Below are 1,153,433 nucleotides of genomic sequence, written 5' to 3' on the forward strand. Positions count from 1 at the left end.
AACCCGAGCCAATGGACACACACTGTACAGTGCACAGTGCCTAACCCAAAACGACAGGTCACTGCCATTGAAATTATTAGATAAAGTGCTGATTGGCTGAGAGCGTTATAAGCAGGTCCAGCCTGGTACCGGTTATAGGAAAGTAGGGAGAACCCCACATAGTTTTTTTCCCTATTTTTCTATACCCCAGGCTGAGAGGTCTGGGGCTGGTTATAGATTGGGTTACACTTTTTAAAAAAGTAACCCTTTATTAACATTTTACAGTAACAAAGCCTACCAGGGATCATGAGTACTAGCTGGCTTAAGATTTGTAGGGATATATTTCACAAAATGAACTTCACGCATATCACCATAGCTACAGTTTTGTTTGTATGTGTTGGAATGGGCTGGAATAGTGGAGAAAATAATCAGATAATCATATGCACATGACAGTGCCTTTCTTTATGTACAAGGGGCCTGATTCAGAGCCGGACGCTATTTGCGCTCACTCGTTCAGAAAAAGGGGCCCGGATATTTAAATAGAGTGCTCACTCTTTGCAGTCTGTTGACGCCTCTATGTCTGAACGAGCGAATGAAACATGCGCTCGCTATTTTTAAAAAAACGCCCCCTGGCCGCTCGCATCCTACGTCATCTCCACTATTTATTAGATTAATTGAGTGCATCGAAAGGCATATGAACTGCTCGCAGTGCTTGTGGTAGCATTTTCCTACCGCAATCATGCGAGCAGTTCAGGCTAAAAGACAACCAAGTGACGTGGTCGATGACGCTGCTTTGTTAATTATGCACACCCTTAAAACGCCCGTTTTGACCGTTTGGCACACCTGCGTTCGGATCTCCACTCCCCGTTTTCAAGCACCTTCCCCTGTTACCACCCACAAACGCCTCATTCTGTCACTCAAATTAGCAGGCATTCGCTATTTTGCGAGCACACAATTTCCAACCGCAATGACTGGTTCGCGCATGCGCATTACAACCCATACACATGCGCAGTTGTGCGAACATCGCTCGGTGCGAACGAGCGGCCGCTTACCAGCGGCTCTGAATCAGGCCCAAAGTCCATTCAGAAAACATAAGTGCAAAACTATCATCATTAAACATCAAAATATCTAACTATGCATTGTTGCAACTCGCAGATAGGTAGTGGATGCTAGCCTGTATTTTGGGATTGGCGAGAACTTGTACTGAGGCACAGAGTCTAATGTGCTGGCGGTATTTACCACAGAGCTCATGCTGAGTATTGCCCCTGTCTGGTGCGTCTGTACCATTAAATTTAAGAAAGTGGTGCGAGCGTCCCTGTGAGAGCCGCGGCCGCCTATACACTGCTGCTGCTGAAGGAGGGAGCTGGGAGTGAGGACACCAGCAGTGGGTGCCGGGGATTCCCCACTCACTGCCCGCTGCCGGCTGGGACCCCAGCGCTGCCGGACCTGATAAGTAACAGCCAGTGTCTGCGTACTGCAACATTACCTCCTCCTCTAGGTGTGGGCACTAAACACCATTCACAAAACCAGTCTGTAAAGTATGAAGTACTTTCGGGAGCAAACTCTGCAATCTTTGTGCCATAATAGGAGACAATAATTTTAAATCCTGATTTAACAGAGATATAGAGCGATAAGATTGTACCAATGTGCGGTCCTTACCCGGTTTAGGTAACATTATTATATGAGCTTCATTAAAGGCAAGGGGGCGGCTGTGCCCGAGAGATAGAATTGAACAAGTTTAATAAATGAGGGACCAGGGACGAGGACAAAAATATGTAATATTCCACACTGAGCCCATCTGGGCCTGGAGTTTTTCCGGTAGCAGAGTGTCCAATGGCAGCTAGGATTTTTTGCTTAGAAATCGATTCAATCAACAAATCGTGTTCTTAATCCGTCAACATTGGAGAACCAGCTGATCTGAGAAAATCCATACCCAAGGTCAGATTATTTGGTGGTGTGGTATATAAAATTGTGAAGTATTCCAAAAAAGAGGTTGCTATATCAGAGGTAGAGGTCAAAACACGAGTATCTGAGATAATTTATAAAATATTACCTGTATGGGGTTGATTCCTGATCACATTAGCCAATAGTTTCCTTGCTTTGTTACCCCACCTGAAGTAACAATGTTTTTGATAATCTAAAGAGCATTGGGCCTTTTCTGTGCATAGAGTATCATAAACTGTAGATTTTTGGTATTAGTATAAATCTGGCGAGCTTCTGGGGTATTAAGCCTCAATAGATCAGTGTAGGATTTAGAAAGTGCTAGGCTAGGATCCTGAAGTTTTTGCAACAGTTTCTTGCGTTTCCCAACTACATAAGCTATAATATAACCACGTAATACTGATTTTGATGCTGCCCAAAATAAATTAATATCTGTTGTATGCTGAGAGGTATCATTAACATAATTTACAAAATGTTGTTACAAATATTGTTTGAAATTAGGGTAATCATATAAATAGGAGGGGAATCTCCAATTAAAGGAGGAAGGCTTCGGAGTAGGGAGGGACAAGGAGAACCACGTTGGGGCATGATTGGAGATGGCGATATTTTCCACCTTAAACTTCTATATTCTAGAAAGGATTTTTATGGGGAGAAGCCAATAATCAATCCTTGAGGATGTGTGATGTGGATGCGAATAAAACATATAATCGCATTCTACCGGGTGTTGATACCTCCAAGGATCAGAGAGTTGAAGAGAGGATATAAGAAAATTAAGAGCCGATGGTGTGCTACCCCGCCCCCCATCTCCTGACCTATCAAACAGTTTGAGAGTAGCATTGAAGTCTCCCCCTAAAATAATTGTCCTTTCAACCCATTCTTGTAAACGAACATATATATAAGTAAAAAAAAACGTCACTAGGACCTGTTGGTGCATACACAGTAGCAATAGTATACAATGCCCCCTCCAATTGTATTTTGACGACCTTCAAGATCATACAATTTATCAATTATGGTGTAATTCAGAGACTTTCTGAGAAGTAGAACTACCCCCCTTATTCTAGACGTAAACAAAGCTGCTATATATTAATTCAAGCAAGTGCTGCGAAGCGTATTAGGATCTCCCTCCCTTTCAGTGTTTTTCTTGAAGTACAGCCACGTCTGGTTTAAGCCTCTGTAAATATTGTAAAACCTTCCGCCATTTAATCGGTGTATTTAGACCCTCTACATTCCAGGAGAGGAATTTAATAAGCTCCTTATACATTTTATATACAGTATACATATATATATATATATATACACATATATATATATATATACACACACATATATATATATATACACACATATACACACACACATTTATATATATATTTATATATATACAGTATATATATATATATATATACACATATACACACACACACATATATATATACATACACACACATATATATATATATATATATATACACATATACACACACACATATATATGTATTGTGATAAGGTCAGGGTAGCGGGTCCGTCTCCTGGGGTAGATGGACACCATCTTACACACAGCAGCCAAGAAACAGCACTCCAGTCGTGGATTTTCATGAAAGCTGGACAGTGGCAGTTTTTATTGTGCAATTTCAACAATCAAATAAACAAAACATAAAATAAACCCTAACCCGGCTGGGCACTAACTAGACAGCAAGTTCCCTATTTAACAGAACACTAAACAAAATCCCAGTCAACAGTACCTTCTGGTTTACAGCCAACAGTGTCTCAGAGCAAGCTAACCTGCGGCCTGCTCTCCCAGGTATGAGACACTCAGCTACAACTGAACACAGCTTATATCAGCCAGTTCCAGCTATAAGTCCTAATGAGCCTGCTACCAGGCTGAAAGGCCCAAAACCTGGAGTGACCTGTGGATGGAGCCCTCTCTCTCCTCACATCCACACCCCCAGGACCTAAACCGGCTTTTTCCAAAAGCCGATACTCTGGTCTGCTTACAAAACAGACTTCTCCTGGGGTTTTTTAGAACACATAGGCCAAAAACCTACGACAAATGTACCTGCCATTGACCACTTTACCAGTGCTTCTATCACATATCCCCCCCTTTGTTTCAACCTGTGGGGGGGAACAACTGCAGCCCCCAAACAATGGACACATGACAAAGCATCTGCATTGGCCAGCTGGCTTCATGGCCTGTGTTCTACCATAAATTTAAGGGTTTGTAATGCTAAGAACCATCTCGTTTTTCACGCATTGCTGTCCTTGTTTTCTGACATCCACTTCAGAGGGGCATGGTCAGTGATCAATCTGAACTTTCTTCCCACCAAGTAGTACCTGAGAGTCTCTAATGCCCACTTTATGGCCAATGCTTCTTTCTCGACCGTAGCATAGTTTCTTTCATGTACATTTCATTTCCGGCTTAAGAAGAAAATCGGGTGTTTTTCACCCTCTTTGCTTTGGTACAGGACTGCTCCGATGCCTACATCTGACGCATCGGTTTGTACAACAAACTCTCTGTCAAAATCAGGGGTCATCAGAACTGGTTGGGTACATAACGCTATTTTTAACTCCTGGAAAGCCTTCTCTGCTTCAGGACCGCATTCCACCATGACTTTCTGTTTGCTTTTGGTAAAGTCAGTCAGTGGGACTGCAATGGTGGTAAAATTGGGTATAAACCTCCTATAATACCCAGTGATCCCTAAGAAGGCTTATTCAGGGGTTGTGGCCAGTTTTGGATTGCCTCGATCTTATTGAGCTGTGGCTTTACCAAACCTCTGCCAATGTTGTACCCAAGATATTTTACTTATTCCATCTCCAGACACTTTTTTGGGTTGGCTGTCAAACCTGCCTTATAGACCTGCCAACACTGCTTGTACTCTGGGCAAGTGAGCCTGCCAATCAGGAGTATGAATGACCACATCATCCAGATAAACAGCAGCATACTGTCTATGGGGCCTTAGAATGCTATCCATCATTCTTTGAAAGGTAGCAGGTGCCCCATGTAGCCCAAAGGGCAACATCTTGTATTGAAACAACCCCTCTGGTGCAGAAAAAGCTGTCTTTTCTTTGGAGTTCTCAGTTAACGGCACTTGCCAATACCCTTTGGTTAAGTCAAGAGTAGTTAAATATCTGGCTGCCCCAGCCTTTCAATTAGTTCATCCACCCTAGGCATAGGGTAGGCATCGAACTTTGACACACTGTTCAATTTCCGGAAGTCATTGCAGAATCGCACACTCCCATCAGGTTTTGGAATGAGCACAATGGGACTTGACCACTCACTATGCGATTCTTCAATTACACCCAACTCTAACATTTTTTCAATTTCCTTCGACACTGACTCTCTTTGGGCTTCTGGTAACCTATAGGGCTTTAGGTTAACCTTAACCCCTGGGTCAGTGATTATGTTATGTTTAATGACCATGGTTTTCCCTGGTAGGTCAGGAAACAGCACCCAATATCTGATCAGAAAATCCTTAACTTCCTGCTGTTGACTGGCTGACAGGGTTTTTGCCACTGTCACTTCGGGTACCATGGGCCCAGGGTTTACTGTTGGGGCTTGGACGGCCGACAGTGCTGCTCTATCCTTCCAGGGTTTTATAATATTTACATGGTATATCTGTTCTGGCTTTCTTTTCCCCGGCTGGTAAACTTTGTAATTGACCTGCCCCACTTTTTCTAAGATTTCAAAGGGCCCTTGCCATTTAGCCAAAAGTTTACTTTCTACTGTGGGAACCAACACCAACACTCTGTCCCCAGGAGCAAAGTTGTGTAAGCGAATATTGCAGTTGTATACCCTCTGCTGTGCCTGTTGGGCCTGTTCCAAGTGCTCTATTACTATCGGCACCACAGCAGCAATTCTTTCTTGCATTTGAGAAACATGCTCAATAACTGTTTTATATGGACTGGACTGCCCCTCACATGTCTCTTTGGCAATGTCAAGTAACCCCCTTGGATGTCTCCTGTACAATATATCAAAAGGGGAAAACCCTGTGGAGGATTGGGGAACCTCTCTTATGTATAACAGCAAATAAGGTAACAAGTAATCGCAATCTCTACCATCTTTGTCCACTACTTTCCTTAGCATGTGTTTTAAAGTTTTATTAAACCTCTCCACTAACCCATCGGTCTGGGGATGGTACACAGAGGTTCTTAACTGGTCAATTTTAAACAGGCGGCATAACTCCTTCATGATTTTTGACATAAATGGGGTACCTTGGTCAGTCAGGATCTGCTTAGGTATACCCAACCTGCTAAAGACATGGACTAATTCTCTAGCAATGGTCTTGGTTGACGTATTGCGTAATAGTATCGCTTCCGGGTACCTGGTAGCGTAATCCATTATCACCAGAATATATTGATGGCCCTGGGCAGATTTCATTAATGGACCAACCAAATCCATAGCTATACCTCAATAATGGGTAACGGAACCAGGAGATTTTTGAAATGTGGCCTTGGAGCATGATACTGACATTCAGGGCAGGATGCACAATAGTCAGATACCTCTTTATGGACCCCGGGCCAAAAAAACCTCTGCACAATTCGCTCAGTAGTTTTCTCTACCCCCTAGGTGGCCTGCTGTTATATGACCATGGGCCAGATCTAACACTGTTCCTCATGTTCATGATGTTCACTTCTGCAGTAATGTAATAGCGAGTGTCCCCATGTATGCAGGTCACACCAACAGTTTTCCCCTTATGCTTCAAGGGGTTCAGCAGCTCAGTTTTCACAAGTGTCACCAGGCTACCAGAATCTAACACGGTTGCCTTCTACAGTAAGTACACACGTGCTTATCAGTATCAGCCTGCCGGTCGGTAATACAGGCTGGCTGTACAAAGAAAGACCCCCTGCGGTATACACGAGCAGTATCACATTGATTAGGTTCAGAGGTAAGTCGACAATTAGCTGCAATATGGCCAAAGCCACCACATCGGAAACACTGAATCACATTATAATCTAGTCTTTTACGGGAAAGGAACCTTCCTGGCCTGGCTGGCCTGTCTCCAGGTTCCTCACCCTCAGTCTTAGGTACATTCCATCGCCCAGCACCCTTCTCCCATGGAACAGTCTTACCAGTGCCAATGGGAGTTCGCCGTTGCGCCATCGGGGCTCGGTGGGGCAGACTCAACAGTTCCTCAGCCACCACGTACCTCTCCACCGGTTCGAAAAGCTGGTCTGCGAACTTAGGGTCTGCATGGCTCACCCACAGAGACGCAGGTAGCGATCGTAGATACTGGTCCATCATGACTCTTTTCACAATCTGTGGTCTTGTCAGCGTCTCGGGCTGCAGCCATTTTGTCGTTAGATGGATGAGGTCATGCATCTGTGAGTGTGGAGGTTTTCCATTTGGAGCTCCCAGCGGTGGACTCGTTGGGCCCGAACAAATGAGGTGACTCATATCCCATTAAACATATGTGCCTTTAATTTGACAGACAGCTAAAAATCTGCAATGCCACATTCAAATGTCAGAGACATTTTCTGCCTGTTTTTCCACAATCTGAGCCAAATCACCAGTGAGGTAAAAGGACATAAAAAAATTAGACTTAGATGAAGGTAAGAAAGTACAGAATCTAACCAACAGGGCTCTCAGTGAATTACAACAAGAAAAAGCTATAGTAATTAAACCTGCAGATAAGGGGGAGGCATAGCCATCCTAAATAGATCAGACTACATCCAGCAATCCTACAGAATATTAAATGATCAACACACATACTCTAGACTCAGAAAAGACCTCACGAAAGATTATCAAAAAGAACTTCAGAAATCATTAGCAAAAGGAAAAATACAAGGAATTTTAGACAAACATGAATTTGCCTTTTTAAACCCAACAAATTCAGTAATCCCAGTTTTTTACCAGATACCCAAGATTCACAAAAGTATTTCAAAACCACCAGGAAGACCCATAGCATCAGGGATTGACTCACTCACCTCACCATTGTCTCAATATATAGATTTTTTCCTTCAAGATCATGTGAAAAGGCAGAAGTCCTATGTGACAGATACCACACAAGTCCTCAACATAATCAACATAATCAAAGACATAACATGGAAGGATAATTGTTGGCTCGTCACTAGTGTTGTGATGTCGCTATATACCGTCATTAATCATCAGCAAGGCATTGCAAGTGCAAAACACTTCTTAGAGAAAGATCCGGAACTCACCAATACACAAACCACATTCATACTGCATGCTATCGAGTTCATCCTTACACACAATTACATGTGGTTCGAGGATGAATTCTTTCTGCAGTGTAGGGGTACCGCTATGGGAACTAAGTTCGCTACAAGTTACGTGAACCTCTTCATGAGTTTTTGGGAGGAGCATAACATTTGGAAAAATTGTGAACTTGGGGCGAACTTAGTTCTCTGGCGAAGATACATAGATGACATACTGTTCATCTGGCAGGGAGATGAAGGGTTGCTACAACAATTCCTAAGTTATCTCAATGACAATGACAGAAATTTTATATTTACATCAAATTATAGTAAGGAGAAAGTTGAGTTTCTAGATCTAGATATTTTCATCAAAGATTCAAAAATACAGACAAAAACACATCACAAGAATGTTGATGTGAACAGTTACATTTTAGCACAAAGTAACCACCATCCAAACTCGATAAGAGGAATTCCAAAGGGACAATTTACCAGGTTGAGACGTAACAGCACTCAGATACACACCAAAATAACAATTTTATCACAAAATACACAAGAGCCTCACATAAAATCAAAAACATAATAAAAAAACACTGGCACATTTGACATATGGACAACCTATTGAAAGAGATACTGCTGGAGGCACCAGATGTAATATTCCGGAAAGCGCCAGATCTAAAACAAAAACTCATCCATAATCATCTAAAAACAGACATCAAGAAAGAACAAACCACATTAGAGGGGCATAAGGTCTCACAAGGGTTCTACCATTGTGGCAGGTGTAAAAATTGTCAGAAACTAAAGTATAGAAGTACAAAACCCATTAGGGAGTTCCGATCGAAACATACAGGTAAAACATATAAAATTAAAGAAGCACTCACATGCGACAGTGAGCATGTAGTATACCTCCTTACATGCCCATGTGGACTTCAATACATTGGCCGAACAATAAGATCTCTCAAAATAAGGCTGGGAGAACACCTAAACAATATTAACAAAGGGTATGAAAAATAGTGTCTCTGAAAATGTTAGACAAAAAGATGGATGTGACCCAAAAGGCCTGGAATTCATAGCTCTAGAAAGAATGAAATACAATTGGAGGGGTAAGGATTGCTTGGCAAGAAAAGATAGGATGGAAAGTAGATGGATTTTCAAATTACAAATGTTACATCCAGACGGCCTGAACATAGACCCCTAGAAGGGATATTAGAACATAGAGTCCAATAATCAGCCTATGTATATCTCAAAAAACAGGGACATAATGCATCACGAGGAAGATGGTAAGGACAGTATTCAATAGACTTACATCAGTCGAGCTTCCAATATCACATCATCCAGAGGCTCTAATGCACCATGTATCTCTAGTCATTTATCTATATATAGATACATCCACCGATGCATACATGGAGAATCACAACCCTCCCACAGAGGAGGTAATACGTACTAGTATTAGTATTTGTTTTATACATTTAACAATTGTTCAGTGAACACAGGCACATATATGCTAATAATACCAGATACTATAATGACCCGTTTTAGGACTGTTACTCTCCCCATAATATATAGTGAACAAAATGATTGGCACTCTGAGGAGGGTATGTGCAACCAGACACCAGATCCAGTAGTATTGAAGTGTGAAGTATCAGATAAAGTTATGATGTTAGAAGCCAAAAAAATACATCAAGGTCATTGATATGCTGGTTTCACTTACATTTATTGAATCATAAAAACTCACAATAAGCTGAATATTTGGGAACACTAACATTAAAAACAATATTAAAGCAAGATGCGTATATGGAGTTCATAAGCTACAAAAATCCCCAACAATATGACTGCAGCCATAACAACAAACTGCAAATCGCTAGTATAACACTAGGCTTCAGTGACGTTAATACAATAAGAGCCACAACCAATTCGCCACCGCCATAACTGAAGACAGTAGCCCGCATCCAACATCAGATGCCCATTCCACTAACACCCAGGAGATCAGATGACATTGGATTAATCATCCAACACAAGTCCACGCAAGCGCACTGACACCAGCTGGGCACCCAGTACGTCATAACTGGAACCCTGAAGTGCGGCACCAGGAGAAGCAGCGCACGAACGGAGGACCCATAGAACCGTATAAAACAGCCAAAGGTAACAGACAGCACTACTCTTTGCCCTTGAAAAAGTCCCTATATGGGACGAAACGCGTTGGAGCTACAAAATGGACATTGAATATATTGTTTATCTACCTACTCTTTGTCAACAATATTTGGAATAGTACAGTTAATTTATATAGCAGTATATAGCCTATTCTTACACCCCAGCCCCCATACTTGCACTCTGCCTATTTTGAGCCAGCACATCTCCAGAGGAGGAAGAGGACCAGCCGTACATTCAAACACATACTTACCAGCTGCACTATTGTTGTCCATCCACCCTAATACTGCGCTCTCATTATTCTAATGTACTACAACTGAGGCAACATAAACATCCACAACACTGTGAGAAACTTGAAGGGGAACTGGAGATACTGGGGTGACTCAAGCAACAAATTGAGACATCCTCAAATTATAAGAATAACCTGCCTAAAGTTTTTGCCCACCAGAAACAAGAATACTTGCAACACACAGGGCTATAACAACATAGAGAACATCTATTCAATGAAGATCCAGCTTAAAGTTTTTGCCCACCAGACAAGTAGAACACACACTGTGATCATCAATTTAGAAGCTACCAATTTATAAGACAATACATTAGAAGCACCAGCCTACAGTTATTGCCCACCTGGACTGTTAAACAACAACCACACAAGAATCTCATAACATTTTACTCATATAACAATCAAAAGAAGCACAATTCCAACTAGTTAATTAATGTACACTGGTAACCACAGAGCGCTTATCCCTTAGCTCTTCCCTAATTCAACCTGCCCCTATACCCACAGTCTATCCCTTCAATTCCCCTATCCCCCATTCAAAACAACTAAACACCAGTGAGTTAAGCATTTTATATCACCGCACATCAATGGTAATTTGCATCTTAATCCCCCCAAAAGCCTTTGATAAAGCTCCCCCATAATTGTTATTTATGTTGGATGAGGTGCTCTCTGGTGCTGCCTCAATCCATAGGCAAACAGACAGGCTGATCCAGTGGTCTCTGGGGTGTGCTGGAGCACAGCCAGCAATCCCAACCACTGACATGTTGTTGCGTGTCATTCTCCCTGGCATCCATACTGAGTGTATGGAACCCTGAGACTCTAATGCAGTTACAGTACTGGCAGTATCAAAATACTATGCTGCTGCAAGTACACTATACTACCACTGCTGTATTAGGGGGCATTAATGCTACCACCCGCCAGCATCCATTACACCTAGACGTCCGGCGCATTACAATGCCCAGGTTGCTTCTACCAAGCTATCTGGGACAAATAATTGTCCACCATTGTCTATTGCACACTCTGCTAACACACTCTGCTAACACACTATGGGTCCCCAGCCCAGACCCCCAGCAATGTGTTAATTCTATACTCATCTAACTATGGACCCATCACGCAATGTGTTGATAGACATCATTTGTAGGGATCAGCATGAATTTTGAGAAGCTGGCAGGTGCAGAAAATTATGGAAGTTTGCCATGGAGATGAAGTTAAACATGAAAAGTTATGGAAAATTACTAGCAATCCAGGTGAATATCCTAACTCTAAAAATGTAGATAGAGCCATGTTTACTGTATTATTCATGGCAAAGCTAAAGCACATGATATGTGGGTAACTCTGCATATGGCTTATGAAAACTTAGAAAGCAGATCAAATGTATCAAATGGCACCTCATCACTTAAGTGTGAAAGTAGGAATTAGTCAGCCTTAAATGTAGCAAATAGCCACCATAAGGATTTAAGGGCCACAAGGCATTTCAGCTGCAATGAAAGTTGGTTCAAGTCATTACCATGTGAGTCAAAGTCAGAGATATAGGAGGCAAGGTCCTAAATGCCACTAAAGTCGGGACAGTTACACTGTGCCTAAAAGTGAATGGCAAGGAAAGTGTCACAGATGTGGAAAAGGTACTATTTGTGCCTAGCCTAGGAAATAATCTAATTGCCATAAGTGTCCTTGAGAGCAAAGGACACAGATTCCAAGTTGCAAGGGGTCGGTACATTTTGTTCAACCAAATAAGGGACTGTTATTACTGCAGCAACCTGGTACCATCAACTATATAGCCTAGACACTGTGGAGTACTGTGCAATGGTCCATGAGGAATAATCAATGGAACTGTGGCACAGGTCACATAGGCTATGACATGTGCAGAAACTTCAAGGTGGTACGGTGCCTGGGAAATCAATGAAAAATCCTGTAAGATCAGCATGTGAGAGCTGTGTGAAAGGCAAGCAAACTTGTTATACCTTTCCTAAGTTTGAGTTTTCTGGACTTGTTTGCTGTATACCTCTGATGCTTCGAGATCCTAAACCAAGTTATGACTGGCAAGAGTGATTGTGGATTCCCTATATTTGGTGTTTGATGGTTGAGAAGTGGATAAACATTTGAAACCACATAGAGACCCACGGAAGATACCTTATTATGTTTGCTGCTGTCTCTCCCATGTAAGCTTGGATATGAGCATCCCTCAGTTATTTCTTTTTCAGCACACAGTGTTTATATTCCATACCCAGATACTGTACACCTTGGTATAAAGGTGTAGGCCTATCCTAGAAAAGGGAAACAGTAGAGAAGCCGGTGGACACAATGCCGACCGTCGGCTTCCCGACTGCTAAATCCCGGCAAGGGTTAAATGACAGGCATCTAAATCCCGACGCCTGTCATTTTAACTACACCGGGAGACAGGCGCCCGGCATCCCAATCAAAGGGATGCCGAGCGACGGGTGCGGACAGCCACGGGAGGGGAGTGTTAGATTTAGGGCTCCCAGGGGGGACTTAGGGTTAGGCACCCCCCGGGAGGTTAGGGTTAGGCTAGGGGAAGGGTGGGTTAGGGATCCCCGGGGGGAGGTTAGGGTTAGGGACCCCCCCGGGAGACTTAGGTTTAGACGCCGGGGAAGGGGGGGTTAGGTTTAGGCACGGTGGTAAATCATACCGAATCCCCTAGAAACAACTTTATTACGTGATGTACAACCTATAGATATTATACACTGTACTCTTTTGTTTTCTCTGCATATGATGTACCACAGAGAATATTCTGAAAAGAAAAGACCACAATAAGGAGACTTACCAGAAAAAGACTGGACAGCTTTGAAAAAGTATTACTCACTATATTCAGTGATACTCCATTTCCAGATACCAACAGTGGAGCACAGAGGATCATTATTATTGCTGCTAATCTATTGCAACTGTATCGGCTATATCCCTCTGTTATTTGCTATCTGCTGTTTCTACCAGGTTCAATAAACCTAAAAACTGGATAAGTTATATCATGTGTGGACTAACCGCCACCAGCACCAAACAACTGTGCAACACATACCATCACATATAATCTAGCCAAGTGTATCACCACCCTGGTTTACCAAGCTATCTGGGACAAACAATAATCCAACATTGTCTGTTGCACACTCTGCTGCACATTACATCACAATGCTACTCTGTTAACACACTCTGTTCTAATAGGTGATGGATCTAGTGCCCAGACCCCAGCATTCTGTTAATTCAATACTATACTATAATTTACATTTTCCACAGCTCCTAAAACCCAGTCACATCGATGGTGGCGTCTATGAAGACTAGCAGGTAGCTGCCTTGCATCTTGAAGTGTACTGAGAGCACTTCTAAGTACTTTGGTACAAAACCAATAACGATTTTCGGTAATAATCCAGTGTGTTCTTAAATGAGGTCCTTTGTTGATTCACTGCTGTACACACATGAAAGGGTGCTCTTATATATTGTGGGACACTGCAGGGGCATACACAGGATTTCTAGAGAGGGGTTCCTGAATGCTTGTTATTAGAGTCAGTGTGGACAGTCCACGAAGAGGGCATAATTAGCACTTAACCAGCTATAATATGCATGAAACAAAGTGCTGTGTATGTCATAATTCCGAAATATACAGGGCCAGAGATGTCAGTAAGTCATTTAGGAGCGGGATGCATGACGCATCGCACTTCCGATGCGATGTATTACGCCGGTCATCGCATGCATGCCAGCGTTGGTAACACTGGTATACATGATGATCCCCGCACAGGACTGCTCTCAGTGGCAAACGCAGGATTTTGAAAGGGGGGGTTTCCTAATACAGAACCAATGGAAAAGCTTTTAACCACAATACTATATGGTCGTTGAACTTTTGCTGACTTCTAGTATCCCGCCGCCAGCACACATTAACCTCAATAGGAAAAAAATTAACACAATGGCCCCCACAAGCAAAACTCCACACACATTGATCTCCACAGAATAAAGAGAAAACATATTGGCCACAATAGGAAAAAAATTAAACAGGAAAACACAGGAAAATAATAAAATTCATTGGCCTCCACAGGAAAAAAAAATAAAACTTGGGAGGGGGTAGGGTGGGCAGTGTATGTCCCTGGGGCTGGGGAATGTGTGAAATGGTGGCTAGTGTATGTTCCTGGGTTGGGGGGTACTCTGTCTAGGTAGCCAAAGGATAGGGTGGGAGTGTATGTCCCTAGGGCCAGTTGGCAGTTTAGTCCTATATATATAGCAGAACGTGAAAGATATAGAAGAGTAGGATAGTGTGTAACAGAGGGTGATGTAGCAGAGAAGGAAAGTGTTTAACAGAGGGTGATGTAGCAGAGGAGGATATTGTTTAACGGTGATAGATGTAGCAAAGGATGGTGTATAACAGAGGGTGATAGATATGGTAGCGGATAATGTTTAACAGAGGGTGATAGATGTAGCAGAGGATAGTAGGATAATGTGTAGTAGAGGGTGATAGATGAAGTAGAGGATAGTGTGTAACAGAGGGTGATAGCAATAGTAGAGGAAGATAATGTGTAGGAGAGGGTGACAGATGTAGCAGAGCAGGACAGAGCTGAGTTGAATGTGTTGTAATCACATTTACTAAAGTGCTCCTGACCAGAAGACTTACATAAAAAGGGCTGTGCATATCAGATCGTCTCCTGCGTGTGTAGGGAGATCGGCAGCTCCATGACACTTCTTCCTGTTAAACAGCATGTGCCAGCTCTTGCATGCTGCCAGGCCCCGGAGCATGCTGGGAAAGAGAGTTTCCCAAGCTACACTCTAACACTCCATGGAGTGAAAAGTGCACTTCAACTCCCATGAGTCACCTTGCATATGGTGAGTTAAGCATGCTCTGCTCCTGGAGTTAGCCGATGACTGTTTACAGCTTCCTGATTGCGTTCCGCAGCGGAAGGCAAATCCTGGAAGCTTTGCAGCCTGCCCGACTGATTTACGAATCAGTCAGGGACAGGTGAGCCGGCTGTGATGGGGGGATAATGTGACCGGCCCAGCGGGAACTCTCCCGCTGTCCCGGCAGCACAATCAGCCCCTGCCTGTCTGAGCTCCAATCTTTGATGCGCGGTGATGGATTGATGGAGGGGGGGTTTCTGGGTACTCGGAAACCCACCCTGCATGCGCGTATGGCTCTGTCGGTAAGAGCGGCCCTTTGCAGTGGAGGGGCTTCCTGGTCTATGACTCAGAAACCTCTCCGGCGTCCTTCGGGGCTTGGTGCATATGAGAAATGCGGTCAAACCCACAATTTCTGGGTTTTACCGCATTTCTGGGCTTGCTGCATCCCGCCCTAGATGCGGCAGTAGGGCCATCCTGTCTCAGCTGAATGTTTTTAGTTCAGATGTGGCCACAATTCCAGATCATTGGAGCAAGTACTGGGGGTATATTTACTAAACTGGGTTTTTTTTTGAACTGGAGATGTTGCCCATAGCAACCAACCAGATTCTACTTAACATTTATCTAGCTGCTGGCACTTTCTAGAAGATAATAGCTAGAATCTGGTTGCTATGGGCAACATCTTCACTTTTAATAACGTACACTTTAGTATATATACCCCCTGAAGTCTGGGAAGCGGCAGAAGAACTTAGCGCTGCCCTGGACATATACTGTATGTACATATTGGACTTCTTATGCACTGGATAGTGTATGTTATACAGTATTAATAATTGACCCTACAGATGGTCTATAGCAGTGCACCACTAATAGTGCATGTTTTCCAGATCTCCTAGTTGGTGCACAGGTATATTCATTACTTGCTGACACATTTTAAAAGATCCACGGTAGTACTATTTATTTACTTTGTGATGTTGAGATCTTTAAACCATGCAGCTCTAATAAATTTTATTATATGCTATTGCTGTTGTGGTCATGGTCTTAGCTGGAGAGGGGAATTTCCAGGCAACCAGAGACCCCCCTCCCCATGCAATTGCCTATGCACTGCTTGAGAAGTACTGGTCTAATATTTTAGTATAATTTTAGACATGTGGTACATTTATTCATTATTTTCATTGTTATACAAACTATTTTTATGGGAGTTTTGTGCTTGTCATAACCCTTAAAAAGCATCTGCTCATTTAATGATTTCATGGGTACTGGAAAGAAGAAAATATTTAATTTTCTATTTTTATCATCATTTTCAGAATTTATTGTCCTCACTTTACCGTCTACGTCCCTTCTGCCGTCTTAAACACATAAATGTCATCATTTTGACAATTAAGTGGAATCAGCACTCTGAGTTTATTGCATACGTTACAGTGATTATACAAATGCCCAGGTTTTATTTAATAAAGCACAAAGTCCAAAGTTTTTACTTATACATATTATGTCTTTTATTTACACATTTACTTTCTAGAAACTGCATAGAATACTGAGCAAAGGCAAATTTTCATGGGTCTGAAATTAGCAATTAATTAGTTGTGAAGTACATGTTTATAAATTAGCTGTCAAAGGGATAAAATGTGATTGCTATACTCCATTGACATTTATCTAGGTTTCCATAGCAACCAAATCTCCATGAAATGAAGTATTCCAACTAACATGGGAACGATGAATCTGTTTTGACCTCTTCAGAGTTATAATGAAGCTGTTAACAAAATAAAAGCATTGCAGTTGTTTTTTTTTTAGTATTCAGCTTTCACTGTATGTGATTTTTATATAAGTCTGCTTAGAACCTGCCTTCTCATTATACAACTGTCTTTTATATCTATTGCCTTAACATGAACATGCTACATTATCCCTCTTATGCCAGACTAGTACATTGACGGTGATACTTAGGACAGATTAAGGTCTGTGGTGGCCCCTGAGCAACAAACTTGTGGGGGCCCTTATTAATTGCAAAATATATATATGTACTCCTGAGGAAGTCCCCAAATATTATAAGAGGGATGATTAGCATTGGGAAGCTTCTGTTGGCACCTCTCTTATCAGGCAGATAAGCATTTATTAATTTTTTTAAATTGTGACAATGCGTATTTTATATGAAATTATTTTTTTTTTTTCAGAGCCGTAACTAGACTTTTTGGTGCCCTGTGCCAGAAAGAGCATTGGTGCCCCCCTCATTTTTCAAAGGGACATAATGCACCCAAAAAGGGCCATGGCTTCATGGGGAAGAGCTAGGGAAGAGATAGGTGAGGCCAGGAGATGCTTGGCATGAAATAAGAGGAAGCTACAAGCAAGAATGATAATAAACAGAAATTTGACAGGCCCAAATAGTGCCCACTGACCTGTGGTGCCCTGTGCAATGGCACCGGCCGCACTACCCTAGCTATGGCCCTGATTTTTTTATTACACCAAGCAACTGCAATCCCTCAGAATTTGAACATCTATGTAGATGTGGATTAAACTTCCAAAGATGTTGGTACGGATGTATTAGTACCTTGGGACTTGCATGTAGAACTATATTTTGCAAGTTTGTAGGGGGGTTTTTTTGCACTATATGGTGACGTCACTGTCACATGGTTATTTTTTTCACTTATCTATTTTTTGCATGAGAGCACTTACTGATATTAATCAAATTTACACTATACAGTGTACATATATTTATCTTTTTTTATGTTTGATTCACATACGTCGTAATTTGAAACAAGGACACTAAGAGACCTTGGAATGCATGGATTGTGTATAATTTTAGACTACTGTACACTAAAGGTGCTGATTCTCATCCTTGATTGAATATATATATATTTAATCTAAAAATTAACAAAATAAAGGGTGCGCCCCATAGTGCATCACAAGAATATATTTTATTGAGTAGTTAAAAATACATAGATCAAGAATGCGTACCAACGGTTGGCAGTCACAAACCACCACAAGTCAAAGGAGCATGAAGTATAACCCATCCGTGCCAGAAACAGTTGGTCCATGATCGGTCGACCATACGCTAGGCCACACCCCTACATGTTTCGTCACTGAGACTTTGTCACGGAGCTCTACTTTACAGAGTTGGCGCCCCCGCCCCCTAGGCGTAACATCATGACATCACTGGTTTAGGGGTGGGGCTGGCTCAGGGCACATTGCCACCCTGTTATGGGGCTGCCCTGAAATAGGAAATAATGGTTAAACTTGGCCCAAGATTTTATGTTGGTCATTAGATAGGGCTCTATGCTGTATACATACCAACAAAATGGGTTCTGCATTGTACACGTCATAAGATAATGCTCTGCACTGTGTAGAAAGAATATGAAACTCTGCATTGTATATTAGACATCATATGGCTATTTTACATTATTTTCTCACATGAGATCGAGGTATTTACTATATAATAGTTAACATAGTTAACATATGTATTATATACTAAGCATCAGATTGTTTGTATATGTAGTGCGCTACTGCACCAACTCCATGATGCTCCATAACTGAAGCATCTACCCTTTACCAAGATGGCTGCCGTTAGGTAGACTGAATATGGACGGCGCAATCTTAAATCACTGTGTTTGAGCGCCACAGTACTACACAGATGATCGGACAGTCTGCTGTATGCTCTGCTCAATCTCCGCTGCATGTGCATGTAACTGTGAGTACGGCTGTAGTAAACTGGTTTACTGCAATAAACCCAAGCTCCTGATTATGTCTATCCGGCTGGTGTGTCTACTACAATATTTTCCGCTGGGGGCTACTATTTAATAGCTGCGTATATTACAATAGTACACACATATCAACTAGAGATGTAAGCGGGTCCCCGTGTTTTGGTTTTGATAAAACAACCCTTCAAGGTTTTTGTTTGGTTTTGGCAAAACCTCCCTCAGGTGTTTTGTTTCTTTTCAGTTTTGACTTTCTTTAAAAACAGTTTAAAAAAACAACTAAAATCATGTAACTTATTAACATCAATAACATTAATTTCCATTTCCAGGCATTTCCAGTAAATTTTTATCATTTCACAGCACCTGAAATCATGACTTAAAAGCAATCCAAAACATGCAAGATCCGGTTCTTAAATCCAAGTTTTGAATTGCGAGAAGACTCATGTCGGGACTTCATTCTACTTATCTCTACTATCAACACAGATAAGGTTGTGCATAGTAAGCTGTTATGGGGGCTTTGCATTAAACTTGGACAATTGGATTGATGTTAAAAACTGTACCTTGATCATTGTATGGGGCTTTTATTATATTATAGTGAACATGTTTGTCTCTGTACTGTACACTGCTCATCATAAGGGCTTGTTATTGTGTACTGGTTATATGGGAAACCAGGCTCAAAATCTGACAAGCAAGGCATATGACCTGACAAGCCACACTCTGATTAGCACAGCACCAAATGTTGAGTCAATGAATTTGATCCTGTAGACCACAGGTTCTCAAACTCGGTCCTCAGGACCCCAAACAGGTCATGTTTTCCAGGTCTCCTCACAGATTCACAAGAGAGATAATTAGCTCCACCTGTGGATCTTTTAAAATGTGTCAGTTAGTAATGAATACACCTGTGCACCTGCTGGGTGACCTGGAAAACGTGACCTATGTGGGGTCCTGAGGACCGAGTTTGAGAACCACTGCTGTAGTCAATATAGTGTAAAGTTTTATCACCTCTGTAATATTAGTAATTCTTTGACTTCTTACAAGGCAATTACAGGTTGAGTCTCCCGTATCCAAAATGCTTGGGACCAGGGGTATTTTGGATATCGGAATATTCCGTATTTTGGAATATTTGCATACCATAGTGAAGGATCTTGGGAATAGGACTCAAATATAAACACAGAATGCATTTATGTGTTATATACACCTTACATACACCTGCAGGTAATTTTATACAATAAATTCAATAAGTTTGTGGCTCAAACAAGGTTTGTCTACATACAGGAAATTAAGTTATGTTTCATATACACCTTATACACGGTATGCAGTTGGGAAGCCGGCGGACCTAATCCTGACAGCTGGCTTCCTGACTGCTTAATCCCGGCGAGGGTTAAATGACAGGCGTCTAAATGTAGATGCCTGTCAATTTACCGACGCCGGGAGACCGGCGCCCGGCATCCCGATCAAAGTGATGCCGAGCGCAGATTGCCGCGGGGGGGGGGGGGGGGGAGGTTAGGTTAGGGGCTCCCAGGGGGGACTTAGGGTTAGGCACTCACCCGGGAGGTTAGGGTTAGGCTAGGGGGAGGGGGGTTACGCACCCCCGGGGGGGGCTTAGGGTTAGGCACCCCCCTCGGGGGACTTAGGTTTAGGTGGCGGGGAAGGGGGGGTTAGGTTTAGGCACTTAGAGTGGGGATTAAGGTTAGACACTGGGGGAAGGTTAGGGTTAGGCACCCCTAAGGGAGGGTTAGGTTTAGGGGGTAGAATAGGTTAGTGAATACTTACCTTTAGGACGATCGGGGTTTTCATCCTTGTCGGGCTGCCGCTGTCGGGATTTGAACCGCCAGCCAGGGGTCCGGCGGCAAATCATAACATTTCCTTATATACAGAGCCTGAAGTTAATTTTATACAATATTTTTCATAGTTTTGTGCCTTAAAGAAAATTTGTGCACATTAAACCATCAGAAAGTAAAAGTCTCATTATCTCAGTCATGGTAAAAAAAAATTCTGTATTTCAGAATATTCCGTATTTCAGAATATTTGGATATGGGAGACTAAACCTGCACTAGAATACTCAGAAAGATCTCAACATATTTGACTCTGTATTGTTTACTGGTCATGAAATGGAGCTTTGCATTTCATATTGACCATCAGACTAGATTCTGTATTAACCACTATCCCCCAATACCTGGCGCTAATAATAGTTAAATTATTAAAGCAGCAATACACCCAGAGAGCTTGTGAGGGCTCACATCAACAACAATAAATTAAACCGAAAAATGGTGATGCGCTAATCAAAAGGGTAATGTTCCCAATATGGCAGAAACAGAATTTCATGACACCATTTGTTTAAATCAATACATTTTATATTATAAATACGTATACATCAATATCTAAAAACTAAACATATAAAGCTTGTCATTCAAAATATATATAACACTGCTGACAGAATTTTGCAGAGTAAGAATATGATATTGACATTCTGTATTATATACTGGTCTTAAGATATGGATCTGCAGTATAAACTGGTGAGCAAATAAAATGACATTGAATAATGGGCCTGATTCACTACCAATCGCAACTGCGATTGCAATAGCGATTACGCATGCAGTCTCACTGCAATAGTATGCTAATCCATTGCGATCACTATAAAGTCACAGCACAATATAAGGATGCCCACTTTCCTTACACACATCCGTAATCCTTAGCAAAACTGCGAAACCATCAGTAACATCGAGTACCATCGCAGCCTCATGCACACTTGCACAAGCTCTTAGAAATTGCTAACTTCATCGCACGCTAGTAGTCAGGCTGCGTAAGGCATCCCAGTGGATAATTTATGAACGCCCTTGCAATGGCGTTCAAATGCCCTGGCACGCCTGCTTTTCGCGGACCTCCCCGTCACCACCCACAAACGCCATTTCCTGTCAATCACTCTGCAATGGGTCTGCGTAATCACTGATATCCCATGCGCAGTGGTCAGTTCGCACATGCGCACTGCGATGCATACGCATGTGCAGAACACAATAGGCTGATTGCGTGCGTAGTAGCAGTTGCGATCGGTAATGAATCAGGCCTAATGATCATACGAGTCATCAGATAGGATTAGTCAACAAATATGGCTTTACGTTGAGTATTGGACGTTCTATGAGGCTTTGCATTCTACAATTGTTATTTGGCGCTTTGCATTGTATAGGTATTGTGGAATGGGGCTCAGTATTGCATACTGGTAAACCAATTTGGTTCTATATTGTACAATGATAACAAGATGGTGTTCTGTATTGTATATGCATTGTTTGGGACTCATATTTTATTATAACTCGTTGAATTTCTAATTTTATATTTTTCATACATTTCTTTGTTGTGTAAAACCTTACTTATAAACTGACAAATGGAAATTAATCTTGGTCCATTGAAGCCATGTTGCAGTTTTTAAGTTGTGGAATTTTATCAGTCTAGTAATAGTTTGTATTGTCACCGTCAATTATTAGAGTTGACAAAATAAATGTATTAGACTGTTAGAAATATTTAATGTAATATAGGATATTATGGAGAAAAAAGCAGATTAAGTTAAATTAATCAATGGGATCACAGTTACTTAGGTAATTTTATTTATTTTAATCTGCCCCTATCATAAGTGTACTGATCAATAAACACACAGTAGTGTGCCTAATTAGTGGCTAATTCTATATGCACACTTAAACCCATATCAATGTTTATTTCACAGCTGTCTGAACTGTAATGATTTTCTAGCATATGAAAAATGTAACTTCTGTAAAAAGAAACACAAATGCTAATAATGCAATTAATACATTAGAAAAGGCTGAAGGGTTAGGGAAAATAAATTAGAATTTGTATAAAGTATATTTTATACATTATACTATAATCCACAACTATGTGGCAGATGTGAGTTGCACGCAGGTCCATGTTGCAGACGGGTCTTGCCTTGTTTTCGTACGGCACATGCTCTGTAGCGGAGCGCACGCATTTACAGATGATTCCAAGCTCTGTGCAACTCATTCACATCTCCATTTGTGGCTAAAGGGGCGTGAATGGATAATAACGAGTGTCTGCCCACAAATTGCGTGTCAAGTGCGTGTATACAGAACTGTAGGCTATGTTGAGTTGTGCATAGGCAGAGACCCTTCTGACATCATAAGGATCTCTATCACCAAGGATAGGGCTGGTGTATCTGCACTCTGAAAAAATGATGACAGCTGTTTTACCAGGCATATGGACAGGGGCGGTGCAGTCGCATAGATGACTCAACTTCTGTCATTTTTAAAGCTCTGTTTCTGATATATGGCAGTTAGAAGCTGATTGGTTGGTACTGTATCTCTCTCCACTGTATCTCTCTCTGAGGTTTGATATATCTCCCCCATGCATACCGTTAGGTTTGTCACAGAAATCACCAGGTGTGTTTACCGTAAAAATTACAGTTTTATTGATGTGATAAAAATAGCACAAACAGATGAATCTGGAATGTCAATATTCAGAATGTATAAACAAGTCACAGTAAGTAACAGCAAAGAACAGAGGGCCTGATTCAGACCTGGTCACAAGCGCTGAGCGCTCGCAACCGGGTCGATGGTGGCCCAGAGCACATACGCACGACGGAGCCAGCTCCGTCATGTGCATGCGCGAGACCCGGATAGCGACGGGCAAGCCGTTGCTCCGGGTCTCGTACCAAATGGGGTGTGCTGTCGATGTTGATTGACAGCACGCCCCATTTGGTGGGCGGGCCGGGGGGTGGCTGCCCAAACGGAGGCGTTCCCATGTGAACACCTACCGTTTGGGGCCAGCCCCACTGACATCATGAGTGATGTCAGTGGGAGAGATTTCGGCTCTGTTAGAGCCGAAATCTCTCTGGGGCTTGCGGCAACGAGACCCTACCACAAGAGTCTCATCGCAAGCCCGATGGTCGCAATGGTCTTGACCATCGCGACCATCTTCCTGGCCACTCGCTATAGCTGTGGGTGGTCACCCACAGCTACGCGAGTGGCCAGGAGGCCGTTCTAAAAAAAAATAGGCTGACCCTGATTCAGAGCGAGCGCTCTGTCAGTGCGACCGGCTCTGAATCAGGGCCCAAAGTCCAATATAATCCGACAGCTGAATTGGCCCCAGACCCCCTCAGCAATGCCCCATGATACAAAGTATGAATACATGCCTTATTAGGTAAATGTGGAAATGGTAGATGTTTAGTCATGATATGTTCACAGCACTGAACAGAGCCCAGGATACACTATTATTTATTTATTATTTATTAACAGTTTCTTATATAGCGCAGCATATTCCGTTGCGCTTTACAATTGTAAACATTAATAGAACAAAACTGGGTAATAACAGACAGATATATACGTAGGAAGGCCCTGCTCACAAGCTTACAATCTACACTGGTAACTGACACAAGCCTAGAGTCTCCCAGCTGGAGTTTATAGGTGAGCACCCACCCTGTAATCACCTCAGGGACATTACTTTTGTACAATATTAAATGAGCATTAAAGTATATTTTGGAAAAAAAAACTAATCCACCCAAATTTTCTGCATAATTCCAAGCCTGGTCTCGGGTTTTCCCGCTAGACTTGGAATCCAAAATGAGGAAAACATAATCTTCCCAGCTTCAGATCGCATGTGTTTTGGATTCAATAAAAGTCAGTCTCTCTTGATCGTGAGTGCCATTTCACACATAACATAGAAGGGTTAGGGTGGGCTGTGGACTGCAGCACGAAGTCAGTGTCAGAGAAGGGCTGTAGTGGGCAACTAAGCAATGCTGTGGCAGTCTGGAGGGCTTTGGACTGCATGCAGCACTAAGAGAAGACTGTGTCAGTGAAGGGCTGTGGGGTGCAAGCACTACTGTGGCACTACTGCTGTGGCTGTGTCTGTGAAGGTCTGTGGGATGCAGCACTAAGAACTGTATCAGTGAAGAGCTGTGGGGTGAAAGCACTGCTATGGTGTTAATAACAGCACTGTGAGTTGATATAGATCACAATCAGTTGATAGAAGAGCAGGAGCAGCAACCAAGTACTAGTGCTGTACCTGCTGCCAGTCATGATGATACTAGTACTTAAATATCTACTAAAGCCGGTGCTCAAGACAGAGCACCTGAAATCAAAACTATTTTTCACAATGTTGATATTAACATTGTATTCTTTTATGGTCTTAAATTTAATTGTTTTAATAAATCAATTATAATTAATTAATCCTTTACCTGTCTTCCACTACATACATACTCCACCTCCATTTCCACCTCCATTTCCCTTTACTGTCCTGGGGCTTCTGATCTAGTTATTGATTAATTAAAGCATTCTTGATTTCTGTGGGGTCGTATAGTTTATTAAACTGCCTTCCTGTCTGCCACTGCTGTGTGGCAATGTTTCATAGATGTGCTATAGTATTTTAAACTTCTGTGTGTTTGTGCTGCTGCTCTGTTGCAGAGTTTGGTCAACCAGCCTTTGGACAATTTGTGAACAGTATTGTGAGCTGTTAGGTGGTCAACAATATCGTGAGCTGTGAGGTGGTCAAAATTTACTGGAAATTATGTTAATGGGGTTAATAATACTGTAGGAATAAAACAGCCCCAAGTCACATGATTTTATCTGTTTTTATTAAATTTTAAAAAATATATAGAACCAAAACCAAAATCAAACCACATGAGGGTGGTTTTGCAAAACCAAAACACAAAGATGAATCCAGATCCAAAACCAAAATATGAGGGTCTGCGCACATCTCTAGTATATTTACACTTTTGCACGATTGCCTTCTGTCATTTTATATTCAGATCAGTGTCATCAACATCGTGAGATGGCACAAGATGCCCTGACTCCTGCTGTAATAAACAAATGGTCTACATTGTTGTAAAATCAGATTAAGCAGTAGACAGCTTAATCTGTGTAAAGAGGAGCACAGAACCAGACTTACTAAGACACCAGAACCTGGTCTTCATGTGAAACAGCATAATAGCATCATGTCATAAAATATGTTTGTTTGAACATATCCAAAAGCCATTTCTCTACTCCCAAACTTAGAATATAGGGCTGACTGTCTGAGTATATAGGCATCATGAAATGACCTAGGATAACCAGGTACAACACTCACGATTCCCGTATTCGTAGCACAGACCACCTACACATTTAGAGAGTGCTAATAGTGGAGGTTTATGTCTCAATGCAATAGATGCCCAATTCAGAGCTATGCATAATGTTGATGTTCATGTAGTTGAGCAATTGTTTGCAACTGCTCATACACAAAAATTGTCTCACAAACCCCTGCCAAAGGATGTTTTTTCAGGGCATACCCTGTTTTGCTTCATGGACAGGATACCCTTTTGGACCTTGGCTCTCCAAGACCGGTAAGTCACAGAGTTCTAGGTACACAGTTATGTTTTTAAAGCAGTATTCTTCTTCTATCAGTATCTGTTCGATATGTGCAAGATTTCCTGCTTTACTGAGAGGACACCAGGATCCCAGGCTGCACTGGAGGTACAGCCATGCCCCCAAGATGGTGTGACCACCAGCAGGGCCGTAGCTAGGGTAGTGCAACCGGTGTCATCGCACAGGGCACCACAGGTCAGGGGGCGCTGTTTGGGCCTGTCACATTTCTGTTTATTATCATTCTTGCTTTTAGCTTCCTCTTATTTCATCCCCAGCATCTCCTGGTCTCTCCTATCGCTTCCCTGGTTCTTCCCCATGAAGCCATGGCCCTTTTTTGGGTACATTATGTCCCTTTGAAAAATGAGGGGGGCGCCAATGCTCCTTCTGGCACAGGGCACCAAAAAGTCTAGTTACGGCTCTGACCACCAGGGCTATAGAGTACAGCTGCAGGCCTAGGTAATTAGGGGGCATGGCCTAATTAAGGCATAGGCACGACCCTAAAAATATATGCATAAAATAGTTTGTGCTGCACTGCGAAGTGGTAATGGTCGCTGCACAGGGGAACACCATTTGCCCCTCAGCCAGGGGCAGATCCAGGAAGGAAATGATAAGTGCAATCACTCTCCCTCGCATCAGCATCTTACCTTACTCTTGCAAGTGGGATTCTCCTCCTCGATGGATCCATCTTCCCAGTGAGATTCAGCAAGATGGCACATGTGCACTAGAGTCTTTGTTTTCACTGTGCGGCTGTCATGGCTGCTGACACTTGAGACTCCTGGAAGGAGTCAGGCCTACTGGGCACTATAAACTGAGGTGGTTTTAGGAATGACCTTTTCATGAAATCTCAGTAACATGGAATAAAGTAAATAGAATTTATTCACAGGCAAAATATATAGCAACGTTTCACATAAAGTCTCAACAACACAGAAGTTCAGATATGCAGTAATCAATATAGGAGTAAACCCCTATATGTAAATAAAGTCTCTGATACTAATGTGGTAAGGAGCCCTGAGTCCAATATGAGGCTAAGACCTCAGGAATACATTGTCACGTCTGAAACTGGAGAAGAGGACGTGGTGGGCCTAAGTTGGGGAAAGAAACGGAGACGAGGGGCCTGGATGTACGTTCTCCTCATCCACAGGTCTTGAGTGTTGGCGAGACCTGGGCAAAGATGCGGAGTCTAACCCACAGGATGGTGTTCGCCAGTGACCCCCCCAATTGGGATATGGGCTTAGCTGCACCCCGTGAGCAGGTCGCGGTCCTTTGACCAGGTACCCAAGCCCAGCAGGGATAGAGACACTACACCCGTGGCCCAGCGAGGATATGCCTGTTAGGCACAACACAGTCCCTTAAAATACTGTATAGAAAACACCTTGACACGAGGATCAAAACGTCAATAAGGATTTCAAAGTGGGAAGCGACTCACGGTTACTTGGCACGTCACCAGAGATAGAAGGCACACGGGTAGAGGCGGTACATGTTGTAGCACGGATGTCCACTGGAGACGTGAGGCACACAGGTGGGGATGGTAACACTGCTGCACGGGTATTCACCGGAGACGTATAGGCACACAGGTAAAGGTGGGTACACTGCTGCACGGGTATTCATCAGAGACGTAAAGGCACACAGGTAAAGGTGGTAACACTGCTGCACGGGTATTCACCAGAGATGTTTAGGCACACAGGTAAAGGTAGTAACACTGCTGCACGGGTATTCACCAGAGATGTTTTAGGCACACAGGTAAAGGTGGTAACACTGCTGCTGTACGGATGAATAGGAACCTGGACCGGGAACTCACTAAGGCACGCTAGGAGACAACCGTTGTTCAGGCAATTTCCCATAACCTGTGGAACAGTTTTATACCCAGTGGAACCCTTAGACAGGTGCACAGCATCAGCTGGAAATGAGCCTATCAGGAGGAAGGATCCAGTCACATGGGCTGACTGTCATGGCGGCGCCCATGTCCGGATTAGTGATGCCGGACACCAGCCCTCCAGGAAGCCACAGCAAGCGGGCAGAATCCTCAGCTTCTCCTCCGCCGTCGCGCAGGCCGACCGACCACCCAGGATGAAAGGGGAAGCCGGCGGTGCGGTAAGCGGCGGCGCCGATCCCCGGCTGAGCCCTGACAGGCATAATGGACCTTACTACGGTTGAGCCCTGTAGCGTGATGAAAATTTGGAACAGGGTTGAGCCCTGCAATATAGTGAAGATCCGAAACAGGGTTGAGCCCTGAGACGTGGTGAAAATCCAGAACTGGGTTGAGCCCAGTGAGGTACTAAAAGTCAGAGCAGGGTTGAGTCCTGTGATGCAGTGAAGACGCGGAGGAGGGTTGAGCCCTGTGATGTAGTGAATATCCGGAGCAGGGTTGAGCCCTGTGATGTAATGAAGATCCGGAGCAGGGTTGCGCCTTGTGATGTAATGAGGATCCAGGACAGGGTTGAGCCCTGCGATGCGGTGAAGCTCCGGAGCAGGGTTGAGCCCTGCAGTGTGACGAGGATCCGGAGTGGGGTTGAGCTCCGCGATGTAGTGAGGGTCCGGAGCAGGGTTGAGCCCTGCGGATTGACGGGGATCCGGAGCGGGGTTGAGCCCCGCAATGCACTAAGGGTCTGGCGACAATAACTGTAACAGTGCAGTTGACAACTGTATTAAAGGTAAGTTCAATGTCCACGGAAGTAGAAGACAACAGGCAGAGTAAATAATCCAGCAGGGGATGTAACCACAGCAATTAATTTATTTATTAACAGTTTCTTATATAGCGCAGCATATTCCGTTGCGCTTTACAATTGTCAACATTGATAGAACAAAACTGGGTAATAACAGACAGATATATAGGTAAGAAGGCCCTGCTCGCAAGCTTACAATCTATAGGGAAATAGGCAGTAATACACAAGGATAGGTGCTATATATTGCATCTTGGTCCAGCCACAATGCACAGTTTCTTGGTTGGCTGCATGATCCAGTCACACAGGAATGTCGGCCAAATGTCATGAGGATGTGAGAGAAAGACAATGTGTGAGGTTATGTGTGGACTGTAAAAGGGGATGTAATTAGATATGGAAACTATGAAGGTTGTGTGGGCGGTTCTGGGATCTGATAAGCTTGCCTGAAGAGGTGAGTTTTCAGGGATCGCTTGAAGGATTGGAGACTAGAGGAAAGTCGTATTTTGCGTGGTAAGGCATTCCATATAGTGGGTGCAGCCCTAAGAAAGTCCTGTAACCGTGAGTGGGAGCAAGTAATGCATGGGGATGAGAGACGCAGATCTTGTGCTGAGCGGAGAGGTCGGGTAGGGCGATATTTTGAGATGAGTGAAGAGATGTATGTTGGTGTGGTTTGGTTAATAGCCTTATTTGTAAGTAAGAGTATGTTGTATTGAATACGGTATAAAACCGGCAACCAATGGAGGGACTGACAGAGCGGGGCAGCAGACGATGAACGTTTGGCAAGGAAGATAAGCCTTGCAGCTGCATTCATAATTGATTGTAATGGCGATAGCCTGTTTTTGGGAAGACCAGTAAGGAGACTATTGCAATAGTCAAGGCGGGAAATAATAAGTGCATGGATTAGAGTTTTTGCAGTGTCTTGTGTGAGATATGGTCTGATGGAGCAATGGAGCAGAATAACAATGCTGGCAATGCTGAGCTCTGTAGTGCAGCTGATAACCAGTATCAGAAGTTTAACCGGAACACGGGCAGAGATATAGCAAAGTCCACAGCAAACCACAGGCACAGCAGGGATCTGGCAGGAGTCCAAGAAAGACCTGAAAGTAACGTTGCACAGACACTGAGACACAGTTAGTAACAGGCTTTATACTAGAGGTCTGTGATCCATAGGAAGTTCAGAACATGTGACCCAAATGGAATCAGGTTTGAAATAATAAGCAATCAGAAATCCCACAACCTGACAACACCTTTGAAACAGATGATAATTTTAACTCTCTATCCCCTGTATGTGGAGAATGACAGCAACCAGGATAGCTCCTCCGACGACCACAATGGAACTTTGGCAAATGTAGTTTATCTTTACGTACTGAAATAGTCACAGTCCTGACAGCGGCTCTATCTTACGGAAGATGTCACTGGGAAGATGGCGCCACAGAGGAGGAGGAACCCACTTATCAGAGCATGGTAAGTATACTTGGGGAGGGGGGAAGGGGGCACCAACAAGCCAAGGCAAGGGGAATTGGTACCCGCCTCCCCCCTTTCGGCACTCCTGGTGACCACGTCCCCTTCAGCGTGCATTATAGCATATTAAAAAGGCCCTATACAATTTGTGTGTACATAGCTGCAACATTCAGATCCCTACTAAAATCATAGATTATATGGATAATAACAATGCTATTATTATTATTATTATTATTGTTATTATTATTACTACTAGTATTATTATTTATTTAAATATTAACTACTGTGTTTTTGCTAAACTTTACTTTTCATACGAATAATTAATTGTCCAATAACTGGTGTAATAAATATTCAGAATAGCAGAACTAATTGGTGGTGGCAAGCTGGTGAGCTACAAGATATAAAGCTGAGATTTATACTTTATGCTCTGTGTTAAATTCTACAACAATAACAGCTGTGCCGGTACCCAGTAACTGTGACTTTTGCTTCTTTAGGATAAATTGAAGTGTTCTAGCGCACTGGCACAATGCTACAAGTATGTCAACACCGACAAAAGGCAGAGGTTAATTGAAGCTCTGTACCATGTCAAAGTTTCAGCTAAAGACAAATGACTAATGATATCAATTGAGAAAGAGGTATAAGTGCGCTTAGAGATAAAGTTGTACAAAAGAATAATCAGAGGCTGCTTTAAGTTAATCTATTTTCCATTCTATCAATTGACCACAGCGATCTCAAGAGAAAATTGCTACTGCAACAAGAAATGTAGACAGTGCATAAATAAAGGTGTAATGCTGTAACACATATACTACATTAAATAATGCAGGGTGTTATTGGCTTTAAAAATTATCTTTAATATCAAATAGTTTTCTACACATTAAAAGATTTACTGATATTATTGAAAGAAAAATGCAGAAGCCTGATCGAGCACCTCCACCTCCCTGCGTTCTGCTTGGCTGGCATGCAGACAGATGGGGACATGCCATAAAGCCATGCCTCCGTGACTCGCGACACACTCCCTTGTAAAGCATGACCACACCCCTTTTTGTGTGCGAGCACCTACGGTGTGGCGGCACAAACGGATTCCAGGGCAAGATTACAGCCCCTGTCCGTGCTTCACTATGTGGTTTATGTAATAGCCTGCACGCTGCAGATAGGCACAAGATGCAGGCAAGTCTCTCCGTATTTTAAAAGCGGCAATCATTTATATAGAAAAACCCTATGTGTGTGTCCAGCCTATAATAAATCACACCTTAGTCAGCCTCTCTGATCTTCAATCTGAAAGGAGGACATAATGACTGTCGCTGATACTAGACACACACTGGGAAATCTTGCTGCTCTACCCAAGTGACAAAATCACTGTACAATTCAGAAATATTAGGAATATGAGGAAGGTTGTTCTTGGAACCAAAAGCAGTGTGTTTTCTAGAAAATGTATTTCAAAAGTGGTCAAGATATCAAAATGTAATGAATGTTTTGGTTGGTGAAATATACTATATCAATATATCAAATTAGAACACACACGTCATATAAGGTATCCAGGTTCCGGGTGCTAGGACATCATCAATTGTTATAGCAGAGTCCAGCAAGGACAAAATCCAGCACACAATTTAGAAAACTCTAATGCATTTAATGATAAGTACCATAGGGGTTTAAACAAGCCATGGCATAAAATAAAAAGCTTTCATTCTCAGCACATGATATCCAATGCATGTACTGTAGCCAGGGCTGCCATCAGAAATCGTGGGGCCCGGTACAAATGAAAAAGGCAGGGCCCCCCACCCCCTTTGTTCTTCCCCCCAAAGGTCTGGTGGATGCAAAGGGGTGGGGTTGAGCTCTGGTATCTGGAGTATATATATATATATATATATATATATTTTTTTTTTTTTATTATTATTTTTTTTTTTCCTTTAAATATTAAAAAAGAATACAGATTTTTTGTTTCTTAAATTGAGAAAAGCCTACCTAATGATTTACAACAGAACTGTACTAACCTGCCATCCGGAGGTTCAATTACTGTATGTGGTATGGAACACTGGACCTCATTCACACCCGCTCTCAAGATGCGCTCGCTCGCTGCAAAAAAAAGGGCCGGATATTTAAATTATGTGATCGCACTGCGTCACGTAAGGACGCCCTCTATGTCTTAGCGAGGTACGGCACTGAGCGCTCGCAAGTGTGTTAAGACGCCCCCTTTCCCCCCGCAACACATGTCAGCTCCTGGGATTGTTGGATGAATCAGTAACATCGAGAGGCATCGGAGCTGATCGCAGCCCTTGAGGTAGCCTTACCCCGCCGCAAGCACTTCGATCAGTGCTTGCTGAAATACATGGAGGTGACGTGTACAATGACGCTACTTTGCTAATTATGCACGCCCTTTAAACAGCGTTTTGTTGGCCTGACACGCCTGCGTTCGCAACAACACTCCCCTGTTACAAGCACCTTCCCCTGTTATCCACCCACAAACGGCACTATCTGTCACTCAAAGTAGCAGGCAGTCTGTGTGCTATGAGTGCACAATTTCCCATCGCTGAGACTGCGAATTGGATGCATGCGCATTGAGCAACAATCGCCCCGGCAGCGAGTGATCGCTCCTTAGCGACCGGGTCTGAATCAGGCCCAGCACGGACATGGCAAGGGGGCAGAGGTGCAAATAGAGAGAAACACACTTAAGTAAAGGACACAGATGGGATAGGAGCAGAGTCAAAAATGGGAAGCGGGCACAGGCAGAGATGGAGAGGGGGCAAAGGCACAGGTATGGGGGAACAGGGGAACAGATATGGACACATATGGGGAGAGTACAGAGATAGAAATTTGGGGAGGGGGGAGACAGAAGTAGGATTCATGAATATCACAGGGGACAGTGGGGCAGATTGTATAGGAGGGGGAGGGGGACAGAGCAGGATTCAGCAATAGTACAGGGGACAGATTGTACAGGAGGGGGAGGGGAGGGCAGAGGCAGGATTTAGGTATAGTACAGGGGACAATGGGGCAGATTGTATAGGAGGGAGGGATGGGGCAGAGGTACTTCTGTGTGTGCACCGCAGCTGCTCTCTCACATTTCCTTCCTCAGTGCAGTGCACACATTATCTGGCCAATGAGAGCAGGGGGAGAAGAGGAGGAGAGCTGAGGGTGGAGCAACTATGGAGGCAGAGGTGATTGAAGTAACTAATTTGATAGGGTCCTGAGAGGGGAACCTGTCTGTGAGGGGGCCCAGTACTCCTACCTTTATTATATAAGCTGGTCCTCCTGCAGCTGCTCCTGATCACAGTAATAGAAGGACACTGATCATGCAGTGCTGTCCGGAGAGTTCATTAATAAATGAGTCATCACACACTGCTGAGCAGTGAGTGATGACTCATTCATAGAACTCTCCGGCCAGCACTTAGCAGCCTCAGCTGTCCTGTATGAGGGCAATAAATTAGCAATTAACTCTGCTTGCCGGCGTCCGGGCCCCTCAGCTGTCCGGGCCCGGTACAGGAGTACTGGCTGTCCCCCCTTGATGGTGGCCCTGACTGTAGCCTCCAATAGAGAGAGGACTTGGGGAGCCATGCTCAAGACCCGATATATATTGTGACAGGGTCAGCATAATTCCACATGAAGTGAATATGGAATGTCCAGATATCTCATGTTTGGCAGAGCAAAGGCAGTAGGGCTGAAGGGTCCAGTTCAGGTGTTGCCTCAGTAAGAGTCTGGAAGGACAGCTGATTACAGACACCTGTGTGAGGCTGGTAAAAGAGCTGCAGAGACACTGGGAAACTGATCCTGATGGTGAAGTAGTCACCCAGGTTATAGACTCGGGGTTGACTAGTGTTAGGAATCCTGGACCTGTGAGTCCACTGAAAAAACTGTATTACTGTTTGGAAGGTTCTGTGTACCAGCCTGTAACATCTTGCCTGTGAAAACTTCACTGTCCTGTATTCCTGCCTGTGGTGAGAAAATAAACATCTGTTGGATCTTATCCGGTCTATGTGACTCTTGTCATATTTTATATATATATATATATATATATATATATATATATATATATATATATATATATAATGGGTGATAACGAAGTCTTGATAAACAAAACGTTGACTACATCACTGTAGTTGTGTCTTGTGATTATTGATAGAGTCTCTGTGAGTGTCGTCCATTTCCTGCTGCTCTATATATACTGTATATATATATATATATATATATATATATATATATATACACATACTCAGTGTCCAAATTATTATGACTTCCAGGCGATTTGATGCAAAGACGCTATTCTGCAGGTAATGCTTATGTAGGATGACTGAATCAGTAAATAATGAAAAGGAAGCAGTATACTGTACTGAGACTATTGACGTTTAACACTGATGAAATAATGGATAAGTGACGTGGTCTGATGGACTTTGAATGTGGAATGATTATTGGCGTGCGCAGAAGCGGTGAGAGCATTAGCAAAACAACTGTTCGAGAGGGCTAGTTGTTAAAGTGTGCACAGAGTGGACCAGCAGACTAAAAACTGGGTCTGCTAGATTGGAAAAGAGAGTGGACAAACTTGTTCAATCCCACAAACAGACAACAGTGCATCAAATTAGAGACCAATTTAGATGGCCTTTCAACAAACCGTACTGCCAGCGGCGGCAGTGTGTTTGTTATGGCAGCCAATGAAAGTCAGGCAGACTCTTATTGGCTGCTGCGTCCACGGAGGGAGCCGGCTGGAGCTCACTCATGAGCTCCGCCTTCCAGCTCCCCCCACAGCGGGTGATGGGAGACGTCATGACGTCTCTCCCATAGTGCAGAGCGGGCCGGGAGGAGCGGACAGCGGCAGTCGCGGCAGGAGTGGGGATTCAGGTAGGCTGTGTTTTTGTGTGTGTGTGTGTGTTAGGGGGCACTGAATTGACACTGGCACAGCAAATGGGGGTGCTACTGGGGGCACTGTATAGGGGGGTGGCTGTTACTGGGGGCACTGTATAGGGAGGACTACTACTGGGGGCAATGCATAGGGGGACTACTATGGGGGCAATGCATAGGGGGGATTACTACTGGGGGCAATGCATAGAGGGGACTGCTACTGGGGGCAACGCATAGAGGGGACTAATACTGGGGGCAATGCATAGAGGGGACTACTACTGGGGGCAATGCATAGGGGGGACTACTACTGGGGACACGACTGCTCATTCAGTGTAGGCACATCACAGACGGAGAAACGACAGCATAATTACAATGTGGTAATCGTGCTCTCGTTTCTCCGTCTGCTAGTGGATGGGCACCATTAATCACAAATCTTCTCCATTGGGTATATTACTAGAAGGAATGTTAAGAAAGAGGTATTATTGAATCATTAGACATACTGTATATAAAGGAGTAGTATTCGGCGAACCCAAGAACCCTCTAGCATTTATTATATTTAGGTCCATAGCAGGCAAAGAACCATCTTTGGAGACGTAGCCAGTTGGACAGAGTATTATTTGTATTATATATGATTTAACACTAATTTAGTGCATAAGTATTTTAGCGTGTTGAGGGCATCTGTATCATTTATATATATATATGTATATATCCAACAGCATGGCAGCACGCTGGACAACTTGTAATGAAGAGACTGGAGCCCAAGGTAAGTGATCAATGTTTAAACACTTTAATTGTGCATTTTCGTCAGGATACAAAACACAAATGAACCTAGACAACATTTAATTGCAAAGTCACACCCAGGAATACCTGCCCCATTCCCCACACAAGGCGGTCATGTCAGCTTAATTACTAACTAAGGTGCTTTCACCTCTGCATATGCAGTTTACAAAATACATATTAACATACATAGATATCAGTACCAAGGACGACAACATTCAATGTAGCAAATAAATGTTTCACAATGTTACAAACATTGATTCAATAAAGCACAAATAACATAGCTTCAATATGGCATTTGGTTATATAGCACAGCTTCAATACATAATGTGTTGACATCCAAAAGAAATCTGCCACTGAAATTACAGGCATTAGTCAGAAGAAGCATTAAAGACCAAATGCTTAATTTAACACTTTCGGGGCCAGTGACTGTAACCGAACAATCCATTGTGCTTAACTTTGAAGCAGTAACTGAGTCCAATTACCACCTCTTACAGAGATCGGTATATGATCGATTATTTTGTATTTAAGTGCCGACAAGTTGCGTCTAGCCTCAAGAAAATGCCTAGATACAGGCCGGTCACTTTTTCCTTTCTCTAGCGCTTGCCTGGTAGCACTCTATGGAGCGTCATTCACTCTTTAAACATACACTCCATTTTTCCTACATAAATCTTACTACACGGACATATAATCATATATATTACAAATTGAGATGTACAAGTAAGATAATGACAAATTTTAAACAGTTTGCCTGTTTGTGAGTGATTAAACCTTGCACCCGGGTACATATGCAATTAGGGCACCTGAAGCAGCCTGTTCTAGTTGGCCCCGCTGTCCAATTTTAATTTCCTGCCACATTGGTGTCACATCAGTTTTCATCAACAGATCCTTTACTTTTTACCATGTCTGCAGCTATGAAAAAATAGCACTTTGATTACGGGCTTTCAAGTCCCTATCACTCGATATTATTGGCCATAATTGTTTTGTCTGGCTTTTAATGATATCACTTCCCCGATTGAAGTGAGTCACCCAGGGGATAGTGTTGGATTTAACATCTCTTTCCACTGATTTTAATAGTATTTCACATGAGTTTTTTTAAAGCCTTATCCCTCTATTGTAGTAGGATTTGTCTAGCATAACCCTCGTGTTCAAATTTCATTATCATGGTGTCTAATTGGGATATTATTGTCTCTCTGTTGCTATTAATCCTGCACACCCGTAAAAATTGCATGTAAGGCAAACTGCACTTTAATTAAAATGGATGGCAACTAGTACTGTGGAGCAAGTTGTTACGTCCTGTGGGCTTAGAAAAATAGAGGTAGTGATTGTTACATCTAGGATAGTTAACTTGTTTCTCCTGGATGTCAAATGAAAAGCTAACAGGATGTTCTAAACTATTTTGGGCTTCAAATACCTCCTGTAACAAATCTTTAGGACCAGACCACAAAATAAGGATATTGATCTTAAACAAAGAAAAATATGTTTAGCAGTTTCTATATTGGCAAAAAATATGCCTCTTTCTACTCCAAACATGTAACTGTTAGCCAGAGATGGTGCCACAGCAGAACCCATGGCACAACCAGTGATTTGGAGAAAAATGTTCCCATTAAAAAAGAAATAATTCTTAGTCAATGTTAATTCCAGCAATTTAATGAAAAAGTTAATATCAGGACCTGTATAAGATGTCGCACAGCCTGCAAACCTGCCTGGTGGGTATGCAAGTATAAAGACTGTTTACATCAGCCGTACATAAAACTAAGGGCCTGATTCAGACCCACTCGCGAGCGGCTGTCCACTCGCAAGTGGGTCGATGTTATACACTGAGCATGCGCACGACGGAGGGAGCTCCGTCGTGCGCATGCGCCAGACGCGACGAGCGAAGGAAAGTCCTTCGCTCGTTGTGTCCGATCAAAGGGGGCGTGCTGTCAATGTTGATTGACAGCACGCCCCCTTTGGTGGGCGTGCCGGGGTCGTGCCTCCCTGACGGGGGCGTTCCCACGGGAACGCCTCCCGTCAGAAGCCGGCCCACTGACATCACTAGTGATGTCAGTGGGAGTGATTTTGGCTCTGATAGAGCCAAAATCACTCCGGAGCTTGCGGTTGAAAACCTCAACCGCAGGCTCCGGCTCGCAATTTCGATGGTCGCGATGGTCTCGACCATCGCGGCCATCAAAAAGCACGCTCGTATAGCCTGTGGGTGGTGACCCACAGCTATACGAGCGTCCAGGAGGACGCTCCATGAAAATGGAGCCCGGCCCTCATTCAGAGCGTGCGCTCTGCTCAGAGCGTACGGCTCTGAATGAGGGCCTAAGTTATCAGGGAAATCAGATAACATCTGTAACTTCTGCAGTAAGGAAGTAGTTTCATTTTGCACACAAGGCTGAAGAAACACATCAAAGAAATCTGGCTATTGGTTGGACCCGCCCATCGCTATCCAATACAGAGATTATCGGCATTGTGGAGCGGGGGCGGGGCTACAATGCCACTATTTAATGCAAATCGCGTCATCCACTGCTTGTGCATGTCTGGGTGGCCTCAAACCTGGGAGATTTGTCCACCTTTCTGGGTGGCTGGAAGCGCCACCCAATTTTCAGGAGCCTCCCAGCCATTCCGGGAGTGTGCGCAATTAAGTGTAACCACACCTATCTACTGCCCAGAAACAGTTGCACGATCTTCACGTGGAAATGAGTACCAGAGAACAAGACCAAACCCAAACCTGTTTCTGTGGCATGATGTTATCGCCGTGCACCTCGACAAATTGGTGATAGATTTCAGCTGCTGATGTGCCCTTTAGATGAAGAAATCTGATCACACTAAGGGGGTCATTCAGACCCGCTCGTGAGCGGCAGTACGCTCGCAAGCGGGTCGATGTTCCCCCACTGCGCATGCGCACGACGGAGGGAGCTCCGTCGTGCGCATACGCGAGACCCGGCGAGCGACGGGCTCTCCATCGCTCCGGGTCTCGCACCAAAGGGGGCGTGCTGTCGATGTTGATTGACAGCACGCCCCTTTGGTGGGCGTGCTGGGGGCGTGCCTTCCAGATGGAGGTGTTCCCATGGGAACGCCTACCGTCTGAAGCCGGCCCCACTGACATCACTAGTGTGATTTTGGCTCTGATAGAGCCAAAATCACTCCAGGGCTTGCGGCAGCGAGACCCTACCACAGGGTCTCTGTCGCATGCCCGATGGTCGCGATGGTCAAGACCATCGCGACCATCATCATGGACGCTCGCATATGCTGTGGGTGGTCACCCACAGCTATGCGAGCGTCCAAGATGCCGCTCCATTTTCAGGGAGGGCCCTGATTCAGAGCGAGCGCTCTGGTCAGAGCGTTCAGCTCTGAATCAGGCCCTAAGCACCTTGATGTTTGACCATGTTGCTGCCAACCCCGCCATCTTACAACTTACGTTGAGACAGTATGACTGATATGGGCCGCAGTCTAATAGCCATGAGGGGAAGCAGTGATCTACTGTAAAGGTTCTGGCCTGGCAGGAAATTAAAATGAAATTGTTGCAAATCGAGGTCTTAGCATCACTTAGAAACTCAGACATTCTTTTATTTATTACCTATACTGTATTAATCTGTGCTTTGTGGTTGTTCAGGTTATTGGGTTATACTATTGTGCTGAGCATGTATTGGTTTCCCTGTACTGTGTGCTATTGTCTTGGAATGGTCCAGAGTATGGTTCTGGTTCTAGGGCTAGGGTTCAGTGTACAGTACTATATACACATTTAGGTGTGAAGTATGTCATTCCGAGTCATTTAGCCATTGTCAGGAATCGGCCGCTACTCACGTCTGCGCCAGCGTCCTCGGGCTTAGGTGTTCAGTCGCTGGGAGTGGAGGTGAGTTGTGACTGAATATTCTCCCCGGAGTCTGCTAGGGCTTTCGTGCATGCGTCCTGGTTCCCGGGGTCCCGGGCATGGCGCAGCCATGTTGGTCTATATCACCTGACTAGTCTCTCCCATGGTAGTCCTGCAGTCACTCAGCTGATCCCCTGATCCAATGACCGGCTACCTAAGGGCAGGGGCGCCGAGAGGGGGGGCATACTAATTACCCTGCATTGGGTATATTACTAAAATTAATGTAAAGAAAGCAGATCGAGATTTCTCCCGAGTAGCAAGTTTAGATGAGATTACTCACCTGAGATTGCAGTGTTTTCTCTCTGCAAAACTCTCCAGAGCAAGCAGCCTGCACATATCAGTGAGATATGTGAAGTCTGCTTTTGAGGTCTACCTGTTAAACAAAGGTTAAATCTTAAAAAAATACGTAGGGTCCCCAACCCAAAAGCATAACCAGCCTCGGACTGCTCAGCTAGTCCTGGTTCCTAAAATTATGGGGGAAAAAGCAGGTATTGTTCCACTGTAATTTAGGAACCAGCACCTTGCTGCAGGGCCAGTGCTGGTTTCAAATATAGGGGGGGAAAATGCGCTGGGGTTCCCCTATATTCAAAACCAGCACCGGACCCAAACCGACCGGGGTGTAATGCCACAGCCAGGAAACCCTATCACTGGGTCTCCATGGCCAAAGCATTAACAGCCCAAGCCGGGGATCTCAGGGGAGGTGGGGATCCCCCAAGAAGGGTTCCCCCCTCTCCCGAAACCCCAGGCTTGGGCTGAAGCCCAGAGCTCTTCTCTGCGCCCCTGGAGCGGTGGGTACGGGGGTAATAATGTTATATATAGTTCAAAATTATTGTAATTTACAGTGGAACCACGGGTGCCAGCATGCCTGCCCTTTGGCACTTGTGGAACTACAAGTGCCAGCAGGCGGTCGGCACCCGTACCTCCACTGTAAATTAAAGTTTAAAAAAACACAGTACACACACACCGTCTAAAGTAAAACTTTATTACACACCTACCTACCTCACTCACACATACTGCGGCCAGATGGTCGGTCCCCTTCTCTAGTAGAATCAATTTGGAGTACCTGGAATAAAGATCCTATACTCACCTCCATCCTCGCGCTAGTCTCCATAGCATCCAGGGGTCTTTGCAAAATAAAAAAATGGAACCCGATACATATACTTACATTAGCAGTGTATGTCTGTGACCACATACACCGCTACCCGGCTCCTGACTGCTCAATGTGAACTGTCAGGAGCCTGCAGACAATCAGCGGCCGCTAACTGTAGAGCAGCTGCTGATTGGCTCAGGATCCTGACAGTTCACACGTGGGCTGGTCAGTGTGTCAGGAGCAGGAGCACTAGCTTGTGTCTCAAGTGTTTAGTAACAATTCTAAAATCTCTGTTAAGTTGTTTATAATGCCTGCTTGCATTTTCATTTTGGCGCATCAGAGTAGCATTAATAGCAGAAAGTCTGCTGTCACACTTACGCATTAGCCTTGTAAATTTGTGACAAGTATCCCATTTATCTGTCCATTAGGGTCACATGTCGGTCATGAAATGCTGCCATGGATGATAGAAATGCAGAGACAGCATCACCAGATATATTTGTTGCTGCCACGTGTACAGGGCCAGATTGATGGCCATATAGGCCTGGAGCTGAAAATGACCAAAGGGCCTATTATGAGAAGTAGAGGAGGCGTGACCAGTGCTGTGTGGGTGTGGCCAGTGCCATGTGGTCGTGTACCCCCTATACACTCTGCTCCAATGTCTCCCTAAATATGTAAAAGGAAAAAAATCCTTCATTTTGTGAGGTAAATAGAAATACAAATTTACTACTTATGATTTATGGCTGACCGTGTGGAGAGCAGATGGCCAGTCAACATCATGTTGTCATAACAATGGGCCTATTTTTATGTGGAGGCCTGGAGCTGTAGCTCCATCTGCCCCATTGTTAATCTGGCCCTGCTCGTGTAAGTTAGGGCTGGGTGGGCTTGGTGTTTGTTGTCTTTGTGGTGTTACAGAAAACAGGTTTAAAGTCACCATTTCCTCTTCTGTTTCCTAAGGATAACCACGTGGCTCAATTATTGGTGACTGTGGGCCTTCAGTTTGTGAATCTAAATGAAAAGAATACGTAAGTATTGAGTGCATACATACATACATAAAAAAAAAAAAAATAACACTCAGCAGATTAAGCTATGTTGGACTCTAGGCAGGGGCAACCTTAAAAAAGATGATCATATGGGGCCAAATGTAATAGGGTGAGAGTTTAGAAAATGTGAGAGTTTAGCAGTAAACTCTCACATTGGTCGAGATTTATCTTCAAAATGGGAAAACATCTGGATGAGATTTTAAATCGTGAGAGTTTTCTAAGTCTAAAAAAACATGCAAGTTCGCTCTGTTACTTTGTTTTTGGACTCTATTACATTGGCAAAGTTTAAAAAGTGTCAGAAACTCTCACTTTTCTAAACTCTCACCCTATTACATTTGGCCCTTGATCTTTTGTGGAGTACAGAATAGTAAACATGGAGCTGTACACAAGCATATCTCAAGAATTCTTTGTATTTTTGCAGTACATGCAGAATCTTCATAAAGTTAAATATCTCCACTGTTGTGGTTTGCCACTTTTTGCAAGAAATCCAGACATGTTACCCAAACTTTGCTTTTTCTAAAGTACTTAACATGACATTTGCCTGAAACGTAAAATGTTATTGCATGCCTTTGTTCATCACAGAAACTCACCAAATGGCTGTGCATAGGGAGGAGCCTGTGGCATGGACGGGCTTAGGCCTTGTTGAGTCTCCCTACTGCCAACACAAGACGGCGGTGGTGGTGGCTGCCTGGAACTTTGTCCTGCTGAAGATAGACCTTAAAGAAATGAAGCATGTATAAATTACAATAGAAAAATATGTTTATACATTTATCAAGGCACAATATGCAAAATATATTTACCTGGCCTCTCATAATCCTGCCTTATGGGTGGTCTCACATGATTCTTTTGGCACTAACAGTTTTGTCTATTGTGATATTTATCAAATTGCATTCATGGAAGAAACTTTTTTTTACAACAAAAAGGAAACCTGCAATGACATTTGTACCTAACAATAAAAGAAAACCATTGTACATTGTCCAAAACATTAATAGAGAAAACAAGCAACTGTACTTAGTATCGGCCTAATCATTTTCCTTTTCCACATATCAACACAGTTGTAATGCATGTATAAATGGCACTAACAAATAAACCTGCCTTTTTCTTGGTGACTACTAAAGGTAATAGAAAAATAACATACAACAGGTGCAAGCGAAATAAACTGGCCGTGTGGTGACATATATTACTACACATCAATAATTGACATATCCAGGTATGCATAAAACAATCTATACTGTTTGCTAAGTACTATGATGTTTGGGTTGAATTTAATTTCTAAGAATGAAAATTAGACCATTAACACATTACAATGACATGACAAAGGTAATGATTATGATTAGAGATGTGCGCCGACCCCCGTGTTTTGGTTTTGGATCTGTATGTCCTTTTGCTTTGGATTTGGATTGGTTTTGCCAAAACTGTCCTTGCATGTTTTATTTTTTGGTTTTGGATCTGTATTTTGTTTTTCTTTAAAAAATAAAAACAGCTAAAATCACAAAATTTGGGCCTGTTTTTGTTCCTACAGTATTATTAACCTAAATAACATTTCTTTCCACTCGTTTCCAGTTAATTTTGACCATCTCACAGCTCACATTATTGATTTTTTTCATCTAGTTAAGAGCCAAAAGGTTGCATCCAGCTAGTTGGCTGACTAAGCTAAGCGACAGCAGTGGGTGGCACTAACATGTGGCAGTTCAGTTTCAAAAATGGCACAGAGAGGCATTGCAGTGGTAGACAGGATGGCAGTTTAATAAACTATACGACCCATAGGAATTTTCAAAACCAAGAATGTTTTCCTTAACTAGTTCAGAGGCCCAACGGAGTTGGAATGTTTATGGACTGAAGACAGGGAAAGGACAGAAGGATTCATTAGTTTTTAATTAATTTAATTTAATATTTTGAGTCTTAAAAAAAATGATGAGGGAAGATCAATCTAGGATCAAGTTCTTCTGTTCCTAAAAGACATCTTTGATCTGGAGGAGGTTTTTAAATTTTTATACATCATGATCTAATGAGGTGGCCTTGCTTGTGGAGGTGCTGCTAGAAAATACTGTAAACAGACGTTTACTAGTTTGTACTCAGGGAGGTTGTTAGGGATAATGGGACCAAGACTTGCTGTTTACATCAGAGGAAAGCAGCCTGTAGTGCTCTGGCTGAATTAGAACTCCCAGCATCTGTGATACTGGAAATTATTTGTCAACAACAGATGGCGTGCTTCAGGTTACCTCAGCCTCCTTTACACACTATGTACCATGTAAATATATTTGTATGTGACCAATATACACAACTAATTTTTGTATTAAATGTATTTGCACTTTATTGCACACATCCTGGCAGGAAGATGCTCTGTGCTGCTGCTGCTGCTGCTGCTGCTCATATTTGCCCACCCCATCAATTTGGTGGTTCAGAATTTTCTTTAAAAAAATTAAAGGGGTATGCAGGAGATGCTGTCTGTGGCCATTACAATTTCTGGACATTCATTAACCATTAAATTAAAAATGTCAGGCAGCATTGCCCCAAACAGCTCATAATGCAAAGAAAAGATGTGCAAGATGGAATTGTCCTTGGGCCCTCCAACCCACCTTTATGTTGTATATATGAAACAGGACATTCACAGTTTAACAAACCAATCACTTCAGTGACAGGGACTGCCACTTGTGGCTGAAATGATTGGTTTGTTTGGACCCCCCACAAAACAAGCTGCCAATGTGCAGTGGACATTGGTGGCAATGATCCCATATACAAACTGGCTTTACAACATAGGTAAGATCAGATGTCATCTTCGTCATCCCCATCAGTGTGTACATCCTCTTCTTCACACAACATTAATTCATCCCCGCTGAAATCCACCATTACTGGCGCTTCTGTATTTTTTTACTTGATTGCTGGTAAAGGTCTTCCTCGTGGAATTTGTAATTCATTTAGATGAACATCATCTTTTCCACATTTTGGGCAGAGTACACTGAAGGGTGGGCAACTTAAGTAAAGCAAAGCCAGTTTGTGTAAGGGACTCCAAATTGCCTCTTTTTCCTGCCAGTAGTAAAAAGGACTGTCTGAAATGCCTATTTGGATGCTATCCCTAAAATAATCAACCACCATTCTCTGAATGGTGACCGTATCAGACAAAGTCACGGTAGACATGTCACTCATTGTAGGCAGTTCTTCCAGACACAACCAGATGTCATTAGGTTTTGCTGACTGATCTGCATCACCACCAGCAATGAGTCTCTTAGGAAATTTTTTTTTTTCTGGCAGCCGCAGAAACTGAAAGAGAAGATGCTGTCGTGTCACGTGCTGCTTGAACTGATAATTTTTTCACCGCCAGCTCTTTGCATCTTTTCAGATTTATGTCTGTCGGAAAGAAAGACACAAGGTATGACTTAAACCTAGGATCAAGTATGGTCGCCAAAATATAGTGATCTGATTTCAGGAGATTGACGACCCATAGATCCTGGCGAAGCGAATGAAGGGCTTGATCTATAAGTCCGACATACTTAGCAGAATCACTCCATTTCAGCTCCTCCTTCAGTTTCTCCAGCTACTTTAGCAAGTGACATAACAGGGAGGAGGTTCCTAGATGGTTAAAGTCCTTACCTCTACTCACTGTTACATGGCAATGGTTACAGATGGCTTGACAACTGTTGTCCAAATTTGAGTGGAATTAATTACAAACATGAGAAGTGGATTTTTTGGTCCTTTGCCCAGGCATGACAACAATAAAGGCCAAGGCCTTATCCTTTCCTTGCCACTTCGTGTAGTAAATGGCATATTGCCAATTTAGTTATTTCTCTGCAGCTCACTTAGCTTTTAATTTTTTATTCTTTAACACTGTAAAACATTGCTTGCTTGATTTTAGATGCCTTGACTTAAGCCCTGTATGCCCTTGGGCATCGGCTTTAGTAGATGATGTAGATGGACTAGTATCGTCATGACTGGCAGCAGCTCCACCACTAATATGTGGTTCCTGCAGTCTCAACTGATCATTCTCCATGGCAATCACGAATGAAGTGGGGTACAGCCTACACGTCAATTTGTACCAATTTTAAATATTACACTGCGGTATCAATGACCTACGTTGTGACAATATTTTTTCCGAATACCCTGCGTTTCCACTAACAGTGTCAATATTTTTATGAATACATTGCGTTTTCCACTTATAGTGTGACAATATTTTTTATACCCATATATATAATATTCTTTTTACATTGTTCCACTTTGTACTATATGTACAAATAATCACTGAAATGTATGAGATGTGCAATCTTTTCCTAATGATAAGGCAAGATTGCACTTTAGATGTCATGGAGCAAAAATTCAATATTAACAATAATTCAACTGAATTCTATAATTGTCTTAAGGGATTTAAACACGCAGATAGCTTATTGCACTGACATTTAAAGTCTCTAGTGCATAAAACTAACTCATGGTAACTCAGCATGTATCCAATTCTCTGAGAAATGTCAGAACAAGCTGTCTCATCCCCTTGTTATAAATGATATGGATGCCATGTACCGGCAGGAATTAGGATAATGAACCAGAACACTCACTGAACATATATTGTAGTTAAAATATGCATCAAAACCTTTCATGAGAAAAGATGCAGCAGGACTCTGTGAACCAAATAATTAAGAGATGCAGTACTAATGAAACTGGAGATTTAACTACAGTTCCTGAAGGGTGCTCATTTGTAACAACTGTTAACAATGGCAATGAAATGAGAGACAAAGAACTTTTAGACTCTTGTTGCCAAAGTGGTACCAAACACATCTGCTTGCCGTGCATTTCATTAGCATTTGAATTACTAGTATTTCATTAGTATTTGTGGGACACATTGAAGAAAATACATTCCTACCTATTATACATTTTGAGTGAAAACCAGAAAACTAGAAATAGGCAGCTTCTAATTTTACCATTAGGGTACTGATTGCTTGTGTAGGTAACAACAATTTATATGGTGACATACAGTACTATGGCCCTCATTCAGACCCGCTCGCAAGCGGGTCGATGGTGGGGCACTGCGCATGTGCCGTGCGCATGTGCAAGCCCCAGAGCGAGTGAGAAAATTACTCGTTCCGGGGCTCGTTACAAACAGGGCAGCTGTCGATGTTGATTGACAGCTCGCCCCGGTTTGTAGGCGGGGAGGGGGGGTGGCTGGACAAACGGAGGCGTTCCTAAAGGAACGCCTGTCGTTTGTGGGCGGCCCTACTGACATCACTCATGATGTCAGTAGTGAGTTTCCTGCTCTATTAGAGCAGGAAGCTCACTGGGGCTTGCGGCAGACAATACCCTACCACAAGGGTCTCATCGCAAGCCAGATGGTCACGACCATCGCGACCATCACCTGGCCGCTCGCAAAAGCTGTGGGTGGTCACCAGGGGCTGGCTGGCAACTTTTAACCTGGGGGGCAAATGCATGCAGGCGGCCCTGGCAGAGGAGTAGCGTGTAGCCAGGGTGTCCGAAGAATATGCGTGCTACGGTGCCCCCCCCTCAAGTGTTCCAGGGAGGAGGCGGGTCCATATGGGATTAATGTAAGGTAAAAATAAAGATTAGGGCAGCCCCCTGTCGTAGTGCCCATATGCAGTGCCCCCGTGTGCCACAGGAGAGAACACCCTTATGCAGGCCTCCAGTAGTGCCCCCAGTAGTAGTCCCCCCCTTGTAGTGCCCCCAGTAGTAGTAGTCCCCCCCCTTTGCAGTGCCCCCAGTAGTAGTAGTCCCCCCCTTTGTAGTGCCCCCATTAGTAGTAGTCCCCCCCTTGTATTGTCTCCAGTAGTAGTAGTCCCCCCCTTGTAGTGTCCCCAGTAGTAGTAGTCCCCCACCCCCCTTATAGTGCCCCCAGTAGTAGTAGTCCCCAGTAGTAGTAGTCCCCTCCCCCTTGTAGAGCCCCCAGTAGTAGTAGTCCCCCTCCCCCCTATTAATGCCCCCAGTAGTAGTAGTCCCCCCCTTTGTAGTGCCCCCAGTAGTGCCAGACCCCCCCCCCAGACACACATAATATAAAAAACAAAATAAAAAAAAACACTTACCTGAATCCCCGCTCCCGCCGCCGCCATCTGCTCCTCCGTCTGTCCTCCCGGGCCGGGCCGCTCTGCATTATGGGAGAGACGTCATATGACATCATGACGTCTCTCCCATTGCCCACTGCGGGAGCCGGAAGATGGAGCGGCTCCCGCAGTGGGCGCAGCAGCAGCAGCTAATGAGAGTCTGACAGACTCTGATTGGCGGCTGCTTACAACAAACGGAGCCGGCGGCTGTGTGTTTGTCAGTGTAGCGCTGACCAAACTCCGTCTGGTCAGCGCTACACACGCGGTTCAGTCTGTGTCACAGTGACACAGACTGCACCAGCCCGCGGCCCGCATGACGCTGCATCCCGGGGGGCACATGGCACCCTGCCCCCCGGCCCAGCCCGCCACTGGTGGTCACCCACAGCTTAGCGAGCGGCCAGGAGGCCGGCTAAAAAAAAAAAAGCGACCGCCCTCATTCAGAGCGAGCGCTCGCTTTTTGCGAGCGACTCTGAATGAGGTCCTATGTCCATTAACAAATATGAAGTATAAAAGAAAAAAATTTTTTATTTAACATGTCTGAATTTCAAAATTATATTTAAGTACTGACTGTTTTGAGTTTGGTCTCTTCATTTTTTTGTTGTGAAGGTTGTAATAATTGGATATTAGACTAGTCTAGTAAATGTATTAATGCACATATTAGCTGTAGGTTATATAGCCATGTGAATGAATTTCTCAGGTACAGGTTACTTCTAGTCCTGCCTACTACCAACATCCTTACACACAGGCATTGTTGAGAAAAGTGTGAATACACTGAGCATTCAAACCTCAGTGCTATGTGGCTAAAATGGTTCATTCAGTAGGTATAAACCGTTCCAACAACTCAATGATATACATATTGCCTTGTGCTGATATGCCCCTTCATTACATCTCAGCTGTCAGTCCTTTGTTTCTACTTCATTTGTACATTATAGTATTTTAAAATGTAGAAAAATCTTAATGTTATAAAAAAATGTGGGTTAAATATACGTATTTTATAATATATGTTGTTCTTGCTATACACCAATATTTTGAGCAGCACTAACATACAGCAGTTAGTATTACTGCTCCACTGTTACAGGTTGTAGTCCAGCTAGGGCACGGTGTGGAGTTTCAGAGTTTCTATACACTTAATAATAATAATAATAATAATAATAATAATCATTTTATTTATATAGCGCTTTTCTCCCATAGGACTCAAAGTCGCTCATGCATTTGCATACAATACAAAAAGCAGATACTTTGGACACTTTCTATATTATATAATATCTATATGTCACCATTCGTCTCCTTCTACATATTGCTGGTTTTTAAACTGCTATAAACTGTTATTCTCTATTACTATAAGTGTTCTGGGAAGTCCTGGGCAAATGCTCCTATTGCCCATTTACTAGAATGGCCCCCTGCATAGGTGACTAAGACATACCGTGAAAATGTAAGAGCATGAGTATTCTCTGTTAAGATCTATAACCAGTTTTTCCCTAAATAAGCCTAAACATCATTTCCCAGAATGTCAACAGTCTTAGTACCACTCAAAGCAGTTACTACAGGTTTACACTATGTAAATAGAGCTAAGGAAGACATTGCTTTATCCCTAGAGAAACAATCTACACATCCAGCCCTGAAAGCGCATGCCCAGAAAATGTTTTCATCATCAACCTTAAAGAACAAGGATGTCGCTGGTACACAATAGAATCCCCTTTACACAAATGCCCTCCATGTCCAATACAGAATGTAATCGGCATCCTGGCGTGCGGGATGCCAACAGTCTGAACACTTGCAGGTCGGGATCCCGGCACCAGTTTCTCAACCACTGGCATCCCGAAGGCAAGTATCGGGGAGTTAGCGGGAGGTTAGGGTTAGGTAGCGGGGTTAGGCATTAGGGGGAGGGTTAAGGTTAGGCACCGGGTAGGGAGTGTTAGAATTAGGGTGCAGGGAGAGGGAGGTTAGGTTTAAGCACTAGGGGGAGGTTAGGTTTAGGTACCGGGGAAGGAGGGTTAGGATTAGGGTGCGTGAATGGGTAGGTTAGGTTTAGGCACTCGGGGGGAGGTTAGGTTTAGGGTGCGGGGAGGGGGAGGTTAGGTTTAGGCACTGGGGGGGAGGTTAGGGTTAGGCACCTGGGAGGGTGGGTTAGGGTAGGGGTAAGGGTAGTGGTTAGAAAAATACTTACCTTGACTTCCTATGGGTGTCAGGATTCTGGCTGTTGGGATGCCGCTGTCTGTATTCTGAGCAGCGGCAACCCTACAGCCGGGATTTCATACTCAACCCGTCCAATACACATGGCAAACATACAATAGCTGCGGTTACCTTTCATTACTTTTGAACATTCTTGTTCCAGTTTATGGATTTTTTGCAGATTTTTTTCTCCGCCCTAGCTTTGGTAATCAACCAAAGATAAAGTAATCTTTTGAAGGCATCTATATGGTCTTCAACCTAAAGCTGGAAAAGTCCTTTCTCCAACATTTATATGATGCTTGCTGAGTTAAATAGGACTATGCAAAAGAGTTCACCCCCTTTTCATCTCCCACAATTCCTGTCCCTGAATGTTTCTGTCAGATATTAACTCAACTGTTTGTGGGTATAGCTGTGGGCCCATCAGCCCCATAACAAGTCTTGTGGCACTTAAATGATTCCTTTCTCTTATAGCAAAGCACAGATTGAGAAATAAGGCAAAGTCAAAATACTGAACAGATGAAACAGCTGATCTCTCATCCTTTGGACTGTTTTCAGTTGCAGTGACCTAAGAAACTGAATTGTTACTTTATTTTTTCTTTCCACTTAAAATGGTTACACTGTTGCTGCTGTAGTTTTCAAAGCTGTAATAAAACAAAATAAAAAATAAATAAATAAATATATATATATATATATATATATATATATATATATATATATAAAACGATTGATCTGTCCCACTCCCAACAGTTTAAAAGGTTCACAAGGCAACCATCAGGGTAGAGAACCTACTGTAGCTAGAATATCAGAGTGCAATCCTTTTGATCAGTTGAGTAATTTTCCAAAAATATCTCTACCAAAAATATCTGGTCCAGAACATACAGCTAAATTCTGCTGATGGACCAGGCGGTGACAGTTCTCTATATTTTAAGCAACAATTGTATCATCAGGAAGACAAAGTCCCTCCTTGCAAATAAGTATTGATAAACAGGCATATATTGGAATCATCTAATCTTATGATAACCTTTTCAAGTCCAGTAATGCTGTAGTGGCTAGCTTCTCACCATGGAACCCAGGAGGCTTTAATTTCTACACTTGACAATTATTAATCCAATATCAGTTACCTAATCAATCACATCAAGAGATATTATAAACTTCAACATTATGCTAGAGGTTACAAAATAAATTCAGATAAGACTGAGATTCTATTGTAGAACCGCGTATACCGCCAGCCACTAAAACATTTGTGGACTTGAACTATAAGTTCAGATGACAAAACACTTTGGTATGTATGTAGTAGCCTCAGCTAGATGTCACAAATTACAGCTCCCAAATGGAGACACTGTGTGGAAAGATCTCTTAAAGAGGCAACAAACACTTCATCTCCTGGATAGACTGCATAACTACCTTACAGATCAATGTTCTTATTTTTATTCCAAAGTGGCACGACCAAACAAATGAAAAGCATACAATAAAATATCTCCAGATTCATCTGGTCAGGGGAATGCCACTGTGTAAAGCTGGGTACACACTTTTACGATTGCAGGCTGATCGGGCAAAACTGTCCCGATCAGCCGTGCAGTCTGTCCCAAGTGTGACCTCCTGTCAGCCGCGTACACACTGTGCAGACATAGCACAGTGTGTACGGGCTTCTATGGGATCGGGAGGTCGACCCGATAAATATTAAACCGTACATAAGATGCGACCTCCCGATCCCGACCGTTGCAGGAGCGTTAAAAGCCATTTATCGGCTAAGTCTCCTGCATCGGGACAGCATACACACCTATACAATCCAACGCCCATTCTCTCGATATTGGATGAACGGCCCGATGATTGTATAGGTGTGTACCCAGCTTAAGGCTAAATATTCTACTTCAGCTTCCACATGAAGGTGACTGGTGGTCCCAATCATACTACATTGCCATGCATCTGACACAATGCATTGTACTCAATCCCCTCCACTAAACTCTGGGTGGAGATTGAATCTGCAAATACATGACTAGTCTCAGTTGCCAAAAATTCTGGCTTTAAAGCAAATAAAATACCCAATTTACAGCAAATTATACACTATATACTTTTTTTATTTTTGCTCTTAATCAATAACTCAGTGACTTGTCGAGCTGATAATGGTTCCTCTGTGGAACAGTGGGCTTGATTCAGACCAGGTCGCAAGCGCTGAGCGCTCACAACCGGGTCGATGGTAGCCCAGAGTGCATGCGCATGGGCAATCCGTTGCTCCGGGTCTCGCACCAAAGGGGGAGTGCTGTCGATGTTGAGTGACAGCAAGCCCCCTTTGGTGGGCGGGCCGGCCCAGACAGAGGCGTTCCCATGAGAGCACCTACCGTTTGGGGGTGGCCCCACTGACATCACAAGTGATGTCAGTGGGAGAGCTTTCGGCTCTGTTTGAGCCAAAAGCTCTCTGGGGCTTGCGGCCACGAGACCCTACTACAGGGGTCTCGTTGCAAGCCCGATAGTCAAGACCATCGCGACCATCATCCTGGCCGCTCGCATTAGCTGTGGGTGGTGACCCACAGCAATGCGAGCGGCCAGGAGGCCGCTCCATCAAAAAAAAAAAAGACGCCCTGATTCAGAGCGAGCTCTCTGTCAGAGCGAGCTCTCTGTCAGAGCGTCCAGCTCTGAATCAGGGCCTGTGTCTCCAAAGTTCAACAGAGATATGAAGCCTGGTACCTTTTTCCAATGGATAACAACCAAGGTTGTCTTCTTCAAATTACATTGTAATACCGGGACCCTTTCCTTAATTTGAAGACCTTAAAACGAGTTATTGCCTCCTCTAGGACATTCAGTTAAGATATATTTGTCAGTTGACCACTTTAGTGATCTCGACAATGAACCACTTTAGAATCCTTTTTCCATTCTCACTCCTAGGGAATTATTTAAACTAAACACAAAGTGCTTGCTTACCATTGCCTTGGTATTGTATTTTACGGTTGCATCCCACTTTTATGAGGCTCTGTTTGGGCACCGGTACTGATACCATGGCTCTTTATTCGGATGACCTTTTACTCTTTTTATTAGATTATAGGGTGACTATGCCTGATGTCCTGAAGGGCATTCTGAAGGGCGTCGGGATTCCGGCATCGGTATCCTGACATCCGGCATTCCGTCCGCCGGCATCTTAACTGGATCCCCATACAACTGCCCGCTGAAGCTGTTTCTCTCCTCCCTCGGTTCCCATAGATCTTTTTCCTATCTTTACTCCTCATCTTAAGTTAAATTGGGAATCTGATGTGGGTCCTGTCGAAGTTGAATAATTGAGTGAGACACGTTCAGTTTAAAATTTAATCGCAGCGACGCCATCTTGCGAATGGCCGCAAGACTCCATTTTGGAAATGAGATCGCAAGGCACCATTTTGTGTGGTCAGCATTAATTCAAGTTATAACCCAGGAGCTAAGAACAGATGGCAATGTTTTTGTTAACCTACCAAGGGCAACGGGAAAAACCAGCTTTCTAAGTAGAAGTAAATAAGAAGAGACAATGGGTATTTTTACATACAAATAGGGAATCCCTGGATGCAGATAAAGTATAGTTGTGGCAATTGTAATATAATATCTACACAATTGGATTTGCCTGAATCCTAGACAAGATGGCTCCAAATCCCACAATTTGAGATGATAATACATTTGCACTTCACACAAGAGTCTGTGAGAACAAAAGAGGTTTTGTTTTCCTTTGAACACAGCAGGTGGGGGCCTGCTGACAGAGGGCATGTAGAATTACAACCCTCAGCCATCCACACTGCTGGATGTTCACTTCGTGTATGAGAGATTATGCACTTAAACCTCACCCATTAATAACTAGCGTCCTTATATCAAACCCCGAATACCCACACACTACATATTCGCACATAAGGTTCCATAAGCATCAAAATGTATGATTCAAGTTGGTTAAGTTAGTTTAAATGCTAAGAAATAGAGGTTTTTGATATCTAAGGTATTATACATGATAAGCAAGGTATGTTTGGTCTCGTTCTGATGCGTACGCTTTTTACAGAATCCCGGTGTTGTCGGTGGAGACATCGCATCATGCAAACTCAAGTTACGGATCGCAGAACTTATAAGCAACAAAATGTTTTAGTTGATGGAATGTTACAGGAGGCGTTACCAGAAAGACCCCGGCTGTTAGAGGCAGGGAAAGTCTATTTTAAACAACCTGTTAAATGTGTCGTTACATATGCTCCTCCTCTGGGAACCAATGAGATCAGCAGGAAGTTTCCCCTTTGTCCTGTTTCAGTCTGGGGGGGGAATAAATACATGTGTCCAAACACTGGTTTGCCAGTTCATGCTGAATTATGGGTGAACTGAGGATATCTAGTCAGAAGTCTATCTCTGGGTCCGGAGGCGCAGCGTATGTATAACCGTACTTGGTCTGTATTATTTCCTTTTTACGCCTAAATTATGTATGTATAGATTGCGTGTAACTGACTGTACTTTTACCTGAATAATACTTGTGCGTTGGAAACACAGATTCCACTCCTGTCTTTATTTGCGGTTAAACTGCGTACGCAATTAGCATTCTGTTTAGAGGTTTTAGGCAGGGTTTTGTCTTAGAGGTTCTAGGCAGGTGAATCTTAGAGGTTTATAGGAAGGAATGTATTAAAAGGTTTACTGACAATTTAACAGTGGGGGCTCATCGGTTTATCACACTATCTGATACACGATAACACTCCGTCAGTCCTCTCTCAGCAAAAGGGTGGAGGCGCCTTTTGAAAGACGCATTAGTCTTTCATTACCACAGTGTTGCTGAGAGCGTACTGCCGGTTATTGTGTAGAGGAAGCGCTGATTAGAATCCAGGGACAAGAGAGGAAAAAGTTTGTTTTCCTCTGTTGATAGAACCTTGCGTTTAGAGGGGTGCCGCAGTATTGAGTATGCGGCTGAGATGCATTTTTGCGTACGCAGTTAAAAAGTCATTATACGCTTGTGTGGTAGTCGCATAATTGTGTATGCGGCCGGTCGCACAATAAGCGTATACGCACTTCCGGTTCTGCTGCCACGTGTTTGAACAAAGCCATTAAGGTTTACATTTTTTTCTATCTACCAATATCTGGGTTAAACGTTTATTTTCTGCGCAGAGAAAAAGTGTGTAACAGTGAGTATGTGTTGGACAGTTAAGGGTATCATATGATCCTTAAGGGCTAGGTGCAAGGGTTAGCCTAGCCGCTCGGTAAGCAGCTTACCGTTCAGTACACAGAGCAGGTGTATGGTTTGTTATTTTTGTTAGGGACCGGCTCTCAGTGTGACTGCAGTGTTCAATAAAATTTGAGCATTGTAGTTGAGCCGCACTAGGTGTGATTGTGAGCTGAGAGATAATAGGTGAGCGTGGCGCATCTAGAAATTTCGTCCATAGGTGAGCGTGGCGCATCTAGAAATTTCGTCCGTAGGTGAGCGTGGCGCATCTAGAAATTTCGTCTGTAGGTGAGCGTGGCGCATCTAGAAATTTCGTCCGTAGGTAAGTGAAAGTATCTTGATTGTCTTTCACCAGTTTAAATTTTTATTGAAAAGCGTAGGAGTTGTCTCAAAATGGGAGCCACGCAAATGGTAGAAATGTTAAGCAATGATGTGCTGCTAATGGATGCTCCAATTGGATCAGCCCGTCGTATTATGCATACTAAGTACGGTACTTATGCAATAAGGTATTGTGATATATGGTTTAATATGATGAGAAAGAGTGTTAGACCGTTTCCCAGACTTGGTAGTTTTGATAAAAATGTGTTAGACAATGTCCAGGATCACATCAGTATGGTGCGATCCCGAGAGAAAAAGATTAAGTACTTTGAATGTTTAAAAATATGGCAGCATGAAGGGGATGCTTGGCTTAAAAATGTGCAAACGACGCAAACTAGCGTTGCAAACGCATTGCCAGAAAATACATCCACGACGCTGAGATGCAATACGGGCGAGCCGCAAATTGGCGCGCACGTACGGCAAAGTAGCGTCGTGGAGAGTATTGCCAGCAGTTCACGCTCACCTCCCCCACCTTATGTGGATGGAGGTGCAAGTACGGTTACCAAACATACCAATAAAAATGTAACAAGCAACTTGTACCCTCTCTTAAGCAACCATAAAGAAAGTGTTTATGATATGGATGATGAGCCTATTGTAATGTCTGCCATTTCCCATGCTGTGCAAATGATAGATGCTGCATCACCACAATCACGGGTGGTGCCGCCATCTCCATCGGTAACAGCAAGGGAAGTGTTAACACCCTCTGCACCCATAGAGGAAGTTGTTAATACCATACGTAGCAGCAGCAGATTAAACCCCCAGCCAGGTAACCAGGTCAGAGGTAGCAACGCTGCCGGTCTGCATCCCATTCGGACAATAACTGTTCCGAATGGAAATGCAGATGCAAACGGTGTAGTGCCCACGAGGGAAGTAGTAATGCATTGTCCATGGACAAGAGCAGAACTGAATTCCATCATAAATGATTTCCCCAATCCCAAAAAGGAACTAGCCAAATGTCAAAGATTTTTGAGAAATTTGGGTAGTTCTCATGAGCCCACTAATAAAGATTGGCGTGTAGTGTTAAGGGCCTGCCTGCCACACAATACCGACGTGACAAAATTTATCACGGACTGTGTATTGGATGGAGACGTTCCCTTAACAGACCAAGTAAACCAAGGTAACATTTCCCGCATTGTGACTCAATTGGGTGTATATTTTCCAGTAGTAGTTAACTGGAACAAAATCTTCACAATTAAGCAAAAGGAGAGTGAAACTGCAGAAGACTATTGCGACCGGGCTCTGCAGGCTATCACCCAGTACACTGGGATAGAAGATATTAAAGATAGCACTCACATGGCATGGACGGTCTGAAAGACGATTTAAAGATTCGGGTTCAGACCTCACAACCTGGCTGGAGGGGACTTACAATAGATAACCTCATAGAGTCTGCCATAGAACATGATAAAAACATCTCCAAAAAGAGAGAGACCCACAGCGAAAAACTAATGGCTGTCAGTATACAAGCTCTGGAAGGAATGACAATAACATCACAGCCAACCGACACACCTGCACCCACACACACCTGCACCTGAACAATTACACGTCCTCACCAATCCCACACCACAGCAAACACATCCTTACCCCACATATCATACACAACCACAGGTCCCATACTCATATCCCCCGCAATATCCTTACCCTCCCTATCCTTACCCATACCCACCACCTTTCCCTCTTGCTCAAATCCCACAACAATCTTTTCATCCACCCCGTTCAAAATTATGTTTTAACTGTCACCAAGTGGGACACGTAAGTAAGTACTGCAAAGCGAAGAACACCACACAGGAACACGAGTTTCCCATGAGTTCATAGGTAACCCCAGTATCTTCTCCCAGGCCTTATATGATTGTTTATAATTTTTTTCAACCTATCAATGGATCTGTTCTAATGTAAAATGTGGATGATTTATTGTTGTATTTTGGGTCATGTTTAAATTATATTAAACTGTTGTGCTTTATCTCCCACTCATAGGACACAAGGTTGCTAAGGATAAACGGCAGCCATGCCAGGCTGAGGTCGACTACTCGGAAAACTATCCAACCCAGCGGCACAGGCATTATTTAGAGCAGTAGCTATTAATAACAAGATTTAATTGCAAGAACCTGTATGCAGATACTATATCCCTAGAATTATTAAAAGTGATAGGGGGACTTATTTTACAGGTGACGTTTTCAAGAACATGCGTAAGATGATGGGTAACAACACTAAGATTATCCCAGACTGTCTTTTCCTTTATTTGCCCCCCTTTGAGATACTGTCCAAACAGGCAGCCTCATGTGAAAAATTGATAATGAGGTTACTGTGCAGGGTCTCACGAAGATGAATGAGAATAACCGAAATTGGAAGTGTTATTAACTTACATGTCTAATGCAACCTGTCATTATGTCAAATCTGGAAGAATTTGTTATGATCCAAATTTTTTTTAGCTCAGGTTGTTTGACTGATCGGTGGAAAGGTCCGTATCTGACGATACAGCATCCTCAAAGGGTGGCCAGGGAAGATACGTGGATCCATTCCGCTCACTATAGGGAGGTTAACCAACCGGTGGAGATACAAGGCAGAGACAAGGCCGATAACGTGGACCTGTCGATTGCGAGCTTGTGCCGGAAGGATTAAAAAGGTGACGGTGAGATATCTGAGCTAAAGAAATGTGTAGATCAGTGCTTCAAACAATGGAGTGGTCTGCTGTGGTCATCCTAGTTCTTTTTTTTTCCAGAGTTTTATTTTTTTTTGTCATGATGATCTGTTTGGGGATGCTCGGTGTCTGTGATGGGGGACCAATAAAGGAGATGTGAGCTGATGGCGGAGCTGATGGAGTGGAGTCAGGAGGAGTGCTATACCAAATCAGGGGAGTGCCGGTCCAATTTGAGTACAGTAAATTGTTGTGAAAATGTGAATAATAATAATAAGGAAGAACTGTATTTCAATCCTGAGTTATGACGTAGTGTATAACAATGTAGCCTGAGTTTGAGTGGTCGTGCATGGATATAACGTTTATGTTGTTTTAAGTCATCTTAGGTAATGCAGTCCCAACCCCTTCCAAGGCTCTCCTTATAGGATAGGTGCATCCCCACATCTTTCCCATGATCCCTAAGGATCCGCGGTGTGCGTATAAGGGCAGTTTTATGTCCCTCCCGGAGACGCATTATCTGAATGGTTCAAATGACCATACTGTGTCATACCATAATAACATTGAACGGTATATTCTCATGCATGGCTAAACAGATTCAAATAACAGATTGTGATAGCATGTTGTTTGCTATCAAAGGGTGGACAGTCGAAGTTGAATAATTGAGTGAGACAAGTTCAGTTTAAAATTTAATCGCAGCGACGCCATCTTGCGAATGGCCGCAAGACTCCATTTTGGAAATGAGATCGCAAGGCACCATTTTGTGTGGTCAGCATTAATTCAAGTTATAAACCAGGAGCTAAGAACAGATGGCAATGTTTTTGTTAACCTACCAAGGGCAACGGGAAAAAACAGCTTTCTAAGTAGAAGTAAATAAGAAGAGACAATGGGTATTTTTACATACAAATTGGGAATCCCTGGATGCAGATAAAGTATAGTTGTGGCAATTGTAATATAATATCTACACAATTGGATTTGCCTGAATCCTAGACAAGATGGCTCCAAATCCCACAATTTGAGATGATAATACATTTGCACTTCACACAAGAGTCTGTGAGAACAAAAGAGGTTTTGTTTTCCTTTGAACACAGCAGGTGGGGGCCTGCTGACAGAGGGCATGTAGAATTACAACCCTCAGCCATCCACACTGCTGGATGTTCACTTCGTGTATGAGAGATTATGCACTTAAACCTCACCCATTAATAACTAGCGTCCTTATATCAAACCCCGAATACTCACACACTACATATTCGCACATAAGGTTCCATAAGCATCAAAATGTATGATTCAAGTTGGTTAAGTTAGTTTAAATGCTAAGAAATAGAGGTTTTTGATATCTAAGGTATTATACATGATAAGCAAGGTATGTTTGGTCTTGTTCTGATGCGTACGCTTTTTACAGAATCCCGGTGTTATCGGTGGAGACATCGCATCATGCAAACTCAAGTTACGGATCGCAGAACTTATAAGCAACAAAATGTTTTAGTTGATGGAATGTTACAGGAGGCGTTACCAGAAAGACCCCGGCTGTTAGAGGCAGGGAAAGTCTATTTGAAACAACCTGTTAAATGTGTCGTTACATATGCTCCTCCTCTGGGAACCAATGAGATCAGCAGGAAGTTTCCCCTTTGTCCTGTTTCAGTCTGGGGGGGGAATAAATACATGTGTCCAAACACTGGTTTGCCAGTTCATGCTGAATTTTGGGTGAACTGAGGATATCTAGTCAGAAGTCTATCTCTGGGTCCGGAGGCGCAGCGTATGTATAACCATACTTGGTCTGTATTATTTCCTTTTTACGCCTAAATTATGTATGTATAGATTGCGTGTAACTGACTGTACTTTTACCTGAATAATACTTGTGCATTGGAAACACAGATTCCACTCCTGTCTTTATTTGCAGTTAAACTGCGTATGCAATTAGCATTCTGTTTAGAGGTTTTAGGCAGGGTTTTGTCTTAGAGGTTCTAGGCAGGTGAATCTTAGAGGTTTATAGGAAGGAATGTATTAAAAGGTTTACTGACAATTTAACAGTCCCATGCGTGAAGTACAGTAGAATGGAATAAAGCACTTGACCCCGTGTATCTACTACCTCCATTAGATTCCAACAAACACAATTGTTTATATTAAAAAGAATGTATTTAACCTCTGTCAGATTAATGAAATTTAGGGGCAGGACTTTCAAGCTGGGGTCATAATGCTTTGGCCGGCGTGACCCGGTAAAAGGGTCCCCTGGCTGTGGCATTACACCCCCGCTGGAATTGAGTCTAGTGCTAGTTTTAAAAACTCATTTTTTCCCCTACTTTTAAAACCAGGACTGGCTCAGCAGCCCAGTGCTGGTTCTTAAAATAGAGGGGAACCCTACTAGTTTTTTTCCCCATACTTTAAGAACCAGGACTGGAGCCCGGGGCTGGTTATGCTTTTTTTTGGGGGGGAGACCGCATGTCATTTATTTTTTATAAAATAACCCTTTAGTCACAATAAAAACACACAATCAGCCTTCACATTTCTCACTGATATGTGCAGACTGTTTCTTCAGGAAGGAAACATGGGTAGTTAACATGGGGATTAAACACGAGCAGGAACAATCAAATACGGGAGCTAGCTAAATACCCAAATTTTATTTTAAAAAAACCCTCCCAATTTTGATCGCTCCTATCAGTGTTTAAAAATGGATCAAACATGGAACAACATGAATCTTAGTAAATTTACCCCATATGGTGTTTTTATACATGCTGTGATGCCCCCCACCCGTGAAGCCACCTGCTGCTCCTACAAGTCAGTGACTCATTGGGATTAAGGCATAGGGTTGGCCATTGACCATCCAAGATTAGCAACCATTGATGGTTTGCTGGAGATTGTCAATGATTTTACCATTGATGGGGGAGATCCAGTGGTGGAGATTTTCACTTGCGCAGTTGTGAATCCATTGATGGTCCACCCATCTATGGTTTTCTTACAACGGTAAGAAATCATTCACTATCGATGGCAGAACCTTCAATGGACAACCCTAATATGGCACTGGGCTAGAGTGGCATGAAAAGGTTTTTACCCCCTTCCGGACTTCTTCCATTTTTACATATTTGTCACATTTCTATAATACAAAAAAATATGCTTAAGAAAAATATTTTAATCAAGTATCTTAAATTGTGCGAACATCAAAGCTCTTTTAAGGCCTTGAAATGCTGCTCTTGCAGTGTGCAACCACTTGTGATTATAAAGCACATTCTCTTCTATAGGCCTGATTCAGAGTTGCACACATATCCATTTTGCAGATGGATCTTGCGATTTTTCACACTGCGCATGCATCTGAGCCAAGCATACGTAACTTTGAAATACAAGAGGATTCTCTGGCGCTGGGAGGGTACAAACATAAAACATGTGTCTATGACACAGAGCTGTAACTAGGCATTCCTCTACTCACCCATCTAGGGAGAGCACACATGCATCTATCTGGCAGAAGCCACAAGGATGTCACAGATTAACAAAGTAGAACTGGTAACCTCAGAATAAATAAACAGATATTTATAACATAGAGATAACCCAAACAGGTTTAAAAAATACTAATCTATTTATTTATTAATGGCTTTTTTTAGAATACATTACTGTTCTGTCCTGGATTAACATGTTAATATAATAAAAACAGTTTTTTACCATAGCAGATAGTCAGTATGCAGCTGAGTATAAAATTTATAAAAAATCATACAGCATCAAAAATAACATATAGGCATAAAATCATATAGACCAAAATATAAAATTAAAATAAAACATAAAAATAAGATAAAATGCTTTTCACTGATGGGCAAAACTGGACGAATTTCACAGCTCCTTGCCACTTCCTTAACCAGTAAAAGAGTAAACTTAACTTTGAAATATTTCAGTACAGGTGAGTTGTAAGCCTTTAAGTTGCATCTCCACTTGCAGCTGAATGGCTGTAACTGGGCATCAATGGAGTGATTGTACGTAGGCTAGGTTTTCCAAAGGCGCATCGAAGGCATGCAGGCGGAATTGCTGGCGAATCAGAGTTGAGTGTACGCAGAGATCCATCTGATTTAAGATGACTTTCTTGTAACAAGGATAGAGCTGCTGCAAATGGCCGCTGTTAGTGATGACAGCTACCTTCACAAGCATATGGATAGGGGTACTGCAGCCACACTGATGCCGCCAATTCTAAATACAGACAATAATCTGCATTTATTTCTGAGCATGAAATGCCATCACATCTGAGGCCAACTTGCATGTAACGCTGAATCAGACGCTATGGGCCAAATGTAATAGGGTGAGAGTTTAGAAAAGTGAGTGTTTCTGACACTTTTTAAACTTTGCCAATGTAATAAAGTCCATAAACAAAGTAACAGAGCGAGCTTGCATGTTTTTTCAGACTTAAAAAACTCTCACGATTTAAAATCTCATTCAGATGTTTTCCCATTTTGAAGATAAAACTCAACCAATGTGAGAGATTACTGCTAAACTCTCACATTTTCTAAACTCTCACCCTATTACATTTGGCCTTATGTGTTTATTTGCATTCATACTTGCATCTGCTTCTATTGCTTCATTTCAGTGCATTCGAAGCGTTAATGTACTTGAAAAAGTGTATCTATCTATGGCAGAGCATTGTGTACATACCCACTAGCGGTTAATAATAGTGGTTACACCAGCACTGTGCTTATTTGAAATAAACAATCCATCGACAAGAATTGATTTGCAACACATTGTTAATTGTTTTTTCCACATATTAAAAGATATTAAATTAGTGTCTATTAATGTGTGACCTAAACAGGGAGTTTGTAGACTCACCTCACACTGGGGTTAGCATGAGAAACCACTTGCATCTGGTTTAGTGGATAATAGAAGACCACGTCAGTTCACTTCAGTCATTCTACAGTGGGGCTTCTACTGGAGCAATTTTCATCATCCATTACATTATTTTATATTTATCACTATAGATTTTACAAGAAGAAAATTTTCCCATGGATTACACAAAGATTTTCCCATTCATTACAATTTAAGTAGATCCATATGGATTATAAATACATGCTTTTTTAAATTAAGAAATACAGTAGGTGACAGGAGTTAGAATGGAGTAATCAATTTGATTATTTATTTCTAAAATGCAGCAAAATTCCCCCAAGGCTATTTCTCTCTTTATATAGTTATACGTAGCCCAGATTTTACCCATGGGCATAAAACTGGTATTTGCAAATGGCAGGAGCAGTCATCTACAAACCTCTGTTATTCTGAATGCTCTTTTGCAATCAATTCAAATCCTGACACAAAGTATGTTATACAGAAATGCTGCATAAGAAAATGTGTAGGGCTTATTTAACTCCATTTCTATAGTACTAATGTGCTAATACAGTACATCTGCTTCTCTGTATCATTGTCTTTGGTACGGCTATTCAATGAAATACAATTATACTACACCTTGTCACCAGAATGGGTGGTGCGGGGCATTTCCATGACCAGTGCAAAATGAATCAAAGGTAGCAGACAGCTTTTCATGAGTCTACCAGCAGTAGCAAAGAAATGTATCCTACAATAGGTACACCCTTGTCGATGTTCAAGCATAAACTGACCTTCATCTTTGAAGCTTAAATGCATTAAGAATTGGATGTTAATTTTTCTTTTTTATGATCTGGTTACTGAATTGCTCCCTAATGCAATTAAGCTGCAGATTAAAATATGCTTTTAAATCACAGGTTTGGTGCAAAACATATATTTTTAGAGGACCCATCTATTCTACTTTTACAATTACACAAAATGTTTGCATTGAAAGGTATGTGCTGCTTTTACCTTAATTAGTAACTTTAAGCTCTGCTCCTCTCCTCTCAATTACTACACCGGCTGTTTTCTTGAGGGAAAAATGGTTTAAGGGTTTGTTTACAGACTTGACATGCGATGACAAAATCATATACGGCTTTACATTGTAATTACCTACAGTATGCTTTATACAATGCAGAAGGTCCCGGGTTTACAATGGTTGGAATCCTTAACCTTTAGGCCTGAAATCAATTAACCACAGGTTCAATAAACTGCTACTTTTTTCTATTCAATTAAAAATTCATGTTATGTTAATTCAGAGTTAAAAAGGATTTTAGCTGACAGCCCGTGTAGGTGAAAAGCAGGAAAAGATCTCTATTTTAGTATAAAAATGGTGGTTCTCCATGCAAAACCTCTGGTACTCCCCTCCCCATGGATAATAATGCACTTGGAGGAAGTGGTCGAAATGGATTTTGAAGTGGGGGTATAGAAATTTCAGACGGGCTTTACTTAGGCAAGCCCAAATTGTGAGCCCCCTAGATATTTTCATACCCTCTCTTCCTCCCCTTACAGCACTGCACCCCTCCCTTACCCTCAACCTCACCTCACAGCACACACCTCACTGTATGCAGCTCACCGCTCCCTTCCCCTCAGAGTCTTCACTTCTAATTGGTGGCATTTTCAATTTGAGCAAATGATGGTTCGTGGACCAGCAGCCAATTAGGCAGCCCCTGATTGTCTGCCGGGCCATGATGGCTGCTGGCCAGCGCCAAATTAAAAATGCAGCTGTTGCCCTGCTTGTTGACTGTAGCGCCGGCTGCCGAAGTGAAGTGTCGGTATGACATACCGTTTCATATTGCCCACGCCTGCTCCGCATGATGTGATATGGGCCACAATCACCAGGAATAATAGCAATGCCTGGAGCATTCTCAGGGTGCTCCGAGGGGCTGTAGGGGCAGCGGTGTGTGCATCTGAAGCCTTCTAAAGATGCTCGAGGCGGCACTGCTGCGGAGATTCCAGCTGCAGGGTGCCGTTCCAGGCACCCCGCTAGCCATATGCAGGAGCCGTGGGTGACCGGGATCCAGGGCTCTGCGCTTTGTGCGGTGGCACTGCTCGCACACCCCTATTTACGGCCCTGAGGATTATGTACCTATAGATACAATCCTGAAAAACGTCACAAAACTTCTCGTACTGGGCTTAATTATAGGGTGCACGCAAAAGTGCACACAGCGGTGTCTATTGGTGGTCACCTGTCAAATGCCGCTACATAGGATACAACATCAAAACTTGCACCAATCCTATGTTAGGTGCAGTTTCTCTGTCTGACTATGGCCTCCTATGTCTGCTGCTTTGTGTCTGGGAATGCAACTGCTTGCATTGTCACCCCCGCTTCACTCCCATAACACGCCAACTGAATGGACCATTATTGTGTGCACTCCTAGGCACCACCCAGGAACGCCCATCACTTTTCCGCCACAATTCTGATAATATCTAATGGATTGCGGGCCTGATTCAGATGTGTATATAACCCTGATGGTTTAAGTACATATCAAATGTTTTGGGGATCTGTGGATGTGGAGGACCTATTCTGCACATGTGCAGAAGGGGTCCTGCATGATCACTCGCAGTCCTCCCTTAGCCGCAACATGTTTGACATGCTACAGCGTTTGGGGGTGGAGTTGGGCGGCAACTCGGACCGTTCTACAAAATGGGGACATGCCAAGCCCAGGGTCTGCTTTGTTGGATGCAGACTTCCTGGACCTGGCAGATGGGTTCCAATGACCAGGCTGAGTAAGCTTTGGTTAACGCAGACTGGCCAAGAGCAGGGACCATCGCCAACAATGGTCGCAATGGTGATGTGAAGCAGCATCTATGGACGCTGCACTCGGATTGCAGATGTATCCAAGAGGTGTCTATTTGCTACAGACACCACCTACAATACATATTACCTCATATGACCTCATGTGCACACATTGGTTGATTCAGTGTTTGCCAGGATATATAAAAATGCTATATATATCCAGTATGTACAGATACTGGCAGTTTGGTCACTTTGACAGAAAGTAAACAAATCAAATCTGAATGATAAAGGTTATAATTTAGTTGACGCTGGTCCATCAAGTTGGGGAAACCTGCCAGTTGGTGACTGAACTGGAATATATGTGGTTGCCGGTTGATCGGTAACATGGAACTCAAGATCGGTTCATACAGTCCAAGAAGTCAAACTATTACAATTTGTCTGTAATAGGTGGGAAAATTAAGTACAGTGATCTGACCGTAAATACACAAATCACCTAACTTTAGGCACAAACCAAAAATATATACCACCTGTATATATTTTTTATACTTATATGTATTACTTCTCATAACTTGGAAAGGGGGAGATTTATGAAACCTAAAGAGGGCAAGTGGATGTGTTATCCATAGCGAACAAACAATTTCTAGTTATCATTTTATAGAATGTACTTCATACATGATAGTTAGAATTGTGTCTTCTTTAAGGGGCCATTCCATTAGCAGATGTATTTCTGAGCGATGAAAGACAAAAGATATCCCTTGAAAATTCCGGTGGCTGTGCTGAACGATATCTGTCGAAATCGCATGATATCATTGAGGGACTGGATTTTTTTCTCTGCAGCACTCTGTAGCTGCTGCTAATATCCTTTGTCGTTTACCGCATATAAACTGCACGATATTGCTAATATGCGATAACTGACCAACATGTTGGAGAGATGATAGATGCGATTTATCGGCCGCGGGAGTGTGCATCTGTCATCGTTCAGGGCCTATCCATTAGCAGATATAATGAACGATTGAACGATATATCGTTCAATTGTTCATTTTATCTGCTAATGGATAGGCCCCTTTAGAAGGGTTGATAAATCCCCCCCTTATTGCTAAAGTGCACACTGGAAATCCAGAATTACAGTAAGTGTCTTATAGTAAATCAGCCCTGAAAAGAAAACTGACATGGCATTCATTGGACCTCAGCAAGGCTAATTTAATTTTTATTTGTAAAAACACAGCATCAGCATGGGCTGAAAGGCACCCAAGCTTTTTGCACATAACCATATATACAGTGCTTGCTGCTTCTGTAGGGGAACATACTGCAGGGTCAAGTCACATTTGTGAATCATTTTACAACAGTTAACTCAGCAGGAAACAAGAAGCTACTTGATAACACAATCTGGGACCATGACTTGTTTTTCTCTGCAACAAAGGCTATTATTTGTGACACAGGTAATGAGTTGCATCAAATTAGCAGTAAATAGATTTTTTTATACAAATGAGAACACTAAAAGAGCACAGTGTTCCCAGAGCACTAATACATCTTAACTTATCTGATACAATAACCACCAAATAGCCCACAACAGAAGCTAAAGATGTGCCGTGATGTTAGCAGGTGCTATATATTCTTCTACATACACTCATTAAACTTTCACTTTAAAGTCTAAGGCTTAATGCTATATCATTAAAATGTTGGATCTTTACTTACATTCATACCACGACTTCCTGATACTAAATTATAATAGTTATCCCCTAATAGACAGCATATGTCAGAGGATAGAGTAGTAGACCATATTTAAATAAAATGGGATATAGGGTTCTTTCTATAACCATACAATTAACATACTGTACTTTAGTGATGTAAGATGTAAGAATATTTTTGTTAAGTTTTGTAAAATATAAATTTATAACATGTATGTGACATTTTTATCATAACTTAGCAACAACAGCTCCTGATGGTAATTAACAATTTCAGAAAGTATTTGTAATGTGATCCACTTAAGTACAGTATTCGATTTCTCTTATTTTCGGAGTTCTGTGCAATTTGTAGGCTAAGGGAGGAATTCAATAAGCCGTGGTAAATCACTGCGCTCTAACTGATCCCCTGGGGCTATCCAATTAGCCCCGAAGCTTAGCTGCATCAGGGAATTTTTACGGGACCTCAGCTGGCTCTGATATAAAATCTCCGATAATTGGCCTGTTTTAGGGATGCCACCCACGAAAACACATGGGTATGTGAACTTATCACGGATTCTATGTGTTTTCACCCGAAAAAAAAAAACAATTTTGGGGGAAAGAAACTGGCTCTAATTGAATTACCTGATCTTAATAAAGGGGAAAAGACCTGTTTTTCGCCCCCCAAAAATTATCGGGGCTAATTGAATACCCCCCTATAGCTTTAATACGTATGTGTCTGTATACAATAATTTTAAGTGACCTTATTTGGACTGTTGATATTTTGGGAACTAGTGGTACAGCTAAATTTATCACAGAGGTTGCGTCTGTGTTATGGGCTCTAGTACCCATTTACTCTTGTTACTGATCTCTTGGACTAGGGTTATCTTGTACGCCAATTATTTGTTATTTTTGGAATTCTCTGATTTTGAATTATCTGCTTGCTGCCCTTGTTACTGAAGGATTCTGTGATTTATTAATTCTGTTGTTTGCCATGTTAATTACACTTCTCTGCACGTTTCCTACTGAATGTAACTTGTGAGCATGTCTTCAAATAAAAGGCATTATCTAGAAATCAAAAGTCTGCTGTCAAAAATCCTTACACATGTTCTGGGTGAGTACTCTCTGGGTGATGGAGTTGGGGGCAGTGAGACCTATAAGAGGCTATGGCGCCTATTCGTGGTTGGTTGGTTTTGCCTTATAAATAATTGGTGCTATAAATTTAGTGGATATTTCACCATAATCACAATAGTGCCTGTAAATTGCAGGCTATTACATTTGGGCCTAGGTCCGGTGGTTTGGTGTTAGTTATGGCATGTCAGATCATGACAGATGTGTAGTCTCTATGCAGTAAGGGCCTGATTCAGAGCCGCTCATAAGCGGCCGCTCGTTCACTCCGAGTGATGTTCGCACATCTGCGCATGCGTATGGGTCGTAATGCGCATGCGCCAACCAGTCGTTGTGATCGGAAATCGTGTGTTCGCAAAATAGCGAGTGCCTGCTAAGAACGAGGCGTTTGTTGGTGGTAACGCAGGCGTGCCAAATGGTCAAAACGGGCGTTTTAAGGGTGTGCATAATTAACAAAGCAGCGTCATCGGCCACGTCACTTGGTTGTGTCTTAGCCTGAACTGTTCGCATGATTGCGGTAGGAAAATCCAACCACAAGCACTGCGAGCAGTTCAGACACCTTTCGATGTACTTGATTAATCTAATAAATAGCGGAGATGACGTAGGATGCGAGCGGCCAGGGGGCGTCTTTACAAAATAGCGAGCGCATGTTTCTTTCGCTCGCTCATAGAGGCGTCAACAGACCGCAAAGAGCGAGCGCTCAATTTAAATAGCCGGCCCCTTTTTCTGAACGAGCGAGCGCAAATAGCGTCCGGCTCTGAATCAGGCCCTAAGTCCCTAGCAATGCTGGTCGTAATGGTAGAAGTCAATAATGTATCCAGAAGGAGTGGACATGGAGAGCGGTGTTCCAATATTGCATTAGGTGTAGGAACTTACCCAGGTGTATTATGTGTAGGACCTTACCCGGGTGTTTTTGTCTGTAGTCACTGCTGTGCTATGTCGCAGCCTTTCCTTGGAGCGCTGCACCTGTCCCTCAATATTTGAGAATACAATATAGATATGGTTTTGAACAGACCCACCTTTTGTAAAACACCTTTTGCATCAAGTTATAGACTCAGTTCCACCCTGAATTGAGTATCAATTGAATAATGCAGTTGAGATAGCGGAAATAAAATGACAATTAAGGACGTGAAATGATGACCCTCATAGAATTGCCCAAAGGAGCACAAGGCCAAGTTACACTATATATTGTCCTTGTGAAGGGGACACAACTCTGCAAACTGGCTGTTATACCAAAGAGGAGTTTTGGGGTCATACACCTCCTCGCACACTATCTATGGATACACTGCCAAATACTAGTAGCTTGTTTACTAAAAGATGTCAACTTTGAACAGAAATGATGAGTGAGAATAACCTACAGAGGATTAAAGAAAGTGTCCGTTTGCTGACCAAGAAAGCATTGAAAGGCCTTGGGTGTGGAATCTCCTGCTCATGCCAGTATATGTGATAGTTGAGCAGCCAAATAATAGACACAAATTATTATGGGCCAGCTCATCTGCAGATTTTGGTTTATAAACACTACCTAATCTAACCTGACACTATTGATACTCTCCAGTTTTCAATTCTATTTCCTTTGGGTTAAGTTAAGACACTTACTAGCTCTTGTTAGGTGGCAGAGATTGGCCACCCAGTGTTGCCGCCATTCGTTTTTACAGTGCATACTTTAACAATTTTTTAATATCAAGAAAACACATAGCACCAATAATATTAACAACATAGACGCAGCAACAATGAATATATTTAAAATGCATTGCATGGTATGGTTCATAAAAGGTCATGGCAATATATGTCTCTGCTGTGTTTCCAATAAATGGCATGCACTTTAGACATATCATGGTCAAGTGATGAAATAGCCACTGCAAGTGTGACAATGTTGTAGCTGTTACTAGGCTGCATTAGAACCTGAGCTGTGTCTAAGGCCTGTGTTCATTATAATATAAATCAGACGTATGTTGATAAATAAACACGTTACCTAATCAAATATAGAGCAGTGCAACCGATGGCACTAGCACTTTAAGTGCATATGTATTTGAACAAACCTCTTTGTCAATGAAGGGTCCAAACCTTTGGAATTCAGCATGGCCATTGACTCCCTCAGTATAGATTATGAAATTCCAACTTTTACGCATGCAATCGGCTGATTGTTGCGTTCTGCACATGCATCACAGTGCGCGTGCGTGAACACTCCATTGCGATCATAGGGGACGATTAAATTATATGCAAATTGAATAGCGCCGGGAGCGAGCTCCCGGAGCTATTCAATTCAGTGCGCTGTGTGGTCGGAAAATGCCAGTTATCGCGCCTATTGCGCCTTAAGAAGGGTGTTAAGGCGCGTTAACCGGCATTCTCTGACCGGGTGCACGGCTGTTAGCGCCGCGCTAAGCAGATAAACAGTTGTGCAGCAGGCGTTTTGGTCATATTTCTCCTCGCATCCCCAGGGGGGTGCGAGCAGAAATCCTTAGTGCGTCCAAACAGCGCGGTTATTGAACAGCTGCGGGGGCTCCCTCCCTATTCAACATCGCGTTGAATTTAATTCCCCCCCAGTGACTATGCAGACCCATCACAGAGTGATTGACAGGAAGTACCGTTTGGGGGTGGTGATGGGGGGTGGCAGTTGAAATGCAGGCGTGCCAGTGCGTTTGAACGCTGTTACAGGAGCGTGCATTTATAGCCACTGCGATGCCATACGCAGCTTGGACTTTCACTGCATGCGATGAAGTTAGCAATTCCTGAGTAAGGTCAGAGCTTATGCAAGTGTGCATGAGGCTCCGATTGTACTTGATGTTATCAATGGTTTCGCAGTCTTGCTCATATTACGTGTGTAAGGAGAAGAGGGCATCCTAATGTTAAGCTGCATATGGCATTGTGATTGCAATCATTAGCATATCTTCGCAGTAAGACTGCGTGCCTAATCGCTATGGTGATTGCAATAGCGATCCTTACTAAATCAGACACTCAGACAGGTCCCATCCGTCCACTCCGTCTCCAAACCATTGGCACCGCATCCGCAACCCACTGTCTCTGACAGATTGAGTGATTAGTATCACTCTCTCACACTGGTCTGATGAGGGATAGTCCCATGTGCCTCCCACTGATTGGTCCCTGCAGCGGTGACCACAGTCTCGCGACAGCCTGGGGGACTTCTGAACTGCACCGAGTAATCCTAGACAATTGTTAATCCCAGATATAAAATAACAGAAAGAATGGCTCAACCTGCGCCTCCACATATAGCAGCTAGTGAACCTCAACACACTGTGCACACCCTTATTTAACCCAATACATTTCAGATACAAACAAACAAACGGTAGGATAAACCAGTGCTGAACAAACTGCTATATACAGTATTACAGCTTCAAATTTCGTGATCTCTCCTAGTTCTGAACTATGTTGCAGGATTCTTGGAGAATAATGGAGAACCGAGACTTACATAATCATTCTGTCACAAATGCACATCAAGGTTTCTTTTTTATCGAAATGGACTCAAAGTGACACTCTATGTATATATGGAAACACTTACATCTATGTTCTGCCCCGCATTCACATAAGGTATCTTTTAGTTTGGATCCCCCGATAGACACACAATAGCAGCTTATTTATATAAATGGCAACACTTACATCGATATTCTGCCCCGTATTCACATGAAGGTATCTTTGAACTGGATCCCTGACACAAAGGTCACACACACGGATCCCGGATAGAAGCAGAAGAAATATTTATTAACACACAAAGGGCCTAATTCAGACCCACTCGCAAGCGGGTTGATGGTGGCCCAGTGTGCACGCGCGGCATGCACACTGCGCGTGTGCGATCCCCGGAGCGAGCGCAAAAAGTGCTCGCTCCGGGACTCACTACAAAAGGGGCGGCTGTCAATGTTGATCGACAGCTCGCCCCATTTTGTAGGTGTGGCCGGGGGGGTGGCTACACAATGGAGGCGTTCCCAAGCGAACGCCTGCCGTTTGTGGGCGGCCCCACTGACATCACCAGTGATGTCAGTGAGAGAGCTTCCGGCTCTATTAGAGCCAGAAGCTCTCTGGGGCTTGCGGCCACGAGACCCTACCACAAGGGTCTCGTCACAAGCCCGATGGTCGTGATGGTCTTGACCATCGCGACCACCATCATGGCCGCTCGCTATGCGAGTGGCCAGGAGGCCGCTCCTAAAAAAAAAACAGTGCCCGCCCTGATTCAGAGCGAGCGCTCGCTTTTTGCAAGCGCCTCTGAATCAGGCTCACAGTCCTTACATGATCATTCAATAAAATCAAATTCCATAAAATTAAGTATTGCTAAAATAATCCAAGGGACATGTGCAGTGCTCTGGTTCACAGTGGTAAATGCTATGCTGCAGTCATCAGGAGCGGGGGAGAATGTCCGTGTGCTCCGTTCTCCTGTGTACCCGTAATCCACTTCTGAGCGCAAACACACAGTCCTTCTTGGTTCAATCAACTAAAAGATGGCTTCAACGCGTTTTGAGGAATCTTCTCTTTGTGAAGAAGTGCCATCATCTATAAAAGGCCTGCTTAAATCCCTGGTTTTCTCCGGTCACATGGTTATTTTCACCAATCCCGGTGATGCCTTACTAAAATGAATTAATTAATATACATCATAAAATAACTCTACTGGTATAAAAGAAATTCCAGATGTTTGGCCAGAGAGAAACAGGTGGATTATTTTATACCAGTAAAGCTATATTATGATGTATATTAATTAATTTTAATTAATTTAACTATATATTGTTATAGATACTAGATTCAAAAGTATTTTAATGTTATGACAAGTTTCACTAGATTTTTATATATCTTAAGTTATTTTATGGAATAGGATATACTATTTTAATAATTTATTAGTAACATATGTATTTTTTTCCACTTATGTGTAAATGTATACTGGTGATTATATTATAAACATAGTGGGAGTCGGCCAGCCAGGATTTCAGGCATCACCGGGATTGGTGAAAATAACCAAGACAAACAATAGCACATTCAAATCCGCCTTTGTTTCCAGCTACATGGTAAAAAATACATATGTTACTAATAAATTATTAAAATAGTATATCCTATTCCATAAAATAACTTAATATATATAAAAATCTAGTGAAACTTGTCATAACATTAAAATACTTTTGAATCTAGTATCTATAACAATATATTAAATTGATTAAAATTAATTAATATATATCATAAAAGAGCATTAGTGGTATAAAAGAATCCCCCTGTTTCTCTCAGGGATCCGTGTGTGTGTGACCTTCGTGTCGGGGATCCAGTTCAAGATACCTTTATGTGAATACGGGGCAGAATATCGATGTAGGTGTAGCCATTTATATAAATAAGCTGCTATTGTGTGTCTATTGGGGGATCCAAACTAAAAGATACCTTATGTGAATGCGGGGCAGAACATAGATGTAAGTGTTGCCATATATACATCACTTTGAGTCCATTTGGATAAAAAAAAACCTTGATGTGCATTCGAGACAGAATGATTATGTAAGTCTCGGTTCTCCATTTTTCTCCAAGAATCCTGCAACATATATGTTCAAAACTAGGAGAGATCCCGAAATTTGAAGCTGTAATTTATAGCTGTTTGTTCAGCCTGGGTTTATGCTATCTTTTGTAAGTGGTAATCCAAGACAATCGCTTGGGCACCCAAAACCAGTACTTATCGCACATTTCTGCCAGCCTCCTTAGGAGGGGGAAGTGGAAATGCCGCTGTTGGTGCCTATTGGCGCCATGCATGAGATGATTCTATTATTATGCAATTTTTTTTTTTACTAGTCCTGTGCGAGTTTAGAACTTGCAGCCTATTACATTTTTATTACAATTAAAAACATAGTATGTTTTTAATTGGAAACATCTGGATGGTGTGTTTGGGCGATGCGAGAAGTGGTAAGGAGAGTTTAATGTGAGTTTGCATGTACTTGAAGTCTATTACATACGACGAGTTAAAACTCTCATGTTTCTAATGCCTAGTGTTAAATCTGTCTCTGGAATTAGCCCAATGTGTTTTAATAGCAATTAAATTTGTGTACAAAAGTCATATTGTATCTTTGCTTAACAATGAATTATAGTGCCACAATACAAATTTAAAATAAAAAATGTGTATTCAATTGTGCTTATTCCTTTAATTAATTTTATATTGTTATACTATTATTTATAAAGCTAACCATTGCATTAGTATCCTAACCCACTAATTAAAAAATAATCTAAAGCAACATGCTCACTATGGGAGACTCACATTGAAGTAAAGGCTCGAACTCAGTTGCTAAGACATTTTTTATACTCTACTTACTTGGGAATTGAACAGAAGTTCCGTTAGGAATTCAGAAAAAAAAGACGTAATTAGGTTGGGAGATTAGGGATGTTAACATGTGTCTGGGGACTGTACTACAAACACTGACATACTATTCTTGCAATTTGCATTGCACGATCCTGTTTATGCTATAAATTTATAGTGTCTCATGCATGTTTGGCATTTAGCTGGAAACAAAGCCTGATTTCAATGTGCTATTGTTTGTCTTTGTGTAGTAAACTAATGGACAATAATTTCAATACAGGGAGGACACTGAATGAGCATTCATACTCACATGTACTGTATCAGTATTCTACTCAAGTATACTGATGTTCATACTTGCCTACTTTTGAAAAATACTTCAGGGAGATTGCAGCAGAATGTGCCGCGCCTGGCCCAAAAGGGCGTGTCTAGTTCCACCTATGGGCGTATATATTCCTATTAACTGAGACCCTAGCTCCCCCACTGACATTAATATATATATCTGCCCTGCCACATTCACATTACTAGATGCCCGACACACACACATTCACATTACTAGATGCCCGACACACACACACACACATTACTAGATGCCCTACCCACATTCACATTACTAGATGCCCGACACACACACATTCACATTACTAGATCCCCGACACACACACACATTACTAGATGCCCTACACACACACATTCACATTACTAGATGCCCTACACACACACATTCACATTACTAGATGCCCTACACACACACATTCACATTACTAGATGCCCTACACACACACATTACTAGATGCCCTACACACACACACATTACTAGATGCCCTACACACACACATTACTAGATGTCCTACACACACACACATTACTAGATGTCCTACACACACACACACATTACTAGATGCCCTACACACACACACACACACATTACTAGATGCCCTACACACACACACACACACACACACATTACTAGATGCCCTACACACACACACATTACTAGATGCCCTACACACACACACATTACTAGATGTCCTACACACACACACATTCACATTACTAGATGCCCTACACACGCACACACATTACTAGATGCCCTACACACACACAGACATTACTAGATGCCCTACACACACACACATTACTAGATGCCCTACACACACACACATTCACATTACTAGATGCTCTACACACACACACATTACTAGATGCTCTACACACACACACATTACTAGATGCCCTACACACACACACATTACTAGATGTCCTACACACACACACATTACTAGATGCCCTACACACACACACACATTACTAGATGCCCTACACACACACACACACACACACACACACACATTACTAGATGCCCTACACACACACACATTCACATTACTAGATGCTCTACACACACACACACACACACACACATTACTAGATGCCCTACACACACACACATTACTAGATGCCCTACACACAAACACACACACATTACTAGATGCCCTACACACATACACACATTCACATTACTAGATGCCCTACACACACACACATTACTAAATGCCCTACACACACACACACACACACACACACACACCTTGAGACCGGGCACTTCTCCTCCTCCAGCCTCTCCACTGAGCTCCCAGACAAAGCCACCACTGAACAGTGCTCTCTCCACCAGACCAGAGCTTCTCTCTTCATCGGGTCAGCTCCTCTTCCACCGCGGCTCCCATGTGCAGGTAGGAGAGGGATTCGCTGCTACGGCCACTGCCGCTGGAGACAGACACTGTGGTGTGTGGTCTGTCTCCATGCGGTTTCTCACAGGTGCCGAACACCTGCGCTGCTATCCCGATTAGTGCAGCGCTGCTACCAGGCTCCGTCCGCCGCTGCTGTCGTGCCCAAGCTCACCGTGTGCGCACATCTGACTAGCGCCAGCCACCGCTACCCACAACCCCGCGGTGGCCGGCCTTCAGGTAAGATGGCGTCACGCGTCGTGACGTCATGACTTCCCCCGCAGGCCCCTTGACATTTCTGGAATCGCGCATGCGCAGTTCAATGGCTCTCGAAAACCGGGAGTTGAGGTACACTTTGCGGGGGAGCGGGAGGCTTCATTAAAAACCGGGAGCCTCCCCCTAAAATCGGGAGGGTAGACAACTCTGCTGATGTTTGACATGGAACTGGAAGGCACCGCGAATACAAGGTCAAAGAAGTTCTCATTACGTTGAAACATGCAGCAGCCTATTCCATCTTTAGTTGATCAAGTATTATGTATGTGCAGAGGTGATGAACAGCCCAGAGTGTTCCTATGTGATTACTATTTGTTCTGATAAATGTTAGCACAAAACATACATCTGTATAATAATCGGCTAAATCTGTCCCATCTCGGACATGTGCAGTGGGAGTGCCACCCCTTTCCAAATGCACCAGCTGCAGCGACAGGATAGACTAGCCAGAGGATGGAGGACTACTCTGTGTGGGAACGAGGCAAGTATACAGGAGGGACGGGGTGGGACAGAGCATGGAGGGACTAATCAAGGTTACCCGGTATATGTCTGGTCTTTTACTAGTTTAATAGATACTCCTCTATGGAAAATTCACCTACTTTCATTTCCTCGCATAGCTCCCTCCACGTCATTGGATGTAATATGAACTTTCCAGTGATACAGACTGAAAAACAGTAGAGTCAGGGTCCTCATCATTAGTGGGACCATATTTCTGGTTATCTATAATTTGAAATATAAAGTTACAATTATTATTTCAGCATTGCTCTTTCATGGACGCTTTAGCACAGGGGTCTTCAACCTTGGCCCTCCAGCTGCTGTGGAAATACACATTCCAGCATGCACTGCAACCTTTTTGATATAACAGCATGCTAAAACTATGGCAGTGCATGCTGGGATGTGTAGTTCCACAGCAGCTGGAGGGCCAAGGTTGAAGACCCCTGCTTTAGCAGATGAAGTGTTACAAAAATTGATTGCATAAGGTTGGCCAGCCCTTTGGTTGCCCCTCCGCAGCCGCAGGAAGACAGTTTTCTTGCAGCCTGAGCTCAGGGGGATCATAGAAGATGCAGCCTCCATTATCTTCCTCCACTGCAGGCGCTGCCAGGGGGCGTCTGTGAAAGGTGTTGCCCGGTGCTAGATTAAGGGGGGGCGACAGGAGCGGTCGTCCCGGGGGCCCCCACACAGGGTCGCTGTGTCCCTGCCGAAAACAGTGCACTGCCGGCCGCCTCCTGCTGCATTATGTATCTGAGCTGCGTTGTCCACCGCAGCATCGGATACTCTGGGACCATCGGCCGGCTAAAGTGACCCATGAGGTCACGCAGTCGTCCATCGCCGCAGCGAGGAAGAGGTCAGTAAATCTCCGTCAGACCACGGAGATCCTGGCCTCTTCCCCCTCAACGGCGGTGACACGCCTCCGTTTCAGGAAACGGAGGCCATCGCCGCCCCTTCCCCACCCCAAACGGCAGCAGACTGTCAATCACTGACAGTCTACGTACGGGCTCACAGACCTGTTCTACACATGCGCAGAAGGGGTCTGGCGCCTGCGCAGATTCCCGAACATCGGGAATCTGCGTTCAGCAGTGCACTAATTAGGCCCACAGTATACAAAGGGCTAATTGAAATAGCCTCTGAACATCTGACGCTGCAGGAATTTAGCCTTTAAAAGGATTGTCACTTTAAAAATACGGGGAGACTCGCATAAATCATAAATCCCTGTAGCGTCGGACGTTCCGAGGCTATTACATTTAGCCCAAAGCCTTTTTATTAAATAAAAACTAAACAACCACCCTAGTTTTCTTATTTATTACTCAGTCAACTCTTAGGGAAGACTTCTCTACAATCTTGGTTAATATTGGTAAAAAAAACACATAGTATACAGTGGGAGAGACAGAAATAGTTTTTGTTGGGGCACAATTATATGGAATGGTTATAAAGTTAACAATGAACCTTTATTAAAATATTAAAAATAATGGTTTAAAGAAAAACGTACAACAATTTGTAATGACACTAGAAAAATTATACAACTTTGGGCCTGATTCAGTATGGATCGCAATAGTCATTACGCACGCAGTCTCACTGCGAAGATGTGCTAATGTCTGCGATCATTATGCCATACGCAGCCTAAGATAAGGACATCCACCTTACCTTACACACACCCGTAATACTTAGCAAGACTGTGAAACCATCGGTAACATTAAGTACAATCACAGCCTCATGCACACTTGCTCGCAGTGAGAACACAAGCTGCGTATGGCATCGCAATGTTCAAATGCACTGGCACGCCTGTGTTTTGACAACCCCCCCCCTTCCCCCAGTCACCTCCCTCAAAAGTGTCTTTCCTGTCAATCACTCTGAGATGGGTCTGTGTAGACACTGCGATCGCAGTCCCGATCACAGTGGAGTGTTCGCTCACTGAGATGCATATGCATGCACAGAACACAACAATCGGCTGATTGCATGCGTAATTGCAGTTGTGATTGCTGCTGAATCTTAAATTGCACACTATAAATAATGGAAAAATGCGATATATGTTTGTGATTCAAATACAAGTAAATTTCTCAATGTGCATACAAACTAGAATCACAATGAAATATATAAACACTGTCTGTACACATGTAATGTTTTCGTGAAACAAGATAATATCTCATATGATGTGTGCTAGAAGCATACTCAATATCAATAGTAGGTACCATCAAACAAATTCAGATAAATCTTGAAAACAGTACAACTATCTTTATGTTCCCCCTCAGTTCTAATGTTATAGTATAAAGCAGAACAGAGGGCCTGATTCAGACCCGGTCGCAAGCGCTGAGCGCTCGCAACCGGGTCGATGGTGGGCCAGTGCGCATGCGCACGACGGAGCCGGCTCCGTCGTGCGCATGCGCTAGACACGGATAGCGACGGGAACTCCGTCGCTCCGGGTCTCGCAACAAAGGGGGCGAGCTGTCGATGTTGTGTGACAGCTCGTCCCCTTTGGTGGGCGGGCCGGGGGAGTGGCTGCCCAAACGGAGGCGTTCCCATGTGAACGCCTCCGTTTGGGGCGGCCCCACTGACATCACGAGTGATGTCAAGGTGAGAGTGATATCAGTGGGAGTGATGTCAGTGGGAGAGATTTCGGCTCTGTTAGAGCCGAAATCTCTCTGGGGCTTGCGGCCACGAGACCCTACCACAAGGGTCTCAACGCAAGCCTGATGGTCTTGACCATCGCGACCATCTTCCTGGCTGCTCGCTATAGCTGTGGGTGGTCACCCACAGCTCTGCGAGCGGCCAGGAGGCTGTTCTAAAAAAAAAAAAAAGACCGGCCCTGATTCAGAGCGAGCGCTCTGTCAGAGCGTCCGGCTCTGAATCAGGGCCAGAGTTCTGAGTCCTGTATACAATAGCTCAATAGGTCACAGTGTATCCCATTTGAAGTACAGACTGCCTCCACAAAAGACTGATACCTGATATGAAGACAAAGTCAGCGTTTGCTGCTATCTGCTGAGCTGACTGATCTGAAATGGCAGCGGGAGTGAGCTTCTAATGCAAGTTGCAGGTGCAAATAACACTATGCAGCTGCTTAAAATGTACTTTCGAAGAGGGGATCGTAGTGGAGGAACAGAAGTTCCTTCAGGCAGCCATTAGCTGCCTGTACTAGTTGTACCTACTCTCCCTCACTTCAGTGTACTGGCGACTACTACTGGGGGCAATGCAGCTTAGGGAGGACTATTACTTAGAGCACTGTGTCACGACCAGGGTCTCTCGGCATGGTAGTCGACGGGTAATACCTGTGAGGACGCTATGGCGAGGGGCGTCTGGCAGTGGCGGGGGTGCCTGTCGAAGAGCATTGGCTGTGCGTGGTTCTGTGGGGGCATACTGTCACTCTGGTCTGGTTAGGCCTGGTGGTGCTTCCGTTCCGTTCTGGCATGGGCGCCGCCATCTTGCCTCCGGACATGTGACCTAGTTGCCCTATCCTGGTGTGTCACATGCTCCTCTCTGACCAGTCACGGCTGAGCACTGGGGATTTAAGGGAGTTCAGAGCTCCCTTGCATTGCCAGTGCAACGTGTTTCTCTGCGAGAGCTGAGAGGGAGTGTTCCTGTGCTTAAACCTGTCTATTGGATTCATTGCCTAAGCCTGCTTTTCCTAACCTGCTCCAAACCCTGCTGGATTCCCCTACCTCCTCCATATACCTTTCTACCTGCCTGAGTACCTGAACCTGCTGTTTCCCTGCACCTTGTTTCATTTCATTCCCAGCTGGACTTCACTACCTCTGTCTGCATCAGCTACAGCTCACCAAACCTGCATTCACTTACAGCTCATCAAGCCTGCATTCTGTTTTAGCTCACCATACCTATACTGGACTGTTCTGCCTGTCACTACCTGGACATTTGTTCATTAACCCTCACAACAGTTATCAAGTGCACTTTAGTGCTAAACCTGGACTTTTGTTTGCCACTCCCATGTCTTCTCAGTCCCTTATTAAAAAACCCACTTTTTAATTTAAGTCTGCTCCTGTGTCTGCTTCTATCACCACCCCGGGTCCACAACAAATTCAGAACCTAACACACTGTATAGGGAGGACTACTACTGGGGGCACTGTATAGGGGGGACTACTACTAAGGCAATGCGGCATAGGGGGGATTACTACTGGTGGCACTGCATAGGGGGGGAGCGCCAGTCCACAACATTGCCATGGGCGCTTGGATCCCTAGATACACCCCCAGCAAAAACTAGGAGTCTTTTGAATTTTCTAAAAGACTCCCACACAGTTACTGACACTGCTCATGTATACAGTGTCAGTTTATGAGACTCTTCACCAAAGAATAGAGGCTGCCTTCATAGGCTTTGCATGGCTACCGCCATTTGAGAACGGCGGTAGGCTTTGGGACCAAGCTCTGAAAAAATATGAGATATGGTAAGAACTTACCCTTGTTATCTCTATTTCTACGAAGTCCATAGGGTTCCACAGGATACCTTGGGGTATAGGTGTGACGTCAGTCGCAGGGCACCAAAGAGTTAAGCTTTCAGCCTCCCAGGATGCACTAGGTCCCCCTCCTATACCCCGCCCCCGGGCCAAGGCACCTCAGTTAGTTACCAAGCCATAGGCCGGAGGAGGAGAAGGAAGAGAGAGAACAAAGATCTGGACACATACAAGAATCACATTCTCACCAGAGGGAGACGGAAAACCGGTGACCAGAGCAAAGCCCATCTGCAGCACAGGTGCGACAGGGCGGGAGTCCTGTGGAACCCTATGGACTTCGTAGAAATAGAGATAACAAGGGTAAGTTCTTACCATATCTCATATTTTCTACTTCAGGGTCCATAGGGTATCCACAGGATACCTTGGGGATGTCCCAAAGCAGTATCCTTTAAGGGTTTAAGGGTGGGGACGCTCCTGTGCAGAAAGGAGAATCCGCTGCCCGAAGGAAGCATCCTGAGAGGCGAAGGTGTCAAACCTGTAATACCTCACGAAGGTATGGACAGAAGACCACGTAGCAGCCTTGCAGATCTGAACTGCCGAGGCACCACGTCGAGCTGCCCACGAAGGACCCACAGACCTAGTGGAATGAGCCTTCAGAGAAGGAGGGACCGGTAGGCCTTCATGAAGATAAGCTTCAGAAATAGCCATACGGATCCAGGCTGCCAAAGTTTGCTTTGAAGCAGGCCAACCCTTTTTACGGAAGCCATAGAGGACAAACAAAGCGTCCGACTTCCTAAACGAAGAAGTGCGGTCAACATAAGTCCTTAAGGCCCGCACAACATCCAAAGAGGCCTCACCCACGGAAAGACCCGGTGAGTTAAAGGCCGGAACAACTATTTCCTCGTTAACATGAAACTGGGAAACAACTTTGGGAAGAAACTCGGGCCGAGTGCGGAGCACTGCCCTGTTCCCATAAAAAACCAAGAAAGGGGGTCTACAAGAAAGAGCCCCTAACTCAGAAACACGTCTGGCCGAAGCAATGGCCAGAAGGAAAACAGTCTTAGCTGTTAGCCATTTAAGATCCACTGAGCCCAGTGGTTCAAACGGCGGTCCTTGGAGAGCCCTCAGGACCACAGCCAAATCCCAAGGCGCCACAGGTGGAACAAAGGGCGGCTGAATGCGGAGAACACCCTGCATAAAGGTGCGCACATCCGGGATTGTAGCAATCCTACGGTGAAACCAGACAGATAGGGCCGAAACCTGTACCTTCAAAGAAGCAAGGCGAAGCCCATGATCTAGTCCCGCTTGCAGGAAGGCGAGAATCCGAGACAGACGAAACTCCCGCGGTGCATAACCTCTCGGTCGACACCACTGGAAGAACGTATGCCACACGCGATGGTATATCCTCGCAGAAGACGGTTTCCGAGCTCGTAATATGGTACGCACCACAGAGCTGGAAAACCCCCGGGACCTCAGCATGGCCGTCTCAACAGCCATGCCGTCAAAGACAGCCGAGTCAGGTCCGGGTGAAGGCAAGGACCCTGAGACAGAAGGTCCGGTCGTAGCGGCAACCGCAGAGGACTGTCCACGGACAGACCCTGAAGGTCTGAGAACCAGTGCCGTCTGGGCCACGCGGGAGCTATCAACAGGAGCGTCCCTCCTTCCTGTTTGAATTTCCGGATTACCCGTGGAAGAAGGGAGACCGGAGGGAACAGGTATGCGAACCGGAACGTCCACCGGACGGACAGAGCATCCACCAGAGACGCCCCTTCGTCTCTTGTGCGAGACCCGTACACCGGCAACTTGTTGTTGTGCCGGGACGCCATGAGGTCGATTTCTGGAAGACCCCACCTGTCCACCAGTAGTTGAAAAACGTCCGGGTGCAGGGACCATTCCCCCGGATGAACGTCCTGGCGACTTAGAAAGTCCGCCTCCCAATTTAGCACTCCCGGGATGAAGACCGCTGATATGGCCGGAAGATTGCGCTCCGCCCAAACCAGGATCCGAGAGACCTCTACGAGAGCCGCCCGACTGCGAGTTCCTCCTTGCCTGTTTATGTAGGCCCCGGTGGTAGCGTTGTCCGACTGGACCTGCACCGGGCGACCCTGGAGAAACCGCTGTGCCTGCTGGAGAGCATTGAAGACCGCACGGAGTTCCAAGATATTTATTGGAAGCTCCGCTTCTGTCGGCGCCCACCTGCCCTGGAACAAGTGTGGACCCGAAACTGCTCCCCAGCCCCGAAGACTGGCGTCCGTTGTCAACAGGACCCAATTTGGAACCCAGAACGGACGTCCCTTGTTGAGGTGGGTCGTCTGTAACCACCACGCAAGGGACAGGCGAACCTCCTGGGTGAGCACAATCGTCTGGGACTTCAGAGACTGAGTCAGCCCGTTCCACTTGGACAGGATCAGGTGCTGCAGAGGTCTGGAGTGAAACTGGGCGTATTCCACCATGTCGAACACCGACACCATGGAGCCCAGTAACCTCATCGCCGAGTGTAAGGACACCCGGCGGCTGTGCAGGCAACTGCGCACCCTTGACTGTAAAGCAGAGATCTTGTCCTCCGTCACGAAGATCCTTTGCTGTCCCGAGTCCAATAAGGCTCCAAGATGCAGAATCCTCCGAGACGGGATTAGAGTGGACTTCTGCCAGTTGATTAGCCAGCCGTGCCGTTGCAGCAGTGCAATGGTCAGGTCCAAGTGGCGTAACAGGAGCTCTGGAGATCCTGCCACCAATAACAGGTCGTCCAAATACGGCAACATGCGGACTCCCTGCAGCCGCAGAGAAGCCGCCATGACCGCCATCACCTTGGTGAAAACACGTGGTGCTGTTGCCAGGCCAAAAGGTAACGCCCGAAACTGGAAGTGGTCGCTGCGGATTGCAAACCTGAGGAACTGTTGATGGCGCAAAAGAATAGGGACATGCAGGTAAGCGTCCTGTATGTCCAATGACACCAAGTAGTCCCCAGGTTCCAGCGCCAGAATGATGGACCGTAGGGTCTCCATCCGAAACTTCGGGACCCGCAAAGACTTGTTGAGTGCTTTGAGGTTGAGAATCGGACGATATGACCCATTGGGTTTCTGTACCAAAAATAGATTTGAATAGAAACCCTGGCCCCTCTGGGAGAATGGAACAGCCACTATAACTCCAGCCTGGAGCATAGTGTGCAATACCTTCCGCAGCTCCGTAGCCTTGTTCCGGTCTGATGGGAGACCCGTGGTGAAGAAGCGAGCCGGGGGTCTGTGCCGGAAGGAGAGGGCGTATCCGTGGGAAACCACCTCCAGAACCCAAGTGTCTGTCGTAGTGGTCGACCAACACTGGGCGAACTGTAGCAGGCGGCCTCCCACCCTGGGATCCCCCAAAGGGAGGCCCGGACCGTCAGGCCGCAGGCTTGTCATCTGGCTTGGGGGCCGGACGTCTGGTACTCCATGCCTGCTTCCGGGGCTTGACCGATTTCTTAGGGCCAGCCTGTCGAGGAAACGACTGTGGTTTGGGCCTGCCCTGGGCCCTAGATGACCGAAAGGACGATGGTCCCGAACCAGAAGGAGCAGCGGCCGACGGGAGACAAGCAGATTTGGCTGCCGCCAGCGTGGCCACAATCTTATCCAGATCCGGACCGAAGAGAACTTCTCCGGTAAACGGCAATGCTTCCAGACCTTTCTTGGAATCTGCGTCCGCCTTCCAGGATCGCAGCCACAAGGTGCGACGAGCAGCCACCGCTGCTGAAGAAATTCTAGACACCAGAGTACTAATGTCTAGAGCCGCCTCGTTGATGTAGGTGGCCGAATCACGGAGATTGCCAATCAACTCCGCCTGTTCGGCCGGACAGTCGGATTCAAAAGAAGCCTCTAATGAATCCGCCCAGCGCTCCATCGCTCTGGCAACCCAGCAAATGGCCATAGCCGGCCGTGCTGCCCCCCCTGCAAGGGAATAAGCGGACTTCAGGCAGATTTCTACCTTGCGGTCCGTAGCATCCTTAAGGGAGGACATGGATGGCATCGGCAATGTGGCACTACGGACAAGACGGGTCACGTGAGAATCCACCTGTGGAGGGGATTCCCACTTAGCAAAATAATTATCCGCGAACGGATAAGCCACCGCCAGGCGTCTCTGCGGCTGGTATCTTTTGCCAGGTTGTTTCCACGCCTCCTCTAAATGGTCCACCAACTGACCCGAAAGAGGAAAGACTGTGGCATCGCCCTTCACATCTTTGAAAAAGGCATACTTAGATTTAGCCGCTGGGGGAACTTCGTCCTCAATCACCAAGGCTGTGCGGACCGCCCGAATAAGTCCAGGAATATATACTTTGGACTTAGCATCAGCGTCCTTAGTATGGAGAGGTTCCTGATCGTAAGGATCCAGAATCTCCCCATCATCAGACGTCCCTTCGTCATCCTCATAAGGAGCGGACAGAGACGCCACCGGCCTTTTATGAGGCCGCATCACAGACTCCCCTTGCAACACATCCGACAAGTGCTGTACAGAACTCGTCAGGGAGTTAACCCACGCTGGCTCCTGAGAACCCGGGAGCGGGGAAATAGGGAGACTGTGGGGTACCACCAATTGTCGTGGGAACCCCTGCATGGGTGACGACACCACAGACTGCTGGGACAAACCCATCGGAGTAAACGCGGGCTGCGGAGCTAACTGGCCCACTAAAGCTGTTAACGCCTGAGCGAAACAAGCCCAGGGCGGCTCCTGTACCGGTGCTGTAACCGTAATAGGCCGCGCCATGGACAAACACTGCCGGCAAAGGCCCTCCGCGCTACCCTCCCCCTCTGCTAACGGTACTTTGCACGTGGTACACTGTAGCCGGAGGGGAAAATCACTTTCAGACATGATGGCACCACGTATGTGACCTCTCTCACCAATTAAGTATTAAATAGGCGAGAGACCACCCTGCAGCACCGCACCGCAAGGGCTTTAGCAGAAGAACAGGGACAGTAATAAAGCTGACAGTTTAGAGAAGAAAAGTTACAGGCAGCGCTAGCACAGTCACATACAATGCAGAGAAATAACAATTCCTGCACTAACAGCGCTGATTACTCAACTACACAGACACAGGGCCTGGTAGGACACAGCGCTGCATACACAGACCTGAGCCACAGCGGAGGAGAGGTATGCGGGGGGACCCAGACCACGATGCTTCCGTCCAGCGCTTCCAGCAGCGTTCACCATGCGTTCTGGAGAAGATGGCCGCCGAGGAGCAGAGAGGAGGCTGGCCTGGGGGAGGAGCGCTGCCACAGGACCAGTCGGCAGCATGCAGAGAGGGCTGTGTGCAGCGGGGGAGGCGCCGGCTGTGAGACAGGGAAGGCGCGCTCCCCTGGCATGCATTTAACCCCTGGGACGCCGCAGCGCTACCGCTCTGCTGCGGTCCGCTGTCCCAGGGGGTAGTGGAAGCGCAGGTTGGTCGCCTGGCTCCACGCTGCAGCCAGTCCCCAGGGAGCCCCCTGCCTGGGGACTTAGGACCATGTGATCAGCGGGGACCCACCGCGGGACCCCGCTGCTTACCTCTGTCCCCCTTGAATCCGGCCATGGTCCGGAGCATCTGGGGTCACCGCTAGCTGTGACCCCAGACGCCCACCAGCATCCCCGGATCAGTACCGGCGTTCTGGTACCGGCGGGGTGTAGGGAAGACAGCATGGACGTCAGGACTGACAGTCCATGCTGTTCATCCAGATGTGCAGCCACAGCTGCATGAAGAAAAAGCTTCAGGGGCTCTTCTAGCCCCCACTCCAACAGGTGCACCCGACTCCGGCCGGGCACCAAACTAAACTGAGGTGCCTTGGCCCGGGGGCGGGGTATAGGAGGGGGACCTAGTGCATCCTGGGAGGCTGAAAGCTTAACTCTTTGGTGCCCTGCGACTGACGTCACACCTATACCCCAAGGTATCCTGTGGATACCCTATGGACCCTGAAGTAGAAACAACACTTTTTGGAGATTTTTACATAGAAGTCAGACTGCAGTGCCCATTCAGAATAATGAGGCCTGTGGTCTGAAGCGCTAATTAGTCTCTTGCAGATTTATGTGAAATCTGTTTTATTTGGCTAGTGCAAAATAGCCCCGATGGAATCGGTATGTAATCCCGGCTGTCGGGATGCCTACTGTCAAAATACCAACAGCGGCATCAGTATGATTGGCATCCCGACAGGGGTTGGGCTAGTATACTTACCCTCCCCCCTTCACACCCTCCCCGTTAGTGCCTAAAACTAACCCTCCCTCCTTCGTACCTAAGCCTAACCCTCCCCCCTTACTGCCTAACCCTAACCCCCCCAGTGGTGCCTAACCGCCCCAAAACCTAATGCTAACCCCGCTATGCTGCCTAAACCTACCCCCAGATAAGGGCGCCCCGGACTTGCCTTGTTTGGGCAGCCGTCCTTCTGTGTTCCGGGGTCGGGATTAAGATAGGCGTCAGTATTTCAACGCCTATCTTAAGTTCCTTGTCGGGCGTCCCCCGTCGGGATTTAGACCGGTGGCATCGCGGCTGCCGGTCTCATAACTACATCCCGCCCTGATAATTAAAGTCCAAACCGCTCATCTTAAGTTAAAACCATGGGTTAAACATGGGTGTCTGGCCTAAATAAAGCACAATTGCTACTGGTGTGATTTACGCGTTTTGTGCCTTTGATGAAGCCATAAAATACACAACATTTAGAGTGTTTTGTGTGTTTAAGCGCTCAAAGACCTATTTCTCTTTCGATGGGAGCGGCTGCAGGTACGTGAGGTAACCACCCTCGGTATAAAGTAATATTGGAAGTGTTGTCGTACCTCTGCGCTCAAGCTTGTGATGTGTGTCTATATACAGAATAACTACTTGTAGTCAGTATTTTGTCATACAGTATTTTATTGAAATATGTTTTAACACGAATTTAAAAACTGATGCACCTTGCAGTAGTTACAGGCACGTTGTGCTCAAGTGCGTGTTCCTTACTGCCAGCCGGCTTTTGATTTTTAGATGAGATATCAAATAACAGGACAAGTGATATATGCACAGAATTTCAAACAGAGGGAGGGAGGGAGTGTGTGTTTGGATTAGGGATGTGCAGACTCAGATTAGTTCGTATTTGCATGCCGGGTTCGGATTTTTCCCTACAAAAATCTGGTCTCAGAAAGAGGCAAAGCGTCATCTTTCATGTACAAACATCATCATTCCTGGACTTTTGTATACTGACTACAAGTAGTTATTCCATAAAATACACAACGCCTTCATACTAAGGGGCATATTTCATAACGAGTGACAGCTAGGAGCTGATTGGTTGGAGCACCAATTAAGTTGAGCGATCATAACGACTGATAACAATAATATCACTGGCTATTAATTATGCCCCTAAGTTAAATGCAGAGATGGGGGGGGGGGTTTATTCAGTTCAGAGCAATGTGTGTGGAGTGCATCCGGAATCATCAGACACTCTGCAAACAATATATTCGCTCGTTATACTTTGCACCCCAATGGAAGTGCACAAGGAAATGAGAAGATTGCCTACTGTAATAATAAGTAGTAATGTGCGCAGTTGGACATCTGGCTACAGTTTACAACTGTCAGTAGAAACCTGTTTGACAAAGTAAATTGCATTACTACATACATACAGGATTTTTTTTATTCAATATGTGTTTCTAATGTAATTTGTTATTTTCACCCTTTCGAGCAATACAGCTAAATCTAGTATATATATATATAAACAAACAAACCTACAGTATAAAGGCACAGGAGCTCTGAGCAGCTATTACTGATGCAGCTTGGTTACAGGAGGCTGTCAGAGAGAGATGTGTATGTATGCAGTGATAATAAATAGCATTTGTATTAGTAGAGAGTAGACACTGACTTCCTGGTACTTGTGTTTTGGAATCTAATACAGTTTGTCCCTGCGGAGTTGCCGTCCTGGCTGTCTCACTGTCATGGTAGCCTCCAGCAGCGGCGTGACTGCCTCTGATTCCCTGCGTTACTCCGAGTACATGGCCGGGACATCGCGCACCTCAGGTGCGGACATCGACCGTAGGCTGGTGAGTAGCGGGCGGCGGCAGAGCTGTGTACGTAGTATATAATGAGATGTGTACAGGTGTATATACAAGTGACCTTCCCAGCCGCCGGGTCCTGTGCTCCAGTTTTACACTAGGTGTGATGGACAGGGGTCGGCTGCTCGGTGATCCGCACAATAATACGGGGTGACCGGTCACTACAGCACCTCCCAATGCCTGGTGGTGTCCTATGGAGAACATTTACTGTATTTTACTCCTTCCAGCCTTTCCCTAGGGCCGTAGCCATTGCACTGCTGTTGCATAAGATGCTGTAGATGTGTGACTATGGTTGACTGTATAGACATTACCGTGTGACTATGGGTGCAGCAGGACAGTCATTTCCAACAAACTAAAACTGGGAATTTTTAGTTAAAGAAAATTAAAAAGTTCAACTTCAGTTTGTTAGAGGAATACCTATTTTTGTTTTTGTTATCCTGTCCCCCTCTAGTGTCTTTCACCAATAACCTCTTGGAGTAACTGTTACTTCAGCAGCTCATGTGTAGATTTAGCAGTTGATATATCAGTATACGTTTAAAAGATGCATTATCTGTATCGACTTGTGTATTAGCGCCGTTTACTTGCGTTTCTTAGCTATGTAGGAAAGACCTGCCTCAGGGGCAGCGCCTGTCACAGAGAAGAGGAAAAAAAATCCAGGTTTCCGTGAAGTCTTCATGCACACAGTCAGATAAAAAGGACGATATAAATGATGATGATATAGTTTGATCATTTATATCGTCCTTTTTTATAACCCCTCCAATGACCAAACGATGGTCGATGTGCGGGCACGGATGGTCGATATTGACCATTACCCATGCATGCTGGCCAACCTGGTCGATATTGACCAGGTTAGCCTGTTTACTATACAGACCCGCGATCGTTGATACGATGGGTCGTTACATCGTTTGGGGGTTGGTGCATGTTGCTGGATGTTCGATATCGAACATGCAGGACGATCAGACAACGATATCTGATCAATGTCTGATTATCCCGTGTGTACGGGCCATTAGCTCGTCCTGCTCATTATACACATGCTTAACACGTTACCCTGCCAGCTTCCGTCCCGGTAGTGTTACTGTGCATGCATGACCATGGCTCTCTGGGCCTGATTCACTACAGAACGCAACTACAAATGCAATAGCAATTACGCACACAGGGTCTCATTCAGACCCGCTCGCACCAAAGGGGGCGTGCTGTCGATGTTGAGTGACAGCACGCCCCCTTTGGTGGGCGTGCCGGGGGCGTGGCTGCCAGACGGAGGCGTTCCCATTGGAATGCCTACCGTCTGGGTCCGGCCCCACTGACATCACTAGTGATGTCAGTGGGAGTGATTTTGGCTCTGATAGAGCCAAAATCATTCCAGGGCTTGCAGCAGCGAGACCCTACCGCAGGGTCTCGTCGCAAGCCCGATGGTCGCGATGGTCTTGACCATCGCGACCATCATCATGGACGCTCGCATAAGCTGTGGGTGGTAACCCACAGCTATGCGAGTGTCCAGGAGGACGCTCCAAAAAAAAACGCCCTGATTCAGAGCGGGCGCTCGCTCTGAATCAGGCCCACAGTTCAACTGCGATAGTATGCTAATCCATTGCGATCACAATGCAATCTCAGCACAACATAAGAACGCCCACTTTCAGGGCAATCCGGGTTAATATCCAGCAAACAAAATGTGAATTACCAGCCTTAAGATGCACTCTGTCTCAACATGGATATAGAAGTCCTGCTTTTGCTGTTGTAGATGACAGTGTATGTGGCCGAAATGTGGATGGAGGAGTGCTGGTCCGGAACTTCCTGTATAATCTCCAGTCAAAAGTAGTATTTTGAGGGGTGCTAAACGCGTTTAATTGTGGGACTACCTTATGAATAGTGAATATGTATCAACTGTTAATATATATTATTAATATATTCAATTGATCTTGTCTCTGATCTCACAAATGCATTGAATCGTTTAATATTATCATTTCCAAGGTGTATATATAATATACTGTATTGATAATAGCGCTGTTCAACCATTTATTATTTACTATGGTATATATTGTTTGTACAGCCGCCAAGTGATATATCTTTGGCTTGTGCGTACACACGATACCGTATATCTGTGAAAAATGTCTTTCACAGACTTATTGTGTCGGCCATGAAGCACTGCAGATAAGATGTATTAAGCGCAGACATCATAACTGGGCGGGTAAATTGAAATGTCTGCCCAGTTGTGAGGTCTTGCCAGACATATAAGGGGTGATTGAATTGCTTTGGGCGCTCCCCGCTGGGCGTCTATACGAATAGGCGCCTGAACGGGGAAACAATTGAATTGCTCTGTCGTATCCATTAGTATTTACTGTGGCTAAACCCGTCTAAAGAAGTGGTTAGGGCGCCCAGATTAAAGGAATTTGCACACATTTCTTCTCACACCTCAGGAGGATGTGAGAAGAAATTTGTCCCCTCGCGGCTTTAGGCGCCCAAACGTAGCAACAATTGAATTGCTATGTTGGGTGCTCAATCGTATAGACCCACGGTGGGGGTGGGGCTTTCAAAACTATTGAATTCCCCCCCATGGTGTATATCATTAGTTTGAATGACGGTCGGCCGGCCGCTTGTTTGCTCAGGTGTGTATCCAGCATTAGACATAAAAGGAAGTATCTTCAATTGGATACCTAACAACATTTTTTGTTATCTATGTAATTAACTAATAATCAATATACTAATGGAACTATCAAGAATTACTTTGTGAAATCCTATGCCTTTTTGATAGGAGTTGATTATTCTCCGCTTATATATGTGTATACTATTTTATTCATGTGTTATAAAATACTGGAATCGAGATCAGCACAGGGGATCCATGATGGGTGCAACAAATACACTCTAATCCCGGCTTTGCAGGATAAGAGCCGCTAGCTGTTGCACTTGAAATCATGCTGAAGGCTTTGAGTCACCGGGTGAAATCATGCTGAAGGCTTTGAGTCAGCGGGTGAAATCATGCTGAAGGCTTTGAGTCAGCGGGGATCCCTGAAATGGCACAGCGGAAAAAGGCAGTCCCATCTTTGCAGAGTAAAGCAGCTTGTCGCTGAAGTTGTGGTCAAGGTGAAGAGCTTTAAACCAGCAGCAGATTTCGTCCACCACTGTGGATTTTTTCAAGCTGAATTCATATCAAGCAGCCTAGACCACCCACTTCACTGGGGAAGTGGGCAGCCCCTGGGAGATTTGATTACTTTTACAGTCGTCAGGAAAAGCCACCCTAGATTTCGGAGTCTTCTGGATGTTCCAGGAGAGTAGGCAAATATGGGCTAAACACATTTTGACAGCTCCTAAATCATGCAAACATGCACAAGATACCAACTTATAAATTTAGGACAAAAATTTGACTGTTCTGAGTCGTATTTTAGGAAAAATATAAAGTAAGGACCAAGGGGTCAGTCCTAAAATGGCAGCAGACTTTACTTTGAAATAACATTTTACTGGTACCACCATGTGCATGTCCAGCCAGGCCCACAGACCTTGGTCTCTTAGAGCGGTTTTATGGGGCAGCTTCCAAATCTGGAATGTGGGCATGCTCATTGTTAGGTGCAAGCGGACAGTTATGTGCATTTGCACAACTACAAATGCAAACCCTCATATATTGTGGATTACCTTTATACCCCTTTTACACCGATTGAAAAATCCCAGGTTGATGCATGTGAACTCGCATTAACCCGGGATTTTAGTCTGTGTAAACGGATCAACATGGGTCCAGTGACCCGGGGATCTGACCCGACTAGCTTGCAGGGTTGAGCACGGGTAGTTCCCGTGTCGGCCTTCAATGTAAACGGCGCAGCACACGTCACAATAATCCGGGTCACACTGCATGCCTCCTGATTGGCCGGCTTCAGTGGCGCTTTGAGATGACATCTCCAAGCATCCACTGACAGGCCGACCAGAGGGCTCTAGCTGCTTCCCAGAGCGGAGCAGCGCACCCCACCCACCCTTCCTGCCTCCGGACCGCTGCGGAGTAAGGTAAGTAGGTCGCGGAGGGGAAGAAGCGTCGCTGACCTGCGCCAGAGAGCCGGGTCAGTGCTGTCCCGGGTCCGGTGTCAACAGTGCCGACCCGGGCTATGTAAAAAGGGGGCTGTCCCGGGTCTGATCCGGGTTCCAAATCCCGGTTCAGACCCGGGACTTTGGTGTAAAAGCAGTATTAATTTGTTTCTGTTCATGTACCAAAAGGGTTCATGTGGTTTGTTCACATCTGAGCGATTTAAATGTGTTTTCCATAATTTATACCAGGTGTAGGCAACCTGCGGCACTCCAGCTGCTGTGAACTACACATCCCAGCATACCCTGCCATAGTTTTGCTCTTATGGCATGCTAAAGCCGTGGCAAGGCATGCTGTAGTGTGTAGTTCCACAACAGCTGGAGTGCCGGATGTTGCTTAGCCCTGATTTATAGAATGCCTCTAATGCACAAAAAAAATCGAACAAATGACATTCAATGATGTAGTTCAAACAGAAAACAAATATGACAGTGCTTGGTTAATAATTCCATATAGTAATATAATTATTCTATATGGATATAAAGCAAAAAGAGCTACAGTTCTTATATTTACTATTGTAAATCTGTATATATCTAGCACAGCGGTTCTCAAACTCGGTCCTCAGGACCCTACACATGTCGTGTTTTGCAGGTCACTCAGCAGGTGCACAGGTGTACTCATTACTCATTGACACATTTTAAAAGATTACAGGTGAAGCTCATTATTTAAATTGTGATTCTGTTAGGAGATCTGGAAAATATGCACTATTTGGGGCCCTGAGGACTGAGTTTGAGAACCTGTGATCTAGCAAAGTAAAAGTATGAGGTAATGGGTAATATTTTGATCAAAACATTTAATCTTGCAGCCCATGCCACAGGTCCTCCACTGACATCATACTTTAATAACAATCAAATGCAGTTTAAATCAATTGCACTCACCTCAGTCATGGAGGCGGGTTGGGTACAGGATCCCGGCAGTCAGAATACAGATGGCGGCATCACGCCAGAATTAGGTAAGTATCCTAAACCCTATACCTCTCTCCCTAACCCACTTTTCCAGCAGCCTAACCCTAACCCTCCCCCTAGTGCCTAAGGCATCCTGACTACATCCCATGGAGGCTGACATGCAACAAAGCTAGTTTGTACACCACACCCAAAAAGAATGACGAAAACCTTGCAGAATTGGAAGACCTGCAACATGGGATGTAAGTTTAAATGTTTTGTTCAAAATATTAACAATTATGTTGTCATTTTATTTTGCTAGATCTATACACATTTGTGATAGTAAGGACATGTGTTGACAACAACTGTATTTTGTAATGGTGTAGTTCAAATAATTGCAGCCTGTAACATGAATCCACCCTTTGAAGGCTGTAGACTGCACCATTGTAAAATTAAGTTTTTGTTTGTGTGTATATATATATATATATATATATATATATATATTTTATACATACAGTCAGGTGCATAAATATTGGGACATTGACAGAATTTTCATATTTTGGCCTCTATTCACCACCACAATGGCTTTGAAATGAAACAAACAAGATGTGCTTTGACTGCAGACTTTCAGATTTAATTTGAGGGTAATTACATCCAAATCAGGTGAACGGTGTAGAAATTACAACGGTTTCTATATGTGCCGGTTTCTATATGGGCCAAAAGTAATGGGACAAACTAAACAATCCTAAATCTAACTTTCACTTTTAATACTTTGTTGCAAATCCTTTGCAGGCAATTACAGCCTGAAGTCTAGAACGCATAGACATCACCAGACGCTGGGTTTCATCCCTGGTGATGCTCTGCCAGGCCTCTACTGCAAATGTCTTCAGTTCCTGCTTGTTCTTGGGACATTTTCCCTTCAGTTTTGTCTTCATCAAGTGAAATGCATGCTCAATCGGATTCAGGTCAGGGGATTGACTTGGCCATTGCATAACATTCCACTTTTTAGCCTTTAAAAACTCTTTGGTTGCTTTTGCAGTATGCTTCGGGTCATTGTCCATCTGCACTGTGAAGCGCCGTCCAATGAGTTCTGAAGCATTTGACTGAATATGAGCATATAATATTGCCCGAAACACTTCAGAATTAATTCTGCTGCTTTTGTCAGCAGTCACATCATCAATAAATACAAGGGAACCAGTTCCATTGGCAGCCATACATGCCCACGCCATGACACTACCACCACCATGCTTCACTGATGAGGTGGTATGTTTTGGATCATGAGCAGTTCCTTTCCTTCTCCATACTCTTCTCTTCCCATCACTCTGGTACAAGTTGATCTTTGTCTCATCTGTCCATAGGATGTTGTTCCAGAACTGTAATGGCTTTTTTAGATGTTGTTTGGCAAACTCTAATCTGGTCTTCCTGTTTTTGTGGCTCACCAATGGTTTACATCTTATGGTGAACCCTCTATATTCACTCTTGTGAAGTCTTCTCTTGATTGTTGACTTTGACACATATACACCTACCTCCTGGAGAGTGTTCTTGATTTGGCCAACTGTTCTGAAGGGGTTTTTCTTCACCAGGGAAATAATTCTTCTGTCATCCACCACAGTTGTTTTCCGTGGTCTTCCGGGTCTTTTGGTGTTGCTGAGCTCTCCGGTGCATTCTTTCTTTTTAAGAATGTTCCAAGCAGTTGATTTGGCCACACCTAATGTTTTTGCTATCTCTCTGATGGGTTTGTTTTGATTTTTCAGCCTAATGATGGCTTGCTTCACTGATAGTGACAGCTCTATGGTTCTCATATTGAGAGTCGACAGCAACTGATTCCAAGTGCAAATTTCACACCTAGAATCAACTCCAGACCTTTTACCTGCTTAATTGATAATGAAATAACGAGGGAGTAGCCCACACCTGTCCATGAAATAGCTTTTGAGTTGATAGTCCCATTACTTTTGTCCCCTTAAAAAGTGGGAGGCACATATAGAAACCGTTGTAATTCCTACATCGTTCACCTGATTTGGAAGTAATTACCCTCAAATTAAATCTGAAAGTCTGCAGTTAAAGCACATCTTGTTTGTTTAATTTCAAAGCCATTGTGGTGGTGAATAGAGGCCAAAATATGAAAATACTGTCAATGTCCCAATATTTATGCACCTGACTCTATATAATATATATATGTGTGTGTGTTCATTCAAGGTCTGGTACTGGACCGAGAAAGGGGCACTTCTGCGCGGGTGGCCACGAGAAAAGGCGCGTGTCTTTAAGACACGCCCCCTTTTCAGCACTCTTGGGGGGTGAACATGCCGGGCTATCCCCAAGCGCTCTTGTCTCAGGGAATAGATGCCTTTTACCGACTGTGACCAGGGCACCACTCTCTTTCTCACCTGCGGGACATTGCAGCCCGCAGGTGGGGACGACACCCGCACGCTGTTTTAGAGGGGCGCCACCAAGAGTGCACTTTAGAAATCATGCAGGGCGTGGTGCCCTGCTAAAACAGCCGAGCGGGAACATATATATTTATTATATTAAAAAAAAGTAACGACAAGCTACAGTGGTAAAGTCAACGTTTCAGAGCTCAATGCTCAGTCTTGATAAAAGTGCATTGAGCTCTGAAACGTTGACTTTTACCACTGTAGCTTGCCGTTACTTTTTGATTACTGAGACCTGGAGTGCCGTCCACCACTGTTTGCTGTATATGAGTTCCACTTGGAGAGGCACCTGGGCACGCTGTTGTATCACTGAGTGCCGGTCCATTATATTTCTGTGTGTGTGTGTGTGTGTATATATATATATATATATATATATATATATATATATATATATATATCTATCTCACAAAACGTTTCAGATGTTTACTACATCATCTGCATGTAAAGCAGTCTGTTGAATTCAAACGTTTCAAACAGATTGTATGGTGGTCGCTCACATCAGCTTAATGATATTGCCCAGGTGCTTGTAAAGGGCGGGGTTTACACTGAACCACAGAAAAAAAGGGATATTCCCTCCAGCACACTGCAGCAATATTAGCAAAAATACTTGAATCCTACATAATAATAGAAATTCAGAGGTATTAGTTACTTACATTTGCAAATATATGATTAAGCGCCGGGCCAGCGTTAAGGCTCCTCTGTACCGGCGTCCCTAACATTAAGGGGCTCACATCCGAGGTGCAGGGTAGCCCAAAAGAATCCAGCCAGGGACCACTCCCAGGGCATCACACGAGAAATGGAAGGAAGGTGATATTGATTATCCCGACACATCTATACACTTCACTAAGTGTTAATATAATAAGAGATACATAAAATGACATAAATAATAAACAAACAAATAGATACTTTTTTTACAACCTTTCTATGTGAATTAAGTGGTGATGCCCTGAAAAAGGCCCAGCCAGAGCAACTCCAGGGGCCCCATGCCCAAACGCTTACCCCAAAATAATTATTGCTACCAAATTGTAGCACCCACTCTGGGTCATATAATTACAATTAATGTACTGCATAATAACAGCACATGTATAAGCTGAGCGCTGACTCGCCTAGGACGTACCCCAGAAACCTCCGAATGGCACTATAAGGACCAGCACATCCTCCCAATGCTGGCTCCCTGCATGCCTCACAGAACTGCAAACAGAAAGTATGGTGGCCGCTCACATCAGCTTAATGATATTGCGCAGGTGCTTGTAAAGGGCGGGGTTTACACTGAACCACAGAAAAAAAGGACTGCTTTACATGTTTCATTTAAAACTTTGGAGTGCTGCCTAATAAGTGACTTTTCTATTGAACATCTATGTGTTGTTCAGGATGTGCACCCTGGTATGTGTATACCAATATGGAGTGCCAGTCTTGTTAAACAATGGCGTGATGCAGGGTTCGTAAATAATCGCTGTAGAAGCTTTTATTCACAAGTGTACATGGTATATAAATGTACAGAGGTGGTAGTCACCGGGAGCCCATCGGTTCTTTTCAACTGTTGCCCCTGAAGAAAACTGACAACAGTTGAAATGAACCCAGTGTTCTCCCCAGAAAAATTTTCCAGCAAGGTGGCATCAAGAAGTAACCGGGTGGGGGCCTATGCAATAATAAAATGTTTTAAACCCCGATCTTATAATGATTTAAACTTGAAATAACATTTTATATATTATGTTCTCTTCTTATTAGATATACAGCTCCCAGATACTGTCCCCACTTGCAGGCTCCCAAAGTGCCGGGTGGTAGGCTATTTCTTGCCGGGTGGTGCACCCGCAAAAAAACAGCCTGGGGAGAACACTGAAACCGTTCGGCTTCGGGTGACTACCACCTCTGTATATTTCTATAACACGTACACTTGTGAATAAAAGCTTCTACAGCTATTTGAGTGAGTGCTTTTGGGATTAGTTGAATGTATTTATTCAGCTGTTTGAGTGCGTGCCCAGCAGATGAACAGTGAGCACACATGTTTATTCCTTACTGAGTGGATATAACTGCCCCGTAATGGTGTTTGCATGTAGGAAACGTGTTTGAGGTATGTCGTCAGCATGTAGGCTGGATTGTGGGCTGTTCGGTGTTGTGCATACTCTGAGATCTTTTTTGCACCACATATAGGGCTGGTGCTAATGTGTGATGAAAGCGATGATGACTACTTTCACAAGCGGAGGCATCGGGCGGTGCAAACTCATTAAAGCAGCCAACTCTGAACACAGGTGCAGATCCGCCTTGATCACCAAATACGTAATGCAGCCTCATCTTTGGCTGACTTGCGAGCAGGACCCATCGCCCCCAAAGTGTTTCTCAGACACTGGAGGTAGCCTTGTTCATGTTCAGTAGTAATTTCTTTTTTAATGTCAAAATTTATTACAAATGTTTGTTCTCATCTTATTTTTATTTAATGTTCACTTATAACCTTGTGAACAAAAACACTTTTTTATATTAGCTTTAATTCAAACGGATACATGTAAAATACATATTCTCAAGTTTTACTGCCATTATTGTAAAAATTAAAGACAAATTTTGATAGAAAGTAATATATTTACTATACATATTTACATAAATTGTATTTAAATATTGAGCACACTGTTCTATTTGGCATCTCTAGCTTTGTATTTACCAACACTTCACTGCAATATTGTTTCTTATGGCCCATGCATACGGGACGATTCGACAACAATCAGATATCATTGTCTGATCGTCCTGCATGTGCTGGATGTTTGATATTGAACATCCAGCACATACACCAACCACCAAACTACTATAACAACACGCGATCAACGATCGCGGGTCTCTTTAGTAAACTGGCTAACCTGGTCGATATCGACCAGGTTGGCCTGCATGCACGGGCGATAGTCGATATTGATATCGACCATCCATGCCCACGCATCGATGGTTGATTGGTCGTTGGAGGGGTAAAAAAAAAAAGCACGATCAAACGATATCATTATCGTTTATATTGTCCTTTTTATCTGACCGGGTGTATGCACCATAAGTGTTTCCGCTAGACCGCGGTCAGGGCAGGGTGCTGAGGTGTGGGCAGGAAGGCTCTGCGCACACCAAAGGTGGACACACTACCAAAAAGGGGTATGGGAGAACGGGGAGGGGGCGTGTCTTTTGACACACACCCAATTCGTGCCCAGCTGGTGCTGGGCTTCCTCCAAGCTCTCTCCTCACTGTGTATAGATGCCATGCGCATGGCATCTATTCACCTGGCAGCGTTTGGTATCTGCAACTTTTGCCACCCATGAGACACAGTGGCCCGCTGGTGGGGAAGGCACAGGGCAGGCTATTTTAGCGGGGCGCCGCTATAAGGGTAAGGCGCATTTTGCTACTTTAAAATAGGGCGCCCCGCTAAAACAGCCTGGAGGGAACATTAGTTTCCATTGGGTCAAGCTGTAGTATTCTGGGAAAATTGTTAATAATCACCGTTAGGACCCTTAACCACTGCCATTGTATTTTTATTAAAAGCCAAATGCGAACACCACGTGACCTAATGTATTCATGTGCTAAAAATGTCACTAGACTGAGGAATATTCTTTATCTTATCATTCAAAGTGACATAATTTACTGCCTTCTCCCATAATGCTGGCTTCTGGATAGCTGGCACTCCTGCATGGTACATGGATACTAAGCAGCTAGGTGTTTCAGCAAATAGGCCATTTGTGTCTGCTTCGTTGACTTGATTTTTTTCTTTTGTTTTACTATACAATTGATTAGTGGTGAAATACAGAAAAAGCTAATTATGTGCATAACCCTGTAAGGAATGACACTGACATTTTTTTAAATGGACTTCTAAAGCTCTGTTAAAAGAATATAACGCTATTTAGTTTTTCATGGATGGCCTAACCACAGCTGTGAAAATCCCTAGTTCCATAGAAAGGTGTTTTGGGGAATATCAGCCAAGGTTGACCTTTTCATATGATTGCTGTAAAGGTCGTCATTGTCAATAAAGCTTGGCAAGCTGAATAAACTAAAGAATGGCATGCATTTCAAGGCTACCATTTATTGCTGGCAGTCACCTAGGGTACTTTCCTCTCTGTTTATTCATTCATATTATCCAGAATGTTGGATTTTGCTAGACCTTTGTTCATGAGAGTGAATCTAGGCATTAAGCTGTCTACCAACAAATGTTCTCCCCAGATTTACAGCCCTTATGTAATGTTTTATTAGCTTCTTTTTGCTCTGCAGGTATTCCCACTCCTTGTTTTGGACGATAACTGTGATGAGTAAGCATATTTTGTTTTCGGTACATCAAAGTGCTTTACCTACAGAATTTGAAATAAACTAGACCTAAAAGTACAGGGGTGGTGCATAAAATATACAGATTAGACACCACAGCAGAATGGGAAATGTCAATGCATGGGAATGGGACGTGAAATATTTCTGCTCAGTAGAGAAATGATTCAGCCTTTGTTATACTTCCAGCTGGGGATGAAACAGATGGTTTCCCTCCTGCATTCAAGTTTCACTTACTGCCAATGCATAGTACATGTAACTAATACCCACCATGAGATATCTGTGGGCTAGGGGGAGGAAGTGCTGTGACAGTCTGTCTTGACACATAACTCCACTGTTTGTCTAGACTCTGATCTCTTCACCTCTGTTTCCCAATTTACTTATGCATAGTTGTCACCACTTACATCTCGGTCCTGCTGATCAGTTTAGTATTGCATCTCGTAGTCCATAGAAATCAAGTGAACATAAGAGCCACACTCTGCAAACTAGCCATTGGGTACAGCGATGGCACAAGGCTGCTGAGTATTACATTCTCAATCCCAGCAACTCTCACCTTCTGCACATTTTTTCCTATAGAGCAGGGGCCAAAGCCATAACTAGCATTGTGCGAACGGTGCCACCGCGCTGAGTGCAGGGCTCTGTGGGCTGCACTGTTGCTGCTCCACTGCCCTTGCTTCTGGCTAGCAGGGTGCACCCTGCAGCTGGTATCACTGCAGTGACGCCTACAGTGTCTTTTGGACGCCCCGAGCATGCCATGCACACTGCCGCCTGTAAGTACAGCAGCTCAGATGGTCCTGAGGACACTCCGTACTGTGCTGGCGGCCCCATCCCCTCTGCATGACGTCATGCGAGCAGGACTGGGAAGGGTAAAATAAACACTGAAACTTGTAAACATATATTTAGAAATAAATGTATTTTTAATAATTTTAGATTGCAATTCTACTCACTGTGATGAGATGCTGTATTAGTACAAACAGTGACATTATGACTTTAGGAGAGATGTATCAAGCCTTGGAGAGAGATAAAGCGGAGTAGTTTCCCAAAGCAACCAATCAGCTTCTCACAGCCAATTCAAAATCTGTGCTTAATAAACGTCAGTTAGAATCTGATTGCTTTGGGCATCTTCTCCGATTAATCCCTCTCAAAGGCTTGATGCATCTTCCATGCAGGTGAGAGTTCCTGGTCTATATTCTCCTCAGATACTGCCCCTCATATAATGACTGTGGTCTGTGTTATACTCCAGGTTATGGTATCTGTCCTCCTAGTCAGACTCTGTTCATGGTCCCTATTCCCCTCAGATAATGGTGATGGCCTCACTCTCTCCTCCTTAAATGATCTTTCCTGCCCCCATTCTCCAGGACTCATCTTAATACACAGTCCCCAATGCCTGTCTGGGTACTTCCGTATCTTTGCGGCCCCTTGGTTACGCTACTTACGTAGCATCACCAGGGGGCAGCAAAGATACGGAAGTACCCCTGTCTGTCTTCAGGTAATAGTCCTTATACCTACAATCACTACCCAGGTCCCTATCCTCCTCATAACATAGTCCCTATTTTCCTCCGAAGCAGTCTCCATTCCTTGTCTGCACATTCCGTGTCCGCTCCATTCCTCGTCTGTCCTGCCGCCCACCTCGAGTGACACTGCTCTTGGGAGCTGACTTATAACACAGGCAGGATGACGCACATTACCACAGCGGTCATCACTAACAGCAGAGGACAGCTGTCCCGTGGACACCACATACTACCACCACGGCATTTACTAATAGTAGGGGACTGCTGAGATGACAACCGCATTTAAAGTGTTCTGGGGAAACTAGAAGATATTTGCTTTATCCTCATTACACAGTTGACACATTCGTCTTTGCTCCTACAAATGGATATTTACAGATGTGTCCTCATACATCTAGCCTCCTTGCACCTTAAACAACCCTTCTAATCGTGCCATCTCGTAGCGTGACTCTGTAGCGCCAAGCATCTTTTTTGTGACTTTTTACCTTCAAATGCATCTTATTCACACAGTGATGCAAAGAGCTAACACAAGCCGCTTCTGCTGATTAAACTGATATGCAGCATGCCTATGTTCTCAGTGCATCTGCATGTGAAATGCTACGTTAGTGTTACAGCAGCTGACATAATGTAGCATATCACATGCAGATGCAGTCGCACACAGTACATAGGCATGCTGCATATCATTTTAATTAGCAGAAGCTATTTGCAGGTAAAAAGTCAAAGGAAAGATGCTAGGCGCTACCAAGGCACAAGGAGCTCCTGCGTTATGTGTGGTGTGACTTGTAGTGCATGGAGGATAGATGTATGTGGACACATCTGTAAATCACCAATATATAAGGTAATGGGGTGAGATTGTGTTTATTTTTCCTGCAGCTGGACGCGGCTTTTTGGAAGATCATTATTTATCTACACAACTTTGCAATTAGACTTTGGGACTTTGGCCCTGATTCAGAGCCGGACGCTCTGACAGAGGGCTCGCTCTGAATCAGGGCCGTCCCTCCTCCTTTTTGGAGCGGCCTCCTGGCCACCCACAGCTATAGCGAGCGGCCAAAATGGTGGTCACGATGGTCAAGACCATCGCGACCATCGGGCTTGCGACGAGACCCTTGCGGTAGGGTCTTGCTGCCGCAAGCCCTGGAGTGCTTTTGGCTCTATCAGCCAAAAGCACTCCCACTGACATCACTAGTGATGTCAGTGGAGCCGGCCCCAGACGGTAGGCATTCCCATGGGAACGCCTCCGTCTGGGCAGCCACGCCCCCGGCACGCCCACCAAAGGGGGCATGCTGTCAATCACCATCGACAGCACGCCCCCTTTGGTGCGAGGCCCATAACGACTGCTTGGCCGTCGTTATTCGGGTCTCGCTCATGCGCACGACGGAGCCGCCTCCGTCGTGTGCATGCGCACTTGGGCAACATCGACCCGCTTGCGAGCGGGTCTGAATCAGGCCCTTTGAGTGTATCCACAGCATTTTTTTGCAACATAGACTTGGTGCTACATATTATTAGATAGTTGCAATTATTTTGTTTTAGGAAAGTTTGTTACAAGGGCTGATACATTGATTCAATTTTAAACTATAGTGCTTTAACCATTTTATTCACTTGGATTGATGCATATTTTTTATACAAAAGGTTTCTTATTTTGATATAATTTTTATGAGTGAAATAAATAACTATATATTCTTATATTTTGGTTGTGTATGTGTAATATATTTTTATAGGTGGTTGGCACCTTTGCAATAGATCAGTTTGTTTGGATATACATATTGCACTTGTATATCTTTCTACATTACATTTCTTAGACAGTCAAAATTCAGACAAAGGCCCGTATTCAATTTGAGGCGAAAAGCCGGAATCCGCGGAAAAGTTTTGCCGATGACGTCATTTCGCCAGGCGGAAAAGTATCACCATATTCAATTTGAAAGACTTTCCGCCTAGGCGGAAAGTCAATGCAATGTAATAGGCGGAAAAGTTTTGCCTATGAATAGCAGGCGGAAAAAAGTGCAGAATTGGGGTTTTGGGGTGCAACGTTGCAGGAACCCCCGTGCAGCCTTCAGACAGCCCCCCAAAGGTAAACTGTAAAAAAAAATTTTTTCAAAAACACTTAACACCCAAAAAAATCACTTTGAATTTGGGGGCAAAAAAAAAACAAACGGTTGGGTGACTAAGATAAAAACCAGCGAACTTGACTCTGGGAGGATCCCAGGTGCCCCAGGTGTTTTTTTTTTCATTGCAGGGGCTTGCGGAAGGTGGATTTTTCAAGTTTTTTTAAACTTAACTTTAGCAACTTTTAAATATGCTGGCCCCCATTTTCAAGTACCCCAAATTTGCTGGGATAAGTTATTTTTTGCAAAAAAACCTCCTGAATACTATTCTGCACCACTTATACAAAAACGCTATTTAGCAGCTATTGAGCCTGTTTAAAAACACCAAATACCTTCAGCAAGCCAAATCGGTGGGTACCATAGGGAGCCCCTATGTCAGAGCATTTTTTGGGGGGTGTCAGGCTCATTTCCCCAAATCTGACAGTACTTTCTGCTTGTTTAAGTTTCAGCAGGTCCAGTTTTCGCGTACTTTAAAATTTTATACGCGGGCACGCGCACAATACTTTTCCGCCTACAAAACACGCGATGTAGGCGAAAAGTCTGGGAGGCGGAAAAGTATCGCGTCCGCTCAAATTGAATATGGCTCATGGTGGGAATTCAATTATTTTTTATTTGGCCGGCTATAATTAATCTGTGCCCAATGGAGCAATTTCAAAGGTTTTTGACGCCCATTAATTCTTGCCCGATGCACCCAAGAGATCGGGTCTAGCCACGTAAATTGGTTAAACCCATCTAAAATCCATGGATAGGGCACCCAAACGGTCCAAACAACTGAGTTTTCGCACATTTCTGCACTCCACCTCAGGAGGCTGCGAGTAGAAATCTTGGCACCGGCGTCCCTAGCCCCCGAACGGAGCAACAATTGAATTGCTCCGTCGGGCGCCCACTAGTAACAGCTGTCGGGGAAACAATTGAATTGCCCCTATAGACACCATAATGTTGACAGGGACAATATTAAGACAACCAAAATCTCAACATGGACTGTGTCTACATTCAATATGTATACAGTTAAAATGTCAACAGGTACATCATTTAGACATGTACATAATCAGACATTCAATATATAGAAAAGGTCAAAATGTAGAAGGTACAAATATAGACAAATCATAAAATCAACAACCAAGATGTCAAGTCATAATGTCGACAGTCAAAAAGTTGACATATCCACAATAGCTATTGGGGACCAGTGAGCCTGTCATGTCATACTGATTTACAATTACAACTCAATTGACCTTCCATTGTAATGCAAATAGAAATTAAGCTGTTGGAACAGGGCATGCTTGCATGTGTAGTTCCACAGCAGCATACACTGTTTGCCGCAACCGCTAAGCCCCGTCACGGTAAAGCAGCTGTTTTGACCATTTCAAATATGGTTATCAATATCATTATGACTGTCTGCATTTTGGCTGTTAACCTTTGATTTGTCTATATTTTAACTGTCTGGATTTTGACTGTCGACAGTTACTTTTTCAATGTTGACCTTATGACCCTTGACATTTTGGTGTCAACCTTTTGATTGTTAAAGTTTTGACTTTCTGAGTTTTGGCTACATACCTTTTGTGATCATTCTGATGTTGTAATTGGCTATGGGTCGATTTTAGCCCTGTAAAAAGCGGTTATCCACTTTGGTACATTGACACATTATTTTTGGCATTGTGATGTGAGGCTTTTGTGTGGCTGCTCGGCCATGGAACTCCAAACTATGAAGCTGCAGATGAACAGATCTTGTCCTGACGTTACTTCCAGAGGCATTTTGTAGCTCAGGGCCTGATTCCTCACGGATCGCAATTGCAACTGTGTACGCAGATTGGTCGATGGTGTGTACTGCACATGAGTATGCATCACAGTGCACGTGCATGAGATAGCATTGCGATCACGCAGAAAGAAAGCCATCGCAGAGAGTGACGGGACGTCAGTGTTTGGGGGTGGTGACGAGTGGTCGGAGAAACGCAGGCGTGCCAGTCCGTTTGAACACCGTAATTTTGCATAAATTAGCCACTGCGAGGTCATACACAGCTTGTGTACTCACTGCGCGCAACAGGGGCCAATGTTACAGATGTATACGCAGGTCTGCGAGGTCTTATGGATGGGAGACATCAGTAGTGGGCGTCTCTATGCTGGTTTTGTGATTGCAAACATTAGCATATTTTCATAGCAGGTCTGCATGCTTAATTGCAGCTACGATCGGAATAGCTATCCATAGTGAAACAGGCCCTCAGTTGTGAGTGTGTCACCCAAGGATAAAATAAAATATTCACACTTCAGCATTTTGGCAGTTATTTTGACTATTTTGTGCGGATAAGCTGCTGGTGCTCCTAGACACATCCACTTCACAATAACAGGGCAGTATGTAATGAACTGACTGTTGTACTGCTAATGTTTGTCATTAGGGGCTGGATCAGTGGCGTCCCTCCCCGTACTGACAGCTGGTACAGGGAGGGCTACATACATACATACATACATGCCAAAAGTCATGGGATAGCAGTATTTAAAAGTAATTGCAGGTGAGCAGCAGTACAGTGGGGACAAATGCATTGTTAATGAGACAAGTCAAAAGGAGAATGGCCTAACTAGTTCAAGCTCGTAGGAAAGAGTAACTCAAAAAAACCCTGTATTACAACAGTGGTATGCAGAATAGCTTCTCTGAACACATGGTATGACGAGGTGGATGGGACACACCAGCAGAAGACCACATCACGTTCCATTCCTGTCACCTATGAACAGGAAACTAAGGCTATAGTGGCACAGGCTCACCAAAAGGAGACAGTTGAAGTTCGACAGAACGTCGCTGGTCTGACAAGTCTTGATATTCTGTTACAACATGCTGGCAAGGTCGGAACTTGCTAAAACAACAAATTCATCCTGATTTGTATCAAAATTCAGGCTGGTTAGGGGAATGTTTTCTTGGCATTCATTAGGTCTCTTAATGGGCCTAATGAGGATTTCTACTTCAGGGTCCATAGGGTGCCTCCCAGGATGCACTAGGGTCCCCCTCCTATACCCTGCCCCAGAGCCAAGGCGCCTCAGTTTAGTTTGGTGCCCGGCCGGAGTCGGGTGCACCTGTTGGAGTGGGGGCTAAGAAGAGGCCCTGAAATTTTCCTGCATGCAGCTGTGGCTGCACATCTGGATGTACAGCATGGACAGTCAGTCCTGACGTCCATGCTGTCTTCCCTACACCCCCGCCGGTACCAGAACGCCGGTACCGATCCGGGGATGCTGGTGAGCATCTGGGGTCACAGCTAGCGGTGACCCCAGATGTTCCGGACCATGGCCGGAATCAAGGGGGACAGCAAGGTAAGCAGCGGGGTCCCGCGGTGGGTCCCCGCTGTTACATGGTCCAGAGTCCCCAGGCAGGGGGCTCCCTGGGGACTGGCTGCAGCGTGGAGCCAGGTATGTAACCTGCGCTTCCACTACCCCCCTGGGACAGCGGACCGCAGCAGAGCGGTAGCGCTGCGGCGTCCAGGGGGTTAAATGCATGCTAGGGGAGCGCGCCTTCCCTGTCTCACATCCGGCGCCTCCCCCGCTGCACACAGCCCTCTCTGCACACTGCCGACTGGCCCTGTGGCAGCGCTCCTCCCCCAGGCCAGCCTCCTCTCTTGAACGCATGGTGAACGCTGCTGGAAGCCTGGACGGAGGCATCGTGGTCTGGGTCCCCCCGCATACCTCTCCTCCGCTGTGGTCAGGTCTGTGTATGCAGCGCTGTGTCCTACCAGACTCTGTGTCTGCGTAGTTGAGTGATCAGCGCTGGTTAGTGCAGGAATTGATTTTCTTTGCATTGTATGTGACTGTGCTAGCGCTGCTGCCTGTATTTTCTATTCTGACTGTCAGCTTTATTACTGTCCCTGTTCTTTCTGCTAAGCCCTTGCGGTGCTGCAGGGTGGTCTCTCGCCTCTTTTTGGTGAGAGGGGTCACATACTTGGTACCATCATGTCTGAAAGTGATTTTCCTCTCCGGCTACAGTGTACTACGTGTAAAGTACCTTTAGCGGAGGGGGAGGGTAGCGCGGAGGGCCTCTGCCGGCAGTGTTTGTCAATGGCACGACCTATTACGGTTACAGCACCGGTACAGGAGCCGCCCTGGGCTCAGGCGCTTACAACCTTAGTGGGCCAGTTAGCTCCGCAGCCCGCGTTTACGCAGATGGGTTTGTCCCAGCAGTCAGTGGTGTCGTCACCCATGCAGGGTTTCCCAAGACAATTGGTGGTACCCCACAGTCTCCCTATTTCCCCTCTCCCGGTTTCTTAGGAGCCGGCGTGGGTTAACTCCCTGACGAGTTCTGTACAGCACTTGTCGGATGTGTTGCAAGGGGAGTCTGTGATGCGGCCACATAAACGGCCGGTGGCGTCTCTGTCGGCTCCTTATGAGGATGACAAAGGGACGTCTGATGATGGGGAGATTCTGGATCCTTACGATCAGGAACCTCTCCATACTAAGGACGCTGACGCTAGGTCCAAGGTGTATATTCCTGGACTTATTCGGGCAGTCCGCACAGCCTTGGTGATTGAGGACGAAGTTCCCCGAGCGGCTAAATCCAAGTATGCCTTTTTTAAGGATGTGAAGGGTGACGCCACAGTCTTTCCTCTTTCGGGTCAGTTAGTGGACCATTTAGAGGAGGCGTGGAAACAGCCTGGCAAGCGATACCAGCCGCAGAGGCGCCTGGCGGTGGCTTATCCGTTCGCGGATAATTATTTTTCTAAGTGGGAATCCCCTCCACAGGTGGATTCTCACGTGACCCGTCTTGTCCGTAGTGCCACATTGCCGATGCCATCCATGTCCTCCCTTAAGGATGCTACGGACCGCAAGGTGGAGATCTGCCTGAAGTCCGCTTATTCCCTTGCGGGGGGGGCAGCGCTGCCGGCTATGGCCATTTGCTGGGCTGCCAGAGCGATGGAGCGTTGGGCGGATTCATTAGAGGCGTCTTTTGATTCCGACTGTCCGGCCGGAGTTGATTGGTAATCTCCGTGATTCGGCCACTTATATCAACGAGGCGGCCTTAGACATTAGTACTCTGGTGTCTCGAATTTCTTCAGCAGCGGTGGCTGCTCGTCGCACCTTGTGGTTGCGATCCTGGAAGGCGGACGCTGATTCCAAAAAGGGTTTGGAGACGTTGCCCTTTAACGGAGAAGTTCTCTTCGGTCCGGATCTGGACAAGATTGTGGCCACGCTGGCGGCAGGCAAATCGGCATGTCTCCCGTCGGCCACTGCTTCTTCTGGTTCAGGACCATCGTCCTTTCGGTCTTATAGGGCCCAGGGCAGGCCCAAACCACAGTCTTTTCCTCGACAGGCTGGTCCCAAGAAATCGGCCAAGCCCTGGAAGCAGGCATGGAGTACCAGACGTCCGGCCCTTAAGCCAGATGACAAGCCTGCGGCCTGACTGTCCGGGCCTCCCTTTGGGGGATCCCAAAGTGGGAGGCCGCCTGCTGCAGTTCGCCCGGTGTTGGTCGGTCACCACGACAGACACTTGGGTTCTCGAGGTGGTCTCCCACGGGTACGCCCTCTCTTTCTGGCACAGACCCCCGGCTCGATTCTTCACCAAGGTGATGGTGTTCATGGCGGCTTCTCTGCGGCTGCAGGGAGTACGTATGTTGCCGTACTTGGACGACCTTTTATTAGTGGCAGGATCCCCAGAGCTCCTTCTACGCCACTTGGACCTGACCATTGCGCTACTGCAACGGCACGGCTGGTTAATAAACTGGCAGAAATCCACTCTAATCCCGTCTCGGCGGATTCTGCACCTCGGAGCCTTATTGGACTCGGGACAGCAAAGGATCTTCGTGACGGAGGACAAGATCTCTGCTTTACAGTCGAGGGTGCGCAGTTGTCTGCACAGCTGCCGGGTGTCTCTACACTCGGCGATGAGGTTACTGGGCTCCATGGTGTCGGTGTTCGACATGGTGGAATATACCCAGTTTCACTCCAGACCTCTGCAGCACCTGATCCTGTCCAAGTGGAACGGGCTGCCTCAGTCTCTAAAGTCCCAGACGATAGTGCTCACCCCGGAGGTTCGCCTGTCCCTTGCCTGGTGGTTGCAGATGACCCATCTCAGCAAGAGACGTCCGTTCTGGGTACCAGATTGGGTCCTGTTGACAACGGATGCCAGTCTTCGGGGCTGGGGAGCAGTTTCAGGTCCACACTTGTTCCAGGGCAGGTGGACGCCGACAGAAGCGGAGCTTCCAATAAATATCTTGGAACTCTGTGCGGTCTTCAATGCTCTCCAGCAGGCACATCGGGTTCTCCAGGGTCGCCCGGTGCAGGTCCAGTCGGACAACGCTACCACCGTGGCCTACATAAACAGGCAAGGAGGAACCCGAAGTCGGGCGGCTCTCGTAGAGGTGTCTCGGATCCTGGTATGGGCGGAGCGCAATCTTCCGGCCATATCAGCGGTCTTCATCCCGGGAGTGCTAAATTGGGAGGCGGACTTTCTAAGTCGCCAGGACGTTCATCCGGGGGAATGGTCCCTGCACCCGGACGTTTTTCAACTGCTGGTGGACAGGTGGGGTCTTCCAGAGATCGACCTCATGGCGTCCCGGCACAACAACAAGTTGCCGGTGTACGGGTCTCGCACAAGAGACGAAGAGGCATCTCTGGTGGATGCTCTGTCCGTCCGGTGGACGTTCCGGTTCGCATACCTGTTTCCTCCGGTTTCCCTTCTTCCACGGGTAATCCGGAAATTCAAACAGGAAGGAGGGACGCTCCTGTTGATAGCTCCCGCGTGGCCCAGACGGCACTGGTTCTCAGACCTTCAGGGTCTGTCCATGGACAGTCCTCTGCGGTTGCCGCTACGACCGGACCTTCTGTTGCAGGGTCCTTGTCTTCACCCGGACCTGACTCGGCTGTCTTTGATGGCGTGGCTGTTGAGACAGCCATGTTGAGGTCCAGGGGGTTTTCCAGCTCTGTAGTGCGTACCATGTTAAGAGCTCGGAAACCGTCTTCCGCGAGGATATACCATCGCGTGTGGCATACGTTCTTCCAGTGGTGTCGACCGAGAGGTTATGCACCGCGGGAGTTTCGTCTGTCTCGGATTCTCGCCTTCCTACAAGCGGGACTAGATCATGGGCTTCGCCTTGCTTCTTTGAAGGTACAGGTTTCGGCCCTGTCTGTCTGGTTTCACAGTAGGATTGCTACAATCCCGGATGTGCGCACCTTTATGCAAGGTGTTCTCCACATTCAGCCACCCTTTGTTCCACCTGTGGCGCCCTGGGATTTGGCTGTGGTCCTGAGGGCTCTCCAGGGACCGCCGTTTGAACCACTGGGCTCAGTGGATCTTAAATGGCTAACAGCTAAGACTGTTTTCCTTCTGGCCATAGCTTCGGCCAGACGTGTTTCTGATTTAGGGGCTCTTTCTTGTAGACCCCCTTTCTTGATTTTTCATGGGAACAGGGCAGTGCTCCGCACTCGGCCTGAGTTTCTTCCCAAAGTTGTTTCCCAGTTTCATGTTAACGAGGAAATAGTTGTTCCAGCCTTTAACTCACCTGGACTTTCAGTGAGTGAGGCCACTTTGGATGTTGTGCGGGCCTTTAAGGACTTATGTTGACCGCACTTCTTCGTTTAGGAAGTCAGAACGCCTTGTTTGTCCTTTATGGCTTCCGTAAAAAGGGTTGGCCTGCTTCAAAGCAAACTTTGGCAGCCTGGATCCGTATGGCTATTTCTGAAGCTTATCTTCATGAAGGTCTGCCGGTTCCTCCATCTTTGAAGGCTCATTCCACTAGGTCTGTGGGTCCTTCGTGGGCAGCTCGACGTGGTGCCTCTGCAGTCCAGATCTGCAAGGCTGCTACGTGGTCCTCTCTCCATACCTTAGTGAGGTATTACAGGTTTGACACCTTCGCCTCTCAGGATGCTTCCTTCGGGCGGCGAATTCTCCTTTCAGCACAGGAGCGTCCCCACCCTTAAAGGATACTGCTTTGGGACATCCCCAAGGTATCCTGTGGATACCCTATGGACCCTGAAGTAGAAAATATGAGATATGGTAAGAACTTACCTTTGTTATCTCTATTTCTACGAAGTCCATAGGGTTCCACAGGACTCCCGCCCTGTCGCACCTGTGCTGCAGATGGGCTTTGGTCTGGTCACCGGTTTTCCCATCTCCTTCTGGTGAGAGTGTGATTCTTGTGTGTATCCAGATCTTCTTTCTCTCTCTTCCTTCTCCTCCTCCGGCCTATGGCTTGGTAACTAACTGAGGTGCCTTGGCTCGGGGGTGGGGTATAGGAGGGGGACCCAAGTGCATCCTGGGAGGCTGAAAGCTTAACTCTATGGTGCCCGATGACTGACATCACACCTATACCCCCAAGGTATCCTGTGGAACCCTATGGACTTCGTAGAAATAGAGATAACAAAGGTAAGTTCTTACCATATCTCATATTATTTTAAGTACCATAGTAAACCTGAGTTATTAATCATTCTAGCACCCTGTACCTGTCACAACCCATGCAGTTCCTTTTTGATGCCTAGGGTGTGACTCTATGCTCTGGTGCTTCTAGCACACTCAGCTGGAATACAGACCAGAGTTGGCTAGAAGCCCCAGAGCAGAGAGCAATACCCCAGGCAGGAAATAGGAACTGCATGGGTTGTAAAAGGTGCAGGGTGCTAGACTGAACACTGTGAGGATCCCGGGTTTATGCGTGCATTATTTTCGCCCTCTCGACCGTTCACCGCTTTGAGAAAGGCAGAAAGGTTATAGCTCTCTCTCTCGCACAGTACCCCGGGTCCTTTATGAGTCTCTTTAGATCGCACAGAAAATGACACAATAGCAAAGGTATAACGATACCTTTATTTTAAAATACACACTACTACATGTAAAATCAGCAACTACAACTATATACAGTATATCCAGAAATGCCAGTAGTATTAGCTAAACTTTAGGGAACCCAGACACATGTCCCTACAGCAGAGGCCCCTTTAGTGTTAGAAAGGTGGACAGTTACTCCGTCTCGCTTACCCGCCTTGGCGGCATATCTTTCCCCAGGCCTTCTGCGGCTAGTGGTTCCTGGCCGATTGGCCTGATGATCCTCTGCTCGCCAAGAGCAGGGCGTGCTGACCAGTCACCCAGGTCCGGCTGGCACACCAGTTGCACGCCACGAGACTGCTCCGGGGGGAGCGTACTCGTAGGCTCCGTGGATGGCAGGAACTCCTGCCTGTGTCCTGCCCCTCCGGCTAGGTACTCCACTCCACTCAGAGCTCCGATCAGAACCGCCTCAAAACCCCTTGCCCTTGCCATTATGAAAACTCTAATTTTCCCATGATTTGGTGACACCCCTGAGCCCTGCTATTGGGTGATTTCAATTACTCTGTACAGTTAGTGATCATATCATTCCCTGCTCCCCCCCCCCCCCCACATAACTGCTCAAACCTCAGTTGCATAGACTGCATGTGTGTATTCCATTGAACACACAATTAGCAGCTCCACCATTTTGTGAGTGACAACAATCTCATTCTGTGCGAGTGCTGAATCTGAATTTACCACAGGGTGTGATTGCATACCATATCTGTATTGCGCAAGGAACACGTCCATTAAGGACATGAATTTGCAGATCATGTCTAAGCAGCTTTAATGGGACATGTTAAACCGTAAGGTTTTTTTTGTCTATGGAATTTCATAGCTTTTTTAAAATGTATTAACTATCAGGGTTTGGATGAGCAAACCGGGCCACCTGCAGGGGAGAAGGGCAAGAAAATGGTACACTAACGCAGGTGGAAGAGGGGACAGCACACAGGAGGTTGGTTTGGGAGATGCAGAGTGCGAGACGGCTGTAGGCGTGTGGGGTAGCGGCAGCAGCAGTGGTGCAGAGCGGTGGCAGTGGTGCAGTGCAAAGGGGGCATCAGCGGGCGACCGAGGGCTCACTGGTAGTGCGCATGCACCTGAGAAAATCAAATCAATAAGTCACAGATGGACGAACGCAGCAGTGAGATCAATCTACGCATCTATGTGTAAAAAAAAAAAAAAACAACCCGTAGCCCCACCCCCCAGAAAACAAATAGCGCCGGGCTTTGGAGCCCCAGTACTGGTTGTGCTAAATACAGGGGACAAACGACGTAGGGGCCCCCATATGAAGCACAACCAGCACCAGGCTTTTCAGAACTATCAGCTTGGGTCCCCAACTCCCCAGGGATCCCCGGCCCGGACTGGGCTGACTAGCGGTCAGGGGTGATGCTGCGGCTGGGGGGCCCGGTGAAAGGGCTCCCATGGCTGTGGCATCACCCCCCTGCCAGAAAGGGTCCGGTGCTGGTCCTGGGAAATACAGGGGAGACCCTATGCATTTTTTCCCCCTGTAGTTCCAGAACCAGGACAGGCTCAGAGCCCAGTGCTGGTTGCGTTAAATACAGGGGACCCCCTACGTCATTTGTCCCCCGTATTTTGGCAACCAGGCCTGGTTCTGAAAAGCCTGGTGCTGCTTGTGCTTCATACAGGGGACCCCTACGTCGTTTGTCCCCTGTATTTAGCACAACCAGTACTGGGGCTCCATAGCCCGGGGCTGGTTGCTTTTTTGGGAAGGGGGCCACAATATTTTATTTATTTATTTATTTTTTTTACACTGCTTTTATTTTTAAACACAGATGCACGGACGGGTCTCACCGACCCGTCCATGCTTCTGTGTTTGTTTGTTTTTTTATCACAGATGCAGGTATCACAGAATTTTCAGATCAGAGCCTGCATCTGTGTGCTGCTACCTCCCCCGAGGTCCTGACGTCTGCGCCGCCGCTAACGCCCGCTGCTGTCCCCGGTTCCTGGCCGCAGATAATGCCCGATACCCCCTCTCCCCCACATCCCGGCCGCAGCAAACGCCTGCTTCCTGCCCCCCGGTCCTGGGCCCCACTACCACCCGCAAACGACGGCCATCTTGCTTCACCCAAGTGAAGCCACTATGACTGCACAACAAGTTGAAAAGTCCTATCTCTACAATGGCTCATTCTTGAGGTAATAGTTTAAAAACTGTAACTTTTTAATTTACCTGAACCCCAAAAGCACGTACCCTGGCACAATTTGCTACCTAATAAAACAAACCCCAAGTCTAAATTCGCCACCTACCCTGAGTTTTGCCTTCCCAAAATACCCCTATAGACTACAGCAGAAAAGTGGTCCTAACTGAGAATGTCAGAAAAATGTGACAGTTGGAGCTTTAGACTACGCCCAAATCCTATTTTTTTATGTTTATGCCCTGAAATTTGGCATGCAGCACCGTGCGACAGTTCTACCCGTCCCTACCAAATTTCAACTCTGTACCTCCTATAGCTTTTGAGGTGTAGCCCCTTAAACACCCTGCCCCCCCCTTCGGAATTCTCTATGGAGAAATCTGTTTTTTTAGATGCAGCCTTAATATAAGAGCACGACCGTGCCCTTATAATATATATCAGTGTCAAGCGTCTACAGCCAGGATATGACGGCTTGCTGAACTTCACCGTCGGTTGCAAATCGCCTTTAACCCAGGTGCTTCTTCAATGGCCCAAGAGATGGAAATCACTCGTTGCCAGGTCAGGGCTGTAGGGAAGATGGTCCAGTACCTCTCAATAGTAGTGCCGTAACAACTCACGCGTGTGGTTGGCAAAGTTGCTTCAGTACCCAGCATGAAAATTTTTTTCTTTTTTTTTTTTTTTTTCTGTACCCCAGTTGCCCATGAACAATGTTGTGCACAATACCCACTGAGATGTTCAGTTCGTCAGCAATACCACTTACTTGAATGCATCTATCCTCCTAATCAGACCTTCAGTGCAGCACAAATTGTCATCTGTGGTGGACGTGCTTGGCCGCCCGGATCGCTGCTCATCTTGAAACTGTCCTGCCGTATTCAAACGCAGTGCACCAAACCTATTTCCATTACATTATGTCATCAACGTACACCTCAACAAGTTGGCGATGAATTTCAGCTGCTGATGTGCCCTTTAGTCGCAGAAATCTGATCACACTGCGCACCTCAATGTTTGACCATGTTTCCGCCAGCCCCACAACCTTACACCTGATGTTGGGACAGTATGACTGATATGAGGCACAGTTTAATGGCCGTGAGGGGAAGTTGTGGTCTATCTGCTATCTGCCTGATGGGAAATTATAATGAAATAGAGAACAATACACATGTGAGAGGTTTTGTTACCTTCCTTATTGAACCACCGTCGTGTGTGTGTGTGTGTGTGTGTGTGTATAAATATATATACATAATTATAGCATAAAATCTGTGTCTAGCCGTACATTAATAATTTATTTGGTGGGTTCTGAGAGTCCAGTGTGTGTGTGTGTGTGTGTTTAAAATGTGCACACATTTGGCTTAGTGTGAATACCACCACTTCTGCATCCTGTAACACTGAAATCCTTTGAATCTAAAGCTCAGTTTATCCAGGGTGTAGTTATGTGCCTGGCGGATGGCATTCCGCTGGTATGAATCCTGACGGTGGAAGGTAAGCATGGGGCATCTTAGCTGTTAGCCATGCGGGGGGGCGGGAGGGGGTTAGGTTTAGGTAGCGTAGCAGGGTTAGGTTTTGGGGGGGGGAGGTTATGCACCACTGGGCAGGGGGGTTAGGGTTAGGCACGAAGGAGGAGACTTAGGTTTAGGCACTAACTGAGAGGGTTAGGGTGCGGGGTGGGAAGGCTTAGGGTTAGGCTACAAGAAGGGAGGGTTAGGGGAAGAAGGGGGGAGAGTAAGTATACTAACCCAACCATCGGGATGCTGCTGTCTGTATATTGACAGGAGGCATCCCGACAGCCGGCATTATATACCGATTCCATTTATCCAATGGAAGATAAAGGATAAAAGTACCATTATTCCGGTATAATGAAGTTAATTCACTTTATGGTATTCATCAATAGAAAATCTTTAATAATCTGTCTATTTATACAGGGGTATTCAATATGGGTGCGATAACATCGTTTTTGCGTTAATATCGCAATTATGACATCATTATCGCAGGTTTTACTTTTACACCCTATTCAATTTCAAAGACTTATCGCAGTTTTAACAAGTCTTCGATAAAAAACAGTGATAAGTTTTCACCTTTGAATAAGTGTTGAAAAAAAGTGCAGAATTGGGGTTTAGGGGTGCAGGCTTAAAAAAAATAGCCTGCACCCCTGAGAATGACATTTAAAAAAGAACTGTGTCAAAAAAAGTAAAAAAAAAAAAAAAAATAGGGACACCCCAAAAAATTAACTTTAAACATTGGGGTGCAAAAAAAAATGGGGAAAAATTGTTAAACAATAGGGAAATAGGTTCAGGGCTATTCTGCATGTATGCGGCAGATGTTTTCTAGAATAGAATTATAGCGGCAGGTGCACAAATGCAGAATTTTTAAAAACTGACTTTAGGGACATCAAAATATGCTAGTACCCATTTTCATGTACCCCAAATTTGATGGGACCACTTAAAAAAATGAAAAAAATAACCTAAGTGCTCTTCTGCATCACTTCTTCAATGTCAGGAAAAAAACATCTGCTGCGGCTATTTAAATCTCCGACTTTCAATTAAAGGCTAAAACGGGGGTACCCATAATGTTCCCCCATGTTTTTAAAACTTTAGGGGGGTCTTCCAATTATTTTAAGGAAAAATTTGTAACTTTACGCAAATCCAACTTCGGAGTTTCCCGTTTTCGTTAATTTGATATTGAATACGGGGATAAGCGGGAGCGCGCACCAGACTTAACGCAGAAAAAAACTCCGATATGAAACGTTAACTTCGACAGTGAAGTTAACTTTCATATTGAATACCCATCTTATAGGTGAGCAGTTCAGTTTTGGCTTGGTTCTTCCCACCAAGTTCAGATCTCAGAACGAGGCAAAACGCCTTCTTTCACAAACATCTCGGCACCAATGTCCGTGAAAGATGAGGTTCTGAGGTCTGGACTTGGCAGGAAGATCTGAACTAAAAGTGAACGCTCATTTCTAATTTCTATATGTATGTAACCTGATTTATGTATGTACATGACCTATGTTAGTATGTACATGCTTGCCCTCAAATGCCTTCCTAATGACTGAAAGTTTGCAATGTATGTCTACTAAGTCAAAATATTAGCAGTTGTCTGAAAGTCCTTATTCTAACGTTGAATTGCTTCCTTATACAATTCCCTCATGAGCAGCTTGTGTCCCAGTTCCAGCAATATGTTCAAAAACAAATAGGTAGAATTAACACAGCACACTCATTAGGGTTACAAACACTACATAAATCATTCCCATGGATTATACTTCAAAAAGTGTTAGGGAGATTGCACATTCACCAAACCCCATGGTAATATCAGCCCAGAGAAAACAGCACACTGGCTTCCCACCAGTTTTCTTTTCTGGCTGTGGGATAGAGAGTAGTGGAGTATGGCAGGAGCATGCAAGTTGGGAAGTGAACCCTCACTTGTTATCCCATGGAGAGAACAATGTATGTGTACCTCTGCTAAGTTATCATTATGGTAAGTATTTTAAAGTTAGGTTGAATTTGAAATTAAATAAGCAGTGGTTCATTAGAGCGGATGTTGTTATTTGCGGCCGGCGGCCTCAATACCGACATCCGAATCCCAGCAAGTGACTTAAGATAGGCGTCGAAATACTGATATCTTAATCCCAACGCCGAAGGACGCCAGACCAAACGAGGTAAGTCCGGGGAGTCCTTAGTGATGAGCGGTGGGGGAGGGTTAGGTTTAGGGAGCATAGCGGGGTTAGGTTTTTAGGGGGTTAGTGTTAGGCACCCCTAGGGGGGAGGGTTAGGCACCCCCCCCCCGGGAGGGTTAGGTTTAGGGTGCGGTAAGGGAAGGGGTTAGGGTTAGGTGCCCCCTGGGGGGAGGTTAGGGTTAGGCACCACTAAGGGAAGGTTAGGGGGGGAAGAGTGGTAGGGATAGGGTACTTACCTGCCCTGTCGGGATCTTCTACCTTCAGGCTGCAGCCGCAGGGACTTCATTCCCGGGCTCTCAAGACCCACTATTTCATCAAAGCCTTCCAGCTCTCATCTTAACTTGCTGCTACATACTCCTTCCTCCCTGCCCACCCCATCTGTGTCACCCCTGTTTGTCTGTCCCTCCCCATTAGAATGTAAGCTCCTATGAGCAGGGCCCTCTACCCTGTTGTGCTTCTCCTTACTCTACCTTCATCTACTTCTTACTCTCTACCACGGCACCTAACACTTGGTTGCTTTGCATTGTTGCTTATTTGGGTGATATGGTCGCGAATGTAGCAATGTATATTATCCATGTGCTTTATTGCATTGTGCTATAAGTGAATGTAAATCAACCTATTTGTTTATGTACTTTGTAAGGCGCTACGGAACACTTGTGGCACCATTTAAATAAACGATAATAATACCCATTCCCATTAGAGAACTGAGTATGTTTGCATTGATGAATAAACTGTATTGTACATTTTTCATGGGAATCCAATAAATGAAAAGTTCATTCTAGAGTGCTTGGAATTTTTGACACATTTACTTTCTGTAAAACTTCAGTACTTACCTTTTACGCAGTCCCGCTGATCCAACTCCTCAAGCCACAATGGCAAACCTATATTTCCAACATTGGGGTCAATCCTGCAACGAGAAGATTGGTTACTGTTACTGGGGAATTGAAGGACTTTTAACTCTTTCATTTGGATTGTCTTCTGCATGTATAGAGACTCAAGCTACAGTAGATGAACAATGACTCCCTGCATGCAGCATAGCATTATTTCACTGCATAACCTGCTTCAATGAAAATCTCAGTGTATTATGAGTGATGATTGGACTGCTAGGGACAGTGGGCCTCATTCAGAGATGTATGCAATGATGATTGGACTGCTAGGGACAGTGGGCCTCATTCAGAGATGTATGCAATGATGATTGGACTGCTAGGGACAGTGGGCCTCATTCAGAGATGTATGCAATGATGATTGGACTGCTAGGGACAGTGGGCCTCATTCAGAGATGTATGCAATGATGATTGGACTGCTAGGGACAGTGGGCCTCATTCAGAGATGTATGCAATGATGATTGGACTGCTAGGGACAGTGGGCCTCATTCAGAGATGTATGCAATGATGATTGGACTGCTAGGGACAGTGGGCCTCATTCAGAGATGTATGCAATGATGATTGGACTGCTAGGGATAGTGGGCCTCATTCAGAGATGCATGCAATGATGATTGGACTGCTAGGGACAGTGGGCCTCATTCAGAGATGTATGCAATGATGAATTTTACGCAGAAAGAGTAACCATTTCTCTTGCTATTTCGTGTGTTATTCGCACTGCTCACGTGCAGCAATCATAATGCGATTCCACATGCACAGAGAACCCATTCACTAAGTGAGTGACAGGTAGTCAGTGTTTGGGGGATGTAATGGAGGTTAATTACCGTTTAAACGCTGTTTCATGGGCATGCATAAATTAGCCATTGCAATCACCTAGGCAGCATGAGAGCTCTCTGCATGTCAGGAGAGCTGATGTATTTGAGACAGGTCAGACCTGCCACAAGGGCTGCATGGCTGGGCTGGTCGATGTGCCGTCGGACGCAGATGAGAAGACAGCAGTGGGTGTCCCTATGCTCAGGTAAGCTTAGGAACTATTGGCATGTTCTCGCAGCTGCGATCGCATTAGGCTCCATCTCTGAATCAGGCCCAGTGTCCTATAAGCATCCATGGCTGAGATTTCTCGTTTGGTCTAGCCAGCAGGCACTAGCACTTCCCAATGCGGTTAATAAAAGCAAAAATGAACAAATAAAAAAATCTCATTATTTATGCACTTGGGCCACAGGTTCAATTCCAATCAGGGTTCTATCTTTGTGGACCTTGTTTTGTTTCCCCATGTTAGGTTTCCTCCAAGTTCTCGGGTTTAGTCCCGCAATGCAAAAACATACGGGTAGGTTAATTTTAGCTGGTGACAAATATGTACTTGTGTGTAAGCATTTGTGTAGTAAAGAATTAAGATTGTAAACTAATTGGCAGGGAATGATGTGAATGATTAAAAAAGTTTCTGTGCAGTACTGAGTACTAGTATGGTTCTGTGTCATTGATGCTTTTGTTGTATAAAGTTCTACAATGCCGGTAATGCAAACATTTTACATGTGTTTTTTCTTATCCTTTTTAGGGTGGGACTCTTATTGCTGTAGGTCTTGGAGTTGCAGCAGCTGCTTTTGCAGGTAAAGAGTTTTTCCCCAAAACCCCAGGTTTGCGGGCTTAGGCACATTGATACATATGCCGCCTTGGTCCCGAAGGGGTTAATTTACAGTTGAATGCTTTTTACACCCTGAATATACGGATAAAAAACTGCAACTAAAATTCTCAAATTATGTCCAACTCCAAACACAGCAGTGTTTCTACTCAGGCATATAAATGCATATACATTTATAAATGGAAATACAAGTTTTTTTGATATAAAGCTACTTTTAGCACTAGTTGCAGAATTAATAAGCAGTATGGAATAATTGGTATGAGAAAGATTAATTGCGTCATAAGTAATAGTCTGCAGTGTTGTTATTATTATCCTTTCTTTATATGGTGCCACAAGGAGTCCATAGCATCTTACAAAGCACAAAAACATAGACTGTATAGACAAAAACAGGAACGAAAGTGACATACAATAGAGAACCTTGTGGAACATGGACATTGTTTATAAACATTATTTCAGCAGCAATCATAATGCTCAAATAAGTAGTAGGACGGCAGAACCCAAAGTTTGGATGCCGTTGTAGGCAGTGGGGAGTATATGGTGGTAGAAGCGAGGGAGGGAAAAGCATATGAGGGAAGAGGGCCCTCTTCATGAGCACTTACAGTCTAAAGGGGGGGGGCAGACAGACAGGGGTGACTGGGGGAGAGGCAGTGAGCAAGGAGCAGTGGGTTAGGATGAGAGCTGGAAGGCTATGATGAAGAAGTGAATCTTGAGAGCCTCTTTGAAATTTTGTAGAGAGATGGAGAGTCTGATAGGGAGAGGGAAAGAGTTCCAGAAGTGGGGAGCAGCATGGGCTCTTGGAGACGAACGTAGGAGGGAGGAGAGACAGCATTCATGGGTGGAGCGAAGTGGACAGGCTGGAGTGTGAAGGGAGATGAGGTCAGCAATGTAAATGGGAGAGGATTAGGTGAGGACTTTGTATATTAGTGTGATCCTGATTCGTCAATGGCTCATTAATTTGGAGTTTGCAGTGTCATCAGTGGTGTTGTATATGGATGCATGGTCATCTTATAATACATGTTCATATGAGTAATTGAAGATTATATTTCTTTATGTGGACAGAAGAAAGCGCCTATACGGACTTTTAAACCTTTATATTTAGTATGTTATTGTTTTGTATTTGTATGGTAATACATCATCTAATTGTTTGGGCGAATTCTTTCCCAGCGCAAAGTCTTATTTGGTTTCTATTTTTAACTTGTATTTGAGAAGTTTGAATTGAGTTCTGAAGAGGAAGGTTGTAGCGGGGAGACAGGTGGGAGCCGAGGAGGCTGCAGTAGTCCAGTCTGGAGATGATCAGTCAGTGGATGAGGGTCTTCTTTTGGAATAGCATGATACATTAACTTGTAAGTGGTCTGAAGTCCTTAAAAGATACAAATGTGTATGTAATTGTGTTACCAAAGGAGTCCAGCCAGGGACAAGGAAAGCTTATCAATATCTTTGATGGTCACTCGCGCTGGAAGTCCTACAGCAATACAGTACGCGTCTCAGTAAGAAACCTCCCACAGATTGCTGTATGTTTTATACAGACTAATATACAGAGCACCAAAAGGATATATAATGAAATGGTATCGTATACATGGGAGAATATTGTCATAACCGTGTTATTAAAAAAGGTGAAAGTCACATTTTCCATATGTATGTAAATCACTCCAACTTTGGTTGTTTTACCACTTTAAAAATCCAATGGGAATCTTATTAAATGCAGTAGTCTGCACTGAAATTACAAATAAGTTATCGTAAATCATGGCTGCGACCTGACATCATATAGCTGTGATGCTTAGGGATGGACTACTGTCAGGCAGTATCCATTTCCAAGTCAGGAGCAGCTAGGCAGTGCTGCCGGTGTGCTCCTCATCCCGTGGCTATACACTAGGCCTCTGGTACCTGTACATGATAAGCCTCATAGGGGTGGGCAATGAGCGGCCCCGCAGCTATAGGTGTTAGGGCTCCCGGGGGATTTAGGGTTAGGCACCCCCCCTGGGAGGGTTAGGTTTAGGCTAGGGGAAGAGGGGGTTAGGGTTAGGCACCCCTGGGGGGAGGTTAGGGTTAGGCACCCCCCCAGGACACTTAGGTTTAGGCTGCGGGGAAGGGGGGGTTAGGTTTAGGCACAGAGGGGGGTTAGGCACTTGGGGGGGTTAGGTTAGGCACCCCTAAAGGAGGGTTAGGGTAGAGAATTAGGTTAGCGATACTTGTCTAATTAGCAGTCGAGATCTTCACCTCTGCCTGGCTTCCGCTGTCGGGATACCTAGTACACCCTTTTTGCTTTGATTTCCTGCCCATAGGGAGTTTCAAAGCTGAAAGTTGAGCCTGTGCCCTTTTGAGAACACTTTTTAGTATTGTTATTGTTTTAGTATTTTGAATTGGATGCAAGACTCCATTCCTATAAAAAAAGACCAGATGTCCTCTTACAACTATTTCATTTTCCTTTTATTTCTAAAGAAAAAACATTTGCATCAAAGTGTGGATGTTAAATCTTAGATGTAATTCTATTAGTTTACATTAAATTGTATTTGAATAAAAAAATATTATAGAATATATAATATAGAATTGTATTAATAGAAGAAAACTATTTTGATCGTGATAATGATACTGCATCATTTGTTTGCTGTCGCTGAGCCTAGCATAAAAATAACCATTTGTTATGGAGAGACAGTAAATTGTGTGAATTCCTATAGGTCGCTTCACATTTCAACTCTGGAAACCCTTGGGTCAAGTTATCATGGAGAATGCAAAAAAAATCCCAACTCCAGTAAGTGTGAATTAACATCTTTTTCAAGTAGAGCTACAGCTGTAAGATTCTATATCTTAATTCTAAGCTTCATCTCCTGGTCACGTCCAAGCGTGTGATGCTGTTACATTGCTGAGATTGTGCAGTCTTACTTGTTTTTCTCTTTCTGCAGAACCTTTCTTACTACTACAAAGGAGGATTTGAGCAGAAAATGAATAAACGGGAAGCTAGCCTAATTCTAGGTGTTAGGTAGGTGTACTGCTTTTTTCATATAAGGCTAAATTCTAAATGTAAATAAAACACTGGTGTTCTGAAATGATTGTCAATAAGCAATGAATGAGGGCCATTTGTCACTTTCTCTGTTGCTGAACTCTCATACCCCATAACATCAGACAGTGTTTAGCAACTATGGGAATGTAAACCACTGACCACAATGGATCCAACTAATCTGTTTCTTGTGAACTGCCTCCTTCATTTTCATAACTTAAATGAAAAAACAAGTTACTACTAAGGACCATGGGAAGGACTTTTCACTTGAAATATATAGATAGCTATAAGATACAAGTGACATTAGTAATATTCCAGTATAATTATTCATAGACTGCGATTATTGTCATTAGAAATAATGACATTATTAGTTGTCAGGTGCCACAGTGCTGTGGATAATAATTTTTATTTTTATAGCACTTATCTCCAATAGGACCCAAGATGCTTTACCGATTAGTATGAACATAATACAGAGATTTACATATTCATAAAATACAGAAACCATGCATAATACAAAGGTTCAGCAGCCATTTTGGGTAATCCGTTCCAAGTATTATTCATCCTAACCATGAAGGTTCCAAATGAGACAGCCATTTTAGGCGCCGTTGGATTAAACTGGGCAGAATAGACCATGCCTGGTACAGATGACACATAATGGGGAGATGAAAGTAATAGGTGAGATCCTTGTAAAGTAATCAGAACCACCACTGTTTATTCTTCTACACAATAGAGTACCAGACGAGGCAGCCATTTTGCAAACTTGCTAATTTTATTGCATTTATATATTATTAATAATTTGGAGTTGTGCACCTGAGATTTGTCTGTTTTTTAAACTTGCCAACTCTCCCTGATTGTCAGGGAGACTCACTGAAATAGCAGCAGACTCCCTGACTCCCTGAAGAGTCCAGCAATCTCCCTGATTGCACCTTACCCCATCATGAAACAGAGATATACATCTAAATAGGATCATCAGTGTAATTTCCCTGCATTGGTTATAAAAAGGCACAATGATCCCTATGGCTACATGCATTTTCAAAACCGGTTTAATCAACAAGTAGATCTTACTATCTGCTTTGGGGCTCATTTACATTTGGATGTAAATCAATTTTATGACACGCCTCTCATATGTAGCAGTACACGCCCAGTTTACTGCCACATTCATATTGCAACACAAGGTACGTTTTTTTCACTACCCTCCCCGGTGCCTAAACCTAACCCCCCTCCCTTCCTAGTGCCTAAACCTAACCTCCCCCTCCCCGATGCCTAAACCTTACCCCCCCTCCTAGTGCCTAAACCTAACCTCCCCACACCCTAAACATAGACCCCCTCCCCGATACCTAAACCTAACCCCCTCCTCGATGCCTAAACCTAACCCCCTCCCCGATGCCTAAATCTAACCTCACCGCATCCTAATCCTCCCCCTAATGTCTAAACCTAACCTTGCTACCTAATGCTCCCCTCCCCGTGCACCCCGATACTTGGCATCCCGAATGGTGACTGTCGGGATACTGGTGCCGGGATCTTGACCTGTCCGGATTTCGGCGCTGGTATTTAGAGCGTCTGCATCCTGCACGCTGGGATGCCGACTACATCCCCTCATAGATGTTGCTTTCACAGTCTCCCTGAAATGCTTTTTCAAAAGTAGGCAAGTATTCCATGTTGGGAGCACTACATCGGTTACAATGGGCCTGGTTCAACAGAGGATGGAATTGCAAAGCCGCACGCAAGCAGCATGCTAAAATGCAAATGCAGCAGGAGGTGTCTGATCTTTCCTGCTGCATCTGTGATCCCAGCACCCCCGTTTCTGGTAGTGCAGGCCATCCCCACATTGCCTCGTAAACTCCTCTGTCTATCAATCGGGCAGGGGCATACGGGGGCCTGCATGCGATTTATGCAGGATCCATTCTGAGCATGTGCGATAATCGGGAGTATGCGATCATCAGGCCCGATGTACGATAAGCAATACATGTACATAAGACGTAAAGGTACATACTGCATAACACTTGTTGTACATTCTGTTATTGAAAGTACAAAGTGAGGCAGCCATCTAGGGCGCCCTACATAGGTGACATTGGGCAGGATGAGCAGTTCATGGAAGTGTAAAATGCAGTGGGAAATTGGAGAGAAGTGGGCGGAGATACTGGGGAAGTGGGATTAGGAAGAAGGGGAAGGGGAGGCATGATAGAGTAGGGAGTTCATGATGCTGCAGTAAGGAGAGACATATGCTGCAAGAGATGCCATGCTTCAAAATGTGTGAAGACAGAATGCAGGAATAATAGATAATGTTAAACAATGTGTCAAATTACCAAGTGAAGTTGTAGGGCCGGCGTTAGGGTTCTCCGTGCCAAGTGCTGCACTGTCGCCCCTTCCCTCCCCCTGAGCATATACCAGTAATGCCAGCAGGTGGGTGGTGGGCGTTTTTTTCCGAAGCCAGGCAGTGATAAGCGTCTCTCTAAAATAATGTTCAGGTGGGCTGCGCTCTTCAGGCTATGGTGCTCTGGGGTAAGGGCCTGCTAGCCCGTGCCTTGAGCTACCACTGATTATAGAGTGGGGCAAAATTCAGTTTAAACTCTGGTTTTAACTCTGTATCCTTGGAATAACATCCTTAGAATGCAGCCTTCATAGTGGCAGGCCAAGACCTGATTGCAGGTCTTACAATTCATTCTCTTAAATAAAACACCCTGTATCAGCTGGCACAGGGGGAGGGTGTATAAAGGCACAGCTCCTCAGGGCATACATTTCAGAGCATATCCAAATGCGGGCAAAATTTAAAAAAAATGCAGCGACGTGGGGTTTCTTCATCAATCATTTGCCAGGTAGTCGCGGTAATTTCTATAAGAAATGCAGTGGTTATTTTCTTGCAGCTCCAGAGCAGGTCTAAAAAAAAATAAAAAAATCCCTATTTTAAGCTAAAAATGTTGGGGGCCCCTTGGACACACCCCCTAATAACTAATTAGGCAATTGGAAGTATTCAATTAGTCTAATTGGTCCAATAATTGTCATTATTAGTAGTTAAAATCAATAATGGTTTCAGATTACACCAAATTAATATTTTTTGTTCATTTTTGCACCGCAAATTTAATTAAAGCATTTATTTAAATGAAAAATAATTGCTTTATTATCTTTTCTTTTTGTTAATTGGTCTAAATTTACCCCAAAATCACTTTTTTTTTTTTTTTTTCTTTTCTACATCTGGATTTTTTTGTTATATTTGTTACTTAAAAAAAGATGCGCAAATCAGCCATTTAATACATTTAAAAAAAAAAACAATGTATTTTTCTTTGGGACAGTAAAAACCATTACCTGTTACCCAATATTTTGTTAGGTACAGGCATTCCCCCTTTTTAATAAAAAAAAATAAAAAAAAAAAAATCTGTGGGGTTTTGCATGAAATAATTGGTTAACAGATTTTTTCTTTTTTTTTTTTTTTCCTTTGGATACCATGGGTATTAGGAGCTCTCACATACACCCAGTAATAGAAAATTGGTTGTGATGCCCAAGTACATTTTTGCTGCAAAAACCTCATGACCAATTGAAAATGCCCCTAAAGGCCCCCATACACTGTGCGATTGCACCGTGCGAGACAATAGGGGATCCGTCGTCCGACATACCGGGCGGTCTGCGCACACTGTGCGATCGGGTGGCCAACCGCCCCGACCGCCCAATATGCTGGCACCCCCTTTCTCGCCGGCATAGCAATCAATGGGATCGCATCCCGTGATCTCATGGTCCTGCAGACAGATCAGGGGGTGCGATGTACAACCTCGCAGGAGCACGCTCGGCCCGATATCAGTGCCATACACAGTGCGATATAGCAGGTAAATTGCATCAATCGGTCCGATCGCCTGCTATATCGCCCTGTGTATGGGGGGGGGGGCCTTACGGCTTTGGAGTGCCAAGGAGTTAAGGTTATAGTCTGCATTATTGTCTTTGTGAAAATGTGCACTGCAATGCATAAGTTATAATGAGCCTGGGCATGTGGGACAAATTGCTGGCTTAGCCACTTAAAGTTACAAATATCCCTTTCTCTTCATCTGGACAGAACTACATTAAATTAATCTGTAGAAGAAACAATTACTGAGTCAGCTAATTAACAGTACAAAGCAGACAAGTTTCTTAATAGATTTGTATTTAAATTGCTTGCGCAGTACTACATCTTGCCCACAAGATGGCAAAAGTCCTGCTAGTTTTGCAACACTGCACTGTAAAATGTAATTTACACTCCTTAGTTGATCCATTTTATTGTCAAACTTTACTTTTACAGTCCATCTGCTAGCAAATCCAAGATTCGGGCAGCTCATCGGCAAATCATGATTTTAAATCATCCAGATAAAGGTAAAATAACATTTTTTTCCCCCTGTTTTATTTAGCAATAAAAACAAATGGAACGTCCATGAGTTTGACTATATTCATGTCTGTCTTTGCTACCGAGCATTAACATTTGTTATGCGAGTTCAGTCTGGTTGTAGTACTGGATATTGCTATGATGCACTAAAAGTTAGTAGCACTGAGCATTGTATTACTTAAGTATAACATGTATAGAGTTGTAGTATCAAAAGAAAATGAGAACCTTTCCACCTTTTGCTTTATCAAGAACTATCTATTGGCAGTTAAAAAGATGTAAATGTATTATTTTATTTAGTGTTATTATTACTATTTTATATTCTTATAACCTCAATATATTCACTGGCAATATGAAAATTATTTTTCAGCAAAATGCACATTCAACTATCTCTGATTCAAGAGAATCATGGCAGCAACAGTAGTGTATGGATACTAGTTAGGAAATGAGTAAACCAAAGAACTGCCGTGTCATCATCCTAACCCCTCTAGTGTCTCTGAATCCTTTCATTTCCATTTATTTATACGGCTTTGACAGCACCTGAAAAATGTATACACTGAATGTTTAGCATTTTCTAATATAGTTTGTAAATGACATTTATACAACATACTGTAATAAATACATTACTTTTAGTTATTGAAGAATGCTCCATTGCAATGCTAGATTTTCACCATAAGCTGTACACTACATCAATAGATACATTGAAATGAACTTATGTGATTGACTCTCCTAATTGGAAAATTACCTCACTTGCCACATTGCATGGTAATAAATCACGTTCCACATTCACATTCTGGTTATATATGCAGAAGTATTCGGATCTTGACTCTCGTTCTATAAAATACCAGGTGCCCAGGTTTGATCATGTCTACATTAGTGTAAAGCAGGCGATGCTTAATCATTTATAAGTGGTTGCTAAAAGTGGGAAAAAGTCTGCTCAATCACTTCCATTTTGGTAACACACAAGAAATAAAAGCCCTTCTGAGTGAGATTGCCTTCTGTAAACTTGCCATAAAATATTAATGCCATTCAGAGTTTAGAAATTACAGGCTGCAGAACCAGAGCACAAATGCTGTAACTAGCCAGATTTTGAATGTAAATGATTTATTTTACGGAAAGACTATTATTATAACTTCTAAGTAGACCGCATCTGCTGTAGGAAAGCACACCCATATGCTCATTCCTGCCTCAGTTTAAAAATAGCAGATGGTAAAACATTACGCTGTATTTCAAAAGTCAAACAGAGTATTTTTTGCTTTCCTTGTAGTCAGATTTATTACACTCTCCACATTTTATAACATGGTGCTGACGCTTTACTTGTACCAACTTCTGCCTTTATAAGTCTTTTTAACAGTGGTCATAATAGTAATCTGAAATGTGAAATGCTCGTGCGGGAATGGTAACTTGCACCATTGTCACAATTTCAGCTATAAAATGTATAGTGAAGTTGAGTTGTTCTTTGATTTTTATTTTTTTATTTATTTTGGACGTCCCATTATTATTCATGGTGTTATTTATAGTTTTTCCATGATCGTTTTTATGCTAATTTATTTATGTGAATATCAAAAATGTAGCTGAAATGATTTTTGTCCACCTGAAGTCAGTGTCTGTAGTTTGTAGGTACTTATTGTTATTAGTTTGCTTCCAAATAGCAAATGGTTTGAGATGATCTCAGTACATACTTCCCTCTAACCATCCTCATAGTCCTCCCCAAACCACATAAATATTTTGCCTCCTGCCTTTTGAGAAAACACAGCCTGAAGTGTTGCTGGCACATGCTGTATGGTGTATGCTGTATGCACATGCTGTATGCTGTATGCACATGCTGTATGGTGTATGCTGTATGCACATGCTGTATGGTGTATGCTGTATGCACACGCTGTATGCTCTATGCACACGCTGTATGGTGTATGCTGTATGCACACGCTGTATGCTGTATGCACACGCTGTATGGTGTATGCTGTATGCACACGCTGTATGGTGTATGCTGTATGCACACACTGTATGGTGTATGCTGTATGCACACGCTGTATGCTGTATGCACACACTGTATGGTGTATGCTGTATGCACATGCTGTATGCTGTATGCACACGCTGTATGGTGTATGCTGTATGCACATGCTGTATGGTGTATGCACTTGGTGTATGCTGTATGCACACGCTGTATGGTGTATGCTGTATGCACACACTGTATGGTGTATGCTGTATGCACACGCTGTATGCTGTATGCACACGCTGTATGCTGTATGCACACACTGTATGGTGTATGCTGTATGCTGTATGCACACACTGTATGGTGTATGCTGTATGCACACACTGTATGCTGTATGCACACGCTGTATGGTGTATGCTGTATGGTGTATGCACACGCTGTATGGTGTATGCTGTATGGTGTATGCACACGCTGTATGGTGTATGCTGTATGCACATGCTGTATGGTGTATGCACTTGGTGTATGCTGATGCGCTATTTATCCAAACGAGCTTGTTGGTGTTACACTACTGAAAGGTTGTGCTGAATTGCAGTTGGTTTATATTGGCAGATGATCACAGCACTTGCTGCAATGTTTTATAGGGATTTAGAACATCTTGTTACAAATAGATTGTCAGAGACATGAGTAGTGACCTACTACCTTCTACTATTAATGCATCAATAGAGCCAGTGATATGAAGGAGGAATCAAATAGCTGTAACTCCTCTAAGATTGTTTCCACCCATAGCGATATACTCTCACTGTATGCCTGCTTTGTATCTGCCTTACAGGAAGCAGGATTTTCATCCCTTGGTTATTGAGCGTTAGTAATCATGTGCTCCACTGCAAGTGAGATGAGCCTGTGAAGTGATGTGTTTATTCTAGATAGCAGACACCAGTTACTTGTTTTTATGGCCTCCATTTATTAAAGGGTAGTAAACATGTACTATAAAATTGCAAGCATTTCATCAGCTTGGTTTTTTAATCAATTTGTTTTAATGGTGAGTGGAAAAACAATAAGGGTCATGACCAGATGCAATTGATTATGACTTTTCAGCTTGTACCGTATTCCTGCAGACAAATATGTTCTGTTTCCCATATGAAGCTGCAACCTACTGTATGATTTTTTATTTTTTCTTTAATACAAAGCATTCGTACTGTAAGTCACTGCTTGGTGGTATTCGTTTTTCCTTACATTTTTCTTCAAGCTACTATTAATGACTTACAATATACTAAGCATCATGCAACTACCACAAAAACCAGCAAATGCGTTCCAGCGGAGACATAAGATTGCCGCGTTTTGTAAAAGAAAGAGTTATATGAACTACTGATTCCTATTACACGGATACAAGATTTGCTAGGTTTAAAACAAACAATAACAATTACTTAGACATGATATGGTCCAGTTCCAAATGTTATGGTATTGTGTTAATCAGGACTAAAGTGCACCTACAGCATCAATCATAAAATGTAATAATAGAGTAGCTATAAAAATACCTACCAGTGCTCTTAGACTGCTGCATGTGCCCAAATACCTTTCACAAGGTTCTCTGCCCTACCCCATTCCACTCTATAACTTCATTTGAGAGATGGCCCAGAGGTGGGCAGCTCCTGTCAATGACAGGCCAGGTTGGAGATGCTCTTTTGGAGAGCTGATGTACATAGCATTGCATGTTGTCCCTCACACCAACATAGGAAGCTTACTGAAGCGCGTCCTCAGCTCAGTAATGCAGAACATATCAATTGGAGCAGGACAGAAAGTGCTAAGCAGGTGGAAATGATGAATATTTATTACCACTTCCAGCGATTATATATTCTAGATGACAGCGAGTAATTGGCCCCTGAAACATTTGCATAAAAAGGTGACAAAAAAACAAAACTAGTAATTAGTAAACATCTAAACATTGATTTGAAATTAACTTCTATTTTTTCCCTTTTGGTTGGTAACAGCACCACTTTAAAGAATAGGGGAACAGTTATTGTGATTTTAGGCAGAAAAAATGGGAAACCTTTAATTATTACATTTTCAACTTTATTATTTTGAATCAACTATAAACTGGTTAAACATATATTAAGATGCAAAATCATAGGCCGATGTTATAGTCACAAGTTCTGACATTAGGGATGCTGTGTTACAAAATCTCTATTATGCAGGGAATACCACTGATCATGTCACTGTATTTTCCTGCCTGTTATCAGGTCCGTACTGTGATGCATAAGGGGTAGATATTTGTAGGACACTGCTTTCCCTATGTATCCTGTAGGACACCTGATCATTATAGAAGTGTAAGCTGAGTGCTGTTAGCCTGCCTAGTATAGGACAGGTGCTGATGTCTTTGATGGCCACGAAATGCTTATGGTTTTCAAATACATTACAGGATAAGAGCCTCTGAATTAGAGAGACTGATGCTCTGAAATGGGGAGGAAGAGGTTGTGACTGTCTGGGTTTACTATACTAGCGAGGCTGCTGGAGTAACTGAACTTCTGCCATCGAAGGCTGACGAGACATACTCCTCCAGCCATTACTGAATTTTTTCCGCGTACCCCTGATCTTCAGTGCAAGTAACCCAGGTTGAGAACTGAAGCTGTTTTAATTGATAGGAGATCGCCTGCGAGAATGTGTTGCTAATGAACCAACTGCTTCCCCATAGTCTGATACATTTTGGTCACTGGGCCTGATTCAGACACGCTCGCTAGCGCTGTGCGTTCGCAAGCGGCCCGATGATTTGAGAACGCGCATGCGCACGCTTCGTTCTGCGCATGCATTAACTACTCTGTGCGATCGCAGCCAGCTCGCTCGCCCAGCAAAGACAGCCCAGTGAAATGAGTGACAGGAGAGGCCGTTTGTGGGTGGTAACAGGGGCAGGACACTAATTACGGGCAGTGGCGTAACTAGGGTATTTGGAGCCCAGGGCAAATTTGAAAACGGAGGGCCCCCCCCCCACTAACATAACGTTATGTGCGCGCACGTGGGAAAAAAATGGCGTGATCACTTAAAAATGGGGCGTGTCAACATGACACACCCCTTTATTTTCATGCTGAACATTCCTATCCATATGCACCTTAACCCCAGTAGTACCCCTTATACAGTACCCCCAGTTTGCAGTTGTGGTCCCTCTTATGCAGGCCCATAGTAGTGCCCCTTATACAGTATCCCCAGTAGTGGTCCCGCTTATACAGCCCCCAATTAGTTCCCCTTACTCAGTACCCCCAGTAGTGGCCCCCCAAATGCAGTGCCCCACGTAGTGTTCCCCCTTATGCAGTGCCCCCAGTAGCAGTCCCCACAATGCAGTGCGCCCAGTAGCAGTATCCCCTTATGCAGTGCCCTTTATATGGTGCCCCCAGTAGTAGTCCTCCCCCCCCCCCCCCCACCCCTATGCAGTGCCCTTTATATAGTGACCCAGCAGTAGTCCACCCCCCCCCCCCCCACTCCATGCAGTTTTTCCAGTAGTGGTCCCCTTATGCAGGCACCCTGTAGTGATCCCCCCTATCCAGTGCCCCCTGTAGTGGCCCTTCCTATTATTTCCCCCAGTAGTGGTCCCCCGAGTGCAGTGCCTCTAGTAGGCCCCTTTTATAATGCCCCCAGTGGTAGTTCCCCCCCAAGTAGTAGTCCCCAGTAGAGTAGGTCCTCCCAATGGTGCCCCCCAGTAGTAGCCACCCCTCCCCCAGTAGAGGTCCCCCCAGTAGTAGCCACCCCCCTCCCCCGTTGTGCAGATATATATATATCTATAAAGATATACTTACCTGAATCTCTGCTCCTGGTCCTGCTCCTGCTCTCGATGCCGCTCCCGCCCGGACGGGCGCGCTCAGCATTATGGGACAGACGTCATGACGTCAGTCCCATTACCCACTGCAGGAGCCGGACGGAAGTCCGGCTCTTGCAGTGGGTGCTGCAGCAGTCAATGAGAGTCTATCTGACTCTCATTGGCTGCTGTTTAACACACGCATCGCCGCCAGCGCTGGCGGCGATGCGTGTGTTATGCAGAGCCTGAGCCCGCCTCCTGGCGCTATTGGGGGAGGGAATGGGCTCAGGCGTGCAGCACAGGACCGGCGCTGGAAGCCTAGCGCTGGTCCTGTGTAAATGTGTAGCACTGACCGCACTCACTGCGGTCAGCGCTACACTGGCTCACTAGGGCGGGCCGGTACCATGGCCGGCGGCGCCCCCCCTGCGCCGCCGGTCCAATGGCGCCCAGGGCACGAACCCCGCCCTGCCCTAGTTACGCCACTGATTACGGGGGTTGGAGATGCGAACGCAGGCATGCCTGAGTGTTTCAGCGCCGTTTTCAGAGGCGTGCATAATTAACACGCAGCGTCCATAGTACACGTCACTTGCCTGTTTTTTTACCCTGATTTCCTCGCAATGCTGCTGCAGGGTAAAGCTTCTGCAAGCACTGCGTTAGCATATGATGGTGCTCGATGTAGCAATGTTTTAATACACTTCCAGGAGATGACATGTGCTGGTGGGCGGCTCTGCTTTTGCGATTGGGCGTACGCTCCCACAAAGTGACCGCTCGCTAAGACATGGTGGGCGTGCTTATACCTTGGCGAGCGTTCGCTTCCCGTGGTGTCACTTTGAAAAATTTGCATACGCATCTAGCGAGCGTGCGCAGATAGCGACTGGGTCTGAGCCAGGCCCACAGTCCCTGTCCCTCCACAGTCTGACAGTGGCTCTGCTGACTGGAAGGCATCACGGCAGCTGATATAGGGCTGTTGTGTCCTGTGCGCTGGGCTGCATGGACAGTCTACAGCTCAGCAGAGTTTTTAGCTTTTCTAGCTAAAGTAGCCAGGAGAAAGGTGTGAACAACTGAAACTGCTGGCAAGGGCCGGATCAATTTACTCTAATTCTGCATTACATGTAGTGCAAGCTAAGATGAAAAAGATTGCACAACACACACATGTCCGTGCACTTATTAGTTTTCATGGAAACTGTTTTTCCTTTCCTGGTTAGAACAATCTGCCTTACAGTAAGTATTTGCAGATTGCTTTGTTTTGGTAACTTGTTTAGCTAAATCTGCAGTAACTATTGGGAAAAAAAACAGCAATTCTTTGTCTTTCGCTAATCTCACATTATATAAGTAATAGTGAGATATAGAAAGTGATGTCTGTACTGCTTAAATGACTGTGTACAATGCAGTTAAGTTTATTATGCAGTTCTGCAAAGTGCTTAAATGGCTGCAATTATGCACCAAAACTTTTTGTATAGTGTTATATTGTGACCTACATCTGTATGCACATGCTTGTGTTGCGGGTATTATGCTTAGAATAAATAATTTTCTCTGTGGACTGTTTATCAACAACATTCACTACATGATAACTAGTATGATAAGACCTCAGTCGCCTGCTGCAAGTGAGCTGATATTTCTTTCCCTAATTAGCTGGGACCAGACTGACACTTGATGTCTGAATTTTCCTTCTATATTGAGAATTTAGAGCAAATTACACTGAAAATGGAGCCAGGAGAGACTTTAACTGCCATTTCCCAGGATGGGATATTGCAGGCTTTAATGCTAGGATTCATCAAACTGCACATAATATCTGCAATTGACCTTGCCAGTAATTAGGGTACAGCTCACGATCTGTGAAGTTTGGTGATTTCGGGCCACAGTGCCTAATTAAAATGCATCTGAACATGTGCTGATTATAAGTTCCCCTCCAGCCTGAGACTTCACTGTCTATATGAGATAAACCAAACACTTATTTAAAAGTACCATATTAAATAGTGGCTATTGTAGGAATCTTTCCTTTTACTACAATGCCAAGTAGTAGTGTTATACTCGGTAGGGAACACGTCGTAACCTGTAAACTGCGCATCTTTCTTACATTTTCCTAACTCTCTTTTTATATCATTATGCTAACACAGATAAGAGTGCATTACAAAACAGTATCGCACTACATTATTTATGCCAATTTGTTTTTGCCCACAATATTAAAGGTAAAGCCGCATACACACTAAACGATTTTTATGGACGATATCAGTCAACGATATATCGTTCAGTGTGTATGCAGTGAACGACAGACAATGTGTGCTCCCGCTGGTCGTTAACAATGTCTTTTGTCGTCCGTACATGCAGGCCAATCTGACGATATCGTCAAGAATTGCCTATTCAGAGATGTGGCAGGATGACTTCACTGAAAGATATCTTTAAAGTTGTCTTTCAGTGTGTACACCCAAATTCATTTGTCCTGCAATACAGAAAGTTCAAGAGAAATCTTTCACCAATAATATTCATACAGCACATCGACCCGTGTGTATGCAACCTTACACTGATGCATAACATTTCTATAGTATATAGAAGTTATACTGAGTAATACAGATTGACAGATGACAGCGAGATATGCTATTATAATATGTTGTTACTATATAAGTGTTTTGGATACCTGCATAAACAACTGTGAAATAAATTCTATATTTGTTGCTTACTTTTGTTATTCTTTTGTTGTTCTTTTATTTTTTTAGCTTGAAAGCATGTCGTAACAATTTATTAATAGTCCCCGCATTACATTAATACCCACACGTGCACTCTTCTGCTTGGCATGTAAAGGTGCCTACACACTTAGCGATGTGATCACGATCCGACCTGAGGCACAATTTCCCCTGAACTCTCCCAGGCAGTCGTGGTCACGATTTGGAGTAAAAAATGTCCAATCTGACTTAAGATCTATCGTGCATCCAGTGCATTGTGTCCCAGATTGGCAGATCGGCCCTACAGCACGGCAGATCTGAAGATGCAATGTGCGACCAGTGGGGACACGCATTGGCTTTGTGATCGTGAGTGGACACTCACGATTTGGGCATATTTTACACGAGTTGTCGTCACAATTCATCGAAATCGGGCAAATCGTATAAAATATCGCTGTGTGTCTAGGCACCTTAAGTGTGTGTTGCAGGAGATAGACTTTTCTGCCTCCTGCAAAGTGTCTCCCCATGTTGAAAGATGGTACCAGCCCCAGTCACTCACTAACTCACAGTCACCCCACTTTTCTTATAACTGGGTCGGCTGTCTCCTCCTGCTTTGTCCACCACTCTGTACCACAAAGAGGAACAGAACATTGGAGTTTCCTTCCATTCTCAGCAGGTTCTGTGCAAGATGTGGCGCCTATAATAGGATTCTTGGCCCTGGGGAGAATTGGCAGAAAGCGAACTAATGTCAGGATCAGCCTGGCCTGGCCAGACTAGGGCCCCGGGTCCCTGTTTTCTCACCCCCTTCTCCTCTCTAGTATAAAATAATAAAAGTAAAATATTTGTTAAAATTAAATGCTCTTCATATGACATGTCATGGTGGCTGGTGTCTTATTGGTAAACGTACCAGAAAGACCTATCGCCAAATCCCTGCCTTGTACTGTATAACCACTTAACTGACAAATATTTTTTTACAAAAACATCATCAGAAACTGTTAGTTTTTAAAAAATATATATTTGTTAATAAAAGATCACCGATTTGACAACATATTAAAGTGTTTTAGTAAAAAAAAAAAAATATGCCTTGCATGTAGCACACCTCTGCAGCCTTATCTCATGACGCCTGTAGTCACCGTTGCAAATCCCCCTGTAGGGATTGCAGCCCCCATAGCATTTCCCCACTCCCCTAGTGCTTTTGTGCCTTATCGCATTATCCTCCCACCCCTGGTGCATATTTCACACCTGTAGCCTTTGATTTACATCTCTCAATGGTCAGAGATTGCCTTATTTAGCAGGAAGTAGCAGAGTTGAGCTGCAGGACTCAGTGGGACTGATAGTCAATAATCAGCCAGCTCTGAACTCAGATCCGCAATACAGTGCTCCGAGATGAGATTATGGGGCATACACACTGTACAACCTGCCCAACCAACGATATCGCTGATAGATTTCCCTTCAACTTTCCGTAGTGCAGGGCAAAGATTTTGGTTGTGCACACTGATAGATATCTATGATAGATATTTCAGTGGTCATCTCTTAACATGCAAATCATGTTGAAATCGCCCAAGTTGGCCTGCATGTACGGAAGACCATAAATAGCGTTACCATCCATGCGGGAACGTGCATCATTGGTCGATGTCAGGTTGGTGACTGAAAAAAAGTGAACGAAATCGTTATCGCTCACATCGTTCATTACAATCGGACCGTGTGTACGCACCATTATTCTTTCCAAGCACTTTTGTTTTTGTCTCTTGGGCCCCATCTCTAGAAAGACAGTCACAGGGCATTCTGGGGAGCAAAAAGGACAGGTGATGTCTGCAGTTACAGACTGCCAATGTCACAGCCTTTACCTTCAAAGAAGAAGAAATGATCTCCTCTAAACCAGGGGTCTTCAACCTTGGCCCTCCAGCTGCTGTGGAACTACACATCCCAGCATGCACTGCCATAGTTTTAGCATGCTGTTATATCAAAAAGGTGGCAGTGCATGCTGGAATGTGTAGTCCCACAGCAGCTGGAGGGCCAAGGTTGAAGACCCCTGCTCTAAACTCTCCAAAAATGCCGGGGGACGAGCAGAGCCTGTGGTTGCATGGGCTACGACTGCATCAGGGAAAGTCAGGTGCCTGTGGTCACATCCTATGTACCATTGGCAGGCACGTGTTTAATAGATAAATAGAAGCACTCTAGGGTCGATCCACTCGTCTCTTACGGTACCTCCAGATTTGATGTCTTGTTCACTGCCCCTTGGGGCAGCCAACAAAAATCCACAAGTACAGGGCAAGACCAGGCTGTGAGGGGGGGCGAGTTTTGTGTTGCTGGCGTTTCCACGCCATTACAACGCGGCTCGCAACTAATAGGACTGATCCCATAGAAAATTACTTTAATTTTCTTACTATTTTTTTATTTCATACAAAAGGGAGAAGTGTGTAGCTGGACTTTATTTGTTTCTTATTAGTGCTCAGCTTATTAAATCTCTTGTGTTTCTCATTACAGGTGGATCACCTTATATTGCAATGAAAATAAATGAAGCAAAAGACTTACTGGAATCTAGTACAAAACATTGACACGAGAGATGAATAATTAATTTGTATTAAGCTGCTTGCTGCCAGGAAACACGGCACACTGCCTTTGTATACCTACATAGCAGAAGGCTCAGACTTTTATCTACTTTTTAAAAAAAAAAAAATTCTACTCCTAATGTTTTAATATATTTATTTAGGTAACCTGTGAGTTATATTTTACTCCATTCGACAGGTCATTGGGGCTATTTCAGCCTGCAGTGCTGAACACAGATTCCCAATTATCGGGTATCTGCGTGTGCGCAGGACCCATTCTGCGAATGTGCAGAACGGATCCTGCGTGATCGCATGCAGCCCCATCTATACCTCTGCCTGATTGACAGGCAGAGGCATTTAAGGGGCGGTGCGGGGTCGGCTGGTATTCATGGAAACGGAGGCGTGTCAGTCCCATTTTCCGGAAGTGACCAGGCCAGGGGCAGGACGCAGTTTCCTTTACTCAGCTGGCTGGCGGCCTGGCGCCGTCCACCATTGATGGTTGCGATGGTTATCCCAGCCTGCAACCTCAGTCGCAATGCTGGGATTGCAAATTCAGCAGGTGGGGTCATACACCTCCTGCTGCATTTGCATATTTACAAGGACAGAATTGCAAAGTTGCTAGCACGCAGTTTTGTAATTCCATCCCAAGCTAAATCACCCCCATTGTCCCCTTTTTTCTTTCTTTCCTTAAAAAAAAAAAAAAAAAGCACCTGGTTTTCAAGACACTGGAAGAGAAAATTTTGTATTAATCAGTGTATGTACAGTACATTCAAATACTATAACTTTGCCATTAATGATGTTGTTACATAGATATATTACATATGTACATATGGTTTTATTTTGAAATGTATCCAGATTTAGATTTTTCTGCATTTCATGTGTCTTTTCCAAGGCAAATAGCTTTTACCTTGGCAGGATCACAAGAGCATGATCTGTAGAAGCTTCATCAAATCCTGTGGCTGGATCCCAGCTGTTCTTATAAGGGGCCATCAGCTGGCTTCGCAATCATCTCTCTCTTTGGACTGTCTTGTTCATCTTACATTGCATGCAGAACACGTCCATGTAGTGTGGAAAATAAATAAATACGTAATAAAATGTCGCACTCTCTGCCAGCTTCTCTCTGCAATCAACGGCTACTGGCTGAGTAAAATGGAAAAACTTGTAAGCATTTGCCACAAACAAATTCAAAAGGAGAGAAAAAAAAATCTTTTTGTTTTGCTTAAATCAAATCGTAGGAACTGCCAAATGTATATAATGTAAATTGTATGTGTAGCACATTATAAATTACATTTTATGGTGCTCATCAAGGCCCCCTGTCTTTAATTAGCTGTATGTTCAAAACATCGATCTAGAGAGTGGGCAAAAGACAATGCTTGGCTTCATTATGAATATACAGCTCTGGCTGTGAGCTGGAATATGCACAATATTCAAGAACAAATCAAAGAACTGGCCTACTGTGATAATGGAATGTGCATTGGTGAGCTACAATACCTTTATGTTACATGTGCGGTGAGGTCAATGAGCCATGTGATATATTGTGCATTTAATGACCTTGAAACATATGTATGTGTCTATGGGTGTTCTGTATAAAGAACTTTAATTGTTCTTGAATTTACCAATTTCTTTCTAAGCTAAATTAAATATTTTAAGGGCAAATTGTCTTTACCAGATTAACTTTTTAATAACATACAGTATGTGAGCAAGAAGGGCTTGTAATTCTAAGGTCAGCTAAACCTCAACAACAGACATTTACCACCAGAGAAAATAAACCAATCTCAAGCTGTTTCTTTTATATGCGCAAAAGTGGCATATGTCTGCCAAGGATATTTGAAGATGTGGCCATTTCCCAGGCTTGGAACGCCCCAGTAAAAGGAGGATCACATTCATACAGTAGACTTCGTTATGGTTCATTTAATTTATTTAGTTCTTGTTGTTTTTTTTTCTATCAACACTCACTATAAGCAGCTATATTTTATAAAACCTTTTCTTTATTTGGTGCCAGTATATTCAATTGTAGTTAAACTGGATAATAACAGACAGACAAAAAGGTAAGAGGGCCCTGCTCGTAGATATACAATCTATAAGGTAATAGGAAATTTATACAGATTGCAAAGGTTCTTGGCAATGTTGGCCTGGGATCTGTGGGCTGTGGGAGTGGTGAAAGTTAAGTTTTGTGTGAACTGTGTAGAAGGCAGGTAATTGGGTTATGTGGGTGACTCTGGAAGTTAATCTGCATGTTTGGAGAGGTGAGTTTTCAAGGAACACATGAAGGTTTGGATGCTAGATGAAAGTTTTGTTACATGTTGGAGGGTATTCAACAGAGTCCTGGACTGTGAAAAGGATCAGGTAATGAGAGATGCAATTTTTTAATAGATCAGATGGGATGAGCTGGGAGATATTTTGAGATGAGCAAAGAGTTGTATGTTGGTGTAGTTTGGTTGATAGCCTGATGTGTAAGCAGTAGTATATTTTATATTGTAGTCTGTAAAATAAAGCCAACTGATGTAGGGACTGACAAATCAGAGCAGTAGCAGAACATTTTTGGAGGAAGATCAGTTTAGCTGTTGCATTTAAAATAAATTGTAGTGGTGCAAGGCTGTTTAATGAAGATTTGTAAGGAGACTATTACAATAAATGTTTGAGAGAATGCATGAATTAAAGTTTTTGCTTCATCTTTGGTGAGCTATGTACGCATTCTGGATATGTTTCCTAGATGTATATAATATGATTTTAATGCAGATTTAATGTGGAGAGCAAATTATAATTCAGTCAAGGATGACACCTATGTAGTGAGATTGAGGGGATAAGGTTGAGTTTTGCGTTCTCGACAGAAACTTTGGTACAGGAAACTTCACTATGTAAGACAGGCCTCATTTGCAGATGGCATGTTAGGATAGTTAACTGTATATTTTGTTTTAGATGTAATTCCTCTAATGTTAGTTAGGCAGAAATGGCAATCAGGTGAATGGTCCTTTAGTTCCCTCCAAATCATAGGAATTGCAAATAGCATATTATGTAAACCATTTTTTTCTACCGGTTTCATAAGGGTCCACAGGGATACCATGGGGTATGTAGTTGGAGTAATCCATTGCACCAAACAGCTACAGCTTTCAAGCTCCCAGAATGTACAGGACCTCCTCCCTATATACCCCGCCCCCAGCATTCAGTTTTTTTTGTTTGGTGCTCTGCAAGTATCCAGACGCACCTGTTATAACAGCAGAACTACTTAGGTAGTCCCGGGCTTTTTATTTTTTTATTTACCTTATTTTTTTTTATACTACTGGGTTGAGTAAGTACTAGGCGTCCAAATAGGACGCATGTACTACGCCTTCGCTGATGCCGAAATGCCAGCTCCTGCAACGAGCCCTGGGGATTTCGGCAGGTCACAGCGACAGCTAGCAGCAAAGCTGGGCCCCAGACTGCAATCGGATCCAAGGAGATGACGAGGTAAGGCGATTCCTTGTTGTCAGGGAATCGTGCGCTGCAGTTCTAGCTTCCGGTGTAGGAGACACACTGGAAGCTGCTGGTAGTGAGGGCCCACGAGCCGCGTACTCACTAAGACCTCTGGGGCCTTATCGTCTTATGCCTTGGATGGGTAATAGACTCTCACTAGTAGCATCTACTACTGTGAGGCCAGAGAACCTGTGCCATTAACGCCGCTTAGGGGAGATAGGCACTCCCCCGGCCTCTCCTCTCCAACCCAGACGCAACTTCCTTTGTGGGTTCTCGCATCTGGCTTGTTATTTCTGACCACCTTGTGTATTGACACGCTCACAGTCCACCTAGGGTGCTCTGCTGAAAGCTGTTGGTTCTCAGAGGTATGGGTCAGTCTCCCTGTATGCCTCTCCCTTGGGTCAGGTATACAGTGCTCTATATCCTACCAAGCCCATGGGGGTTTGGTCAGTTGATTCAGAGCCCATTTGCATGTGCATTTGAATTTATATATGCATTGTATGCGACTGTAAGCTAGCTGCTGTACTGCCTTTTGTCACAGGCCTCCTGCCGATCTCTCCAGATACGCCAATCTGAGAATCGCCGCCCGTGACTTTTACAAGTTAACTCAGCACGCGTGGTTAAATAAACCTGAAAGCTGCCACCAGCAAAAATAACTTTAATGCTTCAGCATAAGGTGAACTTTTGCTCTTACCTGCATACACACTTAGAAAAATAGGTAACGTATGCTAAGTTTAGGCCTTGGGTCATAAAAACACAGTTCCAGAACTAGTATTAATGTTTTAATTCAAGAATACCTTCAAAGCTTAAGTGGGGTATCCACTAGACTATTAAGTTGAACGGTAACGATCGTTCAATCGTTTGCAAATAGTTTGCAAAAGTGTCTAAAATGACCAGCGATGCGCGTGCCTGCTGGTCTTTTAGACATCTATCATCGTTCATACATGCTGGTAAACCTGAGGTTCAGCATGTTTCCAGATGATTGAAGACCCTGCACTGAACATCTACTCGTTCAGTGCAGGCTCATTACACGACTGACAAACAACTGAACGATTACAATGTCGTAATCGTGCAGTTTTCAGATCTTGTAGTGGATACCCCCCTTTTGTTACAAAAAGTTACAAGATTATAATATTAAATAAAAGGTTGCACACAAGTTACTTACAATTTCAGAAATAAAATAAAAGAGAAGAAACAAACCACACCGTTTTGTCTTAAGTTATTTGGGGGACAGGGCAAATCACTTAGTGACCAACTCCGATTCAATCTGTACCACCCGATAGCCCCTCAGAAATGAACCCTGACCCAGAAGTCAGTTACAGTTTTATGCCTGTTTCTCCAGGCAGCTCTGGGTCACTCCCCCCCCCCCCCCCCCTGGAGTAGTTTAACCCTTCCATTGCTTAGGTGACTGAAACACAGGATTTCTTGGTCACTTGAGCAGGGGTTAGTTCATGAAATTAATCATTGCTCACTCCATCTTGTTTGGAGCACAGAGATTAGGCCTGTGTCCACAGAACTGGACAATTCTTACAGATGGCTAGGGGAAAGATTTGACACCTGGCTGGTCAGTCTGTCTCTCCTTGGCCTGACCCCAACCAAACTCCACTCATTGATCCCTGCTTCAAGTGAGAAAACCACAGACATTAACAACTTATTTTATCAGAGCCTGGTCAAATGGCTGGTAATTTCCAGGGTCATCTATCTTCTGTGAAATATACATGTTGACACAATTATAACTGAAGCAGGAACGCAGAACTTCCTAACCTCTCTTCACTCTAGGTTCAAAGGCTTGTCACCCTTCACACACGAGTAACATTACAACCAAGTCAACAAAAGGGCAAGCTACATACTTATTCCAATTACGTTAGGCGCAGTTATGCCCATGCGGATGCAAAATCTGTCTTTTCGCGACACCTTTTATTTCTAAACTGTCAGATATATCTATCACTGTGTTTCTCCTCATCCCTCTGTGCAGGTGTGTGGGGTTTTAATTTGTCTTTTCACATTTACTTGTGAAGACGGTCACATTGCATTTATACCTTATACCTGTGAGACATTGTTATGTCTAAAGGCATGGGGCAGAAGGAGGTTGAGCCTCCTAGGCTGGTATCAAGTAAATCCTGTTTGGCAGGCCTGTCAGAGCAGGATTTTGTTCAAGATGGTTTGTGTGTTGTCTCTTCATCCGGACATCTTTAAGTTCCTGGTGGACAAGTGGGGACTACCGGACGTAGACCTCATGACATCATGCCACAACCACAAGATCCCCAGGTACGGGTCCAGAACAAGGGACCACTCAGCTGCCTTCGTGGACGCTCTGGCGGTGAGGTGGGACTTTAGGTTGGCATACCTGTTTCCTCCAATCTCCCTCTTCCCAAGGGTCATCAGAAAATTCAAGCAAGAAGGCGGCAGAATGATACTAGTAGCTCCTGCCTGGCCCAGGAGACATTGGTTCACCGATCTGACATGTCTATCCATAAACAGCCCACTTCCACTTCTTCTACAGCCGGATTTGCTAGTGTAGGGTCCCTGCCTATATTTGGCTCTACCTCGGCTGGCTTTGACGGCATGGCTCTTGAGTCTTCCGTCTTAAAGGCCAAAGGGTTTTCTACTTCGGTAATGCAGACGATGCTTAGGGCAAGGAAGCCTGCTTCGGCCCGCCTCGAGTACAGGATTTGGCATTCATTTTTTCAGTGGTGTTCCCACAGTAAATATGACCCTAAGGTTTTCAGGGTCTCCCTTGCTTTTCTTCTGGCTGCACTAGACTTAGGTCTTCACCTGGCTACCTTGAGAGTTCAGGTTTCGGCATTGTCAGTTTGGTTCCAGCGCAAGATTGCCCCTCTGCTGGATGTTAGAACATTTTTTCTCCATCTGCAACCTTCGTTTGTCCCTCCAGTGGCACGGTGGGATTTATCCTTGGTTCTCAGGGAGCTGCAAGCTCCCTCCTTTGAACCCTTAGACACAGTGGACCTCAAATGGTTGACAGCAAAGTTGCTTTTTCTCCTCAGCTCGCAGAGTTTATGATTTGGCAGCGCTTTCATGTTGCTCTCCAATTTTGATTTTTCACCAGAATAGAGCTGTCCTCTGTACACGGGCAGGTTACCTTCCAAAAGTGGTGTCCCGTTTTCATATGAATTAAGAAATTGTAATCCCAGCCTTTGTCTCCTGGCCTTACTGTAGGTGAAGCTTCACTGGATGCGGTTTGAGCTACATGGATCGTACCAACTCCATCAGGAAGTGTTATATGACTTTCATAAGCGAGGCTGGCCAGCTAACAAGCAGACACTGGCTCAGTGGCTGCATATGACTATTTCTCATGGGTATACTCAGACTGATCTCCCTGTTCCAAACATAGTGACAGCACATTCTACTCAGTCTGTGGGACCATCATGGGCGTCTAGACATGGTGCCTCTGCAGAACAGTTGTACAAAGCGGCAACTTGGTTTTCGGGACACACTTTCATCAAATTCTATGCATTTGATACTTTTGCCTCCCAGGATGTTTCCTTTGGGCGGCGGATTCTCCTCTCTGCTCAGGAGCGTCCCCACCCTTAAGGGAACTGCTTTAGGACATCCCCATGGTATCCCTGTGGACCCTATGATAACCGAAGAAGAAAATAAGAGTTATGGTATAACATACTTTTGTTAACTTTTTTTTTCTTCGAGGTTCATAGGGCACCCACCCTGGCGCACCTGGCCTCTGTTGGTATCTGTTCTTTTCTTTTTTGTGTCACTGATTCTCTCTTCGTTTTTTGAGAGTGTTTCTTGTGTACATTGTACTTCCTTCTCCACTTTCCGGCTCTTGCAGTTAGGCTTGTTAACGAACTGAATGCCTATGGCTGGGGGCGGGGTATATAGGTAGGTCCTGTGCATGCTGGGGGCTTCAAAGCTGTAAGCGGTTTGGTGCAATGGTTTACTTCAACTACATATTCCATGGTATCACTGTGGACCCTGTGAACCTCGAAGAAAAAGCGTTAACAAAGGTAAGTCTACCTTAACTCTTAATTCTCCAGCCAGTGAGAAGCCTAACACATAATACACTGCTTATATGTGTGGACCACTCCTTAGCCCGATTACCAACTTTATACCCGAAGTAAAGTTCAGAACTTATTTACAAGTGGCTTGAAATTTAACCTGAGATTTGAAGGTTACTTCACCACACAAAGAGAAATTGTCTGGATGATTTAAACACTTTCTTGAAAATATTCTAACAACAAATATTTGTACTAATAGGCTTATCTATGGTAAGAGACACCCATCAAATTGCAAAGTTGAAAATAAAAAAAACAGCAACCTGTAACGAGCTGCTATGCCGTCTAGCAAATTAATAGTTGCTGTAAAAATGAAATAGAGAATGAAAAGTCAGTAATACTAAAATATAGAATTATTGGGGCTGAAGCAGGGCGAGACCTACATCAGTGTGTGCAGCATAACTTTTGAGCCTTGTGCAAATGAGCATGAATCTGTAGTGGTGACAAAGGTTAAGTTAGGGCTTATGTAGCCTGAGTACAGTAAAGGTGTGTTTGCACAACTGTAAGCCTAAGCACACTGGCACAGAGACTCAGGCAAGTGTACACCCCTTAGGTGGCCCCAATTGAAGTTTTTTTTGTTTTGTTTTTTGAAGGACCAGATTCGGCAGAAGGGGGTAGTGGGCAGAGCAGGTGCCAGTAGGGAGATTGCTTACTGGACTTTATTCTGCTTTCTGAATTTCGGCAAAACTTTGCCTTATGCTTGTTTCTCCAATACCATTATCTGCAAGTAATACTCCTGCTTTACATGGTACATCTTGGAAGAAAACTGCCAGTTTATTTTCATCTGTTTTCTGCAATCCGAGTCAATATCTGTATTTCTGGATTAGTATCAATATTTTATTCCTAGACTACATTGTACCCTGTTGTAGATCATTGCCAGTCTGTATTGTTTCTGCTGTTGTGTTTATCAATATAAACTGGCTTTAGTTATACTAGTCATTACTGTACTGAATCTGCTCATCTTATTAGATGTTCATCTAATAAGATCTGAAATGATATGGTATGCTCTTCCTCAGCTAGTGACCTGCTCAATTTCCTACCTGAACCCTCTGACACATTCTCTTCATTTGACCCCACAAATGAAGATGAAGTATCTACACTTTTCTCATCCTCCTACTCTATTACCTCTCCTCTTGATCCTATACCCTCACAAATCAGTGTAGCTCTGTCTCCTGTGCTCATCCCACCTCTAACTAAAATCTGCAATCTCTCTCTACTGGCATCTTTCCATCACTGTTCAAGCATGCAGTAATTACTCCCTTTCATAACAAACAAAATTCTGACCCATACACACACTCAAATTACCGTCCCAGCTCCCAAGCCCCTCCAAGCTATTTGAGAGATTTGTCTACACCCACCTCACATGCTTTCTTAACTCACACAACTTATTGGACCCACTTCAGTCTGGCTTTCGCTCCCAACACTCCACAGAGACTGCACTGACTAAGGTAGTAAATGATCTGGTCACTGCCAAGTCTAAAAGCCATTACTCACTTCTAATTCTTCTAGATCTCTCTGCTGCTCTTGACACTGTTGACCACTCTTCTCATACAAACACTACTATCCCTAGGTCTTAAGGACACAGCTCTTTCTTGATTCTCATCCTACCTATCTAATCGCTCTTTCATTGTTCGTTTTTCTGGTTCTGCCTTCTCTTCGCTACCTCTATCAGTTGGAGTACCACAAGGCTCTGTCTTAGGTCCTCCTCTATTTTCAGTCTATACCACCTCTCTTGGCAAACTAATCCGCTCTTTTGGATTTCAGTACCATCTGTATGTGGATGATACTCAAATCTACCTATCCTCTCCATATTTATCACCATCTGTATTGGTCCGTGTCACTGAATGTCTTTCTGCCACTTCATCTTAGATGTCATCTCGCCACCTCAAACATAATATTTCTAAAACAGAATTAATTATATTTCCACCAGCCAATGTTACCAACCTGATCTCTCTATCACTGTTGATAATCCACCCTGCTCCACAAGCTTGCTGCCTAGGTGTCGCCCTTGACTCTGAACTGTCCTTTGTTCCCCACTTTCAATCTGTCTCAAAATCATGTTACATACATCCAAAATTCAACCAGATCTCACACAAGACGCTGCAAAAACTCAAATCCATGCACTCATTGTATCCCGCATTGACTATTGCAATAGTCTCCTTACTGGTCTTCCCAAAAACAGGCTCTCGCCATTACAATCCATTATGAATGCATAAATAAAAGCAAAGAAAAAGGGTACGGGTCTGAATAGTGACCAACTAATTAGATGTACTTCTGCACTCTAAAAGGTATTGTCAACTTTAATAAAAAAGAAATAGCAAATTTGATGAAGATATAACCCTTAAAAAAATAAAGAGAGCGCTGTACATCTAACAGGAATGATAATTGATATTTTATTCAGAATAAAAATTCATATATATTCTTACATTAACCGATAAAAAATGACACATGATGACAAATGCACAACTGGACACAAATAATCACACAGATATAATATAGAACTCCAATCAATCAAACCAAGAAATTTCCAAGAATTTTTGTATATAAATATATTGCACTTCATATGAAAATCATTAGTCCTTAGATTTCTATTTTTATCAGTAGATAGTGTTAGTAAATAGCATTCATTTTTCTGTTAGTAATGCTCCTTGCATCTGATTTAAAGGTAATTCCTTAGAAGCTTTGTTAGTAAGATTAGTAGCTTCTAATCAGCCATACAATAGATACAATGTACAGCGCTCTCTTTATTTTTTTAAGGGTTATATCTTCATCAAATTTGCTATTTCTTCATTATAAATGCAGCTGCGAGGCTGATTTTCCTCGCCAAATGTTCAGCGTCTGCTGCCCCGCTTTGTCCCTCCATTGGTTGCTGATTTTCTAGAGTATTCAATACAAAATACTTTTACTTACACATACGACTATTAACCAAACCACACCAACATACTTCTCTTCACTCATCTCAAAATATCTCCCAACCTAACCTCTCCGGTCAGCACAAGATCTGCGTCTCTCATCCCCATGCATTACTTGCTCCCATCAAGGTTACAGGACTTTTTTTCGGGCTGCACCCACTCTATCGAATGCCTTACCACGCACAATAAGACTTTGCTCTAGTCTCCAATCCTTCAAGCGTTCCCTGAAAACTCACCTCTTCAAACAAGCTTATTAGATTCCAGAAGCGCCCACATAACCTTCATAGCTTCCATATCTAATTACATCCCTTTTCCCAATCGACACATAACCTTACACATTGTTTTTCTTTCACATCCTCCGGACATTTGGCCGACATTCCTGTGTGACTGGATCATACAGCCCACCAAGAAACTCTGCTTTGTGGCTGGACCAAAATGAAATATATAGCACCTATCCTTGTGGATCAATACCTATTTCCCTATAGATTGTAAGCTTGCGAGCAGGGCCTTCCTACCTATATATTTGTCTGTTATTACCCAGTTTTCTTCTATTAATGTTTCCAATTGTAAACCGCAACGGAATATACTGCGCTATATAAGAAACTGTAAATAAATAAAAATAAATGTAATCTCCTGTGTTTGCCCCAGCTAGAAAGCTAAATTGGGCTGATTCTGAGTCACATGCAAAGTTGCCTGCAGAAGCCAGATTTACTACCATATGCTAATGCCAGATTCCATTCAGCTGTTGCAGGGTCCATGCATCACGAGAGGGGGCAGGAGCCACAGTCTCTCCGGACAGTTCTACACACTGCAGGGTGCGTGCCCGGAGCCCTGTAGCAGAGCTACTGGCCATAGTGTGCCATTCCAGCCACCCTCCTAGCCAGGGGCAGTGGGTCAGTGACTGTGCCAGCCCAGGGCAATAGCACCACTCGCTCACCCATCCCTACGGCCTTGAAAAAAATTAAAACTGTTTTTGTCGTTTAACCAACACATAGCTAAAATGTTACAATGGGCCTGATTCTGAGGCCATCACACTGCCGACGCCGGACACTGTTTAGTGATGTATTTCTAATGTGTGCATCTAAGTCACACTGTGCATGCTTCCAGAGTCCGTGCACATAGTCACAGTTGCGAATGAGACTCACGGTCTCAGAAATATCTTGAAAATGTATTGGGTATCGTGAGTGGTGGCTGGGAGATGAGAAGGAGGTGGCTTTCCAGACGCATGGAGATGGTCCGTTTGATGAGTGTGTTACTAAAGTGGTTCCAAACTGATACTTCATTGATAACATTGGAGGCCATACGCTGAATATGCACCTAGCAGATATGGTGTAAATTTCAATACTGTGTCCGATGGTTGCGTCAAAAGACGCACCAAGTGGTATTTTAGTTAAAAATGCTCAACCTGGGCATCTCGGCCCTTGCACATTCCAATGCACGGCTGTACACCAGGAAAGGACCTCTAGCAGCAATTTGTATAAAGTTGCAGACACTGACTTTACTGCGCTCAACTAAAGGTTTCCATACATTTGCGACGGATCGTAGTGATGGGATCGAGAAATACGCTGATCCGCCAGTCGGAAATGCTGACCGGCGGCCATCGATGTTCCGCGATCCATTGCAGAATTGGTGAAACTCTATATGTTAAATTTCACCGATCTGCCAATCACGATCATTTTTTGATTTGGCCGACAAATGTCATGTTGGATTTCAGCGATACTGCAGCGCCGGGTTGCAGGATTGCTACATCGTGACGATCTGTCGCAGATGTATGGGGGCCTTTAGAATCAGGTCCAATGTGTCTGGTTATTAAATGCTTACAAATTATCCCCCTGGTTATTAAAGGGTTAATGAACGTATTGATGATACTGGATCAGAACCTCTATATACCCCTGCCTATACCTTCTAAAATCCTACTTATGAACCTCTAAGGATGACGCCAATTTGCGTACGCAGTCATACAGTAAATAAAAGACTCCAGACTTGGAACGTGTGGTTCCGAAGCACAAAGTATTATTCAAGTAAAAAAAGTACAGTCAGTTACACGCTATTGATCCATACACAATTAGACGCAAAGGAATTATACAGACCCCAAGTACAGTATACATACGCAGCGCATTCTGGTCCAGATGTTAGGTATCAGTAAGAAACCCCTCGTCCCCCCATCGTTCAGCAAGAAGACTAAGACCCAGTGTTTGAGCACACATGTTTATACCCCCCAGAATAGACAGGACAATAGAGAAGTTTGTTGCTGATATCATTGGTTCCCAGGGGAGAAGCATCTGTTACAGTGCATTTAACAGGCTGGTTCAAATAGACTCGCCCAGCCTCTAACAACTGGGGGTCTTTTCCCTCCCGCCCCCATGCTACATCCATGCAACAGTTCATAAAATATACATTTTGTTGCTTGTAGTCTCTGCGGTCCATAAGTTGGGAATGCATGATGCGATCTCCACACCGATAGTACCGGAATTCTGTTGAAAGAGTACGCATCAGTTCGAAACCAAACACGGCTTTCTTAGCATGTATAAAACCTTAGTTATCAAATATCTTTATTTCATAGCATTTATACTAACTGAACCAACTTAAATCTTATGCTTTAAAGCTCATTAAACCTGTTATGTGGATATGTAATGTGTGAGTATACAGGGTTTGATATAAAGACGTTAGTTAACTTGGGGCAGATGCGTGCGTATTAATGTGTGTATGAGAAATGGTGCACTTAAATCTCACTAAGTGAACATCTAGCAGTGTGGATTGCTGAGCATGATAGTTCTTACATTTACATATTATTTAGTGTTATTATGGGATGGCACAAGGTGGTTCTTAATCCATCAATAATGTGTCTCTGGTTGGGGACATAAAACTACTATTATACGCACACCGCGGATCTTGGAAGATCATGTGAAAGGTGTGGGGATGCACCAGTCTTATAAAAGCAGTCTTGAAATGGAATTTAGACTTTACATTATCTGAGGTGTTTTAAAAATAACATTTCAATAATACATTCTATGCATGTCACAATATAATACATTAAATGATGGTATTTCCTAGCTCAGGGTTGTAATACGGTTCTGTATTTACCTCGGTATTCATACTGGCCACCATCATAATTTTGTTCTTTCGTTTTACTCTATTTTTACATTTTCCACACTTCAACACAATAGGAACACACAGAACGCATATGCCAATTATGATGATGACAATTAGTATAAGGATCAAAAATTTGCCTATGCTGGAGATCACTTCCTGGACCCATTCCCCTAGACCTGAGAACCATTTCACTGGGTTCAGCCATGAAACCCATCCTTCTATCTTTTCCCCTACTTCAGCCACTGAAGCATTATGGTTCTTACGAAACTCCCATTTTAGCTGCAGAATTTCATCCATCCTCCTGTCTATCACCTCCTTAGGGTTGCTGGTATCATTGGTGACATAGGTGCAACATTTTACTCCAAATTGGGTGGCTAACGTTACGCAATACCCTCCAGTAACAGCAGTTAAATAATTTAACACTAGCCTGTGTTGCACCAGTTCTTTCTTGTACGCTTGCAATTCTCTCCCTGTATACCTGAATGTGTCATCGTACATCTCGGTGATATTATCTATCAATTTAGCAAGTTCCTGAATATATCTAAAATTTAGTGTTCCCCGAGCGATCCTGGTGGGATCCAGTGCCACTAAAACTTGAAAGCCAGTTGTCTCACTGATTAACTGAGTGGCTTTATGCACATCACCAGGTATCATGTTTCTTTTGCCTCTGTGTTCATATTGCGTGTGAAGATATGGTGATGGTATGTTTTTATGTATACTAAGCATTTCAACATGTGTGAGGGTCATAACTTCTGGAAGTATTCTTCCCAAATAACAACAATTACAATACTAAAATTGGTCAGACACTCCCCTGATTGGCATTGCACTCCTCCTGACTCCACTCCATCAGCACTGCCATCAGCTCCCATTTCCTCAATCGGTCCTCCATCACAGACACTGAGTATCCCCAAACAGATCATCACGACACAAACTCTGGAAAAAAAAAGAACTAGGATGACCACAGCAGACCACTCCATTGCTGGAAACACTGATCTACACATTTCTTTAGCTCAGATATCTCACCATCACCTTTTTAATCCTTCCGGCACAAGCTCGCAATTGACAGGTCCACGTTATGGGCCTTATCCGCCTTGTATCTCCACCGGTTGGTTAATCTCCCTATAGTGAGTGGAATGGACCCACGTATCTTCCTCGGCCACCCTTTGAGGATGTTGTATCGTCAGATACGGACCTTTCCACCGATCAGTCAAACAACCTGAGCTAAAAAAAATTTGGATCATAACAAATTCTCCAGATTTGACATCATGACAGTTTGCATTAGACATGTTAGTTAATAACACTTTCAATATCGGTTATTTTCATTCATCTTCGTGAGACCCTGCACAGTAACCTCATTATCATATTTTCACATGATGCTGCCTGTTTGAACAGTATCTCAAGGGGGGGGCAAATAAAGGAAAAGACAGTCTGGGATAATCTTAGTGTTGTTACACATCACCTTACACATGTTCTTGGAAACGTCACCTGTAAAATAAGTCCCCCTATCATTTTTAATAATTCTAGGGATATAGTATCTGCATACAGGTTCCTGCAATTAAATCTTGTTATTAATAGCTACTGCTCTAAATAATGTCTGGGCCACTGGGTTGGATAGTATTCCGAGTAGTCGACCTCAGCCTGGCATGGCTGCCATTTATCCTTAGCAACCTTGTGTCCTATGAGTGGGAGATAAAGCACAACAGTTTAATATCATTTAAACATGACCTAAAATACAACAATAAATCGTCCACATTTTACATTAGAACAGATCCATTGATAGGTTGAAAAGATTGTAAACAGTCATATAAGGCCTGGGAGAAGATACTGGGGTTACCTATGAACCCATGGGAAACTCGTGTTCCTGTGTGGTGTTCTTTACTTTGAAGTACTTATGTGTCCCGCTTGGTTGCAGTTAAAACATGTTTTGAGCGGGGTGGATGAAAAGATTGTTGTGGGATTTGAGCAAGAGGGAAAGGTGGTGGGTATGGGTAAGGATATGGAGGATAAGGGTATGGTGGGAGGTATGAAGTTTGTGGGTAGTATGAGGCCTGTGGTTGTGTATGATATGTGGGGTAAGGATGTGTTTGCTGTGGTGTGGGATTGGTGAGGACGTGTAATTGTTCAGGTGCAGGTGTGTCGGTTGGCTGTGATGTTATTGTCATTCCTTCCAGAGCTTGGATACTGACAGCCATTAGTTTTTCGCTCTAGGTCTCTCTCTTCTTTGTGATATTTTTATTATGTTCTATGGCAGACTCTATGAGGTTATCTATTGTGAGTCCCCTCCAGCCAGGCTGTGAGGTCTGAACCCGAGTCTTTAAATTCTCTTTCAGACCATCCATGAGTACCGTGACTATCATTCCCCTGTGGTGAGTGCTATCTTTAATATCTTCTATCCCAGTGTATTGGGTGATAGCCTGCAGAGTTTGGTTGCAATAGTCTTCTGCAGTTTCACTCTCCTTTTGCTTGAATGTGAAAATTTTGTTCCAATTAACTACTACTGGAAAATATATACCCAATTGAGTTACAATGCGGGAAATGTTACCTTGGTTTACTTGGTCTGCTAAGGGAACGTCGCCATCCAATACACAATCCGTGATAAATTTTGTCACGTCGGTATTGCGTGGCAGACAGGCCCTTAACACCACACGCCAATCCTTATTAGTTGGCTCATAAGAACTACCCAAATTTCTCAAAAATCTTTGACATTTGGCTAGTTCCTTTTTTGGATCGGGGAAATCATTTATGATGGAATTTAGGCCCTCATTCAGAGGCGGTCGGAGGATGCAAGCGGCCGCTCAGAAACTGGGCGGCCGCTTGCATCCTGACCGGCCGCCTCTGTTTCGGTCGTTAGGTTGTGGGTTAACACCCACAGCTCTAATGACCGCTAGGGTGATGGTCGCGATGGTCATTGACCATCGGGGCTTACGACGAGACCCTAGGGTAGGGTCTCACTTGTCGTAAGCCCTGGAGAGCTTCTGGCTCTGTCAGAGCCGGAAGTTCTCCACTGACATCACTAGTGATGTCAGTGGGGCCTCCCCCAAACAGCATGGGAACGCCTCCGTTGGGCCGGCCACCCCCCTGGCCCGCCTTCCAAACGGGGCGAGCTGTCAATCAACATCGACAGCTCTCCCCCTTTGGAAAGAGACCCATTACGACCGGCGCTGTCGGTCGTAGCAGGTCTCACGCATGCGCACGAAGGAGCCGGCTCCCTCGTGTGCATGCGGACTAGACAAACATCGAGGCAGCCGTGCGGTCGTAGACCATACAGCCGCCTCTGAATAAAGCCCTTAGTTCTGCTCTTTTCCAGGGACAATGCATTACTACTTCCCTTGGGGCACTACACCGTTCGCGTCTGCTTTTCCATTCGGAACAGTTATCGTCTGAATGGGATGCAGACCGGCAGCGCTGCTACCTTTGACCTGGTTACCTGGCTGGGGGTTTAATCTGCTGCTGCTACGTATGGTATGAACAACTTCCTCTATGGGTGCAGAGGGTGTTAACACTTCCCTTGCTGTTACCGATGGAGATGGCGGCACCACCCGTGATTGTGGTGATGCAGCATCTATCATTTGCACAGCATGGGAAATGGCAGACATTACAATAGACTCATCATCCACATCATAAACATTTTCTTTATGGTTGCTTAAGAGAGGGTACAAATTGCTTGTTACATTTTTATGGGTATTTTTGGTAACTGTACTTGCACCTCCATCCACATAAGGTGGGGGAGGTGAGCGTGAACTGCTGGCAATACTTTCCACGATGCTACCTTGCCGCACGTGCGCACCAATTTGCGGCTCGCCCGTATTGTAATTTAGCGTCGCGGATGTAGTTTCTGGCAATGTGCTCGTGACGCTAGTTTGCGTCGCTTGCACATTTTTAAGCCACGCATCCCCTTCATGCTGCCACAATTTCAAACATTCACAATATTTGACCTTTTTCTCTCGGGAGCGCATCAAACTGATGTGATCCCGGACATTATCTAATACATCCTTATCAAAACTACCAATTCTGGGAAACGGTCTAACACTCTTCATCGTCATTTTAAACCATACATCACAATACCTTATTGCATAAGTACCGTACTTAGTATGCATAATACGACGGGCCGATCCAATCAGAGCTTCCATTAGCAGCACATCATTGTCTAACATCTCTACTGTTTGCATGGCCCCCATTCTGAGACAAAATCCTACGCTTTTCACTAAAGATTTAAACTGGTGAAAGACAATCTAGATACTCTCACTTACCTAGGGAAGAAATTTCTAGATGCCCCCGCTCACCTACGAAAGAATTTCTACATGCCCCGCTCACCTACGGAATAAATTTCTAGATGCCCCCGCTCACCTACGGAAGAAATTCTAGATGCCCCCGCTCACCTGTTATCTCTCAGCTTACAATCACACCTAGTGCGGCTCAACTACAATGTTCAAATATTATTGAACACTGCAGTCACACTGAGAGCCGGTCCCTAACAAAAATAACAAACCATACACCTGCTCTGTGTACTGAACGGTAAGCTGCTTACCGAGCGGCTAGACTAACCCTTGCACCTAGCCCTTAAGGATCATACGATACCCTTAACTGTCCAACACATACTCACTGTTACACACTTTTTCCTGCGCAGAAAAATAAACGTTAACCCAGATATTGCTAACAATTGAAAAATGTAAACCTCAACGGATTTGTTTAAACACTGTGGCAGCACAACCGGAAGTACGTATACGCTATTGTGTGACCAGCCACATACAAAATAATGCGACTACCACACAACCGTATAATGACTTTTTAGCTGCGTACGCAAAAGTGCGTCTTTTACTGTGCGCAAAACTGCGACTCAGCCGCGTGCTCAATACTGCGGCACCCCTTTTAAACATTAGGTTCTATCAACAAAGGAAAACAAACTTTTTCCTTTCTTGTCCCTGGATTCTAGTCAGCTTTCTTAGCTCACACGAAAACGGATAGCGATTTTTCAGCACAAAGAGATTGCAGGAAAACCCTGCATGTGGCCACTCCACCCTTTGCTGAGATATCGATAGCCGTATGTTCCGTGTGAGTAGGTAAGTGACTTCACTCGATGAGCCCCCATCTGATGATACTGGATCAGAACCTCTATATACCCCTGCCTGTACCTTCTAAAATCCTACTTATGAACCTCTAAGGATGACGCTAATTTGCGTACGCAGTCATACAGTAAATAAAAGACCCCAGACTTGGAACGTGTGGTTCCGAAGCACAAAGTATTATTCAAGTAAAAAAAGTACAGTCAGTTACACGCTATTGATCCATACACAATTAGACGCAAAGGAATTATACAGATCCCAAGTACAGTATACATACGCAGCGCATTCTGGTCCAGATGTTAGGTATCGGTAAGAAACCCCTCGTCCCTCAGCGTTCAGCAAGAAGACTAAGACCCAGTGTTTGAGCACACATGTTTATACCCCCCCAGAATAGACAGGAGAATAGAGAAGTTTGTTGCTGATATCATTGGTTCCCAGGGGAGAAGCTTCTGTTACAGTGCATTTAACAGGCTGGTTCAAATAGACTCGCCCAGCCTCTAACAACTGGGGGTCTTTTCCCTCCCGCCCCCATGCTACATCCATGCAACAGTTCATAAAATATACATTTTGTTGCTTGTAGTCTCTGCGGTCCATAAGTTAGGAATGCATGATGCGATCTCCACACCGATAGTACCGGAATTCTGTTGAAAGAGTACGCATCAGTTCGAAACCAAACACGGCATTCTTAGCATGTATAAAACCTTAGTTATCAAATATCTTGATTTCACAGCATTTATACTAACTGAACCAACTTAAATCTTATGCTTTAAAGCTCATTAAACCTATTATGTGGATATGTAATGTGTGAGTACACGGGGTTTGATATAAAGACGCTAGTTAACTTGGGGCAGATGCGTGCGTATTAATGTGTGTATGAGAAATGGTGCACTTAAATCTCACTAAGTGAACATCTAGCAGTGTGGATTGCTGAGCATGATAGTTCCACATGTCCCCTGTTTCAGCAGCCCCCACCTTTCCCGTGTTCAAAAGAAAAGCTCTTTACTCTCTCAGACTCTTGTGTGAATACAAATGTGTTACCCCAAGCTGTGAAGCTAGGGCCATCCTGTCTGGGTGTAGGGCTAAAACCTGTTTAGGATTCAGACAAATCCAATTGTGTAGATCAATGCCTGGATTATATTACAATTGCCACAACTATACTTGTCTGCATACAGGGATTCCCAATTTGTATGTAAAACACTCAGTTTCTGGTGCATTGTCTATTCTATTTACTTTTCGCATGAGGCTGTTCTTCTAGTTGCCCATGGTAGATTATCAAAAACATTTCCATCTGTTCTTAGCTCGTGAGTTGTAACTTAAAGTGACGCTGGTCGCAAAATGGCGTCTTGCAGATTCTTGTTTCTAAAATGGAGTCTAGCTGCCATTCGCAAGATGGCGTCGCGCACGCTTCAATTTTAAGCTGATCTTGTCTCAGCCAATTATCCAGCTTTGACAGTATCGTCTCCTTTTCTCATTAATTCATACAGGAAAAGTTTGCTTGGGGTGAGGGCTTATATGTCTGCGAGCTGGAGAAGAAAGTATTCTGTCTTTTCTGGTTCCTCTACCCTCAAGCTTCTTCTAGGCTGATCAATGTGAAAGCTAGCTACTGGCTTTGTGTTTGATAAGGAACTGATACATTTCAAAGCTATACAAGCTTTTCCAATGTAATGGTCTGCAAGGTTCATTCTGCATAGAACATGATCTTTTTTTCTTCTTTATGATGTTTTTCTTTTAATAGGACTGCAAGCTGTTCAATCTTGCAGAAACACAGCTGGTTTATTATGAAGATGCTTTTAAGGTCCCTATATCCTAAAAACAAGAAAAAGATAAATTTTTTGCAAAGGGGGTAATGAGATCCCAGCTTCCAAAACATGTGCGATGAGATGTCAACTTTGCTAAATTTTGTCACATTATACACTTAATGGTGCTAAGTTTAAAATCCAACAGAATTACTTCCAAAATTCATTTAATCACTAAAAGGCTAACAAGATTGCCTCGTTAGATGTGAAATTGCCTGCATAGCGGCGAAATAGAATGATTAAAAGGAAAAATCATTTATTACATTCCAGATTGTTTGTTTCATTAGCTTCCTGTTTAAACCTTTCAGTCCCCATACCCTATGTGAATTGTGGGGAGATCATATTGTAAGCTCAGAGGTAAGTTTTTTATTTTGTTTGCAGTCTTGCTTTATGTAAAATATGAATGTACGAAGTATAATTTTTGGTTCGCTTTTTAAAGACCGCATGTAAATGCAAAACTGTTATCCTGTTATTAGTATGATTGTAAACAGTTGTTCCTCAAAGTGATCACGTATGTCCCTACAGCAGTGGTTCCCCAACTCAGTCCTCAAGGTATCCTAACAGTCCAGGTTGTAAGGATATCCAGGCTTAAGCACAGGTGAAATAATTAGTACCTCAATCAATTTGATTATACCAACTGTCCACAAGCATGGCTAGCCCAACATAGATTGTAAGCTCCACTGGGGCAGGGACTGATGTGAATGACCAACTATTCTATGTAAAGCGCTGCAGAATTTGTGTGCGCTAAATAAAAAAATAGTAATAAATACATAAATAACCCTTAAAACCTGACTTGTTAGGGCGCCTTGAGGACCAGTTTGGGAAATGCTGCCCTACAGTGTAATAAACCCTATGACTCCTAAATGGTGAAGTCTTCTCACCAACCAAACTAGTCAGCTATAAGTCACCCTACCCTTTGGCTTAATTCTGATGTTTCTATCGCATAATGTGATGTGATGATTCTCTGCAAAGTTATCTTGTGGTCCTCAGGAACCTTGTCTCAGACTCTTGAAAATATGATTGATGGATTGTCCTGTTCATGAGAACCTTAAATATGTTGAATGGTACTGTACTTAACTATGCCTACATTTGATGACAATGAGCAGAAGCTTTCATTGAGTTGCAAAGTATGTTTACACACAGCAAAATAACATTTCTTTTAAAAGTTTGTTTGTGAATATCGTATTCTTTCTAAAGTATTTTAGATTTCATCATCCTTTCAGGCAATAGACTCATTTTCCATAGTCCAATTTGCACAATGTAATGATAGTATTGCATCAGACTTAAGGTGCGTACACACTCAGCGATTTTTTTGGATGACTTAACGATAGCGTTACCATTCAGTCGTCCAAAAAATCATTCAGTTTCAGCCCTAAAATGATGAACGATGACTACCAATGCGCGATCTCTTTTGTAGTTGGTAGTTATCGTTCGCCTGAACCTCTCGTCCAACCTGACGATATTGTCAGGTTGAACATGTTCGGGGATGTGGGAGGGAGCCCGACACTGAACATAATTGTTCTTGATTTCATTCAGTGTTTGTGCTCAGTGTCATTAACGACACAGAGCACAGCCCTGCCGGGGACACACAGGACGATGTCACTCATGGGGCGAATCGTTCCGTGTGTATGCACCTTTAGATGTTCACACTACATTTTTACATTTTCAAGTTGCTGGAAGTCCCATTTTAAACTGCTTTTTTAATCGATTATCCCAAATTTATGAGACTAAGGAGCTGATGCTGGGTTTGATCGCTTTTGTGTCCAAAATTGCATATGTAAAATGCTTCCACTAAAAAAAAACCACGATTGCGTGCATATGCAAAATTGCAAAAATCACATGCAAGATGATCCTGAGTTAGGAGCAAAGCAAATAAAAAGCACAACTTTCACCATGGCGAAACCTTGTTGCACTGCAGGTTGGGCAGCTTTAAAATGTGCAGAGAGACTTATGCTGGCCATACACGCTACAATTATCGGGACGATCCGCCCGATATCGGCGGATCGCCGCGATAATTGTAGCGTGAGGGGGGCGACCGAGGGTTAAATATTGCTCGATTGGGCATGCTGGATTGTCCAGCATGCCCGTTCGATGCGATATTACCCGGTAAACTGTCGGCCGCATCGGGCAGTGTATGCCCAGCGCAGCCGACAGATAGACATTTCCTGTGTTCCTTCCTACGGAAGGAACAGGGAAATGTCTCCTCCTCCGGGGGCGGAGCGCGGATGTCGGGCTAATATACTGTGAGATTTCTCTCACAGTGTATGCCGCGGACATCTGCAGCTGGCAGCCGGCCAGATAAAATGTCTGTCGGTCTGACAGACATTTTATCTGGCAGTGTATGCCCAGCATTAGATTTGCAGTGTACAAATAATGCTGGCCATACACCTACACGACCAGCATAAGATCAGATACATCATACGATTCCCCGGAGCTCCCTGGCAGTCCCGGCAGTATGTTTGTTGTTTTTCTTAGCACAGGATCTGTTGTAAGATCGATCCTGTGTCTCACAGGCTCCTAAGGGAAACAGTCATTGAAATGACTTGAATTGCTGCACGATGGATTGCATGAACAAAATAAACGGCATGATCTGAACACGATACGATGGACAAGATGTGCTGCAGATCTGATCATAAGATTTGATTATAGGAGCTGCGGGAGCGCGCATCGGATCTTATCTTACTAAAATAATACACGATTTTCACAAGATCCATCTTATGTCTCATCGAAAATCGTGCAATCGGCCCGAAATCGTGCAGGTGTATGGGCAGCATAAAGCTGCACAGCGGCTACATGCAAAAGCAGCTTGTATTTAATCTGAATGAAAAAAATAATAATATTCAGAGGCATTACACTAGGTGGTAATACCCGGTACGGCATCTACTGATATCCCACGCGTGAGACCACGCCTCCTGAGTTGTCCTATTTCAAGGATGTGTCGTCACGTCGGGGGCTTGCCCACTGCTCCAAGAGTTGCTAGGAAGCCCCCAGCCTCTCTGGCCAAAGAGGCGTGTGTATTGGATGACATGGGCGAGGGAGTGACAGAAAAATAGCAGAGAATAGCAGAGTTATAGAATGGAAAGGTAATTGTTTTGGGTGATGTGGGCTGCGCAACCTGTAAGTCCAAATTATCAGGGGAGATGCAAATAAATATTTCTCTGTTGACAAGGAAGCTGAAGTGCAGCACCTACCTTTTGCTGCTGGTGCGCTCTCGCCGGCGTGCAGTCTGGCTGATATTATTGTGCAGGTGTGCTGTGGTATCTGGCATACTGGTGGGCTTTTGTGGCTGTTGTTAGAAGCAGCCTGTGCCCCTGGGTGCTGCTTACACACGCCGCTAGCTGAGCTCTAACTAGTGGTGTCGTGTGTCCTGGAGGTCATGTTGCCTGAGCTGCTTGTGTGGGTTGTTGTGACCAACTCGTCAGGGAGCACGACGCTACAGGCTGCGTGAAATGCATTGGACCCACATATCGGCTGGGTTGTGGATAGATCCCCTTCAGGAGATGTAACCTGTTGTCTTTGGTTACTATCCATGTGGATATAGAGTGGGAATAGTAATCTGTGGCAAGCAAAGTGAGCCACCGTGCCCGAAGCGTGGTGAGTGAAGTGAGCGCGCGAGGGTAGAAGTTACTACTATTGGTGGCCAAATACTACAGTGGAGACAAAATAACGGTGCTGTCACTTATCATATTGATGAAAAAGGTTTTATATTTTTATGTATGTACACACTGTATTATATACTGTATTTTGTTTATGACCTATGTCAGGGGTGGGGAACCTCCGGCCCGTGGGCCGTATATATGGCCCGTAAGGTGAAATCATCCGGCCCGGCCGGCTGTCAGCGGCAGCAGCAGAATCAGCGGCGGCAGGTAGCACAGCGGGAGAGCAGGGATGTCAGGATTGTCATCTGCGGCAGGTAGCGCAGCGGGGGAGAGGGGATGTCAGGATTGTCATCTGCGGCAGGTAGCGCAGCGGGGGAGAGGGGATGTCAGGATTGTCATCTGCGGCAGGTAGCGCAATGGGGGAGAGGAGATGTCAGGATTGTCATCGGCGGCTGGTAGCCAATGACAGCCTTGACACACCCCTTCCCCCGCTGTGCTATCAGCAGCGGTAGGTAGCACAGCGGGGGGAGGGTGTGTGTGTCAGGGCTGTCATCGGCTATCAGCAGTGGGAGGTAGCGCAGCGGTGGAGGGTGTCAGGGCTGTCATCGGGCGGATTAGTGCAGGGGCTCTCTCCCTATCAGCGGCAGCAGGTATCACGGGGGGGGGGGGATCAGTCTGTCAGGGCTGTCATTGAGTGGCATGCAGGGCTCTCTCCCCATCAGCGGCGACAGGCAGGTAGCGCACAAGGGGGGTGGAAATTAGGGCTGTCATATGGCTGCCATTGAGCTGGTTAGTGCAGGGGAGTGCAGGGTCTCACCCTAACAGCGCGGGCAAGCAGGCAGTGGTGGCACAGCAGGGGGTGTGTACAGTCAGTGCTGTCATCAGGCTGGTTAGGACTGAGAGGACCCCAGGGCTGCCTTATCAATCTGACTGTCACACATCCATAGGGACTGCCCCTCCAGACTCTGCCTGGCAACATACCAAAGAGAAGCAGTTACTTACAGCCATCGCATTAAGGGTGAGTTAATAACGTTTTTAACAAAATATAGGAGGCAAATTTTAAGTTAATAATTTTGTATGGCCTCCGAATGATTTTCTAAAAATCAAAATGGCCTTTGGCAGAAAAAAGGTTCCCCACCCCTGATCTATGTCAATTAGACATGACAGTCTACTTTTGATAAAAATACCCAATATCTTTTTAACCCTTCAATAAACTAAAACCCAAATTTTAAACATAACATTTATTTATCACAATTTCTTTACATTATCAAGTAGGTTTGCAAAATTGAGGATATCCTCTGTATATTTGTATTATATGAAAGGCAGACCTAAAGACCTCTCACTTATCCTGGCCAGCACCTTGTAATTAGATGTACTGTATATTTCATACATCCTAGAATATCTGGAGTGCAGCATACCTTAAACATACACAAATAGCAGACCAGCTCTGCTATTTGGGTGTCATCCCCTCGGATGGTGTCACCCCGTGTGGCCCGCTCCCCCCTAGTGACGCCACTGCAGTATTTGCACCTCTTGCAATACAACGTGGTTTGTCCAGGTGCTAAGTTACTTGCTTGTTTTTGCTTTGCTCCCAACTCATAATCGGCCCTAGAATGTGTGTAGAGCTGCACCAGGTTTACTTCACTTATAAGATACATATGCTGACGTCCATGGTTTAAAATGTTTTGATAGCTAAATACACAAATGTTATTAGGATTGAATAGCATTGAAAAAAAAATCCTATCTTAAGGTGGGTACACACCTGACAGATATATCTGCAGATGATGGTCGTTCATACACACTGAACGGCCATCATCTGCTTGTGCCCTCGGGTCCTGGCGGCCGGGGGGCGTGTCCCACCGCCCTCCTCGCGGCTACCGCTGTAAGGGTAAGGCCGGTCTGCAGACATATATGTCCATCGGCTGTGCGGCAAAGTCAATGCAATATGTCGTGAACGGCGACGTTCACCGACATATCGCGGGTACACACTGCTCGACAGGCAGCAGTTACATTGGCCGATCATTTGATCAGCCAATGTATCTGTCAGTGTGCACTCAGCTTAATACAAAAGGTAGAACTTTTTTATCATCATCTTCATCAGCAGCAGGTATTTGCATATACCCTCAGATATCAGCAGGTGATACCGCTCTGACAGGTGTATATGCGTCTATGTGTGACTGCATCTGTTTGTAATCTGTAATTAGACTAAAATGCCTTTACTGTACTCGGCTAGAACACCCTTTCCTCCCCTCATTCCACTACAAACAAGCGCAAATGTCAGATTCAAGCAAATCTACATACATGTAGTATATGCATGTAGTCAGAATAGATTTGTGTATTTTATACTATGCAGACTGGTATATGCCCAACTCATTACCAACCATTTAATGTTTTCTGTGTTTTTTTTTTTTATGTATTATGGTGTACTATGCCTAAATTTCTAATTAATTATACAGTATATTCAAGTTACAAAACCGTGTTGAGAACTTAATTATTTGATTATATATGTTCTGGACATATACAGTTATAACCTGTATAAATGATCCTCTATTACTGTATGTTTATTATGACTTGTTCAAAATTATTGTTTATTAACGTGTGTTAATATGTTAATACATTTGTTTGCCTGTCTTTTAGTTGAGATGTACTGTGGCCTGATTCAGCAAGTATTGCAGTTGGTAATACGCTCACAATTGGCCGATTGTTGCGTTCTGCGTATGAATCGCAGTGTGCGTGCGCGAACTAGTTATTGCAATCGGGACTGCAATCGCAGAGGCTATTCAGACCCATCGCAGAGTGATTGACAAGAATTGTCAGTGGTGAAGGGGGGGTGACCGGTCGAACCAGGCATGTCAGTGCGTTCGCACACCGTTTCAGGGGCGTGCATAAATTATCCACTGCAAAGCCATATGCAGTGCGAGGTCTAATAACGTGTGTGGCTCTTAGCAATTTCTGAGTAAGGTCAGTGCTTGTGCAACTGTGCGTATGGGTCTGATGTTACCGATGGTTTCTCTATTCTGCATGTATTATGGATGTGCATATTGTAAAGTGGGTGACCTTATGTAGTGCTGAGTTTGCAATGCGATCGCAGTGGGGTGGCTTGCTATCGCAGTTGTGCATACGCAATATTGCTATCCGTAGTGAATCAGGCCCTGTGATTGTATGGTCATGCTCCTGACCTTGACTGCTGCACCATATATTTTAATAATCTTAATGAAACTAAGACCAGCATCTTCCTGAAGGGTGGGTGAAGTCAGCATAAATCTCCTATCATTTACTTTTGTCTACCATATCTGATGGTCCTACTGTATCTATTGTGTATATGTTGAAGGCTTTCTGTTAGAGCTCATTAAACACAAGCATATTTAAGTTGCTAGTAGAAACCTAAATTTGTGTAGTTCATACCCTGAAATGTACGTGTTCTGGACCATGTAAGTTACAGTGGGAACAGATTTTCCAGCCAGCAACATATTATTCTCTACATCAAAAGCACTGTATGCTGAGAGACCATCGGTTTTCATCACAATTCACCACTTCAATATTTTTATCTAAATTTAAGTAAACTGTCCCAGTCTCTTCTCATTATTACGTTAACAATTAGAACTTTTTTTTTTTTTTCAGAGTTGGGTAGTTATTATTGGGCCAGTACTCTCTAGGTCAGTGGTTCCCAAAGTTTTTAAAATCACGGCGCCTAGAGTATCAGCATTGTTTTTACCGCACCCCTAAGCCAAAAGTTTGTTATTGAGAAATTCTAAAAAAAAATGTAGTGAAGTAGTAAAGTGAAGTAAATTGTGCTTACCTGTCATCCTTAGGTTCAGTATATAGTGGGTGACAGGTTTGCGCTTCTGTTTGTCCACATATTTACATTACATTGACCATAAATAATTTGATTTGGTGCTGGACCATCAACCTGAGGCACCCCTGCAAGTGTCCCGAGGCACCCCAGGGTGCCACAGCGCACAGTTTGGGAACCACTGCTCTAGGTGCTTGGATTCCATTTATTTTTGTGGAACCCCCAGAAATATTGTGTGCCAAACTCCATGTAGTTTGGCAAAATCTCCCTTTTGCCAATTTCTTCCTTAGTCTATCTTGGCTTTATTCTATGCTCCTTTTCAGAGTTACTGCAGATTTATTATCTCCTCTCTACTTGTTCTGTCACTGTGATCTATTCCTATTCCTTGTTCCTCTTCCTCCCAATCTACTCCTTTCCCTGGCATTCCTCTCTCTGACTCTCTCCTTGCTATCTGGGTGCTTTGAGCTGGGCAGGATGGAGGTACGAGCTTGCAAGGTTCTGTTGACCACAAAAAGGTGACTGTGTAAGACAGGCATTTAAAAGGACAGCGACTACTGTATTCTATCTATAAACATAAACAACTCCTATTACCCAACAATGTTTACACATTTTTGCTATGGTAGCATATACTATAAACAACACTTAAGGTCCCCATACACTGTTCGATGGCACCATGCGAGGCGACAGGGGATCAGTCATCCCACATATCGGGCGGTCTGCACACACATTGCGATCGGGTGGCTGACCGCCCGAAATGCCGGCTCCACCCTCCCTCATCCGCATAGCAATCCATGGGATCGCACATCGCTTCCCCTGATCGATTGGTCCTGCAGAAAGATCAGGGGGTGCAATGTACAACCCCACGGGAGCGCACTTGGCCATATAAGGTACGCTATAGCAGGCGAATCGCACCAATCAGTTGGATCGCCTGATTTATCGCCCCGTTTATGGGGCCTTTACAGTGAATACACTCTGCCTGTTTGTTGTGTCTCTTACAGGTCACTGGAATTGTATGTTACAATTTCTTACTGGTACTTTTTGCCATTATAGTTAAACAGAGCAGTTATACACATGCAAAACAAACATTCAAGTATTCCTTATATTAATTTATATTCATTGTTTTGATATTATCTATGTTAATGTTTTATTGACAGTAGTCCATATTGCTTAACTTGTCTGTAGTAATTAACAGCCTTTAATTATTCTAAATAAAGCACACAGAAGTTGCTAGTGTTATCAGAAACAGACACATGTACTGTACAGTATAATAATAACCACTGTCTTGGCAGTAAACTACTGTAGCAGTGTAAACAGAATCATTATCCAAAAGTTTATGTGGAAGACGTGAGAATGCTGGAGATAATATGTATCTGATACAGATATGCCTTACAGAGTTGGGTTATACTGCTTCCACATCCCTATCAGAGATCTAATTTTACAATCGCTTCAGTGCTGTTGCTTGGCAACCTCTACATAGAATCTGATCTGATCTGATCGTGTTACAATGTTTCCATAGGACCATAGAATGAGTCCCATCAGGGTTCTTCTATCCATGCATGAGCATACCATCAATAGGAAAACTCCCATTATAATACAATGTGCTAAAATTAATATTGGCATACTGTACCATCCGGATCTCAGAGATGTACATCCCATTCCAGATATTAATTCATATCACATCTCTTTCCTTGTTTTCTTGCCATATTAACTTTAAAAGCAGAGGTGACCCATTTTTTTGTTATTTATTCAGCATACTGTACCTTCATAAAATATATTTGTCAGCAGAACTAATGGAAATAAGTATTGCATTAAAATAAGTATACTGTATGTTTAATATATTTATAGTATATATGAATTTTAATAACATATGTTTTATGCCACAAGTATTAAAGTCTAAAAGTGCAAAGATACATCATGTTACTGTCAACCCACAATTTTTATATTTACAAAATACATTGAGGGAACTATATACATTGGACACCTGTTATTGAGTTCTCTGCATTAGACAAAATGCAATTTCGCATGTCACTGTTCTGTAATAGATGCCTCAAGTGACAGGAGGCATTGGATGTTAATTTATGTATTCTGCAAACCACAGGGTTCATTAACTCCATGTGTGTCTTTACGTGGGTATTACAGATCCTTGTAGTTAGGACTTACATCTATTAAAATATAGCGTGCCCCTTTCATATGTAAAGTGAGTTCATGTTGATCTAGCATTGCTGCAAGTAAAGTTTAAGAATAGAAGTGTTTGTATCGCAGTTTATGGTATGAGTGAATTCATATTAGTCATTATATTTTGTTAGTTATATAAAATAGGCTAGACTTATTCCATATTAATGTTGAATGGATACTTTTGACAAAAGGGTGTACCATTGGTTTTATTATTTTATAATGGGTTGGTCAGCATTGTTCTCTGTCAGAATGTCATAAAATGATATGTTACAAGGATAGAGCACATGATAAGCCTATGAAGGATAGACAGGTGCCAGTTTTAATTATGTTAAACATATTTCTTGAACTTACTTATATACATTAAAGGAGAAAACAGTCAGATCTGGATTAGTGAGGGGCTGGGACACTAGTTTTTTTTAGATGGAATGGTTGGTTATACAAGGGTATTACAGATGAAGCTTGCTTTGGTTTGACAAATGGTGCAGTTGAGCTCCAGTTGCATGGCAATTTGATTCTGTTGTTTATCCCTAGCTCTGTCTCTCTGCCTTGAAGTACAATGTAGGGGGTTATTTGGAACAGTTGAGAAATAGTGCCATTGGTTAGGGGGCGCCTGGATTGCATCATTTGAGTGATTAAGCAGAATCTATATATGAGGGTAATCCAGAAAATAAAGACTGTTTGCGCAGGTCTATCCCCAATTCATGGTTGGGTGGTCTCCCTAACCTGGATTCTACTGTTATGCTTGCTTTTGTGCATTATTAGAATGAACCATAGGATACAAAATCCCTCTAACTGTGAAGTGAGGAGCGTTATTCATTTCTTAAATGTGCAGAAAGTGAGACCTACCGAAATGTATTGTCAATTAAAGCAGGTGTATGGTGATGTGAGAAAGTGGTGTGAAATGTTCAATAATGGACGACAAACATTCCTGACGAAGATCGACCAGGACATCCGATCATCCACTCTATAATCCAGACTTGCACCAAGCTCACTGAGCTCAAAAAGTTCCTGTTGGAAGTGATGATGAGTTGAAGCTTGCAGTCATCAACTGGTTCAGTGTACTGGAGGCAGCCTAGTAGAACAAGGGGATTCTAAAGCTCGTGGACAGATATGATAAATGCTGAAATGAAAGGAGAAATAGACAAAGGTACTCTGTTTTTAAAAAAATAACAAAAAAAATGTTTGATTATTTTTTTTTCCAGGCAAACGGTCTTCACTTTCTTGATTACTCTCGTACATCACCGAATCCCTTAGCTACGGAGTTGTGGTAGACAGCAGCCAAAGTTACACACAATTGCTAAATAAGCCGCCTTACCAGTACTCAGCCTGCACCTCTTCAGCTCACATGGGGGAGTTGTATCAAACCTGGAAAAGAGTGGAGAACTTACTCATAGCAACTAATAAACTTCTACTTATCATTTTATATAATGTACTTGATAAATGCCAGCTAGAAGCTGATTAGTTGCTATGGTCAACTCGACCACTCTTTAGAAGGTTTGGTACATCTCCCCATAGTTTAGTCTGCAACTCAATAATCCAACAAACAAGTTCAGGTAAGCTCCAGCTAAATTTCACTCTCAACCCAGTCCAATAGGTGAAAGCTGTAAAGAGGATATTTTTAATTGGATCATCAACATTTTAGACTGTTCACCTAATATTAAACTCTTCTATTACCTACTAACCAGACACTCCCATTAGTAACTTCTGTACATTTACTCTTCTAGTCTCTATTTACCAGACACTCCCGTGAATAACAGCTATACATTTACTTTTCTAGACTACATGGCAGACACTCACTGTACTTCTGTACATTTACTCCTTTGTTACCTATTTACCCAACTCTAACGTGTTTAACTTCGGTAACTTTTTTCTATTCCCTACTTACCTGACTTTCCTGTGACTACCTTCTGTGAATTTACTCTATTATTCCTCACTTACCAGACGCTTCCATTACTAACTTCTGTACATTTACTTTTCTATTCCCTGCTTCCCAGACACAGGAGCGTATCTACCCATTGGCTACCCGTCCGGCAGGGCCACCAGCAGCCAATGGGTGGACTACCCCAGGGGCTTGAACTAGCCCCGCTAGTCCCCCGGGCCCCAAGTGTAGGGCAGCCCTACACAGTTACAAACACACAGTCGCCAGCGGCGGCTGTCTGTTTGTTATAGCAGCCAGCCAATGAGAGTCAGACAGACTCTCATTGGCTGCAGCGTCGTCCACGGAGGGAGCCGGCTGGAGCTCACTCATGAGCTCTGTCTTCCGGCTCCCTCCGCAGTGGATGATGGGAGAGACGTCACGACGTCTCTTCCATCCCATAGTGCAGAGCGAGAGCAGGCCCGGAGGAGTGGACAGCGCTGGTCGTCGACAGGAGCTGGGATCAGGTTAGTTGCTTTTTTTTTTTCTGTGTGTTTTTTTTTCTGGCACAGCATGGGGTGGGGGAGGTGTGGCTACTAGGGGGCACTGTATAGGGAGTAGCCGCTACTGGGGGCACGTTATGGGGGGGATGGACGCTACTGAGGGCACTGTATTGTGGGGGCCACTACTGGGGGCATGTTGGGGGATGGCCGCTACTGGGGGTACTGTATTCTGGGGGCCACTACTGAGGGCACGTTATGGGGGGTATGGCCACTACTAGGGGTACTGTATAGGGGGACTACTACTGGGGGCACTGTATAGGGGGGACTACTACTGGGGGCACTCTATAGGGGGACTACTACTGGAGGCACTCTATAGGGGGACTACTACTGGAGGCAATGCATAAGGGGGGACTACTATTGGGGGCACTAAATAGGGTGGACTATTACTGGGGGCACTGCATAGAGAGGACTACTACTGGGGGCACTGCATAGGGTGGACTACTACTGGGGGCACTGCATAGGGTGGACTACTACTGGGGGCACTGCATAGGGTGGACTACTACTGGGGGCACTGCATAGACGGGACTACTACTGGGGGCACTGCATAGAGGGGACTACTACTGGGGGCACTGCATAGGGGGGACTACTACTGGGGGCACTTCCTGAAATTATGGGGGGAGGGGGGCGCCAGTCCATTACCTTGCCAGGGGCGCTTGGATCCCTAGATACACCCCTTCCCAGACACTCCCATTACTAACTTCTGTACATTTACTCTTCTATTCCCTACTAACCAGACACTCCCATTACTAACTTCTGTACATTTACTCTTCTATTCCCTACTTACCAGTCACTCTCATTACTAACTTCTGTACATTTACTCTTTTAGTCCCTACTTACCAGGCACTCTCATTACTAACGTCTGTACATTTACTCTTCTAGTCCCTACTTACCAGGCACTCTCATTACTAACTTCTGTACATTTACTCTTCTATTCCCTACTTACCAGTCACTCCCATTACTAACTTCTGTACATTTACTCTTCTAGTCCCTACTTACCAGACACTACTATTACTACTGTAACTTCTGTACATTTACTCTTCTATTCCTTACTTACCAGACACTTCCATTACTAACTTCTGTACATTTACTCTTCTATTCCCTACTTACCAGTCACTCCCATTACTAACTTCTGTACATTTACTCTTCTAGTCCCTACTTACCAGACACTCCCATTACTGTACTAACTTCTGTACATTTACTCTTCTAGTCCCTACTTACCAGACACTACCATTACTACTGTAACTTCTGTACATTTACTCTTCTATTCCCTACTTACCAGGCACTCTCATTACTAACTTCTGTACATTTACTCTTCTATTCCCTACTTACCAGACACTCCCATTATTAACTACTGTACATTTACTCTTCTATTCCCTACTTACCAGTCACTCCCATTACTAACTTCTGTAAATTTACTCTTCCAGTCCCTACTTACCAGACACTTCCATTACTAACTTCTGTACATTTACTCTTCTATTACCTACTTACCAGTCACTCCCATTACTAACTTCTGTACATTTACTCTTCTATTCCCTACTTACCAGAAACTCCCATTATTAACTTCTGTACATTTACTCTTCTATTACCTACTTACCAGTCACTCCCATTAATAACTTCTGTACATTTACTCTTCTATTCCCTACTAACCAGTCACTCCCATTACTAACTTCTGTATATTTACTCTTCTATTCCCTACTTACCAGACACTCTCATTACTAACTTCTGTACATTTACTCTTCTAGTCCCTACTTACCAGACACTCCCATTACTACTGTAACTTCTGTACATTTACTCTTCTAGTCCCTACTTACCAGACACTCTCATTACTAACTTCTGTACATTTACTCTTCTAGTCCCTACTTACCAGACACTCTCATTACTAACTTCTGTACATTTACTCTTCTATTCCCTACTTGCCAGTCACTCTCATTACTAACTTCTGTACATTTACTCATCTAGTCCCTACTTACCAGACACTCCCATTACTAACTTCTGTACATTTACTCTTCTATTCCCTACTTACCAGACACTCCCATTACTACTGTAACTTCTGTACATTTACTCTTCTAGTCCCTACTTACCAGACACTCTCATTACTAACTTCTGTACATTTACTCTTCTAGTCCCTACTTACCAGACACTCTCATTACTAACTTCTGTACATTTACTCTTCTATTCCCTACTTGCCAGTCACTCTCATTACTAACTTCTGTACATTTACTCATCTAGTCCCTACTTACCAGACACTCCCATTACTAACTTCTGTACATTTACTCTTCTATTCCCTACTTACCAGTCACCCATTACTAACTTCTGTACATTTACTCTTCTAGTCCCTACTTACCAGACACTCTCATTACTAACTTCTGTACATTTACTCTTCTAGTCCCTACTTACCAGTCACTCCCATTACTAACTTCTGAACATTTACTCTTCTAGTCCCTACTTACCAGTCACTCCCATTACTAACTTCTGTACATTTACTCTTCTATTCCCTACTTACCAGACACTTTCATTACTAACTTCTGTACATTTACTCTTGTATTTCCTACTTGCCAGTCACTTCCATTACTAACTTCTGTACATTTGCTCTTCTATTCCCTATTTACCAGACACTCTCATTACTAGCTTCTGTACATTTACTCTTCTATTCCCTACTTGCCAGACACTCTCATTACTAACTTCTGTACATTTACTCTTCTATTCCCTACTTGCCAGTCACTCTCATTACTAACTTCTGTACATTTACTCATCTAGTCCCTACTTACCAGACACTCCCATTACTAACTTCTGTACATTTACTCTTCTATTCCCTACTAACCAGTCACTCTCATTACTAACTTCTGTACATTTACTCTTCTATTCCCTACTTGCCAGTCACTCTCATTACTAACTTCTGTACATTTACTCTTCTATTCCCTACTTACCAGTCACTCTCATTACTAACTTCTGTACATTTACTCATCTATTCCCTACTTACCAGACACTCCTGTGAGTAACTTCTGTAAATGTAGCGACAATGCACTGTGGTGTTTTTTGGCAAAATTTAACTTGGCAAAAATGGTATCAGCTTCGCTATGTTCCTATAAATCTACCAGTTATCCTGCTACCAGTAACACTTACACCAAGAGTCTCTGTCTGTAACTTATATAAATTTAGTAGCACTTGACTTTAGGCATTTTTCTGTAGAATTGTAAAGTTAATAATGATGGGCATAACATTCTTACTGCTTTCTGCACTTCTGTAGAAGGGAATTTTCCCATTCCCCATATGTCCCGACACTGCTAACTTAAATTCATAGACTTGGATACGCACCCTGGGGAGTAGCTTTTGCAAAATTCATGTTGTTTCATTGTGTAATTATTCTGCAAAACTGTCCCAAAATGTGCAGTGAGAAGGCATTGTACATACAGTATGGTGAGTCCTGCTCTGTTTATGCCCCAAAAAGGCAATTGTATCTAAAATCATTTTCCAGAAAGAAAAGCAGAACTGGATTACAGAACAGTACCCATGGAGTCCAGATCTTATAAAATAAATACTAAGCTCTCATTATACTGGTTATACATTCAAATGTATAAATCTTCCATATGCACGTAATGCCCATGGAGATGGTGGGAGGCTGTGGGTCCTTCCACGAGGCCACAATCTGGCAGAACGCTGTGCTGTCAATATAAGTTGATTTTGCTCTTTAGGAAACTCCAGAATGGGAAAAGTAAATAAGCCAAATTTTGGATTAAGTAGGGCACTTATGTTAGTAACATTAAAACTCTGGAAAGCCTAGGTTCACTAGTCATGGACTGTGTAGGCAACTTTATATGTGCAGCTTTTTGGCAGCGTTCTTGTACCTCTGAAAGTGGAAGAAAGCAAATATGTATTCTGCTAGGATGGGAATTTGCAGGTTCATGTGGATTTAACTCTGTGTTTTTCTGCAGAAGTCAATATGGGTTTGGTTCTGCTTTTGAATATAGATTGTACTATTGAACTGGATGCATGCTTTGTTGTGGTAGTTTTGTGTCTTGCCATGAAGGTTAGACGGGAATGTATTTGACATTGTTCAATGTTACTGTATGTGTGTCGGATAGAAGAGGAGCAACCATTGGCACCATCAACCAGACAGCTAACACCCCATTTTGTAGTGAAATTATGTAAAATTAAAAAAAACAAATCAATTAAACAGGTAACTGTACTTCTTTTTTTATTTTTTTATTGAAACACCGTATAAGATATACAATAGAAAGAATAATAACTATTTTATATTACAGGTCAATAGTCGAAAACATAATCATTGACAAAATATTTTGAAATTATCGGTAACTGTACTTCTTATAACACTTAATATTTTTGAGTCTTACTTTGACAGCAATAATATACTTAATTTGTAACAAATTTGTATACAAATTTGTATACATTTTTGTTATTTAACATAAACAACCATGGGTCATGAAATGAACTCCGCAAAGTCTGTTAATGAAATGACCAAATTTCCGTTGTACAGACTGCGCACTGCCTATTAATGAGGAGAATTAAGGAAAAGCTAAATAAAACTGAAGGAAAAACACGTGGTAAATCTCCAAAGCATTCAAGTGAGTGTCTGACTCAAGTTAGCTTGGGGGAAACAAGTTATTGGAAACATTCGGTGGGCCTGTCATAATGAAGTATGTGTGTGTGTGTGTGTATATATATATATATATATATATATATATATTTATATTATATTTCCTATAAAAAATAAAGTTGTAAAGGAGCTTTGCACACTATAATATGTATCTTCTCTGCTCTAATAAAGAATAGGTGCCAAGGAAATCATTGTTTAGATACAGTATATTTGGGAAAAGTCAGCTCTGGGTCCCAGCTGAGATCTGTTAATAAACTCAAATACAAAACAGCCTAGAGGGTTAGAATAGCTTTTAAGAAGCTTTTTTCTTTTATATTTGTATTCTATGTAATTGTTCATATACCATTGATTTCCACAGAGACATTGATGAACCCAAACGTATTCAGTTGCCAGTTTATCACATTTATATTTATCACAAACATAAGCAAGTCAATAAAACAAACTATCAACACTCTAGTTTAGATGTAATAAAGTCAATAAAGATTTATTGCACTGCATTGACTTAATGACTTGAAGTCTTATGCAAGTTTATTGGAAAATGTAATTAGGAGCATCACCTAACTGGCAAAATTTTGCGATAAAACGTTTTTCATCAGTTCTTTGTCATACTGAATATAGTATTGTTATAGCTTATTAGGCAATAGGAAAGCAATGTAAGAATCTATTTTCCTGCACAGGGGACTATAATATAACAAGGTCTATTTATTTTTTGTAACGTATTGAAAAGAAGCCCCTCAGTGTACAGTGTAATTCCTACAGTGTAATTCCTACAGTGTACGGAATTAGTATTACAGTGCATAGGACTAAATTTATATCCCTCAATATTTTACAGGAATATATCAAAAGCACCAACTTATTTGTAGAATGTACAAACAGAAATATGACTGGTCCAAAAGCGCTGTCCCCAAGCTGAAATTTTAAATATGTCCTCTTATTCTGGCGTTGCATTGCGATACTCTCAAATGAGGAGAAAGATATAACATATGGTTATGCTTCCACATAAAGTATTCTGGAGTAGCTGACTGTAGCCCTTCTGATTCACTCACCTATACACTATATGCATTCCTGTAAAGGTATCTTTAAGTCGTCTCACACTGGTAAACATTGGTTGGCCAAAATTCAATGCTTGTTCCCTTCTGGGAATAGACTCACCTGGGACTAGGTATAGACGTTCACCAAAAGGTTTCTTTGTATCCACAGATACTCAGTATGCTGACCTCATGCAGGAAGAGTAGCATGCTTTCCATAAAAATGTATTTCCAAACAGTTTAAAAAATTCCAAGAAAAACACAGAACATAGGACGTGATTCAGACCCGTTCACTAGATGCATATGCAAATTAGGCAAGGCAGGCGATCGCATGGCAAGACATTAGCACGCCCACAATGTCTTGGCGTGCGATCGTACTGTGTATGCAGACGCCCACCAGCCTGTCTTAAGACGCCCACATGCGCACGTCCTCTCCAGGAAGTGTATGCAACCATCGGTAACATCGAGTACCATCGGGTGCATACGCGTCGCTTGTGGTTGACCATACCCTACCGCAAGCACTGCGAGCGGTTCAGTGTAAAATACAGCCAAGTGACATGTACTATGATGCCGCCTTTTAATTATGCACTCCTCTGAAACGGCGTTGAGACGCACAGGCACGCCTGCGTTTGTAACCCCACTCCCCCGTTTCTAGCGGCCAGCCCCTGTCATCACCCACAAACGGCTTCTGCTGTCACTCATTTGCCAGGCAGTCTATGCGCAGCAAGTGAACGCTTCTCGATTGCTCGCACTGGTTTGCGTACGCATGCACAGAATGCAAACAATCAGCTGGCTGCGTGCGAACGCATCCTAGCGAGGGGGTCTGAATCAGGTCCATAGAATGTAAGCTCTCACGAGCAGGGACCTCTTCCCTCATGTGCTTCTCTTTACATTTTCTTCTACTCCATACTGCCAACTCCCGGCTGCTTATTGTGAGTGCTTTAATCGCTATTGCAGCAATGTATATAAATCGTGTCCTTGTCCTGCACTGTAATGTACTGTAAGTTACTTGATTCTTGTTCACTTATTAGTTCTATGTACAGCGCTGCGGAACACTTGTGGCGCCATATAAATAAAGGATAATAATAATAATAGTCCCTTGGTCAGGCCCTCAGTAGCACACGGATTCTCACAATACAAAAAACCACCTCACCAAAAATGGGATGAAATTGGTCTACACATCAGATGAGTAGGTGAGTCCACAGCAGCTGATGATAGCAGCAAAACATGTCGGTGGCTGCACCTTGGCACAGGGCACTTTGGTAAGAAGCTTCTCCATGCAAATTGTGACATTGTCCGAAGTTGGGATTACCAGCATATGATTTCCAGGTCTGTGGTTAAGGAGTCCGTTCTTCTGTGTTGGATTTCAATGCTACTCCCAACCCACGCTAATTAGGATCCCTTTCAACCAACATCACAAGCCAGTAAAGCACTCTAATAGCTGGACTATTATCACACATAAGATATTGTTCCACATGCACGAACGGCCCATTGAACTAGTGCCAAGGTTATATTGACTTTTATTGATTGATGTAAAACAAACAATTAGATACCGCACCGGAGTAAAGTAAACAATTTTAGAACCAACTGTAATCACATTATATCAATAATTGAATAATCCACTGTGTTGGTGGTGCTCCCTGGGAAAAGTATTCAACATACTCATAATAAACAAAAACCTATAGGCTAGAGCTAGAAAGGAAACTCCCTTGAAATGATAGTTGTAATTAAAACTTAACCTTTATTGTTATATTATTCTAAAATAAGAGGGATATATTATAGACTCAAAATAATATTACATAATAGCGAATCTACCCTATTGTTTAAAATAACAGATGTTGCTCAGTAATCTATAATCATGCAATAATCTGGTGACAATGTAATGGCGAGAATAATTAACAGCACTCAATACGGAATATAAATAACCGAGAAAGTTTCTAGGGACTAAATTGCCCCCCTGTGAGTGCTATGGCAGTGTTTACCTTAGGAGTTTGCATTCCCCTGTAAATATATATAAATAAATGTAATAAATCGCTTGGTCAAATATACCAGTATTTCCACAAAAAATTTGAATGGACTGTCAAAACTGTAAATCAAACTGTTGTTGCACTTAGCCCGTTAATTAGTAGTTAATCAATAAATTATAATAGTAATACATACAGTACATCCAATTCATAAGCACTGTAGTGTGAGGTCTAGAGGATTCGTGTGTATTAATAATATAAAACATAGAGCATAAATAAGTACATAAAAAGTATTTTATACAGATGAATTATTGCACTTATTAGACATTGAAAAGTCTCAAGAGTGCCTCTTTACTGGATTTTCTACATTGGGCTGTGCTCTACAACCTCGAGTACACCAGAGCAATTGCTTTATTTTATCAGGAGTGCCAGGTTTACTGGATTCATATATCTATATATTACTAAGAAGACTGACTATCTCCTTTTTTAACAGCAGCTTGGAGAAGCAACACACAGCAGCCCGTACCTACTATTTTTATAGTTGCCACCCCTCTTAAAAAAAAAAAAGCTAAATATAAAAATATTACAGCAAATGAGTAATACCTACAAATGAGTGCACATTCAAAAGAAAAAGTTAAAAAAAACAATAATTTCTAATTTCTCAATGTTATATAAATGTGGCAGGTAGGGCCCAGAGCTCATGTAAGCTACAGCCATCTCCAGCTGCCGGCATGTATAGTGATGTCACAATGCAGGTCACAGCCCTATGTAAAGGATGCCCAGCTACTGGCAGCCATTTTATCCAACATTGGTAATCTCTGTGTAGTTCCTGCTTTTATTAAGCGACTTTGGATAACAAATCAAATTTGCATTACATCTTCCAATAAGGTCCTTACTAACAACATCATCTTCAGAAATCATATCTGAATGACATCTTAAGGTAAGGACTGTTGGCCTTTCATCATTACCTTTCTAGACTTTATAATTTTTGTTGGAATATTCTAGTGTTTAAGTAGTGTATCTGTCAGGAAAAGTATAATGCCATAGTTTTATTCCTTTCCTTAAAATAGATGTATCTAATAGCTTTCTTAGTAGAGTACAATGTACTGTAATAGCTTGTCTATGTATTAACTCTTGATTAAGTACTGTACCTTTTCCAAATTATTATTGATATAATTTTGTGATAATTCCTGTAACACTTGCTGGGTGTAATGAAGAGCCTGACATAGTGCAAGCGTGTCTTTCTCAGTGAGTTTGTGTTTCCTCATAATTTCATCAATTTACCAGTTATGGTGTTTATTAAATTTCCTACATTTATAATTCAATTTCCTTTCCATTTCTGAAAGGGCTCAGCCGCCTTTCAACTTGGAATGATGGATTACTAACAAATGGCAAGAATAGTGTATACTTTTATTTAAACCTTGTTGTTTTCTAGCATTTTTCCATGTTCCCCATGCCCTCATTAGCAGAGTATTGTTTTGGACATTTATCGTAAGGTCGGATCTTAATATATGTAAAAAAGATGTGTGACTGATCTAATAGGAATGTTTGTTCTAATGGTCTGTTTGCATAGTTATCCCTATTGTGTAACTAATCCCTAATGTATCTGATCATACTAGCTAGTTTATATATTTTGATGTTTGGAAGATTCAAAACTCCTTCAGATACATTTTGTTGAAGCGTAATCAAAGCTATACGAGGTTGTTCATTATTCAAAATGAATTTCCTGAATTCCTTCTTCAGCGGTCTCACTTCTCTTTAGTATTGGTAGAACCTGAATTGGATATATTATTTTAGGAAATAGAATCATCTTGATCAAGTTTACTCTTCCTGTATAGTTAAGAGGTAGTTTGCCATTTCTGTAAATCGCTTAAACTTGATTTAATTAATGTCCACATATTGAGATTATACAGTTTATCGATATCTTTTGGTATTTCTACCCCTAAATATTTAAAAAAAAAAAAATATATATATATATATATATATATATATATCCATCCATCCATCCAATTCAATGGTGAACCTCCTGACAACCTTCTCTGTGTATTTGTAGCATGTTGGAATTGTCCCAGTTGACCTAGAAACCTGAAAATTCACCAAACTGTGATATAATCTCAAATATATGTGGTATAGATCGTGATGCGTTGAAATAGAAAAGAAAAGGTCGTCTGTGAATGCCGTAACTTTAACTTCACGTGCACATAGTTATATCCCTTCCAATCTAGTGCTGAGGTGAAAAGTATGCATGAGTGGATCTAGTGCTAAATAATAAAGGTGATATAGGGCACCCTTGCATTGTGACTCTACTCGTTGTCAGTGGTACACTAATTGTGTCATTAATAATTAAAGTCGTTGTTGATGCCGTGTAGATAAATTTAATAAATTGTGAGATGTGAAAAAAGTCTTTATATTCAACAATCGTTTGCAGATGTAGCCATGGTACTTTATCAAAGGCTTTTTCTGTGCCTAAACTTAATAATACATTCGGTGATCTGGGGTGATTAATCCCTGAGGTGATCTGCAGTTCTAGCTCCTTTTACTGAGTGTCTGTTTTGTGAAAAACCTAATTGGCGCATAGTTATAAGAGAAGGTAGTATATTTTGCAATCTATTTGCTATCACCTTAGCTAAAATTTTTAAAATCTTGATTTAGTAATGTAGTTGGATGGTATGATGTTACTACTTCCACTGCTTTTCCTGGTTTTAGAATACATATTGTGTTTGATACATTAAATTGTGGATAATACAGGCTCTATGTATTTTTTAAAATAGTTTAGTAAGCTGTGGTACCAGTTGTGGTTCTAGTAGCTTATAAAATTCTGCGCTATACCCATTCGGGCCTGGTGATTTATTGTTATTGAGTAACTTTATAACCTTCCTTAACTCTTTCTCTGTAATAATATCTGAGTTAAGCATTTCTTTCTGCATTTGAATGTGTATCTTTATATAAAGTTTCATAGTATTTATATAAAGCCAGTGTTATTTTGTGATGTATCTGTAAATACTATTCCTGATGTGATCCAATTAATTTTGTGTTTTTGTAAGAAAATAGGTTTCCAAAATTTGTCTTGAAGCTGTGTATAATTCTAAATTGGGCTCAGTGGGTAAAGATGTATTATTATGAGAGGTTTGACCAAGTTTTATACGTAACTGTTTGTTTAAGATTATGAGCGGTATCCAGTTAGCCCCGAACAGTGTTCGTGCACTAATTGACCCCTGTGGTCGGTGAAAATGAGTATTTTTCGCAGATTATCCCCGATTTTCACTGATTTTTTTTTCTCCCTATCTTATTATTTTGGTTGAAATAATAGGATAGTTCTCCTGTAAAACACATAGGTGCCGCGATAAGCTCGCGAACCTATGTGTTTTCACTTTTTGTTTAGGTGAAAAAACGGCAATTATCGTGGATTCTTTTTCGGGACACATCAAGTCCCAAAAAAAATAAACCCAATAAGTGGCGGCATCAGGCCGACTTCGGGGCTAATTGGATAGCCCCGAGCGAGGTAATTAGCCTTGGTAATTTATTGCGGTTAATTGGATACCCCCCTATGTTGTTTTTTGTTGTTTTGCTATATAGGATATAATATGTCCATGTATGACGGTCTTTGCTTCTTCCAAAAATACTACATGGTTATCTATGTATTCAATGTTGTCCTTCACATAGTCTTATCACTTCACAATCAGATATTTTTTTAAATCTTCTGATTGTGCTAAATATGCTGGAAAGCGCCACCTTGGTGTCTTTCTAGGAATCCATATTTTCATAGTAATTACCACCGAAGCATGATCCAAGATTAATATCTCAAAGACCTCCGCCTCGTCAACCCTGCACATCAAAGGATCGGCCACCATTATATAATCTAGCCTAGAAATAGATCTATTTGGATGAGAGTATAATGTATTTTTTCTATCATTAGGGTTATACAATCAACATAGGTCCATTTTTGTGGGGATTCTGTTTTTCCATTGATTTATCCATTATGTGATTATCCACACAAAGGACCTTATTCCGAGGCGGCCGTACGGTCTACGACCGCATGGCCGCCTCGATGTTTTGCCAGTGCGCATGCGCACGAGGGAGCCGGCTCCCTCATGCGCATGCGTGAGACCCACTACGGCCGACAGCGCCGGTCGTAGCGGGTCTCTTACCAAAGGGGGCGAGCTGTCGATGTTGATTGACAGCTCGCCCCGTTTGGAAGGCGGGCCGGGGGGGGTGGCAGCCCAAACGGAGGCGTTCCCATGGGAACGCCTGCCGTTTGGGGGAGGCCCCACTGACATCACTAGTGATTTCAGTGGAGAGCTTTTGGCTCTGACAGAGCCAGAAGCTCTACGGGGCTTACGACAAGTGAGACCCTACCCTAGGGTCTCGTCGTAAGCCCCGATGGCCGCGATGGTCAGAGACCATCACCCTAGTGGTTGTTAGAGCTGTGGGTGTTAACCCACAGCCTAACGACCGCAACAGAGGCGGGCGGTCAGGATGCAAGTGACCGCCCAGTTTCTGAGCGACCGCTTGCATCCTCCGACCGCCTCTGAATGAGGCCCAAAGTCCCCTGATATGATTTAAGTTTGGTGTCTCCTGCTGTATCAATAGTTGAGAAAAGGATAGGTTCGGTTCATTAGGTGAATATATATTGAGGACAGTAAATATCTCCTCACCCATTCTAATATCCAATAACAAGTATCTACCCCCTGAGTGTGCCAGTTTGTGGTCAATAACATAATCTAATTTTTTGTTAACAAGTGTTGCCACACCTCACAATTTCTTGTTGTATGAAGCTGTTACACATTCCCCTAACCATTTAGCATATAGGCCCTTCATATCTTCCTATTTTCATACTTTGAGATGTTGTCATTTTTACCCGTATACCTTCCAACCACACCTTAAACTAATTCCTACCATTTGCGTTATTTAATAAAATACCTTTTATAATGAATAATTTTTTTATGTTTACAAATTCACCATTTTCCAATGTTTCAGGTCTCTAAACATCATCATATCTTTTTATCTTAAATAACAAAACTATCTCTTAATAACAAGGATAGAATACATATCTCCTGTATATTCAAACTATATATTTGGTTTCATCTTCTCTAACAATCCACTCTATTAATTTGATGAATAAACATTTTTGCTTTGGCTACGTCCTCAAATACGTGTTGTTGACCACCAATCGTAATCTTCAATTTAGCTTGGTATGCCAGCAAAAAGCTTACATGCGGAAAAAGAACATCTTGATGAGAATTCCTTTCTTTTCTTAGATACTTGGGCCGAAAAGTCTTGAAAGTCCAAGATTTTATTATGCCGTACTGTCACAGTAGGAACTTTTCTGTATGCTCTCCGAATAGTTTTTTTGTATTTAAAGTGTAGCATTTCTACCTGTACTTCTGCTCCATTGCTAGCCGACACTTGTAGCCCGTTGCTAGCCGACACTTGTATCCCATTGCTAGCTGATACTTGTATCCCGTTGCTAGCCGGCACTTGTATCCCATTGCTAGCCGATACTTGTATCCAGTTGCTAGCCGAGACTTGTATCCCGTTGCTAGCCGAGACTTGTATCCCGTTGCTAGCCGAGACTTGTATCCCGTTGCTAGCCGATACTTGTATCCCATTGCTAGCCGATACTTGTATCCCATTGCTAGCTGATACTTGTATCCTATTGCTAACATACACTTGTGTACAGGGGCTGGCTGGGAACTTTAAGCCTTGGGGGGAAACACAAGCATGTGGCCCTCTATTTTCTACCAAATAGCTGCGACGGAAAAAATAGCATAATAAATTTATCATAGGCATGGTGTATCTAATGTGGGTGTGGTTACTTGTTATGTTAAAGAGCTATTAACAAATAAATAACCTACCAGCCCCATCTGACAAAACAGAAACTATACTATTGTCCTCTCTTCAATACAGAGACCATAACAGTGACCTCTATAGAGTAATTAGACATAAAACCAGATCCATAATCTGGCTGCCTCTCCTTGCTCATTAAAAGTCTGCTCCCCCTTTTTAAATTTGACTCCAGATTTCACCGACCCAAACCTCCATTATTAAAATTCCTACCCCAGATATGACCACCTCAAATATGATCATCCCCTTCTCTCTCATAAAATATCAAACCACAGATTTGCTCCCACACAGTCTCACACACACATACACCACACACACACACACACACACACACACACACACACACACACACACAATTCCCTCATTAAAAATAATGCACTAGATTAAAACACCTCCGTAATTAAAAATAATGCCACAGATACCCTCTCATTAAGCATCTTACTAAAAAAAAATGCCTCCCCTTTTTAGTAAAACTTATGTACCAAATCTATTCTCCCTCCATCCCTCATTGTAAATAGTGCCCAGAGACCTCAGATCTGTGAGGCGACCCAACCATAGAACATACTTACTTTGCCTGCTGCAATCAGTCCCTCTGTCTCATCTCTTCCTGCAGTTTTCTGAATTCTGATTGGTAGATGGCTGGAGCTATCCACCAATCAGTGTGGTAAGACATCCCACCACTTTGATTGGTGGATGAGACTAGAGCCATCCACCAATCAGCATTCTGCCAAGCCAAACACAGACGGACACTGCGGCTGCATCACATGAATGTGACAGGTGGCCACAGGGGTGGATTGGGATGGAAAACCAGCTTGGGAAATTTATGGAAGCAGCCCTTATGGGGGCGGGGTCTGTTGAGGGGAGCGGGATACCTCCTTATAGGGGCTGATTCTAAGTTTGACGCAGTTGTGTTTTTGACTTCAAGCTGCTGCCGCTCAATGCCCTTCCCTGGTGTTCATCTGAATGTTCAAGTACTGAGACGACCACTGTTAGTGTCTAAAGACACTGAAATCATGCTTTGTGCATCTTTAGACGTCACCATCGGTAGCACCATTGTAACTTTAACCAGACCTATGCTAGGTGCAGATAATCCATCTTAGTAGGGCCTCCAACATCTCTATATTCGAAACCACTTTCAGGAAAAACAGGCCCATAATATGTTGCATGTGCATCTGATTAGCCAACTGTAACTGCCTAGGAATTCGCAATACATTTCTTGGTGTGTGCTTCTGAAACTATATTACAATTCTGTATGAACTCCATTGGGACGCATCCGTGGTGCAACTAATACTCATTTGCAGACGAAAAACATTGCACAAAAATAAAAACACATTGGAAAAATCACACACATTGGCCCCCAAAGGAAAAAAAAACACATTGGCCTTCACAGGCAAAAATAATTGGTCTCCACAAGAAAAAAATAAACCACATTGGCCCCCACAGCAAAAAACACACACATTTGCCACCACAGGAAACAATAAAACACATTGTCCCTCATAAGATAAAACAAACAAACAAACAAACAAACACATTAGCCTCAATAGGAAAATAAATAAAACACAATGGTCCCTGACAGGGAAAAAAATATTGGCCCCCAGTGGGAAAAATAAAACACTGACCCTAGACAGGAAAAAGAAAACACATAGGCCCTCATCAGGAAAAAAAAAAACAGACTGGCCTCCGACAGAAAAAATAAAAACAGACTGGCACCTGACAAGAAAATAAACCCATTAGCCCTCACATGAAAGAATAAAGCACGTTATCCATCACAGGAAAAAAAGAACACATTGGGTGGGGTGTGTAGTTTATGTCTATGGGGCTTGGGTAGAGTGAGTAGTGTATGTCTCTGGCCATGGGGGTAGGGTGGGAAGGGTGTGTCCCTGGGGCTGGGGGGGAGGCAGGTAGGGTGGGTAGTGTCTATCCTTGGGACTGGGGGAGTATACCCCTGGGGACAGGAGGTAGGGTGGGTAGTTTATATCAATGGAGCCAGGGGGTAGAGTGGGTAGTGTATGTCCCTGGGTATGATCTATGTGCCGGGGTGGTGGTTAGGGTGGGTACTGTACTGTAAGGCCAGGGTGTAGGGCTAGTTAGTGTTACTTTCCCCACTGGAGCCAGTGCCTGCATGTGTCCTGCAGTACTCACCTTGGGGTATTAAAAAATAAAACAAAAAAGAATGCCCCTCCTCAGCGGCTGTGTGAAGCTGCTCGCCTTCTCACCTTTCCAACTTCCAGGTCCCACTACTCCTGAGTTGCTCCAGGTAGCGCCAACCTCCAGCTCCCCTCCTACTGCCAGAGCACCTTTTCCAGCTGCTAGGATCAATCTCCCGATTGAGGCCACTCGTATCTGTGGCTCCTTCCTTCCTACATTACTGTGCCCTTGTGACCATGTCTGCCAGTTTGTGCACGCCTGCTGGCATTCGCTCCCTGCCAGTGGTGCCGGCCACAGACCTCTGTTAATCTCCTACGATATGGCTGCATTGGCTACCGGATTAGCCTGCTAGTGGGGCAGATAAAAGCTTCCAACTTATGTTCCACTTTGAAACGCAATCCCAGAAGCACTGCATATTATTCAAACTGGGCCCGGTAGGCAGTGTGAGCTGGCCCGGCAGAGAGGGGATGGGACCAGCCCTGCCGCTCTGACTGATAAATGGAGCGGTTGGGGACCATCTTCTCTCTGTCTCCCGGCCACCAGGCATGTGATGCAGCATGCAGCCCCTAGCTTAAAAATTGTAGCGGCCTGGGGGGCAGATGTCACCCGGCCCAGCCCGCCCCTGCTTGTATCCCATTGCTAGCTGACACTTGTATCCCATTGCTAGCTGGCACTTATATCCCATTGCTAGCTGGCACTTGTACTGTAATGGGTACAGTGTATGGGATGAGTTTCCTCTCTTCACATTCAGCCCCTAAACTAACCAGTCACTGGTAGAACCTAGATACAGTACTTGTTTTTGCTGGGTATGTACTATGCGTGTTAATGTATTATTTGTGATGAAAAGCTGGTTTCCTGTATTTGTGAACTAAACACTTTGTCTCTGGACAGTGGAAGGCACTGCCCTATTCATCTTTAGTATCCTCTGTGTATTCCATTGACTTATATATAAATATTGAATATAAATATTGAATAGTTTGTTTAGTTTGTGGCATTTAGCAACATCATTCTGATGTTTTCTATCTGTGTTTATAAACCATAATGTTTATTCTGTGTTGTACGCTTCCTACTTGTGTCCTCTGCCTGGAGTAAATCACACAACTGGGAACACATGTTTCAGAAGTAAAAATAGCATGTAAAAGTACTGCCTGCGGTAACTTTTTGACAACTCCCTTACTTGCTTCACAATTTTTATCTACATGTCTGAAATAAGTAAGGGGAAGAAGAGGACCTCAAGATGATTTCATTTGCCACATTTGTTTATTTTAATGTTTTTATTACATTGGTATTTATGCACCTATAAATTTACTTTCTCATCTAAGTGGTGACACGTATTCCACTGACATATTGGTCAACTGCAGATCTCCATCACCCCACGGGAAATAAGACTCCCACTGCATTGTCTACACCAGGGGTTCCCAACCACGGTCCTCAAGGCACACTAACAGTCCAGGTTTTAGCGATAGCCATACTTGAGCACAAGTGACTTAATTAGTACCTCATTTATTTTGATTTAACCATCTGTGCACAATCCTGGATATCACTAAAACCAGGACTGTTAGTGTGCCTTGAGGACCGAGGTTGGGAATCACTGGTCTACACCCTTACATAAGCACTCTGTACCCACCCCTTAATGCTTATTTGCAAATATGTTCCCATATCACAAAGTAATGTTTTGAATTATGGCATAGTATCTGGCACTTTTCTGCTGCTGGACAACATTCAGCTAGGAACACCTACATTTGCCCAGGTACATCAGATGGAGCTCAATCAAGCACTGAAATATGGGCTTACCTGTATAAATGAGCACTAGAAAGTACGTGATGTCACGAGTACAGTAGAATACGTGGAATTTGTGTGTTAGGCAGCAGTCTTACAGCTTACTAAATAACCTTTATTGGCTTGCTGACTAGCTCTAACGGGTAATGTGCAATCATGTTCCTCATTTATTTCAGTATGTGATGTAACGGGATGTAGTTGGCATCCCGGCGTGTGGGATTCTGATGGTCTAAATACCGGCACCAATATCCCGACAGGTCGAGATCCTGGCACCAGTATTCCGACCATCGGCATCCTGAAGGGGAGGGAGTGTTAGGAATTGGATAAAGGGAGGGGGAGATTAGATTTAGGCACTAGGGGGAGAGGGTTAGGGTAGGGGTTAGGAAAACACTTACTGTTCATTCCTATGAGTGTCAGGATTCTGGCTGTCGGGATTCCGCTGTCGGTATTCTGACCAGTGGCATCCCGACAGCCGGGATTTCATACCCAAGCCGATGTAACATTACCTCCACTGTACACTAGTTAGCTGCACGCAGAGGCACATTAAATGTCACAATGCATCTGGTTTGGGCTTGTCCCAAAATATAAATTTTTAGCACATCCTGTGTAAGTGGCCATTGATCTGTTACCTCTAGTAGTGGTGTTGGTGTAAGAAAATGTGCCAATAACCATCTTAGGTTTTTGACTATTTTTGTCTGGCCACCACCTGCTAATACCTCTATATACTACATACCCAAGGAGGGAGTTTCATATCTACTAAGTTTCTTTCATGTTTTTATTTTTATTTAATAATTAACTATACATCCTGAAACAGTATGTTCCTCATACGTAAAAAACACATATGGGGCCTAATTTTGATTTGGGAGTAAAGTAAAGCAAAAAAAGAAGTAACTATGCACCTTGGTAACACCATGCTGCAATGCAGGTGGGGCAGATGTAAAATGTGCAGAGAGATTTAGAATTAGAAGGGGCGCGTCAAAGCTCACTTTTAAATTGCAGTGTAAAATAAAGCTATCCAGCATTTGTGGCTACGTACATGCAAAAGCAGCCAGTATTTACCCTGCATGCAGAAATAATACATTTATTTGTAGCCCTTGTATTGCAACATGGTTTGTCCCTGGTTGCTTTGCCCCTAACTCAGAATTAGGCCCATATTGTGTGAATGGTAATTTAGTAATATATCGTTGGACACTCTAAGGTTATTTTGGCAAATACATATATTTTTCTCAACTCTTTGTAGCCAGAGGTGCACATTTTACATGTTGTTGAAGATTATGTGCATAACTCAATATGTGTCACTATTTTTATGCCACACATAAATTACATGTAACAGTATTATGCTATTTTCTGTTCTCTTATTTCTTACTCCCCTATGATGGAACAGAAATTGGATAACTGCTGTACACAGAAGCACATGGTAACATACTTAGGGCCGGATTATAGGGGGGGCCAAAGGGATGGTCGTCCCGGGGCCCACACACAGTCACAACACATATATTAATGGAGTACAGAACAGCATTTCGCTGCCTGCACTCCAGTTCACCTCTGCGCTGTCCCCGCCCCCTCCACAGCACCAGCTGCGGCCATTGGTCACATTCATCCCCGGACTGTCTGTCTCGCTCAGGCTGAAGACAGAAGTCGGGTGCACATGTGCGACTGTTCCACAATGCTAGGCTCCGACGACCATCCTCCTGCTTCCCTCGTTGTTCCCGCTATCCTTTGATTGTCTGGTCCCGGCCCCAGCGCAGGAAGCAAAGTCGCTGGACAGAGCATATGGAGATCCTAGTCAGCACTCCCGCAGTGAGTATACTTCGCTCCTTCCTGGGTGTTTAAACTCCCTGTTGTGTCTGCCCCTGCAGCAGGCGTTCTTCCCTCCCCTCTCCCCCTGGGGTATACAGGTTTTTGTAAACTCATTTGTGTTCTAAACTAATAAAGGTCCAGGTAATTTCCTGTAGTGCAAGCAGTGGAGTGTGTGTGTATGTGTGTGTGTGTGTGTATGTGTGTGTGTATATATATATATATATATATATATATATATACTGCTTTATCCCGCCGTGGGATTAATGACCGGCGTCTATATCTGGACGCCGCTCATTTCCCAGACGCCGGGAGACAGGCATCCGGCATCCCGATCGAGCGGATGCCGGGCACCGTGAGCGGACAGCCGCGGGGGGGGAGGGATTGGTTTAGGGCACCCGGGGGGACTTTGGGTTAAGCACCCCCCCGGGAGGGTTAGGGTTAGGCTAGGGGGAGGGAGGGTTAGGGTTAGGCAGCCCCGGGGGGCACTTAGGTTTAGGCAGCGGGGAAGGGGGGGTTAGAGTTAGGCACTTAGCGGGGGGATTAGGGTTAGGCACAGAGGGGTGCCTAACCCTACCCTCCCACAAGGAGGGTTAGGGTTAGGGGGGTTAGGTTAGATTAGACATTACTTACCTTACCACAATCGGGATTTCCAGCGCTGTCGAGCTTCCGCTGCTGGGCTCTGCTGTTTTGTCGGGCTGCCACTGCTGGCATTCGAACTCCCAGCCATGCGGCAGCCGGGATATCATACCGATTCCATATATATATAATATATATATATATATACATACGTGTGTGTGTGTGTATATATATCTATACATTCTTGTACTACAGTTACATTGATAAGGGCCCCCACAAGTTTGTTGCCCAGGGGCCCCCACAAACCTTTAATCCGGCCCTGAACATACTGTATACAAGGCATAAAAGATATCCATTTATTGCTTACTTGCCTACCCTCAGTCCCGGAATGGCCGGGAGGCCCCAGAAAATCGTGTGGTGTTTCCGGCCACCCGGAAAGGTGGACAGGTCTCCCAGGGGCTAGGGTTATTTGGTTGCAGCCGCCCACTTCCCCAGTGAAGTGGACGGCACAGGCAGCCAATTATGCAATTCATGTTGAATTGCGTCATCGTGGTTCTGTCCCCCTTCACAATGCCAGTAATCTCGACATTGCATAGCAGGGGGCGTGATTACAATGACGTTGTCATGTCTTCATGCCTCCAGACCCACCTACCTCTACCGAGCCCCTCCCATAGCTACCCCCAGACCCACCCACCTCCACTGAGTTCCGCCCAAGCACAGTGCCAACCTAGCTGCCTACTCCACCTGTGAAGCTGTCCGGTGCATCCTAAGGACGCTTGGGCTATTGCTCCCCTGGTATCTGATTTCTACACTCATGGTTTTACTGAAAGAGTCTTATTGAAGAGGTCTATATGAGTGCAAAGCATTTTATACCCATAAGAAACTTGTTATCAAAATTTGTTGCCTCTATTTTCATTTTTGTGCGTTTCAATCTTGACTTCACAACAGAATCTTATTCCCATCGATTTCAGGGATCCACGCAGCATTAATGATCATTTATATAGATCTGTGCTGATTATGTTCTACATTATCTTATTATCCCTGTATCATTTGGAGGCAGGTGACCATTTGTCTGAAGATCTAACTAATCACATTGGTGCGCTTAGAATTGATATTGCTTTTGCTTGCACAGAAAATAAATTGTAAATTAAAATGCATTTAATTTTCTTTAAAAAAAATAGCAGGTGCGGCCAGGCACAGAAATATACTATATGATTGGCGTTTACTATTGTAAGTTGTGTGCCAATTACATTATAACGTTTGTTTCTTTGTTGGGTGCATTGTTGCAAAGCTTACACAGAGGGTTATTGGAGGACCTTGTGCTCTCAATGTAAATGCAGTCTGCAAAGTTAGCCATTGTGTAAAGGAAGTCAGCAATTGAATAGGTAAGTTACACATAATACTGGTGTAGAACAAGTAATTGTGACAAAGCAAAACACAGAGGACAGTCCTGTATCATCTTGGTCAAACATCTTTGATTAGAAATATTTGAGCATGTTGTTGATGGATGCACATTATTTAATTATGTTGTGAAAACTGTAGAAAGTATCTGGTACTAGAATCGTGACGTGTGCTGTGGTATTGTGGCTACAGTATTTAAAATAGAAACAGAATAATTAAAGGGCAGGATCAGAGTGTTAAACTAATGTGAAATATATGCTAATTACAGGCAGAAGTGATCTGTGAATATTTCCAGAGCCTGAGGCATTGTTACTCTGAGTAAGAATGTGTCCTTCTCATTACTTATTATAGAGCATTTTTTTTTTTTTTTCTTTTAGAGAAAACATGTTCAGATATTGTATACAGGAGACATGTCATATATAATTATGGAATCAGTATGATTTGCCGCCGGCCGACAGCGGAAGCCCGGCAGGGTTGAAGATCCCGAACGTAAAAAGGTAAGTATTAACTAACCCTATTCAACCCCCTATCCCTAACCCTCCTTTAGGGTGCCTAACCCTAACCCCCCCCCCCAAGTGCCTAAACCTAACCCCCCTTCCCCTAGCCTAACCCTAACCTCCCGGAGGGGTGCCTAACCCTAAGTCCCTTCTGGGAGCCCCTAGCCTATCCCCCCCTACCCCCCCCCCCCCCGGCTGTCCGCGCGTGCCTCACCTTCGACCGGTAAGCCGGGAGTTGGGCTCCCGGTGTAGGTCTAATGACAGGCATTGGGTTTTCGACGCCTGTCTTTAGTACCTTGCCGGGATTAGACAGTCGGGAAGCTGGCGGTAGGGATTACGTCCGTCGGCTTCCCGACTGCTTCCCATAATTATATCTCTAGCATTTAAACTGTCATTGACCCTGATCATTTTTCTTGCATACAATACATGTACATACATAATGAATGAATAAAGAAATATTTTTGTTTTGATCCATATTGTTTCACATAAGGATTATACACTGCACTTGATGTGACTCAATATGGTCTTTTTTTTAGTCAAAAGAATAACTAAGGGCTGATTCAGATCTGTGCGCTATTCTGATAATTACGCAGTTGAGCAATTATCTGTCAACTGCGCATGCACCACGGTTACACTGCGCATGCGCCATAATTGCACTGCGCATGCTCCAAGGTACCTTAGCAATGCCGCTAGCCGTGAGGATAACTTCGCCAAGTGACTGACAGGGGCAGTTGCGGGGAAGTGTGGCACAAAACGCTGGCATAGAGCGTGTTGTAGCCTGTGTCTGCAATCCCGTACGCCGATAAAGTGGTTTGGACAGCTCAGTTCAGGCAGCCATTCTGTGTGACCATAAGGACTCCTCAGATGGCCAATTATAGAATGACCTGCAATGGTGGCTGCATATTTGTACGCACTTGCTTGGACTGCGAAGCCGCCAGTGGGCGTCTCAATGCATTTCCAGCTGACTACAGCATTAGCATATGTTAGCAGAGCAGCTGCGAATGCATTAGCGTACATCTCTGAATCGGGCCCCGATCATCTTGAATCTGCATAAAGAGTGAGTGAGCCTCGTCCTCAGCTGAATCAGGCCCTGAATTTGTAGATTTGCATTTTGCAAAACTTGGTGCCTGATTCACTACGGATCGCAATATAGCTTACACACGCAGTGCAACTGCGATAGTATGCTAATTCTTAGCGATCGCAATGCCGCAGCAGCACTATATATCGTTGCCCACTTCGCCTACATGCACATCTGTAATGGTTAGAAAGACTGCGAAAACATCGGTAAAATCGAGTAACATCAGACCCATACGCAGAGTTAAGGCATGTCAGACCTCACTCAGGAATTGCTGACTTCAGCGCACGCTATGAGGCCTCCGGCTACCTACTGCATCGCAGTGGATAATTTATACACGCCCCTGCAACGCCGTTAAAACGCACTGTGTTCGCCCGACCACCCCGTCACCACCCACAAACGGCACTTCCTGTCAATCACTCTGCGATGGGTCTGCATTTCCACTGCAGTCCTGATCGCAGTGACTGCATGCGCAGTATGCAACAATGGGCCGATTGCATGCGGTATAAGCAACTGCGTACGGTAGTGAATCAGGCCCTTCGTCTATTTTTAACTCTGCTGTACGGGATGATTGGGGTCAGACTGGGGACACTTACAGCCAAATTCCACAATGAAACATGCACAATATCACAGCCAAGTACAAACCAATTCTAAAAGTTTAACATGGAACCTCATAATCGAGATTTAATCTTAAACAATTGGTTTATTTTTCCTTTCCATAAACATTTTGTTTGAATATATTTTATTTTCATTGTTTGTATGATTTAGATTACAGTACTTTGCTTTTTCCATTCATGTCCAATACGAGGCATGTTTGATGGCCAATTTTGTTTCAATGTAACTGTTTCAGTGGTACCCCCAGGATAGCATGCTTGGGATGTTAGGTTGAAGTATTACATCTCCCCATGTTATGACATAAACGTTTGGAAATGTTATACAAAGCAAAGCTGTGTTTGCTCTATAAGCCTCAATAATACTGAGTCTTGGCAGTATTCTGTAGAAAGCTGCAGAGTATTACTTGTTGGTAATTTTCTTTTCTTTTTTTTTTAATCTCTTTATTCATAATAATAGTTGGTGCAAGATGCAGCATAATGATTACCCAACCCATATTGTATACAGATACAGAGTAAAGTAGCATACACACGGTCAGATTTGTCAGATGAACGATTGGACGATTTGATGAATGATTTGACCAACGATTTGAACGATTTTTGACTGCATTAAAATGAAAGTCATCCAAATCTGACTGCAAACACATCAGATGTCAGATATCGTTATCTGACCATCGGGAACGTGCATCGTTCATCATTCAGACATGTCAGATTTTCCTTCAGATATGAACGATTGAACAATTTTTTAAATCGCTATCATTCAGATCTGAAGAAAATTCTGACCTGGAGAAGGCCAGCTTCATTCCGTTCCGAGTAGCGGTCTATGGAATGTGGAAAACCATGGGTCCCAAGTAACATGAAACTTTATCAACGTATCGTGAATGAGCGCAGTGATATATTCCATAGAGGCTAGATACCATATTTTATTCAATAGTACTGTCTTGCCGGAGCCTCGATTTGCTTCCAATTTGTAGCAATCAACAGTTTAGCCGCATTATAAATGTGGCCACATAGTTTGTTTTGATGTTTAGAGAGGGATCTAATAGGTTCACAAAGAAGCATGTTTAGAGGGTCCTTAGAAGGGGAGATACCAAGCACCTTATACCCCAAAGATGTGACTTCATCCCAATATTTTGATAACAGGGGGCAGTCCCACCACACATGTAAATAGGAACCAATTTGGCCGCATTGCCTCCAGCAAAGATCTGAAGACCCTGTGAAAATCTGATGCAGTTTCACAGGGACCAAGTACCATCGAGAGTACACTTTGAAAGAGTTTTCTTTTATTTTGGTATTAATGGAGAATTTAACTACCCATTGTCTGATATCTGCCCAATCATCTTCCTCCAAACTAATCCCCAAATCTTGCTCCCAGGTCAGCTCAAAAGGCTCATTGAATTCAGAGGGTGAGGGAGATAACAGAGAGTATAAGATCGATATGGATCCCTTGCAGCCAAGGTTGTAAATACATCTACACTCAAATGCAGTAGGTTGTTGCATTTTATGGGGTTTACTGAGTGAGTGAATAAAACTACAAATCTGTAAGTAAGCAAAATGAAGCCTAGAAGACAGACAATTTTTATCATATATATCTGCAAAATTTTGTGGGGCAAAATCACCCTGAATATGCAGGATTCTAGTTAGCCCAGCTGATATCAAAGGATGCGCGTAAGAGTTCATACACCCCAGTGGGAAATAAGGATGACACCATATAGGGGTCAGGGGTGATGGGTAGGGTGCCACTTCTAAACATTTATTAAGTTGCCCCACACTTGCAGGACTGCCGTTACGCAGGGAACTTCTCGAACCGAGGCTGGTCTCATGTTAGGGGTAACCACGGGAGAAAACTAGCTAAGTGGGTGCCCACCAGAGCATTTTCAAGTAATACCCATTTCCTACTCCACTCTTCTGAATGACAAGATATGATATGACTTAATTGTGATGCAAAACAATATCTATCAAAACTGGGAAGCCCCAGACCACCATCAATCACTGACTTGGCCAAGCAGGCTTTACGCTGTCTCGGTTTTTTACCAGACCACACAAAGGAGCCACACAATGACTGAACTTCGCAGAGATAAGAGACCGGGACCACAATTGGAATTGTTTGGAAAAGGTATAATAACCTGGGGAGAATATTCATCTTTACTGAATTAACACAACCTGTCCACAATATACATAGGGGGGGCCCATCTAGATATGTCCTGTTTAATTGAGTGAAGTAGAGGGGTATAATTAGCCTGAAATAGCTGTTCGTATGTCTTTGTAATAGTAATCCCTAAATATTTAAAGGATTTCGGCCACCAGGTGTATTCAAAATTGGTCTCTAGAAGCTTCTGTGTGGGAGGAGGGAGGTTAAACGCCAGAGCCTCTGATTTAATGCCATTTACCTTATGCCCCGAGCAGTCACCATAAGCGCGTAGTTCAGCTTGTAGATTAGGCAGCGATGTCATGGGTGAAGTCATGGTTAGTAATAGATCATCTGCAAACAGAGGGCCTGATTCAGAGCCGGACGCTCTGAAAGAGCGCTCGCTCTGAATCAGGGCGTTTTTTTGGGGTTTTTTGGAGCGGCCTCCTGGCCGCTCGCATAGCTGTGGGTGACCACCCACAGCTATAGCGAGCGGGCAGGTTGATGGTCGCGATGGTCAAGACCATCGCGACCATCGGGCTTGCGACGAAACCCTTGTGGTAGGGTCTCGTGGCCACAAGCCCCAGAGAGCTTCTGGCTCTAACAGAGCCGGAAACTCTCCCACTGACATCACTGGTGATGTCAGTGGGTCCGTCACCAAACGGCAATCGTTCCGCCCGACCACCAAACGGGACGAGCTGTCACTCACCATCGACAGTGGGCAAACATCAACCCGGTTGCGAGCGCTCAGCGCTTGCGACCGGGTCTGAATCAGGCCCAGAGATATTTTGTATTGCGACCCTTGTACCAACACCTTGATATCAGGATTGTCCCGAATTTTGGCAGCGAGGGGTTCTATGCTTAAGGCATAAAGCAAAGGCGAGAGAGTCCTTGTCCCGTACCATTACCTAAGGTAAACAATGGCGAAGAAAGGCCGATGGACTACGATATAGAGCCATAATTGCTGACATAAAACTGCCACAAAAGCCGTAATTCTGTAAGGCCTGAAACATGAAAGAACAAGATAACCTGTCAATGGCCTTTTCAGCGTCAAGTGACAACAACACAGCTGGTATCCTACATTTATTAATATATGAGTTTATGTTAATCATCCGCCTGGTATTGTCCAAGGCCTGTCTCAGAAGAACGAACCCAACTTGGTCGGCATCAATCAAGTTCAATAAATATAAGTCCAGCCTGTTAGCCAGAACCTTTGCAAATAGCTTAATGTCAGCATTTAACAGAGAAATTGGCCTGTAATTAGTTCGAAAAGTGGGGTCTTTTTGTGGTTTGGGGAGCACTATAACAGATTTAAGAGAATCGGGGTGGAAATATTCCCCTCTAAAATCCTATTATATACGGAAATCAGGTGAGGGGACAGCAAAGCTGAGAATGTTTTGTAGTAAGGTATGAGACTGAGATGCTCCAAGAGGAGTAACGCACCATCTTTTCATTTACATTTTGCATCCTAGTCACATCGCAGATGCAGCAAAAAGCCACTCACCGTGTACTAGACACGCTAGGCTGTGGCTTTAACCACATATTTCACACAAAGTTGCAGATGAAGCACAACAAACTTGGCGTCAGGAAAAGCTGCGGCTACTCGCTTGGAGCCCTTTTTATACAGATTCGGTTTCAGCTGCACACAGATGTACAATGTCTCAATGGTTTGTGTATACTAGAAATGCATTTTGGCTCCAGTTGTTTTAGTGCGCAAATAAGATGCACATTTTCAGCCCAAAAGACACACAGCGCGGCCAAGTCGCCCAGGACCTGGTGCACTGAGAGGGGCTATGTGGAGCCACAGTGTAAAAGGACACAACTGTATGGACAACTTCTCCACTGGTCCTCCTCTCCACTGTTTTCACTGCTTGATACATTGACCCCATAGGGTACAGGCAGGAACGCCCTCAGCGAGGCTAACCGGAATATTCCTGCCAAGGGGACCAGATGGGTGCCAATTTAACTGAGTATTAGAGATAATACATGATATATATACTCCAAACTTACTCTAAAATAGCAGGTAAAGATGAGGGGTAGATTTATTTCCAAAATGGGCTTATTTGGTATCAGAAAGTGTTTAGGATGCGTCATATTAGCCTCTGTGTGTGCTTTGGTGTGTCACGAATAGGTTGTAGGAGCAAGAACTATGAAAGATACTGTGTCATGCCTGAGGGTTGGGATTGGCTTGGGCAGGCGTGGGAGGCTGAAGAATGTATGAAGCTTGGGAGGCTTGATCCAACTCTTCCTCATGAGTTGAGAGAAAAGAGGAGGCAGTGCAACTGCTCGTAGTGGTTAAACCCGAAGGCGTGGACAGGAACAAGGATAACTTTATTGAACTATAGAAGATATCAGACCGTAAACTAGATATTGAATTGGAACCGATGTTGTAGATATCAGATTAGTACCGATGTTGTAGATATCGGATTGGGAACGATGATGTAGTACCGATGATGTCGAATCAGATTGGAACCGATGATGACAGGTGCTGGCTGGAACCGATCATAACAGGTATTGGCTGGAATCGATGGTAACAGGTATCGGTTGGAACTGATGGTATAACTAGAAGCTAGTCTTTAGATAGACCAGACTGGAACACTGAGGTAGATGGAGACTTGCATTCACCAGACTGTAACTGGATTTGGACTGTTCAAGTCTGGTAACTGGGAGCTCAGCACAAATCTGTAACTTCAGCAGAAGCGACGTTGTACTGGCAGTTTGGGCAAGCCAGAAAGTTGAACTTATAGGGCTGCGCATTCAGTGATTGGATGCTGCAATAAGCTGGTCTGGGAGCAGTGCTCTTAATGGTGGAGGAGATTCAGGTGACTGAGGGCCTTACTCAGCAGGTGCATGCCCCATTCTGCGCATGTGCAGAACGGGTCTGCGTTCCCGCACGTTGACTGGCAGCAGACTGTCAGTGAATTACAGTCTGCTACCATATGCGGCCGGGGAGGGGTCGGTAATGCTGTCCGTTTCCCGAAACTGAGGCGTGTCGCCACCATTGGGGGTGGGGGAGGGAGGGAAGAAGCCAGGATCTCCGTCACGTAAACAGATTTCCTGGCTTCTTCCTCTAATCTGCGGCGGCCGGCTGCATGACCTTAGCCAGTCGATGTTCGGCAGAGTGTCCATTGCTGCGTTGATCAACGCAGCTTGGATACGTAATGCAGCAGGAGGCATGATGCCTACTGCTGTATTACCATATCTGCACAGACAGAATTGCAAAGCTGCGTGCGAGCGGCTTTGCAATTCCATCTGAAGCTGAATCAGGCCCTGAATCCAACATGGCTGCTCCCATACTGAGTTTTGGAGGGAACTCTGGTGTGCAGTCTGAGTACTAGCATGCTGTGGAAGTGTAGAGCAAATATCAAGCACTGAGAGCAAATGCATCTTCAATCAAAGCAGTTCAAGACCAGCACTACTAGTTGGACTGCAACCATTGATCTAATCAGGAATCTGCAGACTTTACAGACGAATTCTCAGGCGAATAATCAGCCTGGAAGGAATAACACAGTCTAATGCTCACACTGGAGGTGTTGCAGCCTGCATGCTGAGCAGACTTCCCAGGCAAATCAGATAATATCCTGAACCACAAGACAAATTATAACAAATGAGAGAAATAGGATTGTGACATACTGCAGCTTGAGCATAGTCAGCAGTTGAGATACTGTATTGGAATTATTCTTAGATCTGACCACAAGATGTGAAGCAGGGTACATTCTTGCTCATAATGAGTCCATTAAACAATTGTGTATCTGGGAGTGAACCAGATTCCATTGTGTATATATACTTTAATAGCATTTTCACAAACAATGTAAGTACTGATTCTCAACATATTTCTGGATCTTCCTCATGTCATGCTCTTACATAAGCTGATAAGAGTTATGAATTGGCCTCTCCACAGACCATAGGCAGGGCCGGATTCAGGCTTGTGGGGGCCCTGGGACAACTAAGTTGTGGGGGCCCCACCAAGCCACACGGAGCCTACCCCCCCTCCCCCTCCACACAAAGCCTACCCCTACCCCTCCTGATTACTTACCTTCTGGCTCTGTGTTGTGAATGCAGCAGCACAGTCAGCGCTGTTGCATAGAGCGCAGAGCGGCTCCTGAAGCCCGACATCAGTGATCAGCGTCACGGACATGATATGTCACGTGATGCTGATGAGGGGACTCGGGACCCGGTCTGCGCTCTATGCAGCAGCGCTGTGTGTGTGTATATATTATATATATATATATATATGTCTGTTAAACACGCACCCACACATATATAATATATGTAGCAAACGTATATATATTTTATATATCATACACACTAACACACACATATACAGTATACACACATACATTCACACTAACACATATATACACACTGACACATACAGTATACACATACTGTATATACAATAACACATACATACACATATACACACACAAACACACACATATACACATATATATATATATATATACACACAAACATACACATATAATCAATAAAACAGTACACATACACTTACATTTTATGCAGCTGCTGTTCCTTTCATTAGGCTATGCCCCCTCATGACGTAATGCCGCGATTCGCGGGTAATATGGGGCGGGACTTGCCATTTTGGCTACGCCCCCACTTCGGCCACGATAGCAGTAGCACTCGGGAAATTTCTCTGTCAGTGACGCATGCTCTAGTGGTGGGTGGGGGCCCCTCTGTAACTGACCATAACTAGTCATATGGTGTTCAATCTAGCACCCTGCAATGTCACAACCTGTGCAGTTACTTTTTCCTGCCTGGGGTGTCAATCTCTGCTCTAATGCTTCTAGCACACTCAAACTGCTAAGATACAGACCAGAATGTGCAAGAAGCATCAGAGCAGAGAGCAACACCCCAGGCAGGAAAGAGGGAATTGCACAGGTTGTGACATGGTGCAGGGTGCTCGAATGAACACTATTCATACATCTGGTTAGAAAAATCCAAAGATTTTCCAATGAAAGTTGAAATTAGCTGTTAGCTGAGTCTTACTTTGTGGTTGTAAATTATAGTGATTTACTTTTTTCCAAACTCCAAGTTTTATTTTTCACAAAAAAATGTATTTTAGCACTTGAGTTCGGTAGAGGTATAATACAGTTTGATACTGTCAGTAAGAGGTCATCAGCCTATAACATGATTTTATGGTTTGGGGGCCATCCTAGATACCAGAAATGCCTGGGTTATTTCTGAGTTTTAAGGCAAAAGGCTGATAACGCTGATCTTAATAGACCCTTTATCCTCCACAGCTCACATACAGCGGTCAGCCACCAGTTACCACAATGCATTTTACGGCCGGAGAATGATGGGAAACAACAAGACGTGTGTTTCCAAAACCACTCTGCCTTTATTTTGGACAGACAGTTTATTTTATAGCACTCAAATTAACATAGAGACAAAGAATTCTAGTCTGCACATGTGCAACAAATTTTCTTATCTACCTAATTAAAATATATATGAATATATTTAGCATATTCCAAGCATTACATACATCGTCAGTAGATGGCAGTATTGCCTAACTTATCAATAAATGAATATTAGTACTGCTATCTTTAGCTATAAATCTATATGACATCTCTCAAGGGATTTACTAGCTATGTCTAGTCTTAGAGACAATAAATCAGTGGTATAATGCAGTCCCTGACAACTTACACCACTGTTCTCAATAGAACCATATAATCTCTTATCTTTCCTGTCATATAAATGAGAATTGAATACAAAGGATGAATACAGTCTACTATAGCCTTAATTGGCTAACATAAGTTATTCTACATGAATACATTTCTAAGAGCTAAAATAGATAGATGAGGAACGAGGCCCTTCTCATTCACAATGTCTCACACAGAATATAATTTCTACTTAACATTTGAACACAAAATGGAGTCATGCTTTAACATGATTCTTCACTTTAACAATTCCTTTCTCTTTGTTCAAATCTACACCCTCTTTTGTCCAATTCTTTATCCTGTATAAATTGCCTGTCTTTCACATTGATTGGCCCCCCATAGTGACCCATATTTCACAGCCTAGGAACCCTAATGGGCCCAGGCAATGGGATCAAGACTCCATTAGTGTCACCACCACAGTAGCCAATCCTATCTACATCATGTCTACTGATATATATCAAAAAGAGAAACTATATATATCTATATAATGACACACACATTGTTAATCTCTAATAGAACCACACATGAGTATAAAATAACGTACTAATCATAACAAGCAAAATATATCTTAGAGTCCATGTTAAAAGTGGAACACTGGTTGGTCACAATCAAGACATGTAGTAGTTCCTCTGGTTGTCTTGTATGGCACTTTTCATAATAATAAGTCTTTGTTTGGTACTGTCCAGAGCCAATCCAACTGTTGCAGGTTCTTTCTAAAACTTATTTTTTCTTAAAAAGAACAACATTTCAGTGTAAGTATTTTCTTAATCAGTGAAATTAAAACTTCATTAAATGGCTAGTAGCAATACCAGTCCTTTCCCAATTAACTGTAATATTCCCATAAACCAGCCACCTATGCCCTTAAACCAGTTTCCTGGTTTCAACCTTGAGAACCATTCATCTTCATGATGATCTTTGGCAAACTGATTCTTTAACTCTTTAACTTTGAATAGGTGGTCCTTAATGGACTTATATATGTCATATGTATCATTAATATGATTACAACAGGCGGCTTTTACAATCATACAATTCAGCAATGTTTTCTAACAATTTGACTAAATCTATAACAAGTGAAAATACTTTTTTTTTTATGCAGCACCTATTGATCCATGATATGTCTATTAGGTTCCTTGGGATTACTCTCTTACTCCTTGGCTGTAGCTTCTGTATATCATTTGGTGAGATAGAATCTGATTTCACATTTGTGAGTTACATTTAGTCAATTCCACCATTCCTGGGCTGTCTCTGCTATCTGTATTCGCATCCCAGTTAGTGGTGAAATTTTCCTACTACCATCATTATCATAATCACTACTAAAAACTTTATAGCCTTGGGTCTGAGTAAAGTTTACCTTATTATGGGCACAATTTACTTGTCCCAGTCATAAGGGGGTTGCTTTTAAACTTAGTCTCTTCATCTACATTACCATTACCCTACCCTGTGATTATGCAACTCTTTTTAGTTATGGGTGTTTCAAAACAAAAGTCTGGATCTTGTGCCATAGCAATCATCATAAGAGGCACAGACCTCTGAGCAAATTCCTTACTAAACTCTTCTTCTTTTCCAAAATCAAGGGCTAATAATTCAGTCATATATAGAAGGACTCCTACCCAATTCATGGATGTTGCTGCTATTGGTGAATGTGTGCAAATCCAACAGTTCTTTAGTCCTAGACTTTGGGCTGCTTTGTAATGTGACTGTATAAAATAATTTGCCCTACTGTCAGTATTTATCTCGTGTGTACAATTTTGTCAGCCTTCATATCTCATAGGATCAATTATCAGTGACCAAATAAAAGTCACAATAACAACCATTAGCGTAGCAAAACACATTATGCATCCACAAAGGCCTTTGTCAGGCGTTGTGCCTATGAGCTTATATCTGTACATAGTATTAAATTATTCTAGGATAATACTTCCTTTGTAACTTTCTTGCAATGGGAAGAGTGAATCCACGTATCCTTTCCCAGCCAATTTTACCGGGGTCACTGTAGTCAACATGACTTGGTAAGTACCTTTTAATCATGGGTCCAATCTTTTCCTCAGTGTTTCCTTACGACCACCCAGGCTCCAGATTACAGGTTTTTCCTAAGAAATTGGGATCTGGAATAGAGGTAGACACCTGGTGGTATATTTTGGTTAGGTCTTGTTGCAAGAGAATGACATACTGTGTCAAATCTGCAAGTTCATGCTGCAATTTACTGAGGAAAATAACATTCTGTTCTAATTAGAATAGAACTATGTCTGCCTGAAAATCCCTAGGTCTGACAGTATACATCCTAGTATCTCCCCTATGAAATGGATACCTCTGTCATTTTAAATTTACTTCTGGTATCCCAAATCTGCATACAACTTCTTGTAACAGTTTTTTTTTTTTATACAATTGTCTTAGGATTTGCTGCCCTACAAGGCCATGGTCAATTTGAAAACAGGTTCGTACACGCCAGAACATACGTATACACAGAACACTTAAGTAACTGGATTAAATCAATCTATAATCTCTGGAAGGGATAACATGTCTGTGGGGTACCTTCTTACTGGTACCTTGACCACCTTTCCTGGTTTGTGCAAATCACTGTTTACACACCCTACAACATAGGCCTGTGTGGCCTGACTGAAGCCTGGGGCTATCCAGCGCTTCTTGGCTTTTCTCACCATAGCATCTCTAGACTGGTGAGTGTTTCCCTGAAGTATTTGGGCTAAGACTGGGAACAGTGCACGTGGCAGACAGAGATGGTGCTCAACCATCCATCCATCACCCTGAAGTCGTGCACCTAGTCTTTTCGAAGTTTCTACTTCTGTCCGTGGAGCCTGAGCCTGCAACATTTTAAGAAGGTCCAGGTCCAATGCCTATGGTCTTATGTCCACCAGTATTAAATTATCACGTAGGGGTTTTACTGCGGCCTACTTGGCGGCTTAGTACTAAGACGTTCCCTTTTACCTCTGGAGTAATTTCTCTGATGTGTGCTTCGACCTTATTTAAAACTACATTTTTAGGTAATTGAAAAGCAGCAAACAAAAATCCAATGCAATCTACATAATCTGTATGCAACTCACCCTTTACATAATAACATGACCTATCAACAAAAGGTTGCATTAATAATAAACAATCATGGTCATGAGAGAGAAAAAATAAAAAGTAAAAGTGTTTTATTTTCCTATCCCATAGCTATCTCCTGCACGATCATCTGCATCATTATTTTTCCCCTCTTTTTGGACACAGCTGTAATAGAATAGCTGTGTTCAAACCTATACATCCTTTGCTAGTGATATTAAATTAATGTTACTCCATACTTGGTGAATATGACAGCTAAGTGGTGTCTATATTGCTTTTGTTGTCCGTGTTTATAACATAGACACACTAAGGAGTAAATTTAGAACATTAAATACTGTTAAAAATTCTCATCTCTTTGGGCTCTACTAACTCAAACCCTTAATCTTTATGTCTGCAGAATATTAAGTCATAGTAGACCTGTACTGATTAACCCTTCTCCTGCCTATGTTCTATATGTGCAGGAACATTTTTATTCTGCTGATATCGCTGCAGCAAGTAACATCTCAGTGTACATCTTTCAGCTGCTTCACAAAAATAAAACACCTACTGATAAAGTATTGTCAGGGGGTACATTGGAATCTGAATTTCATTCCTATTTCACAAAACTAATTACTAGTCAGTTTGTAAAACTGTACAGCACTATATGTGATGACCCATTGTTGTTCATCAGTGTCAGTGTGCTTTTCACTGACCCCTCTTTTGGATAACTGAAAATCACCACTTCTACCTCCTTTTTTTTTTCTTTTCTTCTTATATTACATTAAATCTACAATTACAGCTTGTGTCCCACACCATGTAAATGTATTTTTCTCACAGGCATTGTCGCCTGTCTCAGGGGTATGGTCTATGACTGCAATCCTGCTGACCTACCACCCCTGGCTTTGGCAACTCCCATGTCTCATTGAGCAATGAGACAGGCATCAATTCCACCCCTTCTCTTGACTCCACACCTTCTAATGGGTACCAAATACTTCCTGATTTTCATTCAGTCAACCACATATTGCAAGCTGGACAATCCTTTTTAATTCTAATTCAGGCATAGTGTACCATCATTTAACTCAGGAGTAACAAAAACCAATGGCATTTGTCAGAAACCCAACTTGCATTCAATTTCTACTGTATATTCTCTGCATTAATGGGTCTCAACATTTTCCTCCTTTTCTTTTTTTTTTTTTTAAATCATCAGACATTTTCATCACACAATCACACATATTCTGTAGTGTGAGTACATTGCTCAGTCTCTATCTGAAATTCTATCTGTGTAACGTCACACACTTCCCTGTGTATCTCAAGCTCACTCATTTCTGAACTATCTGCTGTGTATAAATCACCTCTTGACATTTCAACTTTTTACCTGTGAAAGCTCAGTACCCCTCCCTTCAGAATTTCTTAAAGTGAGACTCAGAATTCTCAGAAACACACAATAGCAAAACTTCATCATCTGATTCAAAATCAATTGCCTTTAAAAACATCATATTACAACTTTGTATAGACGTTCCCAAACATGTCGGATTAAGCTGAGATTTCATAACATACTCTTCACAATTATAAGCATTCTCACATACGTACAAAAATTCCATTACACAGTACATCATTTTTATTTTTTTTTTCTTCAGTATAAATGCATATTCTTACAGCTAGTTGCCTTTGTAACACTAGGTATTTCAGACATTCCATTATTATCAGCAAAGACAAATTTGTTAAGTAGAAATTCTACATTTCTACTAGAATAAAAAAAAAATTATTGTAGCCATCCATAATGCATTTATCCACTCTAAAAAATAAACAACAAAAGTACAAGATGCCTTACAAAAACCAACACAAATTAATGCAATACTACTATAAAAAAAGTACACGATGCCTTCCAAAACAAATGAATGCAATACTACTATAAAAAAAAATATGAAACTGTAAATAGATGTATGCAAATGGTTTAGTAGTGGCAATACTTAAGAAAATACATTTTGAAAAGAAAACACTAGTTTATATGAAACCAAACATTCCCCTATTATAAGAAACATGGCAATACATTTTCATAAAAACACAAGTATACCAGTGCACTGATTTGCTGTTATACCTGCATCTCCAGGTATATTTTATCTGGTTGGAATCCCCTAAGTCTGTCTAATATTTTGTTATAATTCTCTTAGAATAGTCACTGCTTTTACAAAAGGGACAAACCTCAGATCAGGGTAAACCACAACTCTGCCAATTGATATCTCCTGACACATTACAAAATATACAATTTAGACATCTCCAATCATTAGTCTTTCTAAGTCTCTGTGATCTACAGGCATTCTACTGACCAAGGGGCTTTGCCCACTGTACAGAGAGTATCATCTGGTAATTTACAGAGACTGCAATTTTTTTCAAGCCCAGTGTTGGTATTAGGAGTTCCTACTTTTCCTTTTGAAGGTAGTCTCAGTATTGTTAGTGACATTAAAATCCTATACTTGATCTTTGTTCTGCCATTTTCTAACTTTCTCATACTCTAGCAATTCCTTGTATCAATCTACAAATCAAGCCTCTGGGTCAGTCCTTTGCACATCACATACCCGTGATGCTTTCATTTTAAATTATTCAGTTTAACAGAGTCAAGGGTGCCCTCTTTAGAGATCCCCGCTCACTGAAATAATTTATATCATTCAGCTTACCGAGTCAAGGGTGCTCTCATTAAAGATACCTGCTCACTGAAATTATATCCACAATCCCTTCAAAGATTCCTCACTGTGGACACATTTAATTATGTCCATGGCTGTCCTAAGAATCTCCACACCCAAGGGATGACTTTTTGTGTTCCCCATACTTAAGTACCTCTAAGTATATATTTTTTAATACAGCTGAACACACACACTGATGAAAATAGATACATTTAGGTTATACTTCATACTTATATCTGACTGCAGCACTGTGAGTTGGGTTGGTATAATCACAAATTGTCACATTACAGTACTGAGGTCGTGGGTTCAATTCCCACCACAACCCTAACTGTGTGGAGTTTGTATATTTTCCCTGTGCTTGCGTGGGTTTCCTCCGGGTACTCCGGTTTCCTCCCACACTCCAAAATTATATTGATAGGTTAATTGGGTCCCCCCCCCCCCCCAAAAAAAAAAAAAAAAATTAACCCTAGTGTATATATGTGTGAGCATGTGATAGGGAACATAGATTTTAAGCTCCACTGGGGCAGGGACTGATGTGAATGGCCAACTATTCTCTGTAAAGCGCTGCGGAATATATGTGCGCTATATAAATAACTGGTAATAATAACTCTAACATGACTGAATACTAGCAGCTAAACAAGTACAATATATATAGACAGGCTTCCTAATCTTGCTGCCCAGCATTAGTCACAACAGCAGCATTGGATTTGTCTCTATACCATCCATTGAATTACTGACACACTTTTAAAACAACTTAGTTCAGTCACTATTTCATTCGCACAATCATTCGCCTTAAATACACAAAAGCACATACAAAGCAATAGAGATAAACTGATGACTGAGGCTTATAACAAGTACCCACAGATGCATACCTGATGACAAAGCAGACAGGAAGACATGGAAGAGCAGAGTCACTGCGAGGTTTTAGAGTCTGTGTCCCGTGTCCTCGTATCTAGATGTCCGTCAACAGTTAAAATCTGGGGATCTCGATGAAATGACCTCCATCTTGATAACGCTGATCTTAATAAACCATTTATCCTCCACAGCTCACAAACAGCGGTCAGCCACCAGTTAACACAATGCATTTTACAGCCGGAGAATGATGGGAAACAACAAAACCACGCTGCCTTTATTTTGGACAGTTTATTTTATAGCACTCAAATTAACATAGAGACAAAGAAATTTAGTCTGCACATGTGCAACAAATTTTCTTATCTACCTAATTAAAATATATATGAATATATTTAGCATATTCCAAGCATTACATACATCATCAGTAGATGGTAGTATTGCCTAACTTATCAATAAATGAATATTAGTACTGCTATCTATAGCTATAAATCTATATGACATCTATCAAGGGATTTATTAGCTATGTCTAGTCTTAGAGACAATAAATCACTGGTGTAATGCAGTCCCTGACAACTTACACCACTGTTCTCAATAGAACCATATAATATCTTATCTTTCCTGTCATATAAATCAGAATTGAATACAAAGGATGAATACAGTCTACTATAGCCATAATTGGCTAACATAAGTTTCTCTATATGAATACATTCCTAAGAGCTAGAATAAATAGATAAGGAACGAGGCCCTTCTCAGGCACAATGTCTCACACAGAATATCATTTCTTTTTAGCATTTGAACACAATATGAAGTCATGCTTTGACATGATTCTTCACTTTAACAAGGCTTAAAACTGAGAAATCAGTGCTAAGGTCAATGGGGAAAGCGAACACCCTTGCCCTGTTCAATTTTGTATTTTAAAAGCAGATGATACACATCCATTGATACAGATGATACACATTTCCTGAGGAAGTCGCAAAGAAGCCACAAAATAATGCCTTTACATCATTTAGAGCCATCATTGGGGCATGGAGTTCTACACCTGAATCAAATTTATTGCTCTCCTGATAGTATCTTGTTGGCCTGTGATGAAACCGACTTAATCCAGGTAGACCAATGACGTTATGACTCCTCTCAGTCTGTTGTCAGACATTTGGAGAAAAGTTGGAGATCAATGTTAACCAATGAAATAAAGCATCAGCTGTTTACATCCCTTCTAACTTTGGGAAATGCTGTAACCTTTGCTCTTGTGGTGGCGCTATCAAAATAGTGTGAGGTGTCTAAAATATCATGTAATAAATTGCTGCAAATGGGATCCATCATTACCAGGGGCAGATGGGTGTTTAACAGCTTTTATAGTTTGGGGGACCTACTCTGCGGAGACCTCTTTATTTAGTTTGATATGATTTGTTCATTTTTTGAAGCCTTAAGGAGACATAAAACTGCTGTATTTTAGCATCTATTGTAGACTTCAATTTTGGATCGAAAGTTTTAGAGATTTGCATAATTTCTGGAAATATTTAGCACATTTTTAGTATTATTAATTGGCCATCAGGTTCCTTGATGGAAAACAATATGTTACAGGTGCGCTTAGCTGTGCACTTGGCTGCTAGCAGTGCTATCTTACCAACATAATGAGTCTACTGCTTTAGCTGTCAGTACCTGGTTAATTTGGCCCCTGGAGCCAGCAATATCCTATGAATGGAGAATTTGATATGCCAGTGATGTCTGATAGTAAGATAGCTTTTGACTCAAAAAAGGGTGACCAGAAAAGCCTGGTGTGTGATTAAGTGTTTTTGTAAACAAGATCATTATGAAATGGCAATAGAGGGGTACAGATTCAGGGATTTATGGTGCCTTCTCAGATGCAACTCAAGATCAGCTTTGAAGGCAGAAGAGAATGAGAGATTTATGAGGACAAAGGGCTCTATTTATTAACATTATTTTTACTAAAACAAAGTGAAAAAGGGTGTTTTCACACCCATTTCCCATTATTTTAGTATCACCTAAAGTTACTAAAGGGCAATTGGAGTAGAATTCATAAAATTCTACTCCAAGCCCTAATTAGCACTTATTTTTAGTAAGCAGATCGCATTTCCCATAATTGTAATGGGAAATGTGATCTGGCCAAAGTTACTAAAAATAAATTGTGAAAAAATACTGGGGAAAGCACTATGATAATAACGCCACTTGGAGGTGACGTTATCCAGGGTTTTCCCCGGTTTCCAGACTCCTGCTCTGCTCTAACATGCAGAGCAGAGCCCGGAGCCAGCCCCAGTGATCAGCTGTGTGGTCCAAACAGACCACACGCTGATACACTGTAAAAAAAAAAACTTACCAGTCCAGTGACCGGTGACCGGGGCTCCGGTGATGTCTCCCCTCCGGTCAGCTGGTCTCCCAGCCTGCACGGGGGGCGGTCGTCACCTGACTGGGTCCCAGTGCAGGATGGGATGTCAGCTGACCGGAGCACCGATCACTGCAGATAAGTGTAATTAAGGGGGGGGGGTCCGTTACCATGAGGGGCGGGGCTTAGCGACGGATGGTTGGCGCATGCATCGGCACTTGTCATGGTATTTTTTGCGAAAATACCATGATAAGTGTGCGGAGGGGATTCGCAGGGACAAAGCTTTCTTGCAAGCTCTGTCCCTGCAAGGAATTTTTAGTAAATCCCTGTGATATTGCCTGAATTCACAATGCGAATTCAGTCGGTAATATCACACTATCACACTACAATCTGCATTCAAAATGCGGATTGTAGTAAATAGACCCCATAGTGTTGAGTGACTGTGTGCGAAGGTGTACAAGAAATGCAAAAGCTTTGTGTCAACAGCCTAACAATTGATTAATACATTGTAACGGAAACCTTGTGACAATTCAAACGCCATCTAAACTAAAGAGAAAATTCGAACTAACCTACATGGCATTAACCTTAGCATACATTGGTACATTGAAACTAATTGGTGCAAAGACCTACAACAATTTACAATGGTCTATTGCAGGCTGGTCGACCTGTAGCTCTCCAGCTGTTGTGAAACTACAAGTCCCAACATACCCTACCACAGTTCAGCAGGTAAAGCATGCTGGGACTTGTAGTTTCACAACAGCTGGAGAGCCACAGGTTTGCCAGGCCTGGCCTATTGTGACACAAACCTTAATTACATATTGAGTTTAGCATTGTCATACTGGCATCCCTCAGAATTTAAAAAAAAAAAGTTTAATAGGCCAGCAAGCATATATACATACCTTACACCACATTAGAAATATGATGGACAGCTCAACATTTAGTAAATTACCTGCTGTATGACTTGTAAATGAGTTTTAATCCGATGCATCTCACAAAAAAATGTAAGAGGTTTAATTGTAGCATAATTAATTTTTCATGATCAAATTTATCCATTCACTTCAAACCACCAAGATAATACAAATTAAGCAAATAAAGTGTATTTCTTAGTCCTCACCAGTTGCTGTTAAAATGTCCCTATTTTCAAATTTTTATGGTCCCATCTGAAGAAAGGACCAGTGTGTTCTCAAAAGCTCATATACAATAACATATTTATAGGATTTTTTTATAGTCCACCTATAAAAAGTGTAACAACATGAAAATCCAGTTTTCTTGAGCATAAAAATGCTATATTAGTACTTTGAGCAGTTACCTTTCATTCTTCCCTTTATACCAATGAATCTGTCAGTTGAACAGTCAAACACTCTCACAACCTTCCTGCCTGATCTTGTCATTTTACAAATTAACCGTGTGTTGTGCCCAAAATGGATTTCTCAAGTACATGGCTCATAATACTGTATAGTTGAGGGTAATTTCTCCTATTTTGCACATTCCCATTGATGGCTTCCACAAACTTCTCTGTCAATCATTTACTTAAAATAAGATTCCGCCTTGAAAAAAATTATGCGTATTTAAAAACCTTAGCTCTAAAATTCCATTTAATGGCCAAAAAACCTGTTCTAACATTATGGGTTAACCTCTTTGCTGTGGAGGATGAGCGGGGCATGTCCTCCAGGTACACTGTAAGACTGTGTAGGACAAGCCCCACTTGTCTTCTGCAGCGAGGGGTAAAACTATCTTACCTGTGCCCCATTGGCCCAGTAGGGACCCCCGGGTGCTGCTGGGTTCATTTGGGAAATGATGTTGGTACCCACATGTGTACTAATGTAATAAAAAAAAGAAAAATAAAAAAAAGAATGTAAGTGGTGCTGTGAGGGAATTTAAGTTCATCTAACTCCTTAACACCTAGAAAGATCAGAGTCCCCCCTTTATAATGGTGTGCAGACATAAAAGTTGATGTCTGGTGATCACACTGATCACCAGACATTAACTCTCTGCACTACAGTAAAATAATGTATTCCAGACATTGGGGAAGAGCTCCCCCCAATCTGGTTATAAAAAATTAAGGGGCATCCATTTAAGAAAGGTGGTGGTCCCCTCTTTCATCTGTTGAGGCTCCTTAGTACATATTGCCTGGTGATCACCAGGCAATGTTACCCCAAGCTATCGAAAACGTACGTTTTCCATATATGAGGGGGAGGGCACTACATGCCCTATCACCCCCCATTATGACAGCTGCAATCAAGTGGGCACCCATATTTGAAAGCGGGGAGTTTCCATTTTAAGATTATGTGACCCAGTAGTAGCTACTGTCTGGTGATCACCAGATAATATTTCCCTACGCTATCACACCCAAAAAATACATCTCTAAATGTGGGTTCACCCATGTGGAGAGGGTGTCCCCTCTTTCAAATTATGTGGCCTCTTAGCAGCTATTGTCTGGTGATCACCCAACAATATTGCCCACTAAGCACTATAGAAAGAAATAGTTTTCCATAGATGGGGAAGGGCACATTGGGGTAGATATATGAAGCAGTGAAAAGAATGGAGAAGTGTGCCAGTGGAGAAGTTGTCAATGGCACCCAATCAACTTTGAGGTTGCATTTGTCAAGTACAGTCTATAAAATGATAGGTAGAAGCTGATTGGTTGCCATGGGAAACCTCCACTGACACACTTCTCCACTCTTTTCACTGCTTCATACATCTACATGAGGGTACCCTGTCTTGAAAAAGGGAGTCTTCTCTTTAAAACAATAAGCCCACTTAGTAGTCATTGTCTGATGATCCCCAGACAAAACCTGAAACGGTACACAAAATATAAAATATTTTACAGAAGAGGGGAGCTAAAGCCCAAATCTCCACCAATGTGTCAAATAAAAAAAGTGGTCACTCATTTAATGTGGTAGGTTGTCTAGTATTTAATATGTAGGCCTTATTTGAGCTAATAGATTCTTTCTACTCATAGTAAGCATTGAAATGGAGACCGTAAAATCTTTTTTAAAAAATGCAGCTACACCACATGGGTCTGATTGCTGTGTGTGTGTGTGTGTAAAGCATAAAGGATTGAGGGATTCAGGGGAAAGGTGCTCCTGATGCTGAATTAGTCAGCCAGTTGACAGAGTGCTGGTAATGTTAACTTAGTGTTAGAGAGCCATATGTTGTTTGGCATTCCTGATAGAGCAACAGGCAGTGTTAGCCTTTATGTATCTGGGCAGTGAAGTCACCCTGCTGCCAGCAAAGGTCCTGTGTGTCCACAGGGACACTGGGGAATATGATCATCTCTGTCTTGGCAGGTGACAGGAAAATCTAAACTGGAGCTTCCCAAAATTATGTTTATGCCCACTCACAGGCGTTTGCGCTGCACAGGGCAGCTGAGTTGCCAAAGGTGGCAAAGCTAAGTGAGGGGTAGGTGGGAAAAGGAAAATCCTTTTCAGTTAACTGGTCCGCTTCACCAAGCTGGGCGAAAACTAAGGGGAAGGGTATGTGGCAAAGAGGGTCCATTGCCATGTATTGCTATAAAGAACATGACTCATTCCCTGGAACAAAGAATAGACAAGGGTAAAGATGTTGCTGTTCCCTGCTGGATACCTTTAAAACACAGCAGTACCACATGGATCTGGAGAGTGTGAGTGTGTGTGTAGCATAAAGGATTTTGGAAATTAGGGGGAAGGTGCTCCTGATACTGAATTGCTATCATGCGTAAGAATCTTACTATATATATGTTATGATGTAGGAAAAAAGAGGGGCACTCACCAGGCTTGTAAGAATATTAATCCAGTTTTAATTCAAGTAATATACCTCACTCAACGTTTCGGTCACAACGTGTGACCTTCTTCAAGAGAAGCAACAGAAGGCATCAGTTAACAGCATCTACAGCAATGGATACAGGAGTATAGCTTACCTTGACACAACTTCCTCTTATATCGTGGTGTTGATTGCAAACTGCCTTAGGAGCGTGTATAGTCACCTCCCATCAATCAGACTGCGTCATGACGTCACTTCCGGTGACGGACGCGTCTACTATACTTAACTCAAAATACACAACAACCAGCATAACTACTATCAATAAATGCTAAGTACAAAAATAAAAAATCTACCGTCAGGACAACAAAGGCTAGGTGCAGTCGCGCCTGCATCAGCAGAAGCGCGGCACGGTACCTCATCAACATACGGTCCACAAAGCGGTACATCCGCTTCCTATTGAGCATTGTCATAGCAACCTGTAAACACAGGCTACAGACACGCTGGACCAATCACAGGATGGGAGGCAGTACTGTTGGCATAACAACAGTGTAAACAGTAGATCTAGTAACGGCCAGTGACGAACACTGGCTAGTATACAGACCTCAAAGTACACAGCACCCAGCATAACTAGTGTTGCTAGGCATTAGGCAAGTCATTTACCATCAAAGCAACCTTTAAACTAAACTTAGATGCAGTCCTGTCCATGTTAGCAGAAGCGCGGCACTGCACTTTATCAGCAGCCGGTCCACACAGCGGTGCAACCAATCCCTAGTCGGCGTTGTCATAACAACCTGTAAACACAGGTTGTAAGCACGCTGAGCCAGTCATAAGACAGAAAGCAAGGTTGATGATGTAATAGTGTAAACAACCACGCTGGATAAAGTACTGGCTTAACGGTACTTAAAATCCAGAGATAGAGCACACAAGGATATATACTTACAAGGTAATCATAGTGATGAAAAAAGGGCAGAGTAGATGGATGCTTGCTGAAGATGGAATAAACAAATCAACAGCACAAATTTAAGTAGGCTTGTTGTGTCACTGTATCACATATCAGTATTAATTAACATAAACAAAAATCATTAAGGACGTGTATATAGATCATACATAAAAACCACCATATTAGAGAAGATTACTAATTAATAAAGCACATATAACTTGAGAGGTGGTCAACCAGAAAAAGGCCTGAAGACGGTGCCGCCATTATATAGGCGTGGAAAAGTTGCTGATTGTCTAACTTTTGTAATAAATACTTCTCACAAGTCATATGAGTGCTGCATCTTACCTATTTATATATATATATATATATCAGTATATATAGACGTGAAGTCATATTTATTGCTTACATTACAGCATTGTGATGTCATAGGTCGATGTATCGGTTACCGAAATGTTACGTTCATCAGGACAGATCCCAAAAGCCACAGAGACAGAACCATGCTGCTTAGTGTATTTAGCCTCCCTTTATACCCTCCCTGCTTATTGTTAATCCCTACCCCATAGAATGCTTGGAGGACCAGAATGTATTAACAACCGATGTATATCATGTTCATGTGTAAAACAAATATACCCCTTAATTCTCTCAAACGAACCACAGAGACTAACTGCTAAGTATAGCTATTCAAAAAGGTCACAATCCAACTACAAGCAGTAAAAATCTCTAATTGCTGCAAATGACGCTGGACTTACGGCTTGCTTTCCACTGCAATCGGAAGTCGCCAGCTGATGCGTTCCACTTGCTGGAAGTGACATAATATGGCTGTCCGAATCCCCGGAGCAAGCTCAGCAGGACCAAATAAACTAGATCACATGATACTGTAATGGAACCCAAACAGGAAATGCTGTGTGCGTTCCACCCAAAAAAATTGATTATGTCATAGCCAAAAACCATTAACCAAAAAGACTATAAAGCACTGTAGGTTACAGGGAAACTCAAAAACACTAGCTTACTATATTAAAAATATACATAACAGTATATATAACACACCATGAAAAATGCTTCCATAGTGATATCCTAGGGTCAACAAAATACCAGTGTCAAAATTCAGATACTACTATACGTAAAAAAAATAATAATGATATCCTAATGGGAAAAAATATTAAAAAAAATCCAAAGAAGTAATCCAAAAAAAAAATCAAACACAAAAAATGCAACTGCCAGGAGATAGAAAACACAAAGACCTAAAGATGCAAAATCCATATACAAAGAGGTTCAAGTAATTATACTCCTTCAATCCTCTTGGGAACACCGTAACTAGCCTGTGGATCCACTTGGCTTCCCTCTTCAAAAGAATCAGATCTCGGTCACCCCTCTTTTTAATGGTGGTACCCAATCAATCATCATGTATTTCAAAGTTGTGACCTATTAGCCCATATGCAAAAAATTTGATGTCACTGGTTTATCCATATTTCCTTTCTCATATGCCAATCTTATATCAGATCTATGTTGTGTCATCCTTTCACGAAAAGTTCTTGTGGTCTTGCCCACATACATCAGGCCACAGGGGCATTGTAGAAAATCATATGATCCATTTGGCATGTCAAGCAGTACTGTAGAGAAATTCTCTTCCCGCGGTGTGGGAAAGAGCGACCCACCATGAGTTCCCTACAAGTAGTACATCTGAAACAGCGTAAGCACCCCTTGTTGGTGGTTAACCAGTTCACCTTATTTACCTTTTCATGTTTCATGCTGGTTCTATAGAGCAAGTCTTTCAAATTAGATCCATGATGGACACGCAATAAGGGTGGTGTTGTCCCTATGTTGCCCATATTAGGGTCAGACCCCACGAGTGGCCAATGTCTCCTAATGGAGTGGGATGGGAGGGGCCATTTGGCAGCAAAGGGAGGAAAGGAGACGGAGCAATAGCTGCCTGGCTGCTGTCACTCAAAGTAACGTGGGGCTCTGTCTCCCCAGATTACACAAGGAGCTGATGCTGGAAGTAGGCCAGTAATTTATCTCTGTAATGGCTTCCTGATGAGGAGAAAGGGTGTGTGTGTGTGTGTGTGTGTAGCTTATGTTAACGGAGGATCTCATGGAACATTTCAGGGAAAACCCGATTAAAATCGGTTCAGTAGTTCTCAAGTTTATTGCAAATATACATACAAATTAATGATTATAGATCAATAGATAAATAAATACATACAACCATAAAGAAAAAGTCCTGCACTTGGCTCCGCTCGGGTGGAAGACGGTATTCATGGAAGTCGGGGAGCATGGTCACGATCAAATGAAGATTTTCTCCTAGGCATTGTGAAATCTCCACCAAAACGAACCGGAAGCTGCATATGTGTGGTGTGGTGTGTATGTATATATCTGGTGTGTGTGTGTATAGCTTATGTTAACGGAGGATCTCATGAAACATTTCAGTGAAAACCCGATTAAAATCGGTTCAGTAGTTCTCGGGTTTATTGGGAACATACATACAAATGAACAATTTTATATATTAATACAACTCTGAAAAGCTAAGTTATAGGACAAGCTCTAAAAAGCTGAGCTACAGGCCACGCTCTGAAAGCTGAGCTACAGGCCACGCTCTGAAAGCTGAGCTACAGGCCACGCTCTGAAAGCTGAGCTACAGGCCACGCTCTGAAAGCTGAGCTACAGGCCACGCTCTGAAAGCTGAGCTACAGGCCACGCTCTGAAAGCTGAGCTACAGGCCACGCTCTGAAAGCTGAGCTACAGGTCATGCTCTGAAAGCTGAGCTACAGGTCACGCTCTGAAAAGCTGAAGCTACAGGATATGATCTGGTGTAAAGCTGCACGGCAGTCCATTTGTAGAAAACAGCAATATGTATTTTAGGCTGAAACAGGGCTCCCGACAGCCACGCCGAGTCCAGGTGACTGGGCGCGGCCTAATCGCGGGAGGCATGGCCACGCCCCTTTAGAAAAAAAAAAAAAATTTCAACCATAGCTCTGCCCTCTATCAAGCTTTGGCTATTGCTACATCTGCACATGCAGACAGTATAAAGGTCGCCATTCAGAAGGTCAACACCACAAAGTATTTTACATAGACAAGTATACAAACCACAGGCGAGTTTAAATAAATAATAATAATAAAATATATATGTTTGTATGTATGTACAGAGTCAAACTCCGAGTGCTGCCTGTTCTACATTAGGGAGGTATTGGAGGGCAAAAATATTGGTCGACCCATTCCCAGGCATTTTTAGGAAGCTGGCCATACTGTGATGTTCATTCCTTAAATACAAGATCAAAAAACATGGGGGTCTTTGTGATTATTCCTGTTTTCTAAAGTTCACCGTACAATCAATGGTCTATTGCTACAACTAGTGACTGGCTCTAGTTTATTCATTATTCTCTCTTTATTGGAGTTTTATTTGTTCACACTCTATGGCGTGTGTTCTCTTTACTGGCCTGCCTAATGCATTTACATGTAGTGTATTTTAATGTATACAGTATGTGTTTCTCTGTTTCACTATGGGTGTTTTTAATTCCAATACTTTACAATGCAGAGCCCTGGAAAAGCATCATGTTGTTTTGGCAACTGGAGCTCTGGGTTCCGGGCATCACCAAGATTAACCACCGGTTTTTAGGTGTTCGATTTCCTGGTTGGGATGTGAGCTTACACTGGGTATATGGGAAAGATTCCTGGACTGCAGTCCAGGAATCTTTCCCATAATACTCCATTTAATGTGCTTTATTGCACACCTGAGGGAAATGAGATGCCCTGCTCTGGATTAGCACACCTTCCTTATTGGTTTAAAAGCATGGAGTCTGGAAATGTATATGCACACTGGTATTAGACACAATTCTAGGGAAGTCCTACAAGTTATATACTGTAGTGCAACTTTGGTTCATTTTTGGGGCGTGGGTCCCCCTGGATTGCTTTGGTTGATCTGTTTTAGGGCACCGCATTATAACATATTTTTCTTTTATAACACATTTTAACCGTTCACTGTTTGTTTATTTATACATGTACTTCACTTTTTTATTTTCATTCTTTATATGCAGCTGTGGCTGCTCTTAACTATCTTTTACACTGAACTTTTCTTACTATGGCGGTGCCCTGGGGCGGCTTAGCTGGGCCAATTTGGAGGTGTCCTGTGCTCTGGATTTGAGCCCTAGAATGTTAGGGACCAACCATAAAGAGGTTACCTGGATATTGTGGGTAGGCCCATAACCTTGGCCATGATTATGCTATAAAAACCTCTAGTGATAGCAAAATTTTATTTCTTTTATATATTATCAATAATTCGGAGTTGTGCCCCTGAGATTTGTCTGTTTCTGAGCTTACACTGGGTAAAAGATAAGTTTGTTTCTGTTTGTAATGTTGTGTACCTTGAGGAAATTGCCAGACAATCTCTGAAACATCAGTTTTTGTAAGACATTTTTTGGCAATGTAAAGTCCCGGGATGCTAACAATACAAAACAAAAAGGAGTGCTATCTCTAGAGGCCTAGGTATTTCTAATAATTAGATAATAAATCCAGTAAAGGAAGAAATATCACAGAACATCAAGAATGGAGAGTCTCACAAATCATAGACTAAAATAAAAAAATCTTTATAGACATGAAAATAAAAATACCCAGAAAACAAAAATAATTAATAAAAATACACATATATAGCAATGACATTAATCAGTGACATGAACATAAAAGATAAAAAAGATATAGCCAAATGATGACAAAACAATGGATACAGTGATCCTAAGGATGATTTGTAAACCCTAGTCTGGAAGCTGCCGTAATTGATGACTGAGGTATCAATTCTCCAATAATGTGCAACTATGTTGCCAATATGTAATAATAATGTCCTGTGAAGGTGGGATGAATAAAATAGAAATCCTCCAGTCTTGTGTATAATCTGATAAGTATCAGAGCTGAGTTAGTTCATGGTACATCCATGTGAGCAGCCAGAAATAAAGGGATTAAAATCAAATCTCAATCCTTATGCACAGTGATGTTATTGATAATAAATTCCCAAATGAGCACCGCTCCTTCTCAAATGAGCACCACTGGTACAGTGTCCTTCTATGAAAACAAGGTTTGCTTGAACAGTATAATAGTCCCAATGCTGGGATCTACTGTGGGGTACAGGAACAATAATGTGGTGCACACACCAGGAGACGGGACACAGTTGGAGCCTGCTTCTTGAGGAAACCGCAGGAACTGAGAAACGCGTCAAGCTGGTCATTCCACTTGCTACAATTGCACCCTCTGTGGGTTCCCTCCCTCTGCACTGACATCCGCCCGGTGTCACCTGAGGCCTCTATTTGTCTCTCTGCAATGTCCCCCTCTATATATTTACTGTGTTCCCAGTATACTAGTATAACCATTCCTTTAGTTGTATAGCGCCCCATTTTTGTTTTTTCTTTGTGATATCAGTCCCGGGATGCTGCCTGTATTTGATGAGCTCACTGTTTGTATGTTAATGTAGTCACCAGGATGATGTATGGTGGTCACTGGGATGCTGTCAGTACTCTATGATGGCCACTATAATGCTGTCTGCACTGTATTGTTGTCTTTGTGATGTTGTCTGTTTTTTATAGTGGTCACTTGGATACTTTTGGTGCAGTATGGTGGTCACTGGGAAGCATTCTATATTTTATGGCAGTCACTTGGATGCCTTATGTCCTGTATGATGGACATATGGATGCAGTCTGTATTTTATGGCGGATACTAGGATGCTGTCTGTATTTGATGTGGTAAATGGGATGCTGTCTACATTTTAGTGCGGTCACTTGGATGATGTGTGGCGGTCACTAGAATGCTGTTTGTCCTGCTTTGTGGTCAAGTGGATGCTGTCTGTCTTTAATTGCAGTCACGTGGATGCTCTCTATATGACATGGTGGTCACATTGATGCTCTCTGTACTGTATTGTGACGGTCCTATGCAGTAAATTTACGGGTTTGCCATTGATTTGAAACTGATGGGTATCGACTTTGGATTGTGGTCTTAAAAACCATAATTTACTAAGGATCAGTTTGACTGTCATTTAAAATCCAATATCAACACCTGACGGATTTCAAACCTCTGTGCTGCAAATCCAATATCAAACTCACCATCAATCTGTTGTGGAGTAGCAATCCTGCACATATCACTATGATCTGTGCAGGCTTCATTACTTAAACTGTTTATACAGTTAAAATCAGGGGAAAAATGCATCCCCATCCCCCCCAAATCCATAACCAGCTCTGGGCCTCTGAGCCTAGACTGGTATTGGAGAATAGTGTGAAGAAATGCCGTAGGGTAACCCCTATTTTCCAATAACCAGTGCTAGGCTGAACCCGTCGGGGGGGGGGGGGGGCTGATGCTATAGCAGGGGACATACAGTGTGGGGGCCCCCTGCCATAACAGCAACCAGCTTCAAAGTTGTCAGCCCAGGGATAGAATCCCTAGGGAAGTGGGACTGCTGAAAAAATATGGGGTCTACCCTTCCCAAGGACTTTAAAAAAAAAAATTAAACAAAAGACATTGCACGGACACCAAATGGAGAAGAGTTTTATTAAATAAACACCTCAACATCTCCCTATTTCACCAATTTATTACTTACAATAACATGGCCAAAAAAAAAAACCTTGACCTTTAGTAAATTTACCCCCTATGTTTCTGTTTGGATCCTCCTACAATTTATTTGGCCACCTACATAAGACCAGTTTCCAATTTTTCTAGGGCCACTTTAAAGGCCTGATCTAGAGGTGGATGCAGTGCCGATGCCTGCGCAGTTAAGTGATTTTCTTATACTGCACATGCGTATGAGTCAAAGTGTGCACTTGGACACAGTGTGATTGATAGGGAGCAATTGTCGGGAGGTAATCGGAGTGAGGACTTAAATTCAGATGTGTTGCAGCCATTTCAGGGACGTGTCTGTGTCTGCAACTGCAATATTTTACACAATGGTTAAATTCCAGCAGTTTACTTCCAAATAACATTCCCATAGGGTTGCTTAGAACATGGATGTTGTGACCTATGTGCAACCAATTGTGTATCTGTGTACGCTAGCAGCGAACTTGAGATGCTGCTAATGGGTGTCGAAATACAAATCCCGGTGGTTGCAACATTAACATATTTTCACTCAACACCTCCATACAGGATTGCAGCTACAGTATGCATGCATTAGCGTACACTGCTGAATCCACCCCTTGCTAAACCTGTGCATCTGCTTCACTGTTACTAAACCTTTAGTTTCTACCTTATACTACACTATGTAGACAGAAGTGATTGGACACTGACAGCAAATAGATCAACAAGATTTTATTGACGTCAGTACTTTGTAGGACCACCACATGCAGTGATTACTGCAGACACCCTTCTTGGCAAACTGTCCACAAGTTCCTGGACAACAGTTGGTGGCATTTTTTGCCATTCCACTTTAAGTACAGTGACCAAGTGTGACACTGAGGAAGGTTGAGTCATCCTAGAATGCAACCATCGCTCCAATTCGTACCAGAGGTTCTCAATGGGGTTGAGATCTGGACTCTGAGCTGGGCAGTCCATCCGGGTTACTGAATTTTCTGCATACCAGTCCAGCATCACCCTGGAAACATGACAGGTGGCATTGTCGTCCTGATAAAAACATTTGTTGTTTCTGTAGAACTGCAAGTGCATGGGCCTCTCTACGAAGTGTTGTTGTCGAAACCGCAACATTAGTGCCCATTTGGAACTCGTGTGCAATGGTATTTTGTCTAAATAGTGTAGCATGTAATAGGACACCTGTTTACTAACATGCTATACTGGTAATTTATACACCACCTACGCATATTCTTCAGTTACTAGACCATCATGTGCAGGGATTGCAGTTTATCAACATTTAATCCATAGGAGCCAAAAGTGAGAGTCCCAGGCAAACAGTTTACATTGAAGTCTCTGAAAAGTGTGTTATTTTTAAATCGTAAACAGTACATTTGCTTTAAATACTGGGGGACAAGTATTAAGCTCTGAAAAGTGATAAACTGGAGAGTGATAAACGACCAGCCACTCAGCTCCTAACTGTCATGTTACAGGCTGCGTTTCAAAAAATGACAGTTGGGAGCTGATTGGCTGGTGGTTTATCACTCTCCAGTTTACCACTTTTCAGAGCTTAGTACATCTGGCCCTTTGACTGTTATTTTTGGACTTAGCTGCTGATTTATTTTTATAATTGATGTCAAAATAATATGGGAGATTGTTATGTCATATCATGTGATTTAGCTGCTCCACATACACATGCATATCAGGTAGTGGTGAAATTATATATGTCTGATTGTTGTAGTGATAAGTTATAGCAGTGCTATGCACTACCCATACAGTTCATTTTTTCTGTGCTTTAAATATGTTCCTTGTTCGTGCCTCAGTCCACAGATTCACAGTAAAGCAGCTTTGATTAAGTTGTAAATTGGTTTAATGACTGAAATCCCGAGTCACTCATGAACGAACTAATGGCACACACTGCTGAAACTAGATTTAAGTACATCCTCTTTTTGTTCATTTGACTTTTGTACTCTAAAAACATATCCAGGCTTCATTCCTTTCATATGGTAACTTCCTTTCTCCTCACATATCCCTCCATTTCCCATGTGGAGCTATATATTTTATTATGATCTCTTTTCTGCAGTAATAAGATTACGTTTCAATCCTGTACATATAGGCCATAATCTACTACATGAGCCATTACACAGCAAGACTTGTACAGTATGTGCCTCTGTATTTTCAAATTGTATTTACCTGTAGAATTAAATAACTGATGCAATATGTGTTGTTATTAACATTAGTTATTTTTTTCAGCTAGGGATACCTAATAATAAAATGAAAGGGACCACTTTGCCTTATGTTTAAGGACACACGCCTTGTAGTGCTAGCCTCCCCGTTGACCATACAAACATCTAATATAATGGTGGCAGTACTTTTGATATAAGATTTGAGGTAAACCACGCTGTTGTTGTGTGAAGGGGTTTGTAGACAAGGCTGAGTAATTACAATTGGATTTGTGAGAACACAGAGAGCCAGTGTGGGGATTCACAAAGTGGCGGAACATTTGGAGCGGTGAGCAGACTCTTCCTGCTGTGGCATTTCAGAATGATTGTAGTAGAAATAGATAGGTGAGGGGAATGCCAGGTAGCAGGAGGTTGCAGTAGCCTTAGTGGCAGAAAATGAGAGAGTGGATAAGAGGTGTTTTAGCATCTTCAGTGTATATTCTAGCAATATTTTTAAAATGGAGGTGATAGTTAAGTGTGACACTAAGGGCTTTTTGGTCGTTTTGGCCTATAGGTGTTAAGATGGAACATTACTGTAAAGGAGATTGTCCATTCCTTGTTATATCATATGAGCATTCTCTGCATTTTTATAATGAGCATCAGTGAGGGATTGTCACTATCTCGCAGAGCTGGATCCCAGGTGCAGTGGCATAACCAGGGAGCAAAGGAGGGGTCAAGAGGACGGCCACTTCCCCTTCTGAAAAGATGGTAAAAATGGTACCTATGCAGTATGGCTGGATTTGCCATACTGCAGAGCAGATGGGCATCTAGGCTGTAGAGTGTCCTAGGGGGCCCATCTGCCACTTGCAGACATTTATATATTTTTATAAATTAAATAATAATAAGGATCCGTTGGGGGAAGGGGTGTTACAAATGCTATGCTGCCACTACACCTACACGGGCAGAGCAGAAGTCTGTCCTGCTGCTCTGTCACTACAGTAAGTAGAGGTAGTCCCACTTAGGTGTGCTGCATCAGGTGGCAAAGGAGCAGAGCCCTGATTGGACCGGTTCATCATGTGCTCCTCTGAAGTGCTGGATTAACAACTGGGTAGCCCTCACACATACAGTAGCTACATTACATTACCAGCATCGGACTGGCCCATGGGGAGTCAAGGTACAGATTGCACCAAATGACCATAGCAGTTGGGATGGATAATGTGTACTGGTGGCACAGTGTGGAATAATGTGAACATTATTATACACCACACATCTGCGGTGCTTGGAGTATATACACATTATACTTTTTAATAACATTGTCATTATATCATTTTGCCAATTTTGTTGGTAAGGTCCTACACAGTTAGTTGCCCTGGGGCCCCCACAAGACTTAAATTTCCACTGCTGCTCTGACACCCCCCTCCCTGATTTTGAGTGTAACTGTATGGCTAAGGATAGGGTATTTGTTGTCATTAGGGCTCCTTATTGTACAATGAAATGCTAGATGAACCTTTCAAGTAACAGAGGTGTTGTTATATGCAGTATCCTCTGCTCCGGAAGTGCAGTTTGACTGCAAAGTCACAATTGATCACCACCTATGTGTCCTGTTGTCTTACTCATACCCCTTTCAAATCAAAATCTCAGGTCAGTCTCAGATGAGACCCCGGTCAGACCCCGTTTACACTGCACCTTCGACACAAGTCTGCCTTGCTAAACTTGTGAGGTCATAAAAACTGGGGGAGGGGGGGCATTAGTGCAGCAGCCCCCATCCACCTTCCCTTTCTCTTTTTAAAGGGAAACTGTGTAATGTGTCCCAGATGCAGGGCCAGTGCAAGGTTTCAGGGCAGCCTAGGCAAAGAGTCATCCTACCAGCCATCTACATAAAACCTCACTCACAAGCTTTTAACAAAATCTTATGAAAAACATTTGTGTGTACACTCTGGACAGTGTTATGTCACATACCAGTGCCACAATACAAATTGATGGCGCACATTAGTACCCGCATTACATAATTAGGCCACACATCATTATTTATTGCTAGCTGGTAAATGTGAGTCTGGGTCCCACCAAAGAACATTTTCTCTCCTCCCCCTCCCCTGTCATTAGTGACAGTAAAGCTGTCAGTTACAGTACCTTCCTTCCTTCCCTCCTTCCTTCCTTCTCTCCTTCCTTCCTTCCTTCCTTCCCTCCTTCCCTCCTTCCCTCCTTCCTTCCTTCCCTCCTTCCCTCCTTCCTTCCCTCCTTCCCTCCTTCCTACCCTCCGTCCGTCCCTCCTTCCTTCCCCTCTGCTGGTATTTAATGGTCTTGTGTGATAGTATTAATATAATTACACAGTCCACCCAAAGCTTGCTGAGCTGACTTACCAGCGAGCTCGATAACGTTTCTCATCCAGCTCAGTCCCAGCAGCCCTGCTCCTCACCTTCTGCAAAGGAAGAGGAGTTAAGGGAGAGAGTGAGAGCAGAGCAGGCAGGGGGGCAGGCCCCCACACTTGTACACAACACACATCAGTGCTGACAGCTGGGGTGGACGCGGCGGGGAGATCTCTCACCAGCAGTGCCAGTGATTTCTGGTCATGTGTCGGGTGAGGTGACAGCCGCCGCCACTAGCGCAAAATAGAGGAAGGATGTCTCTTTGAGGGATCCTTCATTTTTTAGTTCAATGATCGCAGTGGCGCCCGTTGGTGGGCGGTTCCCTTAGACACTCATATTTGGATGTTTGGTTTTTTTTGTTTTTTTTTATAGTTTTTCCATATCTTCAATGTACTTTTCTTTATAGTTACAACTAATAATTTACTCATAACCAATCAATGCTTTACCTTTGACCAGGGCCGGATTAAGATCCTTGGGGCCCCCTGTGCAACAAACATGTGGGGGCCCCTATAAATAAAACTTGTATATGTGTGTGTATATGTATGTATGTGTGTGTGTGTGTGTGTATATGTATATATATATATATATATATATATATAATATGACACACACATACACAGGGCTACCTGCCTGGTGTGTGTGTGTATGTGTGTATATATATATATATATGTCCAAAACTGCCGGCACTCAAAAATAGTACATATAATCCAACTTATCCAGGTGCCATATCCAGATATAACAAAATAGCGTCCAAAGGGAAAGATCGGCACTCACAGGATCAAATCTTCCAAAAGACAAGGTTTATTGCATATACATGATGCGGTCTACGTCACGTTTCAGGGCCTTAGCCCCTTCGTCAGGACCCACTCGCAATAAGACAGACAAACACAGACTAAACTTACCCACCATAAGTACCCACTTCCAGCCTGACTGCTCACGCTGCTCACTTCCGGCCGCGGGTGCGCCAGCGTCTTCAGTCGCCTTACTTCCGGGATCTGTAAGCCTCTGTTGCCTAGCCATGTAGTTGCTAGACAACAGAGGCTTGTAGATCCCGCTATTTTGTTATATCTGGATATGGCACCTGGATAAGTTGGATTATATGTACTATTTTTGAGTGCCAGCAGTTTTGGACATATAAGTATTGTACTACCGTTCAGGTAGTACCTGTTGCAAGGCACCTGAATTCAGAACTATTTACTATTGTTGTGTTTATTATATGGACTTTTCTACTTGCTCTCTGATTTTATACCTACATTTTTTTGATATATATGCTCCTATGGTTATATCTGAATACTAATTTCTGTGGTGTCAATACATTATGGATTCAGGAGCTGGACCATCGATTATACCTGAAATGGCAGGCTGTAGTAATTTTAATGTACCGGCAGGTGAATTATTCAGCTGTTCAACTGCTGAGATTGATGGAATTTTATTTAAAGAGACAGTCACATTGCCATATCCTAAGTTAAAACTGGATGATTTATACCAGGGGTCTTCAAACTTGGCCCTCCAGCTGCTGTGGAACTACACATCCCAGCATGCACTGCCACCTTTTTGATATAACAGCATGCTAAAACTATGTGCAGTGCATGCTGGGATGTGTAGTTCCACAGCATCTGGAGGGCCAAGTTTGAAGACCCCTGATTTATACCATCAACTGTTTAAATTGAGAAGAAGAGAAACTGATTATCTGCTGCATGGGGTGTCGCTCTCGGAGTATGTACGAGAGAGGAAAATACCTCGCGGATTCAGAGTGAAAAACGTTCCGACTATTGGACGTTATAATCCGGATTTCATTAGAAAATGGATTGGCATCCTTAATAAGTGTGCCCTAGATCTAATGGTACTGGTTGTGGACGAGGCAGGTCATGAATTGCATGCCACTAGAAATAAAATCAGTAGCCTTGAGAAAGAACACAAATCCACTCTGGAAGATGAGTCCAATCAGTACGTGATCACTAAACTACAACAACAATATGATAAGTATAAAAACGATCTTATTAGATTTAAAAAGAATAAGAAGTACACAGTGGACCAAGATTATGAAGAGAATCGTGTATATAGGTGGTTGGCGTGAGGTAATGCGACTCATTTTTTTCGCACTTCTGTACGCAAAAGGCGTCCTTGGCAGTCCAGAAATCCTGATTGTCGTGAACAACATTACAATGCCACCAGTAATAGTGACAGTGAGTTTCTGTTATCTGAACCTGATGATGCTTCAGCACAAACAAATGTCCCTTTAGGACAAGCTCCAGCTGTAACCGATATATGTACGGAAGAGCTGCCACCCGCAGGGGGCGGCAGAACAAGAGGGGGCAAAAAAAATCCACCCAGCAATCCTCCCAGAAGGAGACGTTAATATTTAATCTTTCAAAACGAGTCCTGAATGATATGGAGTTACAGGTCCTGAATAAGGGACTTTCATTTGTACCGACCAATTTTCATGATACCTTTAATTGGAAGAGGGATCAGCACCGTTTTTCTCATAATTTAAGACTTAAAGAGCACTTCCAACATAAGGTTCCGACTTTGGAAACTTCAGTGTTTGATGATTTCTTGAAAAAAGCATCTAGATCTGTGTATGATCCGATTTCTACCAACTCTTCACTTAGAACGTTCAACAGACTATTAGATGATGCAGTTACTAGATTTATTGCTGCTCCTGGAAAAGTGAAGAAGAATCTGTCTCAGGCAGAAGCTACTGCATTAAAGAATCTTGGATCATATCAAGATATTATTATCAGGCCCGCCGATAAAGGCGGGGCAATTGTGGTGCAGGATATCCAAGACTATAGGGATGAGATTGTGAAACAACTCAATGATGTTGAGGTTTATAAAAAACTTTAGTTGTGACCCCACTAGGCAATACCAACTAGAACTCAAGACGATTTTGGATCAAGCGGTCTCTCAACATAAATTGTCATCAAAATTGATGAAAGCAATCTTCAACGTACATCCCAAGGTTCCAGTGCTGTACACGCTGCCTAATTTACATAAGGATAGTATTAAACCGCCTGGTAGACCGATCATATCGGCTAGAGACTCACTGTTACAACCTGTGGCGAAATTCTTGGATTTTTTACTTCAACCTTTATTACCTCTACAAGCCTCTTTTCTTAAAGATACCACTAGCTTTCTGAAGCTCTTGTTGGAGATTAAAGAAGTTCCTGATGGTACTTTATTATGTTGTCTGGACATCTGTAGTCTCTATACTTCTATCCCACACTCAGAGGGCCTGGATGCCATGAAGAAATTTTTGACGCAGTGGCTGGATCCTAATTTATTGGACGTAGATTTATTTATGTCCTTGCTTGAACTTATTCTGTTTAAGAATTACTTTCTCTACGATGGCGATTACTACTTGCAGTTGCGCGCTATGGGGTCATCGTTGGCACCTTCATATGCAAACATTTTTATGTTTGATCAGGAGAATAAAATGTTTTTGAATAGACCGGATGTGAAATGTTACATCCCTGTTTACACTAGATATATAGATGATGTGTTTTTATTGTGGACGGGTGGTGTTGAACGATTTGTTTCACTGCTTAATGAGATCAATGGCCTAGATTCATCCATAAAGTTTACATATGTCTATAGTACTGATGTAGCATCTTTTTTAGATGTACAACTTAAGATTGTTAACGGTACGATCATTACAGATGTCTTTTGTAAGGATGTTGACTGTAATACCTTTCTTATGGCTGGTAGTCACCATCCACCTGCTCTTAAAAAAGGCCTTCCACTCTCTCAGATGATGAGACTGTCTAGGATTGTAAGTGATAGATCTAAGATTTCATCTAAACTAGATGAGTTGATTGTTAAATTTTTAGCGAGGGGTTATGATTATGACACATTGCAAGAACAGAAAAAGAAGGTGCTATCTATCCCTAGAGATGAATTATTGCAGCCTAAAATTAGGGAGAGTGATAGGATTATTCCATGGTCAAGTGACTATTCTGTAGCTAGTCCGATTATTAGACATGCCACTAAAGCACTTTGTCCTATAGTGTCTTCTGACCCTGAGCTACCTGTGTTTAAGAATGTGAGACTGGTGGCTGCCTTTTGTAGGGGCTGTAATCTTAAGGATCGACTTATGTCGATTCCCTCCCCCCCTAATGTTTACGTGAAACCACCTGGATGTTATTCTTGTTATAACTGCACTACTTGCAGGTATCTGGTGGCAGCTCGAAGATTTAAGCATCCTCATCTTGATAAGAACTTTGACATTCGTTATGTGTTAACGTGTATGTCAGCTTTTGTTATGTATATTACTTGGTGTCCATGTGGCTTATACTACGTGGGCCAGACGTCACAGAAATTCCATGACAGGATGGCGTTACATAGATCAGCTATTAATTTGGCCACGACAGGAAGGGATATTGACCAGCCTGTAGCAAAACATTTTAAGAACAGCCACCATCCGTTGTCTGATCTCAAATATCAAATTATTGATCACATTCCTGAGTCATATAGAGGGGGTGACAGAATAAAAAAACTTCTTACTTTAGACGCTCGTTGGATTTTTCGGCTTGATACTGTGTGGCCCAGGGGGCTTAATGAAAAAATTAATTGGTACAGTTTGATGTAATCTGTTGATGATATATAGCCGTATATTCCCTGTTAGGTCTTGTTGGTAACAGGTAATTTTACCGGTTACCTGTTATTTTGGTTGTTTTTTCTTGTTTCTTTTTTATTTAATGTATTGATGTATTATTTTATATGTAATAGGTATGGGGATTGTTTTGTCCCATGTATATGCTCTGACTGGGCTCTCTGTCCACCCGTGCTGATGTGGTGTGGGGGCGTCTGTTTGCTGCCCGATCTATCTGGGACGCAAGCCGTGCAGTTGCTAGGCAACAGAGGCTTGTAGATCCCGGAAGTAAGGCGTCTGAAGACGCTGGCGCACCCGCGGCCGGAAGTGAGCAACGTGAGCAGTTCAGGCTGGAAGTGGGTTCTTATGGTGGGTAAGTTTAGTCTGTGTTTGTCTGTCTTATTGCGAGTGGGTCCTGACGAAGGGGCTCAGGCCCTGAAACGTGACGTAGACTGCATCATGTATATGCAATAAACCTTGGCTTTTGGAAGATTTGATCCTGTGAGTGCCGATCTTTCCCTCTGGACGCTATATACATATATATATATATACCAGCATACAGCTGCATTCCATGCAAGAAATAATGAACCAGGCTCGTCCTTTCTTCTTTCTTGCAAGGAATGCCGTCATATGCTGGTTTTGTATACATATGTATGCACACATAATATATATACATGCATACACACATACATTACTGCTTACCTGGTTTCAGAGGCAGCAGCAGCAAGATTCGTGGGTCATTTAAAAGGGGCGGAGGAGCCAAATGCCTAGAGGGCAGGGCTTAATCGCAGGCCGCCGCAGGCGACTCCGTTAAAAGAAGATAAAAAAGGATCATCTAGGGTATGTGGCCGGGGACAATGTGTGGGGGCTCCCTATGTGTGGGGGCCCCAGGACCACTGCCCCTGTCGCCCTGCTTGTAATTCGGCCCTGCCTTTGACAAAATTGTACTCCACTCCAATCATCTTTAGTGGTCTCAGGCCTGCGATTTACTGTTTGGACTAAGGGGGTCATTCAGACCCACTCGCGAGCGGCAGTACGCTCGCAAGTGGGTCGATGTTCCCCACTGCGCATGCGCGAGACCCGGCGAGCGAAGGACTTTCCATCGCTCCGGGTCTCGCACCAAAGGGGGCGTGCTGTCGATGTTGATTGACAGCATGCCCCCTTTGGTGGGCGTTCCGGGGGCGTGCCTGCCAGACGGAGGCATTCCTCTGGGAACGCCTACCGTCTGAAGCCGGCCCCACTGACATCACTAGTGATGTCAGTGGGAGTGATTTTGGCTCTGATAGAGCCAAAATCACTCCTGGCCTTGCGGTTGAGAAACCCGACCACAGGGTTTCACTCGCAAGTCCGATGGTCGCGATGGTCAAGACCATCGCGTCCATCTTGTTGGACGCTCGTATATGCTGTGGGTTGTGACCCACAGCTATACGAGCGTCCAGGAGGACGCTCCATTTTAATGGAGGTGGGCCCTGATTCAGAGCGAGCGCTCTGGTCAGAGCGTCCGGCTCTGAATCAGGGCCTAAGTTTGATGATGGTGATTTAGTTTTCTACTAGGCATTACTCCTGCAGCAATCACCAGTACTGACCTGAGGCCTGTGCTTTGCTGTTTGGAGATACGTGTTAGTAATAAATTTTATTTTCTACTAGGGTTTTACTTTTAGGCTACTAGTTCTTCATTAATGAAAACATTCTATGAGGTCTTATAGTTTTTTTTAACTGCAATCCTGTCTGCCACTGCAGTGCCTCTGTTTCATAGATATGCTATATTCTTTTAAATTGTCATGTGTCGCTTGGTTTAGCCAGTCAGCTCACTGCAGCCTTTGGTCAATAGTGATGAAAACAATATTGTGAGCTGTGAATTGATTTTAATAATACTGTGGGAACAAAAATATGCCAAAATGACATGATTTTAGCTGATTTTTATCAAGTTTTACAGACATCCAAAACACAATGAAGATTTAGAACCAAAGCCAAAACTTGGGGTCTGTGCACATTTCTAATTATCATTTGCATACAGCAATGGGTCTTCTTTGTATATTGGGCATCAGTAAAAGCTGAACTGTTTATATAGGAAAAATAGGAATGGTTCTATATTTTTTTGAAGAACATAACAGTAGTCTCTGCAATAAAATGTTTTAGGAGCCTCTCCTTACTTTTATAATTATGTATTTTCCGGGTCTTCAAGAAGTCTATACATCCAGAACATAAACACCAGTTTTGAATGGTACTTGGTAGATATAGCGTCTTTCTTATACTGTAGCTCATAACTAAAGCTGGGTACACACTGACAGATATATTTGCCGATCAATTGATAGGCCAATGTATCTGCTGCCCGTCGGACAGTGTGTACCCGCGATATGTCGGTGAACATCGGCGTTCACCGACATATTACATTGATTGTGCTGCACAGCCAATGGCCAGATATGTCTGCAGACATATCTGTCCATCGGCAGGTGTGTACGGGCAGTCGGCAGACCCCCGTACACACAACGGCAGCCATGAGGAGGGGGGAGGGACACGCCCCCGACACTCTCCCAGGCCGCCGGGACCTGCGGGCAGACACAGATGATGGTTGTTCAGTATGTACAAACAACCATCATCTGCAGATATATCTGTATAGTGTGTACCCACCATTACACATCAATTTATTTGCCACCACTAAACTGATAGAGTAAATGTTTTGTGAGCTATGACAACTGCCAATTATCTCCACTCATTGAGTAGATTAAGTAGTCAGCATTGCACAAGGAGGGAATGAAATAGATATAGCAGCAAGCATCCCAGCCCCTCCAACAATCCTTATCCCCTGCCAGAGTTTCATTTGCTCAGTTGGCAAAGTAAACAGAAGACATTACACTGTTATCCTACTTTTTCTAAGATACAGAAATAGCCCACAATTATAGCTTTATAGTAGATCATTAGCAGCTGTTAGCAGGCAAAAAGCCGCATTTGAGAAAAAAACATGGTTAATAATATTGCTTTGATCAGTAAAAATGCAACAATTAGCACAAACAGAGGGGTATTCAATATAAAACGTTAACTTCACTGTCGAAGTTAACGTTTCATATCGGAGTTTTTACCTGCGTTAAAGTATCGGGCGCGCTCCTGCTTACACCCGAATTCAATATAAAATTAACGAAAATGGGAAACTCCGAAGTTGGATTTGCGTAAAGTTACGAATTTTTCCTTAAAAAAATTGTAAGACCCCACTAAAGTTCTAAAAACATGGGGGAACACTATGAGTACCCCCATTTTAGCCTTTAATTGAAAGTCGGGGATTTAAATAGCCACAGCAGGTGTTTTTTTCCCGACATTGAAGAAGTGATGCAGAAGAGCACTTAGGTTTTTTTTTCGTTTTTTAAGTGGTCCCATCAAATTTGGGGTACATGAAAATGGGTACTAGCATATTTTGATGTCCCTAAAGTCAGTTTTTAAAAATTCTGCATTTGTGCACCTGCCGCTATAATTCTATTCTAGAAAACATCTGCCGCATACTTGCAGAATAGCCCTGAACCTATTTCCCTATTGTTAAACAATTTTTTCCCATTTTTTTTTTTTTCACCCCAATTTTTAAATTCATTTTTTTGGGGTGTCCCTATTTTTTTTTAAAAAACTTTTTTTGAAACAGTTCATTTTTAAATGTCATTCCCAGGGGTGCAGGCTATTTTTTTTTAAGCCTGCACCCCTAAACCCCAATTCTGCACTTTTTTTCGACACCTATTCAATGGTGAAAACTTATTCCCGTTTTTTATCAAAGACTTTTCAAAACTGCGATAAGTCTTTGAATTTGAATACGGTGTAAAAGTAAAACCTGCGATAGTGACGTCAAAAGTGCGATATTAAAGCAAAAACGATGTTATCGCACCCATATTGAATACCCCTGTAAGTATACAGCCATGGGCAAAAGTTTTGAGAATGACAAGTATTGTTTTTCACAAAGTTTGCTGCTTCAGTATTTTTAGACCTTTTTGTCAGATGTTACTATGGTATACTGAAGTAAAATTACAAGCATTTCATAAGTGTCAAAGGCTTTTATTGAAGCTTACATTAAGTTTATGCAAAGAGTCAATATTTGCAGTGTTGACCTTTCTTTTTCAAGACCTCTGCAATTCGCCCTGGCATGCTGTCAATCAACTTCTGGGCCACATACTGACTGATGGCTGCTCATTCTTGCCTAATTAATGCTTGGAGTTTGTCAGAATTTGTGGGTTTTTGTTTGTCCACCCGCCTCTTGAGGATTGACCACAAGTTCTCAATGGGATAAGGTCTGGGGAGTTTCTCGGCCATGGACCCAAAATTTAAAAAAAAACTTTTGGCCATGGCTATACAGTATATTAACTTGATTAGATTGTTGCTAATATAATGGTCAGGGGCCTTCATGATTACAACTGTTGCAGAACTTTATATCCGATAATGCCTGAATCCCAGGCATTCTAAATTTCATGGAAAGGTATTTAGACTACTGCTGTAGTTGTCATTCCTTATAATAACCAATATGGTCAATATTACTAAACATAATTCAGGTCATTTAGACACTTAAGGTGCCTACACACATGGCGATATTTTACCCGATCTGGCCGATTCCGAGGCATAAGAACGACAGATCGTGTAAAATATGTCCTAATCGTGAGTCCCCACTCACGATCACGATGCGTTGCACGTCCCCGCTGGTCGCACATTGCATCTTCAGATCTGCCACGCTGTAGGGCAGGTCTGACAATCTAGGATATGATGCACTGAACAAGAAGAAAGGATATACGATGTATCGTGAGCAGGACTGCCGGGGAGCTGCCGGGAGAGTTTCAAGGGAAATCGTACACATCGTCGGATCGGCAGCACATCACCATGTGTGTAGGCACCTTAAAGGCCTAATTCTGATGCTTGTTTTGCAGGTATTACTATTGCCTTTTAAAATCAAGTGCTCAAGTTTGCAGATAATCAGTGGCTTTGAAAAACCAAGTAGATATACTTTACCCTATTTCTATTGTGGGGCATAAATACACACACATTACACCTGACATACATCTAGTGCAAATGCTACTGGTTTTGAAACAATGTGACATATCCAATTAGCTGTGGGTTTTATCCCTAAGCTAATTGTTAGCCTAGACCTATTCAATTGGTCCTGCATCCTCACACGTAACAAGGATTTTTCCCTGTAGCCTCAGGAGCTGTGAGGAAATAGCCACGGTAAATGTACCCTCTGGGGATTAATGCATGGAAAAACCCATAGATTCCAGCACTTACCGCGGAATCTAAGATCACTGCACGTTGCCCTGCGTTTTACCGCACAGGGAAAATGCAGAATAATTGAATTGGTCCAGGCATTAAACACTGAGCTTTCCCCGTGTAGTTAATACGCAGGTAATTTTATATGCTCCATTGCGTCCAATTTAAAAGGCAATTGTAAGTACGCATTTTTCCATGCTTCTTTTTCCTGCTTAAGTACATCCAACTGTAAATGATGTTTGATATGCTTTGCAAGTAAAATGCACAAACATACACAGTCAGGTGCATAAATATTGGGACATTGACAGAATTCTCATATTTTGGCCTGTATTCGCCACTACAATGGCTTTGAAATGAAACAAACAAGATGTGCTTTAATTGCAGACTTTCAGATTTAATTTGAGGGTAATTACATCCAAATCAGGTGAACGGTGTGGGATTTACAACAGTTTCTATATGTGCCTCCCACTTTTTAAGGGGCCAAAAGTAATGGGACTATCAACTCAAAAGCTATTTCATGGACAGGTGTGGGCTATTCCCTCATTATTTCATTATCAATTAAGCAGGTAAAAGGTCTGGAGTTGATTCTAGGTGTGACATTTGCATTTGGAATCAGGTGCTGTCGACTCTCAATATGAGATCCAAAGAGCTGTCACTATCAGTGAAGCAAGCCATCATTAGGCTGAAAAATCAAAACAAACCCATCAGAGAGATAGCAAAAGCATTAGGTGTGGCCAAATCAACCGTTTGGAACATTCTTAAAAAGAAAGAATGCATCGGAGAGCTCAGCAGCACCAAAAGACCCGGAAGACCGTGGAAAACAACTGTGGTGGATGACAGAAGAATTATTTCCCTGGTGAAGAAAAACCCCTTCACTACAGTTGCCCAAATCAAGAACACTCTGCAGGTGGTAGGTGTATATGTGTCAAAGTCAACAATCAAGAGAAGACTTCAAAAGAGTGAATATAGAGGGTCCACCACAAAATGTAAACCATTGGTGAGCCACAAAAACAGGAAGACCAGATTAGAGTTTGCCAAACAACATCTAAAAAAGCCATTACAGTTCTGGAACAACATCCTATGGACCGATGAGACAAAGATCAATTTGTACCAGAGTGATCGGAAGAGAAGAGTATGGAGAAGGAAAGGAACTGCTCATGATCCAAAACATACCACCTCATCAGTGAAGCATGGTGGTGGTAGTGTCATGGTGTGGGCATGTATGGCTGCCAATGGAACTGGTTCCCTTGTATTTATTGATGATGTGACTGCTGACAAAAGCAGCAGAATGAATTCTGAAGTGTTTCGGGCAATGTTATATGCTCATATTCAGTCAAATGCTTCAGAACTCATTGGACGGCGCTTCACAGTGCAGATGGACAATGACCCGAAGCATACTGCAAAAGCAACCAAAGAGTTTTTTAAGGCTAAAAAGTGGAATGTTATGCAATGGCCAATTCAATCCCCTGACCTGAATCCGATTGAGCATGCATTTCACTTGATGAAGACAAAACTGAAGGGAAAATGCCCCAAGAACAAGCAGGAGGGTTCTTGGGGCCTGGCAGAGCATCACCAGGGATAAAACCCAGCGTCTGGTGATGTCTATGCGTTCCAGACTTCAGGCTGTAATTGCCTGCAAAGGATTTGCAACAAAGTATTAAAAAGTGAAAGTTAGATTTAGGATTGTTTAGTTTGTCCCATTACTTTTGGCCCCTTAAAAAGTGGGAGGCACATATAGAAACCGTTGTAATTCCTACACCGTTCACCTGATTTGGATGTAATTACCCTCAAATTAAATCTGAAAGTCTGCAGTTAAAGCACATCTTGTTTGTTTCATTTCAAAGCCATTGTGGTGATGAATAGAGGCCAAACTATGAAAGTTCTGTCAATGTCCCAATATTTATGCACCTGACTGTACTAGCGAATAGTCTGAATTTTACATGCACTCTTAAGTTTTCCCTTCGCTTACACCATTTAAAAATGAATTTTGTTACTTCACTCACAGATGAGCCAAAGAAAAAAAATGATATGATAGACATGTACATATAAAACAAATTACCACTTGCAGTAGTTCTTAGAAAAATCCATAAGATTGCTCCATCTGGTCTGCATGCTGAGAGCTAGATAAGATTTTTCGGGGAATATGAGAAAGATACCTTGAGGAACAAATGTTGAAAACCCATTTTTAAGGAAAAGCAACACATAGTTTTGCACCTAAAACGTGTTATCACCTGCTGCTAACGATTATTGTGTTTATCAAATAGTAATTTGATAGCAGATTAAAATAGGGGGAAAGTCAATTCTTGATGATCCGCAATCACAATGTTTGGTTGCGTACATCCTGAGAGTTACAGTAGCCTAACATTGCTAATTTTTCTTTGCACTTCTATAGGATGTGAGGGTAAATTAACAATGCTACTCGTCGCAAAGTACCAGGCATACAGGGATTGCAAGAACCGAATTTCCCTCTTAGCGTGATATTAACAAAATAAACCACAAGTGAACCAGATGCTGTGAGTGTATGCAATTGATGCTTTTGGGGCTGATTCAAATTGCTGCAAAGTTCCATTTAAGCGGAAGAGGGTAAAAGCCAGAAACATAGTAAATGCATTGAAAAAGCTGGAAAGCCATAGTTTATGTGTTAGAAAAGTCGGAAATCATATTACATGTATTGAAAAAGCCGGAAATCATAGTAAATGTATTAGAAAAGCCGGAAATCATATTACATGTATTGAAAAAGCCGGAAATCATAGCACATGTATTAAAAAATCTAAAAAATTTGCATATACAAAAAGCCGCAGCTAATAGAATAGCATGATACACATTTTTGGTGAAAAGTTTGCACAAGTGTAAACTTTTCGACAAGCTGCAGCTTTTTACAGCTAATTGGATATGGCCCTTAATATGATTTCCAGATTTTTTTCAATGCACTTTACATGGTTTCCGGCTTTTTCAATGCATTTACTATGGTTTCCAGCTTTTTCAGTGCATTTAATGAGATTTCCGGCTTTTTCAATACACTTTTCTGGTTTCCGGCTCTTTCAATGCATTTACTGTTTCCAGCTTTTGCCCACACCCCATTTAAGCCGTGTGGGGTTGCTGGTACTTCCAGGTATTACATTGTTTATTTTTACTTGAACCTCTATGGGGCGCAAGCAGAAGTTAGCAATATTTTACTTCCCCAACAGGCGACGGAACCTCATGGTTAATTGAATCAGCCAGACTGAGTCTAATTGTGTACAGTTGGCTAAATAAAATGGGTTATATATTGCCCTCAAAATGGTGATAGCTGCACTAAGTGTCTAAGAGGCATTACCAGGCAAGACATTTTAGGGTGTTCAAGGTAAAGTGAACTCCAATTGGTTGGCATTCAGGATAGGAATTGAAATTATGGATATATCAATTCATAGTGTTAAAGTTGCCCACCAGTTATAAAGAGAGAATAATTTGGATGGATTTAGGGTCCAGGCAGATTTTTTTTTTAGTCACATAGCTTTTGGACTGGAGCAGGGGCCTATTAAGAGAGGAGGGGGTCCGCTCCTTTCTCCCCAGCTGCCGTCAGCAAACTGACAGCAGCGGTAGACTCCAGGCACTGGAGTGTGCCCGGAGTCTACTGCACATGCTCAGATCACTGGGAAAATGTTGCGGCGGGCCATTTTCCCTGTGATTTCCTACTGCGCTGCGCAAAACGCCAGGAAAATGGCCACGGTGTACATTTCCTGTAGGACTACTCTGTGGAACATCGGAGAGATAAGTATAAAAAAAAAGTATGGGTGCAGGGTGTGTGGTGCGGGTCTCCCGTGGACCCTGGGGCCCGTTTTCACACCGAAGGCGCGCATGGAAAAAAATGGGCGTGGTCACTTAAAAATGGGGGGTGTCAACATGACACACTCCTTTATTTTCACGCTGAGCATTCCTATCCATATGCACCTTAACCACAGTAGTACCCCTTATACAGTACCCCCAGTATGCAGTTGTGGTCCCTCTTATGCAGGCCCATAGTAGTGCCCCTTATACAGTATCCCCAGTAGTGGTCCCCCTTATACAGCCCCCAATTAGTTCCCCTTACTCAGTACCCCCAGTAGTGGCCCCCCAAATGCAGTGCCCCACGTAGTGTTCCCCCTTATGCAGTGCCCCCAGTAGCAGTCCCCACAATGCAGTGCGCCCAGTAGCAGTATCCCCTTATGCAGTGCCCTTTATATGGTGCCTCCAGTAGTAGTCCCCCCCCCTATGCGGTGCCCTTTATATAGTGCCCCCAGCAGTAGTCCCCCCCCCATGCAGTTTTCCCAGTAGTGGTCCCCTTATGCAGGCACCCTGTAGTGATCCCCCCTATCCAGTGCCCCCTGTAGTGGCCCTTCCTATTATTACCCCCAGTAGTGGTCCCCCGAGTGCAGTGCCTCTAGTAGTAGGCCCCCAAGTAGTAGTCCCCAGTAGAGTAGGTCCTCCCAATGGCGCCCCCAGTAGTAGCCATCCCTCCCCCAGTAGAGGTCCCCCCAGTAGTAGCCACCCCTCCCCCAGTAGAGGTCCCCCCAGTAGTAGCCACCCCCCTCCCCCGTTGTGCAGATAGGTTTAAAAAATATATATATATATATATATCTATAAAAATATACTTACCTGAATCTCTGCTCCTGGTCCTGCTCACGACGCTGCTCCCGCCCGGGCTGGCGCGCTCAGCATTATGGGACAGACGTCATGACGTCAGTCCCATTACCCACTGCAGGAGCTACACTGGCTAACTAGGGCGGGCGGGCCGGTACCGTGGCGCCCAGGGCACGCACCCCGCTCACCCTGCCCTAGTTACACCACTGCCGCACACATATTATAACTACGCCCCTGGACTGGTGCGATAGTTGATTATGGAGAAATAAGTGCTAATGGGTTAAACAAAAAGTGTAAATATTATTGCATTTCAACATATGTGCTTTCCATTACTATCAGATCTGTCAAAAGTGTAGAAACCATTCATTTAAACTATGGCAGAAAGAAGGCGAACATATTTTTTACATCATATACTATACTAATATGCTTACTGTTGTTAATATACACCATACTTGCCTACCCTCCCGATTTGGCCGGGAGTCTCCTGAAAATTGGGTGCCGCTCCCGGCCCCCCAGGAAGGCAGGCAAACCTTTTTTATTTTGAATTTATGCATTATATTTTATTAAACATTATATATCTCATAGCGCGGACTTGTAAGATCTTTTTTTGTGTATATGATTATATATGTATTTATCATTGGCTGTTTTAGATTGTAATTCTTAATTTATATTGTGTCTACAGAAGAGTTGAGGCAAAATTATTGAAATCTAATTGTTTCATAGCTTGTGTGTGCTCCCCCTGTTTTTCTTGGTTTCTCTATACTTGTTAATCTGGAGGGGCTGACTACCCCATGTGAGGGAGCAGCATCAAGTTTTTGATACATAAGCAGAGTGTTTGGCACCTAAATTTACTTCTTTTTTTTCTCCTAGTATACACTAAGCCTCCTGAAAAATGGTGCACAATTCCCTAATATTCTCTGGTGGTGGAACCCTACCATTGATGGTGCATTAAACCGCATCCCACATGTATTCTAGTAAGTTCAAATCTGGCAAACAAGGGTGCCAGCTTGTGATGTCTAACTCAGAGGAATGCTCCCCTACCCATAATGTGGTGGCGCATTGTCATGCTAAAAAAGCCTGCTCCCATCTGAGTCACTGTATGAAAAAAACGGGTGCAAATTATCTTCAAGGATAGTTACGTAGCATTCGCCAGTCAGTCATGTCTGCAGATGGGGCCCCAATGTGTGCCAGCTGAAAACATGCCACAACAGAATAAAGGCAGAGCCATCCTGGACTGTCCCTTGTTGGTATGTGGGTCCATTGTCTTGTGGGTTTTTCTCCACATGAGTAAACATCCATCTGCCCGAAACAGCAGGAACCTCAACTTGTCTGACCAGGCTACATGTTTCAAGTCATCTTGCTTCCAGTGGCGGTATTCACAAACCCATTTGATGCTTCTACCGTGGGGTCAGCAATCGAACCTGAGTGAGCTATCAGTTACTGTACCTCTTAAAAAAACAAAAGGGAACTTTTCACTGTTTACTGTGTTACTTGTGGCCCCAGCATTAAATGTAATTTAATTAAATTCAATTTAAGCTGTTATCCTTGGCAACGTCGCGTGCTGCTCGAATGTTAGAAAACGTGACAGACAATGCTGTCCCAGAGCGTCTAGAGATTGCATCGGCCACAGCGGTGTCTCACATGCTGGATGTTGTGTAGATGTGGTACACCCTTGAAAATGTTGCATGTGAAAATCCAAATTTTGTGTTGATTTCGGAGATGGAGTGACCCATATCTCTGGCACTTACTGTCAAGTCTTGTTCATAGAACACTTAAATTAAGATACACTGCAATCTTTACTGCAAATTATATGACAAAGGATTGGAGAGATATCTGCCTATATTAATAATATTGCATAAGATACAATGTGGGGGAGTTTGGCATGTTCTGGGAATGGAAGCGGCTGTCTCAGTTTTTCTGGCGCTTAAGTGTACAAACTACTAAACACCCCCTTCTCCTCCCCATACTAATTGTGCGGCCCATGATTGCACTCAATATAAACTTCTAGTCTTCTTTATGTGATGAAATGATAAACGTTTTCTATTCTCTAATTACGCATAAAGAGACTGAGGCATATTGTAAAGCCACATACACACTACGCGATAAGTTGGACGATCTGAACGATAACGATATCATTATCGTTCATTATCATCCAGTGCAGTGTTCTCCTCAGAAAATTTTGGCAGCCGGGTGGCATCAAGTAGCAGCCTTTGTGCAAAAAGGGGCGTGGCTTTACATGGAGGGGGCATGGCTACACAATAGTACCAATTCACATTAAGCCCACACAATATGGCCCCTTTATTGCCCATTATGTACACAGTATGCCCCCTTATTGCCCAATATGTACACAGTATGCCCCTTTATTGCCATTATGCCCACACAGTATGGCCCCTTATTGCACACTATGCCTGGCCTGGGTGTTGGGAGGGGGCAAGGGTAGATGGCTAGGGCAGTATTGAGGGCAAGGAGGAGGTTAGGGACAGGCAGTGCTAGGGGTAAGAAGGAGGGTGCACACAGCAGTCAGGGTAAATGGGAATTAATACCAGGTGAAGGGGACACACAGCCGGGGAGTGACAGGGGCCACAAAGCCAGCCTGTAACACCAAGGACAGGGGTCCTCACCTTTCAGGGTGCTCCTCTACCAGCACCATTTACACCTAAGCAGCTGCAGCACCTGCTTCTGGAAGTGTTTCTGTAGCACCAACAGGTCTGCACTCCTCCCCAGCCCGGGTCCAACATCTCTACTGAGGCACAGTGAATGGAGAGTGGCTGTGGCGGGAGCAGTGTGTGATGGAGAGGGACCGGAGTGTGGCTGAGCGAGCCAGGAACACTGGGCACAGGAAGAGTAACGGAGTCTGTGTCTGAGGGACGAGCAGGCAGCAGCTGCAGAAGGTGAACACAGAGGGAGGAGGAGCCACAAGCGCCAGGCTGATTCTGGGAGCTGTAGTGAAGACAATCTGCCGGCGGCGATTGGTTGAGAAGACGCCATCGGCTGTGATTGGTTTCTGCGGCGCTGCACACAGGACAAACAATGCGTCCTGCAGGTCCCGGGCGGCAAGATAATTTTACCGGGCGGACCGCCCTTTAAATAATGTCTGGGGAGTGTGTATGCAAGACATTGTTAACGATGTTAATGTCTTTCATCACCCGTACATACAGGGCAACCTGACAATATCGTCAGGTTCTGCAAGTACAGGGATGAGGGAGGGTGCCATCACTGAACGATATCGTTAACGTAACATTCAGTTTGTATGCTCAATGTCGTTAACGATATTGAGCCCGGCAGCGCAGGGGAAACACTTAACGATATTGCTCATGGAGCATATTGTTAAGTGTGTATGCGACTTAAGAGTTACCTTGGTTTTCTGCTTCTTTGATATCTTATTCAATAGCATATTAAAAAATCTATTGGTATTGAATCTATTTATGTTAGAAGCACACATCCCTTTTGTGCATCCAATCATGGTATTTATTTAGTGTTTGTTCTCCGCAGCTATGAGGCTTGATGTTACTACCGTATGTATGACTATGAACTTGTCTCTCTTTCTGTAATATTGATTTATTCCTGCTTATACATACTGCCTTTTCAAATTATTACTCCCCAAGTAAAAGTATTGAGACTATGGTAGGAAATTTAGCAACCCCAAGATAATTACAATGGCCACTGCCACCAATAAATATCTTGACATCGCTCACATTCCTCCTGCATATAGATGTAGAGATGAAATAATCATGCTCTTTGAATCCCTCTCCATTGCTGAGAGAGGAAATAGAATAACATTAATGTGTCTTGAGGTGGGCGTATAAATTTAAAGCCATGCAGACATGATAGCGGGTCAGCTACAATGCACAATTTATGAACACATATAAAAAGCTGTCACAGTGTGTACAGCAAACAGAATGTGGATAATATTTTTGCTCTGGAGATAATATTTTGAACACAGGCAAAGGGAATTCAAGAAGAGTTCATTATGGTATTTAAAAATCCTGGGTAGCACGATGTTGATGCTTATGTTCCATCCTGGCGTCTAAGAGGTAAGTAAACAGTCCAAAGTCACATAGCGTATTCTGAGCTTGTTATGCAAGAGACATGTTTTTCATGGTGATAACCATATGATCTAGCTGTTTGACATCCTTTCATGTTTGACGGCCAGGAAAAGGAGACCACAGAAGGGGGTCTAGGGCACCACATACTCTGGTATGAGATCAAGAAAACTTTGTTATTCTAGGTGATTGACTGTTACAATTATTAATAGAGATGTGCGCTGACCCCCATGTTTTGGTTTTGGATCTGGATTGGTTTTGCCAAAACCTCACCTCTGTGTTTAGGTTTCGTGTTTTGGTTTTGGATCTGGATTTTTTCTTAAAAAATTAAAAAAACTGCTAAAATCACATAAAATTGACTTTTTTTGTTCCTACGGTATTAATAACCTCAATAACATTTATTTCCACTTGTTTCCAGTCAATTATAACCACATCACAGCTCACAATATTGATTCTTTCATCTAGTTAAAGGGCCAAAAGGTTTCATCTAGCTTGCTGGTTCAAAACTGATTGATATAATTATTAATAGAGTTGAGGACTGTGCAAAGATAATGGTTGGGATACCCTTGAGGATTGAAGAATTGATAGCTGGTGCAGCCCCTGGCTGTAAAATTGATATTAAATTAATTAAAAAACAATTCATTGGGCACAGCCCCTGGCTGAATAATTAATAAAAAGAAATTAATTGGTGCAGCCCCTGGATGTTAAATTGATAATAAATTAATTAAAAACAATTCATTGGGTGCAGCCATGTAAAATTGATAATGACTTAATTAAAAAAACAATTAATTGGGTACAGCCCCTGGCTGAATAATTAATAAAAAGCAATTCATTGGTGCAGCCCCTGGCTGTAAAATTGATAATAAATTAATTTCAAAATAAATAATTGGTTCCTAAACCAACCATAACATTAATTTAAAATGTCAGGCAGCAATGCCCCAACCAGCATATAATGGGAAGGAAAAAGGTCCAAGATGGAATAGTCCTTGGGCCCTCCCATCCACCCTTTTGTTGTATACGAAACAGGACATTCACAGTTTAACAAAGCAATCATTTCAGCGACAAGGACTGCCAATTGTGGCTGAAATTATTGGTTTGTTGGACTCCCATAAAACAAGCTGCCAATGTGCATTGTTGAGTTGTCCTCTTCCTCGTCATCCCCATCAGTGTGTATATTCTCTTCTTCACACAATATTAATTCGTCCCCGATGAAATCCACCATAGGCGCCTCTGTAATTTTTTTTTATGTAATTGTTGGTAGAGGTCTTCCTCATGGAATTTGTAGTTCATTTTAATGAACATAATCTTTTCCACATTTTGAGGAAGTAATCTCCTATGCTGATCACTGACAAGGTTGCCAGCTGCACTGAAAACTTTTGCAGTACACACTGGAGGGTGGGAAACTTAGGTAATGCAAAGCCAGTTTGTGTATTGGACTCCAAATTGCCTCTTTTTCCTGCCAGTACTGAAAGGGACTGTCTGACATGCCTATTAGGATGTTATCTCTGAAATAGTCCTCCACCATTCTGTGAATAGAGACCGCATCGCACATAGTCACGGTAGTAGACATGTCACTAGTAGGCAGTTCTCTCAGGCCCGGTGAACAATCTGCATGACCAGCAGGCATTCTGTAAGGAAGATTGAGATTTTGCCTGGCAGCTGCTGAAACTGAAGGAGGAAATGATGGCGTTTCACGTGTGGCTGCAGCTGACAATTTTTTTTACCATCAGCTCTTTGCATAGTTTTAAATTTCGGTCTGTTGGAAAAAGGATCCAGAATGGTGGCCAAAATATATTTTTCAGATTTCAATAGATTGACGACTCTTAGATCCTGGTGAAGTGAATCAAGGGCTTGATCCACCAGACCGACATACTTTGCGCAATCGCTCCGTTTCAGCTCCTCTTTCAGTTTTTCCAGCTGTTTTTGCAAAGGTCTGATGAGAGGAATGACCTGACTCAAGCTGTGTCTGAACTAACTTCATGTGTGGCAAGTTCAAAGGGTTTGAGAACCTTGCACAACACAGAAATTATTCTCCACTGCGCTTGAGTAAGGTGCATTCCCCTTCCACGGCCTATGTCATAGGCCGTTGTATAGCCCTGCATGGCCTTTTGCTGTTCCTCCATCCGCTGAAGCATATAGAGGTTAGAATTCTACCGAGTTACTACCTCTTGCTTCAGCTGATGGCAGGGCAAATTTAACAGTACCTGCTGGTCATGCAATCTTTGACAAGCGTTTGCCGAATGTCTAAAATGTCTGGATATTTTGCGGGCCACCGAGAGCATCTCCTGCATGCCCCTGTCATTTTTTAAAAAATGTTGCACCACCAAATTAATTGTGTGAGTAAAACAAGGGACGTGTTTGAATTCGCCCACATGTAATGCTCTCACAATATTGGTGGCATTGTCCGAAATCACAAATCCCGAGGAGAGTCCAAGTGGGGTTAGCCATTTAGCAGTGATTTTCCTGAGTTTTTCTAAGAGGTTCTCAATGGTATGCCTCTTAGTGAAACCAGTTATACAAAGAGTAGCCTGCCTCTGCATCAGCTGTCTTTTGGGACATGCTGCTGTTGTAGGCAATTCACCTACCCAGTGGGCTGTCACAGTCATGTAATCCTTAGTTTGCCCTGTCCCACTTGTCCACATATCAGTGGTCAAGTGGACAGTGGGTACAAAGGCATTTCTGAGGACATTAATAATTTTTTTTTTAATGTCCTTGTACAGACTTGGAATTGCTGTTCTAGCAAAGTGGAATCTAGAAGGGAGCTGGTAGCGAGGACACAGGACCTCAATTAACTGTTGAAAACCCACTGCAGTAATGGGGGATACTGGACGCACATCTAAAACCAGCATAGCTGTTATGGCGTCAGTAATCCGCTGTGCAACTGGGTGATTGCTGTCATACTTGTTTACCCTTGCAAACGATTGTTTGACATTGTTTTTTGGAGGATACGCTACAAGTAGTCTTCCTCCTAGTCCCCTTCTGGGATGAAGATCCACTCACAGCAGCAGCAACAGGCGTAGTCATCAAGGAGCCTTCTGAGGAATCACGGATAGAAGAGGAGTCAATCATGCTTCGACTAACAACATTGGATGCAGCAGGACTACTCCCGATGACGAATGAGGATGTTGATGATGCAGGTGTTGGTGTTGGAGATCGAAGGCGCTTGGATCCCACAGAGAGGGACACTTGACTTGTTACGTTTTGAGTTTTGGAACTTGGCAACATACACTTTGATATTTGATGAATGCGCTGCAAGTGACGTAACAAGGAGGAGGTTCATAGGTGGTTTAGGTCCCTCCCTCTACTCACATTTGCTTTGCAACGGTCACATATGGCTTGACAACTGTTGTCCGGATTGGTGTGGAAATAATTCCACACGTGAGAAGTGGATTTTTTTGTCTTTTGCCCCGGCATGACAACAATGGGCTTTGGGTTTTCAAACCATGGGCAAAAGCTACAGATCCACAAATTGTGTGCTAAAGCCACATCAGATCTATGGTACTTAGGGCACATCCCAGTTTCCTGGTCAACAATATCCTGTTTAGGATCCTGAGATGTGTCTCTCATATTGCTGCGGATGGTAAAACTGTGAGTATCTTATCAGTATGCATAGGGATTGAGGTAAAATCTCATAGGTCAGGTAGGTCCATACTGCAGTTGTGTTCCACACTTTAGTATAGTCTGTTAAAAGCAACGTTAGATATAGGCAACGTACTTTTAAATTCACCAGTTCTAGCCAGAGTGAGCATATTGCATACAGTATTACATTCCTCAAATATGAAGCAGGTGGCGCTTGGTGCATTGATGTGACGTAGGGCTTGATTTAGAGGTGCACATAATGATGACATATGCATTTGGCCAATGGTTTCAGTCTGCACATACGCTACCGCTCTATTATGCAGAACTAAATTTAATGCTGAGTTGCAATTTCGGTGGGCATGTTAGGGAGGTTAGAGGGGCTGGCTAGCCTAACGCAGATGGGGCACTGGTCTGTAGCGGTCAGCAACTGCGTCCAAAGACGCATTTACATTGACACCAGTGGTCATGTTCAGACTGTGAAATGGCACCTGCCATAGGGTGCTGTAGGTGCAATCTTTGACGTTGCCACCTTCAATGTGTTTTAGTACACCGCTGCCAGTGGGGATCTCAGTAGGCTGAGAATGTGTCGCAGCATTTGCATAAAGACGCAGATGCAGTTTAATAAAAAGACGCAGTCATGGCTGTAACTGCGCCTACCTCTGAGTAAGGCCCATAGGAGCCTATTCATCATCACTTAATTTCTACAAAAGTAGGTGAAAATTAAGATTTTCCCCTATTTTTGTGTAAATTAAGTGTAAGCCCCATGCATTATTAATGTAACGCAGGAGATATCACTGATATCTCCTGGTTACAATTATCCCCCGATAATTTCCACAATCCCCATACTATAGTATGGGGATGTAGAAATTATGAAATTCATCAAGTTCCGAAAAAGCATTCGGAACTTGACAGTGATGCTATTCGCCACTCTGAGGTGGCGTACAGCATGCGATACAGCAGAGGGATCTGAAAAGATCACTCCCTTCTGTGTCCTCTTACCTTCTAGCAGCCCCCCGAGCTCTCCTCCTGTGACCCGGGGCTTAGGGAGAGAGCACAGAAGCGGCATACTGGCGCTGCGGGGCTGCATGATCTCAGCGGGGGTCACAGACTCCCGCTGCAGCTCTGCAGCGGCGGTGGAGCGAGGGGGTGGAGGGGCTCAGACATCGGGTATATCTAGGGCTCAGCGGGGTGGGGGGGAAGGTTGTGGATTCGAGAGAGCGGAAGGCCAGATCTCAAGCAGTGGGGATATCCGGGGCTGAACGGGAGGGATCGAGGATGTGAAGGGGGCCGGGGGTGGGGGCTTGACTCTCCCGGCTGCTCTCCTGCCTCTTCGCAGCCTGTCTTAAAGCTGCGCATGCGCAGCTTCAAGACAGGCTGCGAAGGGTGGTGGCAACAGGAGAAAAATGTCCTTTTTCCGAAAAACCTGTCTCCGCAAAAGGAGCAGCTTTTCGGAAGTGACAATTAAGTATAGTCGGCATGATGAATGCCTCCAATACTAGGATTGACCTCGCAGCGAGTTAAATACTTAATTATCACTAGGGAAATGTTTCTCTTCATGAATAGGGCCCATAGTGTTTAAACTGAAGGTACAGTACATAAAAAGATTTTTATGGGGGAGGCCATATCTCTCACAGAGGTGTTGGAAGGGGAGCATGCGGCCCTCTGGATCAAAAACATATTTAATAGACTGGATTCCTTTGCACAACCAATTTTTTATTTAAACCAGGATGATCTAGGGAAGTAGGAAAAGTATGGCTGCGTTCTCCTTCTGGCCATCCATGGTCTCCCACAGTGCCAAATAAATGTAGTATTGGGCCTGATTCAGATTTGGGAATAGAGCAAGAAAGAGCAAGTAATTTTGCATTCTGGCAGAGAGCGCCGAGTGTTTAAACTGAAAAGTAAATTGCAGTGTAGATATACTGTAAAGGCCCAGTTCAGGCACCCTGGGTCAAAGTTCTGCCTGGCGCACACTGCTGTGTGGTTCGAACGGGATCCCAACCACTCCATTAGGCATCTCATTTGCCACCCCTCTGTGACATTTTCATCCAAATCCATCCAGTAGAAGGCCCAGAACAGGCTCCTTGGGTCAGAGTTCTGCTCAGCGTACACCAACGGGAGGTCCGACTGGGACCTCCACCCCCTAGTATGTCTTCTGGGATCCAATGTTACCACTCTGAAGTTTTCATCCAAATCCATCTGGTGGAAGGCTCAGGACAGGCTCCCTGGGTCAAAGTTCTGCTCATCGTACTCTGCTGTGAGGTCCGACTGGGACCTCAACCACTCCATTAGGCATCCCAGACCAATTGCAACCCCTGGCCGGGATGTACTAAGGTTGCAGTGACCATTCCACCAGTCACCGCAACCTTACTAATCACATATGTACTAACATATGCGATTAATATCGCTAAGGACAGCTCTTATGATAAGAGCTGCCCTTTGCGATGCAGCCGACGCCGGGTGAGGGGGTCCCCGTGGGCCCCTGCCCCCTCTGAGCCCCGGGAACTTCTTGCTGGTGACCTGTGCAGGAAGTCCCCGACTCCTCCTTCTCCCTGCACACAGAAGATTAGGAGGAAGCGGAGGATCCAGGAGGAGCACGGCCGGTGACCATGGAGAGTCGGGTGAGTGGGGCCATTGCTGGGTGACAGCGAAGCGGCGGCGCACCGGGTAGGGGGCGCTGTAAGCCCCCCAGCCCTGCGCTAGACAGGGGGGGCGCGATCAGTGTGATCGCTCCCCCCCACAGCCATAGGAGACTGCTCCGGCTACTGCAGCAGCCGCGAGCAGTCTCACACTGCAACCCAGCACAAGCTGTGTGCTAAGCTGCTGTGAGGGAGGGGGGGGGGGTCAACGCCAGTCCCCCACTCCCCCCTCCCCCCCTCTCGGCGCCCATGGTGGCCGGGGCTTAGTACATATGGAAATGCAGTAAAAAAAACAAAAACGGGGTGTTTACCTTTAGTACATCCCAGCCCCTATGTGAAGTTTTCATCCAAATCCATCCAGTGGAAGGCTCGGAATAGGCTCCTCGGGTCAAAGTTCTGCCCAGCGTACACCACCGGGAGGTCCGACCGGGAGCCTAACCCCACAAAAACCTGGCCAGAATCCAACTGGACCACCTCGCGTTGGTTTCATCCCAAACTGTGCAGGGGTATCCGAATGCATAGCTGTACAGACAAACAGACCAATTAATTTTATATATAAGATTTGTCGATTTGTCACGTTGTCGCTATGTGGTCTAATAACTTTTTCAATACTAAATAACTATGTAAGATTTGGCAGCTTTACCTTAAGAGCTGTGGAGGATATTTGCTAACAAAGAAACAAACAAACATCGATAGATAGATAGATGATATATAGATACCGTAGATTTGCAGATCTGTTCAGCTAACCTCCATTAAGCAAATTTACATGTAACAATAAATCTGCTGTCACTAAACAAATTTACATTTTGTTTCTTTTTGGCTTATTCTTTAAAATCATCTTAACCAGGTTGTATGGTCTGAGGAACCAGCTGTGGATTCTGGAAGTAATTCAATAAAAAAGATGACATTACCTATAAGGGACTGATTCATATATGTACGGTACTTACAGCCACAGGAAAGATAGCTACATGAGGTGCCTGATAGAAATACGCCTTCAGCCGGCATCGCAGATCCAAATGCTGCGTCCGTAGTCACAGCATTGGATCAATATTGCGACTATTGGTCGCAATGTTTGTAGCATTGACTATCTGAGTAAGCTGAAGTTTATTCAGACTGGCCGCCTCCTGCCACTTGCGAGGCCAGGAAATCTGCATCCCCTGATGCAGACCCTGGCCTCGGCACTCCTGCAAAACGGGTTGCTACCCACTCCCTGTCCCCAAATGTCCACAGCATGTCAGTCATGCTGTGCCTTGGAGGCACACAGCATGTGATCACGCTGGACTCGTTCTGCACATACTCAGAATGGGTCCTGCGCATGCCCAGACGCTCTACTATGTATTTACACTATCAGGTTTACCTACATTTCTGAATCAGGCCCTACTTTCTCAAACACATGTCTGTTTCTAAAGCATTTGTTGCACTTTCTCATTGACAATGAAAATGCTCTGACGCCGTATGACAAAAAGAAGTGAATAGACCTGATCATGCATATTTTCTGATATACGATCAACTATTTGCCTCAATTTCGACATTGCCAGCCGTATTCAAAACTATTAACGCTCAGTAAATTTACATATTCTCTTAGCTCTTTTTTCAATGCCCATTATGTATTACTCATAAATGTTAGAACATGATTTTTTAATTCTTCATATAAATGTAACTTTTTTTTATATATTAGTCTTTTTACAAAAATTTATATAAAAGTTACCTACTTTATAAGGTTATATATAGAAATATCCCACAGAAAGTGACACAAATGGTCAAAATGTTATGCAGTAGTTGTTTTAAAAAAATTTTTTGTGAATTACCTACAAAAATGTATTTTGGTAACGCTAAAGACAACTTTCCTTTTTTATTTTGATATGTTTCCTTCACAGTGACATTCATCCAGCATAATAAAATCATAAAATGTCATATCTTTAGGGTGATTTTTAATTCATGAACTATGATTTCCATGCCCTTGAATGTCACTATAGATGCAAAATGCACAGACTTGATGAGCAGCTAATGAGCACTCGCTGTCTAATAATTTCAGCTGCAGATTGATAAAAGGGGAATACTGAATTTTTGATATTCATGTCCCCCTTACCCTGTGCACACAATATTATTAACTTATCTGCCCTTCATAATTAATATTCCATTGTGTTTTCTCGATGATTGTGTACCATTTTCTTAGTACTTGCATGTATCTTATTATGGAGAAGGAAATAATATTTGATGTAAAATAATTGGAGATCTTTGATCTGTTAATCAGTTTTATAATAAGATGAGGTTCCTTCCCAAGTGTTTATTTACATAGCAGGTACAGTTAGGAAATACATGATAAATGTGAGGGGATGGAGAATGAGTCAGATAACTGGTGCCTGGTTTTATAATTTTGTCCAGCATAAGGTAGAAGCAAAGCTGGGTAAAGACCCATGGGGCCCTAGCAACATACTGATTTGGGCCCTTTGCCACCTCCACTAGTCAAAAAAAAATAACATGAAAATGTGTCTCATCGATCAGGGCCCTACACTGCCCACTGAGCCCTAAGCGGGAGCGTTGACTGCCTAATGGATGATCCGGATGTGTAGAAGTGAAAGTGGCAGCTGCATTGTAAGTTTGGGGAAAAGGGACCTGGGGAAGTTATGTGTTCAGGAGTGTTATAAGAAGACTAAATCCAGAATTGGGTCACCATAGTAGGCTGGATAAATGACCTACTGTAATAGGTAGCGATGGAGAGACATCTAGAAACAGTACAACACTTTGGATTATCAATGTGGAAAATTGAAGTTTCCAAGAATATGAATGGTAGAGGGCAAGAAACAAGAGGTAGTCAGTAGAATAAGATGTAAGTGCCAGGGATAAGAGGAACTGTAAATGGCAGCAAGAGGCAGGTGTAGAACCAAATGGTTTGAAAAAAATGAAGAAAAAGTGAATAAAGAGACAGAGTTCATGATATGGAAACTATAGTTACCAGCAATGCCCACACTATAAAATATACAAAAAGTACCAAGCGCAATATCCTCTAGAGTACTTATATATAAATAAGTGTCCACTATAATAACATCACACCATCCATATATATCCAACTTCTTCAATCCAATGAAAACGTATATCTTCCACTTTTTCCTCCAAAAAGAAAAGGAGAGAATCAACCAATCAGTGGGTCTGGTTCATTAAAGTGGACATATAATATTCTTACTCACATCTAGACTTGAAATATACGTTTCTCCTCGGCATTTCCAATCAAATAAATTCTCCTAGATCGAGATTCTGCGTAGATGAGCGTTGCCCCTCAAAAAAATGTAAGAACAGGGATATCCCATAGTGTAAATTCTTAACAGACTTTATTTGACACAAATACACATAAAACATGCTCATGTACCAGAGGGGGCCTTCAGACCAAGGCAGGTGATATCAATATGTAACCAGTGGACTTCTAATCCGGATAAAAGTCCACATCCATATGATACCTCTTGGATCAGGTTCAGTCCCCAAACAGGCCACGGTCCTTGAAGTCACACAATCACACTGATTTTATTATAGTGGACACTTATTCATATATAAGTACCCTAGAGGATATTGCACTTGGTACTTTTTGTATATTTTATGTTTGTATTATTGTGGTGGGGACCACATTTTGTGACTTAGCAGCATTTTTCATAATTTGGAGCGCAGATTTTTAATATTCATTTTCAAATGCCCACACTATGTTGCCACCACTACAGTATGTTGATGCAAGGTGTTGTCTTGTGTGATACATGGGAAATATTTCCTGTTTTAAGGCAAATTTAACTAAATTTTTTATATAATTTCTGTTGTCCTCTGGATAAATAATTTTGGGGGTTTTTTTAGTATGAAGGGCAGTTAATCACATGTATCAGAAATCATGCTTTTATTAGCATTTGTCAGCCCTCTATGCAAGCGCAAGTGGTCAGTAATTATCATATGTCATAAAGTGTTTTCTAACTCATTCCCATGGTAACCAGCCTTACATGTTGAACCCAATGGTTATATGCATTTTATTAATCTAAATATTGTATAGCTATTTATAGTATACTTTGTTGAAATGATAATCACAAAATAACATAATTTACAACAAACATTGTAAGTATATAAAAAACAAAGTACACACTTACGGGTAGTAAATAACCTTATAGTAAAGAGACGTGCGTTCCACGATATATGTGAATGGAACGCATGACAGGAAGTCCTGTGACATCAGCTGAAAGCCATGCATTCCTCTAGTGCGGGTGGAACGCATGACTGTTCTGAGGAGACGCCCGGCGACTGACAAAATCATTGGTTGGATTCTGAGTGGATATCATGAAGTTCAAAACGTTTAACCCATGCATTAAGGTACTCAGAAAGAGTAGCACTTCCAGATGGAACAGTATAGTTATGGATGAAGACACTATATATTCTATCAATATATGACCCCAATTAGAGTCTGCGCTTAACCTACATTTTGTTTTTTATATTCTCTATAGGTGATTACAGGTTGGCACCCAGGTTTATAGCAGCATCTTAATTGGTAGCGCAGTAGTTGCTGTATTTGTTTTTATTATAAACATTGTAAGTAATTTGCTGTACATAGACTGCAACACTTCCATGTTTGCTATCTACATGTTCAGTGTTTTCCTGATGGACTTGTGAACACTTAATTAGCCAGTGCAAGACAAGCTTGCAGATCCTTTGACGCTACCCTAGGGTTCTTTGTGATCTCTCAGAATAGTTTATGCCTTGCTTATAGTTATACAGTGATTGTTGTAGGGTGAACACTCCTGGGAAAAGTAGCAATAATGTTGGATTTTGCCTGTCTTGAATGGTGGCCACACTTTAGAAATTATTTTGCAACCTTTTTTAGCTGACAAGCATCAACAACTCCTTTTCTGAGATCCTCCGATATCTCCTTTGATCAAGACATGGCATGCATCACAAACCTGTATGGTGAAAACCAGACTTTGGTAGAGAAGACTCCGGTTTATGCATTTATAAATTGAGCAGGATCACCCAAGTTCATCCCATTGATTAAAACTCCTGAGTCTAATTATTATCTTCACTGACCTGATAATCCTGGTGGTTGACATACTCTTTTCCAACAAACACATTTTGAAAAAGTATATCCTTTGTTTCAAGCCTCATAAACGCAGATTTGCTAGTCCCGATATAGTCTAATGATATAGTCGTGAAGATTCAAAATGGCAATTAGTTTAAAAGCAAACCCAAGTTTTTTTGCCTTAAAATGAATTGTCTATTTACCTCTAGCGACTGTATTGCCAGAATCGCACCAGGCCAGCAAATTTGGGACAGTTACATTTGGGGCTTTGTTTGTTATTTGATTTATTGGGTTCTCTTTATATTTACCACTTGGATAAATATCTGAACACATTTAAGGTCTCATTTATGCAGAAATTCAAAAAAGTGTGAAGGGTTCACAAATTCTATACATATCCATATCCAAAATGCTTGGGACCAGGGGTATTTTGGATATCGGAATATTCCGTATTTTGGAATATTTGCATACCTTAATGAGATATCTGGGGAATGGGACCCAAATATACACACAGAATGCATTTATGTGTTATATACACCTTATACACACAGCCTGCAGATAATTTTATACAATATTTTCAATAATTTTGTGGCTCAAATAAAGTTTGTGTACATACATGAAATTCATTTGTTTCATATACACCTTATACACAAAGTGTGAAGGTAATTTTATACTATAGTTTTTTTTATAATTTTGTGCAGAAAACAAAGGTTTCACTAATCTCAGTCATGCTTAAAAAAATTCTGTATTTTGTAATATTCCGTATTTCAATATGGGAGAATCAACCTGTAGCAACACTGTATAGCTATATGTAGATATATATGGTATATGAATATATATATATATAAACAGAGAACATCTATTTGAGTTTTAAAAAAAGTTGCCATCTGCTAGATAATTTTTGTGCCTACATAAATGGCTAAATAATGGCAGTTTAGCTGGGGCTAAGTGCTATATCTGCACATGACACAGCCTGGCCTTGTTCTTTGGGAATGACGAATGAGGGAGATATGTACAGTGATTATGACTGATGAGGATCTGTATATTTGCCAAGACGTGTCTAGTTGACATTCTGCATGTCCTTGAGAATATAATGCAGGTTCTAATTCTTGTGTATGTACTGAGATGGTTGATGTAAACTTACAGTTGTCTTATGGTGCTGCAACAAATTTGGAAAACATATGTGACCTGTAAATTTAGAAAAATTTGATTTATAAAATATATAGTTCACATAAAGCGATATAAAACTACTGGATGATGCCCAATCAAATATAGTACAATGCTTCTTAGTAGACTATCACGACCAGGGTTTCGCGTCATAGATGTTGCAGTCCTTGCCAGTGGGGGTGCTGTGGCGCGGTCGTTCCATTGAGAGAACTGGCGCGTGGAGACTGGCATTGGGTGTGTGCAGCGGTCTGCCAGCGTTGGGCCATCCTGGCAAGGGTAAGTCTAGCACCGTCCCAGCATCACAGGTACATGGGAGCGGCCATCTTGTCTCAGGTCATGCGACATAGTGGGCCTATCCTGATGCGTCAGGTGATCTCTCCAGCCACTCATGCTCTGCTGCTGAGTACTTAAGGGGGTTTAGAGCTCCCTGTAGTTGCCAGTGCAATGTGTTTCAGAACGTCTGCTATGAGAGAGTTCCTGCGCTCCTGAACCTTAGTCTTGTGCTCTGGCGCCTGCCCTAACTCCTTGTTGGCCACTGGCTGCCTGCATAGCTGCACCACTCTGCCTTGCCTTGCTCTCTGCTGCAGAACAGCCCTGCACCTTCCACTAGACCCACTCCTGCCTGTACCTGTCTCCTTAGTTAACCCATTCCTGTACAGCCATTATCACAGCATTTCTGGATTTCCCTTCAGCCATTATCACAGCATTTCTGGATTTCCCTTCAGCCATTATCCGCCTCAGTCTCATTCAGTCATACATTACTCTGTCATTACTGGACTTTAGTTATATTATTGTTCATGTCTACCAACATTCACATTAAACAAACTGCCTTTCAGTTTAAACCTGTTCTGATGTCTACTCCTTGTTACCACCCCGGGTCCACAACAAACACAGGTCCTAACATAGACCATATATGAATCTAGTAACTAAAATCAGAAAGGGAAATATGACATTAACCCAAGGAAATTTTTGTCCAGAGTAATGTCATCATTGTAATGTTGACATTGATTATGTGGACATTAATCAGGTCAACACTGATGAAATGTCAACAAGAATAGCATTGAAAAAAAGACTTCTAGACTAGAGCTAGACAAGATATTCCCTTTCTGGGGCACTCTTAAAATATGTATAATATGAAATGGTAAATTTGTTTAAAACAAAACTTTTATTGCTATATTGTTCTAAAAGAAGAGGGATATAGAATAGACTCTGAAATGATTCACAATAGTGAGTCTACCCTATTATAAAATATATAAGTAATATAACTCTGTGATCGATAAACAATTTTCTATCTGGTAAGAGAATGGCAAAAATATTAATTAGCACTCAATATGGGATATAAATGTCAGAAAATACCTTAAGGGCTAAATTGCCCCCCAAAAAGTACTTCAACCTTTAGGTGTATGTACTCCCCTCTTGATAAAGCCACACGTTAATGCATGGTCATCACATCTGTTATATTGCAAAACATAAGTGCAATTTATAAATTAGTATGGGGTCAGTCATAAATATGGAAGATATTAAATCTCATATAGACTACACAAATTATTCCATATATATAAATTGTTGCACTATGCCCGGTAATGCATGTTTACAAGAAATACTGTACATATATAAGTTATTGCACTATTGTCCAGTATTGCATCCTTGATTACATGTGAGTGGTAATCGTTGCACTTTACTCAGTATTGCATGTCACAAAAAGTACACAGATATATTATTACATTTTGCCCAACATAGTATACTTGTTTACATGTGAGTGATGTGCTGAATCAAATAATTTCTAAACACCTAACTTGGTTATATAGACCTTGTCCTTAGGCAACAAGAAGGTCATTAATTGCCCTTAATCTAGTATTGCATATTTCCATACATTAATGTTGTATTTCAAACACATGAAATGTGCTAAACCTGATAGATCCCATGGGCCTGGATTGCAAAAAAATCCTTTTGCATAAGGAAAAAAACTGATGAACAGTTCGTCTATTGGGAGTGTGGGTCATCATATATTGTTCTCATTCGCAGCATATATATTCTCTGATCCCATATTTGCACATATAAAAGGACAGTAATAATAGATGCAGTACAGCAACCTTATTCCTGGTCACCTTCTGCTGTCTAGGGTCGTCACTGAGCGGACCCTAGATGAGACAGGGACCGGGCATTGCTGATGGAAAGCATAGTGGGTGGGAGGACACTTACTAGTGATGGGTAGTTCACGAATGATCAGTTCAAAATGAACTAGTTCACTCAGTTCACAGCTCTGGCAAAGATCAGTTCATCAGGATCTAAAACAAGTGGGAGGAGTTAGACACAGTGACAGAGAGCACAGCAGCTCCATTAGGCATGAGTCAGTACTGCTAAACGACCACAGGTGGCACTGCTAGGCTCAGACTATGGGCCGTATTCAATTTGAAGCATTAAGTCCGGATCTGCGTTAAGTTACCGCTGATGACGTTATTATTGCCTGTTTTGGTTTACCTCCATATTCAATTTGAAAGACTTACCGCGTATGCGGAAAGTCAATGCAATGTAATAGGCGGTGAAGTATCGCTTAAGAATGGCAGGCGGTAAAAAGTGCAGAATTGGGGTTTTGTGGTGCAGCATTGCGGGAACCCCCCTGCAGCCTTCAGACAGCCCTCCAAAGGTAACCTGTGTCAAAAAAAATACTTAAGGACACCCCAAAAATTTACTTTGAAAAAGGGTGCGAAAAAAAAAATGTTGGGGTACAAAGTTAAAAACTAGCGAACTTGACTCTGGGGGGGTCCCCAAGTATGCCCAAAGTGTTTTTTTTGATTGTAGGTGTTTGTGCCAGGTGGATTTTTCATGATTTTTCAACTTCACTTTAGCAACTTTTAAATATGCTGACCCCCATTTTCAAGTACCCCAAATTTGCTAGGATAAGTTATTTTCTGGAAAAAATACTCCTAAATACTATTCTGCATCAGGTAAAGAAAAACGCTATTTAGCAGCTATTGAGTTCAATAGCTGCTAAATAGCGTTTTTCTATACCTGATGCAGAATAGTATTTAGGAGTATTTTTTCCAGAAAATAACTTATCCTAGCAAATTTGGCATTGCTGTGATCAGACATATGCATTGTATGGATCTGGTGTATATTGTCAGGATTCATTCTCCTAGTATATTAATTCACAAGATACACTCCTAATCAGATTAAGACACAGTGCGAAGTGCTGCATGCTATATACTGTACTTCTGTTTACTATACAAGACATAGGGGGAGATTTATCAAACCTTCAAGAGAGATAAAATGGAACCTATCAGCTTCTGTCATTTTATAGACTATGCTTTGCATAACTTCTTTACTTTATCTCTCTCTCTAAGGTTTGATACATCTTCCTCCTATCTTTACTGTACTGATCTGAATTTTAAAGGTGTGATGTATAAAACATTCTAAAGAGGACAAGTAGAGAACTTGCCCATATTGAGACCATCCCCCTATTTTTATGTGGAGGCTGTAATCCCACCCGCCCTATTGTTAATCTACAGTAGCACTGGTGTGCATTAAGTGACATTAATGGGTGCAATTAAAAAATTAGGCAAAGTTTTTTCCTTGTAATTACTGTAATTTAAAAGAAAAAAAAGTGACACGTTACAATACTCTGAATTTGGGTCTCTCTCACTTGTATATTATGGAAATAAAAATTATAACAACAATTAAATTAATATTGCAGAGCTAAACATGTCACTGCTACAAGTAGTTTGTTATATACTGCTTTTTTAAAATATTAAAAGATCAGACATATTAAACATAACTGACCATTTGAACAAGACTATAACTCACCTAATGAGCTAGTAGTTGAAATCCTTACTGTTTGTGTAATAGACTAGTTCTAGTTTTCCAATCACTTCTCTCAGCAGTGTTTCAGAGCCAGTGATGTAATGACCTAAATGAACTACATGAACTGATCATTTGAACTATTCTTTTCAGTGAACTAGATCATAATGAACTGATCACCAAAATTAACTACATTTCCCATCACTAACACTTACGCGTCTGCGGTGTTAGGCTGTCCTTGTTACCAAGGTAGAGCAAGGACAGGATGTGCCGCCGGGAAAAGTCGCCGCCCACTGGAAAAGAATACCTGTGTCCTAAAGAGATCAGTGCGCTGCTGCCGGTGAAGCTGTCATGTAGTCCTCCCCACTGTACCAGTGAGTGAGAAATGAACAGACGCACGTTTCGCCCTGCGGGCTTGATGACCTCGGGCCTGACGTAGTATCCCCGTGCCGTCGTCTTAACATTCAGGACGGCCAATCGCTGCGGGATGTCAGTGACTGGCAGTTGAATCAGCCAATCATTTAGCCAGTTTTTTCTCAGCACTTAATTCAGACCACCTGTCCGAACCTGCCCATTATAAGCAGTTCCCTGTAGTGTGTAGTATGTAATTTAACCCTCACCTTGCCTATGGTAGATAGCTTGGTGTTATTATCATATATTCATTATAGATAATTACATGGGTTTATAAGTTCATTCATTCAATTAAAAAGTTATATAGAACGTTAGTGTCCACATGCATATACATTACATACACCTACTTACACACAAGCGTATAACTGTACATATACACACCACCTTATACATGTGCACACGTATACACATATTCATACTTAGTGCCGCATATGTTGGGCATACATAATATAAAACCTATTACTTGATATTTACAATAAGACAAGTGTGCTCCTAAAATGATTCATGTGTGTTATTGTTACATATGAAGTTATTAGTGTCTATAACCTAAATATCATAAATGTGTTAAAATGTGGATGTATGTGTCTGCTAAAATAATAGTAATAAATGGTGAAAATCTTAAGTGTTTAAACAGTGAACCTGTGACTGCCCCCTAGTGTGTTGATGAAAAGGAGATCATAAATATATACCATGCAGAAAACTATAAAAATATTCAAATAAAAATGTTTCAAATACGGGAACTAAATTAGAAAAGTCCCTCTCTACTACGAGTGATAGAGGTAATTTTTCGATGCTAGAATATACCTGTCTGTGTAATATGCATCATAAAATGTGTGGATAAATCCTGGGTGATTCAGAAATACCACAAAATCGTGAAGAATGGTGTCGGCTTGGTGTAAAGCGCCTCTAGTCGAGCGCGGCCAAAAATGGGAGCATGGCCTAATTACCATAGGTCATGCCCCATAAGTGCTGTTAATCGGGATGTTGGAAGGGGGTGCGCCCTCTATGGGGTGGTGCCCCTGTTCAACCGCACTGGTTGAACACCCCAAGAGCCAGCCCTGCTAGTGGTGACTTACCATGTACGGCAGCTCCAGCAATGTCATCTGGGTTTGGCAGTGGCATCAGGATGACATCTGGCAGATCCTGCTGTGCTTCCAGTAGTGAGTATCGCTAATCCTAACCCTGAATCTAGTTCCTAATCCTAACGCCCTCCCCCTTCTGCAGCCTAACCCATACCCTCAGAGCCGAAACTAGGATATCCGACACCCGGGGCAAGGCAGCAATTTTGCGCCCCCTCCCTTCCTGTACCTGGATTTTGTCCTTGCTCCTCCATAAGGCAGTGCACTACTCAGACGTCCCTGGTATAGTGACTTGCATTATTCCACACACCATAATGCCCATTACACATTATGCCGCACACTGCCTATTGCCAAAGTGCCATTTACATATTTCCCTGACACCATTTTATATCCCACAGTAAGGCTTCTAATTACTTTAAAATTACCTGCTTGCTGCCAGGGGGTTTATGCTCATTGCCAGGGGTTACATGCTCGTTGCCATGGGGGTTTCATGCTCGTTGTCAGGGGATTTATGCTCGTTGCCAGGGGGTTACATGTTCGTTGCCAGGAGGTTACATGCTCGTTGCCAGGGGGTTACATGCTCGTTGTCAGGGGGTTACATGCTCGTTGTCAGGGGTTTTCATGCTCTTAGCCAGGGGATTTATGCTAGTCACCAGGGGTTTCATGCTCGTTGCCAGGGGTTACATGCTCATTTCGAGTGGGGTTTATGCTCATTGCCAGGGGATTTCACGGGAGAAAATGCAGCTTTCAGCATCTTCTCCCGGCAGCGCCAGCGATCCCGGCACTTCCGGGAACGCTGTGTGCATTGCGCTCTGCTAACAGACACTAGAGGTCCAGTAGGACCTCTAGCATCTGTCTCTTCCTTGGCAGCGGCCATTTTTGGATGTCCGTTTTCAGCAGAGTCCATGCGGACGGCTAGTCCGCATGGAATCTGCTGAAAACGGTCCATCCATAAATGGCCGCCGCCAAGGAGGAGACAGACACTAGAGGTCCAGTAAGGACCTCTAGCATTTGTCTCCTCTTTGGCGTTGGCCATTTTTGGATGGCCGTTTTGAGCAGATTCCATGCGGACTAGCGTCAGCTTTTTTCACCCCCCCGCAATCCCCACCCAGTGCACGTGCACCTCTAGCCCCCCCTAGTTGCGGCCCTGCCCTCCCCTAGTGCCTAACCCTCCCCTCCCATGGCCTTACCCTAACCCTCTGCTGCAGTTCTGTGCAGCATGTTAACATTTCATATGCCTTTTTGGTAATGCTGTGGCTGTGCTGTCAGCTGAGCTCCGATCTCGGCAGCCGGCCCGGCGGAAAGGTGATAGATGCCCACTCAGGGGACAATGGGGCCGGCCCAGCGGGATCCGGCCCGGCCTCCCGGTGGCCCAATCCGCCCCTATCGACATAACTGTAAAATCATAATGACAAAATCTGGGCTTTGATACGCATTTATAGAAGGGGGTATCAAGTAAAATGAATACATAGAAAATACAGTAAGTAAAATAATATTAAAGTCAGAGCAATCTGGGTTAAAGTTTGCTGAAAAGACCTATATCGTAATAAAATACATTTAAAGCGCCTACTTCAACCATTATATCTTGCCATGCGCCATTAAGTTGAGGTCCTTCTACTGGACGCTATACATAGCCATTGTAGTTTTCCAAGCACTCACCCCATCAATAACAAACCAACTGGCCAAGTTAGGACGAGAAAGTGAGTACAGATTCGTTGACCATGGCTTTTGACTAATCAGATTCTGAGTGCACATTCATCATTCTGTTGTGGCCAATAATCATGGGAGGTTGTAGCCTCCTGCTCTATAAACTGAGATGGATGTGTTGTCAGGAAATTGTCACACAAAGCATGACCTATTTTATATGATTTATCTTCATGTATACAATATTCCACAAACACATTTTACAAATGAAAGTAATTCTAAGAATTGTGCTAACATTTGTTTTAATTGGTTTAAAGTAAACTTTTGTTTAAAATGAACAAAGCAAATGTCAGATTAGTGGAAAGACATCTAGGAAGCACACCCGAATCTCACAGTTAAATATCATTTTTCCATTACACAGATATTATAGTTCTTATAGTATACAATATACTTTATGAATATATCCTCTATCCTCTATCGAGCTCTCCAGCCATACCTTTGTGGTTTTATTCCAAATTACTGTTTTTTTTTTCTGAAGGCGAAGCAGCTGTTGCATGTTACCAAGATTACCTTGTCTCATCTCCATAGAAACAACCTTGCTCACACATCGCTCCTTGACCCAATGTCACAAAGAAACACACATTTATGTGGCCTTAAGGCAGGTCCTGGAGTTTTGATTAAAAAAAAAACACACATGCACAATGCAACACATACTCCTTTTTAGTATCAATTGGTTTTCTATAAATGCTCCACTTGTCTAGAGTGTTTTCTTTCTTACATAATTATTTCTTATAAAAACTAATAAAGAATCCATTAAGTTGTAAATATATATTTTTACTTTCCCATTTTCTACTCTTCTGATATTAAATAAAATATATATATATATTAATATCAATAGTTTCTAAATAGACAATTTGAACATTAAGTGTACAATATTTGAGTCAGTACATAACATAGGGCGCAGGACTGCCATCAGAAATTGTGGGTCCCGACACTGTCAAAATAGGCAGGGCCCCCACCGGGGGGAGCAGGGGGCGACAGTGGTGGGTGGAGCTACACTAGGGGGTGGGACACCAATTTGTGCATAAGCCAATTTAAAAAGCTGTAGTTGCTAGTACGTCGAGTTTAAATATATACTTTATATATACATAATTTATATATAAATAAATAAAAGCCAGATCCACATAAAATACACTGAAATAGCCGGATCCACATACAGTACATTTAAAAAGCCAGACCCACATACAATGTCAGGCAGGGGCGGATCTAGACTGTTGTACTAGGGGGGGGGGCGAGTTAATGATTAATTCCACCCACCCTCGCGGCAAATCCCCTCTCCCCCGTCGCGGCAACCCCCCCCCCCCCCCTTTACTTTCACTTACCTCCGCTGCTCCGGTGATGTTCTTCATCCGGGCTTCGGTCAGCTGCTCTCCTATCCTGCACTGTGACACAGTCAGCTGTTTAATGCAGCAGCTGACCAGGGTCACAGTGCAGGAGACGGGAGGCCAGCTGACTGGAGGGAGGACATCATCGGAGCCCCGATCTTCGGTCCCTGAACAGAGGTAAGTTGTTGTTTTTTTTTCTTTTTTTTTTAGCAGTGATCAGCGTGTGGTCTATTTAGACCACACAGCTGATCACAGGGTGTGAGGAGCCGGCTGTGATCGCTTCCTCCCCGGCTCCCGGGTCAGGTGACAGCCTGTCGCTGACGCAACCCCCTAACTGGGAGACAGGAGCTCCGATCACAGCACAGCCCAGCCATTATCATCTCTCTCCTCTGAACTTAATGATGCAGAGGAGAGAGATGATAATGGTCCAACAAACTGTGCTAGGGGGTCGATCGCTCCAATCGCCCCCATCTGGATCCGCCACTGATGTCAGGCAAGTCTGGCTGGACATGGGGGTGGGGGGGTGTACATGGCAGAGAAGGCTGGTTGGATTGGGGTGGGGCAGGACAGGGAAGGCTGGCAGGACTAGGAGGGAGACGAGGAAGGCTGGCTGGACTAAGGGGAGAACAACAGGGCAGGGAAGAATGGCTGGAATGGGCGAGGGGAAGAGCAGGGACGGCTGGCTGGACTGGGGGAGGGGAGCACAGGGCTAGGTTAGGGATTATGTAGTTAGTAGTGTACCTGTTTTAGAATTTCTTCAGCGCCAACCAGAATCTTCAAATATTGAGAATATGGTGTTGGCCGTGAGCCATTCACAGCTTGCGGACCAGCAGCCAATCAGGAGCGGCCACCATAAATGACATGCCGCCGACGTTGTATATCAATTCTACCCGGCTGCTAGTGCAGTACCACTGCACCCTCTCTTACCTCTCTCTCCGGGCCTAGACTAACCTGTTCACTTCACTTTCACCTTTTTTCCCTTTTTCGTGTGATGCACTGGGGATGGTCCTTGGCTGGATTCTTTTGGGGTTCCCTGCGTCTCGGACGTGAACCCCATAATGTTAGGGACACTGGTATAGAGGAACCTTGACGTTGGCCCAGCGTTTATTCATATATTTGCAAATGTATGTAACCAATACCTCTGAATTTCTATTATTATGTAGGATTCAAGTATTTTTGTTGATTTTGCTGCAGTGTGCTGGAGGGAAAATCCCCTTTTTTTCTGTAGTTCAGTGTAAACCCCACCCTTTACAAACACCTGTGCAATGTCATTAAGTTGATGTGAGCGACCACCATACTCTTTGTTAATCTGTTCACTAAGTCACACCAGGATGCATTGGGGCAGTAGAGAGCCAGGCACAAGCCCATCAGTGGTTGACCAGACTCATGAAAGGAGGAGAACTCCATAGAGAGCCAGCTGAAGGGTGCAAACAACTGACAGTTGAACTGAAACAATTTATTAACTGCAGTCACCTTCATATCCATTCCTATAAAGGTAGTTGCTAGTACAAATCTCTTGCTCTTTGTGATCGCAGTTGCGAATTAATACAGAACCCAGCTGCGAAAATATGCTAATAGTTGCAAAGATCACCCGAGCAAAGGGGCGCCCACTGCTGCCTTCTCATCTCTGTATGACATCGCATAGCTGCGTACATATTGGTAATATCGACTCACCGAGCAGCCATCTTGCCCATGCTTCAAATGCAATCGCAATGGCTAATATATGCATGCCCATGAGACGGCTTCCAAACGGTCAGACACGCCCGTGTTTTTCTCACCGCCCCCAAATGCTGACTACCAGTCACTCACTTTGCGACAATTCCTCTGTGCGAGCGTATTTGCAAAGCAATCACAGCGCATGAGCATTACCTCTTATACGTATGCGCACTGTCAAGCAATCGCTCGATCTGTGTAAATATCGCCATTGCGTCCGTCTCTGAATCATACACTTTGTACACTGTCTTAGGACACACACTGAGCCGCAGAATTTGGAGCACAGCCTTACACTACCTGACTTCTTATTCTCTCCTATTTGGGATATTTTGAAAATATAGCCTCTGACATGAATTAAATTAGATTAAATGCCTTGTTAAATACTCAAACAATTTGAAGAATTAAACCTCCTAATTGAGGAATTGGTGCATTTTAATTCATTTTTGTTTTTTTGATGATATCTGTGTGTATTTTTTCTTCTGTTATTTTCTCCACTTTGAAGGGGCACTACCAGACTGTTCATTCAGCCTTTAGTACTTGATCCCTCATTACACTTTCAGCATGTACTTTCACATATTTGTTGGTTTACTGTGTTATTGTTTTGTGAGTGATATTTTATACCTACTGTTGTAATATTAATAAAAGGAAAAAAGATATAACCAGTTGGTGCTAAATATATTATATATATATATATATATATATATATACATACACACACACACACACACACACACACACACACACACACACACACACACACACACTGCAGCTGGTTTACAAATTATTTTATATAAAATTAAAAAACATCAATACATAATATTAGTCATTCATTACAAACAGTGTATACAGGTGGACATAAAAGAGCATTTAACTGTAGCTAGAAATAGATAGTAGTTTAGTGCATAAATCCAACTGCAAAAATGTTGGTAAATTCAGCAGAATCACAGCTGCAGATAAATATACAGCCGGCAAAATAGCAGATGGTAAGTAAGTTAGTGGCCAAGCAGAATGTTAGTAATCTTAATACAAAGTTTTGCTATAGTTCAGTCACAAAGTTTTTTTGCACAGAAAAGCTTAAATATTACTGAGTAGTGATGTAATTCCCAGGCTTTCAAACTGCAGTGGTAACAGTGGATATAACTGGTCACTGTTTGAGCTTGATGTGCTCAATTGGACTGAAGCCTTGACCCCTGACTGGGGAGCATGGAGCTCTGGAGCTCAATCAGACCTGCTCGCTAAGATGCATACTCACGCTGCTGTCGATGGTATGCAGTGTGTATGTATTGTGCACATGCATCGCAGTGTGCGTGCGCATACCTTAGCGAAAGTTCACAATGCATTCGCTCGCTGCACATAGACAGCCCAGCAGAGTGAGTGATAGGGGAAGCCGTTTGTAGGTGGTAACTGGGGCTGACAATTAAAAAAGGGGGAGTGGAGTAGCAAGCGTAGGCGTGCCTGACCATCTCAACGGTGTTTTAGAGGTGTGCATAATTAAAAGACAGCATCATAGTACACGTCACCTGGCTTGTTTTTACACTGAAGTGCTCGCAGTGCTTGTGGTAGGGTATGGTCAACCTCAAGCGCTGTGATAGCATCCGATGTTACCCGATGTACCGATGGTTGCTTACACTTCCTGGACATGACGTGCACAAGTGGGCATCTTAAAACAGCTAGTGGGTGTCTGCATACACTATGTGATCGTTCTCTAAGAAATACTGGGCGTGCTAATGCATTGCTGTGCGATAGCACTGCCTACGCATTTTGCATACACATCGTGCGAGTGGCTCTGAATCAGGCCTTCTGCTCCTATTTGCCGCTGGCTGTACTCCTACACTTAGCTGGTGTGGCTGCACAGCACTTGAATATGTGCTGAATCTGCTGCGGACGGGCGGTTAGGGTTAGGCAATAACCGGGAGAATTAGGGTGCGGGATAGGGAGGGTTAGGATGCAGGGAGGGTGTGGGGGTGATGACGGAAGGGTTAGGATACTAACCTAGCCCCTGTCAGGATTCTGAGCATTGGTGTGCCGCTGTCGGTCTTTTGACAGCCGGCATCCTGACTGCCGGTTTCCCACACCCGTCCCCATGCTCCACTAATCACCTTTACCCATTGCTATCTGGGCACATAATGTCACATAACCTCAAACTCCTATTTCCCTCTTAGAGTTTTCTCACTCTGTTTATATGAATTCTTATTTTATGACTGTATTTTTTCCCCAACTGCAAAGCGCTATAGATTATACTGGCTCTATATAAATAAGTGGTAATAATATTAAATTATTAGAAATGGCTAGACTGTTTCCATATTCTGCATCTACTACTAAATTTTACTATTTGCATGTAGTATAATGTACTTATTTATGTGTTAGTTTAAATTGTTAAGATATAAAACCAATCAGGAGATACTCTGAGTGGTTCTTCCAGGCTGCTGAATAATTGAAAGAGTCGGTTTCCACAATAGGAATACAATAATACAAACTAAGATAAACAGCGCACCAATGGCCTCAAAGCCTATAAACATTAATCAATTACTGAGCGGATGAAATACAAGATAACATTTATTTAAAAACAATAGGTAAGATAAAATAGCTATAAAACAGTTAGATATCAGCATACATTTATAGGTCTTAAAGTTAAATAACTCAGCAGATAAAGTCAGAAATACTGTGGAAATAAGTTCTGTATCCTCCAATTGTCCTGTTAGCTGATAATATAAAGGGGCCTAAAATTAGGTGTATGGTCCTTTAAAGATTCAAAAAGTTATCAAGCATAAGTTAATTTGTTACCAGTGCCGTGAGGATAGTATTTGGGTCCTGGTTTAGCAATGAAGATCAACGCATAGTGCAAGTGCTGCTGGCAGGGTTGGTGACCTAGCAATCAATGGCGTAACTAGGGTGGGTTGAGCAGGGCACGTGCCCTGGGTGCTGGCGAACCCGGCAGCAGGTTTTTTTCCACCGGCCGTCATTCAGGTTAGTGCGGTCCACCAGTGCCGGGTAGTACTTTCACTGACAGTGAGTGTACTTCCGGGCAGCAGTGTGTTTGTTTTAGCAGCCAATAAGTCAGACAGTTTCTTATTGGCTGCTGCACCCAGGGCCGGCCGCCGGGCTCACTCATGAGCTCCGGCTCCCGCAGCGGGTGAAGGGAGATACCTCATGACGTCTCTCCCAAAGTGCAGAGTGGGAGGAGCGGATGGCAGCAGGCGTGGGTTTTCAGGTAAGTATAGTTTTGTGTTCTGTGTGTTTAATGTGTAAGTTGCACTACTGGGGGGCACTGTATAAGGAGCACTACTGGGGCCACTGCATAAAGGGCAGTACTGGGGCACTGCATAAGGAGAACTTCTACTGGGGGCATTGCATGAGGGGCACTACTACTGAGGGCATTGCATAAGGGGCACTACTACTGAGGGCATTGCATGAGGGGCACTACTACTGGGTGTACTGCATAAAGGGCCACTACTACTAGGGACATTGCATAAGGGGCACTTCTACTTGGGGCATTGCAAAAGGGTGCACTAGTACTGGGGGCATTAAGGTGTATATGGAATGGAAAGGAATGTTCCCAGAGTGACAAGAAATGGTGGGATGTCATGATGACATGCCCCCATTTTGCAGTGGCTACACGCCTTGTGGCATGTGGCCAAGCCCACTTTTTTGGCACGCACACAGTTTGGGGGGGGTGCCATTTTTCATCTTGCCCTGGGTGCCAAAGACCCTAGTTACGCCACTGCCAGCAATACAAAATAGTGGTTGCTCATGATCAACCTATTTTTTCACAGGTGCTTGTAAAGAGGGGTTTATTCTAGGCTAGAAAAAAAGAAAAAAAATTTCCCTCTAGCACACTGCAAAAAAAAACAGCAAAAAGACTTGAATACTGCATGATAATAGAAATCAGAGATCTTTGTTGCATATATTTGCAAATACTGTACATGGTTAAGCGCCGGGCCATGTCAAGGCTTCTCTCTACTGGCGTACCTAACGCTACATGATAATAGCACCCATCTGGGTCATATAATTGCATACTGTAGTGCCACATGATAGCACATACATAGATATACTTAAGATGAGGGCCAACTCACCTGAAGGTACCCCAAAGACCTCCAAATAGCACTATAGCAACCAGCACATCCTCCCAATGCTTGTCCCATCCATGCCTCTCAGAACAGCAATACAAAATAGTGGTTGCTCATGATCTGTCAGACTAGTATTTGTTTGTGAACCTGGTGTCTGATATTAGTCTGTATTGGTGTCTGGAGGCATGTACAAAAAGCTGGCAGGCCTAAGGAGACCTCCTGGTATGTAATGAAGAACACTTCCCTGACCGGGAGAAATGTCGGATCATACCCACTAGACCACCAGGGACGTTGGTGTTGAAGACAAGTTGTTATGTGCAATCAGGGGAGAGTGTGGCAGTAGATTTACCAGGCTGATACTGGATTAGTACTGTAGATATACAATAAAAACACACTTCTTACTGTAACCGGAATGCTGGAGTGGTAGATCTTGGCAATATACTGACCTGGCTGAAACTGGTTTGTCACTGTAGTCCAGGATCACTCCGATTGTAGCAGGACCGGATGCAGACACCGGAATGGGTAGTAGGTGATGATACCAGGAACGGCTTCAAATGGAGCAGGACCCTGGAACACTCACCATGTAGTGAGAATGGTATACACAGGCGAGTTGTAGGTTCGGATTACAGAATCAGGTAGGTATTCACTGTGCAACTAGTGGCAGTGGCAAATGCAGGATTTCTAGAGGGGGGTTTCCAAATGCTTGATTTTAGAGTGAGTGTGGCCAGTACATGAAGAGGGCATAATTAGCACTTATCCAGCTTTAATATGTGTCATACAAAGTGTATTGTGCGTCATAATTCCAGCATATACAGGACCTGCGATCACAGTAACCCATTATGTGTCATACATAGTGTATTGTGTGTCATAATTCCAGCATATACAGGACCAGTGATCACAGTAAGCCATTAGATGCGGCAGTATGGCCATCCTGCCTGAGATCAATGTTTTTATTTTAGATGTGGGCACCATACCAGAGTATTAGAGCAATTCCTGGGAGTCTGGGGAAGAATAACCTAGCACTGCCCTGGACATATATGTACATATTGGGCTCTATAGCAACACATCCCTAACAGTGCATGTTAAAATTTGCAGATGGTGCTAATTATTTCATTTATGATATTGAGAAGAACATGTAGCCCTAGTAACATTCTATTATATTACTATATCTATTGTGGTCATGGTGTGGGCTGGGGAGGGGGGTTTCCAGGCAGACGGAAACCCCCCCTGCGTTTGCCTATGAGTGGGATAGCTGCCTCAGGCATAGACAGAACTGAGGGTCTCATTCAGACCCGCTCGCGAGCGCAGGACGCTCACAAGCGGGTCGATGGTACCCGCATGCGCACGACAGAGGCTGCTCCGTCGTGCACATGCGCGAGACCCAACGACCGACGGGGAAGCCATCGCACGGGGTCTCACACCAAAGGGGGCGTGCTGTCGATGGAGAGTGACAGCACGCCCCCTTTGGTGGGCGTGCCGGGGCGTGGCTGCCCAGACGGAGGCGTTCCCATGGGAACGCCTACCGTCTGGGTCCGGCCCCACTGACATCACTATTGATGTCAGTGGGAGTGATTTTGGCTCTGATAAAGCCAAAATCACTCCAGGGCTTGCGGCAGCAAGACCCTACAGCAGGGTCTCGTCGCAAGCCCTATGGTCGCGATGGTTTTGACCATCGCGACCATCATCATGGACTCTCGCATAAGCTATGGGTGGTAACCCACAGCTATGCGAGCGTCCAGGATGACGCACCAAAAAAAAAAAAGCCCTGATTTTGAGCAGGCGCTCGTTCAGAGCGTCCGGCTCTGAATCAGGCCCTGAATTCAGACCGGACACCGGAATGAATAGTGGATGATGATACCAGGGACGGCAGCAATGGTGCAGGAACCAGGAATGCTCACCATTCAATGAGAATGAAATACACAGGCGAGTGGCAGGTTCAGATATCAGGAACAGGCTGAGATTCTCCGTGCAGCCAGTGGAATAGCTGCACCAGGTGTAGATCACTTGCAGGAGTCCGTATAGCAGAAGGAAGCAAAACTGCACAAGGAGGATACAAGTAAGCAACAGGAGCTCAGTATAGCTCACTCAGTAGGAACTGAGATTAGACATTGTACTGGCAATTAGGTAGAGTCAGCAGCTGGGATATATACCGCTGGGTTACCTGAGATAGGTTGAGCAGAGACAGGTGGTACGATGAGGCTCAGGCTTTCACTTGATTGGCTGTTGCAGACAGGTAATCGGGACTTGTCACTGCAATACAAGTACAGAAGCAGGCTTAGATCTTGCTTGAGGCCTAGCAGGCAGAGAAAACACTGAAGACTGTGCATCTTGGATGTGATAGAGAATGCTGGCAGAATCGGTGAGTGATCCGGCAGCAGGGGAAACAGACCCAGGTTGTGACATGATCAACCTAATAGTTTTTCACAGGTGCTTGTAAAGAGGGGTTTACTCGACTAGACTAGAGCAAAAAAAATCCCTCCAGCACAATAAGAAAAAACAGCAAAAAGACTTGAGCACGTCATGATAGTAGGAATTCAGAGATCTTTGTTGCATATATTTGCAAATACATGGTTAGCAGACCGACCCTGTCGGCAGCCCTTGCACTATAAGGACTTCTGTGGTATCTTCAACCGGACCTACTTCCTTTCCTGGAAATACCCAGTGAATTTGCTGTGTCCAAAAGGCAGCCATCCACAGTACATTGGTCTTCATCACTAAACCAGGATCCCAATATTATCCTCACTGAACTGCTACCAAATCACCTTATGCTGGCCCTTACTGTATTCAGCCTACATTAGACTGCCCATTCCCCCACCATCCCGCCTCTTCAGTCAGAAGCAGGCACAAAGGTCAAATTAGAGAAAATCTGCATATGTGTATGGCCTGTTTGTGGACAAACAGTATACAGAACCCATCTGTGTATGTGTAATATACAAAAGCACAACTTGGCATCAGCCCCATAATGTATACAGTATGTGATTCAGGATTTTTATGATGCTGATGTGCTTCTGATTTTAGCATAGAAGCATTGTAATATAGAACACAGCTGAACTTAGGTTGTCTGTGTTCTATACACAAATCATGATCTGGTCCTTGAACTTATTGGTGTCTTCTCCTCATGTGTCGACATCCCTGAATCCAACAATCCTTTTTGGTTACATTGGCAGATTTTCTCTAATGAATATGATAGTGTAATTTTTACCAATACTTGAAAAATAAATTAACATTTTTGTTAAAACTTACTGACAGATGCATAAGTAACTCATTATTGTAGTATTTAAAAAAAATTATTTTGGACTCATTTGGCCAGTTGCGAACCTCTCGCCCCTTCTATCACCCATATTTTTCTTTCTCTGCCTATCTTATCTCAATCTCCACACCCACCCCCTCATACTCCTTCTCTCTCTTCAGCCCCTATCTATCTCTTCCCCTGTTTCCCTGTCTGTCTCTTCCCCATCTCTAATATTGTATGTGATATGGAGCGTGTTTCTCCTGTCCGTCATTGGTGGCCGTGGAAGCTGTGAGGGGCAATCGTGCACCACTGCCCAGCTCTCCTTGCACAAGTCAGGGATGGACAGCTTAGGTGAATTATATGTACAATGTGTCTAGGCGTGAAAGTATTGGCTGCATCTACATTGATGTATTTCCTACTGATGGGTAAAAATGTTGCTACTTTTCCGGACTGTCAGATTACATATTGATGGTTGACATTCCTGCTTCCATGTGTCCTCTAACAAAAGACTTAACCAAGCTTTGGTGGTACCGTCACTAGTGTCTGCTGAAACTAATAAGGGAACATTTCATTTTGCATCTAAAGGTAGAACCTTGGTTTTTGTTCTTTACATCCCTGAGCCTATTCTTATTTAGCAGAAGCCACACAGTTACTTGAATGCGGTTGATAACTTTGCAGACTTCTGGATTTATTTATGAAAGAATGGTAAACCCAATTTTAGAATATATGCTTGTTAGTATCACCTTGTTATATGTATAGTTTTTATTAGTATTAATGTGAGTGCAATTTATTCATGATTTTAAGCACTGACATTTTGCAGTAGATTATTCTTTATCTTTCTGCATGTAAACCAATCATTTTGGATGGGAGAAAATGAAAAAAAATCCAAGGATAAATATTGAAAGGTGAATATTGCTTTCAGATAAAGTAATGGTATATAAAGCTGTTGGTGTGCAGTGGATTTATTTAATCTTTTTCCTGCTTAGAAATGATACTGAAAGGCTATCTTCCCTCTGATATGAAGTAATGTTGGTGCGCAGTTGATATGCTCTTCTTACTATTCTAGAGATGGATAAGAATTCAAAACTCTGATTTATTTTACACAAGGATGAACTTTTTCCAGAATATAGAAAACAATATAAGTACAGGGCTCATCCTCTCGTATTGTTATATATTATAGTGATTGACCCTATAGTGAGGTTGAAATGATGAATGGGCAATGTACATATGAAATAGAATTAAAGCTTTACTAAGCATAAGTTAAAATACATAAATTACATGCAGCATATCAGTTTTAAGCCTTAGAGAATGGCACCAGAATAGATAATGCATTAATTAGTGCAAGCATAAAGAGGAGCAGGCTGCAGAATCCACTGTATGCAGAATAGTTTCCTGGTAATGTAATGGTGGCACAGTATAAAGTCAGGTATGGTAAGAGAGCAGCGTCCTGCTTCTGTTGTATAATGCTCACTGGTTTGTGAAGTCAGTCATTGCCAAGCGGGAGTGTGCTGTCCAATAGAGGTATAACTAGGGAGGCCAATCCCGGGGCTTTTTTTTTAATCTCGGGATTCGGGACTGAAAAAAGCTCAATCCTGGGATTCCCGGGATACTTAAGATTGGCCTGGTTTTAAAAAAAAAAAAAGCCCCCTACCCATCCCCCACAGTTACTTACTGGCAGGGTGTTTGCGGCGGGTCTGGTCCAGCCAGCGTCGGGCTGCACAGCGTGACCTCACGCACAGTGCCAGCCAGGGGAAGGGGGAGCCGGGAAGCGTCTGAGTACTCCACTGGAGCTGCTCAGCACTGTGTGGCATTTAAAAAAAAAAATAAAAAAAAATGGCCAATGCCGGGATCGGGAATGGATTCTTCCAATCCCAGGATTCAGTCCCGGCCATTTTTAGGCCCAAATCCCGGGATCCCGCAATCCTGATCCCGGGATTAGCCTCCCTAGGTATAACTACCTCACTAGCGGTGAAAGAGTGGGTGGTATCCCCTAACGTCTGGTTGTCCGATGGAGGTGGCTAATTTATTATATTAGTCTATTTTGTTCTTTTTATGTATTTTATGTGTTGTATAAGTTATATAATTAGACCATTCTTTGAGGATGCGGGCCCTGACTCAGCTTTGGGAATAGAGTAAGATATAGCAAGTAACTGTGAACCAGGACAAACCATGCTGCAATGCAAGGGGTGAAAATACATACATTTTATTTTGCATGCAGGGTAAATACTGGCTGCTTTTGCATGTAGCCCACAAATACTGCACAGCTTTATTTGTACACAGTAATTTAGATGTCAGTTTATCCATCCCCAAAATCCGGGTGGAGCAGGTATTACCGCCGGATGCATGTCCGGCGGTTCAAATCCCGACAGCGGCAGCCCAGCAAGGGTGAAAATCCCGACCATCAAAAGGTAAGTATGTTCTAACCTAATTCTACCCCCTAACCCTCCTTAGGGGTGCCTAACCCTAATCCCCCCTCTATATGCCTAAACCTAACCCCCCCCTTCCCCGCCGCCTAAATCTAAGTCCCCTGGGGGGGCCTAACCCCATCCTCCCCCCGGGGGTGCCTAACCCTAACCCTCCCTTCCCCTAGCCTAAACCTAACCCTCCCCCCCCCGCGGCTGTCTGCGCCCGGCATCACCTTGATCGGGATGCCGGGCAACGGTCTTCCGGCGTTGGTAAAATGACAGGCGTCTAGATTTAGACGTCTGTCATTAGTACCATGCTGGGAATAGAACGTCTGGAAGCCGGCGGTCGGGATTTAGACCGTCGGCTTCCAAACTACATCCCCCCAAATCCTACTCTCTCTACACATTTTAAATCTGCCTCACCTGCAGTGTAGCATGCTTTTACCAAGATGATCAGCTACGTGCTACATCTTACTCTATTCCCAAAGCTGAATCAGGCCCACAGACCACAGCGCTAAGTGGAAATCATCTTATATAATCATCAATTCAAGGGTGTGGAGTGTCCCCCTTTTCATTTTCAATTGAAGCTGCAGTGATCAGATGAGCTGTTTTTTCTTTCTTTTCTTTTCAATTCACATCTTAACTTTCAGTATATGCTCTGACTATGGGATCAATTCAATTGCTAGTTTGCAAAAGTGAACTTGCATCACAAAACTCCAATACATTGCGGCAATGTGTGCACCGGAGAAATGTGGGTTTCAATTAGAAATGGCAATGAGCAAAACGTATGGCGAAGTAACACGTTTGTTCTACAAAAAGCAACCTGGCAGAAGTGCATGAAAAACTGGGGATTCCATCCTGGACACCCAAAATATGACAACTAAGATAGCAGGACAGTATAGAAGGCTGTTAGTGGCATTGAGGAAAGTACTGGAGGTTCTTAATAGGTGTCAAATGGTTGAGATACATTTTTAGTACTGTAGGAAGAGTGATAGCCAGCAAGTGTCTATCAGCAAATTATTGTATTTATAATATTTGGAGTACAGACAAATGTCTGTAAAGTGATTTTTTTTTGTGTTTTTATACAAGTTTGTAAAATACTAGAGGGATGTTTAACACTTGCGGTGCTGCTACTCTTTAAAAAGAGTCCTTCCTGATAGAGCAAAGTTAATTGCCTGACTTGCAGGTATATGCAAACCGGAAAGTATTTTAGTCATCCACATAGTGGTGCCAAAATTTTTATTAGTCATAGACTGTCCTGTCTAACGAAGTTCGTAGTCTACCTCATAACCTGTCCTTGCGGACTGAGTTATGTGGGTAATACTGAACGTACTATTCGCGAGAGAATGGCCTTACACCGGTCTGCGAATAAGGCGGCTCTAGCTAATAAAAGTAGCGACCAACCGGTTGCTAGGCATTTTCTGGCTGCCGGTCATGGTTTGGCTACTTTGAAACTTATTTTGATTGACCATGTCCCTGAAACTCTGCGTAGTGGTGATCGTGCAGTGAGATTATTACGGTGCGAAACCCGCTGGATCCATAGACTAAGAACCTTGTCCCTTCGTGACCTTAATGAAAGTATAGGCCTCCACTGTTTTACTTAGGCAGTCCCCGTGTGCCTTTATGTGTAGTCTTTATCTGTTACAATTAGATTGTGTTATATTTATATTGGGGAGTCAGTCAGCAGTATAGGTCAGTTGTAGGAAGAGTTCTGGCTGCTACGATTTTGTGGCATGTCAGTTAGTGTTTGTGTGCAATTCTGTCCAGGGTGTTTGTTACTGACTATTTGCTGTCAGATTGTGATGACCGTTTACTCTGATCGTTTCTACATTGTGCTGCTATTCATGTTTTGTACACATTTTTTTTGTTATGTCATACCTCCCAACATGACCCTCTCCAGGAGGGACACAATGCTCTGGTCCTGGACTTCCGTAGTAAGAGGTGGGGCTGCAGCGCAGTTCAAAATTCAAATAGGGGAGACACACCAACTGTCATTTCACACGCTGCCAAACATCACTGGCTGGGACTCACTGGCAGTTGGTGTGACTCCCCTATTTGAATTTTGGACTGTGCTGCAGCCCCACCGCTGGAGCCACCACCAATCATAAATCACCAGGGAAGTCCAGGACCAGAGCATTGTGTCCCTCCTGGAGAGGGTCATGTTGGGAGGTATGTTTTGGATACACAGAGTGGTTGCCAGGGCGACGGGTGATGACGGATGACGTCACTGAGATGCGACTTCCTATTTCCCCGTGAGCCGGCGCTGCACCTGGTGAAGGTGACGGGTATTTAAGGTGAGCTGTTTGTATATATCTGTTTATCCTGATGACGAGGGAATAAAGCACCCTCGAAACGTTGAAAACTACTGCCGCGTGTGGAACCATTTATTGACCGGAGTGCCGCCTATTCTACTGTGTGTGTGTGTGTGTGTGTGTGTGTGTATATATATATATATATATATATATATAATTTATATAATATTGTGACACAGTTGGGATAGGGGTCCCTCTCCGGGGGGTAGATGGACTCCCTCAAAGGCCAACAGTTGCACCTGGGTGGATTCTTGCTGAGCTCTGGTAGCTTCCATCCGAGCCACCGTAGCTTGGAGCAAGGCTTTTACAACGTCCTCCATGCTGCTCTTAGGTGTGGGCTCGAAGCAAAATCTGGCTTCTCTAAGCATCTGCGGGTGCCACCTCCATGGACTTCAACGTTATATCCACCATAAAAAGGGGTGTCTGTCACTTTAAAATTTAAACGTAGAAATGTTTTCCTGGCTGCAACTTCAGTGTGTATGCCCACATTCTCCACCAAATGTGACACAGTTGGGATAGGGGTCCCTCTCCTGGGGTAGATGGAGTCCCTCTTTACACACAGCAGCCGTAGGAACAGGAGACAAATCTGGGAATCTCATACAAACTGGTCGGCGCCAGTCTTTATTGTGCCACACACAAGTATAAACAAAAACATAAAAACATAAATCCTAGCCCGGCTGGGCACTAACTACACAGCAGATTCCCTTGCTATAACAATGGTAGGGCCTATTGCCCTCACCATCAACAAAACACGTGCACAGTACTTACAGGGTTTTAACCAAGTGTCTCAGAACAGGCTAGACTGCCAGCTCCCCCAGGTATGAGACACTCAGCCACAAACAAACCCAGCTTAAATCAGCCAGTTCCAGGTGGAAGCCCTAATGAGGCTGCTACCAAGCTGAAAGGCCCAAGACCTGGAGTGGCCTGTGGAGCCCTCCCTCTCCACACATCCACACCCCCAGGACCCATTTTGGCTTTTCACAGAAGCCGACATTTCTAGTCTGCTTTCTTAACAGGCTTCTCCTGGGGGTTTTAAAAGACATAAGACAAGAATCTTGGACAAATAAAGAAGCCATTCCACACTTATCCAGTTCTTCTATCACTATATATATATATATATATATATATATATTTATATATATATATTTTATAAATAATATTTATAGCCTGTCTTCATCATTAATGTTTATGAAAGGATGTTTGAAATAAATATTATATATACTGACTGTATTATGTGACTGTCCTCCCTTCACTGATTGCACCATATCCCCAATCATCTATAACTCATTATTAAACCCCTCACTCACTGACCACATTATATATCAGACCCCCCCTCATTGATTGTAGCAGGTCGCCCATACAGTATGAGAGTGAGGGGTGTAATAACCCCGTCCTCTCTAAAGCCCCTCAGTCACTGCCAGTATTAAATATAAGTGCCCCCCTTCCTCCCTCACTAATTATAGCAGGCAAAGCCCCATTCCCTATAAAACAACTCAGCCACTGACTGCATTAAATATATAAGTGCTCGCCTCCCCCCGCCCCCCCATTGAGTATGGCAGGCTAGCTCCATCCAGGGACTGGCTGGCAACTTTTAACCTGGGGGGCAAATGCATGCAGGCGGCCTTGGCAGAGGAGTAGCGTTTAGCCAGGGCACCCGAAGAACATGCGTGCTACGGCACCCCCCGCCCCACCCCCTCTCAAGTGTTCCAGAGAGGAGGCAGGTCCATATGGGATTAATGTAAAGTAAAAATAAAGATTTGGGGCAGCCCCATCGTGGTGCCCATATGCAGTGCCCCAGGAGAGGACCCCCTTATGCAGGCCTCCAGTAGTGCCCCCAGTAGTGATCTCCCCTATGCAGTGCCCCCAGTAGTGGTCCCCCCTGTGCAGTGCCCCCAGTAGTAAGCCCCTTATATAGTTCCCCCAGTAGCAGTCCACCTCCCCATGCAGTGCCCCCAATAGTGGTAACCCTTATGCAATGCCCCTTAAATAGTGGCCCCAGTTGTAGTCTCCCCCCTATGCAGTACCCCCAGTATTGCCCTTTTTAAAGAGCCCCCAGCAGTGGTCCCTCGATGCAGTGCCCCCAGTGGTAGTCCCCTCCCCCCTATGTAGTGCCTCTAGTAGTTGTCCCCTCCCCTTGTAGTGCCCCTAGTAGTAGTAGTATTCCCCCCCCTTGTAGTGCCCCCAGTAGTAGTCCCCACCCTTGTATTGTCCCCAGTAGTAGTCCCCCCCCTTGCAGTGCCTCAAGTAGTTCCCCCCCCTTGTAGTGCCCCCAGTAGTAGAAGTCCCCCCCTTGTAGTGCCCCCAGTAGTAGTAGTGTCCCCCTTGTATTGCCTCCAGTAGTAGTAGTCCCCCCCCTTACAGTGCCTCCAGTAGTGGTTCCCCCCTTGTAGTGCCCCCAGTAGTAGTGGTCCCCCCCCTTGTATTGCCCCCAGGAGTAGGAGTCCCACCCTTGCAGTGCCTCCAGTAGTGGTGCCCCCAGTAGTAGCAGTCCCCCCCCCCCTTGCAGTGCCCTCAGTTGTGGTCTCCCCCTTGTAGTGCCCGCCCCTCCCCCAGTAGACACACGTAATAAAAAAAAAACAAAAAAACACTTACCTCAATCACCACTCCCGCCGTCGCCATGCGCTTCTCCGTCTGTCCTTCCCGGGCCGGGCCGCTCTGCATTATGGGAGAGACGTCATGACATCATGACGCCTCTCCCATTGCCCACTGCGGGAGCCGGAAGATGGAGCGGCTCCTGCAGTGGGCGCAGCAGCAGCTAATGAGAGCATGACAGACTCTCATTGGCTGCTGATCAAAGCAAACACACAGCTGCCGGAGCCAGTGGCTGTGTGTTTGTCACTAGTGTAGCGCTGACCGAACTCCGTCCAGTCAGTTCTACACACGCGGTGCAGCCTGTGTCACAGAGACACAGACTGCCCGCGGCCCGCATGACGCTGCGGCCCCGGGGGGCACATGGCATCCTGCCCCTCGGCCCAGCCCGCCACTGGCTCCATCCCCTATAAAACCCCTCAGCCACTTCCTGTTTTGAATTTATCAGTGCTCCCCTTCACTCCCCCCTTACTGATTATAGCAGGCCAGGTCCCATCACTTATAAAACCCTTCAGCCAGTGCCAGTATTAAATATATAAGTAGCCCCCCCACCACACCTCACCTCATTCATGCAGGCAGGTACCTAAAAACTATAGTTGTATTTAAAGTGCAGCACTATCTGCACAAACGGGCACCACGCTGCCAGCGCCATGCACCTTGCTCTCGTCTCTTCTTTTTTATGTGCATTACCCGTCTCCTCTGTCCGTGTGTGTGACGTCATGAGGTGGAAGCGTCTCTGGAGCTGGCACCCGGCAGACTGTCAGCTCAGACAGCAGCAGGTTAAATCTTAGCCAGGAAGCCGGGTGGAGCAAAGTGCAGCATCGGGCACCCCCTGACTGCTTCGGCGTCTGGAGCTCACGCTCCACCAGAACCACCCTACCTACACCCCTGTTAGTGTGTACCTGATCTTGTTAGCAGGGTGCCGGCATCGGCAAGTGCGTACAATCTTGCCAATGCCAGGAGCGACAGAGTGGCAGCAGGGGCCATGCTGCATTCAACAGCATGGCTCCCGCTGTCTATATGTGATGTCACTGGCGACGTGCTGGAGCGTGGATTGTCAGCGACATAGCCGGTGACCGATGTGGACAATATGTCGTCTGATCCACCAGATCGGATGACATATCGTCTCGTGTGTACCCGGCTTAAAGATTAAGCTGCTTGGCTGGACATGGTGTGACTCTGATAACTTCAAGAGCCAAGTAGTTCACACCTGGGAACAACTAGTACCATGACACATATCTGGTGCCCAGTCTAATATACAGACCAATATATACATATCTGGTGCCAATACTGAAATATTTACCTATATCTGGAGCCTACTCTGACATATAAACTCATGTCAGGTGTTCTTCCAAGCTCAGATTGCTTCATACTAGATGCACCCCAGGGCATTAGATACAAGATTTGGCATTTTATTTAGAGAATTGTTCCAGATGCAGTGCTTACAACTAAGATCAATTTTACAAAGCTTCTAAAAATTAAATGTGCAGCACATCAAGACACGTTAACGGAAATGTTCTGCTATTGTGTTCTTGCAATCATATGGGACACATAAGTTACAAAAATGTGTCATTACATTGAACTACAAGCACTTTCCCTCTTTCTCAGCTAAATTTAATTTTTGTGAAGATTTTCTGGGTCAAAACTCTGCAATTCACAGTCTCGGAGCCATAATATTATGTTATTGGTTAGGTCTCCTTGAGGAATACAGGGACAGATTAAAATGACAGAGTGGAAATGCAGCTGAAACCACATATGCTAAAGAAAAACAAAAAACAGAAATGTTAAAAAGCAGCATAATCTGTAAAGGTGCATATATTCTGTACTATCCTTTTCCCTATATTTACTCTCACGTCAATACTGTAGCTGTTATTTTTGGCTGCATAAATAAATACATATGTACAGTATAATTATGTGTGCTCCACAGAGCGACGATTAGCAAGACCTCAATTTGTGTGCTATATATCTTTTTTCTTTTTTATAGTTAATACAAGAAGATACTCTCTGTAATGTTTATTAGTTGTTTATTTGTTTGGTTGGTTTTTAGATTTTAGTTAAATTATCATGATAACTTCTATTGAGAATACCCCATGCATGTGCATAATAAAATAATGTATATCAAATCAATTCCATAAAATTGTACAGCCTGTAGCAAAATATAATATTCACCTCTTTCCGTACAGTTTGTCCAATAGAAGTAGAGAATTCTCAGTATGCTCCACAATATAGCACTTACATGTAATTTACCTCTCACCTAAGTTACTGCAACCAATAAGCCGCTTAGGTATGAGGGATTCCCTTGTGCCTACTTCCTGGTAGCATCGTTTATGTACAGTACTCTTATGTGGCCATCTCTGACTCCATTCCCAATGAATAAAGACACAACACACTATAGCTGGCAGAAGAAGATCCAATTTATTTAACACTTCCATAAAGTTGATGGCCCAGGAAAAGCAATTGCAAACATACTATTCAATTTGGTAATTGGGGTGGGTACTCCTACCCACCCCCTCACAGGTGGGCCCGTCTGAGCCCACCCTGTTCCAACGGACTGGGTTCTCCGATCCTATTCAACAGACTGGGTTCTCCCATCCTATTGACCCATGAAGCCAAGACTTCCTCAGTCACTCCTCCCTCACTAGTGGGGTGACGGTCTGAGTTTGGGCCTAGTGCCCACGCTATGGTCAGCTTGGGAGGAACCTTCACGTTCACCATCCAACAAAAGGGGGCCGTGACACCACCAGCAGCACTGCTATCCCCATCGGCACGTTGTCATAACCTGACACAGGTGTCTTCTGCCCGTCATGAGGCAATCCATTCCAGGAAACGTGCCTAATCACTATACGGTCCCGGAGAACATATCCTCCTCCCATCACGTCATTAACAAAGTACCTTGATTATCTTAAGTTTGCAATTGCATTTCCCTGGACGCCCAACTGCCAAAAAAGAAACATTGTAGGTGTTAGTGGGAAGGGAGGGTGGGAAAATTTCTTATAAAGAGAGAGCATCTTCCTCTGTTATTTGATTTTGTTGATCTTGATTCCTCCCACTTCTCCTCTTCCCATACTGGACCTCCTCTCTCTTGTGAGTTATTCCAACCCTAGTATCTGGCACATTTGCCTGCAACAAAGGCTATCCATCTAACTAGCCTCAATTTATATCCCCAATACCACATCGCTTATCTACATCGCATCCAGAATGCGGACGCTGCTTACGTATTCCTCACCACCCTACCGAACTCTTCAGACTATCTTTAACAGTGCAGCCTGCATCATTTTCCATTCTCATCTCTCCACCTTGGCTGCCTCCTTTGACAGTTGCTCCACTGACTTTTTGTCTTTAGGAATCAAATTGAAACTCTCCTTACTCATCTACAAAGTCCTCCCTACTTCTCCGGCCTCCTTCCACCTAATTTGCTCTGCCAATAACTGCAGCCACACCTCTTCCCACACCAACCTCCAAGAGATCTCCCATGCAGTAGGGTGTGCTGGAATATCTGTTAGGTAGTTTCTCCAAATGTTCTAATTCTTATGATAATTAGCCTTCTGGTGTAGTCATGATTTTCTATTTGTAATTGTTATTTCATTATAAATAAAAATATGTATACATGACAATATATATAGATCACATGTACTTTTTGAAAATATATCCACAGTTTACATATATGTGAAAAGGTTGACTTGCTTATTGAGCATATTTTTCATAACATTAACTGTAGTCAGGGCTGCAACAAAGAGTGTACAACACTGCCATTACCACGGGCACAAGGCTAGTAGGGTAGCATGGCTGCTGCTCTGACACCACCTGTTTTCATCTGGCACACTGTCTGTAGCAACTACATAGAAAGGCATCCAGCACGTCCCTTGGATGCACCCAGTACTAGTCTTCCTGCTCCTGGTGCATGTCTTGTGTTGTCATGGCAATTAGTGTGCCAGGAGCAGGGGGTGCCAACCCTGAGTGTCGTCCTAGGCACTGGCTATAGTCCTGCAGCTTGCAGTTAGTACTCCAGGTGTATTGAAACTACAAGTCTGGGCTAGCAATTCCATTAGAATATAAGTATATGTTCATCTCTATTATCATATATCACTAGTGTTTACAAAACAATTAAATGCAAAGTTAAAACAAGAAATGTAGAATTTTTTGTAATTTTAAATAAAATGTAACACAGTATGTATATATTTTTGATTTGGATGAACATTTCTTATTAAACGGAAAAAAGAGGTATTTCGCCATCAAGACTTTTTGTTTTTTTATATTCCACATCCATGGTGTTAGTGCTGGGTGATGATGCAGACAACTGAGCTCTGTTTATAACAGTAATAATCCTTTTAGGACAGGCAGTTGCAGGGAAGAATGACCTCTTTGTTAACCGTTAAATAACAAGTAATAAAAGGCTGAGAACAACTAATTTACTGTGCATTAATGCTTGAATACTTTTCAATAGGAGGTTCCAATCATTAAATCTTGTGCATCTGATAAAGACTAATGAAAATAAAAATGCCAAAGCTTCAGTTTTTAGCTGCAGCGAAAGACAGAGTAAATTGTCTCCCTTTATCACACATGGAAATAGAAATACAGTGTAACCATGGAGGAAGTTATAGGTGTATTTATAATGGGTGCACGGTGTGTGGTGCACATGGGCCCCTCTGTACTGGGGGCCCCGCACCACATACCCTGCGCCCAAAGTATACTTACCTTGCTCAGGAAAGTGGGTCCCTCCTCCTCCATGGCGCCATCTTCCCAGTGACATGTTTGGGAAGACGGTGCTGCACATTGAAAGCAAAGACTCTCTTGAGCGCATGTGCCATTTTCCTGAATATCACTGGGAAGATGGTGCCGCAGAGGAGGAAGGACCCGCTTTCCGGAGCAAGGTGAGATGCAGGGCTTAATACGCCCCTAGAGGAAATTTTAGTTATTTTCAGAAAATGAAAACTAGTTTATTTAATTAAACTAGCTGACAGAGTTTTTTATATGTAAGAAAACACTGGTACTTATTTGTAAGTATATAATTACCATATGCCTAGATTTCCTCCAAAGTGCATGGGTGACTTGACTTCTCTGTAGCAGCAGACTTTTGTGCTGGCCATTAGGAGGAGTTGGATGTAGAATGGACCATCATGGCGAAGTGTGGAGTAGGCACACTGCTACACTTAGGGGTTTATTTACCATTGTTCGATTTTGAGTTTTGTGTGATTTCACATTCGATTTGCATTCGGTTTCCATTCAATTATACCTTTTGAGGTTTACTAAAGGCAAAACCGAATGTCAAATCGAACATAAAACCGAATTCCACTCAAATCCCACTAAAAATCGAACATCGGCAAAACATTGGTACTTTTACATAGACCAACATACAAATCCCTGATTTACTAATATTCGATTTGAAAAGGAACACCATAGTGAACTTCAAATTCCCAAAACAATAGACCTGCTTCATTATGCTCGCAGCTCACTTTCACTTACACTCTCTGGAGCCCGTCTGCAATCTAATGTCGGGTACACACTAGGCGATGTGTGTACCCATTCGAAGCACGATGCAATGAACAACATTTGGTGCAGTCGTTTGACACCTGGTGAACAACCACATGATGTGTCATTCACCAGCCGGCTCCACAAGCATGGGGTCGTTCATCAAATTGACAAACTGAGCAGCAAGTAGACTCAATCTGTCGAAGGGAGGGAGGGCAGATGGTCAGTCATAGTGCATACACACTTGCCGACATGGACGATATCGGGCTACACCGGATCAGACGATATATCCTCTAGTGTGTACCAAGCTTAAAATCACTTCTACAGTTGTTTGGTGGAGACTGGAAGAATATGGATGTGGCACTGTGCAAAACTTCCCATTGAAAGTATAGGTGGATAAATGGCTTTCATTATCTCTGGGGACACGTAAATGCAATTCCTTTTGCAGGAAGAAAAGTCTCTGCTTCCCCTCCCCTGCTAAATTGGAAGCCCCTACTAATACACCTTCTACACTCCTTAAATCTCCCATAAACATTCTCATGGCTAAGACCAATATTTGTTTTTTACATGTACATGTAGGTCCATAATTAGGTGCCATAAACAGAAGTATAAATAATGAGTTTCAGTAGTTGTAGTGCTAGGATGAGCTGCTCATTGACTAGTGATGTATTGCTGGCGCAGTCTGAGCCTTGTCCTGTGTCCTTGTCCTGCGTCAGTCAATAAACAAACTGATCTTGTAAGGAATTTCCTATTTTCTGATCTCATACTTTTCATATCTCACATGTACTTGATATAGACAATTTTAGGCCTCCGTTAAGTAATTACAGTCTAATTAGCTGTTATCACAGTCTGTTGATATTGAAGTTGTATTTTTACATTTACCATACGTGTAAAGATAATTAGAATATTGCTGGTGCATCTTCCTTTACAGCCAGGTGACATTAACATTACAGTGATAAAAGAACACTGGCTTACAGCTTATGGATCATGCTTTAATTAGCAATTCTAATTATCTACTTTACTATCCACTGTGCTACATTGTGTGTTATCTTTACTAGAAGATATGTCCTGTTTCCTGCATATACTATGTAGCCCAGCAGTTTTCTGTAAAAAAGACAATATAATGTACATAACATGTATATTACATGAATATTACATTAGTAACAGCTAAGCTATAGTCAGCGCTGTAGCAGGGCTCAGTGGCACTGTGCCAACACACCCAAACCTCCACCCCAGGCACATGTCATGTCATGATGTCACACAAGCGCCAGCTGGAGTGAGCAGGAAGATGAGTGCGGAGCACATCCTAAGACACCCTGCAAGCTGTAATTGTCTGACATCAGGGCAGTGACCATGCCACCCCCTTGTCCTTGTGACCTAGGTAGCAGCATCAGTTGCACACTACTTGCTACAGCCCTGGCTGTAGTGTCTAAGCCACTGATGGGCAATAGGCGGCTCTAGGGTTAGATGTAGCCGTCCAAGCCTCCACTTGCAGCACCAGCTTCTTCTCGCTTTGTTGTCAGATTTGAGTGTTATATGTTTCATTAAAGTGCCGACTGGTATGTTTTTACAGATAGGTGTCTATTTCATTGATTACATGTATTAATATTTATCACCATTGCTGCCACAGTCCCTCCATTTCCAAAAGCAGCCACAGGCCCCATAGGTTTCTATAGGGGCTGCAAAGCTGTCAGATTAACCTATCATTGTGGAGTTTGGCCTCGGCAGCTAACTCCATCTGAGCTACAGATCGCAGAAATCACAGGGAGAGGGTCCTCTGGGACCTCCCCCGGCAATGGCCGATGCACATGCATGGTCAGCAGAACCCCAATCAGAGGCAAAATGATTGTTTTTGTGATCTTCTCTTCTTGTGAAGAATAGTACATTCGGGTGATGTATAATTTCTTATTGCCACAAATAGCAGTGATAAGAAATTATTATTGTCGGGTCTGAAACCCGATAATCAGTAAATGTGCCCCTAAGAGTTAGGTACAGCCAGGGCCGTAACTAGGGATGTGCGACTGTTGCCACTGCACCGAGCACAGGGCTCTATGGGTGGCCATGCTGTGTGACACATTTGTGGCATTCCACAAAATTGTTTCCTTACAGAGATAAGACGTTTTATAATGTAGTGCAGCAACCTCATGGATGTCAGACGTGCTCTGCAGAGACACATACACATGCTGGAAGAGCTGTCTTTGTGCACCGCTGTGAACAGTCGATATCATGCACTAAGCCTGGAGCAATGTGATTGCAGTGCTTGGGGGAGTATTCTGCTGTAACATGATGCTACCTGTCCTCTATGTACACTAATGATCATGCTGTTAAAAAAATAAAATATATATATATATATGTATATATTTGTTAACACATTAACTCTTTCACCTCTGATATCATTCCAAAAATATATACTGTATCATCGCAACAACTCATATTGTATTTGCACAGCCCTAACCTCAGGTTTCACTTAATAAAAGATTAATTTATAAGAGAATAAGAATAGTTGGTAAACTTGTATCTAACATGCTGGAAAAGAGAAATGGTATTGTGTTATTGGTCACCATTGCAAAATAGGGACTTTTTCAAGGACCAAGTTTAAAATCTGTGACCTTAGAAATCAGGCATTATGGTGTGTATGTAGAATTATTATGTATCATGAGTAGTATGGGTGTAAATGAAGTTAGCAGGAAAGAAGGAAAGCCCTGGAAGCATTTAGGTACAGTAACTTAAATTAAATGGATTTATTTACAAGCTATCAATGTCACATTCCTCATAGTTCTCTATTCCTTCCTTAGGTAAGACACTCTCACCACAGGTCAGACTACCAGTGGCCAGGTCACCATTAGACTGTACACAACATGTAGAACAGGGGCTAACTCAGAACTGGAGAGGAGTAGCCAATGGATGCTTAGCAAGCTCAGACCACTACTCTGCGGTTGGGTATGATATGCTGGTGCATGACGCCGGAATCCCGATCGTGCAGAATCCCGACAGGGTCTGGTAAGTACCCTAACCCTCCCCCTTTCCCCCCCCCCTAACCCTAATCCTCCTTTGGTGGTACCTAACCCTAATCTCCCCCCAGTGGTGCTAACCCTAACATCCCCCCGATAGTGCCTAACCCTAAACCCCCTCTTCCTGCACCTTAAACTTCAGCTCACCCCAGTGGGTTGCCTATCCCTAAACCCCCCCCCCCCCGGTGATACCTAACCCCCCCTCCCCACAGCCTAACCATAACCCTTTCCGTGAGGTGCCTAACTCTAACCCACCCTGGTATTATCCTAAACTTACCCCCCCCCCATATCTCCGGGCTAAGTGTAATACTACTTACCTGCATTCTTAAGTGCTGGACGTTGGTATCCTTATGTGTTCAGCATTGCGGCGTCAGCATCATGCCAGGCATCGGAATTCTGGCGTCGGTATATCGACTTCCAGGATCTCATCCACTGGCATCTTAAACGTATCCCTTACTCCGATGGTTGGGGCTACTACAGGGCTATACCACCCTCTCCTTAGATAGCAAATAATGAAGGATCTTATAAATAATGTGTTAAAAATGTACAACCTATTTAATCAAAATTAAATCATAAATGTCTTTCCTAAACATTGTGGATGCCTGCCAACATTCCTGCTAGAGCTAGAACTGAGCTAATGATAGATATAGAAGAATAGTACATAAATCATGAAGTGAGTGGGACATTATAAAACAAATACATCTGCCTTAATAAATACGTTTTATGATCCCCCAGTGAGATATCCTAATAAGGAGATTTAGACTAGGCTTATTTTTTTTATGAAAGCAAATTAAAAATGAAGAATGTATGATCCCATAGGGACAAAACTCTGGGTCAAAGTTGCATTTATACAGGTCCTACATGGGACAGGATTGGTAGTTATAATGTTTACCATCTGCCTGGTTCCTCACCAAAAGTTCAGTAGAGTACTGAATACAACTATTTCTTGTCTATCGTCTTACATGTTATTACATTTATTCTATTTGCATCTGAAATACTAGTTTTAGCTATGTACTGTACTATATGTTTTATCCTGCTAATCTATAAGCCGACTATAGTTTTACAGGCTAGAGTGTAACGTTCCCTCAAAGATACTATAACACTTAACTCTATAAAATAACAACGTTGACACCAGAAGTGGAAGTATAAGGTCACAGCTTTTATTAAATGTTGTAAAATAAAAAGAAATGAATACTCAAGAAAGCATTGCACTCCCAGCTCTAGTCAAGATAGCATTACTAAATTGGGGGTGGATGTATGTCTCTGACGCTACTGAGCCCAACCTAGAAGAAGAAGCCCAGTTTCCACTTTAGGGCAGAGACAACTAGCCCTGTGAGGGAGATGCCGTGTAGGTCACTGAGAAGTAATGCTTAACTGCCTAGCTACACCTCGAGGAAAAGATACAGTAGGTCGACACAAAACAAAATAACACATACAAGTAAACAGCATATGATAACTTGAACAAAAGTGATTGGCTGGGGATTTCCTGGAGAAGAGCAAGGGGAAACTCTGGTCTAGGAAATATATAAACACCTAAATCCCACCTTACCTAATTCTGGATCCCCAAACCAATACTGTAAATCAAAAACTTGAAATAAATATAACCCTTATCCTGCCATTAAATATATCTAAACCCCCAAAACTATCCATTTATGTGGCATCAGGCTTATGCAGCCTTCAGCTACCTTAAACTGTAACTCTCTTTTTCCTACCTCTTGGACCATTTAGATGTGTATCAATGACAAAAGAGCATAGAATGCAAAGGTAGAGTATGCTAATTTCTAATAAACTGCATATGATATGTGGGACATCTACCTATAATCAAGTGAGCTTAGGGCCTGATTCAGAGCTGAACGTTCTGACCAGAGCGCTCGCTCTGAATCAGGGCCCTCCTACCTTTCTTTGGAGTGTCCTCATGGACGCTCGCATAGCTGTGGGTTACCACCCACAGCTATAGCGAGCGTCCATGATGATGGTCGCGATGGTCTTGACCATCGCGACCATCGGGCTTGCGACGGAGACCCTGCGGTAGGGTCTCGCTGCCGGAAGCCCTGGAGTGATTTTGGCTCTATCAGAGCCAAAACCACTCCCACTGACATCACTAGTGATGTCAGTGGGGCCGGCTTGAGACGGTAGGCGTTCCCATGGGAACGCCTCCGTCTGGCAGGCACGCCCACCAAAGGGGGCGTGCTGTCAATCAACATCGACAGCACGCCTCCTTTGGTGCGAGACCCGGAGCGATGGTGAGCCCGTCGCTCGCCGGGTCTCGCGCATGCACACGACGGAGCTCCCTCCATCGTACGCATGCGCAGTGGGGAACATCAACCCGCTTGCGAGCGTCCTGCCGCTCGCGAGCGGGTCTGAATGACCCCCATAGAGCAAGCATGTTTTCACCACATCCACATGTATGTTTTCAAGTTTCAAAAAGGATATACAAAATAAATTGGCTATACTTTGCCATGAGTGCACCAATTTAATTAAAATGTAATACATTTTATATACAGTGATTGTGTGTGTATGTATGTATGTGTATATATATATATATATATATATATATATATATATATATATATGGGATGTGCAGGCTCGGATAGGTTCAAATTTGCACGCTGAGTTCAGATCTTTCCCTCTAAAAATCGGGTCTCAGAAAGAGGCAAAACGTCATCTTTCATGGAGAAACATCATCATTCCTTGACAAAAGTCCATGGAAGATGATGTTTGTCCATGAAAGATGACGTTTTGCCTCTTTCTGAGACCCGATTTTTGGAGGGAAAAAAAGGAACTCTGTGTGCAAATTCGAACCTTATGTATGTATGTATATATATATATATATATATATATATATATATATATATATACATAAAAAGAATATATGATTTATCCCTTTTGTGAGTTGATAGTTAAAAACAGCTAAATAAAAGTTATAGTGAAGGAAGTGTAAAAGATGAAAGAAAATGTGTGCTGCCTTATTTACAAATTAATATAGGAGATTCCTTTCCATTGAGAATATTACTGTATATAAGTCCCCAATCGAGTACTTAGATGGAAATGTTGTTCTGCCATTTATAATTCTTTTAGTAACTATTCAGAGCTGAGGTGTGTGGTTTTCTGTTATTATTTGATCATTATGCCATTGAGAGGTGTTATCACATGATAAGAATATGTAACAGCGTTGATTCTTGCTCAGTAAGCGCTATACCTACATCCTCCTCTAATTTTCTGTTACACTATAATTACTTCTTTCCAGTTGTCATCTAAGGTTTACTATTTTATAAATTTTTTCTCTGGATGTAATTTGTAGAGTCTGTTTGTAGCAGTAAATGTAAAAGATAATTTAACTATTTATCCATATGTTCAATAGGAGCGAATGGATAATTTTGAGTATAGTTTAGAATACACACTGGGCCTGATTCTGAGTTGAACAAAATTCATAATATTGACGGGTCAAGCAATTTTTTGTTACACCAGGTCTACTAGCACACTGTGCCCTCAGCAGGGCCAGCCCGAGCCTAATATTTTTGGTAAGAGAAGATACATTTTGGCGCTACTTGGCAGATTTTGCACACGCCCAAGGTGCACCCGACAAAGGAAAGGGGTGTCGTCTCATGGGAAAAGCCATAATCACGAGCGCTGCCCCGTAATGCCAATCGTGCTGGGTACATGCCCAGTGCTCTTGGTGCTGCTGGGTATGCTCCCAGTCCCTTTCTCCAGTCAATAGATGCTGCATGCCCCCATATCAGGATGACCATATCAGAATTGAAGAATTATCACCTCTGTTCAGTGCAAATAATATATACCTTGCACAGTGCAATTACTTTTACACATGCTCTCCCCTCTCTTTTCTTCTGGAAGTTGTCAAACTCCTAAAGAAGGCTTTGGAGATGCCTATTACATTGTGGACTAATACCTACAGTATACCAGTGGATTCACCTCAATAAGCAAGCATTTCTTCATCGATTGTTTTTTTAAACTACTGTACCTGGGTGCAAGGGTGCTGGTGCCCAGAAATGGGACTCCTAAGCTGCTAGGCCCCATATCAACATCACTCACTATACAGATGTGTTCTCATGCACCTAGTATACTTGTGCCATATGGTGTGAGACGCATGATGTAACTTAGGCGCTTTGCCACAAGTAGCGATTCCCATAATTTTGTACTTTTACCTAAATTTTGCATCTTATTTGTATTATAGCTGCACACATAGGGCCTGATTCAGAGCCGAACACTCTGACCAGAGCGCTCGCTCTGAATCAGGGCCCTCCTCCATGAAAATGGAGCGTCCTCCTGGACGCTCGCATAGCTGTGGGTGACCACCCACAGCATATGCGAGCGTCCATGATGATGGTCGCGATGGTCTTGACCATCGCGACCATCGGGCTTGCGACGGAGACCCTGCGGTAGGTGATGACTAGTGATGTCAGTGGGGCCGGCTTCAGACGGTAGGCGTTTTCGCAGTTTGCCTGCAAGAACAAGCTCCATCTTCAGGTGACGCTTGTTATCGGAGCCACGCTTCTTCCTATGGGAAGGAGTTCCCGGGATGCGAAGAGGGATTTAAAGGCATTGCAATGAATGCAATAACAATTTGTTATTGACTCTGTTTACTGAATGCAAGGGCCTATGGAGCAAAAGCACAAAGGGATCACTACAATGTGTCCTCATAAACCAAGCCTCAATATGCCATGTGGTGTGAGTCACACTGAGCAGTGTAGCGTATTGATTTCTCTTTAAATTTGCATCTTATTCACACCGGAGTTGCAGTGAAACACTAGTCAATCTGTGCCAGAGACACCTGGCTGCCATTTTATCAGATGATCCCAATAGGAATAGAGGATGCTTTCAAATAGGAGGTAGCAGTATGGGTATGTTGCAGAAAAAATTGTTCGCTGTGTCCCAAGTGGAAGGAGAAAACTAAATTGAGGGATGGGCATAGAGGGAAGTTGACCTGTGGATCATGGGCAGCCAAGAAATAGCTAAACTCAATGTCGGGGGCCAGAGCATTTTCAATATCTACCACTTTGTGATACCTACTTTAAAATGCCAGGATATAATGTGAGCCCCAAACCACCAAATTTAATAGTCAGGTAAGAGCATTAATTTTGATAGCGTTGAATTAATAATAATACTGTTTATCCTTCCTCTCAAGGATATAATGTACAATAAATGTTTCAGGTCAATATGGCTTTATGGAGCATTTATATCAAAGGAGCATAGTTTTCATGTTTTAAGTGAGCGTATTGCTTGATGATATATATCCCTAAATAGAAAAATAGGGCAGCACTGAAAATTAATATTGGCTTCTAGACAGACTACGAGGTTGCTAGGGACATGCAAGGCATGCACTCCCAATTTAGCCTAGTTGATTTTGCATACAGACAGGGTTCCACATATTTTAAATTTTCTCTAACAGAATAGGAATAAAGATATTCAGGTATGACAGGGTGAGAAGCACATAGCCTGCAAACAGAGAGGTTTTATATTGCTGATCACCAGGAGATATGCCTAAAATGTCTCTATTTGTCATAATTTTGGTGGGCAGAGGCTCAAAAACAAAAGTGAAAATCAATGGGATTGGGTAAAATCCCTGTCTGGTACTGGACTTCAGAGCATAATCCATTCAGTGTAACCAGTGACGACAGATATAAATAATAAAGAGCTTGGATGGCATATAGAACGCTATCCTTAATCTAAACATCTCCATCTTAGAAAACATAAACCGCCAGGGAATTTGGTTAACTGCTTTCTCAGGGCTAGAATCACAGAGGGTGCCTTAATCTTGTTTATAGTTTTTCACTGGTGTGCTTCCCTGGGGTGGTTGGCCTTTGCTGGCTTTTTGGGGTTCTGCACCCCAGGCTCTGACAGATAGGGACCTCCAGTATCAGGGAAGCCGTGACGTGGCTTGGAGACTTAGCCATACTTTTGCAAATATATGCAACTGAGATCTCTGAATTATCTACCACCATGTAGTTTTTAAAATCTTATTGCTGATATCATTCTGAGTGCTGGGGGATTACTTTTTGTTGTTTCTTGAATTGTAAGCGTTAACCAGATATGAAACAGATTATGGTATAGAATAAACTGGAGCAGTTTATATAATATTTGCCCACTTGCAAATGTTATATCTGATAAATTCCACATACATATTCCAGCTTGTGCACACAGACCATAAATACCAGAAATACTTATGATCATCACATTTTACTTAATTTTTGCCTCAACACTAAAAACCATTTTCTTTAGCTTGTAATCAGAGGCGTAAATACACTATGTAGACCAAAGTGATTGGCAGGGGTGCCAAAGTGAAATGCATACCATTGCACACAGACTTCCAAACAAGAGCACTTGGTAGAGAGGCCCGGGCACTTGCAGTTCTATGGAAACAACAAATGTTTTATCAGGACGACAATGCCTCCTGTCATGTTTCCAGGGTGACGCTGGACTGGTATACAGAAAATTCTGTAACCTGGATGTACTGCCCAGCTCACAGTCCAGATCTTAACCCCACTGAGAACCTCTGGTATAAATTGGAGCAACTGGTGCGTTCTAGGCTGACTCAACCTTCTTCAGTGTCACTGTACTTAAGGCGGAATGGCAAAACAATACCGCCTGCTGTTGTCCAGGAATTTGTGGACAGTTTGTCAAGAAGGGTGTCTGCAGTAATTGCTGCACGTGGTGGACCTACATAGTACTGCTGACATCAATAAAATCTTGTTGATTTATTTGCTGTCAGTGTCCAATAACTTTTGTCTACATAGTGTAGGTATTGAAGACCACATAGCAAAAATTTGTAAGGGCCCCTATGTACCACCCAATGGTGGAAAATTATTATAACACATGTAACTATGACAAGGCAGTTGGTCCCCACTGAGCTTTGGGCCCCATAGCAGCTGCACCCTTTGCAACTATGGTAGTTATGCCCATGACATCACAATGCATGCAGGCAGTAGCTGTAGCTTAGATCAGCTCTGGGCCCTACCTGCCACTTTTATATAACATGATTAGAATTGAGAAATTATTTCTGAAGATAATGTTGCTGGTTAGGATCTTATTGGAAGATGTAATCTAAAGTTCTTTTTGGTAGTTGTTATCCAAAGTTGCATAATAAAAGCAGGAGCTACTAAGAGAGTATCAATGTAGGATAAAATGTGACCACAAAATGGCTGCCAGTAGCTGGGCATCCTTTACATAGGTCTGTGTCCTGCATTGTGACATCACAATGCATGAAGGCAGCAGCTGGAGATTGCTGCCATGAACAACAGCAGCCTGTATGTTTTGTCATTCCGCCTTACGTACAGTGACCAACTGTGACAATGAAGAAGGTTGAGGTGGCCTAGAATGCACTCATCTCTAGAATTCTTCCTAGTGGTTCTCAGCTGGCCAGTCCATCCATGTTACCGAATTTTCTGTATACCAGTCCAGTGTTGCCCAGGAGACATGACAGGTGGCACTGTCGTCCTGATAAAAAAATTTGTTGTTTCCATTGAAGTGCATAGGCCTCCCAACATTGTGTTCTTGTTGAAACAATGTGTAAGGGGCATTACTGTGTGGCCTAATGTTATACGGGGCATTACTGTGTGGAATTATGTGTAAGGGGTATTACTGTGTGGCATAATGTGTTATAAGAGGTATGCATTCGGCATCCCGGCGGTCTGGATGCCGATGCTCCTATTACCAGCACTGAAATCCCAACACCAGTCAGAAGTCTGGTGCCAGCATCCCTATTGCCAGGATACCGAAGGGAAGTATCGGGGTGTTAGGGGGGGTTAGGCACTAAGGGGGGAGGGTTAGTGTTGGGCACAAAGGGGAAAGGGTTAGGGTTAGGCACTAAGGGGGGAGGGTTAGGCACTAGGGAGGAGGGTTAGGCACCAAAGAGGGTGTGCTGGGGTTAGGGTAGGGAGAGGGAGAGAGTTAGCATACCGACCAACAAGTGTCGGTATGTTAGAATCCCGATGCCGGCATCCTGAAAGGGCTAACATACCGACTTCTTGTAGCACAAGGAGATGACACTTGTATTAGCACACAGGCAAGATGTTCAGACGCCCTGTAGCACAAGGAGATGACACTTGTATTAGCACACAGGAAACATGTTCAGACGCACTGTAGCACAAGGAGATGACACTTGTGACTCGAGGGTATCACGATAAGGGAACCTGGAATGAGGTGACTGCAAGTATACTCAGGGTAGCGACAACGTTGCACGGAGACTGGCTTTATACCCTGAGGTAGCAGATCATTGGTGGATAGCATCAGCTGACCGCCACCATGCTACCATTGGGTAAAGGGTAGTCAGGTGATGAAGACTGTCATGGCTGCATCCATGACGGCAACCGCAGTAACCAAGGCACGGCACATCCCATGGATTTCCACACGGCTCTTAGGCATAATGCTCAGCGCGTCACTCGCCGCTGCACCTGACGTCTGACCACCCGAGGGATCAGGGGAAGCCGGCGCTGGGATGAGTAACGGCCGATCCTAGGCTGCAACCTGACAGCACGATTGTGAAATAACTGCACGATTACAATGTCATAGTTTGTGCTGTGCCTACACTGAACGATCAGTCATTCAGTGTAGACACTCTCCCTCATCCCTGAACTTGGGCAATCTGTCATTATCGGCAGATTGACCAACATGTTCAGGCGATGATAGATGTAAGAAAAACGACCAGCGGGAGCGCGCATCGCTGATAGTTTTCTACATTTTCATAGCCAATTTGTGAACGATTAATGAACAATTGAACGATAACTATATCGTTATCGTTCAATTGCTCATTTTAATCTGCTAGTGGATACCCGCCTTTACTTGAACACAAATGATAAATGTAATATCTATATATACTGGGCTTTCCCAAGTAGGCCCATATGGACTACCAATACATGTAGTGAGGCACGGATAAAAGGGTAGACCACTTAACAGGCAGTTAAGGGTGGGTACATCTTAGATATTCAGGGAGTTAGTAAACTAGGATCCCACTATAGAGTAAAGGGGGGTTTTATATATATATATATATATATATATATATATATATATACATACACAGTCAGGTCCATAAATATTGGGACAATGACAGAATTTTCATATTTTGGCCTCTATTCACCACCACAATGGTTTTGAAATGAAACAAACAGGATGTGCATTAATGGCAGACTTTTAGATTTAATTTGAGGGTAATTACATCCAAATCGGGTGAACGGTGTAGGAATTACAACGGTTTCAATATGTGCCTACCACTTTTTAAGGGACCAAAAGTAATGGGACTATCAACTCAAAAGCTATTTCATGGACAGGTGTGGGCTATTCCCTCGTTATTTAATTATCAATTAAGAAGGTAAAAGGTCTGGAGTTGATTCTAGGTGTGACATTTGAATTTGGAATCAGTTGATGTCGACTCTCAATATGAGATCAAAAGAGCTGTCACTATCAGTGAAGCAAGCCATCATTAGGCTGAAAAATCAAAACAAACCCATCAGAGAGAGAGCAAAAACATTAGGTGTGGCCAAATCAACTGTTTGGAACATTCTTAAAAAGAAAGAACGCACCGGAGAGCTCAGCAACACCAAAAGACCCGGAAGACCACAGAAAACAACTGTGGTGGATGACAGAAGAATTATTTCCCTGGTGAAGAAAAACCCCTTCACAACAGTTGACCAAATCAAGAACACTCTCCAGGAGGTAGATGTATGTGTCAAAGTCAACAATCAAGAGAAGACTTCACAACAGTGAATATAGAGGGTTCACCACAAGATGCAAACCATTGGTGAGCCACAAAAACAGGAAGACCAGATTAGAGTTTGCCAAACAAAATCTAAAAAAGCCATTACAGTTCTGGAACAACATCCTGTGGACAAATGAGACAAAGATCAACTTGTACCAGAGTGATGGGAAGAGAAGAGTACGGAGAAGGAAAGGAACTGCTCATGATCCAAAACATACCACCTCATCAGTGAAGCATGGTGGTGGTAGTGTCATGGCGTGGGCATGTATGGCTGCCAATGGAACTGGTTCCCTTGTATTTATTGATGATGTGACTGCTGACAAAAGCAGCAGAATGTATTCTGAAGTGTTTCGGGCAATATTATATGCTCATATTCAGTCAAATGCTACAGAACTCATTGGACGGCGCTTCACAGTGCAGATGGACAATGACCCGAAGCATACTGCAATAGCAACCAAAGAGTTTTTTAAGGCTAAAAAGTGGAATGTTAGGCAATGGCCAATTCAATCCCCTGACCTGAATCCGATTGAGCATGCATTTCACTTGATGAAGACAAAACTGAAGGGAAAATGCCCCAAGAACAAGCAGGAACTGAAGACATTTGCAGTAGAGGCCTGGCAGAGCATCACCAGGGATGAAACCCAGCGTCTGGTGATGTCTAAGCGTTCCAGACTTCAGGCTGTAATTGCCTGCAAAGGATTTGCAACATAGTATTAAAAAGTGAAAGTTAGATTTAGGATTGTTTAGTTTGTCCCATTACTTTTGGCCCCTTAAAAAGTGGGAGGCACATATAGAAACCGTTGTAATTCCTACACCGTTCACCTGATTTGGATGTAATTACCCTCAAATTAAATATGAAAGTCTGAAGTTAAATCACATCTTGTTTGTTTAATTTCAAAGCCATTGTGGTGGTGAATAGAGGCCAAAATATGAAAATTCTGGCAATGTCCCAAAATTTATGGACCTGACTGTATATTCATTTAATTTTCCACTCTGTTCTTTTTGTCACCTTACTCTATTATGGCGTATATTTTTGTTTTGTTTTGGCTTGGTCCTATCTCCCTACCATCCTTATATAGTTATTTAATTTGGGCCTAGTACTCTCCCTATCTCCCTCATTCTCCTAATATATTTATGTATTTGTGTCTGTACCACTCTACCCTTTACTCCTATGTATTTTTTCATTTGGGCTTTTCTTTCTTTCTTTCTTTCACTTTTTATATATATTTTCATTAGTTTTATTAAGTGTTATCAACAGAGAGCAGAGGAGTTCAATTTCATGACTGACTAACTTTGTGGTATAAATTTTTCTCCCAAATCATCCCTCCAATTCATCCCTGTGAGTGGCACCTGGGGATATATTTACTAAAGGTGATTTGTATTTTAGGGTCTGAATCAAACATTTGCTAACAGATGATTTTATACATAAAAGTTTAAACAATGTCAAAAATCATCTGTTAGTATATGTGTGATTCAGGGGTATATTTACTGAAAGTCGATTTGGATTGATTTTTGATCGATTGTGTGTTTATGGGTCTAAATCACACATCTACTTAGAGATGATTTTTTACATTGTTTAAAAAAAAGATGTAAAAATTGTCTGTTAGTAAGTGTGTGATTTAGACCCTAAAATGCAAAATCGATCAAAAATCTACTTTTAGTAAATATATCTCCAGTTCTGCCAAAGAATGGAAGAGTGTGTATGGTGACACAATCCTTTCAGCAGCTTGTTTTAGCAGACATTAAATCTGAGATCTGCTGCAAAATTGGACGGATGTAGATGCATATATTGGGTACTGAATCTGTGACCAGGTCTCTAATAGAATTGTCTCTCTAGAACCGTCTGTTCTAGAGTTGGATCCCCAGAGGATTGGACAAGTGTATACCCATCTTAGTTATACAGCATCACATTAGATTAACAATTTGCTTCATCCATTGTTTCTAAACTGAAAAGTGCAGATAAAATGGAGGGGGTATCTAAAAAGGTAAGGATGACAGGCCAAAAGTTGTTATATAGTCCTTACCTTAAGATGTTTTTCAGATTTGATTTCTGAAGATGATGTTGTTAATTAGGACCTTATTGGAAGATGTCATCCAAAGTCCTTTTTGGTATTTGTTATCCAAAGTCGCTTAACAAAAGCAGGAGCTACTCAGAGATTATCAATGTTGGATAAAATGGCTGCCAGTAGCTGGGCATCCTTTATATAGGGCTGTGACCTGCATTGTGACATCACTATACATGTAGGCAGCAGCTGGAGATGGCTGTAGCTTAGATGAGTTCTGGGCCCTACCTGCCACATTTACTGTATATAACATGATTAGAATTAAGAAATTGAGAAATTCTTGGTTTTGATTATTTTTTTCTTTTCAATTTGCACTTATTTGTAGGTATTACTCATTCAGTTATATTTTTTAATTTAGTTACTATTTTATAACATAATATATATTTATATACTGTAAAGAGCCCCCTGTCCCCTTTCTTTCTTACCTTCTCATCCCAGCTTTTTGAAATACATAACACTGTGTATGGTGGAGGTATTTGTGTGTCTATGTTTGTATCTTTTATATTTGCTTTTCACAATTATTAGAATATTGGGAAAATCATTTGCAGTTTCATAACAACTAGTCATCAAATCCATCTTTTGTACTGCAGGTCGCAAGTGTGCAGTTGAGGTGCTTTTGCTCTGTAATAATCATCTACATGTTATCAGTTCCCTCTATAGATCCTCCTCCTCAAAATGTTTATTTTTATATATATATATATATATATATATATATATTAGGGATGTGCAGGCTCGGATAGGTTCGAGTTTGCACGTGGAGTTCGGATTTTTCCCTCCAAAAAAACGGAACTCAGAACGAGGCAAAACGTCATCTTACATGGACGAACATCATCATTCCTGGACAAAAGACCAGGAATGATGATGTTCGTCCATGTAAGATGACGTTTTGCCTCGTTCTGAGTTCCGTTTTTTTGGAGGGAAAAATCCGAACTCCACGTGCAAACTCGAACCTATCCGAGCCTGCACATCCCTAATATATATATATATATAAACAGAAAACCCAGCACTCACCATGTTTAAACACCCACAATAATGTATAAATAAGTAAATAAATAATGGGGATTTGGTTCATGGATTGATCAATGCATGTGGGCTGCGGGCTTAAATGCATTGATCAATCCATGAACCAAATCCCCATTATTTATTTACTTATTTATACATTATTGTGGGTGTTTAAAGACGGTGAGTGCTGGGTTTTCTGTTTTTATTTATTTAAGCAATGTGGTCACAGGCCACTTGCACCCCAGTCCTGGAAAAGGCGAGTGCAGGTCTGCACCCCAAATCTAGGAGTGGTGAGTGCAGTGGATTTCTGACTTTATATATATATATATATATATATATATATATATATATATAATTTTTTTTTTTATTTTTTTTTTTTTTTATTTAATTTTGCCACCTTTCCTTTTTGCCTCCCTTTACTCCATTATGCCTTATATTTTTTTATTTTGGCTTGGTCCTTTCTGCCTACCATCCCAATATAGTTTTTTCATTTGGGCCTGGTGCTCTCCTTATCTCCCTCATTCCCTAATATATGTATGTATTTGAGTCGGTACCTCTCTACCTTTTTCTCTTATGTATTTTTTTTATTTGGGCCTGGTTTTCTTTTACCCTCACCTTTTATATATATTTTCATTGCTGTGATTCAATGATATTATCAACAGAGTTCAATTTCATGGAGGACTAACTTGGTGTTATCAATTTTTCTCCCAATTCATCCCTGTAAGTGGCACCTGATCTGCCAAAGATTGGAAGAGTGTGTAGATTCCTTTTAGAAGATTGTTTTAGTAAACGTATATCTAAGATCTGCTGCAAAATTAAACAGGTGTATAGTAATATATTGGGTGTTGAATCTGTGAGCAGGGGCTCTATTTATTAACATTATTTTTACAAAAATAATGTGAAAAAGGGTGTTTTCACACCCTTTTCACATTATTTTAGTATCACCTATAGTTATTACAGGGTAATTGGAGTAGAATTCATAAATTCTACTCCAACCCCTAAGTATCACTTATTTTTAGTAAGCAGATCGCATTTCCCATAACTGTTATGGGAAATGTGATCTGACCATAGTTACTAAAAATAAATGTGAAAAAAATACCGGGGAAAGCCCTGTGATAATAATGGAGGTGGCGTTATCCAGGGTCTCCCCCGGTTCAATTTCATGGAGGACTAACTTGGTGTTATAAATTTTTCTCCCAATTCATCCCTGTGAGTGGCACCTGGTCTACCAAAGAAGTGTGTAGATTCCTTTTAGAAGATTGTTTTAGCAAATGTATATCTAAGATCTGCTGCAAAATTAAACAGGTGTATAGTAATATATTGGGTGTTGAATCTGTGACCAGGTCTTTAGTAGAATTATGTCAACCGTCTGTTCTAGAGTGTATACCCATCTTAGTTATGCAGCGTCACATTAGATGAATAATTTGCTTTATCCATTGTTTCTAAATCAAAAGGATGAAAGGCCAAAAGTTGTTACATAGTCCTTACCTTAAGATGTTATTCAGATTTGATTTCTGAAGATGATGTTGTTAATTAGGACCTTATTGGAAGATGTCATCCAAAGTCCTTTTTGGTATTTGTTATCCAAAGTCACTTAATAAATGCAGGAGCTACTTAGAGATTATCAATGTAGGATAAAATGGCTGCCAGTAGCTGGGCATCCTTTACATTGGTCTGTGACCTGCATTGTGACATCACTATACATGCAGGCAGCAGCTGGAGATGGCTGCAGCTTAGATGAGTTCTGGGACCTACCTGCTACATTTATATAACATTATTGGTTTTGATCTTTTTTTTTTTCCTTTCAATTTGCACTTATTTGTAGGTATTACTCATTCTTGGTAATATTTTTAGTTTTAATGATTGTTTTATAGCATAATATATGTTTATATACTGTAAAGAGCGCCCCGCCGCCTTTCTTTTTAACCTTCTCATCCCAGCTAATCTAAATACATAACATTGTGTATGGGGTAGGTATTTGTCTTTATTATGGGGGAGGTATTTGTGTTTCAGTGTTTGTATCGTTTATATTTGCCTTTTAAATTCATTATAAAACTGGAAAAATAATTTGCAGTTTCTTAAGAACTAGTTATCAACTCCATCTATTGTACTGCACGTTGCAAGTGTGCAATTAAGCTGCTTTTGCTCTTTAATAATCCTCTACATCACAGTTTCTGAAACTCGGTCCTTAGGACCCCAAATAGTGCATGTTTTCCAGGTCTCCTCACAGAATCACAAGTGAAATAATTATCACCACCTGTGAATCTTTTAAAATGTGTTAGTGAGTAATGAATACACTTGTGCACCTGCTGGATGACATGGAAATCGTGACCTGTGTGGGGTCCTGAGGAACGAGTTTGAGAACCACTGCTCTACTTGTTATCAGTTTCCTCTACAGACCCCTCTTCACTATATATTTAATTTAAAACCTTTCCTTTTCTGTCTCCCTTACTCCATTATACCTTATATTTTTTGGGTTTTTTTTGGCTTGGACTTATCTGCCTACCATCCCAATATAGTTATTTAATTTGGGCATGGTACTCTCCTTATCTCCCTCCTTCCCTTAATATGTTTATTATGTATTTGTGTCTGTACCTCTCTACTCTCTTCTCTTATGTATTTTTCATTTGGGCCTAGTTTTATTTTAACTCCACGTTTTATATACTGTATATTTTTGTTACTTTGATTCAATGTTGTCAACAGAGATCAAAGGAGTTAGATTTCATGGAGGACTAACTTGGTGTTTTCAGCTAATCTCCCAATTCATCCCTGTGTTATCAACTATTCTCCCAATTCATCCCTCCAATTCATCCCTGCGAGTGGCACCTTGTCTGCCAAAGATTGACAAACTGGGTGCCATATGCCCTTTTTATCGCCCTTACTCTACTATTCCTTATATTTTTGTTTTATTTTGGTTTGGTCCCATCTGTCTAACATCCAATATAGTTATATCAACTATTCTCCCAATTCATCCCTGTGAGTGGCTCCTGGTCTGCCAAAGATTGGAAAAGAGTGTAGAGTGACACAACCCTTTTAGCAGATTGTTTTAGCAAATGTATATCTAAGATCAGCTGCAAAATTAAACAGATGTATAGGCAAATATTGGGTGTTGAATCTGTGACCAGGTCTCAAGTAGAATTGTGTCAACCATCTGTTCTAGAGTTGGATCCCCAGAGGGATGTAGTTTGGAAGCCGATGGTCTAAATCCCGACCGCCGGCTTCCAGACGTTCTAATCCCGGCATGGTAATTATGACAGGCGCCTGTCATTAACCAGACGCCGGAAGACCGATGCCCGGCATCCCAATCGAGGAGATGCCGGGCGCAGACAGCCATGGGGGGAGGGTTAGGCACCCCCGGGAGGTTAGGGTTAGGCTAGGGGAAGGGAGGGTGAGGGTTACGCACCATCGGGGGGAGGTTAGGGTTAGGCACCCCCCTTTAGGCAGCGGGGAAGAGGGGGTTAGGTTTAGGCACTTAGAGGGGAGATTAGGGTTAGTCACTTGGGGAGCAGGTTAGGGTTAGGCACCCCGAAGGGAGGGTTAGAGGAGAGAATTAGGTTAGCGTTATTTACCTTAGGGACGATCGGGATTTTCACCCTTGCCGGGCTGCCGCTGTCGGGATTTGAACCGCGGGCCATGCTTCCGGCGGTAATACCTACTACATCTTCCCCAGAGGATTGGACAAGTGTATACCCATCTTAGTTATACAGCATCACATTAGATGAACAATTTGCTTTATCCATTGTTTCTAAACTGAAAAGTGCAGATAAAATGGAGGGGGTATCTAAAAAGGTAAGGATGAAAGGCCAAAAGTTGTTATATAGTCCTTACCTTAAGATGTTATTCAGATATGATTTCTGAAGATGATGTTGTTAATTAGGACCTTATTGGAAGATGTCATCCAAAGTCCTTTTTGGTATTTGTTATCCAGAGTCGCTTAACAAAAGTAGAAGCTACTCAGAGATTATCAATGTTGGATAAAAATATGAGATATGGTAAGAACTTACCTTTGTTATCTCTATTTCTACGAAGTCCATAGGTTTCCACAGGATACCTTGGGGTATAGGTGATGACGTCAGGCATCGGGCACCATAGAGTTAAGTTTTCAGCCTCCCAGGATGCACTAGGGTCCCCCTCCTATACCCCGCCCCCGAGCCAAGGCATCTCAGTTATGTACCAAGCCAGAGGCCGGAGGAGGAGAAGGAAAAGAGAGAAAAAAGATCTGGACACACACAGGAATCACATTCTCACCAGAGGGAGATGGAAAAAACGGTGACCAGAGCAAAGCCCATCTGTAGCACAGGTGCGACAGGGCGGGAGTCCTGTGGAACCCTATGGGCTTCGTAGAAATAGAGATAACAAAGGTAAGTTCTTACCATATCTCATATTTTCTACTTCAGGGTCCATAGGGTATCCACAGGATACCTTGGGGATGTCCCAAAGCAGTATCCTTTAAGGGTGGGGACGCTCCTGTGCTAAAAGGAGAATCCGCCGCCCGAAGGAAGCATCCTGAGAGGCAAAGGTGTCAAACATGTAATACCTCACAAAGGTATGGACAGAGGACCACGTGGCCGCCTTGCAGATCTGGACTGCAGAGGCACCACGTTGAGCTGCCCACGAAGGACCCACAGACCTAGTGGAATGAGCCTTCACAGAAGGAGGAACCGGCAGGCCTTCATGAAGATAAGCTTCTGAAATCGCCATATGGATCCAGGCTGCCAAAGTTTGCTTTGAAGCAGACCAACCCTTTTTACGGAAGCCATAGAGGACAAACAAGGCATCCGCCTTCCTAAATGAAGAAGTGCGGTCAACATAAGTCCTTAAGGCCCGCACAACATCCAAAGTGGCCTCACCCACTGAAAGGCCAGGTGAGTTAAAAGCCGGTACAACTATTTCCTCATTAACATGAAACTGGGAAACAACTTTGGGAAGCCCTCAGGACCACAGCCAAGTCCCAAGGCGCCACAGGTGGAACAAATGGCGGCTGAATTCGCAGAACACCTTGCATAAAGGTGCGCACATCAGGGATTGTAGCAATCCAACGATGAAACCAGACAGACAGGGCAGAAACCTGCACCTTCAAAGAAGCAAGGCGAAGCCCATGGTCTAGTCCCGCTTGTAGGAAGGCTAGCACTCTAGACAGATGAAACTCCCGAGGTGCATAACCTCTTGGTCGACACCACTGGAAGAACGTATGCCACACTCGATGGTATATTCTCGCGGAAGACGGTTTCCGAGCTCTTAGCATGGTTCGCACTACAGAGCTGGAAAAACCCCTGGACCTTAACATGGCCGTCTCAACGGCCACGCCGTCAAAGACAGCCGAGTCAGGTCCGGGTGAAGACAAGGACCCTGTGACAGAAGGTCCGGTCATAGCGGCAACCGCAGAGGACTGTCCACGGACAGACCCTGAAGGTCTGAGAACCAGTGCCGTCTGGGCCATGCGGGAGCTATCAACAGGAGCGTCCCTCCTTCCTGTTTGAATTTCGGGATTACCCGCGGAAGAAGGGAAAACGGAGGAAACAGATAAGCGAACCGGAACGTCCACCGGACGGACAGAGCATCCACCAGAGACGCCTCTTCGTCTCTTGTGCGAGATCCGTACACCGGCAACTTGTTGTTGTGCCGGGATGCCATGAGGTCGATCTGTGGAAGACCCCACCTGTCCACCAGCAGTTGAAAAGTGTCCTGGTGCAGGGACCATTCCCCCGGATGAACGTCTTGGCGTCTGAGAAAGTCCGCCTCCCAGTTTAGCACTCCCGGGATGAAGACTGCTGATATGGCCGGGAGATTGCGCTCCGCCCATACAAGGATTCGGGACACCTCTACGAGAGCCGCCCGACTTCGGGTTCCTCCTTGCCAATTTATGTAGGCCACAGTGGTAGCGTTGTCCGACTGGACCTGCACTGGGTGACCTTGGAGAACCCGATGTGCCTGCCGGAGGGCATTGAACACCGCGCGGAGCTCCACCTGCCCTGGAACAAGTGTGGACCCGAGACTGCTCCCCAGCCCCAAAGACTGTCGTCCGTTGTTAACAGGACCCAATTCGCCACCCAGAACGGACGACCCTTGTTAAGATGGGTCGTCTGCAACCACCAGGCTAGGGACAGGCGAACCTCCGGAGTGAGCACCATCGTCTGGGACTTTAGACTCTGAGGCAGTCCATTCCATTTGGACAGGATCAGGTGCTGCAGAGGTCTGGAGTGAAACTGGGCATATTCCACCATGTCGAATACCGACACCATGGAGCCCAGTAACCTCATCGCTGAGTGCAGAGACACCCGGCGGCTCTGTAGACAACTGCGCACCCTCAACTGCAAGGCAGAGATCTTTTCCCCCATCACAAAGATCCTTTGCTGTCCGGAATCCAATAAGGCTCCGAAGTGCAGAATCCGCTGAGACGGGATCAGGGTGGGCTTCTGCCAGTTTATTAACCAGCCGTGCCATTGCAGTACCGCAATGGTCAGGTCCAAGTGGCGTAGAAGGAGCTCCGGAGATCCTGCCGCTAAGAGAAGGTCGTCCAAGTACGGCAACATGCGGACTCCCTGCAGCCGCAGGGAAGCCGCCATGACCGCCATCACCTTGGTGAAAACACGTGGTGCTGTTGCCAGGCCAAAAGGTAACGCCCGGAACTGAAAGTGGTCGCTGCGGATTGCAAACCTGAGGAACTGCTGATGGCATAAAAGAATAGGGACATGCAGGTAAGCGTCCTGTATGTCCAATGACACCATGTAGTCCCCAGGTTCCAGCGCCAGAATGATGGACCGTAGGGTCTCCATCCGAAACTTCGGTACCCGCAAAGACTTGTTGAGAGGTTTGAGGTTGAATATCGGACGAAATGACCCATTGGGTTTCTGCACCAAAAAGAGATTGGAATAGAAACTCTGGCCCTTCTGAGAGAATGGAACAGGCACTATAACTCCAGCCTGGAGCATAGTGTGCAAGACCTTCCGCACTTCCGTGGCTTTGTTCCGGTCTGATGGCAGACCCATGGAGAAGAATCGAGCCGGGGGTCTGTGCCGGAAGGAGAGGGCATACTCGTGGGAGACCACCTCGAGAACCCAAGTGTCTGTCATGGTGACCGACCAACACCGGGCGAACTGCAGCAGGCGGCCTCCCACTTTGGGATCCCCCAAAGGGAGGCCCGGACCGTCAGGCCGCAGGTTTGTCATCTGGCTTAGGGGCCGGACGTCTGGTACTCCAGGCCTGCTTCCGGGGCATGGCCGATTTTTTGGGGCCAGCCTGTCGGGGAAAGGACTGTGCTTTAGGCCTACCCTGGGCCCTATAAGGCCGAAAGGACGACGTACCTGAACTGGAAGGAACTGCAGCAGACGGGAGACATGCCGATTTGGCTGCTGCCAGTGTGGCTACAATTTTGTCCAGGTCGGACCAAATAGAACTTCTCCATTAAAAGGCAATGCTTCCAAGCCCTTTTTGGAATCACCGTCCGCCTTCCAAGATCGCAACCATAAGGTGCGATACAGAAATCCGAGACGCCAGGGTACTAATATCCAAGGCCGCTTTGTTGATATAAGTGGCCGAATCCCGGAGATTGCCGATCAACTCCGTCTGTTCAGCCGAACAGTCGGAATCGAAGGACGCCGCCAACGTATCAGCCCAGCGCTCCATAGCTCTGGCAACCCAACAAATGGCCATAGCTGGCCTATCTGTCCCCCCCGCAAGGGAATAAACGGACTTTAGGCAGATCTCCACCTTGCGGTCTGTAGCATCCTTTAGGGAAGACATGGATGGCATGGGCAATGTGGCACTATGGACTAGGCGTGTCACATGAGAATCCACCTGTGGAGGGGATTCCCACTTAGAAAAATAATTATCCGCAAATGGATAAGCCACCGCCAAACGCCTCTGCGGCTGGTACCGTTTGCCAGGCTGTTTCCACGCCTCCTCTAAATGGTCCACCAATTGACCCGAAAGAGGAAACACTGTGGCGTCACTCTTAATATCCTTAAAAAAGGCATATTTAGATTTGGACACCGGAGGATCTTCGTCCTCAATCACCAAAGCTGTGCGGACTGCCCGAATAAGTCCAGGAATATACACCTTGGACCTAGCATCCGTCTCTTTAGTACCGAAAGATCCAGAATCTCCCCATCATCAGACGTCACATCTTCATCCTCATAAGGAGCAGATAGAGATGCCACCGGCCGCTTATGTGGCCGTAACACAGGCTCCCCTTGTAACACATCCGACAAGTGCTGTACAGAACTAGTCAGGGAATTAACCCACGCAGGCTCCTGAGAGACCTGGGGAGGGGAAATAGGGAGACTGTGGGGTACAGGGCCGAAACTAGGATATCTGTCACCCGGTGCAAGGCAGCAATTTTGCGCCCCCCCTCCCTTCCCGTACCTGGATTTTGTCCTTGCTCCTCCATAAGGCAGTGCATTACTCAGACGTCCCTGGTATAGTGACTTGCATTATTCCATACACCATAATGCCCATTACACATTATGCCACACACTGTAATGCCTATTACCAAAGTGCCACTTACATATTTGCCCGACACCATTTTATGCCCCACAGTAATGCTTCTAATTACTTTAAAATTACCTGCTCGTTGCCAGGGGGTTTCATGCTTGTTGTCAGGGGTTCCATGCTCGTTGCCATGGGGTTCCATGCTCGTTGCCATGGGGGTTTATGCTGAGCCAGGGGGGTTTATGCTCGTTGCCAAGGGGGTTTGAAGGGTGAAGATGCAGCTCTCAGCATCCTCTCCCTGCAGCGCCAGCATTTCCGGCACTTCCGGGAACGCTGTGTGCATTGCGCTCTGCTAACAGACACTAGAGGTCCAGTAGGACCTCTAGCATCTGTCTCTTCCTTGGCGGCGGCCATTTTTGGATGGCCGTTTTCAGCAGAGTCCATGCAGACGGCTAGTCCGCATGGAATCTGCTGAAAACGGCCATCCAAAAATGGCCGCCGCCAAGAAAGAGACAGACACTAGAGGTCCTACTGGACCTCTTGTGTCTGTTAGCAGAGCGCAATGCACACAGCAGGCACCGGCGTTCTGGTACCGGCAGGGGTGCAGGGAAGACAGCATGGACGTCAGTACTGACTGTCCATGCTGTACACAGCCCTTCTGCTCCACGGGAGGTTTCTGTCCTCCCTGAGCTCGGGATTAGTCTCCTCTTTGGCGGCGCCCATTTTCAGATGGCAGAGTCTGCTTTTTCACCCCCACCCCCCGCAATCCCCTCCCGGTGCACGTGCACCTCTAGCCCCCCCTAGTTGCGGCCCTGGTGGGGTACCATCAATTGTCTCGGGAAACCCTGCATGGGTGACGACACCACTGATTGCTGGGACAGTCCCATCTGTGAGAACGCAGGCTGCGGAGCTAACTGGCCAACCAGGGTTGTAAGCGCCTTAGTGAAACAAGCCCAGGGCGGCTCCTGCACCGGTGCTGTGACAGTAATTGGCCGCGCCAATAAATAACACAGCCGGCATAGCCCCTCCGCGCTACCCTCCCCCTCCGCTATAGGTACTTTACACGTAGTACACTGAAGCTGGAGAGGAAAGTCACTCTCAGACAAGATGGTATGTGACCCCTCTCACCAATACTTGCTAGTATAGCGAGAGACCACCCTGCAAGCACCGCAACGCGAGGGCTTTAGCAGAAAGAACAGGGACAGTGATAAGGCTGACAGTAAGAAATTAAAAGTACAGGCAGCAGCGCTAGCACAGTCACATACAATGCACAGAAAAACGAATTCCTGTACTATCAGCGCTGATACTCAACTACACAGACACAGAGTCTGGTAGGACACAGCGCTGCATACACAGACCTGACCACAGCAGAGGAGAGGTATGCAGGGGGACCCAGACCACGATGCCTCCGATTATAGGCTTCCAGCAGCGTTCACCATGCGTCCTGAAGATGGCCACCGAGGAGCATAGAGGAGGCTGGCCTGGGGGAGGAGCGCTGCCACAGGGCCAGTCGGCGTGTGCAGAGAGGGCTGTGTGCAGCGGGGGAGGCGCCGGCTGTGAGACAGGGAAGGCGCGCTCCCCTGGCATGCATTTAACCCCTGGGACACCGCAGCGCTACCGCTCTGCCGCGGTCCGCTGTCCCAGGGGGGTAGTGGTAGCGCAGGTTAATACCTGACTCTACGCTGCAGCCAGTCCCCAGGGAGCCCCCTGCCTGGGGACTTTTGGACCATGTTCAGCAGGGTCCCACCGCAGGACCTCTGCTGCTTACCTTTGTCCCCCTTAGATCCAGCCATGGTCCCAAACATCTGGGGTCACCGCTAGCTGTGACCCCAGATGCTTACCAGCATCCCCGGATCGGTACCGGCGTTCTGGTACCGGCAGGGGTGCAGGGAAGACAGCATGGACGTCAGTACTGACTGTCCATGCTGTACATCCAGATGTGCAGCCACAGCTGCAATGAAGAAAACTTCAGGGGCTCTTCTAAGCCCCCCTCTAGCAGGTGCATCCGACTCCGGCCGGGCACCACACGAAACTGAGATGCCTTGGCTCGGGGGCGGGGTATAGGAGGGGGACCCTAGTGCATCCTGGGAGGCTGAAAACTTAACTCTATGGTGCCCTGACGTCATCACCTATACCCCAAGGTATCCTGTGGATACCCTATGGACCCTGAAGTAGAAATGGCTGCCAGTAGCTGGGCATCCTTTACATAGGACTGTGACCTGCATTGTGACATCACTATACATGCAGGCAGCAGCTGGAGATGGCTGTAGCTTAGATCAGTTCTGGGCCCTACCTGTCACATTTATATAACATGATTAGAATTAAGAAATTGAGAAATTATTGGTTTTGATTATTTTTTCCTTTCAATTTGCACTTATTTGTAGGTATTACTCATTCACTGTTATAGTTTTAGATTTAGTTATTGTTTTAGAACATAATATATATTTATATACTGTAAAGAGCCCCCCGTCCCAGAGCCGGCCCTAGGCATAGGCATGATAAGCATATGCCTAGGGGCGACTCTGCATGCTAGGGGCATTTTCCATCAAGCAGGGCTGAGGCTGAGCTCTCTTCTTCCTAATCTGTCACACTGTAAATCCTTCCAATCCCTCCTAAACCCTCCCCCACCCCCCAACCCCCCCCCCCCCCCCCGCCGCCGGCAACTGCCGCTAGCCGCTGCTGCCTCCCAGTCCCACCGGCACCTACCCAGAGCCTGAGAGCCCGTCGGCACAGCTAACCCCCCCAGCGCGCTGCCGCGATTGGAGCTCTCCGATCGGGCAACGCAGTGGATGGCCTGGCGGCGGCCGGTGATGTGACCATCATCCGCATCCGCCCGGCCCCTTAGTCAGAATGAGCTTCTGCATAGAAGCTCATTCTGACAGTACAGGTCGGAGGAGCTAAGATGGCAGCGGGAGTATATATATATATATGAGTATATGTGTACATATATATATATGAGTATATGTATATATATGAGTATATGTATATATATATCTATGAGTATATATATATGTGGGTGTGTGTGTATATATATATATATATATGTATATGTATATATATATATATATATATATGTATATATGTGTATGGATCCCATGGGGGCGGGCACCCCCAAAATCTTGCCTAGGGCACTAATTTGGCTAGGGCCTGCTTTGCCCCGTCCCCTTTCTTTCTTACCTTCTCATCCCAGCTCTCTTAAATCAGTGTGAATGACACTTTACCTTACAGCCTGATAACTTTCCCACTGCTAGAACTAAAGTGGCATACAATGTGTCCTATGTTTGTATGTTTTAGATTTGCCTTTTAAATTTTTTAGAATATTGGGAAAATCATTTGCAGTTTCTTAACAACTTGTCATCAAATCCATCTTTTGTACTGCAGGTCGCAAGTGTGCAATTGAGGTGCTTTTGCTCTGCAATAATCATCTACATGTTACCAGTTTCCTCTATAGATCCCCCTCCTCAAAATGTTATATATTTATTTTTGCCACCTTGCCCTTTTTGCCTCCCTTTACTCCATTATGCCTTATATTTTTTTATTTTGGCTTGGTCCTTTCTGCCTGCACCCCAATATAGTTTTCTAATTTGGGCCTGGTCCTCTCCTTATCTCCCTCATTCCCTAAAATATGTATGTATTTAAGTCGGTACCTCTCTACCCTTTTCTCTTATTAATTTTTTTTATTTGGGCCTGGTTTTCTTTTACCCTCACCTTTTATATATATTTTCATTGCTGTGATTCAATGATATTATCAACAGAGTTCAATTTCATGGAGGACTAACTTGGTGTTATCAATTTTTCTCCCAATTCATCCCTGTAAGTGGCACCTGATCTGCCAAAGATTGGAAGAGTGTGTAGATTCCTTTTAGAAGATTGTTTTAGTAATCGTATATCTAAGATCTGCTGCAAAATTAAACAGGTGTATAGTAATATATTGGGTGTTGAATCTGTGACCAGGGGCTCTATTTATTAACATTATTTTTACTAAAATAATGTGAAAAAGGGTGTTGTATTATTTTAGTATCACCTATAGTTATTACAGGGCAATTGGAGTAGAATTCATAAATTCTGCTCCAACCCCTAAGTATCACTTATTTTTAGTAAGCAGATCGCATTTCCCATAACTGTAATGGGAAATGTGATCTGACCATAGTTACTAAAAATAAATGTGAAAAAAATACCGGGGAAAGTCCTGTGATAATAACGCCACCTGGAGGTGGCGTTATCCAGGGTTTCCCCAGGTTACTGGACTCCTGCTCTGCTCTAACGGGGAGAGCAGAGCCGGGAGTCGGTCCCTGTAATCAGCTGTGTGGTCTAAACAGACCGCAAACTGATTACTGTAAAAAAAAAAAAAAGAAAAAAAAAATAGTAAACGAAAAAAAAATTACTTACCTGACTCCAGGGACCGGTGATCGGGCCTCCGGTGATGTCTCCCCTCCGGTCAGCTGGTCTCCCACAGTGCACTGCTGCCCGGTCATCAGGTGATCGGGCCCCAGTGCAGTATGGGAGATCACCTGACCGGAGGAATGGAGAACATCACCGGAGGCCTGGAGCATGCAGGTAAGTGTAAGTAAGGGAGGGGGGGAGGGGGGGTTGCGGGGGGTCTGTGATCGCAGAGGCGGGGCTTAGCGCCGGAGGGGGCGCATGCGCGGGCACTTAATCACGGTATTTTTTGCGAAAATACCGTGATAAGGCTCCGAAGGGGATTAGCAGGGACAGAGCTTTATCGCAAGCTCTGTCCCTGCAAGGGATTTGTAGTAAATCCCTGTGATATTGCCTGAATTCGCAATGCGAATTCACTCGGTAATATCACACTACAATCTGCATTACCAATGCGGATTGTAGTAAATAGAGCCCCAGGTCTCTAGCAGAATTGTGTCAACCGTTTGTTCTAGAGTTGGATACCCAGAGGATTAGTGTATACCCATCTTAGTTATACAGTGTCACATTAGATGAATAATTTGCTTTATCCATTGTTTCTAAATCAAAAGGTGCAGATAAAAGGGAGGGAGGTGTCTAAAAAGGTAAGGATGAAAGGCCAAAAGTTGTTATATAGTCCTTACATTAAGATGTTATTCAGATTTGATTTCTGAAGATGTTGTTGAAAAATGTATATAACACACATAGCTCTGACAAGATTTCCGGGCCCCATAGCAGCTGCACCCCTTGCACCTATGTTAGTTACGCCCATACTTGTAATAGAGAAAATAATCACAGCAACTTAGGAGAGACCTGTGACTAACTCCTCTTCTGCTCTTGCATTTCTATAGAGCCAGAATTGAGGCACAAAAGAACATTACATGCACACAGTGCAGCAGCAACTGTGAAGGGAATAGTTTGTGGGTCTCTTTCATAAAGAATAGCCAAAAATTCTTGGCATCCTGAATCGCCCATAGCAGTCAATGAGAAATGCTCTGTCAAAACGCTGATGCACTCTCAGGCATTTTCCCATTACCTGATGAGAGTCACTGCAGGAGCTTCGGAACACAGAGCTTTTCTGGCTGAAATAGGAAGAATATCCATGTGACCCCAGCCTAATCTAATTTTAAATGTATTTTGCCAGCCTTATAATGTACTCAGTTTATATATTTACTAGTACAAAAACTAGAGACAATTCTGGTGGCTAGTGTACAATAAAGACTAGTGGTCAGAATATAAAGCAGACAATTGTGTGGCTAGTATTCAATGTATACTGACAGTCTACTTTATAAAGCAACTTCTGCATCCTGACATTACTAACAAATCAGAACAGCTGGACTTGTCATCTAGATGTTATTGACAGTGAGTTATGCTACAGCACTATCCCCCCAAAGCATTCTCTTATACCTGCTGCCAAATAGTCTTGTACAATATATAGGTAACAGCAGCCATTGGAAAGCCAGCAAAGAATAGAACAGTTGTATAATTAAACAACAGAATAGGCTTGTTTTAGGGTTGAAATTCATGAAGAAATAGTATCAAAGTAGGTTTAATTAACATTTTGTTATGAAATTATTAATAAATATATTACTGTTGTAAACATTCACTTTTACTTATATTTCTTTATTTCATTCCAGGATGTTTCTGGCAGCAAAGAAATGTTTATTATCAGTTTCAAGAGAATACCACGTTTCCAGTTATATGTGCTAGAGAAGCAGAAACACAATTTCATAGCTGAACCACTGAATAGCACTTTGCTTTATTTGCTAAATAAAAAGATTTGTGAGGCCTATTGAATTCTCCTCATTTTGTTTGGTGTTAAGATCGACAAGGACGAATTCACAAGAAAGCTCAGACTGTTTAATTCTCAGATCATTTTAATAGTAAATAGGTGGTATTTTTCAGCAGGAACATGCAGGAAATCAGTTCCAAAACCTCTCATTAACTATGACGTAATGTCCTGGGCCAAAATGTATTTTCCATAAGATAAGTTTTATTTTAAAGTTCCTTTTGAGTGCCTTTTTTCTAAAAACTATATTAATATGTATTTCTAATATATACAATCATACAGGATGGTACTCCCATTAAACAAAGAATCGGTTCCCAGGTGCCCTCCGTGGAAAGCCAGGAACTTCCCCGATACATACACCAAAGATGGAGGCACTCTGTTATAAACCCCACACTAGGCAAGATTAATAGATCAACGTCTCAATGCTTTATTGCATCGTTTTCAAGATACAAACTCAATAATACAAAATCTACTGGTCACTAGAGCATTATTTAATCACCGCTCTAATGGCTGAATGATAGTAGAGAGGGCCATACGTTCACGTAATGTCCGGTCGGTTTTGCCCACATAGCTCAAGCCTCTGACTCAGAGAATGACAAGATCTGACCCTGAATCTGTAAAGCCATATTAATGGCATCATACATGTCCTCCATAGTATCCATGCCTCCTTCAGCCTTAATCACGAAAACGACAAGTGCAGCACGAAAACGATTAAGTCTACAGAACAGCTCTATCGCGATTTACTGAAATTAAGACAATAGGAGCTGGACTATTATTACCATGGGATCACCCTTAAGCTGGCCACACAGTAGACCAACTTACATCCAACCAGCCAACTAGTTGATTGGTTGGAATGAAAATCTGGTAACGTATGGGAGTAAATGATGATCAGCAATTTGCTCCTAAATGCCAGAAAACAGATGAAAATGGTCGTCAGACAAGTTTGTTAAATGTTTGAACAAATCTAAACAATTTGTTCAAACAACAGTTTTTGTTCATTTTCCGGCGTTTGGGAGCAAATTGCTGATTGTCATTTGCTTTCATACCTTACCAGATTTTCATTCCAACCAATCAACAAGTTGGCTGGTTGGATGTAAGTTGGTCTAGTGTGTGGCCAGCTTTAGTGACTATTATAAGGAGAAGCGCATTGCATGTGGTTTCCGCATCCAAAACTGCCCCATTATTGGTCGCTACAATGTATCTTTTTGATAGCGATGGATAGTGCAGTTATGATCTCATGCTGCTTGTAATCGAAGAAGCTACCATTGAATTAAATTCTACAAAAGGAGAAGATAACGGCCTTTGAATCTACATTAACATTGGATCCACAAGTATACAATTTATAATCGGAGTGTTTGTGTTCATAAGTGCTTCTAGAATCGATTATTCTAGCTTCGGGAGCTGCTATTGGGTATTGGAGGTAACCACCCTCGAAATGATAGCTTGTTTGTAAATGTTTGCTATACCTTTGCGCTCAAACCTAAGATGAATATATAAAATAAATGAGCTATTGAAACACAAATGTTTATGGTGTAAAAAAAAGTATTTTAATGGTAATCTGAAGTTAACATATATTACATAAATAATAAAAGGTAAGAATTGGTAGTGTACAGTACTGTATCTGTAAATGCAGTTGCATTTACCAATTGATCTAGCTAGGTGGCAGCCTGCTGTGTGTGTGGATACTTTTTTTTGGGCAATTGTACAAAAGGACAGTGATTTGAACCTGTCGAATACATCACTTATGCCATGCTACACCCGGGTTAGAAACATCTGTGACTGGGTGGTTAAAACAGATGTTAGCCAGTTAGGGAGAAAGGATGAGGAGCATTTCTTAAGATTGAAAAAGGGATGCTTCCAGTGTTTAAATTGTCTCACTTGTAGATAGATATTTGTCCACTGGGGACAGCTTACATCATCCACATAGTGGCAAGCGTTATACTATTCATCATACAGTGAGCTGTACAACTAGATTTGTGATTAATCTAATCATGTGCCCATGTGGCTTCAGCTATGTGGGCAAAACCGACCAGACATTACGTGAACGTTTGGTCCTCCATAGGTCAGTCATTAGAGCGGCAATTTAATCTGGCTCTAGTGACCAACCCGTGGCAAGGCACTTTGTGGAGGCGCAATAGATCTCAAAAGCTACTGCAATGTGAATCCCGTTGGATTTACAAACTAGAAACATTATATCCAAATGGTCTTAATGAGAATTTGGGGCTACATTGCTCTTTATAAACAACTTTGTCTTTCTCTACTGTGGTTCTTTATAAACATTTTTGCCTTTTATTGTTATGGCCTGTATGGGCCATCTGATAACACCTTTCTAAGTAGTGTCAATCCTTTTTTGTGCATTTTAATCTGTGATTTACTCATTTGATGTTGCTACTATGTTTACCACTGAAGTCGGTCCAGGAAAACATGGATAGTATCTACTAGGATATTAACAGGATTCTTGTATATAGAGTATAATCAAGATACAGCTAGATCAAGGATTTATGAATCTGCTCACAGTGCTTCATCTGTACATTATTTGGCTAGGCTTGATATTTATGATAGCAGCATCAGCAGGTATGTGGATTTGATATCCTTATTGTTATTATTATTGTTGCCAATTTATTTGCTCTTTAAACTATTCTACATTATATCGATGCCTATCTTTAGCCCCACGCCGAAATCCCGACAGCCGGCATCCCGAATGAAGGTAAGTGGGGAATGGGTACCGTTAACCGCGAGGGGGGAGGGTTAGGTTTAGCCACTCCATGGGGGGACGTTGGGTTAGGCACCCCCCTGGGACTGTTGGGGTTAGGCTACGTGGAGGGTGAGTTAGGCACTCTCCGGTCGGGTTCTTTGGGCTACCAGCATCGGTATGAGAACAGATGTAGCCGTTGATATTTCATACCGATTCCATATATATAGAATTGTTTTTATAATTGTTTTTCTATAGATCCACCCCCAGTAGCCCTACCCACAGTTCCTGAACATATTTTTCCAGAAAAATAGTACTGGGTATAACGAGTTCAGAATTACGATGACCAATCAAGTTGGCAAGAGACAAAACACTGGTAGACTATGGGGTATCAGATTTTGCATGTAAAAAATATTTTACATACTGTACATTCTTCTAATCAGCTTCCTAAAATAAGAAGCTGTAACAGTGAAGGTTCACATCATGTTTATTGTTATTTATTGTTAGACTGAACTGTACTGTGTGCCATTCCTTCCACAGAGCACCTCAGGAGAAGTTTAGTTAGAAGTCTGTTTGCTGAGAGTTATTTGGTATATGTCCTGTATTGCCATAGGCAACTGTAGCTCATGTTGTTAATATTGTGTATATAACAGATTTTTTTTGTCTGCTATGGGAGAATAGGAGAACACAAATATCACAAAAGTATTCACATTTAGGAACATTAATGTTAAAACAAAACTTGAATCATTCTAAAAGCCTATGTATAAAACTTTGCATAAGCTGCCCCCATATGTAGAATATACAGTGAACTTCCTGTGAAGCTCTGTTATCTGAAGATGGATTGTGCTGCAGCTCAAGGTGTTGGAGCTCTGTTAACGCTTTCCATACTTGCTTTGAGCTGCAGCTTCACAGTAAAAATTATGGTGCCGCTTCATGTAACAGTTCTTTAGTTGTACTTCTACCATAGTGCCGAGCAGGAGGAGCGGACCACGGTGGGTGCAGGAGCAGGATTCGGGTTTAGTATTGTGTTTTGTGTGTCTGTATGTTATATATATAAGGGGCAGTACTGGGTCACTGTATAAGGGGCACTACTGGGTCAGTGCATAAAGGGCACTGTATAAGGGGCACTACTGGGGGATGTATAAGGAGCACTGTAAAAGGGGCACTACTGGGGCACTGTATAAGGGGTACTACTGTGGGCACTGTATAATGGGCACTACTGGGGGACTTGTATAAGGGGCACTGCATAAGGGGTACTACTGGGTGCACTTTTTAAGGGGCACTACTGCGGGCACTGTATAAGGGGCAATGTATAAGGGGCACTACTGGGGTCAATGTATAAGGGGCGCTATATAAGGGGCACTACTGGGGTCAATGTATATGGGGCACTACTGGGGGCACTGTATAAGGGGCACTACTGGCCCCAATAATTAACATTCTGACTCGCCGCGGCTACCGGAACAATTCATCATTGCTCCGGCGCGGTGACAGCTGATGCGATATCAGCTATCCACACGAGCCGCTTCACTGCTCCTGTCGGAGCAGGATGAGACTGCGCATGCGTGACCTACAGGTCAGATATGAGAACAAGAGCCCTGATGTCCGGCAGAAGGAGCCAGACAGGGGCTGAAGGATCCGAAAGCATCCCTCATCGCAACCTGGACCTCTTTCCCATAGGGAAGCTGCGGGTTGCTATGCCGGAGCAGGAGCATTCACCATCTGAAGATGGCTAATGCTCCCGCAGTCAAGCTCCAAAAATATTATATTTTCGGATTTTGATGCATTCTGTCCCCATACTAGTGTATGGGGACAGCGAGCCCTTCTGCAAGAGGAAGGTAAGTAGGAGATATCTGTGATATCTCCTGCTTTACCCTCTTGATGAATGGCCCGATAACTTAATTTTACAAATGCAGGTAAAAATGTGCATTTTCACCTGCTTTTGTGAAAATTAAGTGATAATGAATAGACCCCAGAGTTGCTCTCTGTCTGTGGGACTTCTGTACAGGAACATGGTGGAGGTGGAACTAGTTCTGCATACCATTAGAGGTGATGGAACCACCCTGTTCCTGCCCACTTTAACCCCTGATTAGGCCACAGAAAGAGTCTTTAACCAGGATGCCAGTTTATTGATAACTACATCCCATTACCCTGCTGTTATGTGCCGCAAGTCACAATCCCGACGCCGGAATGCAGTATGACATGGGCCCAAACGAGGTAAGTACGGGCAACCGTCCTCTTAGCCGCAGGGAGGCGAGGGTTAGTTTTAGGGCACCCTGGGGGGATTTAGGGGCAGGCACCCCCCTGGGAGGGTTAGGTTTAGGGTACGGGGAGGGGGGTTAGGGCTAGGCATCCCCTGGTAGGGTTAGGTTTAGGGTACGGGGAGGGGGGTTAGGGCTAGGCATCCCCTGGTAGGGTTAGGTTTAGGGTACGGGGAGGGGAGGTTAGGGTTAGGCACTAGGGGGGAGGTTAGGGTTAGGCACGACTAAAGAAGGGTTAGAATTAGGGGGGGAAAGGGGAGGGTTAGCTGTAATTAGCTCTGCTGTTGGGATTTCTACCCTTCGGCCAGCCGCTGTCGGGATTTGCCGCCAGCAATACAATCCCGTTCCCAGGGTGACAAGTAATAGCAGTAACACAGCGGTAAGCAGAATAGTGGAATTGCATGGGGTTAACAGTGCTATTTAGGTGTCTCACCTCAGGAGCTCAGAGTACTGTGACACTCTACAATGTAAAGATGGCGCTGACCGCACATGAGCAGTGTGCTTTAAATGCCAGGGCCTATTTTTAGTCCCAGTCCGGCACTGCCACACCCTGACCTGAAGCACAGTGAAATATATCATTACACTATAAACCATTAACATCACCATAATACTTGCCTACTTTTAAAAAAGTATTTCAGGGAGATTGTTAAAGAAACACCTATGCATGCGGCTTTAAAAGTGACATGTACAGTACTGTTCCGCCTAAAAGGCGTGTGATAAAGTTGACTTACATCCAAATGGAAACGAGCCCAAGCAGCATTTGTTGCTCAGTAAGAACTACTTGTTGATAAAAAGACACTGGGGCCTATTCATCAACACTAAATGGCCCGGTAACCATGCGGAAACGCTAGTTTCCGCATATTTTAGTTACTGGGCCATTCATCATCAGGGGTCCAAAAAGTTTGCTTCCGAGAACAAGTGCTGTCTTCAGACGCCGCTTGTTCTCGGATCCCCACTCCTTCCTATGGGAAGGAGTTCCGGGGATGCGAAGAAGGATTCCCTTACTCAGTGCCAGATTAAGGTCCACATGGGCCTGGAGCTGAAATTTATAAAGGGCCTATTGTGTGTTGCCACAGGGAGTTTGACCACCATGGTGGGGGTGTGATCGGCCAAAAGGCAATTGATTAAGTAAAGAACATCACCTCCTGAGCACAGCTGGATGTGCTGAGCCCTCATTGGAAGCTCATAAACAACATTATGGGCAATAAACCCTCTTGGTAACCATGACAAGCACCCCGATATGATAAACATTCATGGAAACACCAAACACCACCGGAGCCCACTGGAAATACAGCGTGGAGGTCGGCATCTCATAACATGATACATTAGGGGGAATTCAATTGTTTTTTTGGGCATCTTAAGTAATGGGTGTCTATCAGAGCAATTCAATTAATCTGTAAATACAGCAGATCAAATAGCTCGGCGTTGCGGCCTGTGCAGTACATGTCAATGCAGCATACCATATGTTGATTGACTCGGTGCAGCAGCCTGTAACATATCTAAGTGTAGCAAGGAACACCAACATGGCACAGCAGCTGGCAAAAACAGTGTTAAAACAGCATACAACTATCACGGCCCATTAGCCAACAGACCCGTCAACTTTCCAAAAGTAGTGCTCAGTAAGGAAATGATGAACTAAATAAGCATAGTGTACGCTGTACCAAAGCCAATCTTATTACAGATAGCAAATCTCGCAACAGGGTTACGCCAACGTTTCAAAACATTTTAGTTTTTTCCTCAAGGACACTGGGCCTGATTTAGAGTTGTACACTATTGCCGTCGCTTCTGCAAATGTGCGCGCAGATCTGTGAAAATATGCTGCTTCCATGATATGTATTGAAACGCCCACCTGCGGCTTTGCATATCCAAGCGTCTGCATCCACAGATCCTTCGATTATCGGCTATCGAGTAAAGGGGCCTATCCATTACACAACTTTTTGCACGATCCGACCAAAACCAGGAGGTTTTGGTCGCATCGTACAGAAAGTCGTGTAATGGATAGCTGGCAAGGACCAGCGATGCGTGTGCACGCTGGGTCCTTGTCGACCCTGACTATCTACTGAACCTGCCCGTCAATATGATGATGATCATCAGGTTCGGCATGTTCAGATAAAGGAGGACAGGCTCCTGCACTGAATGACGTTCAGTGAACGATGTTCAATGCGGGCAGTGCACCTCGGTGACCTGAAGGTCTGAACGCTAGTCGTTCAGTCTTTCAGGTCACCTAGTGGATAGGCCCCTTAACCCTATGGCTGGGCATAATGGCCGCCTGAACTGAGATGCCATTGTTAATTTGTACGGGATCGCAGTCGCAGACTGGACCCACCCCGAAATTGGCTGTGACATGCCTGCGTTTTCGGTGCCACTCCGTTACCGCCACCAAAAGGTCGTTGCCTGTCAATCACACTGTGAGTAAAAAGTTGCTGCAAGCGACTAAAGTAATGAACTTTGACGCGTGCGCAGATGGCCGATAATCGATCAACTGCATAAATATCGGCATAGCGTACAGCTCTGAATCAGGTCCACAGTACAGCAAACACACTCACCTTAAATAATCTTCATCCATGTGCTGAAATGCTGTACTGGCCAGAAACAAACGCGGCTAGACAGCATCACTACAGTATGTATCCGTTCTGGCTGGTATATATATATATATATATATATATATATATATACAGACACACATATTTATACAGATATATGCATACATAATATATGCATTTACGTGAATACATATACTGTATATATACATATTGTATATATATACACACACATATATGTGCACATATATACAGTATACATACTTTGTGTATGTGTGTATGTGTGTGTGTGTATGTATATATATATATATATATATATATATATAGTCACTCAATGCCCCGGCACTCACACGAAAATGACGGATACTTGCGCTGGTGCCTTCCTAGGAACAAGGCTGTTCAAATGCATAGACGAAAATACTGGCTGCACTCGGCGTCTTAGTAAAGTTATTGATTCTTTATTCCAACGGTGTTTCGGGCCAGTGCCCGTTATCAAGGATATACAGAAAGTGAATACTGAACTTACAGATATACCCAACAATCAAATAACAAGATGCTACTCACCTGAGCCGCGCGGCGGATCGACACCCACCAGGCCAGCGTCCCACGTGTGTTGAGGCGCCTCCCAGTGACGTCATCACCACGCCGCTCAGGCGACCAGCATCATGAACTCCCCCTTTCGTTGCCTTAGCAACGTGACATCTACAAAACATAACAAACATTTTAATAAACAATCAAAAAATTAAAAACATTACTCTACTAATATTTAATTAAGCTGCACTATATCGGCTCTCTCCTTCTCCTAATTATGGTCACCTAACGGGGTTATTAGACAAGTTCGCTTCCTAAATCCACCCCTACATTAATCAATCAATACTTCATACTACTTCATGTATAGTGTACTCTCAAATCCTCAAATAAGAAATGCTGGAACAGTAAGATTCATAAGAAGCAAAGGAGGCCCAAGTTCTCATTTAGGCCTTTTGGGGCCTAAATGAGACCTTTTTTTTAAAGATAAACAAATACCACGCGGATTTCGCATTTGCAATACCCCTACCATCTGGACTTTTTTTTAAAGATAAACAAATACCACGCGGATTTCGCATTTGCAATACCCCTACCATCGGGACTTTTTTTTAAAGATAAACAAATACCACGCGGATTTCGCATTTGCAATACCCCTACCATCGGGACTTTTTTTTAAAGATAAACAAATACCACGCGGATTTCGCATTCGCAATACCCCTACCATCGGGAGATACAATGTGAATTTTTGCCATCGATGGATTTCAATCCTTAATAAGTGCTCTATGGACTTAATGTTATTGGTAATAGAGGAATCGGCTAAGGAGCTGAAAGACACCAAAGAGAAAATAGTGGTGTTTGAAGAAGCACACAAAACTACCCTAGAGGGGGATCAACAAATTAACTGGCTTGAAAAAATTCAACAACAAATCGAGAGCTATAAAGCCGATCTTATCCGTTTCAAAAAAGAAAAGCTGACTAAAGTTCAGAATGACTACCAACACAGACAAGTTTACCCCTGGTTGTGCGAAACCTCTAGGACCAATATACCCCGATGGGATAGGAGACCTCGTAGACCTAACTGGAGAACGATGCCACCTAGCGGGTCAAGTATGTAGTTGAGTGATATGGATAATCCTGGGTTGTCCACAGCTCCTAGTCCACGACTCCATTTAGGGACCAGATCACATATGCCCGTTGGGGCAACCGTACAAGAAGAACGAGGAGAGGCAAACAGAACCAGAGGCAAGGCCACAGCAAAGAGACCACCGAAGAGGAAATGAGCACTGTGTTCAACCTTTCTAGTAAACCCTTAACTGATATGGAGACAAGAGTTCTATCAAAAAGGTTGTCTTTCATTCCAACAGTGAAACCAGACAAATTCCAATGGACAGTTGATGCTTTTAAACTAAATCGCACCCTCCGATTAAAGGACTATTATGGCAAAAAGTCACAACTTGGATCAACAGAGACAGGACAGACCAAGGTATTAATACCGGAACCACTCCATAAGTTTAAACAAAGATCAAGGTTTGATCCAGTGACGATTAATCCATCGATTAAGACCATTTCCAGGCTCCTAGATCAACAAGTTAGTGATTTAACTCATACCACCAAATATCCCAATAATTTATCTAAGGACGAGTATCAAGCATTACAGGCATTGGAAAGAAGAACAGATGTCATAATAAGAAAGGCAGATAAGGGAGGCTCGGTGGTGGTCCAAAACATCAATGACTATGATAAAGAATGCATAAGACAGCTTTCTGATACCAAGGTCTACAAGAGACTACTAAGGGATCCAACTAAAGAATTTAAAAATGAGTTGGACCAAGTATTGAAAACAGCAATTTCAGAGGGGGATATCACGGCAGAAATAGCTAGTAGTTTAACAGTTGATTACCCAGTAACGCCTATCTTTTACACAGTACCTAAGGTACATAAGGGGTTAATAGACCCCCCTGGGAGGCCGATAATATCGGCTAGGGGATCCCTTTACCAACCGATTTCAGTCTATCTAGATATATGCTTAAACCCTTGTGTACAAAAAATTCCAACTTATTTAAAAAATACTTCACATTTATTAACTAGACTTAATGAGTTAAACCAGGTTCCCCCACATACTAAGCCGTGCAGTGCAGATGTTGTAGGTCTCTACACCTGCATTCCGCACAGCCAAGGAGTGGAGGCAGTTGAGCAGTTAATAAGTGACAATCCATTCTATGAAGGACCGCCTATACCTTTATTTCTTAAATTATTACAGTTGATCCTGGAAAGGAACTATTTCATTTATGATAATAAGTTCTATTTACAAGTAGCGGGGTGTGCGATGGGGTCCAATGTGGCCCCATGGTACACCAACGCTTTCATGTATAGGGTTGAACAAGAGAAGTTCCTTCAGGTGTCGGGCTTCTCTAATCACGTAATTTTGTACCATAGGTTTATAGACGACCTTATATTATGGAATGGCACTAAAGAAGATTTGGAAAGTTTCCTTATTAGGCATAATCAGACCGGGCATGAAGTCCAATTTACTTTCACGATTTCGGAGAAGGAAGTACACTTCCTAGATGTGATGATTAAACATGTGGAAGGCAAATTACACACATCAATCTACACTAAGAAAACTGATAGGAATTCCATCCTTCATAACACTAGTTTTCATCCTCAGCCACTACGTAGTGGGCTCCCGTACTCACAACTATTCAGGGTGCGACGAATCACTAGTGAGGTAGGGACATTAAATCAGGAGATGGATAATATGGTAGGAAAATTTGTTAAGAGGGGATACCAAAAAGAGCATCTGTTAAAAGTTAAGGATCAAGTAATGAAATTGCCCAGAGAACCTTTGTTGAAACCTAAAATTAAGGATGATGAACAAACTAAAATAATCTCTTGGGTTAACAGATTTGACACTAACAGTGTTACTACAACCAGAATCGCTAAGAGATTATGGCCAATAGTGAATGCCGATTATGAACTTCCAGCATTATTGAACACACGATTGTTACCTAGTTACACGAGGGGTCGTAATTTAAAAGATAGATTGGTGAAATTGGATGTGACTAAATTAAAAATGCTAACAAACCCCAGCACTTTTTAAGTCAAAGGAAAGGATACTCCCGATGTTTAGGATGTATTACATGTAGGGGAGCAATGATAGGAGAATCCTTTCATCACCCCTACACAGGTGTAAAATTTTCCATCAAATACGCAGTTACATGTAGCACTACACATGTGGTGTACCTTCTGTCTTGCCCATGTGGCCTACACTACATGGGCAAGATGAGAGAGGCAGTTCAAGGAATGCATGGCGCTCCATAGGTCTGCCATTCGGGCGGCTTTAAACCATGGCACTAGTGAACAGCCAGTTGCCAAACATTTCTTGATAGCTAGGCACGGAGTGTCAGATCTTAGATCAAGAATTATTGACCACATACCGGTTAATATCAGAGGCGGTAATAGGGGTAGGGCATTGCTGCAGGCTGAATCCAGGTGGATTTTTAGGTTGGATACGTTGGCCCCAAAAGGCCTAAATGAGACCTTGGACCTCCATTGCTTCTTATGAATCTTACTGTTCCAGCATTTCTTATTTGAGGATTTGAGAGTACACTATACATGAAGTAGTATGAAGTATTGATTGATTAATGTAGGGGTGGATTTAGGAAGCGAACTTGTCTAATAACCCCGTTAGGTGACCATAATTAGGAGAAGGAGAGAGCCGATATAGTGCAGCTTAATTAAATATTAGTAGAGTAATGTTTAAAATTTTTTGCATTGTTTATTAAAATGTTTGTTATGTTTTGTAGATGTCACGTTGCTAAGGCAACGAAAGGGGGAGTTCATGATGCTGGTTGCCTGAGCGGCGTGGTGATGACGTCACTGGGAGGCGCCTCAACACACGTGGGACGCTGGCCTGGTGGGTGTCGATCCGCCGCGCGGCTCAGGTGAGTAGCATCTTGTTATTTGATTGTTGGGTATATCTGTAAGTTCAATATTCACTTTCTATATATCCTTGATAACGGGCACTGGCCCGAAACGCCGTTGGAATAAAGATCAATAACTTTACTAAGACGCCGAATGCCGCCAGTATTTTTGTCTATATATATATATATATATATATATATATATATATATATGCACACACACACAACACATAGCCCACAAATACATGAAACTGGTTAAAAAAAAAAACTATATTAAAATATTTTGTCAGCACCTGCATACCTCTTACGAAGGCACTGAGGGGAAGGACACCCTGTTCATCAGCAAGCAGCCTGCAGGACACCCGATCAGCAGCCAACACAGGACGACTGACACTTCGGTGTCCGAACAGCCAGTCACACGGCCGAGCCGCCTTCACGGAGCAGAGGTCGGGCTCAGCTACTAGTACTTTTGGTGGGGGCATGGGGCAGCACCTACTGTATGTGACGTTGCGCGCTGCAACGTCACACGGCGCGGAGGAAGCGCCGAGATACACTGGCGCAGGGAGGCCTAGGCTAGTGAAGCCGGCTACCACTGCACTGCAATATTTAGTGTTTGAACTGGGGAGGGGGGTGTGGACGGCTCGCCGGGATTTCAGTGGGCGGAGGTCAGACGGCCTCAGGCTGTAACAAGAAAATTTTTCCTGTCTACAGCAGATACTGCTGTGGGCGGTGGGCCTATTTTGATGATGGGCCTGGAGCTGCAGCTCCATCCGCCCCATGTTTAATCCGGTCCTGCCCTTACTTACACTAATATTTACTCCCACTCCCCATAACAACCGTTTGTTGCTGACGCCATGCAGCTTATTTCAGTGTATAAACCATGTCCTTGTCCTGCATTGTTTGGTGCCGTTAATAACTGTTTAATTGTGTGTTCATTTGTTTATGTAGTTTGTAAGGTGCTGTAGAACCCTTGTGGCGTCATATAAATAAAGGATAATTATAATAGTAATAGTAATCAGTGCTTAAAGTGGTCCTAGAGATGTAGTGGAACTCCTCCTCCCCTCCCCATCCTTCGGCACTTTTTCCATAAAGGGACAGCGCGTGCCGCAAAATGAGCATGGTCTCAAAAGAAAGGGGTGTGGTCACACTATAGTATCCCCAATTCAAATTACGCCACACAGTAGCACAATCTTATTCACATTACACAGCACATAGGGCCTAATGCATTACGGATCGCAACTGAGATTGCAATAGCAATTACGCACGCAGTCTCACTGCGATGATATGCTAATCCACTGCCATCGTTATGCCGCCGCAGCACTACATAAGGACACCCACTTTACCTTACACACATCCATAATGTTTAGCAAGACTGCGATACAATCTGTACCATCAAGAACCATCGCAGCCTCACACACACTTGCACAAGCTCTGACCTTAATCAGGAATTGCTAACTTCATCGCACGCTATGAATACTCAAGCTGCGTATAGCATCGCAGTGGATAATTTATGCATGGCCCTGCAACGGCATTCAAACGCCCTGCCTTTCGCGACCACCCTCCTGTCACCTCCCACAAACAGCACTTCCTGTCAATCACTCTGCACTGCGATTGCAGTGGCCGGTTCACGCACTGCGATGCATGTGCAGTACGCAACAAACAGCCAATTGCACACGTAATCGCATTGTGATTGGTAAGGAATCAGGCCCATAGTGCCCCTGATTCACATTACACAACATAGTAGTGTCCCTTATTCATGTTATGACACACAGTAGTGCCCCTTATACACAATGCCCACATTAGTGCACTTTATACACATTGTCCACAGTAGTAGTGCCCCTTATACAATGCCCACAGCAGTAGTGCCCCTTACACATAATGCACACTGCAGTAGTGCCCCCAGTAGTGATTGCCCTTATGCAGTGCCTCCTATGCAATGCCCCCTGTAGTTGTGTCCCTTATGCAGTGCCCCAGTAGGTGTGCCCCTTATGCAGTGCCCACAGTAGTAGTGCCCCCTATGCAATGCCCCCTGTAGAAATGCCTCAATTAGTAGTACCCCCATTGGTAGTATTCATCCTGCCTACTGCATATATACTCTGCATAGACCTTCATGCAATCATGTGCAGTTTTAAATGTATGTGATATTTCTTCTCTTGCATAGATTTGATTTTACATGTATAGTCTATATTGTTCAGTGAAGCATAGTTTATGGTATATATCTGGCCTGGTTTTTGCTCCAACTCAGAGCAAGATCTCCTTTGATCAGCAGACCAATTGAGTCAGATGTAGCCTGTCTTAATCAAGGATACCACTCCTTTATATTCAGTATAGGGGCAGCTGGAGCTGTTTGGCAGCTGGGTTTAAAAGCACCAAGTGTTAAAGGCACAAATTGTCTTAACATAGCATTTAATCAAACAGTTGAACAAACATTGGCCAACATCTAAGGTAATTTCAGATTAAAATACTGATTTCCTTAAAATTTGTCTAAAAGTAACAAACCTAATACTCACCATGTACTACACATTTCTTTTCATCAAAACTATTCTTTATATTTTCTCTAAGGATATAACATCCTTAGCTCTCCCTACATCTCACCTCTCTGTGCTCATTGCAGCCGTATTGATTCACTCCCCTCCTCTTAAAACTCATGAGCTTTTTTTCATCATACATTGACTATTACAGCCTCATTGTGTCACTATAAAAAAACTTTTACACACCTCCTACAACTATATCTACTTCTCTATCCTTCTGCTTTTATTATCTGGTGACATATCACCAAATCCAGGCCCCACACAAACACACAGTGGTTTTAATATGGAATAAAGGAATACATATGTTACACCGCCGGCCGCATGGCCGCGCCAGCCCGACGTGGAAGGAAATGTGCTTAAGGTAAGTATTATGTAACCTAATCTACCCCGTAACCCTAACCCTCCTTTAGGGTGCCTAACCCTAATACCCCCTCTAAGTGCCTAAACATAACCCCCCCTTTCCCCGCCATAAACCTAAGTCCCCCGGGGGGGTGCCTAACCCTAAGTTCCCCCCGGGGGTGCCTAACCCTAACCCTCCCTCCGCCTAGCCTAAACCTAACCTCCGGCGGGGTGCCTAACCCTAAGTCCCCCCCCGGAACCCTAAACTGCGGCTGTCCGTGGCGCCGGTCTCCCGGCGTAGGTTAATTAACCCTCGCCGGGATTCTGTAGTGAAGATGCCAGCGGTCGGCATAGCAACCGCCGGCATCATAAACGCATACCGGAATAAATACTCTGCAAACCCCGTGTGTCCCCCATCACCCTCCAAATCAATAAATGTGCCTTATGGAATTCACACTCCATCACAACTTATCATTATTTTACATCTGAACATCTCTTTACAGCAACTACTTTCACCAATTTCTACATTTACCTGAGACTGCTAGGTCAGACCTTAACCATACAGTAACAACCATGGCTTTCCACAGACACCTACAGTAACAACCATGGCTTTCCACAGACACTTACAGTAACAACCATGGCTTTCCACAGACACCTACAGTAACAACCATGGCTTTCCACAGACGCCTACAGTAACAACCATGGCTTTCCACAGACACCTACAGTAACAACCATGGCTTTCCACAGACGCCTACAGTAACAACCATGGCTTTCCACAGACGCCTACAGTAACAACCATGGCTTTCCACAGACGCCTACAGTAACAACCATGGCTTTCCACAGACGCTTACAGTAACAACCAGGGCTTTCCACAGACACCTACAGTAACAACCAGGGCTTTCCACAGACACCTACAGTAACAACCATGGCTTTACACAGAGACCTACAGTAAGAACCATGGCTTTCCACAGAGACCTACAAAAACTGTCACGAGGTGTAAATCTTACTCCATCTTACTTGCTCACATAATATAAAACAGGAATCCACTCATCTGTCATTCTAACCCTCTGTTCCATGCTCACTGTCTACCCCATCTGTGTCACCCGTCTGTATGCCCTTCTTTCTCCTTTAGAATGTAAACTCTCACGAGCAGGGCCCTCTTCCCTCATGTGCTTTTCCTTCCTTTACTTATTTTACTTATATTGTTATCTACTCTATACTCCTTATAACAACACCTAACCCTTGACTTTTGCCATCCTACTACTGTTGCAGCAATGTTTATATACCATGTACTTGTCCTGCAATGTCTTATACTGTATGTCAGTGTTTTCTTGTTCTGTTCAGCTGTTTTTATGTACTGTTTCTGTACTTTGTTTTTGTACTTGTTAGGTGCTGCGGAACCCTTGTGGCGCCATATAAATAAAGGATAATAATAGTAATGCCCCCAGTAGTAGTGCCCCCAGTATTAATGCCCCCATTAGTAGTGCCACTTACACAAAAAAAATACAATTAAAAATACAAACAATACTTACCTTAAGCCCCACTTCTGCGTCCGCTGCCGTCTTGTCCGACCGCTCCTCGGACTTATGGGAGCGACGTCATGACGTCTCTTCCACAGCGCCCATGGGGGGAGCCGGAAGCCGGAGCTCAGGGGTGAGCTCCAGCCTCCAGGTCCCGTCAGGCGCCCGCTGATGATAAAATCTCAGCAGGCTTCCGGTAACTGGAGCCTTCCTTGTGGCGTGGGGCGACAGGCCTGGGTAAGGTGGGCCAAATGGAACTGACTGAATGCAGTTCCGCCCCGTTACGGCTCATTTTAACCCCTGATAGTAATGTATATATATCTTATTTCTTTTTTCCAAGTATATAACAGCTACATAATGGGGTGAGGTGCAATCAGGGAAAATGCTAGACTCCTCAGGGAGTCAGGGAGATTGCTACTATTTTAAGGAGTCTCCCTGACATTCAGGGAGAGTTGGCAAGCATTCCATACTGGACCTACTGCTGATTTTACTGACATTTACTAGCATAGTAGCAGCAATCTGATTGTGTTCCATATTTCTGATTGTTGTACTTTCCATTAGTAAGCACATTGTGTTAGCCTTCAGTGAGCTTGGTATACCAAGGTAAAATTCTAGTGAAAAACACATCACTGCTGGCATCTGACATGCCATTTTACTAGCCTTATTGAAAGCTGAAAAACACCAGTGGGTATTCAGCCATAGCCTGTGAAATTTTACATTGTTTACAGTGATTTAGCATCAGTTGATTATTATTCATTTGAAACATTCAAATAACTAAATATACAGATTAAAAAAAGCAATTAACTTCTTAATTAAAATCAATTTATGAGGCATTTTGATTGACATCTGAACGTAAAGGGGTCAGGCACCAGATAGGCAGAACGGCAGCTTTGTGATTGACTATCAGTCTGCTGAGATGCATTGTAAGCAGACCTGTAATCTGTCTTTTAAAATACTGTTACTGTTAAGAGGGATTGCCTTAACAGGCTCATGCAGATTTCATTTTAATAGGGATTGTCTTAATAGGGTCATTGCGATTTGCTGTAAATTAGTATTGGCTTTATCCTGTTTGGCTTACTTCCATTTTCCTCATTACATGTATAACTGTGTGAATAATTGCACTTATCAGAACTGAGGTATTATAAGTTTTATGGTCTTCAAAATAGTTATTCTATCCAATCACAAGATTGTAGCCTTGTATTAGTGAACACTAAACTGCAGTAATTGATTACAGACACAAAGATCCAGGGGCCTATCCACTACTAAAGAAAACACACAGTAAGGCTATGGTTCAAATGCAGAAACTTGTGGAAGCACGGGACATTGCCATCTTCTCTACTTTCGTGCTGTTGTGTTGTGTAAGTTTGTCCAGTTGTGCTTGTTTTTATAGACACAAGCATGGGCATGCAACTCGATATTGTGTTTTATGTATGGGCAGGGGCAAAGTTAGGGGCTTGTGCCCTGCATAGGCAAACGCAGGGGGGGTTCCATCTGCCTGGAAACCCCCCTCCCCAGCCCACACCATGACCACAATAGAAATAGTAATATAATAGATTGTTACTAGTGCTGAATGTTCTTCTCAGTGTCACAAATGAAATAATTAGCACTACCTGTGGATCTTTTAACATGTATCAGTCAGTACTAAATAACCTGTGCACCAACTAGAAGATCTGTAATACATGCACTTTTAGAGATGCACTGTTATAGAGCCCAATATGTACATATACAGTATATGTCCAGGGCAGTGCTAGGTTCTTCTGCAGGCTCCCAGACTTGCTCCAATAGTCTGAAATGATGCCCACATCTAAAATAAATACATTCAGCTCAGGCAGGATGGCCTACTGCTGCATCTAATGGCATACTGTGATCACTGATCCTGTATATGCTGGAATTAATACACACATTACACTTTGTATGACGCTTATTAAAGCTGGTTAATTACTAATTCTGCCCTCTTCATTGACAGGCCACACTCACTCTAAAATTAAGCATTTGGAAACCCCCCTCTGGAAATCCTGCGTTTGCCACTGCCCTGGGTGACATATATAAAGGGTAGCTGAAAGGGGGGGGGACAGAAATAATGGCATAGCTAGGTGGTGTGTTATACCCCTAAACGACTTCCTATCCTATGGATAGGCACTGTGGGGTGAAGGAGAGAGAGTGTTGGTGCTGTTCACATGCGCAGTGCAGAGGAAAGAACGGTGGTTGAGCGCAGGTGTGTGTGACGGAGCGGAAGATCGCCCTAGAGGCTTGCATCTGGCATGAAGAGACTGGGAATGCTGAGGTGGAGCCGCAAGTGAAGGGAAACTGAGTAACCACCACTTTAAGAGTGCCAAGTCTAGCTGTATGGGAGAGAGAGAGAGACATTGTCCAGTCATCCATGGCAGTGCTGTGACCACCAAGCAGGGGGAAGTTGGCTATAGGCCTCAACAGGAAGATTCCTGATGGGCCGACATGCCTGTGGGGCTGCCTGTTGGCCGAGTGACCTTTTAAAAAAAAAAGTTTTTATTTTTTTTAACATACCAGCCTGCCGGTGCATCCACTATCTCTTGTCCCCGCTGCAGTGCTGAGTACCCGGCCAACCTATCCCCAGGCTCTAGCTCTGCAGCATCTGCCAAGTCCCTATTGCAGACAGTGCGGGGATGGAAGCAGCTAGATCTCCTTCCGTAGTTTGACCATGATGTCATCAGCCAGTGTCCAACGTCATTCCCTACCATCCAAGTGGGCATAGAGGGGGAATATAATCATGTGGCAAGCGTAGCGAGCCGCCAACCCGAAGCGCAGCGAACGAAGGTAGCCGGCGAGGGGCAAATTTCTTTTTTTGGTGGACTGTGTGGGCAGGAAACTGCACTTCCACCCTCAGTTCATGTCACTTCCAGGTACAGTATCTGAAGGGGAAATATACCTTTCTGTACGGGGATCAGTGACGGGGCGGGGGATCTGCCCTTGCTGATCCAGGCACTGAAATCAACTAATGATGGAGCATGCACACTGCTGCCCCGGGCAGACTGCTTCTGCACTGGTGACCAGGAGACTGCCAGTTTATGGGACCACTGAGGAGCAGCAGGTAGGAAAAGCTGGGGGTTCCAGGCGGGGGGCAGGTTTAGGAACGGGACAGAAATAATCCACATGCTTAAGAAGAGAGTGTGTGTGCAATGTGCAGTTATATGGGGGCTGGGGATCTAGGGCTGCAGTAAGATGGGTGCAGGGTGACTTGGGGTCGCAGGGCGACATAGGGTGTCATAAGATGGGCACTGGTGATGTTTGGGTACAGGATGGCTTGGTGTGACATGGGGTGCAGTAAGACTGGATGTGGGGTGACATTGGGCTGCAGTATGGCTGGGTTCAGGGTGACATGGATGTGCAGTAAGGCAGGGTGACATGGAGGTACAGTAGGCTGGGTGCAGGATGACATGGGGTGCCTGGGTCACCATCAGGGGGGGACTGCCGGGCCTGGAGAGAGCGGGGGCCTGGGTGGCAGCGGTGCAGAACTGCAGATATGCACCGGCAGCCAGGGAGAAACAGCGCGACTGCCGTCACTTAAAATATGGCACCGGACATGAGCCAATCACACCTCGCAGACTGGCAGCCAATCAGGAGCGGCCGCTCCTGATTGGCTGCCTGTTCGCGAGCTGTCATTGGCTCGTGGCCGGTGCCATATTTGAAGTACCGCCAGCACTGTTTCTAGCTGACTACCAGTGCATATCTGCAATTCTGCACCGCTGCCACCCGGGTCCCCGCTCTCTCTCCGGGCCAGCTGAAGAAACCAGGTAAGTGTATAGTCCCTGCCCTGTGCCCCTCCACCTAGTCCAGCCTTCCATGCCCTGTAACTCCCCCCTACTCCAGCCAGCCTTCCCTAACCTATGCCTTCCCCCTACTCCAGCCTTCCCTACCCTGTGCACCCCCCCACACCCATTGAGGTACAGCCTTCCCTGCCCTGTGCCCTCCCCCCCAGGGCGCCCTGCCTATTTTATCAATATGACATGGGGCGCAGTATGGCTGGGTGCAGGGTGACATGGGGCGCAGTATAGCTGGGTGCAGGGTGACATGGGGCGCAGTATGGCAGGGTGACATGGGGCGCAGTATGGCCGGGTGCAGGGTGACATGGGGCGCAGTATGGCCGGGTGCAGGGTGACATGGGGCGCAGTAAAGCTGTGGGTACAGTACAATGGGGCTGGTCATGTTTGTACAGTAAGACTGAGTGCGTGGTAAAATGGGGTTGTAGTAAAAGGGGGCTGGTGATGGTGGTACAGTAAGACTGGTTGCTTGTGACATGGGGATGCAATAAGATGGCGCTGGTGATATGGGGTACAGTAACATAAGATTAGGTGCATGGCAACATGGGGGTGCAGTAAGATGGGGGCTGGTAATGTGGGCAGGGTGCCAGATGCCCCCCGTGCCAGTCCCACTGGCACCTGCAGACAATGTTATAGAAGACAGGTATGGTAGGTATTGCTGGAGGTACAGGGGAATGGGTCCGAATAGACACAGAGGACATGGAGCAGGAGACACAGAAGATGGGAGGAGAAGAGATAATGCTGGGGAAACCAAAGATGATGCTGGGGGCACAGAACAGATGGCACTGGCTGTGGGCACATAGAACACTACTACAGCTATGTAGTGTAATGTAAATAAGGGGCACTACTGTGTGGAGTGATGTGACTTGGTGGTACTATAGTGTGGCCACGCCCTTTCCCAATGAGACATGCCCTTTTTTTGCCCCGCACGCCTACAGCGCGTACTGTCCCTGTTTACGATGTAGGTGCACCAAAGCTCTTTCTGGCACTGGGCACCAAAATATCTAGTTACGGCTCTGACATTAAGTGCTGAGAGATTTGTGCACTCAGAACTGAGATATAATTAATAACGTGCTGAAGATTACATTTTTTCGTGTGTGCAGGACATTTGCATTAGATGCTAATCATTACCAGTGGTGTCTCCAGAGGTGGGGCTGCAGTGCAGTCCAAAATTCAAATAGGAGAGCTACACCAACTGCCACCCCAAATGCTGTCAAACATCGCCAGCCGGGACTCACTGGCAGTTGGTGTGACTCCCTAATTTGAATTTTGGACTGTACTGTAGCCTCACCTCTGGAGCTGCCACTGATCATTACCTTTTTGTGGAATACAAATACATGCATGTAATAGGACAGTGACCAAGAGAGTTCTCAACTAAAGGACTCTGCAACCATTTATATTAAGTAAGTGACTAATCAGTCAGGGGTATATATAGTTTAGAAAACTATTGTAATAGAATTCTATCTTGCTATTATATATGTGAGAGATATTGTGCGCATTTAAAAAACAATAGGTGTACTGCCCGACACTAAGTGTCTGACAAATTTGGAGCAGCCAGCTTAACCAATACTCTATCTTCCAATAATCCAGTCAGATGTGATCTGAAGAACTGAGTTTATTATTCGATAGAGGAACTTGCGTGGATGTACACAGATCGATGCATATAAACAAGTGTGCGCATGTGATGTGATGAGTGATGATAAGTAATGGTAAAACTGTAAACAAACAATGAAAAGCAATTACTATATGTACATGGGAATGCAAGGCAAACATATGCATAACATGGGATATGCAAACAACATGAAACATACTATATGCAAATTATAGACTGTAGTGTCACATAGTACAGCTAACATGCATAACTTAACTGGCTAAGCAGATCTATGGCACAGTTGAAGCTTAGAACTCACCATCAGATGCTGTACCAGGTTGAGCATATGTAATGATGACTGTCTGGGACCATGTGAAAAGGAAAATGGCTGCTTACAGCTCCTTTAGCCCAGAATGCATTCTAGACTGCTATGGAATGTTAAGAAGGTCAAAATGGATCAGATTTAAACTGCTGCTGTCCTGACCACTAGGTGGGGCTGCTAATATGAAATAGTGCAACATAACAAACCCTATGCTCAGGGCATGAAAATAGGAGGTGTTACAGAAGCTTGGAAACTGCATTTTTTACAAGGTAATAATTAGATGCTGCAGCAGCCGAGTTTAAGGATTGTGCTTGATTAACAAGTATGATACAGTTTGCTTGTTATTAACCATAGAAAGTTATTAATAAGAATATAGTACATCTTGATATTATCCTATTTGTGCGGAATTACATGTTACATGGCAATTATTATATACTTGCCTGTTTCGATAATGTTCATTGTGAGAAGCTACTGCACATTATATGTTGATACTTATTTCTTGTCTATTACACTATTACTTCATGTTATTGCTTGGACATAATGCCCTTAGCCGCTACTTTCCTAGTAACATATTTGCCAAATTATTCTGTTTAGGTTGTCATGTTAAGTTATTTTACTGTGTATGTGCCTAGCCTCTCTGCTACATCTGGTAAAGGAGAGTCATTGCAGTCATTGCCAGGAAGAAGAAAGGTCCATTGGAGCTGTCGTCTCTATTGTTAGGCTCCATCAACACCCAACATATCTGTGCCTACACTTACACACATTTGGGGTACCACATGGGTGCAGGTAGAGTGCTCCTGTATAAAATGGCACCTATCATAGGCATGCTCCATAGCTGAGGTACCTCATCCCTCCCCTCTCACTGCACAGTGTCACCAGGAAGCAGACCACTCAGCAGACAACATTCAGCAATACTGAAAAGTGATGGTAAGCCAGGAACTCCTCAGCAGTCTCTGCTGTGCTCTGATTGACTGAGTCACACATCATACAGTCACCCAGCCAATTGGAGCACAGGCCTGCCCCCACCTACACTGCAAAGCCACAGAGGAAGCTGGACTCAGCAACTGAAGAGATAGGTGTAAAGGTGTCTACACACTAGACGATGTGCTCACAATGCGATATTGTGAACGATTTCCCTTGAACTCTCCTTGGCAGCTCACTGGCACTCCAGGGCATGATATGCAGCAAAAATTGCACAATGTGACACAAGTTCTATTGTGCACGAGCTAACAATTTACAGATCAATAGATCATGCGCAATAGCAGACAGATGCAAGCATGGATTAGGGAGATCCGTGCTGCAAGCATCTGTGTAAAGAAAATTACGCAAACGGTTCAGTGCATCCGTGCTGCAAGCAGCTGTGATTAAAAAAAAAAAAAAAAAATCAATAAGACACAGATGCATGGATGAATCAGTGAGATCGGTCCATGCGTCATCTGTGTTAATAAAATGAATACAAGGGAATTTTTTTTAATAAATGGTGTAGCGCCGCCCCCAAGGCATGACCAGCCCTGGACTTTTCACAGCCGGTCCTGGTTGTGAAAATACAGGAGACAAAAGCATGTAGGAGTCTCCTGTATTTAGCACAACCAGCACAGGGCGTTTCAGAGACAGTCCTGGTTGTCAAAATACAGGGGACAAAAGACGTAGGGGTCCCCTGTATTTAGCACAACCAGCACTGGGCTCAGCCGAGCCGGTCCTGGTTTTGGAAATACAGAGGACAAAATCTGTATTATCCATAAGCAGCATGAAGCACTTTCTAGTGGGAGAGTAATGCCACAGCCGTGGGAACCCTTTCATCGAGTCCCCCGGCCAAAGCATTAACCCTGACCGATATTCAACCCAGACTGAGTCACCGATGGTGTCACTCCTGATGACGCACACCCTTAGGCGCCGACGGAGCACACACCGAAGGTTGGATTGGCATGGTCCTGTGCAACGCTGGGGGATAATTAAGGTAACACTATTTAAAGTTTGCTCACATTACACGGTTTGTTATGTCCTGATGATGATGACACTATTAAATCACTTATAGATTTTTGCTAAAGAAGTCTCCTAGTGCCTCCTTACTCTCGCGCTATATATAAGGAACCTTGGGTTTCTTGAGGAGGGCACAGGGGCATTTATACCCCGGAGAGTATGGATTTATATATATATATATATATATATCTGCTTGGAGAATCATCCCCCAAGGTTTAAATTTTTTCATCTGATCTGGGGGTACTAGTTTAAGGTAATTATAAAAAAAACAGAGCAACTTTTGGTTTTACTGAGGTGGATAAAATGGCCTCCACTGTATTGTAAATAGAATGTAGCAAATGTTTTCTGAAAGCACATGTCACAGCTATAAAAGGAATGGGATTGAAATAACTGTGTTCAAATCCGAACAGCGGCTGCCCGACAGGATGAACATCCTGACAGAGGCAGGTAAGTACCCTAACCTCCCCTCTCTCCCCCCCTAACCCTCACTTAGTGGTGCCTAACCATAACCTCCTTCCTAGTGCCTAACCCTAACCTACCCCTGGAGGACCCTAACCTCTTCCTTACCGCTCCCTAAACCTAATCCTCCCGGGGGGGTGTCTGACCCTAACCTGTCCCTGGGGGTGCCTAACCCTCCCCCCTAGTGGTGCCTAACCCCAATCTCCCCCTCCAAAACCCAACCGTAACCCCGCTAGACTCCCTAATGCTAACACTCCCCCCCTCCCCCCGTGGCTAATGCTTTCACCTTCATTCGGGATATTGTCCTTGGTGTTCCGCCATCGGGATTATGATAGGCATCAGTATTTTGATGTCTATCATAACTCCCTAGCCGCCATTCCGCTGTCGGGATGGTGACCGGCGGCCTTGCGGGCGTCTTTTGCTGCAGTTGTTTCTGACTTTATGCTAATGGAAAGACAAAAAACTGGCATATCAGGGGCAAACAAGCCTGCTAGTAGAATGCACCATGGCTCAGTTTTCAAACCAGGAACCAGCTTTCAATATCCTCTGGATGCGCTTTCTAATAACAAGAATGTTTTCCCCAAAATAGCAGTTTTTAACTTTTGTGATGTATGTGATTTATCCTAAGTAACCCATTGTGCTTTTAACATACTACACTATCTATACTAGATCATAGGCACATGCAGGGGGGGGTTCTGTCTGCCTGGAAACCCCCCTCCCCAGCCCACACCATGAATAGTAATAGAATGGAATTTTACTAGCGCTGCATGTTCTTCTCAGTATCATAAATGAAATAAATAGCTCCACCTATGGATCTCTGAACATGTATCAGCCAGGAATAAATACACCTGTGCACCAATTAGGGGATTTGGAAAACATGCACCGTTAGGGATGCACTGCTATAAAGTCTAATATTTACATTTATGTCCAGGACAGTGCTAGGTTCTTCTGCTGCTCCCCCAGACTCCCGGACTTGCTCCCATGCCCTGGAATGGTGCCCACATCTAAAATAAAAACATTCAGCTCAAGCAGGATGGCCCTACTGCCGCATTTAATGGCTTACTGTGATCTCTGGTCCTGTATATGCTGGAATTATGACACACAATACTCTTTGTATGATGCATATTAAAGCTGGATAAGTGGTAATTATGCCCTCTTCATGGAGTGGCCACACTCACTCTAAAATCAAGTATTTGGAAACCCTCATCTAGAAATCCTGCGTTTACCACTGTAGATTATGTAATTTTTACTGACTGTGTCACTACTAACTGTGACACACAGTTAGAAGGTAAGGAGAGGCTGGCACTGCTGTTCTATGTTCCTGCTGGTAGCATGAGGAGTGATGCACGCAGCAGCTCCCCCTTGGCCATTTCATTCATACTGTACAATGACCTTCCCGTCCCCCGTGTCCTTGGCAGGTTGTAGGGTTGCCAAATCATCCCTTTAATAAGGGACACACATAAATTATACAGGTTCTTCGACTGATTAAAACCAGGTGAAATGGAGACTTGAAGTCAGCCAACCACGGAATCTGTATAATTCATATATTTCCCTTATTAAAATGATATGGTGGCAGCCCAAGGTACTGGCCATTCGACTTGAGAGTCTTCTTTACATATATGGTGGTTTCTCTGCAACGGGAGCCTCCGAAGAAATTCATCCTCCCTGGACAGGCAGTATCTTGAGTTGATGATCACTATTCATGTAATAGATCACATGGTCCGAAAACTGCCTGTTTGTATAGGAATAATGCCAATGGGACTTATGTAATAGGGTGAGAGCTTGTGCCGCTGCGGGAATACATGCGAGTTATCCTGTATTTTTCCATTTTAAAGGCAAAAACAGCTTGGTTTTGTCTTTAAAATTATTGGTGCTTTAAAAAATACAGAAACACTTGTATGTATTCCCATAGCAGCACAAGCTAGCACCCTATTACATAAGCCCCAATGTCATCATCATGCAACAGAGGTTCAACCAGATAATACTTAAAAATAGAAGTTTATGTAGCAGGGCAAAGTGTAAGTTCCCCTGATCAAACTATATTATATTAATAAAATATATTTGCTAGTTTGGTACCATTTGTCGATAATATAGTTTCTTTACAATTGGTGTTTTACTGAAGATTACTGTCCCCCAGTCTTTTCTTCTAATCCTACCTGTTTCCCCAGTTTTTCTCCAGCACATCCCCCATGCGTCTCTCCAGCACCATCCCCGTGTCTCTCTAGCGCCATCCCGTGCCACCAGCACCATATCCCCTGCATCCACAGCTCCATATCCTCTGCATCCCCAGCAGAATATCCTCTGCGTCCCCAGCAGAATATCCTCTGCGTCCCCAGCACCATATGCTCTGTGTCCCCAGCACCATATCCTCTGTGTCCCCAGCACCATATCCTGTGTCCCCAGCACCATATCCTCTGTGTTCCCAGCACCATATCCTCTATGCCCCCAATGCCCTATTATATTACACTGTGACCCATAGTCTACTGTCCCTGTCTCACCCTATTATACAGTAACCTATCCTCAGTATCAATACATTATATTATGGTCCAACCCACTGTAATCTGTCCCTGTATCTCCCCATTATATTACATTGTAACCTATAGTAACCTGCCCCTGTATCACCCACAGTAAGTGCCCTCTGCCCATGCCACTCACAGTAAGTGTCCCCTTCCTCTATATCACCAGCAGGAAGTGCCCCCTTGGGTCTCAGGATGCTTTAATTTTGGCATGACACAGGACCAAGACTTTTGGAGGATGGCCTGGTGTCAAGAAGGGCAGCAAAGAAGCCACTTCTCTCCAAGAAAAACAACAGGGACAGACTGATTTTCTTCAAAAGACAGGGATTGGACTGCTGAGGACTGGTGTAAAGTTATTTTCTCTGATGAATCCACTTTCACATTGTTTGGGGCATCTGGAAAAACGCTTGTCCGGAGAAGGAAAGGTGAGCGCTACCATCAGTCCTCTGTCATGCCAACAGTAAAGCACCCTGAGATCATTCATGTGTGGGGATGCTTCTCAGCCAAGGGAGTGGACTAACTCACAATTTTGCCTAAGAACACAGCCATGAATAAAGAATGGTACCAAAACATCCTACAAGAGCAACTTCTCCCAACCATCCAAGAACAGTTTGGTGATGAACAATGCCCTTTCCAGCATAATGGAGCACCTTTCCATAAAGCAAAAGTGATAACTAAGTGGCTCGGGGGAACAAAACATCCAAATTTTGGGTCCATGGCCAGGAAACTCCCCAGACCGTAATTCCATTGAGAACTTGTGGTCAATCCTCAAGAGGCGGGTGGACAAACAAAAACCCACAAATTCTGACAAACTCCAAGCATTAATTAGGCAAGAATGGGCGGCCATCAGTCAGTATGTGGCCCAGAAGTTGAGTGACAGCATGCCAGGGCGAATTGCAGAGGTCTTGAAAAAGAAGGGTCAACCCTGCAAATATTGACTCTTTGCATTAATGTAATTGTCAATAAAAGCATTTAACACTTATGAAATGCTTGTAATTAATTTTTCTTCAGTATACCATAGTAACTAACATCTGACAAAAAAATCTAAAAACACTGAAGCAGCAAACTTTGTGAAAACCAATACTTGTGTCATTCTCAAAAATTTTGTCTGTACAATGATCTCCCTGCCGCTGCTATTTGCTGCATATACACTACAAGCAGCACTCTTTCTACACCCTCAGTCAGTGACCTACACTGCCGGCTCCAGGCTTGTACACAGCTTTTCTGATGGACAAATCCTGCTACAGGTGCAGCTTCCCCAGCGCTCTCCTACATCTAGAGCTGGTGAGTTATACTGTATAATTATTGTGTATTATCACTACAGCCATTGGATTCACACTGTATTTGGCAGTCACACCTGGATAACAGTGGTACAATGGGATCGGTACCCTTTAATTATCGTACAGGACAAATCAGATTTGTCATGCCCCTTCCCCATGAGACTATACCTCTTTTTCGGGTGCGCATCTTATGTCCCTATTTGGAAAATAGGGGGGTGGGAGAGGGCGCCAATGCTCTTTCTGGCCCAGGGTACTAAAATGTCTAGTTATGCCTCTACCATAACTGCTATCAAATCTGTATTTGTGATTAGCAAAATAGTAGCACATATCTTCGCAGAATATTCCAATTTAAATCATCACTTATTAGTTTATTTGCAGTAATTTATGTTTTTTATTCCCAAAAAAAGATATTTGGATTCAATATTTAAATAAATGGATTTGTGCAATCAGTAAGAGCGTGGAACAATGACTTAAAACTAAACTCCGCCATACATTTAATTAACTGCTAGGTTCTGAACTAACTTTATCAGACATGCACCGAGGCTGTCATTCAAAACATTTGCATAATCCATTGGAGAAATTATATAAGCATGAACAAGCAGTTTTGTGCCAGAAGTTGATAGAAAAAGATAAAATTATGAAATAACAAACCTTAACATATTTAAGAATTGCTGCATTCTGGTAAGCACAATGTACTCCACATGTGTATGTCTGCATTGCTTGTCAAAGACCTATTCTACACATCTTTATAATTTACATGGATACATGTATGTACCTCATCCATTCTAACCAGAACCAACCCCAGTGAGGACCATAACCCCAAAACAACCACATTATGGGGAGAAAACCTTTATTGTGCTACATTGTAACAGAAGGAGCATGACAGGGATGTTGTCCCAAATCACATACCACAGGGCCACAGATGCTCTGCCGTCACATAGATCTACCCCCAATACCCATTTATACTGTCCCTATTGTGAGTTGCTGAGATCATGTATACAGGACACAACCACAATACCCCATCCCCTAAACTGCCATTAAGGAGGCCATTTCAAACTTCAAATTAACCTCTTGTCCTCAACAACAACCTGGCCTTGTACACTAGACCCTGTAGGTAAAAATAACAAAATCCCTATTGAATAAATGCTCCTCATCCTGTCAATACTGTATATAAAACTGGTGTAATGCATGTTCCTGCCATGGGCTGCCTTCCTGATGCCATGAGAGCAGGCCTGGTGTATAATTGTGGGCAGACTGTTTACCTGACATGGAAAACATTCAAGAATCATTGCAAACCTTTTGGCATGTACAGCCTGCCGTTGCCAAATGGCCTGTACATACTGTAGTACTTTCATGCTAAGCCCTTTTATAAATGATGCTAGGAAGCATAGTAACGACTTACAATTGACAAAAGTTATGGTAACTCCTCACCCGTTGCATCAATTATCTGACCTAATTACATTGTTTTAAATGCAATCAGCAAAATAATAATGTTCACATAATACCTCTTCTAGATTTTTTATTTTATTTTTAATGTCAGAGATAAACCTAATGGTAGTGCTATATATATACACATATTATTATTATTCTCTAATTATATATATGTTAGGTTTACAGCAAGAGATGCCTATACATATTTCCTCTAAAAGACCACAGCATTGCCTATAACAGCTCGTGGCCTGATATCTGCAGAAGGTGGTTCCGTTCAGGGCTGGCCCTACTATTATACTGAGTAAGGTGCCAGCACTCTGTAACAGGCTGGGAGTGGACTCTGAGAGTAGGAAGAGAGGACTTGAGAGGGAAGGAGTGGCCACCACACTACCTGCATGTTACATGTCACTGACTGCAAAGGGTGCAGTGCTGTGTCAGGAGGAGGTTTGGAGGCTTATCAAAAGAAACTTCCTGGCTGTCAGGCATCTGCGATAAGTGACGTGGAACACGCTAGCAGTGTGATCACCACCAGAGCCGTAACTAGACTTTTTGGTGCCCTGTGCCAGAGAAAGCATTGGCGCCCTCCCTCATTTTTCGAAGGGACATAATGCACCCAAAAAAGCGCCATGGCCTCATGGGGAAGGGCCAGGGAAGAGATAGGAGAGGCCAGGAGATGCTGGGGATGAAATAAGAGGAAGCTACAAGCAAGAATGATAATAAACAGAAATTTGACAGGCCCAAACAGCACCCCCTGACCTGTGGTGCACTGTGCGATGGCACCGGCCACACTACCCTAGCTACGGCCCTCATCACCACTTCCCTATCAAGTCCTCTTCTCCTACCCTCGGAATCCCAGCATGGTAATCACCAAAGGAGCTCTGCTCCTACAGACTGCATGAAATGTGTGTGTGTGCAAGGGTTGCGGGGGCGTAATGAGTGTTGATGGGTGATTGAATATGTTAATGGATGCTGGGAGGGTGAAATGATTAATGAATGGGTTAATCAGTGCTAGTTGGGGGTGTTAATGTGTGAATAGGTTGATGGGTGCGGTGTGAGAGGATCTTTATGGGTGCTGGCAGGGTGGATGAAAGTGTTAATGGGTGCTGAGATTATGAATTTATGGTGAGGAATAGGTTAATGGATTCTCAGGGGGATTGATGGTTTCTTGCTGGGAATGTGGGATGGGTAGGGGGATGGCAATGGTTAATGTGTGCTGACAGGATAGGTAAATGGGTTTGCTGGGGGTAAGTGGGGGTGGAGGTGAATAGGCATATTGGGTGCTCTTAGTATATATTGTTGTTGTTCAGCGCCTTCTAGCAAATGTTTCCATTCAATAAATTCAGCAGTAATTACTCAGTTCCTAATTTCCCACACAGGGCCGATGTGCTCACCCGTTCTTGACAGCAGGGATGCGCCGGGCTGGAGAGGAGCTGCTGCCTTCTTCATTTGCCGGGTGTCTGCTGAGATTTTGTTACCAGCATACGCCCGGCTACTCCCTCCCTGCAGCCGGAGGCTGGAGCTCACTCCTGATCTCCGCCTTCTGGCTCCCACAGTGGCTGTAGGCAGAGACGCCACAGTGCCGAGCGTGAGGAGCTGTCAGACGGTGGCGGGTGCAGAAGCGGGGATTCAGGTAAGTACAGTGTAATGTGTGTCTTTATGTGTAAGGGGCACTACTACTGTAGGCTTTACATAAGGGGCACTACTACTGTGGGCATTGTATAGGGGACACTACTACTGTGAGCATTATATAGGGGGCACTACTACTGTGGGCATTGTATAAGGACACTACTGTGGGCATTGCATAAGGGGCACTACTACTATGGGAATTTCATAAGGGGCACTACTCCTATGGGAATTTCATAAGGGGCACTACTACTGTGGTCATATGTAAGGGGCACTACTACTGTGGGGATTATGTGTAAGGGGCACTACTACTGTGGGGATTATGTGTAAGGGGCACTACTACTGTGGGTGGCATTGCATAAGGGGCACTATTACTGTGGCTATTGTATAAGGGGCACTACTACTGTAAGCATTGCATTTAAGGGGCACTACTACTGTAGGCATTGCATTTAAGGGGCACTACTACTGTGGACTTTGTGTATAAGGGGCACTACTGTGGGCATTGTAAGGGGCACTACTGTGTGTCGTCATAACGTGAATAAGGAACACCACTATGTGGTGTAATGTGAATCAGGGGCACTACATGCTGTGTAATGTGAAAAGATTGTGCTACTGTGTGGCGTAATCTGAATTCGGGATACTATTGTGTGGCCACGCCCTCTTCTTGTGAGACCACGCCCCCTTTCCAGGCTGTCCCTTTATAGAAAAAATGGGAGGGAGGGAGGGCGCAAATGTTATAGTTTGCAGGAGGGTGCCGAACACCCTAGCACCGGTCCTGTTATCACATGATAACTCTTTCAGTTTTGATGTGAGAATAAATGACACAAGTGGAACAACATCCTTTCTCCTATTCTCTGCAACAATACTGCCCCAACTCTGTGCCCTATGCACCAAGAATAAAAGGAAGCTCTCGGTTGGGATATATCAATATGGGGTGTATTGTCAATTTTGTTTTAAGCAAAGAAAAAGTTTTTAATGGGGATTTTGATTGAAATTAGTTTTTAAATTGATATGCATTTCTGCAACCACTTACTTAAAGTTTCACATATTACAAGTGTTTTCTATCATCAGTTTTTTATTAGTATAATTCATGTACGTGTCCTTGCTTAGATCTAATTTATATATCCAGTTGTTATTCAAGTTTTATGATATATTTGTGTTTTTTTGCGATATCATATCCATGAGACTATGAAGTGTCTACATCACATTTGATTCTTCTTCTAGAGTGACGGATAATCTCCGGCTGAGAAGTCATTTCCGAATAGAGGGAAGGATACACACAGGAAGCGTTACTAAAACCGGTGGGTCAGAATTGAAGATGGACTTTTTCCAATAGACCAGTGGTTCTCAAACTCAGTCCTCAGGACCACACACAGTTCATGTTTTCCAGGTCACCTAGCTGGGCACAGGTGTAGTCATTACTCACTGACATATTTTAAAAGATGGAGCTAATTATTTCACCTGTGATTCTGTGAGGAGACCTGCAAATCATGCACATTTTGGGTTCCTGAGGACTAATGCTGCATACACACGGAACAACTTGAACAACCATAGATATCGTTGATAGATTTCCCTCCAACTTTCTGTAGTGCAGGTCAAACGATTTTGGTTGTACACCCTGATAGATATCTATGATAGATACAGTATCTATGATAGATATTTCAGTGAAGCTATCTTTTTACAGGCAAATCTTTACAAAATCATCCAAGTTGGTCTGCATGCATGAAAGACAATGGATATCGATATCGTTTATGCGAAAAAGTGCATCGTTGGTCATTGTCAGGTTGGTGACTACAAAAAAGTGAACGATAACGATATGAACGATATCGTTCAAATCGCTCATAAGTCGTACCATGTGTACGCACCATTAGTTTGAGAACCTGTGCAATAGACCATATAAACTTTTAACCAAGACAGAGATCGAAACATGTTAATTGGCCATCAGAACTTAACGTTTTCACACCAGACTGTGGAGCTGATTCAGACTTGCTCTCTAGCATGCAATCGCTTGTAGCTGGCCGATATTTGCAATCTGCGCATGCAAATGCATCGCAATGCGCATGCGCGAACTACTGCAAAAGATCGGGAATCGCTCGCTCTCCTAGCCAGCCCAGTTGCATGAGTGACAGGAGAGGCCGTTTGTGGGTGGTAACAGTGGCAGGCTACTAGAAACGGGAGTGGAGGTACAAACGCAGGTGGGCCTGAGTGTTTCAACGCCATTTCACAGGTGTGCATAATTAACAGGCAGCATCATTGTACACGTCACCTGGTTGTATTTCACACTGAAGTGATCGCAGTGCTTGCGGCAAGGTATAGTCAACCTCAAGCGCTGTAAGCACATCCGATGGTGCTCGATGTACCAATGTTATCATGCACTTCCAGGAGACGACGTGCGCAAGTGGGCGTCTTAAGTATGGCTGGTGGGCGTCTGCATACACAAAGTGATCGCACGCCAAGACATAGTGAGTGTGCTAATGCCTTGCCGTGCAGTGGCATCCTTCCCTGCGGTGTCACCTGGGGCAGGGAGGGACGCTGTGCGTGCGTCGTAGCCGCACGGTGCCGAAAAGGGGGTGTGGCCCCGCGGCCCGAACCCCGTGGTCCCGTTCTTCTTACCGGTGGGGGAAGTCGGGTGTGCAGGAGGAGAGGTGCGGACTGCCTTGTGGTTGCAGTGCCGGCTAACTCACAATGTCAGGAGCAGAGTGCTGCACTTAATACTACAGTGCAGCACCTTGTTCCTGTCACTCAGGGGGAGTGTGCACCTTGGTTTCACCCCTCGGCTGGTGACACCCGGGTGCGGCCCGCGCCCCCCTTGTGACTCCACTGTTGCCATACGATCATCTGCTTTGCTGGGCATGCGCTGGATTTGCATACGCTGGGAGCGAACGAATGCATTTAGTGAGCGGGTCTGAATGAGCTCCCGTGTCTTCTCACCCTTCTCCAACTGGAGGAGGAAACATTAGAGCTACAGTAGTATGGGCTTCCAGGACTTATATTACCTGATGTAATAAGACTTCTTTCAAATCGGGTAGGTGATCTGTTATTAGATTTCTATGGTGGATTCAATGTTTTAATTATATGTTTTTATGTGAATGTACATTCTGTATGTAAAAATATTATTATTTTTAGTCAAATGTTGCACTAGATTCTACTTTATTTTTTTACATGTACCCTTATTGTGGAGAAATAAAGAAAAAGAAAACCATGGAGATACAAATTTGATGCCCACGAGAATAAGGGAAATTAGACCTGCCTCCATAAAATGATAAGCCTGATAATGACGCCCATAAGAATAAGAGAAATTAGACCTGCCTCCATAAAATGATAAGCCTGATAATGATGCCCATAAGAATAAGAGAAATTAGACCTGCCTCCATAACATGATAAGCCTGATAATGACGCCCATAAGAATAAGAGAAATTAGACCTGCCTCCATAAGGTGCTAAGCCTGATAATGACGCCCATAAGAATAAGGGAAATTAGACCTGCCTCCATAAGATGATAAGCCTGATAATGACGCCCATAAGAATAAGAGAAATTAGACCTGCCTCCATAACATGATAAGCCTGATAATGACGCTCATAAGAATAAGAGAAATTAGACCTGCCTCCATAACATGATAAGCCTGATAATGACGCTCATAAGAATAAGAGAAATTAGACCTGCCTCCATAAGATGATAAGCCTGATATTGACGCCCATAAGAATAAGAGAAATTAGACCTGCCTCCATAAGGTGATAAGCCTGATAATGACGCCCATAAGAATAAGGGAAATTAGACCTGCCTCCATAACATGATAAGCCTGATAATGACGCTCATAAGAATAAGAGAAATTAGACCTGCCTCCATAACATGATAAGCCTGATAATGACGCTCATAAGAATAAGAGAAATTAGACCTGCCTCCATAAGATGATAAGCCTGATATTGACGCCCATAAGAATAAGAGAAATTAGACCTGCCTCCATAAGGTGATAAGCCTGATAATGACGCCCATAAGAATAAGAGAAATTAGACCTGCCTCCATAACATGATAAGCCTGATAATGACGCTCATAAGAATAAGAGAAATTAGACCTGCCTCCATAACATGATAAGCCTGATAATGACGCTCATAAGAATAAGAGAAATTAGACCTGCCTCCATAAGATGATAAGCCTGATATTGACGCCCATAAGAATAAGAGAAATTAGACCTGCCTCCATAAGGTGATAAGCCTGATAATGACGCCCATAAGAATAAGGGAAATTAGACCTGCCTCCATAAGATGATAAGCCTGATAATGACGCTCATAAGAATAAGAGAAATTAGACCTGCCTCCATAACATGATAAGCCTGATATTGACGCCAATAAGAATAAGAGAAGTTAGATTGGTTTACAACACAGGTGGTGTAGACTTACAGTAAAGACTTCGGAATTAGTACACTAGACGCCCATTACTTCACACCAAAAAAAAACTATTGAATTCCCCCCTATATTTCTTATTTGTTTAATTGTATCTTATGGCAGGGTACATCTTGCTTGAAAGAAGATCATCATATCAAGGAGTAGCACCACAAAAGAAATTATACATTCATCATCCCTTAATTTCTACAAAAACAGGAGACAATTAACATTTTCACCTACTTTTGTAGAAATTTTGTCCCCCATTTGTAAACGAGTTTTTGTCATTAAAACTTGTTTTCTGTAATAAATAACAGATTTCTGTATTTATTATTGCTGATAGTGCTGTTTTTAAGCAGTGCTATCAGTACTTCACCCCCTCATGGCAGATGGCTGGTGATTGTAATTTATCAATGAGCGCTAGGTGTCAAATAGCACTTGTTTACCTTAATGCCATTTGTCATCTTTTACCTGCTGATAAACAGCGGGTCGGCGGTGTCTGTCCAGCACTCTCCTCCCTGGCACCTGGAAGTAAGCCCTGCATGCAGATCGGCTACCTGGTTTCTATGGAAACATCCCGATGAGGATGTGTACAGTGGTCAGCCTGCTTGACAGGCTTACTGTGAGGGTACAGCTCATTTCCCCTTCATGTTAGGGACCTAGAAGTGACATAAGTGAGGGCGGAAGTGCAGTTCCATGCCCATTAAGGCCACCTAAAGACGAAAGCTGTCCCCTCACGGACTTGCTGCGCTCGTCACAAGGTTATATTTCCCCTCTATGCCCACTTGGATGCTAGGGAATGACGCTGGACACTGGCTGATGACGTCAGGGTCCTCTCAGTGAAGGGGATTTAGACTTACTGTGAGGCAGTTTATGACAGGAATATTTCCTGTATCGCCTGCGCACGTGCAGGCTAAGCTACAGACGGGCGCATGCGCAGTCTGTTATCACACGGGACCTCCCTCCTTTCTTCAGCGCTGCTTGAGTGATAAAAGCACAGGACAGGAGAAATAATGCCACCGCTCGCTGGGGACTTGAAACATGTAAAATACAAGCAATGCAAAATCAAACAGCATGGCGAGAGAAAAGGATAATTACCACTGCACAGCAGATACTTTGATAATGGGGGCACAAGGATCGGGGCCATTCATTATAAAGGCAGGAGTTATCACTGATATCTCCTGCTTACATTTCAGCCCCGATGTGCCCATACACATAAATTCATGGGGACATAAAGTCATCAACTTTACCATACCTCCCAACATGACCCTCTCCAGGAGGGACACAATGCTCTGGTCCTGGACTTCCCTGGTAAGAGGTTTGGCTGCAGCACAGTTCAAAATTCAAATAGGGGAGACACACCAACTGTCATTCCACACGCTGCCATACATCACTGGCTGGGACTCACTGGCAGTTGGTGTGACTCCCCTATTTGAATTTTGGACTATCCTGCAGCCTCACCTCTGGAGACGCCACCAATCATAATTTACCAGGGAAGTCCAGGACCAGAGCATTGTGTCCCTCCTGGAGACTTTACCATCTTCAGATTGCATTTGTTCCCACACCCTGCTCCTTCCCTAATGGAAGGAGTACCCAGTTACGAAGAGGTATCCTCTCGCCCCTGTTTGGCTCCATACACTGGCCGCCGGGGTTTTGGCGCGCATGCGTGAACCCCAATTTATGCACTAGCACTGCAGAGTCAGACCCGGCAGTGCAAAGTTTCACTGCATCGGAAATGAAGGGGATTGCTGAGACAGCTGATTTTAGGATCAGCTATCTCCGCTCATTGGAGCAATGTTGAATTGCTGGGGGGAGGGGGGGGGGTTTGTATTCACCGTTGCTACTTGCAGTGTGTTGGATACTAAGGGGTCTATTTACTAAGCAGTGTTAGGAGACAGAGTGAAAAGTGATAAAGGTACTAGCCAATCAGCTCCGAACTGTCATCTCACAGGCTGTGTTTGAAAAATGACAGTTGGGAGCTGATTGGCTGGCACCTTATCACTTATCACTTTCCACTCTGTCTCCTAACACTGCTTAGTAAATAGACCCCTTAATTATCGGGTAAACAAGTGTGTCACTGGGCCTGATTCAGAATGGGACACGAGGCTGTTAACAGGAGTGTGGGGGTGACTCAAACAGGCAAGTTGCAGCTGTTTTGGCAGCGTGATTTGTGCCTGTGGCTGCTTACGGAGTGGTTTCAGCTCTGGCAGCTGACTTACAACAGATATTTTGAGCAACCATATGGTTTCTCAGAAAATTGATGGTGCGTCTGGGTACACAAGTGTCCAGACCCAAGACACCGCTAGTGGGTATCCCAATACAAATCCCGGTGGCTGCAACATATGAATATATTCACACAACGAGTACGTACAGTATCGCAGTCGTGCATGCATTAGCGTACACCTCGGAATAAGGCCCACTGTACTGTTTTCTACCAGAATATTTGAATTACTGACTTATACACACAGTTCCACCATCAGTCACAGTTACAGATTGCCAGGTCACTATTGTGTAGTGATGACCTGCGCTATGTCATTAATATCAGGGTAACATTGATTTTATTTTGCAACATTTTCACTTATCCTTCAAATACCTACAGTGGATATGTCAGGTTGTCGTGTTGTACAGGGAAGATGTGAAACAGTGACCCAAAGGTTTTAGACTTTTATACAAGACGTTGCTAGGTAACAAGTTATTAGTGTCAGTGAAAGCATTCTCTAGCATTTGCTGTAAAGTCACTGTGACATTAAAACTGTGTTTTATTGAATTTTGTTGAGCACGTGTTAATACATTACCTATGATTTGTCAGACACATTTGCAAATAAATATGTAAGTAGAAGATATTTATGATAAAGTTGTAATAATGAGAGGACAGTTTTTTCCTATGAACTGCAGACTTAAGGTGCCTACACACTTGGCGATATTTTAAACAATTTGCTCGATTCCGATGCATCGTGACGACAAATCGTGTAAAATATGCCAAATCGTGAGTGTCCACTCACGATCACGATGTAGATGCACGTACTCGCTGGTCGTACATCACATCTTCAGATCTGCTGTAGGGCAGATTTGCCGATCTGATACACGATGTGGTGCAGATCATGAGTACTTTTTACTCACGATCTATCGCACGATCTATCGTACGTCCCGTAACTTGACTGACAGATCCCTGTACACACCTAATCGGAGAAGGACGCGATTCAGCCTGCACACCCAATTCTGGACTTCTGTGTTTTGGTGAGTATAGCTGCTGCATTGATGCACCTGCAACCACTGTCCACCAATGTGAGCCACCCACTGTCCACCTATAAATGCATGACCCAGCTACTGCCTGCCTATATGAGGCTGGCGGTGGCTGGTTCATGCATTATACACCCTGTCCACCAATGTGAGCTACCCACCTACCCACTGCCCACCAATGTCACCCACCCTCTGTCCCCCTAAAAGTATAAAGCATCACCCAGTCACTGCCCGCGAGCGGTGGCTGGGTCATGCATTATACACCACCTACCCACTGTCCACCAATGTCACGGGCCACCTATTAATTACCTAGAAAATATTAAAACACCATATCAAACATATTAAAACACCATGCCAAATATATCAAAACACCGTAAAACATATTAAAACACCATAACAAACATATTACAACACCATAAGAAACATATTAAAACCCTGTAAAAAAAACATTGAAACACCATAACAAACATATTAAAACCCTGTAAAAAATATGAAAACACCATAACAAACATATTACAACACCATAACATGAACAAACACACTAAAATGTACCTAAAAATTAAAATATATACATTACAACACAACCATACATATCAACATAAAAAATAAATCAGAAAACTATTTAGAATTATTGCTAAAACTACAGTATATATGTCCATATTTTTCTTCTTCCTAGAAATGTCTATGGATAAGGAGAAAGAATACGTCACTGGATTCCTGGAGATCCTGGAGTCCAAAGAATGTCTATGGCAGATAAGCTGTAGAGACTACTCCAATAAGTCAAGAAAAATGGCAGCGTTGGAGGAATTGCTCAAGTACAGCAAGAAGTTTTACTCTGATGCTACCTTAAAAACGGTCCGTGCAAAAATCTCGAATTTGCGTACGGTGTACGTGAATGAAAAGAAGAAAGTGGAGTAATCCAAGCGTTCCGGAGTGACCACCGACGATATCCATCAGCCCAAGCTGTGGTACTACCACCTGATGTTCTACACCAGCAAGCAGGAGCTACACCAGCAGTCACTGGTGTTGATGGTCGAGCAAGAGGGACAAGAGAAGGCGGCAGAAGTGAGTGGACAGTCTGAGTCTGTTTTGGTAATTAGAGACACAGGCCCTCATTCAGAGCCGTACGCTCTGAGCAGAGCGCGCGCTCTGCATGAGGGCCGGGCTCCATTTTCATGGAGCGTCCTCCTGGACGCTCGTATAGCTGTGGGTCACCACCCACAGGCTATACGAGCGTGCATTTTGATGGCCGCGATGCTCGTGACCATCGCGACCATCGAAATTGCGAGCCGGAGCCTGCGGTTGAGGTTTTCAACCGCAAGCTCCGGAGTGATTTTGGCTCTATCAGAGCCAAAATCACTCCCACTGACATCACTAGTGATGTCAGTGGGCCGGCTTCTGACGGGAGGCGTTCCCGTGGGAACGCCCCCATCAGGGAGGCACGCCCCCGGCACGCCCACCAAAGGGGGCGTGCTGTCAATCAACATTGACAGCACGCCCCCTTTGATCGGACACAACGAGCGAAGGAAAGTCCTTCGCTCGTCGTGTCTGGCGCATGCGCACGACGGAGCTCCCATCCGTCGTGCGCATGCTCAGTGCAGACCATCGACCCACTTGCGAGCGGACAGCCGCTCGCGAGTGGGTCTGAATCAGGCCCACAGTTCATACACCAAAACCTTTTTTTTTTTAAACAAAACATTTTAGAAAAATCCGAAATGTCCACTTTAGTCAGTTATCTCAGACAGGCCTCCTGCCGTGGCACCACACCTGGTCCATTGAAATAGGCCATATACTCATCCCTCACTTCTTTGGCACATGCTGTTTATGTTGTTTGAATCGGTGGTGCAGACACTGATGTAAATTGGGCAATCTCCTCCGGATGTCCTGCATCCTCTGGCCTAGCTGTGACTGGTCCCCATTGTGTCGTTTTTCTTCGCAAAAAGTTATACAGCACGCCATCACGACCCAGTCTATCTTGTCCACAAGTAGGTTTATGGTAGTGTGGAAAATGCTGAATGGGTTACTCAGTATTCTAAGCGCTTTTTCCACAATGCGCCGTGCCCGGGATAGACGATAGTTGTAGATCCTCTTCTCTCTGGTCAGGCCCCTCTGTGCAAATGGCTTCATCACATGTTCATGTAAAGCAAAATCCTCATCTGAGATGAAAACGTAATTTAGGCCGTGCTTTGTATCGTCTAGTGACGGCAAGTTGAGGGTATTGTTGGTGAGTCTCTGGTAAAATGCCGTCTGTTTGAAGGACCCACCATCCGAAGTAAATTTACCCCGATGAGTTGAAACCAATTCATGGCTACAGCACATTAGTTGTAGAACACTAGGAATATGGTTTCAGCAAGGTTTAGTATAAGGCTTTACTTCCCCTGCTCAGTGCTTAGACATGTCATTAAATGGCATACATGACATTTTGGTTGTTAGATTCTCCCACCAGCTTTTTTTTCTCTCTCTCATTTATGATAGTCAAGTCACGTCCCCCATTCCCCTCCCCTCATTGCTGCAAGGGCCATTTACATTTAGGGAGTAAGAACCTATTACCCCTCTCATGGTTGGTTCTCTCTCCCAGGCACTGTATGAGATCTACCCTATATGCAGCAGTAGGCTTAAAGAGACTTCACCCCTAATACAGTAAGTATGAGCCAAGAACCAAAATCTTTGTACCTCCCCCCACAAGACCACATACAGTGCATCAGGTCAGCTTCAGTTTATAGTCCTGGGAGGTTCCTGTAAGGAATCTCTGTTTAGGAGTGATGTAGGAATGGTGCAATAATTTGTAATTTATTTCATCATATGATGCAGAAATTAGTTGCTAATTTAATTTCAAAAATGATTTAAGAATGTCAGCTATGGACACATCAGGGAATACTGATGTACAGCCCTCATGTGGGTATGGCATCTTGGATAAGATAGCATTAACGTAGCTACGTATTTGAAAATATATGAACAGAGAAATAGCAATTTCTGGATACAATTCCTGTAATTTCTCATAAGTGTAAAAGGGCACTGTAGGGTGGTCTAGGAGATAATAAATAGATCCTATGCCCTGATGACCCCATTTGGTAAATATGGTAAAAAAACAAACTGTATTAAAGCCTGGATTATGCCCTATGGGGAGAAATAAGGTAATGGCAGGGGATACCTTCATTTGAGATCTGGCAAGATATCAGGCCCTGGTAGTGGTGTATATCAACAAATTATGTATTATATGTGACGGATAAGAAGAAGAGCGTATATAAAAAAAAAAAGGCCCGATTGTGGGGCTAAAGGCTTGTTCCAAAGCAGTGTTAGCAAATCCATCAGTGCCCCTGATCCAATCAGCTGCATAGCGATAATTGGCTGCAATGGCTTATGTTCGCAGACAAAGCAAGTTAACTTTGCCTAAAGTAGGTGGTTGACTCAATTTATACAAATAAATTCTATGGGGGTATATTTACTAAAGTGAGACATTTTAGAAATGGAGATGTTGCCCATAGCAACCAATCAGATTCTAGATATTATCTTCTACAAGGTGCTAGTTACATGTTAAGTAGAATCTGGTTTCTTATCTGCCCAGATGAATTTGCTGATCGCTCTATTAAGATCCTCCAACTCTAGAGCAGATAAAAGTAGTGGGAGCATTTGTAGTGGATATAAAATCCTGGGAAAGGAAATCATTTTGATCATCTGGCACCTACCATGATACAACAAAGGTAAATGTCGCCATCTAAAATCAAGAGTGTGTTGTATTAGAGCAGGGAAATTAGTTGTATGTAATCCAGAGGGATGTGAACTAATATTACATCCTAGATATTTCTAAGTGGAACGGCCCATTGCAATGGAAAATGCCTCTGTCTTAGCCTGATTTACAAGAAATCCCGAGACCATGTGAAAGTCCTGTAGAATCCAGAGAAACCCAAGGAAAGCGGCATTCGGGTTCCTAAAGTTTAACAGCAGATCACTAGCATAAGATGAGACTATATATATATATATATATATATATATATATAGATCTTATAAGTAGAGCAGCTGTCCAATGAAGGACATTTGACAACTCCCTACAAAAACAAAAAGGAAAAAAAACACAGAAGACAGCACAGATTTATTTTATAACCTCAGTTAGATGTTCGTTTATGACATCATTTGTATACTTATAGAATTGGCTATACATTATATTATATAAACAACTACAATAACAACAATAATTAATATTCAATAATGATGTTTTTAAATTTCCCAAGAAAAGTGTTTCAGTATATAGCGATAAGTAATATACATTGAAGGTTATTTTAAATGGAGTAAGCAGAAGGTATCAAACCTCTGCTACAAGGCTATTAAAATATGTTCTAGTCCAAATTTTAGATCTACAAGTCTCATAAATCTGATTGACTCACATAAGAATCACCAGGGAAATGGGTTCCACTTAGCAGCGGTCTGCATGCATGTCACTTTGTGCTAGCTTCTCCAAATGCAGGTGAAGTAATGTAATATATTGCAGCGAGTGTGACACAAGTAACAGGTAACAGAATGTATCATTTTTATTGTTCCCTTTTGTATCAGAAGTATAAAACTAAATTATTTTAATGTTTATGGATGTAGATTCAAGTACTGTATACATATCACATACGTTTTTCCTTGTCTTGATATATAATTTATTAGCAATTATAGCTCCATTTGTTCCATAGTGCTATTGTGTTCAGAGCCCAGTGATTTGTGTGTATTGAGTGAATGCATGAACAATAGAGGATATATGTGAGTATAATATTTTCAGGTTCTCTGTGATTCCTACACAAGGAGTGAGGTTTATGTCTATTAGTGTAAACTCAAATTCTACCAATGAGCCAGATTCAGGGGTGTATCTATAATGGGTGCATGGTTTGCGGTGCACACGGGCCCCTGGGTCCAGGGGGGCCCATAATGCACACCCTGCGCCCATTTAGTCTTTAAACTTACCCGTCCGTTGTTGTTAGGCTGCTGCTCTGCAGCTCCGGGCCGGCACTGCAGAGCAGCAAAAATCACTGGGAAAATGGAAGCGTCCTTGAGGCGAAGGCGCCATTTTCCCGGAGACCAGCGCATGCCCAGTTGATTTTGGCACTAAGCCAGAATCTACTCCCCTTCATCGGCTACTGCGGCAACGCTAGAGAGAGGAGAGGAGAGGGCCCTCTCTGAGATGGCCCCCTCCTCTCTTAAAACGCTCCTGGCCAGATTAGATGTAATGAGGGGAATTCAATTGCCAGCAAAGGGTATGAATTTCCATTGCCACAGCATTTAAACGCTGGTAACAGAAGTCCGTCACGCACCATTTGCCCAGCCGAATGTCCATTACATACAAAAGAATACTATTGTGTGAGATCCCGATGCCGTAAAGCGCAGCAGCTGCCATGCAGATTTGGCCGGGTGAAAGGATTTGCCTTTAATTTAATTATTTCCTATATATCTACATACATACATACGTACATACTGCACAAAAGTTTTGAGAATGACACAAGTATTGGTTTTCACAAAGATTGCCACTTCAGTGTTTTTAGACCTTTTTGTCAAATGTTATTATGGTATACTGAAGTAAAATTTCAAGGCTTTTATCTAGAATTACATAAAGTTTATGCAAAGAGTCAGTGTTGACCTCTCTTTTTGAAGACCTCTGCAATTCTCCCTAGCATGCTGTCAATCAACTTCTGGGCCACATACTGACTGATGGCCACCCATTCTTGCCTAATCAATGCTTGGAGTTTGTCAGAATTTGTGGGTTTTTGTTTGTCCACCCGCTTCTTGAGGATTGGTCTTGAGGTTCTCAATGGGATTAAAGTCTGGGGAGTTTCCTGGCCATGGACCCAAAATTTTCGATGTTTTGTTCAACAAGCCACTTAGTTATCACTTTTGCCTTATGGCAAGGTGCTCCATCATGCTGGAAAAGGCATTGTTCATCACCAAACTGTTCTTGGATGGTTGGGAGAAGTTGCTCTTGGAGGATGTTCTGGTACCATTCTTTATTCATGGCTGTGTTCTTAGGCAAAATTGTGAGTGAGCCAACTTCCTTGGCTGAGAAGCAAACCCACATATGAATGGTCTCAGGGTGCTTTAGTGTTGGCATGACACAGGACTGATGGTAGCGCTCACCTTTCCTTCTCCAGACAAGCATTCTTCCAGATGCACCAAACAATTTGAAAGGGTATTCATCAGAGAAAATAACTTTTTCCCAGTCCTCAGCAGTCCAATCCCTGTACCTCTTGCAGAATATCAATCTGTCCCTGATGTTTTTCATGGAGAGAGGTGGCTTCTTTGCTGCCCCTTCTTGACACCAGGCCATCCTCCAAAAGTCTTTGCCTCACTGTGTGTGAAGATGCACTCACAACTGCCTGCTGCCATTCCTAAGCAAGCTCTGCACTGGTAGTGCCTCGATCCCGCAGCTGAATCAAGTTTAGGAGACAGTCCTGGCACTTGCTGGACGTTGTTGGGCGTCCTGAAGCCTTCTTCACAACTATTGAACATCTCTCCTTGAAGTTCTTGATGATCCGATAAATGGTTGATTTAGATGCAATCTTACTAGCAGCAATATCTTTGCTTGTGAAGCCCTTTTTGTGCAAAGCAATGATGACTGCACGTGTTTCCTTGCAGGTAACCATGTTTAACAGAGGATTGAACAATGATTTCAAGCTCCATCCTCCTTTTAAAGCTTCCAGTCTGTTATTCTAACTCAGTCAGCATGACAGATCTCCAGCCTTGTCCTAGTCAACATTCTCACCTGTGTTAACGAGAGAATCACTGATGTCAGCTGGTCCTTTTGTGGCAGTGCGGAAATGCAGTGGAAATGGTGCTTTGGGGATTAAGGCTCTGATTCAGAGCCGGATGCTCTGACCAGAGCGCTTGCTCTGAATCAGGGCCCACCTCCATAATTATGGAGCGTCCTCCTGTAAGCAAGTAATTATATGAACTATGGTTAAGTAGATAAGGGGCAGACAGACAGGCAGATAACAGGATAATCAAAGTATCTGAAATCAAGACCATAAGCTTGTAAATTCTCCAAATCCAGGAACTTAAATGTATTATAGTGCTGCAACACAAGCATAACCTACTACTTGTGCTGGTGTGACAGCACTGCGATACGTTTATGTAGGGGAAGGCGGGGCTAGTTGTTACAAAAATACAGAAATTCAAATATCTCAAAAATCTTTAATCACAACCAAAAATGTACAAACAAAACAGTATTCTTTCTTCTATTTATATTGGGTGTAAGTTACATCCAATAATTATTATTAACAATGAAAAACATGTTTTTCGGAACAAAAATAATCCTAGCAATCTGCCCCCGATGGGGGTAAGTGGTTACGGGCTTGGTGCAAATTGTTACCAATTAAAAAAATCATACAAAAATTTGTACGTTTAACACAAAATCACATTCGGCATATATTTGGTATTTAGTCTAATGGCAATGACAGACATCACTCATCGTCTTCACTGCCGATTTCTGATTCACAATTAGTGCAAGTAAATGTTACTGCATCACCTCTTACACAAGCAATATGAGCCCACCCTTTACATGCCATACACTGGAGACACTGCTGGCCAGGTTTCCACACATTGTACCTCTTAGCACACATTATACAGAATACTCATCTTCAGAACTCGACAATGTTTTGGCTACTTTCTTTTTTTTAGATTTTGATGTCATCTTCTTAGTCTTTTTATTTTGCATTCATTCCAAACTAAGGATTTCTTAACTTTCTGTAGTTTTGCCTCTTTTTTTTTTATTAATTTCTTATATTTGCCTCTAGTTCTAGCTGGTCTTTAATGGGAGTGTCAGTGAGTAACAACTTGCCTCCAATATTGTGTAACAACTTGCCCCAAGTGACGTTAGATAGCCCAGATGGCCATAGTCTGTTTTCTGTGCTTCAATTCATGATTATAACAATGATAATAAATACACTATTGGTCTGTGATTCTAACAAAATGAATGATAAACCCTTACCTTTAGCAGTGCAGCCAAGATACTACTTCAAATCTAGGTGAAAAATATTACTTTGGAACAAGAAAAACGTGTTTGTTTAGGTACCTATTACATAAACATGTCTGCGTTAGTGTTGTGTCGCTAAGCACTGTCGGCTACATATTCAAACTTGTTCCCAGACGTATGAGCCGGGGCGCGATGTGGGCGTGGTTTTTGATTCATTGTAACAACTTGCCTCTGTAACAACTAGCCCCACCTTCCCCTACCTAGATTTTGAGAACCACAAATGTACAAGTATGCAGATTGCTGCATAGTGGGTTGTTTCTCTGCCTATGGGACACAGGGCCTGATTCAGAGCCGGACGCTCTGACCAGAGCGCTCGCTCTGAATCAGGGCCCTCCTACCTGAAAATGGAGCGGCCTCTTGGACGCTCGCATAGCTGTGGGTGACCACCCACAGCTTATGCGAGCGTCCATGATGATGGTTGCGATGGTCAAGACCATTGGGCTTGCGACGAGACCCTGCGGTAGGGTCTTGCTGCCGCAAGCCCAGGAGTGATTTTGGCTCTATCAGAGCCAAAATCACTCCCACTGACATCACTAAAGGGGGCGTGCTGTCACTCACCATCACCAGTAGGGCTTTTTGGTGCACTATGGAGTTTGTAAATAAGCTGCACCATGCGTCTCATTGTCGCAGCGCTAATGCAACAAAATGACAAACCTTGGATACTGCTGCCGGCATTGCATGCAGCTGCTGTCCGCAACTCAGATGCTAACCTGGGCAAAGAAGCAAAAGAAGTCAGTCTGAGATGAGTGAGACTTTGTACCAATTCCTATGCATCAAAAACACTAATGCTAGTTCCTAATACACTATAAGAAACTGTTAACAAATAAATATAAGTGACTTTGTGTGCGGCTACCATACAAATAAGATGCTAAGTTTAGGAACAGTAGGAATGTCTGGGAATCGCTACCCATGGTAGAGTATCTATGTTGCACTATGCTTTTTGCACCATATGCATATGAGGGCACATCTGTATTAATGATTTTTTTTTTTAAGCCAAGAATCTACCAGTGACAGATTAAGGTCCACATGGGTCGGGAGCTGAAATTTATGAAAGGCCTATTGTGTGCCGCCAGAGGGTGTGTTAGTGATGTGGGGGTTTGTCTAGTGATGTGGGCACGTAGTCTACACAAGGTGTGTGGCCTGTGCCATGGTATGTAGATAGCACCATGGAGGACATATCTACCACCTAACGTTAACACTCTCAATCTCCCTTCCCTCTTCACTCATATGAAGCATGCACCACCTGTTATTTTATGTAATACAACAAAAAGTAGGATTGGGTATCCTTCAAATCTTTATGCTGGGGGCCACAGCAGATAGTCTCCCTTTGTGATCACAAAGGAAGCCACTATAGAATACTATGGGGGTTGCTTTATTGCCAGTTACCAATCTCTGGAACATAGTGAAATCTGAAGGTGGCTCTAGACATTGTAGCCTATAGGCTGCAGTCTGCATAAAGTACTAGGAGAAGGATCTGTAGGATCCCTCTCAGGCACTCACCACTCATGCATGCACTGTAAGCAGACTGCACATGCACAGTAGCACATCCAGCCCCAGAAACTGAAAGTAAAGAGATTGCTTAGAAAATGCAATCACTTTACTTTTACATATTGCAGGGATGGGCTCTTACCAGAACCCCTGTCCATGCATGTGATTCTTGATGCATACTGGTAGTACAATTTCTTATTGCCGTGGTAAGCGGCAATCAGAAATGATAATTATCGGGTCTAAAATCCAATAATTAATAAATGGTCCCCATAGTGCATTATACCCATATGTATGTATATATAAATTACATACAGCATGTGAAACACGGGAAAAACAGTGCTATCCTAAACCGCTCTCTGTAATGATGAATGTAGCAGCACAGTGCTGTCGTTGCTTTAGCAACTCCAGATGCCTCCAACTACCTGTCTCGTGAAAAGAAAATGAATGACGTACCAAACTGCCAAGAGAGAGAGTTAAATAATAATATACATACACACACACTTAATATATCTATATAATAATATTCTAAGGTCTGTCCCATCTCCAACATGCATGTGCAATGGGAGTTGCTCCCACTGCTAGGGAGTCTGAACAGACCCTAGCAGGCAGGGTCGACAACAGAAATCTCGGGGCCCGGTACACTGATGTATCTGGGGGCCCCACATCTCACCACCACCCCCGATCCTGCACATCCCTCCCCTGCATGTGTGACATGTGAAGCATGATATTGGTAACTGGAAGATATGCCAGCCTTTAAATAAAATAAAAATATACTACGACTAACCACACCGTCTCTCTGTCGCTAACGATGCAGGCTGTAGTTCTTGTCTTCCGTCTCTTGCAAGGTCTTCTTGATGACGGTGCTGTGGATGCCTCAGTGGTAGGAGGGATGGTGTCTGCAGCCAGCCATCCTCAGCCTCTCATCACCTTCCTCAAATTCAGCCTCTCATCACCATCCTCAGCCCAGAAGCCACCCGTCACCTTTCACCATCCCTAGCCCCCATCCTCTATTACCTTCTGCCCCTAGCCCCCTATCACCTTCCTCTGTCCCCAGGCATCACATCCAGCCCGTCACCTCCTGCCCCCATCCCGCTGACTGACTGATGGCCGCCCATTCTTGCCTAATCAATGCTTGGAGTTTGTCAGAATTTGTGGGTTTTTGTTTGTCCACCCACCTCTTGAGGACTGGCCACAAGTTCTCAATGGGATTAAGGTCTGGGGAGTTTCCTGGCCATGGACCCAAAATTTCGATGTTTTGTCCCCCGCGCCACTTAGTTATCACTTTTGCCTTATGGCAAGATGCTTCATCATGCTGGAAAAGGCATTGTTCATCACCAATATGTTCTTGGATGGTTGGGAGAAGTTGTTCTTGGAGGATGTTTTGGTACCATTCTTTATTCATGGCTGTGTTCTTAGGCAAAATTGTGAGTGATCACACTCCCTTGACTGAGAAGCACCCCCACACACACATGAATGGTCTCAGGATGCTTCGCTGTAATATATATATATGAAGCACTAATCCACAGTACTCACCATTCACAGATTTGGGGTGCAACATGGCATGTGACCACATTGTTTAAATAGATATCAAAGGGGCTCTACACTCACCATAATAACTAATAATAATAAACAGTAGGGTTTTGATAAATTCATGAACCAAAACCCCACTGTTTATTATTAGTGTTAGTTATTATGGTGAGTGCAGAGCCCCTGTGAAATATATATATATCTGTTGCTGGTGATAAAATGTTGAGAATGACAATACCTAAATCAAGACCTATGAAATCACGAAAGTGCATGGCTATCTTTGTGCAGATTATATTAATATGAAGTCTTTAAGAAGAATGTTTTGTAAGAGTAGATTCTTGTGGATTCAACTTCATAAAAGGATAAAAGGTCATATAATAATCACATTTCACTTTGACCAAATGTTTTCACAGCTGAGAATGTACATCCATTTATGTCCCCATTTAGCTTTTGGGAGCTACAGTAGGCTTTCTAGCAAAGACTCTGCACGGCACAACCCCCAAGTAGATAGCAGTCTGCATGACTGCCAAATAATACAGAGAACATCGGCAGTGACCATCATACACTTTATAGAGCATTGCAGTGACTACCATATAATGCAGTGAACATCACACTGTCCACCACATAACACAGAGAAAATCACAGTGAACACTATATAATACAGAGGGCTAGTGACCACCATATAATAAAGAGGACAGCATAATGACCACCATATAATACAGAGGACATCACAGTGACCACCATAAAATACAGGGAGCCTTGAGCTGCCCCCAGTCCTTCTACTTATTGTTTGAATGCCATGTACATGCATAATGCATATAGCATCCATTATCCACTGCAGAGAAGCAGGTGAATCCTCTCAACCTTGGCCCCATCCTCTTCCCCTCGTGAGACACTGCGGAACATGGGTTGGATGGCAGGACAATGGCCTCGATTCAGACCCGAACGCTCTTTCAGAGCGCTCGCTTTCTTTGTTGCGGCCTCCTGGCCGCTCGCTAAGCTGTGGGTGACCACCCACAGCTTTTGCGAGCGGCCAGGTGATGGTCGCGACCATTGGGGCTTGCAACGAGACCCTTGTGATAAGGTCTCGTTCGTCGCAAACCCCAGAGAGCTTCCTGCTCTAACAGAGCAGGAAGCTCTCCACTGACATCACTGGTGATGGAGGAACACCTCCGTTTGTGTAGTCACCCCCCCTCTTCGCCTAGAAAACGGGGCGAGCTGTCGATCAACATCGATAGCCGTCCCTTTTGTAGTGAGTCCCGGAGCGAGAGAATTTCTCTCTCGCTCCGGGGCTTGCACATGTGCCTGGCATGCTCAGTACCCCACCATCGACCCACTTGTGAGCGCTATGCGCTCGCATGCAGGTCTGAATCAGGCCCAGTGTCCGAAAAACGGGACTGTCCCACCAAAACCGGGCCTGTTGCAATGTGAGGGGGGCATGAGTGCACTTATACCATCTTCAGCTATAAATTCCCTAAACCTCCCACAATAAAGACTTACATTTATACCACACACTGAATTATATTTTACTTGTTAGTAGTCCAGTAGCTTCCCGTATAAATAGGCACATTATGTCAGAAAATAGTTTTTGTGCTTCAGGGCTACACATTTTTTTAGCTTTGTAAGTGCAGATTCAGCTACCCTTTTGTATCAAGATGTGTCACTAATTTCTGCAAATGACCTCTGTAAACAAGAATCTAAAGCTTTAGTTTTGGGTGTAGAAAGGAAGAAAGCAATTTAAAATATTACTTCCCAGAGGTTATTTATCCAACAGGTCCCTGTCATTAATGAAAATGAAAAGTTCCTCTAGAAGGGATTCTGGAAAACGACAGGTCTTATAAAGGAGGAAAATCCTTCTGCTGAGAAACATCAGTCACATTTCATAGTTTAGTCTTTACATATATATTAGGTCCATGGCTAGCAGCTCCATACATCTCATGGGCCCCATGTGTGGCCCTCTAAACTTCAAAAGAGCTTCAGTACATATAAGTGGTAGGAGTAATGCTAATGCTGGGTACATAGGGGATGATCTGTTCAGTGAATATCGCTGAACGATCTCCCTTGAAATTCCTGGTGCACTGGATGAACGATATTGTTCATCCACATACCAACGATATTACCAACAATCAATGATCATGGATCCCTATAGGAAATATAATATCATCACCCAGATTGGCCTGTTTGCATGGAAGATGGACGATATCGTTATCGTCTAATGGGAGCGCGCATCGTTGGTTGCATACACACGGAATGATATGAACGATATATCGTTGAATGTTATCGTTCATATCGTAATGATATATCGCTCTGGGTGTATGCACCTGAACTCTGGATTTAATATGAACTTGCATGAGTCAAAGTTTGACACTTGCTCAGACTGAGATTAAAAGCATACTTTTGTAGCTTTCAGACAGGTTTTTGGCAGACTGCCAATTTCCACTTGTGCCAGCCCCGGAACTTGTGTAATTTAAGAGTGTCCCCATTTTTAGGGATTGTGTGACAGTGTGTGGTGCTGAGGAAGTACAAACCTCGGCGAAAACTTAATCATGGTCAAACTACACCACCCTGCCAAATTTGGTGGAGCTAGGTCGAAAACTCTGGGCGTGCATAAAGTACAAACAGAGAGACAGGCAGGCTTTCTTGCTTATTATATGAATAAATGTGTAACAAACTAATCAGTGCCGTTGTGCGGACCCCCCTGGACCCAGTGACCTGTTTGCCACGCACACCCTGCACCCATTATAAATACGCCCCTGACTACAGCTCTGCTGACAGGCAGCCCGAGTGAGAGTGCAGCAGGGACAGCTGCTGGGAGTGGTGACTGTAATGGGAGAAGGGCTGAGCTTCCAGGGACTTCCTCTAACCACTCAGCACACCCTGCTGCTGTCACTGACACTTACAGACACACACATCACTGCCCACAGCCAGAAGGTAGACAGAGGATGCTCCCCGGGCACAATCAGAGTGGCCGGCCAGCTTTCTGCCTGCCTCCTGGGCGTTACCTATGTCTGGTCCACACTCCTCCAGTCCACTCCTGTTTTTGTTAGTTTATTTTCTCCTTAATATAGAGGTGCAGAAAAAAATAGATTTCATTTTTAAATCAGCCAAGTTTGCTTTTATGTTTTGGTGCAGATATCCTGCAGAGGACCTACAACCCTATTAGAACAAATGTGTTTTGCTTTTGTATAAAGGAGCATAGGCTGCGTCTGTTCTATTACAGGCGACATATGATGTGAAGTAATGTTTTTCTTCTGCACATGTGACTGAGTTGCACTGTACTTACATCCTGATGGTGTTCATACAGAGTCACAGTACAGACATAGGCATGGAGAAGTGTATTATAAATGTGTTGGACATTCCTGGTTAGTTACAGGTGGTTGGCTAATCACACGCAGATGTGGTGTAGTATGGGCGTGCTATTCAAGTGACACAGGTGTGTTGCTGTAAGTGGTTGTGTACAGAGAAGCTGAACTGCTCACTTTGGAGGCTATAATCAGACAGATGATCTGCACCTTGCATAGGGCTGGTGCAAGTTTCTATGTTGCGACCAATGGTGGCGTCGAAAGATGCACTCAGCAGTATTGCAGCGTCTGTAGATGCTGAAAGTAGATGTCTCAGTCACTGCACATGGCTGTACACCCTGCATGGGCCGTGACTGCATCCAACTCAGAATGAGGCTCTATAAGGAGGGAGAATCCTGCCCTCTCAGCAGACCTTGCCCCAATTAGGGCTGCTTCCAGAAATTTCCTGGGTTGGTTTTCCCATCCCTATCCGCCCCTGACTCCAAAACCCCTGTAGATTTCCCCATTACACAGACTGTCCAGCCTGCAGGCCCCATGCCATCACTCAGTACTAATTAACTACTGTGACGGCCACTTCTTAACAAAAAAATGGCATTTACCTCATCAGTTAGGATTAGGTCTTTCCCACTGAGGTAGAAGGGAGATCACATGGTGCTGAAAGCAGTGCCATGCATCTTCTTCCTTCTGCATTGTCCAGTCACGTGATGTAGAAGGCTCAAAACATGTGATACTGAGCTTCACCCACCACCCAAGATTTAATTAGAGTTATGGTAGACTTACATTTCTTCGAGGTCCATAGGGTCCACAGGGATAACATGGGGATAATGTGGTTGGAGAGATCAAGGCACCAAACAGTTAAAGTTTCAGCTCCCAGGATGCCTCGGGTCCTCCTCCATATATCCCTTGCCCCTAGCTACAGGCATTCAGTTTTGTTAACAAGCCTCAAGGCAGGAGAAGGAAGAGCAATCGTACACCAGAAACACTCTTACACAAGATGAGGGAATCCATGACCGAAAGAAAAAATTACCCAAAAATCAGGGTTGGTGCCCTGTGGACCCTATGGACCTCGATGAAAAGGAGTTGTCAAGTTAAGTCTACTATAACTCTAATTTTTGCCAGCTGTCACTGCTATTGGGTAAGTGAGATCTTGGGTGGTCCTGAGCAGAAAGAAGAACTCATCGCCCCCAAAGGAAGTATCCTGAGAGGCAAACGTATCAAAGGCATAGAACCTAAGAAAGTGTGGACAGAAGACCACGTGGCTGCCTTACACAACTGTTCAGCAGAGGCACCACGACTAAATGCCCACGATGGCCCTACAGACCGAGTAGAATGTGCTGTCATCGTTCCAATGACAGGGAGATCAGCCTTTGTGTATGCCTGAGAGATAGTCACGCGTAATGATCTCGCCAGAGTCTGCTTGTTAGCTGGGCATCCTCGTTTGTGAAAACCATATAATACAAAAAGAGCATCTTATTTTCTAACAGAGTTTGTATGCTCCGCATAAATACGGAGAGCACGAACTACATCTAGGGAGGCTTCACCTACAGAAAGATCTGGAGCCTGAAAAGCTGGAACTACAGTTTCTTCATTCACCTGAAAACGAGACACTACCTTAGGAAGGTAACCCTCCCTTGTACGAAGAACAGCTTTATCCTGGTGAAAAATAAAAAATGGAGAGCGACAAGAGAGCGTTACCAAATCAGAGACTCTGCATGCAGAAGGGGTAAAAAGTGTCTTAGTTGTCAACCATTCCAAATCCACAGAGTTCCCAGGGTTTCAAATGGGGGAGCTTGTAGCCCCTTAAGAACCAAAGATAACCAAAGCCTGTGGTGAGAAGCACCCAATTTGGAATCCAGAATGGGCACCCTTTGTTCAGATTCAGATGATCCTTTTTCAGCCACCACAGGAGGGAGTGACGAACCTCTGCAGTAAGAAGGATCCTCTGAGACTTTATTAGATGATACTGTCGGTTCCACCTGGAGAGAATCAATTTTTGCAGAGGCCTGTAATGGAACGGAGCATACCCTACCATTTCGAAGGTAGATACCATTGTTCCCAAGACCTGCATTGCTAACAGAATGGATACCCTTCACTTGTGTAGCAGCTTGCGTATTTGCAATGATAGGGCCGTAATCTTGTTCTCTAGCAGAAACACCCTTTGTGCCTGAGAATCCAGAAGAGCTCCAAGATGTACTACTGCTGTGTTGGAGAAAGCGATGATGTTTTCCAATTGATTATCCAGCTGTGCTTGGTCAGTTGAAGATGGTTTTTTAAAACAACAGGAATCTGCGCCAATATCAGAAGTTCGTCCAGATATGGTAGTATTCTGACTCCCTGACGCCTGATATAGGCCGTCATAATCGCCATTATTTTGGTAAATACCCGAGGCAGTGCCTGAAATTGGTAATGTTGCTGAAGGACCAATTCTTAGCCCCTGGCTTCTGTTGATGTCTGACGCCAGTAATCCGCAAACTAAAGAAGTTGGCCTCCCACCCTGGGATCATCAGGCCGAGGGTTTGTCATCCGGTTTAGAAGCTGGACGTCTTGCCGGCCCAGACCTCTTAGTTTGTCGCCTTGTAGTCCTGCTAAAACTAGACGGCTTAGAGGAAGACTGTTCCCTTGCTCGTCCCTGAGGACGGAAGGATCGAAAAGAAACCTGCCTAGACTTTATTGTAGCCGTAGATGGCAGACCTGCTGACTTTGAAGCCACCAGAGTAGCTATTATTTTATCTAACTGTGCTCCAAAAAGTACTTTTCCATAGAAAGGTAAGACTTTCAGAGCCTTCTTTGATCCTGTATCAGCTTTCCAGGATATTAACCAAAGGGCCCTACGGCCACTATTGAAACTGCTGATGCCTTAGCAGCTAAAATTCCAGCCTCTACTGCAGCTCCTCCCAGATAGGAAGCCGCTTCCCGTATGTGGGAGATATACATCATCTGTTCTCTGGTAGCATGTGGTAGAGTCTTCCAATGCCCCCGTCTATTCTTCAACAGCTTTGGCTACCCAGGCTCCAGCCATAGCTGGATAAGTAACAGCTCCAGATGATGAAAATATTGCCAAAAGACATGGTTAAATTTTCCGATCTGTGGAATCCTTCAGGATCCCCGTTTCCATTTATCTTTAGACATGGCAATAAAACGCTATGTTATGTGACAGCCTTCACAAAAACTTAATGAATGTGAAGTACTCAAAAGAAAAACCTCCACCCCAAAGGGATAGTTCTAATTGACAGACAGAAATAAAAACACAGTGTCAATACAGCAGCCAGCAAACAGTCACATACAATGCATATGTAATATAATTACAATCAACTCGAAATTAACTACACAAACACCAGGAATGGTAGGATACAGAGCACTATATACCTTAACCAAGGTAGAGGTATACAGGGAGACAACCAAGGTAGAGGTATACAGGGAAACTGACCCAAACAGCTACAGGACTGCACTGATAGTGGACCGTGAGTGGGCCCTGACTGCAGCGGCTTCCGGTGCCGGAAGGACTGCCACGCGTGATTCCCCGTAAGCTATGAATCGCCTTACCTGACATCTCCGTTCGTCCGGTTGCAGTCCGAGTTCCAGCATCGCTGCTAGCAAGCTCAACTGAGACCCACCAGAATCACCAGAAGTTACTGGTGTTGCGGCCCGGTGGAGGTAGATGGAGTTGCAGTACATGCGTCTTAATTCAGACGCTCAGCACTGCCAACCCAAAAACATAGAAATAAAGTAAAACATAAAATTAAAGCTTAGGACTGCCTGAGCAGTCCCGTTATAAAGGCCGTTCTGAATCCTGACGCACCAAACTAACTGAATGCCTGTGGCTAGGGGCGGGGATATATGGAGGGGGACCTGTGGCATCCTGGGAGCTGAAAGCTTTAACGATATCTCCAACCACATTATCCCTGTGGATCCCTATGGACCCTAAAGAAAAAAACCTGGAAGGAGTTTGGGGGCTGCAGGTGAAAGGTAGCCGTGCTGCCCCTCAGTGTTTTAGGGTGTTCTTAAAATAAAGGTTATAAAACTTTTAAAATGGTAATTAAAGTTTTTTCCGTTAAACTATTTTCAATGCAATTTGACTATGCAAAACTCAGTTTACAAGCTCCACAAATTAACATACAGTAAGATATTGTCTAAATCTCCATCCTTAAGGATCATTAAAAAGTACTTTTAAACTGCTAACACGGCTTTCCTTGCTGCTGTGGCCGTTATCATTTAAGGAAATTAGAACATGACAAAATTGTGATTTTTTTTTTCTTCTTTTTAAAAAGAAAACTAACTAAAGACATGTGCTTGTTATCTCTAAAACATTTGTCTCATAGGTACGGAGGCCTCTTACTAAGTTTCAGACCAGAATTAATGTCCTTTGTTGTTCTGTTATAAATCCTGGAAAATTAAGCTATATAGAGAAACACTGACCGAACATTAATTCTGGCACTGAAAATGTGACATTGTAATAGAGATTCGGTCATTACCATATAAATGTCTATGATTAAAATTCTTATCATGTCTCTACCAGATTTAATTATACTCTACACTTGTATTCGGAAAAACAAGTATCTTTGTGTGTAGTGTAAACACATCTAAATTCTGTTTACTGGGGCTTTCTATCAGATTTTTGACCTCTGGAAGATAATTTTTACTACCACAACAAGTCTATAATTAGTTGAATTACCCAACTCATTTGCATCTGTGACAATTAACTGGAGCATTCAGTAGCGGGAATTACCTTGTTTGTGTTCACTAAAGGTGTCCTTTTGTCTAACAGTCACCTCTCTGCTCTGTCAGATGGCGCATCTCACAAAATGGATGTACTATTTGTACACATTCTGCCTCCTGTTGTGGCTGCTGCTTGTCCTGTAATGGAAGTTCAAGCACCACACAAGGACCAGTCACTTGTAGAACAAAGCTATGAAATCTCCAACAGCGATTGAGGAAAAACAAAACAAACACTACACGGACGTTGTTTCTGTGCAGCCAGTTTAACTTTCCTGGTTATTTTTAAATTGTTAAAATGACACAAATTGTCTGTTTAAAACACATAAAATTACTGCGGTGAAAGCAAATGTTACAGTGATAAAAGATACATCACACATGTATCTACAGTATATATACAATGCTCCTCCCACACATGCAGAGAGACTCTGTCTGACTGGTCTGAAGCCGGCAGATGAAGTGAAACTGGGACTGAGGTGAGTACTTGTCACATTTGGGAGGTTAGCCATCTTATAAAAATATCACAAATTTACCAACTGGTCGCGGCTGCAGGGGGACGGGTTGGCAGGTCCCTACAAGCTTTGGGCCCTTGGGCGACTGCCCAACAAGCCCATTGGAAGAGATGGCCCTGGAGCGACCACCATGCTGATCTCATTTAAGCTACTTACAATCGTTATCTATGAAGATCGTGACTTTGATATGCTGGTTTTCAATGTTCCAACATAACTAGCAGGTCCTTGTTTGCATTCATTTTTTTGGTACATTGGGTCTCATCCAGATAAGGATGCAATACCGATACTTACGCAGCTGAGCGATCCGCTGAGCATGCGTCACAGTTGCCCTGCGCCAAGGTACCTTAGCAATGACGCTCATAGTGAAGATTTCTTTCCAAAGTGATTGACATTCAGGGAACATTTGGGGGGAGATTATGGGGAGTGGCGGCAAAAACGCAGACGTGTCTCAGCCTACACCTGCAATCCTGTATGCAGATAAAGTGGTTCCGACGTGTCAGTTCAGGCGGTTATTCTGCGCGACCAAAGCGCTCCGATGGGCGATTGTCATGTGATCTGCAATGGCGGCTGTGTATGTGTACGCAGTTACTTGAATTTGTGATGGCCCGGGGGGGGGATCTCAATACATATCCTGGTGTCTGTAACATTAGCGTATTTTCAGATAGCAGCTACATGCGGGATCGCAGCTGCCATTGCATTAGAGTACATATCGGAATCAGGACCATTGTCTACATTTAAGTTGGATCTTGAACTTTTGCATATTATGCTCTTTGTCTTTTGCTGACTTCCTTTCCATTGTTTTATCTTGTTTTTATTTGCCTAGTCCTCTCTTTCATACTTCGGCCTTGTATCCACCTTTGGTTGCTCTTGTGGTGCACACCCACATTGTGTGAGCAAGCCGTGTATATGGAAGAGACATTGGAAAATGCCTCCACTGTAATGTGTGGACCAGCATTAAACAGCCCCAGAGCTGGTAATGATAAATGCACGTGTCAGTCTGGGGCACTGTCCCTCTGGGCATGCAGCAAGTCTTGTCAGATGGAGAGGAAGGGGCAACATAGGCTACCCAGCATGGCATTGTTGTATGTTCGAAAATAGTTAAAGCAACTGCAACTAGGGGCGTGCAATCCTTGAAGTCATTCATACACACTACGCAAAGCCAAGCAATGTTTCTGAATCTCTAACATTTTAACACAAACAGTAGCTATTCTGCATTGCATTATATATAAGAATCTTAATTTGGTAGTGTATAAACACTCTATTAACATGGCACATGAGAATATTAATCTGTACCAATTCGCAAACATTTTTTGACAATTGTTTATTGTCAAAAATTTATTTACTAAAGTTACATTATAGGGTTGTTACTGTATCTTAAATTATTAACCCTAAACCTGATATTGGAACAGTGTTGCAATTAAATTTATGCTATATATGAATCTGACACTAAACCTGGGCAGCACAGACGGTGTAATGGTTAGCATTACTGCCTCACAGCACTGAGGTCGAGGGTTCAATTCCGACCACGGCCCTGTGTGGAGTTTGTATATTCTCCCTGTGCTTGCGTGGGTTTCCTTTGGGTACTCTGGTTTCCTCCCCCACTCCAAAAAATATACTTGTAGGTTAATTGGCTCCCAACAAAATTAACCCGTATGTGTATGCATGTGGTAGGGAATATAGATTGTAAGCTCCACTGGGGCAGGGACTGATGTGAATGGCTAAATATTCTCTGTACAGAGCTGCAGAATATGTGTGCGCTATATAAATAACTGGTAATAAATAAATAAACTTGGATACTAGTAACAATTTATCCCAAGGATACAAAATACATTAGCTACTTGTTTTGATACTATAACCATTTGGTACTTATGTAATATACAGTCAGGTGCATAAATATTGGGACATTGACAGAATTTTCATATTTTGGCCTCTATTCACCACCACAATGGCTTTGAAATGAAACAAACAAGATGTGCTTTAACTGCAGACTTTCAGATTTAATTTGAGGGTACTTACATCCAAATCAGGTGAACGGTGTAGGAATTACAACGGTTTCTATATGTGCCTCCCACTTTTTAAGGGGCCAAAAGTAATGGGACTATCAACTCAAAAGCTATTTCATGGACAGGTGTGGGCTATTCCCTCGTTATTTCATTATCAATTAAGCAGGTAAAAGGTCTGGAGTTGATTCTAGGTGTGACATTTGCATTTGGAATCAGTTGCTGTCGATTCTCAATATGAGATCCAAAGAGCTGTTACTATCAGTGAAGCAAGCCATCATTAGGCTGAAAAATCAAAACAAACCCATCAGAGAGATAGCAAAAACATTAGGTGTGGCCAAATCAAGTGTTTGGAACATTCTTAAAAAGAAAGAACGCACCGGAGAGCTCAGCAACACCAAAAGACCCGGAAGACCACGGAAAACAACTATGTTGGATGACAGAAGAATTATTTCCCTGGTGAAGAAAAACCCCTTCACAACAGTTGGCCAAATCAAGAACAGTCTCCAGGATGTAGATGTATATGTGTCAAAGTCAACAATCAAGAGAAGACTTCACAAGAGTGAATATAGAGGGTTCACCACAAGATGTAAACCATTGGTGAGCCACAAAAACAGGAAGACCAGATTAGAGTTTGCCAAACAACATCTAAAAAAGCCATTACAGTTCTGGAACAACATCCTATGGACAGATGAGACAAAGATCAACTTGTACCAGAGTGATGGGAAGAGAAGAGTTTGGAGAAGGAAAGGAACTGCTCATGATCCAAAACATCATCAGTGAAGCATGGTGGTGGTAGTGCAATGGCATGGGCATGTATGGCTGCCAATGGAACTGGTTCCCTTGTATTTATTGATGATGTGACTGCTGACAATAGCAGCAGAATGAATTCTGAAGTGTTTCGGGCAATATTATATGCTCATATTCAGTCAAATGCTTCAGAACTCATTGGACGGCACTTCACAGTGCAGATGGACAATGACCCGAAGCATACTGCAAAAGCAACCAAATAGTTTTTTAAGGCTAAAAAGTGGAATGTTATGCAATGGCCAAGTCAATCCCCTGACCTGAATCCAATTGAGCATGCATTTCACTTGATGAAGACAAAACTGAAGGGAAAATGCCCTAAGAACAAGCAGACATTTGCAGTAGAGGCCTGGCAGAGCATCACCAGGGATTAAACCCAGCGTCTGGTGATGTCTATGCGTTCCAGACTTCAGGCTGTAATTGCCTGCAAAGGATTTGCAACAAAGTATTAAAAAGTGAAAGTTAGATTTAGGATTGTTTAGTTTGTCCCATTACTTTTGGCCCCTTAAAAAGTGAGAGGCACATATAGAAACCGTTGTAATTCCCACACCGTTCACCTGATTTGGATGTAATTACCCTCAAATTAAATCTGAAAGTCTGCAGTTAAAGCACATCTTGTTTGTTTCATTTCAAAGCCATTGTGGTGGTGAATAGAGGCCAAAATATGAAAATTCTGTCAATGTCCCAATATTTATGCACCTGACTGTAAATGGTGATTGTTTTTATTTTAGTTGTGGTCACAGTGGCCGCTGAGATATATGTTACACGATTACTAAATGCTTTATTTATGTTAAATATTTTATACTGTGACTAAGAAATGTATTTATTCTATATATCGGTGCAGTCTCTTACATTTTGGAGAGTAATTTTATATAACTAAGTGCTGGGCATCATTTAATTTGTTTAGTTTATCGGGTCATTGCAAATGTAAGAAATTATTTTTTTCTGTAAATACATTGTATTCTACTTCAAAGTTTGTGTCGCCAAACATAAAACCAAAGTGACAACTGCGATCATATTTAGACACATTCTCTTTCTCAATTTCCACGTACTATATATAGAATATTTTATAGAACACTTGAATGGGCTATAGCTGGGTTCAAACGGCAGCATTATTTTATAAGATTGTCTAAAGCAGTGGTTTTCAACTCCAGTACTCCCCAACAGGTAATGTTTTCAGGATTTCTATTTGTTGAAGGAGGTGGTATAATTAATGACCCGGCAAAATAGTTTAACTCACCTTGCATGATTAAAAAAATATCTCAAATGTAAATATGAAGTACAATAAAAAATATTGGAAAAGGTTTTTATTTTATTTTATTTCAAGTATTTAATATAAAATTTGTTAACAATGAATTTGAATATTTATTCTGATGCATATATCTGAATATATTACATACCAATACAGAAAAACAACAATATTTTATCCAATATTTACATCAGGAAGATACGTTTACAGTATATGATGTGATACTCTGGACTATGGTTTATATTAGAAAAATAATAATTTAGATTCCCTTTTACGCCGCACGTCTACATCGTATAATCTCTGCTGGCAAGACAAAAAAAATCTTCTGTTTTAAATCATTAGAAAAATGAAGAATTCATATTGTTTAGCAATATATTTAACTATGCCATATATCTGCCACTAAAAATGTTTTCTATTTTTGACAGATTTCCAAGTCTCAGCGATCAAAAAGATGTTCCGTTATTAGGACACATAAAAGGGTAACAATGTTAAATACGACTGGCTATAGCTCAGTACTGTAGACTTCAAGTATCTTCTCTGTAGGTCAGAGGTAGACAACCTGTATTTCAACTGTTGTTGGATCCTGTATTCAAGCAAGAGCTGAAAAGTTCCAGGTTGCTTAAACCTGCGCTAAGTTCTTAGAACATTAAAACGGAAAAACTCATTGTGATATTGTCCGACCCACATCCCAAACTGCACCAGCATCAAATCACAGAGCTTCAGGCAGCGCGAGGACTTATTGTCTAATTGGTCTGTTAGCCATAGGGTCATTTTCAGTAGTTGTTTGTCCTTCTAATTCTTATTTCCTATGGAACCATCAATAGATAACTCCGTATTTTCTGAGCTACCTAGATTCAAATTAAATTTGCATTTCTGAAATAAAAGCAGAGGGACTGGCACACAATAACATCTTCACTCACAAGAGCACATCACGGATGTAACTAAAGATCAAATTCATCGGTCTTGCAAAATGTCCATTGTCTATGGAATACTTCATTCATCTGCCATGATACAGCCTTTCAGCAAAATGCCTCTAGCACCAGGTGAGTCAAGCCGTCTTTATTCCTTCAAACGCACAGAATTTCCACCTCTTTTCCAGTGTTGCTCCTACACCAGTGAATTCTTGTTTGAACATTCGAGGTAACCTCATCAGTAATGATTCAATTTCATTTGCGGATATCTACAGGAGAGGAGAGAGTAATCAAAATGGCATTGTAAAGCCAATAAGGGACAAATAATAATGCAACAAGTAACATGTCAAAGATGAGAAGATGAGGAGTATACTGCATTTTTAGCCTTTACTACGAGGATCACTTCACACAAACAACTAGTATTTGTTTTCTATGGCTTTACATACAAGAAACTTGGCTTAAAGCTATCATGGACTTTAGTGGTAGAGCAGGGTGTTCCTCCACCAACATCTTTCCTGTTACCTTAAGCTACGCTTTGAACTTGCATCAATGAATGACTTAATCGATTCGGATCTCATCAATAAATCACGCGTACTCTGCTTCAGTGGAGCAGACAGATGCATGGAGACCTCTTACACTGTGAGCTCATAGTGCAATATGATATGACTCTCAGCTTCCCCATAAGAGGAAAAGTCCTAGTGGAGGATCTGAGGCATGGGGATGTAAGAACCAGGACTGGTGTCCTAACTAATCAATCCCTTTATGGCAAAAAACCCCCCCTATTTATAAATAGGACACATTTGCTTTCACACTATGGGATGGTTCTGTTTCTGCATGGTGGAAAGAAAAGCATTCTTGCGTTCTCCATATGGAAAGTAAAGCAAATTGTTGAATACACAAATGTGGCTTTTTATGTTTAAATTTAACAAGCAGGATGGATAAACTGGGCAGCATTTAATATGGGATCATTTGGTGGTACTTTGTTGAAATAGCTAATTAAGTAGAATTAAGGAGACTAAGGCGTACATACACAGTAAAAGACAGGACAGAGAAAATGTACTCTAGAATTACACTGGGAGCAGGAATGTTGAACACCTCACCAAATATACACGTTTGGTGGAAAGCATTGCAGGAGCGCACAAACTGTAGGTTCAATTCTGTGTGCTCCATGGATGGGATCAGATAAGGTGCAGTGTTGGAGATATAGAGGGGTATTCAATATGAAACGTAAACTTCGCCGTCTATGCGTGTCGAAGTTTTCGCCGCACATCGGAGCTTTTGCCGGCGAAAAAGTATCGGGCGCGCCCCCGATTATACCCGTACTCAATCTGAAATCGTCGAAAACGGCACCCGGCGAATATGAAATCAACGAAAACTTCGCAGATTTTTGGGGAAATGACCCTAACACCCCCAAAAAGATGCTCTGACATGGGGGATCACTCTGGATACCCCCAAATAGCCCTGCTGAAGGTTTTTGGGGTCTTGAAACGGGCTCAATAGCTGCTATTTTGGGGATTTGGGAAGGTGGTGAACAATAGTATTTAGAAGTTTTTTTTGCAGAAAATAAGTCCCAGCAAATTTTGGGTACTTGAAAATGGAGGTGAGCATATTTAAAAGTTGCTAAAGTGAAGTTTTAAAAAAACGTGAAAAATCCACCTGCCGCAAACACCTGCAATGAAAAAAACACCTGGGGCATACATGGGGACCCCCCTAGATTGTAGTACGCTAGTTTTTAACTTTGTACCCCCCGATTTTTTTTTTCGCTCCCAAAATGAAAGTGCTTTTTTTGGGGTCTTCTGAGGTATTTTTTCAAAATTCTTTAACACAGTTTACCTTTGGGGGACTGTCTGAAGGTTGCAGGGTAGTTTCTGAAATGTTGCACCCCAAAACCCCAATTCTGCACTTTTTTTCGCCACCCATTCCTTGGTGATACTTTTTCGCAGGGTCGAATGCAATATACTTTTCGCACCGGCGAAAAGTTTTCAAATTGAATACGGTGTAAAAGTAAAAGCGGCGAAAATGAGGTCATCCGAGCGAAAACATCTCAGAAACGGCGTTTTCGCTCCATATTGAATACCCCTAATAGAAGAGCTCTGAGCACTCTATAAACACACATGTGCCTGTAATTGTAACTTATTGATAGGAGTATTGTTTCTAGCTCTACCAAAGTACAAATAACCTTCATGCATTTTGTTTAGTTATTTTTACAATCTTTTCCCACAATCACAAACGCTTTATTATTAACCTGCTGAGCTAGATATGCTGTTTATGCCATCAGATGTGTTATGATGGAGTTTTCATGTTACTTGAAAACTATTAACATTGTAATTACATTCTATGAAGCCTCCCACAGTGTTAAATTAGTAACACCTCATTCTAACTGTCTGTTAACAACTGCTAAATAACTGAGCTGTGGAACATCCATGGGAATGCAAATGAATACATAATAGTTGATAACATAAATGGCATAAACAGAATTTTATAATAGCACGACATCTACTAATACAGTCCAAAAAAAGATAATGTAATTTCTAATGCTTCGTCATTTACATACTGTATATCTGAATACTATTATTTCTAAGCTATTATTGTAGGCAGAAGAGTCTGTAAGATGCACCCTATTAATACTCAAAAATCAGGGGCATAACCCCCCCTCCAGCCCCGCATCTTGAGCCTGGTGAACCGCTCCATCTCTCCTCACTGAAGCTGGGAGGTGTGGCCGTGGTCCAGCGATGTCATCACAGCCACGCCTCCTCTCAGCACCTGTGAGAGATGTATCCTTCAGTGTGCAGTGCAGTGCAGTGTGCCTGTGACTATAAAGCAGTTTGCTGCACAGATCATCAGTGGCTTCTCTTCTTGTAATGCCGCTGAGGTGAGCTTGGGTGCAGGGGGAGGTGGGACCTGGAGGTGCTGCGGGTCCCATAGCAACCGCACCCACGGTAGTTATGCGCCTGCTCTATAACGCCACAGAATTATAGACAAATAGGTGGTTACAGAAAGTCAAATGGCATATTGGGAGCTTACATGTTCTAACCAGAAATGTAATCTGTTTACAGCAGATCTCCAGACATATCACACAAATCATAGCCTGATGAGCACACACGTGTGAAAATAACTTCTGCATAGTCACTGGTAGTAATGTTAGCACCTTATTCAAAATGTGCATTGCATAGTTTGCTTTCCTCATCATCTACAGATGTGTCCTCAACCTCATACACTTTTCCTCAATACGCATATAGCGCGAGATGCCCATCGCGACTGAGCCGCTCCAGTGGGTGCAGCATACAGTCTTTTTCTTTCCATTTTCCAAGTCGCCCAGGACCTGGCACGCTGAGAGGGGCTGTTTGGTGCGATACCACAGTGTATAAGGACACATATGTAATTGTGTCACAAACAGCCGATGACGGTGATAGGCTTTTGGATTTTTGTGCTCACGTGGATGACACTAGGGCTGGCTAAGTGGTGCTTGTGTGCAGGAAACTGGAAGGGTGTATGTAGCGCTTACGCATGAGGGGAGGTTGAATACTGGAATGATTGGATCAGCTAGTAGTCTGGAATATGGATTAGAGAACTGGACTGGAACACCGAGGCTGAAGCTAGCTATGCTCAGGATTGCCGGGCTGGAACCGGCTATACTCAGGTGACCGTGCTGGAACTGGTATCGATGGCGCCGCTGTGTACTGAGAAGACCCACTGGAAGTGCAGGCAGCGCAGGTGGAATAGCGAGTGCCACAGGAGCAGAGTGGGAGATGACAGGGTCACTGTAACAAGAAGCAGGAGCGGAATCAAATATTTTAGAATAGAACCCAAGGATAGAATCTTGAGACCCGGAGCCACTGGACGCAGGGGTATCTCCAACGTTGCACTGCCAACTTGTGAGTGCACCAGGAAGGCCTTTTATATCACTTGCTGCACTGGGATTGGTAACCTGATTCACATGGCTGAATCCTGTTCCGTCATTGTTGGTTGAGGAGTCAGCTGACCTATCCCAAGATGGCTGTGCCCAGTACACAGAACTGGAGGGAAAAGTGCTGGGGACATAACAGGCCTGAACTCTGAAAAATATGCAGCTGCCAGAGAGCTGCAGGAACCTCGAGAGTCACCCATCTTACAGGCAAGTGACGGGGAGCCAGAGTCTGCGGAATATGCTCAAGGCAAGAACAGAATGCGAGCTTCATTTGGCATACCACAACTAGTCCCGATATACCTATTTTTTTCCACCTGCCACCCTAAGGGGTAGTTTCAGTGCTTTCATGCACTGTAGATATCTACCATAAAAATATTTATATTGTGTATAACTCCCATTCACCGCTCAGTGGCTGCATAAAAATAGGATGCAAGAAAAACCTGAAAAGTGCAAGACATTATCATGAACTAAAGTACACAGATTGCACAATTAAATAGAAGTGTTACCCTTGAGTCCAGCTGTTGAAGATAAGACCACAAGTATTCTATATTAGCGCCAAATGGATGGACATTTAGAAATGTTGATATAATACCTGAAAGGCAAAAGAACATATACATTTGCATTAATAATACATAATATTTGTCATAATGCCTTGTACATTATGCATACATCCCAACATTTGGAAGTTTGGAATCGAGACGGGGACAAGGTGGAGGCATACTGGGGGTGTGACTGTCCCAACAAATTTACGCGGGTTGGGAGATCTATATTACCTACTGCACAGTAGGATCTGTTGGACTGTTGCTAATAATTAATAGTAATCATAATAAAACATTAAATTGAATAAGCAATATGTTGCTTCTCAGCTGTTGTAACACAGAACATGTCACTGGCATACTGGTACTTATAGTTCAGCAACTATGACAGCTATAAAGTCATAAGTTGCCTATTTGGCTTTACAATACAATTGAAATCCATGAAAGCCTGAGAACATTTAGAGCTCTCGCATCACTGAACATTCCAGTCACAGAGTAGGGGTTAGATGGGTAGAAGGCTATTTTACAGAAATAACATAAATAGTTTCTACTAAATCACATAACTGGCAGAAGTGTAATAGTCTGCAGCTAGGTGACCGAGATAAAACAATGTAGAATGGTGTTTTTCTAATTCAGTCTGCTAGGAGCTTAGTAACCATCCATTTTATGCTTGATTTGCCAATATAAAATTGCAGCTACTGGAATAAGGCAATTATCATCTTTCTTTAGTGTGGATGTTCCCTAGAGAAAATATTTTATATAGATGTGTCACGAAACACATTGACTTGAATTTTCCCAATAATTACACCACTCATAGTCACAAAAACTATTTAATTCCCATTACCGCTAAATGGTGCTGTAAAAAAGGTACAGTCCCCCAATGTAGTTATTTTGTAGCTGGTTTTCACTGAAATAAACCAGCCGTAAGATATAAATGAATGTTAGCAGCAGCCAGGCTGAGCATGAAAACATTCATCGGTATCAGACGGATATATTTATTGGGGTGTGAGTGCGGTGATTACACATCTTAGAACACACACAGTTAACACTTTGCGAGAAAAGTCCTAAATGTGTATTCATGAGCAGCGAGAGAAAAGTGGTAAAACAAACCTATGGTGGTGTGTCCGGCTGTCTGACACAAATGGGGATTACATGTTAGGCAGTGTGCATGCATCCTTACAGTCTATTAAACAGGCTTTGACACTGACCGTTATAATTTTTTTAATGGACCTGTTGTGTGTACCCAAGTGCTACGGCTTTGTATGATACAATCACGTCCCATGGGATGCTCATTGTGTACACTGTGTCGTAGGAAGGCTTTAAGAACATGCTTTGAGCATTCTGTTAATAGTGAGTACAAAGTGCAAGGTTTTGTCTACACTAAACTTGTGTTGTTACAGTATGAGCCCTTAGTAGCCATGTGTATATGAAATACATTAGAAAGCTGTGATATTGGATCATCAGTGTGAAATTATTTTTCGTTTCTACAATATTTCCCAGGTGACAATTTTTAACTAAAATGCTTTCTACCCCGTGTATAATGGTACTACTCTTATAATCTATTATTATTGTCTTTGTACTATTGTACATAGGATTTTTATCTTTAGTATGCACCTCATACACATTGCTTTCCTTTGAATGCCGTGACTTGGCGACTGTGTTCTAGTTCAATTATAGCAAAGCAGGGTTAAGCACAAATGGTACAATACAGCCCACATGGCTATTGCAATCTGTATACAACCTGATTGCCACAACTACCAATCTCGGCACATAGAGTTACAACGACAATTAGAGGGGAACAGTTATCCAGAATGTTAGTGACGAGGGGGTTCTCAGCAATGTAGAGCACGGAACCTGAAATATGCCAAATGACATTGAGAAATGACCCTGCCTTTTCGAACACTGGCATTTCCCTCTCCTTAGTAATATGTCCATCAGTCTTCCTCGCAGAGGGAATCATGTATGTGTGCACATCATTATTACTTAGAAGCAGCAATTATTTACTTTTCTCAGTCTGGTATCCCAATAAGCGGGATCCACATTACATTGTATAATATACATCTCTCGCCCTGTGATCAGGTCTGTGTGTATTACATTATTACACACCAGCAGTGACTATTTCCTGGGGGGATTTCTCACACAGATACACACGCACATATAGGCACAAAACACTGCCCCGTTCTGGCTCTAATTTCCATGTTATATGCAATTTGTGTCTCCTATTCATTCAAATTGCAAGAACTTACTTTGCACTAAGACCGGTTATTGTGGTGCCCAGGATAACAGTAACTGGACTGACACTAACCAATACATTGAGGTAAAATAAACATGTTATTCAATTGCAAGTAACCTTCTCTAATAACCCTCAGAAATAGTACATTATTTCTCTTTCTTCTAGTACAGAATTCCATACAACCACATAATTCATATTACATTTTCTCCAGACATCTAGTTGATAATAGGGCAATATATTTATGAATCATTGTGCACAAGTTCCCTCCATATATTTAGCAACAGGACAGCACTGTGATAAAGCTGGCACTGACTCTTATTACGTTGTCCATGCCAGCAGGTACTTACCTATAAGCAAAGCTTCTTTCTCTGACTTCAGAGCCTGCCTTTGTTTTTCAGCATCCTTCTCTTTATCATGGTTAAACACAGCAACACTGACTGTACTGGTTTCCTACGAGTGTACAAGAGAAGGGCATTATTCCGTTATTGATGGATTTTGCGATGTTCAGAATCAGTTTCTAAAACATTTTTTGAAGACAAAAGCATTTGTTTGATTACGTTCATTTGTTCCTCTACCGGTCACAAAATAGGAGCCAAAACAACAGACTTCTGTAGCCGAGACACCATTTCCATCTCATTGAGATGATGTAAATAATGTCTGCTCTCCGCAGCCACCCATCATGGCGCTGCCAATTGAAAGTGAATGTTTTGCTATTTTAATTAAACTGAAATAGCTGCCTCATAAACATAAGGAAGATTTACGATTGAAGAAAATGAAAGGAAATATAATTGAAATATAAAAAATGGATTTGTGTATTGTAAAGGAGTTTGCTCATTAAATTAATAATTGAACATTGCATTCAAATGTTTAAATGCAAATTGTATGCAAATGAGACATGTATTAGTATACACACATAACAGTATATTACGAATAAAGTATAATACTACTGTGATAATATGAACCTGTAGGGATAACGCTTGCTTGTTATACAGAGTACAGAAGTAGATGGATCAATGACACATGTTGGCGTTGTACTCCCTACAGATATATTTCTTGTATGCACCAAATGGGAGTACTACTAGTGTAAAAATAAGGACGTACTGCTACTGCATTCATTATTATATTGTTAATATACTGTTAAAAGTAAAAAAGGATTTGATGTAATTAGTAGCGAAATGATGAAAATAATGTAGAAGCATCCCAGTCAAGCGCCTACTCTCTCGGGACGTTTGGGAGATTCCTGAATTTCGGGGGACTCCTCCCAGACTCCCAGGAGTGTAGGTAACTCTCCTGGATTTTGGTTCTCACTGTGGTGAAGTGGACAGGGCCTTAATGACATGACTGACATCATCGGGTGCTGCCTCATTTGCATCTTTGTGTAGCGAGAGGCAAGGTGCAGAGCCTGATTATGAGCTCCAGATGCACTAGACTAATACACTTGTAGCGCCCCATGTAATGCTACCAAATACAGAACACAGTGTATATGCATGCTCACCATTCATACTGCACCTGTGCAGGTAACAAAGGTTGTAAGACTGACTTTTTCATTTTGGCATCTAATGATATAATGAGGGTTGTAGAGTGTAAAGAACCATTGGCTTCTGGGTAATACAAGGAAGATAATGGCATGCAGCTCTTTAGGCTACCCAGATGGTGCAGTAGCACATTGTACATAAAGTAAAGGCTTTTGCAGTAAGTTACATGGTCACACCGCCTCAGCCTGGTAGTCACTTTATAAAACTTCCCTCAGCACCACCTCAGGATGGATAACGAACATATTTCTTTGATTAAGCTGTGTGTTCACCACCAACATGGAATCAATTAGGTCTTCACTTTAATCCCTAGCTTCATGGCACACCCTCCCCCAAGTCCTGGCACCCGAGGCTACAGCCTGCTTGATCAGGCACTGCAAGACTGTGTTGGCCTCCGGACTTGGCCCTCCAAAAATAAGGCAAAGTAATGATTATGAATAGGTATGGAATGCTATAAAACCCCAGATAGAACACTGGACTCCCCACCGAGGCAAAACAGGTAAGACAAAAAATGCCTACAGATATATGTTGTAAGAGTGTTGTATAAGTAACATTTATATTTTATATAAATATCTGCACTGTGATTGGGAGTATTCTATAGTATGTACTGTCTTGATACAGTAACTTTTGCTTTCACAAAAAGGTAGATTTAAAAAAAAAAAAAAAAGTTGAAAGGACAGCAACAGGTGCGTTTACATGGTTAGCAAATTGGACAGATTGCAATTAGAGTGGACTGTCCAGCCATAGGAGGTTGAGTGATTTGTCCTCACTCACTATTGTTGGTGGATGTCTATGGTGCCCGCTGCAAGTCACGAATGATGGCCTAATATTTCATGTGATCTTTTGTCACCACCCTGACTGGGTAACAGGTACGGACTTGCCTTTTTTGCAGTGTCCTGTAGTTAGTGTATGTGTTTGGTGTAAGTATTATAAATTAATATGCTTCTATTTCTAGAGGTTTGGCATTGAATTCCAGTCACATATTGTTTATGTTTGGGAGTTGGGTAATTATAATTAATTATTGGGAGAGGTCATATCTTTTACAGACCACCACTCATTGCTGCCAATCAGGAAGAAGGTAATTAAGGTCATAGTTACAATACTATTACAAAGGGTAACAAATACTATTGGGGGCAAATAAGAAAACTGGTGCACATAATAACAGTACGAAAACTGCATTAAACCACAGCAACAAAACATTTTTTAAACTGTTCTTAAAAAATGACGGTTAGAATCTGATTTGGTCACCATCAATCACAGCACCTTTATTTGTTCCATGGCAGCAAATATCAAGAAGAAAATATTTTATAGCTGGGATTTGGAAATACCCTTTTGCTGTAGACTCTAACCAGTCTGCAGACTTTACTGTATTGGTTTATGTATTCCATAAAGTGTCTTTATTGCTCAGCAGTACAGGACTGGATGTGTGCCTATACATTACTATACACCCTCCCTGTCTTAATCTGTTTGAACAGGCAAAAGAGAAATGATCAGAAGAGGGGTGCTGGGATGTGAAGCTCAGAAATGTAATTTAAATTTTTTTTAGTCCAGAAGCAGCTAAAATTATGATACAATGAAATGCCGAGGTTCAGTTCTGCAGTGTTGCCTATAAAAAAAGGAGTCACAGCTGAAATGTAATAAAATAGGATTAATAGCAGCCATGTAAACGAAAAATATATGAATTCATGTATTGTGTATACATGAGATTCCGCAGTCACTAAAACCAAGTGTTCATGTGTTCTAAGATATAAAACTGTAGTGTAACATTATCTTGTTAAACATAAAATATAATTTCAATTGGAATCATGGACAGAGACATACAAATAACTCCGTACCCCTTTGGCTCAGCATTCATTTAGAATGAATGCCAATGTAAAGTATGTATTTCGCTTGGTACATAGCCTCTATTATAGAGAATGTTCTTTAGAATACTTGTAAGGCAGCACAATTACTTCAAATATCTACAACCTCAATCTTTCACTTTTATCAACAAGAAAATATTTTCTGATGTCTGTGGGTCATGCACCCTCAGTGGTTAAAAAACAGGTCTAATGCTAGAGATGTGCACAGACTACCGTGTTTTGGTACTAAACCATCGTCGCGTTTTGGCAAAACCACCCTCAAGTGCTTGGGTTCAGTTTCAGTTTTCTTTAAAAATTTATAAAAACTTAACATAATGTGACTTGGACCTGTTTTTGTTCCTATAATATTATTAACATCAATAACATATTAATTTCCAGTGAATTTTGACCACCTCACAGGCTCACAGCACCTGAAATCACGATGGAGGGACTTGAATGCTATCCAAAGAACGCAAGATCTGTTTTTTTAGATCAGAGTTCTGGAATTGGCAAGAAGATCTGAATCGGTACTCGGTAACCCCAAAGTGATCCAAGCCGGGATTCGAAACCCCAAAGTACGTGTGTGTTTGGTTTTCAGCAAAACCAAACTACTCATATCTACTTAATACATGAAAATCTGTCCAGCACCAATTTAGGTATCCTTTTGCTGGTGGTATAGATAGAGAATTTTAAGACGATAGGGGGAATAGATGTAAATACGAGGGTGGTTCAATAAGTAAGGCAACGTGTGTAATGTTCTCTACTTCTAATTTTCCGCCAGGCCAGAACTGGTAGACCACTGCTTATCACGGCCATTAGACTGCGACTCATATCAGTCATACTTCCCAACACCAGTTGTAAGATAGTGGGGCTGGTGAAAACATGGTCAAACATTGATATGAGTAGTGTCATTATATTTCTGCATCTAAAGGGCACAGCAGCAGCTGAAATTCATTACCAACATGTCAAGGTGTACGGTGATAATGTCATGTCACGGAAACAGGTTTGGTGCACTGCCTTTGATAATGGCAGGAGACGTTCAAGATGAGCAGCGACATGGCCGGCCAAGCACGTCCACCACAGATGACAATAGGTGTTATAGGTCTGTCCTCAGGAGGACAGAAGTATTCGAGTTAGTGACTTTGCTGACAAACTGAACATTTCAGTGGGTACTGTGCACAACATTGTTCATGAGCAACTGGGGTACTGGAAAAATTGTTCAAGCTAGTTACCGGAGCAACTCACAGAAGTTCACAAAACCAATAGGACGGGATTGCCTTTTGTGCACTTGTAGCAGAACCATTAGGATAGAGTGCAGTTCCTGCAGCGTATTGTTACAGGCGATGAAACGTGGGTGCATTATGTGACACCTGAGACTAAGCAAGCAACCATAACATGGAAACACGTATCATCTCCACCTTCAAAGAAATGCAAAAACAACTGCATCAGCAAAGAAGGTCATGGTGACCTTGTTTTGGGACCACAAGGGCGTGCTTCTTGTTGATTTCCTCACCAAGGGAGGTACTGTGAATGCTGTCCACAATTGTGAAATGTTGAGCTGGTTGTGGAGGGCAATTCTTCAAAAACTACCTGGTCTGCTGTGAACAGGTATTGTGTTGCTGCATGATAATGCCAGGCCACACTCAGCCAACCGCATACATGAATTGTTACAGTGCTACCACAGCGAGGTACTGGACCATCCTCACTACAGCCCTGAGCTGGCACCCTGTGATTTCCATCTCTTTGGACCATTGAAGCAGCAGCTGGCTGGAAGGCAATTTGCACACAACGGTGACGTTCAGCAAGCTGTCATGTCTTGGCTTCAGGTGCTATACATTTCTTGGTGAACAAATGCTCAGACAAGTATGGGGACTATGTGGAAAAATAGTAATCTGTACCAAGGAGATACTATTAAAAATACGTATATGTACTGTATGAGTTGAATACATTTACGCAATGAGAGGTCTTGTTACCTTACTGTATTTATTGAACCACCCACGTGTGTGTATACTATATTTATACACATACACTTTAACAGGTGGGACCTTGAGGTACATCTCTCAGGGACCGAAGTCTAACACAGACCCCTCACCTCTGCACACACGACAGGGCAAATGGTCCAGCCTGCCCTGACCTACTGAATACAAGAAGGCATTCCGGTGTTATAATGGTCTCTCTCATTCCAATCCAAGAAGATGGCAATAAAGGAGGACTGGGATAAGGATACATTGACTGGCTATCCTGGCATCCTTCCAAGTGACTGCAGAGAAAGCCAGCCTCTGAGACCCCCCCCCCCCCCCCCCCACACACACACTTCTACAGAAAAGGTGAAGATGTTACAGTGAGTTGCAGATAGAAATATCATCAGGATGGGCTGACTGTATGATAAGGGAAGGCTGGGCAGGGGAAGGTCTCAAACAAACCAGCAAAAGACTCTAATCTGAAGGTGGAAATTAAAACTTTTTTCACGGACTGGCGGAATTGAGCTCACTTTGAACGGTTTGAAGCGACACTTTCTCAAAGTACACTTGATATAAAGGGCAAACTGGAATTGTGTTAAGAAAAGTCACCTTTATCATTTGTAGCACAGCAGTAGACTACAATGTCTATTGAACAGGTTTATTGTAATCTGAAGGATATACATTGCTTAAATCTCTTTCAATCCCCTCAGGTTCCCCATACACACTACATAAATAACATTTCATGTCTTTTATCCTATAAAATGCAAGGTCAACTTCAATTACTTGCCGGTGTTGATTGTACTATTTCACATAAAGCATGCTGTCATCAATTCAATTAGTATACTGCTGAATTTTCCTCATTGTGGAATAATAAATTGCATGCGACATAATAAACATTCAGCAGATTGCAGTCAAAAGCATGTTGCCCACTATTCACCAGTTAGGTTGCAGTCTGACTGCAGGGTCTTGCATTTTTCACATAAATGTGCTGTGAAGATGTCATATAATGAGAGACTAGTTATACATGCAGACCGTGTATGCAGTAATATGTAACTCTTTCCTGTCTCCTCCTGTTACTCAGTGCTTTCCACTTCCCCCAAATTACAGCTCTGCGCCCTGAGGCTCTGCAGTCTGACTTGAAAACCCAATGCTGTCAGGCCTTTCTTGAATCTTAAACCTACAGATCAATGCAGTGGATTAGGCACTGAATTATCCGACAGCTGGTTAGTTCCTTTGAGCCCTGATTACTGCTTTGCAGTCTTCCGTTGCCTGTCTATACTGCACAGTCAGTCCCTGTACAGCAATTTTATTCTGCTGGCAAATGCAATAATACTGTATGCTTCTTCTGCATAGTCATCTGCTGCTGTCCCAGGTCTGCAACTTTATGCAAATTGCCATAAAGGCACTATGTGTAATTCTTCCATTTGTTACACAGCACGATTTTTGGATGCATGTGACTATATCATTTTATAATTTCCTCTTTATATTACAGTACCGCCAGTACACAAAACTCTTTCTTTAGAAGCATCACATTGCAGCCTTTGCACTAAGTCAGGCTATGCATACATGTAATAACAAGTGTGCTAACATTTCCTTACAGTTAAATCATTCAACCATTAACAATTGTGTAAACGTAATCTTGGTCTTACAGCATACAATATAACACTTTTTGGTGATGAAATGGGTAACTGCATATGTAGGCAAAAGCAACCTCACCGACATCTCATGGTGAGCTACAATATAGGGAAATGTATCAAACCTTTAAACATACTTATCTACTTTTAGATTTTCCTCTCGAGGAGATGCAGATGGGCAACGATGGGAGGGCGGGGCCAGACTATCTGCATCTGCCAGACGCTGCATATTTAAAAATAGGGGGTGAGGCCAAATTACATGATTCTCAGAATTGTGTCATTAGGCCCTGCCCCCTATTTGGGGACCGCTGATCCCCATGCTACCAACTTCAATAGGAAGTGGGCAGGATGCGGGAGAAGTGCCTACTCTTCCAGGGGTGCAGGGGGTTACCCCAAAAATCAGGAGCCTCCCGCAGGTTCCAGGAGAGTAGGCAAGTGTGTATGTAGAATGTAGAGGTAGACAAGTGGAAAAGTTGCCTGTAGCAACCAATCAGCTTCTGCCTATCATTTTAAAAGAATGCACTTGATAAATGCTAGTTAGAAGCTGATTGGATGCTATGGGTAACTTTACAAGGTTTGATACATTTCCCCCCTAACCCCCATCAGGACTAACAAACACAACACAGGCGGATGAGCACTATCAGTGTAGTGTTATCTGCTGACTGACCAGAACTGAATGTGTATGGGCAGCTTAAGCCGTATACTGACAATAATCCACAAATTAAATGCATGTGTCTAATAAAATCTTGTTAAAGACATACAAAAGTAACCAAGTAATTTAAGCTCCCACACAAAATCTCTCTCTCTATGTTGTTTTCTCAAATCCTCTTCTGATTAATGTTTCTTACAGTATATCCATGTAATTAATAAAAATTAAACTAGGAAATGAATAGAACCCTAATAATTGCTTTGCAGAATAAAGGAGATATTTGAGCAAAGTTTATCCTGGCTTTCATGCAGACACAGTTCATCTTTGTTTCCTCCTGCAACAATGGAATGTGATTTATTTCCTTGTGTTTCCTAAGCAGTGCCAGTTCTATGAGTAAGATGAGCAAGGCTTGTAAGTGACACACAATGCAAACAATTACAGCATCATTGGCACTGCATGGAAAATCAGTGTCCAGGTGTAAAACATTTTACAGGCGTGGAGAAAAATGTTAACAAGGTGTTGATTTCTCAGGATGTGCGTGACTTCATGCCATGGTACTTACTTTGGTGAGGTAGTCATGGGTGTTAGATTCGGCACCCTCTTTGGCGCTTTTAAGCTGCACAAGAATAAAAAAAACAAACACAATATTACTTTGTCTGCATAGATGCAAGACCAGGGCAAAAGTACAATCAGGATTCAGTATTAAGCCATTCATGACACTATATTATAAAGAGATAAAATAACTTAATAACCCATATTATACAGTATAGGGATTTCCATAGATACAAGCACAGATAGCAACTCTGAAGAACTCATGGGTATCTGAAGAGGACATAGTGTGAGTTTGCAAGGATCAAACACATCAATCAAAGCCAGGGCTCTTAGTGTAGCAGGGAACTTTAATGGCTTAACTCTTCATATAGAAGCTACTATAGTAAGCACCAGCTAAGGGCCGTTCAATAGCCAACATCCTGGTGAACCAGTCCGATACTGATACCATAACACCAGAAGCTGCACAGAAATGCAAGTCGCCAATGGCTGCTTTATTATTGATGGCTGATAATGGTTATAGTGAGCGTTGCTAAAATATTGTACAATGGATTTTGATTAGAGACCATTATTATTGAGAGCTTTGGAAGCTGCTGTCAGAATGTGGAAAACTGTTTAAGTGAGGGACCTATGTATCAAGCTGTTTTTTACATAAAATTATGCAGAAGCTGCAGTTTCTGCATAATTTTATGTATTGTTCCTATGTACTAATGGCACAACTCAGGACATTTCACAGAAATCTCCGGCAAAGTGCTATTTGACACTTCAGATCTTTCAATCTCTCTCTCGCAGCTCCCGGCCGGCTCCGGAAACTGACACCCTGCGCACGCACAGTGTCAGCTTACCCCGAAGAAGCCTTTCACTTCTGTGAAAGACTTCTACAATTTCCCAGGGATATAACTTGCAGGGACAGCGGTTACCACAACTGCTGTCCCTGCGACTTCTCCTTTGTACATAACGGGGATATTTTCATTAAAATTTAAAATATCCCAGGCAATATGGATAGATAATAATGGCGGATGGTCCGCAATTATTTGTACATCGACCCCTTAAGCTGCATATTCACTGCTTCACTAATGGAAAGGAATGATCTCAATTGGTAATGATTACATACCGTGATTCCATCGCAAAAAGGATAAATGCTCCTGTGTGACACTTCCTAAAATGCAGCTTTATGAGGGAATCATTGCTCTTGCTCATTCACAGCTTAGGGAATGTTTAACAGTAACACATATAGAATACACAACAGAGTATTTCAGAAGTGGGGTTAAACACATGCTAACATGTGAATGATCAAGAACCCTTTTCATTTTATAACAGGTACTCATGACATGTACTGTGTTCTGCAAGGATCCCTATAGCAGAATTAGGGTTGTTTCTTAAAACTGGTGCTAGAACCTAATTCAGGGTGTCATTTGTCTCATAATGATTAAAATAATTAAAGCAAGTGTGTTACAGTAATCCTAAAATAGTATTAATAAGACACCTTTCATGATTTCCATTAAAAATAAAATACAGCTTCCAGTGAACGTCTTATGTGTTCCAATAGTAGCTGGCCTGCCTGTGCATAAAGCATTTCACTTAAGCAGAGATCTATTTCTATGAGCCATAAGCTTCATTAATTCCTGTTATATTTACTGATATTAGGGTTACTTATTTAACATTTATTGTAGTCAGGGCTTTATAAAGCAATGTAGGGAGTGATGTTATTACTGCATACATTCAGTTGTATACTAAAGTGTGACAGACGTTGAATTATAGTCAACCTGGAGTCCCTGTGTGATATTTACGTTGTGTTTGTACTATGATTCATGGTAAGTTTGATGTTGTATAGTACAGACAATACAGTTCACAGTGGGTTTTCAAAATTGCACAATTGTATGAAACAAACTGAGGTTTGCGGCTATACATTCTAATGAGGAGGAGCAAGCTCAGTGCAGCATGGGGAAAGACAGGGGTAGCTTGTCATTTTCAATATTTTAAAAAGCGTGCTCCCAAAATGTGTAAACAAAAAACAAATCCTAAATCCCCAGTTCTAAGTGGGGTATTTATCAAAGCTTGGAGAGAGATAAAATTGTGGGAGATAAAGTATTAGCCAATCAGCTCCTAACTATAATTTTTCAATCACGACAGTTAGGAGGTGATTGGATAGAGCACCATTTAAGATTAGTCAGTGTTTGCAAATATGCGCCATAGCGCGTATTTTACCCGGGATTGAGCAGTGGGGACTCACTTTTGAAAAGTAGCCGGGTCCCCGGGGACGCGCCGTGCTGTGGCCAATCCCTGACAGCTGGCTGTAGCACAGCGTGTGTCCCCTGCAGAGAAAAACACAACGCTGTCTGTTATAGCAGCCAATGAGTCTCAGATAGACTCTCATTGGCTGCTGCTGTGGAAAGCCGTGCTAGGATCAAGTATCTGATCCCAGCATCAGCACAGCTGCAGGGGCAGGCAGAGGAGATGTGTCCCCTGCGGGACACATTCGTGCCTGGCTCTGGGACAGTGAGTTTGTTCCCAGCGCAGGGTAAGCCACCACGGCGGGTACCTGGTGAAGGGACCACCTGCGTCGGTGGTAAAGTGGCGGCGGGAGAACCTTGGCTCTGGGCGCAAGCTAAGCGGAGCTCGCTGCCCGGAAGCCAAGAAGCGGCGGCGGTTGTTTGGCACTGGCCGCGGACCAGACACGGCTCGCGGTCCAGCAGCCAATAGGAGGCAGACGCGACGAGCCATAGCCCCACCCACTCACAGTCTCTTTTAATTGACGCCGCTGAGCGAGAAACTTCAGTGCGGCGGTGGGGAGGAGTGAAGACCTCCCGAGGTGAAGAGCAACGCGGCAACAGTTCCGGCGGCCGCGCAAGAGGCCAGAAGACGGCGCGATCAAGGAGGAAGAAAGGAAGAGGCGGTGCCGCTGGCCAAGACGGGCCAACAGCAGAAGAATGAAGCTGACAACCGGAGAGGACTGCGGGGGTGGAAAGAAAAAGAGCTAACAAAGCTCCCCCCGCAGCCTCTTCCACCGTACCAGTAGGCGGCCTTGGGCCACCGGTATTTAACCCCTCCCTAGACCACCAAGGCTGTCGGGCAGTAGGCCCGTGGGATAAATTCAAGCAATTGGCCTGTGGGTATATAGGCGGGCACAAGGCCTGGGCTACATAGGGGGCATTAGGCCCAATTGAAGGTATCTGCCCCACAAATATGTGTGAGTGACCTGGGAATTAGGCCCAGGTCACTAAGACACAAATAGGTGGGCCACTACTGGGGGCAATGCATAGGGGGTCAAATACTGGGGGCAATGCAAAGGGGGGGATTAATACTGGGGCACTGCATAGGGGGGGATTAATACTGGGGGCACTGCATAGGGGGGGATTAATACTGGGGGCAATGCACAGGGGGATTAATGCTGGGGGCACTGTATAGGGGGGGGATTAATACTGGGAGCACTGCATAGGGGGGGACTGTTACTAAGGGCAATGCAAAGGGGGGGACTGTTATTGGGGGCAATGCATAAGGGGACTACTACTGGGGGCAATGCATAGGGGGGACTACTACTGGGGGCAATGCATAGGGGGGACTACTACTGGGGGCAATGCATAGGGGGACTACTACTGGGGGCAATGCATAGGGGGGGACTGTTATTGGGGGCAATGCATAAGGGGACTACTACTGGGGGCAATGCATAGGGGGACTACTATTGGAGGCAATGCATAGGGGGACTACTACTGGGGGCAATGCATAGGGGGACTAAAGGGCATTAATGTGCAGCATCATTTGTAAGGAGTATTACTGCATGGCATAATGTGTAAAGGCCGGGTACTAATATGTGGCATAATGTGTACAGGGCATTAATGTGCGACATAATGTGTAAAGGGCATTAATGTGCGGCATAATGTGTAAAGGGCATTAATGTGCGGCATAATGTGTAAAGGCCGGGCATTGCTGTGTGGCAAAATGTGTAAAGGCCGGGCATTTATCCTTTGATAAATATGCATATTACCTAAAGCGTTATTCATAGGCTGGATTTCACCTGATTTTAATGAGCCACAGAACCTGTGTAATCCATGAGTGTCCCAGTTTAAAGGGATGATATGGTAAGCCTACTTATTCACTATGGGTTTTCTGAACAGACAAGTCATATTACCTGAAAGATCATGGAGGCATTAAAACATGCATTTAAGGGGCATGCGGGGATTTCTGATGCTGTTGGGGGTATCGGATGGGCATTTTAGGGGCATGTGGGGATATGTGGTGGCATGTGGGGAGCTCTAGAGCATAAATTATGATGGGACCCAGAAATGGTCAGGTAGGACCCCATTTTTTTTTAAAGTGGTGGGTCCCTGGGACCCACATATTTTGTCACTCAGCGCGATCACTGTTAGTAACGAGTGATAACAAGAATACCACTCGTTGGTACATAAGGCCCACAGTCTGTAAAATGTTAAGTTAGAAGCTGATTGGTTGGTACTTTATCTCTCATGATTTTTTCTCTCTCCAAGCTTTGATAAATACCCCCTAATCCAATTCTTGCTTCCAGAAAGGGTTAGGGGGTGGATGTGACTTGATGACACAACTTACTTTATTAAGTGGGATGGGCAATGCGATTGTATGCCTATTTAGATGGACCTTTTGCACCCACCATGGATAGCTGGGTGCGAATGATGTCCACTGTGGATGGAAAATCAGTGGCCGGACTGGCTCTCTCCATGCAGACACACAAATCATCAGCATACACTCTCGGATACTAGCATTGGCATAAGGTAGTAGTAAGGCTGCAGCAGAAGTACAAGAAGCGACCACATTGCATGGCCACTGTACGACCTGCCCACCTTTCACACAGATCACTCCCCTTGTGGGATAATTGCCTCCCTCACCCTAATTCTTGAGCAGCCCAGACATTCCAAGAGTGTGGGCAAATACTATTAATGCACACCGTCAAGAAAAATAGGGCCTTATTCAGCTTCGGGAATAGATGAAGATATAGCAAGTAACTGTCAACCTGGACAAACCATTTTGCAATGCAAGGGGTGCAACTACAAACTTTTTTTTTTCATGTAGGGTAAATACTGGCTGATTTTGCATGTAGCCCACAAATATTGCACAGCTTTATTTTTACACTGCAATTTAGAATTCAGTTTGGACACTCCCCTCCTAAATCTATATCTCTCTGCACATTGTACATCTGCCCCACCTGCAGTACAGCATGGTGTTACCAAGATGCACAGTTACTTGCTATATCTTACTCTATTCTCACAGCTGAATCAGGCCCATAGTACACTAGTACTTTTAACTCTGTATATCCCTTATCACCTCAGCCCGTTACCCTGTGGCAGGCCTGGCACACCTCTGCTTCCACTGTGCATGTCCATCTCAGGACATGCTTTGTACAGTTAATAGATTTATGGGTGATGAGTGTTCTGCACATTGGTGTCATTCAAACCTCAAATAGAGACATATTTATATAATAATCGAGGATGAGCTGTCCAGTCTCATTCATGTGCAGTGGGAGAGGGGGCGCTTACTGCACTCTCCCAATGTATCGATGGAGACAGGACAGACCAGGAGACGAGAGCCTTGCAGAACCGGCACGGGGTAAGCATTCTGGGAGGACCCAACGTACGACAGATCCAAAACTACTAGTATAAATAATATTCAAATGGATGTCTGTTTCTGCTTTTGCAATATAAAGACTTAATGAGAAATGCAGATAACTGTCGACCTCTTGAAGCAAAATCCTTTCTGGCGCAGGTTCCACCAAATGAATCTATGAGTCTGTACAAGTTAATGCAAGTTCACTGTATGATGTATCTGATGGTGGATGGATGACATTGAATCATTAGCCCGTGACAACTATTAAATAAACAACTGGTTTTGAAGAACAGCTACTGATTCTTCATTTGGCGAAACCTGCACCAGAAAGGATTTTGCTTTTATTAGTATAGAGAATTAAATCTTAACATTTGCAAACACAAGACAAAAATGGTTCATGTGAAACAAACGACAAAGCATTGTCCGTCTTTGTCCATACTTGGCTACTACATGTATGCCATTTTGGCTATTTTGTTAACACTCTGGGGAAGAGTCAATCGGATGTGAGATTCCGCTGTGCACATTTCCAACTATTGTGGTAGGAAAAAACCTTGCTTGCTTTGCTCACATCTCAAAGGTCTGCCTTATTATCCCCTGGCCGTGTGGCATTAGTGCATGAGGTACCAAAATGAATCTGCCACTCCGTGGATAATGTGTAGGATACGGTATCTGGTTCAATCATACAAATTTAAAAAGAGATCTCTGCACTCATACTTACTGCAGGGCTTAGAGACTGTGTTACAATGCATTTTGTGTTTGACATTGCCCATTTCCATTCATACATTTAATAAATAACTACTTTCATACAATCATCTACATGGTTACTTGTAGGGGAGCAGGTACTAATTACCTGGGCTTGATGGAGGAGGTGCCCGAGTCCGGCGCCCACCACCCCTTATCTGTCATTGGCAGCAGTCTGTCTCTCCTGAGCCCTGCTGTGTGGTGGGCTGCGGTGGGACATAGAAGGCTGCTGCCACTGATCAACAGCAACAGTCCCCTTTGGCTGTGCTGGGGTGGGGATATTCCCTGGATTTTCCCCTGGTTGAGGAGCATACAGCACCCCACCGTGGAAGTTAGCGGAGCAGCAAATATATATATTTTTAAGGAGATATGACAACACCTACTTACATTAGGCCACGCCTCCCTATATAACTGGGGCCCGGTAAGGCTCTCTACAGTCCTGGTTTCTTGCAATGTAGGCACACATCCCAGATGTGGTTTGACTAAAAGTACAGCCATGTAAAGCATACTGAACAGTCATTGAAATGTACAATTGATTTAATCTCATAGAAACTACAACCAATCTTACATTGTCAACATTTATTTACCTAAAATATAAGCCACCATAAAGATGTGATGTGTACGACAATAAGTTACCCTACAATTCAACGGTTTGTATAATGAACTTTAGCAACAATAACAGTAATAATTTACTGTATAAATGTATCAGTCCCTTAGGTCGCACTCTTCAGATCTCCCCACAGTATTTCAAATGGGTGGAGGTCTGGACTTTCGTTTGGCTATTGCAAAACTTTTGATTATTTTCGTTTTAAAGACATTTAGGGGCAAATGTATCAAGCAGATTTTTCCATAAAATTATGCAGAAACTGCAATTTCTGCATAATTTTATGTATCAATCCTATGTACTAATAGCACAATGCGGGAGATTTCACAGAAATCTCCAGCAAAGTGCTAATTAGCGCTGCAGATCGCAGTTCCCAATGTAGTTTGTTCCCCAGCAAAGGTGCTCAGGTTACCATACACTGCACAGTAAGGATACTGTGGGGTATATCGGGCTCTGGCCACCTGAGAGGTGAGATATTTTATATCCTTGGGACTATTCCGTATCCTAGACATATTCCCTGAGAGACTTTGGGTCCCTTAAACTGTGTGAGAACGCTAGAATAAGTTACATTCAGTTAGGCTGGCAATCATTTTGATCTAATGCACTATTTTGCAACACTGCTATTCTTTTGTTTTTAGTATTTGTGTTTAATAAATTGTTACATTTTAGCAATTGTCTAGTAGCGCTATCTATCCTCTTTCTGATCATATTTTGTTAGTGGGTTGCAGTTCCCACTTAAAGCTGCTCAAATAGACAATTAACCCGTAACTTTGACCTGTGCACCTGTTTGTTCTTATTTGTAACTCAAATCACTTTTTTTTCAGAATACTATGGTACAAAATAGTTCACGGTGGACTCAGCAACTGCGATATGTGCAAAACGACCTCAATTAATTCCCCTCCACCACCATGGCTTATAGCAGGAGTAGCCAACCCTGGTCCTCGTGAGCTACCAACAGTGCATATTTTCCAGGTCTCACAGAATCACAAGTGAAATAATTAGCTTCACCTGTGGATCTTTTCAAATTTGTCAGTGAGTAATGACTACACCTGTGCACCTGCTGGGTGACCTGGAAAACGTGAACTGTTGGTAGCTCTCGAGGACCGAGGTTGGCTATCCCTGGTTTATAGATTGTATGAAGTCCTTGCAATCATACATAGGGGCAGATTCAATTAGCTACCCTATTGCAATTTTTGTTTAGAGAAGGGGCATTCTCCGGGCTACCCTTCTGTTTGAGTTTGAATATTACTATGCTTGCAGAGGCTTATAGATTCTCAGATGTACTGTAGCTTTTGTTTTTTTGTTTGTAATTTTGCAGAACATGATCCTGTCTGATCTTTGGGTAAATTGGCCAGGACACTCGCTTGTGGAAATCTTGGCAACTGTCTTCATTGTTCACCTCTTTGGAAATAATCAATGCAGATTTATTGCTTCTCGGAGATTGTTGCAGATGTCTTCTTCATGGCATGGAGTTATCCAGACCAGACTGCTCCTGTGTACAGGTGCTAGCACTTCCTGATGATCCATTATTAAAGTACACTTAATTAGGAGCACCTGGCCCAAATTAACGTTATCATATTGCAGAAGTAATGACTACTTACAGCTTGCATACACATTGCTTCTTTGTGTTGACTTATTTTTTTGTTAAACAACTAATGACAAAGTTAAATAGGATATGGGTTGTCACATAAAATTATATTTATCGCATTTCAGGACTCAGTGAGCATTAGATGATTTTTTATTCTGGCCCAATATATAAAAGCACAGATTTAAAAGAGAGATCTTTCTTTTTCACATAACTATATTAACGATCTACGAATAAAGTAACCAAATACTGTAAAACAGCAGAAGTTTAGTTTAGGTCAGTTAAAAAAAACAACAAAAAAAAAACATCTGGATATTGTGTGTGATGAACATTTGAAAAACTGTAAATCTCATTCTGCTGCCAAGTGGAAATTCCAAAATAATGACTCAATTTAAATCTATAAATCTTATATATTTATAAGGCTGACCTGAGGTGACCTGGTCTTGAAAAAAATAACTACATAGTATTGTCAGAGACACCCAACACCCTTTATAAATACAAAATCAAAACCAGTAATAGAATAAACACTAAACTCAGGATAAAAAGTGGGTGTGACCAGCAGAGACATGGAGTAGCACACACTTCTTCTTGCTCTCCACTTACACTATTCGAATATACCATCCTGACTTTAGGTCCCACTAGGCGACTATACTGTACAGTACCGCTTCTGCATCCACTTGGAGGGTCTTCGGTACTGGCGGTGTCATTGGACTGCCTTGCAAGACCCGGGGAATGTTGCAATGTCTCCACGGATCTCACCTTCTGACTACATCTAGTTGCCTGACTCCAGGACTTTTCCAGCTAAGTAGAACTACTGAATATTTGGATCTGTCCACTCCGGGCTGGTTCTTCCACCACGGTGACCACAAGCCATTCTGGTTAATGGATTTCTGCTCTTTATGATCCTATTGGCTGGGACCCCCTTTCTTTGTTCAGCTCTAGTGCTTTTGTACGGGGCTTGACTGGAGTATTGCTGGCACTATCCGGAGTGTCGCTCCATTTACCTATACCGGGGCCGTTGCATTACTGTGACTATCAAGGCTGCATGTGTGAGCTGCTTTCTGATTGCTCCTTCTCTAGGCAAGAAACACCTATTCTTTAGTTACCTTGTCTTCCTAATCTGCAAATCACTGTGATTCTTTAACATAGGAATAAAAGACAGATTGGGCTGTGTGTCTGGCTACTCTAAAGCTGGCCACACATCTAAAGATTATCTGTCCAACCAGCCAACTAGTTGATTGGTTGGAATGAAAATCTGGTAAGGTATACAATCAGCAATTTGCTCCCAAACGCTGGAAAATGGACCAAAACTGTTGTTTGAACAAATAGTTTAGATCAAACATTTAACAAACTCGTCTGAACGACCATTTTCATCTGTTTTCTGGCATTTAGGAGCAAATTGCTGATCATCATTTACTCCCATACGTTACCAGATTTTCATTCCAACCAATCAACGAGTTGGCTGGTTGGATGTTAGTTGGTCTAGTGTCTGGCCAGCTTTAGTGCCTCTACCTGGTGCCTAGTGTCTTATTGCTGCTTCCTCAGTGTGCCCATAGTGTACTGGTCTTGAGTCTATCTCCTGCTATATGATGGGTAGGCATTCTTCCATTTCAGCAGCTGTGAAACTGGACATTCCCCTGCGATCCTCCACCCATGAAGCAAGGTCCTTGCTGTCAACCCTACCGAGCAGATGCAGTCCCTAGAAGCCAGTATTTGAGCACATGAACAGTCACACCACTATCTGTGTGCATGCACCGGTCCTGGAACCTGCCAGACCCATTACGCGGGTGCCAGGACTGTCTCCGAATCTGGGTAGCGTTCTTAAAAGTACCAGTAGGCATGAGTTCTTACACAAGAACTTATTCCTGCGATTTCTATCACAGGAATATAGGACTATATTTCCAGGAATATAGGACTACCTTCAATGAGGATTTTTAAACACACAAAGCATTGATGGAAAATGAGTACAAATGCAAAATAAAGGAAACTAAAAAGAGAAAAAAAAATAATAAAATGGATTCAAAAACTATAATAAAATGATATTTTAAATGTTATATGAGGCTTTAAAAGACTACCACAAAACAATAAGTTTCTATACATGGGCCATAACTGATATTTTCAAGTATATTTTACTGGAGTCTTAAAAAACAACAACAATTGCAATATTTATTATTTGTTTATTGTTCATGTTCTTTCATATTTGATGAGTCTGTATTTAGAGGTTACATATTTTCAATTTATATAACTGAACGGTTCTGCTCAAAGCATAAAGAAAAAAACCCCCAGAAAAATAAAACACCTGCATTTTGCACTTATGTATGTAACTAGGGGCCTGATTCACTACCGATCGCAACTGCGATTGCAATAGTGATTATGCACGCAGTCTTACCGTGATAGTATGCTAATCCATTGTGATCACTATGCCGTCACAGCATAACATAAGGACGCCCACTTTACCTTACACTCATCCGTAATGTTTAGCAAGACTGCGTAACCAAGCTCTGACCTTACTCAGGAATTGCTAACTTCATTGCATGCTATGAGTGCTCAGGCTGCATAAGACCTCGCGGTGGATAATTTATGTACGCCCTTGCCACGACGTTCAAACTACCTGGCACGCCGACCATCCCTGTCACCTCCCACAAACAATACTTCCTGTCAATCCCTCTGCGATGGGTCTGTGTAGTCACTGCAATCGCAGACCGATTGCAGTGGCCGGTTTGCGCACTTCGATGTATGCGCAGAACGAGACGATTGGACGATTGTGTGCGTAATCGCAGTTTCGATCAGTAATGAATCAGGCCCTAGGTTAATACACTAAGCTGGTTACTTTGTTGTTGTAGCTTTCTGTGTTCCAATTTATGTAAATCAAAACTAATTTAGTCTAAATTCAAAGGCTACCCACGTTATGAATAGTGAATCACAGATTGCGTTTACCGAAGTTTACAAAGTGTCTGAGTGAATTTAACATAGTAAACAAATGTAGACAATTTTGCTTTTTGACAACATATAGTTTACAGTATGGGCCAAAAATGCCTCCGATTTGCCAAAATCTACTGTCTGGATTATTTTAAAGCAAAACCAAACTAGTTTTGCCTAAAAATAAAATAAAATAAACAAATGTCACATTAAATCTTGCGGCAAAATCGTTGAGAAAAATCAGCACTTTTGGTAAAATAGAGGCTATTACATTTGGCCCAATTAGTTAAATTGATATCAACAAACTCTTTTTCTTTGGTTTTCTTAACTTCATGATTGAGGACATAATTTTAGTACAGTATATGATTCAAAAGGAGTGGACTCTCCACCTTCACAGTACATCTCAGATATGTGCTGGTTCAGTAAGAAAAAGGCATGAACACCAACATATACATTAGACACTGTATATTCATGCATTTCTAACATCTTCCAGGCATTATATTTGCATCAATCTATTATAGTGGTAGTGTGTGCTAACGCACGAGTAATAAATCATGCCATGTTCTAAAATTTTCAACACTGCATTAAAATTTTAGCATTCAATGGTGAGAAAGAACCATTGTGAAAACATTTATCAATTCTGATGTTAGAGCCTGAAAAGAGCATTAACATTGTGTATGTGTACAGTATATTACACCTAAAATATGTGCATATGTATGAGATGACTTTGCCAAGCATAATGAATCCTGTGGAAGGTTCCTTGTTAAAAAAAACCCCCATTGTGTTAATTAGATTTTAACATTATTCAATGAATAATTTAAACAAACATAACGGTAGCTAAAGCTTGTAGTGATTCTGCCCCTTAATCTGAGAGACCTGTGCATAGGTGCCGCCATGTGAAAGATGCCCAGAAGATAATGGAAGGCAGGTGCAGGTGGGAGATGCAAGAGGCATGCACTGTATCCTCGTGGCCTCATCTTAAGCTGGCCACACACATAGCGATATTTTACACGATCTGGCCGATTCCGACACATTGGAATGAGAGATGGTGTAAAATATGGCCAAATCCTGAGTAAATCGTGAGTCCCCACTCACAATCACGATGCGCGCCCCCGCTGGTCGCACATCGCATCGTCAGATCTGCCATGCAGTAGGGCAGATCTGACAATCTAGGACACGATGCAGTGTGAAAGTCTGGATGCAGGAGAGATCGTATGAAGATTGGACACCAAATTGTGTGCAGAGCTGCCGGAGAGAGTTTCAAGGGAAATCATACACAAATCGTACACATCGGCTAATCGTGTGCAGATCGCCATGTGTGTGGCCAGCTTTACACTGCTATGTGCTGTAATTGGCAAATTGCATTACCAAGCCCCCATACCGCCCACTTCACTGGGGAAGAGCAGGCAAACAGGACTAAGCGGTTCGTCTAACTGGAGGAGATCTTGGGGAGTGGTAAGATAACTGGGGTCGCCTGATGCAGTACAGATGACATAATACACACATACCAACCACATATACCAATATAGACAATAATTTAATTACACATTTGGAAAATTATCAGGCATCACAATAGTGTTGGGGAAAGATGTGTGGCAAGATCAGGCCATCTGGCCAATATCATATGCAGTAATGTAACGTGTTTGGCAGCATACAGAGGTGTCCTTACACACGTTTGTTGCAGCTGCGCTAAAAAGCGTTATGGGCTAGTTTCCATACAACTTTGGATTATATTAATTTAAAATAGCTTTCACACCCAATAAACCATTTACGCCCCCAGTCAAAGATACTTGCCCATCTTAACAAATATGCATTGACACGTACTGTCTGCAGTAACCTAGTAACTGGGTAAGCTAGGTGTGTTGACCTACTGTAGGAAGAACATTTTCTACCATATTACAATATATTCTATAGAGGTTTGTATGCAATTGTCTAAGCAATTACAGATTTCACTGAATTACTGAACAAAACACAAGGCAGCAGCTGGGTTCATTCATTAATAGAGGCTGCACCAGCACTGAGTTTTGCCTGCCACAACATGTATCTGCTGTGCAGCCAGAATAATGCAATTGGAATATAAGAAAAATCTCATTTCAAGTTTTACAATTGATTGTTTGTCGTTATCGAAGAATGACTCGTGTGTGTAATTCATTGGAAAGATACAATGCATATATCATCATTATGAACCTGCCTGTAAACACACGGCTACATTTGACAAACTAATTTAACAGCACCAAGTGAAAAATCTTGATTTTAATAATTAGGTTTCATTTAATTGTATTTTTGTTACGATGTTCATATGAAAATATGCAAGCTTGAACTAAACCTACATCCACCCAAAACCTAATTTTTTATTTTAAATAATGATTATTCTTCCTGACATGTTTCCAGTTTTTTGTTATTGTTCCATTAGTGTATTTGTGTTATTCTGACCATTTCGATCATACCTGCTGCTGTCTAGAGCCCGCAAGTCACTGAGGCCTGGCATTATATTCGACTGGCACGTCAGGGTGAGAAATCCCATTGGGTAGTATACATAAATTTTAAATGTTCATTACGAAGATATAGATCAACCAGCTTATGATTAGCATTTAAATGCATGTTAAAAGGACATATTCCCCAGAAGAGAGGTATACTTTGCTGTTCTGAATGCAAGATGTTGTTACATGTTTTTACAATAAGATATTATTTGGCAAAAATGTCATGCCAAATTATTTTTATTAAATTGTTGTAAAAACTAGACCCCAGGAACATGGCCAGGACGGGCATGGTGTAGGAGTCTGACTTCTTAGCTCTACAATCCATATACTCGATTTCTAATATGACTCCCACTTAGACCCTGTTGCCGGCAACTGCTAGAAAACTTACTTCTCAACACCCTGAGACTCCTTTGGTACGTCTGTGGTTAGCGGATGCTGTGCTGTGGTTACTGTTTAATCTCCTCTGCTGCATCTCCAGGTTGTGACCGCCAACTTGTATTTTGGCCCCGGCAAATGCTGGCTCCAGTGCTGTGTCTGCAGTATCCTTTGGCCTTAGTCTTGCTATTGAGAGGTGATGAGGGTTGCAGCTACAGTCTTGCTGGGTTGCAGGCTCTCCAAGGATCTGCGCTGTCCTATCCAGCCACCATTTTGGATTTCCGGTTCTGCATATGGGAAGATTTCTGAGTGTGTGAGGACTCTCCTGCCTGCTGTGTCATCTTCCCTGAGGTGGAGGTACATGTGTTACTGCTGAAACCTTCCTGTGAGTGCTAGCCTCCTCTGCCCTGCTGATCATCATTGCTGCTGAGTTATGTGAAACTTTCTCTGTAGGGGCCTGTATTTCCCAGATGTATACTGCTCTCCCTCTCCATATCCTATCCTGTGACCATCTCCTGAAGTCCTGTATTACCATAATGTTCTGGATTGACACTTAGCTATTATTCTGGTCCCCTCCTGTGGCTACATCATCTCTGGATAACATGGATCACCTCCGTAACGCTATTACTCAGGAGAGAGATGGTACCTCAAGTGGTGAGACTGTACGCTAAGCTGTCTCTTCTACATTATGACTTGTCCCAAAATATGGCTCGGCTTCCTGAAATGGAGACTTGTGTTCTCACTTTGGAGAGAGGTGACACACCCGTTACTGGTTGGCTGACCTCCATTAAGTCCTGGAGAGTGGCAATTTGCAGCCATTGAAGGATGCTTTGATAATATCTCACTTCCACCTACAATTTCTGATTTCTCCTGTCAAAAATGGATTTTTGGATTTATCCATATCAGTGGTTGCGAATATGTTCAAGTATGAGGATTACTCAGTCGTCGAGTACTTCAGTTCTGCACTGGTTCTTCAAAAAATCTGCTTTCCTTTCCTATCGTCTGTGACGAAGATTCAGGATTTGTTGTTCCAGTACTCTAAGTACTTTGTCCTCGGGTGGTCAGTGCAGGGACGTTTCCACTATATATTTTCTTGCAAGAGGCTGAGGCCTGATTCATGTTATGGAATCCATTGATTTGTATCACTGTTGATGCCTTTTATGCATGTTTTTTTTTCATTGATGTATACTCAATGTTTTGAAAATATTTTTTTTTCCTACTCTTATATATCCTTATTTTCTGAGTATTTATATTTTTGTGTAAAGTATGTATCTTATTATGCTTTACAATGTGGTAGTAAATTCATTTCCTGTTTGAGGTCGGAAAGCTTGGCCATGCTTATGGTCATTTAGTTTATTGCCCCCATCATCACTGTAGTTTTATTATCCTTTAATTTGGTTGGGGAAGTAGGGGTACTTTTAGGTAGCTTAGTGTAGTTAGGAGGGGGGGTGCCTTATGGAATTCAAGTATACCTAGTCTCGGGTTAGGTTACACAGGGTGGGGGACTTACGGGGAGGGTTTTTGTTGGGTGTATTTGTTTAGTCTTGTTATTTTGTCAGATGTGCTCAATATTTTATATTTTAGTATTTCTTCTGTTCTGCTATTTGAATACTATACTTCGTATTTACACTGGCGAGGTAATTGTGTAAACTGTCTTGTGTTGTATTCTGTGATTTTACTATTCCTTTTTTGGCAGCAGTGACCGAATGGCGCCTTCGGGTACTTGATATGTTCTCCTTATATGATTTAGAGCCATATGTATATCCTGATTTTTATTTTGTTCTCAAATTTAAATCTGCCGTATGTTACTATGGACTCTATTCATTATGTTAATTATCGGGGTCCTAACGGACCCTGATAATTAGCATACTAACTAGACGCGAGCGCCGGAGCAATTCATCATTGCTCCAGAGCGGAGACAGCTGATCTGAAAATCAGCTGTTACCCCGAAGCGTTTCAATGCTCCTTTCAGAGCAGTGAATCTTTTCACTGCTATTTTGGAGTAGTGAAACAAGTGCGCCTGCGTGATCTACAGGTCACACATGAGCACAAAAGCCCCTGCGTTTGGCGGAAGAAGCCCTCTTTGCCACCCGGGACTCCGCCCCATATCTGAAGATGGCAAATGCTCCCACAGTCAAGCTCTGAGTGCTTGATGAATTCTGTCCCCATACCAGTGTATGGGGACAGTGGGCCATACCGGGAGAGAAAGGCAAAAATATAAAAATTCATTCTCATTTTCTCTCTCTCTCTATATATATATAGTCAGGTGCATAAATATTGGGACATTGACAGAATTTTCATATTTTTGCCTCTATTCACCACCACAATGGCTTTGAAATGAAACAAACAAGATGTGCTTTAACTGCAGTCTTTCAGATTTAATTTGAGGGTAATTACATCCAAATCAGGTGAACGGTGTAGGAATTACAACGGTTTCTATATGTGCCTCCCACTTTTTAAGGGGCCAAAAGTAATGGGACAAACTAAACAATCCTAAATCTAACTTTCACTTTTTACTACTTTGCTGCAAATCCTTTGCAGACAATTACAGCCTGAAGTCTGGAACGCATAGACATCACCAGACGCTGGGTTTCATCCCTGGTGATGCTCTGCCAGGCCTCTACTGCAAATGTCTTCAGTTCCTGCTTGTTCTTGGGGCATTTTCCCTTCAGTTTTGTCTTCATCAAGCGAAATGCATGCTCAATCGGATTCAGGTCAGGAGATTGACTTGGCCATTGCATAACAATCCACTTTTTAGCCTTAAAAAACTCTTTGGTTGCTTTTGCAGTATGCTACGTGTCATTGTCCATCTGCACTGTGAAGCGCCGTCCAATGAGTTCTGAAGCATTTGACTGAATAGGAGCATATAATATTGCCCAAAACACTTCAGAATTAATTCTGCTGCTTTTGTCAGCAGTCACATCATCAATAAATACAAGGGAACCGGTTCCATTGGCAGCCATACATGCCCACGCCATGACACTACCACCACCATGCTTCACTGATGAGGTGGTATGTTTTGGATCATGAGCAGTTCCTTTTCTTCTCTTCCCATCACTCTGGTACAAGTTGATCTTTGTCTCATCTGTCCATAGGATGTTGTTCCTGAACTGTAATGGCTTTTTTAGATGTTGTTTGGCAAACTCTAATCTGGTCTTCCTGTTTTTGTGGCTCACCAATGGTTTACATCTTGTGGTGAACCCTCTATATTCACTCTTGTGAAGTCTTCTCTTGATTGTTAACTTTGACACATATACACCTACCTGCTGGAGAGTGTTCTTGATTTGGCCAACTTTTGTGAAGGGGTTTTTCTTCACCAGGGAAATAATTCTTCTGTCATCCACCACAGTTGTTTTCCGTGGTGTTCCAGGTCTTTTGGTGTTGCTGAGCTCTCCGATGCGTTCTTTCTTTTTAAGAATGTTCCAAACAGTTTATTTGGCCACACCTAATCTTTTTGCTATCTCTCTGATGGGTTTGTTTTGATTTTTTCAGCCTAATGATGGCTTGCTTCACTTATAGTGACAGCTCTTTGGATCTCATATTGAGAGTCGACAGCAACTAATTCCAAATGCAAATGTCACACCTAGAATCAACTCCAGATCTTTTACCTGCTTAATTGATAATGAAATAATGAGGGAATAGCCCACACCTGTCCATGAAATAGCTTTTGAGTTGATAGTCCCATTACTTTTGGCCCCTTAAAAAGTGGGAGGCACATATAGAAACCGTTGTAATTCCTACACCGTTCACCTGATTTGGATGTAATTACCCTCAAATTAAATCTGAAAGTCTGCAGTTAAAGCACATCTAGTTTGTTTCATTTCAAAGCCATTGTGGTGGTGAATAGAGGCCAAAATATGAAAATTCTGTCAATGTCCCAATATTTATGCACCTGACTGTGTGTGTGTGTATGTGTATGTGTGTATATATATATATATATATATATATATATATATATATATATATATCTATCATCATGGGTGGAGGCCCCAGGGGTATAAATGTACCGGGCCCCAAGATTTCTGTCGACGGTCCTGATGCTACATACATTGACTCTTTATGGAAACATATGGCATTGCATCAGGTATAATTCCCAAAACACAATGCTGACATGTTCTGCAATATATTTTTCTGCCAACAAATGTAAAATGTATTTTGCCTGTTGTGTCAGATGAAAAACATCCAGTGCACATGACAAATACATGTTACAGCTTAGTTAGCAAGATGAGTAACCATACTGTAATAGATGGGGTCACTAATGTAAATATTGGGGTATAATGGTTAGTTTACATCTAAGTTCTAATGAATCTAAATGCTCTCCTGTGACCACAAATGATAGACCAGAAAGCACTGAAATAGCAGCTATATGGCACTCATTTAGAAAATAGGTCATTATACTTAGAGAAATAGAATAATTGTATTTAGCATATAGGTTGAAGTTTTCTATGTCCAGACTCTCCCTGTTTGAAGCACACAGTTTACGGTAGAATAAAATAATTTAAAAATGTTTATAATACATACAAAAGTAGGAGGTTGTTCTAATGATTGAGGTTTATTTACAGCATTTTACCCGTGTTTTTGCAGGTCTAGATTTGGAAAGCAGCGTCTAAATATGGACTTTATAATGAGGAGAAATAGAATACGGAATTTGTAGAAGAGGAGAAAGGAGGCTGCCAGCTGTGCCCAATCTACAGTGACAGTCACAGGTTTTAAAGAATTGTCCCTAAAAATGTCCCTATTTCAATTTTGTCCAACTGCACAAAAGGTATGAGCTCACCTGAGTCCCATTATCTCTGGGGTGGTGACCCCTGGCAGGAATGTGTGGCAAATTGTCATGTGTTTATGGCTACACACTGTCACACATAAAATAGGGAAAAATAATAACTTGATCAATTGCAATATGAGCTATGGGATATGTATAGTATATAAATTACAGTGTAGCTGTAATTAATTATATACTGGTATGACTACTAGATCACTAAATGTTAAATTTACTCATAGGTACAATATTCTAAAAACAAAATATAAATATGTAGACACTGTCCCAAGGCACTTTGCATACTTCCACAACAGCAATCTGATGAATCTGAAAAGTATTGGCATAGAACAGCTGACAGATCGGAGGGGGAGGTTTATAAGCTTTATTTGTGGCAGCAGGCCTATTCGATAAATCAGGTTTGTTTGTTATATCCAGAAGGTTTGAATGAAGATCATAATGGAAGTATTTAAATGAAGAGTTAGGTCACAATAGTAATTTTTAACTGACATTATCTATATATAAACATAGTCACAACCACTATTATATCACCTAAATCTTTACCCAAGTATGAGTAATATCACTGGCAGTCACTGAAAGTAGAATTAATAATGTGATTTTATTTTGTGTGTATTTATTGCTTTAAGCTGCTGATGACAATCACTTTCTTAGTATGCAATATGATAGTTGCTTATTTTATGTGCCAATTGTTATCCTGTTAGGATATATTAGTTTAATGCATCATCTGACAGACTCATAGATTTGCCTGAATGAAGAAGCTTAATGAAAACATATTGAAGTAAGAGCGAATAATCACATCACTGGGGCTCTGTAAGTAAATATAACTGAACAACAAAAAATGTTCGTGCAGGACATTTATGTTCTAATAATGAAGTTCTACATACAGCAGATATAATAGTAATAGCTTCTTGATCAGAGTTCTGATTTCACGATTAACACTTAACTGTCTATCTAGCCAGAAACCTGTGTTATTCAAAGGTAGTAGTGAGATAACGTTGAAAGCAAATCGTCCTGGACATGACTTTAGTATATAAATCTAAGATAATATTATATATGTTTAGATTAATTTTGGATTCTGGGAAAAATCATGAGATTATATTACTAAACCCATCTGTACTATTAGACAAAGATTAAACAAATTTATTTTATATATATATTTCTGCCAGTGTAAAAATGGGACAGTCTTCTTGTGTGTATTTTATTGTATTTATAGTATTGCTTATGGCTAAACCTATTTCTGTGAATAAATTAAAGTGAGTGGCACAGCTGCCATAGGTTTGATCTAATGAGTTTGCATATATAAGCATGTCTCACTGTAATTCTGAAAAGCTTTCACCTTCTGAAGAAGCTGTTGCCATAGCAATAAAACACAGTGACCGTTTCCCTATACTCTGGTGATTATATAGGAAAGAACTGTGAATCTTACTGACAGCTGACTCCGGTACTAGGATACACTGATGGAGTGCAAGTATTTGACTATTAAGTACTTTCACGTTTTTGGACTGCATATATTGATCAAAAAGAAATGTAAAAAATTCATTTGGGAAGGCTATTCCCCATTTGCTAATTGATATTTCATACAAAAAAACAGCCAACATACAGTATAGCATAATAATGATTGTGTACACTTTACCGACAGTCTGTCTGGTTCTGACTCACCTCTTCTTTGAGAACATTCACCAGAGCAAGGGCATGTGTTTGTTCTTCCTTGGCTTTCTCTAGTTCACTCTTCTTGTTGTTTAGTTCCTCCTGCATTGCTACTAATTGCTGCAAAACAAAATACAGAAAAGTCATTGCTGGAATGCAAATTTATGCACCACACTGATAACTTTCTAAATTGTCATTTGTTTGGTTCACTTGATCTTAATTCAAAATATTTCATGTGTATTGTTCTAAGAGTGAGAGGAACAACACTGTGAATTTAATCTTCTTCCAAACTTTAAACAAATGTATCCTTCGGGATCTAAAGTAGCATTGTGTTTTCATAGTCGCATCTTGGAAAATAAAAACCTTCATCGTATTTTTGAATATGAAATTGACACAAAACTGTGGACAATTGTAATGTGTGTCTACAGTAGGGGTGGGCAAAATATGGCCCGCAGGGCAAATCTGCTTGGCCCGCTACCTCCCACCACTGCACAATGACAAGTGGCCCAACCAGCCGCATGTCATTGTGCTACATACGAGCCACGACTGCCACCAAGAACAGTCACATGCAGCCAAGTGAAACTGTATGCCCCCGGCTCCCCCACATTAAACAGGCAGTTCCGTGCTGCAGTATGACCATCACTGATGAACTGAAGACAGCCACACACAGCTGGCTCCCCTATCAGAGGCACGATATGACTGCCCTGGAAGTTCCAATCCCTAGCGGAGCAACACTGTCCGAGATGGAGGCAGCAGTAAGATTTTTGTGTGGTTAATCAGGTGGCTTGTTTGCAGACTTATAGCAATACATAACTAAAAAGCAATAAGAGCATTATAAAGCTGGATTTCAAAATATGACAGCTACCTAATGTTTTACACATAGAGAACACAGATTAGTTGGTCAGGCAACTGTCACTTATATTTATGTATATCAAAAGTGGACCAAATTAAAAATGATGTCCTGCCTTGTGGTAGGAGCTCTCAGTTACAGGTGTGGACCACAAAACAACATTGGAAGGATACTCTGCACTACACAGGTGATGTTATAGAGAAAGTTAAACCCACGTATCATGTGCGGTTTATTAATATGACACAGAAACTTAACATTTTGGCGATGTTATGCTCTACCAGCACAGTACTGCCAAATAAACCTTTATAATCCTCCAATTAGTTTCTCCACTGTCACTTCTGTTATCTAATATTGTGACAGATAGCACAGCCTCTTACAAGATTCATGTATTGAAGGTCAACATGCTACACTTAGAAAAACCACAGGAATATAATACATTCTTGCTGATATTCAAGAGAAGTTTTTTCCTGGACAGGTAATGAATCCAAAATTAACCGGACATCCAGGAAAGTGAGCACAGGGTGACGCATAGTCAGATCTAAAATACATGTCCTGCTCTCCAAAACGTGAAGACTAAATTAATTATCCATGGGAATACCGGCTTCAGCAGAGAGTTACCTGTCAACGGCTAACACTGGTTCTGTTATTGCACAATGTGATCAGTGGCATAAAGAAAAACAAGCCGTGACCGGTAGCCTGGAGGGGAAGCAAGGAGAGGCCACTAGAGATCTTACAGTGTTTCATCACAATGCTAGCATGCTGACAAAGAATACATATAGCAAGCACTGAAAGCAGATTCCAAATGTCAAATGTCATTATTTCAGTCCAAATACAAATTATCCAATACCAACTGTCTACAACTGAATCCAAACAGCTGACTTAAGTGCTTAGCTATTAATTTCTTCTCCAAACCCCTGTATCCCTAAATATACTCTCATTACACACTCATTTTAATACAATTATGTTCCCTTAAGCTTGTCAGAAGACAGTGAAAAGGTGCTGATACATTCCATTTTACAGCAAGTTATTTAGCATAAACACACATTACAATGAATATATGTATTTAAAATATCAGCTTGTTCAAAACACATTTCCTTTCACCTAACTGAATTTGTTTTACTGCAATTGCCATATGAACCTCACCTATAAAAGGACATTATTGTAAACATCTAAAATTATATTATGTTTATCCTTTAAATACATTAAGCCTACATATAATGCAGCACTTTACAGATCATGTTTAATGATTCCCATCAGACCCCGCCCCATTGTTGCTTACAGTCGAAATTTTCTACCACAGAAACAAACCAATCAGGATTAGTTTGTTCAGAAGCCAATTAATCTACCGTTATGTTTTTGGACTTTAGGAAGAAACCTGCGCACACGTTGAAAAATGAATTGAGCTTGGGGAGAACATGCAAACTACCCACATAGTGACCTGGTCAGAATCAAACAAGTGGCTCTGCGCTGTAGGCAGCAATACAAAGATTGTCTTCAATTCTAAGTATATTCAAATAATATAAATAATAGTATAATACAGTTGTTCTCAACCTCGAACCTCTTTTCCCAACTGGTCATGTTTTGAGGATTTCTGTCTAAGGAAGCAGCTGGGATACAGTAATTACTGACCCAGCATAATGGAGTAAAGGCCCCCATACATCTGCAATGGATTGGGACAATTCCCCATTTTGCAGATGTATAAGGTACACCAATCGCCAAATTTGACCAAAAAGTGATCGGAAGCTGTAAATCAGGTTGTGCAATATGCTGGATTTTACAGACCATTCGGGGCTGTAGATTGCAAGTGTATGGTAAAGATCAGCCTATTTGCCGACCGTTACTAGTAAAAATTATGAGCCTTTCAAGAAAGGCAGATCTGTCTTTCCTGAAAAAGATCTACAGATCACTGAGAAATCTCTGTAATGTATGGGCACAGATTGGAAGATTGGGGGGAAAAACAAAAATCACAGGATCCGTAAATTATTCTTCTGTGATTGCTAATGTATGGGCCCCTTTACTCACCTTTGCATGACCTGTTCGTGGTACTTGAGGACTGGAGCGGAGAACTCCCCAGCTTAGACAGATACCTGTAACTAAGTATGCAGAAATGACAAATACCATTCCCTTCGTTCTGTGTCCATAAAAATTTCTGGACATTTTTTACATTCAGTAAGCGCATGTCAAAGACTTCAGCGGCTGTGGCAGTTCAGTTACCAACATGGCACATCTAGGAAAGAGAATAGCACTGCAGTGGCAGACAGGATGGCCGTTTAATAAACTAGAACAATAATGTTTGTTATCTACACAAAAAGACAAAAAAGTGCAAGATGGAATTGTCTTTGGGCCCTCCCACCGATAGGAGTACTGCCGGTGTCGCACCTGCCCATTTCAATTCTTGGATGGGTGGATGAACTATATGTGGCAGCACACAAAACGGAAGCTCTGAACAGGAAGGGAGCAGATTTAAAGTCTGGTACTAAACATCTCTTACCATTGAGCTTTTGGGATTATGTATGGGAAGGCTGGGAGGGGAGGAGGGAGAACATCTCCAGATACCATCACAAAATAGCCTCTCCATTTGGTGCTTGAATTGCATCTGACCAAACATGGCTGTTATGATCAAGGAAAGCCAACCCCAACAGGTTGGTATCTACAAATCAAGGTTGAAAAATGGCATAAAAGTATTTTGCAAGTATACCTACAGTATTTGTGATTTTAGTTCAAACAATTTGGTATTAAACAAAAGAAAAAAGTAAGCGTCTGAGCAGCGACACAAACGCACAGTGCTTATATGGATACAATGGGTTACAGCACAAAAATTTTTAAAACTTTTTTTTTTTTCACTTTTCAAATTTTTTTTTATGAACTTTTCTTGACTTTTTTTTTTACAGCCCCTGGACGGACATCCCACCCCTGGATGGACAGCACAACCCTCCTTGGCCAGGACTCATCAAGGAAATGGCGCTGATCACTGCGGGTAGAGACCTATACAATCCAAAACCCGCGAGAATCCGATGCAGGATTGATGATGTTTTGCCTTGTTTTCAAATCCGTCAGATAGGAAGACTCGAGCTGTACTCAGATCCGACTCAGAATTGCCATGTTCGGGCATGTCTGGTTCTCAGAGAACCACACTCGCTCAACTCTACATATTATATGTAATTTTAACAAACAAAAACAGTTTTTTTTTTAATATCAGGTGCTTCTTCAAAATGAAATGTTGCAATGTATAATATGTAATGATTAAGAATTGAATTTTTGCAACAAATGTATTATATGTTATACATATTCTAGACTGTTTTCTCCAATTTTTGGCTATGTTATTTGCTATTAAAAGATCAAATGTAATGTTCTGACCTTAATCTACAATGCTGTGTGTACAGTGCAACTACTGTGTGCACATAAGGAATTAGCCAGTGGTGCATAAGGCACTCCTGCTGACAAATTGCACTTTGTCCTCTAGGTGCCTGCATGATCTGTTTCCTGTCACCTCTGTCAGACAAGTCAAAGAAGAGATGACAGCCGAGTTTTTCTCAGTCAGTTGCTGTACATGTTTTGGTAAAATACGCAAGCAGAGCTCCTACTATCACACAGTGCCTTCTTCTGTCCTAGTGAGTTCAGAGATGAGAGACTGAAAGAGCTTTTCTTTTATCTATTTTCTCTCCGTATCTCACAGAAGACAGGTATGAAAAGTAGGCAGTATACAGATGTGTCCACATACATCTTACCTCTGGGCGCTACAAGTAGCGTTAAACATAACACGTGAGTGCCGTGCAACTTGGTAGCGCCGAGCGTCTTTTCGTGCGACTTTTTATCTTCAAATGCCTCTTTTTTTGCCAAATAGTCTATCTGCATGCGAAATGCTGCGTTACAGTGTCAGCGCTTTGCATGCAGACACACCCGCAGTCGCACACACAACATAGGCATGCTGCATATCATTTTAATCAGCAGAAGCTGCGTCTGCTACCTATTCACATCACTTTGCAAATAAGACATATATGAAGGTGAAAAGTTGCACAAAAATGTGCTCAGCTCTACGTCATGGCGACAACTCGAAGGGCTGCTTAACACGCAAGGAAATAGGATGTACGTGGACACATCTGTATACATATGTATTGACAAAGGTAGCTTTTTTTTATATTATTTATTTTATTTTCATACTGACTAGGGGATATTTAAAAAAATTGGTGGACAGGGAAATTTGAATCAACTCCCATCAATCAGATTTCTACTGCGATTCCTCTAGTACAGTGGTCGGGGAACAGGGGTAAAATTACCCCACATGGGGTAAAAATGAAATTCCTGGGGGTAATGGACGGACAGCCGGACATGCAATGATTCATATGCATGCCCGGCTGTGTGCAGGGAGGCTCTAAGCCGGACGCCCGCTGACATGTTATTACCAGCGGGCGCCCGGCTCCTTCCCTGCAGCGCCGCGTTAGCTGGAGGCTGGAGTTCTCTTCTGAACTGCAGCTTCCGCCTCTCTCCATGCGCACTATGGGAGAGATGTCATGACGTCTCTCTCTTAGTTCCGAGGAGCAGCCGGCCGGACAGGACGGCGGCGGATGCAGGAGCGGGGATTAAGGCACTACAGGGGCATTATATGGGGGCACTACTACAGGGGCATTATATGGGGTCACTACTACAGGGGCACTATATGGGGGCACTACTATAGGGGCATTATATGGGGGTACTACTACAGGGGCATTATATGGGGGTACTACTACAGGGGCATAACTATGGGGGCACTACTACAGGGGCTTTATATGGGGGCACTACTACAGGGGCATTATATGGGGGCACTACTACAAGGGCATAACTATGGGGGCATTATATGGGGCACTACTCTACTACAAGGGCAAAACTATGGGGGCACTACTACAGGGGCATTATATGGGGGCACTACTACAGGGGCATAACTATGGGGACACTTCTACAGGGGCATTATATGGGGGCACTACTACAGGGGCATTATATGGGGGCACTACTATATGATTTCCTTCCTTTCAAATCAAGGGGGCAATGTCGGCGTATCTGAATATATTTTGGGGCAAAAGGTAAAAAAGTTCCCTGACCCCTGCTCTAGTACAAGCACCTGGTTGGTTACTAAGAGTCACTTCATCTCTTCCTATGAAGTAGTCTTCAGAAAGGTTACAAAATGTAAGAAATGATGCAGAAAATGACAAAGCCTAAGGAGAATGGCTGTCGGGACATTGCATAAAAATAAAAGATATTTATCAATTCCCAGTAAATAAAAAGGAGATTTAAAATGAAAAAGCAGCATTTTGCTAAAGTAATATATAAAAAGTGTGGAAAAGGGAGGTGGGCTTTAAGTAAAGTGAAAGTGACAATTGCTCGTATTGATTCCGCTGGATCACATACAAATATGTGACAGTGAAAAATGAATTCAGAAGATGTATTTTGCATAACTAGTTTTAGTGAGAAAAATTAGATGCAGAAAATGCATTATGTTTTCGAAACATTCCTTAAAAAATGAATTATAGCAACATTATGAAAAAGGCACATTTTCTGACTGCTGTGATTAATGAGTATGCAGCCTTGCGTGCAATAACATGAACAAACATTACCATGGCCACTGCTGCTGTTTCTTTACAGTACTCAGAAGCCTTATCCTAAAGTGCGAGCATAAAGGCTGTGGGTTATACATGGACCGATACAGACACTTGATAGGCTAAAGCTACTGAGCTTTGCGCAAGCACTGAATTCAGATATGTATCATTTAATATTTACTTTTAGTTGTCAATTCAGCAAAACCATTACAATAAAGCTGAATATAATTATCCATGAAGGTATTTCAGTGAATCCCATTTGTGCTTTTAGTGGAACTGAAATCCCAAATGGGACATCACTGAGCATTTGCTGATCCAGAGGCATGCACAGAAGAGTTGAGCAGGGGATGCCATAGCGGATAGATCTGTACCGTTGGGCTCCATAGGAGTCTCATGGACTGCTCTGATGGTAGTTTCTCTAAAGCCTCATGGACTGCTCTGATGGTAGTTTCTCTAAAGCCTCATGGACTGCTTTGGCGGTAGTTTCTCTAAAACCTCATGGACAGCTCTGGCGGGAGCTTCTCTAAAGCCTCATGGACTGCTCTGGTGGTAGTTTCTCTAAAGCCTCATGGACAGCTCTGGCGGTAGTTTCTCTAAAGCCTCATGGACTGCTCTGGTGGTAGTTTCTCTAAAGCCTCATGGACTGCTCTGGTGGTAGTTTCTCTAAAGCCTCATGGACAGCTCTGACGGTAGTTTCTCTAAAGCCTCATGGACTGCTCTGGCGGTAGTTTCTCTAAAGCCTGTTGACATTTCAGTAATTATTCATATTTTGGAATATTAGGATTAAAAGGAAATTGTTTAAATCAAAATGTGATTAATGGTTATTGTAGATATATATATTTTAAAGTGAGAAAAAGATTAAATAGGTTTGAATATACTGTATAAGTTAAATGTTTAGTAACAGGTAGTTAGATATATGCTTTAATTGTAAGGTTTAGTAATTGTATAAGAAACAGGTTTTTACTGCTTACAGACACTGGTATGCATACAATTAAGATCAGAATCATAATGTATGGGCCCTATAACAGACCTGGGATAATCATAAAACCAGTTAATCCATTGTCCAAGCCAGGGGCAATGATAATAGGGCAATGTAGCTGTTATATTTACAGATATTTTAACAGATCTGTTCGCACATCAAATAATCAAAGGTAAATTGTTTGATGAACAAACGAATACCAAATTTTATAATCCCAAAACACATTCCCTGCTGGCCACCTAAGAAGTGAAATTGAGCTGACACTTTTACAACAATTCAGAATCTGGTTTTAGGGAAACCCGTAATTATCTACCACATTGGATAGAGTGGAAGATGGCAAAATTCAACCTGCAGATTTGGGATAAATAAGACAGCACTGGGAGCTAGTTAGTTGGAGGAGAGGACAGAGAACCGAGAAGGACAGAGGAGATGGAAAGTCAGTGAGGTATGGGGAGTATAGGAGTCGGTCTGGAGAGAGGTCAGCACAATGTAACACAGAAGTCCAGAAGAACATAAAGTTTGTGCAGGAGGAAGTACGGTAACTATAAATACTTGCAAGTATAGAATTTATGTTGTTATTAATTGTCTAAGTTTGTTAATTGTTTATTAAGTTTTATGTCTTAGGAAGCATAAATATACTAGTATATATGTCACTACTGTGTATATCTCATTCTGTATAATTTGATTTGCCTGTAAATAAATATCAGAAATCAGAGCTTGAACTTCACGTCTGAACTCACTGGAATCATAAATAATAATTCATAGGTATGCATGTATTTGCAAATATATATATAACGTATGTTAATTGAACTTTATCTATATTTATAATATCTTTATAAATATAGTAAAGAAATAATATTATTGGAGACTCCATCTTCAATAATCGACAACCCATGGTATAAATATAAAATACAGAAACGATTCCTCTACAAGCCTCATGGACTGCTCTGGCGGTAGTTTCTCTAAAGCCTCATGGACAGCTCTGGCGGTAGTTTCTCTAAAGCCTCATGAGTAGTTTCTCTAAAGCCTCATGGACTGCTGTGGCTGTAGTTTCTCTAATGCTTCTTGAAGTGTTGCTGTGGTAGTTTCTCTAGTGCCTCATGGACTGCTCTGGCGGTAGTTTCTCTAAAACTGCATGGACTGCTCTGGCGGTAGTTTCTCTAAAACTGCATGGACTGCTCTGGCGGTAGTTTCTCTAAAACTGCATGGACTGCTCTGGCGGTAGTTTCTCTAATGCTTCATGAAGTGCTGCTGTGGTAGTTTCTCTAGTGCAGGGGTTCCCAACCACGGTCCTCAAGGCACACTAACAGTCCAGGTTTTAGGGATTGCCATACTTGAGCACAAGTGACTTAATTAGTACCTCAGTTATATTGATTTAACCATCTGTGCACAATCATGGATATCACTAAAACCAGGACTGTTAGTGTGCCTTGAGGACCGAGGTTGGGATTCACTGCTCTAGTGCCTCATGGACTGCTGTGGCTGTAGTTTCTCTAATGCTTCATGAAGTGTTGCTGTGGTAGTTTCTCTAGTGCCTCATGGACTGCTGTGGCTGTAGTTTCTCTAATGCTTCATGAAGTGCTGCTGTGGTAGTTTCTCTAATGCCTCATGGACTGCTCTGGCGGTAGTTTCTCTAATGCTTCATGAAGTGCTGTGGTGGTAGTTTCTCTAGTGCCTCATGGACTGCTCTGGCGGTAGTTTCTCTAAAACTGCATGGACTGCTCTGGCGGTAGTTTCTCTAATGCTTCATGAAGTGCTGCTGTGATAGTTTCTCTAGTGCCTCATGGACTGCTGTGGCTGTAGTTTCTCTAATGCTTCATGAAGTGTTGCTGTGGTAGTTTCTCTAGTGTCTCATGGACTGCTGTGGCTGTAGTTTCTCTAATGCTTCTTGAAGTGTTGCTGTGGTAGTTTCTCTAATGCCTCATGGACTGCTCTGGCGGTAGTTTCTCTAATGCTTCATGAAGTGTTGCTGTGGTAGTTTCTCTAGTGCCTCATGGACTGCTCTGGCGGTAGTTTCTCTAAAACTGCATGGACTGCTCTGGCGGTAGTTTCTCTAATGCTTCATGAAGTGCTGCTGTGGTAGTTTCTCTAGTGCAGGGGTTCCCAACCACGGTCCTCAAGGCACACTAACAGTCCAGGTTTTAGGGATTGCCATACTTGAGCACAAGTGACTTAATTAGTACCTCAGTTATATTGATTTAACCATCTGTGCACAATCATGGATATCACTAAAACCAGGACTGTTAGTGTGCCTTGAGGACCGAGGTTGGGAATCACTGCTCTAGTGCCTCATGGACTGCTGTGGCGGTAGTTTCTCTAATGCTTCATGAAGTGTTGCTGTGGTAGTTTCTCTAGTGCCTCATGGACTGCTGTGGCGGTAGTTTCTCTAATACTTCATGAAGTGCTGTGGTGGTAGTTTCTCTAATACTTCATGAAGTGCTGTGGTGGTAGTTTCTCTAATGCCTCACGAAGTGCTCTGGCAGTAGTTTCTCTAAAGTATCATGGACTGCTCTACATGTAGTAATCTGACAGGTTTTTGAGATGTCAGCCTCAGAGGAAGTGGTTTTACAAGATTTTGGCATGGTTTGAAATAGCCAATTTAAAGAATACTGCAATTTGAAAGATGAATGGTTTAAAACAGTATAATGTAATGCAAGCTTGTTTGGCCAGTATACAATGCAACGCCCCATATGACAATAAGTATTTAGTACATATACTACATTATATAGAGAATAGTGCATTACATTAATTAGTATAAAAGGAGTAGCAACATTTTAGTTGAAAGTATAGAAAACAGATGACTTTCTGGCCTCACAGTAGAACCCCATGGCCTGGCCAATGTACAAAGTAAAAGCTCTTTGTGGAGCCACTGCTGTAAGCAGAGTTCCATAATGCAGTACTGGAATAAGGGGAATTCTCCATAACAACCAACCTAAGTCATCACACCCAGGAAAGAGCCACCTCCGTCACATCCATCAAGTCTCACCATCTGTACATATTAATTAGAGAGTGCACCAATATATTCCTAGCCTAGGTATATACTCAAGGGCATAACACTGCACAACCATGATTAATCACCATGAAATAACTGCACACTTAACTAAATCACTCTGTCGTACACTGCGCTAGGTATATTTTATTAAGTTGTGTATTAATAACAATGCTTAAAATAATAATTGAAACCTAGCTGTTAGAGGGGAGGTAATTAAAAGTACATTTCATTAGTATTTTATATTATATAATATAAACAGGAAATTAAATCTGCAAGTCACATATGCTAGCTACATATAAATTAGACACATGCAGCATACTAAATGGCTCAGCAGCTTGTACTTAGAACATATCCAGAGGAAAAGGCTTTAAATTTGATGTATACTTAAGGCAATGCTACTTATCGTTCTCAGTAGTTAGGCACTATGAGTAAATCTCCTCCATACTATGCATTAAGATATCATACTAACACCTGTCAATCCTGAAGACTTGGCAGAGCTACTGGACCGTGCATGGCAAGTTTAAACTGTTGATGAGATCAAGTTTTACTCAGTACTTAGTCATTGCCAGCTGGATAATCTCACTGGGCTGCCCTCCTGTGATCAGATTGGCTCAGAACAGTAATTTGCTTGTATTATCCGGTTACTCAATTATATGTTACATTCTTATAAGATAAGTTAATACATGCTAGTCACCATACTTGAACCATGTACCTCCTGCTTCTATTTAAATTCTCCTTGTTAAAATTTTAGTGGGTCTGCCTAAAGGGACCTCTAAACCTAAATAGACAGATTGTATTTGAAAGAGAAAAGATAATTTTCAATAATATTTGTTTATCTTTCAATGGTTTGTTGAACAGCATATATTAAAAATAGGGAATTGATCACAGGCCAAGATATTATTTCTTATACTAGCAACCTGCTCCAGATTTGCACAGGAGCAATTTCATCTCGCCACAGCCCCAAGCATCTCATATCAACGTATAGCACCCCATCACACCACAGCCCCCTGCATCACACCACAACACCTGCTTCTCACTCCTGCTCCCTGCATCTCACCACAACCCCACTACTGCTGCCCTGTAGCTGCCTGCCTGTACACATATAATAAAATTCACAAACATACATAAACAGGAATCCCTTATTGTGGAAGAAAAAACCCAATTACCAGATGTGCTTTCAGAACTTTGGGAATTAGTTCTGGAATAGCATAGTGGGAGAAACACAGGATGCTCCTTAATGTCCCCACTGGTACCGGTCACAATAGAGTCCAAACTGCCACTCAAGCGGATTCCTCAGAAAAAATCCAACGTGTTTCCACCCCTTCTTGGGGTCTTTATCAAGGCTAGGTTGCAGTTTGGACTCTATTGTGACCGGTACCAGTGGGGACATTAGGGAGCATCCTGTGTTTCTCCCACCATGCTATTCCTGAACTAATTCCCAAAGTTCTGAAAGAGCACATCCGGTAATTGTGTATTTTTCTTCCACAATAAGGGATTCCAGTTTATGTATGTTTGTGAATTATGTTATATGTGTACACTTTTGATTAAAAGGATATTATGCTATGTCCTGCCTTTCTCCTGTTCCCTTTGAGATACACATCCGTATTGCCGTCCTTTGATGTGGGGGTCATCAGTGATACTACTGAGGAGATACAAAGTGTCTGAAAGCACAGCTTTCCATCGACAGAGGACGTCAGTTTATTGAACTATAAGACACTACGGCAAGATAAGAATTTCTGGTCATAGACATTTTGATGAATTGTTGACTATACCCTTTCACTTATATCTTTGTTTCATCATTAGAGCGTCGCTAGATAACAAACTTTTTTCGTGTGGACAACCTTCTAGGTTATTGATCTGGCGGCTGCTAAAGCGCACTGGGAAACATCACTATTTTTTGTGTTACAAAGTCTTTACAATGTATTAGTAGTACAGAGGTGATGGTGGAACATTGTGTTACTATAAAGGCGATTGGGGGACAGCATTAATACAGAGACGATTGTGAGAATGGCTTACTACAGAGACCATTGGGGGAATGGCTCACTACAGAGACCATTGGGGGAATGGCTCACTACAGAGACCATTGGGGGAATGGCTCACTACAGAGACCATTGGGGGAATGGCTCACTACAGAGACCATTGGGGGAATGGCTCACTACAGAGACGATTGGTGGAATGGCTCACTACAGAGACGATTGGGGGAATGGCTCACTACAGAGACGATTGGTGGAATGGCTCACTACAGAGACGATTGGTGGAATGGCTCACTACAGAGACGATTGGGACACACATTTGCTTCTCCATAGGAATGAATGGTAGACACACTCCGCAATCGGAGACGCGCATTCTCGTCTCCATAGGACTGAATGGAGACGCACTCCTGTGAATGGGAACACGCCATATCGTATTGTGAAGCATACCGCAATGGGCACGCACGTTTGTGGCACATCTGTAAATAGATGTTGGGGGAAATGCATTAGTACATAGATGTTGGGGGGCAATGCGCTACTACATAGAGGTTGGGGGAATACAGGTCACTACAGAGCTGATGGAGGGAATGTCTTACTACAGAAGTGATAAGGGTAATGGCCTAGTGGAGGAATGTATTACAACAGAGCTGATTGGGAAATTTGCATTACTACAGAGGATATTGGGGGAGATCTATTACTACAGAGTCACGTGAGGGTGGTAATTTGTTACCACAGATGTGATTGGGGGGAATGTGCTGATACAGAACTGATGGGGAAATAGATCACTACAAAGGTTAGTGGGGGGAGGGGGGGGAATGTATCACTTCCTAGGTTATTGTAGTAATACTGCCCCCTACCCCACAGAGATGCACTTATTACTACAGAGGTGATTGGGGAGATATCTTACTACAGAAGCGATTGGAGAAAATGCGTTACTACAGGAGCTGACTGGGGATGGGAATAGGTTACTACAGAGGTAACTGGGAACATGTGTTATACAGAGGTAATTGGGAATGGGAATATGTTACTATGAAGGTGATTGGGGGAATGTTACAGATTGGTGGTGTTACAGTGCTACAGAGGTAAATGGGGGTTAGGAGTTTTATTAAAAAAGGTTATTGTAGGGCAATGTATTATGACAGCGGTGTATCGGGAGAATGTGTTACTGCAGGGTTTGGGGAGAGGTATGCTTTACTGCACAGGTTCGCTGGTATTTACTACTCCTAAGTTGAGGAAGGCAAATATGTTACTACAGATTTGAGAACAGCATAATGAGTTAGAGAATATGGGGCATGATAATTCCAGTACAGCAGGCTATATGCGAACATGCACCTCAAATATATAGTAACAGTTTACACTTTGGATCTGTCATATAATAATATTCAATAAAATGGAAAAAACAAATAACATAAAAAAGGAGAGGGAATGAACATAAAAACACCAAACAAATTACAGTACTTATATAAATAATAAGAATAGTATCCAAAGGGACAATATAAAAGGTTGGGCACTATTATATAAATAATATGGTTTAGCTAAGATAAGATAATACATCCATATATCTACGAATAGCAGTAGATTTTACTGCACCTTCATCAAACCAAGAGTTACATACCAGCATACATGATGTTGTGGGTTAAGTGAATCCCATCCTCAAAGCACTGTCATATATCCAGATTTAACTATTAAATGCATCATGTAAATGTAACTAATTAGGCATAAAATATACAAAAACAAAGGTAAAGGTTTTCATACTGTGGCTGAAGTTAGAGAGAATTGTATGTAATATAATTTTAATGAAGCCTTTCTGCAAAAATCCACATAGATATTTTAAGTAATGTATAAGGACCATTAAATCCCCAAATTCATTTTATTCAAATATGACCAATAAAGCTAAAATGCTCTTTCAAAGACTAAAGTAAACCTTCCAATTACATGAAAGACAGCTGAAACATCTCCCACCTTTTTGGCATCAAGTCTTAATGGGATCTGAAACAGGTCAACAAACTGGGAATGCAGTAGTTTTAGGTACTGTCACATAACTGGCTTTGTGCCTCTGCATGAGTCAAAATATTCAGAGCGCAAAGCAAGTCTGTCAAGCTGCCAGTCACTCTGTGTCTGACCTGTTAAAAGAAATATTAGCTTCCTAAAGGTGCATATCCACTACACGATAAAAATGAACGATTACGACATCGTTCAATTGTTCATTAATTGTGCAGTGAATGTGCCGGCAACGACCAGCTATGCGCGCTCCCGCTGGCTGTTATTGGCACCGGTTATCACCTGAACATGCAGGCCAATCTGCCGAGGTCAACAGGGGATGTTCGGGGATGACATATCCACTGCACAGTATGATGAACGAGTACGATGTTGTATTCATACAGTCGTTCTACACTCGTGTAGTGGATATGCACCTTTACATGCAGTATAAAGCTGTTACAGATTAATTCACAAGGTGAATTTATGCAGTGAACTATAAATGCTAGAGTTATGTAATGTATATATTGCAGCATAGTAATATACAGCCTTTGATATATAGCAATGTGAAACATTGGCATTGCTTGCTCTTTATAGATTGCTGCTTAACCCACTTAAACTCAACTGGATCAATTTAGGACCATGCTTTTACATTCATAAATCTCCTTTAATCTGCACATGTATCCTTTATAACTGTGCAATTCCTGCTATCTTTACTTTTGTATAGCCAAATCTAATTGTGACTGACTTACTTGTTGCATGTTTTGCATTGTTTGCTGTAAAAACTGTAACTGCTGATCCTTGGTTAGGCTTTCCTCTGTTCTTGCATGATGTCCCTGGTCTTGTTTCAGAAGTTCTACTTCATTCCTGTAAGCATCCAACTGCCACCGCAGGCTGTCATTCTCTTCCTTCAGTGCATAAGCTTGGGCAGCTAGAGCTGGAGTCATGGGAAAAGGAATACAAGTTTGTTTTGTTGCTTTTAATGGGGACATGATACTCAAAATATACAGTATTCTGAGGGAAACCAAGCGCATTAATAGCCAGTTCCCACAGAAGCAATTGCTGTGGCAACTGTCTATGCTTAGAAATAATCAATCGCGGACTAAAAGCTTTAAGTACTAAAAGTAACTGGCACATAAAGATGATAATAAGTAGTAAATAAAATGTACCTTTAGAATACATGGAAAAATGCAATCACAAAAGTACCTTAACCTTTGTTAACAAATAGTCAACCAGGCATAAGGTTAGAAGCAACCTTCCTTAGTATTATTATTATAACACATTTTCTGCATGCATGCATCACACATGTACTGTGGGTGCTGATTCAGCATTACACGCAATACGCCACATTGTATGCTCAGAAATAAATGTGAACATAGAAGAATGATCGGGAGGAACTTGTGGGTCTATAAGACTAGATACAGTACCGCAACATTCAATGAGACCTCCAGGGTTATTTTTAGTACACGTGTTCCTCCCCAGTTGGCACAAAGGGTACAGGGCAATCATATACCCCTGCATCATGTAACTGCAGTACTCCTCATGCAACAAACTTAAGGCGGGTATCCACTACCCTATTAAACAGAATGATTGAACAATATTGTTATCGTTCAATCGTTTGTTAATCGTGCCCAAATCGGGCGGTTTAATGTCGAACACGACCAGCAATGCGCGCTCCTGCTGGTCGTTTTTGACATCTATCATCGCCCGAACATGCTAGTCAACCTGCTGATAATGACAGATTGACCAGGTTCGGGGATGAGGGAGGGTGCCTACACTGAACGACTGATCATTCAGTGTAGGCACAACAAAGACTGTGAAACGACTGCACAATTACAATGTTGTAATCGTTCAATCGTTTCACAGTCTGCTAGTGGATACGCACCTTTAGTGGCGGTGCAAAATAACCCAGACCCAAGCTGGGGGTTATAGATTTTATTCATCTTCCCCGCCCAACATTGCAATTACCCCTTTAAATGTAAATTACCTATATATGTGTAGATGTGCCAAGCTGCTAACACGAAGGTAATAAATGTGCACAATATTGTTAAATATAAACAATATATTAAATAACAGATAATATAACCTCTTTAAATATAAATACATGATTATTTGTGTGCATTAGCCCTTTAACCAAACTTCTAATAAGTTTTTATGTACATAGTTACAGACCGTGAAAAACAGACTCTTAAAAGTATTTGAAAAAAAAAAAAGTATTTTTCAATCTTTTCTTATTCTGCTTTTTATATGATTGTTTTTCAGAACTATATTGTTTTTATAGCAGTCTGGATTTAAGAGAACCATTAAAAAATGCCTACTTGTACTGACACTTTATCTTCTCTTAGTGCCAGCAGCCAGTTGAAGGAGAAATATAATGACTAAACTGTATAAAAATGTAAATGCTGATATGAAAAAGTGTGTTGGTAACATTAGAACATTACCGCATTAGTAGCATTGAATGACACTTAAGTCATTTCCCCGGGATGCTCCATTTGGACTGTTTTCAATTTAAAATGACATTTTTATTAACATAACTGATAGCAGGTGTTTGTGAGGAAATCGATTAGTATGCAGGGATGGAAATTACTTCTCCCAAATGAATTGCGCAATCTGTAATATAGGATGAAAATTGAGTGGCAAAGTGCAAAAGGCCGTAAAACATGTGTGAGATATTACATGTATAAATTATCTCGGTTAAGATAAACATATAGGAAATTGTGGCGCCGTATCTAGAGATTGTGCTTGTTGCACTGCTATTTAGCTACTGATTATTTTCATGCATTCCATCATTGCAAAATCTTGTGTTCCTTGGAAGGCGAGAGAATGCCATTATGAGAAACAGATGTTCACAAAAGAAATACACTCAGTTCTTCTCACATTCTTTCATTGAACAATGCCTCTGATTTCAATTTTGGATGAAGTTATCTTTTTTCTAATGAAGCACTGCAGCAAAGAACATTACTTAATAATTGGTTTTAGGGAATAGGATAAATGCAACCTGGTCACAGAATGAAAATGTCCTTTTGCCAAAATAACTGAAATGATTCACACTCTGCTACTTAGGGCCTGATTCATAGGTGGAAGCTGCTGCATCCGCTCTTGTGTCTGTTGCCGGAGTTGCGGCTGTGATAATATACAAATGCTGGTATCAGCCTCCCCCTGGTGTAGAAGCGTGGTGTCTCTGACTGTGCAAATACTGAGCCACCCACTTTCATCTTCTCTGCACATGGTAATAACGCCAGTGATTCTTTAGACTACACCATCGGCGCACCATGCCATTGACACTTGTCCCAGCCCTATGGTAGGTGCAGGTTTTCTGTCTGACTATGGTCTCTGTGGCTATGCATTTGGGAACGCAGTCGCTTTCATGGTGCGCCCGTGACACTCCCATAACATAAACTTTTTTTGCGTTCACTTCTAGCCACCTTCCAGTCACTGTCTGTCCCTGTTGCAACAGCACCTTTGTGTGTACACCAGAAGTTCCCAAATGCGGTCCTCAAGGCACCTCAACAGTCCATTGCGATTGCTATGCCATCCCAACACAACATAAGGACGCCTACTTTACCTTACACACATCCGTAATGTTTAGCAAAACTGCGAAACCATTGGTACAATCGAGTACTATCGCAGCCTCACGCACACTTGCACAAGCTCTGACCTTACTCAGAAATTGCTAATTTCCATGCACACTATGAGTACTCAAGCTGCGTACAACATGTGGATAATTTATGCACGCCCCTGCAATGGCGGTCAAATGCACTGGCACGCCTGCGTTTTGCTGACCACCCCCTGTCACCACCCCCAAACGGCACTTTCTGTCAGTCACTCTGCAATGGGTCTTTGTAGTCACTGCGATCGCTGTGGTCAGATTGCGCAGTGCACTGCAATGCATATGCAAAACGCAACAATCGGCAGTTGCGTGCGCAATCACAGTTACGATTGGTAATGAATCAAGCCCTAAGTCATCTGTGCTCAACCATGGACATCTCTAAAACCAGAACTGTTGGGGTGCCTTAAGGACCGCTTTTGGGAACCTTTGGAGTACACTCTATTAAAAAACTAAAATTACATAAATAAGCTACCTAGAACAGTAGATCATGGATCATATGCTGGCAAAAGTGATTTACTCTATGGGGTAGATTTGCGAGTAAAGTTCAGCTATATACGCAGATTCTTGTTCGCAGTCCCATAGGGCAAGATCGGGCCATGAGGGGAGCAAGCTGCAAGGACGATAGTGGCGTTTCCACATTGTTACAACAGCAATTAGGGCAGACTAGATGGGCCAAGTGATTCATATCTGCTGTCAAATTCTATGCTTCAAATCGACCCCTCACTTTTAATTGAATTGACTCCTGTGATACATTAAATCTCACAAATGTAACTGTATCCTGCCTGGGCCACCAAGAGCAGATGGAACTTATATCAGTGACATAATAGGAGAACGGCGATGACCGTTCAATTGTATATACAGATGTGTCCTCATTTACCTAGCATTTTTGCACCATGTGGTGCGTCTTAGACGCTCTGCCATGGGTAGTAATTTGTACAATTTCCTAGCATCGTCTACATAATAAGTAGCGTTCCCGCTAGGCTGTTTTAGCGCGGCGCCCTGCCCTCGTTCTGGAGGGCAAAAAGCACCCTGCCCTCCAGAAGGAGGGCAAAAAGCGCCCTGCCTGCGGGTGCCGTCTTCACCCATGGGTCGCAGTGTCCCGCGGGTGGAGAATTGTGCGGTGACCCGGTCACTGGCGGAGAATAGACACCGGGCACATGCGCCAGGCATCTATTCTCGCGCTTGGGGGCTGCCCGGCGTGTCCGTGTCGGGCACGCCCCCAAGTATGACGAAAAAGGGGAAGCGTCTTATAGACACGCCCTTTTCATGGCCACGCCCCTTTTCCGGGCGCGCTCGCGCCTTCGGCACTCGCACAAAGTTGCCCTGCCTGCCGCCGGAGCTAGAGTGCACACTACAGTCACAATGTATCAGACACTAGATTGGTACTGTTGTCACAGAGGAATTGGTATAAAGTCGCAGATTAAGCAGAACAATACATGACGCATGGCATGGCGCAGTCGCTCCTATCGGAACTGTCTTGTCTCTTTAACCCAGTTTAGCGACTGTACATGAAATGCCAGCATCAGTAGTCTGTGTACCCCTGCAATATTGTTTTGTTTCTAATGCTATAGTGATAAAATGCATATTTTGAGAAAGATTATCTGGCGGTATGCTTGGAGCGGCTAAAAGACCACCTGTGGTGCGCCAAACTGTGCTATCTTTCGACATTTGAGCAAAGATATACAGATATGTCCACATACTCCTATCCCTAAATCTTGCAAATTTGCCCTGTTTATAGTGTGCCATAGACTTTGCAATTTAGGCCCTGATTCAGAGCCGGACGCTCTGACCAGAGCGCTCGCTCTGAATCAGGGCCCACCTCCATAAATATGGAGCATCCTCCTGGACGCTCGTATAGCTGTGGGTCACCACCCACAGCCTATACGAGCATGCAGGATGATGGTCGCGATGGTCTTGTACCTCCCTCCGTCGTGCGCATGCGCAGTGCACACCATCGACCCACTCGCGAGTGGGTCTGAATCAGGCCCTTAGTTGCACCATGTGTCTTTTTCTTTAAATATTTGCCTTAATCTGCTACTTTATACCAATTCCTTAGTGACAAAAAATACTAACCCTTATGCTGGCCATACACGCTACAATTATCGGGGCGATCCGCCTGACATCGGCGGATCTCCCCGATAATTGTAGCGTGTGGGGGGGCGACCGAGGGTTAAATATTATTCGATCCGGCATGCCGGATTGTCCAGCATGCCCGTCCGATGCGATATTTCCCGGGAAACTGTCGGCCGCATCGGGCAATGCCCAGCTGCGGCCGTCAGACAGACATTTCCTGTGTTCCTTCCTACGGAAGGAACACAGGAAATGTCTCCTCCCCTGGGGGCGGAGCGCACGTCTGCCGAATACACTGTGAGAGAAATCTCACAGTGTATGCCGGCGACATATGCGGCTGGCAGCCATCCAGATAAAATGTCTGTCGGTCTGACAGGCATTTTATCTGGCCGTGTATGCCCAGCATAAGTACAGTACTTTGTACACTATTAGTGAATTAAGATGTTGGCTATTATTATTATTATGGTATATATAGATGTGTCCACATACATCTATCTTCCGTGCACTACACGTCGCGTTACATAACCCGTGAGTGCCGGGCGAATCAGTAGAGCCAAGCGTATTTTCGTGCTACCTTTTCCCTTAAAATGTGAATAGGATGTGCATGTACATATTCGCATCACTTTGAGAACAAGACGTATTTTAAGGAAAACTCAGAATGAAAAGCTGCTCGACACTAACGAGTTGCATCACGGTATTGCGCGACTAGAAGGCCCGTATAACGCGCAAGGAGTCTAAATGTATGTGGACACAGCAGTATGATTGGTTGGTTAGAGTGAATGGCTAAAAAGATTATACTTTGTGTCTGCTGGTGATAGGACTGCACCAAAATATTTACCACTTTTTTATTATTGCAGTTACTTATTTCTTTAATGTATGTACTGATAGCCAGCATTGATCGAGATGTGGCATAACTTAGTGATTGTGGTGCTGGTGAAGAGGAAACTACAAAGTTTCTTATCTGATAGCGTTTGAATCTAAATTAAAGCAAACAACATCCCCAGAATACATTCAATTTACTACAAACAAAAGACCCCAAGCATCTCACACAGTCTTCACTAAAAGAATGCCTTATTCAAGAGCATGCACAAATGGTGCATGAAACATGGAGTATGATCTGCAGCTGACAGACTGTTGTCCCTATTTCTAAAATGTTGAGCATGTGCATGAACACTGAATGCTCATCCATATTCATCATCATTCTGAGGCTACAGTCTCTTTGCCTTTCAAAAGCCATCAGAACTGCACCCACAGTTAATACAGGCCCATTATGTCTCAGGGGTCGGGGGAAGGCTTGGCTCAGTGGCACTGAGATAGCATTTAAAGAATAGGCACTGGCCATTCACAATAACCATAGTACACATCTCCTCTCTGCCCCCGATCATCCACGGACTCATTGAAATCAAAAAGTTATGCATTAAGCTGGGTACACACTTGACGATATATTGGATGATTTGTCGCTTTGAGGCGAATCGAAACGACAAATCATCCATATCGTCCAATGTGTACGCACTATTGCACGCTCCCATGCAGGCCAATCTGAAGATCCGGCGGCCGACACCATGCTTCTGGATGCAGTGGGGGAATGATATATCGGACAGTCGTACACCAGATCGTGCAGTGTGTATGGACCGCTCAATATATACTGTGCCTTTGCTGGGTACACACATTGTCTAGTGTGCACCAGGCGTTAGAAGCAGGGCCGTAACTAGGGGAGCGTGAATGGTAATGCCTCATAGAATGCAGGGCCCCATACTTTGTCTTGCCTCCTCCTCCCCATACTGGTTTCAAGTAGGGATGTGCAGGCTCGGATAGGCTCGAGTTTGCACGTGGAGTTCGGATTTTTCCCTCCAAAAAAACGGAACTCAGAACGAGGCAAAACGTCATCTTACATGGACGAACATCATCATTCCTGGTCTTTTGTCCAGGAATGATGATGTTCGTCCATGTAAGATGACGTTTTGCCTCGTTCTGAGTTCCGTTTTTTTGGAGGGAAAAATCCGAACTCCACGTGCAAACTCGAACCTATCCGAGCCTGCACATCCCTAGTTTCAAGGTCCTACCTAACAGCCACTGCCGCCTCCACCATGTGTTCTCTCCCATGCGCAGGGCTAGCCCTACCATTTTGCCTAAGGAGCCACATTGAGGAGGGCTATGGTCCTGTTTTCAGGACTGGAGCAGAATGAACTTTATTGTCAGAGAGAACAGAGATATCATATCAGATATGCTGGGGGCAGGAGAGGTGACTTGAAAGTGAGTGATGTGTCTAGTGGTTGTGTTATTTGGGTGTCAGTTGTGGTACGTGGACAGGCTGTGTGTGTCTGTGATGAGAGTGTCGGTGGTGGTATGTGGACATGTTGTGTGTGTCTATGATGGGAGTGTCAGTGGTGGTACGTGGAAATGCTGTGTGCGCCTGTGATGAGTGTGTCAGTGGTGGTACGTGGACAGGCTGTGTGTGTCTGTGATGAGTGTGTCAGTGGTGGTATGTGGACAGGCTGTGTGTGTCTGTGATGGGAGTGTCAGTGGTGGTATGTGGACATGTTGTGTGTGTCTGTGATGGGAGTGTCAGTGGTGGTATGTGGACAGGCTGTGTGTCTGTGATGGGAGTGTCAGTGGTGGTATGTGGACAGGCTGTGTGTGTCTGTGATGGGAATGTCAGTGTTGGTATGTGGACAGGCTGTGTGTGTCTGTGATGGGAGTGTCAGTGGTGGTATGTGGACAGGCTGTGTGTCTGTGATGGGAGTGTCAGTGGTGGTATGTGGACAGGCTGTGTGTGTCTGTGATGGGAGTGTCAGTGGTGGTATGTGGACATGTTGTGTGTGTCTGTGATGGGAGTGTCAGTGGTGGTATGTGGACAGGCTGTGTGTCTGTGATGGGAGTGTCAGTGGTGGTATGTGGACAGGCTGTGTGTGTGTCTGGGATGGGAGTGTCAGTGGTGGTACTCTATGTGGAGTGAAGAGTGACAGGTGCTCTCAACCTATGCGCGATGCTAGGAGCACACAGGCAAAGTGAAAAGCACATAATGCAAAATAGCCTTTCCCTACCCCCATGGGACAGACCTTGAGGCTGATAATATCCCATTTCAAAAAAATGGGGAGTGGTGGGGTGCAGACACTCATTCTTGCACAAGATCTGAGTTTCCCAAACTCGTTCCTCAGGGAGCACTAATGCTGGCCATACACTAAAGCTGGCCATTGCTGCGATGACTCGCACCGGCGAGATCATCGCAGCTAATAGGATTCACCCCAAAGAGTTTAGGAAGCAGAATATACAAAGTAAAATTCTGCTCTATATAACACACAGCACTCTATAACTCTCTGCAGACTGATAAAAAAAATGCTGAAAATAGTTGGAAATAATTTAGGATACAATGTCACTTAGTGGAGTGGATTAATGGCATATTTCCAACTTTTCATTAATAGTGGAGGACGGATGTGAGGACAGTGCTGAAAATGTGCTAGGAATCATTGATTCTCATGCAGACACACAGATCATATTCACATGGGTGGACAAAGGAAAGAAAATTGTATATCCCCTGCCTCTAGTCACTAATGTCCATCTTGTCTGCAGCAGCAATAATCCTCTCTAAAGACAGATGCCTCAATCTGGGATTTAAAAAAAAAAATATTAGCATAATCATATTCTATAATGATTAAGAACAAAACAATACAATTTCATTCTTTACATTTACATAACACTCCAAAACATAATATCAAGAAGGGCGCCAAATGCAGCAGTTCAAGGTCAGAGCCATTTTTCATGAAGTACCGACAAGCTGACATTTTTGAACAAATCTGATATGTACACAAGCAGCTGATGTGAATATTGCCATGTTTCAGCGATATGGTAGGCTGCCAATGTAAGCCGTATGCTGCCATCAGCCATCAAACTTTCTCTGCAGAAGCCAAAGCTCATAGGGCACCGCAAAGCTTCACTGTGTATAATGAGTTGTGACAATTCTTATGCTTCTGCCCATATTCTCATTGTGGGTTTCATTCCCTAGACTAATCCTTTCCTTGTATCTCTACGCAACTCCAGTCCTGCTCTCTCCTGTTAGGTGTGTCTCACTGACGTATAATGTCTTATATTATTTACTTGCCTATGTGTAAGCAACAGGAACCAACAAATATAAGTAAACTATAATTAGCTAAATATTAGTTTGCATACAGAAATCCACCATCCACAATTGAGCAACCTCTGTTACAATACATGAAGTCTGCTGGCTGGAGCAAGTCCTTTTAAAATATACTGTAGCTGAATTACGCAGTGTTTTACATTACAATACACATTATGGGGCATGCTGTTTATCTTGGTTGCTACGATTTGGTTGAGGAGTGATATACAGAACAACTGGTTACTGAAGGGGGTTTGTGTGGATACACTTCCATAAACATGTGGCATAAAAGGAATAGAGCTCCGGGTTGGAATTTAGAACTTGCAGGCTTTTAATGAACCAGGTACTGTATACTACTGTTCTTGCTACACTTATGGGGATGTTCTTTTGTGTATTTTAAAGTTTGGTTATTTTATACTTTTGAAAGTCTAACGTTTGCGGTTTTATGCATTAGTAATACAAAGTAGTGTACATGGGGATCTCTTCTGTTTTTTTCCATGAATGGTGACATGGGGCTGAGGTAATGTACTGGGAACTTTGGCCAGGTGGAAGAGTGTCATGGACAGTTAAGCCTATGAAGGAGGATAATCACTCTGGATCTTATATACTGATAAGTGCTTGGTACTGTATATATGTGAATCCAATTTTTAGGAGCACCATTATTGGTGTTTATAAGGGTGCCACACTGTCAGCCGTGAAGAGCATTTGTATGAAAAATGGTGGAAAAACTGATATTAGAAACATAGGTGCAGTCATAAGTGTATGTGGAAAATACCCAACTCTATTCTCCAGATCTCTAACCATTCATTAAAAGTTCCCCTGGACCACACCAAAAATTTCTTAAACTTTTTTCTGCCTGTCTCTCTCATTTCTTATCTTCTAACATGCCCAATGCCCATCATCATCATAGGTGACTTCAATTTCCCTTTTTATAGTCCTTACTTTCAGACTACTGTACTATCCTCTCCAGATCTCTATCTATCCATTAAAATGTTAGTGAAAAACACATGCGTCGCTGCTGACGTCACAAAATGTTGCCGGAAGTGAAGTTGCAGCTGGAAACGTGGGTGCTTGACAAAGTGGTGAGGCATAAAACGTGTTATTCAAATGCTGGGTACAGGCTTAACGATGTGTACCCAGCATGATGACGTCCGCAGTTGGTTCCGGCATCGGCAAGTGTGTACGCACTTGCTGATGCCGGCAGCGACGGAATGACAGCATTCAGCAGCATGGCCCCCACTGACAATATCGCCCATCGGACCTGCATGCCACTGACGACGCGGGAGTGAGCAGCGATGTAGCGTGTATCATCAGCGAAGTAGCGGGTACACAATGCCCGATGTGGACGGTAATATTATCTGATCAGATGACATATCGTCTAGTGTGTACCCGGCTTAACGGCTGAAGACAGCCTTACCCAGCCACACACAACCCACTGACTCCAGGCCTACATTCCTGTGTGATTAGATCATATAGCCCACCAAGAACCTGGCTGAACCAATTTGCAATATGTCAATCCCTATAGCTTGTAAGGTTGCAAGCAGAGTCCTCTTACCACATTGGGGGGGGGGAATTCAATTAGGTGAGAGTTTGCAAAAGGCGAAAAACTTCCACACTTCACCTTATAATTCGCACACTTCACCTTATAATTCGCACACTTCATTTGCGCACCAGAGATACGCACAGTTCAATTAGTAATGCGATTTTGCACTACTTGCAGGGAGTGTGTGCAAATCTTGTCCAAAAAGTGAACAGGGAAATAGCATGAAAAAGAGGGGAAACCATCCTAGATCCCAAATAAAGTGAAAACTTTGTTAGCAGAATCATGTAGAAGACTGTTAGTGGCCATAAGGAAAGTATTGTATGCTTTTAAATGGTATCAAATGGCTGATTTGTGCATTTTATTTAAAAAGTTAAATAAATGTAAAAAGCTTTAGAATTGTGTTTAATTACAAAGGAATAAAACAGAAAATGCAAAAAAAAGTAGAAAAAAAAGATGCTTTTGGGGTAATTTGAGGCATCTTTTAAAAGTGTAAAAAAAATTATAGAAATCAATTATTTTTAGTTTAAATAAATACTTTCATTAAATTTTGGCTGCATTATTTAGCTAAAACAGCTTATTTTTGGATAATTTGAGGCCATTTATTTTTTTTCACCCCAAAAATGACAAGTAATTATTGTCCCAATTAAGCTAATTGAAAAATTCCAAACGCCTAATTAGTCATTAGGGGGTGTCCAAGGGGTTCTGAAGCAAGTCCCGGCATTTTTACCTTAAAATACAGATTTTCCGTCCCTTCAATCTGCAAAGGGGGTGCGAACAAAACAGGCGAATTTACTCTGAAAAAGAAATGCGAGTTTGGAATTGATTTGCAAATGTAATTCGCAAGGTGAATTTGCAGTGATTTTACCATGCGGGACCAAACTCGCACCAAATTAAATTCCCCTCATTGTATTAATTACCCAGTCTTGATTTATTGCGGTTTTGTGCAATGTTTTCACTTTTAATTGTACTTATATTCTGTTTGTGCATGCGATTTTCCTGCATATGATTATATACTAATTGTTAGAGTGGCAGCCATTTATTAGTGAATCAATATTGATTTTTAATTACTATAGATTAATAAATTGCTAGTGTTTTATAATTTATTCATTTATTGTCAACCACATGCAGAACTACATATTATGTCTTGTTAATAGCACTATGAAGGAATAAATAGAGATCCCCTATTGGGGCTAGTTTCTGTCTGTGTGCGCTATGTTTTCAGACCACTCTTATACCCCTTTATACCAAAGTCCCGGGTCTGACCAGGGATTTGGAACACGTTTCCAACCCAGGACAAACCCCTTTTACACCATGGCGCCGGCCCGGGCTATGCCCGTTGGCACCGTTCACACCAGAGCCAGGTTAGCACTGACCTGGCTCTTCCGGCGAAGGTGAGAAGCCCTTCTCCCCCCCCCTCCTCCCTCCCCTCTTACCTCACTCCGCAGCGGTCAGGAGGCAGGGAGGGTGGGTGGAGTGCGCTGCTCCGTGCTGCTCGGCCGGCACTGGTTGCACTGGATTCTTGGAGATGATTTAATCTCCAAGCGCCACTGAAATCGGCCAATCAGGCGGCATACGGCACGATCTGAGTCATCGTGACCCGGATCGCGCCGTTTACACTGCAGGGTGACATGGGAACGACACTGGACGACCCGTGGTCAACCCTGCAAACTACCCGAGTTGGGTCCCTGGACCCGGGTGGATACATTTACAAAAATCCTGGGTTGATGCGCGTTCTCATGCATCAACCCAGGATTTTCAGGTCGGTGTAAAAGGGGTATTATAGTTCCCATTTTCCTTCTTTCTTAATACTTGGTTTAGTGATGCATTAAGGAATAAAATGAAGCTGTCCAACTATTTAGATTAGATTGCATGGCTATGTGATCTGAGGCAATAAAGGTAAAGTAAAAATCAGTGTAACAAATAATGCAATCTGGAAATAATAGAAATACTGTACACGGAAGTACTAGCAGAATGGATAACTTAAAATAATTTAAGGCAATATTCTATGTAAGAAGATGCCAGAATAAAATTGGCTGCGACAACACTTCTAAAACTCTGGCAGATAGCAATTACTTATTAGCCAGTGCCTCTGGTTTGCTCCTCATGTGAGCATAGATTCTTAAACTGTTATTATTGGTATTGATAGAATTATATTATATGTATTATCCACTAAGACTATAAGAATAACACTGTATGATTTAATGCATTAAGATAATTGAACAATTCTAAAACAATATTAAAATAGTCACTGAGCTATAAGGAATGAATTATATTACTAGACAAAAGAAGGTTGTGTAAAACAAAGAGCGTCCACTTACAGGTAAAGTACAATTGAAATGTCCCTAGTTAAGTCTCTAAGCAGTCTATAAAATATGAGATATGGTAAGAACTTACCCTTGTTATCTCTATTTCTACGAAGTCCATAGGGTTCCACAGGATACCTTGGGGTATAGGTGTGACGTCAGTCATCGGGCACCAAAGAGTTAAGCTTTCAGCCTCCCAGGATGCACTAGGTCCCCCTCCTAAACCCCGCCCCCGAGCCAAGGCACCTCAGTTAGTTACCAAGCCATAGGCCGGAGGAGGAGAAGGAAGAGAGAGAAAAAAAGATCTGGATACACACAAGAATCACATTCTCACCAGAGGGAGACGGAAAAACCGGTGACCAGAGCAAAGCCCATCTGCAGCACAGGTGCGACAGGGCGGGAGTCCTGTGGAACCCTATGGACTTCATAGAAATAGAGATAACAAGGGTAAGTTCTTACCATATCTCATATTTTCTACTTCAGGGTCCATAGGGTATCCACAGGATACCTTGGGGATGTCCCAAAGCAGTATCCTTTAAGGGTGGGGACGCTCCTGTGCAGAAAGGAGAATCCGCCGCCCGAAGGAAGCAAACCTGTAATACCTCACGAAGGTATGGACAGAAGACCACGTAGCAGCCTTGCAGATCTGGACTGCAGAGGCACCACGTCGAGCTGCCCACGAAGGACCCACAGACCTAGTGGAATGAGCCTTCAGAGAAGGAGGAACCGGTAGGCCTTCATGAAGATAAGCTTCAGAAATAGCCATACGGATCCAGGCTGCCAAAGTTTGCTTTGAGGCAGGCCAACCCTTTTTATGGAAGCCATAGAGGACAAACATAGCGCCCGACTTCCTAAACGAAGAAGTGCGGTCAACATAAGTCCTTAATGCCCGCACAACATCCAAAGAGGCCTCACCCACGGAAAGACCCGGTGAGTTAAAGGCCGGAACAACGATTTCCTCGTTAACATGAAACTGGGAAACAACTTTGGGAAGAAACTCGGGCAGAGTGCGGAGCACTGCCCTGTTCCCATGAAAAACCAAGAAAGGGGGTCTACAAGAAAGAGCCCCTAAATCAGAAACACGTCTGGCCGAAGCAATAGCCAGAAGGAAAAACAGTCTTAGCTGTCAACCATTTAAGATCCACTGAGCCCAGTGGTTTAAACGGCGGTCCCTGGAGAGCCCTCAGGACCACAGCCAAATCCCAAGGCGCCACAGGTGGAACAAAGGGCGGCTGAATGTGGAGAACACCTTGCAGAAAGGTGCGCACATCCGGGATTGTAGCAATCCTACGGTGAAACCAGACAGACAGGGCCGAAACCTGTACCTTCAAAGAAGCAAGGCGAAGCCCATGATCTAGTCCCGCTTGTAGGAAGGCGAGACAGACGAAACTCCCGCGGTGCATAACCTCTCGGTCGACACCGCTGGAAGAACGTATGCCACACGCGATGGTATATCCTCGCGGAAGACGGTTTCCGAGCTCGCAACATGGTACGCACTACAGAGCTGGAAAACCCCCGGGACCTCAGCATGGCCGTCTCAACAGCCACGCCGTCAAAGACAGCCGAGTCAGGTCCGGGTGAAGGCAAGGACCCTGAGACAGAAGGTCCGGTCGTAGCGGCAACCGCAGAGGACTGTCCACGGACAGATCCTGAAGGTCTGAGAACCAGTGCCGTCTGGGCCACGCGGGAGCTATCAACAGGAGCGTCCCTCCTTCCTGTTTGAATTTCCGGATTACCTGTGGAAGAAGGGAGACCGGAGGGAACAGGTATGCAAACCGGAACGTCCACCGGACGGACAGAGCATCCACCAGAGACGCCCCTTCGTCTCTTGTGCGAGACCCGTACACCGGCAACTTGTTGTTGTGCCGGGACGCCATGAGGTCGATCTCTGGAAGACCCCATCTGTCCACCAGCAGTTGAAAAACGTCCGGGTGCAGGGACCATTCCCCCGGATGAACGTCCTGGCGACTTAGAAAGTCCGCCTCCCAATTTAGCACTCCCGGGATGAAGACCGCTGATATGGCCGGAAGATTGCGCTCCGCCCATAGCAGGATCCGAGACCTCCACGAGAGCCGCCCGACTTCGGGTTCCTCCTTGCCTGTTTATGTAGGCCACGGTGGTAGCGTTGTCCGACTGGACCTGTACCGGGTGACCCTGGAGAACCCGATGTGCCTGCTGGAGAGCATTGAAGACCGCACGGAGTTCCAAGATATTGATTGGAAGCTCCGCTTCTGTCGGCGTCCACCTGCCCTGGAACAAGTGTGGACCCGAAACTGCTCCCCAGCCCCGAAGACTGGCGTCCGTTGTCAACAGGACCCAATTTGGAACCCAGAACGGACGTTCCCCGCTGAGATGGGTCGTCTGTAACCACCAGGCAAGGGACAGGCGAACCTCCGGGGTGAGCACAATTGTCTGGGGCTTCAGAGACTGCGGCAGCCCGTTCCACTTGGACAGGATCAGGTGCTGCAGAGGTCTGGAGTGAAACTGGGCATATTCCACCATGTTGAACACCGACACCATGGAGCCCAGTAACCTCATCGCCGAGTGTAGAGACACCCGGCGACTGAGCAGACAACTGCGCACCCTTGACTGTAAAGCAGAGATCTTTTCCTCCCTCACGAAGATCCTCTGCTGTTTCGAGTCCAATAAGGCTCCGAGGTGCAGAATCCTCAGAGACGGGATTAGAGTGGACTTCTGCCAGTTGATTATCCTGCCGTGCCGTTGCAGTAGCGCAATGGTCAGGCCCAAGTGGCGTAGGAGCAGCTCTGGAGATCCTGCCACCAATAAAAGGTCGTCAAAGTACGGTAACATGCGGACTCCCTGCAGCCGCAGAGAAGCCGCCATGACCGCCATCACCTTGGTGAACACACGTGGTGCTGTCGCCAGGCCAAAAGGTAACGCCCGAAACTGGAAGTGGTCGCTGCGGATTGCAAACCTGAGGAACTGTTGATGGCGCAAAAGAATAGGGACATGCAGGTAAGCGTCCTGTATGTCCAATGACACCATGTAGTCCCCAGGTTCCAGCGCCAGAATGATGGACTGTAGGGTCTCCATCCGAAACTTCGGTACCCGCAAAGACCTGTTGAGAGCTTTGAGGTTGAGAATCGGACGATACGACCCATTGGGTTTCTATACCAAAAAAAGATTTGAATAGAAACCCTGGCCCCTGTGGGAGAATGGAACAGGCACTATAACTCCAGCCTGGAGCATAGTGTGCAATACCTTCCGCAGCTCCGTAGCCTTGTTCCGGCCTGATGGTAGACCCGTGGTGAAGAATCGAGCCGGGGGTCTGTGCCGGAAGGAGAGGGCGTACTGGTGGGAGACCACCTCGAGAACCCAAGTGTCTGTCGTAGTGACCGACCAACACTGGGCGAACTGCAGCAGTCGGCCTCCCACTTTGGGATCCCCAAAGGGAGGCCCGGACCATCAGGCCGCAGGCTTGTCATCTGGCTTGGGGGCCGGGCGTCTGGTACTCCATGCCTGCTTCCGGGGCTTGGCCGATTTCTTAGGGCCAGCCTGTCGAGGAAAAGACTGTGGTTTGGGCCTGCCCTGGGCCCTAGATGACCGAAAGGATGATGGTCCAGAACCAGAAGGAGCAGCGGCCGACGGGAGACAAGCCGATTTGGCTGCCGCCAGCGTGGCCACAATCTTATCCAGATCCGGACCGAAGAGAACTTCTCTGGTAAATGGCAACGCCTCCAGACCCCTTTTGGAATCTGCGTCCGCCTTCCAGGATCGCAGCCACAAGGTGCGACGAGCAGCCACCGCTGCTGAAGAAATTCTAGACACCAGAGTACTAATATCTAAGGCCGCCTCGTTGATATAAGTGGCCGAATCACGGAGATCACCAATCAACTCCGCCTGTTCGGCCGGACAGTCGGAATCAAAAGATGCCTCTAATGAATTCGCCCAGCGCTCCATCGCTCTGGCAACCCAGCAAATGGCCATAGCCGGTCATGCTGCCCCCCCCCGCAAGGGAATAAGCGGACTTCAGGCAGATCTCCACCTTGCGGTCCGTAGCATCCTTAAGGGAGGACATGGATGGCATCGGCAATGTGGCACTACGGACAAGACGGGTCACGTGAGAATCCACCTGTGGAGGGGATTCCCACTTTGCTAAATAATTATCCGCGAACGGATAAGCCACCGCCAGGCGCCTCTGCGGCTGGTATCTTTTGCCAGGCTGTTTCCACGCCTCCTCTAAATGGTCCACTAACTGACCTGAAAGAGGAAAGACTGTGGCATTGCCCTTCACATCTTTAAAAAAGGCGTACTTAGATTTAGCCGCTGGTGGAACTTCGTCCTCAATCACCAAGGCTGTGCGGACTGCCCGAATAAGTCCAGGAATATATACCTTGGACTTAGCGTCAGCGTCCTTAGTATGGAGAGGTTCCTGATCGTAAGGATCCAGAATCTCCCCATCATCAGACGTCTCCTCGTCATCCTCATAAGGAGCAGACAGAGACGCCACCGGCCGTTTATGTGGCCCGATCACAGACTCCCCTTGCAACACATCCGACAAGTGCTGTACAGAACTCGTCAGGGAGTTAACCCACGCCGGCTCCTGAGAAACCGGGAGCGGGGAAATAGGGAGACTGTGGGGTACCACCAATTGTCGTGGGAAACCCTGCATGGGTGACGACACCACTGACTGCTGGGACAAACCCATCAGTGTAAACGCGGGTTGCGGAGCTAACTGGCCCACTAAGGTTGTAAGCGCCTGAGCGAAACAAGCCCAGGGCGGCTCCTGTACCGGTGCTGTAACCGTAAGAGGCCGCGCCATGGACAAACACTGCCGGCAGAGGCCCTCCGCGCTACCCTCTCCCTCCGCTAACGGTACTTTACACGTAGTACACTGTAGCCGGAGAGGAAAATCACTTTCAGACATGATGGCACCAAGTATGTGACCCCTCTCACCAATTATATATCAAATAGGCGAGAGACCACCCTGCAGCACCGCACCACAAGGGCTTAACAGAAAGAACAGGGATAGTAATAAAGCTGACAGTTTAGAAGAAAAGTTACAGGCAGCAGCGCTAGCACAGTCACATACAATGCAAAGATATATCAATTCCTGCACTAACAGCGCTGATCAATCAACTACGCAGACACAGGGCCTGGTAGGACACAGCGCAGCATACACAGACCTGACCCAAATCGGAGGAGAGGTATGCGGGGGACCCAGACCACGATGCTTCCGTCCAGGCTTCCAGCAGCGTTCACCATGCGTTCAGAGGAAGATGGCCGCCGAGGAGCAGAGAGGAGGCTGGCCTGGGGGAGGAGCGCTGCCACAGGACCAGTCGGCAGCGTGCAGAGAGGGCTGTGTGCAGCGGGGGAGGCGCCGGCTGTGAGACAGGGAAGGCGCGCTCCCCTGGCATGCATTTAACCCCTGGGACGCCGCAGCGCTACCGCTCTGCTGCGGTCCGCTGTCCCAGGGGGTAGTGGAAGCGCAGGTTGGTCGCCTGGCTCCACGCTGCAGCCAGTCCCCAGGGAGCCCCCTGCCTGGGGACTCAGGACCATGTCATCAGCGGGGACCCACCGCGGGACCCCGCTGCTTACCTTTGTCCCTCTTGAATCCGGCCATGGTCCGGAACATCTGGGGTCACCGCTAGCTGTGACCCCAGATGCTCGCCAGCATCCCCGGATCGGTACCGGCGTTCTGGTACTGGCGGGGGTGTAGGGAAGACAGCATGGACGTCAGGACTGACTGTCCATGCTGTACATCCAGATGTGCAGCCACAGCTGCATAGAAGAAAGCTTCAGGGGATCTTCTAGCCCCCACTTCGACAGGTGCACCCGACTCCAGCCGGGAACCAAACTAAACTGAGGTGCCTTGGCTCGGGGGCGGGGTATAGGAGGGGGACCTAGTGCATCCTGGGAGGCTGAAAGCTTAACTCTTTGGTGCCGATGACTGACGTCACACCTATACCCCAAGGTATCCTGTGGATACCCTATGGACCCTGAAGTAGAAAGAAGCCCACATTCAAGGAATATTCAAAGATAATGTGAAGAACTTGTCAAATATTCAAATAATCACTATATAAACACACAGACATCTGTCAGTCTGCTTATTTCACCTTTACAACCACATAGCTCCTGATAAGTAGTTATTTCTGAATATTGCTTACCTGTGGATTTCAATAGAATGATGTTAAATCTTATTTAGGGATATTTAACAGCAGCTTCATCCTAGAAGTGAACGCTAACTGTTTGATTTGGCAGTTTTGTCTTTTAAAATCCAGAGATACTGTAAGATTTAGGGCCTGATTCAGAGTTGGGAATAGAGTGAGATATCTCTCTCAACTGATCATCTTGGTGAAACCATGCTGCACTGCAGGTGGGGCAGATTTAAAATGTGCAGAGAGATTTAGATTTGGGAGGGAGGTGCCCAAACTGACAACTAAATTGTAAAGTAATAATAAAGCTGTGCAGTATTGTGAGCTACATGTAAAAGCAGCCAGTATTTACCCTACATGCAAAAAAAAAATAATAATTATGTATTTACACCCCTTGCATTGCAACATGGTTTGTCCAGGTACACAGTCAAGTGCTATCTCTCTCTCTATTTCCAACTCTGAATCAGGCCCATAGTTCTTAGAATATGGGGCCTGATTCAGAGCCGTTCGCTATTTGCGGTCGTTCGTTCAAAAACAAGGGGTGGCTATTCAAATGATCCGTTCGCAAATTGCAGTCTGTTCACACCTCTAAGTCTGAACGAGCGAGCAAAACATACGCTCGTTTATTTGATAAAAACGCCCCCTGGCCGCTCGCACCATACGTCATGTCCACTATTTATTAGATTAATCGAGTACATCGTACAGCGTATGAACTGCTCGCTATTCTTGTGGTTGGTTTTTTCAACCGCTATTTTGCGAGCAGTTCTGAGTTAAAAAAAACCAAGTGACGTGGTCAATGACGCTGCTGTATTAATTATGCACTCCCTTAAAACGCCCGTTTTGACCTTTAAGCACGCCTGCGTTCGAATTCCACTCCCCCGTTTTCAAACACCTTCCCCTGTTACCACCCACATACGCCTCATTCTGTCACTCAAAATAGCAGGCACTCGCTATATAGCGTACAAACTATTTTCGGCCACACTGACTGGTTCGCGCATGCGTACTAAAAACCGTACGCATGCGCAGATGTGCGAACATCGCTCGGAACGAGCGTACGGCCGCTAGCGAGCGGCTCTGAATGAGGGCCATGGTCTTTATTCACATTACTATCTTAAATGTACTGTTTCCAATCCAATACTATATCTTTATTGTGTTCATTCTAGGGGTGAGCGGGTTCCGAACCCGCTCACCCCTAGTTCATTCTAGCATCCAGCATTTAATCTGTGTGAGGGCATATTTTAATTTTAATTATGGGCAAAATTTTATACGTGATACTGTAGTGATACATCACGTCTAAAATTTTGTCCCTCAAAATTAAAATATGCCCTCCTCACTGATTAAGTGCAGGGTGCTAGAATGAACACTATCTTTCCTGGATAACACTAATAGTACTATGGGACCACTCACATAATACATATTAGGAAAATGTACTATGCTGGCAGCCATATGAGGAAGGCTTTCACAAATAGAGGAATACTGTATAATGATTAAATGCTTCTCGAAATAGATAAATATATTTATTAACATCCCTAATAAATGGCAGTTAATTAAAAGATGTGAATATCAGCAGTAGCTGTTTTATAAAAATAAAAAAACTTGCATTGCATGGTTAATGTATATTTGCCTATTGACTATTTTATTTCTAGTACATACCCCAATCCTTTTCATCCTTAAATAACAATCATTTTTTTTTACATTCATTTCTTTATTTTCATTTGGCATTTAGTTGAAAATGAAATGTTTCCGCTTTGAAAAGACCTTGTATAAAGATGCACTATAGTGTATGAGAACATATTCAAAATCATTTTTTAAAAGGGTCCTTGTCTCCCTAACAGATTGTCCCTGTGACCTTGTCATGTTATGTGTTTTCACAGTGGAACAGAACCAATGCTTTCTCAATGTTCCGACTGTTTGAGAGTGAAAACCTATCCACTTTCAACAAGACTAGCAAAATTTTAAAGTTCTCTCAGACAATGAATGGAAGTACAAAAAAATGAATAAATATCCAGCTAAACTGTAGTCACTAATACAGTCATTCTAGCTTGCTGTAGTACTTTAAAGAGCTACAGATGTGCAGTGCTTCAGATGTTCTGCCTTAAACTGAGTATGCTGTACAAGGGCTAATCCTGCTACCTGCCCTGACTACCAGATAAATGAATCATGGTCCACAGTGCAGTAGCGCGTGACAAGCATTAATATTTCCTCCCTTCTAAAGGCCCATTCCTCTGAAACAGTGTAATCATTATATATATATATTAGGGATGTGCAGGCTCGGATAGGTTCGAGTTTGCATGCCGAGTTCGGATTTTTCCCTCCAAAAAAACGGAACTCAGAAAGAGGCTAAACGTCATCTTGAATGGACAAAAGTCCAGGAATGATGATGTTTGTCCATGCAAGATGACGTTTAGCCTCTTTCTGAGTTCCGTTTTTTTGGAGGGAAAAATCCGAACTCGGCGTGCAAACTCGAACCTATCCGAGCCTGCACATCCCTAATATTATATATATATATATATATATATATATATATACATATACACACACAGTATATATAAATAAGGATCAGTATGAAATACCGCCGGACCTACTGTATGTCCGGCAGTTGAAGTCCCGACACCACAAGCCCAGCACCAGTGGTGAAGCTCCCGACTACTCTGAAGGTAAGTACTAACTAATCTAACCCCCCTTAACCCTCTCTTAGGGGTGCCTAACCCTAACCTCCCTCGTGCCTAACCCTAGCCCCCCCTTCCCTTAGCCTAACCCTCCCGGGGGATGCCTAACCCTAACCCTCCCACCCTGCGGCTGTCCGTGCCCGGCTTACCTTCGATCAGTATGCTGGGCGTCGGGCTCCCGTAATAGGTGAAATGACAGGCGTCGGGATCTCGATGGCCGTCATTAGACCCCTGCCGAGATTAGACAGTTGGGAAGCCAAAGGGGGGGGTTCCTGACTGCATCCATACATATATATATATATACTGTATGTATGTATATATGTATGTATATATTTCAAATCAGTCTATGTGTATTATGCTGAGCAGAGTTAGGTCATCTGTATGCTGGATTACTAGTACAACACTTAGCTAAATTTGTCAATTTAAGCCATTAGAAATGTCCATTTTCCTTTATGGATTACTATTTTTTAGGTTACCAAATCTAAAAAGACATTACCATACACACAATATATATTTAATTTGGCCATAAAACGTGATTGCGTTAATTAAGAACCAATTGTCAAGTTATAGTAGAAAATTAACTAGACCCCCACCCTTTACAGTTTATTCCTACACCCTTATGGTTGTAAATAATTGCAAGGTTGAGCCAAGAACCCTGCAGTCACCGAGTCAGCTCTCTGAGAGGCAGGAGCAGTAATTACAGTAAAAGGCTTTTTGTTTCTAAATGATACTCATCACTCTAATGCACCAATTGTCATTTAGATAATTAAAATAAAATGAGCAGAGATCAATCATTGACAATATACAACTGTGCGTGAGAAGAGGGTCACTCAGAACTACTGTAAGTGGTTTTGTAGAAGTCTGTTCCAGCAATGTTAATCTGTATGTTTCCCCTCTTAAAACCAGGCATTGCAGGTAAGTACTGTATTTCTTTCCTAGAATTACTAAATGAGTTTATGAACCAATAAATAAAGTGGGTTTTATTTGTAACACACTGTACAATGTTCCAGTTAATGCACAATAAAGAATAGTTAGTTAAAACACTAAATATTTATATTACATTGGTACAGATGGGACTGATGAGCAGTTATTTGTAGTCGAATTAAAAAGTGTTATACAGACTGCATTATGTATTCTTAGGTGATGCCAAAGTTTACACAATTTTGTAATCAACACTTGTACAAATGGTGAATTGTGATGTCACTTCTTATATGCAGTAATGTCATCACCGTGGCTCATATAGAACAGGGTGAGAATAATGATCCTCCTATTATAAATTATTTTGGATATTACAAGTCACTTTGGTTTTACACTCAGTCTGATGGTCACATGAAATAGCAGTGACTGCTAATGTCCTTGTAATACCCCTTTTACACCGAAGCTAAAACCCTGGTTATTGCAGGGTTAATCTGGGCAGCTCCCTGGTGTAAAAGGGGAGAGGGTTGGATCGCCGGGTCAAGTGAGCTGGCAATCCAACCCAGGTAAATAGCAGGGTTTAACACGGGTGTAGCCCGTGAAACCCTGCTGTGAGAACAGCGCACTCCGGGTCACGTTGACCTGGAGTGCGCTGCAAGCTGGCCAATTGGTCCAGCTTCAGTGGCGCTTGGAGATGACGTCATCTACAAGCGTCCACTTTCACTCCGGTAAAACCGGGTCTATGCAGACCCGACTCCGGTGTGAGTGGTGCCAACTTGGGAATATCCCGAGTCTGTTCCAACTCCGGGTCAGACCTGGAATTTTGGTGGAAAAGGGATATAAGTTTGCTGGAGGTATAAATCATCCTGAAAATAACAGATTTTTGGTAAAAGTATCTAATGTACTTTTATAATTAACAAGGGCAGTTTCAATCCCAGTGGTAAATACACAGTTAATGTATATCAGAAGTTTTTTTGGTTTAAATTAAGCAATATTAACTCCTAACGTCATAAAACTAAAGCACAGGTTGGCATTAAGGAGACATGTCTAGGGAAACCGGGTTATCACTAATGCTCTACAAATCTATGAATTTTGGTGCAGCCCAGAAAAGAGCTGCATGCCCTGTGTTAGCAATTGGTGTTCTTTTGGGTTAATTCAGACTGCTGTACACCTAAATAAGCATGACTACACAATAAGGATCTGTGTACGCAATAGTTATTTAAATCACGCTGAAGTTCCTTTTTTTTTTTTTTTTTTTTTACTGGAGTTCGGTGTAGAGAAGGTTATTGATCTCTATGGAGGGGCACTGATACATTGCTGTTTTATCAAGGTAAATGACAATGGTACATGAAAAGGGCAAACTGAAGCATGTTTCCACCTTGCTTAGGCCACACTGTATTTGGCACAGGCTCTCTCAGTACAGGTCTGTGAGATTACCTTTCTCCGGCCGTTATCAAACATATTTGAAAAAAAAGTGATTGAAGTAATACTTCTGTGTACAAACATTGGCTAATTATAAAGGGAATGGATGGGGTGACCTCTCAGGGCGAGAGCTGTAAGGGATTTTATTGCTTTGGCCCCATCCACCGTAGGCATGCCGATTGCAAAACCGGGATGGAATACTATGCAGACCTATAGCAGAAAGCTCTCTAGATTTTGTTGTATGCTGTAGTCCCCCTTTCTTCAGTCCAGTGCAACCTTCTTCAGCCCTATAGACTTCCTTAGACGCAGGGAGGTCACTGCACCAAAACTTCGAATTTGTACAGAATGTGACCGCACCTTTGCTTGCTCTCCGTATCAGCACATTTCCCTCCTACAGAAATAAAAACGATCTTACAGTTCAGCGCTATGAGTTATTCCAACACTATTGAGATCTCCAGATGTTTTCAGTATTGAAGTCCATATATGAAAAAATGAAACCTTAAAAAGTGGAAAAGGTGGTGTACCCCCATCACTCCATCCTAGCAAGGAGAATTTCTTGAAATTCAGAGCAATGTGCATAAACCAAAACACTGATCAGAACCAGTTTCAGGTGCACAAAAAGGTCCACGAGAGGAGAGTTTTAAGCGACGGCCTTGCTGGTAGCAGGATCTGTGGCGAGCTGGAGACAAAGGCAAGGTCTAAACAGGCACAGAATATCAGAAGAACAAGTCCATCCTTGCTAGGATGGAGTGATGGGGGTATAACTGCACTCATGAATAAGGGATGTGTAAGACCCAGCTGCTATAAGCTTGTTGTATGGAGAGCCAATGCTTATGTGACTGAAGAGGATCTAGAGCTTTATAATGGGTAATATGTCTATTGTTTCTGAGGATCCACATTGGATGTATCAGATGAGGACCTAAAGAAACCGCTATATGTCCATACTACACCTATACCAAGTAAGCACATACTGAATGAAGCACCACTCACGTTTCGGATGCTTTTGATGGGAGCTTGGACAACTTAAATAATTTCTTGGAGGTGGACCTCTTCACCTTATTCTATGATATTCACGCAAGGGGTGTGAACTATTTGCTCTGAACATTATTACACCACCTTTTCCCCTTTTTGATGTTTCTTTTTTCATATATGGACTTCAATTCTGAAAACATCTGGAGATCTCAATAGTGTTGGAACAACTCAAAGCGCTGAACTGTAAGATCGTTTTTATTTCAGTATTCTTGCATATAAGTTGGTGACTTACTCTACGTTCTTTTCTGCTGCCTTGGGGTGCATTGCCAAGGGTTAGAAAGTTTTTTGTGTATTACATTTCCCTCCTAGCTCAGATCACCCGGTCACCTTTGGGACAGGAGGCCCAATGAGCAACATTTAAGCAACTTATTAGGTGAACAGAGAATGAAGCAGAAGGCACTGCTCTGCTGGATTGGACATAATATTAGCACCTCCTGTGGTGGGCTTTCTATTACATAATCTGGGCAACTATGATGGACTAATTGACATATAACTATAGTGGCACCTGTGATATACAGCAAAATAATACACATCTGTAATGGATGGTATATAAACTTCTCTGCACCACTACTTGCTGTATATAATGATAGGTCACTAATTCTTGCTGTACATGTATAATCAGATGATGACATATGCTGCCTGTATATAACTACTCATCTCACACAAGGCCACCATAGATGGATTACAGGGGAGGAAGGTAAACTGTTAACAGGCTTAAACAAACTAAGCAAGCCTGGTTGCTGCAACTGCAGTCCCACCCCCACTTGCTGTAATACTAGGGATCCCAGTCAGAAGGGAGGTAAAGCCTCAGGCCATGTGTTCGGTGCAACTTTCCATGGATCATGGGGTAAGTGATGGATTATAATAAGAGCTTTAGCCCCATCGGCCCTAGAGGTGGGCGGCAGTATACTTTTAAAACAGTGATACTGCAGCAGTAAGAAAAATTACAGTACGCGATCATTTTAATTTCAACATGTAGATTTGGAAGCGGTATGAAATCCCGGCGGCCGCATGGCCGGGATTTCGAATCTCGGCAGCGTCAGGCAGACAAAAGCAGAGATCCCAGCAGCGGCAGACCAACAGCGCTGGAAATTCCGATCGTCCTCAGGTAAGTAGTTACTAACCTAACCTCCCTAACCCTCCTTAGGGGTGCCTAACCCTAACCTCCCCCCTGTGCCTAACCCTAACCCCCCCCTTCCCCGCTGCCTAAACCTAAGTCCCCCGGGGGGGTGCCTAACCCTAACCCTCCCCCTAGCCTAACCCTAACCCTCCCGGGGGGGTGCCTAATCCTAAATCCCCCCCGGGAGCCCTAAACCTAACCCTCCCACCCCGCGGCTGTCCACTCGCGGCGCCCGACATCCCTTCGATTGGGCTGCCGGGCGTCGGTCTCCCGGCGTCGGAAAAATTACAGATGTCTAGATATAGACGCCTGTCATTTAACCCTCGCCGGGATAAAGCAGTCGGAAAGCCGGCTGTCGGGATCACGTCAGCCGGCTTCCCGATTGCATCCCGTAGATTTGTCTGTTTGGGCAAAAAAAATCAGGCTCAACGTTATTATTAAATAAATACATTATGCTGGAAGGAGAACATGTGTAAAAAATTGTGCAGTCTGGGTGAATTACGTAAATGTCTTAAATCCTAATAGTACTTTTTTAATTTACATAAACACTAACAAACTTTGCCTTTTCTGCTTTGTTACCCTGTGGCATCTTTGCGACCAATACAGCCAACATGACTGCAGTTATTCATTATTTTATGTACAGCAGAAGAATGTGACAGATGAACACAGAACCATCACATAGAATATTCAAGATTACTACAATGCAGCCAGATAATTAGGATTTGCTGGCAGCCTCCTGTAAGATAACAAGGTTTTCACACAATCTACTCAGAGCAGCATTGTATGATTACAATTAGATATGAAAGTTACTATATAATATTTCTTTACAATGTTATGAGATGCTCTCACAGAACAAGAAAGTCGTTATCGGCTTTGATTATTTTCTTTTTATTAAGTAACCTCTGCATATATGTTGCCAAATACATTACAAATGGGATTGTCTATTCACAGCAGAATGGCACCAATAATGAAGAGGCTTCAATACAGATGGTTTATAATGCTTGTTACATTAAATATTTTGATATTAAGGCAATTGCTTAATAATTATATAAAGATGTGAAAAAAGTATTTACATTTTATTAATTCTTGTGGCTTCCATGCTGAATGCTAAGCCTTAGCCTCCTGTCACTTTGTATAATATAAAAAGAAACTGAAAATGGGCCCTCTCTGCTAGGAAGTCACTATAATGTTGGCCACATGGGTGGCGATATTACAAACAATAGTACACAATTTGCATCAAATTGTACTGCGTGTCCCAGGGGCATAACTAGGTATTTAAAGGCCCCATAGCCAAAGTTTGTAAGGGACCTTATGTACCACCCGATGGTGAAAAATGTATATAACACATGCAACTTTGACAAAGAAGATGCCCCCCCCCCCCCCCCCTCAGCTCTGGGTCCAATAGCAGCTCCGCCCTTTGCACCTATGGTAGTTACCCCCATGGTGTGGTTCACAGTATCTGATAGTAAGCCAAACAGTCTGCTGTGTCTTAGCTACCAACTGTAGCAAAAATGAAAGTGAATACATTGGTCTAAATTCTTAGCTATTTTTCCATAGTTTAAGTAAAAAAGGAATGTAGTCCGCATCCCGGCGAGCAGGATGCCGATGGTCACATTACCGGCTTCGCCATCCCGACTAAAGGCATCACAAAGCTTTAGAGGTTAGGCAGTAAGGGGGGAGGTTAGGTTTAGCGTGCAGGGAGGGGGAGGTTAAGTTTAGGCTTTGGGGGTGGGGGGTTGGGTTAGGCATCGTGGAGGGAGGGTTAGGGTTACCTAGTGCTGTCGGTATTCTGACCAGCGGCATCCCGACCGCCGGGATCCCATACCCAACCCGTACAAGAAGGCTACAGTAAATGCATAAGGTATCAGCTAAAAGGAAATGTTAGGAGAGGCAGATCATTAGTAGTTATTAACAGTACAACAAACAGAAAATACAGATTAATTGCACAAAGCATAGACAGAGATACAGGTACTATTATTATTGTACTATTTAACACAATTGGGCTGGAGGCTAAAGGACTACTTCGCAAAAACTGCTCTGCATATAAGTTTTTGACTTTCTGCCACTTATATCTGGTTAGATGGTTCTAATGTAGCCATAGTACAGTAAGTATGTATTTGTGTAAATGAGAACAGATTCAGATTGGCAACAATGAATGATGGATGATGATGGACTCCAGCACTAGGGAACTGCTTGGGATTGGCTGTATTGAATGTCCCATTGCTAATTGGTCATTTATTTGTTGAGCAGGATACAGGAGTTGATTCTGCAGTATTAGCAGTTTTATTGATGTCTATTACTGAATGTGTTTGTTGCATATAAAATAAATGGGCGAAAAATATGAGATATGGTAAGAACTTACCCTTGTTATCTCTATTTCTACGAAGTCCATAGGGTTCCACAGGATACCTTGGGGTATAGGTGTGACGTCAGTCGCAGGGCACCAAAGAGTTAAGCTTTCAGCCTCCCAGGATGCACTGGGTCCCCCCCCCACACCCCGCCCCCGAGCCAAGGCACCTCAGTTAGTTACCAAGCCATAGGCCGGAGGAGGAGAAGGAAGAGAGAGAACAAAGATCTGGACACATACAAGAATCACATTCTCACCAGAGGGAGACGGAAAACCGGTGACCAGAGCAAAGCCCATCTGCAGCACAGGTGCGACAGGGCGGGAGTCCTGTGGAACCCTATGGACTTCGTAGAAATAGAGATAACAAGGGTAAGTTCTTACCATATCTCATATTTTCTACTTCAGGGTCCATAGGGTATCCACAGGATACCTTGGGGATGTCCCAAAGCAGTATCCTTTAAGGGTGGGGACGCTCCTGTGCAGAAAGGAGAATCCGCCGCCCGAAGGAAGCATCCTGAGAGGCGAAGGTGTCAAACCTGTAATACCTCACGAAGGTATGGACAGAGGACCACATAGCAGCCTTGCAGATCTGGACTGCAGAGGCACCACGTCGAGCTGCCCACGAAGGACCCACAGACCTAGTGGAATGAGCCTTCACAGAAGGAGGAACAGGCAGGCCTTCATGAAGATAAGCTTCAGAAATAGCCATACGGATCCAGGCTGCCAAAGTTTGCTTTGAAGCAGGCCAACCATTTTTACGGAAGCCATAGAGGACAAACAAAGCGTCCGACTTCCTAAACGAAGAAGTGCGGTCAACATAAGTCCTTAAGGCCCGCACAACATCCAAAGAGGCCTCAACCACGGAAAGACCCGGTGAGTTAAAAGCCGGAACAACGATTTCCTCGTTAACATGAAACTGGGAAACAACTTTGGGAAGAAACTCGGGCCGAGTGCGGAGCACTGCCCTGTTCCCATGAAAAACCAAGAAAGGGGGTCTACAAGAAAGAGCCCCTAACTCAGAAACACGTCTGGCCGAAGCAATAGCCAGAAGGAAAACAGTCTTAGCTGTTAGCCATTTTAAATCCACTGAGCCCAGTGGTTCAAACGGCGGTCCTTGGAGAGCCCTCAGGACCACAGCCAAATCCCAAGGCGCCACAGGTGGAACAAAGGGCGGCTGAATGCGGACAACACCTTGCAGAAAGGTGCGCACATCCGGGATTGTAGCAATCCTACAGTGAAACCAGACAGACAGGGCCGAAACCTGTACCTTCAAAGAAGCAAGGCGAAGCCCATGATCTAGTCCCGCTTGCAGGAAGGCGAGAATCCGAGACAGACGAAACTCCCGCGGTGCATAACCTCTCGGTCGACACCACTGAAAGAACGTATGCCACACGCGATGGTATATCCTCGCGGAAGACGGTTTCCGAGCTCGCAACATGGTACGCACCACAGAGCTGGAAAACCCCCGGGACCTCAGCATGGCCGTCCCAACAGCCACGCCGTCAAAGACAGCCGAGTCAGGTCCGGGTGACGACAAGGACCCTGAGACAAGAGGTCCGGTCGTAGCGGCAACCGCAGAGGACTGTCCACGGACAGACCCTGAAGGTCTGAGAACCAGTGCCGTCTGGGCCACGCGGGAGCTATCAACAGGAGCGTCCCTCCTTCCTGTTTGAATTTCCGGATTACCCGTGGAAGAAGGGAGACCAGAGGGAACAGGTATACGAACCGGAACGTCCACCGGACGGACAGAGCATCCACCAGAGACGCCCCTTCGTCTCTTGTGCGAGACCCGCACACCGGCAAATTGTTGTTGTGCCGGGACGCCATGAGGTCGATCTCTGGAAGACCCCATCTGTCCACCAGTAGTTGAAAAACGTCCGGGTGCAGGGACCATTCCCCCGGTTGAACGTCCTGGCAACTTAGAAAGTCCGCCTCCCAATTGAGCACTCCCGGGATGAAGACCGCTGATATGGCCGGAAGATTGCGCTCCGCCCAAACCAGGATCCGAGACACCTCTACGAGAGCCGCCCGGCTTCGGGTTCCTCCTTGCCTGTTTACGTAGGCCACGGTGGTAGCGTTGTCCGACTGGACCTGTACCGGGTGACCCTGAAGAAACCGATGTGCCTGCTGGAGAGCATTGAAGACCGCACGGAGTTCCAAGATATTGATTGGAAGCTCCGCTACTGTCGGAGTCCACCTGCCCTGGAACAGATGTGGACCCGAAACTGCTCCCCAGCCCCGAAGACTGGTGTCCGTAGTCAACAGGACCCAATTTGGAATCCAGAACGGACGTCCCTCGCTGAGGTGGGTCGTCTGTAACCACCAAGCAAGGGACAGGCGAACCTCCGGGGTGAACACAATCGTCTGGGACTTCAGAGACTGAGGCAGCCCGTTCCACTTTGACAGGATCAGGTGCTGCAGAGGTCTGGAGTGAAACTGGGCATATTCCACCATGTTGAACACCGACACCATGGAGCCCAGTAACCTCATCGCCGAGTGTAGAGACACCTGGCGGCTGTGCAGACAACTGCGCACCCTTGAACGCAAAGCAGAGATCTTTTCCTCTGTCACGAAGATCTTTTGCTGTCCCGAGTCCAATAAGGCTCCAAGATGCAGAATCCTCCGAGATGGGATTAGAGTGGACTTCTGCCAGTTGATTAGCCAGCCGTGCCGTTGCAGCAGGGCAATGGTCAGGTCTAAGTGGCGTAACAGGAGCTCTGGAGATCCCGCCACTAATAACAGGTCGTCCAAGTACGGCAACATGCGGACTCCCTGCAGCCGCAGAGAAGCCGCCATGACCACCATCACCTTGGTGAACACACGTGGTGCTGTCGCCAGGCCAAAAGGTAACGCCCGAAACTGGAAGTGGTCGCTGCGGATTGCAAACCTGAGGAACTGTTGATGGCGCAAAAGAATAGGGACATGCAGGTAAGCGTCCTGTATGTCCAATGACACCATGTAGTCCCCCGGTTCCAGCGCCAGAATGATGGACTGTAGGGTCTCCATCCGAAACTTCGGTACCCGCAAAGACTTGTTGAGTGCTTTGAGGTTGAGAATCGGACGATACGACCCATTGGGTTTCTGTACCAAAAAAAGATTTGAATAGAAACCCTGGCCCCTCTGGGAGAATGGAACAGGCACTATAACTCCAGCCTGGAGCATAGTATGCAATACCTTCCGCATTTCCGTAGCCTTGTTCCGGTCTGATGGTAGACCCGTGGTGAAGAATCGAGCCGGGGGTCTGTGCCGGAAGGAGAGGGCGTACCCGTAGGAGACCACCTCCAGAACCCAAGTGTCTGTCGTAGTGACCGACCAACACTGGGCGAACTGCAGCAGGCGGCCTCCCACCCTGGGATCCCCCAAAGGGAGGCCCGGACCGTCAGGCCGCAGGCTTGTCATCTGGCTTGGGGGCCGGACGTCTGGTACTCCATGCCTGCTTCCGGGGCTTGACCGATTTCCTAGGGCCAGCCTGACGAGGAAAAGACTGTGGTTTGGGCCTGCCCTGGGCCCTAGATGACCGAAAGGACGATGGTCCAGAACCAGAAGGAGCAGCGGCCGACGGGAGACAAGCCGATTTGGCTGCCGCCAGCGTGGCCACAATCTTATCCAGATCCGGACCGAAGAGAACTTCTCTGGTAAACGGCAAGGCTTCCAGACCCTTCTTGGAATCTGCGTCCGCCTTCCAGGATCGCAGCCACAAGGTGCGACGAGCAGCTACTGCTGCTGAAGAAATTCTAGACACCAGAGTACTAATGTCTAGAGCCGCCTCGTTGATGTAAGTGGCCGAATCACGGAGATTGCCAATCAACTCCGCCTGTTCGGCCGGACAGTCAGAATCAAAAGAAGCCTCTAATGAATCCGCCCAGCGCTCCATCGCTCTGGCAACCCAGCAAATGGCCATAGCCGGCCGTGCTGCCCCCCCGCAAGGGAATAAGCGGACTTAAGGCAGATTTCCACCTTGCGTTTCGTAGCATCCTTAAGGGAGGACATGGATGGCATCGGCAATGTGGCACTACGGACAAGACGGGTCACGTGAGAATCCACCTGTGGAGGGGATTCCCACTTAGCAAAATAATTATCCGCGAACGGATAAGCCACCGCCAGGCGTCTCTGCGGCTGGTATCTTTTGCCAGGCTGTTTCCACGCCTCCTCTAAATGGTCCACCAACTGACCCGAAAGAGGAAAGACTGTGGCATCGCCCTTCACATCTTTGAAAAAGGCATATTTAGACTTAGCCACTGGGGGAACTTCGTCCTCAATCACCAAGGCTGTGCGGACCGCCCGAATAAGTCCAGGAATATATACTTTGGGCTTAGCATCAGCGTCCTTAGTATGGAGAGGTTCCTGATCGTAAGGATCCAGAATCTCCCCATCATCAGACGTCCCTTCGTCATCCTCATAAGGAGCGGACAGAGACGCCACCGGCCGTTTATGAGGCCGCATCATAGACTCCCCTTGCAATACATCCGACAAGTGCTGTACAGAACTCGTCATGGAGTTAACCCACGCTGGCTCCTGAGAAACCGGGAGCGGCGAAATAGGGAGACTGTGGGGTACCACCAATTGTCGTGGGAAACCCTGCATGGGTGACGACACCACAGACTGCTGGGACAAACCCATCGGAGTAAACGCGGGCTGCGGAGCTAACTGGCCCACTAAAGCTGTTAGCGCCTGAGCGAAACAAGCCCAGGGCGGCTCCTGTACCGGTGCTGTAACCGTAAAAGGCCGCGCCATGGACAAATACTGCCGGCAAAGGCCCTCCGCGCTACCCTCCCCCTCCGCTAACGGTACTTTACACGTGGTACACTGTAGCCGGAGGGGAAAATCACTTTCAGACATGATGGCACCACGTATGTGACCCCTCTCACCAATTATATATTAAATAGGCGAGAGACCACCCTGCAGCACCGCACCGCAAGGGCTTAGCAGAAAGAACAGGGACAGTAATAAAGCTGACAGTTTAGAGAAGAAAAGTTACAGGCAGCGCTAGCACAGTCACATACAATGCAAAGAAAATCAATTCCTGCACTAACAGCGCTGTTCACTCAACTACACAGACACAGGGCCTGGTAGGACACAGCGCTGCATACACAGACCTGACCACAGCGGAGGAGAGGTATGCGGGGGGGACCCAGACCACGATGCTTCCGTCCAGTGCTTCCAGCAGCGTTCACCATGTGTTGGAGAAGATGGCCGCCGAGGAGCAGAGAGGAGGCTGGCCTGGGGGAGAAGTGCTGACACAGGGCCAGTCAGCACAGTGCAGAGAGGGCTGTGTGCAGCGGGGGAGGCGCCGGCTGTGAGACAGGGAAGGCGCGCTCCCCTGGCATGCATTTAACCCCTGGGACGCCGCAGCGCTACCGCTCTGCTGCGGTCCGCTGTCCCAGGGGTAGTGGAAGCGCAGGTTGGTCGCCTGGCTCCACGCTGCAGCCAGTCCCCAGGGAGCCCCCTGCCTGGGGACTTAGGACCATGTGATCAGCGGGGACCCACCGCGGGACCCCGCTGCTTACCTCTGTCCCCCTTGAATCCGGCCATGGTCCGGAACATCTGGGGTCACCGCTAGCTGTGACCCCAGATGCCCACCAGCATCCCCGGATCAGTACCGGCGTTCTGGTACCTCCAACGGGTGCACCCGACTCTGGCCGGGCACCAAACTAAACTGGGGTGCCTTGGCTCGGGGGCGGGGTGTGGGGGGGGGACCCAGTGCATCCTGGGAGGCTGAAAGCTTAACTCTTTGGTGCCCTGTGACTGACGTCACACCTATACCCCAAGGTATCCTGTGGATACCCTATGGACCCTGAAGTAGAAAGATGGACGCAAGAGGGATGACTGTCTGGCACCTTTGTTACAGATGTATACACCTTAAGATAGCTGTGCTTTGCATATGGTCGCAATTGCATATTTTATCATGAGCTCAAATTATACTTGCAATTTGGGGTGCAGTTACGGCCATGTCAGCTTCACCCCAAATATATGTCCACAAGTTTAAATACATTTTATCTTAACATGAACATTCTCTGAAGATATTCCAATATTCTTTTTTACTTTTGCAGTTTTGTTTTCTCCAGTAGCCGAACAGTCCTAGTGCTCTCACACTCCGTCACTGCATTTTACTGCAACAGCCGAGCCTAGGGCTGGTCTGTGTGGCAGCCCTTAAAAGCTCACCTGTTACCTTCACCTAACTACAGTATACTGAATTAAACAGATCTTAGCAGAAGCATATAACTTTACATATGTTAATTGTTTTGAATTACTAAAATATATGTTACAATTACAGTGTGTTACAGATAGTCATCTGTACAGCTATAAATAACTATGCCCATTATAGATAGTATGAACATGCGATGTACCTACAAGAACATGAAAAACATTCTACAACATCACACTGCCACCTTTTCGTTAATTGGTTTGGAATGATCACTTAAGATTAGGGGGGGAAATGTATCAAACCGTCTAAAGAATGGAGAAGTGGATGAGTTTCCCAAAGCAGCCAATCAGCTTCTATCAGTTTACAGAAGGTACTTGATAAATGCTAGCTAGAAGTTGATTGGTTACTACGGACAATTTCTCCACTTTTCCACTCTTTTTTGAATGCTTGGTCCATTGCCCCCTAGAGCTAAAGGAACTTCTTACAAGTAGCTAGTTTGGATAATGCCTAAGGCGTATCACACAAGAATGGCAAGTGTTAGTAACTGTACACTGCAGTTAGGCCAATACTGTAGGTACACATTTCATAACTGCATGACTGGTAACTTGTGTGTCATGCTGAAATAGTAAGTCTATACAGACAAGTGGTTGATATAGACAATTAGCGATGGCTGGGAATTTTCAAAACATGTCCATGTTGTAATCATCCCTGGCAGAAAATGCAGCCAGCCAGTGATTACTGTAGTTTGTGTGCACGTCTAGTCTTTGGCCAACTACACTAATTGGACTCTAAGGAGACTACTGGACCTTCAATTTGACAATGGTAAGTTTGCTTATTATCATGTGGCCACCTGAAAGGTTTCAGATATACACAATTTTATATAAATCTATGAAATATAGATCTATGAAATCTATAGTGCATTTTTAGCAATGTAAATCTGCCTATAAAATAGTTTATCATGTTTACATCCCCCTTTTGATAACAAGAATGGATTACTCTCTGGCATGATGTATGAAAATTAAGTCGTCTATGCGGCTTTGGCTTTTATAAGAAACAAAACACACTAGCCAATACTGTAGTATTAGCCCTTATGCTATAACGTACTACCAGAGAGATGCAGATGCCTGGCGTTAATTGTGTTCTCAAGGATAACATTTCCCGCTATGAGATGACAAAGTTTATCCTATCTCTGGCCAGAGGTCTACACATAATTTAGCATCAGAGAGACCCTCAGGATGAAAAGGGTATAGATGGGGCAATACAAATCACAAGATGCTCAGCAAACAGCAAATTACATTGTATTTCTGTGCCCTAAGGCTAAACATTACCATAATATTTGTAGGTGAGCACATATTCTGTTTAAAGCTGAATTTTTTAAGCCTTAATGTGTTCATACAAAATGTAATATGAAAGAAAAACAAAACCATCTATATGTTGTATGGACTGTTTTTATGAAACTCATGTTTATTGAAGACAGACACTTTTTTTTATCTCCCAACGGAATATACTTTTGCACTACAAATGATCTACAGTATGGTGCACAGTGAAACATTATTTCAACAAAAGTCATTAAAAATTAGAGAACAAAAGATAACTTTATATTGTGTTAATTTTTCACTCCAGAAACATTAACAGTAGCTTGAAATATATTTTATTATTTATTAGAGGATATTTATTAGCACTTGTGGTTTCAGGGAATTTTGGGCCTGATTCAGACCCACTCGCGAGCGGCTGTCCGCTCGCAAGTGGGTCGATGGTCTGCACTGCACATGCGCACGACGGAGGGCACTCCGTCGTGCGCATGCACGAGACGCGACGAGCGAAGGACTTTCCTTCGCTCGTTGTGTCTGATTAAAGGGGGCGTGCTGTCGATGTTGATTGACAGCACGCCCCCTTTGGTGGGCGTACCGGGGGCGTGCCTCCCAGACGGGGGCGTTCCCAAGGGAACGCCTACCGTCAGAAGCCGGCCCCACTGACATCACTAGTGATGTCAGTGGGAGTGATTTTGGCTCTGATAGAGCCAAAATCACTCCGGGCCTTGCGGTTGAGAAACTCAACCGCAGGCTTCGGCTCGCAGTGGCGATGGTCAAGACCATCGCGACCATCAACCTTCACGCTCGTATATGCTGTGGGTGGTGACCCACAGCTATACGAGCGTCCAGGAGGACGCTCCATAATTATGGAGGTGGGCCCCGATTCAGAGCGAGCGCTCTAGTCAGAGCGTCCGGCTCTGAATCAGGGCCTTTATTCATTATTTCTGAATGTTGCTTTTCAATCTTAGCTAATCTAGGTCCTTACACTTGTAGTGAGTACCCCCTGACTGTGTACAATAGGAGTTTCCATGCTTGTGGGAGAGGCTACAGAAATGACATGCAGTCAGAGCATTAATGTGTCTCAGCCCTACAAGTAGGAGTTGTGCACTGACCCCACTTCAATGGAGCTTCAGACACTAAAGGGCAGAATCAATTAACCGCGGGATTTACATTGGAGTTTTAGCTCCTGGAAGTGCCCGAAGCTATTCAATTACTGCCCACAGTAAGCTCAAGACTAGCCCCAATGGGGCACTTAAGGCAGAATTCTGCTCGCACCCTCCTGAGGTGGGAACAGATAGCCACATTAACTAGTGGTTCTGGGGCTAGACAAGGGCTTACCGCAGGCAGTAATTACATAGCTCTGGGCACTTACCCTGGGAACTATAAGTCACCATGCGTTAGCCATGGCTTGAGAGCGGGAAATAACTGAATAACCCGGGAGCTAAAACCCTGCAGTGAGTCCCACAGATTATTGCATCTACCCCAGCCCAGTACTGCATGTATTATATTTCTGCATATGTTGGGACTGGCCCCTGGATATGTATTAGATCTACTACATTCTGATGCCTAAATTGTAAATTAGAAAATTTGTGATATCTGTAACTGTGAATAATAAGGGGTATAGTGGGTATTACCGCCGGCCGCATGGCTGGTGGTTCAAATCCCGTCAGCGGCAGCCCTGCAAGGGTAAAGATCCCGATCGTCCCTAAGGTAAGTATCGCTAACCTAATTCTATCCCCTAACCCTCCCTTAGGGGTGCCTAAGCTCCCCCCCAAGTGCCTAAACCTAAGTCCACCGGGGGGGTGCCTAACCCTAACCTCAACCCGAGGGTGCCTAGCCCTAACCCCCCCTTCCCTTAGCTTAAACCTAATCCCTCCCAGGGGGGTGCCTAGCCCCAAGGCCCCCCGGGAGCCATAACCCCCCCCCCCCCGAGGCTGTCCGCACCCGGCTTACCTTCGTTCGGTATGCCGGGCGACGGTCTTCCTTGCATATGGTTAATGACAGGCGTCAAGTTTTTGACGCCTGTCATTAGTACCACGCCGGGATTAGAGAGTCTGGAAGCCGGCGGTCGGCATTTAGACCGGCGGCTTCCAGACTACATCCCAATAATAAGCTATGTCTGTCAATTTGCATGTAAAAGTCTGTCAAAGTGTATGTATGAGTGTGTGTGTGTATGTGTCTTTCTGTCCCTGTTCAATTAGCATGAGGTATGCCATTGCAATATGATTTAGATTTTGCTATAAATGTCACAGAACAAGTGCTCTAACCAAATATATCATCAATGTTGCTCTCATGTCCTCCAAACCACAAGAACTTTCAGTTAACCATGGCGCCCACTGGCAAAGCAATATATGGTTACAGTTTACCATTCAGCATTAGATTCTGGACAGCACAGTTATGATGATGAATAAAAAAGGTATTTAATAAGTAGAACATATAGGCATGTGTAGGTATGACCAAAACCAGACTAAGGGGTACGTTTACTAGGAGTCGATTTTGGATCCATTTTAAATAGACCAAAAAAGAACCAACATCCCCACAAAATTGACCACAATGTTTCTATTTACTTTCTAACAGTTGACTTTGGGTTTCATTTGGATTTCGATGGTGAATTGGTTTCTATTTAAAGTTATATTTGAAGTTCTAAATGTGTTCTATTCACCCTTAATAGAACCCAAAATAATACAAAAGCATTCCTATTGGTCAAAAGATGTCACATGCACTGTATTACCCACAAACACCTTCATCCCTGTGCTAATTAATGCCTATAGTCTTAAGTGTTTTTGAAATGTTCTAAACCTGAACATCTAAAACCAATGTGAACACCCAATCAAATTATGGCCCCAGGCCACCATACATCGATCAATATAAAAGGTTAAATCTTAACATTTATTGAAAAATACAATTTCAGAAAATAAAGTTTTTCACAATAAGATTTTTCACCCTTATTACAGGGATACAAATTTTCAATTGGGTGTCCTTGTAGTGGATCTCGCAGCTTCTTTACCTTACACGTTTCATCTCCTTATGACAATTCATCGGGTTAAACTCAAAATCAATACATAATTGGTAAATACAGATGTGGTACAAGATGTTTTAAAACGGGTTTTCCGCCAGGTGGAAAATATTTCAGTAAAATGCCAGGGAAAAAAAGTATATAGTTTTAATTAATATAAATATGCACTATATATATATATATATATATATACACATATACACACGCGCACGCAGGGGGGGTTTCTGAGTACCTAGAAACCCCCCCTGCTAGCTGCTCCATCGCCGCGCAGCTGAATTTTTTTTTTTTTTTTTTCAGTAAAGAGAGTCTCCTCACTCTCCTGCCGAAGCTCAGGCAACTGTGCCTGCTGTTATACTGTGCTGGCTGTAGGGGGAGCTGCATCGGCAGTACGCAGCCCTCCCAGGCAGTTCACATGAGAGCACCAGCGTTGTGAGAGGCTGAGAGTTGCTGCCGGCATTCTCTCCTGGAGCAGCACCGCAGGTCTGTGCATCGGCAGGGTGGGAGGTGTTCTTTAATAAATGATGCCAGAGCTGTATTTATTTGTGTTTTGAAGTGAGAGGTTTTGTGTGTGTGTGTCAATGTTTGTGTCAGTGTGTGTGTCTGTGTAGTCTGTGTGTGTATGTCAATGTTTGTGTCTGTGTAGTCTGTGTGTATGTCAGTGTGTGTGTCTGTGTAGTCTGTGTGTATGTCAATGTTTGTGTCAGTGTGTATGTCTGTGTAGTCTGTGTGTGTATGTCAATGTTTGTGTCAGTGTGTGTGTCTGTGTGTGTATGTCAATGTTTGTGTCAGTGTGTGTGTCTGTGTAGTCTGTGTGTGTATGTCAGTGTGTGTGTCTGTGTGTATGTCAATGTTTGTGTCAGTGTGTGTGTGTGTGTCAATGTTTGTGTCAGTGTGTGTGTTTGTGTAGTCTATCTGTGTGTCTGTGTAAGTGTGTGTCTGTGTAGTCTTTGTCGGTTTGTGTGTGTCTGTGCCAGTGAGCGGAGGACTCTGTGTCGCTTTTTTATTTCTTGGAGGGGCTGAAAAGCTCCACACGGGATTTTCTCTATAATTGAACTAAACCAAACTTTATTCAATTCATCCTGAGTGCTGGACTATGGGACTATGCAACAGTGTGTGTGTATATATATATATATATATATATATATATATTTTTTTTTTTCCAGTCAGATACAGCACTCCTCGGGTACTCAATAATCCAAGCTCGTTAATCCATTACTGTGAAAGATTTCAGATGCATTTTCCTTCATTAAGGCATTGACGAAATATGTAATAAATGGATCTGAAATTTTGCACAGTAATGTATTAGCAATCTTGGATAGGAGTGGTACCTGTATGTGTTTCAATTTTTTTTTTGGTCATTGGTTTGGAAACCCCCCTTTCAAAATCCTGCGTTTGCCACCGATATATATATATATACACACACACACACACACACACTATAATATATATATGAGTATAGCACAGTCCCGGCACTCACTGAGGTAACAGGTAAATGGCGTCGGTGCCTTCCATGGACCACCAGGTCCCACAATAGTACTGGAAAAGATGGCGGCACTCGACGACTGACAGAGATCTTCACAAAGTTTTTAATGCATAGTCCAACGTTTCGGGCACAAGCCCTTCGTCTGGGATATAAACACCACAAATACCAACACACAAATATATACACATGTGATTAACAGGTGATCCGGTGCACCGATATTCGCATCCATCCGTCACGCATGGCGCGCACTCATCGGGAGCAGTCACAGCCTGTGGACGTCACTTCCGCCCCACCCGGCCAGCATGCATCCCAGAGAGTTGCAGTCTGCGTGACATCATAGGGCTGAGACAGCAGCGCCACCTCGTCACCGAAGCGCTCTCCGTTGCCAGAGTAACATAACACAATACCCTTTATAAACACACAAAAACCATACCTAATGCAAACATTATTGAACAAGAGTAACATAATTAACATGTTCCTAAATCTTAAAGCCAATGCATAAGGGACATCATGATACAATAGTGCAAGATGTAAATTAATTTATGCATTCTACAAAAAACATTTTAAACCAAGGGATTCATTTAACCCCTTGGGAGCCAGAGTATCTAATTTATAAATCCACCGGCATTCTGCCTGCAAAAATCTCTTAGCCCTATTTTCTCCTCGTATACTCTGAGGAATATGTTTGATGATTTTAAACCTCAGGACAGCTACCCCATGCTTAAAAGCTATCCAATGTTTAGCGACTGGTTGTTCACTGTAACCCACATTCAGGCCAATTCGTATGGCCGAACGATGCAGGGCCATCGTTCTTTAATCTGGCGTTCCGTTTTACCCACATAGCAAAGGCCACTTGGGCACGATAATAAATAACCTACAAATACAGTACTACGCGTAACAGGTGAATTAATAAAAAACTTTTTCCCTGTATAGGGAAGGTTAAAGGTGTCCCCCAAAATAACCGATCGGCAGGTAATACACCCAAGACATCGGTGATACCCATTTTTTGGGACAAAAAATGTGAAGGCTTTTTTCTTTCCCTTTTCCTTTATTTGGGCAACATCTAATTTAACCAACCGGTCCTTAAGATTTCTTGCCCTGGTAAAACAAGGCATCACCTTGGTATTCATTAAGGTTGGTAATTCACTATCTGTATTAACTACAGACCAAAGGTCTTTCACGATCTTAGTAGTTATAGTACTGAGAGTATTAAAGCGATTAACCCATGGTATGACATTAATGCCCACTCCCTGTTCACGGTTAGATTTGAAGGTAGCCTCTCTAGGTAAACTCATGACTTTACTTTTTAATTTAGATAGGGTACCCCTATCATAACCACGAGATACAAATTTGTTAACCATGTTCTCCATTTGTTTTTCTACTTAGACAGGATCACTAGATATGCGCCTAACTCTCAATAATTGGGAATAAGGTAATCCTCGGCGCATTGGTAAAGAATGGAAACTATCATGCCGCAGAATCGAATTTCTGTCAGTCTCTTTTACAAACAGATCAGTACTAAGTAGACCATGTTTCAATGAGATGTTTACATCAAGAAAATGTATATTACAATCGTCAATGACATTGGATCATGAGGTACAACTCACCTAACGATTGTGATCATCCAAAAGTCCTCGAAGTTCGTCTTCTGGACCTGACCATAATATAAGCAGATCATCAATAAATCTGCAGTACAAAATCAATTTGTTAGAAATATCAGGAATATGCCTAAAAAGGCTTTGTTCAACCATATACATATATGCATTGTCGTACGATGGGGCCACATTGAACCCCATCGCACATCCGAGCTTCTGTAAGAAAAATTTGTTATCATATATGAAGTAATTCCTGGTTAAAACCAATTCTAACAATTTCAAGAATAGACTTACTGGAGGCCCAGTGAACAAAGGATTGTCACTAATCAATAATTCAACTGCTTTGAGGCACTCCGAGTGCGGTATACAGGTATATAAACCTACAACATCTGCGCTACATAGGAGGGTCTCAGGAGGTATAACATTTAGATTTTTTAACTTAATGAGTAAGGAAGTAGTATCCCTCAGATACGAAGGTATATTTTGTAGGCATCTATTGAGGTAACTATCCAACATAACCGAAATTGGTTGATAAAGGGACCCCCTGGCTGAGATGACAGGTCGGCCAGGGGGATCCATCAATGCTTTATGCACCTTTGGAAGGGTATAAAATAAAGGTACTATTGGATAGTCAACCGTCAGAGCAGATCTCATCTCCTCTGTGATCATACCTTCCTCAACTGCTGTAGACAAAACCATATCTAACTCTTTTTTATAGGGTATAGTGGGATCACGTGGTAATATTTCATAGGTGTCCCTGTCAGATAAGACATTCTTTATCATAGGACCCCAAATCCTGTATTACAATCGCACCCCCCTTATCTGCCCAACGAATCACCACATCTGACCTTTTTTCAAATGTTATCAGAGCATGAAATTCATCCCTGGAAAGATTATTAGCATACTGTGGTTTATCAGGTAATTGAGCAACCTGAAAATCAACAAGTCTAGAAAAAGTTTTAATCGAAGGATTAATAGAAATTGGGTCAAATCTAGACCTTGGTTTGAATTTATTCAGCTCTTCAGGGAGGGTATTTGAATTGGAGTCCTGAGTCTTCAGTTGTTTACCAAAATAATCTTGTAACCATAGTTTCCGATTTAATCTGAAAGTGTCCACCTTCCACTGAAATTCATCAAACTTGTTAGTAGGTATAAAAGAAAGTCCTTTAGAGAGCACCTTCAATTCTAATGGTGTAAATGTGGCTGAGGAGATTATAACAACAGAATTTATCTCTTGCGAGGTGGTCTCCGCATGACCTTTTTGCCATGCATTTAGTCCGCCCCGACGAGTCGGTTTTCGTCTGGGTTGTTGATAGCGGCACGGGTAGCCACCCCTAAAGGGTGTTGAAAACTTTGAACAGAAGTAGATGGTAAACTTTCAGCTTCACTCGCTGATGTCGATGAGCCACCTTGATACATAGGAGCCCAACGATTTCTATATGGTTTACGCATTGATTGATTGCCCCTTGTGGTGTTACTCAGCCAAGAATAGACCCGCTGTTGTTGATAGTCCCATTGCACTTTATGAAGTTTATCCCTCTTATATTTTATTAATTCGGTCTTGTACTGTTCCACCTGGGCTTGAAGTTTGTCCAACCACTTATTGCCCGTGTCCTGCACTAGTGTTAGTTTATGTTCACTCTCAAATTTAATGATTTTTTCTTTTGTCTCTCCAAGTTCCTTAGTGGATTCTTCTATAACTAAAAGGATGAGGTCCATGGAACATTTGGTTAGAATTCCTACCCACTTACGGCAGAATGGGAGACTGTATCTACCTATCGTGGGCATGTTCCTGATCCTGAAACCTCTTGGGAACTGTTTGGCTTTATAGTAATCTGATAATGTCATTCCATGAAAAAGGTAATCTAGTTCCCTTTTCTTTAAACTGAATCATTCATTATATAGATCTTCACATGGGGTCTGATAGTCAGCATCAGCAAATTTATCTTTATATAGTATAGCATCCGCTTCCGCCTCAGAGAAGCTAAATATTTCCGTGGGGTCAATCTGGGCAAAGAGATTATCTGACTCTGTATTTAATTCAGCTGTCGACATCTTGCAGCACAAGTAAACAAACAAACACTAATAGTCCACAAGCGGCCCACTGATCTTCACTCAAAAATGACAACGGTGAGCAGCAATGAATAATCCATGTATGAATCTCAAAGTAACAGAGTAGGTGCCTTGGATAGATAAACCGCACATTCAACGAGCAGTATACCTGATACAGAGTATAGCACAGTCCCGGCACTCACTGAGGTAAAAGGTAAATGGCGTCGGTGCCTTCCATGGACCACCAGGTCCCACAATAGTACTGGAAAAGATGGCGGCACTCGACGACTGACAGATATGTTCACAAAGTTTTTAATGCATAGTCCAACGTTTCGGGCATAAGCCCTTCGTCTGGGATATAAACACCACAAATACCAACACACAAATATATACACATGGAGGCGGATATCGGTGCACCGGATCACCTGAATTAGGTAATGTTAATCACGTGTATATATTATATACTCTATAAAGATAAATTTGCTGATGCTGACTATCAGACCCCATGTGAAGATCTATATAATGAATGGTTCCGTTTAAAGAAAAGGGAACTAGATTACCTTTTTCATGGAATTACATTATCAGATTACTATAAAGTCAAACAGATCCCAAGAGGTTTCAGGATCAGGAACATGCCCACGATAGGTAGATACAGTCTCCCATTCTGCCGTAAGTGGGTAGGAATTCTAACCAAATGTTCCATGGACCTCATCCTTTTAGTTATAGAAGAATCCACTAAGGAACTTGGAGAGACAAAAGAAAAAATCATTACATTTGAGAGTGAACATAAACCAACGCTAGTGCAGGACACGGGCAATAAGTGGTTGGACAAACTTCAAGCACAGGTGGAACAGTACAAGACCGAATTAATAAAATATAAGAGGGATAAACTTCATAAAGTGCAATGGGACTATCAACAACAGCGGGTCTATTCTTGGCTGAATAACACCACAAGGGGCAATCAATCAATGCGTAAACCTTATAGAAATCGTTGGGCTCCTATGTATCAAGGTGGCTCATCGACATCAGCGAGTGAAGCTGAAAGTTTACCATCTACTTCTGTTAAAAACTTTGAACACCCTTTAGGGGTGGCTACCCGTGCCGCTATCAACAACCCAGACGAAAACCGACTCGTCGGGGCGGACAAAATGCAAGGCAAAAAGGTCATGCGGAGACCTCCTCGCAAGAGATAAATTCTGTTATTAACATCTCCTCAGCCACATTTACACCATTAGAATTGAAGGTGCTCTCTAAAGGACTTTCTTTTATACCTACTAGCAAGTTTGATGAATTTCAATGGAAGGTGGACACTTTCAGATTAGATCGGAAACTACGGTTGCAAGATTATTTTGGTAAACAACTGAAGACTCAGGACTCCAATTCAAATACCCTCCCTGAAGCCCTGAATAAATTCAAACCAAGGTCTAGATTTGACCCAATTTCTATTAATCCTTCGATTAAAACTTTTTCTAGACTTGTTGATTTTCAGGTTGCTCAATTACCTGATAAACCACAGTATGCTAATAATCTTTCCAGGGATGAATTTCATGCTCTGATAGCTTTAGAAAAAAGGTCAGATGTGGTGATTCGTGGGGCAGATAAGGGGGGTGCGGTTGTAATACAGGATTTGGGGTCCTATGATAAAGAAGGTCTTCGGCAATTATCTGACAGGAACACCTATGAAATATTACCACGTGATCCCACTATACCCTATAAAAAAGAGTTAGATATGGTTTTGTCTACAGCAGTTGAGGAAGGTATGATCACGGAGGAGATGAGATCTGCTCTGACGGTTGACTATCCAATAGTACCTTTATTTTATACCCTTCCAAAAGGTGCATAAAGCATTGGTGGATCCCCCTGGCCGACCTGTCATCTCAGCCAGGGGGTCCCTTTATCAACCAATTTCGGTTATGTTGGATAGTTACCTCAATAGATGCCTACAAAATATACCTTCGTATCTGAGGGATACTACTTCCTTACTCATTAAGTTAAAAAATCTAAATGTTATACCTCCTGAGACCCTCCTATGTAGCGCAGATGTTGTAGGTTTATATACCTGTATACCGCACTCGGAGGGCCTCAAAGCAGTTGAATTATTGATTAGTGACAATCCTTTGTTCACTGGGCCTCCAGTAAGTCTATTCTTGAAATTGTTAGAATTGGTTTTAACCAGGAATTACTTCATATATGATAACAAATTTTTCTTACAGAAGCTCGGATATGCGATATGTCCAATGTGGCCACATCGTACGACAATGCATATATGTATATGCTTGAACAAAGCCTTTTTAGGCATATTCCTGATATTTCTAACAAATTGATTTTGTACTGCAGATTTATTGATGATCTGCTTATATTATGGTCAGGTCCAGAAGACGAACTTCGAGGACTTTTGTATGATCATAATCGTTCGCATCATGAGGTACAACTCACCCTATGTCATTGACGGTTGTAATATACATTTTCTTGATGTAAACATCTCATTGAAAATTGGTCTACTTAGTACTGATCTGTTTGTAAAAGAGACCGACAGAAATTCGATTCTGCGGCATGATAGTTTCCATCCTTTACCAATGCGCCGAAGATTACCTTATTCCCAATTATTGAGAGTTAGGCACATATCTAGTGATCCTGTCCAAGTAGAAAAACAAATGGAGAACATGGTTAACAAATTTGTATCTCGTGGTTATGATAGGGGATTCCCTGTCTAAATTAAAAAGTAAAGTCATGAGTTTACCTAGAGAGGCTACCTTCAAATCTAACCGTGAACAGGGAGTGGGCATTAATGTCATACCATGGGTTAATCGCTTTAATACTCTCAGTACTATAACTACTAAGATCGTGAAAGACCTTTGGTCTGTAGTTAATACAGATAGTGAATTACCAACCTTAATGAATACCAAGGTGATGCCCTGTTTTACCAGGGCAAGAAATCTTAAGGACCGGTTGGTTAAATTAGATGTTGCCCAAATAAAGGAAACGAAAAAAACCTTCACATTTTTTGTCCCAGAAAAATGGGCATCACCGAAGTCTTGGGTGTATTACCTGCCGATCGGTTATTTTGGGGGACACCTTTAACCTTCCCTATACAGGGAAAAAGTTTGTTATTAATTCACCTGTTACGCGTAGTAATGTATTTGTAGTTTATTTATTATCGTGCCCATGTGGCCTTTGCTATGTGGGTAAAACGGAACGCCAGATTAAAGAATGATGGCCCTGCATCGTTCGGCCATACGAATTGGCCTGAATGTGGGTTACAGTGAACAACCAGTCGCTAAACATTGGATAGCTTTTAAGCATGGGGTAGCTGACCTGAGGTTTAAGATCATCAAACATATTCCTCAGAGTATACGAGGAGGAAATAGGGCTAAGAGACTTTTACAGGCAGAATGCCGGTGGATTTATAAATTAGATACTCTGGCTCCCAAGGGGTTAAAGGAATTCCCTTGGTTTACAATGTTTTTTGTAGAATGCATAAATTCATTTACATCTTGCACTATTGTATCATGATGTCCCTTATGCATTGGCTTCAAGATTTAGGAACATGTTAATTATGTTACTCTTGTTCAATAATGTATGCATTAGGTATGGTTTTTGTGTGTTTATAAAGGGTATTATGTTAAGTTGCTCTGTTGCTATGGCAATGGAGAGCGCTTCGGTGACGAGGTGGCGCTGCTGTCTCAGCCCTATGATGTCACGCAGACTGCGACTCTCTGGGATGCATGCTGGCCGGGTGGGGCGGAAGTGACGTCCACAGGCTGTGACTGCTTCAGATGAGTGCGCGCCATCCGTGACGGATGCAGGCGGATATCGGTGCACCGGATCACCTGTTAATCACATGTGTATATATTTGTGTGTTGGTATTTGTGGTGTTTATATCCCAGACGAAGGGCTTGTGCCCGAAACGTTGGACTATGCATTAAAAACTTTGTGAACATCTGTCAGTCGTCGAGTGCCGCCATCTTTTCCAGTACTATAACTATATATATATATATATATATATCTATCTATCTATCTATCTATATCTCCCTGTTAGAAGTGATAGTTTTGTTGTCTTTTTTTTTTAATTTTGTATTTATTAGAGATTTTATTGTCAGGTAAATGTACAACTGGGGCTTTTAATATAGAATCGTTTACAGTCCAGTGTTTTTACTGGACCAGAACTAACATAAAAAATGATAACACTGAGGTGGAGCAAATGCTCTTGAAAGCCTATATGAAAATATTCCTAAATCATCATTTAGATTTAAATACTGTTCCATTGTGGAGGAGAAAGTGGTTTGGTAAAGCAATATTAGGGGGAGGGGAGTGAAGAAGAGGTAAAGGGTGCAGACTGCATTGCTCACCCATTGCACATTATTTGACTCATGTGAGAAGACTTTCTTAATTTAAAGAAACGAAAGATGTCGTGGCCTTAAAATTTAATTATTTTAATTATTTAGCTTATATTAACATAACTACTGTAGGAAAACAATGCAATAGTACCCTAGTGCATATTCTCATGCTGCAATCGTGACGCTTGTTTTAATTGCCTTAGCTGTAAATATAATGCTTATCTTGTTTATGCGTGTATGTATATATTGAAAAGCATATTTTGTCACAAGTGTAGTGGTATTTTCTCCATAACACTGCATTGCTAATTTTACTTTGGGACACCTAGAAAAGTATATTTTAACAGCATGTCAAAATGAAATACTAGAAGCGTCGATAAAATGACAGTAAAATAAATGTAAATTTAGATTGCTGTCACAAGTGGCTGCTTGGCTCTGGGAAGATGTTAGGTTGCTATAGCATTTTCCATAGCAATTTTGTCTCTTATTGCATAAAAAAATGCCTGTGTGTTCTAAAAGCCAGTTAAGAAAATGGGATTACATCAATCCTCCTATGTAATGATTCTACATAAAACCTTATCAGTCTGAAAACATAACAAAATGTAATCTATATAATGGCATTGGCGCTGTCGGATTATAGCACTGGTTTCTGCTGCCTCCCACCCTCAACAGGAATGATCAGACGTTCATATCTATTCTACACAAACGATTCAATGCAGTTTTTGCAATATATGAGATCATTCCAGCATATTATATATACTGCATTACCCCACAAATCTGCGATGACTTTGAATAGTAATTAATTGACTACATACAGTTCTTTTAGCCTACTTAAATGGAAGCTATTGTGAAACTATAATGCCCTTAGTAAGATATCGCAAAATTATATTAATGGCATACAAAGTATCATAAAATATGCAAGGATGTGCAATGTAATAAAACTTGATAATACATTAATCTAGCATAATAAAATCATGTTGCTATTTAACTAGTGGTTATTGATCTGATTTTAAAGCCACTCACTCACAAGACAGAATTTGTAACTATATAAATAACATTTTAAAAAAGAAAACACTAAATACATAAGATCAGTTGAATGCTTCAAAGCATTTTACAATTTGGTAGAGGGTACAAATGATTTTGACACTTATAAAGTTTACTCCTATTCCCCAAATTTAGCATCTGTGCTCTGTCCAGTGTCACAAAGCTGGTCCTTGCAAACACCCATTATATAGGAAAAGCTAACAGATGTGTGAGGTTTGAAAGGTTCTGTCTCCGTAGTCCCCTCTGACTATGGTCAATAAATATCATTGTTGCCCACCATTGGCATGGAAACCACAGCAAGACTTTTACAAGTAGTCTAAAATGGAAGTATGATACACACATTAATAACACACTTTTGTACAGTATAGGACTATTTTGTTTAGTTTATTTGTACTTACATTTGCGGCAGTGGGTATAGCCATGTATATTTGCATTAGCACGCATTTTCTATAAGATGTGTATAACACTACGTAATTGTTCTCACCGGATTCATCCATTCTGGCTTTTTTGTTGGGGACATCACTGCTGTCATCGTCATCATCAGACATCTCCATCTCCTCCTCTCTTCGGATACCCATTAGCTGTTCACTATGTGCATTCCGGAGCTCCTGCAACAAATTAAAAATATAGGCACCCATAATAAAGACATACTTACACATATAATTTTTTTTGTATCAATTCGCAGTTTTCATTGGACTTGTACAACAAGTGTTATTTTTAACATTATTTAATATCCACAAACTTCATCCCGTGTTGACATGGTCAACTTCTACAACTGACAGGTTAACATGAAAAAAGAACAAAAACACAATAAAAATGTACAAAGTAATGCAGGCAGCCACAAATCATCATATTTCAATTGTCCTAGTCCCTGTAAAGTTACCTGTTCCTGCAGTTTCAGCCTGCTGCCTACCTTATCAATTCACTAGAAACTAGTGCTGACATCACTGAAATAACCTGCATTCTCATTTATAGGAGTTCAGTCCACAAGATGGCTGCCTCACTGAAAGTGGACCTGCTGCCTGAATCCATCATATTTGGTTCTTAAACAGATTTAGGTAAAATTACACAGTAAAAATTGCATATAAACCAACATTTGATTTCATTAAGGAAACATGTAGTGATAAGATAGGTGTGTTCTTTCCAATTAACCCATTCCTACTACATGCTCAAATCATACCGATGTAAATGGAGTCATGTGACATCAGTTTCAATTTTAAAACCCAACAAAGTCCTGGTGCCTAGTGATAGCAACAGGAACGGCTTGCAGAACATACTGGACAGTCAGGTACAATGTAAATATTACGTCTAACTACCAAAATGGCACATCTCTTGATAAACGGTGCACTTCATGATCAGGATGAAATCATATGCTTTACACAAGATAGTTCTGGCACACACATTAATGAATGGCCTCTCAGCTTTCCCAGAAAATCACTGGTTTATAAGGATGCAATAAGACACATGAAGTGCAGTGTGAGGAAAGCTGTCCGCATTGTAATGAAACAGGGCAGAGATAATGTAGTGTCTCGTAACAGAGAAACAGAGAAAGTTGATACCATCTCATTTGCTCCTAATAATGCTGCCAGGTTTAATGTAGGAATGCAGCGTGCAGCTTTTCACCTTGTTGACATCTAATTTTTCTGCTGACAAAGGCCTCGCTCTCCAGGGAGGACTGTAGTTTGGCATCTTTTAAGTCACGTGAGGAAAATACACAATACACTCCACATATAGCTTTCATTATGTGACAAATGTCACAGCAATTCCCATGAAAAATGCAGAAGGTGCTCCCACAGGAATCCCCACTGTTCTTCAGCAAACACTGCAAGAAGAGGCTCTAATGAACTTTCAAAGGCCTATTAAATGACATCTCCAGGCCTAGCCGGTCTGCTGTGAAGATAGCAAACATCATTCCACCGGTATATGATAACTGCCATTCTATTGCTGTACTCATTTGTAAAAGAACTAATGATTACCTAACTAATGATTATATAATGGAAGTCATAATGCAGAACTGACACCACAAGGATATGAACCAATCCACACCACCAATGTGAGGTTTTCTGTACATTTACAGTCCTTGTCAATGTCATTTCTGTCAACTGAAACACACTTTCTTCAAAACAAACCAATTATTGGTATGCATACATTTTCCTAAGTATATAATATTCAATATATTGTGCAAATATGAAACCAAATATTACTTTGCAATGTGCTGCAGAAGCAAACAGTATTGATAATGTTATATATACATTTTGTGTGTGACTAGCATAAGTCCAAAATGACGGTAAATCAACTATAACATATAATTATGTATAACAGGGAAAACAATGTAATTTCTCAATTCATTTGAACTATCCCACAAGACTCATCTTCAATGCATTTATTGTAATTCAGATCATTAAACAATACTTGTATAAATCTGCCAAATATAAGTGGCAAACATAGGGCTTGATTCAGAGCTGTACACATTTGCAATATGCTAATGCCACATGAGGCGTCTTGTCTAAATAGAAGCCTCTTGCCGCTTATGTGATCCACTGCTGCGTCTGGAGACGTAGCATTAGATCACATTGCGTGACCATCACCCATCTGAGTAGCGGGTTACTCAGGATGCCCGGTGTTTTCACGAAGCTAAAGCCAGTGAAGCTGCGTACATGGACATAGCCACTGGTTACAGCGCGGCCAGAAAACAGGGCCAACACGCATCCGTTTTCTGGGACGCTGCTCCTCCAAATGGCTGTAGCCTTTCAATCAGGTTGCAGCGCCCGGGCACTGCGAGCGATCTCCCAGAAGGAGGTCTGCACATGCACAGTACAGATCCTGCACATACGCCGATCTCCAAACATAGGAGTTGTACGTAAAGTTTGCATAGAACTCTGAATCATCCCCATAGCTGAAAGCTTTCAAAGTTATGTAAAATTGCCTATTCAGTGCTATTCGGACCCCGATAATTAACATAATGAATAGACCCCTTAGAGAGTAAACATGCGCAGTACAGTGTTCCCTGAAACATACATGATTTACAGTAGTGTTTTAAAACTGGAGTATATACTGTGTATATATATATATATATATATATATATATATAAAGCACTACTTTACCACAGTGGAATAATACAGCACAGAGATGTGTACAGATATGTCCGCATACACCTATATTTTTGCACCACATGGCACTATATTCGTAATGTGCACTCTTTCCTCAGTTTTGCTTCTTAGTTCTAGGTACATAGGATTACCTTTTTGTGTCGCAAAGAAATTGATATGAAGTCGTAGATAAAGCATAATGATGCAGGTTACTCGTAAAGGACCGGTCTTTTGCCTTTTTACCCCGAATGTGTACTTTTTCCTTAATTTTGCTACTATTTCTCCAAAACTATACTTTTTGCGCTTATTGGGCTTAAACCAATTCTAACGTCCCGCACACGGGATGCGGTTAGGATCCTGACAAGCGGGATGCCGTCTGCCAGAACCTCAGTATTGGAATCCCGACTGCCGAGACAACACCGGCGCCAAAATCCCGACATCACTCGGGATGCCAACGTCGGGATCACGGCAGACGGCATCCCGATCGTAAGGACACCGGGGAAAGGTAAGTATCAGCCGCAGGGGGAAAACTGGAGTTAGCGTTAGGCTGCGGGAGGTTAGGGTTAGGCTCCAGGCAGGGGGGGGGGGGTTAGGTTCAGGCACCACCAGGAAGGGGGCTAGGGTTAGGCACTAAGGGGGAGGGTTAGGTTTAGGTACTTACCGGGAGGGTTAGGGTGCGGGGTAGGGAGGGTTAGTATAAGGGTGCAGGAAAAGAGGGTTAGGGGGTAAATAGGACATGAGAACATTACTTACCATTCCCATCGGGATTTTAACCATCGGGATGCCGCTTTCAGTGCACTGACAGCCGGCATCCCGTCCATCTGTATTTCATACAGATTCCCTGCACACAATTAGGGCAAGTTGCTGCTGCAACGTTTGTGCAAATGGTGGCAATGGCATCGGAATTCACCCCACTCGTGGCCTTATCTAGTCCCAGATTCAAGGATTTATGTTTGCAGCCGTATGGGGCTGCATACAAAAACTCACAAATCTGGTGGTACCGTAAGTGTATATAGCCGCACTTACTCGTACCCGCGAGTAAATAATGGGTAATTGGATTGAGCCAATTGTATATTAGATACTTAGGATTAGTGCTTTGTTGATGCTAAGTCGCAAAGTCTGTGGCCTGATATTTGTCACGAGTTTTGTGTAAGTAATTGTACTTTGCTCCCCTATGTGGGCATCAAGAGTATAAAATTCATGGTTTCCCCAATGACCATGAGCAGACATCAGTTGATTTACAGGTTTAACTAGAATTAACCTTCCTCTCAGCAGTAAGAGCTCTATGCCAGCATCACTCTGTGGAAATGATCATTTTTAGATGAGAACTTGTTAAACAGAGCCTAGTACGAAAGAGCAGAGAAGAAGTAAAACTAGCCAGGCATTTCATCTACTGGTTTTGGTGAAATGAACATTCAAGAAAAGCATTTACTACTTTATTCTCCCAGAAGCCTATTGCTGTTGTGTAACTGAAAGAATACAGTATGTTGCCACATTTGGACTAAGGTATATATTTGTAACCAATTTATTAAAAAAAAAAAAAAAAAGCTGTGGAGAATTAACGTAAAAGTTTTCAATAAAATAAAAAACACTGTACTTACTTGTTTAAATACGGGTTCATAGAAAAAGCATTTTCTGAACAAGAAATGGAAACTATGTGACCATAATAAAAAGTAAAGAGTATAACGGAATACACTCCAAATTATTAATATGAAGGGTAAAGACAAGCATTCACAGACATATGCAGATGAAACACAATACAGAAATAGTGATATCATGAACATAAGAAAAAACATGCATAGAAAAGGTGCAAGCTTACCGAAGGGACAAAAAACAATAGTATGGCTACAACTGCAACTAGCTCTTAACTTTTACAGCTTGAAAAAGACTACGGAGATAGCCGAAACGCGTTGCTGCTGCTCTCTATCATAAAGACGCTGTGGGACTCTTTACTGATCCAGCCGTATGCCTTTCATCCTATTCTAATCCACCGCAAGCACGAGCTGAGCACCGAGACTGGCGCTGCCTCACGGTACTCGCAAGCTGCCGCTGCTGCTGGAGCCGTGTTGCTGGATGCACGCTGTTTGTGCGGTGCTGCCGGCAGAAGAGCACCATCGGAGTCTTGGCTACGATAACACAGACCTGGGACCCTCGAGGCGGATAAGGTGACATAACTCAGTGCTTAGATAGGGAAAGGTCTAGTGTGGTTGCCCGCTTGTATAGTGAACAATCAGTGGATGTTTACAGAATTGGACATAACAATGATTAATTACTCCTAGGATGAAAGGACAAACTCAAATTATATAATATCTGCTACCAGTTCTTTACTGATTACCCAGTGAATGAAAGGAACTGTCTTGATTAAGTATTGACTACACATGTGCTAGCTTTGTGCACAATAAATGCTAACTAACAATACCAGATACTATCTCCAAATTAAAGGAAACAGCTGGACTTCTGTGACCTTTTATTGAGATATATTTTATCTTATTATTTTATTTTTGTTTTAAATAAGAGCCTGATCAGCTCTGTTTTAACAATATACAAATAAAAATATTTATCATATAATCTTATATATATATATATATATATATATATATATATATATATATATATATATGTCGACTTTAATCGCTGTTTAACAATTAATTAACATCTGAAATAATGCCAATGTTGTTCTGCATGGAGATTTTATATATTTTTTTTGTGCATTTAGCATATTATACTAATTGAATAAATAATTGTTTATTATATGTGTATGTTTTCTATATCCCGACAAAGGTATTCTCATCGCAGTAATTTATTATTCTTAACTAGGAGGCGGAGAGAAAGTTATAAACAATACAAATGGTCATTGCAAGGAGAGAACTCTCAGAAACCAAGATAGTTGCTTTCTTAGAGTCTCTACCTTGCAATGTCCAGACATAGCGCAAAGCCAATAACAAACACCTGGTTTGACCCTGTTTGCTGCCCCATGCAACCGTAGGGTAGTGCGTGTAACAGTAGACCAAATCTGAGCTCATCTGTGTAATATTACATGGCTGAATTGGACATGGGCTTCATACAAATATGGATATAGACTATGGCAAATCATGTAGAAAAATACTGTTAATTTTAGATTTTATGAAAATAAATCCTGACCAACTTGAGCTGTAAAAGTGGGAACTCAAGAGCCTCCATATATGTTGACATTTTTCTAACAATTTAAACCTGTAATTTGGCAGAAAACAAGGATAAGATTGCACCTTTAATAATCTGCATATGTTTGTGCCGGTACAGGACAGTGCCTTCATAATTATATGGAGTAATAACTAATCATTCAAACGCATGCAGTCAGTGAAAGGCTTTATGATGGTCTCACAAACCTGCTTTGCTCCCTGATGGTAGTGTGTCTTCAACCTCCAACAGAGAATAAACATCTCATGTCATGGTAATGTGCAGAGCATCTTAAATGCCTTAAACCCACCTTTATTTCTTACTGAGTAAAACACACCGACATTCACCCTGAAACAGTCACTTTGTCAACGATGAAAGCGATGGATAGAATAGGAAACACCCACCTCACAATGTTTCCGCCAAATGTCAATATTCTTGCGCTGAGCTTTCGAGAAATGGTCCCATGCTTTTTGTCTGGTGGAAGCGTTGAAAACGGCCACAATCTGCTCAACTTTAGTGAACAAAGAAGTCAAACAAGACAAGCAATTTATGTTGTGGTCATTCCAGAGAAACAAAACAACGGCACATGAGAGTCCTATGGATCAAGCCCAAGACATCATCCATAGATACCCAGTCATGTGCCTTTTGTACTTACATGGTCTTATTGTTGGAACTGTTTCCCTCAAGCGTCCAATACTTTACATACACTTAAACACGTCACATTAGAACCTTCTAAGCCAGTGGTTCCCAAACTATTTTGAATCATGGCGCCCTAGAGTATCAGATTTTTTTCCACGGCTCCCCTGGGCCAAAAGTTTCTTATTAAGGAATTCAGTAAAAATTAAATTAAGTATATTGTGCTTATATGTCACCCTTAGGTTCAGTTATGTGGTGGTTGACAGAGCTGTGCTTCTTTTTGTCCACATAGTTTTTAATTGACCGTCATTAGCACTAGTTTTGCCTATCACAACGACTCTAAAAATCATTGTATTTGCTACTGGACCACCAACCCGAGGCACCCCTAAGGTGCCATGGCACTCATGTTTGGGAACCACTGTTTTAAGCAGTGTTTAGCCATAGAAGAAAGTCTAATTCATTAATCAGTGTAGGGACATTCATATAATCATTATTGTTCAGGCTATAAATCAATATATTTGCCCTTTGTAAACAGAACTCAGCTGTTATAGTGTACACATGGGCACTACCAATCTGTGCTTTGCATGAACCACTTCATGATGGTCTATTTTAGATCATAAACATCCATATTTATGCCTGTGATGTCCAACAACTCCATATATTTATTTTTCAAACAGCATTATACATACTTTTCATATGTCTCAATCCTAAAGATGTGCTCGGTACAAGATAGAAAAGAAAAGGGCAATTGGTGCCTATTATAAAGTCTATAATAATTAACAGTTGCCTTTACCTGCAACATTCATAAGGACATAAAACAATTAATTTAGACCTGACTTAAGCAACAAATGATTCGCCAGCTCTTATGAAACTAGTCCTTTAGAATGTAAGCTCTTGCGAGCAGGGCCCTCTACCCTCTTGTGCTTCTCCTTACTTTATTTTCCTCTACTTCTTACTCCCCACTAGGGCACCGAACACTTGGCTGCTTATGCTCTGTTGCTTATTTGGATGTTATGGTCACCAAAGTAGCAATGTATATTATCCATGTCCTTGTCCTGCATTGTATTGTAATGTAAGTCACTTTTTTGGTAATGTACTTTGTAAGGCTCTGTGGAACACTTGTGGCACCATATAAATAAACGATAATAATAATAATATTAATTATGTCAGTCTATGGCTGTTTTGGTACTACAACTTCAAGAATATCTGGCATGTTGTGATGTAGGGCCTGATTCAGATTTGGGAATAGAGTAGGATAGAGCAAGTAACTGTGTACCTTAGCAAACCATGTTGCAATGCAAGGAATGCAAACAGATATTTTTTTGCATGCAGGGTAAATTCTGGCTGCTTCTGCATGTAGCCCACAAATGCTGGACAGTTTTATTTTTACACTGCAATTTAGATGTCAGTTTGGACACTCCCCTCCCAAATCTATATCTCTCTGCACATTTTACATCTGCCCCACCAGCAGCACAAAATAGGTTTTACCAAAATGCACAGTTGCATGATCTTTCTTAAGCTTGGTGCACACGGTACGATATGCCCAACCAACGAGATCGCTGAACGATTTCCCTTGAACCGTTCTGCAGTGCAGGAGAAACGATATTGGGTGTACACAATGAAAGATATATATGATAGATATCCTTCAGTGAAGTCATCCTGCCACATCTCTGTAAATCGTGATGAAATCGTCCAAGTTGGCCTGCATGTACGGACGACCATAGATATCATGCGGGAACACGCATCGCTGGTCAAGCGCTGCATAAAAATGAACGATATATCGTTGGACGATATTGTAATCGTTCATAAATATCGTACCGTGTGTACGCACCATTACTCTATTCTCAAATCTGAATCAGGCCCTTAAGGCTACAGAGAAAGCTCTGTTGCCATGATGTGACTACCTCTGATTTTGTAAAAAAACTCTATTGTTTTAAGGAAATTTTACAGATCTATCTGGCTGTAAACGTTGGAAACATACGTCTTTCCTGGGCTAGCACAGCTGAATAATGACCTACATGATAGCAGTCACGTATGCTAATTCTCTCTAGGGCTGTAGGACAAGAACAGCTGCGTAAGGCAGACGGTAAAAGCCTTGGTACACATAACAGATTTCTCGTTAACACAGGCACATGTACAGCCATTCATCTGAATGTTAATGGTATTTAAACTTTCCAATATGTTTTTAACGTTTAAGTGCTTAACTGAATAGATCATTAGCAATTTCCTTACTGGAAGAAACCTAATGAATTTTGATTTAGCATTTCTGAAGGACTCTGAATGAACTATGCAGATTTTGTACCTGCCTCATTTCACTTTACTGCACACATCAGAGTTTTAGGTATACACAATGGAACTGGTGCAGAGTTGGTCGTAATTGCACCTTAAAACACAGGCGCAGTTTGCATTCACTAAACACTGTACAGTTGTAAGTGTACTGTATGATATGTTGGCACCTGCAGCATACGCACCTGCTTCCTTACTACAGGAACTCATCCCATACATTTTCACCTATGCTTATAAAAATTAGTTTTCTTTGCAAAATATTCATTTGATATTAGGCATGAATAAAACTTCAGATACTCCTCTAATATATATATAAAAAAAAACAACTCCCCGTTTCATGTACAGTATAAGAAAAAAATATATGCCTGAGCAATGCAAAAGCACCAATACTTGCCTACTCTCCTGGATCATCCGGGAGGCTACCAAAAATTGTGTGCCGCTCCTGGCCAACTGGAAAAGTGTACGAGTCTCCCTGAGCTACCTGCCACCCGACCGCCAACTTCCTACATAAAGGACCATTAAACCTAAATACAATTAGTGTTATATACAGTGCTTAAAGTGATCCTAGAGTGCTTAAAGTGATCCTAGAGAAGTGGTAGAACTCATCCTCCCCCTCGGCGGTTTTTATAAAAAAGGGACAGCGCGCCGTAAAAAGGGTGTGGTATCAAAAGAAAGTGGTGTGGTCACACAATAGTATTCCCAATTCAAATTAACCACACAGTAGCACAATCTTGATTCACCTGATTCACATTACACCACATAGTAGTGTCCCTTATTCGTGTATGACACACAGCAGTGCCCCTTTTACACAATGCCCACAGTAGTAGTGCCCATTATACAATGCCCACAGCAGTAGTGTCCCTTACGCAAATGCAATGCCCATTGCAGTGGTGCCCCTGATGCAGTGCCCCCAGTAGTGGTGCCCCTTATACAGTGGCCCCAGTAGTGGTGGTGCCCCTTATGCAGTGCCCCCAGTAGTGGAAGTGCCCCTTATGCAGTGCCCACAGTGATAGTGCCCCTTATTCAGTACCACCAATAGTGGTGCACCTAATGCAGTGCTCCCAGTAGTAGTAGTGCCCCTTATGCAGTGCCCTCAGTAGTGGTGCCCCTAATGCAGTGCCCCCAGTAGTGGAAGTGCCCCTTATGCAGTGCCCACATTGATAGTGCCCCTTATGCAGTGCTCCCAGTAGTAGTAGTAGTGACGCTTATGCAGTGCTCCCAGTAGTAGTAGTGACGCTTATGCAGTGCTCCCAGTAGTGGTAGTGACGCTTATGCAATGCCCACAGTAGTGACGCTTATGCAGTGCCCACAGTAGTGGTGCCCTTTATGCAGAGCCCACAGAAGTGGGAGTGCCCCTTATGCAGTGCCCCCAGAAGTGGGAGTGCCCCTTATGCAGTGCCCCCAGGAGTGGTGCCCCTTATGCAGTGCCCCCAGGAGTGGTGCCCCTTATGCAGTGCCCCCAGGAGTGGTGCCCCTTATGCAGTGCCCCCAGGAGTGGTGCCCCTTATGCAGAGACCCCAGGAGTGGTGCCCCTTATGCAGTGCCCCTAGGAGTGGTGCCCCTTATTCAGTGCCCCCAGGAGTGGTGCCCCCTATAGTAGTAGCCCTGATAGTAATGCCCTGGTAGTAATGCCCCCAGTAGTAGTAGTGCCCCCTGTGTAATGCCCACAGTAGTCATGCCCCCTATAGTGACGCTTACACAAAAAAAACAATACTTACCTTAAGCCCCGCTCCTGCGTTCCTCCGGTCCGTCTGGCTGCTCAGAGTCCTCTGAACGATGGGAGAGACGTCATGACGTCTCTCCCATAGTGCCCGTGGGGGGAGCGGAGCCAGACCTCCAGAGTGAGCTCCAGCCTCCGGCTGCAGCTGCAGGGAGCGGACCGGGCGCCCGCTGGTAACAAAATCTCAGCAGGTGTCCGGCAAATGGAGCCTCCCTGTGGCGCCGGGCTAAGGTGGGTCAGAGGAGGCGGAACTGGCTCCATCTCCAAATAGAAGTGACTTTAACCCCTGTTTATATATATATATATAAATAAAATTAGATTAATAAGTAAAAGTGAACTATGCAGCTGAACTATAGCTATTGTTCTCGATAATTAATCATTTCAATGGACAAAACACGGGGGCAGGTGTGCTGCTGTTATGAGCATTTTTCCCTGGCTTGGAGGCTGAAAACTAAAATCGTTACTGATGTTTTACGGTTTGCAAGCCTATAAACTCAATGGCATATTTAACCCAAAGCACACAGTAAAACCAAATGGGCCCAGTGATCTGGAGGGTGAGCACAAATAAAATGATGGGGACCCTGCATCTAGAGAGTACCAACCCAATGTAGAGTAGCATTGTGCATCCTCCTAGTAATGCTAGCCATTGGGTACAAGGGTAATATTGTGAATTTAAAATGAATGCTCTTGTGGCAATACAAATGCCAATGTGGCCTGGTGGCAATGTATACTAACACTTGTAGTGCCACAAATGTGTGCATTACAAATTAATATTGCCTCAGTAGATAAATAATTAATAGTTCCCTAGTAGTATACTAATTACTGTAGTGGTCCGGTAAATAACTGTATTGCCCCTAGAAGTATAATAATGGTAGTGCCCCATTGTATAAGGCACTGAACATTACAATACATATCAAACCACAATCCAACAGTGTGCAGGAAGAGGAAGCAGAGGAGTAGCATGGAACCATAAGACCCGGAGAAAGTGCATCTCATAGCGCCAGCCCCCTCTGCCAGTGGGGTATGGCCGGCCCGCGGGGGGAATACTTAAGTGAAAAGAAAACAGCAAACAGTGGCAGTATCGCGCTGGGCATTGAGGTCCCATTTGGGGAATAGAATCTGACATTAAGGGGTAGCTGCTTTGGCCCCGTTTTATTTATGTATAGCACCTAGGATCTGACGTTTGCTCTTTTGAATGTAAATTGACAGAATACGTGTGCAAAAGTGAAATTCCACAGGGTGCACAGCTTATTACAGCAATTATGACCCCAAGCAGCTTTCACTGGAGTGGGAACACCTATAGGAAGCTCCATTCTCCTACTTAGCAAATATACATTGCACCTATATAGATTAGAACTACTAATCATGTTCTGTCTACCACCATTATTATTATTTCAGGTCTCCTAATATTCTTTTAAAAGAGCTTTCAAATAACACTTTGTGGTCATGCCTGGGAATATCTCATTACTTTAAATCTCATAATTTATAATTGAAGTTTAGGACTGTACCTCAGATGTGTTACTTTTAAGTCCATTGAAGCACAATGAACGAATGAGGAGAGAAGGAGGGAGGGGATCAAACAGGGGAAGGGGAGAGAAAAGTGATTATCAGAGAGGGGAGGTGACAGAAGCCAATAAGAAAGGAGAGGTGAGGGGCAAAGTCAATCACAGAGGGCCAGTGACAAGCCAATAAGAAAAGGAGAGGAGAGGGGTGGTTACAGAAGACAATAAGAAAGGAGAGGGGAAGGGCAAAGGGGGGCAGTAACAGAAGCCAATTAGAAAAGAAGAATGGAGGGGTAGTGACAGAAGCCAATAAGAAAGAAGAGGACAGGGACAAAGAGCCGATCACAGGGTAGAGAGTTAAAGAGGTGAGAAGTGAATGTAATCAATCTGACAGGTAAGGGGAGTTGACAGAAGATGATCACAGAGGATGGAGGGCCGGAGGGGAGGCAATCTGGGCAGCTTGAGGGAGCATGAAATGTAGAAACGGATCTCAGATCCATAACAGGCGGCCGTAATACTGTGCAGCGCCCCATGAATTCCTGACTCCTGGATGGCGGCCTCTGTCCATTTTGGCGCCTGGAGCTCATGCTCCACGGGAATTACCCTCGCTACTCCCCTGGAGCAACCTACTGTCTTAGCATCACCATCACATTAGCACCCGATAAAATTACACACATACCTTCTAGCACTTGCAGGACCCTGACTTCTCCAATGATGGAAGGGAGGAGTTGTTGGGAATTTTCTAAAATGTTAGGGAAGGGTCCATTGGTTGGTGACATCCATTTGATGATTAATGGTTCTACATCTCATAAACATACAATACATTCCTACCTCTTCCTACAACCAGACCAAAAGACAGATGATATCTGTCTGAGAGGGCTGTGCATGTAGTTACATATGAAATTACCAGAATATATAGCTGTGTAATATAGAGGCATGACAGAATAAGGTGCCAAAAATATGCATTTTTGCGCATAGGTTATAAATTGGGGTAATTAAAACCTTGTGAATAATGTACAGCCTGGACAATCCCAAGAACTGCATGTAATGAAGGATGTGCGCTACCTAGTTAGCTTGTATTGGTGCAGATTTATTTTTGTGTCGGTTATTGTGCATGTAATCAACAGATCAAAGCTTTTAAAGGTTAGTAAAATGTACAGTCAGGTCCATAAATATTGGGACATTGACAGAATTTTCATATTTTGGCCTCTATTCACCACCACAATGGCTTTGAAATGAAACAAACAAGATGTGATTTAACTGCAGACTTTCAGATTTAATTTGAGGGTAATTATATCCAAATCAGGTGAACGGTGTAGGAATTACAACGGTTTCTATATGTGTCTCGCACTTTTTAAGGTGCCAAAAGTAATGGGACAAACTAAACAATCCTAAATCTAAACTTTCACTTTTTAATACTTTATTGCAAATCCTTTGTAGGCAATTTCAGCCTGAAGTCTGGAACGCATAGACATCACCAGACGCTGGGTTTCATCCCTGGTGATGCTCTGCCAGGCCTCTACTGCAAATGTCTTCAGTTCCTGCTTGTTCTTGGGGCATTTTCCCTTCAGTTTTGTCTTCATCAAGTGAAATGCATGCTCAATCGGATTCAGGTCAGGGGATTGACTTGGCCATTGCATAACATTCCACTTTTTAGCCTTAAAAAACTCTTTGGTTGCTTTTGCAGTATGCTTCGGGTCATTGTCCATCTGCACTGTGAAGCGCCGTCCAATGAGTTCTGAAGCATTTGACTGAATATGAGCATATAATATTGGCCGAAACACTTCAGAATTCATTCTGCTGCTTTTGTCAGCAGTCACATCATCAATAAATACAAGGGAACAAGTTCCACTGGCAGCCATACATGCCCACGCCATGAAACTACCATCACCATGCTTCAATGATGAGGTGGTATGTTTTGGATCATGAGCAGTTCCTTTCCTTCTCCATACTCTTCTCTTCCCATCACTCTGGTACAAGTTGATCTTTGTCTCATCTGTCCATAGGATGTTGTTCCAGAACTGTAATGGCTTTTTTAGATGTTGTTTGGCAAACTCTAATCTGGTCTTCCTGTTTTTGTGGCTCACCAAAGGTTTGCATCTTGTGGTGAACCCTCTATATTCACTCTTGTGAAGTCTTCTCTTGATTGTTGACTTTGACACATATACATCTACCTCCTGGAGAGTGTTCTTGATTTGGCCAACTGTTGTGAAGGGGTTTTTCTTCACCAGGGAAATAATTCTTTTGGTCATCCACCACAGTTGTTTTCCGTGGTCTTCCGGGTCTTTTGGTGTTGTTGAGCTCTCGGGTGCAGTCTTTCTTTTTAAGAATGTTCCAAACAGTTGATTTGGCCACACCTAATGTTTTTGCTATCTCTCTGATGGGTTTGTTTTGATTTTTCAGCCTAATGATGGCTTGCTTCACTGATAGTGACAGCTCTTTGGATCTCATATTGAGAGTTGACAGCAACTGATTCCAAATGCCAATGTCACACCTAGAATCAACTCCAGACCTTTTACCTGCTTAATTGAAAATGAAATAACGAGGGAATAGCCCACACCTGTCCATGAAATAGCTTTTGAGTTGATAGTCCCATTACTTTTGGAGCCTTAAAAAGTGGGAGGCACATATTGAAACCGTTGTAATTCCTACACCGTTCACCCGATTTGGATGTAAGTACCCTCAAATGAAATCTGAAAGTCTGCAGTTAAAGCACATCTTGTTTGTTTCATTTCAAAACCATTGTGGTGGTGAATAGAGGCCAAAATCTGAAAATTCTGTCAATGTCCCAATATTTATGGACCTGACTGTAGATGGGGTTTGGTAAACTAAAGCCAAGGCCACTTAATGTAAAACCTGAATCCACCACAACTTTTCGGAGCTCTAATGGGGCTAGGCATTTGTTATTTTTGTTTCTAGCTTTATGCTGACAGCAAAGCACTTTTCTTTTATATATAACCTGTAACGCTATGTATTAGTATTTTGATAAATTGTTTATATCAGCACATTGGTATTGTTTTTCTATTTGTCAAGTGTGATAAAAGCACTGATAAAGTGGTCAATGGCAGGTACGTTTGTCCTATGTTTTTGGCCTGTGTGTTCTAAAAACCCCCAGGAGAAGTCTGTTTTGTAAACAGACCAGTGTATCGGCTTTTGGAAAAGCCGGTTTGGGTCCTGGGGTTGTGGATGTGAGAGGAGGAGGGCTCCACTCACTGGCCACTCCAGGTTTTGGGCCTTTCAGCCTGGTAGCAGGCTCATTAGGGCTTACACCTGGAACTGGGTGATTTAAGCTGTGTTCAGTTGTAGCTGAGTGTCACATACCTGGGAGAGCAGGCCACAGGTTACCTTGCTCTGAGACACTCTTGGCTGTAAATCAGAAGGTGCTGTGGACGGGGATTTTGTGTAGTGTTCTCATAGTGAGGGAACTTACTGTCTAGTTAGAACCCAGACGGGTTAGGATTTGGTTTATGTTTTGTTTTATATATGTACCTGGCACAATAAAGACTGGCTCCGACCAGCTTGTACGAGAATCCCAGAATTGTGTCCTGTTTCTCCAGCTGCGGTGTGTGTAAAGAGGGAGTCCGTCTACCCCAGGAGGGGGACCCCTATCCCGACTTAGTCACACAAGGTATATGTTCTAATGCCAGCGCAGTCTCTTTAAACATTTTTTCTTTTTCTGTGTATTACATTTTTGGGGAATGTAGGCAGACTTCTCCGTTTTTTGAGTCAGCAGCTGTGGATATATGAGTTCTTTCACCCCACTAATCTAGCGCATCTGTTCTTTTAGAATTAGTATTTACACTATGTGTGGACCCTGATTCACGCACTTAACACTGCACCACTGACTCTACCAAACTAATTATCCCAAGTCATCACAACACCTATACATTATTACAACATATCACCAAGCTATCTACTTGCCTGTGACCCTATATTTTAACACGGTAAATACTTTGCATCCAGAATAAAACTCAGAAAGAACACTTTGCCTTCAGGGTGAGAATCAAAATAACTACTTTTTTTTTGTTTTCAGCACAGGCAAGACTTATTGAGATACAAACAATTCTGACATGCAAATCCTAAACTATGAGATTGATGGTTTTAGCTCATTTCTGCATGCCATCATTTTCCTGCTTTTTAATCAGGTTACCTTGTACAACAAACACAAGATTTTGCTTAGCCAGCACATAGCATAGTTTTGGAACTATTTCTTCAGTCAAAAGTCTGATCACTACGCTAGGTAATATAATAAGGGCAGGTGTGGTACTATACACTGTACAGTAAGTGTCATTTCATTGGGGCCACAGGCTGAAAGTAGCAGTAGTTTATAAGCACATACATCCACTTACCCTATTTCATACTAAACAATTATGGCTATATGGGCAAAGGGGCAACATCAAAGCTGCATTAGAGACAATTCATGCTTTGTTCTGGCACTGTATAAATATATGTACTGTGTAATACTGCTTGTGTAGGTGCTACTGTACTTTACATATTCAGATTTAAAATTAAATTAATTGTAATCTGAGAGAGAGTTGACAAAGTACTGAATACTTTTAGGAATAGATGCATAATATTCTAAATACAGGCTTCCTAGTCAGCTCAGACTGGTCTCCAAAGTTCAATATGGCCATAAAAGAAATACAGTTATCAGTGGTGATGGTGAGGACTCCTCCTGTGATAAGTGTGGTATGGAAGTAGGATCAGTCCTTATATGAAATGCGTAGTCACATGTTCTTACAAAATTATATAGGTTGGTGTTGGTGTCATGGTACACCCGCCACATGCAGTCTGTAAAACACTGTACCCTGTAATGCAGAGTAAAATTTAAAACACACACAAAAAACAGCTAAAAAGAAAACCTAGGCCCCCAGTTTTCCTAAGACCTCCTGTCTTTTTATAGTGCTTTATCGTTCAAGAGGAAAAACAGAATCCTGTTGGAAATTCCAAGTAACATTTACAGAAAAAAGATGGTAATAAAATTATGTTAGAAGATGTTTATTAACAAAATGTCAAAACCAGATGTGAAGAGGAACAAAATAGTATATGGACATTTGAAAATATCCAAAGTAATGTTTTTATTGCAACTACTGTTACGAGTCATACAAATGTTTTATTTGTTCCCTAGAGTACTGGATGATGGAATGACGTACTGCAGCTCAATGGCTGTATTCTGTATTTTGGTTATTCTAGATACAAGTCACCTTTACCATCTACTCAGAGTCTACAGTTGGGGGGCAGAGAAAATATATCATAAGTGCTATATCATTAAGCTGATGTGAGCGACCACCATACTTTTTATTTGCAGTTCTGAGATGCATGAAGGGAGCCAGCATTGGGAGGATGTGCTGGCCCATATAGTGCCATTTGGAGGTTTCTGGGGTAACCCTAGGTGAGTCACCTCTCGGCTTATACATGTGTTGTTATTATGCAGTACATTCATTTGTAATTATATGACCCAGAGTGGGTGCTACTATTAGGTAGCAATAATTATTTTGGGGTGAGCGTTTGGGTGTGGGGCCCCCGGAGTTACTCGGGCTGGGCCTTTTTCAGGGCATCACCACTTAATTCACATAGACACTTTTTCATCACTTTTCTATTTGTTTGTCCATTATTTATGTAATTTTAATTCTCTCTCATTATATTAACACTTATTGATTATCTTTACATATCTATACTTTACACTTCACTATCACCTTTTTTCCCTTTTTCGTGTGATGCCCTGGGGATGGTCCTTGGCTGGATTATTTTGGGGTGCCTCGAACGTGAATCCCTTAATGTTAGGGACATATAGAGGAGCCTTGACGTTGGCCCGGCGCTTAATTATATATTTGCAAATGCATGCTACTAATACCTCTGAATTTCTATTATCATGTAGGATTCAAGTATTTTTGTTGATATTGCTGCAGTGTGCTGGAGCATCTGGTCCTTGCCGGCATCCAGATTTACCTTGTCTGCCGTCAAAGCCAGACAAGGTAAATCTGGATGCCGACAGGGACCTTGCATTAACAGATCCTGCCATAGAGAAAGAGGATATGGACCGTCTATGGATAGATTCTATATATCGGTGAACCAATAACGTCTGGGCCAAGCCGGAGCCACTAGTGTTATTGTTCCGCCTTCCTGCTTGAATTTCCGGAGGACTCTTAGGAGGAGGGAAATTGCAGGAAATAGATACATCAGCTTGAAGTCCCATCTTACTGCCAGTGCGTCCACAAATGCTGCTTATGGGTCTCTGGACCTGGACACGTACCTGGGGACCTTGTGGTTGTGACATGATGCCATGAGATCTATGTCTGATAGACCCCATTTGTTCACCAAGAGCTGAAACCACTCTCCAGCGTGTATGTTCCGACGACTTAGGAAGTCTGCTTCCCAATTGAGGACTCCCGGTATGTATATTGCCGAGATTGCCGGAAGATGACGTTCTGCCCAAATCAGAACCTTTGTCACTTCCTTTATTGCTGCATGACTTTGTGTGCCTCCTTGATGATTGAGATAGGCCACTGTAGTCGTGTTGTCGGACTAGATCTGGACCGGCCTGCCCTGGAGCAGGTCCTGTGTCATGATCAGTGCTTTGTATACTGCTCGCAGTTCCAGAATATTTATTGGCAGATGACTTTCCCGATTTATCCATCTACCCTGAAAGGTGTGATGACTCGTCACTGCTTCCCATCCACAATATGGAATCCAGAATGGGCGCCCTTTGTCAAGATGATCCTTTTAGCCACCACAGGAGGGAGAGACGAACCTATGGAGTGATAAGGCTCTGCTGAGACTTTATTAGATGATACTGTCTGTTCCACCAGGAGAGGATCAATTTTTACAGAGGCCTGGAATGAAACTGAACATATCCCACCATGTCTAAGGTGGATACCATTGTTTCCAGGACCTGCTTTGCTGACAGGATGGATACCCTTTGATTGCGTAGCAGTTTGCATACATTCAATGATAGGGCCGCAATCTTGAAAGACCCTTTGTGCCTGAGAGTCCAGAAGTGCTACCAGATGTACCATCTTCTGTGTTGGAGAAATAGAGGATTTCTTCCAAATGATGATCCAGCCATGCTACTGTAGGCAGGCTACGGTCAGCTGAAGATGGTGTTGTAAAACAACTGGAGTTTGTGCCAATATCAGAAGGTCGTCCAGATATGGTAGTATTCTGACTCCCTGATGCCTAAGATAGGCTGTCATGACTGCCATTATCTTGGTAAATACCCGAGGGGCTGTTGATAGGCCAAAGGGCAGTGCCTGGAATTGGTAATGTTGCTGTAGGACAGCAAACCATATAAATTGTTGGTGGGATGGTGTAATAGGAACATGCAGATACGCATCCTGAATTTCCAGGGAAACCATAAAATCCCCAGCGTCCAATGACAAAATAATTGACCGGAGAGTTTCCATACGGAACTTGGGTACATGGATAAACCTGTTGAGGGTTTTTAGATTTAGGATAGGACGAGGAGACCCATTCAGTTTCTCAACCAAAAATATATTGGAATAACCCCTTCCTTGTTGTAACACAGAAACCGGTATAATTACCCCTGCCTACAGCAGGGAATGAATGGCCTCCTGAAGGGCCACACTGACCACCCCTGATGGAGGAATTGTGCATAAGCGTCTTGATAAAGAACAGTAAAAAATTCTGTAGAACGGTTTTGAAATATTTGCTTATTAGGAGATCATGGATTTGTAAAAGTCACTTGTGGACTGTGTATTTGAATACCCCATCCAGCTGCATTGTGCTTATGAGTGTTCCTCGGGAATATATGTAGACTGACACTTTGATATTGTCAACAAATATATTTATTATTACAGTATGCTGTGACTTGTTGTTTGCCGTAACTATGTGCACTTATTACTTATTTGCATCCATTTACATTCGCTCTTTGTTTTTGATGGACTATAAGCAGGTTTGTTCAGACGTGTCATACAACGCATGTCTCCGGTAGAAAGATTATACAATAAATAAAGCTTGTCATGTGAGAAATTAACCTCTGATCAAGTACAACATACAAAAACCAGTCACAAAACCCTAGCGGTAACTGAAACTAAATTTTAACAAAAAGACTGATCATATATATTGATATAGGCTTAGGTAGAATGGAGGAGGAATAATATGGCACTGTTAGCCAGTATATTTAATACCTTAAGAAGGGACTAATTTGAAAATGATCTAGTTAGAGAACTCCTCCAATAAATAAGATGAAGATGCCATATACCCCATTCTCTTCTCTTATAAAAGCGAAAATTTGTCCTTCTATCTTTCAATACAAATCCACATTTTACAAGCCACGATCGTGAAATATTACATAGGAGCATATTAAAACACGACAGAGGCAACTAAAAATTTTTTTAATTGAAATTAATTAGTTAATTTTTAATTAATGAAAAACCACAATTTTTGCATAGCATTCGCCCCCTACAGGTCAGGTACGGAATTACAAAAGGATTTAGCGTATCTACTATTTTTTCTTTTCTATCTTCTCTACTATATCAAAGCGAAAATTTGTCCTTCTGTACTTCTGTCTTTCTATACAAATCCACAGTTTACAAGCGAAGATCGTGAGATTTTACATAAGAGCGTATTAAAACACGGTGGAGGCAACTAAAACATTTTTAAATCAAAATGAATTACTGTTAATTTTTAATTAATTTAAAACCACAATTTTTGCTGGACGCTCATTGTGGGGCCTCACGACATATAGGTAGGGCCTTGGAGCAAGGGTTTTGTGTTGTCATGTTTTGTCATGATCTTAAGGTTTATTACCGAAGAACGCTTTAGCAGGCTTTGCCAGCATTCTCAGCTCTCTGACTATACCAAATTACGCAACAACATTTACTTCTTTCTTCCAACTGTATCAAAATGATGACTTTGCAAGGACCCTGCTGTACTGTGAGCTGCCAAAATATTACGCATGGAATGCTTTTCCCAAAGTTTTTCTGCGCAGAAAACAGGGAGTCGCTGTAGATTGTCATCCTGGTATTGGAACAAGTTTGTCACACTTTTTGTGAGGCCTGCCTATGGAGAGGTTGATTGGAGGATGATGTGTAAACAAACATTCTTAAAATCCCGGGCAACGCCGGGTACTCCAGCTAGTATATATATATTGTACAGGTTTATAACTAACCATTTGTATCTTATGGTTTTTATGTAGGTTTAATTTTTTTTCTTCCCCTTTTTTATGTGCTTATATTGTAATACATTGAAGTAAATGTCCAAGATCCTTACTCTACTAATTATTATCTCTCTGTTTAATTTGGCGGTCATATTTCCTCCTCCTCCTTTTCCATTCACTACTTGAATAGGTGCATCCTATTCCCTGTGATCAGCCATCACAGCAGGTATAATCACGGGTGGCTTCTCAGCTTACTAATTTTTAACCTACTATTTATAACAAATATTTACCAACCTTATATCACAAGTGTGAGCTGTAAGCCTCCATGTTTACCTTGTGACCATATTTTATAAAAAATGCTGTTCTACATTACATAATGTATAACTTCAGGTGAGCTCTGAATTGTGTAATACACATCAAAGGCTCAGAATTGTAAAATGATAATGGATAGAACACTGGCAGAATGGGCTTACTTGTAAAACAGGTCAGAGCCTCCCCGCATTTACTATACTAGAATGGACTTATCTACATAAAAGGGGGGATCTCATGCTTTATATCTACCACATCATGTCTGAAGTCAGGAGAAGTGACGAGTGTAAAAGCAAATCATCAATGGTGAGAGTCCCAAACACCAGAACTTTGCCACAGTGCTAGCTGTGTGTGATAAATGTGTTCCTATCTAATTGTATTGGTGGATGAAGAGGTGCTACAAACAGGCTCTCTTTTCTGGATGCACCGATTTTCATTATAATATATTATGGGATAAATACAATTGGAAGCAATGTGACATAACATTTTTCTGTCCATCCTTGTGGGGATGCGAGGTAAAATGCACAATGTACGGGTGATGCAGGAGTGATGTATGTTGCCAGCGATATTACTGTGTCAAAAAGCACATTAACAGGATTGCACATACCTCACTTTTAATTGAATCAACCCCTATTTATTTCAGCATCAGTGTATGAAGACCAGCAGAACAACAAACATAAATGCTGTGTACAACACAAATGCCAAGCATTAATGATTAGCACAGCAGCTAAAAATACAAATATACTTACATTGGCTGCATAACTTCATATTTTATCCTTAAAAATATTTTCTCTCTCCTGACTATAAATTGTAATGCCCTGTTTGCTAATGTAATAGTACTAAATGTAAGAATCAGCTTTAAAACAAATACATGAATAATCGAGTCCACAAGAAACTGCATTGAAAAACCAAAGCAAAAAGTTCAAACCAACTTGCTAAAGAGCGAGACCTAACATTATGCACAGCTACAAGCTGACACATAGATATCTAATTTGCCATTATGTTCAAGCGCTTTTTTACAGATATATTGCAATGTGATATTTATCTTATACTTCAAACAGGGACTTAAAAATCAATAGAGCCCTCAAACTACTTTACACCACCAGTCAGAGGCTTTTTAGTCTTATTAATGTAAAATCAGAACATCTAAAAGCTTGCTCCAGAAATTGCATTCACAGCATTATTATATTGATCTAACGTCAGCTGGGAAATTAAAACACTGCTATTAGGACGTTCAAGGCCATGTGAATTTAGTTTGTAAGATCTTTACCTTTTTGTTAGACAGCCCATAAAAAAATAAAATACACATACTAATAAAAATAAGCCACATGAAGATGAGTTCATACACGGCTAGTGTTGTTTTACCCTTCAGATTAAAGTTAACTTGATTCATATAAATGGATATGGATAAATGTAACTGGTATTTGTTTAATTATATTTGGTCAGTTTGGGCAGATATTGCACAGTCGAATGATTGCTCTAAATCAGAGGTTCCCAAATGCAGACCTCAAGGCTCCCCAGCAGATCAGGTTTTAGAGATATCCATGGTTGAGCACAGGTGGTTAAATCAAATTGAGTAATGTACTGTACTAATTAAGCCACCTGTATGGATAGCTCAACCTGAACTGTTGGAGAGCCTTGAGAACCGTGTTTGGGAACCTCTGCTCCACGCAATGAAAATGTAGGTTGGTTTGCCCTAGCAGAACAAAACATCTGACTCCCTTTATGTAAGAGAAGCAGAAAAGGCAGAACAGTATGGACATTTCACTTATATATCTTTTATATAAGTAGCAAATAATATTATGTGACTTAAAATGGCTTCCATATACCTACCCTCCAACATGACCCGTTCCATTAGGTACAAAATGCGCTGTCCCTGGACTTCCCACCTAATGTATGATTGCAGTCACCTGTGTTGAGCTAGGTAATTGATGAGAAATGTGTTTCACCACAGGTGTCTGCAATCATACATTAGGCAGGAAGTCCAGGAGCAGAGCACTTTGTACCTAATGGAACGGGTCATGTTGGAGGGTCTGCATATATTCTTCTATATGAAGAGACTTATCTATGACGGATGGATTAAGGGCCTGATTCAGAGGCGATCGCTATTTGTGAGTGCTCGCTCTGAATCAGTGCAGATTTTTAGTTTTAAAAATTCGCCTCCAGGCCGCTCGCATAGCTGTGGGTGACCACCCCTACAGCTTTTGCGAGTGGCCTGGCGATGGTCGTGATTATCGCGACCATCGGGCTTGCGACGAGACCCTTGTGGTAGGGTCTCGGTTCCTGCAAGCCCGAGTGAGCTTCCTGCTCTAATAGAGCAGGAGGTTCACTACTGACATCACGAATGATGTCAGTAGGGCTGCCCACAAACGGCAGGCGTTCCTTTGGGAATGTCTCCGTTTGTCCAGCCACCCCCTCGCCCTGTCTACAAAACGGGGCGAGCTGTCAATCAACATCGACAGCTGCCCCGTTTTGTAGCGAGCCCCGGAGCAAGTGGTTCTCACTCGCTACGGGGCTTGCGCACGCCGCGTGTGTGCGCTGGCCGAACTTCGACCCGCTTGCGAGCCCTATGCGCTCGCGAGTGGGTCTGAATCAGGCCCTGAGTGGATATTTCAATGTGCGTCAGTTCTGAACAGACAAAGACATTCCAGTTATGGGCAGGAGCCACCAATAGGACATTGTGTATTTAGAAGACAAGCTCCATAACCAATAAAACAATTTGTGATGTAATGCTATGCCTCTCTATTTCCACCTACTGAGAGAATGTAAAATGTACATGCTTTGTTCTTTGCAGTTAGAGCTGTTTAAATTTGAATTTGCCTACCCTCCCGATTCGGCCGGGAGCCTCACGAAAATCGGGTGGCACCCCCGGAATGGCAGGCAAGCCTCTGGCGACCACCGACCCCTCTGCCCCCACCCCCCTCGCAGTTATGAGACAATCCCCAACAGCAGGGGTGACCCATGACGGGATTCACGCTGAATCGCATCATTCTGACCCCGCCCCCTGCTTCACAATGCCGGTAGTCTTGGCATTGTGTAGCAAGGATGTGGCCAAAATTAAGCAATCATGTGGCCACACCCCCTGCTCCGCTTCCAATGCCAGCCACGTTCTCTTGCTTTGCCTAACTGGCTGCCCCCTCCCGGAGGGGGCAGCCAGAATGTCGGCAACCCTGCTTATAGTTGGCTGGAACTTATTATGATACAGTACTTTGTCTGTTATATTTATACTTCTGAAATATAATTAAAACAATTCTTGCACTTAGGGTTTATTTCTAATGACACAGACAATCAGTTATTAATCAGTTTTAATAGGAGCAAGAAGAAGAAGAAAAGCTATTTTATATTTTAAAAAAGTGATGAAATAGGATGTTGATGATTTATCTGATCAATTTATTCTGCACCACTGCCTATTACACAGAGAGCGCTGGGAAGAGGTATGCTGCTGCATGCAGAATGGGAAAGTAAAAGAGGAATTTGAAGCATGGATCACTGGATGATCGCACCTCTGTGAAACTGCCGGTCCCACTTTTGGAATTTAATGTATGCAGAATACCACTGTTATGTTCTCATCTCTACTGCTGATCATATAGGGGACCAGTTCTGACTGTCTTTGCAATGAATAAGGCATTCATTTACACAGTTGTCCATATTGCTCTCTGGGCAGTTATAAAAAGGCACAAAATAGGTACTTACATTGACTGAGAATCCCCAGGGATTCTATTTTGTAAACCTCCTTGGCCTGTTCCAACGTCTCTTCATGTGTCGCCTTCTCATTCATCAGGCGCCGAATATGACTGTTTGCGGACTGTACCATGGAGTAGAACTGATTTGCAGATCTTCGATTCACCTCTCCTCTCTCTATCCAAGTTACAAGAACACTGATAGCCTCTGAGAATTTGTTGTCATCTGGAAGAGAATAAAAACAGATCGATTCTTCACCTGAAAATCAACTAAACCTGCGGTCCTGTATTCTACATTCTGAAGACCACAAAGTAATCAATTATGAGACTGTACAACATTTTACATAAATATCTGGTAGGTATAAAGAGTGTCAGGGAACCATGCCACTCTGATTGCTCATTATTATTATTATTATTATTATTATTAATTACCCAACTAAATTCATATTTTGTTAATTTCACTGATTGTAATACACCACTGGGTATTACTTTGTAACTGCCACTACAGGTTTGTCCATTAATTACAGAATGGCACAACTCTGTATCAACTAGCTAATCACTTAATATTTCCCCCTCTCAGTATTTAGAAGGATATGATATACAAGCAAGCAGGCCAAGAATTAGTTTAGAGCAACTTAGAACAGTGGAATTTAATATACAGAACTGGCACAAATTCCTTCAAAATACAATAGGATTTATTACAAATTGCAAGGTAAGGGAATTTAAAGAACAAACACATGAATAATCACCTTACATACGGCTGATTTGGAAGGTTGGGATAGACTTCACTGTTGGACTGGGACTAGCAAAATGATCCTCAGAGAAGTCAACTCCTATCCCCCAACTTCATTCTACCCCCTGCGACTGCAGAAAGGAAATAATTGTGTGTGTATATTTATACCTCACCATCACTGTGCGCTAGAGATGTGCGGACACACCCAAACTTAGAGGCTTTGTGTTTAACCAAGCCAGGGATTTGGATCTTCCTGCCCTGTTTGGATCTCAAAATTAGGCAAAATGTAATCTTCCTGGTATCAGATCTTGCATATTTAGGATTGCATATTAAAGTCGCTCCCTCGTGATCGGGTGCCATTTCACACTGGAGACTGGAAGGAGAGTGTGTGGGTATAGGGGCACTATGTATACGAATTTAAAAAAAGTTTAGGAGCACTGTTTGGCAGGGGCACTGTGTACTGTGGGCTGGCTGCAGCACTCTGCGAGGCACAAAAACGCCACAGGAGTGGACTGCAGCACTGTGCTGTTTGTTTGTTACTATAAAAGTCTACTAGGGCACTTTTTTTTCTAAAAAAGATTAGGAGCACTGTGTTAAAGGGGCACTGTACTAGAGCACTGTGTGCTGCTGCAGGACTGTGAGGCACAAAAATGCCATAGGTGTGGGCTGCAGGACTGTGTTACTTAAAAAGCCTACTGGGGCTTTATAAAACAAAAAAATAGACATCATTACTATTAGGGTGCCACCCTTATAATAGGAGTGCTGTGAGGCAGTTTGTGTGTACAGGGCCTTCAGGCTCTGTTAAAAAATGTTTACTGAAAACTTGTGTGTTAAAAATGATAACAGCATTGGAATGCCACCCAGTTTATACTAGGAGCATTGTGAGACGATATGGATCAGTTCATAGAACAGCAGGAGCAGCAACACAGTGCTATTGCTGGAGGATGCTGCCAGCAGTCATGATAGTATTTCAACATCTACTATAGGTGGTCCAGGGGAAATAAAGTTTAAAAATAAACAATATTCACAATGTTAAAGAAAACATCACGTATAATAAGAAAGGGCAAATTTACAGCTGTAAAATGTAAAATTGCCAACATTCCATACACCACATGCAGTGGCAAGGAAAGGCTGGTGGTCCTGCTACTGATGTTTCATGCACTAGAATGCCTATTGTGGAAGCTGGGGCCAAACACAGGCAGGCATCTTCTGAGATGTTGCCCATAGCAACCAATCAGATTCTACTTATCATTTATCTAGCACCTTCTATAATATAATAGCTAGAATTTGATCAGTTGCTATGGGCAACATCTCCACTTCTAAAAACCCGCACTTTAGTAAATATGTCTCTTAGAGTGAGAAGGTTTCAGAAAAAAGAGCCTATATTCTGTGTGCAACTGCTGGTGTATATGCCTGCCAAATGCTACGTTTTAAATCAGCAGAAGCTGCTTGTGCGTTCTATTCGCACCGCTGTGCAAATAAGACTCATTTGAATGTAAAAAGTCGCACAAAAAGATGCTCAATGCTACAGAGTCACGCCACGGTGCAATTGGAAGGCCTGTTTAACGCGCAAGGAGGCTAGATGTACAGTATGTGGACACATCTGTAGTTCTTCATTAATGAAAACATTCTTTCTATGGGGTTGTAGTTTATTAAGCTGCCATAATAAATGCCACTGCTGTGTTGCAATGTTTCATACAGGTAGATGTGCTGCTGCTCTGTTGCTTAGTTTAGCTAGCCAGCCTTTGGCCAATATTGGTTAACAATTGTGAGCTGTGAGGTGGTCCAAATTGACTGGAAATTAATGTTATTTAAAGTTAATACTAATATAGGGACAAAAATAGGCCCAAATTATATAATTTTAGCAGTTTTTATAAAAAAACACATGAGGGTGGTTTTGGCAAAACCAAAACACGACGATGAATAATGGTGCATACACACGATCAGATTTTTTCTTCAGATATGGACGATAACGATTTAAAAATCGTTCAGTCGTTCATATCTGATGGAAAATCGTTCATATCTGACATGCCTGAACGATGGACGATCAACGATGCGCGTTCCCGTTTGTCAGATAACGATATCTGACATCTGATGGGTTTGCAGTCAGACTTGGACGATTCCATTCTTTTTAATGCAGTCAAAAATCGTTCAATCGTTCAAATCGTTCAAAACTTTGGTCAAATCGTCCAAATCGTTCAAATCGTTTAATCGTTCAGTCGTTCATCTGACAAATCTGACAAGTCTGACAAATCTGACCGTGTGTACGCTGCTTTAGAGCCAAAACACGCTGGTCCATGCACATCTCTACTGTGCACATTCCAGACAATCTTCTCATTATAAAATATGTCCTTGTGCTGACAATCTACCCATCTAATTCCAAGTTCTTTAAAACAGTAATAAAAATTAGAAATGGGCAAATATAAATGTGGATATTAAATATTAGAGATATGTGCTAGCTAGTGGGGTTCCTTAAATATCGTAATCACTCACAACTTCTACCATTGCTGTACCTCGAAGAACATACAGATGTGTCCTCATACACCAATCCCTTTTGCCCTAAACAGTATGGCACATATCCCATACTTCTTACTTTTTCTTCAGTTTTGCGACTTTTTCCTCAATTTTATGTTGTTGTTTGCTCATAGTGTACTAGGTGCTTAGGATCACTGTTTTGGTGCGGAAAAGTAGCAAAGTCCGTAGCGTGATAAGCCGGGCTTTATGGCCTGATTTGGGAATAAGTGTATGTGGACACATTTGAAGCTTTTATCTCGTCACAGAATTAGAGCAAATATCAGTAACAAAGTATTGATTTAAACAGAAGTTTACTAGTAGTGAATTCATTAATCCAGTTCCCAATCTCAGTCCTCAAGGCACCCCAACGGTCCAGGTTTTAAAGATATCCATGGTTTAGCACATATTGTTAAATCAAAAGACTGAGATATTAATTGAGTCACCTGTGCCCAAGCATGGTTATCCTTAAAACCTGGACTATAAGGATGCCTTGAGGACTGAGTTTGGGAACCTCTGGATTAAAGAATTCATTGCTACCAAATGGGAACTTCCCTACCAGATAGCTGGGTAAAATGTGCACCTGGGAAATTAGTTATATCTACAATATTGCACCAGGCTAGGCCTCTAGTGTCACACAAAGTATTAAATAAGCTAAAAATAAATACAAAAGGCCATATCTTACTTTATAAACATATACATTAGCTTCAATGACACAATGTAGAAGAGATAGAGATATACAGAGGTATGCGTCCAGCATCCCAGCGGTCTGGATGCCGACGCTTACGTTACCGGCGCCAGAATATGGACGCCGGTCACAGTCTCGGGGGGCATCCTGACTGCCGGGATGCCGAAGGTGAGTAGCGGGGTGGGAGGGTTAGGTTTAGGCACTAGGTGGAGGGTTAGGCACTAAGGGGGGAAGTCTAGGTTAGGGTGCGGGAAGGGGGAGGTTAGGTTTAGGCACTGGGGGGGGGTTAGGGTAGGGAGAGGGTTAGCATACCGACCACCAAGTGTTGGTATGTTAACTCTGTCGGGATCCAGGCGTCGGGATTCTGACCACCTGGATCCCATCTGTCGGTATTACATATCGATTCCTATACAGAGGAGGTAGTATTATTAAACGCATAAAATTAATTACAGCTAGTCCCAATTAAGGTGGAATAGTCTAAACTTTGGCTTTCAGAAAGTGTTGTCTTCATGACTTAAAGGTAGAGCCTCACAATTGAAGGGTCAGGTTTTATACAATCTAAGGGGAGAATTCTCAAACCTTCTAATGAAGACAAATGGAGGTGTTGTTCATAGTAACCAAGATTCTAGCTATCATTTTATAGAATGTACTAAATGATAGCTAAAATCTTATAGGTTGCTATAGGTAGCACCTCCTCTTTAGAAGGTTTGATAAAATTCCCCCATTATCTCACCAAATTTTGGTAGTCTTAAAACTGTTGTGTGAAAAAATGCAGCATAAAACTGTAGAAACAAAACCTCCTACCGTTACAGGTTTCGTAAAACAACAAACAAGCATGCCAGCAAGTAAGCCAGCAAGCAAGTATACCAACAAGCAAGTATACCAGCAACTAAGCCAGCAAGCAAGTATACCAGCAAGTATGACGGCAAGCAAGCCAGCCAAGAAAGTATGCCAGCAGAAACCTAACAGGAGTGTCAGACTGAATGGGATTGAAATACCGGTGGCTCAACAGCCGCCGGTTCAAAGCCCGACACTGAGAGATCCCGACGGGCGTTGGTAAGTACCCTAACCCTCCCCTCTCCCCCCCCCCCTAGCCATCCTTTAGGGTGTGCCTAACCCTAACCTCCCCTCCTAGTGCCTAACCCTAACCTCCCCCCAGGGGTGCCTAAACCTAACCCCCCCTCCCCGCACCCTAACCCTCCTGGGGGGCTGCCTAGCCTTAACCTCCCGCCCTAGTGCCTACCCCTAACCCCCCCCTTCCCCTAGCCTAACCGTAACTTTCCCCAAGGGGGTGCCTAACCCTAAGTCCCCCCGGGAGTCACTAAACCTAACCCCCCCATCGCCGGGCTAAGTGTTATACTTACCCGTCAGCAGACAATCGAGATGGCGGGGTCGGTCCTCCGGCGTCGGGATTAAGATAGGTGTCGGCATTTCGAGGCCTATCTTAAGTCCCTTGTTGGGCAGGTCCAGTCGAGATTTAGACTGGCGTCCGCCGGTCAATTCACTACATCCCATGTCGAACACCTTTCATTGTAAGTAGGCATGCATAAAGAAAAAGCAAAAAAGTGTAATGAAACTGTAATTGGCTGAAACATCATTTCATTCTTAAAAACTCTGATACTTAAGTTATTCTTCAAATTTTCAAATTCGCCAATTTCACATTCTGTTTTTTTACGCTGGTTTAATGTTGCCACAAATCCCAAAAACAAATTACGAACCCAATCGGGGCATGGGGCGTGTTTGGCATTTCTGCATACAGAACCCAATCGGGGCATGGGGCGTGTTTGGCATTTCTGCACACAAAACACATGCAGCAGTGGTAAGCCTCTGAACGCAACGGTAATTGGGACTGTGCTATTAAAACCATGATGGTTGGGAGGTATGACAAAGGCATTACTTAAATGGAAAATATTATATTCAATAAGAACGCTGTTTAGAAAAGCAAAGTTATACAATTATTGTATTTAGGAAAATCCTCCATTGACGTGCATATAATATACAGCAGACAACCTGTACATTGCAGCAAACCTCCCTCACAGACAATTTTCATTACTTTCTCACCTATTTACTGCACCAGAAAGAGAACTGCATTACCCCAAAGAACAGCAAATGCCCAGGAAAATTTGCAGGTCTGCAAACTGGTCGCTCGTTTATCCATCTGCTCATGTTCACTCCCTCCATTTATAATATCAGACAAGTCTGGTGCCAGGAGAACATTATATTTTCCAAAATAATATGCAGTAACTTAAATAGGGGGCATTACTGAAAACTGGTGCATGTGAGTGTGCAGAAAAGGTGCTGTAATTCCTAGCAGCCAATCATGCTTTTCTTTTACAAACTGTACTACAACAATGACAGAATCTGATTGATCATTATGGGTTAGAGTACATTCTGCACGCTTAAATGTAGTACAGTTAGGAACTTTCAAACATTAATAGACTTACTAGCAGATGATATGAAGAACAAAAAAATACAACTATAACAACCTACTTTAATATGTGTACTACACACCACACTTATCAGGTATTTGTGGAATTAATATACAAATGAATCCTTACCTTTGAGCTTCTCGGCGAGTACCGTGGCTTCATGTTCAGAATAATGCATGATTGCTGGTGGGGACAGAGGACGTAGCTTGTCAACTTCTAGCATGCGGCGATGGCGTTCTTCCCTTGCAAACATTCTTTGCTTGCATTCCCATTCATAAAAATCATCTCTTGCTTGGGCGAAATCTACATGCAGACGACCAGAGTCCTTTTTATCTGTACTGGATCCTAACCTCATTCGATAACCTTCAAATAGTAGATTCCACAATTAAAATTACAAATTCAATTTACATGTTAATAAACAGCTATACATGTGAATAAATGTGCATTTGTAGTTTATATTTAGCCACAGTTAACATTAACATCACTTTGTAACTATGGGACTCCTAGACTACAGAAGAGTTGGATGATTAGTAAAGGGGTAAAGTGTTTCTACCAGAAAAGATACAGGAATGGATTGATAATGTGCACATCATTTTATTTAACCTTTTATTTGTGAAACAATGTACAAATGCCATTTACTGGCCCCTCCAACACACCATTATACACACCACCTTAAAGCCAGGAGAGTGCTCTAATGGTGCATAAACACGGTCAGATTTCTTATCAGATATGAACGACAACGATTGTAAAAATCGTTCAACCGTTCATATCTTTGACATGTAGGGAATGCATCGACCAACAATGCGCGTTCCTGCATGTCAGATAACGATATCGGACATCGACTGTGTTTGCAGACTGATTTGGATGAAGTTATTCATTTTAATACTGTCAGAAATCGTTCATTGTTCATGAAATCGTTGGTCAAATCGTTCATCTAGCAAGTCTGACCGTGTGTATGCACCATAAGTCTAAAAATGCCAAGTTTGGGACATTAATACCAGATGGATCCTGGGACCATTGCTTGGTGTGGAGCAGAGCAGCCCCTTAGATTCCCTAATGTCAGATAACTCCTGAAAATATGCCAGTTGTACTTCTATTCGTTCACAATAAATCTGCAAACACTTATCTATTGGAAACTTTTATTAATCAAATGCCCTTCATGTAGGTCTTCAGTTTAAATGTGTTTTTATTTATGGACAGCAGCTGCAAGTTACAACTTATGTGTCACATCAACCTTACTTAATATATCACTTTTCAAAGAAAAACATAATGGTTAAAACACAGATAAACATCTCAAGAAAGAATCTTTGTCTGGGTTTGTTGTCAATGTGCTTAACTTAAGAGAGTATATATATGTGGAGACTTGTGCAAATCCCAATCTGAATACAATATACAACAGTCCATCTGTGGGATCTATTATATAGGTGCAGATGGATATAGCTTTTCCCTGGCTCCCCAAAGTCCCTGGCCTTTATAATTGCTTCCAGAGTTTTTAAAATGAGAACTGCTGCTACATTTTTATTATGTTGTGCAGACCCATAGTACATAAGGCTGACACAGTGTCTGTACAATTCTCAGTTCTGCTCTTAGTTATTGTGGCAAATGACCTTTCTGCAATACTTAGATTTTATTGGAGTGAAATAATAAATGGTGTGCTGACAAAATGCTACTGCAAGGCAATCAAAGCCTATTTTACACTGTTAGTAATACAGCATAAATAAATATTCAAATTTACTTTCAAATCTATCCTTTTCATTTTGCATCTAAACAAACAGATGTAAGGTCCCACTGGGTTTAAAGGCATTCTGCGAGAACATGACCGAAGGAGGAAAGGACAAAACAAATTTGTATCTGCACTGTGCAATCTTATAAATGAAATAGATATACATGTAATACACACATATATTTGACACAAACTTTTTAAAAAATTGTGTGCTCATTCAGTTGGCAAGCCTCTGGGCATTCTAATGACAGTGTGATGGCAGCTGGCAGGACTAATGCTGGTTACACATTTAACGATGTGTACCCAGCACAATCTCGTTAGTGACGAGAAAAGTGGGGGTCCAGGTATCGGCAAGTGTGCGCATACACTTGCCGATGTCATACACTTGCCGATGTCGGGAGCGACAATCATGACGATGCGTGGGAGCACGCATCGCCAGTGACATTGCTTGTACACACCGGACGATGTTGCCGATATGCGTCCGATCTGGCCGGATCGGACGTCATGCTGACTAGTGTGTACCGGCCATAAGAGGGTAGTACAGTATGCTTAGACTTGATAAGTGGATCAGATGAGACTGGACATGACTTGATAACACAAACAAGCCCACTAACACTTACAAAAACAGTCAATCTTGATGATAGGTCTATTAATTGCTTCTCTGCCTTCTCCGGGGCAAATATACAATTCTGGTTCAGAATCAAATGAGGATTTCTATGTAATAATTTGATAATGTGTTTATTAATGATAATTTTCCATATTCCATATATAGACATCAAGAGAAACCAATGAAAACTATGTAATCATTTTTCGGATGCAGTTTTTTCAAACAATTGTTTATCGTTCTCACTGAGCAATACCTCGTATGGTGTAAGACTGCAAACACACAGGGCCTGATTCACAGGAGGCGCAAAGGGTGTCAGTGCTGCGTCTTCTTACACAGTGAATCTGAGAAGTTATGAAAATGTCGCAGCCACCGTCATTTTTAGAGAGACTTCCACTGCCGGGTTCTCAGATCCGCCACTTGCGTACAAAGACGCAGCATCTGACAAACATTGGTTGTGCCATTGGACCTCTGAGCAACTAAGCTCCCAGGGCCAGTAACACTACATACGAAGACACAGTCACTGGCTGTGAAACACCTCAGAAATGGTCACAACAGGCCTGTGTTTTTGTCGCCGTATCCCCAAACGGTCATTGCTAATCGTACTACATCGTAACCATCATGGCACGTGCGCAATGCGGCTCAGTCGCATGCACAGTAGATAAAACATTGGCCATTTGCGAACAAAAAGAAACTGTGTTCACCTCTGAATCAGGACCATAATTATTATTACACTTTCCAAAGAGAGAAAAGCAGGACACACTGGCGACACACAATATAACATCCCACCAATTGGGATTATTGGGTTGTGTGCTAGTTACAGTAGTTCAGGGAGTAGGAGGTAAAATCTCAGCAAGTAAGCATTACCTTCCATACTAATGCTTCATAGCGGAACTGTCCTAGTAAAGATTAGAATTAGCCAGGCTAAATAGATCATCTGGCCATTTTAAGATTTGTAATTCAGGCCTTCAATTATGCTAAATTGGCTGCCGTCAAGTTGCCTTATGTAATAGAGCTAACAGATCACCAGAAATCCGCCATTTTAAAGCATTTGTGTTTCCGCAATGTTTCAATAGAAATCGCCAGATATAATAAGTCTAGAGTTTACAGTTTCAAATTCACCAAAACACACCAGAGAAACTGGAAAATAGAGATCACTCTGTCAGGCAAGATAACCTCAATCACAGCTATTTGAAGACATCAGAAGACATCTCAGACTCTGATAGCTGTGTGGATTGAGAGGACAACACAGGACGCTTAGCTGGTCAAACGGGCTTCTCACTCTGCAACATGGTCTGAAGAGCAGTAGAGGTTGCTGCCAGACTCTGTACTGAGTTAGAGAAAACACCCACCCATGGTGGAGGTCCACTCTGTGGTAATCCCATAATAGAGGCCAGCATATGCAAAAAAAGTCACCCAAGGTGGCTTCTGTACTGATATCGGGGCACCTGGCGGGTTACAAGACCTCACACATAACCCATCCCAAACCACATCCTCCTCACTGAAAACTGCAGTACATAAACTGCAAGATTGCGACATGGGTACAGGAATGTGGTCATTGCCCTCGTCAGACAGGTCTGCCGGGTAAATGACGCACAATATGGTACTGAATACAAAGCAACCACGAGCATGTATAATTACTAACAGGGAGCAATATACTGGTCCTGTCTTATGCTTAGGTAAGCTGCAGGAAACTGTTGCCTAAATACGGCACAGTGCAGTACACAACAGTATGACATAGGCCTCACAAATATGGTATATATATATATATATATATATATATATATAAATATATATATATATATATAGATAGTCTTCTCGATTTATGGAAGGTGGAGCTGGGGCAGGAGTAGGAGGTGGGGAACAGAGAACAGGACTAGGTGGTGGGGAGCCAGGAATAAAGGTAGGAGGTGGGGAGCCAGTAACAGGAGTAGGAAATGGGGAGCCGCTGATAGGAGGATTTGGAGAGTCTGAGATTATAGGTGGAGGGGAGCTAGGGACAGGAGGGGTAAGCAGAGACAGGAGAAGAGGCTGGGTGCCAGCTGGTATTAGATGGGGAGGGGAGCCACATATAGGAGGAGGTGGAGGGGTAGGCAGGGACAGGAGAAGGGGCTGGGGGCCACTGGGAATTAGAGGGGGAAGGGAGTCACAGGAGGAGTTAGAGGAGAGCTAGGCACAGGAGGGGTAGGAGGGGTAGGCAGGGACAGGGGAAGGGGCTAGATGCCGGGTAATAGATGTGGAGGGGAGCCACATACAGGAGGCTGTGGAGGGTAACTAGGGATAAGAGAAGGGGCTGGGTGCCACCATTTATTAGAGTGGTTGGGGAGCCACATACAAGAGGTGGTGGAGGAGAGCTGGAGACAAGAGGAGTAGGAAGAGACAGGAGAAGGGGCTGGGTGCCGGGTATTAGATGTCGAGGGAAGCCGCATACAGGAGGAGATAGAGGGGAGCTGAGGACAAGAGGAGTAGGCAGGGACAGTAGAAGGGGCCGGGTATTAGATGTGGACGGGAGTTAGGGACAGGAGCAGGAGCTGAGTGCCACTGGGTATTAGGGGGGAGCTAGGGACAGGAGAAAGGACTGGGTGCCACTGGGTATTAGAGGGGGAGGGGAGCTAGGGACAGGAAGGGTAGGCAGGGACAGAAGAAAGGACTGGGTGCAGGAGTCCGGCTGGCTATTCCGATACTAAGGCTGACAGACTGACACTGGCGATGGCCGACCCAGGGGAAAAGAGAGAGGTACAAAGAGGGGACAGGGCTTCGCGCCTGCACTGTACTTCTGGCTGTACATTGCCTCTGGCCATAGACAGCACAGCGCAGCCCCTGAATATAACAGCGGCTGGCCCAAGGTGCTAAAAATAAGACACTCTCACTGCATAAAGTAGATCTTTTTTTACAAAACCATGAATGTCATGTATACATTTTTTTTGCTTTGCCATGTGTGCGAACATAACATTTTGCCTCAAGCTTTGCTTTCACAGCATGCAATACAAATATCATCTTTGCTCTAACGGCATGTTAATTAACAATTTTGGCTCTAACTTAACACATTTATTTTGAAGTGTAAGGTGCTAATTTAGAATTCACTAGATTACTTTCATGTATTAAATTTGTGGAGCACAACAATCAGAGTGGAACATTTCTTTGTCAGACATACTGTATGAATACCTGTGTTCAGTTTTAATTTTCCTCAATATATTTTTTTAATAAATATTTTTGACTTATAATATAACAATATAGCACTGACCGTTATCCAGGTTTAAAAGTTACTTTTACATAATAAAATAACTAAAAACAACCATGCAAGCATAGAGGAAGTTTTTGTGACCCATATATTTGGTGACTCATACATCTGCCTAATCTTTTTCTTTAATTATTGAAGTGTGTGCCTGCCAGGCACTTTATTATTTTGTTAAACATGGTCAGAAGTTGTAACTAAATTACACCAAAAAAATATGAAGACAAGGTCATGATTCAAACAAAAGTGTTAAACAAGGTAGAAATATATCAATCACACTATATATTATAGGAATTCTGCATTTCGGTGCCACTTGCTGGACCATGACCAGCTATTCATTAAAAAAGAAGAAATGGGAAACAAAACAAAACCAAGCTGTGTATGAAAACCGGAAGTTAAAATTGTATAATAATGCTGTTTCTTACAGGTCATCACGATTATACAAAATTCAAAAACCCATATGGTACAACGCAGCAGCTGACCACACACTCTAGCATAGCAGGTGTGCCCAGAATAATGAGTCCTACAAGATTTATCAATAAATACACAATAAAAACAAAGGCAAGCTCGGGTAGCACTCTTGGGGGTTTAAATACTAAGAGCCAGCTTGCAATAAGCTGCCTCTTCCTGGTGTGTTAAAAAGTCCCTAGTTTAAAACGGCAATGCTTTTAATTGCAAAACACAGGGCTAAAAAACTTAGTAAATAAGCCCCTTAGTGGGAAACACTTCTCAGTTTTTTGTTCCACCAAGAGTATATTGTGAATATGAAAACATAATAAGAAGATTTTATTATTTTTTGTGATCATTATACTCTACTATATAGAAGATATTATTTAATAAGGTTGCTTATATACATGGATAGTATCTGTACCTATAACAGCATAGTGCTAAATACTGTAAGTAACAGAAATGCCTGGATTTGTGGAAATACTGGACTGTACATACATCAGTGTCCCCTACTTCACACACTCATTTTGTCACATATGTACTCCTATCCCTTATCACATATGCCCCAACTCTGCCCACCAGCATCCTCTCTCACTGCCACATATGCACTCGCCACTCTCCCCTTATCACATACATCACTGTTCCACCCTCAATCACTACACTCCCATAATCTTCACATCAGCTCCATTGCTACCTGCTGTACGGTAGTTGAGAAGTCTTTATCACCGCAACTGTGGGAGGGGTCCATGTAGAGCTGCTCTCACTTCCACTGCTCTGGTTTACTGGTGCTTTGCACTGACAGCTCACATCACACATACAGTAAATGGCATGAGTTGTGCAGTGTAGGCCCTGACCTCTCCTCCATCAGACACTGCGGTAGGGTAAGAGCTGATGAAGTGTACAGTGGAGGAGTGAAGACTGTGGTGCCCCAAAAGCCTTCCAAGCATTTCAATCCCCTGTCCGCTATTGCTTTGGGCAGTCCTCTCATTTTCATTTTTTATGTCAGATGGGAATAAGCGTTGCTGTTATCATGATCAACATAGATGATTATTGCTGAACAATATGTCACCTAACCTGCCCAAACCACAATCATCTAACACCATACATGTCCCATCTTATTGCCACTTGCTGCTTTCCTCACATAAAAAGGAATAAGTTAGAAATGGACTTTCTGTTTCAGGTTCTAAAGCCCTAAAGAAAAGTCCTGCTCTGATTTTCATAACCTGAACTAAAAAGGACTTCTCTTGTGATGGATGTACTCTACAGATTACAGTTAATATTCCAGAGACAATGTATAACATTTTACACCATGGATTATTTAGACTATTAGATTGTGAATGCAGTGTGATAGGGCCTATTTGGTCAGATGAGTAAATCTGTTTACCATAACATATGCTTGTGTAGGACAAAGTACTGGCATACAGTATGTGCATGACTATATCAGACAAGTGTTAAAGTATAGAAACGTGGGACTGACCAGTAAATTCAGGGCTCTGTAAAGTATAATGGGTATTACTACAGAGAAATATACATAATGCACTAAGAACAGAGTTAACTGGAACTTTAAATTAAAAGTTGACTAAACCAAAGTTTAAATATGAACTTAAGTAAAAGATAACAGTGTTTGAGGCATAAGTAAAATAAGCCAAGGTCATTAAAAGGACAAATGGAATGTATGAGGGAAATATAAATGACAGTAAATGGAGCATTGCTGGAATTAGAATGTACTGTACCAGATAGGTAAATGGCTTTATCAACCATGAACTCTTCTGAAAATCGAATGTGACAGAAATTCTTCTTGCTTTTGCGAATTGCTGTAATATCTCCGCATTGCTCGAAGACCTCTTGAATAATCTCCTCTGTGGCATTTTCGGGTAATCCTCCAACAAATACAGTTTTACAGCCTGGAGGCCGCTCTCTTGTAGAAGGTGGAGGCAAGTCTATAGTAAATGGGGGAAAAAAAATCAGAATATTAAATATTAAGAATTTTTCATATTACAAATGACGACAGGACCAGTATACTTCAAATGCAAGTTCCCTTATGTAAAAGAACATCTGCAAATATAGCTATAAAACTATCCAAACCTTGATGGAGACACTGCATGTGTTCTGCAGTTGAATTCAAGTAATTGTTCTGTTATCAAACATTTTTCAAGAAAACATGTAATTAACACACTTTAATGGTCAATTATACTGTATTTATATACACAAGAAGTATTTGTCTTACTTAAATTTATAAATTTTTTAACAACAAATCTTATGTAATAAAATACAAAAAACAAATATATTTGTACTTTACGATATAGAACAGAGTCCTGCATAACATATATACATATATAGGACAGACAGAAGCTGCCAGGGCGCTGGCAGCTTCTGTCTGTTTTTGTGCCTACAATTAGTCTCATCAGGTAGCACCTCCCATTATATATATTCAGGGTGTTCAGTCCAGAAACCTTCCCATATACGCACTGGAACATATCATTCCACATTAAGAGGAGAAAAATAAAGGGAATGGAACAGAGTAAAGATGGCGATGGCTCTAATCCCTCAGCCTAACAATTGGCAATGTGAAAGTTAAGTCAGAGATATATTTTTTTTAATTTTAACCTTTTTCAACATGGCATGTAGGCAAGTTAGAGACGGCTGCAGTTTAGATGCCCTACTACCCGCATTATCACAAATATAAAAATTGTTAACATTTTGTATAGGCATTGAGAAATCACCAGGTGGTACCAAGACGTGTCAATACAACAAGGACAGGTTTGTTCTTAAAAACTACTGTAAAACTTAATGTAATACCATTAAGTTACTGGACCCAGAGAGTTCAACGGTCATTACTGAAACCATCCCTGTTGCTCCTCCAGTGACCTCCGCAGTCCTCTTGATGACAGGAGCTTCTGACACAATTTATGCACAAATGGGGAACAAGTGCCCTGTCCAGCCGTGAGCAGGATGCCAAAGAAGAATACCGGGCATAGAGCTACACAGAAGTAGCGCAAGAGTGACAACCTTTTCAAGTTAGCAGAAGAGAAAGGAGGGCCAGTTGAAACAAAGAAGTTGATGGTTGACAAATTCATCTTTCATGTCTTCATCTTCCACCATCTCTCCTATTTACAACTGTACCACATCACTGGTAGCCCCACAGATGTAACTAATGGCTGCTTTAATATTAGTGGCTGACAATGGTGCTGTTCAGTGGATGATAATATCCATAAACTCTATCCACAGCTCCAGCTACAATTGTTATATCAGTACATTATGTATCAATTGTTCCCCATTCTTTTAGATTGCAAGCTCATTGGGGCAGAGGCAACGTTACCTTCATGTTATCGTATGTGTCATACAGTGCTACTTCATATGATAACAGCAACAACCTGGGGCTCAAATTACTGGAGTCAGTCTTTTTTAATTAAACTATAAGATGAATACTGATTTCTATAAAAATACAATGAGAATAAACAATAGTACTGGTCATGTGGTAACAACAACAAAAGGTCAAGGACACTCATTTCAGGCAGACAAATCATAGAATACAAACTCCTCCTTTAATTCATTCATTCATTATATTGCTTGGTGAATATAATGTAGTGAAGGAATTCAACTTTGCCTAAGCAGAATGGCTTCCGTCATTTCCTTCCATGATACGGAGAACTTTTTACAATGCAGCAATTGCTACACAGACTTTTGTTGGGGAGGAACATTTATCATGTCATCTGTAAATATTCGCTACATAGACGCACAGAAACTGGTGTAATTTTATTCCAGTTCAACTACACTGAAAGACATCAAAAGGAAAAAAAAAAGGAGAACAGCAGAAAACACAAAGCTCTGACATTATGATGAAAAACTCTGCTGGTTATCGCTGCTGTCTTGTTCTAGATAAAACAACAGAATGGCAGAGGAGAGGAAAGTACTACCTAACAGCAGGCGTGTGCTTACTTGGCTGTGATGCTAAAAGCATACACCATTCTTTATATTACATTTAGTGCATTACAATATATTTGTAGTTTACTTATATAACTGAATTTTGCTGTCAAGTCCAGGGATCATTTGAAACATCTTAAGTATTTATTAGTGTCAGAATAAAAACTTTTTACACCCATGTGGGGTCTTCAGGGTACTAATATCGGTTTGTTTTTCATTCATTTTGCAGTTAAAAAAATTGATAAAATAAACGACAGTATCCATAAGCCTTTCTAGTCTCAGATTATGAAAGCCATACAGACACTAAATATCTGGATTCTTTTACAGAAGAAACATAAAAATGATGCACGGATGCTGTTAAACATGAACTTGTGAAACCAAATATTTTTCTACCGCAGATACAAACCAGTAACAGCAGTTTTGTGGGTGACAAGGCTGTATAGAAAGAGGAATGCTTTTGCTAAGTATTCTACAGTAGATACTACTGGATGCTGAACAATATCACACAATGTTTACTGAACCATTCTAATTTCTACATCATGTACAAAAATAATATACATACAGTATGATATGAGAACAAAAAATAAATGTCAGATATTGCCCAGTCTCAAGACTCATCTGATGAGAAAGGACTTGAAACCTCTCTGAGAAGGTCCAATTCAAACAATCCAGCTTAGAAAAAATCTGTACGGCCAGACTGCAGTATACAAGATTCTGGGGGAAAGTTACTAAACTTGTTCACACCGCAGGTTTTCAGGCACTTTGCTGTGTGGTTTGTATTATCGAGTGTTACCAGACTACAAACTACATATCATGACACCAGCATCCAGATTTTTATAGATAAGAGGTATCCAAAACGATTATGTGTTAAGCGGTAGTTGGCAAACTAACTTTTTATGAAAATAAAACAGCTGTGGCTTATATGGGCGTAATAGTTCAAGTTCAAACCATGCAACAATAATTAAATAAATCAGTAGAAAAAAAGGAAGTCCCCCACATTTTACACAACCCCAATACTACTCAACACCAGGACTAGAAGTCCTTATGAATACAGAGTAGCCCAAGGCTCCATGTGCCCTGGCTGTTGGGTAGCAGGGACAAAAATGGGAATATAGCACAAACACTTGTGGCACTGCAAGTGCCAGCCTGCACAGACAGCTTCTGACACTTCTTGTAAGCTGGCACTTGTAGAGCTAGAAGCTATTCAGAAATGGTCTCTTCCACCACTTACCAGGGCTGCTAAGTAGGCAGGTACTTTACAAATAAAGTAGATAAGCTAGTGCCATCAGCTCTGTTAAAAGCTATTTTTTCCTTGGGAATACTACTATTACTAGACATAGTAGTAGTGGTATTACTGTGTTTCTCTCATTTTCATCATTGTTTATTAATAAAGAGTCACCATTTTACGCAGCGCTATGCAGAGAATATTGAATATTAAACTAAGTTTTAGCATCAAGTCAGGCCACGTACAAGACAGGAACTGAGGGACACAGTTTACTAGCCGATGCTTCCAGAGTGGCACATGTGCAAATACTTTCATATTACAACCAGACTTTTAGCTTTAGGCTGTGTTAAGGTCAAGATATTAGATATCTGAAAACTGCAAGTACAGGTGTATATTCCCATGCAATAGACAAATTAAAATGGTAAATAAAGTAATATTCCCATGCAATAGACAAATTAAAATGGTAAAGAAAGTATTAATATAAAAAATAGAATGAATTACATTAGTCCGACTGTCTATACACAACTCCAGTCTTTAGTGTTCCTCCACACACGGTTTGTAATGTAATGCTAGAAAACTGCACGGAAAAAAAGATCATAGAGGCTACAGCAGATGAAAGCTGCATAAACCAGTGCCTGACCATCAACCAGATAAACAGTCTAACCAGTTTTACTGTTACCCAATGTTAGGCCACATAGTGGTTTCACCTGACTCACCTTAAATTGATCCTATTCAATAGACTATGCTGCACCTTGCAAGTAATGTTTTGCCTTTATATACAATATACAGTTCCCTTTATACATTTCTAGGAAGGCATTTCTTATCATTTGCAATAGGGAATAAAAGGGTTACACTATTTCATGAATACTTAAACTTGATGCATTTGAGTGGGGCCTAAATCACCCTGAGAAAAGCAAAGACTGCATCAATGAATATTAAACTGGAGCCATGGAGCTCAGTCTGAAGAAAGACCATCTTGGATCAGTCAGACTGTGACGGATGGAGTCAGCTGGCAGGACTGCATATCATGTAGCCGGTGCGAGAAGAGTACAGAGACAATGAAGGAGTGAAATAATTTTATCTCACTCTGCCCAAGGGAAAAAATAGATTCTAGGCTCTTAGGGCAGGATTCATTGCACTCACATTTTATAAATAATGCATTTATATATAAAAGCTGTCAAAGTGTATATAACAAATAATAAAATAACATAAGAGGCATTAAGGAATGCTTTTCTGTTTATCTATAGGACATTCATACTCTCAATTTAGATATTAAATGTAATTGTGTAACTACTGTGCTAGAATTAAGAAAAATAACAGACATCAAGGTTGATTAAAACAAACGAAAACAAAACACAACAGCTAAAGCAGGAGCTGGAAAGGTTTCAAAAGAAAATGTGTGTTGAAGTACTGTAGGCGAGGACTCAACACAGTAGAGACATACACAATATACGCATCATAGCTGTATAAATGTGGGCATTTAGCGTTGTACAAACAGAAGTGGCACTGGCATGCAGGATCCATTTCTGTAAGACCAGGCCTTTCTAGCATCTGATCTCTATATGAGTTCGCTTGGGCGGAATTAGAAAGTGTGAAAATGATCTTTGCCCGAGGCCATAACATCAAAGGAGCCTACAAAGAAAATGTTATCTTGATCAGGCCTGGATTTCTAGAAAAGCTATATAGGGTGGCAGGTTTTCACAGTTCAAAATGCATTTCATGCACAAATAATTTTATGGCCTTTGTCTCCAAGCCTGCATTTCAACACTGGTCCTTTCTGGTTTCCAAAAGCATGTGGATAAGAGGCAACACCATTGGAGCCCATTATGCCAGGGTGTCAGGGGGTCCTGCTGTGTTATGTTATTGTAAACAGATATTATTTTTACTGTGCACAGTATTATTGTTTGCCAGCAGAAAAAAATGGAAAGCATTCACAAAATCACAATGTGATCCACTGGAAGTTAAGACTATGTCCTGCTGTTTTATGACTTTCCCAACACTTGTAGACACAATTTACATTATATCGTATATGGCTATCACGTTTACGCTGGAGGTTTGGGTTGGTACTTACTGGGATTAGGAGGAAAGAGGGTGCAGCTTTTACAGTGGATGATTTCTTTCACAATAGGCAGTGGTGGAGGTGGTAATAGGCCCATTCCAGCCATCATTGGATTGATTGGAGTTATGCCAGTCATCATACTTAGGCTTGGATCAAACCCTGGTACACAGATTGAATCTGTAGACACATAAAATAGCAATTTACCTTACTGAAACAAATTAAAAAAAATGGGATGTCTCGGCACAGAACATTACATACTCTGTGGGAATAGCACAGACCTCCCTGTGCGTGATAAGCCATTTATTCAATGGGGGAAGAACAGCTTGTAAACACTGCATGCAGGGAAATCAAAGGGGATGCTATGTAATTAAAAACCATAACAAAATGAAATCACTGCCACAGAGGTTTGGAACCAAACACTAAGAATACCATCAGCTTCTCAACACCAGTTGTTTAAATTGGCACAGGTCTCTCTGACTGAGATTGATTTCCTACTGATAGCTGACTTCTCAGATTGTCTTATTATTTACACAGAAGCAGCTTCATTACCTTGAATGCCCTTTATTGGGAAGACAAGCACTCGCGTTTCTATTTAACCCATTGTATCCCATTTTTTAGGTCTCAAGCTCCCTGGATATATAAGGGCTTGAGACATGTTCCTGCTGGCTACAGACTAAGCTATCCTTGACTAATGGTAAAATGAGGAGTTGTCAGTCATTGGTGGCCTGGTGTCAAATCTAAACAGCAAATCAAATGTAAATAATTTTCTCTCACTCTGCCCAAGGGAAAATAATAAAAAGATCCCAGGGGAAATAATTATTAAAGAGCCCCAGGGGAGGCCCACAATAACAGTATTTGCAGAGAGAAACCCAAAGAAAAATGCTATATGAGAGCTGTACAGGCTTGGATAATACTGATACCTGAAACATTCTGTAAATATTCATTGCATTATAGGAAAAATAAATTATACATATATATATATATATATATATATATATATATCCCCAAACGTGCGACACTCCGCACTGGTGAAAAAATCACTGTAGTCAAGGCTGAATGTGGTCAACGTTCAATGATTTTCATCACAGCATTTTCATCAGGACACTCATGTAGCATGCAGTATCGTGTGCAGGCAACCAGCTACGTAACTTTATTTTTGAGAGTGCCGAACCATGTGCCTTGGATATATAGATATAGATATATATACATATACACACACAGTATATATACAGTATATATACACAGCGGGTAAAATAAGTATTGAACACCAACATTTTTCTCAGTAAATATATTTGTAATGGTTCTATTGTAATGAAATTTTCACAAAATGTCATTAACAACCCATGCAATCCACACATGCAAAAGAACAACAACCCATAGATATCCATAAATTAAGTTATGTGTAATAATGTGAATGACACAGGGAAAAAGTATTGAACACGCTTACTGAAATGTATTTAATACTTCGTACAAAAGCCTTTGTTGGTAATGACAGTTTCAAGACCCCTCCTGTATGGAGACACTAGTCACATGCATGCTAAGGTGTGATTTTGGCCCATTTTTCCACACAGTCTTCAAATCTTGAAGGTTCCATGGGCCTCTTCTATGAACTCCGATCTTTAGTTCTTTCCATAGATTTTCAATTGGATTCAAGTCAGGTGAATGGCTGGGCCATTCTAGTAGCTTTATTTTCTTTCTCTGAAACCAATTGAGAGTGTCTTTGGCTATGTGTTTGGGATCATTGTCTTGCTGAAATGTCCACCCTTGTGTGATCTTCAGCATCCTGGTAGATGGCAGCAGATTTTTTATCAAAAATGTCTCGGTACATTTTTCCATTCATCCTTCCTTCAATTAAATAAAGTATGCCAGTACCGTATGCTGAAAAACAGCTCCACACCATGATATTCCCAACTCCAAACTTCATTGTTGGTATAGTGTTTTTGGGGTGATGTGCAGTGCCATTTCTCCTCCAAACATGGGGTGTGTTATGACATCCAAAGAGTTCAATTTTGGTTTCATCTGACCAGACTATATTCTCCCAGTATTTCACAGGCTTGTCCAATGTTGTGCAGCAAACTTTAAACAAGCTTCAACATGCTTTTTCTGCAGCAATGGAGTCTTGCATGGTGAGAGTGCATACATGCCATGCCGGTTGAGTGCATTACTTATTGCTTTCTTTGAGACAATTATACCTGCTAGCTCCAGGTCTTTCTGAAGCTCTGGACAAGTGGTCCTTGGCTCCTGGACAACTCTTCTGATAATTCTTTTCACTCCTCTGTCAGAAATCTTGCAAGGAGCACCTTTGTCGTGGCCGGTTTATGGTGAAATGATGTTCTTTCCACTTCCGGATTATGGCCCCAACAGTGCTCACTGGAACATTCAAAAGTTAAGAAATCCTTCTGTAACCAATACCATCAGTATGTTTTGCAACAATAAGGTTGTGAAGGTCTTGAGAGAGCCCTTTGCTTTTACCCATCATGAGATGTTTCTTGTGTGACACCTTGGTAATGAGACACCTATTTATTAGCCATCAGTTGGGACTGAACCAGCTTATATTAATTTGCACTGACAAGGGGCAGAATTGCTTTGTAATAACTGATAGATTTCAGCTGGTATCTTGGCTTTCCATGTCTTTTTCCACCTCCCTTTCTTCATGTGTTCAATACTTTTTCCCTGTGTCATTTCACATTATTACACATAACTTAATTTATGGATATCTATGGGTTGATTTCTTTGTATGTGTGGATTGCATGGGTTGTTGCTGACATTCGGTGAAAATGTCATTACAACAGCCCCATTACAAATATATTTTCTAAGAAAAATGTTGATGTGTTCAATACTTATTTTACCCGCTATATATATATAATATATATATATGTGTAAGTAGATTTCCTGGAAGGAAGGATGCACTCACTGCTTAAAACAACATTTAAAGTTTATTCATCTTTAGACATCTCAGTGAAACGAATAAAATTCTGTGTTCATGGTCGACGTTTCGGTACAATTATGTACCTTTCTCAAGAACTCAGTTCAACAAAGTCATATATGATGAATACTGGAAAACGAATGCAACGATATCTGTACTTCACTGAAATCATGGCATGGAAAACCAGGGATAATCTCAACGTGAGATCGCAGGAGTGTTGCCAAACTAAAGAGATTCATTAAAAGGGCATCACAACCTGCAGTTGCAAGCCTGGAGGGAAACAGAAGACCTGCGTATCGATGGCATTCCGTGGCTCCCGTTGGCCCCTGATGGGTTCTGCCAGCTTAAATACATTGATCATTCATGAACCAAAACCTCGTTGTTTATTATTATTGTTAGTTATTATGGTGAGTGCAGAGCCCCTGTGAGAGAGTGTGAGACAGTAAAGCATACTGAGACCATTCATGTGTGGGGTTGATTCTCAGCAAAGGGAGTGGGATCACTCACAATTTTGCCTAAGAACACAGCCATGAATAAAGAAAGGTACCAAAACATCCTCCAAGAGCAACTTCTCCCAACCATCCAAGAACAGTTTGGTGAGGAACAATGCCTTTTCCAGCATGATGGAGCATCTTGCCATAAGGCAAAGGTGATAACTAAGTGGCGCGGGGAACAAAACATCAAAATTTTGAGTCCATGGCCAGGAAACTCCCCAGACCTTAATCCCATTGAGAACTTGTGGTCAATCCTCAAGAGGCGGGTGGACAAACAAAAACCCACAAATTCTGACAAACTCCAAGCATTGATTAGGCAAGAATGGGCGGCCATCAGTCAGTAAGTGGCCCAGGATTTGATTGACAGCATGCCAGGGTGAATTGCAGAGGTCTTGAAAATGAAGGGTCAACACTGCAAATATTGACTCTTTGCATAAACTTAATGTAATTGTCAATAAACGCCTTTGACACTTCTGAAATGCTTGCAATTTTACTTCAGTATACCATAGTGACATCTGACAAAAAGGTCTAAACACTGAAGCAGCAAACTTTGTGTAAACCAATACTTGTGTCATTCTCCAAACTTTTGGCCATGGCTGTATTCTCTTTTATCTTGAACATATTGAGCTAGAGGCCCCATCACACAATTTCTTATTGAGTTAGAAGCTAGTATTATCACTCCTCATTGAGGCTACATGTCCTGAGTAGGAAGTAATAGGTTTACTCTTGTATTGGCCAGCAGAAGAGTATTGGTGTGATTATTTTGTGCCACAAGCTTACAGAGAATAGTCCTGTACATACACACTTTGTTTTATAATACTTGCTACAGCTGCATGCATTTTTATTTAAGGTTCCTCTTGACCACTTATATGGGACCCCTTGTAAAACACAATACATGAGCAAGCCCTGAAAAGTATCAGTGTTTTCATCAACAAATAGATCTTACTAACTACATTGGGGTTCGTTTACATTTGGATGTAAGTACATTTTATAACACGCCTCTCAGATGTTGCAGTACACGCCCACTTTACCACCGCACTCATAGGTGGTGCATTCCCAATCTCCCTGAAATGCTTTTTCAAAACTATTCAACTGTGCTGCTACTATTTTATATATATTATTAATGTGCATAACTGCTATTGCTATCACGTCTGGAGCTGATGATGTTGTCTGATGGTCACAAGTGAAGATCCTTAGTTCTGCTGACTGACATAATTACTATGAGCTTTGTACGATATGTCGACAGTCATAATGGCAACGTTAAATGCTGACATGGTCATAATGTCAACGTTCGCCGTGCTAACATTGTTGTGCCGACATTATGAAAGTCGACCTCTTGACTACATTACTATGGACCATTGTACCACAGTGGAAATGCCAATAAACTGCAGGAGCAAATTACAATATAGTAAGTGGTGGGAGGAAGGGAATAAACATTGTCACCAATTGAATATTATGTATGTAACCTTTCTCTTCTTATGCTGCATACAGGTATATTTACGGACACGTGATTTCATTGCTCTCAGAGTGACATTCATAATCAGGGCTTGCTTCTTTTAAGTGAATTTTTTTTTAATATAATACAAGAGATGATTAAACAATTTTAATGATTTATATGATGGGGACCCTGCTCTTCACATATGTACAGTAAGGCTGGGTACACATTAGACGATATGTCGCCCAATCCGGCGGATCGGGCCAACATATCGTGAACATCTGCAAATGTGTACCCACTATGTTGGCCCTTACACATTCCCAGGGATCGTTCATCGCATCAACAGATCTGCAGTACATGCTGCGCAATCTGTCAATGTGATGAATGACCTCATGCATTTGGATGCAGCTGGTGAACGACACATCGTGCGGTCGTTCACCAGATCGTGCAGTATATACAAACCGCACAATGTCATCTGTCGCATCGTGGGTCGGCTGGATCGTCTGTCGCATCGCAAGTCATGTAATGTGTTCCTACCTTAAGAGTAAGACCCAAGATAAAAGAAGCAGGAGAATACGATTTGTGCTCATATTTGGATTAATTGATCTTAAGGCCTGATTCAGAGCCGCTCGCGCTGTGCGTTCGCAAGTGGCCCGATGTTCTGCGAATGCACACGCTTAATTCTGGGCGTGCGCAAACTACACACTGCGATCGACAACCCTCTCGCTCACCCAACAAAGGCAGCCCAGGGTAATGAGTGACAGGAGAGGCCGTTTGTGGGTGGTAACAGGGGCAGGACACTAATAATGGGGGTTGGAGATGCGAACGCAGGCGTGCCTGGGTGTTTCAATGGCGTTTTAGAGGCGTGCATAATTAACAGGCGTCATTGTACACGTCACTTGCCATTTTTTTTACACTGATTTCCTCGCAATGCTTGCGGTAGGGTAAATCTACCGCAAGCACTGTGTTCACATCCGATGGTGCTCGATGTACCAATTTTTTAATACACTTCCTGGAGATGACGTGTTGCTGGTGGGCGGCTCTGCCTGTGCGATTGGGCGTGCGCATACACAAAGTGGCCGCTCGCTAAGACATGGTGGGCTTGCTAATGCCTTGGCGAGCGATCGCTCCCCGTGGCGTCACTTTGAAAAATTTGCATATGCATCTAGTGAGCGTACGCAGATAGCGAACGGGTCTGAAGCAGACCCTTAGTGTGATAACCCACTGGTACTTTTTTGTCCTGTCTTCTCTATGTTTGTCTGTTATAAGTGTACTGTAGGTCAAAACAAATATTTAATAAAATTGAATGCAGCGCACGAGCCCAAACAGAGGTGGGGCTTCTCAGAAAGGGAGCGGGGTATCACATAACCAGGGCGGAGCCTCGTGGCACCCCTGTTCGCGTTTCTGTGAGGGCAAACGGAGGTGCTTGGCTGCTCCCAGACTCCCCTTATACTGCGAATAGGTGCTCCCTTCAACCCACCCCAGGCAGTGTCCCGCCGGTGGTGCAGCGGGACAGTCTTAGAAAATGGGACTGTCCACCTGAATGCGGGACAGTTGGGAGGTATGTAACTAGGACAGCTTACAGGGGTGGTTTGTGCATGTCCTACCCATCCACATTCCAGTACCACCCAAAGGTGAATAATGTATATAACACATGTAACTTGACATGGAAGATGGGTCCCCCTCAGCTCTGGGCCCAATAGCAGCTGCACCCCTTGCACTTATGGTAGTTATGCCCATGCCTGCGGTGATGCATACCAGGCCCTGTCACCCTGCATGCTGTGCTTTTTATGTCATGACAGCATGAGAGTAACATTTAGTAGCATTGAACATTGCAATAATATTTGAATGTCATTCAGCATATAGTAAATTAAACTAAAGCTGGGTACACAGGGGAGCGATGTCAGGCCGATTTGCCATTTCGTAATGACAAATCGCCTACATCGTTCAGTGTGCACAGGAGATTGCTTGCTCCTGTGGTTGCTAGTGACGGTCGCCAGGTTTCATGTGCTGCACATCAAACCTAGTGATATCGTTAGTGACCTGTAGTAAGTTAATGAAGGTCGGAACAGTGATTGTCAGTGAATGCCCGTCGCTCAAGTGTGAACCCAGCTTTACAAGTCAAACACAAAACATTCTCCTTTGGAATACATTGTTAACAAAATGATTTCCCGGATGACTTCATTTAGCCACAGCCTGACTGGGTGAGGGGAGGACTACTGTGCTACAGTTATAGCTATACAACCCTTTTGGATCCGCCCACATCCCCAGAGGCTTAAGGGAGAGATTTGCAGTAAACGACATCACGGTCCTGGCCCCCTGCTGCTCAATGCCGCAAATTGCAGGATTATAAAATGCAGTGTGAATCAGCGATGACCCTATTCATGGTGCGACGACCTGCACCGGCATCTCCTTGGTAAAGATCAGCAAATACAGTTTCAGCACAAAACTTATAGGAGCATAATCATGCAGATATGGCTGTTATATTATAATTTATAACTCATGAACATTTTTCTTTCAGTAAAACAAAAGTCAAACAAATTGTCAAGTTGTGCCAGTCATTTAGTAGTGCTGTTTAACCAGTAAATTAAACTGAGAAATTGAGGGGCAATGCTCCTTTAACATATGCTGATAGATGAGGAGATGGTTGAAACAGAGGGGATTTAAAAAGAGAAATGGTGGTAATAAGAATTCAGGGCATGGGATGAGTTGTAGCTGTTGTGGTTTTGCTTCCAGTTCAGTATGTTGGCAAGAGAAGGCTCACAGTCCTCCTCTTTGTTGCTGATTTAGGAGATGTAGAAGGATAAGTATGTGTGTGACTGATCGCAGCTGAAGGGCTCCAGTTCTGGCAGACAGGAAAATACAAAGTGCAGAAGTGAAAACTGGAGCAATGAACTCTGCTGGGGAATTATTAGCCCACGGAAAGCTGGGCTTCTACAGACTCTCTGTGGAGCACACTTTCTGCAATCACAGCTGGTAACACAGATCTGCTGGCGAAGTCCAAGGTTAATGATAAAACACAACCCATTCCCAGCTGCATAACATCTCAATAAATGCAAAAATAGTATAGACATACTGGACCAGTTCTCTATGGCCATAGATAAAGAAACAAAATGTCCAATGTAATATGCTGAAATATACAAATGTTTTCAGAAGATAACATAACAGTAAAAGTCTAAAATGTATATGCAAAGCAACAATTTATTTCAGAAAAAAAGCCAATTTTTATATCATTTGGGGAACAATGATTTTTTTAATTTTTTTGTCAGTTATTAATAAATCTCTCAACATATCTACATGTTGATCAAACGGGATCGGTATGAAATACTGCCGGACGCGGTTCAAATCCCGATGCTGGAAGACCGGCAGTGAGGTTCCCGACTGGTAAGTATTTAAACTATTACTAGCCTAACCCCCCCCTAACTCTAACCCTCCCTAGGGGTGCCTAACCCCAGGGGCGGATTGGGATGGAAAACCAGCCCGGGAAATTTTTAGAAGCAGCCCTAATGGGACGGGGTATGTTGAGAGGGCGGAGTCTGCTGAGGGGGTGGGCTTCTCTCCTCTTTAGGGCCTGATACTGAGTTGGACGCACTTACTTCTTCTACTAACCTCTTGCATGGTGTACAACCGTGTGTCTGAATGTGCAAGGCCTGAGAAGCCTAGTTTTAGCATCTATAGACGCTGCTATACCACTTGGTGTGTCTTTAGAAGCCACCATCAGACAGCATCATCAAAACTTGCACCAGCCCTATGCAACTTGCATTTCATCCGAGTATGGCCTCCAATGTGAGCGATTCAGCGTCTCTGTACACAACCACTTTCAGCAACACTCCTGTGTCACTCCAATAACATACCCTAACCCATTACTTCATGTGTGTCTGATTAGCCAGCTCCCCTATAACCACTCAGAAATGCCCAGCACATTTCTGATGCACCTCTGTGTGCATGTGTCTGACTCTGCACTGCCCTCTGTACAAACACCACTGGGATGTATACACGGTGCCACCGCTCCACTGCGTCCAACATCGCCGATGAGTCTAACTCACAATCAGGCCCACAATGCTTTATACTATGCCATTCTGGTGCTTACTATATAACATAACATAACTGCATGCTTATTTACATATTGTCACTCCCCTTCTATCTGCTGATCTAATTTATTATAAAAACGTTTAGAGGTGCAATAAATATAAAATAGCAATTACACCCCCCCACAAAAAAAATACATATATTAAACATTCTGCCTTGCAATGATATGTAAGTAGCCAGCACTGGGCGAGACATTATGGTGACATGTATTTGCAGAATACTGTACAGAAAAAACATGTCACATATCTATCTATATCCATTATGGAGGTGCGACACTAGGGACAAAAACATGAACAGCTGTATATGTATTATCAACGTTTCAATGATGCTTTATTCAGCACTGTCTTCAGGATAAAAAACATTTATATTAAAAAGCGCTTACCTTATATCCCATAGTGAACCCCACATGTGCAGAGAGAACACCAGAAACGGAAATGTGTTTTTGTATACAATATATATATATATATATATATATATATATATATACATATATATATATATATATATATATACACATATATATATATACACATATATATACATATACATATGTAGTTAGTATCCCGGCTGACGGGATGGCTATTTTCTATATACTGCCACCAGAAACCCCACACCAGTCGGGATCCCAGCTCCAGGATGCCGACCACCGGCATCCCGAAGGTAAGTATCGGGAGTTAGGGGGAGGGTTAGGCACTAGGGGGAGGGTTAAGGTTAGGCACTAAGGGGGGAGGGTTAGGTTTAAGGTGCGGGGAGGGGGAGGCTAGGTTTAGGCACTATGGGGGAGGTTAGGTTCAGCCACCGGGGAGGGAGGGTTAGGGGAGGAGTAGAGGTTAGCGTCAGGAGTACTTACCTACGAGTGTCTGTATTTTGACAATCATACCCAACCCTATACATATATAATATGTGTGTATTTATCTATCTATATACTGTATATAGAAATAGATAGATAGATATATTCCCAAACCGCACTGCCACAATACAACTAGCCCTGGTGCTTGGTATCCAGAAAACGGGATGACCTATGTGGTTTAACAATACACTTGGTGTTTGATATCATGATTGGAACCCTTGGAGTGCTGTGAAATTTTTTTGGATGGTATAATATATATATATCTATATATATATCTATATATATATATATATATATACACACAGATATATATAGATATATCTCTATCTATCTCTATCTATCTACTATATAGATAGATATATCGCTCTCCATGTATATATGTATGTATATATATATATATATATATATTTCTATCTATATCTCTATCTATATCTGTCTATCTTTTATCCCCACTGCAAGGCAGGCAGATATTTATAAGCACAGCACGATATACAAAAAACACTATCTACAAAACATGGATGGTTTACCCAATCCATTTTACTTACTACTGTAGGTCTGTGTCCTATACACTGCAGTGCTGTGAAACGTGGCTGGCCGGCTCCTGATTCTCCTGGGCTGGCTGCAGCTTTTAAGATAGACTGATGTAGCGATTAGGGCTGGGGGGCCGCTTAATGCCCACACCTTCATTAGTCGGACCGGAGGCGGACCACTGACAGGCTCCGCAAAGCAGCTCCCCGTCGGCCATTTTTTTCCTCCCCTGTAATCCTCTGGGCATGCGCACTTTGCGCAGACGCTGTCAGCTAAACTACACTGCCCGATCGCAGCAGCAGGCCCAGCGAAGGGGGTCACAGGCAGTCAGTGATGGGACATTGGGTCCGGCCCAGCGGGAACCAGCCCGGTGTCCCGGCGGCCCAATCCGCCCCTGCCTATCCCTAACCTCCCCCCCCAAGTGCCTAACCCTAACCCCCCTGTAAGTGCCTAAACCTAACCCCGCTTCCCCGCAGCCTAAACCTAAGTCACCCAGGTGGGGGGGTGCCTAACCCTAAGCCCACCCTGGGAGCCCCTACCCACAAAACAACCCCCCCCCCCCCGCAGCTGTCCGCACCCGGTTTACCTTCGATCGGTATGCCGGGCGTCGGGCTCCCGGCGTAGGTAAAGTGAGACCCCTGCCAGGATTAGACAGTCGGAAAGCCGACGGTCGCTGACTGCATCCCGGTCAAACAGTGGGTGTATAACTTTTTTTCCTGACTGTTCCTGTGTGTCTCCATGTAAGAACAATGGGAAACATTTATAAAAATGAGAGTAGATCAAAACAGAGTCACTGCCCATAGTAAGAATTTTGGGCATCCTGACATTTTTGATCCTGGGCCCACCGCTCGACAGAGGTTTGCAAAAATTGTATATATTACAATAAATTTTGCATAAATATAACATGTTAAACCTTACTTTCTGCTGCTCACTGATGTAGGCATAAGAGAAATAGTGTGTGGACAGAGCATTATCTCTACCCTCTGAACAGGCAGTGATGAAGGTCCCATCATGGTATTTGGACCAACTATTGCCTGATGTTTATTTTGTTATAATACAACCTCTTTAGCTTTATACAGTATATGCCCCATACTCATCCTGCCCTTTCCAGCAGGTTTTCATGTTAAGAGGGTAGAGCTGCTTTATCTAGAGTAGCAATGTGATACCCCTCTCACACATAGCCTAAATACCCGGGTTTTTGCCAGTGCATGCGCACTAACCCGGGTTGAAGTCCCGGGTCCGCGATCCTGCCCAGTAGCAAGGTTATTCCACGGTCCAATATGGGATGCCTGTAGTGTGAATGGCATAACACAGGTCGTGATGACCCAGGCCATGCTTAAAAGGCTCTGATTGGCCGGCTCAGTGGCGCTAGGAGACTACATCATCTCCATGTGTCCACTGCCTAACAAAGACCCGGGTCCGGTGTGAAGGGTGACGACCCGGGAATAACTTGGGTCGTCACCTAGGTGTGAATGGGGGAAAGTACAAAAAACCCCGGCTTCAACCCGGGCTTAGTGTCCTGGGTCTCAGCCGGGTTAAAACAGGGGTTTATGTGTGTAAAGGGTATGAGTGAAAGTTTTACTGGCAAGCTCAGCAGAAATGTACAGGAGAAGGGTGTTTGATACCCCTTTCACACTAAGCCTTACTACCTGGATTTTTGCCCGTGTATGCGTACCGACCCGGGTCTAGACTTTGTGTTACCCCTTTCACACATAGCCTAAATACCCGGGTTTTTTCCTGGTGCACGCGCACCGACCCGGGACTATACTATGTGTGAAAGGGGCCGACCCGGGTCGCAGTACTGAGTCTGCAACCCTGCTTGGTAGCAGGGTTATTCCCTAGTCCGACCCGGGTCGTCTGTAGTGTGAATGGCAGGAATGGGTATGAAATACTGCCGTCCGCATGGTTCGATTCCCGTCAGCGGCAGCCCGACAAAAGCAGAGTTAGAAGCAGTGGAAGCCCGACAGCGCTGGAAACCTGATCGTGGATAGGTGAGTATATACTAACCTAACCCCTTAACCCTCCTTAGGGGTGCCTAACCCTAACTTCCCCCCCAAGTGCCTAACCCTAATCCCCCCTCTAAGTGCCTAACCCTAACCACCTCCTTCCCCGCTGCCTAAACCTAAGTCCCCCGGGGGGGTGCCTAACCCTAAGTCCTCCCCGGGGGTGCCTAACCCTAACCCTCCCGGGGGGGTGTCTAACCCTAAGTCCCCCCCGGGAGCCCTAAACCTAACCCTCCTCCTCCACGGCGCCCGGCATCACTACGATCAGGATGCCGGACGCCGGTCTCCCGGCGTCGGGGAAATGCGGCCGTCTACATCTAGACGCCCGGCATTTCACCCTTGCCGGGAAATGACAGTCGGGAAGCCGGCTGCCGGTATTTAGGCAGTCGGCTTCCCGATTGCTTCCCGAATGGCATAACCCTGGCCGCTATTACCCGGGTCATGCCTAAAAGACTCTGATTGGCTGGTTCAGAGGCGCTTGGAGATGCATCATGTCCAAGCCTCCACCGCCTGACGGAAGACCCGGGTCACTGGATAACCAGGGTATGGAGTGTATGGTGACGACCTGGGAATAACTCGGGTCATCACCCATGTGTGAATGGGGGCAACTAAAGAAAACTCCGGTTTTAATCGGGGCTCAGTGTCGGGGTTTGTGTGTGAAAGGGGTATAACAGAGCAAATTAAGGGCCTATTTATTAATAGAGTAGAGTAACCTTTAGACAGCATGACTGTCTCGTGCGAATGTGTCACCAACTACCGTATAGAATGCATTGCTATTTATTATTAATTAAACAAAGAACTGTACTGAAGAGTGGATTGGAAATTTAATAAAGTTGTCATGTTTATTTCAAGTGGTGGCCTAGCAACCATTACTTTAATATTCAAAAAATGTACTGTGCTACAATGCCTGTATTTACTTTATATTTATTATTATGGTGTCAAACCTGGATGAGCAATGGCACCTGTTCATTTATTGATAGACCATGAACTGAGATAGAGATCTTTGCTAGTATTTGGGTGTCTGGACCAAAGGAAGATGCTCAGGTAAATGTACCTACACGCCTCAACCAGTGAACACAGTTTTTCATATTAACATGAAATAGTGGCTTTACTTTTCTTTAAGTGACCATTAAAAAGTACTTCTCAACTATCCCAATTAATGCAGACCAGTTCCAATTTCAGGGCTCTGTCCCTCCATCTTGGATGCTTAGGAGGTATATCCTGTTCACTAATGCTCTGCTACGTACGCTTGCCATGATGTGCCTGATTCAACGGGAGAGGGATGTGACAGGAGTTGGTTCAGTGCAGTGGAGGTTTTGAACTCCCAACTATTTTCGCCACATATGTAAGCTTTATAATAGGAGAAAATTAAGATATATATTCCTCTATTATAGAGAACATGTGTTAAATGCAAGGCAGCACTGTACATTAAATAATCTAATCTTTATATGTTCTATCTGTACTTTTATTGGCCAATATTTAAAATTCTGTCTCAAATTTGGCTGACAGTAGATACATATTAACTCTCATTAACAATTAAATATGGGGGACCCCTATGCATTCCCCCCCCTATATTTAAAACCAGCACTGGCCCTGCAGCCAAGTGCTGATTCCTAAATTACTGGGGAACCCTACTCATTTTGTTCCCCGTAATTTTAGGAACCAAGACTAGCTGAGCAGTCCGGGGCTGGTTATGCGTTTGGGGGGGGACCCTACTTAATTTTTTTAAAGATTTAACCCTTGTTTTACAGGTAGACCACACCAAGCAGCCTTCACATATCTCACTGATATGTGCAGGCTTCTTGCTCGGGAGAGTTTTGCAGAGAGAAAACACTGCAATCTCGGGTGAGTAATCTCATCTAAACTTGCTACACGGGGGAGAAATCTCGATCTGCTTCGCCATCGGCCAACTCACTCTCAGCTAAACTCACTTCTTAGTAAATTCGAGAGTTTAAAAATGGGAAAATCACCTGAGTTTCGGCGAGGCAAATAGAGTTTAAAAAAACAAAAACTCGATCTGACTCGAATCTTAGTAAATTTACCCCTAAAAGCTGGTTTAGTTTTGCTTGAAAATCCCAACAATCTTGCTTTCTAACAACATAAATCAACTCTACATTCCCAACTCAAAAATCAGATTGCTTTCGCGCATTGCCAGAAAGACCATAATACATTTTTTGGAATCGCTCAGCCGCCTATCTGTGAAAAATGACTGCTGAGAACATTGAACCTTTATAGCACTCGACTGACAGAAGAAGACATATACCAAAGCCAAAAATGCAAAGAAGAAGTTGAGAAATAGCCTGTATAACGTAATTCCTATATAAATAGTAGGGCAGACAGATCTCCTTTCTAAAGCCAAGTTATTTCTCTTACTTATTTTTAATTATTTTTGTATTTTTATGGGTTTTTGTTTTCCCAATACATCAAGAGAAATGGTTCATCTGGGGTCATACCGGTCCTGCCTCACTAAGTGCACGCCTTGGTCATGTCCTTTCTTTCAACTCGTTCACTGCTAATAAATGTTCCAATATTTCTGCTGCATCTATTTCTAATATTACAGCATTTTAATGTAGAACACAGAGAATCATCTGGTAACAAAGTTAGTGATTTTTGTTCTTGCTAGCTCATGTTCTATCATCCATAGGAACTGACATATACTAATAAACACATGTCCATCTATGGGAACGTGCAAACAAGTTAATTCTCGAGAAGCCTGTTATGAAAACAGACAAGGTACAGTACTTGCACGTTTTGATGCTGTTCAAATAGATACTGCCCATTTCTGATCTGCATGGCAGTTCTTTCATCTCCTCCCCACTTTCTTCTGTTTGAAGGGGGCCGGTGAGTTACTAAGATTGCTCTTTTCACACAAAATCTGCTATGACATTTAAATTCTATTTTACAGATTATTTCAAACACACGATTACGTGTCTTTTTAGAATCAAAACTGGTTTCTAAAACAGCGTATCTTTCCATTACGAATGAATGTGATATTCTGAAATGACAGCATCAAATGAGAGGGCAAACAGTGGGATGAAGGAAGGTATTACAAGTTCTTTTCATGAATTGCAAATTAATAATCTCCATATATATTCTGTTCTCAGTTTTCCCCCAGTCTCCTTTCTATGCACACTTTGAGGGAGAGGGACACAAGTAAAATGCTCCATAATAACGTTCTTTTTACACACTGGCTTGATGATAGAATTGGTGTCTCTTTGGATAATTCTCTCAGAGAAAGAAGCTCATTATAAGATTCATTGCAGTTTTAAAACCTTCTAGGATGAGAGAGGGCGAAACTGTGGAACTTTTTTAAGTGCTAAATTTACAAAGCTGAAGATGTAAGAGTGACATGACTTCATCCCAACACAATGTGATAAATAATGATTGCGATAATCCCTTTCATAAACTGCCTAACTTCACTTTCTTCTTTTACTATAGTGTTTGCCATAACCTAATTAGTAATTATTATAAGGATTCAGCTAATTAATTTGCTTTTCAAGTTATAAGCGCTAATGCGTAGCTGTAACAGTTTTGCATATCAAATTCATTGATGCTTGTCAGTCATCCTGTAAATTGGGGAAGGCATTATTATTTTCCCTGGCATCAAGTAAACCAGTAACCTTCTGACCCGCTCCATACTGCAATTTACATCAGTATGAACCCCTGACATCAGTGAGAAGGTTCCAGGTAGCCCTGAGGTTTAATCCAAGACAGCCATCAATTACTTATTAATCAATTTAGACAGGACAACCCTACTAAATAGGGTGAGCATATCCTTGCAGAAGTAGCACGTCTAAATTTAGAGACATGGCTATATTTACTCAACATCAATGTTGTGTTTCTAGGGCTAAATCACACATTTGCTAACAGAAAATTTTTGATTTGTATTTTAAGTATTAGTAAATGTATGATTCAGCCCCCGAAACACAACATCGATATTGATCGATTTTCATTATTTTTAAATCAAGCAAAATCGACCTTTAGTAAATATACCTCATGTTGTAAGGAGCAGGGCATTGGCTACAAAGTCAATGTAAAAAATAGCACAATAACACAGTAAGAAAATTAAACAACAATAATGATACAATAAAGAATATATGAATATATAAATCTGGTGCACTGGTAGATGTAAAAATGGATTTAATCGTATAGCATGTAATAAAACATAGGTCTCACATAGAAGAAAACCATGAATTTGTAGACATCTGCATAAAAAATATTTTAAAAACATTAAAAAACAAAAGAAAGACAGTCCCGAGGTATTAGAATATGTCCAAATGGAATCTGAAGTGTACATGTGACCCGGAATTTATCTTTATAAGGAAAGATCATAGGAATGACTGTTATTGTGACCTAACCTGCAGGTAGGTAAATGGCTGTTCACTGTGTCCCGTAGAATCTTTCAAAGCCCTTCCACAGGCGGTGTCCCTTGGAGTCCAAAAATCTCATGCAGCTTAGTGCAATTCACTCAGGGGCACCTAGTAATCCTGTGATTTGTTGAGGGGTAGGAAATAAGGACAGAACGGCTCACTCCAAAAGAATCCTGATGATCCAAAACTTCTTTGTATAGGGAATCTGAGTACATGTACTTTAGTCCGCCTAAAGCGTTTCTCTGTATCAAACAGCTTCGTCAGAGACTTAATGAAATTTTCTCTGTTTGCTCCATATTAAGTACCCTCCTGGGTTTACAATTCACTGCAGATGTTCATATTGCAAATTGACTGGTCAGTGATTGATAAATATAGAGGAGTATATAAACATCTACCAAGTGCACAAAACAAACAATCCAGACAAATGACAATACACAAAACACATACATATATATCTCTTAATCTCCGAAGAGAAATATACTCACAGCCCCTTCGATTTTCACGGGGAAAGTATTGTGTATATAGAGAGCAGTAAGAAGCGGAGTCGCTTCCGGGTTTCTATAGAAATGAGTGACGCACGAGTCACATGGGGAGATCCCGCCAATAGAGAAACGTCAGGGGACCTGACTTCTTATGTCATGTGAGCGTATCTGGAGTTTACTGAGCTGATGGCACAAATCTTTTGTTGACAGCACATGATCTGTATTGCCCTATTATCTTTTAGTGGTGTACATGAACTTCCGTTAGAACACTGTGTGTGCATTTAGTATCATATTGTTTGTTACTTTAAGCTTGATGATTTATTTTTTAATCAGAGGGGCTGTGAGGCACACATTTCTCGATCTACACATGACTTGATCTTTGTAAAGACGCAATGGAATCCTGACATCATATCTCTAATTTCCGTTGTTTTTAGCAAATTCTTATTAATATCCAATCTCAAGATATTGTTACCATATAGTAGTTTCTAAATACGTGCGTATATAGAATAGACCAAGGATGGTAGACATGATGCTACTGAATCTATCTTTATAAATAAATAAACCCAAACAAAAAAAAACAATGAGAGATATGGTAAGAACTTACCCTTGTTATCTCTCTTTCTTCGAAGTCCATAGAGTCCACAGGGTTGACCTTGGGGTATAGGTTGGGAACCAAATCCAGGCACCACGCAGTTAAAGCTTTTAGCTCCCAGGATGCACTGGGTCCACTCTCCCTATAACCCCGCCCCCAAGCCAGAGGCACCTTAGTTTGTAAGTAGCCAAAGGCCAGAGGAGGAAAGAAAGAGAGAGAAGTCTGAAACACTCCAGAACCATACTCACAGAGAAGGAGATGGGAAACCGGTGACCAGTAACACAGCCCAAATGGAGCCAGGTGCGTCAGGGCGGGTGCCCTGTGGACCCTATGGACTTCGAAGAAAGAGAGATAACAAGGGTATCTCTCAATTTCTTCTTCACAGTCCATAGGGGGTCCACAGGGTTGACCTTGGGGATGTCCCAAAGCAGTCCTTATAAGGGTGGGGACACTCCTGTGATGAGAGGAGAATACATTGCCCAAAGAAGGCATCCTGAGAGGCAAAGGAATCCAATGCATAGAACCTTAGAAAGGTGTGAACAGAAGACCACGTGACCACCTTGCAAGACAGAACAGCCGATGCGCCACAGCGAGCCACCCACGAGGGGCCCACATCCCGAGTAGAAGAAGCATCAGCAGAAAGGCCTTTCTATGTGTAGGCCCCTGAGATAGACATATGAAGCCATCTAGCCAATGTCTGTTTAGTGGCCAGCCCTTCTTTCCTGTGAAATTCAGACTACAAAGAAGGAGTCTGATTTCCTGAAGAAACTTGAACAGACCAGAAAAATTCAGAGAAGCCGGACCACAGTCAATGAGGCCACCCCCGCCGAGTGGACTGGAGACTGAAATGTAGGAACAATAAGTTTCTGAATAATATGGAACTTAAAAAAACACTTTAGGAAGAAACACAGGGCAAGTGCGACTCACAAACCTGTCTTGGTGAAATATCCATAAGAGGGAACCAGATGAGAACGCTCGCAATTCTGCCACTCTCCTGGCAGATGTAAACACCATAAGACAGAGAAGCTAAGCCATAAACCACGTTGGGGCTATTAAAACTAGTGGTTCAAATGGAAGCCAGAGGACGACACGAAGAACCACCACCAAATCCCAAGGAGCCCCTAGGGGGGATAAAGGGAGGTAGAATTTAGAAAACACCTGGAAGGGGGTATGGATACCCAAGAGTGGAGCAATTCCACATGCAAACCAGACTGACAGTGCAGAGACCTGCACTTACAGGAAGGCCAGACAGAGGGCGAGACCCAAGCCAGCTGGAAGGAATGTTAGAACTTCTGGAAATCCTAAACAGCTGAGGATCGTAACTGCAAGTATGATACCATAAGAATTAGGTATGCCACAACCTGTGGTAGAGCCCACCAAAAGCTGGCCTACACGCTCTAAACATCCCAATGCAGGCAGAGCTAGCGAAGCCTTAGGACCACAGTAGGGACGCAGTCAAAGACAAACGATCCAGGTCCAGGGAAAGGCAAAGATATTGAAGCAGCAGGAACAGAGTGTCGATGGGGAGACCCCGAATATCTAAGTATCAGTGACATCTGGGGCAATGTGGAGCCACCAACAGGAAAGTACCTCCGTCTCATTTGAAACTTCCGAAGACCTCGTGAAAGAAGGTAGACCAGAGGAAACAGGTACACAAAGTGGAAAGCCCCCTTTATGGACAACGCGTCACTGAAGGTTGCTTCAGTACCTCTAGTTCTGGACCCTAACACCGGCAGTGTGCGATAGTCAGAAGGCCATGAGGACCACCTGTGGGAGGCCCCCCCTGGTCACTAGGAGTTGAAAGCTCTCTTGGAGAGGAGACCAGTCCCCCGGGATGCACGTCGTGACAGTTGAAGAAGTCCGCTTACCAATGAGAACTCCCGGAATGAACACTGCAGAGAAGGCCGCGAGGAGACCCTTGGACAATGTCAGAATGTGTGACATTCCTGTCATTGCTGCCCAACTACGAGTGTCTACTAGATGCAACCCACTGTTGTGACATTATCGGACTTAACCTTCACAGGTTTACCGTGAAGTATGTGTTCGGCCAGAACAAGGGCCTAAAACAGCTTAACATTCCAATAAATTCATTGGCAGGGCGGAATCGCCAGACGTCCAACTGCCCCGAAAGGAGTGCGGACCGGTCACTGCGCCCCAGAGACTGGCATCCCTTGTAAGGATTACCCTAGATGAGATGGCCATAGCCACCCAGACAGAGACAGACACACCTCCCGAGAGAGCATCATAGTCTGAACCGTGATCCGTTCCAACTGGAGAGGATTCGTTTGTGCAAAGGCCTGGAATGGAACTGAGCATATTCCACCCTTCCAAAGATAGACACCCTGGAATCCAGAATCCGCATTACAGAGTGTAATGACACTTGTCGATTGCGGAGACATCGGCGCAACTAGTAGATGAAAAGTGGATATCTCGTCTGACGTCAGAAGGATTCTCCGATTCTGAGAAACCAGCAGGGCTCCCAGATGAATCATACCCTGTGAGGGACTCAGGGAGGACTTTTTCCCAGCTGATTAACCATTTGTGCTTGTGAAAGAAAGTAATGGTCAACTTGAAATGGCTTCAAAGTACTTTGGTGATCCTGCTAAGAGCAGGAGACCGTTCAGATACTGGAGCAGTCAGATACACTGAACAGGTGGGCTGACATAAAATCCATAAATATGGTAAACCCAGTGGGGCGGTGGACAGTCCAAAGGGCAGAGCCCGAAAATTGTAGGTGTTGCTGTGGCACAGCAAACCTGAGCTAACGCTGATGAGAGGACTCTATAGGTAGCCGTAGGTACGTGTCCTGAATATTCAGCGATACCATAAAGACCCCAGGTTCCAAATCTCGGATGATGGAGCGTAGGGGTTTCCTCCTGAGCCCAGGCACCTTTAGGAACTGGTCAGGAATTTGAGACAGAGGATAGACCAATGAGGACCATTCGGCCACTGCACCAGAAAAAGAATAACCAGTCCCTCGCTGAGATAGTGAGGCTGGCATAAAGCGGTCTGCTTACCGCAAGGACAGTATAGCTGTCTGGATTTGTAAGGCCCTGTTCGGGTCCAAAGAAGGGCCTGTGTAACAAAACATGTGAGGAGACCGTCCGAGCAATGAGAGGGCGCACCCAAGCATCCGTGGTGACTTGACACCAGCCCTGGGCGAACTGAAAAAGTCGGTATCTCACGCTGGAATCCCCCAGATGAAGGCCTGTTCCATCAGGCTGAAGATTAATCTTAAGGTTAAGAAGCAGGGCATCTGGATGTATAGGTCTGCTCGGTACCAGGTATGGCGGCCCTTGAGGAGGCCTACAGCCTAGGGAAAAAACATGCCTTTAGGTTGACCGTGAGGACAAAAATACTGAACAGATTTAGTCCGAGGCCTTGTATAGCTGAAGATGGAAATTTTGCCATTAGTGATACTGCCAATGTTACTACAATCTTGTCAAGGCCAGGACCAAACAAGATATTCCCAATATATGTTATCAACAGCTCTGCTTTCCAAAAGCGCAGCCATAGGGTATGACAGCGGATACAGTCGCAGCCGAAACCTTGAAGGTTAGGAGACTGGCATCCTACTTGGTTACTCCCACATATAAAAACTGCATATTTTATGTGAACGACAAAAGACATTTGATCCTTAGAAGTGTTGGAGGGAAAAGCGTTACAAATGCATCAGCCCAGTATTGTAATAGCATTAGTCAACCAGGGCATAGCCATGGTAGGACGAGCAACAGCCCCTGAAAGCAAGTACATTGATTTCAAGCAAAGGTACCACATACGGATCCATAGAAACTGTCCGGCCAGGAATGGGAGACGTAGGAACGCTCGTAATCCAACGTGTAGCATGAAAATCCCCCCTCCAGGAGGTGATTTCCATTACTTGTGATGACCCTCAGGGAATGGGAAACATGAGGCCAAACGCTTTCATGACACCTGTTATCTGGCGATAGCCAGACTCCCGCCATGAGATCCACCCGCTGGTCAGAGACGGGGAACACAGCCGAAAAAATGTTAATGCTTAAACTGAGGGTGTTTGATTTAGGTGCAGGTTCGACATTCTTTCTTACTAGGATGGACCTGACTGGCAGCACCAAAGCAGGGAGAACAACAATACATGATTTAGGCTCCCCCTCGTGTGAGAGGGAAAGAACCTGAAAGATCATCCAGTTAACCCTATGTTAGACGGCAGAGGAAACTGGGAAGTAACCACAGGGCGTTTCTTACGCCATTTCATAGAAACAACATCCACCCAGAGCTGTAATCCCTGTAAGGGGAATGACAGACTGTTGTGGTACCAGAAGGAATTTCATATACTGTGAAAAACCCCGGTAGGGAGTGATAGTCTGTGTCACAGGAGTAAACCGTAATACACGGCGAGATACCCTGAAACGAAAGGAAAGTATGCTGAAGTAACCCCAAGGGCGTTACAACTATCGGGGCCGCCTGGCAATCCGCAATGGAGGCCAGGATCCTGAGAAACAAACCGCCCAAAGGGGTCGTGAAAGGGGCCCGGCACCAGATGGCGCAGCATACATAACCCTTTCTGAGTTAAATCCTCCGCACTACTACCTGCAGTCTAGGACTTGCAGGATAGCAAAAACGGGTGCAGTATCGTGCTCTATCTCCTGGTCAGACCTATCTGACTAACCATCTTCACGGAAATTAAGCAGCGCTATACTGGTCCTGACTGATGCTAAGATTAGCTGCAGGGACCCATTGTCAGCGTATGCAACACACAGTTCCACCTGAAATATGGCAACGTGCAGCACGTAACAGTATGTGACAAACCTCACAAATACTGACAAGTATATATATGTAATAAACCTGTATTAGGGCAGATTGTAAAGAAAAGGGATAGATATACATTGACAGGTGAGAGAAAAAGCACAGACAGTCAGCACTAGCATAATTCACATACAATGCAGTTTTATATATATATATATATATATATATATATATTTACAGAAATATAATACTGGCGCACAATTTTTTTGATTCCTTCTGTGAATAGTCTTATGACAAATTGTCACCAATTGTTTCTTTGTGACACTCGTGAATAGGGGGAAAAAACACACTCCTGATGATGACAGGTGGCTGCAATCTTCTAATAATCCGTGTGGCAACGGGAAAAATGGGTGCTGAAAAATAAGAAAATGTGCGCCTAATAGTGCAGTAATTAAAATAAAGGAATTTGTGCTCAATTCAAGTAATGTGCGTACCAAAAAGTAACTTTCAAAAAAGCTTATCTGATGTCGAGGTCACACTCCTATGGCCAGGAAACAAAGTAATGCCAATAGGTTCCGGATATCAATCCAAGGACAGGTACCCTCTTAAATGGACCTTAAAAGAGAGGGCTCCAACCAAGCCCATAAACATAATATGGTGTAGTATTTGCTTATACCATTTAGAGTGGATAAAAGAACGTAAATAATTCTGCGTACCGGACAAAGCAAAATGTAGTGCATATAAAGATAATGCTCCTTCCTGTTCTGTGTGTTACCAGGGATCACTCTCTATTTCATACACCAGGGGTATCCGGCCTGGTATGGGTGTAGAAGACAGGAAGCAAGCCCTCTCTCCTCCATGGGCGCGCTGAGCTGAGGAGCCACTACAACTGGGAAGGCTGCCTGCCCTGGCCTGCTATTAAGCCCCGGGACCACGGCTCCCTGCGCCAATCTTGAAGTCCCTGGTGGTCTAGTGGATACGCGGGGTATGGGGGGGGGGGGGCCCGCCGCACCAGCCAGCGCCTCCGGTCTGTCCCCAGAGATGGGAGGCATCGAACTGCATTGTAAATGCGCGGATCACCGCAAGCGGTGACCCACGACCTTACCTTCTCCCCGTCGATCCGGCAGCAGTCCTGAGCGCCCGCAGAGTCCGGCTAGTACAGACTCTGGGGTCACGCTGAGATCCCCAGATCTGTACTGGCATCTCAGCGCCGGCGGGGTGGCGGAGCGGACAGTCCGACGCAGCTGCTCTGAAGAATCAAAAAGTAAATAAAAAAACTTAGGGCCTGATTCAGACCCGCTCGCGAGCGCAGCACGCTCGCAAGCGGGTCGATGGTGCCCTACAGCGCATGACGGAGGGAGCTCCGTCGTGTGCATGCGCGAGACCCGGCTAGCGACGGGGTAGCCGTCGCTCCGGGTCTCGCACCAAAAGGGGCGTGCTGTCGATGTTGATTGACAGCACGCCCCCTTTGGTGGGCATGCCGGGGGCGTGGCTGCTAGACGGAGGCGTTCCCATGGGAACGCCTACCGTCTGAAGCCGGCCCCACTGACATCAGTAGTGATGTCAGTGGGTGTGATTTTGGCTCTGATAGGGTCTCCCATCGCAAGCCCGATGGTCGCGATGGTCTTGACCATCATCATGGACGCTCGCTATAGCTGTGGGTGGTCACCCACAGCTATGCGAGCGTCCAAGAGGCTGCTCCATTTTCATGTAGGAGGGCCCTGATTCAGAGCGAGCACTCTGGTCAGAGCGTCCGGCTCTGAATCAGGCCCTTAACTCATAAAATAAAGCTATGGGGCTGTTAATCAGCTCCCCCTGCGATAAAGGTGATCCGACTCCGGCCAGGCACCAACTTAAAACTGAGGTGCCTCTGGCTTAGGGGCGGGGTTATAGGGAGAGCGGACCCAGTGCATCCTGGGAGCTAAAAGCTTTAACTGTGTGGTGCCCGGATTTGGTTCCCAACCTATACCCCAAGGTCAACCCTGTGGACCCCCTATGGACTCTGAAGAAGAAAAATAGTTGGTGATGATAATTAATCTATTGAGGCATTAATGATAAAAAAAAATATATAATAAACATTAATTAGTAATAATGCTACACATGTTAAAACAGCAAACTAGGTAAGTAAATAAGAACAAATTATACATATATAAATGCCTGAATAAGAATTTGAGGTAAAATTATAGGAATAATCGGAATAAATTAGATTGTAGAAGGACATACAGAAAAGAAAAATTGTAGAGGAGGAAACCTGAGTTAAATAAGGGGATTATCATAAATGTAGATGGTGGGGCAGGACAGCCCCTAAAATCAACTGTCGAGAACCCTCAGATTTAACTAATAGAATTTAATTCAACAGCTTAATTTAGACCTTCAGGAAAGATTGCATTGGCTACAAGGTGCCAAGTTCCAAAAAAGGATGTTGGGTAGAATTCTATAATCATAACTTGAGAAGCAAATGAGGAAAAAGTATAAATAGTGGTTAGGTTATGGGGGACACAATGGGAAAAATAAGACAAACAGAGAGTTGGCAATGTTGCTTTAAGAAGTGCTGGTGTTTAAATCTGAGATGAACACATGGTGTCGCCTATGGATTTTAGACGCTTTTTATAGTATAACAAATCTTTTATATGATGCAAGGCCACCTCTGCTGTGTCATATTACCTAGGTCTCTATTTCATCTTTCCTTAATGCTTAAATTATATTGCCATATTTCACCATTTTCTTAACCAAAACTCTTATCTATTCTCTCATCATCACCTATCTTGACTACCTCACTCTGGAGTCTATTCATGTAGCAGTGAAAAGTCCTTTATCAGTGATAACAGGGATTTTAACAGTTTTGTCCCATTTAGAGAAGGGGTTACCATGGAGAAATCTCCGATTTCTCCAGCAGTGCCTCTGATTACTGTACATATCAATTTCCCATACACTAGTAAGGGGAGAGCGATTCAGGGAAGTACAGAGAGCTCAGCTTTCCATTTCACTTCTCCAAAATAGTTTGCCATCTAAGGATGGCGTATAGAGCCTCCTGAGGGGAGAAAAGTAAAGACTGCTATCTTCCTGCCTCCTCCATTCTCCCCACATCCCATTCACTGGGCCAATTAGAGGAGCCTGGATTTCTCAGCTTGTTCATGGACTTGGAGTCATTAAAGCCCATCTGTGGAGAGATTAGTTATCTCCCCATGGGGTCTATTCACGGAAATTTGTGATATTGAATTGTCACTTATCACTATATATATCACATCATTTTGATGCGATATATAGCTTGGCAATTCATGTATACTTACCTATCCTGCAATGCGATCCAGTATCCAGCGATGCTGTCTTCTCCTGCAATCCTCTTATTTAAAGGTCTCCTCCTCTGTGCATGCGCTGGCCACAGGGTCTTCTAACTTCAGTGCTGCGTGTGGGACTGTGTGAGGGAGGCGGGGGGGTGGAAGGGAGGTCAGGACAGAGACCGGAGGCAGGGAATAGGAGCAGAACGGGGGACGGGGGTCACCTTAGCGGCAGCACGGGATAGGAACAGAGCGGTGGGGAGGGGGGGCGGCACTTGGGCAGCGGACTGCAGGGGTAGTGCAGAGCGAGGGGGCAGTCAGGAGGAGATGTTCCGGCATATGCCCGCGGCTCCTCTGATTGGTTGCTGCCAGTAAAGGGGGCGGGGAGTAGGCAGAAAGACAGCTGTCTTCCCTGCTCTTCTCCCCTCAGGACTCGAGACGGAAAACATTTTTAGAAGTGAAACGGAAAGCTAAGCTTCCATGCTTCTATGAATTGCTCCTCCCATACTACTGCATGGGGAAGCGATGTGTAAACTTAGCAGGGGCACCAGTGGAGAAATCCCAGATTTCTCCACGGTGACCCCTTCTATGAATAGGAGGAAGCAGTGAAAAGCCCTTTTATCACTGAAAAGGGGCTGTTCACTACTACATGAATAGACCCCCATATCATCTCTGCAAGGGCTGGGGGCACCGCAGACTGGTTACCAGAAAGAACATAAACTTGGTGAAGTCGCTATTTTCCAGAACTTATTTATGTCACTTCCTGTCCCACTAGAAGTGATTCTTGTTTTAAATATGGTCCATTTGAACAGTAAATATTTTTTTTTTTTAAATCCTAAAGGGCAGAATCAATTCTATAACAAATATGTACCTACCCAGTAGAAAGCTTACTTGACAAATGTAGTTAAATAGCAGCACACAATAATTACACAGCACAATCACTGCACACTTCCTCCTGCAGGTGTGTAGCAGATGACTTGTAGTGTGAAGGAAGGGAACATATGCAGTGTCACAGAGCTAGCAGCTGAAAAGTTTAGTTTTTTTCCTTTAATAAAAGTAAAACAGGCCCTAACGGCCCAAAAGTTCTGCCCTTGAAGAGGAACCCGAGAAGTTATGTCTCTTCATGGCACAAATGGATATGCTAGAGTTTTCTTTAGAGGCGGCATACTTTGGTCTGTCATAAAAAATAAGACTACAATTAACACATGACAACATTTTTTAGGATTATTTATTTTGTGAATTGTTTATTTGGCCAATGATATTATTATTATTTAATTTTTTTATTTATTACCAGTTATTTATACGTATAGCGCGCACATATTCCGCAAGGCTTTGCAGAGAATATTAGGCCACTCACATCAGTCCCTGCCCCAGTGAAGCTTACAATCCTCTCCCACATGCCCACACACATACACTAGAGGAATTTTTGTTGGGAGCCAATTAACTAACCAGTATATTTTTGGAGTGTGGGAAGAAACTGGAGCACCTTGGAGGAAACCCACACAAGCACAAGGAGAAAATACAAACTGCACACGGTCAGGGGCGTAGTGAGAATCGTACCCATGACCTCAGTGCTGTGAGGCAGTAATGCTAACCATTACACAGTCTGTGCTGCACAACCAGAATAAACATACAATCTATATTCCTTATCATCAGGGCACACGCGTAGGTTAATGGGTTTTTGACCAGATTAAGCCATCAGCATGTTTTTGGAGGGTGAGAGGAAAATGAAGTACCTAGAGGAAGCCTGTGATGTATATACAAATGCCAAAAGGTTAAGGTCTTCTTCAGAATCGAATCAATGACTTCAGGTGGAGTGTGAGATAGCAATACCAACCATTGTGTCACTGTGCTGCAAAGTTCAGTTCAATTCAGTTTGTTAATTATTTATTTTAGCCAATGATATGCATTTATAATTTGGTTAAAGTCAACTCTACAGACATACAGATTTGACACCAATAATTACTTGCAAAATAAGGCATACTATACATGCATAAATAACTACATTTGAAATCAAGCCTCTGAACTTATTTAAGTCCTGAAAAACCCCTACTTCCTTATTTATTTTCCTTTATCTATTTTACAAAACACAATTACTGAACCCATATAAAACACAAGGAGCAATGTTATTTGGAATTCGTAGATTAGCATTGCCTTAATACAATTCTCAATAGACAGGCTGAAGTAATATAAAGCCTCCTTGCTTTTAGCCATTATGCATCTGAATTTACTTCTCTGAAATTCTTTCCCCAGGGCCTGTTGAATTTCAGCAGAGTTCTCCTTCATGTTGTGAACAGAATGCATAAAAAGCCCAGCAACTGCTTATGTTCAGTACAGCTAAGCCTTACAGTAATGCTGATACAAAGACATTCAAACCAGTATTGATGCTTTTTGATAAATTGTAGAATGTCTGCATTCAAAGGACCGGGCAACTACTGAACAACTGCACAAGTCAAACATAATAGTTGTGGGATTATCAATAGACTATCTTTGTTGATACTATTTTACAATCCAAATGCTCCACTTAAAATATGCATTATACATGAGTTCTATCACTAATGCATATAACAGACCAGGGCCTGATTAAGAATGGGACGGGTGGAGCTGCAGCTCCAGGCCCCCCCCATGAAAATAGGCCCACACCCTGGAGCAGACAGGGCCGGGTGTTTATTATATAATTTGGGCCGGTGTTCAGCAATTTAAGTGGTTTTGGATGCAGCCACATATGCTGCTTCATTCATTTGCAGCATTTGGCCAATGCATCAGCTGTGCATTGTTTGTCCCAGACTGTGCTGTAGGGAAGCTCTGTAGCTGGCAGTGCAGTGCTCCTGGCAATCACCAGGGGGAGCTGTAGAGATTTTTTTGTATCTTTTTTGTTGTTTAAAATGAAAGTAAGCTAGGCTTGAAAACACAGACACATACATAAAATAAATAAACACAAAAAGGTCCCAGCACTCCTCATGCTTAGTAGTCAGACAATCGTCCATGCTCTCCCATCATAGTTCTAGGTCCCTGGCACTACAACACACTCTCCTACTAACTGGCTGCTAGTCAGCATCAGTGCAAGGAGCAACAGGCAGATGAGAGTTTTAAACGCTTCCTTTGCTGCTCAGTGATGAGTTGCAGCTGGGCCTGTGCAACTGTGAAAACCCGGAGTTCCATATCTCCATTTTGAGCTGTGCAGCCCAGAAAATCCAGAGTTCCAAACTTCTATTGCAGGTGCAGAATTGACGGTCTTGTTTTCCTCTCCCTTGGAAGGAGCTGATCCCACCAGAATGTGGGCAATTCAGGTGAGAGACCACCCCTCTCACCACAATATATATAAAACTTGTAGTCGCTCACAGAACATAGGCATGCTGCATATCATTTTAATCAGCTGAAGCTGCTTGTGCTAAATATTCACACCACTGTGCGAATAAGATAAGGTACATTTTAAGGTAAAAAGTCGCACGAAAAGACGCTACAGAGACACACTGAGCTCCCGCATTGTGTAGCGCAACTTGTAGCGCACGGAGGATAGATGTGGACACATCTGTACTTAAAAATGAGAGGTGACTCAAATCTTTATCTTCCCGATAATATAGAGATTTGTCCTCATACACAAAGCCTCAGTACGCTATATAGTGCAACACGATATGCACCATGAGTGTAGTGTAACGACTTTTTATTTAAATTTGTGTCTTATTAGATGCAGCAAAACAATCAATCAGTACCAAAGACACCGGGCTGCAACTATAGTCACAAAATAATTAGTTATAAATATGTATGATGAAGCACAACGGAACTTGGCAATAAAAAAAAGCTGCAGCGCGGCATTGTCGCACTTCGTATACAGATTCACACTCATTCGCACACAGATGCATAAGTGTTGCATATCAAATTAGTCAGTGCAGTCTCATTAATCAGTTTTGTCGCATTGCATTGCAACTAGGATGTATTTTTGGGCAAAAAAGATGGGACATGCTGCGCCGAGGCAATAGAGTATGAGGACACATCTGTATGTGCTTACTAAAAATCTCATTCCAAAGTCAATGGCATTATTATGTAGATTTTGGAACAATTCTGGGGATTTGCATTCAGCTACAAGAGCAGTAGTGAGTTTGGACACTAATGTTGGGCGATAAAGCCTGGCTCTCAGTTAGCATTTCAATTTATATCAAAGGTGTTCCATGGGGTTGAGGTCAGGGCTCTGTGCAGACCAGTAAAATACTTCAACAAACTCCTCTACAAAACATACTTGTATGGACTTTGGGGCATTATCATGCTGAAACAGAAAAACTGCTGCCACAAACTTCTGCCACAAAGCTGGAAGCATACAAATTCACAAGAATATCATTGTATGGTTAAGTATTAAGATTTCCCTTTACTGAAAAAAAGTGGCCCAGGTCAAACCATAAATGGCCAGGCCAACAGCCCAAGACCATTATTATTCTTCCACTAAACTTAACAGTTGGCAGTACACAATTTGACACGTAGCATCCTCCAGCACACGTTTTCACTTCTCCAGACTCCAATGGCTGTGTACTTTACACCACTCCAATGCATCTGGCATTGCACATGGTGCTTTGGAGCTTACAATGTGCATGGCTGCTCAGCCATGGAAATATAATGCACAATGCTCCCGACAAACAGTGCTTGTGCTGAGGTTGCTTCCAGCTGCAGTTTGGAACTCAGCAGTGAGTGTTGCAACTAAAGATAGATGATTTTTTTCTATGCTACATGCTTCGGATTTCTGCGGCCCAATCCAAGAACTTTGGTGGCCTACAGATTTTTGGCTGAGCTGTTGCTGCCCCTAGATGTTTCCATGTCACAATAGGAAAGGTGGCATCCATTGACTGTTGCAACCTAATCTACTGGTAATGTTTGACTGGGGAGATCACTATGGCTATATGCTTGGTTTTATGCAGCTGTTAATGTGTGCAGGTGTGTCCAAACACACTAATTAGAAGGCATGTCCACATAATTTTGACCATGTTTAGTGTGATTGTATATTAAAATCATCACCTATTATGTGGACTGTCCAGATGTTCGAATGGATTAATCTGTGTTGAGCGCAATTGGCATGTATTTCCAGAGTAAACAACTTGCAGAAAGTATAAACCTTTTAAAGTAATGTTGGGTACTCACATGTCGATAGTTGGACTAACAAACAATATATTGCAAGTGCATCGGCTGATGTGTGCACCCAATATGTCTATGAACGGCGTCGTTCACAGACATATCAGGTCTGCCCTGCAGCACAGCAGATGAATGTGTAAGGGAGACCCACCGATCCCACCCGTACACTTGCTGCAGGGACCACCGATACTGACATCTCAACTGTGCGGCAAATTTAAATGCCTGCCCAGTTGTGATATTAGCCCAGACACATCAAACAGCCGATTGGTACTTTAAGTGTGTATAGCTTACCAATCGGCTACTCGGATCGATCCACTGACCAATCCGCCGTCCTAGTGTGTACCCAGCAGTCTATACAGAGGTTAAAAAAAAATAATCCTTTTTTTTTAATTTTCTTAAATAATTTGTATCATACAGTTCTACATACTCCAACTGCACTCACATTCTATGTAATGAACATTACCTTAATACTATACACTTTTTATTTCTAATATTTAAGGCCGTTAAGGTCAGCACAGGCAAACCATCCAAACTTAATATTTATAGTTATAGGGGCTACACAGAGTTGTAGGAGCTACAAATAAAATAAATACAGGGGTAATGCCCAGCAATAAGAAAAGTTCAGTTTAAATTCCCAGGGTTGATGAAGTTCTCGGCAGTGAGACTCATTGCATAGCTGCAGAATTTAATCAATATCCAACACGCGGTTTCACTTCACTTAACCTGGAAGGAACAATTACTATTCAGAGTCAAATGCTTTGTCAGAAACATGTCCTCTGTCATTCAAACTTTCTTTTCTACTTGCTTTCAACTTCAATGAAGGTTTCTTCCGCACTGGCTACTTTGAAGCCTTCAAGAATAACATTCACATTCCTGTCACAAGGCACCAGCTCCCAAGGAAAGGGTGCATTACATGTTAATGTTTTTATAATTCCAATGCACTTGATGGCTGGCAGAATATTCTGAAGGCTTAAACTTGAAATCATTCCTGGTGTAGAGATGACGTCTCATGTGGTTCTCTACAGGATCTGCATTACAGAATCACTTTACAGGAGACAGATGTCTAGCAAGTCAACTGGCACTACAACCAATCCATATATATTACAGCTAGACCTGCTGTTACAAGTCTTTCAATTCTATTAAGACAAACCAGTATAAATTAATTAACATGGAGGATAGATAAAAATAAGCAAACACTATAGTATGTTTAGTAGATGACCTGACAACCTGTAATGTTAGAATAAAAGGGGCAAATACATTTTTTTAATGGACAGATAGTTATAAATCTAGACTTTAGCTCAAAAACAAATAGTTTTTAACAGATAGCTCCATATCCTTAACAGAGATATCTATCTATAAAACACGCTTCATTAGCAATGTCACCCTACACTCAACATGTCAGATTGACATCGGTTTGGAGTGTATCTGGACCAATGCCGTTCTGACATCTAGGGTGTGGGTATACTAGTAAAATACCTCTGCGGTAGAATTAATTATAATGTTTATTACTTTGGCAACATTTGCTTCATGCTTGCCCTGGCTGCTTTTTGCTTATTTTTAGATGGTGTTCTAGAACCTTGCAGCCTACTGAATTGGCATCTTGCTACCCAGTGCTGAGCAACTCAAACTTCTAGTACTCATTACCTGTACAATCAGGTTCCCTAACTTCCTAATGCTGGGCATACACGGATAGATAAAATGTCTGTCAGACCGACAGACATTTTATCTGGCAGCATGCCAGCCGCAGATGTCGCCGGCATACACTGTGAGATTTCTTTCATAGTATCAGCCCGACATCCGCGCTCCGCCCCCGGGGGAGGAGACATTTCCCTGTTCCTTCCGTAGGAGGGAACACAGGAAATGTCTCTGTCGGCTGCGGCTGGGCATACACTGCCCGAAGCAGCTGACAGATTATTGGTAAATATCGCATCTGACGGGCATGCTGGACAATCCGGCATGCCCGACCGAGCAATATTCACCCCTCGGTCGCCCCCCCACACGCTACAATTATCGTGGCGATCTGCCGATGTCAGGCGGATTGCCCCGATAATTGTAGCGTGTATGGCCAGCATTAGCAATTAACTGTTGCACTGTGATCTGGGGACAACCGAATACAGGGGGGAAAAAAAGATTAAAGGGAAAAAAAGCTGCTAGAGGTACAGAGAATTCCAGAATGGTAACTTGTGTTTATTTACAGGCAGTAGGCCCATACATGTAATTATCTCAAGCAGTATGGGCCACTATCTAATATATAGTATACTTACCCGAAAGGTCCTGGAACGCTCATTCACTGAGGCTACCCAAAATCAGCTCAGGAATATTGTTCTGAATTCCATTCATGGCCAACCAGCAAAGTATGAAATTTCCCATGCTCAGTTTGTCATCATCTGGAGATGTTAAATGAGCTATGCAATTGAGTTATTGGAAATAATTCATGGGTACACTCTACAGTATCATTTTGTTTTTTCAGGAATTTTACTAATATTTTGGACTGCAGATATTTTCCCACAATCATCTACAAAACGGGGAATTTCCCCAACTGATTGATAATGTACAGTATGGGCCCCATTACATTTACATTCTATTTTTGTGCCTTGTCACCTAGTGTTCAGCTGCTCCAAAGCTTACTAAACATCTCTGGTACGTGCACAAGACCTGGGGTCTACTGAATACAAGGAAACATAATAAAGTTTAAGAGAAAGAGGGTCGCTAAAAAAAGAACAACAATCTAACCTGATGAATTGTGTATATTGAAACCATGTCCAAGAAATGTTAAGGGAATAGGAAAATCTCCATGAATTCTAAAAGGAAAAAACAACAATGCAATGATTTAAGTTACAAAAACATGTTCTCCAGATCCTTCATGTTCTATTAATGTTATAGCTTTTAAAAACAAAGGATATTAACCTCAAAAGGTTTTTCCTTGTTTGTATTGTCTACAGGAAAGGAAAGCAAATTATGGTCTGTTCTTAGGTTCTGTATTAAAATATACAATATACAGTACTGTGTAAAAGTTTTAGGCAAGTGTGGAAAAATACTGCAAAGTAAGAATGCTTTCAAAAATAGAAGTGTTAGTAGTTTATTTTTAATCAATTAACAAGATGCAAAGTAAATGAACACAAGATAAAGCAAATCAATATTTGGTGTGACCACCCTTTGCCTTCAAAACAGCAAAAAATTTTCTATTTACACTTGCACACGGTTTTTAAGGAACTAACCATAGAAATTCTGTGGATGTAGGCTTGGTCAAATCCTTCTGCCTCTTCATGTAATCCCAGACAGACTCGATGTCGATGGGCTCTGTTCCAGGACTCATTGTTCTTCTTTACGCTGAAGATAGTTCTTGACGACATTGGCTGTATGTTTGTGGTCATTGCCCTGCTGCAGAATAAATTTGGAGCCAATCAGACAAGTCATTGATGGTATTGCATGATGGTTAAGTACCTGCCTGTATTTCTCAGCATTGAGGACACAAATCCCCAACTCCATTTGCTGAAATGCAGCCCAGACTTGCAAGGAACTTCCACCATGTTTCATTGTTGCCTGCAGACACTCATTATTGTACCGCTTTCCAACCCTTGGGCGAACAAACTGCCTTCTGTTACAGCCAAATATTTAAAATATTTAAAGCACCTGCTGCCATTTTTCTGCACCCTATTTCCTATGTCTTCGTGCATAGTTGAGTCACTTTGCCTTGTTTCCACGTCGAAGTTATGGCTTTTTGAACGCAATTCATCCATGAAGATCACTTCTGGCTAGACTTCTTGGAACAATAGGTGGGTGTCCCTGGGTTCCACTGGTTTCTGCCAGTTCTGAGCTGATGGCACTGCTGGACATCTTCCAATTTCAAAGGGAAGTAAGCATGATGTGTCTTTCATCTGATGCACTAAGGTCCTGATTCAGAACCGCTCGCTAGCAAGCGGCTGCTCGTTGCAGGCGTTTGCTAATGTGTGCATACGTGTAGTTCGCAGTGCACGTGCGCAAACTAGTACGAGCGATCGGAATGTGGTCGCTCACCCTGCCATGACAGCCCAGTGGAATGAGTGACAGAAGAGGCCATTTGTGGGTGGTAACGGGCTGGGCAGTAGTAACTTGGGAGTGGAGTTGCGGACGCAGGCGTGTCAGTGTTTCAACGCCATTTCAGAGGCATGCATAATTAAAAGGCAGCGTCATAGTACACGTCACTTGGTTGATTTTTACACTGAACTGCTCGCAGTGCTTGCGGTAGGGTACAGTCAACTGCAAGCGCTGTGGTCAGATCCGATGGTTCCCGATGTTCTGATGGTTGTATATACTTCCTGGAGATGACTTACGCTAGTGGGCGGCTAAAGACAGGCTGGTGGGCGTCTGTAAACACAAAGTGATCGCTCGCCAAGACATAGTGGGCGTGCTTATGCCTTGCCGTGCGAGCGGCTGGCTTGACATCACTTAGCTGAATTTCCATACGCTGAGAGCGAGCGGCCGCATCTAGCGAGCGGGTCTGAACCAGGCCCAAAGTTTCCTTGGCCGACCACTGCGTCTACGGTCCTCAATGTTGCCCGTTTCTTTGTGCTTCTTCAAAATAGCTTGAACAGCACATCTTGAACCACAGTCTGCTTTGAAATCTTTTCCTGGGAGAGACCTCGCTGATGCTGTATCTTGTGTCTTGTTGCTGTGCGCAGTCTTGCCCTGGTGTATGACCTGTGATATGAAACGGTCTTCCACAACCTCACCTTTGTAGAAGAGTTTTGCTGTTCCTCATCCAATTTTAAGCCTCCTACTCAGCTGTTTCTGTTTCAGTTAATGACTGTTTCAACCTACATATGAAAATTATGATCATTATCACTTGTTAGGTATGATTGGTTAATCATACACCCGACTATAATCCTACAAAATTCCTGACTTTGTGCAAGTGTACCTAGAAGAATTAATACTTTTTGGAGGCAAAGGACGGTCACACCAAATATTGATTTTATTTAAATTTCTCTTCTGTTCATTCACTTTGCATTTTGTTAATTGATAAAAATAAACTGACACTTCTATTTTTGAAAGCATTCTTAATTTGCTGCATTTTCTCCACACCTGCATAAAACTTTTGCACAGTACTGTATAATTTTACTAATTATTATTAATTTCAAGACTACTTAATGGGTTTTGTATTCAATTCATAATAATTTATATATAACTTTTTCCAGATAAATAATTTTATTATTACTATTGTTGATTTGTAAGTTGCTACAGTTCTCCACAGTGCCAGACATAAAACAAAGTACAAAGCAGACAAAATAAATGCAGACAACAAAGTGTGGGGAGGGCAATCTAACAAAGAAAAGAGCACAGCTAAAAAAAACTGTGGAGTGAGTGTGGCACAGATTGGAGATTGCTACAGTTGTGAATGTGTACCGGTGACAGTAGGATGTAGTCAATGTTGACAGTTTATGATGTCAGCAATGTTAAAATGTTGACATTGAACATGTCGACATTTTGCACAAACTGGAAGTAGTGGTTTAGGGTTAGGGGGCCTGAAAGGGGGGTGGGGGGTTAGGCTGCAGGAGGGGAGGGTTAGGGTAAGGCACTAGGACGTAGGTTTAGGATTAGCGATATATTCAACGCCCAAAGCGCAGCTGGTTCAGTTGATAGTCATCATCACCTACCGCTGGACAGGTGAAGACACCCGCTGGAGCCGCCGTACCAGTTAAGTCATCACTAGACCACCAAGAAAATTTTGTCGACAGTTCATCAGTGTCAACATGAGGAATGTCGACATGCCAAGCATGTTGACATTATGAACATGCCGACATTCTTATGAATGTCGATAAAATATACTACACCCGTGTGAGCTATATTGATGGTAGGAGTACAGTAGCACTATGAAAGAGATGGATGGATATGAAGGCGGTGGGAGATTCTGTTTGAGTATAGTAAGGATGTCCATAAGTGGGCAGTGGTGCAGGAGAATTCCAGTAGGTTGGTGCGAGAGGTGGCTCAGACAAAATATTAGTGGTTGACTTGACTCCACGCAGGATGTGTGCCACGTCCTGCGTGCAACTAGACCTCAGGCTACAGCCGTCGCCGCAAGGGCATAATTTTGCACGCTCCTAAAATGCCATCCAAACGCACAGGCACGCCTACGTTTGCCCGTCCACCCCCACAAAACGGCACTTCCTGTCAATCACTTCTCTCTGGGTCTGCGTTGCCTCTGCACACACAGTACACATCACAATAGCTAGTTTGCGCACTGCGATGCATACGTATAGCTAAAACATATGTCAAGTGCGTGAGTTCTCTCCTGTGCGTTCCCTGCTGTATCAGGCCCTCAATGCCCTTATAGTAATAGGCAGACTCAATAGCACACCATTTTCAGTCAGCCTGGTTGTAGGGCATGGGTCAGCAACCTTTTACTATCCATGTGTCGGCTAAAATCTAGTGAAGCTTAGTGTGCCAGTATATCTAAACTGTATACATACAAGGGCCAAATTGTGATGGTTAGACGACTGAGGACCTGATTCAGCATGGATCGCTATACTGCTTATACGCACGCAACGCAGTTACTAATATCAGCAGTGATATTTAAATGCTCGCATTCACATTGCGATCGCAGCCTGACATAAGGACATTCGTATACTTGGCCAACATAGAGAAACAATCGGTAACATCGGACAGTTAATGAAGCCCAGACCTTACTCAGGAATTGCTTACTTCAGCACACGCTATGAGGCCTCAGGCTACGTATGGTATTGCAGTGGCTAATTTATGCACGCCCCTGCAACGCCTATGAAATGCATTGGCACACCTGCGTTCGCCCGACCACCCCCCCCGTCACCACCCACAAACGGCACTTCCTGTCACTCTACCATGGGTCTGCGTATCCTCTGCAATCACTTTCCCGATCGCAGTGGCTAGTTCGCGCATGCGCACTGTGATGCATATACATGCGCAGTACGCAACAATCAGCCGATTGCGTGCGTATAAGCAACTGTGTTCCTTGCTGAATCAGGCCCTGTGACAGAGCATCTCTAAAATGGCAGGTCTTGTGGGGTGATCCTGGTAAACAGTGGTTGGGTGATCCCGGTAAACAGTGGTTAGGTGAAGTGAATAATAATGATTATCTCATTACAATGGCACCTGGCAAGGCGTGCGTTATAGTAGGCAGCAAGTGAACACTCAGTTCTTGAAGTTGCTGGAAGCAGGAAAAATGTACAAGTATAAGGATCTGGGCAACTTTACAACATTGTGATGGAGCATCTCCAAAATGGCAGGTCTTGCGGGGTGTTCCCAGCATGCAGCGTTTCCTACCTACCAACAGTGGTCCAAGGAAGGACAATTGGTGAACTGCCGAAAGGGGCACCCAAGGCTCACTGATGTGTGTGGGGTGCGAAGGCTAGCATGCCTGGTCCTAGCCCACAGAAAAAGTTAATGCTGGCTGTGATTGAAGGGTATCAGAGCACACAGTGCATTGCAGCTTGCAGCGTGATGGGCTGCTTAGCTGCAGACTGGTCAGAGTTACCATAACAGAGTTACTGTTCTCTGTTCATTGTTAAAATGGGCACGTGAATGTCAGAACTGGACCATAGAGCAATGGAAGAAGGTGGCCTAGTCTGATGAATCACATTTTCTTTTACATTATGTGGATGGTCAGGTGCGTTTGCGTCATTTACCTGGGGAAGAGATGATACAGGATAGAATATGGGCAAGCTAGCAGAGTCAGTGTGATGCTCTGGGCAATGTTCTGCAGGGAAACCTTGGGTCCTGGCATTCATGTGGATGTTAATCATGGGTATGGGATGATGGCGCTCGGGATCCCAGCGGCCAGATACCAAACACCAGCATCAAGAGAGGGTTAGGATACCGTCGGTATCCTAGCCATCCCCTTCTCCCTACCCTAGCCCTCCCCGATGCCTGAACCTAACCTCCCACTCCCCGCACCCTAAACTTAACTCTCCCCCATAAGTGCCTAACCATAACCCTCCCTATAGTGCCTACCCTAACCCTCCACCCAAACCCACTATTTACATTTGGGATTCCGGCGCAGAGATTCTGACAGGATTCAATATCAGGTGGTCTGGATATTGACCGCACCCCCTGACATGTACTACCTATTTAAACATTGTTGCAGACTAAGAACACCCCTTCATGGCAACAATATTCCATGATACAGGTTGAGTCTCCCATATCCAAAATGCTTGGGACCAGGGGTATTTTGGATATCGGAATATTCCGTATTTTGGAATACGTGCATAAAATAATGAAATATCTTGGGAATGGGACCCAAATCTAAACACAGAATGCATTTATGTGTTATATGCACCTTATACACACAGCCTGCATGTCATTTTATACTATATTTTTAAATAATTTTGTGCATCAAAAAAAGTTTGTGTACATACATGAAATTCATTTATGTTTCATATACACCCTATACACACAGCCTGAATGTTATTTTATACAATATTTTTAATAATTTGTGCTTTAAACAAAGTTTGTTTACATTGAACCATCAGAAAGCAAAGGTTTTACTTTCTCAGTCATGCTAAAAATATTCCGTATTTCGGAATATTCCGTATTTCGGAATATTTGGATATGAGAGACTCAACCTGTGGCCTCTTTCAGGAGGATAATGTGCTCTGGCACACTGCAAAAAGAGTTCAGGAATGGTTTGAGGAATGGAGTATCTGTGGGATGTACTAGAAAAAACAAGTCCAAGCCATGGAGGCCCCACCTAGCAACTTCTACTAACATTTTGGTGCCAGATCCAACAGAGCACCTTCTGAGGACATGTGGAGAACAAACAATAATAACTCTTTTACTTCTAAAATATGAAGTCCTCAATTTAAGATTGGCAGTTACATATTGGTCCAGGCTGATAAATCTTATGCCTGCCATTTAAAGCTGTTTAGTGTGCCACGTCTGGCACTCACGGCGGGGATTGCTGACCCCTGTTTCTAGTGTATCAGTCCAGAAAATTTGACATCTGGCCCCAAACATTTATATTTAAGATAATGTTTTATTATTTTACATTTACTGTTTACATGTGAAAAATATTTAAATATTTATGTCTGTACATTGTTCCTATACTGTAAATAGAGTTTCAATAATTATTATAATGTTACTTTATATGTCCATATTGGATTCAATGTATGTGATATCACAATGACTAGATATTCAGTTGGTGATCTATAAAGAGATTAGAATAATATTTCCAACTGAAACGCAGTGCAAGAAATAACCTACATTTATAGTGGCTGCTTGATCTATTTTGTCTTATATATTTTTGTGAACTGGTTTTTTTCTGCACTAGTGTCAAATGGTTTTACAATACTTTAACATGTCATTGCCATTATTTTTGGTAAAATGACATTGTAAATTTTAATTGATCGAGGTAATATGTTGAGACTTTTATCTGAAATTGCCCTTCACCACTAGCCCGGGCCCCACATTTCCAACTTCAAAACTATTCTTTATAGATTACATGTTTGTCTTCGTTTCATAGTTTATAATATACTTTTACATATCCTGTATTTGTGTAGGTCCGATATGTTCCTCTAGTTTCATGAACAAACTTATTTCAATCCCCTCTCCCTCATTTTTTAAAAATGTTTTTATTGACATGTTCATTATTTGATTGTATAATCTTGATTGTAAAACTCTGATATATATTCTATACATATATATATATATATTCATAACATTTAGAGAATGTGGTGTCTATCCAGATTAATAATAATATGAAACGTCTTGATTTGGGAACATTGTGATTCTGACTGTATAATGGCTAAATATTTTATGCCACCGAGAAGAGCATAATTGATATTTGTGTGGGCGCCAGGGATGCACAAGCTTAAAACAGCAATAAACCCTCTCTGTAATCTTATCACTGCCCCCACCTGCAAGGGAATGTTCCAGAAGTCATGTACTAAAGAATGAAACTGTATATGAAACCTCCCCATCTAAAAGCTGGCCAGTAACCCAGTTACACAATCACTAGAATTGCAAATGCCTCTGAAAAGAAACATGTGGATATGGCCGAGGCTGAGAATTCTATTCTGAGGGTTAATTTTAAAGTAAGAATGAACACAATATTTTAGCAAAAAGGGATTGTTAAGTCAACATCCCTGTGTGAATATCACAGTTCAAATACTGTACAATATCCCTAGGCTCTTAAGCTTGGTAAGCTGCTGTGAGAGAAAATTTCAAACAGGATATATATCCTTTTACAGGGATATACTAAGAACTAAAACACAAAGTTAGAACAGTGCAATTGATGTACTGCAGGTATCATAGGTATTTACAATAGAATAGCAGATGAAGAGAGTGCATTTCAGCTTACAGCTGCAGTGTAAGTAGATAAAAAGGCACCAGTGTGTTGTAGTGTATGAATACTAAGGGATGGAGGTGTGTTAGGGATTGTATGTCACAGTAGGTGTATAAATGTTCCGCTGTTCATGGATGTATACAAACAACTGACAAGAACTGTGAAATAAGGAAAATATACAAAAATATATATGTCTATGGAGCATATACTTATTTTAGGACAATTTTCATTTAAGGACTTAACAGTAATGATTAATCCTTTATCATACTTGCCTACATTTTTTGCCTCCCAAGAAAGGTGTGCCATACTTGAGATTGTGAAAGGAACACCTACAAGCATGGTGGTAATATGAAAAATAACTCTAGATAGGCTTGTTAAAAGAGATATCTGCCTTTACGACCAAGGGCCGCATTGAATTAGTTTCGTGACCGCGAAAAAAGTTTCGCCTGCCCAACTTTCCGCCTACATCGTGTATTTTGGACGCGGAAACTTAACGTGCGCACCCCCGCTATTTGCCGTATTCAATTCCAAACCATGCGAAAACGGCAAGCCGCGAAGTCAGAAGAGGCGGAAAGTGCTGTCTGCAATGGGGAAATCAGGTAGAACCCCCCAAAAAGATGCACTAACATTGGGGATCAATGTAGATGTGCCCGAATAGCCCTAATTAAGCTATTTGGGGTACTTAAGTAGTTTAAATAGCTTCTTATTAGCGTCTTTGCACAAGTGGTGAAGAATATTATGAAGCAGTATTTTTTGGTAAAAATAAGTAGTCCTGTCACATTTGGGGTACCTGAAAATGGGTGCTAGCATATTTTTATGTCTGTAAAGTGAAGTTTTAATAAAAGTGAAATTCATCCCTCATACAAGCACCTGCAATCCCAATAACACTTGGCCCCTTCTTAGAGCTCCCCGAGAACCTTATTTTGATAGTTTTTGAAGTTGCCCCCCCACAAAATGAAAGTACTTTTTTGGGGTGGTTTCCCCACATTTACACCCCAAAATAAAAATGTTGCACTTCTTTTCTCCTGCTATTCAGAGGCGGATCTTTTTCGCCTATTACATTGCATTGACTTTCCGCGTACGCGATACCTGGCTGGAATTAAACACGGAGATAAGTTTCCGCCATGCGAAAAGCCCCGATCCGCGATAATTTTCCGCGAATATCGCGTCTAATTGAATACGGCCCCAAGGTTCTGCTGTTCTCATATTTATATATACTGGTTTCCTCCAACACTCTTAAAACATACTGGTAGATTATTTGGTTTGTGAAAAAAGAAAAGATTTACCCTGGTGGATAAGTGTGCCCATGTGGCAGAAGATATAGATTGTAAGCTCCACCGGCACAGGGACTGATGTGAATGACTGAAATATTATCTGCATAGTATGAGTACGCTATATAAATAACTGGTAATAGTTAAAAATATATATATTATTTTATGGCTGTTGGTATTTCTAGTTATTGTTGGTTTTGAAGAGAAAAGGTTTCTTAATTTGCAATCCTACTTTTATTTAATGTATATTCTGGAACAGTAGTGACTTCAGGCAATCTAACATTTTTAAATAAACCTTTCCCACTAGCACCACCAAAAACAGCAGAGATACAAAAAAAGTGACACTTTAATGTTTCCTAGGAAATACAGTTTTATTGTTTCCCCCAATCAGGAAGGTGTGCGAGATTGTATCAGCCATGAAAAATACAATTTGACAGTATTTTTGGTAATAGGAAAACTTTCTGTGAACGGTGTGTCTCAGGTTCAGATACAATGTTTATCAACATCATTCATCTGCGCTGTCTTGTGTTATAAAAACATTGTACAGTCTTATGAATATGATTAAATCCTGCATCTGCAGTACGACTTTTGCCCAAAAGAACATTAATCACAATGCTGATGTTCAAGCTGTGATTTCTGACATTCAATTTCTGAGCTACTTCGGTTTATGCCTACATCTCCCCCATCCATTCCATTTATTAACTAAACTGATGCTGCTTTTCCCTTACTCAGATCACAATGCTAAACCAGGCACTCTGCAGTGATAACTGGATTGCGGACATAGCATTACTTCTGCATTCATACCTAGTTATTTGACTTTCTTTCAGGGTGGCATATTAAAGACCTATAGAAATCTGGAAATGTAATGAATATATAATCTGTTATTCTAAAGGACCAACTCATTCCCCGGGTTATATATTATATAAGTTTATATAGAACACCTGTTCCCAGCTCCTGTTTGAAGAACTATTTTCCATAAGATATTTGTGAAAATAATATATTGTAGTGGATTAGAGCGAATATTTGTGGCATGTGCAATACTGTTCCATAGATCCTTTAGTGGTATAAATTCAATATATAAGATGCAGAATATTATTTATACATTATGCTTGCTACAGATTAAAGGAACTGTGATCTACAAAATGTTCCTTGCTTAGAGCTGCATTACCATCTGGGAAAATACCTTTCTACTGTACATGGTCCCTCGTTCAAGCTGGAGCCCTGGAGAATGCTCTGCCCAGCCATTCTTCCAATGGCTCAGCAACAATAATGTGCCAGTATTATATTACAGAACTGACAGAGGCTGGGGAAGGGTCTATAATAGGGGTGGGCAATAAGCGCTCCCCAGATGTTGTGAAAACTACACATCCCAGCATGCCCTGCCACAGTTTTGCTATTTGGCCATGCTAAAAATGTTGCAATGCATGCTGGAATCTGTAGTTTAACAACAGCTGGAGGGACGCTAAATGCCCACCCCTAGTCTACAGTAACACTTTTTAATAGATGGCAGCGGAGCTTTGAAGGTTCAATCTTAGATATCGCAGCTGTCTGCTTGCTGAGTATGCCCAATAGCCAATTCAGGCAGAAAGCCTATGGAAGATGGAAGTTGTAGCTTCTACCAAGTTGCAGGATCAGTGCAACACCTTAACATACCATAGGACAAAATGCCCCATCTGAAAAATCCCCCCACATACAAAAGATGCAAACAGGCCAGGACTGCTACTTAAAGAAATAAAAAAATCAGCAAGCAGACTTAAAGCTTCTGTAGAAACTATGCAGAGTCCTGCAACAGAAATATTATAAGTGTGTGCTGAAATGCACAGACATTTTCTTTTATGCATTTCTCTCACAGTTTCCTACTTTTCCTGCCTTCTCTCCGGGAGAGCTTGATTTGTGCCAGCATGCAGCTTGGGGTGGATCACAATGACACAAGTCACCAGATCCAGGATACTGGTCATTATGACGGTAAGGCTGCACTCAAATCCAATGTTGCAGGGTACACCAACATCTCCATTCTCCATGTAGATAGACATACACAATTTGATCAAGATTGTACAGAAAATTAATATTACAATTTATAACACAAATATGTGTTGGGGTGTTAAATATGTATTTAGTGTCTACAGTGTGCTCTTGCACATACTACTTGGAACAGGAACACTCCTTCAGGATCTTATGGAGGATAGGTCCTAAAAATCAGCAAGAATAATATGAATAGTATTTTAAAAATCACATATAAATTGTACACCATGGCTACCAATAGCGCAGGAGCAGTCTCACCAAAATACTTTTTTTTTATAAGTGCTTAAAATAAAGTTCTTCCTTTCATCTCCCACTGGTCCGTAGCAACAGATGGCTCAAGCAGGCTCAGCACGAAACTGTAAAACTGTTAATTAATACGTCTGCTTTACTGCATGATCTCCAGATTACTACTGTAAACGGTCACTTATATGCTCATGTTAATATAAATATATATATATATATATATATATATATATATATAAATACACACACTCTCCTTAACCATCATCTGAAGGAGTCACTCTTTGTAACACCACTTATAACAGACAATGACCAAACATACAGTAACTACCCATATTTGCACTCATTTTAGTCTGTACAGTCTACTAAGAAGAATTAGGCGTTTTACACATTATGCAATTCATTAGTTCATGTCCTGTTCTTGTATCACACTTGTTTTGTTCATAAATTATTTTTCATTTTCCAAAGTGACTTATCTACAGCTTCAAGTCTTTTCAATGGGAACCAATTTAGCTCTACAAACAATTTATTTGCACTAGAAAGCATAGTAAGTAGGGCTATTTTTCTGTAAAAATAGGTTCAGGAACTGTGTGTGATGCATGTTAACCTACCCTCCCGCTATAAGCTGAGAGCTCCTGTTACCCCAAAAAGTATACAGGATCCCCCGGTTTCCCCCACTGCCCCATCAAAACTCAGCACTGCGCATGTGCGATTTAGTTGGGGCGGGGCCTGGACCAAAGGACTTCACGACGCGTGATGTAATTTCGGTTGTGGGTAGCGGTGGCCGGTAGCTACAGTACTCCTCTCAGTCATTGCCTTACAGGGGCGGGTTAAGCCGAGGGGAGTATGCTGACTGGGCCGCTGCCGGTCCTCTTTCGATGCATTTGGCCTGGCAGCCTGGAAGCACCTCTGCAGCCATGGGCTATCTATCTATGTTGCTTGTACCTGTGCGGACACATCACAACTTGCCATCCCAGAGACCGGTCACCACAGCAGCGCGGCTCCACTTCTTGCTCCTCCCCCGTGCCGTGACATTGTGTGAGCTGCTGTATCCAGCCAGCCCCCCCAGCATTGTGCACATCTATAGCCAGGCAGTCTACCCCTTCCCCCTCATGTGAGCTGATGTAGTCAGACCCCTCCCCCACAGTGAGAGCTGATATAGACAACCTCCACCCCTTCCCCTGCAGTGAGCACCCCCTATAACCAGCCAGTCCAACACTACCCCCCATATAGTGTGCATCCCTGTAGCCAGCCTCCTAACCCCTTCCCCAGTGTGCACTCCAGTAGCCAGCATCTGTACACCCCAGTAGGCAGCCCCCTTTCTCCCTCCACCCCTGTAGCCAGCCTTCAACACTGATCTTCTGCCTATGAGATGAGGTGCAACCAGCAGCATGCCCTATTAAGGAAAGGGAGACTGCACTCTGGTGAGTAAGCAAAACATGTATTACTGAAATAATTTCTTACAAACTGTTGGATAAAGCATCTCCCTCTAATTGTATACATATATCTCTATCTATCTATATAATAATTCCAACACAGGGCGGCACTCCACGGATTTGAAAAAAGTTCAGAAAGACACCAACTGTATCATCAACGTTTCAGATGTATTATCACATCTATCGTCAGGATATCCTGAAACGTTGATGATACAGCTGGCGTCTGTCTGAACTTTTTTCAAATCCAGGGAGTGCCGTCCTATGTTGGAAGTATTGGAGTCTGAATGATTCCAGGGAGGGCATCCAGGTTTAAGGTATAGTTTATATGGAGTGCGAGTCGTCTGTCTGTCTATATATCACACACACGACTGCTCTGTGGCACTCGCAGATTGTGAATTTTACACACATATATTTTACTTTCATCTACTTCTTACTCACCACTAGGGCACCTAACACTTTGTTGCTTATGCTCGGCTGTTTATCTGGGTGTTATGGTTGCTAATGTAGCAATGTATATTATCCATGTCCTTGTCCTGTATTGTCTTGTTCTGTTAGTCATTGGTCACCTATTTGTTTATGTACTTTGTAAGGCGCTGCGGAACACTTGTGGCGCCATATAAATGAATGATAATAATCATAATGTGTGTGTGTTTGTATGTATACACACGCTGTTTGTATATTATTTTTTACTTTTTTTAAAAAAGTTCCTTAACATGTAGTAGATATTTTCTATATTTCCTTAAGCTGGGTACACACTATACAATATATTGTACGATATAGGACCCTGACATGGATCAGAAAGATATATCGTATGTATTATGCAGAGTGTACTACCAATTGCGCGTGCACAATGGTCGTTTGTCGCATCGTTCCGTAAGTTGTGTTGCATAGGAGATGGACAATTACCTGGAGCTGTTACATATAGAATGTAATGATGTACGCTGGGGCAGAATGTTGACCCAAGGAGCCTGTTCTGGGCCTACCACTGGATGTATTTGGAAGACAACACATAATAAAACTTAACTTGAAGATATACCCCTGCACCGATTGGGATGAAACCAACGCGAGGTGATCCAGTTGGATCCTGGCCAGGTTTTAGGGGGTTTAGGGTCCCGGACGGACCTCCTGTTGGTGTACCCTGGACAGAAGTTTGACCCGGGGAGCCTGTTTTGGGCCTCCCACTGGATGGATATGGACGGCACCACAAACTTAGTAACGCCGGGTACTTCAGCTAGATATACATTTATATATATATATATATATATATATATATATATAAATATATATATAAATACACACACACACACACACACACACACACACACACACATATACAGAGAGAGAGAGACAAAAATCTGCGGCACTCGGAGACTGGTGTTAAAGAAATATATTGAATGGTGTCACAAAAAATCCAACATTTCGGAGCTCTGTGGCTCCTTTGTCAAAGGAGCCACAGAGCTCCGAAATGTTGGATTTTTTGTGACACCATTTAATATATTTCTTTAACACCTTAACACCAGTCTACGAGTGCCGCAGTTTTTTGTCCTTTCTGAATATTCATCCATTCTGAGGGCACCATGAGCAAGTTGTTTTTTACAGAAGAGTGCCAGTCCGCTTGATCTGTGTGTGTGTGTGTGTGTGTGTGTGTATATATACACACACAAATATATATAATGTGTATATATATATATATATATCTATCCACACACACACGCACACAGTATAATTAATATATATATATATGTGTGTGTATATATATATATATATATATATATATATACATACACATACATACATATATACAGTATTTAGAAAAGACACTCATAAGGGCCTTTCAAATAATACTTATCTTATGGAAAAGACATTTTGGCCCAGGACATTACGTCATAGTTATTGAGAGTTTCAGTAAGGAACTGAGTTCCTGCTGAAAAATAGCACTGATAAGTATAAATAATGTGAATAGTACAGTTAGGCACAGGTTAAATAGGATATCATCCCGTTAGGTGTAGCTGTGAGATTAGTTTTACCAACACAACATGAATAGATCTCTCGATATTTCTAACACCTGTTTTCACTCAGCAAAGCATGGTTCTGATTTGGGATTATTGCTGCTACAGTGGAAGAAAGATTTCTGTGAAAAAGCAGTCAGTGTGACCTTATTATACTTTCCATACAGAACAGAAATACGGTGCATAATACAGGTCGAAGCCTGCATTTAAGTATTGATGGTTCAATGCCATGTCCGTACTTTAACATTTCCTATAAAAATACAACCCCCAAAAGTATATAAGTGTCTATATATATATATAAGTGTGTGTGTGTGTATATATATATATATATATATATACACACACACACTTATATATATATATATCTATCCTAAGGGAGAGATCCCCTGTCAGATTAGTTCATTGTTCATCCCTTGAGGTGCAATTTAGAGCATATATCTCTGTGCCAAGTCACAGATGAATGTACAGTGTACAACAGAACCTGTTTCATATTACACAATGTTTAGTTGTAATACAGTATGTGTTCCAGGACCTTGCAATCATTCCCTAAATAATTTTACTAACAATATGAGGGGAAAATGTAGCTAACATGCACAGAAGCTTTATATAGGTGCTAATTAGGAAAATAATGTGTGCTTTTCTCTGCAAAGCATGGGGTTTATTCTAATCCCTTGTTATCTTGTATGTGCTTTCCCGGCAGCACACAGAGCTCAGTGCTCCTGGCAGGAGGTTTCAGCCAATGTCCGTGTTTCTCCTCTGCCAGCAAGCCTAGAAATGCTCCTACAAAGGACTAATCACCTTCACCATATCCTCCCACCCCAGCAGCTAACAAGGCTGGAGGTACTGACTGTTCTTCATAACATTGTGCCCTGAAGGTCTGTGTCTGAGCCGCTGGGCTGTTTTACACCACGTAGTGTTTATTAGCTCACTGTATCCAAGCAGTGAGAGAAAAAGTATAAATACATGAAGTGTCACTGCAGAGCCTGGTACAGTTATTTCATTAATTGGAGTTCCTACCTGAAACCAGCTGCTGGCCAGCAAGTCCTACAGGGACCATCCCAAGATTGTTCATAGCGGTGGCCCAGGCCGTCGGGTCTGTCACTGACATGGTGAGGTGTGTGGCGTCTATAGCAATACTTCCCACAGCATCAGCTGCTGCACAAGGAAACACACAATTAGTTACCAGGCTCTTCAGAGACTGAAATGAAAAAGTTTTTAACAGTAATCTCTGGTTTAACAGGTATTTTAACACTTACAAATGTCACACACTGTCATTATTAATATAAACTCTTATTTAACACTAGAAAAACTGTCTGTGACAGATAAACACATGTAATATAATGTACTTTTTTACCCTTTGTCCTATTTTTAAGTACAATAAGTACAAATAAGGACCTGCTATTTTGATAGCATGCAGCTAGTTATACCATATAAACCCTCAGAGCTGCAGTTCTCTGTCCATGATTTATCCTGAATTTCTACTTAGTGTTACATAGGTGTGTAACGGCAATGAGCAATGCTGCTTAATAGTGCTGGGACCATGGGCTTCATTCTGACCAGGGTTATACCTGTGTGGAGTCTCCTCATGCTTGTGAGAGGTTCTTCCGGGTGCCCTGATTTCTTCCCAATGGCCAAAGACAAACTGAAAGGTTAATTGGCTTCTAACTAAATTATATATGTGCACTACCTCTTTGTGGTCGGGAAATTACAGTTTAAGATACAAGAAATAAAAAATTGCAAAGCACTGAAGAATATACAAAACAAAACACTGCTACCGAAGTGAACATACAGTATTTGGTCACTTAAAGAATGATATTTTTTATAACAAAAGAAATCTGAAGTGGTATTTAGTGTTTTAAAGGCAGCATTGCTCCTTGCTTGAGAATTGAAGAGTACAAGGTAAAATGGTTTCCTGTGCTGGTATAGACTGGAATACAGATGTGTCCTCATATACTATTGCTGTAGTCGAGCCAACGCTAGGTCCCATGCGACTCTGCTTGCGCCAAGTGTCTTTTTCATTCGAATATGCGTCTTAGTCACATTAAGATGTGACAAAACACCTGCACTATATTGCCCTTATAAATGTGATTTACGATCCTTGTATATCTGTGTGCGTCTAAGTCTAATGTAAATAAGGCGCTACATCGCTTACTCATGCCAAGGGTCTCACACAACATGGAGTATTGAGGCTAGGTGTATGAGGACACATCTGTATGCAAATATTTTGGTTGGGCTCATCCACAAATCTTACACGGCACATGCCCACTAGAGCCAAATACTCTGGCAACTTTGTAGATGGCAAAAAGAACTGTCGCAAATAAATGTTTTCTCTTGACCTCAAAGTTGTGCGCTAGGTCACCGAAAAAAGTGTGTTGAAAGAAGGGAAGCTTGGGTTATTTGCATGTATTTATTATCTACTAATATTGCCTGTTGCCGGGTCTAAGTTGTCCATGTAGGATCTAGCACCCTAAGGGTGATCCCCTGTATGGGCTGAGACCACTTTCGCTGCAGTCAGAATTTTCCAGCTTCCATCTTATTCTGATTTTGACGATGGGGTAAAGTTTAGTAATTAACATTCTTTCAGTTGGCTCTGAAAAATAGTACTCTATAGAAGTTTTACATTAAAAATATTTATTTTCTATAGAGCTTTGAGAACTGTAAATTGGAATGTGCATTGCAGAAAATCTTCAAAGCTGAAGCTTAATTAATGGAATTTTCTAGCTAATTGTGGGCAAATGAGTGGAGTTATAAGCATCATCATTGTGTAGCTCAGTTGGACTTCTTACCTGTAGCCATTGTTTTTGCAGGGTCTATTTGCAGCTGCTCAGTGCTTTTAACTATGGATACAGCTCTTAGTGCATCGTTATCACTTTGAGACATGAAAGTCTTTTTGCTAATTAAGGAGTCCACAATCAACTCATTCAGTTCTAAAAAGAAAAATAAACAACAACATTACATTAAAATTAACTGAGAGGGATAAAATAACATTATAGCAGTAAGTACATATTAACAGCATAAAGGAAAATGTCATTCAACTGTTTACGTACATAACAGACATTTCAATCTATAAAGTGTAATGCCTGGTATAGACCTATCCACTATCAGAGCGGCTGATTTGTAAGCTATACAGTACAGATTTACCAATCGGTCGCTCGATGTGTCTGGCCTGACAACATGAACCTGGCGGGCATTTACATTTGCCCGCCCAGTTGTGATGTCAGTGGTCTCTGCAGCCAATGTACAGGCAGTCGAGGGGTCGTCCGTACACACAGCCAGATGCACCAATATATCTGCATCGGCTGTGCTGCAGGGCCGACCTGATAGATCTGTGAACGTCATTCACAAACATATCGGGTGTACACACTTCTCACGATATATAGACGTGTGTACCCAGCTTTACAGATATTAGAGGCTATTGCTTTCTTAGACTACAAAAATACAGAGAAAATATAAAGACCTGATAGAGTCTAATTAAAAATGAAATAATTTTGTGAAAATAAGAAAACTTTATATTGCACATTAATTAGTCCCTATCAGCACTTTATATTCTGTAAGTATTTTTGCAATTGTATATCTAGGAGCTTTCTGCCCTCCCCTGTCATGTGGAGCTGCTATATGGTCTCTTCCATAGACTATACCTATTGCAGATTTGCACACGGACTTCAATTATTTTTGCTTGCTTAGATATATTTTTGTACGTACAGTTCTTGCACCAATACCCGCTGCATATGTATTTTAATTGGAAATACATTATTAATATTTAACTGTTAAGGATCATGTATTCTGACATAAATTTAAGCTGGACTCCCACGATGAGAATTCCCTGGTCATTTTGGTAGTTAATTAAGTATATTCGGATAGGTCAGCTATTACAAAACTGGCATGCCTTTGAGGTCAGCTTTACGGTGTATCTGGTAGTTCAGTTTGATGCCTGTGATACAATTTCTTACAGCATTGGCTGTCTCACGGTCATGCAGAAATACCACCCCTGTAGCATGTGGGCACTTATAGTCTATGTAATGTTTTATGATCTACTGTATCTAAATAATCATGCTTAACCTTAAAAGGAAGTACAATAATATTGCAGATTTTGCTCATTTGCAAATACAAGCATAAAATGCATATACAATTCGAGAAAATTGGAGTTTGAGCCAGTCATATTACAATACAGTATGAGCCTCCCCTTTGGACTGTAAGCGCTCACGAGCAGGGCCATCTTCCCTCATGTGCTTTTCCTTCCCTCGCTTCCTACAAAGCTTCTGCTGCCCTGCTGATCACTTGGGTATTATGACTGTTGATGCAGCAAAGTTTATAAACCTTGTCTGGGGCAAAGTTCTGTAGTGTATGTCACTTTTTCCTTGTTTTGTTCATACTGCTGGTATCTGTTCTTTGTAAGACGCTGCAGACGCCTTCTGGCGCCATACATATAAAGAATAATAATGAGGACATCATGCTGGAACGCCTGCCTTTTGAGATCTCTTTCTGAAGGATCGACAAAAATAAAATATTTGAGGTTGTGCTGTTATGACACAAAAACTTCCAGGGAAAGAGAGAGCTTTGACTAAAGGGCAAAATGACAAATAAAAGCAATGGTACACTAACAAGCATGGCAAGCAGCATTTCATGACCCACAACACAATGAATAGTCAATGTGCTCATAATAATCACTACTGCCAGAAATTTGTATTTCCAATGTTGTCATTGTTCCCAGAACGGGCACAATTTTGGGTTTGCAGAATGCATGAAATTACCACTTCATATTAAATATATAAAAGCCATATACTGCTAATTATTTTTAATCATACAAATAACTTACAATTTCAGGCTTCTATTTTTCACTAAGAACACTTTTACCCAGCACAAAATATTCTGTGGATCACAATACATTTATATAGGTCAACCCACAATAATACAAGATACGATGAACACCACAAAACAAATAAAATATACAAATATTTAAGATCCTGTTGGAAACACTAATAATGTAATCAGGGGCTGGCTGGCAACTTTCAGCCTAGGGGGCAAACACAAGCAAGTGGCCCCTACAAGCACACTGTGAACTTGGCCCCGATAGGATAACACCATCTCCAGATACTACCTTCTGTGGGGGGAAAAAAATCTTATAATATGTGTTTAGGCTGTCACCCACAGTAAGACAATATTACATACCAGGTTATGTTATGAAACAGAACCAGTTTATAAAGGGGACTGAGGAGGGTTCAGATGGCAAAAAAGTGGCATGTGAGGAGGTCTGAGAGGCATTTAACTAATAAAAAATGAAAATATAAAATGGACGAATATGCCATATTGTCTAAAGGTGGGTACATACTTGACGATGTGTACCCAGACATTGTGTCGTCCCAACGGGGGCACATTAGAGCAGTATTGACATCACATGCGTCTGTGGGAGCGCACATATTGTGCATACACACTTCACAAAATGTCATTACGATTTGGCTAAATCGGCCAAATCGTAACAACATCATCTCAGTGTGTACCCTGCTTAATTGACAATCACAATATACAAAAGGAGATTGTGCTCAAGGCAATGTAGTGACCATAAGTGGATGAACTGTCTTAAAAATTAAAACACATTACACATAACAATAAAATGACACATAGCATGGAAAAAAATCAAGCGTGTGCATCTGTAAATACAGAAATAAACACGATTGGCACTTCAGATTTCATGAAAAAGATATTCTGTATTATAAAAGACATCAAGCTTTTTATAATATATCCTTTTCATGGAAACCGGAGAGTGTCAATCATGTTATTTCTTTTATCACAGTTGCACATCCTAGTCTGTTACACATATATGTGTAATAAATACCCCTACCCTACACTTTCCATATATATATATATATATATATATATTTTTTTTTTTTTTTTAATGATTTTATGGCCCACCCTGTCCAGTATTTACTGTATATTTAGTCATTTTATGCCCCATATACTCTTACCCTTTTTACATATTTTATAGTTTTGTGTAATCCCCCTTATGTGTTCCATACCCATCACCTTCCACTATGTATATATTTTATACCCATTATCTCCCTTACTCCTTATTTTATACCAATATCTTTTATACATATCATCTCTCACCCCTTATATATTTTACACACACCCACCAGCTCCCCAACTCCTTATATATTTTTTGCTAACCCGCCCCCCCTTTATATATTGGAAGCACTATTTTAACTTCCTTTTGCCAGGCTCGCTGTGGCTGGGGGTGGTTCCTCCAGGATGGGAAATTCCAGGGCAGGAGCTCCTCTCTGCACACTGAGCTATATAGTCTCTTCTTGTGCAGGCAGGAGACAGAGCAGGCCGGGGACAGGAGCGGATGTAGCGGGCCGGGGACAGGAGCGGAGCCAAGGACAGGCTGGACCGTGCACTCCGCCCTGCCTCTCAGAGAAGGGCCACAGAAGAGGATGCTGTGACTGTGTCACCCCGGCTGCAAAGAGGCAGAGAGCCCCAGCTGATATGGAACGACTCGGTGGGAGGGGACAGCTCAGCATGCTGCCGCAGTGCATCATGCAGCTCAGCAAACAGCAAAGGCCCATGGGAGGGCTGCTGGGGCTGGGCATGCGCAGCAGCTCTACCGCGGCAATTATACTTTTTAACTAGAGAACCACCACTGCCCGGCAGAGGAGGAGAGCATGGGACAGGACTAGCCCGCCCCTGACCCTGTCTGTATCTGCCGGTCCCTTCTTATGCTAGCTGCGCCGCAGCTTGACACAGCTGGGAGGCAGGCATATGAATACATGCAGTGCAGCGGGGGCCCTAGTACTGCACAACTGTACCGGCCCGGGGGGCAGATGGCACCCTGCCCCCCGGCCCAGCCCGCCACTGAATGTAATAAACGCTCAGGGCCTAATAATATACAGGAAGAGAAACGACATGCTGAAGATGGAAATGAGATCATCTTGGAAAACACCTAATTTAGCCCAGGTCATTATTGGTCCACTACCTGCTAATGACTAGGCCCCAATTGGGACCTTAATGCCTGAATTGGAATTTGTTATCCAAAGTGCCTAAGACCTCGAGTTCTTAAGATAATAGATTTTTCTATTACTTTCATAACTTTTAGTATAATGGGATTGCTGATAAGATCTCATATGTTCTCTGAAAAATACTACATCCTCAAAATGGACAAACCCCTATTTTCTAAAATGTAAAGTGTTCTTTGAGAGCACACTTCTTACCTTGGACCTAGTGTCTTAAAACATGAACAAAAAATATGAACAAATGTATAAACAGTAACAAGGAGGTTGGCAATATAAATACAAAAACAGTCACGGAATGACTGAGAACAAACCAAGCATTGTTTGTACATGAGATCTTGTACATTGCATAATGAGGACATTCACAAAAGGATTCTGAGGGGGGCAAATTCCATGGTGAAATAAGGACAAATAATAGAGAATACTGCACGTATTTAAATATGGATATTCGCCCATATGCCAAGTTGTACGCATCATTTGACTGCACAGCCCGTCCATCCATTAGTGAAAGTAGCAGTCATCATTATCAGATCGCATTTGCACTAGCCCTATACTTGAGCTCCTGCCTCCACTTTCCCACCTCTTGCGGGAAACACCACAGATCTTTCACTTAGCTCTCCACTTATATTATTAACAGTGCTATGTAGAGAGGACACAATTCTACCTCTCCTCCTTCGTATCCTGCATGTCTAACTGCTTCGGCACTTGGATGAATCCACGCTACCTCAAATTTAATATTTACTTTCCCCCTTCTGAAGTCACTACCTAACCCCCCAATACTCACAGTTGAGAACTCACTCTCCTCTGCTCCCCATACCAGACACCTCATGGTCATCATTGACTGTACTCAAAACTTCAACACACTTCAGTCCCTCTCAATGTACTGTAGCCTCTTTCGCCGCAACATACCTAATACTCAGGCTTGCCGTAATATCCCTTTAATCCAGGAAACCTATGATTTACACAGGTTTTTGGTTAAAACCAGGTGAAATACAGGCTTGAATTAGCTAGCCACAGAGCCTGTGTAATACATGTGTGCCGGATTACAGGGATATTATGGCAAGCCTACTAATACGTGACCCTTTCTCGATCTTTAAGTAACCAAAAATTGGGTTCATTATCTAATTATATCCCATTTTGATTACTGCAGCCTATTTCTTTTTGGCCCTCCACTCTCTCTCTCTTTTTAATTTGTGCAGAATGTAGCAGCAAGGCTTATTTTCCTGTCCTATTGCTTCACATCCACAATACCTCTACGTAAATCCCTTCATTGGCTACCCAATCCCTCCAGATTCACCTCAATTTGAGTTGACCTGTCTGCTCATTCGTCAATGCTGTGCCCCATCTCCTCTCTCTCTCCTCCAAACTATAATGTTTCAGTATTTCCATCAAAAACCCACCTTTTCACTCTTGCCTAATCTACTTCTTCCTAGACCACTCCAAATTACTCCTGCCATGTCCACCTAGTCTACTCACTAGAGTCTGGGAAGTCTCCTTGAAATCTGAGAAGGCTCCTTGTGATTCTCCCAGACATTCCAGAAGAGTAGGCAAGTATGACAAGACAAGCTCCAGTCTTCAAAAGGTAAGTCTTCTGTCCCTTCACTATAGAGCAATACTGACTGTTGTTCCAGTTCTAGGAAGACAATTTAAATTACCCTTTTCACATCGCAAACCTGTCTCTGACCCGGGATTTTGAACACTGGTCTAACCTGGCTGCGACCAGGGTCAGACCCGTCACACTGGACCTTCGACCAGGGTTATTCCCGGGTTGGCCCTGTTCACACTGAACCCGGGTCAGCCCTGTAAAACCCTATGGATGTCATTTAAAAATTGACTTTTTCAGGCTCACAAAGATCACAAAAGGGAACAAAAGGGAGGGGTGGGGACTGCTCACAGAATTGCAGGAATCATGGCTGATTTATTAACACTGTGTAGCCCTGAGTTTGTGCTTTACTGCTGTTTTATTCAGCCAGTTAGAACGTGATGCAGCTTCTGGCAGCCTAGTGTACAGTTCACTTCTTCATCACTCCAATTAGCCATCACTGTAGTAACTGTAGAGGTATTAACCCATTTAAGACTGCCAGAATGCTGCCTCTGCTGTTGTCTGCAGTGTGCTCCCTGTGTGTCTGGCTGCTGATATCATTGAGACCCAGGAACATCCAATCAGTGGTGTTTGCGGAGTCCCGGATTAGATAACCCAGGTAGGGCCTGTTCACACTGTACTTCAACTCGCTTGTTCCTGTGTTCAACCCTCTTCGACTGCAGGGTTGAAATGCCAGGTTGCTCAACCCGGGAATTTGTTTGGCGGCGCATTCACACTGCACCTCGACCCGGCAATATCCAGAACTATTTTTGCAATATGAAAGGGGTATTAATGCTAGGATCAGAAAAAGAGTTGAAGAACCGGGAGTAGTGTGGGTCCAAAAGGATAGGGGAATCAGAGTGATTCAAGGCAAATGTCTACAAAGAACATGAACTAACACAAACGTTCGGAGGTGATGATTCTATTGCCACATACACAGGGACATCATCAGAGCTAAATCTGAAATACAACTATAACACCCTAAGAAATACATCTAAAACACCTGAATCCCCTTGATGGTATTATGTACAACTGTAGGTAGCTGCATACTTTAGTCGACCTGTAACATAAGATAAAGAGCTTACAAGAATGGATTACTCCTAAATCAAAGCTTCATGCACTGCACACTTCAGTGATGATTCCAAACGGAGACGATCTTTGTAAAAATCTTTCAGATAAAGCATATTATAAGTGAAACATTGCCTAAATGTGTATATATTCCATTACAGACACAGGAGGGATATTTCCAAAGGTTACAAATTAAATGGTGATGTGTAGTGAAGGAGCATATTAATCTGAAAATTTGTCCAATAAGCTTTATTCATGTGAATAGCCCAGTGCGCAGATTAACTACAGCAAAGAAATAATCAATAACTGCATGTATTTTTTAAGTCAAATTGTGGTGAGCATACATTAAAAAGAAGTTTGTAAGTTACAAACAAGCATTTAAAAGGACGATTCACAGAGACCAAAAGAGTCACAGATTCCACAGAAGGTTTTCCACAAAGTGAGTGTTTCTGGGTGGAGTTTAGGCAGAGCAGGGGCTGGGCTTATTTTCTCCCATTTTCACATGTCTAAATGTTAGGAGGTATTCATAAAGTAAGGGTCTTAGGACACACCACAGTACCCAGCATAAAATTGAAATGGATAGACTACAAAATGTGACATATAAAAAAAACAAAACAGTGTCATTTCTATGTGTGCTTTATTAATATTGTATGTTTGCACAAGTGTGTTTTCATAGACAAGCACTGTGCGCCTGTTACCGTGAATGGGAGATTTATTTGTGTTTCAGCATATTAGTGTATTTGTGTGTAGACTGTCTATAATAGATTACATCATCAAGTTGGCAGGTCAAAGTGTATGATTACAGTAACTGTATCATCAGGCTGCTGCACACTTGGTGTTCACAGAGGTGGGTGGGACTTGATGAAAGATTTGAGTCATGTCTCCACCCACATCGCAGTCAGTTAAGCACTAAAATGGGAGATTTGCCTGTTCACAAGGGAGTCTTGACAAGTATCATCCTAATTTGCTAGTATACCATATACGCTGGCTTTGTGTTAAGCTGGGTTTACAACATATAATGGTGCAACCCAGCAACTCGGTGACCAATATAGTGATACATCACGTGTGCCGTACACACTGCACGATCCAGCGTACAACGTCACAATGCATTTTCACATGCGGCATGTAACTGCACTGCATCGTCCCATCTGACGTGAAGGACAGCAGATGGGACGATGCAATGAATGACTATCGGGAACAATGGATCCGGCATACACACGATAGGATTTGTACAATATATCATATAGTGTGTATGCAGCTTTAGTCATGTTTTTGTGCAATTGTCACTCACTATAGCTTAGTACTTTGGTGTTGTACCTGCATGTGCTGTATATTTAGGTATCCCTATTTATGGTATGTATGGCCAAACTTGTGTATTTATGTGTGCCAAAAGCTACTGTATGTACATATGTGCACCATTGTTTATCTACATTTATTATTATACCTGTGTGTTCATATGTACACCAGTCTTCTGCTGTCATAATACTCGTCACCTCTCAACAAACACAAATTTAGGATGGGGGTGTAAGGGGGCTGCAGAGTGATGGGACTTATTCAATGCAAATAAAATGTCAGGTGGTGTGAAATTGACGTCTTAATGTTTAGTTAATAGCAGCATAGATACAGCACTCGCTCAACTGTAATCCCTGCCCAGACTACAGTTGCTGAACACAACACAGCTGATCACAGCAGTGTGGAGAGGGACTGGGGGAAGATTATTGCAAGAAGTAGAAAATGCATTTAGGTTTTCGCTAATTTATTTAGCTATACAACTACTATACCTGTTCACCCTACTACTATCTAAATAACAAATATTTACTAATTTCAGCAACATACTCACTTGTACCTGGGGAAAAAGAAAAAAAAATGTGAACGAGAGAGATAAAAATAGAATAAGCAGAACCTGAATTAGTTAAACTCTAAGGGGTCAATCCTATTAGCCGTTATGATCTCGCCGGTGCGAGTCATCAAGGCAATGGCCGCATTTTGCGGCAGCCCGGATTTGCTGAATTTTGCTTGCAGCCCCATAGGGCTCTGAGCAAAATTCAGCGGATTTAGGCTTGGAGTGGGCCGCAAAGGTGCCGATCCGTTGCCGGCATCTCGACGGTAACTTGCACATAATAGGATTGACCCCTAAAATACAATGCACAGATTGTGCATGGCATGAATGCACATGCTGTAATGGAGTTTGCACCCTTTGCAGTGCAACATGGTTTGCTGCCAATTGTGAACATCAGCTACACTTGCTGTATACTTCACACCAGTTTATTAAACAGTTAATTACCTCCCACTATCTAATTCTAACCTATGCCACTATCATAGTACATTGCTATCTATTCCACCAAGGTGTACTGTTTACAATTCAATATACATCATCTTCCTACTTTGCCTATTCCTGATGCAGAGTGAAACCTGTTAGTTTGGATAGCAGAATTTATGCAAAAGTACAGTAAAGCGGCTATGCAGATTGGCATGATTAGGGCACTTGCGCCCATAATGTGCACACCTGGAGATGAAGGCTGGGGGAGTGTCCATGTAATTGCACACCAGCATACACCTGCATATGCGTTTAATACAGATGTATCATTTGCAGGTGGTTGAGGTCAGATGCATATACATAATGATAATTGCTAGCATCAGTAAATAGCTGACAGCTGCTTTTATTTGTTTCTGATATTGTGAATATTCTAGAAAGTTTGTGTAAATATATTTTTAGCAAATTCAATTTTTTATTTTATTTTACATAAGATGGGGAGTTGTACCTGTTGTATTAAAAATGTTTTCATCTTATTAAAGACTGATTACAGTACAAATGTCTATTTCACAAGCAAAACAAACAGTGTAAGGTATTGGATGCATATGTTACTGGTGCAGAAGTGCATGCATCTTGTGATAGTTGCAACTTTGCCTATATAACTGCTGCATTTTTAGTGAACACATTTTTATGACTGCGATTTGGGGCGCAATTGCTGCTTACTGTGCATTAGAATTTATCAGCATTTTGCTGAATTGATCTTTAGTTTTATACCCATTGCCTAACTGTTAAATTAACATCTATTCGAACATTCAGTCTTTACCATCCTACTGTTTTCTCCAACCACATCTATATCCAGGACACCGAAGATATTCATCCAGTATTTAACAGTAACAAGTGACACAGCAACATGTCAGTCCTCCAGGGTCCAAGTAGCGACATCACAAGCCCAGGTGAGGCGCTGTGTCCGGTGTTGTAGTGTTAACAGGGGCACTCTGGTGGGTCCTCTGCTCCTATATCCCATGGAAGCTAAAGAACGCTGCACTGACCTGCTGGATATCCGCCTGATACCTCCTGCATTGAATGTGAATATAATTTGAGCCAGTGTCGCTTCTCTGTTACTAATGACAATTCTGGCCTGACGCCACTGGTCACGACCATTAAGCACCCGTGGTTGGCCACTGCGCTATCCACAGTGGGTGGTGGTGTCTTCCATGAGGTATTCCCAGTACACGTGACACGTTAGATCGATGAATGTTGAATGTCCGCACAACCTCGGAAATGGAATATCTCATCACACGGGCAGTCACTATCATGTCCTGTTCGAACTCCAATAATGCACTTCACCTTGCCCCATGAGCAGCCCAGCTGTGTGCTCAAACTGACTCAGATTACAATTTATGCAGGTCTGGGCATTTCCAAGACGCCATAGTACAGTGTAACCACCTAGCATTACCTTTACATACATACCTTTACATTACCTTTGTTATACCATGACTTTTGGCACTTCAGTGTAAATATATATACACATGCGTGTAGTCACCTTAGTCACAATCAAACGCAACAAACCGCTTCACAAGACTGCACTAATTAATTTCATATGCGATACTAGTGTGCGTGAGTCTGTATACGAAACACAATGGAACTTAGCGTGAAAAAAGCCGCGGCATCATTGAGCTTCGTGTACAGCTTCAGGCTCAGTTGCACACAGATATACAAGTGTTGCATATCAAATTAAGTAGTGCACAGACTCATGAACCACTAAAGATGCATTTTTGGGTGAAAAAGACACTGAAAAGACACTTGGCGAAAGCCTAGTTGCATGGGACTTTGCCGAGAAGGGCTGTTTGGTGTGACTGCAGCAATATTATGTGTGTGGACACATCTGTATAACCAATAAATATTTTTTTTTTATTGTATAACTAAATGCCATCAAAAAGCTCCAAAATAATGGTTGTCTAAACCTTGGATAAAATATTCAATTAGATTAAACAAAACATACAGCTATACACTATAGGATGAATAGTGCAAATTACTTCAGAAAGTGCTATTTTCAAATAATTAAATCATACTATAATAACCGAATCTACTCTACTAATTACATCTCTTCCATGGTGTACACATACTGTATATAATTTCTGCTTTCACATTTGATGAGAGAGAAAGGCCCATATTCAATTAGAAGCGAAAAGCCAAGATCCACGAGTAAGTATCGCCGATTGCGACTTTTCGCCTGTCAGAAACTTATCTCCGTATTTCCATCCGCTTTTCACATACGCAGAAAGTCAATGCAATGTAATAGGCGAAAAAGGTTTGCCTCTGAATACCAGTAGAAAATAAGTGCATTTTTTTATTTTGGGGTGCAAAGGTGGGGAAACCACTCAGAACCCTTGGAACAGGCCCCCAAAGGATAACTGCGTCAAAAAATTCCCCCAAAAAACTGAGAAACACCCCTAAAAAGTAGTGTGACTTTGGGGGCGAAAAAGTACAAAGTGGGGGGTACAAACATAAGAAGTAGCGAAATAGACTTTTTGGGGTCTGCATGTATGGCTGAGGTGTTATTTTGATTGCAGGTGCTAGCAACAGGTATGCTTTTTAAAACTTCACTTTAGCGACTTGAAAATATGCTTGGTACCCATTTCCAAGTACCCCAAATTTGACAGGACTACTTAAGGTGCCTACGCACTTAGCGATATTTTACAAGATTTGCCCGATTCCGACGCAACGTGATGACAAATAGTGTAAAATATGCCCAAATCGTGAGTGTCCACTCACGATCACGATGCCGATGCGTGTCCCCGCAGTTCATACATCACATCTTCAGATCTGCCGTGCTGTAGGCAAGATCTGACAATCTCAGTCACAATGCACTGGACTAGTTAGGAGGCACGATAAATCGTTTGTCACATTGGACAATTTTTAACACCAAATCGTGCCCACGAGTGCCGGGGAGCTGCTGGGGAGAGTTCAAGGGGAAATCGGACACAATGTCGGATCGTGAGCACATTTCCAAGTTTGTATGTACCTTTATTTTCTAAAAAAAAAAAAAAACTGCTTTATACTATTCTTCACCACTTGTGCAAAGACGCTAATTAGAGGCAATTGTACCAACTTAAGTACCCCAAACAGTTTCATTAGGGCTAATCGGGCACTACTACATTGATCCCCAATGTTTCTGCATCTTTTTGGGGGCGTTCAGGCTAATTTCCCCGATTATGACATTTTCCGTCTGTTCTGACTTCGCGTGTCGCCGTTTTCGTGTCCTTTGGAATTGAATAGGGCGAATAGCAGGTACGCGCAGGATAAGTTTCCGCTGCTAAAATAAGCAATGTAGGCGAAAAGTCTGGCAGGCGAAACTTTATCGCGTACGCGAATCTAATTGATTACCGCCCAAAGTTGGTCACAGTTCCCAGCAAAGGGAAATTGAATATATATTATATTTAACATAACTTAATAAACAAAGTACATACAGGACAACAATACAAATACATGTTATAGCAACGGCCAGTTACTGTATGTAACATATCTGCCTTCTAGAAATGAAATGCAGAACCTTGCTAAATATCTTATAATTTGCCGTTCCTAGCTCTGTGTAACTTACCTATAACAAATAATACATACAGCATATGATAAGCCAAGACATTTAAATTACACATGAAAGTCTAGGATGCAATAACTAGAGATAGTAAAGTATAAATTATCATTGGCCTGCTACCTGAAGGCACATGGGTCTATTTATCAAACAAATTCTATCCTTAACAAACATGTAGAAACAACCATTTCTACAGATTTTAAGTATTACCGTTATAACAAAGCAATCTCCTGTATACCAATTACAGTGCTTGCTCTGGAAAGATTGGCTTCATCTAAGGAGCAGCATGGCTTGAAAGGGATCTTCTGATCCCTCCCCGATTGCCTGGAGCTGCCCATCATGTGCATTTCTGACTGCATATGTGCAAAGTTATGAATGTGCATATGTACTCAGTTACAAACCTAAAGAAATCAGCTTTTTTTTCAGTAAACCAGAAAAGGAAGTGTTAGCTATAACTTTACTGTTTGCTCATTGATGGGACGGTCTCATAATGGCGTTCGTGTTCATGCGCCCGTCCATTGGGAAATTGCCCCAAAAGCACATTCCAGATCACTACGACATGCAGCAATAAGGTATCCTATCAGTACTTGCACAGCAGACACATTTTATTCTTCAGCGTAAACATACATAAGTGGTTCTCATGACCAAGGAGCTGAAAATAGAGCAGTGATGTCATATGTATCATATAATTATTTTTAAACATGTTCTGTGATTTAATTCTTAGTTGTAAGTGAGGGTAAAACACATCTTGATATAAGGATCATGTCACATAAGCAGTTTGTTTTGTTCTAGTTTGAAACTTGTGTATTATAAGGAATAATGGAAACCTTAATGATTGATTAACATAAAGGATATCTGAAGTCTCCTTGTAGTTTTGAGACCTGTATAAAATAACTTGATATGAAGATTGTGCTTTTACACCATTAGCAGGTATAATACAGGTGCTGGAAGTGTAAGGGAGCACACAGTACTGCCCGGTAAAGTATCATTTCTGTACAGTCAAGAAACCACAAAACAGTTCTTGATGGGATAAAAGATTCAGTAAGTTATGAGGACAAATAAACATAGGAGTACATGAGACCCTGTAAAAAGTGTATTTATAAATGAACTGCTGTAATAAAAGCATAAAGTAGAGCATGTAGATTATTTATATTAATATAGCTACAACCATTATATTATTACCATTATTAGGTGAGTATTCATGAAAGCTTGGAGAGTGATAAAATTATTAAAGATAAAGCACCAACCAATCCGTTCCTAACTGTCATTTTTCCAACACAGCCTGGAAAGGAACAGTTGGGAGCAGATTGGTTGGTATTTTATCTCTCTCCAAGCTTTCATGAATACCCCCCTTAGTGATTTGATCATTTCAGAAATACAGCAATACACATCGGAGATCCCTGATGGGCATTGGTTTTAGATGCAGTTCAGAATATCAAGCTAGCATTCTGCTATGTCCTAGACACCCGACCAAAGGATATTTCACAAATCCAGACCTGGGAGGAAGATCTAAGGAAGGTTACTCTTCCATTAAAACCTCTACATATATCTAAGCACAAGCATTGACAGAATTTGGTCAATCTTATAGTTTTTCTGGATTTTTATTTCATAAAATGTTGAACCTAGTGCACAACATATTACTACACCGCTGTAGTGCTTTCCAAGCACCCCTTACATTCACAATTTCTACAGGGATATACTCCCATGTCCATGAAACTGATAGTATCAAGATCTAAACCATCTAACATCATCAATATTGGCACAATTTACACACATAATAAGCCTTGAGAACAGCATCTCTGGAGAGCACAGTGCAGAAACTCAAACACTGAACAGTAACATGCACAAATACAGAGTCACCAAAATTCACATGCTGATAATACACTTGCCTACAGAACTGGCTGTCTAGAATTTAGTGTCTCTTTCCAATTGAGATAGGGTTTCCTTAGATGTCATTTTGTGTTTCTCACCTAAGATCAGGACTGGGCTTGGGGTTCATTCTGTTCATCAGGAATTAGAGAAACACCAAAATATGCAGCATAAACACCCAAGTTGAGCCTCGCACACAGCATAATTGGCTATGAAAACCAAAACCTTGCAAGGAAATAAGTCTGTAAGAACATTCTGCTGTGAACCGGTCGAGTGTCATTAAGATGCCTTGGTAAATCAGTGACACATTCGTGTGAACAAAGTCAGCTATACCACTCTATTAGACTAAAGTTACCTTGAAGAAATTACAAAACACAGAGTGTAACCAGTGTAAACCAGCAGCAAAGCACCATTTAACATATGTATCTGGAAGGTCACAAACAGTATTCTTGTTACTTTTTAAACAAAAGTGTTGCTAATGAGGTTATTGCAACATCGGAACAATATAATTGGCTTCAGGCAATAAACTAAACGGTTTATAAATTCAGTGACATATTAGGATACCTGCTATGCAGTTGCAAAAATCTACTTTAAACAGAATTAGCAGCACTATACTAACGCCCTACACATTTACCAAGTGATCCAAAGCAGTATTTTATCATGCAATATGTAATGCCTGGCACAAAGTAAAATAATGGTGTTTGTGTGCTGTAAGCACTTGTCCATTGAGTTCTAATTGGGTTACTACAGAAAATAATTCACCTGGTACAGAGATGGGCAATAGTTGGCCCACCAAGCCTCCACCTGCGGCCCTCAGATCCTTAATGCCCTGCAGCCTTAGCACTTATTAAATAAGTGAGTGTGAAGATTTGCAGGGCAAATGGGAGTGAAAAGGCATTTGGGGGTGTTTTGGGTGAATAGGCACTGTGAGAAGGCTGAGGGTTTTTTTTAGGGGACAAGTGATCAGTTCTGTGGTACATGGGGAAATCAGAAGGTGTGTTTTAGAGTAAATATGTGTTCAATATAATGGTAGAGTGCCCGCTAGGCTGTTTTAGTGGGGCGGCATGCCCTTCCCGATTTCAAAAGGACAGAATGTGCCCTGCCCTTTTGGCGGCGTCTCACTAAGACAATATGTCGGGTGCTGCCCCCACCCACTGGCCGCAGTGTCCCACGGGTGGGAAAAAGTTGTAGAAATCACGAACGGTGAATAGATGCCGCGTGCATCTATTTACCAGTGATGCGCACCTCCAGCACGCGATAGAGTGCCCTTTCTAGGTCCGGCGCCCCTAGATTGAACACTATAATGGCATCTGATGTCTTTTTCTTTGATTAAATGTTATTTTTAGTTTCTTACCATAATGAAATGTAAAGTGCCTCTGTTAAAGTACATGTGACCCCTGAGGTTTCACATCACTGCACTAGTGTGACAGCTGCCAAATAGCTACCCCTCACCATGGGAAAATAATCCCTTTCCAAACACAGAAATGGCAACTAGATAAATCCCTAAATCAGTCACCTACAAAATATCCTCTACAAATTCACAACGGATTTGGTATGCAATGCCGGCTGTCGGGACACTTACCCTCCCCACTTCTCCTCCTAACCCTCCCTTCTTGTAGCCTAATCCTAACCATCCACACCCCGCACCCTAACCCTCTCCATAAGTGCCTAAGCCTCCCCCCTTCGTGCCTAACCCTAACACTCCCCCGTTAGTGCCTAACTCTACCCCCCCCCTCAAAACCTAATGCTAACCCTGCTATGCTACATCAACCTAACCCTTCCCCACCCCACGGCTAACGCTACGGGTCCCCCTGGGCTTACCTCATTCGTGGAGCCGTCCTTTTGGATCCCAACGTCGGAATTAAAATAGGCGTCGGTATTTCGACGCCTATCTTAAGTCCCTTGATGGGCTTCCCAGTCAGAATTTAGACCGGCGGAATCTCGGCCGCCGGTCTCATAATTACATCCCATTACAACTATAGGTAGAATTACAGTGCCATAAAAAAAAAAAGGTTTTGTTTCAGATCTTCAAACAAATGTTCAACACCTACTGGCCCTGTGTGAAATAGTAATTGCCCCCTTATTACTCATTCAACCAATAAACCAAATTGATTTGATAATTGAGTTTAATTAGACTAGATCATAGGTTCTCAAACTCTGTCTTAAGGACCCCAAACAGTGCATGTTTTCCATGTCTCCTCACAGAATTACAAGTGAAATAATTAGCTCCACCTGTAGATCTTTTAAAACGTGTCAGTGAGTAATGACTACACCTGTGCACCTGCTGGGTGACCTGGAACATGTAACCTGTGTGGGGTCCTGAGGAAAGAGTTTGAGAACCACTGGAATAGATATTACTGCTAGCCCTTTTGAATCTAAGCATCACTTGCACACCTTTCAGAATCTAAGCATCACTTGCACACCTTTCACATCGCAATGCCGGATCCATCCCAGGTGTGACCTGGCTGAGACCCGTTTCAGACTGGAGGCCCGACCTGGCTTATTGTCGGGTCGATTACGTCACATCATGTGCTGAGCCAGGGCTTGAAGAAGAGATCATCTCCAAGTGCCAGCACTTCCTAAGCTGCGAACAGGACCCGGGTCACACCGACCCGGGTTACCCGTTCACACTGCATACCAAGCCGGGTTGAACCAGTGTTCCACCCTGCTCGTTACCATCACTGAAATGCTGGGTAATTTCAACTTGACCCTTTCACACTGCACAATAACCTGGGTTACCGCACGTTCAAGTGCAATAACCTGGGCTATTGCTGGCAATGTGAAAGAGGTATTAAATAGAACCTTTCCAGCAATGTAAAGTTGGCTAAAACGTCTCACCAAGCAGCACAGTATGCCTCCATCAAAAGAAATTCCAGAAGTGAAGCTGGGTACACACCTAACAGATATATCTGCAGATAAAGAGACCTGCAAATGTATCTGCAGATGATGGTTGTTCATACACATCGGTCCACGGGTGCCGCAGGCCGGGGGGCGTGTCGTGCCCCCCTCCCCGCAGCCTCTGCTACAAGTCAGCCGACCACCCGTACACACACCACGATGCCCCAATATATCTGCAGCACAGCCAACGCGATATGTCTGTGAACATATCGCTGGTACACACTGGCCAACGCACACGATATACTGGAGATCAATTTATCGGCAAATATATCTGCCAGTGTGTACCCAGCAGAAGAGTAAGAAAATTACTGAAACATATCAGTCTGGAAAGAGTTACAAAGCCATTTCTAATGCTCTGGAACTTCAGCGAATCACAGTGAGAGCTATTATCTCTAAATGGAAAAAACTTGGAACAGTAGTGAAATACATGCTATAGTCTCTTTTTCTTCGTTTATGCTGCAAGGTCTCCATTATACCAGCTATAACATTATTTCAATTTATTTAACATCATTAATTCTAGCAAATCTATTTTGTTTGGAAGAACATTTATTATCCATATATGTAATATATCTACTGCCACTTGTACTTTCTTTGCCTTCGGATTACCCTTTCAACCCCTCACTCCTCCATAATTATCAGCCCAGTTCTAAAAGTCTATACTACACTGCACAATATTTCAGTCTTCACCCTCTACTCAATTCTTGTCAGTGTAAAATCCCTTCTAATCATCTTCTCCCCAGTACAGCTGCAATGTGCACTTTTAGATACACTACATCCTCCCTCTAAAAGATCCTGTAGCCAAGACAGAAAATAGGCTCAGTTCTCCAAACACTAAACCGACTTTCCTACACCAACTTGTCAGTCACACATGTGCCAGTAACACAGGGAGGACATCACAATGTACTACTTTGTAGGTCCTTGCTTTAGATTCACAGTCTAATTATCAGCTTTTGAGGACCAAATATTTGCTAATATCTTTGTTATTGAAACCAAAGAAAACCATAACTTTTGGGCCCTACCCAGCCCCTCCTAACAACTTATAGACCAGATCTACAATATATCAGAGCAGCATAATGGAGATATTTAGCAAAGAAGAAACTCTTCAACTCCATACATAGCCTTTGATACATGAGAAACAAATTACTATTCATCTAATGCAAAATCTTAAAAAAAATTGGACCTGGATTATTTCTGGAAACTAGAAGCCATATAATAAATATTACAGTTTCCTCTACAAACATGATTAAATTTAATATACTACAAAAAAAATTATCTTTATAATAAAAAGTCCCAGATTACTACATTTATGAATGGTTGAAGAAGATGGTCTGGGGTCTTCTTTTAATCTTACCAACTATAAAACTGTATGTAATTATGCTAATCCTTACTTCAAGAGTAAAACTGGAATACCTGGTATTCACCAATCACTGGCCAAGCTAGAGTTCCCGCTGATCCTGTCAATACATCACATTGTTCCTGCAAAGTTCTGACTACAATATTCAAGTACAACATTCATATAAACCTGCAGAGTCCACGAGTTAAAGCCAATACCATTTCTTGGTTCTTGCATACTGCAAAAAGCTAATTTTGAGCATGGAATATTATTCTTTCGATGCCTCGCTTCTGGTTTCTGTGCCAAGTGAGCGGTAGTAGATTGCCTGGTTACAAAGAACCAAACACATAAGGGACATCAGACTGTAAACCATTGTAGAGAACACAATAATGGAGGTCTCCTGCTAATTTGTACAACATGGACAAACTGATTTGAGGTTATCTGAGCAATGTATAGAGTGACTGTTTAAAGATGTAACATGAAACTAAATAAAAGCACAGACAAAGAACAGCAATAGGGAGACATGTCCAGGTAATTGAAATGTGTGAGCATTTAACTCCTTCTCTTCTAGACAAATCAGTCTTGCATAGCTTTGAAAGCATGAGAATACATTAAGCACATTTACTGGTGCTAGAGACTAGATTAATCCCCCTGTCACACAGCGTGCATCCGTTATGGAAAGCAAAACAGGAATGGATAATCATTTTAAGTCTCGTTGGCTAAACATATACATTGGGGCTGATGCAGCCCATGCATTCCAATTTGTCATTTAATCAAGCATAACAGTGTAAAGAATGTTTTTCCATTAAGGAAGAACAAACAGTAGCTGCAAGGCTCCTCAATATTTTCTCTTACTTTGAACATATTCTTGTCCTTGCAAAACCTATTTACATTTTTGGATAATGAACCTTGCACCATACATAGGACAGGGTCAGCCAGCCTTTGGCACTCCAGACATTGAAGCAGATGCTCCATGATGGCAAGGTAGTCCTTGACTGGAATGCCAGAACCACTGACAGAAGCCATTGCTTTTATTTTTTTTCCCTTGGTTTCCTACCCATTACCTAGAAAGTAGCACACCTCACTTCTGATACACACACATCCTGAGATTGATTCTCCAGGCATCACAACCATGAGGCCGACTTTAGTGAAGTCTGTATATCTCGCACAGCCCAGATTGCGCCCATCCAAGTCAAGTGTTTAGTAAGTTTTGCAATTTAAAAATTTCAATTGCACAAGATGCGCATTTCATGGAACGACCCATTAGCCTTGTAAACCCTCTCTCCAGTCTCATGTATGGTGGAGAGTGTCTCCCCACTAAATGTGTGGTTTGTCCAAAAGTGCTCAAACCATGTATCTAGAGAAAAAATTATCTTAATATATATTTAAATATTGGCATCTCAATCTTGTTACTTTTGGGGTACTGGTATGAAATTACCATTATGCAAAAATGTTAGAGCACTCTTTCCCTGGAAGAATGCATTGTTTGTGGATTATTCCTTTTCCTGAGCAGTAGAATAAAACTATTTCAACACTACATTACTTTAGGCAAAAAAAAAGGTTGACCCAAATGTATATATCCATATGCACACACATGCAATGAGTAGGGAAGTGGGCACCAACAGTATAAGTCTGTCTAGGTGTTACATTTGGTGTGACGGCATCATGTAAAAACAATGGCACATCATAGATCCTTTACACTTTTCTTGCAGCCTAATTGTCACTTCTCCTGGAATAAAAGCCTTGCATTTCTAAAGGACCAGTGATGTATATATAAATATACATACAGAATAGAAAAACAGTTGTATCATCAACAGAGTCACAAAGTTTATTTCTTCTCTCTATATGGAAGCTTGGATGCTACTGTGAAAATATTCCCAATAGCACATAGTATTTATGTTAATAGGCAGATACAGTTATTATACACTACAGTGAAATACTAGTGGACTTTACTTTATAATATCCAGCCTGCTGGTATATAGGCAGCAACATACCTCTAAGTGTTTTTTCAACATCAGGATCAGGAGGGCTAAACCGTGATACTCGAACCATTATAAAGGTTTGCAGGGATGGATTTTTAAAAGATCTTCACCTGTTATAACAAACTATGACAAGCTGATCAAAATGTGCAGCTGCTTTAATGCCAGCCCACTTATATATTAACATTTCATAAGGGTTAACTTGGGTTGCTTGTACCTGTCAGATCTGGCTAATTCTCACACTTCTTTACATTATTCCTGAGAGTTTGAATTTCTTCATATACTCCATGAACTGAGGGAAATTACAGCACCTCCTCCGTGAGAGCTCCCTCAGGCAGACTGACATAGGAAAGCATTGCAAGGTTAAGGACAACAGAGGTCTACCATGTTTGTATTGTACAAATGAGGTCTGAGAGATGTACAATAAGTTAAGATTTACTTGTATTTTAAGGCTTTGTGGGTCATTTAAAGATTACTGTGCATTGTCAGTGTTCACAATTCTCAGCTGCAAAATTCAGCAATTTCATCTTCTCTGCAGCTGTTTATTTATACATCTGCCAGAAGGGCCGCAGGATTACTGAGGACATATATGGAAAGCAAAAATATAGTTCTATAGATGGATACAATGCCACTATATCATCATCTATTTATTAACCTTACTATCATACATATCATTCAACTGAGAGTTTATTTAAAAAGAAAGACATTTCACTTTTATACCTGATTAGGAAAGAATTGAAAAGTTTCCATCGCTTCAGTCACTTCTATAAATATTAGAAACAGTGGCATGGTGGTATCTATTGTTTATTGCACCAGGTGTTTCTGCATGATTAAAAGGACACAAACCAACACATATAGACACACAAGGAATGTGTCGTTGATATTGGGCCTGATTCAGCAGCAAACGCAACTGCGATTACGCACGCAATCGGCCGACTGTTGCATTCTTTGTACGCATCTCAGTGTGCATGTCCGAACACTCCACTGCGACCGGGATCACAGTGACGACGCAGACCCATTGCAGAGTGATTGACAGGAAGTGCTGTTTGGGGGTGGTGACCAGCGAAACGCAAGCGTGCTGGCGCGTTTGAACACCATTGCATGGGCGTGCATAAATTATCCATTGTGATGCCATATCCAGCCTGGGCTTTCACTGCGTGCGATGAGGTTAGCAATTCCTGAGTAAGGTCAGAGGTGGTGCAAGTGCGCGTGAGGTTGTGATGGTACTCAATGTTACCAATGGTTTTGCAGTCTTGCTGTGGGTTACGGATGTGTATAAGATAAGGTGGGCGTCCTTATGTTAGGCTGCACATGGCATAGGGACCGCAGACATTAGCATATCTTCGCAGTGAGACTGCATATGTAATCGCTATTGCAATTGCAGTTGCGATCCGTACTGAATCAGGCCCATTGTACCTAGTGTTTTTGATGATGTAAGTCTGCTTGCAGGACTCACCATTCCGTATAGGTGCATTTTTCCACAATCCCTATATCTATTCCAAGAGTTCTACTGTCAATGTGAGGTATGATACTCTTCTCACAATACAATGGCTTGGAAGAGGATACAGTGGCCAGGATTATGTGCACTAGCACTGGGGTTAGGGATAACATCATTAGGGTTGTGGCAAGATCTAGAAATAAATGTATCCCTAAAGACCTACTTATCAGATAACACAAGAAGAAAGCAGGTTTACGCATAAATTAACACCCACGGCATCAATTTTCTTAAATTACAAATATTCAATACATGCTTCCTTAAATAACACTGACAGAGCTGTGACTGACCCTCGTAGCATGAATGCGGTCAGAAGTCCCCTCTCCCAATTGGGGGGTGGTTGGCTAACATTTACATAGCTCTGGAAGGTGCTTAGAGGACAGCGAAAATTTTATAAAATAGCATAAAAATAACAGGAAATAATAAGTTACATTAAATGACAAGGCATCTTGCCTGTTAACTAATTGTGAATATTTTATTTTCAGCTCAGATTTTACACATAAATGTTATATTCTGCTCAGAAACAAACATAATGATAATTATTAAATACTTATAACGCACATAGAAAAATATGTTCTATATAACTGCATGCATACTGTGTTGCTCATTGCAGAATACCAAAACTGGTCCTGCCTAATGGGAGATGCTGCCCTGTGGATGCCTTCAGGCATTCCAGTGATAGGCACAAATCTAGTTCTAGACTTAATATACCATAGGTATAGCCCTAGACTGGAATTTTATGTGCAAAGTAGATGGTACTCCCAGTATTTAATAGGGTTGTGGCGCTTCTGTGTTCTTGCATTAATGATTTTTTTTCTTCACTTTCAACCACAATTGCTCCATGATGATCTGAGGTCTGCAGATTGTGAAAATTGATTTAGTGTCATCCCTGTCTGTCGATTTGACAGCTTTCTCGTACTCATTTCACTGCTGGAACATCCATTTTGTACAAACCTAAGCCTCCATACAGCAATATTGTATTAGTATGAAATATTTATTTTTTGTGTCCTAACAAGACCATTTCAGTCAGAATCATAACCGCCTAAAATCAATATACTTTACCCTCACCTTCCAATTGGGTGGGGAGCCTATTTAGCATGAGACTCTTTAGGCAGTCTACTGCTGACTGGACGTGAAGAACACCTTTGGAATCATAATCAAGCGTTAACACACTTCCTAACAATTGTTTCAGCGGCTTTAAAATATCTTGATACTGGAAATTACACTAAACAGTGCATATATTTTTACTGCTTTTATCACATTTGTTGGCAGTCCCCATCCCCTCACTACAGTTCAGTGGTATTGTATATGCAAAGAGGGAGAAAGAGGACTTATCAATCATTATTATGGTCATCTTTTATTTATATGGCATAACAAGGGTTTCATAGTAATGTGCATAGGGATTAGAACATGCAAGATTACATGTTTAAATGATGATCAAATGATACAGTTACAGACAATTTCAAAAATGAACATACATACAAAATTACAATCTGCAAATTACATAATTATATTGAGAAAACAAAAAGAGGGTAAACCCTGCTCTGAAGAGCTTACATTCCTAAGGGAGATATTAGCAGACTTAAAGAGGAGGAGAGGGGCAGAGCAGTGGGGTGCAGAGACTGAGGAGTTAGGGGTGGCTTGTTTGGGAGAAGAGGTGAGTTTTAAGGCTGGAAGGCTAGGCAAAAGTCTTATTGTGCAAGGAAGGGCATTCCAGATGTTGGAGGCAGCAATCAGGGAGGAGAAAATGAGGCAGGAAGGAGCATGTGGGGAGATGAAGTTAGTTTTTGGGGGCTTTGAAGATGAATGAGAGAAGGTGTATTCGATTTTGTAGCCACTGGAGTGACTAGAAGAGATGGAGAGAAAAGTGAAACTAAAGTGAGCAGCAGTGTTGAAGATGCATTTAAAGGGGAATGGCAGGAGTTGAGTGGGCCTGAGAAGAGAAAGGTACAGTAATCCAATCAAAGGGCTTGGATGATATTTTGAGTGACTTACATGGTGAGAAACTGTCTAATCCAGAAAATATCATGGAGGTGAAAGAGACAAGATTGTGAGAGGGACTGAATGCTGTGAGTGAAGGGGAGTGCAAAACCAAAGATGATATTCAGACAACAGAAACAGAGAAAAAGGAGGTATTGCAAATGAAGAAGGGTGGAGGAGAGAGGCCCAGACAATGATTCAGATTCAGTCTGCAATGAGCGGTCGCTGGAGCGTCGTCTAGCAGCTTTGGGGGATGAGTTTTAGGGAAACATTCAATTAGACACACGCTGCACTCATAAGTGCAATTATGGTAGTCTGATATCTTTCCGCATCTCTATATGCTGCCAGCAGAAATCAGCTAGTGAGACATATCCCGCAAAGACTTTCCAGCGGTAACCTTCTGGTAACTGAATCTGGTCCTTAGAGATATTACTTCCAGGAAGTGATGAAGTGATGGGCAATCCATGAGGAATATCTGAAAGAGTTGCTGATATGGGAGAGGACAGATGGGGAGAAGTCAGGGAAAAAGAGGTAAATTGAGAAGCATCCTGAAAGTTAACAATTATTGACAGCCCATGGGAACATTAGTACTGAAAAAAATATATCTCCCTTTTCAGATTTTATTTCTCAATAATCTAGTTGGTGTTCAACTTTATTTATTTCTAGCTGGGACTGCAGGTGACAGTATGACATTCTTATGGGACCCAAAGAGGTGGTACACAATAGAATACACTGTATTGTATATCTAAGGATCAAGGGATCCAAACAACAAATTCTGGGATCTACAAGTTGAGTACTACAAATCTATACAAACCCTTATGTAAAATGTTACAACCCACAGACAGGGCCAGCTACCATTAGGCTAACCTAGGCAGTTGTTTAAGACGCTCCTTTAACGCTAAATGATAATGTCACGAATACAGGTATATTTAATGTGTCCCAGTGAATCACAGCACAAAGCGTTGTCAGCTGAGATGTAGAGAATGTAAAGCAGATGCCTGCTGCTGCCCATCTCAGTATTACACTGGGGGTGTGGCACTTGGCTATGATGCCACAGCCAATCACCACACTCGCAGTCTTTAGAGTTGTGAACTCCCCCCTCCTCCCCCACCTGCCAAGAACCAGCAGGGGTGGACAAAAATACATGAAGGCGCGGCACCTTTACCCAACTCTACACACAGCTATGGTTCTATTTAGAGAGGATGGAAAAGTGTAATACTCCTTGTGTGAGAATACAAATTAACACAAAATCACTAATATAGTGTCAATAATCTACAGACCAGTGCAATATCAAGATTCCACAGGTTAAAGTACAGTACACATCTATTCGATCACACCCTTGATCGATTAAACGTTCTCGATCAGCTGAGTGCAGTGTCCCCAGTGTGACCCCATGTCAACTGCCTGCAGCTCCGTACACACTGTGCCAGACATAGCTCAGTGTGTACGGGCTTCTACGGGGTCAGGCCAACCAAAATTAAACAGCCCATAAGGTGCAGCTTCCCGATCCTGAACGTTGAGCATTCTAAGCCATTTAGTGCTAACGCTCCTGCAACGGTACTGCATACACACCTATACAATCGTCGTCCTGATCATCCCATATCAGGTGATTGGGCCAATGATTGTATAGATGTGTTCCCAGCTTTACACATTCAAATTAGGGGTGTGCACCGGCCACTTTTCGTGTTTTGTGTTTTGGATCTGGATCTTTCTTCGTGTTTTGGATCTGGATTAGTTTTGCCAAAACCACCCTTCCGTGTTTTGGGTTCTGGGTTTTGTGTTTTGGATCTGTATTTTTTTGAAAAAAAGCATAAAAACAGCTAAAATCACAGAATTTGTAGGTTTTTCTGCCCCTATGCTATTAATAACCTCAATAACCTTATTCCAGTCTATTCTGAACACCTCACAATAGTGATTTTATGTCCAAAAGGTTGCATCGAGGTAGCTGGATGACTATGCTAAGCGACACGAGTGGGCGGCACAAACACGTGACCCATCTAGGCGTGATACTGCAGTGGCAGACAGGATGGCAGTTTGAAAAACTAGGCCCCAAACTGTACATAATGCAAAGAAAAAAGAGGTGCAAGATGGAATTGTCCTTGGGCCCTCCCACCCACCCTTATGTTGTATAAACAGGACATGCACACTTTAACAAACCAATAATTTCAGCGCCAGGGTCTGCCACACAACTGTGGCTGAAATGATTGGTTCGTTTGGGCCCCCACAAAACAAGCTGGCAATTAATCTGTCCCTGCACAAACTGGCTCTACGGAGGCAAGATGTCATCCTCATCCTCCTCATCCACCGCTTCCTCACCCTCTTCAGTGTTATGTACATCCTCATCCTCACAGAGTATTAACTCGTCCCCACTGGAATCCACCACCACAGGTCCCTCTGTACGTTCTGGAGGCTGGTCTCCCTGGAAGAGCTGATAATTCATTTTGATGAACATCATCTTCTCCACATTCTGTGGAAGCAACCTCCTACGCCTTTCGCTGACAAAGTTCCCGGCTGCACTAAACACTCTTTCGGAGTACACACTGGAGGGGGGCAACTCAGGTAAAATAGAGCCAGTTTGTACAGGGGCCTCCAAATTGCCTCTTTTTCCTGCCAGTACAGGTACGGACTGTCTGACATGCCTACTTGGATGCTGTCACCGATGTAATGCTCCACCATTCTGTCAATGGTGACAGTATCATATGCAGTGACAGTAGACATGTCAGAAATTGTTGCCAGGTCCTTCAGTCCGGACCAGATGTCCAAACTTGGTCCTGCCTGCCCTGCATCACCGCCAGCGGGTTGCTTAGGATACCTAAGTTTTTTCCTGGCAGCCCCAGTCGCGGGAGAAAATGAAGAAGGAGCTGTTGACGTGTCACGTTCCGCTTCAGCTGACAGTGTGTTCACCAGCAGGTCTTTGCACCTCTGCAGGCTTGTGTCGGCCGGAAAGAGAGACACCACATAGGCTTTAAACCTAGGATCGAGCACGGTGGCCAAAATGTAGTGGTCTGATTTCAACAGATTGACCACCCTGGAATCCTGGCAAAGCGAATGAAGGGCTTCATCCACAAGTCCCACATGCCGAGCGGAATCGCTCCATCTTAGCTCCTCCTTCACTTTCTCCAGCTGCTTCTGCAAAAGCCTGATGAGGGGAATGACCTGACTCAAGCTGGCAGTGTCTGAACTGACTTCACGTGTAGCAAGTTCGAAGGGCTGGAGAACCTTGCACAACACGGAAATCATTCTCCACTGCGCTTGAGTCAGGTGCATACCCCCTCCTTTGCCTATGTCATAGGTGGATGTATAGGCTTGTATGGCCTTTTGCTGCTCCTCCATCCTCTGAAGCATATAGAGGGTTGAGTTCCACCACGTCACAACCTCTTGCTTCAGGTGATGGCAGGGCAGGTTCAAGAGTGTTTGCTGGCACTCCAGTCTTCGGCACGCAGTCGCTGAATGGCGAAAGTGGCCTGAAAATTTTCGGGCCACCCAAAGCGTCTCCTGCACGCCCCTGTCGCTTTTCAGAAAATTCTGCACCACCAAGTTTATTGTGTGAGCAAAACATGGGAAGTGCTGGAATTTGCCCAGATGTAATGCCCGCACAATATTGGTGGCGTTGTCAGATATCACAAATCCCCAGGAGAGTCTAAGTGGGGTAAGCCACTGGGCTATGATTTCCCTCAGTTTCTCTAAGAGGTTGTCGGCGGTGTGCCTCTTACTGAAACCGGTGATACACAGCGTAGCCTGCCTTGGAACGAGCTGGCGTTTCTGAGATGCTGCTACTGGTGACGCTGCTGCTGTTGCTGCGTAAGGTGATACATCTACCCAGTGGGCTGTCACAGTCATATAGTCCTTAGTCTGCCCTGTTCCACTTGTCCACATGTCCGTGGTTTAGTGGACATTGGGTACAACGGCATTTTTCAGGACACTGAGGACACTTTTTCTGACGTTTCTGTACAGTCTCGGTATCGCCTGCCTAGTGAAGTGGAATCTAGACGGGATTTGGAACCGGGGACACACTACCTCCATCAATTGTCTAAATCCCACTGCACTAATGGCGGATACCGGATGCACTTCTAACACCAACATAGCAGTCAAGGCCTCAGTTATACGTTTTGCTTCAGGATGACTGCTGTCGTACTTCATCCTCCTCGCTAAGGACTGTTGGAGGGTCAATTGTTTAGTAAAAGTAGTGGTGTTCCTACTTCCTCTCTGGGATGATGAACGACTCCCAGCAGCAGCAACAGCAGCAGCAGGAGGCGTAGCAATGCAGGATCCTCCGGAGGAATCCCGGATAGGAGAGTCAGTCATGCCAGGGACATGGCCTGCAGGACTACTTCCGATCCTGACTAAAGAAGAAATTGACGAGGAGGGAGTTGACGGTGTGGTTTGCAGGCGCTTGGATACAACAGGACAACGGGATTTAGGTGTCCCTGGACTGCTTACGGTCTTAGCCAAAGTTTCTGAACTTGACCGTAACTTATTATGAACACGCTGCAGGTGCCGTATAAGGGAGGATGTTCCTAGGTGGTTAACGTCCCTACCCCTACTTATTCCACCTTTACATATGGTATATATGGCAAGACAGTTGTTGTCCGGATTTGGATAGAAATATTGCCAGACCAAAGAGGTGGAATGTTTGGTCTTCTGCCCAGGCATGACCGTGATGGGCTTTTTCATCCCACGGACAACAACTGTCTCCCCCGGAGCCTGATTTAAACAAACCACATCACCATCAGAATCCTCCTCGCCAACTTCCTCCTCAGCGCCAGCTACACCAGTATCCTCATCCTGTTGTACTTCAACAGTGACATCTTCAATTTGCATATCAGCAAGTGGACTGTGGGTGCTCCTTTCAGCACTTGCAGGGGGTGTGCAAATGGTGGAAAGAGCCACCTCTTCCCGTCCAGTGCTGGGAAGGTCAGGCATCGCAACCACCACCACACTTGGACTCTCCTTGGGGATTTGTGATATCTTCTTAGAAAGCACAGTTCTTCGCTGTGCTTTTGCCAGTTTAACTCTTTGATTTTTTTAGTGGGAGGAGGGCTTCCATCGTCATGTGAAGCTGAACCACTAGTCATGAACATACTAGGGATCGACCTTAGCCGTTCCTTGCCACTCCGTGTCGTAAATGGCATATTGGCAAGTTTACGTTTCTCTTCAGATGATTTAAATGTTTTTGTCAAGGTCATTTTCCTGAACTTTGTCATTTGGGATTGTATGTGCCCTCTACTATGACATTGGGCATCGGCCTTGGCAGACGACGTTGATGGCATGTTATCGTCTATGTCATGACTAGTGGCAGCAGCTTCAGCACTAGGAGGAAGTGGTTCTTGATCTTTCTCTATTTTATTTTTATCGGAGAAAGTTTGGTCCTCCATTTATGTTATATCGATTTGATATATACGTGCGGCTAAACACAGAAAATATATATTTTTTTTTGTTTGGACTGGAGTGTACTCTGGGGGTTACAGCACCCTTTAACAGTCAAGCCAGCCGGCCCTTTACTTATGACACAGGCGCACGCTTGGCACTACTTTGTTGATGCATGTGCGGCTACTGCGCACACAATTCACAAACACAGAAAAAATATTTTGTTATTTGGTTTGGAGTGTACTTTGGGGGTTACAGCACCCTTTAATGGTCAAGCCAGCCGGCCCTTTACTTATGACACAGGCGCACGCTTGGCACTACTTTGTTGATGCATGTGCGGCTACTGCGCACACAATTCACAAACACAGAAAAAATATTTTGTTATTTGGTTTGGAGTGTACTTTGGGGGTTACAGCACCCTTTAATGGTCAAGCCAGCCGGCCCTTTACTTATGACACAGGCGCACGCTTGGCACTACTTTGTTGATGCACGTGCGGCTACTGCGCACACAATTCACAAACACAGAAAAAATATTATTTTTTTAGCACTTGGGGGAAGCACCCCTGATGGACAGAGCACCCCCTGGACAACACTACAGCACCCCTTTAGGACTGGGACACTGCACAGGACTTTGGAGTGGACACAGCCCCTATGGAGAACTGACTGCACAACACAGTCCAGCCAGCCCCTATGGACTTTGAAGTAGTGGACACAGCCCCTATTAACAACAGCAGCACAGCACAACACAGCCAGCCCCTATGGACTTTGAAGTAGTGGACACAGCCCCTATGGACAACAGCAGCACAGCGCAGCACAACACTACTCTGCACTACACTACACTACACAGCCCAGCCAGCCCTAACTCCCACCCTCCCTCTTCACTGTCCACAGCCGAGTGAGAAAATGGCGCTGACGCGGGTACCTTATATAGGATCCAAAACCTGCGAGACCCGGAAGGCGGGATGATGACGTTTTGCCTCGATTTCAGATCCGAGTCAGGCGGGAAAAGTCGAGCCTGACTCGGATCTGCCTCGGATCGGGGGGGGCTCGGGGGGTTCGGATTTCAGAAATCCGAACCCGCTCACCCCTAATTCAAATACATCCTAAAGTTATAACACAGCAATATGATACACACAATAACAAATTATAAGCACTGAATAATACTGAGCAAACAAAATAACCTTGCAGCCTGGTGAAGAATAAATCTAAAACATTTTGCCCAACTGTGCAGGGTGCTACATACTGGCAATGTATGTTACATGTTACAGTAAAGTATTACATTTACCTACAGCACAGGTTCTCAAACTCGGTCCTCAGAACCCCAAACAGTGCATGTTTTCCAAGTCTCTTCGTAGAACCACAACTGAAATTATTAGCTCCACCTGTGGATCTTTTAGAGTAATGAATACACCTGTGCATCTGCTGGGTGACCTGGAAAACATGTACTGTTTGGGGTCTTGAGGAAAGAGTTTGAGAACCACTGACCTACAGTATATGAATCATGTTTATGTATATAGGTCAAATGAAGTAAGAATACTGAAATTTCCATACACGCAGTGCATTGTTGATAATATACTTGATTGTCCGTACTTACTGAACCTGTACATTGTTACAGTCATCACATAAATGGTCACCTTATGACTAAGGTTGCCAGATCATCCCTGTATTGCTCACAGTGTCTAACATTGACTATATCTGCCCTTTGCCTATTTTCAGCTCCTTACCTGTAATGCCAGAAATATTACAGACAAGTCAGGGACAGACGCTCACTCTCAAAGACAAGTCAATTAGCCACTGTATGTATGTTGCATCTGATAATAAAAGCCCATAGCACCTCCCCAATTATATGAAGCACATCATACATACTAATAAAGCTAAGTGTTTAAATCTCCTGCAAAATCATGAGAGGGGCTTTCCACTGCAAGCTAAAAATGCAACAGGGAACCGGAGCGGAATACACACAGTGTCCAGAGGAGGGGAAAATGTGTTAGGGTATGGCTAAATAACAGAGCTTGTTCACAAGTCAATGGCCCCTTTAAAATATATACTCCTTAATTGCTTTATCATTTCAACAGGTTTCATAACAAAAATAATTGATAAAATGGACATGTTCCTATGTGGTACTACAGATGTTTATCAAAATTTATTGAGTAATTTGTCAGCTACACATAAATATATAATACAATTGTGTGCAAAAGCTTATCTTGTTTCCAAACAACTTCTTAAAGCCATAAGTTATACTTATCATTTATGAAATATTACATTTTGCGCAGCTCTTCTGAAATGTGGCAAGAAAAATCATCAGTTTTTGCTAACCCTTACAGACAGCGATTGCTTTCACCGATCCTGATGGAAAATAGTCCTGGATCCATTTTAAATAAAATTAATTTTAAAGTAAAAAAAAGTGTTCACATTACACAAAATATCTAAAGGTTATTTCATTTTACTTCAAATAAATGTTCAGTTACATAAAAAATAAATAAATAACATTTTTACTATGTATAAAGAGATAGACACTGTATACGCAGTAGAGCTACAGAAACATTGCTCTACAATATTAGTTCTATTCCTAAAAAGGCTGCATAGCATGCTGCCAAATCGTTATTACATTTTATGGTGTTCTCCTAAAACATGACATGCAGTTGATCTAAATGTCATGGAAACTTCCTCTCCAAAGTCATGTCTTCATAAAACTTTCCAGTCATAGGAGACAAGTTGAAGTGAAAAGGACAATCAGTAAGTGACACCACAACAATAATATATCATCTGTGTGTCACTCTCTGGAACTCCTCATCCTTCTTTGATCTGTTATTGAACACAGAGCTAACCAGATACAGGAAACAACTGTACAAAGAAACAAATATTCTCCCGAAATTCGAGTGCCTCTGCTGTACTATGCAGGTAACTGCTAAAATACAAAATTGTCATGGAGCCTTATATGCACCATTATGCTTATACTCGCCTCATCCCCATCCAGCCTTGTTACTGTCCCATGGCACAGGTCTTTCTGCTTTATCAAATGGAATACTATGGCAATGTAACCACCTTGGGAGTACCCTGATAAATGTACAATGGCATCTTGGTTTATAGCACTTCTCACCACAGATAGCTACCAGCTGGCACCATTGTATGTGTTATTTTAAATATATTAGGTTGTATCAATTTATGTGTTTGTTCTCTTCATTATTAATTCATGAAGTTCAAAACTGCATAAGGTGCAAACACTCTTGTCTGATGACACATTAATATGTTTGACTAGAAGCGTGATTTTCATCTCTAGCTGCAATTCCAGGAGAAAAGAAAAATGTGCACACATAAAAAAAAAGTATCACATGTTGTAATAATTGGCATCTCATGATTAATTTAAGACACAAATCAAAGTACACTGGTCAGGATTTTAGGAGATAAACAGAACAGTTGTAATAATAAAGGAGAGGGTGGTCCTAAAGTCCTCAAGGGATAGTACAGTAGGTAGCAGCTCTAGCTTTCCACTGTGCTGAGCCCATTTACATGGATACACATACCTGCAAAACAAGACAGTGATCTGGGGGCCGTTGTATGGATTGGGGAGGGGCCACTCTAAGTAGGTAGATATATTTTTTTTTAAGATTGGCAACTTAACCTGAGTTGACATGATCCTTCTATACCAATGCTAAAAGTTTGGGATGTGTCAGGTGTATAGTTGGGCTAATACACCAACAGTAAAAAAAAAAAACCTTTAAATCAGTGTAAAGCTGCATACACACACAACGATTTTTTGAACGATTATCGTTAAACGATATAGTTTGAAAAAAATCGTTCACTTTCTGAGTCAAATGATGAACGATTATCGTTCATGCGCGTTCACGTTTGTAGTTTGTAGTTCAGTCAGACTTGTCAACTCAACGATTTTCAGTAATGGACTATGCAAAAATCGTTTGTAGTTCTAAAAAATCGTTCATTACATTTAAATGAACATAGTAAATGAACAACTTTAGTAAACGATTTTAGTAAATTTTTTCAAGGGAGAAAATCGTTTACTAAAATCGTTCATTAACTAAATCGTTGTGTGTGTATGCAGCTTTAGCCATAAAATGATTGATATCAAGTACCTCAAATACATCCATAAAAGCTCTTAGGGCCATATTCAATTTGGAGTGAAAAATCCGTTCCCGGAGTTTTCGCCGTCATCGGAGGCTTTGCCATCGAAAGCTTATTGCGCGCGTCCCGCGTATCTCTGTATTCAACTCCAAATTGGCGAAGACGGAACCTGGCGAAAAAAAATCGTCGAAAAGTCTTGTCGTGTTTGGGGAAATCAACCTGACACTCCCTAAAGATTCTCTGACATGGGGGTTCACTATGGGTACCCTCGAATAGCCCTGCAAAAGGTATCTGGGGTCTTCGATTGGTCTCAATTGGAGCTATTTAGCATCTTTGGGAGAGTGGTGAAGGATAGCATTTAGCAACTTTTTTTGGCCAATATATGTAGTCCCATCAAATTTGGTGTACATGAAAATGGGTGCAAGCATATGTAAAAATCACTAAAGTGAAGCATTAAAAAGCGCCAAAAACGCACCTTCAGCAAGCAGCTGCAAACAAAAAAAACCTCCCCCATACTTGCAGACCCCCCCAAAGGCTATTTCGCTAGTTTTTTAAGTTGTACCCTCCACTTTGAAAAAGTGGGTGAAAAATTTCAAAGTGCTTTTTTGGGGTGTCCTTTGTGTTTTTTTTAGCGTTTTTTGACGCAGTTAGCGTCAAGGGGGGTGTACAAAGGGTGCAGTGGCTTCCGTACGTCTGCACCCTAAAACCCCAAATCGGCACTTGTTTCAGCCGGGTATTCATAGGTGAAACTTTATCGTCTATTACATTGCATTTTCGCACCAGTGAAAGACGCTAAAATTGAATATGGGGATAAGTGAAATCAGCGAAAATTACGTCATCGGCGAAAAAGTTTCGCCGAAAACGGCTTTTCGCTCCAAATTGAATAAAGCCCTTAGTATAGAAACAATCTCTTTATTTAGCAAAAAAAAAAAGTGTGTGCTATTCTAAAAATTTCCCAAAAGAACAAGTATATTGAGAGCAATATAATCAAGTAAATCGGATGGATTACGTTATACAGTGCTGTGAGACTAATCATGGGATACCCTCAAATTTGCTATAAAAAGATGCCAGGTTGGTCCAAAATATACTGATAAATCCAAAAATGATCACACTATTTTTAAACCATTATTACATAATGGGGCAAATTTGATTAGCTGTGGCTGCAATTCAGAGGTTTAATGTCCAAAGCTATTTCTACATGCGGTAAGGATGTTGCTAACGAGAGTTAACTCATAGCACATGGGTTAAATGCCCCAGGGAATTACCCCACGCGGTAAGCCCCATAGGGTGCATGCACTTAACACAAATCCATGTTAAGTGCATCCTCGGGGCTTACCATGTGGGGTAGCAGGGTGTAACTGAATAGCTCTAGGTAGAGCTGCAGAAACATGTTAAGTCCCATGGTTAATTGAATCTGTTCCAATGTGTAATATTATAGTAACCTATATTATTATTTATTAACAATTTCCTACATATACAAAAAGTGAAACTCACAAAACAGTACATTTCTCAAATGCAAAATTTAATCAAAAGCAGACTTATGGTTAACAATCTCTGGGGAACAGATATATGTAGAATTCTAACTAGTAATTTAAGTATCGCTAATTAATTTCTTACATATCTTGGGGATGAAATTCCAAAAGGAGTCCCAAAAATCTATAAAGTTTAATTATTTTGGATGGGGGGGCAGCTGAACTCACCAAATGAAAGAGGTTTTTATTTTTTACTTTTATCTGAGAGAAATACATTCTTGACAGTGGAACCAACTAAGGTGTTTTCTTGGCCCCTTATTTGCAAAAAAAACCCAACAATTAAAAATATTTAATTTTTACTGTAAATGATATCCACCAAATGTAGATACACTGCTCAAAAAAATAAAGGGAAGACTAAAATAACACATCCTAGATCTGAATGAATAAAATATTCTTATTAAATACTTTGGCCCTCATTCAGAGCCGTACGCTCTGAGCAGAGCGCACGCTCTGAATGAAGGCCGCCCTCCATAAAAATGGAGCGTCCTCCTGGACGCTCTGATAGCTGTGGGTCACCACCCACAGCCTATACGAGCGTGCATTTAGATGGCCGCGATGGTCGTGACCATCGCGACCATCGAAACTGCGAGCCGGAGCCTGCGGTTGAGGTTTTCAACCGCAAGCTCCGGAGTGATTTTGGCTCTATCAGAGCCAAAATCACTCCCACTGACATCACTAGTGATGTCAGTGGGCCGGCTTCTGACGGGAGGCGTTCCCGTGGGAACGCCCCCGTCAGGGAGGCACGCCCCCGGCACGCCCACCAAAGGGGGCGTGCTGTCAATCAACATCGACAGCACGCCCCCTTTGATCAGACACAACGAGCGAAGGACTTTCCTTCGCTCGTCGCGTCTGGCGCATGCGCACGACGGAGCTCCCTCCGTCGTGCGCATGCTCAGTGCAGAACATCGACCCACTTGCGAGCGGACAGCCGCTCGCGAGTGGGTCTGAATCAGGGCCTTTGTTCTTTACATAGTTGAATGTGCTGACACCAAAATCACACAAAAATTATGATTGGTCTGGTTTTGGAGCCACACTCAAAATGAAAGTGGAAAAACACACTACAGGCTGCTCCAACTTTGATGTAATGTCCTTAAAACAAGTCAAACTGAGGCTCAGTGGTGTGTGTGGCCACCACGTGCCTGTATTACCTCCCTACAACGCCTGGGCATGCTCCTGATGAGTTGGCGGATCGACTCCTGAGGGATCTCCTCCCAGACCTGGACTAAAGCATCTGCCAACTCCTGGACAGTCTGTGGTGCAACGTGGCGTTGGTGGATGGAGCGAGACATGACGTCCCAGATGTGCTCAATTAGATTCAGGTCTGGGAAACGGGCGGGCGAGTCCATAGCATCAATGCCTTCGTTTTGCAGGAACTGCTCACACACTCGAGCCACATGAGGTCTAGCATTGTCTTGCATTAGGAGGAACCCAGGGCCAACCGCACCAGCATATGGGCTCACAAGGGGTCTGAGGATCTCATCTCAGTACCTAATGGCAGTCAGGCTACCTCTAGCGAGCACATGGAGGGCTGTGCGGCCCCCCAAAGAAATGCCACCCAACACCATTACTGACCCACTGCCAAACCGGTCATGCTGGTGGATGTTGCAGGCAGCAGAACTTTCTCCTTGACGTCTCCAGACTCTGTCACGTCTGTCACATGTGCTCAGTGCTCCTGCTTTCATCTGTGAAGAGCACAGGGCGCCAGTGGCGAATTTGCCAATCTTGGTGATCTCTGGCAAATGCCAAATGTCCTGCACGGTGTTGGGCTGTAAGCACAACCCCCACCTGTGGACGTCGGGCCCTCATACCACCCTCATGGAGTCTGTTTCTGACTGTTTGAGCAGACACATGCACATTTGTGGCCTGCTGGAGGTCATTTTGCAGGGCTCTGGCAGTGCTCCTCCTGTTCCTCCTTGCACAAAGGCGGAGGTAGCGGTCCTTCTGCTGGGTTGTTGCCCTCCTACGGCCTCCTCCATGTCTCCTGATGTACTGGCCTGTCTCTTGGTAGCGCCTCCATGCTCTGGACAATACGCTGACAGACACAGCAAACCTTCTTGCCACAGCTCCCATTGATGTGCCATCCTGGATGAGTTGCACTACCTAAGCCACTTGTGTGGGTTGTAGACTCCGTCTCATGCTACCACTAGAGTGAAAGCACCGTCAGCATTCAAAAGTCAGCCAAAAAGCATAGGAACTGAGAAGTGGTCTGTGGTCACCACCTGCAGAACCACTCCTTTATTGGGGGGTGTCTTGCTAATTGCCTATAATTTCCACCTGTTGTCTATTCCATTTGCACAACAGCATGTGAAATTGATTGTCAATCAATGTTGTTTCCTAAGTGGACAGTTTGATTTCACAGAAGTGTGAATGACTTGGAGTTACATTGTGTTGTTTTAGTGTTCCCTGTATGTTTTTGAGCAGTGTAGTTAATTTGAAAACTACTATAAAATCTTCAAATGTGGTTCACAGCAAGCATCCAAAATACAGCATTAACAGCAGGCAGAAAATTGCATAATCCAAATTGAAATGAACAGGATATAACTGTTAGACTCTAAAAACTATTAGAAATAATACAATAGGATTGGAGAGAAGTGACATATTTGGTGTCATGTCAATTAAGAAGACCATTTTCTTTGCTAGGAATTTACATGTCCATTAACAACAAACATTAAATGAAAAGGTTTTATTTCTCACCACTATCAAATAATGTCATATTTATCTGTATATATAATTCACATAAATAAATGAAGTTTTAGCTTTCTTCTTTTCAATACTGACTTCTTGAGTAAATCCTTTTTTATTCAAAAGTGGATTTATTGTACTGCAAAATATAAATCCAAGCTTATCTTATTTTTTCTCAATAATACATTGGAGTTTCAGAGCAGATTGCATTTATCAGTGTAAAAGTACAGCACATCTAAATATATTTTAAGCCATTTTGTTTTTGTTACGGTGTCTTTAACCCACATGCTGTTGCAAATAACTCCTCCCACCAATAATCTTTCTTCTAGCTGTATAAGCAATAAACCTAATAGATTTAGGGAGCTATGTATGAATCGGTTTATTAAAATTATGCAGAAACTGCAGTTCTACATAATTTTATGTATTTTACCTATGTACTAATGGCACAATGCAGGATATTTCACAGAAATCTCCGGCAAAGTGCTAAAGCACCTTAGATTGCAGTCCCCATTATCATTAATTGGGACTACGATCTGACCCCTATGTACCGAACGCCAAAAGCGTAGTTTTTCAGAGTTTGGCCTCGGTAGTTTACACCATCTTGTGTCAGAATAAACTTAAGGGTTTTCTGATTGCCCAAAATCCTCACCCCCAGTGCCAGAATCAGATTTTAGCAATGAAGTATGCTGTAAACCTGGAATTTTGTTTATCTGTCTGCCCACTGCTGAGCCACGTCATTATACAGTTTAATTGCAGCCATACCCCGGAGTATGCTGGCTCTATATACTGTTATTTTTTTTTCTTACCTTCATGAAAAATCTTTACAAAAAAAAGAGTACTTAATAACCATCACATTCTATTCCAACAAGTACTGTGGAACTTCCAATAACAAATGAGTAACATACACCATTGAAATGTTACTCATGTATTTTTCAACATGAAGAAAAAATATTCTCTATATGGTAATGTACTGTTGGCATTATGTGGATTTGTATAATAGAACTGTAATGCATTCATATTCTTTTTGATCTTTTTGGAACTTTTCTTAAATATCAAACATTTTCTTTATATTCTATTATGCTTTCCTCATAACAGCTTCTTGAAAATAAGAAGTGTGTATGCCCACAATAGTTTATACAATCTTGATACATTTTTTATGCACTCGCATTTGAGGGATAAAATGACATTCATTCCCAACAAAGCACCTTTTTTCTTTCATTCCTCCTAGTCCCCATCGTATTCAGGTTAGGTTATTAACTATCCTCAGATTTACCAGAAGGAAGTTTGTAGGAAGAAATAAATAATAAAGTGCAAGCTCTTAAAACATAAACAAAGTGTCCAATGCACTACTTTTTCTCAATTAAAAAACAAAAACAAAAAAAGACATGTAAAATATTCCACAGGTTTCTCTCAAGAACTTTCTCGCATGGACTTCCGAGGGCGAGTGGATTGAATTGACCGCTAAATATGGTAACAAAATGGGATTTAGAAACTTAATAAAATGTCTGACATTGCACAGAAGACAGTCTTCCTGTAAGGAGCTCTGATTATTTGGCTACCAACTGTTATTTCTCCAGGGATATTTGATACAGATAAATAACTGCACAGCTGTAACTAAGTGGTAAAGCAGAGGACCAGAAATAAAATGTTTCAGGTCCAAGAAATAATCCATTGCAAAACCTGCTGCAAAAGATATATTTAAAAATAAAAAGGTGGCCCTGAGGCAGTGTTGCTATGATGAAGATGATTCGCTCTGTAAACTTTTAGTCAACCAAGTGTGTTATTACAAGGCTGGAGAACTGGAAATCATTCCATTAAAGTAAATCTATCACTAAAAACAGGTCCATTTTTTTACAGTATGAAGAGGATTATGTAGGTGTAACTTAGATTCTTGTGGTTTTTGTTTTGTGTTTTTAAAATTTAACATGTAAAATATAAGCATGTATGATAATACTTGTGATGTGGCATGGACTTTCACAGAAATAAGATAAAGACCTGTATTTTGAGGTATTCATCTGTACAAAACAAATTATGTGCATCAGATATTATTGCATAATTATTTTTTTTTAAATGTTTGACAGATAATTAAACATGGAAAAGTCAGATTTTTCAAAATTTTCTTTTGAAAAGCATCTAAAGGAAAATGGTGAATCCAGTGAGTTTCAAATAAACCATTGTGAAAAATTAGCAAATAAAAAAGTTACAAATACACAATATGGTATGAAACTAGAATGCTAATACAAGATCCCCCAATCACAGACACTTGACAGATGGTGACAGCGTTAGACCTGGGTTTCAAGACTCACTCTTAAGGTATTCTCCTTTTTTTGTTATCCTCTCCTCTTCTCCTCCCTTCCTGCCATTTTCTTTCTATCCGTTTTATCTAGATTGAAATAACTACTTTAATATTGGAAAACAAAACAAAATGAAAAACATATAAAAGTGGTTATTTTGTATTTTTCTAAATTTCTATTACAGGTTGAGTCTCTCATATTCAAATATTCTAAAATACGGACTTTTGTAGAACGAGTGAAATAGTGACACCTTTGCTTTCTTATGGTTTAATGTACAAAAACTTTGTTTAACGCACAAAATTATTAAATATATTGTATAACATCTTCAGGATGTGTGTATAAGGTGTATATGAAACATAACTGAATTTTATGTATGTACATAAACTTTGTTTAAGAAGAAGGATAGGTAAAAAGAGAATATTTTGGGGAGAGCGAGTCCCAGACTGATAAAGTAAGAGCGACCGTAGGCAACGAAAGGGTGGTGGCTGGTCTATGTTGATGAAGCAGCCATGGAAATAGAGGTTATTTTGCCCAAATCAGATTCCAAGTCCACCCACCGTTTAGAGCCCCTGGGGGAGTGCCAGACAACCAATTCACAAACTTTGTTTAATGCACAAAATTATTAAAAATATTGTATAAAATTACCTATAGGCTGTGTGTATAAGGTATGTAAGAAACAAATGCTTTCTGTGTTTAGACCTGTGTTCCATTCTCAAGATATCTCATTATGGTATGCAAATATTTCAAAATACGGAACAATTAGATATCCAAAATACTTCTGGTCCTAAACATTTTGGATATAGGAGACCCAACCTGTACCTAAGACACCATCTAATTATTTGGATGTAACAAGATGGAATCACATGCCTGTATGTCGATTAGCACCAAATGTTGTAAATGGTTGACAGAAATACATGGTCCAGTTGTCTTTCTTCCATAACATGCTACACTGTAAGTTTGTACTTTTGTAAAGATGGGTATACACTGACAGATATATTAGCCGATCAAATGATCAGCCAATATATCTGCTGCCCGTCGGCCAGTGTGTACCCGCGATATATTGGCGAACATAGTAGTTCACTGACATATCACATTGACTGTGCTGCACAGCCGATGGACAGATATGTCTGCAGACATATCTGTCCATCGGCAAGTGTGTACAGGCAGTCTGCAGACCTCCTGTATACACACAGCGGCAGCCGTGGGGAGGGGGCCAGGATACGTCCCTCAGCCGCCGAGACCCGCGGCCAGACACACATGATTGCCATTCAGTGTGTATGAACGACCATCATCTGCAGATATTCCTATATAGTGTTTATCTTATCTGCTCTTTTGTTAAATTTTATACCACATCTAAACTGTATTTACACAATATTTGTAAAACATATTTAATGCTTACGGGAAAATTTTGTGGATTTCAATAAAAAAAAAAATACATGTTAAAGTAAAAGTAAAACTAAAACAGCTGAATTACTGAAAATACTGTAAAGCGATATTTTATAGTACAAAACAATAAAGCGGCCAATATTGCTAAAACTTTAAATCTCAGATAAAACATTTAATGCAGGCCAAAAAAATACATGGATGAGTAATCAAGAGCATTTTAGAACAATAAAAGCAGAGAGATCAGGTGAGAAACAGACGTTTTCTCAGTAAGGATTACAGCAGTGGTGTGCACCAGTGGCCCAGCGAACCTTTAACTGTGGCCACCAGCTGGCTGCTCCACATTGGACATATTCCCTGCTTTGTTATAAAGCAGACAATAAGACAGCTGACTTCCACATCACTTGACCTCCTCTGCACAATGCAATGAGGTCACACTGTATATAGTAGTGGAGCAGCAAAAGGGGGAGCAGTGTGCTTTGTACCTCATGTTCTCTTAGTTCCTCAGTGGGCACATGCTTCTCCAAGTACTGCTCTTATAACTATCTTGTTGCACTGTACATTGTAAACCATGAGTCAGTGAAATTGTGTAAATAAAATAATAGAACTACTTTATGAAGCCCAAGAGGTCCATGGTCAAAGAAAATCAAGAATGTGAATAGATTTGTCAACAAAACAAAAACAAAACAGTACTTTATAATGATTGTTCATACAGACATTGGCATAAAGTTACAATTACAGGTAGAATGAATGCATTATTGCACTGTCAAAGACAGAACAGTGATATACACAAAGCCCAAGTACATTCCATCATCCTGTTCTTGCAACTGACTGTGATGACAGATCTGGTAGAAGACTGTTGTCTTGGATTGGCACCAGGTAGGAAATTATATGTCTTATGCTGCAGTGTACTGGCATGCCCTGTGATCTGCATACTAAAGTTACCATGTGAAGCACTGGCAATCATGTATATCAGTGTCCTCTCCTTTTCATTTCCCCAAATTATTAATCATACTGTAAGTAATTATTGTGTATTTAAAATAAATAAGTTATAGGTTACATTCAAAAAAGTAATTTTAACATTTATAAATGAAGTTTACTAGTGTGCCTGAGCCCCCTGTGTCAGACAGTGCTCACAAGACTAATGCTGGGTACACATTAGACGATGTGCAAATGACACGATGCTCGTCCGAATTTCCCTAGAACAAATGATAGTGTACACACTGTGAAATCCTCCAAATGAGGAATGATATACTGTATCTTGCATCATTTGGTTGTTAGATATAACGTTAACATATCACCTGGTTGTCTGGTTGGGCATACACACTTCACGATTTGTACAAAATTGTTAAAGATATCTTCTCATATGCCGTGCAGTAAAGCAGATGAGAAGAAGCGAGGAACGACGCACGGGAGTGCACCATAGTGCACACACAGACTTTATGAATAAGTCGTCGCTCCAATTCGGATCAAAATCATCCAATTTATCGTCTAATGTGTCCCCATCTTAAGTGGGAGTTTCATTTAGCTGCAGTAGTTTACCGCAGACTAATTGATCGCTGTGGTCTATTCAATTAGCCCCACCTAACGGGATTTCTTTTCGGGTCTCATGAGACCCGAAAAGAAATCCCCAATAAGTGTGCTGTTATCGGAGGATAACAGTCACTTAACGCCCGAAGCCGTGAACTATTCACAGATTCTCGGTGTTAACGCCTGATAAACTGGCACTTTAACCCGTTCATTTAACGAGCGTTAACAGGTATCGGTAGAAAAAGGGAGTCTAATTGAATAGCCTTGGGCGATAAAGCCTAAGGCTACTGTACCTTCCTTTTTTTCCCCCGATAATTTATCGAGGCTAATTGGATCCCCCCTATTTAGTAAATGGACCAGAAATATCAAGAACATTTTTTAGACAACTAACAAACTACTGTGAAGTTGGTGAAGCAGTAACAAAGAATAAAATAAGCTGCAACAGTACACAACATAATACAGCAGATGTTACATAGAAGTTACATACAGTAGTGGCAGTATTTTCTTTGAAGGTTTCAGTACATGGCTTTAAGCAACAATTCTGTAGAGCTTTGTGCAAAATGATTACTAATTAAAGCTGTAACCAACAAAGTTTACTCTTAAAGATTTTTAGACAGCAATCTAAGCTCACATTGATAATGATAATACGCATCATGCACTAAGGTTTGCAAAGTATGAAGTAGTGTTTTATGGCAGAACTTTATTCCCTGGTCCTATCCAGAAAATAGTTTTTTTTATTTCCTATATGTAGTGTATTCACACATCACTACATTAATAGGAAAATACTCTTTTATTGTCTGCTAATAACTCATGCTGTAAACTAAATGACTAAACCCCAGCAAAACTACTATGGCTAATAAAAATGCAAATGGTTAGAATGAGCTACAACTGTTGTGTTCCATTTGTAAATGTATAATTAATAGAAACGTTAACTGTTCTGGGGTTTGATGCCCTCAGCAACACATCAAACTGAAAGAGGAGAATGTGAAATCAGCTCCCACTGTAGATAGAAATACAGATAGCTATATACAGCAATGTTTGTGCACGGTCTGCTAATTTTTACTGCATGGAATCAGTTTTAAGCTATTATTAAAATACAAGGATTCTAAGAACAAGGGAGTTTGGAAACAAATGATCAAGAGAACAATTGCTGTTTTTAATGCCCAACATTAAGGAACTTAAATTAAGGTAAGGCGAAAGGAAAGGGATTGTTTTCTTACAAATATTGTAAATCATTTTAAACTGCAAAAATATTGAAGCTCTGAATGGGCAAAAGAATTAAGATATTGTCTGTAACATTATTTTAATGTACATAAAAATTTTATTGCAGGCTATTAGTTTATATAAGCAACTATGATAAAGTGAAATATCCTTTTTTGTTGCTTTGTATTCATCATTCCCATGACTCACCAGGTCTACGGTTGGTGCTTGTTAGGCATATTGTTGCAGCATATAGTGACTCATACAAAGAAGCCTAATTGCAAAAATATTTATGTCTTTAATAACCGTGCCATATTCATGATAAAATCAAGAACAACAACAAAAAGTTTTTCCCCTCATATAACCCTCCTAGGAGCCATTTTCTTTTACATTAGTCACAGCTAGAAGAGTTAAAGCCTTATAAACAGCGCAGGTGAGGTGGAACTGCTGAGTAAAGAGCTGCAATCCGATAGGTGACCAACACACCGATCCATGGCTATCGATATGAGACTATCAGTCACCTGATCAGGGAAATTTTACATGTTAAAAATCCCCGATCCTGATATTATTTCTGGTCGGGATTGGCAAATCAGGGAAATCAAATACACTGGTTTTCCCCGATTCCCCGACGAATCGGGGAATTACGTCAATTAGACATAGATTTATGGGCCCCTTAAGACTGAAAGATTTTTGGACTACAGAGAGAATATGCTATAAGCAAAGGGGCCCATACGTCAGAACCGCAATTCACAGGATCTCCCGACTCCAGTCGCCAACTAAAACAGCAGATCCGCAGGATCTGAAACATTTTCCATGTTAAAAATCTCCAACTCGCTGATCCTGATAATTTTTTGGTCGGGATTGGCAAATCAGAGAAATCCAACATGCTAGATTTCCCGATCGTGGAATTGTGGCAATCAGTTGCAGATGTATGGGCCCTGTAACACCTGCTCCAATCAGTGTCGCCTTCAGCATAAAAGTCCCGTTTTAATCTTCTATATGAGCAATGGGGAGAAATTCCATTTAAGTGTTCGTTAAAGCACATTTGCATTGAAGATGAGTTTCTGGCCCAAGTGTCACACATGTAAATAGAATGGAAAATTAAAAAAAGTAACAACTGATGTAGTACTGTACATGTATTTGTTTTATTTCTGAATACTTTCACCTTAATGGAAACATACTGTAAACACACTGAGATGTGATCAGGAAGCATTTACATATGCAATTCCCCATGCATTTATCTAGTTGACAACTACCCGCTATGTTTGTTTAAAATGAATACATGCTTATATGCATATTAAACTAAATGCAAATTAAACATAAAAAAACGATGCAGTTTGCCTTTGTTAACAAGCGATAAAACACCATTTGAAAATGCCATTGTGTACATACCTTAGGCAGTTTAAGAAAATTATAATCACCACCTGGGCCGGTTATCCACTGGAAACGTCATTGTGTATGACATGCAGTCTGTAACCAGTGTTTATAAAGCAAGTCAGGGGTGTAGGGGGAGGTCTTTAGGGGGGTCAAATGGAAAGAATAATGGAGTATGTAAGACGCAAGGATATAAGATGTAAAAAACTGCACTAAAAGTATGCTTTGTGGATAACTGACACTTAGGGGGTGATTTACAATTGCCTGTAGATTGGTAAACTTGCACACACAAATTCTATGCATATCCATTACTTTACTGTATCTGATCTGCCTTTACTGATCTGTGTTTTTAGATTCGACACATGAACCTAAAAACACTAGCGCAAACTAGGAACAATGCGATACATTTTACACAATGCCCAAATGCACTTTCATCCAATTCTAAATGACCTCCTCACATCTACAGCACATTTATATTCCTGAGAAGCAGCTTTTATTCTGTGCTTACAGATGTAATAACCATTTAACAGTAACATCAAAATTAGTGTTCTCCCCAGACTTTGGCAGCACAAGCAGAATAAATGTATTTTGATTAATGCTTTGCTAAATAAATCTACAGCTCAGCTTAACCCCCTCTCACATACACACTTGTACTAATGTTTATGCAACTGTTCAACAAATGCTATATTTCACTTTGTGTTAGGAGTACATGATCATTATTGGGATAATGAACCGTAATCATATGGAGGGAACAAATGTCTGCAGAAAACCTGCAAATTCAACTTTTGTATTGTAAGATGCTATTAATTAAAACATAAAGAGGTCTGTAAGTGGAGTGCTACATGTCATTTTCCATTTAGCGTATGTTTGCATTTCATTTTTGTAGGCACTATGCATAAGTACCGTAGCAAACCTAGAGCATAAAGAAATATCTATGTTTATTTTAAACTGTTAAAATGTAGAATAAAGAGCATGACGTAATAGACGGGTTATGGATATAATAATTCAGGAAGTCATTCGGCAAACAAATTACATTTTAACACATACTATGTATTCTTTCACACATTATTAACTTATACTTTAAATCAAATAAGCTTATAGCTGGCAAAAAGTCTATTCAGGAAAATGATCTGAAACATAATAGGCTTAATCAAAGATAAATTAAATTAGTCAGCCATGCATACCACATTATATTTGCTCATGGTAGTTATTAAATACAGTTTTAGTTATCTGCTACGTGAGAAACTCTCTGGGCAAACAAACTGTTTAAGGGTTCAGTGAGCAAAGATTCTGTTTAGGAAGTTAAATAGCTGGTATTTCCATCATTGCATTACATGGCTATCTCTGACACCAGGTTCCAATCTGTTATACTGTGACTTTTCTCTTCGGCAAATTAGATAGAAGTAACACGGCCCCGACAGTAGTCAGCAGATGTTTAGTTGAGTTTGTCAGGAACGTTCTGCACGTGGAATATTTGAGTTATTCTCAACTTTAAAACAGATTAACAGCCTGTTTGCTTGGGAAAAAATACATAATTTTTACACATTTCTTTATTTTTTTATTTTCCAATACATTTTATTAAGGGCATCATGCTAGGTACAGGGCATAGCAACAATTAGCCAAATAAAGTACTACACTCCTACGCAGAGGAGCAAAAATACAGACAGGTAAAATCAAGGAATAGTGCAAAATTAGTTATAAGAGAATGCAAAGGTCTTAAGAAAAAGGAGTGACATTACCCTCACGGCTATGCAAAAACAGATAGACCATATAAAACTGGGATTCCTATGGGGAGGGGATACCTCTCAAATGGTGCGCAGCAGGGGAACAGAATAGGACCTCAGTATCTCTGACCCATGATAGCTGGGGCTTAAAGAAGCAGGTAATGAGCACAGTGGCAAAGCGCCCAGGGATCCCATACCTTAGGGAACGTCTGTGAGGTTCCTCGGAGTATGCTAGTCATAAGCTTCATTTCATAGATGAACAAAATTTTTTGACAAAGAACATTCATATATGGGGGAGGGGAGTTTAGATTTTCAAGCACTGTCCAGAAAACAGATGGCTGCACTCAAAGCATAACGAGCAAACTTATTAGCTACACATTTATTTTTAAGGCATTTACAAAACATTATATATAAAATGTTGCCAAAAACATAGCAGGCTATAAAAGTCATTCATAAATATATGAAGACACCTTTCTCAAAGCCTAATCCCAGTCTGAGAGAATTAGGGGAATTCCAATCTGGCATTTTAGGGGTTACCACTACCAGTCTCCCATAACTTTAGGGAACATTAATATCTCTTAAACTTGAATCCCTTAAGGTGCCCATCCACTAGAAGATTAAATTGAGCAATTAAACTATGACAATATCGCTATAGTTCAATAGTTTGCAAAAAATGTCTAAAACAACCAGCGATGCGCGCTCCCGCAGGTCGTTTAGACATCTATCATCGGGCAAACATGCCGGACAACCTGACGTCAGGTTCATCTTGTTTGCAGATGATTGATTGTGCCTACACTGAACGACTGCTCACTCAGTGTAGGCACAGCACATTACAAGGTATTACACCCACTGCTCCTATCCGCTACCATAGGATCATCAGATATATAGATCTTACATAAAGGTACAAACAGACAGTAACAGTACAGTACTAGGGGGAGCGCATTAGATACCAATTGTATACAGATTGATAAACAACTGCACGATTACAATGTTGTAATCGTGCAGCAGTTTTGAGGTCTGCTAGTGGATGGGCAGCATTAGACCAGCCCAATGTTAGGATCTACGGCTACTGAATAAATCTATGTAGTGAGGACTCCGCTCACGGCACAACACTCTATAGAATTACACTGCTGGGGGATACACCGATGGGACCCTTACCTTTCCGCTAAGTGAGAATCTGCTTCCAAAAATGTCTTATTCAAAAGGTAAAACCTGAAACATCTCATGATAATAGCTGCAAGAATAGTAAATATGGCATTGCAGTTTCTACCAACATCGTACGAAAATACAGGGTTATTCTTTGTGTGGATATTAACAGGCAGCATGGAGAAAGAGACAGATGCATAGTTGAATGCTGGCAAAGCGTATCTTACGTGTGTTTGCACTGCATGTGCACCGAAATACAAGAATGTGCAATGCAGAGTTGTACCCGTTTCAGACACATCTACACTAACAACTGGAGAGGCATTTTTAGGCTGTTATAGGGTGGTAACCCCGCAGTGGGCTATGATTGATTGGATGGAAGCATACATGTTTTCAGATGCATCTTTGTACCTTATGTAGTATGCAGAAAGAGTGCACTGATTAATATGATTAGTAGCAAACCAAGCATACGGACAGAGGGCATGCCCAACGCTAGATGCGTGCAACTTTGTATATGGGTGATACAGGCATTTTTTTTTCCATGCAAGCAATGCATGAACACATGCTTGATTTATGTCCAACTCCGCACCAGGCACATAATAAGTAATGAGTGAGGGAAAAGTATACAAAACAAGTTCTGTACATTTAAACAGTACATACTATTAAAAAATCAAGAGACTAGAGATTGTGATTGCTCGCACACCTCGCCCCCCCTCCCCCTCCTCAACATTCCTGACAACTCACATCCGCTGACCGCTTCTATTTAAAGGTGGTTCAAAATATACATTTTCCTCTTTTATACTACAGAAGCAGCAGAGCTTTGATAAAACCGGCTGCACAAAACAGCTTCGGCCTTTCTGGCTAGGAAGAGGGAGCATATTAGAAAAATAACCTATTAAATAAATAACACATAATGAAAAGAGAACATGCAGATACTGAAAACGTACAATCAGGTAGCAGGAGCTGTGACTTGTATAGTAACATTTTATCTGCCAAACTAGTCCTATAATTTAATTGTTTACTAAACTCACAAACCCTTAGCTAAGGGGGGTGTTTAATGGATAACGTCACACAGGAACAGAAACATTGCAAATGTACAGAAACTAGAACATGGCTGCTGTTCTGAACGTCTAATAGGAAATTCGGAGAGACATCCTCCAGCCGAAAGAACCAGCTCGTCCCTTTTTCATATATTTTCCTTGTTTGCAATTTGCTGTAATTGCTACGTGTCCTGTCAATTCACTGAATTGGCTTCAAGCAATTTGCAGAATTGCTTATTTGTTTTTTTCTTGCATGTATCAAAAGTACAGGTGAAATTGCTAACAATTTACGTTGACTTCCATCATGAATAAATCAATTTTGCCTGCCCTTTGTGAAGACCACATTCATACATTTTAAACCGGAATGTAGGTTTCACAAATGAGCACTGCCTAGAAGAGTGTCCCTGTTTCTATTTCAGCTAAATTTGCAGACACAAATGAGAAAAAGCAGTAGTTTGTCATTTCAATAATTTTTTTTGACATAATAAAGTTTTACATTGATTTGCCAGGTCTTTGAGGATTTCAGTAGAATATGATTGTTTTCTCTAACAGTAGTCTTTACGATAAATAGTGCAACTGTCTAACTAATGTTTTCATGCTACATCTTCTCAGAATATTACATAGTATTGAAGACAAGAAGTTCTCCATAGACTACAATAACAGAGGCATGGGTAGAAATTGGGGCCTATTTAATAAATGTGTTGCAATCCACAGAAATCAAATATTAGTACACAGTTACAATTTACATACCACTATAGGCCTCCTATATTGTCTGTCATTTTTTTATCTTAACACATGATCTTTTTCCATATTTAGGAACACATCTAATGACATACTGATGTTACAAAAGGTCCTTCTGACGAAGGTGCCCATTAGGCACAGAAACGCGTTAAAACTTCTGCCTCAGGGCGGATCACCAGGTTCCCACCTCAACAGTAAAAATCTACAGTTCAATTACATATCATTAAAACATATAAAATGAATTCATAAATATAATGCCCGAGCAATAGGCTGTTGTGTCTGAGTCACTTGACGTCTCACATAAAAATGTTCCTGACCTGCAGGTAGGTAGACATGTAAATTACCGTGTACACTGTGAATAGTCCCATGTAACTGGCAGGAGGACACCCGGGGTAGTGGATTTGTGCCTGCAGCTCTGTGCAGTCCCTCATGTGTGACTCCTGTATTGCTGCTGTTTGGAAGATTAGAACTTGAGTCGGACCGGAAAATGACATACTAAATCATCATCAGATGGCGGTCTTTATCTTTAGCTGATGTTTAGGTAATGAATGATGGAGTGACCATAAACACAATTAGGTCCGGAGTCCATGCTTGAGGTCCGCCTAATGAGTTTCTCTGTATACTACAGCTTCGTCAGAGGCAGTGGATACGGTAATTTATATGTACTCTACCTACCTGCAGGTCAGGAACATTTTTATGCGTGGCTCTGACACAACCGCCAATTGGTCGGGGCCTTATATCTGCTGGATATATTTATGAATTAATTTGATATATTTTAAGGATATGTAATTGTACTATACATTTTCTATGCAAAATGTGAATAAATGTTATTATTTTAAGATATAAACTATCGAACAGTGCTTTCATTCCAATCATCTACAGTATATTTTTGTGCTGGTTTTTTTTCTATATTCCTTATGCTCTTCTATGATCTCAGATGACCTCCTGATTTTGAACAGCAGCAAATATATGAGAAGGTATTTTATATCACAAAGCTAATTCTAATTGGGTTTTAGCGATGTATGTGTGCCCTATAAAATTGATTCATATCTTTCCTGAAGTGATACCAGGTAGCACAGTCCTTTGGTTTCTTTTCCCCTCAATACTGAAACCTTTTTGTTATTTCTTTATTGCAGATACATGCTCCAGACCACGGGTTAATTGTGCCCGATCATTGGCTACTTTATGAATGGGAGCTTTGAACATCTGTTAACCTCCGTTCATTCTACGGGTTTACTAGGGACTCGCCGGATCCACTGCCGGCTATTACAAATATAGAAGCTGTGGGTCTTAGCAAACATCCTCAATTACATACTGACTCGCTGCACTGATTGTATGGTATGTATGTATGGAAGGTACTCCCTAAAAGAGTCACCTATTACTTATTAACACCAGACAGTATTGACATTGACATAGTTCAAGCCCTCACAGATTGCACCTAAAGACCACCACCAGATAGCACAGTGACTCTCTTTATCTATCAATAAATACTTTGACCATCTACTGTACATTGTTGCACTGGTCATACTGACACTGTATCACACTGACTAAACACAACTGTCACATCTTCCATGCATTTAAGTGAAGCATTTCAGCAGAATAATTACCTATTGACTTATAAACAGGAGATGGGACAGCTCCAGCCAGATCATCTCCCAAACCTTTGGCACACCACCACAGAGCAAAGGACCCATCCATTTTTATAACAGACCTTTATTCTTTAGGAGTGCCCCCTCAACCTCCATACCATTACATTTTTGTGGATTTCTGCTTGTCACCTCAGTAAGGTGCGAGCAGAAATCTGGGCGCTCCCAGCACTTGCTCTCAATTGGAGCAACAATTGAATATCTGTCGGGTGCTCACAACTAAGGGGCGCCCAAACAACAATTTAATCTCCTCCATCATCTTTAACAGGGTGCACTCTTATCCTAGACAGACTACTTTAGCATTTGTCCAGATTCTGCCGCTCTGAACACTATTTCTATCTTTACTTTATGAACTGGAAAACCCCTCCTCTTGCTAGAGGGATCCTCAGGAGATCCTGTTCTGATTCATTCTTATTAAAAAAATTATTATATAATTATGACTTATAATATTACCCAGAACTAAAAGTAAGGATCTTAATTCTTCCTGAAATTTCATCAGTCTTCACTAGACAGATCATTAAATTCTTCACCTAAACCAGGCTCTGAAAAAACTGCACCATTTCTAAATCCAGACTAGCTTGAGACTGGCACTGCACAGAACCTACTCAGATCTCTACTACCACATTTTCACTGGATTGTGCAACTAGCGATGTCTGTGGAGCCACTCCACACTGCCTTACCTTGCAGCTTTCGGAGGCGCCTTGCCGGCCTGTGTAATAAGTTAAGCCCGCCTTGAGAATAATAACAAACAGCTTCCTATCTCTATCTAGAAGAGACAGGAAAAAGAGGAACAGGAGGACTCGCCCTATAAAAAGGAAGTGGTCAGTCTGATCTTCTCCTGCCTCTATCTTAAGAGAATGGGTAAGTGACTCATAGTATGGCAGCCATGTGATACTGAAAAAGAAAACAAGGTCGTTTTCTTATTTGGCCATATGTTTGTGTGGTCAAATTAGACATATCTGCTCGTTCTGTGTTAGGGTAGAACAACCAGATTATATAAGAGATTGTTAGCACTGTCGAAATGTGACTGCTCTTGCACATAACTACAATGCCTAAAATTATCCATTAAATTCAAAATTGTTCACATCATTCTCAGATGATTTATTCATTTTTAGAACTCTCTGCCAGAAGGATCTTAAGTGGCCTACTTTTGCTGTCGATATCCTTCTTCATATAGGCAACTCAACTCTGAGACGTCTTTAGAGGTAATTGTATAGTTCAATATCAGGTTTTACTATAAAATCAAAGAAAAAACAAAGATCAACTGCTATGCTCCTAAACCAGTGTTGGCTAACCTTGACACTCCAGCTGTTATGGAACTACATAACCCAGCATGCACTGCTACAGTTTTGCTATTAGGGCATGCTAAAACTGTGGCAGGGCATGCTGGGATATATAGTTCCACAACAGCTGGAGTGTCAAGGTTAGACAACACTGTCCTAAACACTACCCTTAACCATCCGTGAGTACTGAGTTCTGTTCCCCTACAGTGTTTCAAAACTAGTCTTCAATATTTGGGGATTCAACTTCATGAAAATCCAGCCTAACAATATAAACCAAATATCACAGTGTCGAGAGATCTAGGTGATGAACTGAAAGATTGGAACCATCTGTTAAGGCTCATACACACTTAACAATATGCTCCATGAGCGATATCGTTAAATGTTTCCCCTGCACTGCCGGGCTCAATTTCGTTAACGACATTGAGCATACACACTGAACCATATCGTTCAGTGAAGGAACCCTCCCTCATCCCCGTACTTGCAGAACCTGACGTTATAGTCAGATTGCCCTGCAAGTATGGGCGATGAAAGACATACTTAACGATCCGCGGGAGTGTGCATCATTAACGATGTCTTGCATACACACGATATTGAACTCGATGAACGATAACGTTATCGTTCATATCATCTAGTGTGTATGCGGCATTACTTTCATACCTTCAAAGAGCCAATATGAACAAAATGATCTGCATGGATTGATGCATTTGCTCAAATTTGTTTCTATACTCCTCACTCAGAGATACCCAACTCTAAAGCGGGCCATACAGTGTGCAATAAAGCAGTCGATCCGACGGATTGGTACGATTTGGCTGCTATATCGCCCCTCCTGCTTTAATAGTGAATACTGACTGAAGACACTGCCTGTCCAGGGAGGATCAGTTTCTTCAGTTTCCTTGTTGCAGAGAAATCATATAGATAAGAAAACACTTATTCACATGCTGTGTTTATTCACTGGAGAGAGGGACTGGGGCATATCCATCAGCTTTTGGAGCGGTGGGCATGCTCCCAGCATAATGAAAACAAGGAAGCAGCTTGCAGGCATAGCATGCCATACCCCTTGCTGCAGGGCCACACCCATAGGGCCACTTTCGGGATTTTTTCCAGGGCCACTTTAAATTCCAAATCAGCCTCTGTCCAGGAGGAGTGAGTTTGTGAAACACTGCTTTAGATCAAGATGTTTCATGTATCATGAGGAACAATACAGAGTTCTGTAACAAGGTCTGTAATCTAATACTATATATAAGAAAAGTAAAGCAAATGCTAGAGTCATTCAAGTTATCGCATCCAGTAACTACAGTACGATTCATTTTACATTTTAAACTGCAACCGCTGTCCCTGCGAGTTCCCGGTAGTACATAACCGGAATATGTTTATTAATAATGAAAATATCCCTGGCGAGTTGGACCATTAATAATAGAGACAGTACCGTGATTATTAATACATAGATCCCTTAGTGCCTCCTGCTTCGCCTCGGTAAAGAGGCGAAGCAGGAAGCGTTATAGCGGCACAATAAGTGCCGCTATAATACATCTGCCCCAAAGTGAGCAGGTGTTTCGGGCTACACATAATTCTATGACCATCACCATTTCAGATTACTGATAGAACAAAGATGGGACTTACTGAGGGTTGGTTGGTGGCCACTGGATTCTGCAGAGACAGGCAGGAAGGGACATGAAAAACGGCCTGGGAGGGCAAAACGTTTTTAATCCAAACCTGTTGGCCTTTAAATGAATCCTGAACTATAGATTTAAGAATGCAACCATCACCGGCTTACTATTTCTCCCACTACTAATTTGACACAAACCTTATCATAGCTTGCTAGTCCAAAATATAAAAATAGGTGGCAATTAGATGGAGGTTTTCCTGTCAAATCTTTTTATATTTAGCAGTATAATATGGTTCAGCTAAAATCAAGCACAACAGCAGATATACAGACTCAGCAGCAACCTGCATGGTAACAAGATAGAACATGCATTGGCCACATAAAGAAAAAAAACCTTTACATAAACCAAGCAAGTTATTTTGGGAAAGCAGAATATTTCAGAAAGAATAAAAGGTTTGCAGGCTCCTTTTCAAGGTGAAAGTACATTGGTTCTGTATTATTTGCATTTGCATGTACTGTCACACACCAGTAACTTCTCAGCAAATATGAATACATTTCCAAATCTTCTGTATATGAAGGTTGAGCATGCCACACTTGTTTTTTTCATCACTACAGCTAACACTATTTGTGCTTTTCTTATAGAAATTACAGCAAATACATGCTTCTTCTTTATATAAAGGGAAAGTGAAGTGTCCTTTTCTCCAAACAAATCACCAAGCTTTCAAACAACATTTAATCATGATTCATATAATGTTTTGTTAAATTGGGAATTCTGCCTAATTAGATAACTAAGATGTCTCCACTAATTACTGAGAGTCAGGAAGGAAAAATTGTGCTGAAAACAAGTGTGAAATCATTATTGTTTAGCAGTGTATTTATTTGGCACCGAACTGCAGTTACAGAAAGAGATAATAAAGTCTAGTCTGTACCAGTGCCCAACTGAATAGATTGCATTTAACCCAGTCTCTATAAATTACTTATACACATACATACATATAAACAACCATTTATAAGAAAAAAAATTAAATGAGTTTAAAGATATACTACTTAAAAGATGATCCCTTAATTGCAATTCTTCTTATTATACTATAACTTTATACTTGTGATATAATAGTTTTGTTTATTAAACTTTTCTAGGTATGCCTAGATATGGTGTCATGTGGTAAATGGTACATACCAATACTTGTACTATTGCTGCTCAATGGTTAATTTATTTTTAGGAGAAGCATTTGAATTCATAGAGAGGAATCTGAGTCTACCTAGTACACTGTATTTGAATGTGTTTCTTCTCATTGGTGGAGAAGTAACCCTTACCATCTCTAAAAGTTTTCTGTTACTCTGTGTGGGCGATTCAATTGATGGCGATGGCCATGAGTTGTCGTTATTCTGACAGTTTCCCAGAGAAATAGCAGCCACAAAGATCACAGATTTTCCTTAGATGTTCCTCTATCATAATTCTTGACAATGTGCGCATTTGCACCTCACGAAATGTAATAAAACACGGTTTGCTCAACTGAGTGTTCTGCACCTCTATGCCATCCTCAGAACGGGTGCAACCCTACCTTAATTTGTAATGTGACAAAGAGCAGACTGAGAAAATGTAAGGTTACTCTAGGTTGAGACCTTAATCACAGCAACAGAAGAGTGCCAGGATTAAGGCGGGTATCCACTTATAGATATACAAACGAGAGCACGATAACGACATTGCAGTCGTGCTCTCGTTTGTATATCTAGTGATGTGCCTAAACTGAACGTTCACTCGTTCAGTCCAGGCACATCCCTCATCCCCGCACATGCTGAACCTGACGAGATCGTCAGGTTGACCAGCATGTAAGGGCGATGTCGGATGTCGAAAGAGACCAGCGGGCACGCGCATCACTGGTTGCTTCCGACCAAAACATTCCCGATGCATGCGCGATTTGCAAGCGATGGCATAACGACATCATTATCGTGCAATCGCTTGGCTAAATCGCTAAGTGGATACACCCCTTAACATGTTCTCTCACTAATCTTTCACTGCTCGTTATAACTTGGACACATTATGTCACCAAATGTTCAATACTTCAAATATTCTACATGCACAATATAGTGCCTGGTTTCTACTTTAATCTGAAACTGCCAACAAAACTCAACACAACCACACAAACCAATAGGGATTATCAATACACCTGGAAAATGTCAGTTGAAAGTTGCCGTACGGAGGCATATTTATTATTATTTGTACCACTGTTACCTGCATACATTAGATCTATAAATAACCTCTTTTTGTAGAGTTTTATCTGCAATCTTCCTGACTTCATCTGGTCTGATTGGCCTATACAAGACATGTCATTGTCACCTTCTGGGAATAGCTATGGGATTATCCTCAATAACGAGGAAATACCTGGGAAAATGTGTAAGGATGGCTGTAATGCAGTGGCTCCCAAACTGTGTGCCGTTGCACCCTGGGGTGCCTCAGGTTGGTGGTCCAGCACCAAATAAAATTATTTATAGTCAATGTAATGTAAATATGTGGACAAACAGAAGCACAAACCTGTCCCCCACCACATAACTGAACCTAAGGATGACAGGTAAGCGCTATTTACTTAAGCCTTTTTTTCCAGAATTTTGCAACAACAACATCTTGGCTTAGGGGTGCCATGAAAACAATGTTGATACTCTGGGGCGCAGCGATTCAAAAAAAGTTTGGGAACCACTGCTGTAATGTTTAAATAGAGATTGTTATGTATAGTTTTTATATAGAATAAAACTCCAAGTTTCAATTATTTCATATAATAGAATCCATATGTACAGTATGGAACAATTAGCAACTGTCACATTAGCAACTGTTAAGTACAGATCTTTCTAGACTGAATATTTACCTACCTCTGTGACATTTTATTGGATTACTTTCCAAATGCACTCTATTGTGAGTATAATTATTGTCTTTCCTTCTATATAAAGGAACACATCTACTATATACTCACTTTCAGATTAGGAAATGTGAATGCTATCAAATATTGCTTTAGCATAAATGTCAAGAAATCTATCAACAGCATTAAAATGATGGCCTATCAGAATGATGGCCCTCAAAGCTGAAATCATTATTCTTGTAACTCTGACAGCAAAGCAAAATTGGAACAGCGAATACAGTGATTTAAAACCTAAGAGGCAGAAGTGAGCTTTCCATTTTATCTGTACAGAAGCAGCTCACAGAAACCCCATCCTGATAGCAACGGTGCAATAGCCTAGTCCTGACTTCTGCATGCTAAATATTATTTTGAAATGTTTAGCAACAGATCAACATCAAAAGAGCAGCATCATAAATCGGTTATAGCTGCAGATTCATTTATTGAGTTTTTTAGCTGCACAATTTATCTTACTTTGAAATTACAGGTACCAATTACTTAATAGACAGTTTTATACACACACACTTGAAATTGATCGAGATTACAATTATAAGTATAGTTAGAAATCAGCAATATAGAAAATAAATCAATATCATTCCTTATGGAGCATACACGGTCAGATTTAATGGATGATTTAAAAAACATCGTTTATCTGTTGTTCGCTTAAATAGTCCTTTTTTTGCCCAACCAAACGATGCGCGGGCACGGATGGTCTTTATCGACCAGGTTAGCCTGGTTACTATAGGGACCTTCGATCGTTGATCGAGGGTCGTTATAGTAGTTGGGGGAATGGTGCAGGTGCTGGATGTTCTACGATCATCCAGCACATGTAGGACGATCAGACAACGATATCTGATCGTTGTCTGATCTGACCGTGTGTACGGTCCATTAGACTTTGCAACACTGTAATCCTATATTACTTTTAAAATATTACTGAATTATGATCTATAAAAAAAAGTAAATAACACCACAGCTCTTTTATTGAATTTATTGTTAATACTCAATTTTCTTATTTTACATTATTTGTTTGGAGAGCTTTAGTATTGACAAACAAAAACACAAGAGTGAAACTACTAGGCTATAATATCATAGTCAACACAAGGAAAACAGGAATATTACACAAGTAGAAAATGTATTTTAAAGTATGTAATGAAACATGTTACACATGTTGGTAATAGCCATCTTTTACAAGTAGTAATATAGTAAATCATTCTTTGCTATAAAGCAGATTAGTGTGAACTGGAATGGCACAGGCACCAAAAAGATAAACGGATTGTAAACTGGAAATAAATATTTTGTTTTTCTTTAGCGAACAACAGTCTAAAGAGATGATGGCAGATCAGAAAAAGCATACAGCTATATGATTCACATAAATACAGTTTTTACTAAGTTGCCACCATAAGTTAGCACTTTCCACAACACTTAGGTGAGTCTTGTATGTCTATGTAGTTTTGCAATCACATTTACTGTATGTTTGGTAGTGTTGCTCTTCATCCCACCTAGTCTACCTTTATTTTTCAGTAAGTACCAATCAGCTCTTCCGTCCCTGGCGGTTTTACTATGTCATAAATTTGATTTTTATGTTCTACCTTTCAATACTTTCATTCTCTGCTACTATTTTGGTTTAATGGGTTAGCTTTATGGCATGGCTGTGCCAGTTTAAATCAAGAATATTAGACATTTGTAAGGATGGTACTTATTGACAGTGTGATGAAGGTTTTGCCAAGTCCACTTGTTATTTCTGTCACTGTTCATCTTTTTATTTAAAAAAAGTTCAATAATATGTAGTACAGTAAAAAAATGTAAAGGGGTGTTATGTTTAAGAGCTCACATCAATTTATAAGCTGGTGAGGGACAACAATTACATCCATTTTCTTTTTACGGTTTTGGCTCGGAACTCACCAAGTTCAGATCTTGGAACGAGGCAAAACGTCATCTTTCACAGACATCTCGGAACAGATATCGGTGAAAGATGACGCTTAGCCTCGTTCTGAGATCCAAACTTAGCAGGAAGATCCAAGCCTAAACTGAATTGCTTATCTCGACTATACTGTGCAGACACACACTATGGACTAAACTTGCTAAGCGTCGGTTTTACTGTCAGTTGGAACCAGACAGGCATAGAGTCTAAAAAGAGTGTTCACTAAGCATCAGTGTTTTTTTTCCTTCTGCAGTCGATACCCATTGTATCTGAATCCCCTATTCCGCCGCAAACCTACGACAATCTGCTGTCAATCTACAGAGGATGTAAAGTACTGGACAGATCACTATGATCTGTACAGGTTTTTTTTGTGTGTGTATATATATATATATATATATATATATATAATCTCTCTAAAAAAAAAAGTTAAAAACATAAAATAAAAATAGGGTGGAAAAATGGCATGAGGTCTCCCCTATTTTCCAACAGGTTGAACCAGCTGGGGCAGTGGATGCTATACCAGGGACACACACAATGTGTATACCCCTGTGTGTGAGAAAAAACCACAAATAATCCTATTTAAAATGTCATCTGGGGTGAACTTGTGTTTAAAGTCAGTATGACAGAAAATCATGTTGCAACTAATTGGCCTATGTGCCATGTCTAACTACAGTTCCAGGCATTTGTGTTTAGAGTTAGACATGACTAAAATGCTTGTAATAAAATTTAATCAGGGCTGTTTACATGTTTGCATACAGCTGTACAACAAGCATTTAGTCACCAATATACAAAGTTCAAATGGGACTACGGTACACTGTTACAAATGACTGTTTACACTACATAAATGTAGCAACAACAAAAGAAACAATCCAACAATAACAGCGCTTGTCTTATCAAATAATTCTCTAAAGAGGCCTATCTACTTAACGACATGAAAGTCTGAACGTCCAGCGTTCAGACTTTCATGTCGCTGAGGTGCGGGAACCGCACTGAAAGACATTCACTGAACGTCTTCAGTGCAGGAGCCCAACCTCCCTATCTATTAACATGCCGAACCTGACGACCATCGTCAGGTTGACCGGCATGTTCGATAGATAGTCTGGGTCGGCAAGGACCCAGCGTGCACGCGCATCGCTGGTCCTTGCCGGCTATCCACTAGCAGAGTTTCTGCAAGTTCTGACCAAAAGCTCCTGGTTTTGGTCGTATCGTGCAGAAAGTCAGCAAATGGATAGGCCCCTTAACACATACTCATATAGCAGGCATCTTTCAAATATCCAATAGTGCCCTTCCTATATCTTAATGTTAATCCTAGTAATGACAAGACAAAAAAGCTCTACACACATGCGACCATTCAGCCGAAGAAAGAAACAGCGCCAGCGGCTATTGAGGATGACTCAGGAAGTGATGTGTCCAGGCTCTATAAACACAATATGACAGCACTGACCGCTTCTCCTCCTAGTTGTGTAAAAGTAGCATAATATTAGCAAAAATGTAGCTTGATATTAGAAGAAAATAAGCATATATTAGTGGAAAAGTAGCAAAGAGCAAGAAGACCAGTAGCGGATTTTACCTAAGGGATGCAGCCCTCCTGTAAAATCTACCACTACCCGGTGAACCCCCTAGTCCTCCAGTATGTGAATTAGCAGTGGCTTCCCATTGGAAGCGCTTTCTGCTAATCACAAGTCCGACAGGCACAGCAGTCCCAGCGGGAGGTGTTTTCTCTCCCTGGGACTGCTAGTCCGGAAATAATTAGCATAAAGCGTTTCCAATGGGAAGCCGCTTCTGCTTTTATTACGGCAGCTTTATTTGACTTGTTGAGGCAGTAAGTAGATGTAGCCCTAGCCGATGCCATTTTTCTGCGCACGTGCCAGAGTTTCTCGTGTTTTTTCCATGGTCCTTTTTTTGCGTATGCAAAATGAATAGGGCCCGTGGACAAGGAATCGCTGTAAGGAGAGTACTAATCAATATTGCTGTCTATACAGAAGACTGACAATGCAGCTAAAAGTGGAAAGATCATGTTATACAAATTATATGTATGATATACATGACAAACAATAGTGTACAGTATGATGGGTCTTTATACTCTGTGCTACTTTTCCCTCATATTATGCTACTAATTTGCTAACATTATGCTACTTTTATTTTATACAAATATTTGTGTAAATTTTACACAACTGAAAGTGCTATTTGCTTGCGTATTTCATATACAGATACATTTAGCCTCCTTGTGCGTTATACAGCCCTTCCAGTCATGTCATGCCATGGCGTGACTCAGTAGCGCCGAGCTTCTTGTCGTGTCACTTTTTAACTTCAAATTTGTCTTACCTCCAAATGATCCGAATAGTTAGCACAAGCAGCTTTTTAATCAGCAGAAGCTGCTTGCGCTACATATTCGCATTGCCATGTGAAGGTAAAAAGTCACTACAGAGTCATACGGAGCTCTCACGTTATGTGTAGCGTGACTTGTAGCGCATGGAGGATAGATGTATGTGGACACATCTGTAGATGAACAGGCATGTTTTGAGAGAACGAACACATTATGAACAGCCTTTTACATGGATTGCCACTGTATCCAATACAGTGGTTCGAGACAGTGATCTTTGCATAATTTTAGCAAAAGCTTAGTAAGGAAACATTTGTATAAAGTATATTAACAACAAAGCTATACTGTAATGAATACAAGTCATCACTGTTTTTTTAGTTATGTAAAGAATAAAATACATTCCTTTTTTGTACACTATGTTCCCTATTATTCCCAAATGTGACCTCCCCCCACCAATTGAACTCAGACACCACCTGCTTACATTACCCAGTTAGATGGGTCCTGTGACCTTTCATTAACAAACAGCCAATACATTCAGTTTTCTATTTAGAATTAGAAATTGACATTTTACTATGTCCTGCATAGATCCAGCATAAACTGCATGCTTTTACCAGGCAGGCAGTTACCATCTTAATTCATCAATCATAATACACAAAAACAACCAACCTACTATTTAATAATAATCATATATGAGGCTTATAGAAAAAACACAGGTATATAGGTATGTTTCTGTGTGATATGGATGCTTTGAAATGCAAATCCATATCCTGTAACTATTCATAATAAAATCCATTTTCTCAGCAGCATTTAAAAAAAAGTCATAATTCAGTTTATCACTTGCCTTTGTAAATACTTAGAAGTTAAATTCTTTTCTTCAGCGTTGAAATGAAGTTGAGGAAGCTGAAACGAAAACACAATATGTATGTTATTACCATAAATTAAGTGATGGTTTTCGTGAAAGTCAAAAGTTTTAATGGATTAAAATGACTAAAAGAAAGAATAAAATAAAATCCAACATAATGGATATAATAAAATGTTACAAAACTCTTTGTATATGGAAAACAAAGTCCCTATAAGCTTCTTATCTCGCTTGTATGCCAACAAAAACATCACGGTTATTGTTTTATTACACACAATATGCCTGTTATACAATGGGAATTATTATAACCAATAACACATTAACAGGTCTCCGGGAAACAAAGCCTATACTGTACAGAGTCCAAACATTTAGTATATGATGCTGTATAAACTAACAGTATACTATGCATAGTATTGTTTTGTTTTTATGGTGATGACATTAATGTATGGCCTATATATGTGTGTCAAGTTAAGCACCATATACTCTTACTAGGTATACCATGATCACCAGATTGATTTGTAAACAGTTGTGAACTTTCCAGCGGTCTTCATGTAAGCATATACAGGTCTGGGATCTATTATGGAAAATAATTTTGTAGGGTTACATTTTTGTTATTTGCAGCACCATATATATCTATTTTAATAGACACCATTGTCCCAAAAACTGTTGCTCATAACTTCTGTAGGAAGAAATGGTATCTGATCGACAAAATCAATTGATTGCAGCAAGTATTTACTATATTTATAGTTTTTGTATTTTTCTGGATAATGGAATTCCAAAGAAGTTTCATACCTGTACTATTTCTGCATGGAAATGTCAGCAACATCTGTCACGTAATAGTTTATTAGTCTATTAGTTTATAAAGTCCAAGCTCTACAACATCTCTCCTCTTTTGTTCCCTATTCACAGTCTGGAAATAACGAATGATGGGTACACACTTGCCAATATATCTACTAACAATATATTGAGAGACTATGAACTACGTTGTTCACAGGCAAATCAGGTCAGCCTGCAGCACAGCCGATGCCGATATATGAAAGTTATGTTGATGCATCTGCATGTGTGTTGTAAGGGTGAGCCGCCGAATGCCCCTACACTGGTGGCAGGGACCGCCGACAATGACATCTCTATTGGGCGAGCACAGCTAAATGCCCGCCCAGTTGTGATACCTGGCCAATGCATATTGGGCGGCCAGTGTGTATCCAGCTTTATAGTTGCTGACATTTTGAGGATTGGGACGCTCTTAAATAATACACAGAGAACTATAAGCTATATTGCAATTAATGTAATCACAAATGATGTACTTTTGTAACGTTTAAACCAACTTGTGGTCAGGTGGCTGATATGATGACATAAACTACCCATTATTTAACAGTAAAATAGCTTAAAGAAAAAAGCTACAAAAATATAATCTGTTAAAAAGTAGAGTAAAACAATACATTGCATTTTCCAAAGTATTAGAGGATTTTTGGTATGTCTGATCAGGTGCATGCGACAATATCACAGCCTATATTCAGCCATATTATAATGTTGGTGGCCCAAATTAAGGCAGAAAAATAATTAAAACACATGGTTTCTTTATTGGATCTCTTGTAAGATGTGATCAGAAGATAACTACTGGTCTACATGGGCAATCATCTTCCAACAGTACTAACATATCCAAGACAAACCAAAGCATGGAACTCCTATTTGGCAAACTAAGGTCTGATTCTAAGTCCAAAAGCTGCCACGTTTAGTGATTTTTTGCACATTTTTGCATACAGATTATGCATCGCAGGCTGTATACACATCTTTGCGAACTTACGAGTGATCCAGAGTCGTTCCCATTGCAGCCGTTTCTCTGTGGTTATTGAATGGGTGTTTCTGGGTGATATATTGACGGCAATAATGCAAATACATGCAATACAACAGTTTCAATGGTGTGTCATGGGCATGTAGCCAGGTACTACCTATTCTTAAATTATGCATATGAATTGGAGACACCAAATTTAGCCACATCCCCTGCACCTGGGGAAGTGCGATCGCTCAGGTACAAACGACTCAGAAAACAGGTGTATAGTAGCATTACGTTTGCAGTGGTTCTAAATCTTCTCACACTTTCACAAAGATGACGGTGGGGTAAATGTAATAGCCTGCGAGTTGCAGGCAGCAGCAAGATTTTGGCGATTTAGCTGCTAGATTTAAAGCAAAAATTTAAAAAGTCAAAACCACCCATGGCAGCTCACATGCAATAAGAGCCACTTTAAAAGCACTGATGTTTAAATGTTTCAACTCTTGTTTCTAACAACACTTTCTAACAGAAATCAATTTAAGAGAAACTATCAAGGAAGAAACTTACAGCTTTGTTTTTAGAAGTATAGCCATGGCCAAAGGTTTTGAGAATGAAACAAGTATTGGTTCTCACAAAGTTTGCTGCTTCAGTGTTTTTAGTCCTTTTTGTCAGATGTTACTATGGTATACTAAAGTAAAGTTACAAGCAATTCATAAGGGTCAAAGGCTTTTATTGACCACTACATTAAGTTTATGCAGAGAGTCAATATTTGCAGTGTTGTCCCTTCTTTTTCAAGACTTCTACAAATCGCCCTGGCATGCTGTCAATCAACTTCTGGGCCACTTACTGACTGATGGCCGCCCATTCTTGCCTAATCAATGTTTGGAGTTTGTCAGATTTTGTGGGTTTTTGTTTGTCCATCCGCCTCTTTAGGATTGACCATCTGGGAGGATCTGGGAGAGGGAGGTCCAATGGGGAGGGGCCTGTTGCTGATTATCGTTTGATTGTGACCCTGCCCCTTTGATTATATGATTCATAGCATTTTATATCACCTCGCACTCGCTCATAGAAACATAGAATTTGACGGCAGATAAGAACCACTTGGCCCATCTAGTCTACCCCATTTTTAAACATATTGTTACCTCAACCCTTCTTGATCCTTACTTCTTCTGAAGGATATCCTTATGTCTATCCCATGCATGTTTAAATTGCTCTACTGTCTTAGCCTCTACCACCTCTAATGGGAGGCTATTCCACTTTTCCTCTACCCTTTCTGTGAAGTAATTTTTTCCCTGAACCTTTTTTCCCTGAACCTACCACCCTAAAGTTTCAGAACATGTCCATTCTTTGAAGAATGTCTGCTTCCTTTACCTTGTTAAAACCCTTTATAGATTTGAATGTTTCTATCATGTCCCCCCTATCCCTTCTCTGCTCCAAACTATACATATTAAGATCTTTTAGTTTTTCCTGGTATGTTTTGTGGTGTAGACCTTGCAACATTTTAGTTGCCCTTCTTTGTACAGTCTCTAACGTATTAATAGCCTTCTGGAGATATGGCCTCCAGAACTGAACACAGTATTCGAGATGAGGACGTACCAATGACCTATACAGTGGTATTATCAGTTCTTTCTTTCTGCTACTGATTTCTCTCCCTATGCAACCAAGCATCTGACTTGCCATCTTCATTACTTTGTTACAATGTTTGCTTGCCTTTAAGTCACCTGAAATAGTGACTCCTAGATCCCTTTCCTCTTAAGATGCGTACGCACTAGACGATATGCTCCCTGAGCGATATCGTGTAGTGTGTCCCCGGCAGGCTGTGCTCAATGTCGTTCATGACATTGAGCACAGCCGCTGAACGATATCATTAACGATATCGTTCAGCGCCGGGCTCTCTCCCCCATTCCCCAACATGCAGCAACCTGACGAGGTCGTCAGATTGTGCTGCATGTTCAGGCGATGGACAATGTCGGAAACGACCAGCGGGAGTGCGCATCGCTGGTCGTTTCCGACATAAAAGTGCACAAATTGTGCACGATTACTGAGCGATTGCACGATTACGATGTCATAATCGTGCAGTTGCTCAGTAATATCGCCCAGTGTGTACCCACCATTAAGTAGTTTCCAGTATAGTGCCTTTAATACTATATTTAGCCTTTGGATTTTTGAGACCCAAGTACATAATCTTGCATTTTTTGGCATTAAACTGTAGTTGCCACGTTCTTGACCATTCCTCTAGTCTACCTAGATCAAGGGTGGGGAACCTTTTTTCTGCCGAGGGCCATTTCGATATACATCACGTTATTCGTGGGCCTGGCACAGGCCACGCCCCCTCCATGTGACATCAAACGGGATGGGGCCACAATCACAGGTGATTACAGCAATGCCTAGAGCATCCTAAGGATGCTCCTGGGAGCTGTAAGGGAAGCGGTGTGACTGTCAGAAGTGTCCTAAGGACGCTTTAGGCAGCACTGCTACATAGATTCTGGCTACAGGGTGCCATTCTAGGCACCCTGCTAGCCAGATGAGGTTAGAAGAAAAAAGCTCAGAGGGCCAGACCAAATGATTCCGCGGGCCTTATATGGCCCCCGGGCCTGAGGTTCCTCATCCCTGACCTAGATCATCAATCATTTGTTTTACCCCTCCTGGTGTGTCTACCCTGTTGCATATCTTTGGGTCATCTGCAAAAAGGCACAGTTTCCCTTCAATATCATTTGCAATGTCACAAATAAAGATATTAAAGAGCACTGGTCCAAGCACAGATCCCTGAGGTACTCCACTGGTAACATTTCCCTCTTGAGACTGCACTCCGTTTACTACGACTCTCTTGTTTCCTATCCTGCAGCCATGAATCTATCCATTCAACTATCTTTGTATCTAATCCCATGCTTTCCAGTTTATGCAACAGTCTGCGATGTGGAACAGTATCAAAACCCTTACTAAAGTCTAGATAAGCTATATCTATGGCCCCCCTTTATCTATTTCTTTAGTCACAGAGTCAACAAAGCCCAGTAAATCCATGCTGTTTGGGATCCTGCAAATTGCTGTATTTGAGATAATCTATGACTCTTTCTTTTAAGAGTGTTTCCATCAATTTCCCATCTACTGATGTAAGGCTCACTGGTCGGTAATGGTGGATACAATGCAAGAGGCTTGGCCATGCTCCTGGGATCCAGGAGATCTCCCACAAAATGGAGCAGAAAAGTATTGGGATGGTCTTTGATGTAATATTTTTATTGTTTCCATTCTGCATATTTTCATTTAGTACATGAAAGAGACGTGCTCCTGGAAATGCGCTTGGTAGAGGAACAGTTGTGACTTCTTGTAGGTTAGTAAAAGGTAACAAGCCATTAATACATTGTGAGAAAGGTATCTGAAGCTTCACTATGAACTCCACAATAAGATGCAGCTATCCCTTAACGTTTATACATCATTTTGTGAATAGTGTGCCTTGAACTATACCTCAAATTTTTTTGGTAATTTCTTGTACAGGAGATACCTGTTTATGCCACATATTTGTAATAAAAATACATCTATAGATGAATATACGTAGCATGATTTCATGTGTCACGTGCTGGAAGCATTTACATGAAGTTAAATATACCTTATACATAATCTGGGAATGTTACCTAATCCCATTTCACAATTACATTGCTTGTATTAAATTAAATTCAATTTAAAAAAAAAAAATTTTATTTTTTTATTACAGCCTATAAAAGAGAAAAATAATAAGTAACTGGAAGACATTCTTTCTGGTCTTCAGAATGGTAATAACTATAAAAAGCATACTGGCAAATGGGCTTTTTCCCAGAGCTTGATCATTGTGATCACAGCCAAGTAACATTGCATTACTTCTCTGTACACCACAGAGGAAAACTGTGCATACTAACCATGACATAACTTATGTGAATCACTCCCTGATAAACAGTACATGGAACACTTAATAGAATTATAAAACTATAATTAGTGGTCATGCCAGATGACTTAGTTTCTGCTGATGAAAGGACAGGATGATTCCCAGTTTATTGGTATTAGTTCATAAAATGACCCTGTACCTTTCCAGTCATAAAGTCACCCCTTGAAAAAAAAGTAAACACAGTTAAATCAAAATGTAAGTACAGTCACCTTGTATTTCTGTGTAGTATAAAATCTGAACCTTAACAACAAGTGTGTCTTGGCATGCTCTTAAGAGGGGGTTTCCTGTTGCCTAGAACACCCCTCACCCCACACACGCACAATACCACTATAATTAATAATCACAGACCCCACACTAGCACTACCTGGGGGAGCATCAGCACATTCCTTTTAATGTAGTAAACTGTTTCCTGGTCAATACATTCAGCAATGGCTACAGAAGTGCACATACCCAAAAACCACCTGCTGTATAAATCAGGAATCTTGAGCATGCTGCCTGGAACTGAAAGCAGAATTGGAGAGGGAACAGTAGAGGAAAACTTGCAATGTTCGGAGTACCATATAATGCACATATGTGAGAAATTAAACGTTGCTGTGATGTTCGGTGGCACATCATACTAAATTTATTTAAATCAGCCCCAAAGAATAATACTAATTCATTGTCACCATCTAGAGATGTTGATAACATAACTGGTGTTATAAAAGTACACCCGTTAGACTTGTCAATTAGGCTATTTGGAAACCCCCATCTGGAAAAACTGCATTTACTCTGGTGCCATCATTTAAATAAGTATACAGACATCATAATACACTGATTATGTGCTATACTATATGAAGGACATATTATGGACTACTAATAAGAATACCATTCAGGGAACATTCAGTGCCTGTGGCCAGTCCCAATGTATGAGGCCATACTAATCATGCTATTTACCTTGATAAATATGTGTGTATAAAAGGTGGCCCTTAACCCACTGAGGGTTATTGAATTATGGGAAGTAAAGGGAAAAAAAAACCTGCATTACAAAAAAAATAAAAGCTAAACACAAATGGCAGAGGTACAGTATGATGGGATTTTGTAGCTTCGATAAACGATTTGGTAAAATCTTTGATCTTTCAGTTGGTGAAGGCGAGAAATACAGCAGTTTCTGCCTGCGTGTAGTACTGACCTCTTGAGAAAATGTGAAAATCTACTTTTGTGATAAAGTCAAAAGGTGCTCTTTGTATGTTACATAGAAGTAGAAGAGTCCACTAATGCAACAACATATTCTGCTAACATGTGGTTACAGCTACTGTTTAGCTCCTATCTTAGGCTACAATGCAATATTAGTAGTGCAGCAATATAGCAGATAGTTATATCATCCGGGATAGCCAGCTGCATTAATGTGACTATAAATGACAGACAACCTAATAGCCAAAAGATATAGTGATATACTACCTTGTACTTTTCCCGAACAGAAGGTTAACAGCCCTGTGTTACTTTCTCTTATAGCTTTTTCTTTCCATCTCTAATAGGTTTCAGGCTCAGTGCAATGTCAAGGCTCATTTTCAAGAATGAGGACATATTTTATGCTGCTGACAGGCTACTTAGCTCCTGAATACCTTAATGAATACCTTAAAATGAACAGCATTTTCTTACACATTTACTTTCAGGTGGCCAAATATTGATTACTTAGTAAATATTATACATTGGTAAACATGATTGATGCAATTAATCATTTACAAATTTTAAATAATTATTTTAAGTGGTTGCCTACATTAACGATCTGAGGTTTGCGTCATCTCCAGGAGGAGTGTGAAAAGGGGGTTGTGGGGTAGAGGGGGTTGTGTTAAAATGATTATTTAAATTGAATAATAGAGAGATTCTGAACTGGCTTAAATAACTTATGTAAATGTCAGAACAGGTAGTTTACTCAGAGAATCCTTTTTAATGTGATTACCAGATGCTGCCATTTTTGTTAAGGATTGTGTCACATGTCAAAATAAGACCCCCGATGTAAGGAGTCGGACAGGGGCGGAAGGTTCCCAAAGGATCCCTCTTCGCAACCCAGGACTCCTTCCCATAGGGAAGGAACAGGCTGCGAGCCCGGAGCGGGAGCACTCGCATCTGAAGATGGCGAATGCTCTCGCACTCAAGCTCTGAAAATATTGCACTTTCGGAGCTTGATTAATTCTGTCCCCATACTAGTGTATGAGGACAGCGGGCCATTCCGCACAAGGAAGGTAAGCAGGAGATATCTGTGATATCTCCTGCTTTGCCTACTTGATGATGGCTCGATAACTAAATTTCTACAATTGCAGGTGAATATTTGCATTTTCACCTGCTTTTGTAGAAATTAAGTGATGATGAATAGACCCATATAAGACAAAATACTGTAATTTTTTGTCATGAAAGGCTTCACATAATGCAATTAAAAACAAATCACAAGTACCCTGATCAAATGCATGTGCTTGTTCACATATACTAGTGCTATTCATAAGAGACTGGCACTCCAAGTAGCTTACTAAGACGCTGACATGAATGAACAGGATGATGGTTAGATACTGTAATTGCAAATAAATGAAAACGAAAACATCCAATCTTTAATGCCAACATTATACAATTTTCTTCTTAGCGGCTATTCTGGTAAAACAAATAAACCTGGTAGCTCTAGGCACCGCTTTTCATTTAATGACAAGCGCCTCATTGTACAGTGGAATATCTCACACTAATGCTGGGCATATACTATACAATTATCTGTCACATATCTGCCCAATCTGGCTGGTTGGAATGAAAACCTGGTAATGGATGGGAGCAAATGACAGTCGTCCATTTGCTCACAAACACTGGAAAACAGACAAAAATGGTCATTCAGACAAATTGGTTAAAACACACAAATTTAACCAATTTGAACAATTGTTTTTTGTCCGGTTTCAATTGTTTAAACCCATATGATTGACTGTCATTTGCTCCCATACATTACCATGTTTTCATTCCAACCAGCCAGATTGGACAGATATCTGACAGATAATTATATAGTGTATGCCCAGCATTAGATCCTCTAATGCTGACAAATAAAAGATCTTATTACTATAGTCCTCTGACCTCCAAGTGACCATGTACATGAAAATAAACTACACTACAGGAAAAGCCAAAACAAAATAAAGTTGTAAAAATTAAGATACCTAATCCCAATGCTGGGAGACTGCATTTTAATATTCATTGGTGCAGCATCTTGGTAAGTACAGTCATGTATTCTCCCTATGAAGCAGGAATCTTATCTTTATTGGGTTAATTGCTCTGTCAATAACAGCTAATAGAATATTTAGATTGCAAGTGTTGTTTGCATAACTGCTTGCAAACTAGCATTAGGCTCCCCACACCAGGATCTGATGTCAAAACACATTATAGTGCCTGACCTCTGCTGTATATTCTATCCAGTCTGGCATATACTTAGCAGGAACTAAACTACTAAAGCAATCAAAATAAAACTTTCCCACATTTATAAAAACACCTCTTTCTTGTATGCAACTTTCTGTCGTGATGCTAGCAGATGACTAAAAGTGGTCGTTAAGAGAAATGTCATTACAAACTGCCCGGTTACATTCTAAATACAATTACAGGTTGAGTCCCTCATATCCAAAATGCTTGGGACCAGGGGTATTTTGGATAACGGAATATTCTGTATTTTGGAATATTTGCATTTCATAATGAAATATCTTGGGAATGGGGCCCAAATATACACACAGAATGCATGTATGTGTTATATACACCTTATACACATTGCATGCAGGTAATTTTATACAATATTTTCAATAATTTTGTGGCTCAAGCAAAGTTTGTATACAGAAATTACATTCATTTATGTTTCATATACACCTTATACACAGCCTGAAGGTAATTTTATACAATATTTTTAATAATTTGTGCCTTAGACAAAGTTTGAGTCCTTTGAACCATCAAAAATCAAAGGTTTCATTATCTCAGTCACGCCAAAATTATTCCGTATTTCGTAATATTCCGATATGGGAGACTCAACCTGTATATACAGCACATATTTACAATTTATCTAAATTATGTTTCCTTTAATGCAACCTATAAAGTAAAATTTAAGGCGGCTTGTTAGCTACGTATTCCTGAGTTGTTTATAAGAAAACACTGAATTGTTATGTAAAACACATAAACAACGTAAAAAGTCTAAATATTTCTGCTTGAGAAATGATAAAATAATTCTGCATGCAGACACTGGTAATTATGAAAGTCTGACTTGTAAAAAAACAAGCATCTCTGACAGGCTATGTGCACAATTCTCAGCAACAGCAGATAGGAAATGCTAACTATGCAAAAAGCATGGCTCCAATACCAATATTGAATGTAAGGTACACATATGTACAGGCATAGGAGGCATTCATTTTAACAGTTTAATGTGGTTGAAAGTAGTTCAATGGAATGGAAATGATCAAAGGCAGATATTTATTAACAGTTCCATATATAGCGCAGCATATTTCCGTTCAGGGCCAGATTAACAATGGGGCGGATGGAGCTACAGCTCCAGGCCTCCACATAAATATAGGCCCATCATCATGACAGCATAATGTTGACTGGCCTTCTGCTGTCCACAAGGTCAGCCATAAATCATAAGTAGTAAAATTGTTGCCTCACAAAATTAAGCTTTTTTTTTTCTATTACATATTTAGGGGGACATTGGGGTTGACAGTATAGGGGGTGTATATGCCCACATGGCACTGGCCACACTTACACAGGAATGGCCACTCTTCCTCGGCTTCTCATAATAGGCCCTTGATAATTTTCAGCTCCAGGCCCATGTGGCCCTCAATCCGGCCCGGTTTCCGTTGCACCTCACAATTTGATACATTAATAGCACAAACTTGGTAATAACAGACAGACATAGCAGGTAGGAAGGCAAGCTTACAATCTATAGATATGTGTGTGTGTGTTTATGTTCTAAGACCTGTCATTTGTTACCAGTGAATCAAGCAGACAAAGCACCTGAATAGGCACACTTAACCAACATAAGTGGTTAAACGTTTACTACAAATAACTAAATAAAGCAGCTTAAACTAATTAAAATACGTGAAGACTGCTATTTCAGCTTTTAGGGTTTATAACTTTCAAATGCTGGTCCATGCACTGATATTTCATTAACCATATTATGCAGATCTGAAACTATATGAAATCTTTAACTGCAAAGTGCCACCCTCTACACCAGGAGTCCCCAAACTGGGGAGCCTGCACCCCAAGGAGGTGCGAGATGGCATTTCAGGGGCTGTGACAATGCTTGGCTGGCTGGCTGGCGCTGGCCATGAGTAGCCTGCAAGTTCTGCTGGCCGAAGCCATCCAGCCTGCGAGCCAAGACAAGGCCTCCAGTTACATCACTGCTGCCAGCGGCACTGTGTTTCAGTATGCATTTAAACGAGGTAAGGTGCTTTGTCCAACTCTATTGTAATGCAATCCGTGTCTTGCAGTGTGTTGCCATTTAGTTAGTGTTTTAAATTGTGCATCAAATGTTATGTCATCATTTAAATGTTCGTTATTGTTTTGCTAACAATGTTTGAACATAAAATTTGTCCGAATGGGCTTTATGATTAAGCCACTTAGCTTGTATTTTTCTCTTTCTGTTTCGCAGATTTCACGCCTTCATCATGTCAAAGAGAAGGAGATGGAATGATTAATATGTGCTCTTCGGGTTCAGTGCACAACCAGAAATGATGGCGTGCAAAAACCAATTTTTTGTAGCGTTGTGATTTCCAACTCAAATCTTAAGCCCTCAAAGCTCAGGAGCACTTCAACAACAAGCATGGCGGAGCAGATGATGAAAGACAATCTTGGATCATTGAAAATTAAAAGGGCTCATTTTGATTCTCAAGGAACTCCCACAAAGATGGATTTGTTGTTTCTGTAGAAAAAAACACTACTTCTTGCTTCATACCAAGTCGCATATAAAGTGGACAAATGAAAGAAGCCCAAAATAATTGCAGAAGACCTAAATCAAGCCATGTGGACTGCAAATATAAATTATCCTGACCAAAGAAGCTAGAAAAGCATTTTAACTAGTGCCCCTATCAAATCATGCCATTCACAACCGCATCTGTGATTTACTGTATGGGAAGATATTTTGGACGAAGTCATCTCAGATAGCATTAGTCCACTGAAGATCTCCATACAGTTGCATGAGTCAACTGATAACTCCAGTTGTAGTCGGCTCATCACATTAGTGATGATTTAGAGATCAAAGTCATTGGTTCTGTGGGCACTGACGGGGCACCTGCAATGCTTGGAAATAAATCTAGTATTTGTTCACTGAAAAGATAGATTCCGGACGTACAAGTTACACATTGTTTTATTCAATGGCATGCTATGGCAGCAAAACCATTGCCTCCAAATTGGAGTTCTTGATACTTGTTTGAAGATCATCAACTGGATCAGGAGGCATGCTTTGTATTATTGCATCTTAAACTAATTTTGTGAAGATCTTGGAAGTGAGCATTTTGATTTACTTTTCCACTCAGAAGTCCGTTGGCTGTGAAGAAGAAAAGCTTTAACATGCTTATTTGAACTGCATGAAGAAATCAAAGTATTTCTGTGAGAGCGTGAATGTGATCTGGTTGAGGCATCGGAATCACAAAAATTTGACCAAATGCTGGCGTACTTGGCTGACACATTCTCCCATTTGAATGACCTGAATGTCTCTCTTCAAGGACAAGAGATGAACATATTGAAGGCTTGTGAAAGGTTGAACACCTTTGAAGAAAAGTTACTTCTTTGGCGTTGAAGGGTGGAAAGAGAATCTATCAAATTTCCTTTCACTTGAAGAGGTGGTTAGTGAAGTACTGTAATTGTGTCTCATTTGGAAAGAATCCTTTGATGGCTATTTTGCTGCTGGAGACTTGGCGATTTTAGAAGATTGGATCATGGATCCATATTCCTACAATTTGGAGAAAATGTCAGATGAAGAGTTGAAGGAAGATCTTATTGATTTGTGGATAAATTGCGCTCTTGAAATGCAATTTGAAAGCAAAACTTTGGAGGAGTTCTGATGTTCATCACTAGATACGTTTCTAAGACCTGGTGGAAAAGCACTCTGTGTCCTCAATCAGGATTCAGTTCTCTTGTCAATCAAGACAAAATCCAGGAATAGACTGACTCCAGAGGCAGATCTGCAGCTCTTAATCAGCAAGAAAGTTCTGCGTTTTGACAATCATGAACAAGCAGGAACAAAAAAGTAATTTAATTTAATGTTCACAATTGTGATTGATTTTCACTGTTTACCATTTTTGGTCATTGCTCACTTTGTATGTTTGAATTTTTATGCACTGAATTAAAAGTAAAATTTTTGATTTTGAATTCAATTTTGGATTAAAATTGATGGCAATTGCTCATGCTCAAAGTATATATAGATCTTATGCATTAAATTAAAACATTATTTCTTGATTTTGAGTTTAAAATGTTAACCCGCCATACTGCATTTAGTTCAGTTGGTGATTCAAAACTTAAGACATTTAACTTCATCTTCAAAAGTGTAGGTGGTGCGAGCATTAATCGAACATTTCCTAGGGGTGTGGGACATAAAATAGTTTGGGAAACCCTGCTCTACAGGTACTCCAAAACTGAAAGGAGAGTCACACTTGTCATTCAGTCAAGAGACTGAATAGAAAGTCCACTAATCACTGCCCACCATAAAAGTCAAGTTGAACATTAAGGAGGTCTGTGCCCGCGAGGACTGTGATATCACACACTAAAGCCAAACCAAACAAATAATCACAAAAATCCATATTAAATGATAAAAAAATTAGTCACTACTATAGACAACAGCTGCACCAATCCAGTGCTTAAAGTCAGCTACTATTCTTATATATGCTTTGCGGGGGTGGGGTGGAGGTGGTGGTAGCTGGTTGGAAAGATCAAAGGCAAAGAGTTCACTGTACAAAAATGTTGCTTACAAAGTTTGATTTATACAAATGGAAAAAAGTTATAAATGTAGGGTGTAATTGATCTTGCTCAATAATTAGAACATTGGCACTGTACCACAAGTCAAGTAAAAATCCTTTTTTCAGGAAATAAATTTGGACATTATTATTATATTACTTTAAAAAAATACCACTTTTCATGGTGTCAGAAGTTTGGCTGTGATGGCACAAGGTCTCTGGCGCCTAGAACCGCTAGACGTTTGGCGCAAGTTCAATAAGCAATGGCGTGTATACTGCTGTACAGGACTCGCAGGGGGAAATTGTTTTGTGGGCGGCGATAATTAATGGGCGACCAGTGTTGCAACTCAGTTTTTATGGGCACCCTTTAATTATCGTGGTCATCACGCCTTGTAAAGCGGCTAAACCCGTCTAAAATGCTGTTTGGGCAGCTTAACCATGTGTTTATCGCACATTTTTACTCGCACCCTCCTGAGGGTGTAAGCAGGAATTCCAGCGCCAGCAGCTATTGCGCCCAAGCGGAGCAACAATTGAATTGCTCGGTCGGGTGCTCCAAAGGAAAAGAATTTCCAGGCCTAATCCAAAATTCCAGATCGGTTACTTAATCTCCCATTTTTCAGTTTGTCTTTGTTTGTGTTGCACACTGTCCCTGCATCCAATACCTATGACACTGTCTTGCACCCAGACACCTGTTTGTTATTTCTTTATGTTTGAAATTGAGAATGTATATGTATGCTGTGTTGCTTTAATGTGGAAGGCAGGATGTTGCATCACTGCTTTCCGCTTGTTATTCAGGAAGAGTCTCTGCAGCCATTATCAGCATGATGCAGTGAGTAAAGTCACACTTCTACAGTTCTCCAGAGTGATTTGCACACAAACCACTTTACAGCAATGTTGCCAGTTAGTGCGGCTCGGACTGGTCCAGGGTTATGGCCCTGTAGACTGCTTAGATGGTACTCGACCCTCATGCCAAGTGGAGGAAGATTTAATGTTCTGAAATCAAGAATGAACTTGTTGGCCTTATAGCTAGGCTGCATGTTAGGTGCAAGCATAGTACAGCATGTTTTTATTTATAACAAGAACACTACCATTGAGGCAAGGTGACAGGAGCATAGGGCTGTGAGAATGCTTCTCTGCTTTAGGGACTAAAAAAAAGAGAGGAAATATAGAAGGTAAATACATGGAACAAGATACATAAAATCACAGAGGAAAACCTGCTGCAGCCTGCTAGGGACATAGGACTTCATTCATATATTCCAGCAGATAATGACCCAAAGTTTACAGTAAAAGTTAGTGACTCCAATGTAAAAAATAAAATGTCCTGTTACCCATGGATTATTCTGGGTAATGATTTATAAATGTTGTTTACTAACAATTCACATCCAACCGGATGAAACTTACCCAATACTGTAAAGACGAATAGATGAAATTACTTGTATAATTTGTAATTCACTAAGAAAGTGTTGATAAGAATTACAAAATATATTAATATTTTATTATACCATCGAATAAAAATGTAAAATTATAGAAAGACCAAAAGGAATCAATTATTTCATAACCACTGTATCTAGGACTTAATACGATATCTGCTACCAAGGAATTCATGGCTCACATGCAATAGCAATTAGTCTGAGAAACACAAGAGAAACATACAAACACAGATATATTACACCAAATTGTACAATATTCTTCCTACAGCTCAGAACACAATTACATTTAAAGATAAACACTGATATTTGAGGATCCATTGTTCTAATCAGCGGTGGTGAGCTGCAGTGAAATGCAGACTAGCACACTAGGATTTGATTGGTCTATAATATACAGTAGTTTCCAGCTTCTGACAAAATTACAGTCATTTTTCGTTCACTCTTTGGAAAAGAATGAGAACATTGTAATGAAGGTAAACCGATGACTGGGTGTTTGGGAATATTCACACGCACTTACTGTAGGATTACAATTACGGGATGTATTTCTGTACTGTGTTTGCTCAATATTCTAAGACATGGGGTATGTAGCTTTCACCTGTTTGGAAAGCAGGGCAATACAGATCACTGATCTAATTTCTCCAAGGGGACAACACAATGATCCGCCTAGTACAGAATTGAGCTTGTATTTTAGGAAGCAGCAACGCAATCGATAGAGTAAACAGGTTCACGTTTCAGCCTTTACCTTCAGAAATCTGTAAGTGAAACTAAAGTCAAAAGGAATCGATGGCAAAACATAGTGACACAAGAAGAACGCTGCTGGAATTTGCATAGTGACAGAAAGGTGCATTCTGCTTGGGTGCACTCTGCCTCTTACAAGGGAATGGTGTTAGGTGCTGAGGTTCTGCAATAAAGACATGTTTAACCAGTACACTGTGAAACTTGTACACTACTCAGAACAGTTGCAATTTTTAGCATTAGGTGCCAACTATGCTGCCTACTTACATTAACTTTTATTTCTGAGCAGTTTATGACCATAACAAATATCCCACAAAGCGATGTGAAAATTAGCACTTTGTGTATGGTATAATAAACATTGGGGTAACAAGAATGTTGTAGTTTATCCTTTCATGGTGGCACAGAAGTTAGCACTGCTACCTTATAGCCCTAAGGACTGATTCTGACAATGGCGCAATTAGTATTTGTTGCAATGTCTTTGTGGATTTCTTCCAGGTCTTCTAGTTTCTTGCAATGGCCCAAAGACTTCGGTAAACTGGAATCTGGCTTTATTGGCCTTGCTATGTGTGTTGTGTAATTAAATTGAACAAATTACTGTGGCAGGTGTTTGAGTACAGTTTTCTTTAAAGTTATGCAGAATATGTCAGTGCTATATAAAGTTAGTAATAAAAGTTACACATCTATTTCTGGGCCACATAGTTGTTTGATAGTTTTGGGTTTAAGTCTCCCCTTATTGGCAGGGCCGGATTAAGGGGGGGGGGCTACAGGGGCGGTTGTCCCGGGGTGCCCACACAGGGTTGATGTGACCCTGCTGAGAACAGGTGTCCAGCGGCACCTGTTCCCGGATGGGGGCCGGGCTCAGAAGCCACGGCTGTTCTACAGCATGCAGCAGCACTATCAGTGCTGCTGCACGCAGCACAGACTCAGAGCGGCTCCCGAGTCCACTCATCAGCGTCATGTGATGTCCGTAACGCTGAGGGAGCCAGGAGAAGCTCTGTCAGCCGAGATATATCAGGTGAAAGAGGCTCTGCATGGGGCTGGAGGGGGGACGGGACGTAGGCATAGACACAGTGTGGCTTGGGGGGTAGGCACAGGCACCATGTGGCTTGGGCAGGGGGGAGTAGGCACAAGCGCCGTGTGGCTTGGAGGGGGCCCCCACAAGCCTTTATCTGGCCCTGATTATTGGATAATGAATGAATAATTAGTAATTTAATGAGTTATGAAAGTGTGAGTGCTCTTTCATCTCCTTACCTACTGCTATCATGATCACCTTCCAGACACTCTGCCATCATCATATACCCCCTAGACTATTTATACCCAGATCACTGTACATACATATTAGGTACAACCATATCAGACAGGCAACAGGAGAATGACCTATACCAACCACACCCAGCCAAACATGCAAAACCATAGCCATTCCACCCAGTGTGGGTTGTGTTTGAAGATTGAGCCATCTAGTTAATAGTGCATGTTGCCAGGAGAAATACAAACTATATTTCCTAATTTTCAGCACCAGTAACCATAAGCTGCTTCTTTAAACACATAATGCCACAAAAAAATAGCTTCTCTGCAGACAATGGCTAGTGCATTGCTGAACGCAGACTCCCGATGGTTGGGAATCTGCGCAGGCGCCCGATTTGTACTATGTATGTGAAGCACAGATCCTGCGTGATTGCCCGCAGAGCGGCAGCAGACTGTCAGTGATTGTCGGTCTGTTGCTGTTTAGTGACCGGAGAGGGCGGCAACGGCCTCAATTTCCCAAAACCGAGGCATGTCACCACGGTTGGGGGGGGAAGAGGCCAGGATCTCCATTGACTGATGGAGATTTCCACACCCTTTTTGCAGCAACTGTGGCGGCTGGCTTGCCATGACCCTATGGGTCACTTAGCCGGCTGACGTTCCCGCAGATTATCCGATGCTGCGTTGTACAACGCAGCTCGGATAAGTAATGTGGAAGGAGGTGTGATGCCTCCTGCTGCATTACCATATCTGCAAAGATGGACCTGCAAAGCTACATGCCGTGCAGCTTTGCAACTCCGTTCATTACTGAATCAGGCCCAATGTTCCACCATGTTCCTGTGTTATTTCCATATTATCATAGGTTTTATCATCATTTACCGTTAACTGCAGATTAATTCTGCATTAAAAGTACATGTATGATGAGGTGTTTGCAGATTTTTTCTGGATCAGATCATAAGGAAAGGGATTGTTTATATACAGATGTGTCCTCGCTCATCTATGCTGCAGTCGTGCCAAATAGGCCCCTATTGGCGTGACTGGTCAAGTGAGCCTCTGTATTTTTTGTGACTTTTTGTGTCGAAAATGCGTCTAAGTCATAGTACGATGTTACTGGGATGCACCAGGCTGATTAATTTGATATGTGACACTTGTACATATGTGCTATGATGTGCAGCGGCCACAGCTTTTTTCCACGCCAAGTGACAGTTGCACACAGATATACAAGTGTCACATATCAAATTAATCTCCTGGTGCTTCCTAGTTGCATCACATTGCGACTTAGACACATTTTCGGCACAAAAAGATGCCCGACACTAGCTGAGCTGCACGGGACCTGATGGCTCACTCACGCCAGGCATATCGAGCTGCATGGCGTATTGAAGCTAGATGAGCAAGGACACATCTGTATATAAAAAGTGGCCTTTTATTGGATCATGGTGCAGCACAGGATTGCTTTAAAGCAGGGATGGGGAACCTCAGGCCCTGGGGCTGTATAAGGCCCCTGGAATTGTTTGGTCTGGCCCTCAGAGCTTTTTTCTACTAGCCTCATCTGGCTAGCATGGTGCCTAGAATGGCACCCTGCAGCCAGAATCTATGCAGCAGTGCCACTTTTGGCGTCCTTAGGACGCTTCAGATGGCCACACCGCTGCCCTTACAGCTCCCCAGAGCATCCTCAGGATGCTCCAGGCATTGCTGTAATCACCGGCGATTGTGGCCCCACCCTCATGTGACATCACAGTGAGGGGGCGTGGTTTGCACCAGGCCCGCGAATAATGTTATATATCAAAATGGCCCTCAGCAGAAAAAAGGTTCCCCACCCCTGCTTTAAAGCAACAGCATTCATCTGGTTTTATCTGGAATATTGACAAATGAATTCTGAAATTCTCCGTCTACAGCACAATCAAATTTAAACTACTTATTTGCGTACAGTGTCACAAGAGTGGTAAACAGTTTATTGCAGCATTCATATTCATCAATCTTACAAAAAAATAAGGTGCCATCTTCATTCATGATAATCAGGCAGTATTATACAATTTTCTGCAATTTATAACATCTGCAGTGAAATGGGTCAGCAATGTGCAATGGAGCAACAGGAGCAGAGATGAACCGACAAAAAGGTTAATGCATTTTGTTTACAGTGCTGCATTTCCTGTTAAAACCTAAAACCCCAATTACATTACGGCTAAAAGTACTGACCAAAATGTAATACATTAAAAGTTATTATTTAATTTAAAACAGCTTTTTATTGTAACTATGTCTTGAAGATTACTCAAAATAAACCACTGAGGTTCTCTTCCTTCTAGGAGGATCACAATACATTTACTTAAATAGTGCCAGCAAATTCTGTTGCGCTTTACAATTGGGAACAAAACAGTTACATAATAGTAACAAAACAAGACTAGGTAATAACAGGCAGACAAGAGGAAGTCATTGGTAGAATAGCTTAGAGTTCTGGAATTGAATACGCTTGCTAGAAAAGGTGAGTTTTTAGGGAACAGTTGAAGGTTTGGAGGCTAGAAAAAAGTCATCTTGTGCAAAAGAGGGAATTCCACAGAGTGGGAGCAGATGGGAAGAAAGACCTATAATCGTGAATGGGAGCAACTAATGAGTGTGGATGAGAGATGCAGATCTTGGGGGGGGCTGAGATAAAGTAAGTTACGAATTGTATGTTAGTGTAGTTTAGTTAATAACCTTATGTATAAGTAGAAATATATTGAATTATGTAAAAAACAGGTAAAAGAGCGGAGCAGCAGAAGATTATTGCAAGGATGATCAGCCTAGCAACTGCATTCAAAGTAGATTGTAGGGCTAAAAGTCTGTTTAGGGAAAGAGCAGTAAGGAGACTAATGCAATAATCAATGCAGGAGATAATAAGTGCATGAATTTGAATGGGGGGGGGGCTGCAGTGTCTTGTGTGAGATATGTGCATGTTCTGGATGTTTCTTATGCTGGGCATACTCTCTACAATTATCTATCAGATATCTGTCATATCTGTCTGGTGGGAAGGAAAATCTGGTCCGTTTTCTAGTGTTTGGGAGCAAATTTCTATTGTCATTTGCTCCCATACATTACCAGGTTTTCATTCCCACCAGTCACATTGGACAGATATCTGACAGATAAGTGCATAGTGTATGCCCAGCATTACACGCATGTAACAGGTTTTGGAAACAGACTGAATGTAGGGGACAAAGGACAGTCCAGAGTCAAGGATGACACCTCAATGATTGAGGGGTAGAGTTTATGGTCACCTTATCAACATAAAGAGAGAGATATCAGGTAGGCAAGTAACTACACCTCTAAAGCAGGCCATAAATCAGAGTGATATCATTCCAACCAGCCAACTAGATGGCTGGTTGGAATGATAATCGGGTGGTGTGTGGGAGAAAACGATATTATTCACACGCCGAATAATGGCCAAAACCAGTCAATTCAACTAGTTTGGAAAATCAAACATGTTTGATTGTTTCCAACTAGTTGCACAGTAATCGTTCTAGTGTAGGGGGAAAGTTTCCAACATACCCCCCCCAACTGAACGATAAGTAGGCGGACACTGGCCAACTGTCCGCTGACTTTTTCAGCATCCTCATGGCCATCACTGCCGGGGCTGCCCCCGTCAGCCCATGATCCCTGTCAGTGGTGGTGCCGGAGGAAGGTCAGGAGGAGGAGGATTGGTGGTGCGGATCAGCCCTGCTGCTGCATATCCATCAGTAACAGAGTGTCTCTCACTTGGCCTGCATTTTTGTTCTGTGTTCATGAACACTATTACACTAGTTTCACCCATGGAATTTCAGCCTTCCTCCTCCTAGAAAGCTGCACATCCTGGACTGAGATGAGACTGTATAGGCTGTTCTAGAAAAATGACAGTTAGAAGCTGATTGGTTGGTACTTTCTCACTCTCCAAGATTTGATAAATCTCCCGAAATATGTATTTTAGTGGAAGCATACTGAATATTTTAAAAGCATTATGAACAAGAATTATCTAACTTTTTGCACACAAAGAATGCAACACTAATAAAGGAAAACCACACAACACGGAGATATAATTGGCAGTGATCCAAAAGGTGAAAAAAATCACTAGTATACAAAAAATAGGTTTCTTTAATTCTGCAGTTGCAGTTATTTCAAGCTATGGATACAAGTTGAAAAAGAATGATATGGAAACCTTTGTATATGGCTGGCTATGTTTCACTAGAGCTGTCCACCCACTCCTGAAATTGAGGCTGCTGAGAGAAGGTATTCATTAAAGTAAACTACTTCTTGCTTGATGTGTGCTGTGGAATTCACAGGGAGCATTCTGCAGGGAATGTAACACAGATGAACCAGCACATCGTTCTAATACAACTGGAGCAATAATGGACCAGACGAGGACAATTATTCAGGATGAATAATAAAACAAGCATGTGATGATTGGTGACAACTGTGATTTTTATTTCATATAGTTTTATTTCTGCTATATAGGGTGACATCGCAAACATTTTAAAAATAACATATGCGTTCTGTCACTCTAAATATTCTGCATGATACAAATTAAGGAAAATAAAATCATCAAATAACAAGGCAAACATAAAATGCCAGAACACTGGTACAACTATTGCTATGTTCACAAATCAAACAAAAAGGAATAAATCCGGGAGAAATTTACACAAATTTTCTACAGGTGGAAAATTGTTATAAAGTATTATATATTGTTATACCTATTATAAAAATACTAATACACATTTTAACAATACATACATTGCTAATTGTTTCTAGAGTACTATTAAATAAAACAATTACCAGGCAGGTTGTTGATGGCTATTTTAAGAGTGAATGATAACTATCCCCACAGGGCCAGATTAAGGTCTGTGGGGGCCCCTATTAAATATGGACGAAATGGGGGTATGCGCAATGGGGACCGTAACGCTCATAAGCGGTACATTGACAAACAGCGATAAGCTAAGCTCAGCGCTGTTTGTTAAATTCTGAAAGGAGGACTTAACCCCTTTAGCACTCACTAAAGAGGTTATGTCTCAATGTGAAATGGGGCCCATGGGCTCCACATGAAAAAATAAAACAAACAATATACACCCACAGGGAAGAAAAACACATAGGCACCCACATTAAATATTACACACCAGTTGCGCAATCTTATCCACATTACATCTCACATACTGCCCCTGATTCACATTACACCGCATAGTAGTGTCCCTTATTCATGTTATGACACACAGCAGTACCCCTTTTACACAATGTCCACAATAGTGTCCCTTATACACAATGCCCACAGTAGTAGTGCCCCTAATACACATAATGCCCCCAGCAGCAGTGCCCCTTATGCAATGCCCCCCAGTAGTGGTGGCCCTTATGCAGTGCCCCCAGTAGTGGTGCTCCTTATGCAGTGCCCCTACTGGCAGTGCCCCTTATTCAGTGCCCCCAAGAGTGGTGCCCCTTATTCAGTGCCCCTAGGAGTGGTATCCCTTATGCAGTGCCCCTTATCCAATACCCCAAGTAGTCATGCCCCCTGTGGTAGTGCCCCCTGTAGTAGTAGTACCCCCTGTAGTAGTGCCCCCAATAGTAATGCCCCCTGTAGTAGAGCCCATAGAAGTAGCGCCCCCAACAGTAATGCCCCCCTGAATTGAAGCCGCTTATACGAAAAAAAACCACACAAATACTTACCTTAAGCCTCGCTCCCGCGTCAGTCTGGCTGGCCACTCCTCTGAACTATGGGAGAGACGTCATGACATCTCTCCCATAGTGCACTGCGGGAGTGGAAGCCGGAGCTCAGGTTTGAGCTCCAGCCTCCAGCTAGCACTGCGGGGAGGGAGCCGGGCACCTGCTGGTAACACTATCTCAGCGGGCGCCCGGCTAATGGAGCCTCCTTGCGACACCAGGGTTAGGTAGGCCGGAGGAGGCGGAACTGGTTCAGAAGACCACCCCTGTTGCCCCCACTTTAATCTGGTCCTGTATCCCCATATGGAGCACAACACAATCCACACCAAATGACCCATTAAAATGAAGAACAAAACCAAATAATCTGAATGATAAAACTGTTTAAAACAAGTGGCAAAAAAATGACAATATGTTGCCAAGTATAACATTATACAAAAGACACAAAGAGCACCACAATTATTAGCACTGAGACACAGATTGTTCTTAGAGACAATGAGCAAAAACAGCTCTACATTTTTTACCGCAGGGTATAAAGGTACCATTATTCAGTTAGTATAGGTTAGTAAATAATAGAAAAAGAGCTGTAGTATAAAATGCAGCCATCAGATAGACCACAGGTTCTCAAACTCAGGGCCTGATTCAGCTTTGGGAATAGAGTGAGAAACAGCATGTAACTGATCATCTTGGTGAAACCATATGCTGCACTGCAGGTGGGGCAGATGTTAAATGTGCAGAGAGATTTAGATTTGGTAGGGATGTGTCCAAACTGACATCTAAATTGCAGTGTAAAAATAAAGCTGTGAAGTATTTGTGGACTACATGCAAGAGCAGCCAGTATTTACCCTAAAATGCATTGCAACATGGTTTGTCCTGGTTCACAGTTAAGTGCTCTTTCTCACTCTATTCCCAAAGCTGAATCAGACCCTCAGTCCTCAGGACCCCAAACAGTGCAAGTTTTCCAAGTCTCTTCACATAATTGCAAGTTAAATAATTAGTTACACCTGTGGGTCTTCTAAAATGTGTCAGTGAGTAATAAATATATCTGTGCACCTGCTCGGTGATCTGAAAAACATGAATTGAAGAGTTTGAGAACCACTGAGACAGACAGTGGGGGCCATGACTGGCTTGGAGGATACCAAGCATAGGCATTGTATTCTCTAGGTGAAGTACTGACTTATAAAAGTCAAAAGGTTGAGAAGGACACACCATTTTGGCTAGTAATTAAAACAAAGTAGGGGCGTGGCTTGGACACTGAGCTGATGGGCAACAGCGACAGCTCCGTGCTTTGGCCCACTGTTTGCACACAAATATTTCCTGTCCGTTGATGATCCTGCTCTCCGATAACACCTACTACCCCCTGGATGCTGTGTTTTGCCAGGGACCGAATTTTGAGCCACGTTGAGCCATGCCGCGGCCTGCTTACCTTGGCCCTCTGCCTACTCCCTGACGAATAATGCAGCACCACCACGCTTGAGTCCAGCCAACAGCAGCGAACACTGGCTTGCTTTCCCACGTAGTACCGCTGATGATTAACTCTCTGCCTCTTCACCGCAGCATTGCCTGGAGGTTGCTCGCCCCTGGGGTGACGAATGGATCTCTCCCCAACCTCAGTGCTGCCGTGAGAGACACCAGCACCCATCTTGAATGCAGGAGCTCCCAGTGTCTACAATATCTACAAAACCTGCTTATTCCTTTACAGGAGTCACAGTTTAATTCACCCTGGGGCATCACCTTACCCCTGGTACCGATAACATTACTTTTCTTGATATTATTTTACATATACAATATATTATAAGAAATTAATTGATCACAGTCAGTGCTCCCCCCCCCCTCACTCTCATATATTCCTGCAAGGAAGGCTGTTTTTTTTTATACAGTATTATCCTCCAATATTTCTCTGTTTCCTTTACTACAAGTACTTTGACTTTTATATTCGTCACAGGATTGATTTTTCTCTTTTACATGCTACATAAGAGGGGCATGGATACATTTATTATGCCATCTGCCCCAACAAAATCCCAGCGTCTCAAACCTGGTGAGAAAGGGTAAGTTTCTCTGATCATTGAATTCTCCATTATTGATTCCACGTTGTCAACTCTTACTGCTTCAACTGCAGCGGATTTATCATCTCTTTCTGCTAAACAATCCTCATCAGTGTCTCGGCTACGTCCCCATTAATGTATGAAGACATGGTACTAGCCATAAAAGACACGAGGGCCCCTATTATGTCACAGCAAGCTACCAAGTTTGCAGAGGCCATTAAAAATAACAATGATAAGTTGGCCTCCACGGACTTTCAGGTCATTACAAAATTAAAAAAACACTATGGAACACGAAGAGGATATTTTTGATTTACAACAAGTGATATCATTGCAAAAGACTAACTAGCAACTACTCAACTAGGTGGACGACCTAGAAAACCATTCCCGCAGTAATTAATTGCGGATCGTCAGACAGCTGAGAGCTTGAAGGGTTCTAATATGGACAAATTCCTCCATGTGGATTTACCTCAAATTTTAGTGTTGCTGATTAATATGGATAGCTGAATACAATATGGAAGCTGGACCTTGCTGTTGAATGGAAATTCCCGTACGAAACATTATAAAGTTATCTTACTTAATTCTAAAACTTGCATATGGTTTTTTTTTTTACAAGAAACACATCTAAGACTCTGAACACCTTAAATTATCTATGCTCAACAACAAGTTGTTGCCTTTTCTTCATATCCAAATATCGTGATGTAACTATTTTAAAATTAAAAGGCCTTCCTATCAATATTATTCAGCAGATATCAAATTCCGGGGGCAGTTATATATTACTTCAAGGTGAACTATCCAGTGTTTTTCATACTTTTTGCAATGTTTATGCTCCTTGTGTTTATGATAAGTCTTTTATCATTTCACTTGCCTTTCTGCTTTACCATTATCGTCATACTTCTCTGTACTGGAGGGTGATTTTGATCTCATTGGGGAAATTCAATACCTCTTGGAACGCCTACATCTGAAGGTGCATACACACACACACAACAATTTTTTTAATGATATTGTTTATCGTTCAATCGTTAAAAAAATCTTTCACTTTCTGAGTTAAAACGATGAACGATTATCGTTCATGCGTGTTCACGTTTGTAATTTGTAGTTTGTAGTTCAGTCAGACTGACCAACTGAACGATTTTCATTAAGGGAATATGCAAAAATCGTTTGTAGTTCAAAAAAATCGTTCATTACACTTTAAAAAAATCTGACAGATAATCTGACAGAAAATCGTTGGTAACAAAATCATTGTGTGTATGCAGCTTTACAAATGTTTGATGCCTACATCACCCCCTAGACAAATTATTTATATTTTACACAGCACCAACTTAAAACATTTTCTAGGATAGATTATAGTTTAGTTTCTGACTTATTAATGACCAGGGCACCATCCTCAGCTATTGAAACTCTTAGAGCTTTATCTGGATCAAAGAGTGATCCGTGAGGCTCTGTTAGTCTATATAACGGACACTTCCCCACTTTTCTGGCCTCTTCCACTAAATTTAAAGACATGTTGCATCTTCCTGGAATCATTACTACATTTTTAGATCCTCATTAGTTACTCCTGTAACTGATTTTTACAACCAAATTTTTTCTGGCAATCCTCTTCCTGCTCATTTCAATGATGCCATCATCACGGTATTACCTAAATCTGGCAGGGACCCACATTACTGGCCTCATACCGTCCGATAACATTATTAAACGTGGATTATAAACTATTCACCAAAATCATAGCTGAAAGATTTAAACTAGTGATCCCTTCCTTCACACAGAGATCAGATTGGCTTTGTTTGGGACTGATGCTCAGTTTCTAACATACTCAAAGTCCTGGTAGGTTTACAACATTTGGGAGATATTCATATAGATGACCGCAATATAATTTTATTGCTTGATGTCGAACAAGTGTTTGATCTGATAGTATGCGATCTTTATGAATTTTTGCGCAGATTTGGCTTTCCTTCCAAAATTATCACCCTCACTCAACTGCTGAACTCTGCTTCTTTATCTCAAATTATAGCTAATATCTTTATATCTGCCGCTTTTCTTATTTAGCGAGGTACTCGCCAAGGCTGTCCTTTATTACCATTATTATATGCCTTCGTATTGGAACCTTTGGCAATTTCCTTTGGACCAAAACCTTCCTCTGTAACATTTAGGTAGATAATATAAAAATATTCTTTCGTTACTTGTGGATGGAATGCTTTTGTTTATCTCTTGCTTGGTATGCCCATACCCGCTATATTGGAGGAAATGATCTGCTTCAGCTCCTTTGCTGGATACAAGATTAAGCTGTAAAATTCAGAGGCTCTTCTTCTAACACTACCTGACATGCTGCACCAACATCCTGTACTTTCTCTTTTTTTCATATAACCACTTTTTCATGGTATGCCCCTATCTATAATGTCTGGCAATGTCGAAATATTAAGAAATTTTGGTATAAGCCCAGATATTTAATTACAGAAATTACGGGAGTGATGATACAATTATGCTGGGAAGCCTTCCTGTTAGCTGACTCCTGGTCACCTTCACTTATCCCTACCGCTACTATTCCCTTTCATACAATATTGATTACTTTAGCCAAAAAGCTGCTACTGCAGAAATTGATCTTTCCAAATCCTCCCTCACTGGAAATGGTGAAAGCAGAGCTCCTGTTCTCTCCATATTATATTTTGATAGACGCAAAGCGATGATTACTATAAAAAAAAAGTGTCACCAGATTTTATTTTTAAAAATTACATCTGTACTTCAACTATTTACCTATTACCACTTCTGAGCCAATTATGAAGGTTTTTGAGAATACTACATGGTCCTTATTGCGAAACTTAATTTAATACTCTAAAGTAGCTTTACCATTCTGCATTGTATTGATCTCCTTTATGATCAGAGGCATACAAGGTGTTGCTATTAAATAACAAGACTGTACTTGTATAAAATAAACAATACTGCATCAGTTAAAAGGGAGTGGGGGAACATTGTCCTTGGACTATCCCAAAACATTTCTGCAAGTTTCACTCATATAATTTACTGTCACACAGCATTCGATGAAGTTGAGTTTTTCTCATGCGTCGTAAAAATGTTTCATTCAGAAGTAGTGCAACGTGTTAACAAAGTTTTTAGTTAAAATGAAGAAGATGCCCACAAGATCTTTCTGTATGCTAACTAAATCTTACGAGGCAGTTTGTACAGATGTGTCCACATACATCTAGCCTCCTTGCGCGTTAAATAACCCTTCTATTTACGCCATGCTGTAGCGTGATTTGGTATTTCGTGTGACTTTTTAACTTCAAATGCATCTCATTGCACAGCTTCTGCTGATTAAAATGGTATGCAGCATGCCTATGTTCTGTGTGCAAATGCGGGTGTATCTGCATGCAAAATGCTACGTTACAGTGTCACAGACGCTGAAACCGTGACGCAGCATTTCGCATAAACATACATCACTGCCGAGTAGAAAGAAAATCAAAAGCAAAATTGTACAGACATTTTTAACAAATTCAAGCGGATTTCAGTGATGAAACATGAATCTTCCAGTACGATCCTGAGACAAAACGCCAGTCCATGTAGTTGAAAAGGCCATTATCACCAAGAATGAAGAAAGCAAATCCAAATTCAAAGCCATGTTAATTTTTTTTCTTTGATCTCAAGGGTGTTATTTTGGAAGACTGGGTACCAAATGGCACAACAGTGAATCAATATTAATCCAAAAATAAAAAAAATATAAATATGTGGTCTAGCGCTTCTAAAATTAGGATACACAGGTATAATCTAACAACCAACACATGTAAAGGATATTATCCAAAGGTAATTTCCAGAAGGTTATTTCATGTAGTCCTTAGTACAGTACAGGTTGAATATTTTGGATATCGGAGTATTCCGTATTTTGGAATATTTACATACCATAATGAGATATCTTGGGAATCGGACCCAAATCTAAACACATAATGCATTTATGTGTTATATACACCTTATACACACAGCCTGCAGGTCATTTTATACAATATTTTCAATATTTTTTTGGCTCAAACAAAGTTTGTGCAGATGCATGAGATTCATTCATGTTTCATATACACCTTATACACATAGCCTGAAGGTGATTTTATACAAAATTTTTAATAATGTTGTGCCTTAAACAAAGTTTGTATACATTGAGCCATCAGAAAGCAAAAGGTGTCTATCTCAGTCATGCTAAGAAAATTCCATATTTCGGAATATTTAGATATGGGATACTCAAACTGTAGTACATAGTGTCTTTTGGTCTCCCTTTAGGGCTGAACAGTGTTCATTGCAACGCTTTACTTTTCTCCATGTAAACGTGATCACCCTCTGGTTTTCTCACTCTCCCCACACTGAATAATGGAATTTCATAAGGTGTTCAATCAGAAAGAAGAGAAAAATTCCACATACAGTAGTGATGTACCATTTACGCTTTTGCAATTCATTTGCTTTTCATATGTCATATACCACCGTAAATAATGTTTCATACTTGTATTAGGTTTTGCTTTCATATCCAAAATAAAAAAAATTGTATGAAAAAATAAAATACAGGATAGCAACGGCTTAAAAAGCAGCAAAATGTAAAAAATCATGGCTATGTAAGAGGCGACTTTATTTTAGATGAATGGATACAATTCAACAAACCCATTCCCACCATACACAGCCAAATAAAATGTTCAGCAGTATATAATAGGCACATGAAAAAGACCATTCAGAGGTAACACTATAGTAATTAGTGCTATGCACAGGAAGAGGGTATATTCCCAGCCATATATAACACAGGGTGCCCAGCAAGATACCTATGTGGGATTGCCTAAAATCTGCAAAATTTGACCTGACCGTCACACTAAGCTGTCCTCACTTTAGTACTTAGTGTTATGCATAGGAAGAGGTTATATTCCCCGCCAAATATAACACAGGGTGTGCAGCAAAATACCTATGTGGGGAATGCTGTTAATATACCTACGGCCGGGATGCCGGCTGCCAAAATGCCGGCACCGGAATACCGATCAGCATTAGAAGACAGGCGCCGGACATCCTTATCGTAAGTATATCAGGGCCGGGTAGCTGTCAGCAGCGGGGAGGAGAAGGGGTTAGGTTTAGACAACCCGGGGAGTGTTAGGGTTAGGCTGCGGGAGGGAGAAGGTTACGGTTATGCTCCAGACAGGGGTGTTAGGCACCACCGGGGAGAGGTTAGGGTTCGGCACTAAGGGGGGGAGGGGGTGGGTTTAGGCACTTACCTGGAGGGTTAGGGTGCGGGGTAGGGAGGATTAGTGTTAGGGTACAGTAAAAGAGGGTTAGGGAGTGAATAGGGCAGGGGAACACTACGCACCATTCCCTTGTTGGGATTGTAGGCATCGGGATGCCACTGTCAGTCTATTGACAGCCGGCATCCCAACTGTCGGGATATCATACAAATTCCCTATGTGGGATGCCCAAAATCTGCAAAATTTGACCTGCTCTGTCCTCGCATTTCTAATGATCCCAATACTACAAGGAATGGGGATCATAAAAAAACCCACCTCAACAAAGGCAGTCAAGAAAGATTATACTAACAAATGTATTCTCATGGAGAGAATTTGGCCAACTTTCAATTACTGTTGCTAGGACAGACTTGTGTTTCTCCCTATTTTGTTTACATTTCTTTACATTATTTATATCCATGTCTGCTGAAAGGTTGTTTGACTGTTTCAAGAAACACATGAGAATTATTTATTGTTCTTCAAAGATTCACAACCACTTATTACATGCACAAACCAATATTCCTGCCTCACGATTACAGTAAGAATGATTAAAATGGTTTATAAAGGAGTTGATTAGAATCCCTTTAGCACAGCTGTGCATATAATATAATTTCTTTTAGTTCCTTCAAGCCAGACAACCACGTAAGTACAGATCAGGTAACGTGACATTTGTTTTAACGCCAAGCTTATTAACTGAGATGCAAAACACACATCAAAAGGACTTGGAAAGTTTGTTACAGGTTATTGACTTTCATTTACTGAACCACAATCCAGCACTGTTGCTCTGCTGCATGAATCTTAATTTATAATGTGCCCCACTGAGTGCTGTTTATTAAATTGCACCCCGCGGTTATAAGATGGCTCTAATCAACATTAGGACTGCAGTTTATTACAGCAAGGATGTGTTGTTTGAAGGTTATTCATAGCATTGTCAATGATGTTTCATCAAACAACACTTACATAAATGAAAGATTATTTTGCCTTAAAAATCCCATTTACAAATCAGATTCAATACAGTTTACAGGAAAAGAACTGATGCTAACAAGCCTTGTGTTTATGCCTGGTGATAAGGTTCCTTTAGACAGAATGACTCAAGTTACCATCACATACACTATTCTATGCACTTTTATTAGTGTTGAGTAGAGAATTAGAAAGGGTTATTGGGGTGGTTGTAGAAGGCTCTAAACTGTAGTGTATATCTGATTGACATAACGGATTGATATATTGTCCATATTGTGGTTAATATGGATGCAACAATTTTGTATGTCTCCACTGCATCTTCTGTCTTATCCCTGTGTAATTCGGGCACATCTAGATGCAGCTTTTGTTCAGGTCCGGAGAATAATAACCTGGCAATTGGTGGGGGCTCCAGTCAATAGATCTACACTAAAAAGTTCAACAATGTCTAGATAGACACCAAATGGTAGACAGTCAATGGGCAGAAAGGGGCCAAAGGGCGACACAAAATAGGTTGACACGGGTGAAGATAGACATGTACAATAGGTCAACATTAAAATGGTTGACTTTACTTTTTAGGGTTAGGCTCTAAGAAGTACGGTTACGTAACTTACCCCAACAGTTAAGCACTTACCTAAGGGTTAGGCACTAAAAGGGGAGGGTTAGGGTGAAGATTAGGGTTAGAAATCAAACAAAAAATGTGTTGACCATTTATGTGTCGACCATTTCAATGACGACCTTTTGTACCTGTCTATCTTGATCTATGTCGAATTTTTGTCCCTGTCTAGCTATTGATTGACTACCATTTGTGGTCTATCTAGACATTGTCTATTTTTTTCTGGTGGAAGGGGTCCCAATTGCTGGAGTATAGCCAATGAGACAGGACAATTTTAACCAGCGACTATCATTATTTCAAGATAGATTAAAATAGAAAAAATAATGCCATAAATATAATTTTACTCTAAATTCCATAATAATTTAAGCATGTAAAAATGTGCACTAATTAAAATATACAGCCATGGCTAAAAGTTTTGAGAATGACACAAGTATTGGTTTTCAGTTCACAAAGTCTGCTGATTCAGTTTTTCTCATGGCAAATTGCATATACTCCAGACTGTCAAGAAGAGTGATCAGATGAATTGCAAATAATTACAAAGTTCCTCTTTACCAATGAACTTAATCCCAAAAACAACATTTCCACTGCATTTCAGCCCTGCCACAAAATGACCAGCTGACATCATGGCAGTGATTCTCTCGTTAACACAAGTGAGAGTGTTGACGAGGACAAGGCTTGAGATCACTCTGTCATGCTGATTGAGTAATGGTGGCCGCCGATCCGTCTCCAGACGGATCGTGCTGTCCCCGCTGACAATCGCGTGGTCCCCGCTGACCGCACAATATGCCGGCTCCCCCCTCCACCATCTGAATAGGATCGTACATAGCATCCCAGATCATATGAACCTGCGGGAAGATCTGGGGATGCGATTTACGATCCCGCGGGAGGACGCAGCACGACATCAGGTACGATCCATTGGATCGGCACGTATATCGTGCTGTGTATAGCCACCTTTAGAATAACAGATTGGTAGCTTTAAAAGGAGGGTGGAGCTTGAAATCATTGTTCTTCCTGTTAACCATGGTTACCTGCAGAGAAACACATGCAGTCATCATTGTTTTGAACACAAAGTGCTTCACAGCCAAGGATATTGCTGCTAGTAACATTGCACCTAAATCAACCATTTATAGGATCAAGAACTTCAAGGAGAGAGGTTCAATAGTTGTGAAGAAGGCTTCAGTGCACCCAAGAACGTCCAGCAAGCGCCAGGACCGTCTCCTAAAGTTGATTCAGTTGCAGAATCGGGGCACCACCAGTGCAGAGCTTGCTCAGGAATGGCAACAGGTAGGTATGAGTGCATCTTCACACATAGTGAGACGAAGACTTTTGGAGAATGGCCTGGTGTCAAGAAGGGCAGCCACTTCTCTCCAGAAAAAACATCAGGGATAATCAATACCAAAACCTTTGTATTCAAACCAATGGATTATTGTTTATTTTACCTTTGGCTAAATAGACATTCAATACCAAAACCTTTGTATTCAAACCATTGGATTATTGTTTATCTTTCAGCTAAATAAATGAACTTAGGCCCTCATTCAGAGCCGTACGCTCTGAGCAGAGCGCACGCTCTGAATGAGGGCCGGCCTCCATAACTATGGAGCGTCCTCCTGGACGCTCGTATAGCTGTGGGTCACCACCCACAGCCTATACGAGCGTGCAGTTTGATGGCCGCGATGGTCTTGACCATTGCGACCATCGAAACTGCGTGCCGGAGCCTGCGGTTGAGGTTTTCAACCGCAAGGCCCGGAGTGATTTTGGCTCTATCAGAGCCAAAATCACTCCCACTGACATCACTAGTGATGTCAGTGGGCCGGCTTCTGACGGGAGGCGTTCCCTTAGGAACGCCCCCGTCAGGGAGGCATGCCCCCGGCACGCCTACCAAAGGGGGCGTGCTGTCAATCAACATCGACAGCACGCCCCCTTGGATCAGACACAACGAGCGAAGGAAAGTCCTTCGCTCGTCGCGTCTGGCGGATGCGCACGACGGAGCTCCCTCAGTGCAGAACATCGACCCACTTGCGAGCGGACAGCCGCTCGCGAGTGGGTCTGAATCAGGGCCTTATTTTTATCAAATTGATAAAGGAGTATGTGCAGATTCCTTACTTCATTGCTATATATTGGTATAATCTTGAAGCCTCATTTTTTATTCCCATTTGTTTATACAATGTTATTCCATTTGTTATTATGTCTAATGATGATATATGCCACAATTGAGGATACCTACAACACAATTTAAAGAAGTCAGAACTACCTCTGTTAATTTTTAAAGCTAAGTATATATTTTTTGTATATATATATATATACATATATACACACACACATACAGTCAGGTCCATAAATATTGGGACATTGACAGAATTTTCAGATTTTGGCCTCTATTCACTATCACAATAGTTTTGAAACGAAACAAACAAGATGTGTTTTAACTGCAGGCTTTCAGATTTAATTTGAGGGTAATTACATCCAAATCGGGTGTAGTAATTACAACAGTTTCAATATGTGCCTCCCACTTTTTAAGGGGCCAAAAGTAATGGGACTATCAACTCAAAAGCTATTTCATGGACAGGTGTGGGCTATTCCCTCATTATTTCATTATCAATTAAGCAGGTAAAAGGTCTGGAGTTGATTCTAGGTGTGACATTTGCATTTGGAATCAGTTGCTGTCAACTCTCAATATGAGATCCAAAGAGGTGTCACTATCAGTGAAGCAAGCCATCATTAGGCTGAAAAATCAAAACAAACCCATCAGAGAGATATCAAAAACATTAGTGTGGCCAAATAAACTGTTTGGAACATTCTTAAAAAGAAAGAACGCACCGGAGAGCTCAGCAACACCAAAAGACCCGGAAGACCACGGAAAACAACTGTGGTGGATGACAAAAGAATTATTTCCATGGTGAAGAAAAACCCCTTCACTACAGTTGGCCAAATCAAGAACACTCTCCAGGAGGTAGATGTATATGTGTCAAAGTCAACAATCAAGAGAAGACTTCACAAGAGTGAATATAGAGGGTTCACCACAAGATGCAAACCATCGGTGAGCCACAAAAACAGGAAGACCAGATTAGAGTTTGCCAAACAACATCTAAAAAAGCCATTACAGTTCTGGAACAACATCCTATTGACAGATGAGACAAAGATCAACTTGTACCAGAGTGATGGGAAGAGAAGAAAAGGAAAGGAACTGCCCATGATCCAAAAACTTCCAACCACCTCAGCAGTGAAGCATGGTGGTGGTAGTGTCATGGCGTGGGCATGTATGGCTGCCAGTGGAACTGGTTCCCTTGTATTTATTGATGATGTGACTGCTGACAAAAGCAGCAGAATGAATTCTGAAGTGTTTAGGGCAATATTATATGCTCATATTCAGTCAAATGCTTCAGAACTCATTGGACAGTGCTTCACAGTGCAGCTGGACAATGACCCGAAGCATACTGCAAAAGCAACCAAAGAGTTTTTTAAGGCTAAAAAGTGGAATGTTATGCAATGGCCAAGTCAATCCCCTGACCTAAATCCGATTGAGCATGCATTTCACTTGATGAAGACAAAACTGAAGGGAAAATGCCCCAAGAACAAGCAGGAACTGAAGACATTTGCAGTAGAGGCCTGGCAGAGCATCACCAGGGATGAAACCCAGTGTCTGGTGATGTCTATGCGTTCCAGACTTCAGGCTGTAATTGTCTGCAAAGGATTTGCAACAAAGTATTAAAAAGTGAAAGTTAGATTTAGGATTGTTTAGTTTGTCCCATTACTTTTGGCCCCTTAAAAAGTGGGAGGCACATATAGAAACCGTTGTAAATCCTACACCGTTCACCTGATTTGGATGTAATTACCCTCAAATTAAATCTGAAAGTCTACAGTTAAATCACATCTTGTTTGTTTCATTTCAAAGCCATTGTGGTGGTGAAGAGGACAAAATATGAAAATTCTGTCAATGTCCCAATATTTATGGACCTGACATATACATATATATATATATATATATATATATATACACACATACACACAAACATTATTATATTATAAACACCTAGCGTCAGGTGACTTGGATAATAGCGCCATCATCCACACCAGACATAATATGATGCGTGTACCTAGCGACGGTGCAATGCGTATCAATAAATTGTGTGCGCTGTAAACACTGCACGATACGGTGTATGATGGCATGATAACGGCAACGAATCATTCATTACATCGTCCCATCTGCTGTGCAGAACAGCAGATAGGACGATGTGATGAACGACTGTCGTTAACGACGTATCGGACGTACACACAATATCCGCGTTAGAACTATATATCGTACAATACAGAAGAGGCGTGCAGCGATTAACAGGTTTGTAGACTTGCTTTGCAGAAATGTACAGTAAGCAATGATAGCTTCAAACACTGGTAAATAACAGGGGATTTCACACTGGGTTAAAAGACTGCAGAGGTTTTATTTGTTTAGTCCTCATTCAGATCTGGCCCTAAATATATATGAGGTTTTTCCTGGAGATAAGTGGTTTCTTTGCTGCCCTTCTTGACACCAGGCCATCCTCCAAAAGTCTTAGTCCTGTGTCATGCTAACAGTAACGCATCCTGAGACCATTCATGTGTGGGGTTGCTTCTCAGCCAAGGGAGTGGGCACACTCACAACTATGCCTAAAAACACAGCCATGAATAAAGAATGGTACGAAAACATCCTCCAAGAGCAATTTCTCCCAACCATCCAAGAACATATTGGTGATGAACAATGCCTTTTCCAGCATGATGGAGCACCTTGTCATAAGGCAAAAGTGATAACTAAGTGACTCGGGGAACAAAATATCGAAATTTTGGGTCCATGGCCATAAAATTCCCAGACCTTAATCCCATTGGGAACTTGTGGTCAATCCTCAAGAGGCGGGTGGACAAACAAAAACCCACAAATTCTGACAAACTCCAAGCATTGATTAGGCAAGAATGGGTGGCCATCAGTCAGTATGTGGCCCAGAAGTTGATTGACAGCATGCCAGTTCGCAGTGCAGAGGTCTTGAAAAAGAAGGGTCAACACTGCAAATATTCACACTTTGCATAAACTTAATGTAATTGTCAATAAAATCCTTTGACACTTATGAAATGCTTGTAATTTTACTTCAGTATGCCATAGTAACATCTGACAAAAAGGTCTAAAAACACTGAAGCAGCAAACTTTGTGAGAACCAATACTTGTGTCATTCTCAAAAATTTTGGCCATGGCTGTACTGCCAAATTAATAAAACAAAGGAGTGAAATTATATAGAAGTCAAAGAGGGTTCGGCCTCAAGTAGTCTGTCCATGGCATCCAAACTTTTATGAGATTGGCTTAGGTATCATGCAAGATCACGGTAATTCTCGCCATATGATATGTAGTCCATATTGCATTGGTGGTAGCTGAAATGGATGGAGGTATGGTCGATTTCCAATGGGTGGCTATGTGACATTTTGTGAAGTTTAATATAGGATTATTTTTGCGTTGAGCAAAGGAAATGGGGGATAGGTTGGGATAATAATACAATGGAGTATTAGGTATTTGAACCCCTGTTATTGATCTTATTAAGTCATGGACTTCCATCTAGTAGGGCTGTATATATGGACAAGACCACCAAATTTGTAACATGGTTCCCCACTGACCACATTTACGCCAGCAAAGGTCAGTAGTGACGGATAAATTGAATGAAGTCGAGTAGGGACCTAATACCGGGGAAAGTAGAGCTTATAAGAGTTTTCTTTAACAAGCAAAGAGATAGAACTTTAGCCATCTCTTTAGACCATTCCTCAGGGGACAGAGTCTCACCCATCTCTTGCTCCCATGCCAACTCATGTGTCTCTCTTTGGGACTGATGAAAAGAAAGCAACAACTGGTAGATGGAAGAGATCAGCCCTTTGGTAGTCTGTGAATGATGGCATAGCGATTCTATGGGAGAACTAGGTGCAATGTTAGGCGATTTAGATAATGACAGACAAAAGTGGCAGATTTGCAGGAATTGGCAAAAATACTATGTGGGAGAGGGTAACAGGTCTGTAGATTGGTAAATTCAGGGAAAGTGTGTAGTGCAGCAATATCGAAAAGAAAATAAATATTATGGAGAGTCCATATCTGGTACTCCTGTACCTCCAGTATAGTGCTTTCGGAGTAATCACATTTCCAACCCTATTTGTCCTTCCTGCCCATATGAAGTCTTGTAAATTACCTTGAAGCAGTATTAATATGTTTGTGGGAATATGTATAGGCAAGTGCCTGCCAAAGATAATGTAGTCAGGGCAGAACATTCATCTTCACAGTGGCTATTCTGTCGAACCAGCAAATGAAGACTTCATTCCAAGTTAACAGGTCTGATGTAATCGAGGGGAACAGTCTTTGAAACTTGGCAGCATAGAGATGAGAATATGATTTAGTAAGATAAATTCCTAAGTATTTAAGTTTATGGGGTTGCCATCTGAACAGGTAGAAAGCCAGAAGATAGGCAAGGTCAGTTGGTAGAACGTTTAAATCTAGAATCTCGGAAGTATCCGTGTTAATTTTTTAATGAGAGATGCGCCCATAGCTATTTATTTCTTCAAATAGATAGGGGAGAGATAGTCACCGGAAGGTTGAGGAGAGTTTAATTTCTACATTAAAAAGTGATATTGGTCTATAGTTCCTCATATCGATGGGGTCACGCCCAGGTTTAGGAATAAGTATAATATTGTTCAAATGGAGAATTAAATAGTAATCAGAGCTTGGGGAGAAGGGGTTCGACAAGCTTAATATAGTTATGTGCTGTAAACCCATCAGGGCCCAGTGCCGCAGAGTGGTGAACCTGTTTAATTGCCTCTTTAATGTTCTATTTAGTAATTATGGCATTGAGGGTAGTTAATTGGGCAGTTGCGAGTTTAGGCAGGGCATAAGCTATTGACGAACAGCTTCTGGAAAGCGGGAAGTAGTCGATTTAGGAGAGGGCAGGTTGTCTAGCACTTCATAAAAACTTTGGAATTGTTTAGCCACCGCTTTGGGATCATAAGTATTGAACCCGCGTAGGCACTTAAAAACATGGATATGGTTACGAGAACACGTAATATGCGGGCTAGTAAGGTGTCAGCTTTATTGGATTTTCCATAAAATCTATGCATATAAGGGATTTAGCAGCTTATTTTTAGCAAGGATTTGCAAGCTCTTAGAAAATTTAGCATGAGCAGAGAGGGCTGTGGCACTACAACACAGGGTGTGTGAATTGTCTATATAACATGCGACTTGGAAGAATGGCATGAAAAAAAATGGGTAACCATCCTGGACCCAAAAGAAAAGTAACAAATGTTAGCAGAATCATATAGAAGGCTGTTAGTGGACATAAGGAAAGTACTGGGGGGTTTTAAATGGTGTCAAATGGCTGATGTGTACAGCCTTTTTTAAAAGAAACAAAAAAAAAAAAAAAAAAAACTTTTTCGTTTACATTACAAACAAATGAAGTGAAAATTGCAAAAAAAAGAGTAGAAAACAAGGTGATTTTATGGTAATTTAAGGCCACTTCAAATGTTTAAAAAAAATGTAAAAATAAAATTATAAAAAAAGCAATTAGTTTTCATTTAAAAATACTTTAATAAAATTGTGGGTGCCTAAACTAACAAAAAAGTTGATTTTGGGGTAATTTAAGGCCATTTTTACATGTACTTATTGGGTCAATGAAGCTAATCGAAAACTTTGAAAAGCCTAATTAGTCATTAGGGGGGTGTCTAAGGGGTTCTGCACTGTGTCGAGACATTTTTACCCTTCAATGAAGATTTTCCTGACCTTTTCACACCCTCAGGGGGGGTTCACACAAAATTGACCCAATAGTTTAAGAGACTTCTATTAAGCAGTTTTCCAATTCCTATAACATATTTTACAACATATTCATGTAGATTATTCAATAGGCCTTATGAAATAAAACAGGGAAATACAGAGTATTAATGCTTTAGAAACATCTCCTATTACTTGTACAACACTAAGAAAATAAAGACTTATTAACGGTTACTTATATAGCACATATGCTAGTCTGGGGAACAATTTGTGATTATATCTCCCTCAACGATTTTACAAGAACTTTCCATTAATGTTTACTTTTAAAACTGGTCACTCAGGAATGCATTCATCACAGCTGTAGAAATCTTAAAGAATAATTAAAAGTCGACATTCTGAATTTTTTTTTAAACTAACAGACCAAATATTATATTTTATATTGGAATAGACTGCATTTCAAAATAATTTTAGAAGCAATCAATCAGAACAATTTCACAATCATTCCTTAGTCAACTATTACAAGGTGTATTACTGAACAAGGTTACATTTTGGGGTAATATTTCAGGTTAGTACAGATGCAGTAAAGTCACTTATATCTATTATATACCAAATGCAATTCCACTGCTCTATAGGACACCTGTTGTATTGTAGATTTTGAATAGTCTAGTATAGTGGTTTTGAACTACCCACAACACGTTGTCTTTATTTATTGTCTTTAATTGAAAAGGGGAAGGAGGAGGGTATCGCTGTCCATAAAATGTGATTAGCTCCAGCTTGCTGCAAAGCACTTGTCATAAAACTTGAAAAACAATATAAATCTTTTATATTACAATATTCAAAATAAAACAGCATACGGAAGCTCTGCGCACTTACATTCTTGCATAGACCGGCAAAACTGATGTGGTTATAGCCCCAATGAAGTTGCTATGGGAAGAGATAAAGGGTCAGAGTAACCATACACTGACAGAATCAATTCAGTACTGCAGAGAAATCCGCTGACCCATGAGCCCGACCTCTTCTACTTTCGCAGCTAACTAGTAGCAGCTAAAGTTTAGACTGCCGGAAAATATTACTGCTCATGCGTGAACTTCATTTGCACACTCAGATTTTCTTCCAATATTCTAATTATTATTTTATTATTAATATTCTATTCTAATCTTTACCTGATACAGTATGGTGATAATTAATTATGGAATGGTAATTGTCCAACAGGTACCATCTAATAAATTGTATCTGCCAAGTACCTAAGAGTCAATAAAATGAAAACAGATGTTGTAGATAATTTCTTTTTATAACCTATGTGTGTATATATTGGTACACCTGCTGGGTCTGGTTAGTACTTGGATGTAATACCGCCTCTGTAGGTTGACTGAACTACAACATTACCTGGATTACTAAATTAACTGTGCGTTTCAAACAGTTACCATGCCCAAACCTATTGCATGATTTATTTGGGAGCAATGGTAAAGGGAACCCTTTATATTTTCACTTTTATATTACATAAATTTGTGATTTAATACGATTTTATTGATCTACATACAAATATACCTTAATTATACGTATGAGAGTTTATTTTAGGGGTATAATACATTAAAAGTTAAGTTTTATTAGATTTATTAGATTTACGTCAAAATTTAGTTTATACTATTCAAAGTGTGCCACAAAAAAACTATTTAGGTCTTGTTTTGCGCTGTAGCAAAAATCTTGTTTAAAGTTTGAATACTCATTATTTGGGAGCACCACCAACCAAATGCTGTGTGTTATTGGTTATGTAAACAGCTAAAATGTTGGTATATGGAAAATGATTACTCATAGCCAACTGTGTTAAGTCTCGTCGAATGGGGATTCAACCCTGGTGTGCTGATGAGATCCAGTAATACAGAATAACTATGACACAAACAACTGGTGTATTTAAATGTAGATGCTTTGTTCACTTTTATTGTCAGTGTATTTTGTAATTCTTAGTGCAGTTTCCCAAACTTCGCCATTACAGTCCAGATTTAGGGATGTCCATGCATGAGTCCAGATAGTTAAATTAAATTGAGGTACTAATTAAGTCACCTGTGCATAGATATACTTGGTTAGTATACTCTATTGCACCCTCCTCTCTGTGGTGCAGCAGACTCTGGGGCCAACTTTATATCAACCAGAATCAAAAAAGAGTGGCCCCTAACCTCCCCCCCTGCAAATATCCATTTGTCAACTAAGATCAGGAAAGTTTAGCGATATGGTTTTGGGAATTTATTAACAATACTTATATCATGTTACACTATACAATTGGGAATGCAGTAATAAACCAAGACTGGGTTTTAACAGACAGAAATGTATGAAGGACCTGATGAAGTTACAAACTAGCATTAATTTAATGTTAGTACAATATGACAACTTTATTTAAGAGTGTAGTGCACTATACAGAGGTTGTTTACAAGGTGGAGAAGTTCCTTTATCATTTGTTAAATAACTCAAACAGTAATATTCTAATTCTTTTTATTCCAGCACTGTAAATAAATCACTAAAAAAAATAAAACAATGCATGAATACATGTGTATGAGTACAAGTGAGCACTAAAGTGCATGACTAACTGACAATGCAAGTACAATCACACCAAAAACATTAAATAAGTGTTTTAAGAATACCTAGAGAGGAAGTTAAAGGAATGTTCTAGTATTTTGTGAGAGAGAATCAGGCATTCTGTTTAGTCTTCCAATGTGATTTTTGGTTGTACAGTCAGAAATATGTATTAATAATATATTCAAAATAAAATATTACATAAATTTCCTAAACAATAAGTAAATTAATACCCAGGTGTCTATGAAGGCATTTTAAAAAATAACCAAAAAATCTTGCACTCAACACTGCAGCCCTAAGGAACTTCCAAAAAAGTACCCAATCAATGTTTTAGGAGACTATTCGTTCTCATCTACAAATAAGAAATAGCTAGGTGAGATGCGACTTGCTGCCAGCTAATCATGGTTATGCCTTAGTTTCTGTCTAATTACATTATACTTAATATTTCATCACACAGAAATAAAAAAAAACCCAAAGGCAAGACTCACAGAGTTTTAGAATACTTAAGTTCCCCAGTTCTCCCTATAAGAAGTTATTAGGAGCCACATATTAAGCAGATGGCAATAACACTATGCCAGGAATTTAAAATCTGTATTAGACAGGAAAATATGTTTAAGAAATACACAAGTTATTTTTAGAATATAAAAATATTAGAGTTTAAAGAGAATAAAGGTAAAGTTGGAGTCAATTCAGTGGCTAGTGATCCAGACAACACTTTCACTTGTACTGGAGGACATATATAGTGTGGTTGTCTTACAGCAATACATATCATATACATATCAATTATCTCTGATGCAGGGACCTGGAACCACACTGTAAAAACCTGATCGCGTTATCATGGCTTTACGTGGAGTATTTCATAGCTCCTGAAAATGACTAAGCCAAGACATAAAGGACAAAAGCAAAGGCATAAGGCATTCTGGGATACATATAGATCAGTGATCGCACTGAGCTACAAAATTAGTGGGCCCCAGGTACCCCTCACTTTAAAAGATTGGGGTCCTATTCCTCTTTTTCTGGGTCCCATCACATATTATGGTACAATGCTGGGGGCTGGTAGCAGTTGGGGTAGAGGGGGTTAAAGATCAGCAGTAGTTGAGGTAGAGCTGGAGATAGAGGCAGGGAGAAGTGGGAGTAAGGGCAGGCAGTGCTGGGGGCAGGTAGGGGGTAAGTGCAGACAGCAGTTGGGAAAGTGCTGGGGGGCAAGGATGGAGCTAGGGGCAGACAGTGCTAGGGGTAGGGGGGTAAGGGTAGAAATCAGCTGGGGCAGCATTGGAGCAAGGAGGGGGTTAAAGGCAGGCAGTACTGGGGACAGTGCTGACGAGGTATATAGCAGCTAGGATATTACTGGGGGGCAAGGATAGCGTTAGGGGCAGGCAGTATTGGGGGTAGAGAGGGGGCAAGTGTAGATAGCAGCTGGGCAGGACTGGGGGGCAAGGATGGGGTTAGGTTAGAAGGAAGGGGTAAGGGTAGATAGCAGCTGGGGCAGTACTGGGGGGAGGGGGTAAGGCTGTATCGTAGTTGGGGCAAGCAGGTGCTTATGGACAGGCAGTACTGGGTGTAGGCTCAGGGGACACACACTACTGCAGGGGAGACACACATCCCTAGCATACAGGGTCACAACCATAAGCTTAACCACCTCTTCAGGCACAGATGCAAGGCAGGGGAGTGTAGGCAGGCATGGGGTATCACGGTGGTTCGCTGTCCATACACAGAGCACACATCATGAGGCAGTGACAGAGAACAGCGCTTACCTTTGCCGAGGAGGAGGAGGATGGCTGCACTGCACTGGGTGAGTCGGTCCAGTCTCTGCAGCATAGATACATGGTGCTGGCAGCGGCTACCGAGGTCAGTGCACCCTGTAGAGAAGGGATGGGGAACCTCAGGCCCGGGGACCGTATAAGGCCCCGGAATCATTTGGTTTGGCCCTCTGAGCTTTTTTCTGCTAGCCTCATCTGGATAGCAGGGTGCCTAGACTGGCACTCTGCAGGCAGAATCTATGCAGCAGTGCTGCCTGGCGCAATCTTTGGATGCTTCAGACAACCACACTGCTGCCCTTACAGCTCCCCGGAGCATCCTCAGTATGCTCCGGGCATTGCTGTAATCCCTGGCGATTATGGCCCCGCCCCTGTGTGACATCACATGGAGGGGGCATGGCCTGCATCAGGCCCGTAAATAATATTATATATATCAAAATGGCCCTCGGCAATAAAAAGGTTCCCCACCGCTACTCTAGAGGATGCAGAGGCACCGCTGGAGACTGACCTGAGCTGGAGGAAAGAGCCCTCAGCAGATCCATGAGCTGCGCTGGTGGGCTCAGAGAGGGGGAGGAAGACACTGAAGGCTGCGATTGGCTGAAGAGACTAAGCAAGTGATTGGCTGCGGAAACAGGTAGTGAGTGATTGGCTGGAGGCGCTGCTGATGCTTCTTCCGGACAGTGGGCAGAGTCTGGCAGTCCCGGTGTCTGGCTGGTCGGAGATGCCCGGAGATTGGGTGAGGGGCCGGGACTAGATGAGGAAACTATTGGTTGTGAGGACGCTGCCGGCGATGATTGGCTGCACACTGCGCATCCTGTGGGACCCAGCGTATTTTGCGATCCCTGTATATGTGTTGCAATATTATATATTAAAATGTAAAATCATTGTCCATATTTTAAAAAGTAAAAACATAAGCAACAGTTGGCTCTAACGCAACCCATCCACTAGCAGACCTCAAAACGACTGCACGATTACGAAATTGTAATCGTGCAGTCGTTTCAAATTCTGTGATGTGCCTTCACTGAACGAGCAGTCGTTCAGTGTAGGCACATCAATCATCTGCAAACATGCTGAACCAGATGTTATCGTCAGGTTGTCCAGCATGTTTGCCCGATGATAGATGTCTAAAACGACCAGCAGGAACACGCATCGCTGGTTGTTTTAGACATCTTTCTAAGCGATTTGCAAACGATTAATGAACGATTAAGTTATCGTTGAATTTAATCACCTAGTGGATGGGCACCTTTACAGTTTTACTCTTTCTGGTTATTCCTTTATATGCTAAACATATTAGTCACAAATATTGAACCCAAATTTTACCTCTTACTACATCACTTTCATACAGAGTTTCGAAAGAAATACATTTTTATTTAAAAATAGAAAGGTTGCACAAATAACTAAAATGGACAATTGCATTAACCTTTGTTTATTGCTATGGCTCTTAATTTATGCAGATTATCAGGACAACCAGTAATATTATTATCCTTTATTTATATGGCACCACCAGAGATAAACAGTGCCTTACAAAGTACATAAACAAATGAGCACACAAGGAATCTGTTATTAACAGTACAAACGGAGCTGTATTAAGGCTTCTGTGGGCCATGGGGCAACTAAGGTGTGGGGGCCCCCACCAGCCACACGGAGCCTCAGCAGGGTCACCCTATGTGGGCATATACACACACACATTATATATATATATATTAGGGGTGAGCAAGTTCGGTTCTACTCGGTTCCGTTCGGATTTAAAAACCGAATCTTATTGGCTATCAGCTATCACAAGTTTTGGATAGCCAATAAGATTCGGTTTTTAAAACCGAATGGAACCGAGTAGAACAGAACTCGCTCACCCCTAATTATATATATATATATATATATATATATATATATATATATATATATACACACACACACACACACATATATATATATATATATATATATATATATACACACACACACCATAGACAAAAATCCTTACGGTTTCACATGTCCATTAAGGCTTCTTAGACATGATCTGAAATTTCACAAAACCTACTGAATTTCTGCCACTGAAACTTGAAAAAGCAATGAAACTCCAATCATTAAGGCTGACGTCTTAATGGACACGTTCCTTCGCAATACATATATGGTATGCCATCACACCCTGTGGTTAACTGCATATTCAGCACTCTCACAGAGTGAGATTGCTGTCACTCACAAAATGGTGGAGCTGCTAATTTACAGAATTGTGTACTCATTGGAATACACACCTGTAGTCTAATGGCACATGTGAAACCGTAAGTTTTTTTGTCTATGGAATTTCACTGCTTTTTTAAAATGTATTAACCATCAGGGACAGGGGCAGCAAATTGAGCCACCTGCAGGGGAGAAGGGCAACAAAATGGTACACAAGCGCTGGTGAAGGAGGGGACAGTACACAGGTGGTGTTTCGGGGGTGCAGAGGAAGAGACGGCTGAGGTGGCAGGCTGCAGACATGGGGGGCAGTGCACAGGGGCAGCAGCGGGGGTGCAGAGCAGTGGCAGCATCAGGGCAGTGCACAGGCTCAGCAGCGGGGGACAAAAAGGCTCACTGGCGCTGACAGTCCCAGCCCTGAACTGCTTCTTAAGGCCCCTACTCACGAAGCGATGTGCTCTCGATGCGTGAACGATTTCCCTTAAACACTCCCCGGTACTCCAGGACACGATATGGTGCTTTTGAGATCTGATATGCAGGCATCTGTGTAAAATAAATGATTCAGAGATGCATGCACAATCAGTGTGATCTGTGTGTCTTGCATCTGATAAAAAAAAAAAAAATCAATAAGACACAGATGCATGGATGGATCAGTGAGATCCGTCTACACATCAGTGTTAAATAATTGAATAAAAGTATTTTTTAACACATACATACACACACACATATATATATATATAAAAAATGAGAAGAATTGGCACTCACCAGGTAGCTGACAAGAAAATTGGTTTTTAATTACCCATCTTGAGGGAGAAAGTGCATAGAGCCATAAAGTGCAATAGTCATAGTCTACGTTTCGGTCCTATGTAGGACCTTCTTCAGGACATCACAGCAGACATGTTTCAGCTTGAAAACCAAAGCTGAAACATGTCTGCTGTGATGTCCTGAAGAAGGTCCTACATAGGACCGAAACGTAGACTATGACTATTGCACTTTATGGCTCTATGCACTTTCTCCCTCAAGATGGGTAATTAAAAACCAATTTTCTTGTCAGCTACCTGGTGAGTGCCAATTCTTCTCATTTTTTATATTTCATGGGCTGTTTTGTCCTTAATTGAGCACCCCCAAGTTGATTCTGGTGCTGCAAGTGCGGACACTCTGTATGGTTATATATATATATATATATATATACACATACACACACACACACACACACACACGACAAAACAGTACACATACACTTACATTTTTATGCAACGGCTGCAGGTTGCTGGCGGGCACCTGACATCATTAGGCCCCACCCCCTCACACCGTAATGCAGCGATTTGCGGGTACTATAGGGCCGGGGCTTGTCGTATTGGCTCCGCCCCCACTTCGGCCGCTGTAGGGGGGGTATTTGTCTATCGGGTATTTGTCTAAGCAATCAGAACCCCCCCCCTCCTGCGTGCGCTAGTGGTGGGGGACCCAGGAGGACCACCTGTTGCCCACCCCTCCCCTTAATCTGGCCCCGAGTAGAAAACAAAGCAGAACAAGGACAGGGTTTATAAACTTTGCTGCATAAGCTATCATAACACTTAAATAAGCAGCAGGGCATAAGTATGGGGAGGAGAAGCACGAGGGAGAGGGAGGGAAGAGGCCCTGCTCGTGAGAGCTTACATTCTAAAGAGCAGGCGCAAACAGAAAGGGTTGACACAGATGGTGTGAGGAAGGAGCATGGAGCAGTGGCTTAGGATGAGAGCTGGAAAGCTTTGATGTAGAACTGGGTCTCGATAATTTATTTGAAGATTAGTAGAGAAGTGGAATGTCTGATAGAGAGGGGTAGGGAATTCTAAAGGTGGGTAGGAGCACAGGCAAAATCTTGGAGACAGAAACAATGTTAATTTTGACAAAGGATCTTAAATTCAGTTTTAGTCACTTATTTATATTTGTAGTTGGTTTACTTTGGTTAGTCAATATTTAATCAGTGGACCTCAGTTTTCAATTTAATCTAATTATAGTCAATGTTTCAGTCATAATTTTTGCAAAACAGTTTAATGATACTGTAATGGATTTACTGAAGAATTTTTCTCTAAAATTCCCTTGAGAACTTGAAGTCAGCATATTATAACTATGTAATCTACTCTCAGAAGGCTGAGTGAGAATGGGTTACATACTGACTTACTGTAGTACTCCTCCCATATATCATATACAAATTAATGCCTTACGTTTGTTAGAACAAGTGCAATAAACAATCATATTTCCGTTACAGGTAATATTTATTTTCTTCAAATATCTAAAACACATACTTGGTTTTTAAAAATGTAAAATAACCCTACTTCAAAAATAGAAAGTAGTGTATGTAGTAACCAGTGTTATTTTTGACAAGGATTTTAAATGTAGTTTTAATCTTAGTCAATTATTTAAAACTGAACACAGATTTCGTCGTAATTTTCATTATTAAAATGTTTATATTATATTTCTAAATTAGTTTTTCCGTTACACAACAGAATTAACACTGGAAAGGAGTGAGAGGAAGTATTCAGTTGGCTGAAGAGGCGGTGTGTGCATTTTTGGAGCAAAGTGGGCCAGCAGGTGTGTACAGGGAGATGAGGTCAGAGATGTCAATGGGAGAGGAATGGGTGAGGGCTTTGTAAGTGAGTGCGAGTAGCTTGAATTGGGTTCTGAAGGTATCGGGAGCCAGTGTAGGGTCTGTAGGAGAGGGAAGGCATATGTAGAGCGTTTGGGGAGGAAGTTGAGCCAAGCAGCAGCATTGAGGACAGATTGGAGTGAAGAGAAGTGTGAGTCAGGGAGGCCAGATAAGAGAGGTAAAAAAAGGTCTAAGTTGGAGATGACCAGTGAGTGAATGAGGGTCTTAGTAGCATCCTAGGTGAGAGTTTCTGATCCCGAAAATGTTTTTGAGATGGAAATAGCAGGACTGCAAAAGGTACTGAATGCGTGGTTTGAAGGAGAGGAAAGAGTCCAGGATAACTCCAAGAGAGTGCACATGGGGGCTAGAGGAGATGGTTGTGCCTTCAATAGATAATAAAATTGTGGGAAGTGAGGTTATGTGGGAGGATGGGATATATAGAATGCATTTAGATTTCAAAATTAATTTATAAACCGACCACTTAAACACAAATAAGAATAATGACAAAAAATCCATTATTTAACAAACACATCAAGATAAGAAATAATCACCTTGGGCATTACTGAAGAATGAAGGAGCTGTACTGATCATACTATTTTTCATGCTAATGGGATTAGCAGAAGATAGTAAGCTATGTGATTTATTGCCTGCAGGTGGCAGGTGTTATTAAAATATTAAGTGGCTACAACTATTTCAAGCATCACACAAGCTTGCTTGAGCTCCATGGTACACTGATCACTACATGGATCCTGATTTTATTCCCATTAATGTAAAGATGAACATTCCCATAGAGAAACCATATGGATGTCAGTTGGGCGGCCCGAGTCAAATATTTTATTAGAATCAGCAACATTTTGCACAAACCAAAGCAAAAATATTCAGCTATGACATCAGTAGGCTTGTTCAAGCTGATGAGGGTCACATAAATGCTTAGAAACTCTTAAGAAGACTTTATCTTAAGAAAGTCATTGCTATTGAAATACAAATTACATGGTGAAATCTAGAAGTGTTAAAATTGCTTTTGCTACAGAAAACAGTTATAGCACTGGATAATTATAAAGTACTTAATGCCTCTAAACTACGTTAACCCCAAGTAAAATGACTGGAAAGTTCAGAATTTATTTGGACTATTAGTACAAAATTCTGAAAATTCACTACAGTTTAAAAGGTAATTTGAGTACAATGAAAAGCACAGGTTATGGTGCATACACACGGTCAGATTTTTCTTCAGATCTGAACAATAACGATTTTAAAAATCGTTCATATCTGTTGGAAAATCTGACATGTGTGCAACGATGAATGTTCCCGATTGTCAGATAACGATATCTGACATCTGATATGTTTGCAGTCAGCTTTGGACAATTCCCATTCATTTCAATGGTGCATACACACGGTCAGATATGTCAGATGAACGATTTGCAAACTTTTGAACAAGTTTTGATTGTATTAAAATGAATGGAAATCGTCCAAAATTGACTGCAAACACATCAGATGTCAGATATCGTTATCTGACAATCGGGAAAGCGCATCGTTTATCGTTGCACACGTCAGATTTTCCTTGAACGATTTTTAAAATCGTTATTCAGATCTGAAGAAAAACCTGACCGTGTGTATGCACCATAATAGAGTCAAAAATCGTTCAATCGTATGCAAATCGTTCATCTCACATATCTGCCAGTGTGTATGCACCATTACTGTCTGGTCACCGACAGATAGGTGCTTTCTAAACTATTATGGCAGATGCAAAAAAAAGAACAGATATTGCATATAAATACACATAATGTTGCAGAACTGAGTAATTGTTTACTTAACTGCTAACATTATATTTTCTAACAACCTAAATTATATTTTCTAACTCCACCTGCTAAAGTAAATGCAAGGATGCAAAGTAAGTGAAAGTTAGAAACAACAAGAAGTGGCTGCGCATTCAAATCATACGCCAAAAAAAATTAAATTCAATTTAAATTAATTTTACTCATTAAAGAGACATATTTTCATATCATTATCAAAATGACAAAAGCACATTAAATACTGCACATATACATAAATATCTCTATGGTTATTGAAGATTATATGATCTGTAAAAAAAACACATCTAATGGTACACTGGGAAGAAATAGAATGTGACAATTACAGATGTGTCCTCATACATCTAAAGATACATCTAAAGAGCCGTTCTAGTTGTGCCATGCTATGGGCGACTGCGGGTGTATCTGCATGCAAAACGCTATTTTACAGTGCCAGCGGCTGTGACACTACCGTAGCGTTTCGTATGCAGATACACCCGCAGTCGTGCACAGAAATATAGGCATGCTGCATATCATTTTAATCAGCAGAAGCTGCTTGTGCTGAATATTCGCATCACTGTGCGAATAAGAAGCATTTGAAGGTAAAAGGTTGCAAGAAAAATGCTCGGCGCTACTGAGTCACACAGAGCTCCCGCATTGTGTATCGCGACTTGTAGAGCACGGAGGATAGATGTATGTGGGCACATCTGTACTTGTAACAGTAGTTGCCCAGAATGAGGTGTGAAAGTAGCAATTTATATCAGATCCACACTTTAAGATATGTTGAAAACCACAAACGTATTTTAACCAATGATTGTTTTGAATAAAGTGCATATTATATACTGTAGGCTTATTGCAGATTAGTGTCCTGTTCTGTAGGTGGTTATGGTTTGAAATACCAGGAGTGTGTTTTCCGTACAGCTGTAAATTTGGATGCCACAGGTAATGCTGAATGTTTCCTCTCGGCTGTAGTGTAGTTCCCGGAGCTTCACTGGATGTGGGCTGAGTATACAGATAACGCCGATGTCCGTCTGATAAGTGTTGGCGGCACGATAGTCTTGGAAATGTGGCACCTCCAGTGATCACAGCTGGTACATGAATTCCGCACTCTCACAGGGCAGCCTTTTGGAACTTAGCTGCTCATCTGGAGGTGGGGGGCGGCACAGATGTCTGGACAGTATGACCTCTTCTGGTGATCGCGTCTGCCTCAGGATTTCCCCACTGATACAAGGCGGCTAATCAGAGCTTAGCTGCTCCTGTTGATAGCCGAGAACACATGCAGGCAGCAGCCCGTAGATAGTAGAATGCAGCACCCAACCAAAGTAATGGCTGTGGTAGATGTATAAGAATGTCATACTGTCCAGACACCTTAGCCTCATGGTATAACACAGGGTGTGACCACTGAGAAAGCCATATAAAAGGCTACAAATCATTTGTAGTACACATTTGTTTTCCTACTTTCTGTGACTAATTTTAAATAAGTAAATGCTTGCACTTAACAGCTTATTTGAAGAGATTGAGGAAAGGTCTCTATAAAAATCATTTCTCCTTTGTGTGTTAATAAGTGCCCATTAAAGAAATGTAAGGACATCGCCACGATGCAGCTGGTGATATTTCGTTGACTATGGCATTTCCGTGATTCACTACTCTGTTCCATTCTGTAGTAATGTGACAAACAAGTGTTTGAGATATATACGAGTATAAAACAGAACACTTGCAGCAGAAAGATCCTGTGTGATGGGGACGTTTATGATGAAAGGATGCTTACACTGCATTTTTTTGGACAACTCAATGTTTCAAAATAATGTTTACTTTTGCATTTTACCTCCTGCATGCCAGCTTGACAGAAAAGTTTTAGAATGAGTTATTATAGGCATATACTATAGTGACATGGATCACACGTCAGCGTCTCAGAGCATCACTTATTTTAGTCTGTTTGCTTCAAAAGGTCCAACAAAACCGGCTTGATTAATGAAGTAAAGTAAGGGAAAGCTCATGAAGGAACAAACAACTGAACAGTAACATATGCAAAGAAAAAGCTTTAGCCTCTAAATAATATAGATGCACAACAAATCATTTGGAGGGCTGCTTGCGGAGAGGTTTTACAGGCGCAATATACTTGACATTTGTATAGTATATAAAATATGATTAGTATGGTGAAAAGGAATGCTGAAATCCCCATCTGAGAAGCAAGCATAGTTTTTTCCTAGGTTAACAAGGAAACACGCAAATCTTACTATTAACACCTCAGATTTATAAATATAAGAGAGAGAAAAGATAAGAAGGGGGGAGGGAAGAAGAGGAAAAGAGAGATGGGGAGACAGTTGGGGGAAGAGGGGAGAGAGACAGGGAGAAGGGGCTTTGGTGAAAGAGGGGGGGGGGGGGGGGGGGAGAGGGAAGAGGGGAAAATGGAATGAGAAACACAGACAGACAGAGACAGGGATGAAAAGGGCAAGAGAGAGAAGGGGCATAGCAAAAATACCAGGCAATGTTAGGCACAACAGCTACAGGTGCTCATGCATTTGCAACCCAGCGGCAGACGGGTCCAATACTATATACACAGATACATACACGCAGATACAGGTTTGTGACCTCAATGACAATTGTTCAGAAATAATTAAGTAGCTTAAAATAAAAAAAAAATATGAACCTCATTTGCTAATAACTTTTATAGATTTCCTGCCATGACGCCCCTTACAGAGTCAGGCGGCACTGGACCCCGTCATGGGTGGGTGACTATCTCAGCCCTTCCAGGACCCACCTCTGTAAGTGCCATACCTGTGGGGCTTCTCAGCCTTGCTGTAGATGCAGACACCTGTGCCTACAGCAAGATCAGACTTGTTGACGATCCCGATCCAACTGTTGAATAACCTTTTGCGTACTCTACTGGTACTGCATCCTGCGTCTACCTGGTTACAACTCTGGCTTTTTCCTGATCTAATCCAGTCTGCCTCCTGCGCACTCTGATACCGTGTTGCCTGCCTGGTTACAGACCTATACCTGACAACCACGTTCCAGTTCGCTGACCAGCTCAGCTACTCAGTCTGTCACTACATTCTCCGATGACCACCAGCAGGTACACAGGGAACCCAGCCAGAGGGCCGCGAGCTGTGTGTCGGTCACAGCAAAACCCGAACTCCCTTGTGGAAGTCTCTGATGAAGAGCCATTATATGTTTATTATATATATATATATATATATATATATATATATATCTCCATATCCTGGTGAGAAGCGTGACACTTCACAGATAAGATTACTTTGCACTATGGTAAAAGTGCCCATAAGTTCTTGCATTATTAGACAAAAGTGTTTTCTATCCCCATACATATTCAGTAGGGACAGGTGATCACACACTTGTGCACCACGTCCTTGGTTTCCTAACTGCTCTTTGCCTGCGTGAAATAAATTGCCTAATTGTGTAAACAGGAGCTTTTGTTGCTAGGTAATCATAATTAAAGTTCTGAAAATACTGTCAAGTGGCTGCAGCTGTGTGCAATGAACTTGTCCTGCACAATCTGATCCACAGAGACAATGCACAAACCAGATTCACCAAGGGACCCAAATGACACCTTACCAGAAGCACTTTTGTCTCAACACATTAATAAAAGTACAGTACATTTTGTCAGATGAGGTCACCTTTAGTGTCTCTCTTCAGCTTGTACTGTGTTCTTAATAACATGATTGCTCTGCATACTTCAGAATTATGATTATGGAGGTTTGAATGCAAAATAGGCAATGTCAGGATACAATTAGCTGCATTTCCATATTTGACAATGTAATTACTAATTAGATAAACGAACATTTGGCGGATGCTAAATATAAAGAGAAAAAAAATACTGAATTGACAGTGTCACATTTAAAATGACAGGATCAGTGTATGCATGATCCTGGAGACTATTTGTATTTGTTAATCTGCTGAACTACTGTACTGAGCACATTCCAGTTGTTAAAAACAGGTCTACAGTCTCTAGCATAACACATCTGTAAATGTTGCTAGTAATTGAAGATATTTAAAACTGACGGAAAAAAATTGGTAATGTTCTCTATGAAGAAACAAGATGGCACATGTACACATGCATATTCTTGTCACACTGGAAGAGTGTTTGTTTTTGTTAATTTACAGGTAGATGAGCTTGCGAGCCATTCAATTATGTGCCCCCCAGGGGCGGTTTATGAAAAGAGGTGTCCCATGATGTGTAGGCTTCATTTTCCAGAGTATATTGTGTATACAAATATGGCGCCCATGCCATGTTCCAGATTACTTCTTTACTATTGTAAGTTATTGGATAAATACTCAACAGCATTGCCTGGGATTTAATTGTTTACTGACAAAATGATAGATAGATAGATAGATAGATAGATAGATAGATAGATAGATAGATAGATAGATAGACCTAAGCCTAGATACACCTAAAGTAGAAGGATCATTCACAGCTAAGGACATTGCCGTGATAAAGGAATCCTAATATGATGTGATCACACTCTTACTAGCTGGTATGATAAGGTAATATCCAACTTTTAAATACATCTTAAATAACAGTCAGTGCTTCATCCTTGGAGGGACCATAATCGTAATATACTTGTGATTGTTACTGACTTATATATACCTTTGTTTCAATAAGGCATGCTACATTAATACACATGGTCATACCTTTGAAGGATTATAGACACACTTGAAATGAGAAAAGACGTAAGACATTGAAGATTGAAGAGTTATTTGCGTTAATGCTTTACACACACACACACACACACACACACACACACACACACACACACATAATACACATATACTGAAGTGCCAAAAGTCATGGGACAGCAGTATGTAAAGGTAATGGTCGGTGGAAATGCCCAGACTTGCATCAGTTGTTATATGACATCTTCTGAGTCAGTCTGAAGACTGGCTAGGTTGCTCATGGGGCAAGGCGAAGTGAATTATCAGAGTCCGAACAGGGCATGATAGTGGGCACCCGAAGGATGAGATATTCCATTTCCGAAGTTGTGCGGACATTCAACATTCTTCGATCTACGGTGTCACATGTTTACCAGAAATACCTCATTGAAGGCGCTACCACCCACCGTGGACAGCGCAGTTGCCGTCCACAAGTGCTTAATGACCGTGACCAGCGGCATCTGGCCAGAGTTGTGCGAGGTAACAGACATGCAACATCCACATTCACATTCAATGCAGACGCATATCCAGCAGGTCAGTGCAGCGTTCTTTAGCTTCCATGGGATATGGAAGAACCATCAGAGTGCTCCTATTAACACTACGACACTGAAACAGCACCTTACCTTGACTTGTGTCTTCACATATTGGATCCTGGATGACTGGCAACATGTGGCATAGTCCTATGAGTCATGGTTCCAGTCTGATGGTGGGGTTCAGTTGTAGCACAAACCCCATGAGGCCATGGATCCAAGTTGTTGACAGGGCACTGTGCAGGCTGGGGGTGTTCCATAATGGTGTGGGGTGTATTCACATGGAATGGGTTGGGTCCGCTTGAACGTCATTAACCGGTAACCACACCATTACATTGCTTGGTGATCATTTGCAGGCCTTCATGGGCATCATGTACCCCCACAACCATGGAATATTCCAGCAGGATAATGCACCGTGTCATAAGCCCCCAGTTGTCCACAATTGGTTCATGGAGCATTTTGGAGAGTTCCATCGAATAGTGTGGTCACCACGTTTGACCGACATGAACCCAATCGGGCATTGGTGGGATGTGGCAGAGAGGTCCATTCGCACCCAAGATCCTGCACCTACAGATTTCATGGAGCCGTGGGAAGCTATCCAGATGGCATGAGTAGACAATCTCTAGAGATCCGTCTACTTGTGAAATCGATGCCACGTCACTTTGCAGCACTTCGCCAGGTTAGAGGGGGTCACAAGATACTAGGCATCTATCCCATGACTTTGGAACGAGAGAGAGAGAGTGTGAGTGTGTGTGTGTGTGTGTGTGTAATTATTTTGTAATGCATATCTTTGGTTAAAATTGTTATGATATAATTTCTCTTATATACACAATTTTATAATAAATGTTATTTAAATTATGGAACCTTTTTGTGTTAGAAAAAAGTGCTCACTTTTTTCCTTTCTATTCTGATTTGTCATTATGTGAGCAGTGCTTTTTTAATAAATGAGAAGTGAGAGTGAACATAATATGTAAAGTACACAGGTAAAAGTTCCATTGATGTATGCAATACACTCAGAATCAAGAATCCATTGTGATATCACTGTAATAAGATAAACCACTAAGCACAAGGATAAGCTGTTGAAAGATCAACTCTGGTTTTTACATTGGAAATGTCTGCTCAGTCAATCTGTAGACTCGAAAAACTGAAATATTTGGTCTTGAATTATAAATTCATATATTGTTATGTACTAAAAGCACAATACAGGAGATTTCAGAGAAATCTCCAGCAAAGTGCTACTTAGCACTTCGGATCGCAGTCCCCATGATTATAAATGGAGACTACGATCTGACCCCCTATGTACTACACTCCAAACTGTAATCTTTTCAGAGTTTAGCTCCAGTCTTCAGATGGTGTAAACTACTGTAAGCCTATGGAGGCTCCAGGTGCAGGAGAGACGTCCCAGCTAAATTTGGAGCGGCATCCTGGCCGCTCGCATAGCTGTGGGTGACCACCCACAGCTTATGCGAGCGGCCAAAAAGATGGTCGCAATGGTCAAAGACCATCGCGACCATCGGGCTTGCGACGAGACCCTGCGGTAGGGTCTCGCTTCCGCAAGCCCAGGAGTGATTTTGGCTCTATCAGAGCCAAAATCACTCCCACTGACATCATTACTGATGTCAGTGGGGCCGGACTCAGACGGTAGGCGTTCCCATGGAGCCTATGGAGGCTCCAGGTGCAGGAGAGACTTTCGATCTCTCCCCTGCAGCCTCTGGCCGGCTCCGGAAGCAGACACTGGGCCTGATTCAGAGCTGAACGCTCTGACCAGAGTGCTCGCTCTGAATCAGGGACGTCCCAGCTAAATTTGGAGCGGCCTCCTGGCCGCTCGCATAGCTGTGGGTGACCACCCACAGCTTATGCGAGCGGCGCCAAAAAGATGGTCGCAATGGTCAAAGACCATCGCGACCATCGGGCTTGCGACGAGACCCTGCGTTAGGGTCTCGCTTCCGCAAGCCCAGGAGTGATTTTGGCTCTATCAGAGCTAAAATCACTCCCACTGACATCATTACTGATGTCAGTGGGGCCGGACTCAGATGGTAGGCGTTCCCACGGGAACGCCTCCATCTGGCAGTCACGCCCCCGGCACGCCCACCAAAGGGGGCGTGCTGTCAATCAACATCGACAGCACGACCCCTTTGGTGCGAGACCCGGAGCGACGGAGAGCCCATCGCTATCCGGATCTTGCGCATGCGCACGACGGGGCAACATCGACCCGTTTGCGAGCGTCCTTTGCTCGCGAACGGGTCTGAATGACCCCCACTGTGCGCATGCGCAGTGTCAGCTTCCCCCGGAGAGTACTTCCACTTCTGTGAAAGACTTCTACAATTTGCTGGGGATATAACTCGCAGGGACAGCTGTTACCATAACCACTGTCCCTGAAAGTTCCCCTTTGTACATAGTGGGTATATTTTCATCAGTGACATGGATAAATAATAATCACGGCTGGTCCACGATTATTAGTACATAGACCACATAGACATATTTGTGATATTTGCTTCACTTTGGGAATATTCTATAAAGCCCAGTTGTGCTGGAGGACTTATTGCAATGATTCCCAGAGCACACACTTTTATGAAGCAATCCCATTTCAGAAATGTGATTTTTAATCATCTGTGAAGAATGTGGTTATTGCTCAATCTGTGCTGCGCTGTTAGGACACATTGCTTTTCTCATGGAGTGTGGGAGATAATTGTAAATGCTAGATATAATCTGGGTCTAACTACAAGAGAATTATTTATTTGAGGATAATAGATCTGCACTGGTTAAATTAGTTTTAACTAGAGCATGTGATTAATGAGTAGGATTCAAACAAGAACATTCCAGGTTGTTGATTGGAAAATGTAGACCTTTTAGGAAGAAATACATTAGGTGTTTTGTTCATGTATTTTAAAGGAAATAGAAAATAATTAAAAACAATACATTCTGTAGTGCTGTATAACAGCAGTAATGATACAAAACAACAAATGGGAACCATACATTCATTTTATAAGCTCAGGAACATCTGATGGTGCATTTTGTTTTACTATAGTTTATATAGCACTACCATATTATACAGTGTTGAACAGAGAGAATATTTGTTACATCGCCTCAGTTCCTGTCCTGGTTTTGCCTTTAAAAACAAATTTGCTACTTTAAATCTAGCGGCTACTTTGCAGAAATCTCACTGATGCCCGAAACTTGCAGGTTTTCCTTTACCACTGCAAACTGCCTTTCCCCCAACTAAAACACTCTTTCTTAAAGTTACACAGATGTAAAACTGCTACCAATAAATACATAAGCACCAACACAAAGTTTCTGGGGTCACAATAATGAAGCAAAAAACAGACATTTCTTGTACATATACTGAATTAGTTGGATATGTAGTCATGTATACCATGGAGTACACTGTAAATATTAATTATAAGTGCACATTTTCTTTAAATAGTTGTAATTTAAGATTTACCATCTCATCCAAATGTGTTATGTTTTTATATTAAAATCACTGACCTGGTGAGGTAAGAGAACAGAGTACTCATTGAATGTCAGGTAAAATAGTAAAAGTAAAGCAAAAACAACAAGGGCCTAAATTAAATGCATTAATGCTACAAGCTCTACAGTAAAAAACAAATCGATTTCTTATCTTTTAATATTTATGTTTTCAAGAAACTGCTACAAAAAGAAAAAAAGTTTACTGAAGCAGAAATAAAAGTAAACCACAATGAGATAAACTCTGTAAGAGCACTGCATAAATGTAAAACAATGAAGAACACAATCCAATACTGTGTTTTGTAATGTCATTTCTATAGGGAAAAAAAGGAAAATAAGCCACATGACCTTCCCTGGCCTGCTAATCCCAAAGGAGAGGATTTTGCAACATTCCATAAAATGATTACAGCTCTGGAGAAAGACTGCAGGCTCTGACTGCTTTACACTTCCATTTTGAATATTAAACAAAACAGTGAAATTAAATAAAAACATCAGATACTGTTTATTTCAACAAAGAACATAGAATAAAGGCCCCCATACACTGTGCAATGGCACCGTGCGAGGCGACGGGGGATCAGTCGTCCCACATATCGGGCGGCCCGCACACACGGGTGGCCGACCGCCCGATATGCCGGCTCCCCCCTCCCTCACTCGCATAGCAATCCATGGGATCGCACATCGCATCCCCTGATCAATTGGTCCTGCAGAAAGATCAGGGTGTATGATGTACGACCCCATGGGAGTGCGCTCGGCCTGCCATCAGGGCCATACACGGTGCGATATAGCTAGCAAAACGCAGCAATCAGTCAGATCGCCTGCTTTATCGCCCCATATATGGGGCCTTTAGCCTTCAAGGTGAAATGAATGGTGCAACTTAATTCTTCTCAGCAGGGTTTAGCAAACCCAGTGGGCAACACATTTGCTGAAAAGGAATGGGTATGTAATGTCGGCTGTAGGGATGCCTACTGTCAAAATAGCAACAGCGCCATCCCGATGGTTGGTATCCCGACAGGGGTCGGGTAAATATACTTACCCTCCCCCTTCACTCCCTAACTCTCCCTTCTTGTAGCCTAACCCTCCCCACCCCGCACCCTAACCCTCCCAGTTAGTGCCTAAACCTAAGTCTTCCCCCTTTGTGCCTAAACCTAACCCTCCTCCCTTTGTGCCTAACCCTAACATCCCCCTGTGGTGCCTAACCATATCCCTCCCCTCTAGGGGTACCTAACCCTAATCTCCCCCCAAAAAAAACTAACGCTAAGCCCACTATGCTACCTAAACCTAACCCTCCCCCCCTCCTCCCCGCAGCTAATGCTAAGGGTGCCCCGGTCTTACCTCATTCGGGCAGCCATCCTTCAGGTTTCCGGCGTCGGGATTAAGATAGGCGTCGGTATTTCGACGCCTATCTTAAGGCTGCTGGTCTCATAACTACATCCCGCTGAAAATATGCAGCGACTAATATTTCCCCACAAAGATACTTCAAAACACAGCATCTATACTAGTACACTACACTCAGGTGTGAATTTCAGATATAAAATGTACCCAGTCACTACATAAACATGACCACCTGTATATTGGTCACAGCATTTTGCAAACTGGTTCTGTTGGTGAGCCCCGCAATAATCCCCTCTGCTTATCACTGAACAAGTTTGTGTTATGTACTCGAATATCCCTTTAACTTTTTCAGGCAATGTGATGTTTATAAACGTCTTATGCTTTCACTAAACTACATACTAACATTTACAGAAATTAAGATTGAAATGATTGCATGAAACACCATCTTTGGACTGTTACTTTCAATGACATCTGGCGGATCCAGCAATGGGTTTAAGAATATTTATGTTTAGTTCTCATCTCCACAATCTGTACAAATAGAGTGTAAATGAGAACCGTAACCCACTGTTTGTACAATGCAGAAAAATCAGATGCATCAGTGTGTTTCCGCATGAAGATGGATAGTGCTAGGGACTGGCTTCGGGTCAAACCTACCTACTCTCCTAGAAGTTGAGGGAGACAACTGATTTTTCGGGTAGTCCCACGTGGGTGGGTCTCCCATCTCCCGCCCACTTCCTAGTGAAGTGGGCATGATTGGGAGATAATACTGGGAATTACCGACTGTATGGATGGGGTAAGGCTAAATTAAGCAAATTGCATCATTTTAGTCCCGCCTACTGCCCATGGACCAACAAATCGTGCCATTTAGTCGCAATGGGACAGGGCTTAATGACGTGATAGCCTGGCTATGACATGGGGCTATGACATGGGAGAATGTGTGCTTAAACAGCTCATGTCTGTCTTAAACTCCCTACTGGTCATAATATATACATTATATATATATATATATATATATATATATCTTTACTAGCGATACAGTCCAGCTTTGTACGTGAGCAATTTAATCTCGCCACCACCCCATGCATCACATTATTATTATTATCCTTTATATGGTGCCACAAAGGTTCCGCAGCGCCTTCCACAGTACATAAATGAGCACACAAGAAAAACAGTTAATAGTAGAGATGAGCGGGTTCGGATTTACTCGGTTCTTTTCGCCTCTTTACTGCAAATTCTAATTAGTTTGGATTTATTTTATTGGCTATCCAAAACACGTGATAGCCGATAGCCAATAAAATGCTGTTTTGAGATCCGAGTAAATCCGAACACGCTCATCTCTAGTTAATAGTAATATAAAACAATACAGGACAAGGACATGATTTATAAACATAGCTGCATAACACAAGCAGCAGGACATGAGCAACCAGCTGTTAGGTGCTGTTGTGGGGAGTTAGGAGTAAATTATACTATAAGTAGGGGGAGGAGAAGCATGTGAGGAACGAGGGCCCTGCTCGTGAGAGCTTACATTCTAACCTACACTATGTCACCACAGTCCCCTGCATCTCATCACAACCCCCTGCTTCTCACTCCTGACTCCTGCATCTCACCAGTGTCACCACAACCCCTACTGCTGCTGCCCTGCAGCTGGTTGGGGCCTGGCCACTGGGACGTGCTGGGAAGGGCAGAGGATCATGAATAAAAGATTGTATTGAAGCTACAGTAAGCATTATCAGCAGCATGTCCCAGGGGCTGGGGCACCTGTGCATACTTCTGGATTTTCCATGCGCACCTCACCCGAGCTGCCGAACATGGCGATGAGCAATGTACCCTATATTTCCTGTCAGAGAACAGCACTGAATTCCGAGGGCGTGTGGCTGAGTGGGAACATCACACTGTAGAGTGAGCACATTACTGTGGAGGAGAGGCTGCCAGAGTCCACCTGCAGGATCAGTGTAGGGATGTACAGCGGAATCCGATGGTTACTAACCATCGATGTTTTCGTTTGGATGGTAGTGTTTTGACAACTTGATGGTGATGGTCCCTTGTTTGCCACTATCAAATGGAAAGCATTTAATGGTGTTCCGATGGCTGTTTGTTCTTTTTCTTTAGTTCCTGATAGCTATGCCTCCCCTGGCTCCTTCCTGGCTACCGTGTCTGCATCAGGGCATCTTCATGGGTTCATTGGAGGCTCTCTCTCACACTCTGTCTGCCTCAGACATGATCCTGCTAAGTCCCTGACTCAGGGACATAGCAAGAGTGGTTCCAGTCGAGTTCCTGCTCCAGACGCTTGTTCTGGTCAGGGCACTGGAGAGCAGCCATCCGACTGGGGTATGGATCATCTGCTACTGAGCTAAGCCGCCATAAAGCACATAAAAGAGATCAGTGCCTCCAGACAGGGGGCATGGTGTGGGCGGAGCAATACTGGTTGCTCCGCCTACTCCATGCCCCCCAGTGTGTAGGCACTGATTTCTTTATGTGCTTCAGGCTAAGCTCGGCAGCAGTTGATTTCTCCCTCCCCCCTCCCCTCATCTCCTCTTACCCGGTCAAATGGCTGCTTTATGGCACTCTGCAACAATCAAGAGGGGGAAGGAGAAAGGTAAGGTGGGATATCTGTGTATGTGAAGAGAGGAGAGCTATATAAAGGGGAAGAGCTGTGTATGTATGAGTGTGTGTGGGGGCTGGTATGTTGAGGGTGAAATCTGCGTGTGTGTGTGTGTGTGTGTGTGTGTGTGTGTGAAGGGGGGTATCTGAGTGAGGAGGGAGAGCGCTGTACGTGGGGATCTCAGTAAATGGGGAAAGCTGTGTGTGTGCGTGAGTGGGTGGCTGAGTTAGTGGGGAAGCTGTGTGTGTGTGAGGGGAGGCTGACTGAGGGGAGAGAGATGTGTGAGGGTAGGGGGGAGAGATGTGGGGGGTGGGTTCCCAGTGAGGAGATCTGAGTGATGGGTGAAGAGCTGTGTGTGGGGGATGTGTGTGAGGGGGGAGATTTGATTGAGGGGGTAAAGCTGTGTGTGTGTGAGGGGGGAGATCTGAGTGAGGGGAAGAGCTGTGTGAGGAATGTATATAATATCTAGTTATATTAATATGGAGCCACAAGGCGGTATTTTGCGTAGGACCCTGTGGGGTCTTAATCGGACTCTGGCAGTAGAAGGGAGCAGGGGGTGGGGCCATGGGCAATAACAAAGAGGGAGGAGGAGGCGGTCCCCTCCCATCATCACCCCCAGCATCTCCTCTTTTCCACCTCTATAGTAGGTCCCACCAAACACACTGGCCCTTACGTCAGTCTGCCTGGTTTGCACGGAGAAGAGAATATGGCAGCTGTGTCCATGCTGCTGTGGTAAAGACTGAGCCGGGTGCTGTTGAGAGCCTGGGTCGCGGCACAGTGACTGGGAAGAGCAATGAGTGGTGAGCCTGGTGAGGTCACGCCTGACTGCTCTGACTCCACATGCCATGAAAGGGCACTGTTTTTTTTATCTCCCTTTAATTTGCCCCTACATGTTGGACATCTGGCACACTGGGGGGAGGGGGGCACAGTAGCAGACACATGCTTCAAGCGCCATGGCTACACGCTACGCCTCTGCCCTGACTCCCTCCCCTCTTTTGGCTGCTGTTAAGCAATAGGGCACATTGCCTCTGTCACTCATTCGAGCCTCAGTTTCAGATGCTCTCTTCCTATTTCAGCACCCTGGCCAGCTCCTATATACCAACTTGGTGCAAAAAATTTTTCCTGTGATTTGCTTAACTAAAATCGGCACTGATCGGCTCCCTTTTGTCAGATACACATAAACCTTCCTCAACCAATGCTGTATAGAATAGTGAAAACTCCATCAAAATCTGTCTAGTGGTTCAAGAGATTAGCTAGTGGTTCAAGAGATAACGAACAGGCAGACCCCAAAATTGGGGACTTTGTTTTATATATATTTATGGAGAGAGGGAGAGAGGGAGAGAGGGAGAGAGAGAGAGAGAGAGAGAGAGAGAGAGAGAGAGAGAGAGTTAGTTACTAAAGTGCGGGTTTTTAGAAATGGAGATGTTGCCCATAGCAACTGATAAGATTCTAGCTATTATCTTCTGGAATGTGCTAGAGAAATGATAAGTAGAATCTGGTTGGTTGCTAAGGGAAAAATCTGCACTTCTAAAACCCACACTTTAGTAAATATACCCCAGAGAGGGAGATTATGGAACTAGTAAATGGGTCCCCCATATACCAGGTCATCCCAGTCTGCCTCCCCCTCTCCAGTGCACATGTATGTTAGAGATGGGACAGACCTTCGACAATGTTATATACTGTAGATATTAAACCTTTTCCTAACCCTCTATGCTATTTATAGGAGATAAATATGTAGCGTTCCAGTTAGACTGTTGTAGCGGGGCGTGGCGCCCTGCCCTCCTTCTGGAGGGCAAAAAGCGCCCTGCCCTCACAGCCTGCGGGTGCCATCCTCACCCGCGGGACGCAGTGTCCCGCGGGTGGAGAAACGTGCGGTGACCTGGTCAACGCCGGAGAATAGACGCCGGGCGCATATGCCCGGCATCTATTCTACCTTTCTGCAGCGCTTGGGGGCTACCCGGCGTGTCCGTAAGTGCCGGGCACGCCCCCAAGTATGACAAAAAGGGAACGCGTCTTATACACGCCCTCTTTTCATGACCACGCCCCCTTTTCGGACGCGCGCACAAGGTTGCCCTCTCTAGCTCCGGCGCCCTGCCGCCGTAGCTAGAGTGAACACTAAATATGTATTATACAGAAAGATTGGTTTTTTTAGACTGTCCCCCCTACGGCCTATACCATCAACCAGTGTTTCCCAAAATTGAAATCTGAATCAGGCCCTGAGTTTATAGACCATTTATAGTGCTAGTGACAGAGAAGCCAGGCAACCCTACAATGCATACTTTACAGATCACATGAAGTATCACAATTGAAATAATTAGCATCACCTGTGGATCATTTAAAATGGGTCAGCCAGGAAGGAATACACCTGTGCACTATAGGAAATCATTGAGTACTAAGGCCCTGATTCAGAGGCGCTCGCAAAAAGCGAGCACTGGCTCTGAATCAGGGAGGGCGCTTGTTTTTTTTAGTTGCGGCCTCTTGGCCGCTCGCATAGCTGTCCGCGACCATCGGGCTTGTGACGAGACCCTTGCGGTAGGGTCTCGTGGCCGCAAGTCCCAGTGGACTTCCTGTCCACCTACTGACATCACGAGTAATGTCAGTAGGGCCGCCCACAAACGGCAGGCATTCCTGCAGGAACGCCTCCGTTTGCCCAGCCACTCCCCCTCCCCGCCGTCCAAACGGGGCGAACTGTCGATCGACATCGACAGCCGCCTCTTTTGGATGAGCGTGCTTTTTGCACTCGCTCCGGGGCTCACGCATGCGCACTGGCACACCATCGACCCGCTTGCGAGCAGGTCTGAATCAGGCCCTGAGTTTATAGACCATTTATAGTGTTAGTGACAGAGAAGCCATGACGAGGCCTAGCAGCTTTCCATGTATTTGCAAATGCATGCAACTAATATCTCTGAATTTCTATGACCATATAGTCTTCATATATTGTTGCAAGTACTATTCAGTGTGCAGAGGAACAATAGGGGGTTAAATCCCCCTCCTTTTTCTACTTAGTATGACCCCTCCCTTTCAAGCACCTGATTAGTGCTGCTAGATTGATTGAGCAGCTGCCATTTTTTGTTTGTTTCGTATGAGTGGCATGAAGGAGCCAGCATTAGTAGGCCATGCTGGTTCTAGTAGTGCTAGTTGGAGTTCCCAGGGGTGACTCCCAGGTAAGCTGGCTCTCAATGTGGTTGCATTTATTTATGTGCCTTTATCAGGAGGCCTTACATTTGACAAAATTTATATGTGCCTTTATCATGAGGCCTTATAATTGGCATATTTTACATTTGGGGTGAGAGATCGGGCGTAAGGCCCCTGGGGCTGGTCTGGCTGGGACCCCTCATGGCATAACGACATAATACACACAGTTGCTTTTTACATCACATATTATGTTTGTATTTTTTTCATGTAATATTTCACATATATTTTAACCCCTTTTTCCAACACTCATTAATTAGTCTTACACATCTATACTTTACACTGCACTGTCACTCTTTTTCCATTTTTCGTGTGATGCCCCTGGGGGGGTCCTGGGCTGGACGTTTTTCGGGGCGCACGTGAACCTCCTAATGTTAGGGACTGCTAGTGACAGAGAAGCCGTGACGAGGCCTAGCAGCTTTCCATGTATTTGCAAATGCATGCAACTAATATCTCTAAATTTCTATGACCATATAGTCTTCATATATTGTTGCAAGTACTATTCAGTGTGCTGAGTAACAATAGGGGGTTAAATCCCCCTCCTTTTTCTATTTAGACCATTTATAGTGTTAATTATTGATACTGTATTTAATACACTATACAATATATAACGCGACCCATGTGTATATACACTGATCAGCCATAACATTAAAACTACCTGCCTAATATTGTGTAGGACCCCTCATGTCGCCAAAACAGTTCTGACCTGTCGAGGCATGGACTCTACAAGACGACTGAAAGTATCATGTTGTATCTGGAACCAAGATGTTGGCAGCAGATCCTTTATGTTCTGTAAGTTGTGAGCTGGTGCCTCCATGACTCAAACTTGTTTTTCCAACAAATCCCAGAGATGTTCTGTCGGATTTAGATCTGGGGAATTTGGAGACCAAGTCAATACCTTGAACACTTTGTTATGTTCCTCAAACCATTTTTATGGCGGTGTGGCAGGCTGCATTATTCTGCTGAAAGGCCACTGCTGAAAGATTCTGCTGATGGCCACTGCCATCAAGAAATACCATTGCCATGAAGGGGTTTACTTGGTTTGCAACAATGTTTAGGTAGATGGTACATGTCAAAGTAACATCCACATGAATGGCAGGACACAAGGTTTCCCAGCAGAACACTGCCCAGAGCATCACAATGCCTCCACCAGCTTGCCTTCTTCCCATACTGCATCCTGGTGCCATCTTTTCCCAGGTAAATGATGCACACACACCGAGCCATACACATGATGTAAAAGAAAATGTGAGTCATCAGACAAGGCCACCTTCTTCCATTGTTCCATGGTCCAGTTCTGAAGCTCACATGTCCATTGTACACACTTTCGGCGGTGAACAGGGGTTAGCATGGGCACTCTGACCGGTCTGTGGCTATGCAGCCCCATGCAGTGTAGGAACCACCAGTATCAGAGAAGCCGTGAAGTTAGCCTGGTGGCTTACCATGTATTTGCAAATGCATGCAACAATTATCTCTGAATTTCTATTACCATATAGGTATCAAGTATTGTTGCAGGTACAATCTAATGTGCCTGGGGACATCTGAGTGAAACCCCACTTTCTCTTTTTCTGCAAGCTGCTGCACAGTGTGTTCCGACACCTTTCTATCATAGCCAGCATTAACCTTTTCAGCAATTTGTGCTACAGTAGCTCATCAATGAGACTTGGGCGCCTATAACCTTGTCGCCATTCACCCTTTGTCATTCCGTGGACCACTATTGGTAGGTAGTAATCACCTCATACCAGGAACACTCCACAAGAACTACCATTTTGGAGATGCTCTGACCCATTTGGCCCTTGTCAAAGTATGCTTGCCTATTTATCCTGCTTCTAGCATATCAACATCAAGAACTGAGTGTTCACTTGCTGTCAAATATATTCCATCCCTTGGCAAGTGCTATTGTAATGAGATAATCAATGTTTTTCACTTTACCTCTCAGTGATTTTAATGTTATAGCTGATTGGTGTATATGTCCAGGGCTGGTGCAAGTTTCTTCTACTGCTCCCTAAGACTCTCGGACTTGTAATACACAAACACTGCACTTTGTGTGAGGCAGAATATAGCTTTATAAGTGCTAGTTATATCCCCCTTCATGGTCTGGTCACATTCACTCTAAAATCAAGCATTTGAAAACCCTCTTCTAGAAATCCTGCATTTGCCCGTGTCCACTTGTGCTTGTGGCCAGGACTGGAGGAAGTGCAGCATCATATTTTGGATGCAGTCTACTCTAATTGCATTCTCTGCAACGGGGTAAGTTTGAAATCTACCCTTCCTCTTCAGCCACAAATGCTGGTTCTGCCTTATGTCAAAACAAGCACCTGTTTGACATGTGGTATCGCTGACATTTATGAAATAGTTCCATTCTGTCAAGGAGTAAAATGGTAACTGCTATATTAGTTACAGTGCTATAATAAATGCACAGCAACTTTAAGCTTAAGCTAGACGAACGCCAAACGATGTGATGTTCTCAACGATTTCCGTTGATCTCCCGGGAAAAAGATCTAGTGCATACACATTGTGCAGTCTAACAAACAACCAAACGATATTGTGCATCGTTTGGGGTTAGATCATTAACCATATAATGTTATCATATTGCCTGGTCGTCCGGTAGAGCGTATAAACTGCACAATTTGCGGGGAATCATTAACAAGATTGACAGACTGAGCTGCATGTAGAGAAGATCTGAAGATGGGACGGACGACGACGTGGGAGCGCGTATAGAGAATACACACTTGACGATTTGAACGATTACATGTTCCGATGCATCGGAAACTGCCATATTGTTAAAAAAAATTGTGTAAGGGGCCTTAAGAAATAACAATAGGAAAGATCTAAATGACCCTAGTGGTGACTCCTAAAATGTCAGGATTCCTAGATAAAAATTCACATATTTCACTTATGTAATAGCTACTGCAGATAGTTAATCACAATGATGCAGCACTGTATGCACTGAATCAACAGCATAAGGATAAATATTAAAAGAGCAACATAACCCAACACACACACAGAACAGTTCTTTAGTCCAGCTCCCATCATTCTATGTAAAACAACCTTATCTTGGTTTGTAAATATCCACTAAGAAATGGGCATTAATATCTGACAGGAATAACTGACAGCATTAACCTTAATATATTACAAAAGAAAGTGCTGTAGTAAAACACTACTGTACTTAGTAATCAGTGCATGACTTACTGTATCTCCAGTGCTGCTGAAAATGCTAAAGCTTCATAGGAATCTAAATATTGATATCCAGCTGCATGTAAAGACACATAGAGCATTTGTCCCTTTAAGCAAAGTAAAATGTAAAGCATTATATGCCAAGGCTAAAGCTATTAGGCAGATCAATATTTCTTTCACCACCTTAATAAATCATGATATTACAGCACTAATGCCAAATGAGAATATCCCAGCTAACCAGGCAAAGTCGCCATATCAGTGGGAAAACCAATATTTAAATTAGGAAAGCCTAATCAATGTACAAAGAGGAATTACAAGATACTGTTCGCCGTGTACTCAGCATTAAACTGTTTAAAATCATTATCAGGCTGGGCTGGGGCTAATAGAACAAGAAAAAAAACTTCTGCTGGAACTATTTCCATCATGTCCCTTTGGAAGTAATATGCAAAGGCACATTAAAAAAAAACAAAACTTGAACCATAGTGAAAATGAATGTAAGATTTCACTCCAAAACTCTCAATACACTTAGTTTTCAGGCTCAGATAAATGCGCAGAGACAGATTTTGCAGCAAGACGTGTATCCCCAGTGAAACACAATTTCCACATATTGATGTCTTGATGCAAATAGACCTGCTTGGATTTATCATGTGCAGCATATATATCTGTTCGTCCTGGTTACTACTGCCAACACTAAGCTAAACTACGACTTTCAGCACAGACTGAACAACTGAACATGCACAAAATGTGCTTACATTTTAGGTCACCTCATTGTATCCATTAGGAAGTGAACTGTTATATATATATATATATATATATACACACACACACACATACACACACACATATACATACACACACACATACATACACTTTGCATTTACAGGTACAACAATATAGCAGACTCTCAGATTACTATGGATAATGTAGATTCCGCAGGGGTACAAATGGGGCAGGTGTACCGTTGGTCTTTTCATCAGATAAAAAGGAAGGACATCTGGAAAGAGTAAGTTGATTGTAGGTCTATAATTAAAAATACCCAGAATGGTAAACCTACTATCAGTAAATGTTCACAAAACACTGACAGAAAAAATTAATTCTAACACAATATAAGTCACATGAAAATCACAACTGGTTAATGATACAAGTTGCCACCACGGTTTCTCACCAGCGCTGCAAGGACTCTCCGTCTATTATCGTCCACTGACTAGCTTAACAAACCAATTTTCACATCAGCCACACATGTGAGATTTGAAAGCAGCTTTGCTGATCACATAACAGTGCTTCTTGGCTTTTTAAGGTTGTTCACTTTATCTTTTAAAGAGAGACGATTTGAAACTGCTGACTGACAAGCACTTAACTCCTTTGCCAGGGTGGGACTGTGGCTTTAGAACAGCTCCAACATCCCAAACTGCACTAGAAAATGATCACGCTTCTTTTTTTTTTTAAGGTGTTTGACTAAAATGCATAAAATGTGCAGGAATAATATGGTGCTCAACGAAGCAATCCAGTTTGCGTAATTGACAAATCTAATGCATTAAATTAGGGGACCCTTTTGTTTATTGATGCCAATAAAAAAAAAAAATGATGGAGATCTGGGCTATTTATACATGTAGGTTTTATTTATATATAATTAATACATGTATATGTTTTAAGCGCAACTAACAGTGATCATTTATTTTTTTGGCTTTGTAATTTGTTCTCTACACATTCAAAATAGGTTTTTATTTTTATGTCAAATCTGTTTAATACAGCGCTATAATAATACATCAGGAACATATACAAATACCAGTGGCCTAAGTGAAAGCAGTCTGAATGTTGTGGTTCTTATTTATGATGATCTTAAATCAGAATATGGCTACAGATCGTTACTTTAACATAATAGAGATTTCTAGTTAAGAATTGAGATGCAGGGAGCTATCAATATGAGTAGATTGATAGCAGGATGAAGCTGGGTTAGTATGAAGTCTTCTTAAGGCAATAAAATTAACACACAAAATGAACAGAAAAGGTGTTTCAAGCTTGTTCTTACAGCACCATCAATTCATGTGACATGCCATTATACTATTCATCCTACGAGTCATCTCACTTCTGCTGGTAAACAATGATGGAGTCATGATTCATGGAGGAAATTATGATGGATTGCTCAAACACTTGATAAGGGATTTGTAAGCATAAGGAAAAAGATATAAAAAAACGGCATTAGGCAGCTTTGTCAATGACAACCGTCTACATAGAGTAAAGAGAAAAAAAAAAAAAAAGACTATATGCAAAGATAAGCCTGTGCAAACCCACCCATCCCTTCTCCCCCCCCAAAAAAGACATGCACACTATTTGGCGAAGTCTCCAAATAACTGCGCAAAGAACGACTGCATGGTTGAGGGCAGAAATAAAGACGAGCCCAGCTGGGAATTTTGCGGCACTGGTAATTATACAGACAACAAACTTGAAATGGAGGAGTCACTCTGACACTCCAGGAATTCTGTTATCCGCTGCACATGTGGCCATGGAGATACTAGCGTTCCTGCTAGGCTGTTTTAGCGGGGCGCTGCGCCCTGCCCTCCTTCTGGAGGGCAAAAAGCACCCTGCCCTCACCGTGCAGCACCCCGCTAAGACAGCCTGCGGGTGCAGTCTTCATCCGCGGGTCGCAGTGTCACGCGGGTGGGGAAATGTGCAGTGACCCAGTCACCGCCGGTATCTATTCTACCAGTCAGCAGCGCTTGGGGGCTGGCCAGCGTGTCCGTAAGTGCCGGACACACCCCCAAGAGTGACAAAAAGAGGACGCGTCTTATAGACATGCCCCCTTTCAATGACCACGCCCCCTTTTGGAAGTGCCCTCTCTAGCTCTGGTGCCCTTCCATTGATACCACTGGTCCTTCAAGAATTTTTTAGAGTGAATTTGCACCACAAATGTCATCTATATTAATATAATAAAACTGTTGTGTCAGTCTGTTTGTTCCAAGTTGGTGCAAAAACTACTGAACCGATTTTCAGGAAATTTGTATCACCATTTTGTAGTGGATACTCCTACAAATAACCTGCACTTTGTTTCACTTCAATCCATCAAGTTAAAGCTGAGCAATAACAAAAACAAAATGTACAGAGATAATCAATGCAAGAGGTAGGTGTGGCACCATGCACGCAGCCGGTAAGGGGTGGGGGAGAGGCGCTTTGGGCCGGATAGGCTACATAGCAGTCTGTGCACAGGGCACACAGTGACATTGGTGGGAGTGGTAGGTGAATAGGATTGGCTACATAGCAATCTGTGCACAGGGCACACAGTGACATTGGTGTGAGTGGTGGGTGTATAGGATAGGATACAGGGCACACTGACATTGGTGTGAGTGGTGGGTGAATAGGATAGGCTACATAGTCTGTGCACAGGGCACACAGTGACATTGGTGTGAGTGGTGGGTGTATAGGATAGGATACATAGCAGTCTGTGCACAGGGCACACAGTGACATTGGTGTGAGTTTTGGGTGGATAGGATACATAGCAGTCTGTGCACAGGGCACACAGTGACATAGGTGTGAGTGGTGAGTGAATAGGATAGGATACATAGCAGTCTGTGCACAGGGCACACAGTGACATTGGTGTGAGTGGTAGGTGAATAGGATAGGCTACATAACAGTCTGTGCACAGGGCACACAGTGACATTGGTGTGAGCGCTGGGTGAAGGCACAGCTGCCACCACTCTTTATAGCACTGCTGGTCACACGGGCCACTCCCGCGACAGGGCCCCTATGCAAAGCAATACAACTACAATACCTCAAAATAAAAATAAAAATGTTGGCCGAAGTCGCAGTTAACAGCTAGTATGTAATAAAATTCCAAACTCAAATTGCAGTTCCCTTCAATTGAAGCAAATTTCTATTGTTCAGGAGATATTGAAAACTCTGGCACAGTTACCAGCACTGAAGCTCTGCTAGATCTTATTCTTTACAATTTTCTGTATGCTGATGGGCTTTTATTGTAGGATGGCCAACTTATTTTACTTAAAGCAAATATTCACCAGGAGGAAGATTAGTGGTATGAATATTTCCAGGTATCCTAACATGTTAGAAATGCACCTTCCCTACTACAAAAACTCCCAGAAAAGTTCCTCTTTGTTTTCCTCTATGGCATATAACCTAAATTTCTATGGAGTCTATTTATCAAGCAGTCAAAAGTGTGGAGAAGTAAACCAGTGGAGAAGTTGCTCATAGCAACCAATGAGCTCCTACCTATTATTTTATAGACTGTACTTGATAAATGCTACTTGAAAGCAGATTGGTTGCTATGGGCAACTTCTCCACCGGTTCACTTCTCTACACTTTTCACTGCTTGATAGACCCCTATGTTTGAGAATTGGGACACAACCACCAAAACCATTTTCACAGGGAAACTGCGGTCCTGGAATCTGGCCAGCCATCTGATTTGGATGGGACAGCTAGACTCCAGAGAAGGTCTGCTGGAGGTACTTTGGGCAGACGATTTAAAGTGGGTACACACCTAGCAGATATATTTGCAGATCGAGTGATCTGCAGATATATCTGTAGATGATGGCTGTTCATATACACTGAACGACCACCATCTTCCAGGCAGCCCTGGGTCTCGCAGGCCGCACCCCTCCCCGTAGCTGCATGTGTGCGGGCGATCGGATGTACACACTTGCAAATGGATAGAAATATCTGCAGATATATCTGTCCGTCGGCTGTGCTGCACAGCCGACGTGATATGTCTGTGAACATCATCGTTCACAGACATATCGCTGGTACACACTTGCCTACGCACACAAGTTATATTGGTCGAACAATTGATCGGCCAATATATCTGTCAGTGTGTATGTACCCAGCTTTAAAGGTGCCCATAAACAGTGCGATTTTTTTTACACAATTAGTCAGTTTTTGATCAATCATAACGACCAATCATGTAAAAAGTGGCGTATTCCACTAAGATTACGATGCGCGTACCCGGCGTCGTGTATTGGCATTGCAGATCAACTGAACCTACAGTAAGATTTTGACCTATCGTGTAGGATTTGACACACGTTGTACACTGTTTTGCTTTATGTACGAGTTACGATGTCCCTGGCACTCCCATCCTCCATTTTCTGACAGACGACGGGAGAAGTGAAGAGAAGCAGCAGCATTGTCTATCTTACGGAAGTATACAGTATAAAAAGGTGAGTAATTGTCTGTACTCTATGTACACCCTGAACCACCAATGTACCCCTGCACATCCAATGCGTATTAACCCATGCTCCACCAATGAATAGTAACCACTGCACCCCCAATGTGTATTTTCCCCTGTCCCAACAATGCATAGTAACCACTGCACCCCCAATGTGTATTTTCCCCTGTCCCAACAATGCATAGTAACCACTGCACCCCCAATGTGTATTTTAATTAGTAGCATCTGCACCCCCAATGTACCCTATGCGACCATAAATGGTCAATATCCACTGCACCCACTCCCCTAGACTATGCTATGACAGTGTAGGACAATACCAGTTGTCCAATTGTTTAAAAAAAAAAATACTATGGAAAAAAAAAAAAACGGTCACGTTTAAATATTTATTTCAAACACATTTAAAACATATCAACTCATTAAAATAATTCAACGGTTAAAACATTAAAACTTTACATGTTATTAACATCTTAATCTTTTCTCTCTCTCCTCCAACAGTCTACAACACCAGACCTTGCCCCCTCATCAGTAGTCCGCATATGGCCACCCATAGCGAGTGTGAGGCAGAATTACCCCAGCCTGCTGCAAGACGGCGTTGTTACCAGCACAAGACCTAGGGGCAGAAGTATACCCTGCTTAAACATGTCGAGCAGGCCCTACAAAAGCCCCCGGACATGTTCGACCACCTGGGCACTCACATAGCCAGTAGTCTACTTGAAATGGACGAAGGTCAGCAAATCCATGCCCAGAGGGTCATATACGAGACAGTGATCCGGGGGCGTATGAAGCAGCTGGGCACAACAACTAGATTGACAGATGAGGATCACCCATTGCGGGGCTGCATCATTGTCAAGGGCAGAGGCTCAACACAGTCATACCCGCCACCAAGCAACCATGCCACACATCTGAGGCCAACCACATCCCACCCTACACCCCATCCCACTTACATTACTCCCGAACCCACCAACCCCTCCATATCCTCTTCTGAGGTTCTTTACAAAGCCATGTTGGTGGAGGAAGAGGAGCCACCCCATTTTTTTTATTAAATTATAGTAAATTTAAAATATCAACAAGTTTGCTCTCTCCCAATAGCTACTGCGTGGTACACTGTGTGGATGATGCGGATTGGCCAGGGTCACTAAACGCACGGCACAAGGACAGATTGGGGAATGCCGGGGCCTCAATCTGGACTTGCGCTATGTGCTTCTTGGCCTATTCAATCCGTCATCTGACACACTGTATATCATGCAGCTGCCTAGCCATTGGGAGAGAGAAAACTGTTTGATATACCAGTGTTTATACATTTAAAACCAAGTTGGTTTTGGTAACCATTAAAAAGCAGCCATTTTGGTTTTGTTTTTAAGTAAAACTATGTTTAGTGATAGTTACAGCCATATTGGCTGAGATTTTTCCAGTTTGAAAGAAAAAAAATAAAATAATTTTCTTTCACCAGAAACAAATGTGTAGTGTTTTTACTCACTTCAAAGTAGTGGAACTTCAGGACATTCACAATGGTTTGACAGGTGTCCGGTATGATGCGCACCAAAGCCTGGGTGGAAATGAGGGTCCCAAACTTCAGGTCTTCAAAAGGATCTTCCTGTAGCCATGTACCTAAGGGTAGCAATGAGTCTCTCGTCAGCCGGGATGGCCCTCCTCATGCCGGTGTCCTGCCTCTGGATATAGGGGGTCACCAGACGTAGCAACTCCTGGAAGGTGGCATCATCCATACGCAGGTAAATGCGGAATTCGTCCGGGTTGTTCTCCCTAATCTCCATCAATGGGCATATGGGAGCGAGTCTCCCTCCTCATCAGCCACTCCTTGGTCCAGCTAGACCTCATCCATCTCTTCTCCTCAGCTCCATCACCTTTCAGCTTCAGATAGCCATATGCTAGCAGAAGCTTATAGCAATAGGAATCCATGACCACAACATTTATTTAGTATAGAACACACTTTTGTTAAAGGCAAGCCCAAAGCAAAGCACAATAGCAATGGACAGCGTTCAGCAGGGTATAAAACCAAGCCTCACTATAGAGCAGAGGCCCTGATTCAGAGCCGTAAGCTCTGAAAGAGCGCTCGCTCAGAATCAGGGCGTTTTTTATTTATTTTTGGAGCGGCCTCCTGGACCATCGCATAGCTGTGGGTGACCACCCACAGCTATAGCGAGCGGCCATGATGATGGTCGCAATGGTCAAGACCATCGAGACCATCGGGCTTGCGATGAGACCCTTGTGGTAGGGTCTCGTTGCCGCAAGCCCCAGAGAGATTTCGGCTCTACCAGAGCCGGATTCTCTCCACTGACATCACTCGTGATGTCAGTGGGTCCGCCCCCAAACGGCAGGCGTTCACATGGGAATGCCTCCGTTTGGGCAGCCACCCCCCAGCACGCCCACCAAAGGGGGCGAGCTGTCACTCAACATCGACAGCTCGTCCCCTTTGTTGCGAGACCTGGAGCGACGGAGTGCCCGTCGCTATCCGGGTCTTGCGCATGCTCACGATGGAGCCGGCTCCGTCGTGCGCATGCGCTCTGGGCCACCATCGACCCAGTTGCGAGCGCTCAGCTTTTGCGACCGGGTCTGAATCAGGCCCAGCGTGTGCCCAATAGATGCTGCTTTTTATACCCCCTAGTTAATTCCTCCCCTATTGAGATTCTAGCAGATGCATTGTGAGGCTGTTTGCTCACATATGATATATCTTAAACGATTTGCAAACGCTTAAGATACATCTAATCATATGATTGTTTGCACAATCGTACCATTTTTTGGCACAAGGCATATAGAATTTAAAGGGAAGAATTTAAGGGAAATCGTATACAAGATTGCATCTTAAGCAAATCGCGCAGTGTATGGGGGCCTTAAGTCTGCCCAGACTTAATAATATGTGAAAAACACCCAGGCTCAATCAGCATGCAAGATATATGGATCAAAGGTGATTGATAAGGAGCAGGAGGCAGGATCACCCAGTTTTGATGTCTCGCCAGACATATTGAGAAGCCAATTGGTGAGTCTATATAGCTTACCAAATCGACAGCTCAGTTGGCACGACAGACGGTCGGCTGTTGGGTCAGATGTGTACCCAGTTTTAGGTTCTGTTATGTGATGGTGGACATGATTGAGCTTCCGTTTATGCGAATTTTAGTTTTGGTATCAACCAGCACTGGTATTGCCTATCACATTGACCAAAAATCATTTGATTTGGAACTGGACCACATACTCGTGGCACCCCCTGCAAGTGCCCTGCAGCACCCCAGGTTGCCACTGCAATCAGTTTGGGAACCACTGATCTAATCCATTTCCCGGCTGTACTGTGTGGAACCCAGCACCCTGAGCAAACTCTGTGAATGAGGAAACAGTGGAGATTGGTGGTAGCAGGGAATACTCTCCTACATACTGTATGGTGAACAGTAGGCACTTGCCAAGTAGGGTCGCCTTGCCAAGTAACACTAGTAGGGGTGGGTCAATAACAGCTGACAGTAAAAAAAAAAAAAAAAAAACCTCTAAAGGGGCACATCCACTAGACGATCTACTCCCTGTCCAATCTCTAAACGATTTTCCCTTGATTTTTTCCCTTGAAATGTTATCTTTCAGTCTGAACGATTTGCAAATGATCTTTAATAGATCAAGTGAAACTGACCTTCATGTTCGGTCGACTGACGAGACGATCAAACGACCAGCGGGAGCGCGTATCGTTGATCATTAACGACCAAACACTGCACGATTTATAAACAATTTTTAAACGATTGAACGATGACGTCGTTATCGTCCAGTCGCCTGCTAAAATCGTGTAGTGGATGCCCCCCTGATTTCCCTGGATGACGAATCAGGAAAACCACATTGACCGATTCATTCACTCTAGTCACAGGCAGTTTTAGCTGGACCTAAAACTTTAATGAAATACTCCTGTATGTGTTTTTATTAAAGATGCCAACTACATAAACTTCTCGACAGAAATAATGAATATTTTTTTTATTTAAAATGCAGCCATACCATAAAATTCTATTATTTTTTGTTTTCGTACATTTTGCTTTCCATTATCATCATATTTGGCAACGTGTAATTTGCATAAACATCAAGTATTTTAGGAATCCTTTTCCAATTCTGTTGATGCATATTTCCTGCTGAATTTTATGTGATGATCGTTTCTTAGATAAACTAAAGTCACATTCCTCCTGATATCAACACAATGATTTTGTTTGGAACACTGACAGCTCTAGAAGTAGCTTTTATATGTGGAACAAGTAAACAGCTTTTGTTGCAACCCACAGATTGAAGTGTAAACACTACTGTTTAACCATTAGGAAACCTCTTGCTCTACAGATGTTCTGCAGCTACAATATTAGTTCCCACAACTCTAAGAAAGGGGGCTGGACTTTCATTACACAAGAATAAAAGAAAAGCAGGAAGGGGCAATTTGCATACAGTAACTTTTCACAGTGAACATTTACCTAACTTCACTTATCAACAAAAGGATTTTATGTTTGAATTTCTACAAATGAGAAATTGTTTTAAAATGTTTAACTTCATGTTGCGTTAATAACAAGTAGTTTCAGAATACCACACGCCCCATGCATCACATACTACTGCAGACATGTCAATTAACTATCACATTAAGATGCACAAATGCAGGTGTCCTCGTTCCTTTAGCCTCAATACGCCACACAGCGCGACTTGTCCGGCATGAGTAAGCCATGCTACTCTGCTAGTGCCGGCTGTCTTTTTTTTGCCGAAAACTGTGATGCAACTAGGAAGCACCAGCGGACTCTGCGGAGTAGTTTGCTGGTGCGTTCTAGTTACATTCCATTGCGACTAATGGTGCATGCACATGGTCAGATTTGTTGTCAGATATGAACGATAACGATTATAAAAATCGTTCATATCTGAAAGAAAATCTGACATTTGGGCCTGCAACAATGGACGATGCTCGTTCCCGCATGTCAGATAACGATATCTGACATCTGTGTTTGCAGTCAGATTTTGACGATTTCATTCATTTTAATACTGTCTGAACGATTTTACCAACGATTGAACGATTTCAATCGTTCATCTGACAGATCTGACCGTGTGTATGCACCATTAGACGCATTTTTCATCGAAAAGACACAAGAAGGAGCCCGGCACTAGCAGAGTCTCACAGGACCTGGCGTGCAGAGAGGACTGCAGCCAATATGTATAAGGACACATCTGTATGGAGGCATGGAGTGGAAAACAAAGAGAAGAACAAAACCGTAAACACTTGTGTAAACACAGGAAAATAAGTGTTAGTGAATAATAGTAGTGTCAAGTCCCCTCTTTAGTATAACGTATAAGGCAGTGGTTCCCAAACTTTTTAGAATCACGGCACCCTAGTGTATCAGCATTGTTTTCACGGCACCCCTAAGCCAGAAGTTTGTTATTGAGAAATTCAGAAAAAAAAAATATTAAATAAATTGTGCTAATCTGTCATCCTTAGGTTCGGTTATGTGGTTGTGGACAGGTTTGTGCTTCTGTTTGTCCACATATTTACATTATTTTGACCATAAATAATTTGATTTGGTACTGGACCACCAACCTGAGGCACCCTGCCAGTCTCCTGAGGCACCTCAGGGTGCCACGGCGCACATTTTGGGAACCACTGATATAAGGCATACTTGCCTACACTCTCAAAATATCTAAGATACTCCTCAATATCAGGGAGTTATCCTGTACTTCTAGGAGACGGCGCGACAAGTTGGTGGGCCTAGAGGTAAATTTTATGCAATTACACCACCGCCCTCCCACCCCATATGAATACACATGTAATATTCATGCTTCCACACTTAGACCTTCCATATGGAAAATCCTGGAGTACAAAGTAGACAAGTATAGTATAGGGCATTTTAAGAGAATAGCAACTAGAGAAACCAGGGACTAGAATTGTAACCAGCTTCTTGAAAGTAACCTTTGTCAGTGGCTACAAAATACTTCTGCTTACACATAGCATACCTCCCAAGTGGCAGATTTTACCTAGGGGGCTGCAGCCCCAGTAACATCCGCCACTCCAGTGAAGTTAACCAGTGCGTCTGTACACTGGGTGTCACACTGACAGTGGCATTAGCTTCCCATTTGAAGTGCTCCATGCTAATCAAACACCAGGCAGGCAGTCCCAGGCAGCGGGAGCTGTTTTCTCTCTCAATTATTAAAGAGTCTCATTTTATTATGGTTTTGGTCCCAATTGTAAAGCACGACGGAATATGTTGGTGTTACATAAATAAATGTTAATAAAGAGAATAAATGTTACAAAGACAACCACCACCGCCTGGTTCCCAATTACATAGAAAAGGCCACACTCTAAACATTTCTTTAATATGTGGACATGTGAATTAAGTTATAGTAACTGGCTGATAAAGGACCTATTCCAGCGGTTCTCGCTTTACAAATGATGCTGCAAAATCATCCTCTCTTGTAAAAACTCTATACTCATCATAACACACAGCAAATATTTGCTTCCAAACTCCTTGAGCGTATTGTCTACAACCGCCTTACCACCTTTCTTTCTTCCCACTCCCCCCTTGACTCATTTCAATCTGGCTTCCGATCTCTCCACTCCACTGAAACTGCCCTCACGAAAGTCAGCAACGACCTCCTTGCTGCCAAATCCAAGGGCCACTACTCTCAGCTCATTCTCCTTGACCTCTCTGCTGCATTTGACACTGTAGACCACCCTCTCCTCCTGCAAATCCTTTACTCTCTCGGTCTACGTGACACTGCCCTCTCCTGGCTTTACTCCTACCTCTCTGATCGTTCCTTCACTGTGTCCTCTCATGACTCCTCTTCCCCTCCACTTCCACTAAAGGTAGGAGTTCCCCAAGGTTCTGTTCTTGGACCTCTCCTTTTCTCCCTATATACATCCTCTTTGGGTGAACTCATTAACTCCTTTGACCTCCAATATCATCTCTATGCAGATGATACTCAAATTTACCTTTCCACCCCTGAGCTCCTTAACCGTATCTCCAACTGTCTCTCTGCTGTCTCTTTGTGGATGTCCCAGCGCTTTCTTAAACTTAACATGTCTAAGACTGAGCTGATCATCTTCCCATCCTCTTCCACTACATCACTTTCCACAATTTCATTTTCTATTGATGGCACAACTATCTCCTCTAGCCCCAAAGTGCGCTGTCTTGGAGTTATCCTAGACTCCTCCCTCTCCTTTAAACCGCACATTCAGCACCTCTCGCAGTCCTGCCGTTTTCACCTAAAAAATATCTCCAGGATTAGACCCTTCCTCACCCAGGATGCCACTAAAACCCTCATCCACTCACTGGTCATATCCAGATTGGACTACTGTAACCTTCTCCTAGCTGGCCTCCCAGTCTCTCACCTCTCTCCACTACAATCGGTTCTTAATGCTGCTGCTCGGCTCATCTTCCTCTCCAGACGTTCTACATCTGCTTCCCCTCTCCTTCAAGCCCTACACTGGCTCCCCTTCCCCTTCAGATGCCAATTCAAGGTTGTTACATTCGCCTACAAAGCCCTCACCAAATCCTCTCCCGCATACATTTCTGACCTTCTCTCCCTCCACACTCCCGCCCGCCCACTTCGCTCAACTAATGCATGCCGCCTCTCTTGCCAACTGATTACTTCCTCCCACTCCCGCATCCGAGATTTTGCCCGTGCTGCTCCCTACCTTTGGAATGCTCTCCCTCTCCCCATCAGACTCTCCACAAATCTTCAAACGGGCTCTCAAGACCCACTACTTCATCAAGGCCTTCCAGCACTCATCCTAACCCACCTCATGCTCTTTCCTTCCCATCTTCCCCTTCTGTGTCACGCCTGTCTGTCTGCCCCTCCCCTTAGAATGTAAGCTCTCACGAGCAGGGACCTCTTCCTTCATGTGCTTCTCTTTACATTTTCTTCTACTCTCTACTCTCCATTAGGGCACCTAACATGGGATCGCCAATTCCCGGCAGCTTATTGTGAGTGCTTTAATCACTATTTCAGCAATGTATATAAGTTGTGTCCTTGTCCTGTACTGTAATGTACTGTATGTTACTTGTTTCTTGTTCACCTATTAGTTCTATGTTCTATGTACTATGTAAGGCGCTGCGGAACACTTGTGGCGCCATATAAATAAAGGATAATAATAATAATAGACCACATAAGAGTCACAAGACCAGCAACATGGCCATCCTGAAGAAGCGCTATTTTTGGGAAAATGGGAAGCAAATCTGTGCCTGAATGGGCTTGAAACATTAATTGTAATGTTATATTTGAATTTGTATTTTTTTATTTTAGGTCCCTTTTGTGTCAGTTTTGACTGTACAATACAGTAAAATATGGCACCTGTTCATGTGTACACATTGTACCTCATTGTACAAATTACTGGTTAGCTGGTAACTTCAAACTAAACAGTAAATAACATGATGGCATTACCAGGTAAACGGACAACTTTAACAGTAGATAATTAGTTATTTATTATTGATGATAATAACAACAACAATAATAAATAATATATATAATATAAATGGTGTCTAAGATAAACCTCATTACAGAGGGATTTCAAGCCTTTATCTCCACAATACTAGGTCATAGCATTGCTGTTCCTTGGATGAAGAACAGTAGAAACTTGAATCAACTATTTAAATATAATGCTTTCATCAGTAAGCTCTCACTGCTCTATGGATTTTGCCACTTAAATGATTTCCTCAATTTTCATCATTATTTCAATCGGTTTTCTTGATAATTCTGCAGAGTCACTCGTGGCCTTGAGGATTCTGTCGTGTAAAAGATTTGTCGGTTTGCTGTAAGCTCCAGAGTAAATCAAGCCTACACATGCGTCTCAGTTACTGAACTTGTATTACTAAAGTTCCTTGAAGTCAGTGGTTCCCAAAGCTTTTTGAACCACGGCGCCCTAGAGTATCAGCATCGTTTTCAGGGCACCTCTAAGCCAAATGTTTGTTATTGAGAAATTCAGAAAAAAATGTAGTAAATTCTGCTTACCTGTCATCCCTAGGGTCAGTTATGTGGTGGGGGGACAGGTTTGCGCTTCTGTTTGTCCACATATTTACATTATATTGACCATAAATTATTTTATTTTGTACTAGACCACCAACCTGAGGCACCCCTGCAAGTTTCCCGAGGCATCCCAGGATGCCTAGGCACACAGTTTGGGAACCACTGCATTAAGTAAACTGAACTGAAAGAGCATAGAAAGCATTTCAGAGGCACTAAGCCACTCTTCCATACCGTTTTGGTGACAAGCTTCCTTGTGTTCATAGAAAATTACCATCATTTCCTAATTTTCCAAATATTGAAGAAGAAGAAAAAAAAAGAAATCTTAACAGAGTAATGTACAATATTTTACCTATTATCTGGTGGCAGTAGGTCTATTTATAAAAATCCGAAAAGCCTCATCTACATCAAAATGGGCTGTTTGCTATTTATCAAAAGCTACAGTTGGCAATGGCTATCGAAGAGTATTGCTGACTTTGGCCATCTCTGGCAACAGCTTTCGCTTGCCTTGTCAATTTTACAAGGACAGCAACAGTACTTGTCCTCTGATCATGATTGTCATCTCAGAATGGAAAGAAATTTAAGCAGTGAAAAATTATTATTTTATTTTTTTTAAAAAGAACCCTAGCATCCAGTGGCAATGACAGGTCATGCATGCATGCTCAGCGGCTCCCAGAACCAGCCAGGCATGCGGTAAGAGCCAGTAACACTGGTGAGTGGGGCATCGCTCTGATTCCCCAGCACTTTTTTTAAACAGAAATTGGGCAGTAAAATATATTCTATTAACACGAGTCAACAGAAAATATTTATTATCAGGAAATAATAATAAGTAGGTCCCTAAGTCTGCTGGCATAGTTCACCATTCAGTACATGTGCAGGTGAAATGCAACTGTGGAAGGTGGCCATGTCTATCATATACACTCCACAATCAAGTGTAGAGTTTTGAGATTAGAGATGCATTTAAATTGAATGATCATTTTGCTAGAATTCAGATCTGCATGTTCCAGCTGTCACTATGCCATAGCAGGACAATGCCCACTTTACAGTCAATGCCTCATTGAATAGTCAAATTATTTTTAGCCAGCTCTCAACTGGTTTATGGAAAGAATGATAAGCTGCTTCATACGTATCCAGAATAACAAATAGAAATATGAAGGTAGAAAATGGGTATAGATCTGCTCCAACAACAAAATATAATCCTTTGTAAAGTGCTATCCACCAACTGGCAAATCATTCTGCACAGCTCCTACAGGTTGGATACATATTCTCTAACATTGGGTGCTGCTCCATAGTAAAACAAAAAGATGGCTTATATTTGTGTACTTAATACACGTTAGAAGTGCAAAACAATGGAAGAGATAAAAGCAATGGAAGTGTTATATAAGCAGATTTTGTACAGATGCAAAAGAAGGACATGTTGGAGGTAGAAGGAATGTTGTGATATTATTTAGAACAGGGCTTGACAAATTTTTATAAAATCTAGGAGCCAGGATGTAAGTGTAGGAGCCAGACCACCGCCCACCCCAAAAAAATGACGTGAGTGAGGAGCACAGCTCTGTGTGTTATGCAACTGTTATACACACTATACTAGTCCACAGAATGGTCACAGTTGAATGGATACAGTAAAATGGAGGCCCCCCTCACTACTCTGCACAGCTCCCCTGCTCCACCTCCCAGTAATAACAGACCACACTTCACCTAAAACAATGGTGCTAGAAAGTACAACAAAACCCCCCTTCCCTCGTGGTCACACCACTATCCCTCCGAAGCCACTCCGCAATATCTGGCAACGCATAGACCCTATTAGCAGGCCAGGATGGAGAGGAGTCAGCGCAGGCCACAACGGACATAGTCACAGCAGTCACCGTAGGCAACACTCAGCACATGCACTCCTGTGCATGAAACAAATGCCGAATACTATAGGCAAGAATCTCTGCCGGGGCTGATGTGGATCTGCTTCCTCCCTCACTGCAAAATCTGGTAGACAGCAAAATCTGGTAGCCATGGTGACCTGGCCCCTGGGATTTGTCGAGCCCTGATTTAGAAGAGATTTAAGAAACGGGTCACCTGGTGCGACTGTTGTCCTGTATTGGACCTTCAGTCACACCATGGAAAGCAAACCTGCAACACTGGATAGCAAGCATCCAATGTTCATGGTCTGTAATTAGCAACTCAAGTTTAAGGCTAGGTACACACTGGAGCGATTCTGGGATGATTTTCCATTTCGTAATGACATATAGCCTACATCACTTAGAGTGTACGCATGATTGCGCACTCACACGATTGCAAGCAACGGTCGCCAGATTTTTTGTGCTGAACATCAAACCTAGCGATATCGCTAGCAATTTAGTGCCGATCGTGCAGTGTATACAGCAAACTGGACGACACACAATGTGTCGGACCGATTTGACATCACCTTCATGCCTTCATCTTAATGATGGTTGTTCTAGTGCAGGGATCTTCAAACTTGGCACTCCAGCTGCTGTGGAACTACACATCCCAGCATGCACTGCCACCTTTTTGATATAACAGCATGCTAAAACTATGTGCAGTGCATGCTGGGATGTGTAGTTCCACAGCATCTGGAGGGCCAAGTTTGAAGACCCCTGTTCTAGTGTGTACAGGAGGAACGATAAATCGCTAGCGACCAATCGATACAATATATCGTTTGGTCGTTCACAAGATTGCAATGTGTGTACGCTCAATATCGCGTGTTCTGGTCTCTGATCACTCCAATGAGTACCCAGCCTAACACTACTTTTTAGCCATGCTGCAAGCCCATCTGCTTAAATTGAAGGCACTTTATTTCTAACAATGGGTTGTCCTCAGGCTCCGGCTATTTTTTTGTTTACATTGAAATTCATTTGGTAATTTGTGGAAACACGAGAGAATTTATCAACTGAAATGAATTGTAAAAAACACAACAAGTGAAAAATGTGCTATCATGAAAACTATTCTTAAAAAAAATTCAAGTAAATGAACAGTATCCGGTCGGAAGGTTGACAGTAACCATGTTGGCATTCATAAGGTCGATACCGCAATGCCAACATTAGAATGTCAACATGGTTCAAATTGTTGACATGCACAAGGTCTACACCCTCAGAATGTCAACATGATCACAATGTCGGTATCTGAACTATTGCCATTGGAAATGTTGACAGTCTGAGGATGCAGACAGTTATGGTGAGGTGCCATCGGAAGGATTAGGTTACGTGGAGAAGTTAGGCACTAAGTGTTAGGGATTAGGATTAATGGGGAAAATACTCACCAGAACACTGCTGCTGAGACATCGCTGCTGTAACTGATCCTCACGTGACTGTCGGGACGCGGGGGACAACACTGGAGCCGCCGGGACTAGGTAAGGCACCACTAGACCACCTGGAACCATTTCTCGACAGTTCATTATGTCGACATATCATCAATGTAGACATGCTGAGCATGTCAACAGTTCAACTACGTCAACATTCTCACATTATGATAGTCAACATGATAACGGTTGACCAATCGTATCCAACCCCAAAAAAATGTGCACATGATAAAACAGAAAGCTCCTTGTAATACCATTTTATACTGCTCCAGGTTGGAACATAGATATTACCAACATTATAAAGATGGCAACAAAGATTTTTTGTCTTTAATGTATATTTTGTTAGGAAATACATCTGACAAATGAATGTATGGATTAAGGATTTATGAAGGTGGTGTAGTGTATATGACAGCTGTGACAAGGGATGATGGATTCCTGCAAAAATACAATAATGTCCTCCATTGACTTCAGCCCATGCTCAAATTTTAGCTGAGAAAAGCTGAAGCAATGTTCCTCCCCTAGAGAAGGAAGGAACATTGCTTCAGGCTGCAGAGACAGTATTTGAGAAGAGAGGAAGTTGTACCATACCTAGAGGGAAGAAATCCCTGTCAAAGACCACAGCAGGCAGTTAGAGGGGTCGCTGGAGAAAGGCAGTGGGACACAGTAAGGAGGGCAAAGGAAGAAAAGGGCAATTGCCAGTATACATAGCAGTTAAGAGCTCCCTGAAAATAGCCCTCATATTGTAAAGGGGGTTGTAGTTGCATCAAGGCAAGATGGTGAACGAAGAAGTGTCTGAAGATGGGGAGGAGGTCCCACCAGATGAGAGCCCCCTTTGAAAACCACCCACATACCAGGCGGGAGGGACGTTGCGTAAGGCAGCATGTTTTCTCGGGAGGGACGGCAGCCCTAGTCGAGATGGAGAGAGCGCCCCTGGAAAGAGAAAACTGTGGTTTATTAATGTGTAACATCTGCTAAAGTATTGTGCTGGAGAAGTGAAGATGCTTACGAGATGTGTGCAACCATTATGATTTATGCAGGGGGAGATTGGCACTGAAACTGTAAATAACTTATGTTATGCAACCATCAAGATTTCTGTGCTAGAGGAGACAAAACATGTAAATAAACATAGATGTGTCCTCACTCATCTTTGCTGCAGTTGCGCCAAATGGCCCCTCTCTGCACGCCTGGTCCCATGAGTCTTAGTGCCAAGCATCTTGTTTACGTCTTTTTTTTAAACAAAAATGCACCTAAGTCGCAATGTGATGCGACTGGGACGCAGCAGGATAATGTGCTGATTAATTTGATGTGTGACACTTTTACAAATGAGTCTCTCAGTCAGCATGCGAAGTGCCACGATGCAGAAGCTGCCGCTTTTTTTTACGCCAAGTTCCGTTTACATTTTCGGTTGCACAGATACACAAGTGTCACATATCAAATTAATCAACACAGTCTGACGCATTTTTGACAAAAAAAGATGCCTGGCGCTAGCAGAGTTGCAAGAGACCTGGCGGCTCACTCACGCCAGGCATATCGCGCTGCATGGCGTATTGAGGCTAGATGAGCAAGGGCATATCTGTATGTGCTGAGCACTGGTGTATATGGGGGCCCTCTGACATCACCCATGACATGACAGAGCCTAAGAGGAAGAGTTTGTCTCATTGCTCCTGTTGTTAAACTGAGCACCAGATAGGATGGGATGGGATCTGCTTGTTTTCCAGAAAATAACTATTACAGCTGCTCAGAGTAGTGGGTTGATCAACATCATCATGATCGTTTTCTGATGTACACAGGGAAAATAAATATTTCCAGTTCCAAGTCCTCCCTTTATAAATCAATGTTCTATCAGTGTAACGGGCTTTCATTTTGCCTTAAGCCTCCAATGTTTCGCATGAACTATGCGTAATGCATTTGGTAAAACAGCGGTGTGTGCTTGTCCCATTAAAGCTGAAAAATGTCCTTACAAGCTGTATTTCAAAAGCACATGGAGAGATGTGAAGTAAAAACAACCTGTAATCCTCCCTGGAAGTTGTATGGCTATGTGTGTAGTTCACTATAGAATAGATTTTCCCTCTTCACTCTCAAAATGAATGTGGGATGAAAATCAATACGAACACTAGCAAGATGCATGCATATGAATCTGTTAAGGTTCCCTACTTTAAGTAAAATGTATGCAGCCAAAGTAAAGGGCAAAGTGCATGATTATTTATATGTACTAGCACTTGCATTATACACATTTAAAGGTCATGCTTAGCTTTTTGGCTGAATATTGATGTGTTCTGTTTTGCATGACTACTGCCTGGCTCTCTACTACCAGTACAAGGTAAAATGCAGACAGAATGCGTGTCAGAACTGTTGCAGGCAGAATTAAACTAGACACCAGGCACCTCTGTTCTGGCTATATTCCCACTCTCGAGACCCAGTTGCTATCTGCAATAGAATCCAGAATAAGTCATGCAAAGATGGAGGCCTTGTACTACGGACATCTTGAGTTTATAATGGGGTGGACAATTATACTACACACATTAGCGCTTGAGAAACTTAGGTACAGCAGTTTCCTCCATGTGGACCAATATGCCTGGCCCAACTGAGCAGAGTTGTGTAGCGTAGTGACTTTTTCTTTAAATCTGCATCTTATTCACACCGCAGACACAGCAAAACTCTACTCAATCTGTACCAGAGAAGCTGGGTTGTGATCTTAACCACACAGGAATTAGATAAAATATGTACAAAGTCCTAGAACTTGGCGAGAAGAAAAAGTATTGGCCGCTGCATCATAGCACTATAAAGATTCAGACTCATCCGCACACAGACGTAAAAGTGTCACATTTCAAATGAATTGAGTGCAGTCTGGTTAAGCGGATTTGTCACATCGCATTGGGATTAAGACGCACATTCGAGCATAAAAGTTGCTCAGCGCAAGCCCGTCCTCACAGGACCTGGCACACTCCGAAAGGTAGTTTGGCACGACTGTGGCAATAGTGTATGAGGACACATCTATACCTAAAGACAATTATCATAACATTTTTAAAGATAAATTTAAGTCAGTTCTGTTATAGCTAATCTCTCACCTTTCTAAGATTTTACAAATTATTATTATCCTTAATGGTGCATACACACGGTCAGATTTTTCCTTCAGATATGAACGATAACGATTTAAAAATCGTTCAGTCGTTCATATCTGAAGGAAAATCGTTCATATCTGACATGCCTGAACGATGGACGATCAACGATGCGCGTTCCCGATGGTCAGATAACGATTTCTGACATCTGATGTGTTTGCAGTCAGACTTGGACGATTCCATTCATTTTAATGCAGTCAAAAATCGTTCAATCGTTCAAATCGTTCAAAACTTTGGTAAAATCGTTCAAATCGTTCAGATCGTTCAACTGACAAATCTGACAAGTCTGACAAATCTGACCGTGTGTACGCTCCATTATATGGCGCCACAAGTGTTCCGCAGCACCTTACATAGTACATAGAACTAATAGGTGAACAAGAAACAAGTAACTTACAGTACATTACAGTGCAGGACAAGGACACAACTTATATACATTGCTGAGATAGTGATTAAAGCACTCATAATAAGCTGCCAGGAGTTGGCAGTCCCGTCTTAGGTGCCCTAATGGAGAGTAGAAGAAAATGTAAAGAGAAGCACATGAGGGAAGAGGTCCCTGCTCGTGAGAGCTTACATTCTAAGGGGAGACAGACAGGCGTGACACAGAAGGGGAAGATAGGAAGGAAAGAGCATGAGGTGGGTTAGGATGAGTGCTGGAAGGCCTTGATGAAGTAGTGCGTCTTGAAAGCCCGTTTGAAGATTTGTAGAGAGGTGGAGAGTCTGATAGGGAGAGGGAGAGCATTCCAAAGGTAGGGAGCAGCACGGGCAAAATCTCGGATGCGGGAGTGGGAGGAAGTAATCAGTTGGCAAGAGAGGCGGCATGCATTAGTTGAGCGAAGTGGACGGGCGGGAGTGTGGAGGGAGAGAAAGTCAGAAATGTATGCGGGAGAGGATTTGGTGAGGGCTTTGTAGGCAAATGTAAGAACCTTGAATTGGCATCTGAAGGAGAAGAGGAGCCAGTGTAGGGCTTGAAGGAGAGGGGAAGCAGATGTAGAACGTCTGGAGAGGAAGATGAGCCGAGCAGCAGCATTGAGAACCGATTGTAGTGGAAAGAGGTGAGAGACTGGGAGGCCAGCTAGGAGAAAGTTAGAGTAGTCCAATCTGGATATGACCAGTGAGTGGATGAGGGTTTTAGTGGCATCCTGGGTGAGGAAGGGTCTAATCCTGGAGATATTTTTTAGGTGAAAACGGCAGGACTGCGAGAGGTGCTGAATGTGCGGTTTAAAGGAGAGGGAGGAGTCTAGGATAACTCCAAGACAGCGCACTTTGGGGCTAGAGGAGATAGTTGTGCCATCAATAGATAATGAAATTGTGGGAAGTGATGTAGTGGAAGAGGGTGGGAAGATGATCAGCTCAGTCTTAGACATGTTAAGTTTAAGAAAGCACTGGGACATCCACGAAGAGACAGCAGAGAGACAGTTGGAGATACGGGTAAGGAGCGAGGGGGAGAGCTCAGGGGTGGAAAGGTAAATTTGAGTATCATCTGCATAGAGATGATATTGGAGGTCAAAGGAGTTAATGAGTTCCCCCAAAGAGGATGTATATAGGGAGAAAATAAGAGGTCCAAGAACAGAACCTTGGGGAACTCCTACTGTTAGTGGAAGTGGAGGAGAAGAGGAGTCATGAGAGGACACAGCGAAGGAACGATCAGATAGGTAGGAGGAAATCCAGGAGAGAGTAAAGGATTTGCAGGAGGAGAGGGTGGTCTAGAGTGTCAAATGCAGCAGAGAGGTCAAGGAGAATGAGCAGAGAGTAGTGGCCCTTGGATTTGGCAGCAAGGAGGTAGTTGCTGACTTTTGTGAGGGCAGTTTCAGTGGAGTGGAGAGATCGGAAGCCAGATTGAAATGAGTCAAGGAGGGAGTGGGAGAAAAGAAAGGTGGTAAGGCGGTTGTAGACAATACGCTCAAGGAGTTTGGAAGTAAAAGGGAGAAGAGAGATGGGTCGATAGTTGGAAAGTATGTTAGGATCAAGGGTAGGTTTTTTAAGAATGGGGGAGACCAGAGCATGTTTGAATGCAGAAGGGACAGTGCCAGATGATAGGGAGAGATTAAGGAGGTGAGCCAGATGTGAACAGGCAGAAGGAGACAGGTGGAAGAGGAGACGGGAAGGGATAGGGTCAAGAGGGGAGGTGGAAGGAGGGGAGGACCGGATGAGGGCCAAGACTTCCTCTCCAGAAGCAGGGGAGAAGCATTAATTAACAAATGTTAATGTGTTAAATTCAGTCCTAGAGACTATTTTAGAGGGTCAAATGTAACCTATTCCATGTACATTATGTTTGTATATTGCCGCATGTGATGTACCTTCTGTATCTATACAGTACATTTCTGTCTTTTGTAGCTATAAAATGACAATTACAAGTGTTTATACCAAAAGTTAGCAAAATTCTTTGTAGTTGTTCATTTTCAAGGATTCATTCATAACTTAACTTAATCTCAATATTCACTCAGGGTTATTTACAAAAGGTCATTTATAAAGGTGCAGTATGATCGCCATGTGTGTCAGATTTTGAACAAAAGCTTCTGATTTTATGAGACACGTAAACCTTTTACATGTGAAAATGACAGCTTAAATTGTCCTTGTGGAGTGCAGACTAGGAGCCTGAATGCATTGTGTTATATAGTCACATGAAAAGAATAGATTGTATTTAGTGAGATGATATTATTTAAATGCAATTCATTCCCGGTTAAGAAGAGGCGCACACAGAACATTTTTTCTCTCACAAAAGGCCTCGTTGAGGTGAAAGCCAAGAACCTGGCTTTGCTTTTGTATTGTAAATAATTGCTGCCTTAAATTCTAGCGCTAAATCACTGAAATCTCAGCACATTGCAAATCTCGCGCTCTATTATATTTGGACCTATATATCACAGTTGTGAGTATATACTACAACCAGGTGGTTAAAGTGGGCCGGAACAAGGCGAAACTGCGTTCCGTCACTTCAATTTGGAGACGGAACAGTTCCGCCTTCTCCGACCCACCTTAGCCCGGCTCCATTTGCCGGGTGCCCGCTGAGATTTCGTTACCAGCGGGCGCCCAGCTCCCTCCCCACAGTGCCAGTCGGGGGCTGGAGCTCACTCTAGAGCTCCGGCTTCCGGCTCCCCCCACGGGCACTATGGGAGAGACGTCATGACATCTCTCCCATAGCTCAGCGGAGCAGCCAGGTGGACCGGAGGCAGCGGATGCAGGAGCGGGGCTTAAGGTAAGTATTGTTTTTGGGGGTAAGCGGCTTCGTATTGGGGGCATAACCTCTGGGGGCATTACTATTGGGTGCACTACTACTTGGAGGCATTCCTATTGGGGGCATTACTATTGGCACTACTACAGGGGGCATTACTACTGAGGGCACTTCTACAGGGGGCACCACTCCTGGGGCACTGCATAAGAGGCACCACTTCTTGGGGCACTACCATTACTGGGGGCACTACATAAGCAGCATTACCACTTTGGGCACTGCAGAAGGGGTACTACCACTACTGGGGTCACTGCATAAGGGGTACTACCACTACTGGGGGCACTGCACAAGGGGCACTACCACTACTGGGGGCACTGCACAAGGGGCACTACCACTACTGGGGGCACTGCATAAGGGGCATTACCACTACTGGGGGCACTGCATAAGGGGCATTACCACTACTGGGGGCACTGCATAAGGGGCACTACCAATACTGGGGGCACTGCATAAGGGGCACTACCAATACTGGGGGCACTGCATAAGGGGCACTACCAATACTGGGGGCATTGCATAAGGGGCACCACCAATACTGGGGGCACTGCATAAGGGGCACTACCAATACTGGGGGCATTGCATAAGGGGCACCACTACAATGGGCATTGCATAAGGGGCACCACTACAATGGGCATAGCATATGGGGCACCACTACAATGAGCATTATGTGTAAGGGGCACTACTACTATGGGCATTGTGTATAAGGGGCACAAATGTGGGCATTGTGTATAAGGGGCACAAGTGTGTGTCATACATGAATAATATGTGGTGTAATGTGGATCAGGGGTGACTCAAGCTTGTGCTACTGTGTGGCGTAATTTGAATTGTGAACACTATAGTGTGACCACGCCCTTTCTATTAAGACCACACCCCTTTTTTTAAAGACGCTTGCTGTCCCTTTTTTTTTTTTTTTTAAACACGCCGAGGGGGGGGGGGGGGGGCTGGATGAGTTCCACCAATTCTCTAGGACCACTTTAAGCACTGACTACACCTATGTACAGCTTCTCTTTGATGGCATATGCTTATTAGAGATGAGCAGTTTGGAGGAATCAGACAGAAACTGATTTTGGGGTACCAAGTTGAATAGAGGTATGCCTTGGTTCCTCCCAGCAAATTCGGTTCTCAAAATGAGACAAAAGGTACATTTTCCAGAAATGTTGGATCTCGCATGTTTTGGCTTGCATGCAGGTCACTCCCTGTCATATTCCTCCTACTTTGGATTCCTCCCTGAACCAGCCTCGCCTTTTTGGCTTCATTAGGAGTTAAAAATGGAAAAAATGGTTAATTAATAAAAAAATATGTTTTGGGTCTCTCCCTAAATCAGTAACCAGCCCAGGACCTCTGAGACTGGTCTGGCATTGGGAAATAGGGGGAACCCCATGCCGGGTTTTCTCCCTATTTCCCAATAACCAACACCAGGATAAACCAGATGGGGATTGGGGAAAGGTAATGCTATAGTAGAGAGAGAGAGACACAGCTTTGGATCCCCCTGCCATAACGTTAACCAGCCCCAAACTGGTCAGCCCAGGGTTGGAATCCCTCGGTCGCCACCTCGCAGGGGTAATAGTGAGTAAATAGTAAATAATATTTTTTTCAAGCGGACTACAGGCTCCAGCAAGCCTGCCTCAACATGATGGATTTGTAGAACAAGTGCCAGCATGCCCCGACATCAAGGGCCTGCCTGTGGCACCTGTAAAAAAAAAAAAAAATTTAACAAAACGCATGACACACATACACACACCGGGCACCCATTATTTCTGCTTGCACCCTCCTGAGGTGGCGAGCAAAATAACACTACAAGTAGTTTTCATGGCTTTAGCCGCTTTACGTGGCTAAACCCGATGCATTTGGCTGCGACATGTATGATAAGTAATGGGCACACTCGCCTCCAGCTGAACCAACAATTGAATATCGCTCGTCTCTTTAGATGGCAGCTGTGAGCGTGAGACAATATAATTCTCCCCAACGGTGCGTATCCACTAGCAGACTGTGAAACGACTGCACGATTACAAAATTGTAATCGTTTCACAGTCTGTGCTGTGCCTACACTGAACATTCAGTCGATCGTTGTAGGCACATCAATCATCCCCAATCATGGGCAAGCTGTCATTATCGGCAGATTGACCAGCATGTTCGGGCGATGATTGATGTCAGAAATGACCAGCGGGTGCGCACATCGCTGGTCGTTTCCGACATTAATTTGCACGATTTGTGCCCGATTACTGAGCGATTGCACGTTTACGATGTCGTAATCGCTCAGTAATATCGCATAGTGGATACGCGGCATTATGGCACAATGAACCCAACAAGAACAAAGATTTGCATTTGCTAATATTCGCCACAGACTGGACACTACTTTGAGTGACAGATAGTGACGTTTGTAGGTGGTAACAGGGGAAGGTGCTTGTAAACGGGGGAGTGGTGCTGCAAACTGAGTTTTATGGGTGTGCATAATTAGCACGGAAGCGTCATTGTACACGTCACTTGGTTGTATTTCAGCCTGCAGTGATCGCAGTGCTTGTGGTGGAGTAGAGTCTACCTCAAGCGCTGTGTGCAGCTCCGATGGTTCTGATGATTCATACACTTCCTGGAGATGATGTGCGCTAAGAAAGAAAAGTGGGTGTCTTTATAACGGCGTATGCTCACTCTGCCGTCGCTCTTTAAGACAGAGGGCGTCCTTACACCAATCAGTTCGATCGTGGAATTTGCATACCTGGCCCCATTTGGATGCGTGTGATCGCGGCTTAGCGTCCAGGTCTGAATTGACCCCATAGATCTGGCGCCATTCTACTGAATGTGTTGTGCTGAGAGCAAAGTAAGGATACATCTGTATGTGGGATTTACATGCACTCAAGTAATCTTTTTTTTTCTCTCATGTCACATGGCTTCCTAAAGCTACTAGCACAGCAACATTCTGTGTCATTTTTGAGTAAACAATTTGTAGCATATTTATCATATAACACGCTGTACACTTGGTATTACATGTCAATCTCGAAAACTGGAAGAAGTGATAATGAATTAAACTTTCCATGATTCAATAGAACATTTCTATACTCAATTGTTGTCAGCTACAATATAAATGCACTCTTAATAGTGTATGTGTCCAAAAAGTAAACAGCCATTCTAAATTCAGAATAAATGTAGCCTACATCTTTTCCAAATGGATAGATATTTCCTGCACATCTAGAACTTCTCAAAGTATTTTTCATCGCCTTTGTAAAAGGCGACCATAACATGTTGTCTTTATAAATTATATACAGATATGCCCAGCTATATTGTTGCCAATGGTGTGACGATTTGCGCCATGCATAGCGTGAGATGCGCTTACGCGAGCGGATTGCGTACTGCATACGCGACCGCGCCTCCACAGGAATGCATGGTGCATTTGCAGTGCGTGCTATAGCGTAGCGTGGCGTATGCAGTCATGGGGAATCACATGGCCGATGTGTGCGCACATTTGTGGTGCAAATGGCCACAATGTAACTGGGTGCATCTGTATGGCAACAAACATTCAATAAAACAAACTTTGTTCTTAGGATTCAAACTAACTTTTTGATGCAGAACTGACCTCTGTAACCCTGATGGTTATAACAGTACAATGGATGAGCACAAATACTAAAATACGGTAAAGGCAATTTAAGCTATTCTGTTGATTTCCATTTCTGTCTGTATTTGGCAGACCGAGAAATGTAATATAGCCTCGTACACTATTCTGCAATGCATGCAACCAACCACAATTTTAGCTTGCGTAGAAGTCAAAATTGTGAATTGAAGTACACTGTTTGTGTATAACATCTACATCGCCATGGCAACTAAGAAACACATACAGGCGACAGGAGTGTTACCCCTACTGTGCTTAGCCCACTCTTATTTCTAGTGTATATGTCGTGAACCATTTAAATAAGTAGTCAACATTTAGAGAGTGCAAGAGGAGCCTATGAACAATTTATAGTATAATCCCGGTCAGAGACACTCGCTCCAATAGGAAACACTGGTCAGGACATTGCCTGAAAATGAATACTAGGATCAAATGTTTATATAGCTATACAAAAACAATATTTTTAGACATCGCTAATGAGCACAACTCTTGTAATAATCATGTTACTGTGGAAAGAGGTTCAACAGGTCTCCTGAAGCACATAAATGAGACGATGTTTAGGGTTAGGCTACAGACTGAACCCAGGCTGCTTACAATAGTCAGATTTGAAGAGTAGAAACACCAGCTTTATTAAGTAAGAGCTGTATTCACCTCAGCTTACTTGTATTTTGTTTCATGAGAATGTCTCTATTTCCTCCAATAACAGATGAAGACTACTGATTTCAGGTTGGCGCCATGCCCAATTGGAGTGTGACCAACATAATTGGGAGAGTATAGCTTTAGGAGAGCTTTCACATTTTCATAAACTGGTGTTACTACTTCTTCAGGTCTGACACATGGATACTAAATCTTAAAAAAAAAAAAACTATGGGTCATTATGGGAAAAGTGTCTATTTTTCATGCTTTAACAGAAACATAGAATTTGATTACAGAAAATAACCACTTCGTCATTCTAGTCTGTGCCTTTTTTAATCTTCTGGTAATCCTTTGTGATCCTGTGTAAGGCTATACTTATGTCTATCCCAAGCAGGTTTAAATTGCTCTACCATATTAGCCTCTACCACCTCTGATGGGAGGTTATTCCACTTATCCACTACCCTTTCTGTGAAGTGATTTTTCCTCAGAATTTTCCCTGAATCTACTTCCCTCCAGTCTCAGTGCATGTACTCGTGTTCTAGTACTTCTCTTCTTTTGAAGAATGTCTCCCTCCTGCACCTTATTAAAACCTTTCCCTTCTCTGCTCCAAACTATACATATTAAGATCTTTTAGTCTTTCCTGGAAGTTTTATGATGTAGGCCATGCACCATTTTAGTTGCCCTTCTTTGTATACTCTCTGATGTACTTATAACCCTTCTGGAGATGGCTTCCAGAACTGAACACAGTATTCTAGATGAGGCCAGAGTAATGACCTATGCAGTGGCATTATTATTTCTTGTTTCCAGCTACTGATTCCTCTTCCTATGCAACCAAACATCTGACTTGCCTTTCTCGTTGCTTTGATACATTTTTTACTTACCTTTAAGTCACCTGAAATAGTGACTCTTAGATCCATTTCCTCCTCAGTAGTGTCCATTGTAGTGCCATTAGTACTATTTTAGCCTTTGGATTTTTTAAGACCCAAATGCATAATTGTGCATTTTTTGACATTAAACTGTAATTGCCATGTTCTTTACCATTCCTCTACTCTACCTAGATCATCACTCATTTGTTTTAGCCCTTCTGGTGGGGATGAAGATGGCACCCCAACGGTCGCTCAGAATGCTGGAATCGCGACATGGGTCAGAATCCCGTCACCACCATCCCAACCGCTGCCCTCTCAACGGTAAGTATTAGGGTAAGGAGGGTTGGGTTTTGGGATAAGGCAGGGGGGGCTTTAAGGTTGGGCTGCGGGAGGGGAGGTGTTGGTATTGCAGACCAGTTGGGATTCCGGTGTTGACATTCTGACCGCCAGTCGTGTGTGCACCGGCATCCATACCCAGCTCCTTCTGGTGTTGTCTACCCTGTTGTATACCATGTGTCATCTGCAAAAAGACATACTTTCTCTTCAATATCATTTGCAACGTCACCAACAAAAATATTAAAATGCACTGGTCCAAGTACAGATCCCCGGGGTAGTCTACAGGTAACCTTTCCTTCCTGTGAAAGCACATAATTTACTAAAACTCTGTCTTCTATCATGCAAACAAGACCTTATCCATTCAATCATTCCACGCCTTTGTAGTGAATGCTGAGCAAAAATTAAGATTATCTGCTATTACCTTGTTTGCCTCAAAAAAAAGAAAATTCCTGCTGTTCTGTAAAATACAGAATTCATGGTGACCATCTAAATAATATTCTTGAACATAGTAAATTTATTGAAGACCCGAATTCTCTCACTGTCTATTCTTTAGTCCAGTTGGGATTTGCCCAGTTCTCTTGAGAACAATTACAAAACTGGTATAGTAATTGCTCTGTGCTACACATCTCTGTATTGATTTTATAAGACTTGCAATGTGAGCAGAAACAGCAAAGTCAGCTACCTACTCAAGAGATTCGTATATGTTGTCAATAGTTATTTTTTTGCATCAAACAAAATACCACAAATCACGGAGCATGTTATCGTGTGACAACAACTTGTAAGGTAGGGTCTCAAAATCAGGCAGTCCACATCCACTAGCAATTAATGCATAGCTTACAAAGATATGGGCTGAGAAGATTATAGTTAACGCTTTGCAACTTCTTATTGGTGACACAAGATTCATATTACTCAAAACAGTCAGGATTTCCTTGACCTGTCCTACAATATTTAACGTCATTCCTACACGAATCATGTTAATATTTATTCAGGTTAAATAACCATTTGTCATGTTATTTGTGAAATTGACAAAAGGTAATCACTGTCAGGAACGGAGAGCTAATTTTGGAGATGGTTGTATAAATTTGTGTAATGTTTCCATTACCTTGCCAAAAACCACTTAACTAATATTCTAATGATGACATTTTCTCTGCAGCATTGTCCATGTTCCATTATACAGTGTAATAGTGATACTAAAAGATTTAACAGATTCATTGCATGCTTTAAAATTGAAGGAAAAGTAGTAAGATTTATTAAAATATGTGGCCTAGCCTACTAAATTGTCCGATCTGTCATCCATAAAATGCATCAGGGATTTGCAAGACTGTAAAATGCACACCTTCCACATACCGGGCAATAGATGAATGAGTATTGCTGAGAATGTCAGACATTCTTGATCAGCTTTCCTTGTGAAAGTTCTGAATTGCAGTAGCACCATGTCCCATCATGATCACAAGCCACCTCCCTTATAGAACTGTGCACCCAGCTTTATGGGCAAGATTTACTTCAGAATGAAGCAACATATAACGATTTGGAAGAAATTAATTACTTTAATGACCAAGAGATGGAATTTGGAGAACAACAACAACAAAAATTGATTCAGATAAAAATGACCTATTCTGTCTAAGAAATGCAGTTTGTTTCAGAATAAGCACACAGCTGAATATCAAATGGTTATGAGCAATGCCAGCGGCACGTGCCAGTTCAGTGTGCTTTGTGCACCATGCCTATCTCCTAACAGGTCAAATCAGAGCTCCAATCCATTTACTCAGATATCACCCTCTGGAAACAACTAATATTCATCTTCAGATTCCCCTATCGCGCATGCACTGACCATCTTGTTCCGGTAAAAAAAATTAAAAAAAAAAAACATCCCTGGTCAACATCTCAAAAATATGATAGGGTGGTATTCAACATAACTCTCAGTCATGCATGTACCATAGCATATTACATGGAATCCATTAATCCAGTAATATAATAACTGAATTAAGTCCCTGGCAGAGACTGTGCAGCATATGAAGACAATAAAAAAGTGCTGTGACCAACTTTCTCATTTATCGGTGCAAATGTTTCCAATTTATTATTACTAATGAGGAAAAACTTCTGCAAAATTCCTTGTGGCTTTATAACGCTTTTCACATAGACACCACATTTTCTGTTTGCCTGACTTCCAAGCTGGTGTGTGAACTGACAAACATACCGTAGAGAACCATTACAGGCCAGCTCAAAAGGACTGAGCAGGGGAAGCAATATAAAGCCAAGATTCTACCCAGACACAATAAACAAGCTTCAATACAAAGCAATAAATAATTACATTTGCATGAAAATTAGAACTGAATTTTCTGTTGCATAATTAGTCAGGTTTGGCCACTTGTTCAACCGGTTAATAAAGCTAAATGCTAAAGTGGAATAAAATGTGGAAACTTTTTCCCCTGTATGTTCAGCAATACATGCTGGTTACCATACAAGGAGAATATGTAACCATGGATAACCAAACATAATGCGTCCTAATCGACCTGGAACACACCAATTCCTTTTTTAACTATGTTTATTCAAACACATCTTTAAATTGCTGAAAATTCAGCAGGCTGCATCAGCGGAAGTGCCTCATTACCACAACGTAGGCACCCATACATATGATACAATAGGATCAACACTTTCTACTTTTACTGCCATTTGCTCTTGTATCGCTCTATAAATGCCTGCATTTATATAATGCATTTCATATTTGTTATAGGTACAACCAGTGAAAATCCTTTGGTGGAAATATGGGTTTAATCAAACTGCATCAGTTCTAGAAAATGTATCCAAGTGATTATTCTTAGGACTATGTATTGAACAAGGGATACAATTTTATATGCATTTTTTGTAAAATTATTTCCCCATATCCGATTGAAGTATAAAACGTGTTTTATAAAGAAATTGACAGAAATGATGATAGACAAAACAATATATTTTTCCATATAAAAGACTTGACATTCAAGGTAGTTGAACACTAGTTGGCAGGTTACACCATCTGCATTACTGTCAGGTTACTATTGTGATTAACGTTTATTATCTCTGCTCATTGTTTGTCCACATGCAGTGCATATAATATAATATATAAGATAATTAACCACCTAACTGTAAATGATATGTATTAGAAGTCACCATGTTTTAAGTTAAATAAGGGGATTATTGGGTAGAGACTAAAATAATGAAGAAAATCCTGATATCTTGCTAGAATGATGTCACACGAGAACACCATGATAACCAATCACAATCATATTCTGGGATAATAATAGTAACCAAAATCAACACCTTCCAAGCACCCAATGTTTCATGCACCTTTAAATTAGCTTGCACATAGCCTGCAAGCATTCAGTAGTCCACAGCCAATATGCAAGTAGCTTCCATACAACAGCAATAACCCTGCAATGCTGCATCTACAGTCTGATGATCCCCTAGTGGCCTATGTTATTTGCACAGAAGAGCTGGAATGTGAACCACGTATAGTAATAAAAGCTCTTGCATTTGCATCTTCTGGAAAAAAAAAGTGAACAAGGAATTTGTAAGAAACTAAAGTTCCCTAAATATTCATTAAAGCTGTTTTATGTTTTCTAAAGATACCAAAAAATGAGAGCAATGCATGCAGTTCATGGAATACAAATACACAACTGTCACATAAATACTAAAGCCTCTTAATGCAAACTGATATAAGGCTACAATACAACTGATGAATGCCTTATTTTGCATAGTTTTTTCTTCTTGTAATATTTGGTAGGTTGGAGACTTTAAAGCGAATTACAGCTCTCTTTATGTGAAACATTTTATTACAGGATCTGATAAACAACTATCATTATATGAAAAACTTCATAACTGGCAACTAGTAAACTAAAAGTATATAAACCAACTTGGATTATAGTATGTAACATGTACTGCCGTTCTCTTTAATAAAAATTTATTCAGTAAAAAAATGTAAAAAAAAAAGTATAAACCAAATCAAGTTTCACACAGTTAAGTAGTGATGGGTAAGCCGATAATATTTCAACTTTCTTCACTTGAAATCCAACCTGTAATAAATATGCAGTACATAAATTACCTCTACACCCCCACATCAATCATCCCAAATGCCCCCCACTTGCTCCTCAGCTACACACAAGACACAAAAACTTTCCAAATGCCACTCAGACCTCCCACTAAATAATGTTCCAATCCCAATATGCCCCACATACCCGAGATGCCACAATTACCTCACAACTCCCCTCAGCCATCACTATATGCTACTCATGGCTATCCACATACCACCACACATTGGCAGTACTAGTGATTAGACACTAGTAATCTAATAAGCACTATTTGTTTTATTTATGCCAACCTGACTAAGAACATTACTTTTCTTGTCAAGGAAGCTTGGTTATATCCTGCGGAGGAAGAAGGGAGACCACATAGTACAGACAGCACTGCACTCTCTTCCCCCTCTGATTGGGTGTGACCTCCCTGTTGCGCAGAGGAGGTCATGTGACACGGAAGTTGGATGTTCCCCTCATGTACAGTGCGATTCTCTCATTTATGACATAAAGCAGAATATAAGTCAGAGCAGGGAGCATAGTGTTGAGGCTCACTGGGCACATTAACTCAGTATTAAGACTGTATGGAAATGAGAGACAGGAAATCAAAAAGCTTTTAAAGTGTTAACATTTTAATTCTTTTATAAACTAACTTAATATATGCTATTACACACATTATCTTCTATAAATCCCTTTCAAAGTATACCTCAGGTTTGTAGTAGTTATGTCATTATTGAGAATCGCTTACAGTTTCCATTTAAAAATAACAATTTCTGAATAATGTGTGCGAGAATCATCTCTTTCACAAGTTACAATCGTATCCTTATTCCATTACAACTGGGAAACCTAAATTATGCATACCATGATTCATTTCTAAATTTTTAGGTGCACCTTAGGATGGAGAAGCATTTCAAAGGCGCTAATACAAAGCACTGAAGCAGGAAACAATAACTTGTACGGAATTAACTGCTTCTCAGCTTCCAATACTCCCTTGTCTGGTCAAGGTAAGCACCAAAGGCAATAAAACATAACAGCAGGCAGAGTATGCTAATGGCTGCAAGTGACAAGGACTCATTGAATGTCACCACTTCAGACTGTTCTCTCTTATCTGCGTGACCTCTCCCTTTATGGAATGCTTGAAAAATTTATCTGAATAAGCATCTCTGCTTAAGGGCCACTGCCCCTATAAAAGGCATCCTGGTTAAGTTTCTGCTGGAGCAAGTGAAATGACACCTTAGGTGCAGTGAAGGATACCTTTCTACAGAAGTCATGCTGCCTAAAGCATTTGGGGTGTGAGCCACTTCATTAATATCACCCCAGCTAATTGGAAAGGGACAAGCTCTGTTCCATATTTTACCGCTGTTCTCATAATTAGTGGGCAGCTGCCATTACTGTATGTATTTTAAGACCCAATTGCAACAAGGGTCAGCTTTCCTCAAATATCTCTACTCCTCCAGATGTAAGAATATTTACCCAATTATTAAGTTACAGAAATACTGAAACCAGCAGACAAAGTAATCAGAACATGCCACAGTTAAGCAATCATCTTGGCATTGCCTAAAGACGAGATTTCAAAATTAAATTTAATCCGTTGCTATTTTATTGGTTTCTATGGATAAATGGAATACTGCATTGCTCTAAGCAGCTAGACTGACCTGTGGTAAGAAGTCCAATATGACAATGAATAGATGAATTGCTGCTTTACAAGGACTTGTTATCAATGTCAGGATTAAATTGCAAAACAGAAAACAATGTTGAGTGTTTTGTAAAGTCCCATAGTGTGAACAACTCACCTACTAACAATACATAAACATGTCTATTAATAGGCAGGATCCCACAAGAACTAACAACTTAAAGTAATGCACACTAGATATAATTATGTCTCATTTAATTCCATCCCAAAATAACATGTAAACTTAAAATTAACTCCATGGGGTCAATCCAATTAGGTGCGAGTTGGCTTGTGCGAGCTGTTCTCATAGCAAACTCGCATTTCTTTTTTCAGAGGAAAATCATGTTTTTTGTGTGAGATGGTAAGGGAAATCTCTTAAGGTAAAAATTTCAGTACTCAGTGCAGAACCGCTTATTACAACTCATTATTATTAATTAGGCATTTAGAAGTTTTTAATTAGCTTAATTGGCCCAATAATTGCATGTCATTTTTGGGTGTTTTAAAAAACAAATTAAAAAATTGCCTCAAATTACCCCTAAATAAACTTTTTCTTTAGTTTAGGCACAGTAATTTAAAAAAAATTAAAAACAATTGATTTTTATCATTGTTTGACTTTTTTTTTTTTTAAAGTTAAAGTGGCCACAAATTAACTAAAATAAAAAAAATTCTACTTTTTTTGTATTTTTAATTTAATTCGTTTGAGATTTAACAAAAAAAAAACAAAAAACAGGTTTGCCTTTGTTACTTTTTTTTTTTTTTTTTTTTTTTTAGAAGCACAAATCAGCCATTTAATACCATTTAAAAACCTTTCTTTATGCCCACTAACAGCCTACTCCATGCTTCTACTAACAAAGTTGTCACTTTTTGCCGTCCAGGATGGTTTGTCCACTTTTTCATGCCCTTCTCCCAAGTCGCATGCTGTAGAAAATTTGCACACCCACGCCGCGAGTAGTGTAATTTGGCATTTCTAATTGGATTGAGCATTTTTTGGGAGTGAGCATTCGTGCCTGCAGACACTCATTAATGTACCGCTCTCCAGCCCTTATGCTCAGAACTGGCAGAAACCAGTGGGACCCGGGTACACCCATCTACTGTTCGGAGTAGTCTGTCCAAAAGTGGTCTTCATGGAAGAATTGTGGCCAAAAGCCATACCTTCGATGTGGAAACAAGGCCAAGCTACTCAACTATGCACGAAGACACAGGAACTACGGTGCAGATAAATGGCAGCAGGTGCTCTGGACTGATGAGTCAAAATTTGAAATATCTGGCTGTAACAGAAGGAAGTTTGTTCGCCGAAGGGCTAGAGAGCAGTACAATAATGAATCTCTGCAGGCAACAGTGAAGCATGGTGGAGGTTCTTTGCAAGTTTGGGGCTGCATTTCAGCAAATGGAGTTGGGGATTTGGTCAGTATTAATGGTGTCCTCAATGCTGAAAAATACAGGCAGGTACTTATCCATCATGCAATACCATCAGGGAGGCATCTGATTGGCTCCAAATTTATTCTGTAGCAGGACAACAATCCCAAACATACAGCCAATGTCATTAAGAACTATCTTCAGCGTAAAGAAGAACAAAGAGCCCTGGAAGTGATGATATTGCTCCCACAGAGCCCTGATTCTCAACATCATTGAGTCTGTCTGGGACTACATGAAGAGATAGAAGGATTTGAGCAAGCCTACATCCACAGAAGATCTGTGGTCAGTTCTTCAAGATGTTTGGAACAACCTCCCTGCTGAGTTCCTTCAAAAACTGTGTGCAAGTGTACCTAGAAGAATTGATACTGTTTTGAAGGCAAAGGATGGTAACATCAAATATTTATTTGATTTAGATTTCTCTTCTGTCCATTCACTTTATTTTTATCAGTTAACAAAATGCAAACTATTAACACTTCTATTTCTGAAAGCATTCTAACTTTGCAGCATTTTTTCCACACCTGCCTAAAACTTTTACATAGTATTGTAGGTAAAACAAAACGTCAAAAGGTGATGCTAACTGTATTTAGAAATTGCTGTAATTGGATAATTCTTCTACAATATTAAATTCATTATGATTACGGAAAGGTATTTATTTATATATAGTGCATGCACGTTACATTCCTCTTTATAAAGGAAATTTAGTCATTCCTATCAGTCCTTGCCCCTGTGGAGCTTACAATCTATATTGCCTATCACATGGACACACTAAGTTATTTTTTTTTGTCAGAAGTTAATAAACCTACCAATATGTTTTTGGATTGTGGGGAAAAAGCAGAGTCCTTGGAAGCTTTTCACGCCAACACTTGGAGAACATACAAACTCCACACATAAAGAACATTGGTGAGAATCAAACCCATGACCTTATAGTATTATAAGGCATTAATGCTAACCACTGTGCTGCAAAGAGAGTTAATGTAATATTACCCTAACAACTAATAGATACACTTGTCATTTCCAGTTCAGATAAACTGCTGCAATCTCTATCACTCTGGCCTTCCTCTCCCCACTGGAAACTCCTCCTCTCTGTCCTTCCTCTCACTGGTCTCTCCCCCATGCAATCTCCTCCTCTCTGGCCTTCCTCTTACCTGTCTCTCCTCACTGCCATCTCCTCCTCTCTGTCCCTCTCACTGGTCTCTCCCCCATGCAATCTCCTCCTCTCTGTCCTTCCTCTCACTGGTCTCTCCCCCATGCAATCTCCTCCTCTCTGGCCTTCCTCTTACCTGTCTCTCCTCACTGCCATCTCCTCCTCTCTGTCCCTCTCACTGGTCTCTCCCCCATGCAATCTCCTCCTCTCTGTCCTTCCTCTCACTGGTCTCTCCCCCATGCAATCTCCTCCTCTCTGGCCTTCCTCTTACCTGTCTCTCCTCACTGCCATCTCCTACTCTCTGGCCTTCCTCTCACTGGTCTCTCCTCTCTGGCCTTCCTCTCACCTGTCTCTCCCCACAGCAATCTCCTCCTCTCTGGTCCCTCTCCCCACTGAAATCTCCTCCTCTCTGGTCTTTCCCTCACCCTTCCTCATTTATGTCCTCACACCCTCTCAGCTCCTCCAATGAGTGCTACCTCAATGTCCAGCTAATCACCTTCTCTCATTCCAACACCAGGATTTTACCAGTGCTGCCCTTCTACTCTGGAACTCACTGCCGTTCTCAGACTGCCAGCCTCCACTGGCAAACGAGCCCTTTCAATTTTCACATAAGCCTATCAGCCGCCCTGACTCTCTTCTCAGCACTTCTGACCACCCACCTACTCTCTTTCCCTACTTACCCTCCTAATTATTCCCCTCCCCCTTAGATTATAAACCCTTATGAGTATGGCCCTCATCCCTCACTTTCTCCTCCTAGCACTATCCCTGTCACCAGTGCATATTTGTTCCCCTGCATGCATTTTTCCCACCAGTGACTCAGTCCCTCCGCTCGCTAAGTGAACACAGTCTGAGAGTTACAAAATCTGATTAGTTTGAAAATTATCTATGACTTGTGAAACAAACTTTCACACACACCACATACTGTAGCACCCAAGCAAAGCCAGGTTGTAGTGGTCAAGACCCAAGCACTTATATATTAATTAAACCACAGTTTTTGCATCACATTCCTGAATCAGGCACAATGCTGAATTAAAATACAGTATACAGAACTTCAAAGATTTCTCTCATACTTACGAAAGAATAGTGTTTGTTTGTTTTTTAAAAGATACATTTGACATTTAAGTTATACTCCTGTTCATTTTTATTCTCTCACACTCCTATTGCCTCTTTCAAAAATAAAGTTAAAAAAAAAAGAGAAAGATACATTTGTTGTGTTTTTAGTGCTTTTTAGAAACTGTTAACATAAAGCTTTACAATAAATAATCATTACTACCAAACACAACATCCAAAGCCTTCCTTTTCATGTACCAACAACACTGTTCGAACAGTAAAGGCCCCCATACACCGTGCAATATGCGATGCGACGGACGACTTATCAGGAGCGATCCGCTGCCCGACATGCCGGCACTCCCCCCCCCCCCCTTTCCTAAGTAGCGCTGCATGGGATTGTACATCGCATCACCAGATCTTATGTGCAGCATGTAAGATCTGGAGGTGGATGTATAATCCCACGGGAGCGCGCACTAGACGATATCATGCGCACACACGGTACGATTTAGCAGCGATATCGTACCAATCCGTCGGATCGGCTGCTATATCGCACCGTGTATGGGGGCCTTAAGGAAAAGAAACAGATGAGCAGGAGAGCATAAGGAAACATCACCTTCAAGGGTCTCTCCTACTACATAAAGCAAGAACATTAACACAGTCAGTAATTCAAAGATGACACATAGGGGTAGGGACTATATTATGGCTAAATTTCTCCAGTGTTGTTCAAACATACATGATACTGTATTAGACAAATATCCTTTATCTTTAGTACAAAGTCCATATGCACATACATGATACTGTATTCGACGAATTTCCTTTATCTTTAGTATAAAGTCCATATGCACATACATGATACTGTATTAGACGAATGTCCTTTATCTTTAGTATAAAGTCCATATGCGATGGGGAAGAGACACCTGGCTGCTCTAAGAATATGGATTCTTTGTGGACCTGTGGCACAAGGAGACCTAAACCAACATACACTGTACCATTAGAGATTCTAAAAGAAAGATATTACTTCTTGTAAGATATGAAATACACTACCAGGTGGAATACCAGTGAAATACAATTATAGATATTGGTGTGTTGGTTAGAGAGGTCTCAGTCAATCTCAAAGGTTTAGGCCCAGCAGATCACAGGAAGCTCTTTTCTCACTTGTTCATGCTGTGCCTACAGAGACTCACATGGTCTTTTCAAAGCCTTATAATATTTATTGTAGAGGAGGTACAGTACATTAAATAAATGTTGTTTCTCATCCATATATGTGAGGAGATCGCTATATATTCATGATCATTGCAATGAGCCAATCAAAATGTGCCAACTAGCTAACCACAGGATATGTAACAGAGAATAATACAGATGTGCCGTCATGCAGCACTGCTACAGTCGCGCCAAACAGTCCCTCTCCGTGCGCCAGGTGGTGTGCGACTCTGCTAGCGCTGGGCTTCTATTCTGCTGAAAATGTGTCTTAGTCGCAATGAGGTGTATTAGTACGCACCAGGAGACTGCACTGATTAATTTGATATCTGTGCGCGACTGAGTCTGAATCTGTATAAGAAGTGCTACAATGCAGCAGCCGCTGCTTGCTTTTACGTCAAGTTCCGTTGTGCTCAGACACACACAGATATACAAGTGTCACATATCTATAGTGTTCACTCTAGGTCCTGCGCCAGGCAGGGTACCGGACCTAGAAAAAGGGCACGCGTCCAAAAAGGGGGCAAGGACAATGTAAAGGGGGTGTGTCTTTATGACGCGTTCCCCTTTCATCACTCTTGGGGGCATGCCTGGCACTTAGACATGCCGGCCAGCCCCCAAGAGCTGCAGTCACTGTGAATGGATCCCGGGCACATGCGCCCGGCATCCATTCACCTGCAGGGACCGCTGCACCGCCGTTTTCCCCATCCGCGGGACACTGCAGCACGCGGGAGGGGACAGAACCCGAAGGCTGCTTCAGCAGGGCACTACGGCCGGAGGGCAGGGTGCTTTCTGCCCTTTAGAGATAGGGCAGGGCGCGGCGCCCTGCTGAAACAGCCTAGCGGGAAAGCTAATATCTAATTATTCAGCAGACTCTGCTGGTGCATCCCAGTTCACACAAGTTGTGATTGTGGCTTTTTGTAATATGTACAGACTTAATACAGTAGGTTTATTAGGCTTTTTCAATGTAATTTAATAAATGGAATAGGCATGGTTTAAATAGCAAATGGGTCTGTGGATGCGATTAAACAATCAGCTAACCTAGGAGTACAGAGTTAGAAGTGTAATGTAATCTTTAATATGCTCCTATTTCTGGAGGTATTATGTGACATACATGGATCCTTTTTACACACTGTTTAAATGCTAAATTCTTATATTAACTCTTCTATTAAAGCATTCAGGCTAATATTATTTCAGGTTTTTTGATCTGGACCTTACATTACTTTGGATTAAGTACACTTTTTTAATTTTGGAACATTGCCATTTGAAACACATGGTCACTTTATGGTTTGCCAGAGTTACAAAATATAGTTATCGTTGACTTTGGGTTTTCCACAATGCATTAAAAATTGAGGTTGGAGGAGAAAATGGATTGGGACAGGTAATAAAATAAAGCAGCAAACCTGAAGGGAATCTTGGTGCAAAAAGAACCAGTCTGAGGAAGGTGCCATACTAATACTACCCAAGTAGTTATATTGACTTTATACACCAAATTACAGGATATTGCTTACACAGGGTATTTCTTGCACAGTATACGGTGATGTACACTATAATTATGGTTCATATTATATGTGTGTGTGTGTGAAAAAGGGCGGTTATAATGGTCGTTCTGTCATCCCAGGCTTGTTATTTTTATATATTCACACAATATCATGTGAAGGGAAAACATAAAAAAAAAAAAAATCTGCTGCATACATGACCCACATTATGAATGTAGAATTTGTCTGAAAACACGGAGAAGATAACTTAAAGGAATTCATAATAAAATAACTTATAATTCAAAATATTATTCTCAAACATATTACAGGTACAAGGAGTAAGAAGTGAAAATTCCCTGTCAGCGGATGGCAGTGACATCGATGAGTGGACTGATAATCAGTGTAACTAGAACAGATCGGCAGCCTGAGTACTCCTGTTCTTACTGAAACCTCTATTAAGTGATGATTACAGACTACTGCTCCTCTCTTACCAGATTGATTACTACAGTAACTCGTGGCAGCACTGCACTAGTTCAGCATTGTACATAGACATACAGACTGCCTTATGTCATTGTGACACATGTAAGATGAGCTCATGCATTCAGAGTTAAAAATAACTATGACTTCATGGCTAATGACCTCACTACGGAATCTAAAGGCGGGTATCCACTTGCCGATTAAAATGAGCGTTTGAACGATATCATTATTGTTCAATCGCTCATTAAATCGTGCACAAATCGGGCATGAAAATGTCGGAACGACCAGCAATGCGCGCTCCCGCTGGTCGTTTCTGACATCAATTATCGCCTGAACGTGCTGATCAATCTGTCGATAACAACAGATTGACCATGTTCAGGGATGTGGGAGGGTGCCTACACTGAACGACATATCGTTCAGTGTAGGCACTGCAGGGGAAGAGGAACGGCTGTACGATTAACAATGTTGTAATAGTACTGTCGTTCCACTATCTGCAAGTGGATACGCACCTTAAGACTATACAACAGAATCTTCTGTAACATCAGATTCTTCAAACATCATTTACATTACAAACAAAATCCAAATTATGTATAATTTGTAAAAACTGATACTCTAATTAAACACTTGTTACTACCGATGAAAAAACATGCTTACAATCAGCACCTGTTGCTTGACCAGTCCTACTTTTAATAATATATAATTTTGGTTATCACAATAAGATATTAAGTGAAACAAATAGATCACAGGTTCTCAAACTCGGTCTTCAGAACAGTGCACGGTTTGCAGGTCTCCTTACAAAATCACAAGTGAAATATTAGCTCCACCTGTGAATCTTTTAAAATGTGTTAGGGACACCTGTTCCCAGCTAGGTGACCTGGAAAATGTGAAATGTGTGGGGTCCTGTGGACAGAGTTTGAGAACCACTGAAACAGATACATAAAATTATAATGGGAACCAAAAATAAAAGATATGTGAGAACTCTGACTTTACAATATTATTAGAATTATACTTTATTTATATGGTGCCACAAGGGTTCCGCAGTGCCTGTATTAATTATACTTTGTAAAACATTAAAATATATTTATTCTGGAACACAACAACAATTGGTTTCTGTTACTTGTAGGTTGATAAAATGAATGAGAAAGTACAAATGTGTCCTCATGCATCTAGCTTCCTTGCGCATTAAACAGGCCTTCTAATCACGCCATGCCATGGCGTGACTTGGTAGCGCAGAGTGTCTTTTTGTGCGACTTTTTACCTTCAAAGGCGTCTTATTAGCACAGCGATGCGAATAGTTAGCACAAACAGCTTATTTACACAGTGATGCGAACAGCTAGCACAAGCAGCTTCTGCTGATTAAAATATGCAGCATGCCTATGTTCTCTGTGCGTCTGCGGGTGTATCTGCAAGCAAAACGCTATGATACAGTGTTACAGCCGCTGACACTAACGTAGCATTTCATACGCAGATACACAAAGAATATAGGCATGCTGCATATAATTTCAGTTAGCAGAAGCGGCTTGTGCTAGCTATTCGCATCACTGTGTGAATAAGATGCATTTGAGGGTAAAAAGTCGCACACAGAGCTCCCTCGTTGTGTGGCGCAACTTGTAGCGCATGGAGGATAGATGTATGTGGACATCCCTGGCGAAAGTGAGCCGACAAGTAAAATGCTACTCTCCCAAAGTCGGCCGTCTTTTTTTGCTGAAAATTAGTCTAAAGGCCCCCATACATCAGTGACGGATTGGCGCAATGTAGCGATTCTGCAACCCGGCACTGCAGGATCGCTGAAATCCAATATGTTGGATTTCACAGATATGCCGATCATGATCAAAAAATGATCGTGATTGGTAAATCGGTGAAAGTTAAAATGTAGAATTTCACAGATCCTCGATGGATCGCGGAACATCGATGGCCACTGGTCGGCATTTCTGACCGGTGAATCGGCATTTCTGATCCCATCGCAACAATCTGTCGCAGATGTATGGGGATCTTTGGTCTCAATCTGAAGATACTAGTACGCACCAAGAGACTGTGCTGATTAATTTGATATGCAACACTTGAAGATCTGTGTGCACCCGAATCAATAAATAGAACTTGGTGTGGAAAAAAAGCTGCGACCGTTACCGCATAGTAGAGACTCAGTCGCACATAGATATATATACAAGTGTCCCATATCAAATTAATCAACACAGTCTTCTGGTGAGTTCTATTCGCATCACACTCATTAATGTACCGCTCTCCAGCCCTTAGGCTCAGAACTGGCAGAAACCAGTGTGACCCAGGTACACAGGGGCTGGCTGGCAACTTTTAGCCTGGGGGGGCAAATGCATGCAGGCGGCCCTGGCAGAGGAGTAGCGTGTAGCCAGGGTGCCCAAAAGAACGTGCGTGCTACGACGCCCCCCCCCCCCCTCAAGAGAGGGCACCCTTATGCAGGCCTCGAGTAGTGCCCCCAGTAGTGGTTCCCCCTATGCAGTGCCCCTTGTGCCCCCAGTAGTAAGCCCCTTATATAGTGCCCCCAATAGTGGTAACCCTTATGCAGTGCCCCTTAAATCGTGGCCCCAGTTGTAGTCTTCCCCCTATGCAGTACCCCCACTATTGCCCTTTATATAGAGCCCCCAGCAGTGGTCCCTCGATGCAGTGCCCCCAGTGGTAATCCCCTCCCCCCTATGTAGTGCCCCTAGCAGTAGTCCCCTCCCCCTATGCAATGCCCCTAGTAGTAGTCCCCTTGTAGTGCCCCTAGTAGTAGTTCCCCCCAGTAGTAGTACCCCTTTGTAGTGCCCCCAGTAGTAGTAGTCCCCCCCTTGTAGTGCCCCCAGTAGTAGTATTCCCCCCCCTTGTAGCGCACCCAGTAGTAGTAGTCCCCCCCTTTGTAGTGCCCCCAGTAGTGGTCTCCTCCTTATAGTGCCAGACCCCTCGCAGTAGACACACATAATATAAAAAAAAAAAACACCTGACACCCGCTCCTGCTCCTGGTCCCGCCGCCGAGATCAGCTCCTCCGTCCGCCGCTTTGCTTATGGGAGTGACGCGTCACTCCCATTACCCACTGCGGGAGCCGGAAGATGTCCGGCTCTGGCAGTGGGAGCAGCAGCCGATGAGAGTCTGTCAGACTCTCATTGGCTGCTGATCACAACAAACACACAGCTGCCGGAGCCGGCGGCTGTGTGTTTGTCACTTGTGTAGCGCTGACCGAACTCAGTCCGGTCAGCGCTACACACGCGGTGCAGTCTGTGTCACAGTGACACAGACTGCCCGCGGCCCGCATGACGCTGCGGACCGGGGGGCACATGGCACCCTGCCCCCCGGCCCAGCCCGCCACTGCAGGTACACCCATCTACTGTTCGGAGTAGTCTGTCCAAAAGTGGTCTTCATGGAAGAATTGCGGCCAAAAGCCATACCTTCGATGTGGAAACAAGGCCAAGCTACTCAACTATGCACGAAAACACAGGAACTACGGTGCAGATAAATGGCAGCAGGTGCTCTGGACTGATGAGTCAAAATTTTAAAATATCTGGCTGTAACAGAAGGAAGTTTGTTCACCGAAGGGCTAGAGAGCAGTACAATAATGAATCTCTGCAGGCAACAGTGAAGCATGGTGGAGGTTCTTTGCAAGTTTGGGGCTGCATTTCAGCAAATGGAGTTGGGGATTTGGTCAGTATTAATGGTGTACTCAGTGCTGAAAAATACAGGCAGGTACTTATCCATCATGCAATACCATCAGGGAGGCATCTGATTGGCTCCAAATTTATTCTGTAGCAGGACAACAATCCCAAACATACAGCCAATGTCATTAAGAACTATCTTCAGCGTAAAGAAGAACAAAGAGCCCTGGAAGTGATGATATGGCTCCCACAGAGCTCTGATCTCAACATCATTGAGTCTGTCTGGGACTACATGAAGAGATAGAAGGATTTGAGCAAGCCTACATCCACAGAAGATCTGTGGTCAGTTCTCCAAGATGTTTGGAACAACCTCCCTGCTGAGTTCCTTCAAAAACTGTGTGCAAGTGTACCTAGAAGAATTGATACTGATTTGAAGGCAAAGGATGGTAACATCAAATATTTATTTAATTTAGATTTCTCTTCTGTTCATTCACTTTGCATTTTGTTAACTGATAAAAATAAACTATTAACACTTCTATTTCTGAAAGCATTCTAACTTTGCAGCATTTTTTCCATACCTGCCTAAAACTTTTACACAGTATTGTAGGTAAAACAAAACGTCAAAAGGTGATGCTAACTGTATTTAGAAATTGCTGTAATTGGATAATTCTTCTACAATATTATATTCATTATGATTACGGAAAGGTATTTATTTATATATAGTGCACGCACGTTACATTCCTCTTTATAAAGGATATTTAGTCATTCCTATCAGTCCTTGCCCCTGTGGAGCTTACAATCTATATTGCCTATCACATGGACACACTAAGTTATTTTTTTTTGTCAGAAGTTAATAAACCTACCAATATGTTTTTGTATTTTGGGGAAAAAGCAGAGTCCTTGGAAGCTTTTCACGCCAACACTTGGAGAACATACAAACTCCACACATAAAGAACATTGGTGAGAATCAAACCCATGACCTTATAGTATTATAAGGCATTAATGCTAACCACTGTGCTGCAAAGAGAGTTAATGTAATATTACCCTAACAACTAATAGATACACTTGTCATTTCCAGTTCAGATAAACTGCTGCAATCTCTGTCACTCTGGCCTTCCTCTACCCACTGGAATCTCCTCCTCTCTGTCCTTCCTTTCACTGGTCTCTCCCCCATGCAATCTCCTCCTCTCTGGCCTTCCTCTCCCCACTGCAATCTCCTCCTCTCTGGCCTTCCTCTCACCTGTCTCTCCTCACTGCTATATCCTCCTCTCTGGCCTTCCTATCCCCACTGCCATCTCCTACTCTCTGGCCTTCCTCTCACCTGTCTCTCCCCACTGAAATCTCCTCCTCTTTGGTCTTTCCCTCACCCTTCCTCATTTATGTCCTCACACCCTCTCAGCTCCTCCAATGAGTGCTACCTCAATGTCCAGCTAATCACCTTCTCTCATTCCAACACCAGGATTTTACCAGTGCTGCCCTTCTACTCTGGAACTCACTGCCGTTCTCAGACTGCCAGCCTCCACTGGCAAACGAGCCCTTTCAATTTTCACATAAGCCTATCAGCCGCCCTGACTCTCTTCTCAGCACTTCTGACCACCCACCTACTCTCTTTCCATACTTACCCTCCTAATTATTCCCCTCCCCCTTAGATTATAAACCCTTATGAGTATGGCCCTCATCCCTCACAGTGAACACAGTCTGAGAGTTACAAAATCTGATTAGTTTGAAAATTATCTATGACTTTTGAAACAAACTTTCACACACACCACATACTGTAGCACCCAAGCAAAGCCAGGTTGTAGTGGTCAAGACCCAAGCACTTATATATTAATTAAACCACAGTTTTTGCATCACATTCCTGAATCAGGCACAATGCTGAATTAAAATATAGTATACAGAACTTCAAAGATTTCTCTCATACTTACGAAAGAATAGTGTTTGTTTGTTTTTTAAAAGATACATTTGACATTTAAGTTATACTCCTGTTTATTTTTGAAAGAGGCAATAGGAGTATGAGAGAATAAAAATGAAGTTTAAAAAAAAAAAGAGAAAGATACATTTGTTGTGTTTTTAGTGCTTTTTAGAAACTGTTAACATAAAGCTTTACAATAAATAATCATTACTACCAAACACAACATCCAAAGCCTTCCTTTTGATGTACCAACAACACTGTTCGAACAGTAAAGGCCCCCATACACCGTGCAATATGCGATGCGACGGACGACTTACCAGAAGCGATCCGCTGCCCGACATGCCGGCACTCCCCCCCCCCCCCCCCCTTTCCTAAGTAGCGCTGCATGGGATTGTACATCGCATCACCAGATCTTATGTGCAGCATGTAAGATCTGGAGGTGGATGTATAATCCCACGGGAGCGCGCACTAGACGATATCATGCGCACACACGGTACGATTTAGCAGCGATATCGTACCAATCCGTCGGATCGGCTGCTATATCGCACCGTGTATGGGGGCCTTAAGGAAAAGAAACAGATGAACAGGAGAGCATAAGGAAACATCACCTTCCAGGGTCTCTCCTACTACATAAAGCAAGAACATTAACACAGTCAGTAATTCAAAGATGACACATAGGGGTAGGGACTATATTATGGCTAAATTTCTCCAGTGTTGTTCAAACATACATGATACTGTATTAGACAAATGTCCTTTATCTTTAGTATAAAGTCCATATGCACATACATGATACTGTATTAGACGAATGTCCTTTATCTTTAGTATAAAGTCCATATGCACATACATGATACTGTATTAGACGAATGTCCTTTATCTTTAGTATAAAGTCCATATGCACATACATGATACTGTATTAGACGAATGTCCTTTATCTTTAGTATAAAGTCCATATGCGATGGGGAAGAGACACCTGGCTGCTCTAAGAATATGGATTCTTTGTGGACCTGTGGCACAAGGAGACCTAAACCAACATACACTGTACCATTAGAGATTCTAAAAGAAAGATATTACTTCTAGTAAGATATGAAATACACTACCAGGTGGGATACCAGTGAAATACAATTATAGATATTTGTGTGTTGGTTAGAGAGGTTTCAGTCAATCTCACAGGTTTAGGCCCAGCAGATCACAGGAAGCTCTTTTCTCACTTGTTCATGCTGTGCCTACAGAGACTCACATGGTCTTTTCAGAGCCTTATAATATTTATTGTAGAGGAGGTACAGTACATTAAATAAATGTTGTTTCTCATCCATATATGTGAGATCGCTATATATTCATGATCATTGCAATGAGCCAATCAAAATGTGCCAACTAGCTAACCACAGGATATGTAAGAGAATAATACAGATGTGCCGTTATGCAGCACTGCTACAGTCGCGCCAAACAGTCCCTCTCCGTGCGCCAGGTGGTGTGCGACTCTGCTAGCGCTGGGCTTCTATTCTGCTGAAAATGTGTCTTAGGTCGCAATGAGGTGTATTAGTACGCACCAGGAGACTGCACTGATTAATTTGATATCTGTGCGCGACTGAGTCTGAATCTGTATAAGAAGTGCTACAATGCAGCAGCCGCTGCTTGCTTTTACGTCAAGTTCCGTTGTGCTCAGACACACACAGATATACAAGTGTCACATATCTATAGTGTTCACTCTAGGTCCTGCGCCAGGCAGGGTGCCGGACCTAGAAAAAGGGCAGACGTCCAAAAAGGGGGCATGGACAATGTAAAGGGGGTGTGTCTTTATTACATATAAGAACAATTACTTCACTTAATAATGTTTGCTGAATTTCTCACTAAGAAACTTTTGTCCTAGGGACACTGTAAAAAAAAAATGCTGTAACTAGGGCACCCTGATTAAAGGAAGTTTGGGAACCACTGCATTAAACAATAATATGTTACCAATCTGCAGCGCTAATAACTAAAATTTTAATTCAATTTAAGGTATGAAAAATACACATGCACAGGAAGAATTTGGCAGAGCACAATCTGGGAATGCGAGTTGTAGGCACAAGCGCAATATCTTTAAAGCAGCAATAATTTATAAGCCAAAACCAACATGATTTCGCATTTAAATTTTAATTCTGCTATAAAAATACGGGCTAATTCGCTAGAATCACGCACAGACCTGCAATACACAGGCTATTATATACGTGTCCCACAACTGTAAAACAGTATGCACACTGGGGCACAAATGTACTCCGTTTCTGAAGCACTGTATATTGGGCATGCTATTTACATGGTGACCCTCCTCAATGCTTTACCTCTTGGGCATGCAGAACATGCCACAAGCTAGTGTCGACTTACCCTTGTTATCTCTCTTTCTTCAAAGTCCATAGGGTCCACAGGGTTGACCTTGGGGTATAGGTTGGGAACCAAATCCGGGCACCACGCAGTTAAAGCTTTTAGCTCCCAGGATGCACTGGGTCCACTCTCCCTATAACCCCGCCCCCAAGCCAGAGGCACCTCAATTTGTAAGTAGCCAAAGGCCAGGGGAGAAAAGAGAGAGAGAGAAGACTGGAACACTCAAGAACCATACTCACAGAGATGGACCCTATAGATTGCGAAGAAAGAGAGAACGGTAGGTTCTTACCATATCTCTAATTTTCTTCATCAGAGTCCATAGGGGGTCCAAGCAGTCCTTATAAGGGTGGGGACGCTCCTGTGATGAGAGGAGAATCCGTCGCCCAAAGGAAGCATCCTGAGGGGCAAAGGAATCCAATGCATGGAATCATAGAAAGGTGTGGACAGAAGACCACGTGGCCACCTTGCAAGGCAGAACAGCTGAGGTGCCATAGCGAGTCGCCCACAAGGGGCCCACAGCCCGAGTAGAATAAGAATTAACAGAAACAGAAAGGCCTTCCTATGTGTAGGCCCCTGAGATAGACATATACGAAGCCATCTAGCCAAAGTCTGTTTATCAGCCAGCCATCCTTTCCTGTGAAATCCAAAGACCACAAATAAGGAGTCTGATTTCCTGAAGGAACTTGAACGGACCACGAAAATCCGGAGAGGCCGGACCACGAAAATCCGGAGAGGCCAGACCACAGTTAATGAGGCCACCCCAGCCGAGAGGACCGGAGACTGAAATGTCGGTACAATAAGTTCCTGAATAATATGGAACTTAAAAACCACTTTAGGAAGAAACACAGGGCAAGTGCGACTCACAACCCTGTCTTGGTGAAATATATAGAAGAGGGAGCCACATGAGAACTCTCCCAATTCCGACACTCTCCTGGCAGATGCAAACGCCATAAGAAAGCAAGTCTAAACCATAAACCACGTAAGGACTAGTGGTTCAAATGGAGGCCACAGAAGGGCACGAAGAACCACTGTCTAATCCAAAAGGAGCCCCTAGGGGGGATTAAGGGAGGTAGAATTCAGAAAACACCCTGATACCTGAGAGTGGAGCAATTCCACATCCGAACCATACTGACAGTGCAGAGACCCACACTTTCAGGAAGGCCAGGAGGAGGGCGAGACCCAAGTCAGCTGGAAGGAATGCCAGAACTTCTGGAAATCCTATACACCTGAGGATCGTAGCTACAGGTACGATACCATAAGAATTATGTATTCCACATTTTGTGGTAGATCCCAGCAAAAGCTGGCCTACGCGCTCTAAACATCCCGATGATGACAGAGCCAGAGAAGCCTAAGGACCACAGTAGGGACGCAGTAAAAACGATCCAGGTCCAGGGAAAGGCAAAGACCCTGAGACAACAGGTCCGGATATTGAGGCAGCAGGAACGGAGTGTCGATGGAGAGACTCCGAAAATCTAAGTACCAGTGATGTCTGGGGCAATCTGGAGCCACCAGCAGGACTGTAGCTCCATCTCGATTGAACTTCCGAAGACCTCGAGGAAGTAGGGAGACCGGTGGAAACAGGTACACAAAGTGAAAGGTCCACTTCACTGACAATGCGTCACCGAAGGTTGCTTCGGTACCTCTAGTTCTGGACTCTAACACCGGCAGTGTGTGATAGAGTCAGGAGGCCATGAGGACCACCTCTGGGAGGCCCCCTCTGCTCACTAGGAGTTGAAACCTCTCTTGGAGAAGAGACCAGTCTCCGGGATGTATAGTCAGGTCCATAAATATTGGGACATTGACAGAATTTTCATATTTTGGCCTCTATTCACCACCACAATGGCTTTGAAATGAAACAAACAAGATGTGCTTTAACTGCAGACTTTCAGGTTTAATTTGAGGGTAATTACATCCAAATCAGGTGAACGGTGTAGGAATTACAACGGTTTCTATATGTGCCTCCCACTTTTTAAGGGGCCAAAAGTAATGGGACTATCAACTCAAAAGCTATTTGATGGACAGGTGTGGGCTATTCCCTCGTTATTTCATTATCAATTAAGTAGGTAAAAGGTCTGGAGTTGATTCTAGGTGTGACATTTGCATTTGGAATCAGTTGCTCTCGACTCTCAATATGAGATCCAAAGAGCTGTCACTATCAGTGAAGCAAGCCAGGCTGAAAAATCAAAACAAACCCATCAGAGAGATAGCAAAAACATTAGGTGTGGCCAAATAAACTGTTTGGAACATTCTTAAAAAGAAAGAACGCACCGGAGAGCTCAGCAACACCAAAAGACCCGGAAGACCACGGAAAACAACTGTGGTGGATGACAGAAGAATTATTTCCCTGGTGAAGAAAACCCCTTCACAACAGTTGGCCAAATAAAGAACACTCTCCAGGAGGTAGGTGTATATGTGTCAAAGTCAACAATCAAGAGAAAACTTCACAAGAGTGAATATAGAGGGTTCACCACAAGATGAAAACCATTGATGAGCCACAAAAAAAGGAAGACCAGATTATAGTTTGCCAAACAACATCTAAAAAAGCCATTACAGTTCTGGAACAACATCCTATGGACAGATGAGACAAAGATCAACTTGTACCAGAGTGATGGGAAGAGAAGAGTATGGAGAAGGAAAGGAACTGCTCGTGATCCAAAACATACCACCTCATCAGTGAAGCATGGTGGTGGTAGTGTCATGGCGTGGGCATGTATGGCCGCCAATGGAACTAGTTCCCTTGTATTTATTGATGATGTGACTACTGACAAAAGCAGCAGAATGAATTCGGAAGTGTTTCGGGCAATATTATATGCTCCTATTCAGTCAAATGCTTCAGAACTCATTGGACGGCGCTTCACAGTGCAGATGGACAATGACCCGAAGCATACTGCAAAAGCAACCAAAGAGTTTTTTAAGGCTAAAAAGTGGAATGTTATGCAATGGCCAGGTCAATCCCCTGGACCTGAATCCGATTGAGCATGCATTTCACTTGATGAAGACAAAACTGAAGTGAAAAATGCCCCAAGAACAAGCAGGAAGTGAAGACATTGCAGTAGAGGCCTGGCAGAGCATCACCAGGTATGAAACCCAGCGTCTGGTGATGTCAATGCGTTCCAGACTTCAGGCTGTAATTGCCTGCAAAGGTTTTGCAACAAAGTAGTAAAAAGTGAAAGTTAGATTTAGGATTGTTTAGTTTGTCCCATTACTTTTGGCCCCTTAAAAAGTGGGAGGCACATACAGAAACCGTTGTAATTCCTACACCGATCACCTGATTTGGATGTAATTACCTTCGAATTAAATCTGAAAGTCTGCAGTTAAATCACATCTTGTTTGTTTCATTTCAAAGCGATTGTGGTGGTGAATAGAGGCCAAAATATGAAAATTCTGTCAATCTCCCAATATTTATGGACCTGACTGTACGTCGCGACGGCTGAGGAAGTCCGCTTTCCAATGGAGAACTCCCGGAATGAACACTGCAGAGATGGCCGGGAGGAGACCCTTGGACTAGGTCAGAATGTGTAACATTAATGTCATTGCTGCCCAACTACAAGTGTCTCCTAGATGTAACTGTTGTGACATTGTCAGACAAAACCTTTACAGGCTTACTGTGAAGTATGTGTTAGGCCAGAGCGAGTGCCCAAGACAGCTTTAAGTTCCAATAAGTTGATTGGCAGGGCGGAATCGACAGATGTCCAACTGCCCCGAAAGGAGTGTGGACAGGTCACTGCGCCCCAGAGACTGGAGTCCGTTGTAAGGATTACAGTAGCTGAAGGCGGAAATTTTGCCGTTAGTGATACTGCCAATGTTGCTACAATCTTGTCAAGGTCAAGACCAAACAAGATCTCCCCAATATATGGTATCCATTTTAAGGCCTATCTTGGAGTCCACCAATGCCTTCCATGAACACAGCCATAGGGTATGGCGGCGGATACAGTCACAGCTGAAACTCTGAAGGTTAGGAGACTGGGAACCAATGTAGTTAATCCAACGTATGAAACTGCATTTTTTATGTGAGCAACAAAAGACATCTGATCCCCAGAAGTTTTTGAGGGAAAAAGCTTTACAAATGCATCAGCCCAGTACTCAATAGCATTAGCCAACCATGCGATAGCCATGGTTGGACGGGCAACAGCCCCTGAAAGCGAGTACATTGATTTCAGGCAAAGTTGCCACCTACGGATCCGTAGAAATTCGTCCGGGCAGGAATCAGACGAGTAACATGAAAATCCACCCCAGGAGGTGATTTCTATTACTTGTAATGACCCTCAGAGAATGGGAAACATGAGGCCCAACGCTTTTGTGATACCTCTTATCTGGCGATAGCCAGACTCCCGCCACGTGATCCACCCGCTGGTCAGAGAAGGGGAACACAGTCGAAGACACTTTAGTGCTTAAACTGAGGGCGATTTGATTTAGGTGCAGGTTCGACATCCTCTATAACTAGGATGGACCTGACCACCAGCACCAAAGCAGGGATAATAATACTTGATTCAGGCTCCCCCTCGTGTGAGAAAGGAGTCCGATACATCATCCAGTTCACCCTTGGCTGTCTGTCTATGTTACACAGCAGTGCAGACTGGGAAGTAACCACAGTGTGTTTATTACGCCATTTTGTGGTAGAAACTACATCCACCCAGGGTGGCTGTTGTGGCAATTCCTGCAAGGGAAATGACAGACTGTTGTGGTACCTGAGGGAATTGCATGTACTGTGAAAAACCCCGGTAGGGAGCGATAGTCTGTGTCACAGGAGTAAACCGCAAGAAACTGCGAGATACCCTGAGATTAAAGGGCAGCATGCTGAAGTAACCCCAAGTGAGTTACAACAATGGGGGCCGCCAGGCAATCCGCAATGGAGGCCAGGATCTTGAGAAACAAACCTCCCAAGGGGGTCCTGTAAGGGGCCCGGCACCTTATGGCGCCGTATACATAACCCTTTCTGAGTCAAATCCTCCGTACTCATACCTGCAATCCATGACTTGCAGGATAGCAAATATGGGTGCAGTATCGTGCTCTATTTCCTGGTCAGACCTATCTGACTAACCATCCTCATGGAAATATCAAGCAGCGCTATACTGGTCCTGACTGACGCTAAGATTAGCTGCAGGGACCCATTGTCAGCGTATGCAACACAGTTCCACCTAAAATATAGCAACATGCAGCACGCAAGTATATATATGTGAGGTCTCAGAACCACCCTAAGTACACCTGTATAAGGGCAGATTGTAAAGAAAAGGGATATACACTGACAGGTGAGAGAAAAATCAGACAGTCAGCACTAGCATAAGTCACATACAATGCAGAAATATATATATACATAAACATGACATATAATATACTGCAAATGGCACTACATTCAACTGCCCAGATTCAGTGTCTGGGAAGACTATAGCACTGTGTACACATACCCAAATGGTGAGGTACGCAGGGGGACTGGACTGCTGTCTTAGGAGTTCTGTGCTGCACTATAGAAATAAAATGGCCGCCTGGAGACATCAGAGGAAGTGTGGCCCACGGAAGAAGCAGCTAAGGGACGCTATACCTTGCGCTGGAAAATCGCGCTGAGCTGAGGGGAGGAGCCACTAAACAGGGAAGGCTGCCTCCCCAGGCAGGCTATTAACCCCCGGGACGCCGGCTCCCGCTGCCGATCTTTAAGTGTCTGGTGGTCTAGTGGACACGTGGGGTATGGGGGGGCCCGCCGGCACTGCCAGCACCTCCGGTCTGCATAAATGCGCAGATCACTGCAAGCGGTGACCCGCGACCTTACCTGTCCCAGTCGATCCGGCAGCAGTTCTGGGCGCCCGCAGAGTCCGACTAGTACAGACTCTGTACTGGCGTCTCGGCGCCGGTGGGGTGGAGGAGCGGCAGCTTGGACGTCCAATTGACAGTCCAACGCTGCCGCTCTGAAGAGTACAAAAGGAAATAAAAAAACCTTAAACTCATAAAATAAAGCTATGGGGCTGCTAATCAGCCCCCCTGCGATAACGGTGACCCGACTCCGGCCGGGCACCTACTCAAACTGAGGTGCCTCTGGCTTGGGGGCAGGGTTATAGGGAGAGTGGACTCAGTGCATCCTGGGAGTTAAAAGCTTTAACTGCGTGGTGCCCGGATTTGGTTCCCAACCTATACCCCAAGGCCAACCCTATGGACCCCCTATGGACCCTGAAGAAGAAATACCAGTATTTTTTTTTCTCGCTAATTTAGAAAGAGAAAGTCAGCGAGGGTGAAAAAGTGTGAAATAGAGAAAGTATTTGAGAGAAAACTTAAGTGTGAAAGAGAGCCGCAAAGAACCAAAACACCACACAAACTGCTGTCAAACATTAATGAAACAGGTGCGGTGACCCACGTTAACCAAATATTACAGAACCTCATTTCTGCAAAGCAATTTTCACACATCTCCCTTATGTTCTCTACTTTAATAATACATTTGGGGGCATATGTATCAAAGCTTGATGAAATAAAATTGTGAAATATATAATCGCCGACCAATCAGCTCCAAACTATAATTTCTTAAACACAGCCTGGAAAATGTAAGTTGGAAGCTAATTGGTTGGTGATATATATCTCAGAATTTTATCTCACATCAAGCTTTGATACATATGCCCCTTGGACTTTATATTAAAAGGTGCTATACAGACCTCATGTTTCATTAGATTGCGACATGATTTAGAAGCAGAGGCTGGTCTTATAGCTCTCCATTACAGGGACAATGAACTACAGCATTCCTCATCATAAGGCAAAGTCTGTCCCACATCCTAAATAAATTATGTGGGCCAAAACTCCTTGTGAGTTCGCAGAACAGTATTTATAAGCAAAACAACTAAAGGAAATATTTCTATTCATGTTATCGATACATTGAGAGAATCTCTGCTCTTCAAAAGCAGAGACTGTAAACCTGATGATATAAGACCATATAAGTGAACGTTCTCGGTCACAAAGGAAGTAGGTACACATTAGACAATGTGTACCTACCAGCACGACATCGTTCGCGACTGACCCGGTGGGGGTGATCGGTAGCGACAGAGCAACGGCGTAGGGGGCCATGCTGCATTCGGCAACATGCAATCGCTAGCGACATCCTCAGCTCTTTCTGTATGTACAAAAGATCGGAGGACGACCCACAGGAGCGAGCATCGGCATTGTGATAGTGCATACACACTGGACGGTTTCAACGATTTGTCATTCCAATGCATCGGAATCGGCAAAATCATTCAAACTATTGTCTAGTGTGTACCCAGAGGGTTTAATTTTTGTGTTTATACTCGCATTAAACACAAATATATACTGTATTCCCTTTGACAATACATATATTTCACAATGGTGCTTGTGAAGACTTGTTGAAGGCCAGTTAGTAACACTAAGCCATTGTATTTAAAGAGGACAGGGCTGCAGGATTCTCACATGATCAGCTCTTCTGTTTTCTCTTACCACTCTAGAGCGCTGGGGTTTGGTTGCCATAGCAGACACAGCCAAAATGAGCATGAGTTATATAAAAGACCAGTGACTGGAAGGCACTGTGGCCGTAATGTGACAGAATTCTGTTCTACTGCCAGTGCAATAAAGGTAAGGTTGTTTCCTAATGCAACCTTTAAGCACTATACTTTGCCTAGTGTTTGTTTTTCCACTAAAAGTAAAGAAAAAAAAGGAACATTGAAAGCTTGTGATTTGTCCCCAGCAGCCATTCTGCTGGAGTTACAACAGTAAAAAGCAAAGATGCCAAAGGCAATGATTACATCCACTTTTCTGAACATGCTGTTAGCAAAGTCTGCTCCAATGCATAAAGAGCCTGGAAAAGGAAAAAGCAGCTATATGTCTCTGCTGAAAGAGGAAAGGATGATGGAAACCCAGGCATTAGCCAAGAGCACTCAGACACCTGTGCTACAATGCACCACAGCATTCACCATTCTCACAGCATCCCTAAACACTTTATTTACTTCATAGAAATAGGACTTAAAACTATTCCCTGCATTAATCAATTGCAGAAAGAAAACAGAACGGATATACAGGCTCCTCGTGTTTATATAATGTGTATGTGAGTAACACCCAATTTGTATTAATATTTTACTCTCTTTTTATGGTTTCCCTATGAGTAGGTTGCCATAAATCTGTGTCCTTTGTGAACAACCCAAGAGAGATATATCTATCTTCTCCCAGATGGCATGTGCCAGAGGGCATGTACTGGAGTCCAGTGTGGTGCGCACGTACACACACAGATATAGACTACACACAAAATATGCCACAATGCTGAGGTCATTTTCATGTCTCACTTGCCAGCACTGAGAATGTGGACTGACTGACTGGTAATAATAACCAACTAAATGTCCATGTTGATATAGTGGGCTTTACAGGAATAAACTAACCCTCAAATAGGACCATACTTACACACTGTACCACAATGCATAGATGCATTTATCTGAAACGCTGCATACACAATAAGTTTGTGATACATGTTTACAGATGTGTTCTAATCACGTGTCTGACTTAGCAGAATTTTGTTACCTTGTTCTAGTCAAAACATATTTAAAACAGCCCTTCTAGTCACGCCTAGTCCTGTGCGAGTTTATTCATGCTGACCATCTATTTAGCCATAAATGTGTCACAATGTGATGTGAATGAGACACACAAGCAGACTTTGCTGATTAATATGATATGTGGCATGTGTATGTTCTGCGTGCGATTGCAGCTGTATATGAACAGACCGTGTCAGCGGCGGTTTTCCACATCACGTTCCATTTGTGATGATTTTACAGACTCAGCTGCACACAGCACATACACATGACGCATGTCATATTATTCAACATAGTCTGCTTGTGCATCTTATTAGCATTGTAGCTGCACAAGTTACAGATGTGTCCTCTTTGCCGCTTTGGCGGCAAAAGTGCACACATATCGTGCCAGGAGGCTTGCCATACATGCGGGCGCTACAGCCGCATGTATGGCAAGCAACAGCGTTCGCAACATGCAATCCTATAGATCATGGGTGCAAACTTCGCGTGCATACCCGATCGTGGGTGTGTGACTCACATCACACATGGTGCGATTTGCCGCTTCAGTGGCAAAGCTATGAGGACACATCTGTAAATGCATGTAGTAAAGTAATAAGTCTCATTCATCTGACATATTTAATATGTTTTCAGCATTTACTGCAAACTGAGCCACCTATGGCAAGACTTATTTTGAAAGTACTTTCAGTTATTAATAAGCTTTTTTAATCAGTAGATGAAATGTGGGGGTCATTTTTTTTCTCAATCACATCTACTTGGTATGAAAGATATTCACATAACACAGGCATCACTGTAGTTAATAATTCATGGTATCTCTTTAACATAGGTAATTGCACCCAGAAATTTGCTGTAGAAATGGAAAAGTGTATTACTGCACAGCGTGAACCTGCATTTAGGTAGAGACATATTTTGAAAATTAGATGAGGCTTCTGACAGAGCTTAAATTGATGTGTCTTTTTCTTATTTGATGCTTAAAATGGTAGATAAAAGATTACCCATTAAAGAGCTATGCTCCGGTAGTTCATAATACCAGGCAGATGCAATTGTTCTAGATACTCTCTGTTCACATTAAACATATTTTACTCTCTTCTGGGATCATCATTTGTCTGCCATGGATTTTCTCCATACAGGATTTTATAATACAACCAGGGGGAGGGGAAATCATTCAGCTAGACACTATATAGTCTAATTACTCACATGGGAGATTTAATTTTCTGGCACTAAGCAGATGTCAGAGAAAGGATTGGAAGAACTTTTCCAGATGGGATATGTGGAAGACATCTTGCTGCTAACTTTATTACTTTCAGTTGACTGACCTATTTCTCACAAATCCTTTCCAAACAATAGCAAACCGAACATAAGATTTACTTAAACAATGTGTCAAACTTCACATTCCGTAGGGAATAAACCAATCCGGAAAAAAAAAAAAGCATACACAGCATTTACGGAAGGTGCATTGAGACTTTTTAAATCTAGTATTTTCAGTACTCATGGATAAATTTAACTACAACAGCAGAACTGTACAACGGAGAGGGTCTGCAAACAATCTTTAGAAATATAAAAATATTGTCTGAATGAATAAACATTATTTGTACAACACTGCCTAGTATGTTAGTATAATATAACATGATAATAAACAGTCAGGCCTTTAATCAGACCTGACTCAGATACATGCAAGTCCATTTTGCAGAAGGATCTTGTGATTTTCACACTGAGCGTACGTCTAAGCATAAGCAACTAAAGGTAATTCCAAGTCATACAGATGTGTCCTCATACAGTACATCATTGCTGTGGTCATGCCACACAGCCCATCTCGGTGCACTAGGTCCCATGCAACTCTGTTACCGCTGGGCGCCTTATTTACATATGCGACACTCGTATATCTGTGTGTGTCAGAGTCTCTGAATCTATATACAAAGTGCTACAATGCAGCGGCCGCTGCTTTTTCCAAGTTCCATTGTGCTTCATATACAGACTCAGTGTGTCGCATATCAAATTAATCAGGGCAGTCTCCTGGTGCTTCCTAGTTGAATCGCATTGTGACTAAGACGCATTTTCGTCAAAAAGACGCCCTGTGCTAGCAGAGTTGCACGGGACCTGACGGCTCACTTGCGCCAGGCATCATGCCCCGCGTGGCATATTGAGGCTAGATGTATGAGGACATATCTGCATGCATCTCAGTCACATCTCCACTTTCTGCTGAATAGAGAGAAACTCGCTAGTGACAGGGTGCATGCACATAGTCTACCTGATCTGAAAGTGTGTTGTGTAGGCGTAACTATGCAGAGATCAGTTTGATTTCAGAACATCTCTTGCACCAGGTTTCAGGCTGATGGAGAGGCGCACAGATAGCAATGATGAACAAACAGATGTGGGCAATCTGCATGTGGGCGTAGATCTGAATTTATTTCCGAGCACGCATTGCAGCGCCACTTGCGGATGACTTGTGTGCAACACCGAATCAGGACAAGAATACACGTCTCTGAGCTCTGTCGCTGGAGATTTTTTGATTCTCAGTGACCAGATGAATGTTTCGGATGTATGAGTGGTTTTGGTGGATGGACATCCACTTTAACTTCTAATACTTATGGAAATACTCATAGAAAACATTATGTAATTGTCTTACAGTACTTGGTGCTAAAATGCTGAGGTGCTCTGCATTGGTGATGTCACAGGGATTTCCTTACAAGGTAGAAACATTGAATCAAGTCTACCACTACTAACAAATCCATGTATAATGGACCCACAACTATAGAAGAATTGTTATAATAGTTACCATTCCAAACTAATTCCTAGCTACATCTAGCCAATGTCACAACTAACCACCAACACATATTCCATCATAGGATCACCCAACACAGCAACACACAATGTACAAATAGGATACAGTTGTTTGAGCTAGCATACATTTCATTCCTCAATAGCTGCTGTATAAAATTACAATAAAGCCAGATAGCAGGACAAGCAGCAGGTGTTTTCCTCTAGATATCCAGACTCCCATCCCCCACCACCCTTCTGCCAAGTCTCTTATACATTACATAGACTGATACTTCTTACAGCTTTTACATTTTCAACTTTGTCATTTGACTTGTGATGACGCAATACACTGTGCCTCACACCTCCCATGGGCCTGGGCCGTTCCCCCTCCAGCATGTCCCTTGTGGTACAGGTAAATAACATGCTGTAAACCTGACATTTTTTCACAGCCCCATAATTATTTCAGGTATATAATTTAACTCATTAGTGCACTGGCTTCAATATTTATCTAGGTTCAAAAGTCAATCTGTTTGAATTTTAAATGTGACATATTATTGCACAAACTCACTCACATGATGATTAACACACCATGTTTCTCAAGTACTTCTTTACTTCTTGTAGCTACAATACAATATTGTCACATTTTACAAAGTAAAACATGTTCACTGAATTTGGCAGAGGAAGAATACCTTTGGCGGCAGAATCATAAAATTGTGCGTGTCTGAGGCACATGGAGATAAAAGAAAGGGATCATCAAAGCAGAATACCCTGGATGGTACCTTTCCTGCTATTGACTTCAGTTTCCAGCATCACTAAATCTATGTTTCATGCAGGAAGTGTGCTTTGATCCCTGCTAAGATGGCTTGCCCCAAGTCATTCAATAATAAGAAGCAATGCTCAGATTCACAGGAAGTGTTCTTAACACTTCATTGCGATCATGTCAACTGTCTGACACATAAAATATTTGTACCTCTGCTGTCTGAGCTATCATGATAAAATAGATTCATTAATAAGGTTACTGTGCTGCAGAGACAAACCGCTCCAATCCTTAAGCCATACTTGCCTACTTTTCTGGAATGTCCGGGAGATTCCCAAATTTTAGGCAGCTTTTAGGTAGCTCTTCCGGGATAAATGTAGAGTAGACAATACTCCTGCATTCTGTTAAATATTCCACTATTCACAGCACCAACCCTGCAGTTACCCCCACCACCATCAACCCACAAGATCTTCTGGAGGGAGTTGAAACCCACAAAATAGGTAACTGTACCAGTTACCTACACAGAGTGAGAACAACAAGTTGAGGGATGAACATATATTCATGTTAATTCACACAAAGTGGCCCATACCTAAGTGATGTCCTATTGACATTGATAAACTGCAGGCTCATGCATATTGGTTCAGCACAACAGATTACTTCCTCTATTTCGCATAGGTGAATCAGTCAACCATTCAGATTAGGTTTTATAGTAAGTACATACTGTGTGTATTAACATTCAGCAGGATTATACAACACAATACAATTTATTTTAGTACATTGTGGGCCATATCTAATTAGCCCCGAACACTGGGCCTGATTCAGAGCCGGACGCTCTGACCAGAGCGCTCGCTCTGAATCAGGGCCCTCCTACATGAAAATGGAGCGGCCTCTTGGACGCTCGCATAGCTGTGGGTGACCACCCACAGCTATAGCAAGCGTCCATGATGATGGTCGCTATGGTCAAGACCATCGCGACCATCGGGCTTGCGACGAGACCCTGCGGTAGGGTCTCGCTGCCGCAAGCCCTGGAGTGATTTTGGTTCTATCAGAGCCAAAATCACTCCCACTGACATCACTACTGATGTCAGTGGGGCCGGATTCAGACGGTAGGAGTTCCCATGGGAACGCCTCCGTCTGGCAGCAACGCCCCCAGCACGCCCACCAAAGGGGGCGTGCTGTCAATAAACATCGACAGCACGCCCCCTTTGGTGCAAGACCCGGAGCGACGGCTACCCCGTCGCTAGATGGGTCTCGTGCATGCGCACGACGCAGCTCCCTCCGTCCTGTGCATGCGCAGTAGGGCACCATCGACCCGCTTGCGAGCGTCCTGCGCTCGCGAGCGGGTCTGAATCAGGCCCACTGTTCGGGTGCTAATTGATCCCCGATATTTTTTTTCTCCCATCCTATTAATTCGGGTGAATTAATAGGATAGTTCACCCGTTAACACATAGGAGCCGCGATAACCTCGCGGCCCTAAGTGTTCTCGCCCTTTTTGGGTGAAAAAACTGCACTTATCGTGGATATTCCGGGACACATCAGGTCCCGAAAAAAAAAAAAACAATAAGTGCCGTCGTCAGGCCGACTACGGGGCTCATTGTATAACCCCGAGCGAGCTAATTAGCAGCGGTAATTTACCGCGGTTAATTGGATATGGCCCTGTGTTTTTCTTCTGTCCGCTTAGGTCTGAAAGTTGTTTTACTCAAAAGCTCCATACTGAAAATGCCACTGAACTACTATACAATTATAATAATGTGAGGGCTCTGAATGTGGCTAATGCAAAAACATTCAAATAACGGACTTTAATACGGTTAATTATTGCCATATTAGGATCAACGATCACCAGTGCTTTGAAAACAGTAATAAAAAGCTACTTTTTTAAAAACTATAAAGAGAAAATGAATCTCCACAACTTGCCAAAATGACTACGATATATATGTATCATTATTAAAATTTCATGGTGAAATGGTTTCCCTTTTACTTGAGGTACAGTATTAATAATTGATACAGGTATCTATCATAATTAAACCCTGAGGAAATGTAGACGTCCAACATCACATGAATTTTACACAATGCCAGCAGTATAATTAACGTCCAGAGCTGGCACAGTAACTTGATTAAGTTTAATGTAATCATTTTTTTTTCCACTATCGGAAGACTCGCTGATCTATTTTTGGATAATAAGGTAGGGTATTTAGTAATGCAGTGTCACAAAACTGGTGCAGATGGGAGAGATAAACTATCAGCCACTGTTATATGTAAATGGTTTGCAACAGTCATGTTGATTTTATAACAGTAATGTTTTTGCCAGTATTCAAACAATGTTTATGGAGTCGTTAAGCCAGCGTATTTAGATACACATGAGAAAAGACATGTGTACTCATTAAGCATGGCGTCACATCTGCCGTTCCCATTCTGTGGTTGCACAGAACATCTCAGTATGTCTTCCATAAAAATTTCCACAAACACATCTGGAAGTATGGATTAGTAAGGCAATAACTGACATGAAGTATGGCTTCTCTAAGAGCTTCCCAGCGCTATCATCTTGCCGAGAGCACAATAAGAGTACCTGTCTTTACCAATTAAAATGTTTCAGCTCAGTGAAAGGAGAGCTGTGGGCTTTACATTGCAAGACAAAACAAACCAATAATGCGTACAAACATGACAAACTACTTAGAAAGTACATAAAATGCACAAGTAGTTGTACAGTCATGATCTGAGAGCACAATGTGCATTATCAAACAGGACTGGAATTCTTTAACTAATAGTGATCTGTTTTTTTTGTTTAATAAATAAAACTGCAGTACACATGAAATAGCAAATTATCAAAATGCTGAAGCATTACTTTTTACATGTCCCTTTGTTACGCTCTAATGGAAAATGTACTTCTTATTTTCTATGAAGGCGTTCCAAAGCAGACTCCCATAGCACTCTTCTCAGAGGGTCATTCTTTTCTCCTATTCTCCGTATCCCCTACCACAGCCCGGCTGTCAATCTTATTCATGTGTGATTAAAGGTCTTCTACATGCAGGCATCCAAGCATAAAAAGGGAACATGTGCCAAGTAGTTCAATGAACCCTCATTTTCTGAGTTTATGTTGTGAATCACACGGAGGGTGCTTTTAATGACCTACAGATATCTTATCAGCTATGGTGTATAGAATAGAAAAAGGAGGGGGATTTAACCCCCTATTGTACCTCAGCACACTGAATAATACCTGCAACAATATATGAAGACTATATGGTCATAGAAATTCAGAGATATTAGTTGCATGCATTTGCAAATACATGGGAGGCTGCTGGGCCACGTCACGGCTTCTCTGTTACCAGCAGTCCCTAACACTAAAGGGTTCACGTCCGGGGCGCAGTGCACCCCAAAAAACGTCCAGCCCAGGACCCCCCCAGGGCATCACACGAAAATGGAAAAAGAGTGACAGTGCAGTGTAAAGTATAGCTGTGTGTGAGTAATCATTAAGTGTGGAATGAGAGGTTAAAATATATGTGAAAAAATACATGAATAATAAACAAACATAAAAGGTGATGTGAAAAGCAACTATGTGTATTAAGTGGTGATGCCCTGAGGAGGCCCAGCCAGACCAGTCTCGGGGGCCCTACGCTGGGCCTCCTCAGGGCATCACCACTTAATACACATAGTTGCTTTTCACATCACCTTTTATGTTTGTTTATTATTCATGTATTTTTTCACATATATTTTAACCTCTCATTCCACACTTAATGATTACTCACACACAGCTATACTTTACACTGCACTGTCACTCTTTTTCCATTTTCGTGTGATGCCCTGGGGGGGTCCTGGGCTGGACGTTTTTTGGGGTGCACTGCGCCCCGGACGTGAACCCTTTAGTGTTAGGGACTGCTGGTAACAGAGAAGCCGTGACGTGGCCCAGCAGCCTCCCATGTATTTGCAAATGCATGCAACTAATATCTCTGAATTTCTATGACCATATAGTCTTCATATATTGTTGCAGGTATTATTCAGTGTGCTGAGGTACAATAGGGGGTTAAATCCCCCTCCTTTTTCTACTTAGTGTGACCCCTCCCTTTCATGCACCTGATTAGTACTGCTGGATTGATTGAGCAGCTGCCATTTTTGTTTGTTTATGGTGTATAGAATGTCAATCATTACTGACTAGCTTGGGAGTGCGGTCCACTGTTATGGTGTGGATATGACACGAGATCACCAAAATTAGACAGATCAACGCCAAAAAAAAAAAAAAACAGCAGAAACTATTCCTGAAGTTTCAGCATAGTCTAAACCATGTCTTGTATATGCTTTCCCCTGTATTAAAATAGAAAAACATATTGATAGTAGGCTTTTCTATTACTTACATAGGATAAACAACTAATGCACACAATATACTATTAACTTTAAAAAAATAATACATAGGGTTTACAACATTTTATATTTGGCATTTCTGGTGTCCTAGGTGTCTGTTTAGGAGCAAACCATTTTAGCTAACATTATTCAGACTGCAAGTATATTCTGTAACAGGATTGTTTCCTTAATTGCACAGCCAAGATAGTGCATCATTTCTATTGTGCTAACCTAAATTTGATTGGTGATCTCCAAAATGGTCAATGCAACAGCTCAAAATCTTATAATGGATCAGATTCAATAACGTATAAATGCAAGGGTGTGACTAACAGTGTGCCAAAACACATGTGCACACTCAGATTATGTAAAGCATTCAGACAACGAAATACATTTCCAAAATTCCCACAGCCCCAATACAGTGTGTAAAAATCACAATAGGTTTATATACACTTTTCCAAGTTCATTTGAACAATAATTGATGGAAAAAAAAAATATTTTTTTATCCTTGATGTCAGAGATTTAATACGTCTAAATAGTTTTTTTCGGCAGCAGAGAAAACAGATTGTGGTTTGGATGGTTACACTCAATGCTCTGTCCTTTCCTCAAAACTACTTTTAACATAAATTTCCTCAACAGAAGGAAAAGTAACATCAATAACATTCTGCTGATCTGACATCCCTTTCTAACAGCTTGCGATCAGCTTTAGAGCTGCTCCCATCCCAAACTGGGATACAATAAGTAAAAACATTCTCAATAACACAGCAATAAAAATTCACCAAGTTACTTGTCGATAATGTTACTGCTCGTAACTGAGATTGAAAGGGGATTTTGTAGCACACACATACACATTGTGAGCGAAGCCGCTGACATACTAGAAGCTAAAAACATTGCGGATTTTACTACGTGCAGCTACTCTATTCTGAAATTCTGTGGTAAGCAATTTTGGACTTACTGTTGTCCGTGCAGCACATTGCCTGAAACCTGTGCATTGGTATATATTTTTTATTGGAGTTTAATATCTTCTCTGATACAAACTAACTGTATTTGATTATGCAAATTTTTTTTTGGAAGGAATTAGTCATTGGAATGAGACATATTTGGTATGTAAAGGTCTTTAATTGTATGTGTAGAATGAAATGTGCATTATATTTTGTCGGCAGCACTACAGATCTTCTGATTATGTGCTCTGCGTGGCGTTGGTACATCAGTATCTAAAGTTGTGGCGTTGGAGTTGGTAAGCCAGTACCTAAAACACATGAATGCGAGTAGGAAGTATGGCAAAAGACATAGCCTATGTTCTAACCTGGGCTGTAAACTATTTTTATGCAAATTGTCATGTCAATTGACTCAAATATTTGGCCGTGATTGAGCAAACAAACATATGTTTAATTTTTAGATATTAGTAGGGAAGGGATTTGTACTTTATCGTTAGAATACACCAGCACATGAGACTTAAGCAGCGCATCCACTAGCTGATAAAATGAACGATTACGATATTGTTATCGTTCATCATATCAGCCAGTGGACATGCCACCAACGACCAGCGATGCACGCTCCCGCTGGTTGTTGCCGACATCTATCATCGCCCGTACTTGCAGGGCAACCTAACAATATTGTCAGGTTCTGCAAGTATGGGAATGAGGGAGGGTGACATGAATAGACGATATCGTGATTGATATCGTTCAGTGTGGGTGCGCAATGTCGTTAAAGATATTGAGCACACACTTGACTATATCGCTCATGGAGCGAATCGTGTAGTGGATATGCGGCTTTAGATGGCATAAAACAGGCAAAACTTATACTAGCTGCCACCAAAAACTCATATGGAGCTGGAGACCTTCTTTATTTACTAATCTAATGTATTTTGATGAGGAAACAAGCAGTTTTCTACATCTCCCTGATACTGATGTATTATTTGGAAGAGAACGTCACAGAAGGCATCCTAGGCCAACTCTGCCACACAAATTCAGATTACTTTGACTTATAGATTCACTTCTACCCAGAATTGTTCTATTGTGAAGAATGAGAACAAGATGGCTGTAGTCCAACTGACAATTCCTCCTGACAGGTTCATCCATTTCCCCTTTCTACCACTCAAAGTCCAGCTTGCTACAAAGTGGCAACGTTTTAGAAGAAATGTTTCATCTCAGATGAATGGTCTTCGGGGAATAACATGAATCAGCAGCACTACAAAGCAAGGAGACTGCAAGTAAAGCTGCTGTTGCAAGATATTTTAACGAAAAGAGCTAAAAAAAGCTAATTAGACCATCGTAATAAGCCCCACTGGCATTTTATACTGATGGGATGACATAATTTATGAGAACAAAGACTAAACTTAAAAATACAATACTTCAATGAAAATACTTAGATAAGTGATTACTTTAACAACCAATAAAAGGCACAAAACTTCAAAATGTTAATGTGTTTAACATATTCAAAACTATTAGAGTGTACAAAATTATTGTGTGTGGTTTTTAGAGTTATTTAAGTATATCAACTTTAATATATTAGTAAATTATATTTTGTCAAAATAAATGGAAAAAAATATGAGATATGGTAAGAACTTACCCTTGTTATCTCTATTTCTACGAAGTCCATAGGGTTCCACAGGATACCTTGGGGTATAGGTGTGACGTCAGTCGCAGGGCACCAAAGAGTTAAGCTTTCAGCCTCCCAGGATGCACTAGGTCCCCCTCCTATACCCCGCCCCCGGGCCAAGGCACCTCAGTTAGTTACCAAGCCATAGGCCGGAGGAGAAGGAAGAGAGAGAACAAAGATCTGGACACATACAAGAATCACATTCTCACCAGAGGGAGACGGAAAACCGGTGACCAGAGCAAAGCCCATCTGCAGCACAGGTGCGACAGGGCGGGAGTCCTGTGGAACCCTATGGACTTCGTAGAAATAGAGATAACAAGGGTAAGTTCTTACCATATCTCATATTTTCTACTTCAGGGTCCATAGGGTATCCACAGGATACCTTGGGGATGTCCCAAAGCAGTATCCTTTAAGGGTGGGGACGCTCCTGTGCAGAAAGGAGAATCCGCCGCCCGAAGGAAGCATCCTGAGAGGCGAAGGTGTCAAACCTGTAATACCTCACGAAGGTATGGACAGAAGACCACGTAGCAGCCTTGCAGATCTGAACTGCCGAGGCACCACGTCGAGCTGCCCACGAAGGACCCACAGACCTAGTGGAATGAGCCTTCAGAGAAGGAGGGACCGGTAGGCCTTCATGAAGATAAGCTTCAGAAATAGCCATACGGATCCAGGCTGCCAAAGTTTGCTTTGAAGCAGGCCAACCGTTTTTACGGAAGCCATAATGGACAAACATAGCGTCCGACTTCCTAAACGAAGAAGTGCGGTCAACATAAGTCCTTAAGGCCCAACATCCAAAGAGGCCTCACCCACGGAAAGACCCGGTGAGTTAAAGGCCGGAACAACGATTTCCTCGTTAACATGAAACTGGGAAACAACTTTGGGAAGAAACTCGGGCCGAGTGCGGAGCACTGCCCTGTTCCCATGAAAAACCAAGAAAGGGGGTCTACAAGAAAGAGCCCCTAACTCAGAAACACGTCTGGCCGAAGCAATGGCCAGAAGGAAAACAGTCTTAGCTGTTAGCCATTTAATATCCACTGAGCCCAGTGGTTCAAACGGCGGTCCTTGGAGAGCCCTCAGGACCACAGCCAAATCCCAAGGCGCCACAGGTGGAACAAAGGGCGGCTGAATACGGAGAACACCTTGCATAAAGGTGCGCACATCCGGGATTGTAGCAATCCTACGGTGAAACCAGACAGATAGGGCCGAAACTAGTACCTTCAAAGAAGCAAGGCGAAACCCATGATCTAGTCCCGCTTGTAGGAAGGCGAGAGTCCGAGACAGACGAAACTCCCGCGGTGCATAACCTCTCGGTCGACACCACTGGAAGAACGTATGCCACACGCGATGGTATATCCTCGCGGAAGACGGTTTCCGAGCTCGTAACATGGTACGCACCACAGAGCTGGAAAACCCCCGGGACCTCAGCATGGCCGTCTCAACAGCCACGCCGTCAAAAACAGCCGAGTCAGGTCCGGGTGAAGGCAAGGACCCTGAGACAGAAGGTCCGGTCGTAGCGGCAACCGCAGAGGACTGTCCACGGACAGACCCTGAAGGTCTGAGAACCAGTGCCGTCTGGGCCACGCGGGAGCTATCAACAGGAGCGTCCCTCCTTCCTGTTTGAATTTCCGGATTACCCGTGGAAGAAGGGAGACCGGAGGGAACAGGTATGCGAACCGGAACGTCCACCGGACGGACAGAGCATCCACCAGAGACGCCCCTTCGTCTCTTGTGCGAGACCCGTACACCGGCAACTTGTTGTTGTGCCGGGACGCCATGAGGTCGATTTCTGGAAGACCCCACCTGTCCACCAGTAGTTGAAAAACGTCCGGGTGCAGGGACCATTCCCCTGGATGAACGTCCTGGCGACTTAGAAAGTCCGCCTCCCGGGATGAAGACCGCTGATATGGCCGGAAGATTGCGCTCCGCCCAAACCAGGATCCGAGAGACCTCTACGAGAGCCGCCCGACTGCGAGTTCCTCCTTGCCTGTTTATGTAGGCCACGGTGGTAGCGTTGTCTGACTGGACCTGCACCGGGTGACCCTGGAGAAACCGCTGTGCCTGCAGGAGAGCATTGAAGACCGCACGGAGTTCCAAGATATTTATTGGAAGCTCCGCTTCTGTCGGCGTCCACCTGCCCTGGAACAAGTGTGGACCCGAAACTGCTCCCCAGCCCCGAAGACTGGCGTCCGTTGTCAACAGGACCCAATTTGGAACCCAGAACGGACGTCCCTTGTTGAGGTGGGTCGTCTTTAACCACCACGCAAAGGACAGGCGAACCTCCGGGGTGAGCACAATCGTCTGGAACTTCAGAGACTGAGGCAGCCCGTTCCACATGGACAGGATCAGGTGCTGCAGAGGTCTGGAGTGAAACTGGGCGTATTCCACCATGTCGAACACCGACACCATGGAGCCCAGTAACCTCATCGCCGAGTGTAAGGACACCCGGCGGCTGTGCAGACAACTGCGCACCCTTGACTGTAAAGCAGAGATCTTGTCCTCCGTCACGAAGATCCTTTGCTGTCCCGAGTCCAATAAGGCTCCAAGATGCAGAATCCTCCGAGACGGGATTAGAGTGGACTTCTGCCAGTTGATTAGGCAGCCGTGCCGTTGCAGCAGTGCAATGGTCAGGTCCAAGTGGTGTAACAGGAGCTCTGGAGATCCTGCCACCAATAACAGGTCGTCCAAGTACGGCAACATGCGGACTCCCTGCAGCCGCAGAGAAGCCGCCATGACCGCCATCACCTTGGTGAAAACACGTGGTGCTGTCGCCAGGCCAAAAGGTAACGCCCGAAACTGGAAGTGGTCGCTGCGGATTGCAAACCGAAGGAACTCTTGATGGCGCAAAAGAATAGGGACATGCAGGTAAGCGTCCTGTATGTCCAATGACACCATGTAGTCCCCAGGTTCCAGCGCCAGAATGATGGACCGTAGGGTCTCCATCCGAAACTTCGGGACCCGCAAAGACTTGTTGAGTGCTTTGAGGTTGAGAATCGGACGATATGACCCATTGGGTTTCTGTACCAAAAATAGATTTGAATAGAAACCCTGGCCCCTCTGGGAGAATGGAACAGGCACTATAACTCCAGCCTGGAGCATAGTGTGCAATACCTTCCGCAGCTCCGTAGCCTTGTTCCGGTCTGATGGTAGACCCGTGGTGAAGAATCGAGCCGGGGGTCTGTGCCAGAAGGAGAGGGCGTACCCGTGGGAGACCACCTCCAGAACCCAAGTGTCTGTCGTAGTGAACGACCAACACCGGGAGAACTGCAGCAGGCGGCCTCCCACTTTGGGATCCCCCAAAGGGAGGCCCGGACCGTCAGGCCGCAGGCTTGTCATCTGGCTTGGGGGCCGGACGTCTGGTACTCCATGCCTGTTTCCGGGGCTTGACCGATTTCTTAGGGCCAGCCTGTCGAGGAAACGACTGTGGTTTGGGCCTGCCCTGGGCCCTAGATGACCGAAAGGACGATGGTCCAGAACCAGAAGGAGCAGCGGCCGACGGGAGACAAGCAGATTTGGCTGCCGCCAGCGTGGCCACAATCTTATCCAGATCCGGACCGAAGAGATCTTCTCCGGTAAACGGCAACGCTTCCAGACCTTTCTTGGAATCTGCGTCCGCCTTCCAGGATCGCAGCCACAAGGTGCGACGAGCAGCTACCGCTGCTGAAGAAATTCTAGACACCAGAGTACTAATGTCTAGAGCCGCCTCGTTGATGTAGGTGGCCGAATCACGGAGATTGCCAATCAACTCCGCCTGTTCGGCCGGACAGTCGGATTCAAAAGAAGCCTCTAATGAATCCGCCCAGCGCTCCATCGCTCTGGCAACCCAGCAAATGGCCATAGCCGGCCGTGCTGCCCCCCCTGCAAGGGAATAAGCGGACTTCAGGCAGATTTCTACCTTGCGGTCCGTAGCATCCTTAAGGGAGGACATGGATGGCATCGGCAATGTGGCACTACGGACAAGACGGGTCACGTGAGAATCCACCTGTGGAGGGGATTCCCACTTAGCAAAATAATTATCCGCGAACGGATAAGCCACCGCCAGGCGTCTCTGCGGCTGGTATCTTTTGCCAGGTTGTTTCCACGCCTCCTCTAAATGGTCCACCAACTGACCCGAAAGAGGAAAGACTGTGGCATCGCCCTTCACATCTTTGAAAAAGGCATATTTAGACTTAGCCGCTGGGGGAACTTCGTCCTCAATCACCAAGGCTGTGCGGACCGCCCGAATAAGTCCAGGAATATATACTTTGGACTTAGCATCAGCGTCCTTAGTATGGAGAGGTTCCTGATCGTAAGGATCCAGAATCTCCCCATCATCAGACGTCCCTTCGTCATCCTCATAAGGAGCGGACAGAGACGCCACCGGCCTTTTATGAGGCCGCATCACAGACTCCCCTTGCAACACATGCGACAAGTGCTGTACAGAACTCGTCAGGGAGTTAACCCACGCTGGCTCCTGAGAACCCGGGAGCGGGGAAATAGGGAGACTGTGGGGTACCACCAATTGTCGTGGGAACCCCTGCATGGGTGACGACACCACAGACTGCTGGGACAAACCCATCGGAGTAAACGCGGGCTGCGGAGCTAACTGGCCCACTAAAGCTGTTAACGCCTGAGCGAAATAAGCCCAGGGCGGCTCCTGTACCGGTGCTGTAACCGTAATAGGCCGCGCCATGGACAAACACTGCCAGCAAAGGCCCTCCGCGCTACCCTCCCCCTCCGCTAACGGTACTTTGCATGTGGTACACTGTAGCCGGAGGGGAAAATCACTTTCAGACATGATGGCACCACGTATGTGACCTCTCTCACCAATTAAGTATTAAATAGGCGAGAGACCACCCTGCAGCACCGCACCGCAAGGGCTTTAGCAGAAAGAACAGGGACAGTAATAAAGCTGACAGTTTTGAGAAGATAAAGTTACAGGCAGCAGCGCTAGCACAGTCACATACAATGCAGAGAAATAACAATTCCTGCACTAACAGCGCTGATCACTCAACTACACAGACACAGGGCCTGGTAGGACACAGCGCTGCATACACAGACCTGAGCCACAGCGGAGGAGAGGTATGCGGGGGGACCCAGACCATGATGCTTCCTTCCAGGCTTCCAGCAGCGTTCACCATGCGTTGCAGAGAAGATGGCCGCCGAGGAGCAGAGAGAAGCTGGCCTGGGGGAGGAGCGCTGACACAGGACCAGTCAGCACAGTGCAGAGAGGGCTGTGTGCAGCGGGGGAGGCGCCGCCTGTGAGACAGGGAAGGCGCGCTCCCCTGGCATGCATTTAACCCCTGGGACGCCGCAGCGCTACCGCTCTGCTGCGGTCCGCTGTCCCAGGGGGTAGTGGAAAGCGCAGGTTCAGTACCTGGCTCCACGCTGCAGCCAGTCCCCAGGGAGCCCCCTGCCTGGGGACTTAGGACCATGTGACCAGCGGGGACCCACCGCGGGACCCCGCTGCTTACCTTTGTCCCCCTTGGATCCGGCCATGGTCCGGAACATCTGGGGTCACCGCTAGCTGTGACCCCAGATGCTCACCAACATCCCCGGATCGGTACCGGCGTTCTGGTACCGGCGGGGGTGTAGGGAAGACAGCATGGACGTCAGGACTGACTGTCCATGCTGTACATCCAGATGTGCAGCCACAGCTGCACTGAAGAAAGCTTCAGGGGCTCTTCTAGCCCCCACTCCGACAGGTGCACCAGACGCCGGCCGGGCACCAAACTAAACTGAGGTGCCTTGGCCCGGGGGCGGGGTATAGGAGGGGGACCTAGTGCATCTTGGGAGGCTGAAAGCTTAACTCTTTGGTGCCCTGCGACTGACGTCACACCTATACCCCAAGGTATCCTGTGGATACCCTATGGACCCTGAAGTAGAAATAGTTTTTAAATTGAGAACATTATGTTCTTGTTTGCAAATATTTCCAGAAATGGAAGTCATACTGCAAGAAAGAAAAACAAACTATACTCGCCATAATCCCGGAGTTTGCATAGCCCCCATTTGAATGAACACACCGTAACTCACCATTGCCTACGCGAGGACTCAGTGTTGCAACCCAATTCCACTACTTGAATTATAAGTGTAGATACAATCCAAATATGTACAACTCTGCCTTGTGGCGTGCACTCATTTCCAGAGCATGCACAGTGCAAATTCAGGCAAGATACACTCCACAACCCTACATCAGTTCCTGCATTGATATCTGCTACTGTCTCCATTGAGAGTTGAGCAGCAATGTCACACATATAGGTCTGCGTTCTGTTCAATGATTTCCACCATGTTAGATCAATTCTGATCCAAATGGGTCAATGGGCCAACACGCAGTACAATCATTGGTCTGCCTGACCTACCAAACATCATACTGTGCGTGGGCATCTCTATGGTAGAAAAGTAATATCCTGGCTATCAAATTCAACAGAGGAGTTTTAAGTGAAAACAGCTGGCCCCGTGTTCCTGCACAGATAAAAGAGGACTCAACAGTAACATAGTTTATAACTGAAGATGAAAAATCTTTACAGTAATCTGCAATTATTTGTTATGGCGTATTTTGGATATATCAGGCACAACAACAAGTTGATTCTGAGTCGAACGCAGCTGCATCTTTTGCTGCATCTTATACAGATGACACTGCCGATTTTCTACAAACTGAGATGCCCTTGTGTTTTGCCTTTAGGTAGCGCATTTCCATCTCGGAGCGTCTTGGACGCACCATCAGTGCTCCACTTGACGCACCATAGACACTTGAACCAGCCCTGTGGCAGGTGCAGTTTCTCCATCTGAGTATGGCCTTCTGAGTGAGCGGATCAGCATTTTTATATAAGTGACACTCCCATGTCTGCTTAGCCACCCCAGTTATGTCCCAGGTACGCCCACTAATATCCACAGACTCTGCGTCTGAATCTGTACCGCGCCACTGAGGAGTAACAATGGGATGGCATGTACAGTGTGTCTCAGACACATGCACAGACTTACATCGCCATTTGTGTGTGACATCACCACTATGTCCACCTCTGAAACAGGTCCGAAAGTGCAAATATGTTACTAATACTAAGAAATATGTATAAAACATGTTCCTAGACAGCTATAAACTCAAGCTGTTAATCTAATTAAATACATCACCATCATATACTACCTAGTTATCAAAGAGCCTATAACAATTTTTAGATAGTGGTCCAATTACCATGTGTTACTATGTGCCAATTAACGTGCTAGTTGTTTTCAATGTTTTGCTGCGGATCTCTATAAATAAATAAATTAGCTTGGACAGAGAAGAACACTTTTAGACATAAATTAAAAAATTCTTGGACTTAAACTATGGAGCTAAAATCAGGACTGTATCAGGTATCGTCATGCTCAGCATTTATAAAGCGATGTTAAAAATTAACTTTCTTACTTGCACATGTTTAACACTAGTAAAAGCATGTAATCTAGTAGAGTAATGGCACCTATTGGTTCCAATGACCCTATAGCCACTTGCAATCAGTAGCCGAGGGAAAGGGACAGAATAACCCGGTTCAAATCCCGACAGCGGATGCCCGACAGATGAAGATCCCGACTGGGGCAGGTAAGTACCCTAACCATCCCCCCCCCCCATAGTCATGTCTAACCTCCCCTTACCGCTCCCTAAACGTAACTGCCCCAGGGGGTGCCTAGCCCTAATCTCTTCCTGGGGGTGCCTAACCCTAATCCTCCTCCCCAGGAGTGCCTAGACAATCCCCCCCCCAAACCTAATACTAGCCCCGCTAGACTCCCTAATCCTCCCCCGCTAGCGCTATGGGCGTCCTGGTCTTGCCTTCGTTCGGACTGGCGTAGGGATTAACACATGCATTGGTATTTCGACGCCTATGTTAAATCCCTTGCTGGGATTTCGCTGCCGGGATAGAGACCAGAGGCTCTCAGAACTACATCCCGTAGTCGAGGACCCTACATATGCTAATTAACTCTGTGCAAGTTTTCTACTGGAAACAAGTGCTAGGTACTACAGCATATCAAAACACAATCAAGTAACGCCAGTAGGTAACAAGCCTAAGGGTCGGTGTCATGCATATCATGCTGCTATATGCAAATGTTATGCAAAATACATCAGCATCATTCTGCGGAAATGATGATGAAAGAAGAATTTATTTCAAGCCCAAGTAGGTAAACAGAAGTTTTCTTTCCCTGTATTTCTGATATAGATAGAACTAAAGTTATCATTTAAACTTTTTCTTCATAACAGCTTATAATTATTTGTATTATGCATTCATTATAGAAGAGTATTTTGCCTGGATAATCAATTCTAAAATGCATAACAAGCTGATTCTTAGAAAGTCTTTCATCAAATTAAATAGTAAATGATAGAAATCTGGAATCATAAAAATATTCATGTAGATTACTTCATCTTAATCTTGACAAATGATCATGATGTCTGCACAATGTGTGAAACAGTTTTTCTATGATCAGTCAGCCTTCTCTAAAATAGGTGCAGACAAGCGTTGGTAGCCACAATCTTGTGTTTACACTGACTTTGGGTAAATCTACTTTTGTACAAACTACTCTGACAGAGCCTATGGGAAATCGAAATGCATTTTACAAAAACTCCATTGGACAAGCTGTTCACAAACAAACATAATTAATTCCCACAACAGTATTTAACTGTGAGATTGTAAATATGTACCGTCATAGTGAATGCCCTGAAAAATTATTTTCTCACATTAAGAAAATTATGTCTTGAAGCAAAATTGTAAAACGTGTTTTTGTAGACTGCACACATTTTAAACAGGATTCAAAAATAAAAACAAAAACAAAAAGAATTGAACAGCTAGCAGGTCAGCTACACATTTACTATGTACGCCCAGCTGAACTGAACTTTAACATATATAAATAAAAAAAAAAAATCCTACCTTGAGCAATATATTCTAAAGGGTTTTTCGTTTTCATTTAATCCCACAAGAAATTGTAATAAAAAAAGCAACCTTGGGAAGCAGGTCACTTAGCTTTTCAAAAGTTCAGCCTCCCTTTGTTTGTTTAAGCGTAAAAATATATACGAGTATTATCAATATAGCCACAGCTTGGCCAAACAAACATCTGTGAAAACCAGCCTGTACGTAATTTAAGTAGACATTTATTGACTAATTCTTAAAATACAAAAATTGCTTTAAATAAAAATAGATGCTAGCAATATTTACTAATAATTGAAAAAAAAGTCAGGGGCTTATCTGAATGAAACAAATGTGCAATATGGATTAGAGCCTGAGGAAGGCATATTTCCCTGTTGACTTCCTGTTGAGTTTATCATGAGCCGTAAAATGACTGAAGTTATAAGATAATAGTCTATGATCTGAAAACAAAAATAGGCAAAAACATATACTTTATACATATTAAAATGAGCCAAGACTATTTTTAATAAACTTGTATTTTAGGCTTAATGACCCTATATTATGTTATGTGGCGATTGCCACAGAAAACATGAGGTAGATATTTCTATGGATAAACTGAATTCACCTCACGTTTCAAGAATTAAAAATTGTTAAATGGAGAACCACTAGTTCTACACAGGAACACATTTTGTTTCATAAAAGAAAACCGTAAAATATTGCTAAGCTTTCAGTAACATCTGTGCCAGAAATGAATTCAAACAAGTAGAATGCTTGTCACCTTACTGAGGAGGTATTCTGCTCCTCACCCTGTGATGTGATATTACCTGTATCAAGACTTTGAAAGCAGCCTAGTTCTTCTTCAGAAAGTGGGTGGGTGCACTTCTGTACAAAGTGGAGTAACCCAGCTGAGCTACAGCCAGGAGTGATCATAACTCAATATTTGCTTTTAATAATACGTTTTTGAGACTCATTGATGAACTAGAATGCAAACTTAAGTCACAATTCATCATCTTCATACAGGTCAATATGAAAATTTTACTATATAGGTTCTAAACACAAGAAGAATGTATTTAAAAATTGACTCCTAACCCCTCCACCACGAGATAAGGACACACTATAGTCACTATACACAGTGCGCCACATGGACTGGGCTGATTAGAAGGGGGCAGTAAGAGAAATGTTTACTGTAATAAGGTTGTAATATTTTGGGGGGGTCAACACAAACACACACATTGTATGTAGGACCACTCCTAGAAACACATGAGCTTCTACAAAATAATGATCATGAATATTCACAAATATATTTATAAGGGTATTTTAAGTAATTGCAGCAGAAAACTTTTCTTATTATATTAGATTTCCTGTTTAAAGCACAATCTACACCTGAGCCCGAGTGTCATGGTCACACACACATGCCATTTTTCAGGTCTACCAAATTACCTGGGGCTCCTAAAACATCTGAGGTCAGCCAATGACCCCATGGAAGCTCACTGACCAAAGTCTCTCAGAGTCCAAAATGGCTGCTACTGAAAAAGAGATTGTACTCAGCTGCATAGTACTTTCAATATCTTAAGTAATCTAAAAGAACTGGAAAATTTAAATTTTTATTAATGAATTATCGAACGTGTACAGTGGATGAGAGTTTGGACTATGGTGTAGTCACTTTTAAATCACAGCAATTTAGTATAAAGAACATCACAGAGTATGCTACAAACATCAATCAAGTAAAAGGAAGCAAATAGAACGAATGACCCTTTTCTGACATCTAGGTGAAGCACCAAGACCCCACTCTAAAGGTAATCCTAAATATTGTACAATTAAAGTAGCCTTTCTGTATCCAATATGAGGTGAACTCTAGCTTTATGCCAATCCAAATAATGTGTTCATATTGCAATTATTTTTCACTGAGGTCTGTTTCTATGGGAACAGATCAAGTCTGCTACACGGAAACAGACCACTAACATATTAACAGTATAACACAGTAAACTATTTCTAGTAAGGCAAAACTGGAACATTTAAATATATAATATGAAATTACATATAATACAAGACGGGTTTTATTAAAAAAAAAATAATAATAAATCACAACTTCAACTAAATATGCAATGACTGGAGATGAATGAAATACAGAGGAAGAGGACTTATTGCAAATATGATAAGTTTATTTTCAGTCACTATAGTGGAAAGTTAAGACTAGACAAGTCTGGCTAAATGGGGAGTAACAGCCTAATTTACTGTATTATGTCTTGTACAGGTTTAGAAGTAAAGAATGCACCCGATTGGTTACTATGGCCAAAATCACTTCCATCACCGTTACCGGTAAGTCATTTTAGAAACACCTCAATTTATGTCGTCTAATTACTATTGCTGATAAGCTTGTAATGTTTATGGTAATTAATGTTCACTTATAACTTACATTTGTCCTGCAGGAAACAAATTGTTTTTAGAAGGTTTTATGTTCTATATTAACCTATTTATATTGTCTCTTTCAATGTTTGCACAGCAATGTGGAATGTCAGCATGTGGCACACAATTATAGCTCTGCCTCATGCAGAAGAGTGACATTTAAGGGTAGTGTGCAGGAAACGGACAATAGAATTTTGCACTTCATTGTGGGATGTTGCATTATTTCGTACCTGGTTCTAAAATGAGCATAGCCTTTCTGAGCATTATGATGAGCTCTCTCCTGTTTTCTTAAACGCTGGACATTAATGCTGTGATTTAGACAAGGCTACAACTTATGCAGGCTCGTTCACTCTGAATATATCATACACGCGATACACCTCTTTATCACACTAACAAAGCCTCTCAATTAAATAATTAACATGACTGGAAAAAAATAAGAGATATGGTAAGAACTTACCCTTGTTATCTCTATTTCTACGAAGTCCATAGGGTTCCACAGGATACCTTGGAGGTATAGGCGATGCGGCAGCAGCATCGGCCACCACAGAGTTAAAACTTTAGCCTCCCAGGATGCACTGGGGTCCCTCCTCTATACCCCGCCCCCCAGCCAAGGCCATCAGTTTTGTAACAAGTCATAGGCCGGAGGAGGAGAACAGAGAGAGAAGAAAGTCTGGAACACAGAAGAAACACATTCTCACTAGTAGGAGACTGAAAAACCGATGACCAGATTAAAGCCCATCTGCAGTACAGGTGCGACAGTCCTGTGGAACCCTATGGACTTCGTAGAAATAGAGATAACAAGGGTAAGTTCTTACCATATCTCTTATTTTCTACTTTAGGGTCCATAGGGTATCCACAGGATACCTTGGGGATGTCCCAAAGCAGTATCCTTTTAAGGGAGGGGACGCTCCTGTGCTGGAAGGAGAATCTGCCGCCCAAAGGAAGCATCCTGAGAGGCGAAGGCAGGAAATGCATAATACCTGACTAAGGTATGGACAGAAGACCACGTGGCTGCCTTGCAAAGCTGAACAGCTGAGGCACCATGGCGAACTGCCCACGAAGGACCCACGGACCAAGTAGAGTGAGGATTAAGAGAGGTTGGTCTATGAAGGCCCTTATGAATGTAAGCCTGAGAAATGGCCATGCGAATCAATCCTGCCAAAAGTAGTTTAGTGGCAGGTCAACTTTTCTTATGGAAACTATAGAGGACAAAAAGGGAGTCCGATTTCCTAAAGGAACTGGTACGGTCAACATAAATCCTTAGAGCACGTACCACATCCAAAGAGGCCTCACCAGCAGAGAGGACTGGGAAATTAAAGGCCGTTACTAGGATTTCCTAATTAAACGTGGAAACTAAATACCAACTTAGGTAGAAAACCAGGGTGAGTGCGAAGCCCCGCCCTGTCTTTATAAAAAATCAGAAAGGGAGGACTTGAGAGAACCCCCAAATCTGACACCCTTCTGGCCGAAGTAATGGACAGAAGAAACACAGTCTTAGCTGTAAGCCATTTGAAAGCCACTGAGCCCAGAGGTTTCAATGGCAGTCCTTGGAGAGCCCCCAGGACCACAGCCAAATCCCAAGGAGCCACTGGCGGGACGAAGGGAGGCTGAGTCCACCTTGCATAAAGGTGTGGACATTAGGAAGTGTAGCGATCCTACGCTGAAAACTAGACTGACAGGGCAGAAAGTTGCACCTTCAGTGGAGCAAGGCGAAGACCGTGATCTAAGCCCGTTTGTAGGAAAGCCAAAACCCTGGATATCCTAAGGACCTGAGGATCAGAACCTCTAGGATGACACCATTCAAAGAAAGTATGCCTCACCTGGTGGTAAATCCCTGCAGAAGTAGGTTTCCGAGCTATGAGCATGGTGTTAACAGAGCTGGAAGAAGGGAAAACGGAGGGAACAGATACGCAAACCTGAAGGTCCACCTGACCCACAGAGCGTCCACCAGAAGAGCCCCTTCATCTTCTGTGATTGAACCGTACACAGGCAGCTTGTTGTTGTGTCGGGAGGACATGAGGTCTTTTTCTGAAAAAGCCCCATTTGTTCACCAGTTGGTGAAATACTTCCTGGTGAAGAGACCATTCCCCTGGATGCACGTCTTGACGGCTGAGAAAGTCTGCATCCCAGTTGAGGCCTCCTGGCATGAACCTTGCCGAATTATGGCAGGGAGATTGGCCTCTGCCCAAGCCAGAATGCGGGACACTTCTGTCAGAACTGCCCAACTTCAGTTTCCCCCTGGGCGGTCTATGTAAGCCACCGTGATGGCGTCGTCTGACTGTACCTGCACGGACCGCCCGTGGAGGACATGTATTATCTGCTGGAGAATTTTGAATACTGGCGGAAGTTCCAAGGAATTTATGGGAAATGCAGATTCTGTTGGCGTCCACCGTCCCTGAACGAAGTGTGGACCCATCACTGCTTCCCAGCCCTGGAGACTGGCGTCCATCATTAGAAGGACCCAGTCCGCAATTGAAAAGGGGCGCACCCTGTTTGGGGAGTAGTTAGTAGCCACCAGGCTAGAGACAGACGGACCACTGGGGAAAGCACAGTCATCTGTGTTTTTAACCAATTGGGCAACCCATTCTATCCGTTGAGGATTAGCTGCAGCAGAGGTCTGGAGTGGAACTGGGCATATTCCACCATGTCGAACATCAACACCATGGAACCCAGTAACCGCATTGTTGAGTGCACAGACACTTGTCGGCTGCGAAGGCAACGTCTGTAATAAAGAGATATTGCCTTTGTCAAAAAGATCCCATGGCAGGGCTCCGAAATGGAGCATCCTCATTGAGGGAACCAGGGAGGACTTCTCTCAGTTTATCAGCTAGCCATAATTGTTCAGCACAGATATTGTTAGGTGCAGATGGCGCTGAAGGATTTCTGGAGACCCTGCTAACAACATGAGGTAGCCCAGATAGGACAACAGGCGGACCCCCTGCATTCGAAGGTGGGCTGCCATAACCGCCATGAGTATGGTAAATACTCGAGGCGCAGTGGCCAGAGTAAAGGGCAGTGTCTGAAACAGAAAATGGCGGCTTAACATCGCAAACCCGAGGAATTGCTGTTGCGCCAAGATAATAGGTATATGAAGGTAGGCTTCATAAGTGTCCAGAGACACCATGAAATCCCTAGGTCCCATTGCCAATATAATGGAACAGAGGGTCTGTATCCTGAACCGAAGAACCTCAAAGACTTGTTTAGGCACCTGAGGTTTTGGCCGGTAAAACCCATTGGGTTTGTTTACCAGAGAATCGAGTAATATCCCGTTCCCTGTTGGGATAACGGAACAGGTACTATAACTCCAGCCCGGAGCATAGAGTGCAGCTCTTCTGGAGTTCCATGGCCTTAACGGATGGAAGACCTTTAGTGAAAAACCAGCTGGGAGGCCTACGCCGAAATGAGAGGGCGTACCCCAGAGAGACCACTTCTCTGACCCAAGTGTCCATGGTAGTCAGATACCAGCACTGGGCAAACTGAAGAAGCCGGCATCCCACTTTGGGGTCCCCCAAGGGGAGGCCTTAGGCTGAAGGTTTACCATCCGACCTGGGAGTAGGACGTCTTGTGCTCTAAGCCTGCTTGTTTGGCTTGGCAGATTTTCTGGTTGTTGACTGCTGAGGAAAGGACTGCACTGTGGATTACCCTGGGCCCCAGAGGCCCGAAAGGATGAAGCACCAGACCCGGATGGGATCGGAGCCGATGGCAGACACGCAGACTTAGCTGCTGCCAGAGTCTCCACAATGTTGTCCAAATCAGAGCCAAAAAGGAGCTGTCCATTAAAGGGCAAGCATTCCAAACCTCTTTCAGAATCCGCATCTGCTTTCCAAGAACGCAACCCTAGGGTGCGGCGAACTGCCACGGCTGGCGAGGAGATTCTGGAAACGGCTGCCTCATTAATATACGTGGCTGAGTCTCTGGGATTGCCTACCAACTTCGCCAGTTCAGGCGACGAGTCAGAGTTCTGAGACAATTACAAATTATCAGCCCAGCGCTCCATGGCTGTGGACACCTAGCCCACGGCCATAGCCGTCTGGACGCCCCTCCAGCAAGGGAATAACTAGATTTTAGGCATATTTCCACCTAATGATCCGTGGCATGCTTGAAGGAGGCATGGAGGGCATGGTAACGTAGTACTCCACACTAGGCGTGTAACATGAGAATCCACCTGCGGAGGAGTCTATTTAGTTTTGGCCACGGGGTGGTTGCCATCCTCAATTACCAAGACCGCACGGACTGCCCGTATAAGGTTTGGTATATATGTTTTTGACATAGAGTTCTGGTCTGAAAGGTCAAAAATTGTCACCGTCATCACATGTCATGACATCACCATCATGCAGAACATTCTGAGACACTACAGAGCGCTTAGCAGACTGCAATGATGGGTCCCCCTGTAACACGGCCGATAGGCTCTGTACCGAATTGGACCGTGAACCCACACACGCAGGCTCATGCGAGACATAGGTGGGCGAGAGCAGGAGAGACTGGGGGCCACTCAGCGTCCTGGGGAACCCCTATATGGGTGAGGCCCCAACCGAATGCCGTGATAACCCCTATGGGGCAACACAGGGGGTGTGGCCAGCTAACCGAAGCCCAACAAGGCCAGGGTGTTCCTGTACAGGTGCAGACACAGTAACTGGGCATGAGATTACAATACCCTCCTATTAGTACATTACAATTGGTAAACTTTAGCAGTAGGGGAAAATCACGTTCACTCCCAGACATGATGAGTGTAACGGAGTGTATGTGACTTTCCTCACAAATAAATACTTTTATAGTGAGGCAATGACGACCCTGCAGCACCGCACCGGAAGGGCTTTAGCAGAGGAAAAACAGGGATAGAAAATATGGCTGACAGTCAGAAGTGAAAGTACAGGCAGACAGTGCTAGCATTAAGTCACATACAATGCAGAAATAACTTCCTGCACTACCAGCGCTGAGCTCAACTACACAGAGCCTGGTAGGAAACAGCGCAGCATACACTGACCTTAAGGTTGTTCGAAGGAGAGGTATGCAGGGGGACCCGGACCATACAGCCACCAGCATCAGCGTCCAGCAGCGCTTGCACATTATTCATAAAATGGCCGCCGAGGAGCAGAGAGGAGGCGAGCCCCGGGAGAGGAATGCTGAACACAGCCCGCCAGACCGCTGTGGAGAGGCACTGTGCAGCGGGGGAGGCGCCGGCTGTAAACAGGGAAGGCGCGCTCCCCTGGCATGCATTTAACCCCAGGGACGCCGGACGTTTTCCGCTCAGTCGCGGCCCGCTGTCCCTGGGGCTTGTGGAAGCGCAGGTTAATACCTGGCTCCACTCGCAAGCCAGTCCCCAGGGAGCCCCCTGCCTGGGGACTGAGGACTGTGTCTTCCGGCGGGTACCCTCCGCGGGACCCTCCGCTTACCTGGTCCCCTTAGATCCGGCCACAGTCCGGGTGGTCCGGGGTCACTGCTAGCCGTGACTCCAGACCCCCACCAGCATCCCCGGATCGGTACTGGCGTTCTGGTACCGGCGGGGTGAAGGAGCGACAGCATGGACTTCTGAACACACTGTCCATGCTGTACTGCTCTAGATATGCAGCCACAGCTGCTTTTGGAAAGTCTTCAGGGGCTGTAAACGCCCCACCCTGCTACATGTGCTCCGACTCCTGGCCGGGCACCGACAAAAACTGATGGCCTTGGCTGGGGGGCGGGGTATAGAGGAGGGACACCAGTACATCCTGGGAGGCTAAAGTTTTAACTCTGTGGTACCCAATGCTGCTGCCGCATCGCCTATACCGCCAAGGTATCCTGTGGATACCCTATGGACCCTAAAGTAGAAAAACATTTTCTTTAATTCCTTCAACTAATACTGGGCATCCAATTATCAGTCCGATCAGCTGATAATCATCTGCTCAGGCCAATAACTGACCAGTGTATTGCCACGACCGTTCAATAATTATCGGTCTGTCAGACAAGCAAAATCGCCCAGCAAGCCCGACAAATCCGATCATTGGTCAGCCACATGTGGCAGTGTATGTTGACAGCCTGACATTTCCCTTGCTCCTTCACAGGGGAGGAACGGAGAAAGATTTTCTCCCTAGGTGAGAAATGCAGATATCATGGCCATACACTGTGATATATCTCACAGTATATGGCAACGATATCGGATGGGTTTCAGCTTGTCAGATGTCTGACAGACATTTTATCTGACCATGTATGCCCAGTTTTACTCTAAACCAGGGGCAGGCAACACGTGGCACTCCAGTTGATATGGAACTACACTTCCCAGCATGTCCTGACACAGTTTTGCTGTTAGAGCATGCTAATCTATATCAGGGCATGTTGGGGATGAGTAGTTCCAGAGCAGGTGTGGTATAAAAGATAGACAGTTAAAAGGTCGACAAAGTCTAGATAGACAACAGATGTTAGACAATAAATCAAAAGGGACAAAAAGGTAGAAGGCCGACATGAAAGCAGGTCAACAGGTACAAATGGTCGACAATCAGAAGTTCGACACAGAAATGGCTGTTTTATTACATTTTTTTATTTTATTTTTATTTCTAACACTAATCTTCACCCTACCCCTCCCCTTGGTGCCTAACCCTAACCCTCCCGGTAGGTGCCTGTCCTAACATTCTGGTAAGTGCATAACCCTCTCTCCTTTGCCTAACGCTAACCGTTGGGGTAAGTGCCTAAACCTAAATCTCCCTCCTGGTGCCTAACCCTAACGGTCGGGTAAGTGCCTAGCCTTAACCCTCTGGTAAGTGCCTAAACCTAACAAAACAAAAAACATATGTTGACCATTTTAGTGTCAACCTTTTGTCCTTGTCAACCTATTGTCTCTCTAACATCTGGCGTCTATCTAGACATTGTCGAACTTTTAACTGTCTGTCTATCTATAGTCCGGAACCCTTCCAGAGCAGCTGGAGTGCCACAGGTTGACTGCCCTTCCTCTAAACAATTCTTTTGCAACATTTTACATTTGAGGAGTTAACCTGGTATCCTACCATAAATCCTGGCATTTCTAGATTAAAACATAATACTTTTTTAAAAAGTTCTCTCCAATTTTGAGCATGCAAGGAAAATCAGATGACTATGAAACTTTGTAGCACAGACTTGCCTCGTGACCACATGCAAAATCATTTTTCTTCCTGCTGGTTTATTCCCAATTTATCAAATATAAAAGTGTTATTTATTAATATGTATTGTCATTAAACAGTGCAGTTACCTTTTTAAGTGTCTATTGCTTTCAGCAGCCAATCGTTGTTCAGTTTCTTCTCACACAGCATAAAACCTGGGGGGAAAGAAGAAATTATTTATTCATAAAGTTGTATGTCCCAAAGTGCTGTACAATTGGTTTAAAACACTGGCATGAATATAGAAAATGTGCCATTAAATAGCTAACTAGTGTCAGAATTGAAACCCTTAAAGTGCCTACAAACTAGACGACCTGCAAACAATGCAATGTCGTTAGTGATTTCCCTTGAACACCCTCTGGAACTCCAGGACACGATATGGTGCTAAACAGTAAAATGCGACATACGATCGATCGTGCACAATCTAACAATTGGCATATCTTTCGATCATGCGCAATATATGATGGGCTGTCCTGACACATATGCATGCACGGATCAGTGAGATCCGTCCATGCATCTGTGTAAATAAATGATTAAAAAGTGCTAAAGCACAACCACAACCAGGCTTTTGATTTGAGAGCCAGTGCTGGTTGTCAAAATACAGGGGACAAAAGACGTAACGGTCCCCTGTATTTAGCACAACCAGCACTTTGCTAAGCGAGCCAGTCCTGGTCTTGGAAATACAGGGGACAAAAACAGTAGGGGGTCACCTTTATTATCTTAAATCAGCACTGGGCTATTTCTAGCGGTGGGAATAATGCAACAGCCAGGGGAACCCTTTCACCGGGCCCCCTGGCCAAAGTATTACCCCTGACAGCTAGTCAGCCCAGGCCTGGGGATCCCCCCAATAAAGGAGTCACCCTCACCAGGGCACCCCAGGCCTGGGCTGATAGCCCAGGGCTATCACCGACACCCCGGGCAAATGCATGCAGGGCATTACAGGCCCGCTGATATCTGTAGTTCACCTTCAAAAGAACGTCAATTTTTTTTTTTTTCTGAAGGCCGTGGATGCCTACATGGATAGAAGAGGACGTGAACCACGCAAAGGACGGGATGAGTAGGTTTTTTTCCCCCCAGGTATCCGTGGATTTCTACTACGTCAAGTGAACGTGATTGGCTACAGGGATACTAGGCGAGTATGTGAGATTGTGAGTGTGTATGTGTGTTAATAAAATTGTGTCATAACGGTGTGTGTGTGTGTGTGTGTGTCTTTTTTTTATTTTTCTTTTGCAGGTGAACTGCAGGTACCAGTGGGTTCTCCAAGTACTAGCATGCAGGGGAGGCTTGCTGGGACCAGTAGTTCACCTGCAAAAGACAATGGCCCTCATTCAGAGCCGTACGCTCTGAGCAGAGCGCACGCTCTGAATGAGGGCCGGGCTCCATTTTCATGGAGCGTCCTCCTGGACGCTCATATAGCTGTGGGTCACCACCCACAGGCTATACGAGCGTGCATTGTGATGGTCGCGATGGTCGAGACCATCGCGACCATCGAATTTGCGAGCCGGAGCCTGCGGTTGAGGTTTTCAACCGCAAGCTCCGGAGTGATTTTGGCTCTATCAGAGCCAAAATCACTCCCACTGACATCACTAGTGATGTCAGTGGGCCGGCTTCTGACGGGAGGCGTTCCCGTGGGAACGCCCCCGTCAGGGAGGCACGCCCCCGGCACGCCCACCAAAGGGGGCGTGCTGTCAATCAACATTGACAGCACGCCCCCTTTGATCGGACACAACGAGCGAAGGACTTTCCTTCGCTCGTCGCGTCTGGCGCATGCGCACGACGGAGCTCCCTCCGTCGTGCGCATGCTCAGTCCATAACATCGACCCACTTGCGAGCGGACAGCCGCTCGCGAGTGGGTCTGAATCAGGCCCAATATTTTTACTTCTTTCATTTGCACTACACTTTACATAATCAACCCAGCACCCACCGCCCAGGGGTGTCGGAGATAGCTATCAGCCCAGACCTGGGGTGTCCTGGAGAGGGGGACCCCACCTTTCCAGGGATCCCCGGCCTGGGCTGACTAGCGGTCAGGGGTAATGCTTTGGCTGGGGGACCCAGTGAAAAGGGTTCCCCTGGCTGTGGCATTACTCCCCCGTTAAAAAGAGCCCGGTGCTGGTTATGGAAAATACAGGGGACCCCTACTTTAATTGTCCCTTGTATTTCCAAAACCAGTATCGGCTCAGCTGGGCCCAGTGCTGGTTGTGCTATATACAGGGGACCCCCTATGTCTTCTGTCCCCTGTATTTTCACAATCAGGATCGACTCTCAAAATACCGGGGCTTTTTTTTTTCTTTTTTTTACACAGGTGCATGGACGGATCTCACTGATACGGTCATGCATGGGTGTCAAAAAGTGACATCAGCATCATACTGATCGGGATGACATATCATTTAGGTATAAACACTGAACGATATGCCGTAGATCGTGTACGAGATTGCCAAATCTTACCTGTTGTAGGTAAGATCTGAAGATACGACGGACGATCTGCGGGTACGTGCATCGGAATCGTTATCGTGAGAGGACACTCACGATTTGCACATATTATGCACGATCTGACGTTCCGATGAGTCAGAATCGGACAAATCGTGCATAATATCGTCTAGTGTATAGGCACCTTTACAAGTAGATCATATATGAGGTGTTTTAATGTAATATAATATGATGACATAATAAAATATAACAATGTGCAACAGATTCAGGTAAATCATGAACGCTTGGCTTGTATTATATTATCTTGAGAGCAACATACAGCGGGAAAAGGCTATCTTGCAGATACATAAGGCTATCTGCAGATTTAAAGCTACTTAATCTTAATGTACTTAGCAGATATCACATCATTAGGCAGTCTTGTGATCAAAGTTTTGCCACACTGAAGCCATGAAGATTTGCTTACCAGCACCAGTATGGTTGAGTAATAGAAGAAAAGACACAGGCTTAAACAGAGTATCAAATGTTTGAACCAGAGAAACAGACCTTCTGAAATTCACTAACGAACGCCATACTAGAGATAGCCACACTCCTGCCAAGTTGGGAATCAAGTGTCTTGGATTTTGACTGATGCTGAGTACACACCTGGCCGACCTATCTAATGATTAGTAAGTGCATATACACTTACCAATCGTTCAGGCGATTGGTAAGTGTATATATAGTGTAGATATATCTGCCAGCAGAGTCATTTGAATATGACCGCCCACTGGTGACGTCATATTAACTTACTTCTGCTGCAGACATATCAGGCCGTCACTGGTTGGCCATACAGACAACCAGATGAAACAATAAATCTGCGAGATATATACTCATCGGCTGTGCTGCAGGGCAGATCAGATGATATGTCTGTGAATTACATTGTTCACAGATATATCGGATGTACACACTCTGGTTCAATGGAACGGGCGATATATCTGTCAGTGAGTACCCAGCTTAAATTGGCATATGTGACCCTCAAAAACATTGTTCAATAATCACAATTCAATGTGATCAGATTTGATCCAAACAGCCTATGACCCCATCAGCCGAAATGTGAAATTACTGGGAGTAGAATAAAACTTGGTGCCCTTGGGGCACATACATCTGCTATTAATTGGGGCAATTCAGTATTTTGCAGACAAATGTATGGGGTTCTCCGATCCCGACCAGAAAAAGTGATCAGAATCGTTGAATCAGGTTGTCCAACATGTTGTATTTCATCGACCATTTAGAGCTATAAATCGCTAGTGTATGGTACCGATCAGCCATTTTGCAGACCATTACTAGTAAAAATTATGAGCCTTTCACGATTGGCAGATCAACTCTTTGGTGAAAATCACCTGCAAATCCCTGAAAAATATTGGCAATATATGGGCGCATATTGGTGGATTGGAGAATCGTTAAATTGGGTGAATAGTTTTTTTTTTTTTTTGCAATTGCTGATGTATGGACTACATAGCCCCAGATCTGTCCAGCATGCATTAAAGTAAATACAACATATGTGGCTAACGGAATGTAATCGGCATCCCGGCAATAAGTGTTAGGCTCTAGTGGGAGGATTAGGGTTAGGCTGTGGGAAAGGTGGGTTAGGGGTTAGGATACTTACCTAAATCTGTCGGGATTCGGGTGTGATATAATAGATCTACATGAAAAAAGGTTGACAATGTCTAGATAGACACCCGGGGCCAAATGTAATAGGGTGAGAGTTTTGAAAATGTGAGTGAAAGCTCACATTTTTAAACTTAGCCAATGTAATAAAGTCACAGAACAAGCAAACTCGCATGTTTTTCAGACTCAAAAAACTCTCAAGATTTAAAGTCTCATCCAGGTGTTTCCGGTTTTGAAAATACAACTCGATCATTGTATTAGTGTGAGAGATTTACTGCTAAACTCCCAAATTTTTGAAACTCTCACCCTATTACATTTGGCTCCAGATGTTAGACAAACAATAAGTCGACAGAGACAAAAGGTTGACTCTCTAACGGTCGTCATAGAAGGTTCACAGGTACAAATAGTCGATGCGAAAATGGTCGAAATGCATTTATTCTCCGTTTTTCTAATCCTAATCTTCACCCTAACCCTCCCCTTGGTGCCTAACCCTAACCCTCTCTCCTGGTGTCGGGGTAGGTGTCTGATCCTAACCATCCCTTCTAGTGCCTAACCCTAACCCTCCAGTAAGTACTTAATCCTATCCCTCCCTCCTGGTGCCTAACCCTAACCATCGGAGGAAGTGCAGACCGTTTTCGTGTTGACATTTTGACTCGGTCGACAATTTGTACCTGTCGACCTTCAGCGTGTTGACTTTTTGTCCCTGTCGACCTATTGTCTGTCTAACATCTGTTATCTATCTAGACATTGTCTACCTTTTCATGTAGATCTAGTCCACATACCTGGGATTCGGTACCCAACCCTAACTAACATCACACCTTTTTAGAAATTTGAACGTGGTCATACTTTGTAACCAGTTGCCAAGTTTGCGTCGGCGGCAATAAGTGATGGGTGCCCGACGGAGTCATTCATTTGTTGGTGGGTTCGATAGCCGTAGGTGCTGGCATTTCTGCTCGCACCCTCTAGAATTGGCGAGCAGAAATGTACGAAAATTCCATGGTTTAAGTGCCCTAACCAAGACAGGTTTAGCAAATATACGCAACTAAACGCTGTTTATATGGACGTGGCTAGAGCAATAATGGGCGCCCAAAACATTTGAATTGCTCCAACGGGTGCCCATTACTTATCGTGGTGCCCAAAGCAATTGAATTTCCCCCTTTGAACTACAATATCTCCAGAGCCTATTTAAAATGGAGCTGAATAATATACATTATCTTTCAATCTTCTGCAGCAGATCACCATGATAGGAAGGGAGGGGATGTAGTTAGCAGACCGGCGGCCGGGATGCCGCCGGTCTAAATCCCAACGGGGGAAGCACGACAGCGTAGCAGAGTTAGGGGTTTTTTTGTGGGGGGGTTAGGGTGAGGCACTATGGGGGGAGGGTTAGGTTTAGGCACTAACGAGGAGGGTTAGGCTACCGAAAGAGGGTGGGTTAAGGGGGAGGGGAAGTATACTTACCCGATTCCTGTCAGGAGACAGACCATCAGGATGCTGCTGTCGGTATTTGACAGGAGGCGTCCCGACTGTCGGTATTACATACCCATTCTGGCAGGGAGGTGCTTCCCAAACTGAGCATGCAGAGTTAGAGTGACATCTTTGCAGCCTTGCTTAGCAGAAAAACACTGCATGGATTGATACACCACTGTGAAGCCAGTGATTTCACATTAACTTAAATAACTGCATTTTACCTGTAAAATATCTCAATAGGACACTGAGCTAAATATGTGGGAGAAGCTTTGTCTGTCTGTAGTAGAGTGAAGAGGAAGTGCATTACGTTGTAAACCAAGCTGCAGTGGAAACTATAACAATCAATAGATTTTACTTCCATGGTCCTGATCTGAAAAAGTTATTTCTGGGGTTTAACGGTCCATTAAAAAAGAAAAAAAACACAGCAGCATTACAAGGTTTTATTTTAGAGAAAGATGTAATCAGGTCACCTCCTAGACAGTCACTGGAGACCATGTAAAAGCACAGTGCTTAAATATTTCTGTGTACAACACTAAGTTGACTCTGCTGTCTATAATAATCTTGCTGTTCAGAAATCTTCCCAATGGACTCCGTATTTTTTCCATTGTAAGGGAATTTATCTCATCTTACTATTAATAAGTCCAATACATAACAGGCTGCATCATTACTGTAGTATAAAGTAGATATATAGTCCACACTGTGTAAAGAAATCACTTCCTTGACAGCAACAATACCAAAAACGATAATTATTATGAGGCAGGCTGTCAATAGGGAAAAAAAATCAATGTATTTTAATAGCACACCATGCGGTAGATGTATCCGCAAGGTGACCCCTCCAGCATTTCTTATAGACAGCCATACCTTTTATCAGTGGCGAGAGGGTATGAAGGAGCTCTGGTTGCCTCACTATACAATAGGCAGAACATCAATAATAAATGTCATCTACTTCAACCCATATGAAGGAAAGAGATTAACATAAATGAACATCCATGCAGAGACTCTTCAAGGTCAGCCTGCTCTTAACCTGATCAGTAGATTGTCAGGTTTACATAAACTCACAAAATAATTTTACAAATAAAATAGACATAAGATTCTGACAATTTGTTTTTTTTAAATAAAAAGGGAAAGTCTGAGCTACCTATAGGAAAATATAATTTGTGAAGGTGCTTTTCTTATGAAAAAGAAAGTGTTATCACATTGTGATTTATGCATGAGATTTCCATAAAAGTGTGTGAACCATATAATGGCATCACTAGTATAGAAGCCTGGCATCTGGGTACTGAGTGACTGTCTGAGATGCCATAGTTATCCTTTATTACAGAGCACCAGCATATTCCATAGAGCTGTACAATTATAGCAATGTAATTATGTACATCAGTCCCAGTCACTAACAGAGGCACATGTGCCAGTCAGTAAGCTGTGAGTAGTTTTCTGTATTTATTTAATCATGCACAGGTGAGTTCATCTATTTTACTGAGTCAGTAATTATCCCATTTGTTTCCACAGATAGAAATCCTGAAAACATGACCCCCTGCGGGTACTTGAAAACTCACATTGAGAACCACTGCTCTAGACTTTAAACTCTCATGAGGATGACCCTGTGTACCCTCTGGCTCACGTCTGAGCTTCCTTTCTTACTGTTCTGTTTTTATGTGTAATCAGTATTTTATATTTGTAAGTCTGACTGTCTGGTCCTGCAGAGTTTTGTGGCACTTATACAAATAAAGTATTGATAATGATACCAGTGTCAGTAAAGGGTGGCGATTCAATTCGGCGTGAATTGAATAGCGCTGGAAGGAAGCGAGAACAGTCATTCTCCGACTTAACTACTTTCCATCGAAGTAAACATTGCGGTGAATTGGATAACTCCAGGAGCTCCCTCCTGGCGCTATTCGACTCCCGTTGAATTGCATCGTCCCCTTAGATATAAGTCAATTAACTAGTAATTTATGAATAACATCCAATGCTTCAAAGGTTTTATTTTTTTTTTCAAACAATGATAATTAAGTTATTTACATACAGATGTGTCCTTCCGTCTTTTTTTGCAGAAAATGTGTCTAAGTCGCAACTAGGACACACCAGCAGAATGTGGTGATTTGATATACTTGTACAGTATATCTGTGTGCAAACGAGTTTTTGAATCTGTATAGGACGTGCTATAATGTAGCGGCCGCAGCTTATTATTCCAAGTTTCGTTCTGCTTCATATACAGACTCACAGTGCACACAGATATACAAGAGTCGTATATATCAAATTAATCTGCACAGTCCGATGTTGAGTACTAGTCGCATCGCCTTGCAGGGTAGCATGGGACCTGGCGACTCACTCACGCCGGGTAAGTCGTGCCGAGTGGCGTATTCAGGCTAGATGTATGAGGACACATCTGTAGTACTCCCATACTCCGAAGCTCTTTACAGCGAATATTTGTCATTCATATCATTCCCGGCACCAATGGAGCTTACAATTTATGGGCCTAATTCAGTGTTGTACGCAGTTCAGACAGCAGCTACATCCGCTTTTGTGATCCGCTGCTGCGTCCGAAGACACAGCATCGGATCATATGTGTGAACATCGGTCATCTGAGTACCCCTCAAGTTACTGAGGATGGCCGTGTATGTCACACTTCCTTGCCCACAGCATGTCAATCATGCTGCAACTTAGGGGGCACTGCGACCATCGTTGTGAACATATATATGCACACGCGCAGTAAAAATCCTGCGCATACGCAGATCGCCAAACATCGGAGATGTAAACAAACCCGATGGTTTACATACAACTCTAAACAAGGCCCAATGTTCCCTATCCCACAGATTAATTTTTTTGCTAGAAGCAAATTAACCTATCAGTATATTTTTGGAGTGTGAGAAAATACCTGGAGGAAACCCACACAAACACAGGGAGAACATAAAAACTTCCGCACAAGGCCAGATCACAATTAACAATAATCCTGTATGGGTTCACTGATCGCGGATTCCTACCATATAATGTGGGGCTAAAGACAGGCGTCGGGATTTTGAGGCCTATCTTTAGTTCCGGGTCGGGCTTCCCTTGTCGGGACTGCATCCCACATAGATGTTGCAGGCACACAGGTGGGTGTTTGCATCTACTGCATCTATTTCTAATCACAGGAAGCTGACAGAATTCTGGCGACTTTACGTGCGACTCAGAAACAGGTCCTGAGTGTGCAAGCTGTGGTTCTGTTTAATAGATCACGGTTTCAATTTATCCTGTGTGTATATATTTTTTTTTTGCTGTCTGCAGGAAATTTTTAATCATTGAGATGGTGTCATGATTTACTAAAACTTGCCCCAAATACATGAAACAAATTTGTATATTTTTACAGTAAACCAAATATCACAAGTCTGCTTGGATTTAGATTTCCCAATTAGTACGAATGTTATATGACATATTCAGTACACAATGCCTGTCAAAACGGAGAAATAAAACTAGTTACAATGAAATGTGGCATAATTCTGTACATAAGACATAACAGGTAAGTAGATAACAGAAAAAATATGCATGATACAAGGATGCACAGGTGGATGTGGTGGGAGCAAACAGGGTGACATATGACAGCCTAACGGGAAGTGGTGAGGGTGAGACTGAGACAGGAGGGGTGACGGAGTGAGAATGTGGGCAGAGGGAGCGAAATTAGGTGGGAGAAAGGGGGGCTTGGATGAACAGGGGAGTTTTTAAGGAGTTTAACATTTTGGAGACTGGTGGAGAGTCTGGGTATGGATTGCATAGGGTAGAGAAGACTTGGAGGAGGGAGGGAGAGAGAGGGAAAGAGAGGGAAAGAGAGGGAGAGGAATATATATTAGTATGCAGTCATATATATATGGTACACCTGTCTCATTATAGTTTTTATATTTTCTTCATTATTACTATGTATACTTTAAAAAACATTTTTGGTTTAAAGGCTGAAGTTATAGTTAAAATTTTACAACCAAAAAACAGGAGAGGTGTAGAAATTACCAGTAAATAAAGGCACAATGATAGCAGATGAACAGACAAGTCCAGAAAATTAATATGATTTACATCAATAACACAATCAATAGATCTAATCAAAGATTGTATGCACTAAAATGTACTGCATTAAACCTAAAAATGTTCATTTACTGGTAGTTTGTATTCACTGGTTGATTTACCCTGCAAGTGATCTTATGAGGGCATATCCCCAAATGTTCCAAAGAAACCTTACAGCTTTCTATAATACCCCTTTTACACTGACATGAAAATCCCGGGTTTTTGCTCGTGAGTGAGCCTCAACCCAGGATTCTTGTCAGTGCAAATGGATTGACCCGGGGAACCAACACGGCCAGCTTGCAGGGTTGGGCACAGGTAAACGGCACGACCGGGTCACGATGACCTGGGTCGTGCCGCATGCTACCTGATTGGCCGGCTTCAGTGGCGCTTGGAGTTTACATCATCTCCAAGTGTCCACTGCAACGCTGGAAGACCCGGGTCACTGCAGACCCGAGTCCGGTGTGAACGGTCTCGACCTGGGCATAATCCCGGTTGGCGCCGCAGTGTGAAAGAGGTCTTATCCAGGTTGGAAACATGTTCCAAACCACGGCTCAGACCCGGGACTTTGATGTAAAAGGGGTATTAGTTGCACCAGCAGACCAAGAAAATAACTGCATTAAATCTGTCTATATTTAAGTAAACAGAAAGAGCACAATATAACCACAAAATGTGTATTGGAGTAAAATGATATACAACTATACTACATACACAAATAACAAATAGTGTATTTTTTTCTCCAGCAAAAGTGCTGTAGGAAACAAAGCTGAAACGGGATGCAGTTATTATGCCAGCAGACGGGTTTCCAGCAGTCGTAGGGTTACATTACTTACCTAGTCGCGTCTGGATCTCCTGCTGTCGGGGAGCTGGTATTTGAACCTTCGGTATTTCAATATCATTCCGCTGAAATCACCTGCAAAACCCGTGTAAGAAAAACACTACACAACAGTTCTGCTGATATTTGTCAGAATTGGAAAATGAAGTACCCACGACTAACTCACAGTAGCTGCCAGATAAAACACTTCAAGATGATAAAGGAGCAAAGCTTGACATTTTCAGGGTTGAGCACTCCATGCAGTTGTAATTGGCATGCATTAATTCTGACATTTCCTTTAAAAATATGGCGTTTACCTTATACAATAACCTCACCTGCCACTTCTGTTTTACAGCTATAAAACAAGACACTGTCCTTCCAAACCAATTATCCTCCCAAAGTCTCAGGATATCTACACAATAGTTTATTGTTAGGCTTTATTCCATGCCTTCACATACCAAACAGTAATTACACTTTATAAGGGCATTTGTGTTGTATATTACATTTTGTGACTTTGTTTTTTTACAGCCCCATGCCTCTCCCGCAGAGCTGCTACTACACCGGCGTATGGGGCTACCACAACTTCCTATGTACCTGTGCTGAGAGGAGCACAGAGATGGACGGCAGCACACAGCCCCATGCCTCTCCCGCAGAGCTGCTACCACAACTTCCTATGTACCTGTGCAGAGAGGAGCACAGAGATGGACGGCTGCAGCCAGCCCATGGCAGTATGTGCGCACCTCCTAGCGTCACCGCTCTCCCAAAAAACAGCATAATCACTATACTGTTCTTAACATACCCCAAGTGCAGCGCAGCCAAGGAATTGGGGTGTATTCGGATTGGACGAATTACATTTTCCACAAGGTATTCATGGAAGTTGTAGTTCTCCTCTGTCCAATGATGTAGCACTGGTCACTAAGCAGATAAAATACCGGAAAGCGCTGGGTGACAGTAAATAACGACATCGCCCAAAGCACTGGCAAGTATACACACTTGTAAACGCTAGAGGGCCAACATCAATAACTATGCTTCCGTCAAAACAGACACTCTGTCAGTAACTTCGTGGGCTCGACATGGTCTCCAGAAAGATGGCTACTAGCGTTGAATTCTGCTAACTGGTTTGTTCACCTTTATATTACACTTTTGACTACACTCTCTCCCTCTGTTGTTCGGTCTGCTAGACTTCAAAAACAAGCGTGGGATCAGTTTAGTATGTTACTTATAACATTGTAAATGTACTCAGTTATAGTTCTATATCATACATGTTATAGATATATATATATAGAAAGATACACATACATACATACATACATACATACAATATCATACCTCCCAACTTTTGTAATTTCAGATTTGGGACTTCACATTCATGTGCATCCGAAAAGGGGGCACACCCCCGTTTACATCACTCAGGGGGCAAGCCCAGCACTCCCGGAGATGCTGGGCTGCCCCCAGGCTCTCACCTCACAGCAAAGAGATGCCGTGCTATGCAGAGCAGTGGTCAGAGTGAACTCCCCCAACTTCTCCCCCAACGCGGGACACTGCGGCCTGTGGGTGGGGAAGCGGGACTGTCACTGAATAGCGGGATTGTCCTGACAGTTGGGAAGTAGGTACGTGTGTACTTTACGGACTCATTGCAGAGAGAACCCAAGTGTCCTACACTCATTATTATTATCAATCATTATTATTATCAGTCCTTCACGTAAGAGGACTCCGACGTCATCAGCCAGTGTCCAGCGTCAATCCTTACCATCCAAGTTGACATAGAGGGGGAATATAACCTTTTGGCTACCCACCAAGCCCATAGCGTGGCGAGTGCAGCGAGCCCGCGAGGGGACAACTTTTTTTCTTTTTTATGTGGGGACAACTTTCGGTACTTGTGTACGTAAAGTACACAAGTACCATTTAAAACATTCATTGGGTTCTCTTTGCAATGAGTCCGTAAAGTACCCAAGTACCGGGAGGTATTGCGGCGATACTCAGAAATTTACCAAAGCAAGATACACGTACATACATACAAAATTGGCAGTACTCAGGGATTAACCATGGACAAGACCATATGTTCAGACCCCGAGTGCTGCCAATATTGTGTATATACACTGAAGTGCAAACAGTCATGGTAATGGTAGGGTACCAACGTACTGTGATGCCTTGGCAATGCCCAGACCTGCATCAATTGTAATCTGACATGTCGTGAGTCACTCTGAAAACTGACTGCTAGGCTGCTCATGGGGCAAGGTGACATGAATTATCGGAGTTCTAACAGGACATGATAGTGGATGGGTTATTCCATTTCCAAAGTCGTGCAAACTGTCAACATTTCTTGATCTATACAGTGTCACGTGGACAGCACAGTGGCAGACAACAGGTGCTTATGATTGTGACCTGCGGCGTCTTGCCATGATTTTATGTATAACAGACAGGCGACATTGGCTCAAATCACATCCGCGTTCAATGCAAGAGGTATCAAATGTATACCAAGAGGTCAGTACAGCGTTCTTTAGCTTCCATGGGATATGGGAACAGAAGACCCACCAGACTCAGCACCTCACATGGGCTCATAGCATCACTAATTGGACCCTAGAAGACTAGCAACATGTGGCCGGGTCTGATGAGTCATGGTCCAGTTGTTTCGGGCTGATGGTAAGGTTCAGTTGTAGCGCAGACCCCATGAGGTCATGGACCCCAGTTGTCAAGAAGCCACCATGTAGGCTGGTGGTGGTTCCATAATGGTGTGAGGTGTGCTAACATGGCATGGGTTGGGTCTGCCTGGCCATGTCATTGACCGGTAACCGCTGCGTTACATTGCTTGATGACCATTTGCAGCCCTTCATGGACTTCATGTACCCCCACAACGATGGAATATTGCAGCAGGATAATGCTCAGTGTCATCGGTCCCAGGTTGTCCAGAAATGGTTCGAGGAGCATACTGGAGAGTTCCAACTAATGGTTTGGCCACCACGTGAACCCGATCGAGCATTTATGAGGAGTGGTCGAGAGGTCCATTCGCACCCAAGATCCTGCACCTACAAATATCAGGGAGCTGTGTGAAGCTATCAAGATGGCATGGGTAAACATCTCTCCAGATATCTTCTGTCCACCTGTGGAATCGATGCATCATTGGGCTAAAGAGGGCCCTATATAATACTAGACACCTATCCCATAACTTTTGGCACTTCATGGAGTATGGTGCGGCACTCAGGTCAATAAACAGCATAACAGACCGCATCAATCTTTCAATGTTTTTTATTTGCGCACTATCAGGATAACAAACCGTAAAATACACTCACCTTAAATAACAAGAATAAGCCCCCATGTGTTTGCCTCCATGCCGGAGCTTCCAGGCCAGAGTGTCGCGCAAAAGAGTGACATCAGCGTGCCGAATAAGATCACCACAAAACTTCCCATAATGTGTTAGGGGAGAACTGCATGTCATCACTTTGGGGGCATGCCTTGCGTTTCCAGAGCTGCTGGTCTGCCCCCAGCCTTTCTCTGTACTATTGCTATGCAGAACAGCAGATGAGAAAGTGGCCTCCCAACCTTTCCCCACATAGTACTGCGACTCATGTGTGGGATGGCAGGACAGTGCCCCGAAAAGTGGGATTGTCCTGCCAAAAATCGGGATCCTCGCAACATCTGAACAGATCGAGGCAATGCAGTCCCAATCATGACAGAGCTCTGAAATAGGGACTGTCACGCTGAACCCAGACAGTTGGGAGAGAAGAGAGAGCGAGAGAGAATGAATAATCAGTCCATCTCCATTGGATCTTACAGTCTAACTTTTGTGACACTCACTCATACACCAGAATTCATATATTCAGCAGATTTTGGCAAACTAGTATATTTTTGCTGTTTGAGATGAAACCAAACCACCCCATAAAACCCATGCAAACACAGGGGGAACATACATGGGGCAAACATGACCCCAATGCTGTGAGGTACAACTGCTAACCACCATTCTATTATACTATAGTCAATAGTCAAGCTTGAATATAAATTATCCAATAGGTCTGGAAATCAGGTATACAACACCTGCATGGAATACATGTGGCAAGAGATCAACTCCCAGAATATGCATCACATGGTCTTGCTATGCTTCCAAATTAATTATATAATAAAATATATATATATATATATATTTTTTTTTTTTTTTTTAAACATTATTACTTCTAAAGTTACTAATGGTTGCACAGCTGTACTGGACAAAACTAAATATAATTGCAGAATAATAAACAATTGTCCTTGTAAACTAATAGTAAAACAAATACAGTAGAACTGATTAATGTGAGGCTTCTTATGTAAGTTAGGTTGCGTTGCTAGAAGCTGTGCATGAACTTCTCCCACAGACACGTAAATGACATCACTAGAAGTGACAGGCGGCCTGCAGAGAGATTCAGACCATTAAACATGGCAGTGCAGAGCCTAGGCAGGAAGTCCATTACTCTCAGTTTAATCTAATTATACCATTCATATTTCTACCTTGTCATGGCACGTTAAACACCTTACTATAAATGTGAACAACACTATTTACACTTATATTCCTTCCTGAATTTAACTTGTTCTATAAAACAGCATAAATAAATGTGCATTTATTTCAGAAGGAAAAGCAAAAATCAGTCAACCATAATTTAAATGCAATCACTGCTGTAACAATTGATTCTGCTAAGCTGATCCAAACACTTCCAGTTCTCTGTGTGAAATACAACTTCCTAGAATTATCTTTATTCCATGCTTAATAGAGCATCTCTTCATCTTGATATCACCATACCAGACCTGGTGTCTTCTGGTAAATAGAATAGTTTACTATTAGCCTTAGAATCTCAGCCCCGTTGACATGAAAGATGTCTTGCTGCACACACCTGCTTCAATTGGCTTTTGTGCTTGAACTAAGCTAATCCATACCTGCTTTCAATTAATAAATAGCCCAGTTTGACTTTTAGTTAGAAAAATCTATCAAAAAGCACACGTATTCTTCAGAAGTACCGGTTTACAAAATGCTCAAGACGATAATGTAATTACGTACACACAAAATAGAGTATTTGGTAGTGATGACCTATTGCTACTAATAATGAAGAGTATATATGACCTCGTCTTTGTATCCACCCTTCTCGTGGCAGCCCCTACAAGTCCTAACTCATCCATGGAGTGAAGCAGCTGGCATCATCACTGGGCAGTGGGACCCACTGAGTGGGTGGTCGCAAAAGAACTGAAGTGTCCATAAGGGATATTTTTAATTCAGAAACAAGACAAATCCATTAATGTGATAACACTGTGTGATAAAACTTTGGTAGATGTCCAGCTCATGTTATCAATGATTTTTCAGAGAAATGCAAACAATCCTGTAACTCATGATCATAAGTGAATATTATCTCCTACGAAAGAAATACTATTACTTTCTTTACTCAAACACTCCTATAGTAATACAGTTATCAAACCAAGGTTGTGGTAATATTTTGTAGGCCAGAATGTTTTACCACATTCATACACATCTATTATATAATCCTCAATGTGGTCCCATCTCCGTCATGCTTAGCGGAAAACAGAGAGCACGCCAACACACACATGGCTTGCATTGCTATGATGGAAGCAACATGAATATGCAGATGTGTGATCACACCACCCATAACAGTTGTTATTTATTTATTTTTTATTTATTAACAGTTTCTTATATAGCGCAACATATTTTGTTGTGCTTTACAATTGTAAAAATTAATAGAACAAAACTGGGTAATAACAGACAGATATATAGGTAGTAAGGCCCAGCTCGCAAGCTTACAATCTATAGGGAAATAGGCATTGATACACAAGGATAGATGCTATATATTGCATTTTGATCCAGCCAGACTGCAGAGTTTCTTGGTGGGCTGCATGATCCAGTCACACAGGAATGTCGGCCAAATGTCAGGAGGATGTGAAAGAAAGACAATGTGTGAGGTTATGTGTGGACTGTGAAAGGGGATGTAATTAGATTAGATATGGAAGCTCATGAAGGTTGTGTTAGCGGTTCTGCAATCTGATAAGCTTGCCTGAAGAGCTGAGTTTTTAGGGAACGCTTGAAGGATAGGAAACTAGAGGAAAATCTTATTGTGTGTGGTAAGGCATTCCATAGAGTGGGTGCAGCCCGAAGAAAAGTCCTGTAACCGTGAATGGGACCAAGTAATGCGTGGAGATGAGAGACGCAGATCTTGTGCTGAGCGGAGAAGTCGGGTTGGGAGATATTTTGAGATGAGTGAAGAGATTTATGTTGGTGTGGTTTGGTTAATGGCCTTATGTGTAAGTAAAAGTATTTTGTATTGAAAACGGTAGAAAACTGGCAACCAATAGAGGAACTGACAGAGCGGGGCAGCATACAATGAATGTTTGGCAAGGAAGATAAGCCTCGCAGCTGCATTCATAATGGATTGTAATGGCGATAGCCTGTTTTTGGGAAGACCAGTAAGAAGGCTATTGCAATAGTCAATGCGGGAAATAATAAATGCATGGATTAGAGTTTTTGCGGTATCTTGTGTGAGACATGGTCGAATTTTGGATATGGTTTTTAGATGTATGTAACATGATTTTGAGACAGATTGAATGTGGGGAACAAAGGACAGTTCAGAGTCAAGGATGACACCTAGGTAGCGGGCTTGTGGGGCAGGGTAATGCAATGCAATATGGAGGACCTGCTTGGCAGTTCCTGATGCAAGTTCCAGGATGGAGAGTATGATGTGCAGTACTGTCAGCCGGCAACAATAGAAGGAAAAGGAGGAAAAAGAATTGGGGGGAGGGATAGGAGAATCAGAGAAAAAACACCTGCAGCACTGGTCACAATAGCTTGCGACTCAGCACATGACGGGTCCAAAATACTAGTATATAAAGCCAGCAACTACATTATTTCAGGAATTCTTTGTTAAATGACAGAAATGTAGCTATTTTTTTTAGAATGCCCTTTTCTCTAGCGATCCTAATATCTATCATCTACATTCAGATATGAGGTGTCATATACATTGAGTTATGAGGCGTTAAGGTGCTGCATTTTCTAGGTACATTTACTATAATGTTGCAATTACCACAAGCAAATTCAGACAAAGGGCCTGATTCAGACCCACTCGCGAGCGGCTGTCCGCTCGCAAGTGGGTCGATGTTATGGACTGAGCATTCGCACGACAGAGGGAGCTCCGTCGTGCGCATGCGCCAGACGCGACGAGCGAAGGAAAGTCCGATCGTTGTGTCCGATCAAAGGGGGCGTGCTGTCAATGTTGATTGACAGCACGCCCCCTTTGGTGGGCGTGCCAGGGGCGTGCCTCCCTGACAGGGGCGTTCCCACGGGAACGCCTCCCTTCAAAAGCCGGCCCACTGACATCACTAGTGATGTCAGTGGGAGTGATTTTGGCTCTGATAGAGCCAAAATCACTCCGGAGCTTGCGGTTGAAAACCTCAACCGCAGGCTCCGGCTCGCAAATTCGATGGTCGCGATGGTCTCGACCATCGCGACCATCACAATGCACGCTCGTATAGCCTGTGGGTGGTGACCCACAGCTATACGAGCGTCCAGGAGGACGCTCCATGAAAATGGAGCCCGGCCCTCATTCAGAGCGTGCGCTCTGCTCAGAGCGTACGGCTCTGAATGAGGGCCAAAGTTCAAAGATAAGAATTGTAGGTAAAGATGGAGCACTTTTCATTCAGCTGAATTCAGCAAACTAATGTCACGTGGTTCATCAATTGTAATTTTTGTGCCTAATCCCTCCTTACTACCATGGAAATACAATGGAGTGGTGAGGATACAACGGTGTAATCTGGCCATCACGCCATATATATGTATACAAAGCATTCTGCATTTGTAGGCAACATAGTGATGTGTAAAGTATCAGATCACTGTAAATATCACATTGGGTACATTAGCCATAGAAAGTCACACTTATAATTAATTGTTAAAGATAGCATTAAGCAGTGGTTCTCAAACTCGGTCCTCAGGACCCCACACAGTTTGCGTTTTCCAGGTCACGTAGCAGGAGCACAGGTGTATTCATTACTCACTGACACATTTTAAAAGATCCACAGGTGGAGCTAATAATAGAGCATGTACGCAAACTACATAGACATATGATTTATTGTTTCCGTGTGCCCTAACATTAAAGATCACAAGGAGAGTCGTACATTGAAACCTTATGTTACTCTTGTCTGTGCATATGGCGGCAGCAGATGGGAATGAACTGAAGCAGAAAACGTGCTATTCTACCTGCTGGCATCACTAGTACATGAGCAATGTCTAGAACACGTGTAATGGTAACGATGATCTCTTCAAAGGTAACTTGAAAAACAAAAAATCTAACACAAGATGAATTGCCAATAGCAGCATTTGTGTACATTTGTATTCTAGTAATAAGGCAGACTAAACACATAGATACAGCCAATCTGTTTGAAAGATTAAACTAAATTAATAAAAGAAAGAATAAAGAATGTATATTTACAATATATATTACATAATAAAAAGTGAAGTAGACACTGATAATATTATTTTTTTCTGTAACTAAATCAATTGAATATTGCGTATCTAGTGGACCTTTGGCGGTGACAGTGTTGTTATGGTGGAATTATTACAAATTAATAGTATAGATATAATATACATTGCACAGGCTGTGTGTGACAGTTTCTGAAGTTAGCAGTAATGAAGATGATGTTTGACAGTGGTCATGTTCAATGGGATTACAATTCTATATCAAATATATGAGTAATATATATTTAATAGATATATATTCCAGTTCTTGCTCTTTGACCCCTCTGCCGCAGCATGCCATAATAACAGGAAGGTGCTTCTTTAACAGCGCAGACAGAGTGACATATGCATTTCTACAAGAAACTCAGAAGGCTGTGTGAATTGCAGGATTCATACATAGAGCAGGATAGTCAGGTTCCAGCAGCTCAAATGACTGCAGTCCCTTTTTGACCGGTAACAGATCTCATTTGGAGACTGTCTGAAAGATATAGGAGGAGTTTCAGCAATTTCTTTTAGTGGTGACAAGAAACGTGAATTTGTATGGCATTCCCAGTAAACTCACCACTATGGAGCCAAAGGGGCAGCAAAGTGGCATTGTTTGTGGCAAAGCTCCAGCATTGCTCAGCTCTTCGTTAAACATGTTTTTCCACATTCTCATTAGTTCCTCTCTACCGCTCAAGATTTTCTTCCCTGGCTTCTTTTGTTGTTCACAGTATTTGATAGTGTCAAACAGGGATCCAGCATTCCTCTGTAATACTTAAAATATATGGCGTCTATAACAGTGGATACTTTATAAACTGAACATATTACACTAGTCACCCCACAGACATATCCTTATTTAGGCCAAAATTTTGATAAATGTCCAAACCTGAAGACATTTGTTGCTGTAAACTGCATACAATCAATACACTGACTGACTTACACGGTGGCCAATGCTGTGCAGTGGGCCGTCGTCAGTAGCCAATCAGATTACTAGACGTGCATGCCAAAAAGCTCAACCAACTATCATCTCATCTTTCTTCTGACAAGTCAATTACTATGAACTCACACTTGCCCTTTTTGTGTCTTTTCAGTGTAAAATTATTAAACTGGCAGTCCAAATCGCCATAGGTGTAGGTGGGTTAAATCTGTAAAATAAGCCTAATCATGAACATTTGTGAGCTTTATTTTAAGGAGCAGTGTCATACACAGTTTGACTGTTATATACAATTTTGGGTTCTGGACAATCCATCTTCTATGCTTCTATTCAGCTCTATGGAAGAAACTTTATGAGTTTCAGCACAATTTGGTTCCCAACTACCAGAAATGGGAGGAGTCTTGTGTACGGCATTATGTTGGTTACATAAGGAAGTGGAGCAGTAAGAGTGGGGACTGTACAAAACTGGCCATTCCCTTACTTAGGGACAGAAAGATGAATATGGCTGTTGGATTATTTTTTTTTTCTTTTCATGCTTATTGTCATCCCACACTTAAAGTGAAGGTTAACTGAACAGAATAAATGACATACTGATGAGATGGATGTGTTCTAGATTAAGGCAGGTGGATAAAATGAAGATGACAATGATTTAACGATGAAATAAAGGTCAAAGAGAAGATAAGAGACTGTGGACTGTGATAAAGATCTTGAGAAAGAGCAAAGTCATAGAAATGAATTTACATAGGATATATCGAAATGTTGTTGATAATTGGATACATAGAAAAAGGAAGATACTTTTTCTCTCCGACTGCGTAGCAGAACATTACAGCTGAAAAGGCCTTCGTTTGATTTTTATGTTCATTTTCAGTTAAGCCCAGGAGTATTGCCTAATGTGAAACAACATTTCAATAATATAATTAACATCCATTATTAAATGGACAGCAACATGCTCTTTAAAAATATAACTGTCAAAAGATTAATTAATTTGTCCACTATCTTTAATGTAAAAATACATTGAATGGGTATGTATCAACACTGGGGACATCCTCAGAAAAAAAACAACAAACACCAACTACAGTATATTGTGTAGTATCTATTATCATTGTACCCTGATTTGTACTATGTCATTAAGTTAACATGTACGCCGGAACTAAGTGCACAGAGCGGGTACATGTAGCTGGAATTTAATAATGTACATGAAGGCTGCAACCTGGGTCCTCGCAGCCACCTCCGCAGCTGCCATTACTCTCTGGCACTCGCAGCCAGCTGACAAGTGTCTCAGCCAATCACTGGACAGCAACGGGAGGTCGGTGGGGCACCTGTGACAGGGGACAGAACATGATGTCTATGTGAAGGGGACAATAAGACCACTGGGGGTGGGATTTAGCACGCACGCCAGAACTAACGAACATGGCATGCGCGCATGTAGCTGCGCTTTAATCTGTGTCAGTGGACGCAGATTTCCTGGCCTCACAAGTGATCGAACATCGGTCAGGCTGAGGTAAGCTTTGGCTTACGCAGCCTGGCCAAAGGAGCAGCCATTGTGACCAAATTTGCGATGGTGATCCAATGCAGCGTCTACGGACACTGCACTCGGATCCCAACTACAATGCAGGAGGTGTATATTTCCTATAGACACCTCCTGCTGCATTTGCATTTTGTTGGACAGTATTGCACAGCCACTTCTGTGTGGCTGTGCCATACCGTCCAGCTCTGAATCAGGCATACTGATCACAGCAGACCGGCATCGACCGTATTCCCACTATAGAAAAAAAAGCGATATTAGAGCATGAGTGTTTGGGCTTCATACCAAATTGTGGAGTAGAAACATTTTCACAGTTTCTCCTTTATCATCATGGGCAGTAAAGTATTTCTGAAACGCTCATTTGGAAAAAACTGTATTTGTCTAAAGAGAAGCTTTCAGCCAATCCACGTGAAATAAATGTTTTTTTTCACCAAAACAAATGAAAAGATGGGGAGGCGTACCTGATGCACACCTGGAGTACACCCTTGCTGCTGCCGATATTGCTAACAGCAACTTCCATCACCCTGTAGAGCAGGCTTGGGCAACCTTTGGCTCTCCAGGTGCTGCATAACTACAATTCCCAGCATTCCCTGCAACTATCAGCATACTTGGGGCTTGTAGTTTCGCCACACCTGGAGAACCATAGGATGTCCAGGCCTGCTGTAGAGCAGAGATCAACAAATACCGGTTGCCAGGGTGACTAACATTTCCGACCTTGCAAATGAATTGATTTGTATAGTCTGATTCTATAGTTTATTCAAACAAGCTTTTATTGACAATTACATTAAGTTTATGCAAAGAGTCAATATTTGCAGTGTTGACCCTTCTTTTTCTGTAAAGTATCCTGAGACCTTGGGTTCATGGCCAGGAAACTCCCCAGACCTTAATCCCATTGAGAACTTGTGGTCAATCCTCAAGAAGCAGATGGACAACAAAAACCGACACATTCTGACAAACTCCAAGCATTGATTAGGCAAGAATGGGCGGCCATCAGTCAGTATGTGGCCCAGAAGTTGATTGACAGCATGCCAGGGCGATTTGCAGAGGTTTTGAAAAAGAAGGGTCAACACTGCAAATATTGACTCCTAGCATAAACTTAATGTAATTGTCAATAAAAGCCTTTGCCACTTATGAAATGCTTGTAGTTTTACTTCAGTATACCATAGCGACATCTGACAAAAAGGTCTAAAATCACTGAAGCAGCAAACTTTGTGAAAACCAATACTTGTGTCATTCCATTTCTCAGAACTTTTGGCCATGGCTGTATGGATAGTCTGATACAATTCCAATAAGGTAGGGCTTAACTCAAGCTGTCAGTGTAAATAGCAACTCATACAGTATTCTACTATGGTACACAAGGTTGTCTGGCACAGCTAGCTTCAAGATTTGAAAAAAAGTTTACTGGTGTCTGCAACTTGAAAAGTAAAGCAGTTACATAATAGTTTCTATAAATCTAAAAATAAAATAATGAAATAAAAAATCACTCAACATGGAGGGTTTAGCCTTTAACCAGTGCTTTGAAAACAGATGATTGATCCAGCCTTCAAAGCTAGTCTGTGCACATAAGTCCAATTGTCTTGACATCTATGCTACCTCCAGCATTCTCTTTGAACACTTATGGGTACTGCAGGCACATTCTTCAGAGAGCAATGTTCTCTATTCTTCACACAGTATGCAATGTTCACCATGAGGACAAATCAGGATCTTGGGAAAAAGTACAATGAGCACAAAAAGTGCCCATATATACAATCATTAAAGCTGGATACACATGGACAGATATGATCTGTCTGTATAGTCATTTTTCAAGTAACTGGACCACTTCAGACAAAATAATCAATTGTTTGTTCTACCATACCAATATCCAAATACTTGTCTGTCTTCTGTATAGCTGGGTACACACCTAACAGATATATCTGCAGATGATCGTTGTTTATACACACAGAACAACCATCATCTGGCTGCGGGTCCCACCAGGCCCCCCTCCCCGCAGGTGCCGCTGCAAGGGCACGGTCAGTCGGCTGCTTGCCCCTACACACAGCACGATGGACAGATATATCTGCAGATATATTGGGCATCGGCTGTGCAGCACAGCTGATGCCATATATCTGTGAACGACGTCGTTCACAGACATATAGCTGGTACACACTGGCCGACGGGCACACAATATATTGGCCGATCATTTCATTGGCCAATATATCTGCCAGTGTGTACCCAGCATTAGACTCACCAATGATCCCTGGCACTTTGTGTGCTCAAAGCTATACAGTAGCCAGATAAGATTTCTCTATCTTGACAAGCAGTGAGAATAGTGATAATTTCCCTGTAATAGTGGGGGTTACAGGTGCATGATTATCTTCAAAATGTGGTGCACCCACATGTGGTATACTCCCTATTCCTTTTTTGACTATTGTCCATTTTCATTATTATCAAGTGAAAGCCCAAAAACACCTAAAATCTTTGGGCCTGATTCATTAAGGATCGCTATTGCGATCACAGCTCCGTCATCGCACGCAGTTCTGCTTTTGAAAATATGCTAATGAATGCTATCGCAATGCCGTCGCACTGCCAGTATAGACGCCCACTGCCTCCCACTACCGCTATCTCACATCCGTAATAACTTGCAAACCTCCATAAACATCGGTAACATCAAGTACCATCTGCCCCTCATGCAGAGTTACAGCAGCCCTGACCTTACTTATAAATTGCTAACCTCATACCACGCAGTAAGTACTCAAGCTGCGTATGCAATCGCACTGGCTAATTTATGCATTCCCATGCAACGGCGTTCAAACAGACAAGCCTGAGTTTCTCCAACCATCCCCTGTCACTACCACCAAACGTTCACTGTCTGTCAATCACTCTGCGATGGCTCTGTGTGGTCTGTGTGATCGCAATGTGATCGCAGTGGTGCCTTTGCGCACATTCACTGAGATGCATACACATGCGCAGTACACAACAATCGGCCATCTGCGTACACTTTAGCAATAGCGATCTTTAATGAATCAGGCCCTTTGTTCACAAATTGGAGGAATTTTCTTGCAAATAAGAATGGCAATTTGGATAGAGCTCTTATATATATACTTGTAACTAAAGCGAATAGATCAGTTCTCTTCCTCTGCTGTCACACTCTCACAAATAAATGCTGCAAGAAATATTGACCTTGTGTTGCAAACAACAAATCGATCTTCATTCAAGCTGCGTCAGCTTTTCCGAATTGTAAACACTGCACTGCAGGCTTGATATCCTGATTGCTGTCAGGCTAGGTCTGCTAATTACAAACATCTCTCTTTCTTTGACAACAGCATTTTTTGACCTGTAAATCCAACATATGTTGTGGAAGAAACAAAAATCCCAAGAAAACAAACAATTTCAGAAGAGAAACACAGGTCATTAAGTGAAAGTAGTAAGGCATTGAAAATACAATCAGAAAAGAACATCAACTCTAATGTACCTGTTTTAACAAGAAAACACTTCTGCTACAGATATATGAGCTGTTTTATTTCATCTACTGTATATATGAACTTCAAGTCAGCCCACTTTCTCTTATTGTATTATTTGTGCTAGAAATGTCTGCGCCTAAAGGGATACCGGAGAAATTGTCCATTAAAATAAATAATAAAACACCAAGGTTGATTAAAATTGAACTGTTTATTCAGCCTTACATCAAAATGTTCATGATTCTGCATTAAGCAGAAAAATTGTCTTCAGACAGTAAAAGGACACTAAACATGTCTTTTGCAAAATACATCACTTTGCATCAATGAATCAAGATCTATTAATTGCACTTTCAAATTATTTCTCTATTTTTTTTCTCTTTAGATTATGGATTACAACAGCACTCATGAGACCCAGATGCTTGATATATCATGTAATAATAGATATGGCATAAATATAAAATAATTAGGCAGAGGCCCTTGTGTAAGGAGTGTGCATATGGGTTTAGTCATTACAGAGGATTGTATAGGTTTTTTAATAAGTCCCTTTGACAGGATCATAGTCTGTTATCTCCCCTCCCCCACCAAATATATAGGCAACCTCGTAGAATGGACTCTCAAATGTTTGTTACAACCCCCCCCTGTCAAAGGGGCACTGTATATAATAAGCAACAGGGGTCTCACCAGTGGTATAGTATGGGAAGGGGCTGATAATGGACTGTCCCGAATTTCCTCTGCCCTTCTTTATGTAGTGTATGTTTTGAAATGACAGGTGCCTGAATTTTGGATGTATTGTCCATAAAATAGATTGCAGCTTACTTACACTAGCCACTCACTAAAGCTGGGCATCCACTATACAATTTTCTGTCGGATATCTGCCCAATCTGGCTGGTTGGAATGAAAACCTGGTAATGGATGGGAGCAAATGACAATCGTGCATTTGCTCACAAACACTGGAAAACAGACAAAAATGGTCGTTCAGACAAATTGGTTACAACACACAAATTTAACCAATTTGAACATTTTTTTTTGTCCTTTTTTCAGTGTTTAAAACCATATGATCGACTGTCATTTGCTCCCATACATTACCAGGTTTTTATTCCAACCAGTCATATTGGACAGATATCCGACAGATAATTCTATAGTGGATGCCCAGCTTACGCAGGATCTGCACTGCTTATACCCCAGAGAATACCAACATCAAGCTCTATTCATATAAATACTATACTACATAGACATTTAAAAAAAAAAAAGAATGAAAAGTCTCTGTGATTTAGGATATTCCAAACACACTAAATGTAAAATAATGACATTTCCAGTACTGCACAACACATTCTAGCAGTATGGCCCTACATGGTATTAATTATTTCGTTTAATAACAAAACTGACCTGGTCAATCACCAGTTTAAAATGCACTGGTCACTGTGAATTTAAAGGTTTTAAAAAACAAAGAAAAAAGAAAGTTGCCCACCTTTGGGCTACGCTGACTTGTTTCAGTTGCCTTAAGAGAATATAACTCCACAGAATAGCAGGATGTGAGTAGCCAGGCAAGATGGCCGTCCAAGTGACACTATAAAAAAATCCCAGAGAAGCTCCACCCTCTTCCAGATGTCTCTTGTGACTGATACAATACTAGGATCATGAAAACAAATTCAGAGGTACCCAACCTTCTATTGGATAGTCATGATTATTACTATTTGCTGTCCTGGAACCTTGTAATACATATTTACTATGTGAAAGACAGTGACCTCCAGAAAACAACGACAAAGCCAAATAGGTACTAGATGTATTGCAGAGTTTATGTGCAGCTCTGAAAGAGGTTCCATTAACATATCAGTGCCTGCCCTTTATCTGCTGGGGGAACAAATGCTGCACTCGCCTTACCTTAATTAGTGTGATATTAGGTAAAGAGTAAATAAAATATATATTCTGACTGCTGTTACCATGGAGACATTGGGCCTACAGAGATACAGAGATGAACGCAATGTCAATGTAGGACACATTGGAGTGATTTTTTGCTACTGTTCTGGCATCAAAGCCACACAATGCACGCGCAGCGATTGGTAAGCGATGACGGCCCCAGAGAAGATTTATTCGTAAAGACAGTGACGGGTAGTCAGCGTTTGGGGAAGGTAACCTGGGGTGGCGAGAAAAACTGGGCGTACACAAGATGGCGACTGAGTTGTGCCCAATTTTCGCAGGTCCACAACGTACGGCATCGTGGCAGGGACAGTACTGCGTGCATCTGTTAGGCCCATTGTCACATGAAAACTGGTGCACAGAAAGAAAAAGATGGTGTAACTATTGCTTTATCATTTTCTATTGTAATTTAGAAAAATAAAAATCTATTTGATTATTGCTTAACAGTTTAAAGTAATTAAGTAAATAACAAAAGTATATATTTATTTATTTATTTGAACTTCTACAGTACCGCCAAATTCTAGAAACTTTTCCTATTGATTTTACTTAACTAAACATTTATTTTGCTACAAAAGTCTTTCTGTAAACTTTCCCATCACATTGTCAGCTTTGAGCTTTACTATTGTTATGGCACAAGAAAATTACATTAGTATTGCACTAATGTACTATTTTACAGAACATTCTGACACAACATCAATACAGGTGCTGGGGACATAAACACTAACAGCAGGAAAGTGATGTCATACCTGGCAAATAAAACACTTTACAGTAAGTGAACATGGCATGACTGAAAACTACATAGAGGGAAGATATTTTAGGTGCATTGCGTGAAGAGGTGTTACAGGGAACCATACCGTATGAAAAGGATTATGCTAGCGACAAAAGAATAGTAATGCTTTATTATTTGAAGTTACAAGACAAATTTTAAATTCTGCTGCTTTATACTGAGATTTTAGAAAGAGGTAAGAACTGTACATCAGAGAAACCGTTTACAAAATAAAATAAATTCCAAATAGCTCACATCACAGTACAAATGCACATAGAAATACACATACATAATTACTACTGACTGAGTCAAATAATAATATATCTAAAAAAAGGTGAGGATTGATAGACAGCAGCTGAAGGACTGGAATAAAGGAGGTAATGGACCACAGATGTGGAAGTGTGAGAATAATCTAAAACTAGAACTACGCACTTGGAAATAAACTGCAGAGAGAACATTTTATCTGCAGTAATCAGACAGGGTATAATGAGAGAGCAGGGATAGATAAATGGAGGGGAAACATGATAAGGAAAGCAAAGGGGTGAATCAAATTCGACACATAGGTGAGTCAGAGTGCCTGGGGTGCCAGTCATTAACGTTTCAAATTTTAAACATTGAGATACCGTATAAGGATCATGCCTTGTAGATTGGCAGTATCGGACATTATAGAGATAAGACTGATGAACAAGGAACCTTGTATGATTCACAGACTTATCTAGAGAGCTGTAAACAATAGTTTACAGGCAGAATGAGAATATCAGTTATTTAAAGTGTGCTCAAGCAGAGTAGATCAAGTTTATATTATTGTTGATCCCGAAAAATAGCATTGCTTAAATCGCTGGATACTGCAGGGATTAGAAATGTTTTTTTAGGACCATTCTCATCGTAACAATGCAGGGTCAGCTGCAATTGGGGGAAAGTGTGAAAAACGTTTGGTTTTCGTAGCGTGACAAATAGCACAATCGCAAAGCTTCCATACACTGTATATGGACGGTGGTGTACTCCAATGCTGCCACTAACACACACAATATCAGCTCTATCTCCTGCATAAGACACTTGATGAATAGTAAGGATACTTAATATTGAGTATCATGCGGAAAGGTTTATTAACGCATGACTTTCAGGGCTCAAAAGCTTTATAAATAGTCTCCTTAAAGTGATCAGTGATCAGACAAAAGGACCAAATTGTTTTATATGAAAACAACAGATAATAGAAGGTCAACTAGGAGGACAAGAATATGCATATCAGGTCATCATACAATCAGGCCAAATGGCCAAATCACAAAGAGGCCATAATTAGTAGTTGGCTGATGACCACACTCACACACACAGGTTATGTCCTTGGCTGATCACATTTTCCAGCCCTAGTAACAGTCACTGCCAATTTTGGAAAGTAATAATGATGTTTTTGAGAGCTAATTAAAACCATATCCCACAAAATTATTTGATAATTACTAAATTATTCAAGCAAATTACAATGTGGCACAGTAGGCTCAGTTCGCTGCACCAATAGATAGCACCAGTTACACACAAACTGTAGGTTCATCTACCAAGAAATAATTTTTTCTCTATCAAGTCAAATTATAAATTAATATGTTATGGTTAATCATTTGTACTGTTCAGAAAAAAGGGACATCCAATAAATACAGATAGATAGCGAGGAAACCTACACACTATATTTTTATTGATTAGGATGAAAAAACAAACAGTGTTTGAATTTTGCTTGTGATATTGGGGTCTATATACTTAGCCTTTCAGAGAGATAAAGTGGTCAGAGACAATGTACCAACCAATCAGCTCCTAAGTGTTATTTTACAGACTGTTTGAAAACTGACAGGAGCTAATTGGTTGTTGCTTTATCTCCATCCACTTTATCTCTCCTCAAGGCTTAGTACATAGACCCCAAAGTGTTGGATTCTACAGCACAGTTTCAAATTATAGTGGAAGGCTCATGTCTCATGAAGTATTTGGTTTTTGGCTATTTGCTCAACATTATGTAAACCAGTATTATTATTATTATTATATTTTATTTATAGAGCACCACAAGGTGTATGCAGCACAGTGAAAGGGTAGAATAGAGAAACACCCTACTTCTTGTAGACGCATTGATGGATTGTATGGGGGTGGGTTGGGGCAGATCATGAGAGAGGAGGGCCCATGTGCAGCTTCCACGCATCCCTCCCCCTTCTTTCCAGTGCATATCTTCTGCAGACTCTGACACTGTGCCAGAGCCAATCTTTGGGTAAATAGTTCCGATGCCATTGGTGATTTCTGTAGTGCATGTGCACAATTCTCTGGAAACATGACACCTGCGCCATGTTTCCGGTGATATCTGCAGCACCGGCAGAGAGGTAAGTATTGTGAATGGGTACAGGGTGTGCTGTGTGGACCCTCTGGGACCCAGACACCCATATGCACCAGACATTCTGCACCCATTATATATATGTCCATGTGTAGTAGAAGTAATCACCACTCAAACAGATAGGGCCAGATTCGTTTGTGGGAAAAATGGAGACAGGAGAACAAATGTAAACTGGTAAGAGGGATCGTGCTAGCAGCATAAAATGAAAGAAGATAGTCCTGCCCATTAAAGCTTAAAGTCTAATAGGGCAGGATGTAACGAGAAGGGTGAACTGGGAGGGAAGGTATGTGGGTGGTCAGAGCAGCTGTATAGAATTATGAGGGCTGATAGGCTTGTATGAAGTTGAGTCTTGAGGGGTAATTTAAAAGTGTGGAGGCTGACAAAAAGATAGATAGAGTGAGGGAGTTCCAGAGAAAAGGGGCAGCATGGGGTGTGGCAGTGAGAAGAGGTGACGAGAGCGTATGTGAGGCTGCAGTCAGTAGAGGAGCGCAGATGAGATGGCCTAATGATAGATTGCAGAGGGAAGAGTGGGTTAAGAGAAAGGCCAGAGAGGAGGAGATTGCAGTAGTCTAGTTGGGAAAATGACAAGTGTACGGATGTGAGTTTTGCTGGTATACATGGTGAGTAAAGATATGATTCTAGAGGTATTGTGAAGGTACAAGCAGCAAGATTTTGAGATAGGCTGGATGTGGGGAGTAAAGGAGAGGGAGTCAAGAAAGATGTCCATGTAGTGGACTTGAGGGACAGAGAAGAGTTTGGTGTTGCCAACAAGTAAAGAGAGTAGGGGAGATAAGGGTGTCCTGAGCAAGAAGGGGGAAAACAATGAGTTTGAATTTAGGCATATTGAGTTTGAGAAAGAAAAGAGACACCCAGGAGGAGTTTTTAGACAAAAGATGGAGGGAGATCAGGGGAGGACAGGAAAATTTGTGTGTGATCAGCATATAGGTGTTACTGGAGACTGAAGGAGCTTATGAGGCAGTGGAGTCGGAGGAGGAGGAGACAGAAGGGCTGAAGTTTCTGAAGGGTGGGCCACAATATTTAAAGCTGTAGACAGGTCCAGGAGGATAAGCAGAAAGAACTAACCCCTAGATTTAAAAAAAAAAAGATCACTAGAGACCTTAGCAAGGGCCATTTATGTGGGGTGGAGTGAACGGAAACCAGATTGAAGTGCGTTATGGAGAGAGTGGAGCATAGGAAAGTGGTGATGTGGCTATAGACAAGCTACTCAAGGATCTTGTAGACAAAGAGAAAGAAGGAGGGACATGGCCGCACAGGTAAAGCACATTATTCCTCCCTTTAGGAGTCAATCAGCCTAATCCTACATTACATGGCCACTGCCTTCTCTTCAAAGACCCCACCTCCTCACACACAGTGGGAGCTGCTTTCTCCACAGTGGCAAGAGCACAGTGAAGACAATCAGATCAGCATCAGGGAAGTGGGGCAGAATGGCTGGGGGGAAGATTATGGAACAAGCCATTCATCCCTGGTTAAACAGTCAGGAAAAGGGACCTCACATTTTTGGAAGTGCATTCAGGGTCCATGACCTGTTAAATCTATGTCCAATACTCATGTAATCTTATTGTATGTGGTGAATGTAGGTGTGGTAACTTTGAACTCTAACCAGAGTCATGTTGCTGAGTCTTGCTGCATATTAGCTATACCAAAATTCCCTTCTCAATAAATTTGTACACTATCCACACACAGAGATTTAGCAGTTATATGTCATATTTATGAACAAATCCAGTTGCTCAACCTGAGCAATGAGCATCTGGCTCCATCCAACTTGGTCAGGCACATGTGTGGCCAGATCAGACACAGATCCGGTTGGTCAGCATGGACGATAAATGTATAGTTTGAACATATAAACTCTTACTTGTTGAATGTGTTCATACAATTAAAAGAAAGCTAAAATAGGAGATTAAAAACCAGTGATGTGGGTCATCAATATTTAACTTCCCTGTATAAAAAAACCAACACAGTTAGGAAAGATTATATAGAAAAACTATTAAATATTAAAATGAAACCTCAGTTAATGAGGGAAGTTATTAAGAATAAGGGGTTAGTTATGAACGGGTTATATTATGACGGTAAATGGGTACAGTTACGATAAAGGGGTTAATTAAAATGAAGGGATTATTTGGATTGATTGAGGGAGATAATAAGGTAGTTAATGAATATGAATTCATGGAATAAATTGATATAGGTGTTAATAATACCGTTATCACACTGCCAGCAAATAACGCGGGTTATTGCACATGAACGCGCAGCAACCCGGGTTACTGTGCAGTGTGAAAGGACCCAGTTGAAATAACCCGGCATTGAAATAACTGGACACGTGTGTAAAACCCGGGTGCAACCCGGCATTTGCGATGTGAAAGGGGTATTAGTAATGGGAATAAGAGCGTTAATGGTAATAAAGGGATTAATTATATTGAATGGGGTTGTTACGATGATGCAGAAGCAGTTAATGATTGTTGAGGAGTAGTTAACTAGTAATGAGAGGGCAGTCATAATAATGCTCTCTGAATTGTAAAGCAGTTCCTAGAATGCTCTCTGTGACACTCATTAGTATGCTCTCTATATTGTATAATGGTTAGAAGAATGCTTTATGTATTGTACGGTGGTTCTCTAGAAACTGTCTATATTATGAATTGATTACTTTCATGCACTCTACATTGTGGGCCTAATTCTGAGGTGGATGCAGACAAGACTGTGCCTTTTGCTCAGCCATGTTTACGTCTTCATGCTAATGCCATCTTCGATTTGAAACAACTGAGATGCCCACTTGCAGCAGCTTAGGGCTTCCATCACTGTGTATATTTAGACGCACCATCGGTCGCACTAATGGAACTTGCAGCTGACCTATGACAGGTTCAGTTTCTCCACCCGAGTATGGAATCCTGTGTGAGTGGCTGTGCGCCTTTGAATGCAGCCGATTTCAGCGACACGCTCTGTTACCTCCCAGGAATGCCCACTAAAATTCTCAGACCGTGCTTCGGAATCTGTGCTGCGTCTCTGTGCATATACACTCAGGACATATATGCTGTGCGACTCAGGTGCATGCACAGACTTAAAATATTGTCCCTCCTCTGAGTTTCTTTTTATGGGGCCCTTAAGTCTTTGTCACGTATCAACCACTATGTATCCCCTGTGCTTGAGAGTCTTTTCTGATATGGTGGTTTCTCTGCAACATGGGACCTCTGACGTAATTGAGCCTTCCTAGGCAGAGAGTGTCTCTCAAACAATGATATAACAAAGAAGATCAAGCGTGGCAGCTGTAGGAGATGTCCAACTAATTGTACAGACTAAAATAATGCCGGGATTGTCATATCAATACATGGAAAAATAAAGGGAAATACTTTCCGTAGTATACAGTCTACCTCTCCTTAAGGACCTAATGCAATTTTTTTTAGAAAAGTCAGTCTGATGGAAAAATGCTGATCTTAAGTCATGCTAAGTGCTACTTTGTGTAACATAATCTTTGGCAACAATAGTATAAAAGCACATTTGTGGTTCAGACGGAGGGAAGAAAATGTAGTTTTAATGGTATCCTAAATGCATGTATAGACTATACACGCTGCTCAGCCAAATTTTAAACTGTGCGTTTTACTGCCATTCTCCCTGAAAACTTAAATTGGAACTAAGGTCCTGAATCAGAGATGTACACTAATGCAATCGCATCTGCAATTTCGCGCAGTACATAGCTGCGAAAATATGCTAATGTTTCCAAAGCTTACCCAGGCATAGGGACGCCCACTGCTGCCTTCTCATATCCTTCCGACGTCGTACACCAGCGTAGACGTTGACATTGATGCAGACCGGGCAGCTTGACCTCTCTCAAACACAGCGTCTCTCCTGACACGCAGAGCACTCTCATGCTACGAAGGAGATTGCAATGGCTAATTTTTGCACGCCCATGAAACAGCGTATAAACATTTAGACATGCTGCATTTGCCTAGCCACCCCCCCTTACCTGCCCCAAATGCTGACTACTTGTCATTCACTTTGCGAATAAATCCTCATAAACAATCGCTGTGCGTGCGCAGTGCGGCTGCCATGATTCCATAATGGCAAACAATAGCTCGATCTGTGTAAATACTGGTATTGTGTACATCTCTGAATCAGGCCTAAAGTGGATACAAAACTATATCCGACGAGTGTCAAAAATACTAGCAAGGATTTAATGTCCAATTACTGAAAAAAAAAAATTTTTCAAAAATAAATAAATATTTTAAGCAATGTTTTTCATATTTGTCTGACTTTTCCAAGATATGCTATTCTGGTGTACGGTTCATAAATGACTGACTTGTCGTCTACTATCTGATCCAGATGAACATAATCTTCCACCTTTGAATCACTCCTTGGACTATTTTGAACATTTTGGATTTGCTCAATAGTGACATTTTCTGAGTGTTTGCAAAAAAAAAAAATTATATCTGTCCTTGTCCAACAGAAAGAATACTACAAATCTTTACCAAAAAACTATTACAGTCTTCCATATCTAGCCCACCAAAGTATAAAATATAGACTAAAGCTACGATTTTAAATTTCCTTTCAATATTCTGAGAAGGCAAAAAGTCAGTACAACATAATCAGCACCTTGCTATAAGTGTCACAAAAAATAATGCCACCTTCTGCTGCTCAGAAATGACTGAGCACTTTCTGGTTTTTAATGGGTACAGAGAGTGAAAAGCTGAGCAGTAGTTGCTCATATCATGCAGGAGGGGCTACATCAGAAACTTTACTTCTATTCAACACTCAAATGTAATATTCAGAGCAATATCTATTCATTTGTCAAGTAGTGCTGCCTATCCCAAATTCACAGTACTTGGCAAATTACGGTATTTGAAGTTGTTGTTCAGGATCAAATGTTCTTCACATATTATTCCAATGATTTCCTCTCACAAGCTCCTGAGAGCTGCCAAAGAACAACTTTATCAGCACCTGCTGCTGCCGCCCGGGATCAGGGGAGAAGAAGCCCATGCACTCGTTGTCATAGCCTGCAACTTAAACAATTTATTTTAGTCTCCTTGGTGGAATTTATGGTTCACAACACCAGCAAATAGTTTAGACTGCCACACTTACTACACGATCTACAATATTGTAGAGGTCAATATTTACATTGGTACTAATGTAACTAATGGTCACTAATGTAGCAATATATATTATCCATGTCCTGTATTGTATTGTTCTGTAAGTCACTTGTATACAATTTGTTTTTGTACTTTGTAAGGCGCTGCGGAACACTTGTGGCGCCATATAAATAAATGCTAATAATAATAATAATACTTACAATAAAAACCTTCCAAATAGAAGATAACTATACAAGGTAACAACACACTTATTGTTAACGAGAAACAAGCATACACACATGTAGCATTCATGTAAATATGCCGATAACCCAGATCAAAGCTCTGTGAATAAGATATTGAAGTGGTCTTGCATGCAGAGACAAACGCCCAGGTCTGTGCTGAATGCAGGGAAGAGAAAAAGGAGGAAATGTTTACAGTCCCAGAAAAGAAGTAGAATAAATAGAACAAGAAGGAGGCAGAGGACTATAGGAAAGAATGCTGATACTTCAGGATATGTATGAGTTTCAACCAAAACAGTCTGCAAGAACTTCACAGAGCAGATTGCAAATATAATAGCTGTGCATAAACTGCTCACCACAAAGGCAAGGCGCAAACAGGCCGCGATATCTGCACATGGTGGCCCAAAGACCTATGACCTGTACACTGACATTCCCATTTTTTGTTGTCCACTACATTTATATACATCCTTTTCATATAAAGTAAAATGAAAAATGAACATTGATCTTTTTGAGTCTTTTTACTATCAAGGAGACCTCTGTGGCCTCCAGGACGGCAGCAGTAGTTGCCACAACATCTGTGAACATGGGGAGCCCTCGTGCTGGCTCTGTGCCCAACAGTGAGCATGATGCCAAACAAATACTCCAGGCACAGGGCGAAGAATATCTCCAAGCAGCACAAAAGGGAAAGGGTTCTCCATAAGCAGAACACAAAAGAGGTTCAATGAACTGAAATCATGAATTGATGGTCAAGGTTGCCAGCAACTAATGTTCTTAAGCTGGCCACACATCTAAAGATTATCTGTCCAACCAGCCAACTAGTTGATCGGTTGGAATGAAAATCTGGTAAGGTATGGAAGCAAATGACAATCAGCAATTTGCTCCTAAATGCTGGAAAATGGACAAAAACTGTTGTTTGAACAAATAGTTTAGATCAAACATTTAACAAACATGTCTGACGACCATTTTCATCTGTTTTCTGGCATTTAGGAGCAAATTGCTGATCATCATTTACTCCCATTCCTTACCAGATTTTCATTCCTACCAATCAACAAGTTGGCTGGTTGGATGTAAGTTGGTCTAGTGTGTGGCCAGCTTTAGGATTTCTACAATGGCTAGTTCAACGCCACCACTGTCTCTCCTCATTCCATACATGCAACACCACCACTACCTGGACAAACATGCCCGTCTCTGATGGCTTCTTTAAATCTGGTATCACATAATATTTCTGCCTTACAACAGCCACACACACTTTCCCCAGTGCCTTATGTATTAATTGTCCCCACCTACACGATTGTAAGCTCACTTGGGCAGACCGATCTTCTTTACCTTCCGTTTCATGTCAGTGTATGTAATTTGTATTATGATAACATAAAATGTAAAGCACCGCTTTGTATGCCAGTACTTTATGAATAAGGGATGATAAAAAATAATAATGTAAATAGAAAGGTACAGAGGAAGACTCCTTACATAATGCAAAGCAAAGAAAAAAGTAAATATTTGGGCAGCCTTGTTCCTCCACAGCGCAACCCATCCTTATGTGAGATTACCAAAATCCAGGGTGACATTTCATCCATGAGACGTACATAAATTGATCTGCCACGTTTTGGATGTATAATGAAAACAAACATTAAATCTAGAAAAAAAACTCTTCATTTGTTTCAGCACCAAATCCAGCTTTCATTTTGCCAAAGCACACCTGGCAAATATACAAAGAATTTCTAGGCAAAAAATATATATATACAAGATTTTCCTGGGAAACTAGGACATGGCAGCAAAATATCCTTAGTAAATTGTAAGATGTTTAAAGCATTGTAATTCCTGCTAATAGCCTGAGATCGGATTGTTTAATAGTGTAGCTGTAGGAACTGTAGAAAGCACCAATTCTGCTCACTGCAAAACAGCTAACAGCATGTCATGCAATACAAGATAAATTGTAAATTCCTAAGGGATTAAAGGCTTTCCATGCAATTGTGGTGTTGTACTAATCAACAGCAAAAGTAAGAGGGAATAAAGCCCAAAAAAAACAGCCTCATCTACTGGGTGAAAAGTAAAAGAAAGAAGAAAAATGAGCATAAGATATACTGAGCCTCCATCATTAGTCACAAAAAGTGGAACTGTGAAATAAAAGCCCTTCATGTTCCATCATCCCTCTAAACAGCACATTATTTGTTCAATTTCCATTATCTTTCGTGAACCCTCGTATCAGGGCAATGCTCTTTCCTTAGGCAGTACATGAAGCGTGGGCTATTTGTTTTTAACTACATGAAAATGAGCATTCGTTAACACAATTATATCCACAGACAGTTCAGTTCCCAAAGCATGCATGTCCACAGCAGTACGGTCTTATTGTGTACTTGTAACATTGCACATGTATCTCAGGTCTTGCCATTACCTCCAAAGTCTTCCTATTCCTGCACATTTTCTAACTTAAATAATATATAAAATAATTTTAAAATATGTATCAACTTATCACTTTATCACAGACTGCAAACAAAATGTAATAAAGCAGACTAAATTAAGGGAAGTACCCAACTCTCATGTAAAATACCCACAAAACACCTTATGTTTAATTATGTTTATTAAAAACATATAAATAACTTTTCATTATTATTTTGTAAATGTGAATTTTACAGTACAGCATCCCTTAAATAAAACAGCTATATTGATGCAAACATTGATCAGAAAAAGAATACTGTATACTGTATATTACATTTAACTTGTACACACGATACATCTTTGAACGACATTGGGCAAATCAAAATTCTTCAGTTCAAAATATTATGCACGCCCCCAAAGTGACGAAAACGGGGGAAAGCCGCGAGGCTCTGCCCAGTTTTCCGTAAGCTCTGCCCCTTTTACTTAAGCCACGCCCCATTTTCGGCCGCACCTGTCCCTCCTTGCCAACCGTAAATGTTGGGAGGTATGCGAATGTGTCCTCTTACATCCTTGCCGATCGCACTACAAACGTGCACACCGCCATGTGGTTACACCGAAGCAGTGTATGCTACAGTACGCTATGGCGCACACTGCGATTGCATCATACAATCCTATAGAGTCGTGGATGCTAATGCAGTGCGTGTATCCGCTCGTGCTGTGTATGCGTGGCGCGATTTGCCGTGGACGCAGCAGAGATAGCAGGACGCATCTGTATGTAGTAATCAATATTATTGTGCAATTCTTCCTATAAAGTTCTGTAATGTTACAGGTATTTGGATCATAATCAATTCCATTCAATTTTAGCAACAGTTTCAAGAAAAAAAATTATAAATAACTTGTTTACTTTTGTTCATCCATCGTTTCACTTATTAAGGGCCCCATTTAACAATAAGTGATTAGAGATTTATATTTTTCTAATGGTAAAAGGCGCTTAAGCAAGGTACCACAGTTTGTCTAACTGTAGTGTGCAGAGCTCAGCTTCTTTCTCCCACAAATACAAACTGTATGGGCTTTGTATCTCACAATGAACGGCATCTAACACTTACCGCTTGTTGGAAAGATTCAAACTCGCCAAGTAGCCCTGGCATCCAGCTGCACTGGCAAGTGATGTTTCAGCAGGTAACCAGCATGGCACCCGGGACATCTCCCAAAATGCAGTGCTGCAGCTCCATCTTCTGGCCCCACTCTCTGCCCCTTCCCTTCTGCTCCCTACACTGATCCTCTTCACTTGTCGCCGTGTCTGCCTGGTAAAATAACAATACTACTTGCTACAAGGCACTCTAGTGTTAAACACCAGCATTAGTAACCTAAACAACGCAGTGAGAGCAGGTGCCATATTGCACCCAATTTTTTTTTTCTTTTTAAATGGGATCCTAAAATACCTCATATATAATGAGACTAAGAGGTATATGTTTCAAAGCTTGATGTGAGATAAAATTGTGATATATATACATCACCAACCAATCAGCTCCAAACTATCATTTCTTAAACACAGCCTGCAAAATGTAAGTTAGAAGCTGATTGGTTGATGATATACATCTCACAATTTTATCTCACATCAAGCTTTGATATATATGCTCCTTAAGAGGGGAATTAAATTAGCCGCAATCCGCGAGTAAAAAGTCCTTAAAAGTGAACTTCATGACTAAAAAATATTTCACACTATTCAATTAGCCCTCAAGTTAATGTGCGATAATTCTTCATAGGTTTTTAACTAGAAATACTTTTCACCACCTCCTGAGCAAGTGAAAAGTTGGGGAAAATACATAGTTTAAAGTAAAAATGTCAGGACTTGGTTCAGAATGACTGGGACATTATTATTTTTAATTAGCTTAGATTGGCCAATATTTCGGGTGAAAATGTGCCAAGTGCAGGAAAATGAGTTAAGTCATGTGGGAAAGGTATATGGGGGTTCTGTATGAATGGGACAGATTGCAGTTGCGTGTTAAAGGTATATTTTGAAGATTTTTAAAAGGGTCTTAAAATGAAACAAATATATAGTTCTAGACATTTTTATGCACCTCCAATTTAACACTTGCTTTCTATAATTTTTCCACTGTTTGAAAAAATGCTTATAACAGCCATTTGACATAATTTAAGAACCCCAAATACTTTTATTATGGCCCCTAATACATTTCTATACTATAGTCCTATAACAGTTTGCCTTTTTGGTGGGTAAAGAGAGATTTCCCCATTTTCACCCAGAGCCGAACTGCCCATCGGCCCACCAGGTGGGCTGGTCTGGCATCAAACCCCGGCTGAGCAGCTCTGCCTCTCGGCGCTCTGCTCGGCCGGGGATACTGAAATGCGAGACCACGCCCCTTTCGAGGACGCTTGCACAGGGGGACTGCCGGGGCTGCCTAGCAGCCCCAGTCCATCCCTGTTTTCACCTATACTTTTCACGTGTAAAACATGCAAGAATTCTCGAGCAAATGCCTCAAGACGACTTGAATTGTGCTGCAAACAGGAGCGCACATACAGGCAAAAAAAGAAATGAACTATCAAAAAGTAAACGCACAAAAAGTTATTGTTTTATTGTGGCTAATTGAATTCCCCCTCATAGTGAAGCTCTACAAATATTGCAGTTACAATGGAATAACACACATCTGTAAAATTATAACTTTCCAGAACATAAATTATAGCTGTATTGCCAATTCTGAAATGGAAGTAAAATTACAAGCCAGATTCACATTTAAAAATAAATAAATAAAATGTGGAATGTGCATACAACATGCCTAACTGACACTGTGTATTGCTTTAATGTAACTAGGCCTGGCATACACATTTATCATCACTATGCTGAAGGCCAATCTGGCACAAAATAAAAATGTACACCATATCTGAATATTAATCTGTGCTCATACTCCTGTCCCATGCGCTCTCACTAAGTGAGGCATCTCAAAGTTGTTTGTTGTGCTTGGCATTTGATGTACGTGACGTGTTAAATTGCTGATCCTATGCTGCTAATGCAGAACGTCGATCTGCAATGAAACTAGAGCCCAAAATATTTAAAGGAGGGATAAGCACTGCATGTTTTGTGAATATTTTCATGCTATTTGTATAACCCCACTCCAGGAGTTTAGGACAGGGGGATATTTTAAGTCACTGAAAATTAAGAGATGAAAAAGTTTCTATGCCAAAAATTATGTTGTGTGGTGCTGCAGGCAGGCAAGTGTTTGGTGGACACCCAGGTAAATCAAAAGGATGACACAAGTGGGATACAACAACTATGTATGTATGTATGTATGTGTATATATATATATATATATATATATATATGTATATATATATATATATGGCACAAAGAAAAGGGAGCGCACCATCGTGAAATAAATCACAAAGAGTTAACTACATTCTAAATAGGAACACTCACATTTTGTCTAAAATGAGCAAGCATATCACAGAGAGTCCAGGTGAATACCGCACGGCGGATATCCTCTACTCCGTCTGACCGCTAATGGTAGGTGCGGGTAACCGGCTCTTTCTCCTTCGCGCTGGCGGGACCAATACCAAGTGTCACTCCAGTGCCCAAACTAGTTTTGTCACAATGGGACTTTGTCAGTCCCATATATATATATATATATATATATATATAAAATAGTTAGCCTCGCAGTCTGAGTGCCGCTTTCTAATATATATATGAGAAGGCTAGACCAGCACTCACATCACTAGAAAGGTGAATTGTTGACTAGAGCAAGAGAATTCATAATTTGGGATCTGAATACATATATGTGTTTATATTTAGGAGAAACTTATATATATAATCTTTCAAACATCCACACATGAATAAAATGTTTGATATTAGGTTTGTGCTAACCTGCTCTACTGACTTTGTTGTATACATTGTCATTTGTCCATGTAAGTTATATTACGTGGGGCAAACAACACGGAAATTTTCAGAACGAATGGCAGCACATAGGTCCGCAATCAGGCTGTCACTACAAGGAAGGACAATTGATCAGCCAGTTGCCCGACACTTTAAAGAGGTTGGGCATACGCTGGCCTCATTACGGTATTCCATGATTGACCATGTGCCTGTCACCCTAAGACGGGAGATAGGGCCAAGCAGTTACTCATTAAGGAATCCCAGTGGATTCTGAGACTTAATACCATTGCTCCCAATGGATTAAACGAAACGATCAATTGGAACAGCCTCATGTGATTTCCTTATTGCTGTGACATCGAGTTTGCACCTCCCTTGTGTACTGCAGTATCTGGGGTCAATGGGATTTTTGTGAGTGGACATATGGACCGTTGTGGTCTTAACGTGGAATGTGTCTCTTTACTCTGTTTTCATGAATCATGTTTGTTTATGTTTTTGTATATGTTTTACATCTGGGGTTGTTATGTACATGCACTTATCAGTGCTTGTCTTGCTGTATTCTCAGGTGCCGCTGCCGGGGGGCGTGGCCGGCTCACGACTGTGGAACGCAGGCTTCCGGGTCTGTGGAACGCATTCTGTGGTTCCTATGACGACGTCGACTGCAGTTTCCGGAAGTGCGGCGGTCACGTGCTTCCGGCGGGCGGTTCCTGATGGACGGCTGGAGACACGCGCCGGTTGATGGTAAGGTACATATCGGGGGTTGTTTGTTATTGTTTCATCTGTTTGTTTCTGTCTGTATTGTGGTCCTGAAGACGTGGGCTTCGGCCCAGAAACGGCTTTAGACCTCTTATAATACATTTTACATGCATTATTTGATTACTCTGAGTGCCGATCTCTTTTTTGGATTTAACTGGATTACTTGGATTGTGCACCGGAGACAGCTGTGTTGTTGTTGGGAGTGCCGGCAGATTGTGGACTATGTATATATATATATATATATATATATATTTATTAGAGATGGGCGGATCCAGTTCTACGAGAACCGGACCCACGCGTACATTGCAATTCCGAGTCGGATCCAAGACCGGTTCGGGTTTTCCTGCTTGACTCGGATCCGAAAACGAGGCAAAACGTCATCCTCTCGCTGTCGGATTCTCGCGGGTTTTGGATTCTATAATTCTATAAAGGTCCCGGTGATCGGCACCATTTTCACTCCGGCTGTAGACAGTGTGCAGAACAGATGTGCTCTGTCTGTGCTGCTGTTGTTCAAGGGTGCAGTGTTGTCGGGCTGGGGATCTGTGCTGCTGTTTTTCAAGGGTGCAGTGTTGTCAGGCTGGGGATCTGTGCTGCTGTTGTTCAAGGGTGCAGTGTTGTCGGGCTGGGGATCTGTGCTGCTGATTTTCAAGGGTGCAGTGTTGTCGGGCTGGGGATCTGTGCTGCTGTTGTTCAAGGGGGCAGTGTTGTCGGGCTGGGGATCTGTGCTGCTGTTGTTCAAGGGTGCAGTGTTGTCGGGCTGGGGATCTGTGCTGCTGTTGTTCAAGGGTGAAGTGTTGTCGGGCTGGGGGTCTGTGCTCCTGTTGTTCAAGGGTGCAGTGTTGTCGGGCTGGGGATCTGTGCTGCTGTTGTTCAAGGGTGCAGTGTTGTCGGGCTGGGGATCTGTGCTGCTGTTGTTCAAGGGTGTAGTGTTGTCGGGCTGGGGATCTCTGCTGCTGTTGTTCAAGGGTGCAGTGTTGTCGGGCTGGGGATCTCTGCTGCTGTTGTTCAAGGGTGCAGTGTTGTCGGGCTGGGGATCTCTGCTGCTGTTGTTCAAGGGTGCAGTGTTGTCGGGCTGGGGATCTCTGCTGCTGTTGTTCAAGGGTGCAGTGTTGTCGGGCTGGAGATCTCTGCTGCTGTTGTTCAAGGGTGCAGTGTTGTCGGGCTGGGGATCTCTGCTGCTGTTGTTCAAGGGTGCAGTGTTGTCGGGCTGGGGATCTCTGCTGCTGTTGTTCAAGGGTGCAGTGTTGTCGGGCTGGGGATCTCTGCTGCTGTTGTTCAAGGGTGCAGTGTTGTCGGGCTGGGGATCTCTGCTGCTGTTGTTCAAGGGTGCAGTGTTGTCGGGCTGGGGATCTCTGCTGCTGTTGTTCAAGGGTGCAGTGTTGTCGGGCTGGGGATCTTTGCTGCTGTTGTTCAAGGGTGCAGTGTTGTCGGGCTGGGGATGCAGTACATAAAGGGGTGCTGCGGTGTTGAGCTGCAGTACATAAAGGGGTGCTATGTCATCCAGGGGTGCTCTTCCCCAGTGTTAAAAAAGAAACAACTAAATAAAATTATCATTCCACAAAAAAAAAAAAAATAGCTACACTTTTATTATTATTGTTCAGTGACACTGCCGGCCAGACCACAGTTTATCATCCACATATTTGTGAATCTGCAGGTGGTCTGTCCGCACTCTTCAGGGTGCTTTGTTGTCCATAAAGGGGTGCTGTGTTGTTCATCAAGGGGCTGCTGCCAGGTTGGGAATTGCTTTTCTAGTGAAGTGGAATCTAGATGGGATTTGGTAGCTGGGACACAGGACCTCAATTAACTGTTTAAAACCCACTGCATTATTGGCGGATGTTGGACGCACATCTAATACCAGCATAGATGTTATGGAGTCAGTGATCCGCTGTGCAACTGGGTGACTGCTGTCATACTTGTTCCCCCTTGCAAAGGGGGAACAAATTTAACAGTCAATTGTTTTTTAAGGTACTATTAGTAGTCTTCCTGGTGCCCTTCTGAGATGAAAATCCACTTCCAGCAGCAGCAGGAATAGCGCTCAAGGATTCTTCTGGGACAAGGACTGATGTGAATGATTTAAATATTTTTTGTAAATGTGTCCCCTCCTCCCTCATAAATTTGCTTTGAAATAAAAATATTAAATTTACTACTAATCAAATCTTCCTTTCCTGCCTTCAACTACATACATACTCCAACTCCCTTAGGCCTCTTAAATAATAAAAACATTTGTTTCCTGATGTGCTATGTTGGAAGTTGAACTGCCATGTGTTTGTGCCACCCACTGCTGCCACTTAATTTAGCCAGCCAGCTAGCTTGATGCAAATTTTGGGCCTAAACTGGATTAAAACAATATTGTGAGCTGTGAGGTGGTCAAAATTGACTGTAAACAAGTGGAAATTAATGTTATTGAGGTTAATAATACTGTAGGAACAAAAAAAAAAAGCCCAAATTACATGATTTTAGAAGTTTTTATCAATTTAAAAAAAAAAACAGACCCAAACGCAAGAGCGGTTTTGGCAAAACCAAATCCAGGTCCAAAACATGAAGTAGATACAGGGCCTGATTCACAGCCGCTCGTAAGCGGCCGCTCGTTCGCTATGAGCGATGTTCGCACAACTGCGCATGCGTATGGGACATAATGCGCATGCGCAAACCAGTCATTGCGGTCAGAAATCGTGCGCTCGCAAAACAGCGAGGGGCTGCTAATTTGATTGACAGAATGTACCATTTGTGGGTGATAACAGGGGAAGGTGCTTGAAAACGGGGGAGTGGAGATCCGAACGCAGGCGTGCCTAACGGTAAAAAGGGCGTTTAATGGGAGTGCATAATTAGTAAAGGAGCGTCATCGACCACGTCACTTGGTTGTCTTTTAGCCTGAACTGCTCGCAGTGATTGCGGTAGGAAAAACCTACCACAAGCACTGCGAGCAGTTCAGATGCCTTTCGATGTACCCGATTAATCAAATAAATACCGGAGATGACGTGTGATGCGAACGCCAAAGGGGCGTCTTTACAAAATAGTGAGCGCATTTTTCGTTTGCTCGCTCAGACATAGAGGCGTCAACAAACCGCAATGAGCAAGCGCTCAATTTAAATAGCCGGACCCTTTTTTGGAACGACCGTCCGCAAATAGCGTCTGGCTCTGAATCAGGCCCACAGTTCCAAAAGAGGCCCATATTCCAAAACACAGGGGTCGGCGCACATCCATAATGCTGGGTACACACTGACAGATACATTGGCCGATCAATTGATCAGCCAATATATCTGCTGCACATTAGCCAGTGTGTACGCGCGATATCGCATTGGCTGTGCTGCGCAGCCGAAGGACAGATATGTCTACAGACATATCTGTCCATCGGCAGGTGTGTACGGGCGGTTGGCAGACCGTCCGTATACACACAGCGGCAGCCGCGAGGAGGAGGCGGGACACGTCCCCAACCCGCTCACCGGCCGCCGGGAGGGCACAAGCAGATGATAGCCGTTCAGTGTGTATGAAAGACCATCATCTGCATATATATCTGCAGATCACTCAATCTGTACGTGCCTTGGTACATGGTATATTATATAAATAAATAAAATGTGGAAACCCCGCCTTACAAATCCTGCTTTTGCCCCTGATAGAACCACCACATTTAAAGGCATATTTATCACAATCTGTATCTCAGATGCGGATGGGAGGCTATAAAAAAATTACCCAAAAATCAGAATGTGATATTTGAATACATCGCAAGGATGTACCAAATATCGCTAGCTGGGACAGAGGGCCTGATCGCTCGCAAGCGGGTCGATGTTGCCCAAGTGCGTATGCGCATGACGGAGGCAGCTCAGTCGTGCGCATGCGCGAGACCCGAATAAAGACGGCCAAGCCGTCGTTATGGGTCTCGCGCCAAAGGGGGCGTGCTGTCGACGGTGATTGACAACACGCCCCCTTTGGAGGGCATGCCGGGGCGTGGCTGCCCAGAGGCGTTCCCATGGGAACACCTACCGTCTGGGGCCGGCCCCACTGACATCACTAGTGATGTCAGTGGGAGTGCTTTTGGCTCTGATAGAGCCAAAAGCACTCCAGGGCTTGCGGCAGCGAGACCCTACCGCAAGGGTCTCATCGCAAGCCCGATGGTCGCGATGGTCTTGACCATCGCGACCATCATTTTGGCCGCTCGCTATAGCTGTGGGTGGTCACCCACAGATATGCGAGTGGCCAGGAGGCCGCTCCAAACAGTAAGAGGGACGGCCCTGATTCAGAGCGTGCGCTCTGTCAGAGCGTCCGGCTCTGAATCAGGGCCAGAGCTTGCGAGAAAGTTCTGTCCCTGCAAATCTCTCCCCCGAACCTTTCAGGGTATTTTTAGGCAAAGAATATCCTGATAGTGTGACTGTGCATGCGCCGCCTGCTACCCCCCACCCCACCCCACAATCCCTCCATTTCCCCGCTAAGCTAACACTTGCCTGCAAAATGTATTGAATTTTTTGTTTGTTTTTTTTACCGTGATCAGTCTGTGTTCTATTCAGGCACACAAGGCTGATCACAGGCGCCGGCTCTCGGCTCTGTGTGTCAGAGCAGAGCAGGAGTTGGTGAAAATGGGGAAAGCCCTAATAACGACATCTGTAGGTGTCATTATTATCGCAGGGCTCCCCCATTATTTTTTTACCACTCTATTTTAAAAAATTTCAGCAGATCACAATACCCATTACAAGCATAGGAAATGCAAACTGCTAACTTAAATAATGCAAATTTAAAGGCTTGGAGTAGTTGTTTACAAAAACTGCTCCAAAAGTCCTTTAATACATTTAAGTGATATTTTTACTAAAATAATGTAATATTGATAAATATAATATGATTATTCGTAACATTGATTGATTAAGGCACAATATAAAACAAATAAACATTTTTTCCAAGGGCTTAAGTAGAAATGACCACAAGCAACATGTTAATTGGATCCTCAAGTGTCCAAGTCCTCTCCATCAAAGTCTCATCAACAAAGTTGCATCCATCTCCCTCCTGTAGAATACAACTGATGCCGTGACAAATCACTGTGAAGTCATGGTGAGAGGGCCTTTTGAGAGGTTTTTCCCTCTGGGTTACAAGTCCCACAGCAGTAGCATAGTTACCAAGAGATGTAGGCTACCAGATTACAGGTGACAGCTATACACAGATGACCAGTGTAGCTTTTTACATCAGGTTATTAGTTAATACAATTGTGTCATTCTACTGAAATATCTTTTACAGTTGTAGTTAGACTTTTCTGGCAATTAAGTGGCATCAGCTTGATCAGAAAACACTATTTCTCTCCAACAACTAATTGATGCTAAGAGTCTCAGACAAATAAGAATTTGCAAGCTCATTGGTTTCACCATTATTCCTTTCCTCTATGTGCTTAATCTCAAGAGAAAACTTATTTCCCAGCATTAGTACTTTCACTTGTATGGATTGCTTTAATACAATGTTCTCACTTGGTTCTCTGGATGTTCTCTAGACTCTAAAATACGTCAGATATGGATAAATAGGCCAATTACCGAGCAAGTCAATACAGCCAATAAAATGTTGTTCGGCTTCAACAAAGCGCATAGTTTTTCTATAATATTCCTACCTGGAATTTTCAAAGGAAAATATGAAAACAGCTGTTAAGGGATTTTAGATGTAATGCAGCTAATTACACTGTATTCTATAGGTCAGAGCATCTCAATTCCACAGCTGCAAGAACCAAATGAAACAGCTGTATGACATTCGTATAAATAAAATGGCCCGCAATATGCAATGGGCGTTAATGAACGTTAATAAATATGGTTACTAAATCTAGTCTGGTTTTCCAGCTTTGGAGAATGCAGTTATGGTCACATAAGCATAGCCCATGTCTAAAAGAAAAGGGGCTTTATCACACATTGGTCAGTCATTCACAAAATAAATAAAAGCAACTTGAACATAGATAATTCTCAACCATCTAATAGACTCAGCTTTTTTTTCTGTGGAGGTAAATCTTCTGATACGTTTTATACTATGGCAAGATAATGGGAAGATAATATTGGCCTATACTATAATAAATAGATATACATTTAATTAATTTAATTTAATGTATCATTGAAACAAACAAAATGCTGCACTAGGCTATATGTGGAATAAAAGTTGGAGAATGTAAAGTATATAAAATTAATATTTATCAGTTTTCTGCTGCCCGAGGCATGGAACTCATTATGCCTACATTAGATGTAGTTGTATCTGTACTATATTGAGGTTTTGCCGCTTTGTAAAAATGCTCAGTTCATTAAATTCCATGAGGGCTATTTACTAATGTTCACTAGTACCATGATGATCATCATTATGATTATTATCCCTTAGAATGTAAGCTCTCATGAGCAGGGCCCTCTTCTCTCCTGTGCTTTTCTTTCCCTCACTCACACAATCAGTTCTTCCCAACGGTGGTTAAATAGCTGGTATTCTATGTTCACACTGTGTTTTTGCACTTTCTTGTTTTATCTGAACGGCTTCTGTTTATGTACTAGTAAGCTGCTGCAGACCCCTTGCTTTTATGGCAATATGTAAATACATAATAATAATAATAATAATAATAATAATAATTATATGAAAAAGTCGCTAGGGTCGAACATTTAACTATGGGCCTGGTGCAGAATTGGAAGTAAATCAGGCACATGTTGCTCCAAAACAGTGTGCATGGGAAAAAATATATATATATATAAATATTGGGCAGCACAGGCTGTGTAATGGTTAGCATTACTGCCTCACAGCACTGAGGTCTTGGGTTCGATCCCCACCATGGCCCTAACTGTGTGGAGTTTGTATATTCTCCCTGTGCTTGCGTGGGTTTCCTCCCACACTCCAAAAATATACTGATAGATTAATTGTCTCCTAACTAAACATTAACCCCTAGTGTGTATGTGTGTGTACATGTGGTAGGTAATATAGATTGTAAGCTCCACTGGGACAGGGACTGATGTGAATGGCCAAATATTCTCTGTATGTCCAACTCTGCATAGCCCACAGTTATGTTAGCGTGACCTCACTGAGCTTTAGAGTGAAAATAAAAAGGTAGGTGGTTTTTGGGTGCTGCCCCTAAAAATGGTGAGTGGTTATGCATTAAAATATAGAATAAAATAAAATAAAACATACATGGCAAATAAATATTAATATAAAAATCTATTTATTACTAAAACATACTATGAATCTTAAAAATGTATGTAGCTAATATAATTACCCTTACAGCAGGGAATAAAACCGTGCAGCAAAGGAAATAACAAACTTTACCCTATAAAAAGGGAATGTACAAGTCTCATACAGTAGCACTGGGTAAAATAAGTTAGTGCAAATCGCAAAGATGGGTCATACCATAGATTAGAGCATGGGGCCCCTTGACGATCCGGGCCTAGGACTTCCAAACGGTGATACAAGGGGATGGAGATGTGGGCCCCAGTGCTTAAATAGAGTAGTCCAATGGTCACACAGTCACATATCCAACACGTTTTGACCCCAAGGTCTTTGCCTATAGGAAAACACAGTCATGTCTCTTTGGTTTTAAGTGTACTGTAGATGCAAGTCATTGCTAGTACTTGCGTGCACTCAGTTCCAGTGCTAAAATGTGCAATATATGTACGCTTTGCAAACAGGCATATGGTCCATTCCGCAGCAACCCCACAGTGTAGGGAGACTACAATTTTGAAAAACTCCAGGCACGCTACAAGGTTTATGTAATTTCCGGGTGAGGACAGAAATAAATGTCACACCAACACGATTTGTACTTATTTTTATGTATCCAATTGTAAAACTGTGATATTTTAATACATTTCTTAAGTATGCTATATCGGGAAATGTTTTTGTCGATTTCTAGTGGGGATAGAAAGAAATTGAAAACATACGTCTTGGCTTTCACTTGCTTTACAGACGTCTGCTTCTTGCAGAGCTCTCTGAGGCCATAGAGCAGTGAGGCTAGAAGTACTGATGCAGAAGATTACACAATGAGGGTAAACTTTTCATCCAGTGACCCCTGAGTGTTATGAAATCTTTTATAGGAACTCAACCCCCATTATGAGAAAATTCTCGCAATACAAATAGACAGAACTGGCACTTCAGCATTCCTATGAGCTCCAGCTGCTGCGCAGCGACTTTCTCATGCACACAGAGGCATAAAATGACACAGATAACCTCTGACTCCGCCAGATATACATCCAACTAGTTTCTAAAGCAGAGTTAGCGTTAAATTCATAATTATAATTTCACATGCACGAAAATAAAAAATAAAAAGACCTCACTCTTCGACTACTGACTGTTGTATCTACAGAGAGCAAAATGTAAGGTGTAATGGTCTGTAACGAACAAGAACAAAGACAATGGGTTTTAGGTAATAGCCTGTGAGATACAGAAAAGGGCGCGATCCCGGCGAGTTAGCCTGTATCTTTAAAGAGGCCATGATTTAAAACCCTACAATAGCACCCAGTATGTGCTATTGTAGGAGAGAATATTCATCACTTCTGTTATTAAGCTGCTCTTCCATAAACACATGTGGCCCGTCATGATGAAAGCACACTTATCACAGAGATCACAAGAAGCCTGCCCTGTTTCTTAGATCTCTATTTGAAGGTATTGCAGCAGTTAACTGGAGGAAGCCGAGCAAGAATTCTGCTGTCAATGCAAATAAATAGTTAAAAAAAAAATTAGATAATGATAAATAGAAAAAAAAGAGCAACCGCATACAAAGTAAGCTGCTTATGAGCACTCAGAAAATCCACTTGGGATGGATTTGCAGTAAATATTTCTACTTGTGTGTTAATCCATATATGCCTCTGTATAATGTGATATTATAAAGGTAACAATAGACTTTTTAATTGTTCTGTACAAAATTTGCACATCAAAGAGTGGTCATTGCAGTGTAGCTTACTGTAAGAAATGAACAAAGCAGATGTGTTTTGGCATGCAATTACAATGTGGAGAGCAGATCTTCCAGGAGGAACCGATGGCTGCGAATTTAATCAGTAAGCAACCTTATGACATGACAGGCTTCAAGCTTTTATACATGACATCATTTAAAAGGATGTGCAATAAACACCAGAGAAGGTTATTGGCAAATCCACTACTGCCAACATTATTTTGTATCATGTTCCATTTCATTTCTTTATAATTTCTATTTAAGTTTTTTTTTCTTAAATCAATGCAGCTTTCAATATTAAAATAAAAGCCTGTTAATTTTTATTTTTTAACTATTTATTAAATGTATCATAAGCAAGTCAAATAATGACACATACTTTGCCAGCAGGAGATGAAAATACTAAATAAAACAAATGCTTAGTCACATTGTGTCTCAGTTAAAAGAATTCACAATATAAGCAGAAGAGAACATCCTTTAAACATTAATACATTTTTCAAAACATCATGCACACTTTTAAAGATACACAACAGCTATCTTACAATGTGCCTCCATCTTATGGTCTGAATAGATGTACATACTTGCATGTGCTGTACATTTATGTAGCAGCCCTTCTGGCTGTTCGCTAGCTTTTTGCTTTCTTAGCACTCCCCCAGCTCTCACTGGTTGGTTCCTCTGCCTAGTTGTCTGCAGGCTTTACCTTCATGTCTGAGATAACAGAAGGAGAACCTTTTGGAAGTGCTACCTAGAGAATCAGAGCTTAGGGGCAGTGTGCATAAGAATAGCAGGTGTCTCTGGTCTTGGCAACAGGATACAGGCCACTTGGTTAGTTGGGTGAGTAGCAGGGAAGATCCAACAGTGTCTCAAAGGCTTTCAAATAGTTACGGAGAGAGCCAAGCAGCACAGAAGGTGATTAGAGGATGCCCAGGCTATATGTCATTGTCAGGGCCAAACTAAATACAGAGACTGCTGGACATCACAAAGATTTACTACTATCAATTACTATTACTAGAAATAAAGGAAATGGAGTAAACAGCATTGAGCAATGTTAGTAAATAGCTCTCTCTGTCTCATGTCAGTTTAACAAATTGTATCAGTATCAGGGTCTTATTCATTCAAATGATAAATGGCCAGGTAACCATGAGGAAATGCTAGTTTCCGCATATTTACGTTACCGGGCCATTCATCATCAGGGGTCCGATAGGACCCCCTTTGTATTCAGCAAACTCTGAAAACTGAAAGTTTTGGGAGTTTTCTGCGGAGAACAACCGCCTTCTTCAGATGGCGCTTGTTCTCGGATCCCCGCTCCTTTCTATGGGAAGGAGTTCCGGGGATGCAAAGAGGGATCCCAGTTTTTCGGAGGCGAAGAGGGATCCAAGCTTTTCGGAGCAGTTGTCCCCTCACCGGAGCAATAATGAATTGCTCCGGTGTGACGTTTCCCCCGCTGCGAGTTGGATACTTTAGTATCCCTTGCAGCGAGTCCAATACTTCATCATCGGAGGCCATCAGGACTTTGATGATGAATATGCCCCTTAATTATGATATAAACTCTCTCTCTCGCTACACGTATCAGCTATAGGACATTTCCCTAATTTTGCACTGGTTTTATTGTTTATATGCACAATTCATTTAAGTGTATGCATGCGAAAAATAAAAACAGTATACTGTACATTGTTTTTCTCAAAGCACTTCATTTGTATTGTAAAGACAAAAGAAAGATTTAATAAAGTCAAAACTGCACATCAAACCGCATGATTTCCATGCACCTGTTCTGAAACCAGAATCCCCATTCTTATACATGTAAAAAATACAAATTGTGCTATGTATCAAGCTGCGGTTCACAAAACTGCAGGTCAAACCGCCAGAGTTGTTGGTTAGACCCAATTGTATAGCGAGATTGCTCAAATACTCATGCTGTCTGGCATGTCAGAATCATGTCAAAATAGATCCAGGCTTTCTAAACTGTATGTGGTTTGAGACATTGTAAATCTATTCACTTTTTTGTTTTCAACCTCAAATCTATGGGGCAGTAAATATTTACTGACTAGTGGTTAGGCTATGGATATCGCATGCAGTAAATCTCCCGATATCTCTCCTGTTCAGTATGTTAGGCACTATCTATTTGTATTAATGTTGCTGTCAAAGTACAGGCACTGTATATGCATGCCTCCCAACAGTCCTGGTATAGGCGGGTCAGCATCGAGGTTTACATATTAACATTGGGATGTAGTTAATATGCTGCCGTTCGGGATACCGGCCGTCGAAATCCCGACATCTGAATCCTGAACTACAGGAAGAAGACCGGCATCAGAATCCCAACGTCATACCTTCCAACATTTCCAAATGGAAAAGAGGGACAGGGCGCACGCCGCCCGGAAAGGGTGTGTGGCTTACGGAAAAGGGGCGGAACCAACGTAAACCGGGGCAAAGCCTCTCGGCTTTCCCCGTCTTCATCACTTTGGGGGCGTGCCCAGGCTCTCCGTACAGAAGGGAACAGATGCCGATGCATGCGCACAGCATCTGTTCTCCTCCTGCACACCCGCTGCTCTGCCATGCTGAGCAGCGGTTTGTGCTTTCCCAACTTCCCCCCCACCGCAGGACACTTCGGCCCGCGGGCGGGACAGCGGGACAGTCCCAGAAAGACAGGACTGTCCCGCTGGAAGCGGGACAGTTGGGAGGTATGCAACATGGTTTGAGATCCCGACGCCTGAATCCTGAATGTTGGTAAGTATACATTTACACCGCATCGGAGGGTTAGGTTTAGGCACCACGGGGGGGGGGGGGGTTAGGGTTGGGCTTCGGGGGGCTTAGGGTTAGGCTGCGGACAGGGTGGGTTTTAGGCACCATGGGGGGGGGGGGTTAGGGTTAGGCACTAAGGGGGGTTAGGTTTAGGCACTAAGGGTGAGGGATAGGCTGCTGGGGGAGAGTTAGTGTGCAGGAAGGAGGGTTAGTGTACTTATGGAGCCCCTCTTGGCATGCTGACTATTTTTAATTCCGTTGTCAGTCACACTCATTAACATCAAGGTTTTCTATATATAGAGCAACAAGTTATGTCAGTACATCCTATAAGTAGACACTTTACATTGAAGTAAAACTTTAAGATATTTGACAAAATTGTTAAACTTGTTTTCCAAGTACAGAAAAAATGCCATGATATTCATCTGATAGTGCCCTAAACCTAAAGTATGCACAAATACAAAACTAAAGCTGAGTACACACTAGACAATTTCTTGGTCGAAATGTCCGATTCCGACGGATCGTGCCGACATATCATCAAAATAGTCTAGTGTGTACCCACTATGTTGCTTGTTGCACACTCACGCGGGGCCGTCAGCCGCATCGTCAGGTCGGCCCTACATGCAGCTCAACCTGACGATGTGGCCGAAGACCCCAGGCAGCTGGATGCGGCAGGGGCCGACATTTTGAGTGGTCGGGCAGAGGATCGTCAATTGTGTACAGGCCGCTCGATATGTCAGCCCGTCAGCACGGGGGTCGCCGGTCGCATCACTGGGTACACATATCATTGAATGTGTACCCAGATTATCCCCCCGTTTAAAAAGAAATATGCCTTTACCATTTTCTTTTTGTAAGTTATTTATAAAATCAACAGCGACTGCTTAATATATATATATATATATATAACCTTTGGCAGTCTAGTGTCCATTTCCCCAAATTTCCAGGACATGGCAGAAGTCCGCACTGAATGGCTCAGTGAGTTAGCTGGTAGCTGCTGCTGGGCTTGGAAGCGGAGCATCATACTTTTGTCATTGTCATGTCCACCCCTTTGTGGGGCCGGTAACTGTGGCCACATTTTATACTTAATGGCATAAGTACTAGTTTTAGACAAGCTATAGCATTTCAGTATGCCATTCATGAAAATAAAAATTATGAGGAAAATAAAAATAAATCACTGCAATCTTATTTGTTATTATTGTTTGTATTATGATCCTGTCAAGAGTGGGGTTATATTGGATAGTTGTGATAGCTGTATATAGCATTCTTCATAAAAGTTGTCCCTAGATATTATATTTGAAGGTCAGTTAATATACGTCTGTCATCAAGGTTAACATTAATTTCGTCTTACTTGCATTTTATCTTCTACATTTTTGCTCCAATTCCATGATATGAGGATAGCAATGTTTTCTGCTGAAATTAATATTATTTGGTCAGTTGCTAACATTATATTTCTGCCAATATCAGGTAATGTGCATTGCATTTCCCCAGCCTAGTGTAAATTGATATTAATTTAAAAACAAACAAAAAACTCTTTTCTTAAAATATTCTTCTCTATAAACCAGCGGTGCTCAGTGTCAACCCTCAAGTTTTCACATCATGCCATGTTAGAGGATTTCTGTCTGTGGTAGCGGTGGGATAATTACTGTCCCAGCAGCATACTGTATATGAACTCACCTGTGCGCGATTAACACTCCGTTGATCGCCTCACTGGGACTAAAGCTGGCTACACACTAATCAACTGTGTACCCAGCGATGCGACCCGCAACCCCAGCACAGTACGCACTGAACGATCTGGTGCCCGACTGCCTCATATGCTGACTTCCGCTGCATGGCATCGCCGGATTTTACTGCATGTACAAAATATCAGATGCGGCTGACGACCCCACAGGACCGCGCACGATGTATTGCATACACACTGCACGATATAAACGATTAGTCGTTCCCATGCGTCGGAATCGGCCAAATCGTTAGCAATATCGTGTAGGAGACTTAACACCAGTGCTCACATCGTATCTATAAGATACATGTATCCAATCCTGAAGATATTATTACACATATCACTAATCATTTTTGGAAAGGGTGGAAAACAACATCGAATGCATTTTTAATGACAGATCCACCGCTATAAACTTCTACACCAAATAAATCATTATATACAGATGTGTCCTCATACACTATTGCTGCAGTCGCGCCAAATCCTGTGTGACTCAACGCCGAGTGTCTTTTTTACATCTTTTTTCACTCGAAAATGAGTATTTGTCGCAAACGGATGCATCAGACCACTTCTAGAGACTGCACGGATTCATTTGATGTACGACACTTTTATATCTGTGTGCAACGGAGTCTGGATCTGTAGATGAAGTGCTACGATGCAGCGGCCGTGACTTTTTGCCACAGATAACTCCATGCTTTGCATACAGATTCAGTCACACACAGATACAAGTGTCGCATAGCAAATTAATCAGTGCAGTCCTGTGAAGTGGTCTGCGACTAATGCCGTTCACATACTGTACAATTATCGTGGCGATTCGCCCGATATCAGCAGACGACCAAGGGTAAAATATTGATAGTCGTCGGTCGGCATGCAGGATTGTGTATGCCCAGCCACGGACGACTGACAGACATTTCCCCTGTTCCTTCACCGGGAAGGAACGGGGAAAAGTCTCCTCCCCAGGGGTGGAGCGCAATACACTGAGAGATCTCACAGTGTATGCCCACGATATCTGCAGGGTGTCAGGCTGCCAGATAAAAGGTCTGTTGGTCTGATAGGCATTTTATCTGGCAGTGTATGCCCAACATAAGACATTTTTGAGCAAAAAATACACAAACAAGATGCTTTGTGCACGTCGAGACCTGGTAGCTCACTCGCCCCATAGTCACACTATAGGCCCATGCAGAGTTGGATGTAAATTAAGCGTATGGGTTTCTGTATTGTGTGCACAGAACTTTCCTCCCCTTTAGAATGTAAGCTCTCACGAGCAGGGACCTCTTCCCTCATGTGCTTCTCCTTACATTTTCTTCTACTCCTTACTCCCCATAAGGGCACCTAACACGTCTCTGACAACTCCCTATTGCGTATTGTGAGTGCTTTAATCACTATTGCAGCAATGTATATAAATCGTGTCCTTGTCCTGCACTGTAAGGTACTGTAAGTTACTTGTTTCTTGTTCACTTACTTGTTTTATGTACTATGTAAGGCGCTGCGGAACACTTGTGGCGTCATATAAATAAAGGATAATAATAATAATAACTAAAATGCTCCCATAAGCAGAATTGTAAGCATCTTGTGATATTACAGGTTTAATGTGTGCTAGGATAAATCCATGTTTGGAGCATATCACCTGCATGTCGCAGTGGAAATTGAGACTGATCTGTCATTTTTTAGGGGGTGGTAGGGGTGCATATAACATTTCTGATCTTTGCTGTCTCTGTAAATAGGCAGAGCATGTTAGTGACCAAGTGGCAGCGATACAGTGTATGTACATTTCACACTCATCATGAGCCAGTGAAAGGCTTTTGTTGCTTCATGTCACAGTCCTGCTGAATCGTGCCTCTGATATAATCAGATCTGTCACCGTGTCATCAATATACAGAGCTGGTAAGAGACATGAGGAGGATGTTCAGCAGTTGCACACTACTTATACAATTAACCAGAAGGCAAAATTGTTCTATGTTATTGGCTTGAAAAGACTGAGGGACATGTTTATTAACATTATTTTTACTAAAATAATGTAAGGCGTTTTCACTCCCTTTTTACATTATTTTAGTATCACATCAATTTACTAATAGGCAATTGGAGTAGTTTTTGCTAAATCCTACTCCAAACCCTAATTATCACACATTTTTAGTAAGCAGATCGCATTTCCCACAATTCTAATGGGAAATGTGATCTGCCCAGATTTACAAAAATTGTATTGTGAGAAAATACCAGGGTAAGCCCTGTGATAATAACACCACCTGGAGATGGCGTTATGCAGGGTTTCCCCCGGTTCCCAGACAACAAGCTGATCACTGCACAAAAAAAATTGGTACAAAAAAAAACATACCTGCATCCAGTGATAGGTGATCGGTGCTCTGGTGATGTCCTCTGGGGCTCTAGTCAGATGGTCTCCGGCTCCTGCACTGTGACCCTGGTCAGCTGCTGCATAGCTGCATGTTTGCGGTATCCAGCGGTGGCGTATGCGCAGATACATTCTCCCTTTATTTTTCCGAAAAATAGAGAGAGAAGTGTGCGGATTCGCAGGGACAGAGCTTTATCACAAGCTTTGTCCCTGCATGCGGATGTTCATTCATGTGATAATTCCTATGCGGAAATATCACACGACAACCGCATTTTAAATGTGGATTGTAGGAAATAGGGGCCTAAAGCATGAAACATGCAACAAGAATTTTTTATATAAATACATTTTGTATTTGAGTCTTTCCCAGAATTTCCATTACAGCTAATTATTCTACCCTTTATCATAACCGGCTAAAGCCAATTCCTGTAGTCCTTGGACAAAGAACAGAATGGTTTTTATACAGAGAAAGGTAACTTGACAATGCCAATGACAAAGAATGTGATTTACTGTACTAGGATGTAACATTAGGCACAATACAGTTTTGCCTAAGGGTGGCAGAGATAAGTCTTTCAATACAATAAGCTTGGCTTTAGTGGATAGGGCATGTGCTTAGGGCAAAAAACAAACAACCTATGTTTAGACTACAGTAGTATAAATCTGCCTCTGTACTCAGGGGACAAGAAGCCAATTACTCTGAACAACGGCTGCAGGGCCTATTCATCATACCATAAATGGCCTTGTAACCATGTGGAAACACTAGTTTCCGCATATTTTACTTACCGGGCCATTCACATCACAGTTCCGGCAGGACCCCCTGATATGCAGCAAACTCCGCTCACGTAGCTGGGCCGTCAGGGAGGAGGTACTTCTGTAGCTGCGATACTATCCGAGGGGACAGCTGCTTTTTCGGAGCAACTGTCCCCGCACCGGAGCAATGATGAATTGCTCCAGTGTAATCTATCCCCCGTTGCGAGTTTGATACCTAAGTATCCCTCGCAGTGAGATCATTACTAAATCATCGGAGGCCATACGGCCTTCGATGATGAATAGCCCTTGCCTCACACACCTCCCATCTTATGGTGATATACTATAAGTTAGAGAAGGTCCTTTCTTCTAAGCTTCATATTGGCTTTTTGAAAGACATAGAGTGATCTTGCATGCTTGAAGTTAGTTAAATGTAAACTCTTCCATTATTTCTGTCAAGTTAGCCAAGTTTATACTGTGGCCATCGCTGCAGGGTTTATTTTTCCTCCCATCTGTCTTCCTCCTAATCATTCATTCTTCCTATCCCTCTTCCATGCGGCACTTATGGTGCGTACACACTGGGCAATAAAGTGGACGACTGAACGATAACGATATTGTTATCATTCAGCCGTCCACTTTATCGTCCATTTTTAACATCAAAATGATGAACGATGACGACGCGTGTTCCCGCGGGTCGTTCGTCATCATCGTTCATCGGGCTGACATGCAGGCCAACCTGACGATCTCGTCAGGTTGCTGCATGTCAGGGAATGGGGGAGAGAGCCCGGCGCTGAACGATATCGTTAATGATATCTTTCAGCGGCTGTGCTCAATGTCATGAACGACATTGAGCACAGCCTGCCGGGGACAACACTACACGATATCGCTCAGGGAGCATATTGTCTAGTGTGTACGCACCATATCTGTGTAACCAACCACCAGCCGCAGTATCTGAGCCTCTGGGCGTGGACTGCTGTGAGGTTATATCTTCTCCCTCATGTTGTCTGTCGTAGCAGTGGTAGCAGTTAGTGGGGTTCCACAAGAAGCGTAAGCGTTGGCTCTGACACTCTTTATACATGACAGAGACAGGATCACATTCAGTGTGTGTATATATATATATATATATAAATAAAACATGTGTAATACTGCACTCACATCCAGATATAGGCAAGTCCATGGGGTGCACCACTAAGGAAGTCAATATAGATACTCCATTTGTATATCCATATTTAGACGTTTAAGTCAAGTCAATCGACGTTTCGACCCCACTGGGTCTTTATCCATCCAGCATGCTGACCAAAAGCATGCTGACCGTGCTTTTGGTTAGCATGCTGGATGGATGACACACAGTGACTTATCTTGATAAAGACCCAGTGGGGTCGAAACGTCGATTGAAACACACTGTCTTTGGTGAGATGAACTATTTATATTAAAAGCATTTTTTTCAACTAAATGTGGTGAGTGCCCTCCTTGACTTAAATATGGATATATATATATATATATATATATATATATATACATACATACACACACACACACACACAAGTGTACTGCTACATCTGAGAAACGTGTCCTAAAATTGATTAACATCCAAATGTAAATGAGCCCGAAAGCAGTCAGTAAGATCTACTTGTTGATGAAAACACACTAATACTTTTCAGAAAATGCATGTAGCCATAGGGATCATTACGCCTTATAACCAATGCAGGGAAATGATACTAAGTATTCCATTTGAATGTATATATATCTGGGGGGGTTTTATATAACAGCTTCATAATGGGGGTTATGTGCAATCAGGGAGATTGCTAGACTCTTCAGGGAGATTGATGCTATTTCAGGGAGTCTCCCTGACAATCAGGGAGAGTTGGCAAGTATATTATAAATATATGGTCAGGCAGCAGTGGCACTCAGGGTCTTGTAGCCAAAGAATGAGCCAACAATTGTGTTGTATAGTTGTTGGCTCATTCTTTGGCTACAAGACCTGTGAGTTCCACTGCTCCCTGACTATATCTATTAGGTTTTTACCTCTGTTGATATATATATATATATATATATATATATATATCAGTATAAATCAATCGCGTTACTTTAATTGTTTTTGGGTCACATCATAACTTGTTGTTATTGAGTTTATTACATATACCCTTCACTGTGTGTTTAATATATATGCACTTCACTTTTTTATTTTCATTCTTTATATGCAGCTGTGGCTGCTCATAACTATCTCTTTACACTGCACTTTTCTTACTATGGTGGTGCCCTGGGGCGGCTTGGCTGGGCCAGTTTTGGGGGGTTCTGCACTCTGGATTTGAACCCTAGTATGTTAGGGACCTAACCGAAAGAGGTTACCTGGATATGGTGGGTAGGCCCATAACCTTGGCCATGATTATGCTAAAAACCTCTATTGATTGCAAAATGTTATTGCATTTATATATTATTAATGATTTGGAGTTGTACACCTGAGATTTGTCTGTTTCTGTGCCTGCAATTAGTCTCAACAGGTGGCACCTCCCATTATATATATAGTCAGGTTGTGCAGTCCAGGAATCTTTCCCATATACATCTTGCCACCAGACCTCTCCACATGTCCTGTATGAATGTCCCTCAGGCTTCCCCACATGGCGTCAGATAACCCCAGACTCCCCTTAAATGCCTGTCAGATCCCCCTCATGCCTTCAGATATCGATGACAGTAGTTGCACAGTCATGTTATTGTTGCTGTGTGATTATTACATGGCACAAAGCTTGGAGAATGCTCCAGAGCTGTGGTATATAATATAACAGCTGCAGTGTCCTACAGCAGCTTTCTGTGTTTCTTTCACACACATTCACACACACTTCCCCATTTTTATCCCTATTGTCATTGCACACATATATTTGCTAACCTAGCTCTACTGAACTGCTATATCTTCCCTTAATTTGGGGCACATGTGAATTACGTAGGTTCTGCAGCTGATTAAAACCAGGTGAAATGGAGACTTGAAGTCAGCCAGACACAGAATATATAATACCCGGATCAACCCCCACTGTATTACCATCATTAACCTATAAGGTGTTGCATGACTTGTCGACAGGTTCTGAATGTCGACAGAAAGTTGACATGGTCTTTAGGTTGACAATCATTATGTAGACATGTATTTTAAGTAGGTTGACATGGTTAAAAGAGGGTGAGGGGAGGGAAAGAGAACAGACTCGCCGTGGTCTCCTCTGCATGAAGAATGAGAGCGATTGTCATCTCAGAACAGCGTTGCCGATTGGTCAGAGCGCGTCCTGTGGGACCCTACTGTCAATTATCACTTAAAATATGCGGCATAGCCTGAAAGTGTCCTTTCCATTTACATATATTGTATGTAAATCATAGAAGGAATAAATATAATCTTTTGTACATAGATGGATACAAATATGGAAAAAGCCAGTGTTGTCTCCATAAGGAACAACCAATAATGCAAAGGTCAGCAGCTCAGGCAGAATAGCAGCTGTTTTCTTAATTTAAATTCCGTATGGTAGTTTGAGATGCTTGTTAATATAAAGTATATTATATTATATTTCCAATTGCACCTGTTAAAGACATACTCTATTTATACACAACCTCAAATATATTATTACACCATAGTGCTTATAAAACTGCTTTAAAATGTATGGATACAACTTTTTGATTACTATGGCATAAAATGACTGTATTAAAATTAAATATATTTAGACTTTTCAGACTCTGTTAATGTAGATTAAGCTATACTTTAGAGCAGGGGTGGCCAACCCACGGCTCTCTGGAGGCATTGCATAATGGGCACAGCTACAAGGGGCATTGCATAAGGCCCACAACTACTGGGGGGCATTGCTCAATGGGCACAGCTACAGGGGGCATTGCAGAAGGGACAACTACTGGGGGGCATTGCATAATGAGCACAGCTACAGGGGCATTGCATAAGGGGCACAACTACTGGGGGCATTGCATAATGCGCATGGCTACAGGGGGCATTGCATAAGGGCCACAACTACTGGGAGCATTGATTAATGTACACAACTACTGGGGGCATTGCATAATGGGCACAGCTACAGGGGGCATTGCATAAGGGCCACAACTACTGGGGGCATTGATTAATGGGCACAACTACAGGAGGGCACAGCATATGGAGCACAACTACAGGGGGCACAGCATAATGGGCACTGGCATTATCAATGTATTTGATGTGGTTCTGGATTTCAATATGTATTTTATGTGAACGTGGCTATTTCAATGTTTTCTATGTTGCTCTGGCTTTTTCTTTCACTTCAACAGTGAAAAATGTATATTGGGAAGATTATGTAAAATTTTTATTTTCAATGTCCTGGGCTCGCCCCCAACGTGACTAAAAAACGGGGGTGTGACACAAGGTCATGCTCCTGCAAATGTCATACCAAAGGCGTGCGCACAAAAATGGGGCATGGCCTTCTGACAAATAAGCCACACCCCATTTTTGGCTCTTTCGATTGACTACATATTTTTTGGCTCTTTGCCTCCAACTGGTTGGCCACCCCTGCTTTAGAGCACATTTTTTCTCTTTAAATAGCAAGGAAGTACCTTTAAATATACATCCAATGGCCAATTTTCACAGCTATCTCCCTACAAATAATTATCTCCTTTTCAATACTTCTCAGGAGGGCAACCTTATATGGCTATTACACAGCTCTCAGCATATCATATGAGGGGGAAGAAGTAGATGAAGAAAGTCACAGTATACACAGCATACATCGATCATGGGCAGCTTTGACTGATAGTTGTAAAAGTAAGGCAGGGTTTTAAAAACTATAGGTCAAAGTAACCAATGATGGGTGGTTTTCACAAACCGCAGCTTAGTTATTCTACCAGTTTAAAAAAATATGTTACTAGATGTCCCCTGTGCAACCTGCTCTTTTCCTTATTCTTTCCTTCTCTTTTTCTTCAGCAATCCGAGTCCCCACACCCTCTTTTTCTCCTCCTCTTTCTGCCACTTCTCTCATCAGCACTTAACTTTATTATATAGATTATTCTTACTATTACCTTTTTTATTTTCATTTTTATTCTAGCACTTTTTGGAATGTCCTTACTTTTTTTTCTTTCAGTATGTGGCCTATGGATCCAAGTGTGCCTTTTTTCCTTTCTTCCATACAGTTATACATTTTTGGTTGTGGATAATTCTGTGATGCTGCTGTTTGTTGATTTTGAGGAATGTCTGTTTTCATCATGAGGGGTATGTGATGAGAAATTATGAGAAGTGTTTGGAGACTGTAAATGTGTGTTATACTGGAACTCAATGACACTAGTTTCGCAGCTTGTTTGGAGTTTGATCTCTAAACTTTGGGAACTCACATCAACACGTAAACTCTTCATTGTAGTTTTCAACTATTACAAGTTTTACTACAAGGACAGGGGTGTGATGAGCGCAGAGGCATTTATTATTTTAACCATTAAATATGTTAAAGACATTATTTTCATCCATTTATCATTTTATGTTAACATTATTACACCTAACAAAGAACTAGTACTTTGCTTTATTAATTTTTTTCTTTAAAAGTATAATGCTCTTTTTATACATCTTGCCCATTTGTTAATAAAAACCCTTTGTAACCTATACATATTTTCTTGCATATAAACCAAATAACAAAATGGATATTGGGTGTTTTTCTAGTTCGTTCCCCAGAGTGCTCTAGGGCCCACAGACTGTGGTAGGCTGCTATAGGTCATACTTGCCTACCTTTTGCTTGTCCTCCCCGGGAGAAGCCTGGGGTGGACAAGCAGGTGGGCTGTGATGGGGGTGGGGGCCTGATTGGTCACGTCATTAAGCATTTAAATAGGGTGCGGGGCTAAATTACACGATTCATGAAGAATCACGCTATAAAAGCCCCGCCCCCTACACGGGGACCCGCGATCGCCGCAGAAATTCTCCCCAGTGAAGTGGGCAGAATGCGTGAGAAATGCTTACCCTTCCGTGGGTGCGGGGGGTTACCTGAAAAATCGCGAGCCTCTTGCGAAAACCGGGAGGGTAGGCCTGTATGCTATAGGGACGTTATTTTAATAAAGATATTTGTTTTTAAATATATATATATTTAAATACAGTCACTTTCAAAACATTTTTAGGTGCATTTCACTAGAAAAAGGGTAATATATATTAGGAAATATATGTATAAGCAAATAAGTAAAGAAAAAAAGGTTTCATTTTATTACTGAGTAGAAACCCTTGTTACTGTTGTTTTATGCGCTCATCCTCCTATATTTACTGAAGTGAAAACCCTTCGTCTGTTGTATGTTAGATGATTGGCTTTACATTAGACCTTGATTGATGTAACAAGATCATTATATAGGCCAACCAGTCAGAGGCAAAGAGCTAAAAAATATCTGTAGTCAAGTTAAAAGAGCCGACTGCTGTCACATGGCCACGCCCCATTTTTGTGCGCACACCTTTGCTATGACATTTGTAGGAGCACGACCTTGTGTCACACCCCTGTTTTTAGTCACGCTGGGGGTGAGCCCAGCACATTCAAAATACACAATTTAATTTTTTTTTATTTTTTATTTTGCTGTAATTTTTTATTAGTGGGACTTTTGACAAACATAGTTTTCAATAATTTTTGAATGCCCCTTATGCAATGCCCCCTGTAGTAGTGCCCATTATTCAGTGCTTCCTGTAGTAGTACCCCTTTAATCAATGCCCTCTGTCGTAGGGCCCCCTGTAGTTGTGCCCCTTATGCAGTGCCCCAGCCTAGTACTTACCTGACCACGCTGGCTCCCACTGTCGCTGGATCCAGCAGGCGCGCAGAGCAGGCTCCTCACATCGCGGGTGACGTCATGACGTCATCCACGCACTGCAGCACTGGGAACGCTGGCCTCTGAAGCGATCAGAGGTTTCTTTAGCCTCTGATCGCTTCTGAGGCCAGTGTTCACAGTTGCCACTGTGAGGTCTGCTGTTAGGAGCCACAGCACAACTAAGTAAGAGCATGCGGCCCGAGAGGCGTGGGCTGGCCACCCCTGATATAGGTGATGTCAAATAACAAAATGAAGAGCACATCTTTTTGCACTCATGACTGCACTGCTCACAAAAATAGTTAACCCTTTAAAGCCTGGTACACACTGTGCAGATGACTCTGCAGATCAGATAAGTGATTATCTTATCAGTGTGCATCCTGTACACATGGAACTATTTTTAGCTCAGGGTGTACTTTCGTCAGTGTGATCGGGAGGTTGGGCATCTTAATTTTTTAGCAGCTAAAAAGAATGCTTATCTACTCCTTCTGTTTCCTCCCCGGGAGAAGCCCATAGAAGGGAAGCAGGTGCGCGGCGATGGGGACGACTATTTTCGTCATTAGGCCCCGTCCCCTCAAGGTAAATTGCAGCGAATACTGCCTATTTAAATAGAGGGCAAGGCTAAATGATGTGATTCTAATCCAACGGCGTAATTAAGCTCCGACCCCTACTCACAGACCGTCGATCCCCAGGAAGATTCTCCCCATTCTACCCACTTCACTAGGAAGTGGGAGAAGTGCCTACTCTTCCGGGGGTAAGGGGGGTTACCCCGAAAATCGAGAGCCTACCACAGGTTCCGGGAGAGTGGACAAGAAAGCTCAAAGGATGCGACCTCCCAACCCAACTGTTGCAGGAGCGCTTGAAGCCATTTATCAGCTAACACTCCTGTATACACACAATACAATTATTGGGCTGATGAGCCGTTATCAGATGATCGGCCTGATAAAGGGATACAATGGAGATCAGAGGCTATTTGAAGCAGCTGCCTGGTACATGTTGTCATTTTGTTCATAAATATAAAGGCAACAATATCCTAAGTTTTCCCTATTCGTGCAACTTCACTGTATACTAAAACTATGCACCCAACCTGTTCCATTGATGCATGTAGGGAAGCAGAGACAAAGATGATATGTGGAGGTCATAATACACAGACAGGCCTGAAGAAAAATATCATGGTTAATGTGTAGGGAAGAACACATAAGTGAATCATGCTTTGAAGATGAAAGAAAAAGCGTTGTATGTCATTTATTGCTTTATAGGAAGGGAGATTAGAGGATAAATTGCAGCCTGCAGATGAAAGGCTGCAATCTCAAGAACTTGAAGGTTACAATGGTTCCAGCATAAAAGGTTAGACAATTTAAAAAGACTATTCCCAGCTTTCCTGCTGAACGTGCAGTAGCTACTGCCTACTGTTACATACAGCCCTATGAGAGGCAAACTTACATACACTGAATGATGCAGGTCAACAGAAAAGATTATATTCTGAGATATTGACAATAATGAAAAGGAGTATCCACCTCCTCATTAAAACAGATCTGTCACCCCTCAACCAACAGGAATATTGGAGTCTGTACCATTAGACTCCATTTTGGCCAACTATCTGAGTGTTGCCATCTGTGCCCTGGCATATAAAATATTCTGCAATCTGTATCCTCTGTACTATTATATCATCTTCCCACTTTTCACGAACACCTGATATCTCTATTAGCAATTTGTCCATGCACCCATCATGCAAGTCTATAGCTTGGTGACATTTGATTCCACCTGTCCATCAATCTTTACATTCAGCTGCTGGCAAAATCATACCATCGTCCCCCGAAAAATCTGCAGCCTCCACATCACTACATCTATACTACTAATAATATAATAAGAACTTTGGGCCTGATTCAGACCCACTCGCGAGCGGCTGTCCGCTCGCAAGTGGGTCGATGTTATGCACTGAGCATGCGCACGACGGAGGGAGCTCCGTCGTGCGCATGCGCCAGACGCGACGAGCGAAGGAAAGTCCTTCGCTCGTTGTGTCCGATCAAAGGGGGCGTGCTGTCAATGTTGATTGACAGCACGCCCCCTTTGGTGGGCGTGCCGGGGGCGTGCCTCCCTGACGGGGGCGTTCCCATGGGAACGCCTCCCGTCAGAAGCCGGCCCACTGACATCACTAGTGATGTCAGTGGGAGTGATTTTGGCTCTGATAGAGCCAAAATCACTCCGGAGCTTGCGGTTGAAAACCTCAACCGCAGGCTCCGGCTCGCAATTTCGATGGTCGCGATGGTCTCGACCATCGCGGCCATCACAAAGCATGCTCGTATAGCCTGTGGGTGGTGACCCACAGCTATACGAGCGTCCAGGAGGACGCTCCATGAAAATGGAGCCCGGCCCTCATTCAGAGCGTGCGCTCTGCTCAGAGCGTACGGCTCTGAATGAGGGCCTTTGTTTCTATCTGTTTTTTTTGCAATTTAGTGCAAAAACTGCTGAACCGATTTTCATGAAAACTGCATCATTGTGTAGTGGAAACTCCTACAAATAATCTGTACTTGGTTTCAGCTCGATCCGTGAACTTAAAGCTAAGAAAAACAGGTACACAATTTATTGACATCATCAATGATAGGCTACATAGTATGCACACAGTGACATTGGTCGCTGCTGCCACCAGTCTGTATAGCGCTCTTGACTACACACAAGTACAGTAGCTGCAACACTGCAAATTTTCCTGTGCGCCTCTGTGCAGCGCAAAAAAAATAATTGCTGGACAAGATGTGTCGTTCCGAGATTGGCAATGAAGTTCAATTTACAGTTGTATCCCTTTCCCGTGGATGAAGACCATATTGTGCAGACCACACTGCACTTCCTCCTCCAACTCTGATCTGCAAGACCTGCCTGCATTGAGTGGAGGACGTCATGTGATGCAGAAGTCAGCTGTTCTTATTCAGTGTAATTGTTTTGCAATATGATAAGCCAAGCATCCTCTATGGACCCAGCTCTTATTGATTGGTGAAGCTCAGCGAGGCAAAAAGCATAGAATAAGTTAGAATGGAGGCAAGAAGCTGGAAAAGGTTGAGAGCCGCAGCTTAAGTTTCACCAAGCCACTGTTGCATACCTCCTGTCAAATTTTCAGTGGGACAGTCCCAATTTTTGGGTACTGTCCCACCCATCGGCCGCAGTGTCCCGCAAACGGTGGGTAGGTTGGGGAGACACTCTGTCACACACTGCTCTGCATAGCAGAGCAGCGGTGAATGGATGATGCACAGGGGGAGGCTGGAGGTTGCACTGGGCAAGCCCCTAGCATGACAATAAACCGGATCCTGACACGTGATCAAATCCCTCAAATGTCATATACCTGGGGGCGTGACCTCGCAGGTATGGCTCTTGACATATCTCCTAACATTTTAAAGTCCTACATCAGGCCACACCCCCTCAGTGTATGATATTTTGGGGGTGTAACCACGTGTCACGCTCTCGTTTCTCATCATGCTGGAGGCCTGCCCAGCTCTCCGGGAGCTCCTGGGCAGCCCCCAGCCTCTACCTGCAGTGTGGATGAACCGCGCGCATCCATTCGCGTGTGACAGAGGGTACCCTACAACCTCCCCCCCTTGTCCACAGGACTCTGCGGCCCCCCAGAGGGATGCTGTTGAACATCATGGATACAGACAGTTTACCTAATAAGGGAGATAACTGGGTTTTCCATGTTATCTCTAATCCTGCCACATTTATATACTGTATTGAAAGTTTTCTAAGATATTATACAATAGTTTTTTTCCCTACAAACTATGTGCCTCATTTTATACTTATTTAACAAGCATTTGTTTGTGTGTGCCACTTCTCTGTATATCCTTATGGATCATTCTCACATATGCTTTGGAAATGAAAGAAAAAAACACTAAAACTAACACGACAATATACCTTAGAGCAGGGATGGGGAACCTCAGGTCCGGGGGCTGTATAAGGCACCTGGAATCATTTGGTCAGGCCCTCTGAGGTTTTTTTCTGCTAGCCTCATCATCTGGCTAGCATGGTGCCTAGAATGGCACCCTGCAGCCAGAATCTATGCAGCAGTGCCACATGGAGTGTCCTTAGGATGCTTCAGACGGTCACACTGCTACCCCTACAGCTCCCCGGAGCATCCTCAGGATGCTGTTGGCATTGCTGTAATCACCAGCAATTGTGGCCCCGTCCCCAGGTGACATCACACAGAGGGGGCGTGGCTTGCACTGGGCCCGCAAATAATGTTAAATATATCAAAATGGCCCTCGGCAGAAAAAAGGTTCCCCACCCCTGCCTTAGAGAATGTGCTATTCAGTACATAGCATTGGTAAAAGTGCAATGCATGAACGTGTGGCATGGTGCGTGTCAGTGCATGGGAGATGTGTGTCAAGTTCTAAAAACTGGAAACTGAAGAACACAATGATAGTAACGACAGCATTGACTCTTTTGAACGGCCTATTTGTCTTATACATTTATTAAAAGCAGATAGTGTGATCAAGCCTTTAGGGGTTTTTTTTTTTATTATACCGTATATTAGAGACAAAAGTGCTTTCAAGAATATAATTAAAAACTACATGGATTTATTTACTAGTCGCCTGACTAAGCATAGCAGTCATTAGCCTTCTATGTCTAAATAAATGTAAATTAGCTTCGCTGAGCATCCTAAATTCAGCCCACAGCCTTGTAAAGCTCACATTTCGCGCGCACAGCCAGAACTACACTAAATTAGGCCCAAAATAAATAATGAAGACAGTCTTCCTCTCCAGAATGAATAATGAATGAAAGACTGACAATACAAAAAGGGCGATCGCCTGAAAAACGGGTCTGTAGAATATAGAAATGAACTTCTTATAACATTGGTTTCCTATTCAAAATCATCACTATACTTTTCCTATGTTGTGTCTCCAAAATGCTGCTAATTTTTGTTTTAGTAATTGAATACTATTATCATGGATTAACTCTGAATAAGAATATGGGTAACATGCTATCAGAAAATTAAAAATCCCCAAAATACAGATTTCATACATTCAAATGAACAGTAATATACACAATTTTATTATAATGCAAATTAAAAACAATTTAGCATCTTTAAATTCTATTTATAGACTGACATAAAAGGGGCCAAGATGTTCTTGTAGATGTGTCAGTAAAATGTACTACAGACAACGCTGTGGTTGACCAGTCACTATCACTCTAATATTCAGGTTATGATGGGCTAACTCTCCTCATGGTGGGTATACATTGCAATGCCTGATTAAGTACAAATTCCACATTTTGTTTCTATTTCGGTTGTATTTTATGAATACTTTTCTAGCTGAACGCATTTTATATACCATTTACAGGTAGGGGTCAGAATTAGTTTTTGCTATGCACGTCTGAGCACTGGGATAGCTAAGCAATGCAGAGTACATTATTTAAGTATTATTACCCTGTGGGAAAAAAATCTCTACGCTTTCTGCATTAGTTGTAGTGACGTTATTTTTATTTATAAACTTAATCTCACATAGTTCTCTGTCCATCATTTACTATTGTCCAAATTCCTTTCTTGTCTCAAAGCTTTTTAAGTGGAACATTCCATGACATTTCTGCATCATGACTGTAAATATTGATATGAGGGTAAAGATCTTTAAAAGCCTGTGCAACTATAAACATGATGTACAGTGGCTGTTCAGTGTCACAATGTGGAAGCCAAACATGTACCATCCACAAATTAGCTAAAAGGGTGGCAAAGACACAATACCAGGCCACATTGTGCATCATTATCTACAGACTATCATTCTTATATCCAAACAAGATACACAAGAGAAAAACTTATTTTTTTCCCCCAACAGTTACGGTTTAAGCAGTCGCTCAGGTAAATGGATAGCCATGAGGTCCCATTATGTTATTGGCTTCCTAACAATTTATCTAATTTCTAAGTGCTCGATTTTGAAAAGCCATGAATTGAAAGGAAGTGGTCTGTTGTTAAAGAGAAATGTTTCCATCATCTGGAAGGGCTTCCCTTTACAAGTCAACACTTTAAGAATCAAATGCCAAGACCAGTATAAATCAGTAAGTAATTATAAGGGATATGTATCAAACCTTGGAGAGAGATGAACTGTGAGAGATAAAGTACCAACCAATCAGCTCCTAACTGTCAGGTTACAGGCTGAGCTTGAAAAAAACAGTTAGGGACTGATTGGTTGGTACTTTATCACGCTTCACTTTATCTCTCTCTCAAAGTTTGATACATCTCCCCATTAAGTCCGAATTATAACGGTGACTTTCAGGCCAATACCAGCCCATGCAGAGAATAATACAGCCACCACTAAAGTAATTGCTGGGCTGAAAAAGTTGTAAGTGATAGTAGTTTAAGCTATCACCCGTATGGCATGCCTCCCGTTAACGTCAGGCTGGGGGCGAGCCTAAGTCAGTAGCTTGTCTGCTCGCAGCCCTCTTCCTGCACTGAATGGATGCCGATAGCATGCGCACGACATCCATTCCTCTTCTCCAGGGCCGGTACCGCCTCGGCAGGGGAGGTGCCCAACCTCCCGACCGCCCATGGGACACTTCATCCCGTGGATGGAACAGTGGGGCAGTGCCAGAAATACGGGACTGTCCTGCTGAAATCGGGAATGGCTGGGAGGGGTGCGCCCTCTATAGGGTGGTGCCCCTGTTCGACCGCACTGGTCGAACATGCCTCGAGCCAGCCCTGCTTTGAACCCCCTGATCTTAATGAGTTCCTATAAGCAAAGTAACTTTCTTACCGGCTGATATCACATAATATTGAACAAATAAATGTATAGGGTAGATATCACTATTTGTATTTATAAGTTGCAACAAAATTGTGCAGCATTATACAGTAGGGAGATAGAGCATAGAACAGCGGTGGCCAACCCGTGGCTCTCGAGCCACATGCGTCTCTCCCGTTCTTGTGATGCGGCTCCCCTGACTGCCTCCTCTGATAGGCTCATCCTTTGTTGTAGCAGAGCAGTCTGTTCCACTGTATGGGCTAGATGTGATGACTCGTGTCTGAACTCGCAGCCATGAGAAGGACGCGGTCACAGACGCCAGTGGCCAGACAGTCCACAGCAAGGTAAGAGCTGTGTTTTTGTTTTGTTTTTTGCATTTAATTTGTGACGTGCGGGGAGGAGGCAGGGGGGCTGGAGTGGCCCGTGGAGTGTGAGGGGAGGGTGGTTGGACTGGAGTGGTGCGAGGAGAGAGGCTGGAGTGGCACATGGAAGGGCTGTTGGAGTGACAAATGGTGGGCTGGAGTGACACATGGGTGTAGTGACACAAGAGGGCCAGCTGGAATGACAAATTGGGGGACTGCAGTGACATATAAGAGGCTACTGAAGTGACACATGGGTGTAGTGACACAAGAGGGGCAACTGGAATGACAAATTGGGGGACTGCAGTGACACATAAGAGGCTATTGAAGTGACACATGGGTGTAGTGGCACATGGAGGGGCTGCTGTTGTGACACACGAGGGGCTGCTGGAGTGATAAATGGGGGGCTGAAGTGACACATGGGTGTAGTGGTGCATGGAGGGGCTGCTGTTGTGACACATGAGGGGGTGTTGGAGTGACACATGAGGGGCTTCTGGAGTGACAAATGGGGGCTGGAGTAACATATGAGGGGCTGCTGAATTGACACATGAGGGTTCGACACCAGCCTGACTAAAAATGGGGGGGGGGGGTGTGTGACACACGATCACGCTTCAACAAACGTCATACCAGATGCGCATATAAAAAGGGGCATGGCCTTGTGCATGATCTCTGCTCTTTGACATACCTACATATAGTTTTGGGCTCTTTGCCTAAGGGCCATAATCAATTTGATGGCGAAAAGTCCGAGGTCGAACTTTTTGCCATCATCGCAGGTTTTTCGGGGATAAAGTATAGGGCGCGTGCCCGCTTTAACCCGGTATTCAATTAGGATCTTGCGAAAATGGGACCCGCCAAAAAGGTAAGTATCGATAAAAATGTTCCTTGGACCCCCTAAAGATGTCCGGACATGGGGGGAATCACTATGGGTACCCCCGTTTTTGCCCGCTGAAGGTAATCAGGGGTTTAAATAGCCGCGGCAGATGCATAAATGCGATGTGAAGAAGGGGTGCAGAATAGCACTTAGCTTTTTTTTTTTGCAAAAAAAACTACTTCCATCAAATTCGGGGTACATGAAAATGGCTGTAAGACTATTTTTAAGTCCCTTAAATCATTTTTAAAAATTCTTCAAAAATGCAACTGCCACTAACACCCGTAATGAAGAAAACACCTGCCGCATACGTGGGGACCCCTCAGGAATAAATTGCGCTGGTTTAGAAGTTTGTCCCCCAACATTTTTTTATTTCGCCCCCAAAATTAAAGTAAATTTTTTGGGGTGTGCTGGCAATTTTTTTTACACACAGATAACTTCTAAAGGACACTCCCAGGGGTGCAGGTTAATTATTTTTAAGCCTGCACCCCTAAACCTCAATTCTGCACTTTTTTTCGCCATGTAAAACATGGTGAAAAGTTATCCCTGTGTTTAAAAAAAAGACTTTTCACACCGGCGAAAAGTCTTTGAAATTGAATACGGGCATAAATGAAACAAGCAAAAATAACGGGGTTTCGCTTCAAATTGAATTCGGCCCTATGACTGGTTGGGCACCCCTGGCATAGTACATAAAATGCAGGGTTCCAACCAATCAAGTAACATACACAGTGTCCTAAAGTACACTTATACTTACATAAAAGGGTACTTCAGGATAGGCAAGCGGCATAATACAAGGGAACCCAGATGGACAAAGTGAGAGCTGACAAAAAGGAGGACACAGGGTCCTGCTTGTGAGAGTTGATAATCAAGTGTAAAATTGTGAACTAATGGCGCAACATGAGCATACCACGCTGTCAGAATGTCGGCATTAGGGGTAGGTTGCGGATGGGAGGCTTAAAGTTAGCCTGAGGGGTTTAGAGTTAGGCACAAGAGGGAGGGTTAGGGGTTAGGGATAGGAGAACTATACTTACCAGAAGATCACTGGTCTGACCCAGAAGTGAGAGTCACATGACCGCTGGGACCCGGAAGCCGCTGCCGCCATCGGGAGCAGGTAAGTCACAGCTAGGCCACCAGGGACAATGTCAAAATGTCATCATTGTCTACATGATGAATGTTGACATGGACAATGTAGTCATTATGACCATGTCGACATGATGAATGTTGACATTATGTCGACATATCATTCCACACTCTGTAAATATGTCTGTATTGGAGGTATTTTACTGCTGCACTGGAGAGAACTTGTTTGTATTGAATGGGAAATGATGATGTCATTCTTGGCACTGCGTAAAGTCATAAGATGATAGTACTGTGATGCAGAATAAGTTTGTCATTTATAAATAGAGCAATAATGGCATAATACACACGGTAACCTCTGGTATAAGGGAAATAGTATACATTTTGTTTTTCTAATTTTTCCATATTTGCAACAAGACTGTGGCAATTTGACAACTCAATAAATGTACAATGGATCTTTCAGTTATTATTCTGGGTTTTATAAACACAGCGTATGACAAGTAATCAAACACAACAGCATGATTAGTGACCAGTGTCATTGGGCATTCCTGCAGGGCTAATTTTACACCAAAACCATAATTCGGAATATGTTAATGTGGTCTTTTTACTTAAACAGATATAAGCAGCAGCAATGGTAACAAATTATCCTGGATCCCAGTTCTTCCACGTGACACTTTCCCTGGCCACATTCTAATCAACATCTCACTTAAAGGGAGATAATATAATGACATTCTAACACTCACAGAGCTGGCATACGTTCAAGAGCTGAGCAGTACATATTCCAGATAACTTCCTCCAACGTGCTGCTCACAGAATTCTTTATATTTTTTTTTACTGTCCACTATTGAAAAGTATTTGCATCGCCACTTTGTACAACACAGTACATATTGTATGGATTACCTTCAAATATTACATGGTACTCTAGGGTCAAGTCTGTGCCATCTCTGAATGGGTTTCTACAAGTGTGGAACTAACAGAATTGAACAAATACAATAATACAGAATTTACATTTCAACTATTAAGACTAAACTTCTACACATAAATATATATTGGTGCATTTTAAAATAGGGGTTTTCCACTTCACAAATATGTAGAAATCTCCTCCTTTCGCAATAATTATTATTATTACCAGTTATTTATATAGCACACACATATTCTGCAGCGCTTTACAGAGAATATTTGGCCATTCACATCAGTCCCTGCCCCAGTGGAGCTTACAATCTGTATTCCCTAACAGACGCTCACACACATACGCACTAGGGTTAATTTTTGCTGGGAGCCAATTAACCTACCAGTATATTTTTGGAGTGTGGGAGGAAACTGGAGTACCCGGAGGAAACCCACGCAAGCACAGGGAGAATATACAAACTCCGCACAGTTAGGGCCATGGCGGGAATTGAGCCCACGACCTCAGTGCTTTGAGGCAGTAATGCTAACCATTACACCGTCTGTGCTGCCCTGCAATAATGCTACTTCCCTACTTCTCATCCCTGGTATCCCCACCGATCACTCTGTTTAGCAGTCTTGGAGATATATTTACTATGGGGGTGATTCGGAGGTGGAGGCTATTGCAGTAGTGTCTGCATCTTTTGTTGCAGACTCTACTGCGCCTTTATTCTAATACTGTGGCGGATGAGCATCCTATTGAGACGCCCACCGACTGCGGTGCGAATCCACTGGCCACGACGTTGGAAATCGCACATGTTCTATGGCACGTGCAGAATGTCCGATGCATGCGCTGGCACGTTTGTGAAAGCAGTTGATCATCGGTGGCTTTTATCAAGTGATTTAAATGGGCCATAGAAATAAATGCTAAATCAGGTTTTTATTTCTGTGGCAGCTTTAAATTCAATGGTCAAAGCCACCGATGATTGGTGGCTTTGGCAAACTGACATATAGTAAATATACCCTCTGGTATTCACTTATAACTTGGGATGGACATCACCAATGAAACCAAACAGTCATTGGTTTCAGAACATGAAGTGAAAACCATTGATAGTTTTACCATCGATGGTTAGAGACAGCACATAGACAGATGGCAGATGGCAGGATATACAGTCATGCAATGCAAAGAGCACAAGAACTTTCACCATTGGACCTCTGTCATCGACTACTGAAGCCATCTCCATTGGATGCAAACCATTGAAGGTTTGCATTCATTGATGAAAGATGTCCATGTTTATAGCTGGGACCTCTGACTATCCACCTAGGGTAATGTTTGACTCCCTCTGTCGCAGGGAAGATCCAACACAGCTGTTCTAAGACTAAGACCGTGGTGTATTGAGTCGCATCGTAATGTACTGAAGTGCTGGAAAAGCCAGAGAGTGTGATACAACTTTCTATCCACAACATGTCGCTTTCCTGCACTACGCATGCCTAAAAAAAAGACAATGCAATGTCTGTAGTACCGCCCGCTGACTGGCTGACTGAATCTCTCATTCGGTACGCTATAGTTGTCATGGATCGAGAGCTGTAATTGTGTAATAAAGGATTAAATCATTTTGTGTGCGAGTCCTGATATAAATGTGTCCTGCCATCATTATTACAGTGTATTATGCTAGATACACGCATCAGCAAATTACCCCTCATTTTAGTCAAGTCAGTGCCAGTCTGTGTGATGTGCGACATGGTTCTGCAGGGATGTGCGGCACTCACACAGTGATAACATGCCCTAGAAATTAACATTTGGGTTTGAAGGGCACTGTATAAAACCATCACTGAACTACAAGTCTCAGTCCAGAAAAAATGTGTCTCTGGATTACAAACTGACTGTGCGTTTTATGCCGCACACTTTCGTCATTTTCGGAACTGCTGTGTCGCTATGAGCTTGTACAACACGTTGCTAATTATTACACATGGTAAGACATGCTATCACTGTGTGAGCGCCGCACACCACTTCCTGCAGTGCCGCAGACACTGGCACTTATTGATGTGAACTGATTAACGACATGTTGTACAAACTCCAAGCTGCACAGCAGTGCCGACATTGCCGCAAGTGTGCGGCATAAAAATGCACAGTCAGTTTGCAATCTAAAGACACCTCTTTCTGGGCTAAGATTTGTGGTTCATTGATCATTTCATACAGCGCTGCGTTAAACCCCACTACAAATTTCTAAGGTATACCATCACTGTGAGAGTGCCGCAAAATAACCTGCGTGCAGAATACTACAGTACTGTATACAAGTCACTGTTTACACTCTGCAATACTGTACAGTGTGTGAATGGTCCGTGTGTCAGGGCTTATTGTTCTATTATATTCTGTAATGCCATACTGTATCCATCCACTGCTGTATTATTCACCACTTACACTGTATTCACACTTATTCAGTGGAGCACTGACCTCCCTGCGGTGAAGCTATGTCCAAGCAGTGAAGCTATGTATTGCATGCCGTGGATGTTGTCAAGTCTCACTGTGCCTTACCACGCCATGCTACGAATTAGAAGCCTGTATGAGCAAAGATGTAGCCGGACACATCTGTCTGTCTGTCTGTCTGTCTGTCTGTCTGTCTGTCTGTATATATGTGTGTATATATATATATATATATCACTCTTTGCTGGCACTCCATTGCTAACAGCCTGCAGTCTTGTCCTGGTGCCCTCCTTGTTACCCACTCAGGAAGAGTTGGGAGAATTCATATCCAGCAGCACAGTGGCACTCTGGACGACTTTGTAATGAAGAGACGTGAGCCCAAGGTAAGTGATCAACGTTTCAACACTTTAATTGTGCGTTTTCGTCAGGATACAAAACACAATTAGACAACATTTAAGTGCAAAGCCACACCCAGGAATACCTGTCCCATTCCCCACACAAGGTGGTCATGTGAGCTTAATTACTAACTAAAGTGCATTCACCTCTGCATATGCAGTTTACAAAATACATATAAACATACATAGATATCAGTACCAAGGACGACAACATTCCATGTAGCAAATAAATGTTTCACAATGTTACAAAAATGTACTCAATAAGACACAGAGGACCTCATTCAGAGACGCTCGCTCTGAATGAGGGCGGCCACATCTAAAAAATGTTCCGGCCTCCTGGCCGCTCGCTAGGCTGTGGGTTGCCACCCACAGCTTTAACGAGCGGCCAGGATGATGGTCGCGATGGTCAAGACCATCGCGACCATCGGGGCTTGCGACGAGACCCTTGTGGTAGGGTCTCTTCTGCCGCAAGCCCCAGAGAGCTTTCGGCTCTAATAGAGCAGGAAGCTCTCCCACTGATGTCAGTGGGGCCGCCCACAAACGGCAGGCATTCGCTTGGGAACGCCTCCTTTTGTGAAGCTGAAGCCACCCCCTGCCACACCTACAAAATGAAGCCACCCCCGCCCCTTTTGTAGTGAGCCCCGGAGCGAGAGAATTTCTCTCTCGCTCTGGGGCTTGCGCACGCGCAGTGCGGCCGCTGGGCGTGCGCACAGCCAAACATCGACCCGCTTGCGAGCACTCAAGCACTTGCGAACGGGTCTGAATGAGACCCAGATAACATAGCTTCAATATGTCATTTGGTTATATAGCGCAGCTTCAATACATAATGTATAGACATCCAAAAGAAATCTGCCACTGAAATTACAGGCATTAGTCAGAAGAAGCATTAAACGCCAAATGCTTTAACCCTTTCAGGGCCAGTGACTGTAAGCAAAAAATCCATTGTGCTTCCATTTGAAGCAGTAACTGAGCCTGATTACCACCTCTTACAGAGATCGGTATATGATCGATTTATTTTGTATTTAAGTGCCGACTAGTTGCGTCTAGCCTCAAGAACATGCCTAGATACAGGCCGGTCACTTTTTCCCTTCTCTAGCGCTTGCCTGGTAGCACTCTAATGAGCGTCATTCACTCTTTAAACATATGCTCTATTTTTAATACATAAATCTTACTACACGGACATATAATCATATATATTACAAATTGAGATGTACAAGTAAGATAATGACGAATTTTAAACAGTTTGCCTGTTTGTGAGTGATTAAACCTGGCACCCGGGTACATATGCAATTAGGGCACCTGAAGCAGCCTGTTCTAGTTGGCCACCGCTGTCCAGGTTTAATCTTCTGCCACATTGGTGTCACATCAGTTTTCATCAACAGATCCTTTACTTTTTACCATGTCTGCAGCTATGAAAAAATACTACTTTGATTAAGGGCTTTCAAATCCCTATCACTCGATATTATTGGCCATAATTGTTTTGTCTGGCTTTTAATGATATCACTTCCCTGATTGAAGTGAGTCACCCAGGGGATATCCACTGATTTTAATAGTATTTCACATGAGTTTTTTTTAAAGCCTTATCCCTCTGTTGTAGTAGGGTTTGTCTAGCATAACCCCTCTGTTCAAATGTAATTGTCATGGTGTCTAAAAGGAAATTACTGTCTCTCTGTTGCTATTAATCTTGCAAACCCGTAAAAATTGCAAGTAAGGTAAACTGTACCTTAATGAAGCTGGATGGCAACTAGTACTGTGGAGCAAGTTGTTACGTCCTGTGGGCTTAGAAAGAAATAGAGGTAGTGACTGTTACATCTAGGATAGTTAACTTGTTTCTCCTGGATGTCAAATTAGAAGCCAACAGGATGTTCTAAACTATTGTGGGTTTCAAATACCTCCTGTAACAAATCTTTAGGACCAGACCACAAAATAAGGAGATCGTCTATATATCTTAAATAAAGAAAAATATGTTTAGCAATTTCTACATTAGTGAAAAATATGTCTCTTTCTACTCCAAACATGTAACTGTTAGCCAGAGATGGTGCCACAGCAGAACCCATGGCATATCCAGCGATTTGGAGAAAAATTCCCCATTAAAAAATAAATAATTTTTAGTCAATGCCAGTAATTAAATTAAAAAGTTAATATCAGGACCTGTATATTTAGGATTGTTAGTAATAAGGTGTCGCACAGCCTGGTGGGGTATGCAGGTATAGACTGTTAACATCAGCCGTACATAAAACTTAGGCCCTCATTCAGAGCCGTACGCTCTGAGCAGAGCGCACGCTCTGAATGAGGGCCGGGCTCCATTTTCATGGAGCGTCCTCCTGGACGCTCGTATAGCTGTGGGTCACCACCCACAGGCTATACGAGCGTGCTTTTTGATGGCCGCGATGGTCGAGACCATCGCGACCATCGAAATTGCGAGCCGGAGCCTGCGGTTGAGGTTTTCAACCGCAAGCTCCGGAGTGATTTTGGCTCTATCAGAGCCAAAATCACTCCCACTGACATCACTAGTGATGTCAGTGGGCCGGCTTCTGACGGGAGGCGTTCCCGTGGGAACGCCCCCGTCAGGGAGGCACGCCCCCGACACGCCCACCAAAGGGGGCGTGCTGTCAATCAACATTGACAGCACGCCCCCTTTGATCGGACACAACGAGCGAAGGACTTTCCTTCGCTCGTCGCGTCTGGCGCATGCGCACGACGGAGCTCCCTCCGTCGTGCGCATGCTCAGTGCATAACATCGACCCACTTGCGAGCGGACAGCCGCTCGCGAGTGGGTCTGAATCAGGCCCTTAGTTATCAGGCAAATCAGGTCACATCTGTAACTTCTGCAGTAAGGAAGTAGTATCTTAAAAAAAATAATAATAATTTTGCACACAAGGCTGAAGAAACTCATCAAGAAATATGGCTATTGGTCCTTGGTAATGTTATCTATGAATGTTTATATGTATTTTGTAAACTGCATATGCAGAGGTACATGCACTTTTGTTAGTAATTAAGCTCACCTGACCAACTTGTGCAAGGGGCCTGATTCAGCAAGGATAGCAACTGCGAATACAATAGCGATTACACACGCAATCTCACTGCAATGATATGCTAATCCATTGCGATCGCTATGCCTTGCAGCACAACATAAGGACGACCACCTTACCTTACACACATCTGTAATGTCTAGCAAGACTGCAAAACCATCGGAGCCTCACGCACACTTGCACAAGCCCTGACCTTACCCAGGAATTGCTAACCTCATCGCACGCAGTGTGTACTCAAGCTGCGTGTGGCATCGCTGTGCCTAATTTATGCACGCTCCTGCAACTGTTGAAACGCACTGGCACGCCTGCATTTCACCGACAACCCCCATTCACCTCCCACAAATGGCACTTCCTATCAATCACTCTGCAATGGGTCTGCGTAGTCCATGTGATCGAAGACCCGATCGCAGTGGCTGGTTCGCGCACGTGCACTTGCGATGCATGCGCAGAAAACAACAATCGACCGATTGCCTGCGTAATCGCAGTTGTGATCCTTGCTGAATCAGGCCCTAGGTTTTATATCCTGATGAAAACGTACAATTAAAGCGTTGAAATGTTGATCCCTTACCTTGGGCTCCAGTCTCTTCATTATAAAGTCGTCCGGAGTGGTCGTGCTGCTGGATATAGATTATATATATATTATATATAAAGAAATCTGCCTCTCATCTTCCTTAATACAAATGGAAAGAGGTACCATCCCACATTCCACCAGCATCACATCAATAATCCAATGCAGAAGAAAGTGCCTTCTTATGCTTTGGATTATTGCTGTGTTGCTGGTTAAAGATAACAGGGTCGTGACAAAGGTCCATGCCGGACCGAAACATCGACGTCATGCTGCTATGTGCAAGAAATAAAACCTTTTAAATTTACCTCTGCTGTGGTGAGTGCCCACACACACACTCACATATACGACAATATATATCTTAAATCATTTTATTAGTAGCCACTGAAAGGCATCATGACAGTTGATTTCTGAATATTTACTACTTAATACACTGTTCCAATCCTTATAATCATTAAATACTATTAGGTAATCGGTGTAACAGTACACGTGGACACACATATATTTGCACCCACTACCTGACATTACAATAAATCTACCACTACTGGCCATGTAACTCCTTGCTTGTTTGTGTACCAGAAATACAGCATGTGCTCTGCTCACAGATCCCAGACTAGTTAGAGAAAGTCTCTGGCAGCTCTGGGGTATATGAAACACTCACACACTGCTGGAGCCATTAAATAGCTCACAGAAAATGGCAGAGCCCCATCGCATAAATCACTCTGGAGGGAGAGAAGTAAACTGTATAAACTACAGATCTATTTTTATTTTTTTACAGTCAACAGACTAATTTGTGACGTTTAAAAAAAAAATTGTGGTATGGTCATTTTAATATTTGTTATAATTAGCCATATTATGCATCAGTAAAAGTTATCCTGTAAGATCCACCACTTTTATTAAATAAATAAAACACCTAACCCATCTTGTGTCCTTACTCTGCCTATAAAAGAATGTACCTACTGTACTCCTCCTATAGGACACTAGCACACAGGCGCTGTAATCCTTATCACCCTCACATTTGTCAGTGACAGAATCTGACTCATGGACATGGGATTTAGCACTATACTTTACACATACCTCTACCCAAGTTTTCATAAATCACTTAGGATTTATTACACTGGGTAGCAATTTAGTGTCACTTAAATGTAGCGTATATAAAATACAGACGTCAATTTTATACTGCAGACGGAAAATAATCATGGCAATCCATTTGGTTGGATTATCAACATGGGGATTACATTTTTTGAGCATTAGTAATATTGCCATATTACCTTCAGAGTCCACTCTTGGTTTAAAACCACATGTTTTACCCCATCGGAGATTAAAATGCTGTGCTGGAATAAAATAAGCTCACAATCTGATGCCGTCCCCAAGAGAGTCTTATAAATAGTCTGTATTCTAATTGCATATATTTCCAAAAACACTTTCCTGAAAAAGCAGCTGATATATTATTGGCAATTAGCTCATGAGTCAGTGCCTAATTTTATATCGTTTTACTTTTAGGGGTACAAGAACCAAAATAAGATATGATCCATTGCTCTTTCATAATGCATTAATACTTTGGTGTCATTCGGGTGTGTTATGAATAAGGAACTGAATGAATGATAAAAAAGGCTGATTTCTTTGTGGAGGGAAAATACACACACACATACCCCCCTTCCTCTGGCTTTTCATACCCAATATTGTGCATTGGGATAGGGAAAAGGTTGATCTGGATTTGATGCATTTTTTTCAAGTGAGGTGAGGGCTGAATAATAATAGACATCTCTTTATAAAGGCCAGACTACACAATTTTAGCTCAGCAAGGGTGGCTGTATATTTATACGAGCATCCAGCATAAAATGGGTCATCTAGATTAGATCTAGTTTGGCCACGAATAAAGATTTCATTAAGTGTTCACAGCTTTGTAATTGCTGAATAGCTCTGAAAACAACACATTGTAAATACATTGATGAGAGTGAATGTGATCATTAATGACTGCCAAGGTATTTGTCCATAGATGTGTTCCCTGTCAGGGACAAGCAGCAAGCTGTGACTACATTACAAACTGCTGGATTGCAGTGGAGATGGTCAGGCAAACAATCCTGTATCTGCAATTTAATCGATAGGTTAACTGTCTAGAATGTCTCTCTCTCTCATGATCTGTCTGCCTCCTTCTTCCACCCAACATGTACCATGGGATCCAGATAAGGCCAGACACGTAAATGGTGGCTGCTCTGAAATATACGCTAATTACTTAGGATTTTTCTTTTGGTTTTCACACCACATATTTCATCTTTGGTGCCCTACTTAGAATTTCACTAATAGATATTTAAATAATCCCTGTCTTCACACTGCATGTTAAACCAACTACTAAAGTCATTAACAACTTTTATCTTATCCAGTAACTATATAAAACAGGATACACAGCTATATATACATTCACTGTTTAACAACTGACTGACCCCAGAGCCTCTGGTCCTTATTTACCAAGTTTACAGGTTGCTTCCAAATGACCTACAGTAGCTAATCCTGGTCTCCAAGAAGGTTTAATTGTGTAACCATTAGATTCAGTCTGAGATTGGAAAGGACAAAAGGCAAAAAAGGTCTGGGTACATTGTACACTTACAGAAGAACATTTGTGCAATGAAGGCTAATGAAAGCAGCTCGCAGGATCAAACAAAAGCAGAACCATTTCTATGATTCCAGCAGACCGGTCTGACTGTTCACTATGACCTGAAATACAGTCAATTCTTATTATGAAAGCAAACCTGCAGCATGATCTAAATATATAACCTACAGTAGATATATACCTTTTAATACACTACCAACATATTTGGGAGATGTAGTCAAAAGGTTGACAGTAATAATGTTGACATATATAATGTTGACTCCACACTGTCAACAGTTATGTCAACATTGTTAAAATGTTGACAGAAATCTGGTATACATTCTCAGAATGTTGACACGAATTGTCACCATTGTCAGAATGTCGACATTAGGGTAATGCTGGAGGAGGAGGGTTTAGAGTTATGCACTAGTGGGAGGGTTAGGGATTAGGAATAGTAGACAAATACTCACTTGAACACTGGAGGATTGGAACTCTGACCTGGAAGTCGCTGGGACCCGGAAAACGCCACTGGAGCCGCCAGGAGAAGGTAAGTCACCGCTGGGCCACCAAGACAAAATGTAGACATTATAACATGTCAACATTTCATCACTGTTTACATGATGAATATCAACATGGTCAACGTCAACATTGTTAACATGTCGACATTCTCATGTCAACATTTCGTACTCAACCCATATGTAGCATACTTGCATACAATTTACTTTACACAAATGATAGATGCCGGGGGGTGTTCAGTTGGGCTGTGCGCTGTTGAGGCATGGTGAATCGATTCATTACAGCATTTCACCCGCTGAAGAATACTGCAATTCCTGGCATTGTGCAGTGGAGGGCAGAGATACTATGATGAGATGGATTATGAAATAAGCCCCCTCAGCCGACTATTTAAAGTAGGCACAATACGGTAGGCCGATTTACTCCCCTGAAGAGCATCTAGAAATTTCGGAGTAAGAAAAAGTGCTGGGCTTCTATACATTACTCTATAGATTACTGAAAACATATTTTACAATTCTGTTTTATATTTAGGGGTACATTTACTAAAGTGAGAGTTTTTATAAGTGATGTTGCCCATAGCAACCAATCATATTCTAGCTATTATCTTCTACAAGGTGCTAGTTAAATGTTAAGTAGAATCTGATTGGTTGGTATGGGCAACATCTCCTATTATAAAAAAACCTCTGACTTAAAAATCCTGGGTTGATGCACGTGAACGCGCATCAACTCGGGATTTCTGTCGGTGTAAACAGATCAACCCGGGGTCCAGTGACCCGGGGATCCGACCCGACTAGCTTGCAGGGTTGAGCACGGGTCATTCCCATGTCATCCTGCATGGGAAAATAGCGCAACCCAGGTCACGATGACCCGTATCGCGCCTCATGCCGCCTGATTGGCCGGCTTCAGTGGCGCTTGGAGATGATATCATCTCCAAGCGTCCACTGCCAGGCCGACCAGAATGGAGCAGCGCACCCCACCTACCCTCTCTGCCTCCGAACTGCTGTGGAGTGAGGTAAGAGGGTCGCGGAGGGGGAATAAGGAAAAGAAGCGTTGCTCACCTGCGCCGGAGAGTCAGGTCAGTGCTGACCCGGCTCTGGTGTGAACGGTGCCGACCCGGGCATAGCCAAGGTCGGCGCTGAGGTGTAAAAGGGGTCTGTCCCGGGTCTGGTCCAGGTTGGAAACGTGTTCCAAATCCCAGGTCAGACCCGGGACTTTGGTGTAAAAGCAGTATTAATATACCTCTAGTCATTAATAAAAATGTATTTTTAGATGAGGTAGTCACAACATATATGTTTCAGTTGATAGTTCCAGCAATTGATAATATGAAAGCATGTCCCTCAGACTTCTGTCCTCTACCTATTCCTCAGTGGCCCCTTCTTGATCTGGAGATAACCGGATGCCGTATTATTGTTATTATCATCATCATCCTTTATTTATATGGCAGTGCCACAAGGGTTCCGCAGCGCCTTACAAAGCACATAAACAAATGAGCACACAGGAAATTAACAGTACAAACAACGCAGGACAAATACATGATTTATAAACAATGCTGCATAACACTGAAATAAGCAGCAGGGTGTCAGCAACCAAGTGTTAGGTGCCGTTGTGGGAGGTTAGCAGTAAATGAAAGTATAAGTAAGACAAGGAGAAGCACGTGAAGGAAGAGGGCCCTGCTCGTGAGAGCTTACATCCTAAAAGGAGAGGGGCAGACAAACAGGGGTGACACAGATGGGCTAGATAGTGAGGAGGGTTAGGATGAGCGCTGGAAAGCTTTGAGGAAGAAATGGGTCTTGAGAGCCCATTTAAAGTTAAGGAGCCAGGAAGCAAAGTTAACAAGGAATTTTGAGCTAAGGCAAGGGGGACGAAAGAAGGCAGCTACTCGAAGAAGTTGGAAGAGGCGAATATCATGAGCGTCAAATGGAAAGAATAATGAAAGGGAGGATTCAGAAGGTAAGAGTTGGTAGAAGTGACCAGAGGATAGAAGGACCCCAACACCACCACCATGGAGACCCCCAGGCCAGGGTATGTGAGAGAATGTGAGGCCCCCAAAGGAGATAGCTGAAGAGAAGTGGTGTCAGATGGGTAAATCCAGGATTTGGTGATGGCAAGGAGATTCAGGGAGTTAGAGATGAAGCAGTCATGGACGGGGACCAGTTTAATATAGACAGAACTGGCTTTCCAGTGGGCACAGGAGAGAGGGACAGAGTTAGGAGGAGACAGACGAATGAGATTATTAGGGTTGCTGTAGTGTGGAGTTGAGATTGATTTAGAGCAGGGGGATGAAGATAGTGTGGGTATGTGGCAGGTTCTGAATGAGGAAGGGTGACAGTAGGTGGTGGGCAAGGTGGATGTTTAGTATGGTGTGAGCAGAGAAGAGGAGAGGTGACTTGGAAAAAAAGGAGGGTGCAGGGTTTAGTGGTGGTGTAGCAGAACCATGGTGGATGAGAAGTGAATAATAATGGAGTTATAGGAGATGCAGTGGAGAGTACTAGATGGGATGAAGGAGAGGGCAGGAGAGGAAGGAGGGGAGGAGACTATGGAGGGAGGAAAGAGGTGGGAACTGATGATAGAGGAGAGAATAATGTAGCTGCTGAGTGAGGGGGGGAGGAGAAGAGACATGGTGTAGATGTGGGAATTGGGGGAGGAAAAATAGCAGTATTAGTGATGAGCGTGAGATACAGAAACAGTACAGTTAAAATGTCTAATAATTAGATAAAAGGAAGAACAGTGCCGGCAGATGTAAAGGCACATCTACAATAGTATATTATAAACAAAAGAAGTTTGGAGCCGATAAAGTTGAAGGACTTTAAAATTACGATAAATTATTCTTAAAAATGTGTAGGTGTGAAACAATGGTATATACTGCATTGGTATAGAGATACACTGACAGTGGTACAGGAATGATTTACACAGTGTAGAGAAGAAAAACATACATACAAAATAAAAGTGCGGCAAACTAGCTGGTATTAGCAATGTTAACAGGAAAATCCTAACCTCCTTTACATGAATAAAGAGTATACTGACTCTACATTGTACTAGCAATTAAAAGTCCATTTACTATGTTGACGTTAGGTTACACATTTCTCGGGGCACTTTGCCAAAAAGTATATACATTTGTAAGATGAGGGCACTGGCCATCGTTTCACATATATTGAAGGACACTGGAAGTTGTCCATACCAGAGACAGTCTTCATGCAATAGGTGTAGATGGCTGGATAATAATCAGAATGTACAACCATGATAATTATAAAGTACGCAATTATTCAATTTCTTTGTATTTTTATTTTTTTATGCTTTGCATGCAGAATACATTTACTGCTGGTTCTCAAGGCTGTGTCTTTCCAGTTTTCACTAATCTCTTTTTGCACCATAATTCTGATCATTAAATCTATTTATAAAGATCCCAGTTGGTTCTGTCAATAGGATTAACACAAGCAGATGCACGAGCTGTTGCTAGGCTTTTATTATCAGTGTGCAATATAGCTATATAATAGTTATGAAAAAGTGGGGAAAAAAAAATAAAAAACAAAACAACGCAATTTTTCAGGACAAAATTTAAGGCTTGATACTCAGAAGAAAATAATAAGGCAAAGTTGCATGAGACAAACCTGCAAGTACTATCTATATATCTGCATACAAACACAACTGTAGTCACTGGGGGTAAAAAAAAAAAAAAAACTACAAATGGAAACACAAGATAATACTGGGATTAAAACTGTGCTGGCTACACTGCAAGAACATTTGTACTTCTGCTGATTGGTTGTTATTCTTCAGTTTATGCTGTGCAGTTCCGGAGTTGATGCATTACAGATTAGTGTGTATCTAGCTTTAGACAACGCAAACAATGTGTGTACCCAGCGATCTGACGGTTTACCCCCCCTTGCCTGCTGACATAATGGCTGGCCGGTACACATTAGACGATCCGATGCCTGACCGCCCGATATGTTGGCCCATGCCGCATCCCATTGCATGGGGTCGTCCTCCGCATCTTCAGATTGAGCTGCATGTAGGGCCAACCTGACGATGCGCACGGGAGCGCGCACCGCCCGACATAATGGGTACACACTGCACGATTTGAACAATTTGTCGTTCCGATCCGTCGGAAATCGTCCAAAATATCGCCTAGTGTGTACCCAGCTTAAAATTTTTTATAGAAGTATTGTAAAATGGAGGTTTCTTATCTGCAAAGTGCTGTATGCAGGTGCCTAGGGCCCGGTGGGTTCTATGGGCCCGTTTTACACCTGCCCCTGGCATTACCATTTTTTTTTACTTTTGAAATATTCGGTGGTGTGAGGAAGGAGAGATAAGTTGCTGCAGCAGAATGATTCCGCAGGTGAAGGCGAGCGGACTGAACTGGGGGAGGGGCCCCGTTCCACTGATCGGATCACCAAAGTGATCTGAAGCCCAGCCTGCTGCAACTCACAGTGTGCCGGGGCGAAAGACTGCGCAGGCTCAGTACCTAGCACTAGCCGCCCCTCTGACTGTATGGAAGAAGGGTGCTGTCGCAAGACACATAAAAACTCAGAGTGAGGAGCCATTACCATCCGTTCTGCTGTGAAGCTATTCAGGACAGCCGCTCTACTTCTGATAGTTACCTATAGAGACTACCAGAGGAGCAGCTATAAGGCAGCAAGGTTGGAACAGAAGGTGAGGCGTCAATATCCCGACCGCAGGGATTTAGGGATTTGGAGGGTGGGTTAGGGTAAGGAGAGGGGGAGGGTTAGAATACTGACTGACTAGTGTTGGTATTCTAACCCTGTCGTGATGCCGGTGTCGGGATTCTGTCTTCCGGGAACCAGAGTGCCGACCTCCCGTACACATCCCGAAGGTGAGTTACTGACCCAGCCTCTCCCCAGCACAAGTTATTATCAGATGATCACTGATGATGATGGGTGGTGTGGGGGAAGGGGGGTGCAGCTCACACAGTGACTCAGTGGATGAGAACTAGGAGCCTTGATATGTCAAGAAGAAAACAGAAGAGGTTTGGGGGAAGTGTTTTGTTGGTGGTCACCTCAGCCTCCTTTGCTCCTTACAATCAGAGCATTACCTGTTGTTGAACCACAAGCTCAGTCTTGTTCTTCCAAGAATCTTTTTTAATAAAGACGTCACCTGCTGTGTCCAGAGACAGCGCTGGTCCGGATCTACAGCTAGGATTTATGCTGCAAGACAGAGAGACCATTCCTTGGCCAAATCAGCTGTTTATAAGTTTGATGTATGTGAGCATTGATTGAAGTTAAGTTGTTTTAATTTACCAACTCAAGTGTGCGCTTTCTGTTTTTAAATATATATATATATATATATATATATATATATATATATAATTGAAAAATAGAGAATGAAATAAAAAGTATGGGCACACACAAAAACAGTATTCAGTCCTATTGCCGGAATACAGGAGTAGTATAGTCCATGGAGAAAATGGTACTCAGAAAGTTGCAATTAACATATGGGTATATTAAATGCATTATACACACACACAAACACACACACACACTATCAAAGGGTCACAACATATGCCGGGTCCTCCTCTCTGGTTAGGTCTGTCCCGTCTCCCTAGCAGTGAACGCCATTAGAGTGGCAGCACGCGCCCTGGCTCCCAGTGCACATGCATGTTGGAGATGAGATGTCTCCCCCCAAATGAGTATCTTACTTTAGGGCCTCATGGGGCCTTAATCCAGCTCTGACGGGGGCATATTGTTGTGAGCTTTTAGCTGGTGCATCTGTGACAGTTTCCAAGTTTATGATGGCATGCACAGAGCATGGGGATAAAACAGGAGCTCTGAACATTGAAGATTGTGTCTAAAAATAATTGAACTACTTCAGGAAATGTAACCAGAGAACTCAATATTCATGTTAAAGTCCCTGTTTCTACATAATATTCCAGTAGAAACTAATTAAAACTTATAGGATTCTATAATACGAGTCTATTCCTGGATGATAAAAGCTGTATTAGAGGCAAATGGTGACCCAACTCAATATTAATAAAGACATGAACTGTTTCCACTTATCCACCAATATATATATATATATTTATATATTATCAGATTTATTTACCTTTATTTAAAGTCCTCTTCCATATCATATCCATAGTATGTTTCTACAGACTGAGGGCCTGATTCAGTACGGATCGCAGCTGCGTAATCGCACGCAATGAAGCTGCTAAAAATGGGATTTTGGTACCTACTGGTAAATCCTTTTCTCTGATTCCACATGGGACACTGAAGGTGCTTACGCTGGGGTATAGAGGCGTGGATAACTGGAGCTGGCACTTTAAATAATTTAGAAGTGTGAAGCTCCTCCCCCTCTATGCCCCATCAGCCCTCAGTTTAGAAAATGAAGACCGAGAGGAGATGGAGAACAAGCGGAGTGAAAGGGAGAGAAGAACACACAATAATCAAAACATATAACATATGGAACAAACCGAACAGGCAGGCAAAGAGCGCTGAGGTGGGTGTCCAGTGTCCCCTGTGGAATCAGAGAAAAGGATTTACCGGTAGGTACCAAAATCCCATTTTCTCTTTCATCCACTAGGGGACACTGGAGGTGCTTACGCTGGGGACGTCCCAAAGTTTTCCCCATGGGCGGGAGTGCTCTGTTAGGCGGCCAAAATGGGATGCCGGCATAGCCAACGTATCAATTTTGTAAAACTTGGCAAACGTGTGAACTGAAGACCAAGTGGCTGCACTGCACAATTGTGACGTGGAGGCTCCCCTACCGGCCGCCCATGATGCACCCGGAGAACATGTGGAATGAGCCGAAGTGGACAAAGGAGGCCGGCGGTCGGCACCAACATAAGCCTGCTGAATAGTCAGCCGGATCCAACGTGCCAAAGTCTGCTTAGACGCTGGCCAACCCCTCCGAACCGCATCATATAGGACAAAAAGCAACTCAGACTTAAAGGGGGGAAGCAGTCCTGTCAACATAGATGCGGAGAGCTCTAACCACATCCAAGGTAGAAGAACCACCAGAGTCCTCCACCAAAGACGGTACCACAATAGGCTGATTAATATGAAAAGCCAACATCCGGAGTTCCGCCCTATCAGCATGAAACACAAGGTAAGGTGGCTTATAGGACAGAGCACTCAATTCTGAAACTCTACGAGCCGATGCTAGAGCCAGGCGGAGGACCGTCTTCCAAGACAAGTACTTTATATCAACCTCTTCCAAAGGTTCAAACATGGACGACTGAAGAAAACAGAAGCACCAAGTTCAAGTCCCAGGGCGCTATCGGAGGTACGAAAGGAGGCTGCACACGCAAGACCCCCTGAAGAAACGTCTGCACCTCAGGAATGAGGACCAATTTCCGTTGAAAGAAAATGGAAAGGGCAGAAACCTGCACCTTTAAAGTTCCAAGACGAAGGCCAGAATCCAGACCCGTCTTAAGAAAAAGCAGAAACCGGGACAACCGAAAAGTCCTAGACGGAAGATCCCGACTGGAACACCATGAGATATAAGAACGCCAGATGCGATGATAATGCGCAGCCGAAAATGGTTTCCTGGCGCATAGCATGGTGGGAATAACAGAGTCTGGGATTCCTCTGCATCTTAGGATATCGGGTTCAAAAGCCACCCCGTTAAAAGCAGTTGCACTAGGTTGGAGTGTATGAAAGGACCCTGCTGTATCAGATCCGGGCGCAGAGGTAAGGGCCATGGATCGTCTGCCAATAGGGACCGAAGGCCCGAGAACCAACTTCTCCGAGGTCAGTTCGGAGCCACGAGAATGACAGAGACTGACTCGTGTTTTATCCTTTTTAGCAGTCGAGGAAGAAGTGGAATCGGAGGAAAAAGGTAAACGAAGTCGTAGATCCACGGAACTGTCAGAGCATCTACTGCCTCTGCTTGCGGATCTCGAGTTCTTGACACGTATACCAGGAGCTGACGATTCAATCGTGATGCCATGAGGTCCACCTGAGGACATCCCCATCGACGTATCAGCGCATTGAATACGTCTGGATGAAACTTCCATTCCCCGGGATGGATATCCTGGCGGCTTAGGTAATCTGCTTCCCAGTTTTCCACACCCGGGATGAATACCGCCGACAGGATTACTGACTGGCTCTGGGCCCACTGGAGGATCTGAGTTACTTCTCGCATGGTCCCTCCTTGGCGGTTGATGTATGCGACGCCGTCGCGTTGTCGGACTGAACTCTTACCGGACGAGTCCTTAGAAACTCTGTTGCTTCTATCTGAGCATTGTAAATCGCTCTGAGTTCCAACACATTTATTGTCCACTTTTGTTCTAGAGGGGACCATCGACCCTGAAAGTGATAATCGAGGACTACTGCTCCCCATCCTCGAAGGCTGGCATCCGTTGTTACGATGATCCAGTCCGACACTCCGAATCTTCGGCCCGCTAAAAGATTGTTGGATTGTGTCCACCAGAGAAGGGCCACTCTGGTAGCTGGGCTCAGACGGATCTGTCGATGTAGAAGCAGATGAGACCCTGACCCCTGTGATAGTAGGTCCAGCTGAAACACCCTTGAGTGGAACCCCCCAAACTGTAGTGCCTCGAAAGCAGTTACCAGCTTCCCCAGGAGACGCAGACAAAGAAGTATGGACACCTTCCTTGGTCTGAGTACCAGCCGAACTAACAACCGGATATCCCGGGCTTTGTCTATTGGAAGAAAGATCCTCTGTGATGCCATATCTAAGGGATTGAGATTTGAGGGATTGAGATTTGATTTCTTGAAGTTAATTATCCAACCATGTTGGATTAGAGTCTGATATGTCAGTAAGGCATGATTTGTTAGAAGAGATACCGTTTGCGCCTTGAGTAACAGGTCGTCCATGAAGATACGGGGAGCCGAGGATAACCCGAACGGCAATGCCTGAAACTGATAATGATCCTTCAATATGGGGAAACGCAGAAAGGCTTGGTGTGGTTCCCAGATGGGAACATGGAGATAGGCATCCTTGATATCCATGGATAATAGGAACTCTCCTGGTTCCAGGCTCGCAATAATGGACTGCAGAGACTCCATTTTGAACTGATACATCTTCAGATACAGGTTCAATGACTTGAGGTTCAAGATGGGCCTCACCGATCCATCCTGTTTGGGTACTACAAATAGATTTGAGTAAAACCCCATACCTCGTTGATGTTCTGGAACCAGAACTAGCACAGATGATATTACTAGAGACTGGATAGCCTCCTGTAGAACCATGGCCTTGTCTGTAGGTATTGGCAGACTTGTAGTGAAGAACCGAGGTGGAGGGGGGACCTCAAAGTCTAATCGGTACCCCAGGGAAATTAGTCTGCGGATCCACTGTTCTGGAGAGGTCTGGTTCCAAACTTGTTGAAATCCTTGCAGGCGGGCTCCCCCTGTAGGTGGTCCCAGATGGGACGGAAGACCGTGATGCCACCTGTTTCTCAGTTGGTTTAGGCTCCTTTCTACGTGCAACCGTGTGTGGGGGCGACCTCTACCTCTGCCGCCTCTTGCTTGTGAGGGAGCACCTCTGGCTCTACCACGAAAGGAATTTGGCGCAAGAAAGGAATGAAACGAAGGTCCAGTGTAAGATCTTCTGGGAGCCGGTGCAGTTGACGGGAGAAAGGAAGACTTACCCCCTTACCGTGGCCTGGGATATCCATTTGTCTAATTCCGGGCCAAACAGCATGTCGCCATTGAATGGTAAACCCTCCACCGCACGCTTGGATTCTGTGTCCGCATGCCATGCGCGTAACTAGAGGGCTCTGCGGCCCGAAATAGCAGAGCAGATATGTGAGCACTAATCTGACTGATATCTTTTGACACTTCTCCCAGGCAAACTGCAGACTCACGGATGTGTTCTGCTAGTAGGCGCAACTCTGCTCTGGAACTACCAGAGTCCAAACCGGTAATCAACTGGTCAGTCCAGCAAACCATCGCCTTGTTAACCCAAGCAGTAATAAGGGTGGGCCTAAGTTGAGCACCCGCTGCGGTATAAATAGATCTTAGCATTGTCTCCAATTTACGATCCAAAGGATCCTTTAGTACTGTAGCTCACGGTACTGGGAGTGTTGTTTTCTTAGAGAGACGGAAGACAGACGCATCTACTGGAGGGGGTGTTTCCCACTTTTCCATCATGGATGATGGAAAAGGGTAGCTAGACTGAAATCGGCGTGGAATTTGGAACCGTTTATCCGGTTGTTTCCAGGCCACTGAGAGCTGCTGTTGAAGATACAGTGAGAACGGAAAAACCGCAGAGCTCTTTGGTTGTTCACGAAATAATACACACTCTTGGGATGCAGGAATTACATCCTCAGGTAAGTTAAGGATTTTACTGACCGCCAAAATTAGAGATTCCACCCCGGGAGAGGTGGACTCTAACTCTAGAGGGGTATCTCCTGTAAAGCGTCCTCCAATTCCCCTCTTCAGTATCCTCCGTAACGAGGAATTCCTCGTCAGACTCTTCTGACTGGAGAACAGTCAATAAAGGACGCTTTTGTGTCGGTCCCTGTAAGGAAGTGGAGGGTGCGGACACAGCTGTACCCCTTACCTGTGCCAGGGTGTCTAGAGACTTGGTTAGCCCAGCAACCCAGGGAGGCTGAGACTTACGTGCCTGAGCTAACTCTGACGTTAAATCCGCCATTACTCCTACCATGTCAGCAGCCCATGTAGGTGCAGGTGAGGCAGTAATAGGTGGATCAATTGCTATACAAGCATCACATAACATGGACCCAGCGGCATGCGTGTTTGACATGGATACACACAGTCACCTCACACAGAGGGACAGAGTATATACAGAAGTAAAGAAAACAGAAGGCTGGCTTGGGACACAGAGGAGGAGATACACCCAACTCCCTTCCCACAGATCAGATTCCCTGCACCCCCAGTGTATTATGCACAGCCTCTGTACCAGAGCCTTCTGTGCCTAATTTGTATCTGCACACTGTAGCCAGGTTGGGGAGCAAGAGAATCCAGCCTCTGTAGCTCTGCTGCACACTTCCTGAATAAGGGAGAGATGCAGTGTAATAGTTAAAAACGGCAGCCACGCTGTTTAACACAGCCGCTTGCCGCGTATAGAAGAGAGAGAGCCTGCGCTGATTAGGCTCCACCCCCTTCTTCATGCCCTAAGGGCTCCATTATGGCTGCTTGGCCATTGCCTCCCCCTCCGCGCTACACCGCGTGTATCAGCGGGGAGAGGGGAGAAGCAGGGAGCCGCGTGTAGCGCTGTGTACACGCAGCTTCCCTAACACAGCGCAGTGTAGCGCCTACAGCGGGACAGGAGCCACGTGTAGCGCTTGTTAAACTGCGCTATGTACACACTAGCACAGCGCAGACATGCTGTGTTAGTGCTGTTGGCAGCGGGGCAGGAGCTGGGGGATGCGCAGCATGTTACTCACTGCGTGTCCCCGGAGGTCTCTCTCGGCAGGTCAGCAGAGTCTTCTCTTCTTGTGTGTGAAGACTCTGTTGTGGCGATAGGGAGCTGTCAGGAGCTCTTTTGTAATGAGCCCTGTGCACTCCTTCCTGGTGTTCTAAAACACCAGGGCGCCAGGTACCCGGACCCCACCTTTTAGATAGGTGGCGAAGGGTACCTATAGGAATGTAAAAGATGTATAAAATAAAAAATAAAGAAATAAATAAGTGTCTTGCTGGAGCACAGCATAATGTGACCAGCTCCTAGAGGCACATTTTCTAAACTGAGGGCTGATGGGGCATAGAGGGGGAGGAGCTTCACACTTCTAAATTATTTAAAGTGCCTGGTCCAGTTATCCACGCCTCTATACCCCAGCGTAAGCACCTCCAGAGTCCCCTAGTGGATGAAAGAGAAATATGCTGTCTGCCACCACTCAACCAGCATAGAGACGCCCACTACTGCCTTCTCACATCCGTAACACCTCGCAGTCCTGCGTATACATCGGTAACATTGGGCCCTCACGCACAATTACAGCAGCTCTGACCTGTCTCAGAATTTGCAATTCTCGTCGATGCGTAGGCAATCACAGTGGCTAATGTATGCACGCCCATGCAACGGCGTTCAAATAGACAGGCACGCCTTCGTTTCTGCAAACAATCCCTCATCACCACCCCAAAATGCTCACGGCCTGTCACTCACTCTGCAATGGATTCCACAGTGCATCCGTAATCGCAGTGTGATCGCAGCGCACGAGCAACAATCGGCCGATCTGCGTACACGGTGGCAATTGCGATCCATGCTGAATCAGGCCCAGTATGTGAAACACATCATATATTAGAACGGTCATAGAAAGTTATAATGTAGCTTGCATTGTTAAAATAGCTGCTGTTTATACAAAAGCTAGGATGGAAATAACAATCCCATTATACTTAGAAGCATGTATATCTTGTGTGTGAGGGGGATTTTATTAATATACAGTAATACATCACATCAAAGAGAATATTAAAATATTTTATATAAGCCAGTGAGGAGCTCTGACATAAGCAAAGCTTGATGATAAGGCTCAAGATGAACATCTTATCGTATTTATTTTTAGTTACATCTGTCCATGGCGAAATGAGGTAATTATCTCTAAAGAATAGACACACCTGGCAGTAAACCCCATGCCTGAGCAGCTTAAGACCACATACAGATCTGTCACATTAGACAGGAAAGGTTTTGCCAATCATAGTCAATTAAGCAATCTTACAGTGCAGTGACTTGAATGAGCGACAATGAACCTACTTCTGCAATAACATTAATATAAACAAGTTTATACAGGTTGTTGACATGGGTAAAATGGAAGCAGAACCCATTTACAAGACACAGCCTTTGTTTTTAGGTTAACTTTAGTCCAGAGGTTCCCAAACTCCACCATTACCGTCCAGGTTTTAAAGGATATCCATGCTTGAGCACAGGTGACTTAATTGGCAGCTCAGTCAATTCTTTTTTTTATAAAGATTTTTTATTCAGGCATCACAGATTAACATAATATACTTAGAGCCTTATTCAATTTGAGCGGACCCGCAATACTTTTTCGCCTCCCCAGACTTTTCGCCTACTTCACCTGTTTTGCAGATGGAAAAGTATCGCGCGCGTGCCCGCGTTTCGCCGTATTCAATTTGAAAGTAGGCGAAAACGGGACCCGGCAAAACTCAGACAAGCGGAAAGTACTATCAGATTTGGGAAAATCAGCCTGACACCTCATAAAAGATGCTCTGACATGGGGGTTCACTATGGTACCTCCCGATTTGGCTTTCTGAAGGTATTTGTTGTTTTTAAACAGGCTCAATAGATGCTAAGTAGCGTTTTTGTATAAGTGGTGCAGAATAGCATTCAGGAGATTTTTTTGCAGAAAATAACTTATCCCAGCAAATTTGGGGTACTTGAAAATGGGGGGCAGCATATTTTAAAGTTGCCAAAGTTAAGTTTAAAAAATCGTGAAAAATCCACCTGCCGCAAGCACCTGCAATGATAAAAACACCTGGGGCATACTTGAGGACCCCCCCAGAGTCAAGTTCGCTAGTTTTTAACTTTGTCCCCTAACATTTTTTTTTTCGCCCCCAAATTCAAAGTGATTTTTTGGGGTGTTCTTAAGTCTTTTTAAAAAAAAAATGTTGACAGTTTACCTTTGGGGGACTGTCTGAAGGCTGCACGGGGGTTCCCTGCAACGTTGCACCCCAAAACCCCAATTCTACACTTTTTGCCGCCTGCTATTCATAAGCGAAACTTTTCTGTCTATTACATTGCATTGACTTTGCGCCTAGGCAAAAGTCTTCCAAAATTGAATACGGAGTACAATCAAAACAGGCGAAAATGACGTCATCGGCGAAAAGTTTCCGCCAAAAACACGCGAAAACGGCTTTTCGCCTCAAATTGAATACGGGCCATAGTTACATAACATCATTGCCTTTTGCAAAAGAATACTGGTAACATAGTCTTGTTACATAACCCTGCAATTATCATACATGAAAAATGTACAAATATCAAATAAACAAAATAGTGGTTGCCATATCTACATATATATTCACTAAGAAAATTACACATATGGATATAGAATAAGTGCTGGTATATTCGGTTGCATATTATAAAACATGGTTCACCTCAGTCAGTTTGATGTAACAATCTGGTCTGCATGGATAGCCTTAAAACCTGGACTGTAATGGCGGAGTTTGGGAACCTCTGCTTTAGTTATTGAAAAATTCAGTATAAAGGAGAAGAATGATGTAGAGAATTCATTTTATTTTTTTGGTAGAAATTACTTCAAAAATTGATAAAATAAGCATCTGAGGACTTGTCCAGGGTATGGAAACAGCTATAAATCGTGTATTAACGTGTAACTGTAGGCGAGTACTGGTACCTTTTTTCTACATATCAGTATCTTTTTTTTTATAAAAGAAAATATATGCACTGGGCATAAAGTTAAATTAACAGTGCCCCTCAGAGGCCAAATCTGCAGATGGGATGTGATATCATCGTCCAAATTCGCAATGCAATATTTGAATACATTGCAAGGATCTAGACTGTGCCTGCGCCACCGGCTGCCCCCTACCCCCACGATCTCCCACTCACCTTCCCCGTGATCCCACTTCCTTAGGGAACACTTACAGGCACAGTGATCAGTTATCCTGTTCAGTGACCCCAGGCAGCTGCTCTGTGCTGTAAACCATCATCTCAGTTTACAGCACAGAGCAGCTGACAGGGGTGACGGAGCAGAAGCCCAGCAATCAGCTGACCGGAGTCACGGTGGTGCTCAGGCCCTGGTGCAGGTAAGTGTTATTATTATGTTTTTTTCTATTCTAGCCTGTGGTCTATCAGACACACATGGCTGATCAAAGAAGCCTACTCTGGGCTCTGCATAACGCCGTCTCAAGATAGCATTAATGTTGCTGGGCTCACTCACGGTATTTTTTCACAATTTCTTTTAGTAAATCTGAAACAGATCGTATTCCTATTAGAGGTATGGGGAATACGATCTGCTTACTCAATGAATGCGAATTTAAGGGCTTGTAGAAGTTTTTTTTTTTTTTTTACAAAAATGGCTTCAAAAGCCCTTTAATACATTTAAGCGATACTAAAATAATATGAAAATTGTGGAAAAACACCAGTTTTCACATTATTTTGGTAAAAATAAAATTGATAAATACGTCCGTTAATAACAAAAGATAAAGGCCCTCATTCAGAGCCGCTCGCTATTTGCGGTCGTTCGTTCTAAAACAAGGGGTGGCTATTCAAATGAACCGTTCGCTAATTGCGGTCTGTTCACGCCTCTAAGTCTGAACGAGCGAGCAAAACTTGCGGTTGTAATTTTGAAAAATACGCCCCCTTGCCGCTCGCACCATACGTCATGTCCGCTATTTATTAGATTAATCGAGTACATCGAACAGCGTATGAACTGCTCGCTATTCTTGTGGCTGGTTTTTTCAACCGCTATTTTGCGAGCAGTTCGGAGTAAAAAAAAAACAAGTGACGTGGTCAATGACGCTGCTGTATTAATTATGCACTCCCTTAAAACGCCCGTTTTGACCTTTAAGCACGCCTGCGATCTAATTCCACACCCCCGTTTTCAAGCACCTTCCCCTGTTACCACCCACATACGCCTCCTTCTGTCACTCAAAATAGCAGGCATTCGCTATATAGGGAACAAACGATTTTCGGCCGCACTGACTGGTTCGCGCATGCGTATTAAAATCCGTACGCATGCGCAGATGTGCGAACATCGGTCAGAACGAACGAGCGGCCGCTTACGAGCGGCTCTGAATCAGGGCCAAAATCTCCAAAACAGTATCAATATATGAAGAGTATTGATGTTTTACAGCCCACACATCTTTTTAGATTTTTGTTCCTTTTTAATTACTTATTCATTAAGACAGTCTTGTGGCATACCAATCTACATCCTCACCCATCATATCACTAAGTGGGGTACCATCAATAGTATGTATTAAAATAATTACTCAGTAGCAGTAGTTGGGAAACCTAATGCTTTCAGCGGGGTTTCCGCTTGTTTGTAGACTGTATACTAATTTGCAGCGTACGAATACTTGTATATCACATTTATTTTCAAAGACACTGTCTCATTGATTATTCAATGACCTTTGTAAATAAATAAAATCACAATGGTACTGTAGTATACGGTGCTTTCATTTGCTAAAATATTGGCTGCTCACTGAGCTACTGACAGGGAGCAACTGCAAGAAAGTATGTTTCTACATGAAGGCAGGCCACAAAATACAGTGATGCATGCAGATTATTCATTTCCAGCATGTTGTCAACCTTAAGAAAGATTTGTTTACCAACACTGCTCAAAAGGTGCAAATCTAATGGTGGGTACACACTGGGCGATTAAAGTGGACGACTGAACGATAACGATATCGTTATCGTTCAGTCATCCACTTTATCGTCCATTTTTATCACAAAAACGATGAACGATAATGACGACGCGCGTTCCCGCGGGTCGTTCGTCATCATCGTTCATGGGATTAACATGCAGGCCAACCTGACGATGTCGTCAGGTTGCTGCATGTTGGGAAAGGGGGGAGAGAGCCCGGCGCTGAACAATATCGTTAATGATATCATTCAGCGGCTGTGCTCAATGTCATGAACGACATTGAGCACAGCCTTCCGGGGACACACTAGACAATATCGCTCAGGGAGCATATTGTCTAGTGTGTACGCACCATAATACCTTGCAATAGTTGCATAAAGCCTGCTTGGTTGCTATGGTTTTACTGCAGACCTGCACCTTTGAGCAATGTTTGTAAATAACTCCTAGCATTGATTGATGGCTCTGTGCTTTAGGTAATGGTACCTCACTTATGAGTTTGCTGCATTGGCCAAAGAATCCTGTCAGCTATTAAATGCGTAATGTTGATTAGTTATCTTTAGGGGGCTATATAGACTTCACATTAGTGAATTTCCTATGTGAAGCAGTTCTTTTCAAGTTCCCCCACAAAGTAGTTTACTTGCCTCTGATAAATGACAGAGTTCTGTGAAAGAAAAGTAACTAAATAAAAATGGACCAAAGACAATTCCTGGTAGTTAATCTAAAATTGTGACCAGCCAGTACTTTAATGAGCTAGCAGTTCAGAAAATGATTCCTGCAGTAGGTCTTGCATGACATTATATATATATATATATATATATATATATATATAGATAGATAGATAGATAGATAGATAGATAGATAGATAGATAGATAGATAGATAGATAGATACAAAAGTATTTGGCCACACCTGTTAATTATTGAATTGAGGTGTTTCAATCAGACCCGTTGCCACAGGTGTGTAAAGTCAACCTTAATGACATTGGCTGTATGTTTCAGGTCGTTGTCCTGCTACAGAATAAATTTGGAGCCAATCAGAAACCTCCCTGATAGTATTGCATGGTGGTTAATTACCAGCCTGCACTTCTCAGCATTGAGGACACCATTAATCCTGAGCAAATTCCAAACTCCATTTGCTGAAATGCAGCCTCAAACTTGCAAGGATCCCCCACGATGCTTCACTCGTGCCTGCAGACACACTTATTATTGTACCGCTCTCCAGCCCTTCTGCAAACAATCTGCCTTCAGTTACAGCCAAATATTTAACATTTTTACTCATCAGTCCAGAACACCTGCTGCCGTTTATCTGCACCCCAGTTCCTATGTTCTCATGCATAGTTGAGCCGCTTGGCCTTGTCTCCACGTCGAAGACCACTTCTGGCCAGACTTCTCCGAACAGTAGATTGGTGTACCTGGGTCCCGCTGGTTTCTGCCAGTTCTGAGCTGATGGCACTGCTGGACATCTTCCGAATTCGAATGGAAGTAAGAATGATGTGTCTGTCATCTGATGCACGAAGTTTCCTTGGCCTTTCACTGCGTCTACGGTCCTCAGCGTTGCCCGTTTCTTTGTGCTTCTTTAACAGAGCTTGAACAGCACATCTTAAAACCCGAGTCTGCTTTGAAATCTTTGCCTGGGAGAGACCTTGATGATGCAGTATAACTACCTTGTGTCTGTTGCTGTGCTAAGTCTTGACCTGTGACATGAAACGGTCTTCCACAACCTCACCTTTATAGCAGAGTTTGGCTGTTCCTCACCGATTTTTAAGCCTCCTACACAGCTGTTTCTGTTTCAGTTAATGACTGTGTTTCAACCTACATATGAATATGATGATCATTATCACTTGTTAGGTATGATTGGTTAATCATACAGCTGACTATAATCCTACAAAACCCCTGACTTTGTGCCTAGAAGAATTTATGTTGTTTTGAAAGCAAAGGGTGGTCACACCAAATATTGATTTTATTTAGATTTCTCCTGTTATAAAAATAAACTATTAACACCTATTTTTCAAGGCATTCTTACGTTGCAGCATTTTTTCCACACCTTCCTAAAACTTTTGCACAGTATTGTATGTATTGTATACACACATCCCCATGCTTTTGCAGCTTAAACTGTTTTGTGAACTTGATTTAAAATGATACAGTTCTGTTTTCTGAATCTATAATATATTAGTGAATATAATTTAAGAACAGAGCTGTAAATCAGATATAGGGTTGGTTTCTTAATTTAAAAATAAAAAAAAATGAAAACAAACCACAAATATAATGTATGCCATCCTGAATAAAGTACTAGGCCACCCAAACACTTTTCCCTCCCTGAAAGTACCTTTGCACTGCAACGCACACCAGTAGCAGGTGAATGCAGCATGCTTCCAAATGGGGAAGTAGTTGAAATCCCGACAGCCGGGATGCAGGCACTCACAATGCCGGCAGCCGGAATCTCGACACCAGTCATAATCCCGGTGGTAAGTAGTGGGGTTAGCGGGAGGGTTAGGTTTAGGGTACGGCAAGGGAGAGTTGGCGGTAGGGTTAGGATACTTACCGTCAGGTGTCAGTATCCCCACCCTGTAGGGATGCCGGCATCCGGATTCTGACCACAAATGCTGGCATCCCGTACCCAACCCCTTCCCAACACGTACAAGCTATCAGCTCAGTTCTCTAGAAGTGTGACTGCCTGATTTAAAATCAGATATGGCATAGCTGGTTGGACAGCAGGTATGGTTATTCACACCCCTTTCAGACATAAACCCCGGCCTTACTCCAGCTCTGAACCCTGGACACCAAACTGGGGTTGAAGCAGGGGATTCAGGGCCTCATTCAGAGGCGGTCGGAGGATGCAAGCGGTCGCTCAGAAACTGGGCGGCTGCTTGCATCCTGACCGCCCGCCTCTGTTTCGGTCGTTAGGCTGTGGGTTAACACCCACAGCTCTAACGACCGCTAGGGTGATGACCATCGGGGCTTACGACGAGACCCTAGGGTTGGGTCTCACTTGTCGTAAGCCCCGGAGAGCTTCTGGCTCTGTCAGAGCCGGAACCTCTCCACTGACATCACTAGTGATGTCAGTGGGGCCTCCCCCAAACGGCAGGCGTTCCCATGGGAACGCCTCCGTTTGGGCTGCCACACCCTGGCCCGCCTTCCAAACGGGGCGAGATGTCAATCAACATCGACAGCTCGCCCCCTTTGGAAAGAGACCCGCTACGACCGGCGCTGTCGGTCGTAGCGGGTCTCACGCATGCGCACGAAGGAGCCGGCTCCCTCGTGCGCATGCGCACTAGACAAACATCGAGGCGGCCATGCGGTCGTAGACCGTACAGCCGCCTCTGAATAAAGCCCTCAGTACTTTCACACCTGAGTGATGGTCCCGGGTTATTCACGGGTCATCACCCTTCACACCATACCCAGGTCTTCCAGTAACCTGGATATTCCGTCTATTAGTGAATGCTTAAAGATGATGTCATCTGCAAGCACTACTGTCCCCACCAATGAAGTCTTTTAGGCATGACCCAGACATAAGCCCAAGCACTAACCTGGGTTGCAAGTCCTGGCAATAACCCTGGTCGATTGCAGGGTCACGGACCAGGGACTGTCAACCCAGATAATTTCTGTACAGACAGAGCAAAAACCCGGGTCGATGCGTGTGCACAGGTTAAAACCTGGGGAGGGATGTAGTTGACATCCCGATGGTCGGGATGCCGGCTCTCAGAATGCCGGCGCTGGATCCCAACACCAGTGAGAATCCTGGCCCCCCGGGATCCCAACCGCTGACATCCCGGAGGTAAGTATTGGGGTTAGGGGTTTGGATTAGGCACTAGCGGGAGGTTTAGGGGTAGGATACTTACAAGCAGGTGTCGGTATTCTAACCAAGTCGGGATTCTCACCGCCGGGAATCTGAGCGCTAGCATCTCGTACCCAACCCTGAAAAGGGTACTAGTTAGATCAGGGGGGTTCAACTCCAATCCTCAAGTACCTCTAACATGTCATGTTTTTCACTTTCTTATTAAAACAGGAGGCATAATTACTGGTCCAGCAAAATTTATTAACTCAACTGTACATGAGAAATCCAGAAAACATGACCTGTTGGGGGTTCATGAGAACTGGAGTTGAAAATCCCAGAGTTAGATATTACTGAATACTTAACCACATTTCATTATATCGTAGGTTCTCAAACTCTGTCCTCAGGACACCAAATGGTTCATGTTTTCCATGTCTCCTCACAGAATCACAAGTAAAATAATTAGCTCCACCTGTGGATCTTTTAAAATGTGTGAAGGTCTCCATACATCTGCGAGGGATCGTCATGATGTAGCGATGGGATCATAAACGTTGATCCGCCCGTCGGAAATGCTGACCGGCGGCCATTGATGTTCCGTGATCCGTTGCAAGATCGAAGAAATTCTACATGTTAATTTTTTGATCGCAATCGGCATATCTGTGAAATCCAACATGTTGGATTTCAACGATCCTGCGATGCCGGGTTGCAGGATCGCTACATCGTGCCGATCTGTTGCAGATGTATGGGGTCCTTCAGTGAGTAATGAATACACCTGCTAGGTGACCTGAAAAACGTGAACTGTTTGAGGGTCCGAGGACGGAGTTTGAGAACCACTGGATTATATGAATAACCCGCTATAATATGCTGCATGTCACAGTGATGCTGATCTGTCAGTAGACGCAGAGGTCAGTGGTTAAGGGCGTCTGTGCAATGTGTACCCTATTGTTTTTTTTAAGCCTTACAGAATGCTCATTATCATTTTAGTTTCAATTTAAAGCATGTTTCCGTGCAGACAAAATGAAATAATGTGATGTTGCAGGTGTTTTCCATCCCCCTGCCACTTACAACAGTCATCAAGTGTGCAGCAATTGTAACCATTAGCAATGTGGAGAGAAACCTTTTATTCCCTTATCTTACTGTATGTCAACCATAAACTTGTAGTCAATGCAGAGCCTTTGCAAGTGACTCTCAATAGTTACATTTGGTAACCCTACCAGGTATGCTTTGAAAATAGTTTGTCTATAACTAGCACACTCATCCACATTTTGATGGGTTTATAGGTAGAGCGGCTGCTTCCTAGGACAAGTCACATAGCAGTACGCAAGAGATTTATCATCCAAGTATAAAATCTTAATGATCTCACAGAGAGCTGGCCAGTATGTGCATGTCACTCAGCAGTAAATTATTTGCAGGGCAGATAGAGCAGACAGGAGCTGTGATTACACTGTACTAGTCATTACCTTATGCATGCAATTACTTTTCCTATTTGCATACAATAAAGTTGGAGCATGGCAGCAGCAGGACTACTTCCATTATAGGAATGAGAGACAGTAGGTGTGTGACCTGTCAGTAAGAGCACTGAAGAGAGGGCGATGATGTAAGGACACACCTACTTAATTATTTCTCTTTTCTGCAAATGTTGCTAAGTAACTAATGTGGAGGTTTGTTCAAGTGCTACCCTTAGATGGAATATATTCAAGCCTGTACCACCACTTAGGTCGAGATGTACTAAATAGGAAAATGCAATTTTCGGGGGTTTTACCGCATTCCCCATATGTACAAAGCACAGGTATGCATCATCCCGATGGGTAACGCCATCTTCAGGTGGCATTACCCAATAGAAGCCTATGTGCTTCTTTTCGGGATGCTCCCCCTTGGGAGGGATCCGATCGGATCCCTCCCATGAGCCCCCGCGATGGATTTCAGAGGGACTTCTGGGTGTTAAACCCAGAGGTCCCTCTGCCCGGCAGCAACGCAAAGGACAGCTCTTATCGGGAGAGCTGTCCTCTGCGATATTCTTGGTACATACCGCGGTAATGAACTGCGGTATGTACCTGAAGATAGGCGGGATGTACCGCATCGCTAATGTGATGCTTAGTACATCTCGCCCTTATACTACTACATGTGTTTATATGCAAAGCTAAATAGGCAAAAAAAAAAGAGAAAAATTCTCAAAGTTAAAAAAAACTGATGCCCTGACCCCGGCGTCTGGGAATCGGGGAATTTCCCCAATACATTACAGATGTATGGGGGCCTTCTCAATCTAATAGAGGCCCATGAATAATATAAGATATATGTATAAGTCAACTAATGGCCATCTAGTGCCCCCCTCCCCCCCCTGCATCCCACGGTGGAGTACAGCCAGGATGCAACATAGAAAGAAAATAAAAATTAATATTGATTTTTTTTTTTCTACTTCTATGCTAAGAATAGAGAGGGTGAGAGAGGTGCACAGATACATCAGCCTGATATTGGGAACATCCCTCAACTTTATTTGCAAGATGCTAAGCAAACAGCTGGCCAGAAAAAGCAGACAGTGCCAAAGAGCGTCACAGATATACTGTAGGTACAGCTAATAGTCTTGAAAATTATGCAGATTTATGGTAGAAAATGTTATACTTCCTACTCTGAAGGCCAACATGACATCTCTTTTGCTCACCATGCATGCAACAAATTTGTGGGTTAATCTAATACTCAATATAAATCGGCCCATTAAGGACTAGAAATAATGTGTTTATGCAAATATATTTAAAACCTAGCTGATGTACCCGGTTTCATCCGGGTAGACCTTAGATATTTATTGTTTTCATTTCCATCTCCCCACTCCAGTAACACATTAATCCTTCACCTCTATAGTAATGCATCCCCTCCCTCACTGCTATAGTAAGACATTCCACTCCCTCACCTCTGTAGTAACACATCTTCTCTCACCTCTGTAGTAACTCATTTCCCTCCCTCGCCCATGTTGTAACACAATCAACATTCCCCTCCCTCATATGTGTAGAAATACAACCCTGTCTCATACCCGTGTAGTAACACATTACCCTCCTATACGTAACCCATTCCACTCCCTCATCTATGTAGTAACACATTCCACCCCCTCATCTGTGTAGTAACACATTCTCTTCCCTTACCTCTACAGTAACACATTCCCTTCTTACTGCTGTTGTAACACATTTCCTCTTTCACCTCTGTAGTAACACATTCCATTCCCTCACTATTCAAATAGGGGAGCCACACCAACTGCCAGTGATGTTTGGCAGCAGTTGGGATGACAGTTGGTGAATACTGAACTGTGCTGCAGCCACGATGAGTCAGTCAGGCAGGTCACTGCACAGGGGGAGGAAACATTTTAGCCCTTTTCACCCCCTTAGGAGTCGAATTTTGAAAAATCCCTGCTTAGTGGGTACCTACATCATGGAAGGAATAAACTCCGAGATTTTCGTATTTCTAGGTCCAGGGGTTTAGTCTGGGGGTTCACGAGTCCATGAGTCAGTCAGTCAGGACATTTGATTTTATATTTATAGATATTGAACAATATGAACACATAAACCTGGGGACTCCAATAAGCAGCATTTTCTCGGGGGATGGGCAGAATATTTGTTAAAAATCCCTGACTTGCCAATTCCAATAATTTTTGGGATGGAATCGGCAAATTTAGATTATACAACATGTATTTTGCCGATCATCCGAACCAGGCATTGGCAGAACATTGACTTGCCCCAATTAATTGCTGATGTAAGGGCCCCTTAAAGTTATTTGGTCCACACATCTGCAATGGATTGCCCCAATTCCCCATTCTACCAGGATCAGGAAATCAGGGAAATCTAACATTTTGGAATTCCTTTGCTTCACTGATCCTAACCAAAAAATTATTGGGATTTTCAACATGCTGTTTTTCCTGATCCACCAATGGATCACCGATCATCGATATCTGTGGATTGGCGATCGCCAGTTCGGAATGGCATCGGCAGAACCGGGCGTAGATGTATGGCCCGCACTATGCAGGCCATACATCTGCAGCCCCGATTCCCAGTTCTGCCGAACCGGGAAATACAGCATGTTAGAAATCCCTGGCTCGGTGATCCCGATTATTTTTTGGTCTGGATCGGTGATTCGAGGATCTTACACATGTTGAATGTCCCTGATTTTCCGACCCTGGCACAATGGGGAATTGGGGAAATCCATCACAAAGCAGGGAATTTGTTGACATATTGAGAGCGCTACTACGCTGTCTCCATCTTTAACCATAAGGTGAAGCAATCATCTTTACCAAGATGGCCACCTTCTGTACCTTTGCGCATGCTCCGCGCCATCTTATTTACGGTGTTCCACTTAGCTCTGTGAGACCCTGCTATATACCGGGAGATACCCGCACTCACAGCATGCCACTCCCGGCTTATTCAAGCACCTCTAACCTCATACAGTCTCTGGCTCTGCTCCATACATCTGTGAAGGCATAACTGCGAGTACAGCGGCTCAAATCACATTACTAATAGATAAACCACCCCACTGATTAAGTACTGGGCTGTTTCGTGACTCAGAGGAATCCGTTGGTGTATACTATTACTCTTCCATACTATTGCCAATAGTACACACACATTTCAACAGAACTGGGGCAATACATTGCAGATGCATGGGCCCCATTACTCGCTTTGTATTATGGCCATGATTCAGATGCGCTCGCTATTTGCGAGTGCTCGCTCAGAATCAGGACAGGCTGGTTTTTCTTTTCACCGGCCTCCAGGCCACTCGCTAAGCTGTGGGTGACCATCGGGCTTGCGACGAGACCCTTGTGGTAGGGTCTCTTCCACCGCAAGCCCCAGTGAATTTCCTGCTCTAATAGAGCAGGAAGTTCACTACTGACATCACTGGTGATGTCAGTAGGGCCGCCCACAAACGGAGAACGCCTCCGTTTGTCCAGCCACTCCCCCTGCATGCCTACAAAACAGGGGCGAGCTATCAATCACAATCGACAGCCGCCCCATCTTGTAGTGAGTCCCGCAGTGAGTGAAAATTCACTCGCTACGGGGCTCGCGTGGCATGCGCACTGCCCGGCCATCGACCAGCTTGCGAGCGCTATGCCCTCGCGAGCGGGTCTGAATCAGGCCCAATGTTATTTCTGCAACAGTAAAAGCAAGGGGAAAAAAAAACGATCATTGTAAGTTGACAATTCATCTTCAGTAATCGCACACATGAACACAATATTTTGCCTCAAGCAAGTAGCTGCAATAGTTTTAATTACATCAAAAGGTGTAAACACATACTAAAGCATCAAAACGAAAATGACTGCCTATGTACTTCTAGTATATTGTACCGTCAGCTACAGAAAACTAACTAAATTGGAGGCTTATTTTTTATTAAGATTCTCTTACTGTAAATCTACCAAGTAATAAGTATATTTCAAGTAAGCAGCGGAGATCTCCCATCATAGTTTCTAAGAAATGCAAGCTAAATATATTATGCTGCTCCCAGTATAGGTCTGTTGCTGCACTGTACTCCAAAACAGAGGGGTTTAATTATTTAACCAGGTGTATTCTGCGATTCATTACAACCACATTACAGTAGAAGGAGGTCTAGAACATACTGGAAGCAAGTTTTTGGGTAGAAAATTCTCCAGATGATTCATGGATCACAACATAAACAACTTAAAACATATATCATCTCCCTTTGTAAATACGGTGACTTGCAGCTGTGCCCTCCTAGGATACCGGCCCATCCAGATGCATAGATGTCATTGAGGCGGCACTCAGCAGACTTGTAAATAAGGTACATAAAAATCCTTTATTCTGATATTGCGGGGCCAACCCCCGTCTTCAGGGATACATACATGAATAAAAACAAGGTATGCACAAATATATACCCACAAACATGCAATAATCAGGAATCAATTGTACTCGCCTGTCCGTCCCTCATACTGTAATATTTAAATTCAGGGGGGGGGAGATGTATGAAGCCCAGAAGTATGATCGGGGGTCTGGGCGGTAAATGACAGGGGCGCTATGCACTCCTGTCATTATCGGCGCTGCTATCTACAAGATAGCAGCGCTGATAGCCTGGGCCATGTACGAACGGTCAGATCGCCTTACCGTTCAGCCCGCTGTAGCTGTCGTTATCTACAGCTACAGCCTGGCGCTAGCCCATCGGTAGTATTTCCTGCTTCGCCTCGGTAAAGAGGCGAAGTGGAAAGCGTTATAGCGGCACGGTAAGTGCCGCTATCATACATCTACCCAAAGGAATGTTAGTTCCAAAATATTGCAAGAATTTGTCAAGCTGACCAACCACGTCACGGTCTCCTCTTTTGCTCAGTTCCTACACTAACTCTCAAAAAAGCATTGCCCTGCCTCATTTGGCACAAGCTATTACATAGATTTTAAATACAAAGAATGCTTCTTCCATGGGTTCAGGTACTGGCTTAAAGAGGCAGAACCACACTCAAACATATCAGTTAATGAGCACCTAGGGAATAAGCTGACAAACAAATAAATATATACTGTAGGGCCAGCACTATCAAATATATAAAAAACTTCTGCTGGGGTGCTCAAAGGTCAGTGGTAATCTTATTTCAGAGATCCACTATAGAAATACCCTTGCAAAAAATTACCGAAACTTCGGCTTTTTCTATGTGACCCTGTTGCAATGAGTAAATAAATCCACATACTCATTGTTCGCAAGCCTAGTGAGTGTCATCTATTTTTTTTCTCAAGAAAAAATAATTACATCTTATGTATAAAATACATTGGTCTGTCTGTTTGTTTATTTGTTTGTCTGTCTGGTTATGCATTCGGACACCCCTGCACCGATTGGAATGAAACAAACGCGAGGTGGTGCGGTTGGATCCTAGCCAGGTTTTAGGAAGGTTAGAGTCTCGGTCGGACCTCCCGTTGGTGTACGCTGGGCAGAACTTTGACCCAGGGGTCTGGGCCTTCAACTGGATGGATTTGGACAACATCACATAATTTGGATAAATACTTAACAGAGTGGTAACATTAAATCCCTGAAGACATGCTAGGGGGTTGAGGTCCTGGTCAGACCTCCCATTGGTGTACGCTGGGCAGATCTTTGACCCGGGGATGCTGGGCAGAACTCTGACCTGAAGAGCTTATTCTGGACCTTCCACTGGATGGATTTGGATGAGAACTTCCCAGAGGGGTGGCAACTGGTCTGGGATGCCCAATGGAGTGGTTGGGGCGGAGTGCCGGACAAACATTTGACCCATATTTATATATTATTGTTTTTTGAATCTACCCTATATATGTCAGGATGTCTTCCAGTGCCTAAAACTAAACTGCACTGATCTGAAGGCACAGGCTGATATGTACCAGTGGGGGGCAGGTGGAGCTCCAACGGAAGAAAGTGAGTTGGAGGATCAACTGTCACACTGCACCTGCACGGACAGTTACTAATTTCCTCCAAGCACATTTTCATATGCCATGGTCTCCAATGTTGGTCTGCAGAGATTCCTGCTCGGCAATGATGCATAAGCAACCACGAAGGGTAACACAGTTGCCTACTCTCTGGGAATGTTCAGAAGGCTCCTGAATTTCAGAAAATCTACACCCTGGAGAGTAGACACCCTATCGGATCCGGCTTCCGTGACCTGTAAGTGGGAAGGAGCTTAATGTGATTTACATCATCAAGGTCTCACGCCACACAATTCACAAGAAAGAGAAGTGGGATCCGGCAGGGTGGCAAATCTTTTAATTGAGTAGGGGTAATCGCATAAACAAGCCCCTGCACTTGCACCCTGGACCTCCACTATGGATCCGAAAAGCAAGCATGCATACTTACAAGTTAAATAAATACACCAAATAAAATACAAAGCATATTACTCTACAAAAGGTAACCAACAATAGGGCTTTTTAAGGGATAATGATATGCCGGCGGCTGAATAGGTTCAAATCCTAACTACAGAAGCCCGATCAGTGAAGATCCCGACAGTGGCGGTAAGTACCCTAACCCTTTATCCTCTCCCCCCTAACCCTCATTTGGTGGTGCCTAACACTAACCTTCCCCCAGTGGTGCCTAAACCTAACCCCCCCTGCCCGCACCCTAAACCTAACTCTCCCGGGGGAGTGTGCATGGCAACTATTCACAGAGAGAGGAGAGCTTAGGGGCAGCCCGGCATGTCCGTAAGTGCTGGCACGAGTGATGAAAAGAGGGTGCGTCTTAAAGTCATGCCCCTTTTATCGTGGACATGCCCCCTTTTCGGCCGCGAGTGCACCTTCGACATGCGCTAGAGTGCCCTGTCTATGTCTGGTGCCTAGAGGTAACACTAATGTCAACATTTCCAAGAGGGTTAGGATTAATGTTAGAGTCAGGGTTGCCATTAGGGTTAGGGACAGAATTATAAGAAAATAACCATGTTGGCATGCTAACAATGTCAACAGAACATCGACATGATGAATGTTGACATTTTAAGAATCGACCAGCTAATTAGGGGAAGATGTACTAAGCCTTGGTGAGTGATAAAGTGGAGAGAAATAAAGTACCAACCAATCAGCTCCTGACTGTCACTTTACAGGCTGTGTTTGAAAAATTACAGTTTTAGCTGATTGGTTGGTGCTTATTCTCTCTCCACGGTTTAGTACATCTCCCCCTTACTCTGTACAACAACAACAACATTAAAATTTGGCTTCTCCTGCTGCCCTCACCATTACACACAGTACAGGGCTCACAAATGGCATGCGCCAAAACGAGCAAGTGACTCTTTCTAAGGGAACTACTGTGCAAATAATTGCAGTCATATGCTACTGACAGCAGCATCTTCAAAAACACCTTTCACTGAATGGTATTAAGAGCCAGATTCAGAGATGGATTCATCGCCTATATTTTTAACTAGCAATTGTTTCTGTTGCACATGTGTGAACGCCATACTGCACACACAGTGACTACATTGCGATTACTCTTGTATATAGGAACCACTCACAAAGTGAGTGACAGGTAGTCCGCATTTGGGGGTGGTAAGGGGGGGGGGGGGGAGTGATTATGATTAGAAAAACAGTCATATCTGACCGTTCTGACCGTTTAAACGCTGTTTCATAGGTGTGCATAAATTATCCATTGAGATCACCTTCGGAGTATGAGAGCTCTCAGCATGTCATGAGAGCGGCAGTGTTTGGGGCTTGTCAGACTTGACTTACATGTTGCGTGACTGCCTGATGTGTGTAGATAGTACCGATGTTTACGCTGTTGTACATCGGACGGATATAAGAAGGCAGCAGAGGGCATCCAGGCACGGCTATGCTTTGGAAGGTATTAGCATATTTTTTGCAGCTGCGTTCCGTGTGAAATCGCAGCTGTGATTGTATGAGCGTAAATCTCTGAATCAGGCCCTAAGTACATAGCAGTGTTACATCAAAGAAAACAGAAAAGCAAAAATATAATATTCATCCCACTTTCCAGCCACATAACACCCATTCTCTACTCCCTTCATCGGCTGCTTGTAAGATGAACAATCTATTGGCTTACTGACTTTCAAAGCCCTACACAAGGTACCTGAAGCCGCTTCTGATTCCATACTGCCCCGGTCTCTTATGGTGATCTGTAGATGAAAGACTATTAGCAGTACTTAAGCTGGGTACACACTAGCCGATGGATCAGCCGTTCGGTCGACCCATCAACCTATCTGACGAATATTAAGTGCATACACACTTACCAAACGTCTGCCTGATGTGCTGGGCTTGACGTCATAACTGGACAGTCATTTAAGTTTGTCCGCCCAGTTGAGCAGTCACTCATCAGCAGGTCCCTGCACACCAGCAGATGACTGTGCTGCAGGGCCGATCTGATATGTGTGTGAACGACGTCATTCTTGTTGAGAAAGAATAATATCAGATGGGTATTTTAAAACGCCTTAATTTTGTAATCCAGAAATCACAGTCTTCTACAGAGATGGTATACTTAGCAGCTGAATCGCCATGGTTTTACAGGTAAACAGCACTTCCTATTAACTTCATCATACTTTAAGTGAATGTAGCTCTGTTTAGAAAGCTACGTTTCATTTTGAGAAAATTGTGACATTCTAAAACCCATGTCCGGCATTTCTCTTAGCTGTACTATACAAACATAGGGGGCCTATGTATTAATAATCGTGGAACTGCCGTCACTATTAACGGTCAGTATTGTGATGGATATTTGAATATAATGAAAATATCCCCTTTATGTACTAAGGGTAACTCGCATGGACAGCGGTGGCGATAACAGCTGTCCCTGCAAGTTACATCCTCAGCATATTGACTCCTCCGGGGGAATCTGATACTGCGCATGCCGGAGGCTGTGAGAGAGGGAGCGTAATATCCCGCTCTTGCGAATATGCCTCCATAGGCATAAACTGGTTTGTACCATCTGGCGTAAACCAGCGGGACCAAACTCAAAAAATCTTCATTTTTTGGAGTTTGGTACATGAGAGTCAGATCAGATCGTAGTCTACATTGATAATAATGGGGACTGCAATCGGCAGCGCTAATTAGCCTTTGCAGGAGTTTTCATAGCGCTAATACATAAATTCATGCAGAACTGCAGTTACTGCGTAATTTTATAAAAAAACAAAAGCCTTTATTAAATAGGCCCAAAAGCAAACAGCTGAAACAGCCTGCGGGTTCTGTTCTCCACCCGCATGCCGCAGTGTCCCTCGGGTGGGGAAAACAGCAGAGCAGCGTTCACCACCGGTGAATGAATGCCGCTTCCATTCACAGTGACCGCAGCGCTTGGGTTGCCCGGCATGTCCATAAGTGCCAGGCACACCCCAAGAGCAACGAAATGGGGACGCATCATAAAGACCCGCACCCTTTTCATTGACCACGCCCTGTTGTCGGGTGCGCGCGCAGAAGTACCCTTACTCTAGGTCCGGCGCCCTGCCTGCCGCCAGACCTAGAGTGAACACTACATCCCCATGTGTCGCTTCATGCTGCATCTAGCAGCATGGCGTAGTTCATTGCATTATCCCATCTGCTGTGCTGCACAGCAGATGGGACAATGCAATGAACAACCCACGGGCATGAGTGATTGGGTGTACACACTATGCGATCCGCACGATATATATCGTTCCTCACCGGAATGAGATTATATATATATATATATATATATATATATATATATATAGTACTATAGATCGCATAGTGGCCCTGATTCAGAGCCGGACGCTCTGACAGAGCGCTCGCTCTGAATCAGGGCCGTCTTTCTTGATTTTTAGAGCAGCCTCCTGGCCGCTCGTATAGCTGTGGGTGACCACCCACAGCTATAGCGAGCGGCCAGGAAGATGGTCGCGATGGTCAAGACCATCGCGACCATCGAGCTTGCGACGAGACCCTTGTAGGGTCTCGTTGCCGCAAGCCCTGGAGTGCTTTCGGCTCAAACAGAGCCGAAAGCACTCCCACTGACATCACTTGTGATGTCAGTGGGGCCGGCCCCAGACAGTAGGCATTCCCATGGGAACGCCTCCGTCTGGGCAGCCACGACCCCGGCACGCCCACCAAAGGGGGCGTGCTGTCACTCAACATCGACAGCACGCCCCCTTTGGTACGAGACCTGGAGCGACGGTTTGCCCGTCGCTATCCGGGTCTCGCGCATGCGCACGACGGAGCCGGCTCCGTCGTGCGCATGCGCACTGGGCCACCATCGACCCGCTTGCGAGCACTCAGCGCTCGCGAGCGGGTCTGAATCAGGCCCAGTGTACCCAGCTTATGGATCGCATAGTGTGTACCCAGCTTAAGGAACAATTGTGTATTATAAGCAGCCACAAACTATATCAATGCCTTCCAGTACATTTACCTCATAAAGTCCAATTTTAATGCTTCATTATAAATAGGTTGGTTGCATTGGGCCTACTTTGAATTACAAAAAAAGTTAAACAATTTCTAATTTTATTACATTCTTAAAATTGACTTACAGTATTTACCTAGCTGTAGTTAAAATAATACAATAATTGTATAGTAAATTAACATGCCTGTATTGTAATTACTGTTTCCCAATACTATAATTCTCTGGTTTTGATTCAATCCGCTGCAACAATTTAGTGGATGGTGTGAAGACAATGGGGACCAATGAAGCACAAGGTTCTGGCGACTCGCAGCAGCACATACATTGCGGGTAATAATGGCAGGAAAACCTTGCTCATTTTTGCTTGCACCATTGTGGAGTTCGAGCAAAAATGAGCATTGCTCTCTTCCCTGATATCCTCCCTTATATTATTGCAAGAGGTCCCATAGGAAACTTACTGCTAATGGAATCTCCCCCATAGTGTCAGATTGGGTGCTATGGGTTATCAAACATTTTTCCTGTGCACCAGTTTTCATACATGTCCCTTATTGGATATTAGAGCATTCAGGCTCATGTAGGGCTGTGCAGCAAAACTCAGCAGACTAAAAGCTATTTCCTTTAATAAGTGACACCACGTTTCCACATTCATGTCACTGCATTGAGCATTGTGCAACAAGATGGAGGCTTTGAGGAGGGCTAAATGATTCAGCAACACTTGGTGGAAAGTAAAAAAACAACCTTTGTTTCCCTAACGACACATTAAATAATTGGAGTATACTTATGCTTGGTACACACTACACGATGTGTATCCATCACGACATCGCTGGCGACGGGACCCTGCATGCGGCAAGTGCATACACACTTGCCGATGCCAAGTCCAAGGGAGTGGGGGGGGTGTAAGTCATGCTGCATTCTCCAGCATGGCATCATTAGTGATATCCCCCGTCTGCCCTGCAGTAGAGCAGACGGGCAATGGGGCAATGACGCTAGTGACCTGCGGGAATACACATACCATGGGTACACACTAGATGAAGTACCAGATATGTCACTCCGATCCCCGTCCAACAGTGTTTGTTTGTGCCCGATTCCCATCTACAGGTGCACCTTGAAACCAGAAGCATAAAGAGGAGAGACAAACATGAACGTTTTACATCATCACCTGCAATGAGCCATCAGTCAGAGGCAGGGAAGTTACTTTTAGCTTAATATAATTCTCCCATCAAGTAGGTCAGTGATTCCCAACCTTGGTCATCAAGGCACACTAACAGTCCTGGTTTTGGTGACATCCATGCTAAAGCACAGACGGTTTAATCAAAGTAACTGAGGTACTAATTAAGGCCCTCATTCAGAGCCGGACGCTCTGAGCAGAGCGCACGCTCTGAATGAGGGCCGTCCTCCATAATTATGGAGCGTCCTCCTGGACGCTCGTATAGCTGTGGGTCACCACCCACAGCCTATATGAGCGTGCAGGTTGATGGCCGCGATGGTCTTGACCATCGCGACCATCGCCACTGCGAGCCGGAGCCTGCGGTTGAGTTTCTCAACCGCAAGGCCCGGAGTGATTTTGGCTCTATCAGAGCCAAAATCACTCCCACTGACATCACTAGTGATGTCAATGGGCCGGCTTCTGAACGGCAGGCGTTCCCTTGGGAATGCCCCTGTCTGGGAGGCACGCCCCCGGCACGCCCACCAAAGGGGGCGTGCTGTCAATCAACATCGACAGCACGCCCCCTTTGATCAGACACAACGAGCGAAGGAAAGTCCTTCGCTCGTCGCATCTAGCGCATGCGCACGACGGAGCTCCCTCCGTCGTGCGCATGCGCAGTGCACACCATCGACCCACTTGCGAGCGGACAGCCGCTTGCGAGTGGGTCTGAATGAGGCCCTAAGTTGCTTGTGCTCAAGTATGGCTATCCTTAAAACCTGGACTGTTAGTGTGCCTTGAGGACCCTGGTTGGGAACTACCCCTGAAGTAGGTATTAACTTCATAAAGTGAGGTAAGTTTAATCAGTGGGTTAAATAGTTAATTTATACATAGGCATATAAGTTACAAACACATATATACCCTTGCTAGGCTTCTTTGAGGTTTGAAAAGAGATTGTACTATAGTTGCAGTCTATGGACAGAATTGTTAGATATAGTCAAATAAGCCATAATTTGAGGGGCCTAGCTCGTACCTGCCACTGCTTTTAGTAGAAGTATAATGAGCCATTCATAGCTTCTATGTTCTTATCAGTAGCAGCTACATTCCATTAGAATGACCATCATAAGCTGTGTAGAGATGCTAAGCATTATGGGTAACTGTGTAGAGTCTGGACATCACTAACACAAAGGAGCTTTGAAACAGTTCATCTCCATACATACTAGGATACGTCATTACTGTATCTCTTTGTCTGGTAGTATATATATATATATATATATATATCTTAGTGCTTACGGAGCATGTACAATAGAGATAAATTTGGTCAATGCTATGCTGGCCCAATGAGTGCTTGATACCTAGCACTGTATGTAATTAATATGGGCTTAATATCCGGAAAGCCACCACCCCAGACTAGGGTATATAATCAGGAGGTACACAAAAGACCCTTTAGCTCATGCACGGATCTCTAAGTCTGCAGAAGAGGTGCCTGCAATGTATATTGATTATCTGGGCGTTGGAAACGATGGGCTCCCCAGAGAGAAGTTAAGATGAAGTACATCTTATGCTGAAGATGATGATTTACCAGTGTCATCTGAATACATAGACAAAAGTTGAGTATACAGTATACTTTGTATGTTGTTTGTTTATTGTTTGTTTGTTACTTGTAAATAAAGTGTGTTCATTTGTACTCACTCATATTGGTCACATGGGTACTATTTCATTTCAATCAGAACGAAACCCACCGTTATGCAGGTAAGGTGGAGTTTTCCCTTTCAGGAGCTATAAGTCTGGTAATAGGTCAAACTTGAATGGTAGTTGGCACAAAGCTTCTGCAAAGTGCAAATGGACACACTCTCAAACTCATAGGTGGCATCACCCATTATTTTTATTGGGTGCCATTTCCAAATCCGAGGTTATCAAATAACATAGCTTGCTATATCACACTGCAAACCAATCTATTTAATATTCTAACTTCTCAAATATCACACAAATTAAAAAGTGCCCCATTGTATCATCCTGAGCTTATTATTGCCAAATTTGGGGCTAAACTGGCAGGTTAAAACAATAACAGGAAAAGAAGATAGAAGACCACATTTAAAAGTACTCATTGTGACAACCCAAGCTACATTTTATTCTTACTGCGATGTTCACCCAAATTTTAACTAGACGCAAAAGCACCAATTTTCTCTGGGATGTTCTTTCATAAATGTTTTTGCTTCCATTTTAAAACTAGAATGTGACAGTAGCTGACAGACTAGCTTACTAGACTTAGCGGCTAATTACCTCGCCCGGGGCTATCCAATTAGGCCCGATGCTGGCACTTATCGGGGATTTTGTCAGGGGAAACCAAATCCGTGATAAGAAGTCATTTTTCTCCCTATAGCGGCAGTGAAAATACATAGGTCCGCGACTTTTCCGCGACTTTTCGCGGATCATATGTATTTTCATGAGAAAAACAGAACATTTTCGGGCGTAAGAAACTGGGTTTAATTGGATACCATGAAAAAAAAAATCGTCAAAAAAAAAAGGTTTTTTTGCGTCCCAAAATTTTTTTCTGCTAATTGGATATCGGCCTTAGAAGTAAAGATGCAGCACTAGTGAGGGTAAACTGCTAATACAAATATAAAGAATATTACCAATAAAAAGTTACCATAAATATAATGGTGCGGCTGATTTGAATAATAATTCTGCATTAATTAAATAAAAGGCAATGAAATGTTCCACATAAAAGGTCAATATTAAAAAGGCAAATTAGCTCAAATTCAAATATGCACAGCAATATACTAGTGTAAACCAGATCTGGTTTGTATCCCGACAGTGGCATGCCAAAAGCTGAAAAGCCTGACAGAGGGTCGTAAGTATATTAACTCTAACCCTCTCCATCCCTTACCCTCCCTTAGTGGTGCCTAACCCTAACCCCACCCCCCCAGTCCCTAACCCTTCAATCCCCCTGGTGGTGCCTAACCATAACCACCCCTTCCCGCAGCCTAGACCTAACTCTCCCGGGGGGGGTGCCTATAACCCTAACTGACCCCCCCCCGGTGGTGTCTAACCCCCCTCACCGTAGCCTAACTTTAACCCTCCCCGGGGGGTGCCTAACCCTAAGTGCCCCCGAGGGTGCCTAAACCTAACCATCCCCCTCCTCCCGGCTATTACCTAACTTGTCCCCGCTTACCTTCGTTCGGGATGCCGGCTGTCGGGATTTTGGCGTCGGGATTTCAACACCTATCTTTAATCCCCAGTCGGGCTTTCGAAGGCCGGCGACCTGGCCGTTGGTAAATTTACTACATCCCGTACCCACATATATGATGCGCTAAGTCCCAGCAATATAATGTATCAGTCCAGATAGGCCGTTATCCCAGATATTTACCAATTCTTGAATTTTGAGGTCCAAACAGCTATTGTGGATCTGTGGCTGGAGAGATGGAAGATGGCCAGTACCGGTAAGGCTGGGCAAAATGCAGTCTTGTTCTGGGGTCCAGATGAGTCACTGTACGAATATCAGTACAATCAGTAGCAGTAGAGTATCAGTAGAATGTACAAAAGGCGTTTGTTAAAGGTAGGTAGCTGGTCATCTTGACCTTTTATAATCTTTTAAGTGAAACATTTTATTGTTTTTTAGTTAATAAATGCAGAATTATTATTCATTTATGAACTATATATGTACTATGTCATATTTTAACTAATAATGATTGTCCTATTCTTGTTTTTTATTAATTTGCCAAATTGGAGCTATTTTAAAGGACTAACTATATAAATGACAGTATAAGTGGATCTATCACTTTCTAAGAGGATCGGATTGTTCCATTTGTCTTTTCTTCATTGAACTCCGTTATTGATATGGAAACCCGCTGTGGAGCACAAACACCATCAAGTTCCGGGATTTGGAACTCAAGCAAAGGGGAACTTCCGGGTGGTGGAACGCACTCGGAGGATGAAGAATCAGGAGACTACTGGGACTTGTGAAGGTATGCGCATGGAGCGGGATGCGCCGATTAGCAGCAATATATAGCAAATGTCATGTATTAGGATATGTAAAGGGACTTCATGTGTATTGAGAGCCATGCTTCGAAGGACCATTTAGGTCAGAAACGCGTTAAGCTGTGGCTCTTATCGAGGTACTACAGAGGTGGACCCAAGGTGACCAGAGGGACGTGATCACTGTATGCCTTAAAGACAGGACTATCCGGAACCCATTTACTGAACAACTTGGCTACTGAAAAATCACAGACCGTTGCTTTGTGCCACTGATGGGTCTTACTGATATGCTCTATACCTTCTATGTTTGTAAGTGCAACCTTAAATTAAATATTCAGTTTTAAAAGAACTTCTGCACTATTTTTTTCTTCTCTTTGTGTTTTTTCCCTAACCGGAAATGCTGTAAGCATAAAGGAAGGGGGAGACGCTTTCTTTCAGATTCGGGAGGGATATTTTAAGAATTCCAACTAAAATCCCCAACTCATATCTGGATCTGCAAAAATATTGTTATTACATTGGTGATTATATTTTTTCATTTGTTTGAGTGCTTTGGCACAGGGTGAAGCATGTACTTTTGTTGTTTTTTATGTGAATGTGTATTCAAGGGAGCGCTGTTACACTGGTGTAAAGATCTTTTTCTGTGAATTATTATTCAGCCGCACCATTATATTAACTGAATATCTTTATATTTTTATTGGTAATATTAATTATATTTGTAATAGCCGTTTACCCTCACTAGCACTGCATCTTTACTCCTACTACGCTATTTCTCTGATTTGAGGTTGACACCCTCCATTAGAACTGCTTTGGGTATACTAGGTAGCGCTAGGGTGCATTACCTTCCCCCCCCCCTTTTTTTTTTTTAGCTCAGTAGACTTATTTTTCAAATCAATCACAGCTAATATATAATTAAAAAGCCCAACAACCATAATACATTGGTAAACATACAGAAGTTTCAAATTCACATACAACTAGATATAATTAATCACCACATTCCAAATCAGCAGTATTCCTTGTCGAAGTGGTTTTCTACAGAATACACTTGATCACCAAGTAGAAATATCTTTCACAAGAGCAAACATTCTCCTTTTTAACAGCATTTAAAGGAAAAAATAATTGTGATTACATAGTCAACAAGCTAATATACCATAGTGCAATAATTTACATTGATCTATGACCTCATTCACTGTATTCCACCCCTTAATACATTGGCATTAATTCCAAGTTACTGCAGTACCTAATAGTTAAGCACCTCCTTTTATCATATAAATTATTATTTTTTTATTAATCTTCTCTATATAGGTTTATTTGCTCACTATGCTTTGTGCATTTTAAATGAACATAATTTAATTACTATGTGTAGGTCTTTATATGAAACATCAACTGATATATTAGATGAATGGTGTTTCCCACCCCCACAACAAAAAGCTTAATAAGGTTGATGGAAAAATTGAAACCTTGAGGTATTTTATATAGTAGGTAATGCACATACTGATTGATAGCAAATGCATTGTAACAGAGGGAACAAGAGTACAAAGACTTACTAACCTTATTAAAGTGGTGATACCAAGAGAGAACAATGCTGAGAGACACAGGCAATTAGGTGGCATTCAACATGCAGCATTAAGCAGGATATGCATATTTTAAAGCGTATTAGGAGTGGGAACAGATTTTCAAGGAGGCAACCACTAAGTAACTATTTAATTGTTAACAGTAGCACAAAAGTCTAATTAGTAATGCACTATATATTGCAAACTTACATCTCATTCTTAAATACAAGTCAAGTAATGTCAACCAACTATCCTACAATGACAGAATTTGAATGTTATCCTAACAGAGCATAATTCAGTTTGTGAGAGTTTATAGGTTTCTGTCAAGTAAGTTTTACTGCCACTGGTAATGGGAACCCTGGTGATTATAAGATGCCACAAACAAGGATTCATTTAGATTACTTATCTATACCATAGGGGCCAAGTACAGGCTTATAAAAAGGTTAAAATAAAGGAGGTCTGCAGTAGACAGCAGTAATAAGAGCAGGGACTGTAGATATATTGTTTCTCAGCAGAGAAATAAGAGTACAGGTAAGAAAGTGACATCTATGCTGACAATCATGTACAGTATTCTCCTCTAATACACTTATAGGGTGAAGCATATCATTTGGGGTAGCAGTGACTAACTGGACCTGTCATCAGATAATAGAGCTGTATCTCCATCCCCTGATTATAATAGGATGCAAGGCAGACCAGCTCTGGACTGGTAGGATTCCCAGCAGACTACTAGGTACAGAGAATGATTAGTTCCATATATCACACAGTGAGACCTATTACTATGAGCAAGGTTTGGGAGAGTCCAGAGTCTTTGTCCCAAGTCTACAATGAAATCGGAGATAGAAGTGGGTGTGAGCACCAGGCTGGGCAGTCCTGGGAGGGCGCCAGTGGCACTGTGCCCATGCATCCTACTGCCAGTCCCTGGACCCCACACGTGCTGGGCAGCAGAGATGACAGCTGGGCAGCTACAGCCTTGGCACTTGCCAGCTAGGAAACTCTCCCGGTTACAGGGGAAGAGACAAAAGAGATGGGCTGCGTGGCTGCATGGGAGGACACGGGGCATATCAAACTTTATCCTATGCCGGCAGAGACGTGCAGGCACCGGGGCAGGGGTAGCACTATATGTGTGCAATGCCGGGGAGAGAGTGAGCACCGGCTTGTTGCAGCGCCCCTATGATTGGGAACCGGATGGGGGGGGGGGGGTGGGAAGGGGTGGGTGGAGGACAGACGGGTACGGGGGCTGCTATTACTATCACTCCTACCTTTGTGCCAATCCTGTGCCCTCCTCCTCTTTTCCCCTCTCGGTGCCTGGAGAAAGAAGCGAGTCCTGAGATCCGGAGATGATGATGATGCTGCTGCAGACGGACGCCCCGTGGCGGGGAGCCTGGGAGCAGCCAGGCAGTGACTGAGAGACAACAGCCAGGGAGAGAGAGATGTGCCGGCTGAGGGAAGCACGATCAAGAGCCACTCATAAACAATAGCAGCCAGGGGAGGAGGAGAAAAGGCTGCTGCTGTTTGAAAACGTAGAATGGAAGGCAGAAAGCCTGGGCTGGGCTATAACAGGGCAGGCAGCCGCCTATCAGAGATGCTGCAGGATATCAGTGCAGGGATTACACATCACCACACTCCTAATAGAGCAGTCACTGATAGCCAAGGTCAGCCTTACTTCTTCCAACAGAGGGGCTGGAACAGATTTTATATGTTGTATTTGTCCTCAGTGACAGGCAGTCACCCCTGCTGATAGTTTATTATCTTACTGACACCATTTTAATCCCACCCCCCGTCCCCACGCCTTTAATTTTCAAAAGAGACCAGTGCTGGAGACACTTGGTGGTACTACATATTGGTTCATGATCACAGAGCCATGACTAGGCTTTATGGTGCCCTGTGCCAGAGAGACAATTGGCGCCCCACCCCCCTATTTTTTAAATAGGAACAGAAGATAGTGCACCTAAAAAATGGCCATGGCCTCAGGGAAAGAGCCAGGGAAGAGATAGGGAGGCCAGGAGATGCTGGGGATAAAAGATGAGGAAGATACAAGTGAGAATGATAATAAACAGGAAAATTGACATGCCCAAACAGAGCCCCCTGTGCCATGGCACTGGTCGCACTACCCTAGTTACGGCAATGCATGATCATAAATATATTTGGGCTATTTGAGATTGCATACTTATTTTTTTTGTTTTGTATTGCAGATGGGTGTTTGGCACAGAAGCAGAATTTGCGAATCAGTGCTTCGTTGAAATCTGAATACTGTCACCAACATAAATGGACTTTTATATTTGCAATAGGAATAACTTTTGCTGTTGTTATCAACTGTTTCTAATAAGATCAAATTTGTTTGGTTCTTTTAAATCTGCTATGAGGTTAGAAAATTGGCGATAAAGTCTTAAAATATATTTAACAACGAAGCATAACCCTTTTAGCGCTCGCTAAAGGGGTTATGCCACTCTTTCTGGATTTAACAATCTAATATTACCGCTGTTTGTCAAGCATTGCTGGCGAGTGCAATGCGGTCCTCATTGCCGGCAATGGAGACCCGGTGGTGCCTTTCCGGCTTCAGCGAAGCCTTCCAGGCACTGCCAGATCCACGTGTCATGCACAGACGGACGGACCGATGGCCAGCAGCCCAGTTGAGTACCTCGCCGAGGAGGATTTCGCGGGACCTCGCTGGAGGGGTAAGTATTGGTTAATACTAGTGGATTTTTCATTACTATCACAGTGATACTAAATGAAAAATTCCGCCGGTATTTGCCTTCGTTGTTAAATAGGGGCCATATAGATTAAAGCACTATTTTAGCTAAAGTCATGCAAGGCGAATATAGTTGAGCTGGTTTAAACTAAGGTGAGCGAGTCCTGTTCTCGGAGAATCAGACCCACCCAAACATAGGCGATCCGAGTCCGGCTCTGGATTCCCCGCCTAACTCGGAATCCAAAACGAGGCAAAATGTCATCAACCCACTGTCGGATTCTCACGGGTTTTGGATTCTATAAAGGTCCCGGTGATCGGCGACATTTTCACTCCCCCTGTGGAGAGTAAACAGAACTGACGTGCTCTGTGCTGCTATGTCTGTGCACGTGTTCTCAACTTCTCAAGGGTGCAGTGTTGTTGGGCTGGGGCTGCTGTCCTGTCAATCAAATGGCTGGGGTTGCAGTACATAAAGGGGTGATGCTGTGTTGCCCTCTCCATCAATGGGCTGGGGCTGCAGTATACAAAAGGGGTGTTGCTGTGTTGCCCTCTCCATCAATGGGCTGGGGCTGCAGTACCATCAAGGAGGTAGAGCTGCAGTACTTAAAGTGCTGCTGCTGTGTTGTCCATAAAGTAGCTGGGGTTGCAGTACATAAAGGGGTGCTGCTGTGTTGTCAATAAAGGGGCTGCAGTACATAAAGGGGTGCTGCTGTGTTGTCCTGTCCATCAAGGGGCTGGGGCTGCATTATCATCAAGGGGCTTGGGCTGCAGTACATAAAGGGGGCCTGCAGTACGTAAAGGGGTGCTGATGTGTTGTCCATAAAGAGGCTGGTGCTGCTGTGTTGTCCATAAAGGGGCTGCAGTACATAAAGGGGGGCTGCTGTTTTGTCCATTAAGGGGCTGGGGCTGCAATACATAAAGGGGGGGCTGCTGAGTTTTCCTGTCCATCAAGGGGCTAGGGCTGCAGTACATAAAGGGGTGCTGTGTCATCCAGGGGTGCTCTGTCAATCTAGGAGTGCTCTTCCCCAGTATAAAAAAAATAATAAAAGTTAAATAAAATTATCACTCCACAAAAAAAAAAAATGTAGTTTTTTTTTTTGTGTGTGTGTGTGTGGTAGCTACGTTTTTACTGTTCGGTGACACTGCCGGCCAGACCGCAGTTTATCATCCAGGTATTATGACACTATAAGTCGTAGCGCAGTGTGTTATTCTTATTCATGAAAAAATTGTGACACTGTAAGTGGTAGCGAAGTGTGTTATTCTTTTCTTCATAAAAAAATATTGTGACACTAAGTGGTAGCGCAGTGTCTTATTATTCATAAAAAAATATTGTGACACTAAGTGGTAGTGCAGTGTGTTATTCTTTTCTTATTCATAATGACACTAAGTGGTAGCGAAGTGTGTTATTTTTTTCTTCATAAAAAAATATTGTGACACTAAGTGGTAGCACAGTATCTTGTTCATAAAAAAATATTGTGACACTAAGTGGTAGTGCAGTGTGTTATTCTTTTCTTATTCATAAAAATATTGTGACACAGTAAGTGGTAGCATAGTGTTTTACGCAAAAAAATTGTGACACTAAGTGGTAGCGAAGTGTGTTATTCTTATACATAAAAAATATTGTGACACTAAGTGGTAGCGCAGTTTGTTATTCTTATTCATAAAAAATATTGTGAAACTAAGAGGCAGCGCAGTGTGTTATTCTTTTCTTATTTATAAAAAATATTCTGACACTAAGTGGTAGTGCAGTGTTCTTATTCATACAAAATATTGTGACACTAAGTGGTAGCGCAGTGTGTTATTCTTTTCTTATTCATAAAAAATCTTGTGACACTGTAAGTTGTAGCACAGTGTTTTACTCATAAAAAATATTGTGACGCTAAGTGGTAGCGAATTGTTATTTTCTTATTCATAAAAAATATTATGACACTGTAAGTGGTAGCACAGTGTCTTATTCATAAAAAATATTGTGACACTAAGTGGTAACGCAGTGTGTTATTCTTTTCTTATTCATAAAAAATCTTGTGACACTAAGTGGTATGGAGTGTGTTATTATTTTCTTCATAAAAAATATTGTGACACTAAGTGGTAGCGCAGTGTGTTATTTTCTTATTCATAAAAATATTGTGGCACTGTAAGTGGTAGCACAGTGTCTTATTCTTATTCATAAAAAATATTGTGACAGTAAGTGGTAGCTTAGTGTTTTACGCAAAAAAAATTGTGACACTGTTAAGTGGTAGCGAAGTGTGTTATTCTTTTCTTATACATAAAAAATATTGTGACACTAAGTGGTAGCGCAGTTTGTTATTCTTATTCATAAAAAATATTGTGAAACTAAGAGGCAGCGCAGTATGTTATTCTTTTCTTATTTATAAAAAATATTCTGACACTAAGTGGTAGTGCAGTGTTCTTATTCATACAAAATATTGTGACACTAAGTGGTAGCGCAGTGTGTTATTCTTTTCTTATTCATAAAAAATCTTATGACTAAGTTGTAGCACAGTGTTTTACTCATAAAAAATATTGTGACGCTAAGTGGTAGCGAATTGTGTTATTTTCTTATTCAGAAAAAATATTATGACACTGTAAGTGGTAGCACAGTGTCTTATTCATAAAAAATCTTGTGACACTAAGTGGTAACGCAGTGTGTTATTCTTTTCTTATTCATAAAAAATCTTGTGACACTAAGTGGTATGGAGTGTGTTATTATTTTCTTATTCATAAAAAATATTGTGACACTAAGTGGTAGCGCAGTGTGTTATTTTCTTATTCATAAAAATATTGTGGCACTGTAAGTGGTAGCACAGTGTCTTATTCTTATTCATAAAAAATATTGTGACACTAAGTGGTAGCACAGTGTTTTACTCATAAAAAATCTTGTGACACTGTAACTGCTAGCGAAGTGTGTTATTCTTTTCTTATTCCTAAAAAAATATTGTGACACTGTAAGAGGTAGCGCAGTGTCTTATTCATAAAAATATTGTGACAATGTAAGTGGTAGCAAAGTGTGTTATTCTTTTCTTGTGCATCCTCTGCAAATGTGGGGATGAGCAGCATGCTGACATAGAAATTGAGAATGCTTCTGTGGAAATGCACCAGTATGAGGAGGATATTTGTGTAGCTGACGCTAATAAGGATGTTGATGATGATGAGGATGTTGTCTGTGTAAATCAGGCCCAGTGGAAACAGTTGTTGCCCATGATAAGGAAAAGCCCATTGTCATGCCTGCGCATAAAACAAAAAAATCCACTTATGTGTGGAATAATTTCTACCCAAATCCGGACAACAATTGTCAAGCCATCTGTACCCTTTGTCATGCCAAAGTAATCCCAATTGGGGTGTCACTGGTGAAGACCACCAAGTGGGTTAGACTCTGCGCCTCTGGCTAGGTCTCGCCAACACCTGGATTTGACCTTTATTAAGGGAAGAAGGACTGTCACTTACATCCAAACCCCCCCGGATCACCGTGCTCTACAGAGGAACTCTTGCATCAGATCATGACAGGCGCCTAGTGCCGCTGTACATTTGAAATTCACACCTAGTTCTGATAGGTCCATTTAAAAATGGTGCCGCGTCATGAGTTTTAACCCAATCAGTTCCATGGCCACCATTTTAGGGGGATAGTGAGAGCTAGCCACAATGTGTATGATCTTTAGGCATGGCTCTCCTCTGTATAATCCATATGCATAACCATTAATGTTACTGTATCAGACCCTGCTGATATCTCTTTAAAAATTAAGAAAACACAATAGGTAAGTGGCGCTTATCACTCCCAGCATGGAGTAATATCTCAAAAATGTATTGTATAAACATGCCAAATATTCAATATTACAACACTTAATAAAACTCTCGGGAGTGGGATTATAAATAACAATCTAATTACAATATAAAACTAGTAAATACACATAAGATCAATACATTTAAATCAGCTTGTGGTAGGTATTTCTCATGAGCAAATTAGCCACTCTAATTGTGGTCTCACTATCAGAAACAAACTCTAAATGTAACAGTTCTCTAATTTGTAGCAGCTTTGAGTGGAAACTGTGCCGTTGTTGAATATAAACAATGTAGCAGTTAGTGTGAATTTGTATAGATGTTATTGAGAACAAGTTAATCTATATTTCCGCAATCCTACAATGTAAGGGAAACAACAGGTACACATGGGGAAAGCGAGTGGGGGACAGTTCTGAAAATCACAGCGCTCCACTGTACTCACGATCCACCTGCAAGACTCCCCGCTCCAGCGGTCCTCAGTCTGTGTGCTCTGTTGATGTTACTATTCCTCTCAGAGCAGTGACCCAGCTGCTATCTCCACGGGTCTCACTGAACTCCGCTTGCCTGAGTCTCACACTCCCGCACAGCTCAGCATTGTCCCGTGGGTTAGCCGGCAGCTGTAGATGGCTGTCACAAGGGGGTGAGACCAGCGTCCTGCCGCAGTGTACGTATTAAAGGATGAGATCCTGCCACAAGTCTGATAAGCTCCATACCCTCAACGCGTTTCTCCGCACTAGGCGGCTTTTTCACAAGGCGAAATTGCCAGTCATTCAGATCCTTACTAAATAGGGCTGATGATCAGCATGCTCAGTTGAATCTAAGTAGTAATAACATGAGAGCTGTTTAGCCCAGGCATAGTGCTCATGGACACAATTAATTAATTGATATCTCTTTAGTCTATCTGAGTGCAGCGAAGTTCAAATCTTCTTGTGGGTGAGTCCCCTATGAAAACCACCAGTGTGTTAGATTCCACGCCTGACTCTGGTAGAATAATAATCCTGAATTCCCACTGAACTGTGACACCACCAGAGCAATTAACATAAAATATAAATTAAGCAGTCCTGGAGATCTGGAGAGCAGAAAGAGAAGTAATATATCAGAACCCATAAAAAAGCATAGGGAGAGGATGTTAGAATGGGAAGTGAAGGATAAGGGAAAGAAGGAGAGGAAGTGAAGAGACCATCAAGAGACAAGATGAGAAGAGAAAGTGGATCTTTTCATGTTTAAGTGGTAGAGTTGGGCACAAAATGTGTGAACCATGCGCCCAAAATTCTGAGAAATTGATTAAGATGGTCATGTATTATGCTGGTGATACTGCATGTTCCAACTGGTAAATTTATTTAAAGGGGTTGGAATCGTGAAAGGATCTTCTAGTTTCCAGTTGAGTGATCTAAAGCGTTGAGATTCTGTATATGACCTATTTCTGGGTTTACTAAGAGTTATCAGGGATTAAGCATGGTAAGAGATAATTAGATAGGTTATATGGTAGATGCACCTGCATTATAGAGTAAATTAAGTCACTGAATTCTTGTCAAAATATCTCTACCTTTGGATAATCCCTCCATATATTGGTCTGGATGAGTCTGAGACCAGATGAGGTTGAATAGATAGAGTGATGCTGAGTTGGGACAAGTATCAGTGGAAAAAGCGTTTAATTTGCATGCATATCGACTCTTGCCCACTTCTCAAATTTGAGGCTAGTCTTCTAAGTCAAGTGTTTCCCAATGTCCTGCTCTCAATGACATTCATGTAGCTCCACTGGTTGACCATGTTATAGTAAGATCTGTGTAAGCTAAGTACTTCAAAATAATTAATATTAGCATTATAAAGGTGGCAAAGTTAAAGGTACTGAAAGAAAGAACTCGAAGGTAGATCATAGCGATCCCGGAGCTCGAAGAAGGAAAGTGACAGAAAAGTGCTATGGCTAGAAGATATTTACTATTATGTTTGGTCCAGTGCTTATATACTTTGGGGTCATGTGCTGCAGGAAATTCTGTTATAGTATAAGGACACCGATCTGTTGGGTTGTCTATCAACTTAACAACATATACTTATACATGTCGGGCATGGATTGGGTCAGTCGTTGTTTTAGTTTGCCAAGTACGGGGATGCTACGGAGAGCAGCGCGAGGATGATGGTGAGTATAGGATCTTTTTTTCCAGGTGCCCCCATTGGATTATACTACACAAGGGAACAGAATAGCTGGCAGCAGGTAAGTATGTGTGAATGAATTAGGTAGGTGTGTAATAAAGTTCCACTATACACGGTGTGTGTGCAGTGGTGTAGCATATAGCCATGGCACCCAGAGCATGTGTGTGCTACCCCCCCCCCCAATTGTGCCAGGTAGTGAGCGTGTCCAGCATGTAGCAGAAGAATTATAGAGAAAAGAAAAATAAATATTGGGGGCAGTTTCAAACTGGGGCATGGAGGGCTAGATACAGTCAGGTCCATAAATATTGGGACATTGACAGAATTTTCATATTTTGGCATCTATTCACCACCACAATGGCTTTGAAATGAAACGAACAAGATGTGCTTTAACTGCAGACTTTCAGATTTAATTTGAGGGTAATTACATCCAAATCAGGTGAATGGTGTAGGAATTACAACGGTTTCTATATGTGCCTCCCACTTTTTAAGGGGCCACAAGTAATGGGACGATCAACTCAAAAGCTATTTTATGGACAGGTGTGGGCTATTCCCTCGTTATTTCATTATCAATTAAGCAGGTAAAAGGTCTGGAGTTGATTCTAGGTGTGACATTTGCATTTGGAATCAGTTGCTGTCGACTCTCAATATGAGATCCAAAGAGCTGTCACTATCAGTGAAGCAAGCCATCATTAGGCTAAAAAATCAAAACAAACCCATCAGAGAGATAGCAAAAACATTAGGTGTGGCCAAATCAACTGTTTGGAACATTCTTAAAAAGAAAGAACGCATCGGAGAGATCAGCAACACCAAAAGACCCGGAAGACCACGGAAAACAACTGTGGTGGATGACAGAAGAATTATTTCCCTGGTGCAGAAAAACCCCTTCACAACAGTTGGCCAAATCAAGAACACTCTCCAGGAGGTAGGTGTATATGTGTCAAAGTCAACAATCAAAAGAAGTCTTCACAAGAGTGAATATAGAGGGCTCACCACAAGATGTAAACCATTGGTGAGCCACAAAAACAGGAAGACCAGATTAGAGTTTGCCAAACAACAACTAAAAAAGCCATTACAGTTCTGGAACAACATCCTATGGACAGATGAGACAAAGATCAACTTGTACCAGAGTGATGGGAAGAGAAGAGTATGGAGAAGGAAAGGAGCTGCTCATGATCCAAAACATACCACCTCATCAGTGAAGCATGGTGGTGGTAGTGTCATGTCGTGGGCATGTATGGCTGCCAATGGTGTGACTGCTGACAAAAGCAGCAGAATGAATTCTGAAGTGTTTCGGGCAATATTATATGCTCATATTCAGTCAAATGCTTCAGAACTCATTTGAAGGCGCTTCACAGTGCAGATGGACAATGACCCGAAGCATACTGCAAAAGCAACCAAACAGTTTTTTAAGGCAAAAAAGTGGAATGTTATGCAATGGCCAAGTCAGTCCTCTGACCTGAATCCGATTGAGCATGCATTTCACTTGATGAAGACAAAAGTTAAGGGAAAATGCCCCAAGAACAAGCAGGAACTGAAGACATTTGCAGTAGAGGCCTGGCAGAGCATCACAAGGGATTAAACCCAGCGTCTGGTGATGTCTATGCGTTCCAGACTTCAGGCTGTAATTGCCTGCAAAGGATTTGCAACAAAGTATTAAAAAGTGAAAGTTAGATTTAGGATTGTTTAGTTTGTCCCATTACTTTTGGCCCCTTAAAAAGTGGGAGACACATATAGAAACCGTTCACCTGATTTGGATGTAATTACCTTCAAATTAAATCTGAAAGTCTGCAGTTAAAGCACATCTTGTTTGTTTCATTTCAAAGCCATTGTGGTGGTGAATAGAGGCCAAAATATGAAAATTCTGTCAATGTCCCAATATTTATGGACCTGACTGTATATTCCAACCCACTAAAGCATGGGTCCTTTGGCCCTCTAGCTGCTGTGGAACTACAGATCCCAGGATGCCCTGCCACAGTTTTAGCATGCTGTTATATCAAAACGGTGGCAGGGCATGCTGGGATGTGTAGTTCCACAGCAGCTGGAGGGCCAAAGGTTGAAGACCCCTGGACTAAAGTAATTCCACTAATAATATATACAAAAGTAATATAACTGTAATATAATCAATGTTATATGTACTGTAATATAATGCCCCCAATTCATATTAAGCCACATATAGGGCCTGATTTAGAGCCGCTCGCAAGTGTTCGCAAGCGGCTCAATGTTTGTGATCTGCACATGCGCCGCTTCTGGCGAGCAACTGAAGTTCGGTTGCTACGGGGCTCACTACAAGACGGGACGGCTGTTGATGGTGAGTGACAGCTTGCCCCGTTTTGTAGCCTTGTAGAGGGGCTGGTTGGCCAAACGCAGGCGTTCCCTTAGGAACGCCTGGTGTTTGAGGGAGGACCTACTGACATCACAATTGATGTCAGTAGTGGACTTCCTGCTCTATTAGAGCTGGAAGTCCACTCGGCCTTGCAGCAGCTGAGACCCTACCACAGGGTCTTGTCGCAAGGCAGATTGTCGCGATTATCGTGACAGGCCCCAGGCCGCTCGCACAAGCTGGGTGGTCTCTCACAGCTTTGCAAGCGGCCGGAGAAAAAAAAAAACATGCCCACAGACCTCGTGAGCAGCCAGCGGCTGCGAGGGGGTCTGTATCAGGGCCATAGTGCCCATACTTCACATGCTACACAATAGTGCCCCCAATTCACATTATACTACACAGTAGTGTCTTTTATTCATGTTAAGCCAAAGTAGTGCCCATTATTCATGTTATACCACACAATAGTGCCCCTTATTCACATTATGCAACACAGTAATGCACACAATGCAAGTTATGCCATACAGTAGTGCGCCTTATTCACGTTATGCCACAGTAGTGTTGCTTATACACATTATGCCACAGTAGTATCCCTTATTCACATTGTGCCACACAGTAGGGCCCCTATTCACATTGTCACACAGTAGTGCCCCTTATTCACATTATGCCACAGTAGTGTTGATTATACAATTATGCCATAGTAGTGCCTCTTATACACCTGATGCCACAGGCATTATTGGCATGTGGCATCAGAGCAGTCAGGTGTGACCTCACTAGACTCATCACCAGTGGCGTAACTAGGGCAGGGCGAGCGGGGTATGTGCCCTGGGCACCATGGCAAGCCCTGCAGAGGGGGGCACCACCGGCCAGGGCATCGTACCCGCACGCCCTCCCCTGCACCACCATTGTGTCTTGAGTTTGGTCTGTAACAAGCAGGCAAGTGTGCCTGCTAGCCTGCTGTTGGCTTGGCTGCCTGTAGGGGGAGCTGCAGTGGAGGCTCGCAGCCCCTCCTAGGCAGCCTTCCTACAGCTCTATCCTCCCCTCCTCCTGATCTGCTGGAGTCCACTGTCCTGGACTAGAGCCAAAGCTGCCGTCTGCGCCGGGTGAGGAGTGATTCTTCCCTCCCTGGCGCTCTCCATCTCCGCTGCCCGCTCTCACTAACTACAGGTAAGGTCTTAGGAGAAGGGGGCAGGGTGGCTAATGGATCAACTGCTGCTGGGGGTAAGGGGGAGGCTGTATTGGATGGCTAAACTGCACCTGGAGGGGAGGGGGTGTTCATTTTTTATGTGGGGGGCTCTGGCTGCATTTGTCTGTAAGTGTCTTTGTATAAGCGGTGTGTGTCTGTGTAAGTGTCTCTGTTTAAGCTTTATGTGTGTGTCTGTATGTAAGTGTCTCTGTATAGGCTGTGTGTGTGTGTGTAAGTGTCTCTGTATAGGCTGTGTGTGTGTAAGTGTCTCTGTATAGGCTGTGTGTGTGTGTAAGTGTCTCTGTATAGGCTGTGTGTGTGTGTTAGTGTCTCTGTATAGGCTGTGTGTGTGTGTGTGTGTGTTAGTGTCTCTGTATAGGCTGTGTGTGTGTGTCTGTATAGGGTGTGTGTGTGTGTAAGTGTCTCTGTATAGGCTGTGTGTGTGTGTGTTCGTGTCTCTGTATAGGCTGTGTGTGTGTGTTAGTGTCTCTGTATAGGCTGTGTGTGTGTAAGTGTCTCTGTATAGGCTGTGTGTGTGTGTGTGCGTTAGTGTCTCTGTATAGGCTGTGTGTGTGTGTAAGTGTCTCTATAGGCTGTGTGTGTGTGTGTAAGTGTCTCTATAGGCTGTGTGTGTCTCTGTATAGGCTGTGTGTGTAAGTGTCTCTGTATAGGCTGTGTGTGTGTGTAAGTGTCTGTATAGGCTGTGTGTGTGTGTAAGTGTCTCTGTATAGGCTGTGTGTGTGTGTGTAAGTGTCTCTGTATAGGCTGTGTGTGTGTTAGTGTCTCTGTATAGGCTGTGTGTGTGTGTTAGTGTCTCTATATAGGCTGTGTGTGTGTGTTAGTGTCTCTATATAGGCTGTCTGTGTAAGTGTCTCTGTATAGGCGTTGTGCGTGTGTGTAAGTGTCTCTGTATAGGCTGTGTGTGTGTGTCTGTATAAACTTTGTGTGTGTGTAAGTGTCTCTGTATAGGCGTTGTGTGTGTGTATATGTGTCATGGTGTATGTGTATATTTGTCAGTGTGTGTGTGTGTATATATGTGTCAGTGTTTGTGTGTATGCAGTGTTCGCAAAATGCGCGTTACAGACAATGAAGGACTCCGTTTCTTAAATGAACGGGTCCTGTAGGAACGCGCTGTGTGCCTGCCGCCGCAGCAGCCGGGCCAATTACATCCTCAGCAGCTACCCCACCAATCACCATCGGCGGCAGCGTCTTCTCCAATCGGCATCAGAGTCTCCGCCTCCCGGTCACGTGACGCTGCCAGGCTTTCTCTACTCAAGATCTCTGCAGCACCGAATCCTGCCTCCTGTTCCCTGACACCCTGCGCGCATTCGGCAGGCAGCACTGACATGCGGCACTGGCTGGCATGTGACACTGTGCGGCTACTGGCTAGGTGACTCCGGATCCCCCCTTCTCCTCCTGGGCCGATCCTCAGACTCCAGCTGTGTACAATATTGTCTGCTGAGTTCATGGGCCCCAAGAACAGGCTGCCGGGTGCTTATGAGCTTGAAGTCTTCCCTGAGCTGCAAGTGTGTGTGGTGGGAACTTTCTGTGTGGTGCAAGGGTGCTCCCCCGTGAGCCTTCTTTGCGATGCCACTATGTGTTGGGACCCTACTGTTTGGAAACAGGGTGCTGCCAGTGTAGTACGAGTCTGTGGTGGGACCCTTCTGTGCAGTGCCAGGGCTGTGCCATTGTGTTTTGGGACCCTTCTGTGTAGTACCAGTGTATGGTGGGAGAGGACCCTTCTGTGCAGTGCCATAGTGGTGCCAATGTGTTTTGGGACCCTTCGATTTGGTACCAGTGTGTGGTAGGGCCCTTCTGTCTGGTGCCAGGGTTCTGCCAGTGTTTGCTGGGATCCTACTGTGTAGTGCTAGTGTTTGCTGAAACATGTTTGTGCAGTGCCAGGGTGATTTCAATGTGTGGTGGGACCTTTCTGTCTAATGGCAGTGAAATGCAGTAACCCCCTACTTGTCCCCCAGTACTGCATCAGCTGCTATTTACCCTTGCCCCAACCCTACCCCCAGCCCTGCCTGCCCCTTGTCTCCTCCCTGCCCCCCAAGCACTGTCGCAACTGCTGTTTGCACCTACACCCTCCCTACCCCTAGCATTACCTGCCCTTCCCTCTACCCTCAGCGCTACCCCATCTTCTCCCTGCCTTTACCCCCCCCCAGCTCTACCCCAACTGCTACCTGCCCCCAGCTATGTCGCGACTGCTGCCTGCCCTCACCCCCCATAATATGTGATGGGACCCAGAAACAGTGGAGTAGGACCCCAATTTTCTAAAATGAGGGGTCCCCGGGACCCACAAATGTTTATGCTCAGCGCGATCACTGGTATGTATATGTGTGTGTGTGTGATATATATATGTCAGAGTGTGTGTATATGTCAGTGTGTGTCAGTATGTATATTTGTGTGTGTATATATGTATATGTGTCAGTGTGTGTGTATATGTCAATGTGTGTCAGTATGTGTATATTATCAGTGTGTGTATATGTTAGTGTGTATTTATGGTAGTGTGTGTGTATGTCTGTGTGTATCTGTGTCAGTGTGTATCTATGGCAGTGTGTGTATATGTGTCAGTGTGTATGTATATGTCTGTGTGTATGTATGTGAGTGTGTCTGTGTGTTGAGAGACAACGTGGAGGGGATGTGATGGTGTGCTGAGAGTTGATGCAGGAGGGAGATGATGGTCTGCTGAGAGATGACACAGAGGGGGGCGATGGTGTGGCTAAGAAGAGATGACACGGAGGGAGATGATGGTGTGGCTGAGATGATGCAGTGAGATGATGGTGTGGCTGAGAGACGCAGAGGGAAGGAGTCTGGTTGAATTGCTATCGCATGATGATGACCTTGTTAATATTCCTACACAAACAGGCATCTTCCGGACAATGTGACCTACATGAATATTGAATACCAACTGAAGACGCCGTCGTACCAGGGAGGATGTATTTCTTCAGAGGTTCCACAGTGTGAGAAACTACCATACAGCTATGGTGCGTATGGAATAGAAAGGAATGTTCCCAGACTGACAAGAAATTGGTGGCGTGTCATGTTGGCCCAGCCCATTTTCAATAGCCACGCCCCTTTTGTCATTTGACCACGCCCCTTTTTGCCACGCGCCGAAGGCGCGCTAAACTTGGTGGGGGGCTCCAATCTTAAATTTGCCCTGGGCTCCGAAGATCCTAGTTACGCCACTGCTCCTCCCAGTGTCTGGCGCTGTGACCTGGTTTCTCAGCAGCAGCACCCGGCTCAGGCCTCCCCTCAGCAGCACGGACAAAGCCGCCATGTTCTCTCCTCCTATGTGACTGGTGCTCAATCTGTGTGACCCGGAACAACTGGCGTCAGTACCAGGGTGGGAAGTGGGACCCAGCTCAGTGTAGGCCAGAGGTTCCCAAACTTTTCTGAATAATGGCGTCCTAGAGTATCAGCATTGTTTTCACAGCACCCCTAAGCCAAGAGTTTGTTATTGAGAGATTAAAAAAAAATGTAGTAAAGTAGTAAAGTGAAATAAATTGTGCTTACCTGTCATCCTTAGGGTCAGTTATGTGGTTGTGGACAGGTTTGTGCTTCTGTATGTCCACATATTTACATTACATTGACCATAAATAATTTGATTTGGTGCTGGACCTCCAACCTGAGGCACCCTGCAAGTGTCCCGAGGCACCCCAGGGAGCCACGGTGCACAGTTTGGGAACCACTGGTGTAGACAAAGAGGAGAAGCCATGTGTGATGATGAGAGAGGACTGCCTCCTCCTCCCTCTTTGTTTTTGCTCGTGGTTCCACCCCTTCTCTCTTCTGCTCAGTCCCAGAACTGCATTAAGATGCCATTTTGCCCTAGGCAAAATATCACCTCAGGGTCCCATTTTAATGTATTTATGTACTGTAAATACATACAGTACATAAATTCCTCACACAGCTCTCACACCCTCAATCAGATCTCCCCGCACCCCCTCACACAGACCCACACACACAGCTCTTCCACAATCTTCCCTCCTCCTCTCAAACACACACCATGCTCCAGAGAAAAAGGATCTGAACAGCGCTAAATAGTTTTATCAATCGGTAAATTGATCAAAGATGGATATAGTCGTAAGAACATCCAAATACAATAAATCTAAAACCAAAGAAATAGTGAATAAACGGTGTAAAAGGTCAATATACACTATAATCAGTGTTCAATATCTACACGGCTTGATTGAAAACATCAATTTATTTTACTATAAAATAAATTAAAAATAATACATTTCATAGGCTTTATATTTCATAACATAAACAAAAAATAAAAAAGAATACCAAATAATAAAACACAGATAATATAATATGAAAAAAAGGGAAAATAAAATAAATATAAAAAGATACACAAATATTGATCCAGAAAAAAAGGAGTCCAAAAAAATAGTCCGTATGAATTGATAAATGAGATATCTGATCAAAATATTAATATAAATTGATTGATGTGAGAAGTTTATCTCCACGAACAGTCTAGTTCGAGATGGTAATAAATATGTATTAAAATAACAGTCACTGGTCTACACGTGTGGATCCGGAATAATATCCAGCAGATATAATTACCAAACTTCATTCGATGTCCACAGCCTGAAATAAATGCAGATTATTTTGCACTGGCATGTTGGTACTTGAAGAAGGAGTTTATGGAAGATGAAAGTGGTGCTGGTCCGGAATCGATATCCACATAGAAATCCAAGTGCTGTAAAGTGGTGGGGTTCCAAACGTGTTTCGCTGTGGTAGGTCCCACAGCTTCCTCAGTAGCAGTATCCACCATGTTTCAATATGGGGCTTTATAAACCCTTATACAAATGTTAATAGTAATCAGCTGTGACTAGCAAAGATATCTAATCAATCAAGCCGTGTAGAAAATCTAAAAATACTGACTTTCATAAATTAAATGACATATAAACACACATTGATAGTTATTCAATACTTCAAAATTAATACCACAATCATATCTAAAAGTAAAATATTACCCCGTCTTATTCATATTCGGAGAGTGACATCCGGTCACGTGATATCAACAAAAATCACGTGATCTGGTCTGACTCGTAAGTATTTGGTATGGCTTCCATATCGGAGCGTGTGACGCTCTATCACGTGGTGTCAACATATACCACGTGATATCATTCCGATACCAAGATAGCGAATGTGGATTGTTGCCACGTGTGCGCATGATGTAATGAACTATCACGTGGTGTCAACAAACACCACGTGGTGACACTTCTCTACCCAGATAATATATACGGGCTGAGGGTCACACTTCAAAACTCCACTAAATCACGTGGTATCAATACACATCATGTGATCACAATGACATTGTATTTAATAAGTCTAATTAAACTATTTGTTTTATTCATAAAAACAATCAGATAAGTCAAATCCACTGGGTGTAAAAAATTCAGTATTTCTCCATATAATAGTTATTCTTTCTATAACCCATAAATGTTTGTATGTGATCTTTTATTAAAATGATGTATTATTCTATCGAAAATACTAGTCAGCCTCCTATCACAAAATGGAGACATATCATTCAAACTAAAGATCATTTCTCAATATATATTGTTACAATAAGAAGCATATGTTGCGTCATAATCATATAAACATGTAAGATGGAAGTCAGAAATAAAACATCCTACATCTATTCATATATAATATTTCATCTCCAACCCAATAGAGCATCTAAATACAGAATATATCTATCATAATATATGGTGACCCATATATCGACAGAGACTAATGAGTATCTTAGTCCACCAATAATATTAACGACCACTGATATAGAATGTAATAGTTGACAGGTTACAAGCAAATCATAAGCCTATACAATAGAGATAATCTGCAATATAAAATATCTATAGTCACCATATGGTACTAATACAAACCACAAGGTGGGAACTTAATGTAAGGAAAGGTCTATATTTTCATCCCATGTACTGATAGATGTGTAGATGATGGGGACCCCATCTATCCACACCTATCTGCCAGAACTAAATGAATGAAATGAGTTCTATGGACTCATTGAGGCCCTCTGGGTGCAAAGAATCCAATCTGAACATCCAGAAGACCTCCTGCCGACATAGGGTTTTAAATCTATCCCCACCCCTCCATGTATAAGGTATAAATTCAAGCCCTATGATCTGGAATGACTGTGGATCACTGTTATGCACCTTCAAATAGTGGGAGGATAAACTGTGTCGTTACTCCATTAATAATATTACGACGATGCTCCATAAATCGTCATTTTAGAGGTCTCATGGTACGACCCACATAATATAATCCACATCCACAGGTGATTAAATAGATGACATAATTAGAATCACAGTTAATAAAATTAGTGATTATATAGGGATCCTTCATGTCTTTAAGGGTTATACTAATTGTTTTCTTGTTTGTATGAGAGCACATGGTACATCTTGTTTTTCCACATCGATGGAAACCGGGTGGTCTGTAGGGTAACCATTTTTTAGAGATGGTTTTGTCATCATTAATTACATGTGGTTTAAGATGACTGGGCGCTAGGATAGTTTTTAGGCATTTGTTTTTCTTATAAATAATGGATGGTTTAGGAGGCAAGATGTTCCTGAAAATATTATCCTGATGAAGAATCCGATAATTTTTATGAATTATTTCTCTGATTGTTTATGACATGAATTGTATTTGCAAATGAATGCAGTATCTCTATTTGGAGTAAGATTAGAATCTTCTCTCAAATGCTTATTATCAAAAAGAGTTGATCTCTCCATATGTTGCACTTCTTGCAGAGCTTTATCAAGAATGTGTTCAGGATAGCCTCTCCTTCTAAAAGAAGAGAGCATGTCTTGCACCTGGATGGAAAAAACATCCATCGATGAACAATTACGACGTAGTCTCATCAACTGTCCCTTCGGAAAATTAGCTTTCCAGGGATAGTGATGAACACTTTTAAAAAGTAAATACGACTGAGTGTCGACTGTTTTAACATACTTGGAGGAATGTATAGTGCAGCCTCTTGCCTCTAGAGTCACATCAAGAAAGTCTATCCGCATAGGTTGATATTGATATGTAAAGGAAAGATTGAAAGAATTATGATTAAGTGCAGAGACAAAACGTGTAGCAGAGGATAGATCCCCATCTCAAATAAAAAATAGATCATCTATGTAGCGGCCATAGAAGACCAGGTTTGCACCAAACTCACTACCCCACACATGGTGGTCCTCAAACTCCCCCATGTATAGGTTCGCGTAGCTCAGTGCAAACCTGGTCCCCATGGCCGTCCCCATGAATTGAAGATAAAAAGTGTCTGAAAACAGAAAATAATTGTGAGTTTTGTCAATAGAGAAACCAGGCGACGTTCCTATTTAGTACAGTGGGAAACTGATGTAGAACCCACTAAAGAATTGGGCGATATGAGTTTACATAAATTGTTATTTAAATTAGAAGACATTCTCAGAATGGAATCCAAACATTGGTTGGACAGTGTACACTTAGAAAAATGTTTGGATAAGAGTATTATTCCCAGCGGTCTTAGATTGTCTAAACCCTCCATTTTCTCCGATAATTCTGATTTTCAGATAGAGTGGGATAAGATTTTAGATACCTGCTCCTTATCCCTTATGAGATTGGTAATCAAATATAGATCCATGAAAGTTCAAGAATGTGAGAAAGAAATAGAGGAGCTTAAAAAGAATTTAGACACCTTTGACAAATCCCCCGAGTTTATAGAAAAAGATCATATCATTTGTGAAAGGATAGAAAGATATGAGAAACAATTATTTGAAAATAAACAAAAGAAATTCAGGAGAGATCTGGCTGATTATAATGAAAATTAAATTAGAACATATAAAAATTTCAAAAAGAATTTTAGAAATAATCATCTGATTCAGACTAATACACATGATTATCTGAGTGAGGATAGGAGATTTTATAACAGACCAGATCCAAACTGTACCATCCTATTTGAAGGACACCACTCATTTTTTACATCAGATGGAGAACATAGAGTGGAAACCCTCCAATGCTTTCCTCAATATGGATGTCTCCTCATTGTACACCAATATTCCTCATCTTTTAGGTGTACAATGTATCTCCTCTCGGTTATTACGAGATGAGAATCTCAGTCGGGAACATAGGTTATTCATTTCAGACTATTTCTTTTAATCTTCCTCACAATTATTTTCTGTTTTCAGACACTTTTTATCTTCAAGTCATGGGGACGGCCATGGGGACCAGGTTTGCACTGAGCTACGCGAACCTATACATGGGGAGTATACCCGCATGTGTGGGGTAGTGAGTTCGGTGCGAACCTGGTCTTCAATGACCGCTACATAGACGATCTATTTTTTATTTGGGATGGGGATCTATCCTCTGCTACACGTTTTGTCTCTGCACTTAATCATAATTCTTTCAATCTTTCCTTTACATATCAATATCAACCTATGCGGATAGACTTTCTTTATGTGACTCTAGAGGCAAGAGGCTGCACTATACATTCCTCCAATTATGTTAAAACAGTCAACACTCAGTCGTATTTACATTTTAAAAGTGCTCATCACTATCCCTGGAAAGCTAATATTCTGAAGGGACAGTTGATGAGACTACGTCGTAATTGTTCATCGATGGATGTTTTTTCCATCCAGGTGCAAGACATGCTCTCTTCTTTTAGAAGGAGAGGCTATCCTGAACACATTCTTGATAAAGCTCTGCAAGAAGTCCAACATATGGAGAGATCAACTCTTTTTGATAATAAGCATTTGAGAGAAGATTCTAATCTTACTCCAAATAGAGATACTGCATTCATTTGCAAATACAATTCATGTCATAAACAATCAGAGAAATAATTCATAAAAATTATCGGATTCTTCATCAGGATAATATTTTCAGGAACATCTTGCCTCCTAAACCATCCATTATTTATAAGAAAAACAAATGCCTAAAAACTATCCTAGCGCCCAGTCACCTTAAACCACATGTAATTAATGATGACAAAACCATCTCTAAAAAATGGTTACCCTACAGACCACCGGGTTTCCATCGATGTGGACAAACAAGATGTACCATGTGCTCTCATACAAACAAGAAAACAATTAGTATAACCCTTAAAGACATGAAGGATCCCTATGTAATCACTAATTTTATGAACTGTGATTCTAATTATGTCATCTATTTAATCACCTGTGGATGTAGATTATACTATGTGGGTCGTACCACGAGACCTCTAAAAAGATGATTTATGGAGAATTGTCGTAATATTATTAATGAAGTAACGACACATAGTTTATCCTCCCACTATTTGAAGGTGCATAACAGTGATCCACAGTCGCTCCAGATCGTAGGGCTTGAATTTATACCTTATACATGGAGGGGTGGGGATAGATTTAAAACCCTATGTAGGCTGGAGGTCATCTGTATGTTCAGATTGGATTCTTTGCAACCAGAGGGCCTCAATGAGTCCATAGTACTCAACCCATTCATTTAGTTCTGGCAGATAGGTGTGGATTGATGGGGTCCCCATAGTCTACACATCTATCAGTACATGGGATGAATATATAGACCTTTCCTTACAATAAGTTCCCACCTTGTGGTTTGTATTAGTACCATATGGGGACTATGGATATTTTATATTGCAGATTATCTCTATTGTATAGGCTTATGATTTGCTTGTAACTTGTCAACTATTACATTCTATATCAGTGGTCATTAAGAGATATATTATTGGTGGATTAAGATACTCAGTCTCTGTCGATATATGGGTCACCATATATTATGATAGATATATTCTGTATTTAGATGCTCTATTGGGTTGGAGATGAAATATTATATATGAATAGATGTAGGATGTTTTATTTCTGACTTCCATTTTACATGTTTATATGATTATGACGCAACATATGCTTCTTATTGTAACAATATATATTGAGAAATGATCTTTAGTTTGAATGATATGCCTCCATTTTGTGATAGGAGGCTGACTAGTATTTTCAATAGAATAATACATCGTTTTAATAAAAGATCACATACAAACATTTATGGGGTATAAAAAGAATAACTATTATCTGGAGAAATACTGAATTTTTTACACCCAGTGGATTTGACTTATCTGATTGTTTTTATGAATAAAACAAATAGTTTAGTTAGACTTATTAAATACAATGTCATTGTGATCACATGATGTGTATTGATACCACGTGATTTAATGGAGTTTTGAAGTGTGACCCTCAGCCCGTATATATTATCTGGGTAGAGAGGTGTCACCACGTGGTGTTTGTTGACACCACATGATAGATCATTACATCATGCGCACACGTGGCAACAATCCACATGCGTTATCTTGGTATCGGAATGATATCACATGGTATATGTTGACACCACGTGATAGAGCGTCACACGCTCCGATACGGAAGCCATACCAAATACTTACGAGTCAGACTGGATCATGTGATTTTTGTTGATATCACGTGACCGGATGTCACTCTCCGAATATGAATAAGATGGGGTAATATTTTACTTTTAGATATGATTGTGGTATTAATTTTGAAGTATTGAATAACTATCAATGTGTGTTTATATATCATTTAATTTATGAAAGTCAGTATTTTTAGATTTTCTACACGGCTTGATTGATTAGATATCTTTGCTAGTCACAGCTGATTACTATTAACATTTGTATAAGGGTATATAAAGCCCCATATTGAAACATGGTGGATACTGCTACTGAGGAAGCTGTGGGACCTACCACAGCGAAACGCGTTTGACACCCCACCACTTTACAGCACTTGGATTTCTATGTGGATATCGATTCCGGACCAGCACCACTTTCATCTTCCATAAACTCCTTCTTCAAGTACCAACATGCCAGTGCAAGATAATCTGCATTTATTTCAGGCTGTGGACATCGAATGAAGTTTGGTAATTATATATGCTGAATATTATTCCGGATCCACACGTGTAGACCAGTGACTGTTATTTTAATATATATTTATTACCATCTCGAACTAGACTGTTCGTGGAGATAAACTTCTCACATCAATCAATTTATATTAATATTTTGATCATATATCTCATTTATCAATTCATACGGACTATTAATTTGGACTCCTTTTTTTTCTGGATCAATATTTGTGTATTTTTTTATATTATTTATTTTATTTTCCCTTTTTTCATATTATATTATCTGTGTTTTATTATTTGGTATTCTTTTTTATTTTTTGTTGTTTATGTTATGAAATATAAAGCCTATGAAATGTATTATTTTTAATTTATTTTATAGTAAAATAAATTGATGTTTTCAATCAAGCCGTGTAGATATTGAACACTGATTATAGTGTATATTGACCTTTTAGACCATTTATTCACTATTTCTTTGGTTTTAGATTTATTGTATTTGGATGTTCTTATGACTATATCCATCTTTGATCAATTTATCGATTGATAAAACTATTTAGCGCTGTTCAGATCCTTTTTCTCTTTTTCATATATTGTTAGGAGTAGACACCTCCACTTGAACTAGCTGTTTATTTGACAGCGCCAACTGATATTTATTTTTTCTTTTTTTGTACACACCGTGCTCCCCCTCACTCAGCCCCCCTCACACACAGCTATTCTTATTCACTGTGAACCCCCACACACAGCTCTTCCCCCCTCACTCAGCTCTCCCCTTCACACAACACCCATCCCCTCAAGCACACACATCTCCCCTCCTCACACAGACCCTCCCCAAACACACAGCTATCCCAACTTACTGAGATCCTCCCTCATTTAGCTCCCCCTTCACACAATACTCCCTCCCATCAAACACGCATAGCTCTCCCCAGTCAGATCCCCTCCCACACACAGATCTTCCCTCCTCTCACAGACCCTCCCCCCCCACACACACACATACCCCTTCCCTTCAGACACATACACAGCGCTCCCCCTATTCTCTTCTCCTTTGTCCCCTCTGCATATTTTCACAGGGCGAAGGAGATCAGACCTCCAACGGAGGGTGGATCACCTGCTGAGTCTGAAACACAGAGATTAGAGAGATCAGTGCCTCCATACTGGGGACATGGTTTGAGCGGAGCTGCCCACACCATAATCCCTGTCTGGATCACTGATCTCTCTATGTGCTTCAGGGCAGGCTCTGCAAGTGATCCGCTCCCTGTCGGATGTCTGACCTCCCATCCTGCGCCCTGGCCGGAGCAGGCACCTGGAACACGTGTTCCACCTGGACCACCCTTGCTACACCCCTGTGTGTATGTCTTGTGGTTTTTTAACTATTTATTTTACAGTGGAGGTAAATGTGCCGGCCGCCTGCTAGCACTTGTAGTACCACAAGTGCCAAAGGGCAGGCATGCTGGCACCTGTAGTTCCACTGTAAAATACAATAGATTTGAACTATTTCCACCATTATTACCCCAGTACCCACAGTCCAGGGGTGCAAGTAAGAGCCCCGGGCTTTGGACTAAACCTGGGGTGTCGGGAGAGAGGGGACCCCTTCTTAGGGGGGTCCCCACCTACCCTGAGATCCCCAGCTTGGCCTGACCGGCTTGGGTTATGAATGCTTTGGCTGGGGAGACCCAGTGATAGGGTCCCCTGGCTGTGGTATTACACTCCGGTCCATTTGGGTCCAGTGCTGGTTTTAAATATAAGGGGACCCCTACGAATTTGTTTTCCCCCTATATTTAAAACCAGGACTGGCAGCCAGGTGCTAGTTCCTAAATTACGGGGGAACCCGACACATTTTTTGCCCCGTAATTTGAAGAACCAGGACTGGCTGAGCAACCTGCGGCTGGTTATGCTTTTGGCAGGGGACCCAACGGAATTTTTTTAAACATTTAACCCTTGTTTTACAGGTACAACACAAGCAGCCTACCCTCACTGATATGTGCAGGCTGCTTATTCGGGAGAGTTTGGCAGAGAAAAAACACTGCAATCTCGGGTGAGTAATCTCCTACAAAACTTGCTACTCGGGGGAGATATCTCGATCTGCTTCACCATCGGCAATCTCACTCTCAGCTAAAATCACTTCTTAGTAAATTTGTGAGTTTGAGAAGCATCAAATCACCCGAGTTTCGGTGATAATAATTGAGTTGAAAAAAAACTCGGTCAGACTCGATTCTTAGTAAATTTACCCCTTATTGTCTCATTTATTATTAAGGCACCAATCTTGAAGCTGGTTGAAAGATTGTATGGTTTGCATCAGATTTAAATGCAATATAATATCAAGCTCAGGGGAGCACCCAAAAAATTTGACAATTTGATATAGCAGTCAGGCCAAGTCGAACATATAGGCGCCTTTTTATATTGTTATGATAAAAGAATGATACTCTGACCACTTTCTTTAAAGTTTGAATTTATATAAAATACCCTTTCCACTCACTGGATGTTGACAAAAACAAACACGTAAACTGATAAACACAGAGCATATGAAGGCAAAAAAAACATAACTTACAAAACAAAAAAGCAAATAAAGTATCAGTAAAGCATATCAAAACATCCTTCAAACAAAATTGCTCTTTAGTCAATAGATAGACTTTTGAGTGCAACCTGCTGTTGGGTAGCAGCAGTGCTCTTATTACTTTTTCAGCAGACTATTTCTGGTATAGATAAAATATGTCATCAGTCACCCCAAATATCAGGTATACTTTGCTCTGTTGCAGGTTCTTTTCTATATGTGAAGAGTAAAAACAATGTAATTGTTGATCATTACATGAACATTGGACTAATAACAACACAATTTTAAAAACTTAAAAAAATTCATCTTTGATGCATTTTAATACAGCATAAGAACAAATACAGAATAATGTAGCTAGCCAAATATAATGCAGTGCAAAGAAAAAACATTTCCCAGGTACAAATCTTCTCCTGCAAATCACCTCCACATGATCTACCCAGCAACTACCACTCTTTCAAGGAGTCTTCCTTTTCTTCCGGCTCATCATGGTAAGTCATTTGTGCTTTTTTTTAGAAAATACTCGTATGTTATGTTAACTCTATTCCTTATACAACATTCCAATAAACAGGCTGATCCTGCTTCCAATGTTAGCGGTTGGATAAGGAGGATCGGTTCAAAGGAATGTAAAGGATGCTCGTACAGGAGATATAGCATAAGACTAGAAAAACCATAGGCCATGGAACCAATGGTAACATGAGGCTGTTATTTTGATATGGTTCAAGCTCTTACCTTAGCCTGTAATATGTAGACAACAGGTAATACTGATTAGTGGAAACAAAAACATATTCCCCCAGCAGGGTTGATTGGTCAGCAAAACAGATTTACAGCCTATTTGATAAAAGAAATACACAGATAAATGAGTAACAGCGCTACCCCTTATGAACTCTAGATGTTGCGCTTGGTTCAGGCCAATGCCTAACCCACGTATCCTAGTACTGCAATGAATGATATACACTGGAAATTATAATATGACACAATCAAAGCGGATCCTTCTGTTTACTTAATAAAATGTCATGTGGACATTACATTACCAAACAATAACAAAGGTCTGCAATGCAAAGAACCTGCTGCGGGGTAAATGTATAAATGATGATTGAGTGTAACTGAGTACACTGTGTGTGAACTCTTAATAGGAAATGGGGGGATGGTGTAGTTCTTGAGGTGGGTGTGTATAGGGCTAGCGGCATCCCGCTCTGTCACCCATATAAGTCCAGATATAATTGTCCAGATAAATTATTCTAATGATGTGTTGCAATCGATGGTGGCCCGGGCTTTCTTCTTGGCAGAAGAGAGGAGAACCACCTGGGTGGCAGTGCATGATCTCTGGACCTTGGTCATGCAGGGCACAGTGAAGCGAGTGATATGTCTTTTTAAAGACTGTATCCTGCACTTCAACTTAGTGCCATGTCACTCCCTTGTATGGGGAGGGGAATCGTCAGACGCGATCACTCGTGACCTGATCTGGCTTCCCCCTCCTTGAACAGAGACTTACCTGTCTTCCTGTCCTCCCGTGTGGCCAGATCCCTCCTCCTTCTGCTCGAATGTCCTGCCTTCCATTTGGCGATGGCGGAGGCGGGCAACCGTCTGCGTTGTCCTTCTCCGATGCTGTTACTTCCTGGTCACGTGTGCGCTGCTGATCACGTGATTCAGCTGTGTATAGATGGGGATAGCAGTGTTCTTTGCTCGTGCAGTCCTGCACTTGCATGCATGAGAACTGTGATAGTCTTAATAGTCTGGTGTGTCTCCTTATGTCTCCAACGCGTTTCAACCATTAAAGGTCTTCCTCTGGGAGTAATAATGAATGGTAGTTTGTAAGGAAGTAGTTAAGTGCCCTTATGTTGCCCGCCTTCAAATCTGATTGGTCCTTATTTCCATATACGGATTGGTTGGCTGTTCAGTTACTCAACTGTTGTCTGACCAACTGTTGTCTGACAAACTGTTGTCTGCCAAAAGACTGTAGGTCTCTGTGTGACTCTGAATCAGGACCTCTCAATACAAAAATTCGACTTCTCAATACAAAAATTCGACACCAATACTCCCATATACAAAAAACTTATCAAGAATATATGACTAAGATCCATTCCAGAGACACAGGTCCTAATATAAGAGAAACTAGACATTCACCTCAATTATTATCAGATAGTTCTGATACCAATAGCGACAACACAAACTCCTTTTCCATATACAATATAGAAGAGGACAAATTCAGCCAGAACTTGGCAAGACGATCACTAGAACAAGGCTGGTTTGACAGCACCAGAATTATTCAATTTAAGCACATATGACAACAACATAGACATTAACCACGAGCTCACCAGTCAACCAAACACCGTAGTTAATAAGGACGCGAACAAGTCCCAAACATCACGTACAGATCTTTTTTTAGAACCAACAACAAACATCAGAGCAGTGACTTACACCGATCACCCACAAACACCATGTGCAGACCTTTTTTTAGAGTCAACAACAAATCCCCAACAGCGATCAAACAAATCTACAAAAAGAAAACTAGAAGGGGATGCAGAGGAGGAGAGAGACACAAAAAGACAGAACTCAAGACAGGAGAGAAGAAAGGACAGGACATATTCAACCTGAGTAGCATATCATTAAGCGATGATCACATATCAGTCTTGGACAAAGGCCTCAAGTTTGCTCCAGCCACGAAACTGGACAAATTTAATACTTATTTAGATATTCATAGGTTTACAAGAAAGTTAACACTAAAGAAATTCTTTCAAAAAACACCCATGGTACAGTATGTACCCGTCAACGACAATTGCCAACACATGGAACATAAACCAAACCCGAAGTTTTATCCCACATATGCAGCAGGACAGTATATAAATACATTCACAAGTCTACTTGAAAAAGATCTATGCAAGCTCAGTGAACGAAAACTCAGACACAAACAATTAAATATGACAAAAAAATAAATTACAGCAATGGAAGATTTGAAAAATAATAGGGAAATAGTAATAAAACCTGCGGACAAGGGGGGGGGGGGTATAGTGATCATGGACGTAGATACATACATCAAAGAAGCCAACAGAATACTCCAGGATAGAAATACATATGAAAAGTTGAACTGTAATCCGACAAAACCATTTCAGGAAGAATTAAGACAACATTTGAGAGTGGGACTAAATGAGGGGATTCTGACCAGTAAAGAGTTTGAATTTCTAGATACAAATCACCCAGTAATCCCGTTTTTTTACCATTTGCCGAAAATACATAAAGACTCAATAAATCCACCAGGTAGACCCATAATTTCTGAGATACAATCACTATCATCCAACCTATCCCAGTATGTAGATACATTTCTACAACCATATGTGAAGTCACAAAAATCATATTTAAGGGATACAATTGACATTTTATGTAGACTGAGGAACATCACCTGGCAAGATAATTACTGGCTAGGGACTAGTGATGTTACCTCATTATACTCAGTCATCCAACATTCATTGGGAACCGCAAGTGCAAAACATTTTTTGGACCAAGACCCGTCCATGACACCCAAACAGAGGGATTTCATAGTTGACAGCATAATGTACATTTTGACACACAATTATGTATGGTTCAATAATGACTACTACCTACAAGTAACCGGGACAGCTGTGGGGACGAGGTTTGTGCCGAGTTACGCAAATTTGTTCATGAGCCACTGGGAAGATCAAGATATATGGGCCAATCGCGAGCTCGACGCAAACCTCGTCCTATGGACCAGGTTCATAGATGATGTCTTTTTTGTATGGCAAGGAGATGAGACATCTATACAGAATTTTATTGGTTACATCAACAACAATAAACATAATTTACAATTCACCAGTTAGTACAGTAAAACAAATGTCACATTTCTGGATCTTAACATCTTCATTGTGGATAACCAGATACATACCAACACTCATAGTAAACCTGTTGACGTGAACAGTTTCATCTTTGCTAATAGCGGTCATCATCCAGATTGGCTAAATAGTATTCCCGTAAGTCAGTTTCAGAGAATCAAAAGAAACTGTTCTAGAGAGAGTGACTACTTGGAACAAGGGAACAAATTGAGAATGCAATTACAAGGGAAGAAGTATAAAGATACTAGAGTCGAGCAAACTTATGACAGATTCAGAAAGACAGATAGGGACAAGAACAAAACAAAGACAGTGGAAAATCTCAACAATAAAGAGATCTATTTTGTCACGGATTATAGTAGCAAAGCCTCCCAGGTCAAACAAATTATAAAAAAAAACTGCCAATATTAATGCAAGATGACATACTAGCAGAAGCACTCCCCAATGACCCCAAGATAGTGTTCCAGAAAGCACCAGACATTAAAACTAAACTAGACAAGAACCATCTAGCTCCCAAGGTGCAAAGACAAACTACCATAACTGAATCATGGAAAGATACGAGGGAAGGCAATAAAGGAGGATTCTACTTTTGTGGGACATGTGTAGCCTGTAAAAAAACAAACAGAAGGAACACAAAACCGATACATATGATTACATCCACATCCAATCAATTTATATGGAAGATCAGGGACAATATGACCTGCAACACCAAAGGGGTCATCTACATACTGACATGTCCTTGTAACAGGCAATACATAGGTTGCACCATCCACCCCCTCAAACAGAGGTTAGGAGAACATGTACGCAACATCATTTCGGGGTGTGAAGAGCATCCAATTTCCATCCATTTTAAACTATTCCATGGTTCTAATCCCAGGGGACTAGAGTTTGCAGCAATATGATCAGTGACACCAAATTGGAGGGGAGGGGACTACAATAGGCACATTACTAAGGAAGAACTGAGGGCGATCATTACCATGGATACCCTTACACCTAAAGGTCTAAATATAGATAATGAGGTGAGGTCTATCATTTGTGGGTAAACTACAGATCAGCTCTTGTGCACAGCATAATTAAGGAGTGATTCATGCAATACTATGCATCAAAGGAATTAGATAGACCATCACGTTTATCACAACAGCTAGATAAAGTGTAATTTCGTTAGTGAGCATAGGTTGTAGCAAGAATAGCTATTTGACATCTAGTCCAGTTCAACATTAGCATATATACCGGTAGGTGGGCCAGGTATTCTATATTATGTATTCACCATGTTTGCATAGAAATGGTTTGTCAACTGATCATGTGTCTTAGGAATGATAAATACACCACAGACTAAACATCACATTTAATGATAAGTAGAACTTTTGTATTGAGAGGTCCCAATTCAGAGTCACACAGAGACCTACAGTATTTTGGCAGACAACAGTTTGTCAGACAACAGTTGAGTAACTGAACAGCCAACCAATATGGAAATAAGGACCAATCAGATTTGAAGGCGGGCAACATAAGGGCACTTAACTACTTCCTTACAAACTACCATTCATTATTACTCCCAGAGGAAGACCTTTAATGGGTGAAACGCGTTGGAGACATAAGGAGACACACCAGACTATTAAGACTATCACAGTTCTCATGCATGCAAGTGCAGGACTGCACGAGCAAAGAACACTGCTATCCCCATCTATACACAGCTGAATCACGTGATCAGCAGCGCACACGTGACCAGGACGTAACAACATCGGAGAACGGAGAGTGTAACAGGGCGACCATTGCCGAACGGAAGGCAGGACATTCGAGCAGAAGGAGGAGGGATCCGGCCACACGGGAGGACAGGAAGACAGGTAAGTCTCTGTTCAAGGAGGGGGAAGCCGGATCAGGTCATGAGTGATCGCATCTGACGATTCCCCTCCCCAGACAAGGGAGTGACATGGCACTAAGTTGAAGTGCAGGTTACAGTCTTTAAATAGACGTATCACTCACTTCACTGTGCCCTGCATGACCCAGGTCCAGAGATCCTGCACTGCCACCCAAGTGGTTATCCTCTCTTCTGCCAAGAAGAAAGCCCGGGCCACCATCGATTGCAACACATCATTAGAATAATTTATCTGGACAATTATATCTGGACTTATATGGGTGACAGAGGGGGATGCCGCTAGCCCTATACACACCCACCTCAAGAACTACACCATCCCCCCATTTCCTATTAAGAGTTCACACACAGTGTACTCAGTTACACTCAATCATCATTTATACATTTACCCCGCAGCATGTTCTTTGCATTGCAGACCTTTGTTATTGTTTGGTAATGTAATGTCCACATGACATTTTATTAAGTAAACAGAAGGATCCGCTTTGATTGTGTGATATTATCATTTCCAGTGTATATCGTTCATTGCAGTACTAGGATACGTGGGTTAGGCATTGGCCTGAACCAAGCGCAACATCTAGAGTTCATAAGGGGTAGCGCTGTTACTCATTTATCTGTGTATTGTATCCAATGGAAAGGGGAGAACACCCTTTTGTATACAGCAGCTCCCGAGACAAAAAGTAGGTCAGCAGCCTAGTGCTCAGTACTACTTTCCTGTATTGATAAAAGAAATGCAGAGATCTCAGTTACATATATTTGCAAACATATGGTATGCCCCCAGCCATGGCAAAGTGTCTCTGCTCTGTTGGTACTACACTTAAGGATAATATCACTACTTTGGGTCATACATTTATGTATTTCTGGTAATAAAATGAATAGAGTACTAAGCTACAGCAACTTTAAAGAGTAAGCAAGACACATTATAGATACCTAACAGCTAAAAGCACTGAGAAAAAAAGAAAAGAACAAAGACAGATAGTTCAGCATCACATGCGGTATGGTTGTCAAACAGCATGGTAAAACATTGAGGGTACAGTTACCGTGCAGTAATGGGAAGACACCTGATTAGATAACAGCCAGTAAGTGTAAACTGTGGCTAGAGACTCAGGTTGTAGGTCCCTAAGTAACGGATTTCGCCACTCTTGTCACCATCATCCATTCCTGCAACAGAGGCCGCTGAAGCTTCTGAGTGAGCTCCGAAGGATGAATATTCTGGGTCCGAGCCGAGGCGCCCAGTAAGGAAGCTGGAGTGGGGTGTCCCAAAGACTTGAGCAAATGATGAGTGTCAGAGTGTGCCGGACACCGGTCATCACTTACCGGGTCCGGCAGCACTGGTTCCCTGATGGGCAGCAGGCGGAGAGATCCTGGCGCCCGCTGCTGATGACATCCCCTCAGGCTTCCTGTCGTGTCCTCCAGCGAGCGGCAGGCAGGGAGATCCCAGCGCTTGCTGCTGCGGGCTTCCTCTCTTGATTGTGTGCAGACGGTCGCGGTGCCCCTAGGGGCGCGCATGCCGTACTGCAAGTAGAAATTAGAAACAGGTCAGGATTAGGGACTTGCTGATTGGGACTGGGTTGAACCCTGACCTATAGAAAGAAGTTCCTGGGAGCACCTCTGTGCCAGAGTATAGGCTCCATTACCATACTCCAGTGTTCCTGTGTATATCCTGATTATTGGTTCTGACCTCGGCTTGTTCGTGAATCTGATTCTGCCTGATCCCCGGTTCTGCATTGATTATCTGGTTCTGACCTCAGCTATTCCCTGTGACCCATTTACACCTCCTCCCTGGTACCGTTTTATCTGTTTGGTTCTGACCCAGCTTGTCGACTATGCTAAAAGTCTCCTGCACTCCTACTAAGTTCACCAGCACCTGTATAGGGAAACCTAACTTGAGGGCCGCGACCTGTGTGTCGGACGCAGCCAAGTCCATACCTTCTGTGAGGGTCCCTGGTGAATACCGCCGGCACATTAGACCGTGCCTCAGGAATAGGTCTAGCCAATTCCTTGAATATGGGTTGCGTCCACTATCCGCCCGAGAGTTTGTGACAATGAGCCCCTTCCAGGGTTTTGGCACAAAAGGATTATATGCCAGGGAAGGTTATAGAAAGGAAAATCCATCTGTACAGCACTTTGTTATCCCTGAGTAGATTCTTCATGGGTTTGAAGTCTTTCCTCTTGAGAAGCGTTACTGGGGCAATGTCCTGGTATATTTGTAAGGAAGCTTCTTCTAACAACGCCCGAAGCATATTTTCTGGTCTAACACAGGATTGCCTTCTTAACAGTGTAGTAATGGCACCAGAGGATATAATATCTCTAGGTTGAAATGAATCCTGGGACACATGCCAAAGAGCTCTGTGTGCACTGTCATAGAGAAGGTGGTCCTCAGGGGTTGCGGGGATCAGATGGATAAAGAGCCTCTTGAGGTAGTCATCCAGTGAGGAAAGCTCAACTTCCTCAGGGATACCCCGAATTTGAAAATTATTATGGCTTGTTCCAATTTACTGATTCTACTGTTGGTTCTTGAAGAGAAACATTGAATGCCACAGGCAACGAATTTCCGCCTCCACGGGATGCAGTGAAGAAATCACGTCATTTTAGATTCGAGATGATCAGTCCTATTACCAAGATCATTAAATTCAGCTTTGAGAGAGCTAAAAGCTTTATTGACCTCTGCTTGGAACACCTGTACAGATAGTCTAATTTCCTGAACTTGACAAAAGAGAGATTTACGGGTTAGAGGTGAATGATCAGAGTCCTCCGAGTGGAAGTGGTCATGTTGGTGAGGGGAGGAATCTCTAACCATTTTGACATCAGTGTAAACAAATTTCTTGAGTTTGTGGTACAATTCTAACCCACCAGTTTTCCAGGCTCCCTTAAGCATGATATACAGGTGGGAAAGTGAGAATGTCACTGGGAATAAGTAGCAAAGTAGTGCAAAGTAGGAGGAGTAGAGGTAAATCATCACTGTAACATTGTGGGCTAGGACTTGAGGTCCAGATCAGTAGGGGAACTTTGGGTAGTTAAAGTGGGTGAATCTTAGAGATTTAGTAGGGCAATGTACTTAGAGTCCAGGAGCCCTGTCAGAGACGAATGGATGGTTCTGCAGGTCCAGCACATGACAATCTGAGCCAAAGAGACTGTCAGTAGACATAGACAATAGGGATGTGCAAGCTCGGATAGGTTCGAGTTTGCATGCCGAGTTCGGATTTTTCCCTCCAAAAATCGGGTCTCAGAAATAGGCAAAATGTCATCTTTCATGGACAAACATCATCTTCCATGGACAAAAGTCCATGGAAGATGATGTTTGTCCATGAAAGATGAAGTTTTGCCTCTTTCTGAGACCCGATTTTTGGAGGGAAAAATCCAAACTCGGCATGCAAACTAGAACCTATCCGAGCCTGCACATCCCTAATAGACAAGGGCAGATATGAAAGCCCCAGAGGATGGGACTGATAGCTGGGAAATCAGGGTACCAGCTGACAAATGGCACCTTCTTCTAAATAACCCCTTGTGGTGGAGAGGGGAGATGTCCTGTGGAGGACAGCAGTAGAGCCCCAGCAGCAAGCCCATGTATAGCTGTGACCTGTCAAGTACCACGGCTATAACAGTTGCAGTCACTGAGGTAAGAGGCCAAAGATAAATTCCAGGCTCTGGGCCCGCAGATTCTGCCGGAGCTCCCAGAAAGTGCGACTGCACAGTATGGCATCTTAGCCATGTCCCCAATTATGTATTTCTAAACTGAGAGGCAATGCAGCTGGAGCCATCCTGAGATCCTTCAACTTGGCACTACAGTTTCTGATTCCATGGGACAAATGTAATTGGGTGCAAGTTTATTGTGCGGGACAAACTCGGACCTTCTCGCACATTTGGAAAGTGCAAGTTTGTCCTGAAACTCGCAATTGTAATAGGGTGCATGCGAGTTAAACTGCCGATAAACTCGTGCCTTGCAATGCGACTTTCAGTACAAGGTACGAGTTACACAGAAGCCTTCACAGATCAATGAGATCCGTAAAGGCTACTGTCTGGAAAAAAAACCCTGAGAAAAAAACACTAAGTAACCATTAGTCAATGGTTGGAACCGCTCATTGGCTGAGAGAGATGGAGGCTCGCCTCTCTCAGCCAATGAACGCTCAGCTAATTAATTTCTATGTGAAATGCCGTGCCTGAGCCATAATTCCAGTCATAGCGTTTTTAGAGGATGCTACTTATGTCCGTGGCTATGGATTTTTCGGTTTGTGTTTTTCTGAAGACGTGGATGCCTACATGGACTGAAGAGGACTGCTGCATTAGTATAATAGTGCTAACACCACTGCTACCATGGTAGCAGCTGCGATAGCAATAGCATCTGACCTTAAATCACCTCCTGAGATCACTGCCTTTCTATTATCATGTAGGATGTAATTCTCTTTTGTTGGGGATGTTGTCAAAATACGACAATGACAATGTCTTTATTAGTAAAAGGGGGAGTTGTCATAATACTTGGTTAATGCTGAATAAAATATTATCTATAAATTGCAGGTATTCCATTAGAGCTGAACACTGCTCCTAGTGGAATATTCTTTTGGAGAAAATTCTGAATACTTTATTACTTTATCAAGTAATATGTTGAAGTATCAATTCAACACATATGTAAAAAATACGAATAAGTTCTTTCAATAGTAAAAGGTTAAATTATGCAAAATAAAAATAAATAAAACCAAGGCATGCGTGACATTGTGCCGCACCGCTGAAGAGAGGACAGAGGAGCCGCAGCCCACGAGAGCACTGCAACAGCAAGGTAAGAAGGGGGAATTGGGGGCACAGAAGGAAGCCTGCTGGGGCTGGCTGGAGAGTGGGGACTTAAAAGGGGTCTTCTGGATTTGGCTGTGGAGTGGGGGACATAAAAGGCTGGGGCTGGCTGGGGGGTGGGGGACATAAATAGCTGGGAATGGCTAGGGAGTGGGGGACATAAAAGGCTTGGGCTGGCTTGTGAGTGAGGACATAAAAGGCTGGGGAGTGGGGATGTAGAAAGGTGACTGCTGGGGCTGGCTGGGGAGTGGGGGCACAGAAGGGGACTGGCTGGGGAGTCTGGATTTAGAAGAGGGCCTGGCTGGGGAGTGAGGGACATAAAAGGCTGGGGAGTGGGGGCACAGAAGGGTGTTTTCTGGGGTTGGCTGGGTCAGTGGGGACATAGAAGGGGAGCTGCTGGGGAGATGGGACATTAATGGGTGGGGACTGGCTAGGGAGTGAGAACATAAAAGGCTGGGGAGTGGGGACATAGAAGGAGAGCTGCTGGGGCTGGCTGGGGAGTTGGGGACATAAAAAGCTAGGGCTGGCTGGGGAGTGGGGACACAGAAGGGGACCTGCTGGGGCTGGCTGGGGAGTGCGTATTTAGAAGAGAGCCTGGCTGGGAGTGGGGGACATAAAAGGCTGCAGCTGGCTGGGGAGTGGGGACACAAAAGGGGAGTGGGGATGTAGAAGAGGGGCTGGCTGGGGAGTGGGGATGGCTGGCTGGGGAGTGGGGATTTAGAAGAGGGGTTGACTGGGGAGTGGGGATGTAGAAGGGGTCTGCTGGGGCTAGCTGAGGATTGGACATAGAAGGGGACCTGCTGGGGCTGGCTGAGGAGATGGGCCATTAAAGACTGGGGCTGGCTGGTGAGTGGGGACATAAAAGGCTGGGGAGTGGGGATGTAGAAGGGGGCTGCTGGGGCTGGCTGGGGAGTGGGAACATAGAAGGAGAGTATCATGATTGGTGCTTGTGAGTTACCTGTCTCAGGTGATGAACTGGATTCTCTGGAGGCCGGCTGGACCGGAACCATGGGTGATATAGATAGCTCTATTTACAAGACTTGTGTAGCAGTGAAAACTGCCTTTGATGATAAGTGACAGGAACTAGAGGAACCGGACTGGGACCGGCAGGAAGACTTGTTGAATTGAACTGATGAACTAAGAACTTGACTCTGGTCTGGAACAACGTGGACTGAACTGATGAGCTTGGAACTTGACTCTGGACTGGAACAACGTGACAGTGGCTGAAGGGAAGTCAGGTAATGCTGAGACGAGGGCTAAACAGGGTAATCTGGAATTTCTGTGACAAAGGCTGGAACACAGGTGCAGGCTGGATGAGTAATAGGGAAATACAGGTTCAGGAAGGAATGGGTAGGTTTGGGATTTAGGTTCAGGGAGGTAGTAGGTAGGTAAGAGGAGCAGGAGTTGATCCACAGCAGGAAGCAAGGCAGGGTGACACGATGCAGGTTTACAGAGTGCCAGGGACCAACCAGGAGTAGGACTAGCAGCAGAGCACAGGCCAGGTATTGCTGTAACAGGATGTCTGGATGCCAGGTATTACTGTAGCAGGTTTTCAGGGATACACTTGAATGCAGAAACAGCATGAACCATACACCACGGGAAGACAAGATGTTCAGGCCCAGAATGCTATCAGGAGAGGATATATATACCATGGGTCTGGCAGCAATTGGTGGATACGGACAGGTGGTCTGGCAGTAGCATTCTGAGTGGTGGAAGGCACAACATGCAGAGGAAGTATTCATCTCTGCAGCTCTGAGAATCAGAACCACACCTGCGATTCCAATTAGGGCTAGCAGTGCTCACAGACAGAGGAGAGGCCAGGTGCAATAATTAGAGCAAATCCTCCAGGCAAATTACACACACAGATCCATGGGCAGCTGACGGGTAAGTCTCAAGGCAAAAAAGGTGACAACTAGACAGGGTCGTGACAGAGAGCTGCTGGGGCTGGCTGGGGAATTGGGGGACATAAAAAGCTAGGGCTGGCTGGGGAGTGGGGGCACAGAAGGGGACCTGCTGGGGCTGGCTGGGGAGTGCGGATTTAGAAGAGAGCCTGGCAGGGGAGTGGGGGACATAAAAGGCTGTGGAGTGAGGACATAAAAGGCTGGGGAGTGGGGATGTAGAAGGGGGGGCTTCTGGGGCTGGCTGGGGAGTGGAGACATAGAAGGGGGTCTGCTGGGATTGGTTGCAGAGTGGGGACATAGAAGGGGGGCTACTGGGGCTGGCTGGGGACACAAAAGGTGGACTGCTAGGAATGGAGACATAGAAGGGAGCAGTGTTTTCCCCAGGCTGTTTTTAGCGGGTGCACCACCCGGCAAGAAACAGTCTACAACCCGGCACTTTGGGAGCCTGCAAGCGGGGACAGTATCTGGGAGCTGTATAAAAAGGACCAGATCCTACAGACTTTGCAGCTTTTTCATAATCAGATGACTGGGTCTCTAATAACAAGAGAATAATTAATATATAAAATGTTATTTCAAGTTTAAAACATTATAAGGTCAGGGTTTAAAACATTTTAGTATTGCGAAGGCCCACACCCGGCTACTTTTTGATGCCACCCGGCTGGAAAGCAATTTCTGGGGAGAACGCTGGGGAGGCTGCTGGAGCTGGGAACACAGAAGGGGGCTGGCTGGGGATACAAAGGGGGCTATCTGGGGATAGGGACACAGAAAGAGGGCTGGCTGGGGACACAGAAGGGGAACCACTAGGGATGGGGACACAGAAGGAGAGCTGGCTGGTGCTAAGGACACAGAAGGGTGGCTGCTGGTGCTGGCTCTGGACACAGAAGAGGGGCTGCTGGTGGTGGAGATGCAAAAGGGCGGCAGCTGGAGCCAGGGACACAGATGGGGGACTGGATGGGGGCACAGGAGGATGAATGCTAGTGATGGGGACACAGAAGGGGAACTGCTGGGGATGGAGACACAGAAGTGGGGCTGTTGGAGCTAGGGACAGAGAAGGGGGGCTGGCTGCACTGCTGGGCTTGCAGAAACACTGAGGTTGGGGTTGCCCTGCATTTATTACACTTCTAACACAATCTTAGCAGCCAAGCAGCCTTGCTTAGCTCCCCTCTTCCTCAGTCATGTCAGGGCAGGCTGATGTGAGCTATATTGCAGGGGTGTTAGTTGAAGGTAAGCAATTTGCTGGTACTGCCTATGGCGATGTAAGGTGAATATTGATGGAAGGGTTAGGGTGCTGTGATGGGATGAATAATGAAGATGGGGGAGATATAATGATATAATGAAGGGAGGAGAGTGCATTGAAGTGGGGAAGTGCTATGAGAGGAAAACATTGAAGGTGAAAGGACGTTGTGTCCAGACCTGCCTACTGATTCTCTCATCCTGTCAACCACAACATCTGCCCCACATACCCTCACCCTATCACCTACCAGACCTGTCCCCGCACACTAACCCTGTTGCTTACCATACCCATCTCTGCATACCCTGTCATCCACCAGACCTGTATCCAAAGACTCTCTGACCCTGCCAAACACCAGACCTATGCTGCCCATGGCTTCTGCTACTAACAGGTTAGGTCATCATCTGTGCGGGGGCTGGGATGTATTTTTTTTCCTGTGGGGGCCAATGTGTGTGTGTTTATTCCTGTGGGGCCAATTTTTTTCCTATGGGCACAAATGTGTTTTGTTTTTATCCATGAGAGCAATGTTTTTTTTTCCTGGTGTGTGGTGGGGAGGGGAGTGCTGTGAGGTGGTAGTGAAGGGTGGAGTGCTGTGTGGTGGGGAGGGGAGTCCTGTGAGGTGGCAGTGAAGGGGAAGTGCTGTGTGGTGGGCAGGGGAGTGCTGTGAGGTGACAGTCAAGGGGGATTGCTGTGTGGTGGGGAGGGGAGTGCTGTGAGGTGGCAGTGAAGAGGGGAGTGCTGTGTGGTGGGGAGTGCTGTGAGGTGGCAGTGAAGGGGGGATTGATGTGCAGTGGGGAGGGGAGTGCTGTGAGAAGGCAGTGAAGGGGGAATGCTGTGTGGTGGGGAGTGCTGTAAGGTGTCAGTGAAGGGGGGGGTGCTGTGTGGTGGGGAGGGGAGTGCTGTGAGGTGGCAGTGAAGGGGGGATTGCTGTGTGGTGGGGAGGTGAGTGCTGTGAGGTGGCAGTGAAGGGGGGAGTGCTGTATGGTGGGGAGTGCTGTGATGTGGCAGTGAAGGGGGGAGTGCTGTATGGTGGGGAGTGCTGTGAGGTGGCAGTGAAGGGGGGAGTGCTGTGTGGTGGGGAGGGGAGTCCTGTGAGGTGGCAGTGAAGGGGGAGTGCTGTGTGGTGGGCAGGGGAGTGCTGTGAGGTGACAGTCAAGGGGGGATTGCTGTGTGGTGGGGAGGGGAGTGCTGTGAGGTGGCAGTGAAGAGGGGAGTGCTGTGTGGTGGGGAGTGCTGTGAGGTGGCAGTGAAGGGGGGATTGATGTGCAGTGGGGAGGGGAGTGCTGTGAGAAGGCAGTGAAGGGGGAATGCTGTGTGGTGGGGAGTGCTGTAAGGTGTCAGTGAAGGGGGGAGTGCTGTGTGGTGGGGAGGGGAGTGCTGTGAGGTGGCAGTGAAGGGGGGATTGCTGTGTGGTGGGGAGGTGAGTGCTGTGAGGTGGCAGTGAAGGGGGGAGTGCTGTATGGTGGGGAGTGCTGTGATGTGGCAGTGAAGGGGGGAGTGCTGTATGGTGGGGAGTGCTGTGAGGTGGCAGTGAAGGGGGGAGTGCTGTATGGTGGGGAGTGCTGTGAGGTGGCAGTGAAGGGGGGGAGTGCTGTGTGGTGGGGAGTACTGTGAGGTGACAGTGAAGGTGGAGTGCTGAGTGGCGGGGAGGGGAGTGCTGTGAGGTGATAGTGAAGAGGGGATTGCTGTGTGGTGGGAGTGCTGTGAGGTGGCAGTGAAGGGGGGGTGCTGTGTGGTGGGGAGTGCTCTGAGGTGGCAGTGAAGGGGGGATTGCTGTGTGGTGGGGAGGGGAGTGCTGTGAGGTGGCAGTGAAGGGGGGATTGCTGTGTGGTGGGGAGGGGAGTGCTGTGAGGTGGCAGTGAAGGGGGGAGTGCTGTGTGCTGGATAATGAAAAGGACAGTGAGTGCTCTGAGGTGGACAGTGGGTGCTGTTAGAGGGGCAGTGAGGGAGTCAACGAGTGAGCTGTGAGGGGTCAGTATTATATGGAAGCAATTGGCAGTGAGACAGCTGTGGAGGGGCAATCAAGGAGATATGCAAGGGCAATGAGACAACAATGGAGGGGGTAATCAAAGTGATATGGAGGGAGGGGGCAATGAGATAGCTATGGAGGGGGCAGTAATATAGATATGGGCAGGGAGAGGGCAGGCAGGCAGTTGCAGATTCAGGGGGAGGGATCTAAATTATTTGACACTTTTAAATGCAGGTATTTATTCCCCATCTCTTTTCCAGACAGGTCTGAAACTTTCCAAGATTTAGACAACTACCAACGGAGCTTAGAACACCAGCTGGCAGGTAGGACATAAATTGTCTTGGCCTTGGTTATTGTATGCACTCAGCGTAATGAAAATGAGGACATGGCTCGTGGGTATGGCATTCCCTGTGAGGCCACGTCCTTGCTATGTGGATACATCCACTTTTCCAGGAACTTCGGCGCGTGTAAAACACCACCCACCCCACACTTTCCCCTACCGTGGTGCACCCCTGTCAGTTTGTTCTGGTTTTTAGTGGCCCAACCAATTAATAAGATACCAATAGTATGGATCTGCCATATGCTGAGTCAGCCCACCCCTGCCCTCACCCCACTATATTTATCATTTGCAGGTGCTGCAGGGTTCTCTCTCCTGTTCTGTCCCGTCTCCATCATTGCAGTGGGAGCCTTTGGGGGAGGAAGTGTGTGTGTGTGGGGGGGTGAGAAGCGTGCACACTGCTCATGACAGACATCGGACAGGTCAACATTGATTTATTATATAGATTCAAAGGAAGGGGAGAGAGATGGGCATGTTCCCATGCCATTGCAAAGGAACTTCATCCCCAATGCGCCTAATTGAGCATTGAAAGACTTAAAAGAAGTGTTGCAACATAACCCCCAAACCAAGAGTTGAACGTACGACTGAAGTTCTTTTGCACTGTGCAAGCTCTGGAAGTGAACGTATGTAAGTATGGGTGATACATAGACCTGGGCATTTAGTACACATAGAGGGCCTGATTCAGAGACTTTCACAAAGCCGATATTTAAGCAGATCGAGCGATTGTTTGGCATTGCATGTTCAAGATAGCTGCAGTTGCATTGTACAGAGGAACCACTTGCAATGTGAGTCAGCGTTTGGGGTTGGTGTTTAGAAAAAAGTAGGAGCGTCAGACAGTGTAAACACCGTTTCATGGGCGTGCATAAATTAGCCATTGTGATCTCCTTCATGAGCATGAGAGCTCTCTGCGTGTCAGGACAGCTGCAGTGATGGGGCTGGTCAGACTTGATGTGCCCGATGTGCGTCGATGTCAGATGTTTACGCTGTTGCACGTCATTAGATGGATATAAGAAGGCAGTAGTGGGCGTCACTATTTTTGGCTACAATTTGGTAGACATTAGCATATTTTAACAATTGCGATCCATGAGAGAATGCAGTTGTGATTGTATTAACGTAAATCTCGGAATACACATTTCACTTACATCAGTAAGGGCGTGTCACTGCAACTGTGATCTACTCAGAAATGGACATAATTGAAAATACGTCTGTTTGGATGTTTATCTTTTGCACCTGGTATAGGGTAGATGTAAGTATGGATTGATAATGATGATTAGTAGAAAACTATATGTACACATGTGGGTGGTTGCATCTCGAGATGTGTACAATTCTACATGTGTACACACCCCGCGTTATAGACGGAGTAGGGTTATAGCTTGTGTTGCTTAGCATGTTGTGTGGGACCAGCCATATCAGCAGCCTCTAGATGCAGCTTTTATCTAGCCATATAGGCATATATCTAGCCATATAGGCAATAAGCTCCCTATTTACATACAGTAGATTGTCACAGTGCGCTGGATGCCGGAACACACTTACCGGGTCCGGCAGCGCTGGTCTGTGAGGGGACAGCGGGCGGGGTGTTCCTGGCACCTGCCGCTGGTCCCCATTGCTCATTCTCTCTCCTGAGGCAGGTGGGCATGGCTCCCTACAGAAGTGCGCCCGCCTGTTAAATATTTAAAGGGCCCATACACGCCCCTTTTGTGATGTCACAGGAAGTGACTGAAGTTGCTCTGCATACATAAGGGAGACTTTGAGTATAGTCTCCATACCATACTCCAGCGTTCCTGTGCATTACCTGTTATTCTGATCCCGTCCCTGGCTTGTTGTGACTCCGATTTCATCTGACTCCCTGGTACCGCATCTAATATCTGGTTCCGACCTTGGCTATTCCCTGTGCCCTGATTACGTCTGCTCCTGGTACCATCTCGCCTGTTGGTATTTGACCCGGCCTGTTGACTACGTTTATTCTTCTGCCCTTCATCCAGTGAGCACCAGCACCTGTATAGGGGAACCTAATCTGAGGGCCGCGAATGTGTGTTGGACGCAGCCAAGTCCTTGCGAGGGTCCCTGGTGAATACCGCCAGCACATTAGACTCCATGCCTCAGGCATAGATCTAGCCAATTCCCAAAATACGGGTCGCATCCATAATCCGTCCGAGAGTTTGTGACAGAATGCTCTGGCCCAAAAAGAAACATGGATGCTTCTGGTAATCTTTCAACTCAAGATCTATTGGAAAACCTCCTCGCTAGAGTCGAGAACCAGGAACAAGACCAGGCCCAAATTATGCAGTGCCTTCAGACGCTTATGCAACAGGTGGGACCTGTTCAGCCACCTCCGGTACAACCAGCTCCACCTCCTGTGGTGTCCGTACAAGCTGTAGGAACTTCAGCTCCATTACGAATTCCGAACCCCACCAAGTATGATGGGGATCCCAAAGGTTGTCGGGATTTTTGAATCAATGTTCCATTCAGTTTGAAGTTCAGGCCGCAAACTTTTCCTCCAAGAGAACGAAGGTGGCTTATGTTGTTTCGCTGCTGTCCGGACAGGCGTTGGCATGGGCATCTCCATTATGGTAGAGAAACGACCTCTGGTAAATGACAATACTAAGTTCATAGCGGCTCTTCGGAAAGTCTTTGATGAGCCCGGACGAGTGTCCTCTGCAAGTTCGGCCATTCTGCAATTGAAACAAGGCAACCAGACTACTGGGCAATACGCCATGCAATTCCAGACCTTGCCCCTGAATTAGGGTGGAACAACGAGGCCTTGCTAGCAGCATTCATGCAAGGTCTGTCAGAACAAATCAAAGACGTATTGTCATCCAGGGAATTACCAACCACATTGGATGATCTGATCACTCTGTGTATCCGGGTGGATCTCCGCCACAGAGAAAGAGCGCGAGAAAAACAACAGTCTAGATGCTTTAACTTCAAACTTGCTCCTCATTTCACAGCCCTGGCTGAGGTTCCAGGAGAACCTATGCAGATCAGGAAGTCACGTTTACCTGCTGCAGAGAGAGAAAGAAGGTTCCGGAATAAGCTGTGTTCGTATTGCGGAGAACCAGGACATCTTCTCTCAGGATGCCCTAAAAGTCCAGGAAACGAGAAGGCCTAATTGATCGAGGGGTGGTCAGATTAGGTGCATTTCAGCACACCCCAAAAGGGAACATTTCCTCCCAGTTTACTATTGACATGATGCTGGTGTCAGACAAACCATCTGATGTTGTTAAGGCCTTTTTAGACTCTGGTGCCGATGGCAATTTCATCTCAGCAAAGAAAGTCCAGGAGTTAGGCATTCAAAGTATACCATTGGAGGCACCACTCTGCATCATCGAAGTAGACGGCAACAAGCTTCCTATGGCTACCATTCACTCCAGGACTTCAGAGGTCATCATGCAAGTTGGAGCTCTTCATAAGGAATTTATTTTGTTTTACATACTCCCGACAGCAGAAAATCCAATTGTTCTGGGTCTTCCGTGGCTACGCAGGCATGCTCCTATTTTGGATTGGAATGAACCTCAAATTCTGTCATGGGGATCACAGTGCCATCAGTCATGCTTACCATCCATCAAACCACCACCACGTGTCATCCACAGTTCAACCATCTCCCCAGAGACTTCACTTCCTGCTCCATACCAGTCCGTTGAGGAAGTATTCAGTAAGAAAGCCCCAGAGACACTTCCGTCCCATAGGAAGTGGGACTGCGTTATAGACTTACTTCCAGGGAAGATGCCTCCTCGAGGAAGAGTGTTTCCTCTTTAGCTTCCTGAAACTCAGGTGGTGTCCAAGTACATCCAGGAGAACCTGGAACGCGGTTTCATCAGAGAATCAAAATCACCTGCAGGAGCGGGGTTGTTTTTTGTTTAAAAGAAAGATGGTGGATTGAGACCATGCATAGACTATCGGGGCCTGAATGCCATTACTGTTAAAGATCGATACCCACTACCACTGATCTCTGAACCTTTTGATCGCATAAAAGGAGCAAAGATTTTTTCCAAGTTAGATCTCCGTGGTGCCTATAACTTAATCAGAATTCAGGAAGGGGATGAGTGGAAGACGGCCTTCAACACACGTGATGGACATTCCGAATATTTGGTTATGCCTTTTGGGTTGAGCAATGCTCCTGCAGTTTTCCAAAAGTACATGAACAACATTTTTCGAGACCTGTTATACAAGTATGTCGTGGTGTATCTGGATGATATCCTAATCTTTTCCAAGGACTTAATGAGTCATCGTGAGCATGTATGCGAAGTGTTGTCATGACTACGGACTAATCGACTTTTTTGCAAACTGGAAAAGTGCTTCTTCGAACAAGAGGAACTGCAGTTTCTGGGTTACATTATTTCGGGTTCTAAACTTCAAATGGATCCTGAGAAGCTTTCCGCCATTGTTAACTGGCCTCAACTGGTGTGATTAAAAGCAATATAGCGTTTTCTTGGCTTCTGTAACTTTTACCGGCAGTTCATCAGGAGTTACTCATCTGTTGCTGCTCCAATTACCGCTCTCACCAAGAAGGGTCAAGATAACCGGGTGTGGCCGCTTGAAGCAGAGGAAGCATTTAATCAATTGAAGCAATGTTTTATCTCCGCACCTATTTTGAGACAGCCTGATTGTGATAAGCCTTTCTTCCTGAAGGTAGATGCTTCTACAGTCAGAGTAGGCGCAGTACTTTCGCAGAAGAATAAGGATGGGAAGTGGTATTCCTGTGGCTTCTTTTCCCGCAAGTTTTCAACCCCAGAGAAAAACTATGCTGTTGGGGACAAAGAACTGCTTGCCATCAAGTTGGCTTTACAGGAGTGGCGATACCTGCTGGAGGGGGCAAAAATTCCTGCGGTGGTCTACAAAGACCACAAGAATCTTACGCACCTCAGAACATATTCACTGTCTAAACTATCGTCAGTCCAGATGGTCTGTGTTTTTTGATCATTTTAATTTGGTAATCATCTATTGTCCGGGCAGCAAAAATATCAAAGCTGATGCCTTGTCTCGGGCATTCAGTTCCGCTGAGGAAGATGAAGTTCGGGCGAAAAAGCTAATTCTGAACCCAACGTGCTTCCTAGAGGTAACCACTAAGGTCAAGATACCACCAGGGAAGTCATTTGTGCCACCTAAACTCCGTGCAAAGCTGTTACATTGGGCACATGGTTCGCACTTTTCTGGCCATTTGGGGGTGAAGAAAACTCTGGAGTTAATCCTTAGGAATTATTGGTGGCCTACTATCCATCAAGATGTCAAGGATTTTGGGGGTGTGGCCTGACTGCAGACCTGAGTGGCAGCACTGTACGGGAGCTCCGTCCGAGGAAGCCTGTAAACCCCTTCCTCAGCATATAAAGGGACTTTTTTTTTCCCCCACATACTGGCTGTGGTGGAGCTAGGTGCAGGGGAAGTGAAATTAGCCTTCCCGGAATCGTTGGTGCGGAGGCGGGAGACCAGAGGCCTTCTCGCGCCAGAAGCCGCGGCCTAAATTTTGGGTCATCTGCCCGCGGCGGATCGTGGAGTGCCGCGCGGCTTGACGAAACTCCACACGGAGCTGCCCTGCGGCTGCCGTGGATGCCGGGTCGCCTTCTACTAGCCGCTGTCCCCCGCCGGCCGACCTTATCCCTCTGAGTGGATCTACTTACCATCCGGGTGCCGCGGATCGTGGCCTGGAGCTCCGGCGGGGTCCCGCGTGGCGCTGCTGTAACGGGCGCTGCCCGGCGCTCCTGGTCGCGGTGAGTGCGTCCCCTGGTCCTTGCTTTCCTCAGCTGTGCCGGTTCTCTCCTCTCCCAGGGCTGCTGCTGACCAGACTCCATTAGACGCCTCTGAGGAGGCCGAGGGCGCCATTTTGGATCAGGGCTACATGCCCATAACATACTTGCTTCTTGCTGGTTCTGCACTTATCAACTTTCTGTATGCCCTATCCATTCCAATACTACAATCCCCCTATTGGATGAACATTGCATTCCTCTATATCTTCCTCATACCAGGATAATAGCATACATTGCTGTCATGTTTTTTCAGTGATTTACTTTCTCATCCCTATGAGACCTCCACAGCCCATATTTACCTAATACTACACTGTTGGTAACAGTAACCATCTATCTTCCCATATTTGCTATACGAAGACGCCAGTATGCCCAACAAAAGAGGCAAGTTGTCTACTCTCGCGCCTCCTATTAAATTTGTAGCACAGAGAACCACCGATTCTTCTTCTACTGGGAAATCTCCGCTGACAACTAAGGCTGTTCCTTCTCCTGTCCCTGACGTTAACCTTGATATTTCTGCTGATGCTCCGCTTACTGTCCGCACTCTTCACCAAATGCTTCAGGCATTCCGCACGGACCTTACCTCTGACTTTCAAGTGTCTATTAAGCAACTCACTACTGAAGTGACAGGTATTGGAGACCGCACGAATAACTTGGAGACTAAGATGCAAGAACTAGTCTCCTCGCATAATGACCTTCTAACCTCTCACAATTCGGTCCTTACGGAGTTGACGGCGGTCAAAAACAAATTGGCAGATTTAGAAGATAGATCCCGGAGGAACAACGTTAAAATTAGAGGCGTCCCGGAATCGGTATCAAATTCAGAACTTCAGTCCTTTGCTTTAAATATCTTTCAGAAACTATTGCCATCTGTAGAAGTTCGGGACTTATTGATCGACCGCATTCATCGCCTACCTAAGCCCCGCTCAGCTCCAGCAGGTTCTCCCAGAGACGTTCTCCTGCGACTTCACTTCTTTCACATCAAAGAAGAGATACTCAGGGCGGCACGTGATTCGACAGATGTGGAAGTCCTTAATAACCTACAGTTGTTTCCTGATCTCTCGATTCATACTATAAATACACGGAGGACATTCCAACCTCTTACGAAGGCGCTTCGGAATAACGACATCCAGTATAGATGGGGGTTCCCGGTGAAGCTCCTAGTACGAAAAGATGGCTCGACATTTGTAATCTCTTCCCCGGAAGCTGGCGTTAAATTACTAGCAGAATGGGAGATTCCGGTCTCGATCCCTACACCTTCACAAGCTCTCCCTATCCAATCGGAGTGGTCTCGAGTGGGATGAAGCCGATTTTTGCTGCCTTTTCTGAAATCCCTTCCATTTTTCTTTTTTCCCAACGTCAGAACTCTGTTTCTTTCATAGATACAGATTTGGATTTCTTTTGCAGTTGTTTCATGTTATGTCGTTTCATAAGAACTTACTGGTGTAAAGGTCTGTTGTTTATTTACAACTTCTGTGTATTGTTTTGTTTACAATAAGTGGTTTACTGTTTGACTACAATAATCCCTTTCCCCTCCTCCTATCCTCTTTTCCATCATAATATGTATTGGGACTATCTCCCTGTTGTTAGGATGGAGAGGGGTAGGTAAATATGTTATATCATTATATGTTTATATTATGTCTCATAATAGGTCTCAGGGATGGGTATTGTCACGACCCGCCCCACATGTTAACCATGTTGCCGTATTGTTTTCTCACGGCAACTACTGTGGCCCGATATACCGGGCCTTTTGGGTTCTCTATTTTTCTTTTTTACCTTAGTTTTTTATTTTTCTCCTTCTTCTTTTTTTTTTTTATGTACATCTGTAACTTTTCCTTTTTGTTTTGCTGCTGTCTGACATGTATACTTGGAGGAGCTTACATTATGCACTGTTTTCAATGTCCCAATGGTTAAGGTTCTTTCGCTAAATGTCAAGGGGCTTAATTCCCCACAAAAGAGACGCTTGGCTCTTTCTACTTTTCATCATCATAAGGCTAATATTGTAGCTCTCCAGGAGACACACTTCTCATCCTCAGCCCCCCCCGTATTTAAGGATCATAGATACCCTGTATGTTATACTGCTAAAAGCCCTCTCAAACGTAATGGAGTTGCTATACTGTTCCATGTTAACACTCCATTTGAATTACATAGGAAAGTGGAAGATGGGAATGGCAGGTTTCTTATTCTCATTGGGAAAGTTGAGGAGACTTTAATTACTTTAGTATCTTTATATGCCCCCAATTCCCGACAGGTTCCCTTTTTACGAGACACCTTTGAGGAAATATCTAAAGTTAGACAAGGTGCTCTCATTTTGCTGGGTGACTTTAATTTAGTCCTCGATCCTAAACTAGACAGGTCCTCGCCGCAGGGACATTCCTCTTCCCCTCGTGTAACGGGCCCATCGCTGGCCTTTAAGAAATTATTGGCGGAATATGATTTGTATGACGCTTGGCGTACTTATCTACCTGATGAGAGGGATTATACCTTTTACTCTTCGGTCCACAATAGTTACTCCAGAATCGATTTAGTCCTTCTGGATAAACGAACTCTACAATCTACTAAAAAGGTTAAAATCCTCCCTATTGCTTGGTCTGACCACGCGCCTGTCCTGTGGATTTGGAGTATAGGCAAACACATTTCCTCTAAGCGTCCCTGGCGCCTTCCTGAGTATCAATTAAAAGACTCAGAGACTCGGCAGGCCCTAACAGATTCTCTTAAATTATATATTCAAACTAATTCCCCTACCGATACTTCTGTTTTCACACATTGGTGTGCCTTAAAAGCAGTACTCCGTGGTACTTCCATTCAAAAAGGAGCTCAATTTAAGGCTCGCTCTCGTGAATTACAGAATAATCTGGAAACGTCCCTTCGGTCCTTAGAGTCCCAAAATCAAAATCATCCCACTAGAGCATTGCGCAAACAACTCCAAGAAGTGCGAACGCAACTCCAAAAGCTCTTTATCTCACGTATGCAGGCGGCTTTTTCACGTTTACGACACAAGTTCTATACGGCCGGTAATAAAGCCTCCCGCCTACTAGCCCGGAAGCTGAGGGGCCAGCAAGCTCGCAATAGAATTAAATGTTTATTAACCCCCTCGGGAGCGAAATGCCTTAATCCTCTTGACATTGCCAATTTATTTTCGGATTATTATGCAAAATTATATAATCTACGTGAGGATCCCTCAATCCCCCAACCTTCAGCTACTGTTATATCCTCTTTCTTAGATAACCTATCTTTTCCCTCCCTGGATGCGGACGACCTGGAGTCTCTGAACGCCCCTTGGTCCTTGAAGGAAATTCAGGAAGTCATTCAGAAACTACCCAGGGGCAAAGCCCCTGGTCCTGATGGCTTTTCAAACTCCTTTTACTCTGTATTTACTGAAGCCCTCTCCCCAATTTTGCTAAATTTATTTACGGAAGCTTCCGATATTGGATCCTTCCCACCCGAAATGGTAGAAGCTCAAATAGTCACCATCCCGAAGCCTGGTAAAGACCCCTCTGAGTGTAAAAATTATAGACCCATCGCGCTCCTTAATACGGATGTGAAAATTTTTGCTAAATTAATCGCCAATCGTTTAAACCCACTGCTCCCCCGTCTGATACATCCTGATCAAGTTGGGTTTGTCCATGGGCGCCAGGCTCCTGATAACACCCGAAGGGTTTTGGATTTAGTGGAATGGGTATCGTTCAATAAGGGACAATGCCTTCTTTTATCCCTTGACGCTGAGAAGGCGTTTGATCGGCTTCACTGGGACTATATGCGTCAGGTTTTACATCGGTATGGATTTCGGGGCGATATTCTCCGATCCATTAATGCCCTTTACTCTGATCCCTCTGCTCGTGTCTTTAGTAATGGATTTCTCTCCTCACACTTCTCAATCTCTAACGGCACAAGACAGGGGTGCCCACTCTCTCCACTAATATACGTGTTGGCCATAGAACCTCTTGCGCAAAAGATTCGACAATCATCTGAGTTCCCAGGGCTCTCTGTTTATGATACCTCCCATAAGTTATGTCTGTTTGCAGATGACGTTTTGTTGTTTGTCACCGACCCGGAGATTTCGCTGCCATCGCTCCAAGGCATTTTAGATACTTACAGCGCAGCATCCTATTATAAATTGAATGTTACAAAAACTGAAGCTTTACCTATTAATATTTCACCTTCTTATTTACGATCATTAAAGAGTCATTATCCTTTTATTTGGAAAAAGTCTTCCCTATCCTATTTGGGAATTAATATACCTTCCTCTATTGATGGTGTCTTTACTGAAAATTATGCTCCCCTTTTGCTGCAATTGTCCTCTCTAGCCACTGCCTGGATGAGCCACGAGATCTCCTGGTTGGGCCGTATAGCGGCGTTCAAAATGATGCTCTTACCAAAACTGATGTACCTATTCCGTGCTATTCCATATGATGTCCCAGGGAGGCTACTGCAACAGATGCGCCGCTTGATGGTTTCATATATCTGGAAAGGCAAAGCTCATAAAATGGCCTATAGTCGCATGGTTCGTCCTAAACCTCAGGGAGGCCTTAATCTCCCTGACCTGACTAGATATCATGAAGCGGCCCTTCTTTCTCAAATATGTGACTGGTCTCTACCTCCTGCAGTCAAACCCTGGGTTGATCTGGAGCATGCACTCCTGCGGCACTTTCCCCTCCCTGACCTTTTATGGATACCTTATAGATTGCGACCACAACCCCCTTTATTCCCTAAAACAATATTGGACACTTTAAAAGTTTGGGATAACAGTCTCTTGGCCCATTTCGATTTTGCCTTACCTACCAGAAATGTTTCCCTTCGGGCGCTGAGCAGGATCTTGCCTAATCTCAATTTGTCCTACTGGATGTCCTTGGGCATGGTGTCTTTCGCAGACTTTCTTTCCCCGTCCTCTTTAATATCATACACAGATTTGTGCATTAAGTACCCATTGGGATCATCAGCCTGGTTTTACTATCTCCAACTCACACATTGGTATGCTCTGATGAACACCGGCCCTACCGTATTCCAGACTCCACCACATCTAATTCTGAGTAAATTTAATAACCCCTCCTCTAGGGGTGCAATATCTTTTTGCTATTCCGTACTCTCCCCCATAGCCCCGACGGTTAAGTCCCCTGCTCAGCTCCGGTGGGAGGCAGATCTTCAACGTACCTTTACCTTCTCCCAATGGGAGACTATCTATTTCTCTACCTTCTCTATATCTAAATGCACTAACCATATTGAGATGTATGTAAAACTTTTAAATAGATTATATTTGACACCCTCTAGATTGCATAAAATTTGGCCTACAGTCTCAAAGTTCTGTTGGCGTCTCTGTCATTCTGAAGGATCTATTTTTCATGTCTTCTGGGATTGCCCTGTAATATGCCCCTTTTGGGAGGAAGTGTTCAATCTTATTAAAGATGTCCTGGGTCTCACCTTAATCCCAGATCCTTCCCTCGCCCTTCTCCACTGGTACCCAATCTCTGTACCCAAATCTGACCGATATGTTCTTGGCCATATTCTGATTTCTGCTAAAGCTACTATCGCTCAGAGTTGGAAATCCCCTTCCCCTCCCCCATTTGCCAAAGTCATAACTAAAACACAATCCCATTTTGAAATGGAGACGAGGGAGGCTCCTCACTCTGTGACTATTTCATCCCCTACTGTAAAATGGTATCCTTGGTATCTGTATGTCACAAATGGAGGACCGCCACCCCTATCCCTACCCTCTCCGGTTCCTCAGGGTGCCTCTCCTTTTAATCTAAATGAGACTCCAGAGCGGGACTAGCACATCTAAGTACATGTTCAGGCAGCTATGGTTCCTTTATTGGTTCCTTTTTTTTTTTTTTTTTTTTTGTTTGTTTGATGTCTTCAAGTGTACTGCCACATCCTTTTATTTTATGTATGTTCCCCCCCCCCTTTTTTTTTTTCTTTTTTTCTCTTTCTGTACCCCATAAAAATTTTGTACTATATTCAATAAAAATTTAATGATGAAAAAAAAAAAAAGATGTCAAGGATTTTGTGGCAGCCTGCACTATTTGTGCTCAACATAAAGTCCCACCCATCCCACCCTCGGGAGATCTGCATCCTTTATCAGCACACAACTGTCCCTGGACCCATATTTCTATGGACTTTGTCACCGATTTACCGTTATGCCAGGGTTTCAACACTATCTGGGTAGTGGTGAATAGGTTTTCCAAAACTGCTCATTTCGTCCCATTAAAAGGTCTAACTTCGGCCCCAAAGCTTGCAGAGGTGTTCGTAAGGGAAATTTTCAGGTTGCACGGATTTCCTAAAGATATTGTGTCAGACTGTGGGGTGCAGTTCACTTCTAAATTCTGGAGGGCATTGTGCAGATGTTTTGGAGTCAATTTGAGCTTTTCATCAGCCGACAATCCTCAGGGTACTGGTCAGACAGAGCGAGTGAATCAAGATCTGGAAAAATTCTTTTGAATGTATGTATCGGCCAATCAGAATGACTTGGTCTCCTTGTTGCCATGGGCCGAGTTTGCCCATAATAATTTCTTTCATGAGGCAGCAGGCCACTCTCCATTTTTTATACAGTATGGACTTCACCCAGTGTTACTAGAATTGCCAGCTTTAAGGTCGGTTTCACTTCCAGTCATTCATGATATGGCCAGACGTTTCCTCAGTATTTGGAAGGAAGTGAAGAAGAACTTGTGCAGAGCATCTTCTAGGTACAGTACAAGGTGTCTGCAGACAGGAGAAGGAGGAGGATGCCTTTACTACATACGGGCGACAGAGGGCCTGATTCAGAGCCGGATGCTCTGACCAGAGTGCTCGCTCTGAATCAGGGCCCACCTACCTAACAATGGAGCGGCCTTATGAACGCTCGCATAGCTGTGGGTTACCACCCACAGCTTATGTGAGCGTCCATGATAATGGTCGCGATGGTCAAGACCATCGCGACCATCGGGCTTGCGACGGAGACCCTGTGGTAGGGTCTTGCTGCCGCAAGCCCTGGAGTGATTTTGGCTCTATCAGAGCCAAAATCACTCCCACTGACATCACTAGTGATGTCAGTGGGGCCAGCTTCAAACGGTAGCGTTCCCATGGGAACGCCTCCGTCTGGCAGCCACGCCCCCGGCACGCCCACCAAAGGGGGCGTGCTGTCAATCAACATCGACAGCACGCCCCCTTTGGTGCGAGAGCCAGATCGAAGGATAGCCCGTCGCTATCCGGGTCTCGCGCACGACGGAGTTCCCTCCGTCATGCACATGCGCAGTGGGGCAACATCGACCCGCTTGCGAGCGTCCTGCGCTCGCGAGCAGGTCTGATTGACCCCCAGAGTCTGGCTGTCAACTAGACATTTGCGACTGAAGGTAAGTTCAATGAAATTTGCTCCTAGAGATATTGGTATTGGGACATTCCAGATCCTGCAATTGATAAACCCAGTGGCATATCACCTAAAGCTTTCTGAAATGCTTAAAATACCAAATGTTTTTCATGTCTCCCTCTTGAAACCATTAGTTCTGAATCGATATTCAAAGCACGATGATCCTCCTGCAGCTTTTCCAGTAGATCATCAGGAGGAGTATGAGGTAAAACAGATTCTGGATTCTAGAATATCTCGAGGTACAGCCCGATTCTTGGTTGACTGGAAAGGATATGGCCCAGAAGAGCGCTGTTGGATCAAGGCCTCAGATATTCCCGCACCCCAACTTCTTCACAAATTCCATCAGTAGTTCCCTGGCAAACCATTTGTGGGGTGTTCGGTGCCCACCCCTAGAGGAGGGGGTAATGTCACAGTGCGCCAGACGCCGGAACACACTTACCAGGTCCGGCGGCACTGGTCTGTGAGGGGACAGCGGGCAGGGTGTTCCCGGTACCTGCTGCTGGTCCCCGTCACTTGTTCTCTCTCCTGAGACAGGCGGGTGCGGCTCCCTACAGGAGCGCGCCGTCCTGTTAAATATTTAAAGGGCCATACACGCCCCTCTTGTGATGTCACAGGAAGTGACTGAAATTGCTCTGCATACATATAGGAGAGAATCTGGGGGCAATCCAGTGCCAGAGTATAGGCTCCATACCATACTCCAGCGTTCCTGTGCATTACCTGTTATTCTGATCCTGACCCTGGCTTGTTTGTGACTCCGATTTCATCTGACTCCCTGGTACCGCAGCTCATATATGGTTCCGACCTTGGCTATTCCCTGTGACCTGATTACGTCCTCTCCCTGGTACCGTCTCGCCTGTTAGTATTTTACCCAGTCTGTTGACTACGTTTATTCTTCTGCCCTTCATCCAGTGAGCACCAGCACCTGTATAGGGGAACCTAACCTGAGGGCCGTGACCTGCATGTCAGACGCAGCCAAGTCCATACCTTCTTGCGAGGGTCCCTGGTGATTAGCCCCCGGCACATTATACTCCGCCCTCAGGCATAGATCTAGCCAATCCCCAAAATACGGGTCGCATCCATAATCCGTCCGAGAGTTTGTGACATAGATATAGCATGTTTAGGGCTTCCTTAACATGGAGAACTACTAATCAGTGGTAGATTTCACCTATGGGCTGCTGGCTGTAGCCACCCCAGTAAAATCCGTCACCCGCAGGGACTGCCTAGCAGCAACAGTGACTTCCCATTGGAAGTGCTCCGTGCTAATCAAAGCCAAACAGGCAGTCCCAGAGGGATTTGTTTTCTCGGAATCGGTATGAGATACCGGTGCTCGGGAACCCAGCTATTAGAATCACGACGCTGGCATCCCGATAAGTCTAGCATACCGACACTTGTTGGTCGGTATGCTAACTCTCCACTTGTCCCTACCTTAACCTAACCCTCCCTCATAGATACCTAACCCTAACCTCCCCCCTAGTGCCTAACCCTAACCTCCCCCTCCCCGGGGCCTAACCCTAACCCTCCCACTAGGCTTCTCACCGGTGTTGGGATTTCGTCACCATTGTAGGAGCGTCGGCATCCAGACTGCCGTGATGTTGAGCGCATACCGTTATCTCCCCCTAGGACTGCCAGTCCAGTCTGCAATATCAGAAAGCGCTACCCTTGGCAAGCCACACCCCTGCTATCACAGCAGCCATTACCAGTTGTTAGGGCCTGCAGCTGATGCAGTCCCTAGAAGCCGGGAAGTTTGCAGATTTGAGCACATGCACGGGATTGCAATCATGTGCACAATTACAGAGCCCCTGGCCAGACAGTTGAGGAGCCTCTGTTGCCCCTAATACTCTCTAATATTTGATTAGCAACCATTAAAAGCAATCATATTACTGAATGAATTTGCACTTGATTATGTACTGTAATGAGAAATTTTAGGGCAATATTGGCAGAAAAACAAGGGCATAATTAAGAATGATAGCCCTGTTTGTAAGGACTCATAAATTCCAGCACTTGGGGGACTTTGTCTCAAGGCGAGTGCATCTATACATGTTATGCATGTTACCTTGAGGCGTACAAAAGGCAATATATCTTCCAGCCTTGTATGACCATGAGACATAATTATTGGTGCAACAAATCTTACTTAAACAGAATGTATAATAAGAGTTAATATTTTGAATTCCATCTTCAGTGAGAATTGATACTGTGAACAATGTAAGAATCTAAGCAGCAGCCCCCCGCCCAAAATAAAACAATTCATTGTATGGCTGTGTATCATCTAATTGATGATGATGATATATATAAATATATATATATATATATATATATATATATCTATCTATCTATCTATCTATATATATAGTAGAAAGAAGTTAGGTTTCTTATGGGTAAAGTTTATATAAAAATAATTGTAGGCGGATAGTCATTTCAGGAACTTATTGTAAGTAAGCACACACTGCTAAGTCTAACGCGAAACACATGTTAAGTGGTTGCAAATATTACCATAATTACTGCTTAAACATATACATTTTTTAGCTGACTGTCTCCAATTGAGAGCTACATGGTTGCAATCTTAAAAGCAATAGGAAGTATCCTTTTTGTGAGATGGCAAATGTCAATTAGTGCAACTTGTTGAATGCAAAGTGTTTCATGTGTGGGAGAACTATTTATATAAAGTAATTTGTTCTTAATTTAACCACTTGTAACTGCATTTATTAGCCTTAATTCTATCAAGTGTTTCCCTTTTTTAATATGGATAAAGCAGCACTACCTCACTTTAGAGCGCTCTTTGGTGCTTTTTACCATAAAATTAATCTACCTTGGTTGTCAACTAATAACACATTGGGCCGTATTCAATTAGAGGCGCAAACCCTTTTTCGCATGTTTTTTGGCGAAAATATTACCTAAAAACTTTTCGCCTAATTCAATTCCATGATGATTTTGCCTAAGCGGAAACTCGATGCATTTAATTCGGCAAAAAAGATTCACCACTGAATAGCAGGTGGAAAGAAGTGCAAAATCTTTATTTTGGGGTGCAAACATGGGGAAACGACTCAGAAGTTGGGACAGCCCCCCAAATGACAAATCTGCAAAAAACCCCAAAACCTAAGAACACCCCAAAAAAGATGTAATTTTTTGTGTGAAAATGTAAAAAGTGGGAGGACAAGCATAAAAACTAGCAAAATAGGTCAGGTGTTTTTAGGATTGCAGCAGGTGGATTTTTCACATTTTTAAAAACTAAGGAGACATAAAAATATGCTAGCACCCATTTTCAAGTACCCCAAATTTGACTGCACTACTTATTTTCACCAAAAAGTACTGCTTTATCCATTCTTCACCACTTTAACAAGGACGTTAATAGCAAGCAATTTACACAACTTAAGTACCCAAAATAGCTTTGTTAGGGCTATTAGTACACATCTATATTGATTTCCTATATTAGTGTATCTTTTTTTGGGGTACATGCTGATTTCCCCAATTATTTCAGTAGTTTTCGCCTGTTCCGCATTTGACTATTTGAATTAGGTGACAAGCGGGGACACGCACGGAATGAATTCGCCTCTGAAACAGGCGAATGAGGTGAAAAGTCGGACAGGCAAAAACTTTCCGACTTTTCGCCTCTAAGTGAATACGGGTGTGTGACAAGATAAAGTTGTCAACAATGTCCTAAAATCTCAACATACCCATCTTTAAAAGTTGTCAAAGAATGAAAAACATCTTTCTTAGATTTAAATAGTCACTCGCTATAAATGCAATATGCAGTTACCTTGCTGTTTATGTGTAAGTAGCCATAGTGACTACACTACTGAGGCACCATGGGTTTCACACATTTGGGGCTATATTTAAGGCAGGTTTGACCCTAAATATGTAAAGCAGCACTAATATTAAGTTTAAAGTCTATTGTGTTTTGTACCAAGTTCAAAACCGCCTTTTCGGCCCCCTTGGCCTGAATGTGTAAGTGGTCAAAATGGCCTACCTCCAGATGTTTCTGGATTTTAACATACTGTACATAACAAGCTTTACTTACAAAGTTAGAATAGTAAAAATAAATTAATACATTTTACTGTGTTTTTCGTTTGTTTTGCTACAGCTGGGAATGAATGAACCTTGTTATGGTTATTTTTTAAATTAGCAAGTTAAGTATATTATATGCATTTAATTTTTCGCAGTAGTTCTTCTTTGCAAAACATATGTATGTTAGTTACATAGACACAGTCTTACAGCTTGTCATGTGAAGGCAGAGGGAAAAGGGGAGTGCAATTTTATATTACACAGGATAGACATATCTCTGAGAGGTGTTCCAGAGCCTCTCTGCTTACTATATCATATACCATATGCATGTGATTGCCATGGTAGGCTATGACACTATGCAGGATTAGAAATCATTAATAGTACCCTGAAAATATCAAACCATGGAGAAATTATAAGTATAATGATTAATTTTATATCATGCCATGGAATTTTATGCTTAAAAATACACCTTATATTTTCAAAGGATTGCTGAATTAAGCAAATAACTACTTATTAACTAATACAAATCAGCCAGGGCATTCTTTAAAAGAGTAACATAAATATTACATACAGTAATATAAGAAATACATACAGTATATTTCATCTTCACATCAATTATTCAAATGTGTTCTCATTCACTTAGCGTATTTGTGCCATATGATGCAAAACACACGCGATTTAAATACTCCACCACTGGTAGCAATTCCAGTAATTTTGCACTTTTCTTTAAATTTGCATATTATGTGCATTGCAGCTCACACACACATAGGAGTGCTCAGGAGCCAGCACAGGGGGTGCCTAAAAGAAACCTTCCCCCCACTTGTATATAAAGACGCCTCCTGTTGGCTTCTCTGATCCACTGCTGTGTACGAAGATGCAGCATCGAATTATCTGCGTAAACATCGGACAACTGAATAGCTGCCAGGTAACTCAGGATAGCAGTGTTTTCATGCTGCCGGGTCCAGTGAAGCTGTGTCAGAAGACGCCTCCAGGTCCCCGTTTTTAAGAACGCTGACCATCGCCCCACCCCGTCCATGCCCCCAAATGGCTGCAGTATGTCAATCATGCTGCAGCTTGAGGCAGAATGAGATCTGGACATGTTGAGTGCAGCATCAGTGTGTGTGCAGATCCAGGGCCGGATTAAGGTCTGTGGAAGCCCCTGGGCAACAAACATGTGGGGGCCCCTATTACGTGCCCTTTATGCAGTGCACCCAGTAGTAGTGCCCCCAGGAGTGTTGCCCTTTATGCAGTGCCCCCTATGCAATGCCCCCTCTAGTTATACCCCCAGTAGTAGTGTTCTCAATAGTATTGCCTCCTGTATAAACACCCCCCAGTAGTAATACCCCTGTAGTAGTGCCCCCAGTAGTCATGCCCCCTGTGTGTGCCCAATAGTAATGCCCTCAGTAATAATACCCCTGTAGTTGTGCCCCCTGTGGTAGTGGCACCAGTAGTAATACCCCCTGTGGTAGTGGCACCAGTAGCAAAGCCCCCCCCTGAGTACTGTCCCCTGTAGTAATGTCCTCCCCGAGTAATGCCCCCAGTAGTAATGCCCTCCCCCGAGTAATGCCCCCAGTAGTAATGTCCCCCCGAGTAATGCCCCCAGTAGTAATGTCCCCCCTGAGTAATGTCCCCTGTAGTAATGCAACCAGTAGTAATGTCCCCCCCCCCGAGTAATGTCCCCCCCAGCAGTGGAAAAGCCGCTTGCTTACCTTAAGCCCTGCTTCCGCTGCCTTCTGATCCGCTCGGCTGGCGCTGCTCCTCTGCACTATGGGAGAGACGCATGACGTCTCTCCCATAGTTCACTGCCTGAGCTGGAAGCCGGAGCTCACGAGTGAGCTCTAGTCTCCGGCTCTGGCTGCCGCTATGGAAATGGAGCCGGGCGCCCACTGATTACAATCTCAGCGGGCGCCTGGTGTCTCCGTGCGGCACCGGGGTTAGGTGTCCGGAGGAGGCGGAACTGGTTCCATCTCCTCCGGTTCACTTTAACCCCGATGGCTGAGTGTGGGGGCCCTTCAGGTGTGGGGGCCCAGGGACGATCGCCCCCCTTTAATCCGGCCCTGCGCAGATCTCACACCATCGGAGATGTACGTAAGCCATTGGGTTTGTGTACAACTCTGAATCAAGCCCATAGTGTCCTAGGTACTTAGGAGTTGCATTTTTAACAAAATTGAATTGGTATAAAGTCGCCTATTATACAGAACCATGCGGGCACAAGGCATGGCGTGAGTCCCTCATATCAAACCTCAGTCTTTTGCCTTTTTTACACAGAAGCAATATGAAATGCCACTGTCAGTATTCAAGGTACCCCTGCACTGGACTTTTGGCACATTAGTGATGCGAATCAGGCGCATATTTTGTGAAAAATTCTCTGGTGGGACGCATGGCGTGGCAATGGGGTAGATGTACTAAGCCTTGGAGAGAGAGAAAGTGGAGAGAGATAAAGTACCAACCAATCAGATCCTGTCATTTTACAGGCTGTGTTTGAAAAATGACAGTTAGGAGCTGAGTGGTTGGTACTTTATCTCTCTCCAAGGTTTTATACATCTATCCCAAAGTCTGTTGCCTGCCAAATGGGGCTACTTGGTGCGATTTGAGAATAGCTGTATGTGGACACATCTGTATATTGTTCTCTCTTCTACTCTTCTTTCTGAGCACAAATATAATATATTATCTTGACTTTAGGAAGAGTGCATACAAATTATTAGTTAGGTATGTGATTCATGGTTTTTATATTTATTAGTATACAACTGAACTTTATGTTAGAAATATGCATTTTTTAACCTTTTATATTCACTTTTATACTAAAGCTAAACACTTGACTAATGGCCTGATTCAGCAGTGCACATTAGCTGATTGCAGATTCCCGATTTTCTGTGCATGTGCAGAATGGGTCCTGTGAATCGCACACAGGCCCCCGTATTCCACTGCCTGATTGACAGGCAGAGGTGTTTGCAGGCCGGTGTGGGGGCGGGGATGGCCTGCGTTCCTGGAGACAGGGGTGTGTTGTCCCCATTTTCTGGGAATGGCAAGGCCAGGATCTGCTTCCATTGACGCAGACTTCCTGGCCTCGCAGGCCGATAGGGCCCGGCCAGGCTGTGGTATCGCTTCAGCCCTAAGTTGGGCCTTTCATGCTCTAAATAAATGCATGAGTTTGTTTAAGCCTCTCTTTGAGAAATACTGTGACTTGAGTATGTTAACCATTTGTGCCATGAGTGCAACTCTTTGACTGCTGGATGGTAATGTTCTAGATGGTATGAGTGTGATGAGTGTCACGAGATTAGCATGACAGTCTAAAGCTGGTCATACACTGAGTGTTGTTTTTGGAACTATAATTGCTTAGTGTATGGTAGCAAACGGTAATCATCCATTTGATGAAAAACACTAAAATGATGTCCAAAAAATATTATTCAGACTAGTTGGTTAAATCCAACATGTTAAATTTAACAATCCTCCATCCAGCCAATAATGTGTATTGAATGGGGAAAGCTGAACAATTTTAATGTAACTAAAGTAGGCAGACACTGTCTGCCTACACCTTAGGCAGATAAATAATTACAAAAAAAGGGTGTGGGGTCCCCCAATTTTAACCAGCACTGGTACTTTTCACCTAGAGCTGGTTACCCCAAAATCAAGGGAAAAACCAGTGTGGTGTCCTCCCAATTTTAGAATAACCACTAGGCTTTGCTAGCCTGGGCTGATGTAACCATAGAGGGCACCACAGTGTGGGTATTCACCAACCATGATTCCATCCAGACCCAGGCCAGTTGGCACCAGGGCTGGTTTCCCCAGTATATATCCACACCTGGTGCAAATGCACCTGGGCTCTTCTTTAAAACCAATGCCAGGTGGGTATGGGAGTAATACTGAAAAAATAGGTCATTTTTTTGCCAACACCTACCTTTCCAGTTGTCCAGCAAATAATGCAGTTGCTTTTTTCCCCTCATATCCTATTAGACTACTTCATCACAACTGGAAAAGGTTCATTTAATAGAATAAGTCTGTAAGTAAACTGTTGTTGTTTGTCTATTTATTAAAATATGTTTTTTCTCTAAATCTGTTGCAGTAAACGGATGTGCCTCTGAGTAACTCCATGCTGTGGAGAGTGGCCTAATACCCCAGAGTCCACTATGTCACCACTGCTGTGGACTACATATAGATTCCACTGCCACCATTGCATTAGTCTAATACCGGATGCACCACAATGCCCTGCATACCCAAATGCTTCTTCCTGTAACTGGACAATTTTGTTAATCTGTGCCTGCTATTAGCCCTGTGTTTACCTATTCCTGTTTCTACTGGGTTAATAAACCTTCAACTAATTAATTCATCTGCTGTGTGGACTGACCTCCATTTGCACGCCGCTGCCATCTACCAGCATAGTGTCTGCCATTAGGTACTTGTAGTTCACCAATGAAATTTTTTGTTTTAAACTATTTTTATTACTATTACTCCCATACCCACTGGGCATTGGGTATGGCAAATCTCAGTGCTGGTCATCTTGAAATCAGTGGAGTCCTCACATTGGTTTTTACCATGATTTTCAATGTAGGAGAGAGTTTGATGTCCCCACAGTCCAGAAACATAATACATAGAGAGATAGCATGCTTAAATATTGACTCAAGAGAGTGAGGATGGTGGGGCGAAGTAGGACACAATTTAGATATGATGCCCTGCCCAATAATAAGCCTTCAGGTCAGGGAACCCAAAACCACCACAATGGCTTATTGAGGAGAGCAAGCCTGATCCTGGGAGCATCAGAAAAATATGGCACTACACCTCCCAGATGAATTAGATAAACAGAATAATTCTGACTGCTGCACTATAAACAAAAGAGAAAAATATACACACCCACCAAACGATAAACAAAAAATAGGGGAATAGTTCAAAAGCGCTGTCTGATAGCTGAATTTAATAAAAATGTAGTATAAAATATATTTGCACAAATATTACATGGCAATTACATCAACAACTTGCCAGATATTTTTCTATACGAAGTATTTTTAAATGTTGCAATTAAAGAAACATTGTGGACACAATGTGTACATACAAGTGGATACAGAATAACAACCTTGTTACTTCTAATAAGATACAATTACCGGATAACAGAGTATCCAATGGTTTATTTTCTCTTTTTTACTTCCTGCATATAGATACTAATCATGACTAATTGTTTGCTATAAGTGTAATGTGATTTTTTTTATATGTTTTATGTTGATGTAATTGCCATGTAATATTTGTGCAAATATATTTTAGACTACAGTTTTACTAAATTCAGCTGACAGTGCTTTTGAACTATTCCCCTATTTTTTGCTGATCTTGGGAGGCCTGCTAATCCAAAATAGTTTAGCTAGGCATTTTGGATAGAGGAAAGTTCATAGATTGGGATTTATGCAGGAAGGGTAAGAAAGTAATAGAGGAAATTAGGGAGTTTGTGTATTTTAATAGCAATAATCCTGCTGAGCCATAAAATAATCAGGGAGTGCCAATAAAATAATTCAGCATGAATTTTGGCAAATAAGTCAGCTTATACTCTCAATACAGCAAGTCATAAGAATTAGTACTATAGATGCCCAAGTACTTAAATTTCTTTTTCTGCCATTGGAAATTAAATTGTGAGGTAAGATAAGATACTGGAGGTATGGCTTCCAACTTGGTAATAGTTATTTTATAACGTGAGAGGGTATGATAATTATGGTATTCATGGTTCTGAGCGGCTAGTATGAGAAGTCCGTTGTTGTAGAATGAGCAGACTTTCATCTACGACCAGTGGCAAGTTATTTTCAAAATCGCCCTTCTGTACACCTGAACATCTGGGGAGGCTCTAACAGTAACTGAAAGGGGTTCAGTGACAATGGTAAAGATAAAAGAGACAAGTGGCAGCCTTGTGCTATTAGTGATAGAGATGGACATAAGGAGAGCCACTGATAAACTCCCTAGCCGATTTGAGTAGAAGGCTTTAATTCAAATAAGAAATTTAAGGTTGAGTTTGAAGTGTTGTAAGGCCTGGGTAATTTCTTGTGAGATTATAAAGTTTACTTGGTATTTCTAAAATTCTTAGATGAACCTAGATGAATTCCTAAACTAATTTCTTAAATACAAATACAGCTATACAGCTCAACCTTCCACCAAGCTCAAAAATACATAAACAGTCAATGTATAATGTCAATTTCTTAAACACCTATATAAAGTCAATCCATGGTCTTTGGAATGGGCCTGCTGCGGGAAAGATGTGTTATGGTTCTGTTGGTATTGCTTTTCCTGAGTTCATCCTCATACAGGTAAGGCAAGATGTAGCTTTTTTCTTTGCATAGGCTGAAAATCCTGGTGCATACCAGTAGTCCCCAAATAATTCTACACACACCTTCTTTTCCCACACAGGTTATGCCATATGCTGCTTCAGCTAGTGCTGGAAATGCTGATTTAGGAGCCATGGGTCTACCTAGTCCATCTTTCCATATACCCAGGGCAGGGTAGGTTAGACTAAGGAGAAGTGCAGGACAGGGAAGGCTGGACCTATTGGGGGGACAAGGATGGCTAGACACGGTGGGGGGGGTGGCAAAGGGCAGGTAATCCTGGATCTTAATGGGGGAGGCACAGCTTATAGCCAGCACTCAATACCATTCCCTAACAACATGCCTGGGTGGCCTCCATAATGTAGTCATAGAGAAGATGTGGATGGCGGCACTCACTGGACTTATTGAAGCAGGGGTCGGTAATCACTGCAGTGCGCGTCCTGTAGGTGTTTATATCGCCGTCTGCTGCTTCAGTAAGTCCTGTGAGTGCCGGCATCCACATCATATATATATATACACTACCGTTCAAACGTTTGGGGTCACCCAGACAATGTCATGTTTTACATGAAAACTGGCTCTTCTTTATCAAATGATTTGCAAAATGAATAGAACATATAGCAAGATATTGGCAAGGTTAGAAATAACGTTTTTTATTTGAAAATATAATTTTGTCCTTCAAATTTTACTTTCGTCAAATAATGCTCTTTTTGCAGCAATTTCAGCATTGCGGACTGTTAATTTGTTGAGGTAATCTGAAGAAATTTCACCCCACAGTTCCTGAAGCACCTCCCACAAGTTGGATTGGCTTGATGGGCACTTCTTGCGTACCATATGGTGAAGCTGCTCCCACAACAGCTTAATGGGGTTGAGATCTGGTGACTGCGCTGGCCACTCCAGTACAGACCGAATACCAGCTACCTGCTTCTTCCCTAAATAGTTCTTGCATAATTTGGAGGTGTGCTTTGGGTCATTGTCCTGTTGGAGGTGGAAATTGGCTCCAATCAAGCGCTGTCCACAGGGTATGGCATGGCATTGCAAAATGTAGTGATAGCCTTCCTTATTCAAAATCCCTTTTCCCTTGTACAAATCTCCCACTTTACCAGCACCAAAGCAGCCCCAGACCATCACATTACCTCCACCATGCTTGATAGATGGCGTCAGGCACTCTTCCAGCATCTTTTCACTTGTTCTGCGTCTCACTTTCTGTGTGATCCAAACACCTCAAACTTTGATTCGTCTGTCCATAACACTTTTTTCCAATCTTCCTCTGTTCAATGTCTGTGTTCTTTTGCCCATATTAATCTTTTCCTTTTATTGGCCAGCCTCAGATATGGATTTTCCTTTGCCACTCTTCCTAGAAGGCCAGCATCCCGGAGTCGCCTCTTCACTGTAGACATTGACACTGGTGTTTTGCGGGTACCATTTAATGAAGCTGCCAGTTGAGGACTTGTGAGGCGTCTATTTCTCAAACTAGAGACTCTAATGTACTTGTCTTCATGCACAGTTGTTGCACCAGGGCCTCCCACTTCTCTTTCTACTCTGGTTAGAGCCTGTTTGTGCTGTTCTCTGAAGGGAGTAATACACACCATTGTAGGAAATGTTCAGGTTCTTGGCAATTTCTTGCATGGACTAGCCTTCATTTCTAAGAACAAGAATAGACTGTCGAGTTTCACATGAAAGTTCTCTTTTTCTGGCCATTTGAAGAGTATAATGGAACCCACAAATATGATGCTCCAGATACTCAACTAGCTCAAAGGAAGGACAGGTTTATAGCTTCTCTAATGAGCAAACCTGTTTTCAGCTGTGCTAACATAATTGCAAAAGGGTTTTCAAATCATCCATTAGTCTTCTAACATGCTTAGCAAAAACAATGTACCATTAGAACACTGGAGTGATGGTTGCTGGAAATCTCTCTTTCTCTCCCTCTCCCTCTCTCCTAGACCTAAGGATTCACCTTATTCAGTGAACCTCTTATTATTATTGTACATACTTTTAAATGCACATTAAAATCATAATACTCAGTTCATAAGATAGAAATTTCAAAACATATCAGTTCTGGATGGATAATAAGGTAAATAAAAGTCCTTTCTTAAGGTGAAATCCAAAGGGTATTTTTTGGAGTTCTTCATAGAGGATTGAGAACCGGATATTAATTTTCTCCAAATTTCTGATCCTTCCTTTCAGGTCGTGCTGAAATAAACCCTCGCATTAGAAAATCTCCCAGACAAATCAAGCCAAATTGTTTAATTAACATAAAAACATTTAATCACAAAACAACTGTTAGGTCTTTCTTACATAAAATAGATGATACACTCAATCCAAGATTGGGAAAGTTATTACATCCACTGTTGCACCATATAATTAAGAGCTCACAATGGTGGACCCCGACTAATTCACAGATATGACAATGCAATGACCCAACGCGTTTTGTCTTTAGAAGAACTTCTTCAGGGGTAAATCAGAATTTTGGTGTAAAATATAGAGGAGTCCCAGTTTATTACCAGGTACACATTCACATCGTATAGTAGAATACAAAAGGTCTCAGTTCGCGACTGGATAATAGTTCCACAAACAATTATTGACTCAGTAGTACTGAATCTCAAAGTGGGAACCTCCGTGACTGCGTATGCATATATATTATATATATCTTTATATATGCATACGCAGTCACGGAGGTTCCCACTTTGAGATTCATTACTCATTCATTATATATATATATATATATATATATATATACTGTATATAAAATATATAAATGCAGTAACCTTTCCACCAGTTGCTGAGGCAGCTGGCATGGGGTGGGTTCGTGTTTGGAGACGCCAGTGAGCAGATTGGCTGCTGGAAAACCCTATCACATCTGTAGCCACTGCTGGGGCCCCTGTCTGGAGTTGCTCTGCTGCAGCATAACCAATACATGACATCAGTGGCCGTGTATTACAGGTGGCAATTCTCTTCTCCTCCTCCCCCATCCCCGCATCTTCCACTGACCTGGTTGCTGCTGACGCACTGGCAGCCTGCCAAGTATGGAGAGAGCGGCGGCATTCGAATATGGCACCGGCCGTGAGCCAACAACAGCTCGCGGACCGGCAGCCAATCAGGAGCAGCCGTAGCGGCCGCTCCTGATTGGCTGCCTTTCCGCAAGCTCCATTTGGCTTGCAGCCAGCACCATGTTCATAATGCTGCCACTGTCTCTCCATGCCTGGCTGCCGGTGCACCAGCTGGCAGCCCGGCAAAAATGTGCACCACATGCCACCCAGGCTCCCCTCTCTGCCCAGGCCTGCGACTCGGATCCCGGCAGTCGACCCCGATGGTGGACCTGCATTGGTATGGTGTTATTTTAAAAAATTCTTGCAAAAATTTCTTGCAATAGTGTTCAGAATCCTGGTTTCTACACTACACCCTCTGTGACTGGTCAGACACATCAGGAAGAAGAACAGCAGGATTCAACATGACTATAGTTACATTTTTTACCAATTTGTTCATGGACAATTGTCCTTACCAGTGGTGAGCTTTCAAAACTAGAACACGCATAATAAGCCTTCAGAACTAGATCCTTAATTTTCACCTTTAATATTAGCTTTTCCCTTAAACAAGACATAGAAGATATTGTATCTCCAATATACTTTTGAATCTAAAAATAATGTTACAATAGTAAAATACAATAGTAAAATAACGCGACATTGTATCATTGATGTAACCACAAGATTAACCTCTATTAATCTTGCGGCTACGATGTAGCGGTTCCCACCATAGACTTCAATGGGGATTTCTCACCATAGAAGTCTATGGGACACACAGGCTGGCCGCATTCAGCTAATCAGGGAGCTGCTCCAACGGAGCTGCTCCCTGATTGGCTGGCGGCCCCTTCACTGACGGGGCACACGTGTGCCCCGGTCATTTACGCGGAGCAAAGGTATGTGTACACACATACCTTTGCACAGTCCGGCATGGATCGGGTTTTTTGCGTTTTTTAATTTTAACCCCTGGATTGCTTACTTGGACAAGTGGACGTGATCTACGCATAGGAGAGGTGAGTATGTTTTTTTTTTTCAGGTACACCCCTATGGATTACTTCGGATACTAGGTGAGTATGTGTGAGTGTGAGTGTGCATGTATGTTTTAATAAAATTTTACATTCACGGTGTATGTTTGTTTATTTACGTATTTCTTTAGTTGTGGAACTACAAGTGCCAGCGGGCCCGTAATGCCCCGCATGCTGGTATTTGTGGTTCTCCAAATACCAGCATGCAGGGGAGGTTTGCTGGTACTTGTGGTTCTACAACTAAAGACAATATGGACCATTTAATTTTACACTTTACACTAACACTATCAACCCGGCACCCACGGCCATAGGGTGCCGGGGATAGCCCCGGACTATCAGTCTAGGCCTGGGGTGCCCTGGAGAGGGGTACCCCTTTATTGGGGGGTACCCAACTACCCAGGGATCCCTGGCCTGGACTGACTAGTGACCAGGGATAATGCTTTGGCCGGGGAAACCGGTGAAAGGTTTTCCCTGGCTGTGGCATTATCCCCCCGCTAGAAAGAGTTCGGTGCTGGTTCTGGAATTTTCAGGGGACCCCTACTCGTTTTGTCCCCTGATTTTCCAGAACCAGGACCAGCTCAACAAAGCCCTGTGCTGGATCTTAATATACAGGGGCCCCCTACGCATTTTGGCCCCTGTATTTTTAGAACCAGAACAGGCTTTATAAAGCCCGGGGCTGGTTATGCTTTTGGGGAGGGGGTGCACCTTTTTTTTTTTTAAAACACACACAGAAGCCATCACGGATCTCACTGATCTGTGATGGCTTCTCTAAAACTCACACCTTTTAATGCTACTCGCATTAAAAGGTGTCAGTTTACATAGTCCTAAACTCGCCTAAACTCGCAAATGCAGTAGTCTCGAGCTGAAAAGTTCGCAGGCTATTGAATTTGCGAGTTTCAGTACAAACTCGCACTTTTTAAAAGTGCGAGAAAGTGCGAGTTTGTACTGTTACTAAAACAGACTACCTATTACATTTGGCCCAGAAAGTTTGTACGTACATTAACAATTTTTTCTTATATCTTAAAAGTACTCAACGTCTTTTGCTTTAGGGATAAATTAATAAAAATAATCACATGATAATCATAGCAAAAACAGATAACAATTCCACTGAACAGCTGCAAATGAAACACCATTGGAGCCAGCAGGACATTCACAGGAAGACAAATGCCCTCATTCAGAGGCGGTCGCTAGGGCGTGATCGATCATATCAATAAAGAGCGAGAAAATGCAAATCAAGCACAAAATCGCAGCGCACATCGTAGGCGAGGAAACTCCCATCACAATGAAAACACACCTCCTGAGTCTCGTGACGGGGTGAGCGAGGACTACAGTCGGTGCTAAGCTATGTGACCATCGTGGTTTTTTGGCAGAGTCAAGTTTCCACATCTGCACTTTCGATGGTTCTTCTGCCTATTTCGATGCGGATGCAAGCAGCGTACAATTGCTTTGGTTTTTTTTGTCTATTCTTCTAATGTAAATTTAGCATGTGTTTTTTGATGTTTGGTTTAAGAATCTGGCTATGGGCTTTATTATTTAAAAAAACAAAAAAACAAAGCATGCTGGGATGTGCAGTACCACAAACCTAAAAAAATATAAAAAAAACATCTACAAAAACATGCATTTAGCATTTGAACCAAAAAAAGGGAATTATGATTATTAAATGTATATTAAATGGTTTTGCAAACAAATGTAATATAAATATCACATACCGAGACCAACCAAATGTAATGTCCTTTTAAAAAGAAAAAAACCCAATTAACGCAACCACTTTGCTACTATACATTGCAATGACAAACACCTGTTACTTTGTTAATTGACTCCAGACATCGGCAGAGGCAGAAACCATCGCCTGCAGTCGCAGTGCTTGAGGTAGACCCTGGGCTCACTCAAGCACTACGAGAAGTAGCATCTTAAAGGCTGCGGTATGACGTGTGCGATGACCCGCTCAGTAATTTATGCACGCCTTGAAATCTCTCTTTTTACGAAAGACACACCTGCGTTCGCTGCACCACGCCCCCGTTCACATGCACCTTCCCCTGTTACCACCCACAAACGGAACTATCTGTTAATCAGAGCTACGACCAAGTAGTGACTGACGACAAACTCCATTTAGCTCGCAAGAACTGGCTTGTGCACGCGCAATGCCGACTACACTCATGCGCACATGACAAAAAATCGCTCGTTGCGATCGATCATGCCCTGGCAACCGCCTCTGAATGAGGTCCAATGTCTCTACAGGCTGTACTGTAGTATTCTATGATACAGAAAAAAGGGGAATAAATGGATGAGGAGGAGAGCACAAAGGAAAGCATAGGCATAAAACAGATTAGTAGGCAATCTGGATGGAGTCTGCATGTCTGCTTGTGTAGCAGGGCTGAGTGTACCAGTGCGGTCACTCACCCTGCTACTAGGCATCCTCACCATCAACGCCTGGATGGTGGGGGTGCCTTGGGGCAGCGGGAGCCCTGGGCATCAGAGTGGGGTGGGATCGGGAGGGATCCCAGCCCCGTTCGAGCGTGTGGCGGGGCCCATCCGCAAGCCGGGCAGCGGGCCAGGATCGGTCGTGATCCCGCCCCCCATCCGGCGCAGCATGCGTGGAGGTAGAGGCGGATTGCCGCCGCTACTCCATGTGCGTGATGGCAAGTCTGAATCCTGGTGGATTCAGACTCAGCCAATCAGCACGTGCCCCTTTGAATTTGGCGCCGATTGTGAACCAATCAGGGCTCACAGATCGGCAGTCAGCAGAGGATGGCCACGGCGAGCCAATCGCAGCTTGCCGCGTCATCACCCCGCCCCCTGGCGTCGGCTGGAATTAGCTGGCGCGAGGAGGGGACAAGGGAGTCGAAGGTCGGGACTGAGCGAGGACTAGCCCCCAAAGCAAGAAGCACGAGCAGCACAAGGAAGACCCTGGAAGTCCCGCAGGGCGGCGGCCATTGAAAAAGAGCTCACCCAGGCCGATGCCCACCGGGCGAAGAGCGGCAGACCGGCGCCCACCAGGAGTGAGGACGGAGCAGGCTCCGGAGGCCCTGGGGCAGCAGTGTGCGATGCAAAAAAGCTAGCCCTGGCCACTGCTGCCCAGGTGAAGACTGCAGGAAGCCCAGGGGTGGCGGAAGTTATTCCACCTCCGGCGAAGACCACGCGGAGGCTGGTACAGGCTCATCTCAGCCAAAGGCCCCGGGACTGGTAAGTCCCTCATATGTCCCTAGACCACCAGGGATCGGCGCTAGGCCATGGGTCATGTTAATTCGGCGCTTGGCCGTGGGCCATGTTAATTCAGTGCTAGGCCTTGGGTCATGTTAATTCGGCGCTAAGCCGTGGGTCATGTTAATTCGGCACTTGGCCGTGGGTCGTGTTAATTCGGCACTAGGCCGTGGGTCATGTTAATTCGGCGGTAGGCCATGGGTCATGTTAAGTTGGCGCTAGGCCGTAGGAGTTGTTGCTATCGGTGATAGGGCGTGATCATTGAAATTCAGCGCTAGGCCTTGGACAAGGAACAGTCAGGCTAGGCCGCAGGTACGCAAGGGCAGAAGGCCCCAGAAGCATTGTGGAAATTGGCCAGGCGGTCAGGCCCCCATCAAAGGTAGACCGGGCAGGGACCAGGACGTTTTCCCCTTCAGTCAGGCCCCCATTAAAGGTAGGCTGTTGGTAAGTTGCTGTATCCCCCACAGTCAGGCCCCCATCAAAGGTAGGCAGTGGTAAGGCATCTGTTATTGTATCGGGCCCTGTGCTGGGCTCTTGCTGTTGTGTTCATCTACAGGGTTTGAGATCAGGACTCGTCCAGCAAAGGGACAAGATTATTTTCGGTGAGCGTAAATTGTTTTGTGTGCTGTTTGTGTTGTGTGTCACCCAACTTCCCTTTTCCCTGTCGGGCGCTTTTGTTCGGGGTACACCCTTGTGCTTGGCACGTAGGTGTAGCCAGTCTGAGGCCTAAAGTGCCAATGATGACCATCCACTGATCCCAGTGAAGGTCACCCCGCCTCAGCACCTCGTTCTTTTCCAGGGCCTGGAGTGGAAACCCCATTCACAACTGTCAGCGTCCGACCTGTGTTCCAGGACCGTCGACGGGAGCGCCCTTGGCGGCCTGAAGGTGAGCGGGTGGGAGTCAGGAGGTAAGTGTCCGAGTTAACCGGCACCGCAGCCGGACCTCCCCCCCTCTTACACTTGGACACAGGGCATAATAGTTCAATTTCAGGCATGTCAGTTCCAAACACAGAGAGAAGAGTTTTTATGAAGGGATGAAGGTGAAGAGGCAAGGAATCTGCAGAGTCCACAGTGAAGCCATTGTAAATAATAAGCAAAACATAACGGAGTGGTGGAGGTGCCAACAGATCACAGGGAGTCCAGACAGGGCAAAAGGAGGAAGACCAATGAAGCCATTAAAGAACCAGGGAGAGTGTTAAAGCAAACACAGGGAAGAAAATCCAGGAAAATCAGTGGTCTGAGGTCATGAAGGTCTCTGAATTTGCAGGCGTATGCTCCCAGTGCATTGGCCAAAGACTGGGCAGCATCAGAAGGTACAAAGTTGTGAGACCAATTCTGTGAAGCAGATGAAAATAAAGAGGAAGGAGAAAGTTGTGGATTCTGGTGACAAAGGAGGATGCGGAAAGGCAATCGGCATCAATATCGGACTTTAGGCCTGATTCAGCAAGGATCGCAGATGCGATTGCACACACAGTCGGCCGATTGTTACGCACCGCGCATGCATCAAAGTTTACGCAAATGATTCACTGCGATCGGGACTGTGATCGCAGTGGGTACACAGACCCATCGCAGAGTGATTGACAGGAAGTACCGTTTGTGGGCGGTGATGGGGGGATCGCAGGTACGCAGGCGTGCCAGTGCATTTGAATGCCATTACAGGGGCATGCATAATTAAACCCCTGTGATAACATACAAAGCCTGAGATCTACCTACCGGCAGGAAGTTTAGCAGCTTGTGAGTGAGGTCGGACCTGCTTTAATTGTGCGTGAGGCTCAGATGGTAATGTTATCGATGTTTTCACAGACTTGCAAGGTATTATGGATGTGAGTAAAGGGAAGTGGGAGTCTTTATGTTGTGCTGCTGTGGCATTGCAATCGCAGTCATTGGCAGAATTCTGCAGCAGAATTGCATATGTGCTTGCTGCCGCTATCGCATCAGTGATCCTTGCTGAATCAGGCCCTTAGTTTTCTCTGGGGGCACTGGATGAAGTTGCCATCTACTGGCCAGGTTGGTGGAGGAGACATCCTGAAATAATTGGATGGTACAGCCTTCATACATTAGAGTTTGGGATTTCTGGGCAGGCTGCAGGATGGATTCCTTAGCAGTGTAGAATTGAAGGAAAATAATCTCATCTCAGGACTGGGCTTGATTTGGGACAAAGCTCCCTGTGAGCATGATGGAGAACATTAATTCTGGCATACCCTTGATTCTAAGATGTTTCTAGCACGGTTGTCCAGGTCTTCCTGTTTATCATAGACAGAAAAAAAAACAATTTAAAGTTGTTTTAAAACATTTTTTAGGTCTTGTGTTTAAAACTGGTCTACAATGGGGTTTGCTATCACCAATATACTAAATGGGTAAAGCCGCCAAATAGTGTGCATTCTGGAAAAAAAAAGCGGAGGCTTTTGTAAGTTACCACTTCTTGGCAGGATTCAAGTGAAAATGTAAATCTGCACTAACATTAAGGGCAAAGCATGCCAGGTTTTACACTTAATTTTAGTGCTGCTCTAAATTTTCACTTCAAACTCGCTGAGAAGTCACTGCTTCATAAATATAGCCTTGACATAAATGTATTATGTATACTCATATTTCACCGCAGATCACCTAGAACAATGATTCATAGATTTCTCCTCCCTAGTTGATACACAGATCACTGGGAATGAAGTACAGTAAGGGGGATATTGGTAAAGCAGACAGGGAATATAAAAAATAAAAAAAAATAAAAATCAGATTTTCCCAGATACAAGGTCACTTTGGAGGAAGTTTATGATAATGTAAAAGATAAGGCAGTATAGAGATCCTGAAGACACATAATGGGTGAAACAATATGAAGTCTGTCCGTAACACTTGCTATAAGTGGCAAAATCTGATTTGAAATTTCCAAAAAGAAATGAACATTTGGAATAAAATCAAAAACCTTCAGAAATAATGGAAGGGGGACAATTAATCACTGTTGGAATCAAGAATTGGACAAATGTAGAATATCTGAACTTACATGTGTATCCTATGCAGAAAACTAAGGGATACATTTACTATGTATCTGTTTTGTAGTCACTCGAAAACTGATGGACATCAACGGCGGTTTAATGTCTACAAAATGTGTAATTTCTAATTATCATTTTTGACCACGAACAGAAATTTGTTGTCGATGCCCATCAGTTTTTGTAGTCTAAAATCTCCATCAGTTCACTGTTTCCCAATAAAAGCCTCCCTCAAGCGAACCAGTAAATATGAAGGAATCCAATTAAGATCCAACACAAACAAACAGAAACCGATGAACAATTCCTTTTACTGTTCTATTGGTTTAAACATACCACATGCTATTTAAAAATCACAAACCCCTTATAAAATGCCACAAACTGCTGACAACCATTGATAGGCTGTAGTGTGGTAGCTGATGGTAGTAGAGAATGTTGCTTGGAGTTTGAAAGGGTTTCTTATTGTTTCGGTGTGAGCTCTGTAAGTTGTCTTCAGTTTTTTTCTGTTCTATTGTCCTAGATTAAAGTTTGTCATAATATATTAACAAGAGACAATAATACAGTAACAAGTGACATGTATGCCTGCAAGACTATAGAAAGCCACCCTTAGCTAATGCCACTGTAACTCTTAGAGGAGGAAGCAGATTGAGGAGTAGGAGAGGGTCTTCAGGGCGGTCAACACCTGGGAGAGATTGTAATAGTACGTAGGTTGACTGATGCCCACCACTCTAGAGGTTACTGACTGAAAAGAAGGAACCAGTGGTAAAAAATGCAGAGCACACAGCAGCTTGTACAGGCCTAATACAGCCACAGACCTAATCATGACTGGCTTAAACTGGTGCGATCAGTCACAGCATTGAGGTTAAACCACCTATGAAATAACTTAGGCCTGCATAAACTCTGTGGTGCCTCAGGAAGCTGCTAATGCTCCTTTGTTTCTGCTTCATGGTTCCTTCTAGTCAGGTGGCGGAGTGCTGCATGACTCATAAGTGGTGAGCATTGCATAGCCAGATATATCCACCCATACTGTTGCAGATGATTGTGTCCATTTTTATATGCATTATAATTAAATTTTCACTAATAGAATGAGTTTTGACACACAAACCCGTTCCTCAGTTAACAGTCTAAATTTATACTTATGCTTAGTAAATCAGTGGTTTCTATACTTCTAATGAAAGAAACATTGATGGGGACCCGATGTTCAATATCTAAGGTCTGTGTTTTTGGTGGATTCCAGATGGTTTGCCTCTAATAAATCAATGGCTTGGAAAACCAATGGAAAACCCAAAACCGACACTTACTAAATATACCCCTATATGGCAATAGAAAACTCCAACTGCATCAACCACATGACTAGCTTTACATTACCTCCTTGTGATTAGGTGCCACCAAAAAAACTCAAATTACCGATTATCACAAAGAAAAAAAAGATGGTTGCCTAAATGAGGTTTACTGATTTATATATATACTGCATAATAAGTGAGAAAGTGTGTCTATGTGTCTGTGTGTTTGTCTTTTATGCAATGGCCAAAGTTTTGTACCTACATCCACCAAATTTGTTATGTTGGTGTACTTTGGCCAGGATGAGTTTTTTTCCTAGGTTTCAACTTTATCAGGGCCACACACTATCACACCATCTCATAAACTTGGGACACTCTCATGAGCAGCTCAGCACTCAACACATTTAGACTGTGGCAGACAGATTAATCAATAAATCCACAATATCTGATCCTGGCAAAGCTTAGCATACAGAGATTACAAACAGCAGGGGGGATTGATTGCAGTCACACAGTGCCACTGTGGGCAGACCCCCTCCAGCCTGGGAACGGGACTCCAGTCCCAGCATTCCCTCCCTGATGACAGCCCTGCTAGACATGGTCTTCAATGTTGGTCTGCAGATTGATTTCAGGGGAAGATTCAGCTGCAGAAGCAGTCTGGGATGCCAAGAGCCACGCCGGGCCTGGGTGAAACCTAATCATGGGAGGCACTGCCATGCCCCTCTCAAGAAATAAAACAATGAAAAAAAATATAGTTGTAGCACTGCACCTGTGAAGCAGTGCTGCACGCAATGGAGAGGGGCGCTGTGAGCCCCTCAGCCCAGCGTAAATCCAGAGGGGGGGCACGATCAGAATGATTGCTCCCCCCACAGGCAGAGGAGACTGCCCTGCTGCAGTAACCAGTTTCCTTTTGCAGCCCAGCGCACAGCAGCGTGTGCTGGGCTCCTCAGCTGACAGGGAGGAGAGGGCGGTGCGGCGTCTGACTCGGGCAATCTCTGCCTACTTGTTGATTGAAGTCAAAATAATGCCTTATAGTTGGTGTTAGTGTTGAGGCAAATCAGATTAATATTGGCTTGTATATGAGTCAGAGAACTATCTCTTGCTTGCAATTAAATTGTCCTATAATATTACATTTTAAATAATATATGTTGTTGTCCAATCCATATGAATATGATGTAATATAATGTATTCATTATTAATAAAGATATCTTGAGGTGACCGTCTTCGTATTACTAAAGGATAATGATCTATTGATAATTCCAAATGTTTATTTATGAATCAAAAATATACTATTAGGTATAATCAATGTCCTCTTGTGGAGCTTCAAGAGTCCACATTATAATTGATTGGAATGTTTAATCCCCAGTGTTCTATAATTTTCTCAGTGATTGAAGAAGTGGCTATATGCTGTTATTTTCTAAACAAATAGCTATTGTACCGTTTATTCAAGTAATAGAGAATCTGTAGTGCAATCTCTTCTTATATTAGTTTGTAACAATTGGAGACTATCAATGTATTGAACCTGCTAAAATATTTGATCCAACTTGCTAGTTGTTTCTTCCACTGAAACAGTGGTTGGTAGAACGCCTGCAGTTTCTTTCTTGTCTACTGCAGTCTCAGTAGTTTTTATGCTAAGAATGCTTAGAAGCAAATCTGCAACTTCTCACACATCTCTTCTGGTCCTAAGCACAATTTACTGCTATGCATCTATATAATAGCTGTGTAAGGTCTGTCCCGTCTCCAACATGCTTGCACAGTGGGAAAGGAATGGCCATCAACTATCGATGTTTTCAAAACATTAATGATTGGTGACTGATGTTTACTAGTTTTGCCATCGATAGCGCCGAGTGGGAGCCGATGTTTTTCTTCTTCATGTCAGGACAGATCTTAGCTGCGCCCCTGGTGCCCCTAACCCCCGTCCCATTTTTTTATTGGCCCGTGGTGCCTGCAGCAGAGGTGGCCATTGAGGAGGTGCAAACCATTGATGGTTCACCATCAATGGTTTTGTGCCATCGCTGGTAATCACTGATGGGCCCATCGAAGGTAACCATCGATAGACACCCCACCGATGGCCATCCTTACAGTGGGAGCAAGAGCGTGCATACCAAGAGGAGGAGAGGACCTGCGTGCTGCCAGGAGTGGAGGCAAGACTGAGTGAAGGAGGGCGGGACAGATGGTGAGGGGGGTTGGGCAGTTGTGGGATGGAGTTTGCCTGTAGAGCAGACACAGCTAGCCACTTTGGGGAGGGGCTGGGTTCAGATGTCATTAGGCCGCGAATTGTGGGAGCGCAAGGAGAGGGAGGGGGTAAGTTGCACATTCTCGCATCACTTAGCCCCGCCACGTCCATATGGAGCTGAAAATTCAGGAGCCTCCCACAACTTCCGGGAGAATAAATCCGACCGTGAATATTGCATACTATTGGTTGGGTATGGGATACAAAAGGCTGACAGTGGCATCGTGATGCTCGGTATCCTGACAGGAGTTAGGTAAGTATCCTAACCCTCTCCCCTTAACTCTCTAACCCTAACCCTCCATATCTGCATCCAAACCCTAACTCGTTTAGTGCCTAAATCCAACTCTCCCCCCTTAGTGCCCAACCCCTCCCGGTGGACCCTAACCCACACTGTCCGCAGCCTATCCCTAACCTCCTCCCTTCTGCAGCCTAACCCTAAACCCCTCGGGGTGCCTAAAACTAACCCCACCCCCCCACTGTTAACAGCTAACGGCACCCGCTATACTTACGATTGGGATGTCGGCTGTCGGGATTCCGGCGTCGGCATCTCCACTGATGTCGGGTTTTCGGCGCAGGTCTTCTGTTCATGATTAGTGAGTGCCAGGATTTTGTTTTCCGGCTCTGGTCTTGTGTTCATGATTAGTGATTCTGGCGCCAGGATTTCGGCAGCCATTGGGATGATGGTAGGTATAATAACTACCTCCCGCATACTATAGCATGGTTTTACTGTGTGATAATGTTACAGCATGTGTTAATATTGAGACTTGTTTTGTATGCAGAAATGTGTCTTGATTACAGCATACACAGTTTGTGGTTGCAATTGCAGAGTAATATAGAGTAATGATAGTGATACTGTGCATTTGTATGTAGCGCATTAGAGTGTGCTGTCATTAGAATCAAAATAGAGGACAACATGTCTTTAATGCTGAGCTAAAGTTGTTTGCAATGGTGTCTCTATCACCCACATAAATAATACACACACAGAAATCTCTATATATTGCTATATATGCTATTAAGATATTTGCATTAATTGAATATATTTTGGTGATAGTGAAAAAAGTATAAGGAATTTATTTAAAGTATTTGCAATTACTGAATTTATTTCTGAAAGAATCTAGATGAGATTTCAGAAAGAATACCTGGTATAATTACCAATAAAATGCAAAAGTATGGAGAGGAAGAGAGAGAGAGAGAGAGAGAGAGAGAGAGCGAGAGAGATAATAGGAGGAAAAAGGGGGATGGGATAGAGATATGGAAGGAATAGAAGAAGATGGGAGAGAGATGGGTGGTATATGAGATATGGGAGGAATATTGGGAGATGTGAGTGAGAGAGTACGTGAAATAGAGGAAGCTGAGAGAGACATGGGAGGAATAGGGGTGGATGGGAGAGATAGATGAGTGGAATAGGGCAGGGCTGTGCCAGCTCACTATGGTGCACCCTGACATCGTGTGACCAAAAATGGGTCGTGGTCTAATTACAAAGGCCATGCCCCCTACATGATGTTATTTGGAGGCGAGCCCGCATGGCAATAGGGGAAGCTGAGAGAGAGATGGGAGGAATAGGGGGAAATGGGTGAGAGAGATGGGAGGAATAGGAGAGATGGGAGCAATAGGAGTGGATGGGAGAGATAGCTGATTGGAATATGGGAAGCTGGGAGAGGGATGGGAGGAATAGGAGAAATGGGAGGAATAGGGGAATCGGGCGAGATAGATGGGTGGAATGGGGGAAGCTGAGAGAGAGATGGGAGGAATAGGATATAGGGGAGGAATAGGGGGAAATGGGTGAGAAAGATGGGAGGAATAGGGCAAACAGAGAGAGATAGAAGGAAAAGGGGGAGATGGGGGAGAGAGATGGGTGGAATGGGGAAAGCTGGGAGAGATGGGAGGAAGAGATGGAGATGGGAAGAAAAGGGTCAGATGGGAGAAAGCAGGGCCGGTTTAGGGGGGTCATCCCTGGGCCCCCACACGCAGAGGAGCCCCCACACAGGGTCGGTGAGTCCCTGCCAAGAACAGGTGTCCAGCGACACATGTTGGCGGATGGGGGCTCAGCTGCTGCAGCTCTGAGTTCTAATGTATGCAGCAGCACAACCAGTGCTGCAGCATACAGTGCAGAGCGGCTTCCTCAGGTCAGGGGAGTAATCAGCTGCGGGCCACTAGCGCATGCAGGGGGGGTTCTAAACAACCCCCTGACAAAACGATTTCCTCCTACTCCTGGCTGACTACAGTGGGGGTGGAGCCAACATCACAAGCTCCGCCCCAATTTCCAGTGAATATCAGTATTCCGTCATGAGGGGGCGGGCCTATTGATGCCCATTAGCAACCTGCAGCTACAGTGCTGAATTAAAAGGGTAAATATTTATGTATAATGTTATAGTGTATGTATACATGTGTATGTATGTCAGTGTGTATATATGTGTATGAATGTGTTAGTGTGTATATATGTGTTTGAGTGTATATATGTGTGTTATTGTGTTTATACTGTATATGTGTATGTTAGTGTGTATATAAAACCCCCAGAAAAACCTAAGTTTGTGCCAGGCCCCCGAGGATGGAGCAGTAGACTCCGTATGGCTTTGGAGAAGGAGGAGGAGGGGGGTAGGCTCCGTGTGGATTGTTGGGGCCCCCACAAGCCTTAATCCTGCCCTGGGAGAGACAGATGGGAGGAATTGGGAAGACAGGAGAGAGAGATGGGAGGGACAAAAAGATATGTGACAGAGAGATGAGAGGAATAGGAGGAGATGGGAAGAATAGGGAGAGATGTGAGAGAGAGACGGGAAGAATAGAGGGAGATGACAGAAAGATATGATGAAGTTGGGGAGAGATGAAAATAAAGCCTGCAACAGCGGCCACATTGGCTATTGATTCGGTGAATGACAGCTCCAAAATACTTAGCAGTAATTACTATTGCCCTTTGAAATTACATCGGTCAAAGCCAATGAAATGAGGCATTTGTAAACCCGACAGACAGTAATTCTACCCGTAATTGCCATGTCCAGGATATCTACTATAATGTGTCTGAAGGAGTTGATTTAGGGCCTGATTCAGAGATGTACGGTGATGCAATCACTGCTATGATCCTGTACACAGCTACTGTGCAGAAATATGCTAATGCTGGAGCTGCCAGAAAATGTATTGAGACGCCCACGGCCGACTTTGCAGATCCAAGTGCGTATAAACACGCAGCGGTGGTCGCAGATCCTTTGATTTAGGCCTATTTGAGTAACCATGTGGTCTTGCAGAATGGCCTCGGGAGCTGAGCACTGACCCCAAGTGTCCTGTGTACAGGATCGCAGTAGTATGTGATACATACCCCCAAACCGGTTGTGACATGCCTGTGTTTGTACTGCCACTCCCAGTAATTGCCCCCTAAATGGTCTCTAACTGTCAATTCGTCCTCACTGCGAGCGCTATCGCTAAGGTACCTTGGCGCTGCGCAGTGTGACCGTGGTGCATGTGCAGTCGACTGATAAACGCTCTACTGCATAAATATCGGCATTGTGTACATCTCTGAATCTGGCCCTTACAGCAGATAAGGAATAGTGTTTTTGGGGAGAATTGAAAACTATTTTGTGAGTGGTTAATTATTGATATTAATTATAAATAGTTGTTACTAGCAATGCCTCAGAATATTGCAAAAGTGGTTACAGTTGGAGACATTGGCCCAAACTGCAATCTTCCTGATAAACAGGAATAAAACCACATTAGTGCATGTGTTTCTATACCTGCTATATAGTATATAGTATACAGTTGTTACATAAGCTGGAAGTGACATACCAGTGTTTGCCATGCTCTATACCACACTGAATTTCATTGCAGATTTAAAATATTGTTTTTATTATGGTCAAAAGCCAAATTGAAACGGACTAAAGAAATTTGTTATTTTGTAAAAGCTGCTGATTTTGTAATGAACACACTTTCTATGACCGAGGTCGCAGTGCTGGGATCACCATGGCAACCATTGATTGCGATGGTGGACGGTGCTCAGCCACCAGCCAGCTGACTAAGGGACTGATTCAGCAAGGAACACAGGGCTTCATTCAGAGCCGGACGCTATTTGCGCTCGCTCGTTCAGAAAAAAGGGGTGTCTATTCAAATGAACCGTTCGCTCTTTGCGGTCTGTTCACGCCTCTAGGTCTGAACGAGCGAACAAAACATGCGGTCGTTTTGTGGAAAACTACGCCCCCCAGTTCTGACTATAAAATAACCCAGTGACGTGGTCAATGACGCTGCTGTATTAATTATGCACACACTTAAAACGCCCGTTTTGACCTTTAAGCACGCCTGCGTTCGGATCTCCACTCCCCGTTTTCAAGCACCTTCCCCTGTTACCACCCACATACGCCTCCTCCTGTCACTCAAAATAGCAGGCATTCGCTATTTAGCGAACAAACGATTTTCGGCCGCACTGACTGGTTCGCGCATGCGTATTACGATCCGTACGCATGCGCAGTTGTGCAAACATCGCTAGGAACGAACGAGCGGCTGCTTATGAGCAGCTCTGAATCAGGCCCACAGTTGCTTATAAGCAAGCAATCGTCCGATTGTTGCATTCTGCACATGCGCAGTGTGCGTGCGCGAACCAGTCACTGCAATCGGGGAAGCAATCGCAGTTTATACGCAGACCCAGGGGAAATTGATTGTCCCGTTTGTAGGTGGTGACGGGGGATGGTAATTGAAACGCAGATGTGCCTGTGCATTTGAATGCCGTTACAGGGGCATGCATAATTAAGCCCCCTGCGACGGCATAAGTAGCCTGAGCTCTCATTGCGTACAGGAAGTTTAGCAGTTTGTGAGAAAGGTTAGGTCAACCACAACTGTGCGTATGGGTACGATGGTTCTCGATGTTACCGATGTTTTCACTATTTTACTAGCTCTTACGGATGTGAGTAAAGGAAAGGGGGCGGCTTTATGTAGTGCTGGGCATCTGGCTCTTGTGCTATAGTGGCATTACAATCGCATTCATTAGCATATTTTTGCAGCAGCCTGGTGCGTGCGTATGCAGACTTGCGATTTGTGCTGAATCAGGCTCTAAGTCTCAGCTTACTCAGGCTGGCTGGCTTGTGAGGCCAGAAAACTGCGCCACTCCCGGAAAATGGGGAAGACAAGCCCCCTTTTCCGGGAACGTCAGCTGCCCTTGCCCCCACACCGCCCCTTAAATGCCTCTGTCTGTCAATCAGAAGCATTGGAGGCATCGAAGGGACTACGTGCGATTACGCAGGATCCATTCTGCACACTTGCAGAATGGGTCCTGCGCACGTGCAGATTCCCAATAATCAAGTCAGCCCCATAGTTTCCAGGCTCATTACTCATGTGCACAAAGATCACATTACAGTTTAAGAGTTTAAGTAGTGGGGATCATATCATTCCCTAAGCCTGACAATGATGACAATATGATATTAAATGGTAGACGATACAAACTAAGGGTAATTTTAATATACATAGGGCCTGATTCAGATTTCAACGCTATTCCGGTGTTCACACAGATGAGTGATTATCGGTGGTTTGTGCATGCATCACAGCCACATTGCGCATGCGGTGCAAATGAATTGCGATCGCGTTCGCTGTGAGGATTCACTCGCAATTGTTTGACAGGAAGAGACCATTATGTGTATGGTTACAGGGAGTTCCGGAAAAAACACGGGCGTGTCGGGCTGTTTCCTGGGCGTGTACCAGCATCTCATTTACTCCGGTTAGTCTGAGTGACCATAGACTCAATCCAGGAGTCGATGTTTTGAGGATCTATATCCGATGCTGCATTTGTGTAGACAGTTGCGGGCAGATACGAGGGCTCCGGTGGGCGTCTTAATATAAATTCTGATGGCTGATACATTAGCATATCAACTCTAAATCAGGCCCATTGTGTCAATGCCTGTAATGTCAGCAGTGATTTTTGCAGTGCTGTCGTTGGTAACTGAGTAAGTTTGATGAATAACTCATTAATTAGATGATCACACCTCTATTTCTTTATTTCCATTTATCACTTTGGCTGCAGTCATAAACTATCTTCCATTAAAAAGACAGATTTTAGGAGTGGGAAGAACCTCTATTTATCATATCCTGAGAGGACCGTTATTTATTATACTAAGGTAAATATCACTAGGCCAGTTATTAAATGTTTCACATTGCTATGCAGAATGTATAATTCAATATTCCAGTCATTACAGCTACTTGTAATAGTAAAAATGTAACAGTAATATTTTACATTGGGTATTATAAACAAGCAGAATAGATCATCTGTAACTTTATATATATATATATATATATATATATATATATATCGGATGAAAGTCTTGTAAATAGACTGAAACATTTAGCCTTATTCAATTTGGAGCGAAAAGCCGTTTTCGCATGTTTTTTGGTGGAAACTTTTCTCAGATGACGTAATTTTTGCCTGTTTTGATTTTACTCCGTATTCTATTTGGAAGACTTTTCACCTAGGCGGAAAGTCAATGCAATGTATTAGGCGGAAAAGTTTCGCCTATGAATAGGAGGCGGAAAAAAGTGCAGAATTGGGGTTTTGGGGTGCAATGTTGCGGGAACCCCCATGCAGCCTTCAGACAGTCCCCCAAAGGTAAACTGTGTAAATTGAAAAAAAAAAAAAAACACTTAAGAAGAACTCAAAAATGACTTTGAATTTGGGGACGAAAAGAAAATGTTGGGGTACAAAGTTAAAAACTAGCGAACTTGACTCTGGGGGGGTCCCCAAGTATGGCCCATGTGTTTTTTTGATTGCAGGTGCTTGCAGCAGGTGGATTTTTCACGATTTTTTCAACTTTAGCAACTTTTAAATATGCTGGCCCCCATTTTCAAGTACCCCAAATTTGCTGGGATAAGTTATTTTCTGCAAAAAAACCTCCTGAATACTATTCTGCACCACTTATACAAAAACGCTATTTAGCAGCTATTGAGCCTGTTTAAAAACACAAAATACCTTCAGCAAGCCAAATCGGGGGGTACCATAGCTAACCCCCATGTCAGAGCATCATTTGGGGGGTTTTAGGCTGATTTCCCCAAATCTGACAGTACTTTCCGCCTGTTGAAGTTTTGCCGGGTCCCGTTTTTGCCTACTTTCAAATTGAATACGGCGATACGCCGGCACGCACGTGATTCTTCTCCGCCTGCAAAACAGGCGAAGTAGGAGGAAAGTCCGGGGAGGTGAAAAAGTATCGTGGGTCCGCTCTAATTGTATACGGCTCATTGACTGCAAGTTGCTGTAGGTATACTTCACCAATTCTTTATGGATTACAAAGTCCAATGAGTGCCGCAGCAAAGATTTAAACATGAAACTACCAATGCATTAGATTATATTTATCTCTTCCAGTTCTAGTTTGCTCAGTGTAGATGGAACATTAACTCCTACCAATGCAGATTTACAGAAATATAATGCTATTAGTGGCGGCTCCTTCCTTATGGAGAAAGGTGGGCTGCCTGGCTGCTATTATTTTTGGGCGACAGTTGGGTGCATCCATTGCGCATGCGTGAACAATCTAACAGGCAACAGGAATGTAGGGGTATGCGCATTCAACAAAACCCAGCTTCTAGAGTCTGCATTGGCTGCAGTCCCTAGAAGCCAGGTAGGGCTAGTACTCAACACAGAAGAGCTTTCTGCTAACGGAAATCCGAACCGACAGTCCCAGAAGGAGAAAACTCCTCCTCCTGGGACCAACAGTCCAGTGTGTAACTAGCAGGCCAGTGCATCGACTAGGAGGCTAGGGGTTGTGGTGGATTTTACTTTTGGGGGGCTACAGCCCCTAGGTAAAATTCGCCATTGTCAACTGATAGTATTAGTTGACAATGAGCTACATTTCTCTCAGGCCATATTTTCCCCTCCTGTAGTGACTGGTACATATGTGCGGGACTGTGGATGGGTTTCAATGTTATATGTGTCACGCCTGAGGGTTGGAAAAGGCATGGGAGGCAGAAGAAGAGATTAGAGATGTGTGAACAAATTTAGGTGGTTTGAGAACTTAGGACCTCCTCATGCATAGATGTGAGAAGGTAGAGATACGGCAGTGGATGATGGGCCCAAAGGCGAGAACAGGAATACAAAGTCTTTATTGAACAGCAGGTTGGAATGGACCTGAATATATAATACTGAATGGAATCGGATTGGGACCGATGATGCTGGATTGAGAGCTGGATCAGTTTGAGGCCAATGTTAATGAATTGAAGAACTTGATGGATTTGAATCCGATGTTGAAGAATTGATTAATTTGATCGGTTTGAGACTGATGTTGAAGAATTGAATAACTTAATTGATAATAGTCCAATGTTGATGAATTGATAAACTTGATAGGTTGAGACCGATGTTGATGAATTGAAGAACTTAATTGATATGAGTCCAATGTTGAAAGCATCGGATGAGACCGATGGTTGGAGGTATCATCTGGAACCGATGGTGACTGCAGGAACAAGTCTCAATGGTAAAACCAGACTGGTGTGCAAGATGGTATAGGAGACTTGTTTACCAGATATAGGAACTGGATATAATGGACTGGGGGCCTGATTCATTAAGGATTGCAACTAGAACAGTACAGATTGTTGCGTACTGTGCATGCATCGCTGTGCGCAAAGGCACCACTGCGATCGCACTGAGATCCTGGAGACAACGCAGAGCCATCACAGAGTGATTGACAGTTAGTGAGCATTTGGGGGTGGTGATGGGGGGGTGGTTGGAGAAGTGCAGGCATGCCTGACTGTCTCAACGCTGTTGCATGGGCGTTCAAAAATTATCTATTGCAATTGCATACGCAACTTGAGTACTCACTGCGGTCAGGGCTGCTGTAATTCTGCATGGGGGACCGATGGTACTTGATGCTACCGATGTTTATGAAGGTTTGCAAAGTATTGCGGATGTGAGATAGTAGTTGTGGGAGACAGTGGGCGTCTCTATGCTGGTAGTGCAATGGCATTGCAATACCAATCATTAGTATATTTTGCAGCAGACCTGTGTGCGATTACGGAGCTGCGATCGCAATAGTGATCCATGATGAATCAGGCCCTGGGACCGTACAGATACATAGTACAGCTGGCAGCTCACCACAGAGCTGTAACTTCAGCAAGAAGCGATGTTGTACCGGCAACAAAGGCCAGTCAGGAAATGGAGTTTAGAGGGGAGGATCCCCAGGGATTGGATACTGCAATCAGCTCGTCTGGGAGTTCTGTGGAGGAAGAGTGTCAGGTGATAGAGTCCAACATGGCTGCACCTAAACTGTGGTTTAGGAGAGAACTCTGGCGTGCAGCCTGTGTGCCATCATGCTGGGAAGACACGCTGTGAGCAAGGGGCTGCTGAGAGCCATCTCCATGCTCAGTGACAGGACACTGAGCAGACTGGGCAGGAGCAGCACAGACAGGCCTCTGCGGCAACTGGGAGTAATGTGCAGTGTGAGTGGACTCCTATGCTATCCGGGAGTGATGCACAGTGCGAGCGGACCTCAGTGCTAGCCTGGACAGACACCGGAGAGAGCGTGACAATATGGGTCCTTGTGCGAAAGACATGTTAAGCTTCTCGGGGCTAGTAAGTGTGTAACTATTACTGTCATGTGGGTGCTGGTCTGTATGGAAGCAGTATAAATGCTATGCGGAGGATAGTGGGGGGTTATTATTGTTATATTGTCGTGGTGGGATTATATTATATTTTATGGGGGCATTTATGGTGTATTATGTTATCTGGGCTCTTTTAAAAGTGGGGGTATTAGTGTTATGGGGTAGCTCAGTGATTTTCAACCTTTTCAACTCGAGGCACACTGCACAAGATTTGAAAATTGCCAAGGCACACTATCCGGCTATGCGGTATGCGTGACCAATGAAAAAACATACTACATTGGCTTCCACATAAAAAAATACACACACATTGGCCTCCACAGGAATAAAACACACTACATTGGCCTCCACAGGAATAAAACACACTGCATTGGCCTGCACAGGAATAAAACACACTACATTGGCCTCCACAGGAATAAAACACACTGCATTGGCCTGCACAGGAATAAAACACACTACATTGGCCTCCACAGGAATAAAACACACTACATTGGCCTCCACAGGAATAAAACACACTACATTGGCCTCCACAGGAATAAAACACATTGCATTGGCCTGCACAGGAATAAAACACACTACATTGGCCTCCACAGGAATAAAACACACTGCATTGGCCTGCACAGGAATAAAACACACTACATTGGCCTCCACAGGAATAAAACACACTACATTGGCCTCCACAGGAATAAAACACACTGCAGTACAAGTGTGCTGAGCTGACCACCCCGGCACACTTGACAACAGCTCGTGGCACAATGGTTGAAAAATGCTGGGGTAGTTATTGCATGTGAGGACTAATTAAGTATTACAGGGTTTGTGGAGCTACTACTATACTAGTAAAGGGACCAGTCATATGCTGGGTCACACCTGAGTCTGTCCCCCCCACGTCACCACATCTTTTCTGCTCCGTCTCCTGCTCTTTGTCTCTCTCTATGAATGCACGTTGTAAATGGGACAGTCCTTAGAGAGTTATTATATAGATTGCTGATTTATTGATATAATGTGGAATATATATTAAATAATAGCATAGTGCCTTTGGACTAAGCATTAATGAATATAAAGAAATCAAATGTAAAGTGGATTCATGTAAATTTCATTAGTACTTATCAAGCTAATAACCCTATGTTGATATCGCATCAACATAAAGCTACTGTAAGTCTAACTTATGTGTGCCTTTATAGAACTATTCCATAAGGAGCATTATACATGTGCTTGACAAGGTAATTCCACTGGTATGTTTTATCCTGTCTATGCAAGAGCAACAAGCCTACATCCGCTCTGATGAGGTTTAGTCATTTAAGACTTGGAAGCCTACAAATTACAGATTTATAGGCATTCAGCAAGCAATACTGTCTCTAAAAAACTATGGTCTGTAATAAACCAATTTATGGAAGGCTGCAGTGGTCTCCACTATGATTCTATCCAATGTACAAATGCATTGATACAAAGTTTTCCTATGAAAAGTTAAGGTTTGTTTGAGTCTCCTGGTTAGCCAGTTATGGAGCTGATTCAGAGATGGACGCTATTGTGGCATCTTTGTAGGCAGCGGCTGTGCGACAATATGTAAATGTAGCAGGAGGCATCTTGTATAAAAAGACGCCCCCTGCCGGCTTCTCTGATCTGCTGCCATATCCGAAGACCCAGCTACAGATCAACTGCATGAACATTTGACAACTGAGTAACTTTCAGGTTACTCAAGATGTCCCGCTAAATCACGCTGCCAAGGACACAGCCACTGGCTTCAACATGCCCAGAAAATGGTTCCGACACCCACCCATTTTCTGTGGCGCTACCCGTCGTCACCTAACGACAGCAGCATGCCAGTCGTTCAGCAAGTTTGGGGCACTGCGACTGATGTAGCAGAAATAGATCTGCACATGCACAGTACCTGGATCTGCAAAGATTAGAGATGACATAAATATAGAATTTACATAAATCTGTAGATTAGGCCCAATATCACCCAGGGGTCACTATATCAGCTGATATCAATGTATCAGGACAACCTTGTATACAAAGTGATAATACTTATTTAAAAGATGCTACAACTTGTGAAATGACAGCACCTAACTACCAATCCTGACACAAGTCTTTTATGCACTATTACTGTCTGCAGCTTGTTCACAAGCATTCCCCACTCTGAGGCACTGGCAGTTACTAAGCAACTGCATATGAATAGCACTGAATATACATGCCTGCATCTGGATTTTTTATTCTTTTTGCAACTGCTGGAATTGCCATTAACAAGGAATTATTCCTGCTTCAATCATAATTATTACTTACCGCTGTCCTGATGCACTTTGATATGTTAATGCATATATGAAAGGGCTTGGTTCATCTCTGTCCGAGGTTGCTCATAACATCTTTTTCTTTACCAGATACATAAATGTCTGTGGTAATGTCCACATAGTATATTTTTTTAAACAGAAAATGTTTAAATTAAAAAAGTAATACAAACTGCATATAGGAAATAAGAGGATAAAGATATTTCCCTGATGAAGTCTTAGTTACACTAAATGCATAGGGATAGTTTAATATGCAGATAACCTCTCTCACCTGTGCTGGCCAACACTATGATAACATTTTTGGGTTTTGAATCAGTGTTTTTTTACCTTGGCATATCTGCATCCCTAATCTACATGAACTATCCGGATGTTTCAGCCCATCCTGAACGCCTTTTACATTACTTTTTTTAAATTAAAATGTATTTAAAAATAATACACTATGGGCCTGATTTGGATTTGGACGCAAATCTGATGATATACGTATAAATCTGATGGTGGGGCGTCCGTGCATGTGCAGGGCAAGTTCTGCGCATGTGTAGAGCAGGTCCTGCGTGATCACTCGTAATGCCCTCTGAGCGACAGCCTGATGGACAGGTTGCAGCCGTTTGGGGGCAGGGAAGGGACGGCGGCCGGGTTCATCCCCACAACAAAGATGTGTTGCCTCCATTTTGTGGGAGTGCCAAGGCCAATGACTTCCTGGCCCCTGGCAGCATGAAACCACTGGCCATCCTCTGTAACCTGCGGGTTGCTCAGATGCAGAGCTGTAACTAGACGTTTTGGTGCCCTGGGCCAGAAAGAGCATTGACACCCCCCTCCCCCACTGTTTTCAAATAGGGACATAATAGGTGTGCCCGAAAAAGGGACATGGCCTTATGGGTAAGGGCCAGATGGAAGGGGAGTCGGCCAGGGAGGAGATAGGGCTGGCCGGGAGATGCCGAAGATAAAAGAAGTGGAAACTCTAAGTGAGAATGATTCAAACAAAAAAAATGACGGCCTGAACAGAGGGCCTGATTCAGAGACGGACGCTCTGAAAGAGCGCTCGCTCTGAATCAGGGCGTTTTTTTTTTGGAGTGGACCACCGACAGCTATTGCGACCATCGGGATTGCGATGATAAGCTTGAGAGCTTCCGGCTCTAATAGAGCCAGAAGCTCTCCCACGGAGATCACTGGTGATGTCAGTGGGGGCGCCCACAAACGGCAGGCGTTCGCTTGGGAACGCCTCCGTTTGTGAAGCCACCACCTGCCACACCTACAAAACGGGGCGAGCTGTCGATCAACATTGACAGCCGCCCCTTTTGTAGTGAGCTACGGAGCGAGTGCTTTTTTGCGATCGCTCCGGGGCTCGCGCACGCACAGTGCGCACACCACGTGTGCGCACTGGGCCACCATCGACCCGCTTGCGAGCGCTATGCGCTTGCGAGCGGGTCTGAATCAGGCCCAGAGCCCCCTGCCTTGTGGTGCCCTGTCCTCGGATGTAGGTGCGGATCACAGAAGCATGCAGGAGGCATCGTTCTACTATAGACGCCTCCTACTGCTTTTGCATATGTTAGCATCGCTGTTGTGTCCAAAGACGAATCCATCCACATCAGAATCAGACCCTATGTATAGAGGTGTATTTACTGGGAATCATCATGGAGAAAAGCTGGTTTATTTATTAAGGAGATTCAGATATTTTATTTACCAGGCGGCAGTTGTTGGTGGGTTGGGTGTTCGGGCCCTGGCCTAATGGTGGCGGCCTCTTCAGTGAAATGTAGTTGTAGTTGCAGCCCATGAAGCACTTATTCTCACAAGTTGAGGTAATCCTTGCCCCCACAAAATATGAGCTTTCTGTCCAGGCGGATATCTGTACCACATTTTGTTTTGGCCAAGTCCAGTTTTTTTAAGTATCAACAAAACAATTTCATGATTTTAGAGAGCAGTAACTATCAGATACACAATTGACCATATGATGTTAATATAATTATTTTTGTTAGGATATATTTACCAAAAACATGCAAAAATCTCCAATATTACTTCACTTCCCTGACTGCATCAGTTTCACACCGCAGTCCCAGCTGGATCAGGGACACTGCCCTAGTCACTGGCTGCCAGGGCGGCAGGGCTTGCAGAGAATAGAGTGTGGGAGCGGACCCTGGAGAGGTGACGCATGAGGGCTTACTAAGTTTTATTTCTCAGAAAAGACTCTACACTGATACAGGCAAACCAAATACAATGCCCACCTGCTCTCAATGTGCTGGACAGAGCAGCATTGTGGAGAATAGATATTACATTATGTCATGTGCAAAGGATTATTTACTATATTGCTGTCTGTACAATACACGTATGTTAGAAACATGTGGGGATCAGTTGTAGGGAATGAGACTACAGTGCCACGTTCACCCATCAACATGCGGAGGGCCCCATATATCTGCTCATCACTCATCCTGAAATCCATGTATTATTAAAGTGGGTAATTGAATGAGATTTAATGATACTGGCCCTGGTTCAGTATGGATCGCTATTCTGATTATACGCACGCTCCGCAGTTGCTAATATCAGAGATGCTATGTAAATGTTTGCATTCACGTTATGATCGCAGCCAGACATAAGGATGCCCACTTCCCCTTACTCACATCCATATACTAGGACAATATAGTGAAACAATCGGTAACATCGGGCCCTTATGCACACTTGCACAAGCCCTGACCTTACTCAGAAATTCCCAATAACCACGCACGCTATCAGTGCTATAGCTGGTTATGGCCATGCAGTGGAAATGTATGCACGCCCCTGCAATGGCGTTGAAACGCACTGGCACGTCTGCGTTCGCCCGAACTCCCCCTCCCCCCCGTCACCATCCACAAACAGCACTTCCTGTCAATCACTCTGCTCTGGGTCTACGTAGCCTCTGCAAATGCAGTTCCCATGGCATTTGCTAGTTCGCGCACGTGCACTGCGATAGATATGCATGCGCAGTGCAAATTAATCGACCGCTTATGTGTGTATTAGCAACTGCGTTCCTTGCTGAAACAGGTCCGCAGTCCAAAACTCATTTGGCGCTTGCGCGCATGGAGGGACAGCATAGGAAGTTTTCACATTTGCGGAACACTGCTGAGACAGCAAAAGGTGCTGATTTGCCGGAACAGCTGATTTTTGCGCCTGACTCTGCCACAGTGATACATTGTTTCAAAATTTAATTGAAACACATTGTGAATTGCAGCTAGATTTTCTCTTGCCAACTGCACTAAAATTCTGAATAAAATCAATAGGCTCCAATGTGTTTTCAAATAACATAACATCTTTCAGGCAAAAGGGTGCTTTTAGTGAATTCAGCAATTACAGCTAACATTTCAGTATAAGGTTAGACTTCTGACAGCCCCCAGATATTTATTGCTCTCTATGATGAGAATACTGTATGCCTTTTGTACAGTATTACACTTCCTCTATGTCCATTACCCCAGATTGATCGGTCGGTCTGTCTCATACATGCCTACTCTCCCGATCTGGTCTGGAGCCTCCCAAAAATCGGGGGCTGCTCCCGGCCCTCTGAAAAAGTAGACATGCCTCCCGGACCCTCCAGTCCCCCCCGCAATACCTACCCAATCACCTGCAGCTGGGGGGGGCTGATGACGCGATTATCGCTGAATCGCGTCATCATGACCCCTCCACCTGCTTCACAATGCCGTAAATCTCGGCATTGTGTAGTGGAGGTGGGACAAAATGACGCGAGTATGTGACTTCGCCCCTGGCCTCGCCCCTAAATGGCATGTAATGACCGACCGCAGCCCCCTTTGCCGCTCCCCCCTGCTAAGCCGACCTGGCTGCTCCCTCCCGGAAGGGGCAGCCAGGATATCAGCAAGTATGGTCTGTTTGTCTGTCTGTCTATCTACTCTCCAGACCTCCTCTTCATCTATATACATATAATGTGAGAAAGCCGCAATTATTTACCTATTGTAGTCACTGGAATCGAGTGCCGAGCCTGTGGAATCTATTTTTAGTCCACAGTATGATTGGCACACTCATAACTGTAATTCACTCATCTACTGGGGCGTTCTAAAGTCCCAATGTTATAACTCCAGAGTACCACCAATACAGTTCCAAATAAACAAGAATACACTCGCCAGGTTTAGAATATAAAAAAAGAAATGAGTTTATGCGCATATACTTGATTTATACTTTTATAACTTGGCTTATTTACATAAAAGAAGAATTATATGCAATTAAAAAAAAAACACAACTAATGTTTCAGATTTCTCCTTTATTTTGACTTTTGATTATGCCAATAGGAGGGATTGTTGTCATTAATAATATGCCAAATATTATCACTTTCACCACAATCCACTTAGTTAACTATTTTTTATCCTAAAATACTGCTTGCTAGAGCCTTGAGGCATGAGGGTACATGAAAACATTTTTACATTTTATTTTAGTTACATGTGTGCCCCTTGAAGTTCATTTAATTCAGTGTGTTGTTCTGAAACATGAAATCTCAGTCTTGTTTTCTAGTCCCTAGCAGGGCTCACATCACATACTAATCTGTGTACTTTCTAATACAGGCAGAGAAATAGGCATATCACTCTACAAATGTAGATGAAATAGCACTTGTACTGGACATCTATATTATCCCCACTTTCTAATCTATAAATACAGTAGTATAAAATAACATCCCTGGTAGACGTCTGTCTGTTTGTTCGGGCTAATCTCGAGAACCACTGGACGGATTTTGATGCAGTTTCTGCTATTCTAAAGAACATTAATGTATGACAAAAGAGAGCCGAGCAGTGACTATTTTAGTGAAACAAGTCCATTAAAAAAACGGACGTCCAAGAGCTTTCTTGGCTTACGTCGCTCAAACTGTTAAAGATATATCACAAGGATGGACTTTATTTTATACCAAGTAGAGATTGATACGTATTATCCGGTTTCTCCAGAAAACATTATGTAAGTTCTGTTCACTGATACAAAGTTTAAGTTTTTCCCCTTTTTTTTTACCGTTCCTATTACATTTATGCAGGGGCATCGGAACGATTTTATGTTGGGAGGGCAATAAAATCATTCTGGCGCCTACCCCCTGCCCCCTACCTCCTTCTCACCTGAGCAGTGGCCATGGACGGTTAGGGGCTATGCTTTATAGCAATAGGCTGCACAGCCCCCACATCACACATAAGAGGTGTACAGTGCTATGTTTTAACTTAAAGACATCACATGTGGTGCAGGGGCCGTGCAGCCTAATGCAATAAAGCACATCCCCTGAATATCCTTTCAATTGTTTTTTTTTGGGGGGGGGCAAGCAACCCCCTTGCCCAAAATCTATCCGTTTTGACGCGCATGCATTTATGTGAAAAACAACTCTTTACTTTCAAACAAATCCAAGTCCTAGTAAGAGTCTGCTTTGGGGTGACAATAAATAAAGCACAAGGACAGACACCTAACGTGGCTGGAGCTGACCTAAGTGGAGACTGTTTTTCTCATGGACAACCTTACGTGGCCCTTTTGTGTGTCACGTCAAAACTAAGGGCCGAATTTAATTAGCCACGATAATGCGAAAATGAAACGTTTGTTAAGTTTTCGAACAGTTTGGGACTTTGTGCGATCATTTTGCGTCTTTTGCTTATGCACACTCCCATTTTTCACACAAGTCAATTCCAAATTCCGTAATTCTCCTGAAAACTATCCGTGGTGTAACTGGCGAAAAGTAGAGCAGACAATGGGGAAATCTGTCTGTACCCCAAAAAAAGGAAAACTGAGATAGGAAAACAATATAGAAGTGTATTAGTGCCCCTTAGAAAAGTATTTGGGGTTCTTAAATTGTGTCAAATGGCTGTTATATGCATTCTGCTATAAAAGTGGCAAAATGATAGAAACCTATTTTTGGGGGGCAAAAATAAATGCTGCAGTTAAATTAGGGGTATAGTAAAATGGGTGCAAGTATATATTTTTGTCATTTTAGGGCAAAAATGTTAAAAATACACCTGGTGCAGCCACCTGCAATATTTAAAGCCACCTGTCCATACACCCCCCCCAAAATACCTAACCCACTACTTTAATCCCATTTTCCATTTATTTATGTTTTTACCCCAAAAATTACAGTTAATTATTGGCCAAATTAGGCTACTTAAAAACTTTTTTTCCCCCTAATTGGTCACTAAGGGGGTTGTCTAAGGGGTTCTGCACCAAGTCCTGACATTTTTACCTTAAAATAGGGGTTTTGTACAACTCATCACCTGCTCTGGTGGTGGAGAAACCTTTGCGCTGCTTTTGGCTATGGAGAATTCGCAGATGCGAAAACCACGGCACGATAAGTATAAATTTGCACGATAAGCCGTTTTTAATGGAAAAGTGGCTTATTGCAGTTAATTAAATTGAGGCCTCAATCTTTTTTCGTGTTGGCATCAGGAGGAAGAATGACTACTGCCGTCTACAAGGCAATCTTGTAAGACCACAGTTAAAAAAGACTATAGCTGTAAATTAAAAAATGTATCCAGTGGGAAGCCGGGGTGGGTCCTAGTAATGTTATAAAAAATATTAGAGATGAGCGTTTCGCTTCTACTCGGTTACATTTGGATCTGAAAACCAGCATCTTATTGGCTATCCGGCTCTCGTGTTTTGGATAGCCAATTAGATAAATCCGAACTTGTGCTAATTTGGCAAAAAGAACTGTGCAGAACCTAACCGCTCATCTCTAAAAATATCAGCCCTTCCATTTTACTATTTTTAAATATAATTTTCTTAACAAAACAAAACACTACATATTAGAAAATAAATACACTGAAGATTTTTGTATGAGGGTCTAAGATTGTCATTCCCTAATAAACAATTGGCACATGATAATATTTCTGGCAGACAGGACCCTAAAATGCTGTACATAATATCAAGAGTTTGACAGCCTCTATTGCACTCTGGGAATTTCTGAAAGTCTCCAAGGAAAAATATACAAGGAAAGTAGCATTTTATTTACAAAAGTCTGACAGGGCACTACTTAAGGAAGACAGTGATGATGCTCCTTAGTGAACTATACAGAAGTTACTCTACCTTTTACAACATGCCTCAACAATGTGATATGGGGATAACAGCCTTGTCCTTTATTATAAGTATTGGGCAGCTTTGTGACAAAAATCTACATCTGTTCAACTTATAAGGAAAAGCAACTCTATTATATTTCCTGTTCTTCAACTTATAAGGAAAGGCAACTCTATTATATTTCCTGTTCCTAGGTTTCACTCTGGTGGTAGACTATAGCACAGGACAGGGAAATGACTCTGGTGGTAGACTATAGCACAGGATAGAGAAATGACTCTAGTGGTGGACTATAGCACAGGACATGGAAATTACTCTGGTGGTAGACTATAGCACAGGACAGGGAAATTACTCTGGTGGTAGACTATAGCACAGGACAGGGAAATTACTCTGGTGGTAGACTATAGCACAGGACAGGGAAATTACTCTGGTGGTAGACTATAGCACAGGACAGGGAAATTACTCTGGTGGTAGACTATAGCACATGACAGGGAAATTTCTCTGGTGGTAGACTATAGCACAGGACAGGAAAATTACTCTGGTGGTAGACTATAGCACAGGATAGAGAAATTACTCTGGTGGTAGACTATAGCACAGGACAGAGAAATGACTCTGGTTGAAGACTATAGCACAGGACAGGGAAATTAGTCTGGTGGTAGACTATAGCACAGGACAGAGAAATGACTCTGGTTGTAGACTATAGCACAGGACAGGGAAATTAGTCTGGTGGTAGACTATAGCACAGGACAGGGAAAGGACTCTGGTGGTAGACTATAGCACAGGACAGGGAATTGACTCTGGTGGTAGACTATAGCACAGGACAGGGAATTAACTCTGGTGGTAGACTATAGCACAGGACAGGGAAATTACTCTGGTGGTAGACTATAGCACAGGACAGGGAAATTACTCTGGTGGTAGACTATAGCACAGGACAGGAAAATTACTCTGGTGGTAGACTATAGCACAGGATAGAGAAATGACTCTGGTGGTAGACTATAGCACAGGACAGAGAAATGACTCTGGTTGTAGACTATATCACAGGACAGGGAAATTAGTCTGGTGGTAGACTATAGCACAGGACAGAGAAATGACTCTGGTTGTAGACTATAGCACAGGACAGGGAAAGGACTCTGGTGGTAGACTATAGCACAGGACAGGGAAAGGACTCTGGTGGTAGACTATAGCACAGGACAGGGAAATGATTACTGACATCTATTATTGGTTGACACTAGGGGCCTGTCACATGGATTCCACACCCAATAGTGATGTTCACGCAGCTCAGCAATTTTTTGACAACTGAGCATACACAAATGTTTCTGGATCCCCCTACAGTGCAAGCATTACACAGAGTGTATGCACAATGGTGCTGTTGCGATTTGGTCAGATGGTATCAGAAATGTGGCAGAAAAATTATGGGTGTTCCAGGTGACTTGGAAGTGGCTAGTAGTGCATGCAAAAATGGTCTGCTCAGTGGGCTTGTTAAGGGGGTGTCAATGCAAGTGGTTGCATTCTCAGACGCACAGCCGCAGACATAGGAGGCCATGGTCAGACGGAGACACTGCACCTGCCATAGGGCTGGAGCAAGCTTTGATGGGGTGACCGATGCTGGTGTAGGTCACCCCATCCGATGCGAGGGATGTACCAATCAGTATTACAGTGTGCACGGAAGCTAAAAGTGGGCGTCTCAGTCCTTGTTCATTCGGCAAATGTATGTACATGAGGGAAGGAGTTTGTAGCGGCATTTGCATAAATCCACTGACAGGAGACCGCCAGTAGATGCTGCTGAGTGTACTTTGTGTGCAACTCAGAATAAGGCTAATCTTCCCGCAGCCGCCTATTTCAGAGGGACCTCCCGGCCCCTCTACACCTCCCTCTCCTGTATGTCCCAATCACTGCTGGCCACAGTGATCGGGACCAGATGGCACCCCCATCCCGGCGCGGCTGCTGCTATGTACTTGTAATCCCCCTGTTTACTTTGTTCTATCTTAGAAGTGGGTTATCTTATAGCCATTCGCTATAAGGCATTCGCTACCTATGGTCCTCCGGTAGTGAATGCCTCCACCCAAGCTTCCTCTCTTGTGTACCTTCCACCAAGGGGCTTGCTTGGGAAAACCCCTAAGCCTAGAGTATAGGTCTTATTTTTGGGAAACTAATTACCCTCAGTGTCCTATGTTTGCTATTTCTCAATAGTTGAGATCTGATTAACTGTGGTCACAGAAACACAAGTTTTATTATGCAGGATAAAGCAGCAATGAGAGATGAACTTCGCTGTCACAAAAGTAAGTTAGCTTATCCCTAAAGGCATACATTTATATATTAAATTTCAGCCAATGTAACTGCCCTTATGGATTAGAAGGAAATATGTTATGCTATTTCCTGGCCACACATCTAAAGATTATCTGTCCAACCAGCCAACTTGTTGATTGGTTGGAAGGAAAATGTGGTAAGGATGAAAGCAAATGACAATCAGCAATTTGCTCCCAAACGCCAGAAAATGGACAAAAACTGGTGTTTGAACAAATTGTTTAGATCAAACATTTAACAAACTTGTGTGACGCCATTTTCATCTGTTTTATGGCATTTAGGAGCAAATTGCTGATCAACAGTTACTCCCGTCCGTTACCAGATTTTCATTCCAACCAATTAACAAGTTGGCTGGTTGGATGTAAGTTGGTCTAGTGTGTGGCCAGCTTTACTGATGGTAATATGAAGTAGTTCCTGTAACTACAGTTTGTGTAACACTTTGCTTTTCATAAAGTATCCATATGCAAGAATATGTCTTCCACTTTCACTACTGTAGTATTGCGGTAATCCCAGGGAGACAGAGTGCCGATAAGGATTTTTCTGTATAGCTCTATATTACAGCTGATTCTCCCTCACATTGCCAGAGTTAATAATCTGAAATACTAGAAAGTTTTGGACATTGCTAAATGTGGCCACCTCTTAACTACTCCTTATTAAATTGTCTCCAGCAGGAAAGGGGTTATACCAGTCTGTACCAGTTGTATGAAGGGTCTTCCTTTATTTGGCAAAAGAGCTTGCATTAATGAATAGCAATATGCTTAGTCATAGGCTTGAATGTCACTTAATGGGCTTGAAGTATATGTATACAGCTGTTTAGCTAATAGTAGTCTGAGTCCTGAGGTGTGATGCGGTGATAGTTGTCATAAGAACGTACACACCTTGGTTTAGGTGTCAGTCAGAAAGCTGGCTCTGGTCAGTACCTTGTTCCTGATCAGCTCCTGTACCCCAGTCCCCTCGCAGGTCTGTCCTATGTCCAGGGGCGGATTGGCCCTTACTTTCAGAGAGGAAAATCCTGGTGGGCCGATTGGTCCTTGGACTGCTTGACAACTGTGGCTCCACCCCCCCGAATCGCGCCACCCGGTTGTCTTTTTTTTTCAACAAGACAGGTGGCCCAGCTGTCAGCTCCCTGTAGTCCACTTCTATCGTGAGAAGAGGCTTTGCAGAAGGGAGCTATGTCAGATGCCGCACGTCAGCACGTGACCTTGGGGGAAGAGTGCTCAGGTGCTGGTCTGTGGCCGACAGCGGGGGCAGGTGGGGTAAGTTCCTAGCCGGCCAAGCAGCCAGCCAGGGCCGGCGCAACTCAGTCAGCATATCATGCACTGCAGGGAGGCACCAGGCTGGAGAGGCGCTTTCCCTGCAGTTGCTGCTGATTCAGTTGTTGCTGCTGCCGGCTGCTTCCTCTCACACTGTATGACAGCGGCAGCCTGCAGCAGAGAAGAGCCGCTGTTCACAGTCTCACCCCTTGCTGTTCCCCCTCCCCTCTATTCTCCTTCCTGCTGCCATGCTGCGCGCCACCTGAACACTCCTGGATCAATGGAACGGGCTTTGAGCCTTGACATTAGGCACTGAGCCGAGCCAGGGGCCACAGGCATCGACGGGACTCGGCTGTTGGAATGCCACCAGTGGCGGTGAGTGGAGTGTTACCCCTAGGGCATCTGTGCATAGCAGGCTTTCCCATATACTCCCATAGAAGCTCTCCCATAAACTTTAGTTCCATATTAACTCTTTTGCATACATTTTGAATGTCAATACTGTAGCAATTTGCCTGTGTTTGACTAGTACTGTAGCACAGTAGAAAAAATAATGCTAAACAGCATTCAGTAGAGGTGCCATTGTTTCACTTCTCTTTCCTGTATAATCTCTTTACCAGTGCACTTTTGTCAATCTTAATGAATTACGGTCTTTCTCTGAAATAAAATTGATTGGGTGTGTGGCCTAGACTGTTTTTCCGTCATTAGTGTTGCAGGTGGATGGCAGCCAGGCAGCGGGACCGAAGAAGAGACGCGGCCAGCACCTGGTGGCTCTCCTGTGCACTCGGTAGAATGGAGAATGGGGGCACTAAGTCTGCCTGGCAAAGGGGGAGAAGTGCTAAGTGTGTCCAGGAAAGGGGGGGGGGGGGGTTGGTAAGTGTGGCCACTAAGGGAGGGGTTGCTATGTGTGCCCAGCAATGGGGGAGGGTGTTGTTAAGTGTGCAAAGTAAGAGAGGTGAGGGTGGTGCCAAGTGTGCCGAGGGAGGGGATGCCAAGTGAGCCCAAGAAGGAGGTAGTTCTGTCCTGGCACTGTCCTATCCCTGTCACCTCTGTCCCGGTTTTGTCCCCTCTTTCCTGGTGCTGTCACCTCTGTCCTATCCTGCCCTATGTTCTGTCAGCTCTGTCCTGCCCTGTAACTCCTGTCCTGGTCCTGTCACCTCTGCACTGTCCTTGTCACCCATCTCTGCTGTCCCCTCTGTTCTGTCTTGGCCCTGTCATCTGTGTCTGCTCTTTCCTTGCCCTGTCACCTCTATCCTAGCCCCTCTGTTCTGGTCCTGTCCCTGTCACTTCTGTCCTGGACCTGTCAATTCGGGATGTAGTCAGGAAGCCGATGGTCTAAATGCCGACCGCCGGCTTCCCGACTGTCAAATCCCAGCAAGGTACTAATGACAGGTGTCGAAAACCCAATTCCTGTCATTACATATACCGAACGAAGGTAAGCCGGTCACCGAGCGCGGACAGCCGCGGGGAGGGGGGGTTAGATGTCAGGGCTCCTGGGGGGGTCTGAGGGTTGGACACCCCCCCCCCCCCGGGAGGTTTAGGTAGGTTTAGGCTAGGGGAAGGGGAGGTTAGGGTTAGGTACGCCCCCTCGGGAGACTTAGGTTTAGGCTGTGGCCGGCGGTAATACATACCACATCTGTCAATTCTGTCCTGGCCCTGTCACTGCTGTCCTATCCCCACTACCCTGTGCCTGTAACCTCTGTCCTGGCCCTGTCACCTCTATCCTAGTGACATTTGTCCTGCCCCAAAACTTCTGTTACTATCTGGTTGAATCTCTGTTGCATGATGATGACATTGGCTTTATTACAATACAAACAGGCGGCTTCCAGACCATGTGATCTCCTGCATGAATAGTAAATACTGACTGAAGACACTGCCTGTCCTGGGAGGATCAATTTCTTCAGAGGTCCCTCGTTGCAGAGAAATCATATAGGTAAGAAAATACTCATTCCCATGCTCGCTGTGCTTATTAGGGACTGTGGGCATAGCTATCAACTCCTGGAGCTGGGGGGGCATGCCCCCAGCATGACGAAAATGGGGGGAGTGGCTTGCGGGCATGACTTTTCACATTACTTGCCTATTTCTGAAAAATTATTTCAGGGAGATTGTGGAAGCACCACCTATGAGTGTGCAGTAAAGTGGACGTGTACGCAGGGACGCCGAGAGGGGGGGGGGGGAGCGGCTGCAGATTACCTGGACCCGGGCATGCCAAGGGGCCCGGGCTGCCAGTCTTTTTTTTTTTTTTTTTAACTTTTTTTTTCCTTTATTCACTTTGATAAATCCCTTGCGGGTGGTGGGCGGTAATTGAAGGGGGGCTGGAGCGGCGGCGGTGGTTGGGGTCTCGAGCACCGCACTGTCTGTGTGTTAGACAGTATCACTTATTTGCAGGACCTGTGCTGCTGCGGAGCTAATGATCTCGCGAGACTCTCTCCACCAGACACCTCTGCAGTAAACTCCGGGCGGCAGGTGAGGACTGGGAGGGACTGCAGATTAGAAAATCAGGCTGGGTGACCGTGGGCGAGGGCAGCAGTCTTGTTTGTATGTCAAGGTCAGAGGGAAGAGCCGAGCCTGCCTGTGTGAGTGACTTACACTTGGCTGAAACCCAAAGAGGTGCATCCATGCCCCCAAGCTGCCTGCTGCTAAGATTGAAAGCAGTATTAGATATGTATATATTTATATAGTATATCATAGATTATATATACAGTGTATATATATATATATATATATATATACACTATATATATATATATATATATATATATATATATATATAAGCTATAGATAGATATACCTATCAGAATATCTGTCTATAATATATATGTTTGTATGTGTATATATATATATATATATATATATATATATACACACATATACATACACAGAATAATATATCCTTGATTTCAATAAAATTGCTGCTTACTAGGTGCCCTTCATGCTGCTGAAATAAATAAATACAGTAGGATGGCAGCACTCTGAAGAAGGCGCAATAAAGTGCTGAAACGTTGACAAGCTGTAACGCTGCAGTGAGTTTTTATTTCTAATCTGGAATGCCACCAACCTACTGTATTTATATACATATATACATATATATAAATATATATATTATATATATATATATGACCGATTTGTCGTTCAGATTTGGACATATCGGGCTGATATCGTGCAGATGTGCACCCAGAGTAATAGTGAAAACTTTCAGCCCAGCTGCTGGGAGCTATGCCATGCTCCTGTGAGTGGGTGCTTCACACATACTAGATGTGCTCCCAAAGAGGTGCAGCCATGCCCCCAACATGCTGTGGCCACGCCCCCACCAGGGGGGGGAACCGGGAAGTTGCTGTACCGGGGCCCAGGATTTCTCTTGGCAGCCCTGCGTGTACGGCTACATCTGAGGGGTGTGCCATAAAAGTAACTTACATCCAAATGTAAACAAGCCCAAAGCAGTTAGTAAGATCTCCTTGTTGATGAAAACAAACTAATATGTCTCAGAAAATGCATATAGCCATAGGGATCATTGTGTCTTATTACCAATGCAGGGAAATGACACTAGTGACCCCATTTGAGTGTATATATCTGTTTTTTATTTATATAAACAGCTTCATAATGGGGGTAAGGTGCAATCAGGGAGATTGCTAGACTCTTCAGGGAGTCAAGGAGATTGCTACTATTTCAGGGAGAGTTGGCAAGTATGACTAAGGGGTCTATTTACTAAGCAGTGTTAGGAGACAAAGCATACCTCCCAACTGTCTCGCTTCCAGGAGGACAGTCCCGTTTTTCTGGGACTGTCCCGCTGTCCCACCCGCGAGCCGCAGTGTCCCGTGGTGGGGGGGAAGTTGGAGAGAGAATCCATACCGCTGCTCTGCATAGCAGAGCAGCGGGTGTGCAGGAGGAAAACAGATGCCGTGCGCATGCGCACGGCATCTGTTCTGTTGTGTACGGACTACCTGGGGGCTGCCCAGCAACTCGGAGAGTGCTGGGCACTCCCCCAAAGTGACGAAAACGGGGGAAGCCGCGAGGCTCTGCACCGTTTTCAGTTGTCTCTGCCCCTTTTCCTAGAAGCCACACCCCTTTTCTGGGCCCTGTCCCTCCTTCCTTCTTTGAAATGTTGGGAGGTATGGACAAAGTGAAATGAGATAAGGTACCAGCCAATCAGCTCCTAACTGTCATGTCACAGGCTGCGTTTGAAAAATGACAGTTGGGAGCTGATTGGCTGGTACCTTATCTCCTTTCACTTTGTCTCCTAACACTGCTTAGTAAATAGACCCCTAAAAGACTGTAATAAGCAGTCTAGGGTGGACTTCTCTAGAGCAGAAGGGAGCATGCTTGTTGCCTTCCTCATACGCCCAGTCTGTCTAGCATTGTAGCAGGTTGCTGGGCCCAGCTTTCATATAAAATATGGTGATGGGGTTGCCACATTCCACATTTATTTACTAGCATCAATACTTTTCCTTCTGACTAGCCTGACTCCTTCCATGGCGATGTATGGCCTCAATGCCACCAGTTGCACACCACTGATGTAAAGGATTTGCCATGTGGAATATACATTGCATAGGCACTTGTAGGATGCAACCACATAATACACTTTATGTGCTACACTTAGGGGTATATTTACTAAAGTGCGGGTTTATAAAAGTGGGTTCCCATACTGTAGCAACCAATCAGATTTTAGCTATTATTTTCTAGACGGTGCTAGATAAATGATAGGTAGAATCTGATTGGTTGCTATGGGCAACATCTCCACTTCTATAAACCTGCACTTTAGTCATACTTGCCTACTTAGTCATACTTGCCGATTTTTCGGGTAACCCCCCCGCAACCCCGAAAGAGTAGGCAAATCTCCCGCATACTGCCCACTTCCTAGCGAAGTGGGCATGATGGGGAGATTTTCGGAGATGTTTGCGGGACCGTAGGCTAATTTGCGGGGGCGTGGCTAATTGGCGCGAATTGCATAATTTCACCCCGCCCCCTCCTCGCAGACCAGTGAATTGCGGGGGTTTCCTGTAAAGGGGACGGGTCCTAATGCTGGCTATTTTCTGACCCCTCCCCTGAAGATGAAAGAAGCAGGTCCTCTCCGGCTGCTCCCGGAATGGTGCTCTGCAAAGTCGGTAAGTATGACTTTAGTAAATAGACCCCTTATAGTCATATCTGAATAAGGCATCTCCAAAGCTTCTATCATTGTAAGTAGCAGGGAATTGATAGAATACTCTCATTGTGGGAATATTATAATCACTTTTTATCCTTAAAATGTTAATATTTGAAAGCAAGCTTTCCCTTTAAAGCAAACACATTTTTAAGTCTGCAAACTTTTCACGCTTCAGTTAGGAGTCACACTTATTTTGGAGCCAAATGCAACTTAATTGTTGGCATTATTGCTTTCTCAAGAATAACGTCTTCCATAAATATTAACACAATGGAAGGAAGGTGATAAGTGGAACGCTGAACAGAACTGATAAGAATAGCACCATAGAATTTGGTTGTCTGATTAGAATTGACAAGCAAGTGGAGCATGGACACAGTGCACAGATTAATACTAGAAAGACGGGATGTTTATTCTCTGGCTTTGCTGGCGGATTCACCGACTCTGGATGTTTTCTTTTTGTGGTTATAAATGCAGTTGTGCTATAATAATTTTACTGAATGTGCTGTGCTCTAAGACTGGCTCAGTATTTCTTTATGCATTCGACAGTGAAAATATTTCTTTCACAAAATATTCTACAATGCCATTAAAGAACTGACTAAATAATGAAAATGGCCTTTTGTCCATGTGTTTCCCTTTATGGAAGAAACCAAAAAAAAAAGCCTCACATTTTTTATGCTCTGTCTGCAGTGGTAGATATACAAGACATCAAAGGGGTTTTAAAGTATGAAGCATCAAAAATATGCTTGCTTCGATTTTCTGCTTTATAACTATATAGTATGTTGTGTAATTTATCTCCCCCTTCCACAGCAATTTCTTTAAAATACAGTAAAATCAAAATAATCATCCAATTTAGATTCACTCTGTATATACTGAGTATATGGAAATCACTCCTAGCTGAATCCCTGCAGTGAAATAATGTGAGACAGATTTTGAAGTAGGGAACATTGTGTGTTTCTGCAGGTCAAATGGTTTTCCATTCGCTACTCCCCTGCGACCACCCCTTCCCCATTATAAACAGAGAGAAGAGAGAATCAAATATATATATATATATATATATATATATATACACACACACACACGTGTGTGTATATATATATATATATAATATATATATATTTATTTATATATTAGCGATGAGTGGTTCTTTATCTTGCCCACCTTTCCGGGGGACGGTAGCGCCACCTGGTGTTCCGGATGCTCCCGGCCATCCCAGGAAAGTAGGCAAGTACTGTATGTATTACTGGTAATGATTATATGCAACAGGCCTCCAGAGGTAGGATGAGACTACAAGTTCACCTATACTAGGCGTGTGGTGAACATCTATCCCAAAGCTGTACAGCTCTAATGCACAGGTGATTAGTGGCACTAATCACCTGTGCATTAGAGCTGTACAGCTTTGGGATAGATGTTCACCACACGCCTAGTATAGGTGAACTTGTAGTGGAAGTTGTTATTGTACTGTATTATATTATTATACTGTAGATCTGGATGTATTATCTCTGGCACCTCTTTGACCATGGTTGTGCTTTATTCTCACTCATCACATCAATCTGAATATATAAAGGATGTAGAGCAGGCTCAGTAAGCCAGGTAAGTGGCCGCTGGGCCACCAGAGATATTAGGCTGACATTTTATCATGTCAGCATGTCATCTGTGAAGACATGATAATTGTCGACATGATCACTGTCAACATGCTACGCATTTGATCATGCTGTATGTCGACATTCCAGCCATGTTGACAATCTAACCATGTTCCCTCTGATGCATGTTGACATGATAACTGTTGAGCCAGAAGGGCTAATAGACCATGTGAAATTGCTCTGAACAGCTGGACAATATTAACTGGGCACAGGGGTGGGGGCATCAAAACTTCTGAGTGCTCTAACTGTCCCTGCTGTAAGGGGTATAAGGGGTAAGTATGCTGATGGGAGTTTTACACCACCTCCTGTAGCAGAAGAGCCAAATTGGCCCAGAAATGTGTTAGGTACAGTAATATATATATATATAATATATATATATATATATATATATATATATATATTAGTAAATCATGTAATGTAACATTTCACTGTTGCAGATTCAGATTGTGGCTCTACCGCTGTGGCCATGCCAAGCCCTCACAGTGTAGACGATGGCAGCATTCTAGGAGGTGACCTAAGCCTGCACCAAGGGTAAATCATGCAGGGAAAATATAATAATATATTTAGATGACAAATTGTTTGGTTCCTGTGACTGTTTCCCGACTCAGCACTTTCCTTTCGCTGCTCTTAGAATGGCTATAAAGCATGGCTTGTGAGCATCTGCACTGGTGCATTTGTCAGTAAAGTGGAAGTAATTAAGTATTATTAGTGTGCATAAAAAGAACTTGCTTAAACCAAGTACAATATGCTGTGTTTGATCTTTTAATGGAAAGCTTTATGTAAACATTACCTTCCTAACATATATATGTAAGGTTTGTTTTAAATGACCTGTAATGTTTTCTGAAACATGAAAATTATATATACAACACAACATTATTAAGTTCAATAATTCACACTTTGCTCTGAAAGGCAAAAACCTATTTCCTATCATGATTAAATTATTATTATTTTTTTTTTATAAAAGGAAAAAATGCTCAATTACAAAACCTCAATAAGATTTCACCCAGAAGGAACATCCCAAGTGGAGATTAATTTTAGTTGCTTTACATTATGTTTGGTTAACAAGATTTTCAAGCAATTTGTTGTTTATTTATAGAGTAAAGATCACATTATACAGGTTGTGTAATCATTCCCAGCAGTTCCTACCCCAATGATGCTTACAATCTAAAATCCCTACAGCGCCAACCACCTGCGGCACCATATTGTTAGAAGCCAAGTTACCTAATAGTATGTTTACGGTCTTTGGGGCATATTTATCACAATCCGCAAATCAATGCAGATTGGATGTGATAAAATCGCCTAAATTTGTATTGCGATATTTGAATACATGAAGGATGTATGAAATATTGCATGCAGGGACAGAACTCACGAGAAAGCTCTGTCTCTGTGCATCTTTCCCCCGCACTTCTCAGGGTATTTTTTGAGAAAAAAATAAAAACATTTTTTTTTTAGAAAAATACCCTGAGAGTGTGTCTGTGCATGCGCAGCCTGCTGCTCTCCTGCGACCACCCCTTCCCCAGCGATCCCCTCCTCTCACCCGCAAAACTAACTAACCTGCGTGGTGATTGGTGATCCGGTGAGCTCCTCTGTTACTCCGGTCAGCTGATCGCCTGGCTCCTGATCTGTGATCACTGGTCAGCTGCCATGTGCTGTAAACTGAGATGTAGGCCCATCAGAGCAGAATAGGAGTCAGTGAAATGGACTAAGGGCCTGATTCAGACCCGGACGCTATTTGCGGACGGTCGTTCAAAAAAAGGTGCCGGCTATTTAAATTGTGCACTCGCTCATTGCGGTTTGTTGACGCCTCTATGTCTGAGCGAGCGAACGAAAAATGCGCTCGCTATTTTGTAAAGACGCCCCTTTGCCGTTCGCATCACACGTCATCTCCGGTATTTATTTGATTAATCGGGTACATCGAAAGGCATCTGAACTGCTGGCAGTGCTTGTGGTAGGTTTTTCCTACCGCAATCACTGCGAGCAGTTCAGGCTAAAAGACAACCAAGTGACGTGGTCGATGACGCTCCTTTACTAATTATGCACTCCCATTAAACGCCCTTTTTACCGTTAGGCACGCCTGCGTTCGGATCTCCACTCCCCCGTTTTCAAGCACCTTCCCCTGTTACCACCCACAAACGGTACATTATGTCAATCAAATTAGCAGTCCCTCTCTGTTTTGCGAGCGCTCGATTTCCGACCGCAATGACTGGTTTGCGCATGCGCATTACGACCCATACGCATGCGCAGTTGTGCGAACATTGCTCAGAGCGAACGAGCGGCTCTGAATCAGGCCCTAAAGCCCTAATAACGCCATCTCCTGCAGGGCTCCACCCGTTATTTCTTTTACAAAATTATTTTAGTAAATCTGGGACAGATCACATTTCCCATTACAAGTATGGGAAATGAGATCCGCTTACTAAAATAATGCAAATTTGAGGGCTTGGAGTTGTAGGCTGCACCTCGCCTCCTATGCGGTGGTGCCCTCGTACGGCCCTTGAGCTGGCTCTGTAGGTATTAACTAGGCTTTCTAAAACGTGCTGTTTTTTTCTTTGTTCTTGCTTACTTTTTTTTTAAATTAGAACAGCAACTGTAAGAAGTTGAACCTTATCCATACAATAAGTTTGGATGGAGGTCTTCTTTAAGAATGTGTCAGTGCTCTAAAGTGTTTTGGTTCACTCATTAAAATAAACTGGCTCACTGAATGTTGATAAAAGTGCTGTAAAATAAGTAACACTAGAGCTGGGGTAGAGAGTATGAAAAATGCAACACTTCATTTTATCTAGTAGTCATTTAAAGATTAATCTATTTATATGGCCTGTCTGAGACACTCAGAATGTAAAAACCGAGAACATCATGATAACAGGGCTATTTATAAGTCCTCTAGTCCTAAGTCATTTAAGGGAATTACTTCCTTGATGAAATTTAGTAAATACTTTCTATAATCCATTTATTCCCTTAGCCCCAGTGGAGGTGGTCATTGCTTGTGTGTGAGTGTGTGTGTGTGCAGGGGGAGGCAGTTAAATTGCATATTTTGGCCCTGTGCACCTCAACGCAGTACGGTACCGTAAATTGTGTCATGACACAGAAGGGCCATGTCATGTCACTGGGGATTGTAGTTTTGGTTATAGACCCTTGGGATAAGCTTTAGCAGTGGGAGAATAAAGTAGAGATTGGTACAGAAACAGACAGATTGGTGTTAGAACTGCAGAGTAGTGAAAGCAGGGCACAGGTGGAAAGGGAACGGTGTGCTTGTAGTACTTGTGACAGACTGCAGAGGACATACTTACTAGAAGCTGCACACCGCTGGAAACAGGCTGCAGGTGATGTAGAACCTGTTGGATATGTGATGAGCATGAGAAGTACAGATGGTAAATACTGGATTGAAAGTGGAATGCTTGCAGACTGGAGACTGATCTGATACAGGAAAGTACATGACACTTCAGGAGACAGATGCATGAGGCAATACAGATGACAGGATATAATGCAGGATGCACTTGGTGGTGTAATGGATGATAAGTGAATTAGATACAGAATGCACATGGTAATGCAAATAGCTGGAGACTGAGGGCCTGATTCAGCACGGATCGCACCCGGCCGCTGCGAAAATATACTAATGAATGCATACACACTGCCACTGCACTATATTATGAAGACGCCCAGCAAGATTGTGAAAACATCGGTACAATCGAGAACCATCGGACTAAGGCACAGAATTAGTGGTTGACCTGACCCTCCCGCAGGAATTGCTAAACTTCCTGCACACAGTGAGTACTCAGGCTGCGTATGGGTTCACTATGGATAATTTATGCACGTCCCTGCAACGGCGTTCGAATTAGGGATGTGCAGGCTCAGATTACTTCGGATTTGCACGCTGGGTTCGGATTTTTCCATCCAAAAAACGGGGCGCAGAAAGAGGCAAAACATCATCTTTCATGGACAAACATCATCATTCCTGGACAAAAAGCTGTAATAGCAAGGGATAAAGGGCCTAATTCCGCAAGGGATGCAAGGGAAAGAACGCACGCACTTGGCCAATATTTTCACACTGCGTATGCATCTCACTGTGCATGCGCAAACTAGCCAGTGTGATCAGGTAAGGGTACGCAGACTACACGCAATGTGTACGCAGACCCTTCCGATATTGATTGACATAAGTGCCATTTGTGGGTGATGATGGGGGGTGGTTGGGGCGAATGCCTGTTCAGGGATGGGAGAAAGCAATCACACTGACCGCGCCCCCCCTCAAATTTGACCCTGGCGAAGGGGCTTACAGCATGCTTGTTGACTTTACAAAACTCCGGGAAAAAGGAGTGCTGACATCTTCTATTTGCAGGTCCGCGAGGAAGGGTGGGGCTAAATGAAGCAATTTGCATCATTTTATCCCCTCTCTATGTACCCGTAAATTCCCTGTAAAATCTCCCCATCCCGCCCAATTCACTAGGAAGTGGGTGGGATGTGGGAGATCTGCCTATTCTTCCGGGGGTGCAGGGGGATACCTGAAAAATCATGAGCCTCCCACAACTTCCGTGAGAATAGGCAAGTCTGGTTACAGTGCCCCCACGCTGTACACCTCACATATTTTGTTTTTCTCAGGGGAGCATGGCCATGCCTCTCACGATTAAGTCACACCCCCAAAAATTACTGGGGCCCGGGCCGACTCTCTACTGGCCTGCTAATCTTTATTATGCATCTATACTATAGCACACAACACATGGAGGCAATTGAGTGCTGAGGAGCAAATAACACACTATGGGAAATAGGACCTGCTATATGTTAAAACTGGATGCAGTTCCATAGGTTTATCTGGGTAACTGGTTGCATACATTACAGTGATGAAGCAGTTACAATGATACATAGTAAGACATTAATATACAGGAAAACTATCCTCTCTTGTCATATGTGAATGCTTCTGCTGTGAAGATGCTGCTTGCTGCAAACCATAATTGTAGCTACTGTAGACACTTTAATAACTTGGGAGAAAGAACACTCAGCACCCACCCCCATCCTGGTCAGAGGGAAAGTCAGAATGGACTATGGGGCATATTCAATTAGCCGCGAAAAGTCGGCTAAGTTTTGCCTCCCGAGCTTTCCGCCTACATCGCATGTTTTGGAGAGGTCTTTTCGAGCACGCGACCGCTTTTCGCCCAATTCAATTCCAAAGCACGCGAAAACGGGACCAGGCGGAACTCAAACAGGCGAAAAGTGCTGTCAGTTTTGGAGAAATCAGCCTGACACCCCCCAAAAGATGCACAGACATTGGTGATCACTATAGATATCCCCGAATAGCCCTGTTGAAGGTATTTGGGGAACTTAAATGATCTCAATAGCTGCTATTTAGCGTCTTTGCACAAGTGGTGAGGAATAGCATTTTGCATTATTTTTTGGTGAGAATAAGTAGTCCCAGTAAAATTGGGGTACATGAAAAGGAATGCAAGTATATTTTACAGTTGTTAAAGTGAAGTTTTATAAAACGTAAAAAATCCACCTTCTGCAAGCACCTGCAATCAAAAAAACACCTGACCCATACGTGGGGACCCCCCTGGAGTCTATTTCGCTAGTTTTTAACTTTGTCCCCAACTTTGTTTTTTTTCGCCCCAAAGCGAAAGTACTTTGTGGGGTGTTCTAAAGTATTTTTTTTCATTTTATTTACACAGTTTACCTTTGGGGGACTGTCCCAAGGGTGCTGGGAGGATTTCAGAAGTGTGCACCCCAAAACCCCAATTTTGCACTTTCTTTCAACCCCTATTCATAGGTGAATCTTTGTTGCCTATTCCAATGCATTAACTTTCCACACCACCGAAAAGTCTTTGGAACTGAATACGGGGATAAGTTTTCACCTGGCGAAATTACGTCACCGGCAAGAACTTTTTTCCGGAAACGGCTTATCGTGGCTAATTGAATACGGCTCTATGGCTCCAATATACAGCAAAACATATAAGGAAAAGTAGATATATTTTTCCAAGTGAAATAAAGTGGAGGTTTCTCTTACACTTAATGGAGCCTAAATCTGATTTTTATATATCGGTATATATTATATTTGCCATGATAATATTTTGATTCTACTTCCCCTTAAGGGGTTGCTTTAAAGAGAAATGATTACTTTGTGACAGTCTTTTTAAAACCAAGTTAGTTTATGATCTTGACCTTTTGAAAATTATAACCTACCAACCGTTAGCTGCACATACATTTTATCACTAGTGTAATAGCTCTCAAAACACAAATATATAAATCCAGCTCATTTTTAAATTATTATACTGTAGGTAAGAGATTATGCAGTGAGACAGCGCCCTCTGCTGTTCACAGGCTAAATTGTCCAGGTTTCTGCAATCTATTTGTTTCATTGAGGCATTAATGACAAAATATCGGATAATCTTAGAAGTCTAAGGGCGTGATTCACAGATGGACACAATGCCGATGTTTACGCAGTTGCATGATTATCTGATCTGCGCATGCGTCTGATTTGCAGTGTGCTTACATCAAGTTTCATTCATTACAGATGGGCCTTTAACTGCAATTTAGCTGGTGTGTGTGAACTCAAACGCAGGCGTGTCATGTCGCAGTAAAAATGGCTCCGGCGTCTCAGTTCCAACAGCCATTCTGCATCACCATGGGGTTACTCAGAAGTCCAATAATTGACTGTTCTGTGACCAATCCTGCGTCTTTGTACACCAGAGGTTGGGAACCTCTTTTCGGCCATTTTGCTATTTATAACATTATAGCTGAGAAAATAGCTTCCTGCATCTATGATAAATAGATCATTTAGCAAGCTTTCTTTGGCTGTGCTGGTTGTCTTTCCATTCAGTAATATGCAGTAATAGTGCTAGTTGCTTGTATGCTGCTGTATTGTTTACTGGTCATCATCATCATCATACTGTGCTCTGCATAATATACTGGTCATCATCATCCTGTGCTCTGCATAATATACTGGTCATCATCATCATACTGTGTTCTGCATAATATACTGGTCATCAACATCATCATAATCCTGTGCTCTGCATAATATACTGGTTGTCATCATCATCATCATACTGTGCTCTGCATAATATACTGGTCATCATCATCATACTGTGCTCTGCATAATATACTGGTTGTCATCATCATCATCATACTGTGCTCTGCATAATATACTGGTTGTCATCATCATCATCATCATACTGTGCTCTGCATAATATACTGGTCATCATCATCATACTGTGCTCTGCATAATATACTGGTTGTCATCATCATCATCATACTGTGCTCTGCATAATATACTGGTTGTCATCATCATCATCATACTGTGCTCTGCATAATATACTGGTCATCATCATCATACTGTGCTCTGCATAATATACTGGTCATCATCATCATACTGTGCTCTGCATACTATACTGGTCATCATCATCATACTGTGCTCTGCATAATATACTGGTTGTCATCATCATCATCATACTGTGCTCTGCATAATATACTGGTCATCATCATCATCATCATCATCATCATCATCATCATCATCATCATCATCATCCTGTGCTCTGCATTATATACTGGTCATCATCATCATCATCATCATACTGTGCTCCACATAATATACTGCTCATCATCATCCTGTGCTCTGCATAATATACTGGTCATCATCATCATACTGTGCTCTGCATAATATACTGGTCATCATCATCATACTGTGCTCTACATAATATACTGGTCATCGTCATCATACTGTGCTCTGCATAATATACTGGTTGTCATCATCATCATCATACTGTGCTCTGCATAATATACTGGTCATCATCATCATCCTGTGCTCTGCATAATATACTGGTCATCATCATCATCATCATCATACTGTGCTCCATATAATATACTGGTCATCATCATCATCCTGTGCTCTGCATAATATACTGGTCATCATCATCATCATACTGTGCTCTGCATAATATACTGGTCATCATCATCATCATCATCATCATACTGTGCTCTGCATAATATACTGGTCATCATCATCATCATCATCATCATCATCATCATCATCATCATCATCATCATCCTGTGCTCTGCATAATATACTGGTCATCATCATCATCATCATACTGTGCTCTGCATAATATACTGGTCATCATCATCATCATCATCATCATCATCATCCTGTGCTACACATAATATACTGGTCATCATCATCATTATCATACTGTGCTCTGCATAATATACTGGTCATCATCATCATACTGTGCTCTGCATGATATACTGGTCATCATCATCATACTGTGCTCTGCATAATATACTGGTCATCATCATCATACTGTGCTCTACATAATATACTGGTCATCGTCATCATACTGTGCTCTGCATAATATACTGGTTGTCATCATCATCATCATACTGTGCTCTGCATAATATACTGGTCATCATCATCATCATCATCATCATCATCATCATCATCATCATCATCATCATCATCCTGTGCTCTGCATTATATACTGGTCATCATCATCATCATCATCATACTGTGCTCCACATAATATACTGCTCATCATCATCCTGTGCTCTGCATAATATACTGGTCATCATCATCATACTGTGCTCTGCATAATATACTGGTCATCATCATCATCCTGTGCTCTGCATAATATACTGGTCATCATCATCATCATACTGTGCTCTGCATAATATACTGGTCGTCATCATCATCATCATCATACTGTGCTCTGCATAATATACTGGTAGTCATCATCATACTGTGCTCTGCATAATATACTGGTCATCATCATCATACTGTGCTCTGCATAATATACTGGTTGTCATCATCATCATCATACTGTGCTCTGCATAATATACTGGTCATCATCATCATCATCCTGTGCTCTGCATAATATACTGGTCATCATCATCATCATCATCATACTGTGCTCCATATAATATACTGGTCATCATCATCATCCTGTGCTCTGCATAATATACTGGTCATCATCATCATCATACTGTGCTCTGCATAATATACTGGTCATCATCATCATCATCATCATCATCATACTGTGCTCTGCATAATATACTGGTCATCATCATCATCATCATCATCATCATCATCATCATCATCATCATCATCATCCTGTGCTCTGCATAATATACTGGTCATCATCATCATCATCATACTGTGCTCTGCATAATATACTGGTCATCATCATCATCATCATCATCATCATCATCATCATCATCATCATCATCATCATCCTGTGCTACACATAATATACTGGTCATCATCATCATTATCATACTGTGCTCTGCATAATATACTGGTCATCATCATCATACTGTGCTCTGCATGATATACTGGTCATCATCATCATACTGTGCTCTGCATAATATACTGGTCATCATCATCATACTGTGCTCTACATAATATACTGGTCATCGTCATCATACTGTGCTCTGCATAATATACTGGTCATCATCATCATCCTGTGCTCTGCATAATATACTGGTCATCATCATCATCATACTGTGCTCTGCATAATATATACTGGTCGTCATCATCATCATCATCATACTGTGCTCTGCATAATATACTGGTAGTCATCATCATACTGTGCTCTGCATAATATACTGGTCATCATCATCATACTGTGCTCTGCATAATATACTGGTTGTCATCATCATCATCATACTGTGCTCTGCATAATATACTGGTCATCATCATCATCCTGTGCTCTGCATAATATACTGGTCATCATCATCATCATACTGTGCTCCATATAATATACTGGTCATCATCATCATCCTGTGCTCTGCATAATATACTGGTCATCATCATCATCATCATCATACTGTGCTCTGCATAATATACTGGTCATCATCATCATACTGTGCTCTGCATAATATACTGGTCATCATCATCATCCTGTGCTCTGCATAATATACTGGTCATCATTATCATCATACTGTGCTCTGCATAATATACTGGTCGTCATCATCATCATCATCATACTGTGCTCTGCATAATATACTGGTAGTCATCATCATACTGTGCTCTGCATAATATACTGGTCATCATCATCATACTGTGCTCTGCATAATATACTGGTTGTCATCATCATCATCATACTGTGCTCTGCATAATATACTGGTCATCATCATCATCCTGTGCTCTGCATAATATACTGGTCATCATCATCATCATACTGTGCTCCATATAATATACTGGTCATCATCATCATCCTGTGCTCTGCATAATATACTGGTCAACATCATCATCATCATCATCATCATCATCATCATCATCATACTGTGCTCTGCATAATATACTGGTCATCATCATCATCATACTGTGCTCTGCATAATATACTGGTCATCATCATCATCCTGTGCTCTGCATAATATACTGGTCATCATCATCATCATCATCATACTGTGCTCTGCATAATATACTGGTCATCATCATCATCATCATCATCATCATCATCATCATCATCATCATCCTGTGCTCCACATAATATACTGGTCATCATCATCATTATCATACTGTGCTCTGCATAATATACTGGTCATCATCATCATACTGTGCTCTGCATGATATACTGGTCATCATCATCATACTGTGCTCTGCATAATATACTGGTCATCATCATCATACTGTGCTCTGCATAATATACTGGTCATCATCATCATACTGTGCTCTGCATAATATACTGGTCATCATCATCATACTGTGCTCTGCATAATATACTGGTCGTCATCATCATCATACTGTGCTCTGCATAATATACTGGTTGTCATCATCATCATCATCATACTGTGCTCTGCATAATATACTGGTCATCATCATCATCATACTGTGCTCTGCATAATATATAATGGTCATCATCATCATCATACTGTGCTCTGCATAATATACTGGTAGTCATCATCATACTGTGCTCTGCATAATATACTGGTCATCATCATCATACTGTGCTCTGCATAATATACTGGTTGTCATCATCATCATCATACTGTGCTCTGCATAATATACTGGTCATCATCATCATCCTGTGCTCTGCATAATATACTGGTCATCATCATCATCATACTGTGCTCCATATAATATACTGGTCATCATCTTCATCCTGTGCTCTGCATAATATACTGGTCATCATCATCATCATCATCATCATCATACTGTGCTCTGCATAATATACTGGTCATCATCATCATACTGTGCTCTGCATAATATACTGGTCATCATCATCATCCTGTGCTCTGCATAATATACTGGTCATCATCATCATCATACTGTGCTCTGCATAATATACTGGTCGTCATCATCATCATCATCATACTGTGCTCTGCATAATATACTGGTAGTCATCATCATACTGTGCTCTGCATAATATACTGGTCATCATCATCATACTGTGCTCTGCATAATATACTGGTTGTCATCATCATCATCGTACTGTGCTCTGCATAATATACTGGTCATCATCATCATCCTGTGCTCTGCATAATATACTGGTCATCATCATCATCATACTGTGCTCCATATAATATACTGGTCATCATCATCATCCTGTGCTCTGCATAATATACTGGTCATCATCATCATCATCATCATCATCATCATCATACTGTGCTCTGCATAATATACTGGTCATCATCATCATCATCCTGTGCTCTGCATAATATACTGGTCATCATCATCATCATCATCCTGTGCTCTGCATTATATACTGGTCATCATCATCATCATCATCATACTGTGCTCCACATAATATACTGCTCATCATCATCCTGTGCTCTGCATAATATACTGGTCATCATCATCATACTGTGCTCTGCATAATATACTGGTCATCATCATCATACTGTGCTCTACATAATATACTGGTCATCGTCATCATACTGTGCTCTGCATAATATACTGGTTGTCATCATCATCATCATACTGTGCTCTGCATAATATACTGGTCATCATCATCATCCTGTGCTCTGCATAATATACTGGTCATCATCATCATCATCATACTGTGCTCCATATAATATACTGGTCATCATCATCATCCTGTGCTCTGCATAATATACTGGTCATCATCATCATCATACTGTGCTCTGCATAATATACTGGTCATCATCATCATCATCATCATCATACTGTGCTCTGCATAATATACTGGTCATCATCATCATCATCATCATCATCATCATCATCATCATCATCATCATCATCCTGTGCTCTGCATAATATACTGGTCATCATCATCATCATCATACTGTGCTCTGCATAATATACTGGTCATCATCATCATCATCATCATCATCATCATCATCATCCTGTGCTACACATAATATACTGGTCATCATCATCATTATCATACTGTGCTCTGCATAATATACTGGTCATCATCATCATACTGTGCTCTGCATGATATACTGGTCATCATCATCATACTGTGCTCTGCATAATATACTGGTCATCATCATCATACTGTGCTCTACATAATATACTGGTCATCGTCATCATACTGTGCTCTGCATAATATACTGGTTGTCATCATCATCATCATACTGTGCTCTGCATAATATACTGGTCATCATCATCATCATCATCATCATCATCATCATCATCATCCTGTGCTCTGCATTATATACTGGTCATCATCATCATCATCATCATACTGTGCTCCACATAATATACTGCTCATCATCATCCTGTGCTCTGCATAATATACTGGTCATCATCATCATACTGTGCTCTGCATAATATACTGGTCATCATCATCATCCTGTGCTCTGCATAATATACTGGTCATCATCATCATCATACTGTGCTCTGCATAATATACTGGTCGTCATCATCATCATCATCATACTGTGCTCTGCATAATATACTGGTAGTCATCATCATACTGTGCTCTGCATAATATACTGGTCATCATCATCATACTGTGCTCTGCATAATATACTGGTTGTCATCATCATCATCATACTGTGCTCTGCATAATATACTGGTCATCATCATCATCATCCTGTGCTCTGCATAATATACTGGTCATCATCATCATCATCATCATACTGTGCTCCATATAATATACTGGTCATCATCATCATCCTGTGCTCTGCATAATATACTGGTCATCATCATCATCATACTGTGCTCTGCATAATATACTGGTCATCATCATCATCATCATCATCATCATACTGTGCTCTGCATAATATACTGGTCATCATCATCATCATCATCATCATCATCATCATCATCATCATCATCATCATCATCATCCTGTGCTCTGCATAATATACTGGTCATCATCATCATCATCATCATACTGTGCTCTGCATAATATACTGGTCATCATCATCATCATCATCATCATCATCATCATCATCATCATCATCCTGTGCTACACATAATATACTGGTCATCATCATCATTATCATACTGTGCTCTGCATAATATACTGGTCATCATCATCATACTGTGCTCTGCATGATATACTGGTCATCATCATCATACTGTGCTCTGCATAATATACTGGTCATCATCATCATACTGTGCTCTACATAATATACTGGTCATCGTCATCATACTGTGCTCTGCATAATATACTGGTCGTCATCATCATCATCCTGTGCTCTGCATAATATACTGGTCATCATCATCATCATACTGTGCTCTGCATAATATATACTGGTCGTCATCATCATCATCATCATACTGTGCTCTGCATAATATACTGGTAGTCATCATCATACTGTGCTCTGCATAATATACTGGTCATCATCATCATACTGTGCTCTGCATAATATACTGGTTGTCATCATCATCATCATACTGTGCTCTGCATAATATACTGGTCATCATCATCATCCTGTGCTCTGCATAATATACTGGTCATCATCATCATCATACTGTGCTCCATATAATATACTGGTCATCATCATCATCCTGTGCTCTGCATAATATACTGGTCATCATCATCATCATCATCATACTGTGCTCTGCATAATATATACTGGTCATCATCATCATACTGTGCTCTGCATAATATACTGGTCATCATCATCATCCTGTGCTCTGCATAATATACTGGTCATCATTATCATCATACTGTGCTCTGCATAATATACTGGTCGTCATCATCATCATCATCATACTGTGCTCTGCATAATATACTGGTAGTCATCATCATACTGTGCTCTGCATAATATACTGGTCATCATCATCATACTGTGCTCTGCATAATATACTGGTTGTCATCATCATCATCATACTGTGCTCTGCATAATATACTGGTCATCATCATCATCCTGTGCTCTGCATAATATACTGGTCATCATCATCATACTGTGCTCCATATAATATACTGGTCATCATCATCATCCTGTGCTCTGCATAATATACTGGTCATCATCATCATCATCATCATCATCATCATCATCATCATCATCATCATCATACTGTGCTCTGCATAATATACTGGTCATCATCATCATCATACTGTGCTCTGCATAATATACTGGTCATCATCATCATCCTGTGCTCTGCATAATATACTGGTCATCATCATCATCATCATCATACTGTGCTCTGCATAATATACTGGTCATCATCATCATCATCATCATCATCATCATCATCATCATCATCATCATCCTGTGCTCCACATAATATACTGGTCATCATCATCATTATCATACTGTGCTCTGCATAATATACTGGTCATCATCATCATACTGTGCTCTGCATGATATACTGGTCATCATCATCATACTGTGCTCTGCATAATATACTGGTCATCATCATCATACTGTGCTCTGCATAATATACTGGTCATCATCATCATACTGTGCTCTGCATAATATACTGGTCATCATCATCATACTGTGCTCTGCATAATATACTGGTCGTCATCATCATCATACTGTGCTCTGCATAATATACTGGTTGTCATCATCATCATCATCATACTGTGCTCTGCATAATATACTGGTCATCATCATCATCATACTGTGCTCTGCATAATATATACTGGTCATCATCATCATCATACTGTGCTCTGCATAATATACTGGTAGTCATCATCATACTGTGCTCTGCATAATATACTGGTCATCATCATCATACTGTGCTCTGCATAATATACTGGTTGTCATCATCATCATCATACTATGCTCTGCATAATATACTGGTCATCATCATCATCCTGTGCTCTGCATAATATACTGGTCATCATCATCATCATACTGTGCTCCATATAATATACTGGTCATCATCTTCATCCTGTGCTCTGCATAATATACTGGTCATCATCATCATCATCATCATCATACTGTGCTCTGCATAATATACTGGTCATCATCATCATACTGTGCTCTGCATAATATACTGGTCATCATCATCATCCTGTGCTCTGCATAATATACTGGTCATCATCATCATCATACTGTGCTCTGCATAATATACTGGTCGTCATCATCATCATCATCATACTGTGCTCTGCATAATATACTGGTAGTCATCATCATACTGTGCTCTGCATAATATACTGGTCATCATCATCATACTGTGCTCTGCATAATATACTGGTTGTCATCATCATCATCATACTGTGCTCTGCATAATATACTGGTCATCATCATCATCCTGTGCTCTGCATAATATACTGGTCATCATCATCATCATACTGTGCTCCATATAATATACTGGTCATCATCATCATCCTGTGCTCTGCATAATATACTGGTCATCATCATCATCATCATCATCATCATCATACTGTGCTCTGCATAATATACTGGTCATCATCATCATCCTACTGTGCTCTGCATAATATACTGGTCATCATCATCATCATCATCCTGTGCTCTGCATAATATACTGGTCATCATCATCATCATCATACTGTGCTCTGCATAATATACTGGTCATCATCATCATCATCATCATCATCATCATCATCATCATCATCATCATCATCATCCTGTGCTCCACATAATATACTGGTCATCATCATCATTATCATACTGTGCTCTGCATAATATACTGGTCATCATCATCATACTGTGCTCTGCATGATATACTGGTCATCATCATCATACTGTGCTCTGCATAATATACTGGTCATCATCATCATACTGTGCTCTGCATAATATACTGGTCATCATCATCATACTGTGCTCTGCATAATATACTGGTCATCATCATCATACTGTGCTCTGCATAATATACTGGTCATCATCATCATACTGTGCTCTGCATAATATACTGGTCATCATCATCATACTGTGCTCTGCATAATATACTGGTTGTCATCATCATCATCATCATCATACTGTGCTCTGCATAATATACTGGTCATCATCATCATCCTGTGCTCTGCATAATATACTGGTCATCATCATCATCATCATCATCATACTGTGCTCTGCATAATATACTGGTAGTCATCATCATACTGTGCTCTGCATAATATACTGGTCATCATCATCATACTGTGCTCTGCATAATATACTGGTCATCATCATCATACTGTGCTCTGCATAATATACTGGTTGTCATCATCATCATCATCATCATACTGTGCTCTGCATAATATACTGGTCATCATCATCATCCTGTGCTCTGCATAATATACTGGTCGTCATCATCATCATCATCATCCTGTGCTCTGCATTATATACTGGTCGTCATCATCATCATCATACTGTGCTCCACATAATATACTGGTCATCATCATCATCCTGTGCTCTGCATAATATACTGGTCATCATCATCATCATCATACTGTGCTCTGCATAATATACTGGTCATCATCATCATACTGTGCTCTGCATAATATACTGGTAGTCATCATCATACTGTGCTCTGCATAATATACTGGTCATCATCATCATACTGTGCTCTGCATAATATACTGTAGTCATCATCATACTGTGCTCTGCATAATATACTGGTCATCAGCATCATACTGTGCTCTGCATAATATACTGGTCATCATCATCATACTGTGCTCTGCATAATATACTGGTCATCATCATCATACTGTGCTCTGCATAATATACTGGTCGTCATCATCATCATCATCATCATACTGTGCTCTGCATAATATACTGGTAGTCATCATCATACTGTGCTCTGCATAATATACTGGTCATCATCATCATACTGTGCTCTGCATAATATACTGGTCATCATCATCATACTGTGCTCTGCATAATATACTGGTTGTCATCATCATCATCATCATACTGTGCTCTGCATAATATACTGGTCATCCTCATCATCCTGTGCTCTGCATAATATACTGGTCGTCATCATCATCATCATCCTGTGCTCTGCATTATATACTGGTCGTCATCATCATCATCATACTGTGCTCCACATAATATACTGGTCATCATCATCATTATCATACTGTGCTCTGCATAATATACTGGTCATCATCATCATCCTGTGCTCTGCATAATATACTGGTCATCATCATCATCATCATCATACTGTGCTCTGCATAATATACTGGTCGTCATCATCATCATCATCATCATACTGTGCTCTGCATAATATACTGGTAGTCATCATCATACTGTGCTCTGCATAATATACTGGTCGTCATCATCATACTGTGCTCTGCATAATATACTGGTCATCATCATCATACTGTGCTCTGCATAATATACTGGTTGTCATCATCATCATCATCATACTGTGCTCTGCATAATATACTGGTCATCATCATCATCCTGTGCTCTGCATAATATACTGGTCGTCATCATCATCATCATCATCCTGTGCTCTGCATTATATACTGGTCGTCATCATCATCATCATACTGTGCTCCACATAATATACTGGTCATCATCATCATCCTGTGCTCTGCATAATATACTGGTCATCATCATCATCATCATACTGTGCTCTGCATAATATACTGGTCATCATCATCATACTGTGCTCTGCATAATATACTGGTAGTCATCATCATACTGTGCTCTGCATAATATACTGGTCATCATCATCATACTGTGCTCTGCATAATATACTGTAGTCATCATCATACTGTGCTCTGCATAATATACTGGTCATCAGCATCATACTGTGCTCTGCATAATATACTGGTCATCATCATCATACTGTGCTCTGCATAATATACTGGTCATCATCATCATCCTGTGCTCTGCATAATATACTGGTCGTCATCATCATCATCATACTGTGCTCCACATAATATACTGGTCATCATCATCATTATCATACTGTGCTCTGCATAATATACTGGTCATCATCATCATCATCATACTGTGCTCTGCATAATATACTGGTCATCATCATCATACTGTGCTCTAGATAATATACTGGTAGTCATCATCATACTGTGCTCTGCATAATATACTGGTCATCATCATCATACTGTGCTCTGCATAATATACTGTAGTCATCATCATACTGTGCTCTGCATAATATACTGGTCATCATCATCATACTGTGCTCTGCATAATATACTGGTCATCATCATCATACTGTGCTCTGCATAATATACTGGTCATCATCATCATACTGTGCTCTGCATAATATACTGGACAAATGGTTGCAGTTCCTGTTAGATTGCAGCTGTTTGAAATTGAAGATTTGCAAATTCACACAAATGTGACAGAAATCTTGGGGACCGGTATATTTATACCTCTGGGGCCTTCAACCATGATGACACACACACATATATATATATATATATATATATATATATATATATATAATATAAATTTTTTTCCACAAATTTGCATGAGAATGAGAGAGGAATGAGAGAATATGTAAAGTAAAAGTACTCTGGACTTACCAGGCTCTGCTGCAGCTGCCTCATGTGTCCTCAGAGAGCTCAGCTGACAGTGGCCCTGATTCAGAGCCGGACGCTCTGACCAGAGCGCTTGCTCTGAATCAGGGCCCACCTCCATTAAAATGGAGCGTCCCCCTGGACGCTCGTACAGCTGTGGGTCACCACCCACAGCATATACGAGCGTGCAAAAAAGATGGTCGCAATGGTCTTGACCATCGCGACCATCGGAACTGCGAGTGAAAGCCTGCGGTTGGGTTTCCCAACCGCAAGGCCAGGAGTGATTTTGCCTCTATCAGAGCCAAAATCACTCCCACTGACATCACTAGTGATGTCAGTGGGGCCGGCTTCAGACGGTAGGCGTTCCCTTGGGAACGCCTCTGTCTGACAGGCACGCCCCCGGCACGCCCACCAAAGGGGGCGTGCTGTCAGTCACCATCGACAGCACGCCCCCTTTGGTGAGACACTCCGAGCGAAGGAAAGTCCTTCGCTCGCCGGGTCTCGCGCATGCGCACGACGGAGCTCCCTCCGTTGTGCGCATGCGCAGTGGGGAACATCGGCCCACTTGCGAGCGTACTGCCGCTCGCGAGTGGGTCTGAATGACCCCCAGTGTTAGTTGCTGTTTGTTTGTGCCACCATCTGCCCGCTGGTGCCGTCACCTGCTGCCTGTTCCAACTTCCTGCTCCTCAGCAGCCTCTTCAGTGGACCGCGCCGTGGTTGCAGGGAGGAACTCGGGAATAGAACAGCGGGGGCGCAGCGTCAGCGTTATGATGCTACGATATCATTTATATGTGAATGGTCCGGGCCTGACAGGGGTAAGGGAGACGAGGGGACTGGAATAAGTGGGCAGCTGTAGCAGTCACCTGTTAGTTAGTAAACTACAATGAGGTGCCGCTGACCCATTTTTACCCCTCTGAACTTCGAGGCTCTCTGAGAGGGGGGGAGCGGGTACAAATTACCCGGGCCCGGGTCTGGCACCACTCCCCCCCTATTACATCACACAGCAGCCCAGCACATGCTGCTGTGCGCTGGGCGGCCCTGGACACTGCTCACGGCTGCTAAGAAGTAGCCACAGCAGTCTCCTAAAGTATGCCTGTGGGGGGAGCGATCAAGCTGATCTCACCCCCCACTGGTTATGTGCCGGGCTGATGGGGCTCACTGCACCTCCTGCGCCAGCGCTGCAAAATTGTGTTTCTTATACTTAGGGGGGCATGGCCACGTCTCCCGCGATTAGGCCACCACCCCTTTTTTACCGGGGCTCTTGACGGGCGTGCCTGCACCCTCCTCCTTACATAGGAAAAATTATGCACATGAAAATAAATGTATTATAAGCTGGTTAAGGATGTTATTGCAAACACAAGCTAAAGCAGAAGTACACAAAACCTGTACAATAGGTTAGTGAAAATGTAGTCCAATATATTTCAGAGAGAAAGGGAGAGGAAATTTTAATCAATTGGTTAATTTAATTTCACTGGTCAAGTAACAAAACAAATAAAGGCAGGATTTTCACAATCAAGCTGACGGCCACCTATTGATTTGCTCAGCAGGGTGAACTGAGGCTGAAGCCATAGCGGAGACCAAGCTTCAACAGGGCGCTAAGGTTGTTGAGAATGTAATTAGAAAACAATGGCAACATCGTGACTACATCCAAACCCAAACTGCAAGAAACAGACGAGAAATGGGTTTTCATTTTAAAATGAACATATTGGGGGAACTGTACCTGTGTCAAAGTGCTTATTTCCAAACTGCATTTTAAAATGTGCACAAACGGCAATGCTGGTTTTGTGAACAGTAATATAAACATAAAGGTGCAATGTATCAATTGACAATTTGCAAAACTACGTGGAAAATAGGAAAGATATAGCAACATTGATCTAATCCGTGACTCTCAGCGATCCCCCCAAAATAATATAAAACAGTGACAATTTTAACAATGACAAAATGGTCAAAATAATTATTAAATTAATTACTTTTTTTGATGGTCGCTGTGTTCCCTAAAACCCTTCTACCTGTGATATTTCCTTATCCATCATCATAAAAAAACAAGTTGAAAACAAAAACAGTGTAAAGTTGTGTTATAATTGTGTCAATATTACACTATTTTTTTTTTTCAGAATAGTTTTTATTGAAAATTTAGTACAGAAAAATAAATGAGGATACAGAAAGGAAAAAAAGGGGAAAAGGGGGAAGCCAGACATATTGCATATCACAAAACAATATTACACTATTTTTGATGACTTGTTCTTAAGAAACTGCAAATGATTTTTACACTTGTATAATTACTTTAAAAAACTAACATGTCAACCCCAGCTCCTCTAAATACATAGCATGGTCTATGCCTCCCCCATACACCATGTTATTTATTTAGAAGAGCAGGGCTTAAAAACATTTTTTTTTATAAAAGAGGGGGGTCCTTTACATTATATAAATAAATATTATGCTATAGAAAAGTAATACAATCTAAAAATATTACAGGGAATGAATAATGCATACAATCAGTGCACGTTCGTTCAAAAGAAAAAAAAGAAAACCAATTATATCTGGGTGACAAAATACATATATTCCCAACGTGTAATGAATTGGCCTATATAAGGATAACGTTCCCATTTATGGGGCCAGTTACCTTTTGCTGGCAGTAGTCTAGAGGGCTCCCGCAGCTTTTCAGGTAGCGGTCCCCACAGTCCTTAATTTGACCCTAAGCATAGGTTCTGCTATCAAGGCTGCAGAGTCAATTATACCACATCAGAGTCCCTACCTTTACATGTCCATTAATCAGGACTTTATATTATTATCTTTTATTCATAATGTACTGACATACCACACATCGCGGCACACTAAAAGGATAATTATATAAACTGAGATAAAATGGCATGAAACAAAGGTAAATCTGGCCCTGTCCCATTGAGAGTTTGCGGAATACCTGATACATAACGAAGGGAATTATAATTATTGTTATTATTATTGTTGCTTATAATAATGGTAGCAGATGGACATGAAAGCACGTTATTATTATACCTTTATGCTGCCGATGGTGTGACATAGGTAACACGATGAGGCACAATACAAAAAGCAGGACTTGTAGAGAATTTTAAATAGTCATTACTGTCCTCTGCATTTATAATACCAGGGTCTCCATCCTCTGCTGTTTATGGGATACAGAGCTAGGATTTATATATCTCATGAGCAGCAGAAACTGCAGTCATAAAGGAAGCACCATCCTTCACAAACATTTAGTGGTGTTATATAAATGTGGCAGGAAGGGCTCAGAGCTGATCTAAGCTACAACCATCTCTAGCTGCTGCCTGCATGCACTGTGATGTCACAATGCAGGTCACAGCCCTATATAAAGGATACCCAGATACTGGCAGCCATTTTGTGGTGGCATTTTGTCTTACAGCGATACTCTCTAATTAGTTCCTGTTTTATTTAAGCAAATTTGGATAAAAACTAATAATGAGAACTGAGGATTACATCCTCCAATAAGGTCCTTTACAACAATATCTTCAGAAAAAGAATCTGAATAACATCTTCAGGTAAGATCTATATATCACCTTTTGGCCTATCACCCTTACCCCCAGGGCCAGACTGGCCATCTGGCAATTCCAGAAGGGCCGATGGCCAGATTGGCCAGTCTGGATGTCCGTAGGCACGCTCAGAAGCACTGCCTCCCGCGCGGCACTGCACTATGTTGCTCAGTCGATAGTCATTGCGGAATGACGTTATGACGCGGCCGCGTAGTGACATCATTCCACGGCAGCCGAGCAGCAGTGGGGGGAATCTCAGGGGAAGGCCGGAGTCCAGGCAGCTTCTTTGGAGCAAAGAGTTGAGGATGAGGCATCATTGCCATGGTCATGAGAAAAACGGTGGCGCGCGTAGGAGTCGGGGCAGCCAGCAGCACTCAGATCTGAAGCAGTCTCCCTGGGGAGAGGTGAGTTGTTGATGGTGGGGGGAGGCGTCGGGGGAATCATTACTGTTTGAGCAAAATGTTCTGGAGGCATTACTTTTTTGGCATAATGTTATGGAGGATTACTGTTTGGGCATAATGTGTTCAGGGGGCATTACTGTTTGGCAATACCACTGCATGGCTTAATGTGAATAAGGGGGACTACTGTGTGATGTAACATGAATATTGGGCACTACTGTGTGACGTATCATGAATATGGGGCTCCACTATGTGACATAACATTAATAAGGGGCTCTACTGTGCGGTGTAATGTGATGAAGTGGCACCAATGTGTGGTGTAATGTGATGAAGGGGCACCAATGTGTGGTGTAATGTGATGAAGGGGCACCAATGTGTGGTGTAATTTGCATATGGGGTACGATTGTGTGGTTTTCTCCTTCCCAGCGAGCCCACATATGGGTGTTTTTTTGCAAGCGCCGGTGACGCGCACTCTCTTAGCTCCGGTTATGGCTGGGGGCACCAATGCTCTTTATGTACACAGGGAACCAGCTTTACCTAATAGAACTGACAAAATACTAAATGTCTGACTATGGCACATGTGTGAATCCCCTGAGGGATGAGCTCTGTTGTGTGCAACTGCATTTTAATACAGAGAATGATGTACACTTGTATGGTGTTCTGATATTAATTATATTTGTAATAGACTACGAAGTGGGAGGAGTCAGTAATAGTAAGGGGAGGAGTCTATGCCAGGAGCCAGGTGCGAACGCGATGTGGGCCTGTGTGTTGTAAATGCCAGGGCCTATTTTTAGTCCAAGTTCGGCACTTCAGACACCTCCCACCATTTTATCTGCAGTTTTTAATTTAGAAACAATGGATAGTGCAAATTATTCATCTGATGTGATGCTGCATGACTTAGCAGGCATTATTCATTTTCTATAATATTTTGAGATTTTTTATATTATATACTATAAGAACCACCCCCCCTTTCTTTCTACCTTCTAACCCCAACTTATCTAAATATATAAAAATGTGTATGTGTGTTATCTGCGTTTCTTTTTGTATCCTCTTTCTTTGCCTTTAAAGTAATTATAAATTTGAGAAACCAAACCATTATTAGGAGGACCTCTACTGGCGGGGGGGCTATTACTGGCGGCACCATTATTAGGAGGACCTCTACTGGGGGGGGCTATTACTGGGGGCACCATTATTAGGAGGCCCTCTACTGGGGGGGGCTATTACTAGGGGCACCATTATTGGGAGGACCTCTACTGGGGGGGGCTATTACTGGGGACACCATTATTGGGAGGACCTCTACTGGGGGGGGCAATTACAGGGGGCACTTAATCGGGAGGGGGAACCTCAACTGGGACTACTACTGGGGGCATTATAAAAGGGGCCTACTACTAGGGGCACTGCACTGGGGGGACCACAACTGGGGGCAATAACAGGAAGGACCACTACAGGGACCACTGGATAGGGGGGGCAGGGCCAAAACTAGGATATCTGTCACCCGGTGCAAGGTAGCAATTTTACTTTAAAATTACCTGCTCTTTGTCAGCGGTTTTATGCTCATTGCCAGGGGGTTCCATGCTCGTTACCATTGGGTTTATGCTCGTTACCAGGGGGTTTCAAGAGAGATGATACAGCTTTCAGCATCTTCTCCCGGCACTTGCACTGGCCTAACAGACACTAACAGACACTAGAGGTCCAGTAAGGACCTCTAGCATCTGTCTCCTCCTTGGTGGTGGCCATTTTTGGATGGCCGTTTTCTGACTCTCCAGCCCCCAAGCCTTCTGGCACCCGGTGCACATGCACCTCTAGCCCCCCCCCCTAGTTGCGGCCCTGGGGGGGGTCACTACTGGGAGCCTGCATCAGGGGGACCACTACTGGGGGCACTGCATGGGAGGGGGGGACTACTGCTGGGGGCACTATATAAGGGGCTTACTGCTAGGGGCACTGCGGGGACCACTACAGGGGGCACTAGATAGGGGGGATCACTACTGGGTGCGTGCATAAGGGGGACCACTACTGGGAAACCTGCATGGGGGGGGACTACTGCTGGGGGCACTATATAAAGGGCACTGCATAGGGGGGGACTACTACTGGGGGCACTATATAAAGGGCACTGCATAAGGGGATACCACTACTGGGTGCACTGCATTGTGGGGACTGCTACTGGGGGCACTGCATAAGGGGGAACACTACATAGGGCACTGCATTTGGGGGGACCACTACTGGGGGCACTGCATAAGGGGGAACACTACATAGGGCACTGCATTTGGGGGGACCACTACTGGGGGCACTGAGTAAGGGGATCTAATTGGGGGCTGTATAAGGGGGACCACTACTGGGGATACTGTATAAGGGGCACTACTATGGGCCTGCATAAGAGGGACCACAACTGCATACTGGGGGTACTGTATAAGGGGTACTACTGGGGTTAAGGTGCATATGGATAGGAATGTTCAGCGTGAAAATAAAGGGGTGTGTCATGTTGACACGCCCCATTTTTAAGTGACCTCTCCCATTTGTTTTCCGCGCGCGCACATATCAGGGTTGTGGTGGTGGTGGGGGGGGGGCTCCCTTTTCAAATTTGCCCTGGGCTCCAAATACCCTAGTTACGCCACTGCCAGGGACTCAGGAGCCCGTGTCCACCACACACCCTGCACCCATTATAAATACGCCCCTGACAGACACCCTTCACTGCCCCACTACAGTTTTCTCCAAAATGCTATTTTATAGGTATATACTGTATATATGATTTGCCATATTGCACTTTTTGTCATCTCACGCCTCCTTAATCCATCATGCTATTTTTGTTTTATCTGGGCTTGGTCCTATCTGCCTACCATCCCTATATAGTTATTTTGTTTGGGCCTGGAACTCTCTCTCCCCCTTACCACCCCTAATATATATATTTTTTTGTTTGTACCTCTCTACCCTTTTCTCCTATATATTTTTTTTCATTTTGAACCGGATTTCTTTGCCCCCATTCCCTTTTATATATAAATTTTCTTTAATTCAATGTTATTAACGGAGAGCAGAAGAGTTTAGCTTCAAAGAGGATAACCTTGGTGGAATCCCTGTGCCGGCATCCTGACCGCTGGAATCCTGAAGGTTAGTAGCAGGGTTGTGGGGAGGGTCAGGGGGATGGTTAGGGTTAGGCACTAGGGGCAGGGTTAGGCACTAAGGGGGAGGGGTTGGTTTAGGGTGCAGGAAGGGGGAGCTTAGGTTTAGGCACTAGGGGGGAGGTTAGGCACCGGGGAGGGAGGGTTAGAGTAGGGGGAGAGAGAGGGTTAGAATACCGACCAACAAAGTGTTGGTATTCTACACCTATCGGAATGCTGGCATCGAGATTCTGACCACCGGGATCCCATACTCAACCCCTTCCAAAGATTGGAAGAGTGTGAACAGTAACACAATAATTTCAGCAGATTGTTTCAGTAGATTTGAGATCTGCTGCAAAATTGGACAGGTGCGTAGGCATATATTAGGTGTTGAATCTGCAACCAGGTCTCCAGTGTGGAGTTGGATCCCCGGAGAAGCCATCTTAAGTCATGCAGCATCACATTAGATGAATAATTAGCATTATCCATTGTTTCTAAATTATAAACTAAAAATAAAATGGCATGAGATGTCTGTGGAGGGGGCCTGTGTGCATCTCCCATCCGGGGCTCCCCTCCTATCTCCCCGGTGACCGGATGCTTCACCACAGCAGTAAACTCTGGGCACTAGAGTGTGCCCAGAGTCTACTACTCATGCACAGGCCAGCGGGAAATTGGCACGGATGCCAATTTCCAGGCGATTTCCCTAGTGCGCATGCACACAACACCAGAAAAATGGCCACAGCCTCGATTTTTCAGGTGTTTTGTCCTGCGCTGCAGCCCGACGTGGGACTTTAGAGGGTATGTATTACACCATATGGATGCAGGGTGTGTGGTGTGGACCCCCCCCCCCCCCCCTCGGCACCCATTATAAATACGCCCCTGGGTGACAGGCTAATAGTTGTTACCTGAAGATGTTATGCAGATTTTTGTCTCTGAAAATTTGTTGTTCAGGACCTTATTGGAAGATGTCGCTTAAAGAAAACAGGAACTACACAGAGTAGCAATGTACTGTAGGTCAAAATGTCACAGCAAAATGGCTGCCAGTAGCTGGGCATCATTTATATAGGGCTGTGACCTGGATTGTGACATCACAATGCATGCAGGCAGCAGCTAGAGATGGCTGTATCTAACTCTGGGCCCTACCTGACACATTTAAATGTCTGTGGAGGTTGGTGCTTCCTGTCACACCTGGTGTCACAGAATTACCTGTTTCAGGCGTCGGGGCAATATCAGCAGCAGGTGATCACAGCAGGACTCATAGAGACAATATATTGCTCTCTCCAGTGCCACATTAACCTCTACAGGAGGAGGTGTGACCGTTGCTGCTGGGGGGGTACGTGATTAGTGATGTTATATATGAAATCATATGTATATGCAAATAAGTGTATATTTCTGTATACAAAATCACTCCAACTTTCGGTGTACTGATATACCGTCAGCAGGAATTGATGAATTCGATTTCAGTTTATTATCAATTTTTGATGATAGTGTTTCAGTACACCATATCGGCGGCAATCCAAGGCTTTAAAAAAAAAAATCAGTTTGTATTAAATGGCATCTGAAACATTGATACATTACATGCTGCTGCAGTGAATATTTTCTTTCAAGTCGTGGAGTGCCGCCGATTTGCATCGTGTAGTCTGCTGGAATCTACCATTTCCAAGAGGATAGATAGATAGATATGAGATAGATATGAGATAGATAGATAGATAGATAGATATGAGATAGATAGATAGATAAATATGAGATAGATAGATAGATAGATAGATAGATAAATAGATAGATAGATAGATAGATAGATAGATAGATAGTAATTTCTGTCCGGGTCCATCTGGTTTGTTTCACACGCTGTTTAGTCCTGTTGAGTGCCCTTTGCCTTCTCCATACATACATACAGCCCATTCGTTTGGGCACACAGGCACTGTGGATTTATATTATTTGGAGAGTGCCAGACATTTTTACTTTAGATAGATAGATATGAGATAGATAGATATGAGATAGATAGATGGATATGAGATAGATAAATAGATATGAGATAGATAGATATGAGATAGATAGATATGAGATAGATAGATAGATAGATAGATATGAGATAGATAGATATGAGATAGATAGATAGATAGATAGATATGAGATAGATAGATATGAGATAGATTGACAGATAGATAGATAGATAGATAGATAGATAGATAGATAGATAAGAATCGCTGTCTGGGTCCATCTGGTTTGTTTCTACATGCTGTTTAGTCCTGTTGAGTGCCCTTCTCCTTCTCCATACATGCATACAGCCCATTCATTTGGGCACCCAGGCACTGTGGATTTATTTTATTTGGAGAGTGCCAGACATTTTAACTTTAGATAGATATGAGATAGATAGATAGATAGATATGAGATAGATAGATATGAGATAGATAGATTGTTAGATAGATAGATAGATAGATATGAGATAGATAAATAGATATGAGATAGATAGATAGATACAGGGCCGAAACTAGGATATCCATCACCCGGTGCAAGGCAGTAATTTTGCGCCCCCTCCCTTCCCGTACCTGGATTTTGTCTTTGCTCCTCCATAAGGCAGTGCACTAGTCAGACGTCCCTGGTATAGTGACTTACATTATTCCACACACCATAATGCCCATTACACATTATGCCACACACTGTTAATGCCTATTACCAAAGTGCCACTTACATATTTGCCCGACACCATTTTATGCCACACAGTAAGGCTTCTAATTACTTTAAAATTACCAGCTCGTTGTCAGGGGTTTTATGCTTGTTACCAGGGGTTCCATGCTCCTTGCCAGGGGGTTTATGCTCCTTGCCAGGGGATTTCACAGGAGAAGTTGCAGCTTTCTGGCCCTTCAGGGAACGCTATGTACATTGCGCTGGCCTAACAGACACTAGAGGTCCAGTAGGACCTCTAGCATCTGTCCAGTGGCGTCCCTCCCCACGGTGACACCCGGTGCGGGGAGGGACGCCATGCGCTCGGCACCTGCCGAAATGGGGGCGTGGCCTTCGGGAGGGGTGTGTTGGAGGCGTGGCGTCGCATGGCGGGCCTTCGGGAGGGGCGTGGCCTCGCGGCGCGAACCCGGCCCGTGGCCGTGGTTAACAAAATGATACATTAGGTATCAATGGGGTGATGCCCGGCGGGGGGTGCAGGAGGTGCGGGCATGGGCAGTGCCGGCTCCCTCACTGACAGGAGCCGAGTGCTGCACTTAATGCTATAGTGCAGCACCCGGCTCCTGTCACTGAGGGGGATCCTGCACCTTGGTGTCACCCCTCGGCGGGTGACACCCGGATGCGGACCGAACCCCTGCACCTGCCTTGTGACGCCACTGCATCTGTCTCCTCCTTAGCAGCGGACAATTTTTGGATGGCCATTTTCAGCAGAGCCCATGTGGACTGGCCGTCCGCATGGAATCTGCAGCCCCCTAGACACCGCACACTACAAGACTGCAAACTGGCTGTGCCGCTCTAACAGAAAAAAAAAATCCTGTCAGTGTCTACACTACAGCAGCTCAGCCTGTGGGCCTATTTTGATGGGCTGGCCTGGAGCTGCCGCTCCACCCGCCCCATTGTTGATCCGGCCCTGTCTCTCTCATAGAGATTTGCGTAGCAGTGAGAACTGCCTTTGGTGATAAATGACAGCAATGGATAGCTGTGATGCAGCCAGGAGAAACCCGGCTGATCCGGCTGTAGTACCTAGCAGAACCAGACTGGAACTGGTAAGAGCAGCTGGGTAATGTTCCTTCTGTAAGCATTTGTAGCATCAGTGGTCAGACTGAACTGGACCGGTAGAGAACTTGCAGAACCGGACTGGGACTGGCAAGTGAACTTGCAGAGCTGGACTGGGACCAGGAGATGAACTTGCAGAGCCGGACTTGGATTGGCAGGTGAACTGGCAGAGCCGGACTGCAACAGACAGGAGCCTAGAATAGCAACTGGGAAAATTCAACAGCATAACCTGTTACACCGCAGGTAGTAACTAATTGTTCAGGCACTGAAAGCTTTCAGTACAGGATACTTATACTCTGGGTCAGGCAGGGACTGGCTGATGCAGTCAGGTGGTCTGTTAGCAGTGCTCTGAGTGGTGGAGGAAGGTCAGGTGACTGGATCCAACATGGCTGCACCCATACAGTTTAGGAGGGAATTCTGGTGCATGCTGTGGATGTGTAGAGGGAACAGCATGCACAGAGAGCAATTGTATCTACAATCTCTGTAGTTTAAAGCCAACACCGCTGTTTGGGTTACACCTGCTATTCCAATCAGGACTTTGCAGAGTTCACAGACAGAAGGAGACTCAGGTGGATAATCAACTTGGAAGTAATAGCACAGTCTAAAGGTGCATACACACGGTCAGATATGTCAGATGAACGATTTGCAAACGATTTGCAAACGATTGAATGATTTTTGACTGCATTAAAATGAATGGAAATCGTCCAAAACTGACTGCAAACACATCAGATGTCAGATATCGTTATCTGACAAACGGGAATGCGCATCGTTCATCGTTGCACACATGTCAGATTTTTCTTTCAGATATGAACGATTGAACGATTTTTAAAATCGTTATCGTTCAGATCTGAAGAAAAATCTGACCGTGTGTATGTACCATCAATGCACACACTGGAAGTGTTACAGCCTGCAAGTCTGAGCAGATCCCCAAGGCAAACAAGATCATGAAGATCCACAGATCAGACGGCAGGGTTAAAGCTGCATACACACACAACGATTTTTTCAAGGGGAAAATGACTGAAAATAGTTTACTAAAATCGTTCATTTACTAAGTGTAATGAACGATTTTTTTGAACTACAAACAATTTTTGCATATTCCCTTAATGAAAATCGTTGAGTTGGTCAGTCTGACTGAACTACAAACCACAAACTACAAACGTGAACGCGCATGAACGATAATCGTTCATCGTTTTAACTTAGAAAGTGAATGATTTTTTCAACGATTGAACGATAAACGATATCGTTAACGATAATCATTAAAAAAATCATTGTGTGTGTATGCACATTAAGTCTGACAAAAGAAGACAAAACAAATGAAAATAACTAGTCAGGATCCTGACATTTCCTTGGTGACTGCAGTTGTTGCTGCTCATGAGATATATAAATCTTTAGCTCTGTATCCAACAACCAGCAAAGGATGGAGACTCAGGGCCTGATTCAGCAAGGAACGCAAACGAGAGAACACACACATTTGGCCGATGTTTTTGCACTGCGCATGCGTATGCATCACACTGCGCGTGCGCGAACTAGCCAGTGCAATCTGGTAAGGGTACGCAGACCCTTCCGATTTTGATTGACAGGAAGTACCGATTGTGGGTGGTGACGGGGGTTGGTCAGGCGAACGCAGGCGTGTCTGTGTGTTGGGACGCCATTATAGAGGCGTGCATAATTGAAGCAGTGCAGCGGCATATGTAGCCATATCGTTAGCTGTACAGAGGAAGTGGCCAAAATCCTGCGGCAGGACAGGTCAACCACTATTGTGAGCATGGGTCTGATGGTTCTCGATGTTACCGATGTTTACGCTATCTTGCGTGCTGATCAGGCTGTGAGTAAAGGGAGATGGGCGGCTTAATGTGGGGCTGGGCGTCTGCATCTTGTGCTGCAGTCTCCGTGCGTATGCATTGATTAGCATATTCTCGCAGCGGCCAGCTGCGTGTGTCTGCTAGCGTGCGTTCCTTGCTGAATCAGGCCCTCTGTTATTATAAATGCATGAATGTATGAACTGTATATGAACTAAGGAGACAAAATATATTTTTTTTATCAGAATTTTTGTTTTCTGTCTGTTCGTTCTGGCATCAAGCAAGAACTACAGGATGAATTTGTATTGTGTTTTCAATATTGTCTAACTTACTCACCTAGAAAGAACCTGAGGTATGTATTATCTCAATGTGACATCAGGGAGAGGAGCAATAAAGGAAAAACCAGACGCTTGACACTCGGCGCGTACAGTGTGCAGGCTCCTCAAGCCAAAAATGACTAGATGTATATAAATATAATTTTTTGGGGACAAATATACTTTTCGGGACAGTTTATGAACTATGGCGACAAATTTTTTTAATTGGAATTTGCACAGGCTCTTCAAGTCCAAAAGGACTCTATGTATATAAATAATATATATTTATATATATATATACACACAATACATACATACTGTATATTGCACACCTAAATGCAAACCGTAATATATTCCATAGACGAAAAACCTTACGTTTCACATGACGCCTTAATGGACGTGTTCCTTGCGCAATACAGATGCCATAACACTCTGTGGTTAACTATATTCAGCACTCTCACAGAGTGAGATTACTGTCACTCACAAAATAGTGGAGCTGCTAATTCACAGAATTGTGTGCTCATTGGAATACACACATGCAGTCTATGTAACTGGGGCCTGAGCAGAAGATAGAGCTGCCCAGATGGGATAAGTGTGGTGTGGATGGGGGGAGGAGACAGAACTGTGTGGATAGGGGAGATAGAAAGGTGTGGAGAGGGGGGATGGGATTAAGCAGTATAGATGGGGGGGAGCCAAAGTGATGCAGATGGGTGGAAAACAGTGGTGTGGATGGAGACACACACAAAGTAATGCAGTTGGGTGGAAACCAGTTATGCAGATGGGGGGGGGGAGACGGGAAAAAGGCGTCAGCCTTACTGATCAGAATTTCATTGCTTTTTTAAATTGAGTGGCAGAAATTGAGTAGGTTTTCTGAAATTTCAGATCATGTCTAAGAAGCCTTAATGGGACATGTAAAACCGTAAGGTTTTTTTTGTCTATGGAAATTATGTGTGTGTGTGTATAAGTGGGTGTATGTACTGTATGTGTGTGTGATTGTATGTGTGTCTGTGACTGTATTTATATGTGTGTGTATAAGTCTGTGTGTATTTGTGTTACCATGGGGCCTATTAATCATCACTTATTTTTCACAAAACATTTTCACATACTTTTGTAAAAAGTAAGTGTCAGGGCCATTCAACAAGTTCCAAAACAACATTTTTTTGGAACTTGATGGTGTTAATGTATGCCATCCTGAGATGGCGATCAGTCCCCGACAATCTTCAGAGGCTGCTGTTTACTTGGCAGCCTGTGAAAATCTACATGCCAGCCACAGCAGAGGTATCTATAAAGATCCCTCCCTGCTGTGTCTGCACTGTAGAGCCCTGCAAACATGTGACCCAGACTCACTGAGAGAAGACAGGTGAGGAGAAGATGCCGGGGCGGGGGGTAGAGGGACATCTACTGGGGGAGAAAGGGGGCCACATCAGACACCCGCGGGGCCAGATCAGACACCAGAGGATGCGGGGGGGGGCAGGGGGTGTTAGCCAGTGGGGAATAGAGAGAGGGGTGGTCATGCAGTAGTGTGGGTGACCACCCACAGTTTTTGCGAGCGGCCAGGTGATCGTCGCGACAATCGTGACCATCGGGCTTGCGACGAGACCCTTGTGGTAGGGTCTCATCTGCCGCAAGCCCAAGTGAGCTTCCTGGTCTTCTGGCGGGACAGTCTTGCTATTCAGTAATTGTCCCGCTGTCCCACCCACGGGCCATAGTGTCCTGCGTTGGGGGGAGTTGGGAGAAATCAATTTCACCGCTGATCTGCATAGATGAGCAGCGGTTGAATAGATGCCATTTGCATGCGCACAACATCTCTTCACTGTGCAGGGAGGTCAGACTCAAGCAACTGGCCTGTTTCTGCCAGGGAACCTGGAATTGGGGGGGCCCTAAAAGAATGGATGTACAGGGCCCAATGATTTCTGTTGCCGCCCCTGTGCAGGGATAATTCTAGTGAGCAATATACAATACACAAAGGCCCTGATTCAGAGCAGGACGCTCTGACAGAGCGCTCGCTCTGAATCAGGGCCGGCCCTCTGTTTTTTCGAGCGGCCTCTTGGCCGCTCGCATAGCTGTGGGTGACCACCCACAGCTATAGCGAGCGGCCGGGAAGATGGTCGCGATGGTCAAGACCATCGCGACCATCGGGCTTGCGACGAGACCCTTGTGGTAGGGACTCATTGCCGCAAGCCCTAGAGTGCTTTCGGCTCTATCAGAGCCGAAAGCACTCCCACTGACATCACTTGTGACGTCAGTGGGGCCGGCCCCAGATGGTAGGCATTCCCATGGGAACTCCTCCGTCTGGCCAGCCATGCCCCCGGCCCGCCCACCAAAGGGGGCGTGCTGTCACTCAACATCGACAGCATGCCCCCTTTGGTACGAGACCCGGAGCGACGGCTTGCCCGTCGCTATCCGGGTCTCACGCATGCGCACGACGGAGCCGGCTTCGTCGTGCACATGTGCCAACATCGACCTGCTTGCGAGCGCTCAGCGCTCGCGAGCATGTCTGAATCAGACCCAGAGACCATTGTCATGACCAATATACAATACAGGGACCATTCCATGACTGATATACCAAACCAGGACCGTTCTCGCCACTGATATGCGATATGCAATATAGGAGACATTCTAGTGACTAGAATAGAATGCAGGGACCATTCCCATGACCGATATATAATGCATGGACCTTTCTAGTGACCGATATATAATGCAGGGACATTCTTTTGACCGATATATAATGCAGGGACATTCTTATGACCGATATATAATGCAGGGTCTATTCTAATAACAGATATATAAAACAGTCACCATTTAAGTAATGGGTATATAATACAGGAACTATTCTAGTGACTGGTATACATACAATACAGGGACCATTCTAGTAATCAGTATACAAGGAGTTAGCTGAAGTCATCCAACACGACACGACAGCCAGTAAGCAATATAATTAATCCAATCCGTGGGAGGAGCCCTCTCACCATAGCAGGCAGCATGGGAGTAGACTGGATACTAAGGTCCAGAAAGGGGTGAAGCTAAGCTTTCTGTCACCCAGGGCAAAGACATGACTTGGGGCACCCCTCCCTTGTAGATAGTAGTCAGCCTTGGCTAGCTTGGATACAGTTGTCAACATTGTAAAGAATGAAATGTACAGTATGTAGGATTAGGGAAAAAAAAACATTTTTAAGATGTCAGGGACTGCTGCATTTTTTCTATGGGTATGGGGTTTCTAAACTTTCCAATGGAGCATGTAGGCTCCTCTGTCTCTAGACTCAATTGCTAAGTATTGCTACCTGTATTACACTATCTCCCCCATCCCAGAGCATTACAGTGACCGTCATACTATACAGTGAGTCTCACAGTGACTGTCGTTTAATGCAGAGCATAGCAGTGACTGCCATATAATGTAGAGCATTGCATTGACTGCCATATAATGTAGAGACCATCAGTACCCGCCATATAATGTAGAGACCATTGGTGCCATTGATCTAATACAGAAAGCATCACAGTGACCTCCATATAATGCAGAGAGCATTGCAGTGACCACCACTTAATGTATAGGACATAGCACGGACCGCATATAATGCAGAGAGCATTGCAGTGAATGCCATATAATGCAGAGATCATCAGTGACCACTATATAATAAAAAAGCATCGCAGTGACCACTATGTAATGCAGAGTATCCATACAGTGCCAGTTCTAGACCATGTAGAGCCCTGGGTGAGAAGTTTGCTGCCTTTGGTCTCCAGACTCTCCATCTTGAAACCCACTTTACTAAAGGAGAGGTGGCCGCAGAGGATACTGGGATGCCTAGGGTCTCCATTTGAAAAGCACAGTGAAGTTTATGTAGAATTTTGGGTATAGCAGTGGGGGGAGAGCATTTCCAGTTTTGCGCTATGGCTGCTCTAGTAGCAATCAAGATATGACCTAAAAGATATCTATTGGCATTGGACAAATCTGAGGGGTATATATGATAAAGAGCTAAGGAAGGTGACTCCTGAAAACGAATGTAGAGAACTTTAAAGGTCAGAGCAATACCTCCCGCCACAACGATTGGATTATGGGGCAGCTCCAAAAAACATGAAAATGATTCCAAATTATTCCGCCAACATAATTTTGATTGGGAGGGCCAGATCTTATGGAGTTTAGTCGGGGTATAATACAGCTTATGTAGCAACTTAAATTGCATCTCCAAATGATTATAACATTTAGAAAATCGGTGTGCAGTTAAGTAAATACCTTCCCAATTTTGGGATGTAAATATGACATATAAATCTGCTTCCCATTGTAATTGCACTTTGGATTTACCAATAGTCTCAGTTTCCATATATAAAGAGTACCAGAATCGAATAGCACCCCTAGAATTACCAGTCAACATTTTGGATAAAATAGTGGGTGGGTGGAGGTTAAAGGACCCAGCCATTTTAAGCATACTAGTCACACAGTGGGTTATATGCATATAGGTAAAAAATTCCCCAGGGGGAAGATTATATTGAGTCTGTAGATGGGAGAAGGGAAGCATGGAGTTATTACTTAACACCTCACCAATTGTGTTAATACCACAAGTGCACCATACTGAATTCATTCTGGAATTAAATGTGGAAGAGCAAGGAGAGTGAGATTGCGGGTGAGTAGGACTAAACCTTGTGATAAAACTACATTAGCATCCCACGCAGGGGTGTAGCGAGGGTGGTTCCAGTGGAGCATGAGCTAGGGCGCCAAAATGGTCAGAGGGCATGTCATGAACCTCTGGGAGATTCATAAGGGAGCCATTATCAAGAAAAGAAAGCTCTATGAGATGTAGTGAGTTGATTGATCAAGAGTCAATTGATAATAGATTGTGAGGACAAAATGGTTCCTAGTTGAAAAGTACTTGGCGGGTTGCAGTTTTGAGGACTGGTATGCACTTGGTTAGTTGCAGTCTTAAGGACTAGTATGCACTTGGCTAGTTGCAGCCTGAATAGCTGGTATGCACTTGGCTAGTTGCAGTCTTGAGGACTGGTACGCACTTGGCCAGCTGCAGCCTGAATAGCTGGTATGCACTTGGCTAGTTGCAGTCTTGAGGATTGGTATGCACTTGGCTGGTTGCAGCCTGAATAGCTGGTATGCACTTGGCTAGTTGCAGTCTTGAGGACTGGAAGGCACTTGGCCAGTTGCAGCCTGAACAGCTGGTATGCACTTGGCTAGCTGCAGTCTTGTGGACTGGTATGCACTTGGCTGGTTGCAGCCTGAATAGCTGGTATGCACCAGGCTAGTTGCAGCCTGAATAGCTGGTATGCACTTGGCTAGTTGCAGCCTGAATAGCTGGTATGCACTGACGGATATCAGGAATTGCTGTAAAAGTTATTGCTTGCTTGAATACACATACAATGAATTGCAACTGAAATTGAGGAGTTGTACATTGGAGATTGTGCACATAGCACTGAATAGTAGCGCAGACAGCTGGGTGTTATTAGCTGATTAGCCACACAGACAAAGATAGGCTGCTGAGAGTGCTGGAATAAATAAACAAATAAGTTCACAATACTGAAGTGCAGCTGACACTGCTAAAATGTACTTGCTGGGAATCCACATGGACACTGAGGTGTGGCAGGAACTGCTCTGTTGTCACTTGCAGACAGTAGTGTTTCTAGAGAGGAGGGGGCCCGTGTACAGTCTCCGACACGGGTCCCCTCCTCTCCGTCCGTCCGGCTGGCTGCAGCGCACTAGAGTGCGCCCAGAGTCTATAGTGCATGCACAGATCACTGGGAAAATGGCTACAGCGGCCATTTTCCCTGTTCTGCGTATGCGCAAATGATGGGAAAATAGCTGCGGCGGCCATTTTCCAGTCATATTTAAAGCGCAGGCACCAACGCCGACGTGGGACTTTAGAGAGGCATGAAGACAGAATCTATAGCGCTTAGTGTCGCTGAGCTGTCGACAGAGAGGAGGGGGCCCTAACGAAGGCTGCAGACGGGCCCCCTCCTCTCTTAAAACGCCCCTGGGCATGTGGCAAGTGCATACACACTTACCAATGCCGGTTCCAATGGGGGATGTCGGACCCGTCATCAGCAAGTGTGTATGTATGACATTGTCATCGAATGTTGGCCCTGCAGTAGGGCCGACGGGAAATTTCGCTAATGACGCAGTGGAGCACGCATATAGATAAACTAGACGATGTATCAATAGTACTACTACTACTAATAATAATAATAAAAACATTAATTTTATTTATGTAGCCCTTTTCTCCCTATCATGGGACACAAAATGCTTTTAATTTGCATATTAAAAAAACACATGACAGAAAAGAAACTTCATAAAGGATTAACAAAATCCACAATAGAGAGCTAAGCATATGTTTTTCTTTATAAAGGGGCATTAACAAAATGCTAAAGTAAACAGGTAAGCCTTGAGTCTGTGTGTGAGGATTTCTAGAGTGTGAGCCTCTCACAGTGTCAGATGGTCACAGTAGAACTTAATATTTGTCATTACTGTTATCAATAAAGTTACGTCATGTAAACAACATCTTGTCCTTTCATGAGTAAGGAGGGCGCCAGTGCCACCTTGTGGGGGGGTAGAAGAGGTAAAGTGCAGGTTGATGTGGTGTCATCGGTACCACACATTGATATGATATCACATTGGTGCTGTGGAATATGTGCAGGAGATCACCTAAACTTCACCTAAATGTATGGCCATCATATAGGCTGAACTTTCTGAGACTTTTTATGATATAATTGAGGTGGTGTGGAATCTGGATTGATGAGAGAAAGTTAATACAGGGAAGTCCAAAGCTTATAAATCATGTACATTTGAAGCAATTAAACACAGGAAAAGGGGTCAGTTTAGCAGATAATCCTGTAGGTACTGAGAATAATATCTACTGCTGATCTCTCATTTTCATTCTAATTGGGCAATAACCTTCTGAGTCAGACATGTTATGTAATGGTGTATGTGCACAGATTATATGATATTGTTAATTATATTGTAATACTGTGTAAAATGGAAAGAACAGTTATGTTATATAATGTATGTGAACCTGATGTGAGTTTAAAGAATTAAGGTTTTCAGTGTTGAATTGAACACAGTGGGGTAGATGTATGATAGCGGCACTTAACGTGCTGCTATAACACTTCCCGCTTCGCCTCTTTACCGAGGCGAAGCAGGAAGCACTACTGATGAGATGTAAGAACATCTCATCGGCCGGAGAGGAGTAGCGTTAACTCCCCCCTCCGGCGCTACCCGCTAGAGACCACAGCGCATCAGCCTAGTGCTGATGCACTGTATCTCTGTCCTGGCCGGCTCCACCGAGCATGCGCGGGATCTCGCAAGTATCGCGAGATCCCCGCGTGCAGCCTGGATCCGGGAGTCACCGCAGCAGGGACAGCGCTGTCCCTGCTGTGGGGATAGGCTAGCGCCAGGCTGTAGCTGTCGATAACGACAGCTACAGCGGGTGGAACGGTCAGGCGATATGACCGTTCGTACATGGCCCAGGCTATCTGTGCTGCTGTCTTGTAGATAGCAGCGCCGATAATGACAGGGGCGCATAGCGCCCCTGTCATTTACCGCCCTGACCCCCGATCATACATTGGGGAGAAGCGGTATCAGCGCACCTAACGTGCGCTGATACAGTTTCTGGGCTTCATACATCTCCCCCACTGTGACATATGATTTCAAATAAAATTCATCATCATCATCAAATGATCTGATACATAGCTAGCTTTCTTTTAACATAATATGCCAGTGAGTCTACTGCCTGCTACCAATATAAATGCATTTATCAGTTGTGTATGTGTATCTGTGGGGCTGTCTTGATGGAAACATTTTACTTTTAAAAACTTTTTATATTTCAGCAACAATCTTTTGCAGTAATATGTTTAGACATCTTCCTATTTACATTTTGCATGAACATCATACTGTGCTTTTAAGAAAAATCCCACCAGCAACAATAAATACATTTTAATCAACTAGTGTGCTGTTGGTGAGAAAGATCATTTTAGCCAAAGTAATGTTCTTATTTACATATGGTTAAAAATGCTTCTTTGATCTGTACTAGCCTGATACAGATTCTATCTGCATTGCTTCTTTTTCAGTGCATATATTAAAATAACAATGCATAAATTAAAAAAGTTGTAACATAATACTCAGGGCATATACGCATCTAAAATATAATGTATTCATTCAGGTCTTTGTTACTTTTCTGGTGCTTGTTTTGCATTCCTGATTTTCTGGAGAACTAACCAACATAGTTGGGCCTATCCATTACACGACTTTTTGAATGATGCAACCAAATTGGTCAGATCATTCAAACAGTTATGTAATGGATAGGCTGCAAACATCCTGCGCTGCACACTCCTGCGACGACAAACATAGTCTGTCCACCAATGTAAATATATGACCTAGAGGGGAAGGGGGGGCATCAGCGGCGGTCAGCGGCCATGTGGGAGTGGGGGGGACCCGGACCCACTGTCCACCAAAGTTTATTGTGCACTGGGGAGGGGGTGGGGGTGGGCTGGGGGGGATCCACTGTCCACCAATGTTTATTGTGCACTGGGGAGAGGGTAGGGGGGCTGGGGGGGACCCACTGTCCACCAATATGTATTGTGCACTGGGGAGGGTGTGGGGGTGGGATGGGGGAACTCGCTGTCCACCAATGTGTATTGTGCACTGGGAAGGGGGTGGGGGTAGGTGGGGATGGGAGCACTGCCAAGGGGCACTACTGGGAGCACTCTATAGGGGCACTACTGGGGACACTGCCACGGGGCACTATTGGGAGCACTGCCAAGGGGCACTACTGGGAACACTGCCAAGGGGCACTACTGGGAGCACTATATAGGGGCACTACTGGGAGCACTGCATTGTTTATATATATTTTTTTAATTTCCAGATGTCCAGTCTAAAAAACAGAACATTTTGGATGGGATTAATTGAAATGTACCAGGCCAATGAGTGTCTGTGGAAGGTAGCCAGTAAGGACTACGCAAACAGAGACGTAAAGAATCAGGCACTGAATAAGCTGGTGATCTACAGTCGACGCCTTGTACCTGATGCTGAAGTTGATTGGGTAAAGGCGAAGATTCAGAGCTTGCAAACAGTGGGCCTGATTCAGAGCTACACGCTCTTTAAGAGCGCTCGCTCTGAATCAGGGCGTTTTTTTTGTTATTCCGGCCTCCTGGCCAATCGCTAAGCTGTGGGTAACCACCCACAGCTTTTGCGAGTGGCCAGGTGATGGTCGCGATGGTCGCGACCATCAGGCTTGCGACAAGACCCTTGTGGTAGGGTTTCGTCCATCTCAAGCCCCAGTGGACTTCCTGCTCTAATAGAGCAGGAAGTCCACCTACTGACATCACTAGTGATGTCAGCAGGGCCGCCCACAAATGGAACGCGCTCCTTCAGGAACGCCTCCGTTTGTCCAGCCACCCCCCCCTCAAAACAGGGCGAGCTGTCAATCACAATCAACAGCCGCCCCATTTTGGTGCGAGACCAGTAGCGACGGAGCACCGGTCGCTGGCCGGGTTTCGCGCATACGCATGCCGGAGGCGGTGCATGCGCAGGGGGCAAACATCGACCCGCTAGAAACATCGACCCGCTAGCAAATGCATAGCGCTTGCGAGCGGGTCTGAATTAGCCCCAGTGTTCTTAAAGCAGCACAAGAAGTGCAAGGAAGGGCAACATTCAGGAGCAGGTGCTGATGAGGTCCAGAAGCCCAAGCTGTGGTACTATGACCTGCTCACATTTGTTCTTGAACAAGAGCCAAGCCAAGGGTCGAGGAGGAGGACAACGACCTAGAAGAGGAGGTGGAGGCTCAGGGTCAGGTAAGCTATGAAAAATGTAATTCATTTACTTTGGAGTAGTTGAAGGCAATTGTTTTAAATTAACAAAAATGTCAACTGATTGAGCGTCTGACTTTTTACATTTCCTAGGGGTTTCTGATTTTCCATATCAATTTATGGTAAGTATGTTTTATTAAAATTGTATTATTATTTTTTTTCTTTTAATTCCAAGCCCACAGAGGTCATGGAGTTAGAAACAGAGAGGCCGGCTGCGTCAACATCTTCTGCTGATCCTCCAGCAAGGAAGAGACACTGACCGGCTTTCAGGACTCCCGCCTCTGGACCGACAAGGACTGACCAATTTATAAGACACGCGGAGGAGGTTTTAAAGGTTCCCCCAAGTGCAAATCAGGCTTTTGAAATCAATGTCGGCCACGAACTGGATAAGATGACTCCAACTCAGCTTATCCTTTTTAAGAGAGTAATATATCACTCTATTATCCTTGTTCAGCAAGAGAAATTGAATGAGCATACGGATGTAGGGTCATATATTAGGTCCCATTGGCCTATGGCAATCTCCCCATCCCACCTTACAGACCGGCGGATCCCCCTCCGCGAATTCCTCCTCCGTTACCTCCCCACCCATATGCTGCATTGCGCAGCCCAGCGCCATCATCTCCCTATCCTGGCACATCGAAGAGTGCTGTGCACTCATCATGGATGAGCGCACAATCTGTACTCCAGGCTGATGCAGATTTTTCAATTGTTAAATTTTTTTATTCTTCGTTTTTTTAAATTGGTCAGTCTTTGGTTTTTGTTCAGGAATGACCGTGAGTTTGGTCATAGTGCCTAGGGCGAATGGACTTCATTGGACTTGTTTCCCGAACGTTGTGACATGTATGTACTTCTTGTGCTCAAAGAACACTTTTTGCAAGTTTGTTTTTTTTCCCTTTACCTTCTTGACGTTGGCATCACGTTCAATGGTATCGACTGTATTTCACTACGTTTTTCAGTGCCTGATTCTTTTTGTTTGCATAGTCCTTAAGGCACTAATTGGTCTGGTACAATTGATGAATCCCATCCAGAATTATTTAAAAAAATAATATAAAAAATTGTTATTTATCTTAAAAAACCGTGTTGTGTTTTTATTTATGTTTTTTAACATTTGTAAATGTTTATTTTAAAATGTATGGGGTAGGCCACAAAGAATGAATCCTAGCCACAAAGAATAAATCCTGGGTTTTAAATAGGTCAGCAGCAATTTATTGTCCTCATGAGAGCACCACCTATCCCTTTAATGAATATTCACAACATTCATTAAAAATTTCCACTCCCTTGTCTCTTCAGCGACAATCCTTGGTCCTTAAAGATATCGTTTACAAAGTCTTTCATGTTTGTGAAAGACTTTTTTGTTGGCAGGAAAGTCACTGGTCTTTGGTTTTTGACAAAAAAAAAATCTTCTAACGGATAGGCCCCTTTACATATTCACAGATAGTGATGGGTTAAAAGCCAAAGGTTTTATTCTTATTGCTGGCTATAAATTTAAAAGGTTGTTGCTAGAACAATGCTTTTTATACTAGAATTGGGATTTACACCATAATGACTACTGGTTAGGTTATAAAGTCATAACAAATATTATTGTGAATGGCGCCTAAACATTCTCTAGGAAGCAGGGCTTCATACAAACTGTATGAATGGGATCCCATGGGTCGGGATGTCGGTGGTCAGAACACTGACAGCGGCATCCTGACAGTCAGAATCCCGATGCCAAAAGGTAAGTAGCCTAACACTAACCCCTAACCCTCCCCCTAACCCACCTTTCCCATAGCCTAACCCTAACTCTACCCCCTGCAACCAAACCCTAACCTCCTCCCGCAGCCTAAACCTAATCCGCTCCCCCGGCAGCCTAATACCTCTAGTCCCTAACCATAACCCCTAACCCTAACCCTCCCCCTAACCCTAATACTTACCGTTGGGATGCTGGCATCGGGGGTTCTGACTGCTGTTGGGATTCCGGCACCTGTATTCTGAGTGCCGTCATCCTGACCACCAGCATGTCAACTACATCTCCTTCATACTGTATATATTTGATGGATTTGAGTTATAACTGGGGTTAGTGTCTGGCAAGTATTTAATAGGCCTGGGTGGTAAAAATTTTACTTTGTGACACAAATGCTTATTACTATTACTATTATTATTATTATTATTATTATTATTAGTACTATGTATTTGTAAAGCACCTCAGTGCTCCACATTGGCAGCCAGTAGCTAAAAGAGGACAAGTATAACACAAGGATATACAAGTACTGTATAAGGTAGACAAATTAAATGTAGCTGTGAAAACCTAGTTTAGGGAGGGCTCTGCTCCTGTGGGAGCTTACAATATGCATTAGATACAGTATTGATGATATATTTATAGTTTCAGGGCAAAGTCTGACTCCATAGTTTGGCTTCAAAGTATTCTATTACTGTGCAGTAAGTTGCTTGCAAAGCTGGGACAAGCCAATTTCCACTTTAAAGGTGCCCATTCACTAGACGATTAAATTGAGCGATTGAACGATAATGATATTGTTATTGTTCAATCGTTTAGAAATCGTTTGCAAATCGTTTGCAAAAATGTCTAAAATGACCAGCAATGCACACTGAAGCTGGTCGTTTAGACATTTATCATCGGCCAAACATGCTGGACAACCTGATGATAACGTCAGGTTCAGCATGTTTGCAGATGACTGATGTGCCTACACTGTTTTCCTTCAGTGTAGGCACATCACAGACTGACAAATGACTTACAATGTCGTAATCGTGCAGTCGTTTTGATCTTTTCTAGTGTATGGGCACCTTATGAGTACATAATCTAGTACAGTTTGTAGAATGCCTCAAGCCTATACAATGAGCACTTCTAAAATCATAATAAATTTCTATTCTCTTTTGGGTCTGTATCAAGAAATGGACAGCACACCTTCTCTAAGTGAGGTGGTAGAACAAGTGATGCAGCAACAACAAACCCAAGCTTCTGAAATACAGAGAAACAGAAAAGTCCTCAGCCAGTTTCAAGTAAGTTACCACATCATGTACCGAGCATATTGTTCGATGCCATAGTGGAACAGGCTATTGATAGTTAAGTGTTGTGTGTAAATACAATGTGAAGGTTTTGTTGAACATATTTCAGTGTTCTTAAGTTGGTGTATTGCAGTGGTTCTCTGCAGACATTTATCTATTTTATTCCTGTTTCATTAATGCATTAAATTTTTGAATTTGTTATTAAAATCAGGTATCTTCACAACCCTAATGCAAACCGGGGACAGTGTCCAGAATGCAGATACATTCATGGGATTTTATAAATCTGCAGATATCTCCTGAAAAAGGGTGTATTTGGGGGATATCCTGCAAATTTACTTTAGTAAATAGGCCTAATAGAAACATAGTTATTCGGGGGAGGGGGGCACTAAATGATAACTTGCCTCTGGGCGCCTGGGATGAACTTGAATTTATACCACTGTCACTACCTGTGTATAGCGTCAAACTACACTTACAGATAGAAACTACAAACTACAACTACCAACGACCCAATTATCTGCCGTGGTCAGTTTGAGGGAATAGCTACAGCAAGTGTGAGTTGTGGCTAAGCACAGTATTTGTCTGTGCGAGTTGGAGGTGTGGAAATGTTTACTCACATTTTTGTTATGTAATGCTGGATGATAGGCTATATTGCACATTCCAGGCATTTCTCAAACATTCACAGCCTGTCACACGCTTGAACCATTATGTTACTAATGGAAAAGATTGACATGATATTGAGCCATGGTGAACAATGTGAGCCAAATTCTGCAGTAAAGGCTCCTCATAATGAAGATGTTCTGCTGGTATCTATGTAGTGGCCCTCATTCAGGGGCGGTCGGAGGATGCAAGCGATCGCTCAGAAACTGGGCGGCCGCTTGCATCCTGACCAGCCACCTCTGTTTCGGTCGTTAGGCTGTGGGTTTACACCCACAGCTCTAACGACCGCTATGGTGATGGTCGCGATGGTCATAGACCATCGCGACCATCGGGGCTTACGACGAGACCCTAGGGTAGGGTCTCACTTGTCGTAAGCCCCAGAGAGCTTCTGGCTCTGTCAGAGCCGGAAGCTCTCCACTGACATCACTAGTGATGTCAGTGGGGCCTCCCCCAAACGGCAGGCGTTCCCATGGGAACGCCTCCGTTTGGGCTGCCACTCCCCCCGGCCCGCCTTCCAAATGGGGCGAGCTGTCAATCAACATCGACAGCTCGCCCCCTTTGGAAAGAGACCCGCTACGACCGGCGCTGTCGGTTGTAGCGGGTCTCACGCATGCGCAAGAAGGAGCCGGCTCCCTCGTGCGCATGCGCACTGGACAAACATCGAGGCGGCCGTGCGGTCGTAGACCGTACGGCCGCCTCTGAATGAAGCCCTATGTCTTTGTTCTTTGTGGAAAGCTGACAAGGTTCATCTTAGTAATAGAGGATGTGGAATTAGAGTTCGAAACTGATAAATGAATATGCCTCACTCTTAGTAAACTCCAAACTAATATAGCAAGTAAAACATGTCATAGAAATGTGTCTGGAACTCAGGGCCTGATTCAGAGCCGGACGCTATTTGCGCTCGCTCGTTCAGAAAAAGGGGCCGGCTATTTAAATTGAGCGCTCGCTCTTTGCGGTCTGTTGACGCCTCTATGTCTGAGCGAGCGAATGAAACATGCGCTCGCTATTTTGTAAAGACGCCCCCTGGCCGCTCGCATCCTACGTCATCTCCGGTATTTATTAGATTAATCGAGTACATCAAAAGGCGTCTGAACTGCTCGCAGTGCTTGTGGTTGGGTTTTCCTACCACAATCATGCGAACAGTTCAGGCTAAGAGACAACCAAGTGACGTGGTCGATGACGCTGCTTTGTTAATTATGCACACCCTTAAAACGCCCGTTTTGACCGTTTGGCACGCCTGCATTCAGATCTCCACTCCCCGTTTGCAAGCACCTTCCCCTGTTACCACCCACAAACGCCTCATCCTGTCACTCAAACTAGCAGGCACTCGCTATTTTGTGAGCGCTCGATTTCCGAACGCACTGACTGGTTGGCGCATGCGCATTACGACCCATACGCATGCGCAGATGTGCGAACATCGCTCGGAGCGAACGAGCGGCCGCTTACGAGCGGCTCAGAATCAGGCCCACAGTTTGAGGAGATTTTGTAATTAGCTTTTCTTTCATCAACACAATTCCACAAGGGCAGAGGCAATTTGTGTTTTTACTGCTATTTACACCTTAGAAAATGCTCTTTGGAAAAATACCCAACCTGACCAAGTATAATTATGGTCCTTTTTCACCCCCTTTTATAGTTGATTGTTCCCCCACGAAGGAAGTCACAATGGTCAAAGCTATGAGAAGCAGAGTGCTTTGTCAGCCCCCCACTCCATGCTGCTGATTGATTGTGTGACGACAATGCTCCAGCACTGTTACTAATAGAGCTAGGACAAGGATGGGAATGTTTTTTCTTCCGAGGGCCATTTTGATATATAACATTATTTGTGGGCCCGGTGCAGGCCACGCCCCTCTGTGTGATGTCACACTGGGGTCGGGCCACAATCGCCGTTGATTACAGCAATGCCTGGAGCATCCTGAAGATGCTCCGGGGAGCTGTAAGGGCAGCGGTGTGACCGTCTGAAGCGTCCTAAGGAGGCTCCAGGCGGCACTGCTGCATAGATTCTGGCTGCAAGGTGCCATTCTAGATACCCTGCTAGCCAGATGATGCTAGCAAAAAAAATCTCAGAGGGCCAGACCAAATGATTCCGTGGGCCTTATACGGCCCCCTGGCCTGAGGTTCCCTGTCCCTGAGCTAGGACATTTAAATCTGATTACAGTGCCAAAATGATGTATTGGATATGAATCCAATATACAGCTCTTCTGTGCAGATTTCTACTAGCAGAGGAGAGGAGTCTCTTTACACAGGTGTAGAATGGAGTGGAGGGTGTTTTAAAGTTAATTTTTAAATAAATGTTAACTTGTATCCTGACCAGTGAAAGTGTATTTTCTGTCTCATTGCATAAGATGTCGCTGGCTATATAGAGGGTAATCAGAAAGAAACTAAAGAAGAAAGGGTACATCAATGCATTATAATAGTGCAGATACACAACTATCTGAGAAATGTGGGTATTATCATGGACGTACTAGGGCTGTAGATCAGCCCTGGAAGTCCGCCCTGTGCTCTTGCTTGCAAAGGGGGCATGGTTGTTTCAAGGAGGTGTGCCACGAGTCACTGCTCCTGTCCTCGCGGCATGCCCCTGTCTCTTCCCAGCCGAGCACAGTGCACCGGCCCATCACTGCCTCCACCCCTTCCGTCTCCATGAGCTCAAATAGTGAATCCGGAGCCAGAGGGTGTGGCACTTCCGCCCTCCTCGAGCCAAGCCAGCCAGAAGTGCCCGATGGCCAGTCCGGCCCTGAGTGCTATTATCATGTAGCATTAGGACCACCAAAAAACAGAGATGCCTTGAAGTGGCTTGGTGGCTTACCATATGTTTGCAAATATATGTAACTGAGATCTCTGCATTGCTATTATAATGTAGGATGAGACTCTCATTTGCTGGTACTTTGCAGTGTGCTGGGGAATTCTGTGTTTTTTCTTGGCTAGATTAGTCCATTCCTTACATGCACCTGTGATGGACCAATACATTGATTTCAGCAACTGCCATTCTGTAATTACCTTTCTGGGAAATGTGGTTTGACTTTGCATATTTCTACTATTCACTCTTGTACATCTTAATATGTAAGCAGGTCTGAAGTTTGTCAGTACAATCTGTACAATGTTGCATTTAAACCATGCAATAAGCTTGGTTGAAATGTTAATTCCATAAAACATATGGTGAAAGTCTTTCTTTCTATGAAGATTAAGCTGTCTATTGGAGAAGGAAAAATCCAGATGGAGAAGTTGAAGCCACAATCTGTGCTGCTTACATTTTAATTATTGTTATTCATGCATCACCAGAGAGTACTTGAGAAGTGATTTGTGATCTCTCAATTTACATGATCTAAAATTGTGAGAGAGAAAGTATTAACCAATCAGCTCCTAACTGTCATTTTTCAAACACAGCCTATAAAATGTAATTTAGAAGCTGATTGGTTGGTGATTTGATACAGAGGCGGTCTTTAAATATCTACAGATCTGCCCAGCTATTTTGTTGCTCATGGCATGGCGTGAGTCGTGCCATGGACTTGTGGCATGGCGCGCAGGCCTCTGAGACGCGCCATGGACTTGTGGCATACCGTGGTATTCTTCAACGAAGGATATGCTACGGCATGTAATACAGTGCTTAACCGCTGGGTGGCGAGTGCTGCACTTTTGTAATTGCATGTAATACAGTGCTTAACCGCTGGGTGGTGAGTGCTCCACTGTTGTAATTTGTACTGAATGCCTTGTACTGAATGCCATACTGTTAAACTTACAGTAAATTGGATGGATATCACAATCACAGCATTTGCATGTATGCACAACCCATACTGTATTTTTAATGTCACATAATATACATATACTGTATATAATACTGTACCGTACAGTAAGATCTTATAACAGGATGCAAATCACTGCACATACTGTATTGTACATACGGTACGGTGCAGTAACTGAATAGTAGAGAAGTTGCCCGAGTTGTTGTCACGGTATAACCGATACTGTAGATTAATGAGATGCACGCACAGCTTTCACTGAGATGGGATGAATTACAGTATGACAATTTTTTATTTTTTTTATTAAAAACAGCAGCGGGAGGAGTGCACAAGGATGAGGCCGCTCTGTGCGGTTCTCTGTAGCTGTCGTGTGGGCTAGTGGTTAGGTGATCACTTTGGTAGAATTATGGTCCCGGGTTCGATCCCTGGAAAAGAATATACCGTACCGTATATTTTTTTTGATTGTCACTGTCTGCTCTGGACACTATAGTGAAACTACTTTAGTAGTGTTGTACTGTACTGTAATACTGTAGTGTTGTTGTTTAAAAGGCTGCTTAAAAGTAAGATATTACAAACTGTGTGTTTAAATAGTGCAAAACTTTCATCAATGTCTGCACTGTGGTGGCTGTCTGCTTCGAGGGGTTGCAATGGGATTTCATGCGCATGCCCAGTGGAGGGTTTACAATGGGATCTGTAGTGCCAAGAGAGGGCTCTGTATTTCAATGAATGTGCCTGTACTGAATATTAAAAACTGACAGTGCCGTTGAATTTAGCACCACAGAATAGTGATTTCATAACTGCAGAAACTGCTAGTGAATCTACTGTCTAGAATGAGAGACAGTTTTGTATCACAAACTGTGCGCCCAAAACGCAAAACGCAAACATGCGACAACGTAGATGCGGTCTCAGCCTTACGCACTATGGCTACGTCCCTTGGACTGTGTCTGAGAGTGGTTTCCGACTGTGAGAGAGCGCTCTGTGTTCAAAGCTGACTGTGCGTTTGAAGTGCAAAATAGCGTTGCATCGCAAACTTATGACAATGGTGATGCTGCTCCAACCTTGCACACTAAGTACGGTAGTAGTGGGATCTGCATGAGAGAGAGCTCTCTGTATTACACAGTTGGCGCTATGGTGGCTGTCAGCCATCTGCGATGGATTAGAAATGGAGGGGGGTACAATGGGATCTGTGGCGCCAAGCCATACGCCATGTAGCGCTATGCCATCACTGAGCATGCGCAGTTGGTTGTATTACTGCAGTCGGTACAGTACTGTATGCTGTTGAATTTCCATCTCTGGCGGGCGCATGCCCAGTAGGAGGGTTGCGATGGGATTTCTGGCGCATGCCCAGTGGGGCCGAGAGCCATACACAGTGCGCATCAGGTCCCTTCCCCCAAAGCAAGCAAGAGCCTCTCCTTACCATAATAAAGGAAGCTTTGTTAATCTATTTACTGTAAGCAGTCAGCTCTGTCCTAGTGTCCTGAAAAATGCGTGAGAGATAACGCTGTGATGCCACATTATAGCTGGGCACATCAGTATATATTTTCTGTTAAACTTTTCTTCTTCTATGAGTACTTTGTGGCAGTCAGAAATGCTATGTGTCCTGTGCAGTATGTGAAAATATAATGCAGAATGTCTCCTCATTTAAAATTAGAAGAGTAATAGTAATCTTAGACAATTCTGCATGATCTAAATATTTACCAGTTTGACAATTGTGACTAATTTATGCCTTTTCCCCAGCTGACTATGTACACATGACTATTTATTTATTTATTTATTACATACAGTAGTATGTTTAATTTTTGGATAATAGTTGGTATTTGTATTTCTGATATTAATTGTAAAAAAAAATGTGTACGTTGAGATAAACAAAATTAATCTCAAATACATTTTGCAGCAGAACTGGCTATTTTGCTGAGATGCTAAGTGTCGGTGGGTGATTCAGTCCTTGAGATCCGCTTATACTTTGCCCTTCTGCTGGATGTCAGACATATCTATGTTTATAAACTTGACTATACCAAAATTTTCTCTTTGAATATAGCTGGAACGATGATAGTAATTTCATCCTGCTGTGTGGTATGGCTGGGATAGGAGTGGGGGCATTTAAAGCTAAATTGCATTGGTGAACCATCCAGAATATTGCGTGTAAATGTCAAATGAGTCAAATATTTTGTTGAAGAATTTGAAAATTTAGCTTGTTCCTAATTACATGTATACGGGCGCACAATTTTAGTTTACTGGTTCTAAGAGTGACTTTATCTACAGTATAACTATTCAACATAAGAGCCAACTAATTGTAATGTGGATGCTCCAATGAAGAATTAGAAGTGATCCCATCTCAGATTTGTTTACAAATAATATTTAAAGATCTTAGGAATTTTCTTCTCTTTAGACAGAACTTTCTGAGCTTGAAACAAAACTGAAGTCTGTTCTATTGGAAGCAAAAGAAGTTGATAAAAAGATTTGCCAAGACGAAGGTGCAATAGAAAATATGACACATCAATGTGGAATCCTGGAGAACCAAAACTACTCAATCCATGCAGAGAACATCAGGCATAAACTAGACTTGGAAATGCAGAAAGAAGATTTTGAATCTATTGTTTCAAGAAATAATGAATACAGAAAGAAGATTGCAGATAATAGCCATGGTTTTTCAGCTGCAGAAAATAAATTACCATTTATGATTGAGCTTATTAAAAAAAGAGATACAGTCAGACTTCTAAAGAGACAGAAGGAGGAAATGATCACTGACTTGCATAATCCTGGAAGTGCTGCAGTAAAGCAAGTGCAGGTTGGTAATAAACGTATTAATGGGCCATAATCAGTAGTGACACTCACCTTTGTGACACCCGGTGCAAAATGAGACCTGATAGCATAGTAGTCTGCGGGGCTAAGCTGCGTGCCGGTAAAAGGGGTGTGGCCTTGTGGAAAGGGGCATGGCCTTGCGGACCAAACCCCTGTTTTAGTAATTCTGGGGGTGCCGGAGGTGCTGACTGTCCCCGGGTACCAGTTTATGTAATAAAATATATGAAGGGTTTTAACAAGGTAAAGGAAGGAGACATTCTTCAAAGAAAGAGGAGTATTAGAACAAGAGGACATGTTCTAAAACTGGAGGGTGGTAGGTTCAGGGGAAATTTGAGGAAAAAGTACTTCACAGAAAGGGTAGTGGGCAAGTGGAATAGCCTCCCATCAGAAGTGGTAGAGGCTAAGACAGTAGAGCAATATAAACAAGCATGGGATAGACGTAAGGATATCCTTCAGAAGAAGTAAGGATCAATAAGGGTTTTGGTAACAATATGTTTAAAACTGGGGAAGAGTAGATGGACCAAGTGGTTCTTATCTGCCGTCAAATTCTATGTTTCTATGTTTTATGTGCAGTGCTGGCTCCCTCACTGTGTCAGGAGCTGAGTGCTGCATATAATGGTACATTGCAGCACCCGGCTCCTGTCACTGAAGATGAGTCGGCACTTTGGTGTCACCCCAGCGGCGGGTGACACCCAGGTCCTCCCCGCCCCCCCCACATCCTCCTTGTGACTCCAGTGGCCATAATATCAAACACCTTGTTTTACACGCTTTGCACCCTTACACCTTTTGCCATAACTAAATAGAATATCCATCACTCATACTAGTTAAGCCAGAGAGTATGCTGTGTATGAGGCCAGCTCTGGTCTTATACTGTAGGTATGAGTCACTGGCATTATTGTCTACCTGCATGCAAATGATTCACAGACTCTATAAGGCATGCAGACATAATAAAGCCTTTTATATATTTAAAAACATAGAAGAATAGTATTATACAATTTCTAAACATAATTTAGTCTGAATAATTAATGATAGTTTTCCACAGCCCATAGTTTGGCTACGATTGCGCTAATGTCTCAGTTTACTCAAGGATTTGTAAACTGTACAATGTCTGTGCCTCCATAGAGCAGATGCTTCCTGCTTCTGACCACTCTGTTTTGCTTTCTGAGCAAATTTGTGGTACTAAGGAAAAGTAATCAGCAAGATCCTATAATTTATATGTGAATTCTGTGCAGACTTCGTATATTGTAACGATACTGACTTTGAACCTCTATACACTCCTGCCTATACCTTCTAATATCCTTCCTATAAACCTCTAAGGATGACGCTATTTTGCGTATGCAGTCATACAGTAAATAAAGACTCCAGACCTTGAACCTGTGGTTCCAAAGCACAAAGTATTACTCAAGTAAAAGTACAGTCAGTTACATGCTATGATCTAAGTACAATTTAGCGCAAAGAAATTATACAGACCCAAGTACAGTTATACATACGCATGCGCTCTGGACCAGATCCCAGCATCAGCAAGAAACCTCCGTCAATCAGCATTCAGCAAGAAGACTAGAAACCCAGGGTCAGAGCACACATATTTATACCCCCCCAGAAATAGACAACACAATAGAGAGGCTTGTTGCTGATGCCATTGGTTCCCAAGGGGGATGCATCTATTACAGAGCATTTAACAGGTTGATTCAAATAAACACAGTCCAGCCTCCGACAGCTGGTTGCCTCTGTTTCCCGCCTCATGCAAATCCTAACAGTTGGTCATATAATGTACATTTCGGTGCTTGAAGTCTCTGCGGCCCATAAGTTGCGAGTGCATGTTGCGATCTTCCCACCGACGATACCGGGAAGCTGTGGAGAGGGTGCAGATCAGTATAATACCAAGCACGGCATACTTATGTATTAAACCTGAGCTACTAAATAACCTTTATTTCACAGCAATTATAATAAATGAACAAACTTGAATCTTATACTTTATAGCTTATGGAACCTTGTATGTAAATATGTAATGTGTAAGTATGTGGGGTTTGATAGAAAGACGCTAGTTAACTTGGGGCAGATGCGTGCACATGAGGCTAATAAACAGCATTTTCATACAGGATCTTATACATTCGCTAATGTGCGACTAGTTAACAGCGCAATTGTGTGTATTTATGTGTGTATGAGAAATGGTGTAAGATGCAATCGCATGATGCTAAATAGTAACATCGCCATATGTACTTAAGTGTGAGTTTAGCTAAAATGGCGCTGGGCAGCCATTCGCAAAATGGCATCTTGCGACCTCATTTTCAAGATGGTTGCCTTGCGGCCAGTCGCAAGATGGCATCATTACGATCTAATTTTAAGCTGATCTTGTCTCAGCCAATTATCCAGCTTCGACAGTCCACCCTTTGATAGCAAACAAAATGCTATAACAATCTGATTTTAAAAATTAATTTAGGCTTACATTTATATATTATTTAATGTTATTTTGGGATGGCACAAGGTGGTTCTTAATCCATCAATAATGTGTCTCTGATTGGGGACATAAGACTACTATTATACGCACACCGCAGATCTTGGAAGATCATGGGGGTGATGTGGGGATGCATCAATCCTATAAGGGCAGTCTTGAAGGGAAATTGAGACTTTACATTTTCTGAGGTGTTTCAAAAGTAACATTTCAATAATACATTCTATGCACGTCTAAATATAATACATTAGATGATGGTGTTTCCTAGTTCAGGGTTGTAGTGCAGTTCTATATTTACCTCAGTATTCATATTGCCATTACTGACCACCATCATAATTTCATTCTTCCGTTTTACTCTATTTTTACATTTTCCACACTTCAACACAATAGGAACACACCGGACACATAGGCCAATTATTATGATGACAATCAGTATAAGGATCAAGAATTTGCCTATGCTGGCGATCACTTCCTGGACCCATTCCCCTAGGCCTGAGAACCATTTCACTGGGTTCAACCATGAGACCCATCCTTCTATTTTCTCCCCTACTTCAGCCACTGAAGCATTATGGTTCTTACGAAACTCCCATTTTAGCTGCAGTCTTCCAGTCTATCACCTCTTTGGGGTCGCTGGTATCATTGGTGACATAGGTGCAACACTTCACTCCAAATTGGGTGGCCAAAGTTACGCAATACCCTCCAGTAAAAGCAGTTAACTAATTTAATACTAGTCTGTGTTGTACCAGTTCTTTCTTGTACGCTTGCAATTCTCTCCCTGCATACCTGAAAGTGTCATCATACATCTCGGTGATATTATCTATCAATTTAGCGAGTTCCTGAATATATCTAAAATTTAATGTACCCCGAGCGATTCTGGTGGGATCCAGTGCGACTAAAACTTGGAAGCCAGTTGTCTCACTAATTAACTGAGTGGCTTTATGCACGTCACCAGGTATCATATTTCGTTTGCCTCTGTGTTCATACTGCATGTGAAGATATGGTGATGGTATATTTTTATGGATACCAAGCATTTCAACATGTGTGAGGGTCATAACTTCTGGGACTACTCTTCCCAGGTAACACAAACCTTCGGAACTCGGGGAGAGCCACTTATACGCCTTTCTTCCACATATAAAATACACATTATCGGGGAGAACATAAGGAATAGTATGCATCATTATCATTAAACACATTTCCCTTGCGAACAATCCTATCTCAGGGTCTTTCATCTGGTACATGCTGGTCTCTGGTTGTATTATTTTAGCAAAATAACCATCTGGTACCTTACCAATAGTTTCTTTGGTGGAACTCAATGTATACCTGTACCTAAAATGTCTCCCACTAGATTTAATTGAGCGTAACAGACCATGGTTTATGGACTCATTATCAGCTCTCTGTGAGAAGGTCATCGTCTGATTATTCCCCGTCACTTCCCAACTCCTGGGTTTATTGGGGTTGGTTATGTTTAAACACAAAAGTGATCTATCTATGTGGAATTGAGGGGTTTGGATGAGAGGAATTTTCCATCCAATGTTTTCCCTTTATGCAATTCTAAAATGTAATTCATCATCCCTACCTTAGCACTGGCTAGCGGTCGGTAGGGGGTGTGAAGTCGACTATTAATACCCATCAGCTTACACATATTTTGAAAAACATCACCTGTGAAATGAGTACCGCTGTCACTCTCGATGATTTTAGGGATACCGTACCTGCATACAAATACCTGAACTATTTTCTTGGCAGTAAATGCAGCAGTATTAGTGGCTGCTGAGTAGGCCTCAACCCAGTTGGAAAATACGTCAGTGCAAACTAATGCATACTTAAGATTCCTGCAGGGTGGTAATTGGATGAAATCAATTTGTATTACCTGGAAAGGTCCATCAGTCGGTGGAATGTGGGATGGTTCCATAGGGATCGCTTTCCCTATGTTCTTCCTCAAGCAGGTCAGGCAGGAAATTGCTCTCTTTTCTGCTTGGGAAAAAAAATCTGGTGCACACCAGTATGCCCTCACCAATTTACACATACCTTGCTTTCCCAGATGAGTCAGACCATGGACTGCCTCAGCCAGGCTGGGGTAACATGCTTTGGGGGCTACTGGCTTACCTTGTCCGTCCCTCCAGAGCCCGGAGGACTCTTGCCCACATCCCTTGGACTTCCAGATGGACTTTTCCTGGATTGAACACAAATTTTGCATCTCAATTAATTTCAGCATGTCAACTGTTTGAAAAGACATAATTTGTTCAGTTGGAGAAAACAATTTTAACCCTGCTGCCCATTTTGCAGCTTTGTCGGCTCTGTTGTTGTCCTGTGACACCGGATCATCCTCACATGTATGGGCTTTACACTTAATTACTGCCACTGTTTTGGGAAGCTGAATTGCTTTTAATAATTGTTTTATGCATCTGGAGTGTGCAACTGGTGTGCCTGCTGCTGTCATAAAATTTCTCAGACGCCATAGAGCCCCGAAATCGTGCACCACCCCGAACGCATACCTAGAGTCAGTGTAAATGTTAGCAGACTTGCCTGCTGCCAGTTCACACACCACAGTTAGTGCTACTAACTGTGCCCCCTGGGCTGAGTGAGGAGGACCAAGAGGTTTAGCTTCTATGAAGTCTATGTTATTTACAACAGCATAACCTGTACATAACTCACCTGTGTCTGTTTGTCTATGACAACTCCCATCCGTGTAAAATGTCACATCTGCATTCTCTAAAGGTGTGTCACATATGTCAGGTCTAGCAGTAAAGGTCTGATTTAGATATTCCATACAATCATGTGCATCATTATGTCCGCTGAACTCACCTCCCACCAGCAACTCGTCTCCTTCCACCCTTTGTACATCATGTTGTACATATGGTAAATACGTTGCTAGATTCAGCGTGCTGCAACGTTTAACAGTGATGTTTGCAGGTGCAATTAGAGCTAGTTCCCATTTGGTAAACCTAGCTGAAGAAACATGTCTGGTTTGGGCAGAGTTCAGCAGAGCAGATACAGCATGGGGAGTGTAGACAATCATATCATGGCCCAATACTACGTCCTCACTTTTACTCACCAATAGAGCAGTAGCTGCTACACTTCTCAAACAGGTGGGGAGTGATCTTGCCACACTGTCCAATTGGGCACTGTAGTATGCTACGGGCCTACTGGCATCACCATGTTTTTGTGTGAGGACACCTTCAGCACAACCATCGGCTTTTGTACAATACAAATAAAAAGGTTTTTCATAATCAGGTATTCCCAAAGCAGGTGCTTTTGTCAGACTATCCTTAAGATTAAGTAAAGCCTGCTCTGATTCCTCTGTGTGTATGACATGATCGGGCTTTGAGGAAGAGACTAAGGGCCTGATTCAGAGCTGCTCTTAAGCGGCCGCTCATTCGCTCTGAGCGATGTTCGCACAACTGCACATGCGTATGGGTCGTAATGCGCATGCACAAACCAGTCATTGCGGTCGGAAATCGAGCGCTCGCAAAAGAGAGAGGGACTGCTAATTTGATTGACAGAATGTACCGTTTGTGTGTTTGGTAACAGGGGAAATTGCTTGAAAACGGGGGAGTGGAGATCCGAATGCAGGCGTGCCTAACTGTAAAAAGGGCGTTTAATGGGAGTGCATAATTAGTAAAGGAGCGTCATCGACCACGTCACTTGGTTGTCTTTTAGCCTGAACTGCTCGCAGTGATTGCAGTAGGAAAAACCTACCACAAGCACTGCGAGCAGTTCAGATGCCTTTCGATGTACCCGATTAATCAAATAAATACCGGAGATGACGTGTGATGTGAACGGCAAAGGGGTGTCTTTACAAAATAGCGAGCGCATTTTTCGTTCGCTTGCTCAGACATAGAGGCGTCAACAAACCGCAATGAGCGAGCGCTCAATTTAAATGGCCGGCCCCATTTTTGGAACGACCGTCCGCAAATAGCGTCCGGCTCTGAATCAGGCCCTAAGTCCTGTAAAGGCAAGGCCAGAGTAGAAAAACCTGGGATCCACATTCTACAGTATTTACACATTCCCAAGAAGGTACGAATTTGCTGCTGGTTCTGCGGCAGTGTCATGTTCTGTATAGCCTGGATTCTGTCATTTATGAGATGTGTCCCAAATATTTTACTCTGGATTGGCACGGCTGTAGTTTGTCCTTACCAACCTTGTGTCCTGTATGCGAGAGATGAAGCAACAAAAGTTTAGTATCATTCAAACATGACATAAATGAATCAGAACATAGCAATAAATCATCCACCTATTGGATTAGAACAGATCCATTGGCAGGTTGAAAAGATTGTAAACAGTCGTGCAAGGCCTGGGAGAAGATACTGGGGCTGTCTATGAAACCTTGGGGCAACCGTGTCCATGTATATTGTACACCTCTGTATGTGAATGCAAATAAATACTGACAGTCAGCGTGGAGAGGCACAGAGAAGAAAGCAGAACAGAGGTCAATGACAGTGAAATGGGTTGCATTTGGTGGGATTTGCATAAGAATGACAGCTGGATTTGGCACTATGGGGAATTGGCTCTCTACTACCTTATTAACACCTCTAAGGTCTTGTACCAGCCTATAACCCCTCCCACCACTCTTCTTCACCGGAAAGATGGGACTGTTGGCTACACTAGCTGTACGAACTAAAATTCCCTGTTGCAATAATCGCTCAATTATTGGAAAAACCCCTGATTCTACCTCCTGTTTTAGTGGGTACTGGGGAATTTTTGGAGCTTGCCTACCACCTTTTAAATTTACCATTACGGGACTTACGTTTGCCATTACTCCAGTGTCCTGTCCATCCTTAGTCCAAAGGGAATCTGGAATTTTTGATAACATTTGCTCTACCTGAGATGGATTTTCATTTAAACTGGTAGAGTGATACATTATCCTTGGGGAGTGTCCAACATATCCCACACCTCGTTCGCAACTCTCTCTGGGATATCTAGAAATACACCATCAGGGGTGCAGTATATGACACATCCCATCTTACATAACAAGTCTCTAAAAAAAGTGAAAAGAATATCCGCACAGACCACTCTATACACGATTATCCTTCCTTATCCCTTATTAATGTTCATATAAATATGATATCAATATATAACTATTCTGGACGGAGGTGCTCCCAGGAATAAAATAAATGACCATGACATAAACCAAAGAAGCAAAGTATTCCTATATTGGGGCACTCACGGATTAATTAGAATAAATTTCCAGTGACCATATACATCATAAAACATAACTTTTATTAAGTCCTTTTAGAATAAAAAAACAATAGCGAAATATAATTCTAAAATTGTGTGTTCTCCAGTTATAAATCTTATTGTGGTAATCCTATTATTGTACTATATATTGTCTATAGGTATATTGATTCCACGTTATCTTGTTCTATGTTGAATGTCTCACCAGTGAATGTCTAATTCTATTGATTAAACAAATCCCTATATGAAATGGATATTTATGGTTTACTGAATAAACTGGTACCAGACAGCACTCAATTGATTCACTACATTGCAATACATACGATGTTGTCTATTAAACTGTAGTTATTAGGCTGGTAGATAGAAGATATCACCTAAAAAATATTTGATTCAAGACAAAATAACTATGTATGTGTATCCAAACAATGTTGGTACCTATGCTGGTAGTGTTGTATCACTGTCCTAACGATTCAATCATATAATATTAGCTGCTCCCTGTTCCCTGAGCTGAGAGTCTGTAAATACAGGAAAGTCCCCTGATATACTGAAATATCTAGTTGCTCATTTGCATGTGATTATTCCAACAAAGTATGTGGGCCTTATAGGTAACAGTGTGACATCATTCGTTCCGACTGCCTCATTAACTTATCAGTATTTTATTAATAGAGCTCTCACCTCTCTAAACAGTCTTCTAATATACCAACACTCTCCTGATATATCACAGAGCTTAATCATAAATTATGGCACCTGAGAAGTGTTACAATAGTTTCAACTGTGTTGTACAAAAAAATGGTTGTTGGATGTTACAGCCTTACTTGCGACATTGTAACCTTGTCCGTTTTGATTAAAAAACAGCAGTAACCAAGTGGTCGGGTTGCTCCTTTGCTAAAGCAGTTGATGCGAAACGCGCGTTGGGTCACACGGGCACGCGATGCATAGCGTGACCTGTGTTGTTTTTTAATCAATGTGTTTCTCCATATAAATATGTTTGTTCATGTTGAATACCTAGTCAATCGGAGTTATATTATATGAGAGAGCTATTAGAAGCCGCTAGAGTGGTAGATTAGGAGATTGCTCATGTCCTAACGGATCACGGAAGCATAGAGCTCACTAATGAGAGCAGTGAATATTCATGAGATAGCCGGAGTGGATAGTGTCACAGTGTTGACAGCAAGTTAATAAACATTCAAACAGTAATGTATGAGAGGGTGAATTGTAGCCGCTAGATACAGCGGTATATCAGGAGACTACTCATGTTCCAACAGACTATGCAAGTGTAGAGCTCAGTAATGAGAGCAGTGAATATTCATGAGGCAGCCAAAACGGACAAGGTTACAATGTCGCGAGTAAGGCTGTAACATCCAACAACCATTTTTTTGTACAACACAGTTGAAACTATTGTAACACTTCTCAGGTGCCATAATTTATGATTAAGCTCTGTGATATATCAGGAGAGTGTTGGTATATTAGAAGACTGTTTAGAGAGGTGAGAGCTCTATTAATAAAACACTGATAAGTTAATGAGGCAGTCGGAACGAATGATGTCACACTGTTACCTATAAGGCCCACATACTTTGTTGGAATAATCACATGCAAATGAGCAACTAGATATTTCAGTATATCAGGGGACTTTCCTGTATTTACAGACTCTCAGCTCAGGGAACAGGGAGCAGCTAATATTATATGATTAAATCGTTAGGACAGTGATACAACACTACCAGCATAGGTACCAACATTGTTTGGATACACATACATAGTTATTTTGTCTTGAATCAAATATTTTTTAGGTGATATCTTCTATCTACCAGCCTAATAACTACAGTTTAATAGACAACATCGTATGTATTGCAATTTAGTGAATCAATTGAGTGCTGTCTGGCACCAGTTTATTCAGTAAACCATAAATATCCATTTCATATAGGGATTTGTTTAATCAATAGAATTAGACATTCACTGGTGAGACATTCAACATAGAACAACATAACGTGGAATCAATATACCTATAGACGATATATAGTACAATAATAGGATTACCACAATAAGATTTATAACTGGAGAACACACAATTTTAGAATTATATTTCGCTATTGTTTTTGTATTCTAAAAGGACTTAATAAAAGTTATGTTTTATGATGTATATGGTCACTGGAAATTTATTCTGATTAATCCGTGAGTGCCCCAATATAGGAATACTTTGCTTCTTTGGTTTATGTCATAACAAATCTCTACCCAGCAGGTTAGTAGGAGTCGCTGCAGCCAGAAGAAAAGAATGCCTGGTATGCAACGGTCCGATAGTAACCTCTGTGAACTTTGTTAAAGGATAATGTTGCACTTTACCTGTTACACTCATTGTTGGTACTTTCTCGTTGGTCACCTGTAAATTAACGGGAGATTTTATCACTGACCTGGTCGCCCCTGTGGCTACAAGAAAAGGATATTTAGTACCAGCTACATCAACCATCATGACCGGTTCTTCCCTAGTACTTCCCGTTAACCTGACTATCTGTAGACTACAGGTGTGACCTGACCCCTAGCGTTGGCTACCATTCTCCAATAAAGCATTAACGGCCACTATTGGAGCTGGTGCTTGTTGGACATTTGCTGGTCTCTGTGCATATCCTTTATGGGGATATCCAGGTACTCTCTGGTTTGGGGGTCCTACCCTTTTTACCGGACTGTTTCTATTTAAATGTCCTGTTTGTTTACAATTAAAACATGCTCGTGGATCAGGTGAAGACACGGGTTGTTGTGGGATTTGAGCAGGGGGAAAGGTGGTGGATATGGGTAGGGAAATGGAGGATATGGGTATTGTGGGGGGCATGAAGTTTGTGGGTAGTATGGGACCTGTGGTTGTGTAGGGTATGTGGGATAGGGCTGTGTTTTCTGTTGCGTGGGATTAGTGAGGGCGTATAACTGTTCAGGTGTAAGTGTGTGTGTGGGTGCAAGTGTGTCTGCTGGCTGTGATGTTACCGTCATTCCTTCCAGAGCTTGGATACTTACAGCCATTAGTTTTTCGCTCTGGGTCTCTCTCTTCTTTGAGATGTTTTATCATGTTCTATGGCAGATTCTATGAGGGTATCTATTGTGACTCCCCTCCAGCCAGGCTGTGAGGTCTTTAGGTTCTCTTTAAGACCGTCCATGAGTATGGTGACTATCATTCCCCTGTGGTGAGTGCTATCTTTAATATCCTCTAACCCAGTGTACTGGGTGATAGCCTGCAGAGCCCGGTCACAATAATCTTCTGCAGATTCACTCTCCTTTTGCTTTATGGTGAAAATTTTGTTCCAGTTGACTACTACTGGAAAATATATACCCAATTGAGTTACAATGCGGGAAATGTTACCTTGGTTTACTTGGTCTGTTAAGGGAACGTCACCATCCAATACACAATCCGTGATAAATTTTGTCACGTCGATATTGCGTGGTAGACAAGCCCTTAACACTACCCGCCAATCTTTATTAGTTGGCTCATGAGAACTACCCAAATTCCTCAAAAATCTTTGACATTTGGCTAGTTCCTTTTTTGGGATCGGGGAAATCATTTATGATGGAATTTAGTTCTGCTCTTGTCCAAGGACAATGCATTACCACTTCCCTCATGGGCACTACACCGTTATGCATCTGCATTTCCATTCTGAACAGTTATTGTCCGAATGGGATGCAGACCGGCAGCGCTGCTACCTTTGACCTTGTTACCTAGCTGGGGGTTTAATCTGTTGCTGCTACGTATGGTATTAACAACTTCCTCTATGGGTGCAGAGGGTGTTAGCACTACCCTTGCTGTTACCAATGGAGATGGCGGCACCACTCGTGATTGTCGTGGCGCAGCATCTATCATTTGCACAGCATGGGAAATGGCAGACATTACAATAGGCTCATCATCCACATCATGAACATTTTCTTTATGGTTGCTTTAGAGAGGATACAAATTGCTTGTTACATTTTTATGTTTTTTTTTGATAACTGTACTTGCACCCTCATCCACAGAAGGTGGCGGTGGTGCGCATGAACTAATGGCAATACCTTCCGCAACGCTACCTTGCTGCAAATGCGCTATTTTGCGGCTCGCACGCATTGCAATCCAGCGTTGCGGGTGTATTTTCTGGCAATGCGTTTGCGATGCTAGTTTGTGTCGCTTGCACATTTTTAAGCCACGCATCCCCTTCATGCTGCCACAATTTTAAACATTCATAATATTTTACCTTCTTACCTCGAGACCGCATCAGACTGATGTGGTCCCGGACATTATTCAATACATCTTTATCAAAGCTACCAATTCTGGGAAACGGTCTAGCACTCTTCATCGTTGTTTTAAACCATACATCACAATACCTTATTGCATACGTACCCTACTTTGTATGCATAATACGACGGGCCGATCCAAGCGGCGCTTCCATTAGCAGCACATCATTGTCTAACATCTCTATTGTTTGCGTGGCTCCCATCTTGAGGCAACTCCTACGTTTTTCAATAAAGATGTAAACTGGTGAAAGACAGTCAAGATACTTTCACTTACCTGTGGACGCCTTTGAAAAAGGGTGTATCCACCAAACCGTATGAAGGACCTCTAGATGCCTTCACTCACCTATGGAAGGAAGATGCTCCCATACAATAAAATCCCTTTTTGACTACGTTTCAACTGCTAGGGGGCAGCAAAGTACCCTTTGTGTTCCAGTTGATTTTGTCCACCCTCCCACCAGCTCACAATCACAATCTAGCCAAGATTATGCAGTTCAATTATAGTGTTCAAATAAGCCTAACAGATCACACACATTGATTACTGAATGCTATAATCACGCTGGGGGCCGAACCCTAACAAAAATATCAAACCATACACCTGCTCTGTGTAAAAGTAAATGGTATGCTGCTACCGAGTCACTAGGCCACCTTCCTGCGCCTAGCACTTAAGGGTCCTACGATACCCTTAACATTTAGGTCCCGAGTTATGCCCTAAACGAACACTCACAGTTACACACTTTTTTCCTGCGCAGAAAAATACATGTTAACCCAGTTATTGGCAACAAATGAAAAATGTAAACCTCAACGCCTTTGTTCAAACACGTGGCAGCACAACCGGAAATACGTATACGTTATTGTGTGACTAGTTGTATACACAATAATGCGACTACTACATAACCATAAGACTTACCCTTAGCTGCGTACGCAAAAGTGCGTCTTTACCGTGCGCGCAAAACTGCTACTCAGCCGTGTGCGCAATACTGCGGCGCCCCCTTTTAACGTAAAATACTATCAACAAAGGAAAACAAACTTTTTCCTCTCTTGTCCCTGGATTCTAGTCAGTGTACCTTGGTTCACACAATAACGGACAGTGGTTGCAGGGAAAACTGCATGTGGCCACTATCCACCCTTTGGTGAGATATCGATAACCGTATTTTATCGTGTGAGCAGGTAAGTGACCTCACACTATGAGCCTCCAACTAACGATACTGAGTTTAAACCTCTATACACTCCTGCCTATACCTTCTAATATCCTTCCTATAAACCTCTAAGGATGATGCTATTTTGCATACGCAGTCATACAGTAAATAAAGACTCCAGACCTTGAACCTGTGGTTCCAAAGCACAAAGTATTATTCAAGTAAAAGTACAGTCAGTTACACGCTATGATCTAAGTACAATTTAGCGCAAAGAAATTATACAGACCCAAGTACAGTTATACATACGCATGCGCTCTGGACCAGATCCCGGCATCAGCAAGAAACCTCCGTCAATCAGCATTCAGCAAGAAGACTAGAAACCCAGGGTCAGAGCACACATATTTATACCCCCCCAGAAACAGACAACACAATAGAGAGGCTTGTTGCTGATGCTATTGGTTCCCAAAGGGGATGCATCTGTTACAGAGCATTTAACAGGTTGATTCAAATAAACACAGTCCAGCCTCCGACAGCTGGTTGCCTCTGTTTCCCACCTCATGCAAATCCTAACAGGTGGTCATATAATGTACATTTCGGTGCTTGAAGTCTCTGCGGCCCATGAGTTGCGAGTGCATGTTGCGATCTTCCCACCGACGATACCGGGAAGCTGTGGAGAGGGTGCAGATCAGTATAATACCAAGCACGGAATATTTGTCATGTATTAAACCTGAGCTACTAAATAACCTTTATTTCACAGCAATTATAATAAATGAATCTCATACTTTAAAGCTTTTGGAACCTTGGGCCTGATTCAGACCCGCTCGCGAGCGGCTGTCCGCTCGCAAGTGGGTCGATGTTATGGACTGAGCATGCGCAGGACGGAGGGAGCTCCGTCGTGCGCATGCGCCAGACGCGACGAGCGAAGGAAAGTCCTTCGCTCGTTGTGTCCGATCAAAGGGGGCGTGCTGTCAATGTTGATTGACAGCATGCCCCCTTTGGTGGGCGTGCCGGGGGCATGCCTCCCTGACGGGGGCGTTCCCACGGGAACGCCTCCCGTCAGAAGCCGGCCCACTGACATCACTAGTGATGTCAGTGGGAGTGATTTTGGCTCTGATAGAGCCAAAATCACTCTGGAGCTTGCGGTTGAAAACCTCAACCGCAGGCTCCGGCTCGCAATTTCGATGGTCGCGATGGTCTCGACCATCGCGGCCATCACAAAGCACGCTCGTATAGCCTGTGGGTGGTGACCCACAGCTATACGAGCGTCCAGGAGGACGCTCCATGAAAATGGAGCCCGGCCCTCATTCAGAGCGTGCGCTCTGCTCAGAGCATACGGCTCTGAATGAGGGCCCTTGTATGTAAATATGTAATGTGTAAGTATGTGGGGTTTGATAGAAAGACGCTAGTTAACTTGGGGCAGATGCGTGTGCATGAGGCTAATAAACAGCATTTTCATACAGGATCTTATGCATTCGCTAATGTGCGACTAGTTAACAGCGCAATTGTGTGTATGAGAAATGGTGTAAGATGCAATCACATGATTCTAATAGTAGCATCGCCATATGTACTTAAGTGTGAGTTTAGCTAAAATGGCGCTGGGCGGCCATTCGCAAAATGGCATCTTGCGACCTCATTTTCAAGATGGTTGTCTTGCGGCCAGTCGCAAGATGGCATCGTTACGATCTAATTTTAAGCTGATCTTGTCTCTGCCAATTATCCAACTTCGACAATTGTAACTCAATATACTTACATTATGCTGCTTAAAGTAGAAAGGAAACAATAAGATTAGAGGAAGTAAGTTATTTCCATAAATAAATTCCAGGAGTAACAGATGTATCCAATTGAATAGTTACATACAGTATGCTTATACTACAATGTCAAATTACTGTCTGAAATAGAATTTTTTTTTATACATGTAGATTTAGGAATAGAGGGCCTGATTCACTTGGAACGCTATTGCAATTGCAGCAGTGATTACGCATGAAGTTCTGTTGCGAAAATATGCTAATGTCTGCGGGTTGGGTATGAAATACCGACAGCTTAAAAGCCGTCGGTTAAAATCCCGTCCTTGGAAGACCGACATTTCATAATCCTGATGCTGGCTGGTAAGTATATTTATCCCTCCCCTCTACCCCCCTATCTCTAACCCTCCCTTGGGGGTGCCTAACCCTAAGACTCGGGGGGTGGTGTCTAACCCCAAGTCCCCCCGTGGTGCCTAAACCTAACACCCCCTCTCCGCATCCTAAACCTAATGCTCCAGGAGGGGTGCCTGACCTTAACCTCCCCCCGATGGTGCCTAGCCCTAACCCCCCCTTCCCCTAGCCTAAACATAACCCTCCCGGGGGGGTGCCTAACTCTAAGTCCCCCCAGGGGTGCCTAAATCTAACCCTCCCCCCGCAGCTAACACGTTGCAACACCTGGCTACCCTACGTTCGGTATGTCGGGCATCGGGATTTCGGTGTGGGGCTAATGACAGGCGTCGGTATTTAGACGCCTGTCTTTAGTCCAATGCCGGGCTTTCAGTGTCGGGATTCTGGTGGTTGGCATTTCGACCGGTGGTTGGCATTTTAACTACATCTCAATGTCTGCAACTGCTCACTCGGCATAGAGAAGCCCACTACCACTTTCGCACTTCCGTAAGACCTCGCAATCCTGTAGTGCAACATGGTTTTATCAATATGCACAGTTACTTGCTCTTTCTCCCAAATATGAATCAGGCCCATCATTAAAAAATAGCACATTTTTTAAAAGACACTTTAGGAACCCTGCACTCTCTTTGGATCCAATGCCGGGTACATGTGCATCATTTACCTAAGGAAGAGATGGCACCAGGGAATCCGGCAGAGTGAGTGTAATGTTTTAAACGATGTTCTGCTGGGAACCCCTGGGTCTGGTCATTCATGTGGACATTAGTTTGATATGTAATACCTACCAAAACATCATTATGAACCAGATACAAACTTCATGGCAATGTTATTTTCCGATGTAAGGGGCCTATTTCAGCATGATAATTTCACCTGTCCAATTGTATGGACTATTTGAGAATGGTTTGAAAACGTGATGAAAAGTTCAAGGTGTCCTCCAAATTCACCAGATCAATCCAATCAAGCTTCTGTGCTACAGTATGTGTTGGAACAATAATTCTGATCGGCAGAGGCTCCACCTCACAACTTACAGGAGTTAAAGGCTTTGCTGATACCAGAGGACACCGTTGGAGGTCTTGTAGCATTCATACTGTACATTGGCGAGTAACCTCAACATAGGCATGGTCATAATGTTTTGGCTCATCATTTTGCAAATTTTCCTGAGTAAATGTGGGCCATTTCTGTGTGCATGGAGAGTGCAAAGATTCATAAAGTAACTGCATATTAATTTTTCATCTAGTGCAAGGTACTAGTTAAAGAACTCAACCTATAGAGACACAGTATACACCGATCAGCCATAACATTAAAGCCACTGGCAGGTGAAGTGAATAATATTGATTATCTTGTAACAATGGCACCTGTCAAGAAGTGGGATATATTAGGCAGCAGGAAAAGTGAGCAAGAAAATAAATCTGAGTGACTTTGACAAGGGCCAAATTGTGATGGCTAGATGTCTGGGTCTGAGCATCTCCAAAATGGCAGGACAGATGGGGTGTTCCTGGTATGCAGTGGTAGGTAGCTACCAAAAATAGTTCAAGGAAGGACAACCGATAATAAAGCAAAATAGTCATGGGCGTTCAAGACACATTGATTTGCATGGGGATTGAAGGCTAGCCTGTCTGGTCCTATCCCACAGAAGAACTACAGTAGAAAAAATTGCTGTAAAAGTTAATGTTGGCTATGACAGAAAGGTGTCAGAACACACAGTGCTGCAGCTTGCTGTGTATGGGGCTCATGGCAGCAGACCGTTCAGAGTGCCCATGCTGACCCCTGTTCATCAATGAGCTTACATTGGTCTGATGAATAATGTTTTCTTTTACATCATGTAGATGGCAGGGGGGTATGCATCATTTACCTGGGGAAAATATGGCACCAGGATGCACTTACTTAGGCAATTAGTCCAGGCAATCAGAAATATAAGGTGGGATGTAATAGAGATCGAGTCTGATGGAGGTGCGGGATGCACACTGATCTTGCTGAACTGGCTTTGCCTTGTAAATGACTGCAACTTTAAAAAAATGATCGAGATCAGTCTGCATCCCGCACCCCCGGCAGACTCAATCTCTATTACATCCCGCCCTATATTTCTGATTGCCTGGACTAATTGCCTAATTAAGCAGCTGCTGGCTGCACATGGGACTTGCTATTTACTTCTTCTCCATTGTGTTCTCAGGGCCACATTATCGAGTCTACCTGTGATTGTTAAGCTGGGTACACACTGACAGATGCATTGGCTGATCAATAGATCAGCCAATATATCTGCTACACCTGCGATATGTCGGTGAACGTCGTCGTTCACCAACATATCACATTGGATGTGCTGCACAGTCGATGGATAGATATGTCTGCAGACATGTAGAGTAAATGTGTGCAAGATAGCGCCAAGAAATATATACAGTCAGGTGCATAAATATTGGGACATTGATAGAATTTTCATATTTTGGCCTCTATTCACCACCACAATGGCTTTGAAATGAAACAAACAAGATGTGCTTTAACTGCAGACTTTCAGATTTAATTTGAGGGTAATTACATCCAAATCAGGTGACCGGTGTAGGAATTACAACGGTTTCTATATGTGCCTCCCACTTTTAAGGGGCCAAAAGTAATGGGACTATCAACTCAAAAGCTATTTCATGGACAGGTGTGGGCTATTCCCTCGTTATTTCATTATCAATTAAGCAGGTAAAAGGTCTGGAGTTGATTCTAGGTGTGACATTTGCATTTGGAATCAGTTGCTGTCGACTCTCAATATGAGATCCAAAGAGCTGTCACTATCAGTGAAGCAAGCCATCATTAGGGTGAAAAATCAAAACAAACCCATCAGAGAGTGAGCAAAAACATTAGGTGTGGCCAAATCAACTGTTTGGAACATTCGTAAAAAGAAAGAACGCATCGGAGAGCTAAGCAACACCAAAAGACCCGGAAGACCACGGAAAACAACTGTGATGGATGACAAAAGAATTATTTCCCTGGTGAAGAAAAACCCCTTCACAACAGTTGGCCAAATCAAGAATACTCTCCAGGAGGTAGGTGTATATGTGTCAAAGTCAACAATCAAGAGAAGACTTCACAAGAGTGAATATAGAGGGTTCACCACAAGATGTAAACCATTGGTGAGCCTCAAAAACAGGAAGACCAGATTAGAGTTTGCCAAACAACATCTAAAAAAGCCATTTGTCACAAACCGGTGAAAGTGATCCTCTGTGGAGGACGGTGAGCCGGGGGGTTCAGGTGACTATCGGAGTCACTGTGACTAGGTCTCCTATTTGCGGCCGAACCCAGGTTTGGCTAGACCTGCCCAGAGGCACGGAGTCTAACTCACTTGGTGGTTTTCTCCAGTGATTTGGTTTTCCGCTGCACCAAGTGAGCAGGTCGCGGCCCTCTGGACAGGTACCTGGGAAAGGCAGAAGACCGGAAACTATATTACGTTAAGTTATTGCTAGAACACTGGAGATACACTGGAACACAATTAGAAATCCTGATCACCGGCTTGCATGAGATTACTGAGAATGAACTAAGAATCACTAAGAAATCCAGGAGCTGACTAGCTCAGCAGCTCAGGGAGATGTGGACACAGGCAGGTACTGGAGTTTGCTAAATATGCAGGAAAACACAAACATATACTGGGGATTGCACATACAAGAGAAGAGTGGACTCAAGGAATATATTGGGAATGCTAGAAATGTGGTACTGGACAAAGGCCAAATACTGGGAGAGATAGAAATGCTGGTACTGGGCAAAGGCAAAATACTGGGAATAATTATATATGCAGGTGCAGATTGCACAGACAAGACATATAGAGAAGATAGGCATACACTGGGAGAGTGCTAACTGCAAGTGCAGATTTGCACTGACAAGACACAGAGCAGACTGACACAGACATGTGCTGGGAGGACCAGCTGTGAGCTAATTAATACCAGCAGGTAATCTGACACTTCAGTGATACAGGGTAATAGCCACAGGAAAGCTGCAATAAAATTAGCAGCACATATACAAAGACACACAGGGAAGGGACATGAAACACTGAAGTACTGTGAGAAAGCTAAAGTCTCAGAGTAAGGTTTAGCATGGAAGCTAATACAGGAAACTGGGAAACTGTGAGCAGGCTGAAGCAACACGCTGACAGAGCAACAGTGGGAGTAACACAGGCACTTGGAATAACGAAGTTGAGCAGCAACTTCCTGGAGTTCTGGAGGCGGATTTATACCCAGGGGTAGCAGATTACTGGAGCACAGCATCAGCTGACTGAAATCATGCTACCATAGGTTAGGAGTACTGTCACATGAGAGGAACTGTCATGACGATGCCCATGATGGGAACTCCGATCCCCAGCACACACAGCCGACCATGGAAGCTCGCAAAAAGCACCTAAGGCAGAATACTCAGCCCCACATCCATCACTGCACCAGACGTCTGACCGCAAGGAAGTCAGGGAAAGCCGGCAAGGAGGTGAGAGAGTCCGATCCTAGGCTGAACCCTGACAGTACCCCCTCCTTTTAGGGTGGGCACCGAACACACATAAAGGCTCAACTGGAACTCCTCAGAAAGACACAAAAAATTTACTTGAAAAACACAGGAAACTCGAAAATCCAACTTGAAAACATCAACAACAACAAAAAAAAAATCTTGCTTGAAGACACAATAAGAACTGGGTTCCAGCAGACTAGAAAAAATAACTTTTCAGATATCCTCCCAACTTTCGTATCCGTTTTTAGAGACTGGAAGTACTGGAATACTACATAAGGAGGCTTGTTCAAGAAGTAACTGTTTGCTGAAATAAATGTCCACCAATTAAAAAATGTTATCCTCATTAATGACTTTGACCCCCAAATCTTTTGCTTTTGCTCGCCTGGATCTCCCACCATCACGGCCCAAAATAAGATAATTGATTTTATTGCTGAGTTTCTCAAAAACTTTGCCTCCATAAGTTTCTATTAAAGATTTGGCTTCATTATTCTCAACAGATTCTAAGACTCCCGAGATCACAAAAGACAAGTCCTTCAGGCAATTATCTGTTCCCAAAAAATGTTGCTCAGAGATAAGGTCTTTAGTTGAAGAACTGGTTTTATCCACAGAGGAAGGTAGGAGAACAGGTTGTGAGCATGAAATTTCTTTGGTCTTTGATTTAGGGCTTTTCCCTTTTGGAATTGAAGATACCTCAGACACTTTAGTTGAGCATACTGGAATGGACAAAAGACAGTTAGGAGTGGACATGGAATTATACTGGAGATCCATCGATTGATAAACAGGAGATGTAATTGGCATTAATTGATGTTCTTTATCTGCACCAGAATTAAAAAATTTGTTATTCTCAGGGATTATATGGTTAGTACCTACTACGTCATTGGACGAAGAATACATTAATTCAAACAATTGGTCCTCGTCGATGACCTTGACACCAAGATTTTCTGCCACTTTCCGTTTAGATTTATCACCGTTGGGGGTCATGATGAGGTAATTGGTTTCTTTACTAAGATTTTCCACAACTCTACCTCCAACTTCCTCAACTAGAGACTTGAGTCCTTTATTCCCCAGAAGCCCAGGGACCTCTGAGATCACAAAAGTCAAATTTTTCAAGTGGTTATCAATCTCCTGGGAAGTCTGTTCAAAAACGCTAGACTCCGATTCAAAAGAGCGTGAGGCTTGTGAAGATCCCCTGAACACAGGAACAGAAGAATTTATAATTGGGATGGACAAATTAGCGGAAGTTGTTCTTTGAAGTATACTACTCGAAATCCCCTCCTGGGGAATGACACTGGGAACCCCATCTTGGAGTGAGACACTTGAAGTCCCCTCCAGGGGAATAACACCATGAACCCCATCTTGGGGCATTACACTGGGAACCCCGTCCTGGGCTTAGACACTTGAATTCCCCTCCTGGGGTATAACACTGGGAACCCCATCTTGGGATGAAGCACTTGAATTCCCCTCCTGGGGTATAACACTGGGAACCCCATCTTGGGATGAGGCACTTGAAATCCCCTCCTGGGGTTTAACACTGGGAATCCCATCTTGGGGTGAAGCACTTGAAATCCCCTCCTGGGGTATAACACTGGAAATCCCATCTTGAGGTATAACACATGGAACCCCATCCTGGGGTGAGACACTTGAGGTCCCATCTTGGAGAATAACACTTGAAATTCCCCCTTGGGGAACAACACTGGGAACCCCATCCTGGGGTGAGACACTTGAAATCCCCTCCTGGGGTGAGGAATCTGAAACCCCCTCTTGGGGTGCGAGGCTTGAAACCCCCTCCTGGGGTGAAGAACTTGAAATAAGGACTTTCTCTTGAAACATAACACTTGAAATCCCCTCCTGGGGTATAACACTGGAAACCCCATTCTGGGGTAGGATACTTGGACCCTTGCCTGGGGTGAAGAACTTGAAACAAGAACTTTCTCTTGAAACGTAACACTGGAAATCCCCTCCTGGGGTATTACACTGGGAACCCCATCCTGGGGTGAGACACTTGAAGTCCCCTCTAGGGGAAGGACACTGGGAACCCTCTCTCTGGGTAAGAGGCTTGAAACCCCCTCCTGGGGTAAAGAACTTGAAATGAGGATTTCCTCTTGGGGCGTGACACTTGAAATCCCTTCTTGGGGTATAACACTAGAAACACCCTCCTGGGGGATAGCATTTGAGGCCCCTTCCTGGGAAACAAGATTTGAAACCTTCTTTTGGGGTGAGAGACTCAAGGCCCCCTCCTGGAGTACAGAACTTGACACTTCCTGTTGGAGTATGGGACCTAAAACCCCCTTCTGGGGAAGCTGACTTGGCTTTTCCTTTCGGGGTATGCAATATGAAACCCCCTTTTGGGATGCAAGAACACAGACTTCCTCCTGGGGTGAGTGGCTCAGAACCCCCTCTTGAGGTATGGAACTTGAGACCCTTTCTTGGGGAGTAACACTTTAAATTACGGTCCGCTCCTGGGGCATAACACTTGAAATGAAGGCCTCCCCTTGAGGCATGAAACTCGAAACGAAGGCCCTCTCCTGGGGCGTGAAACTCGAAACGAAGGCCTCCTCTTGAGGCGTGTAACTCGAAACGAAGGCCCCCTCCTGGGGCATGAAACTCGAAACGAAGACCCCTTCCTGGGGCGTGAAACTTGAAATGAAAGCCCCCTTTTGGGGTACAACACTTGTAACCTCCTTCTGGGGTGAGAGATTTGAAACCCCCTCCTGGGGCATGAAACTTGAAACGAAGGCCCCCTTCTGGGGCGTGGAACTTGAGACCCCCTCTTGGGGTGCGAGACTTGAGACCTCCTGCTGGGGTGCGAGACTTGAGACCCCCTGCTGGGGTGCGAGACTTGAGACCCCTTGCTGGGGTAAGGAAGTTGAGACCCCTCCTGGGGCTACAGACTGGAGTCCCGTATTGGGAAAAGCAGATTCCGGACTGGGACCAACACAGGCAGAATCCGGGCTGGGACTGATGGAAATGGAATCTGGGCCATGACCAGTAGAAGTGGAATGAGTAGTGTCCCTGACTTTAGAAGGTTGAAATATCCTCCCAATATTTCTTAGACGAGGGTTGAAGCATCTTGTAGCAGGGCCCCAATCGAAAACTTGAACTTTCTTTTGCTTAGTGGACATCACCTCCTTATTGGTAACTGAAGAAACGGGAATCACTGATGGATGATGGGGAGAACTGAAAACGCAGACATTAGGAGTCACACACTTGTCACCACTTCTCAGTGGGCGCAGAGTACAGTCCTTAAGAAAGTGATCATCATAACCGCAATATAAACACAGATGCAGTTCCCGGCATCGCTGACGTTCAACCTCAGTAAGTTTAGGGCGCAGATAACTTTGATGCTTTACTTTAGTTTGCTTGGAAAAGCTGTTAGTCAAGTCAGGAGTAGCACTAGAAAGCTTGGAAATAACTTGAAAAATTTTGGGACGGAGATTTTGTAGTTGTTCTAGAAGCCAGTGAAAACTCTGGAAAGGTTCAGGGTCACAAATATCAGGAAACTGGGGAACCAGAGGACACTTGAGAGGTTCACTAGCTTGCACAGAAAATTTTTCATCTGTAGGGGTAATTGAAACTTCGGAACAAAACTGTGGAGAATTCACTGGCGGGACTTGCGGTGTGTCTGGGGACAAAGCAGCTAGAACTGAATGAATAATCGTCATTTGACTAGAGAGTTCTTGCAGCTGTTGTCTGACGGATTGCAAAGCTGTCTCCTGTGCAGACACGCGAAAGAGTAAATCCTGAAAACTTGCTTCAACCTGGAACCCGGCGGCTTGCATATTAGGCTGTTCAAACTGTCACAATCCAGTGAAAGTGATCCTCTGTGGAGGACGGTGAGCCGGGGGTTCAGGTGACTATCGGAGTGACTGTGGCTAGGTCTCCTATTTGCGGCTGAACCCAGGTTTGGCTAGACCTGCCCAGAGGCGCGGAGTCTAACTCACTTGGTGGTTTTCTCCAGTGACCCCTCCAATTGGGATTTGGTATTCCACTGCACCAAGTGAGCAGATCACGGCCCTCTGGACAGGTACCTGGGAAAGGTAGAAGACCGGAAACTATGTTACGTTAAGTTATTGCTAGAACACTGGAGATACAATGGAACACAATTAGAAATCCTGATCACCGGCTTGCATGAGATTACTGAGAATGAACTAAGAATCACTAAGAAATCCAGGAGCTGACTAGCTCAGCAGCTCAGGGATATGTGGACACAGGCAGGTACTGGAGTTTGCTAAATATGCAGGAAAACACAAACATATACTGGGGATTGCACATACAAGAGTAGAGTGGACTCAAGGAATATATTGGGAATGCTAGAAATGTGGTACTGGACAAAGGCCAAATACTGGGAGAGATAGAAATGCTGGTACTGGGCAAAGGCAAAATACTGGGAATAATTATATATGCAGGTGCAGATTGCACAGACAAGACATATAGAGAAGATAGGCATACACTGGGAGAGTGCTAACTGCAAGTGCAGATTTGCACTGACAAGACACAGAGCAGACTGACACAGACATGTGCTGGGAGGACCAGCTGTGAGCTAATTAATACCAGCAGGTAATCTGACACTTCAGTGATACAGGGTAATAGCCACAGGAAAGCTGCAATAAAATTAGCAGCACATATACAAAGACACACAGGGAAGGGACATGAAACACTGAAGTACTGTGAGAAAGCTAAAGTCTCAGAGTAAGGTTTAGCATGGAAGCTAATACAGGAAACTGGGAAACTGTGAGCAGGCTGAAGCAACACGCTGAAGGATTTAGCACAGAGCAACAGTGGGAGTAACACAGGCACTTGGAATAACAAAGTTGAACAGCAACTTCCTGGAGTTCTGGAGGCGGATTTATACCCAGGGGTAGCAGATTACTGGAGCACAGCATCAGCTGACTGAAATCATGCTACCATAGGTTAGGAGTACTGTCACATGAGAGGAACTGTCATGGCGGCGCCCATGATGGGAACTCCGATCCCCAGCACACACAGCCGACCATGGAAGCTCGCAAAAAGCACCTAAGGCAGAATACATCCATCACTGCGCCAGACGTCTGACCGCAAGGAAGTCAGGGGAAGCCGGCAAGGAGGTGAGAGAGGCCGATCCTAGGCTGAACCCTGACACCATTACAGTTCTGGAACAACATCCTATGGACAGATGAGACAAAGATCAACTTGTACCAGAGTGATGGCAAGAGAAGAGTATGGAGAAAGAAAGGAACTGCTCATGATCCAAAACATACCACCTCATCAGTGAAGCATGATGGTGGTAGTGTCATGGCGTGGGCATGTATGGCTGCCAATGGAACTGTTCCCTTGTATTTATTGATGATGTGACTGCTGACAAAAGCAGCAGAATGAATTCTGAAGTGTTTCGGCAATATTATATGCTCATATTCAGTCAAATGCTTCAGAACTCATTGGACGGCGCTTCACAGTGCAGATGGACAATGACCCGAAGCATACTGCAAAAGCAACCAAAGAGTTTAAGGCTAAAAATTGGAATGTTATGCAATGGCCAAGTCAATCCTCTGATCTGAATACGATTGAGCATGCATTTCACTTGATGAAGATAAAACTGAAGGGAAAATGCCCCAAGAACAAGCAGGAACTACAGACATTTGCAGTAGAGGCTTGGCAGAGCATCACCAGGGATGAAACCCAGCATCTGGTGATGTCTATGCGTTCCAGACTTCAGGCTGTAATTGCCTGCAAAGGATTTGCAACAAAGTATTAAAAAGTGAAAGTTAGATTTAGGATTGTTTAGTTTGTCCCATTACTTTTGGCCCCTTAAGAAGTGGGAGGCACATATAGAAACTGTTGTAATTCCTACACCATTCACCTGATTTGGATGTAATTACCCTCAAATTAAATCTGAAAGTCTGCAGTTAAAGCACATCTTGTTTGTTTCATTTCAAAGCCATTGTGGTGGTGAATAGAGGCCAAAATATGAAAATTCTGTCAATGTCCCAATATTTATGCACCTGACTGTATACCACTTATGATATCCTATAGATAACCCAGACAATACAGCCGCTACAAATCCCTAAACACAAATCTATAATAAATTAGTATTGATACCATACTAAATATAAAACATAAACAAGGGAAATTTACTAGAGAGTGACTTAGCGGGTTCCTAACTACTATATCTATAGTGCCGTGCAATAAATTAATATACAAAAGATCAATCCTAAATTCATGTATAAATGTATCAGTGCCGTGATATTTTAATAAAGTGCAAGTGCTATGTAATATCGATAAAAATGATAATGGTGAACAGTGATGATAAACCAATAAGATAAATATATATAAAAAATATATTTAATAGAGTAAATACATAGAGAAAGTAATCCGCATTGTATAAAACATAGTCAGATATAAAGAGTGAAATAAAAATAAAAATACAATAAAGAGCTGCTTATCTGGTTTAAAAAGGTAAATAGTTCATGTAGCAGGATACACAGGCTCCAACGCATTTCGTCTGCTTAAGACTTCATCAAGGGAGTGTAAATATAGTGGGGAGACAGCATTTTTTTACCGCACTAATAGGGACTACTTAGGAGCAGTTAGGCACAATATCCGGTTCCCGCTCATTTGTGCACTTAATACAGTTCAAATTAGACTGATTCAAACAATGACATGTAGTTGTCCATACAGATAATCTAAATGCCATCATAGTATACTAAAAATATAAATTTTAGAAAATTAATCAATAGTAGAACCAACAGTCTTGGAAAGTCACTTCCGCCCTGACATCGTGTGGTCCTGTGCAGCTTCCACCCGAGCTCAAAGCGTCACTAAAACCAGATGTCTCCATGGGTACTCGTCCTTCATTCAGCTCTCACCAGTGGCTCGCATCAGGTATCAGTCTGACAATACTCCGCCCGGACTTCTTCACTTACGTCCCCTCACTGGTTCTGCGGATCACGTGCAACACCTCATAGCGCCTGCTAGTCTTCTTTGTACGCTAGCGTCATGGGCCCTTTTAGGATGGTATATCATTGTGATACTTCCGCCCTTCGTTCCAACATGGATAATGTACCTTATATGGTTAAAGAAGGATTTATGTTAGTTCACAAAATTCATGAATCAAAATATAAGGAGCACACCTGATTATTGAAAAATAAAAAAAAATAAAAAATTAACTTGAAAGAGAATCACTCTTAAGCAAAATATTGATAATATTGCATCCAAGACAGAAATAAATAAATATATGCTATTTAGATTGAATATCTCTAAAGAATAGTCAAAGTCAATTGGGTTTAATAATCCAAATAAATGTGAATAATTAATTGTCTTCCAAAGAAAACCAAATATAAAATAGTTTTTGAGCTTCAAAAATTCTTCCAGTCCGATTCCATTCCCAATTCTTCCAATGTCATTGCTCTTTAAATCACTTCCATAATAAAGCTTCTGGACAACATATCTTGCATGTTGGTAATAACATCTACTACACCCGGTATTCTCAGGAGGTCTCCCATCCAAGTACTAGCCAGGCCCAACTATGCTTAGCTTCCAAGATTGGGCGTCAACATAGTGGTATGGCTGTAGATGTTATATAAACCCATGCCAATGCCCCAACCTTCCTTGTCGTCCATCCTCTTAGAGAAATGGAGCAATTTCGTAGCTCTCATTGAAGCCCAATGGGGCCAATGTATTAAGTTAAAAAATCCAATACATTTCCCTACGAGACAGTAGATTACTTAAGTCTCCTCCTTTTGGTCCTAGACTCACATGTTCAATAGCTTTAAATGTTAAATCTTCTAGATTTGAATTGTGTTTGGTGGTAAAATGTTGTGAAACAACATGTCCTTCTACTTTATTCCTGATGTTCCTAATGTGTTCTTGTATCTGAATTTTCAACATTCTTTTAGTTTTGCCTATGTATTTCAAACCACACGTACATTCTAGAAGGTAGATAACCGAGGTGGAGTTACAGTTCACAAACTCCCTAATCTTATACTTCTTTAATCCATTAAAATGGGTAAAAGTCTTTCTTTGTGGGTGGAGAAATTTACAAGTGTTACAATGTCCACATTTAAAACACCCTAGACATTTTGGGATCATGCCCTTATGTGGTGAATTCGCACTTCTAAGCATACTCAGGGCCAGTAGGTCTTAAAGATTCTTAGACTTTATAAAAACAATTTTTGGTTTACACTGTAAAACTTCTTTTAAAATGGGATCCATCAGAAGAATGTTCCAATGTTTGTTCAGAGATTTCCTAATTTTACTCTCATGTCCATTGAATGCTGTGACAAATGGAATCATAGTGTTTTGGACCTTTGGTTTATATTCCAAGAGGTCCTTTTGATCCGGATCTTTAGCTTTATTCATGGTTTTTTTCAAGAGTTCTTCTGGATATTCTTTCTCCTGATACCTATTTGCATAAAGTTGACTCTGTTCATCACATACCTTCTTATCACTACAATTCCTTTTAATTCTATGGAATTGTGAGTATGGAATGTTCTGTTTTCATTTAAGTGGCAATTCTTAAAGTGTAGGTAACTGTTTGTGTCAACACCTTTAATAAAAATTATTGGAAGAAATTGTATCTCCTTCACCGGTTAGAATTAAATCTAAAAATTCAATGGCTACTGAGATAAAATTGGATGTAAACTTAAGATTCATATTATTATCCATGATGTGTAACAAAAATTGGTTAAAAACCTCTTCTGATCCTTCCCAATTAATTAATATATCATCAATATATCTTTTGTATAGTATGATATTCTTGATGAAGGGGTTATTATTATAGATATAGTTTTTCTCCCAGCACCCCATTAAAAGGTTAGCAAAGCTGGGAGCAAAGGTCTTACCCATTGCCATCCGACAAATTTGTCGATAAAATTGATTAAGAAATGTAAAATAATTATGATTCAATATAAAACACATAAGATCACATAAAAACTCATTGTGTTGGGTACTAATTGAATCCTCTAATTCTAAAAAGTGTCTGGATGCATTAACTCCATTTGTATGTTCAATACACATGTACAATAACTGAACATCATTGCTTGTAGGTGCAAAAATGTGGGGGCAGGAGGATGGAGTTACAAAAGAAGAAATCTAAAATAGATCCTAATGAAAAAGGTATCTTTAATCTACCAGGACATACTTTAACCAAACCTGAGATTCCCCTATTAGGTAAAGGACTGAATTTCACACCTACAAGCAAAATGAGTAAATTTTATGTTTTTATTGACCTCAATAAATATGTGAGAACTCTGACACTCAAGAGATATTTTCTGAGGAAAGAAGAAGCACCTTTAAGGAATTTTAATGAAGAACCCTCTAAGTCTGGTATGAAAGGAAAATCAACTTATTATCCTCTAGAATCAAATGGGAGTCATAATAATGTTTTTTATGAAATGGTCAAAAAGGAATTGTGTGAAGAAGATATAAAACAGGTGAAACAACAGAATTTAAATAACCTTGAAAAGGCGGCTTTGAAAAAGCTACAGAAGAACACAGATATAGTAATTAAACAAGCTGACAAAGGGGGGGACTTGTTATTATGGATCAATCACATTATCTAGAGGACGCTGCCAGACTCCCTAATGACAAGAATTCATATGAAACCTTGGAGAAAGATCCTTTAGAAGGATTCATGGAAGAGCTAAGAATGTTATTAGTGTTTGGTCTACATAATAATATTATTAAAAAGGAAGAATTCTAATATTTAATGAAAACCAGTCCTACTACCCGCAGCTTCTACTTTTTACCAAAGATCCATAAATGTCTAACAAAACCACCAGATAGACCGATTGTTGCAGGAATTGAATCATCACATCTTTCAGAATATGTGGACATTTTTTTGCAGAAATATGTCAAGGAATTGCAGTCATATCTGAAGGATACAACGAGTGTACTACAGATCATACAAGAGACAAAATGGAAAGAATCTTACAACTGGACAACAATTGATGTTCAGTCATTGTACACGTGTATTGAACATACAAAGATTATATAACAACTTGATCAGCGCTCAACCTAAATGAATAGCATGTGATGTTATTGCTTAGTGTGTTGGTGATGAATAACGTATTCTGTCCAAATATAATGAAACAATGAGATATAAAACAAAAACTTTACTTAATGATACTCATAAAATAACACAATGATGGTTACGTCAGGTGAATATGGTCTCCATAAAAAGAAGGACCAAAATCATGGATCATTAGTCACACTATGTGGTAGAATGAAAATGCTGTTATAGCATGAATAAGTACCATACAATATAGTCACTGATAACACTCTAATGGTACTGAGACCCTGGAAAAATAAATGGTAGTGCTTGTGGTACAGTAAGGTAGCGGCGTCCCGCTAGAAATATTGAGCCAATGTTAATTCATGCGCACTGAGCTGGAATGTTCTTTATATGTAATGGTTGGCTGAGTGGTGGCTACTTGATTGATCTTCTGCCCGAGTAGGAGAAGAACCACTCAGTCTGTCAGTGCAGGGGCTCCGGACAGGGTAAAAGCAGGCTGATCCCTGAGTGAGTGATAGGTCTAGTGAAAGACCTTATCCTGCACTCTGGATACTAAGCCTTGCAGTCCCTACGTCAAAGGAGTGGAATAGCTGGATGTGGCCATTCCTGATCATGATCTGCTGCCCCCTCTGTACGGAGACTCACCTGTCTTCCTGATGCTGTATGTGGTCGGATCCCTCCTCCTTCCGTGCTCTATCATTTGCCCAACATACACAAAGACCCCATAAAACCACCAGGTAGACCAATAGTCTCTGGCATCCAGTCTCTAACATCTAACTTGTCCCAATATGTTGACACATTTTTACAATCCTATGTCAAATCACAAAAATCATATTTGAGAGACAGTATTGACATTTTGTGCAAATTGAACAACATCACTTGGAAAGATGACTACTGGCTTGGCACAAGCGATGTCACTTCATTGTATTCAGTCATAGAATATACATTAGGGATCGAGAGTACTAAACACTTCCTCGACAATGATCCATCCATGACACCGGACTAGAGAGATTTTATCATCAACAGCATTAGGTACATCTTAACTCACAATTACCTGTGGTTCGACAACGAGTTCTACATACAAGTGACTGGTACAGCGATGGGGACGAGGTTTGCGCCAAGTTACACGAACTTATTTATGAGCCACTGGGAAGATCATCATATATGGGCCAATTGCGAATTTGGCGCAAACCTCATCCTTTGGACCAGATACATAGATGATGTATTCTTTGTCTGGCAAGCAGATGAGGAGTCATTACAGAAGTTCACTGGTTACATTAACAACAATAATTACAACCTTCAATTTACCACTCATTACAGTAAAATTCAAGTGACATTTTTAGATTTGAACATTTTCATTGCGGATGACAAAATCCACACAAATACGCACAGTAAGTCTGTAGACATAAATAGTTTTATCTTGGCAACTAGTGGACATCACCCTAACTGGTTGAACAGCATTCCAGTCAGTCAATTTCAAAGAATAAAGCGTAATTGCACTAGAGACCATGACTATATACAACAAGGCAATAAATTAAAAATGAAATTACAGGAAAAACAATATGAACCAAAAGCAATAGACCAAGCATTCAATAGGTTTAAATTGATGGATAGAGATTCGTTACTACAATATAAAGATAAAAAAGGGAACGCAGACGACTTCAAAAACATTTATTTTGTTACTGATTATAGCAGCCAAGCAACCCGTGTAAAACAAATAATAAAGTTTTACTCGAGGATGACACCCTAGCAGAAATATTACCTAAAGACCCTAAGGTTATATTCCGCAAAGCAGCTGATATCAGAACAAAACTAGTCAGGAACCATATAGCCCCGACACAACAGACACAAACCACCATTACCCAATTATGGAATAGGGGTGAACAAGGAAATAAAGGGTACTATTATTGTGGACAATGTAAGAACTGCACCAGAACTGGAGTAAAAAGTACAAAACCCATACACTCGTTTATCTCTACATCCAATCAATTCAAATGGATTATTAGGGACCACATGACGTGTCATAGCAAGGGTGTCATTTATGTACTTGAATGCCCCTGCAGAAAACAGTATATAGGACGTACCATTTGCCCTCTGAAGCAGAGGATAGGGGAACATATACGCAACATCGTGGCCGGTTGTGAAGAACATCCAGTCTCCCTACACTATAAAAAATTCCATGATTCAGTCAGACCCCAAGGGACTAATTTTTGCAGGCCTAAGGAAAGTGCAAGCCTATTGGAGAGGAGGGGACTATATTAAATACATAAATAAAGAAGAACTAAGAGCCATAATAACAATGGACACTCTGGCACCACATGGATTAAACATAGATAATGAAGTGAGGTCCATTATCTGTGGCTAGTTAGGATACGAATACACACAATCATCGTATTCCTTTATATGCTTCAATATAGACTATTCAACAAAAATTTTTTTGGAACACTCACAGATTTACCTACAGAGTACAGAATTTGGAGATTTGTAGGTTTAAAACCCACGTTTTCATTATAATTTTATATTTTTAATTATTAATTAATTTCATTATCTTTCTATCTTTATCTCATTATTGTTTTTGTTTCAATATATTTTTCAAGTTGATCCTACAGATTTAAAGTAAACTGTCTATATACCATTCTTGATTTATTAGATATATCTATTGTTTTTTCATCCCGGTTATTAATTGATACACAAGTGAGATATTCCCATCAGGTACATTTAATGCATATGGTTGTTATAATCCACTTTATATTGGTTAATATAAGACTGTTAAATGTACTACTACACCATTCATTGGAGACAGGTACAAATCAGAATTAACAAGGAAGAATTGTCTTACTGCACTCAAGGTTATTGAGTGAATGTGCAGTTGACTAATCAGAAGTATGCCTCAGTAACCAATCAGACTTGGAGGCGGGGGGCTTACTTATATTTAAAACCCCCAAATCCTCCATTACAACAACTCCCAGAGGAAGACCAACCGAGGTCGAAACGCGTTGGTGGACACTACCATTTAAGTCTCACAGATCCAGAGTACCTATCTGTTAATAGGACCCAGTTACTGAGACCCATTATTTCAATACTGAAAATAATCACGTGACTGGCGAGTCACACGTGACACTACGAGGAAGCCAATACGGAAGCACCAGGAAGCAAGGGCAATGATCGCACACCAGCAGCCGCCAGCAAGAGGAGACAGAGCACGGGAGGAGGAGGGATCCGACCACATACAGCATCAGGAAGACAGGTGAGTCTCCGTACGGAGGGGGCAGCGGATCATGATCGGGAACGGCCACGTCCAGCTATTCCCCTCCTTTGACGTAGCAACTGCAAGGCTTAGTATCCAGAGTGCAGGATAAGGTCTTTCACTAGACCTATCACTCACTCGGGGATCAGCCTGCTTTTACCTGGTCCGGAGCACCTGCACTGACAGACTGAGTGGTTCTTCTCCTACCCGGGCAGAAGATCAAGCAAGTAGCCACCACTCAGCCGACCATTAAATATAAAGAACATTACAGCTCAGTACGCATCAATTAACATTGGCTCAATATTTCTAGCAGGACGCCGCTACCTTACTGTACCACAAGCACTACCATTGATTTTTTCCAGGGTCTCAGTATCATTAGAGTGTTATCAGTGACTATATTGTATGGTACTTATTCATGCTATAACAGCATTTTCATTCTACCACATAGTGTGACTAATGATCCATGATTTTGGTCCTTCTTTTTATGGAGACCATATTCACCTGACGTAACCATCATTGTGTTATTTTATGAGTATCATTAAGTAAAGTTTTTGTTTTATATCTCATTGTTTCATTATAATTGGACAGAATACGTTATTCATCACCAACACACTAAGCAATAACATCACATGCTATTCATTTAGGTTGAGCACTGATTAAGTTGTTATATAATTTTAGTAGTTATTTTCAGGGTTGACACACCCTGTTTTTCAGCCGCTCACCATATACACTAGCCTCACAGTCCAGTGCGCAGTGTTCATTTCTTTCTTTGAACATACAAAGGGAGCTAATGCATCCAGACACTTTTTAGAATTAGATGATTCAATTAGTACCCAACACAAGGAGTTTTTAGTGATCTTATGTGTTTTATATTGAATCATAATTATTTTACATTTCTTAATCAATTTTGTCAACAAGTTTGTGGGACGGCAAAGGGGACGACCTTTGCTCCCTGCTTTGCTAACCTTTTTATGGGGTGCTGGGAGAAAAACTATATCTATAATAATAACCCCTTCATCAAGAATATCATACTATACAAAAGATACCTTGATGATATTTTAATTATTTGGGAAGGATCAGAAGAGGTTTTTAACCAATTTTTATTACACATCGCGGATAATAATATGAATCTTAAGTTTACATCCAATTTTAACTCAGTGGCCATTGAATTTTTAGATTTAATTCTAACCGGTGAAGGAGATACAATTTCTTCCAAGAATTCTATTAAAGGTGTTGACACAAACAGTTACTTACACTTTAAGAGTTGCCACTTAAATAAATGGAAACAAAACATTCCATACTCACAACTCCATAGAATTAAAAGGAATTGTAGTGATAAGAAGGTACTGTATGTGATGATCAGATTCAACTTTATGCAAATAGGTTCCAGGAGAAAGAATATCCAGAAGAACTCTTGAAAAAAGCTATGAATGAAACTAAATTTCTGGTTCGATAGGACCTCTTGGAATATAAACCAAAGGTCCAAAATACTATGATTCCGTTTGTCACAGCATTCAATGGACATGAGAGTAGAATTAGGAAATCTTTGAACAAACATTGGAACATTCTTCTGATGGATCCCGTTTTAAAACAAGTTTTACCATCTAAATCACAAATTGTTTTTAGAAAGTATAAGGATCTTAAAGACCTACTGGCCCTGAGTATGCTTAGAAGTGCCAATTCACCACATAAGGGCATGATCCCAAAATGTCTAGGGTGTTTTAAATGTGGACGTTGTAACACTTGTAAATTTCTCCACCCACAAAGAAGACTTTCACCAATTTTAATGGATCAAAGGAGTATAAGATTAAGGAGTTTGTGAACTGTAACTCCACCTCAGTTATCTACTTTCTAGAATGTACGTGGGGTTTGAAATACGTGGGCAAAACTAAAAGAATTTTGAAAATTCGGACACAAGAACACATTAGGAACATCAGGAATAAAGTAGAAGGACATTTTGTTTCACAACATTTTACCACCAAACACAATTCAAATCCAGAATATTTAACATTTAAAGCTATCAAACATGTGATTCTAGGACTAAAAGGAGGAGACTTAAGTAATCTACTGTCTCAATTGGAAATGTATTGGATTTTTGAACTTAGGGCCTGATTTAGACCCGGTCACAAGCGCTGAGTGCTCGCAACCGGGTTGATGGTGGCCCACAGGGCATGCGCACGATGGAGCCGGCTCCGTCGTGCGCATGCGCGAGACCCGGCTAGCGACGGGCACTCCGTCACTCCGGGTATCGCAACAAAGGGGGCGAGCTGTCGATGTTGAGTGACAGGTCGCCCCCTTTGGTGGGCTGGGCTGGGGGGTGGTGGCTGCCCAGACGGAGGTGCTCCCATGAGAACGCCTGTCATTTGGGGGCGGCCCCACTGACATCACGAGTGATGTCAGTGGAGAGATTCCGGCCGAAATCTCTCTGGGGCTTGCGGCCATGAGACCCTACCACAAGGGTCGCGTCGCAAGTCCGATGGTCGCGATGGTCTTGACCATCGCGACCATCATCATGGCCGCTCGTTATAGCTGTGGGTGGCAACCCACAGCTATGCGAGCGGCCGGGGGGCCACTCCATGAAAAAAAAAAGACACCCTGATTCAGAGCGAGTGCTATCGTCCAGCTCTGAATCAGGGCCTTAATACATTGGCCCCATTGGGCTTCAATGAGAGCTACGAAATCGCTCCATTTCTCTAAGAGGATGGACGACAAGGAAGGTTGGAGCATTAGCATGGGTTTATATTACATCTACAGCCATACCACTATGTTGATACCCAATCTTGGAAGCTAAGCATAGTTGGGCCTGGCTAGTACTTGGATGGGAGACCTCCTGAGAATACCGGGTGTAGTAGATGTTATTACCAACATGCAAGGAATGTTGTCCAGAAGCTTTATTATGGAAGTGATTTAAAGAGCAATGACATTGGAAGAATTGGGAATGATATCGAACTGGAAGAATTTTTGAAGCTCAATAACTATTTTATATTTGGTTTTTTTTAGAAGACAATTAATTATTCACATTTATTTGGATTATTAAACCCAATTGACTTTGACTATTCTTTTGAGATATTCAATCTAAATAGCATATATTTATTTATTTCTGTCTTGGTTGCAATATTATCAATATTTTGCTTATAGTGGGTCTCTTTCAAGTTATTTTTTTAAGTTTTCAATAATCAGGTGTGCTCCTTATATTTTGATTCACGAATTTTGTGAACTAACATAAAGCCTTCTTTAACCATATAAGGTACATTATCCATGTTGGAACGAAGGGTGGAAGTATCACAATGATATACCATCCTAAAAGGGCCCGTGATGCTAGTGTACAAAGAAGACTAGCAGGCACTATGAGGTTTTGCACATGATCCGCAAAACCAGTGAGGGGGCAGAAGTGAAAGAGTCCGGGCGGAGTATCGTCAGACTGATACCTGATGCGAGCCACTGGTTAGGGCAGAAGGAAGGACAAGTACCCATGGAGACACGTGGTTTTAGCCGGAAGTAACGTTTTGCGCTCGGGCGGAAGCTGCACCGGATCACGCGATGTCAGGGCGGAAGTGCCCTTCCAAGGCAGATGGTTCTACTATTGATTAATTTTCTAAAATTGATATTTTTAGAATACTATGATGGCATTTAGATTATCTATATGGACAACTACATGTCATTCTTTGAATCAGTCTAATTTGAACTGTATTAAGTGCACAAATGAGCAGGAACCGGATATTGTGCCTAACTGCTCCTAATTAGTCCCTATTAGTGGGGTATAAAAATGCTGTCTCCCCACTATGTTTCCACTCCCTTGATGAAGTCTTAAGCAGATGAAACACGTTGGAGCCTGTATATCCTGCTACATGAACTATTTACCTTTTTAAACTAGATAAGCAGCTCTTTATTGTATTTTGATTTTTATTTCACTCTTTATATCTGACTATGTTTTATACAATGCGGATTACTTTCTCTATGTTTTTACTCTATTAAATATATTTTTTATATATATTTATCTGATTGACTTATCATCACTGTTCACCATTATCATTTTTATCGATATTACATCATCTTATCAGTTATATTTGAGACATAGCACTTGCACTTTATTCAAATATCACGGCACTGATACATTTATAGATGAATTTATGATTGTCTTTTGTATATTAATTTATTGCACTGCACTTTAGATATAGTAAGTAGGAACCTGCTAAGTTGCTCTCTAGTCAATTTCCCTTGTTTATGTCTGCAGACATATCTGTCCATCAGCAAGTGTGTACGGGCGGTCTTCCGCCAGGACCCGAGGGCAGAAGCAGATGATGGCCGTTCTGTGTGTATGAACGACCATCATCTGCAGATATATCTGCAAATCACTCGATCTGCAGATATATCTGTCAGTTGTGTACCCACCTTTACTCTGTGGCAGATTTCCTGTGCCAGATCTTGGCCTCTTGCTTCCTGCTCTCCCTATGATTTTCAACAGAGTATTTCCTGTATCTAGTCACTGTCCAGGTGTCTAGATCCATTTGTTACTCTCTGGGTTTGGACCTCAAGTTTCCTCTGCAAGTCAGTCTCTGTGACTGTACCTGTGTTTCTTGACAAGTATTCTTGTATCTTTCTCCTGACTAGGGATGGTCATTGACCATCGATGTCTTCAGAACATTGATGGTAACCAGCCAATGGTAACTAGTTTTGCCATTGATGGCAGAGAACCAATGGTTCTACGCCATCAATGGATGAGTGGCAGCCAATGTTTTTTCCCCCTTGACAAGTTAGCCCCGACCCCCAGTTTTGATTGGCCCGTGGCCCGGCATGCCCCCAGCAGCGGTGGCCATTTAAGGGGGTACAAACCATCGATGATTCACCATAGATGATTTTTGTGAGATCAATGGTAACCACCACTGGGCCCATCGATGGACACCCCACCAATGGCCATCCCTAATGCTGGCTTCAGAGTTTGGCTACACAGTACTTCTTCCACTGCTACTGTTTTAAAATCTCTCAGCCCATCCTGCAGTTTCTGCTACTGCATTACAAGTCTGAAGAATTGCTCCTGTTTATACTGCATTACAACTTTACAAGTCTCAAGAATTGCTCCTAAAAATAGGAAATATAGAAAATCACTGCGCACACTAGGAGCCGCAAGAAGGTAATATCACTAATGTGTCACCCAGGGCTGAATTAAGGCTTGTGGGGGCCCTGGGGCAACTGTTGTGGGGGCCCCAACCAAGCCACATAGAGCCTACCCCCCTCCCCAGCCACACGTTAAACATGAACACACATATATAATATATATGTAGCAAACATATATATTTTATATAACATACACACTAACACAAATATACAGTATACACACATATAAACATACACACTAACACATATACATACACAGTATACACACACCAGCACATATATACACATTAACACATACATACACACTAACACATACACAGTATACACCAGTGATCACGCTGAACTACTCCACTGTTTCTGGGTCCCATTATACATTATGGAGGGGTGAGGGCAGGCTGCAGTTGGGACAGTGCTGGGGGCAGGTAGCAGTTACAATAGAGCTGGGGTAGAGGGGTAAGGGTGAATAGCAGCTGGGGAAGTACTAGGGGTATGGAGAGGTTAGGGGCAGGCAGTGCTGGGGGGTAGGGAGGGGGAAGGGTTGATGACAGCTGTGGCAGTACAGCAGGGCTGGGGTAGGGAGGGGGTATTGATAAATAGCAGCTGGAGCAGTACAGCAGGGCTGGGGTAGGGAGGGGGTACTGGTAAATAGCAGGGCTGGGGTAGGAAGGGGGTATTGGTAAATAGCAACTGGGGCAGAACTGGGGGAGGCAGCACCAGCAGCCGCAGGAAGTTTTCCTCAGCCCCCCACCACCACAGCACCTGTCGTGTATGTGCCAGCGCTTTCCTACCTGGTGCCGGGGCAGTCTTGTTGCTGGGTGCAGGGACTGTCTTGCCGCCGGGGCCATCCTGCTGCTGGGTGCCGGAGTCTACCTCCCGCCGGGGCTGTCCTGCCACCAGGGCCATCCTGCCGTTGGGTCCCGGGGCCATCCTGCCCTGGGTCCCGGGGCCTACCTCCCACCGGGATTGTCCTGTTGCTGGATGCAGGGGCTGTCCTGCTGCCAGGGCCATCCTGCCGCCGGGGCCATCCTGTTGCTGGGTGCCGGTACTGTCCTGCCACCGGGTCCCATGGCCTACCTATTGTCAGGGGCATCTCGTAGCTGGTTGCTGGGTCTGTCCTGCCGCCAGGGCCATCCTGCCGCTAGGTGCCGGGACTGTACGGCCACCAGGGCATACCTCCTGCCAGTGCCTTCCGTATGCTGGGGAAGCAGCCACCTGCCCTCTAGTCCTGGGTGCTGCAGCATCAAAGGAAAGAAAGGTGCTGCGGCTGAACTTGGGCTTGCTGGCTCCACCTACACTTTTTATAGTCCTCCCTGTCCGGGCCAGGGAGACATCAATCATTTGATCGGGAGCCAGGTGGGGCGCGTCCCCGGGGACCCACCCATTTTGCAAAAGTGAGTCCCCGGTCCTCATATATGGGTAAAATACGCTATAGCGCGTATTTGCGATCACTGATACACACACTAACACATACTGTATATACAATAACACATATATACACATAAACACATACATATATACACACATACATACACAGTATACACACACTAACACATACTGTATATACAATAACACATACACATATATACACACATACATACACAGTATACACACACTAACACATACTGTATATACAATAACACATGCAGATATATACACACACACATACATACACAGTATACACACACTAACACATACTGTATATACAATAACACATACACACATATATACACATACATACACAGTATACACACTCTAATATATACTGTATATACAATAACACATACACATATATAAATAATAAAACAGTACACTTACATTCTATGCAGCTGCTGCAGTGCGCGCTTCATTAGGACCCGCGACGTACTGCCGTGATTCGGGGGTCATATGGGGGCGGGGATTGTCGTGTTGACTCCGCCTCAATTTCAGCAACGGTAGAAGGAGTAATTGGTCCTACAGGGGGGCTTCTAGGTACTCAGAAAAACCCCCTGTGTGCTCTAGTGGTGGGGGCCCATCTGTGTGTGGGGGCCCCGGGATGGCCGCCCCTGTCGCCCTCCCATTAATCCGGCCCTGTTGTCATCTAACACATTGCACTCTCTGCACACATTATAGAATTGCCAATGACACACTACAGGGTAGCTTACATAAATTACATAGCAATTTACAAAACTGACAGAAATACAAAATTTATTTACTACAGTATGTGCAATTCTGCATATTATACAACTTGCACATTTTTTTATGCACTTTATGCCTACATTTTTGGCATTATTTTTTTATTTTAATTAAGTTGCCTCTTTATTGACATGATCCCATGGGCATTTCCATATGATTTAAATATCATGCCTACTTAAGATAAGCCTAATACAGGAGATATAAGAGTATTTTGAAAAAATAGTAGGCAAGTATGATATTAAGTATACAGTGTGTACAGTATGTTGTATGGTGCGTGCTGAGAAATGATTAGTCCAAGGACATACAGTACACTTCCTCATAGCTCCTCTCAACAATGTATTGTAATGAATATTTTAGATTATTTGTTAAATTTATATTGCTAATCAGTTCCTCTATTGCGCTGTTGATATTTCCATTATTGTGTAATGTGCTTTCTCAAGCCTAGAATTGTATTTTAGTTACATGGTTTTTCTTGTCAATACTTTTCTTTGCAATACTGTACATGATGATATTTAGTTTTTTTTTTCTAGTTTGTACTACACATTAAAGACAAATTTTCCTGGTATGTTCTACCCCTAGTACAGTCTATTGGTACTAGTGATCTGTAATGTAAGGTACTAGAGTAATGGTGAATACAGTAAACTATTTCCCCCACCCCCAAAATCAGCAGATAACATTCTTGGGTTCCATATAAAATGCTTATTCATTGAGATAGATGATGGTTAACATAGTGTAAAAGGCGTGTAGATAAGTCTGATAATAGGCCGATCTTGGTATAGGGTAGGTTAACGTGAAGAGACATCACAAAGTCATGTCAACTGTGCACAAGGAAACAACAAGAAATATGAACAGGAAGCTAATTAAAAAGGCATTACTAAATCCAGGTACTAGTGTGTTACTTTAGGGCTAAGCGTTATTATACATAAACATAGAAACAGAGAATTTGACGGCAGAGGAACCACTTGGCCCATACTGCCCCTTTTTTTACCCTTATGGTGACCTGAACCCTATCTGATCCTTAGTTCTTTGTAATAATATCCTTATGTCTGTCTCATTAATATTACTATCATCAATACTGTTTAGCAGTAGTGGTCAGTTTTATTGAATTTTAAATAGCTTTTGCAGAATATTTACAGAATGCTTCCATGAAATAAATATGTAATCGTGTATTTCATTACCTACTAGAAATTGTCAGCAGTAGATTTATTTATTTTCCAAATGTGATTCAAACAATGAAATTCTTCTCTATCACTAGGAGGAAATCCTTAATATAAGCGAGCAAGTCAAAGCAATAGGACAATCTGTAAACGCAAAAAAGAAAATATACCTAGAGGAAAAAGACAAACATGCTGTGCTCAGGAAACAAATAGAGGTGAGTATCAATGGCAGAAAGCAGAGTAAGAATATATACTCACAGTAGTTGTTTATCATTTCAATTGGGAATAACTTGGTAAATTTCCAAAATTGGAATAGCTTAATTATAAAAGTACCCATTGTAAAATTACCTAGCACCCCTATTGACAATATACCTCCCTGGTGACAATAGATTCTGTTAACATTACCCCCACCTCCTTAGTGATAAAGAGACCCTGGTGTCAAACCCTCACACCCACTGTAATACATCCCTTTTTCTGAACAACCCCCCCCCTTCTCCCATGTGACCGGTGTAAATTTTTTTTCTTACAATTTTACCCACCACTTTTACCCCAACTCCCCAAATTACTTTATTGGGGCATTACCACTCATTCCCCACCCCCAGTACAAGTAGACTAACCTGGGGGTATTATTTAATGATCATGGGGCATTACTCCTCCCCAGTGACCTATGGTGAGGTCATTGGCTGGGGAGACACACGTGGACATGGGTCTGAGAACCTGTCTCATCCCCTACTCACTGTAACTCTCCCCTCTCTACTCTAAGCTTCAGTGCAGTGTCCATTCATTCTCCTACCTGCATCACTGTGTCTTCTCTTGCTGCTGCTGAGCTGACTGAGCTCCGATCTCTAAACACTTCCTGGTCACGTGACACATCCAAGGTATCCATCAGTGCTCAAGGCATGAGATATGCCTCTATTAGCTCTATTTCTGTGCAGCTTACTGCTCATGGTGTGGCCCCTCCCCCAGCTCTGCAAGCAGTGTCTGACTCAGAGGTGGATTTACCGCTAGGAAGCGCAGGCACGCGCTTAGGGCCCGGCCGCCAACCGGGATGTATAATACAGCAGGGCAGAAGGCATTTTGCTTGCTGCCACTGCCGGGAGCCAGCCAGCACCTGCAGCACACCACTCTGCTAGTCAGTGTCTCCTCCTCCCCTGCTTTGTGATCATGTGACATGCACGGAGAGGGGGGAGAGGAGCCGACAATACAGGAAGAAGACAGTGAGCCGAGGTGGTGCTGCTCAGCTGCTGAATCAAAGGTGAGGTGCCTGTCAGTGCCTTTAGTTTAGTATCTAAAGCAAGAGAGCTCACCGCGGGGGGCAGGGGTGTAATTATTATTATTAGTAGTCCTGCAGTTTAACAAATCCCTGTGGGGGGGCAGCTGCCTTCATACCCAGCTAGAGCAGGGGGCATGGCGTGCTCCCTATAGTGCATTCATGAGCTCTACTTTTTTCCCACACAGTGGGAGCCAGACAGTGTCCTAGATACTCCCCTTCCTTTGCACAGCAAGCACGTCCCTCTCCTTCCTCCACGCTGCCTCACTGCACTGTGTGACTGAACTGTACACCTTCCCTTTTCCTGTGCTCACTGGGATTAGGGCTTTACTGTGGAAATCTGTGAGTGTGCTTGATGTACTTCTGACTGTGCACTGTTATATAGTAAAAGAGAGGAGGGTGGATTTATTGCTCTGCCGCCATCTACTCCCATACGTTACCAGATTTTCATTCCAACCAATCAACTAGTTGGATGGTTGGACAGAAAATCTTTACTTGTGTGTGCACCTTTAGAATCATATAAGCTGCTTTTCCCTGTGATCCACAGATTTATTATATAACAGAAGCCAACCACTCCCAACAAAATTAATTGTCGTTTGCCAACTTGTGCTGCAAATCATCAGAAGGCCAAGTTATGTGGAATATGGTCAGGGGCCAATGATATTTTAAAGTAGTATTGACCTCTGGTTTCATGCCTCTGGCTTTGTGTCTAAGGGGGAGATGTATCAAAGCATGGAGAGAGAAATTAGAGAGAGATAAAGTACCAACCAATCAGCTCCTAACTCACTTTTCAAACACAGCCTGCAAAAGGACAGTTAGATGCTGACTGGTTTGTACTTTATCCCTCTACTTTATTTATCTCTAAGCTATGATACATCTCCCCCTAAGTATTGTGTTGGTCTGGAAGGAATGTCAGAGGTGTGCGAGTCTTATGATGATGTGTGGGATGAGTACATACATTTTTGTGTGATAGTATGAAAATTAATATTATCACAAGTGAGTCATACTACTACTGTACATGTCAATCTATTTTGAATGAAGATATCACATGATGTAATTAGAACTAATTAGAATTGTGTCACACAGAATGTTAAACAAATGGTTAAACACACCTAAACAAATGCTAGAATCTAACTACATATAGTAACTCAATTATTACAGGTGCAAAAGAAGAGGTGTGAGGCTATATTGAAACGTTTGCATTCTCAACTGAACAAGGCACAGCTGAACAGAAGGCAATGTCAGTGGAACATAGAACAGATGGAGAAAACAGCATCCAGTCTAAGGGAAAGTCTTGGTATGATGCAGTGACATTTCCTTGCTAGTATGTGTTGGGTTTCTCCATCATTTTGTGTCACTATACTATATATATTGTTTTTGTGAGGAATATATGGGAAATCTCCTCTACCCTGAATACTGTAATTGTTGTAGTTCAATAAATGGTTACTTAGTTTCTAAACTAATTTGGCTAATGGGAAATGTTATGCACCATGGAATATGTACAGCACCCTGTGTTTTTCTGTACTAACCCTTGGAAATGAATGTGTAAAATGTACAGCACCAGCATGTTCATTGCTTTGTAGTATATAGGAGTTATGACATTACAGGTGGAGGGGAGGTATCTTATACCCCTTTTACACCGAAGCTAAAACCCGGGTTATTGCAGGGTTAACCCGCGCAGCTCCTTGGTGTAAAAGGGGTGAGGGTTGGATCGCCGGGTCGAGTGACCCGGCAATCCAACCTAGGTAAATAGCAGGGTTTAACACGGGCATAGCCTGTGAAACCCTACTGTGTTTACAGTGCACTCCGGGTCTTGATGACCTGCAGTGCGCCGCAAGCTGGCCATTTGGTCCGGCTTCAGTGGCGCTTGAAGATGATGTCATCTCCAAGCGTCCACTTTCACGCCAGAAAAGCCGGGTCTATGCAGACCCGACTGCGGTGTGAATGGTGCCGACTCTGGAATATCCCGAGTCGGCGCCGGCTAAATTCCGGGTCTGATCCGGACAGGAACCCTGTTCCAACTCCGGGTCAGACACGGAATTTGGGTGGAAAAGGGGTATTACTGATTTAAGTTGCCCAAAAGAAACAGTGCATTGCTGCATTGATGCAATTTAACATTAAGGTAGAGGGGCTCTTGCTATATGTGGAATTGTATGTCTTTTTTTAAGTTATAACATTCCCTATAATTTGTTGATATGTTTAATATATTTGTAGAATATCCATACCAAAAGTACGGGATAATGTATTGTTTTAAGTAAATTAAAGTAACTCAATGTCAAAATGCAACCTACTGTACTTGCCTTATGTTACCTGGGACACTTCTACTATTTTTCTGTCTAGTCACAAATGTGTCATCACCACCACTCACCTCAGATAAACCAGTTCTTTCTACAACAGTCATTTCTTACCATGATTGTTTTTCCTACTATAGTGTCAGACAGCAATAACCAGTACATCACAGAGACACAAAAACTACAGCACATATGTTTCATGTAGTTTATTTTTCATTAAAATAACACAGGTGACAAGAGCACAAACAGGAAATATTTGATGTGCATTTGGTGAAAACTACTGATTGCATTGTTTGCTCTCTGCTAAGGAAAGGGGATGTTGTGCTCTATGATGTATTAAAGCCTTAATATATTAATACTTTAAGGAGCATATTTACCATAAATTAGAGATGTGCTGTTCGGTTCTCCAGGAATCCGAATCCACCTAAATTTTGTAAATCCAGACAGATCTGAGTCGTGATTGTAATCTCCTGAGTGGATTCAAAAAAATGATCTTCCAGCGATTTGGAATGCAGATTTTAAGTCCGAATTTCAGGTTTTGGATTGCAAAAAATTACATGATTTTAGCTGTTTCTAAAATCTTTTCAGCATTTATTTTTATATCCAGATCCAAAACCAAAACACTTGAGTGTCTGTTGACATCTCTACCATAAATCACATTTTGCTGCCATAAATACTGGCACAAAACACTGATTACTGCATTCTCAAAAGATATAAATATACCGTAGCCCGCATTGAAGCAGGGTCGATGGTTCACTTCGTACATAGGAGGCAGGAGAGCTAGTAATACTGGGACTTTTTCCTGCTTGTCCACGAGATGCTCCTACTGCTTTTACACCTAAATCCTGGGTCTGATCCGAGATTTGGAACACAGTTCCCGATTTGGGGACCTAAATTCATCAAGCTCCAAAAATACTACATGTTGTTACGATCCTCCGCAGTATCACACTTCCTCCAGTGGTGGTGCTCTCCCAGTATTGATTCCTGCAGTATTATAAATCGCAAGTGGTGCTGCACTTCTGCTGGTGCTCTTAGGGTAGTGTCTAGATCAGGGGTCAGGGAACTTTTTTACCCAAAATATATTTAGATACGTCGACGTTACCCCCTTGATTTGAAGGGAAAAAAATTCTATACTAGTGATAATGCCCCTGTAGTAGTGCCCCCATAGTTATGCCCCCATAGTTTTGCCCCTGTAGTAGTATCCTCATAGTTATGCCCCTGTAGCAGTGCCCTCATAGTTATGCCCCTATAGCAGTGCCATAGTTATGCCCCTGTAGCAGTGCCCCCATAGTTATGCCCCTGTAGTAGTGCCCAAATAGTTATGCCCCTGTAGTGCCACTTGTACAAAAAAAAAGTTACCTTAATCCCCGCTCCTGCATCCTCCGCCGTCCTGTCCGCCTGGCTGCTGCTCGGAACTATGGGAGAGACGTCATGAAGTCTCTCCCATAGTGCGCATGGGGAGAGCCGGAAGCTGGACAGAAGAGAACTCCAGCCTCCGGCTAACGCGACGCTGCAGGGAAGGAGCCGGGCGCCCGCTGGTAATAACATCTCATCGGGCGTCCGGCTTAGAGCCTCCCTGCATCGCCAGGCAGGAGGTCACTGGCGCCGGGTGCAGCGGCGCACCCGGTTCACGTGCACCTCCAGCCCTGCATCCATTACCCCCAGGAATTTCAGTTTTACCCCAAGTGGGGTAATTTACCCCTGATCCCAGACCACTGGTCTAGATGCCCTTCACAGAGAGGACCCTGACGTCATCAGCTACTGTCCAATGGCATTTCCTACCATCCACGTGGACACAGAGGGGGAATATAATCTTGTGCCCACCGAGCCCAAAGCGTGGTAAGTGAAGCGGGCCAGCGAGGGGACAAGTTTCTTTAGGTGGACTTTATGGGCATAGAATCTCACTTCCGCCCCCACTCACGTCACTTCCAGGTCCTTAGCATGAAAGGGAAATAAGCTCTACCGTGCTCTTAAGACGCACATCCACTAGGCGACTGAAACGAGAGCAAGATTACGACATTGTAATCATGCAGTCATTTCACAGTCTGTGATGTGCCTACACTGAACGATCAGTCATTCAGTGTAGGAACATCAATCATCCCCGATCATGGTCAACCGGACAACGTCAGGTTGACCAGCATGTTCTGGCGATGATAGATGTCAAAAACGACCAGCGGGCGCGCACATCGCTGGTTGTTTTTGATGTGGCATGCCTGGGGGCAAGGGAGTGGTGCAGATGGAAGGAAACACAGTGGCACGGATGTAGGAAGACAGGGCGGTGTACATGGGGAAAGACAAATTGGTGTGGATCAGGGCATGCAGACTAGCACAGTTGGGAGAACACACAGCTGTAGGGATTGGGGAAGTTATAGCAGCATGAAGGCGAAGATAGTGTACATGTATAGACAGAGTATGATAGTTTTAGCAATTTGGAAGCTAAATGTGTATAATGAGTGAGATGGATGTATGGAGTGAGAGGATGATGGAACTCAGCGAAATTTTTGTGGTGACTGAATGGGAAGATTGTGGGCACTGAGTGGGATGTGTGTGCCACATAACTGCTCAGACATCAGTTGTATAGACTGCATGTGTGTATTCCAATGAGCACACAATTCTGTGAATTAGCAGCTCCACCATATTGTGAGTGACGGCAATCTCACTCTGTGAGAATGCTGAATCTGCAGTTAACCACATGGTTTCATGGCATATCTGTATTACGCAAGGAACACGTCCATTAAGGCGTCAGCCTTAATGATCGTAATTTCATTGCTTTTTGGAGTTTGAGTGGCAGAAATTCAATAGGTTTCGTGACTTTTCAGATCATGTCTAAGCAGCCTTAATGGAACATGTGAAACCGTAAGGTTTTTATGTCTACGGAATTTCATAGCTTTTTTAAAATGTATTAACTATCAGGGTTTGGATGAGCAAACCGGGCCACCTGCAGGGGAGAAGGGCACCAAAATGGTACAGTAATGCAGGTGGAGGAGGGGACAGCACACAGGAGGTGGTTTGGGAGGTGCAGAGTGCGAGACGGCTGCAGGGACAGGCTGTAGGTGTGTGGGGTAGCGGCAGCAGCGGTGGTGCAGAGCAATGGCAGCGGTGCAGTGCAAAGGGGGCATCAGTGGGCGACATAGGGCTCACTGGTAGTGCGCATGCACCTGAGAAAATGAAATCAATAAGTCACAGATGCACGAACGCAGCAGTGAGATCCATCCAAACCATAACAATTGAGACACAGACAGCGGCATCCCTGCACACAGCAGTTTTTAATCACCATTTCTTTCTTTATTCACATCATTTATATATTATAATATTATTTTGCAATCATTCTAATGGTGCATACACATGGTCAGATTTGTATGGTCATCGATTTCGTTGAACGATAACTATGAACGATGAGCGATTGAATGATTTCATCAACGATTTGAACGACTTTATCAACGATGAGCGATTTCTGACACTATTTAAAATGAATGAAATCGTTCAAATCTTACTGCAAACACAGTTGATGTCAGATATCGTTATCTGACATGCGGGCACGCGCATCGTTGGTTAATGCATGCCCTACATGTCAAAGATATGAACGATTGAACTATTTTTCCAATCGTTATTGTTCATATCTGTCAACAAATCTGACTGTGTGTATGCACCATTAGATTATATTTTAATATATATAATAAAAGTTATATTTTATTTAATTTGATCTTTGTGCACCACAATATACAATTCTTTGTCTTTCCATTTTTTATATCTGCAGATATATATGCCATCGGCTGTGCAGCAGAGCCGACGCGATATGTCTGTGACTGACATCGTGCACAGACATATAGCTGGTACACACTGGCCGACGGGCACCCAATATATTGGCCGATCGGCCAATGTATCTGTCAGTGTGTACCCAGCTAGAGTGTCATTGCTTAAAGAAGATAATATCATCTTCTTTGAATAGTCTGATAAGCTGTCCAGACCTAGAGTATAAACATTCCTATTGCTGCTACACAACATGTAAAATTGGCAAATTACTGTAACTGAAAAAACTAACCTAAAACCCTTTTTTTCATGAATTTTGCTTTTAGATGTAACCGGGAAAGTGTGCGAATGTTTGAAAATTATTTTACGTGGTTTGGAACCAGTGCAATCTAGAATGTAATGTCTGGGAGCTACAGGAGTGACGTATAACTCACATTTTTGTTTGTGCACTTGGGAATTTTCACAGAAAAATGTACATTGTGACAAGCAGAACATGCACAGAGGTGACTTCGCAATCACACTGCTCTTGCAAAATACAAACAAAACAACATATTAAACATAATTGTTTTATAACAATCACAACTTTGTGTATAGCGATTCAGTGAAATTATTGTTATGTATTATTCAATAGTTCATCCAATAACAAAGTATTACAAATATAGAGGTCAATCCAATTAGGTACGAGTCTGTTTCATGAAACTCGCAGACTTTGCACAAATGCGCGCACCCAAGAATTCTCCAGTCCAATTAAAAATGCCTATTCGCAGTACTTGCAGTGGAGGTTTGTGATTAGTCAGCCAAATGTGATGTGATGAGAATTTCATGAAAAAGTGGGATGATACAGAAGGCTGTTAGTGGGCATAAGGAAAGTACTGGAAGTATTTAAATTAGGGATGTGCGCCGGACCATTTTTGCCGGATTTGGATTTGGTTCTAATTCGTCGTCCGGCTTTGGATTTGGATTTGCCAAACTGCGGTGACTGGCTTTGGATTTGGATTTGGATTTTTTTACAAAAATTGACAAAAAAAGCTAAAATCACATAAATTGGTCTTTTTTTTCTTCCTAGAGTATTATTAACCTCAATAACATTAATTTCCAGTCAATTTAGACCATATCACAGCTTATAATATTGTTTTCAACATTATTGGCCAAAGGTTGCAGTGACCTGACTGGTTACTAAGCGACAAAGCAGCGGCACAACAACACAGACACCACAGTATAAAGCACATCTATGACACATTGCCACACAGCAGTGGCAGAAATGAAAAGTAGGGCACCCACCCAGTGGGGTACGGCCAGCAGAGTCATAATACTTGTTTACAAAGTGGGCTACGGCCCTAGGAGTCACAGTGCACAATCTTATTAGCATTACACCGCACATAGGGCCTGATTCACATTACACCATAAAGTAGTGTCTCTTATTTATGTTACGACACACAGTAGTGCCCCTTTTACACAATGCCCACAGTAGTGACCCTTTTACACAATGCCCACAGTAGCGGTGTCCCTTACACAATGTCCCCCAGCAGTGGTGCCCCCTATGCAGTCCCCTTAGTAGTAGGGTCCACTATGCAGTGCCCCCAGTAGTATGCCCCCCATTAGCAGGCCCCCCCCAGTAGTATGCCCCCCATTAGCATGCCACCCAGTAGTATGCCCCCCCAGTAGTATGGCTCCCCCAGTAGTAGGCTGCCCCAGTAGCAGGCCCCCCCAGTAGTAGGCTGCCCCAGTAGTAGCCCCCCCTGTAGTATGGGCCCCCCCTGTAGTATGCCCCCCCCTGTAGTAGGCTGCCCCAGTAGCAGCCCCCCCCAGTAGTAGTAAGCCCCCCCAGTAGTATGGCCCCCCCCAGTAGCAGGCCCCTCAGTAGTATGGCCCCCCCCAGTAGTGCAGACCCCCCCAGTAGTATAGCCCCCCCCAGTAGCAGGCCCCTCTGTAGTATGGCCCCCCAATAGTGCAGATCCCCCCCAGTAGTATGGCCCCCCCAGTAGCAGACCCCCCCCAGTAGTATAGCCCCCCCAGTAGCAGGCCCCTCTGTAGTATGGCCCCCCCAGTAGTATTGCCCCCCCCAGTAGCAGACCCCCCCCCCAGTAGTGCAGACCCCCCCCAGTAGTATAGCCCCCCCCCAGTAGCAGGCCCCTCTGTAGTATGGCCCCCCAAGTAGTATAGCCCCCCCCCCAGTAGCAGACCCCCCCCCAGTAGCGCCCCCGGACCTTTGACAAGTAAAAAAATAAAAAAAATAAAACTTACCTGATTCCCCGCTCCCGCGCCGTCCGCTCTGTCACACGCTGAGGAGGGAGCCGGAAGACGGAGCTCATGTGTGAGCTCCAGCCGGCTCCCTCCGTGCAGCAGCCAATGAGAGTCTGTGTGACTCTCATTGGCTGCTGTAACAAACACACAGCTGCCGCTGGCGGCTGTGTGTCTGTGTCTGTGTAGGGCAGAGCGCTATCACTGCGCTCTGCCCTACACGCGAGGAGACCTGATGTCGGATTCTCTAGTGAGTATTATTAACCTCAATAACATTAATTTCCAGTCAATTTAGACCATATCACAGCTTATAATATTGTTTTCAACATTATTGGCCAAAGGTTGCAGTGACCTGACTGGTTACTAAGCGACAAAGCAGCGGCACAACAACACAGACACCACAGTATAAAGCACATCTATGACACATTGCCACACAGCAGTGGCAGAAATGAAAAGTAGGGCACCCACCCAGTGGGGTACGGCCAGCAGAGTCATAGTACTTGTTTACAAAGTGGGCTACGGCCCTAGGAGTCACAGTGCACAATCTTATTAGCATTACACCGCACATAGGGCCTGATTCACATTACACCATAAAGTAGTGTCTCTTATTTATGTTACGACACACAGTAGTGCCCCTTTTACACAATGCCCACAGTAGTGACCCTTTTACACAATGCCCACAGTAGCGGTGTCCCTTACACAATGTCCCCCAGCAGTGGTGCCCCCTATGCAGTCCCCTTAGTAGTAGGGTCCACTATGCAGTGCCCCCAGTAGTATGCCCCCCATTAGCAGGCCCCCCCCAGTAGTATGCCCCCCATTAGCATGCCACCCAGTAGTATGCCCCCCCAGTAGTATGGCTCCCCCAGTAGTAGGCTGCCCCAGTAGCAGGCCCCCCCAGTAGTAGGCTGCCCCAGTAGTAGCCCCCCCTGTAGTATGGGCCCCCCCTGTAGTATGCCCCCCCCTGTAGTAGGCTGCCCCAGTAGCAGCCCCCCCCAGTAGTAGTAAGCCCCCCCAGTAGTATGGCCCCCCCCAGTAGCAGGCCCCTCAGTAGTATGGCCCCCCCAGTAGCAGACCCCCCCCAGTAGTGCAGACCCCCCCAGTAGTATAGCCCCCCCCAGTAGCAGGCCCCTCTGTAGTATGGCCCCCCAATAGTGCAGATCCCCCCCAGTAGTATGGCCCCCCCAGTAGCAGACCCCCCCCAGTAGTATAGCCCCCCCCAGTAGCAGGCCCCTCTGTAGTATGGCCCCCCCAGTAGTATTGCCCCCCCCAGTAGCAGACCCCCCCCCATTAGTGCAGACCCCCCCCAGTAGTATAGCCCCCCCCCCCAGTAGCAGGCCCCTCTGTAGTATGGCCCCCCAAGTAGTATAGCCCCCCCCAGTAGCAGACCCCCCCCCAGTAGCGCCCCCGGACCTTTGACAAGTAAAAAAATAAAAAAAATAAAACTTACCTGATTCCCCGCTCCCGCGCCGTCCGCTCTGTCACACGCTGAGGAGGGAGCCGGAAGACGGAGCTCATGTGTGAGCTCCAGCCGGCTCCCTCCGTGCAGCAGCCAATGAGAGTCTGTGTGACTCTCATTGGCTGCTGTAACAAACACACAGCTGCCGCTGGCGGCTGTGTGTCTGTGTCTGTGTAGGGCAGAGCGCTATCACTGCGCTCTGCCCTACACGCGAGGAGACCTGATGTCGGATTCTCTAGTGAGAATCCGACATCAGGCGGCCGCCGTTCGGCCCCGAACGGGGATCCGAGTCAGGCGGTGAACACCCGAACAGGGTTCGGGTGGACTCGGATCCCCAATGTTCGGAGCGGTTCGGATTCCACAGAATCCGAACCGCTCATCTCTAATTTAAATGGTTTTAAATGGCTGATTTGTGCATTTTTTATTTATTTTAAAGTAAAAAACAATTATAAAAAGCAAACATTTTTGTTTACTTTTATACAAATAAAATGAAAAATGCAAAAAAAAGTAGGAAAAAAGATGCTTTGGGGGTATTTTGAGGTGGCTTTAAAAATTTGAACAAATATAAAATTATTGCCAGTTATTTATATAGCAAACACATATTCCGCAGCGCTTTACAGAGAATAGTGGCCATTTACATCAGTCCCTGCCCCAGTGGAGCTTACAATCTATGGCCCTGATTCAGAGCCGGACGCTCTGACCAGAGCGCACGCTCTGAATCAGGGCCCACCTCCATTAATATGGAGCGTCCTCCTGGACGCTTGTATAGCTGTGGGTCACCACCCACAGCATATACGAGCGTGCAGGATGATGGTCGAAACTGCGAGCAGAAGCCTGCGGTTGAGCTTTTCAACCGCAAGGCCAGGAGTGATTTTGGCTCTATCAGAGCCAAAATCACTCCCACTGACATCACTAGTTATGTCAGTGGGGCCGGCTTCAGACGGTAGGCGCTCCCTTGGGAACGCCTCTGTCTGGCAGGCACGCCCCCGGCATGCCCACCAAAGGGGGCGTGCTGTCAGTCACCATCGACAGCATGCCCCCTTTGATGAGACACTCCGAGCGAAGGAAAGTCCTTCGCTCGTCGTGTTTCGTGCATGCGCACGACGGAGCTCCCTCCGTCGTGCGCATGCGCAGTGTGGACCATCGACCCACTTGCGAGCGTACTGCCGCTCGCGAGTGGTTCTGAATGAGGGCCTATGTTCCCTATCGCATGCTCACACACATACACACTAGAGGTAAGCACAGACAGGATAGAGGTTGTGTGTTATGTAAAGAAATTTGGTAGAAAAAGTAGTGAATCTAATGATTCCCCATTTTGGAGTATTCCCTATCCAAAGAGATTGTATATTTAATAGTTCTAAAATTATAAATTAGCTGTGGTAATATTATCATTTTAGTGCCGTAATAGGGTTAGCCTAGATCTTATGTGCATGTTAAGCGCTGAGTGTTAGTCTTGGTTAGACCTAGTTGGTAAACAGCCTTGAGGACCGATTTAGCTGTAAGTGGTGACGGCCAGAGGACCAAAGGTGCTGGGTTGTGGCCAATTTTCGCCGGGTTGACACAAGCTGCCGGGCTAGATTGGCGCTTCCGGAGAAGGAAGAGCACCATGCCGTCTGGATGATAAGAGCAGCACGAGAGGAGGAATACAGACTGTGCCACCTGGATGGTACAAACGGCAGTAGACAAACAAAGTAAACTGACACAGGTACACGACTGATAATCAGGAGACTGGAACAACCGGAAGTACGAGAAACTCTATCACCGGCATGGAGTGAAGGACTGGCTGCAATTTAACAGACACAGGGCCCAATCCAAGCACGCCCTGTAAGCCTCCCTAATGGCAGACTCCTGCACCTGTGCACACAAACAAGAAAATCAATTAGTGTGCAGCTGATATTGTACAGTGACAGAGAGCATTTACTGAACACATGGGATCAGCACACAGACAGACAGGAATGAATGCAGTATATCAGTAGCAACTAAAATGATCTGCTAAACTGCAGATCCTAACAGTGCCTTCCAAGAGCTTAGCAGCTGTTTTTATTATTTATAAAAACAGGTACATAGTTCATAGGTATCTAGGGGGTGTTGTATATCTTGTTGACAGCCAACATTTCAACATGCTTGTGCATATTGACATTGACCATGTCAACCTTCATCAAGTTGACACTGATAAAATGTCAACATGATTAGAATATCGGCAAAATGTCCTGGGTGGTTTAGTGGTGACTTATCTGATATTGCGCTTACAGCCACTCAAGCGTCTTCCAGATTCGATCGTGACGTCCTGATGATTTCCATCAGATCCTGCAGCACTTTCTGCGGTATGACTAACCCTACACCTCCCCATAGTGCCTATTACTGACTCTCCTCTCATGACGCCTGACCATAACCCTCCAGTGCCACAGCCGAGCCCTAACCCTCCAGTTTCTGCAGAATGTTGGCATTTCACATGTCGACATTGTGAACAAGTTGACATTCTGCAGGTGCCAACGTGTTCAATGTCGACATCATGTTAACTGTTATACTTAATACTATAACTACATCCCATCTAAGGGGATAGATTACATTTTAATCTTTGAGTACTTAACTGACTTAGATTGCCAAACATACAGTATGTTTATATAAATTGGAGAACTTTATCCTCCTGGAAGTGATTGGGAAGCCATTTCATTTTACTGATGTCATTTGTAGTAGGAGGCACTGCTAGATTACTATAAACTTTATGTATGTGTGACCACCATTCATTCTACTAACTTTCTGCTGAAGTTTCACATAGTGGACTGTGATGTCAAGCTGCTCCTGAATCTACAGAACAATATCAAGGTGAGTTTAATTACACTGGGGCTATGTTATTCAACTAGATGTCCAAGAGATTAGAGACTTTGATGACCTCTTTGATAGTACTACCATTGGAAAGATGCCTGTCACTTATCAAATTAATTTCAATGAATCTTTTGCTCCCATAGTGTGTGCTCACACAAGCATACCCCTTGCCAGTGCAGAGCTCAACCACATGATTGCCCTTGGAGTGATCACCCTTATTGAGGGATCCAGTCAATGGGTGTCTGCCATTGTGGCAGCTGTCAAGAAGGATCTATCTGTGTGTATCTGCATTGACCTGATACATTTATGGAAAGCACTCGTGCAGCCACACCATCCTCTAAAAACCATGTAGCAGGTGATTTCTGATATGCCCAATGCTAAGGTCATCACCCCTCTGGATGCTAAGTGCAGATTCTGGAAAATCACTCTAGACAAAGAATCATCCATCTTAACCACATCCATGACAGCAGTGGGCAGGTATGCATATCTCAGGCAAATTAAGCCCTTCAACGTTGCATGTAACACCTATTTGATGGTTACGAAAGTTTGGGTTTCTACCATGGAAAAGCATGATTAGCACCTCCTCCAAGTGCAACAGAGGATCAGGTCCAATAACATGAAGCTTAATCCTGACAAGTGCCATCTCCAAGTGTCACCGAGGTTCCTTGTGTGGGTCAACTGCTCACGTCACAGGGGGGCTGATTGTGAGTCGCACGCAGTCTGCATCTTTTGCCGCAGCTGCATCTTATGCTGATACTGCAGCATATTTTATTAATACTGAGATGCCCACTTGCAGCATCTTGTTTGCGGTGCAGTTCCATCTCGGTGCATCCTAAGACACACCATCGACACTTGTACAAGCCCTATGGAAGGAGCAGTTTCTCCCGCCTGAACATGGCGTCCTAGGTGAGAGATTGTGCCTTTGGAAGTAGCCGTTTACAGCGATACTCCTGCATCTGCAGGAGTATCCACCCCCATGTTACCTCTTTGGAACTTCCACTTAATACCACAGACTGTGCATCCGATTCTGCTCTGCGTCTCTGGGCATTAACAATCGGGACACATACACTGTGCGACTGAGACGCATGTGGAGACTTAATACACCAGCCATCTGCATGTGACTGAGAATCAGGCCCAGGGTGTCAAAGACACTTGTAATTTAAAAGTTGTCTACCTCCATATACAAGCTCAGCCTCCAACGTTCCCTGGGTGGGACAAACCTCTCAAAGTTCCCATCACATACAGTGAGGTTGGTGCTCTGCCAGCTTTTGCATAAACACTCTGATTGGCAGTGCCAGATTAACAATGGGGCGGATGGAGCTACAGCTCCAGGCCCCCATATAACAATAGGCCCATCATCATGGCAGCAAGAGAAACAGCTGCTGAACTGACCACACAGTTGGCCATAACTCATCATAAGTATTACATTTTAGTTTTCTCACAAAATGCTTGAATTTTTACATTTTCATGTACTTAGAGAGACATTGTGGCTGATAGTGTAGGTGGTGTATTTGCCCACGTGACTCTGACCATACCCACACAGCACTGGCCACACCTCCTCTGCCTCTCATTATAGGCCCTTGAACATTTTCAGTCCCAGGTCCATGTATTTGTTAATATGGCAATGCTGATTTGTATTGGGACTCTCATTATGACTCTGCTGACTTTTTTCTGCTGTTCTTGTTTCTTTCATGTGCACTTTCCTGTCTTGGTTTCACCTAATGCCTCTCAGCATGGCCTAGCTGCTGTCTGTATACAGCACAACAAATCTATTGCTTTGTAGCCCCCATACACCTACATGATTTCTGGACGATTACACGATTTTCAAGCAATCATAAGATGGATCTTGTGAAAATCGTGTCTTTTTTTAGTAACTTACGATCCGATGCGCGCTCCCGCTCTTCGTACAATCGTGTCTTCTGATCATATGTGCAGCACATCTTACCCGTAGTATCCGTATGAGGATCGTGCCGTTTATTTGGTTCATGCGATCCATCGTGTGGCATTTCAAGTCATTTCAATGACTGTTTCCCTGATGAGCCCCTTATGAGCCTGTGAGACCAAGGATCAATCTTACTGACTGATCGTGTGCTAGAAAGACAACAAACATGCTGCAGGGACTGCCAGGGAGCTCCGGGAGAATCGTAGGGAAAACGTATCATTCATCTGATCTTATGCTGGTCGTTTAGGTGTATGGGCCCTATTTACTTCCAAAACATCCAAGTCCTGTCTTTGTTATGTCTAATGAACATTATATAATTTCCTTCTCTGCCTCTCCTGTGCATCAGGGGCACCGAGGTTGTGAAGCTACCAGATACAAGTATAAGGATATTCTGTTCTGGGCTACTATGGGGCTGATTCTTTCTGTCGTGCTCATCTGCTGCCGCTTTTCCATCTGGCTGCATCTGCCTGCTTACTATATAATGGTAATGTGAGAAGCCACTATAAGTATACTATAAGTATAGAGCAGTATCCAATTAGCCCCGAACATTGTTCGGCACTAATTGATCCCCGCGATTGGCGAAAACAGGGATTTTTCGCCGATTATCCCCGTTTTTCGTCTAAGTTTTTTTTCACCCTATATTATTATTTAGGACAAATTATTAGGATATATTTCTTGAAAACACATAGGGTCCGCGATAAGGTGAAATAAACTGCACTTATTGTGGATTATTTTTCAGGACACATCAGATCCCGAAAAAAAAAGCCCTGATAAGTGCCGGCGTCGGGCTGACTTCAGTGCTAATTGGATACCCTTCAAATCCTTGCAACTGCATGTGGAAGGCCATCCCACCCACTGTTTTTACATCTGTAACCATTATAATTAGCATCAGGACTTAAACCAGCTCCATGCTAGGTGCAAAATATCCATGAAACAGACATGCTATCTCCAGCCATAGGCTGTGAATGAGCACTGAAATCAGCTGACATGCTCTCATTATACTCCCATGACGGACCAGTCCTGTGTAATTGCATGGTTGCCTCCCAGTTACTGTCCAGAATTACCCAGTTCATGGCTAGTGTTGTCCGTCAAAGCACAGATCAATCTGTATGCTCTAGCAAACTAAATCCATGTGCTTAAGTCTGATTTGGTGCATGTGCGGTCGCCGATTTATTTCTTTGACGCATGCACGGTGTTCTGAAAGCCACAAGACCCAACCGCATTGTATCTTTTGTCCGACTTGGGGGTAGTTTTACTAAAGTGTTGGTTTTTAGAAGTGAAGATGTTGCCCATAGCAACCAATCAGATTGTAGCTATTATCTTCTAGAACGTGCTAGTTAAATGTAAAGTAGAATCTGATTGGTTGCTATGGGTAACATCTCCACTTCTAAAAACTCTCACTTTAGTAAATATACCCCTTAGAATCAGCCACTATGACAGTTGACATTGACTATCAGAGCAGCTTGTGCTCCCTGCAATGTCCCCATCACTCCAGTGAACCATTAATCCTACAGGGCCTATTCATCATCACTTATTTTTCACAAAAGCATGTGAAAATTAACATTTTCACATACTTTTGTTAAAAAAAATAAGTGTCAGGGCCATTCATCAAGTTCCGAAAAAGCATTTTTTTCAGAACTTGATGATGTTACTGAACGCCACCCTGAGATGGGGATCAGCCCCGATTAACCTTCACAGGCTGCTGTTTACACGGCAGCCTGTGAAAATTTCCATCACAGCCACAGCAGAGGGATCTATTCAGATCCCTCCTTACTGTGTCTGCACTGCAAAGCCCCAAAGCTGAGATCATCAGGGCACTGCAGACATGTGGCCAGGCTCACCAAAAGAAGACAGGTGAGCCAAGAGAAGGGAAGGGGATGCTGCAGCGGGGGTGATGGTACACTCTGGACTGGCTGCGAGCAGTTGAGTGCAGGGAGAGGGAACACGGGGGCGAGGATAGAGGCAGACCGCGGGCTGGGAGCTACAGCTTCCTCCCTGCACAGCACCCACAGCCCCTCAGGAGGCTTGTCACTGTACCTGCCTCCATCTACAACACTGCTGGAGGCTCTCCACTGACAACGGAGACAGGCTCCGGCACTGGCAGGGGAGCGCTGGGAGTATGGATACTAGAACAGGCTGCGGGAAGGGGAGCACATGGAGAGGGGACACCAGTGACAGGTAGCTGGCAGGGGTGTGCAGGGATAGGAGAAAACAGGGGAGAGGATAGAGGCTGTGGGTAGGGAGAGGGTAGACACGGGGCAGAGGATACGGGCTGGGAGGGAGACTGCATAGATAAAGGGGAAAAGTATCACAAGTCCGAAAAGCTGTTCTGCAAAAAGAGCATGGTGTCATCGTTGATTGGGGAGGGTGGTGGGGAGGAAAACCTTGTATTGGTGCATTCATATTCTGGCTGGTTTGAAATGGATTATTTACCCAGCATCACAAGTGCAACAGTTATCAACACGCTAAAGAATCATCTGCACTGCAGCACCTGTTTTTTTTCCGGGCACATTTCTGGCGACTTTACAAGTCTCAGGCTATTACATCTGACAATGGGTATGTGTGACATTAAAGATCAGGCCAGGGACCTGCATCCAGTCCAGATTGATTCTTTCAAATTTCTGGTAACTTTGTGTCTAGTCACATTCTATTATATACCGTGATTTGAAACTCGCCAGTTGACAGTTTTTTTTTAAATCAGAGGCTATTACATTCCTCCCTATGGGTGTCAATAGTGTTTCCTTCTTAGTTTCGCATAGTAGTGCTCTTTGTCTTACTTTACTTATCAATATTATTGCATCTACTTTTGAGGAAATCTAGGCTTACTAATACTAATGCAAATGAATGCGTATGATGTCACCACAAAGCACAGTGTCTTAGCCATTTTGTGTGTTATAAATGAGGACGAGGTCCAGTCATAGCCTCTGGTTTCCCAGAACACGATCATCAGTAGAACGCTCTGTTTGTTCTTCTGCTTCTGCATTGTGGTTGCCAGCAAAAAGGGTAAGTCCTAAATGTAACATTACCAAAGAATGTCTTTATTATCTTGCCCTGATCCTCATCACTACATGAACACATGTAATACAAAAAGTCATGTCATGTAGTATTAGTGTAAGATATTATTCTTAATCAATAGAAATTAAGAAATCCACAATGGTCCTTCTCAAGAGTCAGTCTAAAATGTGATTTGCTATTTCTTTGTCTCACTTTATTTTTATGTACATGCAGGAAATTTCACAATATGCATTTTTTATCTGTCTTAAACATAACTGAGGGGCCTAGTCATCATCATGGGCAGAACAGACGGTGTAATGGTTAGCGTTACTGCCTCACAGCAATGAGGTCATTGGTTCAATTCCCACCATGGCCCTAACTGTGTGGAGTTTGTATATTCTCCCTGTGCTTGCGTGGGTTTCCTCCAGGTACTCCGATTTCCTCCCACACTCCAAAAATATACTGGTAGGTTAATTGGTTCCCCACAAAAATTAACCCGTGTGTGTGCGCATGTGGTAGGGAATCTAGAGTGTAAGCTCCACTGGGGCAGGGACTGATGTGAATGGCCAAATCTATAAAGCGCTGCGGAATATGTGTGCGCTATATAAATAACTGGTAGTAATAATAATAATAATAATCATGTGTGACTAGAATGCTGAGACCTGTGTTGGAATGTTCATGCAATCATGTGAAGTGTTTGTGCAATTGCGGGCAGTGGGCATGCCTACGCTCGCAGTGGTATGTAGTCACAAATAAAGTACAGTATGGGTATGTAGTTGTGAAGAGCTCTAAAATGGCTGCCAAAAAGTCTCAAACGCAGCCTCTTGGAGTGTTCTCTGACCCTGGTGTAAGTGTAAAGTTGATAATAATTATTTCTCTCTCTGCTGGGTAACCCTGAATTTTAAAAGATCCCAAGTTGCATTTCCTTTTACTTCTTGGGGCGATTGAGGAAGTAACCTTGCTTAGAACATTGGTGGATCCCACTGCTTACAAACACCTGACCTTTGCAAAGGCCGTTGCAAAAATGGACTTTCTGTATCCGTACTCTTGGGCCTTCCTTCAATCTCAGCATGATATTAGTATTATCATTGCAATTTTTTCCATGTCAGACTGGAATAACATCCTTGATAATATGTCTCTAATCAGAAAATGAACATCGAAAGCTACTTCTCTCTTTTAATAACTTAGGAGCAGTTCCCATGCCTTCAATCTTCTGTAAATGTGAATACCCTTTCTCAATCCCTTTGAAATTTGAAAGCAACAAAGCTTTACGAAATGTTTTATAGGGGATTTTCTCACTGCTAGAGCTTATTCAATTGGCTAATGGATTCTCCCAGATGCTTGAAGCGCGCCACCTCTTGCCACACTGTATCATTGCTTTTTGGACTGCTACACAATAAAAGATTCTGGATGCAAATGAACAATATGCTATATCTGACTTGTTCATTTTCTAGACCTGTCACTGGAATGGATGCAGATTATCCTCCAATGTGAGTGATTATGCATCTACGTTCGTAACCAGTTCAGCGACATGCCCGCAACACTCTCATAACATAAGAGCTCGGTACCCCTGCATAACTGCCTCCCTCTCACCACCTAGCGCCGCCCAGGAACGCCAAATCCATATTCAAGACATTGTTACTGCACCTCTGTGGCTCAACCGTGTTTAGCATCAACATTGCTTCTCTGCACAGGGAGATACATGTCAAGACATTTTCACGATCTGGGAAAGTTTTATTGACTCCCTTCCCACAACAACTCAGGCCCAATCCAAAGCTTGTTTCCATCCTACATTGTGGTATAAGATACAGATACTGCTGAGTGACCCTCCAATACATTTGTGATAAGCTTCTTATAAGGAATTCATTAACTCATATACTTTGGAATTCCCTTTGCCTTTGAGGTTTCCATCCCTAGTTCTCGTCTTCTCCTCTACTTGTTTTAGCTCTTCCTGTGTGGAGTTGCTACACATCCTTGTCTTTCTCCCATTGTCTCGTTGATCATATTCTCTTCCGTTCTCCCTCCCATTCCTCTTCCCTTATCATAAAACATCTTTTTTCTCTTCTTCTGTTTGCTGTTTGTGGCTGTGCTACTAGGTTTTGGAACAAATGGACAGCAGTATTAATCTGTTCATATACTGATTTTATCATTCTTTGTGGCACTTTCCTAATGTGATACCTGTATGCGTCTGATGCATTATATTAATGGTGATTGCAACTAACGATACTGACTTTAAACCTCTGAACAATCCTGCCTATACATTCTAAACCTTTATATGCTCCTGCCTATACCTTCTAAGTTGACGCTATTTGCGTACACAGTCATATAGTAAAATAAAAACCTTCAGACATTGAAATGTGTTTCCAACGCACAAAGTGTAATATTCAACATAAAAACAGTAGGTTACACGCTGTGATCTAAAGACAATTTAGCGCAAAGAAATTATACAGACCCAAGGTACAGTTATGCATACGCATGCGCACTGGGATCAGTTACTGGCATACATAAGAAACCTCCATCAACAGCATCAGCATGAAGACTACAGATTGGAGTCGGTATGCACATTTATACTCTTACAGGGATAACCAACACAATAGAAGAGTGTGGTATGGTTCCATTGGTTCCCAGTATGTGTGCATCTGTAAAAGGATATTTAACAGGTTCATTCAAATGGACACAGATCAGCCTCCGACAGCCTGTTGTCTCCTTTTTCCCGTCGCATGCAAATCTAAGCTGTTAATATTACGAAGTACATTTTAGTGTTTTAACTCTCTACAGTCCATAAGTTGAGAATGCATGTTGCGATCTTCTCACCGTTGACACCGGAAAGCTGTTGAGACAGAGTAGATCAGTACAACACCAAATACGGTTTGCTTATCATGTACTAAACCTTAGTTGCAGAAAACAGTCATTTCTTTTAGGGGTGAGCGGGTTCGGTTCTACTCTGTTCCGTTCGGATTTAAAAACCGAATCTTATTGGCTATCAGCTGTCACGAGTTTTGGATAGCCAATAAGATTCGGTTTTTAAAACCGAACGGAACCAAGTAGAACCAAACCCGCTCACCCCTAATTTCTTTACATGCTGGCATTGTGAATGAATCATGTAATAATAACCCTTTTTGTGTTACGGAACTATTGCTTTAAGTGTATGTATGCAAGGGAGAACGACACTAAATAGCGTTGTGTGTCTGGGGGTCTGTGGGGTACTTAGTGAGCAACACTAAGCTGGAAAGGTATCTCTGAGTGTATGGGACTAAGTCGGTATTGGTTGTGTAGGGATCGTTAAAAAGCTGAACGTGCTAATAATTAGCTATTTTGCATTGTGCACTGTTTAACATCGCGTGTATGTGTTAATGTGAATGCAGGGAAAACACCACTAATTTGCTACTTTTTAGTGCTGTTCATATTTAAGTCTGTGGTGATTTTAATGTGTTGGAAAGTCATTTTTATGTAGGTCAGACACCGTCGGTATGTGTTTGGGGAAGATTGTTAAAAAGCTGGCCGTGCTACTTATTAGCAATTTTGCGTTGTGTTTTGTGTACTATGTGGTTTTGACAAAATGGCGCTGTGTGACCTATTTCTAAGATGGAGTCTTGTCGCCATTTGCAAGATGGCGTTGCTCTGATCTAATTTTAAAACTGATTCTGTCTCAGCCAATTATCCAGCTTCGACAGTCCACCCTTTGATAGCAACCAACATGCTATCATACACTGGTCTTACATTTATTTTAAACTTACATTTTGACATATTATTTTAATGTTATAGTATGGGATGGCACACGATGGTTCTTAATCCATCAATAATGTGTCTCTAGGAGGGGACATAAAACTACCTTTATATGCACACCGCGGATCCTGGAGGATCATGGGAAAGGTGTGGGAATGCACCTATCCTATAAAGGAAGTCTTATGGGTGAGATAGGGACTTACATTATTTGAGGTGTTTTTAGGATAACATTACATACATTTTATGCATGTCTAAACATAATACATTATATGATGGTATTTCCTAGTTCAGGGTTGTATTCATATTGTCATTACTGTCCACCATCATAATTTCATTCTTCCGGTTTACCTTATTTTTACATCTTCCACACTTCAACACAGTAGGAACACACCTGACACATATTCCAATTACTATGATGACAACAATGGCATAGTACTTCTCCTCTCGACTCCACTTCATTGATATCACTATCAGCTCCCCTCTCCGTCCTCAGGGCCTGATTCAGAGCCGAACGCTCTGACCAGAGCGCTCGCTCTGAATCAGGGCCCTCCTCCCTAAAAATGCCGCAAGCCCTGGAGTGATTTTGGCTCTATCAGAGCTAAAATCACTCTCACTGACATAACTACTGATGTCAGTGGGGCCGGCCCCAGACAGTAGGCGTTCCCATGGGAACGCCTCCGTCTGGCAGCCACGCCCCCGGCACACTAACCAAATGGGGCGTGCTGTCACTCACCATTGACAGCACGCCCCCTTTGGTGCGAGACCCAGAGCGACGCATTCCTCGTCGCTCTCCGGGTCTCGCGCATGCGCCCCACAGAGCTCCCTCCATCGTGCGCATGCGCATTCGGGCACCATCGACTCGCTTGCGAGCGTCCTTCGCTCGCGAGCGGGTCTGAAATAGGCCCTCTGTCCTCCATCACAGAAACTGGATATCCCCAAACAGATCACCACAACAGAAACTCTGGAAGAAAGAACTAGGATGACCACAGCAGACCACTCCATTGCTGATCTACACATTTCTTTAGCTCATGTATCTCACCGCACCTTTTAACCCTCCCGGAACAGGCTCGCAATCGACAGGTTCACGTTATCTGCCTCGACTCCGCCCCATATCTCCACCGGTTGGTTGACCATTTTTCAGTGAGTAGAATGGACCCAGGTATCTCTCTCGGCCACCTTCAGCAACACCAGATACGGACCTTCCCACCGATCTACAGGACAACCTGAGCGTAAGAAATTTTGGATCATAACAAATTCTCCAGATTTGACATCATGACAATTTGCTTCTGGCATATCAGGTGACAACAATTTCAGTTTCTGTTGCTGCTGTTTTAACTGCTTACTCATTGATATAAGATACTTTACAGTTACCTTGTTGTTACCTTTCGAATCTTCCTGCGGACTTATAATCAAATGAGGTTGTCTACCAAACAGTATTTCAAAGGGAGACAGATTTAGAGGGGGCCTGGGGGTGGTCCTGGTGCTACTATTACTCATCAACTTACACATGGTTCTGGATGACCACACCTGTGAAATGAGTATCCCTATACTCTAGGGCAGTGATTCCCAACCTCGGTCCTCAAGGCACACTAACAGTCCTGGTTTTAGTGATATCCATGTTAAAGCACAGATGGTTACATCAAAATAACTGAGGTACTAATTAAGTCACCTGTGCTCAAGTATGGCTATCCTTAAAACCTAGACTGTTAGTGTGCCTTGAGGACCATGGTTGGGAACCCCTGCTCTAGGGATACCGTATCTGCATACAACCTTCTGGACAATTGAACCCTGTTATTAATAGCTACTGCTCTAGGTAGTGTCTCAGCCCCTGGGTTTGGACAGTTTCCCAAGTACTTGACCTTAGCCTGGCATGGCTGCATTTTTTCCTTAGCAACCTTGTGTTCTGTGTGTGAGAGATGAAGCACAACAGTTTAGTATAATTTAAACAGGGCATAAATGAAACAGGGCACAACAATAAATCGTCCTTATATTGTATCAGAACAGATCCATTGGCAGGTTGAAAAGATTGTAAACAGTCGTATAAGGCCTGAGGGAAGATACTGGGGTTGTCTATGAACCCATGGGACACTCGTGTCCATGTGTGGTGTACACCTCCCCCTATGTGAAAGCAAAAAGATACTGACAGTCAGGGTGTTAGGACACAGGGAAGAAAACAGAAGAGAGATTGGGTATCAGTTACATCAATTACCATTACCAGTTTTTCCCTAGTACTTCCCGTCAACCTGTCTATCTGTAGACCACAGCTATGACCCAACTCCTAGCATTGGCTCCCACTCTCCAATAAAGCATTAACAGCCACAATTGGAACTGGTGCCTGTTGGACATTTGCTGGTCTCTGTGTATATCCTTTATGGGGATATCCAGGTACTCCCTGGTTAGGGGGTCCTACCCTCTTTGCCGTACAGTTCTTATGTCCTGGCTGGTTGCAATTAAAACACTTTCATGGGTGAAGTGGATGAATGGATTGTTGTGTGGGTTGAGCAGTAGAGAAAGGTGGTGGGTATGGGTAAGGATATTGAGGGAAAGGATATTGTGGGGGACATGGGGTTTGTGGATAGTATGGGACCTGTGGCTGTGTATGATAAGTGGGGTAGGGCTGTGTTTGCAGTGGTGAGGGATTAGTGAGGGCGTGTAACTGTTCAGGTGCAGGTGTGGATGTGGGTGCAAGTGTGTCGGTTGGCTGTGATGTTACCGTCATTCCTTCTAGAGCTTGAATGCTGACAGCCATTAGATTCTTGCTCTGGGTCTCTCTCTTTTTAGAGATATTTTTGTCATGTTCTATGGCGGATTCTATGAGGTTATCTGTTGTGACTCCCCTCCAGCCAGGCTGTGAGGTCTGAACCCGGGTCTTTAGGTTCTCTTTAAGACCATCAATGAGTATAGTGACAATCATTCCCCTGTGGTGAGTGCTATCTTTAATATCTTCTAACCCGGTGTACTGGGTGATAGCCTGCAGAGCCCGGTCACAATAATCTTCTGCAGATTCACTCTCTTTTTGTTTTATGGTTAAGATTTTGTTCCAGTTAACTACTACTGGAAAATATATACCCAATTGAGTTACAATCGGGAAATGTTATCTTTATTAATTCAGTCTGTTAAGGAAACATCTCCATCCAATACACAATCCGTGACAAATTTTGTCACGTCGATATTGCGTGCATGACAAGCCCTTAACTCCCCTCGCCAATCTTTGTTAGTTGGCTCGTGGGAACTACCCAAATTTCTCAAAAATCTTTGACATTTGGCTAATTCCTTTTTGGGATTGGCAAAATAATTCATTATGGAATTTAGCTCCGCTCTTGTCCAAGGACAATGCATTACTACTTCCCTTGTGGGCACTACTCCGTTCGCATCCGCATTCCCATTCGGAACAGTTATTGTCCGGATGGGATGCAGACTGGCCGCACTGCTATTTTTGACCTTATTACCTGGCTGGGGGTATAGTCTGTTACTGCTACGTATAGGGTTAACAACTTCCTCTACGGGTGCAGTGGATGTTCACACTTCCTGTACTATCACTGATGGAGATGGCGGCACCACTTGTGATTGTCGTGGTGGAGCATCTAACATGTGTACAGCATGGGAAATGGCAGACATAACAATAGGATCATCATCCACATCATAAACCTTTTGGTTACTTAAGAGGGTACAAATTACTTGTTACATTTTTATGTTTTTTTTCAATAACTGTACCTGCATGCCCTTCTGCTCCACGTGAGGTTTCTGTCCTCCCTGAGCTCGCCTTAGGACACCTGCGTTACGGTTTGACAGGTGTACTGCCCCAGGGGGGGATCCACATAAGGTGGCGGTGGTGCGCGTGAACCACTGACAATACCTTCTAAAATGCTACCTTGCTGCACGTGCGCGCTATTTCATGGCTCGCACGCATTGCAATTTAGCGCTGTGGGTGTAATTTCTGGTAATGCGTTCACAACGCTAGTTTGTGTCGCTTGCACATTTTTTAAACCATGCATTCGCTTCATGCTGCCACAATTTTAAACATTCGTAATATTTTGCATCCATATCAAAACTACCAATTCTGGGAAACGGTCTAACACTCTTCATCGTTATCTTAAATCATACATCACAATACCTTATTGCATAAGCACCGTACTTAGTATGCATAATACGACGGGCCGAACCAAGCGGCGCTTCCTTTAGCAGCACATCATTGTCTAACATCTCTATTGTTTGCGTGGCTCCCATCTTGGGACAACTCCTACGTTTTTCAATAAAGATTTAAACTGGTGAAAGACAGTCAAGATACTTTCACTTACCTGCGGACGCCTTGGAAAAAGGGTGTATCCACGAACCCTATACCTCCACTCACCTATGGAAGAAAGGCCGCTTCCACGCAGCAATCCCTTTTTGACTACTTTCCAACTGCTAGGGGGCAGCAAAGTACCCTTTGTTTTTTTCCAGTTGATTTCGTCCACCCTCTCACCAGTTCACAATCACAGTTTAGCCAAAACTATGTGGTTCAATTATAGTGCTCAAATAAGCCTAAGAGATTATCACACACTGATTATTGAATACTATAATCACACTGGGAGCCGAACCCTAACAAAAACAACAACCCATACACCTGCCTTGTGTAAAGTAAACGGTAAGCTGCTACCGAGTCACTAGGCCAACTCCTACGCCTAGCACTTAAGGGTCCTACGATACCCTTAACATTTAGGTCCCGTGTTACACCCTAAACACTTTTCATGTGCAGAAAAATACACGTTAACCAGTTATTGGCAACAATTGATAAAGTAATCTCAATGGCTTTGTTTTAAAACATGTGGCAGCAAGACCGGAAATACGTATACGCTATTGTCGCATACACAATAATGCGACTACTACACAACCGTATGACTGTAACCCTTAACTACGTACTCAAAAATGCGTCTCTGCTGCATACGCAAAAATGCTACCCAGCCGTGTACGCAATACTACGGCACCCCTTTTAGCATGCAATTCTATCAACAAAGAAAAACAAACTTTTTCCTTTCTTGTCCCTGGATTCTAGTCAGTGTACCTTAACTCACACGATAACGGAGAACGATCTCTCAGCATCAAGTGGTTGTAGGTAAACCCTGCGTGTGGCAACTCCACCCTTTGGTGAGAGATTGATAACCGTATATTTATCGTGTGAATCGGTATCGTGACTTCACACGATGAGCCCCCAACTAACGATACTGACTTTAAACCTCTGAACAATCCTGCCTATACCTTCTAAACCTTTATACACTCCTGCCTATACCTTCTAAGTTGATGCTATTTACGTACGCAGTCATACAGTAAAATAAAAACCTTCAGACATTGAAATGTGTTTCCAACGCACAAAGTGTAATATTCAACATAAAAACAGTAGGTTACACGCTGTGATCTAAAGACAAATTAGTACAAAGAAATTATACAGACCCAAGGTACAGATATACATACGCATGCGCACTGGGACCAGTTACCGGCATCCATAAGAAACCTCCATCAACAGCATCAGAATGAAGACTACAGATTGGAGTCGGTACGCACATTTATACTCTTACAGGGATAAGCAACACAATAGAAGAGTGTGGCATGGTTCCATTGGTTCCCAGTACGCGTGCATCTGTAACAGGATATTTAACAGGTTCATTCAAATGGACACAGATCAGCCTCCGACAGCCTTTTGTCTCCTTTTTCCCGCCGCATGCAAATCTAAGCTGTTAATATTACAAAGTACATTTTAGTGTTTTAACTCTCTACAGTCCATAAGTTGAGAATGCATGTTGCGATCTTCTCACCGATGACACCGGAAAGCTGTTGAGACAGAGTAGATCAGTACAACACCAAATATGGTTTGCTTATCATGTACTAAACCTTAGTTGCAGAAAACAGTCATTTCTTTACATGCTGGCATTGTGAATGAATCATGTAATAATAACCCTTTTGCGCTACGGAACTATTGCTTTAAGTGTATGTATGCAAGGGAGAACGACACTAAATAGCGTTGTGTGTCTGGGGGTCTGTGGGGTACATAGCGAGCAACACTAAGCTGGAAAGGTATCTCTGAGTGTATGGGACTAAGTCGGTATTGGTTGTGTAGGGATCGTTAAAAAGCTGAACGTGCTAATAATTAGCTATTTTGCGTTGTGCACTGTTTAACATCGCGTGTATGTGTTAATGTGAATGCAGGGAAAACACCACTAATTTGCAACTTTTTAGTGCTGTTCATATTAGGGATGTGCAGGCTCGGATAGGTTCGAGTTTGCACGTGGAGTTCGGATTTTTCCCTCCAAAAAAACGGAACTCAGAACGAGGCAAAACGTCATCTTACATGGACGAACATCATCATTCCTGGTCTTTTGTCCAGGAATGATGATGTTCGTCCATGTAAGATGACGTTTTGCCTCGTTCTGAGTTCCGTTTTTTTGGAGGGAAAAATCCGAACTCCACGTGCAAACTCGAACCTATCCGAGCCTGCACATCCCTAGTTCATATCTAAGTCCGTGGGGATTTTAATGTGTTGGATAGTCATTTTTATGTATGTCAGACACCGTCGGAATGTGTTTGGGGAAGATTGTTAAAAATCTGGCCGTGCTACTTATTAGCAATTTTGCGTTGTGTTTTGTGTACTATGTGGTTTTGACAAAATGGCGCTGTGTGACCTATTTCTAAGATGGAGTCTTGTCGCCATTCGCAAGATGGCGTCACTCCAATCTAATTTTCAAACTGATTCTGTCTCAGCCAATTATCCAGCTTCGACACAACCCTTAATCATTATAGCCTTTTCCATTTTTATTATGTGTAATTACTTTTGCTCCTGTTCTAGCAATAAAAAAAAATTATGGCAGCTTGCAATTGGTCACACATGGTGAAGACACAGGCATTTCTGCAAAATCCCTAAAATTACTGCAGCACTGTTTTCAGAGTGATACCCCTTTTCCACCTAAATTCCGGGTCTGACCCGGAGTTGGAACAAAGTTCCTATCCGGATCAGACCCGGAATTTTGCGCTCGGGATATTCCCGAGTCAGCGCCGCTCACACCGCAGTCGGGTCTGCATAGACCCGGCTTTTGCGGAGTGAAAGTGGACACTTGGAGATGACGTCATCTCCAAGCGCCACTGAAGCCGGACCAATCGGCCGGCTTCACTCGACCCGGCGATCCAACCCTCTGCCCTTTTACACCAGGGAGCTGCCCGGGTTAACCCTTCAAAAACCCGGGTTTTAGCTCCGGTGTAAAAGGGGTATGATTTTTACACAAAGAAAGAATGTGTCCTACTCAGTTGTGGAAGAGGAAGCTTGCACATACAGTCAGGTGCACAAATATTGGGACATTGACAGAATTTTCATATTTTGGCCTCTATTTACCACCACAATGGCTTTGAAATGAAACAAACAAGATGTGCATTAACTGCAGACTTTCAGATTTAATTTGAGGGTAATTACATCCAAATCAGGTGAACGGTGTAGGAATTACAACGGTTTCTATATGTGCCTCCCACTTTTTAAAGGGCTAAAAGTAATGGGACAAACTAAACAATCCTAAATCTAACTTTCACTTTTTAATACTTTGTTGCAAATCCTTTGCAGGCAATTACATGATTGAAACCACCTGTGTTGAAGCTCCCTTCTCACCAATTAACTAGTTCAACACAGGTGGCTGCAATCATTAATCAGGTGGGAAGTCCAGGAGCAGAGCATTGTGGATCTGATGGAACGGGTCATGTTGGAGGGTCGGCGAATACATGCGGAAGTACGCCCCCTGTTGGAATCCTGCTGCAGATACAATAAGGGGAGGGAGGCGCATATTAAGAGTTGCATATGTGACTGGTCACAAAATGCAAATGTATTTGCAACATACTGTACTTGTCTACTCTCCGGAAAGTCCAGGGACACCTGAAGAGTAGTCAAATCTCTGGGAGGCTGCCCGTGGTCACCTGGTGCCACCTACTTCCCGAGTGTAGTGAGTGGTCAAGGTGGCTTATGATGCGATTCGCGCAGAACGTGCACTTGCCTGAGGAAGCAGAGATCAGCTATTTTGAGGTTACTATTTTCTCATTCACCCCAGCTTTTCTTATTTTCTATATCATATTTTATATTTTGCTTTTAGTATTTTTTGTCCTAATTGCAATTATTTTATGCTTTAATGGTAGAGGATTCTTCACAATTTTTTATATATTGATTGTCCTTTCTTAAATTGGGAGGGCCATCCCTCACAACACCCTTCACTCTTAAGTCTCTTTAACGAGATAACAGGACTTTATTCCACTACATTTAAACCAACAGACAACGGGACATAAATGAAGGTGAATAACACATTTATAAGGGGTGAGTATGATATCGAACTGTTTATTTTGTCCGACTCACCATATGCAACAATAGACAGTATTTTATTTTTTCTGTAACCCTTTCTGAGTATCCTGAGAAACACCTAACTGAATCTTTGAAGGCCACCAGTGCAATCTGCAATCACCGGTGGGTATCGGTGCAATATTACCCAAGGCTCCATTACATTCAAGAATCGGTGAGCATATATAATATTGGGTGTATGTTTTTGGACTCACACAGTGTCACTATTTGTTTTCCTCTTTATTTGATAAAATAACCCACATATCTTGAGTCTACAGTTTGGAGAAGTGCTGGAATATCCCCG

At 43.0% G+C, this 1,153,433-nt stretch overlaps 3 protein-coding genes and 2 pseudogenes across 16 annotated transcripts; 3 read left to right on the plus strand and 2 right to left on the minus strand.

The window, feature by feature from the left end:
• Positions 1–89,665: 89,665 nt before the first annotated feature.
• On the plus strand, positions 89,666–320,071 carry DNAJC15 (DnaJ heat shock protein family (Hsp40) member C15). 7 transcript variants are annotated; one of them, XR_015878951.1, is made up of 9 exons: positions 89,666–89,706; positions 89,795–89,939; positions 122,209–122,260; positions 124,968–125,041; positions 125,193–125,269; positions 129,552–129,622; positions 194,412–194,531; positions 318,860–318,892; positions 319,925–319,967. XR_015878951.1 is itself a non-coding variant. In XM_088476714.1 (8 exons), exons 1-7 carry the CDS (start codon positions 89,669–89,671, stop codon positions 194,510–194,512), a joined length of 558 nt encoding a protein of 185 aa, XP_088332840.1. In that variant the 5' UTR covers positions 89,666–89,668; the 3' UTR covers positions 194,513–194,531; positions 319,925–320,006. The 7 variants fall into 7 exon arrangements, 6 of the variants coding, with proteins under 6 accessions (XP_088332840.1, XP_088332891.1, XP_088332779.1 ...); XM_088476714.1 differs by lacking the exon at positions 318,860–318,892 and having other exon boundaries at positions 319,925–320,006; XM_088476765.1 differs by lacking the exon at positions 194,412–194,531 and having other exon boundaries at positions 319,925–319,996.
• A 62,619-nt stretch (positions 320,072–382,690) lies between these two features.
• On the minus strand, positions 382,691–923,160 carry ENOX1 (ecto-NOX disulfide-thiol exchanger 1). 8 transcript variants are annotated; one of them, XM_088442359.1, is made up of 19 exons: positions 809,737–809,916; positions 798,655–798,720; positions 642,542–642,600; positions 619,914–619,990; positions 613,405–613,562; positions 579,679–579,819; positions 577,910–578,047; positions 528,746–528,910; positions 523,259–523,465; positions 515,646–515,879; positions 509,169–509,381; positions 490,309–490,415; positions 484,143–484,266; positions 434,168–434,352; positions 419,090–419,197; positions 398,389–398,442; positions 390,557–390,659; positions 387,947–388,032; positions 382,691–383,802 (listed from the first exon to the last, which is right to left on the minus strand). In XM_088442359.1, the coding sequence occupies exons 6-19, from the start codon at positions 579,770–579,772 to the stop codon at positions 383,671–383,673; spliced, it is 1,950 nt and encodes a 649-aa protein (XP_088298485.1). In that variant the 5' UTR covers positions 579,773–579,819; positions 613,405–613,562; positions 619,914–619,990; positions 642,542–642,600; positions 798,655–798,720; positions 809,737–809,916; the 3' UTR covers positions 382,691–383,670. The 8 variants fall into 8 exon arrangements, with proteins under 8 accessions (XP_088298485.1, XP_088298553.1, XP_088298414.1 ...); XM_088442427.1 differs by lacking the exon at positions 613,405–613,562; XM_088442288.1 differs by lacking the exons at positions 613,405–613,562; positions 619,914–619,990; positions 809,737–809,916 and adding an exon at positions 922,907–923,160.
• A 150,530-nt stretch (positions 923,161–1,073,690) lies between these two features.
• CCDC122 (coiled-coil domain containing 122) lies at positions 1,073,691–1,124,873 on the plus strand. Its single transcript, XM_088476899.1, has 4 exons — positions 1,073,691–1,073,798; positions 1,080,585–1,080,983; positions 1,122,391–1,122,507; positions 1,124,724–1,124,873. The coding sequence occupies exons 1-4, from the start codon at positions 1,073,691–1,073,693 to the stop codon at positions 1,124,871–1,124,873; spliced, it is 774 nt and encodes a 257-aa protein (XP_088333025.1).
• On the minus strand, positions 1,108,055–1,108,163 carry LOC148543220 (5S ribosomal RNA; annotated as a pseudogene).
• On the plus strand, positions 1,116,595–1,116,703 carry LOC148543221 (5S ribosomal RNA; annotated as a pseudogene).
• Positions 1,124,874–1,153,433: the final 28,560 nt, after the last annotated feature.

This window comes from Taudactylus pleione, unplaced genomic scaffold, assembly GCF_031769625.1.
Source record: "Taudactylus pleione unplaced genomic scaffold, aTauple2 ptg000005l, whole genome shotgun sequence".
Lineage (NCBI taxonomy): Eukaryota > Metazoa > Chordata > Amphibia > Anura > Myobatrachidae > Taudactylus > Taudactylus pleione.

Excerpts from the sequence above, each read along its gene's own strand:
- DNAJC15 (XM_088476653.1), top strand. The coding sequence starts at position 89,669 with ATGCAGCTTGGTTACAGGAGGCTGTCAGAGAGAGATGT. Across the intron at positions 89,940-122,208 it reads CGGACATCGACCGTAGGCTG|GGTGGGACTCTTATTGCTGT; the intron begins GTGAGTAGCGGG and ends TATCCTTTTTAG. Across the intron at positions 125,270-129,551 it reads AGCCTAATTCTAGGTGTTAG|TCCATCTGCTAGCAAATCCA; the intron begins GTAGGTGTACTG and ends TTACTTTTACAG.
- ENOX1 (XM_088442288.1), bottom strand. The coding sequence starts at position 579,772 with ATGTCTCAAAGTGATAACGATGCACTAAGAGCTGTATCCATAGTTAAA. Across the intron at positions 434,353-484,142 it reads AGCCAGAATGGATGAATCCG|CTCTAGCTGCCCAAGCTTAT; the intron begins GTGAGAACAATT and ends CCATGACTCCAG. Across the intron at positions 388,033-390,556 it reads GAAAGAAGCTTTGCTTATAG|GTATTATATCAACATTTCTA; the intron begins GTAAGTACCTGC and ends TTTGCCTTTCAG.
- CCDC122 (XM_088476899.1), top strand. The coding sequence starts at position 1,073,691 with ATGGACAGCACACCTTCTCTAAGTGAGGTGGTAGAACAAGTGATGCAG. Across the intron at positions 1,073,799-1,080,584 it reads AAGTCCTCAGCCAGTTTCAA|ACAGAACTTTCTGAGCTTGA; the intron begins GTAAGTTACCAC and ends TCTTCTCTTTAG. Across the intron at positions 1,122,508-1,124,723 it reads TGCTCAGGAAACAAATAGAG|GTGCAAAAGAAGAGGTGTGA; the intron begins GTGAGTATCAAT and ends CAATTATTACAG.